Source organism: Prionailurus viverrinus, chromosome A3, assembly GCF_022837055.1.
Source record: "Prionailurus viverrinus isolate Anna chromosome A3, UM_Priviv_1.0, whole genome shotgun sequence".
In the NCBI taxonomy this organism is placed as follows: Eukaryota; Metazoa; Chordata; class Mammalia; order Carnivora; family Felidae; genus Prionailurus; species Prionailurus viverrinus.
In genome coordinates, this window is record NC_062563.1 from 118,271,616 (window position 1) to 119,417,171 (window position 1,145,556).

The following is a 1,145,556-nucleotide window of genomic DNA, read 5'->3' on the forward strand; positions in this document are numbered from 1 at the left end:
GGGAAGAACAAACACTTTCCTGTGGTGAAAGATGCCCTGAAGCCAGTTAAGGCCAGCACCTGATCTTCGAACCCCGGGACCAGCTCACCTTCTCGTTCGACACCTTATCTCAGTGCAGCGGACCACTTTGGCCACTTCCTGGTTCCTCCTGTCCATCTTAGACAATGATGTCAGGCACGAATGGGCTTGGCTGAGCAGAGATGACCTCCAACAATAAGAAGCTGTGCCCTGATGGATCCCGCCTCACCAGCCTGACCACTCAACATGGCCTCGTCTCTTCCCACTCTGCAAACTGAATGCCAGACTCTGAGCGTTTCCTTCCCAAAGTCCCTGACATTCTCTCCCACCTGTTCCCCACACATGGAGCCACCTCCATCCATTAGAGATATTAGTGTGGATGATCTTCAGCGAGCCAGGGGCAGGTTCCCAAGGCATCACGGGGCCACTGAACAACTGCCTGCCTCCTCCCAGCAAACTTCAAGCTTTGCCTACAAAGGAATGTGTGAGGGGGACAGACCCACACTGTCCTATCACACCCTTTCTCACCCCAGGATAATAGGTGTCTACTTAACAGACGTCCATACAACTCTAAGCAAAGAGAATCTGCTCAGGGTGGTGAAACAGAGTCCCTCCTCATTCAGCCTCCTTCCTTGGGATGAGAGACCAAAATAATTGGACCGATCAAGGGTGTCATCCACACAAAGAGACAAGGGTGAGCTCTTGTCCAAGGGAACTGGATGGTAATAGAAAGTTGAGTCGGGGGTGAGTTAATCAGCAGGCCAGCAGTCCCCGCACCAAGCCTAGAGGACTCCCTAGAGCCCCAAGATAAATTTCAATCTGTGTCCCTGAAAAACGATCTTGCTGTGTCCCTTCTCTGGCCAGGCATGGCGGCACCCTGTGTCTACCCCTGTGACAACACTTATCTCCAGTCATTGGCCGATCACAGGTCTGTCTTAACATGGAGGCAGAGCTCCTTGTGGGATTTGCCTCTTTGTAGCTGTAAATTGCCTGTATGTACCAGCACATTCAGTAAAAATAGGTTAAAATGAATGAAACCATGGATTAGAATGTAGATGAAGACTTAGAATTTAAACCTCTTCCATTGGTGTGGGGAAGAAGTAAGATGAAGTCTCCTTTTCCTGACAACCCAAACTCTGTCTTTCGTTCTCCCTGTCTTCCAGGCCCCAAACCTCCATCATCTGACTCCTTCATTTTCTTGTCCTCTGCCTTCATGAAGCCCTTTTTGACTGCCCACGTCCCAGGGACCATTCCCCTCTCAAAATCCCTGAGCCCTGGCTGCCTGGTCCCTTCACCTGGTATTTGCTCTGTCCTGTCTTGGTTCCTAACTCTTTGCAGGCATGATTCCCCTCCCTATCTAGGCTTCTGCAAGCTTCAAAAAGGCAACATGCCTATGTTCTGATTCTTTGCATCCCCCAAAGCAGCAGCACAGGGTATGGGCCAAAGTCAGCATTTTGCAAATTAGTAAAAATGATGGAGTGAAAATGATGGAGTGAATTGATGAATGACCTAATTCCCAAGGGGTGTTTCACATTATCACAAAGCTCCGTACATACCCGTGGGGCAGTGTACCCTTGTGCCTTCTCCAGAACATACTTGCTATGGCCTATGGCACATGACACATGCAGTGTTCCACACACACCTCTCTGTGTGCATGGGACATTCTGAGGCCCCCGCATCCCACATCTTCTGAGTGCCCTCTGCCCCTATTTCTTTCACAATCTAGTGTAGGAGAAAGAGCCCAAGGGTCAAGAGTTGGGAGCCTGATATCATCCCAGGTCTCGGCTTGCTGGGATGTCTGGCTTAATATGCCTCACCTCTCTGTGCCTAGGTTCTTCTTTTCCTTTGTCACTTTTATTGTTACTATGAAACACATGTTTCAGCCTGGCATATAGTAGGTCTTCTCAGTGATTCTCTTTGCTTCCCTCATGGTTACAAAATGGCTGCTACATCTCTAAGCATCCCATTTTTACATAACAATGACCAAAGGTAGAAAGAAAATGCAGGTGTGTGTGTGTGTGTGTGTGTGTGTGTGTGTGTGTGTCTTTCTGTTTTTGTCAGAGGAAATCTTTCCCAAAGATCTCCAGCCAACACTTTCTCACTAGGTCTCACTAGGCAGAACTGGGTCACATTATCACCTCTCCTAAGCCAGTTACTGGCAAAGGAGACAGAATTATCACGACTGACCTAGACCAAACATGACTCACCTCCTAGGGCTGATAACACCTTCCTTGGGCATATTGTTGATCAATATCTAAACAAAACTGAGATTCTATTCACAAGGTAGGAATACAGAATAGCTGTGTTGGGAAAGCAGCCAGCAATATCTCTCACATCACCAAGAGATCTCTGGCCAGAGCAGCCTCTGTCCAATGGAGAGAACAATAAAACCTGTTCAGTGGAGTTTGGGGCAGTTCATTTTATGTAAAAGATGCATTCTGAGGGGCACCTGGGTGACTCAGTCGGTTAAGCCTCCGACTTCGGCTCAGGTCATGAGCTCACAGTTCTTGAGTTTGAGCCCCACACTGGGCTCTCTGCCGTCAGCACAGATCCTGCTTCAGATCCTCTCTCTCTCTCTCTCTCTCTCTCTCTCTCTCTCGCTCGCTCTCTCTCTCTCAAAAATAAATAAACATTAAAAAAGATGCATTTTCAAAACCTGCGCATTTTAAAGCTCATGTAAATTCAAACCAATCCTGACAATGTATGGTAGTAGTTTCTGTTACTAGGTAACGTTGTATCAACTATATGACAGTTGATAGGTAAACAGTTGGCATAAACATTTGACAATTCCCTTTGCCTGCCAGAGGTTTCAAATTATGCAACTTGTGACAAATTTTTAAAACTTTTGGGGACTCACATGATTTCATGCATTGCTTACAAATGGAGGCTTTATTAATATTTTCATTGATATTTTGAAATAAAATAACCTCAAATTTTTTTAAAATTTCAGAAAAATTTTCAACTTTTTAATTATTTATTGTTTATTATCTCGTTATTTATTATCCCCAAGTTCCCACTTCACATTAAAATACGATACTGTCTCTAAGGTGAGTTGATCTGGCCAGTTGTAAATGTGTGGGTGGTTGGGTTGGGGTGAGGGGCCATTGCGGTTCATTTTCCCAAGGCACTGGGAGGATTATATGAAAAAGAGGAACCAGTGAACCTGGGCAAGACTCTAGGCAAATTAGTCTCTGCCTCAGTTTACCTGATCTGGCCAGCTAGCTGGTTGAAAGCTTCCTTGTGGTTCTAAAAGTTTGAGTCTATGGATCCCATAATGAGTCTAAACTTTTATGAGCAACTACATTTTACCTTCTCAGTGCATGTTTTACAACTGAAGACACACAAAGCATTTATAGGTTCACTATTTTGCAAAGAGATAAGCAGAGTCTTTGGGAAGGAGAGAATGAAGTCACCCAGGAAGCCAGAGGCCAAGGAACATCTGATTTCTTCCTCCTCCAATAAGCGGGTAGATACTAACGTTCCTTTAGGGGGTGGGGGATTGGATTCCACTCAAAGCCTTTCCTCCACAAGATACTGCAGGCTCAACTGCTCTTTCCACCTGCCCAGAAAGCACTAGGCAGGCTCTCTCTGGCTGCTTAGATAACATAGCTGTCTTCCTGAATTTGGCCCTGGCTGCAGCGGTAACTTGAGAACTGTCTGGAGAGACTGAAGTAAAAGGCCAGTGGGCCAGTGCCAGGATCCACAGGCTCCAGCTCCCCAGCGCTATAGGTAGAGAACAGGGGCCCAAAAGGAGAACCAAGGGTCACAGTGGTCTGGCTTATCTTAGACACTGATCCCTCATACAATATTTTGAGAAAAAAAATGAATTAGTTGACATTTTAAAATGGGATGATTCTATATTTTAAAAGTTCACATTTCTGGCTTTTTTGGAAAACGTGGAGGATCTCAAAACACTCAGGGGCCCACGAGTAAATGCTTCTTTGCTTAGTTGGAAGATGGACCGCCCAGGCTTGTCAGAGCCCCTCTACTCCCTCTTGTCTCCCTGTAGCTGCTTGATTCTGAGACACTTCATCCAGCCATTGGATAGTCAGCTCTTCCTGGAGGGCTAGCCACATTCCTGCAGGCCTGAGTCCTCCCAGGATGGCAGCTTGTTAATTTCCCCACAAGGCATCCGCTCTGAAGAGAGGGACGCCGCCCCTCCTGCTCCTCCATTATTTGTGCTTACAGGTCTCTCTTCCTGCTCTGATGTGGGCTATTAATAACCTTGGGCAGCATTATTAGCCTCCAAGCTCCAGGTCATGGGAGGTGAGGGTCTCTGTTCTCTGCCCTGATGCCCCGTATGCGGAGTCTGGTGTCCAATTCTGAAGGCTGGTATTTTCAGAGAAGCATCAAACCCGTTAGAGACCTGCCTGCATCTAGAGGGCAGTTAGCTAGATGGGAAGGGTCAGGAAACCACACTACAGCAGGAAGGATTGATAGAACTGGGGGTGTTTAGCAGACAAAGAGAAGACCCAGGAGATGTGATTCTCTCCCTTAAACATGAAGGGCAGTCATGTGAAAAGGGGTGATATAAGTTATTACTGTTAATAACACTAATACAACCATTACTAACAATACTAGTGAGAAATCTTGAGTGCTTACTATATGCCAAGCATTACTCCAAGAATACATATTGACTCACTAATTTTGACACAAAAACTAAGAAATAGAAGCCATAGGAAGAGGTTGCCACAGTAAATAGTGAGCTCTCTGCCTCTGGAGGAGTGTAAGCAGAGACTAGAGACTGAAAGTCATCAAAGGGGTGGTTGTATTAAATGATTCGTAAGGTCTCTTTTGCCCCTGGCATTCTTTGATTCAAATATTTTAACTTCAGGGACCTCCCACAGGAACTGAGTTGGATCGGTGAGTGCGAAAGATCAGAGAACCAAGGAATGAAGCGGGGATCTCAGCTCTGTGGCCCTCAGTGTGCAGAAAAGTACATGTGTTTGACAGCAGCTCAAGGAGGACGAAGTATACATTTATATAAGTGCATTCTGAAGTTTGTATATGTAGATATATGGGAATGGATAGGTAGGTTGAGTAATCAATTGTTATTGAGACTTCTCGGGACCCTTACACGGCTCACCACTGTGTGAGAATCAGACAGACCAAAGCTGACTAGCTTATATGTTTTCCAAATTCCTGGTTAGAACCCACTAGTGAGTTACATAATCAGTTTGGTTGGTTGTAGCTATCATTAAAAAAAAAAAAAACACAATAGAAAACTATCAGAGTTCATCACAATTAATCAGTAATAACTCTTTCATTAAAGTTTTGTTTCAATAATGTGTGAGTGTAAATATCACAGGGGTGTGTGTGCTGAATGATGATGTAAAATTGGTGGGAAAAAAAGTTTGAAAGCTACTATGTCAGAATGGGAGCAACCCTGTTCTGCGGGCCAAATCTGCCTTACCAGGAGTAGCTTCCCCTACCCTTCTGGAAGGAAGCTTCTGGAAGACACCTTGGCCATCAGTGTTTGTATGGCAGCTGTACCCTCTTGTAGCTCACCTGAGTGCTTTAGCAGTCTTTTAGACTTCATTTTACAAAAACCAGAGCTAGGCACAACACCTTTTGGTCTTTCACATTGGAATTTGTTCTGTCAAAAGCCCATTTCTTACCCACTCTGATTTATAGTGAGTGCCCTGAATGGGCATGAAAAACAGGATGCTGTAGAGATCATGCAGCTTGACCCCAGGATGGGTTTGTTTTGTGGTCGAATGCAAATAATAAATCAGCAAATTCTTCAAAAACCCTTACCTTTTTCTATGTTTTGGAATAGGTAATATACGGGCACATTACAAAATTCAGAGAACTAAAGGGTGTAGATCCTTCCCACTGGGGGTGAAACAACAAGTCTCCCTCCCTCCCCTTTCTCACCCAACCAACCCTTTGACTATTACTACGCGACTACTACTACAACCCTTGACAAGGCACTTTTGTAAACCTTTCCCCTTTTAATCTTGTTGGGTAGAATATGAATTAGTAGCGTCTACAGATGAGGAAGTTGAGGCTCAGATGTGTTTCTCATCCAAGGTTGCACAGCAAATAAACAGAAGAGCCGAAACTGAGCCTGTATTTTCTGACCCAGTCTAACTCCCATTCCATACTTCCCAATGCTGCCTGAGTAGTCTCTTCAGAAGTATACAAAGTTTTGGGGGAAATTAGCAGTACAAATGGTTGCTATGGCTTTAGTTTACCTAAACATGCAGGCTTGCTGTGAAAGATAAGTAAGGTGAGGAGGCTCTTCCATGGCTCTCTTGCCTCACACACATCTGAGCTGATTATCAGTGTCTCCGCTGAGACTTTGAAAAACATCCTCAGGTAGAAATTTTAACTTCCTGCACATCAGAAATGAAGTTTACAGAGACTATTTTCCTTGCAATCAGCAGAATGGTTTCTGCTGCAAATATTCCATGAGGTTGAACAGTCAGGCTCACCAAGAGGAATCCAAGGGATGCCGTTTTACTCCAAAGGATGAGCTCTCTTTTCTCTTCCATGCTCAGGCTCTGGAGTACATTAATGGGACTTCTTCTGGAACAAGTTTTGACCTAAAATGGGTATTTGCTAGACTCAACTCCAACTAGTTTTGTCTATATCCAATATCAAATCCACCAACAAAAGACCATGATTTGTTGTCTTTGAGGGTACTCAAAACACGTAACTCAGATTTTAAAAGCAATTCAAGGGGCGCCTGGGTGGCTCAGTCAGTTAAGCATCTGACTTCAGCTCAGGTCATGACCTTACGGCTTGTGAGTTTGAGCCCCACATTGGGCTCTGTGCTGACAGCTCAGAGCCTGCTTCAGATTCTGTGTCTCCCTCTCTCTCTGCCTCTCCCCCACTCACACTCTGTCTCTCTCACTCAAAAATAAACATTAAAAAAAAAATTAAAAAAAAAAGCAATTCAAAGCAAAACTGTGTCCAAAAATATTTTGAGTTATGGCAATGTTCTTTGGAATAGTTCCCTAGAACTAATTGAAAGAATGGCAAATACCCAATTTTGGGGTTTTTAAAAAAGGTTTTGTTTATTTTGAGAGAGAGAGAGCACATGTGTGCATGCGTGCACTTGAACAAGGGAGGGGCAGAGAGAGAGAGGGAGAGAGAGAATCCCAAGCAGCCTCCACACTGTCAGCGCTTTGCCCAACATGGGGCTAGAACTCACAAACTGTGAGATCATGACCTGAGCCGATATCAAGAGTCAGACACTCAACCGGCTGAGCCACCCAGCTGCCCAGCAAATAACCATTTGGACTCAGAACTTCTGGTCTATGAGAATGAAGTTTCATTACTTTGTAGTCATTTCTTATAAATAACAGCACTCTGTTCTATGATAATTCATTTTTGAAACATATATAAAAACCATATTTATCATTTAAAAAATTTTTGGTTCTGAGCCACAAAAAATCCAATACAAACTGGTTTAAGAAATAAAGGGATTTCTTTTTGACCTGCTGCCTCTTTTCAGTGCTAGGCTAGGTCCCCTCATGGTCCCCTCCTCACCCTCATCACATCCAATATGCAACAGCTTCTCCACTTGCCGCCAGCTGCTATGGGTGAGCTGCTCATAATTCCATTTAGGGCCAACTCTCCACTTGTGCACAGGATCCTGTCTCCTCTCTCTCTCTTCCCGCACCAATTATTCCCTCTCAGCTATGCCCCCTTTAGCATGCCAACATTGCGTGATTTTTCCCAATGTCAAAACTTCTCTTCACTTCATATCCCCCTCCAGCTGCAATCCCATTTTTCTTTCCTCTTTGAGGCTTAAATTCCTGGAGAGAATTCTCCATGCTCCTGGACTCCAACTCTTTGCTTCATTTCAGTGAGTTCTGACTCAAACACCTGAACAAAAATATCCTCAGGTTTACCAGTGACCTTCATATTGCTAAGTCCAGTAGTGAGTTTTCAATTGTTATCTTAACCTTTGGCAGCATTTAATACAGTTAACTACTTGTCCTCTTTTGGAAATACTTTCTTCAATTGGACTTCAAGACAACACTCTCAGGTTTTTTTGTTTGGTTGGTTTTTAGTTTTTAGTTTTTGTTTTTGCCCCTCACTGTCCACTTTTTCTTGATCTGCTTTGCTAATTCTTCCTCACCATGCATACTGGAGTATAACTGGGTTTGGTTCTGGGCTTCTTCTCTTGTACAAGTATACTCGTATCATGATTTATCCACTCCCATGACTATGCACCATCTATATCCTGTCAAATGTTAAATTATTTCTCCCCAGAACTCCGGGTGCATATCCAACTGGCTAGTGAACATTCCCACTTGGATGTCTAATGGACACCTCAAACTTGATGTGTCTGAAACAAAAATACTAACAGTTCTGGTTCCAGGGTAGCTCAGTAAGCTTTATTAGACAAACTCCTGCAGATAACAATGATGAACATTAAAACAAAGCAAAACAAAACATTAAAAAAACACAACTACCTGAAGGCCTAGAGAGTGAACAACAACATGGGGTTTCTGGAGAGGAGTCAATACTTGTAAAAATGAATGCACAGGATGACTTTCCTTTTTTTTTATGGCTTTTAACCTGAAGGTTACTGTATTAAATGCTGCCACAGTAGGTTCATACAGGGCAGATAAAATGATAGAAAACCTACAGTCCTTCTGGCCTGAAGAATCAAAGGATAGAGTTTGAGGCAACCATAGCCTTTGGAAAGTGAGGGGAGGAATCCAGGAAAAGAGAGCCAGAAAGGAAGAACCACACACTCTGTATATAAACTCTGTCCAAATCTCTGGTCAACCTCTGAACTGTGCACACATAAGTCAGGCTCCAGCGACCCAGATAAGAACAAAAGTACTAAGCTGAGGTTTGAGCTGTGTCCCAAGAGACGAGTTACAGTTTTATCCAACCAAGTTTATTGCTGTCTCAAACAAACAAATAACCGACCCCAAATTCAGCATTTGGAGGGAAACTATAAAACAGAATCCAGAGCCTCTATAACTTAACAGTTACAATGTCAAAAATACCCCAAATTGCTCACCATATGAAGACAATGGAATTTGTGATCCATTCTCAAGAGAAAAGATAATCGACAGAGACTGACTATGAGATGACCCAGATGTTAGAATTAGCAGATCATAATTTTATTTTTAAAATTTTAGTTAATACACAGTACAATATTTGTTCTGTAGAATTCACTGATTCATCATTTACACACAACACCCAGTGCTCATCACAACAAGTGCCCTCTTTAATATCCATCACTCATACAGCCCATCTCCCACCCACCTCCCTCCAACAACCCTCAGTTTGTTCTCTATTGTTAAGAGTCTCTTGTGGTTTCTTCTCTTTCCCCCCTTCCCATAGGTTCATCTTCTTTGTTTCTTAAATTCCACATCAATGGAATAATATGGTATTTGTCTTTCTCTTATTGACTTATTTCACTTAGAATAATACATTCTAGTTCCATCCACATCATTGCAACTGACAAGATTCCATTCTTTTTGATGGATGAGTAATATTCCATTGTGTATATACACCACATCTTTATCCATTCATCAGTCAATGGACATTTGAGCTGTCTCCATAGTTTGGCTATTGGCAATAATGCTGCTATAAACATTGGGATGCATTTACTCCTTCAAATCAGTATTTTTGTATCCTTTGGGTAAATACCTAGTAGTGCAATTGCTGGATCATAGGGTAATTCTATTTTTAGTCTTTTGAGGAAACTCCATACTGTTCTCTGGAGTGGCTACACCAGTTTGCATTCCCACCAGAAGTGCAAGAGGGTTTCCCATTCTCCGCATCCTTGCCAATGCCTGTTGTTTCTTGTGTTGTTAATTTTTAGCCATTCTAACAAGTGTGAGGTAGTATCTCATCATGGTTTTGATTTGTGTTTCCCTGATGATGAGTGATGTTGACCATCTTTTCATGTGTCTGTTGGCCATCTGGATGTCTTCTTTGGAAAGGTGTCTATTCATGTCTTCTGTTCATTTCTTAACTGGGTTGTTTTTTGGGTGTTGAGTTTGATAAGTTCTTTTATTATAGGTTTTGGATACTAAATCTTTATTAGATATGTCATTTGCAAACAATTTCTGCTATTCTATAGACTGCCTTGTACTTTTGTTGATTGTTTCCTTTGCTGCGCAGAAGCTTTTTATCTTGATGAGGTCCCAATTGCTCATGTTTGCTTTCATTTCCCTTGCCTTCGGTGACATGTTTAGTAAGAAGTTGCTCCGGCCAAGGTCAAAGAGGTTGCTGCCTGTGCTCTCCTCTAGGATTTTGATGGTCTCCTGTCTCACATTTATGTCTTTCATCCATTTTGAATTTATTATCATGTGTGGTGTAAGAAAATGGTCCAGTTTCATTCTTTTGCATGTCACCATCCAGTTTCCCAACACCATTTGTTGAAGAGACTGCCTTTTTCCGTTGGATATTCTTCCCTGCTTTGTTGAAGAAGAGTTGACCATATAGTTGTGGGTCCACTTCTGGGTTTTCTATTCTGTGCCATTGATCTACTTGTCTATTTTTGTGCCAGTACCATAGTGTTTTGATGACTATAGCTTTGTAATATAGCTTGAAATCCAGAATCGTGACGTCTCCAGTTTTGTATTTCTTTTTCAGGATTGCTTTGGCCATTTGGGGTCTTTTGTGGTTACATACAAATTTTAGAATTAGCTCTGTGAAGAATGTGGGTAGCATTTTGATAGGGATTGCATTAAATGTGTAGTATACACAAAGCTTAAGCTTTGGGTGGTATACACATTTTAATAATATTTGTTCCTACAATCCATGAGCATGAAATGTTTTTCTATTTCTTGGTGTCCTCTTCAATTTCTTTCATAAGTATTCTATAATTTTCAGAGTACAGATCTTTTACCTCTTTATTTACATTTATTCCTAGGTATCTTCTTGGTTTTGGTGCAAATGTAAATGGGATTGATTCCTTAACTTATTTTTCTGCTGCTTTGTTATTGGTGTATAGAAATGCAACAGATTTCTGCATGTTGACTTTATATCCTGTGACTTTGTTGAATTCATGTATTAGTTCTAGAAATTATTATTTGCAGAGTCTTTCAGGTTTTCTACATAGAGTATCTTGTCTTATGCAAATAGTGAAAGTTTTACTTCTTTGTTGATTTGTATGCCCTTTATTTCTTTTTGTTGTCTTATTGCTAAGGCTAAGACTTTTAGTACTATGTTAAATAGTAATGGTGAGAATGGGTACCCTTGTCTTGTTCCTGACCATAGGGGAAAGGCTCTTAGTTTTTCCTCACTTAGGATAATATTAACTGTGAGTGTTTCATATATAGCCTTTATGATGTTGAGGTATGTTCCATCTATCCCTATTTTGTTGAGGGTTTTTATCAAGAATGGATGCTATATTTTGTCAAATGTTTTTTCTGAATCTATTGACAGGATAATATGGTTCTTTTTAAAAAATGTTTATAGGGGCACCTGGGTGGCGCAGTCGGTTAAGCGTCCGACTTCAGCCAGGTCACGATCTCGCGGTCCGTGAGTTCGAGCCCCGCGTCGGGCTCTGGGCTGACGGCTCAGAGCCTGGAGCCTGTTTCCGATTCTGTGTCTCCCTCTCTCTCTGCCCCTCCCCCGTTCATGCTCTGTCTCTCTCTGTCTCAAAAATAAATAAATGTTAATAAATAAATAAATAAATAAAAAATGTTTATATTTGAGACACACAGAGAGAGAGAGAATGCACAAGCAGGGGACGGGCAGAGAGAGATGGGGACACAGAATCTGAAGCAGGCTCCAGGCTCTGAACTGTCAGCACAGAGCCCAATGCAGGGCTCCAACTCACAAGCTGTGACGCCATGACCTATACCAAAGTCAGCAGCATAAGTGACTGAGCCACTCAGGCATCCCATGGGTCATATATTTCTTTCTTTCATTAATGTGGAGTATCATGTTGATTGATTTGCAAATATTGAACCAGCCCTACAGTCTAGGAATAAATCCCACTTGATCATGATGAATAGTTCTTTTAATGTATTGTTGAATTTGATTTGCTAGTATCTTGTTGAAAATTTTTGCATCCAGATTAATCAAGGATATTGGTCTATAATTCTCCTTTTTAGTGGGGTCTTTGTCTGGTTTTGGAATCAAGGTAATGGTGTCTTCACAGAATGAGTTTGGAAGTTTTCCTTCTATTTCTATTTTTTGGAACAATTTGAGAAGGATAGATATTAACTTTAAATGTCTGGTAGAATTCCCCTGGCAAGTCATCTGGCCCAGGACTCTTGTTTGTTGGGAGATTTTTGATTACTGATTCAATTTCTTTGGAGGTTATGGATCTGTTCAAATTTTCTATTTCTTCCTGTTTCAGTTTTGGTAGTTTGTGAGTTTCTAGGAAATTGTCCATTTCCCTCAGATTGCCTAGTTTGTTGGCATAGAATTTTTCATAGTATTCTCTATAATTTTGAATTTCTGTGGTGTTGGTTGTGATCTCTCTTCTTTCATTAGTGACTTTATTTATTTGGGTCCTTTCCTTTTCCTTTTCTTTTCTTTTTTAAAGTTTATTTATTTTTGAGATAGAGTGTGAGTAGGGGAGAGGCAGAGAGAGAGGGAGACACAGAATCTAAAGTAGGCTTCAGGCTCTGAGCTGTCAGCACAGAGCCCAACATGGGGCACAAACTCATGAACTGTAAGATCATGACCTGAGCCAAAGTCCAACACTTAACCGACAGAGCCACCCTAGGTGCTCCCCTTTTCCTCTTTGATAAGTGTGACTAGGGGGTTGTCAATTTTGCTAATTCTTTCAAAGAACCAGCTCCTAATTTCATTGATCTGTTCTACTGTTTTTTAATTTTATGTTAATATCATTGATTTCTGCTCTAAACTTTGCTGGTTTTGGGCTTTATTTGCTGTTATTTTTCCAGCTCTTTTAGGTCTACAGTTAGGTTTTTTGAGAACTTTCTTCCTTCCTTAGGAAGGCCTGGATTGCTATATACTTCCCTCTTATGACTGCCTTTGCTGCAACCCAAAGGGTTTGCACTGTCATGTTTTCATTTCATTGGCTTCCATGTACTTTTTTATTTACCCTTTAATTTTTTGGTTAACTCATTCATTCCTTAGAATTTTCTTTAACCTCCAAGTATTTGTGGTCTTTCCAATTTTTTTCTTGTGGTTGATTTCAAGTTTCATAGCATTTTCATCGTGGTCTGAAAATATGCATGGTATGATCTTGATCTTTTGGTACCTGTTGAGGGCTGCGCTGTGACCCAGTATGTGATCTATTCTGGGGAATGTTCCATGTGCACTTGAGAAGAATGTGTATTCTGCTACTTTAGGATAAAATGTTAAGCCTATCTGGTCCACTGTGTCACTCAGAGCGTTGTTTCCTTATTGATTCTCCGCTTAGATGGTCTGTCCATTGCTGTAAGTGGAGTGTTACAGTCCCCTACTATTATGGCATTATTGTCAATGAGTTTCTTCATGTTTGTGATTAAATGATTTATATATTTGGGTGTTCCAAGTTGGGGGCATAAATATTTACAATTGTTAGATCTTCTTGGTGGATAGACCCTTTAATTATGATATAATGCCCTTTTTCATCTCTTGTTACATTCTTTGTTTTAAAATCTAGTTTGCCTGATAGAAGTATGGCTACTCTGGCTTTCTTTTGACATCCTTTAGCATGATAAATGGTTCTCTTTCAATCTGCAAGTGTCTTTAGGTCTAAAATGAGTCTCTTGTATGCAGCATATAGATGGATGTGGGTTTTTTTTTTTTATCCATTCTGATACCCTATGTCTTTTGATTGGAGCATTTAGTCCATTTACATTCAGAGTGATTATTGAAAGATATGAATTTAGTCCCACTGTGTTACCTGTTGAGATGGTGTTTCTGGTAATGTTCTCTGGTCCTTTGTAGCCTTTGTTGCTTTGGTCTTTTTTTTTTTCCTCCACTCAAAGAGTCCCCCTAAAAATGTCTTGCAGGACTGGATTAGGGTCATGAACTGCTTTAGTTTTTGTTTGCAGGCACAGGGTTGGGAAGAGGGGAGAGTTGGTGTAAGTTAGTCTGCCTCCACTGGGAGCCACTGTGTTGCTCTCTGAAATCCCATCATGCTAGTGTTAGGGGGGAAATGTTGCAACTCTAATCTCTCGGCCCTAGACAGGGGATCTCACATGCCCCTACTGTTCAGCTAGCCCTCACAGATAGGAAGGGCAGTCAGCTTGCCCTGCACCATAGCTCTCCTGTATTTTTTCTTTGGCATGCTGCTGGGATTCAAAACTCAAAGCCTTAAGGGGCCCAGCATCATGCAGACCTGCCCCCTTCTCCAGAGTAGAGCCTCTCCACTCTGCATCTGATGTCCTTTGTCCCAGAAAAACAATCCTAACCCTGCACAGTGTGTGGAATCTATGGTGTAGCACATCTAAGAGCAGCAAAAAGGTTATATGCCCTCTGTGTGTGCCTCTGTCCTCTGCTGATGATAGGTCTTTTGCTGGTGCCTATGGGATCTTTTGTCCTTGGAGAGGCAATATACCCTCTTCCAAAAGTACTCCAGGAAGGGGAATGTTCTCTGCCACTGTGCCTGGATATTCCTACACCATGTTATGTACTCCAGGGCCAGCACCCGCTTCCCCAGGAGCATGCACCACAGCTCCACTCTGGAGAAAGTCGTGCACTTCCAAAACCTCAGCGTGAGCTCTACAAGCCGTCTGCAAAAAAAACCCTGCCACACTCAGTATCTCTCACTCCCCAGTTCATGGTCCAGAGAGGTTTTCCTTTTGTGTGAATCCAATGCCACATTCTCACATTCCTCTCTCTTTCTCTCCCTTTGGTCTCTTCATGGAAAGGGTTCCCTCCTCTCTGCAGCACTGCTGTTTTCTCTCCCTCAGCTCACTTCCATGCACCTTGCACCTGCCACACTGTCTCCCTCCAACCTTGGAAATACTTCTGCCACTCCACAGATCAATTTCCTGGATGTTCAAAGTGATCTGACTGCACTACAGCTGTGTTTGAGAAATGAGGAAAGTCCAGGGTCCCCCTATTTCTTCACCATCTTAACTCTTCCCATAGCAGATCATAATTTTAAAGTGGCTGTTATAACTATGCTTCATGAAGTAAGGGATTACATGTTTATAATAAATGAAAAGAGAAATAAACTATTTAAAAAAACTAAATGGCAATTCTAGAACAGAAAAAAAAAATTAATATTTGAAATTAAAAATTTAGTGGGTAGGCTTAACAACAGAATGAAGACACCAAAGGAAAAAAATCAAAGACCTTGGGGCACCTGGGTGGCTCAGTCAGTTGAGTGTCTGACTTCAGCTGATATCATGATCTCACGGTTCATGAGTTTGAGCCCTGAGTCAGGCTCTGTGCTGATGGCTCAGAGCCTGGAGCCTGCTTTGGATTCTGTGTCTCCATCTTTCTGCCCCTCCCCACTCACATTCTGTGTGTATGTCTCTCTCTCTCAAGAATAAACATTTAAAAAAAGTCAAAGACCTTGAAGTTAGATCAGTAGAAAGTATCTAGTCTGAAGAACAAAGAGAAAAAAGCTTGAGAAAAAAAAATGAACAGAGACTCAGAAAGCTATGAAACAATCCCAAAATTTCTAACACATGTAACTGACTCTTCTCTTGAAGGGGAGAAACTACCAAAGAGAATAAAATTTTTTTGAAGAAACAGTAGCCCAAATTTAGTAAAAGACATGCATTTGCAGATTCAAGAAGCCCAGTATATTCCAAGTAGCATAAATACAAAGAAAACTTCCCTTAGACACACTGTAGTCAAACTGCTGAAAATCAAAGATAAAGGGAAAATCTTGAAGGTAGCCAGAAAAAAAAAATTACATTTCATATGAGAATAGGAGGAATAACTCAAATGATCCTGAATTCTCATCAGAAACAATGGAGGCCAATATCTGATAAAGGGTTAATATCCAAACTATACAAGGAACTCATAAACTCAATAGCAGAAAAACAACCCAATTAAAAAATGGGTAAAGGACCTAAATAGACATTTTTCTGAAAAAGACATACTGGTACATGAAAAGGTGTTCAACATAACTGATCATCAATTAGATGCAAATCAAAACCACAATGAGATATCACCTCATGCTTGTTAGAATGGCTACTATCAAAAAGACAAGAGAAAAATGTTAGTGAGGATGTGGAGAAAAGGGAATGCTCGTACACTGTTGGTGGAAGTAAAGTGGTATGACCACTATGGAAAACAGTCTGAAGCTTTCTCAAGAAATTAAAGATAGAATCACCATACGATCTGTAAGTCCCACTTCTGGGTGTATGTCCAAAGGAAGTGAAACCATTATCTCAAAGAGGTATCTGTACTTCCATGTTCATTGTAGCACTGTTTACAATAGCCAAAGCATGGAAAAAACCTAAGTGTCCGACAACAGGTGAATCAAGAAAATGTGATATATTTATACAATGAGATGCCATTCAGTCTTAAAGAGGAAATTCTGTCACTTACAACAACATGGATGGACCTTGAGGGCATTATGCTAAGTGAAATAAATCAGAGAAAGAGAGAAAGACAAATACTGTATGGTATCACTTATATGTGGAATCTTAAAAAAAAAAAGTCAAATGTATAGAAACAGAGGAGAAAAGTGGTTGCCAGGGGGCTAGAGGATAAGGGAAATAGGTTGGTAAAAGACTACAAACTTCAGCTATAAGATGAATAAGGTCTGAGGATCTCATGTATAGCACAGTAACTATAGTTGAGAACACTGCATTGTATAATTGAATGTTTCTAAAAGAGTAGAATTTAAATGTTCTCATCACTCACCCCCACAAAAGGTAAATATATGAGGTGATGGATGTGTTAATTAACTCAATGGGGGGAATCCTTTCACAATGTGTGTGTGTGTGTGTGTGTGTGTGTGTGTGTGTGTATAAAATCACATGTTGTACACTTTAAATACCTTATCAATGTTGTCAATTATACCTCAATAAAACTGAAAGAAAGAAAAAAAATAATTGAGGCCAGAAACCAGCGGGCCAACATCTCTAAAGAACTGAAAGTAAAAACTTTTCAAACCAGCATTCTATATCCAGCAAAACTATCCTTTAAAAACAAAGGTAAAATAAAGGTATTTCCAGATAAAGGGAAACTTAAAAAATTCACCATTAGCAGATCTTAGTGCAAAAAATGTTAAAGTTCTCAGGCTGAAGCCAAATAATGTAAGAGGGGAAATTTGGATCATTAGAAACAAAGGAAGAGGATAGGAAATGGTAAACAGCTAGGTAAATACAAAATCAAATCTCTCATCCCCACTCTGCTCCACCCAAGCCTGTTTTTCCAGTAGGTTTTCTTATCTCAGTGATTAAAACTCCATTTTCACAGTTTCCCAGGCAAAAAAACAAAAACAAAGCCTTGGCATGAGCTCTTCTTCCTCTCATACCCCAGCAAGTGTTCTTGGCTCTACTTTCCAATCAATATATATTTAGAATCTGACCGTTCTTTTTATCCCTATTTACCTTCCTGGTCCAAGCCCCTGCTATCTCTCACCTGGATTACTGCAATAGACTGTTCATCAATCCTCCCTAATTTACCCTTGCTACCATACGGTAAATGGCACACGACACAGTCACTCTGCTGGTCAACACTCTCCATTGGCTTCCCACCTCGCCCAGAAAAGAACAGAATTCTTGTCACAGTCTACAAAGTCCCCATGTGGGTATGACCCCTGCCATTTCTCTGCCCTTCTTCCCCCACCCCCTCTCCTTGCTTACTCTGATCTGGCCACCTTGGCTTCCTTGCTGTTCCACAAACACATTAGCATACTCCTACCTCAGGGACTCACTTCTCTCCCCACTACTCTTTTCTGATATGTAAGAGCAGGCTCACTCCTTCACTTCTCTGTCTACATGATGCCTTGTCCATCCTAACCATCCTAAATAAACCAACGATACAACATACATTCTCTTCCTCCCGTGTCTTATGTTAGTTTTCTGCATAACACTTATTGTCTTCATATTTAAATGTTTGTTGAACAAATGAGTGGCCCAAATACCTAGAATACAAGGCTGAAGGCTCAGATAAAGGCCCAAGAGAGCTCAAAGGAGGAAACAAGTATTTATTGAGCATCACCCGTTTCTAGCACTGTTGGCTAAGTTATATCATTTGATCTTCATGACCATCCTGTTAACTAATTTGTTGTCATTAATTTAGAGAGAGATATTGAGGCCTAGAGAGGTAAAGAGATTGCCAAGGTTACGTGCATAGTAAATGGTGGCAGAATTCAAACCTAGATCTTTATAATTTCATTTAGATATTCATTTCATAACTCAGCTCCCCGAACCGTATCTGGTGCAGGTGAGGGAAGAGGGAGGAAGTATCTGGAACAGTTTCCTGGAAGAGGTGGCACCTTGGTTCCTGTGAGATAATAAAAAAAGTATCTATTAGTCTGTCCCTGGTTCCTAGCACAGAACTGCTAAAACCCTTATAATTCCCTAAGTGATAAGAGCGCTAGAAGCATCTTTTGTTCTAATATTTGGTCTTTGACCCTAGTTCCTGACACAGGGCTTCTAAATCCCTTGGAATTTCCTGGATGACAGCAGTATCTTTTGTTCTATTGAGGTGACTCTTGGTGGGCTTGTGGATGAGGGCCGGTCACCAGAATGACAGAGCCATAATGAGAAGCTTGGAATTTTCAGCCCTATGCCCCCATTCTCCAGAGAGGGAGGACGGGCTGGAAACGGACTTAATAACTTGATTACACCTACATGATGAAGCTTCCATAAAATTCCAATTGTATGGGGTTTGGAGAGCTTCCAGGTTGGTAAACATGTGGAGGTTCTGGGAGAGTGGAGTGCTCAGAGAGGGCATGGAAGCTTCTCATCCTTTCCCATGTATCCTGCCCGATACATCTCTTCCATCTGGATGTTCATCTGTAACCTCTATCATATCCATTTAAAATAAATATAAGCATTAATTAAACTGTTTTCCTGAATTCTGTGGGCCACTCTAGCAAATTAATCAAACCTGAAAAGGGGGTTGTGGGAACCTCCAATTTATAGCTGATCAGTTAGAAGCATGGGTGACAACCTGGACTTTCAACTGGAATCTGAAGTGAGGGGGTGGGGGACAGTCTTGTAGGACTGAGCCCTTAACCTGTGGGACCTGATGCTACCTCCAGGTAGACAACGTCTGAATTAAGTTAGGACACCCAGCTGATGTCTCAGAATTGCTAGGTGTGGGGAAAACCCCACACATCTGGTGTCAGAAGTGTTGCAAGTGTGATAGTAGTATGAGTAAAGGAGACACATAGGAAAGTTTCTCCTAACATAGTTCCAAGGGATTAGGTATAGGTAAGAGGTTAGCATTGCTCACGCTTACAAGGAGTTGGATGGAGTATAAATTTGCTAAAAGGAAAGGGACGTTCTAAGACATATTATGTAAGAGATGAGGTGATACCGAGAGCAACCCTTTCTGCTTCACAATTCTGCCTAAATTTCTCAACAATTACAGTTGAGCCAGTGACCCAGACAGTAAGGATTGTGAAACTGAATAAAGTGGAGCCAGGAGGCCAGAAGGGGGAGCTCTCACACTGTACCACTCACAGCACTTCTCAGACCCAACAGATAGTTGTATCTTGAATTCGCAACCCAACCAGGAAAAGCCTATTTTACTGCCTCAGAAAGAGAAAGGAAGATTTTCTCCTTGCCTGGCAACAAACCAGCCAATGAGAGACTCACAACTCAGCCAATGAAAAGCCACTACAACTCCCATATTACTCCAATGGACTTTTCATTTACAACAGCCCCTCCCAACTTCCCCCTTCTACTCTGTATAGCAGTGTTCCTCTCCTTTGTGCTCCCCACTTGCCTATGGCTTTTGCTGTAGCTGGCTTGTCCCGAATTGCAATTCCTCTGTGATTCCTGAATAAACCCGTTTTGCTGGGAAAAAGACTGGCTGTTTCACTTCCTTTTTTTGTTAGTTTGTTTTAATGTTTATTTATTATTTTGAGAGAGACAGCGCATGAACAGGGGAGAAGCAGAGAGAGAAGGAGACACAGAATCTGGGGCAGGCTTTAGGCTCTGAGCAGTCAGCACAGAGCCCGATGCAGGGCTTGAACTCACAGACCGGGAGATCATGACCTGAGCTGAAGTCAACACTCAACTGACTGAGCCACCCAGGTGCCCCCTGGCTGTTTTACTTCTAAGGTCAACAGGATGATAATCTAATGATCTCTTATCCTTATAGATTGCTTTAGAGTTTACAAAGTACTTTCACATATACTACCTCATTGATCCTGTGACAGTTCTGTAACTAGGATAGGGCAAGTATTATTTTCCCCATTTCATATATGAGGAAGTGAAGGCTCAGTTATTAGACACCAACACAGGTCTTTCCACTTGAGGGTCAGTGCTCTTTCAAGGTAGTGAGATCTCCAGCCTTGAAGTGTTTGGTGGAAGACACAGGACTCCATGTCAGATTGGGGTGTGTGTGTGTGTGTGTGTGTGTGTGTGTGTGTGTGTGTGAACAATGGTAAAAGAACAAGACAAACTCTGTGGACTTCATGATCCTGGTTCAATCAGTTTTATAAACAAGTATTTATGATAAAATATATACAGATGGTCCCAGACTTACGACGGTTTATGATTTTCCTACTTTATGATGGTGTGAAAGTGATACACAGTAGACATTGTACTTAGAGTTTTGAATATTGGTCTTTTCCCAGGCCAGTGATATGCACATACCCTCTTCTGACCCTGAGCACTGGCATCAAGCTGCAACTCCCAGTCAGCCACGTGATCATGAGATGAGCAGTCAACACACTTACAGTCCTCTGTAACCATACACCTGTTCTGTTCTAGCATTCAATAAATTACATAAGATATTCAACACTGTTACAAAATCGTTTCTGTGTTCGATGATTTTGCCCAACTGTAGGCTCACATAAGTGTTCTTGGCACATTTAAGCTCAGCTAGGCTAAGCTATGATATTCAGCATTTTCAACTTACGATATTTTATTTAATTTTTTAATTTTATTTTTTCAAGCATGTGCTTGAGAGAGCGTGCACAAGCAGGGGAGAGGGGCAGAGGGAGAGAAAGAGAGAATCTTAAGCAGGCTCCATGCTCAGTGCAGAGTCTGACATGGGGCTCGATCCCATGACCCTGGGATCATGACCTGAGCAGAAATCAAGAGACGCTCAACCGACTGAGCCACCCAGGTGCCCCACCTTACGATATTTTTAATTTATGGTGAGTCTGTCAGAACATAATCTGATTGCGAATGGAGGAAGATCTGTGTAACATAAAATTTAACATTGTAATCATTAAAAAAAATGCTTTTTAACATTTATTTATTTTTGAGACAGGGAGAGACAGCATGAACAGGGGAGGGTCAGAAAGAGAGGGAGACACAGAATCTGAAACAGGCTCCAGGCTCTGAGCTGTCAGCACAGAGTCTGACACGGGGCTCGAACTCACGGACCGCGAGATCATGACCTGAGCCGAAGTCGGATGCTTAACCGACTGAGCCACCCAGGCACCCCAGTAATCATTTTTAAATGTACAGTTCAGTGACATTAAGTGCATTCACAATGTTTTGCAACCATCACCACTGTTTTCAGAATTTTTTTTGTCATCCCAAACTAAAACTCTGTACCCATTAAACAATAACTCTCCGTTCTCCTGAAAACTATCATTCTACTTTCTGTCTCTATGAATGTAACTATTCTGGGTACCTCGTAAGACTACAAATACAATATTTGTCCTCTTGTGTCTGGCTTAATTCACTTGGCAAAATGTTTTGTGGCATTTATCAGAATTTCACTCCTTTTTAAGCCTGAATGATATTCATCATATATTTTTACCACATTTTGGTATTTTTTCATTGTTGCCATGGTTCAGTCTTGCTGACAAAAGACCGCAGCCTCCTTCATCAGAAATCTTTTTCTTTAGGCTGCCAGTCCTAAGATCGAAATATACCAGCATACTATCTCCTTACCCCAGGGAAGCTCCTCCTGCCCCCACCCCCCATGCAAGCAGGGCTATTTGCACAGAGAATTACCTACTTGGGATCGGATCCCATTGTGAGGACTAGACTTCCTAGAAGTTTCTAGTCCTCTAGAAGACAGTACTGTGCAAGGGCCAGGCACTAGAACTTCCCTTTCCTTGAAGAATAGAAATGGCAAAATATTCCAGTTCCTCTTCCTTCCCCAAACTCCAAATGTAGCCCAGCTGCTCAAATTGCCTGGGCCAGGGTGTGAAAGATGGCCCGTGGGGAACACAGTTTTTCCCCTGTTCCTTCACACAATCTCCCAAGAACCCTCCATCCTGCGTAGCCACTTCCCACTAAATGCCAGAACAGGGTGGTGTGGCCACCTGTTGGGCACCGGGGGTGGTGCAGCCTTGGGGCCCAGAGAGGCCACAAGGTCCACACAGGGATCCCTGCTCGACGCCATCACTGGGGAAGGAAAGGGCTTGCAGGCTGAAATTGTTTCTGGAGAAGCTAGATAAAAAGCAAAAATAAAAAACAAAAGCAGCCCCTACATCCAGACAATGGAATTTAATTCAGCGCTAAAAAAGAAATGAGCGATCAAGCTTAAAAAGACACAGGAAACTTAAATGCAAATTGCTAAGTGAAGGCAGCCAATCTGAACAGGCTACATACTGTGTGATTCCAAAGATAGAACATTCTGGAAAAGGTAAAACTGGAGACAATAAAAAGATCAGTTGTAGCCAGGGGTTGTGGGGGCAGGGAGGGAGAGAAGAATGAGTAGGCTGAGCACAGGGCATTTCTGGAGCAGTGAGACCACTCGGTAGGGTACTATAATGGTGGATACATGCTGTCATACATTTGTCAAAACCCAGGGAATGTGCAACACTGGGAGTGATCCTTAATGAAAACAATGGACTCGGGGTGATTGTGATGTGTCAGTACAGGCTCACGGAATGGAACCGATGCTCCCCTCTAGAGGCGGGTGTTGGTGGTGCTAGAGGCCGGGGGTGGGGGTGGGGGTGGGCAGGGGGGGATATGGGAACTCTCTGTACTAGCTGTTCAGTTTTGTTGTGAACCTGAAACCGCTCTAAAATATAAAGTCTACAAAACCAAACTCTGTGCTGTGTCACAAGGAGGGCCACTTTGATCCTTACAGCAGTCAGTCACTCAGTTCCAGACTCAGAAAGCCCTGCTGTCCCCCAGGAGCCCTCACAGCCCCTCTCTCTCTCCTGGTGCCTTTTCCCCATGGGCAGGCACAACAGCCACTCCTTCACCTTTTTCGCGAAGCGTAGGAAGAAGCTCTCTAGAGTCGCTTCAAGTCCTCTGTTCTATTCCAGCTTAAATGTCACCTCCTTGTGAGGTCTTCCTTGACCACCCTGACCCCCAGCCTCTGCCCATCCCATCTGTTTTGGGCCCAGCCCTCATCACTACCTCAAATTAGCTACTCGCTTACACATTTCTTTTATATTGCCCCATGACAGAATATAAGCCCCACCAAGGCAGGCACTGTCCCTAGTGCTCAGAACAGTGGGTGGCACAGAGTAAGAGCTCAAAAAGGCTTGTTGACGGACTGAATAGTTGTGTTACTGACCAGCTGCATAACCTGGGGCAAGGCAGTTAAACTTCTCCGGACCCCAGTCTCCTCATCTGTAAAATGGGCAATTAGACTTAATGATCATCATCTCTTCTTGCTGCAGTGCTCTGAGCATTCCAGCAAGCGTCAGAATGACCTTGTTATTCCACTTGAGGGCTTCTGCCAGGCCACGGGGTGACTGCGAGGTGTTTAGGGAGAGAATTCCTAGCGACCCAACGTTGCCTGACCTCCCCGGGCTAGGTGTGTGGGTGGAGAGGTCCAAATGTGTGCTGGGTGGGGGCGCCTGGGTGGCTCAGTCAGTTAAGCATCTGACTCTCTATTTTGGCTCAGGTCGTGATTTCACGGTTGTGGGATTGAGCCCCGTGTTGGGCTCTGCGCTGACAGCACGGGGCCTGCTTGCGATTCTCTCTCTCTCCCCCCACCTCTTTCTGCTGCTCCCCTGCTTGTGCTTGCAGGCTGTCTTTCAAATATAAATAGTTTTTTAAAAAAGGGGTGCCGGATGAATTGGGGCTCGGGGGAGTCCCTAGAAGTACATTCTAGGAGTCCCCTAGAACATAAACTCCAAGACAGCAAGGATCTTGTGTTTGTCTATCCCACGTGCCGAGAACAGTGCCTGGCACGTAATAGCCTCCATAGTGGGTGAGTGAAGCACACACAGTGCAGGTGTTTCCCTTCCCGGGCGAGTATTGTCTGGGTCATGTGTGGGATGAAAATAGCAATGATCGTCCCTCCCATTGGCGGAGCCCTCTGCAAAGTGTTTGCACCTGCATCATCTCATGTGCGCCTCATGACAACCCCACGAGATTAGTCCCATTAAGTATTATTATCCCCAATTTACGGATGAGCTAACTGAGGCTCAAGGAATTTGACCTGCTCAAGGCCACATAGCTGGTAAATGGCAGAGCCTGATCTTGGACCCAGGCTTTCTTTTGTTCCGGACCCAGTGCTTGGGTGCGTTGCTGGTCACGCAAAGCCCTGAGTGTGAGCAGGAGAAGGAAGCCTGGTGTTACAGCCAGGCCCTGAAGAGAGAAAAAGAGGAACAGAGAAAAGTGCTATGAGCTCCGGAGAGTTCATGGGGCTGAGCCCACGGTGTACTGGCTGGGGTGGAGGCTAAGTGAGCAGCAGGGGGAAGGGGCAGAGACCCCCCTCCAACAGAGGCCGATGACCCCATGCAGGGAGCTGCTAGAGAGACTGCTAGCCTCACGCAGGCTCCACTGCCCCTCAGGCCCAGACACGCACGGCTCCAGAAAGGTCCTTCACAGGGCACAGAAGCCAAGGATGTGGGCAAACTGGTTTGAGGCACACAGAAGCCAACTCAAAGCTTCTTCCCTTTCCTGCACGATGCACGTACCTGCCCCTCACCCCTACGCCAAGGAGAACTCTTCAAAATGACACTTACCCACCTCCAAATCTGACTTTGCCAAAGTCACTCTCGTGTCACCCCGAGTCATACCTACACACACAGCCGCCCAGACTGCTCCCCGTGGGGGCCCCCAAGCACAGCCCTGTCCTGCCCTCACCCACCTCCACCTGTGGAAGCCATCTGGCCTCATCCTGCAGAATCTTCTCTGCTTTCTGGGCCTAAAGTGCCTGCCCTCTCCTGTATGCCAAAGCCTGCGGCAGGCCCTCTGCCCTGGCTCCTACCACTGGAGCCTTCCACACCGTTAATGCATATGTGTGACTACTTCCCCTCCGCAGCTGTCAACCCAACCCCCCCAACCCCTCCAACCCCCCCAACCCCCATGGGTAAAACTCAAGCCCCCAGGCTGGGCCCAACCTGGCACAGGGGTCACAGAAGCGGTCACCTTGCACCAGCCCACGGCAGGGAGCCCCGGGGCGGGGGGGGGGGGGGGTCAGAGGCCATCACACATCCCTGAGGACTTTTCCCCAGAAAAGCGATGAGGAAATGGGAGGTGGGGTAGAGACCGGAACAAATGGGAGCCCACACACCTGCCTGTGTTAGTCACTGAGGGCATGCAGCCGAGCCGAAGTCATCTCTAAAGCTGGTGCAAGCAGGACAGGTGGGAAGAGGGAGGGCCCATCTGCAAAACCGGTGGGAAGACGCACTGGGTCAAAATGTCCTTCTCCTGCTGGAGGGACGGTTTTCCTTCCGGACTCCCCAGTAAGACTCGAAATAGCAAGAAGAGGATGTCTTGATCAATCACAGGCTATACTTTGGGTTTGCTCCATCAGTCAATATGGGCTGGACCCCGTGGCCTCCCCTCCTGCTATGTGCCAGACCCTAGAACTTAGATTCTACCTTCTGGCTTCAGATGGAGCTTGGGACGCAGCTTTCCCTGCCTGCCGCTCTGGAAATGGGCGCCGGAGCTCCACCAAACAGACGGTTATTACCGCCAAGTGTAGCTAATAGTTATTTATTGATCACATGTTCGTTGATTGCCTACTCTCCCGGGCCTCATACTAAGGACTTCACACGCATTCTCATTTACTTAGTGGGGTGGCTCCCGCAGATGATTCTGGTGGCTCCTGTGGGGAGGGGGCGAATCCAACCTGGGTGGGGTGACCAGATGCCCTGACTTGCCCCGTTATATGTCTGTTGTCTGTTATATGTCTGTTGTCCCAGTATCACCATCAACAGAGCCACCTCTCACTCTCAGAAGTGACCTGATGAGGAGATAAATGATGGGTTTGGGGGACTCTCCCTGGCCTGGCGCCGGGGAGCTGTGTGTGATGCACCTGTTCCCCAGAGAGCCACCCGGGCGTTGCCAGGCGGACACTAGAGGGCACCAGTCAGTTGTGCTTGGCCTTCACATCTCCAGAGGGCCCAGCAGCCCTGCAAGGCCAGTCTTGGGAAAGCAGAGGCGGCAGGTGGGGGGTGAGCTGGGAGAGTACCCAACAGAGCCCTGGCTGAGCCCCTTCCTGGCCTAGATCCAGCCTGGCCCACCTCCTCTTCCACCCCCCATCCACCCAGCCCAGTTCCTGAGCAGACAGAGCCCTCTCCCTCCAGGGACCTGGGAATCCTATGAGGGAGGAGGGGTCCCGGCACTGTTTCCGTCTCTTCCATTTCAGCCTGGCCAGGCCCCTGCCAGCCTCTTCCCCAGGATGTCGGATCCAGTATGGTTCACCCTGGGCTGGAGGCCTCAGACCATGAGGCCTGGGACTGGGCTGCAGGTGGTCGTTCTGGAAAAAATAACGAGCAGGCCAGGTATCAAGGAAACTCCTCAGCCCTCCAAGGGGTGGGTGTGGGAGTGAGGAGGACAGGGGACAGGAGGTAGAAGGGCTGATAGAGCACTTGGTTGGTTGTCGGGGGGGTGGGGTGGGGGGGGTGGGACCGGCCTTCTCCTCCTTAACCCACTCTCACTAGCCTTGAGAACTCAGGCACAATGCTCAGGCCTCAGTGTCCTCTCCCTTGGAGGGGTCAGAAGGCTTGTGGCCCACAAAGAGCCCACAGCTCACCATCCTGGCCTGGCCACTGCCCCACCCAGCACTCTGCCCTGCAATCACAATCAGACGCAAGATTGGTCTCCAGGGGGACAAACTGTTCCCGTTCAGACAAAACCCTGGCCCCGGCCCAGATGACTCCTCTCCAGCAGTGGGTCTGAGATTGCTGGGGCACCGAGGCCCAGAGCAGGGGTGATCACGTCTGCTTCCTTAAACCGGACGCCCCCAGGCATCTATCTTCAGTCCTCTCCCTGAGAAGGCTGCACCAAGGGCAGGCCTGGGGAATGTTAGAAGTGCTTTGGTGCCCAACAGACTTGGGCATGGGTTGCAGCTCTGATGTTGGTAGCTGGGTGACGGTTGGCGAGTCATTTAACTTCTCTAAGCCTCAGATGACTCGCCTGCAAAAGGTACTCAGAAGATCTATTTCGTAAGGCTGGTGTAAGATTAAATGCAATGACGAACATAAAGTGCACCGCTCAGGGCCTGGCACCCAAGTGAACAGCGAGCAGTGCTCACAGTGGAGGACGCCCAGAGCAGCGCCAGCGTGGCCCTTTAGCCCCAGCCCAGCTTTCCCTCTGTCACAGGAGTCCTTGTCCGTGAGAGAAGAACAAAGACTGGACCTTGCAATGCAATGTGGTACGCATGATACACACGGCTGAACCTTCTGTTTGACAGTGACATTGATGGATGTAGGCAGCCATGGATGCCTCCATGCCAACAGTTTCAACCTTTTCAAGAATCACTCATTCGGGGGCGCCTGGGTGGCTCAGTCGGTTAAGCATCCAATTCTTGATTTCGGCTCAGGTCATGATCTCACAGTTTGTGGGACGGAGCCCCGCATCGGTTTCCGTGCTGACAGAATGGAGCCTGCTTGAGATTCTCTTTCTTCCTCCCTCTCTCTCTGAAAATAAATAAAGAAGCATTTCAAAAAGAAAAAGGATCATTCATTCATTCATTCACTCATTCTTTCGTCCCAGATTACAACTGTTGTCCTGACATAATTATTAATAGCCTCCTTTCATTCTTGAAGTGTCCCAGTTTGGATGATAAATTATGTGATCGCCCTACTTTGCCAGATCCTGTGCTAGGCACTGGAGATTGGGAGAGGGATGATGGGCACTCCCCCTGCCCTCCAGGGCTCCCTCCACGGAGACTCTGGAATGCAGTGTGAAAAGTGGGGCTGGGTGGCTCAGTCGGTTGAGCGTCCGACTTTGACTCAGCTCGTGATCTCACGGTCTGTGAGTTCGAGCCCCGCGTCAGGCTCTCTGCTATCAGCGTAGAGCCTGCTTCGAATCTTCTGTTCCACTCTCTCTCTATCCCCCCCCCCCATTCTCTCTACCTCAAAACTAAATAAACATTAAAAAAAAAAGAGTTACAAATATCCCATCTGTTCTATGGGATCGTAGAACACGACAGTGACCTAGAGGCACACTCTGAACGGCCAGCCCCTCATAACTTACGCCAAAACACAACCCAACATTTTATGAAATGGGGGGAGTCTTAAGGAAAAGGAAAAGAGGGGCAAAAGGAAATGAAAGAGACAGATGTCTCCCGAGGGTGGCTGGGGCCCGTGGCCGGAGCAGTCACCTCTGGGCTCCTGCCTGATCATCTGTGTGGTGTTGGGGCAGGGTGATCGCCCTCCCCGAGGGGCAATAGGCAGCCAGGCGTGAGTGTGTGGGCGAGGGTGGTGCCCCCCCACACCCATGCCAGAACCAGACATGCCTTGGAATGTGGAGGCTTTAAGAGGCCACACCCCATGTCAAACATCCTCCTCCTTCCCCCACCTATGTCCTCCTGGGTGCCCCCTCCGTTAGCTGGAGAGCACGAGAGCCCCATGTTTACAACAGGGTCTGTGTCTGTCCAACCGTAGGTGTCCCACAGCAATCCTATCTGTCCCATCTCTCATCTGGGGATACATCTCATGGCTCTACGTCCCCATTACCCGAGAGTCGTGACTGGGTGAAAATCATGACAATTCACGGATCCTGGGGGAGTGTGGCCTTATTTAGATGTGCCGCCCCCAGAGGAGGAAGAGGCGGAAGGAGGGGGAGGGGGCTGAGAAGCAGACGGGAGTGAAAGGAGAAGAAAGAAGGCATAGGTGATTCTGAGAATTGAGGGTAGCTAGTGACGTCACCACGGGGAGTGTTTCACCCGGGTCAGTGGGTGGGGGCAAAGCATGGTGACTGGGGCCCTGTGACTCAGTTATGAGCCTGGCCCCTGTATCCAGAAGTCCTTCATTTAGTAAGTCATTAATTCTGTCAACACACGTTTATGGAGCTGTTATTATGTTTGAGACACTGGACTAGGCAGCAGGGAGGGAGAGCGAGCTGATGGGGGGCGGGGGGGGGGGGGTTGCTGGGGGATCCAGGCCTGGCAGGAAGGGAAGTTCCCCTGCAGGGTGTAGGTATGCAGGGAGGTGGGGGGAGGCAAGTCTCCTCTCAGAGGGAGTGGCCAGGGAAGGGCCAGCCGGCTGGGATAAGTCCCCGTGGGAGGAGTAGGCAGAAGCCAGACGGAGGAAGGGGAAGGAGGGAGGGGTAGGGAGTTTCAGGCACAGGAAGGAGATTCGTGCTTGAAGGCACGGAGGGTGGGAGGGAAGGCTTGGGGAACTGTAAGTAGTTCCTGAGAGGGTGAAGGGAGAGGCAGCGAGAAATGAGCTTGAAGAGGTAAGAAGGAAGAGGTAAGAAGTAAGTCCTAAAGGAGTTCAGAGGCCATCTCCAGGTGGCGAGGCCCCCTGACGGGGAAAACCTGGGAGAGTGTGGTCAGATCCCCCTCCTTGGGAGAGGAGACTCTTCATGCGGTTCCGCAAGTGACTGATAGACCGATGCCTGGCTTGCTCGGGAGACAGGACGGGTTTCAGGGATGGACCTCTTACAGGGGTCTGGCCTGTGCTGGAGGTGCCACCAAGCATCCCCCACACCACCTCCAGCGACCCTCGGAGGTGTCCCCCAGTGGCCGGACGGAAAGGCTGAGGCACTTGAGGCAATGAGCTGGCCCTGGCTTCTCAGCCAAGAAGCGGGCAGAGCCAGGATCAGAAGCCAGGGCTGTCACAGCTTCCGAAGCTGGCCACCACGAGGCCTCCTTACGACCTCCTGGTTGAACTCACTTTCCAGGATATTTTACAGCTCCTTCTGGGCCACAGCCAGTTTCACAGGGTGCCCTTAACAACAGCCAGGCTTCCCTGTGATGTAGGGTCCACTCAGCCTGGGCCCTCTCAGCCATGCCCTATCTGATCCCATCACAGATCCAGAAATCCTGGCTCCCTAGTCAAGGGCTGGGCAGCTCCTAGCTGTGTGCTCCCTCACTGTCTCGAACCTCCATGTCTGGGGGGAAGCTACCGGGGGGGGGGGGGGTCCTCCTGAGGGAAGTGAGGCCACGTCCTCCTGTGAGGCCACAGCCCACCAAGATGATGAGGGCTCCCAGGAAGGACCGTCCCCATTGGAATTCTCTTTTGAAAAAAGGAGATCCAGGAAAGAACCATGAGGATGGGCCCCCGGATACCAAGGGATTGTTTCTGTGTGAGCAATAGCCACAACTCCCTTGTTCAGGCCCATGGTGGTTCCTGTCCACACAGAAGGAAGGAAAGACCATTTCCAGCTGGCCTGGGGTGCCAACATTGCCAATATTTCCTTGCTGGCAATAAATTCCCAAATATATTTTTGCTTCTCCCCTCTAACATTAAACCTTGGGTATATTTCAAAGGAAACGCCACTCTGCCTGTTTCTGATTCATACCTGCTGAGCTCATCAAAACCAGAATTATTTGGTAATAGCTGTTGGGTTTACTGGATGTCCTCTGGGATCTGTAAAAATCTCTGTTCCTCAGAAACAGGAAGTTTCAACAGGAGGACAGAGGCTGGTACAAAAATCAAAATTTGAATTCTTTCTGACTATTGGAGAGGCACAGGGTTCATGGCATTTCCTTCCTTCAGCCAATCAACACACATGGATTCGATGCCTGCTGTGTGCAGCAGCTAGGAACACAACGATGATTTTTTTAAAGTTTTTTTAAATCTTTATTTGTTTTTGAGAGAGAGACAGAGTACAAGTAGGGGAGGAACAGAGAGAGAGGGAGACAGAGAATCCAAAGCAGGTTCTAGGCTCTGAGCTGTCAGCAGAGTCCGACGTGGGGCTCAAACTCACGAACCGCGAGTTCATGACCCAAGCTGAAGTTGGACGCTTAACTGAGCCACCCAGGCGCCCCACAAAGATGATTTTTAAAAGGGGCTCTGAGTTAATTTGAAGGGCTGCCGTAACCGACCGGATGGCTTAAACACAGATATTTATTTTCTCACAGTTCTGGAGAGAGATGTCCAAGATCAAGGGTATCTTCAGGAGTTTTGAAGGCTCTCCCCTTGGTTTTCCCTATGGTTGCCTTCTCTCTGTGTCTTCACATGGCCTTCCCTGTGGCTGTGTTCTGGTCTCTTCTTATAAGGATACCGGTCACATGGGATTAGGGCCCAGAAGACCTCGTTTTAACTTAATTAGCTCTTTAAAGACCCTGTCTCCGAATTCAGTCACATTAGGACTTCAACATATGAATTTGGGGAAGGGGAGTGAAATACAATTCAGCTGATAAGAGGCTCTGATCTCAAAAAGCCATTCTCCCATGACAATGTCTCTTTGATCTCTATCTGAGGTTAGCAGCCCAGATGAGGTGTTCTAGGCTGTAATCCCCAGGCTGGTGTAGACTTTCCGCGGCAGGATGATCCAGTGGAGAGCGTGGAGCCAGCTGTCAGATCTGGATTCGAAGTTTGCCTCCCTCGCTCACTAGTCGGGTGATGGAGCCCAAGTTATAAACCTCTGAAGCCTCAGTTTCCTCATTTGTGTAACGTGGATAATATTACCTGTGTAGTATACAGGGAATTTTTGTGAAGATCCAAAAAGATAATACATGGAAAACATAGCACCATGTCCAGGAGCATAGTAGGTGCTCACAAAATGGAAGTTTCTTTTCCAGGTGTGTTTTCTGCCAGGTTTCTTCTACCAGAGAGTGAAGGATGTATCACAACCATTCTCAGGCAGGCGGAGTATGCCAGGAAATGTAAGAAACTCGGGCACAGGGTTGTCACTGCCTTGGAACACATTCCACCCTTAAGACAGCCAAACCTGAGAGCAGGAGGGAGAAACGATCCAGGATTGGACCTCACCCGTAACCCCCACTGCTGGGACCTCTGTGAGAATGTGGTGTCGGAAAAGTAGCAGGGGACAAATATCAGGTCCGGGCTGAGCCCGGCTATGGAAAACTGATCTTGCAGAAAACAACAAAGCCCAAAGGCTGACAAAGCCCTCTGGTCAAAGGAAGCCTTCACGGTCCAGAGGTGTAGCGTCTAGACCAGTCGAGTCATCTGGATTCTACTCCCATCTCTGATATTTCCCAGTGGTGGGACATTTGCACCCACCAGACCTCTCTGAGCTTCAGTCCCCACAGAGGGACAAATGGAATAGAGTGTTAGACTGATGTGAGTTTATATATTATTAAGAAGTCCAAAAGGCACTGAACCGGCACCCTCCTCTGGGCTACCACACTTTCACAGCTGCGTGGGGCTGAAGGGGGAAGTCCCTGTTGCTCTGGTTTCTAGTTTCCTTAAACTGCCCACATTTACACACACACACTCCACACATGAAAGCAGATTAAGGATGCATATCCAGCTTCGGAGTAAGAGGGCTGAGGGCTCATCTGGGCCACATGGCCGCTTCGACATCTCCCACCCCCACCTGGGAGCCCTCTCCCTCTCCCCCACCCTCCCCAAATTACTCACACTCCTGGAAACATGACTGATGACTTCAGGATGAGTAAGAGGCCGAGCACGTCATGGCCCAACTGCTGGCAGGGTAAATGAGTTCAGTGCTCCCTTGAGCAGGGCCACTTAGACACGTGCCAAGAGTCCATTCTGGGGGAAAGGGGTCACGGGACCCTAAGAGCAGCTCAGCTTGATTTAGCAATGAGCCAGAAGTCCTTTGACCGATTTCCCTGTTTCCTACCCCTGAGTGATGACCGCCTTCTCGGCTTGGGGTGACTGCCCCAATGCCTCTCTGGGAGGCCTGGGCAGTGGGGGCAGGGGCTCACACTGAGCTCTAGGACACTGTGTTTCTCTGACCCAAGCACCCCTGGCCTCACCACAGCACAGCATGGCCCAGGGCAACCTGAACTTGGCAGCCTAGCCTGGACTGCTTTGAAAGGGCCCTAATCCAGGGCCCGACCTACAGTGTGCTTGTGTGTTTATTCTTTCCTGCACACCCTAATCTGTGGTGCCAGTCAAGCAGGCATTTTTGGTCTGTTTTCCATTTTCCGTGTGTCCCACTTCTGAGCCTTTGGTGGAAATGGGATCACAGCAAAGGGGTGTGTTAACTCAACGCGTCTTGAAATGCCAATTTTCACATTCTTGGAGTTAAGGTAAGGGCTCAACATTCTAATATAAGCAAAGCAGCACACAAACTGGACTGTCCTGGCACTTAATAAATAGGGCTGAAGCATCAGTTTCCCCATACCTGATACGGGTGGAGTCGGGGCACGGATGGCATGGAAAGGAAGGCCAGGACAGTGAAGGCTGAGGCAGCGTCACCTCAATGTCCTTTGCAACCAGGGCAAGATGGCGTCCTCACCCTGAGCCTCTGCTGCCAGACGATCACTCCTGTGTGGGGAACAGGGCTCACCCTCGAGCTTGGCTCCGTGAGGATATCAACATGTTGCTTGGGATCCACCGTGATGTCCTTCAGATTGCTCAAGACAAGAGTGATGCATTACATGTAAGGACTTTATTAGGGTGTTTCAGGACGGAGAAACTAGAACGCAGAAGAACATATTGTGAGGATGATTTGTTTGATGAAGTCTGAGATCCTAAAGGCAGGGGCTGGAACACAAGTGAGGCAGGCACCTGATCCTTCTCAGCCAGCTCCTCTCCCATCAGAAAGGATGGGTCTTCTACCCCCTCCCCACTTTTTATTAACATTAGACTTAGTCATTTAAATACAGTTTGTTAGAAGATCCATATAAAGCCAGAATAAGCCTTCAGCAGTAAACTCAGAGATGTTTAAGAGACATTTCTTTCTTCTCAGCTGAAACATCTTTGCCACCAGAGTGGCAAAACATTAATTGCCGTGGATTCGTGACCCCTCCCCCTTTTCTTAGTATCAAGACTGATTTTCTAGAGTTTTACAGAGAGTCAAAGCACTGGGGTGACTTCCTGCAGGGCCACCTGTCCAAACCTCTCCTGGGAGGGTCATCATTCTCACCCACAGCCCCTTCCGGGTGCAGCTCTCCTCAGGCCACATTGAGGGTCCAGCATTCATTCTGCTGTTCCTGGACCATCAGAGATGGGGGGCTCTACAAGGCTGCCCCATGCCTCCTTGAGGTCTCCATGGCTCCTGAGATCCTAACCGCAGATTTAAGGGTGTGTACTTGCTCTAATTCCTTCTACACAACCTAGGGGATTTTTCTGTAGTCTTAGAAGTGCTATTAACTGGAAGTAGAGGGTAGGGATGGGGGGTGGTGCTCTCTAGCATGCTGTTTTCCCCAAACTTTATGTCTCTATTCCCCTAAGGACTTAGATTTTCAGAACCAAAGCCAAAAAGTCTCCCTTTATTCCTTCCCTGTGTCTTGGGATTGTGCTCACTTCCCCTTGGCAGTCAGCAAATAATTGCTTGAGTGGTGAAAAGCGCGAAGGATAAATACTGGAAGGAATGAGTTGGTATTTCAAGAACTTGCTATCCCATAGAGGATTTTCACTACATGATTTAGGACCTGCAGTTAAGCTACAGCAATCAAGGTAGTACATACAGTATTGGCATAAGAATGGACAATGGGATCAAGGGAAGAGTCCAGAAGTAGACGCACACAGGTGTGGCCAACTGATTGTCAACAAAGACACCATAGTAATTCAATGGGTAAAGCAAAGTTTTTTTAAATTTTCCATGGTGCTGGAACAATTTGATAGTCATATATTTAAAAATGAGCAATCACCCTTACCTCACATCATACTCAAAAATTTCTTTAAGGTGGATCACAGACCTAAACACACAAACTAAAACTATAAAGCTTCTAAAAGGGAACAGAGACAGAAATTTTCATGACCTGACAGAAGGCCAAGTTTTCTTAAACAGGTCATAAAATCACAAACTATTACAAAAAAATCAATTGGACTTCATAAAAAAAAATTGTTTTTGCAATCCAAAGACTCTGTTAAGAAAACAGACAAGCCAGTCTGCAAAGAAATATTCACAATATATACATCTGACAAAGTGCTGGTATCCAGAATATATAAAGAATGCCAACAAATCAATAATAAAAAGATTTTTTTTAAAAAAATCAACCCAATAAATGAAAGAGAGCAAAAGACTTGACCTGACAGGTCACAAAAGATTACAAGTAGCCAATAACCAAATGAAAATTGCTCAACATCTTTGTGTTAGGAAATGTGCAATAACATTTCACACCCACTGGAATGGCCACACTTAAAAAGGGCAACAGTACCTAACACTGGTAAGGACATGGAACAACTGGAACTCATACATTGTTGGCGGGAGCATAAAATGGTACAACCATCTTGGAAAACTAGCAGTTTCTTACAAAGTGAAATATATACCTACCTTATGATTCACTGATGCCATTCCCAAGTATTTATCCAAGAAACCTGAAAATGCATATTCACAAGAAAAATTGTCCAAAAAGTTTCATAGCAGTTTTGTTCATAGCAGCAAAACACTAGAAATGACCCAAATGTCCATCCACAGGTGGGCACATAAACAAATTATGTTATCTTCATATAATGGTATGCTACTCAGCAGTAGAAATGAATAAACTACTGATAGATGCTACATGGCTGAACCTCAATATTATGTTGAAAGAAAGAGAAGCACAAAGCATACATATGGGGTGATCCCACTTTTATGAGATCTAGAACAGGCAAAGCCAATCCATGAAGATAGAAATCAAGACATTGGTTGCCTTGAGACAGGGGGGTGGGTGTTGACAAAAAAGTTCTGGGGATCTAATGTTCTGGAAATTATTATCACAAGGTGACTATGATTATAATTAAGACTGAAAAACAAAAAATGAGAAATATGGCAACTTTGTGTGATGATGGAAATATGCTGTATCTTGATTGGTACATGATTACATAGGTATGTATGGTCATCTGTCAAAACTCATCAGGTTTTACACTTAAGATCTATGCATTCACAGTATGTAGACTACACCTCAATAAAAAAAAAAAAAACAGTTGCCAGGGGCCAGGGAGCGGGCGAATTGGGGAGTTGTGTTTAATGGGTATGGAGTTTCAGTTTTGCAAAACGAAAAATTATAGAGATCAGTTGGACAACAATATGAATATACTTAACATGACTGAACTTAATAAGGTAAATTTTATGTTATGTGTATTTTACAATAAAAATGAACACAACATGCTACCACAACCTAGCAAACCTTGTTCATGAAGACTCAAACACAAACAGCTTAATTTCTTTCTTTCTTTTTAAAAGCATTATTTATTTTGGGGGGTGGGGAGAGAACAAGCATAGGAGGGGCAGAGAGAGAGGTGGACAGAAGATCTAAAGCTGGCTCCGAGCCGACAGAACACAGAGAGCCCGATGCGGGGCTAGAACCCACGAACCATGAGATCATGACTTAACCAACTGAGCCACCCAGGAATCCCTTAACTTCTTAATATAATATTTATGTGGCCTCTTGAAACAGAAGGGCCAAGGTAAATCACAGGTTATATTGGATCACAAAACAGTACAATAGGAAATGAAATATAACATGCAAGTATTGCCATGATTCTGCTCTTGGGGCACCTGCTATCTGACTGTTGGCAGTGAGTGTCCCCCAACAGTGTCCTGGCTTTCCAGATTGCACCATGATGGGTTTTGAAGGGAAGGTCTCAAATGCTGATATTGCTCGTACTACTAGGGAAGAGAAGTTCCGGAACAACTTTCTGATGAATCCTACCCTAAAGATCCTCATTTCTTGTGTCTTCATATTGGGTCTTTAGGGTCTCTCTCATTCCCACCCCACTCCCTGGGCCCAGACCCCACCTCACACAGTCAGGGAGGGTTGGTCAAGGTGACTGGGCTCCTCCCACATCCTGCCCTCTGGGCCCTGCAGGCCTGCTCAGTGGTGGGGCTGGCTGGTGGGGACGCTGAGCCCTGAAGCCCTGTGGTCCATGCTTATCATGTGACATGCTTGCCATCCTCCCGGATGGGGAGGATCCTGCCCATCCTCCCCTCTGTCCCAGGCAGAGGACGAGGTCACTCTGCAAGCCTGGCCTCAATGCCCAACATCCTGCTCACTTGGCAGACATTCAGGAGAAAGTGCGGTTGGGGGAGCGGGTCTCGAATATTCCAGAGGTCGTGACCTTGCTCTCTACTTCCGTCATTGCTATGCCTCTGCACTCAGCATGCATCTTCTCCATCAGCCCAGTGTCATGGTGGCAGACATGGGCGGTGTGCTGGGGACAGTGGAGAAGTGAGCGGGTGCCCCTGTGGACGTGAAGTCCTCTCTGTAGGGCTGCCTGGCTCTGGGGCTAAAGAACATCATGGACCGTTTAAATTTCAGTCTCTGCCCACCTTGACTCCCCAGGGGACAGAGAGAGAATTAGCTGGAAGGTTCAGGAGACCTCTTCTATGAACCCATTTCCTGAGAAGCTGGCCCCACAAGCCCAGTCAGTATCCTAGAGGTTTGCGTGTGCCAAGAGGAGCAGGCCCTGCCTCGGGTGTGTGTCATCTGTGGCAGGGCCCAAGGAAGGAAGAAGGTGAGGGGGCGTGATGAGCCTGGACTCCACAGGTAACACCCTACGTGGCCTTGGCCAAGTCTGTCATCTGTTAAAAAAATATACATATATGTATGGCAGACACGAGCACAGGGCTTTTTGTGCTGAGGTCCTCAGCACTGGCTAGGACTCCCCTCTGGCTCTGCCTGTCTGGGAGCCAGGCTGGGGCAGGACCGAACGAGAGTCGACCCCCCACATGTGGCTAACGTCCAGGCCCGCTGCGTGGCTGAGGAGTGATGTTGTCAGTGGAATGGGGGTGGCAGCAGCTGTGGAGCCCAGATGGGAGGAAGGCACACAGAAAGGGCACCCTGGAGAAGCAGCGAATCGTGAATCATGCTGTTCATTAACTCAGGCTCATTAGGAGGCAAGCATGAGGGCCCCAGTTTTTACCATCCCCATCATCCTGCTGATGGGGCCCCCTACCTTCTCACCGGTCCTGAGTGCCCGGGGGGAAGTGCATGCTTTCGGGGTGCTTGGCGTGGATGGCTGCCTTGTGAGAAGGGGAAAGAGAGCTGGCATTTATTAAGCATCCCCTGCATGCCGGGTCTGTGTTAAAGTTTTCGCAAGGGTTATACCTCATTTGGTCCTCACAATACCCTGAGAGGTGGGATTCATCATTCTCACTTTGCAGATGGGGAAGTTGAGGCTCAGAATGGAGAGTGGACTTGCCCAAGTTCTCCTACTAAATTAGGCATAGCCTCTTCCCCCATCACCTCATTGCTTTCATCACAATATAGAACTGTCTTACTCGTAAGACTGAAGATACTTCTAGATTTTCTATTCTCAACGCCTCCAATTATGGCTGTCACCTGCCCTAAGAATCAGCCTCTGAGTCTTTCCAACAATCCCCTTCCCTTGCTGGAAATGGAAACTTCCTCCACAGAGACAGCTTTTAACGGCCTAGATGAAGAGTACTCCCCAGAAGAGGGAAGGTGGGATTTTAATCTTTCTGAAATAAATTGGAAAAATAGAGGTAAGAACAGCAACTACCATGAATGGCAGAGATATCTGGCAGAATGAGCATAGACTGTCCTAGAAGCCCAGGGGGCCATTGTGTCTGGAGTACAGGGACTGGGGTGTGGGGCGCAGACAGGGAAGAGGTATGCGTTGTATTCCATGGGCATTTTCCTTAGGGGCGATGGTGCCCACCCACGGCCCTGAGAAGACGAGGCAAGAAAAGTCAGGTGGGCAGCTCTACCGGGTCTGGGACTCGGAAGAGAGAACTGGGCTGGAGCTAGATCAGAAGTTGGGCTGACAAGAGCTCCCCCAAAGGAGGTTTGATCTCAATACCTCAGAGCCTGCCACAGCGAACTGCAAAGCTGGGCGCTTGTGATATGGGAAAGAGAGTCCAGAGGAACAACCTTGATTCTGGGCCCTGCCGCACACCTCCCACAAGTCTGGTGTCCCCAGATGCTCACCCTGTGTTGCTGGACCCAGCAGCAACCACCAGAGGTCCCAGAGCACGTTCTTAGCACCACAGCTCCTCAGGCCTGTCTGCCCTTGTCTTCTCCGTAGCCTTCCCCTGGAGGCCTCTGATCCCCCAACCCCATTTCTAAACTGGAGGCCTCCCAGCGACAGGCAGAACCCGGAAGGCAAGACTCCAGGTGCACACGCAATGGTGAAATGCGCAGGTATTTCAGCAATGGTCCTCGACGGACCCACTCCCACATACCCACAAAACCAACCTGTGCTGAAAGGCACGGGAGACCGGCATCTCAACAACAGTGCAGTGTCCCCTAAAGACTCTCAGTAGCAAATGGACAGCCCCTTGCATCTGGCTGGTCGTTCCTTGGAGGACTGATTTCGTCCAGAACTCCATGGTCTGCTGGAGATCTTAGGTGACGGCGCTGCTTATGGAAACCAGGCAGGCGCAGGAAGCCCTGTCTCCTGCCAACGATGCTCAGCCCTCGAAAGGACAAGGTGGCCCAGCAGCAGTTGTGTCTGCCCACACAGAGCCAGAGAGCAAGGAACTCATCCTGACACAGACATGGGGGATGGCCAAGGTGTGAGGCCCCTGCCCATGATTCCCCAGTGACTGCAGAAGCTTCTTGCTTTTGAAAGTCCCGGGCAAGGGCTTAGCTGGAGGAGACAAGAACCCAGTTATGGCTTGGGCATTCTAGCATCTCTGTAATGGGCTGGAAACCCTGTGAACTTGCATCGCTTTCCTGAACAGTAGATTTGGGTGTTAAAAAGTGTTAGCGAGATGTCTTTTAAGTATTTAGAAATATTTCCCAGCCCTACCACCAAAGACGAGCGTTTGTTTTTTAAAAATAAACCCTTGGCAAAGATGCCATGTGGTGCCTCGCGCAGGTGACGGTTGTGCAAGACGGCCCGCCCACCGGCCGTGGGTGGGGACCTGCCTACAGCTGTCACCCAGCTCCTAACAAGTCCTCGGGGCACACCCTGCTCATTAGGCCCCAGCCACGCCCAGCCGCCCAGACTCCTGGTGGAACCAGAATGCCAGGAGGGGGCGGTGGCTCCTTGAACCCTGAACAATGGGCTGTGAGGAGTTAATCCAGGCCCACGGCTCTAAGAACTGGGTGCTGGAGCTCGGGGGCTCCCTCCACTATGTCTAGGATGGGCCCATGGGGCCTACACACTGGCCAGGCTCCCGTCTCCTTGGGGGTCAGGGAGCAGCAGGGGCCCCCAGAGGGAGCCAGGCAGAGCTCTAGGCAGTAAAAGTAGACCTGTGTTTAGAGGCTGCCTCCCTCCGTGGAGGGCTGAGCCTGCAGACATTATCTCACTCCTGCTCAATGTCCCCCCAGGCAGGTAAGGGATGGGACTTGTTCCTGCTTTATAGCTGGGAGCCCAAGCAGAGAGGATGGGAAGCCAGAGAGAGGAGGACCCCGGCATAGCCTAGCCTGCCCAGTATGTGACTACAGCTGGGCAAATGCCCCTACTGGCCCATGTTCCTGCCCCCTGGGGTAGGTGCTGCCCCCTGTGGGTAGGGACGTGCCCCCTGAAACAGTCTGCCTGCCCCCCAGCCCCACCTCAGCTTGCACCCCCTAGATAATCCAGACCTGGCTCCCTTTCCTCCAGGATCCCCCCTCCCCCCATTTGCAGCACTGCTACCCTTGGGGCCCCGTGTGGCATGAGGAAGGACGGGCTGCCCAGCCCAGCCCCGCCTGGGAAGTACACCTCACGGGCTTCTGCTAACTCAGGATAAACCGGATTGGGGTTAGGCAGGTGGCAACATGCTGCTATTTGTGGAGGCTCCTGGCCTTTCTGCTCCCATGACACCGGGAGGGTGAGGGCGGCATCCATCTTTGCCCGGTCATGGGCTCAGGCCTGTCAGGGAGCCCAGATGGAGTCACGGGCCACAGGCTGGAGGCACAGAGTCTGCACAGAGCCAAGGAAGCTTTCAGGAAAGAGCCCTGGCTTGGGACACAGGAGACCCCACGCAGAAACACAGAAAACCCAACCTGGCCACCACCCGCCTGGGGCAGCCTTCCCCTCCTGGGGCCTCATCTGCCCAATGAGGGGGTTGGATTAAATGAGACCCTCTCGCTTTGTAATTCCTCCACTGTCATTAGGCTGTGTTCCCTGACTCTCAGTCCCTCCACTGCTGGTCTCAATAAAACCCATTCAAGTTTGGGGGGTTAGAATTAAACTCTGTCTAAATTAAAGGCTAGGCAGGGAGTGATGGCAGAGGCTGGGCAGACACAGCTCTGGGCAGGCAGCCCTGGGGCCTCTGAGAAGAATGAAGAGCCAGTTACAAGCCCAGAGACCCTGCCTTGCACCTCCTGCCCAGTCCCAACCCCAAACCTCGACTTTGTGACGCTTACCCACTCTTTCCGGGTCTCCAAAGCCTGGGCTAAGGTACTTGGGCCGGAGTCCTCTCTGGAGATGTGGGCACAGCGGCCCTGCAGGAGTCATACAGGATGGGGGCCATGAACCCTCAGTAGAGAGCCCCTCCAGGTGCCACAGACCAGCCATGGGGTTTGAGAAGGAGTCAGAAGCCTTCTTAAAACCAGCTGTGCTCCAGACACTCATCCGCTAGGAAGGCCCAGACCAAAGAAGCTCTAAGCTCTGCAAGCCCTTTTACTAACCACTTGAATTGGCTAATCATTTGTAGAGTATGTTTTGGTTGACAAAGCATCTTCCTATATATGATGTCATTTGATCCTCATAGCAACACAATGAGATATTTTCCCATTTTACAAAGGGCAAAACTAAAGCTCAGAATTTAAGCAACCTGCTTATAGGATCCCAACCAGGAAGGGGTGGAACCAAGACTGGGGGTCTTGTGGTCAAATTCTGAGTACAGAGCTCTCTCTCTCTAGGACACCATGTCCTTATCGCCAGGTTCCCGGGACCCAGAAACACTCCCCTGGGACGAAGACAGTAGGCTGAGGTTCTCCCACCTAGCAAGGCTATGTGCTTGCTATGTGTCTGTAGTCCAAAGAGCCTAGAGACTCACCATATTGTTGCCCTGGGCCCGCGCACAGGCCCATAGAGAAGGATAGAAAAGCAGTTTCTCTGTAGCAGGGCAAACCCTCCCTGAGGTCTGAAAGGACTGGATTTTCCTCCTGTTAATCCCCATGATGTTCTTTCTTAGAGGAAGTGACCCAGTAGCTACCTTCAAATCTCTGAAAAGCCATGAAGAACAGGGAATGGCCATCTTTTGTGGGGACCATAGACGGAGAGAGCAGGAAACAGATGCAACACGGTGTAAGGACGGATCCTGTAAGGATGAACTCTCCAGCAATGAGAACTGCTGGGGGATGAAACTAGCTGCTTTGTAAGGTGGTAAGGTCCCTATCACTGGAGGAGTTCACACAAAGACTGAATAACCACTCTGCTCTGGAAATGTTATATGGGAAACTCAACCCTTAGAATACCAAGTAGGAAGAATGGACTCCATGATATTGACACTTCTTCACACCAAGAGCCTATGCAGAAATGGGAATTATCCAGCTTCTATTTGGACCTCAGATTCCCCACTCTGAGCGCCATATTGGATCAAGACAGAGTTTTTGCTGAGTGTCTCTACTATCTAATCCATGTCAGACTAGGATGGAGTAGAGAGAAGGGGTCAAGAAGCAGGGCTGTGGGTGAGTATAGTAGCCCTCAAACCACTGCAAGGTCTGACATGGGAAGTTCTTCTGGAGCTCTGATCTGAGGGCTGAGAGTGTTGAGGCCATCATTATTTGCCCTCCCTGAGAGGTAACTGGGGCATTCCCATTGATTTGGGCAGCTAGCCACAGACCTGCCTAAGCCTCCTGGGTAGCTATCCCCTTTGCCACAGTGACCAGAATGAATTGTCAGGCCAGGTCAAGGCAAGCCCTGCCTGGGTTGTGAGTGTTGGCCACCTGCCAATGTCCAGGAGACAGCTGGCAGAGACATCTACCATCTCTTCTTTGCAGCTGGCCTAGATTTTTCATATTGAGGAAGAGCTCTCTTGAGACACCTGAGTACCTGGAACCTGGAATGTGGAATTGGAGGTGGAGAGATTCGGCACTAGCACCCCAGGACTGTCCATGGGATACCCCAAGCTACAAAATTGTCTGCCATGGTTCCCCAAGGGTTAGGAGACATCAGACCATCGCCCTCCTCCAGAAAGTCTCCCGGGATTGTGTTCAGTTGATGAATAGAGGGTGGTACCTTCCCACTCCCACCATCCTCTGTGGACACCCACCTTCTGCTTGTCTTTTGGTTTTCTCCTGGAGGTAAGTATTGCTAACCTGGAGAGGTAGGAAGGGAAACCCAAGTTTGGCCCAGCCTGGCCCATGTTCTTCTAGGAGTCCTGGGAACTGCTCCCACTCATTCCTTCAATCAATCAATGCTTACTGAACACCTGTGCACCTGCAAACCAAAAAGAAAAATCACCTCATAGAAAAATGGGTGAAGTATATAAACAGTCAATTCCCAGACTGGCCTTGACACTTACTTGCTGTGTAAATTTGGGTGAGTAACTTAACCTTTCTGTGCCTGTTTCCTTACCTATAAAATTATGATAATCATGGTTCTAATTCACTGGGTGACTTTGGAAAGTGAATGAGATTGTCCACACATTATGGGTGGAATTGTGTCTCTTGCAAATTCATACTGCCGAAGCCTAGTTCCCAATCCCTCGGAATTGGAATTTACTTGGAAATAAGGCCTTTAATGGAGCGATTAAGTTAAAAGGAGGCCATTAGGGTGGGACTCTAATCCAATCTGGCTGGCATCCTTATAAAAGGAAGAGACAAAAAGATGGGCACACAGAGAAAAGAACACGTGAAGAGGTAACAAGAAGATGACCATCTGCATGAGGAGAGAGGCGTCTGGAGAAACTAACTTTGTGGGCACCTGATCTTGGACTCCTAGCCTCCAAGCTATGAGAAAATAAATATCTGTTGTTTTAAGCCATCCAGTCTGTGCCATTTTGCTATGGCATCCCTGGCAATCTAATACACCACCTCAAGCACACATTAGTTTTCTGTTGCTGCTATAACAAGTTACCACAAATTTATTGGCTTAAGATAACACAAATTTATTATCTTACGGTTCCGTAGGTCAAAAATCCCACCGGGCTAAAAACATGGGGTCTGCTGAGCTGTATTCCCTTCTGAGGCCTCCAGAGAATCCATTTCCTTGCCTTCTCCAGCTTTTAGAAGATACCCGCCTTCCTTGTCTGTGTCCTTTTCCTTCATTTTATTTTATTTTTTTTAAGTTTATTTATTTATTTTGAGAGAGAGAGAGAGAGAATGAGCACAGGAGGGGTAGAGAGAGAGAGAGAGAGAGAGGGAGAGAGAGAATCCCAAGCAGGCTCCACGCTGTCAGCTCAGAGCCCAATGCGTAGCTCAAACTCATGAACTGTGACATCACGACCTGAGCCAAAACCAAGAGTTGGACGCTTAACCACCTGAGCACCCAGCACCCCCACTGCTTCTTCATTTTAAAGCCAACAGAGTAGCATCTTCAAATCTGTCTTTTTCTGACCCTCCTACCTCCCTCTTACAAAGATCCTTATGCTTACGTTGAGACCGTCCAGATGATCCAGCATAAATAACCTTTTTTTTCTCAGGACTTTTCTGCAAAGTCCCTTTTACCATACAAGGTCACATATTCACAGATTTGGGGGATTAGAACATGTACATTTTTGGGAGAAGGGGCATTATTCTGCCTACCACACATACAATCTATTATTTAAAAAAAAATTTTTTTTGAGCGAGCACTAGAGGGGGAGGAGCAGAGAGAGGGGGACAGAGGATACAAATCTGGCTCTGTGCTGACAGCAGCGAGCCTGATGCCAGGCTTGAACTCACAAACTGGGATATCATGACCTGAACCGAAGTCAGACACTCAACGGACTAAGCCGCCTAGGTGCCACCATACAATTTATTATTAAATGACAAAAGCAAGCCATAGAACAATGTACGTAGGTTAATCTCATTTATGTAAGAAGATACTAAATCAATTTATACAGATTTATACTCACAAAGCTATTAACTGTGGTATTTTCTGGGGAGGGATTGGGGCTTATATTTTTGTGCATTGTGCCTTTTTTTTTTTTTACAGTATGCACACACTCATGAATTACTTGTGCAATTTTTAGGAATTTTAAGTAAGTCAAAGACAAAAGGAAGAGATGTGTACTCACCCTTTGGAGCTGGGTCTAGAGACACCAAACAAACCCACAGCATCAGAACCTCTAGGAAAGTTTTCTGAGAAGCGTGAGCAGAGCACTGTGGCAGCCGGGGTGGGGGCCCCTCACTGCCTGAAGCGACACCTCTGTTGAGTTCTGAAGGAGGAGAAAGAGTTTCCTAGGTGGAGAGGAGGGAGAAGAGTGTCACCCATGACAGCAGGCCTAAAGGCGAATGACCCGGCTGCATGGCCGCGGCCAGGCCCAGGGGAGCTGACGGGCAAAAGGAAAGGAAGCTCGCACCTATTGAGCCCCTACCTGCCGGGCCCTGTGCCGAGTGGTGTTGTGGGCATTTCCTCATTGGATGGAAGTGAACCAAGGCTGTGTGTGTTGATGGAAGAGAGGGTCCGGGCTGGAGGAGAAAAGGCAAGGAGAAGGTGGCAGGGGGCTGGGCAGGGTCTGCTCCTAGAGCAGCTGATGCAGACAAGGAGGGGTGAAGAAGATGACAGGTAGGGCCGGCGCTGGAGGCAATTCCTTCCCTCACCCCCTCCCGCCCCCCCCCCCCCAACTTCTGGGTGTCCCATTCACATCCTCAGCCCGGAAGCAGGTGCAGGTTTGCAGGCCACGGTCTCAGGCGACCCCTCCGAGCTGAGAGTGCTTCCAGACCTGCCCCCAGACCTGCTGCCTCAGATCATCCTGGCAGCGAGGTGGCCACACTAAGCCACTTCTCTTAGTCCTTTGGGGCCACTATAACAAAATGACACAGACCAGGTCAGTGGCTTATAAACCCGAGAATTTATTTGTCACATTTCTGGAGGCTGGAGGCTGGAAGTCCAAGGTCAGGGTGGCAGTATGGCCGGCTGAGGGTCCTCTGGGTTGCAGGCTGCTGATTTCTTGTTGTGTCTTCACATGCTAGAAGCGGGGCGAGGGATCTCTCCGGGGCCATTTTTATAAAGGCGCTAAGCCCGTGTATGACCTAATCACCTCCGAAAGGCCCCAGTTCCTAATGCCATCACCTTGGGGGTTAGCTTTCAACACATGAATTTGGCGGGGGGACACAAACATTCAGATCATAGCATCCCTGAAGGGTTCCCAGGTGGGGAGGAGACTGGGCCCGCGGGGCAGGGAAAGCAGGCAGAGGGGCTTCAACCTGGGGCCCTCCGCCCCGGGCACTTGTCCTTTCTTGCAGCGAGAACACAGCCGTGTCCCGAGGATGTGGCTGCAGACATGACAGAAGGCACCTGTCAGTGGCCGAGGGAAGAGGTGACGGGTGAGTGGAATTAAGTAAGGGGGTGGCCGTCTCCGGTGTTCCAGTGGCACACTGGCCCAGACTATGGGCTCAAATCTCAAATCTGCCAGTTTCAAGCTGTGGGCATTGGACAAGTTACTTCGCCTCTCTGGGTCTCAATCTCCCCATCTCTAAAGGGGAGTAATGATAGTATCTGCTATGATAGATTACCATCTGGTAAGTGTTTGGAACAGCTAGAGCATTGGAGGCCCGCTGCTTAAGTGCTGGGGGTCATTCGTGTGGACTCGCCATGGATGCCCCAGCTGGGCTTGGCAAGCAGAGGGCCCCTTCAGGGTCCCATGCTACCGTGTCTCTAACCTCACCCCTGCTCCTGGGGTGGCTCTGGGAGCAGGGCACAGGGACGCCAAAGGAGAGCTGGCTCTGGGGAGTGGGGAATGACAGTAGCCATGGCCTCCCGGGTGGGAGGAGGACAAGGAGGAAGCGGCGGTTCCAGAGGGGCGGAGACACCAGCAGGAAGGTTTGTCCCGGGGGGGCAAAGACTGTTGGTCAGTCAATGCCTGGCTTTGGGGTGTCAGAGACAGCTTTATGGGAGCCAGAACTCCTCAGCTCTGTTTCGCGGGGCCGAGGTGTCCGTCATGATCTCTGGAATGGCTGTGAAGATTTCCAAAAAGAATTACTTTTAAGTCACTTTAACTGGACAGAAGATCTGTATCCCAGGCTGCACTTTTCAGAGGCGGGGCTAAGTGTCACCAAGTCAGAGAAATGTTGATGAGTCCGGGTCCATTCGGGAGAGCAGGGAGTGGGAGGTATCTGGATACTGATTCCGGCTACAGGCCGGGGGCTCTGGAATGCTAAACTCACTCAAGGAAGGGGAAAGAGAGAGAGAGAGAGAGAGAGAGAGAGAGAGAGAGAGAGATGTGCTGATCCCTTGGAGCCCAGCTGTCTCCCACAGGAGGCCCGTCTCCCAGGAAGCCGGGTAGAGCCTCAGTCCAGAGGAGCTCAACCAAATCATCCTGGTTTGCAAATCAGTGGCAGAGCTGGGAAACAGTAACAGCCTGCAGCTTTGTAATCCCATGGCCCAAGCGAGCGAGCGAGTGAGGGGGCTTCGTTCAGGTGTGAAATGCACCCCTGTCAATTCACCCCTGGGTGAGGGATTCTCAGAAAAGGCTTGACCAAGGCAGGGGTGGAGATGATTGCAGAGGAAGCCCAGACCTGCCTCGAACTGGCTGCGAGGCCTTGAATGACTTGCTTCTAATCTCTGGGTCCCCATCCCTCGTCTGGGTCCCTGTCCCTCATGTTGTAATAAGGAAGGACGGCTGCCTAATGATAGCATTAATCATTATGCAAGGTTTACTGCATCTGAGTCACCTTACGCACATTATCTCATGTAATCCTACAACAACCCTGCGTGGTCGGTATTTGAATCCTCATTTTGGAAATTCCATTTTCCATTTGTCCAAGGCCATGCAGCTAACGAGTGACCCGGCGCAACTGAAAGCCTTGAATGGCCGCTAACGCGGCTCTAGACCCCTCCGGGTCTGCTCTGCACTCCATCCTCAGCGGGAAAAATCAGGGGAAGCCACCAGGGTTTCGTTACGCTCTGCCTCACTGCCAGGCCGGAGAGGCCACGAGGACCGGGCTCCCGGCCAGGAGTGCAGGGGATGGGTGGGGATGGCCCCGGCCTGCCCCCAGGACCCCGGAGCGCCAGGATAAGAGGCCAGAGCCTGGCACCCCCACAATCCACATGCTTGGTTCTCACAGGCCTGAGAACGGTGACTGCCTTGAGTTTAAACTGAGCTCCTCTTTCCAAGAGCCTTCCACGCATACCCTTTACACAGCAACTTCCTCCTCTTCCACCCCATCAAATAATAGCTTCTCTGGAAGCCTCTCCAAAGGACCTTTCCACCCAGGCCCATTTACTGCTCATAACCACCCAGGCAGGGGAGGGCATCATCATCATTTCCACACTCAGCTGGGGCAGAGAGGTGGCCAAGAGCGGGTGCTCCAGAGTCACTTGTGGCTCTTCAATGACCAGCTGGTTGGCCTTGGACATGTCAGCCATCTGATGGTTATAAGGACTAAATGCCACATGGATGTGCAATGCTCAGAGCCCTGCTCCTGAAGAGCGAGCCCTCGACAGTGAGAGCTTTTTTTTTTCAAGTCCCTTTTTTATTTTTTTAAATTATTTTTTTAAATGTTTAGTTATTTTTGAGAGAGAGAGAGACACAGTGTGAGCAGGGAAGAGCCGAGAGAGAGAGAGAGAGGAAGACACAGAATCCGAAGCAGGGTCCAGGCTCTGAGCTGTCCGCTCAGAGCCTGACGCGGGGCTCAAACCCACAAACCATGAGATCATGACCTGAGCCGAAGTCGGACGCCTAACCGATTGAGCCACCCAGGCACCCCTCCAGTCCCTTTTTCTTTAAATAAACTATTTTTTTAGAGCAGTGTTAGGATGACAGCAACATTGAGAGGAGTATGCAAAGATTTCCCATATAAGCCCACGGCCCCTCACTGTCCACATCCCCACCAGAGCCGCACAGCTGATAGTCCACAAACCTGCATTCAGTCACGTGGGCCCACCAACGACCCGTCATTATCACCCAAAGCCCATCATTTACATTAGCGCTCACTCCAGGTGTCATACATTCTGTGGGCTCAAGCAAATGCATAACGCCCTCTCTCCATCATTGTGGTATTGTACAGAGTAGTTTCACCGCCTAGAAATCCTCTGTGCTCTGCCCATTCAGCCCTCCCTCCCCTCTAACCCTTGGCAACTGATCTTTTTATTGTCTCTGTAGTTTTTCCTCTTCCAGAATGTCACGTAGTTGGAATCGTACAGTGCTGTAGTCTTTGTGGTTTGGCTTCTTTCCACAGAGTAATAGGCATGTAACGTTCTTCCATATCTTTTCATGGCTTGGCAGCTCATTTCTTTAGTGCTGAAGAATATTCCAGTGTCCAGATGGACCACGGTTCATTTACCCATCCATCCACTGAAGGACGTCTTGGTTGGCATTTATGAATAAAGCCGCTATAAACATCTGCGCGCAGGGTTTTCAACTCTTTTGGATGAATACCTAGGAACACCGTTGCAGGTTTATAAAGAGCAGGTTTAGTTTTGTGAGAAACTGTCAAATTGTCTTCCAAAGTGGCTGTACCATTTTGTCTCTCCACCAGTAATCGCGTGGCTTTAATTTTTTTACTCAGAACTAAAAAGTGCCTTACTTATGACTACGTAGCCATTAGTTGGCAGAGCAGGGACCAACAAGCAATCCTTCTGGTTCCAAATTATGGGCGATTTCCTCTGGCGGCATTGCCCATCCGCTAGACAGGCCCTCACAAACACATTCACGCTTACTCGCCATTGCTTTTGAGAACTGATTCTTGGTGCGGATGTGTCCCGAAGCATTCCTTTTCTGCCCCATCCGGGAAAGGCCGCCATCTGGTCCCTGCAGCTGAGAGGCTTGTGATGCTCTTGCACAGTGCCCAGGTGCGTACAGGGGCCAGTGTCCAGGTGTCCCAAGTTTACCTGGACCTGGAGGAGAACCAGGTGGCTCTGGGAAGCCCTTCCTCCTTTCAGAGCCGACTCAGCCAGCCCCAGAGTCCTAGGCGTCACCGTGCCCCCATCAGGGACTGGCAGAGGAAGAGAAACTGCCCCCACACACCCACCTCTCACTCCAGCTACACGTCTGCCTGTCCTTCCTTCCTTCCTTCCTTCCTGAGGTGAAATTCACAGAACAGCATTAATCATCTTAAAAGTGTATAGAGTTCAGTGGCATTCAGTACATTCACGATGTTGTGTAACCACTACCTGTACCTACTTTTGAAACATTTGCATTATCCCCAAAGAAAACCCCACGAAGCTATCACTCCCCTTTCCTCTTTCTCCCTCGCCCCTGGCAACCGCCAACCATTCAGCCTCTTTGGGTTTACCTATTCTGGTTATAGAATAAACAGAATCTGTGTCCGGTTCCACACACATTTCTCAGACCACACTTTCTGTAACTTCCTGAGGAAGGAGGAGGAGGAGAGACCTCTCTTGCTGCCTTTGCCTCTGGCCCCACCCCCTTGTCCATGGTGCCCTGTGCCTCCTGCTCACGGTATTTGTGGTCCAGCGAATCCACTCTATGGCATTTCCTATTTCTGTGAACTATTGTGAGCAAAGGACTTTGTTCATAAATTCATTCAACGAATAGCTCATGAGCTAGCAGGGGAGACAGGGGAACCGTCATTACGACGTGTGATCAGGCAATACTGTGGATTTTTCAGAGAGGCAGGGGAGCCGTAGAAGAGACACATCACCGAGCCTCAGGGTTTGGGTGGTCAGGGAAGAGACCAGGGGGACGGGGACCCGCATCTGTCTGATTCATCCGTTTCCTTAGGACTTAAGAGAGTTCCTGGCACATAGAACCAGGATGAATGAACAAGCCAGTCAACCAATCAATAGAGCTCTCAGCTAAGAGCTGAAGGATGCATACAAATATGCAAAGCATATCATTTCATCATTTCATATCTGAAACCTTGGAGGCAAAGTTTCAGCCGCTTTAATACACTGAAAGACATAATGTCTAGATGGACACTGAAGCGGAGGCAGGTGGGAGATGGGGCCAGAGCATGCAGGGCCTTGGAGGCGACATGGAGTAGCTTGACTTTAACCTGAGTGTGAAGAGGAAGAATTTTAAGCACACTTGCATTTTAGAAACTCATCTTTCTTTTTTTTTTTTAATTTATCTTTTTTTTACAGAGAGGGAGAGGAAGAGAGAAAGGGAGAGAGAATCCCAAGCAGGCTCCGCATGGATAGCGCAGAGCCCCATGTGGGGCTCGAACTCACAAACCGCGAGATGGTGACCTGATGGTGACCAAAATCCAGTCAGACACTTAACCGACAGAGCCACCCAGGCATCCTTAGGAACTCATCTTTCTAATCCAGATTAGAGATTAGGATGATCTGATGATGTGCCAGGACAGACAGACATCGTTCTCGCCCTCCTCCAGCTGATGTTTCCATGGGAAACAGAGGTACTTGATACATCATATAAAATAATTAATTCAAAAGTCATAAGGGCACAAGGTGTTCTGAGGGATGCCATGGGTCAGGGAAATCCTCTTGAAGACAGTGACCTTTAAATCGAAACCTGAGAAATGAACAAGATTTGGTCAATTCAAGAGAGAGGCAAAGAGCTTTCCAGACCACCCGGAAGCTATTAGGAAGGTCCTGAGCAAAATGTGCTAAGAGGACTGAGAAAGGTCTAGTGTGTTTGCCGTGCATGGCGTGAGGCTGAGAGTTTGATCAGCTGAGGCTAAGGGATACGTGAGGCTCAGACCCCAAAGAACAGTCTTACACATTTTGGACTTACCCTAAGTCAAATAGGAAGTCTTGAATGATGTAAGCAGGATCCTATTTTGAAAAATGGAATAACTGGCATTTCTCTGTTGTGTTTCTGTGCATGTGACCTTCTTCCTGGTCACTGCAATTATCTGCTTGCTTTGGAAGTGAAGTTAGGATTATCGAAGACAAAAAATTCTGGGAAGATAAGTAATGTTTAGCTTCTGACATCCACGACAGAATTTTTTTTTTCAGCCAGACAGTAGTCTTGAAAGTCCATCATTGTTAGGAAATGGGGTATTCTAGATGGCTGTAACTTCCTCTTTAAAAGATACCAAGAAGTACGCCTGCTGGTAGAGCTTTACTTCAGGAAGAAAACCGAGGAGAAAGCCCCGCTCTTAGGTTTGGAAAATATTGGGGAGGAGGCAAGAGAGGAAGGAGGTGTGGAAGGAAGTCAGGTGTGTGTCCTAATCATCCATCTTGCAAGTCCCAAGTGGAGGTGTGTTTGATGGGGGAGGGGGTGGTGGTTTCTCAGGCCCTGAGGGGCGATTTCTGTACATATCTCTCTAGAGGTCGTCACACCAAAGTACACATCAGTAACCTGTGGTTAGGCACAGGGAAGGTTTGAATTTAGCCTTCTCTCTTGGAGTTGTGAGTTCGAGCCCCATGTTGGGTAAATGTCACCTTCTCAAGCCACTCTGGTTCCCATATGGTGTTAAAATGATGACGACACTAGAGCTTTAGCTGTGGGTTTTGCATAAGAAACTAACCAGAAGCGGATAGTTCGAAAGCCTAAGATTAAAAAAAAAAAAAAAAATGCTTTGAACAACAAGCATTGACAAAGTCCTGTCATTTAACAGCTATTTCCTAGTAAAATGCTTGGGCCCCGGAACAGCAGGAAGTAGACTACGAACCCCCTGAAGCTCCCAATGCCCATTTCAAGCATAGCTTGAGGGGTGATGGACCAGGAAGAACCTCCCGGAAGGAAAAGCCCAGAGACAGACAGTGAACGAAAAGAATTCTTCCCAGTGAACAGAAAAGGGGCTGCCAGAGGGGGCTAACCAAGAATTTAACTCCACAGCTCAAGAGGGAGGTCTTTACTCCTCCAGCCTATTAGCACTGGATGCTTGCTACAAACCAGGGCCTGATGTGTTCCCATGCTTCCCTTTTCTGAATGGAGGTCTTCACTGCAATTACCACGTCCCCCTTCCACCTGGTGTAGGGTGGCGTCTTTGAGCTTATTGTTTTCGCGTGGAGCTAAACTTGAAGTCCACGGAGAGGACTGCACATCGCCTGATAATACTGGGCTCGGATCCGCATGAGGTTTTGGGATGGTCTCCCCTGGGAGGGGAGGAGATAATTCAGTACATGGGAAGAGGGGAGCACATGAATTTTTGGGTGGCCAAAGGGCCGACTCCAGCAGAAACAGCTAGTTGTTTACTCCAGTATCCATTCTCCCCTTTTTCCTTACGAACATAACCCCTCGTTTTATTACTAAGACTGTATTTAAGATTGTGTATCTCAGACTCCCTTGCAGCTACCTAGCTCTGGCCTCAGGATTGTAAGTTCTAGCTAATAAAATAGAAACAGAAGCGTCCTAAGATTTTTCAGGGAAGGAGTCAAAATAAAAGGGGCCATTCCTCTATCCTGCTTCTTGGAAAGCAAATGTAATGGCCTGGGGTTGCTGAAAATTGGGTCATGGGATTTAGGGTCACACTTTGGGATCGGACGAGAAAGAACGGCTCGAGGGCCCTGGCCCCTGACAACCTCATGAAACCATGAGACGAGCCCTTAAACTCCAGCTCCAGACTTTTGTAGGAGAGAATAAAACCCGGTGTGTTTAAGGTTCTGTTCATTTGGGTTTTCTGTCACAGGCAGCTGAAAGGAATCCTAACTGATCTATCTCTAGGGTGGGCTTTGAGCAGGAGGCTAACATAATCCGTCTGGGGGTAGGGCCCCAGAACCTGCAGCAGCAGGAAGCAGAGTGTTGAACATACAAAAGCAGTCTGGGCAGCAGCGTGGGGGTAGGGGAGGTGGCCGCAGTTGTCGCCGGGGAGGGGTGATGGGGCGGGGACCAGGATGGCGGCAGTGGGGCTGGATGGAACATTCAGATTTGAAACATAGTTAGGAGGTGAGGCAGTGCCCTGCACTGAGACGGGCGGTGAGGCAGAGATGAGGGTCATGGGCAGGAAGAGGGAAGCAAAGAAAATGGCACGTCCAAGGAGCAGTTAGCGGTGCTGGCCGCTGTGCAGTGGGCAAGGAGATGCAGGCTGTGATGTGTGGGATTTGGTCACAGGGAAGTGGTGTCAGGGCCGTGGGGGTGGCAGCCAGCTGCAGGGGGTGAGTTGCGGAGGAAGTGGCCCAGCGAGTGGAGAGAACTCCTCCGAGGCTCTCCTTGACTAGGAAGCTAAAACTGGAGGAGGGGTCTAGGAAGGTTCTTGGCATTTTTTTTTTTTTTTTTTTTAGAGAGAGAGAGAGAGTGTGTGTGTGCAGAAGCTGGGGAAGGGCAGAGGGAAAAGGAGAGAGAGAATCTCAATCAGGCTCCGTGTCCAGCACAGAGCCGGACATGAGGCTTGATCTCACGACCGTGAGGTCATGACCTGAGCCGAAATCAAGAGTCAGACGCTTAACCGACTGAGTCACCCAGATGCCCCTGGTTCTTGGCACTTTTAAGATGGGTGAGACTTAACCTCGTTGAATGCTGATGGGAAAGGAAGGGCACCTTGGAGAGGTAAAGATCCAGGACAGAAGAGGAAGGGGAGGACACTGGCTCACGAGGTTCCCCGAGCACAAGGACCATGTAAGACCCGGAGCTGGCACTACAGGGAGCCTGGGGGAGCCTGGGGCTTCTCTGTGAAAGCAGGCAGAGGAGGGAAGGTGGCAGGCAGGCTGTCGATTTAGCGATGGCAGGGCGAGGAGATCCCCTATGGATGGCCCACACGCTTTCTGCCAAGTGGCCGTGATGTCATCCGTGGTAAGTGCGGTGGTAGGAGAAGATTTGGGAGAGACAGGAGGCAGCATGAGCACCCCTTCTGGGAAACAAGAGAGAGAACTGGCCAGGAGCACAAAGGGTCGAGGCTCCGGCCGGGCTGGAGCCATGAACTGGTGGCGGCACCAATCTGCAAGCCTGGCTGGTTTTCTCCAGAAGGAAATCCCGAATCTGGGAGCTGCGGGCCCGGCTTCGCACTCAGCAAAGCGTGTGCACCTGCAAATCCCGGACCCTCCTTGAATTAACGCGCCTCCCCGCCCAGCTCCTCCGCTTGCCCTCTTGCTCCTCTGGTTTTTATTCCTGCAACCAGAGGTCTTGGATCCCCAGGAGCACCTTCTTGCCTCTCTGACCTCATTGCAAGCTCTGGCCGTCTCCTGGGCTGTGGGCAGGGCCTCCTCAGGGACCCCCCTGTCTCGGCTTCCTTTCTCCCCTTCACCGCCCACCCCTGTCCCGCATTCTAATGCATTCAACTTCTGAGTGTGACTGTCACTGTGTCACTCCCCATTCAAAACCACTCTGCAGCTCCCGATACTTCAAAATAAAAGCTCTCATTTCCGCTTACTTTTGGGATCTTGGCTTGAAAGCCCCTCGTTCTGGGAAGCTTTCCTAGACTAGGGAAAGTGTCAGTGGTCCCTGCACCTGCGACACCTTATAAGTCTTCTCTGAGACACTCCATAATTACTTGATCCTCCCCTCATTAACGATGGCAAGGAGTGTGAGCGCGTGTGCGCGCACGCGCGTGCACAGGCACATGCTCCCTTATCACCTCTATCTCCCCAGCACGAGCACATTGCCTGCCTGATGACTGATAAAAAGAACCGAGCCTGTCAGTAAGGCCCTGGGGGTCTCAGGTTAAATTTCCATCACCCCATAAGTCAATCCATGCTCCAGATACTGGGGACTCCTTTCCAGTCCCCGAAGCTGCCCCCCACTTTCCTCCCTCACCAGGGGTCTTTGCTCCAACTGCTCCCTCTCGTACAGACATGCCCTCCTTCTGGCCCAGGGCCCTTCCACTGCGGATTCCACTGCAGAATCTTCTCTGAAACCCCCACCCGCCACAGGCTGAACCCCAGAACGTCAGCTCCTGGAATGCCTGCCTTCGTCAACATTTCACCCCCACCAGACTCGAACCTTGAGGGAAGCTTCCAGTTTGTAGTTAATCGATAACACATGAACAATGAAAACGTTTGCCTGTGAAGCCAAGAGCCATCTTCTACAAAACACTCGTCTAGTGTCCTATGCAACTCTGTCCCCGATGGTGACTTTCATGGTGCCACACACTTAGTAGGGACACAAAAATATTCTTAAATGCAGATGATATTTTCTCCCTCATATGTGTAGGAATATGGTGGTGACAGTCTCCACCTACACATTCATTTTGAAAATTAATTTAAACGCAGGTGTCCCGTGTTTACAACGTGAAAAGGATGTCTGTTTTCATCAGGGAACAAAGTCTGTCTTTTCAGGTTTATTCCATCTTTACTTGAGAAACAAACGCATGCCTTGTGCAGCGGATCAAGGTGGTGACTGTATTCACCAGTATACCAGACACACCACTGCGTAAGGGAAAAGGAATTTCTCCCAGAGCTGATAATTTCCAACACGTTCAGTAACGTTTGTCTCTCGGGCTTCTGAACGAGACCATGAATGTGTAGGTGCCTGAAATCTACAAAACACTAAAATAAGGGGGAAACTATATTGCTATCCATATATATGAGCTTATTTTCTGTGCTGATGTTTCAGGATGGTTTTTTAGTTCAGAAAACGGACTCATTGGGATTCTGAAAAGTACTGCCTAGCTATAAATCCATGGAGACAGAAAGCAGATTGGTGCTTGCCAGGAACGGGGGGGTGGGGAGGGAACAGGGAGCAATTGCTTGATGGGTCAGGGTTTCCTTTTGGGCTGATGAAATGTTTTGGAACTAGACAGGAATCCGTGTTGCACAACACGGTGAAGGTACTACATGCAACTGAATTGTTCACTCTAAAAGGGTTACTTTTAGGGGCGCCTGGGTGGCTCAGTCAGTTAAGCGGCCGACTTCGGCTCAGGTCATGATCTCATGGTCCGTGAGTTCGAGCCCCGTGTCGGGCTCTGGGCTGATGGCTCAGAACCTGGAGCCTGTTTCAGATTCTGTGTCTCCCTCTCTCTGACCCTCTCCCGTTCGTGCTCTGTCTCTGTCTCAAAAATAAATAAATGTTAAAAAAAAAATTTTTTTTTAAATAAAAGGGTTACTTTTAGGGGTGCCTGGGTGGCTCTGTCGGTTAAGCGTCCGACTTCGGCTCAGGTCATGATCTCATGGTTTGTGTGTTCAAGCCCCATGTCAGGCTGTGTGCTGACAGCTCAGAGCCTGGAGCCTGCTTCGGATTCTGGGTCTCCCTCTCTCTGCCCCTCCCCCACTCACGTGTGTGTGTGTGTGTGTGTGTGTGTGTGTGTGTGTCTCTCCAAAACATTAAAAAAATTTAAAAGAGGGGTGTCTGGGTAGCTCAGTTGGTTAAGCATCCAACTTCAGCTCAGGTCATCATCTCAAGGTTTGTGAGCTCGAGCCCCACGTCGGGCTCTGTGCTGACAGCTCAGAGCCTGGAGCCTGCTTCCGATCCTATGTCTCCCTCTCTCCCTCTGCCCCTCCCCCACTCATGCTCTGTCTCTGAAAAATGAACAAACTATTAAAAAAATTTGTTTAAATAAAAGGGTTACTTTTAGGTTATGTGGACTCCACTTTAATACAAAAGTCACATATCACTTACATAATACTGAATATTTTTCTGAAGGTCCTACAAGAGAAGGCAGTGCTGTATTCTAGAACAGCCCCAGATGGAAGGCTCCGTAGCACCCTGTACCTCACCTCTGGATAAGGAAGGGGGTCCCGCCATGTACAAGCAGGGCCACGTCCTCAAAGCGTCCTCAGAGACACGCTGCAGAGCACCGGTACAGATGCCACTACAAACCAGGCCAAATGCTGCTGAGGGTTTGTATTTTCATCTGTTTCTCCTTTGGCTGACACTGGGGCTTGTTAAGGTGTTTAGTTTGATTAGGGAGTTTTCTAGCTCCAGAGGTGGAGCCCAAAGCAGATTTTATTTTTTCCTTTAAACGAGTGGAATTTTCCAGTGACAACAACCCACAGACGGTGGATCAAGCCCCGGACACTTGGCTGGGCCATCTGTCCACCAGCGCCCAGAGGAGAGGAAGGGGGAGGAGCCTGCCCACGGGGCAGAGTCGTGGGCTAACAGTTTCCCTCCACTTGGGGCAGGTTCTGCAAAGGCAAGGGCTGACTGTAAAAGGGGTGGGTGGACTTGTCCTAACAGCTCACGGTTTCTCAGGAAACAGTCCTTTCATTGTCTTGTCCAAGGAGGAACCTACTGCCAGGATGTAAGAACAGCGTCGCGGATCAGGAGTGAGGCGGACCCGGAGGGGAGGCCATCAGCCCTCCTCCTTGCTGGGGCCCTGGGCCAGCGAGGGCTGAGCTGCCCGTGCACAAATATCCCATCCGTCCTTTGCGTGGGGCCCAAAGGGAAATCACACCTTTCCATTTCAAACATGGCACCGGAGCCCAGAGCCCAGTGGCTGAACTATAATCAGATTGCCTTAGTCAACTTTATAACCAAGGTCTATGGGTTTTAACCACTTACGTCTCCTCCTGATTTTAGCACTTCGTACCTTGTCACATGCCTTCACATACAGGGTGTCATTCAGTAGCCCAAGAGACAAATGCTGCCGAACGTCTTGGAAAATACTGGCTCTGGAAAAATTCCTTCTCTCTCACGTAGTGGCAGTGCAATGAACAAAGACAGCCTGGTGACAAAGTTCTGTGCACCTGGGGAACTCTAGGTCCAACAAAAGAGGGGAGTCCCAGGAATCTCTCGCCAACACATCCTTCCTCTCCTAACCCTTGAAACTCCAACTTTGTGGGAGATGTCATCAGTACAATTTGCCATAACCCAGGCCACTCCAACGGGTTTGGACCAGGATAGCCTAGACTTAGCAGTGACTGAAAAGTTCCCTGACAGAGGTAGGTCTAGGGACCCAACTGTGGCAGCCCCTTTTGGTTTTTCTCAAAACAAAAACAAAAACAAAAAACAAACAAGAGACTGAAGATCTGTCCCGATGCTTTTAAGGCATTTAGAGGCGCCCAAAGAGGCAGGACTGCTTACGACTCCATCTCCTAAGTGCCCGGCAATCATCGACCTCTCTAATTGCCATGTGGGCGAAGAGGTGGAATTTAAACGAAGTAGATTTCCAAGTGTTATTGAAAGATGAAAGGTGTTACGGAAGTGCCTGGGCACGAGAGGTGTGCATAGACACGTGAGCACAGGCTTCTCTCTGGGCGGCACAGTCCCCAGAGCCTACGGAAGCCCGTGTGAACACTCCCAGCATCCGACACTTAACACCGCCAAGGGACACATTCGCTGTTCAGGAAGACACCTCTTTTCTGTGGTGTCTGCTGGGGCAGAGGAGGTCCCCGGGAGGTCCCGCGCGGAGACTTGGGAGTGCCCCGTCCCCTAATGCCGCGGGCCCTCTCAAAACGGAAAGGGGGAGCTACCCTAATCCTTGTGGTGTGGGTGCTCTGAGTATACTATCATGACCCTCCCCCTCTACAGAGGAGGAGACTAAGGCTCAGAGAGGTTACATGGCTTCCTCCAGAACTCAGCAGCCACTGAGTAGTGAGGGCAGGCCCTTCTGACTCACGGTCCGCTGCTCTCGGGTCCTCCAGAGAAGGGAGCCTGCATGCAGAGCTTGTCGGAAGCAGACTTGCAGTGCCTGGTGTAATTTCAGGGGCTAATTCTTAGCCAGCTGCCAACCACAAGCACTAACTAATGACAGCCTGGCCACCCTAGCACTTATGCTGCAAGGCATAAGCAGCCCCAAACAGATGTTGCCCATTTACCCCGGGGTTTCCTGGTCCACAGGGCAATGGGGTCTGGGCTGACGCTTCTCAGTTTCACACCTAACAACCTGTGTCTTTTCAGGGAGAAAATCTGGAGATGTGATCATCCACTTAGGCGCACCCCTCAGTTGTTTTCCGAGGCCTTTCCCACACGTGATCTCATTCGACCACCTGGACAATGTTCGCGACACGTTTAATTGGTTCTTTGAAGATTCGTGGGTTTCCAGGACCAACCTGTTCAAACAAACTACCTCCAGGAAGGGACAGCACCTTGAACTTTTATTGGCTCACACCTTGGCAGTAGTTGGCAGCTAGCTGAGAATGAGGCCCTGAGAAAGGGGAACAGGATTGGGAGGAGTTGGGGGAGGTTCGAGAGGAGAAGCAGGAGAAAGGAAATGGGGGCAGCTGTGAGCCGGGGCCAGAGGCCCACCTCACCGTTTTGCAGAAAGAGGTCCTAGGAGGGCCATTTCCCTGCCTTGCCCACCCACCAGAGAGACCAATTCTACCCCAAGGCCAAAGGTAGAAAAGTCTAGAAGAAAAAGAGAAGGGACAGGAGAGACGGGAAGAAAAGATGGAATAAACCAACCATCAGAGGCTCTTCAATCTTAATCATTTTATTCTACAAAAACTACTCAATTGAAAGTGGGAAAGCTAACCGAAAAAAAAAAAAAAAAAAAAAAGTTTAATATGTTCTTTCTTCCATAGCAGCAAGCTTTTTCTAACAAGCTTTCTTTAGTGCAAATACTGTAGGCTTGGATTACAGTAAAATAACAAAACAACAGAAAACACCACCAGAGATGCTTCAGAGCAGAACTACTCCTCAATTTTCAAAACTATACAAAGATTTTTGAGCTCGCAGTCCTGCCTGGAGAGGCCTATTTAGAAGCCTTTCCAATGGGACCATTTCACCAATACTTAAACAAAAAAAACAAAAAAAAAAAACAAAAAAAAAAACAAAAAGAAAAGAAAAGAAAAAAGAAAAAGAAAAAAAAAAGGATGCTCAGAAAGGTAATTAAATTCCCCATAGAGCTATGACTCTTGTACAACCTGTTTCCTCCAGGATCTTATAGCAGACTTTACTCCACATCATTGACAGATCTCAAATACAGATGCACGAAATTTATGGTTTTCCACTATATACCAAAATACGATATATACATCTCTCGCTGCAGAAAAGACACCCTGACACCTATTCTTTATACAAAGGCAAATATTTTCTTCCTCGATATCAAGTAACCACAAACTAAAATAAATGGAATAAACGTTTAATCACACAGAGAAAATAATTTTTGAGGAACGTTGTATTCTCTTACAATATAGACTTCTTGGTGACCACTGTCCCCAGAGGAATGACCATCCGTCTTTAAGAACAGAACCTTTTTATACAGTTTATACAGCACATGTCACAAGTCATTTTAGAAACAAAAAAAAAAAGCATCATTAGCCTAAATTTAAAAACAAAAATGAAGAAAGAGAGGGAGAGAGGAACTGAGTACTTTAATGCTGTTTCTATTCAGGCTTGGTACAACACAAAGATGTAAACATTTTAAATAAATAATAAAATAAATGTCAATTTCTTCTCCCCCTCCCCTTCCCATGCCCCGCTCAAATTGACCCAGCCTTTCCTGAACACATCAGCACTGGCCAATTAAAACCCTCTGTTAATGTATGGCCCAAACACTAGAAGCATGAGATGTCAAATTAGTAGTGGGATGACTGAGTTTTCTTTTTAAAAGCTGCAGGAGGCACACTTGGAAATGTAGGCACGCACGCACGTGTGCATGTGCACACACACACACACACACACACACAACCTGTCAATAAATAGTGAGATGCTGGCTTTTAAGATAAATGCCAAGAAGACTCAACAAGCAGAAAGTAGCAAGACCCTTTTACTTAAGTTTTTAAAGGAAGTTACACACATCACGTATCCTATTGGTCCACAAATTCTAGAAGGACTCAGGTTACCCCTCCAACCTTCTGAGGAGTGCAAAGGAGCACATGACAAGGGAGAGGGAAAAGAAGTTTGGAGGTGGGAGGGCACTGTGGGGGATGGGTCTTTGAGAACAAACCTCCGACTGAGGGCAACCTTGCCTGAGATCTTTGAAGACGGACCTTCTCACCTCTAAGTGTTTTTGTTTATCCATTACTTGGGGGCCTTTAACAGGGGATACCCTCGCCCCTTAGTCTCATCCTAAAGAGGGTATATTTATAAAAGTGCCTAATACAGTGCCTGGCACATAGTAGGTGCTTATTCTTTTCCTTCTTCGAGGGGCTGTGTGATATCTGATCAGGAAAGGAGATCAACCTGAAACATGAGATTGCAGGAACATTTGTTGGTCCATCAAGGGGAGAAAAGTTCCATTGCCTATGGCGTCGAGCCCTCCCTTAGACTCAGAGCCCAGTGGGAGCAGAGAAGAGACTCTTGTCCCCAAAGCCTGAGGAAAAGAAGCCATAGCCTCTGATGGCTCCTGGCCGAGATGCTTGTGTGACTGGCCAGTGGGCGCACCTGGCCTTTCTCACAGGCAGAACAATGATGTCTTTCTGCAAACTTCCCCACGAAAGCTCTGCGTGCAGCTGGCCCCGGCTATTTCCTAAGCTTCACCTGGGATCTCCTCTCTTTCCTGTGTCCGCAGCTGTGTCCCTCCACTCAGCCAGGAAGAGGACGGATCCCAGAGAGGCCAGCCAGGTGGCCACGAGGACCGTGTGTTTCACACTAGCCTGTCGAGGCGCGCCTGCCCTATGCCGTCCCAGAGCTGCCTGCAGCCCAACTGGAGTCCACACCAGCTGCCTCGCGGCTGGGGACACAGGGGAGGCCCAGCAGTTCCCAGCTTAAGCACCAAGGCGCCCCCACTGCAGCTGTTCCTTTAGTCGGAGCCACGGGAGGAGAAAGCAGGCCTGGAGTCCGGTGATTCTGGAACAATGGGGTGTGTGCAGGAACTTCAAGAACAAGCCAGAAGAAGCCTCAGCTAACTGAGGATATGCTCATGAGTTAGGTGTGAATGGTCAGCCTTCCCCCAAATAACCTCTGGCTTTGGGGAAGCCAAACCACCTCCAAGAACAAAGCCGGGGGTCCTGAATGGGAACACAGCTTAGAGGCCTCTAAAGCCCTGTGAGGTGGTGGTTTTTCCCTTCTGCTGGTCCCAAAGCCAACACAGCTTGAAATCTGTACTAAGGCCAAACGCTATCCCAGGAATGTCCAGCCTGGCCCCAAGTCACAGATTACGGCCTGCCTCGGGATCAGTGCTGTGCCAAGGGGGGCACAAAGGGACTTTCAGAAATAAAACACCAAAAAGCAGCTTCATTTAGGAAATATATATAATATATGTATATTATATATATATATATATATATGCAAAAAGAAGCAAATAGCTCCCAATTGGCCACAAATACCACTTGAGATGATTAAGCCCTTCAGAGCAGAGCGCACCCCAGTTTTCTTTGCCCACCTCCTGCGTTTCCTGGCTGACTGCTATTTCTTTGGTTAATCCAAAGCCAGAAACTCAATTGCCCAATCTAATGCCCCGCCCAGAACCTCTGGGAAATCGGGAGGGCAGCATCATAGCCAAGGAATGTGGGAAATAACATTTTTAAGGTTTTTTGGGGGGGAAAAATCCTTTTTCTTTTAAACTCCATTCTCTGCATGGCTTATCCTTCCCCACATCACTTCCAGTCAGAGCGGGCTGCATGTTTTAAGCATTTGGCGGCTCCATTCTGCATGTTCCATTTTAGTGCACAGAGGAGGGTCAGGGGCATTAAGTCAGGACCCGCCCTCGAGGCCTGGGTGTGTGAAAGGAACAAGTGAGCTAATGTGTCACAGCTCTCTCTCTCTCTCTCTTTCTCTCCCGAGACTAACTTTGAAATTTAACCCCCACTGGGTTTGATTTAAATAATATCTATATAATTTTAAATTATCATACAATGATCTCTAGAGCTGAATCACAACAGTGGGGTCTCTCCCAAAGCACTAGCCCAGCAGAGGCCAATTCTAGAAGATCAGCCAGAGCTTTGCCTTAGGGAGAAAAAGGCTCAGAGGGGTGGGAGGCAGGGCCCTCGTTCAGCTGTGCTCTTGCAAGAGGCCAGGAGGACCTCCGCCCCCACGCCCCGCCCCCTGCAGTGGGAAGCAATACATCTCATCTCTGATTTCAGCAGCCCCCAGGAAGGGCATGAAAGCCCCAAGCCTTAGCAACAGCTCTGGGCCAGAGGTTCACAGCTGGCTGGCTGGACCTGAGGAGCACACTGGGAGGACACGGTGTGGAAGGGAGAAAGCACTCCATCAGGTAGCAGATGATGACCACAGAGGGCAGAAAAGGCCTGACATCTCACTGAGAGGCGAATCCCACTCTGCCTCCCCTCCTTCCTCCCCTACTTTTCCCTTCACAGCAAAGGTGCCTTCAAGGCTTGGGGAGGTGCCCCCCCCTCCCTGCCCCAGGCAGCAATCTGGGGAGGGCCCAGGCCCACGCTCATTAAATTTCTGTGGGTGGCGTCATCCTGAGAGCCAGACCGGGGATGGCAGAGCCAATAGAGACTTGGGAGTGCTGTGCGGTTCCTAGGGAGGGACACCTCCCTGGTCTAGTAGAAGGGTCCAGGGGCAGGATGGCGAGGCAGTAATTACAGGAGACGTCCTGCTCAAGACACCAGGTCAAGGGAAGCTGGCTGGGACACACCTGTGTGGCTTGTTGGCACTATTCCTGGCCTGGTAATTAGGCATTTGGCAAACCCAACCTGTGCCCCGGCTGTCTCACTCACACCCTGTCTTCTGGCCAAGCCGCTCCTCCAAAAGTTGTCTCCAAGGATGGGCAGGAAGGGTCCTCCAGGCCTCCCAGTGATGGCAGCATCTCCTTGAGAGCTCAGGGAGCCCTGCTGGTGGTTCTGGAGATGGTGGTGGAGCGGGGAGCATCAAGGGAGGGAAGGTTCTGTATTGCACATTGACTGTCCCCTTCTGGACAAGTCGGCCCCAGCAGAAGAGTCAGTCACCTGCTGCCCCATCTCCAGAAATGAAGAGCTTTAATATTCAGACCACCCCGATGAAATGTCATGGCAACTTTGATAAAAACCAAGAGGAAGTAAAATCGACACTGGGGAGAGGAAGGGGCGAATAGAGGGAAGGTGAAACCAAAAGGCACTGAGCATGCTTGGTGGGGCGGGGAAGGACACCATCACTCCAGAGACAGATCGTAACAAAGGGACAGGAACGGTCCACACCAGCTTCAGGCTCTTCAGAAGCCAGAGATATGCCTGAGTCCACTGAACCAAATTCTCCAAGGCTTTTCAAGACATAGGATTCACTTTGCAAGATGAACGAGGGAGGAGGTCCCGTGAGTTCTAAGAGATCACCAAAAGTCCTCAACACCTCACCACCAAATCCCACCTGGGTGTCCCCAGAGCCGGGAAGCTCTCTTCTCTGGTAGGGTCCCCCTCTTGCCCTCATGGCCCTGGAGTGCTTGAAGGTGCTGGTCCCTGGGAAGGAGGCAGTGACGAGGACCCCCTGGGAGCTGGGTTACAGAGCCAGCAGAGTGGGGGAGTTCAAGGAGTCTGATGACTGGTCCCCACTGCTACTGCTTCTGCGGTGTGCCTTGGAGCAGGACTCGGAGGGTGACGCAGGCGACTCCTGCTCCAGGACGCTGGGGTAGGTGAAGACGAGGTTCGAGGTGCCCGGAGTGATGGCAGGTGTGGAGGTCACCACGATGGGGGTGTGCAGGGGCTCCTCCCCATAGAAGCCCCCAGCAATGCTGATGGGCTTGATGACAGAGCGCTGGCCCTTGTCCAGCCCGGCCGATGAGGATGAGGGGCTGTCCTCTTCCAGGGGCTCCTGCTTCACCACGACGGCACCCACTCCGCCGCCTCCACCGCGCAGGGGCTGGAGCCCAGAGGCTGGGGGGGATCGGCGCTCCTCGGGGCTGATCTTGCACACGGGCCCGTGGGCCACTAACATGAACTCCAGCTTTTCCTTCTCCTTCTGCAGCTCAGCAATCTCCTTCTGCAGGCCTGACTTCTCCTCCTCCAGCTCCTCTGTCTCCTGCAGGGGGAAGAGAGGTGTGTGAGGGATAGGAGCCTGCCGGGGAGACCTGCTTGGGGTGGGGGTGGGGTTGGCTTCCAATCCAGGTGAGAAAAGGAAAACCAGAGCTGTCCCCAGAGGACCAACTGTGCAAGCAGCCCGCTCACACCCCTGGCCACGGACCCCACTGGCTCTGAGTCACCTGGTGGCTCAAGATTCCTTTTATGTCCAAAGCTCCTGAGAAAGGAGGAGAGTAGGCTCGGAGGAAGGCTGAAATGACACCACGACCGAGGGCTTACTTTGTGCCAGGCACTGCAGATCAATCCTCCAGAAGATTTCTAAAGCAGGCATCATCAATCACCTCACTTTGCAGATGAGGAAACTGAGATTCAGAGAGGTCTTGTCATTTGCCCAGTGTCACAGAGCAAGCAGGTTACAGGGTAGCCCAGACTTGACCCTGATGTATCTACTCCAGAGTCCATATGCTACCAGGCTCTACTGCCCCGCTGCCAGGACTGCAGTTTCCCAGGAGGGGGGAACAGTGAGGTCTGGAGGGGAAGGGAGAGCAGCATGCAGTTCCCTGCACCACAACCCCCCCCCCCCGCCCCCCAGTCCTTCTCATACCCCTTCACCCCTGTCCAGCCTGCCTGTGGATGCATAAACACTAAACTCTACGCTGCACACACAAGCTTTGGACAGTGCCAGCCTGGCAGGAAGTTCTCCATTAGTCCCCGCTAAATCGTCACCGCCCCACTTCCCTTTTTTACTCTAATTTCTGAAGCGCGTGCTTCGGGACTCACAGAACCCTGGGAGAATATTCCGTTCAGTCCCTGTGCTTTAACAGATGAGGAACCTGACAGCCTGAGCAGGCGAGGAGGGTGGCAGGGTCCCGTGGCGAGGAGCTCGGCCCCCTCCCTCCCTTTGGTACAAAGCCAGAGAAGCAGCAAAGCACATGGAAGGAGCAGGTATGAAAGGTGACAAGGCGTGTGTCATGGCCTCCTCCCCACTTTTCCCCTAACACAGATTCCCGTTCAAGAATGAGATGATGTGGGCCAGAGCTTCGCTGAGCAGAGTACAGCATATTCCACAGTGAAAAAAAGTTTCCATCTGTCTCAAGGGTCTGACGAACGTCATGAGCTTATGAGAGGTTTCCTGTGGAGGATGTGGCTCAGGGGCCTGGGTGGCTGGGGTGGGTGGGGTGGCGGGGGAGTAGGGTGTGAGGCTTCTGGGGGAGGGAGGGAGGGAGGGGAGGAAAGCGGGCGGCCCGGAGGAGGAGGGGCTATTCTGGGGCTAGTGGTAGGGAGCACCCAGGGTAGACTCAAGAGGACCTGGCCCCTTAGAAGGTTAGTGGTAGGGAGGACTCTCCTGGGGGAGTCTACCCAGGGAGTACTGATCACTAAGGGATCTCTTCACCTAGTGACGGAGAGCTCCCGGTCTCCCACCCGATGCTCACACACACCTCCACGGGACATCACTACAGGCTACATGGAATTCACACAGTACACATTCAATTCCCAAGAGCTCTCACTCTTGGACAAAGGGGACCTGAAGCAGGTGGATGGTACCTGGGAGCATTCGAGAACGTCATGGGATGTGTAAGGTAATTTGTGATTTCCAGAGCCCGTCCCTGGCTGGTCATTGTTAAGGACTGCCAACAGTCTCCCTCTAACATTCTGCTCAGGAGAGTTAGTCCTGACTTTGGGCTTCCTCCACATGCCATTCAGCCCACCTTGCAGGGCTAGGCTCTGGAGGGAGTTATGTGACGTTGGTCAGGTCAGGCTTTGAGAGGGAAGGGCAGGGCCACAGCCCCCCCAGGTGTGGGCAATTAGGCAGCAGGGGAGAGTGACTCACAGGGCAGAATGAGGTACCAAGGTGACAGCTTCAGGCTCATAGCAGAGATTAGGAATCCTCCTGCCCATGAAGGATACGAGAAAACCCCAAGACAGTACGACTCAGCTGGCACATGACCATCTCCATGAGACCCAGATTGCTTCGAGACCCCCTCAGACTGCAGTCTCCCCCTGTCCACACCAGCTAGCTTGGATCATTCCTGCTGGTGGTAGGCATGGGGGCGGCTGGAAGGCTGGGAAGTAGCCCCAGAGGGGGCAGGTCTGGGCCTGCGCGGGCTCTCAGGGCCTAGCAATACCAACACTCTGTGCCATCCCTCACCCAGGGGCCCCAGCAGGTCTGAGAGCAGGAGACGCACAGGTGTTGGGTCCCTGCAGGCTGTTGAACTCCCTCTCTGGGCCCAGGCTGGTGCCAAAGGCCAGCACTCTCCCCCAATCTCTACTTTAATCAGGGCAGTGCTAAACCTATGTGCTCAAAGGAAGGAATGTTTCTGTCTGCACTGACTCATCTATACAGGCCACTGGTGGGCAAGGAGAGGGTGGGAGGCCAGGAGGCCTGGGGCCCTAGCACGTGCCCACCCAGAAGGGCCCCCGGCCCCTGCGGAGCTCCTTACCGCCTGCAGCTTCTCCGTCAGCTCCCGGCGTCGGTTTCTGCACTTGGCTGCAGCCAGCTTGTTCCTCTCCCTTCGGATTCGACGTTTCTCCTCCTCTTCCGGGGACAGCTAGAGGCCAAGGTCAAGGATCATGATTAGGTTTGGGTAAATGGTTCCCTAGCTTTGTTTCCTAACTACATTTTAAGAAACTCTTCTGGGATGGGTATGGGGGGGGGGGGGGAAGGGAGAGAGGCGAGAGGAGTGTGGTTGGGCTCAGCAATTCTAGAATATGCGCTCCCTGCTGTGGCCACCCGGGAGGGCCACTTAGAGCTGAGCCCACCCTGGAAAGTGACAGTTCCAGGCTTGAGGGGGAGAACAGGGCAGCAACGTGTCAAGGACTCAACAGCCCAGACAAGATGGTAGCATTTATCATGTCAGCCCTGATCCAGGGCTAAGGCCAGAGAGGAGAAGCTGGGGTTGCTCCTCCCAGAGTCCCTTCATACCAGCCAGGCCTGGCCCCACCCACTTACACAGCTTCTCCCAAACCCTGGCCAATTACTCCTCCCCACCACTCTGCCTACTCTGCAAGCCTCATTATCCCCATTTGGTTAAGTAGCTCGGCCCAGAGTAAGAACCACTGGCGGGAGGGGGGGGGGGGGGCGGGAGGGGGCTGGGGGGGGGGGGATGTTCTATTGCCAGAAGGTGGGCCATGGATACCACCCGGCTTCCAATTCCTCTACCAGCCCCAGCGTGCCAGTGGCTCACAGTTCAACCTGGAGGGCTCACTAGTGTGCCTGGCACAATGCTAGGCTGGACAGGACAGGCAAAAAGGAGAAGGGACCCCCCAGGCACATTAAATCCTGCTGCCCACCACCCGCATTCATTCAACAAATGAGAACCTTCCATGTGCCGGGCGTGGTTTGAGAGGTTGGAGATTTATCAGAAAACGAAATGAACAAAAATCCCTCCGCAGAGCGTTTCATCTAGCTTCTTGCAAGGAGGCTAGTTGGGGGCCTGTGACTCATGCCCCCTGGGCAAGAACTCTGCTCCACTACATAGGGCTGAGACTCTGTTCACATACAGCCCTTCCTGTGACCCCAGTGCCCCTCAGTGCAGGCAGAGGTGACAGGAGGAGATGGCTGTGGGCCAAGGCCGAAAGTAATTCCGAAAGAAAGACCATTCTGCGCAGTTCTCAGACACTGATAGCACACCTACTGCGTGCCAAGCTCAGTACTGAAGGCTTAGAAGATTCTTAGAGGAGTAAGATCTGGGTCCTACCCTAAGGGACAACATGGGAAAAAAGCCGAAGCCACTTTTGGAGGGGTGAGAGAAACTGTCCCCACTGAGAGAGGGAGGGAGTCACGGACCTGACTGGGCCCAGGTCAGAGTCCCCAGGGCTCCCCACAACCCTGCAGGTCTGTTGCTGTGATATCCTGAACAGCAAAGCAGGGCACAGCATCGGAGAGGACAATCCCATCTCTGTCTACACTGAGGTAACCCTATGGGCCCAACCAAGGTGCCAGAGCCCCACATCAAATTCTCCAAGCGTTGGCATGAAAATGTGCCAGGCAACTCCTTGGACACGAAGTCCCTCTGAGGCATCAGGCCACCTGAGCACAGAGAGGCTCGTCACACCTCCTCAACTTTCAAATCCACTGCCCACCCTCCAGCAGTCAAGGTGTGTGGCTCAGGGGGGAGGCAGGAAGCCTGGCACGCTAGGGAGACCTACCAGCCTCCTGGCACCTCAGATCTCCCAGGGCTTCGGCTGAGCCCTGCCTCGTCCTGCATCTGCCCCGGGGACCTCCTTCACACCCGGGATATCCTCCTCATGTTCCTTCACCTCCTCCATGACCTCACCTCAAGCGATTAAGAACCAGACCCAGTTCCCCTCCCGCATCAGCCCCACCCTCATTGTGCCTCTGCCCCCTGCAGTGGTCTCCAGGTGGGACACAGAGAGCACAGGGTCTGCCTCTGGGAGTCCCCAGGCCCCTTCCAAAGACCTGGTCTCAGGGTCCCATACCTCGTCCCACCTCCACCTCCGTCCTCACGCCCTGTCTTCAGCCCCGGCCTCTGAAATCCTCTGCCTCCCCTAGAGAGCCAAAGGCTCCACATTCTCTCTTCTGAGAGGTCTAAGGCAGACTGGAAGCAAAACACGGATCTGGGGGCGCCCGGGTGGCTCAGTCGGTTAAGCATCCGACTCTTGGTTTCAGCTCAGGTCATGATCTCCCAGTTGGTGAGTTGGAGCCCCGCGTCGGGCTCTGTGCTGTTGGTGCAGAGCCTGCTTGGGATTCTCCCTCTCACCCTCTCTCTGGCCCTCCCCCGCTCACGCTGTCTCTCTAAATAAATAAACTTAAAAAAAAAAAAACAAAACCACAAAACCCTGATATGACATTTCTGTGTTGCCATGGACAAATCACCAAACCTTCTAAGCCTCAGATTTCCCATTTAGAAAGTGGAATTATTGGGACCTGCCCTGCCTTCCAAAAAGTTTCTGTGGTGATCAGATGAAGACTCTGTGTGAGGGGCGCCTGGGTGGCTCAGTCAGTTAAGGGTCGGACTTCGACTCAGGTCACACGGTTCGTGGGTTTGAGCCCTGTGTTGGGCTCTGTGCTGACAGCTCAGAGCCTGGAGCCTGTCTTTGGATTCTGTGTCTCCCTCTCTCTCTGTCCCTTCCCTACTCGTGCTCTGTCTCTCTCTCTCTCTCTCTCTCAAAAATAAATAAAAACAAAAAAGAATTAAAAACAAACAAAAAGATTCAGTGTGAGGGCCCTCTCTAACCTAGAAAGTGCTAGAAAGAAGATGGAATTCCGAGGTTCCTCTCTGAAGCTTTTTCTGAGCCCTGGAAGAATCCACATGAACCGGAGATCCACAGTGCACAAACCTGGCACCTTGGCCCTGTGTGGGGACTGGCTGCCCAGCTGAGGTCATGAGGCCACTTGGCTGCGGCTCTGAATACTTGCTGCTTCTAAACTTGTCTCAACCTGAGCCCAGCAGAGTTACCGAGGGCCTGCTGGCCCCGCCGCAGCCCTGCGTTCGGGATTCATCACGCAAAGGGCTACCAGGCTCACCCTGAGGCCCAGATAGGGCCTTCATCCCTCACTGACGAGGGGCAGAAAAGATGAAGACCTTGTTGTGGTACATTTCAGCCTCCCTCCCCCTTTGGCTGCTTCCGGACCGCTTTTGGCCTCCTGATTAGCCCAGAAGTCTCTCCGCTATCTGTAAGGTATGGGGCAACGTGGGGGAGCTGTCAGCATAGGAAGTGTTCAGGGGTGGTGACTTCAACGCGGTTAAAGCTTGAGTGTGTCAGCACCACCAAGTTCCCACCCACAAGCCACACACCCTCTGCTCCCGGCCTCCTCGGGTCACCGCCACTGGCCTAAGAGGCAGCCTCTGGGCAGGCTTGGAGCAGGGCAGTGAGGCACCATGTTGGCTCTGGGTCACAGGTTCCTCCCCCTGGGGGAAGTCAGGAAGGAGGAAATCAGCTTCGGAGAAAAGACCCTAGGGCTAGGAACCCAAAGAGCCACGGTTCTAGGATGCTACTCCCCAGGCTTCCTCCAAGCTGCCAGATGATTGTCTGAATTCCTAACTGATGTGGGACAAAATGCTCCTGGCTCTCTCCCTCCCTCCCTCGCCGAAAAGGAAGGAAATCCTCCAGACAGATTGTCCTAAAGGCATGCCTAGGGTAGTGCGGTGGGAAAACCACAGGGCTGAAGGTCAAAGGAGGTAGATTCCAGTCCTGGCTCTGCCACTAACTCACTTTAGTGAGAGGAGACAGGCCCCTTCTCCTTTCTGGACTTCTGTTCCCTCATCTGTAAAATGGGGACAGAGGGGAAACTGGAAAAGCTGGTCTCCAAAGTCCCTTCCAGATAGAAGCTTCTCAATTTAGTGTGGGCGAGGCCCAGAAAAGAAGGAAGAGTGCTCAGCACATCTTGCTTTGTGTCCTGCTAGTTCAGGAATCCCTCGCAAGACCAGCTCTTACTTCGGGGTCACTTACATAAGGGGGGGATCCAACTCATCGGTGACTAGAAAGCTTGACACCTTGGGCTCCTGAAGGAAGCGTATTTCATAAAGGACATTATGATCACTGCTACTGCAATATCTACAATTACGGAAAGCAACAGTGAGGGGGATATTGGCCATCTGCCCCCACAGCAACGGAGAGCCAGTGTCTATTACTCTCCCCCTGCGCTGACTCCTACCATTAGCAGAACAAACCAGCATGTAGTGGACGCAAGGCCCCGCTTTGTCCTCAGAGGAACAGAGAGCCCATGAACGCTTCCAGTGTCTCGGAGTAGCGACCCTTGTAATTCTAAGTACCCTGGGGACTGCTGGAACTGGATCCGTGATTATCCACAGGGCACCATGTTTGAAGGTCCTTGTATTGGAACACTGTGGACCTGGGGTCTCAGAGTGGAGGTGGACAGTGGTGGAAATGGATAGGATTGATCCTCCAGGCTAATATCTCATTTGAAAAAGGGATTTCACCGCTAAAGTATCTTCCCTTCCCTGGATCCATGGTGGCATGGTATTGGTAAGAGAGCACTGCACAGGGAATCCAGGGAATGGGTTCCTGTCCAGACTTCCCTATTCTCTTGCCAAATGGCCCCAGGCATGTTTGTCTGAGGCTTCGGTTGTGTCATCTGTGAAGGGGGACCGATGGGGCTCTTGGAAGGCTCACTCCCTCTTTTTATGCATGATTCTGACCTCTCTTTGGGGAATCGGGGGGCCCATCACTACCCTGGTTCACTATTGATACGGACGACATACCTTTTCGGTATGGGTAGATGGTGTCTAGAGAGCACGGGCCCGACACTTTCTGGTGTCCCTCCCTGCCAGGCTGACTCCTTCTCAAAGCTGAACCCTTTGAGAATAAAAAAAGCTGATGCCTGACTTCCTCCCCTCACACGCAGTCAGCTAAAGCAGCTGAGCAAACTCCGAAGACCCCAGCGTCCCTGCGCTTCTGGGACGGGGATTCCAGGCACCCGAAATGGGCTCCTGCTGCGAGCCGGAGGCCCTGGACGACACCGAGTGGGCCTGGAGGGCGACCCTGCAGGTCGGCTGAGTGTTTCACCGGCCACAGACCCTAGGGGACGATCAAGGGCTAATCCAAAAAAAGCTCCCGGCCAGAGTTTCGTTGGCTGCTTGTCCTGTGGCTTCGCTGCCAAGGATCAGGGAAGGACACCACTGTAGGCAGGTCCTAACAGTCCTTCCCATTTGCTGATACCTTACCACATGCAATGTGTTTTCACAATTGTGATCTCATTTGCATGGCAACAAGTCCTGGCTGGCAGGTACCATGATCCCCATTTTGCAACTGAAGAAACGGCGACTCGGAGATTCTAAGGGACATGAGCAAGATGACAGAGCCGGGCCTGACTCCCCGGCCCCCAGCTCTGCTTCCAATGGGGAGGGTCGCGCGCCCCCGGTCCCCAGCTCCGTCTTCTCCCCAGTGCTCACTCCCAGACCGCTCCCCCAGCTCCCCACCATTCCACAGAAAAACACTGTGCGTTTTGAGGCCCGGAAAGCCACTGACGAGGCTCCTTTACACTGATCTGAGCCGTACCTGCTCATCTCTCCTCCTGCGGCCCACGGTGGTGCCTATGGTCTTGATCACGCCAGGTCTCGGGAGCGCCATGTGCCCAGGGACGGAGGCCAGGCCCGGCAGGGGGCTGTAGGGGTGCGAGCGGGGGTACGGGTTGGACATGGAGGTGATCACTGTGGGCTGTACCATCCACTGCAGGTCCTGGCTGGTGGTGATGGCGTTGATGGTGGGGATGAAGGCGCTGCCTGAGCCAGGCATATCTACCCGGAACTTCTGAAATGAGGAAAAAACAGTATTGAGCCAACAGGTGCATAATGGAACAGGACAAGCGGAGCCAGGAGGCGAAGCAGAGTCAGTGCTTGGGGGGGCCGAGGTCGGAACACTGGGTGGGCTTCCCTGGACACCCAACAACCCAAGAATCAGTGGGATCTTAACTACTCCTGAGGCCCCACGTCAGATCCGCTCCCCGGAGGTCCTGGCAACTCGCTCCCCAGGTGGCTCGTAAGGGTGTGGTCATACCCCAAATGACTTCGAAGACAGATGCGGCCCCTAGCCACTCAACACTCAGCAGGCTAGCTCTGCACCTGCAGGAGCGCAGGCCTCCTACCCGGCCTCACGAGCCTCTGGGTCACCTCCAATTAGTCCCCAGGGTACTGGGGCTCGGGACCCTCTGAGGACATTGGCACACCCATGGGTTGCGTGGGTGGGGGGCAACAAAGATCACCAGGAAACTTATTGTGCCTGCTTTTGTTACTTTCTGAATAGGTTCAGGATGGGGCTGGGACCCCATCAGGGTGAGACCAGGTCCAGGAAAAGGTGTCCTCCAACTAATGAGACTGCAAGGGTTAGCATCTGTGGCCAGACCTTCCTTCTCCTCGCCCTTAACCGCCATCTTGCTTGGGGCAGACACACTGCGTCTCTCCCTACCTACCTACATATCTATCTGTGTTCATGTTTGTGTCTGTGGGAAACTCTTGTGCTGCTAGCTCAGCGTTTTCTCCCTGTCTCTTAATTCATGCCCAGACCAAGTTGCAGAACTCTCTGGAACGTGCTGCAGGAAGCATCCTATTTAGAATACAAGATGATGACAGAGTACAAACACTAAAATGGGTCAAGCTCCTCTTTCTTCAGAGCGACTATTAGAAAGTGAGGGGAGAAAGGAAGGGCCTCCCTGCCCCCGCAGCCCACGGCTTCCAGCTCCTCAGGGGAAATCTCCCCTAATGAAGCCGTCATCCTCGGGTGACCCCCATCTCCACTCAAAGGAGTTCTGCAGCTCCTTCCTTCCCTAATCTGGTGGGTGACGAGATGAAAGCAATGAGAGCACCTGCTGAGCACTTACTAAACGACAGGCACCATGGTAGTGTTTGACCTAAATTATCTCCTTCATTCTCCCTCTGAGGTAAGAACGACCATTATCTCCACTTTAGAGGCAGAAATTTAGGCTCAGAGAGATTGAGTAACTTATCCAAGGCCACATGGCTCGTACGCAGGGGGGTCAGGATTCAAAGAGGCTCTCAAACACGGTGCTACGCAAGCTTCCGTAGTGTTGCTTTTTGCTTCCTTGAAATCCAGACCCAAGTGCCGTAGCCACCCCTGCTGCCCTCAGGGTGTCAGCTCATCCCTGTCGACCGCCCCTCTCACCCAGGAGGCCCCACAGGTCCGATCCCAGATGAAATCGTGCTATCACTGGCACAGGTGCTATAGCTTCCCTTCCTATCTTGGCCTGGTCAGACCAACCAGGAGTACAAGTATTAGCAGCAATGGCGGCTGCCACCACCGTTGCCTTTGTCCCCGGTGATGACACGTGGGTTCCTGTTATGCAAGTAAGTGGAGCTTAGAGCATCTCACTGTAACTGGGGGAGCTGGGGACCCCTCCTTGCTCACTCCCCTGCCGGCTGCCTGACCCCAGTCTGGGTGGTGGCACGTCTCTGCCTCCCTTCCCAGACTGCCCTGGGGCCCGGGGGCAAGGGCGTTTTGTGAAGAAAGCATGACCCAGCACGATGGATTCTGGGATTGGGCGAAGAGAGCTCCAGTGGGATGAATCGTGAGACTCGGTGAAGTTACCAGTGGATTCTGGGATACTATGAGAAGAGCTGTCCAGTACAATGGATTCTGAGTCACCTTGGAAGGCAAAGACGATTCGGCTTTTTATCAGGAGCTGCCTGAGCTGGGTGTGCGTGTGTGTGTGTGTGTGTGTGTGTGTGTGCGCGCGTGCGTGTGTGTGTGTGTGTGTGTGTGTGTGTGAAGGAAGGAAGGAAGGATGCAGTGAACAAGGAAGACTCCAAGTAGGAAATGATCTTCAAGGAGAAGAAAATGGACAACTCAGCTGGGCCTCTGAGGAGACAGAGGATGGAGAATGCGTGCGCGTGGCTAAGCGTGCGCAGAGGCACGCAAGGCCCAGACAGCTACGCTTCTCTTGGGCCGCTGGAGGGGAGCGGGGGGGGGGGGGTGTAGAGAGGAAGGTGGTGGCAGGAAACCCTCCACCTGGAGCCAGGAGGCCCGGACGGACACCTTCGCGAAATCACTGAGGACTTAGTTCTCCTGTCTGTGAAGAAGAATCTGAACACCAAACTCGCAAATCACTGTCACGATTAAACAAGTAGCTCCTTAGAATCACTGGCTATAAAAGGCACTCCGGTGGTTCTCCACCGAGGCTGCGCGTTAGAACATTCTGGGGAGCTTTCTAAAAACACCAAGGCCGGAGCCAGCCTCGCCATTAGGGTTCTAAAATAACACGTCCGGGGTGGGGTTCTGATAAGGTGTTTTTTTTAAATGCCTGGGGAGATTCTAGCGTGCAGCCAGGGTGGAGAACCGCCGCTCTGAACCAATGGAAGGCCGCATCGTCATCACGAGCAGCACCGCCGCCGCGGTCACGCATCACCACGGTGCCCGTGCACTCTGCTTGGGGCGGCTCCAGGAAAGACGGTCAGCTTCCCACTCCTGGGAGGCACCCGGCATTTTTATTCCATGTCTCTCTTCAGGTCAGGTTCTGGGTCTGAAGGGCACCTGAGGCATCCAGCATGATGGTTCGATGGGACCCTCCACCTCTGTGAGGGAACTGTCAGCTTCTCTTTCCGGATGGCACCCAAGAAATCCACTCCTCATTCCAACAGACAAACAAAAAGCTCCTCTCTCAGCCCATGGGAAGCAAGCAAAAACCCTAAAGCACAGCTCGGAGACTAAGACTCCTTGGGAGTAAGTGGACGACTCTCAGCCCCTCTGGGGGCTCTCGGTCCCCTCGCTCTGGTTCTACAGAATGTGCTCCCCGGCCAACAGCCAGATTGCTTGCAGCAATGGCTTGGTCTAGACAAAACAAGACAGCCATAAAAACAAGGCACTAGGTAATGACTGCCTCGAAACGCATGTACAACTTGTTTCAGAGGGAGGTAAAGCCATCTGGATAACACACTGGCCCTAGGAAAACAATGTCCCATCCCCACAGGGGACTGGGGCTGTGATAAAGAAGGCTTTTGTCTCCTAGAGGAGCCTCTCTGAGACACTCACACAAGTTTAAATGGGTTCTGGCCGATGTGACTTGTCTCAGCTCCAAAGGTATTACTCAGAAAGCTACACCGGAGTAGGAGAGATGAGGTGAGGCTAGGGGGTCCGTGGTCCCAGAAGTCAGCCTGACAGTCTTCTCTGCCAGCAGACCCGACCATCAGTCAAACATCGTGTTGGGGATAAGTCATGGTGCTCTATGGAAGGGTTAATACTGAGCAGAAACCAACACGGGGTTTCCCAGCTGTGAGCACTGGAACACCACGAGCCCTGCTGCAGCACCAAGTGTGTGCTGGGAGGGGTGGGGGATACAGCAGGGAACCCAGGATGTCACTTGAGTCCCCAGGGGGGCTCTCCAGCCCCCTTGGGAGCTCCTCCTCCAGGGACGGGATCAAAGATGCTGGACGGCTGTGTGGCATTCCAGCCTGGCAAAGCCTCCAGATGCTTTATTTGACTGTGTCATCCTGTTGACTTCTGGGTGGGCAAGAATGCCTATAAAAGGACAAACTGGCCCCCACCGACCTCCTAGAGCAGAGTCTGACGAACATTTGCTGTAAAAGGCCAGATAGTAAATATTTTAGGCTTTGTGGGTCATGCGGTCTCTGTCGCAACTACTCAACTCTGCCATTATAGCGTGGAAGCAGTCACAGACGATATGTAAACAAATAGGTGCGCCCATGTTCCATTAAACCTTATTTACAAAGACACGTGGGTCATAGTTTGGCGCCCCCTGTTCTAGAGGCCCATCCCCTCTCCAAATGCTCGGGGTGGTGGGCGGGGGGAATAAAGAGAGGGAACAAAAAAAGCCAAACACAATTAGAACTCTTCCTTTAACCCAGGGAGTCTCACTCAGACCCTGAAGCCGAAGTTCGAGCCCTTACAAGATTTGTTGTGTGTCTCTGGCGTCATAAAGACCCTTCTTTATCCCGAAGCACCTATATTTAAGGATGCCACGGGGCTGTTCAGTCCCGCTCCCACAGCCTGTTTAAGAAAGACAGCTCAGAACACAGCGCCCTACGGCCACCAAGCTTCGTCGGGTCAGAGGGGTCCCTGCAGCCTAGCACTTTCTGATTTGGGAAAATGACCTTCCTGAATTTTACAGCTAGGCCTTGGATTCAGAAATGAGGGTCAAGAGCAGTCTAGGATCTAGGAAGCACAAGGGTCTAGGAAGCAGGGTGTGGATTCCCATTTTCCTGAAGACACGGATGGGGTTGAGCTTATCTCAGACACTCCTGAGCTGGGCACAAATGGCATTTGAGATGGAAGTCAGGGGCGGTGTTGTCGGCCAGGTATTCCACCATCACATTGATTCTCAACTGGGCCCCCAACCACTCAAGCCACGAAGCCCATGAATACCTGTGACCTGTCTCAGCAGGCAGACAGGTAGGACTGTGCATACCTGGAAATGGACTGGGTTCTTTCTCTTAAGAACCACCCTCCCCCTTTTTCTTTTCTTTACATCCCCAGCATGGGAAAAGAAAAATTCCAAAATCTCCAGAGACTGGCTCAGGGGAAGAGGACAGAGTGAGGGCAAATGTTACCTCATACACCCCAGAGCACAACTGAGGTCCAGCTGGACCCAAATGCTCTCTATTTTTATTAAACGTGTCATTTTCTCCAAAGCCTTCTATATGGAATTCAATCAATCTTCACAGATTCTGCATTTGGTATCACTTTGACCTTTCCGCTCTGAAGAAAGCCATTTGTGTCACGATGGAAATGGTTGCTAATAACTCATGATTTCCCCACATTTTACATGAACACTCTCTCAGGTGATTTGCCTCCCGTCAGCTTCCTCTCTTTCCCAGGCTCGCTCAAAGGAACCACACTCTCCCCTTCCTCCTCTGAACTGCCAGGGTGAAGCAAACAAGGGAGAGAAGAAAAACAAGGGACAGGAGAAAGCGACTGATACAGAGTTACCTGTCAGGGTCCCCAGTTTCTTTCCTCCCAGGGCCCTTCTGGCCAGAACCCCCCACTCCAAAGCACCGGGTGAGGGTGGGAAGGGTAATGCCCACTATTCCATGTACCCCTTCCGCACTCAGTGGAAGGGCATGGCATCTGATATTCCCTTTAACTCCAGCAGGGTGAGAGTATGGCCAAGTCACTGCCAGTGAGATGGTGCTGGGCAAGAGAACGCATATCTTCTCTTTTTGGCCCAGTGAGTTGAAGAGGGATAGAGTTACCAAGCGGGGTTTGGAACAGATCTATTTGCCTCAATCAAAGCAGCTGCCATCATGTTGAAATGCTGTGGCCATCAAAAGATACCACATGCAACATGGATGAGACATGTCCACAAAGTAATGATGCTATTTTTTTTTCTTTCTTTCAACAAATAGACCACAAAGTTAGCTTCCTGAGTTCTCAAAAACCAACACCTTATTCCTGTTTAACAGAGAGGAAGAAAACCTAAAGTGATAGATGGCCAAAGTGCCTACTTTGGTGTGCCCTCTCTTGGTGCCTGCTCTCACAGGAAGACTCTTGAGATCAAGATCGAGACAACTCTGGGTCATACTGTGCTTTGGACCCAGCTGGATCACCCAACCTTCTATGTCAGACTTGATTCCTTACATGTCACATCTTTTGCTAACTTCCAAATATCAAGCTCACCCTCAAAGGACAAAGATTTGTTAGCAGGGAGGGTTTTCAAAAGGATTTGCTGAAGACAATTCCAAAAGAGGGGCATCGTAAAACGTGAGTCTAAGAGCCATGGCACTCAAAGAAGTATTTAGTCTCCTCAGTGAATAATTATGAAGGGGACCACAGGGATTTGGATGTGTACTTCTGGTGTGTTTGCATCAAGATACAAACGAAAAAAAGAAAATGAGGCCCCTAACTTTACACTCACTTTGAATAATAAGGCAGGCAGAAATAAAGTAATGGCAATGCACTCAGGGGCCTGGACAGAAAAATTCAGCTACCCTCTCAGACAATACATGACTGCTACTTCACCCCGCTCGCTTTGATGAAAAACTGACGCTGACTTCCACCATCAAGAATCAGTAGAACAGACAAATTCCTGGGATAACATTTCGTTTGATCCTAATCTACAACATCTACAAGATCAAAGACAAAGGGGTGGGCACCAAACCCTTCATACATACACCTCCCACCTTCCAGCCAATTCTGAAGACCACCTCCCCCCCCCCCCCCAAAATTCCCAGTGTCCTGATACAAACACAGCAAGAAAACACGCCGTGGGAATTTGAAGACATTGTTCCTGGTTACCCAAAAGATCAGACAAACATCAAGACAGGGAAAGAAAAAAATGCACTCCTTTTTCAACCAGGTTTTATTTAGAACAAAACAAAATTTCTTAAGAAAACTGCATCTCAAAGTCAGGCAGTTCCTAGCTAACCGCCTTTAAATATATGGCATTTATTTGTCCTGAATTAAAAAGAAAAAAATCCTAAGAATTCCGAAAACTCACCAAGTTAACACTGTCTGGGGCTGGAAAAATACATTCCCCAGACAGTTCTTCTAAGAATGTCCCGTAGGGGGCAGTAGAGAGGTGTGATTGGGACTGACTTGGGAATCACAGTCATTTCTGGTAAAAGTTCTTTGATGTGAGGAATGTCCCAGCCTGGTACAGTTGGCAAAAGTTCACTCCGGGGAATTTTGTGTGTGTGCATGTGTGCGTGTATGTGTGTCTGTCTGTCTGTCTGTCTCTTGGGAAAGGGCGGTTGCCAAAGAAGAGAGCAAGTCTGGTATTCCTTGATTCCAAAGAGGAACTGTCCCTCTTGGTTTATTTTCACGTTATCTGAGGAACAGACAAATGGCAGCCTTGGAAAAGTCCTAGATCTTGTTTTTGTTTTGTTTTGTTTTGTTTTTTTCATTAAAAGGGGGCCCAGCTGATGAAAACAAGTTATGAAATGACCTATGTTTGTGTAACTGGCTGATTGCGTAATGCTCAGGTCCTGAAACCGTAATAGTCGAGCAGCCAGGCAGGGCATATATCTGGGAGGTGTTTTCCTAGGAAAGTTAGGGGAGAGAGAAAACAACAACAATAAAAAGAAAAGGCCAGGAGGGGGAGGCGTGTGCAACTATTATTGACAAAACAAAATCACCAATGTTTTGAGATTAAAACTATAACTGGAACAGGAAATATTTTTCATGCTTCGAGTTCCTGCCATATACACGAAGAGTGGTTTTAACAAAGAATTATCTGCCCCCCACCCCTCTGAAGTCCCTGGAACTCATGGCCATGTGTTAAAATCAAGCTTTATGAAGCCAGAGATAAGGTTCTGGGTTGAAAAGACAGCAACAAACTTATCAGGAATATTAGACCCCACAAACAGAGCAGGAAAAAATAATATTCACTTGCCCAAAGGAAAACCAGAGAACCCTCTTCTACTGAGTGGTCTACTGAGATACCACAAAGGAGGAAGACCCCACTAAATGCCAGGAAAGCCTCCCCATAAAGGAAGCTGAGGGAAATAAAGTGATTACAAGTTGTATCTGGTATGTAATAAAGTTACCTTGAGCCCGTAGGGTCATAGCACAGACTTGCGAAGTAACAAAAGCCTCTCAAGTCAGTCCTGAGGACCACAGAACAGCTTTGCTCCAAGTTGGAGAGATGATGGAAAAACCTCCCCCCTCCACAAGACCCCTCTCTCCCCCCCTCCCCCCAGAGGCGGACAGGCTGAAAGACTTGTCCAGAGCGGCATTACCTTGCCAATCCCTCTGGTTTGAAAGGCACTTCACTCAAGCTGCTGGGCCAAACAGGCAGGCGTATATGCGAGAACCCATGCACTAGTTATTACTAATTGCAAAATTCTCATGTGTTACAGCATGCTAGGAATTAGCCAACAGCTGCTTTTTGCTTCAGTAATGAGGCCCCATTACACCCTGCCGGACCGAGTTCTCTTCCTTCTTCCTCGCACTGGTTTCCTGTCTGATTTTCTTCCAAAACAGGGAATTGCCTCTGCTCACATCCTGGGCTCAAAGCCCTAGTGACACAGATTATTCAATCGGGGCACTGATGTCCGGTCTGACTTCCCATTCAGGCCCCAGGGTCTGAGCAAAGCCAGGCGGCGAGATTGTAATATTGCAGCGATGACTGCCACAAAAACAGCAGCAAAAGGAACAGACAAGATATCAAAAGACCTCTTTGGGATTCCGGGAGGAGGAGAGGGATGTTTTGGCGTTTGTTGAATTAAAGAGTGAGGGAATGGGCATATAGGACTCCAAACCGTGGCTTAATGCTATTTGGATTCAATAAAAACCACCACTGGGAAGGGAAAGCAAACAAAATCACCTTTAGGACAAGATTGAAAACTCATCGCCTTGGTGCTCATTATTAAAGGTGCACTGAATGTGCCCTCAATGCACAGACTAGGTCTTCTTCAGCCGGTGCTTAGGGAGACACCAGGGGAGATAGAGGAAAGACACAGAAAAGCCATTTGGGGGACTCACCAAGTATTGGGAATCACTTTGGACAAGGTATCCCTCTTCAGATCCTAAAGAGAGCCATGTTTCCATTTTCTGGCAGGGTCCACCCCTCCCAGGAGCCAACCCCAGCCCCTCCTGGCTGGCTGGCTTCTGGAGGCCAAGGCCACTGCCTTACCGGACCAACTCTTGGCTGCAGCCAACTTGGCTAGAGACTCCACAGATCCTGAGGGAGATGGGCTTCAGGTAGTAGTGGCCTTGTTTGTTAAGCCAGCTCCCTCTGAAGCCTGGGGGTGGGCTGGGGGGGGGGGGCGGGGAGTGGCTGCTGCCCAGTGCAGGCACCCCACTGGCACCCCCACCCCAGCAGCACCTTTCTGGTATTTATAGACACAGATCGCAGGCACAATCCTTCCAGCGCAAACCAGTCCGGCTGCTTTAGAAACAAGTTGTTTTTCCGCTTCCAGAACCACCCAAGAGCCTAAGCAAGGCCTCTTCTTCCCCCACCCCCACTTTTCTCTGCAGGCGTCCTTGCCCCAAGTACCCTCCCAGACCCTCAAGGCGCCCCTTCTGGTGGCAGTACAAGCTCCTTCTCTGACCCGAACAGAAGATGGATGGGCACGGGGGCACAAAGGCGCAGGCCCGGAGCCTATCAAGGCTGACCTCCTCCTTCCTGACCTTCGCACCCTATTCCCAGGGCGACAACCCTCGCTCTCACTCTGGATTACTTGAAGGAGCCCAACCATGTTTCCGAATCCCCAACCTCTTTCAGAAATTAAGACTGATGGGGAGCAGGGGCAGAGAGGGAGAGGGCTTTCCCACAAGAAGAGTCCTTGGATGTCGGGAGGGGCCAGTGAGTGCAAAGATTTTTTTTTTTTTTTTTTTTTTTTTTTACCCACCACGGAGAAGTGAAGGGGGAGAGGGGAATGATTTCTGGGAGAGGAGTTAACAGGCTCCCGGGAAGGAGGGCTGCAATTCCAGGAGCTCGTCTGGATAAGGTGTAGCGTGAGGGAAAAGGTTGGCCGGCTCTTCAAGCCCACTACCCCGCTCCAGTTTTGTTTGTTGGTTTGTTTTTTAAGTGACGGGGGAGAACGGTGGGCGGACAACACGAAAATCCAGAACCTACAACGGTGACCCCGTAGGAATTTTCTCGCCAAGCCAAAAATGGGAAAAGAAAGCAAAAGAGGCAGTGGCGGAGAGAGGAGGGCGGGGGGGGGGGGGGTGGTCCACCCGCGCCGCCAGGTGCACCCAGGGCCCGCACCTACCTGCTGGCCGCCGCCGCTGGTGTAGGACTCGGCGTGCGCAGGTGAACCGCTGCTGCCCCGGGACGAGGTGTCAAAGTTCCCGGGATAATCCTGGTACATGATCCGCGGTGGGGGCCCGAGAGGAAACAGGGTGTTTTTCTTCCCCCGCCCTCGCCGCGGCCGCGCACCGGCTGCTGCGCGCTCGCTCCCTGCCGGCCGCGCCTCGGGCTCTAATCTTCACTCCCGGGCTTCTCCCCGACGGGTGGCGGGCGCGGACGGGGGGCGGCGACAGCCCGGGGACGGTGCCTCCCGAGCGCCTCGCGCGGCACTTCTTTCCTGCTCTGCGAGCGCCGCGGGACCGGCGGGCCACCCAGTCCCTCCCTCTAAAAGTCTGCGCGTCCCTCTGTCCCTCCCCTGCGCGCGCCCTCCCGCTCCCGCGCGCAGCCGGAGCCCGGCCGGGACGGCTGGCCGGATCAAAAACTGGAAATTACAAAAGAGCAGGAGCCCGGCGGGTCACGCCTGCCAGGTCCGGGGGCCCCCCGATTTCAGACAGGGCGAAAAAGGCGAAAAGAAAAGACTGCCGGCTGGGAGAAACTTCTATTTCCTCCTTTTAGAAAAGGAGCTGAGAATAAACTTCCTGTGGTCGACTCGCCGCCGGAGTTTCGGAGCGGCTCGGACACTTGCCGGGAGAAAGCAGCCTGCGCCCGGGGGAGTGGGGGGGGGGGGCGCGGGGCTCCAGCTGAGCCGGCGCTGAGAGGGACGCGGCCCCGCTGCCCGTGCCGCCGCTCCGGCGCCCGACTGCACCCCTTCCCCGGCGCCCGCTCCCGGACGGGCCGCCTCGCCCTGCCGCGCCTCTCTCCCTCTCTCCCGGGCCCGCTGAGCGCCGCTCACTTGCTCGTCGCTTCGCTCGGAGCCCCTGCGCTCTGCCCGAGATGAGTCACTACAATGGCACGAGTTCAACTCCACTCTTTATTCTCCAGCCCCTGTACCATGTGGATTCACTCACGTCAACCCCAGACTCCACCTTGCGGGGAGGAGCGCGCGGGGAGGCGGGGGGAGCAGGAGGAGGAGGAGGAGGAGGAGGAGGAGGAGGAGGAGGAAGAGGCGCGGGAGGAGGCGGGCACAGCGCTCCCCTAGGTGCCCAGGCTCCCGGCGGCGCTGACGCCAGCCGCACTCCCCGCGCGGGGAAGAAAGGCGGTGGCTGGGCAGGAGCGGACCGCGGGCGCTGCTTGGGGGCGCCGAGGCGGCCCAGGCCCTGGCCTTTCTCTACCCCCGCGCACCCCCGAGCCCAGCGCCCTTGGTCTGTTCCATTGGCGCACGTTGCCAAAGATGGTCATTTGCGTTAGAGGACGCGAGTGCGGGTTCCCTCGCTTTCGGGTGACGTGGAGGGAGAGGGATTCCCTCGCCGGCTCCCGAGCGCGCCGCGGCCTCCTCCCTCCACCGCCCGGGGAAGGGGCGCGGGGCGGGGCCCCGGAGAGCGGCCGCTCGGGCCTCGGCGCCGGGTTTTACAAAATAATCACAGCCTGAAGAGCGAGACGGGCGGTTCAGTGCGGCGCCACCGCGAGGCCGGGAGCCGGGCGCGCAGAGCCGCTCTCAGGGAGGGCGCGGCCAAGCGCGGTCGTCGGCGCCCTCCGCGGCGCCGCCCGGTGCAGCGGGAGCCCTGGGCGCGCGGGGTGCCCGCGCCGCCCTGCGGCCAGGCCTTGGCGGGGCGCGGCGCCGCCCGGCGGGGCCGACCTGCCTATTTTTCCCGGCCTGGCTGGCTGCCCACTGCTTCCCCCCACCCCCAATACGCTTCTTGGTTTTTGTTTGTTTTTTGGGGGTTTTGTTTTCGGCCCTACAATTAATCTGTTAGGGGTAGCCCTGAAGACAAAAAATTAACCAGTCAGGACATTCCGGCCGCCCTCCGTGTGGGACAATTAGGATGCATCTAATAGTAATCGGGCGTTAGAAGCAAACTCGACTGTTAAGAATTTTTTTAGAAATAGAGAGGGAGGGAAGACCGGGCGAGGGTGTGCCCCAACCAAGTCTTCAGCTGTTTTGGAGGGAAGTTCGGGGAGCAAGGAGTCTGTACTCCTGGGTCTTCCCGCCTCGCCCGGGGTAAAGAGCACAGACCTCGGAGTACGAACGCCAGGCCGTGCTATTTACGAGCTGTAAGACTTTGGGCGAGTCCCTTAACCATTCTGGGCTTCGGTTTCTTCCTATAAAATGAAGGGGTTGGGACGGATGACCTTCTAAGGCCCTTGCCAGCTCTGGTACTTCAATTGTTGTGCAAAGACGATCCGGAGGAGCACTGTACTAGGAGTCAAGGAACCTGGGTTCTGGTCCAGGCTCTGCTTTAGTCTCGGTTTGCCCAACTTTTAAGCGGCACCATCTGTACCCGCACAGGGTCCTTGTGAGGACCCAACGGGAAGCTATGTGAAGGCTGCGTACGCTGTGAAGCGCTGTGCGTTGCAACACGTCACAGATCCGGTCCTCAGTTTCCTTATCTGTAAAGTGGGGGGAGTTGCTAGGAAAGAAAAATAGAGCTGGGAGCTCAAAGCTTTCCCGGGGCACTATATAAAGCGCTGGCGTTTCCGGGACGGCTGGCGGCATCTGGCCGCCCCAATGGCCCCAAGATACGGTAATCCCAAACAATACTCGGGGTCATTGTTTACAGCTATAAAACACATTCTGTCCTGAGCTCCATCCCCAAGGACGCGCGCAACGAGGCGAGGCGGGCCCGACCCCTCGCACCTCCGCCGCCGCCCTCCGGGCAGAGTCCTTAACTCCGCCGGCCCGGGCGAGGTGTGCGGCCGGCGGATGTGCACCCAGGCCGCCGGGGACTGGGGGGTTTTGTTTTGTTGTTGTTTCATCCCTGAGTCCTGTCTGCCTGGGTGTTTACGTGCCTCTCCCAGCAGGACTGAGTAAATGCAGTTCTTTGACGCAAAACCCATCAGCCCTTTCCCCAGCGGCAGTGGCAAAACCAGAAAACTGGGGGCGGGGGCGGTGTCGGGGAGAGCGCAGGAAAAGAAATCGTGACACTTTCTCACTCGCCTCTCCGTCCCCTCCTGCGCCACACGGCCCCCCGGGTGCCTTAGCGAGATCTTGGGGGGCTGCAAGGGGAGGCGCGGCTGGGGCACCCAAGACCCTCCCGAGGACAGCCGCGTGTTGAAGCGGCGCGAACAGATGCACTTTTGGTTTTCCTTTGAGCACCAGCGGCTGCCTGGCCCTCCCCCACCCCGCGTTCGAAAATCCGGGTGCTTCTGGGTCTCTCCCACACAGTTCTTCCAGTAATGCGAGGGGAAAGGAGGAGGGGGAAAGGAGAGGGAGCTTCCTGCGCTGCCTCCGCCGTCCCGGGCGCGCCCAGGCCCCGGCCGGCGCCGCCGGGAGCGCGCGGGCGGGCGAGCGCACCCTCGCGCCCTCTCCCGCCCCCGCCCTGCCTGCTCCCCGGCCTTTTCCTTTCTTGTGGGTTCCCGTAAAGCCCAGCAGCACCGAGACGTCTGCAGAGCATCACGGAATCTGTGCTGATGCAAGTCGCTAGCCTCCCTTTGGTGCGCCCGGCCTGCCTCGGAGCGCTTTGATCCCGGTCTTCCCCAGCTCCAGAACTTGTGTTGGCTCCCTCTGCCCGCCGGGAGGCCAGCGTTCTGCGGCCGGCCCTCACCTTTCGGTTTCCCGAAGCGCCAGACGCACAGAGCTGCGCCTGGTGCTGCGGGGACCGGCCGTATGCTGGTGCCTCTGCCAGACTGTGAATGCCAAGCCGAGGATTCAGCCTCCAGGCCCAGTTTCTTGCCTGCTTCTTGGGGAATCATTTCCGATCCCAGTTAGAAAGGGTCCCCTGGCTCCCTGGAATAATAGACTAAGAAGAATAGAGGCCAACCTTCACGGAGTGCTTACCAAGAGTCAGGCTGATTACACGCATTGTCTCATGCAGTCCTCCCAACAAACGTTTGAGGTGGATATTATCCCCTGGTTGCAGATCAAGAAAGTGAGATTAAGTAGCTTGTCTAGGAGATTTGGTTGGTGGGTTGGTGATCCAGTTGGAAATGCAGCTGGACCTCTATGACACCAGGTTCTTCCTCTTATCCAGGACACTGGATGACCTGCCTCCTACTGGAAGGTCCTTGTTTCTCTCTTACTGGTCTCCAGAAAGCATGGACTTCATTTTGTGCGTGACTTTGTCCTACACTTAGAGGTGCTCCTAAATTCTCAGCTGAATAAATAAACAGCCTGGCATCAGGCTCAGTTTAGGGAAAGGTCATGTCAGGTGAAGGGAACAGAGGAGAGAGGAAAAGGGTTGGGGGAGAAAAGGATAGCTTAGGACTTTTTTCTTGCTGCCTCTCTGGGTCTGCCTGGCAGTTGTGTCTCCTCCTTTGTGCCTTCAGCCCAATGTTTGGTCCCTTACTTGAATCCCAGAATGGCTGCCTGCTCTGGGCTGCACTGGCCCACACATCTGAGCGCTGGAAAGTGCATGAAGCCTTTCATATACATAGCCTCACTTGCCCTCACACAACCTCCCTGCCACGGATGTGACAGCAGTGGAGGTGACCCTGGATGGCCAAAGACGAGACCAAAGAACAGAATGGCAAGGCAGCCTACTCAAGATTTCCCAGACTGTGGGTGTCAGAGCCTGAGCTCAGAGACATGCCATCTGACTTTGCACCCAGTGCTCTTCCCCACCACCTATGCTCCCCGCCTTGACAGGCCAGAAGCAAACTCCACGTCTCAGTGATAAATGGTCCTCTCTGCATCCTGCCTAAGCAAATCTGCCATCATTTCTCTGTAGGAAGCCACACGTTTTGATAATCTTTGAACACTTCTGAAAGCCACTGCATCTTATCACCAGTGACTAATATGGAAGTGTTGGTGTTTGCCCAGAGATCTCTGGATCAGTCAGGAGTCAACCAGGAACCAGACTTCAGCCCAGCTGGCTCAAAGGAAGAGGCTTTAATGGAGAATCTCCATACAGAGATGGGGGCATGGCTAAGAGAACAAGGGACCTTGGCACCCAGGACCTAGCAACAGCTGGAAACTGTGACCACCCCTAAGATTGCCAAGGGGAGGAAACAGTGTTATTAGAGCCTGGTGTGCACTGGGGCCATGGAAGAGGGCCATGGAAAAGGGCCATGGAGCAGGACAGACAGAAGGAGCCACGGCCAGTGAGTGCTAGAGGGGGTGGGGCTGGGGAGGGATGCCAGACCCATCTCTCTTCCCCTCTCCCCATCTCTAGCTAAAGGCAGGCTACTGAGGTCAGCCCCTCCAGGACATACAGAAGGGCAAAGAAGGGTGAACAGTGGATTTGGTGGGGGTGGGGGAGGCACGCCCAGCATATTGGGCAGGAGCTAGTATAGCTGCATCTTCTCATGGGTGACATTTCAGGAAGGGGGGAAATGTGACTCAGTCAGTGGGTCTCACACCTGAGTGGGGGTGAGTGTCAGAATAACCTGCACACAAGGGGCGCCTGGGTGGCGCAGTCGGTTAAGCGTCCGACTTCAGCCAGGTCACGATCTCGCGGTCCGTGAGTTCGAGCCCCGCGTCAGGCTCTGCGCTGATGGCTCAGAGCCTGGAGCCTGTTTCTGATTCTGTGTCTCCCTCTCTCTCTGCCCCTGCCCCGTTCATGCTCTGTCTCTCTCTGTCCCAAAAAAATAAATAAACGTTCAAAAAAATATATTAAAAACAAAAAAAGAATAACCTGCACATCTTTTTCAAATTGCACTTGCCCTCCCTTTAACCTTTACAGATACGCTGAGCCACTAATCCCAGGGGAATGTGTCCTATCCCTCAGGTGTGGGAGCAGAAGACAAGTTGGGAACCACAAATCAAAAGATATCAGGATCCAGGGGAGAGAGCTGAGTGAATAAGCGATGCTGACTCCCTCCCCTGTGGCCTCCTTTAAATTCCAAGGGCGACCCTCCCAGCTAAAGTGTTCTGAGATGTGGCCTGTACCTCTGCCCACCATGATTCCTGTTTCAGGTGTAGGACATACACGAATGAGAAGAAATGAAAACAAGGAGTTACAGAAACCCTCACTCTAGAGGCAATCATCATAATAATATTAAAACTGAATGTTTGGGGCACCTGGGTGGTTCAACTGGTTAAACATCTGATTCTTGATATCAGCTCAGGTCTTGGTCTCAGGGGCGTGAGTTCAAGCCTTGACTTGGGCTCCTTGCCGGGTGTGAAGCCTGCTTAAAAAAGACAAGAAATAAGGGCGCCTGGGTGGCTCAGTTGGTTAAGCATCCGACTCTTGGTTTCGGCTCAGGTCATGATATTATGGTTCATGGGATGGAGTCCTGCGTCGGGCTCTGCGCTGACAGCATGGAGCTCGCTTGGATTCTCTCTCTCCTTCTCCCCCTGCCTCTCCCCTGCTTGTGCATGCTAGTGCTCTGCTCTGTCTCTCTAAAAAAAGAAAAAAAACAAAAGACAAACAGAAAACCCTGAATGTCCTGCATCAGGCTGATGGTCACGTGTTAAAAATTCATCAAGCTCTACCCTAAGATTGGGGCACTTTTTTTTTCCTTTTTTTTATGGTATTTTGCTTTCAATAACACACAAAAAAGCAAACAACCACCACAACAAAAGCTTTTTGTTGCCTTAGACCATATTTAGAGTTCTATTGAAGTTTGTATGAGATTTTTCAGCAAGTTGGTGGCTTTCTGGCCACCTGCTTTTGGCCACTAGGAGACTCTGAATAGTCAATGCCCCAGAAAGCTTCGGGCAGGAAGAGGGTACTTCCCCAGCTGTTTTCTTTTTCTTTTCTTTTTTTTTTTTTTTTAAGCCGGATACATTCCAGAGATAAGTGCCCAGCGCTATTATTCAGAAATATCTTTATGAGTTAGAACAGAAGTTACCCCGGGTAGGAATGTTTGTGGGGTCTGCAGAGGAGGAACGGGACAACTTCCCTCACTTCTCCTTCTGGGTCTCAGAACTGCACTAGGAGAGATGGTTCAGGGTTGGCCTTCCAGTTGGGAAACCGAGATCCAAGGATGACCCTGCTATGGCTGGCTGTGTGACCGGAGTAAGGTGCTTGACATCTCCAGGCCTCCGCTTCCTCATCTGCTACCAAGAAACTGGACTGAACATAGGGTCTGTCTCAGGGCAAAAGGAGGTATAGAAGAAACTCTTTCCCTGCCACTCCTCTGTCCGAGATGAGACTCCCGTCAGGCATCTTCAAGTTCTTCTTGGAAACATAGGTCTCCATGGTGTCCCCTTCTGGGTTCTAAGGACCCAGAAGTCCAGGGGAAAGGGGCGATTTGGCCCCAGCGTGATCTTTTCCCCTGCTGTGCCCTGCCCAGGCCGGGAGCTCCAGGCAAGTTCCACCCACTTCTAATTCAGTCAGAGCCCAGGACCCTGCCAGGCTGTCTGTCACAGCCATCCATCAGCTGGCCCCAGGATTCGCCTAGCCTGTGCTGGGAAAAGGAGAGCATCAGAGAAACCTGAAGCGTGGATGGGCCCTGTCCTCAGGCGGCTTACAATCTAGCTAGAAGAATAAGAACTAACACACACATTAGTGGGGGCATGAGGCAGGAACAATAGTGACACCCGTAAAAACCTTTTATAGGCCTTACCTTGTACCAGACAGTCTTTTAATGGAGTCCTTTATATTAACTCAGTTAATATTCACAAGTACTCTATGAGGCAGTTACAATTATTATTCCCAATCAACAGATGAGGAAACTTGAAGTCAAGAGGGGAAAACTCACCCGGATGTCCAGAGAAAAACAGAAACAGAGCTGGGATTTGAACACGTGCACCCAGGCCGCAGACTCTTGGTACCGAAGGTATTAAATGAATCTTCCCATTAGCGTGGCGCTGGGCCATTACAGGCCATCTCTACACACACAGATGCGTCACCCAGTAGGGTTTTATCTGATCTTCTCAACAGTCTGTGCGGCAGACAGGGCCCACATTACCGGTCCTACCTTCCAAAAAAAGAAACTGAGGTTCAGGTAAGGTAAGTCATGGGCTCAAGGTCGCACCAACCTTGATGCGGAGCAGGGGTGTCCCCAGGTCTCCTGACTCCCGTGTGCCGGGCTTTCTGCTTTTCTCTTCTGTATCCTGGGCCCGCAGAGGACATAAGTGGAGTCCATTGAGAGACCAGGAACAGGAGGCCTAGTTGCTTTTCCAGGGCAACTGAGTTGGGGATCTGTATCTTGCAACTAAGAGAGTGGACTCACGCGGCAGCGAGCACACAGAGAGCACCTGACCGTTAGCACTCACCGTTTGCTAGACACTTCAAGAAAAACGGAGACAGGTAAGGAAGTGGCTGTCTTCAAAGAGTTTGGAGTCTGGTGAGGGATGAGAAAGATTCTCGAATAGCTTTACAACGAGTCATAACACAATAAACGCCACAAGGGAGCTCCCAGGGTTCTCTAGTTAATGCCGAGGGTGCGAACACACCGGATAGAAACAATAAGAAAAGCTCTCATGAAGGTGGTGGCCGTGACACTGCCCACAGGAGTCTGGTGGGATGTTGCCAAGGCCAAGGCCAGGGAGCGTGCAGAGCAGACAGCATGCGAAGGGTCCAGGTTCGGGAAAGTACATGTGTGCAGGAGCAGGAATAAATTTATGGGGTTGACTGAGACCTGGGGCATGTGCTCCAAATATCTGCAGGTATTCCCTGTGGAAAAGGACCCAGGCTTGTGGCTGTTCCCTATGGCCCCAAAGGGTACGGCGAGGGCTAAGGGCTAGTACTGGGGGAGGCAGAGTTGACCTCAGCTTCAAGAAGCAGCACTGCCTGAAAATAGCACGGGAAGTTTGGGAGAGATGTTCAGAAAGAGACTGGGACTTGGTGGGTGTTGTAAAGGGATTCACAAACCAGATGGGAGTGTGAATCAGCGGACCCTGATGATTCTGTGAGTTCCACGCCAGACTTGGAAATGTCCTGTGGCCGGCCTTGGAGGGGTTTGGATTTCATTCCAAAAGCGGGGCTGATACGCACCAACTTGAAGAGTGAGGAAAAGGGGCAGGAGCCGTGATGGGGTCAGAGCTTCCCCTGCATGTCTGGATTTCTTTTATAAGTACACATTTTGGGAATTTAATATAGCCTGGATAGTGGACGGTGCCTAGGATTTTTATAAAAAATGTTTAGGTGGGATAATGGCACCCACTGTGCTTATGTAAGAGAATATCCAGAGGTTTTAGATGCATATTGAAGAACACAGGGATGATTGGCATGATGTTTGCGTTTTGATTTAAAGTATTTCAGCAAGACACTACTGGTGAGTATAGCGAAACATATAGAACCACTCGCCGTGGGGTACGCTTGAAAGTAACATAACCTTGCATGTCAACTGTACTTCAGTTAAAAATTCTTACGCTATTTCAGCAAGAAAAGGGCAATTATATATTTTTCGCACACAGATTTATGTATGTATATATACACACATACATCTCTCTGTGTGTGTATACGTATACTACACAAATATACATAGTTGGCAAACATAATGTTGATCAAAAGAAACCAGACACAAAATGATACTGTATGGCTCCATTGTTTAAAAAAATTTTTTTTTTTTTTAAGGCAAAATGAGTCTGTGATGTTAGAAGTCAAGACAGTGGTTGTCCTCACAGGGTCAGGCAGGCTGGAGGGGCATGAGGGCCCCTGGCTCTGGCCCAGTTCTGTCTCTTGGCCGCAACGGACTTACAAAGGTGTGTTCCCTTTGCAAAACCTCAGTGAGCTGTGCGTACCATGCGTGCACTCGACTGGGTGTATGTCTTCTACTTCAATAAATTTACCCCAAAATGCCACCTCCTACACACACATGCGCCCGCACGTATGAGAGGGAGAGAGATTGAATGGTGATATACATGTGAGACGGAGAACAATCTGAAGCACTCATGACTCCTCCGCTGGCAGTTTCTTGAGAAGAGAGAGAAGACATGATCTAAGCTATGCCTTAAGCATGGGTCTTTCAAACAATTTTGAACGCCCCCGTCAGGGTAGCACTTTTGTCCCCCATGAATCAAGGGACCCACGTCATGGGCTGCAGCCTTGAATTTGAAAAATCTAACAAAGCTGATCACCCTGGTGGCAGGGGAGAGAAGATGAAAGGGGGCAGGAAGGACCCAGGGTGGAGACCAACGAGAGAGAGCTAGGAAGGGACCGCAGCAGGTCAGGGGATGGGAAGGCAGAGCCCAAGTTCAATGCTCCCAGCTGGGCAGTGCCCACTGCTCCAGCTGTCTGGGGTGCGCTCACATGGAGAGGCCAGAAACCGCACAGACTCAGCCAGATACCCTGAGAACAACACATACAGAAGGGGCCACGTGCTGCCAGAGCCCCTACTGGGCACCCCCCGTGGGTGTCAGCGCATGTCACCCTGGTGCTCACAGAGTAGCTGCTGTGGGTCACTGGACACATGGGCTGCCTCGTGGGACCTGTGTCTCTAAGGACACACGGAGCCTGGGGAGTGGTGGCTCTGCTCTCTGTACACGTGAGCACGGCATGCAATTTCCTGCCTGGGACATGAAAGCACTTAAGAGGGTAGGAGATGTTCCTGGAAAGAAGGAGTCGAGGGAGGAAGGAAGGAAGGAAGGAAAGGAGGGAGGTTTGTTTTGAGGCAGCTGTGATGTTTCCAGAAACAGCCCTAGGTTTTTAGACAAAAGGCAGGGTTTGATTCTTGCCTCTGCTACACGGAGCTGCCACAACTTGACAAAGTCTCTTTGTCGCTAGACAGCTAATTCACTCATCTGCAAAGTGGGGGGATGGCTGCTGATTTGTGCCTAGCTCAAGGTGACGGAAAAGGCCATGGGCTTAGATCAAAGAAACCTGGGTTCGAATCCTGATTCTTCTAGAGCCAAGGGGCCCTGGGAGTAACTGAATCCCCTCTGAGCCTCACTTTCCTCCCTTGTGATGTGGTGACGGTAATAACCTCAGGGCCATGGTGAGGGTTATGCGTGTATGCATTTACATAAATATCCATCCGCCGTCTATTTATTTATGCTCTGCCTTACTCCCAAAAGAGTTTCCGAGGCTATGGGGGAGATTCAGTGAAACAGCACGGGAAGGGCCTGGCTCATGGTTAATGCTGGAAGCAGAGCATTCCTTTCTATGTCAGTCTCGCAGGGCTGTGGTGAGGCTCAAATGGGATAATGTCTCTGAAAATGTCTCACAAACTGGGAATTTCCATACATGTGGGAGCTAGAGAAAGTGGGAAAAAAAGAGAAGGTTTTGGGGAAACCGAGGCAGGAATGGACATCCAGCCACCAACACAGAAGAAGAGCTTGAGTTCTTGGTGCCCAGAACCGGCTAGGTGCCCGTACACTTAAAGCGCAAAGCTTTAACGACCTACGGCTGCAGGGTCCTGTAATGTCAGAGCTGGAAGGAACGTGAGAGATCATTTGCTCCACTCACCCCTCCCTGGCAGCCACCATTACACAGATGTGGAAACTGAGGTTCCAGAGAGGGAAACAGGCTTGCCTCAGGTCACCCAGGGCAGCAGAGGCAGAGCTGGGACCAGACTCATTTTCTGATGCCAAGTGGAAGGCACCATGGTCACTGCCCCAGGAGCTCTGGAGCCTGGTGCATTTCCCTCGCTCTGGTCTAGGGCTCCCCGAAGCTGGTCTGCACGAGTGTCACTACCCAGGATGGATTCTAGGAGCTTAAGACAGGAAGGCTTGCTCCCCTCCTCTGGTAAGGGTGCTGGGGACCTGCCCTGGATGACGTGCGCAGGGGCTCCTGAGAAGGGACTGTAGCCAATGAGTATAACCCACAGCTGAGAGCAAACACAGAGCCTTATTGTTAGGGACACTGATTACTGCACTGGGCTGGGCATTTATTTATTATCACATCTATTTCTTTTCATTAACAGAAGGCAAACATTCCCCACCCCAGTAACTGGAAGGCTACTACCTGTACCAGAGGACAGACGATGTCTCTCCAGGCTGGGCTGGGAGCAGACCCAACCTACTTACAAGGTCCTTCCATGGAATCCAACTCCAGGCGAGGGTAGGGAGAACTGGGCACACCATCAGGATCCAGAGGCTGTGTTACTAAATAATGTCAAAAGCTGTGGGGTGGGACTGGGAGCTAGACAGACCTGGGCCTGTTTCTCGCTTTGCCTCTTGACTTTTGGCAACATCCTAAACCTCCCTGGGGCCCAGTATTTACACCTGTAGAATTTTAGAGGTTGTGAGGATTAAATCATATACGTGTGAAAGTAGTTAGCAGAGTGGCTAATACATGGGTACTTAATAAGCAGTCCCAAAGCTGTGTGTGAGAATACAGCGAACCTGTCAGCTAAAGGGCTCTGTACAAGGTGGATCCAAGCCAGGCTGCCCCTTCTGGGGTCTTAAAAACAGGAGAGGTTAGAGGCCCAGGTGTATCTCACCTGGAGGCAGGGGAATAAACCCGGTGGTCTTTTCCGTCCACCTTATTCACCCAATTCTTTAGTTTCCATGTCAACGTTTCTGTCTTTCTCTTGGGCCCGGAGTTGGAGCTCCCTGTCCCCACCCATCCCGTCTCCACCGTTTCCCTGGGGACACCTCCTTCAGGCTCTTCTCTTCCCTGACCAGCAGCATCTTTTCCTGGGAAGGCCCAGAGTTACTTTTTGCTCCCGTTTCATAAGATCCAACTTCTTTGAGATTTTGTTTTCCCTGCAGCCAAGTTAGGAGGGATTTAGCTGGGACCTTCAGCAGAAGCTTCTGGCAGAGCTAGGTTCAGAGGTAGTCACCTAAATAGAGAGGGAGAGCTGAGCAGGTGAAGTCTGAGGTCAGGTGAGATCTGGATCCTGGGGATAAGCAGGTCCTGCAAGGCAGAGCAACAGAAATGCTTCTTCCTCCCCTGGCTTCCTCCCACAGGCCCCATCTCTGCGGAGCCAGGCAGCGGCAGGAGAGGCCTGGGGCCCCTGGGAGGAAGCCATGACCCACAACCTCGGCCAGCTGTCTGCGGCTTGAGGGAGGGGCCTCTCATGTTCCAGATTCTTGCCTCTCATCCTGTAATGGATCGTTTGTTACCTCCAGCAAAACGCTTAGCAACGATTCTGGGGATGGGAACCAAAGACCATGAACTTGAACTCAACCATTTAGTTTGACCTCCACAGACTGTGAAAGCTGGAAAAGACCCCCAGGCATCACAGAGACCACAAGGCAGCACGGAAGTTCTGCAGGGTGATAAAAGAAGATGGTGGTCGATAAAGGGACTCCATTTTCAAAGAAGTTTGGAAAATACTGACTTAAATTAGGGTATCTCTACTCAGGGCTTCTCAGAACCTTTAATATGCCAGTGTGAATTGTGAATAGCCAGGATGCATTTCCCAAAAGTGTCCTGTGGAAGGAGTGATTCAGCCAGCCCTCTGGCATTATGGTGAGGAAACTGAGGCACAAGGTCCTAGGGACAGAGCCACCAGTGAGTCAAGGTGTCCTGACCCCAGAGTCTGTATAACTGCCCCTGACATCAAGATTAAGCTAGCTCACAGTTTGTCTGATTTTTGTTCTTACACTGCAATTGGGGGCAGGAGGTAATGGGAATAGTAAGTGAATTTATTTAGATGTATTTTATGTGCTCCAAATGCCAGAGCTAGGGCCAACGGGTAGAGGTTCCTGCTGAGTAGAATTTCACCTCCACCTAGTAAGAACTTTAGGGTCATTAGACCTGTCTGGATGTGAATTGAGCCAACTCATGAGGTAGTGAGCTTCCCACCACTGGAGGTGTGCAAGCCATCCATAGCCAACTGGCCACTGGATGGTGTAGAGGGTTGAGTGGTACCCTTCCTCTGCCCCTCCCAAAGAAATGTCCATAACTGAATCCCTGGAGCCTGTGAATGTGGTCTTACTTGGAAAAAGTAATGAATGAAGTTTAGGACCTCAAGATAAGGAGGTCATCCAAGAGTATCTGGGGGGACTTGAAATCCAATGACAACTGTCCTTACAAGAGTGAGGCAGAGGGAGATCATACAGAGGGGAGAAGGCGATGTGAAGTCACCAAAGCTAAGGAATGCCATGGCCACCCGAAGCAGGAAGAGGCCATGCCGCCATTTTGCTTTCGGACTTCAGATCTGCAGAACTGATATTGTGTAAGACCACCACGTTTGTGGTCATTTGTTGCAGCAGCCGCAGGAGACTAATAGAGGTGAGGATGCCATCGAGGGGATATTGGCACAGATGGGTGAGGGATGCTTCACTGAATGATCCTCAGGGTAGGGTCTCTCCTGACCCTCTGCCCACGGGTCATCACCCCCCCGTGGTACCTGTGATTTCGTACTAGGAAGGCTGTGCCAGGGTTTCCCATCTGTCCCAGGAAGGGGAAGCCACCAGGGTATAAGACCCAAGTTAGGAAAAGCAAATGGAGGCAGTTTAGCGGCTGAACCCTGGCTGGTGCTTCCTGTGGTCACCAGCTACGGCTCCCACTTTGGCCTCTTAAGCAGAGTGTCCCTTAAAGTCAAGGAACCTGTGAGCAGCCTCCAAACCCTCGTAAGTCAGGCCATCTCCACTAAGTGATCAGATGGCCTAACAAACAGGATCATGAGAGCAGCTTCCGAGTCAACCAAGCTGGCTGTGCCCTCTGCCCTTTGGTCCTCTGCCTCGGTGACAGAAATCAGCCTGATGCTCCCCCCAACACACACACACACACACACACACACACACACGGAAGGAGGGCCAGGCACGCAGCCCCACGTACAGCCTGTTCCCTCACTCTGCTACACTCGTGCACTTTTACATGCACTCAGGGGCTCTGTCGCAACTGCCTGTGCCCTGAGACAAGCGAGAACACGCCCGTCTGCCCGGCTCATCTTGCCTTCAGTTCCTGGCAGAGGGAGGCCAAACCCAAGTTGCAGGGCAAAGGAGGACCAGTTGCCAGGTAAAGTTGGAGGAGGCTACGTTTGACTGTCTCAGCAGCAATCTGGGGAGATCTGAGGACAGGAGAGGAGCTGAAGCCAGTGTCTGCCTCAAAGCTACTGACTGCTCAAACGCCTGTAGTCGTTTATAAAGCAAGTCTCAGCTGCTTTGTCCCCAAAGCCAAGAGCCCAGCCAGCTGGGCACATCAGGGCTGGCGGCTCTACCCTCCTCCTTGGGGAGCACAATGGGCTCTGCCCACCTGGAACACCTGCAGGTGTGGTCTGACTGGCTCGCCCAGAGCCCAGCTGGCCCTCAGGGGTGGGAAGGGTTCCCACCTGCCCGGTTCTGGTCACAGCAGAGCCCCTGAAAGCCCCGGATGGGCTCCGAGGTGGCCTCTCTTTACTTCCTGATTCATCTTCTCCACTTTTCAAATTCTCCAGACCCCAATATCTAAGTTCAGGGGGAAGGGAACGTGGTGTTCTCCCCTTTCTAGGTCAGAAATGTTTTGTAACCAAGCCCTTGGGCTCTGTAAATGTTTGCTTGCAGGGTTGTTTTGCTCAGCTGGGGCAAGGTTGGGCTGAAGCCCCCCTGTCCTCAATTGCCTTTGCCCCCCCCCCCCCCTTCACCACCCTAATTTCAGGCTCAACTGTGCACATTTAGGGCTTAATTAAACTCTTGTCTTGCTTTCAGAAGAGACATTTTCTGCCCCAGGGAGTTGCTACCGTGCTTTTCGAGGAGGGCAGGTCTGAGCAGGCTCCCGGGTAAAGATCTGCTGGGAGGGAGAAAGAACATCGCCTTCTAGAAGCTGCAGAGCAGTGGCCAAAGGGGAACCAGCAGAGCAGGAGGCACGGAGGCCCCCAGCCTCGGTGAGGCTGCCCGCAGGCAGAGGGGCCTCCCTGCTGCCGCTGCCACTGCTTGCCACTCAATTATCACAGGTCACACTGTCCAGGTCACACTGTTCTCCGTGCCCGCCCTGCCCTGCCCAGCCAGCAGCCTCCAGCACCTCCCACCCACTGCTGGCCGCACCCTGAACTCACCATCTGAGATTCCTCCAAAGGGGCCAGGCCCCCACCCCAAAGAGCCTCAGCGGGAGGGAGAGCTCCAGAAGTGGGCTCTGAGATCTAGGCCCTCAACCCCTAGGATGGGCCTGCCTTGCACTGATTCCAGGAGGGGCCCCATGGTACAGAAATTTCTAGAGAATCTCAGAGAGATACCTGGGTTAAAGGCCTGGGTCTGCCCCCTTACTACCCATGTGTCCTTGAGCAGATTATTTCATCTTTCCAAGCCTCTGTTTCCTCATCTGTAAATTGGGAGTGCTAGACCTCTCCCACAGGTGTGGAGGGGGTTAAAAGAGACAACATAGAAGCAAAAGGTTTTTAATAAGTTAGGTAAAAGGTTATACACATCTTAGGGTTTCTGTCGAGGTTAAGCAGGCTGTGAGCAAAACCACTAATGGAGCTCTTAGCATTTCCTCCTGAAGATCGCTTCATCCTCCTCTCCCCTATGTCCTGCACCCCACCCGGTCTATTCCACGAGCACCGTGTTCTCTGCACGCTCACCCCCTTGCCAAGACAGAAGCCGATCTCGCCGTTCCCTGCATCTCTTTCCTCAGGCTCCAAGAGCCCCCACAGGTGTTACTTCAGTGGCATTCCTTACTGCTGTTTTTACCAACAGGGAAACTGAGGCCCTTGTCTAGACCACACAGCACGTTTGTGAGGGCCAGGAGCCAGAGCTAGGTTTCTCGACCCCCTGCTCTATCCCAAAGGTCTGCCGCTGTCACTGGAATGAATCTGCTTTCTAGCGAATTCTTTGAGCTCGCGCAGGGGCAATCATGGAAAACAGACAAGATTCTGGGGAGTGTGGCACCGAGTCAGGGCACAGGGAACTGTCAGAACTGGAAGGGACCTCAGAGGTCTTTATGGTAACCCCCTCGAGAACTGGTCCCAGGACAGGGACAAGCTGCTCAGTCACATGACCTGGCCTCAACCTCTCCCTGTCCTCTACTGGTGGGGAGGTTCACCATTCAGCCCTCTGTCCCAAGAAGCATGGTCCTTTCCAGAGAGACCCCCAGGGCGGACATGGGAGGCTGCCCCAGAGCCTGGAGGGAAGTCCAAGGGGCCACTGTCCCCAGATGATACCCTGTCATTCCAGGTGACCTGCTGTTTCCATTCTGAGAACTTCCCTGTGGGATGGCACAGAACCCAGGACAGGAGGCTTTTCATCTTCCCCTGGGCTGCTGCCTCCAGCCTTCAAAGCCCTTCCTGACATGATCTCATTCAACCTCACCTGCCCACAGTGGGTTGGGAGGGAGTCAGGGCTTCGGGGACTCTGGACTTGGGGGTGGGGTGGGGGAAGGGAGAAGTTGTGGAAGAACTTGTCGAAGGTCACACACTTGAGCAAGTCAGTTTTCCTCTGGGTACATCAGTTTCCTCGTCTCTAAAATGGTGACCAGTAATACCTAATGTTACCTGGATGACTCGGCATAATCAGTGACAAAGAAGGCGGAAGCATGTTGCTTCGACCATGGCGGAGGAGAAGAAATGGTGGCTTCTTCAACAAGCCAGTGTCCTCACCTGTGAAATGGGAACAAATATGCCCTACCTCACATTTCCCTCAGATTTAGGATGAGACTAAATAGCCAAAGTGCCTTGTATACACTGGGTGCCCTATAAATATTACTTCTCTTCCCAAATCACTAGGTCAAACCGGCAAAACCATGCCTATGGGCCTCCCTCGATTTTCCCAAGTCTCTCCAGAGCTCAGTGGCCCAGACTCCCGCCGGCAGCCACTCTGTGGCCTGGTGGACCCGGAGGCTCGGCTGCTGCCCCATCAGCCTCCTTGCCGGGCGGGGTGGAAGCGCATGATGTCTGAGCTTCTCCGAGCAGCCGGGGGCTGTGAGTTCCAACCCCCGTGGGGCTGCCAACTTATTGTGTGGCCCCAAGCCAATCTCCTGGGTTCTCTTGGTTTCCCCACCAGTAAAAGAGGGCTAATGACCATCAGCCTCCTGCACCGGGGTGTTGTGAGAATTAATTAAGGTTTGTAAAAGGCTTTGAGATCCAGGGATGAAAGGCACTGGAGAAGGACAGAGTGTTATTATCCATTATTAGTACTGTTATATTCCATCCAAAGATCTCAAAGTCTCTTACAGACAGTAATTAGTACCTTGCAGGGGTGTTTTGAGGGTGATTAGTCCCATTTCACATATGGGAAAACCAAGACACAGAGAGTAGTTAAGTCAGAGCAGGGCAGGAGGGGTAAGAACTAGCTCACTATTCCTAGAATCTGTTGCCACCCTGGCCCTTGTACCCTCAGGCCCCACAGGGTACACTTGGCCATCTTCCTTTACACCAGGCAGCCAGGGTCTCCGGGGGCTGGTGGGGGTCAGAGCTGGCACCTCATCGCCTGTTTCCCCAACTCTTCCCTCCCTGTCGTGCTGTCCCCAGGGAGGGTGCCCAGGGCAGCCCATCTCCAGTCTGGCTGGGCAGCAGAAGCTGGCACTGGGCGGGGAGTCAGGGCTGGAAGGAGGACAGCAGTAGGAGATGAAAGAGAGGACATGAAGGGACAGGGAGGAAAGTCAAGACCCAGAGCAGCTCATTGCTATGGGGCGCTAGGCACACACTCTCCCTTTCTTCCTTAGCTTCCCAAGCTCCCAAGCTCCTCTTGTCCCCTTGGGGGCAGGATCACATTCAGGCTGGGGTAACCAAGACTAACCCAGCCTGCCAAGCTATTCCTACAGGGACCTTCAAGAGGGGGAAGAAGCACAAGGCTCCAACACCCACAAGGTGGATGGTGCCAGGTGGTCAGACCCATTTAGGGCTCGATGGACAGACAGTCCACAGCCTGCCTTTTCTGGATGAGGTCCATTATCTCTCTGGGGACAATCAGGAGCCCCTGGTGCTTGTGGTTGGCTCCCTAGTGCTCTGCTATGTGGATACTGTGCTTATTATTTTTTTAAAAGGGCCGCAGAGCTCGTAATTTGAGGATAGGTTGCGATTGTTTGCATAATAAGGCATGGTTCCGAGTACATAAAGTAAAAATCAATGCATTAAGGTAGCAAGCTGCAGACGTGTTCGATAGCAAACCCAACCTCAGAGCATGAATCCCCAGCAAGGCTACCAGATTGTGCAATTCCAGGTGCTTGTCCTGCTTCTCAACCCCACTCGCTAGGAACCAGAGCACCAAATGAGGAACACCGATATTCAGTGGTGTGCTGGTATGTTTAATAACAAGCTCTCAAAAAACAAAACGAAACCAAAAAAAGTCCTCACAGGCAGCATTTGCCAATTTCCCTGGTGGAAATACTCTTACCATGGCTGACCTCGAGCTATCCATGTGGCGTCAACCGACTCACCAAATTCTTGAAACTCTGACAGGTGGCTCTCGTAAGCTGGTTCAAGCCAGCTCCTGCACATTGCTCTCCCCTGAGACCTGTTTCTCCAAGGAGAGAGGGGTACCCGGTATCATAGAGAGGGAGCTGTCTCCCCCAAAGTACTTGCTTCATTGGTTTTTCTCGGTCACAGGAAATTCCTAAGGAACCTTGTGTGTAACAGAACCCTGACATGGACAGAAAGAAGGAGGGCTGAGTTCTCTGCTCCAAGAATTGGATCATGTATGAATCTTTCTCTGGACATTTCCTTGAGAAGTGGCAGCAGGTTGCTAAGGAAAGGGGCATAAGCCAGGTAGGTCAAAGTGAGAGGCCGCAGGACGGAGGCTCTGGCTTGAAGCCTGTCCCATTCTCAGCCTAACAAGAGAAAACCCCCAGACTATTCAGGGAGGACCAGAAACCTTTGTCAAATGACCTATCATATTCAGAAAAATGACAGCGGCTACTGCATCCACGAAATAAGAACGAGATGATATCAAGAGGGGCCATCGGAAAACCCGGAAGAGCTCTTTGAAGTTAAGGTGCTAGACAATCCTTAAAAATCCAATAGAAAAGTCAGAAGATAAAGTTGGGGAACTTGCCCAGAAAACTGAATGAAAAGGCAAAAAGTCAGAAAAGAGGGAAAGTCAAAAGATTAAAAAATTAGAGAATGAATCCCAAAGTTCCAACATCTGCCTATAAATAATTCCAGAAAAAGACAGTGGAGAAATTGTAAGGGAGAAATAGTCAAAGAAATAAGTAACACAAGAAAAATTCCCTAGGACTAATGACACGAGTGACCAACATAAAAGGACCCCCCTGCCCTCGCCAAGTGCCTCGCACGGTAAATTAAACAAGGCCGGCACCAGGGAACATGATGGTGAAATTTCAGAATGGACACAAAGAGAAGTACCGAAAAACTTCCCAAATGGAAAGAAAACAGATCCATGCCAAGGATCTGGAATTAGAATGAAATCAGACTTCTCAACAAGAATGCCAAATGCAAGAGGGACAATGGAAGTTATGTTTTTAAAATTATGAAGGGAGGGGCGCCTGGGTGGCTCAGTAGGTTAAGCGTCCGACTTCGGCTCAAGTCATGATCTCACGGCTCGTGAGCTTGAGTCCCGCATCGGGCTCTGTGCTGACAGCTCAGCGCCTGGAGCCTGCTTCAGATTCTGTGTCTCCCTCTCCCTCTGCCCCTCCCCTGCTCATGCTGTCTCTCTCTGTCTCTCAAAAATAAATAAACATTAAAAAATTTTTTTTTAATTACGAAGGGAAATGATCTCCAGCCTCTACTCAGGAAAACTAACAACTGAGTGTGAGGGTAGAAAAATAGATGCAGAATCTCAGACATGCCCGATCTCAAAAAAAAAGGATTCCCTAGAAGCTCTTATTTAGTGTACTTCCCCCAAAAACAAAGGGAAAAGGGAGGGGGGTGGAATCTAGGAAACCAGAGATCAAAACAAGTCAGTGGTGAAAAGAAGTGATAAGTTAGGGGAATTGAAGAGACTCTTCGTGAGGGCCTGTAATCTCTCTAACGAAATGGGGGGGGGGGGAATAGATCATCTGACAAAAGGGGAGGGGAAACAGCCAGCCAGAGGCCTGAGCCGCCGTGGTGCAAGTTTGGCAATTGTGTCTCAGAATGAAAGGAGCAGTTAACAGGAAGTCAAGAACACCTGAGAATCAGTGCCATGCATTTGCTGGCCACCTGTTGGCAGAGCTGTGTGAAAGCCGTGTGCGGGGTGTTGGGTTCATTCACTAATGATTTATTTTGAAATAACCTCAAACTTACAGGAACATTCCGAAAATAGTTGCAAGGAACTTCTATATCCTGTCACCCAGATTCTCTGTTAATATGTTAGCATATTTGCACCATCTCTCTGTGTCTCTATAAACGTATATACAGACATACCTGTTTTCCCCTGAACCATCTGAGAATAAATTGTAGATCTAGGATGCCCCATGACCCCTAAATGCCCCAGTGTGTATTCTCCCCAAACGGCCCCCTCTCATCATTACTATCATTCAGTCCTCCAAACTTCTCCAACTGTCCCAACAATGCCTCCTTTGCCTTTCTGGTCCAGGATCCAAGTCGGGATTCCTAGCTGCATTTAGTTGTCATGCCTCATTAGTTTCCTTCAGTCTGGAACAAGTCTTCAATCATTCCCTGTCTTTATCGACCTTGACTGTCTTAGGATGTCCCCTAACCGGGGTCTCTCCAGTGTCTCCTCGCGTCCACTCTCAGGCTGTGTGTCCTTGGCAAGAATACAACCGAAATGATGCTGAGCTCTTCTCAGGGCATCACATCTGGGCATGCGTTCCTGACCGGTCCTACCAATAATGATGGTAACCCTGATGACCAGGTCAGGTTGGTGCCTGTCAGCTTTCTGCACCATGAACTCACTATGTCTTCCTTTGTCTTAGATAAGTACGTGGTAGGGAGACACTCGGAGGCTACACCAATATGCTGCTCCTTGTCAAATCTCTGCCCACCGGTCTTAGCGTTCTCTGACGACTCCAGCTTTCTTCAACCACAGCTACGATGGTTGCCAAATGGTATCTATTTCTACTATTCATCCTGTGTGTATTAGCCGGGATTCTACTGTACAGAAGAGTTTTCCTTCCTTCTGTCACCCATTCACTCATATCAGTATGGACTCATGGATTCCTATTTTAATCAAAAGGTTATGATCGGTTACCATAATTATTTATTTCGATCCTCACACTGCCCCAGATTCAGCCTTCAGGCAGACTCCTGTGTTGTTGTGCTATGTCCCCATTATCCTTTCTTGCACCAAAAGATGTTTCTTTATCATCTTGTATTTTCCCTGTCGTAGCCCCGGGATCAGCCATTATTCTGGTTCCTTAGAGTGGAGAATGGTATCTTAAAACTAGGATCTGGGCTCTTGATGCCTGATTTTTTTTCTCTCGATGCCTTATTGCTACTGGGGTATCATTGCCTCTAACCATAGCACTGATTGTTAGTTCCAGGGTGATACTGAAAAGTGGCACAGCCTGGCACCCTCTTCTTGAGCCTGCCTTTAGTAGCAATATCTCTGGGGTTTCTGAATCACACGTGGTTCTGGCTACTGATTTGACATAGATATTTTAAAACCATATCAAGGAAGGACTGGTCTATTTCAGTTTTTCTAAGTCCTCATTTCTTTAAGCAGGTATAGATATTGTATTTTATAAAATACATTTTTTTGGCATCCATCTAAACAGCCAAGTTGCTTTTCCTCTTTAGATATGTAATATGAGTTATAGTATAAAATTTAACAGTATTAAGCCATATCACTCTCCCTGAATAAACTCTATTTGGTCAAGATGTGCTTTTTACAATATAGTCCTTGATTCAACGTGCTAATATTTTATTTCGAAATGGGATATCAATATTCATAAGTGAGAAGAACCTGGAATTCCCCTGTTTTATGATCTTGGTTGGATGCTTGCAGTGTCCGTGGGCTGGAAACAGAGTACAAGGGAGTGTGTGTCAGAGTGAGGGGTTCTGGAGCTCCCCGGAGAAGGGAGGAGAAGTAGGAGACAAGGAGGTAGAGGCGGTCCCCAGTGAGGCGCATGGGAGAGGGAGATGCACAGCAAATTGCAGTCTGAAGGGGGATTTTCAAGAACAGAGCCCTTCCAGGAAGGATCCGGGCTCAGATTTTGGCCAGGGGGTGGCTTACTGAAGACGAGCTGACAGTCCCAGGGGTTGGCGAGGTCAAGAAAGTGTGAGGCAAGGATCTGGATGGACTGCCCACCTGGGTGTTGAAATATCCCCAGGTGGGGGCCAAGCAGAGGGCAAAGAGTCAGTGCCAGGGCCAGCAGGGTCGTGGCCTGGAGAGGCTGGTGTGGCATGCAGGGCGATGGGATGACCCAGACTGCTGCTAGAGCGACGGTGGGGCGGGGGGGGGGGGGGGGGGGGGGGTTTCTCTAATCCCAACCTGAGGACCAATTCCGTTCAATGAGTTACTAGCCGTGCCTGGCACAAAGCGAGCCCAATAGAGGCACTACTGTTATTCTTATTTGTCCCAAGTAATTAAAGCTTTTCAAGTGACGCTGAAGGGTGTTTGCAGACACTGCCCAAGAAACGTGATTGACACATTTTCTGCTTATAGGCAGAACTGGGTATCTTTTCCCCCTTCCTCCCTCTCCCTCATTTCCAGATCCTTCAGGCAGTCTTTGGCATCAGCCAGCGTCCGGGCTCCGAGTCCGGTGCCCACTGTCAAGCTGCAGGGACTCAGGCAAACTTGGGCCTGTCTGTAAAATGGGTAGCCACGCCTCCCGGAGGCGGAGAAGGGCATCAGTGCTGAAGCCACAGGCCTGTCCGAATTCCTGCTGGCGAGCTCAGCCCGGGACCGCGCAGCAGGGTGACTGCATAGAGGCTGAGCGGATCCCGGGACAGAAAGGGGAAGAGCGAGGGGTCCTCAGTCAGGGCCTGGGTTCCTACGGCCCAGACAGAGGACCAAGAAGGAAAAGGGGGTGGAGAGCTGGATTTTTCAGTCCGTACAGGCTGTAATTAGCCATCTAAGATCCGGAAACACTATCCAGACCCTGGGAACTTTGTGGCGGAAGAGCGTGGAAAGCAGGGGAAGGCGCAGGTCCTTGGCGTGTGGTTAGGTGGGTGGTCTCTGCAGTTCCCCATTTACACTGGGAACCAAGCCACCGGCGCTACCACATGCCTTCGTCCCGCCCATTTCCGGCCGAGGTCCTCACCCCAAAGGGCCCTCCTGGATGCTGGTGTGGTCACAGGTCCTTCCCGGGGTCCCAGCCAGGGCTGCCTCTCCCCTTGGGAGGGACCCTCCCTCCTCAAGGGACAGGGCATGCAGGAAAAGCCAGGGTGAACTTGGAGCTTTATTCTAAAAGCCCCTTATCACAGAGCTGGGGGAGGGGGGAAGGAAGGGAGGGTAGGAAGTGGGCGATCCCAGCACGATGAGCCTTTCCTAGGGGAGGGCTTCCGTGGGGGCTCTGATTGGTGAGTGATAACGATGATGATATGAAGACTCCTTCAGCATCCAGCATGTACCTGCATCAAAACCCCCATTGTACAGATGAGTAGACGAGCTCAGAGTCTGATTTACCTAAAGTAGCAGAATCACAGGGCAGGATTTGAACCCAAACCTATGGCACCTCAGTGCTTTGTGTTATGATTCCCCGCCCCCACCGCCCCACTCCCCACGCAGGGCACAGTAGTGAGCAGCTAAGGTGAGCCCAGCATCGGCCAGGGGTGAGGTCAGGCAGCTGAGTGCAGAGCCTGGACTCCAGGGGCACAGACTGGACTCAATCCCAGTTTGACCAAACCGTCTGGGGTCTGATGTGAGTCACTTTCACCACTCTGGGCCCCAGGTGCTTCTGGTGGCAAATGGGGGTAATAGTAGTCCCCAAGGGGAGATACAAAAACAAACAAACAAAAGAGTAAACCAGAAAACAGGTGTGCCCCAGAGTCAGCTGGGTGCTCCAGCCCCCAAAGTCTACACAGGAGCAGTGGGAACCCCCACACCGGGCCCCAAGGAATGCAGAGCCCTCCCCAGGATTCCTGCAGACCACCCAGAGCAAGGTGAGATGGGGGGACCCTTCGGCCTCTGGCCCTGCCCCTCGTTTCTGTCTCCCGCCACCCTGGGATAACCCAGGCCTGGCACCTGCCCCTTCCTCTCTTTCCATCCAAATCCCTCTCTCATTCCCAGGGTCTGGGGGCAGCACGTGGAGGTTCTTACTGCCTAGTGGACGGGAGGACAGAGGAGCAAACAGCTTCACCTTGAACGCAGCACACCGAGTTTCTTCAAATGCCCCTCAGTCACCCCACTGTTGGGAGACTTGCACCTGCCCTCCCCCCTGCCGGCCCCAGACTCCCAGGCCTTAGCTTCACAGGTTCTCAAGGCTTCTCCAGCCCCTCTCCCCTCCTCCCCTCCTCCGACCCTATGTACCCTCTCCCCTCCCGTCTCCCTCTGTGCCCCCTCCCCGCGCCCTGTTGGCCCTCTCCAGTCCTCTCCTTCTGTTAGGTGGTCCAATCAGCTCCCCATTTCCTCCTGCCTGACTTCTTCTAGACCCTTCTCTGCACACCCAAGTCAGCCAGGTGCTCACAGAACAAAATGCCCTTCTTCTAATGGAACTACCTTCTTAAATAGCAGTCTGGATTATCTTAAAAGGTGGGGGGTGGGTCCAGGTGAAGTGATTTGCCTTTCCCATCACCAGCATCCTTCCTGGCTGGAAACCTGCCCCTAAGAAGTTTATGGTCAAGCGGTGTAATAAAACCGATCCTTGTGTTGTTCTTTGTGAAGACCATTTGGAAAGAAGACAAAATCAAATACAGTTAAGGGCTTTTTGGAAACTCAGGGAGGGGAGCAATTTAGAGAACAGAGGCCAGCCACCGGGCTCCACCCCCACTGGCTGTGTGGCCTCCACTTTCCACTCACCTGGGAGAGGGGGAAGGGGCGGGGCAAGATAACACGGAAGGCCCTCCGGCTCCTCCTCCTCTGCTTCCTGGAGAAGCCCTGGGAGGGGCAACTGCACTAACCCCTGTGGCACCTGCTGCCTCGCTGGCTCTCGGATGCCGGGCGACCCTGTGCACGGGGCAGCTGCAGGCAGAGGGGCCGGGCACTCCTTAGAGCAGTATGCTTTGAGCTGCGGTTTACACTGCACACGAGGAAGGCCGAGGAGGGAGAAGTGGGTCCCGCTTCCTGGCTCAACCACTGACTGTTACTTTGAACAACGAGCTTCCTCTCGATGAATCTTGGTTTCTCATCCTATAAGAGGGAGGGCCTGACTTCTCGGGTGGGTGGGGCTGGGGGCTGGCCCAGCCAGGGTAGGAGCCAGCACAGATCCCTCGGCCCTGGGTCTGGGCAGCAATGTGCAGGAACCCCTATTTGGGGCTGGCACAGGGGGGGACACCACAGCTGTAGGAAGAGCTGACTGGGGAGGCAGGAGAGACTCAAGAAGGGAGACTTTAAAGGGTTAGCCAGCCTCCTCCAGAAATCAACATCAAAAAGAAACTTTGCGGCCTCAGGAGCCTAAACTTCTTAGGAGAAGGTACTGAAACGGTTGCCCACAGCACCCTAATCAGCCACTAGTTTGTTCCCCAGTGACTTGGATATGCCCAGTGCCAGGCATTAGGCAAGGCCACACCGATCACACGCAACCTGACTATGGCCCCTCCAGTGCTATCATGGTGCTTCCATCATGCTCTGACGCCATCCTAACCACTGCCAGGACCCTCCTCCTGAAGGACTCCATCAACTCAGACCACCAGGCCACCTGACTGCCCCACATCAACCTTGGGTTTTGCATGAATGAGTGAATCAATGAATGAGTGAATGAATGTTTTCAATAATGAATAGATATTGGGTGCTGGGCTATGAGTTATGCCCCAAGTGTGATGGGCTCTGTGATGACCACCCAGGTCCCCTTTGGTGAAGGACTTGTTGCCCTGGCTGCGGGCAGTGCTGGTCAGCCATCTGCCCCTCCACTGATGGCCTCAGCTGCAGGGACCCGCCTCTCCCATGGTCTTGCTCTTTACCAGGGCAGGGCTGATTCGGTGACAGATGGAATCGAGAGCTTAAAGACCCAAGTGGATGACTCTGAGAGCAGATCTAGTTCCAGAACTGTCATGATGCTGGCTGAGGCTGCCGTTGGGCATCCCAATTCAGCTTCCCTCTGCCCGATCCTGCTTCCTTGTCCCCTCGTCCACAGGGCTTGATCGCAAGGCCACTTCCTAAGAAACACCTGAGTGCTAGCTCCATCTCGAGTCTGCTTCCAGGGAACCCAGCCTGCGACACAAACAAGATAGTGGTCCTTGCTCTCAAGACCGTTTGGTCCAGTTGGGGATAGAAACAACAGCAATAATCACCACATGGCACTTCCCATTGGTCAGGCACCAAGCTATGCATTTTACATTATCTCTGTATTAGTCAGGCCTCTCTCTGTTGAACCAGACAGAAACTCAGCCAAAATGGCGTAAGTAAAATTGAGAACATATCAGCTCATGTAGACCCCTTGCTTCAGCCACCGCTGGATCCAAGTGTTGTCAGAGTGCCAAGAGTCCAAGTCCATGGCCCTCATTTCCCCAGTGTCGGCTTCCATCGCAGGCGGTCTCTCTGTTCGGGGGCTGTATTAGTTTCCTGGGGCTGCCATAACAAATCACCACAAATTTGGGTGGCTTACCACACAGAAAGTTATTCTCTCCCAGGTGTGGAGGCCAGAAATCATGGTGTCGGAAGGTCGGTTCCCTCTGGAGGCTCTGAGGGAGAAAGGGTCCCGTGCTTCTTGCCCGGCTCCCCGCAGTGACTGGCAAAATCCTTGGCTCCTTGGCTTGTGGATGCATCACTCTCACCTCCACTTCTGTTTCCACGTGGCCCTTGCCCTTTGTGTGTCCGTTCCCTCTTTTGATAAAGACACCAGTCATTGGATCAGGGTCCACCCTAATGTAGTGTGGCTTTGTCTTAACTTGCTTGCATCTGCAAAGACCCTATGTCCAAATAAGATCACATTTGAACATACCTTTTTGGAGGACACAGTTCAACCCACACGGTGGCTAAACGCTCCAACTAGTAACTCTGATGGAAAGAAAGTCTTAGTGACTCCAGCTAAACTCCCAAGTAGGATTACCACTGGCCTGCTCTGAGTCACATCACCCATTTCTGGGACCCTGTTTCTATGGCCTGGCCAATGGAATATTCTCAGTGGCCGGGCCTGGGTCATGAGCTCACACTGGAACCAGAAAGTAAGGTCAGACCTACCTGGATCACATGTCCAACAGCAAATCCAAATAATAGCACCAAAAGAAAGAGGAACGGGCATTGAGAAGACCCAAATGACAGAGGGTCCTCAGCCCTGTGTACTCCCAGGTGTCCTGAAGGGCTGCATTACGATTTACTGAGAGAAGGATGGGAGCTCAGAAAAGTTAAATGACTTGCAGCTAGCTAATGGGATTAGTACTGAGCTGACACCCTAACCCAGGCCTTTATGGCTCCAAAAATGAGCTCTTTCCCCAACAAACAAAGGCCAAGAGTTCAAAGAATGTTCTCTATCACAATGGGATAGTCAGGCAAAGCCTTGTGGAGGCAGTGGGACTTGGGCTGTACCTTGAAGAGAGGGAAAGGAAGACTGTCCAGGGGAAGGTGATGCCTGGAACCTGAAGAGGCATGGTTCTCTCTTTGGTTGAGGCACAACGTTCTCTCAGGGCATGGTGAGAAGGGTGGTTGGAAGTATGGCTGAAGTCAACTGCAAGGCCTTGAGAGTCTTCTGCTTCCCACTAGCTATTGGGAGCCATTGAAGATTTATGAGCCAGAGAGAGACTTGGCCCTTGATCAGCTCACAGGGCAGGTCTAAGGGTCCTTCGGGAGGAAGGATTAGAGGCGCAAGGCTTGGGCAGGGAGGTCCTGAGGAGACTGTTGCCACGGTCCAGGTAAGCGGTGATAAGGACCACCTGGGGCTGGAGAGGAGGGATTGGTGACTCCACCCACCTCCCTCCATAACTAGCCCCAAGACCAAGTCCAACCCTGTCCCAACCTGGTCCCCACCCCTGCCCCATTACAGCCTTGCCTGGTGATACCAGCCTTAAAAGATGGGTTCAAGGACCAGCTGGGACTTCCCTCACACTCATGTCTGGCCTGGGCCCTCAAAAACCCCTCTGGGCAAACTGTTCTCATGACTAGTGTATGGGCAGACCTCCTCGTGGGCGAATCATCACATCCCGGCTGGTTCCAATTCTGCTGCCAAAGGCATCTCCACAACGATGAGGGGTTGGGGGGTGGAGGTGGGGGGGCCGACTACCAGGCCAGCCCTGGGCCAGCTTCTCTGCTTCCTCCAGCTGACTTGGGGAACGGGGCTGGGGGGCTGGGGGCAGCTGCACCCCAGAGTTCCAGTGGACGGTGGTCTCAGGAGGGGTGCACTTTGCAATGGGCTCCTTGGCCTGCTCTCTGTAGTGAGGCATGCAAGCAGGGAGATTCCTCCCACTGCGCCAAGGCCCACAGCTAAGGATGGAAGCCGACAGGCTGCTGGGAAAACACCCCAGGGGCCTGGACTGGGAAGGGGGCTGTGGGGGTCCCTCAGGTGGAATCCCAGGCCTAAGAGGTGGGTGAGAGTGTGGGTTCCACAAGTCTTTGGCCGGTGAGGCAGAGCATAATGGGACAAGGACAGGAAGGAGATTCCCACTGTCCCAGGAACCAGGCCACAGTGCCCTTGCAGGAAGCAGGGGAGGGGGAGGCTTCAAGGCTCCATTCTCCAGTGCTCCCTAAGTCTGTGGAGATCGTCTCAGGCCAAGCCTGGAATTACGGTCCCCCTCAGGAGTTCTAGAGGAGATGGAATGACACCCTTCTCCACTGGGTCCCCTAATCTTTCCAGTGACTCAGTATGGGGTGAACCTTGCTCACCTTTCCCCTCGCCTGCGGGAGGAATCCTCCTGGCATTTGACAGAAGGGGAAGTGTGTGGGCAGCCCAGGGATTTCTCAGTAACCATTCCCAGGCCCCCTCCCGGGGCACTTGCTGCTCTGGCTGCTGGGAAGTGGCCCCTGGGAGGGGGCTCACTTGCATCAGAGGGAAGGCCCCTCGTGTCTCAGCGACCTGGCTTTTTCCCAGAGTTCCCACTGGTGCCAGAAACGGCCACCTCCGGCCCCCACTTCTCCCAGGCCAGCACAGAGCCTGCCTCCCCAGGTCACAGGCTCTGCAGGTCCTAGAGGTGGGCATGTAATTGATGAGGAGACTCCGAGTTCCTCAGAGATCAGTTCAAGAACACGGGGTAGGGAGGGGGAGAACTCTGACCAAAGCTCGTTTAATGTATTTACAAAGTTTGGATCGGAAAAATCTGTTCTTGTGAAGAGCTGATATGCTCCCTTTTATCAGAAAAGGAGAGCTTGATAACCACCAGCATTATGTTTTGGATAAGACTACCAGGAAGTTGTGTTCAGAGGCAATAGCATCATCAGCCCAACGTTCTGTGACAACTCTCTCCTCCTCACGTCTAGGCTCATATTTTTAAAACCCTACCTTAGGGGCGCCTGGGTGGCTCAGTCAGTTAAGCGTCCGACTTCGGTTCAGGTCATGATCTCGCGGGTTCGTGGGTTCAAGCCCCACATCGGGCCCTGTGCTGACAGCTCAGAGCCTGGAGCCTGCTTCGGATTCTGTGTCTGCCTCTCTGTCTGCCCTTCCGCCACGCCCACCCTGTCTCTGTCTCTCAAAAATGAATAAGTGTTAAAAAATTTTTAAAATAAATAAAAATAAAACCCTACTTCAAAGGCCTATAATATCTGTCTTTGCCATTGTGAGTCATCGCAAAGCTTTTTAGAAACAGACAGGATAGGATCACTGAATGAATGAGTGCATGAATGAATGATAGCATTTACTGAGTACTCTCGTGCCAGGCCCTGGTCCAAGCACGTTATCGTATCAATGCATTGAAGCCTCCCAACAACCCTGCGAGAAGCCTTACTAGCATCCCCATTTTCCTGCCAAGAGACGAAAGCACAACAAGAATAAAGGTTTAGCCCAGGTCACGCAGGCTGCCGGCCTCTAGCATCCTCTCTGCTGGCTGCCTCTGGGAACGAGTGAGTGAGAAAAGCCCACAAGCGCCAAGGAAGAGGACGAAAGCCAGGTGTTGGAGGGTCAGGGCTGATGCCGGTGCCCATGGGGTGAAGGTGACAGGGAAGGGGGGGCTGAGGAGTCCTCAGCTGGTGACTTCCAGCTCCCCTATGAGAGGGTTCCTTCAGGCACTGAGGCAGCTGGTGCGCTGGGAAGGTCCCGGTCCCTGGCTCTTTTGTGGCCATGGATAAGTCCCTTGCCCTCCCCTGGCCTTGCTCTGCTCATTCGGGACCGAGTCAGTGGGATCTGGGGATTTGGGTTGCTCTGCTGCTGATGGTGCACAAAAGCTTGGCGGGGCGGGCAACTGGGCCCCAGGGGCCCTCAGAGGGCATGAGAAGTCAGCGGGGGAGGGCCCCAAGCTCCGGAAGTTCTTCGGGCCAGGGGCCGGGCGCAAACCCCCTGGCCAAACCCCCTGTCCTCCCCAAGAACAGCTGAGGCTGAACCGGACTGGGAAGAAACTCAGAGATCATCCTATCCGACCTTCCACCTTATGGACAAGGAAACAGAGGTGGGGAAGGAGAGAGAGGCCTGGGGCGCATGAAAGGCTGGAGCCCGCTTGCCTGCCTGCCTCTCGGCCTGCCTATTGCTCTCCTTCCTTAAAGTCCCAGCCACCAGGCAAGAGGGACCCCCAGAGCATCCGGTGGGGCCAGCAGGATTGCTAGCTGGTCCCTTAGGGCTTTGTGTTGTCCTAGGCCATGAGTCAGAAAAGTTTCATTGTGACACCAACCCAGTGAACTATGACTTTTGGGGTCAAGCAGTTGCTCATGACTAATCCTCACACACAAGGTGCCGAGTCGGCCCTGGGAAAGTGTCAAAAGAGGCCAAGTGTCTTTAGAAGCCTCCCTTGGCCCCGCGGGGCCCTCCCTCAACTCCATACCCACATACCGGTGCTCCCCAACCCCAAGCTTGCCCTCTGCTTGCAGCCGGTGACATCTGGGAAAGCCTCTGATGGGAGTTCATAGGAGGACGGGTACAGCAGTGCGGGGAGGGGAAACCCCAGAGCAGAGCGAGGACAACCTGCGTTCTTGTTCCTGCACTGCTGTCAGCTAATCGTGTGGCCGTGAACAAATCCTTTCCTCTCTCTGGTCTCCGTTTTCTGCTCTGTAAAATGAGAGGCTTGTGTTGGGTGTCTCTAGGTTTCTCTGCACCCTGAGAGGATTACAAGGTGCTGCCTCTCCACGGGGTACCCATATCATCAAGAAAAGAACTAAAAAGGGCAAGCCTCAGCCCAAACGGTTGTGCCGTCAGGCGTCAGGAGGCCTGTGAAGGGGAGGAGTTGGGCCCAACAACCCGCACTGAGTCCCGCAGGCTCTGTGGGCCCTTGGGGCCGGTCGCCACTGGAGCCGCGGGCCTGTCGCTGAGCTGAGGGGCCAGGGCCTGGGGCAGGTCAGCGCGCACAGCACACGGATAGCTTTGGCTGTAGGATTGAGGATCTCGCCCAGCCCTGTGGGCATCACATCTGTCCTTACAGTCCCACCCGGACACACAGAGAATTTCCTTCAGGCACCCCCACCCCCACCGACTCACGCAGCCCTTAATTCTTGAGAGAATCAAGTCTTCCGGTGTCCATAGATGGCTGTCTGTCCCCATTCGAGCTGTCCACTGGCCCCGACTATACTGAGGACACCCCTCCAGCCCCAGCCACCAACCCACCAGAACCAGTGCCCAGACCTACGCCGGAGCCAGGTTCCTCAGAGAAAACTGCTCAAAGCATTGATAAAGTAATGGCATGGGTGAAGAATAGGGTTCCCTTTAGGAAATCCCTTAACTGTGAGTCAGGACATTGGGTAGATGAAGAAACGGAGGCTTGCAGAGGGTAAGGGGCTTCCTCCAGGTCCCAGAAGGTGGGGTTGGGGCTTAAACCAGGGCCTCGGGGCAGACAAACAGCCAGCCTGTTGGCCTATAAGCTTTATGGCTATGAGGTTAAAAGTACAGAGCAGAGGCCCACCAGCCTCCTCTCCCTCATCTGCGCTTGGGGATCGGGCCACCCTCATGGGGGCTCATCTCATGCCGTGCTGTTGAGCTAACAGGGTGAGGGACCCACATTGACGGGACTTATCTTCAATGCTATTGTCACTTAGGACGACCACCACAGTAAACAGGATCCTCAGAACTTCAGGTGTCAAGCCCAGGTCTTCATGAGAGGCCGGCAGAGCAGCCCCACCCACCGGGTGACCTTCCCACAGGACCCAGGAAACCGCCCTGCCTGGGCTCTGACGTTCGTCCTGTCTGGGAGCCCTCTCCTTTCTTGTGGTTCCGTGTTCGAAAATCTCCCTCTGTCTTCCCGGCCACCCTCTGACCAGAAAGGTCCAGGCTCTCTGCCCCTCTGTGCACAAGAGTGACTTTTGCTGAAAAGCAAACATCACTGGGGCACCCGGCCTCGTGGTTTCAGGCTGTGTGGTTTACCTCATGACGTCATCTTCCTTCCTCCAGATAAACCAGAAGAGACTTCACTGCTCCAAGTGTCACAGGTCCCCGGGGGGGAAATGGTGCCTGCTCCAACTCGCCGTCTGAAGGTTCAGAGAGGGCAGCTGGGTAGTGGCTCCACCAGGGAAGGCATCTGCAGGGTGCCTAGGCTCAGGGAGGGCTCTTTAAACGTGGGAATCAGGCACAGGTCAGGCGCTGGACCTCATGGGTCCCACGTGACACAGCACCCGACTCCAAGCCACTATCCACACAGAGCAGGAAGACAGAGCAGACCCCCTTTTTCAGATCAGGGCCGTACCCCCTCCCCAGTCTCTCTTGCTGCCAGCCCAGAAGGGGTGGGTATGCCAGGGCTGGGGAATGGGAAGGGGTAGCTTATGCCGGTCCCAGGCTCTGTGCTCTCATTTAAGGTTCCAATGACTCTTTGAAGTAGGTAATTCACAGAGTGCTCAGTTGACCGATGACAGACCCAAGGCTCAAAGACGTTTGGGATTTGCCTGAGGCCCCAGTTAGCATTAGGTCTTGCATGTGGTCGGTGTTCAGGAATGTTTGTCGCGTAGAAAGGGGCCAAGATGCTACCCTTTTCTCAGAGAAGCAGATGTCTCAGGGCACACGGGACAAGACTGTTTCTGTTCTGAGGGAGCTGGCACCCCCCAGTGAAGGGGCCCTGACTGGGCCAGGGCCTCCTCAGGAGCTTGGATGTCAGGCTGGGGCTGTGGATGGCCAGAGCATCACAGACCCAACTCAATCCAGATCCATCCAATGCTGGAGAACGTGATGGCCCTTCTGCCTTTGCAGTGGGGCTCCATCTCCTTCGACTTGATCCAAATTCTTATTGGGCCACTACCCGTGCCAATCAGGCTCACTCTGCAGGGCCCTTTGGGGATCAGATAGCCTGGCCAGAGGGGAAATAAAACAGAGACAAAATGACAGGGTTCCTGTCCTCAGGGAACCTACACTCTCTTTAGGAATGATGACAGGAACAATGGCCACCACCACCACCCCAGTGTTCTTAATCACTGTATTTATCCAGCATTACTACGTACCAAGCCCCATAAAGCGTGTCACACATATGTCTCATTTAATGCCTGTTAAAGACAACCTGTGAAGTGGGCATCATTCCCATTTTATAGATGAGGCAACTGAGTTTTGGTCCCTTGCCCAAGGTGACGAGGTAGGAAGTGGCAAAGCTGGGATTTGAATCTGGGACTGTCAGACTACAGGACCATGGTCCTGACCACAGAACACCAATAACTTGGACCCAAGGCAGAAGGACACACATTCCACACAACTGTGCTGAGTGTGCAGAAAAGGGATGCAGGGGAACCCGGGGCCCTGTGGAAGGCAGGCAGGGTTCGGCGGGCAGGGACGGGGCAAAGGGCAACAGTGCCAGCCAGGGCTGACGGGTGGGGCTCATGGAGCACATAAGCCTCGTGAGGAGCAGCCAGCAGTTCCTTTGGGACAGAGGCCAGGCCCTTGGGAAGGGGGCACTTTGGGAAACAGAGATCAAGGCCAGAGTGGGGCAAACTGGTGCTGGGTGAGAGCTTCCATCTTTGTTTAGCCTTGGGCTCCTCACGGAAGGCCGTGTCCTTGAGGTCAAAGGCCTGTTCAGGCCAGAGCTTCTCCAGCACCGTGCCCCACCCCTCTGCTCTCTACATCAACTTCGCACCCCTCCCTGCGGTCCGGTCCGCATGCCTTCCTTCATCAGCTGTTGAGACCAAGCAGTTCCAGAGAGGCCTGAGCAGCTCAGAGACGGCTGGGTTTGTGGGTGGAGCCTGAGACCTGGAGAATGATCTGAACTGATAGAGCCCACGTGGGTGGTCTCCCCTAGAGCCTGGGAGGGAGCCAACGGGGCTGGCTCTGTCCCTGGCCTGGACACCGGCAACTCAGTCAGAATAGGCTTGGCGTCCATGTTGCATGCTGGGCTGGTTACAGGCCTCCAGAGGCCCCAGGCACTGTCCCCAAAGCCATCGCCGGGCATCATGGCGGCCACAGCTGCCTGCCCGCCCACTCTGCCTGTGCCCCCTGGCGGGGTGGCGGGACCTTTCCTGCACTCCTGGGTTCCATTCCACAGTCAGAATTCTGGCAGCTGCCTTCTGCCTCTGGCCTCACCTCCCTTCTTCTCTCATCCACCCATCTTCTGCTCCTTTACCATCAGGAGGTGGGTCTCCACTAAGTGGCTCTCTGGGGCCCCAGAGTGGAGGCAGGCAGGACCCTGAGCTGGGCTGCCAGGCCTGAGGGTGGCTCAGAGGTGGAGAAGGGGCCAGGACAAGGGCAGCGAGCCTTGAGCAAAGGCGCCGGGGATGGTTTGTGAGCCCAGCTCCCCCTTGCTCACGCTCCTGGCAGGAGGCCAAGGCTCAGAGCCGGCCTCACAGGCTGATTCGTGACTGAGAAACTGCCTCCTGGGCCCTGCTCTAGGTGGGAGGGGCCTGGGAAAACCAAGTTGTTGGGCCTTCATGGCCCTGTGGGGCCTGCCCAGGCTGTGTGTGGCGGCTCAGGAGGCCCGGGAAAGCCATTTTCTTCATTAAGCATCTGGGTGGAGATTGCAGGAATCAGCAGGAATGCCTTGCCAATTATCCAGACTCGGGCTGGTGGCCGGGCCCCAGGGGAAGCAGGTTTGACTCCCTCAGTCCTTTCCAATGCCCCTTGCTCTTCCTTCTGGAGTGGTAATTAATCAGGGCTGCTCAGGGGCGGTGGGCGGTGTTTTCCATACTGCCCTGCCATCCACCTGCCCGCTGCTGCCCCTGGCTCTGGAACCTGGGATGAGCAAGGTCCCAGGATACAGTCAGCATCCCTGCTCTGGGCCAGCTCCCAAGCCGAGCATGGGTAACAGAGGAGCCAGAGATGTGGCCATCGTGGCTTATGCGCCACGGCTGCTGTGGCTGCAGTGACACCCCTAGGTGGCCAAGACGGCCACCAACGATCAGCCCCTTGACTGCTCCGAAAGCCACCCAGTGCTCTGCATCCTGGCAGGACTGCTGCCTGAGATCTGCTCTCAAAGAGCATGAGCTCCCTTGTGGAGCCACATCCCCCGGCATCGCTCGCAGCTCCACTGTCCCCTCTTTCAACCTGAGAGCCCCGGGACCTGGGCCTCATCTGTTCACCTCATCGCCCTCCAAAGTGGCAAGCCTACAGACTGGCTAAGTGTCCGTTTGTTGACTTTGCAAAGTGTGGGCCTGGGGTGGACGAGGGCGGAGCGGGCAGGGCCAGGGACTGCAGTGGGGGTGGCAGAGAGGATGCGGCCAGTAGGCAGGATTTGGAGGGGGAACAAATCAGAGCAGTGACTGGCTGGATGTGGGGATTAGAAAGAGTGTTGGGTTGTGTCTCGGGCAACTCGGGGTTCTGTCAACTTGGGCCCGTGCTCTTACCTCCCAGAGGCAGAGGATCCCCGACCCTGTCCACCGCCAAGGCGGGAGCAGTGAGCTCATGTCTGCCTGGCTCAACTGCTCTAGAAACTCACACTCTCTCTGTTTGTCATGAGAATTATGAAAAAGTCCAAACGCACTAAAGGGAGAACAAAAGAGTCTCACAACCCCCGAGGATCCCACCACTCAGCCTCCACACTCATCAGCCTTTTCTAATCTTTCCTATTTCCCATCCCCCCCCCTTTTTTTGTATTTTAAAACAATACCAGACATCAGACAATTTTTCCCATAAATATGCAGTTTTTATCTCCAACAGATTGAGTGTGTCTGTTTTACATAACCACAAGGCCCAGTCTTAGCAACTGTTGGTAAAAGTTAACGGAGTGTCACATAAAACCCCGCTCAGGCTCCCATTTCTCTGGTGGCCTCATCCTTCTGGTGCCCCCACACCGATTCCTAAGACAGGAGAGATTGTCACAGCAGGTCACATCATAGCCTTCAGGTCAGCTTGGCTCAGCAAGCTCTTCCTAAAGCTCTCAGCCCCATGCCAGGGGCTAAGCTACATAGGTGACAGAGACAGGCCCTGTCACACAGGAGCTCAACGTGGCCACTGCCAGGAAAAGAGTCTTCTAGACCAGCCTGGATCCAGGAAGACACGAAATCCTCTCCTGCCTCCCAGAATCCTTGGAATCAACTCATGAGGCTCAGAGGCCCTTTCACAAGGCCCATGCCTACCCCTGGTCTCTTTCTCCCCATTTCCTCCCACCCCCGTTTCCATGTGCCTATGCACCAGCCTGCTGGAATGACCAATCCTGTCCTTTGGCCCGGAATGTCTCTTTTTCTCCCTCCCTCCCTCCAGGCTCCTGCTCAGTGCCTCTTCTGAGACCAGCCCGGGGTTGCTCCTGTGTTCCCAGCATAAACTCCCGTCCCTGCTGTAATGACTGTTTCGCGTGTCTGGGGTTTTCCAAAGGGCAGGACTGGGTCCCTAGTGTTCCATACACAGCCAGCCCTCCACATTGGGATATTCTGTATGCTTGTTGTATGACCTGGGTGTGCAAGTGAAGGAGTGAATTCGAAGGAGAACCAGTTGGTGGAAGAACAGAGAAACAGCTGGGAACACATGGGAATGGGGGGGTGCTCTCCCAGAGCCCTCCGTCCATCTTCAGAAGCTGGAAAACAGTTGGAGCCAGCAAGTGGTGGGGCCGCTTCTCTCCCAGCAGAGCAGAGGATCTCCTGCCCCTTCCCATCAGTGAGGCCTGAGCTGTCTAGTGTCCCGTGTCACTGGCTCTCTGAATGCCCCCAGGGCAGTTTCCCTCCCCGGGTCAGGCTGGAAACACGCATGGGGAGCTCAGCGCATGCCCAGACCCCGCGCCTGCTGGTGGGGTCTGTTTGCACATGGTCATCTGGTTTCAATCCAGTGAAATCTTAAAACTTTCCACGGGAACTTCTTCTATTTCGAACTCCTCCCGGATGGGCTGGATGGACTAACTCCGAGCAGGCTGTGAGCTCCTGAGCAGCGGCTGGGGAGTCGCCGCCCCCAGCCGGCCCGTCAGCAGGAGCAAGCGTTGCTGGGGCGGCTTCGGGATTCAGACCCATCCCCCCTTCAGGCTTGCGGGGGGGGGGGGGGCGGGGGACCCTGAGCCTGTTCCTTTTTTCCTTCTGGGCCTGCATCTCCTCATCTACACAGAGCAGGGCTAATGCCAGGCAACCAGACTGCCTGCGTGCAAATCCTGGCACCACCCGTAGTAAACTATGTCACTTTGGCAAAGTTACCGGACCTCCCATTCTTCATCTATAAAATGGAAATAAGTTGAGCTGTTGGGATTGCAGGAGTCAACACCTGTGAAGTGCTTAGCACAGTGTCTGGGATATATTGCAAGGCCCCTACTAAGCACCGGTTATTACACAGCCGTAATTTCTTATCTGAAACCTTTGGCCTTTCGCATCTCAGAGTTTATGTTTATATGTCTTTGAATTTTTAGAAATGTAATATGCGTGTTCCGATAGCACATGTGATCCAGCGAGGTCTTGGCAGCTTGCCGTGGCCAAACGTATTAGCATTTCCTCACTCACAGCTACGAGTAGTCACCCTAAGCGGGAAAAGGAAAGACCACAGGCAGACTCACGTGTGATCAGGCCACGTTTTGCTGCCAATTAAGTTACTCCAAAATGTTGGGGGTTTTAGGACTTTGGGAAGTTTGGACTTGCGGACAAGGAACTGGGGAGCCGGGATTGTTATTGCAACACTTGTTTAGGAGGGAGTACGGAAATGGTTCCCCTTGCGAGCCCACTGTGGAGAAGGGTGGCTGGGCGCCTCCTCCTGCCCCTCTGGGCTGCCCACCGGGGCCCGCCCTGCACAGTGTCCCCGGCACAGAGGGCCTCCACCCAGCGCCTTTGTATGAATTAGAATAAGGCAGGCTCCTCGCAGCCTCAGCACCTGGAGATAAAGCTTGGCAACTAGAGAACAACTCTACACGGGAAAGGCGTCTCTTCCTCTGGGCAGGCTGACACCAGACGAGCAAAGCACCAGCCTCGCAGGGTGGCCCTGCAGCTGATGGGCAGCTGGCACCCTCCTGACCCCATGTGGACGTGCTCTGAAGGCCTGAGAGGTCACGAAGAACACAAGCTGCCCATAGAGTGGAGCAGTGGAAGGAGCTCCTTCAGATCAGGCCATCTGTCCTCAGGCACTGGAAGTTGATTTCTGACTCATCTGCCCCTCTCCGCCCCCACCCCCCACCCCCCACCTTGCCAACTTGGGCCGCTTGGGCCAAGAGTCACAGGCTCAGGGCTCTGCGGGGGAGAGGGAACGAGTTCCTTTCATCTCAGAATCCGAGTGAAAATCCTGGGCTGACGTCCCCATGGGGTCATCAGGCCCCTGTCCTAGAGGTGGGAGCAATGCCCTGGACATTTGCACAGAGCGTTAGCATTTCCAGATCCCTTCCATAGACTCCAATCTGATATTCACAAGGACCATTCATTACCCCTGTCTCACGTCTCAATAAAGCCAGGTTCAGAGGCGAAGTGACTGGCCCAAGGTCACATGGCAGCAGTTGGCGGAGCCCATATTTCCTGCCTGTTTAGTGTTTTCCGTGCCACACCTCAGTGCCTCTGGGCCCCCACCTCACAGCTGGTCTGCGGCCTTCCCGAGATGGCTTCCCTGCTGGCTGTAGTGGGTGCCGGGGGCAAATTCCTGGCCAAAGGCAGGTGCCGGCGAAGAGTTGGGCCCCGGCCCCGGGGGGACCTGGCCCCCGCGTCCTGGCCACAGTGGCAGGGGAGATATCCTCTGTCTGCTCCCGAGGGTTAAACACAACACCTCAGCTAATAAAATATAAAGAGCAAACAAGACAACAGCAGGGGTGGATTAAGGAGACTAATGCTTATAAAAGTGCTTTGAGCCCCTGAAGAAAAGAGACACCAAACACGAAGCTTCATTCCCTAGCCTTCGGTCACTGTCAGGTGGCCAGGGAGGCTCTGAGCCTCACAATGGAGGAGGGAGGGAAGGGCAAGGGGAAGGGGAGAGAGGGGAGGAGGTGGAGGGGGTGTCCAGGCATACTGGGCAGAAGACATGCCGTGACACTTGCCATGTCCATAGCTCATGGCATCCTGTGAGCAAGAGGGGTGGCCATTAACACAAGTGAACTGCCACACAGACAGAAGAGCAGGAGGCCAAGTATGTGGCGTCTCGCTGGCCTCCAGGCCCTGGAACACGATGCACAAACAGCATGGTGAGGAGGCTCTCAGGTCCACAGGGGCTCAGAGCCAGGGCAGGGTCCTGGGAGGTGAGCCCTGGCTCATTGTGGCTGAACAGGTGTGGCCACCCCCCCACATAGGGTAAGAGCAGCCCCAGTGGGGGGGGGGGGGGCTCTGCATGGACCAGGGCCAAGGACCAGGTGGGAAGATGCAGGAGTCCAAAGTAGGTGCCAGTGGCCCTCCCAGGAATGAGCACAATGTGAGGAAACAGTCCAGGAGGGCAGACCAGCCTCTGGAAACAAAAACAGAATCTCAGCTCCCAGACCAGGTGGGAGGGAAGAGGAAATCAGCCCAGAGCAGGGCCAGTGCTCTAGGTGCCAAAGCCCCCCACCTGCCCTAAGCGAGGGGTGGTGGGGGGGGGGTCTCTCCAGCAGTCTGTGCTGCGGCCACTACCCCAGCTGGCCAGTGATCCTTTCCAGAACTGGGGCAAGTGATGTGCATCAAGGTTGCAGGTGGTCCCTATGGGGCCTGTGAGCAAATGGTAAAAAGATGCCCCCATCTGGGCAGCTGTAGCCCTAGGCACGGGTTTGCTGCGTAGATGGCGGCTGGGGCTACATTTTAACCCCATCCCCTTTCCTGACTATACAGAGTGACCCTCACCTGGATGGTCCCCTGCCAATCCAGGATGCTTCTGCTGTTATGGGGCCTTTGAGATCTTCCTTCCCACCTCACCCCTCACCCTGGTCCCTGATGGCCCTTGACTGAGTCAGAGGCAGATGAAAAAACACTGATTCGCGAATCAGATCAGGTTTCAGCCCCATCCTGGATCCCTGTCCCTCTCTGGGCCTCCGTTTTCCCACCTGTATTAGCATTGGACCGCATGGTCTCGATGGCCCTTAGAAGCCTGAACATTGGGTGGTCCTCTGATAAGTGCCAGAGTAAAGGTTGTCCATTGTCCCTGGTAAGGCTCTCTGCCACCAGCCTTTCCCACAGAATGGCAGGAGCAGAGACGCAGGGGTCTGAGCACTGACCAGGGGAGGGGCAAGAAGTGGGGTTGAAGGTGTGGGGAGTGTGGGGAGGGCTGGGCTACAGGCCAGACCCACTGCCTGGGTCTCCTGTGTCCCAGGGTGATGTCTCATGCTGTGGGGACACCAAGACCCTTCCCAGAGTGGACGACAGCCCTGCATCGTGTGGGTGTGGCCCCAAACCTCCCCATTCAGCTCCTCTCCTCTTGCACTCAGACCCGTCCCGCTCACACACTCCTAACCTGTGGCCTGCGAGAGGGAGCCTAGCATCCTCAAGTTGGAGGGCTGCAGGTCGGAGTTCTACTAGCACCTATTACGAGCCGGGCGGTCACCCTGTGGGGCTCCCATTTTCTTGCCTGTGAAATGGGGATAAAAACTTTGGCCTCTTCGGGTTGACGTGAGGGCAAGGGTCTGACCCCGGGGCTGGCACAGCGGAGAACGCTCACCAGACGGGAATCGTCACCATCGTCCCGGCGCTTGGCCAGGTGCCATTCCTTAGCGCAGATGAGTCCCCTGCCATTCTCTCCCCCTGGGATGCCCTTCCTGGCTCCTGCCACTCAGAGCCCGTGGGGCAGGCAGGTGCCACCTCTCCCAAGTAACACTTTCCGATCCCCTAGCCGGAGTATGTCTCAAGAGCCCCTTTCACCTCCACCACAGACACTCCGTCTTTCAGAACATCCTTGGAACATAGTGTGTGGGCACTGGAGACAGGCTGGGCGTGAGGCCTCTTGGAGGTGATTTCTCACAGAGGCTGGCACATAGTAGGTGTTCTAGAAGACAGCGTGGAATGCCCTAACATTGAGGCCTGTGGCCGGGCCCTTCACAGGGGAAGCTCAGGGAAACCTGGCCAAGGGGCTGGGCCCGCGGATGGTGCCCTGGCCCCGAGTGAGCCGGCCAGCGGCGAGGCAAGCCGCCCCCTGCAGCCTCCCACACTGGCCAGGTGTGGCTGGGCTAGACTTGCGGTGGGCTGAGGGCTCCTTAATGACAGTAATAATAGTAACAGCAGCTCCCATCCGTGGCTGCTTATTATATCGCAGGCATGTTATGTCCATCACTCGCCAGATCGGCATAACCAGCCTGTTAAGTAGGTGCTACTATCATCCCATTTCATAGACAAAGAAACTGAGGTTCGGAGAGGTGAAGGTCAGGTAACCACTAAGTAGCTTAGTGAGGATTTTTATTTCTGGCTCCAGACCTGGGTTTCTCTAGCCCCAACTGGGGGGTTCCGGGCCGTGTTCAGGCCCCCGCGCCTCCCACCAGCCCTGGCTGGTGGGAGGCTGGCAGAGGAGGGCAGCTCCAGCATTCTCTGAGGCGCTGAGACCTTCCCTTTGGTCTCAGGCTTCCTCCTACCTCCACGCCCACACATGTCTGGACAGATGCAGGTTTCAGGCTCTCCCTGGGGCCCCCACCCAGGCCTGCCCAATGCCACCTCCCCAGGCTGCTTCCATTCCCAGGGCTTGAGGCCACGTGGGGAAGGCAAGACTCAGGCTCCCCTCTGCGGCCTGAGCATCAGCACCCTTGCTTCTCACGCTCTGTGCCCTCTGCTGTCAAAACTTGAGGGGGCGTTTTCCCATTTTCCAGCTCTTCTAGTTCACCGCTTCCTGCCCCAGGGCCCTCCCCTGCCCCACCTGAGGGTCTGATTCCTTTACAAGTTCCACCTTAGGCTGCCTCTACCCTTTGGCTTCCAGCCACCACTCCCGGGAACCTCCTTAAATATCACTTTGATCCTGTCCCTCCCCTGCTCACAAGCCTTCAAGGGCTCCCTCTTCCTCCTGCAGCAGCTAGACACCTCACTTCCTGGGAAGCCCTTCCTGAGCTGACCGTTTCTCTGCCTTACTTCTCCTCACACCCCACCTCAGCTCAGCCTGGAGGCCCAACACCCTCCTCATTGTCTTACCTACCTCAGTGCTTCCTCCTCCCCTGCCACAATATTCTAGCACATTCTCCCATTTCCCACTGCATGAACTGGTCCATTGCCATGAAGTATGTTTCACGGAATATACTTATAATAGGGAAACTCATGAGCTAATTCAAATGGCCAAAAGGGGAGGCGCTATGCGAACCCCGGAGAAACAGGAGGGAGATCTTCCAAAGATGGCTGTGAAGACCGTGGCAAGATGGCTGAGACTTAGGAAATAATGTTAAGTAAAAAGCAAAACCAGACGTAAAACTGTGTTATCTTGGTTCTGAACCTGTGACAACCGAATGGCTGGGATAGCATTCCCCATCACAGAATCGGCGCACGGTACGTGTTGCCTGCTGTTAAACACCACGCTAAACGCAGTTACGTCAGGAGGATGGGTTGTGGATCATTTCTGTGCCTTGCTCCTCTCATAATGGGAAAAAGGCGTCGAACAAGCGGTTTTGATGGCAATGACGGAGAGGTTTGGCTATGACACCTGTCCAGGTGCCCGCCTTCCAGGTCACACCCACCTCGGAAGGATCCAGGATCCAGAACGCAGGGCTTTCAGACAGGACTCATCTCGGGCACCCCACGGGACCCTGTTCGCCCACCTTGGGTCCTCTGGAACTGAATGGGAGGAGCAGGCGGCCAGCCAGGGCGGCTCTGGGGGTGGGCGGAGCCCGGGGGAGTGTAGGCGGCAGGGCCACCGGCACCCATTTCACCACGTCCTCGGGGCACCCCCCCCCCCCCCCGAGGGCCCCTGCCTGGCAGCAACAGCGACTCTGCATTAGGTGGTGGCAGTGGCAGACTGCTCACACAGCTGTGCTATCCCCAAGCCCTGTCTGCCTTGTTCTCATGAGCAGCCCGTGAGGAGGGCTCCTGTTGCACAGACGAGGGACAGTTAACGCCCCGCGTGGTCAGAGGGTGGCGGGCCAGGACTCAGCCCTGCCTTCCCGCTTCACGATTTTCGCCTGCCCCGTCTAGAAGCTCTGGGGTCAGCGACCGACGCCACTCGGGGTGGGCGGGGTGGGGCAGGGCGGTCTCCAGGGGCCAGAGGCAAGCCCACACTGGGGCCTGGGAATGAAGCAGGTTCTGGAAGGGGAAGGAGGACAAGTGTGCCTTGCCTCCTTCCGGTCTTCCCTGAGCGCCCTGGTCACGGTGCCCCCCCCCCCGCCCCCCACTCCTCCCTGCTTTACACCCCCCAGTGTACTCACTGTGCGTCCTGTTCATGCTGTCTCTCTCCGGCGGGATTGGAAGCTCCACGAAGGCAGGCGTCCTTATGGCTTATTCACTGCCGCCATCTCCAGTGCCTGGGACAGTGCCTGGCACCAAGTAGGTGCTCAGTAAATAACTGAACGCCTGTGAACTAGGCATCCTGTTCTCCTCAGCCCAGCCGCAGACCCCACCAGGAAGCCCAATCACCACGACGAGGCAAAGGGATAAAATATTTTGAGGGCCAAGAGGCTGAATCTGGGCCCAGCTGACCCCTCCTCTAGGAAGCCCTCCCTGATTTGCCTGGTAAGCGGTGTGGATTTGCTGCTCTCCCGCAGGGCATATACCGCCTCCCCTGTGAGCAGTGTTATCTTTCCGGCTTATCTTTCCGGCTCTTTGGGGGCAGGGTTGGTCTAATCATCTGTACGGTCCCGGGGCCAGGAAGAGAGGGTGCTCAACAGATGTCTGTCGAATGCCTAAGTGGGGTTCAATCCCTGCTTCTCCCTGGGAGCAGCTCCCACATCCAGGCACACAGAAAGTGCTCAAAAAACACGTGGAAAGGCCGGAGGCCTGCCTGGTTCCGTACTGCTGTTCCGCTGTTTTCCACCTGTTTGGTCTGGCCCCACCTGTTTGAGCCCAGACACGTGGGCTCACCTGTGTCCTGTTCACGCTAGACCCGCCTCGGTCAAGGCCTTCTGGCTTAGGATGGCTCCGGTGTCTCTTCCTGCAGTCTCTGCAGGCTTGGCCACCCTCCCAGGGGTGTGGGACAGGCAAGGTTTCTGGATGACGCTACCCTCTCCAGCCCTGGAAACCTGCTTCTCGCTCTCAGGGCCGCCCTTCACGACCGGGGAAGCTCACGTGTGGGCACGTGGGAGGCAGAGGTACTGAGAAGGGGCTTCGTGTCTCTCCACAGCTGCAGATGGTTAACGCTGGGCCTTCATCCTGCTTCTCCAGATCAGCTGCGAATACCCGCCCCCCCCCCCCCCCCCCCCCAGCCGTCAGCCCAGGGTCTGGCTTGGGCAGACCAGGCTTTCTAACCAGGGGCCTAGAAAGCCGTCAAGGGGGTCCGTGACTGACAGTCCAGATTTTAAGGGAGGCTAATGTTTATTGTATGTTTACCACAGAGGAGGAACCCCCGGCTAATAAACTGTTCTAGTTTTGTCTGGAAACGTGCCCATTCAGTGAGGTAATTTCCAGTCCCTAGTATTCTTTGGAATCTCTAGCAAGCAAGCATATGTCATTGGTCAAAAGGGGGGGAAATAAATGATTACTTAATAACTGCAGTTTAATAAACAAAACCTTCTGAAAGCAGGGGTCTTGACAGAAGTGAAGAGTTGGGAACTGCAGGCCAAGGTGCTCAGCATGGGCTCACTGAGGGGAGAAGGGGAGGGAGAGGGAGGGGGAAGAAAGGGGGAGGGGAGGAGGGGGAAGGAGGAGGGAGGAGGGGGGAGGAGGGGAGGAGGGGGAGGAGGAGGGAAGGAGGGGGAGGAGGAGGGAAGGAGGGGAGGAGGGGAAGGGGAAGGGGGGAAGGAGAGAGGAGGAATAGGGAAGAAAAGGAGGGGGAAGGGGAGAAGGGGAGGAGGGAGTACAGGAGGAGGGCTGTGGGCCTGGTGGGGCTGGCAGAGGCGGTGACCGTGACCGCTGGCCCCAGGAGTGTCAAATACACGGAGGGGGTGGCATCTGAATGCCTGTAAGGCAGGGGCAGGAAAGGATTATTTTCGGAGTCAGCTGAAGCTTAAGAGCAGGGATGGGAAAGGGAAAGAAGGACTAAAGAACAGGCAAGGCTTAACCTGGGCAAAATCTGAGTGACAAGAGAGACTTCAGACCTTTCTGAGCACTCACTACCTGCCAGTGCTGGTCTAAGCATTTCACATGTCCCAATTCACGGAGCCCTTCTGCCAGGCCTGCGATGGAGGCAGGAGTCCCATTTTGCAGAGAAAAAAACTGAGGTCAAGTGGCTTGCTCAAGTTCATGCCTCTACTAAGTGGTGGAAACGGCATTTGACTCAGGCTGACTGGCTCCAAAGCCCACGGGCCTCATCTCCCACAACAAGCCAATTAGCCAAGGGCTTGGGTTCACCGAAGCGTGCTCCCGTCGGGAGAGTTCTGCGCCCTTTCTGTGATTCCCCTATGGCTGCCGACTGCTGACTGCCGGCACCTGGAATGGGCAAGGTTGGGGGGCTGCTGGTCCTGGGGTGACAGAAGGGAAAGCAGAGGAGGTGCCCCAGGGGGCAGCCTGAGGTGTCGGTGCCGTGCGGGTGGAAAGGTCGAGGAGACGGGTGGAGGCAGCTGTCCGGGTTGGGCAATCCGCCAGCCCACGCAGGCTGACGGCCCGGGTGTGCGGAGAACTCCTTACCCCACCTGAGCCTGTGCTTGAGCATCAGGAGGGGACACTGAGGCAGGATAAGGGGCAGCGGAGTCATCTGAAGCCTGGGCTGTGTGTGGGAGTGAAGGAATGAGCCCCTGAGGAGTCTTCCCCCAAGTCAATCTGGCCCCCCTGGGCCGACCCTTGCCCCCAGGCCTAGTGTCCCCAGGCGTGACACCGGCCCCTAGCTGGGCTACGAAATGAGCCCAAGGTAAAATCCCTCCGTCAACCTACTTGAACTTATGCACCCAGATGACGACTGACTCCAAAGCTGTACCCTGGGGAGGTGGCGCTCTTATTCTGCAGGCACTGTTATACCCAAATGGTTTCTGGCCTGCCCAGGAATTGCCCTCAGAGCCCCGATGCCTGCCTTCGGCTCTCTGCAGTGGTGGCCTATCAGCTCTCTGAAGGGCCAAGAAGGCAATGGATGCAAAGGACCCAGAACAGGGCCTGGGATCTCATGCATGATGCTCGAGAGGGCTTTCGTCACTATTAATACCCCCCCACCACCTGCTCAGACAGCCAAAGGTCATTGCCAGCTGGGGAGTCCTATTTTGCAGCAAAAGTACGATCACGGAGTCGAAAGGGATGAGTTCTCTTGGGTGACTCCAAACTGGGCTCACAGGGGATAGAGTGAGGAGACTTCTGTAGAGGGACAGCTCCTAGCTGGTGTTGAAGAAGTGGGTGATGGGCTCTATTCTGGAGGAACACGTATCTGTCACACCTTCCACATGCCATGCGGCTCATCCCAACGTGGCAACTGGCCCAGCCCAGGGAGGGTCATTCTGGTCATTCCTGGGTTGCCTGTGGGGTTACTTTTATTGCCACAATTAGTCATAATTCATCATAACCCCAAGCTTGACCTCTCAGACTTATAAAGCGTGGCTCTTCCAAAAGGGTCAGAGATGAATGGAGGAGTGACATGGGAGCCCTGAAGCAGGAGAACACGAGTTATGTTAGGAAATAATCCTTGGAGTTCTTTCTTACTTGCCCTGGGATCCTGTGCTTTTGGAAGTAGCCTGGTGCCCTTCCTTAATAACTGCCACAACCATTCCCATCTAGTTTTCCCCAGATGTCACGCCATCGTTTCAACCAAGTGTGTCCTGGGCTTTAACCTGAGAATGTGGCACAAACTCAGATTTTTTTCCCACAGTGGGCTGGCCCTGGCTCAGTCATCTGCAAGTCAGTTGGTATTTCTATGGATCTCTGTAGCCACACAGGCCCATCTGCCTGCACAAGGACTGCTTCAGAGCATCCTGCAGTAGAGGGCACACGGACACACAGAACCCCCGGTGGTGAAGCCTTGGAACCAGCAGACCTAGGGCCAACCCCGGCTTCCACCTGACCTGGCCCAGGCCCGACCACCCCAAGCCCCTCTCCTCCTGTGGAAAATGGCAGAAACCAGGATATGAACGTCTCGTATGCGATAGATGCTCAATAAATCTCTCTCCATGTGGAGAAGCTTGATAAGGGAAGTGGAAAGAAACCAAGCCCTGGGCTCATTGCCTTTGTGTAATGAGGACCAGGGATGGACAGGGAGAGGAGGAGAAAGGGAAGGAAGGAGGGAAGGAGGGACAGAAAGCAGCAGGGATGAATGAATAGGTAAATATACCAGCTTCCTGTCCTCAGGTGAGTTATTTAGCTTCCTTGAGGCTCAGTTTCTGCATCTACGAAATGGGGATAAGAACACCTACCTCATTTAGTTATTTTGAGGATTAAAAAAGACAATGTACAAAAAGTAGCTAGCACGGAACGTTATTTATAGCTCCATGGGGATAGCCACCACCATTTCCCCCCGCCCAGGACCCATTTCTACTTGGCATCTGGTCCCCTCTCCTTTTACTCTACTCACTGCGCATAATTACTACAGGTGCCTAAACAAAAAGGTGAGGCTTCTTCTCTTGCTTTCATTTCAAAAGGCATCAACGACTTGGTTATGATGCCATGAATAGCGTGAGACGCCATCTGACCGTGAGATGGTGTTTTTAACATTCGCGTGAAGGAGAACGTGGGACGGGCCAGTCCCCGTGAACTGGGGCAGTTTTCTGGGGCTGGCACTATTTATAGGCTCAAGCAAGAGGCGAGCCGAATGTGGTGATTTCTCTACCAAGGCCGTGCCTGCAAAACAAGAGTCTGTGGCCGCCAGGAACCGAAACTGAGTCAGACGCAAAAGCGACCTGTGCTGCTCTGATTTTCCTGCCTGTGACAGAGCAGGCTCCAGGGCGGATAAGCAGGTCACGCGGGTGTTTGTTCTCAAGCGCTACGCAGAGCAGCACGCTGACCCAGCGTGGCGGGGGTGGGGGTGCCCACAGACACTTCCCATCGCTCGCTCGTTACGATCAAGAGGACTCATGATTTTGTCTTCCCGGTGATCCAGACAGGGCCACTCTTCCGAAGGCCACATTCGTTGGGCAGGACTGCTCAACAGGGGCATTCTGACTTTGCAGAAAAAGGCCAAAGTCAACATCAGAAAATCATCTTTCTGGTCTGCAATAGTAATAATAGCCGCTTTTGATCAAACCTTTCCGTGGGCCGAGCACCGTAGTGGTGCTTTAGGTACATTGTGTCTTCACAACCCTAGGAGGCAGGTGTTTACTCCCATTTTACAGATGAGAAAACAGAACTCCCAGAGATTAAGGGAAGACCCACCCTGGGGTCTGTTTACCCCGGCCGAGGCTCCCACAAGCACCCTCCCTGCTTCTCCCCCGTCTGCATCCAGGGACCTCAGGTTGGTAGCTTGAAATGGATCACAGTAGGGGTATTTACACCGGGGAAACTGGCAAACAGTGCAAGTCACGCCCCTCCTGTTTTTCTCGTCCTTTTTAAAACCGCTGAAGAACTGCCTGTCAAATATTTGCCAGCCACCAAGTGGGCAGAGCCAGGAGTCAAATAGAAGTCTCTCTCCTCGGGGTGCCTGGGTGGCTCAGTAGGTTAAGCGTCGACTTCGGCTCAGGTCATGATCTTGCGGTTCATGAATTCGAGCCCCGCGTCGGCCTCTGTGCTGACAGCTCAGAGCCTGGAGCCTGCTTCTGATTCTGTGTCTCCCTCTCTCTGTTCCTCTCCTGTTGACACACATACACACACACAACTCTCTCTCAAAAATAAATATTAAAAAAAAAAAGTCTCTCTCCTCAAGTTCACGCTCTTTCCAATTCATTCCCAGGAGCAAACGGGCTCTGTCATGGAGCCCCATGCCATCAGGCTGGAGGCAGTGGGTCCTCAGGAAGCCGAGCGGCTGAGAGAAGGCTGAACACGGCCAGCCCAGGTCTCTTGCACCTCCGTCCCGGACCTCCGGGGAGAAGCCCGGGTATTGCTAGTCAACACATCGGAGTCCTTTCCCTTGTCCGTGCGGAGCTAAAGATTCAACCGAAATGACAAGGGCTGACTAAGCTGGAGACGGGTTTTATGAGGTAATAATAATGTGCTCTTATAAATGGCACTTTTCTTCTTCAAAGCGTTTTATAGCCATTTACTAATTAGTCCCGGGCTGTACTCTGTACGCAAGTACAACGCGTGACGATTGGCTGAACTAGCAAGAAGTGTTTAAAAACACACAGGTGACTGTCATCCATTTACAAGCACCGCTTGCTCCTGTTGCTGTCAGGGCAGAGGGGAAACTCACAGATGCTGGTTTTGAATCCTTAGCATTTGCCACACGAAGTGGCTACTGTCACCTTCGGTTGTTTGGTTCCTCCTAAGAAAATCAGCCCAAACCCTCCCCCTGAGACGCAAGTCTTTTTAAGATTCATATACTCCTCGTGCTCACAGACCTATACAAGGCACATCATCCTTCTCTGGGAAAGAAAAAAGTGTGTTTGTTTTACGAGAGAGATGGGGACATACGCGAGACACGGCACTGTGGGTCCAGAGCCGGGAGCCTGGGTCGAATCCTGACCCTGGCACTGACTGGCTGGTGGTTGTGGGCAACTCTCCGAACCTCTCTGTTCTTGTTTCCTCATCTGTGGAAACCTCTACTCAGGGGCTTACTTCACAGGTCTGCGGTGGAGATGCTGAGACCAAGTGTGTGACAGCACTTCCCAGGCACGCCGTGCCTTGCTCGGCAGGCGTGTGGGTGTATCGTCAGCAGCCTGGTGGGCCTGAGCAGATATGCACCCCTAGAGGTTGGCAGGGGTGGGAGGGCCATTCCCAGATCACATGGCCCGCTACCGGCTGGTGTCACTACTGACTGGCCGCTTGAAGTGCCGAGGGTCCAGGCCACATGACCTGACCCCACCCCACATCTACCAACCACCCTCTGCTGGAACCGGCGCTGAATCCCTCAACTGGGTCTGAAGCCCTGACTCAGTCGACTTTTGGCTCTGTGGGCAGTGAGCCCTACCCATGCCCCTCCACGGGGGGGGGGGGGGGGGGGGGGACACAGCCACAGCAATCCTGGGCGACAGCGTCACGGAGCAGAGAGAATGAGGCTTGGTTCCTGGTCACACGGAGGTAGAGTGGACTGTCGGCCGGCCAGGGGCAGAAGAGGCTCCAGAGTGGTCGGCTGGCTTTGGGCTCATAATAATCATCAGGGGAGTTTTATCACAATCCAGATGTCCCGGCCCCGATGGGTGAGACCTGATCCAGAACTGCAGTGGCGTCCAGAGCAGCGGCTCTGAAAAAAGCTCCCCGGGGGGTCCTGATGAGCCAAGTCTTTGTATGACGTACAGAAGGGACTTACTCAAGGTTACACAGCCAGCTGCTGGCAGAGCTGGGGTGTGGACACAGGGCACTGGGCTCTTCTCCGTCATGGGAGTTCCCAAGGTTTCAGGGCAGGGGGCAAAGCACGCACGTGGTGTAAGAACCCGGAGCTGGGCGGTCCTCCAGCTGGTGGCTGGCCGGGGCGGGGGCTCTGTCCCAGCCATTCCCCTCCCTCCTGGGAGCTGGAGAATACAGGAAGGAGAGAGATCCCTCACGGGCCCCCACGAGGGCCCTGGGCTGGTCCCCTTTCAGGCTCACATGATAAAAGGGGAACCAAGGGGAACAGTGAGAGGCCCCGTGAAACCCTACAGGTGGGCTGGGGCTTCACCTTCGCCTGGGAAGGCAGGTGGGTGAAGTACGGGTACAGGCCCTGCAGGCCAGCTGCTGGCTTCTCTCACCTCGGTGCGTAGGTCCGACATCCCGTGTTGAAAGCCTTCAGGATGGGACAATGCTAAGCGAAAGTGGCAATCTTATAAAGTGGTCAGGGTGGCTGTACTCAACTTGTGAGGGAGCTAAGAGAAGTCGTGTGATGGTATGGAGAGGCCTGGCCCCCAACTCCAGGCTTGCTCCCATCCCAATTTGCTGGGAGAGTTTCTGTAGCTCTTGGGTCATAGTTCTCTCTGTGTACTTAAGGGGGCGGCAGGGGTGAGGGGCTGGGGGTGGAAACGAGGAGTCCTGACAATCCATAATCCATAAATATAGGAAAAACGGAACTTGCTCAGGGTATCTTCCCCAGCTGCCAGGCCTGAGCCTGGATATCACACATACACCAGTGATGGCCCACAGCACCCAACCTTTGTCTTCCTGGTAGGATTTACACCAGGCCGCATGGGCCCAAGTAGGCCTCCTATCAGCCTAGGGAGGGGTGACGTGAGAGAGGGAAGGACGGATTCACTGGCTGATTCAGCAAACTCTGCACAGGGTGCCCACTCAGGGAGCTGGAGGGGTGGGGGTGGGGGTGCTGGACCCAGTTGTTCCTGAGCCCCAGTCTTAGGCCTGGCTTGCTGGGTGGCTGAAACCACGCAGGGTGGTCAGATTCATTCAGGCAGCACCTTTCTCGATGGAGAACTGCCCCAAGTGGGAAATGTTGGGTGTAAAACACACACACACACACACACACACACACACACACACACTCGTGACACTAGTTTTAGGGACAAATAAAAGCAAAGGGGGGTTTAATGTTAAAACTTAGACAAGGTCTTGGAGACAAAGGCTTTCCTGGAATAAGGGTGTGTGCATTTGTGGTGTCTTCCTTTCCCCGGAAAAATAGTTTGTCATAATTTGTGATTTTATTTCTTCCAACTAGAAATATACTGAAGGAAACAAAGAGGGAGCAGCCGGAGGTGGGGGCCAGGTTGCCGCCGGCCAGCTTCAGTTTGGGTCCCAGGCAGGGCGTGCAAAGCCGCTGTGTGAGCAAAACGCTGCCATGAAGGCATTCCAAGTGGCTTCCAGGAAGCCGCCATATGTGCTGACACGCATGTGGACAGAGCAGTCTGGCTGGCCGCTTCTCAAGACTGGTGTTTCCTAGAGCTTTCCATTGGCAAACGCTGCCTCCTGGAACTGAGGGACAAAGGTTTTGAAATAAGCCCTGGTGGGAAAGAGGGGGAGAAAAAAGTTGTGGTTAGCACAAACAACTTGAAAAAAAGTGCAACTCAGAGCTTTCAACCTAACTCAGAACAGTTGTTATTTATTGTTCGTGCATCTGGGGTTGGATTTCCCTTCCCTGCTGATGCAAAGCCCTCTGGATTTTTCCAAGGGAGGTACACACAGTTCACTACTGTGCTATCTTGTGTGGACATTTCAAGGGCCCGTATGCAGACCTTCCTGGCGGCCAGTTCCTATTAGACATCAGTGCTCAGTCTCCCTCTGCTTTTCCCGGGCCAAAGATGGGCCTGATCCCCGCGACAAGCCAGACAGTGGCCAAGCCAGCCACCCAGTCGTTTCTGTGCCCTGAAGTATAAAGAGAATTGTACTCTTCATTCAGTTGGATGAGACAAAGAGGGTCTAAGAAAAAGGATTTCTAAGCGTTCCATGGTCTCCACTTATTTCCAAATATATGTGCAATTTGGTCTACTGGAAAGAAAGCCAGGCTGGGTACCAAGAGAACGTTCCTTGGTCAGTCATAGACTGGCGACGGGATCTGGGGCAGACCGTCTGGCCTTTCTGGAACCCAGATTCGAATCTGTAGAGACAGGCTCCACGTCCTACATGGGCCCACCCTGCCAGGCACGGTATGCGGTGCAAGGGGCTTCGAGGTGACCTAGACGGCCCCTGCCGCACAGGAGATCCCAGTTTAGAGAAGACAAACACATAATCGGTGCCAGCCGAGGCAATAAGGGCTCCTGTGGAGGCACCGTGAGGCACCAGGCTCGCACTGTCAGTGATGGTGGAGGGGGAGTAGGCATTAGGGGTGTTCTAGGCAAGAAACAGCCGGAGCGGGGACAGGGGGCGAGGGGTGGCTTGCTGTGAGCTGGGAAACGCAAAGCTCTGCCGTAAGACAAAAGGTGAGGTAGGAAGTGGAGGGGCGGGGTAGGCGCCCTCGGCCCCTGGTCACCCAGGCTTGCCTCCTACTTCTCTCTCCCCACCCCTGGCTCACATGAGGGCAGGGTAGTCACACCTTACTTATCCAGAGCGGCTCATTCAGAATCACAACATGAACTAGGACGGGCCACCGAGAGGCCCTGTCACCACCAGTACCACAAAGGCCGCAAACAGGGCTCCCACGGTGCAGGGGTGAGTGGCCCTACACGAGTCAACAGGCCCTGGGGTCCCACAGTGCAGTTACAATGACACCCGACTGCCCTCCCGCTGCCCCAATACCAAGTCAACTGAAACTTCTTTCCAATGTCGCCACTGTGTCTGGCTTTTGCAGGCCTGGCCTCCGCGGCCTCAGTGTGGCCTTTATGTGCTGCCTCCTCTCTCAGGAAGCTCTTCTCCGGCGTGACATCCCACATCCTAGGTCTCCTACCTCCCTTCTCCTTGCCGTGCTCCCCGGATGAGCTCTCTCACCGGGACCCTCCCATCTTGGCCCCCCCCCCCCCCCCCCGCCGCCCCCCTCACCGCCCCAGCCCCTCACACCCGGCGCCGTTCTCAGCCTCGGCCTCCTTAGCACAGAAGCACGCAATCTGGGCCCCTCCGCCCTCATTTCCCTCCCAGACTTCCGGCCCCACGTTCCAGCCACCTGCGGGACACTGCGATCTGGATGTCTCTGTAATTCAAACCAGTGTGCTCCGAATGAAGGACTCCCCAATATTAGGTCTTTGAACTTCCTTTGGCCCATCTGTGCTTCCGTAACAGAACCCTGTTTCCACGGCTCCCATGGCTCCCTAAAGCCCTGCGGTGAATTCATCCTGATGTTCTTCCTCCTCCTCCACAACGTCCCTCCGTCCTTTGTGACACCCCCTGGCTCCAGGTCTTACTATCTCTCAACAGAGCTGCTGCACAAGGCTGTTCCCCCCCCCCACCCCCCCCCACCCCCCCCCCACCCCCCCCGCCGGGCACGGGCTTGCTTCACCCTTCTGCTGCAAGTAGAGACCTTTTCTTCGAGTGTGCATCTCTGTCGCTACACCAACCACGACCCTGCATGTTCCCCGGACTTGCAGCCTGGCACTCCACGATTGTCACTATCTGGCTCCGACATGTTAAAAAAGCTGTGTTTGCCCTTCCATTTTGGGGCGCATGCACCCCTCCCCTGGGAAGCTAAGAAAGCTAAGGATCCTATTCCAGAAAAATTGCAGGTATGCCCTCCAGCCTCCTGGAATTGGGGGAGGTCACAGACTCCCCGACGCCCACGCATGGTCCAGGACGCAAGCCCCCTGCTCCAATCTGGCCCCCTGCTCTTCCTCACACATGCCATTTTCCACCTCTGGGCTTTACTCGTGCTCAGGTCAAATGTCAAGTCCTCCCTGGCTACCAAGAGGTTCTCTCCCTTTGCACTTCTCCCAGCATCTGTCACGTACGCTACATGTCATACTTGCCGGGCTGCGCGGTGGGCCCTGGAAAGCAGGGAGCACATCTTTCAGTGACCCCACAGGCCATCCCGTTGACAGCATCCTCAGCTGGCCCCTCAGCGAGACCTTCACGGCTGTAATTAAGGTAACTACGGATGGCCACCGGGTTGCAGGAGGCGTTAACGCATGTCCATTGCACGCTGTTCAAGAAGGTGAGAGAGTAGCCTCAGAAGGCAGACAAATGTGACACGTAGGCACCGAAGAAGAGGCTGCAGTCCGTTCTCAGACTTCCAATTATGCCAACACTTTGAAGGATAGAGCAGCCTCCTCCATCCACATCCTGCTTAACACGGGCCTGAGCCGGCCACGCTGTCACCGTCTCTGGGACCCGTGACCTCAAAGCCCTTTCCAGCCAGTTGCACCACCACAGTTGTCCTGATGGACAGGAGGGGCTGCATGGGGTCCAGAGAGCCACAGACCTAGAGCGAGGCTGGCAGGGCATGCGAGGCCCTGGGCTGTGTCTCCCACCGCGAGCAGGGGTGACGAGTCCAACCCCACGTGACGCTTGCACGGGACAGTGTAGGAAGGGATCTTGTCAACTGTCTGCAGCCACCCAGTGTGTGGGCCACTCCTTCCCCACCCATGTTTCATTTGCTGCTGTTCGCCCAGCGACATGCATGTGTTCACTGGAGGACAGCCTGGTGGCCCATCCTCGACAGTCAGCGACTGACAGGCTGCTGCCGACGTCCACTGTACTTGCTTTGCTGCCTGAGGTGTCCTGTGGAGCACGGCCGACCCTGGAACCACTGGGCAGGGTGGTGCCCCCTCCCCAAGTTACAAGTCGGCCCCCCGATAGGCACCCGATGAGTGGACGACGCTGGCTGGGGCTGGGGCCCGCCCCCTCCCTCCCTCTCGCTTCAGGCCCAGAGTCCCACGGGTCCCCAAACAAATCTGATCGGCTGTTCTTCCTCGGAAACTTCTGGGGTACGGGCTGCAACACTACCAGCTCCTTAGACCAAAAGGTCTTGGCAAGAGGGAGCAAGCTTTAGAGTTAAGTTCTTTCCTTCTTCAGAAAGTTCTAAAGTTTCCTGTTCTGTCCTGGGCTTTCCCTCCAGGGCGAGCTGTGTGACGCGAAGGGGAAGCAGTGTGGAGAAGGGCTATTTAAAGGCATGAGGCTCCCGGCTGTTGTCAGCGGGCGCTGCCCCACTGGGCTCCTCACGAAGCCAGTTCAGGGAGAGGGAGGAGGAGGAAGGGGAAAATGACAACTGGCTCCCACCCATTTATAGATTTATTTTTTTTAAAGTGCTGTTTTCATTTATTTCACTTCTTATCAGAGAAAATGGAGAAGTGCCCAGGGTATAGCTTGCCAAAGGCACTAGTCATCTGTCACCTTTTGAAAAACTCTTTGACCCAAAGACAAAACGTATGGCACGCTTTGAAGTGTAAGTGTGCGGCAGGGTGGGGGAGGGGAGGTCTCACCTCCGCGCTAACTGGCCGGGAGGACCCGTGGGGAGAGAGGCCTTGAGTCAGTCGAACTCATCATTTCTATTCACGCTGGAAGGGAATTTATTTTTAGACCAAATTCGAGCTGAATATGCCTTAGGACAAAGTAAGGTTCTGACCTTCTTCACTGGTCTCAGTCCCTCTGCTCCGGGTTTTATAAAATCACAGCTCGGTCCAATCCCAGAGTCTCAAGTAGGAAGAATGAAGCTTAAAGAACGGACCCCAGGCTGCGGCTGGGTAGGTTTTCCATGAATTCAGAGCAGGAGTGGCTACCGGCCAGGCCTCGGCTCCCGGGCCCGACAGGGAGTGCGGCAGACAGACCCCTCGGTCCAGGAGTCAGGGAGTGGGCGCTCGGCAGGAAATCTCTTCCCTTCTCGAGGAGTCAGATCCTTCATGTACAGAGCAGAGCCCTGTAGGCCGTGGGCTGTGAAGGCCGCGGGGGTGAGTGTCGTGTGCGCTCCGGAGCCAGCACACCTGGGCTCGAGGGCCGACGCTGCTCTTTACTGGCTCTATCGCTTGGGCAAGTGACTCACCTCTCCGGCTTTAATTTCTTCAACTACAAAAGGGGAAAAGTAACCTTCAATTACCTTAAAGGGTAATCCTCATGAGGGTTCAATGAGATGGCCCAAGTGAGCACTTGGCCTGGTGCCTGGCGTCATAGATGATCAGTAGATGTCAACGGTTACCGTGGGGACAAAGATGGGTCCGAGGGGAGAGGCTCTGAGTCTGTGGGGGCAGCAGAAGAGGGAGCCCCTGTGGGGAAGAAGAGGACATAGGGTCCTTGCCCTCGGTTCATCCTTTCTGTCACGGCTTGTTGGATGATCTCTCGCTTATCACATTGAGCGGGGCAGTCGGAGGGACAGAGATGGCCAGTCTCGGGGGCGGGGGGACACCCAGCCAAACTTTTCAGGACACGGCGCATCTCTTAAAATCCAGGCCGGAGGTGCCAGCGGCACGCTTGGGTTATCTGAGGATGGGCTGTGCGGTCACAGCCACCGGCACCCTCTTTGTCTTCTGCCCGAGCTGCTGGCTGTGTTCCTGTGTGTAGCTCTGGTCAAAGGCTTGGTCAGGGAGGAAGCTGCAGCCGTGAACTAGAGGGATGTTTAAGAATCACAGGGCTCTGGCGGCCCGTGATGGGGGTGCCCAAGTTGGCTGGGTCCCCACACGGGCCTTCTGTTCAGGTCACCAGGTACCGTAAGGGGCAGTCCGTGGGTCAGGTGGAAAGAGTACCGAACCACGGAGACATGGGCTCTAGTGCAGGCCTTGGCTTGTCGTGTCATCCGGAACCGGGACTCAGTGTCCTCACCCGGAGCAGGAAGATTTATACCTGATGGTCTCTTAGTGCCACCTACTTATGGTTCTGAGACGCCCACGTGACCTTGAGCAAGCCATTTAACTTCTTTGGGTCTTGATCCTTCACCTGTTAAGTGAGGGCCCCGGCCAAGCCCGGGGCCCAGCGTGTCACAGGTGGTGGCAGTGCGGAAAGGCGGTAGTGGTGGCTGTTACCATCCGCGGCGCCTTTTCACAAACAAGACAGGGTCAGCGATGAACACTGCAGGGCCCCGAGGAGACGTTTAGTGGCACCACAGGCAGCGCACGACAGGGACGGAAGACCAGTTCCCCAGCCGTCCCTGTGCCGTCCCACCGAGGGGAGGCTCCACAGCAGGTTGTTAGTAACCGGCGTGTTCTGGGGAAGGGGTTCTGGAAAGTTATGACAGGGACCATTAGGGAAATCTGCAGACGCCTTCGGGTGAAGCCATTTAGGAACTGTGTCCAAAAAGGGCTCATCTATAGGGGTTTTCCCTACGGGAAATGCAGTTCTGTATTTATTCAATGGATATTTTCAAACGAATAAAATTCCACATTTGAACGTGTGAACTGATATGGCTTTAAGAAAATTCTAACAGAAACAAAACAAGGCCCAAACGGGTTGGGGACTCTGGAGAAGGGGAAGGGGCCCCGTGGAGCGGGTGAAGCATGGCTGTCAGTGTGGCAGGAAGCCCCGCTCTCTGTCTGCAGGCAGGAAAACGCAGGCTTAGTGAGTTCACGTGCTCTGTGGTGCCCTGATCCTGGTGCCACTGGGGCACATCTTCCCACAGGCCGGAGACCCTGGGGTCTTGCTGCCTTCAGCCTTGCTTACTTGGGACTTTGTATTGTATAAAAGCCTAAACGATTATCTTCTTCCAAAACAGGGCTTGGTAGTCTCTTTTTGGAATTCGAAAATCTTTTTTCTCTGGGCAATCATGAGATGAGCCTTAGGATGTCTGCCAGAGTCAGGCCAACGTGGTGGTGGAGAGGGGCGGGGTGGGAGAAGTGGTTTGGGGACACGACCCTCGTTGTCAGGAAATCAAGGAAATATAAATCAAGTCAGAATGCATTTTTGCAAAGAGAGGCAAGTTCCAAAACATCTAAGGCCCATTTCTTTCCCCACTTTTCTGCTGCAGCTGTGACTTCAACTGGCACATGTTTTTAATCAGTCATATGAAAACCGATTGTGGTCTGAAAATCAAAGCAGTCCTGTAAATAGTGAGACAAAGTCCTGCTAATCATTTCTCGTGGTCTTGCCTGGTCCTCATTGTCCTGGACGGGCCACTGTAAATACTGACTCATCTGAGGTTACTCTCCTCGTGTCAGAGGAGTCAACCTTAAAATAGGATCTCTACAAAGAGACTTGCGTCTACTCCAATGCCCTTCACCCCAAACCCTCCAAAGGCCCCTGTGAAGTCTGCCCATCCGACTCCGGGCGCCTTGGTGGGCAAGTGGCTGGCACAATGGAAGCTTATTTTGTAGCTGCACCCCAGGCGATGTCCGCCTGGCTCTCTGGCATGGGCTCTAGGAACAAACAAGTGGTTGTAACTGGTTCACACAATCTCCCTAAATGTGTCGATCCTTGAGCACGGCTGCTTCGTTTTTAGGGGGTCCGAACTTGCAAAACAAGAAAATCAACACGCTTGAGATGCAAAGGCTTGATATCTTGCTGGGAACACAGCATCACGAGCTCACAGCTTCGGGCGGCAGCCCCCACCCCCAGCTGGAAGCAATCTCCCCTCCGCTGGATTCCACGGCACACCGGGCCTCCAACCTCAGGCCCAGCCATGGTCTGACTCGAGTCTGGAATGTTTAGATTGGTGTCTAGACGATGTCTTGTGCAGCTCGGGCTCCTCGCCTGTGAGACTGCCGACGGGCTGAGACTGTAGTCTCAGTATGTGTTGAATTAAATCAAATGCTGTTTTAGGAGGACTTCAACAACCAACCAACCGAGATCCATTTCTAGACATCAAAGTATTGGGATGGAATCTGGCTCCTTCTAAATCACAGGGTATTTTTAAATGCTTACTAAAATGATCAAAATTACCTAGTGGTTCTCTCTCCTTCTGAGGCCCTCCAAGGAGGCCCTCTGGAGCCTGGCCAGTTCCTTTGGGCTACAGAAGCTTGCAGCCAGCTTCTGCAACTGCAGGAGTGAGGCCTTGTCCCCAGGGCTGCAGGTATCTCTGCCCCCTGGGAACCCTCTGGCACAGTGCATGAGAAGGTGGCCAAGGAGGACAGCAGAGGTCAGCTGGCCAAACGAGAGGGAGGGACGGGTAGTCCTTATGGGCTCCTGAGCCTCCCCCAGCCACAGGGCTCCCATCTTCCACTGGGCCCCATCTCTGGGGGCACACATCCGCCACATTCCAACCGTTCTTCCATAGCCACCACACACTCCTCGACGGCAAGATGGTCATATTCAACCGCCTTCTGGCATCCCATGTTTGGTGTGGGGCTCAACACACAGCAATGCAATAAATATTTCTAATGAATGTAGACATTTGGCTTAAAGACGTACTTTAGAATTATAACATTTTGGAACAAAAGGAAATCTCAGAGGTCATATAGTCCAATCACTACAGGGAAGGGAAAACTGAGAGCCGGAGAAAATGGTGGCTCCTCTAACACAGCACACGACAGTCACGGCTGTTAGTACAGGTTTTCTCTGTAAGTCTCTGGACAGCAGAATTTAGGGATGGTTCGTCCTTACTGCCCAGTAGTGCTCAACTTCCTTCGGGCCTCACAGCAAGTGAATGCTAACTTGGTGCATGAGTGAATGGAGTGCCCACGGCCAGCTGGAGGCCCTGGAGCTAGGGGCAGTGCTCGCATTCCTCTCAGCCTGATGCTGTTTGCACCCTGAACCTATTCGATGAGAGGCTGGGAGGAGGGGGTACCTTGTGGCCACTGAGAAAGGCCTGGCCTCTGGGTGGGGAGGGGGCTGAGATGAAGGGGTGCACCTGGTTGGGCTGAAGCTGGACAGTGGGTGTTGGGGGCGGTGGGGGGGGGGGCTAGGGAGTGTGGCACTGCCTGGGGACCCAGAGCAGAGCCACAGTCCTGTGCTCATCCTGTTTCCCTCACTGTGCCTCAGATGGCAGGTACCTGGGCGGCGGGCACCGGTCTTCTGCTCCCTCTGCCCAGGGCTGCATGAATAGGAGCTGAGCACTGCTCCCACGGATGGCTGTGTGGATGCCCGTGAAGGGTGTCGGGATCCCTCCACAGGCCTGGCCAGGACGAGAGCTACTCCTACGCTCACCTGTGCTGGGGAGACGCTGACCGCCCATCTGATGGCAGTGAGTCACTGCCAAGGTCACAGATTACTCTCCCCTTCTTAGTCAGCGAAGGGGGAAAAACCAAAGGATAGACCTCGAAGAGGAAGTGCTCAGGGTCCCAGCCGAGCTGGCCATGTGGAGTGGGAGTGTGTGTCCGAGGCCCCAAGTCACACTCCAGTGGGGATTGTGCCTCAAGGCTCCTGCTCAGCACTGCCAGGCATCAGCCTCCGCAGGAGAGTGCCAGACCCCCACAGTGCCAGGGAAACACTTAGGAGATGGACTCTCTGGGGCACAAACAATCCTGTCCTCCCTAGAGAGTCTCCCTGGAGCTTTAAAGTGGTGTTTGCCTGGCTGTGAATTTGGGTTCTCCACTTAGACTCTGCATCTGGAGGCTGCAGTTCATGTCTTCCGTGGATGCCCGGGCCCCTGCCTGCTGCTTCTGGGCCCAGCTTTTTGTCACTCCAGCTCTCTGAGTATTCGCACCCCCTCCCCAAGCTGGGTGTTCACAGGTACCCCTTGCAGACCGAGGGGAGGGGCAGCAAGGATGGCCAGGGTCCCTCTTCTTTCTATTCTAATCCCTCTGCCTGGCAGCTGAAATAAGATCCACAGACATCTGGCTCTCGGGGCTCGCAGATGGGAGAGCAGCGATTCCAAAGGAAGGAACTATTCAATGGGAGAGGCTGCCTGAGACCCACCCTCCCTGCTGGGCTCCAGGGGCCTTGACAGAAACTTCAGGTGGGCTATGCTGGGCTGGGAGTGTAGCGAACTTCTCCAGCAGGCTGGCAGGAAGCAGAACCGTGGCAGGCGGGGAGCCTTATGGTTCCTCTCAATCATTCTGAGGGGCACCGCGGAGGGTGGGGAGGAGCACGGGGGAGGAGCCCACCTGCTCCTTAGGGCTCTTTGCACCCTGCACCAAGCCCGGGGCCCTGTGCATGCTGTGCACGGGCAGCTCTGGCCCCGTGTGCCAGTTACAGAGAGCCAGGGCTGGAAGGAAATGAAGGACACACAACGTGGGTAAATGAGATCCACACGTGGTATCAAACGGGCTGGTTCAAATGATTGGTATCATGGTTGCAGTGCGTTGTGAAATCAATTTAGTGGGTCCCAAGCAGCATTAACATGAAACAAAATAAAGTCAGAGCGTATCACATGTGGCGAGGGGAAACAGTTTTTCACGAAACTTTTGTTTTAGTTATAAAGACAGAATTAGGTTATAAAATAAATACCTTCCCGTGGATTGCGGTTAGAAAAAAAAAACAAAAACAAAAAACCTGGAAGCCGTAAGTATAAAGGAGGGAGGGTGCCTGCTACGTGCAAAGACTTCATGCTATTTGTTTCCATCTATATTATTTTACGTTTACTTCTCCTGATGGGCCTACTGCCGGGGAGGTATTATTATCTCTGTTTCTGCCAATGAGAAATCTATGATTCAGAGACGCAAAGCAGCTTTCTAAGATCACGCAGGTAACTGGTGGCAATGCTATTTATAAATCCAGAGCTGCTAGCTGTTGGACTCCAAAGGACACGTTTTTTCCACACCACCATGGTTTCCAGAGGAGAGAGAGCTGGAGATGGCGTGTGGAGGCCGGGGCCCTACCTCTGGGGCTGCCGTGTGACACCGAGTCACTCGGACTCCTCTTTGCGTTCGGGGATTTCTCCAGTGCTCTGCTTTGGCGATCCTCCCCTCCCAAGCACCAGGTTAGCTACATTTGGGTCTCCTCCATTAACACCGAACGGCCGACAGCCCAGGAATGAATTCAGAGAGTTACTTACTGCCAGCTCACATTCGTTCTTACAAACCCCTGCTAAATGGCCCTCCCTCTTGTAGGTTTATGTGTCTAGAGGTGTTGACTGGTATCTTTAGTCCCCCTCTAGGGACCTGCATCGGGTGGCTTTTCAGTAGAATCATGACTGCAATGACAAGGGACAAAGGGATGAGCTTGGCCTCCCTCTCGCTTGTCCCTCGGGTTCCCGGAAGTACTAAAGCACCTGCGTGAAGAATGAGGCCTACTCTGAATGTCCGCGAGAAGGAAAAGAAAGTACGGGAGGACATGTGCAATCTACCCAGGTGCACATAAGAGGCATCATAAATGTTCTCCAAATAATGAGCCCCAGAAGAGCAGAGGGCAGAAGGTCCTTTAATAGTAAGGTCATTTGGGATCTTAAAATCTCCAGGGTTGTTGAGAAGTACGATGTCTGGAAAGTGCTATAAAATGGGAGGTATTATTATCTTGACATAATTGAGCTGTAGACTAGGAATGGGGAGGCCTGAAGTGTGATCCTGGCTCTGCTTCTTACTGGCCATGCGACTTGGGATGGGCCACCTCACCTCTCCGCACCCCACACTGCCTCATCTGGAAAGTGAAGGGATGGCTTCTGAGTTCACTTCCAGGTCTAAAACACTACTATCCACTCATTATTATTATTATTATTATTATTATTATTATTACTTTGGTAGCAATCCAACCACTTTAGCCAGAGACAGTGGCTTATGTGGAAACAGTAATTAATGAATGACCTCTCCCTGTGCTTTGCTAGAGGGGTTCTCTCAAAGCCTTAATAAGTATTGTCAGGGATATCACACATGTCTGAGGTTTCTAGATCTCTCCCTTTGTCTCTAGATCTGACATAGGACCCCAACATTGGGTGGCCAGCATCTATCCTGGCCACCTTCCTTCCATCCTTCAGACCAGTAGACAAGCAAACACTCACTCAGTCATGGATAGCTCCTGCTCTAGTAACAGGCCGGATCCTGCGGCGATCAGGGAATGAATCTGAGCAGGGCCCTGGCCCTCGGAGGTACACAGACACTTGACTCTTAGAGCAGAGAGCTGCAGGCTAATTCTGGTCAGGGTTGGATGGCTTCACTTTCGCAGTCATGGGCCAAGCCCTCCTTGACCTGCTTCTCCTCACTTCTAGCGCTCTGGAGCAACCAGAGCAAATGTTCTGCCGGGAGTTTGCTTTCTTTTCTTCTCAGAGCTATACCAGGGCATTAGCCAGCAGGCCAGACGTCTAGCACCTTTAATGACAATAATAATAATTTGCATTTATACAAGGTCTTTCATCGGGGAATCTTAAAGTGTATCACAAACAATAATTAATTCCCCTTTGCAACTCTGGGAGCCAGTTAACTAGGAGTGCATTTGCTTTGCAGGTAAAGGGAACTTTCCTGGACGCTGCAACATGCTACCTACCCAAACCTACCCACCTGCCCTCAAGGCCTGGCATAAGCATCAGGCCCTCCACAAAGCCTGCTGCTGCCACCCCCAGCCACGCCATGTGTCCGGTCTCTAAAGCTCCAACTGTGGAGCCGCTCATTCGGTACTAACCAGAGACACAGTGGAGGAGATCTTAGGATCCTGCGCAAGGCAGGGCTTGCCCTAACAGTACTTCTGAGGGGGTGACCCTCTAGTGCTGGCCTGAATACCTTTCATGAGGGAGAGCACATTACCTAAAGGCATGTCTAATAGTTACAGTGTTTTGCCTTATTCTAAACTGAAACCTACCCCCTGGGAACCCCCCGCCCATGGGTGCTACTTGTGTCTTCTGGAACAAAACACCCTACCTAAACTGTGTTGGGGTTGCAGGTTGATGTCTCTTGTAGCCATGTCATTGTCTGCCTCTGCGATCACTCTCAGGGGGAGGAGATGTTTGAGGCCTTGTGAACTGAATGGTGGGGGCAGCCGAGGCCTCCACCACGTGCCCCGGGCCCCAAGGTCAGGCTGCCTTCCTGAGCACTGTGGGCAGGAGTTCTCTGGTGTTGCTGGCTCTGGAGCCCTGGGTCTGCCCAGCTTTGAACGCAGCCTTGTAGATTCCCTATCCTTCTGACGATCCACCCCACCTGGATGCCTCTGTGTTCATTTTTGGGAGCTGTACCTCAGTAACACAGAAATACTCTCATTTTCTGTCAAATGCTTGACCATCAACAAAGGTCCTTTTTTCCTACACCTATTAAGTCTAGGAAATAACTGCCAATTGCAGGGACTGGTTTTTGGAAACCAAGCCAAACAGTAACCTCACTAGTTTTGTTTTGTTTTGTTTTGTTTTTTTACCAATTCTTTATCAGAATAAATAGCTGGTGCTAAACTTGAGAAAAGGACGCCTCAGTTGCTGAGCTGGTAACCTACATAAGGACAAAAGTTCCATGATCTCCCTCCCCTCCAAGGTGTTAGAGGCAAGACAGGCCTCAGGATGGAGGCCAATGGAATCCTTTGCTAAGTTTATTTCCAAAAGCTAGATCCCCTGGGGAAATCAACAACTCCCTTGAGTGATTTCTGGGTCCTTGCTGGTAGCTTTATGCCTGAAAAGACACCCACCCTCCCTTTGCCAAGAGTACGTTGTTTGCCAAGAGTACGTTGTTTGTCTCCTGGGGCCTTACCATTGAAGGAATCCTGAGCAGGCATCAAAGGCTATTGTTTCCTTAAAACCTGTGCCCTTGTGAACATGAGGTTTTGGCCTGTGGTCATAGAGCCTCACCCTGCTTTTGCTTTCACACGAGTCCCACTTTCTGGCCTAGAGGCAAGAGTGACCATTTTTGGCTAGGATCTGGCCTGAGTCATTGATCTGGGGGATATTTGGAAGAAGGAAAATCAGAGAGGTTAGAGAGGGAACAGGCTGGTCTCATTCTGTGGCAAGAAGAGCACTCTGCAACCACTCTTACTGCCCAGAGGGAAGAGGTGGATTTCGGAGTCAGAACTGATTTAAATATGCATCTGTCACTTAGTACCTGTGTGTCTCTGGGGAAGCTACTTAACCATCCTGGGTCTCCATGGAGTTCCCATAGGACTCACGTGGCTGTTGTGAGGAACCCGTGCCAGGCACGTGGTAAGAACTCAAGCCATGTTAGTTTCCTTTCCGCCTGCCCTCTGCTCCCACCACACGGCTGCATGAACACACTCCAGGCAACTCCTGCTTCACTTTAATTCAAGAAACATCGATAGGGGCGCCTGGGTGGCTCAGTCGGTTAAGCGTCTGACTTTGGCTCAGGTCATGATCTCGCGGTTTTTGAGTTCGAGCCCCGCGTCGGGCTCTGTGCCAACGGCACAAGGCCTGGAGCCTCCTTCAGATTCTGTGTCTCCTCCTCTCTCCACCCCTCCCATGCTCATGCTCTGTCTCTCAATAGTAAATGTTAAAAAAAAAAAGAAAAAAAAAAGAAACATCGATGGAACAGCTTCTGTTTATAAGAGGGTCTGGAATACCTGGGACTGTTGACTACATAGTGCCTGTACCTAGTAGGCGTTTAATATTTGTTGAATAAATGAATGAACTAACTTGATACTTGGTATTTTCTAGTTTATAATATGCTTTTAAAATAACCTCATTTTGGGTGCCTGCGTGGTTCAGTCGTTTAAGTGTCTGACTCTTGATTTCGGCTCAGGTCACGATCTTGTGGTTTGTGGGATCGAGCCCCGTGTCAGGATGTGCGCTGACCTGCCTGGGATTCTCCCCCTCTCTGCCCAACCCTGCTCACGCTGTCTTTCTCTCAAAACTAACTAAATAAACATTAAAAAAAAAAAACCCTTCATTTTAATGCAAGCCAACAATCAAGTATATGAAAATAGATACCACTGCTCTCCTGCCACTGGATACATGAAGAAACAGACTTGGAGAGAACAGGTAGCTGGCCCAAGGTCAGCTGTGTGGTCAAGGCAGAGGGGGATGTGGAACAAGCTAGTGCCCTGTGGCAGCGCAGCGCTTTCCCTGGGAGGTCTCCTGCGCTTTGTGTGCCCACAGGCTTGGAGCAGGATGGCCACGGCTCTGAGGCACTCACAGTCCACTGGAAGGGCCCTATGTTTACCCACAGCATCTGTAGTGAAAAGTGAGGGGCATTATCATGTGCCTGGCGATTTGAAGCAGTATGTTTTAAAAATCAAAAACATTTGCTAACTGCCAGCTTTCTTTCTCTCAGTTCCCAGGCCTCTGGTCCCAAGGTAACTATAGGGCTCTTCCCCAGTGCCGGCTTCACTGGGCTACCATCACCCTTCCCCGCAAGGAGTGGTGGCACTGATGCCCACACCCCACCCTTTTCCTCCCTAGGGCATCTTTCTAGGGCACAGAGAGAAGTGCCCTTGTACGCAGGCCTCTGTTCCTTAGCACAGTGCTCTGCACGCTTTAGGGGCTCAGAACACTGACAAACTATATTTCCTCTTGTTCCCAGTGGCCTTTCAGAACCAAGAAAGGGGGCAGGAAGTAGATATTAAGTTCTTGGCTACTGTGGGCTCCCAGCCTCTCTTTCTTCCCAATCCTCCAGCCTCCAAACTGCTGGGGGCTGCTGCTAGATATGAAATGAAAAGGGTAGGTTAGGAATCTTTCAAAATTTGCCCACACAGCTGGCCCAAATGCAATTCCCACTGTGAGCTGAGAGCTGGAAATCATATCTGACCACAAAGCCGTCTCACCCATGGGGAGTTCATAACAGCCTACTGAAAACCACTCTGACAGCACACCCTCTGCAGGAGGGGTGTCCCGGAACGGCGTCACCGTGCACACTGGGCAACGCGTAACCCAATGCCTCGGGAGTGAGGTCAGCTCCCACCACTGTGAGCTTGTCTATTCTGGACCGCCTCACCCATTTGTGCTGCTAGCGTATCACCTGTGAGCTATAGCTCTGGAAAATTATGTGCATTCCTGAAGTTGACGGCCAGTTTCGGGTCAGAAATTGCCAAAGAAGAGCCAGGACGTGGGCTCTCCAAAAGCAGTGCCTAACATAGATCAGGGTCTCTGGTGTCTGTTGGGAGGAGACCAAGTCTTAGTGCTTCTGGCCGTGGGGCGCCCCTCTGCCAGCCCCGAGACTCTGAGCCACCCTTGGCCTGGGCACTGCTGACAGGGACAGGTATTAATGGGCAGGCTAGGGGCCAGCTGAGGCCGCTGTGGTCTCAGAAACCAACGCCAAGCAGCATGAATGTGTCACTGGCCAGCAAGGCCCCTGGGAGAAGACCCCGCAGACGTCTAGGATACCAGCATCAGGAGTGCCTGATGCATTTGGAAGTACAGCTTCTACTCTGCACAAAGGCATCTAGCTGAGCGAGCAAGTGGGGACTGGAAGTTCACTCCTGCTCTACTTGTAAGCTGTGTGCTCCAGGGGCTATGTGCCCAGAGAAACAGACTGCTGTGGGTTTTTTTGTTTGTTTGTTTGCTTTTAACTCAAAGCTATTAGTCGAACTCTGCTCTGAACCAATGCAAAGGGGACACCTTTTCTAGTCTGCACAAAAGTTCTTTATAGACCAGAGTGGCCCTGAGAAGAGAAGCATTCATTTCTGTACTTTGGGTTCTCTCTTGTGCATCTGGCATGTGCATAGGGGATGCATGTCACTAGGACGCAAATTTTATAAATTAGGATCTTGGGGCGCCTGGGTGGCTCAGTCGGTTAAACATCCAACTCTTGATTTCGGCTCAGGTCATGATCTCACGGTTCGTGAGTTTGAGCCATGCACCAGGCTCTTTGCTGACAGCATGGAGCCTGCTTGGGATTCTCTGTCTCCCTCTCTCTCTGCCCCTCCCTTGCTTACGTGCTCTCTCTCAAAAATAAATCAACATAAAAAAAAGAGAGAATCTTGTTTGGACTGCTAATGGGGGAAGAAGATGTAGTTTTTCCCTGGTCTCTGAATTTTTTAAGGCATCTTCAGGACTCATTTCTGTTTTTCTTACCACAGCCACCAACCTACCCCACCACTCCGGGCTATTCCCACCCCATCCTACATGTAGCTCAGACTCAGGGACAGAACACAGGTGGGTGGGTTTGGGCAGCCACACAGGCTCTCAAGGCAGTGTCTGGCTCCCTTTTCCTGTCATGGTTATCAAGTTGACGAATCTGTGTTCCTTTCCATGGGGTACAGATGGCCCACCTTGAACCATGCCACTGAATGCAGTCAGACCTGCAGCTGGGTGTCTTTTTCCAAAATTGGTGAACACCGTGGGTGCCAGAGACATCAGACCAATAAGCAAACTCAGATGTACAGCAAAATAAACTGTAAAAATAAACAGAATGAGTCCCCACCTGTTGTAGATTTCAACAATCTCAAAACATGCTTTTAACTACTACAGGGAAGAGAGAGTTAAGACCCTTATTAGTTACTTTAGGAGCTCATGCTATAAAAGCACTGCCTGCCACAAGTTCAAAAGTCACAGGGAGTTGGATTTGAAAACCCTAAAGATCATCTAGTCCAGGGACCAGCAAACTTTTCCTGTAAAGGGCCAGATAGTAAAAAGTTTGTTTTGCAGGCCATATGCTCTGTTTCTACAATCTGCCTCTGCCCTTGTAGTGATAGGAGCCCCGGACGATATGTAAATGAATGGGTGTGGCTGTGTTCCAATAAAACTTTATTTGTAAAAACAGGCAGCTGGCTGTCGTCTGCCAATTCTTGTTCTAGTCCCACCCCTGTATTTTTAGAGGAGGAGTGACGTGACTCCTTCACAGTCACAGGACCCACCCAAGACCACCCAAGACCAAGACCTGCACGGTTTGTGGGGAGGAACAGAGATGCTCCTGCAGACCTCAGAGTCACCAGTGTGAAAGGACAAACTAGCCCCTGGGGTAACTGGAGAGTCTGACTCTCACATTTAACTCCAAAGAGGACCAAAATGCAAGTGGAAAATCACAGGTTAAAGTCTAATAGGACTGGGAAACACAACCCACATATCAAGCTCGGCTTGCAGACAGGTAACCATTGGTTATATCCTCATAAGTATATGCTGCTAAGGTTCATTCATCAGTGAGGCTCAGGCACAGTTTTAAAATGTCTCTGGTGAAGGGCTGGAAAAAAAGGGAAAAAAGGACCCGTGAAGCCACTGGCACTTGTCTGTGAACAATACGAGAAGAAAACAGCATATTCATTTTTTCCAGGCAGCAGCTAGTCAAACCTCTAACAGTACATAAATGGTCAGAGAGGGCAAACCCTCTGGTCCAGGGCTTGGGAACAGGTTGTTTTGGCTGTCAAGCATTTTCAAAACAAGTTTTCTTGGTCTCATGACAGGTTGTGGCAAGAACAAGAAAATAAAAAGAGTGGAAGATCCCATGATCGCTGCTCCCAGCTTCCACGTGGGCAAGCTCAGCCTGCACGGTCAGGTTTGCTTTTAGAGTGTGCAGATAAAGCTGGTCTTAGGGCTAATACCACTTCACCAGTGACACCATTTAATAAAGTGATTCCTCTAAGAACTCTCTGGCAGCTGGATAATCATTCTAGTCTGGGAGGAATAGGTCAAAGTCACTCTTAAGCCCAAGGGTGCTGTTCTGCTCAAACCTACGCCCTGCGTTGTTTTAAATTTCACCTCATGTTCCGTGGACAAATTATTCTTCTGAAACTGAGGTTAAAAGCCATCTGCTCTAAGGTGGATTTTTCCATCTCAACCACAGAACACTTGGCAAGGGTGGGGCAAAGAGATCAGCAAGGAGGCACCAACGGGGAGGGCCAAGATCAAACCGGCCTAAGATAGTGCCACTAACTCCCTACCAGTGGTGATCTTGCTCTTAGGGGCTTAACAAACTCTGCCTCAAGGAGAGAATGAGTCAAGCATAAAGCTGGGTATGGCAGCACCAAAGGACACACAGCCAGATGGAGACCTGGAGACGACTGTGATCAAGTACCCAGAGCAAATGTTCGACTAAACAAGTCTGCTGGGAATTTCACATCCCCTAAGTTATTCCTGAAGAGCCCAGGAGCACAGACCCAGACTTAAGTTTAGACTCAAATTCTGAATATTTGTGTGACCTTGGGCTTCCTTTCTTGGGTCTTCTTTGCTTCACTTTCAAAGCCAGGCAGCTGGATTGCCTTCCAGCTCCAAAGCTGTGGTCCTCAGACTCACCAGAGCAGGGAGCATTTGGTCAGTTACCATCACACCTGCCATGGCCATCTCAAGTCACACCACAAGGGACAGCTGAAGTTCCCACTTTTAGCAATGCTCCTGGAAGAAAAACTCTCTAAAAGAGGGCTCGCTCTTATTTGGTGAGACAAGTTCTCAGACCACGGAGGCAGTCTTCACTCTGCCAACTGTCCTCGAGAATGTTCTGAAGAAAGAGGGTGGGAATATGAGAAGACTGGTCCAAGACACCTTTCCCCACATCACCCCTACTCCCACCCCCAAACACACACAGGGACACCTGCCAACATTTAACATCTCTACCCAGGAAGCGACTTGAAGGCACTGCCTACAGCCTGCTGCGCAAGCCTACGCTACCCAAGAGAGAAGCCTAGAAGACCAGTGGATTCCCTTTCCCCAATAAGGCACACAGCCTGTTCTGACTGGTTCTTGGGCTGTCCCTCCACACAGGATGGCCAATGGGATTTAAATTTCAGATAAGCAACAAATAACTTTTTAGTATAAGTGTGTCCTAAATACTGCACAGGATCCACTTAACACTAAATTATTTGGTCTCTGAAATCCCTGGGCGCTGAAGTGGCAAAGAAGGGGTGCAAAGACCCAAGACAAACATACCTCCACTATGTTCCTCCAACGTGACCATAGAGCTTAGGGTCTACTGCCTTTGTTATTGTTTCCAAGACCAAGAAGGTTCTATTATGACTTCTACATCTACACCAAGGCAGACCACTGTACAAAGAGTTACCTGTCTTAGGGTGGTTAATAACAACGGTTATCATTAGGTGAACACCAACAATATTCCAGCCATTCTATAATCGGGCTCCCGTTTAACATTCACATTCCTCTGTGAGAGAGAACTGTTAACCTTAATGTACAGATGAGAAAACCATCTACAGCGGTAAGAAAATACTACTACAATGTGGTAGAACCAGGATTTGAATCCTGGTGGGTCTGATTCCAGAGCACATGTTCCCTCCACCCTGCAGAACTCTGCTACCTGCCTCTTCTTTCTTTCTTTCTCTCCTGCCTCATCTACTGCTACCCTCTTCTGTGTATACAGTGTATACGGGGTGTACCAGTGTATATGGTGCTACATGCTACCCCGAACCCGCCTGCTTCCTGGCCTCTGGCAAGTCTGTTCCCTCTGGCAGGAACGTCCTCCCTTTGTCGCACTGTTACCCATACTCCAATGTCAGCCTCCTCGATCTTGGGCAACAGACATCCTTCCCTCTCCTACTGCATTCCACCTGCACGTTGCACGTGTTGCTGCCTTATAAAGACACCTATTTATGTAGAATTTCCACCTTACCTCGGTTCAGTGAAGGCAGGGATTGAGTCCCACACATCACTTATCAAGGTGCATGATACCTACTTTGAGTTCAGTAAATATTTGCTGGATGAGTGAATGAATGAATCAAAGGACACCGGTGATCTGGAGAGAACCGAATCAGACCATCTGCCACTATAAATCCACACTGGGGCATACCAAACCTGAGCGTCAACCAAGGCTGACAGCCTAGAGACTCTACAGTTCTAAACAGAATGCTGAGCTCAGCTGCCTGGCAGATTTGGGATAACTCAGGCAGTCAATCTGAGGAAGAGAGGCAGGGTAGTATTAGAGGCCAGAATGTAGTCGAAAAGTCAGGAAACCTGAGGTGAAGTCTCAGTTCCCATACCATGTTACCCTGTGACCTTGGATGAGTCATTTTCACGTTGCAGGGCCTCAGCTTCATAATCTATCAACTAGGTATAATGGCAGTATTGATCTCACAGGGTTGTTAAGAGAATTATAGGAATTAACATATATGAAGCATTTGGAGTTATGCTGGTACAGTGTAGACAGCCAGTACACATTTATCCTCCTCCTCCTCCTCCTCCTCCTCATCATCATCTATAAGATGATCAGAAGAAACTGCGTGATCCGCTATCATTTATGCTGAGACAACAACAGTCATGCGTTTACATATATGTTCTTGTAAATTTCACTTTTTTTTGGACAACAGGAATAATGACCATTTAAAGATGATACGCTCCTTAATATGATCAATAATGGAAAATTCTGGTCTCCTAAATTTTGATTTTTGATTTGTAGAAGAGCGACAGAGCTTCCTGCTTTGCAATTCTGACTCATACTCAGTGTGCTAAGTAGTTAATGCCACGGGTGGCACCACTGCCAGAATGGAATCTCAACTGGTGATGAACCGCTCCAAGATTGATCAGCAGGCTTTGTAGTTGGGGCTTTTCAAACTGGGTGTGTTGTGTGTCTCTTGTGCTTTGCACATACTCTGTATGTCATATATATAACTCCTAAGTGTTTTCCAAATGAAGTACCAGCAATAACTTAACGGCAGAAACCACCATTACACTGGGTTCTTACAATCATGGCTACTCTGAAGCCTGCTCTCCTGACAGCCACAGCATCTCTACCTGGAAGCCCAGCCCTGACCATCCAGGGCACACAAGGAGACAAGCCCCTTTTTCTCCTCAGAAGCGACTCTGGATTAAGGGCGACCCTCGATCACTCCAGCTTCGCTTCTGCTTTCTTGGCTTCCATTTTCCATTAGGCATGACTAAGTGCCAGCAGTTCTGTCTGTCTGGGAAGATAAGAGTCACTGGAATTTTTCATCCTCTTCTCCATGTGCAGCCTTCCTGCTAGTTTGGAGGCCAAGAAGCGGCATCTATTCTTTGGCCCGCTCCATTAAGACATCCCCTTTCTTCTTTCGTCCACTGATTCTCGTGATACGTTTGGCCACAGGAATATTTAGTTCCCTTAAAGGTACTCAGTGCCAGGTCTTTATCCTCCCAGAAGAACTATTTCTGCTCAAGAATACCCTGGGCTTTCTGGAGCACTTGGGTGGCTCAGTCGGTTGAACGTCCAACTTCGGCTCAGGTCATGATCTCGTGGTTCATGAGTTTGGGCCCCACATCGGGCTGTGTGCTGACAGCTCAGAGCCTGGAGCCTGCTTTGGATTCTGTGTCTCCCTCTCTCTCTGCCCCTCCCCTGCTCACGCTCTGTCTCTCTCTCTATCTCTCAAAACTAAGTAAACCTTAAAAAAAAAAAAAAAAAAAAAACCAGAAAAAGAATACCCTAGGCTTTCCCCATGGCCGCAGCATCCCTCAGCCCCCAAGTGAGCCATGAGGAAGAAGGCCAGGCCACACACAGGGTAGGTGGCTGGGTGTGTGCAGGCAGGCATGCTAACCTCCAGCCCTTGATGTCACTATACGGCTCCTGTGAGCAAGGAAGCAGGAAACAGACTGAGTAAAGGTGAGAGGTCAGAGGTGGCTTGGGGCACAGCGTTCTAATCATGGTACTGTATGGTCTTGAACAACTGCTTCCAGGAAATGAGAAAGATGAACTGAACTGCCAAGTCCATGCCCGCTGCTGTGCCAAGCGTTTTATGCCAATTATTTCATTTAATTCCCAGCACAGTGGTTCGTGCCTACTGTACTCAACCTTAGCTGTACGAGATGGTTTCTAAGGTTCCTTCCAACCTCCGTGTGCCGAGACTGGTCCCCACTGCCACACCTACCTTCCTGGATACACTTGTGCTTGGCTGCCCAACTTTGCTCCACTCTTAGCAATTTTGCCAGTCTCTGAGCAGTGGTGACTGCACCAATATCTGCTCCTTGTTTCTGCTCACCTCTATAAATCTGTTACTTCAACAAGTCATGAGACTTATTTTCACAGGTGGCCCCCGTCCAGAATGATCCGACAAAAGATAAGACAGAATCCCACTTCTGAAGAAACAAGGCCTCTGCTTGTCATTAACGATGTGCCCAGAATGGATGGTCCTGACTGTTCTTTGCTGCTTCCTTTTTTTTTCTAGAACTCATGCCTTAATGTGAAGTGATAGAAACAAGCAGCTTGGCCCTCCTGCCTTGGCTGGACTCCACATCACACGTGACAGCCCTGAGCGGCCCTGGCGGCACCTGTCAGAAACCAACACACACATCTGAACAGTCAGGCCTAATTCCCAAGAAGCTGTTTTAACTTGACATCCGAAAATGTATTACATCTAGAAGTATTTTACTGGGTGTGTGTTCAGGGCATATGTGTGCACGTTCTGCAACTGAGGTGCTCTATAAATACCAGATATGGGTTGTAGAAAAAAGCATCACGTACAGAGCGTACTTAATTCCATTTAGTAATGTTTTCAATTTGTGTCTGACCTCTGGCAATAGAGGTGGAATTTTCTCAACATGAATAAAAAAGTATGCTAAGCACATAATTTACACACAATTTTCACTTAAAATCCCAAAAATATGCTGGAACTTGGTGACCATCAGTTACCAGCCCAGTGCTTTTAGATGAGGGTACTGAGGCCAAGGTGAAGTTTCCTTCCCAAGATCACATGGGCAATTGATGAGAGTGCCCAGATCAGACCCAGGTCTCCTAGCTCCCAGGCCACTCTTTTTTTGCATGGTCTTTAGTTACTGTTACATTTCTTCCTCCAACAGTTCAAAGGCAACTCTGCTTCCAGTGCTAAGTGTATGTTTCTACTTTGATATTCTATAAAAATCCCAAACCAATTCTCCTATCCTTTGCTTTCAGCTCTGTAAGACATCTATTTTTCCAAGGAAGAAAAATACGTGACCATAACTCACAAACAAGGAGGTAGCTGTCCTTGGTTATCAGATTTTCACAATGGCTGGGTGGGATCATCAGAATCCTCGCCTGAGCGCTGGGTAGCATTCGAACACTATAACAAAGTTCACGTCCATGACAAAGATGAATTGATCTTCCAGCTATTCTTCTCATGTGCAGTTTCTTCTGGCTTACACGATGAGACCAGAAAGTAAACCCTAACCCTGTTTTCCACTGAGAAAGCAGGATGGAAGGACGGATCCGAAGGGGGTGGGGTGGGGTTCAGTCCTTAAAGCAGACCTCAGAAGGGCCAAAGAGTGGAATCAAAAGAAGCCAGGGACACAGATGCAGGGCCTGTAAAAGATGGCCTGAGGGGTCCTGCCCGAGGGGAGTAAGGAGGCTGAGCTGGGCTGTAATTGCTCTGTTCCTGGTACGGCCTGGTTCGTGAAGGCTGGAAGGATGGTAAAACAGCTCCGTCGGGATGAGGGCTGTATTAGCAGTAATTGATGGCCAGGATTTTTAAGGGAGCTTATCATTTCACAGCAACAGATGTCAGGTTCTAATAAATAACATGTTCTCTCTGACCTACGCAATTTGGAGAGGATGCCTGGACGTCAGGCAGATCTGGATTCCTCTCCATCTCCATTGCTCTCTCTTCTGAAAGGAAAAACAAACCAAATCCCTTGAAGATACTTTTCAAAATGATTCTCTCTGAGAGTTCAAGGATCCAATAATTCCATGTTATTTATTTGCTTTACTTTTCTCTTCACAGCGTCTACGTTTCTAAACCCCTGGAGGAAAAGGCGTGCTCGCCCACGCAGGAAGCCAGGGCATGTGGGTGAGGGGAAGGCTCGGGGACCTCGGCCTTCCTCAGTTCCAGCCTGGTTCTGTTCCTGTCTTCCCAGGGCACTCTGATGGCCCAAGCTGTGCTGGCTGGACCAGAAAATTCCCTCTTCTCTTCAGAGGGGAGTTCAGCTAAGATGAGACTGGGTTTGGGATTTTTTAAAGGGAATTCTTCCAAGGGAACTTAAGGCAAAATAAAAGAATAAAGAAAACCCATGAATCATAGCAACATTGGAACTGCAGGTTCTATCACTGTGGCACAGCACCCTGAGAGGCCAAACCTGGTAGCTTTGCCTGCCTCGGTGCCCTCCCTTCTGCCAATGACTCTTTTGGCCCAGAGCAACTCGCTTCTGTAGCTGCTCCCCCTTGCAGAAGGGCTGTGGGGGTGAGCAATCACAATTGGGCACAACCCTTACCTTTCTGGTCATCTCCCTACCCTTGGGTGCAGATGGGGGTTCCAGAAATATGGCTATAAACAGGAGGAGGGATGGGGCCCAGGGAGGTAGAGGGGAGAAGGGGAGGTAGCGGTCCAGGGAGAGGGAGGGTGGCAATGTCCCTATCAGGGTTTTCCGTAACACTGATGGGTGTCACACATGTCAGAGTGTCCCTCTGGCCAGCTGACCAAGCACGGGGACTGCAGAGAGAGGCCTGACTCTGCAATGAAATCTCAATAGGAACAAAGCATAATTTGAGCTGCCTTAAGGAGCTACCCACAAGGAAGCAAAGAAGTAAGTGATTAATTTCTGGAAAGACAAACACATATAACAGGCTGACATTATAACCACTTACACTTCACCAACACCCCTCCCTGAGTCTTCCCCTAGTCCCAAGAATTCTCAGGCCTCAGGGCTCCTGCGACCACACCATGTATTAACCTCTTTGAATTGGGGTTTCCACACTGAGTTCCATAGCATCTGAGGGACCCGAAGGGGCCTCGAGCCACAGTAAGGGTGGGGATGGGCAGCAAATCAGGTGGGGACATCTAACCCCCTTCTCTTGAATCAAGGAGAGGAGATCTATTTTTATTGGGTGTATTTAGAGGACGGATGCCCAAGACTGATTGAAGCATTTGGCAGCTAATGACAAGTTTGGAGAAAACTGTGTCTTTGGGAATATATAGGTATTAACAGTGAAAGATTCCTGAAATAGTCCAGAATGTACAATCTTTTAAAAACGCCTGAAAGAGAAAATTATTCTGCAAAGACAACTGGATGACAAATTATAAAAGTGTGCATGGCGAAGAACATATGGTGAATTACGGACTGCTTTGGGACCATTTGGATAGGTTTCTAAATAAGAAAATAACAACTCTCTGACCTTGAGGCAAGAAGGGAAACAACAAATGGTTTTAGGAGGTTCATGAATTACTCCCATGTGTTGACTGAGAAGCTATTTTTTGAAATATTCTTTAAGTGATTCCATTTATATAACGGGTTTTATTTGTGACAAGCCATTGCAGTGAGGGGTTTGGGGTTAAATCCTATTCTCAGATACTACTTAGGCCTCTAGAATCAACCTGATGTTTTACACAATGAAGCTCATGGAAAACTCACTCCATCTACTCACAGATTTATCAGACTAGAAAGGATTACAAAAAAATCATCTGATTCATTCATCTAGACAGATCTAAAGCTGTATACAAGATACCAATGTAGGTAACTAGTAAGTTCAGTTTGTTTGTTTTTTTTTAAGTGATAGTTGGTTTTATGTAGATTAAACAACTGAAGTATGGATTTTTCCAACTTTCTAAGCTGGCCTGGCTGGCACCAAGAAGAGACAGCCATAGGTGATGGTGTGCATAGATGGGGCAGCCTAGAATCTAAGAATCTCTGGCCAAGTCACTGAGGCCAGGGGACTGTTTAGTTGGGTGCAGTGCTGACTCTGCTATCCTTTAATTAAAAATCTTTTTCCCTACAGGGATAGTGACATTAATAGTGAACATCGACTGAATGCTCACGACATGCCAGACCCTACGCTGGACAACTCACCTACACTACCCTGTGTGGGAAGCAGAATTCTAAGATGGCCCCTGAGATTTCTCACCCCTTGTATAATAATCCCCAGGACTATGAAAATGTTGGATTTCATTTCTATGGTTTCATGTTATGCTACATGAAACAGATGACTTTAAGAAAGGGAGATTAACAGTAGAACTGACCTAATCAAATGAACCCTTTGAATGATCTGAGTCCAGAAGTCAGTGACACCAAAGTCAGAGATTAGAAACAGTAGGATTTGATGCACCACTGCTGGCTTGATGATGTGAAGGGGCCACATGGCAGGAAATGGCCTCCAGCTGACAGCCTGTAAAGCAACCAGCACCTTAGTCCTACAACCACAAGGAACTAAACTCTGCCAACAACCTGAATGCATTTGGAAGAGGCCCTGGGCCTCAGATGAGAAAGCAGCCCCAGCCAACACCTTGACTTTAGTCATTTGGGACCCTGAAAAGAGACCCAGGAAGGTTGTACCAGACTCCTAATCCATAGAAACTATGAGATAATAATTTGTGCTGTTCTAAGTTGTTAAGTGTGTGGTAATCTCTTAGTTAATAATGGAACACCATACACACCATTTGATACTCATAATCACCCTCTAAAACTAGATTCCCCATTTAATAGATAAGGGGACAGACTTCAGGGAGATTATAAATTTGCCCAAAGTCACACAGATAGTGAGTGGCAGAGACAGGTTTCAACCCAGCTGTCCTGACTTCAGGGTCAGTGCTCTTAACTGCCACATGCATTTCCTCTCTGTATTTATGTTATTCAAGTGCCAGGCCTCTGAGGGGGTTGAGTCAGACAAGTGGTAAACAGAAAGGGGAACTGTATCTGTCTGCCTGGGGACAGATGTACAGAAAGTCAGAGGCCCTGTGTTGAGCCCTGACTCTATTAGAAGCTAGCTGTGTGCCCTCAGGAAAGATACTTAATCACTCTGAGCCTAAGTTTCTTTATCTGCATGAAGGACAGTGAGGATTTCTACACTGTACACCCCCACACACACACAGGGCTGCTGAGATGATCCCATGAAGGTGTGTGAGGGTGCACTGAGAATGGTGAGGTCCACAGGGCAGGCAAAGGTGCCTGGATGGCATATGCAGGCACAGCTTTGACTTCAGCTTCCATCTTAAGAAGCTTGAAAAAGGAGAACAAATTAAACTGAAAATAAATAGTAGAAGTAACCAAGAGGAAAAGCATAGATTAATAAAATAAATAGCTTTCTTTGTAAAGATCAGTAAAAATGATAAATCCCTAGCTAGACTGTTCTAAGAAAAGGAGAGAGAAAAGAATAGAAACTTTCACTATAAGGACTGAAAGAAGTTCTATCATTAGAGCCCACAGATATTAAAAGAAAAATGAGGGAATATTATCAACAATCTCACGCCAATCATTTCAACAACTTAGACAACTTACTTAAAGGAAACACTACTTGCTAAAACCAACACAAGAAAAAATGGTGAATATCCCTGTATTTAGTAAGGATTTCTTTGAATTTCTTCCCATAAATAAAACTCTATCAAACATTAAAAAAAAAAAAAAAAAAAACAGTGCCAAACCTACACAGACTCTTTCAGAAAACAAAGGTGGAAGGAAAAATTGCCAGTTCATTTTATGAAGCCAGCATGGTGCTTTTATCAAAATCTGACAAGGACAACAGAAGAAATTTCAAATCAGTATCACTCACGAACATGTAAAAAATTTTAACACACTGTTAGCAAATCAAATCTAATAATCTAAAAAAGGATAAAATATCATGACTGAGAAGGCTTATTTACCCCTGGAATGCAAGGTTGGTCCAATATTCAAAAACTAATTAAGGTAATTTATCACTTTAATAGAATAAAGCAAAACCATAGGATCAGGCCAATAGATACAGAAAAAGCATTCTACAGAATTCAACACCCCATTCACGATAAAAACTCTTAGCAAACTGGGAATATAAGAGGACTTCTTCGTGTGATAGAGACATCTATATAAAACTTACTGCTAACATCAGCCCTAATGTGGAGACATAAGGCCAGATATCTGATCTTACCACTGTGTACTAAACTGCAGATCCCAGCCAGTGCAATTAGGTAAGGAAAAGAAATTTAAAGCCATAAAAATTATAAAGCGAAAATAAAAAGTAAAGCTGTAAGAAGTGATGTGATTGTTTATGTAAAAAATGCTAAGAAAACTATAAAAAAGCTACTAGAATTTAGTACTAGTTGTGAATTTAGCAATGTGACAGGACACCAGGTCAACACAGAAAAATTGTCTGTATTCCTATATACTAGCAGTAAGACAGAAATAAAATCTAAAAAAACTATCATTTGCAATAAAAGTAAAATCACTAAAAAAATACACAAGCCTTCTACACTGAAATCTCAAAACACTTTTCAGAAAAATTAAAGAAGACCTAAATAAAACCCTATTCATTGACTGGAAGATTCGATATTGCTAAAACGCCAATTTTCCCCTGGTTGATCTATAGATTTAACACCATCTCAACCAAAACCTCAGTGGGTTTTTTTTTTTAAGGGGAAAATGGAGTTGGAATTGGCAAACCAATTTTAAAATGTATGTGGAAATGCAAAGAACCCAGAATAGCCAAAACAATCTTCGAAAAGAACAAAGTTGAAGAATTTACGTTTCCTGATTTTAAGAAATATTGGTATTGGTATTCCAAACAGAAAAACAGACCAATGAAACAGAACAGAGTATCCAGAAATAGACCCACTCATATGTAGTCAATTTATTTTGACAAAAGCATGAAGGTGATTCAATAGAGAAAGAAAAGTTTTTTTCAACACATGTTGCTGGAATACCTGGATATATATAAACAATTAACTTCAGCCTTTACCTCATACCATACACAGAATTTAATTTGGGATGAGATGGATCAGAGACCTCAATATCAAGCCAAAATGAAAGCTTCTAAGAAAAAAATGTTGAAGAATCTCTTCATGACCTCGTGGTAGACAAATAATTATGAGGCTACGAAAAGCATTAACATAAAAAGAAAACACTAATAAAATAAATTTCATTAAAAATAAAACCTTTCTTGTCATCAAAAGACATCATTAAGAAAATGAAAAGGCAAGCTACAGATTGGGAGAAAATACTTGTAATACATAAATCTGACAAAATTATAAATAACTCCTAAAACTCAATAATAAAAAGACCAACAACCCAATGAAATATAGGCAAAATTTGAACAGATGCTACTTAAAAGAAGGCATACCAATAAGCACATGAAAAGATGATCAACATCATTAATCATCAGGAAATCAAGATTAAAAAAACACAATGAAATCTCATTTCATCCCCTCTGGAATAGCCAAAAATAAAAAGACTGACAATACCAAGTGTTGGAGAGGATATGGAACAAATGGAACCCTGTATATTGCCCATGGGAGTGTAAAGTGGTATAAAGACTTCATAAAAAATTTGTCAGTTTCTTATAAAGTTAGTCATACACATACTCCCAACCCCAGTTATTTACTCAAGAATTGAAACCATATGTCTATGAAAAAGGCTTATATAAGAATGTTCTTTAGCAGCTTAATTCATAAAGTCCCCAAACTGGAAACAACCCAAATATATATATGCAGACGAATGGATTAACAAATTATGATATATTTCTATAATGGAAATTCCTCAGCAGTAAAAAAGGAATGCCATAACCGATAATTTTAAAATAATTATACTAAATACAAAAAAACACACAAAAGAGTATGATCTGTACTATTCCATTTATAAGAAGTATCTAGAAAAGAAAAAACTAAGACATGTGATAGAAATCAGACAGTGTCTGTCCTGGCGATGAGGAGACTAATTGGAAAGGATAGAAGGTAACTTTGTCAAAACTCCATCAAAAGACAGTCTTAAACCTGTCCACTTCGTTGCATGTACATGACACTGTATGTAAATTACACTGCAATAAATATCTTTCAAAAGATATATACACAAAGCCCCTGCCTTCAAAGAACTCACAATTTAAGGAAAGGAAACAATATAAAGATGTGAAAAATCAAAGGATAATACAAAAGAGATTTCACAGCAGTACACCTGGCCCCTGACTTACAATGGTTCCACTTAACAATCTTTTGACTTTACCATGGTGCAAAAGCAACATGCATTCAGTAGAAACCGTACTTTTGAGTTCTGAATTTTGATCTCTTCCCAGGCTAGTGACAGGTGGTAGGATTCTTGTGATGCTGGGCAGAGGCAGTGAGCTGTAGCACCAAGTCCACCCCTCGATCACGAAGGTGAACAACTGATACACTTATACGAGCATTCTGTCCTCACACAACCATATTGTCTTTCACTTTCAGTACAGTATTCAGTAAATTATGTGATATATTCAACACTATATTATGAAATAAGCTTTGCGTTCAATGATCTTGCCCAACCGTGGCTAATATAAGAGTCCTGAGCACATTGAAGGAAGTGCAGGGCTAAGCTAGGATGTTGGGTAGGTTAGGCGTAGTAAATGCACTTTCTATTTACGAATGATATTTTCAACTATAACGATGGGTTTATAGGGACATGACCCTTTCGTAAGTTAAGGAAGATCTGTACATGACCAACAGTCAACTGAGACTAGGAAGAGTGGAAGAAGCTGCCTGTGTATTAGCATGGATGGGGAAAACCATAGGGAAGAACACTGAAGGATCTGAAGGAGCAGAAAGAGGGCGAGGGGAAGGGGTGAGCAAAGGCAGCAGTGGAACAAAGCAGAAGCTAAACACAAGAGTCTTTCATATGTCCACTCGTTGACTGACCCTTCATATCAGGTCCATCCAATAGGGAGGAGTACGGTCTTGTTTTACAGGATGAAGTTCAGAAAGATTAATGGCCCTGCCCAAGGCCGCAGAGCTTATTCGATTAGAACCTGTGATAGGAGCTGGGCATGCGTGACCCCAAAGCCTGTGCGCCGTCATTAGAGGGCATTTTTCTTGTGAGGACAGAATTTGCCGGACAGCCATGCGCAAGAAGCACATGTCATAGGAAAAGCTCGGATCAGTGCCAGAAAGCGTCCTTTCTGAGTTCACATGTTTAGAACTTTGCTCTACAGGAGGGAATAAACAGCTGACTCCACTCAGAGAGCTCTACTGCTGTTCATAAACCGTGAGAGTGTTTATGTCATGGGCAGAGCTCTCCAAGTGAATTATAGCCTTTTACGCACTGAGCACATACAATATTTTCAGAGGACAAAGAAACAGGGCGTGGAAGGAATGCTACAGTTGACCTTTCTCTCTTTCTGTCCTTTCTCTCCAACCTTCTCCAGCAATCTTAAGCCTATCCTGCATGGACAGTTCTCTGATTGTGTTTATCCATTACCTGCCTTTCTGACACAACCCAGGAAAATTACTCACTTCAATTTAAGAAGCGAGCTTTTAAACTATTTCTTCTTCCTAGGATGAGTGGCTGGCTTTCTCTTTTATTACATTTAAAATGAATCCATCTTCCCTACAGTAGAAAGCAGATTTTTTTTAACGTTACTTCAGATGTTTTCTTTAGACTGGTGTTAACATAAAGCAAATGTCTCTTGCATCTCTGAACCAATCTGTTAAGATAAACAGGCTTCACTTACGATATTCCTATACTGAAATCATAGGCTCATGGTCTGCAACTCCTTAAAGACTCAATTCATACATGCTAAAAGGTCTAGTTCAGAAACACACACACACACACACACACACACACACACACACACACACACAGCTTTGCCATGGAAACCACAAGGACATGTCTGGTTCAGAGTCCATAGCACGTACCACAAATAACAGCCCATCTTCTAAGGGCAGATCTTGTATATACACAAGGAAAGCCCAGACAATTAAACAACTGCAATACCTCAAACATAAAGCTTACTTTTTAATCCCTTTCTTCAAGTCTATTTCAAGACACCAAAGTCTCAATGATTGTTCTTAGGTACATTTGATTATGTCTGTTGTTTTCCTTAAACACAATTTCAGACTTGGACATCATGGATAAAAAGGGAAAATACAGGGAGAAAGGGCACACTGAAGTTTCAGATAACAACAATTCTGGATTCCACATGAGTCTGGGAAGGTGTGTGTTTCTACAGAAAGCAGCCCTGTCATTATTTAACAGAGCCCCAATCCTGATTAGGTGGAGGCTTTGTACTACAGAAAGTACAGGGGATGCCAGCAGGCACCCTGGGAAGGGTGTCAGGGAGGGGAAGCAAGAGCAACAGGTCCTACTAATCGAGAACATTCTAGGTCTGGAAGGCCAGGTTTTGTCAGTACTTAAAACTGTCAGAAGTTTGGTATGATGAAGACTTTGATCTCTCTTGCTGGGCTACAAATTCCATGAAGACGTGGACTACTTTCAATTTGTTTATCGCTGTATCCCCAGCATGGAGCTCACTGCCATGGGGGATGCTCAATAAACAGAGAAGGAGTGAAGGAAAAGGACGCTTAATAAGTATTCTTCATTTGTGTGATTCTGTGAATTTCATCATCCTTCAGCTGGGCTCACAGGTATGATCATATGGTGGTTCAGAGTGAGTGATAAAGTAATAGCCACCTGCCACTCTAACCATGATTGATTCTTGGAAACTATGATTTTAAGCCACTGTTGCTTCAGTCTAGGAGGCCATGGTCCAACAAGACTGGGGTCCCAGACACTGAAGTCTTATCCACAAGGAACACTCAACATACTTTTACATTTACGTATTCTATATGACTTGTGAATGCTTTCCACAGATAGGTTCACGTGTAGTACTTAAATCCCTAAACTCCAAACTCTAGCTAACTTCAACCTCTATCAAATTTCCAACCTACTTCCATCCCTGTGGATTCTAATAGTTCTAAGCTATTTGTGTAGCCATTTATTGAGTCGAGGAACACACAGGCCCTATTTTGGGCAATGGCTGTAGAGACACAATGAGGTATATAATCACTTTGTTCCTTCAGACATTACAGTTCCACGTGAAAAACTCAGTACTGGATTCATGTATTCACTGAAAAAAATCCTATTTGTTTACCATCAGGTGAAATTTTCCATTTAAAAAAAAATATATGAAAGTAGTTGCTAACATTTTCATCATCGACATCATTTATCCGCTATTCTAACTTCTATCTAGTACTTTTTCTCCAATCTAAACAGACAGATTTCAGAAACATCCTGTAACCCATTAAAAAAAGAAAAACAATCTACCTGATGAGGCTAGATAAGGGGTTGGCAAACTTTTTCTGTAAAGGGACAAATAGCAAATACTTTTTGCTTTGCAGGTCCTATGTGATCTGTTGTAATTTCTCACTCTGCCACGTTAGCAGCCATGCGAACAGCCACACAAAATAAGTAAAGAAATGGGCATGGCAATGTTTCAATAAAACTTTATTTTCAAAAACAGGCATAGGACGGAATTTAGCCTGTAAGCAATAGTTTGCCAACCCCTGGACTAGATAAACAAAATGCTCCTATTTATAGGAAATAGCAACGGATTCACTTACTTTGCTCTTTTGGCCATCTCATTTCCATCCCATCTGGGGCTGTATGGATAATTTTTTTGGGCCTGGGAATAAAGCTGTCCACTGTTGGTAAAGTGATAGACAGACTGGAATGTGAGAGTCGGCTGGTCTCGAGGGAAAAACAGGGGCAGGTCGACTGCAAAGACAAAAGAAAGGAAAAAAAGTTATGGTTTCAACATATGGGTTAAACTTGAATGTTGGGTACAGGACTCTATCTGAACTACAAACGGTTTGAGATTTAGGTAAAACATATGGAGGGAGGGGCCAAGAAATACCAAGGTGCCTTCCCTGACTTCAAGGAGTTTACAATCTAGGCACATAAATGAAAATCACACATAAAAATAAATTTAACCAATATGAGGCATGATTGTGTGGCTGCTGCTATGAAATGGTCACAGAAGCTGGGCACTCCCAGCCATGTGAATTCCTCCTATGGCATTTACCTTGTCTAGTATTTAGTAGGGAAGTTAGTTGATTATTTTTTTAAAGTCTCTATTAAATCACAAACTCTTCAAAGGTCAGGCAGTATCTTCCTCATCTAGAATTTGATGGAGGGGGTGGGACGGAGGCTGTCCTTAAAAAATGGATTTGGAATGGGGAGCAGGAGGGGCAGGTGATAATCTTTATATTTTATAGGATATGGCCACTGGACTACCAGAAAAAATAAAGTTATCACTTTACTTCCAATCAAGCAGTGAATTCTGCTACTCAGCAGTTTGAAGCATCTCCAGATGTGTTACCACATATAGTTCCTAAACCAGTGGGGGCTCCTTAATGGAACGCAACAGGGACTAATCTGAACACTGCATATGTCTACTGAGGGTAGCCTGATTCCAGTGTTTGCTGCTAACAAGTATTATGTGCTTTGTCTGTTCATTTTAGGGTCCTTTAACTCAATTTTTAAAAATAAAATGACTCCTTTTTAGTTTGAGGCAAAGCAACATTATAAACACAGACTGTTTCAGCAGCACATTCCTCAAGGCATATAATGTGTATTTGTATGAATGTTACCACTTCTAGGGCAAAGAGCAGACAGGGACATCAACTTACGAAAATACGATAATGAGAAAAAATGTGTATAGAATTTCCTAGCTTTACAGAGTACTTTTATATACTTTATCTCATTTGATAGTTATAATTCCATGAAGGAGACATTATTTTTACCATGTGCATTTAGCAGACAGACAAACTTGAGACTCCAAGAGGTTTATTAACTTGCTCATGCCCCAGCTAGGTGGAGGTGGGGCTCGAATCTAGTCCCATGGTGTAAATCCTGAGCTCTCTCTACTGGGCCCCATTGCCTCCTGCTCTTAATGATACTGGTGCAACCTGTTCACAACACATTCATTGTGTCACGGTTACCATTCTCTGAAGTCTCTACTGTGAAGAACGTACAAGATTCATCTTTCTGGCTACACGAGGCAAATATATGAAAAGAAAATACATACTAGATAGCTACACATCTGTCACCATGCCAGTGTAGGGTGACATTTGACTTGGGCTAGGCCCTCTAAGCATCCAAAATGATTTCATGAAGGAAAAGTCAGGTTTGCAGCAAACTTTTTAAAAAACCCAGAAAACAAGAAACAAACAAAAAAAATTGTTCAGTGTCTTAGACCACTGCATATATTTGACTCTGACTCAGTGCTGCAGGGGGTTTCTACATATGAATCACCACAACCCAAGAAAAGTGGCAAGACTTTGAATGTCCACTCGTTAGTCACATTTTCCATGGGCCTCCGTGTGGTGCCAGCACATGCCTGTTTGTGCCAAAGCAGAGATTTAGTAACGTATAGGAAACAATACAAAATAGGAAAAACAAACTTAAATTATAAATAATTTGATTCAGAAAGCCCCTTTGAGTCCCTTTATATTACAAAGCAGGATTTGTAACATCTTCAGTCATTTTGAATACATATTGCTTTCTAAAATTAAGTTTATATCTTTTCTGATTACTCATTTCATCTCCTCTAATTTTAGAAAGCATGCCTATTTACACATAGTTTAATTTGGCTTCAATTGTTTATATTACATATACATTTCCAAGTATAAAACGAGATTCACATTAACCCCCAAAGCAATCACCAACAGCACCGGTGAAAAGTATTTAACATGCATGAGCCTCCCTTAAGAAATGCAGTGATTGTGAATAACCGAATTCAATGGCAATAATTTACCAATTTAAAGTAAGTATAGTCATATTTCGTATCAAAGTAAAACAGAGAATACCACAGGCTTCATGATTGTCAAGCTATCAGCTTACTGGGCTTTGGAAAACGTTATATTTTTTGTTCCTGTTATTTTGTTTTGTAGAAAATGAGTTGCTGGTATTTTGACATGCTGAGAAATGATTTTCCCACCTAGTTCTGAACCATCCACTTTGACCCCCTAAATGCCCAATTAAGATCAGAAACAATTCAAAATGTGAATGTAAATTTATTTACCGAGGCAAGTGAATTGTTCTGATTTAAAAAAAAAAAAATTTCCAGCCAGCTATATGCTGATATGTACCGCGACTCCCAGAGAAAACAACACTGATTGCATGATTATTTCTCCATGGAGCTTTTTCTAAAAAAGTATAGTTGAAGCCAATATTAAAATCTGAACACAGTAGCTAGATGAACAGTGAAGCAGGAATGGTCAGAGTACTTGAGACATAAAATCGATAATCCACATGAGAAAATAAAATTCAAAAAATATAATTATCTTGCTCAACTGAACTAAACCATACCCTGCCTGTATCGGTCAGGAATCAATAAAAGGATGGATTCTTTGAAAATGTTCTATGCATAAGAAGGAGTTAATAACTAAAATATTTATGAGAAATGCTTTGCATTTTTCTTGAAAGAATGTTTTGGATGGTACAAATCAGTCAGAATTTAAAAAAAGACACAACAAAGTTTGTTTTCCTTATCTCCAAATGTTCTTCTCACTTAACACTTGCCTATAGGCTAACTCATGATTTTTTAAAAAGATTTCACGTTTAAGTAATCTCCGCACCCAACGTGGGGCTTGAACTCACAACCCTGAGATCAAGAGTCACATGCTCTACTGACTGAGCCAGGCAGGCACCCCTCACTCGTGATTTTCTGACGCATAGTAAAATAATGACGGCAGGCCTTCGCACAGCTAACTTGTTCTGAAGGTACTCCCAGGGCTCTACGCAGTTTGGGCTCATATTAGCTATATCGGAATTGAATATTTTAACTATTGGCTTCCTTTGAACCCAACCCACCTACCGGCTCAAGTTTGATTCCCAGGGTAGAACCCCTCCATTTGGTTCAGTTACTCGTCAGTATTAGTTGGACAACTGCTGCCTATTTCCTTCTTCCCGTATACAGAGACTAAATTTTGGTCAGCTCTCTAACCACGGAAAGGATGGCCCTCACTTGTTCAGTATAATGTCAATAACCACTTTCCAAAGCATTGCTTTCTTCAAGAACTTGTCGAAACAAGTCACTGCCAAACACTTCCAATTCTGTACAACCTGGGCATTTCACAGGATTCATTCACAGGGCACCCCCTGCCAGAGCGCAGGAAGGCACCATGAGGCTCTGTACCAGCTTGCTTCATGGTGGATAGTCACTGCCGTGATGAGCTCCACTGCATACAGTCCCAGAGCTAGTGGTGTTCTCCAAGCGCCCGGCAGCCATGCGGCGTGGAGAGGGAGCTGAATATGCATCAGTAAGTTTTCTGCTGCCTCTCTCCAAACCATGCTGGGGTTCACACGGGACAGATGCAGTTTCGCTTTCCCCAGTAAACAAGCGTTAAGTGTCCCCAAGTGCTCATCCTTCCACATAAGATGACTTCACTAAAGTTGCATCTGAATTCCTAAGCCTCTCTAGAAATCTGTCACTTCTCCAAAGACCTCCACGACGGAAGAATGACCTTGAACGGCCAAAGCGACGCCACACCATGTATGGGATCCATAGGACAGCTGCCAGATACTCATTCAGAACATTTCAGGCATAGTTCTAACAAGTTTGATTATATGACCTTTCCAGAAAAAAACCCCTAATTATGGCAAGATTAGGACAAGGTATACTGACAGCAAGTAATGATAACTAGCAGTCTGGCACAAAGGAAGGAGAGAGAATAATAAATATAAAGACTTAGAAAATAAAAAATAATCCCAGCCTGGGGCCATTCAGCATAGAACAAAAAGCCCAGCCATCCGTCGAGCTATTACCATACTGTAAGTGACGTTCACTCCCCATCTTGGTAACCTGGCAGACACTCTTGGTTCCCTACCAACAGCCATTCTCCATGGGCAGAGCCCTCCTCCCACTCTAGAGCCCAAAAGTGCTGGGTATTTGCTCTCTCAGCCTTCCATGAGACCAAGGCATAGAAATGTGACTCAGTCCTGCCAATGAGGCCCAAGGGGAAGTCGGCTAGGGGTCTTCTGAGAAATATTTTCCTCTCTGAGTAAAGACACGTGTAAGGAGAAGCCCCCGTTGCATTCGTGCCTAGATCTTATCACGTGAGATCTCGAGGCTTGGAGCTGTGCACCCCACCTTGTGACCATAAGGGGAAAGTCAGCCTGGCAACACTGAGCTGTTGAATTCATCAGCCCTGGAATGTCCAGCTCTGGAGTCCTTGCTACGTGAGACCGTTACAGGTCCTAACTACTTAAACTTCTTTTAATCAGGTCTCCTCAGACTTGCACTCAGAGGCATCTAAAGAAATGTTATTTCTTGCAGCTTCTGTTCAAGAAGGCAGGATAATTGGATAACCAATTTCAGAAGTATTTCCACCAAGCATGGTTGAAAACATTCAAGGCACATAAATAGGAAAGTTTTAGTTGTCAGGAAAATTCAGTTATGTGGGACAGTTCAATCCTTGAAAATGCCAAACAAATGAGGGGTTAACCATAATTGCTTCTCTGGGAGTCACATCATCAGATATTTTCATCCTTATTCACCAGTCAGCCATTACTTCATTTCTCCGAACCTTCCAAACGATATATTGCTGTGTCCTTGGGTTAGTAGGGAAGATACTCACGCCTTGGCTTCGTGGTGGTTACAGTTGTGTTTCCATTTTCAGTCCTCTGCAGACTCTCCAGTTCCTAGAAGCCTTATTAGCAGAGAGTCTTAACTCCATGTCGACTTGCTGAAAACTCCCCCTCCAACGATGACTCCATTTGAGGTCAACTCTTCCTAAAAGCATTTTGCTCACATCTCATTCCCAGGCTGCCCCCACAGTGAGCATACCAACCACCTAGGGAAGTCTGCCATTTATTACTGGACCACCCCTTACTTACACCGTCTTACTAACTACACACAAAACCCTTGAGACACATGGAATCTAACCACTAGAAAGTGAAACACCACACATCCAAAGGACTTGCCTGCAAGAAATATAAAAGCAAAGTTTTCCAATTCAGAAGTACCCCCCTACTTAAGGCGTTAAAAATAGAATGGTATCTCCGCTTACCATCCCTGCCTTACCAGATTTTGTTGAACTGCCTTCAAATTTTCATTGCCTTTTGTAGATCTGACCAGGTAGACAGATTACTTTGGGGGTTTTAATCTTACCAAAATAAAGCCTGGGGATTCTTGAATTTTGCTGTAAATTCTAAACATTCTAATACGGTAGAGGACAGTATGGTATGGTGGAAAAAAGCGCAGCCTTTGGAGTCAGATAAAAATGGGTTTAATTCCTAGCCCCACCATTTATTAGTGGTGAGGCCATAGGCAAAATATTTTAGCTCTGTAAATCCTGATGTTCTCATCTGCAAAATGAGGATAATTTTTAGCTCAGCACTGCTGACAGGACTGGACAAAAACAGAGCAGGTAATAAATAAATATGAATTCCCTTCCCCTTCCTCCTTTCTTCTTTGTTTTGTTTTCAGTCTGGCTTTATGCACTGTCCCGTATATGTGAAATTTCTAACTAGAGCAGAAATGTTCACAGTGCTTAAGTTTTAACCAGTTTGATGAAACCTTCTAAACCTTGCACATACCTTCATATCCCAGTGTATAGTATACTGAAAATAGGTTAGCCTTTTCTTGATGACAGAAAACACACCAAAAACCCATTACACAGGACGGCCTCCAGGGTTAAGGAAGATTTAGTTTGCCCTTTCCCAATGCCTCCTACACAAGGGCCACGCCTCCTCAACTGTCCACTGGTAAGAGGTGATGTGCTCTTAGAGCGGCACACGGAGGCCCCCAGGACTACCGCGCTATGACATGCTTTCTGCCCCCTGATCTCAAACTTCCTCTACTTTGTTTCCTTTTTCCCCCTTTGCCACTTCTCATCAACGCCCACTCTCAATGTCCTCTCTCTTTTTTCCCTCTTCTCTTTCTTCGTCTACTTCATTCCACGTGTGTGTCAGCCACTGAAAAGTCGGGTCCAGCCGACTATCCATTCTGAGACCAGAACGCGGCACGGGGCAGGGGCTGCACTAATGGGAGAAGGTGATGTGGTGTGGAGTCCCGGGGTGCCTTCCTCCAGCACCGCTCAGTGAGCATCTCCCCCTCCTTTTGTTTCTGTGTTTGTTTCCTTCCAGGTTTACGGCTGTCCCAGATAGTTGGGAGTTACAGGAAATCTGGTCTCTGCTTATATTTTGTTTAGCGTTTGCTTTTGAGGTACTTTATAGATACAAATGAATCATTCCAACACCCAGTGAGACATTCACATAAAATTGTAAGAAGAACCTCAGGATGAAAGGGATGCCATAGTGCTGGCCGGCGAAGAGCTGGGCTCTCTCACCCTGCCCACACAGACGAGCCCAGACTGAATACAGTAGGCTTCTCCTCCCACGAGATCAGAGGTTCAGAACTGGAAGTAAGCATCGGCATCACCGTGGAATCACACAGTGCGGCTATGTGAGCCCTGCCTCAGACCTCTCATTTTCGAAAATGCACCTTAAATGATTCTGATAGGTCTCCCCAGGAAAGAATCACCCAGACTGTTAAGCTGCTAAGGGTAGGGGCCAGGGATTAGCTATCTCAGTATTCCTAGTATTTGGAACAGTTTGTGACATAGGAGAGACTCTTAATAGATGCTTGTTGAACTACAGGAAAGGGGCATGTAAGGGAACTGCAAATTAAAACCTCAAGAGATCCCATTTCATACCCATTAGATGGACAAACATTTTAAAACCCAACAATGCTCAAGTGTTGTCAAGGTGGTGGGAATTCTCATTCACGGATGAGACTATAAATTTCTATAACCTCTTGTACAATAAAAGTAAAGATGTACATACTTCAAGACTCAGCAATTCCACTCCTAAAATATTATCACCTGTGCATGAGAAGACACACAGGAGAAAGTTTGCTACAGCATTCTTTGTGGTAACAGAAATAGGAAACATGTGAAGTGTCCAGCAACACGAGATTAGATCAATACATTGTCCTATGTTCTTCAATGGAATACCCTATAGCATTTACATTCAATTCAGAAAAGCATTTCCTTGGGGCGCCTGGGTGGCTCAGTGGGTTTAAGCGTCCGACTTCAGCTCAGGTCATGATCTTGCAGTTCGTGAACTCGAGCCCCATGTCGGGCTCTGTGCCGACAGCACAGAGCTTGGAAGCTTTGGAAGCCGACAGCCGAAGCTTGGAGCCTGCTTCGGATTCTGTATCTCCCCCTCTCTCTGCCCCTCCCCTGCTCATGCTCTGTCTCTCTCTTTCTCTCTCTCAAAAATAAACATTAAGAAAAAAAAAAACCATTTCTTCAGGCCTGGCTCCTTGTTCAATCCCTCAACTATCTCTTGCTTCTGTGACACAGTCCAAGTCCCCACCTTCTTGCAGGAAGCTTTTCTTGCCTGCTCTGTCCCTCAGTGATTTCTCCATCCTCCGTGGCCACGTAATCGAGTTGTAGCTGAACTGCTAATAATTCAGTGTACTTGTTATTTTATATCCTCCACACGTGTAACACTGGGCTGGACACAGCAGTTAGTTGATATATAACCAGTGACTGACTGGCATAGATCATGAAAGTGAGGAAATGTTGATTGCACTGGATGTTTTTATGAGATGCAGAAAGAAATCAAGCAACAGAGAACATCAAAAGTGGCATTTAATACTGCTTTAACTTTTTTTTCTCAATTTTTAAAAATGTTTATTTAATTTTGAGGGAGAGAGAGAAGAGGGGAGGGGCAGAGGAGGCGAGCAGAGTATCTGACGCAGGCTCTGTGCTGACTGACAGCAGGGAGCCTGATGCGAGCGCAACTGAGCCACCCAGGCGCCCCTGTGTTCACTTCTATCTTTAAAAGAACTTAGTCACAATAAATTCCTGGCCTGGGAGGATTAAAAAAGAAACCTGGCCACATTAGGGAAAAGAATATGATGAAAAGAATCCTTAAAGAAGTTAAAATGTATTCAAATGCAAAGGTGTTGGCACTTAAAAACTAGGCAAAGTCTTTAAAGACGTTTTAATTTTAACGTTTATTTTTGGGACAGAGAGAGACAGAGCATGAACGGGGGAGGGGCAGAGAGAGAGGGACACACAGAATCGGAAACAGGCTCCAGGCTCTGAGCCATCAGCCCAGAGCCTGACGCGGGGCTCGAACTCCCAGACCGCGAGATCGTGACCTGGCTGAAGTCGGACGCTTAACCGACTGCGCCACCCAGGCGCCCCAGACGTTTTAATTTTAAAATTAATTGAAAATTAATTTTAATTTTAAAGATTTTTTAAAACCTTTTTATGTTTATTTTGGAGAGAGAGAGCAAGGGAGAGAGAGAGAGAGAGAGAGAGAGAGAGAGAGAGAGAGCACGTGCACGCACAAGTGGGGTAGAGGCAGAGAGAGGGAGACACAGAGTCCGAAGCAGGCTCCAGGCTCTGAGCTGTCGGCACAGAGCCGGACACGGGGCTTGAACTCATAAACCGTGAGCATGACTAAGCCGAAGTTGGACATTTAACTGACTGAGCCACCCGGGCACCCCTGTAAGGTTTTAATTTTAAAAGCTCACGGACACAGTACCAAATGTAGATGATTAGAAGAAAAAGGATACATTTAAAATAGTTAAAGTAGAGGGACTGACACTGGTCAGTTTAAGTTCCAGTCTTGAAAAATCGGAACATGCTGCCAGGTACGAATCTGCAAGTACTGTGACTGTGCCACAGCGGATGACTCATGTAGTTTTATGAAGAAAAAAAAAGTCTGAAACTAGCCTCATCTTATTTTATTTTATAAAAAAGCCAAAGCCAGAGAGAATATGGGGGAGGAGCAGAGAGAGGGAGAATCCCAAGCAGGCTAGGCACTGTGAGCACAAAGCCCGACCCAGGGCTCAAACCCATGAACTGTGAGATCATGACCTGAACCAAAATCAAGAGTCAGATGCTCAACTGACTGAGCCACCCACGCGCCCCTAATCTCGTTTTCTTAAAGGATCTAATTATGAGCTTTATACTCTAGAGAAAACAGCAACAAGTATCCAATTTGACAGGAATTTCTCGAGGATTTACTATGAGCCAGCTCTGGGAGGCCACGGTGACCAAAGCTGGGTCCTCCTTGTGACAGTGGCAGCATGCCCTTGACTCTCACTGTTCTCAGGAAGGGAGATGGTGATGAGAGCCACAGTAGAGGTAGTGACCACCATGGGGTATGTGTTGGAAAGAGAAGCTCTATTCCAGAAGGCTTAGTAGATGGGCAGGGCCTTGAAAGACAAGTGGGATTCTGACAGGCGGGTGCAGCAGGGGGATTTTGACTGGGAGGGGGAACTGAGGGGATGCCAGGCAGAGGGAACAGTATTGAGCAGTCAGAACAGAGAAGAGTGAGGGAATGAGGGGTGGTCAGGGTAAAGGGAAGACAGGCCTGGAGGACAGCATGCTGGTGCAGAGGGGCTCTGGATCAAGATGGCAAACTGTGGAGAGTTGTAAACACAAAGCAAAGAAGTGTGGACACTTTTCTATGAGCAGTGTTAGCCTTGAACATTCCTAGGGGAAATATCCCAAACTACCCATTCCAGTGGGTCAGAAGTTTTCCTATAATTTAAATACCCCCAGCATAGGAGGGCCTGGGTGGCTCACTCTGTTAGGCATCCGACTTTGGCTCGCTTCATGAACTCACAGTTCGTGAGTTCAAGCCCCACGTCAGGCTCGGTGCTGACAGTTCGGAGCCTGCTTGGAATTCTGTGTCTCCTTCTCTCTCTGCCCTCCCCTGCTCACGCTCTGTCTCTTTCTCAAAAATAAATAATAAAAAAAATAATAAGTACCCCCAGCATAGTATAAATCCTCCAGAATGGAGAGTATAATACACAAATCAAGAATAAATTTTATTTCTTCTTAGAAGAGAGCTGTCATGTACTCCTCAGTATGGGGATTGATTCCTCTTTATAAAACCTCTCTTAAAACTTACTTGTGCATCCTTTATAGTCACAGGAGGCTCTGAAGGAAAAGGCTGATGGTAACGGGCTGTTGGCCATTTATGGGAGTCCTCCATTTTCTCTCAAACAACTCTGACTTCCTATATGGACAATCCATACAGCAGGGCCTAAGATTTGGTACTGGATTTAAGATTGGGATGGGAATAGTTGAAGTCAAATATCTGACCATGTTGGAAACCATGCCCCTCAAGAGTGGCTACGTGCTTCCTTGTAAGATGGGGCAGAAGCTCGGGTTACCATGTCATTCTGCTCTACAGAAACCTCCACTTGCCTATTTTTATTTGTGTATTGCACTTTCCCAGCATTCTCCACTACAGATTTATATTGTGCTAGGATGTTAAAATTACAGGAGAATGTCTGACCCACTAGATTTGGTGCTATGGGGTATTTTCCCTGGAAATGTTCAAACATAAGCCACTGCATTCTTGGGTTGCTGTTGGTTCAGTTCTGTCTGGTGAGAAGGACAGGAAATTGCTTATCTAGGTGAAGTTGAAGGTTCAGGTGAAGAAGACACGTGTTCTGTATGTGGTGAACCAGCCTCTACTTAGTAGCTGTACAATTTTAGCATATTAACTGGTCCCTCCGAGCCTCTCTCCTTATCTACCAAACAAGAAAAACTCTAACCTCTGGGTTGGAAATAAAGCATGAAGCGCAGTAGCTGGCACATAGGAAGTGCTTGATAAATACAGGTTGGAGCCTAAAAGGAATCAAGAACAGGAAAGTATGCGATCTTTGGAATTTGACAGATCTGGGCTTGATTTCTACTTTCCCAGTTACACCGTGGGTGCCCTCAGGCAACTTACTGAACTCCCTGAGCCTAGGTTTCCTAATCTTTAAAATGGGATAATACCTACCTTGCAAGACTTTTGAGTGGTTTACATGATATAATAAATATATACGGAATACTTGCCACATAGAAGACATCCATAAATGAGACCTATGATTACTCACCTTTTCCTTAGAAGCAATTAAAAAAAACCAAACAAACCTGAGTCTATAGAATTCCTTTTCCAACTGGACTTTCAGCTGAGAAAATACAACCTATAGATTAAAAGTAGCCAAATTCTTTCAGGTAAGCTTCCAACTTAGTTCTGCCACTATTTATATTTGAGGCAAATTCAGGAGTCCTTAGGAACTCTTCATTTTGAATTCCATAATCTCCTTCCTTCAAAAAAAAAAAAAATCTGGAGAATCTAAGGTCAAATGGGGTTTTGCAGCAAAAGTTGACCATGGACCAGAGAACAGCGAAAGAGGGAGGAAAGAGGGAGGAAGCCTGAAGAAAACTTGGCCAGACGGTTTTCTTTTGTGCTTGGATACTGAGATACTCTTTATTCTCATAGGTGCTTCCTGTAAGTTAAAGGCTTTTTTATTTTCTTGCTAAACTATTCATGAGTGGTTTTGCTCTTTGGGGAAAAGAAAAAAAAGGAAAAAAAAAGATCAGAAATATAACCAGTCTTCATATATTTAGAGATTATATTTGGTCTGTGAATTTCCAAGTTTTTGTTCAGTGGTTATCGTTTTGGGCTCAGCTCCTAGGTCATTATTTCTTCTGTGAGAATTGGTGGGGGAGACAGTAGGGGAACGGAAACAAATTCTTCCTTGATAGCAGTTCTAATTAGGAATTTCATCTGAGAAGAAGGTATGATTGCCATCTAAAACATCTAAAATGATGTTTTTAAGTGGTCCTGTTCTCCTATCTAATGACTTCAAAGAGAGTAACTATGTACACAGAGGTGATCATGTGGAGGCAAGACCTCAAGTGAGTTGCTTGGACAGTACATTCAAACTTAAAGGAATAAGGTAATTTTCAAGCAAAGGTACTTAGAGCCATGTTACCTAAGGAAGACAAGCATATTCACACTCAAGCTGAGGGTTTTTTCTTGGAAGCTCCAAAACTTTCTTCCTTTTTACTGATTTGATAGGAATCTTTCTAAAGTAGACTTCACATTTACTTCTCTCATATCGCTTTCTAAATGACTCAAAGTGAAAATTATAAATATCAACTCTTAGAGTGGACTGTATATATGGTCATGACATCACACCAGCCCCTACACTAATTGGTATCTGTCACCTGCACTTCTTGGTTCCCTCCACCGTTACCTCCTAGCTCGGGCTATTTCGTTTGTACATCTATATGCTACAGACCGTCTATGGGCAGTTAGGCTGCTAGGGACTTGGGAACTAGCATGCCAGCTTATTACAAGGGATAAGAGCCAGGCCTGGAAGGCTCTTTGTGAGTAAAATACAGACTTTGTGACCCCTCTTTAGCCAACTCCCTTCCTCTTGGCTATGTTTTGACAGGTGTGCTCACAGGGTAGAGCTGAGCTGCAGATAGGTGAGATATTTACTTTAAAATCTCCATGTCTTGTCAAATAGAGGACATACTCGTTAAACAACAGTACAGAAAGGGGTCTTGGGAATCATCTATGCGGGTGATAACTGAGCAGCCTGCAGTACAGAGGGGTGAACTGCTTGAGCAGCCACACTGAGGACGGACCCCACATCCAGCAAGCCACACGTTACTGTGTGTGCCACTTACAACCTGGTGCGTCTCCCAGCAGGTGCTTTTACAGTAGTTAAGACTTTGGGTTCTTCATTACCCCAGCTCGGAAAAATCTCTTGCTACAGACAACAGTTAGGCGTAGGCAGTCTTTTGTTTTTGTGGTGGTTTTTTGTTTTGTATCTCATTCTAATAAATAAATAAATATATATATTAATTTTTTTTAATGTTTATTTATTTTTGAGAGAGAGACAGAGCGTGGGGGGGGTGGGTGGGAGGGGCAGAGAGATAGGGAGACCCAGACCTCGGAGCAGGCTCCAGGCTCTGAGCTGTCAGCACAGAGCCCGATGTGGGGTTCAAACCCATGAACTGCTAGATCATGACCTGAGTCAAAGTCGGATGCTTAACTGACTGAGCCATCCAGGCATTCCTAAATAAATATATTTATGCTAAGAATGCTAAGAAACAGGAAGGAAATTAACATTTATTGAATGCCTACAATGTGCTGGGTACTTTGTGCCACACGATTCTCTCTTGCCCATTGTCCCCAGGGAACAAGCCTGTCCCTGGGGCAAGCACGAGAACTTGCTTGCAGCCATGAAGAAGACGGGCTACTCCCAGCCCATCTGGGTCTAGAGTCCATGTTTCTTCCACTGCAAAGGCTACAGATTATATTTACTGCTTGTTTCTGACATTCTGGAAGGAGTTTCTCCTCAGGGCCATTTTGGCTCATCTGCCATCTCAGCCAGGGGTGGCTATTGGCAAGTAAGTTCTCTGGCCATTGATCAAGAAAGTGTGCAAGAAAGGAAGAAGAGAGACTGGCATGCACAGTCACAACAGACCTAGAGGAGGAATAGGAAGTGTTTGTCTTTCAGACCTTAAAAATTATTCTCAAGGGTACAACAATCTCAGGCTTTCGTGGATTTTTATTTTTGACATTTCAATCTCTTTGTTTTCTTCCTTTTGACTGGGAAAGCATTTTATGTTCATATCTATGGGGTTTTAATGGCATCTGACATTGTTACTCATTTCTGTTCTTCTCCCATGGTTTCCATAACACTGTATTGATCTGCTACTTCCTTTCCTTTTAAAATGTTTACTGCCTTTTCTCTGTCTGCTTAACAGCCCCTCATTCCCAAAGCTCAACTGAGGGGCTTGTTAACCCTGAAGGTGTGGCCCTCAGTTTTCCTCCTTTAGAAAGCTGCAGAAAAGTCTCATTTATTGATACCCTCTGATGACTTCAAAATCTCCATATTGTTCCCTGACTGCTCACCTGCACTTCAGTCTGATAATTCCAGACGCCTGCTGGATGTCGGAACAGAAGTTTTATGGCTTAAATATGTTTTCACATATACCGTCTCACGTGTACTTTTTAAGCTGGGCATATAACTCCATTTATAGGTCAGAACACGGCCACTCGGAAACAGAAAGCAGTCTGTTCAGAATAACAGTTATAGGACGGAGCTGGACCTCAAATTCAGGCCTTCAGGTTCCGAACCCAGTGGTCTTGATGCCATTAGGATGTTCTGCTGTCGACTGGGGAAGAATCATACCACACATGTGAAACAAAAGCCACTGCATGCTCCCCATTCACTCGCATCCAGGTTGGGTCTGATATTCCATCCATATTCTGTCACCCGAGACTCTTTATTCTGTTTCCATCTCTGGAGAGCCTCGCCGTTGACAGCGTATCCTGTAGAGGACTGTCCACAAGGCACGGTACTATCGAGAGGGGACAGGAGAGGGCTGGGGGCCATGTCTACTCCCAACGTGGACAAACACAAGTGGGCATATATATTAAAAAACAGCACCCCACTTTACACAGCTGAATACAGTTTGTATTAGGCCTCCCATGCCCACCAATTTAGGTCTGCTGCAAATACTCATCATTCACACCTGAAGTCATTCACTATGTTTTCTCTGCCTCCAGGAATCGCTTTTCTGCCTGTCCTACACAGTGATGCCAGCTTAATTACCTTAATTCCACCCCTTGTTCTAGCCCATGGGGACTAACCAAGGTCTCTTGGATAAAAATAGAATTTTTGAATGCTACTGGGGAGCAGCTCAGATGAGGCCTATCTAGCTGTTCCTCCTAAAGAAGGCATGGGACGGCCATCAGCTTCTGGTTAAAACACTGAGACCTGAAAGTTGAAACTCATATACACAGAGCATTTAAGGACACATGAAAAGAATCAGATAGGAATAAAAAAGAGAGGGAAGTTCCAAAGAGCTTTAAAATAAAGTGCCTTAAACCTGGTCACACCTCGGCAGAGCCTGATGTGGACTCAACAGTCAGCCCCTTCTCGCTGAGCCCGCCTGCTGCCCTTACAATGAAACAGCTCTTCTAACCTGCTCCCCTCTTATTCAGAACCCCTTACCAGCACTCTGTGTGATGGAAAATGCTCTGTTTCTATAAGCCGAGTGGTTCACTTGAGGTATATCATTATTTGGTTCCATGGAAAAACAGGTTTGAGTCTTTAAATGTTCAACTTACTAAGTTATCACTCAACCAATCTTAGCTCGTGGGAAAGTGAAATGGAAATCTGCAAAGGAGTGTGTGAGCAGGCCCCAATATGGCTTCGGAGGAGAGGTGTGGGAATCCCAGGTCTAGACGAATGCTGTAACAAGTGGTGGCGTATCTCGTGTGCGTGTGTGCACACACACACATGTGCGCGTGCACACATGCACACACACACACACACACACACACTGCTATCTAAGTTTACACCTTTGTGTATATGTGTGTGTATTTGGTTTAAGCAGCAGGACAATTTCAGACTTGTACAAAAAGAGGTGGGAGACCTTCTCGTCTGAACCTCAGAGACAGTGACCATGAGCATTCCTGACCATGGGACTGGTCCTGGCCAGTGGGAGTTAGGGCATCTTTTAGGATAGTACCACCTATGGCGTTTTAATGATTAAAAAAAAAAATCAGTTATGATTTGGTATGAGAGTAGGGCCAAATGCATTATTATTAGTCAAATAAGGAAAGAGTATGCGAGTTTGTACATTGATTTATCAAGTGTCTGAGCTGCCCTAACTCCTACGCTAAGGGAAGGGGATTTCGAGACGAAAGAGAAATGACCTCTGCCCTAAAAAGTTCATCACTGGGAAAGGTCAGTAAACCAAGTATTCACAATACAGTGTGAGAAGTCTGAAGTAGGAGGCTGCATTACATGGTCTGGAGTTCAGATGAAGAGACTCTAGATGAACTACGTGCTACTCAGGCTTTGTTTTCTTTTTGCCTCAAAACACGCCATCTTTCTTTAGCAGATAATAAAAAGTAAAGCAAGAGACCGATGGCTTGGCTTTGCTGACATGCATCCCTGCTGAATTGTGCTGAGGTTTCTGGTGGACTAAACCTCAGGTCCAGGGACAACTCGATTTTACTTCTCAAGCTGCCTGTTCACCTGGCCATGGCAGAGAAACAAGGTGCGAACCCTTCAGTGGCTCTGAGGGGCACTCGGGCAGGAGAGTGAGGGGGGCCAGCTCAGTGTATTACTCTTGTCTATATATTTTGCTCATGAGCGGCCAGACTCTATGGCCAAGAAATCCCGTGGTTAAACAGGTTGTGCTGGTCATTGGGACCTGCAGGACCAGATCAGGGTGACAGGCCACGGGGCCTGATCTGAGGAGTGGGTGTTTCTGTATCAGGGCTCAGGCTGAGGTAGGAATGCTGTAGAGCATTCCCGTGCCTCATAAATTTGCTGAGGTGAATGCCCAGTTTTATTCTGTTTTCATTTCCGGTATGTCACTGATAAAATAAAACTGAGTAACTGAAAAAACAATTATGTGTTGGGATGTCACAGCAATGTCAAACTGCTATACAAGTTTGTAAATGTTTCCTCTCTATTTCTCTGTGTCTCTTCACGGTCGGGTCAAGAGCAACAATCCGTAGCCCACACTTTGAGCCTCTGGAGCAGGTCTCCTGGCACGCTTTTGCTTGTGCTACCCGCCCACTGGGCATCTGGCCACCAGGCTAACCGTGGCTCCCTGAGGGGCTGTCCGAATGGTAACGAGCTGTCCACCACACCTTTCCGTGTGGCTGGAGCTGGCCCTGTGCAGACCTTAGATACCTCTTTTCTCCTCCCTAGCTGACCAGTTCCTTTCAGTGAGGCTCATTTTCTGCTAAAAAAGACCACCTGTCCTCATGACTCTGCCTAATGCCGTCTGTCACCTCATAGGACAAACAGTCTGTACCACACCCTCTGCTTCTGCTCCAGGAGTCACCTTCTCACTTCTTCTCAGAGCGTTCTTGCCACCTCCTATCTCCAGTGAAACCTGGCTTTCTCTCGTGACCACCGCCTGGATAGAAGCCACTGGTCTTCCCAGACTTGCCTACATACTCAAGCCTCACCTCCAAGAAAAGCATCCCCATTCGAAGCTCCTACCATTTGGCTACATGACCTCTGTCGATCCCCTTTGCTGTTACCTACTCGGGCTCCTGGTTACACACTAATGCTCTTGAGAACCTCTCCACCTGCTCCAAGACTCCTCTCCGTTCTGATCTCCGTAATCATCCAGTGTAACTTCATCACGTGCAAGGGCAACCCACCCAGCACCCGCTTCCCTGGGACCACACCCTGAACCTTCTCATCATCTATTCGTGCTCTAGTCACAAAATTATAACTTCTGAAACCCTCGCCTCTGACCCAATTTAAAAATTCACTGATTCAGAGACAGTTGTGCATGCTGATTAGGTTCCAGGTACTGTCAGGTGCTAGTAATAGTGAGATGAATGAAACACCTCTTGGTTTGCAGCGCTGTTGGCTCTGATGGCTTTGCCACAACTTCCTGTCTCTTCAAAGACGTTAATCCCTCCTCTGACACCTTCACTCAGGAGACAAGCCTGCTTCCAACTACTTAGAGAAAATGGACACTCGGGGTAAATATCTCCATTTCTGGCCCTTCCTCCCTTCCCACACCTCTTATTTAGCAATATCTGTCTACACTCTTTCCTCCTGTCTCAGAGGAGGCGAGTTCCTTCTTGCGCAAAGCTTATTCCTTGACTGTGTCCCATGCTCCATACTCTTTTTTTAATTTTTTTAATGTTTATTTATTTTTGAGAGAGAGAGAGAGAGAGAGAGAGAGCGAGCGTGCACGCGCACAAGCAGGGGAGGAGCACAGAGAGAGGGAGACACAGAATCTGACAGGCTCCAGGCTCTGAGCTGTCAGCATAGCGCCCGACATGGGGCTCGAACTCACAAACCATGAGATCATGACCTGAGCTGAAGCCGGACACTCAACCGACCGAGCCACCCAGGCGCCCCCATGCTCCATACTCTTAAGTCACATAGGGTTTCACTCTTTCAACTCTCTTCTCTCTAAATTTCAACCTCTTCCACTGGTTCCATCTCACTATGCTGCAGAATCCCTTATTCCGCAAAGCACTCCCTTGACCACCACCCGGGCCGCCTACTTCCCGTTTGCTCTTCTCTCTTTTTCCAAACTCTGTAAGAGAACTGGCTCAACTCCTTCATTGTCGATGAATCCCCTAACCCACTGACACCCGGCTTCCGCCTACACCAACGTGTGGATGTTTCCTTTACTAGTCGAACACTGTGCCCCGGGACATTAATTACCAAAGCAGATGCTTTTCATCCGTGGCTCCCCCACCACCCTGCCTTCCCGGTGCCCCTCTCACCTAGTTCTCATCCTCCCTCCGGGCTGCTTCTCAGCCTCCACCCGGTCCCCTCTCATCACAGACACCGCCTGGAGCGGCCCACCAGCCCCGAGCCACGTGGCCCACACGCCTGCATTCGCCAGGATGGCTCTTCTGAATTTCAGCCTCAGATTTTTGGAGGCTGAGTATTTTGAATATCTCCACCTGCTTATCCTATTAACACCTCAAACTCAATATATTCAAACTCATTGTCTTTCCCCTTACCTTCTGGTCCTCTTCTTAAGTGTCTGCTCACCACTCAGCTAGCCCAGCCAGGAATTACAATTCCTCCTCCCTCCCTACTTAAATCTGTGTGTTCACTGAGGCCTGCTGATTCTACCTCTGAAGTCGTTCTAGGGTCTGGCCTTCCTCTCCCTCTTGCCTCCCCCTGTTTCAGTACCTCACATTCCCCTGTCTGGAATGGTTATCCCAAATGGTTTTGCTCTCCCCGGCTTTCTCCCACTTGAATTCATCCTCCCCTCTGCCATCAGACCTGTAACATCACTGAGATAATGTCACATATTTAAAATCCTCCCAAGGCTCTCGAATAGTAATAGGATGCACTCTGAACTCCTCACACACAAAGCCCTTCTTAACCAGGCACATTCTTTCCCACCTCATCTCCCACTACTCCCTTCACTCAACTACCCTGCAAATGCGACTTCATTATCATTCCCTGTCTTCTGAGTGTGCCGCCATCGGTGCATGAGCTCACTGTCCTCTCCATCTGGGATATCTCTTCCTTGTTTTCTCCCTAGAAGATTTCTACTAGCACGTACAGACCCAGCTCCAGGACATTTCTGTAAAACACAGGGGTCTGACACACCTGCATCATACATCTGTATGACACGGCTTCCACACAGTCGTCGCCTTCACGTATCTGCGTACCTGGCTCCCTGACCTGACTGCAAACTCCTTAGTGCACCTACCCGTTTATGGGACTACGGGGCCTAACACAGGAGTCGGTGTGTAGATACTCAAATGTTTGCTGACTTGACTAGAGTGTACACACGGCTTTTCTCTTTGACAACAGAACACGGTTTTTAACCTCTGCCTGCCCTGATGTTCTCAGTAATAGTGCTACATGCACAGCAGGTGAGGAATGAAGGCAGTTACAGAGGTAAACGCCAGTTGACCGAAGGGGTTAAAAGTGATGGTTATTAAGCAGGCATGGGACAGAGTACTTTTGCTTTTCATATAAGTCTTTCTGGAGTATTTGCTTTTGTAACCATGTTCGTGTTTCTTTGATAAACATAATAAATACAAGGCTCTTTGTTGGTTATGAACAGTCTATTGATAATGTCTACAAGCTGCAAACTGTATTTTCTGTATATTTGAAAGGACAGGTCATGTTCTGAGGGCTTAACTCCAATCGGGCTGCATAATCAGCGTGTGCCAACAACTGGGGGGTAAGCCTGCTGTGCTGGGGCACCTGCAGGGGCACCTGGCCAGCAAAGCCCGGCACCGAGAACCACTAGGCAGCCCTGTAGAGAGAACAAGGCATTTGCTTCAACACGTGTGTCTACATATAGAGATTATTTTTACCAACGTGTGTCCACACACGTGTGTAGGGTATTAAAAGAAAAACCCTAAGAACACACTTCAAGAAAATGTGATTTTATTTCTTCTAATCCCTGTCATGGGCACAGTGTGGCTGGGAGCAAGCCTGTGAAAGTTCTGCCAGTTCATAAAAACCAGATTTTTAATACGGTAGGCTAGAGATTTCACTCACTCACTCACTCACTCACTCACTCACTCACTCACTCACAAACATTTGGTTAAAGGAACATGGGCCAGAATGCCGGACATGATAGTGCGGAAAGGGGGAGGCCGAGATTTCTACTGAGGACAGTCGTGCACCAGAGTAAGGGACCCAAACATCAAGGTGCACAGCAATGGACAGCAACAGACTGAAGGGGCACATTAGCCAGCGTGGACCACAAACGGATTCTTTCAAAGGCCAGAGACAAAGATACATCAATCCTTGCTAAAAACATCCGATGACTGTGTGGTACAAAGACGTATTTTGCTCTGGTATGTAATTTCCTTGGTACTTAACTATAAAAGTGTATCAGAATTGAATTCGAGTGCTCTTTCTAAATGGGAGCTGAGTCACAGGTACCTCAATGCTGTGTCTGCAGTCTAATGTGGGTGACTCACATCTGTAAAATTCTGAGAGAAAGTACCAACCGACCCGTTGCTGAGTCATCTTTTGCATGGATGCTGGGTTCATGAGCTCTGTAAACTATAATGAGTGATCTAGCCTTTTACCATCTCTTTATTCTTTTCTAAACACTACAAATTACATCTCTAAAAATAACTTCATCTATGCAAGTGAGTCACTTCGACCTGACAAGCTTCCACAAGTTACCCAGCTAAATTGTAATATTTACTTGCGAAGGGACAAATCTTACTGTCATATTAGCCACATTTTTTCTTTCTTTCTTTTTTTTTTTTTTTTTAAGATCAAAATTTGGTAGACTTAGGGAAGGAAGGAGGGTTTCATCAAATGTTTTAAAGAAAATATGGTTTGCTCTTAACCTTCGACATGGGCAGGGGTTTGAGGTGGAGGGGGGAAGGAATTCTTTGGAAGCCATTTCTAACAGCTTATAAAAACAAAAGTTTTAATATTTCAAGTTAAAGATTAATCGAACACTCTGCACTTTTCTCTTAGTGAGGGGTGCTGTTGACTGTTGAGAGAGAAGTATCAGTGATCTTATTTACCTTAAAATCCCGAACTGTGAATTTATGACATTTCTGACGAAAGTACAGCCACGCTAATAAACGCATACGTATTCAACATTAATTTTTACTGTCGCAGTGGCTGATTTCCCTCACCACGCCCTGGATTCTCTAGCTATGTAACTCAGCTTTGGTCTCCACCCATCTGCTGGGTGGCTGTCCAACCCTCAGGCCTGCCTGCTGGTCTTCGGCTTGCCTTTCTGGGCCTGGTGTTGCCAGCCCTCCCCAGCCCTGCCCCAGGCCTGTCCCAGTTAGGCAGTAAGTACAATGACTTCAACCAGAGGCAGGAGCCAGTTACCTGCGTGGAGCTCATGCCTTCATAAATTAGGCAGCAATACTGAAATGTCAAAGCACTATTTATCTACACGCCGGCTGAAGCCAGAGAAGACTGGAAGGGTTTCTCATCAGTGTTGGTCAGGAATGGAATTACTGAAAGCTCTAGGCCTAGAAAGTTCCCAGAGCTATTTCAGCTTCTCCTTTAAGAAATCAGACCACGTGGCCTCAGTCCCTTGACCCCATAAATAATAGCTCCCAGGGAATGGAGGAGCTTTAGAAGAGAAAGATGAAATCACTGGTCCATTTGAAAAGTCCCCAGGAAATGGCCTGCTAAGCCCACTGCCTGGCTCCGACCAGGGCAGAGGCTGAGTCACTTACATCCCTCCCGACTCCCGATCAGGGGGCCAGCTGGAGTCATCCTGACTCTGCTCTTCCCCCTGGTGAGCGGCCAGCCCCGTAGAGGGCCCACTGAGGCCTGTCTGCTCCGGTCACTCCTGCTAGGTCTTCACTAATTCGGCCTCAGTCCCGGCCCGGCTGAGACCTGACTACAACCTGCAGGAGCTCTCCTTCGCCTCCACACCACCTATGGGCTCTGCTACACTGTGGCTCCTCTCTAGGACACAGTGCCCCTCGTCTTCCTTTCACCCCGCAAAACTGATGTTACTTAACCTGAGGCTCTCTTCTCTCATGGGAAACGGGGTGAATAACCACTGCCTTCCAGGGTAGTGATGATGAAAAGTGACCCTGGAAGTGAAAGTGTGCCACAGGCTGCAAGCGTGCTCTGACTACCAGGTCCCTGCCTCCACCTCTGCCCCCTCAGCCTCAGCACACGGCCGCTGAGCCCTACCACATGCCAAATACCTTGAGGGGCACTGGGCACAACTGCATCACAATGTAAAACATCACTTAGGTGTAGTCTTGGGCCTTGGCAAGAAAATTAACTAGAATAATAAAGCAAATACATGTGACAATTACAGAATCATCCTAGAAAATATATGTTAACGTCTCATAATTACATTATTTGGATCTAAGATGGGGGTGATCAGTTTAGAGAGAAAACTAGGGACAGTTTTTGAGAGGTGGTGCAAGATGGGGCACCTGGGTGGTTCAGTCAGTTGAGCGTCCGACTCTTGATTTTGGCTCAGGTCGTGACCTCACAGTTTGTGAGTTCGAGCCCTGTATCAGACTCTGCTGACAGCACGGAGCCTGCTTGGGATTCTGTCTCCCTCTCTCTTCTGCCCCTCCCCTGCTTGCTATCTATCTCTCAAAATAAATAAAAATAAACTTAGAAAAAATTATTTTTTCAAAAAGAAATGGTGTAAGAAAGACATGGAGGTCAAGGAGAGACCACAAAAAGGGACAACAAACAGGCCAAGGCTGAGGGAAGAGAAAGTCTGATGGACAAAGGGAGCCTGTCTACTGGAGAGACCAGTCGGTGCATCTGAGCAGAGAAGAAACAAAACGGAAGTGGTATTTCAATACGATAACTTGGTGGCAGGGTGCGAGGGCAAGAGACAAACCAGCTGGCCAATGAAACAGTCCTGGCGTGGAGTGGTTATATAATCTAGGGTGGGGGCATGGGAGTGGCAAACACAGGGATAAATAACCCCTTACATTTTTATAGCAATGATGGTTTCTAATTTGCGCCCATGTGATTTAATCCTCACAAAATCCCTGTGAAGTGTGGGATAAGCACCAATCCCATTTCACAGATGCAGAACAGTCTGGGGGCCAGTATGTGGTGAGTGTGGAAACGCAAGCCAGATTTTCTGGCTGTGAGGTGGGTTCCTTCCACTATCCGTGCAGCTGTCAGGCAAGACTAGCTGTGCCTCAGACTTTCCAAGGAAGCTGTTTTTAAAATACAACAGTTCAGGGGCACCGGGTGGGGGGGGGGGCGGGGGGGGGGTGGGGCTCAATCGGTTAAGTGTCCAACTCTTGATTTCGGCTCAGGTCATAATCTCAGGGTTTGTGAGATTGAGCCCGGGGTCGGGCTCTTGTGATGACAGCGAGGAACCTGCTTGGGGTTCTCTCTCCCCGCCTCTCTCTCTGCCCCTCCCCTGCTCTCTCTCTCTCAAAATAAATAAATAAACAACACCAAAAAAAAAAATACACAAGTTCAGCAACCATGCCCCTCCCTCTAATTCTGACGCAATAACGGAGAGGGGCTGGGAGAAGAGAAAGGCAGGGAGGTGTGGAGACGGCAGACCTTTTCAAGGTTCTGGAGGGGTTTGGATGCAGGGTCAGGGCTGGAACCACAGGCTACACTGTGCTGCATTACGTGGGGCCCAAGTGGACAAAGGGGGTAAAAGAGAAGAAGAAATCACACACCATTCCATGGTTTGGAGCCTCAGTTCACACGTCTGGTTCTTCCATTAAAAGCTGGGTGAAGCAGATGTTCAATCCCAGGAATCTGGTGAAAACTGTCTCCTACACCGGGGTGTCGTATCAGCTATCTTTTATCTTCGCCAGCCAGAGTAAAAGAAGTTTTGGAGCATTCCAGGAGACCGTGCTGAGAGCAGTCGCTGTGAAGATGACTTCCTGTGCTGGGGACCATTACTCTCCCCGCTCGGAGTGGGCATGGGTGCTGCTGGGCCTTCCCGGTCTCCCATCTCCAAAGCTCTCATTACTCCACGTGCTGCCTCAGCCATGCTGGTCCCCGCTTCGTGCGTCTTTGTGAAGCCTTCTCCAAGCTTCCTCAGAATCTTCTTCAGTGTTCCACAGAACTTGGCAGTCTCTATCCCACTGCGGGCTTTCTTGGTCTCACAGACTTCGGCACTAGACAGCGAGCAACTTGGCGGCAGGCACCACGGAGTACCATTTCGGACTCCCAAGTCTGAGAGGCTCAGTACCTATTTGTTTACTCTGTGTGGTGGCCACTGAATCTGAACCAAACTGTCCAAGTCTCAGCTTTTTATAACCCCTAACCATCCTTTGGACTAAAAGTAAACTTCTATCAAGCCACACCTTCACTTGACTATTCTGACTTACACTGAGGCCAGAATCCTGGAGTTGAGCCCGGTCAGCTTTCCCCTGATCTCTGAGCCTTTGCCTAAGCAACAGTTCACCTCTTTGTTATGTGGGGTTCACGCTCTACTCCACTTTCCTCCCCAAAGCTACAAGTTTTAAAAGATTTTGCCTTAACGGCCGTTTCCCCAGGAGATATCCACATTACTAAACCAAGGTGACACAATTCTAGACCAAAGCAAAAATTTTAGTATTTCATTTAGCTCGTACGATTTTATCAGGGACAAAAGTTTGATTTCTATTAAGCTTTGTGATTTACAGCTCTGAGCACAGTTCGGTCATAGACCTCCATCGCTGCTTTTGTGAAAAGTAAACTGGACCAACTATTAGAAAGAATCTCTTGGTCTCCTGCTCATCACACGACACCCTTCCTTCAAAGTAGAATCCTGAAACCTCCACATGTTTTCCCAAAAGAATGCTCCCAATTCTGCCTTCTCTTCCCCTCTTAAAATATATTTGTACCTACGCTTTCTGTACACTCTCTGCACACATGCCTACTGAAAGTTAATGCCTTTAACGATAGGAATCACCTCCAACATCTACCATGTTCTTAGAACAGGATGAGCGATCATCTAAGATTATTAAATGTTACCGATTAACACAAATGTCATAAGCTATGGGTAATCACCAAGCCCGAGCACACATTTGTGAAGCTTGAAAACCCATTTCAAACCTGCCGTTTTCAAAGTGACAAGCAGAATCTTCCAGTATTACATTTTTTAGGTAACCTACAAGGTTGGCTGTTTCCCTTGTAACCAGTGGCCCCAGAAAGGAGAGATTTGGGGTGACACGTGCTTTTTGTATTTATCTACAATCTTTTCCAATACCATAGCGTTGTTTCAGTTTCAATATGTTAGTGGAATTCTTGCCGTAAGGGCATGGACATTTACCATACTACCCAAAGTGATCTAGAAATTCAATGCAATTCCTATCAAAATCACAATGGCACTCTTTACAGAAATGTTTTAAAATCCTAAAATTCATATGAAACCACAGAAGACCCTGAATAGTTGAAGCAATCTTGAGCCAGAAGAACAAAGCTGGGGGCATCACACATCCTGATTTCAAAATATATTACAAAGCTCTAGTAATCAAAATAGTATGGTACTGACATAAAAACAGACACATGGACTGATGGAACAGAACAGAGAGCCTAGAAATAAATCCACCCATTTACAGTCAACTGGTCCTTGACAAGGTTACCAACAACATACAACGAGGAAAGGCCAGTCTCTTTAATAAATGCTGCTGGGAAAACTGGACATCCACATGCGGAAGAATGAAATTCGACTTTTATCAAATCATACACAAAAATCAACTCAAAATGGATTAAAGACCTGAATGTATGACCAGAAAACTGTAAAACTGCTACAAGAAAACATAAGGGAAAATCTTCCTGACACTGGTCTGGGCAATATTTTTAGATGTGACACCAAAAGCACAGGTAACTAAAGAAAAAATAGACAAGTGGGATTGTATCAGAAAATTAAAAACAGAACTACCACAGGATCCAGCAATCTCACCTCTGCGGATATATGCAAAGGAAATGAAAGCAGTACCTTGAAGAGGGGTCTGCACCCCCATGTTCACTGTAGCATCATTCACATTGGCCAAGACAGACAATCTAAATATGTTAATAGGTGAATGGATCAAGAAAATTTAGTGTATACACACACACACACACACACACACACAATGGAATATGATTCAGCCTTCGAAAAGAAGGAAATCCTGCCATTTGTGACTAAATGAATGAGCCCAGAGGACACTAGGCTACCTGAAATAAGTCAGATATGGAAAGACAAATATTGCGTGATCTTATATGAGGAATCTAAAATAGTCAAACTCATAGAGGCAGAAAGTAGAATGGTGGTTGCCAGGGACTAGGGTGGGGAGGGTAGGAAATAGGGAGATGCTGGCCAAAGAGCACAAATCTTCAGTTATGCAAGATAAATAAGTTCTGGAGATCTAATGTACAGCATGGTGATTACAGTTAACAAAAGTATATACTTGAAACCTGCCAGAAGAGTCGTCCATCTTGTGTTCTCACCACACACACACACACACACACACACACACACACACACAGAAAAAAATGGTAACTGTGGTGTGATGAGTATGTGATCAATTAGCTTGCTTGTGATTTCACAGTGCATATGTATATCTAAACATCAAGTTGTACACCTTAAATATAGCTGACCCCTGAACAACATGGGTTCGAACTGTGTGAATTCACTTATATGCAGATTTTTTTCAATAAATACAGTATAGTACTGCAAATGTACTTTCTCTGATGATTTTCTTAATAACATTTTCTTTTTCTAGCTTAATTTATTATAAGAATACAGTATACAATACATAAAACATACTAAATATGTTAATTGTTTATAATGTCAATAAGGCTTCTGCTCAACAGTAGGCTATTCATTGTTAAGTTCTGGAGGAGTCAAAAGTTCTGCGTGGATTTTTGACCATGGGGGGGGTCAGCACCACTGACCCAACATGGCTCAAGGGTCCAATGTATATGAAACTTTAAATATTCAATTATAGCTCAACCAAGCTGGAAGAAGGGCAGGACATTTAAGAGGCTTGTTTCCTTCATGGTGTATTGACAGGTTGATCTCTCTTTCTTTGAAAAAGGAAACCAGAGGGGTGCCTGGGTGGCTCAGTCGGTTGAGTGTCTGACTTCAGCTCAGGTCACGATCTGGCAGTTCATGAGTTTGAGCCCCGCGTTGGGCTCTGTGCCGACAGCTTGGAACCTGGAGCCAGCTTTGGATTCTATGTCTCCCTCTCTCTCTCTGCCCCTTCCCCAGTCATGCTCTGTCTCTCTCAAAAATAAATAAATCTTAAAAAAAATTTTTTTTGATTGGTTTAAAAAAAAAGAAAGAAAGAAATAAAACCAGGAACTATCTGAGGTCACATCACTGCATTTGGAAGGACGGCTATCCCCATGGGGCCCATGTCACGAGAGGAGGAGGTCATGCTGGGGCACTGCCTGGGTAGGGGAGACCTTGAAAGAACGATGTTCCGGATGCAGCAGGAAGTGGCCCCAGTGGCAGGTGGTGGCTCTGGTCCAGCTTGAGGCCCAACCAAATTAAACACATGCAACCGCCTTGTGTTTACAAAATGTTAGGTGATGGGTGATGGGTGAAAACTCTAAGCCCCTGGGTCTGTGTTCTTCTGAAGAATTCTATACATGTGAAGTAGCCTCCTTTCATCTCAAACACTATCAGACAAGTTAAGCACTCCACTGCAACCCGGCTGTAGATGGCCATCTTCTATCCTTCCCATCTTTCAACTGGAAAAGCCAAATAAGATGTTCTCCATCCTTTTTTGCACCCGAGGCTCTGGAACATAATGTGTGTACGTTGAGCTCTTATTCGTGCACCCTCTGCACAACAGACTACCACATCCCAGGGAAACAGGGCAACATCACATCACTGTAAGAATCAAGGGGGCGCCTGTGTAGCTCAGTCAGTTAAGCATCCAGCTCGTGGTTTCGGCTCAGATCATGATCTCACAGTCTGTGAGTTCAAACCCTGCACAGGGCTCAGCACTGACAGCGCCTAACCTGCTTGGGATTCTCTCTCTCTCTCTCTCTCTCTCTCTCTCTGACCCTTCCCCATGCTCTCTCTCTCACAAAAGAAATAAACTTTAAAAAATTCTTTTCAATGAATCAAGAAATTATAGCATTTTATCATTGTGAAAAATAAAGCAAGGAAGGAAGGCAGAGCAGAAAGGGCTCAGAGTTTGAACACTTGGGACTCATTGAAATCATTCTGCATTTATCACCGGTGAGATCTTAGGCAGGTTACTGCCTCTCTGCTCTCTACTTTCCCATCTGTAGAATGGCAATCATGATTTTTATCTGGTAGGACTGTGAGGAATACATGAGATAATACACATAAACCGTCTAGTGCAGTGATTATCTCACAGTGAGTGTTCCACAAATGACAATGACTAGTGTTGATTTGAATTGAGGGCCCAGACACTTTCTCTTCCACAGAAACAGCAGAAGGTATCAACAGACTGAAGGAATAATCATGCCATCTGGGTGGACAGCGGGTCGACTCTTTATTCAGGAGTAGAAGGCAAAGGTGGTTTAGGTACAAGGAAATACACAACCAACAGCAGTGGTGGCCAAGACCCCCTCCACGGCACAAAGGCCACAAAGCAGGTGCCACACACAACCTCCTAAAGGGCTTGTTCTTCAGTCTGGCCCTTTCTTAGAGACTTTAATGTTAACTTCTGGAACAGCAGGATATATTGATGATCTTCTCATTTTAAGCACCATAAGGGAGGGACCACATCTTATTCACGTCCCCGATACAGCGGATGGTCCAAGACGAGGGTTCAATAGTTTTTAATGGAATTAAAATACTGGGTTGAACCCTGTTTTCCAGGGACCGAGTAATGGGAAATAGTATACTTACTACATATAATGCCAAGGCAACATTCCTTCCAGCATTCTGTAATATGTACACTTAGCCAAGTACTTCTAAGTACTCTCAGGCTCTGGTAGAGCCTCTAACGTGCTCTTCCTGTAACAAAATGACACCACAAAGAACAAAATCCAAAATATCTCAAGATTCTTTTTATCGGGCAGCCCAGGTTTGTTTTTAATCTTTCCATAGCCTGTGTTCACATCTGTGGCCTCCCATTCGTGGGCTCTGGAGCTATAAATCTAAAAGAAGACAGATAAGGCAGAAACCTTGTTAAACACACTCCCCACCAAGACGACAAACATTCAAACAGGAGTGGCCCGCCTTTATCTGGTCACCACCCAGGTTTGAGTCTGTTGCCATTCTACAAAGGATTTGCTGTCTGAGAAGTGAACATTTTGCCCGGGAGACCAAAAGTCACTCCCCAGTCAGGTATTTCCCAAAGGAGCTGTACTGTGTGTTCCAGAGTGTGGCTCTTTGGGTTGCTATAAAATGCCTTGATCTTGATCTAGGGTCGGACAGATGGGGTTTTGTGTTTGTTTTTTTTTTTGATAACCTCAGTCCATTTCCCTGGAAATGCAGGTGTGTTTCCATATACTGACTCCTTCCAGGTGGAAAGAGCACAGGATCCCGTCCAGAAGGCAGAGACTGCAAAGGCGAAATGTTCAGAAGAAGAGAAGTGGGAGAGAAAACAACAACCCAGAGGACTGTTCTGGATTGATCATTTACAGACTGTTTGACAGCAGCCAGATAAGGGGTGGATCCTGGCTGGCAACTATTACTGTGGTGCTTCCTTTAGGTCTCTCATTTTAAGATAAAGAAGAGGTGGCATGTTTATTAAGTACTTTGGTTGCCCTGGAAGTCGAGTATGTACCTGTGGCGATAACTGTATGGCAATGACTCCTGCTTGTTACAAGCCTCAGCTTTTGTTTGCTGAAATGCTGGACCTGGTCACATCTTTGTAGGTCTGAGATACTTTTAAAGGAACGGTATTTAATACATTTAGATACACAGAACTTGCCCTTTGTAGGGAAGGATCAAGGTACAACTTTGCAGAATTTCTCTGCGGGGAGTTATCTCCACAGGAGACATCAAGTCACATTACTCACTGATGAGTATGAAGACCACGGAGTCAGTGGGCGAGCGTGACTGATTTAGTGGGAACTGCAGGGGAAATTCACGAAAACTGCAGGAGAGCAAGACGGGTTCTGAGCTGGGCACCGGGGATCCTCACGGTGATGGGGATGTTCTGCATCTTGACAGTGCCAATGTGAATATCCTGGTTGTTGCTACTGTGCTAAGGCTGTTCAAGATGTCGCCACTGGAGGAAACTGGGTAGAAGGGACACAGGATCTCTCCGTATTATTTGTTACACTGATGCGTGACTATACAATTATCTCAGAACAAGAAGTGTTGAGAAACCATGAAAGACTATGTGGTAGATATGGAGAAGTATAAACAGAACTAGGGAAGGCGATTTCTCCCTTGTTTTGGAAAACAGGAAAGTGGCGTAAGGCATAGAGGACGGCCCTAGACCCAGACGTGTGACCCAACGCAAACCCTTTACCCTTACCTTCCTCACTTTAAAAACAAGGATAATACTTGCCCTCCCAACTCCATGAGGTTTTGGGAGACTCAAATTAAAGGAGACGATAAATGAGAAAGTACTTTGAAATATTGTGAAGTCTTATACTGGATATTGAAGAGACATTTCTAATAACAACTTGGGAGTGACAGAGGCATTATATAAATCCCACCTAAATTTACAATAGCTGGAAAGCTGTACGTTCTTAGCCTTTGTGTTAACTCAGTAACCATGACTGAGGGGAGGTTAGGAATTGCACATCCGTGGCGACAAGACATCAAAATTTCTTGTTTTAGGTGCAGATAAGGTGTGGCATGTGCTTCTTTTCATGTAAGACGGAGGAAAATTAAGAATATAGTCTTATATTTATTTTATCCACCTGAAGAAACTCTGAAAGGCTGAATTGAAAAACTAACAAAAGTGACAAGAATATGTCACACACCTGAAATGACTTTAACATTGTATGTCAATTATACTTCAAAAAGAAGTGATAAGAAGAGAAACGGATTGAGCAGGGGTGAAAGAGAGATTTTTTTCACAGTGTGCATTTTTTTAAAAAATTAGGTAAATATACTGCCTATTCAAACAACAAAATAAAAAATTTTAAAAGGAGGGGGTGCCTGGGTGGCTCAGTTGGTTTGTGGGTTTGGGCCCCATGTCAGGCTCTGTGCTGACAGCTCAGAGCCTGGAGCCCGCTTCAGATTCTGTGTCTCCCTCGTTCTCCGCCCCTCCCCCACTAGCTCTCTATCTCTCTGTCTCTCTCAAAAATAAACATTAAAAAAAATTTTAAAGGGAAGATTCTTAGGGAGAGTCCCTCCATTTTGTGTGTGGGAGGGACACTTTTGGTTTTTCTCGAAGCCTTAGTAGTTCCAGGAGTGTTAGGGTGGCTGAGTGTTATCACTGAAGGGTGTGTGTACGTGCGTGTGTGCAAGAACAAGCCTGCACATGCTTGAAAATTTTGGCCAAGCCCTACCTGCTTCCTGTTCTCCCAAACTGGAAATACCCAAGAGTTGTGGAAGGTGAATCACCACAGCAGCTACCCCCTGCTTTCCAATTGTGTGTCCCTTAGCTCACTTTAAGAACCACCAATTTAATTATATTATTACCTTACATGGGGAGATTGAGGCGGACCTAACTCACTGGACAGGACAAAATGGGGTCCGAAATAGACACTGAGGTCTTCACCCCCACTTCTGCACTACAGCCACTGGCCAGTACTGCCTTGGTTCCTACGTGGCTTAAAAAAACTAACGTTCTCAAGGTACCAAAGTGAAATCTGGGTTGTTTCAAAGTACTTTGTAGTTGTTAAAATCATCACATTTGGAAAACTGCAATCAAGAAGCCACTCTTTCTGACTGTGTTGGTTTTCTGCAGCCCCCATGATCTCTGGAATAATGGAAACAGTGAATGATGCTGGAGTAAACGGTCTCTGAACATTACAGCATACAGTCTCTTTTTGTTTACTCTCTGTGGAGTCCACGGAGTCTGCGATCTTGGGCTGTTCATCTCCCAGAATAATGGGTCTTTTGAAGTATTCTGTCCTCTTGGGTGGAGGCCAGCTGAGCATGTTTTCATCTTCTTGTAAATACAGTGTTCAAGTGCTTCTCATCAAATAGGTTCTACCTTCTCATTGACCGACTGTGGTGGAACAGTCTGAACTGGGGGTTCTGGCCCACTCTATTCTTCCGACATAAAACAAAGGCTATGCACCATTTGGAGATGCTTTGTTCAGACCACAGTTCATTTCTGAGGTCTCAATCAAACAAGAGCTTAAGGATAAACTTTGCAAATTCTTTTTAATTTGTCTGACACAGAAGACAGTTTACAATACATGTGAGGTTTCCAAGCTGCAGCCAAATGAAAAATAGGAAATTTAAGCATAGCTAAAGAGATTTTTCTTTAAAGACAATGTTCACTGGGAAAAGCCTCCTGGAATCTGAGTACACTAGACTGTAAGTTTCTTTAGAAAAAGAACATGTCCCATTCGGCCCTATATCTTTAGTATTCAGCATGGTGCCTGGCACAAAGAATATGCTTAAACGCTCATTGGAGTCAAATGCACCTGTCACCTGGGAGTACATAAAAAGGCAAATCCCATTCCTACAAATGTTCAGGACTATAAAGCTGAATGAGACTCTGCGTCTAACTTGAAAGGCTAACTGGGAAAATGCAAGGAACTAAATTTGTCTCTTCACTGGGAAACAAACCGAGTGGGAACAATGGTTTAGGTCAGAAATTGCAGGGGTTGTTTAAAAAGTGAGTGTTAGTTCCCTGGCCTCAATCACACTCAGATTCCTTTCTGCAATTATCTTCACTAGGCTCACCTGTATGCAAAGTTTGCTGATTGCTGGCAGGCACTATGGTTTCCCTGGAGACAGGGAATCCTAATCCACCTTTTCAACACCCCGGAGAGCTCAAAAGACTCAGAGTACAAAGAGACAGATTCACAGCTGGGCACATCAGAAGTAACACCGGGAGAACCCTGTAGGACCTCGTGTGCAGAAAGGAACTAGGAATTAGGATCCCTCCCCATCATGTAGACTGGTCGTATGCATATCTAGGGTCTTCTAATTGTTTTAGAAAACGCAATATAGTGTCCCACCATTTCCCCACTTCTTTCAAATCATGGCATCATCAGAGAAATGGTGTGATGTTTTGGCACGCTGGGAAAAATGCGTGAGGCCAGCAGAGGTTGCCGACATGGGATCCAGCTTCCATAAGAACTACAGTGATTAGTAGCCTCTTCCCAAGCCAGTGGTGTGCCCCAGCACGTAGACTGGGAAGCTCTAGTGAACTGTTGAGAATGAGAGTTTGGAATGAAAAGGTCTTCGTTCCAATGCTGTTTCCTTCAACTACTAGCTATGGGACACCTGGCAACTAGTTTCCTTTAGTGTAAAATAGGGATCTGTTTTATAGGGCGGCTGAGAGAATTCTATGGAATTATGAATGTACTTAACACAGTAATTTGCACACAATGATCACTCAGCAAATAATATATTCAACAATGGCATTACTATTATTATTGTTACCTATTATTTATTAGAGGTCACTTCGTATCACCAGTAACCTCTGATTGACAATGAATTAGAGAAAAACACCAGGTTGACTGAGACTGACAAAAGTTTGCCAATAAGATGCCTGCCTACAAATGAATTGTGTCTTTTTTTTTTATTGTGGTAAAGTATACAGTAACATAAAAATTACTATTTAAACCATTTTTAAGTGTACAGTTGAGAAGTATTAAGTACATTCCTTTGTTGTGCAACCATCACCATCATCTATCTCCAGAACTGTCTCATCTTCCCAAACGGAAACTCTGTCCCCATGAACCAACAATTCCCCACTCCTTGTCTCCTCAGCCCCTAGTCACCTCTATTCTACTTTCTGTCTCTATGAATTTCACTACTCTAGGTACCTCAAATACGTGGAATCACACAGTATTTGTCCTTTTATGATGTGTTTTGACATTCCCTTTGCCCTCACCTGACTGAAGGCAATGGCTTAACTTTAGCCAAGGGTCATTCTCAGTCCAGAAGCCCAAAAGCCTCTTTCAGGGCATCCTAGGTCAGGCCATGTCAAGAATCTGAACCATATTTATGGGAGGAAAACTGTATCAATAAGGTCCAAGTTCCAAACCAGATCCTGTCCACCATGAAGCATGACTGAATCCTTTCGTTAAAGGTTCAGTTGGGCCAAATAGTTCTGAATCATCTGAACTGGGGATGGCTGGGGGTTTGTACAGACTCCAGGAATAGACTCCAGGCCAATAAGCTGTTTGATGACAGCCTCTACCACACATTTGTTCTGTGTGAATGTTCATTCACTCATTCTTCGTTTGGATTTCCATTGGCTCATAAAACTCAACGTATCCCAAACTGGGCTCAACATTTCCAAATCTGTTCCTCCTAATGCAGTCCCTACTTCAAATGATGGCATCATTAGCAGTCTGGATGCCTAATCAACAAACCTGGGAATCATCCTAATTTTCCTTAGACCTTCACCTTGGTTGGGATCAATCACTAAATTTTGCCAGTTCCACTTCCAAAGTATTTCTTGAAACAGTTCCTTTCCCTTCATCCCTGTTATGATTGTTCTCATTCAGGTCTAATCATCTTTTGCCTAAAATATCTTTTTAGGTGTCCTGGTCCCCATTCCAAATCATCTTCAACATAATACCAAAATAGTCCCTTTCTTTAAAAAGCAAATTATGCCACTTCTCTACTGAGCACACTTCAATAACTCCTAGCTATCCTCAGGAGAGAGTCCATATTCATTAGCCTGGTATACAACTCTCTGAGTTCTGGTCTCTGACTGCCTCTAACTCAATCTCTCACAACTCCCCAGGATCCAATACACATTTGAGAAATTCTAAACGGCTTACTGCTCCTCACTCTGTTTTTCCCCTCGGTGCATTTGTTGATGCGAGCCCCTTGCCTGAAATGCTCTTGCAGCCCTCCTGTGCTACTGGGCTGGGTGCCCCTTCTCTGTGTTCCCATAACACCTGGTGGTTGCCTAGCATTACATTTGAAATGTTGCATTGTTGTTTTTCTATGTTCATCTTCCTTAATAGACTGTGAGGCATTTTAGAGTGGGTGGCATTCCTCTTGTTATCCCTTGAGTCTTGACTGCCTCAACCAGAGCAGGTACTCAACATATGGTACATGAAGAATTAAATCAACAAATTATTGCATAGGTCAGATCTGGAGGCCACTGGAAGGAAGGAAGGAAGGAAGGAAGGAAGGAAGGAAGGAAGGAAGGAAGGAAAAGAGGGAGGGAGGGAAGGAGGAACGAAGGAAGGAAGGAAGGGAGGAAGGAAGGGGGGGTAGGAAGGAAATACATGTTGGAAAGGAAGAAGTAAAACCGTTTTTATTTGCAGATGACATGATCATGTAAATAAAAATTCTAAGAAATCCACTAAAGGTCAATATGCAAAAATCAGTGGTATTTCTATATACTAACAATAAACAAGTAGAAAATGAAAAATTTTAAAAGAACTCCATTCATAATAGCTTAAAATATACTTAGGAATTAATTTAACAAGAGATGTATAAGTCCTGTATACTGAAAACTATAGAACACTGCTATGGGAAACTAAAGAAGATCTAAATAAATGAGAACATAAAACATGTTCATGAATCGGGGGATTCAATATTTCTAACATGGCAATTCCCTCCAAATTAAGTCACAGTTTGAATGCAATCTTAATCAAGTTTTTAGTGAAAATAATTGACAACCTAATTAAAATGTATATGGAAAGGCAAAGGACCTAAACAGAGAAAACAATTCCAAATAAATATTCGTAAGATTAAAGGACTTATACTCTCTGAATTCAAGACTTACTATAAAGTGAAGGCACAGACATGCAGATCAATGGAGCAGAGTATAGGTACAGAAACAGATCTACACTTATATGTTCAGCTGATTTTTGACAAAGGTGCCAAGGTAATTCAAAGAGGAAAGGATAGTCTTTTCAACAAATGGGGCAGGAACAAATGGATATTAGCATAGAAAAAATATATAAACGATTATATATTACCTTACCTCACACCATACACAAAAATACCTGCCTTACCTCACACCATACACAAAAATTAACTTGAAATGGACCAGAGACCTACATTTAAGAGCTAAAACTATGAACGTACAGAAGAAAACAATGTAGAAATTCTTCCTGAACTAGATTAGGCAAAAATATCTCAAGCAGGACACTAAAAGTACAGCCTGTAAGAATGCAAAGTGGTGCAGCCACTGTGGAAAACATGGAGTTTCCTCAGAAAATTAAAAACAGAATTATCATATGATCCAACAATTCCACTATAGGTATTTACCCAAAGAATACGGAAACACTAATTCAAAAAGATATATGCACCCCTATGTTTACTGCAGTATTATTTACAATAGCCAAATTATGGAAGCAGCCCAAGTGCCCATCGATAGATGAATGGATAAAGATATAACACACACACACACACACACACACACACACACACACACACACTGGAATACTACTCAGCCATAAAAAAGAATGAAATCTTGCCATGTGTAACAACATGGATGGATCTAGAGTATATAATGCTAAGTGAAATAAGTCAGTCAGAGAAAGATAAATACCGTATGATTTCATTCATATGTGGAATTAAGAAAACAAAAAAGAAACAAACCAGTAAACAGACTCTTAAAGTATAAGTTACCAGATGGGAGATGGGTTGGGGGAAGGGGGGGGGGTGGGATGAGTGAAACAGGTGCAGGGTATTAAGAGTACACTTATCATGATGAGCACTGAGTAATGTACAGAATTGTTGAATCACTATTATACACCTGAAACTAATATAACATGATATGTTAACTATACTGGAATTAAAAATTTTTTTAAAAGTACATCCATAAATTAAAAAGTGACAAAATGAACTTCATCAAAATTAAAACTTTCTGCTCTTTGGAAAAAAACAGTTGAGAAAATGAAAAGGCAAGCCACAGGCTGGAAAAAAAAAATGTGTAGAGCATATAACTGACAAAGGGCTGGCATCTAATATGTATAAAGAATTCATGGCTCAAATAGAAGATAACAACCCATTTAAAATCAGGAAAAAGATTTGAACAGACATTTCACAAAATAACTTACTTGGCAAATAAGCACATGAAAAGGTGGTGCCCAACATCACTAGTCATGAGTGATGTTGAGCCATAGTTTCATTGTACATTAAAACCACAATGAGATAATACTATGTACCTTACAATGGCTGAAATTAAAAGGATTGATAATGGCAAGGGCTGAAGAGGATGTGGAAGAACCAGAACTCTCATATGTTGTTCGTGAGAATGTAACAAGTTACCGCCCTGTGAAAAGCAATATAGTACTACAAAACTGAGTTAAACACATATTTACTATATGATCCAGTATTCTTTTTACCCAAGAGAAACAAAATATTATGTCCACACAAAGACTTGCACTTAAATTATGTTCATAGGAGTATTCTTTTTTTTAATGTTGATTTTTTTGAGAGAGAGAGAGAGAGAGAGAGAACATGAGCAGGGGGAGGGGCAGAGAGAGAGGGAGAAGAGAAACCTGAGCAGGCTCCACACAGCACAGAGCCTGATGTGGGGCTCGATCTCATGAAGTACGAGATTGTGACCTGAGCCAAAAATCTAGAGTTGGACCCTCAACTGACTGAGCCGGAAGCATGGTTCTTACTGGCCAGAAACCGGAAACACATAAAATGTCCACTGCATGGTAAATGGATAAATAGTAGAATGGGAAAATGGAATACTACTCAGCAATAAACAAGAATGAAGTACCGGCACATGCACAACATGGATGGATCTCAAAAACATTACGTTAAGTGAAAGCGGTCAAATACAACTTGATTCCATTTTTATGAACTCTATACATTCTATGAAAGAATAAGCTACAGTAACAGAAAATGGTCAGTGACTACCTGGGGCTGAAGGTCAACAGGGGGGATCCGCTGCAAAAACGTTTTAAAGATGAAACACTTTTTAGGGTGATGAAAAATGTGTCACGTCCTGACTGTGGCGCTAGTTCTGCGTCTCTATGTGGTTGCCAAAATTTATTATTCACTTAATAAGGGTGAGTTCTACTGTAAGTTATAGTAAAGTTATAGTAAGTGATACCTCAGAAAAGACAGGGAAAAAATGTCTCATGGACTTACGAGAGTTGAACTTGTGTTTATCAGGGAGCATATAATATGCAAAAGACAGGTCATTAATCCTTAAATCTGAGCACTGTTTTCCAGTATTTTCCTTATGTTGAACAGTTCTTCAGGCCAGCGTTCACACATATTGCTGCAAAAGTATTTCCCTTGCCTAGGAGTCTTAGAATTCAGCCATTCAAACATAGGAAAAATACTTAATTGGATTGCAGAAACCTGGTTTCTAGTCCTATTCTCCCCTGACGTTACGCATGGCTGAGGGTGAGGTACTCAGACACATCTGAGCTCTGTAACACGGAGTTTTCCAAGATTCTCAGTCAGAGATCTGTACACCTCCCTTCACCTCCCACTCCGCAAGGTCTTGGATCGAATTTGGGTATCTGGGAACTTGCACAGGAAGAATGTGGATCTCTACACTCACTGCCTTGAACTGAAATTTAGCGTTTCCTCCAGTTATGAATGCAGGTAACAATCTACAGCAGTATTAGCAGTACCTTGCCTTTGTTGTCATAAGACATTGCAGATACTTTTATAGCACATGGCAGGTGTTGCCCAGATCTTAAAGTGTTCTTCAATGCTCATCACTATTTCCAAATTACAAGGGTTATTAGATTTGCCACTGGATATTGTTATTTAAGGTTGTTATCAAAGAAGCTCATATTCTGTGTCATATGTTTTTAAGTATATGATTAAATCACTTTTAATGACTTGATAATATTTTTTAATAGAATCAGCTTCCTTTGCAGTACTATCTATTTTATTTTATACATTTTAAAACGCTGTTTGAAGAATGGATCCACAGGGTTTTTCAAAGGGGTCTTTGGCACAAAAATGTTAAAAGTCCCTCCCTGGGCTAGATGATCTCTAACCATTCGTTCTAGTGCTAAGAATTCTATTCAAAACTGACAGAGAGACTCAATGACTCATATTCTCAACGTTTATTTATTTTTGGGACAGAGAGAGACAGAGCATGAACGGGGGAGGGGCAGAGAGAGAGGGACACACAGAATCGGAAACAGGCTCCAGGCTCCGAGCCATCAGCCCAGAGCCTGACGCAGGGCTCGAACTCACGGACCGCGAGATCGTGACCTGGCTGAAGTCGGACGCTTAACCGACTGCGCCACCCAGGCGCCCCAATGACTCATATTCTAAATGCGATAATTAAAAGCACTTTGAAACGAAGGTGATAAGCAAACGTCAGACCTTATCTTCTACAGGCCCATGGGTGAAATGATGTTTTAATAATTTCACTCCGTATTTTCTTAGCTAAATTATGGGGAAAGAAAATGGGTGGTGATATCCATTATTTGGGTCCACATCTCTTCTTTTCCAGGGATTTTCAAGATTCATGGGTCCTGACTTATTTGGATTCTAATTTGAACAAACCAATTGGAAAAGAAAAAAAAAACATATATGAGACAAATGGGGAAATCTAAACACAGACTGTTATTAGATGATATTAAACAACATTATAATTTGTTACTGTACTGTAACATTCTAATATTGTTGTTTTGGATACATCTTTTCAAAACTCCTGGGGCACCTGGGTGGCTCAGTTGGGCATCTGACTCGATTTAGGCTCAGGTCATGACCTCACGGTTCGTGAGTTCAAGCCCCGCATCAGGCTGTGTGCTGACAGTGAGGAGCCTGTGTGGTATTCTCTCTCCCTCTCTCTCTCTCTGCCCCTCCCCTGCTTGTGCTCTCTCTGTCTCTCTAAAAATAAATAAATAAACTTAAAAAACAATTTTTAAAAAATCCTTACCTGTTCAAGACACACACTGAAGTATTTATAGGTGAAATGATATTTCACATTTGCTTCAAAATATTCCAGAAAAAATTTTAAATTAAATTAAAAAGCAGGAAGAAATCAATGAAACAAGATAGACAAAGATGCAACATGGGTGATGGGCACATAGGGGTTTATGATATTTTTCTATTTTTGTGTTTGAAATTTTTTTAATGTTTATTTTTGAGAGAGAGAGAGAGAGTGTGTGTGGGTGTGTGTGAGCAGGGGAGGAGCAGAGAGAGAGGGAGACACAGAATCTGAAGCAGGATCCAGGCTCTGAGCTATCAGCACACAGATGTGAGGCCTGAACTCAGAAACTGCAAGATCATGACCTGAGCCAAAGTCGGATGCTTAACTGACTGAGCCACCCAGGTGCCCCTGTGTTTGAAATTTTTGTAATAAAAAGTTTTTTTTTAAGTTTATTTATTTATTTTGAGAGAGACAGAGACAGCATGAGTGGGGGAGGGCAGAGAGAGAGGGAGACAGAGAACCCTAAGCAGGCTCAGCGCTGCCACCGCAGAGCCCGACGTGGGGCTCGAACTTAAAAACCCGTGGGATCATGACCTGAGCTGAAACCAAGAGTCAGAAGCTTAACTGACTGAGCCACCCAGGTGCCCCAGAAGTGTTTTTTATTTTTATTTTTTTTATTTTTTTTTTTAAATTTTTTTTCAGCGTTTATTTATTTTTGGGACAGAGAGAGACAGAGCATGAACGGGGGAGGGGTAGAGAGAGAGAGGGAGACACAGAATCGGAAACAGGCTCCAGGCTCTCAGCCATCAGCCCAGAGCCCGACGCGGGGCTCGAACTCCCGGACCGCGAGATCGTGACCTGGCTGAAGTCGGACGCTTAACCGACTGCGCCACCCAGGCGCCCCCAAGAAGTGTTTTTTAAAAGAAGATTCATAAGCCATCAGGATAAATCCTGGCCACAGAAATGTTTGGATTGTACTTTGTTTAAAAAAAGAAACAAAAATCCTGCAAAGGAGCATGGAGTTCCTATCACTCCTTCTTGTCTTAGAACCTGAGCTGCTCTCATACTTCCAGTGCCCATTTGGCTCCAACCTTGTAGGTTTGCATTTGCAGGACTTTGTATAATCAGCCATTATAACTGACCGCATTAACTATATCTAAAAGCAGGTTAAATCTAGTCTTTGATAGCCAATAGCCAGTTAATTCTCTAATTAACTCATTAGTTATGTCTTTCTATAGCCACAGAGTGAAACCCTACTCAAGCCGGCATGTTTGCGCCACTGGCCAGGGGTTTACAGCTGGACAAACTGTCATCATCACTGAGGAGCGACACCAGCTTGCTGCCTTGCTGCCTTCAGATCGGTACAAGCCGGCATGTTTGCGCCACTGGCCAGGGGTTTACAGCTGGACAAACTGTCATCACCACTGAGGAGCGATACCAGCTTGCTGCCTTGCTGCCTTCAAATCGGTACTGTCTTTGGTGCGATGTCCACTGTCTACACGTATCTCCCCATGCCTGGGTGAACACTTCTGTTCCTGGGGCTTACAGGGTCTCTGGGAAGCTCCAAAAGCTTTCAAAATTCAACACATACTTGGGGATACTGCCAACCAATCTTCTGAAATAGTACAGTAATGCAGTCTAGCACGTGGGCTCTGGAATCAATGCCTGGATTTCAAACCCTAGCTCTGTCACAGTGAGTGTATTTACTCCTTCTGTGCCACAGTTTTGTCACTTGTAAAATGCAGTAATACTTGTAATTATCCTCAGAACAGTGTTATGTGGATTAAGCCACATAATACCATATATGCAAAACACTGAGAGAAGTGTCTGGAGCATGGTATATGCTCAACACTTGCTGACTGTTATTACTGTAAATATTATCTTTAACAACAGCAAAAGTTTTACCCCCAAAATAATACCCCTGTTTCACCAATGTCAGTAATACTTTAAAATTAATTCTAAGAAAAGATGATACTGAGCTGGATCAATACTCTAAAAGTTATTCTTTGTAAACTACTTCCTTTCACTGAGTTACATGCCTTCTTGGGTTACCATGTGTTCATTTCAAAGCAGCTGCATACAATTTTAAGTCAAAATCACTGAATTTTAATGCCCTTTCTCTGACTGGATAAACTCACCTTAGCAATTACTTTAATCCAACAATTACAACTGAGAGGACTCACACAACATATATGAGAGAGAATAGGGAAAGAAATCACCGCATGGTGATCGTGCATCCGATTTCAACCTCCTTCCTTACGAGACGTCCTTCAAGGTCATTAAAAAGGAGTCACATAAATCCAAGGTATTAGAATGAAAAGGATATTCCCAAGAATATTTTAAAGATTAATGTGGGGCGCCTGGGTGGCGCAGTCGGTTAAGCGTCCGACTTCAGCCAGGTCACGATCTCGCGGTCTGTGAGTTCGAGCCCCGCGTCAGGCTCTGGGCTGATGGCTCGGAGCCTGGAGCCTGTTTCCGATTCTGTGTCTCCCTCTCTCTCTGCCCCTCCCCCGTTCATGCTCTGTCTCTCTCTGTCCCCCCCCCAAAAAAAAAAGAAAAAAAAAAGATTAATGAAATAAATGCTCAAGCCAGAGCCAGAAATTACAGAAAAAGACTTTTCTAGAAAGAAGTAGACTCTGAAGATGAAACCGGACTTTCAATTTGAATCAAAATGGTGACAGTGGTCGCTAAAGTTCTAGAGTTTTCAGGTTGTAAACTGTGAACAGGGTGTGCTTCTGTATATAATCAAAAGATGAAAACCGCTTTACCCACCACAGCTAACCACTTTCAAGGAAGTCTGGGAAAAAAATTAACCAAAATGTTTAAAGTATCTGAAGGACCAATAGTTCTCTTAATCAAAGCAAAAAGGCATTTAGAAAGTAGATTTTCTTTTATCTTTTTCCATATTCTTTTATCTCTTTGAACAATAGAGAACTGATTAATTTTACTTTTTATTCATAATCAATTTTAGCTCCTGCTACTTTGATAGCTATCATTCCTACTAGAAATGAGAAAATTAAGCCACAAATCTTCATAGATGCCTCATCTGAGGTAATCATATTAATTCTACAATAATATTACACTTTCTCTAGATTCACTTTGAAATGAATTCTAACACTGAAATGAATTCTAACATTGTGGTTCCAATTTTAATCACTTTAGTGATTCTGATTTGTTCTTCAAATCTATTTATTTATATAACAATGTGACTTGTATCCAAAAAGTAAGCAAGTTTTGAAAAACCGCACGATGTTGGTTTTTACAGAATTAGTAGCCATCTCGCTTGTCGCTATAAAGACACGATGTTGATTCTGTGGCGAGGACATGAGCCCACCCCACTTTGCCGAGGAACTAGTCTTTCCCAACCGGCCTAACACCACCTTCCCTCGGTCTCTTTTGCAGCCCCCTGCTTTGTTCCGTTATATCACTTGTCAGCATTTGAAATTTACACAGTTGATAGTTTTAGTTCTTTATTGTCTGTCTCTCTCACCAGACTTGATTAGGGAGGGTCTCTCTTTTTCTACATCTCTCTCTTATGTATAAAACGTATGAAGCTCTCTCCCTGCCCGCTCTTTGTGCCTGGCATATGGTAGGCACGCTCACAAGCTAGTTGTCTTAAAAAGATACACCACCGTGATTCACCATTATCTGACCTCCTTTCTCATCAACCAGACCAGGGATTGCACACATTTTTGGTACAGGGTCAACGAGTCAGTATTTTAGGCTTTACCACCTCTGTTGCCTATTCTTTCTCCTCCCACTTCCAATAACTCTTTAAAAACACAAAAACCACTTTTAGCTTAGGGCCGTATGAAAACAGGCTGAGGGTGGGATTTGGCCTGCAGGGTAGCATTTGCCAACTCTTATGCCAGGCTCTAAGTGTCTTCAGAGCAAGCCTGAGTTATGGACCCATTTCTGTCCCCTGGGACCTATCATAATCCTAAGCACATACAGGTTCTCAATAAACCCAGAACTCAGTTGCATTGGGTTAAAGTGATTAGGTCAGGGGCAGAGAAGATAAAAAATTAAATGGAACAGCCCAAACGGTCAGATTTAGAGCAACAGATATTTTGCCACGGAGACCTGGCTTGCGGTCCAGGCCGGATGACTCAAAGGGTCGCTTACCAAGGATTTACGGGTAATGAAAAAAGACAGCTTCTCATACGATCACACGCTCCCTCGCTTGCCTTGGGAGTCACAGACCTCAATACCCTCCACTTCCGAGCAGCGATCCTACTACCGTGGGCCGGTGCCTCCTCTCATATCTACTTAGAGTGCCACTGCCTGGGACCATGAAGAAGAGCTGATGTTTTTCCCAGTGGTTGCTTTTATTCTGTGTTACCGTGCTTTGCTGTCTGGTTCTCCTGTCACCCAGCATTCTCAGAAGGTGCTGGCTTAAAGGTGACATGTCCCTCCAGAGCTCGGCAAACACGGAATTACCTCCATAACCACTACAGATAATTCTCACATGTTGGCCGGGAAACCTTCCTGAACACAGTTTTTGGATGGGAGCACTCCCTGATTTCTTGCATGGTTCCAAGTCTTGCAGTTTGTTGATAATGGATGAAGGAAGGAAAGAAAGAAGGAAGAAGTGGACAAAAACTCTCCACAGCCATGATCATGGCCCCGTCCCCACTCCTGAAACCGGCAGAATGCTGGGAGGTTGCAGAGGCTCCTGAGAGAACCCAGAATATGTACAATGTTTTCCCCAAGGACATTCTTGCTTCCGCACACTCTAGCAAAGTGTGAGGTCAGAGCCGCCTGCCTCGAGAGAGAAGCGCCTCTTTCCTCTGGCATCCAAAATGCTCAGAATTCTTACCAGCACCTGCCCTAGTGACCGAGTTCTTCCCGGGCCTGGGAAAGGGGGAGAAAGGAAGGAGAGCAGGGATGTCATCCGGTGTCCTGCCAGGTGCTCACCCTCCATGGAGCAGCGGGGCCAGCCATGGAAGACTGGCTCCATCCCTAGGCACTTCCTTCCTTGTTCATGTTCTTGAGATCTCAGAATAATTCACTGCAATGTTCTTTCAGTAAGTCTCTGCCACCCTGTATTTGCTTCCCTGTCTTCACGGAAAGAAACAAGGGAACAAGTGGCCCCTTGGGTGCCGTAACCAAGCAGGCAGACACTGAAAACAGGTGAGTGTCAGATGCTTAACTGCGTGACAGAACAAAACACATTGTCCAACCAAGCTTCACTTTGATGCAGCAAGTCCTACGTTTGTTTTAGACACAAGAAAGAAGCAGAAGGGTGAGAATAATATATGTAAAGGCAGGCTGCGTGTTGATGATGGAGCAGGAAATAGCATCTAGCCCCATGATTCACAGACGAGGTCATATCCGCCAAGGAGCCACGAGTGCAGGCAGTAATGCTAAGAGACAAGGGGCAAGCAGCCCGGGGAGGAAGAGAGTAACGGCCTGAGGAAAACACTCCGGAAAAAGTAAATTAAATGAATCCCAAAGCCCTAGTAGCTGTTGTAAAGAGTGCCTGTGGGTTCTACATTTCTGAAGAAGAGAACGACAACTAAGTGGAAATGTGACTCTGAGACTTCATGTTGCACATCTGACTTGGAAAAGCGAAGACAGGAAGGTGGAGAAGGAGCTGTAAGAAACACCGGACCCGCGGTACCAGGGGAAATATTCTTTGGGGAACAGACCTTCCAAAGGAACAAGAACCGCTCTAACACCACGTGTACCGATGAGGGAGGGCAGGAGCTGGCAGGTGAGTTCTCCCTCAGCCCCGTGCAGCCCTCCTGCTCGCCGCCACCAGAAGAGTCATTGTTGAGTCGCATGCGGAAGACACAGGTGAGAATGAACAATGGCAAGAGTATCTTTTGTCCCTTCATATCTGATAGGATCTGACATCAAGATTTTGGGAAGTAGAATCATGGCTGGAAAACCAAAATAAGTTTCATTTAAAGAGCTGAGATTTCATGCCACTGCAGTTGAGCATTCCTCTAATTTCACGTTTGCAATTATCCTTCTGTGCGTCCCTCCTTCTGTGTCCTTCTCTCACAGCCACTCTGGGTGGCTTTTGACTGGCACCACCACCACTCGAGGCAGGGTACAGGCCCCTCTTGCTGGGCTGGGCTAGGGGAACTGCGCCAACCAAATCACCCAGGCACCTGTCCAGGGTCATGAGAGAAGAACCAAGAATGTAATCAGGATCTGGGGTCGGGTTACCAGGCCAGAAGCAGACTCGCTGGGATCAAGATGGTGTGCAAAGTGAATGTGGCAAATAGGAAATGGGATCTCACAAGGGAATTAGGACTCAGAATGAAAACAACAAAACGGCAACACATAAGGTGAGAACCAAAAGCGGTGGCTGGAAGAACCAGTAGGGCCACGTAAGATGACCAGCAGAGAGGAGATGGCCAGGAGGCCTTGACTGTGAGGCTTCCTCTTCCACCTGGCCCTGTATTACGGGTTGAGCTCCATATGCGAATGTCTCCACAGGACTTAACAACCAGGTCCCCAGGGTACATATGAGGAAACGAGAGCAGAGGGAGGCTCGTCCCAGTGATCTGAACATCATGTAACTAGTTGGAGGAACACCCAAGATTAAAATCTCTTTTTATCTGTGCATAGAATGAATACACTGCGATATGCTTGCATTCCTCAGGTGCATTTAAAGAGATGATCCCAATGCAGGACTAGCTATAGAGTAGAAGCCCAATGTGAAGCACTTCATGACGAGGTGTTTATCATTGGGAAACACCTCAAAATCAGAGCCAAGGCTCAGTTATCTCTACGCAGATTATACCATGGTATTCGAGGCTTTCTGTCTCTGTCTCTTACTGTCTGTTGGTGTGAAATGGGGTAAGACAAAGGAATTTAAAAACTATTTTTTAGTCTAAGCAAATCGCAACCAAGAATGTCCGTCTGCTGGGGAAACAAAAATCCCCAAGTCAATGGCTTTATACTGTCTGATGGCCTGGTTCAATAGGGCCAAGGCTCCTCTTCCTGGAATAGTTTATTAAGGTCTAGGGTAGTTTTATCCACTGAATGAAGTCAAGCCAAGCCCGCTGCTTTTCTGTAATTTGATTTGTGAGAGCTGGAACTACGTGTCTTCGGCTTAAAGACTGGGCATTTTGCAGAGCAAACCTGGCACCATGGGTTAATAATTTTTATATAACCAAAAATAAATGAGAGAGACTTCAAATTATCCATCAGGAGAAAGGTGGACCAAAGTTTACTGACTCGCTGATTAATGTAACACAATAAGCATTTAAATATGCCTATCTGTGGAATAAAAATGAAAAGTGACACCGGGGATACATTCCAACTTGTCTCACCTTTTACATATCTATTATGTGTTATCAAAGATGTAGTCTTTTCCCTTAACAAGGATGATAACCACATGACCAAAACAAGTATGTTTTGAATAATCCTGAAAGTTTTGGAACCTCATGCTGGAAAGATGCTTTGAAATAGCAATCTGGAACCTGAGTTCTTAAACTCCGGGTTTCTCAAACTCAGCACTATTGACAGTTTATACCCAAATGATTTTGTTGTTGTTGGAGTGCTGTTCTGTGCACTGTAGGATGTTTAGGCAACCTCCCAGCTCTCTACCCACGAAATGCCAGTAGCAACAACCACCATCCCCACTCCCCTCCTGCTCAATCGTGACAATCAAAAATGTCTACGGACACCGCCAAACATCTGCTGAGGGGCAAATTATACGTGGTTGAGAACCACTGGTCTAGAGATATTTTCTCTTTAAGACCACGCGGTAAATATACTAAAGTAAAAGGAATCACAGCAGGGCACTAAAGGTTTTCACAGCCATTATTACATACGGTTTAGTACATGGACGTACATGCAAATGAATGTAGGCTGACGTGCTCATAGCAAAAGTATACTCACTGTGTACAAGAAAACAGAAATCTTTCCACATCAGCAGCAGAGTGAGTTTTGTAAAGCCTTCTGCATCATATTCCACGACACCTCTGGGTGATAAGAACACACACACAAAGAAGAAACCCTCATAAAAACAAGGCAGAAAAGAGATGTAAAGAATAGATTCCTAGAGTCACGGTGACTGAATCCAAGAGGCATTTAAGGTGAGTGTTACCACAGGAAGGACATGGGATTTGGAATGGCAGCATCTACATTTATGTTACAGCTTTGCCATTTACTACCTATCACGACTCCAGGCAAATCACTTAACCTTTGGAGCCTCAATTTCCTCATCTGTAAGACAAATAGAACAATATTTTCGAGCTTCATTACAGGGTCGTGAAAAACAAGTAAGATAGACCATACAATGCTATGCAAATACTGGTTATGAGTAAAAGGACAAATTAAGCAATCAGGTCAACAGGGACACTGCTGTCTGGATGGTGATTAAGACCCACTTTCACTCGGGCACTAAAAAGCAATGAGCAGTGACAACGTTACTAAGTCTGGAAGTCTATGTTAGTTTCTTCCAAAGTACTTGGAACCCTTTCACTTGTGTCCCCTGTCCTCCCCACCGGGCTCAAGACAAAGTAGCCACGTTAGCTGGGTGGACACTGGTTCAGGTGGGAGATGCACAGGACGGGTGTCAAGGAGAACAGCCCCCGACTGCTAAGGGCCTGGCCAGAATCCTGATAGGCTAGCCTCCCCCATTCCCCTCAAGAGCTGAGTGCTTGGGAGACGTGACCATAAGGTGACAATACTAACTACACAGAGGACAGGCATAATCTTCTCTGTCATCCACCAGTGGCGTGTGCTATCTCCCTGGCTGAGTCAGGCCAATCAGACTGTCGATACCAATGGCCTGCCAGTTTCAGTAGGAAGGGTGAACTCATCATAAGGGCAAAGGGAATTAGGACACTAAAGACTGAGTGATTTGCTCAAAGACTGTTGGCACATCATTCAGATGACTTAGGTCAATAATTTTAGTCACCGGTTTATATTTCTTTTCGTGAATTTATAATCAACTCAACATGTTAAACACCGCTATCTAAACTTTTTAGATCCTGCATGCTGTACGTAAAAACAAGCACAGAATCCTTTCCATTATGCATACAGCACGGTAATAGAATAGTATTTGCACAGGATTTAGTAGTTGTATACAAGTACTACTATATTACTGTATTATATGCATAATAAAACATACACAAAATGTATATTAAAAAAGAGATTTTCAAAAAAGCTGTAAATGCGAATTTTCCGATTTTTCTTGGGTGCGAATGGTTATGAGTGAGGTGGGGTGTGTGTCCCCTACTTGGGAGGTTACTATGTTAGCTCCTTCATTTTTCATTCTATATTCTTAAGATAATTTCCTCAAAAATTAGAAGTCCAATGGTGCCATTTACTAACCACTGTTTGTATCATAAGAACTTTTTCAAAATGTTCATAAGTAAAGCTGAAAAAAAATCGTTGAGTATTAAAGGCTTATGTGAGAGACAGTCACACTGTTTAGATATTGACAGTTCTATTTTGGAGGCATAAAAAATTTCACTATGTATAATGAGAAAATTTCTTAAAATTGTTTTGAGGAGTCAGAAATTTTGCCCATAATTATGCTACAGTTTATAAAATTATATCCCTGGGAATGGCCAACCTTATTCTTTGTTTTGCCTGCTCCTGCCTAGTCCCAATTTTTTTGGTCCCAATTTCTTCACTTCCTTGTTTAAAATCTTAACTTTGTGTGACTATATATATCTTTCTATCTTTATAAACCTTCTCTGGAACAAGGTGGGCTATAAGCAGATCGCTAACACCCTTAGTGCTCAGCCCCCCTGAATGGGTAGAGCCTTCCATCTTTTGAAGAAGACTGGGGGGAAAACACGGTCCCTCTGCCCTTGAGCTAAGCCCTGGGCAGAAGCTCAACCAGGCCTCAGACGCCATTTAGGAAAACAGAGCTGCAGAACATCAGGCCACCGGCAACCTGAAGGAGGGGGCCAGCCACAGGGGCGGCAGCAGGAGGAGACGCACTCCCCAGCCCCACGCCTGCTTTCCCCTCTCTGTGCCTTCTTCCAACCCCTAATCCCGAGTGTGAGTCGCTGCTTTTGCATTGTCTAACACCGGCTTTCCTCCCTGAGAAAAGCCTGCCTGAGTCCCGAGAACCAGGGTTCCCGCCCTGGCCCTGTCTCTTCCGGGCAGGTCACAAGACTTCCCAAAGGTCCAGGGCTTTCTTCAGTCAAACATGCCAATAATGCCCACGTGGCTCCCTCCCTCACAACTCCAGGGAGCAGCTGGAGGTGTGTGCTGTGCACACTGCAGAGAGCTCAAGAACAAGCAGGCCTCGCTGCCCTCGTTACTGCTGGGCTTGGGGTTAGTTGTGAGGCTGATCCAAATTCTGCTCCACAATCAATAACGCGATTCTGATATGTAGCAAAATCCTAAAAAATGTCTTCCTGGGAGCTTTAGCTTAAGCAACATACCAAAAAAGAATCAAAGTGGTACTGAAAAGCTATTCCGTACAAGAGCAAGCTGCTATTTTCTCAATCAAGCTCTCGCGTTAGGGCCATCAGGACGGGAGGACATTGTTGGTACATGGTTTAAGCACAGAGGAACTTACGTGCCGAAGTGACTGAGGAAGGCAGCAATATACTCCCTTCTTTTGTGGTATCCTTGAATCACATACTGCACCTGAAACAGGAACCCAAAGCTGAGGAATAGGGAGTTTTCAAATGCTATTTTACAAAGCATTTCAAAGATTCAGGGAGTAGAAAGAATGGTTAAATGAATGCCCATATTCCTGCCACCTGTATTCAACAACTGTGAGTATTTTGTCTGGTTGCTTCAACCAGCCATCTATCTCCCTAACAAGCTATCAGTCAATCTTGCTGAAACATTTCAAAGGAACTTAGAGACACCATGGAAGTTTCTCCCTAGATACTTGGGCATGTACCTCCAAAAAATAAGATATTTTCCTACAAAGCCACAATGTTATGATCGTACCCAACAAATTATCAGCCATTTTCTGACTTCATCTAGTGCCCCAGGCGTTTTCAAAATATCCCAATTGTCCCCAAAATGTTCTTTTAAAAGACAGGGCATACTCAAGGATCAGGCATTTAATCTAGAAAGTCTATTCATGTAGATTAATAGGACCGTGTGTGCATGTGTCCATGCCTGCATGCACATATATGATTCTGACTTTTCAAAGAGATTGGGCTAGTTGTCTTATAGAATGTTCTGCATCCTAGACTCTCTGATTGTTTCCTTACTCCCTGTATTTGTCCTCTACTCCCTGTATTTCCTATTAATTGGAAGTTAGACTAAAGGTGTGACTAGATTGGGGGTGCCTGGGTGGCTCAGTTGGCTAAGCGTCCAACTCTTGATTTTGGCTCAGGTCATGATCTCAGGGTCATGAGATTGAGCCCCGTGTAGGGCTCTGCACTGACAGCACGAGGTCTGCTTGGGATTCTCTTGCTCCCTCTCTCTCTGCCCCTTCCCTAATCATGTGTGCCTGTGCATTCTCTCTCTCCCTCCCTCCCTCTCTCTCTCAAAATAAATAAACTTAAAAAATAATGTGTCTAGACTAGATTCAGGTTAAATATTTTTGGCAAAACAACTCCATAAGTGATGGTGGGCTTGATCACTGATTTAGGTGACGACAGCAGGATGACAGCAGGACTAATCCATCATAAAGGGAGGTTTCCCCTTTGCTGCCGCTGGCAGTGACCCCTGGGTATGCTTCTCTAGGCATGAGAAGACCTAGTCCCCTCTCGATCTTTTACCTCACGGTTTCGATACCTGTTGGAGATCCTTGTCTGAATCAGATTTTTCATTAGGAGCCGAAAAGTGGTGATTTTTAAAAATTCTAACCCTCCTTGTGTACTTACCATCTGGAATTCTCTGTAAAGAAGAGTTTCCTCACATCTAATGGGGGCTATTTTTTTTTAATTTTTTTTTTTTAACGTTTATTTATTTTTGGGACAGAGAGAGACAGAGCATGAACGGGGGAGGGGCAGAGAGAGAGGGAGACACAGAATTGGAAACAGGCTCCAGGCTCTGAGCCATCAGCCCAGAGCCCGACGCGGGGCTCGAACTCACAGACCGCGAGATCGTGACCTGGCTGAAGCCGGACGCTTAACCGACTGCGCCACCCAGGCGCCCCTAATGGGGGCTATTTTATCCTGAATTACGACTCCTATTGAAAAGGCAGGATAAGGCTTAATTCTTTCTTTTCAAATTCCTAGTATTCAGAAGAAGGAGTGTTACAATAGATTTTATTTTGCCTTTTCAGATTTCCTTGTTATCACCAAATGACCGTTTTTATTTTTAAAAAAATTGTGAACTTATTAAGCTAGGCATCTGAAAGTTAGTCATTTACCCATCAGCTACTAACACAAAAATTCATTCCTTATAATGTCCTCACAGCGGCTCAAAGAAACGGGGCGGGGCGGGGGGAAGCAGCCCCCCAAATTGTTTTTATTGGCTATAGCCACAATGAGTTTCCATGGCTAACAAAAGCTCGAGATAAAGTGCTTGAAATAACCTTGACACAATTGGTAGTGATAGCCATTTTGTACCCTTTAAAAGTAAAACAATTCTATTTATATAATAGGGGTTTATGTCAATTTATAAAAACAGTGCTTACTTTGCAGGCTTAATGCAGGATCAGAAATGTTATTTTGGGAAAAGAAAAACAGATGATAAGTTTGCTTAAGTGGCTTTGTTTAAAAAGGGGATGAAAACAGTTCTGTGTACTTGATTTTAAAAACAGAAAACCATTTTAACAGAAACCCACAACAAAACTGGCTATAAAGATAGATTCCCATGTAATTATGGAAATTCATTTGAAGAGATTGTTTCTAAAAGCAGCCCATACTGTCCTCGTTTGTAGCAAGCATAAGAACATCAATTTTAAAAGACAAGTAAAATTAATGAAAGGGAACCAGATAAGAAAAACAAACCGATTCTTGTATTTCTGGGAAAATGGTAATACAATTTTTTGGAGAAAAATGTATGACTAGAAATTAATCTCAATTGGAGAGCTTTAAAAAAAGGCTTTTCTTCTCAATTCTGGAAGACCAAATTTGCATGTTTCTCTAAAATACTGGGACACAGATTTGAAGGCAGTGTAAAGTCCCACAATGTAAATAAGAATTCTATCCTCCGATCAGTCCTCAAGGAGGGCAGTGGCTGGGGGAATTTGGTCCAATGAGAAGCGTCCACTTCACGAGAGTTAGATGCCCTGGAATCTGTGCCAAGCCCACAGACTGCAGAGTTGCCAGATTTTAGGTTCTCTGACATTTAAAAACTAATACTGAAGACTCTGAAATATTATTGTACTTTTAAAATATTTTCTATATAGAGATGAGCCATCTTTTGAAAGAAAGAGACAAACAAAAGATTTATTTTCCAAGCCAATGTGAACAAGTCAATAGGGGCATAGAAAACAGTACTTTGGAACTTAAGTGAACTGAGTCAGTCCATGTAGAAGAAGAGAGTAAATCAGTATTGCTTGTGGATTAACACGTCCAGTATTTAGCTAAATACACTGGCTGGACATGAACGAGCATATTCTTATGCTTTTTTAAAAGTATCTAACAATAGCCATTAACGTAAACTCAGCTACTTGACAGTGTAATGGCTCATAAATGCAGCTCAGGGAAAGCTTTCGATAATCTGATGTGCTGGGTTATCGGACCGGCTGACCTGGAGATCTCGCCCTGAGGAGCGGGGCTCTGGCAAACTGCTCCTGGACAGGACACGGACAACCAGGAACTCACTACTAAAAAGTGAGGTACAGAAAAACAGAAAGAGCTGAAGGCAGCTCTAGTGAATTACCTTGATGCTAGCCAGTGGCAACCCCCCCCCCCCTCCCCAAAGCCATGCATGCATGCATCAGATAACTGGGAAATGGAGGAGTTCAAAGGTGAACGATCTAGCAAAAACTCAGGACACAAAGGAAATTTCAGAAGAAGGAGACAGAAGTTTAAAAGATGAAGATAAGGCTGGAGCAGGAGGTCAGAATCCTTCGAAAAGGAAGGAGGGCGAAGAACTAGGGAGAGAAACGGATGAGCTGTAATTCACAGTAAGAAAGGCCGACGTCAGGTGGAGACTGACTCTAAGATGGGGTGAAGAAGCTGGCGCCTGCACACAAGGCCGTGTAGGTGCCACGCTGGAGAGAGGAGCCTTACAAGGGGTGAGGGGAGGGTCAGGAGACTTGCTTTTACCTTGTTGGTGAGCAGGTGGCATACTTGAGGCACATAATCAATGAGACATCCTCCTCCTGGGAAAGCTGGGATATGAAGAGCTGAGGAGCCTCCAAGCGCACTGAAAGGACAAGAGGACAAGGGACACTTGTCTTAGGGCTCCGACAAGGTACAAGTGGTACCCTCACAGACTTGGCTTCTCTTACCAAGGTCTGCCCACGAACCACTTGGAATGATGACAACGGGAATATGGGCTTCACTTTATGATTAGATTTATTTTAATCCACTTTGTTAATTCAGCGTGTTCGGGTTACCGATGAATAACAACGAATGATTCTGTCACACAAGAGTACAAATTAGCACATTCTGATTGGCAGGGGTAAATGTCTTACCAATAGTAATGGGTTGGACCTAGTATGGAAACACATTTTTTTCATCCCCTTCGTTACGTGCCAGGCAAAGAGAAGTCAGAAGTCATTCCTTAAACCCCTGAATTGAACTGAACTGAGTTGCTGCAGCGCTCCCAACAGTGTACCAGAGGGACCAGTTCTGCCCTCACCAGCTTGGGGGTCCTGGGAAGCCTCCTTGGGCTTTAGCGTCCTCATGTTTAGTGTGAGGCAGGTGGCCTAGGACAGGGGCTGCAGACTCCAGGGTCTACCCGGCCCAGGTAGGTGATGGAAACGAGCACAGAGAACTGGAGTTTCTGCCCAGTGGAAAGGGCCCTCCACCTCTTCTCTTCAGCTGATCTCTGCCATGTGGGAACACAGGCTCGGTCTTATAGGAGCTCAATTTTTCACGTGAAGCCAGAAATCCAGAATATTTAACGTCTCAAGTTTTAAACGGTGGCAACTAATTAAACACCTTCTGGGAACACCATGCCGCCCGGTCCTGTGTCTCTGGACCAATATGGGTGGGAAGTCTGTAACTAGTCCAAGTCAACACTGACATCCAATCCATCTAAACAAGAAGGTACAGTCAAAAATCACCAAACCAAGCACTACGACACAACACCGATCCAGAAATAGTTTCCAGGTCCTGAGCAGTATACAGTTCGTATCTCATTCTTTTAAACTGTTTTTATTTTTTTTAATGTTTATTTATTTTTGAGAGAGAGAGAGAGAGAAACAGAGTGCGAGTGGGGCAGGGGCAGAGAGAGAGAGATATACACACAGAATCCAAGGCAGGCTCCAGGTTCTGAGCTGTGAGTGCAGAGCCCGATGCGGGGATCGAACTCACGAACTGAGATCATGACCTGAGTTGAAATTGGACACTTAACCAACTGAGCCACCCAAGCAGGCGCCTCTCATAATCATCCAATCTTGATTTTATCTTCTTTCCTCTCTCAGTTTCCTTTGGTCCTAATTTGTTTTTCTTATTTGAATTTTAGCTTAATGTGTAGGTTTTCTGCTGTAAGCCCCTTGAACCATCTCTGTAATATGATGGGGTGTAAAAAGACCCCTAAGATCTGTTAATGCTGTGATAATTCGTTAACCAAGTCCCCACAGTTACAAGGCAGTAAACGGAAGCAAAGTGCTTCACAATAACAGTCTAGAAAATCATTCCTAAATAGTTTAGAGCAGAAAGACTTAGCCGAGGGTTTGCGATACAGAGAACAATACATAGAACTACTGAAAGGGTTCCAGACCCAGCCTGTCTCCCTATTGACTACAGATTTCTGAAATTAATTTTTCTGGTAGGAATGAATATTTTGTTTATTTATTTATGGAATGAAAACGTCGCAACACACAAATAAAACCCCAGGTGATATGAGGAAGTCAACATCGGGTGGAAATATTTGCTGTTGACTTTCTTCTATTCAGATGATACCTAAAAAGCACAACAACTCTGACAACTGAGAAAATTATGAGACAGCATTTGACTAAGTATGACATTAATGAATCATCTACAGCCTGCAACTGCACAGAATCAGCAAGAACATCATTTCCGTTTGCTACTCTCAGAGCAGACACTGGCTTAGATTTACTCTAAACTCTGAAGAAGGCTAGGAAAATTCCTATGACTTCTTGTGAACTGGAAGAAGGCTTTTTGTCCCCTCTTTTGTGTGCAAATGTACACAGAGGGCACACTTCAAACCGGAAGGTTCTACTGGTTCCATTAGGATGGAAACTGATCCAGAAGAAAATTCTGTAGCACGAGTAACAAATCCAATATTTATATCCTGTAGTTACTGGGGGAAATATCTGTGTAACACAGAAAATACCAAGATCCAGCTTCTCATTGCTTAGGGGAACAATCTTTGGCATGATAAAATTCCAGAAAATAATTTGGACAGTTTCCTGGAATTGATTATAGTGGGCTTTGACCTGTATAAAATATTACAGGATAAGTTCTTAATCATTCATTAAATTGAATACAAAAAATGAAAATAGTCTGTGGGTAATCCTCTAAACTTGAGACTCTCTCTGCTTCTGAAATACAGCCATTAAACCAAAATTACCTGTGATGATGGAAAGAAGCAGAGGTGTGGAGAAATCCAAAGACCGTCTGCTTGGCCGCCAGGCCCGTCTCTCTCCACTCTGCTTCTGTGATCATCGGGAACTAACACTTGTTGCTAGGTGCTTTCTCATGATCGAACTTAATGCTCCCCACAATTCAATGAGGTGACAATTATCAGTGTAATTTTACAGGAGAAGAAACTGAGGCTCAGAGAGCAGAAGAAATTTCCTTGGGTTCATTCACACAGCCAGAAAATGATAAAGTCAAGATCTGAGCTCAGGCCTGCCTACTGCCAGAGTCCAGGCTGTTACTGCTGAATTCCATGCCTCCCTGAGAGCAGGGGGCTTTTACTCTTGAAAGGGCTGCAGGGACGGGAAGAAACAGTGGGTCTGGCCACCAGTGAGTGGGACCAGGATTCCAGGGATGCTGTAGGGCTTCCAGAAGCACTCTGACTACCCCTGAAGCAGGCACTGTGTTGTACAGCCCACCATCTCTCCTGACGTTCCTCCACACAGCAGCTGAGCAAGCATTCTTGTCGATTTTGTTCGTACTTCAGTCTCTCCCACCCCAACCACCAAACAACCAGATTCACTGGATCTCAGATGCGAGGAGCCAACCTCTCTGCCATGTCTCACTGTGGGTGACCGAGTTGGCTGCACAGGGTGAGCCTCAGTGAGTGAAGGACTTCCGATACTACGAAGGATGGCTTGAAGTGAGAGTTTATTTTTAAAATGGCACTTACTGCACCCTTTCTTTAACTCGGGAGCTCCTTAGCTTGTGAGCGTACTGAACCTGACTTCCAGCGTCACACACTGATAAGTGCTGCTGATTCATGTATAAATATCCGCCTCGTGGGTAAATATTTAACAGGTTTGCTATAGCCTGAATGCTGCCCTGATCATGCTCAATAAACAAAGTCAAGTGCCATGAAATAAAAAAGCTATTATGTTTTTAAAAGGTGCAAGATGGAGGTAAGGCCTTGTGATCTCTAATTATTTAATATTCATGAATCAAAAACTACTGGGTTGAGCACGTACAACAGAAGGCTCAGCCTGTGCAGATTCCAGGGCTCAAGGAGCTCTTCCCAGGAATGCAGGTCTGGCTGGAGAAGGCAGGGCTGGACCGGTTGGCTTAGCGGCGGGAAGGGGCTGAGGACAGGGTGAGAAGGGGGTGGGGGGGACCACTGCTGTTGATTCTTCTGATCTTCAGACCGGTGAAGTGAGAAAGCGGGGTACAAAGTGATGGAAAATCAACTACTGGGGGGGCATCTCAGGTTGAAATTAGGAGGAGAAAGAGGTGAAGGCGCTGTTCTGATGAGAAAATACCATCTATCTCTTTATTGACTGAAATGCGCCATGAAATTAGTTGGTAATTCTTAGAACTGAAACTGAATCTGTGGATACAAATTAGAAGGACAAGACCAGAGTCTGAGAAATCTGTCCAACAATGGAGTTGAATAGACCAAAAGGTAGCCAGAAAAGCATTTCCAGGTCCGTCTCACTGGATGTAAAAGTCAAATACAAGAACTGTCTGTGTTAAATGTATTGATACAATGGTTTTCCATGCAAATACAGCCAAGAGAGCCCTTTGCGAACCTGGCTCTGTCTGCAAATACTCAGAGCACTTCTAATACTGAAGACTTGACTTGGCTACAGTGCAACAACACAAAGGAAATACTTTTGAGCATTTTGACATGGAAAAATGCAGGGAGTCAGCCTGTCTGAAGGCCTGACTTGGGACAATGGGGTTTGATTTTAACCCATTATGGAACAGTAACTCTTCCTCTCCAGGTGGCATTTTATCTTACTGGCCCGAGCAAAGCATGACTTGGCACTAGAGAAAGCAAGGAGGGCCAGTGGTTTTCAATTAGAATTCTTGCTTCTGCCAAGTTTGTTCTGCTTGGCTCTACTCAATGCTCCCATCAGTGCAGTAGGGTAACACTCCTCCCAAAAAGACCCATCTCTCTCAAGGGAGAAATAACAATCACAATCACATTAAAATTAAAATAGCACCAAGCACTCCAAGAGAGACTTCATTCTAAACCGCCTCCTCTTGGAGCATGCTGTGGTCAAGGGTTATGTCAAGGCCCTTCAGAGACACTTGGCTCAGCGTTATCATCCAGCTTTTGCCTTTGGATGGGATTCCGAGGGAGAGGACATTGCCTCCTCCACAATATGATTCTGGGGAGTGTTGGAGGGTCAAGCACTGACATGGGGAACTTCCAGGATGTCAGACGGACACAAGCTGCCACTAAGCCCCAAGGCTAAGAGACATCCTAAGGAAAGGTGAGCCTTCAATTCAATTCAACAAACACTAACTGTATGCCTAACTGTGTTTAAGGACTTTAGTTTCCCATTCTGGATATGTGATTAGGGCACCACTGCTAATTCCCTTCACGGTAGAGGGACGCCAGGGAACCTCAAGAATCTGGAGCACTCTATAATGCCAGAGTATGTTTCCTGGTGGCCCGCCAGGAGGGCCATTACAGCAAAACAGAAGTCACTGGTATTTATGGAGTATCCACTTTTGCCAGGCACCCTACCAGGCACTTCACTATCTCTAAACCTCATAACAACCCGGCCAAGTGGACCTACTGAGTCCAATTTACAGAAGGGGAAACCAAGGGTCTTAGGGTCTAAGTATCTTTCCAAGGTTACCCAGGCGAGCGAGCTGCAGAGTCTTCTTGGTTCCAAAGTCTACGTCCTTTTTCATCAGAAATTCTTTCATAGAAAGAGGTGTGAGAAATTTGAAACTCTCACCCCCCCTATGTCCTGAAACAGCGGTGTAAGTGGCTGAAATTATCCTCAAAAAAGCTGGTATCCATGAAACTCATCACTGTGCCGTCTCACTTGTTCTTAAGATATCATATGTCACAACAAGTTAACTTGCAGGATAGAGAAAAACAGTCACGTATAGCCTCTGAAAACCCATAAGCACACTAATAGTACATTAAGGAGAGACCCTGGTTTATTTGTTTGTTTGTTGTTCCCAACGGGATTTTCTTTTTTCCTACCAAAGCATTTTCTAGTGCTATTGTTAGTTCTTGTCTCATTTCATAGATTCAACTCTGAGCCGTCTCAAGAATCTCTGGATACCTCAGTTAAACAAAATCAGGGTATAATTAAAAAAAAAAAATCTCAGCAAGTATAACAGGAGAAAATAAAGAGATCACAGAGACAAGTTTACAAGTAGAAGAAAACATGGGGAGTCAAACTGGATGAGGGGTTCACTGAGCACCGATGGAGGGCTGGCCACACTACATTTGTGACTAACCCAATGTTTCTATTCAGCATAAATCAGGTCTTTATTAGAGTACTGTATTCCATTTCTTGTTTCTCATTTTTGGAGGGACATACAAAAATGGAAATGTTCTGAGACAATGACAAATATGACTGAATACTTAGAAAATGTCCCTCTGGAGGAAAAGTCTAAAAAGAAGCTGAAATTGTTAAGTAAAATTATTTAGAAGGTTACGGAATTATTAACTAGAGTAACTTAAGAATGTGAAGATATACTATATGGACAATTTGAATCAGTGGTTCCTTGCTTGGGCACCGTATACATGAAGAGTTTAAAATATGACGGATTTCGTTGGTACAGTGAGTGAATTTTCTACAGGACGAAGAGGGAATAACAGGTCCATCTGAGAAGCGGTAGGTGTCAGGCACTATACTCAGTGCCCTCCTATACGACGTCAACTCTGCTTCACACCAAGCTGCGCCAGAAGCGTCATCCCATTTTACAGACGGGAAGGCCGGAGCTCAGAGAAGTTCCGGAACCTCTCCAAGGTCACATATATAGTAAATGGCAGAGTCAACTAAATCCAGGCGTCTCTGACCTAAATCTACCCCACCCTCAGGTTATCACTTCTGTGATTTCTGAATCCCTGTCTGCAGACCGGATATCGGTTCCACGTGTATCAGCTTTATCGGGCTCCTTCTGGCTTGGGTGGTTCAGGCAGATGCCTGGGTTGACTGAGCCACTGAGGCTGCTTCCAGGAACATTTATTCAACTGCTTTAGGTACCTGAAGAAGCAATTAAGGCCTTTCTCATTGTAGGCAAGCGAACCCCAGGAAACCCAGAAGCACTCTGAGGGCCGGAGGACACGATGGACAGTTTCAGCAGACAGGAGGTGGCACGCAAGCCAAGAGACTTCACGCTTACACAAATACAAAAGATGGAATATGGTGATTGCAGACAGAACATGTCTAACGACATGAAAGCTAACCAAGTTTTTGTTCGGAAATGTGTTTTTTAAGTTTGTTAACAGCCTTCAAGGGACGGTAATCTTAACAGCTGTCCACCATCAGGATTCTGTTAGCATGTGGAAAAGCATTTAAAGTAAATCCCCCAAAACAACAACGGACTCGGCAGATGTTGTATTAAGATTTGGTCTGAACTACTTACAGTGATGCCTGGCCACACGAGACATAAACAGACCGGGCAAAAGAAAAGCTTTCTCCCTCTTGCCTTTTGATCCCTCGCCGTGTATCTGCAGTTGACTCCACCACAACTTCTTTAAGAAATGGAACTATTTTCAAAGACCAGTCATCAGGAATGTGTAAAGTGACTATGAGTTTGTTATAAATTTACAACCCTGAGGTTCCAATGAATGGCTTTACCGCTCTGCTATTACACAGGCAGAGGTTCCTCTTCCTATGGCATGCTTTTATAACATATTTACTGCGAAAAGTTCAATACCTACATGTATCACATCGTGACACTGTATGCTTTGAATATCTTACAATTTTGTCAAGTATACATCAATAAAGCTAGTAAAACATCAGCGCACACCACAGTTACCCTCGACGAAACCCACAAGCATTTTTACAACTCCCTCATGGCACGCTGGTTTTAATGATGGTCAATGGCAGACACAGAGAACGAGGGGGGGAACAATGCCTCTCTGCCTGGCCAGGGCAGAGAAGGGTATCCACCTGGTTCCTGTTTACTGTTAGTCACTAAAGGCTCAGGCACATAAACAGCATTAGGCAACTTCATGTGCACATTACTGGTCTCTGTGCTCAAAGAGCTAATCTGTAGAAGCTGCAGCTGGGCTTGCCCACACAAAATCAAGCAGAGATACGAGAAGATGAGATTAGCCAGGGTGCCAGAACATAACACTTTACAATTTGTTTCCAAAGTGCTCATTTTTTTTTTTTTACAACAGCCTTACAAAGTAGGTAGCAAGTGTTGTTATACCCGTTATAGAGATAAGAAGACTACGACTTGAGATGGGGGGCTTGCCCAAGGTCTTAAAGCTGGAAACCGTGAAAATGGGATCGCGATCTTTTCTCTGCACTAGTAGTTGTCATGATTGTGTGGCAATAATCTGGGGAGCCTGTTAAAAACTCAGATACCCAGGCATCACCCCAGAGAAGCTGATTTATTAGGTTCAGCAGGTCTGAGATGGGACCTTGGAATCTGCATTTTAAGATTCTCTAACGGATGGAGGTGCAGGTGGTCCTCACACCACTGCTCTATACATGATGCTGAGGATGCACAACTGGGACTGAGAATGTGGAAGGTGCAAGAAAAGCAAACTTGCACCCCATCCCTGGTGCATTAGGTCACTGACAATTTGAAAGGCACTGTGGACAAGAAGGTGAAGAAAACCTAGACATGCTCTCAAGGACTTTAAGGCTTAGCATGGAAGTAGAATATGTTTCTGGAAACAACTAGAAAAGGGTGATTAGCACTGAGTTTACACATGGACAAAAGGCAGTGTAGTTACCTGCAGATAACCAGAAGGCAAGGCAGAGGAGCAGTGAAATCAGGACTGGGCCGGAAGTAAGGACAGAGATTCTACTTTACAAGAAGGCAAGGCACAAGATCAAAGGCCAGGGACTGTGCAGACAGCAGGCCGTGGGGCCTGGACCACAGCGAACAGCTTCTGCCCCTATGAGAAAAGCATATTTCATACTTCAGCTACTGCTGAAAGGGCATCTGTCTGGAGGAGGTAAGAAGAGACAAGAGTAGATCCTGGTGCATGCCAGTGGTGACCTGGGCAGGAAAGAAAATTAGAGGTTAGAAAAGAAGTTCTGTTTAGTCACAGAGTGAGAGATGTCCTGGAGATAAGGAAACGTCTGAGGTTGGATAATGAACCTCATTGCTTAACGTAACTCTTTTACACTGACAACTTCCAAATTTATACTCTAGCCCAGACCTTTCCTCAACTAGGGACTCAGCCGACTGCTTACTCCATGCCTCTGCCTGGATGTCTCAAGGGCACTTCCAACTCAACCCGCACAAGCAAACCCTGCCTGCAAACCTCCTGCTCCTGCCCTCAGCCCTTTGCAGCCAATGGCAGCTCCAGCCTACTGGCTCCCCAGTCATCCTTGACTCTTCTCCCTCACATTCCACATTCAGTCAGCCTTGTCCAATCTCCCGTACCTTCTCATCTGGATTCCTGCCCCCATGGGTACGCCGGGGCTGCTCCTACCTCAGTGTTTCTGCCTCGGACACGCGGCCAGTCCTTCTGGTCTTTTCTCTGCCTGGAACACTCTTCCCAGCCATCTGCAGGGCCTGCTTCCTCACCCGCTTCAGGTCTTACTCAGATATCACCTTCTTAGTAAGGCTTCTTGAACAACCTATTTAAAACAAGCCACCTCCAGCCCGGGTATCTCCTCGTCTTTGTTTTACCTGCTCTATGGCCTATATGTCCATAAAACGTTCTACATACTGTATCTGTTTACCGTCTCCCCCCACCACCCTTCACTAGAATGGGGACTTCGGTCTGTTTTGGTCTGTTTTGGTCCCTGCTGTTACACCAGAAACAAAGAATAGTGCCAAGTTCCTAGTAGGCACTCAATAAATATCTGTGGTATTAAAGTCAAATGAATGTAGGGAAAGATACAGGAGTCAAATTTCCAAAATGGACATTAAAAGTCAGTAAAACGTATACATATTTTCTGAAATAGTCATTATGAAAAGGAAGGTTTCAAGGGTCCGGGACAGGGGTTGTCAAACTTGGTCAGTAAAGGGCCAGGCAGTAAATGGTGTCGGCTCTGTGTCCATAACATCTCTGTTGCAACTACTCAACTCTGACGCCATGGCATGAAAGCAGCCGTTGACAATTTGTAAACGAATGACGCAGCTGTGCTCCAACGAAATTATTCAGAGCCACTGAAATGTGGATTTCATACCATTTTTACAAAGTACAAAATATTATTCTTTAAGTGCTTCTCTAGCCATTTTAGAAGTGTAAACCATCTTTCTTAGCTCACGAGCCGGACAAAGTAGGCTGTAGTTTGCGGACTCTTGATCTAGGATCCTAGGTCATTTGACAGTTCTAGGGGTGCTGAGGAGAAGTGTATCTATCCAAGAAGAAATAGAGCCAAAGAGACCTGGATCAGGTTAGCAAAACTGAAAAGAAGCCCCTTTGGTCAAACCTCTTACAAACCATATTCGACCAGCAGGGAAACCACAAGCATTAGTCTTTCTCAGGCGAGGGTGAGGTGGACGTTAAGCAGCAACTCGTGCGCTGTGGGAGTTTCATAATGACACTGGATTGGAACACTGTGCAAGAGAGCTATTTATATGATCTCAAATGAAGCTTGAGGCATATTCTGGTGCTTTCTACGTCTATGCTAGGTGAAAAAGCTGCCTACAAAAGCCTTCCTCCCACCCAAAATACTAGCTGTTAGTTGGTGACTGATCCTCAGAAATATTAAGATGAATCATATATGCTCTTTTCACAGCGCAAAAAGAGATAATTTTAAAACTCAGAAAATGTCACTTTGGGTAGTCACAAACCGTACAATTAGAAAAGCTGCCCAGCCTGAAAATTGTAAATAAATAAAATCCTGTTCTTGCATGGAAACATTTTCCTCATTTAGATTCCAATGCTTGTCTTAGGACTTGCCTCCAAGGTTGGCTGGTGTTAAAACGTGTTCAGTCCCATAATCTGATGATGGAAGGCAGCCTTTGTTCTCCACCCCTCTTCCCTGGGGCTCTCCCCGGCTAACGCTGCTGCCCTTGGTAACCCCCGGCACTCAGCTCGGACTTGTGCCGTTCTTCTCACCTACAGGCAGCTTGTGGCCTCCCTGTCTCCTGCTCTGGGTTGGCCTGAGAGGTGCCAGCTGACAGCGGGCTCAGTCTGGACCCAAGCACAGGGCAAGGAATCCCACGTTTCTTTCTTCTTCCTGCTTGGAGAAACAGGTATTTCTGTCTTTGATCCCTAAGCTCTGCTTTCTTTCTCTTGTTACTAAACAGCTCACTCCCTATCTCCTCCTGGCCCCTCCCTTGCCCTTTTCTGCAACATCATCACTTTTACACACTGCACCGTTTGGCACACGAGAAGGAGGGACCACATCAAATAAAGGAATGCAACCGCAAAAGCTGCCTGGAGAGGGAAGGCCTCGGATTTTTTTTTTTTTTTTTTTTTTTTTTTTTTGTCAATTTACCGTTTTTGGACTTGTTCTCCCATAATCAAATCCTCCCTATCGTGTTAACAATGTGGTAGTGTGTCAATACATTGGAATTCTGCTTCCATCAGCAACCCAGAGCTTAATAGGAAAATGAAGCAATGAAATGCTGGTCTTACTGCTAACCTTAGGCCTGGCCTGTACTCAGGATGGGGATGTTGGCTTCTTGACGGTATGCGGGCCAAACCTTCAACGCTTTGTGAGAGCTCAGGGTTGTCGGCAGAGGCCTAAGCCAGCGTCTTGGGCATTGTATGGGCATGCTTCTGCCATCACAAGAGGGACACCCACTCTGAGTACACTGACTGAAGCATGAAACACCCCCAATTTTTGTAAGCCAGACAAAGTTTAGACATAATTCACCTGCAGGGATTTAAAAGGCATTTGGCGGGGGCAGGGAGAGGCAGGAGAATAGTCTGGGTAGATGAAATGGACCTACAATTTAGGAATAAAAAGTAACAAAATAGTCAATCTCAATAAATAAATGACCTGTTGAGCTGAGTGGCAGCAACTCCTGGGTCTGGCTCTGGGACACGCTCATGTCCAGAGTTATCACAAAAGGGACTGTGTAAAGTTCAAGTGTTTTGTTCTTGTTTTAAAAATTTTTTTTTTTCAATGTTTATTTATTTTTGGGACAGAGAGAGACAGAGCATGAACGGGGGAGGGGCAGATAGAGAGGGAGACACAGAGTCGGAAACAGGCTCCAGGCTCTGAGCCATCAGCCCAGAGCCCGACGCGGGGCTTGAACTCCCGGACCGCGAGATCGTGACCTGGCTGAAGTCGGACGCTTAACCGACTGCGCCACCCAGGCGCCCCTGTTCTTGTTTTAAATTAAAAACACATGTGGGGTGCCTGGGTGGCTCAGTCAGTTAAGCATCTGACTGGGGCTCAGGTCATGAGCTCACAGTTCATGAGTTCAAGCCCCATGTTGGGCTCTGTGCTGACAGCTCAGAGCCTGGAGCCTGTTTCGGATTCTGTGTCTCCCTGGCTTTCTGCCCCTCCCCCGCTCTCACGCTGTCTCTGTCTCAAAAATAAACAAACATTAAAAATAAATCAATTAAGTAATTAAAAACACGTGTCCAACACATAAACTATTTACGGATAACAATGAGATGCCACAATTCCAAAACTTTTGCGAGTCACTATTTCATTCCCTCAGGATATATGTGTTATAGTTAATGTTTAACAACAGCCGGTGAATAATATTCACCATAAATGAAAACATCAGTTAGAGGCTGAATACTTTTGATGTAGTGATTTTATCTTTTGTGACTAACTTGGTAAACTAAATTGTCCATAACATTCAGGTAAGTAAGTATTTCAGTTGTTATTTTGGTTTGGTTCACATGGAAAAGGTACATGCCATTTTGGTTAATGTTGGAAATTAGCTTATTCCTTTTTTTTTTTTTTAAGTTTATTTATTTATTTTGAGCGGGGAGGGGCAGAGAGAGAGGGAGACAGAGAATCCCAAGCAGGCTCCATGCTGTCAGCACAGAGCCCGATGCGGGACTTGATCCCACGACCCTGAGATCATGACCTGTGCCCACAACAAGAGTCAGATGCTTAAACAGCTGAGCCACCCAGACACCCCAAGAAATCAGCTTATTCTTGAACACCCTCTACAGCATATATAAACAGTCAACAGACAAGCCAGTAGGCAGTGATTCTCCACCGTCATCCGCCCCAGCACACACACATACTGTGGTGTCCCTCCAGCGATTCTCTTGGGGAGAAGGGAAGGTGGAGAAGAAAAAAATCTCTCTTCTCTCATCCCCATTCTAGGGTAGAATCTAGAATCTAGAATCTCAGGGTGAAGAAATGTGTGATTTGAATAAAACAAAACAAAACACCTTGCAGCTGCTTCTGATATGAACTAACAGCACAGATTTTCCAACTGCCCCCAACCCAACATGAGAATCACTGTACTGAACACACAGAAGGAGAAGTCTTCTATCCTTAGGAGTTGAAGATCTTCTCAGCTTGCGGGCAAAATCACATTGGTCTTCCAATGTTGGCAGCGTCCGGCCCAGCCCCGGCTCCACCTTTACGAGCCAAATCACCCACGTCATTCCGGACGTCCACCGATTTTCTCGCCGCCTTTCTAGCTCCTCCTCCCCACCGCAATGCCACGGCTGCCCGCCGTGACCGAGAGTATGATAAAATCAAGGCAGTGGCTGCAGAGGAGCGGGAACCGCAGGCCACTGCTTGCTGAGAAGCACGCCCTCTACTCCGCTGCCATGGCAGAGATGCCTGGCCCCGCTGCCAGCTACTGCCCCAGGAAATGCCCACAGGTGTGCGCACAGGATGTCACCAGCGCACCAAAGCAGGACACAGACACCCGATGGGAGTACTGCCCCCCTCCCCAGAACCCTCCATCCTCCCCGCCCCCAGGGCGGCATGCTCCGGAAGTCACCTGGGAAGCAGAGGGAGCCATTTTCTGGAGCACACTGGGGACAGGGAGGACGGAAAAGATGACGGAGGAGGGAATCTGCAGACATGAGGGTTGAGCAGGCTATGCGCACCATCGGAATTCTAACAGAAACAACACGCATTCAGTAGATGCTCACCATGTAAAAAGCATTTTATCTTACTAAATAGTTTACGTACTAATGGAGAAAGTGGGAGTTCAGTTCTGTTAATACCCATCTGGCAGAACCGGGAGCCTGTTTCTGAGTATCACAATTTACTCACCTGTGTCTTTCACTTAAAAAAAAAAAAAAAAAAAAAAATATATATATATATATATATATATATATATATATATATCTCCATTGGTTTAAGCACTATTTTTATCAAATTCTCTAAAATAGATTATTCAAAATAGCCATGCCAGTCAACAAGGGCCTGCACACTCCTGGGCCAAGATTGTGGGGCAGGACTGAGGAGAAGCAGCAGGGGGCCCAGGAGGCACGCAGGGGCCCAGGCAGCTCTGGGAAGTCTGGGCTTGTGGGGTGCTTGCTTACCCCACAAGGCAGGTGCGTTTGCTTTCTTCAACCCCGTGGCACAGACACAACACAAGGAAAAAGGTTTTGTCAGGCAGGGAATGGGTTCTGGTAAATGCAGACAAGGAGAACACCAACTTAATTGGCCAAATATAATTGAGTTTGGCCTAATAATTTGTTTATTGAAACTTTCGTGACTGCTGCAGAATTATGATTTTCTTCTGCTTTCAAAACTGAAACATTATTAAAAGAGGAATATTAATAGCAGACAGGGGAATGCAAACACAACTTACTTAAAAAGTTGGGTGGCTGAACCACAGCCACCGAGTCCTGACTCTGTAGCACAATTGCATCACTGGCATCGATGGACCCGAAGCAATTTCACCCAGACTCACATGGAAGAAGAACATGCTGACCAGACCTCTTGGTGTAAGGAGGCAGGTGCAGACACTCTTAACTCTCAAGAGTTCTGGTACTTTCCCCAGCTAATAATCCCACAGATGTCTGTGGACATTTACAGTCTTTGAGGAGAAAGGCAGGGAGGGGTCCACAACTTCCAGGACGTCTGGCAAACCCTGAGAATCGAAGTCTGCAGGGCTCAGCAGTCCACCCTGCCACTCGGCCACTCGGAGGAAAGGCCCCAGGCTCACATCAGCGTCCCTCTCTCTCAATCAGACCGAGAAGGTTTCTCAGTATCAGCTGTGGCAAATGGAGGACAACTCACTTCCGTGCGTGCTTCCTCATTTCGCTAGGAATGAACAGGGGCTCAGGGTCACTTCAGAGCAGGGGGAGCCCTGAAGCTCACTCACATCACCTCCTCAAACTCGAGCTGCAGCCATGCTCATCACCTGAGCAGTAAACGCTCTAACTGTCCTCCAGACTCAACACATGACTTGGGCATATTCGGAGACAGGAGCCTTAGAAGGGTGAGGACTGAGCCAGTGCTCAGAGAGAATGTATGGCTCGTTCACACAGGTAGAACCAAATCACAAACGTAAACAGGTTTCAAAGGGAAACATCTGCCGACTGAGGAGCTGAATACATTGGAGAGAACCTTCCAGTGGAGTACAACGTACCCACTGGGAAGAATGACAGTGACCTATAGGTCATGGTTTAGAAAAATGACCATGACATATTGTTAAAAGGAAAAGCGAGTTGCAGAATGGTATGTAATAGATGACACCATTTTTACGTCTAAATTAAAACAGCAACAACAAAAGCCCAAGCTGAGCTAATAGGGACAACAGTTTGAAAACACTACATCCACATATCGTGCATTTCCTAGTAAGTCATATTTCCCCTCTCCCTTTTCATCGAGGTGAAAGCTTGAGGCTCACTGTCCCGAGGAAGAGGGTGGTCCCACATAGGTCAGCGTTGGCCCCAGCATGGGGAAGAAGAAGGCTGGACACATCACTGGGGAGCACATCCCCTAGACAGGAACGGAAAGACACAGAGGCAGAAAGGGGACAGAGTCAGAGCGAACAGGGGCTTCTGGAGCATCTCAGAGGCCTTCTTTGGGCCTCAGAGGGGACAGAGAGCAATAGAGCGAGAACACAAACCAGTGGTGGTGGAGAGACAGAAATTCTAGATTAACGGAGGGAAATCCAACCGACAGGGGTTTTTAATTCTGCTGCCCACTTGGGAATGAGGAGACCATGATGTCAAGTAACTTCCAGGGTAAGGGGGAGCTATTGTAGGACAAAATGAAGACATTTTACCTTGTATACTTTGTTCTTTGGTGGTACTGGAATTGGTATTGGTGGCTATAACTGGCACATACTACCTCGGTAGTAGGGAGAAAAAGAAAGAAAGACAGAGAAACCAAGGTATAAAAATAAGTGAATGCAAAGCATAGAAGGTGTTGAACTTGGTAAGCAAAGGCGTAATGGGAAGGGCAATGGCCAACCAAATGGATGAAGTACCTGAGAGGTGTGCAGAGTATTTACATAGTTTAGTTCCAGGGCTGGGACCCTAAAATCCCAAGGGCTTTGGGGTTCTACATTATTGATCTAGATTCTACTACTGTCAGAAGATCCGTAACGACAGGTACCACATACCGAGCACTTTCCATGCACCAGGCATTGTACTGAAAGCTTTCATTCATTAGCTTTCTTTACTCCTTATAAGAGACCTATGAGGTTGACATGTTCTACAGATACACAGTAAGGCGTGGCAGGTTGGGTAACTGACTCCGTTAACTCATCCAGTAAATGAAAGACACTGGGTTGAATCGAGCCATTCAATTCCTGAAGCCATGTATTTCACCATTGCTCGAAACCCTGCCTCGCACCACAGACCATCTGGCTGTGGGGGCTCTAGTGATCACTTAGCTTTCTTGGTATTGTCTTCTTATATGCACAGTGAGGATGGGGTCAACCACTCTCAAATCCCCTTTGGTTCTCTCGTTATCCCCTGGTCTAGTGCAGTGATGTAGACAGGAAGGTAGTTTTTTGGGGTTCAGAACCCTAGAAGCCTGTCTTATTAAAGAAAGCTTTAGAAATCCTGGAACAACTGAGAGATCCAATCTCAGCATATAAACTTTCTTGGCACAAAATTAAAAAAATAGTGAAAGCACATGATTAAGAGACAGGCGTGCTAGGTGCTGTGAAAAGGGAGGGTGCTCCATACGGGAAGTAGGAACTCTGAGCCATGCCTGTCCCCCATATGTGCTTTCTCACCAGCCCTGCATGCATGGAAGTTCCTACAGCCAACAGTACCACAGTTTCAGTTTGCAACAGGGACACCTGGACACTAAGCCCTCCATGCTTGTGTGGTTTCTCCGCAGCCTGCCCAACTCTTCAGGAACTGTGACTGAGGCCCTGTTCTTCTATGTTCTTCTCAGCCCCTGCTCCTGACTATAAGCCTATTCCTTTTAACAAAATATGAAACAATCTCGCACTGAACACTTTCTTTGCTTGTAATTCTCTGCCTGATGTCTCTTTCTGATTAAACAGAAGCAAGTTCCTAGCACAAGCCTTGAACAGGGTTAGGCATTTGTGACAGGCAGAATAATGGCAGAATAATAGGCAGAATAGTCTTCAGAACCTGTGAATATGTTACCTTACATGGTAAAACGGACTTCCCAGAAAGTTAAAGACCTTGACATAATTATCTTGCATTACCTGGCTGGGCTTGATCTAATCACACGAGTCCTTAAAAGCAGAAGAAGGAAACAGAGGAGTAAATAAGAGACGTGCCTCCAGAAGAGACAGGAAACACTGGAAGCAAGAGGGACCTGTTGCTGGCTCTGAAGATGGAGGAAGATGGCCACAAGCCAAGGGAGGCAGGCAGCCCACAGAAGCCGGGAAAGATCATTGGGTGATCTCCAGCAAGGACACCGGATTCTTCCAACAACGCAAGTGAACACAGGGGCAGATTCTCCACTAGATTCTCCAGAAAGGAATACGGCCCCCTACCACCTTGATTTTAACCCAGTGAAACTTACACTGAACTTCTGACCTACAGAACTGTGGGACAATAAATCTGTGTTGTTTTAAGCTGCTAAAATTGCAGTGATCTGTTACAGCAGTAACAGAAATCTAATACAGCACTCCAAAGAACAATCCTTTTTTTGGAGACGGGGTTATCTTTCTTTATGCAACAAAATAATGATAGCAATGGCATATGCCCCACTGAATAAAACAGAATCAGTAATACAAATAGATACAAATAGACAAATACAAATTTTCTGATACAAAGAGGTAAATGGGTAAATAAACACACAAGGGCAGCTCTTCTTTGTAATAGAAAGCCAACTAATAAATGTAGAAGGAAAGAAGCTAGAAAAATCATCAATGGATGTTAAAACTAGCAGGTGGAAGTCTGATGAGGATGTTTTAATAGTCTCAACATATCTCCCCATAAGCTTTTCATTAATTACAAAGAGAAAATTAGTAACGTTAAAGAAACCTTGTGGACACTACCTTAGCCAAGTGATCACGCTGGCATCACGTGCCCTCGGGACACACACCAGGTACATGCGCCGCTGCCAAAAATCCATTAACCTGAATCTAATCATGAGGAAGCATCAAACGAACCCAAGTTGAGCAACAAAATAATTGGCCTGAACTCCTCAAAAGTGTCAAGGTTAAGAAAGATAAAGAAAGATGAGAAACCGCTCTAGACTAAAGAAAAATAGACACGACGACTAAAGACAATGTGTGATCCTGGCTTGGGTCCTGGACCAGGGTAAAAAATAGCGAACAGGGATATTAGCGGAACAATTGACAGAATTAGAATACAGATTGTGGATTAGATAATCGTACTGTGTCACTGATACATTTCCTGATTTGAGACCTGCACCGCAGTGGTGGGAGAGAATGTCCGTGCTCTTAGGAAATACTTTCTGAAGCAGTTAGGGTAAAGTGCCTCATGTGCCCAAGTCTTCACTGGCTGAGTTAAAAAATAATCATAATATACAAATATAAATTATACAGAATGGCAAGGCAAATGGGGCAAAATGTAAATAATGGGTGAAACTGGGTAAAAGATAGAAGGCAGTTCACCATTCTATTCTTGTAACTTTCCTTCTTCCATTTAAATATCAACATAGAAAGTTACCCAAGAAGCCCTAATAATTATCCTTTCAATTGTTATGCTCATATTTGATCCACTGCTATATGACACACAAAGAGAATTTCAGGGAAAGAAAATATGACTTTGATGAGTTTAATTTTCTTCAATGTAATGCAATATATAACTGGCTAGGTGATTTTTCAATTAACGTTATTAATATGCTATATAATACCTTGTGTATCGTAGGCAAGTAATAAATAACTGTGCAACGAACATCAAGTAATTTAGTTTGAACAGGTCAGCATCTCAAATAAAAGCATGGAGATGTACAACATGATACAAAATAAAAACATAACAAAACGTAGACGGAAGTGTGAATGAGCCAGAAAAATGAGGTGGTTAAGAGCCCTTGCTCTGGAATCAGATGGACCATGAGCATCTGAGAGCCAACTTGGCCACATAGAATAATGACCTTGGGACAAGCTGTTTAAAACTTCCCTGAGCCCCAGTTTGCTCATCTATGAAATGGGGACCATAACAAAGCTCCCAGGGCTACTATGAAAAGTGAATTAAAGAATTATGTGAGGTATTTAGCAAGTGGTTCACACATAGTTTTAAATGTTACTTCTTACTACCATTGGGTTATAATACTTAGGTACTCGTTTGTTTCTCTTATAAGAAAGAGAATCAACATTCAAACCAAACTAAAAAATAAATTCATTTAGTGGGTATCTACTGTCAAATGCTTGAAAAGCCACACTTTTAATGCACCTAAGAAACAAATGTGCCCTGGAGGATAGTTAAAGCACAGCTAAAGTAAAAGGGCAGCTAAAGGGCCCTTTTAAACTTTCCTTCTCCCTATCCAGCCCCCTGCCCGCCCCCAACCCGAGACTCTACAACTTTAGACATGTTTCTTCAAATAGAGAATTGCTTCCTCATGGTAGACATTCTGTTTTTTCTACTTCAGGCCCACTGTTTATTTTTCTGAATGCAGGATGGCCCCTGTAATGCTCGGGCCAACTGAACCGCTTTCTAAACATTCTGAATTCCACGTGTCTGCTCCTTTCATGCTTCTTCTCCAAGTGGTGCCTTCCCTACAGTTCAGCTGGTCACTCAAACATGCTCTTATTGATTATCTTAATGCCTATTTGACCTCAACACAGCACTTATGAATATAGGGCATTCCTCACACATAAAATGCCTTCTGGCCATTGTTCCTACCCAACCATGTCCATCATCCAAAACACTTACATGAGTGCCAGTCCATGAAGTCTTTCTTTTCTTTCTTTTTCCTTTTTAATCACCTTATTCTGTTTGCATTTTTCAGCAATGCATTCATTTTGGGGGGGGGGGCTCATTAGAGAACTGTATAATAAACAAGCGATTTGCTCTTAATCTATTAAAAATAGAGAAGGATAATTGAAAACAAACAAACAACTACGCTCTTTCACTTGCTGCGTACCAGAGGTGATCTGGAGCCGTTCTTGACTACCATGATGGTCCATCACTCTCCTCTTCATTCACTCAACAAATATTAATAGGTGTGACAGGAAACAAGACAAATACCATTCTTGCTCTCATAGAGTTTCTAATAAGAGACATTCTAATAAAATACAGACAATGCAATAATGAAATGATAACAAAATAACCGAAAAGAACAAAAAGCACTTAAGAAGGAAACAAAATATAATGCCAAAGAGCTTAATTAGGTTACGTGGGAAGGTAGTGGGAGGCAACTTTACAGCAATCAGGAAAAGCCTCTCTTGGGGAAATATATTCAAATAGACCCTAAGGGTGGAGTGGAGCCAAATAAGTAAACACATGGCAGCAACATCTTTGTGGTAGAGGGAACACACGTGCAAAAGCCCAAAGGTGGCAATGAGCCTGGAGTGCTTGCAGATCAGGAAGAGGTCGATGTGACCAAAACAGAGAGCCTCCGGGGCGGGTGGGAGGAGAGGGGCTAAATGTGCTGGCAGGGGCCAGCTTATGAAGGTGATGGGCAGGTGTCTGGATTTTATTCAATCTCCATGAGAGGGTTTTTTACCATTTCTTTCTTCTTATGTAGATATTTCATGGGTTTATATAAGCTCTCCACACAAAAGGTGCTTAATAAATGCTTGCTAGGGGCATAAATTACAAAAGAAGCTAGCAGGGAAATGGAGCCAATATTCTTAGATTTTGGATGATGCTTTCTGTCATCAACATGCACATGTGCTCCATCAACCTTAACTTCAGGTCAATAGGTCTGTTATACTGCAGGAAAACAGAGTTGTCATGGCAACCCTAATTAGGTGGTTTTCTTTCCAAGGAGGATGAACCAAATGCTGCACTTACAGGCTGGTTTGGCTCTCTAAAATATCTGAAAGGACTGCAACCCTCTACAAGTTGGAACACTTAGCACAGGGAGTGCCCCGTGTACCAACAAAGCGGGTTCCCAAAGTCAGCTTGTTTGCGAATTCAGGGGATGCATTTTCCTTTAGAAATAATGTTGTGAAGGAGGTGATACTCTTAGGCCAACCCACTAAAGCTTTTACAAATCCACAGAGTAGCAGAAATACTGTAGATCTGCAATGAGAAAATAATAGAAGTGAGTTCCTTTGAAATGTAGCAATTAAACAAAAATTAGGTTGGAGCTTTTAATTTATCTTCATGCTCTTATCTGAGGAAAAGAAGGTTTAATCAGAATAAAATGAGGAGAGAAGTGGGAAATTCAGTGCAGATTCTATTAAGGAATTCTGGGCGCCATCAAGGCTTTTAGAGGTTAATGTCACTAATTTTTTCATTATTATTACTTTGGATTCAGGCGTCTCTCAGCTTAGTCATAATCATGGGCATTTTGGGCTTAGAAATACAAGAATAACCTGTGAAGAGGGGCTGCCCTGAGGTTTTCAGCTGTCCCGAGATTCTCTAAGGAAATAGAAAGATTTAAGAGAAAGATGGCCCCAAACATAATTAGGGAAGCTCTGAAAAACTGGAAAAGCAAAATGAGGGAGAAAGAAAAAAGGAATCCCCACGAGAGTCAGCAACAGAAACTGGTTCACCTAAAACAGCTTGACTGCTACCAAAAACCAGTGAGGTGAGGAGGAGAGAGGAAAAGGGGGAGAGTGAGAAAGACAGGACAGGTGCCAAGGGGCAGGGGTGGGAAGTTAAGGACCAAAGACTGACTGGTCTTGGATGGGTGGAAGAGAGGAAAGTTTTCATTCACTTACTCAAACATATGGGATGTTTGAAAATTGAATGGCACATTCTTCTAAGATTGAATCTGCACTTCATATAACTGTGTCTCAACCAAAATACAGCACAATGCTTTGTATGTGAGAGAGTTTAATAAATTCTTGTTAAATACGTGAATACTGCAACAACTACAACAGCAGCAGCTGATACCTATTAAATGCCTATTACATGTTAGGCATTTTATATGTACCATCTTGTTTAATCCTCACAACAACATGAGATAGTTATCAGCCCTATTTTACAGATGAGGAAGCTGAGGCTTAGATAAGGTAAGTGGTTTGCTTAAAGTCACATATAGTTAGTAAATGATGAAGGCCGCTTTAGAACAAAGTCTTACACATGGAAAAATGCTCCACATCACTCATCATCAGGGAAATACAAATCAAAACCACAACGAGACACCACCTCACACCTGTTCGAATGGCTAACATGAACAACTCAGGCAACAACAGATGTTGGCGAGGATGTGGAGAAAGAGGAACCCTTTTGCATTGCTGGTGAGAATGCAAACTGGTGCAGCCACTCTGGAAAGCAGTATGGAGGTTCCTCAAAAAATTAAGAATAGAACTACCCTACGACCCAGCAATTGCACCACTAGGTATTTATATAAGGGATACAGGTGTGCTGTTACAAAGGGACACGTGCACCCCCATGTTTATAGCAGCACTATGCACCATAGCCGAAGTATGGAAAGAGCCCAAATGTCCATCGATGGATGAATGGATAAAGAAAATGTGGTATATATATACAATGGAGTATTACTTGGCAATCAAAAAGAATGAAATCTTGCCATCTGCAACTACGTGGATGGAACTGGAGGGTATTATGCTAAGTGAAATTAGTCAGAGAAAGACAAAAATCATATGACTTCACTCATATGAGGACTTTAAGAGACAAAGCAGATGAACATAAGGGAAGGGAAACAAGAATAATATAAAAACATGGAGAGGGACAAAACAAAAGAGACTCATAAATATGGAGAACAAACTGAGGGCTGCTGGAGGGGTTGTGGGAGGGGGGATGGGCTAAATGGGTAAGGGGCATTAAGGAATCTACTGAAATCATTGCTTCACTATATACTAATTTGGATGTAAAGTTTAAAAAATAAAAAATAAAGTTAAATAAAAAAAAAGAACAAAGTCTTATTCTTTTTTTTTAATTTTTTTTTAATGTTTATTTATTTTTGAGACAGAGAGAGACAGAGCATGAATGGGGGAGGGGCGGAGAGAGAGGGAGACACAGAATCGGAAGCAGGCTCCAGGCTCTGAGCCATCAGCCCAGAGCCTGACGCGGGGCTCGAACTCACGAGCCGCGAGATCGTGACCTGAGCCGAAGTCGGACGCTCAACCGACTGAGCCACCCAGGCGCCCCGAACAAAGTCTTATTCTTAACCTCTCTGCTCTGTACCTGCCTCAGTATATATTACGGCAATGCTAAGAAAGGAAAGAACTTCAAAAGCCAGATTTTCAACAAGTATCTGATCAATTCCTTTTGATATTCATCAGTGTAGATCTATCAGTAACATGCACTCATATGCCAAATTGCTTTCTCTGGAATATTCTTCTTCTTTAGATTATTTTACCGCTGGCAATAAGGGGCCTGCCATGAGTGTTTGGGGAAGGCAGCAGTTCAGGACAGATATCAACTGCTAAACCAAATAAGCACATCAATAGATGCAGAAAAAATATTTTACCATGTCCAACAATCATTCATGATAAAAACTCCTAGAAAACTAAGAATAAAGGGGAACCTCCTCAATTTGATAAAGAATATCTACAAAAATCCTAACATCATACTTAGAAGTAAAAGACTGAATGCCTTCCCACCTAGGATCAGGAACAAGGCAAGAATGTTGCTGCTCACCACCCTTATTCAACATAGAAGTAGAAGTCCTAGCCAATGCAATAAGGCAAGAAAATAAAATAATAGGCATATATATCAGAAAGAAAAAATAAAACTGTCCTTATTTGCAGATGTCATGATAGTCTAGGTAGAAAATCCCAAGGAACTACAAAAAGCCAGTAGAACTAATAGGCCAATTTCGCAAGATTGTAGGATACAAGATCACCACACAAAAATTAATCATATTACTATCTACTAGCAACAAACATATGCAAACCAAAATTAAAAGCATGGTACCATTTATAATGACTCCCTCAAAATAAATGAAAACCTACCTACCTTCCTAAGTATAATGCAAAAACAAAGAGACCATACAAACATGTTCTTTTGCAGTGATACAACAGCCCTGGCTCATGATTGTGGTGGTGGTTACATGAAACTACATAAGATAAAATCACATAGAGCTATACACACACATGCATAAAAACATGCAAATGAATGCAGGTTCAAAAGATGCTGAAGAGAAATAGATGAATGTAGTATATAACAAAATGTTGTTAAATATGAAGGATGATTATCTGGAGTCCATTATACTATGTTTTCCTGGCTTTGTGTATGCTTGAGAACTTTCTTAAAAAAGTATTTTGAAGTCCCAACCTAACTCAACATAAAGACAGCAGTTTCCAGAACCAATCTGATGACTCTCCTTTTTGATGACCAATAGGAAATTCAGAAGACATTAGCATAAAAGTCTGCGGTACCCTCTGAAGGTTTTAGCTACTATATGCTGAGGAGATGCAAAATCATTCTATCATTGATCCAAGAAACGTATCATGGTAAACTTGGAACTGCAAATGATATAGGCTGCATTCTGAAAACAGATTAAAAATACTTGAATTGTCTTATACCACTGTCCTCCATTTGTATAAGGAATTAAGAGTTAACACTGAGATGGAATCACTTTATATCTCTGATCCAAAATCTCTGTTAAGTGTTCTGCTTGCATGTTTAAAATGCTTTGTTTAGAAGAAACATAATTATTTCAAGAAATCTGCTCTGAGGAAGTTTCTTTGTTTTTCCTTTCCTTTTAGATATTCATTTCAAAGGGACTGGCCAAAATTATTTAATGACTGAGCTTTGCTACTGTACTTCAGTTTCATGGAACACCTAATCCAGGAGCTTTAACTGACACTAGTAGGAAGAGGGAGGCTTGCTTGCCTTGCTCTTCCTTTCTCTTGCATTCTCCCTCCCTGCCTTCCCTCTCTCTCTTAAGGGAAAAAGCAAAATAATTCCGTTTTTTATTGGGAAAAAAGTCACTGTAGCACATGCTATCCTTCTGTTTCCTTGTGGTATAAAGGTGAAATACTATCTCCTGCTGCCACCTTTGCCACCTGGCAAATTCTACAGCTTTCTTTGATACCTAGCTCAACCATCATCATATCTTGGTGAAACCCCTACGCCCTTTTGGGAAGTTACTAGCATAGCACTCTCTTGTATTCTTCTAGTGTACTTTGTTCATAACTCAGACCCAGCACTTTCCACAGTATAGTATAATTTACTATTTCATATGCTGTTCTCCCTCCCTAGACTGTGAGCAGCTCAAGGGTGGAAACACATCTTTCTTATTTATCTTTGTAGCTACAGGACTTGGCTCCAGCCCAGGCACGTACTAGGTACTGAATACCTTATACATTAATAAAAAACAGGAAAGCAGGAAAGCACCAGACAGGCTTTCCCCTACCCCAGCTCCCCCTGCAGGCTTTTCTTTTTCAAGAGACTTTAATGTTAAGGAGATGGAATGACATTGTGGGAGGCTGCAGAGCCAGTGAGCCATGGATAAGCCCAGAGATTTCTACAGCTAAGGAAGGAAGTACAAGAAAAGAATGGTGACATTACGGAAATGAAACCACAGGGTTAACAATTAGAACAGTTAAAGGTACGTGAAGAAGGTAATTAATTATACCGAGACTTCTGCTTTCTTCTGGATTTCTCTATATCAATTAATTTGAAATACAGATATGTACCCTTAGAATTTAAGATTAATTTATGTTAAGAAATAATTATATTTCTATAAAGGAAAGTCACATCAGAATGTTTACCTCAAGAAAACTGTGTCTATATCTCAATCCCTAGGACTGGACTATGTAGTATGATCAAAAAAGTCACTAGCTTCTGGGGCACCTGGGTGGCTCAGTCGGTTAAGTATCTGACTTCGGCTCAGGTCATGATCTCATGGTCCATGAATTTGAGCCCCACGTTGGGCTCTGTGCTGTTAGTTCAGAGCCTGGAGCCTGCATCGGATTCTGTGTCTCCCTCTCTCTCTGCCCCTCCCCCACCCCACTCACCCTGTCTCTCTCTGTCTCTCAAAAGATGAATAAATGTTTAAAAAAAAATTTTTTTTTTAAAGTCACTAGCTTCTAATGGCAGGCAACCCTAACTTAGGCCAAAGTCTGAGAACAGTCTTCAGTAGCGGCCCTAAGGAATAAAGAACCCGTAGTGGCTAGTCAAGTATCCGATACATGGCTCTTCAGTGAATGTATGTTGAATGAATGAATCAATGAGTAACATGACAATAATAACAATACAATTAGAGCACATACATCATCTTCTATTCATCTGGCAGGCCTTCCCTCCTTTCTCCCAGTTGGCAATGCTTATAATTTAGTGTCTAGAAACTTAACAATTTTTACTGTTCCTTATCAAGTTAATCCTTTTCCCCCAGGCCACACCTTCTACAAGGAATCTGAACATCGGCTAAAGTCCAAAGTTTCTATTATTGGCAAAGTCCCCACCCCCAATTTGTGGGATGCCAATCTTAGCAGATTGCTAATAGGTAATCAGAACCTTCTCCACCCAATGAGGCTACTACAGAAAACAGCACGGCCTCGGAGATAAAGTAACCACCACCTCCCCCCGCAAACTGTACCTCCATTCTGAGGAAGAGCCAGGAGAGAATGCTGACTTCTTGCTCTGGTGCCCACTTTGGGCCAGAAAAGAATCTCTGAGCTGCGGGCATGGGGTGTGACAGAAACTGTGACCAACTCAACTGGCTTTGAATCTCAAAACTTCTTATTGCAAAGAACTTATTAGGGATCCTCAGACCTAATTTAGCCTCACTGTACAGGAAACCGAGGCCAGACACAGTAAAAGACCTGCCTGAGAACACAGTCAGTGAAAGCAGCTGTGACTAGAACCATCTACTTTGTGTTTCTGGTCTCCCAGCAAAGAAAGGGGACCAAGAGGCAAAGAGAAACACAAGGAGTGAATAATCAGTTCATTGGGAGCTGATGCAGTTAATACACCTGGTCAGAGGCTGTGAGCCCATCACCCTAGAGCCCTGCACACCCGGGCAGTTCTACCGAACCCTATGCAAGTACTGAGAGGGGAAGGCCGTCGGCTGGACAGAACTGCTCAAGAACTTAGAAAATGGCCTGAAGAATCAGAGACAGGGGGAGCCCTCAAGCAGGTACACAAGGAGAAAAAGGAACCGAAAGTGTAGGAAAGGTACACTAAGAGAAAGATTTGTCTACAAGGCGGTGCCTCAGGGGCCCCTTCTGGAAGTCAGAAAGACTGAATAAGCAAACAGAGGTCCACCAAGCTGGCTTCTGATTCGAAGTTGTACCACCTGGGATTGCCAAGGGGGGCGTTTCTGCTAACTTACAAAAATTTTTAAAGGTCTCAAAACCATCGCCCTACAGTACTTAAAAACCCAATTCAATGATTTAGCTTCTTTTCTTCTTTCTTCTTCTTCTCCTTCTCCTTCCCCTTCCCCTTCCCCTTCCCCTTCTCCTTCTTCTTCTTTTTGAATAGCAACACCCAGTTAGGAAATGTTTCATAAGTATAAATGGCCTGCTACAGACATGGCACCTTGAGCTGGACTCCCTCTCACACTCTGAGTCTTGTACTGATGACAGCTGGCTCTTCTGGACTGCCGCTAACCCCAGGAAGCAGTCCCCGGGGCTAACCACCTGCCTACAAGTACCTTCCTATCACAGCCCAGTGAGGTCTGCTGCCGCTGAGCGATCCCATTCTCACAGGGATGTGTGTGCACGGCCTTAAACACCTTCCCCCCTCACCGACTGATGAATTTCTGATGAACTGTCTCAGGAAAAAATGTAGTCTCTCTTCTTGTCCCATTGTGAAGCAAAGAAACAAGACAAAACAGAAATGCAAAACAGTAGCAGCAGAAACCAGGGACCTAAATCACTGACGAGAGGCCTACCAGGAATTAGTAATGAACCAGACACATACTCATGGTACAGAAAAGGAAGTGAAATTAGATCTGATTAACAGTCAGACAATCCCATCAAACTTAAGTTCTCTTGGGAGTGTCAAGAAACCACCATTAGAATGTTCACAACAATCTTTAGCTACATTTACACTGTCCTCTAATTTAACCTCTTCCCCCACCTCAAGTGCCAGCATTCAAGAATAGTAGTGTGCACAAACCATGGGAAATGTTTGCTGAGCACCTGCCACGGCAGACTGCTGGACTAATGCTATCCCCTGCTCCTTTGTTGCTTTAAAAATCTGTTGTTGTTGCTGTTGTTGCTGTTTTACTTGATATCTAACAGGACAGCGATTTTGTTTTCTGAGTTACTTCACCCTTAAGTACTCAGGGGAGATCTAATATAGTGGGTCAGCCCTCAGGTCTGGAGTCAGAAAGATGGGCTTTGGCCCCCATTCTGCCACTTAGAGAGATAGTATTAGCATTTGCCCCACGGGGAGCCTGAGGGTCAGGTGATGATGTATGGACAGCACTGAGTACTGTGCTCGGCACACATTAATTTCACAATAAGATGTTCACTTCACAACAAGAACTGCACTGAAACTAAAGATGTTGAGCTTTGGAGTCAGAGACTGACTATGTGAGAAACCTGGACAAGCTAATTTCTGGTGCCTTCTTCACCTACAAAGTGAGGGATAATACTATTACCATACTTGGTTAGGGTGAAGTAGGAAATGCTGCACATGTCATAATCTGCACATGTTAGTGTCTTATCGCAGCAAAAGCTCATGGGAAGTTGGCTCCATGCACGAGTGATTGTCCTGGACATCTATCTTCACTTCAAAGCTCAGTGATCCAGGTTGACCGAAGAAGAGAGGCATGGGAGAATTTGGTAAAAAAGAAAAAAAAAAAAAAAAGAGGTTTTGTTTTTGTTTTTTTACCAACCCAACCTGGAAGAGGCACTGTCGACTCTGCTCATATGTGACTGGCAAGAAGTAGTTACATGGTCCAGGCCAATGAACAAAAGATCGTTATATATAAAAATTTCTTACAGAGTGAAAATTCAGTCTGAGTTAGAATTTAATGACTGATCGCTCTGTACTTACTTATATTGGTATTTGAAATGATCCTGTTCCTGAGTACGCCGAGGAAAGATACTCCAAAGAGCCAGGAATCCCCACAGATGACTCAATGCTGGTGTGCACCGTAAGTGACTGCTGAGCACTCCCCGTGCTCATGCTTCCTGGAAAGTTCTTGTGGAATGCACTCTGCACACTGCTTCAGTCTCAAAGATCAGGCTGGTTCTTGAGTTCTCTAAACGTTGGCCTCGACTTTGTAATTTTCATACCATCTACTGACAATCGCTAGCTCCAAGCAAACACAAAAAAATTTTTTTCTGAAAAAGCTGCAAAATTTTAAGTAGATACATAAGGATTTCTGCTCAAAGATGGGTATAACCGACAAAATGAACGTACAGGTAACTTACAGGGAGAAGATAATAGCAAAGACTAAATCAAGGAATTAATATCTAACATATAACAGGAACTCCAGCAAATCAATAAGAAAAAAGGTAGAAGTGGGCAGAATATATGAACAGGCAATTCATAGAAGGGGGAACTTAAATAGGTAAAAGCAAATAAAGTGATGAGCAGCCTACTAGTAATCAGAGAAATAAAAATTAGCGATGCCATAAAGATTGACAAAAATGAAAAATTTGTATAATGCAAAGTATTGGCAGGGACATGGGAAAATGAGCCTCCCCAAGCATCTCCACTGAGATTCTAAACTGGCCTTCCTTTCCAGAAGGGCATCCGTTCATGCTGTGAGGGTGTCTCTCACAGTACGCTGAGACAATTTAGCTGTTGATCACGATGGGAATGAAAAGAAAAATGTAATGCATGCCTGGGATGGAACCCCACATGGCGACAAGGTTCAACCACCTCTGTACATAGAGGAAAGACCTGAAAAGCATAAAGCCTAGCCAACGTGAGAAACAGAATGAGAACCTGAGTACATCATCTATGTCAATGAAAAACATCACTTATGTAAAGTCCCCAAAACAGCACTATATATTTTTAAGGGCATATCAAGAACATTATCAAGGAGAATGGAAACAGAACAGAGATAGGGAGGGGAAGAAAGAAAAGAAAAAAGCAAAAGCAGGGCCTTCCTCCAACTAGTGGTGATGATTATGCCCTCTATTAACTAACCGGTATGAAGAATTGAAGTCTCTACCCCAAGGTTCCACAGATACTTACACCCACACAAAAAGGTAGAGAAGCAATGGCAGGAATTAGTTGTTATTCATCCATGAAGTTCTTCCTAAAGTTACCAACTAATGTATGTAGACAAATGGGATAAAATAAGCTATCCCTGTTTAGACAGGGATCTAAACAGAAAAGACTTCGAAGCAAATAAAAAATACTGATGTTGTTACTCGTTGTTTAACTGCCAGAGTAGATCAAAATTGCTCCACAGGAGGCTTTAAAAGGAAGAAGTGAGCCCTTTTTGTGCGGAATTAATTGATAAATCTTCCAAAGCAAGAAACCCGGATCCTAAAATATAAGGCAGCCCTGGTGGAACACAGTCAGAGACTTAAAAAAAGTGAAATTCAGTGAATTCGTTATAAAGGTCAAAGTACTACCTGTCACCTAAGCTCACTCTGTTATTTCATTCTGACTTTCCCAATTTTGGTACATGTTAATTTTGGCACATCATTACCCTACACACGAGACAGGATGTGTCCCACAGTGATTCATCAATAAGAATGTATTCTCTCTGTGGGGGTGTAAGGACACGGGTGAGGTGAAGGTACAAAATACATGCTGATACTTTGCCATAATTGACTGCAATAAAAAATGGGAGTAGTTTTCTCCCATGTTTAAAGCACTAACAGCATATATATTTGTGTTGTGTGTTTTATAGACTTTATTATATATTACCCGTTGAAGATTTTTTTACTGTATTTGTCTCTTTTTATTCTTTTTCTTTTATTTTCTCTCTTGCTCTCCTTTTTTCATCACATCTTAAGAAAGGATGAAAGTCCTGATTATTTGTATTCACATGTTCAATTCTGGGGGCAGATAAAGATAATGTTATGGGCAAGTCAACTAATGCACGTCCTATTCCCCTCCCAGCTGCATGTATGAAATTAACAAAAGCCCCAACTAAAATGGTCCCATCACATAAACTAGGGCAACATTACCAAGTCCTGCTTTGACAAATCCAATTCACCCCGGTGTTTTTGATGCAACCAGATGCTGGAATTACAGTAGAATTTTCTGTCCTCTGAGGAACTTTGTACTCAGCCTTGCAAGAATATAAGCAGTCCTTGATAAAGCTACTGAGAGAAGTTACTTCTTACATCAGAGGAGAAGGGAGAGGGGACAGGGAAGAGGAAGACAAGGGAAGGAGGGGGCACAAATGGGAAAGGGAAGGATGGAGGGAGAGGAGGCACCAGGAAGCAGGGGGCAGGTGTGAGGGAGGACACAGGGATGAATGGAGGAGGGTCCAAGTTGAGGACCAGTGACAGAGCAAGGCTAACGTAGTTATTCCAATTATTAGGGATACTGTAAGTACCCTGGTCACGAATTGTACTCCATACAGTAGTATGGATCCAAATCTCCCTGTTATCTTCTCTAGGATTTATTTTCATCTTCTGACCCTGCAGTGCTCTTCCAGCTGGCCTTACAATCCTTATCAGAGCAGAGGTGAGAACTGCACCCAGAGACTTCTGAGCACCCTCAGTTCTAAAAGCTTTTCACTTCCTCTGGCAAAGGATGCCCCTGGCCTGCTGTCCCCAATTGTTCCCCTGGCCACCTGGGCATGACGGCTCACCCCACATGACCACCCAGATGAAGGGACAACCCGTCTCTGCATCTGTATGGTGACCACAGTGATCTTTCATCACCCGGGGCTCCAGCTCCATTTTGTGGCCTGGCCTCTATCAATCCTCTGTGCCTTGCCAGAAGCTTTGTCTTCATTTTGCAACCTGTTCCTGCTGATGCACGGCACTTGCTTGCCAGTTTCTTTGGAAGTCTTAAGACTTAAGAAATCCCTGGCAAGAAACTGTGGAGGATTAGTTGAGGCTACAAACTGGAGATGAAACTCCTGATACAGCCAAATCTTAAAAGTTTGGCCACATTTGTCCGTGATGATTTTTTTTTTCCTTCTCTTCATATTGAAAATTTGCAACAGAAGAGTTTTTAAGGAAAATTAACAGTGATCTCTTGGTGACAACTACAGCCATAAATGAAAGCCTGCTCCTTATGCACAGAGAGATTCGGAGTGCCATGTAACACCCAGGCCAACATCACATCCTCTTTGAGTGGGCACTGGCTTCCGCAAACATATCATCTCTCTTGGCATCTTACTCGAAGCTCCATACATAAAAAAAAAAAAAAAAAGCAATATAAATGAAAATGTGTGCGTAAGGCAGCAAACAAATGTTGAGGAGATGAAGTCCACATTAGCCATATGGTATTTTTTGGTAAAAACAATCATTATGTGATATTAGGACCAAAGAATATGAAATTCAAATTCATCTCTAAAATCTGGCATCTTGTTTATTTCTGCTATCGTGTTGTATACTAGGACTTCTTTCCTTATCGTTAAATCCTCAAAAACAAAATTTAAAAAAAAGATGACACTTTAATATGAAATAGCATACTGCTTTTTTTTTCATTGGGACATAAGACATAGCTCCTTGGTTATTACAGAAATCTACTCCCTGTCCCATAAAAAAAAAAAAACAACCCACAAACTTGGTAAACATGTAAACAGCTTAGAGTTTTCAATCTGGAAAGACAAACTTTGTAGTCTCAGTCTATTTTTGGAAAGGTCAAGCATGTTATCTATTGTTTGAATTTGATGGGCTGTTTCAGTCAAGTGAGAGAAGAAGTTATTTAAACTATTATTTATAGATGACGAGGCTGATTAATTGCTTCAGCAAACTCCTAGCCGCCTACGAACATGCACTTGACCCTATGGCTGACTGAGCGTGTGCACACTATAGTCACAAATGGGAAGCTCGTGGTGCTTTCTTCCATCTGAAATGACATAGTGCTATTATCAACAGGAGTAAAGAAGAGGGTTAATATCTATAGATAACATTATATTTCGTTCACTCCTCTAACAAATTAATCTTGTTAGCCTTCCATTAGTAGAGGGTAATAAGGTACAAACATATTCAACAGAGACACTTGGACTTAGTGAGAGGCCAATGGCCAACAATGAGCCATGTCAAAGGAATACAGAAGACTGAGCGATGACTAATGAGGGTAAGAAATTTAGTGCGAAGATCCAATCTTTGGTCCTGCCTTCTCCTCTAAGTATTGCTCACTGTCAACAGCACAGTAGCTAGGAGAGGTTGTTTGGAAAGTAGATACTAAATCAACTATGAAGGTCAAAGAGAGTGAGGTGTGTTTTGCATTTCCCTAAAAGGCACATTTCACACATTTAGGAGAGAAGATACCAGTGCAAACTGTGATTAGCAGTTCGCTTTTATTAACACAGATAGAATAAACAGGAGCTCCTAATATTTCCTTTGCAAAATAACAGGGTGTTAGGGACTGTCCGGCTCTACCCACACTCTGAATTCGTGTCAATCCCAGATCAAGAGCACTTAACTTAGGTCTTACAGCCCATGGTATCTGGTTCTATACCTACTGACGATGGCTCCCAAATCCTGGCCAGAAACTCGATCTGCAGGCTCTTCAAACGTCAACTGCTGCCTTCCTACAGACGTGTCTGTGGACGCCAACCCAACACACTAGTCAGCTCTCTGCTCCTCACCTGCTTTACTGCCAACTAAATGGACAACACAACTCCTGAACCCTTCTATAACCTTGGCTTACACAACCTTGGCTTAACCTTCCTTCTCTTCTTAGCTAACACCGACTCTCAGTTTTATCTTCTAGATGTTAACTGTAGTCTGTACAAAATAATAATCCATTCAAAAAATTTACTGAGCACCTACTATTTGCCAAACACAATTCTAGGGGTTGGGTGTGTAGTAGTGAACAAAGTCATTTGTGACATTTTTAAATTTAGAAATGAAGACTGTCATCTGGTAGGAAAACCCACAGCCAAACAAACAGCAAATACAGGCTCAGGAAAGGGAAGAGCTGGGTGACACTTATCTGTGCCATCCTAGCCAAGAATATGCACGTAAAACATGCAACTTGCTACAAGCACGTAATAAAAGAGCAGGGGTTGTGTGTCGGCCAAGACGTCAATTCAGCATGTAATGTAACACACGTCACCTTGCTTCTGGGATTACACCAACTGGCACAATGATTCCAAAATCAATTGTCTGCCCTCGATGCTGACCCAGCAAAGGGATTAGCATTGCATTACAAAAATGAACCCAAGAAGCACAAAAACAAGGAAGGCACTAAAAAATATGCTGGGACAGAACTATGGAAACAGGTACACAGATTCAAGCCAACCAACCACAAATTCTACCGTTTAATAATCTTACCCAAGCAGTGGCCTTCCTAAGCCTGCATTCCCAGGGTACTTGGTGTGACAGGCCCTGTAGGGAACTCTACAGCCCAGTTACCTACTTTCTCTTTGGCTGCCCTATGGGTCTCACCTTGGTCAGATGCTCTCCTCTCAGTCCTGTTGCCAAAATCACCACACTCTTAATCCACACCCTCTGACTTCCACTTTCAAAGCCCACAAAGGGCTTGCTTTATTTAGGATTGCTTTGGGGGAGGTGGGGGGGACTTATTATGGTTAGGATTGATTTTTAATACAGTTAGGGCATTAAAAAGTTCTTTTCTTTCCCCCTTCCCACACATATTCTGTAGGTCAAGAACAAAGAATGTGGATGCCGTATTGGGTCTCTGCTTACCTAATGGCCCGACCTAAAAGTGGTATTAATGAAGAATATTTCAACCAATTATAAACTCTAATAACTGAAGGTTGAAAGAAAGAAGACCCGGTCTTTGGCTTTCCTGGTATTCAGTCACTAAAACTAAGGCAAAGAAGGTAAGGAGGGGGCAGGTGCTTGGATGTGGAGCAAAAAGTCAGCATGGGTACCGACATTCCAAAACTATGCTAAAGAAGACTCTGGTTGAAGGTTTTCAGACTCTCAGAGAGTATGAACGCAGGCTATAAACTTGTTGGAAGGCTGCCTGTGGTTGTTAATTTTTAGGAGAGAGCTTTTGCTCCCTTCTACCCAACACCAAGGTCAAGGCAGGCATGTTTCTTTGCCATCCCCTTCTGTAGTACAGCTTCCTTTCCAATTTATACCTTACATGGAGGGTATTGCATTTTAGGGTCCCAATTTTACATGAATTCTTTTTATTAGACTCCTCACCTTGGGCAAAACCTTGTATTTGGCTTCTGTTCTCAACATCCAGTAAGTTATCAGAACCTAAGTCCAAGGACATCATGGTTAAGTAAATGTCTTTGGTTGAAAGCTGACTTTAGTGCTAACCTATTCCACTGGACTCCTGCCTAAACATATTTCTGGCCTTTGAGGCTGTGTTACTTTCTTTTGGCTTTAATTTTCTCTTACTTCACTTCCAGAGTTTTTAGTCACAGAGCTTTTGTTTAGGTACTTAATCTTACCTACTAAGAGAAACAGAAGTTGGAACATACATTTTTCATGAGCAAGTTCCTCACGTGATTCTGATATGGAATCAAGTTTGGTTACTAGTGCTCTAAAACGATGACTGTAGTAGACACGGTTTCCTGATTCCTTCTAACAAACACAGCACTTAGCTAATTAATCTCTTTTACCCCATCTTTGCCTCCCGCGTAGGTTTAAGGGTAGGGCATGCAAATAACTGTAAAAAAGAAATGCATACGCTGATGCACCAAGCCCGTTTTCCATAACAAGTGTCTTTGGTACTTGAAAAGCACAAAGTCCTCGGTTTTGTGATTTCACACACACTATTTACTTCTTTCTGCCTAGTAAATTAGGTTTTATAAGCTGTACTTTTACAATAACATCATAAGCTCAGAGAGGCTAAATAAATTGGTCAAGGACCCATATGCATTGAAGCTTTGAATCAAAAGTCAGCGTGACTCAAAAATTTTTTTTTCTCCTCTATCTACAAGGCTGTTTCTCAGAAGTACAGAATACAGCTCATGTCCCCCTGGAGCTAATTCAGAGATGAAGAAAATGGGGTTAAAAAAAATAGCTGATGACAACCTCACAAACACTGGTCAAGTTAATGGCAGAGTAGACAGTGAGCATGCTTAACCTTAAAAAATTTAAAAACTTTTTGTGTGAAAATGTCTTAATTTTGGACCATTCGCTCTTGTGAGGAGCACAATGCTCACCATGGTGGAGGCTGACACTATAAAGGATGAAAGCTTACAGTGAACCAACTGCCAACTGGTGAGGCATCAGTGGCGGCCCCAGCAGTATATTTGGGATACAACATGGGATACTGTTTTTCGCTTGCTCAAGCTAACATTTTACGTGTGTTGTTAGACTTGCCCAAAGCTACTTCCATACAATCCAGACTTGAATTTTCAACTATTTTGTGTAAAAAGTGTGTTACGTTCAAGCTGGCACTTCCATTTCTGCTGCTACGTTAACTAATGGCCTGTGTCAAATATGCTTCCTGAGACCTTATATCCAATGACAGCCCTTTTACACACACAGACTGTTCACGTCTGAACTGTACTATCCACGTCTGTATCTCTACACACACATGCATATATACACAAATACACACATATATTAAACAGATACCAACATTTTGTTCAATAACAATTCACTGGTGTCCCTGAAGACTCCGGCCTTCTTGATGGACGCCCTCGACCAAAAAGGAGGAAAACTGTGCTCCCACGCTAATAGGGCCCAAGCCCTTTGTCCTTTGGAATTCTCATGTTATAGAGATTTTTTTCTGAATATAAAAACAAATAAGCAATAAGCTATCCTGGCACCGGGGGAAAATTCTGCAAAGATTACATGTTATTATTAGCTATAAGAGACCAAGGAATCTGAAAAGTTCTTGTCCAAAGAAACCTACAGCTATAAAACAGAAAGACAAAAGGAAGACCAACATAGGTCCAAATAAGCAAGAACTGCAGACAACACATTCTTAATAGTATCCCTGAGGCCTGCAAAAGCCAGCACACTTTCCCCAAGTTGTTTTAAAAATGCCAATGTGACATTTGAGGCAAAGGGAACAGAATTAATCATCCTACCGTTAAAATAAAATCTCATTGCATTTGACCTCAGAGTGTTTCCCCTATATTCAAATCTTTCTGGTCTTCTCTGCTAGAGCACAGTTTTCTCTCTGGTAGAGAATTCCCATTTAAAACGTCTCTGTCGCCACCACACAACAAATTGTGAGGGAAACACTGAAAAGTATGTTTTGGTAACCAGTATAAGAAACAGTCACTACTTATTTGGGGAGGTTTCTGTTTTCTTGGAAGGTAAACAAGTCAGTTTGGTCCAAGAAAACCTCGCCCAGACAGAGGCTCATGGCCTCCTTAATCTTGAGGAGCACCAACCAGCAGGACTTCCCCGGGAACCTGGGAGCTGGGAGCCTCCCACAGAGACCGGGAAGGAGGCTCCTGGTGGCTCTTACCATGGGTTTCCAGGCCCCAACCCAATCTGTCCCCAGGAAGCCCTTGACTCCATCTCTTGACCACCCTCCTTCCCCTCTAATCTCCATTCACACCAGTGTTCTCCCCTACGCCTTTGCACATGCTGTTCCTTTTGAGTAGGGCGCTCCTTCTCATTCTTCGCATGGCTAATCCTCACTTATCCTCAGGTCTCAACTTAGACATCCCTTCCCCTGACTCCCCAGATTTGGGTAAGAAGTCCTCTCAAGTGCTCCTGAGCACCCCCTGTTTTTCCTGTCATAGCACTCATCACACTGCACCACAGCCCCTCACTGGAATGTCTGCTTCTTGAAGGCAGTGACTCATCTGTTTTCTTCCTTGTTTTATTTCAATTGCCTACAAGACCTGACACCTGGCAGGTGCTTAGCAAATATCTGTTGACTAAACGAAGGAAGCAGAGGAGGGAAGAGAAAAAAGGGACATGAGAAAGAATTGCTTTTGAAGGAACAGGGTGGAGTGTCCATTGCAATAGTGTCATGCGTGTGAGTGACGTCATCTGTTTCCACACAGAACATATATTATGACATAGCATTCTTTTCCTTCTTATTAATTACAAAGATTATGTAATATGGTTTCCTTGAGCAATGAATAAGCAGACGTTGAGATCCTAGGCAAGATAACAACAGAGGTAACAAAAACCTTTTGCATTTTTATGCCATTTTACAGCTTTTAAAGAGTGGTCATGTAACTCTCATATCAATTCTGGAAGGCAGGCAAGACAAGCATTATCAGTACTCTCATTTTGCGCATGAGGAAACCGGGACTCTGCAACACATGACTTGCCAATGTCATTAGTTTTTTAAATGGCAGAGCCAGAGCCAGAGACCAGGCCTTCAGACTCCTCGCTGAGGAGTTGACTTGGGTCCACTCAGCACAGGGCATAAATCCACTTAGCACAGAGCCTCTTGCCTAACACCTGAGGGCCAGGGGCTTAAGAGTGCATGATTATTAACTTCTATCTTGAACAAATTAAATCTAATCAAAGTGTAATTTTATTATGTGCCTAATTCATTCTCCACAGGTACCATAAACAAAACTATTGCTCTAGAGGAGTTTCTTCAAAACAAAGGCAAACACAAGTGAAAAACAGGAACTAGAAACACAGTCGAGCTAACAACGACTCACAAATTGTGATTGCTCTAGCTTTGTACCTGGCTTAACGTATAATCTGCTGCCAACATCAATAGGACATTGAGCTCCTGTTGGAAGTATCTCTTTGATTGATGTTATCAGACAAATGAAAATGACCATAATAAGCTATCAATACTTTTTTTTTATAGCTTTGAGGAGTAACTGACATATAATAAACCGCACATCTTTAAAGTGAACAATGTTAATGACTTTTGACATATGTATACACCCAACAAACCATCACCAAAATCAAGATAATGAGCATATCCATCATTCCCAAAAGTTTCCTCTTACACTTTGTCATCTCTCCCTCCACCAACTCTACCACTCCTACCCCCAGGCAACCACTGATCTGCTTTCTGCCATTAGAGATTAGTTTGCATTCTTTACATTTTATATAAATGGCATGTACTCTTCTTTGTCTAGTTTCTTTCCCTCAACATGATTATTTGGAGAATCATCCACTGTTGTGTGTATCAAAAATACTCTCATTTTTATTGCTGAGTAAGTAGTATTCCATTGTATATATATAACACAATTTATTTATCCAATCACCTATGGATGGACATTTGGATTGTTTCCACCTATGACTATTATAAATAAAGCTGCTATGAAAATGCATCTGCAAATACTTGTGTGGACATATGCTTCCATTTATTTTGGCTAAGTACCCGGGAAGAGAATGACTGGGTCACATGGCAGGTGTATGTTTAATTCTGTAAGAAACTGCCAAACTGCCTTGCAAAGTGGATGTACCATTTTATATTCTCATTAATGTTCCAATTCCTCTATATCCTTGTCAACACTTGGTCTGGTCTGTCTTTTTAATTTCAGTCATTACAGTGGGTGGGTAGTGCTATATTATTGTGGTTCTAATTTGCATTTCCCTAATGACTGCATACCTGTTCAGATCTTTTTAGCCTGTATTTTATTGAGCTGTCTTCTTATTCTTCAGTTGTAAGAGGTCTCTGTATACCCTGGATAAAAGTTTTGTCATACACATTTTGAAACTGTTTTCTCTCGAGTCTGTTGGTTTGCCATTTTGTTTTCATAACAGTGCCTTTAAAGAGCAAACATTCTGGTGCAGCTCAATTTATTGATTTTTTTTTTATCTTCCATTTTGTACTTTTGTGTATCCTACTCAAGAAATCTTTGTCAAGCCCAAAGTCTGTAAGATTTTTTTTCCCTATGTTTTTTTCCTTCTAGATGTTCTGTAGTTTTCACTCTTACATTTTGGTCTACAATCTATTTTGAGTTAATTCTGAACATGGTATGGGGAAATGATCGAGTTTCATCTTTTTGCTCATGCTATCCAGCTGTTCCACATCACTTTTTGAAATGATTACCCTTTCACTCTTGGACCACCATAGCACCTTTTTCAAAAATCAATTGTCCATATATATGTGGATCTATTTCTGGACTCAATGTTCTATTCCATTGATCTATTTTTATCTCTTTATATGAATATCACCCTGCCTCAATTATTATAACATTCTACTAAGTCTTGGAATCAGGTAGTGGAAGTCCCTACTCCAACTATGCACTTCTTAAAAACTGTTATGGCTATTCTTGGTCTGTTGCATTTACACACCTATTTTAGGACGAACTTGTCAATTCCTATTAAAAAAAAAAGTCTGCTGAGATTTTGACTGGGATTGCCTTGACTCTGGATCAATTGGGAAAGAACTAACATCTTCCTATTGAACCTTATAATCCATGGACAATATATTCCCCACTTATTTAGGTCTCCTTTCATTTCTCTTGTACAGTTTTTGGCACACGGGTTTTGTGCCTCTTTTGCCAAACACTCCTTGAGCACTTCCTATTTTTGATGCTATCATACATGGCATTAATGAAAATGATCCTTTTTCAAAGGAAAGCTGTGAACTTTTCCTTCTGTTCTATCTCTAATCTCCTAGTGAATCTTCTGTTCATCCAGCATTTTTTTTAATTTCCTTTTTATTTATTTTCTATATATGATTTATTGTCAAATTGGCTTCCATACAACACCCAGCGCTCATCCCAACCAGTGCCCTCCTCAATGCCCATCACCCATTTTTACCTCTCCCCACCCTCCCCTCATCCACCCTCTGTTTGTTCTCTGTATTTAAGACTCTCTTGTGGTTTGCCTCCCTCCCTCTCTGTTTCTAACTATTTTTTCCCCTTCCCTTCCCCCATGGACTTCTGTTAAGTTTCTCAAGATCCACATATGAGTGAAAACATATGATATCTGTCCTTCTCTGACTGACTTATTTCACTCAGCGTAATACCTTCCAGTTCCATCCACGTTGCTGCAAATGGCATGATTTCATTCTTTCTCGTTGCCAATTAGTATTCCATTGTATATATAAACCACATCATCTTTATCCATTCATCAGTTGATGAACATTTAGGCTCTTTCCATGATTTGGCTATTGTTGAAGGCACTCCTATAAACATTAGGGTACATATGCCCCTATGCATCAGCACTCCTGTATCCCTAGGGTAAATTCCTAGTAGTGCTATTGCTGGGTTGTAGGGTAGTTCTATTTTTAATTTTTTGAGGAAATGTTTTCTAGAGCGGTGCACCAGTTTGCATTCCCACCAACAGTGCAAGACGGTTCCCATTTCCCCACACCCTCACCAGCATCTGTAGTTTCCTGATTTGTTCATTTTAGCCACTCTGACCAGTGTGAGGTGGTATCTCAGTGTGGCTTTGATTTGTATTTCCCTGATGATGAGTGACGTTGAGCATCTTTCCATATGTCTGTTGGCCATCTGTCATCCGGCATTTTCTGTGTAACTACCGTATGCCAGGATCTAAAGACTCTGGCCCATGACGATCTCTTCCCCCTTCGCTCTCACTGACTGTAATACTTAACCAGCACATCTACTCTGACTGTATCATACAACTTAACATCACATATGCTGCTGTGTCCTTTTATTGTTTCTTGTTTGTGTCTTATCTGTCCATCTAATTTGCAAGCCCTTGGGAGTAAAAACTGTAATCCAGTAAAAACTGGATTTGTAAATCCACAATGCTTAGAATATTGATACACAAACAGGAAAGAAATCTTTTTTTAATAAAAGGACTCAAAGTTCAGCAAATAAAACCTGTTTGAAACTCTAGTCTGTCTGCATTCAGTACTAACTCGGAATTAATTTAAAAAAAAAACAAATATTAAATATGTGTTTATGTGTTCAACTGTAGCCTGGGGAGTAAGAAGTTCAAAGAACTATGGATTTGCTTCTCTGTCCTTAGGGAGCTCATAAGGAGGGAAAGCAAGACAGAGACCATCTCCTACAGATCTAACTGGCAACTGTCAAAGAGCCCAGGGCCTGTTAGTAGGGGAAGCCTAGTTCCATGATGGCTTCTGTCCACTTTCCATTTCAGTCTCTTGGTATGTGCAATTCTGGCAAATAGCTGTTGGCATTTGATTGAATCTGTTTACAAGATACAGGCGGCTATTTATAAGACACTAGCCAAATTCTACCTATCCATATCCAAGAATTATTTTCAGTGATTTCAGGTCCATTACTGGATTCTGGATTCTGGCACTAACCATTTTTCAGTATAATATAAGACTGTAACTAACTTGTTTTCAAGCTCCCAACTGTAGTGTTCCTCTCTCTCCTCCAAAGAAAGCACTTTCAAGCTTATTCACCACAAAGAATAGAAGATAGTTTAAGGAAGGCATCAACAGTATATTTTGAGTGGCAAGCCAGTCAGATGACTGGGATGTTTTGCTGCTGTTACAGAGATGTGTAGGTAGAACGGAGAAAGTGATATATGCCCAGAAATGATAGCATGAGAGGCACGAGGAGCACATATATGAGGCAGGCATTGTGTTGCGGACCCTACAGTGACTTATGTCTCAGAGTTCGTGTGGTCCAGAGATTAAAACATCAAATTTGCAAATAAGATACTTAGAATCTGGTCTGTGCTTGCAATTTACTGTCTTCTGCGAGTCTTAACTTTTCTGAGTTTCTCCATGTCAACCATCTCAGTCCACATTACAAGCTGCAGATAACAGACTGTGTAACTGAAGGGCTGTGGCAGTTACACGTAATGCTGCCTAACTCAAGCTCAGTAAAGAGTGCTAGGGGTATCCCATCTAGTATTCTCTGCAAAACAGGAATACAAATATATAGTAATAAACAGGTGTAAATGGGAGAAATAAACAGTGTCACTAAGTTAATTAAGAAATATTAGTTCAACATCCATCAAGCCTCATTATAAAATCTGCTGATATTTATGGACCCAATGACATGAACGATCAATGGTGGATTTGCATTTTATTTCTGTTACCAAGCAACTTTCAGGTTCAATCCCAAAGAATCCATACATGTCTACTGCCTGGGGTAGGGATGTGGAGGAAGGAAGGATGTCCTTTTAAATTACAAAAGTAGTAAAGAAGTATCTTTAAAAATAATCCCAACGGTCCTGTTCTATAAGAATGGTTGTAACTATATAATGAATGTGTGTTTCAGTACTGTTGGTAAAAGCCAGAGGCCATCATCTAGAATTTTTTTAGATTTCAGATAGACAGATAAATGGATAGGATAGATAGAACTTTACACTAAAAGACTCAAAGCACAAAGAATCCCACAACCTGTTCCTGGGACTCGGCTGTGTTTAAAGCATTGTAAAGGGGAACTGTATGTGGAAAGGGCTCTCCAGATGGAAGAATTCACTCATTCAACAGATACCTTCCAGGCACTGTGGAAGCCACAACAGTGCCACACAAAACAGTCATGGCTCCTGCCCCCAAGATTCCCAGTGTAGTGGCCATTCTCCACAGGCCTTTAGGAGCTTTGCACTGCCACTTTCTTAGGCAGGACTTGGGCTGAGATGCAGTGTACTCACGAGAGAGAGGAAAACAGTCAACAGTCAAGGCTCACCTACCAGAGAGCCAGTGACAAGCACAGTCAAAACCTATTTCCCCATCTTGAAAATGTTGAAGTCCTCATGATCCACGATGTTACAATAAATAGTACAGAATAATGGGATACACAGGCTGCCACGTTTCCTCACTACTGTTCCAATTTGATCTGCCTCTCTTCCTCTCTTCTTTCCACTCTTTTCTCCAGTCTCATCTCCCTTTTGCTCTCTCTGTGTGACAATAATGTCTTCCAAAATGTTCCTGTAGACAAACATTTTTACCACACATGTTTGGATTTGTTTCAAAAGAATCCAGTGGGGGAGGGAAAGCTGGGACTGGGAAGTGAGTGGGGTACAAGACTGCCCACAGACAGAAGCAGCAGCCTGACGGGCACCTGAGGTTCATGATACTATTCTACTTTTGTATATGTTTGAAATTGCCCACAAAAGAGTGAAAGTAAAACAGATAATTTTTCAAACACTTAACCACATCAACATTTTACCTTGAAAATATGGTGGGAGGTTAAGGCAGGAATTAACCATGGATGTGCAGACAAGACAGAAATGCCTTAATTTGCATTCATGATTCACCCCCTTTGAAAGAAAGGAGGCCCTGTCTTGGGCTCTCCCTCTTTCATTCCTCTTTAGCATTTCCCACACGACCCCACCTTGAGGTATGTACTAGCCTTTAAAGAAAGAAATCAGTGATATTCCACGTAAGAGTGACTCATCTAGTGGGCACTGTATACTGTCCCATTCTAAAATAAGTTTTATGAAAAAGATATATTTAAAGGGGCAAAAGAATGCTTCAAATATTTAAGTATTGAAAATACAAGAAATGTGGTGATCCACATAATCTGCTTTACTTCCTAAGTAGCTTGTCCACTCTTTAATAATAACTGGAAAGACCTCACGCACTGACACCTGCCCAGGGGATTATTGGGTACCAATATGCATTCAGACAAAAGTCCCAGGCATATGACTGGAATTAGAGACCGACTATATTGTCAATATAACTGAAGTTTAATATTACAGGTTTCATATTTATTTATTTATTTATTTATTTTTCAACGTTTATTTGTTTTTGGGACAGAGAGAGACAGAGCATGAATGGGGGAGGGGCAGAGAGACAGGGAGACACAGAATCGGAAACAGGCTCCAGGCTCTCAGCCATCAGCCCAGAGCCTGACGCGGGGCTCGAACCCACGGACCGCGAGATCGTGACCTGGCTGAAGTCGGACGCTTAACCGACTGCGCCACCCAGGCGCCCCCAGGTTTCATATTTAAATACGTAAAGTTTAATATGCCCAAGTCAGTTACAAAACTGTGCCTAATGAGGTTTCTGGCAGACGTGCATTCTGGAGCATCCATGAAGCTATTTAAAATTGCTTGACATGTAACCACGACAGATTTTAAAGATCAAAACACAGGTGTGTGTCAGTGTTGCACAATTCCGCGGTAAGAGCAGAACATGAGATCATTGCACCTAGAAACAGACCCAAACACAAACACCCACCTGGGGCTCAGGTGTATGGCTCTGTCTGCAGGCAGATGAATTTATCTCTGGAGTTTTGTTCTAATATAATTATGTTCTGATAAGAAATGAAATTTTGATACATTAATGTTATCTTAAACTGGGTGGGTCTTTTTAGCTGACAAGCACCTTACACACCTGTCTTTATGTTCTTTTTTATCCTATTTCTCAACATAAATGTTGAGACCCATTTCTCAACATAAATGAATTGTAGTCAGTCACCCATGATTTAAATAGCCTTATCCTTTTCAGCCTAAATAAACATAAGAGAGTAGCACAAAAGCTTTAGGACAGTAGAGGCATAAATCTCTTCCAACTCGTTATGAAGCACAAAAGAAAATTATCCAAATAAAGTCTTAAGAAAATAAGTGACTTAATCAAAGCCACTTCACAAAGTAGTACGTGCAATACATCCAATGATCGATTGAATACTCAACGTCTCTTATATGTAAGACATTACACACTAATTGTTTCATGAAGCTTGAAACTACTTACAATAACGGGAGTGGGATGAATTGAATAGAAGTCAGTCCAGGTAATCCTCACAAGTCATGGCCCTGGATTGTTGGTTAAGGTTCTCAGTAAACCGGAGATTTATTTCATTTACAAAAGAATAAAGGAGTTACTATTCAACGGAGCAAGCAGCAAGTGTGCACTTATCTCCTGAACCCAGATGCAACCCAGGGCTCAACAGACTAGGAGTTAAGTTTTGTGTAAGAGCACAAGGGAAAGAGAGTTATGTGTGTGTCTCTGTGAGCAAATATCTATATTGTAACTCTCTGAGATTAGGCCTTCCCAAGAAAAACAAATCCTTTCTTTAAAACACACACACAGGGGCGCCTGGGTGGCGCAGTCGGTTAAGCGTCCGGCTTCAGCCAGGTCACGATCTCGCGGTCCGTGAGTTCGAGCCCCGCGTCGGGCTCTGGGCTGATGGCTCAGAGCCTGGAGCCTGTTTCCGATTCTGTGTCTCCCTCTCTCTCTGCCCCTCCCCCGTTCATGCCCTGTCTCTCTCTGTCCCAAAAATAAATAAACGTTGAAAAAAAAAATTTTTTTTAAATAAATAAAACACACACACACACACACACACACACACACACAGATGCATTTTGTACACCACCACCATTTGGTTAACAGATGTTGGCATCTACCCTCAACTCTCAAAAACAAATCAATGTACTTTATTTTTGTGTAGCATCTTCTATCCAAAAGTAACATGAAAAGCTGTGTGGCCAGGTTGACAGTGTATCTGCAGAATCCGTGTAAGAATTATAACGGAGCAAACACCTGTCAGGCTTGTTTAGCTGCTGTCTGAACCGGTGATTGGCTCCATGATAAGGCAGCTGCTGGGCTGGAGAAATGTTCAGTGTCTCTACAGTAAAGCCAGGCACCATCATTTGTCATGATGTGTTGCTACTGCTTGCTTGCTTTGTGCCTTATTATATGACCTCCACTTCTGCTGAGGGAAGAAGTGTATTTTAGGAATTTTCCTAATTCTTAGGAATGTTTTGGATTAGTGGGAACCATAAATGACATACTTTTTTAAAAAACCAACACAATGGGGCGCCAGGGTGGCTCAGTCGGTTGAGCGTCTGACTTTGGCTTAGGTCATGATCTCACAGTTCGTGGGTTCGAGCCCCGTGTCGGGGTCTGCGCTGACAGCTAGGAGCCTGGAGCCTGCTTCAGATTCTGTGTCTCCTTCTTTCTGCCCCTCCCAACTCGCTCTCTGTCTCTGTCTCTCTCTCTCTCTCAAAAATAAATAAACATAAAAAAAAAACACCACCAAAACAATACTCACTTTTGGATCCATGAGAACTAGGATCTGGTCCCTACTTTATTACTGACCATTTCCCCTGGATTTCAGTGCCCCAGCCCATAAAGTAAGTTGGAGGGTTGTGCTAGATTTGCGTTTCCCAACCTTTTCAAGCGTAAGGGACGTTTTAACACATCAAAACCTCTCTCAGCCTAATCAAATAACAGCAGTTATATTTTAAGAATGTGTGCAATTAAAAATATACAATGATAAAAAAGATACTTTTGATGCAGTGACGGTTGAAAATAAAATTCCAATTTATTAATCACAGCAGAGTCTGCATTGATTTTTACAGTAATGGTTCGCAGATGTTAGGCATTTATTTAGTCTGTAAACAGCAGTTGGGGTACGTATGAGTTTGCAGTCTTTGCGATAACTCCATAGCAGATACCCTTATCTCAACTTGGTCCTCTGTTTAAAAGCTGGGAACCCTGAACTAAAATACAGAGGCTCCAAATCCTTTCTGACACTGGCTCGCCATAATTCTAGTCCTACCACTGACATTTTGTATGCGCTGTGACTCTGGACATAGGAAAGATGTTTCTGTTCCAGAGTTTTCTCACCTGTGTGGGGGTGAGGAGGGTGCCGTATGGGTCACATGGCACTGTGAACCATGATTCGATGTGTGCCATGTTTTAGCAGAAACCTAGAGACCCTCAGGAGAGAAGCCCTACTAAAATGTAACATAATCACCCAACTCTTCCAGGGCCCTGGAATGTGCTTCTACACAGACTCTGCCATATCTTCCAGTAGAAGGAGAATGAATCCCTGTTCCCAAGTGGGAGGCCATCAGTTCTGACACACCCCCACAAATCCTACCTTCCCCTAAAGCAAAGAGAGACAGATTCTGGGAGGACAATCTCTCTGAACCTGAGACAACATCTCGGGGCACCACACTCCAGAAAAGCTGGAGCTCTGGGTGAAACAGAAAAAGCTGAAGGGAGGAGTGAGGAAGTGGTTATAAAACACAAAGCAGGTTTACAATGGTTCTTTCTCCAACAGTTCAAAAGAGATTCTAAGGTTCCCAGTATCACTGAATCTTTTGAGGCCCTAGAATAATGAGGCCAGAAGTAGAATCCCAGATCAACCCAGATGGCCTTCACAGTCCTTGGGAACTTTATTATTGGCGTCAGTATATCTAGATACTAACTGTCAATGGATACATATTTGCTGTTTGGACAAGCAATACACAGAGACAAATACAGTTATGCTAGAGCCATCTTAACAGACCAATTTCTCAAAAATGACACAAGGCAAGGCTGCATAAACAGAATCTTTCTGCCCTCAGCAAACTTCTACTACTCAACATCTATTACTATTACTCAAAGTTCTTTAGATAGTTTCAAGGCTCCTCTATACTTCAATGACAATTCTTTGGAAGTACATTCCTGATCCCGCCCTTTCCACCAACCAACCAGCCAACCAACCACTCAAATAAAAAAGTGGGCCAAAGACCTTAACAGATACCTCACCAAAGAAGAGATGAGCCCGAAAATAAGCATATGAAAAGATGTTCCATGTGACATGTCATCAGAGAAAGGGACACCACTACATACCTATTAGAAGACCCCAAGTCTAGAGCACCGACAATACTATTGCTGGTGGGAATGAAAATAGTACAGCCATTCTAGTAAAGAGTTCGGCAATGTCTTACAAACTAAACATACTGTTAACCATACAATCCCACAACTCTCCTTGGTATTAATCCAAAAGAGTTGAAAGCTGGTGTCCACACAAATACCTGCACACGGCTCTCTATAGCAGCTTTATTCATAATTGCCAAAACTTGGAGGCAACTAAGACGTTCTTAAGTATGGGAATGGATAAATAAACTGTAGTACATCCAGACTATGGAATATTAGTTAGCAATAAAACAAAATGATCTACCAGGCCACGACAAGACATGAAGAAACCTTAAAGGCATATTCCTAAGTGAAGGGATACTTGCTATCGATGGTTGAAAAGAGAACTCAGTGCCACGTATTTATGCCTTTGTCCTCAGATTATAAAATGCACACAAGTTACCCCCGAATTATAGAAATAACCTTTAAAAAACCCCAAATCAAAAGAAAACTAAGACCTTTTAAGGCAGTTATCCCATGAACTATCTTGGGCAAAATATTTAACACCTGTGACCATCAAGTTATTACTTATATTCAACCTAAATCTATCTTGCTGCAAACCGGCCTCTTTACTGACCTGTGTTGATTATATGTGTTCCTATCTCCAGTAATTGTTATGCATTCTCCCCATATAAGTGAGTTACAATATAGTAAGAAACAGAACTTAAAGTAAAATCTTGAAATATAGGACTTCTCTGCTCGGATCAGGCCAGACCAATTTAATATATCAGGTTACATACTGGCTCTATCACATGCTATGGCTGTCTAATCAAAAGAGACAGCTAGAATAAAAGATAGTCCTACAGTCTAAGAAGGTAGGAAAAGTCTCAGCACAAAGGTAAGTTCTGGAATACACCAATGGTCAACAAATTATGGCCTATGGGCCAAATCCAGCCTGCTTCCTGTATCTGTAAAGGTTTACTGAGCATAGGCATGTTCATTAGTTTATACATTGTCTATGGTTACTTTGCACTACACTGGCAGAGTTGAATAGTTGGCTCACAAAGCATAAAGTATTTACTATACAGTCCTTTGCAGCAAAAGTTTGCTGGCCCCTGACTTAGACATTCACTTTTGCCCTGAGCTGGTTCATGCGGGAACTCCAGGGCTCAGATTCAGTCTTCTCCACCTTGCACTTGCTTGCTACATAAGCTCATCCAGTGTCAAGACTTTAAATGGCCTTAGAATACAGTCCTATGGAAAACCACATTTCTGATTTCAGTATGAAGATTTAATGGGAAAATTAAAACTCCTTAGTGAAATGTGCTTCATAGACAAATTGGTTGGAAGGTACCATTCTAATCTAAAGCAAGGGATCCTGTTTCTTAATAATTTATTTGTTTTTCACTCAAATACCTGTATGCAAGGGAGTTTATTGTTCATCTTTCTCTTCATCCTCCCAATTCTCTTAACCTTTATAAATCCTATTTCTCAATCTTGTCCTCAGTTTTCGTTTCTCCTGGATTATATCCAAGACTTGCAAACCCAAAGGTCATGTACCAACCTGCACCACAGAATGCTTTCAGCTGCCAAGAATTTTCATTGGCAATACAGCGCTGTGATTGATTTCTTGGCAGTACATCATCAAATGATGCACTTATAAATCAAACAGAAATGACAATATCACGGCAATCCAACAGCTAGACCTGAGTTAAAAAATCTAAAACCAGCAAGAAAAGACCAGGGACACCGTGGTCTCAGCATGAAGTCAGTCTGCACACATTAAAGCCACACAGCGTGACCCTGCTGCACTCAATGACCCGGGAGCAGATCACCAGAGCTGGGCTGGGTCACTGTGGCTGCTTTTAATGACTCAAGTACACCCTCCTGCTGTTCTGAACACTAGCACATCTCAGATAGCTAATTTTAAAAAGTCTCACCCCTTCCTGGGGCTATTTAGATCTGGAGGGTCTGGTCTTCTACCTGCTCTTCACCTGAAGTCTTATGAGGCCTACAGGCTTGTGAAATGTACACACCAAAGGGGGTAAAAGTAAACAGAGTCACATGTTTATATATCATTAGTTGTTGCTCAATTAGGGCCTTGTAATATGTACATGATAACCTGTACCAGGAAAACAAAGCTCACTCAAGGGGGAACTGAATGTCTGTGTCCCCCTCCAATTCATGGGTTGAAGCTCTAACTCTCAAAGTGATGGTATTTGGAGATGGGAGTCTTTGGGAGGTAATTTGATGAGATGAAGTTATGAGGGCAAAGCCCAGGTCCAATGGGATTAGTGCCCTAAAAAAGAGATCTGGAGAGCTTGTTCTCTGTCATGTGAGGAAGATGGCAAGAAGGTAGCTGTCTGCAAGTCAAGAAGAGTCCTTGCCAGAAAGAGACCCAACCGCACTGAACTTGGACTTCCCAGCCTCCAGAACTGTGATACATTAATTTCTGTTGTTTAAGGCATCCATTCTGTATCATTTTGTTATGGCAGCCTGAGCTAATACATGAAGATTTGGATTTTAAAAGTTGATTTAAATTGTCAAGTCCCAGAAAGCACAGTTGGAATGCTCTGTTGATAATACTCTAAACTTGATTTCTTCTTCTACTCAACACGAGAATACAGGAACATTTGTCCATCCCCCCCCCCCCCCCCCCCACACACACACACAGTACTCTGAGAGCAGCCACACCTTGCTGAGACAAGGTTTTCTTTGCAAGGAAGTATATGCTGATAGAAAGAACAGACCCAAGATGTCCTGGGGAAAAAAGACATGTCAAAGCAGAGTACCACAGCCCCGGACTTCTGGCCCAGTCCCCTTCCAGTGTTCTTCCTGTCCAAAGGAGCCAACGAAGCAGAACAGGGAAGCAGACACATGCAGTGTAGGTGTGTTGGGGCTAAATGTGGGTGGAGGCCATGAAATACTACGCATCTTCCCTGTTCTATAACCATTCAGAGGAGATCCTCCAAACTCTTATAAAAACCTGTTTTTGCCTTTCTTTTTTAATGTCTATTTATTTTTGACAGAGAGAGAGACAGAGCGTGAGCAGGGGAGGGGCAGAGAGAGAGGAAGTCACATAATCCAAAGGAGCTTCAGGCTCTGAGCTGTCAGCACAGAGCCTGACATGGGCTCAAACCGACAAACCATGAAATCATGACCTGAGCCAAAGTCGGACACTTAAGTGACTGAGCCACGTAGGCACCTCTGTTACTGTCTTTTTGATAAGAAAAGTTAATGCAATGGATATCAAACAACTAAAAATAGAACAAATCCATGAATATTATCACAGATGTTGTTCTCCAAAGCCCTGAACAAATGTACTCATCTGATCATACCATCAGATGCCAGAAAGAAAAGGAATGGTCAATTCCATTAAGGATAGTATGTTGGATAATGTAAACACACACACACACACACACACACACACACACACACACACACACACACGCACACGCACATGCACCTCAAAGCAAAATAAAACAAATACAGAAAAGGTAGGTAATTTTTAGCAGTGTTTCATTCCTTGAGTTTCTCTGACTTTTCCATTCCCTTTGATCACATTCCTAAACTAAACTCTGAAGAGCATATAACTTGTTAAGAAGGTCCTTTGTTCTAAAATTAGACACACAAAACAAATCAGGTAGCCATTGTTTCCTACCTGAAGCTGAAGAGAAGAAAATGAAATTAACTCTAAAATCTGAAGAAAACAAGGTCCCAATCTACAGATTTCCCTGACATGCCTCTTAAAAATCAGTAGACAGTCCGTGTGTTGCACATAGCCCTGGAAAGCCAGCAATGTTATCAATGACATAATTTATTAATTAAAAGGGAAATGAGAAACGCCCCAAGCAAGGGGTGAATAAATTCTTAACCACAGCAGTCCAATAAAAATGAGCATAGGGCATGAAATGTGAAAAAAAAACTGGAATACAATCAGATTTCCCTCCTCTTTCCCATTTTCAGTCAGTATTAGTAAGAAAACTGAAACTGCTAAAAATACACACACACACACACACACACGCACACACACACACACACCTTTATTATGGAAAGACCTATTGGACAGGAAAGCAGGAATGGACTGTCTCACCTCTCTGCTCCCTGGCCACAAGGCACCCCAGACCATTAAGTGAATGGCTCTGTCTCCACAGCAACCTTGCAAATGCCTCTGATGGTTGATCACCTCCAACAGTGAGAAGTAACCATTTGTGAAGGCAAACAAAAGAGGCAAATAAGGTACGCAGAAGAAAAGCTTTAAAAACTATCAAGCACTATAGGAATCTGAGAGGCCCACCAACATCTCTGATCATTTGAGAGATGTGACAATTGTAATAGTACTCCTCAGTGTAAGCACAAAGTTATTTCTGTCTAGTGACAGTGGCAAGAGACTGGAAACAAAAACTCATACATCCATCACCAACAATTGCGTTAAATATTTTATGCCATAACCATCCAATGGACCTACCAGGCTTAATATGAAACAATTCCATGATACATTTTAATATAAATTTTAGGTAGTTACCATATGGTGCAATACTTGTTTCAGAAGTAGAATTCGGTGATTGATCAGTTACATACAACATCCAGTGCTCATCACAAGTGCCCTCTTTAGTACCCAGCACCAATCTAGCCCATCCCCCACCTCCCTCCATCAACCCTCAGTTTGTTCTCTATCAGTAAGAGTCTCTTGTAGTTTGTTTCCCTTTCCTTTCTATCCTTACCGTAGGTTCATCTGTTTTGTTTCTTAAATTCCACAATGATTGAAATCATATGGTATTTGTCTTCTCTGACTGACTTATTTCACTTAGCATAATACATTTTACTCCATCCACATCCTTGCAAATGGCAAGATTTCATTCCTTTTGATGGCTGAGCAATATTCCATTACATATATACGTGTGTATATACATAAAGGGTAAACACATATTTATATGTGTGTATATGTATCCATCCCACTAACCCTAAACTAACCCTAACCCCTAACTCTAACCACTAATCCTAAACCCTAAACCCTAACCCCAACCCCAACTCTAACCACTAACCCCTAGACCTAGCCCTAAACCCTAAGTCTAAACTCTCTCTCTCTCTCTCTCTCTCTCTCTCTCTCACACACACACACACACACACACACACACACACACACACGTATCAATCACATCTTCTTTATCCACTCATCAGTCAATGGACATTCAGGCTCTCTCCATAGTTTGGCTATTGTTGATAATGCTGCTATAAATATTGGGGTGCATGTACCCCTCTGAATCTGTATTTTTGTATCCTTTGGGTAAACACCTAGTAGTGCAGTTGCTGGATCATAGGGTAGTTCTATTTTTAGTTTTTTGAGGAACCTCCATACTGCTCTCCAGAGTGGCTGTACCAGTTTGCATTCCCACCAGCAGTGCAAGAGGGCTCCCCTTTCTCCACATTCTCACCAACACCTGTTGTTTTCTGTGTTGTTACTTTTAGCTATTCTAGAAGGTGTGAGGTGGTATCTCATCATGGTTTTGATTTGTATTTCCCTAATGATGAGTGATGTTGTACATCGTTTTATGTGTCTGTTAGCCATTGGATGTCTTCTTTGGAAAAGTGTCTATTCATGCCTTCTGCCCATTTCTTAACTGGGTTGTTTGTTTTTGGGTGTTGAGTTTGATAAGTTCTTTTATTACAGATTTTGGATACTAACCCTGTATCAGATAGGTCATTTGCAAATATCTTCTCCCATCCCATAGGCTGCCTTTAGTTCTGTTGATTGTTTCCTTCACTGTGCGGCAGCTTTTTATCTTGATGAGGTCTCAATAGTTCATGTTTGCTTTCATTTTGCTTGCCTTCGACAACGTGTCTAGTAAGAAGTTGCTCCGGCCGAGGTCAAAGAGGTTGTTGCCTGTGTTCTCCTCTAGGATTTTGATGGCTTCCTGTGTCAGATTTAGGTCTTTCATCCATTTTGAATTTATTTTTGTGTATGGTGTAAGAAAGTAATCCAGTTTCATTCTTCTGCATATTGCTGCCAAGTTTCCCAACACCATTTGTTGAAGAGACTGTCTTTTTCCATTGGATATTCTTTTCTGCTTTGTTGTAGATGAGTTGACCATATGGTTGTGGGTCCATTTTCTATTCTGTTCCATTGATCTATGTGCCTGTTTTAATGCCAGTACCATATTGTTTGATGACTACAGCTTTGTAATATAACCTGAAATCCAGAATTTTGTGATGCCTCCAGTTTTTTTTTTCTTTTTCAGTATTCCTTTGGCTATTTGGGGTCTTTGTGGCTCCACACAAATTTTAGGATTGTTTGATCTAGCTCTATGAAGAATGCTAGTGATATTTTGACAGGGATTGCATTAAATGTGTAGATTGTTTTGAGTAGTACAGACATTTTAGTAATGTTTGTTCTTCTAATCCATGAGCATGGAATGCTTTTCCATTTCTTTGTGTCCTCTTCAATTTCCTTTATAAGTCTTCTACAGTTTTCAGAGTACAGGATCTTCTTCCTCTTTAGTTAGGTTTATTCCTAGGTATCTTACTATTTTTGGTGCAGTTGCAAATGGGATGGATTCCTTGATTTCTTTTTTCTGCTGCTTTGTTATTGGTATATAGAAATGCAAGAGATTTCTGCATATTGATTTTATATCCTGCGACTTTGCTGAATTCATCTAACTAGTTCTAGCAATTCTTTGGTGGAATCTTCTAGATTTTCTGTATAGAGTATCATGCCATCTGCAAATAGTGAAAGCCTGACTTCTTCCTTGCTGATCTGTATTCCCTTTATTTCCTTTTGCTGTCTGATTACTATGGGAGGCTGAGACTTCCAGTACTATGTTAAATACAAATGATGAGAGTGGACATCCTTGTCTTGTTCCTGACCACAGGGGAAAGGCTCTCAGTTTTTCCCCATTGAGGATGATATTAGCTGTGGATCTCATGTATATGACCTTTATGATGATATATTTTTCAATTAATGAAAAAGGGAAGGCTACAGTATACTGTGCATAGCTGGATGCCATATAAGCAAGGGTACATTTGTGTACCCTGTATATTCCTGAAGGGCACAGAGACTGGCTATTTTGGGGGTGAGGGACTACAAATCTAGGGGATATGGGGTTGTACAAATGTACTCTGCATTGTAAATCCCTTTATATCTTTTACTTCACTTAATTTTTTTCTAATTTATATATCCTTTAATGGATATACAGTCTGGTTTTTCTTTTAACAATGTTTTAAAATTGTGAGGGACAGGGGCACCTGGGTGGCTCAGTTGGTTAAGCTCCTGACTCCTGACTTCAGCGCAGGTCATGATCTCATGATGTGTGAGATTGAGCCCTGCATCAGGCTCTGCATAGAGCCTGGTTGGGATTCTCTCTCCCTCTCTCTCTGCCGTTCCCCTGTTACTGCATGCTCTTTCTCCCTCTCATAATAAATACATAAACATTTAAAAATAAACAAATAAATAAAATTGTGAGGGAGAATCAAATTTCCTATAAAGTTAAATTCTTTTATTACTTGTACTCATGAATCTTTGTTTAATTGCTTAGAACCATAAAATACAAAACAATAATAACAAAAAAGCCCTCTAATCTCCCTTTTACATTTATATAATTCTGTTGAAGATCTTATGATTCTGTTGTACTTCACAAACATCTCAAAATAACTTCTAAAAAATGTGATACTATCAATCAAACAGAAACATGACTTTTAGGTAAAGGGAGGAATATTTCTTATATTTTAATTGTTCTTCATTTTCAGTATTAATAGCTAAGTTAATTACTTTAATGGCAATTGGATGGACTTAATATTCCTAGGTTTTTATATACACTAATTCTGAGACTTTGGGTATCAGCAAAGTCAAGATACCGGCTCTGGCTCTTCTTTAAAGTATTTAAATAATTTTTCTGAATAAAAAGTAGTGCATGTTCATTGTAGAAAACTTGAAAAGTAGAGAAAAGCACAGATGAAAATTAAATCAATTCATTATCCCACCACCCCAGAGAAAACCTCTATTAATTTTGATTAATTTTATTCCTTTTTTATTTCCAATGTATACATGTAAATTTTTTCTTTTACAAAACTGGAATTAAGCTGCACATACTGTATTAAAAGTCTGCTTTATAAATTATCATCCTACCTATGTTTTGTTTTATAATTTTTGTGCTTATGATTATAAAATATACATTACTTATAAAATTTCAAACAGATAAATTTTTAATTTTTTTTATTTCATCCTCTCTGACAAATGTTAATTGAAACCAAAAAACAAATAAAAAATAAAAATAAAAAAATAAAAATCACTTCAAATTCCCAAAGTGAAGCATAAAAGAAATTTGAAGAATCTTATTTTCAAATAATGGCTTTTTTGAAAATTTGAGGCATTTGTACTTCTGAAGTTATTAAAGCTTAACACTGCACCAGGACTTCTGGAATGCCCTGTATTATAAATATATCTCCATGCCATTAGTTATTTTTAAAAATGGCTGACAGGATTCTGTTATACTGATGTGTCAAAATACAATTCTCTGACCCCTTGTTATTGGATATTTAGACTGTTTCTTTGAAGAGCTCATAAAGCTAGGTGACTAAATGCCTTAAGCCAAAAAGGGTCCATCCAGGTTAGAATTCTATTAATATACTGAAATCCTAGAGTAATAGGTACGTATCTTTTAGAAGTTCTTAACACATATTGTCAAGTTATCTTCCAGAATGGGTAACAAGCAACAATGTCATTGATATTGGGCACACTTAGAGTAAAATAAAAATGTCTTGAAAAATAGAAGTGATTTTCCCCGCTCACCCAATGATATCTACAATAATAATTAAAGTAATAGGTTTCAGGTTTACTTTGTTACCACAGCTTGAAATAAAATTTCATTTAATATTGTGCCAAAGAGCCCTTAAAAAATGACCCACAATCCTTACTGGGGTTTAAAAAGAAATAAAGTTTTATTAATAAGATAAAACCATAATAAAATACAGTTAGGCAGGTCTTCAATATGAGTAGTAAGATGGTTAGAACCCCACATTACTGAAGTTAAGCTAAATCTTTCATCAGTTTGCTCAGAACGTACACTCTAAATGTCACTGTCTTTCTGAAAGGCTGGTTGAATTGACGGATTTGAGGAGCAAAACGGAGACTATCCTTGACCATTGGGAAAGCTACCAGGTCTCTGTCAAGATAGGACATAACGAAAAGAAACGTGAAGATACTAACATCTTCCTGTCTCCATTTCAGGTCTGACTTGAAACCATTCAACTTTTAGAGAAATTCTTCAAATCCATTTATGATACTAGCTTCAGAGATTAGACACTTGTTCAGAACTACGCTTCTTATCCTAAGAATCATAAAATATACTGACCATCTTCAACCACGCACTGCACAAAAAGGTAGCACGAACCTTGGGCCATAAGCCATTTCATTTATGCATGCCCCCAAAACTTTCAAAACCTCAAGAGGGGGGCAGGAGAATTTTAAATAAGTGAAATGAAAAAACTCACAGCCGCTAGGGGTGATCATTACCTGTACAAAGCAGACTGGTAAACTCCCATGGGACCACACCAAGCCACGTGCAGACTCCCAGAAGTAGGAGGCCACAGCTTATAAAAGTAGTAAGTGCACTCTGATTACACATATGCATGCCTGTGACTGACAGCCTTCCAAGGAAATCAGATTCTGGTGAAATTATTTAATTTGTTACAAGGGATAAAACTTTTATACTAGCCAAAGATAGAAAGGATGTATTTTATCCATACTGCCTGGGCAATTCCGGCCCTCTATAATAAAATGGTTCAACTCTGTGCTGGACCTTCTTTATTTTTTTATTATTATTATTATTTTTAATTCGGACCTTCTTTAAAGATATCTTCCTGAGTCCAGACCGCAGAAACACACCTTTTAGATGCAAGCGTGTCACACTGGGTTCCTGGAGTTCTTCTGTAACAAAAAGCCCTAGAATGGGGTCCGAGAAGGTCTTTCCAAGTATTAATGAAAACTCTCATTTATTCAGATAAATAGTAGAATTTGGCTCTGACGTTTACTAACTGTGTGGTCTTGAGAAAATTAGCAACTTCTCTAAGTCTCTATTTCACCACTGGCAATGAGGAAGATTATTAATGGTACCCACTTCATGGCATGGGGCAGAAATGCAGATTACATGAGACAGTGCAGGAAAAACCATCTGAACATTATTCTTTTTTTAAATTTTGTTTTTAATGTTTACTTATTTTTAAGAGAGACAGAGACAGAGTGCAAGCAGGGGAGGGGAAGAGGGAGAGAGAGGAAGACACGGAATCCGAAGCAGGATCCAGGTTCCGAGCTGTCAGCACAGAGCCTGATGCGGGGCTCCAACTCATGAGCCAGGAGATCATAATCCGAGCGGAAGTCGGAAGCCTAACTGGCTGAGCCACCCAGGTGCCCCTTATTATCTTCTTGATTTTATAGGTACTGCAGTTTAACTACTTTGGAATCTCAGCCAACAAAGTGCTGTCTACCAAAAGGACTCAGCAAACTGGTTAACAGATAAAAGTGGCCTGTCGTTAAATAACACAGATTACTTGTAAACAAATGTATTTCTGAGGTCCTTAAGGATATAGCTTAAATATTCTCTTTAAAATTATCTCATTAATCACTGGCTTAAACAACAGAACTTCATTTTCTCACAGTTCTGGAGGACAGAAGTCTGAGCTCAAGATGCCCGTACGGCAGGCTGTCTCTGAAGCCTCTCTTCTTGGCTGGTAGATGGCCTTCCTCTCCCTGTGTCTTCACATGGGTCTTCCCTCTGTGTTGTCTGTGTCCCGATCTCCTCTTTTTTAGAAGGACAACAGTCATATTGGATTGGCCTACCCTCAGGACCTCATTTTAACTGAACTAACTTCTCTAAAAACCCTATTTCCAGGGCACACGGGTGGCTCAGCCAGTTAAGCGTCTGACTCTTGACTTCGGCTCAGGTCGTGATCTCACACTTCATGAGATTGAGCTTCGTGCTGTTCAGCATGGAGCCTGCTTGGAATCCTCTCTCTCCCCCTCTCTCTGCACCCACCCTGCTCATTCTCTCTCGCACACGCGTGTGCACACAAAATAAGTAAACTTTGTTTTAAAAACCCTATTTCCAAATATAGTCGCCTTCTGACATCCTAGGGGTTAGGTTTTCAACATATGAATTTGGGGGGAACACAGTTCAACTCCTAACACTAAGTATGTAGTTTCTCTGCTTAAAAGCCTTCACTATCCCCCAACGCTCCCATTTCCTGTAAGACAAACTCTAGATGCCACGTGACCTTCAGCACCTCCTGGCTGCCCGTGTTACTTTTCCAGCCCCAGCTCCTCTAGCCTCTCTTTTTGCACTCTAGACACTGAGCCCACTGAACCACCTATCATTTTCCAAACACACTTTCGTATCTCCTTGTCTCTGGGCATGCGGCTCTCTCTGTCCAGAACACTCTCACATGTCAGGTACTCTGTGAAGTTATTTTTGATGCCTGAGGCAGGGCCAAGCACACTCTTCCCACTCTTCAAAGCACCTTGAACACCCTACTTTTATAGCATGTATCTCCCTGAGTTGCAATTACTTCTTTACATGTCTCCCCCACTATATATACTGGTTAATCCCTGAAGGCAAGGACCATGTGTGTTTTGCTCATTGCTGACTCCTCTGTGCCCAGCACACACCTGGTACATAGTAGGAGCTAAAAAAACATTTCTTGAATAAAGGAAACAAATAAATAAGTGGAAATACAAACAAACCAATGAATGAGAAAAGAATTTAATTTCTCTTTTATTTTTCTAAATGTGTATTTCTTTTGAGGTGGGGGGAGCATAAGCAGGGAGTGGTGATAGAGAGGGAGAGAGAGAATCCCAAAGTGGGGCTCGATCTCACGAACCATGAAATCATGACCTGAGCCGAAATCAAGAGTTGGACACTTAACCAACTGAGCCACCAGGTGCCCTTAATTTCTCGTTTAATACCTGGTACAGTGCCAATGTATTCGGAAACTTGGTATGTGCTTAATAAAGAGCTGATTAAGATACTGACCGAGCCAGAGGAGAAAACCTGAAACAAGGAAGGGATCTGGAGATACTTACATTCAGAAAAGTTATGGAAGCTGATCATCTTGGGGCAGAAAGGAAATGGATTTTAAAAAGCCTATAAACTGCAGGAAAGACACGCCAAGCTACATGTGACAAGGCAATCTGAGCTCCACTCCGATCCAAGAACAAAGGGTTCCTGGTTTAAGCTATGGAATGGCCTGTTCCAGAAAGCAGCTGGGCAGAATTTCCTCACACGAATAGTCCTTAATGTATGGGAAAAAGAAAAGAGCAAAGCAAAACAAGCAAAGGCAGCAAAAGGGAATAATTAGTGTAAACAGTTTTTTTTTTTTTTAATGCATTGGACAAACCCCAAGAAGAAAAATGTTGTGGGATAAACATCTGTTCGTTCGGAACATGACAGAGCCCTTGACAGGGTCTGTGGCCTGTGCGTGTCCTTATGTGCCCGAGGTTTATATTTGTGCTTCCAGTGCGCAGGCAGCCCAGAGAGTGGCCCAGAAAGAGGTCTATTCCAGGCCAGGGTGCACTGCGCTAACTCCAGTTGGGGCTGTGAGAGGTACCCCTCGTTCTGCTGTGTCTGACACAACAAAAACCACATAGAGGAGCAGAGTAAATACCAATCGTCCAGACATGCAGACCCACCTTGCTCTATTTGCCCACGTTTCCACCGACACTGTATTTTTACTGCTTGCGTGAAAGCGGTCAGACATGTCGTATCAAGAGAGATTCGCGTTTGTGTCCCATCCCTACGATGTTTAGTATAAGACAGGAAGTACAATAGTTTGAAAGTATCTGCGTCCTTGTGCCAGACGTGCCCTTGCAATCTGTCACTGAGCCCAGGACTTTCTGTTAAGAAGAGATCTCCAGGGGGGCGCCTGGGTGGCTCAGTCGGTTAAGCTTCCAACTTTGGCTCAGGTCATGGTCTTGTGGTCCCTGAGTTTGAGCCCCCTGTTGGGCTCTGTGCTGACAGCTCAGAGCCTGGAGCCTGCCTCAGGATTCTGTGTCTCCCTCTCTCTCTGTCCCTCCCTCCCTCCCTCTCTCTCTCTTTCTCTCTCAAAAATAAACATTAAGAAAAAAAAAAAAAGAAGAAGAGATCTCCAGGGAAAATTCTGCTCCAATCTCAGGCCTCCCTGACTGCACAAAGGTGAGCAGCTGTGGGCCTGGAGATGAAGCTAGGTGGGAATGATCTAGCAATTTTCAATGGGCAGTGTCCCTGAGGGAAACATCCCCAAGGGGTGGGTGGCCTTAATTCTCATTCTCATGGCTCTAGACCACCTTACCTTAGAGGCCTGGGAGCCATCAGCCCAGACGGTCCAAACCCAAGTCCCACTCCATATCGGGGGGGGGGGGGGGGGGGCTGGGGGAGGAGCGCGGGGAACAGACTCTGCCACTCCCTTCATCCTTCTTTGTAGCTGTGATCAAAATTCCTCTTGCTCTGTCCTCTGATTCACTTTGCTTTTCCCTTTCGAAGGCCCAGCATCTCAGTGTTTCATTATTCTCATGTCATTAAAGTCTAAATCTGGCATTTTACTAACTACCAGGCAGGGGTGACTGCCTTATGTGCCTTTCCCAGACCTCTGTTCCTAGCTCTGTGTGATCTACACAAGGGGTTTAAGTCGAGATAACGGGTGCCTTGATCATCTAAGTCACATGTGATTATTTTCCAGATGTACATTTTTTTGTGACCTGCCTCAAGTCCAGAAAAATGCTCTTTCTTCTTATACCTCTCTACATCTCTAAAGCCTCCCAGATAGCCAGCTATTGACGTATCCCATATAACACAAGAGGCCACATTTAACGGAATTATTTTGAGAGTGGCCGGTTGGGGCTGTTAAGGAAACTAATTATAAAACTTATCCTCGTCCACCTACTGGGTTGGCTGGAACAAGTACCAGCATCCAGAACTTCACATTCAGATGAAGGTCATTGAGGAAACAGAGCAAGCCACGGGCTGAGAAGGCATGCGGGTGAGATCAAGGATTTCACCACAGGAGAATGCCATCAGCTGGTCAAAGAACACAATTCGGACATCTTCTCTTTGGGGCAATCCCACCCTATCTGTCCGTATACTCACAATGTGAAACACGTATATAAATAAAGATATTTGGTACCAGCTCTGATTTTCTACAGAGCTGTGATTGAAAAGCCAATTTATTCTCATGGATTGAATGGTTACCCCACAGTTTAATTTTATCTGGAGGAAAAAAGAGCTGACATCTAGCAGCTAAATAAGTCTTTGTCACTAGAGGCCTGTGACACAAATCTCAATGATATTTGATGGGAACATGTATGGCTTTTCTTCATTTGTGGCTATAATTGCTGCTGGAGAAGCCCCAACATGTAAAGGTTGATGCTTCTGAATGTGCTGAAAGATGCTGGAACTAAACCATGCAATGACAGCTATCAAAATGTCACCAATGCAGTGTCATATTCAGTCAAGATGCTTAAAAATCACATGTTTGACTACCACTGTTCTAGCTGTGAAAGGAAAAGGATTACCTGGCTGGCTGGTGGGGAAAATAAAATGAGGAGTGTGCGTACCAGCACCTGGTGAGCAGCTGGGCCCTGAGGAGGCCACACCGGGCAGAGTGCTCGATCCCTGGGTGCGTCCCACGTGCCTGCCGGCCACCGTGCAGGGCTTCGCGAGCAGTAACTCACTGAATCCTCACAACTGTCCTCAGGCCCAGTTCACGGGGGACAAACTGACACACAGAGAACTTGAGGAGCGTGTCCGGTATGACCCAGCTAAAAAGTGTGGTGGGTGGGATTCAAAGCCGGTTCTGTCAGGCTCTGAGGCCTATCCTTTAACCATTATGCAAGTTCCCGTTTCTCACGTGCGTCCTTCTGCAGAGTAGAGTCGGTCTCCTGTGCCCTTTATCTTTACCCGCCAGGTGTGACTCCTGCCCTCACAGCCCAAAGATGGGACTTTCTTCATCAGGGCCTAAACACCTCCCAGACGGAGCGTGAAAAAAGGTAAAGTATGACGTTTCACATTTCTAAATAATTTATCTTTAAACAACTGCAACTCCTAGACACTTGACCGTAAGTTCAAAAGGCCTCAGTTGAATTGGTACTCATTTTAGGAATTGGTAATTGGCCTGAAGAGATGGTCGCAAGAGCTAAAATTTACATTTACGCTAATCAAGGGTGCAGGAAACAGAATGATCTAGCGAACTATGCTTGAAGTTGAAAGCAAAGGAAGGACGTCCAAATGTGCAGTCCTGGTTCCACCGGAGTCTATCTCTAGCTTTAAATCAAATAATTAAAGATCTCGTCCCTCAGTTTACCTCAACTGCAAAATGGAAAGGGTACCCCACTCAACAGATGCGTGGTTAAATTCGCCGCAGCTGTGCCAGCCTGACATTGCGTAACTGCTGTGCAAGGTTCTCTGACCGCAAAAGAGCAAACTGGAGGGGGAGCAGTGCCAAAAAGGACACACCCCACTTGTGTTCCCTTTTATACTCTGAATGCAGGGCTCAGCACTGCTCACGGGGCTTCAGGATAAGATCCTGGGCAGGTCTGCTGCAGAGCTCTGGCTAAGCCTTGCTTGAAAAGTAGGAGAGTTCGGGTGCCAAGTAGTTCCAGAGTTAAAGGAAGAAGGCCTGGGGCGCCTGAGTCAGTTAAGCGTCCGACTCTTGGTTTCGGCTCAGGTCATGAACTCCAGATTCGTGAGTTCGAGCCTCACATCAGGCTGTGCGCTGGCAATGTGGAGCCTGCTTGGGATTCTCTCCCCACCACCCCCTTCCCTCCCCTCCCCCTCCGCTCTCTGCTCTTCCCCTCACTCATGCTTTCTCTCTCTCCTTCTCTCTCCCCCGGCCCAAAAATAAATAAATAAGCTTTAAAGAAAAACAGAAAAGAAAAGGAAGGGCCCTCTGAGACACTTTGGGAGGCTGGCCCAAACCAGAAACTCCCTGAGAATGAGAAAATAAATGGTCCATCCTTATCTGATCTACATGTAATTTCTGCTCTCCACCGGCCCCCAGCCCAATCTGGTCCCCATCCTCATGCCCAAGCTCTAGAGTCACCGGCACTCTAAACCTCCAGGCCCTGATAAGATTACTGGCTTCCTCCAGCAGCAGCCCAGATCCCGGGAGCCATCCCAAGCCCCCGAGGGGACATACAGAAGCCCTGGGGGTCAGGCGATTTAAAATAAGAATGTGCCAACTGGTGTCCCTCCCCAAAAAAGGACAACGGTTGGATGTGTGCTCTCTGCCCCATAATGGCATTTTTCAAATGCTTTATAAGCCACTTGAAAAGGAAACTGCCTACCCATGATTCCCTGACGATGTCCAGACGGTTGAAACAATTCCTCAGTTATGAGCCTTCCCTCTAATGGGAATCTGTTGGAAAGCTGGCTCTGGCTCTTCACAACTGGCAAATTGGGGATCATCATGATTATAAACCACCATTAACAAATTCAAAGAGAACCATACTAATAATTTCAACTTTGTAGTAGTCTCCAAAACTTTGACTAAGTAACATTACATTAAAAGAAAAAAACAAAACAAAACATGGACGGTAGAGATCTTTCATGTGCCCAATTCTGACACGCTCAGACCACAAGTCTCTCCACTTTCCAAACTCCCTGATTCACCACTGTCACTTTCTAACACCCACCGAATCACAGCCTTTGCTCACTTACCCACACTGTTGCACAGGAGGTCCCACCTACCTACATTTTTTTTTTTAAGAAAGCAATTTATTGTGTCCCTTTCCACGTTCACTTAATTCAGTTCTCTTGATAAATGTGCATGTAATATTTGCTTGTGCTACATGCTAGTGCTTGTGCCCCCAAAGCCATCAAATACTTAGAGAGTGACTTGCAGAGCTCAACTTTTTATTAGGAATAATGGAAGGAAAGGCAAAAGAGCACATTTGTGTGACTGTGTGCGGGTGGTAATCACGCAGAGGTGCATAGGTACGGGCTCCTTTAAATCGCTGCCTCTGCAGCCCAGCACGGTGGCTGAGGGAACAGGGAAATGTTCTCGATATAACACGTGAAGGTTGACATGAACAAAGCTGGCTAGGGGGAGCTGAGGGACCCAGAGGGGCAGCCACTGTCGCCTAAACACACAGTAAGCTCTGTGCACAGGATCCAGCAACAAAGAGCATACGAAAACCCAACAACTTTCTGTTTGGGTTTTGTTTTTCTGGATGATACGAAATCCTTCCGGATCATTACCTTTTACCGAACTAAATTCCAGCACGTGATTGAACTACAGCCAGGATCACTCATGATTAAACATCCACGCTGCTCCAATCACCACATCCACAAACGGTGGGCACACGCTTCCCTCTGGGCCTAGTTCAACAGGTCCTTTCTGCCTGGAATGCCTGTCCTCTCCTTCACCTTCTGGAAAAACGTTACTCTTCCTTCAATACCCCTTGTATGAGTCCTTAGACCCTTTAGTAGCACTGTCAGCTGGGTTCCTCTGGTTCTGTGGGCACACCTCCAGCATAGAATTCACCACTGTTCCAGCTAGTAACTCCTGTGCTTGTCTCTACCAGTAGACTGCATTCTTCTTGAGGGTTGGACGTCTTTATCCTTATTCCACGGCTCCCTACCTCCACCCAAACAGTGTTAGGAGAGTGCCTGGCATGTCACGGGCACTCAAAAAATGTTGGTTGAATGAATGAAGAATTCTACTTTACGTTTTTTCATAACAAACTCCTGAAATGCTCAGACACAGATCAATTCCCTTGGAATATGGGAATTTCAGGTCAAATGCTTTCTCCTCCAGCCATTCAAGTGAAGAGAGAATCTTACTGATGATTCGAAAGCTCCACAAATTGCTTTCCAAACCTGTGTGATTTCCAGGCATGAACTAAAACAGAACTGAGTCTGCCAGACAGCTTAAGCCACAGGTGATAACTTGAAACAGAGCAAGAAATGACAAAGGCATTAATGAAAATAAACAAAAGTGTCCTACTCTGCCAACTTTCGTTTTTTTTTTCCATTTAAAAAACCTCCCACGATCCCTATGTAAAAATTCAAAGTATAAATCATGCGGCAAGAGTAACGTAGGCAAAAGCTGCATTAGGCAAGTAGAATCAAGATGTGAGGTGAAAGTCTCAAGCTGTGTTATACTGCCTTTTTATAAGGTTGAAGGAGTAAGAATTTGGCTTCTGAATAATGGAGATAGAACAAAAAGGTCCAAGAAATGGAGAACACAAATCTAAGTGTGAAGACTGTCAGTCCTGAGAGAGGACTGCTCCTGGAAGCTTTAATGGGGGTCAAACAGTGGTAACACAGAGATCCAGAACGGTGATGGGAGTCCCTTACCGGGAACCATCTTTGCTATGGATATAGCTTTAGGGCCACTGTGAGCCATAAAGCAGGAGCTACCTTATTTGGAGAATAGTGTGTATATCAGCATTTGTTAACTTTCCTGTTATACAAGCAGCCATTTTTGTTTTTCCTTTGGATCTCTGTCTTTTCTTCCTAACTAAGCTTCTTCATTTAGGGCTAATGTATAGTTTTACTGTCCTGCTGATTTAAACCTGATGCGAGTATTGTGTCCTTTACACTTTGCATTCTTGGGTCATTGGATGAGGGTGAATGTTCCATATTCATTAGTTGCTTTATTTCTTCTTTTGTAAACGAAATGGCATTATTCTGTATCCTTTTTCAAAAGGATAGAGTGTTCTTCTGACCAATTATTACACACAAAAAATGTTAGCTTTTGTTACATGTGTAATAGATATCGTTCTGGGTTGTTTGTTAATTGGTTTTGTGATATTTTTGACACAGAAGAAAAGCTTGGTTCGAATGGTGGGTAAATTACTCATGATTGTGTCATCAATAGGTAGTGTATCTGAGACTAGAACCCAGGCCTGTCTGGTCCCACAACCCACATCCTTAAATAATTTGCTTAACAGAATTCAGGAATTTTAGTACAAACTCTATCGATGGTGTGGAGCCACTGCTGAGGCTACCATATAGTTAACCATATTGTCAGCTACCATATTGTATTCTGGGTTTTTTGTTTTGTTTTTTGTTTGTTTGTTTGTTTGTTTTTGCTTCGTATAGCCATCCTTTTTGCTGTTATCACAGCATATCTACCCATAGCAGCCTACCTACCTTCTGAGCGGCTGTTTCATATATACTATGGGTTTCAAAATAGATTAACCAAGTTTCCAGGTCAGTATAAAACAAAACAGCTGTGTGTATTTTTCAGCTAGGTTCTCTAGATGCTCAGACTCCCCTTCTCTGAGCTCAGGGGTCAAGGCTCTTTTCCAGGGAGTTGCCAGGAGTCTCACCTTTGGATAAGTGGGGTTTTTCCAAGGAACTGGTAATATGACTTTCCCATAGCAGGCACTTGATAAATGTTTGCTGAAGATGATGAAATACTTTTTTCTTTAGTTTTCCAAATTGCCCTGGAGAAACTTTTCCAGGCGAGATTAGAGAAATGGAAATTTTCCATACACAGGGAAATAATTGGGATGTTATTTTTATAAGGAAAAATCTTACAGTTTTCTTTAAGTTAAAGAGCTATTTTCATTCTCACAGAGTTCTAAAAATTATAGGCCAATATGTTTGTTTTCTAAAGAGAAATACATAGTTCACTTTAAAGAAGAGTCGGCTGTGAAACAGATTTGTATCAATTGAATTGATTGGAGTGAATCACATTTTCCCATTAAGTTCCTCTTAAAAATGTATAATATAGAATCAAATTTGGCCTATCACTCAAAGATGTCCCTGAACTACTTAAACTCATTTAAGGAAAAGACCTATTTTTTTTTCAATTAAAGTAATAAGAAAATGCATTCCAAATAAGCCACAAAATTAAAATTCCAAATAAGTCTTAAAATTCCATACATCTGCTGCATGAGGAGCAGACCCAAAAGTCTGCTTTTAGCCTTTTGTATTGCATGGTCCTTAGAACTAATCCTCTAACCCTTTCCCTCTTAAGATAAATGCTTCTTTCTAAAAGTCTTCTAAAATCAATTATTTTGTAAGCTGACTCCTGACAGCCTATTTATAATCCTGGGGAAGACTTCTCAGTAACAATTAATAGCTTAATATTCTTTAAATGGTCTGTAATAACTATAGTTTACAAATATTTAAAACCCGGTTATTCTGTGACTACTACCTGCCAGGTTTTGCACTCAGGTTTGTACTCAGCAGTGGATATAGAAATAGAAATAATAAATGGTCTCAGGACTCTCCTAATTAGTGGCAAAGATAGTATCATTAAAAAAATAATTCAATGAGATAAGAACTGTTATAAAGCAAAACAGCCAGCAGGAGTACAAAAGGGAGCATTCTTTACTCTTTTTGGTAAAAAGTTGCCAAGAAAGGTTTTGGAGAAGAGAGGACATTTGAGCTGAGCCTTAAAGGAATAGGTCTTAACTAGAAAGGCAAGATTACAGGCAGAGAAGATAGAAAATAACTTTTCTCGTGCTCTCTTAACTCTGGATACATATACTCAGGAAAACGTATCTGTATTTGCGCCAGAACTAAATTTGTAAATATCAGAAAAGTAACTAGCATCATTTCATAAACAAATCTAATCTGATTACTCTAATTTTCTTCTCAGATAGGAGGGTAAAAACAATAAATATTTTGCCAGCCATACAGGTGCCTCATGTTATGAATTACCCACATACCCAACAACCAGTTTCCTACTTCTTCCTTCCTCTATTATCCAACAGGAAGCCCACTGGAAGAGCAACTGAGCTGCCTATGGCTGACAGCCCCATCTGGTGGTTAGTTTGGGGAACTACATGGTTAGTGTTTCTGTCCCTCTACTTTTCTTCCCCAGAGAAATGAATGAATATGCTATGTTCCCCTACTGTGTCGACCTTTCCCTCTATAGCTCAGTACCTCCAGCACCTGGCCTTTAGTACACAAATGGTTGTTTTCTAGATTCCCGGTAAATATTCACAGAACTGAGCTGTTTTGAATAAGAAATCACAAGGCTTTGTATAGCCCCTTCCATCTTCCAGTGCTTCCCCAGCACTGTCACATGTACCTTTACCTCAGTCATCTTACTATGAAGAACAGTGTCGCATAAACCACCAGGATTCTCATCAGCCTGCATTAAGAATTAAGATACAGTGTAATCTATAAGGAGATGATCCCTTTCTATTAATTAATTGTTTGATGAAGAAATGATTAAATTTTCTATCCTCGAATTCTTAATCTGTTATCTTAGAAACTGTTTTTCATTTTATTTGTAAGGCAAAGGTCACCACAAACCACCGATAAGAACAGTGCTGGTTATGCATGCACTTAAGGCTGAGCAAATGGAGGCTGAAGATTGTGATAATAAAGAATTCTCTATTTCCATAGAGCTGTTGGGAGTCCGTATAAAAAAAAAATTTCAAATATTCCAGAAGTCTACCAGTTTCTTTTTCTTTATCTTCTAATTAAGTATGCCTTTTCTAAAATGGTGATCTTTAGGATTTTTAAAAACTTATTCAATTTTATTTTTCAGGGATACTTAATTACTAGGTTCCAACAGGATTAGTTTATGAAAAGCAGAAGGAGAGAAGAAGGATTAGGAAGCATACAGAAAAAGCAAATGTAAGCCAAATTAAAAGGCAGTAATAGCAAGGAAATACCTAGGGTCAAAAGTGGAGGTTAAAAAAAAAATACAGGGGCACATGGGTGGCTCAGTCTGGGTAAGCATCCGACTCTCAATTTGGGCTCAGGTCATGATCTCACAGCTCATGAGATCCAGCCCCACACTGGGCTCTGTGCTACCAGCGTGGATCCTGCTTCAGACTCTCTCTCTCCCTCTCTCTCTCTCTGCCCCTTCCCCACTTGTGAGTGCCTGCTGTCTCTCTCTCACTCTCAAAATGAATAAACTTTTTTTAAAAAAAAAGAATACAAAAGAAAGAAAAATGGAAAGACAAAATGGTAACAATGAAACAGGGTCTCTAAAAGACCCAAACCGAGTCTCAACTTTAAACTGTATTCATTTAATATATACTCCAGCTCGGTTGAGAAAAGACACACAAATAAACACACAAATGTTTGTAAGAACTCTGAAAGCAGACCAAAAAAGGTGCCAGGGGCTGAGAGGTAGAGGAAATATGGAGAGACTGGTAAAAGGGCCCAGACTCACGCTGAAGGATAAGTAAGGTCTGAGGATCTAATGAAAACCACAGTGCTGCGTAAATGTTAACACTGTATTGCACAACTTTAATTTGCTACGAGAGTAGAACTTAAATGCTCACATCTTCCTACCCACACTTTCTGGGCCATTTTGGGTGAGTCTTTCACTTCATTTTTTCCAGTCTTAATTAGCCTGCCCTGTAAAATAAAGGGGTCTGATGATAAGATCTTTAATGTCCCCTTTAGAAGGCTGTACGGTGGTGGTTATTGTTGTTGTTGTTTTAACATTCTCTGACCTTACAAATGATTAAACAACCAAGAGGGCCAACGAAAGGAAAGGCAGATGAAGGAGCTAGAAGGAATATGCACAGAAATGCTAATAAGAAAAATGATGGTGTTTTCTAGCTCAACACCTCTTATTATTAGAGGCACTAATTAAAGTAACCAAAAATGGTTATTTTCACCCAGGACAGAGCCTGGAATGTCAAAATAGCTACCACCCTACCACTCCACCACCTCACCTCCCATGAAAATCACAAATGTTTCCTTTGAAACATTCCCATTTCTCCAAGTCGGCCGTGCCATTATCCAAGTGTCTAAGCAGAACTTCCGTATTCAGTTGCGGGCTGTACACTGTGTTTAATATGGCACTTTAAGGCCTTCAGCTTAAAGGCACTAGAGAAATACAAAGGGTCATTATGTGAATCACTATTATTATAAGGCTCCAGAACTTAGATTAGCTACAGTCTAATATCTAACGTACTAAGTAGTCCTCTATGGCCCAGGCAGGTGATGTCCAAGCATCACGTGTAGGTCCATTACTCTTGTGTACCTCCAAACCACCGCACACAATAGGTCTAAGAGGGTCCAGCTGAACTTGGGCATTGACAATAGTGTTGGAACCTAATCTCTGCAACTCTACTGAATACCAGGGAAAGGATGACCCTACTCCTTCCTAAGACTGTTCTTCATAGAATTCAAACCAAAGCGAGACTGTACAAAAACCAAAACCCAATCGTGTATGTCTTGAAGAAATTTAGGTAGTACATCCCAAATAAGTGAGTGCTGAGCCAACTTCAAGGCAGAAGTTCTCCAACTTTGTGTGCACATAGCCACCTATAAAGTTCATAAAAATGCAGGTTTCTCAGCCTGAAGATTCTGACTTGGTAGGTCTGGAATGGGTTCAAGGAATCTACACTGCTAACAAGTTCCAAGGCTGGTGCAGGTGGTCTGCTGACCACACACTTGAGAAGCACTGCTCTGGGGTTCCAGAAAGGCATCTGATAAAACAAAAAAATTCTGATTCAACACATTCAACAAAGATTTAGATAGAAGTCTCAAAGATGGCAGCACAGAGTGGAACCTATCAATCAATTTTTTAACACAGTTTCAATTAAACAGCAATTTAAGTGGCTAAGATTTATTCCACTCACTCTGAAGTCTTGAATAAAAAAGCTGAATTGAGAAACTGTTCCAAAAATGCAGTATCAAGAAATCCACGTGTAAAGGAACAGAAAAAAAAAAAAAAAACCTTTTAGATAGCCAAAGTGATTGTTATACACTTTGTATTTTCAAAACCACCAACCAGCAGCTTAGGGAACAGGTGTGACTAACAATGGACCAGTTTAATGCCCATTAAAAGAAAACCATGAGGGGGGAAAAAAGCCATTTGTGAATAAGCCTCTGTAAGGAGGAGCATCCAAGAAACAGGATCCAAAATCCTAATGTGTCTTTACATTCTTAAATGCTAAAGTCATGGGGGAGAAAAAAAAAAAACAACTCCCAGTGAAATGTTATGAGGTGTTAATGTTTCACAGTGTTACCCACTAAGAATAACACACAAAACTGCTCAAGTGATTCCTGGAAGCTTTTATTACAAAGACAAGTACGGGTAGAAGAGATGTAGCTGAATGAAGCAAAGAATGGCTTTGCAGAACAACAGAACTATCTATACACCCCACCCCCCTACTAAATTACAGACTGAACTATCAGCAAAGATAATGCATAAACTTTATGCTAAACTCCTGGTATAGCCACCAGCCAAATCAACTGGATCTGTAATTAGGGCTCAGTAACTAGTAGCTGGTGACTGTCTAAGGCAGCTCAAATCACACCCCTTCCTCACCCTAGCAAGAGAAACTTACTAGTGATTATAATACTGGTTTTTGGCATTCTGGTATCATACTATTTTCACAACCCAAAATACTGATATTTCTGTTGGTGTAATAGCATGACTTCAGACTGGGGGACCAGCTTCATTCACCCTGGGCTCTCTCCAATTGTTGGTTCTCTCCAGCTGCTGTTGCCCCGCCCCCACTCCTGCCCTCCCAGCCACTCACTCCAGACACCTTCATTGTGAAGCAGGTAAAGCCTCCCCGTTCCTCCTTACCATCCAGCTCCTGCAATTTCCCACCTCTTGCCCCAAACAAAAAGGCTCAAGCTAGACACTGGGAAGGGGGAAGATCCCCTAAAGTTGAGGGAGCTCTTCCCTGGGCAAGGGCTGGCCTCAAGAGAAATCGAAGCTGGTATCGAGGCCACTGGCCAGAGCTGGGAAGCTGCCCAGTGTACGGTGGGGTTCCTGAAAGGTCCACTCAGAGGCACTTAAAACATGGCAAGAAAGTCCCAAAGCCCTATGCACGTGACTTGATGCCAGGGCAAAGGGGCTGGAGTCAAAACCCTAGGGGCCCGTGGATCTTCAATCTAAACTGTTGGAAGCAAAAGTTTAAATCCTTTAAGAGGTGAGTTGCTGTACGTAAGTGTGGGTCTTCTGAGCACACAGAGGAGTGATGCCACGGGCAGTATGTTACAGCGAAAATGCTTCAGGAAAACACACCTACTCAGAAAGCTCTTATATGTTCTAGCATGATAGATTCATTTGGGTTACTCCTTCTAAAATCATTCTTTTAAAATAGAAACAGCCCCTGGAAGGATTAGGTTTATCGCTTATTTACAGGCTGTGCAAATAATCTGGTCGTCACACCACACAAACCTGCCCGCTCTCTTGAGGTGTTCAGCGCTCATGAGAAGGGAGAAAACTCTGTGTATGAAAACCACTGACACCGAAAATGGGACTGGTGTCCCGAGAAAGACCTGGAAGCTCTCTCCAAGAAAAGATTTAAATTGAATACTCTACCTGGGGAGATCCAGAGGTAGATGAAGTAGCAAATGTTTAGAATTTTAGTGTATTAAGGAAGGGACAAAATTGCATCAAAGTATTTTAAACTATCTTGCTCTAAACTACAGTTTTTCTCATTTTATTGTATAAATATAGTTATTAGCTTGAGCTCACTATTTAAGTACTATCACAGCAAAGTCTGTATGATGGAAACGTTTGCCATTGCCTCAAAAGCAGCCAATCTGCCTGAAGCATGCAGGCAACAATAAAACCAAAAAATCTGAGGTACCTTTAAATACCTTCAACGCTATTCACCACTCATTCACTCACTGATCAATAACCATCTTACTCACCGATCTGATTACAACACTACCTTCTACAGCCTCTATTTCCCCTAAAAGACTCAAACCTCTAGGAGTCATTCATACTCGGTGCCCTTTCAGGAGCTGTAATTGGCAAAGACACCGAGCAGTCTGAGTTTGCCATCATTCTCACGGTCTTGTTTTCTAAGGCTGGTTTTCCTACTAACGTGACAAAGAATTTTCCATGGATGAGGCTAAAGCTGCAGTTGCTGGGTGCTCAGTCCCCCTGTTTTACAGGTGAAGGAACTGGAACCCAGGGAGGTCACACAGCTATTGTTAGAGGCAGAAAAGCGGGGCCAGAACACAGCACCCACCCCACCCCACCCCCACCCCCTGCTTCCAGCCACTCCTCCTTCCCGGATCTCACTGCCTCTCCAAGCAACTTCTAGCTGCTCAGCATGGGTGATGTCTATGAAGGGCGATCCCTTAACCACCACTCAAATACTTACAGATTGCCCTTGGTTGGTTTACCTTATTCAACTAAGTTACAAGTTCAAACTTATATGAGAGCATCTGTCAACAGACCCATGATCTTTAGAGGAAAGAGGAAGGAGGGAGTTGGCTCCTTTCTGGCAGTGGTCAGGAAAGGCCTGTAGCTCAGCTTCTCCCTGCCACCGTATCACCGTATGTCCAAGGCGCGCCTCTGTTACTATAAGGCTCGCAAATGGTGCTCTTTGCCCAAGGGAAGGTGTGTGGCCAAGCAGATGGAATACAAGCCTTGCAACCAGAGAAGGCCAGATTTTAATATTCCCTCTGCTTTTTATTTGCAGTGTAAGTCACTCCGCTTGTCTGAACTATGGTTTCTTCACCTGCAAAACACACTACCTGCCTCACAGCCAGGATGAAATGAGATCATATATTTAAAGCCCCTAGCACAGTGTCTAGTTCACATGAGCTTCTCAAAGAAATTAGTTGCCTTCTTCCCTTTTCTGCTGTTACTGTTAAGATTTTAGACAAGCAATTTAACTAGTTAACTTCCTTATAATGGAAGATAATATAGGCTTCTGATGAAAAGACACTATATAAAACAAAGTATGATTATTAAACACCAAGATGAACACCTGAAGGCATTAATTCACTTTATAAAATATGCAAAGGTACCAATTCACTAATAAATATGCTACAGCAGGAGCTTGTCCTAAGGTGCCAATTTGCTGAAGTACGAGGCAGACTAGGGCCCAAGTGCCAAGAACACTGACTGGAACAGCCAGAGCGGGGAGCTTAGGTCTCTGCTAGAGATGGTTCACACTGGGGGGAAAGACGTCTGAAGAGAGCCACCAGCAAAGAACAAGCAGAGCTAAAGGAGGCAGCCAGGGCGCGGCGTGCAGTGAGGTGCCACGGAAAGATCAGGCGCAGGGCTGCGCTCGGGCTGCAGACCAGCGGGGAGGGCTGCCAGAGCTGGGCAGGGCGTGTAAGGTACCGGAGTGTTGACTTTAACCCTGGAAAACAGGAGTGACGTTACCAGCGCTCCGCAGCTTGCAAAAGTAAGAGTGGAGGGCACGCTTCTAAAGTAGGGAGTGCAAAAGGCATGGAAGTTAAATGACTGCCACTAACCAGCACACAGAGATGGGCAAGGAAAGATGAAAATAAGGATGCCCCCGAAGTGTGAGGACCAGACAGGAGCTGGAAGCCATCACCCTGACCTGGAGGGTACTGGGTGAAAATTCCAAGGAAGTAACACCGAAAGGCTGAGTGCCACGTATCCAGTGCTTGGCAGGCCGATGGTAACCCACCAAGCCAGGGGACAGGCCAGGTGAGAAACAGGCTCGATTAACATTTAGGTTATACTCACCCTCATTTCAACAAAGACAGTAAGAACACAGCAGCAATAATGCTGTTCCCATTCCTGTCTTTAGAACAGTACAATGGGCCTACTGTTCTCTCAATTCCTATCTTTACTATAATAAGTGACATATAACAGGGAAATGCTTTGCAATTAATCCTCAAGAACCTAGATCGTGGGGTAATAAGCATTTGTGGAAAGGCCTCCTATCCGGTTTAGGCTGGCTGGCCTTCTCTGGGTGACACAGGGTCCACACAGGCGACTCATAGAGACAACTGTGTATTGCAAGGGCACCGGAAAACATAAGGAAGAAAAGCAAAGTACGCCACCCACTCTGTGCTCACTCTGGCTCCAGCTCTCCTGGCTCTGGGACGTGGAGTGGGTTTCATAAGCAATGAGGGAAAACTGCTTAGCACTGTTCCAGATGAAAGCCAGAACTAAGGGACAGCTCAGGTGCTGTTTGCTCTGCACTTACACTTTACAGAAAGAAGATATGCCTGGGCTTTGGGGACCTCTTGCTCTATGGACTTCTGTTGGGTGAACCAAGCCTGCCCAATCGGCCATGGCTGGATCGCTGCTGGCTCCCTGCCATCCCCCAACAAGGAAGCTGGACAACTGACAGCCAATGAAGAGAAAGCAAAAGGGCTGGGTTCTGTCCCTCAAAATGTGGTGATATACATGGCAGGCACTATGGCTTGAAGGACTCCTTCGGTACCTCCAGTTTCCTTGGTAACCTAACTATGTACTGAATGGTTTCCATGGCAAAACACATTCCGAAGTCTAAATGATCAACATACACATACAATTTGAAATGTAACTGATTAGTAGGGGGGGACTGCCCACACTTGGAAAACTTAGTAAGCTTAGAGAACAGCCCCGACAACCTGATTGCGGTACCAAAGCAGGTGTGTCTATGCAGCCAGATCCGAAGGGCACTCTACTGAGGAACGGCCAGGGCATGAAGAGCCAGCTCGAGCCATGTGACATTTTCTGCAGTGAACTGGGCTCCAAGGAATGAGATCCTGATCTGAAACCAACAGGCCAGACAACTACAGAATAAGAGCAAAGTACTTCTGGGATTCCTAGAAATCTCTTCTAAGAACAGGAATACGATTCTCAAATAAACAACCTATTGAGGTGTTCAGTTTATCATCTGGCACTAAGAGGGAAAAAAGCTATTATTTTATTTCTCAACTAGGGTGACATTTGGAAATGTATGGGAACGTGTTAAGTGGCCTCCATTACTGAGGGGATTATTCATGCAGGACATAGGGACCAAGAACATTAAATGGCCTACGCTGCACAGGACAGCACCACACAACAAAAGGAGTTTAATCTATGTTGGAAAATACGTCCTATTAGGAAAAGAATTCCCTAATGGGAATAATGATCAGCTTTTAATGCACTGCCACTTGTCTTTATTCTTTAAAAACAAAAAATAAAAAGGGAGCGGGCAAACAAAATAATATTTTTAAAGTTCTTAATCTGTTTAATGAGGATGTTGTATCACAAAGATGGGAACTTAAGCAAATCACATAAAAGAAAATTTTTAAATGGTTTGTTAAAATGAAAAAGAAAGCAACTCTAATTTCTAAGAAAGGACAATCCTCCAAAAAATAGGTGGGAGCAGAGGCTCCAGGCGGGCTCAGCTCTGTAGGGTAAATCTGCAGAACCCTATGTCCCAAGGTTAAGGTCTACATAGGTCTTCTTTTCACTCTGCAGCTGACTGAGACTTTCTAGTTATCTTGCAAAGGAGCAGTTAGTGACAATGTAAAGGACAGTCATTAAATGCAAAATCCCTCCTTTCAGATCTCCAGAAATGATCAAGATGTTTAGGTCTGGGATGAGCAGACCCTCCAGATGTTACTATATTCTGCTGCTGGTCCAATTTCAAGTCCAAGACAATCTGCTAAAATGGGAAGGCTTCCTTAATCCTAGAACTCCCTCCAGGGAGGTCCTGAACACCTTTAAAACTGAATTTAAATACCTATATTGGCTTTTCTTAAAATTCCTCGAAATGCTAGGAATTTAATCCATGTTAAGAGTTCCTAAGAGTAGGTTCCAAACCAGGATCAGGATGCCTTCACTAAAGCGTTGAAAAGTTTCCAGGCCTTTAATTCTGACCAAAAGCCCAATTCAGCCTTAAGATCTCAGAGGCTGAGCAAAGTCCAGAGTCACTCAATAGTTCCAGCCATTCAACAATCTACAGTGGCCTACTGATGAGATATCTGTTCATATTTTATTAGTCATGTTTCCTTGTCTGTGAAGTAACTGTTCATGCTTTTTGCCCATTTTTCTGTAAGATTTTTTTCCCCATCTTCTTATTAAGTTTCTTATTCTGGATATGAAGCTCATATCCATTATTTTAGGTTTATAATTTATATATTTAAATGCTATAAAATGAAGAAATGGCTATTTGGATCTTCAACCAGGGAAATAAATGATCTAATGTAGAAAAGATTAAAATATGCACATGGGAAAATTATAAAATACGATTATAGTAGGAAGTAGATAAAAATACCAGCCAAAAGAACTTCAATAAGTGGCTGAATTCAAAGGACATCAACAGGAAAGTGAAAAGACAACCCACTGAATGGGAGAAAATATTTGTAAATCATACATCTGATAAGGGTCTAGTATCCAGAATATAAAGAATTCTTACAATTCAATAATTAAAAGAAAAATAACCCAATTAAGAAATGGAGGAAAGACCTGAGTAAACGTACATTCGTCCACACAAAAATTTGTAATACGAATGTTTGCAGCAGCATCACTCATAATAGACAAAAGGTAAATACAACCCAAATGCCCATTAACTGAAGGATGGATAAATAAAATGAGTCCATACAATGGAGTGTTATTAATCAATAAAAAGGAATGACGTTCTGGTACATGATAAACACAGATGAAGCCTGAAGACATTATGCTAAGTGAAAGAAGTCAGTCACAAACAGCACATATTACGTGATTCCATTTATATGAAATGTCCAGAAGAGGCAAATCTACAGAGATTTGGTAGAGATTGGTGGCTGCTGGGGGCTGGGGGAAATGGGGAGCAATTGCTAACAGGTATGGAGTTTCTTTTAGGTGATAAAAATGTTCTAAAATTGCGGTGATGGTTGCACAGCTCTGTAAATATACTAAAAAATGCTTAAGTATTTTAAATAGATGAACTGTATGGTATATAAATTATATGTCAACAAAGCTGTTATTTAAAAAATAGCAAGGCAGGCGTGCCTGGGTGGCTTAGTCAGTTAAGTGCCTGACTCTTGATTTCAGCTCAGGTCATGACCTCCTGGTTTATGGGATCAAGCCCCACGTCGAGCTCTGCACTCACAGTGCAGAGCCTGCTTGAGATTCTCTCTCTCCCTCTCTTTCTGCCCCTCCCCAGCTTGCATGTGTGTGCTCTATCTTTCTCTCTCTCTCAAGATAAATAAACTTTAAAAAATAAAAATTAAAAAAAAAATTAAAAATAGCAAGGCAAAGTAGAAGAAAAGAATGACAGAATGCCTGAAACTCAGGGTGACACTTCCAGGCTTCAGTCATGGTGCATTCTCCTGTGGGCCTTAGGAGAGGTAAGTACCATTAAAAAGTGGGTAGAAACACACAACTTTTAAGAAGTCATGAAAGTCCCTGGGGCTCCTGGGTGGCTCAGTCAGTTAAGCATCTGACTTTGGCTCAGATCATGATATCATGGTTTGTGAGTTCAAGCCCCACGTCGGGCTCTCTGCTATCAGCACAGAGCCTACTTCAGATCCTCTGTCCCCCTCTCTCCCTGCCCCTCCCCCACTCTGCACGTGCTCTCTCACTCTCAAAAATAATAAACATTAAAAAAAAAAGAAGTAATAAAAGTCAGGAAGAGAAGCTAGTGTAGGAAGCCAAACTTCCAGCAAAAAAAAGGCTGGATTAAATTAATTGACAATTAAATGGGTCCAGATTAAAACAGTCAGGGTCAAGCTAAAACAAAAGCAGTATGTATTCAAAGATATGGGCACATACAGGGCAAACTCTTAGCTCTTTCTGTCCGCCCTTCATAGTCCTTCATTTCCGTTCTGTCCAACACTCTAAGCCACATCACATCAGAATGACCAGTGACTCCCAAAATATTTCGTGAGCATAAGAATCCCCTGGTACTTGCTAAAAGCACAGGTTCCTGAACCCACTCCCAGACCTTAGGTTCAGAATGTGAGTGACCTCAGGAATCCAATTTTAACTAACTCCCAAGCTCACCACCTCCCAAACTCATCACCTCCCTGACGCAGGCGTTCCGAGGACCACACTCTGAAGCACAGCACTCACCGCCCGCAGTGGACTGTGGCCCCCTTTAATGAAGCAGTGCAGGGTGTATGAGCAAAGGCTGTGGAAAATGACAGATCAGAGTTGGAGTCATCTTGCCGCCACATACTCATTGTTGACCTTTGGCAGTTACTTAACCCCTCCGTGCCTCAAAATCCACACGTGTAATTGTGAGCCAGCAATTCCTGTCATGCAAATTGAGTAAAGTAATGTTTGCAATGTGTTCAGCACGGTGTCTGTCACGGCCGGGTGCTCAGGGGCTGCTGGACTGCTCTTGTCTGATTTTTGTCCTTAGCCGGCTGACCCACTGCAGTGGCCAGTGGACATCTCACTGGATGGTATCTCAGGAAGAAGCTTTAGGGAAAGGATTCTTAATTGAGAGTAGTGGATCCCTAAAGGGCCTGGGCTTGTATATAAGAAGTCTGTGAATCCTCTGAAGAATATGCAAAATTAGGGGGTGCCTGAGTGGCTCAGGTCACGATCTCACGGTTTGTGGGTTCGAGCCCTGCATCGGACTCTGTGCTGACAGCTCAGAGCCTGGAGCCGGCCTCGGATTCTGTGTCTCCCTCTCTCTCTGCCCCACTCGTGCTCTGTCCCTCTCTGTCTCTCAAAAATAAATAAAAAACATTAAAAAAATTAAAAAGAAAAAGAATAGGCGTAACTATCTGTAGTAGCAGAGGCTGGGATCACGGGGTTCTCAAGTTTGGAGGAGGGTGGTAGCCCAAAAAAGTCAAAAGCTGCTCCCTTATAGAAATCTTTAGTTCATTTCTGTCTCCAACTTCAGATGTCTGTTCTTACGTTTTCCCCACTAGCTTACCCTAAATGAATTCAGGGGACTGACAATACCTCAAGGTCCTGGTGCATGGCACCTACAGTGGAATTTTCAAAAACTGGGGTCTCTGAACATTTCAGGAGGAGGAGGAAGATGAGGTTGATGTTGATGACAATGACAATGTAATAATAAGTACAGCAACTTACCACGTGTCTGGGGTTTATGAAGTGCCAGGCACTATGCTGAGCACTTTATACACATTCTCTCATTCAATCCTGACAAAAACTCTGAGGATTATAGATGAAGAAACTGTCACACAGGTTAAGCAACTGACACTGGCTCACATACCAGAGAGTGGCAGTCAGGCTTAATCCCAAATCTGTCTTATTGCAAAGCACTACTCTTAGCCAATACCTACCTCTGTATTTCACTAAATACTTAATCTTGATGGGAGGGCCTAGTGGGCCAGGATGAAGGGTAAAGCAGCTGTTGACAACAGAGGTGAAGACTCTGCTTCTGGCTTCACTACATTTATCTCCCGAATGTTGGGAATTTGGGCAAAAGGCAGAATTGAGCTTTGTGTCCTGTTGATCTTTGAGATATATTTGTCCTTTCGAACTAAGATGCTGAGTGACCCTTCCAATAAGGTTATAAAAACCAGCCCAAAAGTGTAAACATGCAGAAGTGCTCTGTCACCAAAGTCTGTGAGAAAACCGAGAACTTGACTAGGAAATACTCATCTGTGGAATGGAAAGGAGGGGAAAAAATCAAAGATACAAATGGAAAAACACACCTTAAATATGGTACCAAGTGGAGAGCTGTGGCCTTCCTTCCTGAGATTAAGGGAGGATAGGAGGCAGACAGTGAATTGGAGAGACTCTAAAAGTCAGTTGGCTGTACATCACACAGGACATATGGAAAGACTAGAGGCTACGAGTTTAGGGGTAAGACAGGAATAGGGTAATATGAACAGTACTGAAGCGTCCATTATTTCAACTTCTAATTGTTCTGCATGACCTTGGTATGACAATCATTACACACACTAAAGGAAAACAGTTTGATGATATGAAAGAAAGGTATTACTAAAGCTTAGCAGCACGGGTACAAATAGACTCCTGGAAGGTTCCTGAAGGGCACTGATAGTAGACAGGTGGTTCTCAACTGGGGATGATTTTGTATCCCCTGCCACCTTTTCTCCAGGGGACACTACAGACATTGTTGGCTGTCAAGATGGGGGGGGGGGGGGGGTTGGTGGATACTACTGACATCTTGTGTGTAGAGGTCAGGGACGCTGCTAAATATGTTGAACAGGAAAGTCCCCTACAGAAAAGAACCATCCAGCTCAAAATGTCAACAGTGCCAAAGCTGGGAGACCCTGTAGTAGATGAGAGGGATTACAGCATAGTATCAGACAATCACCACATGTTCAGAAGCCCCACGAATAATATCATTTATCACACACAGAACACAGGTTCCACCGAAAAGTATGTAGGTCATCAAATCTCCAGGATATTTCTTCCCAATCAGACTCTTTTCAATTTTTTTATGAATTTTAATTTCATAATTAAAATGCCTAAATTCACCCTGAAAAAAATTAAAACACTACCAGGAAGCTAAAGTTCCCTTTGATCTCTACCCTCAATCCTGTTGGAATCAAACCACCCAGATGCAAATGGCGGTGCCACCACTCACTGGGGAAGTGACTCAGGCAAGTTTCTGGCCCTCTCTGAATTTCAGCCTCATCATCTATAAAACAGGGACAACAGTAGTAACCAATTTCGATTAAAGGGTTGTTGTGAGGACCGAATGAGTTAATGGGTAGAGTGTACTTAAAACATGTGACTTAAGTGCTCATCAAGTGTTTGCTATTGCTAGTACCCAGCGCGCGCGCGCACACACACACGCACACACACACACACACACACACACACACACACGCTCTCTCTCTCTCTCTCTCTCCCTCTCTCAATCTCTCTCTCTCTCTCTCTCTCTCTCTCTCTCTCTCTCTCTCTCCTGTAGAAAATATATCCTATGGGGTTGAGGCCTAGCTTTTTATTTTAACATAAAAATGTAGACTTCTGCTCATCTTTCTGATATTTACCCCTTTTCTTCAACTCAGAAACCTTTCCATGGAGAACAGAGAAATCTATCTACTTCTTTACAGCTTCATTCTATGCCAAAGCATTTCAAGTCATATCCCTAGTGAGGATAATTTCAGTCGTTTCTACTATTTGGACTCCCAAAGTTAAATTCTCCACTGACCAGAACCAAACAGGCACAAGTTTATCTGTGTTTTTGAGAAAGAGTATTCCAAGAGTAAATGAACAGCCACTGGTCAATACCCCTAACAGAGTGGAATAATAAAGATCAGTCACCAAAACAAACAATATCCACAAACAAATATTTTGAAGGGTTTCCTTATGGTATGAACAGAAAAATCTAAAATTTAAAAATAATCATATGCTCCATAATATGTTTTTTTTCCAGAGAATCATATATGATATTATAGTTAATGAAAATTTAAAAGCTTTCAAAATAATTTCCTTTGGCTTTAACACACATATTGGATTGATCACGTTAAACTCCAACAAAACTGGGAAAATAGTACTAGGTCAGAGGAGGCAATGAAAACACGGAACTGTTATCACCATTTGGTCATAAACTCCTCTTCTCAGAGAAACATGGCAATAAAAATCTGTTCCAGGATGAAAACTTGGCACAAAACAACCCAATCTTACATCATACTTTTTAAAGGTTGGGGTGGAGTAGGGAAGGGAGGGATTAAAAAGTAGGAGGGGAAAGTTCTTCGCATGTAGGAAAAAAAGAGAGAAAGGCTGTCAGTAAAGTAAGTTTTCCACTGATGCATAACTTCTTCAAATTAATGGTTTGGTTTAGCTAAAATCTGGCAAGGTAGCAGATTTTAGTCTTTTTCAAGAATGGCCTCTATTTTGTTGAAGCTGTCTGTAAAAGATAATGTTCATAGACAGGATGTTCATTCCCTGTTATGGTCCTATTTACAATATTATGTTAACTCATCATTTGTTTTGTTTTAAACTAAAGGCTTCTCCATTCATTAAAGTCATTAGCGAAAGACAGCGTGTCTGAATTTTAACAAGTACAGAAAAACTCCAACATAATTATGAGCCCTATATTATGAGAATCAAAATCAGACATACCAGGATCAAATTACATGCTCTTTAATACAACTTCACACAGTAAAATCTGACAACATCACTGCTGTTGGACCTTTCCTCCAACAACAGTATAAGGGGTTCCACTTTATATGTGAATTTTATACATTAAGAGCCTTAGTCATTACCTACTTACACCAAACACTTGTAGCCAAGAACCAAGCCATTACTTTCGGGACTAAATAAGTACCCTTTGTTATGTTGTGGACGTAACAAACCGTACACTTTTTTAAGAAGAAAATGAGGCAAGATGATTTCTTTTATAACCCAACTGCCCTATTTCCCTATCTACATCCACACACTGCTCTGAACACTAAGTGGAAGATGTTATTTGAATGTAATGGACCAATTCAGAGATCACTGTGTAGCTAGCATACTGGTCTGAGAAAAACATGGAACAGCTGAGAGCTGGGAGCCCTAGAAAAAGAAGCGCTGTGAGCCATGGGAGCTGCACACAGGCCAAGGCCCAAGCACAAGAGGAGAGCTCCCAAGTGTTGGTTTCAATACCCTGGAGACTTGTTCCTTCTGGAGTTCCTCCGTCCCCACCGTGAGCTAAACTAAGAAACCCAGGTGTTTGTGTTGGGCAGAGAAGAGCCAGAATGGCAAGGCTCTTGGTGAATCTGTCATTCCACTATGAGACAAAACAATAAGGTTAAAAACTGCTTCCAAACGTAGTAATTATGTTAGCTATTTTGAGAGCAAGAAGTTAAAATGTGCTCTTTAAACAAATATCAATACATATAAACAACAGAATTCGTGGAAAAATGGTCATTTATTAAACATCCCTTATTACTAATGTTCCCAATCTGCTGTCTTCAGGACACTATGATATAACAGCTTTCCTAATTTATTGGATACCAAGCATCTGAAGACCGAATAAATGTTGTGCGTGTAATATATCATACATATAAGAACAGATACAGGAACGTGTGTATACATATATGCATACACATACCTACAGCACAGAGAAGCATGTATATGTATCCATTTTTTCAAATATGTGCACACGCTCTTGTGATTAATAGAATGCAGGTTCATTTAAGAGGTATTTGAATTCATCATTAATTCACAAGAAATACTAAAAAGTATTATTTTTTATCTGTACGGATCTGTGAAACGTTTTTCAATTTACTTTTTGACCATGGTAAAATGTACTCTTTACAATGCACCGTTCTCTAAATTTTGACAAATGTGCAGAGTTGTGTATCCACCACCACAACTATGATACAGAACAATTCCATCATTCTAAAATAATCCTAAAAAATCCCCTTGTGCTGCCCCCTTGTAGTCAAGCCCTCCTTCCACACTCACAGAAAAGGTTTTGACTGAAAACTGGTCCTCATACTTGAAAGAGATGGGAAGAACTACCCCAGAGCATTGAAGGCCACCTTTTTTACACATATGTTTCTACCTCCACCCAGTGTTTGACAAAAATAAGGATTAAAGGGGAAGGAAACTGAAATAACAGGATAGGAGGAAACAGAGACTTAGAGGAGTTCAGACTTCAAGCCAGTATGAAGGAAAAAATGCTAGAACTTGATGACAGACTATAATGGGTAGTATTATATACATATGTTTATGTATGTATATACAGAGATTTTATAATGTATATATGTATATATGTATGTATACACACACACACACACACACACACACACACACACACACACACACACATACATATATATGCTGGGAGATACAGGAAAAAGCCTTGAGTGAGATAAAGCTGGTAAGTGATCGTTGGTGATCAAAGGGAATGAATTTTTTTTTAAGTGATGAGATCTGATTTATTTAGAGAGCCCACTCTGCCTGCAGTTTGGCAACTAGTTAAGGAGTGGGGGAAAGAGTGGGCGTGGGAGACCAGTTAGAAGAGTATTTCAATAGTCCAGCTGAGAGACAACAGTAGCTCAGATAAGTTATCTCAAAGGGAGAGGTTTACTAAAAACCACAAGAGGTAAAGAACAGGAAAATGCAGTGGAATATTACTGGAATATCATTCAAAGAACAGCTACAATCACAGTCAATCCTTATAGAAAACTGAAACGATCAAGATATAATGCAGCATATCTCACAATGTGACCAACGCGATAACCTAGAGTCCTCCTGCTATAAAACGCTTAAACATGTTGGATAAAGTTGTTAGATACATGGTATACATGTGGCTATGAGTGTGCTGAGCACTGAGGCTTCTCAGACAGGACAGCATAACATGCAGTTTTCTTCCCCATCTTGAAAAGTGACACTGAGAGTGTTTAAGCAAGGGACTGACATGGATCTGGCTCTGCTTTGAAAAGATTAATGTGGCAAATGGTAAAATACAGAGGCTTGAAACAGGGGTAGGGAAAGGGTGAGCAGATGAATGTGAGACACCATGCAGGCAAAATCAACCAGCAGTTGTGTACGTATGGGCAACAATGGTCAAAGGAAGGTCAAAAACAGTATGCTTAGGTTCTATGGCCAGGAGGCACTACACTAGTCAAACAATTAATGAAAATAAAGAACACAAGGCAGCAGTAGATTTGGGGGAAGGGGAAATGGGTAGTATTGGATTATAATTTCCTCTAGAAATATTAAATCTGTATATTTTTCTGGGGGAAGGTCCGTGGCTCTCATCAGATTTCCAAAGAGGTCTGTGTCAACCGACTATTCCTTTAAACATAATGTGTCAACTTTGGATATTTTAATTTTTGGTGTTCTGCAGTTTCAGATGATATGACTAGGTGTCAACTTCTTTTTATTTAGCCTGTTTGAGACTTGCTGTATTTCCTCTATCTGAGGATTGGTATCTTCCATCAGTTCTGGAACATTCTATGACATCTTCTCTTCCCTTTTCTAATTTCTCTGCTCCTACCTGTAACACAGCCTAATGTTTGTGTTAACTATCACTCTTTCATTGCAGACCTTCCATTGAGGAATATCTTCCTACTTGTGAATAAATACAAATGAACACTGCATAAAATAGCACAGAGCTTTGCTGCCGAAATATAGGGTAAAACTGAAAATCATGAACTTCTCATCTTCACTGCAGAAAAAACACTGCACATAATCCTCGAGATGTTTAGCAGAAAGGTGCTAGGTTGATTTTTTTAAACGGAGACACATTATATCTTACAGTCGAAAGCTAATCAGTATGCTGTAGTCAGGAGAATAGTGCTTAAGAGAAACAAGGCACAGAACTGCCCACAGACAAAATAAATCCAAGACTAGAGCTTAAGGGTCAAACAAGTTTAAGAAACATGTACCAGTGAGATTTATCACAGACTTATTATATACATCTTCTTTCTAAATGTATATTTTCTGCCTAAAAAGAAAGCTAGATAAAAACATTGATACACCACCAACTCAGGCAGCTGGGGAGGTGGGAGTTCTACACCAGAATGTTTCCAAAAATGTGCTATTTGGGGGCTGATTGATTTTCTCCCCCAACTAAATTCCGTTCTGGTTCTTTTTGGTAATGTTTCAAAGTGCAGGCTGAGCTCTTGATCTTTTGGGAGGCACAGGCAAAACAAAGGGCCAAACTCACTAATGAAAACTTGCTGAACTTACTTTTCAGAATTCCAGCCGAAGTCACGAAGAACCCTTTTGGCCCTGCTCCCAGACTAGTAAAACGAACATCTCAAATCCCTAGAGGCTAAGATAGCTCGTTCCACTAAAACCAAATACACATCTTCTCCTGACAGCTGGTTGTCTTAGCATACTCAGGACTATATATTTATCAAAGGAAAAAAAAAAACTGTAGAAGCACAATATTTATTATAGGATTATCTCAGTGACTCAAGTAAACATGAGTAAGGCTAAATTAAACCACGTTTACTATGATGTTCTATTACTTAAATCCTGACACAAAATCACCCGAAGAGATTTGGGGTCTTATTTATTAAGACAAGTGATACAGGTTTAAAAAAAAAAAAAAAGGCAACTATCTTTTCTTTCGAATCTGTGTTTAGTTACACAATTTTTCTAATTATTCTAGAAAAAAATCTCTTGAGCACCTAAAACAAAAATTTTCCATCCTGTTATGATACTGAATTCAGTATTTAATTTAAATAAAATCACAAATTATTGAATTTGCTCATTGCTCTAAAAAATTTATCTGATTTATCTGAATTTTTAAAATATTTTTTAATGTTTGGGGCGCCTGGGTGGCTCAGTCGGTTAAGCGTCCAACTTCAGCTCAGGTCACGATCTCACGGTCCGTGAGTTCGAGCCCCGCGTCGGGCTCTGGGCTGATGGCTCAGAGCCTGGAGCCTGTTTCGGATTCTGTGTCTCCCTCTCTCTGACCTTCCCCCGTTCATGCTCTGTCTCTCTCTGTCTCTCAAAAATAAATAAACGTTAAAAAAAACGTTTTTTTTTTAACGTTTATTTATTTTTGAGAGACAGAGAGAGACAGAGCGCACGCAGGGGAGGGGCAGAGAGAGAGGGAGACACAGAATCCGAAGCAGGCCCCAGGCTCTGAGCCGTCAGCACAGAGCCTGATGTGGGGCCCAAAACCACGAACCGCAAGATCACAACCCGATCTAAAGTCAGATGCTCAACCGACTGAGCCACCCAGGCCCTCCTGATTTATCTGAATTTAATCCATAATTTCATTAAATGTCACCCATAATTCTAAGTAGTAGTATTGTAATTTTCAGCTGTTCCCTACCCTTTCCCTAGGCCCTTTAGCCAAGTTTCAGTTTAGCCCAGCCTTTGTGGATTCCAAGCTATCCAAATGTTCCAAATGACCATGTCTGTGGCCAGGCTCACTGTGGGGTAAAGGCAGGGAAAAAGGAGGCTGGAAAGGCCACAACAGGAGTAGATGACAGGGCACATAAGATCAAAAGCACATTTACCACCTTCAGGACTCAGCTGTTAAGCCACTCCTACGAAATAAAGCTCCACCTCTAGGAAACAGGGGTCCATAAGGGAAACAAGCCTGCTGGCTGGGCCAGAAGACACATGGCCTTAGGAGACCACTCGCATCTGTAGCACAGGGATCCAACAAGTTCAAAGCCTTCTGACCCACCAGGGAGTCCAGTCAGAGGGAACTGTGGCTGAGCTCTGGCATGGCCTGAGGGCAGGGCGAGCTTGGCAGAACATGGGCTGTGGCTCACCAGCCCTCAACGGATGGAAGCAGAGACGCAGCCTTAAGGAGTTTACAGTCCAGGGCAACAATTTAACAACAGAGGCAAAAACATAAGAAGGAAAAGTGCAGTCTTGCTGGGGAGGCAGGTGGTGGTGACTTTCGGGACTGAGAAGATATATGACGATAGACAAAAACTGTGACAGATTCTACAGGAGAGGAAATAGAATTCAATGATCTCATAGAAGAAGAGCCCAAGCAAAGGTATGGAAGTGAAATAAGGTGTGTCCGCAGGAAATCCCAGAAAACGGTTTGGCTTGAACAATAGGATACATACAGAACCCAGATTGGGGCAGAAAGGTCAGCTGGGATGACAACAGAAAATGCTTTGGATGTCAAATTGAGAGATGTGTACTTAATTCAGTTGGTGACAGGGGCCACTGATGGTGATGAGCAAGGAAAGAACATTACATTATCAGAACTTTCTTCAGGAAGACAGTGACAGCTCTGTGCTGGATAAACTAACATAGGAAGAAAGGTTAAAAGGCCATCAGGAGACATAGCAACTGAAGGACTGAACTAGGAAACGCCAGTAGGAATGACAAGAAGGACAGATACAACGGAGAGAGGATTTCCAGTATAAAACAGGGGTTGGCTGATGCCTTTCAGATGCAGCATCTGGGCACCTCAGAAACAGAATGTCCTGAACAGAAGCAGGGCTGTGAGGAAGGAACCTGAGTTCACTGGAGGAATGAGGAGTCTGGCTGCAGACACTTCCAATTTCAGAGTCAACTGAACACACAGACAGATATGTCTATCAAGTGGCTGGGAAGGCAAATCTGCAAGCAGGGAGAAGAGCTGGGATTAGAAATGGGGACTGAGGGGAGTCCGGGTGGCTCAGGTGGTTAAGCATCCAACTCTTGATCTCGGCTCAGGTCATGATCTCACGGTGCATGGGATTGAGCCCCACGTTGGGCTCTGCACTGGCAGTGCGGATCCTGCTCGGGATTCTCTCTCTCCCTCTCTCTCTCTACTCCTCGCCAGCTTGCGCGCACACTCTCTCTTAAAATAAATAAACTTAAAAAAAAAAAAAGAAAGAAATGGGGACTTAGGGGAACATCCACAGAGAGGTAAGGCTCTGGGGATGAAATCACGGGATATAGAGGAATATAATACAGAGGAAAAGAGATGTATTCTGGAACACGTTAGCAATATTATCGTCAGGATCTGATGGGATGGTACAGTGAAAGTGGTTTAAACATTTTAAAGTACTAAACAAATACATTTTTATTATTGTTACAGTAGCATGTGTTTAACCTCTAGAAAAGCCATATTACATCAGAAGAGCCAGGCTTCCCAAAATCTTCCACAAAGTCCCCTCTCCACCAAGTCCAATGGAAATGTGCCCTCCTCCCGCCTTGGACTCTCACAGTACTTAAAAAGTCTATTTCTGGTATTTAGACGTTCCAGCAGCATGACCTGGGCACCCCCCATGTGCCAACACTACGGGAGCTGCTTTCATACACGCCCCCTTGGAGGAGACGAAACAGAAAGTTAGGAGTTACCTGCCTTTGCAGAGGACGAAATGAGTGAGGCTCAAAAAGGCTAAGTATCTTGAGCCAGGCCACCAGCTAGTAAGTAGAGGAACCGAGAGCTTCTGATGCCAAATTGCATCGTGCCTTTTCTACTAAAACACATGTTGGAACTTGCCGTATTTGTTTTTATTTCCCTTATAATCTGTAAGCAAACGAAGGGACGAGCCACATCTCACTTATCTTGGTATCCTCTGAAGCACCCAGCCAAGGGCCTTACGCCTGGTCAAGTCCTCACTGTGCTTTCGCGGCCTGAAAGAATCAACGTGTGGATCCTTGCAGGCACACAGGCCTCCCTAATGGGGAGTGTTTGTGGGCTGGTAAGCTTTGAGTACTTACTTCTAAGGCGGACTGTAACTTAACAACAAAAAGTTCTAAAAACAAATTCTGTACTTGTGAAAGATGCCACCTGGTCTGCCTCAGGGGCTGAAATCCTCTTTTTATGCACCGAGTGGGAACAGCACAGGGAGTGACAAGCTGGTTTTCTTCAAACCACTCCCACCAACTGGCTCAAGCCAAAAAATGGGCCCACACCTTTCGGCAAAGAGAATTGGGCAGCCTCTGCCGCCCGGTTAACCCTTGCTGTCGCTGCTGGGAGCCAGCAGCGTGAGGAGGAGGGAAAGGTGGAACAGATTGGTGCCAGCTCTGAGGATGTAACTTCACACGTCCAGCTTTTCTGCCAGGAAAAAAAGGCAACTGGTTTGGAAAGCACGTTCCTTCCCCTCTCTTCATCTTCAACCAAAGTCTACTTTGCATAACTGACCACTAGCTTTTTTGTTCGGTTTTGTTTAAGGAACAGTACTTAGTGTCTCATTTAACTGATTGGTCTGGGTTCCTGGGAAAACAAATGTATAGATAGAGAGCCTGAAATATGCGTATTTCATAAATGTCCCGTGTGCGAGAAGAACACGAAGTTCTCGGAAGGTTTACTTTTGCAAGCCATATACGTGCGTGGTGGGAGATCAGGAAACAACATATACGTGCACGGTGGGAGATCAGGAAACAACATATATGTGCGCGGTGGGAGATCAGGAAACAACATACATCTAAACACCATAAAGGCGTGCAGTCATGTTCCAGTGCTGCCAGAAACACCAGACCGCTCTTCCAGGCCTTGGGCAAAAAGACAGGCTTCTGAAGCGGGATTGCATTTCAGAGCCTCATTAATTATAATACACTCAGGAAGTTTTCCACCCGATGTCTCTGACAGATGTTCCCTTTTGTGGGGATTGTCTAATGTGGGGACATTTGGGAACCACGTCCCTAGAAATCTTTAGGGTACAGCAAACTGATCCCTTTTCGCACATATGAAGACAAGACCCAAAGAGGCCTTTCCCTTTTCTAAGACTAGTTAGTGTAAGCACAGTGTCCCTGCCCATTGCATGCAGGGGCAGAGGGACATCAGCCAGACTGAAAGGCACTATGTTCCAGGCTCAACGTATCTTTCCAGGCCCACAGAGTGGTAAGAATGCAAGTCTCTTCTTGCCAATTTTTACCTAATGTGGACCAGGCCACTGGTCCTGCCCAGATCCGTGTCTGTCACATGCACTGCATGGGGCTTGGGACTTCCTAGAAAGAACCATAGCAGCAGCCAAAAGGAGTAACAAACCTCAGCTCAGGGCGAGCGTCTGGCACCGGTTCTGGGCGGGTCCACACGGGATGCTTTCCTCATGACTCCTGAGAGCACTCTCCAAGTCCGAGGCCATACTTAATGTTTGGACGGCTCAGAGTTGACAGGATGGTACGAACCATGGAAAACTAACGAGAGCTTCACACAGTATCAAAGACCAGTACCAACCTCTCCTCGTTCAGTTCTTAAAATCTATCCTACGATGCTGGCCTTACTGAAATGACACCACTTCTGTTCTATGTGTACTCTCAACTCTGCAAGAGTTAACCAAAGATATTAAAAACTTTAAGTAACTATGGAAGCCCTCAGAAAGTCATACCACAATTTGACCACTTTCCATTTTAACCTTTTTCTAAAAAACTCATTTTTAAAACTTCTACTCAAGGATGTCAGAACTTTTGGCAGTTTTCAACGGTATTACGAAGGCAGTTCTACTAAGTTAATCTGTATCAACTGGAAAAAAATGTAAGAGCTCTCAGTGTAGCATTTTCCATTTTTCTTGTAAGAATTACGTGTTGAGCCTTTAAAATACTGCCAACCAGGCTACTGTTCCCCATGTGCCACCTTTCTGTAAAACCATTAATGAAACGAAAAGACTTGTTCCTGCCCTTGAGTAACTTGCAGTTTAGCAAAAGATGGGAAAACAAATACACATCACTAACTAAATCTGTGTTGAGCAGATTCTAATGGGTATAAATTCAGTATTCTAAGAGTTCAGGGAATGGCCAGAGAAGGCAGCCCAATGGTGCTCAGGAAAAATGGTACAGACGGCATTTGGAGAGGTCTATTTCAACAGAAAAAGGGTGTTAGAGAAGACATTGTACATGGAGGTAATAGCTTTAGCAAAGGCACATGGCCGGGAGTGCACAGTAAGCTAAGAGAAGTTCAAGTGAGGGGCACCTGGGTGGCTCAGTCAGTTGAGCGTCTGACTCTCGATTTCGGCTGATGTAATGATCTCACAGTTCTGTGAGTTCAAGCCCACATCGGGCTGTGCACTGATGGTGCAGAGCCTCCTTGGGATTCTTTCTCTCTCTCTCTCCCTCTCTCTCTGCCCCTCCCCCACTCACACATGCAGAAAGCTAGATTTTATTATTTTTTTTTTAATTTTTTTTCAACGTTTATTTATTTTTGGGACAGAGAGAGACAGAGCATGAACGGGGGGGGGGCAGAGAGAGAGGGAGGCACAGAATCGGAAACAGGCTCCAGGCTCCGAGCCATCAGCCCAGAGCCCGACGCGGGGCTCGAACTCACAGACCGCGAGATCGTGACCTGGCTGAAGTCGGACGCTCAACCGACTGCGCCACCCAGGCGCCCCTGGAAAGCTAGATTTTAGAGGAATTAACTTTTAAAATACAACCTTCACTGATAATTCATCACATCATATCTTAGATTTTAGAGGGAGAAATATTTTATTAGCAAGTTTATTTGCAAACGGGTACAGTAACTTAAAAGAAAAGTAATGTAGGTGTTGGGAAAATCATTCTTCTGAGCTGGCAAATTCCTGTCTGCAGCTTAACTGATAGATTCTTATTACCTACATCTTGCGATTGTTTCATTGAGATCTGTCTTTTCTCATCACCAAAATACCTTCTGAATTTAACTTAGCATGTACATACAGAGTGACTACTTTATAGCTGGTATCTGCTCATTTATTACCCATCCTCTCCTTTTCGGCCCCAACTTGTCCTAACCATGCACTCTCACTCACTCATTCTTCTCTTGTGAACTGTATCGATAATCATAAAAACATTAATAGCTCCCACTTGCTATAGTGCCAGGCACTGCAATTAATGCCTTAAGAACAGTGTTTAATATAATCCTCAAAATATCACTCTGAAATAGGTATCGCCATCCCTATATGGAGGCAAGTTCAAAGGTGCGAAATGCTCTGCCAACTGGTAAGGGGCAGGACCTGGGTTTAAAGCAGGTATGCTTGACTTGAGAGCCCTTGCCTATTGGCAGTTCACTGTACTGCCTCCAACATTCTTTGGCCCCTTACCAACGTGGGTTAGTATTTTTGATTACAAGTTAAAACATTCAGTGAACACCTGCTACTGTAAAATCCCGTCTTAGGTGCTCTCAGTGGTATATAAATAAATGAGAGCATGCCTGATGCTCACAGTCATCCGTATTTGAGTAGAAACACCTGTATCTTGTATCAGTGTGTAAGACAGGATGGCCATGATTCACGAAGTGGAGCAACGAGGGCCAGAGGGGTGAAAATGACTCAGGATATGAATGCTGGATGGCGACCACATCTCACAGACAGAAATCTGCCAACCCTGACTGACTTTTAATAATACATTTCAATCAGAGTCTGTTAAAAACTCTCTCTGCTGATGAGAAATCTATCCTGTCAGAAGTTTCCAGCCAAATCTGCTTACAATCTATTTTCAATGAGCCTCAGCTTCCTTTGAAGTAGAATAAGCTTCTGAAGCATGTGAGCCAACAATAAGCACATTGTGAGGCCAGTCCTTGTAAAATTCATTCCCGACGAGTAAAGTTACTTAGTTAAAACACAAATGTGCTATCAAACTACTTGTACCACAGAGCCTGAAAGTTGTGTAAAATGACACAGCGCTATTTAGACACAGAAAAGTAATTCAAACGTGTCAGCTTCTTAAGCTATCTGCTTTTAGTATTACCTTTATTAACTTCTGAATATGTTTTTGCTTAGTATTTTCAGGAGACGAGTTACATTTTTACCAATAACTATATTAGTTACAAAAACGTAAGAAACTGGATAGGATGCTGTTCAGTAGTCCTCTTTAGGCTATAACCATATGTACCCAGGGAACATTTGGAAGGAGTCGCAATTTCGGATTCAGTCTGCCTACTCATCTCTCTCTACAAAGGTACAGTATTCATATCACAAGTTGCACAACTAAGACTCATCCAAAGATTGCAGTGGCAGATACTGACTACATTTACTCTGCAATCTAACCTCCTGATACGAGTCATGTTTAAGGAAACAGAAGTCGGTAAAGAGAAATCATTTTAAGAGTTCCAAAGGGGCAAAAGAATTAGCGAGACATGTTTGGCTAACAGGGAGAAACACCAGGCTGCGGAAAATTAATGACATTGATACTTACTGTTCAATTCGGGGTGACAAGTACAGCTTGGGATACACCTGAGTGGCTTCAGTGTCCTCAAAACTGACAGAAAGGAGGGCCACATCTTCTCCAGGGTCTTCGTTTACATCCTTGAGTAGGGAGTGAAAAACACGATGTCATCAGTGCCTACTCTTGGAACATCTTCCTGGTGCTAAGCTCACAGTCCACTGGCACTGAGGCCACAGCGTGTGGGTTACCTGGATTCGGATTAAGCAGCTTTGTACATCCTTCACCATGTGCCAGTCACTCCCCTAGAGTGATGGCTCTCAACCTTTCTGATCAAAGCCCACCATGGTGAGGAAAAGACTCCCGCCTTCTCATTTGTTCCCACATTCCAAGAGGGGAAAAGTGAATCTGGTGATAACCAAGAATTAGTCAAAAACATAGCTAAAAAGTCATAGTAAACATTTTGCTAAAAATATGTGTAACAGCTCATAATTCCTACAATACACGTAGATGGCTTGTAATTTTCTTTTTATAGGAAAAACAGGAGTTATGAACATGATTTATATCATAAGACCACAACAAAATCTTAAAATGCCCAGTAATCTTATTGTATATACCTTGGTAGTATGTCGTAAGTTATTTAAATAGCAAAAGTTCCCAAGAAACACATCACTATGAACTGTGCCACCATACAAGCAAATGGCAGGGGGTTACATACGCATCTCCTTTGCAAAACGATTATGGATGATTCATACATGAACCACGAGACTTGCATATTTTAAAAGCCTGGTTATAAGAATAATACAAGACAAAAACACTGTTGATCCAAATATGTACCAAGAAACACTGAGAGGTTAACAACCCACAATAAACAAAACTGATAATGATAAAGCTAAACTTCCTGTAATTTATAATCAAAAAGCAAGAATAGTGATAATTGAATGTCATAACCAACTCAATCCAACACTGATGAAGTGTCCTGACTCAAAACTGTGGGTTTTACAGATTTGCGATTATTGCCAAGCACCAAGTGTTTGCCAGACTTCTGAATAAACTACTGAATTAGAATAAACTCTAGTAGCATGCTGGTTTTACTTTGTGAATATCAGATTTTAGTAACCCTTGACAATTTTACTTTTGGTTGGTACTGGCTCTAAGTCAAATACAAATTTTTTAAAAACTTAATAGGATTACACATCTTTCACCCATAAGCACTGGTGAGAACTGGCCTGTATTTCTGGATTGGTTCAAGGTCCTCTGGAGGCCTCAGCAGCCATCCTAGGAGGGTCCCAATCTAGACTTTGAGAATTACTGCCCATGAGCATTGAGAACCTCAGATATGATGTCCTTCCTTCGGTCCTAAACTAACCTTACCCCTTCCTTTCCTGCATCGTGGCGAGCTGGTCATCTCACCCAGCCAGCTCAGCTCTGACATCATCCTTGCTCTGCCTTTTATTGTGCCTACAGTATGCACGTGTGGCAGGGATACAAAGGGACAAGAACCAGAAGTCTCTCCCATTTAGAATAAGAATTTTAAAAAAGAAAGAAAAGAACCGTGCTGGTCTCTACACAGCCCCTTGCATTCTCTCCTCTCTCTCCTCTCTCCTCTCCATCACAGACTGCTTGAAGAAATGGTCTGCACTCCTGGTCTCTACTCCCTTCCCTCCGACTCATCCCTTAGCACATGAGATTAACCTTCTGACCTCCCCCCACCCCCCAGCCCATCAAGACTGCCCCCACCAAGGCATCCACGAAACACAGCAAATGCTTCTCTGTCCTTATCTTACTTGATCTCCAAACAGTATTTGACATGGATGATGTCTTTTCCTCTGGAAATACTCAGTTTCTTACTTGTAAGAAACTATGCTCTCCTGATTTTCTATCTCTGTGACACGCCCCCCTCCCTTTTCATTCTTCTTTTTTTTTTTCCCCTCTTTTACTTCCCAGTTGTTTTTTGGTTTTACATTACAAAATTTAGGCTTGTTGTAACAAGTCAAGCCATACAGAAGTTTAGAAAGAAGAAAGCTCTTCTACCCTCCCTTTTAAAGGTGACCGATACTAGCTGTGTATGTGGCCTCAAACAGCTTTTTCTAGGCGCACAAAAACATACACACATACATACACGTGCAAATAAATAGCTCTTTAACCTTCTGTTTTGTTTCCCTTAATGGAATTGTATTACACCTATCACTCTACCAACTGCTTCCCAAATAGCCACATAATATTCCATGGCATGGATTTCGTTCTTTTTTTTTTTAACCATTCCCCTAGCAACAGACATTCAGGTTGTCTGTACTTCTTAGCCATTTGACAGTGTGACAATAAATATCCTCGGATAAAGATATGTATATTCTTTTCCAGTGGGACATATATTTCTGAATTAAGAACTAAAACCGAGCTTGTTGGGTCAAAAGTTATGAACATTTTACACTTTAACAGTGTAGGGTTATTTTTCTAAAAACTGTACAGCAATTTACATTTGGACCAGGAATTTGCATCAGCATGAGAGAGAGAACCTGTTTCTGCTCATCCTGAATAACCTGATAATACTAGCTGTTGTCGCTCTTCAATTTAATGTTGGCAGTCTGACTGCCAGAAAATGGTAGCTCAGCTGAGATTCAATGACTAAAGATGAGCAACTTTTTACTTGCTTACTGGTCATTTCTTCCGTAACTTTTCTGATCAAATCCTTTCCCCATTTTGCTTAAAGACTCTTGGACTTTTCTTGTTATTGGTGTCTGTTAGGTTCGTTAACCCTTGTCTATCACATGTGTTATAAATATTTTCTCTCAGCCCAGCTTTTGACATTTTACTTTGTCTAGGGACTCACAACAGCACAGAAAATATAGCTTTTTTTTAAATTTTTTTCTTTAATGTTTATTATTTTTGAGACAGAGAGAGAGAGACAGCATGAGTGGGGCAGGGGCAGAGAGAGAGGGGGAGACACAGAATCTGAAGCAGGTTCCAGGCTCCAAGCTGTCAGCACGAGCCCGACACGGGGCTCAAACTCACGGACTGTGAGATTGTGACCTGAGCTGAAGTCAGATGCTTAACTGACTAAACCACGCAGGCGCCCCTGAGAAAACTGAGCTTTCTACAGAGTTAAATCTGGTCAGTAACTCTGAGGTTATATAACTATTTCCCTAGCATTTCATCTAACATTGTATTTTTACATGTAGATTTGTAATACTCTGGCATGTAGTTTTAGGTAGTATGACTTAGGAAGTATGTAAGAGGAGGACCTTAGCACAGTGCCTAGAACATAGAAATCACTCGATGTTTGCTAAATGAGTACAGCAGTAAACAAATTCATGTTAACTTCTAACCTTCATTCTCCACACCTAGCGGTTTTCAGGAACCAGCTTTACAAACGTTTCACCAGTGATATCTGGAAATGCAGTACTGACTCCCTGCTCCTGTCCCCCCATAATATACCGAGGTCCCTAGAAATAGTGGTTTCAAAAGGAAAACCAAGATTGGGAATCTGAAATTATCTATCATTACTTACTCTTTTACAGATGATAAAGTATTCAACCTTGAATATTCCTTTCTGTAAAATGAGGATGGAAATTTTAAAACATACAGTCGCAACAAACAGAAACTATGTAATTATATAACACAGCCCTAAAACTCATAAAATATCTAAAACTAAAGTTGAAGCTGGAAAAATTCACATTCAGAGAGACATTCATTTTATGGTCTACGTATACGAGTAGTTCTCTTTAGAGTTAGATTGTTCACCTCAAAGTAAGATGATAAAAAAAGAACTAACATTGATTGTCAGATATCTTCCCTCAGTGACTGCATTTCCCTGTTAAAGGTCAAGGCTCTAACTACAAGTCACAAAACCTGGTTAAAAAACAAAACAAAACAAGACACTGCAAAAAACTAGGGACAACTGAAACCCTTTTTAATTAGCAGCTTCACTCCATACACCTATGGATAATTTATAATTATTTCTCTTCCCTACTCTCTAACTTCTCATTTCACTGCTCTATTTAAGCAAAAAACAAAAATGCTCGGAGACAGTCCTCTAAACAAATGGAATGACCCCGGTTTATATAATCAACATTTATCATCTGGCATCCTGCAAACAGTACATGAAACTGTAGCCTGAATAGGAAAATAGTTGTTTCCAGGAGTTCCTTTTATGGACTACTTTTAATATAATTTACTTGCCTTGGTGTGGCACATGAGTTTCCCCTGAATTGGTATTTGATTCCTAATGGATATCTAAGTTTGACTTGGAGTGCTTAAATAAGCCCAAAGAGTTCCAAAAATACAAATCCACACAGTACTGTTTCTAGTTTCTGCAACTCTAACAGGCTTGTACATGTGTTCCTTCCCATCTGGGGAATTAGAAAAGAAGCTCTTGTACTGTGGTTCTTAGAAGCTAACATTACAGATGATTATTGTAACCACTAATGGCAACATTTGGAAAGCAGGGGGAGGTTAGAGTGTAGTAGGGGACATTTAAAAATGCACAAGGATACACTTTCAGGGCTTTCTATCTGTACCATCTGAATCTGCAGCAGGCTAAAATGGGGGGAAAGATGTCAAATCTGCTGAAGCAAAAAAGAGAATTGCCTCCTACCTTTTATAAAAGCGTGTCAGGCGCTGACATACATATGGCGAGGCAATAATGGCCATGCTATTTTGCTGAGATTTAGCAATAGATTTGGCTCAACATTTGGCTATAGAACAGAAAGGGGTTCTTATGGCTTATAGTGAATATTCACTAGGTAGTGAGTTCCTCGCAGGCTGGGAGCTCTTCCTATTTGTTTTTATATACCCAATGTCGGAAACTACACATACATGGCAAACTGGTTAGAAAAAAAAACTGAGTTAATGCAGGAAAGACTATAAGAATGAATAAGTAAATGACGGAGTTATATAGAAAGTACTTGTAGTTAGACTCTCAATATTTATCTCACTTTTCCGTAAATCTATGACTACTTAAGGTTTTGGTAAAGAAAACTCAAATCTGAACCATACATAAGCAAAAGATGCACCTACTAGTAAGAGTTAACATTTTGTTTAGGTCATGATGATGTATTCATATAACTGTTCTCAACTGGGGCTCTTTGCAAATATCAGAAGGGGGAAGAAAAAAAAAACAATTCACCTTGGAAATGAAAGTAAACACAAACACAATTTGTCATTATGCGGTACCCCTTTGATGCACTAATTTCCAAGTGAATCTAGCAGCCATGAAACAAGCCCCTGTATGTTGAAGGTCAGTATAGGTACAAACTACCAATTAACTATTGCTGATAGACATTAGCCGAACAATAAATATTATAAACTATACGTCACATAGGAAGACTGTAAAAAAGCCACTGCATTTCTCAATTCAAAAAGGCATAAAGCAAAGCTGTAACTATTACTAGCAAAACCAGTTTGCAGTCATAAGGACTATAAATAAGCCATTATACAGCATGTCAAAACCCAGATAAGAACCATTTTGAGTTAAGTTTATTTCTTTTCAGCTTATTTCTTTTTAAGAGAGAGAGAGAGAGAGAGAGAGAGAGAGAGAGCGCAACCAGGGGAGAGGCAGAAAGTGAGGGGAAGAGAGAGAATCCCAAGCAGAGTCTTAGTGTTACCAGAGTGAGGAAGCCAAGCCAAATAGATGAGGAAGAGGAAGACGCGGGGCCATGTCTGCCCCTTTTGCCTTTCGCGTATCTCCCGAGCCTGAGCCTCCTCCTTTCCAGATGGCAGGGGGTGCAGAACCCAGGTAGAGGTTCTGAGAGCCTCGTTACAGCCTATCTCCACCAAATACTGAGTTCCTGGCTAAAAACTCCCTTGATATTTTGATATCTCTGATGAAGGTAGCACTTAAGAGAGTTATTTCTGATTTGGTTTCTCCAAATGGAAATGGGAGTAAAAAGGCTCTCCCTGCGTAGTCCAGTCAAACTGGGCCACTTCCCATATATTTTGCCAGATCTTTAATTAAACCTTTTTTTAATGTTTATTTATTCATTTTGAGAGACAGAGAGAGCACGCACACACGCAAGCAGGAGAGGGGCAGAGAGAATCCCAAGCAGGCTCCATGCGGTCAGCGTGGAGCCCATCGTGGGGCTCGAACTTAACAAACGGTGAGATGGTGACCTGAGCCAAAATCAAGAGTTGGCTGCTTAACTGACTGAGCCGCCCAGGTGCTCCTATTTTACCAGATCTTGACTGACACTTTGACATTAGCCATTCCTTTACGGAAAAGCTCTTTCTCTCCTTTTAATTGACACAGTTTTAATTTAACTCTCATTGTAAATTCACTTGCTCCATTAAGAATCCTTTCAACAGCAATGTAATCTATGTCTGCCCTTGGCAATTTCACCAGGTTGCTTCATGAACTTCCCATGTGATTTAAGCCATATGTACTTTATATTGCAAATAGATTGTGAATTTCCTGAGGGCAGGGTAGAGATCTCCTACTTCCTATTATGCATAATATTAAGACCTGATATTTATTCACTGATTACTCATTTTGTTTAGTACTTTATATGCATGACCTCACATAATCATCATACCAACCTTGAAAGGTAGGTACTATTACTATATATTTGCAAATAAAGAAACTGGGACTGAGGAAGATTAAATGGAGAAGATGAGTTTTGAACCCGTGTTTATTGACTTAAAACCTGGACTCTTAATCACAGTGCTACACCCCCTGGCATGTTGCTGGGCACAAAGAATGGACTCGCATCAATGCCCAGAGAAAGGTATGAAAAACTTGAAAATCTATATGCAGAAAAGATATCAGAGATTCACTAAACACTTGTTCTCTATTTAGTGTCTAAATCCTGTATGTTCCAGAAGACCATGAACATCTCAAGGAACCATTATGCCTTTTTTACCCAAATAGACTACCCGACCTACACCAGGCACATAATGGGTATTCAAAACAAACTAAGAAAGGGGCACCTGGGTGGCTCAGCTGGTTAAGTGTCCCACTCTTGATTTCAGCTCAGGTCATGATCTCACGATTCACGGGATCGAGCCCCACATCAGGCTCTGCACTGACAGCGAGGATTCTCTCATACCTTCTCTCTGCCCCTTCCCTGCTCACGCACTCTCTCCCTCTTTCAAAATAAATGAACAAACATTTAAAAAATTTAAGGAGTATATGCTTTATGTGTTTTAATGTTTACTTAAAAAAAAATTTTTTTTTCAACGTTTATTTATTTTGGGGACAGAGAGAGACAGAGCATGAACGGGGGAGGGGCAGAAAGAGAGGGAGACACAGAATCGGAAACAGGCTCCAGGCTCTGAGCCATCAGCCCAGAGCCCGACGCGGGGCTCAAACTCACGGACCGCGAGATCGGGACCTGGCTGAAGTCGGACGCTTAACCGACTGCGCCACCCAGGCGCCCCTAATGTTTACTTTTTAAAACTATGGAGCAAGACATTAAAATCCTTAAGAGGATAAAAACTAAAAGCTATAAAGGTCACTATGCCAAATAAAATGTATTCATTTGACATCTTTACACAGACCCGGTTAAGAAGGAAGGATGCCTTCTCTAAGAACACAGATGAGGCCTGTGGATTTCTAGGCCATAATATCAACCTTCCTTCAATTATGTATGGTTAGGCACATTCTATGATTAACTAACTATACTCGGTGAAAATAGGAAGAGCTGATTGTCAGGTCAGGAAAGGAAAACTGCAATGTTCTGGAAATAGCCAGCTTGTAGAGGGTGAGCCCAGGACACCAGGACAGAGCTGCTGTCACCTACCCATGTTTTCTAAAAGTGACATCTTGAGTTCATTACTACTAGATGTCATGATACAGTATGGGGTTAGGGTTTTTTTTTTTTAATTTATATCTTGCTTATTATTTTCATAAACAAAGACCATTTCACTGCTCTCATTTATGCAGGAATCTGCTTGCAAAGCTGTACTTACCCTTAATATGTTGGTTATAGCTTCTGTTTATAAAGCTAAGTTGAAACACATGTTGTACAAATAAACTTTGGGAGAAAAAAGTCCTGACTCTTTTAAAAGAATAATGATCAAGATTTCACTGGTCAAGTACCATCCCATCAGTTACTATACCTAACAGATGCAGCCTTGAGATCCACCAACTTTCTCTGAATAGCCACAGTGTCACTCTAAAAGGTGTGTGAAATAAAGCCTTTTCTCCAGAATAGGCCACAGAGGTGGGGGAGAGCCTCTGCGGGACAGCCAGGGTCCTCACTTGAAGCAAACGATGTTTCCTGGCTTCCGCCTCCTTCTCTCCCCACCAACATTTTCAGAGAAAGAATCTGGAGTATGGGATTTCCTCTGTTGTCCTCACAACTGTATTCTTAATGAGCCCAATAAGAAGCTGAGCTCATTTAAATAAACATCCATTTTTGCAACTATTTTACAAATCATACTGAACCACATATTCAAACATCCCCTGAGTTGTGATTTTGCACACACCTGCTGATATAAACCTTGTGCCAGACTTTTATCCAAGAGCCCAAGAAAACAAGTTAAAAATAATAGTGAGTTTTACTAAAGCGTGTGTGGAACAAATATGAACACCACATCCCCTGTATGTCTCCACACCTTAAAGAAAAGGGAGATACAGCTTTTACATAGTTTACATAGCTCTTTCTTTTTTTTTAATTTTTTTTAATGTTTCTTTATTTTTGACACAGACAGATCATGAGCAGGGGAGGGGCAGAGAGAGAGGGAGACACAGAATCCGAAGCAGGCTCCGGGCTCTGAGCTGTCAGCACAGAGCCCGACGCGGGGCTCGAACTCACAGACCACAAGATCATGACCTGAGCCGAAGTCGGACGCTCATCCGACTGAGCCACCCAGGTGCCTCTACATAGCTCTTTCTAAGAGAGAGAAGCACAGATTTAAAGTGGTAGCTGATACAGCGGACATCCACGATAATGCTTGCCTGGCACCGTCTCTTCTCCTGGGAAGACCCTCTCTCTTCTAGAACCAACCCTTAGTGCTCCTGACCAAGCGGCCTGTTCCTACCCTCTGGAACAGCTGATGGGTCCAGGGAGGGGCTGGTTCTTGTCTCCAGAGTTGTAAGCCTGTGGGACACCTGCGTGGCTCAGTCGGCTAAGCATCTGACTCTCGATTTAGGCTCAGGTCATGATCCCACGGTTCACGGAATCAAGCCCTGCATGGGGATTCTCTCCCTCTCTCTGCCACCCCCCTGAGCAAACTTTCTTTCTTTCTCTCTCGGTCTCTCTCTCTCTCAAAAATAAATAAATAAAATTTAAAAAAAAATTGTGAACTTGGGAGCCAAATGCAGGCCAGTCCCTCTGCAGAGGCAAAAGAAGCTGTCAGCAGTCATGTTCCCCGTACGCGGACGAGGCGAGGCTGCAGGGTGAGAGAAGAAAGCCAACGTGTGGAGAGAAGTAGGGACGAACGACAAGAGAGTCCTGGCATGGTATTCACACCCCTAGGTCCCAGGCTCTTGGTCCAGCTGTGTCCTGCTCTACTGTGCTTTGGCTACTCAACTTTCTTCCAGCTTTGGAAAGCTAACAAAATTGCCTGATCTCCTTAAGCCGGTTTGAAGTGGCTTTCCTTGACTTATAACTAACATTTTCTCTTGTCAATTATGAAGCTAATATAGATGATAACCACGGGCAAATCAATAGCTACAGAATTAAGTGCTAAAAGGAGACTCTCATCCCTGGCTTATTGGAATGCTTGTTACATACCTTGGAATGCCAGGCCCTAATCAGAACCCCTTTAGGACAAAGCCTCTTAGGACAAAGCTGAGTGGCATGCCTCCATACACGCCGGAAGAAAGCTCTGCTAGAGCAGTCTGCCAGCCGCACCAGGCTCTGGTTGCAGTGAGGCTACTTCTCGGGATTTAACGCTTCCCATCCTGGTAGACTTGAAACAGTCCCGTTAACCCATCCTGCGTCATGCACTCCCTGCTCTACAGACCCCTGGACCTCACCAGTGAACAGAAGGTACTGGACGTGCCAATTCTAAAGGCGGAAAATCCACAGCGGCCTGCCATTTGAATACATGGAACGCTTTGCAAGTGTGGCAGGCAACTGAACTACATAAAAATGGTGACTGTTTTCAGCGATAGAAATAAAAATTTTTTTGAAATGAGTTTACATGTTTTTGTTTTCTCCGTACGATATGCTAAATGTAGGCATTATGGAAAGCAACAGGTTTGCACAGCTTTGGCAAGTATATGTGGAAGTGCCACGCACAGACGGAGGCATGAGGAAGGTGCTCAATAAATGTTACTTGCACTTTCCTTACTCCTTCCAGACTCTTGGCCTGATGTCATTTCCATTACGTTACCATTACCATGCTATTCTTCCTACTATTAAAGCTACACCCTACCCCTTCCTCTCCAAGTTGCTTTGAGTTATAGGGTTTAGAGATTCCTCCCAGGTGGTTCTGCATAGGAGACAGAAGGAAAAGACACCCTAGACGTGCATAACACCTTTGCACCCACCCACCCAGCAAGTCACTTGGCTCAAACTGCCTGGTGCCCATGGCAACTAGGCAAGTGGTTACTTCCAAGTTCTTTCAGCCACCTGGCACCACACCCTCATTAACTGAAGACAATCACAAACCACAGGTGTTAAAACAGAGAATGGAGCCTACTGGCGAAGTAATCAGAGATCTTCTGATGGGCATATTGGTGTTATCCACAGAATCTGAAGGGCAGAGGAGCTCTGTAAAACACTTGTGAAAAGTCTGGAGCCCTAACCCTCTAGAACTGGCCAGCGGAAAGGTTCAGGGAGGAAGCAGAGCTCTGAGAAGCAGAGTAAATAGTGCACCTTCTCCCAGCCTCCAAAGCCGGCTCGTGTCTACAGTGGCCTGGCATTCAAGCCCCTCCAAGCTATCTTCCCCCATCCCTGCTGATACACCCTAACTGCAGCGGGTGCCCATACTCCATCCTGTCTCTCCATCCTGTCTCTACTCTGCCTCTTGATCCTGGATGCCTTTTTCTAACTCCCAACTTTTCCAACTCTACCTATTCCTTAAAGTCCCATTGGAATGCCATATCCTGCCCTGAGATGTCCTTAATCCCACCCTCCGACGTAATGGATTCTCCTCTGAAATCTTACAGGTCTTTAAGCTACCCCCTTTATATGGTAACATTCTGCTGTTTCTTTTGTATTTTAAAGTTATATACATATGTGCTGTTATTTAACTGATTGAGTTCTTTAAGAGCAATGACTGTGCCATTCCTTTTTGTATTCCCAGTGCCTAGTACAGTGCATACCACACAAACAGGCACCCAATAAATATCTGATGAACAAATGAATACATATATGAAAGAGTAACTACGTATGCGTGCCACTGATCCAAACATGGGTTCCCAAGTAGATTTCCCTAGTCAAAAAGCCTATGTAGATAATTATTAACTTGACTTTCCAATATTCATCAGTGGAAGTATGTTTGGGCAGAATGAGCCGTTAACTGCTGAGTTCAGGATCACCTCAGGAATAAGAGGAAAATTCAAGTTCAAATACTAAGCAGAGAGATCAAACTCTACAGAACAGAGAAGGCAAGAAAAATACTTTTGGCATTTCTAATAAATTTCCAAACAATATACTGTGTGCTGTCACTAAGCCAATACTCATTTGTGATGTACTTAGCATGTGCAAGACACTTTGGTAAACACAATGGGGGGGGGGGAGGAATTGCAAGAATCAGTCCTCCACTCAAAGAGGCAGATGTAAACACACAAAGGTAAGAAAAGTTTTTTTTCTTCTCCTTCAATAAGAGATCCTATAAGGTAGTGTGTGACTATCCTCAAAAGCCCTATAAGGAAAGGCAGAAAAATTCATCAGTTGTTTCTATGTATCGAGAATGACTCCATCCTTCCTGGCATTAGGCTTTTACAAGAGAGGAGATAGGGAAAGCAGGAAAGTAATGGGTACACCAACAAGAAAAAGGCAAAACTTCTAAAAGTGGCTCAGTGGTAACTTTCCCAGCCTGCAGCTTTGGATGTTTTTCAACAAAGACAGTTCTCCCTCTCCCATATTTCCAACTACCTAGTTCAAAATGCATAGGGACGGAGGGCCAGTACCACACCGGACATGCAGATGAGGCATAACATTTGTGAACAGCAGGCAGCTGAAGCCTGAATGAAGGGAGCCTTGCCACTCAGGCCAAGGACATCAGCTTCACCTAGGGGATACTTAAATTCCTAGGTGATTTCTATGCAGTTTGAGTTTAAGAAGCACTGGCTAAGGGAACTGGCACTTAAGGAAAAGAAAATGCATCAGAAGATGAAGGAAGAACAGAAAAGCAATGCAGAGAGAGCCATCCTGTGATTAAACAGGAGGAGAGCACACCCTGTGATGTTTCTGCTGGACAAGGAGAGTGGAAGGTCTCTCAGACGAAGTTTAGGACTTAAAAAAAGTATCGAGACATATTCCAAAAACCCAGGGCTAAATGGAACAATGAATGATAGAGGAAGCTGAAAAGTACAAACATTCTTCTAACTGGCCACATCCATACTGGCCACACATGCAGGAGAGAGCCGGCACTGCTGAGCCTGGTCCCTTTGGGGCAATGATTATGGCGAAATGTGCTTAGGTATGATGATATGGGTGGACGGTAAACAAATCAGAAAACATTAAAGGTAAAAAGCCCCTTAGAGGTAAGTTCCAGTGGTCGTTACCCTGTGTTCTAGGAAGAACTAGAGATCGTGTGTACCTTAAGACTCTGTCTGAAGAGCAGCTACTAATTCCCTGTTTTGTATACTGGGCAGTGGGAGGAAGACTGCATTTGTAACAATGTTTCCAACATATTAAAAATGTAACCTTTGATTTCAACACCCACACCTCACAGATTTACAAATGGAGAAACTGAGATAAGGGAAGTGATTTGTCTAATGTGCAGAGCTAATTAGTCACAGGGCTGAAACCAAAACCCATGACTGCTGATTTGTGCATCATGCCTTTTTTCACTCCGTCATTCTGCTATATCCAAATTTGCTTTGAAAACTCTTTGTCACTTACTAAATGAAGCTTGTGTGAACTAAAAAGGAACTGTAAGATCCCAAAGAGGAGGGAGTTACGAAGAGTGGAAAGATTCCTATGAGGAAGAATATGTTATATTAAAAGTTCCCAAAATGTGAAACTATAAATGTTGGATTTAGCATAACTATTGAGTAGGTGGCTTTGTAAGAACTTTACTAATTATAGAAGTGCTGATGACCAGATTTACAGGAACTCTAAATTGAGTTAGCCTTTATCATTGACTTGAGTTAGTGAGGAATATTCTTTAATTTCTAAACTAATAACAGGTTTACGACAGACCAATTAACGAACATTTACAGTTTGGTGCTTATGAACAGAAATTGTGACATTTCACGATGCATAAATGATGATGAAAGTACTGAAGCGTTCTAGCAAGTTGCAATTCTCCAGGGAAGCTATTAACAGCTTAACATTTTAGCTCGCATTGGAATGCGGATTCAACTTACTGAAAAAAGTTTATACTAAATAAGCATGAAAGAATGCAATTAAGATAGTGGACTGGGTTGGGGGCCTTTCCCTCCTTGGGTTTCTTGGGTCTATTACTTACTGAATTAAATGTTGGCAATGTACGAGAAAATGTGTGTAACTAGCCAAAACAGGTTTCATGAACTATGCTAAAAAAACCAATACAAGAGCAAAAAAACTTCCCAATGTCTCAATAAAACTAGGCTTTCCTCCCAAACAGACAGGCTATGGCTGGACCTGCTGCCTGTGCAGTGTGGACAAAATACGCTGCAGATTTTTAAAAATTTTCTTCTGTCTTCAACTACTTCCATTTCACTACTATACTGAGTATATTTTTGCAACTAACCTCGGGATTCATTCAATCATTCATTCTACAAACATGCGTTAACACCCCCCTACGTGTTAGGTGCCACCTAGGAGGCACTAGGAAAAACAGCCATCAAAACTTTGACAGTCGAGTGTAAAAAAATAAATGAGTAACCTGACCATTATGTTAATATGGTTACAATAGAGGTATGTTAAAAGAGAGGTGAGCACCTTTGGCAGGGTGACAGAGGGGTCCTAAAGAGAAGGCAGAACTGATCATTGTTACAGAAGACGTTTCAAGCAGAAGATGTTTTTCGTTGGAAGGACTCCAAGTGACTGAAAGGATAAAAGAATAAGAGCATGTGGCCCATTCAGGGCACTGTTCCAGGAGGCTGAAATAGTGGCACTTGTGAGGAGAGGTTAAAGATGAAGCTGGACAGGTTTGGAGGCCCAATCGTAAACAATCCTGATGCGTTTAAGGCAAGGAGCTTGTTTTAAGAGGAATGTGAGAAGGGATTGCAAACAGGTTAATGACACAATCAGATCATTTTAGAGTATTCTAATAGCCTGAGAAAGATGGATTGAAAGGGGCAAGGCTGAATGCAGGGGAGGGGGAGGGAGGTCTACAGTGGTCCAGAACAAGAGCGAGGAGGGTGTCCTCATAGAAAGGCAATTGGTGCAGGTGTCAGAGCCCGAGCAGAGTGAGGAGGGTGCCCACACAGGGGAGTGGCGGCAGCAACAACAGGAGCTTGGTCACATGCAGCGGGATGGATATAATACATATGTTATGCATTATAATACATGTAACATATGTAATATATTAAGGAATATTAAAAATAACGGGAACTGGCTCTATCGCAGTCAGAGAAGGAAGTTATAAGTATGTGTGAAGAGAAAAACAATAAACCCAGGGTACTGAACTGGAATCGCAGGTGTCTATACGAACATGGTTGTTCAATAGATACAGACAGAGAGATAATATTGAACATCAAAATAAATGATAGCAACTGACTATAGTCCATTAAATACAGAAATTACAACTCCATACTGCTACAAACACATAACGTTTGATGAAAATGGGATACTTATTAATATCAACGGACTGCCCCACAAAGTAGGTACCAATTACAAAGGGGGAAAAAGTAACTTCAGAGTGAACCTTACAGACACCTCCTGAAGCAGGCAGTGCACATGAACACATCATCACTGACGAGTCAGACAGGCTGTGCCACCTTCGGGGGCCATGAGACAGAGACAGCATCGCTTCGGTGATGTTCCCGCCACAGACGCACAGGCAAAATCCAATCACGATGGAACATCAGCCAAACACAAATTGAGAGACATTTTATAAGGCAATCTGCCTATAATCTGCAAAAATGTTGTAAACATCAAGGGAAAACCTAGGAAATATTAGAGACTAAAGAGCTATAACTGAATGGAACACATGATTCCAAATGGAATGTGTCTGCTATCAGGAAACCACTAGAAAAATTGGTGAAATTTCACTGGGGTCTCAGAATTGGATGGTAAGTAGTTGCGTAGCAATGTCTTCCTGATTTGTAGGACTATATTATAATTCCAGCAAATATTATAATTCTGTCAGAGAATATCCTTACTTACAAGAAATAGACACTAAAGAATTTGGAGGTGAAGGGCATCACATCAACAGCTCACCCTGAAATGATTAAAAAAAAGAGCTTTGTACTGTTCTTATATTTCTATTATAAATTTGATATTGTTTCAAAATTGAAAAAAAAAGGAAAGGAAAGAATTAGAAGATGATAAAATCCAGACTGGACTATATAAAGACCCTGTTCTCTTACTCAGGAATAAAAGGGAAGAGAGAAGCTAGAATTTTAAATCAGAAACCCATTATATATACTTCAAATTTTTATGGTACATATTTATACTTAATTGCATAATAAAATGTGCATAATTCTCAAATCATAACATGGGTTTAGTAATTCACCCAAAACCGCTATCTTCCCCCAGTATTACTATTTTCACCAAGTTAAGGAATCTTGCTACATTTGTCTACAGCTATCTATCTGGAATGGCTGGCCTCCACCTGATCTGGAGTCGAGATCTGATGTCTAAAATAGTTGAACCTAGGTTAGCAGTGCTCCTTACAGAAAATGTCTTAATAAGGCTTGCGTCTGGCTGCTGCGCATCACACCAAAACTGACATCACCAACAACCCTTTAAGATAGACACTGTTATCATCTCCACTTTGCAGATCTAAAGGTTTCTAAAAGAGATTAAGCAGAATGTCCAGAGTCTTCAACTAGAAAATGGAGCATTAGCACACAAATTCTGTCCTAACTCAAAGCCCATGCTTTTCCCACTGGGATCCAGGAGCTCCCTAGACACATGGCACCATGCCATTGGGAATGACAAGGATAATGAGACCCATTTTCAGAGAACCAACCATTCCTGCCCTCCCCTTTTTAAAAAAAAAAATTTTTTTTAACGTTTATTTACTTTTGAGACAGAGAGAGACAGAGCATGAACGGGGGAGGGTCAGAGAGAGGGAGACACAGAATCTGAAACAGGCTCCAGGCTCTGAGCTGTCAGCACAGAGCCCGACGCGGGGCTCGAACTCACGGACCGTGAGATCATGACCTGAGCCAAAGTCGTTTGCTCAACCGACTGAGCCACCCAGGAGCCCCGCTGCCCTCCCCTTTTATGCTGTAGTCGGAATCTTCCACCTCTCACCTCCTGCCATGACTCTCCTACACCGCGGTTTTCATCAAACTGAATGTAATATGTGATGAACTCAGGGACACTATTTATTCTACCTTTTCCCTCAGTGAAGAGACACTACAGCAATTCTGAAGATGTACAAATGTGCCTTAGAATATGAGGGTAAAAAGATGCTCTCTTAATGTGCTGGGCTAAATGAGCTTACTGAGTATATATTGACCATTTCATTAACTAAAATTGGAAAGAACAAATGACATAGAAGGAGTATACAGAGAATAGTATTATTTCTGAATGATCTTATGTTGGACAAGAAAGCCAAAGACCAACCCAGGAAATGTTAGGAGTGCTGGCCAGTGAACTGCTTACTCTCAAACCTCCAATGTTCCACTTGGTGGAACATGTCTCTGAGAATCTCTCCACAATCAGAGCCAGGCCCCTGACTAGAAGCAGTGGAACTGCTGCCCTTTGAAGCCTCAAAGGTTTTAATCATCTCAGTGCAGATTATGGTTCCGTGATGGTTAAAAAGAAGCTGAGCACCAGATAAAGGCAGAGGAAGGAGAATAAGATGGCACTTTACCAGGTCAATAATGAACACTCTCAGCCAAGATCACAACACAAAATATGATATATTTAATATTTCTGTAACTCTGATTTATCCACCTGGAGCACTTGATATAAGACTGGATGGAACACTGGGCATAAGGCCTTGCTAGAATTTTGAGAAGTTTACATGTACTGAGTAAATTTTCCCCATACAACAAATATTCTAAAATGAAAGACATCATACAAGGACCTTATAATTACTTTCAAAGTTTAGGGAAAAGGAAAAAGGAAACCCTCTCCATAAAACGAACAAAACAAAACTATAGGCTTGTTTACAGATTACTCCAATTAACTCAGAAATGATTTGAACACCGAAACTTCTAGAAAAACTCAATACCGTTGTGTTTCTTGTCGTCGATACCACGTCAAGGAGGGCAGTGGCTTTAGTTCACCTCCAACGGTCTCTCCTAAAAACCGACAGAGCCTATTCCTGGAATTGCTCTAACCTCCCCTAGAATTCCATCCTTTCACACAGAGTGATGCACGGGGAATAGTGGTAATGTGTGAGACAAGTTCAAAGATCCCAAAGTGGAAGATGTTGTTTTCCTGCATCCTACCTACTGTAACTAAAAACTGGGAATTTACTGGAATTGAAGATTTATTATGAGTCAGATGGTTGATAGCCTTTCCAACCAAAACATCTGCTCTACAAAGGCACAACTGCTACAATCCATTTCCTCTCGGACCTGGAGAATGACCAAGTTGTAGCTTGGCCCTTTCCTTAAAGACACAGGGACTTGAAATGAGAATGAAATACAAGCAGATCTCTACATCATCTTCCAACTTCCACTACTTTCTTTGATGGTATTAAAATACAATATGTAAGAGAATTAATATAATTTTTGAACAGTAAACAATTGTGGTCAGCTCAGTGGAATGACCAAAGACGTCATCAGAGCATTCACATTTACAGCAGCACAGCTGAAACTAATTCTTTCTTTGCTACTTGAGGAAAGGAGCGACATGTATTGCCCAAACACAGTGGCAAAAGGGTTTCACCATTCACTCATTCGTTCATTCATTCGACAAATATTTCCTGAGCGCTTCTGTACGTCAGACACTATTCTAGGAACAAGTGGTGACCAAGCTGGTAGCGGCCCCTCCTCCTGGAGCTTACCTTTCAACAGGACTAATAAACAAATAAGCCAAAGCATTTCCGATTTCCAAAAGTCTATTTGTAACAGTGGGCCCCAAGATTTGTTCCAGCAACTACTAGTTTTGAGGGACCATACCCTAGAAGAGTGGTTCAAGTTCTCACATTTGTTCAAAATCATATTCCTGGACCCTACCCCTGGAGATCAGGCTTCAGTAAGTGTGGGTGGGTGAAGGAATTCTGAGCTTTTTTTAACATACCGTGAGACTGAGCTGCCCAGCCAGCTTTGGGGTCTATTGCCCTAGAGTACTGATCTCCAATATTTAAAATCACATCCCCTCTCTCCCTCTCTCTCTGCCCCTCCCCCATTCACACTCTCTCTCTCTCTCAAAAATAAACATTAAAAACATAAAATAAAATAAAACCGCATCCCATCAGTAAACACCGAGCTCCAAGTCAATATGTCTGTATGGGTTTACTTATAAGCCCTACACATGAACCTCTACACTAATAACTGTTGAGTATCATGAAACACGCGCTAACTGCAGAAATTCTAAGAGGGTGGGAGAAAAACAAATATTTGTCCCAATCCGGTGGCTGCCTGCCCAGGCTGTTGCTCACTACATGGAGCACTCCAGGAGGCTTACAGGTTCCTCATATAGATGAGCAAGTAGGACAACCACAGGGGAGGCCCCGTGATTCACAGCCTGGGGAGGCAGACTTTATCCCAGCCCTCACTCTGTTCCATCAGCTTGCAAAAAATATCACTTCTAGCACAGGTGAGGGAATTAGGCAGAGGAGCATGAGATTTATAATCATCTCAGTGACAGGAATTCGGGAGATCCTGCCTCACTTGACCTGCTAACATAGACCTGCCAGTTCTTGTTAACACACACTAAATACAGTACGGAAAAACCAGACCTGGGAAATGTATAAGCTCCGTCCTAGGTGCAGCAGTTGTGAGAATCATGTGTGAATGCGTTTCTGCACATTAGATCCCAGGCAATGTGGTACAGTAGAGAGATCACAGGCTTTGGAGTCAGACTAGTCAGGATCATGGCTCCACTGCTTACGCGCTATGTCGACTTGCCTGGGTGAATCATTTAAAACCGGGATGAGCTTCTGTTTCCTCAACTGTAAAATGGGAAACGTTATAAAACTATTGTATCAGTAACAACATGTGTAAAGGGTAGCAGTCACTAGGGCTACCATCATTGTCGCTGTAATCTCACATCACCTTGGGATATCTAGCCCACCTGTGTCCTGTTCTCTATGCACACTGAGCCTGGCCCACTTCCCTGGAAACGGTAGCCGTCTATTGCCATCTCTGTGTGTGAACTCTTTGTTGGCAAATCCTGACCTGTCTATGCAGAGTCAGTTTCTCGTTTGGTCCCTCCTGACTGTGATGAATGAGTGGCACCACAGCTGTCACCCCCTTAGAACCCACACCCTGCTCGGCCAGGCCTACACACGGCCTCTGGACTCTGAATTCAGTGTCACACTTCACAGACCAACAGACATCATGTGCCCTTTCCTTTGGCAACTAACTTCCTGGCTGTTTCTCTGCTGGCACAAAATCCTAACAGGTAATAGCTTCTCTCTTCCAGGCACGGTCTCCATGCCAGCATCTTCTCGTGCTTCCTATGATTACTATTCAAATAGTTTCACGGCATGAAATCATCCGAGTTTGAAGATCAAAAGGCAATACTCAAATGATTACTCCTGACTGCTGGAGTGGCCATACACATACCCTCATAAGGAGATGTTTTCAACTAATAGGACCTTTTTTTTTTTAAAGATATTTTGGCAAGCATCTTTATTTAAATGATAACTAATAGGGCTTTTAAAAGTTAGGCAGCCATCTTAAGGAAATCAGGTCTCTTAAAAGATTTTCCAACTGCCTAGAAAAACAAAACAATCAAGAATCTCTCTGAAAGAATTTTTACAAATAGCAAAGAGGCAATATCAAACTAAAATTAGAAAGGGCAAAAAATAAAACTAGGAGGAGGAAAAACATAACAAACGAGTTTAGCACCTGCAACTAATCCAAAAGAGAGAAAAATCTATATTATTAAATCAGAACTAATAGTTAGAAAATAGGTTTTTTTTTTAAATTAGGGCATTATAAATTTTAGATGTCTGCTAATAAATTTAGTAATTAAACAGAAATAGATAAAAATTCAAAATTGTAAGAGAATAAAAGAGAAGTATCAGGAAATAGCAAAATTAAGCTAACAACTTACAACAAAAAGAAATGCTATTTTATTAAGAATTACTGTTTTTTAAAAAATGCCTATAGCCAGTAAGTTTGTTGCAAGAATGTTTCTAAACTTTCCAAAAATAGATAAGAATGTTGTGCTTTTCAAGCTACTTTGCCTACTTTGTTAGGCAAATATAGTTTTATTTTCCATAAACACACAAACATTCACAATGTTTTTTTTAAAGATTTTTTATTTTTAAGTAATCTCCCAATGTAGGGCTTGAACCCACAATCCCAAGATCAAGAGTTGCACGCTCCACCGACCAAACCAGCCATGTGCCCCCCAGAAATGGTTTTTTAGAAGTATGGCTCTGATAAATTAAAAAAAAATCTTAATAAATAAAATACAAAATCACATTGAAATAATTTTCCGATATGAAGAAGCAGAATTTATACTTGACTGCATGACTAGACATAAAGAAAACAATATAATTCATCACATAAAGAGGAGAAGTAGTAAGATGATGATGATGATGATGATGATGATGATGATTATTGCAGTAAGTGCTCACAGAAAACTAAAATCCCCATTGTTAAGCCCTTTGGCAATGCAAACACTACAATCAGGTTGTCAGGCTCTCTCCAAGAGGCCTCAGGAGTGTAGCTGACTTTCTTGGTGAGCCTTCTGAGCTCAGAAACAATTCTGTGTGCACACCAACTGCACAGCCACTCCCCAAGGGTAGGTGACATACAACCAGAATGCTAACTCATTAGTGTACTATGGGAAATTAATTAGGTACTAAAATATTCTAAGTTCAGATGGTTAGTGCATTCTTTCTCACAATGTCAGTCTATTACATTATAATGACAGATTATAGTCACAGAGAAAGGACTAGTCCAAGCCCCCTAAGATCTGTGCCTTCTCTTTCTATGAGGACAATCCACCTGGGTTGCTAGGTGAGCAAAGGGGTCAGAGGAAGGGTGTTAGAAGAAGTGCATTTTAATAAAGGCTGATACGCCAATCTCACTCTTGGGATAACTTTGTAACTGGGTAACCCATCCTTTATTCTGGGTAATGCTGGAATAGCTACCGACAAACTTTAACATTCTTTCTTCTATTCTTTCCCTGGTTTGGGTTTGACACTTTCTTTCTTCAGGTACATGAGCACATTCAAACAGACCTAATATTAATCACCTGGGACCCATTTTCTCTCCCAAAGAGAAAACCACGCGATAATATCTTTAGCCATTTATGGGGGGGATCTCGGTGGCTCAGTTGATTGAGTGTTTGACTTGAGCTCAGGTCATGATCTCGCAAGTGAGCCCACATGGGGCTCACTGCTGTCAGCACAGAGCCTGCTTCAGATCTTCTGTCTCTCTCTCTCTGCCCCTCCCTTGCTCTCTCTCTCTTTCTCTCTCTCTCTCTCAAAAATAAATAAATCTTAGGGGTGTCTCGGTGGCTCAGTCAGTTAAGCATCCGACTTCAGCTCAGGTCATGATCTCACAGTTCGTGGGTTCGAGCCCCATGTGGGGCTCTGTGGGGCCCTCGTGTTCGAGCCCTCGTGGGGCTCCCTCTCTCTCTCTCTCTCTCTCTCTCTCTCTCTCTCTCTCTGCTCCTCCCCTGCTCGCTATCTATCTCTCAAAACTGAATAAACGTTAAAAAAATTTAATGTTTTTAATAATAATTTTAATAATAAATAAATCTTAAAAAAAGAAACTGACAAAGATAGATACATATTTTTATAGATATAGATATAGATAGATATATATCTTTAGCCATTATGTGCTGGCTTCAACTTTCACAGGGTAATCTGGCTGCCTTTTTACCTAGTTCTTAGGAAAGCAAGACAAGTTCCTTCACTGAATGGGCCAGCAGGTATTTGAAAGGAAAAGAATTAAACAGTATGACCACAGAAAGGACAGAAAAAAACATTTTATATATGACATGTCTCTATGTCATTAAGTTAAAAAGTTACATACTTATACAACTCCATAAAATCAATTTTCTTTTTTTTTTAATTAATTTTTTTTAATGTGTATTCATTTTTTTTTGAGAGAGAGAGACACAGAGCGTGAGCAGGGGAGGGACAGACAGAGAGGGAGACACAGAATCCGAAGCAGGCTCCAGGCTCTGAGCTGTCAGAACAGAGCCTGATGTGGGGCTCGAACTCATGAACCGTGAGATCACGACCTGAGCCAAAGTCTGCCACTTAACCGACTGAGCCACCCAGGCACCCCCATAAAATCAATTTTCAATAACTAATGTTAAATGGCTTCAGCAAAGTCACAGGATAAAAATCCATTTCAAACTACTACCAGCCTATGGCCCTCAGCTAGGAAATATAGTGGAAGAGACCCCATGTACAATGCTGACAAAAAATTCTCTAAGTGGGTATTAATTTAAATCAGAAAATTAGAGGCTTATTCAAAGATGACATAAAGTCTGATGGCAGAAAGATGGATAAATGGAGAAATATAATTTGCTCCATGCTGGGGAAACTAAATATAGTAAAGATGACAACATTCCCTAAATTATTATGTAGATTAAATAAAGTACTGATTTTACAGAACCTGATATTGGCTTCCTTTGAGAAACACAAATGATACACTTCCATGTTTGAATGCTGAATAGTGAATTCTGTCCAAAAAAACAGTGGAAAGAGCTATTACCACCACCACTATCACCACCACCATCATCATTATCATCAGATTAATTCTTTAACAGTCTCACAAGGTTCCTCAGAGAAGTGTGAAAGCGATGATGAAAAACAATAATTTCTAGTTGTCTTCAGTTCTGTGCTATCACGTGATCAGCATGAAATGGAATCAACACTGAGAATTTCAGAGCAACATTTTTAAGCGTGTGTGTGCGCAGCAATTAGGGTGCTCGAGTCAAATGGCAACTCACCCCACCCCTTGTAATTTCCTGCTTTGATGGTGTGATGAGAAACATATATCCTGGCACAAGGAAATATACAACTACTCAAGGCTTAAAAAAAAAAAAAAAGTGTTTGAAAAGTAGAAAAATACCAAAAACAATGAAGTCATGACACTGGTTTCAAACTATCAAATTTTAAATTGTAACGAAAGAAAAATTACTTTTTAAAAAAGATAACGGTATTGACTGAAATAGAAGAAACTCAAAACAGAATTCATAAATAAATACAAAGTGTTAGTACATGATAAGCCAGAAGCAATCTTATTGCTGAAGAAAGTGCAAGCGAACAACTGAAGAGTGAACAGCGATGCAAAGAAATAAATTAAGAGTTTAAGCTCATGCCATACGTGCAGGCCAAAGAGTGAGGATATATATATACAAGAAAATAGGGCAATATATTTATTCCAACTATGGAAATCAAAAAAGGTAGAATATCATCAGAGGCAAGATATTTTCAAATATTAAAAAACATCTATCACCCCAAATATATCAAATATACCAATATAATATATAACTAACAGAGCAGAATAGTTAATGTGATATAATGTTACTATCCATGGCATATAAGTAAAAAAAATCAATAACCACATTTTACTTGAAAAAGTGGTCCAAGAACATGAACCCTGGAAAAATGTACAACTTGAGAAGGCAATGAAAAATCATTCTAAGGCATAATCATGAAACTATTAACTTAGCAAGAATAAGTAAAAATGACAGACATCCAATTAGGCCAGGGTTGGAGTACACAAAGCTTTGCCTCCTATTCTAATAATCCCACCCATCTCCCCAGCTAGTTTCAGATTTTCTGGTTATTTTTGTGAGATTTATCTGGTTACATGATCAACAATTTACTTTTCTATGCATTCCAGTAAATGAATCTGAGTTTTACTTTCCTGTCCCTAGGTGCTTTGCTGCCAGGCATCACAGATCTTGTACAACTATGGCCCTACCATGCTTTTGCCCATGCTCTCAGGAAATGAAATAAAAGCTCAATTATTGTAACTGGTCTCTCTTTCTGCCACCTTGAATGCCTTGTGGTTACCTGAGACTGCTAAACTCCTCATTACCATCCCACCCAATGGATCAGTTTAGTTTCCAAGGCCTGACCCATCCCACAGAAAACAGAACCTTAATGAATCATGGAGATAATTTCCACACTGGTAGAAATACAGTTGACCCTCGAACCACACAGGGGTTAGGGTGCCAAGCCCTTCCGTGGTCAAAAATCCGTGTATGTGTAACCTTGACTCCCCCAAACAGTAACTACTAATAACCCATTGTTGACCAGAAGACTTACTGACAACATAGTCAGTTAACACGTATTTTGTATGTTATATATCTCTTACAAACTGTATTCTTATAATACAGTAAGCTAGAGAAAAGAAAATGTTACTGAGAAAATCATAAGGAAAAGAAAATACATCTACAGTACTGTCCTGTATTTATCAGTAAAACATCTGCATGTAAGTGACCTGCACAGTTCAAAGCCATGTTGTTCAAGGGTCATCTATACTATAAATTGGTATAATCTTTCTTGAATGTATCCTGGAAATATGTAACAAACTGTGCTTATCCTTTAACCCAATAACTCTATTTTTGGGAATTATTCCAAGGAAATAATCCAAAAGAAAATAACAGAAATTAGTACAAAATGTTCAAGGCAGTATTATGAAAAATAAGAGAGAGAAAGCAAAGGAAGGGAAGAAAGAAGGAGTGAGAGAGACAGAGGGAGGAAGAGGAAGTAGGGAAGAAGGAAAGAGAATTTAAATATCTGTTATGAGCAGAATGGCTGATAAAACCATGAAATATTAACATAATGGAATGTGCTAGAACTACTTTAAAATGGCAACTATGTAAATCATATGTACATGGAAACAGCTGGAGGAATGGTTCAGCAATATTAGAAGTGAAAGGCCTTAGAAATTGGTTGCCTGAACCCCCATGCTCACCCCAAAGCTTAGACTATCTAGGAGTCTTTCTGTACCCTCCCTCCACCCCCACCGAGGAGAAAAAGGTTTTCTTTTTCCCACTGCAGTTTATTTTTTTTTCAGATCAACAATACCTTAAAATTGTTGTTAAGTCCCCTGCTTCTAAACGAGTATCTAAACTGACATCAATTAGGTTTCCAAGATTTGCACAGTGCAATTTTTAAAACAGTGGTATTTTTGACAGATGTCAGACATTCAACCTCTGGTTTGCCCAAATACTCTCCTGGTAGGAAAGGTTCAAACCCACTCAGGGCGCCTGAATCAATGGGCGCCTGCCCTGGCATATTCGGAGGTCCTTCCCCAGGCAGTGAACAATGTAGGGAAAGGCAATGAGTGCAGAGTAAGAGGACAGATCTGGGTTTGAATCCAGACTCCACCACTTGATATCTAACTCTAACAAATTATTTTGATTTCGTGATGCACAGATTCCTTATCTATAAAAAGGGAACACTAATATCTACTTCTTTGGACTATTGGGAGCATTAAGTGCCTAGCATATAATAAATGCTCAATAAGTGATATTCTTTCTTAATTACTGTTCTTATTATTTGCATCCGGTATTCAATATGGATTCAGCCTTCAATATCCACATGGGCATCAGACTATACTTATTCTGTGCAACCTTTCACATATGTGGCCAAGAGTATATGACTGGTTCTCACGCTAGTTAGCTCCTGAAACTAAAACCTAGCTCTGAACCTCCAATCATGGACAGGGGTGCTGAATTCTTCACTCACAGAACCTGACCCTATCTCCAACATCTCTTGCATTTCCTCAGAAACTCTTCCCTGATGTTGCAATCCCTTGGAATGGACTTCAAAGCAATCAACACTATGCTTCTGGTAGTCTCTCCTGGGAAAAGAGGTCTCTGTCTTAAGGGGGGTACAGTCCTCGTGTTAGCTGGGCTGGTCCCCACCCTGCACAAGTCTTGACTTGGTCTTCCTCATGAAGAAAATCCAAAGGCCAAACTTTTGTGACATTTCACAAGGCAGTGCATTTTTGGACTCAATTATAATTGAGTCAAAATCTGCAAATCTCTAAGTCTTGACTTACTAGCTCCAGTCCTCCCCTCTGAAACTACACAGAAACATACAAGATAGTATGTACTTTTGCCTTAATTATCATAATAACTGATTTCTTACCTGTTTCCCCACTAACTGTGAGCACTTTGAGAGCTCAGTCCCAGTCTTATTCAGTGCCTATTCAGTCTTATTCATAGTAGATGGTCAATAAACACTTGCTAGAGGAATAAAAGAATGAACAAGTGAACGAAGGAATCACCACAAAACTAAATTAAGGGCAAATTAAAAACTGAAAAGGAACAAAGAAACCAAAAAGAAATTAATGTTCTATATTTATTCCCATTACAAGTATACGTGGTAGCCAGCTCTTTGCCCCAAAGGCAGGGTGTGGCCATTCAGAGAACAGTGGTGGCAGAATGCCCACACTATGCTGATAACATGCTGTCTCCCAAAGAGAGGCAAACGTCTCAACCAAGAACGCAGTGAGTGATGTGGTAAAGAAAAATAAGATTGAAATAGAAAGACAGGGGTTCAGGCCCCAGCTTTACTTACTAGCTATAAGACCCTGAGCAAGCTGCTTAATATTTCTGACACAATTTCCTCCTCTAAGAAAGGGGGGGGCAGGGAAATATATGTGTGTGTGTGTGTGTGTGTATACATGTGTGTATATGTATGTATGTATATATACGTATATATATATACACACATATATTACATATATGTATATTACACATATATATGTAAATATATATACTACATGGAATTGTTGGGGTGACCAAATAAAACACTCTTCATGAGAGTTTTGTGACAGTACACAAATTGAAAGGACAAGACTGATTATTCTTCAAATCTGGATCAAAGATTTGTTAATGACTAAAACTCAATGAGACAAAATATAATAAGGAAAAATTATATCTTAACTAAAGTGTCAGTTCCTCCAAAGTTACCTTTTCATACTTTGATGGTAACCGTAAGGAATGACCCAAAGATAAAACCCACAAAAAGGCAATGGTCCTACATAGCCTACTCAGTGTCCATGTGCCAGACAGAGACTATGCCAGATGTTGAGAACATGAACACAAAGACGTGATCCTATGATCCTGTCCCTAAGAGGACTCACAGTCTAGTGAGGGTGGCAGAAATAAGAACAAGTGATCAGGGTGCTGTGTGTGTGTGTGTGTGTGTGTGTGTGTCTATAAAAGAAAAGAAGGAAAGGAAAAAAGGGAGGGAGCGATATTTGATATAATTATTCAAACGGATTAATTAGGTATGAAATACTACAGGAGAATTACAAACCCATTCTATCCTATTCTTTAACCAGGCCCCTGTTTGAAACCATCCTGGGGGTATTCTGACGATTCCTGGGCCCCACGCCATGGTATATCTATTTACTTATGTCTATAATTTCTCTTAGTAATATATTGTAGATTTCAGTGTAGAGATCTTCCACATCTTTTATTATATGTGTTCCTAAATATTTTATGGTTTTTGATGCTATTTGAAATGGTATTGCTCTTAATTACATTTTCCAGTTTTTCTGTTGGTATATATAAATATAATAAATTATTTCTAATAGTAACCTTGCATCCTGTGCCTATACTAAATTTACCCTTTGTTCTAATAGCCTTTTAGTAGATTTCATTTGATTTTCTACATATACAATTATAATGTCTGTAAAGGCAGTTTTACTTCTTCCTTGCCAATCATTGACTTTTATTTATTTTTCTTGCCCTACTGCACTCATTAGCACATCCAGTACAGCCCGGAATACAAATAGAGCAGACAGATCTGTGCCTTTGTCCTGACCTTAGGGAAAAGGTGATCAATATGTCATCATTAGGTATGATGATCATTTTGGGTTTACTGCAGATGCCCTTAATCAGGTTGAGAACATTCACTTCTATTTACAGTTTGCTTAGAGTTTCTCTTTTCTTATACTGTGAGTGGGGGTGTTGAATTTCATCCAATGTTTTCCCCATTTCTTCTGAGGTGATCATACGATTTTTCCTCTTTATTTTACTAATGTAGTTACATTCATTTTTGAAAATTAAATCAACTTTAACACACAAAAAATAAAGTTTAAAAGAAAATTAAACCAACTTTGCATTCCAGGGCAAAACTCCACTTGCTCATGATGTATTCTTTACCTTTTTACATATAACATTCAATTTTATTTGCTAATATTTTATTAAAGCTTTCTACATCTATGTTCATACATGAGGGATAATGGTTTGTAATTTTCTATTCTTTCACTATCCTAGGTAGGTTTGGTATTAGAGTTATCCTGACCTCATACTAATCAGTTCTACTGAACTACTCTGATGGGCTGAAATTTACAGCTGATTTTAGCAATGTCTATACTGCAAATGCCCAGCCCAGAGAATGGTTGCTAAATTTTATGTATAAGAAAACTGGAGAAACTATTATATAAGCACATTATACGCAAAGTATTGATTGACAAAATATTATTTAGCATGAGGAGAAAATTAGGCCATATTTCACTTTAACTCCCTATTCCCTGGTGCTAATCATTTTACCTTTCAGAGACAAGGAGGTAATTATTTCAGGTGGTGTTAAACATCAAATATTTATATTTATCTTTTACATCTTTATTATTTCCCTGATTCTGAGAAGGAAAACTACCCCAAGTTCATTATTATTTTCAGCTCACTTCCCTGAACTGAGTCACATACTCAATGAAGTCTAAAGCTGAAAGGAGCTTTGGGGATCATCAATTTTAACATCTTCAAATTTTAAAAGATGGGTCATTAGGCCCCAAAGTGAGAAATGACTTTTCCTACATCATCCAGACCATATACAACACAAGCAGAGATGGAACTGAGATCTCTACTCCTTCCCATCCTAGAATCATCCAAATACTCTGCTCTCCCTGCCCCAGGGATACCCCTACCGGGACAGGCACTCCTACTTTCCCATGCAAGTTCAATGGAAAACACTGTGAAACCCTGAGCCAGTAACATCTAAGCATCACGTATCCATTTGGTTAAAAGATTCTGCATTAAAGGAGCTAGTATTTTTTTTCCACACCACTTTTAATCAAAGCAAGGTCCTGATTGGCATAAGCCTCCATTTTAATTGTTTTAGGGTTGGAAAACAAGAGGTTCTTTTTTTTTTTATTTAAAAAAAAATTTTTTTTTCAACGTTTATTTATTTTTTTTTGGGACAGAGAGAGACAGAGCATGAATGGGGGAGGGGCAGAGAGAGAGGGAGACAGAATCGGAAACAGGCTCCAGGCTCCGAGCCATCAGCCCAGAGCCTGATGCGGGGCTCGAACTCACGGACCGCGAGATCGTGACCTGGCTGAAGTCGGATGCTTAACCGACTGCGCCACCCAGGCGCCCCGGAAAACAAGAGGTTCTGATGGATGTTAAAGGTAATGTGAAAATAAACTGACTTTCCTAATCTTCACATAAAATATGATACTGGAAAATTAAATTTATAAAAGTAGTACAAGGGCAAAATATATTATTAAGGCTCAAGAATGAGGAAAATAACATCATTATGGTAAATGAAAAAACAATGATATCTATTATTTATATAAGCACTTGGCAGTTAAGAATATGTTTTACACATGTCTCATTTGAGTCTTCCTTCCAAACCCAAGAAACTAGAAAGATAAATTGTACTACCCTGATTTTCATGGTGAGAAAACAAGTTCAGAAAGCTAATGGCAAATGGCAAATCTGGACTTTAACACTGTCCTATAATTCCAGATAACAAAATCACCCTACTCTGCCATGGTCCCTTTGGTTGGCTATACATATAATTTACACATGAATAAGTCCAGAGGTAAACCAGAAGATAAATCTATCTTAACAAATGAGACCTTAAAGAAGTAGAACCCCCTTGGAGTGACCCTGAACTGGAAGCAAACCTATCTATTTCAAGCCCAAAATTAAATATTCCAATAGGTGATATCCACAGGAAAGACAAAAAAGACATGAAAATAAGAGCTAGAATAGAATTACAAGAGATAATTTCCTTTTCTCAAGGATCTATGTTCTTAGTACAGGACATAGCAATAAGCACTCTGTCATCTGGCCATCTCTTGATTACTACCTTTTACTCAGGCATTAGGGGTTGAGAAGCTATAAGTATAATTCCTATTAACTAAGACAGGTAAAATTATTCTAAGATTATCTGAAAACTGGAGACTGAAAAACCCAGCCTAATGTGTAATATGTGAGGCTCTGCCAACTCATCTAAGCCCCAAGTCCCCATATCTTTCTATAAAATAATGCTAACCCATTAAACACACACACACACACACACACACACACACACACACACACCCCACATACACACGCATACCAAAAACAAAATTAAACAAACAAATTTTAAAAACCCAGAGTTTAGAGGGTGCCTGGGTGGCTCAGTCAGTTAAGCAGCTGACTTCAACTCAGGTCATGATCTCACGGTTCGTGGGGTTCAAGCCCCGCATTGGGCTCTGTGCTGACAGCTCAGAGCCTGGAGCCTGCTTTGGATTCTGTGTCCCCCTCGCTCTCTGCCCCTCCCCCACTCGTGCTCTGTCTCTCTGTCTCTCAAAAATAAATACATGTTAAAAAAAATTTTTTTTAATTTAACAATGGTAACTGGCAGGTAATTTTAAAACAAAATGGCATTAAACTAATTTATTGTGACTAAAGTTTTTAACAGTGCCTCATGGCACTAAGTACAAAATCAACCCAGTCTGCCATTACGTAACAAGTGGAATATTAACCCTTCTTACTCATAAGATTTGAAGTCAGAGGACCCAGAACAAAGTCCCAGCTGAGCGACTACCAGTTATGAGCAAACTGCTCAAAGTGATTAAAAGTGTTTCCTCATCTGTAAAATAAGTGCAATAAAAATAACTCTCCCTTTTTTTCCCCATCAGGTTGTTTACTGTAAACCTCAAATGTAATTATGGATTTTGTCATCTGTTATAATACCTAGAAATCTATCACTTGGGCTCCAGCCAAAAATCTAAATGTGAAAAAAGTGAAAATCAGGCCCTAAAGTTGTTCTTGAAAATGACTTCACAATATCAGGGAATGTGTGAAACTCATCTTGGGGCTTCCTCCACTAAGAACAGTGACAGGCCAAGCCACCTGCATGAAATGGAAAAGTGAATACAGTGGTTTGCACTTTTGTATTGAGACATTTGTGATTTCTCCGTAGGTTTGGCTCTCCAGGCTTTACGTCTATCTAGGTGCAGTGCCTGTGCAAACCATGAGGATCCTCTATACACACATTAAAGGAAAGAAGAATGTCAGACACTTGGGGCTGGCGGAGTTCTTAAAAAGCAAGGAATGTGGAATGACGTTTCGACCATTTAATACTCTCTGTCTCTTTTCAGTAAAAAGAGAGCTGAAGTCATTAATTGTACAAATATCTTTTGATAATCTACTAGAACATCAGGGACTGTTCTAGACACTTGGGATACAATGATAAACAAAAGAAAAAGACTGCCTTTCCTCTTAGTACTTAAGATTTGTCCCATTAAGGCAGATGCACACACAAGGGCGCCCTGCTAGTCAAAGACCAGAAAGCGTCTATAGAATCCCACAAGGTATACATTCTGATTACAGTAAGCACAGAGATTACTTTTTCAGGCTGGTCCTGAACATCCAGATGGCTACTTAGGAATGAAAACGTTTAATCTGCCCTTTAGAGCAGTGACTTGCAAATATTAGCTGTAATCATCTGGAGAGTTTTAAAAACTATAGATGCCTGGGTCCCTTCCCCAGAGATTCTGATTTAATTGGCATGGAGTGCAACCTAAGTGCCGGGAGTTTTTAAAGTTCCCCAAGTACAGCCATGGTTGAGAGCAGCTCAGAATTTCCTGGGAATTCAGTAACCACCTTGTCCTACAAAAGTCTCCTCACCCAGGAGAACGGAATAAGTGCACAAGCCCAAGGACTATCTTCATCCACACCTGCAGCTCCAGAGTGATTCAACTGAAAGCCCTGGGGTGAAGCAGGGGACCCTAACAGTGAGTCCTGCTATAAAGAACTACTGATGTCACCACCTCCTACATCCAAATGGCAAGTTTCACTGGAATGCTAGGTGTTTACTATTCTAGACACTTAGAGGAGAGCAAGCTAGGAGAAAACAAACAAAAGACAGTCTTTAAAGTAGGAGTAATTACAGTACATATTTCTGTTGGCTGCATTCTCTTAAATATTTATTTGTAGCATTTCAGAAAAAAATTTAAATAGAAATAGAAGAAAAACATCACACGCAGTCTATGACCTATGTATATGGAAGTCATACTTGTTTTAGAAAGAGAGATCCATACTGTGTCTTCTCAATCACGGGCCATTTTCAAGTAATAACATACCATGATGGAGACTTCCAGCTTACATGACAGATTAAACCACAGAAAGGGATATGGATGAGAAGTTCCGATTCACTTTTTTGCACAGAGAAAGCCACCAAGGGCAAGACAGAGGTACTCGGTTCCATGGCAGTTGAGGTGAGGGGCAGGATCTCTGTGTGTATAAACCACAAAAGAGTGAGAGCCCCCTGATGTTCTCAAGAGCCTTGGCCTCCAGCAATTCACCAACACTTCTAGTTAAATCTTCTACAAGCATCCAGCAATTCTATTTCAGGTAAGCAAATGCTTATGTCATGGGTCTCACTAAGGGCCTCTGTCTCTTTCCAGACTTTGGGATGGCCTTTTTGTTGTGTGACTTCAGTTCTTTGATGAGTTCACAAAAATCTGTCTATCCAGCTGTTTTCCTGTGGTAAGGATGGGACTTATGTTGTTCCACCTCTTCACATCACAGAGCTGATGCCAGAAATTCACTCCTAGGATATAAGCAGCCAGGCCTATATATCTTATTATACTCCACTCTCCACCCCCAGGCAAGAGACCAAAAATTTATTCTCTGGAGACTTTTAGAACTCCCCCCCCCCCCCCACAAAAGACCTGATACTGCTAGTTGAGGGTCTCGCAATGAAAAAGACAGCTCACTGCCTAATCTTTCCATAGTTAAACCCTCAGTTAACAAGCATTCTCCATGAACACACAATCTTGCTCCTTCTATCACACACACACGCGCGCGTGCGCACGTACAGCCTCTATTCAGACTTTCAGTATCTCACTCCTAAATATAAAAGAACCATCAGGCTTTTGAGGAAAGCCTCCAACACAAACAAAAAGAAGAAACTCCAAGAAAACAGGGAAAAATTAAAATTAAAAAACTGAGTTGATGTATTAAAAATGATAGCAAAATTTAAAAATCCAATGGAAAAATTGAAGATAAAGTCAAAGAAATCTTCCAGAGAGCAGCATCAATAAGCAAAGAGAACTAGGGGACATATAAGAAAACAAAGGGAAAAGAAAAATCAAATCCAGTAGTCCAATATCATAGACAAAATGGAGTTCTAAAGAAAGAGAGCAATGAAAATGGAATGGAGTAAATTTTCCAAGGAAAAATATATGATAATGTCCTAGAACTGAAAGGCAGGAGTCTCCATATTGAAAGGATCCAAACCATCTATCTACACAGTCACCTTCTGTTGATTCACACTAAAGAAGAAAAAAAATTAACAGGTCAATAGACTATAATGAATTATATGAGTAGTTGTGTTTTTTTTTAACCGCAGGGTTGCTTCCCTGATAATTAAGATTTGCTTCAACTGATATTAAGATTAATTTTGTATTCTTAGTGTATATGCTGCCGAAGCAAACACTAATTTTGTATTCTTAAAACTAAAACCTATCAGGAGGCTGCTGAAGTATGGTGACAGAGCAGAGGACAACCAAGTCAAGGTAAACATTTGTTTTTTCCTAATTGAGAAGGGAGGTGATTTAAGAGTTGACCCTTACAGATATTTTGAAGATATATGAAAGCCCTTAGAAACAATTCAGGAAACTATTTTGGAATCAAGGAAGATACATTTATTGGAGACTTACAGCAACATTTTTGTGCTTATCTTAAGAACCTTTTTGAAATTATTAATTTGAAGAGGGAAAAATACACCTTAAAAAAGTTCTTATATTGCTATTTCTAAGTGAAGTTTTACAGTAGTTAAATAACAGAATCGTAGGACTAGAAAAATACATAAGGCCCTTGAAAACATATTTCAACATTCTCCTTTTTTTAGGCAAAAGAACACCTTACTTGGCCACAAAAGTAGCGATATGCCATGCTAGATCAAAAAAAAAAAAAATTAACCTGGAAACACGTGTCCACATGCATGAAACAAATATTTATAGATAAACTTATCCAACATGAGGCATGTTTACTTTGGGGTCTAAATTAACTCACTATGGTTAAGAAATAATAAAACAATTAAATTAATTAATAAAAAATAAAACCTGTTCTATAGACTCAAAAGGGTTTCAAAACCCTAGTCAAATTTCTCCCTGTACTTGGGGACTGTGTCAATGTATTAGTACACTGGGTCACACACCAACCAGCCTATTCTTAGATATGAGCTTTTACACAGATTCAAAATCTTCTTCTATTTGTCTAAGCTCTAAATCTTTTTTTTTTCTTCTCTGCACTTGGGCATATCCCATCTACAATTTACAGATGGACACGCTCATTTGAAAATTGACTAATTAAAATATATTGATCATAAAATATGTACTGTTATCTTTTTCCCTTAACACATCCTAAAGCTAATCTTAGTTGAAAATGTATATGTGCTTATCCTTGTACAGCATAAGACAAGAATATAATTCAATGAAACCTTTACAAAATGTCAGATTAATTACATTTTTTCAGTGCAGATGGATTTAAGGAAATCATCTCTGAAAACAGTACTTCATTTAAAGTAAAATAAAGACATAATCTTCCTTGATAAGTCAATGTGTAGGAGATGCCAAAATATTAAAACTGCCATATATTAAAGATGCTATGATATGAATTTTTAAAGCAAATACAAGTAGTTTGTGATGTTGCTGGGGCAATGTCCTCGAAAAATTAAAGTCCTCTTTGGTAGCCCAAAAGGAGGTATTGGTAACAAGATACACAAGAAATAAACTTTCAGTCAATGGAACTAAAAATGTAGAATTTTAGAGGAATCGCTAATACATAACTCGAATCATGTGTTAAATATTCATGTAGCAAACATTTACAGAGTATCTGCAGTGTGTAAATTTTCAACCATATCTATAACTCTGCAAGTCAAGTTGGAATGAAGTTGGTCACATGGGCAAGTTTTACCTCTCCCTCAACACAGGTCAGCATGACATTTCTCTAAAATGACTTCTTTATGAGGTTTTGAAATTCAGTGCCATAAAAGTCAGATGCATAAATCTCTTCTGAAGAATACACTTATAATGTACCATGCATTGTGCAATGATTCATGTTTTGGTGGACTTAAAAGATTTACTGTTACTTGAGCTAAGCAGTAACAGAGACAAAATATTTATCTCTTTGCCCAATAAAGCTTAATATGCACCTTAAAACAATTTATATTTCTGTATTTGTTGACACAACACAAATAATGTTCTGAAATTTGGTATTTAAAACATTCCTTATGTTATGTCTGATTATAAATGACATTTAAAAGCAGTATTCGAGTTAGGAAATGCACAAAGGGGAGAGGCTGAAAAGTGTTACTTCTTGTAAAAATGGATTGGTTAATATTTCCTTGTATTGTTTCTACTGTTATCCTTCATTCTCTAAGAGCAATCTTCTTTCTGTTTTTTTTTTAATAAAAATAAAGAAGAAATTAGTTCCATTTGCTTCTAACACTGCACTACGTAAAGTGACACTGGGGAGTGCCTGAATGCACATTCTGACCTTTTAAGTAAATTACACGGGACTGGGGAAGTGTCAAAAAATAGGAACACTTAAGGTTACGTTAGGTTTCTCTCTTTATTGTGATGTCCTAACCATCTATAAGAAGGACGAAGGGCTTCTCAGGCCACGTTTTGATGGACCATGGACCATGGCCCCTAAACTATTGTCCCAGACCTGTCAGAGGCCACAACTTGGCCCCCTGGATTCCTCCAATGAATGAAATCTCTAGGATCATTCTCTCTGGCAACAGACTAAAATGCCTACAGCACATGTACAAGGCATCAGCACTCTCTCTTCAGGAAACTACCAAAAAAGGAGACATACACGGGCTCTTGCATGATAAAACTCTTTCCTTCCACATGCCCACTGGCTCCTTCAAGACCCATGACTACAAAAAGGAGGAAAGAAGTCACCTGAGTTATAGATCCCATCCAAGCTCTACTTTCAAATACACTTCAACACAAAAATAAAATGATGGGTAAATTGTATCCATGATCTTCTATGATGGTTGACATTTACATTTCACTCTAGAGAAATGCCCTATTCCCTCATCTCTCGTCAGAGTCAAGGCCAGCTCTCTGGCTGTTGCAGCCAAGATCACCACTTGCATCCCTGAGATGTTCATTGCACACTACCTCATCAAATGATACCTCTCCCCTCCGAGCCTGGCTCTGCTTTCTCTCTAAACACACCCTATGGAGGCCTTCCCGGGCCTATTACTCTAATCAATTTTATAACTGCTACTACTTTCCTGCCTTTAGACCCTCTGAGTCTTTCTTTAGCACAGGTGTACAAATTCTGAATGATTGTTAGTGTGTCTCTATCATAGCCCTGGAAGCAGAAAAAGACAGCCATGCTACCCATTAAGTCACATCCTGCTCTACCCTACACCACAAGGCAGAGGACACCTTGAAGGTAACCAAACTTATGGTGAGAGTCAAGTGCATATTAATGAGGTTTTACTTAAATTAGGTAGGTTTGTCTCCTTCATTATCAATTCAGAGACAGAGAGGATGGGCTATGTGTTTTACTCTCTTATTTTCCTTACTATATGGTTACTTAAAAACTTGATCAGACCTCAGGGACACAGTGCTGCTGTGTAACATTTTGTTCATCAAGTTCTCAGGGACAACGCAAGTACATGCACAGCAGCAAAAAACATCAATAATCTCAGTAAAGTAAGAGGGAAGATCACCTCCCAAGAGGGAGGGTGGCCTAGTTAGGCCTGGAAGCATAGGGAGAATAGAAAATATTTATTAGTCATTAAAGAAAATGTGCTAAAGGACTGATAAGATTACTACCATTAAGTCATAATAAGGGCCTAAAATGCAATCAGAATCACAAATTTGTAGTGGACCAAATCAGTATGGTTCCAGGAATTTCTTCTAAAAGGTCCTATCATCAGATTGCCAAAAGAGAAAAAGCACGTTGTGGCTATGGCAGAGGACCAAGCGTGTTAGGAGGGCCACTGAGGTGGTGCTGAAGCAGCAGGTTTCTGGGACAAGCTGAGTAGGGAATCTGCAGTGTCTAGGAGTGAATGGCCCACGGCAAAGACCCAGCTCCACAGATCCGGATGCAAAGTGCAGGACTTTGCAAACAAAGGAGAGTACTGCCATCTTAAAAAGAGACTCCTAAAAACTGAGAACTGAGGGTTTATGGGGGGTGGGTGATGGGTATTGAGGAGGGCACCTGTTGGGATGAACATTGGGTGTTGTATGGAAACCAATTTGACAATAAATTTCATTAAAAAAAAATAAAAAAGCAGAGCAGTGCTGAGGAAGTACAAGGTACCCCCAGGGGGAGGTGGAGAATAGAGATGGAGGTGGAAAGAGCCCAGCAGGCTGAAGAGTAATGAATGGACCCTCGAGTCGCAGGATCAGGCCAGAATCTGTAAGGAGGGCAGGGGATGGAGAACATGTGTGTCCCAGGTACTAAGGTCATGAGTAAAGTAAGAATGGGTCCTAGGGTGGAGAGAGCAATGACTTACTTGAAGACCATGATGCAAGCAGACAAAGGATTACGTTTTCATATTTTCTCAGTGAATCGGAAGAAGTGGGAAAACGGGAGGCCTTCACAGAAGAGGGAAGAATCAATTTTCATTAAGGACAGGAGAAGAAACTATATAAAGGAGTAGAGAAATGACTCAAGATTGAGGAGGTATGTGTCCAAATGAAAAACTAACAAAGAACATAAGCAACTCTGGGCTGTCTCCACGTTGTTATTATCAACATTACTAAAAAGCACAAAACGTATTACGCGTTACTTTAATTCTTATACATAGTACAGAATTGTTTAAAAATTAAACTATATATAAAAACATCTTTAGAAAAGCATTTAAGTACGCCTGTAATGTTGGTTGGATTAATTAATCAAGCTTAGAGACTATTAGTAAAATACTCTGGAAGTCTTTGAAAGCTACCACAAAAATGACCACTATCAAATTCCTTGGCTATTATTTTCTGAGGCCTTTGTATTAAACAGTAGGCACTGCGTGAAATGGTACATGCATTATTTTATTTCATCCTTACACTAGACCATGAGAAAGGTGTTGTACTCATTTCTGAGAAGAGGATGCTTAGGCATAAACGAGTCAAATGCCAGTCCAAGGTCAGAGTCGGCGACAAAGCTGGGACTGGAAGCTAGCAGTGATGTGACAGCCCTTCCTATTCTTTTTAAAAAAATTTTTTTTCAACGTTTTTTATTTATTTTTGGGACAGAGAGAGACAGAGCATGAACGGGGGAGGGGCAGAGAGAGAGGGAGACACAGAATCGGAAACAGGCTCCAGGCTCTGAGCCATCAGCCCAGAGCCTGACGCGGGGCTCGAACTCCCGGACCGCGAGATCGTGACCTGGCTGAAGTCGGACGCTTAACCGACTGCGCCACCCAGGAGCCCCAGCCCTTCCTATTCTTAACCACTGATGGACTTCAGATGGTATAAAGGATTCCCTCCTCCTGCATTTCTGCTCTTCATCCTTTCATCTTTAAATCATTTCATCTAAAGCTATGCAGTACCAATTCTCCACCACATCAAAGACCTAGCGCCACACATTCATTTGCGTTGTACCCAGAACGCCCTGTGGCGTCTTCCCAGGAATGCAACACTTTTCACCTACAAGCGAAAAACGAAAAACGAAAAACGCATCTGGCTGAAGAACAACTGCCCTTCACTTTCAGATCACCGATATCCCAGTGAATGGCTTGGGTTCTCCTTCCGTCGGCAGCAATGGGCCACGGTCACATCGTGAAATCTCACGCAGCTGTTGTTTTGTCTCGATACTCGTTTCCTCGCCTCCGAAGAAAATGCACAACTCTAGGCTGTCTCCACATTGTCACTATTAACCCATTACTAAAAAGCACAAGACATATTATGCATTACTAATTTAATTCTTCTACATTGCACAGAACGGCTTAAAAATGAAACTGCATGTAAAAACATCTTTAGAAGAGCATTTGATGAAACATATTGCTGTGCCTTTTCGGTAGCAGTATCATGTCCACACCAGCGAATGAAGCAGGTGTGGGACACAAACTAAAGAAATGGTGGGTCTCTTTTAATCTGGCTTAAAAAGTTTCTGTTCTGTTTCTGTTCCATTTCTGTTCAGCAATCTAGATTGTTTTAGGGATGGCAGAGGGAGTTGCTGGGAAAAGAAATAGGGGTGGGATGGTATTAAAAATGTGAGAGGGCCCAAGGTAAATTAGGCTGGTGGAAAACGTGGGCTCTTAAGATGTGCTGAAGTTTGACAACCACCGTAGGCTGTTCTCAAATCCACAGCGCAGACGCATCAACCTTACCTGGCGGTGATTGTCGACCATGTTCAAGTTACCACTGGGTACGCTAAAGGCCACATTTTCTGTTCGGAGTAATGTGCCTCACCAAAAATATCCCAACACAATGGCTATGTCTCTGGTCTTAGCCACGGATTGGCAATTAGGGAAGTGTGGCTGTAGCTTGTCTTCACCAATTATCTGTACCACAGACTTTGACAAGTTCTCTTCTAGAAGAGAGGAAGCTATTACTTGCCCTCCCGCTCTCAGCGGGGCCGTGAGGAGGAGCACCTGGCGGCACCGCACCCAGGAGAAAGTGCTGTGCAGAGATGGAGACGCGAACCTGGCCGGAATCCGGCGCTGCATGGCCAGCCCTCCAGTCAGTGTGACTGCACCGTGTTTCCCCGCTTTCCTCTCCCATCACTATAGAAGATTGTTTTTTAGGCTCGTTATTGCTTCACACGCTGCTAGGAAGGAAATATTTCTATGCAATAAAAATTCTTTTGGTGTTTTTTACTCCCTTCTCATCCATGCAAAACAGGAAAGCATGACACATTGCCTTTTATGGTTACAAAAGATCCAGACTAAGGTTCTTAATGTTCCTAGACAATTGTAATCACAGTATCACCGCAATACCTCCCTAACTTAACACTGAAGGGGAAAAGATGCCTTACGTGCTCCAGGCTTAATATATCTCCAGGGAAGCCGTATCTTGACAAATGTTTACTAAATCAGGTCACTAGTTAATCAAATAAGGAGTTCAATGAAATTAATAGGCTTATAGAGGGCTACTTAAAATGAGAATGTCAAGGTAATTTTACATGCTTTTAAAAGCAACTTTCTTTCTATTTGCACCATGCTCTGAACAATGTGGTCTATAAAGCCCTAAACACTTAAGGGCATGGGTTGGTCTCTCACAGCATGATTACTTGTTTTGTTCACTGTATTCAACAACCATCACCACAAAAAGTGCTGGGGAAACTGGATATTCACATGCAAAAGAATGAAGCTGGACCCTTACCTAATACCATATACAAAAGTTAACTCAACATGGATCAAGGACATAAATGTAAGACCTAAAACAATAAAACTTAGAAGAAAACACAGGGCAAAAGCTTTACAACGTTAGATTTGGCAGTGATTTCTTGGCTATGATACCAAAGGCACTGGTAACAACAACAACAAAAATAGTTAAGTTGGACTTAATAAAAATTTTAAAATTTTGTGCATCAAAAGACAGTATCAACTGAGTAAAAAGGCAGCCCACAGAAGGAAAAAAAATACTTGCAAATCATACATCTACTCAGGGATTCATGTCTAGACTATATAAAGAACTCCCCAAACTCAGCAACAACAAAATTAACAACCCAATTCAAAAACGTGCAAAGGACTTGAATGAATAGACGTTTCTCCAAAGATCTATGAAAGGCCAATAAGCACTCATCACTAGTGAAATGCCAATCAAAGCAATGAGATACCACCACCTCTTACCCATTAGAAACCCTTGTACACTGTTAGCAGGAATGCAAAACAGTACAGCCACTGTGCAAAACAGTGTGACAGTTCCTCAAAAAATTCAAAACAGTATTACCATATGATAAAGCAATTCCACTTCTGGGTATATATCGAAAAGAACTGAAAGCAAGGTCTTGAGAAGATACATGTACACCTATGTTTATAGCAGCATTATCCACAATAACTAAAACGTGGAGGCAACCCAAGCGTCCATCGACAGATGAATGGATGAGCAAAATACAATATATGCATATAATGGAATCCTATTCAGCCTTAAAATGAAAGGAAATTCTGCAAATGCTACAATACAGATGAACCTTGATGGCATCATGCTACGTGACACAAGCCAATCGCAAAAAGATAAATATTATATGCTTGCATGTATATGACGTATTAGAATAATCAAAATCACATAGACATAAAGTACAATGGTGGTTTCCAGGTGCTGGAGTGAGGGGAGGATGGGGAGCTGTTGATTAATGGGTACAGAGTTTCAGTTTAACAAGATGTAAAGAGTTATGAAGATGGACGGTGGTGATGGTTGCATAACAACGTCAATGTATTTAAACCACCATTTGAAAGTGGTTTAAGATGGTAAATTTTATGTTATATGCTTTTTAGTACCATTTTTTAAAAAACCCATCAGCCGACGGGTAGCTTATCTAAAGTGGTACTATCTTCCCCATTATTTCTGGACATGTTTTTCTCCTCAGGTTGAGGCAAGTGGTCTGTGGGTTCTTCTGCCTTACTCAAGTAGTCTGCCCAATAGACAAATCTATGTGACTGAGATCAATCCCACTTTTTAAAAAAATTTCCCAATAGTCTAATAATACTGCTTTCTTTAGAGGATACACAAACCCTTAATCATTTTTTGTTTTAAATGCTGTATGGTACAGGTATTTTTAAGATGAGCATCACAGAATTTCAAGGCTGAACCTCAGGGACTAAGCTAACCTAATTCTGGAATTAAAGATAAGAAGGCTGAAACTCAGAGAGGTCTCTTAACTTCTCTGGAGTCACACCATTACTTAAGGACAAATAAAGGATACCCAAAATTAACTACTTTGAAAAATCTAATCTAAAAATTTCAACTTACAACAAGTTATTTGCTTTATAAAAGGGTTGGCTGGGTCACCTGGGTGGCTGAGTCAGTTAAGTGACCAACTCTTGATTTCAGCTCAGGTCATGATCTCAGGGTTCATGAATTCGAGCCCCACATGGGGCTCTGTGCTGACAGAGATTTTCTTCTCTCCCTCTCTCTCTGCCCCTCTCCTGCTCTCTCTCCTGCACACTCACACTCTCTCTCTCTCTCTCTCTCTCTCTCTCTCAAAATAAATAAATTTTTAAAATAAATAAATAAAAGGGTTGGTTGAACAGTTTCTTAAATAATGAGCTCCCATAGTTTACCTTATGCAAAATAATGTATACTAAATTTGTAGAAATACATCTTTTTTTTTTTTGTATGTGAGTGATGAATCACTAGATTCTGCACCTGAAACTAATGTTACACTGTATGTTAAGGAACTGGAATTTAAATAACAACTTGAAAAAAAAACCTGTGGAAATGTATCTGTACCATTAAAAGTTAACTAGAAGCCTGAATTCATGACTGATTTTTAGATAACATATTTGTAAAACAGTATAAAGTAACTTTTGCTGTTTATGCCACTATCAATAAAACTTTAGGATAATTCTGCCTTCTTCAAAAAAGGTCCATTTGAGAACAAAAATGTAAACAGTTTACGTTCTAATGACTTTGAGACACTGTTTCAATCAATAAAATAAAATCCACCCACCTTTACTTTAAATCAAAGGTAATGCTTACATTTACAAAGAACTATAGCTTAATAAGCACTGTAAATCCAAATAATATAATGAGACTCTGAATTTCCCATGAAAAGAATTTTGAAGGAAAAATACCTAACCAAGGGCCTAGAGATCAAAATTTTATTTAAAAACATATACAATGGTCGTACCTATCAACAGTAATATATTAATTCACTACATAGAATAAATTTACATAAATAATACTGCAATTCCATAATTAATCATAAAACCTTTCTGTAGTAAGCTACATTTCCTATTAAAGAAAGCAAAGAATTTTATTTTACCTCTTTCCAATTCCTGCCTTACTTGTAATCCAACAAAAAGAAAATTAAGAAACACTCTCACTGGAGTCATCAAACTCTGACAACTTTCTCAAGAGATAGGTTTAGTCCAGACAGATATAATTAATACCAACCTATTCACCATGCAGATAAAGAAATACATTAAATACAAAAGAAGTGTCTGTGGGTTCCCTACTGCATTACACCCCCTTCCCAATTATCCACCATCCTGAAATTTCTGTTCTGATACTAATTTGGCACACTTGATGGCTTTTTGAGAAATGCTTTTTATTGTCGTATTTTCCCTCTTTGCACATTTCTCTTATTTAGAAAAGCTGAAATCAATATCCCCCAAGTTATTTGAGAGGATCTTAATTTGCATATTCAATTGACATAAAAATGAGATGAAGAATCGGTCCATGCTACAAAATATTAATTAACTGTAAGATCTAAGCTGAGAACCACTTGTTTAATGAATAACTAATATAGAACAAACAAATGAAGGAACGAATGAAGAAAAACAAGTTTAGCCACCACACTTTTAACACTGTTTTCCTCTCAGTCAGCGCACAGCAGCCTGAGACACAGCTGACCATGCTCTCTTCTGGAACATCTCTCTTGGCTTCTGCAAAGCGACTCTCTCCTGGTTTTAATACCATTTTAACAAGCATCTTTGTCAGGCTCCTTTACTGACTGCTTCATCTCTACATGACCTCTAAATATTCCTCCAGGACTTGGGGCTCTTCACTCTCTACCTTCTCCTCGGGCAACTTCAGGCATTCCAATGGATATGAAAAATGCCTTCATGATAAACACTTCCAAGTTTACATTTCTACATCAACCCTTTTCTGAACTGCAGACTTTCATATCTTATCTACTGGACATTTCCACCTAAATGTCTACCAGATAGCTCCAAGTTAACATGTCCAAATTGGAATGCTTGATCAACCCTTCAACGTACTCCCTCATCCCAAACATGTATCCTTCTCCAGTCCCCATCCTCCCCATCTAAGTAAACAGCCCCACCATCTATCCAGTTACTCAAGTCATCAACCTGTTAGTATTTAATTTTCTTGACATAAAATGGCTTGCTTGAAAACTACATTTAACATTGTTCTATCTTCCCAAGACATTGGCACTCTAGAGAACTACAGAAAGGAAATCTGATAACATAATATGGTGCCTTTGTTGTGTTTCCTAAGCACTAGCTTTGGGGTGGGGTTGAAGGAGTGGGAGGGAGGTTAAGAAAGGAATTGAAGTGATATGATCAAATAAGATACTACTAGACATTCTGTGTGTTCACAATAAACCGTGCTGAAGAATTGCTAAAAAATATTTATTCTTCAAAACCAAAGACTGTTGTCCAAAAAAAAAAAAAACCCCAAAAAACAAAAAACCAAAAGCTTAAATTACCTCAAAAAGAACAGTCTTTATTCCTAGAATGTAAGTTCTAGAATCTTATGTGAATTTTTTTGTGAGATAAACAGCTCTTCCATACATTACCTTTTCTGAAGTCTGTAATCAAGGATAATTATACTATGGAATAAAAGCCCAAAGTTACTACAATTTTAATAGCATCTTATACACTCTATAAAAATATTTTAAATTCATAAAACACATAGGAACAAAGAGCAGCAGTCTTCTCTTAAAGCTTCAGTCCCTAAAGAGGAAAAACTTTACTTACACATGCTGTAAGAAGATATTCAAATATAGAAGGTCGTGCTTTGTTGTTACAAACATTTATGTCCTTTTATAACAGTCTCTCCACCAGTCTCTCCACCCCCATTAATTATATTTAATTCCATTGCCAGTAAGTCGGCAAAACTCTGGATAATTTTAGAGTTTGTCTCTAAAACCTAAAGGCTTGGTGGTCTGCTTAGCCTCTCAAAATGAAGGCATTTGAGAGAATACTTAGAGATTTGCTAAGTCATTTCTCCCACTACCAATTTCCAATTAGTGAAAAAATATGTCAAGTTGATAAACATTATTGATCACCTAAGGTTAAGTATTGATGATACAAAGATGAGTAAGACACTGAATCTGTCTTTGAGGAGCTCAATAGTATAGACAAACCTTCGTACAAAGTAAAAAACAAAACAAAACAAAACAAAAAATTTGAGATGACAAACTCTCTATTAAAAATGTTTAAGTGGGGGCGCCTGGGTGGCGCAGTCAGTTAAGAGTCCGACTTCAGCCAGGTCACGATCTCGCGGTCCGTGAGTCCGAGCCCCGCGTCAGGGTCTGGGCTGATGGCTCGGAGCCTGGAGCCTGTTTCCGATTCTGTGTCTCCCTCTCTCTCTGCCCCTCCCCCGTTCATGCTCTGTCTCTCTCTGTCCCAAAAATAAATAAACGTTGAAAAAAAAAAATTAAAAAAAAAAATTAAAAAAAAAATGTTTAAGTGGTCAAATAGGATTTAAATGACCTCAAACTATACATTAAATTACTGAAACAGGAGTTGTTTCCACAAACATTTTTAAAAACTTTTTTAATGTTTATTTATTTTTGAGAAGAGAGTGAGAGAATGCAAATAGGGGAGGGGCAGAGAGAGAGAGGGAGACACAGAATCCAGAGCAGGCTCCAGGCTCTGAGCTGTCAGCACAGAGCCCGACGCAGGGCTCGAACCCACAAACTGCCAGATCACTACCTGAGCCGAAGTCAGACGCTTAACTGACTGAGCCACCCAGGCGCCCCTCCACAAACATTTTTAATCTCAAATTTTATAAAAACAGGGATGAAATTTTCTGCCTCAAATAAATTTAATTATATTTAATAATCTACATTATACAATTTACACAACATAAAATAAATATATAAATATAAAATGTATACAGTAAATGAGGGAAAGTACATGAGGCGATATGGAAATAGTCTTATTCAAATGAAGTAAAAATAATGATTTTATTATATTACAGCAACCAGAAATGCTAAAGAACTTTCTATTTGAGGTAGGTGCCTACTAGAGATCTCTGAAGTACAAATAGCAAACACTGTACCCTACATTCAAATAATTAGTTAAAATGATTGTCCATACCTGCCAAAAACTTCAGAACACAAAGACCTGTACAGTAAAGAAAAGCAGGGGGTAGCCCCTAAATAGATACCCTGTGCACACATGCACGCACACACACGCAGTCTTTGACAGTAGCTATAATTTGAAATGGTAATAGGAAGGTATAACGCTCTTTCAAATTTAACCTTACTTTTATCCTTTTTTAACTAAGTACAAATTTTCCCTGCCTAGAAGGGAAAGCCATTATGAATCAGGAGCCACTGTTTACTACAGGGGTGGGGCCCACCATGGTACAGCTCCATTTCAACTTGTTAGGAGCTTGAAGGCCAAGTTAATCTGCATTTAAAAAAAACAAAAAAACAAAAAAACAGCCCTCTCAGCTTTCAAGCAGAGGTGTGGTCCAATCCAGACAATTGTCCCAGCAATCCTCTGCTAGATCCAAACAGTTTCCGTTGTGATCAAGAAAAAGGCTTACTTGTTAGAACTTGTATTAGCTGTATTGGGTGCACTTTGTATTAAAAGTGGAGGCAGGCAAAGGCAACAGCTGGCTTCTTAATTCAGTGATGTGGAAAATCTTCAGGGTTCAATGCAGGTGTTGTCCCAAGAGTCCACGAATTGAGAAAATCTGTGACTGCCTTAGGTAGATCCCTGGGGGATTTCTTTAAAACTTGCTGTCCTCTCCCCTGGTCTGTATCAAACCTCCTATTCCCCAAAAAAATCTTGACAGAAGCATGGTCTCAAATATCTATTTAGTCAAATGTACACTAAAAGTATAAAGAAAAGTTTACTATTCAAGGAAAATTTACATCTCAAACAAGAGACTGAAATTCCAAATTAATCCAAATCAATGGAGAGATTCTGGGTAGTGAACAGGTACCTTCCATGGGACTAGGTGTGACCATGGCTGGGGTGACCATTCCCTCCAGTAAGTTCTCCACGCTTTTCATCTTCCCTCACCCCTACTAATAACAAGGAGAAAGTAAAGAAAACAGAGGATTAAAAAGTCCACAGAAAGGGAAATCAGTCTCCTGAAGATTTACCAATAGTATAATGCAAGGTTTCTTAGGAAGAGTTAGGAAATCCAAAATCCTGTTTTATTCATGAACATACACATGAAGCTACAAAGGGCTAACTGGATCTGCTCCAGAAGCCCTAACCCTAGCCTTTGCTCTGAGAATTACAGCACTCTATATCCGCTGAACGAAGGAATATAAATGATACCAGTGGCATCTGATATTAGAACAGACTAGAGAAAACTCGGTGTGAACCAAGAGATGCTAACCTAACAACAATAACAAAAAGTTCTAAATTTGAGTTTATGCATAAATCAATAAGGAGAAACACAAACTTCAAAGCACAGCTGACTACCAAGTTTTCTTACAGTGAGTGCAAGGAAGAATCTGAAGGTCAAGGGGGCTTGATCATTTGGGAACACCATAGGACTGAAGGCAGAGCCTTTCACCCAGTTCAAGCACCTCCCCGAGTCTGTAAGTGGCTGTTCATTAGAAGATGCATTTGCAATCCTAAATCCCACATAAAGAACAGAGTTAAAGCAGAGGGTAGAGTCCTGGAGAGGAAATCAGGGTCAGAGAAGGGCTCTGTTGTCAGGGCTCCCGTCACAAAAGCACAGCCCTGGTAACAAATGATTCTGATTTATTTACATACTACTTCAAACAGGTTTAAAAAGTAAAACTGGCAGAATGCAGTCTGCTCCCTGCAACATTTCAGATCTGGTTTCTATCAAACTCACCAGCTTCACCTCCAATGGAAACACCACAAATGCAATTTTCTAAAAGCTAAAATAAAGTTCCAAGATAATGCACTTTGAATTCATTTATGACTGGGAGGGGAGAGGCGGAGGGTGTTAAACTCTTAAGCGAAATGATGGTCAGATAAAGAAGAAGCAAAGGGCCATCACCGCTGGAGTAAAACAGGTCCTCAGTGCACTAAAAAGGACCAGGGAGGATGGCAAACCCTGTCAGGCAGCTTCACAGAGAGAAGGCATGGGCAGGACACAGCAGGGCAACACTGCCATGGTTAGAGAAAGTGTGAATGACCAAAATGGAACAAAAAAATACTGTGATTCACAAACAAGTCTTCAACATATTCCATTTCCCACAAATTTTCTTTATTGTCAAAGGAATAAGGCAAGAACACCCACAGTTTTACCAAAGGAACTGTACCTAGACTATTTTTCCCCCTCAATCTACTGTAACAAAAAAGAGAAAATACTTCTTAACTACTTTATAGGAATTTAATTATTGGTATGCAGGGATGATGAATTAAATTTAACGAACAGATTTGCATTATAGAAACAAAACGGGGGGGGGGGGGGAACTGCAGTGGTTTTTCCAACTGGGGGCAAGTTTGCCCTCCGGGGGACATTTGGCAATATCTAGAGAAATTTCTGGTTGTGACAACGAGGGGTGGGGGGGGGGGGGACAGGAGGAAAGTTCTACTGGCATTCAGTGGGTGGAGGCCAGGGAGGCTACTAAACATCCTTAAACATCCTACAATACATAAGACAGCCCCTCACAAAAAAGAACCGTCTGACAAAAATGTCAGTAGTGCTGGGGTTGAAGAACGCTAAATGGCAAGCTGTCCCCATAAGTCCATGTCTACTCTTAGTAATTGTCCCAACTCCTAATGGTCCCAGCAATTTGCACCCAAGTGTAACCATGCCTTAGAGCACCAATCATAAAAATTAGAGGGAGAGTAAATTGATATAATCTTCTGGAAGAAAAAAACACATATAATACAAAGTAAATATAAATATAAATAAATATTAAATATTAAAAATATAGAGAGATTCTCTTTCTCTCTCTCTATTCCTTGAGCTAGCTTCTAAGACTTTATCCTACGTTAGCAATTAGATTACATGCACACGTGTTCAGAGATTTTCACAGAAGCACTAAGAGTCCCACCCCTTACTCACCCTGAAAAAGATGAAAACAATCTTATGCTTAGCGCTGGGCCATTAGTTAAATTGTGGCTTTTTTGAGAAGATGAAAGATTAGAGAGTTTAAGTCCCACCTGCTAGGTGGCAGAGCCAAGTCAGTAAGAAAGGTGAAGAGAAGGAGACACAGAGCACACCAGAAAAAAACAAACATGAATTCAACAGCATTTGTAAGTAAAATTACATGATGTATGGAATTTGTGTCCAAATAATCCAATGTGGGGGACAGGAAAGGAGAAAAATATAATTAAAATAGATTAGCCTTCTGTTTATGATTATTGAAACTAGGTAATGGGTTACATGATGATGCAATATAGTATCCTCTCTACCTTCGTATACATTTGAAATTTTTATAACCAAACTTTCTTAGGCATGTTGAATATGTATGTCTTAGCTCTGTACCACACACACACACAAAGGCCTAAAATCTACAATCAACCCAGTAGCAATGAACGTCCCAAGAGCCTAACACGTGAGTGAAATATTTCCCGCTAAATGAAATCAGAGTCTCTTTAAAAAAAAATGGTTGACTTCAGATGTGGGTCAGGAAATATTCAAGATGAGTTTCAAACATCTTGTTACATCATACTAGGGTCATATCAAAAGGACTCAGGAGCCCACTTGAAAAGGTTACTGCTGACCAAAGATGGGACCATTTTAATTTCAACCCAACAAAAATATTTAAAGTCATGAGTTCAAAATGAATTTGAATACACACAATTAATTAGTCAACTTCTAAGAGTGACAGACCAATTCATTATCTTAAAGGCTAGGCAAATAATAGGAAAGAATTAAGTATTTATCCTGCCTTTCCTATATGTACCGTACCACTGGATAACCAAATAGAAGATGAGAGAAATCCTCTTCTTATAAAATTATTCCAGCCAATAAATAAAAATAGAATGATAAAATTATAGCATCACCATTTCGTAGCCCCCAATGAATTAAGGGATCTGCGCATTAAGCACCAATGCCTGCTGACATCATGGAAAGAGCAACAACCAGACATTTACCTGCCTCTTGATCAAAGAACACACCACCACCACCTATAATCTTGCCAAAGGCACTGAACCCAGATCTGATTAAGCCTTTCCATTCAGCTGCCAGTTAGCAGGAAATACATAGGAACACGCTGAACTTCACAATAAGTGTGCAATCAGCAAAATCTAGACTAGGGGAAACTCAAGTAAATGACCAGGTTCTTCAACATATAATTGTAAGGGGAGGAAGGAAGGAAGGAAGGAAGGAAGGAAGGAAGGAAGGAAGGAAAGGAAAGGAAGGGAGGAAGGAAGGAAGGATCTGTAGATGGAAAGATACTTAAAAGACACATCAAATTTTAAAACAATAGGTAAGACTCAGTTATAGTTAAGGGATGCACACTTGGGTGATGAATCTAGAAAAAATCTCAGGGTTTCTTTCTAAAACCTTTCAGGGTAGTGGTGACTTTGGGAGAAAGGTGGCTGTGAGTAGGATGGGGCAGGTGAAGTCAAGAGAGAGCACTGACACGGTGACATTTAGGCAGAGATTACTCTTTTCATTTTATAATTAAGGAAACTGAGGCTTGGAGGGTTTGAGTAATTTTCCAATGCTACACAAAAAATGGCGGGTGTGTCCAGACATAAGCAATCTGACTACAAGCTCAAGCTCTTACCCAGATTTTAACTCAGATTTAACACCTTTTTCCCTTGAGGTATAAGTCACAAAAAGTAATGTGCACAAATCTTGAGTGTAACTTTACACAGGAGTAAAGTTCCACAAACTTCATATGTGAAACACTGTTTTGCTCTGATGGTTTTAAATGCCCATATAAAGAGAGAAATGCATCATCTCTTTAAGATAACATCTTCATGCCAAGCCCAGTTGTTGGCAACTTAAGACTGATAAGGAAGGTACTTCAAAGGCTGCAGTAGTAAGCAAGGCTTTCCTGGAACTGAGGATAGGACAATCAGGAATGACGCTTCTTATCGTGATCTAGTGCTTTAGTTTTCTTTTTCTACTGACCAAAATAAAAACTTCCATTGGGACTTTTGAAGGCAGCTAAGGTATGGCCACTGGAGGTGGGAGATGACGACGAAGGAGCCCGTCTCCAAAGAAAAAGAGAGTGCGTGAGGGTGAATTAGAATGGGAGCTCCCCACAGATGAAACCTGTCAGAGAAGCTAACAAAGGGGAAAGCTTGCAGAGCACCCCAGACCAGGCAGAAGAAGACATTAAAAGTTTTGTGGGAATTGAAAGATTTTTTTAAAGGAATAAAGAAAACCAGAGTGCAAAAGCAATTTGACGATGTTAGGTTTAATGAAGCTGTTTGAAACCATGCCTTAAAGTGCAGCCCTTTTAAGTTTATTCCATGTAACATCTAGACTTGGATTTGTTTTGTAAATTGTAATCATTAGTAATGGCAATTAGAATATACCTGTCCTGTTATTTTAAGGATTAATTTTGGGGGCACCTGGGCAGCTCCATCGGTTAAGCGTCCCATTTCGGCTCAGGTCATGATCTCATGGTTTGTGGGTTCAAGCCTCGCATCGGGCTCTGTGCTGACAGCTCAGAGCCTGGAACTTGCTTCAGATTTTGTGTCTCCCTCTCTCTCTGCCCCTCCCCTGCTCACGCTCTGTCTCTCACTCTCAAAAATAAATAAACATTAAGAAAAAATTTAAAGGTTAATTTTGATAACAATCATAGTAACGGGAACAATAACAGGTATCATTTACAGAGTGCTCTGTGATAGTCATTGGACTAACGGGTTACATGTATTAACTCACTTAATCTTCCCAGGAACACTCAGAAAGAGGTAGGTATAAGGTTCATTTTTTTCTTTTTTTTTTTTTGCCTGATGAAGGAAGCAAGGCACAGAACTAGTAAGCAGTGATATTTTGGTGTGTTTGCATTTATCCGCTGCTTTGCAGTTACTTGGCAGTTAGTCTCCCTGTTTGGCCAATCCTGCTCAAAGTTAGCATCACAGTTCCCATGGGGCCATCTTAGGGGAATTTGGGAGAAACTAAGAGCTCTGAAGAGGGAGCATCTATCTGAATCCGTTCCATTTCAGGAAAGGAAATAGTAGAAATAAACTTTACCTGCAAACTTGACCTACAAATTACACTCACCATAATTCTATGACCCATCATATTCCAAAGACATCTGGAAATACATCAGACAGGATTCAGACAGTAAACTCTAAGTTTCTCTAGTATAGTGCCTGGCACATAGCAGGTACCCAGTATTTATCAAATGAAAGTAAAAATGAACACATGAGATCACATCACAGAGCATGCAGACATGCTATATAATCTACCTGACACCAAGGAAGTAAACCAGATCCTCTAGTGGTCCCTTTCTAAGTAGCAGTTGAAAGATTTCACTAAAGAAACGGATAAGACGAGGGGTCTCTGGAGAGAATAGGGGAGAAGACATGAACAAATGCAGGGACTATGTAGCTGAGAGAACCAAGAATGAGGATAATAGACAGTGATGGCAATTTTCTCACTAATGCATAAATTTACATGGATATGTGTCTTTATTTTCAGTTTGCTAGGAGGCTTTATTATCCTGAAAGGTGAAAATATAATTAAGAGGTGCCCCTTCATTAACCCTGTACACAGACACATACACACTCCATTAAAAACATCCTCTAAAAGTGAAAAAAAAAAATCAGAGCAGAATTTTTTTAATTCACGCATTCATTTTTTTTTTTTTTGGTTTTTATCAACCTAGTTATTTTGGGTTGCTATTCACTAAAAACTATAAAATATGTCAGTGTCGGGGCCATATGTTGAAAGTCAACGGGATTCTTTTTCTTCTAGCATTCTCTCTTTTATTGGCAGGTTTTCTTCGTAAGATCTGTCATCTGGAAGAGCTCATTCTGAACAGTTGATGATTCTCCATAGGTTATGTTTTCAGGCTGAATCATAATCTTTTGTAGCCATAATCTGCTGAAATTCTCATCACATTCATATAATATTTAAAACATTTTGTTTTTTTTTTTTTTCAAAATGTGAGTTTTCCCCCATCTTCACAATTAAAACAATATCAAAATGTCTTGGCAGAATTAATTATGGGGTGGGGGGATAATTAAATTTTAGAACTTAAAACTTAAAACTCCAATTTCCCACAGAGTTATAACTTGGTATTTTATGCACTCTTAACAAAGGTTGTCTGCATCAGCCAAGCAAGTTCACAAATGTTACATTGCGTGACTTGATTCTGATTTACTGTTAAGATTGTTAGAACTTGTATTTTGTGCCCTTGCTACACATGTACATTGTAAATATTGCATAAGAAGATTGGAATGCAATAGCCATAAAAATAATTGCAGGCTATTACATAATCAGAAGTCTGTTTCTATTCTTTATTAGGCTAGTCTCATCACACCAAATAAAATATAGGCTCTGAACAAAAATAGAATGACTTCTAGAATTGTATTTCCTTTTATGTTTTCTTTAGATTTGGGATTTTAATGGCTGTAATTATGGACCATGTTTCTTTTTTAAAAATCAGTTCAAAAAGTAGGGCTCGCTTGAAAAATATAAGAACTCATCTATATTATCATTCAATCATTTTATATGTCCTATATCCACAGACACACACACACACACACACACACACACACACACACACACACACACATATATACTCCAAGTGAAATCTTATTGGGCATGTATTCTGTTCAGGGCACTGTGCTACAACATAGGGAAATTCAGAGGTGAATTAGACTAATTCTGCCAGAAGGAACTCAAACTCTTGCAAACATTAGCCTTTCCTTTCTATCTGTATCACTTCGCTTCTAGACTACTGCAGTCTCCTTTAACCTAGGCCCCTTGCCTCCCTGTGCCACCCCCAGTGAAATCTTGACTGTATCTTGCCTCGGTTTTCAAACTTCAAGTGGTTTTTCATTATGAACTAAATGAAGTTCAAGTCCTTTAATCTGCCAATCCCTATTCAACAATCTTGTTTTTCCTTGAACAGAATTCAAACTTGACCACCCCAGGCCTTCCCTCAAATATTCACTCCCCCCAGACATGATAGCAGTAGAAAGCCACATATGATGGGTAAGACTTTAACAGAAATTATAATGTAAAGTATTCCAGATGGAGGGAGACACAAAACCAGAAAGAGTAAGAAATGTTTAGACTAATTTTCTAGTAAGTAGAGGGATACAAAGACAATATAATGCTCATGAGCTTTTAGACCCTAGTGTTTATCTATCTCTCTACCCATTTACCTACTTACTACCTGTAATGGTTTTTAAAATATGTCTACAAATTCTTTGATACTCCTGCCTTTAAGAAGTAAAGCCTAATTCTCTTTCCCTCAAGTGTGCACAGGACTTAAGCCACTTCTAACGAAGTAAATAAAAGGAAGTGGCAGTGTAAAGCCTTCAGAATCTAGATCTTAAAAAGCAATACGGCTTCCTTCATACTCATGCTCCCAGACCGCTTGCTCTGGAAAGTCAGGTGCCATGTTTTGAGGATACTCAAGCAGCCTCTAGAAAGGCCCATGTGATAAGGAATTAAGCCCTCCTGCCAACAGCCATAGGGGAAGCCATCTTGGATCCTCCAGCCCAGCTAAACCTTCAGATGACCATAGTCACTGCCAATATCCTGACTACAACCACGTGAAAAACTCTGAGCTGGAACGCCCCCAGCTAAGTCACTCCTAAATTCCTCACCCAGAGAAACTATGACATAATGAATATTTACTGTTTTAAGCCTCCAGAAGTTTTTGTAGTAATTTATTATGCAGCAGTAGATAACTACCATGCTACCTATCAATAAATGTCTACCAAGAATGTCGATGGCTTCAGATATAAATATAAATCATCATGACAATATTCCCAAACAGTATACTAAAGAATAAATAGCCTTTCAACTTGTGGTATCACTGACATAATTAAAAAGGACAGTAAGGACACAGATCATATTTATCATGTTTACCAAATATAAATATATACACCATATATATCTTTGGCATCAATTACAGTCCCTGATTCATAGTAACAACTCAATAAATATTTGTTGGCTGGATGAATGGACTTCTAAGGATGGCTCTGAAGGATATTTTCTTACAATATTACAGCTATCACAGCCTTGGGTTTCTCAGCAAAAGACAAGACTAAGGCAAAATAAATAGAAAAATATAATTCCTTAAAACTCTCTATAATCAATATATTGCTTTTATTTTTATTATTTAAAATAATATTTTTAGAAGCCCCTCCAAACTGGTATACGTGGAGATGTAGTTTCCCTTCCTACGCCCTACAACTAAGAAAGGAAAGAACCGACTACGTAGCCCTAGAAAATCGGAGACTAAACGAGAACCAATTTTGAAGGGGACTCTTGTTATGGCAGGACCTCATGAACAGATTCCCTAGGACACCAAGAACTGGCTGCCAGCTGTGGCAACTGTGGGTGAGAAGCAAGAACAGTACAACAGGATCATGAATGGGAAGACTCTCAATATGAAGTCATCATTTTTTTTTCTTTTAATACATGGCATAAAAGAAGCATGGATGGAATGTCTGAGTGAGAAGTGTGAGGGGGATGGCAGGCTCACACCTCAGCCTTGTAGACCAGGCGACACACTTGCTTTGTAGATCTTAATGTGGGGCAGCTTTACGTTATGCTGCCCTATTGAGTTAAACTTCCTTGAATCATTATGTTATTGTCTAATAACGAAACATTTGACAGTGTGCTAATGAGGCGAATAAACTAACTTGAACTTTTAGCTATGTGCTATCAAGTACAAATTTTTTACTGCAATTATGGATTGCCTGGGTGTCCTAGCATAAAACCTCAAGCCTCAGTCATGTTACTTCTCAGTATATGGGTTTGTGACAATTTGCTAAAATGGATCAGCTATTAACTCAGTTATCAGAGTATTGTAATCATTCGGAAGAATGACTCAAATACAGAAAAGAAGACCCTCTTGTTGATTTCCAGTTTTTTTCAACATCAGTTATAGCAACTAGAGAAGACTGAATCATTCTAAAATTATTGTGAAAACTTGCTTAATTTTATTCAGGGTGGAAAACAGATCTTGGCCTTAACAGGGCTCATATGTCCTGCTCTTCATTGACGTAGTTATTTACCGGTGCTAATAAAGTTTCCTGGACAGGCTACAATATATTTCAAAAGAAACAAGATTGTATTACTCCACCAATCTACAAGGCAGCATGGATGTGATCACAGGATATGCAGGGCTGAAGTAGGTTCCACTCACTGCCAAGTGACTTGCTGAAGTCACTTTTTAGAAACGGGTGGAGGTAGAATGTGTTGACAAGACTACTATTCATTCCCACCAAGAAGTTCCTCTCAAAAAAAGAAGTATTTTCATAATTCCATTATACCAGAAGCTAAAAAGAACTATGTTGGGTACTGCATGTGTAAGAATAAAGTTCCATCCCTTTCCCCAAAGCAAAGGACCTGCTCTACACCTAACTTCCACGGCAATCTGTTGTGGTGGAAAGCACATGTGCTTTTGAGAGAGACAAACCTGTACTGAAGCCTGTGTGCTGCTGTACACAGTCAAGATAATCCTGAAGGACACATTTAACTTCTCTCAACTCATTTAGGAAGGAAGGAAGGAAGGAAGGAAGGAAGGAAGGAAGGAAGGAAGGAAGAAAGAAAGAAAGGAAAAAATGGAGATAGCATGCCTTCCTGTAGGAGTCAAGATTTTTCCAATGATAAATGACAAAAACCCAAATCATAGTCACTTAAGCTAAAAAGATTATTTCTTGGGAAACTATGAGAGAAGCTCAGACTCCAAAAGACAGCTTATAGTAGGAGTTAAAGCCAAGACACCTCCTCAAAACTCAAGAACTGAAACCAAAACCTCACCATTGACAACATTCTTTCTAAGTCTTCATCTCTCATCTTTACCTCTTTTTTCCGTGTTGGCTTTCCTCACTCCCACTGTGTAGAGCTGTGCTGTCCAACATGGTAGCCATTAACCAAATATCGCTATAGAGCACTTCAAATAGGAAAAGTCTAAATTGAGAGGTGGTACAGAGTAAAATACACACCAGATATCAAAGACTTAGTATAAAAAATATCTCTGGTACAAAAAAATATGCATCTGTATAAGATCTCATTAATTTTTATTATATATTGAAATATTTTGAATACAATAAGTTAAATAAAACATCATTAAAACTAATTTCACCTGTTTCTTCTTAGCTTTTAAAATGTAGCTACTAGAAATTGCATGTGGCTCACATTTGTGGCTTGCATTATATTTCTCCTGGGCAGTGCTGATCTAGAGCTTTTCCACATGGGGAGGAACATGGCTGCCTACAGTTCTGGACTCAATTCATCCCAGCCTACAAACATCACAGCACAGAAAAAGTTCTCCTCTTCCTACTTCAATTTTCAAATGTTCTAGGGAAGACTCTGACTGAGCCAGAATGGATGATTTATCTACCCCTTGGACTAATCCCTTCCAGGCAGCAGAGGAACTATAATGTACAGCCCACCAGAATCACAGGGATGGCACGGGGAAAAGAAGAACATGGAATACTATTACAAGAAGGGAAAGAGACATGCTAGGCAGATAACAACAGATCTCCACTATGCCACCTTGTATGGAAGCAGGGAGGATTAAATATAAACATATGTAGCACTGCCCTCTCTACCAATGGCAAGATTCTGACCAAAATCCCTTTCTGAATGCTGACTGTAACATTAAACCACATACTCTCCGAATAAATAGGTGGCTGTGAGTCATAACACAGAATGGCAGACATAGAAAGTTAAGAGGATAAGCACTCTGGATTTCTACACTTGAGTATTCATTAAATATACCTAAATCGACCATACTTTTGCTAAACCCTAGAAGCTGGCAGCTTATGAGTAGGATTGATTTTAAAGAGCAATTTGCAACAATCTCAGGTTTACTCTACATTGCTATGAGCTTATAATACTTTTTAGTACAAGTATCTTGACTGATAATGCAGAAGTTTTATGAAGAATATTTATATTATGCTGTGAATCCACTCGGAAATCCAACAGGCTATAAAGTATATAGCAGCAGCTCTCAAACATTTTGGTCTCAGGACCCTTTTTTCTCATGTATTGAGAACTCCAAACAGCTCTTGTTTATGTAGGTTATCTATTTTGATACTTCATGTATCAGAAATTAAAACTGAGATAAAAAAAAAGCAGCTTTCTTGTGGTTTTATCATATGTTTTCCTCTAGAAATTTTGAGTTTTAGGTTTTACATTTAAGTTGATCCATTTGGAGTCAAATTTTGTATCATTCAAAGGTATGGACTGAAGTTCCTTTTTGGTATAGATGTTCAATTGTTCTAGCACCATTTGTTGCAAAGACCATTCTTTTCCTTCTGAGTTATCTTTCCACATTTGTCAAAAATCAGTTGTCTATGCAGGTGTAAGTCTATTTCTGGATACTCTATTCTGTTACATTGATATATACTGATCTATGTGTCTTTTTAAAACCATTATCACCTGTCTTAATTACTGCAGTTTCATCATAAGTCTTGAAATCAGGCAGTGTAAGTCTTCTAATTTTGTTCTTCTCTTTCAAAATTGTTTTGGCTATTCTAGGCCCTTGGTATTTCAAAATAAATTTTAGAATCAGATTTTATTAATCTCTACTGGAAAAAAAAAAAAAAGCTGGCTGAGTTTTGACCTGCTAGGATTGGGTCAGATACATAAATCCATTTGGGAAGAAACTGATGCCTTACAATATTGAGCCTTCTAACAAATAAACATGGTATACCTATCAGTTTAGGTTCTCCTTTAGTGTCCCTCAGCAAGGTTTTGTAGTTTTTAGCATACAGGTCTTTCATATCTTTTATTAGATTTATCCCTAAGTATTGCCTATTTTTGATGCTATTATAAATGATATTTTTAAAATTTCAATTTCAGATTATTTGTTGTTAGCATATAAAAATACAGCTGTTTTTAATTATTGACCTTGTATCCTGCAACATTAAAAACACTCACTTACAGGGGCGCCTAGGTGGCGCAGTCGGTTAAGCGTCCGACTTCAGCCAGGTCACGATCTCGCGGTCCGTGAGTTCGAGCCCCGCGTCAGGCTCTGGGCTGATGGCTCAGAGCCTGGAGCCTGTTTCCGATTCTGTGTCTCCCTCTCTCTCTCTGCCCCTCCCCTGTTCATGCTCTGTCTCTCTCTGTCCCAAAAATAAATAATAAAAACGTTGAAAAAAAAATTAAAAAAAAAAAAAAACACTCACTTACAAATTCCAAAAGGTTTTCTGTAGATTCATTGGGCTTTTCTACATAAATTATTATACCATCTGTGAATAAAAACAGTTTTGCTTCTTTCTTTCTGCTCTGAGTGCCTTTTATTCCTTTTTCTTGCCTTATTGCACTGGCCAGAACCTCCAGTATTGAATAGAATTGATGAGAGTAAACATCTATTTTTTTTTTAATGTTTCTTTATTTTCGACAGAGAGAGACAGAGCATGAGCAGGGGAGAGGCAGACAGAGAGACACAGAATCTGAAGCAGGCTCCAGGCTCTGAGCTGTCAGCACAGAGCCCAACGCAGGGCTCAAACTCACAGAGTGCGAGATCACGACCTGACCCGAAGTCGGACACTCAACCAACTGAGCCACCCAGGCACCCTGAGAGTAAACAGCTATTAACCGTAGAGATAAAGCCTGGTCTTCATCATTAAGTATGATATTAGCCACAGGATTTTCACAGATGCATGTCATCAGGTTGAGGAAGTTCCTTTCCAGTTCTAGTTTGCTGAGAGTTTTTACCAAGTGTCAAATGTTTTCTCTGTGTCTATTAAGATGATCATATGATCTTTCCTTTTAATTTGTTAATTTGGTGAACCATATTGATTTTTAATATTCAGTCACCTTGCATCCCTAAGATAAACCCACTTCATCATGAAGTATCATCCCTTTTATATAATATTGTATTGAATTTGTTAAGACTTCATTTTGAATTTTACATGTATACTCATGAGAAAGACTCATCTGTAGCATTCTTAGAATTGTCTGGGTTTTGTGTAAGGTAATGCTGTCCTCATAGAATCAGTCAGAAAAGTATTCCCTCTTTTTTGATTTTCCAAAGAATGTACGTAGGATTTGTGCATTATTTCTTCCTTAAAGGATTGGTAAAACTTACCAATGAAGTCATCTGTGCCAGGAGTTTTCTTTCTGGGAAAGTATTTAACTATCAGGAATAGAAGACTATTCAAGCTATCTGTTTCTTCTTGAACACACTAAGGTAAAAAGTGAGAAATTTCTAAAATATGAGAACACACAAGCAAACGTGATTGGCTATCAGTGTGACGATAACATACTAACACACCGTGTACCCTCTGGAAAATTCCCCCATTCACTTCTAAAGTAAATAAACTCTTAACTTGATTTTGCAAATAGTCTTTACTTTATGGACACTCTGAAAGGGTCTTGGACATACTGGAGTGCCAGGACCAAACTCTGTGAAGCGCTGGTCTATGGAACAGAGATTAAGAATACCATCACTAGCAGTATTCAGAACCTTATTATGCTAATGTGTATGAAGTGCCCACATACTGAACAGACACTCAAGCTATTGTAGACTACTTTTAGAGTTAGCACAAAGCTTGAAAATCCTAAATCATCCTTTCATCCTGTTTCAAGAGAGCCAAAACCTTTTATAAGCAACCCTAGAACAGACAATGACACCAACCTTATTTCTGGGTATCACCCCTTCCAACAATATGGTCTGAATGTAAAAACAAAGCTATAGCAAATGGATTCAAGAAAGGAAATGGCGGGGGTCGGGGGTCATGGAGCACCAGGGTGGCTCAGTCGGTTAAGTGTCCGACTCTTGATCTCGGCTCAAGTCATGATCTTATGGTTTGTGAGTTTGAGTCCCACATCAGGATCTATGCTGACAGCACAGAGCCTGCTTAGAATTCTCTCTCTTTCTCTCTCTCTGCCCCTACCCCACTCCTGCTCTCTCACTCTCTCTCTCTCAAAATAAATAAACCTAAAAAAATTTTTTAAAAGAAAGGAAATGGGGGCGCCTGGGTGGCGCAGTCGGTTAAGCGTCCGACTTCAGCCAGGTCACGATCTCGCGGTCCGTGAGATCGAGCCCCGCGTCAGGCTCTGGGCTGATGGCTCAGAGCCTGGAGCTTGTTTCCGATTCTGTGTCTCCCTCTCTCTCTGCCCCTCCCCCGTTCATGCTCTGTCTCTCTCTGTCCCAAAAATAAATAAATGTTGAAAAAAAAAAAAAAAATTTAAAAAAAAAAGAAAGGAAATGGGTCCAGAAAAAATGGGAGAAAGAGGATGGAAATGATTGTGACATTATTTTATCATGAAACTAGATCAAAATATACATATGTTGCTAAAATATGTTTAAAATGTTTTTAAAAGGAAAAATCCCTCTCTTCTGGGTCTATATTAAATGTCATTCTAATCAAGGGCTGCAGGTTATTTCTCCTACTCCAAATCCTAGGAATGCATTTACAGTAAGAAAAGGGGCAAGGGAACACTGGGTAACAGTGAATATAAAACCCAGCTCAGCAAAAAGAACAAAACTGAAAAACCCCAAAGATACTTAAAAGTCCATTGTATTTCAGGATAGGGGAAACAACAGCACCCAGGGGCCACAGAAAACAGAGAGGAGGCTACAACATGGCTTTTCAAGCATCTACAGTGAAAGAGCAGTTACTGTTTCTTTGGTTTTGTTTCTCCTAATCCTTCATAGATTTATGGCTTCATACAAAACATTAAAAATGAGTTATTAGAGGGTCACCTGGGTGGCTCAGTTGGTCTAGCATCCAACTCTTGATTTCAGCTCAGGTCATGATTTCATGGTTGTGAGATCGAGCCCCATATCAGACCCACAAAGGGGGGGGTGAAGTATGCTTAGGATTCTCTCTCTCTATCAAAGTAATAAATGAGCATTTAAAAAATTTTTTTCTATTTCTAATAGCTCACTGTTTGAAGATGCCTTTTAGTTTTATTTATTTATAAATAAATAAATATTATTTATTATAAATAATAAATAATATTTATTTATTTATAAATAATAAATAAATATTATTCTCTCTCTCTTTAGAGAGAGAGAGAGAGAGAGAGAAAGAGCGCATGAGTGGGGAAGGGGCAGAGAGAGGGAGACAGAGAATCCCAAGCAGGCTCTGTGTTGACAGCACAGAGCCCAACATCAAAATGCAAACCAATATTTTTATCAATACAAGAGGCATAGAATTATTCTGTCAAACTGCTTTAAATGTTTCTGAAGACTCTCAATTCTGAACTTACCATTAACTGAAGAGATACACTTTGGGTAGCACTGACTAGAAGAAGGTTCTGACTGCCCCCTTTCCTCTCCCTCATTTTCCCAGGTTGATCATTGAGCTCGATGAGCAAGCACATTAGCTGCACGTGTGAAAACTTCAGCCAGTCTGAAACATGGGTCACCTAGAGCTTTAATATTCAGTTTCACATCCTTTGAACCCAATCAGGCCCTTTTCCCTTCTTCTTCCCCCCAGTCATTTTATATATTGTTTCCTGGCAGATTTCTTTTCCTAAATACAGACCCAATCATAGCGCTACTAAAAACAATAAACTTCTCAGCTGAATATATAAGGCTCTACCTGTATCACTGTATCTTTAAAACGCCTTCACTTAGTTATCTCCTACTACTTCATACACGTGGTCTATGATTTAGACAGACTGCACTGTTCTATTGTTCTCCAAATGTGCTACTATTGCTAGCCAAAATCATGCTCATTCTTTGTCTCTAGCTCCTATCGCTACTAACATTCTTCCAGGGCCCATCCCAAATGTCACCTCCTTTATAAAGATCTTTCCTAACCAGATGTAATCTCTCACCAACCCACTAAAGAACCTGGTGCTTCTCTTGTGGTACCGAACTTATTATGAACTGCATTACTGTTGTCTGTGTAGTCATCTTATGCTCCTAACCGGATTTTACTTTTATTCTGAAGTATAAGTTTGCTAATTGATGCAAACGGTTTAACGAGAACAGAGGGCAGTGAAAAACTGACCTCTGTCAGGTGTCAAGTGGTGCCTTTATGATGTGGGTGGAGAAAATGTCATCATAGAGAAAAGAAGCTCCACGTTAAGAAACGGTCACCTATAATGATCACATCCTATAATCCCTGGGCTACTTGGTTCCAACCTCTACCTCCCCACTTTGTGGTCAAAGGTGGCAATACCTCCCCAGATGCAGGCAAATTCAAAAAGACAACATGACGGAATTAGTCTATGGTTTGCCTTTAAAAACAGACTAAGATTAGTAAAACAAGGAGGTTGGGTTGTTTACAAATTCGGTGTATACTAACTAATGGTGAAGGGTTCTAATGGAAAACTGACCTGATCAATCTTATCTGAAGTTTTGTGCTTATTTCTGGGCACCACACTTTAAGAGAGATGCTGGCAATCTGGAACATTTCTTGAAGAAAAGCATGAGGATAGAGAAGGATTTAAAACTTACAATAGATATTTAAAGTGTAAAGGATAAAGAATGCATAACCTATAAAGAAGAGAATCTCTAGTTGAAAATACAGGTGTTTCTGTTACAATGTGACATATGCATTCCCTAAAAAAAAAAAAAACTGAATTCTAGTAAATTACATATTAAGAATAAGAGGTTTATGAGAAAAATATGGTAAGGCCTGTATACCTCTGTAACCAAAGCATTAGCAAAATGACCAAAGTAACTCCAGTTAAAAATATTAACGTACTTAAACTGCCATGCCATATTCCTAATAAATAAGGAATTATTACAGTAAATATAAGACTTCTGAAAACACAGAGATAGCTTAATGAAAGGTGCTACAAGGAGGTTGGATGGCTGAGTTATTGGGAAGAGTCGGGTGCAGGGGTGAGGGGACAGCATCACAAGTTACAGTGGAGAAGCAGGCTGGGGACAAAGTAATGACACCAAATAGGGATAGCTCTGGCTCATTGTCTTGAGTTTGTTTCTTTTCACAAAGATCAGGGGAAATCATGCAATAAATATTTAAATACAAGTCGTATGGCAAAACTGAGCCAAATGGAAGGATACGGAGTGAATGAATGGACATTTTGTGCAACACAATGTCCCTCCACAGCTTGCTACGTTCATCGGTATTAGTATACTTTGGATTCAGCTGATGTTATTTAATGGTCAAAAATTAACATGATAGGAAAACTCAACTATAAACCATGGTAACTTTTGTATGATACTGACATGTGTCCACTACCAATCGTGCACGAATTGTTTCATGTTATTGAAGCATGCTGTTTCGAAGAACAGACTGTACCTGAAGGACTATCACCATATACGGGGACAGCGTAGCAAAGCAGGTCAGCTAACCGTCATTTGAGACACATCTATATTCTAAAATTCTCACTTAGAAAATGAAAACACAAGCATGCCATAAAAAATAAGAGCAAAATAAAATGAAAGAACACCCCAAAAAAAGGAAGTTCACGGAAACTACCTGTGATTGTTCTTCATTTTTAGTAGGAAAATATATTGCTGTCAGAATTACCATACATTATATCTGGAAATCTAGGGCAAGTGTAAATTTGGGCTTTGAATTCTAGATGGGGGAAGTCAGGACAGAGGAAACAAGAAGCAACAAATATAGTTTATCTTACTTTCAACAGAATACTTACTTTCTTCCTAGTCCACAATAAATTCGATACTTTGAAATACAAATTAAATGACTAAATAAAATCAAAACCATTTCTATTCCTTGTCTACTGCAAGCTCAGACATATATTAAGTACCATCATATTCATTATCTCATTAATAATATTGGAGGGAGAGCCTGACCACATTTTAGCAGGGAGACTAAGACTCAGAAGAGAATTTAGTAAAGTACATGTTACTAACAGATTATTTAAAAATAAAAGAGAAGATGGAATAAAGGAAGGATGAAAACAAGGAAGGAAAGGAAACAAGGAGGAAGGAAGAGGAGGGAGTCTTCAACCACACTGAAGATTCTAGTAATATAAACTGAGAGATCATGGTATTAAAAACCACTCAACCTCACTGAACCAAATCCCTTTACTTATCTTTCTGTGATGTCCCCAGGGTTTTGTGAAGAAATATTCCCCTCCATAGTCTAGAAAAGGGATTGGCAAACAACTGCCGACAGGCCAAATCCAGCCCAGTGCCTGTTTTTGAAAATAAAGTTTTATTGGAACCCAGCCACACTCATTCATTCACATATTGTCTGTAGCTGCTTTCATGCTGTGACAGCAGAACTGAGTAGTTGTGAAAGAGACCATATGGCCTGCAAGCCTAAAATTTTACTATCTTGCCCTTTAGAGAAGACGTTTGGGGCCCCTGATTTAGAGTGTATTTTTCTCTAAGCCCCGCTTCTCTCTCTAGAGGAGGGAGGTGGAACAAGGACAATGAACTAAAAGCAGCCATGGGTCCCCTACTTCATGAAGGAAGAAAGGGAAGTTCCCTGAAGAGTAAGTTTTCAGATCATCTCACTACCTTCTTTGCGATTAAGTCTCAAATGCTAAATTTGGCTCAAATTTAGCAATGATAAATCAGACTCATTACAAGAATAAACAGCACCCTGCTTTTATGGTACTTTCTTCCAGGTACACACTCCCACTTTTATAAAAGTATGCCCTCTCCTATTTGACTAGACAGAAACTGTTTCCTTTGAGAGAAGATGAGGGTTCCCTATGAATTCTTTATGGCCTTTCAAGCACCAGACAACTGTTTTGCCTTAAAACCAGATTTCACAAGAATGAGTTAAAGCAATCTTTATTTCTAAAAGCGTGACTTTACTGGATCCAAGAAATTCCCTAAACTAAAAGGTCTCAAATTCTGAGGCATCATTTAATCTGTGGTTTAGAGAAAAATCTTTGTGAGGTCATCCTTTGAATTTATAGTCATTTATCAGGATCAGAAACCTTTTTAATGTTTGCTATCTTATGCTTGCAGAGAAATGACTATAGTCAATATATATCACCCTAACAAGCTTGCTGGATTTCAAATAAAGAGAATATTTTGGGGAAATTATCAGTTTCCTTCCCAGCAAATACGTAAAACTAAATAAACTTTCACACAATTCCAAATAACAAAGGACGGTACAAGAATTCATCAAAAAAAAAAAAAAAATCCCAGAGAAATTCATTGGTCTAACTCTTCTTATGGGTGCACAGAATGTAAAATCCTCCCCTGTTTCTAAGGGAAGGTGAGAAGAATGAGAAATTTCAAAACTGCAAATTTACTAAAACTCAATCTTTGATAAGTCACAAAATGTGACTGTCACACACACTTTTTTGACATGCATGCCATTACCTATTTTCCCTGACTATATGAAAGAACGAGAGTACCACTTAAAATTGGTTTCCCCAGCCATATTCCCTTGAAACTTTCCAGAGAGAACACCAGTAAGATTATCATATTCAAGTCTGTCATGAATTAAAGCTGTTGCCTGAAAAGCCTTCTCCATGACTGTTTTGGCTAGTATGCTATCATTTCAGTTGTTTCTTCTTGACAATTTCACTTGGTCTTTTCAGTTTTTCAAGTTTCCATCCCATCTCCCAAACTCATTTTGCCAAATACCCACTGGGTATATTTCCTACTCACCTGCACTCTCATGACCACCAACAATCTGGTCTCTCCCTGACCATTATACTGCAGTGTTCTCTCTTCTCACCCTCCCTATGGCTCCAGGCAAAGCAAATGTTTTTTTCTTGGGTCTAATCTTGTTCATTCAGTGGCATTTGAGCATTCCCTTCTTCATTTAACATTTTTAAATCTTTGGCTTACACAACTCTGGGCTTCTACCTAGATGACAACTCTCTTCCATTGGGCCCTCCAAGTTCAGGCCTTGGCTTCCCCATAGTTGTATGTTACACTTCCTCATTTTGGTTTCATGATCCTCTTCTCTACTTTGATCACTTAGCTCCTCTCTAGTCCCAGCTGTCAATAATGAAGACTAGATATTCTGTCAACAGCTCCAAATAAACACTTAACAGTCTTGGGCAAGTAAATGAAACTTCTTAGGGCCTCACTTTATTCTTAGGTCAATTAAGTAAATTCCCTAGGAAAAGATTAGAGGAGGGGTTTCAGAGCTGTGAGGGGGAATATAAGCAAAGTGACAGTACTGTGAATTCTCACAACGCTGGCAGGACAAGGAGGGGAGCCTCCCATCTCAGATTAATAGCACAGTTGGGGAATAGTATAAAATAGCACTGCACGCATGGCTAGGCTCTGGAAGCAGGATCCAAGAAACCATTATTTGTTTCAAGGGAAGATTAAAGGAGACTACACTAGCAGTAATATTGCAGAGAAATTGGACAAGGGAGGGAATGAAGCCAAAGAAATAAAATAGGAAGCCATTACCATGATAATCCAGGGGTAAAGAGATTAGGACTACCTGCTTAATGACGTCTGAAATCATTCTTCAAGCATTCAAGATCTTTCCAAGGCATCTTTCCAGTTTTCTCTCTCATGCTCTGCAAGAAATTTCTCTTCCAGCCTAGATTATTATTCCCTGCTCCCTAAATCAAGTGTGCCCACTGTCCCACCAAGAATGACGTGATCAACGACATCTTAGCTGTCTCTCTTCCCTTTCCAGTCTTTAAAAGCTATGCCTCTTTCAGGGTCTAGTTTATGCCTAAACTTGGTCACAAAGGTTTCTCTAACAATTCCAACCTGTAACAATCTGTACATCTTTAAAGGCCTACTGTACATGTAGCATGCAAATTAGTGCTTATTTTTTTATTTTATTTTTTAGTGCTTAATTTTTTTTAATTAATGTTTTTAACTATATTTTACCAACTATAGTATAAGATATTTGGGAACCATAATTATCCTTGTATTCCTTTTTTTTTTTTTTTTTTTGGCTTGTCTAATCCTCTACAGATTCCAGTATCACTTTAAATCAAAATCACTTTAAGTCAAAATCAATACTTCAGGGTTCTGCACAGTAGTATTGCACTGAAGACCAAACAAGCCAAGTCAATATGGTCTGGGTCAGGGTCCGGGTCAGGGTCAGGGTTACAGGATGGAGAGACAGATAGAAGGATGGATAGATAGATAGATAGATAGATAGAGTGAAGCCACGCCCATTCTGTACACTCTGCTTCAGTTGTTATAAGCAGCTGAGGACACTAGGGAGGAGGGTAGAGGGGTTCTGGAGCTACCCCAGTTCCAGGTCTTCCTTCTGTCACCTGCTGGGTCCCACTAAGATCCCCCTAACGTCACTCTATAGTGTAAGTCAAGGAAAGAGAAGAAGGGCCTGGATCCCATCTCTTCCTCCTCACTAACTTCTCAGACTCTACCTGATCCAGCATCATTCCCATTTTCAAGTCGGCCTGACCTCCTGAGTTAAAACAAAATGATTCATGTGTTAACACAATTAAACTCTCCCCAGGGGCAGGGAGTTTCAGCATCCCTGCAGGTCAGATCTCCAACCACCTTAACTCCACATCACAAAGAACAAAAAGCTGTCTTGGGCTCCCCCATGTCTCACCTCTTTTCCACTGTCACTTCCATTTAAGCCCTTTCTGACTACCTTTTCTCTTCTTCATGGTGTCCCTGGAGTCCCTGTGCACTGCATCTCCCACCTTCATCTTATCCAGGGACACCCATGTCACTCTCCTCCTTTGTCCTGCCCATTTTAGGGCTTCACAGAGCACATCAACATCTCACCTCTGAAAACCACTCCGGATAGATTTACCTTGGAACACAGACCACTGCAGCTCTCACTTTAGCGTCCTTCCTCAGTCTCATTTATTCTTTCTACTGCAAGACAGATGTAAGGAGGCCTAGCTTCCCATTCTGACAGCTAAAGTGAAAATAATCTAGCAATACAAAGTGTTTCTTGCTGCAGTGTGGTGTGCTGGAAAGACCACTGGCTTTAGAGCCAAGGAACCTGCATCCAAATCCCAGTTCCACAAATTGCTACCTGGATCACTTATATAATGTTGCCTCCAGAGTCCTTATCTATTTAAAAACATGAAGGGAAAAAGTTACCTTGCAGAGTTGGTGAGAATATTAAATGAGATCATATATATAAAGTACCTAGTCCGGTTCTTAAAACAGTATTTATTCAATACCAATTGGTTCCCTCTCCTCACTCCCACCATTCTAAGCTTACCACTGCCAGCCCATTAATAAATGAGGCTGGAGGTACCAAGGAGGGCCGCAGTCATGCCATCACTGTGCCAATAAATCCATTTACGTCTGAGTCTATTAAGCCAAAATAGAAATCCATAGCTCTTACTTAGACCAGTAGCTCTTAACCCTGGGTGCACATCAGGATTACCTGGGGAACTTTTAAAATATAATATTTGGGCTTCACCTCCAAAAATTCCAGTTTCATTGGCCTGAGGAGGGCCAGCAATCAGTGCAGCCCAGCATGAGAACCACTGACTAAAACTAACTGGCATCATCTGGAGTTAAATGGAATCCAAGGACCCTTGGAACTTCACGCCCAGTTCTATAAGTTCTCCCAGACAAGACCATGCTGAACAGATGCAATCTCCCCAAATTTACTTTGGTTCCATAGGCTCCTAAAATAATCTCAGGGTACCAAGCCACTTCATATGGATCTCTGTCATGTAATATGATATCAATCAAAGTGGAAAAGTATCCAATAAATACGCAATAGAATTTTGGTGTACCACATATCCCAAAGGAAAACACAATACACACCTCATGAGATAATTTTAAAATGTACTTTCTATGCCCTAGAATACCCAAAAATCTAGGTCTAAACTGCTTCCTCTATGAAATTATACATTAGTTATATTTTAGTTAGTGGCTCCAGTCACAAATTCACCAGCCTTACGAACAGGATGCGTGTGTGATGGTTAAATCTATGTTTCAACTTGACAGGGCTAAGTAGTGCCCAGATAGCTCCTGAAACACGATCTCTGGGTGTTTCTTTGAGGGCATTTCGGGAAGAGATTAGCATTTGAACCAGGAGACTTCGTCAAGAAGATCCACGCTCACCAACGGGGGAGGGCGTCATCCACTCCTTGAGGGCCCCAACAGAACACAAAGGTTGAGGATGAATTCTCTCTCTCCCTCTTTGTCTCCATCTCTGTCTCTGTCTCCTCCCCTCTCCTCCTGCTCTCCTCCTTTCCCCTTCTTTCTCTCCTCCCTTGAGCCAGAAAGTCCATTTTCTCCTGCCCTTGACATGAGAACTCCTGGCTCGCTCACCTTCACACTCCATGATTTACACCAGGGCCTCCTCTCCTCCCCTGGTTCTCTAGCTTGCAGACGGCACACTGTGGACTTCTTGGCCTCTGTGACCTTGTAAACCAATTCTTGTAATAAATATCCTCTCATAAGTGTTCTGTTTTTTCTGTTTCTCTGGAGAACACTGACAAATACAAAATGGTTCCCTAGTTCAGAATCAGTGTCTGTACATCTGAAGGCAAAACATGGTGCCAATCCATCTACTGCTCTCATAGTCCGGCAACGGATGACCACCCTATGCCCTGGGGAGTGGTGCCTTATCTGCCTGAGATTTTCTCCAGAACACCCTTCCACAGCCTACCTGGCTATCAGACTGCCACGGCCAACACACAAAAGTATTCTGTTTGGCCAGCAGTGTTTAAAAAAAATATTTATCCGTTGCCGTCACTTAAAAAGCAGCCATTTTTTCCAGATAAAAACCCCTGAGAATCTAGGCTCCTTTTCATAACATCTGTATATCTGGCAGCAGGAGGCCCACACTTTCACAGGCAACAACTCTGTAGCTGAGTAGCAGCTGCTGCTCTACATGAAGCACACACGTGCCGGCTCTCTACGGCTCTCACCATTTCTTACTGTGTTATATACATCCAGCCAGATTCATGCCTCCTCAGTACCTGCCTGGCCCTGAGAGCACCTGCAGTTGCTAACCTACATGTGATAAGAGAAAAGGATGACTAAGCAGGTGAACCCGCCAGTCAATGTCAGGCTGAGGAGGCAGCTCCTTCCCACACAAGTAGTCTTGGACTCTCCCCCATGTTAATGACCTTCTTACACCATGTAGGATTTCAGTCTGGATATCTGCCTGAGACTCTCTACCTGTCCTGGGCCCTGGAAGCTGTCTGGATAACCTGACCTTAATTCCTGCTGTCTGCCTCTGTTTGGCAGAGTGACCTGTGTTCCACTACCCTGCGCTGACTGTGCCCTGACTGATCAGCCATGGTGGCTTCTGAAGGGTAAGAAGGTTGAGCACCTCATCTCCCAACACACACAGCCCAATGCAGCTTTTTAACCTTCAATTCATTTCCATACAGCGTTGTGATTCAGACACCACAGTGGGACTAAACTGTAGCAAGCAATACTTCAGACTGTGTCAAGTTAAATGATGCTGAGAAGATTACTGTAGAAACCAGAAGTCCAAGTACTTCAGTCGCAGTAAGTTGGTTATGGTACTACCTCTGGGCTGGGCTAGGGCTCAATGGAACCTAGTGTAGGGACACTCCAGTAACCGCTTACACAAATGCCATAAAATGAACTTTTAGTGTATGTTTTTTCTCAAAGAACAGGTCACAAGGCTGAATCCTAGTCATTAGAAGTTGCTGCTCTTGATTTCCTTTAGGATGTGGTGAAAACTGACTTGTGTATGTTCTTGTCTTTATTCTTGGGTCTGAGAATTATTAAACCTAAGTATATGAGGCTGGAAAGCAGTTTTTCTTTTTCAGGGAAGCCATACTCCATTGTGAGATAACATACAACCTTCTCTGGTTTAGTAACTAGAGTGACTCTTACACTTTTGTCATTTCAGTAATCTGCCCTTTATTCTGGGACCACAATTTCTCAACATAAACACACCAGTTGAGAAGTTCAAGGGTGCATACCTGGCCCAAGTGGGACAGACACGGGAAAGTTGATCTATGTCTATCTGTAGATTATCCTGCTATGTGGACTACAGAAACAGGGGATTTGTACTACATCTCCCATTTCATTTCTGGTAGTTTGTGCTGGATTTCCACCACCCACAAATAAAGAATCCTAATTAATACAGAAGTATTTTTTTTCCTGAGTTTTTACGTAAGTGATTTATCTGACCCACTGAACTTATCTCATCCAAGAATAAAATTTAGACACTGAAGTCAGGACTCATTCTCAGAATAAATTCACTCTAGTCCACGTAAGAACCATATATGCCGAAAGCATAACATTAAGTAAAATCATATCATCGAATATTTAATGGATTTTTCATTCTCACATGAAAAAATTATTTTCATGGATAAAAGAAGTATGCTTGGAAATATAAACTTATTACGTGGATGATGGCTTCATCATGGTACAAAGAAATTTCACTGTAGCAAATCAGTATGTCATCAAACTCCATGTTATTTCAATATTTAAAATTCTACTTCACTTTTCATTTCTTTGGGATGGTGAGGCAAAACTACATTGATGCTGAACAGTATCCTCATCCCAAGAATCTGAAGACTTTATTTTGGGACTGAGACTATCAGATAGCAGCCTGGTAATCAGATTAGGAGCATCTAAATGCTAATAATATGTAAATCAGTTCCTAATGCAAACTCAGTTTTCAGAGTAGTACAGCCAAATGTCCCAAGGTTATGATACAAAAACTTTAGGAACTTAGATTTTAAAACCTTCAATGGGCATTCTGGATTACTTCTGCTAGGCAGGTATTTTTTTCCTGGTTGTTTTGTGTTATACAAGAAAGTTTTTTCTTTTTGTTTTTTCTTTCTTTCCTTCCTTCCCTGCTTTCCTTCCTTCCTTCTTTCCTTCCTTCCTTCCTTTCTTCCTTCCTTCCTTTCTTCCTTCCTTCTTTCCTTCCTTTTTCTGTCCTTGTGGCTTTATTCTTTTTGCATGGATTAAGATCCAGAAAGATATCAGTGCTGCAATGTAGGCATTTCATCGATGGTAGAAACATCATTTCATAGTACCTTGGGGGTGTGGGGGTTGGGGGGAAGCTTTCCGGTTTTGCCAAACAGTTTCCACCTTTTTCCTATCTGACTGGCAAGGAAAGTAAGGACATAATAATACAAAGTTAGGACTCTTAGAGTAGAAAATATGGAAATTTGATTTTGAAAAGAAAAAAATTAGATTATAATACAAGATATATTTTTTGCCTTGACCCTCAAGAACATGAGCAGGGGCAACATTAGATTCAAATAAACAAGACAACCCATCCAACTGATAAGGCCCAACAAATCAAAACAGATACTGTCACTATAAATAATGGATTGACGTGATTATAGAAATAACATTCTCTCATATACTATTGAATTTGGCTTTAAATGAGCTGAAATAGAGTTTTAACTGGAATCCACGCAGGTCGATGAGTCTGTGATCTAAGTTTCCAAGGAGACTGCTTGCTACTCGAACAGAGCATAGTAATTGCTAAAACCAAATTAATTATGCTTGGTAATCACAGATATAATATGCATATTTTCCACAACAGGAGTGTGGAGAAACTGATATAAATTGCTGACTTCCATTCTTACTTGGACTTCATAACCCTTAGACACAGAGTGGAAAACTAGTCAATGAGAAATTAAAAATGAAAGTTTAGGGGCGCCTGGGTGGCGCAGTCGGTTAAGCGTCCGACTTCAGCCAGGTCACGATCTCGCGGTCCGTGAGTTCGAGCCCCGCGTCGGGCTCTGGGCTGATGGCTCGGAGCCTGGAGCCTGTTTCCGATTCTGTGTCTCCCTCTCTCTCTGCCCCTCCCCCGTTCATGCTCTGTCTCTCTCTGTCCCAAAAATAAATAAAAAACGTTGAAAAAAAAATTTTTTTTAAATAAAAATGAAAGTTTAATGAAGCACAAAACTCCCATGTTTTACTTAGGGTGAAAGAAAATAATTTCCCCACCTTGAGTGAAAGGTATTTTTTTTAATGTTTCATTTATTTTTGAAAGAGAGAGAGACAGAGTACAAGCAGGGGGGTGGAGGCAGACAGAGAGGGAGACACAGAATCCAAAGCTGGTTCCAGGCTCTGAGCTGTCAGCACAGAGCCCTATGCAGGGCTGAAACTCGTGAATCATGAAATCGTGACCTGAGCCCAAGTCAGACGCTCAACTGACTGAGCCATCCAGGCGCCCCAAGTAGAATGTATTTTAAAAAGCGTTCCCTTGGGGCACCTGGGTGGCTCAGTCGGTTAAGCATCTGACTTCAGCTCAGGTCACAATCTCACAGTTCATGAGTTAGTGTCCCGTCTAGGGCTATGTGCTGACAGCTCAGAGCCTGGAACTTGCTTTGGATTCTGTGTCTCCCTCTCTCCTGCCTGCCCACACTGCCCCCACCCCCTGCTCATACTCTCTCTCTCAAAAATAAAAAATAAAAAGTGTTCTGTAATCTTTTCTATGGTCTATAGCTTATATTCCACCAAACCATACTTCCAATCAAGATTAGTATCTAGTATTATTTATGGCTACAATATACCAGGAAACTTGTACAAGGTTTCTTTCTCTCTAAATGATTGTAAATACCATTAACTCTCTGCACAACATCAAATTAGGAAGGCAGACATTTCTCTTCCATTAGACTAAAGCTATACAACTACACGTTGAAATACAGGGCTGAGGGCAGCTAGCTATATCTTAAATCCCAACCCAGATCCTCATTTGTGATGAACCTAGGCCTTGTGTTACCACTTTCTGTTCAAACCTGCTCCCTGGTCCATTTGGTTTCTTTCATGCTAACCACAGCCTAGTCACTGGGATTCTGCCTCTTATGTGCAAAGCATCTGCAGACCCCAGCCCAAAGTGACTCTCCCCCAGCCACACCTTGCCTGCAACACATTTTAAAGAACGCCATATAGGGGCACCTGGGTGGCTCAGTCAGTTAAGCATCTGACTTAGGCTCGGGTCATGTTCTCACAGTTCACGCATTCTAGCCCCACACTGGGCTCTGTGCTGACAGCTCAGAGCCTGGAGCCTGCTTCGGATTCTGTGTCTCCCTCTGTCTGCCCCTCCCCGACTTGTGCTGTCTCTCTGTCTCTCAAAAATAAATAAAAACATTAAAAAAAAAAAAAAAGAATGCCATATACACTGGTCTAAATCAATTCTGGACAGCCCAACAATGAAGGTGCCTAAGATGAACTACTGACATAAATAAGAAAAATGAGATGCCCTTTAGCACACAATAATTAATATGCAATCCTACCCAAAGAATACCTTTTAGACAACTTCCATGAGAGTCTCTCCTCCCAATAAGATTACTAACAGTGATTGTTTTCCCCAAATTTAGTTTACTTATTATGGATTTTATTTTGTAAGGAAAATTCATTTTGAAATTACTTTTAGGGCTACTATTTTAGCTTTTTGATAACAAACTCAGTAATCTTTGTATAGTAAATATTTTTAATAAATTCATCATCTGAACAAAATGCGGGCAAGCCAATCATACAAATATTCAGAGTCAAATAATGACTTTAAAAGCTCATTTATATTCTCACACTGATATCGTATATTTTTACCTTGAGAAGGTAGGTGGGAATATTGCTGAAATCCACTGGCAACTTCAAGAGGAAACGAGCTGAAAATTCACCAGTCTGTAGGACAAAAGGTATAATAATAAGATTAAAATAAAAAATTGATTGTAAAGTAACAATTATCACCAAGGCCACAAGTTCAACCTGTTCAAACTGGAGGCATTTTCAGTTTGGGTTTCCTAACATCAAGCAAGAAAAGAAGGTTGGAAAAGTAGGGAAAGATCAAAAAGAATTATTAAATTATTAGCTACTAAAAGCACAATCAGAATTTTTTAAATCTGCATTTTTAATGTGCAATACAATTATAAGGTAGCATTACCTTTTTGGTTTTTTTAAGTGTAAAAAAAAATACATGAATATATGATTTTTTTTAATCCAAGCAATAAAGACAGACCTGTCCCTTTGATTCATTTCTTTTTACTAAAGCATTCAGACCAATTCGCTAAGATTTATAACTCACAGATGACTGACATGTATCACCATGCCTTACAGTATGTCTGGAAATACATACATAGGTCAAACTTCTACCCTTATAATATAAAGCAATCTATCAGTAGGTACCCCAAATAAGATTCTAATCTCCTGGACAGTCTATTAGCATCCATCATCAACTAATAACTTTTCAGTAATTCTCTCAATTCTCTTTCCATAGGAAAGATGTACAGAGGTTTATAGAATTAAAACATTTAGCCAAGCCTAAAAATAGCTTTTACTTTTCTTTAAAGAAAAAAAATTCATGTAAAAGAAAAAAGTTTTCCTCTCACTTTGTGATGATGGGAAATCAAAGTTGTTTTTTTTTTCTTTTTGGGGTTTTTTGTTTGTTTTGTTTTGTTTTGTTTTGTTTTGTTTTGTTTTGTTTACGATGGGAAAGTCTAAGGCATCACATTTTTTTAAAAACACTTTGTCACAGTATGGAGAAGGGTCTTTCCAGTTGGGCTAACAGACACCTCGGGGTTCCAAGGAACCTGTCTGCAAAGGCCACAAGGAAGGGTGCTGAGCTGGTGGTATCCTGGGTCTTTCAACCTCTCTCACTACATGTCTGCAGTTCAGCTTGGGATTTTGACATACTGGGTTTCACTATAACAACTTGTTTGAACAAAGAACTCCAGGGATGATCTAGAACTACTCTAAAGAGTGGGTCTCTATCCTTTTTATATTTTGTGAACACTAAACAGCTCCCAATGTCTCCACTGCCTTCCCCCTTAAAAAAAAAAAAGAAAGCACCTCAGGTTACTAAAACACATCTTTAGACATAGCAAGCATTTACAAATATTTTTTTATGGATCAGTGAATGAAGGCACACAAGCACACATGCACAGCTCTTACAGAAGACTGCACATCAGTCACCACACCTTTCTATAATGACCCTAGCAACTGGGTGCAATTTTTAAACTCTGACCTAAAACCTTGAAAATGCAAACAGAAATATAAACCTTGAGCTCAAAAGATAAAAGTGATAACGACCATCTACATGGGAGTTGTTGTTTTGCCGCTTATAACATCTTTAAATTTACATCAACCTCCAGCTAAGGACAGAGCACTTCCTCATTGCCACAAGCCTAACCCCATGACACAAAAAGCAGAAATGAGAGAACTGAATGGACAGACTCAAAGCTGAGGCAAGCGAGATAGACTCACAGCAGCCACTGTGCCGCCAGAAATGTCAGCGGTGAGAAACAAGGAAAATCATTGGTGCTGAGCAGCTATCCTCAGTACCCAATGCCAATACACGCAGGCTACTTGAAAGAATAGTTAAGAGTCACCTAAGGATCTACAAACAGCTTGCATCACAGTAGGTGGAAGGAAAAGGTTTGTGAAAGAGCCTATTAAAACTCTTACATTTTATCAGAGTCCAAGATGACCAGAAAGGTATGGTCTTGGTGTTTTGTTAAGCAACTGGAGGACTCTACAATTAATACCACCTGGTCAGTGGGATTCTTTGGACCTAAGCACAGGGGCTCCTACATTGAAAGAGGTGAGTATAGGGATAACGTGTAACACTACAGATTTCTACGAGAGCTTATTAGAGGGGTACCTGGCCCAGTGGGAATTTGGGGGTATGGGAAGAATGAAAAGTCTTCCTTTGGTGCTGGTAGAGCGCCACAGGGTAAGGGACATTCATCAAAGAAGACAAATCCCCAACCACTATCCCCATTCTTTCTCCTATATAAGCAATTCTCCCCTCTTTATCCACTCACTCCCACCAGCATGCAAACGTCATTTAAAAAGTCTTTCCGGGGGTGCCTGGGTGGCTCAGTCAGTTCGGCATACAACTTCAGCTAACATCATGATCTCGCGGTCATGGTCTCGCAGCTCGTGAGTTTGGGACCCGCACTGGATGAGCCCAAGCCCTGCTTCTGGTGAGCCCCGCTTCTCTCTCTCCCTCTCTCTCTCTCTCTGCCCCTCATGGGATTCTCTCTCCCTCTCTCTGCCCCCTGCTCACTTGCGCCCTCTCTCTGAAAAAAAAAAAAAAATCTTTCTTAACTTCATACCTCACTTCAGGTCCCATCTCATTTCTCTGTTGAACTTCACAAAACAATCTCCTGTAAAGAACTGGTCTATACTCAACGTACACATTTCTTCTTTTACTATGCTCTCTGGAACCCTCTCCTGCCAGCACTTCCTCCCCACCAGCCAACCCCCACAGCCCATCAAGGTCACCAATGACCTCCCCACTGCCAAACCCAATGGTCATCTCTCTGTCCTCATTTTATTACTTGTTCTCTCTGTGGCATTTTGACATAGCTGGTTATTACTCCTTACATTCTTCCCTTTGTTTCCAGGATCTCACTCTCTTGGTTCTTCTTTACTTCACTGGCCTCCCCTACGGTCTCCTGGCCTCTGAACTCTGGTGCACACCACCACAGCTCAGATCAAGATCTCTCTCCTTCCTTGACACTTCCTTGGTGATCTCATCCAGGCTCAAGATTTTCAATACCTTTTATATGCTGATGATTCCCAAATTTTCTATCTCTGCCCAGACCTTTTCCTAACTTGTTTCATGTATCCAACGATCGTGAGTAAAACCAAACCCTTGGTTTCCTTCCTTTGATATTTATTCTTCATTTTAGTAAACGGCAATTCCATTCTTTCAATCCCTCAGGCCAAAAAACCTCAAGATCTTGACTCCTCTCTTTCTTGCTTGTCCTACATCCAAGGTGGCAGCAAATCCTGCTGATTCTACCTTCAAAAGAGATCCTCAGCCCCAACCCCTTCTCGCCACCACACAACCACGTGATCTGAGCCACAGCTACCTCTAGCCTAGACGGTTGCAATCACCCCCAACTGCCTCAGCCCTTGTTTGCCAGCAGTCTGCTTCCATCGCCATACACACAGCAACGCTTTTAACACATTAGTCAGATCACGATTCCCCTTTGCTCAAAACTCTCAGACGGTTAAGTAGAGCTTCTTTATAGAATAATCTGACAAGGTAACAACTGAGCAGAGCCGTGAAAGAGGTGAGGAAGAAAATCATGTGGGATGTGGGGGAAAAACATCCCAGGCAAGGGAAACAGGAAGTATAAAAAGGGGTGATGCGGCCCTAGATGTTCAAGAAAGAACAAGAAGGACAATGTTACTGGAGCAAACAAGTACTAATACTGATCAAAGCTCATGCAGAAACTCTCTTTTCCTAACCCCAGTAGGACGTGCAAAAATCGCTCATAAAATTAGTGAACACTAAAGTGACTACTTCATCTATGTGGAACATCGGGTAAGTCATTTCTGGGGATGTTGAGAGAGAGAGGTTTTTTAGAAGTACTAAGGGATTAGAAGAGGTTGGTGAAGGGAGGTGGCTGGATAGGCAATAATAAATCAAACTCAATTCATCTTCATTTTCAGTTTCAGAGAAGCAAACCAATCAATAAATAGCCATTGTTAAAATGGCAATAGCCAAGTTAAAATGGCGATCTCAAAATGTTCACATTGTTACACCCAATGGCTCATCTATATTTAGGGGGAAAAAAACAATGAAAGGAATAAAATGTACGATTTAAAAATTAAAACAAGTCTTGTACATATAAGGTAATGGGAAATATAATTACGTATTTAGCACTTGGACTCATGTGAACTGCTAGTTATTTTAGTCCATCCACTGCATTTTAGCTCTTTTGCCCTATTTTAGTTTGTACAATATATTTTTATTCTACCAGCTATTTTAGACCAACATTCCTTTTAAAACGCTCAGACAATCCCTACTTTATCCCCTCTCAAAATGTTGATCCTAGAGCTAATATAAATTTATGTTTATTGGCAAAAGACTGATTTACACGACTAAATTAATAATAAAAGGCATGTGGATCCGAGGACTAAGAGGAGTTTGTGTTTATCAGCAATGGGCTGATTTGCACAACTAAACTCGTAACACGAGAAACTTGAGACTGTGAAAGGAAATCTGGTTCTCTGGAAACCGCAGAAAGTGTTTTTTGATCTCCAACTTTCAAGCTGACCGTACAGTCTTTATTTTGCCATTGAGAGAATAAAGAAAACTTACCACTTGTTTCTCACAGTGTTGGAAGTGCTGGAAACTACAACTCAAGAATTCAGCTTTCAGTTCTGCCACTGATTTTCCTTGTAACCTGGACGTCATCTCTTTCTGTGTAACTAAGTAAATGCTGATTTAAAACATACCTTGATATGAAATTTGAACCATAAATTATATAAGGAGTAAACCATAAGTGAAAAATCCTTTCTGAGTTCTACCTCAGATGACTTTTTCTGTGTTTTTATATTCGAAGTTCCAACAGTTATTCAAGCAATTTATGGTCACGCTGTTGTCACGTCAAAGATTGCTTCCATAGCAATCTTTCCTGTAAGCTGAAAATGAGACATTTAGATGCAGCCAAGTGAACAGAATAATTTGATTTTTTTTGTCAGTCCTTGGTCAAACCTTCTCTTGGATAGATGTAGAAAATTATCTGACCTCCGACTGTGAAAATGTCAGCCGTTCTGCCAACTGCCTTCATGGCAATTTCCCCAGCTTAGCAATAAATATGTGCATCCTTCCTTTTTTTTCAAGTTGTAGTACACTGGCAAGTAATTTAAACTAATAAGACTCTGAGTTTTGGCAATTTATTAAATCTAACTTTTCTTCTGGTAATAGCGGCTATGTCATGTGACAGGTAGTGACAGGCAGACATCTTGTGCAGAATGGGCTCCAAACCCAAGTTGCTATGTAAAGGGAAATTTGACTTCCTTTCTTAGAGGTTGTTCCTTTGTCAACGAACAAGCTGTCATCTGAAATTGACTGCTTCTATCACTTAGACAGCTAAAAGCTAAGAAACACTCAAGAATGACTATGACTTTGGAGCACCCGGATGGCTCAGTCAGTTGGGCGCCCAACTCTTGATTTCAGCTCAGGTCATGATCTCATGGGTCATGAGATTGAGCCCTGAATCGGGCACTGCGCTGATGGACAGATCCTTCTTGAAATTCTCTCTCCCCCTCTCTCTGCTCCTCCTCTGCTTGTGTTCTCTGTCTCTCAAAATAAATAAACATCAAAAAAGAAGGAGGAGGAGGAGGAAGAGGAGAGGGAGGAAGAAGAGGAAGAGGAGGAGGAGGAGAAGGACTACAACTTTAACAGGATGACAGTCTGATGGTGATTCTTCAAATGGACTCTGACAACCAAGAGCCTAAGTCTGGAGACTATTCCTTGGCAAATGCGTAATTACTCATTGCACGTGAAAAGGAAAGCCAAAGCCAGTCTAACGAGGATTTCATAACATCTCATTCTTTACCAAATGTTTTCTAAGCTATATTATTTAATTATCCCAAAACCCTGTTCTATAGATATAATTCACTTGTTCCTATTTTAGAAATGAGAAAATTTAGGCCTAAAACAGTCAAGAAACTTGCCTACAGCCTTTGAGAGAGCAATAAAGAGTCAGAGCTCAAGATTCATTCCCCATTCATCACTATGGGTTAAGAGCCTAAAATGTGTCAGGCCCTATATTAGGTACTGCAAATATAATGAGGAAAAGAGACATGGCCCCTGCCCTCTTACAGCTTATCATCTAGGGAGCGACTCAGAAACTCATCAAAATAATGCTTTTATAAATTACAACCTGTGAAAACTCTGTCTACACTTTGGGGCTCATTACTCTGAGGGAACTCTTAGAAAGCCAGGCCCTTAGACCCCACAGAAAAATAAGCAATTAATACCAGCTAGGAAAACTTCAAAGAAGCAAAGCAGAAGGGCTAACTACACTGGAGAGTGAGAACACAGTAATTACAGCAGGGTAATACTGTAGCTAAATCAAACAGAAAATAAGTCCAGAAATAAGCCAAATACATTTAGTGTTATGTGGTGATGTGGGACAACTGCATCATCATCTAGGAATAAAGTTAGATCCACATCTCATATCATATATGAGGATAAAGCCCAAGTAGATTAAGAATTTCAGTGTAAAAGCTGAAACCTTAAGGAGGAAAACACTGATGAGTATCTTTATAACCTTGCAGTAGGGAATGCCTTTCAAATCCGACTCCAAATTCAGAAGCCAAAAGGGAAAAGACAAATAAGCTTGACAGCCTGAATAGAAAGATTTCGTGGATGGCAAATAACCACCATCAGCGAAGTCAAAAGACAACTGACAGAGGAAAATGTCTTTGTGACTCTACCACAAAAAGCTAATGACCTTAATGAAGAAAAAAGATGAAAACCCCAAGAAAAACAAGCAAAGAATATACAGAAAAGAAATACAGTCTGAAACATGAAAAAATGCATACCCTTATTCATAACAAAAGGAATACAAATTATCATTTTTTACCAAACAGCTTGGCAGAAATCCATCAGCACTTCATAGATGTCGCTGCACTGTGTTCTCACCTCCGCTGTTTTTGATGAAAAGTCAGCGTTGACTCAAGTTAACTACTCACCTACAAATAAAGTGTCAGTTTTCTGTGACCACTTAAGATTTTCCCTTTATGTGTGGTTTTCAATATTCTGACTTGCATTTGTCTTCGTTAGTTAGGGTTTGTTGAGATTCTTGAATCTGTAAATGTATGTCTTTTGCCATACTTGGATATACGTAGGCATTATTTCATCAAATATTTCCCTGCTCCCTCTTTTTCTCCTCTCCTCTCCTTCCGGGACTCCACATTCATGTATGTTCGATGTTTTGATTTTGTCCTGTTAGCTCTGCCTTTGCCTCTTCCAAGTATCAACCCCCATCCGGTATCTGACTGCTTTCAATCACTACCCAGCACCTTGAGGCACATGGCTTTATGGTCTGCCCAGAGCTGACAGCTGCTACTTGTGGAAGGGTTAGTCCAAGAGGAGCTACCAGGACACTCTGCAAAGTGGAGCTTGACAGAAATCTTCGAATATGTTAACACACTGTTGGCAACAGTGTGGAGAAACAACCACCGTTATGTACTGCTGCTGGGTTAATAAACTAGAATGAACTGCATGGAGAGCATTTTACAGACAAAATTAAAAACACACATAAACCTGGATCCAGCCATTCCTCTTCTAATTATTTATCTTACAGACATACTTGGACACACACAAAACGGCAGGTACAAGGATGACGGGTACAAGGATGAAGGCGCTCTCTGTGTGCTTATTCAGGAAAGAAACTCGGAGCTGTATCAAGTCAAAAGCAAAGCTGCCAAGCACGGTGTGTGATACATGTTACCACTTGCATTGAAAGGGGGGAATGTGTGTGTATAGACACACATATATACACACATATATACACACATAGACACATATATACACATATATATACACACATATATACACACATATATACACACATACACACATATATACACATATATATACACACATATATACACACATACACACATATATACAAGTGTCTGTATTTGTATTTGCTTCTACGCGCATAAAGGAACTCTGAAAAGGTACACTAGAAGAAAGCTATAGCAGTGCTTACGTGGGATGAGAAAGGAAAGGAAGACGGTCCTGATTTGGGTGGATATTGGACAATGATGGGAGAGAGACTTTCCCCACATATCTTTTAACAGATTTTGATGTTTCAACAATATGAATATATTATTCACTCAAAAACTTTTAAAAAGAAATTCACAGTCCAAAGGGTGCATAATGAGATGCTCCTAATTCATGCCTTCACTCATCCATCCATCCATTCATTCATTCATTCATTCAACAAACATTTCCTGAACACCTACTGTGCCAAGTGCCAGGTTAGGTGATGGAGATCTTAAGACAAACAAAATACAGCCTCTGTCCTCATGGAGCTTAAAGTCTATTTTGACTAGACAAACAAAATATTACGATGTGATGTTCTGACAGATATTCACTGGATCCTGTGGAAGTCATGGAGTTAGGACTCCTCATTTTAGGTAACAGAATTCCATTTCAAACTCACCGAGCAAATGAAAGATAATTTCTTACAAGGATCTGAGGTTTCTCATGGAATCTAAGGCTAAAACGCAGCCCAGCCTCAGTTCGAAAGACTTGAACACCTTGAGCTGTTTGTCCTGGTCTTATCTCTACTCTGTGCTTCATCTTTCTCTCCAACTACCACTTTCTCATTCCTTTGACTAGATAATATGAGAAAAAATTTACATGTGACACACCAGTTACTCACAAGGAGGCTAAGCTCACTCTCTCAGTGCCATCTCCACATTCCCAGGCAAGAATTCTGTTTGGTTTATGCACCTTCTGAACTAATCAGCACTACCTCCAGAGTTCTTCACAGTAAAACAGCTAGGGACACCATAAATTCACTAGAAATAACTGAAAAACTAGGAAACCTTTTAGGAGTGGGGGGATTAAGTTACGTGCACTCTCCCCCAGAGCCATAAGACGATCTGAGGGGTTGTCTCACAGAACACTTCGAACACAGGATCCTTCACCTTTTCCCTTTTACTACACGGAAAAAAAGCATTAAAAACTCGTGAAGGGTCGCCTGGGTGGCTCAGTCAGTTAAGCGTCGTACCCTGGATCTCAGCCAAGGTCTTGATCTCAGCCTTGTGAGTTCAAGCCCTGTGCTGGGCTCCACGCTGGGCGTGAAGCCTGCTAAAAAAAAAAAAAAAAAATCCAGTGTAGCTGGTTCTCTGATGTCCCCTGCAGACCCCTTTACGCTGAGAAATCTGTGCAAAGGGTGCTCCCTACATCTAAGTGGCCACCTAGGAAATGGGGCAAGGCACCCAAGATTTCAGAACAAACAAGTGGCCTCCCAGAGGCACGTGGCACGATCCCCGTCCTTCCTCACACGCTGCTCTCCAAGGTACAGGCAAAGGAAATGGAAAGGATTTCCTCTGTGCTTCATCTGCTTCCATAAAACCAGGTCTTCTCCACTTAATGCATCCTGCTGCTAAAAGAAATGTGAACTTCCTACTGACAGTTCTATTATTTAAAAAATAAAATAAAATTCCTTTCAAATGTCAGTAAAACTGAAAAAGCTATTCACACTCACCTTTAACGTCTACAGGTATAAAGTAATTTAGGGGCACACACATACCACTTCTTAGGAATCAAGTCAAAATCTGAGGGCAAGATCAGATAGAGGGCAAGAACACTACTGAGGGCAAGATCCCAAGTACTCCTACTGACATCCAGGTCAGAATTCGATATAACAAATCCATTACAAAAACAATAAAAATGCGAGCCCCTGTCATGGGTTCATTTATTTTAAATAATGTTCAACTCATAATAGTTCCATGTGGTTAAAAACAAAAAACAAACAGGGGCGCCTGGGTGGCGCAGTCGGTTAAGCGTCCGACTTCAGCCAGGTCACGATCTCGCGGTCCGTGAGTTCGAGCCCCGCGTCAGGCTCTGGGCGGATGGCTCGGAGCCTGGAGCCTGTTTCCGATTCTGTGTCTCCCTCTCTCTCTGCCCCTCCCCCGTTCATGCTCTGTCTCTCTCTGTCCCAAAAATAAATAAACGTTGAAAAAAAAAATTAAAAAAAAAAAAACAAATTTGTCACTTCCTAGAAGTGTGTGTAACACAGCTGATACCCACACCACACCCTTTTCAAAGGAGCACAAGTTTATCCCTGTCTCCAAGTCAAGTGCCGCCAGGGCATAACTCCCAAGCAGAATAAATTGAAAGACGATTATGAGAGAAGGACCCCCTGCTGACGAGCATCACCAGAACACCCACTCCATCCTCACGGCCAAGGTAAAAGGGCCACGCGCTTTCTGACCCTCCAGATATTTTGATCCCCCTCGTAGCACTCTGGCCCTCCTCTTCCACCATTCTAGACCAGTGCTATCCAAGACAAGGGAGACACAACACACAAACGTAAGCTACACATGCATGTGTAAGATTTTTAGTATTTTCTAATAGCCACATTTAAAAAGGTTAAGAGAGGGGTGCCTGGGTGGCTCAGTCGGTTAAGCGGCCGACTTCAGCTCAGGTCATGATCTCGCGGTCCGTGAGTTCGAGCCCCGCGTCGGGCTCTGTGCTGACAGCTCAGAGCCTGGAGCCTGTTTCAGATTCTGTGTCTCCCTCTCTCTCTGCCCCTCCCATTCATGCTCTCTCTCTGTCTCAAAAATAAATAAACGTTAAAAAAAATTTTTTAAATAAAATAATAAAAATAAAAAGGTAAGAGAAACAAGAGAGATCAATTTTAATGCCATATCCCAATATATCTAAAATACTCCCATTTCCACATGGAATCAATATAAAAATTGGTAATGAGATCATTTTGAGGTACAAAATTCTTCAAATTCTGGTTTATATCTTGCATTTGCTTCCATCCCAGTTCCGAGTAACACTGCAGGTGCTCAACAGCCACGTGTGTATGGCTGGCTGGCAGCTCTCGTGTTGGGCCGAACCGTTCCAGACATTTTTCCAATACTAACCTCCACGTCAAGTTAGATTCTCTCTGTGACAAATACCTGAAGATCTGCTTGAGCTACCAAACGTTCCTAACAGGAAGGCTGACACCTGTCGTCCGGTCAGTGGGGAGTGATCATGGGACCCCACTGCCTCTTCCAGATGATTCGTTTTTTCCTCCACCAAATGCTGCCTAAACCTACTGTCCCTACTTCTTTTTCTCCACCTGCATTCCTGACACCCTGCAATGTGCTCTCCTCTGCTCCGAATGCCATCAGAACTGCTCCCGGAAACATAAGCACCTCTGTCTCTATTAAAAACTAATTTTGGGGACGCCTGGGTGGCTCAGTTGGTTGAGAGACCAACTTCGGCTCAGGTCATGATCTCGCAGTTTGTGAGTTCGAGCCCCACGTCGGGCTCTGTGCTGACGGCTCAGGGCCTGGAGCCTGCTTCGGATTCTGTGTCTCCCCCTCTCTCTCTGCCCCTCCTCTGCTCACGCTCTGTGTCTCTCTGTCTCTCGATAATAAACAAACGTTAAAAAAAAAAGTTTAAAAACTAATTTTCCCTCTCACCTTACTTTCCATTCCTTACCTGCATCTTAGTGGCATCAACTTCTACTGGTCCACATATGGTACTTTATGATGAACAGCATATTCAGAGATAATACAGGAACAATCACTAACCTAGAATGTATTGAGCCCCTACTATCATAATTCATTTCAACTATTTACAAAAGAAGGCTAATAATAACAATACTTCGTATTACATAACCCCATGTTTGCTCAATTCTGTTTGCTTCCTACGCACAGGATCTAATTTACCTTTGTCCCAAGGGTGACAGGGAAGTTACTCCAGGAAAGTGACAAAGAGAAAATCTATAGTCACACGTACACAAAACTAATGACAGGATTAGAATCTGAAGCTCCCACCTCCCAGATCACTCTCTCTCCAACACACTTCCAAATGGCCTCTGCCCAGAAGGACCTGAAACTCCAACACATACTGCTATAAAAGTAACCAAACAAGGAGGCCATTAGACTGAGGTGGTTCTAACACCTTGGTAGGTGACTTAAGCAAACTGAAATCTCAGCCAGTCATTTCCTAGAAATGCCTCAAAATTATCAGGAACAATCAGGCACAAACAGCCAACTAGGCTTTCCCAGATAATGCGAGCACTTAGGCTACAGCCAAATTCCCTGCTTTGCTTCAGTGTCTTCTCTACAAAAACCCTGCCCCTAGCTTTTGTCAGTAGAATGCTCCTAACCACGTCGAGTTGATGTTTACTCAAATAAACTCTCAAAAGTTTTAATATCCCTGTTTATTTTTTTAACACTGCTCACATACTTTCCCTTCAAATGTAACATCACAGCAGGATGAGATGACAGAAGCCTAGGTCATTAACTCAAATGAGGAGCTCCTCCTAGAACAGCTCCTTTCTTTTCTGCACGGTAGTTTTAAATGCTGCCAGAGTTTAATTTATAAACCATAGATTCCTAAAATCTTACTGGCATTTGGGGTCAACTATAATAACGAAAAAAAAAAAATAATTGCTTCACATTCTCCATTATGTAAGTATATGCCATTATTAAGAAAATACCCACAAAAGGAAAAAAAATCTGTTGCCAAAAAACTTTTATCTCACAGATCACCCACTGGTATTCTTTAATATGTAAACTATGTGAAAATAAGTGGTTGCAGAACATCTCAAAACATTCATTTCATAGCAGGAAAGAAAAATGTCTTTGATAAAAATATGAGGTACGATAACTAACTTTGAGTTCTGGGAATTAGAAGTCAAAGAAAAATTCACAAACTTCTTTATGGTGCTTTGTTAAAGTTAACAAACACTGGTTCTTTAGACACAACAGACCCATGCAGGAAATACTGACAAGGCAGTCAATATACATAATTTAAAATGAGACCTTGGGCTTTACCCAATGAGAAAATGTATAATGTACCTTTATTTTGATATACTGTATCAAAACAGTATATATGATTTTATACCTGTGGCTTATGTTGTGGCATTCACCAAAATTAAAATTCTAATCTTAACACTAACTCTGCTTAAAGAGGTAGCAGAAGGGAGATCTTTGTGGTGAGGAATAGTTTTGCCTCTTGACTGCACTGGTAGTTACAGGAAATGATGCATATGGTAAAATGGCAAACACATACATTGTACCAATGTCAATTTCTTAGTTTCCATACTTTACTATCATTATGTAAAATGTAACCACTGGAGGAAACTCAGTGAAGATGGTATGCAAGATCTCTCTACTATTTTATACCCTCTTGTGAATTTATAGTCATAAATAAACAAACAAACAAACCTTTAAAAAAAAAACTCTGACCATGCAGGCACATATAAGAGTTGTTTATTCTGGGGATGCTTGGGTGGCTCAGTCAGTTAAGCATCTGACTCTTGATATCGGCTCAGGTCATGATCTCACAGTTTGTGAGTTCAAGCCCCACGCTGGGCTCTGTGCTGACAGTGCAGAGCTGCTTGGGACTCTCTCTCATCCTCTCTGTCCCTCCCCCCACCTCTCTCTCTAATAAGTAAATAAACTTTTTTTAAAAAAGAATTGTTTATTCTGAACACATAAGCTTACATTCCAATGTATCCTCTGTTTTCTCCAGATTTAAAAAAAGTGTTTACTAAAAATTACAAAACCACCATAGACAAAGAATGCAATGTTCAAAACTAACATCTACTCATTCATTAAAGGAGATGGGCAAGGCAATAAGAGAAACGGCTTCATAAAAAGACAAAGGCAAAGAGCAGAGGGTTTTTGTTGGTTTTCTTTCAAATGTTTACCTCCAAGTGTGCAGTTGCTGAAACCTTCTAAATGGAAGTTTGGGGTGGGGGGGGAGACCATCTTTGAGGTGATATGGAGGGAACACTGTATTTCAAATTATCAGACTTGCCAGAATGTTGATGAGAGATTAGAACCCTCTCCCTCTTCTACGTGGCTACTGAAATTTTCTTTTTGCCAGATGACAATAAAATGGAGGAGGCATCTCAGGTTTTTAAGAGCCTCACACTTTAAGAACAGAAATGGAAAGTTAAGAATGTAAATTATGTGGCAGAAAGAAAAATTCAATGATGACAACGGTGAAGGCAAGCAGTCACCATCCTCTCAAAAGAATACAGGATCTTGTAATCCAAAGGTATTAAACACTTACGTATACTCTTGGATTCATTACAGAGGGTACTTATCAGATGGACAGTCGGATCAGGAGAACCAAAATAAATAGACTTATATTTAGGCCAGGAAGAATATATCAATCTTATGGTGGTTTAGTTAGAGAGCATATTAATGTTAATGTTTTAATTAATAAACATCAATGTATTTCATACAAAAGTCTTCACGCTTCAGTATTGCATTAAGCGATAATAGATCGGATTTACTGACCAGTAAACCAGAATGTGTGCTTACAATTCTTGTTCCTCATGTATGTCATGCCCCTAAGTTGTTCTCCAACCATTCACTGACCTCCTCTACCTATCATGCTGTGCCCACCGTCCCTTGTGGGCTTGGCCAGTTCCAGTTCATCAGTGACAGCTTTCCACAGTCACTCCACTCCTCAGTGGTCGGGTCGTCTAAATTCTTACACGGGCTCTACTTCCACTTGAGACCATCTATCCAGCACTGCTCCTTCATTTTTCACAAACAGGTACAGAGCCTTCTCAATTGGATTTTAACACCTTCAAGAGCAAAAGCTGTGGCTGGGATACGGCCCTTATAGCCCAAAACTAGCAGAGCAGACTTTCCATAAATGTACATCAGTCCTGCACTGGCTTAGCCCTATTAAAATTGCATCTTGTGGGGCCGGTACAGCATTCAGTGCCTAAAAATAATTTTAAATAGATTCTGTAGTCTTTCAGAGCAACCACCTTTTCAAATTCTGTGTTATGAGAAAGCCTGAAAAGCGTGCCTTTCAATGTCCTAATAAAACAGTGAGAAAATAGGCCCAAAAGAGAATCCCTGTGACATTCCGCAAGACACCTGATGGCTGACAAGAGTTATATTCAATCTTTTAGGTGTAGTTCTTCCACATATTCAAATGCCTAAGAAAGGAACATACTGTCAGTAGAATGTTAAGGGAGAATGAAAAATGAAGGGCACCTGGGTGGCTCATTTGGTTGAGCGTCCGACTTCGGCTCAGGTCATGATCTCACGGCTGGTGAGTTCGAGCCCCGCAAGCTGGGCTCAGAGCCTGGAACCTGCTTCGGATTCTGTGTCTCCATCTCTCTCTGCCCCTCCCCCACTCATGTTGTGTCCCTGTCTCTTAAAAATAAATAAACATTGAAAAAATTAAAAAAAAAAAAAGAAAAATGAGATAATCTAAGTCAATGACATCCACCTTCCTTAAAAGGGTAAAACAAATTGCCATGACTATTTCTTGGTTACCCAACTTTTGTTCCAAGGGACTATCGCGTTCTTATGTAAATGTCTGCAAATCATCCTGAGTGTCATTAAAGACCTGAGTGTCATTTCTTTCAAAAATCAACAGAATGTTTTTTTCTTTCTGCAGTCTTCTAAGATCTTTCTGCTTCTCCATAGTATCTCAGAGATATCTCTGAGAGCACATCTGCCAGTTTCTTAAGTACCCTGAAACAGTCTCCTGTAGAGACTGTGTTCCATCTCCAAATGGAACACAGCCTTGCCAAAACCTTGACTTTAGCCCATGGAGACCCATTTCCTACTTTTGACCTCCAGAACTAGAACATAATACATTTGTGTAGTTTTAAGCCACCAAGTTTATAGAAATTTTTTACAGTAGCAATAGGAAACTCATACAATCCCTGATTCAAAAAATCTTGGCTCAAAATCAAGTTCCTTTCTTTCTGCCAGGGCCTTGTGTTTATTGTCCAGATTCTTGGTCTAGTTTTGGATTCCATTAGCAGACTGTCCTTTAATGCATTCCTGAACCAGTATGCCAAACTTCAGTGTGTTTCATCCCTCAAGACACCTTATATTCTGTTCCTTGACCAGTAACTAACTCATATGCCTATATATTTATTTTATAGTCTCAGCTCCCACTTCTACTAGGCCTTCTCTAGGTCTGCTCTGCTGTAAGCTTGACCTCTAACTACCCACCTTGCCTTGTCATGGGATTCTCAGTTTCTTTACTTTCCCTAAATCCATACCCATTGCTCTAATGCTTACAAAGTACTCAATAATAAATCAAAATAAACTGGGGTGAGTAGAGCAGTAGTAGGTTTTTTAAGTGAAGAATGGAGAATCAGTAACATTAAATACAAAGTTTTTATTTTTTTTTTTATTTTTTTTTTATTTTATTTTTATTTTTTTTCAACGTTTATTTATTTTTGGGACAGACAGAGACAGAGCACGAACGGGGGAGGGGCAGAGAGACAGAGGGAGACACAGAATCGGAAACAGGCTCCAGGCTCTGAGCCATCAGCCCAGAGCCTGACGCGGGGCTCGAACTCACGGACAGCGAGATCGTGACCTGGCTGAAGTCGGACACTTAACCGACTGCGCCACCCAGGCGCCCCTTAAATACAAAGTTTTTAAAACACTATAAATTCAAACTGTCTAGCTGCTTTAAATGAATTTAAACTCCAATAGCTACATGGACTACAAGTCGAGTATTAGCTGAGCCAGTGAATACACAGTTGGCCCTTGAACACAGGTTTGAACTGCATGGGTCCACTTACATGGAGATATTTTTCAATAAATACAGTACAGGACTATAAATGTATTTTCTCTTCCTTATGATTTTCTTAACATCTTCTTTTTTCTAGCTTACTTCATCATAAGAATACAGTACATAATACATATAACATACAAAGTATGTGTTAATCGACTGTTTATGTTAGCGGTGAAGCTTCTGGTCAACAGGAGGCTATTAGTAGTTAAGTTCTGGAGGAGTCCAAAGTTACACACAGATTTGTGACTGCCTGGGGGGAGGGGAAGAAAGTCAGTGACCCTAACTACGTGTTGTTTAAAGGTCAACTATAATTTAAAAACTTTTTGGATCAGAAAAGGTGCCATAAAACTAGATATATTTAAACTCAGCGTTAATATTCAAAGGGTGAATTGGGTGGGAAGGAAAATCCTAAAAACCAAAGACTAAAAAAAACTAAAGTCTGAAGTGATTCTCATTTTCAAATGAGTCTATCAGCACTAAAGACAACACAGGTTCACCAAGAAGTCATGCCAAATTAACCTAACATCTGTTTTTGAGAAGAGAAATATGATGATTACTCAATAAGAAGAGATGCTAGGACTAGAAGATAAACTAACTTCAACAAAGTTTTCCTTACTATCCACGTGAACAGATTCAAATTTCAAAATAACCAACAGTTTAAAACCTTAAACTCCGCAATGTTGATGGAAACTGAAAACGGTGCAGCCTTTACGAAAAACAGTAAGGAGGTTTTTCAAGACTTAAAGATAACATTAGCAAGATGGTCCAGCAATGCCACCCTTGGGGATATAATCAAAAGAATTCAAAGCAGTGAAAAGATATGAGCACGCCCTTATACAATACAGCTTTATTCACAATAGCCAAGGGGTGGAAGCAACATAAACGTCCATCAACGGGTATATGGATAAACAAAATGTGTACATACTTACAATGGAATACTATTCAATCTTAAAAAGGGATGCAATTTAAACATACTACAAGCTGCATGAACCTCAGAGACACCATGCTAAATGAAATAAGCCAGTCACAAAAGGACACATGCTGCATGACTCCACTTATTTGAAGAATCTAAAAGACCCAGAATGATAGAAACAGAAAGTAGAAAGGCAGTTGCCAAGGGCTAGAAGGAAAGGAAACTGGTACTTAATGAGTATAGAGTTTCAGTTTTATAAGATGAAAAAGTTCTAGAAATCCGTTGCAAAACAAGGCAAATATACTCCACACTGTTAAACCGTATACTTAGAAATGGTGAAGATGGTAAATTAAATTTGATGCGTCTTTTACCACAATAAAATAAGCAAAATAGGTTTTTTATTAAACTTTGGACAGAACAAAAAAGATGGTTTGCAACAAGAATAAATTTTAGACCTACTGATTCAAAGGCAATAATCATGGCATAAGACCTTGGGAAACACGTCCTTTAAGAAAAGGCTGAAGAATAAAAGGGGAGGAGCCATATTTAATAAGAAAAAGAAGGCTAAGTGAAACCTAAAAGAACAAACGCAGAGAAGGGAACCTGCAAGTTATTTTATGCTTAACTAAACCGACTTTATTAACTCACTCTTTCAACAATGTTTATAGAATGTAAACAATGTGGTCGGCACTGTTCCAGGTGTTTCTGATACAACAGTGAACAGAGCAAAGATCCTTGCCTTCATGAAATTCTACATGTCGGTGGGGAAAGACGCACAAACAATAAGCGTAATAAATGAGTGCGGTAGACTATTTCTAAGTGTCTCCCAATGGTTCCGGGTATTCACACTCTCGGGTGATTCCTTCCCTGTGTGTGGACTGGACTTAACAGAACATAGAAAACGTGGTAAGATGTCACTTCCAAGATCAGGTTATAAAGACTATGACGTCTGTCTTGCTCACACACTCTTGATCTCTCCTGCTTGCTTGCTCTGGTGAAGCCAGCTGCCACCTTATGAGCTGCCCTGTGGAGAGGCCTTGAGAAGAGGTGAGGAACTGAGGGCGGTCCCGGCCAACAGCCAGCACTGAACCGAGACCCTCAATCCAACGGCCTGCAAGGAACTGAATGGTACCAACGGCCACATGAGTGAACTCGGAATGGATCCATCTCCAGTTGAGCCTCGAGGTGACTGCAGCCCTGACCACCACCTCGGGTTCAGCTTCTGAGAGACCCTGAAGCACAGGGTCTACACAGATTCCTGACAAACAAAGACTACGATAATAAATGTGGTTGCTTTAAGCCACTAAATTCTGGAACGATTACTTTATGCAGCAACATATATTAACACAACATGTTAATCACGTGGTATGTTAAAAAGAGTTGCAAAAAAAAAAAAAGTAGAGCAGAGTAAAGGTGGGGGTGTGTGAGATGTGATTTAAAAATGGGGTGTTACAAAAACTTGCATGTGAATGTTTATAGCAGCATTATTCATAATGGTCAAAAAGTGGAGCAGCTCTTTCTGCCCACGGGTCCTGTCCCCATGCTTTAATAAAACCACCTTTTTGCATCCAAAATAACAATAATAATAGTCAAAAAGTGGCAACGACTCAAATGTCCATCAACAGGTGAATGGATAAACATAACGCGGCATGTCTAAAATGGAAAATTACTTAGCCATAAAAAGACATGAACCAGTGATATATGGAAGAATCCCAAACATATCATCCTAAGAAGCCAGTCACAAAAGTCTACATATTGTGCGATACCACTGTATGAAAAGAAAGTCTATACAGAAACAAAGTAGTTTAGTAGTTCCTGGGGTTGGGGTAGGAAAAGGGCTACCCATAAATGGGTGTGAGGGATCTTACTGGGGTGAAGGAGCCAGTCTCAAACCAGACCGTGGTTGCTCAACTTGGTAAACGTATTATAAATCACTGAATTGTACACTTAAAACAGGTGAATTTATGGTTAAGGAAACTGTACCTCAAGAAAGCTGCTTTTCAAAAAAACAGGCGGTGTTAATACAGGCATGCAGAGAATAGGACACAAGGGGAAAAACGAAAAGGAAGGGTTCAGCCGTGAGAATATCTAGGGGAAAGAAGGCAGAGGAGGGAAAAGTACACAAAGACCCCAGGGCAGCAGCGCACCTGTGTGTGCGCAGCACAGCAAGGGTGTCAGTGTGGCTGGACTTGAAAAGTTTTAGGTGGGAGAGCGAGAGATGAAGCAGGAGAAGCAAGGATGGGTAGAGGACGGTGGTGATGGCAGCACGTAGGGCCTCTGCACGTCCACGGGAAAGACGTGGGCTTTTGCGACGCGAGAAAGGGAGAAGAGATGAAAGTTGTGCGCAGAGGAGAGATGTGACCTGACTTGCATTTTAAAAAGATCCTACAGGGCACGCCTGGGCAGCACAAACACTAAAACCGGAACGATACAGAGAAGATTAGCATGGCCCCTGGGCAAGGATGACACAAGCTCCTGAAGCGGTCCCTATTTTTATAACTAAATATAAAAATGAAAAGATCCTACAAAGTAGGAAAATTATAAAAAGAGATGATAAAAGGCTCCATACAAGCTAGCTACCGCCAGAGTTACTGACCTCTCTGATCTGACTGGGATGCTGACACGTTCTACACTGAAAAGGAGGGGACGCTTGTGTCTCAAAACGTGGCCTCTGTGACCTGCACCAGACCCCAGTCCAGGGGGGCCTGTTATACAGGCAGGTCCTGAAGTTCCACCTCCGATGTGTGAACACCTGGCTCTGAGGACGGGAGATGGAATTTTACACACTTCCCAGGAGATGACTTTTGAGAAACACAATGAACCAGATGAACATTCAAGTCCCTTCAAACTCTGAATTATGAGAAAGTATACAGGCAACTAAAACCACGCTTGTCTAGGGAAATGGCTGGGGTTTACTATAAATGAATAGCTGAATTGATTATTTTATTACAGATGAAGTGCCTTTTTTCCCCCATTCTCGAAAATCCTTACCCAGTTGTTTTTTTTCCCAGCATAAATTTCCATGTTCTCTCCATACTGCGGCTCTTCCAGTAACGTCTGATACTCAAACATGAGGCGGGAGCTCTCACGAAGGCGGCTGCACTGGAACTGGTGATACTGTTGCACAAGCTCCTTCACCACAAGCAACAGACATTCAGGATTTGAAGGATTCCAGGAGGCAAGGTTCTGTAGAAGCCATAAATGAAAGACCAGTTGAAAAGGAATTTTCATACACATCCAGCATCCCATCAGCACATCGACACAGAGGAAAACCGTGAGGAAAATCTAAGATTACTCTTAATTAGCCATAAACTCAGAACTGAAGTGACAAGGGTCTTTTGAGCTTGGTGACTTCTCCTTGTCTTCTAAAAATCCTTGCAGAAAATGAAGGAGAAATTCCATTAGAAGGAGGCAGAGACAGTAAAGTGTGAAGCCGGGTAGTAACAAAATGAGAAACCTAGATACCCTAGAAGACCGTCATTTTAGCCCTGGGAGACTTAATTTCCTCTTATTTTTTTACAATTTTAATTTTTTTCAATCTGCACATAAATTCAGCATTATATGCTAACATCATTCAACCCAGATCCGTAGACCATCTGCACCTATACCAGATATAAATAAATGTTCCGTAAACACTGGAACCCCACAGAAACACAAGCACACCGATGATGGTTTGGTCTGGAAATGATAGGAACGGAGTAGGGAAGAGGGAAAATAAGTTAGGAAATACAAGGTTGAGAGAGAGGAAGGAAATGGCTGTGAGAGCTGACGACAAGGAAAGAAGCTGGGAATGGGGAGAGATTTGGTAAGCATGCAGTCCTTGTTAAGCTCACATTCATTCATTCATTCATTCAACAACAGCTATCAGATGCCTATTACTAAGCTTCAGCCACTGTTCTAGGCAGTAAAGAAAACAAACCAAGCCCTTGCTCCCCAGAAGCTTACATTTTAGAGGGCCAAAATAAGCAACAAACAATGAACTACATCAGATAGTAATAAATGCTACTGAGGACCAAACAGCATGTATCTCGGAAGCCTAGTGAAGGGAGTGGCACAAGGAGAAAGAGGTGATCAGCTTGTGTGAAATGGTGTTGACACGGTGAGTAAGGAGGTCTGAGAGTTGACTGCTAGGTCCAGTGACACAGCCATCAACAGCGTCCTCAAAAAGCACTCTTTGGTGAGGTAAAGCATGACTGTCAAGCATTTAAGAGAGAATGGGTAGAAAGTGCACATAGCTGGTATAGACAATTCAAACTGGTAACTAGGGAGGAGTGTGGGGTCAAGGGAAAGTTCTGCTCAGATGTTTGCAGCCTGCTGGAATGTCCGTGTAGAAAAAGAGGGGGGGGGGCATTAAGGGGGTGGGTGCAGAAGAGCAAGAGGAAAGAAAGCCAACAGGTAGATAAGGATGGGATCTCTAAGAGGGCTGGCTTTAGAAATGAGCACGGAGAGCCCATCCATAGGAACAGGAGGAAAAGACAAGTGAAGGAGGAGGAGCACAGGTAGGTTGTTGTGTGAGGTGACAGGAGCTTGGGGCCAACTCCTCTCCTTAGAGCTTATATGTTCTCCTTGAAACACGAAGGATGGTCATCAGCTGGGAGTTAGGAAGAAGGAAATGATATTGGAAGTTTGAGAAGGAAGTGTGAACCAGTCATTTGGAAGAGTCATTCAGAAGAATAAATGGACTGGAAAAATGTAGGAGGAATTCCAGACAGCACTAAAAGCCCCACTGGGGTTAGAGGTACAGTTTTTAAGTGAGACAAATTAGCATAAATTTCGTTGCCTGGGTGCAAAGGTGGAGTGAGAGGAATTTGGATTTAACAAAGCTTGGGACCTTGCCAGAAAAGCACAATAGAAAGGAAGAGAGGCAAAAGATCTGAGAGGGTTTGCAAAAGAATGATCACAATTATGGACCATGGCTGTTAAGTCAGGAAAAGGCCAAGCAAGTCTGTAAGGGAGGTGGGTTAGTGAAAGGGTGGCAGGACCAACGGTCCTGTGTTTCATGGGTCATTAGGTATCATTACACAGGGAAAGGCTTACTAATAAATAGGGAAGATACATAAGCTTGAACTAGGGCTACTGCAACTCCAAGGACAGTAAGCAGAATGAGAATGACAAATGAAATAAAAGCCTGGTAGGCTGGTGCTCATTAGGGTGAGGTTTGCTCCTCCAATTAGGTCAATCAGTAGGTGTCCGGCAGTAACACTGGCAGTTAATCCCACAGCCGGTGCTACTGGCTGAATGAACACTAACAATCTTGATACCTACTAACATAGGAACGAATAGAATAGAAGAGTTGTTGGAGATGAAACACTAAAAAGATTGAACTGGAAGGATGGGAGGTATGGTCAGAGGATAGGATGATTGCAACTGGGAGAACAGAGATGAGTCTGTTAACTGGTACTGACAAGGTATGGAGTACTACCGAGAGTGCGCCTGGCTCGAAGAATCATTTATGTGAATATTAAACCATATATTTGGGGAATTTGGGGAAAAGGGAATGCTACAAATTTCCTTGGTATTGGTAGCAGCACTGAAGAGCAAGAAAAACACCTCCCGTACCTCCAGATTCTGTTTCAAGTGGGATAATCTGAGGTGTGTCTGGGGTATTGGGGTGTTTAATTACAGCTTCCCGGGTGATTCGAATGCACAAGAAAGGCTGAGAACCACTGACTTGGAGGAAAAAGAATTACAGAAGAGGTTGCAGGTATCTAGGACTCTACTGATAACAGACAGACCATGTTAATACCCCCAAAACACTCAATCTCCAGAAATCTAGAAATTTAGCATCAAGAAAGAGAATACATATTATACTATGAATGTTCAATAAGTGATAATTATATAGCTTGCCAAGTGCTATATAAATTCTAAGAACTTTTCATACGTTCAAGTTAATCCACATCACAACCTTACAAGTTATATTAACCACTTTACACATGAGGCAAAAAGTAGTTTAATATCTTGTCCAAGGTCAAAGAGCTATTAAACAATAAATCAAGTTGAATTTCAAACTTAAGCAATTTGGCTCCAAGTCCGTGCTTAAGTACTACACCAGAGGTCCTTACACATTTTGGTCTTGGAAACCTTTTACACTCTTCAAAAAAAAAGTCCTGAGAACACCAAAGAGCTTTTGTTTATATGAGTTATAGGGATCACATTTACTATATTAAATATGAAAACCAAGAAATTTTAAAAATATTTATTAATTCATGTTAAAATAACAAACCTACTACATGTTAACATAAAAAACATTTTTAATGAAATCACTATGATTTCAAAAAAAAAAACAGCACGGCATTGTTTTATATTCTTGCAAATCTCTTTAATGTCTGGCTTAATAAAAGAGCTGAATTCTCATACCTGCTTTTACATTCAATGTTGCGATATGTAGTTTTGGCTGAAATATATGAAAAAAATCCAACCTCACTCAAATATGTACTTTAAAAAGAGAGGAGTATTTTAATAGCCTTGACAAATAATTCTGGATATATTCTTCTTGGATACTATACCAAAACTCAACAAGGGGTAGTTTCTTAAAGGTTAGTTACAATGTGGAATCTGAAACTATATTCATAAATGTTTCATACTCTTACATCAAATTCCATCCATCTATCCTGCACTTTAAACATATCATTTACTTATATATGATTTTGTACCATCATAATGTGGTCATTTAGAAAATACTGATTCACTGAGTTACGTAAATCTTCCAAACTGTGACACGTTTCATTTATATAATACCAAACAGTCACATTCATTAATACCATAACTAATCTCACCAGAAAAGTCTATCAAAAGAAAACAAACAAAAAGTAAAGAAATGCATCCTTTAAAAGGATAGCAATTATTCTGGTCTACTAAATGGGTTGATTTACAGGCACTAAATGACAATGGGGAAATCACAAAATGCTCTTTTATTTACAGGATAGATAGGTCTTAAGGGAAGTTCAAATAAAGACTTGATGAACAGAAGAAAAGTAAGATCTTCAGCATCATACAGTGAATGAAAGGCAGCCCTAACTATGAACTGATTTGATAAGAAGAGTACAAAGTCTTCACTGGCAAATCTCTTGACTTCAATATTCTGAAAATTCCTTTTGAGCTACTAAGGAACACAAAGTACCAATAGGATAAAACAACATAGTATAAAACTTAAAATGATCAGTATGTAGCTTGCTATGCATTTCCTCCAGAGATTATCATTAAACATTAATAGGAAAAATATGCAACCTTCCATTTCTTGGTCAAGTAGTCAAGTCCCTATTCAAGGACAAAAAGAAAAAACTTTAGTTACTTCAACTTCTATTTTTTTCAATTCTATCATTTTCTTTAGCTGTTTGGCAAGTTACAAGCCTATATCCCACAATAAAGAAAAAGAAGAAGAAGAAGAAGAAGAAGAAGAAGAAGAAGAAAAGAAGGAGGATGAGGAGAAGGAGGAGAAGAAGAAGAAGAAGAAGAAGAAGAAGAAGAAGAAGAAAGAAAGAAAGAAAAATTCTAAAAGCATCTAAACTGGCAAACATCTCTTACCAATTTCAATTCATGTCAAGTAATTCAACCTAATTGTTAAATGCATAAAGATATGCCAACAAGTCCCTTTCCATTAAAATATAATCTCCCAATGCATGGAAATGCATTTGACCTCTTTGGCCATTCAGTGCATACTTCACTGTGAAATGACTTAGCCAAAAAACATCCTCATCAGGGGAGGTAAAGATAGGCTCAACAAGATAAAAATCCTCCCATTATTGCTATATGACCATTTTTACTTAGGTAATTTGTGGTTAGAACCACTTTGTTTAGAAGAGGAGAACACAGAAAATATTACAAGATTGTGATCACTTCCTAACTCTAGGACATATTTTTTAAATGGTCTAACAATGGAGGATGTTGGCGCTTTCCACTCTCGAGTCAAGTTAGATGTCCAAAGGTTTCTTCAGGGAAGTGTGCAGGCCAGCACTTGGGAACAGGGGCTAGGTGGATGGTGCAGTCAAGGCATAAATTAAGAGGCCTCTTTAGAAAAAAGAGAAATAAAAAAAAAAAAAATAAAAATAAATAAAAATAAAAAAAAATTAAAAAAATTTAAAAAAAAAAAAAAAAGAAAAAAGGGGCGCCTGGGTGGCGCAGTCGGTTAAGCGTCCGACTTCAGCCAGGTCACGATCTCGCGGTCCGTGAGTTCGAGCCCCGCGTCAGGCTCTGGGCTGATGGCTCAGAGCCTGGAGCCTGTTTCCGATTCTGTGTCTCCCTCTCTCTCTGCCCCTCCCCCGTTCATGCTCTGTCTCTCTCTGTCCCAAAAATAAATAAACGTTGAAAAAAAAAAAAAAATTAAAAAAAAAAAAAAAAAAAGAAAAAAGAGAAATAGGTATGTCTATATATATACATATTATATATATATGTATATATATAATATGTATATATAATATGTATAATTCTATGTATATTAAGTTCTTATTCTACTTACTTTTGGTAACGCATGAAAGAAAAAGTCTGAAATGAGGATGGTCATGAAGAGTAAGCATAGGACACACACTACCAAAGAAAAGAGAAAAGAGATATCAAAAATGAGGAATGAGGGGTGCCTGGGTGGCTTAGCCTGTTAAACAGACAACTCTTGATTTTGGCTCAGGTCACAATCTCACCGTAGTTCAAGCCTCACATCCGCCTGTGAGCTGACAGCACAGAGCCAGCTTGGGATTCTCTCTCTCCCTCTCTCTATGCCCCTCCCCTGCTCACGCTCTAAATAAATAAATAAACAAACTTTTAAAAAGTGAGGAATGAAAACCCCATTAGAAAAAAGCAATAAAATACAATGAAAGTAAACAGACAAAAGCAGAGAATTAACTACTATTATGACACTTTATTCACTCTCACTAAACACTGATGAAGCAGCTCAAGGGAAGGTGTGATGTCAGTTCTTTTTAAAGACAGGTTAACCAGAGAGGCTGGCTAACTCTGGTAATACTCAGGGGCGGACAGTGACAGTGCAGAATGTAAATCTGCCAATCCTCTCTTCAGTTCCCTGAAACTTTGGCTGCTAACCAAACAGTTCGCACCTGCCTCCCTATAGCCGTGACCCATCTCACACCTGGTGCTAATTCTGGATTCCCCACTTTGGCTCCCCTGCTGGGGCTGCCAGATGTGAGAGATGTTCCTGCTCATGGGACCCTCAACCATCTCACATTTCTCTCTCATCAACACACTCCACCGCATATGTATACTCCCAAACCAATGGCTCCACGACCTTGAACATGCCCAACAAATCCTCAGTTCCTTGTCAGCTTCCTTATGTCAGCAACACAGTGAAGGATACTGTTTTCGGAGGCCTAGCTCACCCTCAATTCACATCTCACTGAAAACATGGCTTCTCAGCCATACTGAGGCAAATTTAGACACATCAATCAATGAAAAAAGTTGGGAAACGATGTGCTAAAGTTCGTATCTTTGGGGGGATAAAGGAGAAAAATAAGCAAATTAGCAAATGAGCCCTGGGGCCCATCACTGCCTAATAATGGAGAGAAAAGAAATTGAAGGGGAAATTTTTTTGTTTAAAAACAAAAATCTTATAACGAAAAATTTCCATTAATAAAGGAATTACCTGACACTTCATACTACAAAATTTTGCGCTGTCTGGCAATCAGATAAAATGGAAATCAAAACTGATTGACAGCATATGAAAAGCATGCAACCTTATTAATAATCAAAGAAATGTAATATTCCTGGGTTCTTTTTTGTTAACTAACTTTTCGTTGAAAAAAATAATATACACACATGGTAAAAGAAACAGCACTTTTCCAATAGCATAAAAGAGTATCAACAACAAAAGTTAAGTCTCCCTCACAACTTCCAGATTCCCCAAGTAGATTTCCCCATTCCCCAAGTAGACTACTCTTATCCCCCAGAAAAAGCAACACTGGGACTGTGTAAGGCACCAACACTTGGCCCTTCTTGGGTATTTCTAGATCACCTCTAGCTCTGCTACCGCTGCACCTTCTCCCCCGCTCTCTTAGGCTACATACCCTAGCTCCCCTGGTTCAACTAGCTTCCCTTGAATCAGCTGTTAATGTGAACTCAGTAGCCTGACTTTTACTCCAAGATGGGTCCTTGGTCCCATAAATTGTTTCTTGCTCTCTCATGGGACTCATGATTCGGCCAGCCCATCACTTTTTAAGCAACCAGCTAATGCTAGTGAGGATGCAGTTTAATGGACACTTTCACACATGAGAGTGAAAATTGATATAAGCAGTTTCATTCTCAAAACCCCGTAGAAGTCCTATTTCTGGGAATCTATTTAAGAAAAAAAATAAAGGGAAAGTATCATAGACAAAAAATGTACAGTCATTTAAAATATCATGCAAATGCAAATAACCTACATGCCTGATAATAATAGTTGAAAAATTGTTATAGTCATTCAAAGGAATACGCAGCCAGTATGTTTACAAATACTGTGCAAGAGCACAGAAAATACTATTAAATACTGGCAAAATATTAAATGAAGACAGATACAAAACTACATATACATTAAGATCTTGACTTGATTGTCCCCATCCCCTCCTAAGCCCCTACACACCAAAAACCACCTGTGCATAAAAAAATTATTTAGAAGAAATGTTAACAACTGATGTCTACAGTTGGGAGCTATTTAGAAGAGTTCTTTTTTCCTTCTTCTAAATGTTCTACACCTTCCAAATTTATATAAATGCGTGTGTATATGGGGCGCCTTGGTGGCTCAGTTGGTTAAGGTGCCAACTTCAGCTCAGGTCATGATCTCGCGGTCCGTGAGTTCGAGCCCCACGTCGGGCTCTGTGCTGACAGCTCAGAGCCTGGAGCCTGTTTGAGATTCTGTGTCTCCCTCTCTCTCTTCCCCTCCCCTGTTCATGCTCTGTCTCTCTCTGTCTCAAAAATAAACAAACATTAAAAAAAATTGTTTTAAATAAACGTTAAAAAAAATAAAATAATAAAACAAATGCATGTATGTGCACATAAATAACACATGCACGTATTTTCATAATGGAAAACTACAAATTTGAAATAGTAGAGCGCCCACGTGGCTCAGTTGGTTAAGGGGTCTGACTCGTGGGTCCAGGTCAGGTCATGATCTCACGGTTCATGGGTTCGAGCTTTCCATCAAGCTCCATGCTGACAGTGCAGAGCCTGCTTGGGATTATTCTCTGTCTCCGTCTCTCTCTGCTCCTCCCCTGCTTGCTCACTATCCCTCTCTTACTCAAATTAAATAACTAAACATTAAAAAAATAGATTAATATACTTCAAATACCTCATTTCAAACTGTCTTCCAATCTCAAGTTGAAGAAATTCCACTTGCCATTTACAAATTTTATGAGGTCAGACTTCAATTGTCTCTTTTTATCAACTCAAAGTTACCCAGTTCTACAGCCTTCTGGAGAACAAATCTTGCATCGCTTAACCCTAGATAAATATGCTTTAAGTAACCTTGAACTGTTTCTTAAATTCCAAACCTCACACAACATTTCCAGAAAGCTACTGCAATATGCTATAATGTAATGGCAACAGTTGTAGGAATTCATTATGCTTCTCTCAACCAAAACTCTTTTGTGTTAACATTCCTCTGAATGGAAGTCTTAGGAAATGACCGGTGACATTTTACATTTCTAACAAGAACTGTAACTGGACAGCATGAATTTTTAAAAGATCATTTCATCTATGGGATACAAAAGATAGAAATAAATCTTCTAACTGACCTATTTGTAAGAGGACCACATATTATCAAAAATGAATGTCTACACTGTGTACAATAGCTCCTGTAACACATCACCTAAAATGACTTAAATGAAATTATTTTAAACTTTTTTAATACTTTTTTTAAAATACAGCAACTTCTTAAAGTAGAGTTAACATAGCATGACGTTTAAGGGTGGGTGACAGGGAAGCTGAATTAAGAGAAGCTAACTCTAGGACTACACAGAGCAAGTCTACTTCTACCTGCATAGAACTACCCTCCACACATTTATAGTCATGTGGCTAACAAAAAAGACAACACAGCACTCACAAGCATATCCCTTACAGTTAACTTGTAGTTCCTGTTTAACTTCTATCTTTTGAGAAAATTCACACGTTAAGAACAAAACGGGGTAGGTGGTAGGGGAGAGTACCCCGCAGTTGCATTCTGTTCCACTAAAATTTGTAGGGTAACACAAAAATAAATACTGGTAAGGCAAAAAAATTAAATACGGTCATTTTGTAATCCTCAGTGGCTTTATTTTCAAATACTCTAATAATTATCTTCATCCTTATAAGCAGGGCCTATTGAGTATGAGATTTGAGATTGTTGCCATGATATTTGAAGTTGTTGTTAATGACGGTCTCTGAAAACTCAATGGGTTCTGGGAAGTACAGAAGAGCTAACTGAAAAGATACAAATCTCTGACATCCAAATGAACAGGTAAGGAGACAACCAATATAAGACCATTTCTGGAGTTAATATGAGCTTTAAAAGATACTCCTAGAAACAGTTAGATTAAATCTTCATATCTACTTAGGAACTGTATATGACAAGTAAATTGAATATACACTGGTGAAACAAGGTGACGGTGCCGCCTGTGTTCAGGGGCTACTGAGGGAGGAGGAGAAGGCACTCCAGACCTTTTAAATCCTGCTTTAACCAGAACACCGCTGCCATTCTGGTTTTTGTTTGGTTGGGTTGGGTTGGGTTGGGTTGGGTTTGGCTCTGGCTTTGGTTTTGTTGAAGTTTTACCTAAGACATCATCTGAAAAAAATACTGCTGGGAAAATGGGTCTCATCTAATACACAGTAAATACTTTGAAATCTCATGCTCCTTTTCCCCTTCCTATCTGTGACCATCTTCATCTTGATACCAGAATCCCTGATAAGCGGAAGCCAGGGAAGCCAGACCCATTAGATGACTTGGAGAACCCACAAGAAGAGGTGCTGAAGAAAAGCATTTTCTCTAGTTTAAGACAGCAGCCCCAAGTCTCAATTAATGTACAAATACACAGCTCATGCTTAGAGTAAAAGGGATTTGTCACCTTAAATCATACATATCTTGATAATAAGCAAAATGGAATTGGTATCTTCTCAAAAACTCTAATCTATTTGGGTCATCCATGAAAGCTTCTGGCTGTGATTTCTCCCTCAGCTTTCTCTAGAGCTCTCCAAGGTTCTGACCTGCCTCTCAACCAAAATCCAACTTCCCCGAATTCTTTTTTTTTTTTTTTTAACTTTTTGTGACCTAGGATCTTTCTAAAAGGGCTTTTTTGTTGCCCTGCAGGATAAAATACAGCAGTGCATTCCCTGGCTTACAATCAATAAAATCTCCTGGCTACTAATGGTAAAGTGATCCTGACTGTACATCAGTACAGAACAGGGCCAATATGTATCTTTAAGAAGGACAAAGGTAAAGTCCTGAACAAAATCCACAATTAACCTTACTAGCTGAAAAATCACTTTTCCATGTGATTTCCCCAATGATAGAATTGCCAGACTCATAATAGAAAAAAAAAGCAAAACGAGGAATCTTAAATCTGAACTTTGAAATGCCATTCAGTAGGCAGCCCCACCCACAGTTGATAGGTAAGCAAAACTTCCAATTAACAGAGGACGTCTGGGGAATCTTCAAACATCTACAACGAAATGACCTATCAGTGCATCACACCAGAATTTTCTATCATCCCAATTTTGTGCTTGGGTGTCAAAATGGTGCACTTGACTTATTTAGTTTCTTCCACAGGTAAACATGCTTTTAATCTAAAATATACAAAAATATCTAAAATTAGATATTTGGCTCCATTTAGAAAATTCAAAAAATTATCCCTTCTTGCCCATCAGAAATTACTGTAAAATTACCTGTCAACTTTTCTTAAAAGGTGACCAGCATGCAGGCCCAGGTCATGTTGAAGTATCCCTTCACATAGGTTTCTATGACCAGCCCGCACACTTCTAAGTTCTGTTTCTTTGGAAAGAAAGTACTGTTTCTTTGGAATTGGAGGTAGATAGATGATAGGAAACAAGGGTTGGAGGGAACAGGGGAGGGAAGGAATCTCAAGCCACATCCCTTGGCCCAGCCTTCCTTTTTATTAAGAGGAAGAAAACAGAGAGCAGATTCCTTTCTAGCTTAGAAACCCCCTTAGGTGCAATAGAGTTGAAAAGAAGGGACAGAGTACTGTCCACAGAACCTTTCCCAGCCTTTCTTCTCTCAATAGTATAATCACTTAAAGAATAGTAATGGTAGCTTTTCCCTGACATCTTGAATATAAAGAGCTAAGACTGGGAACACTGACATCACTGAATAGAAGCACTTTGGAGAATACGGACTTGAATAATAACTAAATCCACTCTAGCAAGGTGCTACCTTTAAATATAAAATCAAATCTATTGGGAGCTAATATGCTCAAGTTTTATACCCACTGTTGATCAAAAAAGTATGAATAAGTAATATTATTATTAAGTTCAATTTTGCATAAAATGCCAGTGTAAATAAACCCTAAGCACTAAAAATCCTTTTGTGTGGCCAACAAAGTGTTTTAAAGAATTTAAATTTAAATTCCTTTAAGCTGAGCACACATCCAGCTCACCAAGACCCCAACAATCTCACACACACATACACACACACATACACACACACACACACACACACACACACACACACACACACAATCCTCTGTGGCCCAAATTAGTTGTGCCCCTGAAATGAATGTTGCTATTTACCTGAGTCACTAACACCACACCCCTTCTCAATCGATGTTACTCAATTCTAAGAATAAAAGGCAACACCGCAATGGCAGAAAGAAAATTGGCAAATGTGATTTCTAACTTAATTCAAATTGTTTTTCCTGGGGATGTATTTAAATTGTCCAGGTTGCTCGAATATCATCCAGGGATGTGATTTTGAAGGAGACAGCTTGTTACTGGTTTTCCTGGCTGTACTACAAGAAACAACAGTGTGAGCTTATTTTAAGTTAATGTGTGCTTCTGTGTTTCTTTACAAGAAATTAACTGCAATCATTTAGTTAAAGCAAACACTTTGTTAGGGTTTCGTTTTTCATCAGAAAATGTCTTCAGGAGTCTTTTAAACTTAGAAGATTAAGAATCCCAACTTCTGCTTGTAGATTTTAAGCTTGAAGCAAATTATTTACATCACAGGGAAAGATCATTCAAGCCTAGTGATCCTTTGTGGCACTGTGTTTTTTAGCCATACGTGAGCCGCAATATCCTAGGAGTCCTATCCATTCTCCCAAATCAAAACAGTAATCCTTTGCCTGCCTCAGCCAGAACCAGACCTCGGGGTCAATTCTCATTTCTTTCCAGCTATGATAATCACAAGGAGACCCATAGGAATGGGCAGTATGGAACAAAAACAGAACAAAGAGCTTCAACCAAGTTATTTTTAACTAGAGAAACACCTGCAGGCTCTGACACCTGGTTTCTGACCCCTGCCCTAGAGGATTTCCCTAGCTGGACTTGGCCTCTGGGCTACAATGATTTATATTATACAACTGTTTCTCCTGACCTTAGTTGAGCTTCCAGGACTGAATTCCAGACCTACGGACTTGCCAGATACTCCTCCTCTTAGTCAAAATCCCAGTCTTGGACCTTCCTGGCCAGTGGTCTTAAAGTCACCAGTTGTCCTAGTAACACAATTTTTGTGTAAAAGACTAGAGGAAACGTCAGCTAAAAAAGAAGCTACCCCAAGCTCTTCTTCTTATACCAGCCACAAGCAGCTAAAAGAAAGAAAAAAACGATTCAAAGTAACACCGACCAAATGAAAAGATAGCCACAAAATATAATACATGGGGTAGGAGAAGCTTTCAGTATCTTTATCCTTCCCCCTAAAAACTCTACCTCTTAGCCCCAGGTCCATATAATGTCCTTGTTCTAAATCCACATTTAGAAGACATGTATTGTTTGATGTCCAACACCCATTTCCCTCCTTTTGGTAACACAAGTTTCCTTTGGGAAACCACTCCTCCCCATTCTCAGGCATGGGTTTTGAGTAAGAACCTCCACTCCAAGCTCCTTGGGTCCTGACCGCCTAACCCTATCAACATTTCCTACGCACTTAGCACCTACATTTGATTCAACTATGGGCACATATCCAATCAAACCCAGTGAGATAAATGAAGACATCAGTTGAGACTTCCGAGAAATAAAAGCGTTCTTTCCTTCCGCAGTGGGAGAATATAAAGTCTGAACCGGAGTAACAACTCTGTATTCACAAGGGAAGGGACTGAGCTGCTGGATGGATATGGAGACTAAGAATAAAGTCAGCACAGTGAAAGGCAGAGCAGAAAAGAAACAGAAACAGAAAGAAACTAGGTCCTGAAATTACATTATTTCAGCCGTTGGACCAAGCCTTATCTGAAGCCCACCTTTGGTCTTTTGAGTTCTGTAAGCCAATGGATTCCCTTTATTGTTTAAGCCAGCTTCAATCAGATTTTCTGTGAGAGAGCAAGAAGAGAAGGAAAAAGTGAGAAGGGGGGGGGAGGAATAAAAGAAAGCTGATACATCATAACACCGTATCTCCATCTTACCTCCTCCAGGAGAAAAGAACAGACGAAGAGGTACATGAACTCTTATGAGGCCATATAACTATTCAAGAGATCTTTAACCCCAAAGTATTGCCTCAGTTTGGGTCTGATGTTTTCTGAGAAAAAAGTTAAGTAGCTCCTTATGTTATTTGCAGAAAAATCTATGCAGATGGTTTAATCTATTTCCACTAAGCCAATAATGATTACAATCATTTCTCTTAGGGGAAAAATAATAAAAGGGAAGGAAGGAGGGAAAGATGGAAGACTCTACCCTTGTATATTACAACTCATTCAAAGAAATCAAGTTAAAATGGACCTGAGGTAGAGCTTTTCACACACCAGTCAGGTACTGGATTGGCGGGGGGCAGGGGGGAATAAAGTGAGACTTCTTGTAGAAGCCAACAGTGCCGCTGCAGGGCATAGAAGAGAAAAATGAGCAACTGTTCTAGACCAGATAAAGACGCTCTGGTTACTGACGTGTATTCGGAGGTTGTATCTGACAAGCAGCAGCATGTCACTTCCTCAGCACTGAGCTTAGAGAGGAGGTCTTCTCTGGCTTCATGGTCCTGTGCCCAGGAGATATTTCTACCTTCCCTCCAGTTGACTGAAACATAACCAGCACGTACGAACTGTACTATGGCAGCTCATGAATGCTGGCTCCGTGCCAAGCTTGAAATGTGCACCTTTGACCAGTAAGCCTTTACATCTTTTGCACGCGTTCTCTCTCCAGAGACACGAAAACAGGGCCCCCACAAAGCAGCCACAGTGACTGCCTTTGAACCATTTGTAAACTGAGCAATACACAGCAATTACTCAGTTGTATCAATTTTCCCTTTCTTAAACTCACCATCCCTCTCTAGCCCCCAAAGCCATTCCTCATCAGTCCTTTCAAAGCTGTGGTACCCCTCACAGCCAACCAAAGAAAAGCATCTGTTTCAAATGTGCCATCCAAACAGACATCCCTGGACCTCAATTATTTAATCACGTGTACCCCTCCAATGAAATGCCTCAAGAATCTTAACAAAGCCCTAACATAGAGAGCTACCAATTTCTAATGCCAACAGCTCACTACCATCCAACAGAATGAGGCTCTTTTTACCCCTAAATACCATTTTTAAAAATTCCTTTAACAGAGGGTTATCAATACACAATCTTCATTGACCAAGAAAGCCTGATATCTACCTACAGCTGTAGCTCTCATCCTGGTTGTCATCAGAGTAACCATGGAGGCATCTGAAAAAGACAGATTCTTGGGTCCTACGCGCTGAGACACTGATTCAGCAGACCTGGAATGATACATACTCCCTGGCCCTAGAAAATTTGTTTCGTGATTTTTGGAGCCACATTCAGGCATTCCAATGCAAGGCAGAAACCAGAAAATCTGATCATCTTTCTGATGAGTTCTCTCCCTGAGATCAAAGACCCAAGTAATTTCACATAAACTCATTAGGCCTTCACATAAGATCCACTGCCTAAATGATGGCAAAATGCTCCATCCACTAAAGTTTTCCATTCAAGTTGCCTCACACATTTCCCAGGTAGTAACAGAATGGTCTCCAGACCTCTGCCTATCTCTAGCAATTAACACGTGGAATTCAGGGCACTCTATATCCAGAAAAAAAAAGTCTTCAGAAATGAGGAGTCAACATCATTCTTACTAATTTCTGTTTCTTCTGCACTAATAATTCTTCTAAACTTGATCCCCTCACCCGCCTAGATCAATAGTATATTCCAGGCTCCTCCTAGAATATCATCATCCCTAATTTAATGTCACCTATGCTCCAGAAAAAAAAGCACCAAATAGCTTACTAAATTGTATGATCATTCTTAAATTGGACATATTTAACTTTAAATCACCAACTTTTCCCTTAAATGTTTTTGTGATGCTTCCATTAATATGAAGGAATCAAAGAAGGGTTGCAATCGGCAGCCTCAGAGTGCAGGCATGCTTTCTTCAAGCCACACACATTTTTTACTTTAAAACCTTCAGACAAAGCATACACACTTCAGAGGTCACAATCCCCACCAATTACAAGTGCCTTTGGACCTATCTTTTTCACTCATTTTTATTACTTGGCTGGTTCCTTTAGGCATCTGAGTTTGCAACACCTGAATTAAGATTTTAGGGCATTTCCTCAAGATATTTTTAGTTCCCTCTACAGTTCCTTCATTTGTGGTAGATGCATAAGGTGTTTATTAGTGTAAGCAAAATGCAACAGAAAAAAAAAATGGCTAAGGTTTCTCAGGCACTGAAAATGAAAGATAAAAAGAAAATTCTCCTATTCAATGTGCCCACTAATGTTTGTAAAGCAAATGACTGTCTGGGTGATATAGTTACTTCACATTACCTTCCCTCTATTGGACCATAAACGGTATGAGAACAGGGATAGTGGTACCATTCCTCTTTGTGCAAGGGTTGGGCTGGACACCGGCTATTCAACGTGGACACTCCAACTATTTGTCAAGTGAATGATCGCTACTATTCAATTAATTATAAACTATGTTAAATATATTAAAGGATTCAAAACTTTTCCAGGGTCAAGAAAGATACTGGCTACTGGGAGCTAAACTAATCTGCGGTTATAAGCAGAAGTAGACAAGGGAAACTGAACAGCAATTCTGAAAATACAATATTGCAATATGACTAATTATAGTCATCAATCATTAAAAGTTTCAACAGTCTGAAAAATATTATCTTAAAAGCATTTCAAGATAGAATTTCTTTCCAAAGGTTAGCACACTTAAAATAAGAATGTAAAAAAAAACACAGCTATAAAAACAAAATCAAATTATCATGCCTCAATAGACAAGGTCTAAGGGATACAAAATAGCACATTAAATCAGTTCCCAGTTCAAAAAAAAAAAAAACCTGCATGAGATGTTGATCTTCCTGTTTTTCATAAACCTTATAATTGCGCTTCCAGAAAACTACCAAGCATCTGCCTCTATGTAGCTAATTCATTTAATCTTGGAGCTCTCACAAGGAAATAGAGAGTATACTGTGCCAGGATCACTATCTTCTCTAGCCAAAATCATAATGCCTTGGAGCCAATTTCCTTTTGGTAAATTTTGATCAAATTCCTTCAATTTGCAACTTCCTTAGTACTGGTAATGGCTGCACATGTCACAAGTTAGTGTGTGTGTGTGTGTGTGTGTGTGTGTGTGTGTGTGTAACAATATACATTACAAATTTAATAGTAATATGTACACATGTGCACACAGTTGGACGTACCCACACATGCAGTCACACATACATATCCATGCATACCGATTCCTATACATCTCTCTATTTGATGCTCTGTGAATACCACAGTCACAAAGCCCATTCAGACTTCCTTGATCCAGTAATAATTCTCTGGTAACTAACATTACTTTGTAAATCTGCATTAATCAATTCTACTATGCAGCTAAACATAATGATAATCAAGGTTAATAATAATAATGCTGATGTGATAAATAGTCCCTTAAAATTTTCTGAATCATTAAAGAAAGATCACATTATGTTCTACTTTTAGAGTAAAGGGCATTTTATCAAAATTCAATTATTTTAAAAGAATTGGTGACCCATATATGGCTTGTCCAGTAAACTTTTAGAGTCTAAATATTTGATTAATCAGTATACCTTATTTCCCAGTTATTCTTGATAAAGTAGAATTTCTGTGATTTTTAACATATGGCTCCTATATTTAAAGTGCACATATTACATACTATTAACAGGGATTACAGATTAACCACATCACATTTTACAACTATGATCTATAATTCTTCAATCCTTGAAGTGCCAAACTGTTGACTCTCTAGTTGTTGTTATTCTTTAAAACTAAGCCACATTAAATATAATTCACCTTTCCTGATGCATCAAGGTCATTATTATGAGAATGTATTATAATCCTGCCTTTTTAAAAAAATGGTATCAGTAGGGGGTTAAGTGAATAGGGTTATCTGTCTTTAAATAACTCTAGAATAATGCATCTTTATAATCCTTCTGTTGTTTCTGACAATTCTCTTCAAATTACTATACATGATATTTGTCTCATTTTGCTATATCCTGTGTCATTATCAATCTTAATCTTTAGTCATGCATTATATACAATTACCTAAGTAAAAACTAAAATGCCTTTATATATCTCATGTATAAAATAGAGCACATAGTCCCTACGACGGCTGTTACAAAATTAAGAACCTCTTATTTTTTTGAGGGGTGGGGCTTATTTTTGGTTTGTGACTATGACCAAATGGTTAAAGGTACATGAAATCTGAGACATGTATCTACCTACCAATTTATAGGAAATTCAGAGGAACAAAGGAACATGTTAAACTATGCCACAGGCATACAATCAACAAAATCCAGTGTGTGGTAATTTCAAAAGACAATGGCCCTACTTCTTCAACCACAAACTGCACATGGGAGAAAATGAAGATGGAGAAAACTTATCGGCTACAAGAAACTTAGCAGCTAAAAGACCTAACAATTAATCACAGCATGTAGATTTTGGCTCAAACAATTTGAAATTTGAACACTGGTTATTGGTGATGCTAGGGAATTCCTGGCAATGTTTTTAGGCAAGATAACAGTATTTTTTGGCTATGTCTCTTAAAAGACTTCTTATCACCTCACACCTGTCAGAATGGCTGAAATTAAAAACATTAGACACAACAGGTGTGGGCGAGGATGTGGAGAAAAACAAACACTCGTGCACTGCCGGTGGGAATGCAAACTGGCGCAGCCACTGTGGCAGACCGTACAGAAGTTCCTCAGGAAGTTAAAAATAGAGTTACCTTATGATCCAGCAATCACACTAGTGAGTATTTACCCAAATGATACAGAAACACTAATTCAAAGGGATAGCTGCACCCCTATGTTTATAGCAGCATTATTTATGAAAATACAATTATGAAAGCAGCGCAAGTGTCCATCAACGAATGAATGCACGGATAAAGAAGATATGGTGTATACATATGTCTGTCTGTGTGTGTACGTATACACACACACGACGGAATATTATTCAGCCATAAAAAAGAACGAAATCTTGCTATTTGCAACGACATGGATAGACCTAGAGAGTATTATGCTAAGCGAGATAAGTCAGTCAGAGAAAGACGAGTACTGTATGATTTCATTCATATGTGGAATTTAAGAAACAGAACAAACAAGCAAAGGGCAAGAAAAAAAAAAGAGAAAGAGAAACAAACCAAGAAACAGACTGTTAATTATAGAGTCTAACCACAAACTGATGGCTACCAGAGATGAGGTGGGTGAGGGACAGGTTAAATTTGGTGATAGGGATTCAGGAGTGCACTTGTTGTGATGAGTACCGGGTGATGTATGAAAGTGTTGAATCACTACATTGTACACCTGAAACTAATATTACACTGTATGTTAACTAACCTGAAACTAATAAAACACTGTATGTTAATGATAATAAGATAATAACTAAAATAATGATTCCTTATCTTTTTATTAATTTTTTTAATGTTTATTTATTTTTGAGAGAGACAGAGACAAGAGTGCAAGGAGGGGAGAGACAGAGAGAGAGGGAGACACAGAATCCGAAGCAGGCTCCAGGCTCTGAGCTGTCAGCCCAGAGCCCGACTCAGGGCTCGAACTCACGAACCATGAGATCATGACCTGAGCCAAAGTCGGACGTTCAACTGACTGAGCCATGCAGGCACCCCAAAGATTCCTTATCTTTTTGAGTAAATACAAAAGTATTTACAGATGAAATGACATAATGTATGGGATTTGCTTCAAAATAATATGGTAAGAGATAAGTGAATGTAGATACAGATGAAACAAGACAGAATATGAATTGACAATTCTTGAAGCTAAGTGAAAGAGCCATGAAGACTCATTATACAATACTGTTTACTTTTATATATGTTTGAAATTCTCTGTAATACAAAGTCTTTAAAAATGAATCAGTTCTATGGTTACAAAGAATATTGTTTCACTCTGATTTCTAAAAACTGTCTAAGAATTATGTTTTTGTGTCTAAAAATGGCTAGTTACAAATTTACAGTCATAAATTGATGTTAAACATTTTAAAAAGCTCTATCATTAAACTGATCTTAATTTTTTAATCGACTAAGGTTTCTCAATTTTCAAACTTTTCATTAATCCTTTTCCTTAATTTCTTTCTTTTTTTGTTTTGTGGAAAGAGAGCGCACATGGGGAGGAGCAGAGGAAGGGAGAGGGAGTGGGAGAGAGAAAGAGGGTGGGGGAGAGGGGGAGAGAAACGGGAGGGGGGAGAGAGAGAAGGAGAGAGAGGGAGAGGGGGAGAGAGAGAGAGAGAGAGAGACAGAGAGAGAGAGAGACAGACAGAGAGAGAGACAGACAGAGAGACAGAGAGTGAGTCTCAAGCAGGCTCTATGCTCAGCATGGAGCCCAACGTGGGAGTCGATCTCACAATCGTGAGATCATGACCTAAGCTGAAATCAAGAGTCAGATGCTTAACTGACTGGGCCACCCAGGTGCCCCTACCTTAGATTTTATAAACATCTTCTATTGCATTATTTTCTTAGAAAACAAAATTCTCACAGGACATGCTGTAAAACAGCACATTTACATTACAACTTTAATGATTATAAATAAAAAGGTCTAAAAAGTACTAACAAAAGAAATGGTGCCTAGGCTCTCTTCAGGAAGTTAAAGTCATGTTAATGGATTTATTTTTAGTCTTCAAAGTTTGCAAATTACTATTAATAGATTTTCTCATTCAAAATATATTAAGGGTGTCAATTTATTCACTTTAAGCTAGAAAAGGCACAGTTTTTTAAATTTTTTTTTAACGTTTTTATTTATTTTTGAGACAGAGAGAGACAGAGCATGAGCAGGGGAGGAACAGAGAGAGAGGGAGACACAGAATCCAAAGCAGGCTCCAGGCTCTGAGCTGTCAGCACACAGCCCGACGTGGGGCTCGAACTCAAGGACCATGAGATCATGACCTGAGGCAAAGTCAGACGCCCAACTGACTGAGCCACCCAGGCGCCCCAGAAAAGATACATTTTCAACATAAATCTACAGCTAATATCTCAAAATCATTTCTATTCAGTTCTATTCATGTATCAATACAAACACACAAACCCAAATGTCTAAAATAGTTATTTCATCTTTTCCTGACTCTAAAATGCTTTTAACTTAATATGAGTGGATTTAGTGAATTTGGGCTCAGGAGCAGTACTGAGGTAGGGTTGAAAGTAAAACAAATGATTAACTTACACTTATAATGTATTAGTTTTTAAATTAAAATCAAACTTCCTTGGGACAAATTTTGCATTTTTAAAATACTTCCTACAGGGTCTTACTGAGCTAAAGTCCATGGTAACCTTCCAAGTACCTCCAAATCAATAAAATAAATAAATCCTTTTAAAATGTCCTTTGAACATACAAATGATATACAATTGTTATATTAGTCCTTACCGATGAATTTTGTCAAATCTCCTAAAGGACCCCTTTGATTTCAAATGAGTGATGATCTCTGGTAGACAATTTTAGATACTATAAGTAATTTGCTTCCTTTCTTTTAAAAAATCTATAATAATCCAGACTTTTTACTTTTCAATATGGCTTCTTCATAAATGTTCTTGAAATACAGTCAAGAAACTACATTATAAATGTGTTGAATGTTTTGCTTATAATAATATTGTGCTTCTATGGTATTTTCATAATCCCAATAACTTAAAAACATTTTTTAATGTATACAAGGTCTACTGAGTCATTGTCAGTTCAAGGCTACAAACCACTCTGTGGTTAACTGATTACATCAGACCAGCGTAAGGGTTGAGCTGGCACTTTGCAGGTTTAAATATCTTGGCTCTCCAAAGCCTGTGTGGGGGCTGCAGTTTGGCATAAAATTCTCAGCCGGATGCAGATAATTTCTCCGAAAAATGTTTTTAAATGGCTAAGAGGGTTTTTTTTTGTTGTTTTTTTTTTTTAGCTTTTTTAAAATGTTGGAGAAAGCATACATTAGAACCAGGTTCAAATTTATGAGGCTCTTCTCCTTTCTAAAATGTTCCCATCCCCATAGATAACCCAAGTACAGCAAAATAATCCCAAACCTAAAGACTTTCAAATAAAGTGCAAAGCCTCACATTTATATGAGTTTAAATGTAAGCTCAAAAAGCAGAATAAGCTGCTTCCAATTATATAGGGAAACAAGGGGACTTCTTTGAAAATACAAATATTTGCCAAGCTCTCTGTACTTATCATTATTATGTTGCCCTTGGTCATTTTGGTTTCCACACCCACAATTTTATTTCTATTTTTCCACTCAAATATTACTTTCCTTACTCCCACAACAGCCTTGTGACACTGGGAATAATATTAAGAGTTTTATCAATAAATATAGGCATAGGTACTAGATGCCTTGGCCAGCATAATCCATCCCGTAATCAACAGAGCTGACCAGTACTCATCCAAACTGTCAAGGTCATCAAAAACAAGGGAAGTCTGAGAAACTGCCACAACCTAAACAGACATGAAGATTATGCAAGACTAACGTAATGTGGTATCTTGGACAGGATCCTGAACAGAAAAAGAACATTATTTAAACAAAAAAAAAAAAAAAAAAAAAAAAACTAAGAGAATCTGAATAAAGTAAGGGCTTTAGTTAATAATACTGTATCAATATTGGTTCATTAATGTTCACATATGAATCACAGTAATGTAAGATGTTAATAACACCAGGGGAAACTGAATGTGGGGCATGCAGAAACACTGCACTATCTTTGCAATAATTCCGTAAATCTACACCTAAAAATTCTAAAAGTTCTAAAATTAAAAGTTTGTTAGGGTTTATTCACTCATCAGGCCCTGTATGCCAAAAGCACACAAATCAAGCAAATTGGAAGACCAGCCTCTGAAACAAGTGGAGAATGTGAAATAATCAATTTCAAGATTCTGAAGGAGTATAATCAACAGTTAACCGCACATTTTTCTTTAAAAATATATAATAAAAATTTGACTCCTCTGAAAAACTAATGCGCGTACATGAAGTTCATAACAATTTCCAGAAGTGCACTTAACAGCAGGTGGCTACAAAGATATCAAAAATTTCTGTAATCCTCAATACCACAAGGGGAAAAAAAATTACCTAGATCATGAACATCTCACAAAAGCTTCAATGTCTTTTTCTAAAAAGGAAAACAAAACCTAATAAGTCTGCAGTAGTTCCTTAAAATCAGAGGCTATGCTAGTAATGAGTAATCTTTAGCTTTGGATTCCAAACCCCTTACAATTTCACCTCAATCTACCTCTGTAACTGTATTTTCTAATATTTGCCCATGCAAACTCTCCCCCAATAAAACCAGTTTGCTGCTCAGTGCTTCCAATATGTTATCCTTGGTTCGTGATGCTTCTCTGGAAGCTCTGTTCATTTTCTAAATCCTATCCCCTGCTTGAAGACCCAGGTAAAACCCTCCTACCTGCATGAAGCCTCAGATCACCACAGACTCCACAATCACTACCCCATCGGAACTCCGGTGCCATTAATGTGGTACTCAGCATATCGATGCATTTAAAAAAATATACGTATTGGTGTGTACTTACTAAGTCCCCTTACCACACGTAAGTGTTAGAAATTAAAGATGAATAAGATACGGTCTCTGCTTCAAGGTGCTCAGGGAATGGTAGAAAAGACAAAAATGGAAACACACAATTACTGGACAAAATAGTAGTGCTCCAGAGATAGTATTACGGTGCCATGACAGTATACTACAATTTGCTACAATATTTCTCTTTTTAAGTTTAAGTCCTATTTCTCCGAACAAGCCAAGGTCCTCTTGAAAGGCAGGTTCTTCATCTCCAATTCAATGTTGTGTGTATGCTAGCCAGAAACAATTCTGATGCAGTTTCACTAAAACTTTCGTTCCGCTCTTATTTTCTTAAGAGAAACATGGGCAGAATCCCTGTTCATAGCCATAAGACTTACAATGATGAATTAAGACTGTTTTTAGTTAAGTTATTAACCATAAACTACTATTAGTTACTAAGAATTCACAAATCATCATTTCACTTAGTTAACAGCCTTAAGCCGCAGTCAGCGTTTTTTATGAGAAATTTAAAGAAAAAGGACTGGTTTCCGATACACCTTTTATTTGCCTGGGTAAGTACTAACCATCAGAACAGGTCAAAAGAATAGAAGCCAATTTTAAAAGATGTTTCAGAGCAATCTGTAATGTCATCAGAGACATGCTTACGATAATATATAAAGTAAAAATCACTGACAACTGTGGAGGACATACGTACAGGTGACACAGATGCAGAAAAACACTAGGAGTAAAGACATTAACTTCATTATACATTAACACTCGTCTCTAAATTGTGCACAATTATAGATTTGTTTTCTTGGCACTTGCCTATACTTTATATTTTAATAATAATAAAAATATGTTATCATAACTTTAAAACCCAACTCTCAGAGGACAATGCTGGAGAGGGTAGAAGGTGATAAAGAGAGGATAACAAAGGAAATCAACCAACCAACGACAATGAGCAATCTCCAAACACTGATCATGAACTAACTCCTCTTGCTCTGGGAGAGCAAATTCTTAAGCTGAAATGCGTCACATGCAACTCAGTACCTCATTTTCCCAAAAGCATTTTTGCAAATTCAATCGAGTAAATCAAAACTGGTAACATCTGCTAAATGTTATATTTGCCGTTGGATTTCAAAAAATAACTTGGTTTGCCTTTTTTTTTTTCATTTGTCTTATGAGAGTGAACATCTTAAATGTCCCTTGTTTGTACTTTCAAGATGCTCTGTTTTTCTACAACTGTGCTTTTAAAGCCCTGTTTATAACACACGCCTTCAAAATTATACGTGTATATAGACATGTGTATATGTTAATACTCCACTCCTTAATCTACAGTTAGTTGTAACAGCAATGCCTTTGGAAAAATAGATGAAATCACAAATCAACGTTTTTAAACCAAAGCCTTCCACCATCTCCCCTTAGGAGGTACATTTTACATAGAATAACATTGACATCCCTCCTACCTCATAAAATGTTTCCATGGCTGATAAGTAAAAACAGTGATATTGGGTAGAAGTACAAATTGAGTTTTTAACTCATCAGCACATAAACCAATTTTGCATCAAAATTTCTAGTAATTCTCTCATATTCACTTGGATCATACATAAATGCATCCTTTGAATCCAATCTGCATTCAACTCGAGAGAGCACGAGATGCCACCTCTAAATAACATTCACCCTTATTTCTACCTTAGAAAAACCTACTGGAACTTAAAGTCTAGGTTTTCATAAAAAAGGAAGAAGTACACTGTTTTCAAACACTTTACTAATTAATGTTACTTAACATTTTTATTAACGTCAAATATTTTTAATTAATACTTTGTATTAATTCTGTATTCTTGCCAACAAAGCGAGTAGTATTTTATGGTCCACTAAAGTTTTGTGTGTTTTTGCTATGAAAGTAAAGGGTAAAATTATATGTTCTCAAAAATGCAAAACAACTGACTTCTGCTTTTACCCTGGGGACATTTGCAAATTCCAGGCACAAGAGGGAGGCTGAGAATCCAGGCTTTGCACAGTCACATAGCTGCTGCTGGACTCAGAAAAATCATTTAGAACTTTTGGCAGAGCCTTTAGAGACATCAAACATGTAGCCAGTTACCCTCAAGATATTTGATGAATTCTGTGGCCGCCCATGGGCAAGAAGCTAAAATTAAGCAAGTACCTCTGAAAAGCAGAGCCAAGCTATCAACAGTCTTATAATCGAAAATTTAGAATCTCAAATCTATTGGGGCAAAGATCCATGCTAGGTATTTGAATATTTGGTAAATTATGTGGAATTCTACTTTAAAATATTTCATAAGCCAAGGATCTTAGAAGTGTCTTAGAACACTGACCACTCCAGACTTTCACAAAAAAGCCCTGAAGAACTGTACCTCAGAAATCATAGTGAACCACAGGTAGACGACCCTTACCAAAGACATAAACCAGCCTCAACCCAGCAGAGTCCTATATAGCTTCAGGTGATCAATCAACACTCTCTGCCTAGGAGAGGGGACAATGAACCCTCTCTCTATAAGATGATCACATCATCTGAAGTCTCTATGGTTCCTTTTTTTTTTTTTTTTTTTTTTTAAACAGGAATGTCTGACATTCACTCAAAACTACGAAAGACGGGAAATACAGAACCACGTGACTGATAACTAAAGAAAGAAGCAGGCAAAATAAATAGACCCTAGGATAGTCCAGATATTACAACTGGCTCACATGACTGGAAAATAAATAGGATTAGCATGTGCAATAAAATGGCAAAACTATAGATAAAAAGATAAATTCACCAAAGCATTGCGGAATTGAAAAACATATTACTAAAAATAAGAACTCATTAAGTGGACTTAACAGTAGAGTAGACACAACAGAAAACAATACACTGGAAGAGAAGTTTGGCATTGTCTAGTTGTGCTATTCATTTACTGCCGCTCCTCTTCCCAATCTACTCTTTTGTCCTATTTATGAAACTGGGACTGGACCTTGCAAACACTTTTTCTTTGCCAGCTGGTGCAATGTTTAGCTTGTCAGTAGAAAGTGATGGAGGGACAGCGCAAGGCATAACAGAGGCAGGAGCTTCTAATCCCGGTTCTGAGGTACTTTTCATAGTTGCCCCTATGGTGCCACTGCCAGAGGCATGCAGGAGACCCAGTAGTGCCACCCTCCAGCCTGTTTAACTGGCACCCAGCCCATCTCCACTCGCCACCCTGGCCCACCAGCACCCAGTAGGCCACACCAGTTCTGGTCTGCGGCACCCCCAAGTGCAAATCTCCATAATCCAGTGGGCTGCAGTCACACCCTCTCCAACAAGGAGGACAGAATGTCAGCCCGGGGCAGGGAACAGAGACCCAGGGAAGGAGCCTTCCAAGTTTGTTCCCTCTTGGGTATTCTCTCTCAGCCACGGAGTAGCTGCTTTCTACAACTGCTGTGCTTTGCATTCTCTAGAGTGCTCTTCTACTCCATTAAGTAGCTAATAATTCTCGTTACTCAATTTTTCCTATTTGAGTTACTGGTATGGTTTCTGCTCCTGACTAAACTCCGAATGATAAACTGGTCAAGTTTCCTTTTAAGGGCACCTTGTTTGTACTTTCAAGATGTTCTGTTTTCCTACAACTGGGCTTTTAAAGCCTAGTTATAACACATACCTTCAAAATTAAACATGTGCGCGCGCATGCGTGTTTATTAATCCTCTCCTTAACCCTCTACACCACGTGGCCCAGCAAGATAGCCCTTCCGTATATACCCCTCAGAAATGCACACACATATTCACTGAGACAGGCACAAGGATATTCATGATAGCACTATTCACAACAGAGAAATCCTAAAAAGAATCCAAATGTCGATCAATACTAGAATGAATAAATAAACTGCTCTGGGCTCATGCAATGGAATGAGCAAACAACAATAACAAACTACAGGGGTGAAGCTCACAAATAAATGTGGGGTGATGGGGCGCCCAGGTGGCTCAGTCGGTTAAGCATCCGACTCTTGATTTCGGCTCAGGTCACGATCTCATAGTTCATGAATTTGAGCCCCGCATCGAACCGATCCTGATCTAAGTGCTGGTTACATGGTATGTTTATTTTTTGGAAATTCTCCATGTAAGACACTTGTGATTTGCACACTCTCCTGTAGATACATCCTTCTTCTATAAGTTATATAAAAATGTGGATCTTTTATAAATGATCAAAGAATCTGTTCCTTAGTCTCAACACTTCCTGTGCTCGGAGCTGGTAGAGCACTCCTCCAATTATCCCCACGGCATCATGGGCACACACCCCCATCCCTGCACCTATTGCCTCAGGCTGCAGTTTCATTCACTTCTCTGTCTTGAGCATTATGTCCAGCCTTAGGGCTAAAGAGGAGTCTTTTAAGGGTCTCAAATGAGGCAGTAAATAAATATTTGAAAAATGAAAGAGATTGCGGTTTTAAAATGTGCTGTAGGCCATGGCACAGGGAAGTGTCTCGGAATAGGAGCACCACACACCTGGACGGCATTCTGCAGCCATGGGCCATGCGGTGCATCTCAGCAAAGCGCATTCTTCACATACATTTCATGTACACAAGGGACGGGCACTGTTTTGCAAGGACACATTCAAAAGATGTCCTTCGGAAGGCACAGTGAAGAGCGAGCAGGGGAGCAGTGACAAGGTGTGAGCACAATCCTTCTTTCTACACTTACATTCCATATGAGCAGAAAAATCAGTGAAGGAATGAGTAACATTAGATTCCCTACCGTGAAGGTGCTTGTCCCAAACCCAAGACCGCTCTTACCTTCTTCAAACTAGGAAGTCAGATATCAGTGGCTTCCACTTTTGCTATAATTGCAACATGTCCTTCTCATTTAAACTTCTGAACCACCCTTCCTCCTTGGTGCAATTTTATTTTAAATTAAAGGGAATTATCATTATTACTTCTGGGGAAAGAATTTCACAATGCCCTCTGGGTAGCCAAACATACCACAGGGCATTGCAAAACTGAGGCTGAAAATCACTGCCTCGGAGATTCTGCTAACTGATTTTTATCTCCCAGTTTCTCTAAAACTGAATCTCTTCTTCTATTTTGAAATTTTCATCTAAAACATATTTTCGAGTTTTGGAAACCAACAAGTCCCTTAAGAAATACACAAACTTAGGGGAGACCTGTTCATCTAACGAACATATATTGTGCACCTCCACACACCAGACACTTTTCTAGATACTAGGACACGGCAGTGAAGAAAATGAATTCATTCTCTCATGAGGCTTCCATTCCAGTGAAGAAACAAGGGGAACCCTCTATCCCAATTTGCCCGGGACTACCCAGTTTCAGCACTGAAGGCACTACATTCCAGAAAACCCATCAGCCTCAGGCACACCAGGGCCATTGGTCACCCTGGGACAGAGGTACCAAAGAAATAAGCAACCAAAAATTTATCAAATAGTTAAGTGCAAAGAAGAAAACAAAGCATGATTTAAAAATGACAGCGTAGGGGCGCCTGGGTGGCTCGGTCGGTTAAGCGTCCGACTTCGGCTCAGGTCATGATCTCATGGTCTGTGAGCTCGAGCCCCGCGTCGGGCTCTGGGCTGACAGCTCAGAGCCTGGAGCCTGTTTCAGATTCTGTGTCTCCCTCTCTCTCTGCCCCTCCCCTGTTCACGCTCTGTATCTCTCTGTCTCAAAAATAAATAAACGTTAAAAAAAAATTTTTTTTAATAAAAATGACAGCCTAATGGGGAGGGTGTTACTACTACTTTGTATAAGGACACCAGGAAAGGCCTCTCCGATATAATGACATTTGAAAATAGGAGGGAAGCAAGCCATTCAGATAAATGGGGGAAAAGAGTTATGAATGAAAGCGGTGAATAGCAATTCTCTAGCTGGATCTAGATTCGACGCAATTCCTATCAAAATCCCAGCTGGGCTCTCAGAAGAAACTGACAAGCTGATCCTAGGAAATGCAAGGGACCCACAACAGTCAAAGGATTCTTGGAAAAGAAGAACAAAGTTGGAAAACTCATATTTCACACTTCAAAACTTATTACAAAGTCACAGCAGTCAAGACAGTGTGGTACTGTATAAGGTTAAAATACAGATCAAATCAATAGAAAGGCAAGTTCAGAAATACACCCTCACATTTATAGTCAACTGAGTTTCAGCAAGAATGCCAAAAGAACTCAACAGGAAAAAACAGTTTTTCCAATAAATCATATTTAGACATCTGGATCTCCACTTATAAAACAATGAAATAGGGCCTCTATCTCACACAATACACAAAAATTAACCCCAAATGGATCAAATACCTAAATGTCAGCAAAAAAAAAAATTCCAGAAGTTTTTAAGGAAAAGATAATGGTAAGATTTCATAACCTTGGACTAGGCAATGGTTTCTTAGATGTGAAATCGAAAGCACACAAAACAAAATAAAATGTAGAGAAGTTAGACTTAAATATTTTTTGTCCTTCAAACAATACTACCTAGAAAGTTAAAAGAAATCCACAGAATGGAAGAAAATTGTGACAAGTCATATACCTTATATCCAGAATATACAATGAACTCTTACACCTCAACAACAGAAGGCAAATAACTCAATTTAAAAAATGGGCAAAGGATTTGAACAGACACTTCTCCAAAGAAGTTATAAAAATGGCCAATAAGGACATGAAAAGATGCAAAACGCCATTAGCCATCAGCAAAACACAAACCCCAACCACAATGAGATACCACTTCACAGGCTATAATCAAAAACACAGATAATAACAAATTTTGGTTATTTGGGTGTGGAGAAACTGGAACACTTATATACTGCTGGTGGGCATGTAAAATGGTATAGCCACTTTGGAAAGCAGCCTGGGAGTTTCTCAAGAAGCTAAACACAGTCCCCATTTGACACAGCAATTCTACTCCTAGGGATATATCCAAGAACAATTAAAACAGTCCTTATAATAGCCAAAACATAAAAACAACCCAAATGTTTATCAACCGATGATTGATACATAAAATGTGGTATATGCACACAATGTAATATGATTTAGCAATAAATAATGAAGTAGTGATACATGACACATTGAAAACTGTATGCTGATGAAACCGGTCAGTCACAAAGGATCACATATTGTACGATTCCATTTATAGGAACCGTCCAGAACAGGCAAATCCACAGAGACAGAATGCAGAATAGTTACTGCTTAGAGTGGATACAGGTAGGAGTGGGGAGGATAGGGAAGTGACTGCTAATGTTTAAATTTGACTTTGATAATAACAGATGTTAACTAGACACTGTGGTGATCACTTCACAATAAATACAAATATCAAATCATTATGTTGTACCCTTGAAAGCAAATAATGTTAAAATGTCAATTATACTTCAGTTTTTAAAAATGTAAATTCAACTCTGGCAATGGTTACACAACTCTGTCAATATACTAAAAACCACTGAATTATACACTTTAAATGGGCAGATTGCATGGCACATAAACTATGTCTCAATAAAGCCGGTAATTAAAAAAAAAAAGAAAAGAAATGAAGCTGTCCCCAAAATGGAAAATGATACCTCACTGGAAACAATGTCAAGCAAAGACAAATGACCTTCTGTTGGAGACGTTACTATAAAAGATGGGTTCAATGAGTGATTCCCAATAGCAGTTCACAAACTAATACATAGAAATGGCCCAGAGAATTTAATGACTCTTCAGCTCCCCAACAGGTGTAATTCGCTATTCCAGTGGGATCCAGGAATCTGTATTTTTAACAGGCTTCCTAAATTATTCTAATGGATAGCCAGAAGTGGGAACCACTGGACAACTACATTTATAACTCCATGATTTTATGACTCTGGTGTCCATGAGATACTTGTCTCTGGTGTCTATCTAGTATTTATCTGGATCTGGTATCTCTCTCTAGTATTCTGCATTCATCTGAGGATCTCAAAGTCCTTAATGAAACTCATCTCTGTGAATGAAGAGCTTGAGTGTGGAAAGAGGTGACTTCTTCTGATGGATTAGAGCACCTCACATATTTTTATTGACTTTATGTGCATCCTTTATTTAATTTACTTCAAATCCTTTCATGGAAAGAAGCCAGTTTAAACAAATTGAATAAATAAAATATTCTCAAAAACTGTATTTCTCAAAGTAGAACACATTTTTTTCTCACATATTTGTAATTTAATACACTTTTTATTAAAGAGCACAAGCATATTATGGAATCAAATGCAAAATAATTTTTATTAATTTTGAAGATAAAACCCAGTAACTTCAGGGAAATTCCATATTTGCCACAGCGACTACTTTGGACTACACTCCCAGAATCTAAGGGACCTATTCATTCCCTCCTGCAATTAGTACTTCAAGGGGAAAATCCAAAAACTCTAGACATTCTGTTCTCCGCTCCATAGGTGATGAAATATGTAATCCCTCCTTCATTCAGAACTTCATATGGACTAATCAGGTTATTAGTGACTGTGCTCTGCACACTGCAGGAAGGAAGGAAAAAAGGCTGACCTGAATTGAAGAATTAAACCATAACCTGTTAACAGGTGAGGGAAAAGTCCTTTGGAGGCATGCTACGCTCAGGGAGACGTCTGCTGACATTTATCCTGTCCTAGTGTTTTAGCCAGATGACAATGAACATCCAGAGTACCTCTAGGGCTGGGTGGACCTCACCAGCTGGTAGACGGTGTCCCTTGGTTGCTTTTCTAGACTTGCCTAAACCACTGGTGCCGGAAGAAGCACTGGGTAGCCTGCCTGAGTCCTCAGATTGACTATAGCTGAAGAAAGCATTCCCCTAGATTTGTAATTGTCCTCTTGGACATAGTGCTTTGATTTTTTTTGGCTGTTCCTCTTCAGCTAATTTCTCAAAAACACCTGCAAAAACTTCACTCAGGGACTAAATATAAGAAGAGTAGAGTTATAATATCAACTCTGACACAATTATACAATTCTAGGTCCATTTCCTCAGTATTAGAATAGAAAAATAGTGGGGTGCCTGGGTGGCTCAGTCGGTTAAGCATCTGACTCTGGATTCTGGCTTAGGTCATGATCTCAGGGTGGTGAGATCGAGCCCCACCTCACACTAGGCACTGGGTGTGCAGTCTGCTTGGGATTCTCTCTCCCTCCCTCTCTGCCCCTCCCCTGCTTGCACACTCACCCTTGCACAGGCGCTCTCTCTCTCAAAAAAGACTAAAATAAAAAGAATTTCAAACCCATAAAAAATAAAATAAAACAGAAAAGTGGAATAAGCTGAACCTCGAGGTCCTTTTGGGTTTTAAATTCTACACTCTCACAATACTTTTCAATATAGAAGATGTGCCTTGCAAATTTTAAATGCAATTCCCAAAAAAGAAGTTGTAAATATTTCTTATCCTTTCCTTCATGGTATTCCCTCTTGTATCATCCTAGCTCAAAGCCCCTTTCTTCGCCCTCCCCCAGATTTTTGCAACAGTTCTCAGTTCTGCTCCTTACCCTTTCCTTGATCCATTATACTGACCACATTGCTACTGAATGATTCTGTTATTATCATTTCCTTCAGTGGCTCTTAACCTAGCATTCAATGTTCTCCACAATCTTGTCCCAACTTCCCTCTCTAACCTTTTCCAGCCCTTCCTTATATTAACTTACACTTCAGCAAACTTGTCAGTAGCGCTACAATACATTATACATTTCATTTGCTTATGTCATGCCCCCCGTTTGAAATTCTCGCTGCCATACTCCCTACTTAAGCTCCATTCTTTGAGAGTGAGTCCAAGTGTCACCTCTACTACAAAGCCTTTTCCGACAACCTTCTTTAAATTCCTGGAGCACTTAGCCTGTAATACATCTTTGGCATTTCGCATATGTTACCCTCCACTGGGCAGATTTAACACAGAAGAGGTCTGTAGAGATACTTCTGACTCTTTAACTCCAGGTAAGCCCCTCCGCTTCAATATGGGGTCAATGTGTAACACGTAGCATCTAAAGGGGCCATGCTTAAACTACACATTTTTGAAAATCAACTAGCAGTTTGAGTGTAATTATTAGAAATTTTGCAACAAACCCAGCCTACTCTTGCCAATCGCATTTTTACGGCTGTGTTCCAAAATTTAAGATAATTCTTTAGGTTTGGGTTAAAACTTCCTGTTTAACACTTCCCTTTTTAAAAAGGGAGGGGGGGGAGACAAGATTTCAAAGTCATCAAAATTTTTAATTACAAAACACTGAGACAAAAAAGACCAAACAAAGGACATAGTTTTGAACAATAAAACCCTCTTATAGTATAGGCATCATGGCAAAATTGAACTTGAGAAGGGAAAGAAAGAGACATTTTGTCTGGTCAGACGTTTTAAACAAAATGGCACATGTTTTTCTCCACGAGCAATGTGAAACACACAATTTTTTATGTAAACCACATGTGCTCTGACAAGTACCACAGCTCCTTTCCCTGCTTTAACCCCAGAAATATTTTACTTTAACTACAAAGTTTTTGGTCTTGCTTAATAAAGAACACTTAATCTGATCTTTACCCTTCTGATAATAATACTGAGATAATATGGATACAAGTCCAAATTTGCCACTTTCACTTCTATACAAAAAAGGCCTCTTGAAGAGCCAAGAAACACTCCCCTAACAAGCTCTGTGATGAAGTGTTAGTAAACATCAGAAAATTGATTGCAGGCATGAAATATTAAGTTAAAATAAAGAAATCTCTTCAACATGTCTCTTTAAGCTGAAGTAAAAATATTTTAACCGATATGCTACAGATTTTAATTCAAAATAGTCTGCAAGTAAAACTGCAATGAAAAAAAAAATCTTTAAACTATGTTGGCACATGAAGAGTTGTACTTATTTCAGAGGACAGAGGGAAAAAGGGGTGGAAAAAACCCCACATGTTTGGCCAATTTATCTGTCAAGCAATTGTCAAAAGCTCATTTTATTTTCCTTCAACAAATAAAGATCATCCAAAACGAGCCTGCAGTACTCACATGCAGAGCCGAGGGATCTGGCAGGAACTCAGCATCTTCTCCAAAGATAAAATCAGGGGGCAGCTCTGGGTATTGGGCATTGAAAATGATATCCCCTGAAAGAAAAGAAAACATCAGGCCTTTTGTATTTCCTTGCTAATTTATGAATGTTCTGAGGAATGCATCAAAAACACTTCTGAAAAAAAAAAAGAAAGGAGTTTACATTTACTTTAACAAAAAGAAAAAATTCTCAGGGACGCCTGGGTGACTGTCGGCTAAGCGTCTGACTCTTGATTCCGATTCAGGTCATGATCTCACGGTTCATGAGTTCAAGCCTCGCATCAGGCTCTGCGCTGTCAGATTCTCTCTGCTTGGGATTCTCTCTCACCTCTCTCTCTGCCCCTACCGAGCGTTCTCTCTCTCTCTCAAAATAAATAAATAAATGAATAAATTTTTGAAAAGCATCTTCTAAATGATTAATTCTTCAAATGGAAGAAATGATATCATCTTTTAAATTCCTATCTACAACACGCAATCAGAAGTTTTGTCTCCTACCACACTACAAATATAAATACCCAAGCAGAAAAGTGGAAGCATCCACATCCAAAGCACATGAAGATTTTTCTGTAAGAAATGTTACCGTCCAATCACTGCCTGCTAATTAAGAAGCCTTTCCTGAAGACTGTTTCTCTAAAGATAAGGACCTTGCCTTGAAAAAATTAAACATGCAAACTTTTGGTATAATGGAAAGAATATCTGGCTTGGAATCAAAAAGGTCAGGTTTATATCTACAATGTATCCTAATTATTTATTAGCTGACACCGTCTTTGAAACACAAGACAAATTACAAAGTCTCCTTAACAAATTTGTGTTGCTAAGTTCTTCCACCTCTGTTCCTTTCCTGTCTCCTTCTTTAGCATTTTTTTTTTTGCCCCTCTGCTCACCCCAAGAACCAGTACTCATCATTCTGCTAATACCAACCAGCACATTAATGTACGGACAACTGAACACACGTACCGGGTTCTAGCGTATGAGTGTGTATACATGTGCACGTGCACACAACCTCTGTACCCACGCACAGAGTTTCATCAGTCCAATCATTTTTCCTGCTCAGACAGGATCTTCATAGTAATATCCAAATTAATACACTTAGACTTCAGTTCTCACTTGAGCCTCTCTACCTCTACGCACTATGTGTTTCAGTCTCAAACTCTGCAAGTCTAAAAACATGCTCTGACTCTCCCTTTTCTTGCTCCTCACTTCCCCTAGCTGATTTGCCTATTTCTAGAGATTCCTTAATCCTCCATGCTGTGACTTGAGTGTCCTCTTTGACCTTACGCACACTCTTTATACTATTAGAAAACAAGTCACCTCAATTCTCCCTCCAAAATGTTTCTCACATGGGTATTTCCTGCTGCTAACAGCTCTCTCCAGGCCCAGATGACCTAGTTCATGCATTCATGCATCCAACAAAAAAAAGTAAAATTGAATTCTGCTGTAGCCACTATGCTAGCCACTAAAGATAAAAGAAAAAACTCTGCTCTTTAAGAATCGACAGACTAGAAGAACTCAATTATTTTCATACCCTCCTAAGTGGTCTCCTGGTACAAGTTTCCCTCCACCCCATAATATATGCTATCACCAAGTAAACATTCTTAAAGTAATGCTTTGCCCCAAAACTTTCTAGCTCCAAAAACTTCAATGATTTGCTAATGTCAAATGGAGTAAAGGGCAAATCTTTCAAACTAGCCTTAAAGGCCTCTGAAATATGACGTTCCTACTTATTGGTTCACCCTTCTATCTACAAGCCAATACCAACCTTCCATTCCAGTCGATATGATCTGCTTACTGACCTCCAAACTATGACACCTACTTGAAATGCCCTTTCGCCTTGCTCAGTTCTTACCTATCCTTTATAAGTGGACTTTATAAGTCCACTTAATAATCCTGCCTTGCATGAAGACTTTCCTGATAAATCCAGTACACGCCAATCATCATTGCCTCACATTCAACAATACTGACTAGTGACGCCATTCACTTGAGTATTTAGTTGTAGTATTATATTGTTTTTTTCCCGTTCTACTGATTTCAAAAATTCATAATAAACACATGGTATATGTGAGGCACTGTGATACACACTGTGTCAATATAAAGATGGTTCTCCTCAAGGAGCTTACATTTAGTCAGGGAGACAGGGTATACACACAGAACCACAAATACAGAGCAGTACAAGGACAAACATTTGATTTTCCTAAATATCTTGCAAGCATTCAGAGAATGAACAGGCTTATACTTATTTGGTGTTTCCAATGGGGCAAAGTGTAACATACAGAATATATTCAAGAAATGTTCAATATATTTAACAAAATTCTATTTTCTGAATTGGATATCTAAGTACTAACAATCTATAATAAGGAATAAAGTACAGAAGAGTTACTTCCACCTCTTTCTATAGAGAATAAATATGAGCAAGAAAATATACCCTTCATATTTACTCAAAGAGAACAAAAACACTACTTCAGAAAGCTATATGCACCCCTAGGTTTACTGTAGCATTATTTATAAAGCGAAGATAAAGAAGCAACACAAGTGCCCATCGATAGATAAATGGATAAAGAAGATGTGGTATATAGGGGTACCTGGGTGGCTCAGTCGGTTAAGCGTCCAACTTCAGCTCAGGTCATGATCTCGTGGTTTGTGAGTTTGAGCCCCGCATCAGGCTCTGTGCTGACAGCTCAGAGCCTGGAGCCTGCTTCAGATTCTGTGTCTCCCCCTCTCTCTGCCCCTCCCATGCTCATGCTCTGTCTCTCTCTGTCCCTCAATAATAAATAAATGTTAAGACATTTTTTTTAAAAAAAGAAGATGTGGTATATACACATGATGAATCATGACTCGGCCATAAAAAAGAATGTGATATGCAACAACATGGATAGACCTAGACGTTATAATGCTAAGTGAAATAAGTTAGTCAGAGAAAGACAAATATCACATGATTTCACTTACGTGTGGAATTTAAGAAACAAAACAAAGAAAAAAAGAGACAAAAAAAACCCACATTCTTAAATACAGAGAACAAATTAGAGAACAAACTGGTGGTTGCCAGAGGGGAGGTGGCTGGGCAGATGGGGGAAATAGATAAAGGAGATTAAGAGTACACTTATTTTTTTAAGTTTTTTACTTAGAGAGAGAGACAGAGAGAAAGCACGTGTGTGTGCATGAACGGGGGAGGGGCAGAGAGAGAAGGAGGGAGAAAGACTCCTGAGGAGGGATTCTCAAACTGACAAACTGTGAGATCATGACCTGAGCCACAATCAAGAGTCGAACACTTAACCAACTGAGTCACCGAGGCGGCCCTAGAATGCACTTATTTTGATGAGCACTGAGAAATGTATAGAATTATTGAATTATTACACTGTACACCTGAAACTACTGCATAACACTGCATATTAATTATACTGGAATTTTTTAAAAGGGTTAAAAAGGAAAATACGCTTTTCAGAAGTTGGATGTAGAATTAAATTATCAAAAGTAGTATAATCACTACCTCTTCATCACCTTACCCACTATCATTATCTCTGCTTGTCAACTGTATCTATTACAAATTATAAACTTACTTCAAATGTGCTAACTGTAAAGCATTATTAACCCAAACTAAGACTAAGTAGCACTAATAGAGACAATATGAACATCCTGATTACTCATTCTTATTCAACTCTACTCAGTACACACAATTCCTTAGGACATATACATTAGAGATAATGTTTTTAGAAGTCCCACAGTTGGCCTACTTCAGTGACATTTAGAAAACAAATTCATAAGGCTAACAAAGCAGAGGCATTGAAGTTTTCGAAAAAGCCAAGCTAGACTCTATTGTGCATATTAATAATCAAAAAATAAACAGCATGCTAAATTCCAACAGAAGTTTTGGGGTACCTGAGTGGCTCAGTGGGTTAAGCATCTGATTTTGGCTCAGGTCATGATCTCACACTTCATGGGTTTGAGCCTCGTGTCGGGCTCTGTGCTCGCAGCACAGAGCCTGCTTAGGATTCTGTCTCTCCCTCTCTCTCTGCCCCTTCCCCACTCGCTCTCAAAATAAATAAACTTAAAATAAAAGATTTTACTACTTTTGTTACTACAAGAGGACAAAAAGCTGGATTTTCAAGTTCCCAAAGTATCACTGTCAGTAATACGTACTTCCAAACCACTAAACATTAAAAATCTGATCCAAGGAAATCCACTCTTGCCAATTCTACTCAACATTTGACTGGAGGTTCTAGCCAGGGCAATTAGGCAAGAAAAAGAAATGAATGCCATCCAGATTTAAAGAAAAAACATTATCTCTATACACAGATGACATGATTTTGCATATAGAAAATCCTAAGGAATACACATACATACAAACACACCAAAATAAACAAGTTCAACAAGGTTGCAAGAGACAAAATTAATGTCTAGAATAAATTACATTTTTATAACACTAGCAATGAAAAATCCAGAAATGAATTTTTTCTTAAATCCATTTACGACAGCATCAAAAAGAATAAGATACTTAGGAATAAATTTAGCAAAACCAGCAAAACTTGTACACTGAAAACTATAAAACAATGGGAAGATATGGAAGAAGGACTACATAAATGGAAAGACATCTCATGTTCATGGATCAGAAGCCTCAATATTGTTAAGATAACAACACTTCCTAAATTAATCCACAAATTTCATGCAATCCCTGTCAAAATCCCTCCTGGCTCTTTTTTTGCAGAAATTGACAAACCAATCCTAAATGTCATACAGAAATGTAAGGGTTCCAGGACGGCCCGAAAGCAATCTTGGAAAAAAACAAGTTGGAAGACCTGCTTCCCAATTTCAAAACTTATCATGGAGACATGCTAATCAAGACAGTGTGGTACTGACATAAGAACAGACATACTGATCAATGGAACAAAATTCAGAGTCTGGAAATGCTCTGACATTTGTAGTCAACTGATTTTTTTTATTTTTAATTGAAGTATTCTCGATGTATATTAAATTAGTTTCAGGTGTACAACACAGTGATTCAACAATCACTATATACATTACACACATTACAAAATGCTCACCACGATAAGTGTATTACAATATTATTGACTGTATTGCCTATATTATACTTTTCATCCTTGTGACTTATTTTATTATAATCAATTGATTTTTGCCAAGAGTGCCAAGGGAATTCAACGAGGCAAAAAGAGTGTTCTCACCACCTCACACTCATAAAAAGTATTACTATTTAAAAAAAGAGATGACTACTATAAAAAAGAAAGAGAGAGAGAAAGATAACATATCAAGTGTTGGAGAGGGTGTGGAGAAATGGGAACCCTTGTATACCACTGATAAGAATGTAAAATGGTACAGCTGCTATGGAAAACAATATGGCAGTACCTCAAAAATTTAAAAATAGAATTGCCTTATGACTAAGCAATTCCACTCTTTGGGGTATATACTTAAAATAAGTGAAATGTGTTTCAAACAAATATTTGTACACCCATGTTCACAGCAGCATGATTCACAATAGCCTAATGGAAACAACACAAGTGTCCATCAATGGACAAACAAAATATGGTATACACATACAATGGAATATTCTTCGGCCCTTAAAAAGAACTTTCTGACACATGCTATAATATGGATGAAACTTGAGGATGCTATGGTAAGTGAAAATAAGCCAGTCACAAAAAGACAAATAGCTTATGAGTCCACTTTTACGAAGTACCAAGAGTAGTCAAATTCATAGACACAGAAAGAATGGTGGTTAGCAGGAGCTGGGGGGCAGGGCGGGCAGGGGGAGAAGGAGAGACTTGGGAGCTGTTTAATTGATACAGAATTTCAGTTTTTAAAGATGAAAAAAGTTATGTAGATTAGTTGTACAACTAAATATTCTTAACACTACTGAAATATACACAAAAAATTATTAAGATGGTAAATTTTATGTTATTTTTACCACAAATTAAATTTTTTTTAAATGAAAGAGTCTGCTACTGACTGAATGTATCCCCCTTAAAAGTCATATGTTGAAACCCAATCCCCAATGTGATGGTATTCGGAGGTAAGGCCTTTGATAGGTGATTAGGTCATAAGGGCAGAGCCCTCGTGAATGAGATTAATCCCCTTTAAAAAAGACCCAAGAGACCTCCCTTGCCCCATTCTGCTATGTGAGGTTACAGTGAAAAAGACAGACCATGAACCAGGAAGCAGACCTACCAGACACTGATTAGGACAGCACCTTCATCTCAGACTTCCCAGCCTCTAGAACTGTGGGAAATATTGTTGTTTAAGTCATCCAATGTAGGGTAATTTGCTCGAACAGCCTGAACAGACTAAGATGGTCTTTTTTAACGAATGGTGCTGTGCCAACTGGATAGCCACATGTAAAAGGATGAATGAGTCCCTAATTCACATCATACACAAAAATTAACTCAAAATGGATCAAAGACCTAAGTGTAAGAGAAAAACTATAAAACTTTTTGAGGAAAACATAAGAATAAACCTTCATAACAAGAATGTTTACTTAGATATGAAATCAAAAGCCTAAACAACAGAAGAAAAACTAGGTAAACTGAACCTCCAAAAAATTTTAAACTTTGTCCTTCAAAGTTCATTGTCTAGAAAGTGAAAAGACAATCTGAAGAGGGGAAATACACGATTTGGCAAATCATATATCTGATAAAGGACTTCTATCTAGAATATACAAGGAACTCTTATACCTCAACAATAAAAAGACAAATAACCCAACTTAAAAACGGGCAAAAGCAGCATTATTTACAATAGCCAAACTCTGGAAGCAGCCCAAGTGTCCAGTGATAGATAAATGGCTAAGGAAGATGTAGTGTATACATACAACGGGATACTACTCAGCCATAAAAAAGAAAGGCATCTTGCCATTTGCAACAACATGAATGGAGCTGAAGAGTATGATGCTAAATGAAATAAGTCAGGAAAGACAAACATATGCTTTCACTCATGTGGAATTTAAGAAGCAAAACAAACGAACAAAGGGGGGAAAAGGAAGACAAAAAACAGACACTTAACCATAGAGTACAATCAGATGGTTACCGCAGGGAAGGTGGGTGGGGGATGGGTGAAATAGGTGAAGGGGATTAAGAGGACACTTAAGATGATCACTGAGTGAGGCATCAAGGTGTCGAATCACTATACTGTACACCTGAAACTAATATAACACTGTATGTTAACTATACTGGAATTAAAAATTTTTAAAAAGAAAGTTAACTTTAATAAATTAAGTAATTGAAAATGAAAATGGACAACATATTTGAATAGACATTTCTCCAAAGAAGATACAGAAGAGATTAATATTAATAAGCGTATGAAAACATGCTCAACATCATTAGTCATTAAGGAAATGAAAGCCAAAACCACAATCTGATACCCCTTCATACCAACTGTGATTGGTATGAATCAAAAAGTAAGTGCTGGTGAGGATGTGGAAAAACTGGAACCCTCACACTCTGCTGGTGGGAATATAAAACAGTGCCATCACGTTGGAAAGCAGGTTGGCAGTTCCTCCAAATGTTAAATTTAGAGTTAACTTATGACCCACCAATTCCACTGCTAGGTACATACCTAAGAAAAATGAAAATGTATGTCCACACAAAAGCTTGTACATGAATGTTTGCAGCAGCAGTGGAAAACAGCCAAAAAGTGGAACAGCCCAAAGGCCATCAACTGATCAATATAGAAATAAAATGTGGTATATACATACAATGGAGTATCATTCAACTACAAAGAAAGCAGCACTGATATATGTTACAATATGAATGACCTTGAAAACTTTATGCTAAATGAAAACAGACACAAAAGGCCACCTATAGTATACGATTACTGTATAATTCCATTTACATGCAATGTCCATAATATGTAAATCCACAGAGACAGAAAGCAGATTATCAGTTACCAGAGGCCAGGATGAGAGGAAGAGGGAGGGAACACTAATGATAATGAGTGCAAAGATTCTTTTAGTGATGATGAAAATTAATGTTGGAATTAATATTGATGGTTGTACAGCCTTGTGAAATGTATTAAAAACCAATGAATTGTATCCACTTCCAAGAGTGAACTGGATGGTACGTGAATTAAATCTCAATAACGCTGTTTTTTAATCTGATGTAAAAATCTGTTCCACTTTAATCTTAACTTAAACACAAATAAATAGAAAGTGTTTACTCAGGGCACCTGGGTGGCCCAGTCAGTTAAGCTTCCAACTTCGGCTCAGGTTGTGATCTTGCAGTTTGTGGGTTCAAGTTCCATATCGGGCTCTGTGCTGATAACTCGGAGCCTGAAGCCTTCTTCAGATTCTGTGTCTCCTTCTCTCTCTGCCCTCCCCCTACTCACACTCTCTCTCTCTCTCTCCCTCAAAATAAATAAACATTTAAAAAAAAAGAAAGTGTTTACTCAATGGTTATGAGTAAATTTAATTTTTATAAATAAAATCATCTTGAAAATGTAGTTGGGGAGTTTTCCATTTAAAGTAACTCTACAATGAGCCCTTTTTAAAAGCAAAGAATACTTTTATTAAGGTAAGTACTAACAAAGATCTGTATTTTTCAAAAAGTTTCCCAAATGTCTCCTTCTAAAGGAAAATACTGGGGAATACTGATTTTTTTTTAATTTTTGGTGATTTTTAAAAATTGTTAGATTAAAGTATTTGAATATACAATAATTTTTCAAAGAAACAATGCATACCAAATTACCATACCCTCAACTAAAGAAAATCTTTTGAGAGAGAGAGAGAGAAAGATTACTATATTGCATACAGTAAAAACATTATACAAATATTTTTCAAAACACGGAAGTAATTTAAACATCTTTCAGAATCTCACATTCTTACATTTCAGAATTTCTCAAACACTTTACCTTCGACCCCAAAGAACTCATGAAACACTCTGCCTCAATACTCTATAGCCTCTTTGGAATAAAATGCAGCATTGTTTTCTTGCTAGGGTGAATAGTCAGTAAATCAGTCAAAGACTTTTATTAAAAACCCACCACGCACAGATGCACATATTGGACACCTGGGGAGTTATACAGGAAGTCGAAAACATAGTACCTGACCTCAAGGCTGGGATGGTGGAGAAAAGACCAACACAAATCATATAGGAGAGCAATAACACTGTATTTCCTTTATTTCACCCTGGAGAAGATGATACAAACACAGAGTACACATTACTTGAATACTGCTTAGTTCAACTTTTCATAAAGGGGGAAGAGTAGGTAAGAGGAAAAAGAAATAAAAATAGGATCAGAGGTGATACAAGGTGAGGTTAGAAAAAAGAAGGAAAAAGTAAAGAAACAAAACACACAGAATGGCTAGAAGTGTTATGACCACCTAACAACAAAATGGTAGTTTCAAGTCTTATTTTTATGACTCCCTAAAAATTGCCAGGCTACCATATTGGTCTCTAATGGAACCAATGGGGCAGAAGTTCCTCCCTTTGAAAATACATTATCTACCATGGCTCATAATATTACATATACATGAAATCACATAAATTCCAGGTGCAAGACAGTTTTTATTCACATGCCTATGCAGCTGACAATCTTTACAAGATATCAGCACCATCTCCGGAAGGCCCAGTTACTTAGATCCGCAGGGTGGACCAGATGTCCTGCTCCCCAGTTACAGAAAGAACACAGCTTGTCCACAGGCTCCTTTCCTTATTGTTAAACCACTGAAACAGTATCATGCTGGCTTGTCAAAGAAACAATTCAAATGGTAAATAAGTGGAGTTTTGCCAATGATCAAAGAATTATTGCTATCAGTTGCTGCATAAAATGCTAATTTACTGAAACTCCAAGTATAGGAAGTAAGAGTCAAACACGTATCTTGTGGGAATGCCAGGGTGATGGAGATTTTCAATAGAAAGGTAGGTTCAAGCAATAGTTTTACAAAAGACTTTGGAGAGGTGACTCATTTCCAACGGTTAGCTCCAACTCTTGATAATGTTTCCTTACACTTAAATTTAATTCTCTTTCTCCCCAAAAATTTCATCCACTGGATCTTAAAAATTTATGGAACAATTCTAGTTTCACTTTAATATCATAGCCCTTCAATTATTTGCAGGCAGTTCTTATGACCTCTCTGTCAACCCCACCATGAGTCAGTCACCTCTTGACCAGGCTAAATACCCCAGCTGCTTTCACTACTCCTCATATAACTTGGCTTCAATTCCCTTTATCGTCCTCTCCTCTCTCTTCTCTGCATGTGTACCCGTTTGTCCATAGTCCTCTTAGAAAATAATAACCCAGAACTACACATAAGATAACAAGTGTGTTCTAAAGAACACAGAATCAAGTAAAAAAAAAAAAATCCATGCCTTCATTTTAGATAAGCTTTTATTAATAAATACCATTGCAAATTGAAACTGGTTTTTTGGCAGCCACATCAGTGTTGACTTGTATTATGCTTCTTAACAACTAAAAGCCCCAAGACTTTCATATATACACTAAGCCACGTATCTCTCATTCTTAATTTGGACAGCTGAATTTCGGAATCCATTTCAGGATTTTAAATTTATCCCTATTATATTTCAATCTTGTTAGATTTATCTATTTACAGCCCGTTATAATATTCTTAGATTCTATTCCAATTTTGGGTTGGCACTCCCAGTTCTGCGTTATAAACAGATATAAGCATGCTTCTGGAAAACTCCCTCTCTGGCAGCCACAGTTCCATTAATCAGTACCTCTTGGGTACGATCATTTAAATAATATTTACCCAATAACACTATGAGCTTAAACATTCAGCACAAGGATATCATGAAAAAATTGATCAAGTGCCTCAAAGATACACCGTTTGTCCTACAAATTCAGAGACAGTGTCAATGATTCCATTGTATAGCACACATTTTGTTTTGAGAGGTAGAATTTCTTTTCCTCAAGGAAAAGAGACTGTAAAGAATTATCATATCCGAAAGTTGGCATAATTTGCATGAAACATGTCCTCAAAAACTACCTGTAGAAGAAACAATGGAAGTGGAGACAGATTAAACAGGTAATTTATTTATTTTTTTTCTTAATGTTAATGTTTATTTATTTTTGAGAGAGAGAGAGAGAGAGAGAGAGAGGCAGACAGACAGACAGACAGAGTGCGAGCAGGGGAGAGGGGAGAGGGAGACACAGAATCTGAAGCAGGCTGCAGGTTCCAGGCTCTGAGCTGTCAGCACAGAACTCAACATGGGGCTTGAACCGTGAAGTCATGACCTGAGCCGAAGTCAGGTGCCTAACCAACTGAGCCACCCAAGCACCCCTGAGCAGGTAATTTAAATTGGCCACCTTTCCTCATGAGACTTCCTTCTATCTAGAGATCCCTCTCTCTAGATTGAGACCACATCTTATCCTTCTTTGCATTTCTAAAGCTGTGCTGTACAACAGAAATATAATACAAGCAATGTACCTAATTTTAACTTATTAGTAACCACATGAAAAGGGTGAAATTAAATTTTAAACTATTTAAAAAAATTTTACATACAGCACAGTTCTCCTTTTTTGTGTTTCATTACATGAGTTTTTTTTTATCACATGCATAGATTCACATACACAGATCTGTGTAAACCACCAAAACTAGGATACAGAACAATTCTATCATCCTCCAAAATGTCCTCGTGCTATCCTTTGGTAGTTAAACTTTCCCACCATCCCTCAGCCCTGGCAACCTCTGATCTGTTCTCTGTCACTTCAGTTTCACATTGTCCAGAATGTTATACAAAGGAATCACATAGTCTGTAACCTTTTAGAAGGTTTTTCACTTAGCATAGCTATTGGAGATCAGGCCAAATGTACTGATACACTTAAGTGCACGTATCAACAATCCGTTCCTTTTTATAGCTGACTAGTGTTCCATTCTAAGGATACACAGTTTGTTTATCCATTTACCCAATGAAGGACATAGTTCCAGTTTTTGATGATCATGAACAATGCTACTACGAATATCGATGTACAGGGTTTTGTGTGAACATAAAATTTTCATTTCTACAGAAATTATTATCATAATTTCTAGACAAATACTTAAGAGTGAGATCAGTAGGCCATGTGAAAAAGTGTATCTTTCACCCAAAAACATACTACCAAACTGCTTTTCCGGAAGGGCTACTTAACAGTAGTACAAACAAGGCATGAGAGAGAGTTTCAACTGCCATACATTCTCACCAACACTTGATGTGGTCAGTTTGTAGCTGTTGTCACTGTCCGTGTTGTTTGTAGTCCTTCTAATAGGCATGTCATGACTTCTCAATGGTTTTAACTTGCATTTCCCTAATGACCAATGAAGTGAAAATCTTTTCATGTGCTTACTTGCTTTCTGTATATCTTCTTTGGTGAAATTTGTCTTCTGTCAGATAAGGGATTTGCAAATATTTTCTCCCACTGTGTCTTATCTGTTGTCTCAAAAGCATTTGCAGAACTAAAGTTTTTAATTTTGGTAAAAATCCAATTTATCAACTTAAAAAAATATATATTTTTTTAACATTTCTTTACTTTTCAGAAAGAGACAGAATCCGAAGCAGGCTCCAGGCTCTGAGCTGTCAGCACAGCCTGGCGTGGGGCCTGAACCCACAGACTGTGAGGTCATGACCTGAGCCGAAGCTGGAGGCTTAACTGACTGAGCCACCCCCAGGTGCTCCATCAACTTTTTTTAAGGACTGTGTTTTTGGTGTTGTATCTAAGAATTCATTGCCTACCTCAAGTCACCAAGACGTCCTGCTATGTTTTCTTCACGGAGTTTTATAGTTTGGAATTCGACATTTCAGAATGTAATTTGAGTTATATTTTGTACATTGCTTAAGATATAGGTCAAGATCCTTCTTTGGGGGCGGGGAGAGCATACGAATGCCCAATTGCCCTAGCACTATTTGTCGAGAAGACTATCCTTTTTCCACCGAAGTTCTCTTGCCTAATTGTGAAAAATCAATTGACCATATTTATGTGGCTCAATTATTGGACTATTTTGTTTTATTGAGTGGTATCTATTCTTTTGCCAATACCACACTGCCCCTGATAATCAGTCTTAAAACTGAATCATCTGATTCCTCCAACTTGGTTCTTTCCAAAAATTTTTGGCTATTCTGATTCGTCTTTTAAAATAAATTTTAAAGTAATGTTTTTAATATCTACAAAATCCTATTGGGATCCTGATGGGGATTGCACTAAAACTGTAGATCAATTTAGAAAAAATAACAAGTATACTGAGTCTTCTATGAATATGGTATCTTTCCATTTACTGAGGTCTTTGATTCCTTTCACCTACATAGAGATCCTGAACATATCTTAATAAATTCACAACTGAGTATTTTTTTCTTTTCCCTTTTTTTTTTTTTGGTAGGGTAGCTATTATAAGGGCACTACTTTTAAATGTTGTTTCTGATCATTCTTGCTAGTATAAAGAAATAGGATTGATTTTCCTATGCTGACCTTATATCCTATACCTTTGGACTCAATGGGTCAGGAAGTTTCTTGGAAATTCCTTGGGATTTTCTACGTAGACAAACATGTGGTAAGTGAATAAAGGCAGTTTTATCTCTTCCTTTCCAACATGTATATCTTGTATTTCTTTTTCTTGCCATAGTACACTATCTATGACTTCCAGTATAATGGGATATAGTCATAAACGTGAACACCCTTGCCTTGTTCTCAATCTTAGGAGGAAAGCATTTAGTCTTTTACCATGTATGATGTTAGCTGTGGTTTATTCCCAGAATAAAACCTGCTTGGCCATAATGCATTTCATATGAATTTTTTTCTCTTAGATTCAATTTCTTAGTATTTTTTGAAGAGTTTTGCTCCTCTCTTCAAATGACGGATATTTATCTATAGCTTATTTTGTTTTTCTGGTACTTTCTTTCACTGGTCTTGACAGCAGGAGGATGCTGACCTTGTAAAATGCATTCGGAAATTTTGTGTCCACTTCAATTTCTGGAAGAGACTGCATAGAAATGGTGCCATTTTCTTTAGTAAAATTCATCTGAGATCATCTGGGCCAGCATTTTTATTTTTGAAAGCCTGTTTTTAACTATGAACTCAATTGTTCTAACAGATATAAATCTATTCAGATTATCTGTTTCTTCTTGAAAGACTTGTGACGGTTTGTGTCTTTTAAGGAATTTATCCATTTCATTAAGAATGAGGGCACCTGGGTGGCTCAGTAGTTTGAGCAGCCGACTCTTGATTGTGGCTCAGGTCATGATCCCAGGTTCATGGGATCGAACCCTACATCAGACTCCACACCGAGCGTGGAGCTTAAGATTCTCTCTCTCTCTCTCTCTCTCTCTCTCCCCCCCTCCTCCCCTGATCTCTCTCTCAAATTAAATTAAATTAAATTAATAAATAAATAAATAAGTTACTGAATAAATTGCCATACAATTAGGTTCAAACTGAAAATGCTGAGCCATCTTCTGCAAACTTGATTCAAATGTCAGGATAGTTTTCAAAGCCGCTTAATGCTATTCTGATTTTTCCCAAGTATATGTTACCCAGGGACCAGTCTGAGATCTTGGCACTGGGCTACACCACAGATCAATTCTCAAAGCCTTTGCTACATTGATTCTGTCTGGTTCCATACATGTGCAGCTTGAGGATAAGCCTGAGACTTCATACACAAATTAAAGGATCCTTTTCTCCAGCTCCCTCCTCTCCAGGATTTCTGCCTATATTTTCTTTTTTTTGTTTTGTTTTTTTTTTTTGTTTTTTTTTTTTTTTTTTTTTTTCATTTTTTTTTCTGAAATTTATTGACAAATTGGTTTCCATACAACACCCAGTGCTCATCCCAAAAGGTGCCCTCCACAATACCCATCACCCACCCTCTCCTCCCTCCCACCCCCCATCAACCCTCAGTTTGTTCTCAGTTTTTAACAGTCTCTTATGCTTTGGCTCTCTCCTATTCTAACCTCTTTTTTTTTTTTTTTCCTTCCCCTCCCCCATGGGTTCCTGTTAAGTTTCTCAGGACCCACATAAGAGTGAAACCATATGGTATCTGTCTTTCTCTGTATGGCTTATTTCACTTAGCATCACACTCTCCAGTTCCATCCACGTTGCTACAAAAGGCCATATTTCATTTTTTCTCATTGCCACGTAATATTCCATTGTGTATATAAACCACAATTTCTTTATCCATTCATCAGTTGATGGACATTTAGGCTCTTTCCATAATTTGGCTATTGTTGAGAGTGCTGCTATGAACATTGGGGTACAAGTGGCCCTATGCATCAGTGCTCCTGTATCCCTTGGATAAATTCCTAGCAGTGCTATTGCTGGGTCATAGGGTAGGTCTATTTTTAATTTTCTGAGGAACCTCCACACTGCTTTCCAGAGCGGCTGCACCAATTTGCATTCCCACCAACAGTGCAAGAGGGTTCCCGTTTCTCCACATCCTCTCCAGCATCTATAGTCTCCTGCTTTGTTCATTTTGGCCACTCTGACTGGCGTGAGGTGATACCTGAGTGTGGTTTTGATTTGTATTTCCCTGATAAGGAGCAACGCTGAACATCTTTTCATGTGCCTGTTGGCCATCCGGATGTCTTCTTTAGAGAAGTGTCTATTCATGTTTTCTGCCCATTTCTTCACTGGGTTATTTGTTTTTTGGGTGTGGAGTTTGGTGAGCTCTTTATAGATTTTGGATACTAGCCCTTTGTCCGATATGTCATTTGCGAATATCTTTTCCCATTCCGTTGGTTGCCTTTTAGTTTTGTTGGTTGTTTCCTTTGCTGTGCAGAAGCTTTTTATCTTCATAAGGTCCCAGTAATTCACTTTTGCTTTTAATTCCCTTGCCTTTGGGGATGTGTCGAGTAAGAGATTGCTACGGCTGAGGTCAGAGAGGTCTTTTCCTGCTTTCTCCTCTAAGGTTTTGATGGTTTCCTGTCTCACATTTAGGTCCTTTATCCATTTTGAGTTTATTTTTGTGAATGGTGTGAGAAAGTGGTCTAGTTTCAACCTTCTGCATGTTGCTGTCCAGTTCTCCCAGCACCATTTGTTAAAGAGGCTGTCTTTTTTCCATTGGATGTTCTTTCCTGCTTTGTCAAAGATGAGTTGGCCATACGTTTGTGGGTCTAGTTCTGGGGTTTCTATTCTATTCCATTGGTCTATGTGTCTGTTTTGGTGCCAATATTTTCTGGCTCCCAGGGGTGTCTTTTCCTGGAATTCTGGCCAGAAAGTGGAAGTTTTAGCCTCCCCATGCTACACTTCCCATAACCATGCCCACCTAGCAGTAAAATAGCAAAAGAAAAGTTTGAGACGCTGCTGCAGAAGTCTATTTGCATCACTGGAACTTGGCTGAGTTTGGGCCAAGAGTAAATTAAAAAAGCTCCATCCTAAAGCCTCCTCCCCCCTCTTTTTGGTCTTCTGACCTAAGACAAAGGGTTTCACTACAGCTTTTTCTGTCCATGCTTACTACACAGTTCCAGGATCTAGGGTGCCCTATGGTCTAAACCAGGAGAAATGAAAGAAAAAAAAGGGGAGGGGCAATACAGAAAACTAACCTCTATATGAGTCATGCTTCGAGTTCAAATTTTTGTTCTTAGTATGCCTGCTATTGCTTTCAAGAGTCCTCACATATTCGCTCTATGTATTCTTTAAGTATTCTAGGGTTTTCCACCGTAACTGCTGAGAGATAGATAGGGTGGAAAGTCTTTACATCTTCTTATCTAGAACTGATCATTATTCTTAATAAGTAAATATTTAATAAATATCATATGTAAAAGTAATTAATACATTAATTTAGCCAATAGATTAAAATAGCATCATTTCAACACGTAATCAGTATCTAAGTAATTAGTGAGGTATTTTAAATTATTTTCAGAATGAAGAGTTCAGAATCTGATGTGTCACACAAGCACAACTCAATTCAGACTCACCGTATTTCAGCTACTACATAGCCACAGGAGGCTAGTACTGACCATGTTAGGCAGCACAGATCTAGAGGGACAAATGAAAGAAGAGCACAGAGAGAATGAAGGAAATGTCATGCAACCTTCCATGGCTCCTTCCTGGTAAAAATGCACTCACTACTTCATTGGGCAGCACTTTCTGTGGCTGGGCAATTAACAGTTGATGGGAAAAGCTCTTTTGTATGATGAAAACAACATATGCCTACAAATCACTTTTACCTATTAAGGGTGGTCCTAACCCTAAGCATTATTCTACACAGCAGTCCTCAGATTCATCTGCAAATGACCTTTCTTTTAGTCTTCTGCAAGTTAAACATCCCCGGTTATTTCAGTGGTTTATAATAAGAGACAGTTCTCAGGAAATTAAGCTACATGACTTAAGTGTACACCAGGGAATTTGCTATGTTGCTGATACTTAGAAATCTGGACTTATTAGGAAAGGGGCATAAAAGTCCCATCTTCAGATGTTATAATATGTTTTAAATGAACCTTTAACCTTGTATTTTTGTATACTGATTTCAGTGCATAAAATAACAATATTTTAAGCCAAATGCTATGAATTAGCATTACGTTATTGAGTAATAAATATTCTACTGCAGAAAATTTTAGTCTTAATAATTTTCTAATGCATATTCACAAACTGTTTCATTAATACAATTTATTACCAATTCCTTTTTAATGACTGTAATGTATCTGACACCATAAAAAGAAAGCAAGCTTTCCCAACCTTCCTGTGATTTTTTTTTTTTGTAGTTTTAAAAAGTAGTTAGGAACTAAACATAATTTGAAAGGAAATCAGTAATGATGAGCGTCAAGAAGTTGTGAGAAACTGGGAAAACAGTAGGAAAGGAAAACTTAGCAGATAAGCTTGATTTTCATATACACATCATTAATGCAGGGATAGCCATGTATTTATTTACATTTCACGGTCTGGGAAGTAACTGACAGTGAGATGGATAAAAAGGCTGGTTTAAGTGAACAGAGTAAGCAGCTTTGCATTTACAGAGAAGAAAAGGAGACTGTCCTTTAGAGGATGCTGCAGAAAGTGGAAAAAGGAAATGTGAAGCAATGCAAACAAAATGGTAACAGTTACTGTGCACTTGAGGAAGCTTCAGAAAGGAGTATGTGACTATAAAGATTTGGGTTCAAGTGACAAGATAAAAGAAGACTTCTTTCCTTTTATACAGAGATAATCTTCACTTATTAATTCTTCCAATATCTCAGAAAATATGAAGCATAGGGGCGCCTGGGTGGCGCAGTCGGTTAAGCGTCCAACTTCAGCCAGGTCACGATCTCACGATCTCACGATCTCGCGGTCCGTGAGTTCAAGCCCCACGTCAGGCTCTGGGCTGATGGCTCAGAGCCTGGAGCCTGTTTCCAATTCTGTGTCTCCCTCTCTCTCTGCCCCTCCCCCGTTCATGCTCTGTCTCTCTCTGTCCCAAAAATAAATAAACGTTGAAAAAAAAATTTTTTAAAGAAAATATGAAGCATATACAACACTCCACATCGTGTCAGTAACAGAAAAAGAATGAAGAGATTCTGCCACCAATAAAGCTTGCCATCTAAGAGATATGATGTCAGAGGTAAGACAGATTTTTTTATTAAAACATTTTTATAAGCTTACATCTTTTTTTTTAAGTTTACTTCTTTATTTTGAGAGAGAAGGAGGGAGCATGCAAGCAGGTGAAGGGCAGAGAGAGAGTGAGAGAGAAAGAGAGAATAGAATACCACACAGCCTCTGCACTGTCAGCACAGAACCCAAGGCAGGGCTGGATCCCACAACCTTGAGATCATTACCTGAGCCGAAATCAAGAGGGAGACACTTAACTGGCTGAGCCACCCGGGCACCCCGAGGTAAGACATTTATAAAGAATAACTACAGGGGCACTTGGGTGGCGCAGTCGGTTAAGCGTCCGACTTCAGCCAGGTCACGATCTCGCGGTCCGTGAGTTCGAGCCCCGCGTCAGGCTCTGGGCTAATGGCTCAGAGCCTGGAGCCTGTTTCCCAATTCTGTGTCTCCCTCTCTCTCTGCCCCTCCCCTGTTCATGCTCTGTCTCTCTCTGTCCCAAAAATAAATAAACGTTGAAAAAAAAATTAAAAAAAAAAAAGAATAACTACAAGCACTAATGAATTATTGATTTGGGATAGGAATTGCCAAAGGATACTAAAAATATTTGGTTATTGGGGAGCAGGATACAGTCTCAAAGTATCACCCGACAGATTATTAATAACATAAGTATTATTACTACAATAGTATTACTACAATAATACAATCCCCACAGTATAAAAAGGTATCTTTACAATGGAGAAATCTGGCAAATATCACCTTAATTTAACCACAGGGTCAAACTTGGCAGCACCAACAATGGACCAAATGCACATCACGGACCCTCTGATGACTACACAGAGGACAGAACATCACTTATTTAGAAAGTCTGACAGACATGTTTGGCCTAAATACAATCGAGAAGAGGTAATCAGACAGAACAAGTTGTGGGACATTCTACAAAATAGCCTGCACTCTTCATTCAAAACCATTGATACCATGAGTGACAAAACAAAAACAAAAACAACACCCAAAAACAGGCTAAGAGAACTGTTCTAGATTAAAGAAAATTCAATAGATATGAACAGGAAATACACTGCATGATCTTTCACCGGATCACAGACCAGGGGAAAAGTGCTAAAAGGACATTAACAGACAATGGTGGAAATATAAATATGGGCCACTTATTAAATCATCTTATTCTATCAATGTTAAATTTCTTGAGTGTGATAATGGAATTGAGATTCTACAGAAGAAAAATATTCTTTACTTGGGAAATATATACTGAAGTATTCAAGGTGAAGTATCAAAATGTTTGCAACTAACTTTGAAATGGTTCAGCAAAAATATTTTGATATAGGGATAAAAATATCTATCGGCACACATATGCACATATGTGTTGAGTACAGAGAGATAAATAAACTGGCAAAATTTTAACAACCAGTAAACTAGATAATGGGTTTACGGATACTTGGTATATATATAATTTTTCAAAAATTTTATCAGAGAAATGTTATTTTTAAAAATAACAACTTGAGAGAAAAAATAGTACAAGGTAAAAATTGATTAGTGCCACAAGAAATGTCACAAATAAAATGCCATGGTAATTCTGAAAATGGAGGAATCAGTAAGGAATATAAGAGACAGCTTCATCAAAGAAGCAGCACTTGAGCTAGGGGTTAGTCAACACAACCAATTCTGAAAGAAAAAAATTGTATAAAATATATTGATACTCTTTTATAAAAAGTGAAACAATATAGAATATATACCCCCCAAAATTAAGGAATAAAAAGGATTTAGAAATGAGGATGTGAGGCATGTCTGGGTCGCTCAGTCTGTTGAGCATCTGACTCGATTTTTAGCTTAGGTCTCATGGTTCATGGGATCAAGCACCACATCAGGCTCTGCGGTGATGGCATGGAGCCTGTTTGGGATTCATTCTCTCTTTCTCTCTCTCTCTCTCTCTCTCTCTCTCTCTCTCAAAACAAATAAACATTAAAAAAAAAAAAAAAGCAGAGGGGCACCTGGGTGGCTCAGTCAGTTAAGTGTCCGACTTCCGCTCAGGTCATGATCTCACAGTCCGGAATTCGAGCCCTGCATTGGGCTCTGTTGACAGCTCAGAGCCTGGAGCCTGCTTCCAATTCCCTCTCTATCTGCCCCTCCCCTGCTCACACTCTGTCTCTCTCTCTCAAAAATAAATACAGTTTAAAAAAAAATTTTTTTTTAGTAAAAAAATGTTTAAAAACCAGAAATGAGGATACGAAGGGAACATTATGAACAAAAGCAGAGTGACAGGAGACATAAAACATATCTATGGAAGAACAGCAGATGCCACTGGTGCCCCAGCCACTTTCCCTTGGTCCACCCATCCCAGTGGTCTGCAGCCTTGGATTCCTGGACATCAGAGCTTCTCAAAATCAGTACTATTGACATATGACACTGGATAATTGTCACAAGGAGCTGCCCTATGGATTGTACAATGTTTACCAGTATCCCTGGCTTCGACCTGCTAGATACCAGCCAGTAACGCTCTCCTCCTCCCTCAGTTGTGACAAAACTTTCCCCAGACACTGACAAATGATCTCTGGGGAACAACAAAACCTCCCCATTCCCATTCCCCTACCTCAACTCCTCATCCTGCTATAGCCTACCTCACCCCTATGCACCCCCATCCCTTTCCTGGCCATAGCTATAAACCAGTGACCACCCACCCAGCTCAAATAACTTTATCTACCTGGTCTAAAAGAGTTTGGTCAGCATGGAGCGGGGAGAAAAAGAGCCTGAGGACCTGAAAGTGAACGACACTAAGAGCAAACGATGAGAGTGAACATATAAATCATTTCTTTGCCTTCCTTGAGGCAATCCTGAGACGAGGTACACACAGTTGGGAAGTCGGAAGTAGGGTTTAACCTCTCTGACCACATTAATAACCCACTCATTGATGTACCCTTTTTTGGCTTTTCTCCCTCCCTTGTCTCTCTAACCTACTCCCTCACTGTGCTTCCAGGGATCACCCCCCAAATAAGCTGTATGTACCCAAATCCTTGTCTCAAGCTCTGTGTTTAGGATCCAAACTAACGCAAAAGTGTGGCTGCTGAATGAAGAAATATATGCTGCTCCTGAAGAAATGATACATCTAATATCAAACCATGGCTGTGTGTGATTTTCCAAAATCTTATCTCTGACAGTTCTGCCCATTCAGCGATGACCTCACAAGACGGCAGCACTCAGTATCGGCCACTTAAGGTCAGTGTCACGAGACGGGCCTTCAGTAATCCCATTTCTATCCCACCAACAATAAAGAAATATAGCACCCAAAAGGCAAGAAAAAGGAAGAAAAGATGGAACAAACAAAATTATTTCAAAGAGAGGAGAATGGGTCAAGCTATTAAAGCTGCCTGATGTACCAACTTGGTCAAACCAAAGCATTAGCTTGAGACCTGAGAGAATCTGGTTGAGCAACTCACTAAACACAGACGTACAACTTTGCAAAATGCAACAATGTCATACACGAAACTGTTTCCCCGCTTGTTCCCTGGAGGGTGAGGAAGACTGATGGGGCTGGCCTGAGGCCCAGAATGAAAAAAGCACAAGATGAGCCAGGAACATCTGGTCACACCAGAAAGCACGAAAGCTATCAAAGGCTTTTGGGGTCAGAGCAACAAACAAGACTCAGGAACATCAGGAAGAGGCGCTCCCCGGCCAAAGATGGGTCACTTCAAACATCAATAACAATAGTAAGTGGGATGGGCTAAAACATATCAAATTTTAAACCCAGGAGTTAACAACAATACTCTAAAAAGTCAATAGTTATCTTTGGAATATGCAAAGAAACATACTCAATATTTTGAAAACCAGAAAAAAAAAAAAAAAGAATCAAGCATTCATTCACTCCTTCTAAAGGAATTGTACTCAGGATTACCAAACAGTTAATCAGGAAAAACATCCTTTCTTTTTTTTTTTTTTTTAGTTTATTTTTTTTTATTTTGAGAGAGTGAGAGCATGCATGAGTGGAGAAAGGGGGACAGAGACAGGGGAGAGAGAATCCCAAGCAGCCTCCACACTGTCAGCACAGAGCCCAACACAGGGCTCAATCTCATAAACCATGAGATCATGACCTGAGCCAAGATCAAGTCAGATGCTTAGCCAACTGAGCCATCCAGGAGCCCGGAAAAACTTCTTTTTATAGAAGTATTTCAACCAAAAAGTAAAGAAGGGATAATAGAATATCACCATTTTGTAACTCTTAACAAATTAATGGATCTCAGCAAGGACCATTAAAGGTTGCTACATCAAGACAACCAGACATTATAGGCCTCCTAATGGAAGAATATGTTACCCCTTGAAATATTCTTGCCAAAAAAAACCCCCTAAATCTGATTAAACCTCTAGATCAAATTACCAATTCATACAGGTTATACAGAATACCATACAGGATATTTATATCATGCAAGATATAAAATCACGCCACGGGGTGAAAATCATCAAAATTCAAACTGGGAGAAACACTATAGGACAAACGGCCCAGTTTCTTCCCAAATAAATTGAAAACAAAGAAGAAAAAGGAGAGAGAAAAGAATGAAGGAGGACGAGGAGAAAAGGAGGAAAAAGAATATGAGGAGGAAAAGGAAGAAGAGTAGAAAGAAAAGTTCAAACAAAAGAAGGGAGCACAGGGGGTTGAGATGACTATAAATAGGAGACCTAAGTAATACATCAATCTATTACAATGTACACACTATGCATATTGAAATACACTGTAAAACACACACACACACACACACACACACACGTGTGCACCCACACGTTTTACATATGCATGTGTGTATGTGTGTGTATATGTCAACCAGGGAATTCTGACCACTGACTGGTAATGATAGATTTAAGAATTAGTGTTGGGGGGCACCTGGGTGGCTCAGTCACTTAAGCGTCCAACCTCGGCTCAGGTCATAATCTCACGGTCCGTGAGTTCGAGCCCCGCGTCGGGCTCAGTGCTGACAGCTCAGAGCCTGGAGCCTGCTTCAGATTCTGTGTCTCCCTCTCTCTCTGACCCTCCCCCATTCATGTTCTGTCTCTCTCTGTCTCAAAAATAAACATTAAAAAAAATTTTTTTAAATAAATAAATAGAATAATAAAAATTAAAAAAAAAAAAAAAGAATTAGTGTTGGGGTGCCCAGGTGACTCAGGCCACCGGCTTCAACTCAGGTCATGATCTCATGGTTCATGAGTTCCAGCCCCGTGTTGGGCTCTGTGCTGACAGCTCAGAGCCTGGAGCCCACTTCGGATTCTTTGTGTCTCCCTCTGCCCCTCCGCCCCTCTTCTCTCAAAAATAAACATAAAAAAAAATGTTAACTTCTGAAGTGTGACAGTGATATTAAAGCTACGTTTTAAAAAAGAGTCATTACCCATCCAGATGGCTAACAGACACATGAAAAAATGTTCAACAACACTCATCATCAGGGAAATACAAATCAAAACCACAATGAGATACCACCTCACACCAGTCAGAATGGCTAAAATTAACAACTCAAGCAACAACAGATGTTGGCAAGGATGCAGAGAAAGAGGATCTCTTTCTCACTGCTGTTGAGAATGCAAACTGGTGCAGCCACTCTGGAAAACAGTATGGAGGTTCCTCAAAAAATCAAAAATAAAACTACCCTACGACCCAGCAATTGCACTACTAGGTCTTTATCCAGGGGATACAGGTGTGCTGTTTCGAAGGGGCACATGCACCCCCATGTTTATAGCAGTGCTATCGACAACAGCCAAAGTATGGAAAGAGTCCAAATGTCCATCAACAGATGAATGGACAAAGAAGATGTGGTATATACATATACAATTGAGTATTACTCGGCAATCAAAAAGAATGAAATCTTGCCATTTGCAACAACGTCAATAGAACTAGAGGGTATTATGCTAAGTGAAATAAGTCAGTCAGAGAAAGACAAATATCATATGATTTCACTCATATGTGGAATTTAAGATACAAAACAGATGAACATAAGGGAAGGGAAGCAAAAATAATACAAAAACAGGGAGAGGACAAACATAAGAGACTCTTAAATATAGAGGACAAACTGAGGGTTGCTGGAGGGGTTTTGGGTGGGGTTGATGGGCTAAGTGGGTGAGGGGCATTAAGGAAGACACCTGTTAGGATGAGCACTGGGTGTTACACACAGGGGATGAATCACTGGAATCTACTCCTGAAATCACTATTGCTCTATATGCTAACTAACTTGGATGTAAATTTAAAAAAAGAACGAAAGAAAGAGAAAGAAAGAAAGAAAGAAAGTCATTTTCTCATAGTGATACATACTGAAATATTTATAGATGTTATGACACTTTGGATTGCCTTCAAAATCATCAGGAAAAAAGTTGGCAGAGGACACAAATAACATGATTGACCATGAGTTGATAATTGTGAAGCTGGGTGACAAGTACCTAAGAATTCAATATACCATTCTCTCTAGGTTTATGTTTGAAATTTTCCATTAAAAATTTTTTTTCAGATAACTTTCTCAGAGACTCCACATAATACCACCAGGACTTGATTTCAGATGGCAAACCAAGATAATACATGTTTGGTTTTTTTTAGTGTTTCTTTTTGAGAGAGAGACAGAGACGGAGCGCAAGCAGGAGCAGGGCAGAGAGAGAGACACACAGGATCTAAAGCAGGCTCCAGGCTCTGGGCTGTCAGCACAGAGCCCAACGCAGGGCTCAAACCCATGAACCGCGAGATCATGACCTGAGCCGAAGTTGGACGCTTAACCAACTGAGCCACCCAGGCTCCCCAAGATCATTCATGTTAAAATAATTCTCATTCAGCAGACTTCCAGAGTTGGAAGAGAACTTACAATGAAGGCAATCATATAATTTATTATCCAAACTGGGGCACCTTAGAATGGGAAAGGGGGCATTATTAATAATTAACCAGGACAAGAGATGTAAAGAGGAACATGGTTGATTGCTTTGTGCATACATATGATATCCAGCTCAGTTCCTGACAACTCTGAATTATCCTCTAAAACACATAATATCTCCAATAAAGAAGTCATATGGTATCTATATCAATTCTTCCAATAGCAAAGAACTCATTATTTCTCAAAGCAGCTCCTTATATTATAGGACAACACCAATTTTTCTTAACTACAGTCTTTTTTTTTTTTAATCAACCAAAATTTTAACCAACTGAGCCAGCCAGGTACCCAGGACAACACCAATTATTAAAAACTCTGTGCAGAGTCAAAAGCTGCTCCCTAATCACCTCTCCCTGGTAGTCCTGGTTTTACTTTCTGGAAAAGCAAAGTGTGATGAATAGAAAGAAGCCTGTACTAAGAGTAGAAAACTAGATCTGCCATTGGTTAATACCATCTTGGACAACTGAGTTAACCTTCCAATCCTGACTCCACTTCCAATCCTTTCTATCTTTAAAAACTAGTAGCCCTGGTTTCTTCAAGCACTAATTATGTGTCAAGCACACACTAGTTTGATACTGTTTCTCCTACACCATGGTGCACAAATGTCAACACAGCACTCACGTTTGGTCTGCTATGCCACAGGCACAGCACAGGAACCTCACTCCAATCTGCAGACAGGATGTTTCTAACACAGCACAAGACGGTTAGTTTTTTCTAGATCACATTAGTGGTTCATACTATACATCCCAGATCTTTCCTCATGTAACTGCTTTCCTCTACCTACGCAACTAATTTTTAAAATCTAAATAAGGGACTTTACACTTTCCCTGTTAAATTTCATCCTGTTGTTTCTGATCCAATGTACTACTCCGATGGGATAAATTCAAGTTTTGTCACATACCATAGTATCAATGTCTTTAAACGTGTGCTCTTCCACCAATTGAACACGTATGGCCGTATTATTCAGAAACATGCTAAATAAAACACAGTAAAACACATGACCCTAAAAACTTTTCAATGATTAATCAACTTAGCATTTTTTGGTTCAAAAGCATAAAATAGCCAGCAAACAACACAGAGAAATTATCAGATTTTCTGCTGAAATGATTTGCTATGTCAGCTGATCAATCATCCAAAAAGAAATGAGGTTAATTTGACGTAACTTCCTTCCAAGTAAATCTGTTGGCTACCGATGACATAACATGTTTTAAATGCTCTCAACCCATTTGTGTAATAATCAGCTCTTGAATCCTACCCAACATCAATAGAATAAATCAGACTGTAATTTTAAGAACACATCTCTCCTTCCATTTCTTTAAATACAGGGACCATGGTTTTCTTCATCCGTAGTCTGCTGCCACCATCCACAATTTCTCCACCTTGATGGCTATTTGGCAATTCTAGCAATTCCATTTTTCAAAAAGATCACCACTATAAAAAGAATATGGGTATGGGCTAATTAACCCAAACAAGAATTCTGCTGAGCTCTCCTCTGGGTACCATGAAACTATCATGCGGATGAGGAAATAAAGTTGTTTTGTCCCTAAAACAAAAATATCTTTTGAATGAGCACTGTAATGTTGTCTCATGAATGGTAAGATTCAAATTAACGATAGTGGCTATCTATCCACTTAGCAAGGACACTACCAAAGAAGCCGCTACAACGGGTGGTAGAGTAGTGGGCATCAAAGGCTCTTTAGCTCTAAAATTAGAGTCCCTTGGCTTCAGTTAATTATTAGGATGACATACGTTCTGACAAACCCATGTCTCTTAAGAGGAAATGTAGCAAGACTAACAGGCTGAGGGGAGAACATTCTCTTTTAATTACATTTACTTTTGATCCTATCTAATTTCTTTCAGATCCCTTCTGTTTCATAAAAATAAAACTGGCTATTTAATCTGCTAGACACTTAAGGGCTCTATGCTAGACACTTAAGGCTAAGGTTAAAATCCTCTGATAATTTCATTTGTAAGTAAATTTTAAGTACATTTTTCACTGAAAACCCAATTTTTTCGCTCACAAATGCCCAAAGAATTTAGCTCTATAATCTGATCTACCTTATTACCTGGCCCGTTAGGTTTTCCTCCCTCATCTTTCCCACATTAAAGAAAAATCATCCAAGTGATTTTACAAAGTGGTTCAAAATGCCGTTTAATTTACAATCTGACTATGAATTAAACAATAGTTTGTATTATATCAGAAAGACACAATTAAGACAATTAAGGATGCATCAGACAAGATAACAGACCGGAATCATAAAGCCAATGCCACTAGGTCAGGGCCTACACGGTAACTTAAGATCACAGGCTAACTCCTCTTAAAGACAGATACAGTAAAATACAGCATTTAAGACTAGCCCCTACCTCTCAAAGCTGAAACTGAGCCTCTGCCTCTCGTAAACCTGATTCACTTCTCACCCTATTTTCATGAACTTCTTGTGAATCCTGCCCTCAGAAAAAAACAACCAACCACAAGTTGTTACTCCTCAAGCGTCCAAGTGATTCGCACACAAAAGTGGAAGTTTGTCAGTTAATGTCCCCATCAGATATTAGTCAGCGGACCACCACCTTTCCTAGAGATGTCGGGCAGACAGCAGTAGCATTTGATGTTGTGTCTACTTCCTATTCAGGGATGCCACTGCTTGTCTTTACTTCCTGCCTAACTTTCTCAGTGTGCGCAGCGGATTATTCCTGTTGACTTGCTCTTACCTGCTTCTGCTGAGAAGCGGATTGTTACTATGACGGTAATAAAGAACGATATTTATTTCCCAGCATGTTACGGTGGGAAAAACATTGGGTTTATACTCCGAAGTCCTGGATTTGAGTTCTGAGTCCCTGACTTCCCAGTTATGCGACCTCAGGCTGCTTAGTCGTTTAGACTCTATGGGCTCTCCCTTATATGGAAGCTTAGAATGAGATCATTTAAGTAAAAATACTTTGGAAAATACGGACAGCTATACGACTGTAAATACCTCTTTCTAATTCCTAGCTGAATTATACAAAGCAGAAATTTAAGGCTGATGTGGCACAGCTTGACACAGACAAGTTAACACTTGCCAAAAAATCAGGAGAAATAACCACAGAATGCAAGATGGGGGGAAAGAAACCACACCAATCTTTCTTTCAATTCTGAGTTCATTGTTGAACAATGTGACTTCTGCTGACCAAGGCACAAGCCAGAGCACCAGCAGCAGAATCAAACTGGTGCACAAAGAACAATCTCAGACCAGACTCGGTCCTCCAGCTCCCACAGAAACAGTGCTTGGAAGAGCGTGTAAAAGCCCGCTCTTAAACTTTCAGAAACTCTGTGAAAACCACGCTTTAGCCTGCGGAATTCATGCAAAAAAAAAAAAAAAAAAAAAAACACTGAATAATACTTCCTACTGTCAAGTAATTCTGAAATGCCCAGCAGCTGGACCAAGAAAGATGTTTAAAAAAAATAAATAAATAAGTATGAAGGATCCTTTGAGTTCACACACGACAGAGCTAAACAAGTCTAACAATGAACAAAAGCAAGTCCCATAATCCACAGAAGCTAAAGTGGGGGGCGGGTGGGGGGGGGGGGAAATCGATGGAAATGAATGAAAATTGAGGATGCTGAAAAATAAGGATAAATAAACTAAATTCCTTCAAAAGTGGGTATCAGAAAATGCTTTTCAGAAACAGTAAGTGAAAAAATTTTTACAAATAAAACTACTACCAGAGTGAAAACAGTTAAAGGTACACAAACTCTAGCCAACATTCACTGAAAATATGAAAAAAATCAAAACCCAAGCAACACAAAATCAGCCGTTTTTTAAAAGCAACGGTATCACAATGGCAACTTTTTCTGTTTGATAATTTAAATTTAAGTTGGTGATAACAAAGGACAAAGACAGTCATGCTCCTGCCAGGAAAATTACGCAAGTCAGAAAGAAACAAATCAAGCAGCGTCTGTAAGAGCAAGTTATCTACGTGTACCGCAATTTTCAGGGAAGGGGTGGAGAAATACGCAAAATACAAGTCATAACAGCTCAGAAGTGCCAAGGTCACTCCAACACAGTAAAAAAATAATAATAATAAAATATTAAGAAAAGGGAAAATAAAAGCATCTAACAGAGGCCAACTGAAATACAGTAGAATCTCTTACAGCACAAGGACAAACTCTGCAGTAATATAGAATTTAATTATATTCTGCCTTTAATACATGAAGGAAAGGTTCGGTCCGTCACAGTTACCCTGTCATGAAAGTAGTGATCTTTTATCCAGTAACAGTATTTCAGTGAGGTTCGAGAGCAGCTCTCCTCAGTACAGCGTCAACGAAAAGATGTCAACAGCCAATCAGATATTCTACTAAATGGTTAAAAACATCTGAGATTTGCAGGATTCCCAGACTCTTCAGAGTACATTGAGATGTGGAGCATGTAATCCTTCACAGAAACAAACTGACTTGCATGTGGCTGGTGGCCAGACCCCTGGATGCTCCAGAAAACAATTCTTTTATAGAAGCCATTCCACCATTCAATTAACAACACTTGCTGAGTCCTCAATGTGGGTAAAAGCCCTCTGAAGCTCCATAGCTAGAACTAGAGATTTGTTCCCTCTCCCGCCTCAAGAAAGCTGCTACTTATCAAACTCCCCACTCTAAAAGGTAGGAACCCTTCCATTTCCCAAAACCACAAGCAGCTTTGGTTATCCGAACCCTTAAAAGTCGTGTTGAGGGGCGCCTGGGTGGCACAGTCGGTTAAGCGTCCGACTTCAGCCAGGTCACGATCTCGCGGTCCGTGAGTTCGAGCCCCGCGTCGGGCTCTGGGCTGATGGCTCGGAGCCTGGAGCCTGTTTCCGATTCTGTGTCTCCCTCTCTCTCTGCCCCTCCCCCGTTCATGCTCTGTCTCTCTCTGTCCCAAAAAAATAAATAAACGTTGAAAAAAAAAAATTTAAAAAAAAAAAAAAAAAAAAAAAAAAAGTCGTGTTGAGATTCAGAATTCATAAACAGAGAGCCACGGTAGTCTGAGGCGCTCGTCTGCGAAGAATCACTTTTACTTCTTCTGAAGGGCTCAGAGTGCTTCACACTGCGGGTGTATGCTATGCTCTCTTGAGGAAAGGAGGCCATAACAGTAAAATGCCACACATCTCTCTCTCCTCACAAGAGTATTTGCTAAAGGCAAGGAGCTGAAAGCCAATAATCTATATCGTCTTCAACATTCTCTACCAGGCAACCAGGCCCTTTCCAGACCTTCTGCCTCTAGGTAGGTGACGTCAACCCAACTCCATACAAAAATAAATACAAATATATTCAAGTATATATTCACATATATATATATATATATATATATATATATATATAAAATTAATTAATCATCAGGGGGCGCCTGGGTGGCTCAGTCGGTGAAGCGTCCGACTTCAGCTCAGGTCATGATCTCATGGCTCGTGAGTTCGAGCCCCACATCGGGGCCCTGTACTGACAGCTCAAAGCCTGGAGCCTGCTTCAGATTCTGTGTCTCCCTCTCTCTCCGCCCCTCCCCCACTGGCATTCTGTCTCTGTCTCTCAAAGATAAACAAACATTAAAAATTTTTTTTTATTTTTTTAACATTTATTAATTATTGAGAAAGACAGAGACAGAGCAGTTGTCTGCTCCTACAGCCATCTCTTCCACCCTCCTACGGGCTCCTGTTCCACTCCTGTTCTCCAGGGTCTATGTGCTAATTACTAACGCTACCTATCAAACTACCTCAAAACTAGAAAAACAACATCCATTTTATAATACTCGCAGATTCTGTAGGTTAGAGATACAGGCGGAGCACAGACAGGTGATTTTGTTGCTCCTCACAGCACTGAGAGCACTAAGGGGCATTCAGCTGGTGGACAGGATTCAGTACGGTTCCACTCACGTGTCTGGTACCTGAGCTACGATAACTCAAAGCCAAGAACTGCCAACCGCATGCCTACACGTGGCCCCTCCACGTGGCACAGCTACCTGGCAGAATGGCAAGCTCACGGCAGCCGGGCATATCCTTATGCAGAGGCTCAGGGCTCTATGCACAGGTGTTCCTGCTAAGAAGTCAGAAGCTGGACAGCCTCAGAAGTCATGCAACATCATGTGCGTGACACTCTACTGGTCAAAATCGTCACGAGCCCACCCAGGTGCAAGGCGAGGAAAACTATACTCAACTCCTGAAGGGGCAGTGGGAAGGTCACACTCCGTACAGCAGAGCACGTGGGACAGGAGATTTGGCTGCAGCCGCCTCTGGACAATCCGTCACAATCTCCTAGTCCACCGAATACTTCATCTAAAATCACGTGTGGGCTAATCAATTCTTTTTTAAAATGTCCACTCTTTGTGCTGTCCACAGGAGGCTGAGATAAAGAAACAGGAGAAGGTAATTACAGGCAAGGGTAAAAGAATTAGCAAAACTTAGGGGGCAGAAAATCATGTGCCCCAGGAACGACGAGTAGACGGCATGATAGGAACAAGATGTTCAGAAGGGAGAATAGCAGACAGAGTTGAAAACAAAGGTTAGGGAACAGACTGTCAAAAGACTCTGATTTGGTAGAAGAGAGGATGCCAGAAGGGTTTTGATGGTGCCAAACAATGGAGGCCCTGCGATACCGTGCTCCAGAATTTGGACTGGGTAGGTGCTCCACGACTGGATGGGTGGGGTGGAGAAGTGATAAGTGTTCTGACGTTTGTGGATTCTTTTCTTCCCTTTCTGCGGAAGACAGCCAACCCTGCTAAAGCAGGTTAAAAAAAAAAAAAAAATCTGATGTCTGAGTACAATTGCCTGGAACTGGTCTTACCCAAGTATACTGAAATTACAGGAAGGAAAAACGCAAGAATAAGAACACTAAAAATAAATAAATAACTGGAGAAGAACAATTGCTCTACAATGGCTCTACATCTGCACTGCTCTACTTGAAGACGACCGAATTCTCCGATTTCCACCTTAAGCAGCATTCGTTCTTCAGTGGTGACACTTGGAGCATTCTGTCAAGCAACACATTTTATGTCTAATGAATCATTTCATGATCTGCTTATTGGATCCATTTCAAAGACAGAACCAAAAGCCCTGCTACTCCTGGGACAGAGTCAACTTATTCGTTTCTTCTCGGTTTAGTACTATACTCACCCTTCTATAATAAGACATAAACCTTTTAAGATTTGTTCTTTACAAAATAAAATTGGTTAGTCCTATTCTAGACCAAGTAGGGCTAAACTACTCTTGTGAGTCTTTTTCCAGGTTATTTCTAAATATGTGTATCAACCTGGTGGATCTATATAATATTTCATAGTTATTTCTCCCTTTCTTCAATAAGGAAGCTATGCTGCTCTTCCTCAGATCTTCAGATACCCCCTTGTCCCACTGACAGGTCGCAAAAATTAGTATCCATCTTCACGACGTTCGCTTTTTTCTGTAACGCAGCACAATTTATCTTTCCTTTCCCTTCATTCATCTTAAGAACCAGAACACAAAGGAAACCAAGAGCTGCACTAACCATGTTGTTGAACTTCACTAAAGATGGGGCTTTTACAAAGATGAAAAAAGAATCAGTAGTAGAAATGATCTGTGCCACAATAGATTGTTAAGGGTACCATGTAAAATACCTCGTGCATGAGTTTGCATTCTCTTTACAAACAGGTTCTTCTCCCAGATGAAGGGGAGAACTGGGCTAAAGGAATTCTTGTTCTATGTAAATAAAATCAAATTACCAAAATGTGACTGCTGAGTCATAAGAAAAGAGGAAAATTGCTCCCTTTCTAAATTCTACAACAGAGTTCACCCTCTGGCATGATAACTTGGAAAAACGAAACTGATACTTCGATCTTAATATTAAAGAGTGAAGAAATGTGACTGAAATATCTCTGTCTTCCATAAGGTTTAAAAATCCAATGCAAATACTCAAGTCATACCCAAAGTAAATAGTCTTAATGGCTGCTGATTACAGAAAGAGAAAAAAATCCCTCTTTTTTTAATTTTTATTTTTTTGATGTTTATTTATTTTTGGCGGGGGGGCGGGGGGGGACAGAGAGAGAGGGAGACACAGAATCCGAGGCATGCTCCAGGCTCTGAGCTGTCAGCACAGAGCCCCAAGAGGGGCTTGAATTCGCGAACCATGAGATCGTGACCTGAGCCAAAATCGGGAACTTACCCGACTAAGCCACCCAGGCACCCCAGAAAAATCCCACTGTTAAGGGACAGAAACACAGAAGAAATAACTAAGGCAACAGCATGGCCTAAGTAATTAGACTACCCTTGAAAATCAAAACCCAAAACAAAACAAATTACCCTGATGTGACTCTCTGAAGATTTCAGCATGACTTCATTTGCAGTGGGGGGAAAACTAATACACCGATCGGTGTTATGGAAAAATGAGACAAGATTTACAAATGATGTCAAAGGTCACTCAAGTTTTTCCCCTAGATCAATGAAATGGAAAAGTAATTTCAAACCATTCGGGGCACTTTCAGAATTTGCCAAATTTTGAAGATTTTTGCTCTTTCAAAGGAAGAAAGCAGCAAACGAATAACAATGGTACACTTCCCGGCCTTAGGAAGAGGGAGACAGGACTCCCCAGCTGCACTTCCTAGAGAAGTATGCCAGCTGCCTTCTGTAAACTGAGATCAAATTGCCAAGAATTTACAGGATAGCAGTTACGATAGATGACCTAAAATACTGATCTGTTGCAAAGAGGATGTAGTGCAAACCACACAGGAACTGACAGGAAATCAGCCTTCAGGCTGGCACTTACACATTCAAGAAGGCTAGGAATCCTGGACCTCTGACAGCCAAATTTCATCATCTTCCTCTGTAGGAAGAGTTATCCTTCAGAGAGAACAATCAGAAAAATCTCGTACAAAGCTTTGGGATGCCTACTCCCACTTAATCACACTGCCCCCTGCCTGAACCAGCGGTTTAACATGTGCTGAAAGTCCAGCTGAGGTCCTACAGCACTACTTGACCAAAAAAATCACATGTTCGCACGTCCCTTCATTCCCTCAGCCATGAGCCCCCTGGATGCCATAAATGATTCACAGCCTGTGATGATGGAAAGGAGAAAAACTAATATTTGGAGTTCACCAAATAATGACTCATCCTCCTGGAAGAAAAGAAAGACTTACTATTGGCAGCCCTATGGGACGAAATTTTAATAACCATTTTTAACATTAATATTAATGCCATAAAAGTTGGCGAAAAGAAAACAATTTCGAAACATGTGATATTTGGTTTGCTTATGCCTTATAAAAGTCCAGTTCATGCTCCAAGAAAAAGAATGAGTAGGATCTCTACTACCTATTCCTAGACTTGCCTTCTGGACTCACTGCTGCCAAGTTACTCATTCTCCCACACAACACTTTCCATATTAATTTTGACCCCTAAGAATCGAAAAGAAGTCTTGCCTTCTTTGCACCCAAATGCCAAAATGGAATCTTTTAGTATTTCACCTTTATAAAGGGAATGTTTGAAAACAGGCCTCTTTGGCTGTGACATCAGTGAGTTACTGAGGCCTCCAAGGGCCGGAGGAAGAATTCCCAGTCCCTCGCAGCGCGGCTCTACTCCTACGGTGCAATCTGGCAATGGCCAGGGACCAAGTCTTTAAAGCTGTTTTATGGTATTTAACATATGGTCATAAATTGCTCAGTGCTCTAAAGAGGGGCTAAATTTGCCACCCCTATTGATGAGAAATGTTCTTATTTATTTAAATTTAGTGGCAAATTGGCACTTCTCCAGATGGAGAGGTTTCGGCATAAGTACAAGAGAAGAACTAACTGGAGAGGAGTTGTATGTAACTTTTCTATACACTGAACGCAACCACATCAACTTAGGCTTACAGCACCACGATCAAACAGGCTTTACCACATAGCATGACAGCACTAGGAGAAGATTCTAATTTCTAAGGCCCAAACAAGGGAAAAACACTAATTTTATTCAGACTGCGGAAGAATTTTTTTTAAGACAATTCTCTTCCTCCTCAAGCTAACGCTATTCCGTCCCTTGGTCCTTCATTCCCCTCACAAATTAGAGGTATCTGGTCTTCATCTGAAATCCCAAATCTACAAAACTCCCTGGAATGTCCTAAGCCCTCTAGCCACCACTTTCCTCTTTTGCCATATTTTTGGTTAAGTTGTTTATTTTTTTTTAATGGCTCTAATTCCCCCTCAGTAACGACACGATCTTACTAAAACATTTTGTTCTCTTCCTTTTACAGCCTAGTCCTGTAGCCAAAGGCAGAAGAAAAACAAGGATTTTTTTATTTTGTTTTGTTTTGTTTTATCTTGGTGGGGTTGTTACTAACGGTATTAATGTGAGTGGTATCAAAAGAGAAATACGAAGGGTAAAGCCACTACTGGCTTTCTTTTTGTATTTTCTCAAATATGCAATACAGCATTTATTATACTATTATATATATGTGTGTGTGTGTGTGTGTGTATGTATATATATATATATATACATACACACACACTATTTTATATATATTATACTATACTGTAGTATAGTGTACTATGAGAGAAGTACAGAAATAATAGCAACAACTATAGACACAAACATCCTTAAAAGAATATGAATGAACCAAATCCAACAATATATAAGAAGGATAATACATAGGATAATACATAATGATCGAGTGGGATTAATCCCAGGAATGCAACATGGTTCAACATTTGATCAGTTTATTCATCATATTAATAGGATAAAAGAGACAAAGCATGTGATCATCCTAATAGAGAAAAAGCATCTAACGTATTAACATTCTTTTCATAATAAAAACTCTCAGCACGTTTAAAGAGATGGCAACTTTCTCAAACTGACAGAGGGAAACCACGGTTGACAATTATGCTTAATGATGAAACACTAAACACCTTCCCCTTAGGACTGGAAATAAGGCAAGGATATCTGATTTCATCACTTCTACTCAAACACTGTGCTGCAGAGCCCATTCAGTGCAATAAACCAAGAATAAGAAATATAAATTCGACAGATTGGAAAGGAGGAAGCAACACTCTTTTTCACGAGTGGTATGATTGTTTCTGAAGAAAATATACAAGGAACCTAAACAAAAGTTACTAGAACTAGTAAGTGACTATAAGGATGCAGAAGCACACAAGGTCAAAGTACTAAAATCAATGATATTTCACGAGATCAGCAACAAAAAATTAGATAAAGTTCCAAAAAAATCTATACATGCTATAAGTTAGCCTCAAAAATATGAAATACTTTGAGGTAAACTTAAGAAAAATTGTCGAGACCTGTTCACAAAAAAAACTACAAGATACTGGAAGAAATTACAGAAGACCTAATAATGGAGAGGCTACCATTTTCACCTAACGGTGATATTAAGATGTGAATTCTCTACAAACTGATCTTCAGATTGAATGCAATTCCAAGCAGGACTTCTGCAGACATTTGACAAGCTGATTCTAAAATTTCTATGAATATACTAAGGACCTAGAATAGCCAAAAGAGCTTTGAAAAATTAAGTTGTAGGACTTAACACTAATTTAAAGACTTACTCTAAAGCTATAATAATAAAGGCGGTGTTATAGTCACATGAGGATAGACATATCAGTGGAATACAATATGAAATCCAGAAACAGACTCACACTTAAATGGTTAATGAACATATATGTGGTCAAAATCAACTCAAAATAAATCATAGACCAAAATGCCTGAGGTAAAAATATAAAACTTCTAGAAGAAAATCTTCAAGATCTTCAGGTAGGAAAAGATTCCATAAACAAAAAGTCAAAAGCATAAACTATAAAAGAAAAAACTGTTAAACTGGACTCCATCAATGTTAAAAACTTCTGTTCTTGGAAAGACATCATTAAGAAAATAAAAAGGGAAAAAAAAAAAAGAAAAGAAAAAGGGAAGCCACAGACTGGAAGAAAATATTGACAAAGCAACAAACAACTTCTTTCTAGGCTATATAAAGACTACCCACAACTCAACAAAAAGCCCGACAATCCAGGGGCGCCTGGGTGGCGCAGTCAGTTAAGCGTCCGACTTCAGCCAGGTCACGATCTCGCGGTCCGTGAGTTCGAGCCCCGCGTCAGGCTCTGGGCTGATGGCTCAGAGCCTGGAGCCTGTTTCCGATTCTGTGTCTCCCTCTCTCTCTGCCCCTCCCCCGTTCATGCTCTGTCTCTCTCTGTCCCAAAAATAAATAAACATTGAAAAAAAAAATTAAAAAGCCCGACAATCCAATCAAAACGTTGAGCAACAGATGTGAAGAGGTATTTCACAACAAAAGATATATGGATAGCCAATAAGCATATAAAAATGCAAATTAAAACCACAATGAGACACCAGTACGCATCCACTAGAAGGAATATAGCTAAAAATAATAACAATACCAAGTGTGGACAAAAACACAGAATACCTAGACTGCTCATAAATTGCTAATAGGAATGTAAAACAGTACAACCACTTTGGGAAACAGTTTAGTAATTATTTATGAACATACACTTAGCTTACAACACAGCAACACCACTCCTAGGTTATGTACCCAAGAAAATCAAGACATATCTCCACAAAAGACATGTACAAAAATGTGATAGCTTTATTCATAACAGTCAAAAACTGGAAACTCAAATGTCCTCAACAGATGAATGTATACAAAAAACTGTGGCACTTGTACAGATACAATGCAATACTACGCAGCAATAAAAGAAACAAAGTACTGATACAAGGGAAAATATGGATGAATCTCCAAACATTATGCTTAATGAAAGAAGCCATATACCAAAAACTACACAGTATATGATTCCATTTCTATGAAATTCTAAAACAGGAACAACTGGTTTATGGTTTCAGAGAGAAGGCTCAGGGTTTACGGGGATGGTGATGGAGGAGATCGATCTGTAGACGGAATGAAATGTTCTACATCTTGGGGGGATGGAAATGTTCTGTATCTTGACTATGGTTTAGTTACTCGAGTGTTTACAACTGACAAAATGTGTTGAAGTGTGCGCACATTTTATTATATGTAAGTTATACCTCAATAAAGTTAATATTTAAAAAAGGAATATACATTTCCACCTCAGAGGTGCCATGTGATTAAATGACATCACATATATAAATAAGCCACAAAACAAATGCTCTACAAAATAAATGTTCAATAAGTTATTTTAGCAATTCTATCTATCAGCTATTTTTAATAAACTATAACCAGAAATTTTTCTAACATTCCATGAATTCCAAGAAAATAAGATGTTCCGAAATACCAGGACAAAGGAATCCTCAAAATCTAAGGGAGAGATAATGTCTAATCCACAAAATTAGCACTTCTTACTTGCCTTTCATGAGCATTTTTTAGAACATTCACTACATCAAAGGTGACCTGCCTCCCTAATTAGCCTCTAAAAATATCCTGAATGCTAGATAATAATATTCTTTAAGTAAATGAATCTCTTAAAAGGATAAAAATAAAAGTAAAATGAACTATGCTACCAAGGCAAATTATAATGCCCCTCAGCATGATGCAAAATACTAAGTCCCTGGACAGAGTGTCCAACTTTTTACTTAGCTCAACTGTTAAAAGTCAGAATGAAAATGGTTAACGCCTCCTCTCCCTGCAGGTGATCTCGGAGGCAAGAAGAGAGCTGGCCAAGGAAACTCATAGACAGCGCATCCAGTAGAGTAGCAGATTTGTGAGTGCAAATGAAGAACCAAATATGACACAAAAACACTCAGGATGCTTTATTATGTCCTTGGTCCATCCTACTAAAGCCAAACTAAACTGTGTGAACAAAAGCTGAAACTGGAAAGGTGGGGTATTTGAGAAGTTCAATGAACAAATTGGTTGTGTAGGCTTTTGACTTGGATTGCTGTCAGCTGAGCTCCAACAAGGGGGTACAGAGAGGCGGTAATGGCAGGCTGTTGACAGTCTTGAATGCCAGGCTGAGGGATTCAGTCACTAAAATACTGTAGGGGGGGAGGACAGGGTTAACACAGAAAAATTACTCGGTTAACATTTTCCAAACCGATTATTTTTGACAGCATAAGAAAAACGGATGCCTGGGTGGCTCGGTCGGTTAGGCATCCAACTCTTGGTTTCAGCTCAGGTCATGATCTCACAGTTCGCGGGTTCAAGCCCCAAGGCAGGCTCTACGCTGCTTGGGATTCTCTCTCTCTCTCCCTCCCTCTGCCCCTCCCCTGCTCACTCTCTCTCTCTCTCTCTCTCTCTTTCTCTCTCGCGCTCACGCACACACTCAAAATAAATAAATAAACTTAAAAAAAAAAACAACGTAAGAAAGAAATCACACTGCCATCCCAACAAAAGGGCCAACAGCTATAGCCACTGCAGCCAGCTTCTGGACCTCCTGGTAAAAATTCAAAATACAAGGTATAGTAACAAAGCAAACAAAGTGCAAAATTCTTACAGATAAGATTAAATCAACAGGACCTAAATATCTTTCTCAGCTGGTGCAACATTCGCCACAACACCGCTGGGACTTTCAGGGGCTACCTCTCTGGTGTTTAGTTTCTGTTTGACAGCCATCAGTGTCAGGACCCAGAGTGTCTCTACACAGTGCTGCATAAGAAAGATCTTATAGGATGAAGAACAGGAAAAAAAGAGCATTCTGAGTTTACAATGCAGCTGGCTACAAAACAGTATGTAACAGACCTGCAGTGCAAGAAGTGCTGTGTAAATGCAAGCCACTTAAAGGGATGGAATCAAAAATGAAGTTGAGTTTCAAGATCCAATAAAGTAGAAGTTCTGGAATACTATTTGCAACGTGTCTGCAAAAATCTTTGTATATGTTTCACCACTGTTTAATAAAACATTCCATTGAAAGAGCAGTTCTAAGGTTGGTTTCATTTCATTGCAATCATTCCCCAAAAAATACAAATTTAAATTCAGTGATGTCGTATGAAAGCCTTGGAAATGAACAGTAATTTTACAATGTTCCTCTGAGGACATGGGAGAGAATGGAGTATCCAAATCATAATCCTTTTTTTCACTTTCTCCTCTGAAAATAAGGATTTTCCTCTAGGAAAGTCTTTCCAGTTCAAAACCTTTGGGGGTAATTTTTTGGCATGACTTCTTCACTCTGTTGCAAACGGCTTTGAAAAGTTCATCATTCCTCTCAAATGATAAACAACTGTATTGCTCCGATTGTTAAAGACAAACGGCAAATGTCTATAGTTTCATTTGGAACCTCTTTAGAAAGAATCCCTGTAACAATGTAATTGATGCCTCTCAGGGTACCTGCCCAGCTCATGCTTCCCTTGTGCTAAAACTGTCCCCTGGTAACCATCACCCAAAACTCTTGGCCAAACCACTGGATCAAGAGTGGGCACCCAGTCCAAGCTGCCAATCAAACCTTCTCTCCCAGGAATTTAGACTCAAAGACCATAGGCTGTCTCTGGTGGCCCTGAACTGAGTCACCACAGAGGGGGCTCAGCCCATTCCACTCGATGTGAGGAGAAACAGAGAAATCTTGGGAAAAACAATAATGGGAATCAAGTGACAACAGAGCGTGCTGCAGGAAAGACAGACAAACAAGGACAAATGCCGACTGCCTCTATAGTGTCCACCTCCTGCTAGTCCCAGGTTCCAGCCCCTCTGAGGCCTGGGCTGTGCTTCCTGCCCTTGGGCACCATGGAATTCATTTAATTCCTCATAAAGACAAACACCCTCTTTATGTTTCTTTCAACGGGTTTCTTATAAGCAAACAGTCCCTGATTAAGAAAAAATTGTTAGTATGAAAAATACAAATTTTAAACAAAAGATAATTTCAAATTTGAAACCAATGCTAGCAAACAGTTTGGTACTGGCCACAGACTTACTCAATATACTTAAAACGTTTCAATAATCTCTTTATATAGTTACATAAGTAGTGCCATTCAAAGAACTTGTAAAAGTGAGAATACTTCAAAGTTCTCTCACTTCTTCATCAAACCTCACCATGGCCAGATCCAAAGAATGAACACAGTTAATGCATTCCACTAACATCTATTAAAGGAGCCCTTCTAAATGCCAGGCAATAAGCTAGGGAAACGAAATAAAATAGCAAAACAGCCTCCCTCCCTGCCCTATTCATTGGGTCCACAAAAACACAAACACAGTAATTTCTTCAAGAGTGTTAAACAGAGTGACTAGAGCCGCTATATTTACAAATATGTGTTTATAGGAAGCTCATCAATCTTCCTCTGAGTTTTGTTATAATTGGTAGATTTTCACTCAGTTTAGTGGCATCATCCTAGCCCTTAACCTGTATTTTATTTAAATCAGTCTCGATCACTGAAGATTCACTTTTCCAATCCTGTTCGAGTAAGTACCGGCTGTCTCTTCTACCATCGTGAAATTCAAGGACTTCTCTTTAATTCAGACATCTTTTGAGATCTTGCAGGAGAATCTTACACAAATTGGCAATTCTTGCACTGACCAACGGTTGTCTCTTCACATTAAAAGAGCTGAAGAAACAAGAACACCACTCCTAATGTACTGTCATCTTCTGGTCTTTTTTATTTCAGTGATTTAATTTTGAATGTGGGTAATTCTGTAGGAATCAATGCACGAATTCGTGGGTAGAAATACGTCCTCTCCCTTGTCTTTCATTATCATTAACTGCACAGTTTCCTTTGTTCACAGAGGGAACATTTATAGAATAACTGTTTTCTAATATATAAAATATTCTGAAATATAAATTTGAGTTACATGCTTTTTTCATTAATCTACTTTGAGGACAAAGTGAAATATATAAAGACAAAATTGATACAGACTCCAAATCTATGGAGTATTCTATGATCCTCGCTTTTTTCTGAATTGTTAACAGCACTGTTCCAATTTAAAAATTCCTTGTATAATCAATAACTTCTAAAGACTGAGTTTCTTTTGGCAAAAGACAGATACAAGTGACAGAACGCCACATTCTTTATAACATGATACTTCAACCAATAAAAATCTGAACGTTAAGCTTCATTAATTCCTGCATGCATGCATTTACCTCCATTCCTTCCACAAATATTGAACTGAGTATCTTTACCATGCTGGGGCCTGGAGATATCATTTAATAAACAACGCAGTGTCCATCTCTAACTTCACTGAATTTAAAGTTATGAAATAAAATCACTATAAGCTCCAAATACCTCGAGTCAGCCTTGGTTAAAATTATTCTTGAAACCACCCACCGCAAGTTTTCAATAGGATTTAATGAGAAACTTCAGATAAAGTTGTTTACACAAATGGCTTGCGACTGTAAAGCCCTGGGTTAGACATTACCCTGTGCTTAGAAAGATAAAGGTATGAGTTAAACAATATTTATTTAGTAGTTACCACAGAATATAATTTAAATCTATACTTATTCATCTCTTGCTACCATGAAATTAAGTTTCATTCTGGGTCTGTTTCCCCAACAAGGCAAAGAGCTTTTCTGTTTGCAATGACAGTTATTTTCCAAGGACTGTTAAACTACGTAACTCTTCAGTGGTATGTATATGTTTTAGAAAACTACTTTTGTTAAAATATTGGCTGTACAGAATAATAGCTAATTATGTAAAGATGAACACTGTGTTGGTTGTAGAATGTGGAACTCAATCACAGGTCTTGTGATAACTAACCACTATGACCTTACTGATCTTGGATATAATATATTTGAGGTTATAAAAATGGATGGAGTAAAAACATATGTAGAAAGTGTTTGGCCTTGCCAGGTTTTTTAAAAGTAAAATGAAGGAGTTAAAAAAAAAAAGAAAGAAAGAAAAGAAAACGGAGTGTAACATTAATTTTAAAGCAGTGCAAAATCTTAGTGTTCTCCAAGAGGGAAAAAGATTCTTTGCAAATTCATGATTTGCTTTGAATGATTTATTCTTTTACAATAAATTTGGTTGATACAGCAAATGATCTATTTCCATGAACTTCAAAGCACACAGAATAAACCTATACTAATTATCGAGGTTAATAAAATATCTAAGTGTTCTACATTACTACTTCTACCAACACATCATGTCTCAACAAACTCCTCTCAGAAACATTTATATATATAAAAAAAAAGCTAGAAACAATTAATTTTGGAATACTGTAATTTTAAAGTAAGTATAGTCACAAAGAAAGATACTTTTTTCATTTTTTTTAATTTATTTATTTATTTAAATTCAAGTTAGTTAACATACAGCATAGTATTAATTTCAGGAGTAGAACCCAATGATTCATCACTTACATACAACACCCAGTGCTCATCCCAACAAGTGCCCTCCTTAATGCCCATCACCCATCTATCCCATCGTCCCACCCACCCACATCCCCTCCAGCAACCCTCAGTTTGTTCCCTGTATTTAAAAGTCTCTTCTGGTTTGCCTCCCTCCCTGTTTTTATCTCATTTTTCCTTCACTTCCCCTATGTTCATCTGTTTTGTAGAAAGACACTTTATAACCTAAATATTATACAAACTAAGGAAAGTAAAATAACCTTGCTATGTAATCACTGACATGAACAAATTTATGTGGGGAGATTTACAAAACACCAGTCCAGTAAAGATGGTTCTGCTGATCATCACTTAAGTTTTAACTATCTCAAAAGGTTTGTTTTGATTTTCTTCGTGTAAATTTTTCCATTTTTGTACTGTCAGGAGAACAGTGACTTATGTTTCATAATTTATGTAGTTGATTTATTTTTGACAATTCTATCACATTTTCAACAGCTATCAAAAAACAATTTCCATCTGGAAGTTTTAAAAGGTTTGTAGTTTGGCTTCCATGCTGAAACACTGCGGTACCTCAAAGTGTATGCCACTTTTCAAGTTTAACAGATAATTTTTTTAAAGCAAGGGATTCTAACATTAGCTTGATCATAAGACCAACATCCTTCAGAAAGCCTTCCTAAATAATATCAAGAATTTCAGAAGAAAAAAAAAAAAAGCTCATTCTTCAAATTCAATGAACTTTTATAAATGTAGTTCGTTATCAATTGTCTTTTCCTTTTATTTGGCTGTGGGCTGTTTCAGGCTAGAACCTTGACTCACCTTAATGTGGAAGAACCTCAATATACAAAGTTCATTTTTTATTCATTACAGAGCATTCTACAGCCTAAATTAAGTCCCTAGTACATAATAATTATATACAGCAGTAGCTTAAGAGGACATAATTAACTTATATGGGGTATTCCAGGCAAATACCCTAATCATCAGTATTATAAGAGATTCCCTGGGAAAATCTTATAGTAATGAAAGGGTATAGATTAGTAAATGCTTTCTAGCATAAACTCATACAGCTAGTAAGATCTTTGTGAGGTTCCATCATTTTTGGCAAAAAGGCTGTGGACTAACCACGCACATTTATTTCTTCTCCCTCCTAAGACCCACCCTCCCATTAAACGATAATGAAACACAGAAAATAAGAATTCAAAACAACATTAAGTGAAGAGGAAGGGAAGGGAATAGCAATCAGTAGATGAGCAATTTCCGCAAATTCCTAGAAGGCAGAATGCAAATGGGAGAGTAGAAACTGATGAGACAGGGCAGAGAAAGCTTTGGCTGCAGGAATGTGAGGAAGAGGCTACTGCTGAGAGGGAAGCCCTCTGTCCTGGTGGACCCATAAAAACTTGTAGTCTTCCAGGGTGAGGAAAGGGAAAAATGAAAACTGGGGCTAAGGATGGGGAAATTAACTACAAGCTCCATGAGGAAGAGTCTATGATACCCATCCCCCAAAACTGGTATGGTGGCCAGATGTGTATGCCCCCTTGAAAAAAGGGGATTTGCTAAAAAAAAGTAGGACAATTTGGGGGAGAGCCAGAACAGCTGAACTCCATAATATGACACATAGGAGTTCCTCATACTAACAGTTCGTCCATGATTAATCCACCACTCAGTAAGCTCGGTTTACCCATAAAGAAGTCCTATTCAATGTTTTATTGTCTGTCATAAACATACATAGATAACTGAAACCCATCTGTTATTTAAGAAAAGACTCCAGAATAGTAAAGAGGGGAAAAGATGATAAACAAACAAAAATACAATCCCTGGGGAAAATTAAAATAATTAAGAAAGCTTTTTTAAAAATCCACATTCTTTGAAAGCTTTCAAGATACCATATTCATAAAATAAAAACAAAATGTTGTGAAAGAGGAACAGAAAGCAAAAGCAAGAGAGAGCTCTTCGAAATTAAGATACCTAGTTATGAGTATGGTAAATAAAACTGATCAGGAAGGGCTACAGGAAAGGGAGGAGAGCAGAGAGAGAAGTGGAATCTAAGCAAGGTATTTTACTGTGTTCCAGCAATTATGTTTTAATTCTACCAAAACAGAGAATTTTCAATACACAGACTACAGAAAAAGGAAGAGAAGGCTACAGGCAAATCCCATAGAGATAACTGTACAGGAGCATTCAAGCAATTTATAAACGAAGCACAGAAGACAACTCTAGGTTTAGAACAAACGATAGGTTATTAATTTTGACGATGCAAAAGGAAAAGAATACAAAACTTGGGAGGTGAAAGAAGAGGCATGGAGGGAAGGGCGGGAGCTAATACCTTCATCTCACAAAGTGGGGAGCCAAAAGACACTCTCTATGGTTAAGGGGAAAGTAAAAAAAAGTATACCAAGTAGCTGTCACGAGTGTGCAGAGATGCTGACTGCGTGCCAGGCACGTGCTACGAATGTTTTAGGAGCTGTTCATTTAACTGTGCCATACAATGCTGACAGTGGTCCTTAAGAAAGAAAGGAAAAATGTTCAAGCTACAGAGTAACCAACATAGGAACCAATCGTGGCGATATAATTGCACTGAAGAGGAAGAAAGAAGAAAGACACAGAGTTCAATGAAGACAGGCCAATGCTTTATGTATCAGAGCAGAGAGTCAAAAGATAATAATATCTACAATTGATGTCAAGAAACAGAGGCATAAACATTATTTAGACATATGGAGAGCAGCCCCAGAAGAACTACATACTGAAACAGTTTTACAAAAAAAAAAATGTAAGTGACTCCCTTGGGAAACAGGACCGGGCTTGGGAAGAAACCTAACAGAGGCCTACAGCTTTCATGTGTAAAAAATTTCTGGACTTTTTTACATTTTTAGCCACATGAATGACTTAGTTTGATCATTTCTTCTAAATTTAGTTAATAATTTTTTCAGAAACAATCTAGAATGTCCCACTACCTCAGGCAGGTGAAATTCTTATGTATTTTAATGGTTTCCAGAGAATGATCTAATAGTAACGCCAGGTTAACAAGACAGCATGTCCTATATTTTTTGCTTAATGTTGCATTTGTGATGCTACAGAATATTAAGATGTAGCCCCTGGTGGCCTATAATTTAAAAAGAGTCCACAATCCTGAGAAACTTAACAGAAGACCATGACGGAGGGGAAGGAAAAAAAAAGTTAGAGAGGGAGGGAGCCAAAACATAAGAGACTCTTACAAACTGAGAACAAACTGAGGGTTGATGTGGGGTGGGAGGGAGGGGGGGGTGGGTGATGGGCACTGAGGAGGGCACCTGTTGGGATGAGCACTGGGTGTTGTATGGAAACCAATCTGACAATAAATTTCATAAAATAAGTAAATAAATAAATAAATAAATAGTCCGCAGCCTGAAAGGCACTATTTACTCATCTGTCCCATCTTTAACATTTATGTTCCTTATTCCTCTGTTCAAGACCAGAGAGACTTCAATACCTTCTTTGCCACAAGAATAGGCTCCAGAGAGAAAATTCCTGATGAGATTGGGACTAACCCACCAAAGCCACCATCATTTCCACGCTGCACTAGAGCATCAGCACTGGTAATAACAGCAGAGAAGGGCTGATACAATGTAGGCAGATGTTGTAGACGGTGGACTAAACCCAACAGTAGGTCTTGACTGCTCTTCATCAAGATCACAAATCAGTGGTCGAAGAGCTCGAGCCAGGCCCACACACATTTGGTCTGACCCACTTTATGTTGGCCCACACTATGTTTCTAATTTTTGAAAAAGTAGTTGGGACCCAAAAATGAAAGAATTTATACAAAAGTTCAGATTTCCACCTCTCAACAGAGGCAGTCCCCTCAAGACGGTAGGTGTGCCCAATTGTCACACCTAGCCTGTCCCCCTCATTTCTGTGACTAGTCTGGCCACGGTAGCCATTTGCATTTCCAACCCTTGCTATAAAAGAGGTAACCTGTTGACAATCCTAATCTATGCCAAGAGTCTCTGAGGGAAGGAAGACTCTTATGCTCGGGTGGCAATCAGGAGTTGGTTCTTGGCAGCAATAGTTCCAGAAGGGAGTTAGAAGCCATTCCTACCTAAAAGCTGTTTCTAAATAGGTATTTTAAAGCAATGGACTCTCTTTATTGACAAATTACATAAGATCTGTCAGTAGAGGGGAAAAAATTCAAGAATTACTACACAGTCCTAAAAACTAAGAATTTCAGTGTATGCCTATTTGACCACCGCTTATTCCCTGCCAACTGCCTTCCTTTGAATAGAACTCAAATTAAAAGACAAATTTTTTTTTTAACGTTTATTTATTTTTGAGACAGAGAGAGACAGAGCATGAACGGGGGAGGGTCAGAGAGAGAGGGAGACACAGAATCTGAAACAGGCTCCGGGCTCCGAGCTATCAGCACAGAGCCCGATGCGGGGCTCGAACTCACGGACCGCGAGGTCGTGACCTGAGCCGAAGTCGGCTGCTTAACTGACTGAGCCACCCAGAAGCCCCAGAAGACAAATTTTTTAAAAGTGGTAAATCCTAGGAGTACCTGGGTGGCTCAGTCAGTTAAGCATCCGACTTCAGCTCAGGTCGTGATCTCAACAGCTCGTGAGTTCAAGCCCTGTGTCGGGCTCTGTGCTGACAGCTCAGAGCCTGGAGCCTGCTTTGGATTGTGTCTCCCTCTCTCTCTGCCCCTCCCCTGCTCACACTGTCTCTCCGTCTCTCAAAAATAAATAATAAACATTAAAAAAATTATTTTTTAAGTGGTAAATCCTAGTGATAATACCTAATAGCCAGAAATAAAAACTGAAGCACAAAGTCTGATAACTAGCACTGTAATGTACATTTTCAATAAAATAGTCATCATTTACTTACATTTTAATGTCTCTCCAGCATATGGTATGTGCAGTTTAAATCGGTCACAGTTAGGTCCAGGAGTCAATGATGTGCAGCTTTAGAAAAAAAAAAAAAAAAAAAGAAAGATAAGAAAAGATTTTTTTTTAATAAAAAACCCACACGTTTATGATATTTAATAAAGTAAATAAAAAAGTGATCTTTATAGATAAAAGATTAAAGCACTGGCTTATAAAACAAAATAAAAGCCCTTGATGGTCACAGAGGCCAAGACATTAAGACCTGCCCTGAAACGCATGATCCATTTATCTCACAATAGAACTTAAATGCCTTCTAACAACAAACACCAACAAAGCTCCAGCTACTCCTCTCAAATACGTGTATCTGGGCTTTCAAAGTAGGTGTATCTTCCAAAACAGGTCTGTACTCTTTGATGCCAAGAATTGTAAAAGAAGAGTAGTTTTAGGGGCAGATTTTAAATATAGACTCTTAGCTTTCACTCAGTACTAAAAAGAGCCCACTTCGGCCTTTTTTCCTGACACCAGGTCATATCCTCTTTCTCCCCAAAGGGGAGGTGCTTCCTCTCCATTTGGCACCCCCTTGTCTTCCCTCTACAGAGGGGCACAAGGCACTGCCCTCAGTTTCAGATAAAGTGTAAATTTAAAAGGAGGTGAACTGGTCACTCAGGTGTTTGGTTTCTTTTCAATCTATTACTTCACAAAGTTAAACAATGTTCTTTGTTCTTTAAACAAATTTACAAGATACCGTTCATGATCTCACAGGTCATAACTTCAACTGCATGACAGCAGCACTGGCTTCGTTAATTAATATTAATACAAAGTCAACTGAGGAAATTATATGTCTTCATTTAGTTTTAAAAGTTGAGGTTTTTCAATTATAAAATAAAGCAAAAAATGCTAAGTTTCTTTCATAATTCCAAAACTGACTATGAAGCATCTCTGAAAAGAGTTATTTTAAGGAATGGAAGCATTGTTGGAATAAATGTACAACTTCCCTGGATGGCCACTTTGAAGGCAACAGTCATGTGAAAATAAATTTGAGAAAAGTGGACTCTAAAAAAGCTAACTCAGATCTCATATTAGATTTACCATAACTTTTTCCCAAAATGTAAACAGAGAAAAGAACCAGACAGAAAGCTTAACTCAGATGTATTTAATCATAAATCACTAGGTTGATTTCTCCTCTTATCTTTAGGGGACAACAAAAAACAACAGTTTATAAACTAAACAACAAAGCTAAACTAGTAATTGCAGAGTAAAACGATTTTAATTTCTTATAGGTTTTAAGAACACATTTTCCTTTACTGTTCAATTTAAAAAAAAAAATCTCCAGGGTATATTTTATTAAAGGTACTAAAATATTTCCCTTATAGTACAATCTTTTCTAGACCATAGCACAGCAGTTATTTGAAAACTTATGGAAAACACATAAATTAAAGCATTACAAAATATAGTCTAATGACAGAATTGGTCCTACAAGCAACACTAAGAATTTCTTCTCTTGCACATATTCCATGAACGATGCCTTAAAATTATTTTTTAATAAATAACAAAATATAATAAACATTCACAATCAATGCCTCTTTGAGGCATGAAGATCAAATTATCTTATATTAGATCAAAATATCTTATATAGCCTAGCAACTGAAGTTATTAACAGCACAGGAAATCCTGAGGATTAATCGGATTCTAGATTGTCTGAATAACTAGTCCTTCTTCAACGTGAAATTAGTTTCTCAATTGTTACATTCACTGTTGGGCCACATTTTGTATTATTTACTTTATGCTTTAACTTGGGCTAAAACAGTGCTTTGTGCTCTGTCCCTCCTCTTCTTCCCTTCCTACGTGAACAGCTTGGCTCCAGCCACCCTAGGGTGCTAAAAAGCACATTTCTCCATCTGAGTGGTTCCCTCCCCATTTTTTTTTTTTTTTTTTTTTTTTTACTTAGGTAAGATTTACTGAGCATTGTTCTATGTGTTAGGAATACAGGGTGGACAAGACAGACAAGATCTACGCTCCCATGGAACCTAAAATTCTGGCAAAAGAAAAAGAAGCGATAAACAAGAGAGGAAGATATAAAGATGGTTCGAAACTGCTACATGTTATGAAGGAAATAAAGTGGCGTGGCAGCGAATCGGGGGCTACATTACACTGGAAGACTGGGGAAGACCTCGGAGGAGGTGAAATCCGAAACCTGCAGGACACCACGGGCTTAGGGCCTACCCAGGCGAGTTCTGGGGCAGAGCACTCCAGGCAGGGGAAGCAGCTGGTGCAAAGGCGTGAAGGCAGGAACGAGCTGCATATATCTGGGGGAAGAAATCTTGATATGTCTGGGCGATGCAGCTAGAGCAGAGTGAATGAGGGAGAGAACAGAGAAAGATTAGGACAGGGGTAAGCAAGGGACAGATCGCGCAGAGCCTTGTAGGTGGTGGCAATTAATTCAGGTTTTATTCCAAGCTCAAAGGAGGGTTTTAAGAAGAGTAATATTATCTGATTCTATGCTTTTTAAGAGATCACCCTGTCTACTGTATGGAAAAAGAGACTGTAAAGAAGTCAAACAGAAACCAACAGGAGTCCACTTCAGGAAAGAAAGATGATACTTGGACTAGGGGAGCCACGGTGTCAATGGAGGAATGGATTTACTGACTAGGGACAACTAGAAGGAGAGCAAGTTTAGGAAGAAGGGGAATCGAGAGTGTACAGTGTGAGACAACCAACCATATCATATGCGGAAACAGCCCGAGTAACGGGGGGGGGGGGGGGGGGGGGGGCGGCTAGCCAATCCATAAGGGCCATGGAAACATCACAGAAAAGACAGAAGAAAAATTTGCCAAAACTCATTTTAGAGTGCTGTATATTGTCGGAAAAATCACTTACTTGGAGTGGGGACGAGGGCAGGGGTCACACTCCCCAAAAAGCATTCCCAAGTTAAAATGGTTAATCTCCAGTGAACTGCAGGGTTTCTGCTTTGCTAAGAGGAATATACAAATGTGGGCCAAGAACTTATCCATTCAAGGCAACAGGGGAAGACTAAGCTGTCGTTAGCAGGCCTCACTCCTCAACAGTGCTCAGTTTCTCCAATGAAACGTTGAGCAAATTATTTAAAATATCTACTGTGCTCTATCTTCCATCTTACCTAGGATCAACAGCTTTATGGAAAACAAGTCAAGGTCATGTTACCTGAGAGTTCTTTTAAGATTAAACTAAAAATATTTCCCTTTCTTAAATTACCTCTGTCTAAAATCGGTTTTGGTCACATTACTTAATTTACTATGAAATTTCAAATCGCATTCAAGGAGGGCATTAGCTTTTCTGTTACTCAAACAAGGGCATGAGTTTAAAAAGATGGAAAAACACACATGAATGGTATGCTTCCACTTATGGAAAAGACAGACCTATGTGTATGTATGTCTACACATAGAAACAGATTTCAGGAGAGACACCAAAATGTGGCAGGATTTGGAGTAATTTTTACAACTTTGATTACCTTTCTGCATTATTTTGATTTTTGTGATGAACATGAACTATTTTGTAATTACATAAATATTTTAAAAAGGAGATCCTTTTTCTATTTGAAAAACCGCAGGGTATCTACTGATGAACAGTCTTCAAGTAAAATAGATATGAAAGTCTTTATATTACGATATCACAAAACTTCACACGGCTAATATTTATTATCCCTCACAGTTTCTCTGTGTCAGGTTTCAGGAATGGCCTGGCTAGGCAGCTGTTGTATAGAGTCCCGCAGGATGTTGCAGTCAGATGTCAGTAACAGATAACTAATACAGTGGAGAAGTTCATTCATCTAGAAAATCATTTCCTTTTAGGAATATGAAAAAGCTACTAAAAGGCTGCTGGCTTCATTAAAATTCTATTTTTATAATGGCAACTTGTCCTAACAGTTAGATCTGAGGTTTAAAACCCAAAATTCCAGGGGCGCCTGTGTGGCTCAGTCAGTTGAGTGACCTGCTCTTGACGTGGACTCAGGTCATGATCTCACGGTTCTGTGGGTTCAAGCCCCACATTGGGCTCCATGCTGACAAGTGTGGAGCCTGCTTGGGATTCTCTCTCTCTCTGTCCCCATGCTTTCTCTCTCTCTCTCTCTTTCTCTCTCCCTGCTTCGTCCTCAACACAAATAAACGTAAAAACAAAAAAACAGTATTCCAAACTGAGTATCTTTTAATAACAAGATAATTTTGAATGATTTAAAAATTGTTGACAACTAAATGTAATTTCAAATTTGTCCCTCAACTTTATTTCCTGAGTGCTTACCATTTGTCAGGCACTGTGCTAGGTGCACAGAACACAGCAGTAATGAGAACAACAACAACAAAAAAAACATCTTGGCATTATATTGAAAAAAAAAGTTTTTAGATGAAGAACTATGCCTTAAAATGTATCTTTTACTAAATTCTAATCACCTCAATGTGCTGGGAATGCACTATTTTAAAGTTTAACACATGGGAGAACAAAGGGAGTTAAACAACCACCTTCTGCAGGTTATGCACGTGGGAATTATCAAGTCGGAATTCCCGAAGGCATCAGACCAGGCAGTTGACTGTAGTGCCTTATTACAGAACTATAGCCAGCTAACTACACACACAGTAAAACGCTAAGCATAACAACCCCCACATACTCGCATCCATCTCTTAGCTTACATCTAATCACGTGATTCCCAAGATTATTATTTATCTAGTTTCCAACTGTGGTTTGTCTTCCCAACCATGTCATAAGATTCTTGGTGCTAAAACTGTTCTATACTTTTTTAAATGTCCTAGTATAGCATCTAGCATAGTACTAAGCATCCAGCACTGATGACATTTTAGTACAGACTTATCATCATAAACTCAAGTCAGCAACTGTCATTTTACAATGACAGTGAAGGTCAAGGATCTCACAGTCACTCAGCGAGAGCACTGGGACTGGAAAGCACTCCCAGAGCATTCGGGCCACACCTTGGTCTCCCTGACACAGGCATCCTTCAGTCATCTGCAAATCTCCAGCATATAGATAGCTGGTGTCCAGGATGCGGATACTCCAACAACTACGTATGGAGATAAAGATTTGCCGAATTAATGCATAAACTGACTCCCAGTCTTGTGCTCTTTTCGTGACAAAAACTAATGCTTTAACTGGAATTAAGAAGATACTCTTATCCTCACCTCTGAGATAAAAGTGTGATTATTTGTAAGAGGTCCTCCCTTTGAAGAGCTGTACATGTAACTCAGAATTTATATTTAAAGTCACTTGCTAAAATTACCGTTTTCACAATAAATAATAACAACAGGCACTAACATTTGTTGAGCATTTGCTATGTGGCAGGTACTATTCTAAATTATTTAATTAGATTGAACTATTTAAACCCACAGCAACCTTCAGAAATAAATGCTATTATTGCTTCCATTTTACAGATGGGGCAACTGAGGCACAGGGAAGATGAGCATCTTGCTAGTTAGTGACAGAACTTGGATCCAAACCCAGGATGTCTGGCTCCAGGGCCCATTTTCTTAAACACCACTCCAAATCATCCCTCAATATTTAAAGGGGAAACCATCAGAATTAGTAAAAAAAAAAAAAAATGTGAATTATAAATCTGTCAATAAATGCCATTTTATTAAGTACCTAAAATAATAAAAAGTAAAGGCTAACAAACTGTTGCCAAAAACAGTGTTCTCCCCTACCAGCTTTAGTGAAAAGAAAATGATTTAGCGGTAATTAGCATAAGAACTATATACATGTAAATCAATGATGCAAAAGAGGGCCCTCCTAAATTGATTTTAAAAGGCTCTACAATGGTAACACTATTGACTTATTTAGCAAACTCTTTAAATAAACAGTGAAAGTAAATTTGGATTTGAATCCTTTTTAAGTTATTACTTGCTCATAGCCCCTGAGATCTGACTCCAATTATTAAGGTATCACTATAAACAGGAAAAGTTGACAATTTCTCTACAGTTCATATGATTTTAGTGACAGCCAACAACTAATCTGGATTAACAAAGTTATACAAAGATACTCTACAACCTTGAAGACATCAGCATTTTTAAGATCATGCAAAATATAAGTAAAGCATATGCTTTGCAATTTAATACTAAACCTATTACTTGATCAGCTTTCTGGGGAAAAAAAATAAAAAAAGAATGATTTAAACCATTTCTACTCTCCAAGCCACCTAAAAAGAACAAAGTAGATGAGTCCAGGGTTCCTTCCCTGAGTCTGCGTCAGTTTCCTTTACACTATTAATTTACCATTTGGCACGTTCTCCTACATAGCTTCCTGTTTTCTTGATAATGACGTTTGTGCTTAACCAACAATATTCAACACCAGCTGAGAAGGAAGTCTTCAGCTCTGGCAATCTAAAATCACAGGTGACTGTGAAATAAAATAGGCTCAAAGACCAATAACTGCCTGGTAAATGACTCTCAAGTCATAAGTTAGAGTGAATTCTTGTTAGTTCATATTCACCACCTTTTCATTATAGAGAATTTATTTTCCCTGAATTAACCCTATCATCAATGATTCCACTCAGACCGAAGCAATTTCAAAATTATCATGGTTTATAGACTGAAAGGCAGCAGCAAAGAAGCTAGGAGACTGCCACAGGCTATGTGAACAGCTACTAAGTAACCTATAAAATAGGCATTTTATCCACAAAAGCATGTGACCTTCTGATTCACAGATTTTTACACCCTCCGCCTTAAAAGGGAATTACGGCCCATCTAGTTGACTACATCAAAACTCACTAGGTCAAGTTGGGGCCTTTCTACAAGGAGACTCATGAATTAAAATTGGTAAAAGGAGGCAATAAAGTTACACTGAGATAGATTTTTTACATCATTCAGAAGAATGGCACTATGTGCTTGATGACATATGATGTTCCCGATACACCACATATATCCTCTACGTCTCTAAAGCCTGAAATCTATTTCTAGATCCTACTAGAAAGTGATGGATCCAATTCTTAGCAGAGGATTCCAAAATGCCATCACCAAAATATGTGACTCAGCTCAGAATGCTTTAAAAATTATAAAATTAAAATATTCAGAAAAACATGTATTTGCCAGTTCATGTGGCATCAGTTGCTGTTCCCAGTTTATATGCTATATCTCCATTTATAAATGATAGATTTCAACTCTAAAGGAGGAAGTATTTTTAAATGTTAGTAGGTGTTCCTATAACAAAAAATGTGATTTAAAGTACAATATGATTCCAGTAGGAATGATAGGCTCACCCACTATTTTCAACAGTTAACTAGGAGGGGGGGAAATCTTAATATTTTGAGATGATGCTTCGCTTATTAATGTTCAACCTTTCTTCTTTTCTAATAGGTGCTTTCAATTCACTCTGTTAACAGAATAAAAGAGAAAATTAATAGGATTATCTCAATTAGTGCTGGATACGTGTTTGATAAAATGAAACATCCATTCATGATTTTAAAAACTCTTCGCAAATAAGGATAAAAAGTAGCTTCCTTACTATGATAAAGGCCATCTACAAAAAAACCTGCAACAATATCGCATTTAATAACAAAATGTTACATTGTTCCCTTTGAGACAGAATGAAATGACACCCACTCTTACCACTTTAATTCAACACTATACCAACAGTCCTATCAAGTACAGAGTAGCATGGGGAAATAAGGGGATATATATGGGAAAGGAAGAAATAAAACTACACTTGCGTGAAGATAATATGTGCATATAGAAAGCTTTTGAAACCTTCGTAGGCATTATTGGAAATATGTGAGCTTAGCAAAGTTGCTAAACAAAGGACATACACAAACATCAACTGTAGACTGTATACATATATCTGCACACCATCAACAGCCAGTTAAAAAATAAAAACTTTTAGAAAGATGCCATCAAAAGTAACATCAAACTATCAAATATATAGAAATAAGTGTCACAAAAGATGAGCAAGATCCCTGTGTAGAAAATTGTTATTAGAAGAAAATAAAACGAATAAATGAACATAGGTATGTTCATAAATGAAAAGATACATAATGAAAAAGATGTCAGTTCTCCTTAATTGATACAGAACCTCAAAGTAGATTTTAAAATGTAAATGGAATGCCAAGAACCAAAAACAGACCATATTCTCTTGAAGAAGAAAAGCTTGATAGGATTATACACAATAGCCAAAAACTGGTAATAACCCAGGGTCAATAGAGACTGACAAATGGATAAACAAAATGTGACATACATGTATAACGGGATATTATTCAATAGCCTTAAAAAAGAAAGAAATTCTGCTGCACACTACAACATGGATAAACCGTGAAGATAGTATGCTAAGTGAAATAAGCCGGTCACGAAAGGACAAGCACTGTACAATTCCATCCATGTGAGGTACCTGGAGTTATCAAATTCACAGAGACAGAAAGTGGAATGGTAGTTGCCAAGGGCTGAAGGGACAGTGGAAGAAATGGTAGTTAAGGGGTACAGAGTTTCGATTTTGCAAGAGGAAAAGTTCTGGAGATAAATGGTGATGGTTACACAACAATGTGAATGGACTTAATGCCCGGAGATGAACACTTAAAGTTGGCTAAAATTATAAATTTTATGTATATTTTATCACAGTAAGAAAAAAGCTTAATAGGAGAAAATATTCTACTGAATATCAAAAATTATCATCAATCTTAGTAATTAAAATATTAATATTGATACAAAGATAGACAAAGAATAGAGTTGAGAGATTCCCACACATCTGGACACTTAATTTATGACAGAGGCATCTCTGCACAGCACTAAGGAAAGGCAATTGTTTTCAATAAATGGTGCTGAGTCAACTAGACATACTTATGGGAAAAATATGAAACCTGAGCCCTACCTCATACCATTCACAACATCAAGTCCAAGTGAATTGAAGCTCAGAAGGGGAAAAGCAAAAGCAAAATATTTTTAAAAGAAAATGGGGGAGGGTTAATTGAGTAAACAGAATATGTTCAAGAACTTGGTGGACAGGGATGCCTGGGTGGCTCAGTCAGTTAAGCGTCCAACTTTGGCTCTGGTCATAATCTCACAGTTCTCAAGTTCGAGCCCTGCATCAGCCTCTGTGCTGACAGCTCAGAGCCTGGAGCCTGGAGCCTGCTTCAGATTCTGTGTCTCCCTCTCTCTCTGCTCCTCCCCCACTCACACTATATCTCTCTCTCAAAAATAAAAAATAAACATTAAAAAAAAAAAAACCATGAAAATTCCAAAAGTACTACTATGAAAGAAAAGATGGGTAATCAGATTATATTATTATCAGATTTTCTGTTCAACAACAACAAAAAAAAAAACATTAAAGAGTGAAAAGACAAACCATGGGGTGAGACAAGATATTCGCAACACATAACACTGATATTAAAATATATAAAGAACTCCTATAAATTGATAGGAAAAAGACATGTTAGTAGACCTGAAGGAATACTTCATAAAAAGGGATCCAAATGGCCAATAAAAGTGAAAACGTGCTTAACCTAATTAGTCACTAGAGAAACGCAATTTAAATCTACGATGAGGCCCCACCACACACCCGTCAGGGTGGTTAAAATCAAACCGACACGACCAAGTGGAATTAAAAACTGGTCTTGTGGCATTGTGTATACAGTCAACGCTGCACTTCTTTCATTAGTATCCATATATTTTTGCAAATTTCTTTTTCAGGAATGACAGGTGAAAATACCCTATTATATGTAATAAGAATTACTGTTACAATATTGTTTATTTATCTTATCTCATGATTTTCAATTTATATCCTATATATGTTTTATAACCTATAAAGATAGGTTATAATTAAGTAAGTATGCATGTATTGAGGGTTCCTAATTAAATTGAGGTGTATAATCAAAAAAAGTTTAGCAATCACTGCTATAAGAGTATAGAAAGGAGTCCCTACTCTTAAGAACCTGCAACTATAAATCAGAAGACAAAAATCAAACCTATGAAAGTCAAATAAGCACAATTTAAATAACAATCCAAGACAACAATAGATACAAGTCACAAAGCAATTAACATGATTAATTGCCAAATTAGTGGTTAAAGAAAAAAAGCACAATAGAAGTTGCCAGAGCGGAGAAACCACTTTTAGCTGGGGTAATCAAGGAAGGTTCACTGGAATACAGCTGGCCTCTAAGAATGAGTTAGATCTGGTAGGTAGGGGAATGAAACTATTTACCTACAATTGTCCTCAAATGGGGACAAAAACCAAGGAGACAGATACTGAGCTAGACTGAAAGCTATGTAACGAAACAGAGTATATGAAACCTTGGATCCAGTGCCCCATAGCCCACCTGCTGGCACACAGCAGCACCTGATAACTGCCCCATAAATAGTACAGGTGAACAAGTGGAGCTGGGGATGACAAGCACACTCCAAGGTCATGTCAAAGTCAAAACAAATTACATAAATATCCTGGACTGATTCCTATCTCAACTGTGGGAATGTTGGTAATTCTTACTATTTTTTTTTTTTAAGAGAAAGAGCACACGCATGCAGGGGAGAGGCAGAGGGAGAGAGGGAGAGAGAGAGAATCTTAAGCAGGCTCCACACGTGGCACACAGCCCAACATGGGGCTGGATCTCATGACCCTGGGATTATGACCTGTGCCGAAATCAAGAGTCGCACGCCCAAGCAACAACCACCCAAGCGCCCCGTAGTTCTTTCATTAATAAATAGTATGAGAAATCTCCAAGGACAAGGCCAACTTACATACTATTTCTATACATTTAAGGAGAAACACAATTTCATAAAAGGCAATTTTTATGCTAAACTCTTTGAATTTGTTCTGTAAAAATATTCCTGTAAACTTTTTAGGTCACCATTTTCATTCCTTGACCCAAAACATATCCTAAATGGATGTATTCCCAAATCTCTGCATTCTGGGATCTTTATATTTTACACCACTTGTATATTATGTATCTAAATCCCAATCTCAATTCCTGCTCCTTACAGGGAAGGACTGGAAAGTATCTTGGCATGTAGCACAGACTCTCAAGGGAATGAACTAGCAGAGCTGTGATCATTCTCTTACTGGCTTTCATGTTACTTGCTGCATTTATGTTTGTACCTCCACAATGCCTCACACTAAAAGCTCAGTTGTATGCTTTTCTTTTTTCCTTTTTTAAATTTGCTTAATGTTTACTTTTGAGGAACAGAGACAGAGCACAAGCAGGAGAGGGGCCAAAGCAGGCTCCAGGCTCTGAGCTGTCAGTACAGAGCCCAAAGCGGGGCTGGAACCCATAGACGGCAAGATCCTGACCTGAGCCAAAGTCAGACACTTAATGGACTGAGCTGCCCGTCAGCATATGCTTTTCTTATGAAAAATATATTCAAGTGAATATGAACAGTACAAAGGCACAGGGCACAGAAAAGAGTAGATGGAAAACTGGTAGAGGTGGAGGGAAAGAACAGGGAGAAGAAGAAAAAAAGTGGAAGAATGAGCTGTAGTGGAAACATGAGAAGGTGGAGGTAAAATGGGAAAGAGAGAGAATGGAGGAGTGGAAAAGAAGGGAAGAAGGAATTAATAGATTCTCTTTCCTTTTGGTGAAAGGTGCTGTCTAAAGATGGAAGAAACATTTTTGAAATCCTCAAATTTTTCTACTTAGGTGATTACGAAAGGACATCTGCTACATGAGCATACCTGGAACTACAGGGTAATAGGATAAATAAATGTATCCGGGGTGCCTGGGTGGCTTGGTCGGTTAAGCGTCTGACTTCGGCTCAGGTCATGATCTCACGGTCCGTGAGTTCGAGCCCCGTGTCGGGCTCTGTGCTGACAGCTCAGAGCCTGGAGCCTGTTTCAGATTCTGTGTCTCCCTCTCTCTCTGCTCTTCCCCCGTTCATGCTCTGTCTCTCTCTGTCTCAAAAATAAATAAATGTTAAAAAAAATTTTTTAAATAAATGTATCCATGTATTTTCAGTTTTTCAATGGTTTGGGGGGATTTTTTTCTTCGATTGCTCCTTGAGATACTATTGTTATACACTATGAATTTTCTAGCCTTGTGCAAGTCAAATAAATTGTCTCTTCTTTGGTTTCCTCATCCACAAAATGGAGGTAACAGCCCCACTTCGTGGAGTTGTTATAAGGATCCAGTGACTTGGTACACATAAAGTATTTAGAAGAGTGCCTAGCACATAGTAAGTACGTTCTATTATGATTATTCAAAAGCATAAATTGCAAAGTCAAAAATATGACGGAGAGTCCATCTCAAATACTATGTTCATGAAACCCTTAATTCACTTGGGCAATAATTTCCAATATTAAAAAAAAAAACAAAAAGAACTTCAATTGACCCCCTCACCATACTACTATACCTTCTTCATTCCACAGACAAAAATTCTCAGAGGTAGTCCGAACAATAAGAGACTGAATCTGGCAGTAAAATGATTTTTCTAGGTTCTAAAGCAAATCTAATGGAGCTGATAATGCTCCTCATGTTACAGAGCAGGAGACCCCCAGGAGAACAAAGAGAATAGTATCACAATGGGTTATCCAAGTGTGAGACAGGGCAAGAAGAGACTGGAAGCAGGTCAATGTTTTGTGATGGTGAGTGGCATAGAACTTATTGGTCTTTAAAATGATACTCTCAATCTAATTTGTTCTTGGGATCTTCTACAAAATACGTAGAATTCTAGATTTTTTTTTTTTTGCATGTAATGGGAAATGTTCTTTATTCTTTTTTTCCAGAATATACGCAGTAGCCTGCTATTTGCTTTTCTGATTACTAACATTTCTGCAAGTAAACCATACAGATCCTCTCCTTTTTTATTTATTCTTTCTTTTCACTTCATTCAGTTCTAGGTGTTACACTTTAAGAAGGACAGAGACTGACTGCATCTCACTGAGAAGCCAGCAGGGATGTTGAAAGGACACAAATTACATGGTTATAAGCAAAGACTCCATGTTAGCCTGCAGAAGAGAAAAGTATATACAACACGATAGCTATCTTTATTTACTGAAGTGTTATCACAAGGGGGATTGATTAAGCTTGTTCTACATCGCACCACGAGGTAGAAGTGACACAATAAGGTTCAGTCAACATAGGAAAGCCGTTTCTAACAGTATCAGTGGCCCCACGAGCAGCCTTGGGCTTCAGGGAGCTTCCCTGGGACAAGATACTCTGGAGCAGCCTCAACAGTCACTTGTCAGGGAAGCCTAAAAGGGGTTCATTTAACACATGGTAGTCGTTAGAGTTTAATGCCTCTAATCCTGAAATTCTATAATCCTCAACTAGATTAAGACAATATTATAGTATAATATGAATTCTAAAGCCAACACCAATTCTTTATTAAGTTTTTAAAAAGAAATGAACTCTACCATGAACTACATAAAACCAACTTGAAAGGGCAGGTGACAACATTTTAACAAAAACAACCTAAGAAAAGTTGACCTAATGTGCCTAGCACAGTCACTAAATCTTCATCAGTTACAATTTCAGGAAAACTGAAATGCCACCCAAGTCACTGACCTGATATAAGATGCTCACCAACTTAGAAAATATAAATCTACATACAACTCTAATAAGCAAATAGCAAAACAAATGTTTGAACTTTAAAAAGTGCGTGAATAGGAGCGCCTGGGTGGTTCAGTCAGTTAAGCCTCCGACTTCGGCTCAGGTCATGATCTCACAGTTTGTGGGTTCAAGCCCCAAGTCAGGCTCTGTGCTGACAGCTCAGAGCCTGGAGCCTGCTTCCAATTCTGTGTCTCCCTTTCTCTCTGTCCCTCCCCTGCTCGTGCTCTCTCTCTCTCTCTCTCTCTCAAAAATAAATAATACAAGCAAATTACATAAACAAAGCAATGATGCTCTCTCAGTTTTTACTGTCCCAACTAACTGAAAAGTTTAGTAATTTTGAGAGAAGTCTTCATTCTTACAACCATCCACCATATTTGTTCTACCATATTTGTTTAAAAAGAAAAAAACAGCAATAGCCTAGATTATCTAATGTATAGTTAGGAATTACTTATCACTAATGTACTAGTGATTATTTAAGTCTTCAATGACTTAAATAATGTAACTATCTCTACTCTCAAACAGAATTCCACGAAGGCCAACTTCTGGATTGTTAGAATGCAGAAATCCTTCTAGAACAATGCCACTCAAAGTAGGATTCATGGGCTAGTGCTACACTATAAACTGTTAGTAATCTGTAATAAGATAAACAGAGAAGCTGAGAATCAGAAACTTTCACAGCAATATGTAAGACCAGTACTAAGTCTGATGAATCCAGTATTTTAAAACCCGGCCTTGTATCTCATGTCTTTTTTACTTCATTTTTCTAGTAATTCATTTCTATTATATTTTACAAAAGTATCAGTTGGTTACAGAGTCAAAAAATCTTTAAACTCTTATCTTTCACCATAGGCGAGTTGAGAACACTTCTCAAAAGATCCTTTAAATGCTGAAGGTCCTTGGATAGGAAGATAAATTGCTTTACTTTGATGTCCCCCATTCTCCCTATTCACCTTGGTCTCCCCATCACAGTAACAAGCCTACTAATTTGTTCAAGTGTTCTTTTGATATCTCTGCTAAATTGTCAGTAATATCAACACAGTTCACTGCTTAAAATTTATCATCAGATTATCTGACTGCTCAGAATTTGCAACACTACTTCATCTGCACCCAGATGTAGTTCCAACATGTTCTTGGACTCATTCCTCATAAGAAGATATTAACTAATTTGATGATCTAGTTGGGAGGGTCACCCAATCTTGCAACATGACAGCTGGCATAATCCATGGCAGTCAGTCATAATTTTTAAGAAAGTCTAGAGGTAGTACAGCACAGATTTAAATGCCAGGCCTCCACGCGTGCATAAAGACTGCCAATCTCAGGGGCACCTGGGCGGCTCAGTCAGTTAAGTGTCCGACTTCAGCTCAGATCATGATCTCATGCTTCATGGGTTCAAGCCCCACATCGGGCTCTGTGATGACAGATCGGAGCCTGGAGCCTACTTCAGGTTCTGTGTCTCTCTCTCTCTACCCCTCCCCCACTCGCTCTCTGTCTCTCAAAAATAAATAAACTTTGAAAAAATTTTTTAAAAATTAAAAAATAATTTATCTCAGCAATTCTGCCAACCCCCCTATACTTTCAATTCTCCATTTGAACTATTTTGGTCAGCAGAATTGTCTTCAGACTTACATATTCTTTTATTTCTTACATAACATGTATAAAGAGGGACTTAATAAATATATTTGTAAAAACCTGCCAATAAACAATTCCTAAAGATATTTTTATTACACAAAAGCATTATGTAATATTCTTAGGAAAAATTAAATACACAGTGATGTGCTATAAGAAATTATTCCACAATGCCAATAATTATACACTTTTAGTTAAGATTTGCAACATCATCCAAGCTTCCAACTCTTCAATGACTTAAATAATGTAAAATATATATATATATAAATGGAGTCTGATAATTTAGGTCAAAGAGTTATTCAGTGAGAGACCATAAAATAAATACATGTTGAATTTCTGTCCCAGTACCCACTACGAAATTGGATTCCCTCCCCTCAGTCTTTAATTTGCAGGCATCTACAAACTCCTGTCAAATGATCTGGGATCTAGCCCATTTGTAGTAAATTATTGCCTAGAAAATACTGCTATTTTAGATAGCTACTTTTTCTGAATGAGCTCTAAAACTGAACTATTCCTGATGTTTAAGTTTTAGTCTCAATCGCCTAACAAATTTCTGTCTGAATTCTAGCCAGTAACAGAGGCTTTTTTTATGTCCGTATCTAAAGATGTTGCATAAATATGGCTAGAAAACCCATTCCACAGTATACTGTCTTAACAAGTGACTCCTATCTTTTCCTGGCCAATGCCCTCTAGAAAAAATACATAACGTCTGGTAGAATAGACTTGGGATCCAGTCCTGGGATCCAGTCCTGGCCTCCACCACTTGTCAGCTAAGTAACCCTGGATGAGATGCTCAGTCTCTCGGAGACTTATGTTGTCTCATGTGTTTAAAACAATTTTTAAGGAGAGGTTATAAAAATATTCCTCACAGATCTACTGAGGGCAAAGACAGCCTATGAAAAAAGAGCTTTATACTATTCACAAAAGCTACATTCATTTACTGCTCATTTCTTCATAGAAAAAAGTATAGGGGAGCCTGGGTGGCTCAGTCAGTTAAGCATCCGACTTCAGCTCGGGTCATGATCGCACGGTTCGTGGGTTCAAGCCCCACGTCCGGCTCTGTGCTGACAGCTTAGAGCCTGGAGCCTGCTTCAGATTCTGTGTCTCCCTCTCTCTCTGCCCCTCCCCTGCTCATGCTCTGTCTCTCTTTCAAAAATAAAATAAACATTAAAAATTTTAAGAAAAAAAAAGAACAAAGTATATACAATTGTCGTCCGTTTGGAGACCTGAGTCCACCGAACAGACGGAGGTAAATGAGTAGACTGGAAGTCAGAGAGCCTCAGAGAGGTGATGATGGGGTGTAGAGAGAGGCACATTTCAGGAAATGATAATACCTTGAAGCCAATCCTCAAGACTGGGACAGAGTTTTTTAGGACATTGAATTTAGGGGCCCCTGTCAATGGCTGTATGTTTGCCTCTGTTTCTCTTCATCCTTTCTTCTCTATATTCTTTTCTTCTTCCTTAATTGTATCTCCCCGTCACACTGTCCTTCTGCCTCCCTTCTATCCCTCTTTACCCTCTTCTGTCTTCCATCTTTAGCTTTCTCCTTTAATTACAATATGGAACTAAAATAATTTTTAAATATTTATTTATCCTATTCTTAATTTAAAATCCAGAGGGTTCGGACACGTATACATAACATTCACCAAAAGACATGTACTAGAATATTCACAGCAGCACTGTTCATATTAGACAAAAAGTCGGAATTACCCAAATGTCTTTCAACAGCACAACAGAAAAACTGGTATGTTCACATAATGGAACAGTCCTTGCTCAGCCAGGAGAATGAATATATCCGCAACAATAGAGAAATTCACAAACACAATGCCGGAACCAAAGAAGCCAGACACAAAATGCCAGTTTGTGGGTTACAAATTCCACTTATATTAAGTTTTTTTAAAAAGGAAAAACCAACTTCTGCTTTTAGAAGGCAGGATGGTGGTTATTCTGTGCGTGTGTGATGGGAAGGGGAGAGCACCGGAGGATGTGTGAGGTGCTAATAACGTTCAGGTTTTTTTAGGTCCCAATTACACAAATGTATGCAGTTTCTGGAAATCCTCTGAGTAATATACATATGATTGGGTGCACTTTTCTAAATGTATACTATACTTCCAGAGGCGCCTAGGTGGCTCAGTCGGTTAAGCATCTGACTCTTGATTTTGGCTCAAGTCATGAACTCACAGGGTTCGTGGGTTCAGGCCTGTGTTGGACTCCGCGCACTAACAATGCAGAGCCTACTTGGGATTCCTTCTCTCCCTCTCTCTGCCCCTCCCCTGTGCACATGCACACACCTGGGCACTCTCTCTCACTCACTCTCTCTCTCCCAAATAAATAAACTTTAAAAAAAATAATAAACATATACTCTACTTCAATAAAAAGGTAAAAAGGTTTTTGTTGGTTTTATTTTTTTATTCTTTGAGAGAGTGTGTGTGAGCAGGGGAGGGAGGGGGCGGGCAGAGGGTCCTGAAGCTGGCTCTGGGCTGACAGCAGCAAACCCAATGCAGGGCTGGAACTCACAAAACGTGAGATCATGACCTGAGCCAAAGTCGGATGCTCGACTGACTGAGCCACCCACGTGCCCCGTAAAAAGATGTTTTTAATCAATGAGTTTAAACATTTAATGTCCAAGTTAAGGGAGTAGCAACATCTAACCACTTCTTTTTTTCCCTGGTGCCCTCTAATTTTTTTTAACCCCAAAAGACAACTGTGATACAGTCCTGAACTTGGAACCATACAATCTACTTCCAGATTCCCAGCTTTATGCTTACTGTGCTTCTACTATGTACCAGGTTCTATGCGAGGCACTAAAGATACATCTGTGATGTCAGATGGGGCCCCTTCCTTCTTTGAGGAAACAAACAAATATATACATCTGCATGTATGTATGTATATGCGACAAAAGGACAGATCCTGAGATGGAGAAAAACATGAGAGCCCTGCTTTTGATGGAATGGTCTAGCAAGGCAACCCTGAACAAGTCACTTAACTTACTTGAGTCTCAGCTACCTCATCTGCTTAGGATCAAATGTGATATCTTTCAAAGCAATCATATTACAATGATAGCATTATGCACGATAATAACTATTATTGTTCTTACTGCTTAATATAGAGTTGCTTGAGTTAACCAAATGTCAGCATGATCTATGCACTAACACAGTAATAGTAAAAATGAGTAATATTTAATGGTCACTAATTCTCAATTAAAAGGCTTCTACTCTGGGTAGAAGATCTACCCATAAATGGCTCTCCTCTCCCTTTAAAGGGGTGTTAATGATACAAAGTCCTGGCTCAATTTCAGCACAGCCCTCTCTTGCCTTTAAAGAAAATCAAGCACAAAGAGACGGTGCTAAGAGAGAGGCTGGCCAGAGAAGTGATATCAGCATCTCAGAGATCAAATTAACCAACCAAAAAATATATGTGAAGGATTCTACCTTAATGTATTAGATGATCAGCACTTTCCTTGTACTGACAACAATGAGTCTAGGCCTATATTTAAATTTTTTTAATGTTTATTTATTTTTAAGAGACAGAGAAACAGTGTGAGTGGGGAAGGGGCAGAGAGAAAGACAGACAAGGAGACACAGAATCAAGCAGGCTCCAGGCTCTGAACTGTCAGCACAGAGCCCAACGCAGGGCCCAAACTCAAGAATTGTGAGATCATGATCTGAGCTTAAGTCAGACGCTCAACTGACTGAGCCACCCAGACACCCGTAGGTCCGTATTTAAAGGAGCTTAAGGGATGCCTGGATGGCTCAGTCAGCAAAGCGTCCAACTCTTGGTTTTGGCTCAGGTCACGATCTCAGGGTTCATGGGATCAAGCTCCATGTCGGGCTCTGTGATGACAGCATGGAGCCTACTTGGGATTCTCTTTCTTCCTGTATCTCTGTCCCTCCCCCTCATGCTCACGTGCACTCGCTCTCTCTCTCTCTCTCAAAAATAAATAATCTTTAAAAAAAAACTTTAAAAAATAAAGAAGCTTAAGATATGGTTGCAGAATTAAAATCAAACAAACAAAACAAAAACAACAAATTAGGGGAAAGTTGCAGAGCTATACAATCAGATTTGGTTTCAAACCCTGGCACTGCCACATGATAGCTTAGGACCCTCACCTTGACCTCTGAGGACTGATTCCTCGCCTGTAACAAGACGATACTAAAGACTACACCTCATATAGTAATGAGAGGCTTTAGGAGGTAATATGTCTAATATGGCTGGGGCAGGATCTGGTGCAGTAGCTGTTACTGCTGTCATTATTGTGAATACTTTACAGGCAGAAGCCCAATAAAAGCAACTAACATATACCCCAAACTATCTACAGATATTGGTTCCCTCTGTTCTCCCCAACTGCTATTCCCTCAGCCCTACACCAAACAGTATATATTCAGATATATTTACAGTATAAGGGTAAAAACAAAGTGTAAATGCAAATCTATGTGCTTGCACAGCCTGAAAAGGTAAAAAAACCTCTTTGACTTTTAAGACCCTCAACTTTTTCTAAAACCATGAAGGTGCTCCACCCATTTATTCTGGCTTAAACCTTTGGGCAGCCTCCTTTACAGAAGCTAATTTCATAAGAATTTACAGTTCAGGGGCGCCTGGGTGGCGCAGTCGGTTAAGTGTCCGACTTCAGCCAGGTCACGATCTCGCGGTCCGTGAGTTCGAGCCCCGCGTCAGGCTCTGGGCTGATGGCTCAGAGCCTGGAGCCTGCTTCCGATTCTGTGTCTCCCTCTCTCTCTGCCCCTCCCCGGTTCATGCTGTCTCTCTCTGTCCCAAAAATAAATAAACATTGAAAAAAAAAAATTTATAAAGAATTTACAGTTCAAAAATAAGTTCACAATTGCAGTACTATTTTAACTTTTCTCACTTAACTAGTTTGCCTCCTCAGCCAAAGGCTTAAATCAAAGCATGAATTGGGGGATGGGGGGAAACTCAAATGTGAAAGATTGCTAGCCTCTTCTCTAAGGTCAGGAATAAGACAAGAACGCCCGCTTTCACCATTTCTACTTAAAACAGTTCTAGAACTCCTAACCAGACCAATGAGGCAAGAAAAAGAAATAAAAGGCATCCAAAAGTAAGAAGAAAAAATATCTGTTTGCAGAGGACATGATCTTATATATAAAAAACCCTGAAGATTACACACACACACACACATACACACGCACACACAACTATTAGAACTAATAAGTTCAGCAAAATTGCAGGATACATGATCATGCAAAAATCAGCTGCATTTTTATACCCTAACAATGGACAATCTGGAAGGAAATTATAAAAAACAATCCCATTTATAATAGTATTAAAGAATAAAATACTTAGGAATAAACTTAACAAAGGAGGCAAGGGTTGAATATAGCAGTCCCCCACTTATCCACAGGAAACACATTCCAAGACCCCCAACAGATGCCTAAAACCGCAGACAGTACCAAACCCTATGTATATTCTGTTTTTCCCTATACATACCTATGATAAAGTTTAGTTTATAAAGTAGGCACAGTAAGAGATTAACAACAACTATTAAGTAAATGGAACAATTGTAATGGTATACTATAATAAAAGTTATGTGAATGTGGTCTCTCTCTCTCTCTCATAGTATCTTACTATACTGTACTCACTCTTCTTGTGACCATGGGAGATGATAAAATGCCTGCACGATGAGAGAAGGGAGGTGAAGGAGGTAGGCATCATGAGGTAGCATTAGGCTACTACTGACCTTCTGACGATGTGTCAGGAGGAGGACCACCCGCTTCTGGACCATACTTGACCATGGGTAACTGAAACCATGAAAAGCAAAACCACAGAAAAGGAGGGACTACTGTACTCAAACCTACAAAACATTGCCAAAAGAAATTAAAGAGGACACAGATAAATGGGAAGACATCCTGTGTTCACTGATGACTCAATACTGTTCAAATGTCGATACCACCCAAAAACAATCTATCAATTCAAAGCAATCCCTATCAAAATCTCTACAACAATCTTCGCAGAAACGGAAAAAGCCATCCTAAAATCCATATGGAAGCTCAAGGGATCCTGAATACTGAAGAGCCAAAGCAATCTTGCAAAAAAAAAAAACAATGGTGGAGGTCTCACACTTCCCAATTTCAAAACTTACTACAAAGCTAAACAAAAGAATGTGGTATTGGCATAAAGACAGACATACAGACCAAGTGAATAGAATACAGATCCCAGAAATAAACCCTCAAATATATGGTCAAATAATTTCAACAATAGTGCCAAACCCATTTAATGGAGGGCAAGACTGTCTTTTCAACAAATAGTGTTGTGAAAACTGGATATCCACGCGCAAAAAAAAAAAAAAAAAGTCGAACTCTTATACCACATATACTTCATCAAAAGTAAAAACATTGTGCATCAAAGGATACTATGAACAGAAACAAAAAGGCAACCTATGGAATGGGAAAAGATGTTTTCAAATCATATATCTTATAAGGAATTGATTATCTAGAATATATAAAGAATCTAGAATATATATATAAAGAACTCCTACAACTCACCACCAGCAACACGATTAAAAAATGGGCAAAAACCTTGAATAGACATTTCTCCAAAGCAGATATGCAACTTGCCCCTAAGCACATGAAAAGATGCTCAATGTCAATGGTCATCAGGAAAATGCAAAACCACAATGATATACCACTTCATTAGGATATACCACTAGGATGAGTACTAATTTTTTTTTTAATTTAAAAACAAAGAAAAAATTTAACAAACAGCAAGTGCTGATGAGGATGTGGAAAATTTGGAAGCCCACGCATTGCTGATGGCAATATAAAATGATGCAGCCACGGTGGAAGTGGATATGGTGACTCCTGAAAAAATTAAAAGTAGAATTACCATATGTTTAATTCCACTTCTGGGTATACCCCCAAAAGAACTGAAAACAGGACTTCCAACAGATATCTGTACACCTATGATTATAGCAGCATTATTCACAATAGTCAAATGGTTGGATCTGGATGGATAAGTGGATAAACAAATGTGTTATATACACACAATGGAATATTACTCAGCCTTATTAAAAAGGAAGGAAATTTTGAGCTGTGCTACAGGAAAAACCTTGAAGACATTACTCAAAGTAAAATAAGCCACTCATAAAGGAAAAAGTACTGCCTAATTCCACTTCTATGAGGTACCAAAAGCAGTCGGATTCATAAACAGAAAATAAAATAAAATGGAGGCAGAGGGGAACAGGAAGTTATCATTTCACGGGCACAGGGTTTCAGTTTGGGAAGATGAAGCTCTGGAGAGGGGTGGCGGTGGCCGCTGCACTACATTGTGCTCAATGCCACTCAACTGTACACATAAAAACGGTGAAAAGTGGTAAATGGTGTGTATATTTTACCACATTAAAAGCAAAGTGTGTGCCAAGCCCCAAAGTGAATTTACCTATTAAGAATTTACTGAAGCACAAAATTTTTAAATGCTGTTTTTAAATTAAAAAGTCTAAGGAGTCCACAGATTTAAAAACGACAACAAACAATCCTTCTGAGGGCATTATACCTACTTCACAGTGGAACTTCAAAACGTTCTCCCAAAACTTCCACTTGACTCAAGAGCTCTTATCAATAAGTTGGCAAGAGCAAAGGTTGAGATGAAAACTATTTCAGAAAACAAAAAAGGATACATTTTTCAAAAAGTCAAGAGAAGCAAGGTCAATGGGAAAAACAACTTTCATAACATGCCATTAGAAAGATAACCAAATTACTCAGGAAATGTGGCCCTGAAAGGAAGATTACAAAATTGTTTCTCAAGAATATGGCACCAGAAAGCAAGATTATTCAGGGATCATGTAAGTTAAAAAGGGGGCTATCTACATGGATTCCTTAGAGTCCTTTAACATATAAGTGAGAGCACAGGACTAGATAATTTGCACTTTTTTTTAATTTTTTTTTAAAGAGAGAGATAGAGTCAGAGAGATAGAGTGCAAGGGGAGGGGCAGAGAGAGAGGGAGACACAGAATCTGAAGCAGGCTCCAGACTCTGAGCTGTCAGCACAGAGCCCGACACAGGCCTTGCACCTGAGAACCCCGAGATCATGACTTGAGCCAAAGTGAGCCGCTTAACTGACAGCCACCCAGGTGCCCCTAATTTGCAGTCTTGAAACAAACTTATTATCATGTGCCCATGAATGTGAACTAAAAGAGTCCCACTCATCTTCTAAAGAACTCTGCAAATTTGTCATTCTAATGAAACAGAAACCAGTCAAAAAATACCATCTTAAAATTGCACAGAATAGAGGGGACAAAAGATAACAGTAAGAGTGATTTTTTTGTTCCCCTGAACAGTACAAAGTAGAGTTAGGAATAGATTAAATCAATCTTCTACCTCCTTTCCTTTACACATCAGACTGGCAACTTCTCTTTACCTCTTCCCCTACCCAAACTTCCATACCAAATGAAGCCACTTTGAAATGAAGTCACTGTAGGGCATGAAAAGTCCATATGATTCATAATTCATAATCAAAATCATTAACCTCCAGACCCAGGTTTCTCCCAGCATTGACCACCCTAGTCTCTGTAGGAAGACTGTGAAACCCTAGCACAAGTTCCTAAGGTCAATGATGTCAGAGTTCACTGGGCCAAAGCCAATACCATCCTTTGACTTCTTCTCCCAAAAATCCTATGTACAAAATAAAACAAGTGAAAGCCCTCTGAAATGTTAAAAAAAAAAAAAATTAACTGTTTGACATTATTTACATTACTGTATCACCCTATGAAAATTTACATTACTGTATCATACTATTATAATCAGAAGAAGGCTAGACAGGCAGCTACCCAAGTCAAAGATCTAAGAGAAGAAAAGCCTAGAGCACGAGGAGTAGGGGAACTTGTGTTTCTCCAAGTTAAAACACACACACACACACACACACACACACACACACACACACACAGTAATTCCCAGAGGACAACCTAGGAATGGTAATACCACTCAAAATATCAACACTATGCACCATTCACTGTGTTTCTAGATGCTCGGGTGCCCAGATAAGCACCTTGAGCCCTAGCCAAAATTCTGCCCTGTAACATCCACAACCCCACCCACGCACTGCCCACACTAGCTCCCCACCCTCCCACAGAGCTCCCCACTTTAGTCTGTACACCATCTTCTGAGGTCCTGGCAGGAAAGCTTCTTCAACCCTGTGTAGAGAACTGCATGTCTCTGGTCAAGACAGCCAATGTTCAATCTCAAACACCTGCTGAAAACAGTTAGGTTCTGTGTGCTAAAATAGAAGTTGGCATCGCCAAGCCCATTCATTCTTCAACCTACTCAAATATTTCAAAGTACATCCACCTGAGGGTCTGAGTTAGCTACACCGATATTTTTTTCTGCTTCCATGGATCTCCAAAAGGCGATGAACAAAGACAGAAAGCTACCCCAGAAACAGAAGTCTCTGGCTCTCCTGTCCTTATCTGCTCTATGATTTCTAACTTTTGTTATATGTGTGTGACCTCTTATCTTGCTCTGCTTGCCTTAGTCTTATTTAGACAGCTCCCTTATACCGCCTGCATGGACACTCACTCTTTAAAGAGTCCCTGATTCTGAAATGCCAAAGTGATTCTACCAACTGCCTAATAACAGTTACAGTGAAATAATGATATGTATGATGCCATGCAAAATATATTATATAAGACACATAATATGATAATAATAGCATTTTTATTGTCATAGATAAAAATAGCTACCATTTATTGCACACTAAATGTATTATTATATTACATTACATACATTACATGCATACATACATTACATTACATACATACAATACACTAAATGTATTGTTAGAATACAAATATTCTAAGTACTTTATATTGAGTTATATCCTTTCCTCCCCCTAACTACTCAATAAGACAATTATCAATATCCCCAAGTAAGAGAAAACCGAGGCACAGAAAGGGTATGCAATTTGCCAAAGCTCATTAAGCTATTAAATGTCAAAATCAGGATTCGCACTCACTGACTAAAAACCCTATACCTGCTTACCACTATATCATGCTACCATCCAACACCCCTAAAGGTGGCTCACTGGGTTCCATCCTTTGTCTACCTTGACTTCTGGCTTATGCCACCCCAGCCCCTTCCCCCAGTATTGCTTTAGATCTTCTGGTTCCGGCTATTTTTCCTTTCTTCGAACTCTTCTTAAATATTCTTAGTGATTCAGATAACAGATCATTGAACTATTAAATTTTCCGATACATCTTTTCCTTTACTTCAATCTAACTTCTAAATTAGCTTTCATCTATGCCAATAAACCACTAAAAACCTCCACTTGAAAGCAGCCAAAGAATAAACCACCTAGGAATAAAGTGAACAGTAAATGTGCAGGAACAAAATGAAGAAAACACAAACCTTTACTGACAGACAGAGAAGTGGGCATAAATAGGACAGACTGACCACATTCCTGAAGAGATATCAATATTAAAAGCAGGTATACTCAATATTGTAAAACTACAATCCAAGGGCGGCTTGCTTCTTTTTGTAAATCAAATCTTATTGGAACACGCGTATTCATTTGTGTTTTGTCAGAGATTCCATGCTACAAGAGCTGAATAGTTGTAACACAGACCGTAAGACTTACATGCCTAAAATACAAACTGACCCCACAGAAAGTTTGCTGACCCCTGTTGTAAAGACATCCATTCTCTGCAAACAAAAAGGTTTTATTCAAACTCCCAGCAGGTGAGATGATGAGTATTTAAACATAGTATGCAGCTATAATAATTGAAAAGCTGTATAACTGCACAAAGCAAATACAGATCACTGAAAATAAAGTCAGAAATAAATACAGGAATTTAGCACATAAGATGGCATTTCAAAATAGTGAATAAGTGAAAGATTTATTCTATAAATAATGCTAGGACAACCAGACGATTATTTAGAAAAATAATATCCCATTCCTACATTGTATCATATACCAAAATAAATTCCGGATTAATTTCAAGTAAAAATGAAACTACAATACAAGAAAGCATAGGTATCTCAGGAAAAAATACAGGTGTCTCAAAGTGGAAAAGGCATTAATCTTGCAAAATGTTAAAAGAACTCACGAAGGAAATAGATTTGATGACAACATAAAAAGTAAACATTTTGGCACATCAAAGATAAATGTAAAGGAGATTCTTTACAGCCCCATGTTATAACAAAAGATAGACACTGAACCTGTCTCAGTAACAAATGATTAAATTAGAGTACGCTCAGATGCTGGAATATTATGCAGACATTTAAAAGGGGCAGCAGCTATATCAGTACTAATACAGAACAGTCTTCAAAATATACAGGTCAGATGAATACATAATATGCTACTCTCTCAATTATCTATTGCTGCATAACAAACTACCCCAACACTTCATGGCTTCAGGAAACAACTTGTTATCTCCCATCACTGCGTCAGGGGGCTGGTCAGTTCTGCCAGCCCCTGGATGACTCGCACATGCAGCTGCATTTGGCTGACAGGCTGGCTGTGGGGCCAAGCAGAACCGGGGCAGCTGGGCTCCGTGGGCCGGTCTCTCTCAAGGAGACCAGACGCAAGCCCCCTGAACATGGTGATGGGAGTATTCCACACGAGAACAGAACCACAAGACCTGGTAGAGCCTACGCTCAGAAGTCACATGACATTTTTGCCACATTCCACTGGTAACGATAAGTCACAAAGGCAGCCCAGATTCTGGGGTGAGGAAACAGACTCTCTACCTGTTGATGAAAGGAGGAGTAAAATCATCTTCAGAGAAGACCAGATAAAGAGAGGCATGATTTATTCGGGGCCATTACCATAACACTCTGCCACATCTACTATTTAGACAGAAATGGAAAAAAGGTGGGGGGGGGGAGCTTACATCTACAAAGAACACCCCTAGAAAGAAAGAAAAGAAACTGCTGAGAGTAGTTACCTCCAGAGAATAAAATTAGGAGAAAGGAATAGGAAAGTGACTTATTTTCTACTTAACACCCTTCTACTTTTTATGTGCTGTACATTTATTATTGCTTCAAAAAATGAGCAATATTGGGGCGCCTGGGTGGCGCAGTCGGTTAAGCATCCGACTTCAGCCAGGTCACGATCTCGCGGTCCGTGAGTTCGAGCCCCGCATCGGGCTCTGGGCTGATGGCTCAGAGCCTGGAGCCTGTTTCCGATTCTGTGTCTCCCTCTCACTCTGCCCCTCCCCCGTTCATGCTCTGTCTCTCTCTGTCCCAAAAATAAATAAACGTTGAAAAAAAAAATTAAAAAAAAAAAAATGAGCAATATTTAAGAGCTTCTGCATATATATATATATATGCAGATATATAATATCTGCATATATAGATATATAATAATATATATAAAAGTTTTATAAATCAAAAAAGACAAATACCACATCAGAAAAGGGAACAGACATCATGAAGTGGTAATTTACACACACGCATATCAATAAATAAAGCAAAATATAAGAGCAATTAAATACCATTTGCATCTATTGAATTAGCAATAACCGTACAGAATTTATAATACCGATTTTATCAAAACTGTACAGGAACTGGCATATTCATATACTGCTAGTGAAAATATAAATTGATAATACATTTCTGAAGAGACATATAATTATATGTATATTTAAATATCCTTACATATAAATATAACAATACACCAAATACGTCAGAAGTCTAAATATTTACATACTCTGGCCCAATAGTTAGAATTTTGCTGGCACACAGGACTATATGCATCCATATAGACACTTTTATTTTTTTAATGTTTTTATTCATTTTTTGAGAGACAGAAACAGAGCATGAGTGGAGGAGGGGCAGAGAGAGAGGGAGACAGATTCTGAAGCAGGCTCCAGGCTCCCAGCTGTCAGCACAGAGCCTGACACCAGGCTTGAATTCATGGACCATGAGATCATGACCTGAGCCGAAGTCGGCCGCTTAATCAACTGAGCCACCCAGGAGCCCCAACAGAGAAACTTTTATTTTTTATAGCCCTAGAGAAAAGATCTGCAAATAATGAATCCGACTATCAGCTAATAAAGAGGCCAGGGTGCTGCCTGATCACGCTACAGTGAAGTTCGGTAGCTGAGAAGTCCACCCATGTACAACATCTTCAAATTCACATTTTTCTTCTTCCCTCCTTAATAGACATGGACAGACAAGAATCAACAGTTTGAGGAAAGCCACCAACACTAAAGACAGAGAGCAAAACCGAGATAGTGAAAGGTACAGAAAAAAATGCTGTTTTAAAACTATGGTCAATTATACCTCAATTTTAAAAACAAACAATAATTAATATCCTTACAGAGAAGACACCGCATCCATGAAACTACAACAATGTGTCAAGGGTTCCCAACATTACAGACCAAGGCCTTCAAAATCTGAAGGGAAGATAATTTGCAACAGACTTCTGTACCTGCCCAAATTATCAATCAAGTTTAAACGTAGAATAAATACATTTTCAGACTTTCAAGAACTCAAAAATAAACCTCCTCTTCTCCGTTTCTTAGTATGCTACTGAAGTGCACGCTCCAACAAAACAAGAGGGTAAAACAAGAAAGTAAGATAAGAGATTCAACACGGGAAAGAAGCAAAAGGAAACCTACAATGATAACTGCATGGCAGACATAGACAACAATCAATCAAAATTAAAGTCGTTCCTCCACCAATCTTTCGCGTCTCGGCAGGTGGCATAACCATCTTACTCACTAGCTCAAATTTAGAAGGAAGAAGTCATTCTTGATTCTCTATCAAATCCCAAATTCAACATCCTCATGTTTTTACCTTCTAAACAGCTTACAATCTATTCACCTCCTTCCATCTCCACTGCCACCACCATATTCTTAACATTCCATCATCTGTCACCTGGTCTATTGTACAAATGGACAGCTAACCAGACTACCTTATCCTGCACAAGCCTCTTTCTATGTAACAACCAATGATTTTTTAATATAAATTAGATCATGTCACTCGGCTTAAAATTCTTCAATAACTCCTTATTCCACCCAGAATAAAACCCAAGTTTCCTAATATAGCCCACCAGCCTCTCCATAATCGGGCCCCCGACTATCTTTAGAATCTCATCTCATTTCCCTCTTACACTTTCTCACTACATTTCAACTTTCAGTGGCCTTGCAGATCCTTGAACATGCAAAGCTTTCTCCTGCCTTTACACCCAGTATTCCCTTTTTACATCAACTTCCCCAGCTCTTCACATCGAATTATTCTTCTCTTTCATGATTAAACTTAAATGCCATTTCCTCAGAGAGCTTTCCCGACAATTAATTCTCAATTAGCCCTTCTCACCAGGTCATTTTCCCTTTATTTTCTTTTCTCAATGAGTTAAGAAGAGGAGCTTTGTTAAGTGAATTTGGGGATGGTCTAGTAGAACAGTATGCAACTATTTAAATGTGGTTATCATAAAAGTCTCTAGAATATATGGTTAAGCAAGGCAATTTTTAAAAATCAGAACAAGATGGGTGAAAGTTTTCCTACCAGATATTATGACATACTATAAAACTGTAATCATTAACACTGTGTGCAATTGGCATAAGGACAATGAGGCTGACAGAACATGACAGAAAGCCTAGAAACAGATCCATGTATGATGTAAATTTGACATAATAAGAGAGGTAGCATTGTAGATCCACAGGCAAAGGATGACTTTTCAATAAATGATGCTGGGATAACCAATTATCCATCTGAAGAAAAAAACTGTATCTCCCACAACATGTTTTACAGAAAAAAATAAATTTCCATTTGAAGAGCAAAAAGGAAAACTTTAAAATTCTTGGAGGAAGATGTATGACTTTTGAGTGTGACAGAATTTCCTGAAACTCTCCCTCTCTTTCACAAACATACACACACACACACACACACACACATACACACACACACACACACACACACACAGCACAAATCTAAAAAGGAAAATACTGATGAATTTGACTTCATTAAAATTAAAACTTCTGGACATCAATAGCATGAAATTAAGAATACTGGGGTGCCTGGGTAGGTCAGGTGGTTAAATGTCTGACTCTTGATTTTGGCTCAAGTCACGATCTCACGGTTCATGAGATTGAGCCCCACTGACAGGGTGCAACCTGCTTGGGATTTTCTCTCTTTCCCTCTCTCTCTGCTGCTACCGTACTCTCTCGCTTTCTCTTGCTCTCTCTCTCAAAATAGATAACATATACTTTTTTAAAAAAGAATATAAGCCACAGACTGCATGAAGATATTTGTAATACATATAACTGCTAAAAGATTAGTTTCCAAAATACATAAAGAATGATTTAAAATCTATACAGAGGTTCCTGGGTGGCTCTGTTGGTTAAGCACCTCACTCTTGATTTTGGCTCAGGTCACGATGTCACAGTTTATAAGATCAAGCCCCACGTCCAACTCGGTGCTGACAGATTGGAGCCTGGAGCCTGCTTCAAATTCTGTGTCTCCCTATCTCTCTCTCTGCCTCTCCCTCACTTACGTGCGTGCTCTCTCGCTCTCGCTCTCTCTCTCTCTTAAAAATCAACATTAGAAAAAATCTTTTAGTAAAAAATTTTTTTCAAAAATAAAATAAAATCTATATAAAACTACAAACAACCCACTTAAAAGATGGGCAAAGGATATTCCTAAAAGAAAAACACCTGAATTAGCAAAATATTCTTCACTACGCTAATAATCATGAAAATACAAATTAAAAACATAATGAGATTCTCTTTCACACCCATTAGCTTGACAAAAATTTAAGTCTGACAACACAGAGTATTGTTAAGGCTACAGAATAATGGGAACTCTCATTCGTTTCTGGTGAAAGGGAATTGATACAATCTAGCAATATCTAATAAAATGGAAGATGCATATACCTTAAGAGCCAGCAATTTTATTCCTAGGAATATACTCTAGAGGGGTAGCTTGCTTTCAAACTTTTTTTTTTTTTGCTTTCAAACTTTTTTTTTTATCAAAACACACATATTTTGCATTGTGACCCAGTACCCACATACTTACTTATTTAACTGAAAGCAAAATCCACAAAACAGTGCTTATTTTTATTATGTGTGACACATTCTGATAGTTTCCATTCTATTCTCATTCATTTTTTAGATGTTGGAGTGACTCACTCAACTGATTTTATAACCACTAATGGATGAACACACCCAATACAAAAAACGGAAGCCCCAGAAAATATTCTCATATATATCTTCTTGCACAAAGGTGGGAGAATGTTCATTATGGCATGCATTCTTCATCAAAAGAAACTTAAAACAACATGTAAGTCAATCAGGAGAATGAATAAAAAATTGGGAGGCATATTTATACAATGGAATATGATACAGCAATGCAGTCCGAAGAACTTGAACCATAGGTATTAACAGGTAAATCTCATGAACTTCCTACTAAACAAAACAAGCAAGCTGCAGGGGAAAAAAAGAAAAAAAACTACATACACACACATACACACACACACACATACACACACACACAGAGGATGATACCATTTGTATGAACCTTTTAAATATACAAAATAGGGGCGCCTGGGTGGCGCAGTCGGTTAAGCGTCCGACTTCAGCCAGGTCACGATCTTGCGGTCTGGGAGTTCGAGCCCCGCGTCAGGCTCTGGGCTGATGGCTCAGAACCTGGAGCCTGTTTCCGATTCTGTGTGTCCCTCTCTCTCTGCCCCTCCCCCGTTCATGCTCTGTCTCTCTCTGTCCCAAAAATAAATAAACGTTGAAAAAAAAAATTTAAATATACAAAATAATACTATATATGGTTTAGAGATATATTTTCATATAATGAATGTACAAAGATATGCATATGAAGAAAGGAAAAAGATCACAAAAGAATACAGAAAAGAAAGTGAAATGGAAAAGCCCAGTGAACAGCTAGATACTAAATGGTTAAAAGTCACCCATCCTCAAAATTAAACTAATGCCTCCTGCGCAGCACCTTCCTTCCAGGCACAAGGCTAATAATAAAGGCTCAGCCTGCCAGCTAGAGGGACTAAGGCAGCAAACGGAGATCAGTCTTCAAAGCTTACAGCACTCATCTTTTAAAACCGTTCTATTTAGTAACCAAGTACACTGAGCATCTATTTTTAATTAAGTAATGAAATTCAGAACATGAACAAAAAATGCAACAGGTAGTTGTGGGCGGATGAGATGTCATAGCAGATGCCCCAAACACAGCCATGTGCCAGTAAGGTTGAGTCACTGTGATATGCTGAAAAAAGATAATAAGGCTTGGCTGCCACAGGTTGCAGTGAGCCCTCTGCTTTCCTCTCTCTTACATTTGCCAGGCATCATTCCAGAACGCTGAACATTTAGATATCTTCAAGATTAGTAAATCACTAAAAATGACAAAATATGGCATCTTACAAATAGCACATGCTTGTGATCAAAGTAACAGAACAAAGAGCTAATAAACATCCAGAAGCCTCATGGAATAAGTCCCTAAAATAAAAATTTGCCCCCTCTACCTAGAAGAGTAAACCCAGTACTATAAAACACTTTACTATCATTTCAAAAATGTCCACTCATCTGTCAAGGAATGATGTTTTAAAGGATTACATATAACAAAATTTAAGCAATAAACTACCAGACCAATAAAACATGTTTCCAAACCAGAAATCCAAACCACTATGATCCCCAAACCAGACAACTTCTCTAGGACATCTTACTTATTCACTCATTCAACCTCTACTTACTACACTATATGCGAAAGGTACTATGGCAGACCTTAAGGAGACCTAAAAAATTCAGTAAGAACCCTGTCCTAAGATCGTGACAGTCTAGCAATGGAACTTAGAAACACACATACATACATAGGTATACACTAGGTAGAAAGATTTAGGTGCCATAAGAGAAATAAAGATGAATTTCTATTTTTTTTTAAAAAATCTTACTTTGAATAGTGTTTACCTATCTATTTCTCCTATGAGCCAGATCTAGAATATAGATACCCAGACCTCATCTCTTCAAGGGCAAGTAGCCATACATAGAAGACTAGTTCTTGTCACCCCTAGAAATCAAGTCTCCTCATTTTATAACTTTTGCATATGCTGTGTCCTACAGGGTATACCCTTTTGAGTTCACATAAATCACAAATGTGTACCCCATTTCTTGTAACCATGAGTGCTGCTGATCTAAAAGAAAGGGAAATGCCATAAAGTGACACACTAAAAAAAAAAAAAAAATTAAAAAAAAAATTAAAAAGCCATTCTCTTCCCAAACCCTGCCACTGTTCTGCTATGGAAACTTAAGGAATGCACACTTAGTCTGATGTAAGGATTGAAGAAAGAATTGTTAACGAGATTCCAAAGAATTTTCATGAATCTTTCAGACAAGTACTACATAAAAGGCATCACTAATGCTCTAGATTACTAAGGCTTTCCACATCATTTTACACGTAGCAACTTTGTTAATGTAGGGAGAGGTATTTGCATTCCTTGTTTAAATCTAAAGAAAGTACATTCCTTAAGTACTAAATGCCATTAATGTCATTTCAAATATTTTTCACAGAGCTAGTCCAGACCAGGCCAGGTCTAGTGGATTCATTTCAATGTATCATCATATCCACCATTTGCATTTAAACACTCAACTAAACATTCAGTAATTGGGAAGCACTGGAGAGGGAGTCTGCAGAAAAGAAGCAAAGTGACTTTCTGTTGATGAACCCAACTGTTCTCTCAGGATACTGACACAAGGAGTAAAAAATTCAGATCACATCACCTTACGTAAGTCAGTCCCCAGTCCTCTATCAGGTCCTCACCACCTCTAAAATAATATTTGTGATCAAATGAAGAAGAAAGACCTATCTCCATGTCTTACCCATTCGGGACAGTAAACATCTCTGGTTCATGGGTCTGGCTTCTTTTGAGGACAGCTTTTCTAAGCTATAATTAACATACCACAAAAACCGCCCTTATAAGGTGCATAATTCAGTCATTTTTCACATATTTACAGAATTGTGTAACCATCACACTATCCAATTTTAGGACATTTTTGTCACTTCCAAAAGAAACCCCATACCCAATGATTAAATTGAAGAGAATACCAGATCTTTTAAAAAGCATCCTACTATTCCAATAAAGTATCCAATTCAGTCTTCTTTATCTGACTACTGAAGAATGTAAGTATATACCCTTGTATGTAAGTCTTCAGCTTACTCAAAAAACAGCAAGACTTAGGAGAAGGTAAAAGGGCCGAAAAAGAAAAGCTTAAAGAGAATCAAGAATGCAACATTTCTAGTGAGAAAGTGCACAAAAACTGATGGGGGTATGTCAAAAAGACACAAAAGTCAACTTGACAAAGCTCCCAGTGACAAAGCTAGAACAACTGAGGAACAAAATAAATGAAGACAATCTTTGGCTATGACCCACAGAATAAAATAAACACCTAAAAATTCATACTGACATAATTAATAAGTGAATAAATATGTAAGTGAGGGAGAAGGGATAGTGCTTCCTTACAGCAGAATTCAAATTAATAAATGTGGGGGGAGTAAAGAAAATAGAAAATCACTCTTAAACCAGCACCACAGTAATAACGTTTGCAGGCAAGAACCATCAGTAGACACAGAAATTAGTGGCAAAAGTATGATGAGGAAGTGAACATGTGCACAGTCTCAAGGCATCACTCCCCAAGATACTTACCAATGACAAAGGGAAGATCAAGTTAACTTTACAGTGGAGAAACTTGGCAGATACAACCTTACCTGAGCGGTCAACGTTAACATACCAGTAACAGCACATATGAACATCATGTACTTCCTGACCTAATGCACTGAAAATCGTACAATTCTGTAGTATTCCTGAGCGGGGGAGGAAGGGGATTACACAATCAAGGGATAAGAGTAGACAAACCCATACTGAGCAACATTTTATAAAACAACTAGCCAGTGCTATCTTCAAAGGTGTCAAAATCATGAAGGACAAAGACAGTCACAGGTTAAAAAGAAGAAGTGACAACTAAATTCAGTTTGTATCCTGGATTGGATCCTGGACCAAAAAAAAGGACGTGCACGGGTGGGAAAACTGGAAAAATCCAAACAAGGATTGTAGAACAACTAACAGCATTATAGCACCCCTAATTTTCTGTGGTTATTTTGTAAATTCTCTATAAATCTAAATTTATTTCTAAATAACAAGTTGGGGCTTTTTAATGCAACATTTCCAGGTGTGAGAGTCAACTGTTCTAAGCCCACTGTGAAAAATGACTCATGCCAGCTAGCTATTATAATTTTCCTATTAGGAGAGATTATCAAATGATGTCATATTCAGAATCCCAAAACCCAACTCTTACAGTTCCTTCTGGATTGCAGCAGACATAACAAGAAAACAAGTCAATGCATGAAAAACCACATGGCACACTGTTAACAAAGAGACATGCCCCAAAACAAAGAAACAAACAAAAAAAACCAGACATGAACGTTCTGATCATAAAGTAACGGTCCACAACACAAATAAAACAACTTGAAACATAAAATGTCAAGAACTGGACAAAACCAACTGCACCAACATGCGATAAGGCCATGACTTGATGAATTTCTCTGGTGTTCAATTTTTATGAATCTGGTGGTAAAAGTTTATTATTGGGTAAAGGCTGGATTGGTTCTGATACATTAGTTGAATCAGTTCTGGTACATACCCAGATTTCAAGTCAGTTATCCTCAAACAGTTTGTAGCATCCAGTCCCACTTTTCCATTGCGGACCACACTAGATATGAATGGAGAGAGCATTGGAGAAATTCGGTTCAAGGCCACTTCTGGGGACATTTTAACTTGATTTGCAAATCACCACTGAAAGCAGAAGGAAAGAACAGCGGTCAGGGTATCCAAAGGAACTAGATATAACAAGTTTCCCGAAAACTGGCACAGTACACACAGTATTCAGTCTCTTGAATGAATACTTCATTTCCTGTCATACAGCAGCCTCTTTTAATGACCCTCCAGAAGAAACCAACCCCCTGTTGCTCCCCTCCCCAGCGCAGAGACTACATCAATGCTTTTCAGGAACAGAAGCAACCCTTCAAATCCAATTCCCTCCTCCTTTCCAAAGCTGATTTCTACACTGCCACATACTACTTAAAGCTATCTTACAATCAGCCGCTTCCCACTTCAGTTGAGGCCTTAAGAAGCCTTCACTCACAATCCTCTCCCCTGACACACAAAAGGTACACACCATTAAGTTAGGAATTGCTCCCTCTGTGTCCCCACGAGAAGAAGGGCTTGATAAAACTGTATAAAATTGGTGACTAAGCATAACCTACTTGTTACTTACTAGAAATTACTTACTTCTGATCCACTGTCCTCCACAGTGTTCTAACCACCTGCTTTGTGATCTCCCCTCTGCAGGGACCATGTCTTGAATCCCCAGTGTTTAACAAAAGTACCTGGCATGCGCTAAGCACCAATAGAAATCTTTTAATAAGTAAATGAGTGAAGAGATAAAAACTAGAGAAATATTAAGGCATGGAAAGAAGATAATATGCCCTCAAAAAAATTGGTAGAGGATAATGTATCTGAGGAATATATGCAGCAAAAAGCTACTTAACAATTAAATCACGAAAATATACACTTATCCAAATATTAAGCAACACAAACTCACATGGATCTAAAAGACTTTGACTTTCAGGCACTAAGAAGTACTTACACCTGAAAATGCAAAAGCAAAACCAATAAATCATATCTAAATTATTTGGAAACCCATGGGGCAAGGGAAAGGGAATGCATGAATTCCTCTAAATAGATTTCTAAATGAGTAGAGGTCTACTTTCAGAGGTGAATAAGTCCATTTAAATAATCACTTTCTTCCTCTATCTGAAAGGATGATCCCACATCAAAGGCAAATTAATTTCCTGCAAGTTACAACTACAAGGAAATGATGTTCTGGTTCTAGTTTTCATCTGCTTTACCATAAGAGGACTTACAGGTCTCTGACAAAATAAATGTTGAAAACCAGTACCTGTCTTAATCACTTCAGATGGTAATAAAGGGAAGGACCGCAGTGATCTTTCAAAAAATAGTAACATGGTGACCTTAATTTAGCAACGACACCCAGAAGTACCTTTGAGACAGTAAAGGCTTTATACTTCTGTACTCAAATCATCCTTTCTGCAAATATAAAACAAGCTCCCCTACCAGCCACTTATGGGTGGGAGATGACCTCCCTCCACCACTTCAATGTCCCCACGAAGTAGGAATAAACATCTAATGCACTGTATTTTCAACCATAAAAATCATGTTGTACATTTTTATAACACTACCACTTGTAAGGAGCTTCCAAATACATTATTACAGTTGATCTTCACAATCCTGGGCAGGAAGGCAGGTATTAGAATCCCCACTCTGCAGGTGACAGGAATAACTTCTGGGATTTGTCCTTGAACAGTCTACTAACCCGTATTATATCTTGATGCTTAATTTTTTTCCTATTTTGCAACATTTCCACTGTTACTTCTACCCACTGATGTCACAGTTCTTGAAAGGATGCTTATCTAGATCATATGCAAAGCAAAGAAATACTCATCTGGAAAAAAAGCAAAAGGATCTCACCTACATTACAAAATTATTCTTCCATGCTTTTCCCCATAATACCTATCATTATTTTACCTCTCATTTCTATGAAAAATGGAAACAATCAGCACATGCTGAAAACTCTGCTGAGCATCAGGCACTATATTACCCACCACTATGTAATCTCATTTACTGCCCCACAACAACCCTGTTCCCTGATTATTATTGGAAAACTAAGGCTCAGCAAGACTAAGTAACTTGTTCAAAGTTACAAACCTAGCAAGCATAAAGATCAGAATTCAAATCCAGATCTCCCTCGAAGTCACTATACCCAATCTCCCCTCACATAACAATGTACAATTGCAATCACCAAGAGAAAAGCATCAGAGCTATTTAAGTATACACCTTAAAAAATCTGAACAGACAAAAAAGTCACGAATTTGAACTAATGGTTGCTTGACAACTAGAAACAGGTTTGACTACAGGCTGGTCAGCTGTGGAAGATGGCCTGAGTCATCTACTAGTCAAATCCTACAGGGAACAAACCCGCACCAGAAGCCAAACTATACTTAAGGTGACAACAATGCATCCCAATTCAGCAACTGTCATGACCTCAGACTAATACCTGAAGGAATGAATTTGTTTCAGAACAGTTACAACGCCACTTTTTTTTTTTTCACAGTGCAAGATTTCCTGCAGCATTAAAATCTGTTTCAACCGCAGGTGTAGTGACTTCTCTAAGAAGGGAAATAAACACTCCAAAACCAGACGTCACCAAAGAGCCAAAGATGATGGTTCTTTGGTGTGATCCTTTTGAGCCAGGAGCATGGATGGGGAATAATCCCCAATATGAGCTTTTTCACATCATAGTCTCATAATAGATCCCAGGTAGGCAAAAAATTTACAGTGGCCAGCCTCCTCTGAATGCCAGTTGTGCAATGTGTATTTCCTGATGTTGACGTATTACAGGAGGAAAATGCAGCAATACAATTTTTACAGGGCCTGCTGCCCAAAATAGGGTCACACAAGGTCCTCTGATGGGCAGGCTGTAGACTACAAAGACGTCTAAAGCACCGTCCAGTATCTCGCAATTAAGATGGGATGACAAACACGGAAACATGTGCCCTGCTGACGTCATGGAACGGAAAGGGGTGGCGTCCTGCTGCGTCACCTCAACGTCATACAGCGCACGAGGGAAGTTAAGTGGGGAAGCAATTTGTCCAGGGGCAACATTCAAGAAAAACAAGTCGGCTCAGACCCAAAGAATGACCACCCCATTCTAGGGGCCATCTAAAAAGGGATACTCTCCCTCTCCCAAACTGTATGATCCCCTCACCAGGCCGGCAGGAGGAAGGAGTCTGAGTTTAATGAGGGACCAGGGGGCGGGCTAAATATGCAAAAAGAGCAGCCTCTGGCCTTGGGGGCTCGTTCTTGCGGGGACCAGCGTGATAGGGATGAGCAGGGCATCTTTAGAACGGGGGGCCTTCTCTACAGGAAGAGGCCGCGAGCCCCGGGCATGCTTAAACCACGGTCCTCAGCGCCACCTGTGCGACTCGGGATCCAACCTCCCCGCACCAGCCCCAGTCCAGGTACCTGGAACTTAGTCCGATCGGTAACCGGCGACTACGTGGGGTACAGGTTACCCGAGCGCGCCCCCGACTGACGCACCGACCTGCGCGCGCACCGCGGGCCGGATGCGTGCGCGCCCCCGGACGTCCCGCCCCGCCCCCTCTGCCGCCCGCGAGCCGGGAGGCGTGCGCGCCCCCGGACGCACCGAGCCGGGCACTCGGAAAGGCGTCCCCGCGGTGCCTGAAAGGTCTTTACTCCGCGCGGGCCTCGTGGGTGGCGAGTGGCGTGGAGTCTGGAACTATCAGAAGCGCCCTGTTACGAGAGGCGGTGCAGGGAGACCATCCCGGAAAGAACGGAGGGCAGTTGGGGGGCTGGGGTTATTTCGGGCAGTCAGGTGGGCGACCCGCAGGGGCGTCTGGAAGGCCCGCGTCGTTAGGGAGCGTAGGAGCGGCGTTTCTGGTTACGGGGTCGGACAAAGGGCAAAGGTCAGCCTCCTGGTTGGAGAGCGCCTCCTTTTTGCCATGGCGGCGTGTGGGGAACCCGGCCGGCAGTGGCAGGAGGAGGTGGCGGCGGTGGTAGTGGTGGGCTCCTGCATGACCGACCTGGTCAGGTTAGTCCGGCTCAGGACACCGAGTCTGAGGTCGCGGGAGGGGGCGGACCGTGCGTGGCACAGGGGCTTTGGCGATCGTGTTCGCTTTTGGGGTGAGCTACAGGTTTCCCCAGCCCGCAGCCTGCCTTCCTGACGCTGAAGAGGCAGAATTTGAGTTTGTAAAGGTAACTCTTAGGTCGGGGAACATAGAGGCCAGGACGTAATGAAATCTCTTACTGTTACTTTAGAGGCTCTGCAAGAGCTGCTCCTGTTTTCTTGACCAGGCTGCTGAACCTGTCCCCTGCCTAGCCTAAGTAATGGTTAAGTCATTTTCTCTCTCAGATCGTGCCTATCTCGCAGGGTTTTTGTAAGGACTAGGTGAAGGAAAGTCTTTTCTGTACAGTGACATTGACCAGGTTGGATATTATTCGCCTGAACTTGAATGAGTGGAGCAGAGAGGTCAAAAGTCCCTCAGTCACCTTTAACCGTATTGATCGTTGGCATTCCTGCAGTTCATATTGACACCTTGCCTTTTAGTATTATTTGTGTCAGTATATAGGTTACCTTACGATAGCCCAAATGGGAACCAAAAACCTACAAACACAGTGTTTACAACCATTTAAAAAAACAATGATCAGATCATGAAAATATGCTGAATGAAAATAGGATGGAGAGAGCCTTCTAATTTTTCATTATTTGAAATGAAAATGGCGGAGTGCCCGGTTGGTTTATTGCTTAGAGCACGCTACTCTTGATCTTGGGGTTGTGGGTTCAAGTTCACCTTGGGCGTAGAGCCTACTCAAAGAAAGATAGGAAGGAAGGAAGAGAGAAAAAAATCCAACCTCTGATTATTAAAAACACTACATGTTCATTGTTTTTAAAAAAGCAGATAGCCCAAGAATATCCTCCAATTCAGATTGCTCCCATTTAACATTTTTGTGAATAGCTTTTCAGGTATGATATTTTTTACATTATAAAGATCAAAAACGGTCACGCATACAACATTAAGACCTCATCTGTCCTGCAACCTTCCTTTTCCAGACAATAGCAGAGAGCCTGAAAATTAACAGAAAGGCCTTGGGACAATCAAAAGAAGTCACCAAGTCTCTGCACAACCTGTGTTTTGCTTAGAAAATAGTTCTAGGGTCTTTACATAACCAATTTAGTCTTACGCTGCTTAAACTGTTTATAAACTAGGTCATCAAATTTCTAGACCAAGAGTAGAAAGGGGGAGAGACTGCTAGGGGCAGATGTAGTGATTGCCAAAACCCATACTTTTATTTTATGTTGTTGTTTGTTTATTTTGAGAGAGAGAGAGAGAGAGTACAGGAAGGGCAGAGAGAGAGGGGGAGAGAATCCCAAGCAGGCTCTGCACCATCAGCGCAGAGCCTGATGTGGGGCTTGAGCTCACGAATGGTGAGATCATGACCAGCCGAAACCAAGAGTCAGATGCTTAACCGAATCAGCCACCCGGGGGCCCCCCAAAACCAATACTTTTATAGGTGCAGTAGCAGAAGAGTAAGAAAGCTAAACAAATTTCCCATGCACTCGACCTGAATAAATGTCAGGGTTAAAATTCAGAGCCACTTTCTTCTTGAACTAAGAGTTTTCTGTGAAGCTTGACCATCAGATATTAAAGATAATTATACTTTATAAAATGAGGGCTCTTCATACTTTGGAGAGGGGGGAGTGTCAAAGGCACCTGTCATCTCATGTTAGCATCCGTCAGGATTTTAAAATCTTTTTTAAGTGCTAGAAGAATTTAGAGATTATTTATCCCCGCACTTCAGTTCATAAAAGAGTAAAGTGAGGCCCAGAGAAGAAACTCTTATGTGGTATATAACTTTTCTAATTTCTCTCATCATTTTCTTTCCTTTATAAAATAACCAGGTTTCTACCCTTCCCACGAATCACTAGTAAAAATTTTATTCCCTTAGAGACTATTCTCATGACTTTTCTGCAAACTTTTTATGGTTTCTGATTACTCCTGCCTCTGAAGATCTTTACAAAATACCTGAGTATAGAATTTTCATTTAAACCCTGCATCTGTAATAACTTGGCTCCAACTTTGCTAGTTATGGTACTTATCATGATTGTGTTAGTTCCCATGGCTGCTGTAACAAATTAACAAACTTAGTGGCTTAAATAATACAAATGTAATACAGTTCTCCAAGTCAGAAGTCTGACACAGATCTCGCTGAGCTAAAATCCAGGTGTCTGTAGGGCTGCGTTCCTGGAGGCCCTAAGGGAAATCTGTTTTCTTGCGTTTTCCACCTTCTAGAGGCTGCCCACATTCCTTGGCTCATGGCCCCTTCCAACATCTTCGAAGCAAGCAATGGTCAGTCAAGTCTTTCTCACATGGCATCACTCTGAGGCTTACTTTCTGCCTTCCTCTTCTACATTGTAAGAACCCTTGTGATTATAGTGAGCCCAAATGGATAATTCTGGATAATGTCCTTATTTTAAGTTAGCTTATCAGGAACCTTAATTTCCCTTGCCACATAACATTCACAAGTTTCAGGGTTTAGGATGTGAATGTCTTTGGGGCAAGGTGGGAGGGGAACGGGGGGGGGGGACGTTATTCTGTCTACCACATTGATTAAGCTTAAAGTCAAAAAATCTTATAATAGTTAGAGCTTGGGGAACCATTGAAGCCCATCAGTCCATCCTCCACATTTAACAGGTGAGGTAACTAAGCTTCGAGGACTCACCCCGACTCACACAGCCAGTTAGTGGCACAGTGAAAGCTGGAACCCATGTTTCCCAAGCTTTATCCTTCCATTATATCATTCTGCCTGTAATTCTGGCTGATCTTGATAGCCCTTTCCATCTGCAGTTCACTCGAAGGCTTGTAGTCTCTGCATTCATTGTTTACTTTGTAAGCGGGTGAAGAACAACCAAGGATTTTTCATTTTCGGGCCTAAAGATAGTATCTTCATGACAGTTCCTTACTTGATTTCTTAGTTTAACTGGAGCCAACCCGGACACCTGTGCGTATACCGTAGAATCACTTCGGAAATAAGACTCCTTCAGTAACTAATCCCTCTTGGACGGCATCCAAGTCCAACTCACTTTGTATATTACATTACTGTGTGCCAGACACTGCTAATTCAATCAATGAGCCACTTTTTTTTCATGTCTAATTTCAGTTTGCTATGAATAGTAAGCTCTGTGTACTAATAATTTTAAAATATCATTAGCTCATCCAACATGGTAAACAATGAACATTATTTAATACCCACCTATGTGTATCATTATTCTCTTCTTGAACAGTCATCTCTGAAGTTCCACAATGCAAAGTTAAGAGATATCAAGCTTGTCCTTGTGGAAAATTAAGTCAGAGTTCCTCCAAAGACAGATTTCCATGAAAACCCAGTAACAAATGAATGATTTTAGACATTAAGCTTAGAGATCTTTGTTAATCATGCTTTCTCACTAATAACCTTTTATTTCTTATGACATGAATCACCCATTTTTTAAATTGTGCATTCAACAAATACTTCCTGACTTTATACTAAGTCAGGTATTTCCCTAAGTGCAGAGGATGCAGGGATGAAAAACACAGCCAAAAACCCCTGCCTCGTGGAACTTACATTCTTTTTTTTAAGTAGGCCCCACAGTCCATCAGTCCATCAGCCAATGTGGGGCTTGAACTCACAACCCCGAAATTAAGAGTTACATGTTCTACTGACTAAGCCAGCCAGGTGCCCCTCATGGAGCTTACATTCCAATGAAAAAGACAGTATCAATAGAAATAAGTAAAATGCATAGTATGTTAGGTAAATGCTAAGGAGGAAAATAAAGCATGAAAGGGAGATGGAAGTAGTAATTATTCTAGACCATTGCCCACAGAAACCCTCACTAAAGAGGTGATTTTGAGTCAAAACCTAGAGGAAAGGAAGCAAGCCATACAGATACTCAGGGGAAGAGCATATGCAAAGGTCCTGAGGTGGGAGCATGCCTCTTATGATCAGTGACCAACAACGAGTCCAGTGTGGCTGAAGAAGGAAAAACAGGAGGGGAGAGGGCAATTAATGATTAAAGGATGTTGGGTCATACCCCGAATAAGATGAAATGCCACTGGAGGATGAGCAGAGAGATGACCTAATATGATTTGCATTTTCATATCATCACTGTGGAGACTGTGAGAATAAACCGAAGGAAGGCAAGGGCAGAAAAGAGGAGACCAGTTCAGAGTCAGAAGAATCCTGGCGAGAAATGATGGTAGCTTGAAAGCAGTGCCAATGGGAAGAAATGAGCATCTTTTGATTATATTTTGAAGGCAGAGCTGACAGGATTTGCTGAGGACTAGAGATAGGTCAAGGATTATTCCCAGGTTCTGTGGCCTTTGCAAGTAGAAAGGGAAGCTGACCTTTGCCGAGATACAGAAGATTGTGAGCAGAGCCAACTGGGTACGGAGAGGGCAGTATCTGGAGCTCAGGGTGGACGTGTGAGATTCGAGGTGCCTGTTAGACATCCAAATGAGACTGTCAAGACAGATACAGGAGTTTGGAGTTCAGGGGATAGGTCCAGCTGGAAATGTAAATTTGAGAGTCATCAGTGTATTGATGATATTTGAGGCCGTGAGGCAGGATGAGATCACTGAGGGTCTGAGCTCCGAGGGCGCTCAAACATGTAGAGCATACATTTTTTTACATAATTTATCTCCTGTCTCCCAGTCTCTCCGTACCCCTAAAACTTGCTTTGAGACAAGTTGAATACAAATCCATGTTTACATTTCCATGGCAATAGACTATGATGTCAACTAAAACTCTATGTTATCCTTTCACATGCTCCAATTAAAGGCGATGGCTTGAGAGATAAGGCTCATGTTCAACCAAGCATCTAAATTTAATCCTTGGCAAGTCAGGAAATGATTGCTTAATTCTCAAAAGATTTTAATTGGATGGCAGAATAAGTGAATTTAGAAGCTTTTTGATCCAAAGTGGATGAAACGTTGGACATGTATTACTTAGGGGGAAAAAAAAAAAAGCCAAAAATGTATGCCATACCTAGAAAAGGTTACACGTGTTTAACGTATTACAGTAACCTCTAACCTGCATTCCCCCAGAAGCCTCTTGACTGTCATGTTTAGAACAGAAAACTCTCTTGTGCATCACATTTTCAGTAAAGTAAAAGCCTGAGGAATACCCTGCATGTCCAATGTTAAAGCAATAGAATATCCTTTATTATTCCTTCTGCTCCTTAAATTGGTCTTGAAAGTTGCTTATTAGTTACCAACTTTAAAGTTAGTATTTTGGTAAATGTTTCTGTCAACCAAATTCCCTAACGTCAAAATAAATCTTTCATCAGAAATTTGCTAATTCTGGTCCCTTCGAGGAAAACATGTATTAAAAAGTAAATTACATATGACAAAGCAAGCCCACCTCCCATGTGGTATTACCAAGAAGTCCCTTTAGTCATCCGTTCCTTTGTCAGCTCTTCATGCCCTAGTGTCTGTATTCTAGGGAAAGGAAGGTCGGGCAGGCTTCATGACGAATGTTGCTCCGGAAGTTTGGTCACTTGTGTACAGCATTCAAAGACTGAGACTGTGCTAAGTGCTAAGGATACTGCAATTAGTAAAACATGGTCATTGCTCCTGAAGGCAGACACAAAGATCGATCACTGTAGTGTGATGTGGTTAAGTGCCCGCAGCTTCTACAGGAGCAGAGGGAAAAGCGCCTGGATGGGATGCCTCCTGAGCCAAGTTTTAGAAAATACGCAGGAGCGCCTGGGTGGCTCAGTCAGTTAAGCGTCCAGCTTTTGATTGCAGCTCAGATCATAATCTCACGATTTGTGAGACGGAACCGTCATCGGGCTCTGCGCTGACAGCCCAGAGCCTGGTTGGGAGTCACTCTCTCCTCTGCCCTTCCCCCACTCGCACACAGACACATGTGTTTTCTCTCTGAAAATAAACTTTAAAAAAAAGAAAAGAAGCAGGTTCTAACCCAGCAAAAAAGAGGAAAGGATTAAGTACATTCTGGCCAGCTGGGATAACACACAGAAGTAAAGTCACAGATGTGGGCATATGTGGGTGTGCTGAGGACAGCGGCTACTGGGCTGTGAAGAGTCACATGTAAGATGTTGATGTAGGGGCGCCTGGGTGGCTCAGTTGGTTAAGTGTCTGACTTTGGCTCAGGCCATCTCATGGTTCATGAGTTCAAGCCCCACATTGGGCTGTCTGATGTCAGCACAGAGCCTGCTTGGGATTCTCCCCTTCTCTCTCTGCCCCTTCCCCACTGTCTCTCTCGTGCGCGCGCAGAATAAATAAACTTAAAAAAAAAAACAAAGATGAAAGGATTCATCAGCCATGCTAAAGTGCTAGGGTTTTTATCTGTAGGCCCTGGGAACTAGCAAAGGGCCCAAAGGACAGGAACAACATGGTCAGATTTGTATTCCTATAGCTCACTTGCTGCCAAAGGGAGGATAATGCCTATTCTAACCTATCTCACAAATGTATTGTAAAGTTCGAGCATAATCCATTCTCGATTATTCACGATGATGGGAATGTGGGAGAAGCATGAGCACCAAAACCCAAAAATAGTAGATAAGTTAAAATTTTTAATAATTGATTCCAGAGTACATTTTTTTTTTTTTTTTGGTGCACTGATTTATCTTTCTAATTACATTTCGCTTAGGATAAAATTAATTCCATTTGTATTCCTTTAACCTACACCAGCAGATGGCAGGAAGAAGTAGCCCGGATAATTACAATGTGGTGACAGAAGTCATTTTGAAATTTAAAGTTTACTATAACTAATTGGCAAAATAGAAAACAAAATACCGGTTGTGTAGTTATTTATCACTATTCATACTTTGCTTGTCTTCCTCAGTGAAGCAAAATGTTTTCCATCAGGAACTCTGATAAACGCTTTAGCTTCGCCAGTTCCTTTTCCGCTCCGTTGTTCCACATCCTGCTTTTCCTGCATACCTTACGCCGTCCTTTAGTTGTCCCGTCCCCACTCACTAATCCCCCATCCACACACATAGTTCTCCTGCCCGCTCCTCTCACAGGTTCTAGCTCCAGGATTAGGTCTTCCTGTACCTCTCTAGACAAGCTTCTATTCTCTCTCCAGAACTTTGCTCACCCGGGAGTAAGGAGGTCTGTGTGTGATTGTCCAAAAAGACTAGCTGACATCAGATGGCATTTTAATTTTTAAATGATGTTTTTACTGTTTGACTTGTTAGCCTCTCCCAGTGCCGTCTGTACTCAGTCTTCAATCCTGTATTGGAGGGATGGAAGAGGATGTGGCCCCTTATTGTTTCCTTCATTCTGACCAGATTCCTGTTTAATAACTAGTTTACTTTTCTCCTTGGGCTACACTCGTACACAGCACTTTTGCTCTGCTCTCACCTCATTGTAAGATTTATGTACAGAGGCATCTGTCATCCCAGCTATTTCTAGAAGTGTCTTTTAAGGTATAGATCATTCATTCAAAAATATTTACTTGTGACCATAATGGAGTAACTAGTACCAGACTTAACCTTCCCACCATAAACAACTAGAAAATGGGGTATATAAGGGACAAGATCTATGAAGCAGCTGGATATTGGACAGCAGGCGTGTTATCCAGAAGAGAAAGGAAACAAACAGGTGAGTCCTGGAGGCACATTACTGACCATGGCACAGAGAGAAGAAACCCAGGGAAAGCATGGCAAATATCAGTGAGGTGAGAAAATGGATTTCATAGTTTAGGGAGACTAAGGTAGCTAGAATTTGAGGGAACATGCACTAGTGAGGAAGGAGCTAATCGGGGAAAGTTCCAGAAATCTGCATAGGAGTGCCCTTGAGTCTAAATACTAAATGGACGTACAGAGAAACTCCACAAAGCCAGGCCACTACTGGAGAGCTCTAAGCTGAACATTTCCCAGGTATCACATTCTATTCAGCCAGAAACATTATTGAACCCCTGGAGCATTCAGTAGAGATCCCAGAAGGACCACAACTTAAGGGGTAAACGTGCCCTAAAGTAAAGGCTACTCTAAACTCTTCCTAATAAATCACAAAAACAATCCTTAAAGGATCAAACAGATCCACAAATTATTTAGATGCCCAAAAAAACAAAGTTCAACCCTTTGGAAAAATACAACAGAATTAAGACACTCAACAGTGTAACCTTTGAAATATTCAGCCTCCAATCAAAAATCAATAGTCATGCAAAGAATCAAGAAAATGTAATCCATAACCAAGGGGAAAAAAATCAATCAAAATTGACCTGCAGAAATGGCAGGGATGGTGGAATTAGCAGAAAGGGATTTTAAAAGAACCATTATAAAATGCTCAGTGATTTAAAGAAAAACACGAATACAGTGAGGAGAAAAGTGGAAGATATATAAAGGAACCAAATAGGGGCGCCTGGGTGGCGCAGTCGGTTAAGCATCCGACTTCCAGCCAGGTCACGATCTCGCGGTCCGTGAGTTCGAGCCCCGCGTCGGGCTCTGGGCTGATGGCTCAGAGCCTGGAGCTTGTTTCTGATTCTGTGTCTCCCTCTCTCTCTGCCCCTCCCCCTTTCATGCTCTGTCTCTCTCTGTCCCAAAAATAAATAAACGTTGAAAAAAAAAATTAAAAAAAAAAAAAAAAAAAAAAAAAAAAGAACCAAATAGAAGTTTAAGAAATGAAAAATTCTTTTGATGGGCTTATCAGCAGAGTAGACATTACAAAAGGATCGGTATACTTGAAGATAGTAAGAGATAGCATCTAAATTGAAGCATAGAGAAGAAAATGACCAAAATGCACAGAGCCTTTGTGATTTGAGACAAGGAATCTGTCATTTGTGTAATTGGAGTCTAAGAGTAAGAGTGGGTGAGGCACAAAACAATATTTGAAGACATAATGGCTGAATTTTTTTCAAATTTCATGAAAATTATAAATATATAGATCTAAGAATTTCAATGAACCCCAAGCAGGATAAGCATACTGTAAACAACAAAGCACATTGTAATCACATTCCTGCAGACCAATTAGAAACTCTTAAAAGTCTCCCATACAGACATTACATATGTAAGGGGACAAAGATTGAATGCAGACTTCTTGTCAGAAACAATGCAAGCCACAAAAAAAAAAAAAAAAAAAAAAAAAAAAAAAAAACCTCTAAAGTGCTTCAAAAATAATCTACATAGAATTCTGTATCTTTCCGATATGAAGGGGAAATAAAGACAGAAAAACAATAGCTGAGAGAACTTATCACCAGAAACTCACACTGCAATAAATATTGAAGTTCTTTAGGTGGAACCAAAATGATACTAGATGGAAACTCAGATCTACCCAAAGGAATGAAGAGCCCAGAAATGGCAAATACAAAGACCTACTTCTATTTCTTAATTTCTTTAAAGGCAATTGATAGTTTAAGCAAAAATAACAGTATTGTAAGGTTTGTATAATATAGAAGTAAAATATGTAACAATAATAGCACAAAGGATAGGAAGAGAAATGAAAAAATACAATCGTAAAGTAAATTACACTCATAAGTGGTATAGTAATGTTTGAAAATAAGCTGTGATAAGTTAAAAGATGCTCATTGTCACTTTTAAAAACAGAAAAACGGGAGGGGCTCCTGGCTGGCCCAAGTGGTAGAGAGCACGCAACTCCTAAACATCTCAGAGTTGTAAGTTTGAGCCCCACGTTGGGTGTAGAGATTACTTTAAAATCTTTTAAAAAATAGACAAAAGAGAGTTAACACATCGGTAGTGAGTATGAAGTAGAATACAGTTAATCCAAAACAAGATAGGGAAAGAGGAAAGAAATTAATGAGTATTATAATGTCAGATAGTGATACTGATCTGAAGAAAATCGTTGGAAATCAATGCTCCATAAATGTTCTCACGTCTCTGCGTGATCGGGACTTTCTGAGCAAAGCTCTCTAGCGCCAGGATTAAAGAATGTTTGAATGGCAAACAAACCTTGCAAGTCCAAACCTCTGGGGAGATTTAGGGACTTCTCCCTTGGACACATTTATTTACATTCTGGGGACTGTAAATCTAGAGACCTCCCTGCTCCCCCTGCGAGGATCCATTTACGTTACAATGCAAAGGTCACTAGGGTCGTGTTTTCTCCCTCTCCCCCTCCCCCACCCCAGGGGGGAGGAGGGACAGCAGCTGTATGGGCTCCTATATAGACTCCCAATAATTCATCATTTGGAAGTTCCTCTCGTGTCACCCTGGGGGAGATTGGGACACGGAGAACTAATGTAATTGTGAGTAATTAAAAAGCTGGGTCTCTGATCCAGGAACATAGTATTCTTTGTCAGAATGAATATGTACTTAACAAAAATTGGGAATGGGGACATCTCCTGTAAGGTGGTGTGGGAAGACCTCTCTGAGGAGGAAACATCTGAGCAGAGATGGGAAGGAAGGAAGCCACACAAGACCAGAACACAGGAGACCATACTCTCTTCATTGGTTCCCCTAGTACCTGGCACACTTTGTCACGCGTCAGCAAAATTTAAATAAATAAGGTTCAAGAATATGACGTTCTGGAAGGCTGGCCACTTGTGGCCAATATTCTTCATATGTATCCTATACGTTCAAGAATAGTTACATCTTCGGGCAAAACTACTTTTTAGCCACAGACTGGTTTACCAGGAAAAGATAGGATTAGTAGCCAAAATCAGTTTAAAAAAAAAAAAAACAGTTTCAAGCATAATTCAGCTTTCATTCCCTTAAATAAGCCCTTTGTCTGCAAATTTAGGGTTGGGAACCACATAATGAAGTTTTAGTTGGGAGGCTAAGTTCTTTTTACAGAGCTGGAAAGAGATATCACTAAGTTGGTTTGGAAATGACTCTCATTTCTGTAAATGTGACCCACACAAATGCTGAGAAGAACAGATACAGTTGAAGAATACAGGCAGTAGGAATAATAAATAATGAATTTTAATTGGGCAATAATAGTACAATTCCCCATTATAGAGATAGAGGCATCCAGTGTGTCAGAAGCTTGCAGCCAAAAGACGAAAGGATGGAACGAAAAAAGCCAAAAAGCGACATATTCCTTGACTTTTGGCTGGAGCCCGGATAGGGTGACCTCTTTGGTCAAAAGACTTCTCATCCCTGTTTCACTAGGTCATTCCTTCCCTTGGTACGAATCATCTCTGAGAATCTAACAAACACATCATTGTCAAGAAGCTAAAAGCAATTGATTAGTTGTTCTGATAACACCTGTCAGTGAAATAACTCAGAGCACAAAACCCAGGCATTTAAGGAGTTGACAAGTATTATTAAACCTGTTTTGCAAGAGAAGAAGCTGGTTCAAAGAGGGAAAAGCTGTCAAAGGTAATACATCAGTAAGCGGCTCAGGCCTGCTGCCTTGCACAACGAGGCTCTAACCTCACGGCCTCTCAAGGCCCAGAAGACTGAGGGGCCATCTCTGAACAGTTAGCAGTGTTTTCTCCTGTGCAACTTTAAAATGTGACATTTTTTAAAGCTACTAATTTGTTTTAAATTCAAATATATTTCTTATGACTGGTTTTCTCTGTTTGGGTTTTCTCCCCCACTCAGAAATACACCGTTCTTAATTTTTAAATGGTAGCAATGGTGTATTAACTACCAGTACTGCTCCCTCTTTAGTTTCCTTTGAGCAATTTAATTTGTCTTTGGCGCCCTGCTAAACCTTATGTTTGAATTGGGGCGAATCATAACAATGCTTTCATCGAGGGGATGGTGCCTTGTGTAGATCCTTTCTTGAACCAGACCTTAATTTCATGATATTTCATAAGAGAGAGGAAAGCCTAATCCAAGGTAAATGAGGATTTATAATTCAGAAATGCTTCCGCCTATCGGCAACTGTAACTAACTTTCTAGTGCTTTCCACTCCAGTTCCTTTACCCTTAAAAAAATAAGCAGTAAACTGTCTTAGTCTGGGTTCAAGAGAAAGGGCACAAGACAAAGGCCTCAGTGCACATAAACTGCTCGGGTCTGTAATCCAGGGAGCAAGAAAAGCCTATACAAAGATACCTGACGTGTTCAACTGGTCGCTTGATGCTGCGGGACAGCCTGGGGAACCATAACAAAGAAACAGAAACCCCTGGAATGGAAAGACTGGCATTGGGCAAGGCTCAGTTGGGCAGGTGGCACCCACAAGAAGCCAGCGGGAGCCCAGGAAGAAGTGGTGGCAGGGATGCAGGGACGCCAGATGAATCTGAAGTAGTAACCAGTGGCCTCCCATAATGCACAGATATATTCTTGTTGCACATACCTCTCTGTTGAAGTATATAAAGTAAAACGTGAACTTTTGCTCCCTCTCTCCACCCTGTTCATGGATGCTTGTCATTAACATTTCATTTTCTGCACATTTACATATCCTGTAAGAACATGTACATCTTTTTATTTTAAAAAACCGTGAGTTGGGGAGGTCCCCTCTACTTGCTAGATGCTGCCCTGATTCATGAATCGCTTAATAAAGCCAATTTGATCTTAAAAAAACAAACAAACAAACATGAATCAGATCATACTAACCTCGTGCTCCAACAGGTTTTTGTTTGTTTGTTTTCACTCATGTATTACTTGCATCAGGGTTAGGTCTTACTACATTGTCAGGAAGTTGATTTTGTCCTGTAGAGGTATACTGGAAAATACCAATAGAACATTTGTTGAGGGGTGCCGGGGTGGCTCCGTCGATTGAGCTTCCGACTTCAGCTCAGGTCATGATCTCGAGGTTCGTGAGTTCAAGCCCCGCGTCGGGCTCGGTGCTGACAGCTCGGATTCTGTGTCTCCTTTTCTCTCTGCCCATCCCCCGCTTGTGCTCTGTCTCTCAAAAATAAATAAATCTAAAAAAGATTTTTTTTTAAATAGAACATTTGTTGAATGAATGAAGGAATGATACTATGAGTTCTAGTTACAGTTCCTGCTTAGAGGACAAGAGTGGCTGCTAATATTGGGAATGCAGTGGGCGAGGTCTGGTAGAACATGAAATTGTCATTGCCAGACAATTGAACATCCCTGCCGGTCTCCTTCCCTTTCATCAACACCTCCACGTCCGCAGTTCAGAAGTAAGAATGGATGCTACACAGGGGAGACAGAAAAGAGATGTAGGGGAGGAAAAATAATTTTCCCTCTACCCTTCTCAGTTCTTGGCTGAGACCCCAGGAATAAAAGATTAACAGGAGAAAAACAAGTTTACTGGCCTGCATCCCCCAGGTATACATGGGAAATACCCAGAGGAAAATGAGTAACTCCCCAAGGCGATTAGGAATTCAGGATTCTTAATAGGAAAGGGGGAGGAAGGAAGGAGGCTTCTTAGGGGGAGAGCAAATGGCTTAGGAAAGACGAACTAGCCCTCAGTAGAACAAATAGATAAGACAACATTTGTGACAACGTTTATCTGGGTGTGATGTTGACTTCTAGCCTCCTCTCCTGTGACAGGAGTCCATCCTTGCTGGTGGATGAAACTCCTGGGGAGGGGATTCATGGCCATTGAGTCCTTTCAGGGGACTGGTCTGTAGGCAGATAAGGGCAGTTCAGAGAAAGCCTCTCCCTCCATTTGCTACTTTTCACGTGCCTACCGCTCAACATAATCAGTATACCGAAGTGGCATATTTGGGCAGCATGTCTTGCCCCCAGTCGTATTTTGGGGTGGCATTTCCTGCCACCCTTCAGAGACAAGGGAAAACTCTTTTAAAAATTCACTCAGTCAAATATTTTATCAACCCCATGCTAAGTGGCGAGCCCTCTGGATAAAATGGAGAACATGACAGACTTGGTCCTTGTCCTCACACAATGAAAGTCCACAGTTAAAGGAAGAAAGAAAGAAGAGTAGGGCATAGATGCAGAAAGAGAAGGGTAGGGTTCCAAAGGAGTGAGAAATTTCAGTGATGGCTAAATTAGTACAGTGCTTGTGTTAATATAAGTTGTTTAGAAAGGAGTTTAAATCCCAGCCATCTGCTGTCACGTCAAACACATACACACTGTACCCCCGATTTCACTCCTCCGTCCCATATATATACATCCCAATAATCATCTGCTGATATATGTTTCATGATTTCCCACAGTCAATAATAAAAAAATATACCTGATTCAAACCAGTGAATTGTGACCCAGATCTAACTATGAATATAGTGGAAATCATAAGTTTCTTTACCCACAGTCTTACTAATTAAGTTATTTGCCTGTTTTTAGCCACATTGGATATTTTTTTTTCTTTTTGAGGTTGTTATGGATGTTGTTTGTAGCAGCATCAATAAGCCAAGAATTCACATACTCAGTCGCACAGATTACTCATCATTGCCTGTTCATAACAGAATCCTAAAATGTTTAAGATTTCTGATGCAAATCAAAATCTCATCATCACTTGTCATTGCTAAATTAAATGACAGGATAATAACATTACATTAAAACCATTTTTCTCTTGATTGAGTACCTTTTTCAGAAGTGAACCTTGTAGATGGATTTTTTTCATCAGTACTATAAATGCATTTAGAATAGAAGATAAAAATAGAGTTGAAAGGGGAGGAGTGGAATAGAATGTTTTCAAATTATTGATGAGTCTCTTTTGAATCTCAAATAACCATATTTGACACTGCACTGCTTGGGAATGGAGTCATTTAGCCCAGTTTATTGAGATTTTTTAGAACCACATAAAGGAGGTGCACAGGTTGAACTTGGTCGTTCTCGACACGGTCACGTGTTCTTGGCATTAGCCATCAGTCATTCCATTGCAAACAGGCTGTTAGTGACCTGTAGGAATTGGCATTGTTCTGTTACTCTATAATTAGGAATAAGAACTGGTTTCAGAAAGATCACAGCCTAGGTGGGAAATGAATATAAATTGCAAATCTGCCAGGACAGAGTAGGTTCTCAATTGACTTGCTGTCGTGAACTGCTCTCTTGGCCTTTCTTTCCCATCTAAAGCTAATTAACCTTTTCGGTCACACCTGCCATCCTCCCATCTGGTCCGTCTAGCCCACTTCTTTGTGGCCACCCAGTCCTCATGCCACTGGTGCCCATCTTCTTCACTTGCCCTTATACCAAGGGCTCTTTCCATTCTCAAGTCTTCTGTCCTTCAAAGATTTGTTTCCTCACATTTTCCACTTTGATGTTACGAAAATCATATCCTGGAGAAAACCTTTTACCCTGACTTTTTGTCTCCTTTAGTACTACCCTCATTAGGCAGTAACAGGTCAGTAAAAAAATCCTTAGCTCTTGGAGAAGTCCCTAAAAATGCAGACGGAAACAAGATTGGCTAGGAGTTGACAATAGTTGAATCTGGGTGATGAGTGCATGGGGGTAGAGAAGTTAATATACTGTTTTCTCTAGTTTTGTATGTTTGAAAGTTCCTATAGTAAAAATTTTAAACTAGGTTCTTTAGACTCCGTTTTTTGTTTTTTTTAATAGATGCTGTTTTTGAGTCAGTACCTGAAATGGGCGGTAAACAGGAGGGACTGGGGCTAACACCTGATCCTGTCACTGAAATGCCCCACTCCCACCCCACCTGCAAGGAAACAAGTGTGATTCCTTAGTGCCTAGAATTGAAACTTCCTCCTTCTCCGTAGGTCCGGAACATGGGTACCAGAATCCTGCTACACTTCCTACCTCTTGTTAAAGTGACCAGATCAGTCTGTACAGAAACACACATTAACTTGGTCTCATTTATCAAGTCCCATGGTAAATTAAGGTCTGTGCTGGGGGCACTGAGAAGCAGGAATCTGAAGTTACCTCCCTCCAAAAGCTCCCCATCATGGAAAACAAAGGCACCTACGAACACCCCTGATGCAGTACAGACACTAGGAACTGTCATCTGAAGTGGAGCTTCAGTAGCGTGGTTGTGAGACTGTAGGGAAGTAAAGAATCCCGTCAGCAGATGCGTTCTAGGAGGTGATGCCAACCACTGAGTGCTATCGCTTTTTTATGTTTGTTTATTTTTGAGAGAGAAAGACAGAGGGAGGGCAAGCCAGGGGAGGGGCAGGGAGAGAGGGAGACAGAGGATCTGAAGCGGGCTCTGCGCTGACAGCAGAGAACCCAGTGTGGGTCTTGAACTCATGAACCATGAGATCATGACGTGAGCTGAAGTCAGACGCCGAACCGACTGAGCCACCCAGGCGCCCTGAATGTTACCTTAAAGGAAAAGATAATCTCTGCTTCTGATTGCTAAGACTAGAGCTCCTTCAGAGAACCTTCCTTCTCTCTTCTGAAGAACTTAAAGTGATTGCAGTTACCAATGTGCCTTTTTTTTTCCTTCTCTTTTTAAATTATGATAGCCTTACTTCTCGTTTGCCCAAAACTGGTGAAACCATTCATGGACATAAGTTTTTTATTGGCTTTGGAGGGAAAGGTGCCAACCAGTGTGTCCAAGCTGCTAGGCTCGGAGCAAAGACATCCATGGTATGCAAGGTAAGTGTAGACTACAGTGGAGAGGCTCCTAGAGGCAAGAGTCTGTTTTTAAGATTTGAGTTGTTTTTATTTTTTAACCGTTTGAAAGTGAACAATTCAGTGCCATTTGGTACATTCCCAGTGTTGTTGGACAACCGCTATTCTCTTTAGTTCCAGAACAATTCTATCATTCCAAAGTAAAATTCCTTACCATTAAGCAGTTTCTCCCCATCCCCCCCCCCACCCCACTCCCACCCCCAGACCCTCACAACCACCATCTGTCTCTGTGGATTTATCTATTTGGATATTTCCTAGAAATGGAATCCTAGGATACGCGACATTTTGTGTCTGGCTTATTTCACCTAACGTAATATTTTCAAAGTCCATCTACCTTATAGCATGTACTATTTTTTTTTCCTTTTGTGGCGGAATAATATCCCATTGTACATACCATTATCTGTCTATCCATTTGTCTGTTGATGGACACTTGAGCTGTTTCCACCTCTTGACTATTGTGAATATGCTGCTGGAAACATGCATTTACATGTACTTGCTTTTGAGTATCTGGTTTTTGTTTTGTTTTGGGTTTTTTTTGGTAGTTCCTTGTTAAAGATTTAAATAGGAGAGGATAATCTTCCTTGTCCTTTAGATTGCTTTCTACCTCAGTGTGTCCTCTGGGAAGTAGCAGTCCTCAAATAACTTAATTATGCACGTCTTTAACTTGCTGGGCTTCCAAGTGAAGGATGAGAAGTGAGAGGAATTCGCCTGCCCCACTGAGTTTCTGTATGCCAGCTTCTGAACGACAGCAGAAGTTAATCCTGCTTTTAGGAGTTTTCGCTGCAACACAGCTCTTGGAAAGTCGGTGTAATAACTTGTGATTCACTCGTGTAGCTCTTAAGTTATTTCTTCTAATGCTAGCCCTTGGATCAGAAAGGAATCTGGGCTTTACTGAACTACCCATAACTAATTTTTAGGCATAATTCTTTTTGCAGGAATATAAGGAAGTGATATGTAAAATATCCCCTATTTCTATCCATCTGTCTGAAATTATTTGAAAATAAGACAAAATTGGCTGCCAGAGGTTCAATGTTTGCATGTTTAATGAAATTTTAAGGTGCTTGCATCACTGGTGTAACAAAAAAGATAATTTACTTTAGAAAAGCTAGACTCGGTCTACACAGTAAAAGATAAGAGGAATCTGAGAAATTTAAAAGAATGAGCCCTCTCCTGTAGGCTGGGTCATTTTTACCAAAATGTCTCTGAAATTTCACTTCCCAGTGCACACAGCACTCTTCTCTCCATGGGAGTCTTTAAATGATGTACAAATGATAAGCGATTATCATTTCATCTGCTAATGAACTGCAGTTTTATTTCTAATTTATGATTAACACGATACAATTCTCATCTGGCTGTTTGGTCAAAAACATCACATGAAGCACAAGATTCAAAGTAAGAAACCCCCGTTTGCTAAGGTTGAACTCTTGATAGATTTTAAGTGTCAATCATCCATGAATTATTGATGACCCATTACATGCTAGGAATTGTGGGGCAAGGAGAGGGAGCTGTAGGCCTGACCTCTCCTGTACTTGATTAGAAATGAAGGGTTTGGGGAGTCATCAGATGGTGCTGACTTAATGGGGGCTTGGGAACTGGAAAGAGGACGATATTTCCTGGCTGGGAAAACGTGGACAGAGAATGGGTATTGGAAGCAAAGTACCAAAAATGGCTGCTCTGGGAAGAGAGGAGTTCCCTAGAGCGGAGCCGTAAAAGGAGAGATTAGAGAACCCCTCTTGGAAGCTTCATAAATGCTATTCATGTAGCCATGAAAGTCAAAATTGGATGTCCCCTGGGATCTCATCCAACTCGAAGATTGAGATTGGTGTTATTTTGGGTCTGTTGAATTTGAGGCAAAGAGAAACGCAAAATAGAAATATTTGAGTTGTGGAAGTGAACTTGGGAAGTGAATCATGCAACCATCAGGAGTGGATGTGAGAGGAATAGACAGCAGAGGGCTGTATTTGGGGAAATGTTACAGTTAGGAGTTTGATAAAGCAGTGGTGCTGTTTTATTCCAGTCCGTGTATGACAGTTTGTGTTAACACCTGTGCAGTTTGGAAAGTGCTTTATATCTACTGTGCCCCTGATGCAGTCATCTGCTGTCCAGCCCCGTGCTAGGCTTCAGCATGGGTATCTGTACAGAGAGGATAAGAAAGCATGGTTTCAGCCAAAACCTAAAAGGGGTGCCTTTGCTTAGATAACCTGGAACCTTTAGACACATATTTCTTTAGCTTAATGTTCTTAGACTTCTTTATATATCTGTAGATGTCTATAGATATATGTAGATAGATAGGTGATGTATTTGATATAGGTATAGATATGGATATAGATATAGATATATAGATATAGACATTTTTTTAAGTAGATTTCATGCCCAGCATGGAGCCCAGCGTGGGGCTTGAACTCACAACTCTGAGATCAAGACCTGAGCTGAGACCAAGAGTCAGACACTTAACTGACTTTGCAGTATTCTTAGACCTGTTAAAGAGAAAAATATCTTAGGGGTGCCTGGGTGGCTCAGTTGGTTGGGCATCCAACTTCAACTCAGGTCATGATCTCACAGCTTGTGGGTTTGAGCCCTTCCTCAAGCTCTGTGCTGACAGCTCAGAGCCTGAAGCCTGCTTTGGTCTCTGTGTCTCCATCTCTCTCTCTGCCCCTCCCCTGCTCGTGCTCTTTCTCTTAAAAATAAACAAACATTAAAAAAAAATTTTTTTAAGAAAAATTGGTGCGCCTGGGTGGCTCAGTCAGTTAAGTGTCCAACTTCAGCTCAGGTCGTAATCTCACAGTTTGTGAATTCAAGCCCCACATCAGGCTCTGTGCTGACAGCTCAGAGCCTGGAGCCTGCTTCAGATTCTGTGCCTCCCTGTCTCTGTGCCCCTTCCCTGCTCATGCTATGTCTGTCTGTCTGTCTCTCTCTCTCTCAAAAATAAACATTAAAAAAAATTTTTTTAAGAAAAATATCTTTTATAGTAGAAGGTATCATTATCCATTAATCTTGATATTTTTTTTCCATTGGTGAAGTATTTTCTTGTTAAGCAAATTAGCCAACCTGCTGTATAGCAGTTTTTTTAAAGATGACAACTTTCAAGTGGAAACCAAAATCATGACATTACTCCAGATAAAAATGAACAGATGGAGCAAAAGAAAAACAGGTAGAAAATTTCCTACAGTTTTCTTAGCAACATTAACTTACCTACTACTACCCTGCAACAAACTAAAATTCAAGCTCTGGTGAAGTAAGACTGATGGCACATGCAAAATATCTTTTGAGCTCAGGGGAATTATTTGCCAAGATACTGTGATGAGGACTATTAAGCAAGAGTCTGTCGATATGTATCCAGCGCAACGTGTAATAATGAAACACTTCAAGTTGTTAAGAGTTGTACAGTCAGTACTCAACTGAGTCGTGGGCCCAAGGCCACAGTCGAAGGATAACTGGAAATGATATTTTCAGATTAAAAATCTAGGCAGATATCATAGAAAACGAAAGTCTTCTTCGCAGGGCAGAGTCTGTTAGAATACCTTTCATAATACCTGATTTTTGTGTTTCCTCTTCCACCGTTCCATTGAAGATAAATGTTGGAGGAGGAAGTTGTTTCTAAATATCCAAAACTGGCTGCTAGGGAGGACCTTGGGTGAATAAAGAGTTCAAGTTGTGGTTGCCTCGAATGAGCCCAAAGACCCTGCTTCTTGTGCGGTGGAAAGGAACCCTGAGCAGGCAAGGACCCAAATAACCCCGATCTCAAATCAGCCAACTGGGAGGACCCTCAAGGACCCTGGTCTTGCTTTCCTCAAACATGACATTATCAAAACTCACTAGGTCCATCTGGCTGGCTCATTTGGTAGAGCATGTGACTCTTGATCTTGGTGTCATGACTTCAAGCTCCACATTGGGCATAAAGCTTACTTAAAAAAAAAAAAAGACAGGGCACCTGGGTAGCTCAGTCAGTTGAGTGCTGACTTCAGTTCAGGTCATGATCTCACAGTTTGTGAGTTCAAGCCCCACATCGGGCTCTGTGCTGACAGCTCAGAGCCTACAGCCTACTTCAGATCCTGTGGCTCCCTCTCTCTCTGCCCCTCCCCAACTCACGCTTTCTCTCTCTCCCTCAAAAAGAAAATAAATATTAAAAAAAATTTAATGAAAATAAAAAGGTAAAAGAAAAAAAACTAATAAAAACAGCTGTGTGTTTTCCCTGAGGAATGGGCAGATATTAAGCTCTGTGACAGAAGTAGTATATTAGAGCCACGCATTCAAGGTCTGACTCTCAGGCATTCTGCAAACTGTCAGTGGTCTGGACATTACAGAAATTGAGAATAAGCAATTAGAAATATTTATAGCAATTTTACAGAGGAATTTTATAGCTGTTGAATATAGTAGTAATAATAAATTAAGCCTTGTATTTTGTAGGATTTTTTTCTGTTTTTATTTGTTATATTTTATGGAATTATTAGTCCACAATGGATTGAAAATGAAAAAAGAAAAAAAAACTGAGCCTTCACTACAGATGGTTTGAAAAGCAATATATTAGAGTACTCATCATCTTAACCAAAAAGGTGCCTTGTCAGTTAGATTACTGTGGGACAGTCAACTGTGCAGTAAGATTTAGTTTTCAAAGATCAAAAATTAGTCACCATCCCTTTCCAAGTAATCCCATTCCAGGAATGAAGTGAAATTTATCCTTTCCTGAGCTCTGCTGTAGGACAACTGGCTAGAACTAATGGTTATATTGATTGGAATGCTTGGCCACATGTCCAAACACAGGGTACCCTATGACCCTAACCAAATAATGTGTCTCATATAGGAAGAATGGAAGAAATAATTGGATTACCAACTCACCTCCACTCTTGGATAAGCAGGCCTCGTAATACTGATTGTAGCATTAATTTTGTATGTTAAGGGCCATTATGAAGCTAAACACCCATTTAGATAGGATTTAAACCACCAGCTAGCTTATACAAGTGGAATCGTATATATTCTCCCCTCTTTTAGTCAAAGCCACAAGTAACAAGTTAAAAAAAAATAATATTCTTTTTTTTTTTTTTTGGGACAGAGAGAGACAGAGCATGAACGGGGGAGGGGCAGAGAGAGAGGGAGACACAGAATCGGAAACAGGCTCCAGGCTCTGAGCCATCAGCCCAGAGCCTGACGCGGGGCTCGAACTCACGGACCGCGAGATCGTGACCTGGCTGAAGTCGGACGCTTAACCGACTGCGCCACCCAGGCGCCCCAAAAAAAATAATATTCTGAGGGACTTATTCAAAAAAGCAACTGCCAGGTTTTGTCATAGGACAACAAATGCATGTTAGTATCCCTAACCTGCTGTTCATTAGGACTTTTGGGACTAAAATGTCACAGAATGTCTTGAATCACAAATATTAAATTGTGTTCAACTTCATTTGAGTGTTAATTATGTTTTTGTGCACTCTACCTTTGAAAGTTGGCAATCTGTTTTAATATATGTGATAAATTTCTTAGCAGAATATTCAACTTCATGTGACCTTGAGTACGGTATCTTGGTCCTCTAGGTTTTATTTTCCTCAACTATGTGTTGATGGATAGAATTACTAGATGTTTTCTACCATTCAAGGATTCCAAGAAGCCCATTTCTCAGCCATTTTGAAATGTGGATGTTTGTTTGTTATAAATGTAGTGCTAACTGAAGTTACCTTCCTCAGCATTAGGTCATGGTTCTGGACTATGGAAGCCATGACTGGCTCTCCCTCAATGCAGAGAGCCTTCTCGGTGGTAAGAGTGAAGGAAATATCTCAGTAGCCTTAGCTGGAGTAAATGTTCTTGCTCCTGATACACCCAGCCCTTTTGTTTTCCGTGATTCTAATTTACATCTCCCTATAGCTGCATTATCCAAGATGGTAGCCACTAGCCACGTGCAGCTAGATTTAAATGTAATTAAAATAAAAGTGTAAATTGAGTTGCTCAATCATACTGGCTGCATTTCAAGTGCCTGTTTTGGGCAGCACAGTTAGAGAACGTTTCATCCTTGCAGAAAGTTCTATTCAGCTGCATTGCTCTACAGTCTTCAGGGTAGAGCTAAGCCTGGGATTTCCTGAAGAGCCTCTCGGGTTCTAGGAGTTGCCTTAGCATAAGTGCAAGTAGTTGTCCATAATTGCCAATGACCTGGCTTCTTTCACCTGGAACAGGCTCCCTCAGACTATGGTTTTCCCAGAATCCTTCTACCCAAAAGTGGTTTTCCCAGAACCCTTTTACCTGAAAGTATTTCACTGCTACTATCTGAAAGGATAGTGTAGGAGTGTAGGAGTGCCTTCAAGAGGGCTGTTTAGGAGCAAAACCTTCTATAGACCCTTTTGGCAGCCACTGCTAGGAGAGTCTGAGTGCCTGTGGTCACATCCCTTTAAGAATGATAAGATAGGGGCGCCTGGGTGGCTCAGTTGGCTAAGCATCTGACTTCGGCTCAGGTCATGATCTTGCGGTTCGTGAGTTTGAGCCTCCCCACTGTCAGCCTGCGCTCACAGCTCAGAGCCTAGAGCCTGCTTCGGATTCTGTGTCTTTCTCTCTCTCTCTCTCTCTCTCTCAAAAATAAACAAACATTAAAAAAAAATTTTAAGGGGGCGCCTGGGTGGCGCAGTCGGTTAAGCGTCCGACTTCAGCCAGGTCACGATCTCGCGGTCCGTGAGTTCGAGCCCCGCGTCAGGCTCTGGGCTGATGGCTCAGAGCCTGGAGCCTGTTTCCAATTCTGTGTCTCCCTCTCTCTCTGCCCCTCCCCCATTCATGCTCTGTCTCTCTCTGTCCCAAAAATAAATAAACGTTAAAAAAAAAAATTTAAAAAAAAAAAAAAAAATTTTAAGAATGATAAAATAGGCCCAAGAAAATAAACAGGCAACTAAGATGACCAAATACTTATGAACACATTTCACGTACAGGGCTTGAGTCTTGCTAAGCTAGAGTCTCCAAGAAGCTTTAGGAAGGCTAGACCTTTAGGGAGATTGTTTAGGCAAACAACATAAGATGATATTCAATTAAATGTTTAATGGTATCTATTAGGAATGCTCTAGGAGTTTAGGAAATGAGAGCATTAAGAAGGGCTAGAATAGGGAAGGTAGGCTTTAAGTTGTGCTTGAAAAACAGGTAAGGTTTGATTAGGTGGAGAGAAGAAAGGACTTCCAAGTTCTCAGAAGGCAAGGAAATAGACACGACTGAATTGTATTCACCTTGTGTTTTAACACAAATGATCATACCAAGTTAACAGTGCGTTTCTACTGACCACTCTGCAAAACAGAGAAATCCAACTACTTTTGCCAAATAAGAGTGTTAGAAAGAGAAGCCAGCAAAGCAAGGGGGAGCGAGCCTAGCCACGTGAAAATGAGACCAGAGTCAGCAAACACAAGCGCAGCAATCTTTGTAGCTTTACGATACCTTGATCCCAGTGTTGGACCCTGATGGGCCCCTCGCCCCCAGCAGATTCTGTAGGCGACACTCCTCCGTGTTCCCACTTAGAGGACTTCCCACCCCAGCGTCAGGCAGGACTGTGCTCTCCCTTTTCATTTCTTCCACGCAAAGCTTTACGCACACTGTCCCAGCGGGCCGAGGCTGCAGTCATTGCAATCACCTGGTGCACCTGCCTCGGTCTCACCTGCACAGGGCCTGGTTCAATTGATGTGGCGTGTGACCCGAGCACCCAGATGTCTGTAAACTCCTCGGGAGCTACCGATGCACAGTGAAGGCTGAGAACTATCGGTTTCCTACCTGCCAGAGAGAACGCACCCCGTCCCACCCTACCTAGCTCAGGTGGAACAATTTGCAGCAAAATATAAAGAATTTTAATTAGCTCGATAATGGCAGAAACTGAAATTCGATTCCAAGTTTCCTGACTTCCACACGCACTATTTTGCTTCACGGCCAAGATACTTACACTTCAAGTTCTCTTGCCAGGTTGATAAGCAAAATGTGACCGGGAAAACAGGGAAGACTCCAGAGACACCTATGAAGGTTCCTTTATGACATTATTTCACGTTCTTTTTATTTCAAGGACCTTCCCTTTGCATCATTCACTGTGATTTTCAAGGTTGCTTCACTCAGCTGTCAGTGGTAGTCATTGCAGGACACCTGCTTGGGTTCTGTTCCTGTGACTCCTGGTTATCAGTGTCCAGCGACTGGGGAAGAGGCTTACATTCGAGTCAGAAGTAAGCACAGGGGATGGGAAAGTGTTCACTTCGTTCCACCTTTTTTAAAGGAAATCCAGCAGAATAAATGATTGTGTAAGAGGTTCGAGGATGGGGAAATCGGGAAAATGGCGTTCTTTTAGTATTACATAGCACAAGGCATCTGTGCGACTCTGTAATGCAGAAAGAAAGGACTCAGATCTCTGTTGCCTTTTTGTCTACATTTCGATGTAATATGTATGTCTAAGACACAGACATCCTCCCAGTTGGCTCTGTTATTCTTGCGGAAGCAACAGGATACATGGTTACATTAAACAGCATTAGTTACACCATTAATGGAGATGTTACGTTTTTATTACAATAATAGTAATACAGTCTTATTTTTTAAATAATTTAATGCACCCACAGGCTTGCTTCCATGATCAAGTGCTCTTCTGTTTGAAAATAGGGAGCAACAGGAAGAATTGGAAGCATCAGGGAGAACCAGATGGACAGGAAAGTAGTTTATAAGATTGAATCCAAGAAGCAGGAGCCCTGCCCCTCCCCACAAGGGAAGCTGCCCTGGTAGCAGCAGTAACTGCCATGGTGATGATGAGGATGGCAACGACAATGATAATGACAGTGATAGCACCAAGCCATTATTTAATCCTTTACGGTTTTAAGCACACTTCATGCATGTTATTTTATCCTCACAGGTGCTGTGACTTTCCAGATAAGGAAACTGAGGCCAAGAGGCAGTTAAAAGCAACCTTCCCAGGGGCGCTTCGGTGGCTAAGTCAGTTGAGCGTCCAGCTTCGGCTCAGGTCATGGTCTCAACGATTCATGAGCTCGAGTCCTGCATGGGGCTCTCTGCTGTCAGCACACAGCCCACTTTGGATCCTCTGTCCCCTCCATCCTCTCTCTGCCCCACCCCAGCTCGCACTCTCTCTGTTTCTCTCTCTCTCTCTCAAAAATAAACATTTTTTAAAAAAATGTGGCTTGCCCAAAACCACACAGGAGGTGTGAGGGCACTTCTGACTTCCATGACACAAGTGCAAAGGTCGTCTTCCTGTTCTCAGGCTTCTTATCACTCCTTTTACTTTGTAATGTATCTCCACAACCCAGATGCAAAGTTAACAGGGCTAAGGTTGACTTCTGTAAATCCTCAGCAGTGCTGTTACTTTCCCATTATTTTTTAGTCACGAGATTTTTATTTTTGTCATGGGAATATCAAAGAAGGCAAAAGCAGAGTATGTTGTTTCACCTCTCACGTAGAGCTTAGAACACCAGCCAACAGGTTTGCCAGGAAGTCACTATTGGAATAAATCTGGAACCATAACCATCAGCAAGGGACGAAGCCCATCAAGTGATTCCCCAAGCAGAAGAAGACAGCTACTGCAGCCACTAAAATACCACTGCGGCAAGTCTGAGCAGGCTGTCCCTTCCTCATCATGCCTCGGATGCGCCTGATATTCCACTTGGTGTGACGGGTGTCTCTGTACGCCTTCTTTTCCCTGCAGTATTATCAGTTTCTTGAAGGCAAAGCCAAATGTTTTGGGGTTGCCTCCTCCTCTCCAACAATTCTCCCTAATCCCTGCACTTCCAAATGTTTATATCATCACCACCATTTATCAGACATGCCTTTGGTGTTCACCTTAAACAGATTTTGCCTGTATTAAACTGATAGGAAAGGGGAGAAAGAAGTTTCTTTGCTCTAATTTGTACCGGGCCCCACATGCTGAGGAATGGCCTTCCTTTAATCCCTACAATATTCTTGTAGTGATGCTTTCCCCAACTATATCACATCTTTTTTTTTTTAATGTTTATTTATTTTTAGAGACAGAGAGCAGGAAGGAGCAGAGAGAGAGGGAGAGAGAGAATCCCAAGCAGGCTCCGCACGGTCAGCACAGGGCCTGACGCAGGGCTCGATCCCATGAACTGTGAGATCATGACCTGAGCTGAAATCAAGAGTTAGATGCTTAACCGACTGAGCCACCCAGGCGTCCCTCCCAACTATATCACATCTTGATTGCCCATGGGAGAGAGTTAAATAATGTTTAAAAACAGATGAGAAAACAGTTTGTTTCTGGTATGAATCTTTGACCTAAGAAATGGGATGCTTTGGTAGATAAATGGCCAGCCTCCCACCAAGAAAACCTTTGACAAATGACCTCCCTCCACTGGGCACTCTCCCCTACAGCAGTGCTTTATAGTGGACACTCTTCTTTGTAGAGACAGAAATTCTGCTCATAAGAAATTATTATATATTATTTGAGATTATTGCCTACTCAGCATTTCTACCAGAAAAGCACAGGGAAAAGTGTTCTTTGAGAAAGAAGCTCTCGAAGGAGGCATTTAAATTGGGTCAGCAAACTACCGCCCATGGAGCAAATCTTGCCTACCATGTGTTTTTATAAAGTTTTACTGGAACACAGCTACATCCATTTGTTTACAGATTTTCTTCGGCTGCTTTCACACTGCAACAGCAGAGCTGAATCGCTGCAAAAGAGACCGTCTGACCAACAGTGTCCGAACTATTACCCATCTGGCCTTTTATGGAAAAAAAAAATGTTCCAACCCCTGATCTAGACCATCTAAAATCTTACCAGGAAATTGTATCTGCACTCATTGAGGAACTTGACCCAAGTAACCTCCTAGGTTTCTTTCTATCGATATATCCAGAGGGGAACAATTTTCTGTGGAAAGGCAGAAGTCACCAGGAGTGGCTGAGACCCAGACACATACATGATCCAATGACACGGTGCTCACCTGCAGGACAGAAAAGTAGTTCAGGAGTGAAGCCTAAAAGCCTACGGGTGCCAAGAAGGTAACATAAATTGCAATAGGCCTGGTAGGGGCTGTGGTCAACTAGACAGCATGGACTCACCTTTGGGGCAGACCCAGCTGGGTTCCCTTGCAGGAATGTGGGCCCAGCGTTACCAGAGCATCTGAATTTTCAGGACCTCCTGGAAACTTGTTTTTGTGAAGCCTCCTAATACTTAAATGGTGACAGCTGATTAAAATTTAAAATACAATAGGAGAAAACAACTATAACACTGTATGTCAACTATACTGGAATTAAAAGCATAAAAATAGGAGGGCATCCACACAAAAACCTGCACATGAATATTCACAGGAGCCTAAATTTATAATTACCAAAATTTGGAAGCAACCCAAGATGTCCTTCGGTGGGTGAATGGATAAAGTGCAGAACGTCCATACCATGGAATATTTTTCAGCACTAAAAAGAAATCAGTGATCAAGCCATAAAAAAGACATGCAGGAAACTCAGATATATTTACTAAGTGAAAGAAGCCCATCTTAAAAGGTTACATATTATATGATTCCAATGATACGGCATTCTGGAACAGACAAAACTATGGAGACAGTAGAAAGATCAGTGGTTGCCAAGGACTTGGAGGGAGAGAGGGATGAATAGGCAGAGCACGAAAGGTTTTCAGGGCAGTGAATCCATCCGGATAAGATTGTAATGGTGGATAAGTGTCTATACATTTGTCAGAACCCATAGAATGTACAACACCAGAGCGAACCCTAATGTAAACTATGGAGTTTGGGTGATAATGATGTGCCAACATAGGATTGATGGTTGTAACAAATCTGCCACCCTAATTATGTTGCCTATGAATGGAAGAGGAGTGAGTGTCCAAGGAGAAACTGAAGGATCACTAGCAGAATGCATGCTGGGACTTAAGAACGACAGACTTTCACTACACCAAGTTACCCAAGTTAGCGACAGCTTTTTAAATTCCCCCTTCTCTGCCTCCATCCCGTGTCAAAGAAGACTCTAAAACACCAGGCAAGTCATGACAAAGATGCCCTCATTTATAGTGAAGTACAGACAACTGAGATTCTTCATAAATATTGAGGGCCGTTGATGGTGGACAGCACGGTGGTGATTTCCACAGGAACAGATCAAAATGAGAGCAAAGTGATTGAACTTGGGACAGTCATTTAATGCTTCACGTTTTAGGTTGGATGCAAGTGGAACATTAATATATAACAATTATTTGGGCTGAAATCAAGTCTAGCATCTTACATTAAGAAGATTAATTAGCTAATGTTTATAAAGTACTGTGCAGATATGCCCTTTTAAAATGCTAAGTATTCTAAAAACTACATTGTAGCATTTTACTAAATGTAAAAGATCTAACATTCATCATTTCTTTGGTACAGGTTGGCAAAGATTCTTTTGGCAATGATTATATAGAAAACTTAAAACAGAATGATATTTCTACAGGTAAAATTTCATCTTTTTTAAAGTTAGTTTTTATGACTTTCCTCTGGGATCTGGTTACAAGAAAAGTTGAATATAGAATAGAATTATTAGATCCTCCTCTGGTGGCCAGAGAATTTTTATGCACAGCTCTGTCTCATCTTGCTTAAATGTCGTTTGGTTAATTCTTTCATGTACATTCCTCCAGATGAGAATAAAATGATAGGAGATTACAAACCTTCATCTCATGGAAATGTTTCTAAAGCAGGTGACAAGAGAAAACAGGTGCTACGTTCACAAAAGATATTTTAAGAAAAGTCATTGAATGTCATGGCTGGAAATGATCTTAGAAACCACTGAAGCCGATACCATTGTTGCACAAAAGAGAAACGAAGGCCAGATCAGTTCTCAATTTGTCCAAGAGCACACAGCTAGTTGGAGCTAGAGCCAGAAGTAGAATGCAGGTCTTTGGGTCCATTTCAAGGCTTTTTGCCGCTGCCAGAAGCTGCCTGATCAACATTTCCATTTACGCTCCAGACCATAATGCTTCATGAGCCACAAAGTTTATGAAGAAACACAAACAAGTGCATTGCATAGGTTTGACTTTAATCTCTCATCTGAAGCCTATCATTTCTTTCACTGAAGAAAAAAAAAATGGCGGTCTAGAAAAATGCATGTGGATATGCTATGAGTAATTTGGGTGATTTGGCAGTGGAGGGGGGGGGGGTCTGCTGGGTTGTTACTAATGCAGAACGAAGGTGCAACAAAGTAAAGACTTCTGTCTTCCTTGTTGTATAGGTGATGGGTATAAATTAGAGGTAATTAGTTATTTCTTTTATCATCCCAGATGGCTAAAGGTTAAAAAGCTTTTCCAGCGATTAGTGGTGCATTGAAATCGCTAAAATAGATTGTCCGTGCCAGGCTGTATATACATGATTGTAATTTCTTTTTTCTTTTAGAATTTACATATCAGACTCAAGATGCTGCTACAGGAACTGCTTCTATAATTGTCAATAATGAAGGTACGTGTTTCGCATATGAGAGTGTCATTTCAGGAAGCAGTTCGTGTCCAGAACTAGAACAGAAGCATCAGTTTTTACTCTAATCCTATGGATTTCTTACTATGCCCACCAGTCTAAGGCCTAAAGTGTGGTCTTTCTAGTTTAAAAAATAAATGTTTCCCTTTATTTATACTTCCCAGGTTGATCATTTAAATATAAAATTGTCCATCCAATACATATGAAGTGTTACAGTTGCCTCAAAATAATATTTATATCCTATAATGTCCCATTACCCTTCACGTGAACTCAGAATTGGTATTTGTCTCTAAAAGCAGTTAAGTATTCATCCATCATTTCAGTTATACTAGGTAAATAAATGTAAATAGATAGGTGCACAAGGAAGTTGATGAATCATATTTATAGAATATTTACTGAGCAAATGGCAGCAACTAATTACTTCCAACTTATCATTAGCATTCAATTTTGTCTGCTCTTTAAACGGCAATCAAATCTTAAAAGTCTATATATACAACCATGTCTGTCTGTCACAGGGCCTTGCGACAGTTGAAACATTTGTCTTTAAAAACAGTAACTTCCCTTTACCCTCAAGTAAAGTTTTCATAATTTCTTCCCACTATTTTAAGTATAAAAAAACCTGCATAAGATTCTTGAATTCAGAATGACCCAGCATTCCAAGGGGCACCTAGGACAGAACCTAGTGCATTGTGGGCAGTGTGCACTGTGTGAACTTAGGATTTGTCAAAGTAACATCTTTTTTTTTGTTTAAAGTTTATTTACTTTGAGAGAAAGAAAGGTTGGGAGTGGGGATGGGTAGAGAGAGGGAGAGAGAGAATCCCAAGCAGGCTCCCTGCTGCTAGCCCAGAGCCCATTGTGGGGCTCAATCTCATGAACCGTGAGACGATGACCTGAGCCGAGATCAAGAGCCACTCAACCGACTGAGCCACCCAGGCCCATGCCCGGCCCCTGTCATAATTAGGTCGTTGATGTAGGATAGTTTCACACAATCATTTCTCACAGAAGATACAGAATATTCAGCTCTACTCCAGTGATCCCCAAGTTGCAATAACAATGAAAAAATGTATCCCACTTAAAGAAGATAATGTATCCCACTTAAAGAAGATAAAATTTGTCATTCTAACAATAGCCTGTGTTCATTACTTTAAGCTACGTCTGAAGTAATTATTGCCGCCTGTCTTAAACCTCTGTCTTAAACCTCTTTTTTGTGTTCTAGGGATGTCTTTGAGTTCCATTTCTAGCCTATCCATGGAACAAGTTCCTGCCTTTCCCATACAAAGATACAGTTTTATATGACGTATTGAGTGCCTGTTATGATAGAACTTGTCAGATTTGTGTATAGGATATGGTTATACCCTTGAGGATACAGATTGCCTTAGAGGAGCTACCACAAATACCCAGAGAGGGGACAGTCGGCTCCCATAAGCTAAGGAATGAATAGCAAGGTGAAGTCAGGAGTGCAGTCTTGACAAGTTGAGTTTGAGGCCGGAACGATCCAGCCAAATGGCAGTGTCTGTCAGACAGCTGTAGCCTAAGTCCTGCTGCTCATCAGCCAAGGCCAGGCCAGAAACATAGATTTGGGAGTCAGCAACCCAGAAGCAGCAGTTGGTGCTAGCAGAGAGAATGAGGTCACCGAAGGAGAAAAGGAAGGAGATATGTTGTCTCTCAGTGTGTGTGGGTACTTTGAATTTTTCCAGTCCCAAGATTGGGTTTATGCTGAACCATCCCCACTTTTTTAAGTCCTCCTTGCGGCCAACAGACACATCTGCGGTAAGATGATAGGCTAGCATGTGTTCTGTGTTCAGAGGTAATTTTAGGTCATGTCTATACAGGATCAGCACGAGCAGCCTGGAGTGCAAAGAAATGGCTGCTACAACTCACCTCTCTAGGTCCTTGCCGTCCAAAAGAAATATAATGCAAGCCACATACATAATTTTAAGTTTTCCATGAGGCACATTTTAAGAAAGAAAAAGAGGGGTGCCTGGGTGGCTCAGTCGGTTAAGCATCCAACTCTCGGTTTTGGCTCAGGTCATGGTCTCAGGGTTTCGTGAGTTCAAGCCCTGCATCAGGCTCCGTGCTGACAGCGCAGAGCCTGCCTGGGATTCTTTCTCGTGCTCTCTCTCTGCCCCTCCCCCACTCATGCTGTCTCTGTCTCTCTCAAAAAGTAAATAAATAAGCTTTAAAAAAAAATTAAAAGTAGGGGGCACCTGGGTGGCTCAGTCAGTTAAGTGTCCGACTTCGGCTCAGGTCACGATCTCACGGTTCGTGGATTCAAGCCCCATGTTGGGCTCTGCGCTGACAGCTCAGAGTCTGAGCCTGCTTCGGATTCTGTGTCTCTTTCTTTCTGCCCCTCCCCCACTCACACTCTGTCTCTCTCTCTCTCAAAAATAAACATTAGAAAAAAATTTTTTTACAAAATAAAAAGTAAAAAGAAACAGGTAAGATTAATCTTAATGTACTCGCTTAACCCAATATCTCTCAAATATTATCTTTTCAACATGGAATCAAAATGTTCTTAAAAAGTAATAAGAGATTTGACCTTCTCATCTTTGTACTCAGTCTTTAAAATCTGCTATTCATTGTACAATTGAAGCACATGTCAATTTAGACAAGACACATTTCAAGTGCTCAACAGCCACCTGTGGCTTACACTCATGGAAAGCACAGCTCTGGAGAGTTCAGTAACATAAATGCACCCCCAGTCCTTCCCCATTTAGGTGGGATTATAGACTGTGGGTCCAAGTGATGAGTATTCACGATCCTTTACCCCTGCTTCTGTTTGATCTGGTGCTGGATAGGCCAAATATCCTCTCTCTGCCTTAGCTGGTACAGCTTTCCATCTGTTAGCTATTATAAACTATGTGTTGACCTTCAGAATCACTTCTCGGAGATACCCTAGGTTATGTACATGAACTGACTGCATACTATTGAGCCTTAGTTTTTAGTGTTAGGCAAGTTTATTCCTATTTATACACATCATTACCACATCTGTCATCTAGGATTCAGAATCTTTACCATATACATCGTACCAGCCATTTTTAAGTATGTTATATATCACTTCCCAGCTAGTATTCTTTGTATATGAGAATATTAATGGGGAAATATTTTTTAGATTTTTCAAAATTATCAGAATAATATTGATCTTACAGAGCAGGAATAGTGTAAAAAAAGATACAGTAGGAATACAGAACTTCACCTAAATTGCCTAGAAATGTTAAAATTAATACTTACAACACATTTAACATAGTGACTTTGTAAGGGATTGTAACATTGCAGAATATCATTGCTTGGCTTTGCTTGGATTTTAATATAAATATGTAGGAATTCTTTATAGGCCAGAATATCATCATAATAGTGGCCGGAGCGAATTTACTTTTGAATACTGAAGACCTGAGGGAAGCAGCCAAGGCCATCAGCAGAGCCAAAGTAATGATCTGCCAGCTAGAAGTAACTCCAGAAACTTCTTTGGAAGCCCTGACCATGGCCCACAGCAATGGAGGTGATTTTACATATTTATTCTTCTTCCTAGAAAAGCGTTTATCCCTGTTTTAATGAAAGGTAACTTTTCAAGTTAAGCAATGCAGTACTTTTCCTGTAGTAAAATATCCTCTCTCCAGCCTGTAAGATTCACGGTCTTCTTCTAGTTCTTCATAAGGTTAGAAAAGCTTATAAATTGGGTACAAAATAACCTGAGTAGCATTTCTGATATCCAGCGATATAAATCTTCAATCTAGTTAGCAGAAATAATACAAGTAGCGACTAGTACCTCAGAAGCAGCCCATGGTCCCACAGTGGAATGATCGCTTTTCCGAGAAGCGAGGTCAAGCTGCGTGTCCTGTATGATGACTGCCCAGCTAGGTATATTTTGATAAACGTCTCTAGGAGCTGAAGATTCGTTCTTTCTCGTTTTTGTAAAACTCCACCCCTGTTCTATAAACAACAGAAGATTATTTGTATGTAATATTCTCTATGTTGTCAAGGTCTTTGAAGTCTTTGGTTTCATTTGACCTTAGCTTTTGGAAATTTTCAAACACACAAAGGTAGGGAGAACTGCATAATGAAACCCTTCACTTGGCTTCAGCAGTTATCAACACATGGCTAACGTTGATTCATCTGCCCTCATGCTCACTCCCCCCACTCCACCCCCAGCCAAGAACAAACTCTTTAAAAATCCAAATGGTTTCTTTCTGTTTGCTTCTGTTTCACCGTTGACTTGTAGGCAAAGCATCTTCTTATTTAGACTCCATTTCTGTTCCTTGTTAGCTTTGTGGTCTTTCCAGAACCATCTGATGTTTCTGAGCCTTGTCTGTCAAACGCATCTAGAAATACCCCCCGACAGAATTGTTCTAATAATGAAACAAAATAAAATAAAACATGATGCCAAGCCTGGTGTCATGAATCTCAGTAAATTCCAAATGTCTTCCCCTTTTCACTTTTCTCTTTAAAGTAAAATCAGGATTGGGGTGCTGAGCCTGGGTGGCTCAGTTGGTTAAGTGTCCGACTTCGGCTCAGGTTATGATCTCACAGTTCGTGAGTTCGAGCCCCACTGTCTGTGCTGACAGCTCAGAGCCTGGGGCCTGCTTCAGATTCTGTCTCCCTCTCTGCCCCTCCCCCCCTCTCGTGCTCACTTGCTCGCTCTCTCTCTCTCTCTCTCTCAAAAATGAATAAGTACTTTAAAAACTAAATAAATAAAATCAGGGTCATATCCAGGGCATCTGGGTGGCTTAGCTGATTAAGCATCCAACTTCAGGTTGTGTCATGATCTCACGATTCATGGGTTCAAGCCCCACATAGGGCTCCGTGCTGTCAGCACAGAGCCTGCTTCAAATCCTCTGTCTCCCTCTCTCTCAGCCCTTCCCCTGCTCACTCTTGCTCTCTCAAAAATAAAAATATTTAAAAAATTTTTTTTAATTGAAAGTAAAATTAGGGTCATATCCTGATCTCAGCGCCATTTGGTCAAAAATATATATAGCAAAATAAAAAGTAGCCACTCCAAGACAGTAGCTTCCTTTTGATATTGTGACCATAGTTCTGTGATTTACATTGACTTTTCCACATGAAACATTCTCATCAAGATACAAAACTAAAAAGAAAAGAAGAAAAAGAACAGTAAGTGTATGTGTGTGTGTGTTTGCATAAGTGATTTCTCCCCAAAGTCTACACCATTTTAAATAGCAGTAAATGGAAAATAAGTTACTTGAAATGATTTTGTGGAGAATTTTTAAATGTATGTCCTGATTTAACAAATTTTTCTCTTGGCAAAACAACATGCCGTGGCAAATTCTCACTGACATTTAATGTACTTTTAATGGACTCGAAGCTGTCAGAGAGAATTCCAAGCCAAAACCCATTTGGTTGCATTTTCTCAGGGGTGTCACAGAGAGAGTCTCGTGCCTGTGGTAAGCGTCGCCTGCACGCCACGCATCCGAATCGGGTGATGTGAACACAACGTGCCACCTCATTCGTGCTCCTGTCTTTCCTTATATAGGTCAAGGCATATCCTCATGCACCTTCTGTTCCTACCCTCCCTTGCTTCTCAGGGATCACGGTTTCCTCTGTCCTGCTCTGGTTCCCCGTTACCTACCCAGTGTGTGGAGCAGAGAAGGGTACCACGGTGGAGGATCTAGAGTTATCTAGAAGGGCAGGCAGCCTGACCTCAGGATGTCATTTGGATGGGGTCCAAAACTGCTTCCTCCATCACCTGCCTGGCAGCTGTGCCCGCTGAGGAGCTGGAGGACCTGGGGCATCAGGGACGGGCAGGGGTAGGTGATGGCAGGCCCAAGAGCACTGGCCAAGTCGGCATTTTTACTAAGAGCCAGCCTGCCTAAGGATCAATTCCACGTGGTCTTTCCCATATAGTGATTTTGGAAGGAGTAATGCCTTACCTTTATTATGTACTGTATAGTTTATAAAGCACTTTCAAATATATCTGACCCTCAGGAAAACCTGTGACAAAGATATGGCAGGCGTTGTTCTCCCAAATTGGCGGTGAGGGGACAGACTTGGGGAGGTTAAGTACTCAGTTCAACCAAGGTCAGCATAGAAACCCGGATTGCAGACGCCAGGACCCAAGTTCTGTGTCCTGGAGCACACTTAAATAAAGAAACTGCACATCCCGTTGATTTCAAGGAACTGAGCCTTTGTGAAGAAAAGTAAAATCCACGAACTGTAACATTGTTCATCCTGTAGCCTAAGCTCTCAGTGTGTTCACTGCTCCCGTCTCCCGGATCCTAGAGTGCTTTCTGCACTGCGTCCCTTGCGCGCTCCCACAAAACACAAACACACAAGCACACGTGCACACGTACTCCTCTATCCAGAACTCAGCTGGTCCTCGATTGGTAGTTACCAGCCAGAGCAGCTTAGCTACTATACCATGAGGGGTGTGTGTGTGTGTGTGTGTGTGTGAACTTAATGTCTTCCTTCTCACATAAAAGAGCGATACAATGAAAGGAGCACTGGTTTGGGAGTCATGAAGCTTGGCTCTGAATTCAGAATCCATCCCTTAGTAAATGGAGGACCGCATGCAAGTCTGTCAGCTCTTTGCTCTGGGCCTCACTTTCTCCTTCGGTGAAGCAAGAGAACTGGGCCTAGAGCTCTCACGGTTGTTTAATGTCAGGACGTGTGAGCGTCCTGATGGCAGAGCAGAGCGGGCAGTCTTAGAGATGCGGTGAGCACCTGGCGTCCTGTCCATCGCCCTGTGAGATCGCCTGTGTGGTCATCAGCAGTATTCCACCTGCAAGAAAGGTGGTAAAATCCCCCTCCCCCTCCTCTGTGGGTTTATCACAGCCACCTTATCTTTGCTTCTCACAAGTAAGGAGCTCTGAATTAAACACACTGTATAACTGGATTAGGGATAGTTGTTAAAATACAGAGGAAAAAGGCCCCCTTCCATCTTTGAATAGATTATCTCAGAAATCTCTTTGTGTCTTCACCAAGAAGAGAGCATTGGTCTTAAACAGCACCTGCAGCACCAGAAATGAGCCAGTGGCACCCTCCGGCCCCCTCCTCCGTGGGTCAGGACGCTGCGAGGCAGGCCCACAGCAGAGAGCTGGTGCTGCAGCTGCTCGGGATGAAATTAGGCATGCCGGGTCTGGTCTTTACATCCATTTCAAAGCAAATGGAACATTACAGGAACAATTATAAATAATTGAGATTGTAAGATCGCCAAGATTAAATTCTAGGTAGGACACAAAATATCTTTTAATGCCACTTTAGTCCTTTTCCATTTGGCAAAGCAAACTTCTTGGCCGGCCACCTTGACTTTCACAGCCACGAGCACAGAGCCCAACTTTTGAGCGTTTCTGCTGATCAACTCACAGTAAACAACCCCTAGAGGGAGGCCGCCAAGCCAGTGTTTGGTTACCCCAACCTTCTCCCGGTTTCTTTACTTAGGGTGACTTTCTTCCTATTTCTCCAGGCTAGTTGTTTTTTTCCAAAATTTTTTCATGTTTATTTTTGAGAGAGAAAGAGACAGAGTGCGAGCGGGGGAGGGGCAGAGAGGGAGACACAGAACCTGAAGCAGGCTCCAGGCTCTGAGCTGTCAGCATGGAGCCCGATATGGGGCACAAACCCACGAACTGTGAGCTCATGACCTGAGCCGAAGTCGGACGCCTACCCGACTAAGCCACCCAGGCGCCCCCAAGCTTGTTATTAGGACCTTCTTAACTGTCTGGCTCCTGCCCTCCATGGTGACACCATGAAGCGCTTCCCCCTCATTTTCCTGGCTTTGCACCTATGCGTCCCCCCTCACAGGGCTCACCCGTTCCTCACTGGCATCACTGTGCCAGCCACTGGCATGCTGTTAAGACAACCGGGAGCTTAGCCCGTCTATGTTGGGGGCTGTCAGTCACCCCTCCAGGTCCAAGTTACTCCATGGTACATCTTGTGTCCTCTGCTTTTGTGTGGTTCCGGGATGACATTATTTTTTCCCACCTAAACTATCACAAAGGTGCGTTCTTATTTGATTAACTACATCTACTGATTCTTCACAGTTTTTTCACCCTGGTAAAATATTTATGCTAATTCATGGTAGCACGAGCCAAAGAGAGTCCTTTGCTTTATGGTATTTTCATTTTTTCCCCTAAATTTAGTTACTAGTCAGACTCTAAGCCTACATATCCAGCCTGTTACCATCCGGCCTTGGTAAGAATGCTTTCCTTCAGCAAAATACAAGCAAATAAGATTGGATTGGTTTTTATACAATATTTATGGTCAGATTAAGTTGTAGAATGTCTCATTCCAGCAACTCTTTTTATTGCTTAAAACGCAATGTAATGGTTTCTTTAAAATTTGTTTTTTATGATGGAAAACTTCAAATCTATCTGGACATACAGAGAATAGTACAGTAAACCCATATTTACTGTCATTAAGCTTCAATAATTCTCAACACATGGCCAATCCTGTTGAATCTATACCCCAACTCACTACTCCCCCACCTCCCCCACCCCCCGCAACCTTGGAAGCAACAGCCAGACATTATATCATTTCATTTACAATGTACTTGGTTTTTGATGTAAGATATTATACATGTTTCAAGAATGATGTCTTTGCCTGGTGTATAGCAGGTAATCTGTGGTCTGATTGATGCCCATCAATCACCCTTTGGAACTAATCCCTTATTAGTTTAGTGAGTAACTTCTCAGACTTTGTTCTCTTCTGTGCAAGTGTATAAATGTAAATACGCATATAAGTATGCTTTGTTTGATTTAAAAAAGAGAGAGAGGGTCATACTATGGATTTTATTACAAAACTTCCTTTTTTTACTCACAAATTATAGAAATCTTTCTGTGGCTAAACAGAAATCTGCTTCGTTCTTTTTAACAGCAGGAGAACATTCCATTAGAGGTTTTTGTTTTTTTTTCCTAACCAGTCCTCTTTGATAGAAGCTTAGGTTTCTTTTTGTCTTTTTCTCTTTTTCTGTTAAAAAAAGAGCTGTACATCACTGTACATCCTGAACCTCACTGTACCTCATCTTTGCCTGCCTGTGTATTTCTGTAGGATAGGTTTGGAAAAGGAACTGCTGGGTCAGGGATCTTTGGAGATGAAATGGCACTTTTATAAGAATGGCTCAAAGCTGTTGTTCCATCCTGGTACTTCGCTCTAACCTGTGCTCAGATGCATGCAGATTTAGAGATCATAATATGTGAGCAATGCTTTTGCAATTTACCCTTCAAGGAAAATAGGGAGCAATATATTTGTTCTACAGAGGTAAAAAGTAAATGGGTGTGTTGGAATGCTGGGCGTTGAGGGCCTTTATGCGTAACTGACATCTCTTAAGACCTTGCAGAAGCGACAAAACCAATGAGAGAGACTGTTGCCAGGCTACAAACTTCAACAGAAGGCAAAAGAGATGGGTGGATGGGCGGGGGTGTTGAGCTGTGTGTAAAGGACAATATAATAACAGTAATAATCCCTTACGTTTGTACAACACTCTACAGTTTACACAGGGCTTTTACACCCGTTTTCTAACTTAAGCTGCACAATAACCTGTGCAAAAATATGAGCAGCCAAAAATATACCATAGGATCTCTGTGGGTGGACATTCTGAATTCTAAAATAATGAAAATGTGGGAATAGCATTAGTCTGTAGACCACTGGACGAGATCCATTGACCAAACCAAAGTGTTAAGACCAAGGAAGGTATGGAAGCAAACTAGCTAGCTTTATCAGGCAGAAGTAGTGGATAGTTTCCATTAGCCACGTGCTGAGAAGCATCTCCCCAAGAATGTGGAACGGATCGATGCCACAACAGCTACAGAAGAGCCACCTGAAGAACTCCTCAATGTGCACGTTCCTGTTCCTACCCCAAGAGATTCTGATCAGTGAGTTCGAGGGGGAGACCAGAAGTCATGCACTTTAATGAGCTCTCCTAGTGATGCTGATGTGCAAGGAAGTTTGTGGGTCACTGTTCTAGACGGGTCTCTGAGAACTGCAGCTAGAGGAGTTTACTCTGTGGGTCCATTGGGGCTACTAAACACATAAGTCATTGGACCTGGGCAGAGAAAAAGAAACCAGCCAATCTAGTTGGGTACTCTGGTGGATAAGTGTTTTGATAAAGGGGAAGCTTCCTGTCATTGTGATTTCTGAAGACTTCTTTAAAAATAGTAAATAAATAATGAATGGATGAATAAATAAATAAATAAATAAATAAATAAATTTATTTGCCAAGTTCCACACCAGAGGCTGTTTTAAATACACTGTAAATTGGAATGGAGGCTTGTGTTGCTATAAACAGAGTCCTGGCCTAGAGAGATGACCAAATACTGGACTTAAAGCTGGAGGACCCCACATGGGCACCCAGTTTAACCATGTCCCAGCATATGACCTTAGACTGTGACCTCATCTCTCTGAGGTTCACGTTCCTCCTCTGAAAAATGCAGAAATTCTTCTGATGCTGTATTGGCTGTGACATTCTCATTCTCCCTGTCTCTGCTATCCCTATCCATCCTTCTCTTGTAGGTCCCTAGTCTGAGCTAGCTCTCAGTCTCGGATTGAATTCCTCCTCCTTTCTCAATCAAGCTTTCCTTTATGTTCCCAGATTCTTCACAGAAGCCAAGAACGTAAGCTTCTGTGAAAATGTATGTTTGGGGAGCCTGGCTGGCTTAGTCAGTGGAGCGTGTAACTCCTGCTCTCAGGGTTGTGGATTCGAGCCCCACCTTGGGTGTAGAGGTTACTTACAAACAAAATCTTAGAAAAAAGCGTATGTTTGCATGAGTACTTGTGATATATCTGGAATGCATGCATAGATGTTCAAAACCTGCATATGTACATAAACTTCCTATTTGACTATTCTTACCAGGAAATTTTTGACCTCTTCATTATTTCTTTTCTAACTTCTTTTCTTTCCTGGAAAATGGACTTAGGAACAAAAATGTTCACCAGCCTGAATGTTCACGTTCATGCGTGTCCTTTCAGGCCACAGCACTTAAAATTTTCTTTAATATTCTTGCGCTTTGCCACAACTTTGTAATCATCTTGACTGTAATACCGACGCTTGCCCTTGAAGCTGAAGTGTTGCAGAGTGAAAAATAGAGCAAACAGAAATAAGAAGGGGCTGGTACTAGGCCATCATAGAGACTGAGATTTTAGACTTCCACACCCGTAACTAAGTTGATTTTTCATTTCATGGGGAAAGTGGTCATACTCAGGGATTGCCTTTACCCAATGTCTGTCAACACACCATGTTAAAAATGAGGACCACTGAAGCCCCTTTCCGTTCCTTTACAGTGAAAACATTGTTCAATCCAGCTCCTGCCATTGCTGACCTGGATCCTCGCTTCTACGCCCTCTCAGATGTGTTCTGCTGCAATGAAACTGAGGTAAGGATGGAAGGTTTTGCTCATTCCATGAGAAACCAAAGACTTTCATACAAACGGGTAAAGCAAAGAGGCAGGACTAATCATGTCAGTTTGATTGCGTGTGAATTCTTGAGCCCAGTGAAAACACATTTTTCAGCTAACTGGGGTGTGGAGAAAAGGAAATTAGTGAATCCTAGGTGGAGAAAAAGGTTCCCTGAGTCATCTCCATAATTTGGCACTTCTCAAACCTCAGCTAATTTTAGTCCCCTCCCTGCCTTCACACTATTGGTGTTTTGTTTTCTTTTTTAATTATTCCACATTCTATGGAATAATTAGTATTAGAGTTGCCAAATTTAGTGAATAAAAATACAGGATGCCTAGTTAAATTTGAATTTCAAACAAACAGCAAATAATATACGAAATGGACTTATGCTACAAAATTGTTTGTTATTTATCTGAAATTCAAATTCAACTGGTCTAACAACCCTAATTAATATGCAACCCCTGGAACATTTGCTACATTCTCTTGTGAAGATGCTGTGACTGCCTGAGGGAACAGACATAGGTTCTCCATGATGCCACAGGAAGGACTTCAGGGGCCACTCTGTTACGAGAGGGCTCTCTCAGTCCATCTGAGCGTCCTAATGTATAGAGCTGAGTAAAATATCTCTCAGTTACATTCAGATCGTCCCATTCATTCTGAACCATTTTAGGAAGAAAATTTCAGTATTTTTCCCTTATATAGGTCAGACAGTTTTAGACCAGAGCTCTCTCTCTCGATGTTGGGAGGCAAAGACACACTATACGATGCAACATGCAGAGAGAACGTTAGTAGTTAAAGAACTGTAATAGTAATTTTCCATGTGGTTCAGAGGCTGAATGCATGTTTCCAGGATTTCCTGACCTGCCTTTTTGTTAATTTCATCTCTCAGAACATGAAGTAAATAAAAACTAAAACAAAAACAAAAAGACTGCCACAAGGAAACTAATTTTAACCAATCACAATAAGCTATGCAGTATTTTTGAGCACCCATTATGGCCAGGCCTTGTGCTGGGAGGAAGGAATTGTGGGAAGTAATAACCATTTTATAGTAAGAAATTAGATTACCCTCCACGGCCAACTGGCGTAGATTTCCCTGCTAGATACTTGCAGAACACTATTCTTCAAACACTCATCACAGCTCAAATGACTTACTCAGTACTTCTGTCTTCTCCATTGAATTACTAGTCTTGTGAGGCCAGGGACATCTGTCTTATTCACTGTTGTATTCCTAAAGTAGGCACAGTAAGAGATTAACAACAATAATAATAAAAGAGAGCAGTTATAACAATATACTGTCATAGAAGTTTTGTGAATGATCACATTCCCTCTCTCTCAATATCTTGCTGTACTGTACCCACCCCTCCCCTACGAGATGGTGTGAGATGATAAAATGCCTGCGTGAGGGGATGAAGTGAGGTCAGCAACACAGGCACCGTGACATAGCGTTAACCTGCTGTTAACCTTCCGACGATACGACAGGAGGAGGATCACCTACTGACTGCGGCTGACCATGAGTAATTAAAACCACGGAAAGTGAAACTGCAGATACAGGGAACCTGCTGTAATTATTTCTTGTCCTTCATGGTTTCTGTGCATCAGGAATTGAGAGACGGGGCACAGCATGGCTGGTCTCTCTCGGTGATGTCTGGGGCCTGGAAGACTCACAGGCAGAGAGCTGGAATCATGGGAAGCCTACTTCACTCATGTGCCTGCTAGTTGATGCTGGCTGTTGACCAGACTTACACAAGGCCTCTCCTTGTGACCCGGGCTTCCTCACAATGTAGAAGCTGGGTTCCGAGAAACAGTATCCAGAGGGAGAGGGAGGGGGAGCCCAGCAGAAGAGTTGGCTTTTATGACTTAGCTTTGGAAGTCACGCAGTATTTCTTCTGGCCCATTCTATCGACTGAGGCAGGAAACTCTGCCCTCACACTCCACCTCTCAGTAGAAGATTGCCATTGCACAGCGTGAAAAGAGCATATACACTGTGACAAATATTGATACAGTTATCTTTGGAAATTACCATCTATTACGTTGTACCTGGCACATAGTTGGCACCTAGTAAATGCTTTTTAAATGGATGAACAAATGAACAAACTCTAGTCTTTAAGAAAATTGATCTCAAACACATAATGGAAAAAAGAAAAGCTTTAAAAACCTAACATTCTTAAGGATGACGTCTAAATTTTTTTAATGTTTATTTATTTTTGAGAGAGAGAGAGAGAGAGAGAGAGAGAGAGAGAGAAAGTGCAAGTGAAGGAGGGGCAGAGAGAGAGGGAGACACAGAATCTGAAGCAGGCTCCAGGCTCCGAGCTGTCGGCACAGAGTCCGATGTGGGGCTCGAACTTGCAAACCACGAGATCATGACCTGAGCCAAAGTCAGATGCTGAGCCACCCAGGCGCCCCTTTATGGATGACTTCTAATCTCGATAATAATGTAAATTCATGCTTTAAGACACTCTCTCTGCTCACACACAAACCATTGATATATAAAGATACAAAGGGACAATGAAAAGGTACTCACAAGCTCAAAAACAAGACACCTCCACAAATCAGAAAGGGAGCAGAATCCTAGAGCATTCAGCCCTGCGTGTGCCATATTTCAGTCCCAGAGGCAGGTGTAAGTGGTAGGGACCTCTAATGGGTAACGAGCACTAGAAATGTGCCACTCATGGGAGACTGGGGCAATGCCCCCTGCTCAAACCCAGAGATGCTGGGCTAAGGCTCCCTTGCTAACCAAAAATGTTAGAGGAAGCTGTTAAGCCTGCTGCCCAGGACTACAGCATATGTAAGGCTCCCAAACTGAGGAGATAGGAGGACAGAGGTACTGCCTCTGATCAGGAAGGAATTAAGCCAATGCTAACGTGGTGACCGTGAATGTGACGAGATTGGCAATATCGCCAATGACAGCAGAACAGGAACTCCGTATTGCCGATATAACACCTGGCTCTGGTTTAGAGACCCTTGGGGCCCGATGGATGCAACCATAAAACCACTGGAAAGGCAGGGATAAGCCTAGCGGGAGCTGAAGTGTGGGATTCTCCAACTCTCAGAGAGCAAAGTGAGCCTTCAGATGACAAAACATAATGCTCAAGAGTTATCCAATAAAATCAACAATCCAAGATGAATTTTCCCAGGGTGAAATCCAAATGGTGAAGCAGTGCAAAAAAGACATTAAAATAAGCATGACTGAGGGATGCCAGGTGGCTCAGTCAGTTGAGCATCCAACTCTTGAGTTCAGCTCAGGTCATGATCCCAGGGTTGTTGGGATCAAGCCCCACATCGGGCTCTGTGCTGAGTATGGAGTTGCTTAGGACTCTCCTTCTCTCTCTCTCCCCTCCCCCCACTCACTCTCAATAAATAGATAGATATGATTGAGATTCTCATTCATTAAAAAAAAAGAGAAACAGAATCAAAGCAACAATATGTGAATACAAAAATCAGTCAATTAGAAATTTGAAAATGACACTGAAAACTATAGAAAGCTTATGAAAGAAATTGAAGAAGACACAAAGAAATGGGAAAACATTCCATGCTCATGGATTGGAAGAGGAAATACTGTTAAAATGTCGATACTACCCAAAGCAATCTACATATTCAACGCAATCCCTATCAAAATAACACCAGCATTCTTCACAGAGCAAGAACAAACAATTCTAAAATTTGTATGGAACCAGAAAAGACTTTGAATAGCCAAAGTAATGTTGAAAAAGAAAACCAAAGCTGGAGGCATTACAATTCGAGACTTTGAGCTAGATTACAAAGCTGTAATCATCAAGACAATATGGCAGTGGCACAAGAACAGACACTCTAATCAACGGAACAGAATAGAGAACCCAGAAGTGGACCCACAAACGTATGGCCAACTAATCTCTGACAAAGCAAGAAAGAATATCCAATGGAAAAAAGTCTCTTCAGCAAATGGTGTTGGCAAGACTGGACGGTGACATGCAGAAGAATGAACCTGGACCACTTTCTTACACCACACACAAAAAACAAACTCAAAATGGATGAAAAACACTAATTAAAATCTTTCTACAAAATACTCATTAGGTAAACACACTGGAATCAAAGAATTAGTGAATTGAAAAAGAATCTTGATCAATTCACCCAGAAGTGAAAAGCTCAATTCACCTAGAAATATCACAGAAACTTTGTTTTTAATACTAAAGAGGAAATTGGAGAAAAGAAAGATAGGTTGAGAGGCTCTAACATACATCTAATGGAAGTGAAAGAAGAGAAAGGAGAGAACTGGAGAGAAGCCATATTGGAGAAAAAAACTGCAGGTTGTTTTCTAGAACTGAAGAAAGGCACAAGTCTTCAGATCAAAAGTGTATTAAAAGTACCACTTGAGATACACAGATACAACTGTCTACTAACATACATTTTAGTGGAACTGCATAAAATCCAAAGTCAAAACAAAAATATTTTTAAATGGCCAGAGGAAAAAAAACCAGATTTTATATACATGATAAGAATATCCAATACTTCATTGTTTGTAAAAGGGGAAAATGGAAAAATGAGTGTCCGTGAAAAGGAGAATAAATTTTTTTTAAACTGTAATATATTTGCAGTATTTTTGCAGTATATGGAATGCTACATATATATACACAAATGAAATAATGTTAAGGGGAAAAGCACATTAATACATAATATCTATGGAGGACATTATCTTTTTTTAATGTTTTTTTTAATGTTTATTTATTATTGAGAGACAGAGCATGAGCATGGGAGGGGCAGAGAGAAGGGGAGACGCAGAATCTGAAACAAGCTCCGGGCTCCGAGCTGTCAGCACAGAGCCCGACGCAGGGCTTGAACTTACGAACCGTGAGATCATGACCTGAGCCGAAGTTGGACACTTAACCAACTGAGCCACCCAGGTGCCCCGTTGTTTATTTTATTTTTGAGAGAGAGATAAACAGAGCGTGAGAAGAGGAGGGGCAGAGCGAGAGGGAGACACAGAATCAGAAGCACGCTCCAGGCTCTGAGCTGTCAGCACAAAGCCTGACATGGGGCTCAAACCCACGAACCCTGAGATCATGACCTGAGCCAAAGTTGGATGCTTAACCAGCTGAGCCACCCAGGCACTCCATCATTTACCTCCTTTAGAGAAAAATAACTGAAGCAAATAAAATAAAACGTTAAGACTTATTAAAAGTGGGTGGTAGGTGGGGCGCCTGGGTGGCTCAGTCGGTTAAGCATCCGACTCCAGCTCAGGTCATGATCTCGCAGTTCGTGAGTTCGAGCCCCATGTCGGGCTCTGGTGCTGACAGCTCAGAGCCTGGAGCCTGCTTCGGATTCTGTGTCCCCCTTTCTCTCCGCCCCACCCCTGCTTGTGCTCTGTCTCTCTGTGTCTTTCAAAAATGAATAAACGTAAAAAAAAAAAATTTTTTTTTAAGTGGGTGGTAGGTACATGGGTGTTTGTTGCATTATTTTTACGTTCAGGATCTTTCATCAAAGAATCGTTTTTTAACAGGTTTTTAGAAACCACAAGAATTCAGTGTTTCTGAAAATAGACCCAACTAACTCAACAGATGTAAGTGATCTCAGTAATGAAGATCAGTGAAAAACTTATAAAAAGAAAACAGAAGGTGGCCTTAAGGCATAGCCAACTCAGACAGGGTGTGGAAAAGATGGTTCAGGAAGGACACATGGTCAAGTTAACAAAACCTTTGCTGCCAGGGAAGACCAAACCCCAGAAGGAGCAGACACTGTGGGATGACTTATAGGCAACAAAAAGGGTTAATCTGGGCATGTTCAGAGCAAGCACAGGAAGAGATAGACCCATTCTTAGGAAGAAATAGGATATAGAAAAGACAGAATTTGGTGATAAACTTTTTGAGTCAAAAAGTATCATATAATTCATCTGGTCCAGTGAATTTTCAGCCACTAATTTCAGAACCATAGAGGGTCCCCACAGAAGCTAGAGGGGTACCTAGGGGGTGAGGAAGCAGGGCTACAGCCCTTCACCCCTACTTCAGCCAGAGCCCTTTTTATATTCTGGGAGAGAACTGTGGTCCTGTGCAAGCCCCTCATTTTATACGTGACTTGGCAAAAGTCCCAGAGTTAGTAAATGGTGGACATCTCCTGAATATATCAGCACGTTGCTTTCTCTGCTCCATGTCAGTGCCCCTCCTACCCTGCTTCCAATTTCTTGAGCAGAAACAAACAAAAGAAATGGGTGTTGTGCAAATATGGAAAGCTATAACCAGTAATAAGAGAAAGGCATTATGACCCAAGAGGAGCCTAGAAGAAATACAACCTTAGGGGTAAAATTTACAGACACGACTTATATATCAAAGTCATTGGCAGCGGCCCCTCCCTTACTCCTTTCTTCCTTCCCCTCTTCCTTTCTTTTGTAGAATTCTTTGTTCCCCCTAACTCTTTATGATGAAAATTATCATACATACACACAGAAATGCTGGAAGGGCAACACAACGAAGAGTGATATACTCTCCACCTAAACAGTTGTTAACATCTGCTATATGCTTCCCCTCTCCACTGTGTGTATTTCTTTTTGTTTTTGTTGAGTCATTTCAAAGTAAGCTGCACATAACATGAAACCTCACCCCTAAATACTTCAGTGTGCATCTCCTAAGAGGAGCCACAACACCATTTTCACACCTAAGAAAATTATTAGTGATTCTGTGCTGTCATCTAATATCCAGGCCACATTCACATTTCCCCTGTTGTCCCCAAAATGTCATTGATAGCGAGTTTTTGTCATTGTTATAGGGTTTTTAATTTATTTTCCTGAGCCAGTATCCATCAAAGTTCCCCGCTGCATTGGTTGTTATGCAAAAGAAGGGGGACATTTTTCTAGAAAACCAAATCTAATCTGGAAATAGACCCAGGTTACTTTTCTCACCGCTGTTTCCTTTCACTTTTCTGTATTCCAGGCCGAGATCCTAACTGGCCTCACGGTCAGCAGCCCTGCAGACGCTGGGAAGGCTGCACAGGTGCTCTTGGAAAGGGGGTGCCAGGTCGTAATCATCACCTTAGGTGCTGAAGGCTGTGTGATGCTGTCACAGACAGAACCTGTCCCAAAGCACATCCCCACAGAGAAGGTCAAGGCTGTGGATACCACGGTAGGTTTTAAAATTTCAGAATCATTTCTGCCCCCCTTGAGAATCATCATTTATAACAAAGATACTACACCTGAATTTTTGGATCATAAGGTAAGGGCCCAAGGAGGTAATACGGTAGAAGAGAAGAAAAACCAGGCAGGAGCACTATATCTTAATCCTTCCCCAACCCACTGTGGGACTTTCTACAAGTCACTTAACCTCTCTGAGCCTCAGTTTCCTCATCCATAAAAACAGAATATCAGTAAAACTGTACTTGTATCACCTATATTCATTCATTGATTCATCCAGTAAATATGTATTGAATACCTGTTATGCCAGTCATCTATTAAGTTCTGGGGCTATCGTGATGAACAAGACATAGTCTCTGCCCTCGTGGGGCTTAGATTTTAGACAGTATGCCCAGCTGCTGGTTCTTACAAGCCTCCTGTGTGGAATGAAAGCGCAAGGATCACTGGCTGGCAAAACTCATTCTTTTGGCCATCAGATAATGCCCGCTATCATCTACTATGCGCTTACTGTGTCTCTTTGGCATACATCTCATGTGATCTTTACAACAATGCCATGAGCTATATTATCTTCATTTTACAGATTTAGACACTTGCTTAGGACCATAATGCTAGGAAGTAACAGAGCTGGGGGTTCAAAACTTGGCCTGTGGACTCCAGACACTTCTTGTGTAAGGCATGCATTAAGGACAAGCAGGTTACATAGACGAGTCACAGCCCAGAAGGGGGTGGAAGGGAAGACAAGCTAGAAAAAAAAGCTCAGAGGTCCTCTAAATCTGGGAAAATAAGAATTATTGTTTATGACCTAGAATTGAGAAGAGCAAACAAAATCGATAAATACCAGGAACGTAAAACTAGAGTTGGGGAAGAGTAAACATTTTAGAGTTTGTATTTATAAGAAATTAATGTGTAATTACTTATAAAATACATTTTGGTTTTTATGCTTAGAAAAGGCTTTAAAATGTGGGTCATTAAATAAATAAAATAAAATAAAATAAAATAAAATGTGGGTCATTTATCAAAAAGGAGCCTAAGCAAATGTAATGAAGTCATGGATGCAAATACGCTCTGAAAGACAGATAAGTACAAGGACTGCTTTTTATCACATGAAATCACACCCTGATTGCCTTTCACAATGTGCTGATCAGATATTTGATCAGTTGCACTCGGTGGTGTCATTCTCTTCATAGTTAGTCATTTTGGGAACCACGAATTTTTTTCCTGTTCTGTCACGGACAGTCGCCTGAACTTGAGAGGTTCCTTCTGAGTTCTGAAATCGACCCTGCATGAGACTAAAACGAGTCCAGGTCCTGAACTACAGCAGAAAAGTTTACTCTTCCGTTGCTAAAAATGAAGGACCCTCATGAAGATGTCGGGCCTACGTATCTACCCCGAAAGAGACTCAGCCTCTGCTTCGGGTGTCTGTGTCAGCCACAGCTCCTTTGCCCACAAGCACCAAAGCACAACTGGAGTGGGCCTACACAGGAACAGGGATGTATTCGGTGCACCTGGCTGAGAGTCCGAAGGTACGGCCAAGGGCAGAAGTGAAGCCATGTCATGGGGGCCCACTCACCCCCTCCCTGTTGGCTCTGCCTGCCTTGCTGTGCTGGGCTTTGAGCTCAGGCGGGCCCACTCCTGGGAGTGGTCCCAGATAGCTGTCTGCCCACACAGTGCCCCATGTCGTGTCCCCATCCCTGGTGTCAAATAAAAATCAAAGAACTCTCATCAGAGGATGGGAAGTGGATGCTGGTCATACAAAAACAAGCCCCGCCTGGAATGTGGAAATGCCCTGCCTGGGTATGGGACAAAGTGATGAAGACACCAGCCTTGGAAATGTTCATATTTGAATCGATAGTCATTATCCTCAGAGCCATTTCATGTTGAAGGATTGGATTTCCTAGATAGTGATGGATTGCGTCTTGAGCATCTTAAATACAGCAGGGTGCACAAGGAGGTTTTCACACTTTGCTGATACTGTTTTGTGCCCTTTCATTTGGTTTCTTAGCATGTGCACTTAAGTTTTTGGTTTCAGGAAAGTTGAAACACAGTGAGAGCTCAGAGGAGAAAAGATTACTTAAATGCTTGGAGGCAGGAGGTAGAGCACGGGATCACGAAAATCGGGGCACTGGATTGGGATCAGTGAATTTTTCCGTCAAGGGCCAGACAGTAAAGTTTTAGGTTTCACGGACCTTATGCCACAACTGCTCACCTCTGCCATTGTCGCATGAAAGCAGCCATAAACAACTTTGTATGCTATCCAAAACGAAGTTGGTATTAATCCAAACTAGACTGTTTTAAGTTAAGATGTTAACCGGAATCACCAGTGCAATCACTAAAAAAAGAACTCAAAAAAAGAAGAAGAAAAAAAAGGCGCCTGGGTGGCTCAGTCGGTTAAGCGAAAGACTTCGACTCAGGTCATGATCACATGGTTCATGGATTCAAGTCCCGCGTCAGGTTCTATGCTGACAGCTCAGAGCCTGGAGACTGCTTTGGATTCTGTGTCTCCCTCTCTCCTGCCCATACCCTGCTTGCTCTCTGTCTCTATCTCTCAAAAATAAATAAACATTAAAAAAAAAATTTTTTTTTAAACCTGAAAGAAACAAAAGAATTACCATGGTACACTTCAAAATATCTATTTAACGGGCACCTGGCTGGCTCATTCGTTAAGCATCTGACTTCTGCTCAGGTCATAATCACACAGTTTGTGAGTTCAAGCCCTGCATCGGGCAAACTCGAGCTCCACTTCTCTCTCTCTCCCTCTCTTAATCCCTCTCTCTGCCCCTTCTGGGATTCGCGCTCTCTCTCTCTCTCTCTCTCTCTCTCCCCACCCCCCTGTCTCTCTCTCTCAAAAAAAAAAAAAAAAAATTAACACAAAAGAGGGCAGGAATGGAGGAATAAAGAAGGTACTGGAAGATTATGCTGTTGTAAACTGAGGGATAAAACTAGCCCTGAGGGAGATAAGGGATCCAGGAAGCAGACGGTGCCACAGAGGAGAGAAGCCGGGGTGGTGAAGGGAAGTCCCAGGGCAGCAGCTATGCAGCAGGCCTGCAGCAAGGCGGGTCCCAGTCCCCAAGAGAGCAGGAGAGCGGAGAGCCCTGGAGGAGCGACTCCCAGAAACAAAAGCAAAAACAGGAAAGGACAAAGAAGGAAATAGCAGAATACCCATGTGTTGGCATATGACCAAAGATTTTTAGTTTTCTTGCAGAATTTGAGGATGAAGTAGCAATTAATTATGTTGAAAACTGTGGAAATGAAAAAAAAAAGGAGGCAAATATTTTTGCTCTACGTCATCTGCAGTCTCAGGGTAAAAGTATGATTAAGTAAATATTCGCACGCCACGTGGCTGTAAAGACATGGTCCTAACAGTGCAAGTGCCGATTCTTGATTTAACCAAAAATAGAGATTAGAATCCTGTTTTGAAGATGGAAGGATAAAGTGAGTGTGTGATCTGTGTGCACCTGGGGGAAGAGAAGAGAACTGAATGCTCATTCTCCAGAGTTGGGAGTCAAGAGAGAATATCGGAAACTGATTTTTAAAAACAGCAGTATAAGCATATTACCAGAGGGAGAAGATGAATACCAGAAGAAACTTAAAGGGAATTTAAAGTATTTGCCTCATGGAAATGGTTCAAGAGAGAGATGGGGCGTTTACTCCTTAAGCGTTGTCTTTTTACACTATGTGTATGGATGGCTTTGATTTTTTTCCTAAATGACAAAACACGATGAGATACCACTTGTCACCCGCTAGAATCAAAAACAGTAATGAGCGTACCTAGGACATGGAAAAATTAGAACCCTCAAACGATGCCAGTGGGAAGGTAAAATAGTGTAGTCGCTTTGGGAAACAGTCTGGAAGGGCTGCGAAAAGTTAATTTTCTAGTTACCATAGGACCCAGCAATTGTCCTTCTAGGTCTCCACCCAAGAGAAATGAAAACACGTGCCCACACAAAAACCTGTACATGAATGTTTCTGGCAGCATTGTTCCCGATAGCCCCAAATAGGAAACAACCTGACTTTGAACAGCAGATGACTGGATAGACAGATTGAGGCACCTACATATAATAGACTGCTGTTCAGCCATAAAATGGAATACTGATACAGGCCACAGTGTGGATGAATATCCAGAACATTACGCTAAGTGAAAGAAGACAAACCTAAAGGCCACATATTATATGCTTCCAAGTCTATGCCATGTCCAGAATAGGTAAATCTATAGAAACGGAAGGTAGATGGATGGTCACTGGCAGCTGGGGAGACGGGGTCAGGAGACTAATGAATGGGTATGAGGGTTCCTCTCTGGGCTGAGGAAGACATTCTGGAATTAGATAGTGGTGATACATAGACAACCTTGTGGATACCCTGAAAACCAGTGAATTGTTCACTTTTAAAGGGTGAGTTTTGTGGTAGGTTAGAATTATATCAATTTAGAAAACAAAGGTCAAACAATAACAAAAAGATCCACCTAGGCACTTCACCCGTGAACGGATACTCTTGTGATAAAGAATCTTCCACTTCATTGCTCTACTGAATCTACTGAATGGGCTCTCAACATCCCCCAGCGGAGCAGAGGTGACACGGGAAACAAGGGTGGTTATTTTCTGGGGGTCAAATCTCCCTCAGCCTTTTTTATGCTCTTTGTCCTCTCATCCTGCACTCTCATTTTTAAAATCCTTGCCTGTTCTGCACATACCTGTTCGGCCTCTTCATAGGTCTAATAAAGAGGAGATAATTCACATGGCGAGGTGAGGAACTCCCAGGGAGGCATTTTCTTCTGAACAAATGGGCTTCTTCACTTTTCTGTCAGGAGGGCATTACTTGCCCTCAGGAGGTTTATGACCTCACATTTCCCCTTCTCCTAATCCCTTACGAGGCACACCTTCAAAAAAAAAAAAAATCATGTTGTGCAACCTCAACGGATACAATTTTTGTCAATCTTAACCTCAACAAAGCTGGCCAAGATAAAATCAGTCAGTCAGGGATGGCATGGGTGGTGGAAACACCTTTAGCTGGATTGCACATTTTCCAGCCCGCCCTGGAAGGGGCCAGTCCCGCTCCGCGTCAGTACTCCCGCAGGCTGCTACATTCATTTGCCTCCGTGTTGATAGTTGCTGTATCACTTCTATTTTTACATCCATTTTTCCTGCTGTACGACAGTGAGATGGTGGCAGTAGTGCAGATGTCCTCGGCTCAGTTGGGAAGACATGACAGACATGTCGCTCTTCCCATCTCTGTGTTACCTGAATCTCAGCCTCAAAATGCCACGGCACTCGTGTCCTCGGTGCAGTCCTCCAACCTGAAGGTCAGGGGGCTTTGCTGTCTTGTGTCGATTGCACTACATAATCACCCCGTAGTCGAGAGTCACACACATTTAAGCACTGTCATCTTCTAGGTTATTGTGCTACTGTGATATATCATTAATTATCCTTGACCTACAGGCTGTATAAAATTCTTGACACAGAAATTGTTTTTCTACACGTAAATGGTTGAGTCCTAGAATCTGCATTGGTACTCTTAAGAATTTCGCCCATAGGCTAAATCCATCTTTCCAAACCTTCACCTTATAAGTCATTATAATTCAGGGTATATAAGTAAGCTAAGAGTAATCAAAAGCCAGGAGCATGGGGATTCTCTTACCTCTTCCTTATTCCCCTTTCTTTCTATCCATTATATTTGAGTCCTATAGTGCTCAAAGTTGCAGGTGTGGCACTAGGCAATGTCAGCCCAGCTGCATGGATGTCCCCATCAGATGACTCAGGGCTTGGAGACTCAGCTCTGAACTAGAAATTGCACCAGTAGGAAGTGGTGATAGTTTCTTTTCAAGTTTGCATGGAAGCACTCCTAAAGGTACCGTGATTGCTGAGGCTGGTGGGTTACCCACAGCTTTCCAAGGTCACTTCTCCTCAGTGTATTCCCCTCATCCTGGGGTCTGGCCTTCGGCCATCCAGGCTGTTCTTAAGGGTTGGCTCCCATTAACTTACCTCTGAGGCACCATCCAGAATGATAGTTCAGCCTTTGAAAACCCAGATTTGAACCCATTTTTCCCATCGTGGTATGACTTCCACACCCCCATCCTACACCTGCACCCTCTTCCCACTCTCACCCCCTAGCCAGTGGAAGGCCAAGCCAACATTGCCAGATGTCATTAGAACAAATGGATTTAGGTGCTTTTAAGGGATGTTTCTCAGCCCAGGCAAACTGAGGTATTTCCTGCTCCAAATGTAGTTTGAGCTCCCCTCACTGTTGATTGCCAGTACTTGAAGAAGGGTTGGGAGAATAAAACACTGTGGGTAAAGAATGATAGAATCGGGGGTGCTGAACAGGTAATTATTACATAATAAGGCTAACTTCAACTGCCATATCAAGTTATTATGCAAGAAGTAATTGTTGTTTCCTTCACATTTTGACCTTAGGAAAATTAATATCTACTGATACTGCCGCTACTCAAAGTGTCTTGGAAAATTTTTTTGGAACTGCTTTGAGAGCACCTTTACCCTACTTTCCAGTCTACTGGGGTTTTTTCTTTCTATTCATAAAATTAATACGTACTTAGCGTTCAAGAGTAGAAAAAAAAGCAGAAAACGTAGAAAAGTATAAAAAAGAAAGTCAAATACCCATGAATCTACCACTCAAATGTAACTACTGTTATCCTTTTAAAGATTTTATTTTTAAGTAATTTTTAAATAAGACTTTTTTTTGAGCCCACATGGGGCTCAAACCTATAACCCCAAGATCAAGACTCACACGCTCTACCGGCCAAGCCAGCAAGGCACCCCGTCTACTATTATCCTCTTAATATAAATCCTTCCATTTTTTTTTCCATACCAATTCATGCACTCTTGAATATCTTTTAACAGAAAATTTGAGTATTTGCCCCTGCAGAGATTAATATGTGTAACTATGGGAAGCCTCTACAACTCAAAAATATCAACCATTTCTCTAGAATAATGTAAATGGACAATTCACTGAAGAAGAAATGCAAAAAAATAAATGTGTGGGCACCTGGGTGGCTCAGTCTATTAAGCATCTGATTCTTGATTTCAGCTCAGGTCATAATCTCACAGTTGTGAGATTGAACCTCACCTCGGGCTCTGCTCTGGGCATGAAGCCTGCTTAAGATTCTCGCACCCCCACCCCCACTTCTGCCCCTCCCTGCTTGCTTGAGTGCACTCTCTCTCAAAAAAAAAAAAAAAAAAAAAAAGGAAAGACAAAAAAAGAAAGAAATGTGATAATGTTCAACCTCACAAGAAATCAAGAATATTTAAATGAAAGTAACAGTGAGATCCCCCTTTATTGCCCATCAGTTTGGCAAAAAGTAAAGACTGATAATGTCAAAGTCCCAATAAATTGGAAAACACATGCTCTCATATAATTCTGGTAGGAGTGTAAATTTGTACAATGTTTTCAGAGGGAAATTTGACTAACAGTTTTTAAATTTGGCCCAGTAACTCTTCTAAGAATCTATCTTGCAGAACTGCTCATATATACAAATATTTGTATAAGAATATTCCAGCTTTGTAATAATCAAAAGTGGATCAGACATATCTATACAATCATCAGTAGGAGAAAGTCAAATTTAATGATATGGTGCCATTTATTTAAAAATAACTGTAGCTATCCATAAATAAAAGCATAGCATATTTTAAAAATCTGGGAAAAAATAACCCACCAAACTATTGCTCATGGGGAGGGCCAGGGGATGGGAGGCAGGTGTTGTAAAGGAGGACTTCTACATTCTACTCCATGTTCTTCTGAATTGTTTGAGTTTTTCCAAGACCCTTTATTTTTCATGCATTACTTTAAAATTTGGAAGAAAATACAATTTGGAGACACATCAAAAAGCTATTTGGAGCCACATCTAGCAAATAAGAGAGGTGATATCATTTCTCAAAGGGTGTACGGGGGGGGGGGGGGGGCTGGGTGGCTCAATCAGTTGAGTGTCTGACTTCTCAGGCCATGATCTCTTGGTTCATGCATTTGAGCCCCATGTCAGGCTCTGTGCTGACAGTTCAGAGCCTGGAGCCTGCTTTGGATTCGGTGCCTCCCTCCCTCTCCACCCTTCCCCCACTCACACTCCATCTCTCCATCTCTCCATCTTTCTCTCTCTCTCTCTCTCTCTCTCTCTCTCTCAACTAAATAAACATTTTTAAAAGTCATTGTTTTTTTTTTAAAGAGGCCTGAACCTTTAAAAAAAAAAAAAAAAACTTGCCACTACCTTCCCAAAGGAGCCAGTAATTGGCCAAGTTCACTCTTGGCCTCCTAAAGAACCTCTCAACCATCCCAAGATCTCTGTGTAAGTAGGCTGAGTAACACTTTGACTTAAAATAACTTCTGAATGGATAGACACTTGATGCCAAGGAAATGATCTGCATTGCCTTCTCATCCAGGCCCTGGAGCCTCTTTAAGTCTAGATATTTCACTACACATTTTTGACAGGCTTTTTTTCCCTTAATCTTTCTAAAGAAACAATCTCTCTCAAAAATATGTTAGTTTATACAGTTTCCTTTGGAAATCACAGAATAAATGTCAAAGCTGCATTTTTCTGTTCCTCACTCAAATGCATAGCCTATCTTCAGAGAAGCTTTACTCAGCATCAGGTTTTCTTTCTGAATGTGTCTGCTTACATGTCTTAAACTCTTCAAGCCTTATTCCCACAATTAATAATAGGTTGAATGATCTAGACTTTGGCCTTGCCACAGCTCTTGGTCTCTATTAATCGATGACCTGAAGGAGTTGTAAAAGGGCCCAGGCCATAGGTGATACCTCATGTTTAGGTACTTAATAGTTCACATACTTCACCATTCCTGTACCTCCGGTTTGAAACACACCTGAGTGGAATGGCTCCTGGGGGGAGGAGGAACATAGGTAACACAGTCCTTTGGACTGAAGCTTGTCCCCTCTAAAATTCATATGCTGAAGTAAGGAGGTAATTAAGGCTGAACGAGGTCATAAGGATGGAGCCTAGACCCCATAGGATTAATGTTCTTTTAGGAAAAGACACCAGAGAGCTCGCTGTCTATCTGTGTCTGCTCAGAGGTTAGAGCACACAGCAAGATGGTGGCATCCTGGGGAAAAACTGAGAGCTTTCCCCCTAAGGTCAGGTACAAGACAGGGATATCCACTCTCGCCACTGTTATTCAACATAGTATCAGAAGTCTTACCCTCAGCCATCAGACAACGCAAAGAAATAAAAGGCATCCAAATCAGCCAGGAGGAAGTCCAACTTCCACTCTTCACAGATGACATGATACTCTGTATGGAAAACCCAAAAGATTCCACCAAAAAACTGCTGGCACTGATTCATGAATTTGGCAAAGTTGTAGGATATAAAATCAATGCACAGAAATCGGTTGCATTCCTATACGCCAACAATGAAGCAATAGAAAGAGAAATCAAGGAATCGGTCCCATTTACAATTGCACCAAAACCCATAAAATACCTAGGAGTAAATCTAACCAAAGAGGTCAAAAATCTATACACTTAAAACTATAGAAAGTTTATGAAAGAAATTGAAGAAGACACAAAAAATGGAAAAAGATTCCATGCTCCTGGATAGGAAGAACAAATATTGTTAAAATGTCGATACCACCCAAAGCAATCTACATATCCAGTGTGATCCCTATCAAAATAATACCAGCATTCTTCACAGACCTAGAACAAACAATCCTAAAATTTGTATGGAATCAGAAAAGACCCCAAATAACCAAAGCAATCCTGAAAAAGAAAACCAAAGCAGGAGGCATCACAATTGCAGACTTCAAGCTGTATTACAAAGATGTAATCATCAAAACAGTATGGTACTGGCACAAAAACAGACACTCAGATCAATGGAACAGAATAGAGAACCCAGAAATGGACCCACAAACGTATGGCCAACTAATCTTTGACAAAGCAGGAAACAATATCCAATGGAATAAAGACAGTCTCTTCAGCAAGTGGTGCTGGGAAAACTGGACAGCGACATGCAGAAAAATGAACCTGGACCACTTTCTTACACTATACACGAAAATAAACTCAAAGTGGATGAAAGACCTAAATGTAAGACAGGAAGCCATCAAAATCCTAGAGGAGAAAGCAGGCAAAAACCTCTTTGTCCTTGGCCGCAGCAACCTCTTACTCAACACGTCTCCAGAGGCAAAGGAAATAAAAGCAGAAATGAACTATTGGGACCTCATCAAAATAAAAAGCTTCTGCACAGTGAAGGAAACAATCAGCAAAACTAAAAGGCAACCAACAGAATGGGAAACAATATTTGCAAGTAATATATCAGATATAGGGTTAGTATCCAAAGTCTATAAAGAACTTACCAGACTCAACACCCAAAAAACAAATAATCCAGTGAAGAAATGGGCAAAAGACAGGAATAGACACTTCTCCAAAGAAGACATCCAGATGGCCAACCGACACATGAAAACATGCTCCACATCACTCATCATCAGGGAAATACAAATCAAAACCACAATGACATACCCCCTCACACCTGTCAGAATGGCTAACATGAACAACTCAGGCAGCAACAGATGTTGGCAAGGATGCGGAGAAAGAGGATCTCTTTTGCATTGCTGGTAAGAATGCAAACTGGTGCAGCCACTCTGGAAAAACAGGATGGAGGTTCCTCAAAAAATTAAAAATAGAACTACCCTACGATCCAGCAACTGCACCACTAGGTATTTATCCAAGGGATACGGGTGTGCTGTTTCAAAGGGACACATGCACCCCCATGTTTATAGCAGCACTATCAACAATAGCCAAAGTATGGAAAGAGCGCAAATGTCCATCGATGGATGAACAGATAAAGAAGATGTGGTATATGTATACAATGGAGTATGACTCGGCAATCAAAAAGAATGAAATCTTGCCATTTGCAACTACGTGGATGGAACTGGAGGGTATTATGCTAAGTGAAATTAGTCAGAGAAAGACAAAAATCCTATGACTTCACTCATAGGAGGACTTTAAGAGACAAAACAGATGAACATAAGGGAAGGGAAGCAAAAATAATACAAAAACAGGGAGGGGGACAAAACATGAGAGACTCTTAAATATGGAAAACAAACAGTTACTAGCGGGGTTGTGGGAGGGGGGATGGGCTAAATGGGTAAGGGGCACTAAGGAATCTACTCCTGAAATCATTGTTGCACTATATGCTAACTTGGATGTAAATTTTAAAAATTAATTTTAAAAAATTAAAAGAAAAAAAGATGGTGGCACCCTGCAAGCCCAGGAGAAGAAGCCTCAGAATGAAACCTACCTTGTGAGCACCTTGATCTTGGACTTCCAGCCTCCAGAACTGTGAGAAGTAAATTTCTGTTGTTCAAGCCACTCAGCCTGTGGCTTTTTTTGTACAGTGGCCCAAGCAGGACTAACAGGAAAGCAAATGAATGTACTTCAGAAGTGATCTAAAGCAAAAACTGAAAAGTCAGCTGTTTTGTGAGGAGGAAATAATCTGAATTGAACTAACAGGATCATCCTAAATCACCCTCTTGGTGAAAACCATCTTGAGTGTTTTGCTTATGGTTCAACTGTAATAATCGGTCCCAGTGGGTAAGGCCAGATGATGTCTTGAGCTCAGACCCTAATCTAGCCAGTAATTAGCAGGCTGCTTTGGGCAAAGGACTCAATTATGTTTGGGCTCAGGTTGTGCATCCAAACATGACATGTCTGGGGTGGGTGATCTCTGAGGCATCTTAGACCTCTGACATTCCATGATTCTTACAGATTCTTGGGAACATGAGGATTCTTAGGCTAATCTGGAAAGCCAGGCACCATGCTGTGCTGGGCTTTGTGCTGGACTCCATGTGCTCAGAACAACCCCACAAGACAAGGTTAATGCCCATTTTAGAGAGGAGGAGAGTAATGCTCCCAAAGGCAAACAGCCTGACTGGTCATACAGCTGGTAAGTTGGCAGAGCCAGGAACTGCTTGCCGGTCTGTCTGTCTGACTCTAACATCCACGTACTCTCTACTGCACCCCTCTTCCTCTTGATTTTGTGGCAGTCTGCCTAGCCTTCAGTCCCTCCTAGTTGGCCTTCCAGCACTGACTTTCCTTGTCACTTGTTAAGATACAGGCTTCTGTAATCACTCCATTTCTCTAGATGTTCAGGAGCTACCAGATCCTGCAAAGGCACTGCCTGCTTTGTGCCGTACGGTGCAGCCTCACTTAAATGCAGTAACCCAGGGGCACCTGGGTGGCTCAGTCGGTTGAGCATCTGACTTCGGCTCAGGTCATGATCTCACGGTTCGTGGGTTCGAGCCCGCATCAGGCTCTGTGCTGACAGCTCTCTCAGAGCCTGGAGGCTGCTTCAGATTGTGTGTCTCCTTCTCTCTCTGCCCCCCCCACCCTCTCTCTCTCAAAAATAAATAAATGTAAAAAAATTTTTAAATGCAGTGACCCATATATGGCTCTAAGAATAGTTCCTGGCGCACGTGAATACTCAGTACCTTTTAGTGCTCATTAGTAGGTCCCCATGTGTCTGTTCATTGAACCTGGATCACGCGGGGGGTACCAGGAAGTATGCGCCAGGTGCTTGCATCACTCTCCAGTACACAGAGTGGACATAACCTTGGCTCTGTATATTACAGAAAAGAAACCCAAGTCCCACTGCCATTCAGTTCCAGCATCTTCCTGTACAAGACAAGGAGCTGGACTGCACGGCTAGTAGTGTGTGGCAGGATCATCCTGTCCAGATTGCAAAGTTTTGGGCACAGATAGATCACTTCCGTTCATTCTTGTCATTGAATGACTAACTCTGAAGGAGAGGTGCACCACTCCCAGTGAGTATAACCAAATCATCTTTCCGTGAGGCTTCTTTAAATAGAGGCCTGAACTGCTAACTAGAGAGGCTAGGGAAAATAGAGTTCCTCTTTTTTAACATTCCCAAACTAACTCTCTAGTTTAAGGAAAGACAAAAACACTCATTCCCTGCCTAGCAAACTCCTATCCATCCTCAAGGTCCAGCTCAGAGAGTTCTTCTTGGGAAATCCCAGTGCTTACTATATGCTTGGCACATAATAATTATGTGAAAAAACGAAAGAGTTCTAGTTCCTTGTGGGAAAGTAAGTAGTGTGTGTATTAGGGCCGCTTGGTCTCACTGAGCCACTGAGTGTTCTCAGGGGACTAGAGGATCGACAGGATTCCTTATAGTCCTTAAGTTCTACCTTGAATATGTCAAGGGAAAGAATAAATCTCAGACACAAATGCTCTTTTCTAATGTTATGAAAACAAAGTACCCAGTTGCCCATTTTAAAACCTATCTTTAGATTATTTTACCTGCAGGGATAGAAAGGCCAGGCCAAAAAAAATGAAGTTACAGAAGTAAATGGCATCTCTGAAACCAGCATCATAGAATACAGAAAACCCAGGTGAGGCTCCGAAATACCCATCTTAATCTTAGGAATGATATCAATAAATGGGCATGATATCTGAACCACTCTGCCAACTCTGGCTGCCAGAAAAGATGAAAATGAAAAAAAAAGTTGACTGGATATGAAGAAAGGACAGAGGACAAGATAATTGCTAAAGACACTGATTGACAAGGCACAAGACATCCGTCAGGCCCGGGGGGTCCATATTAGCTCTATTACATTACTTCCATATCAGCAGATCACCTCATTTACTGGCTAATCAGGCAGAATTAAATATTTTAAATTATCTTTCTTAATCCTGCATGGGATCCGTTGAAAACACAGGGCTCTAAAAATCTAATTGTAACTGCTTACCAGAAATGTCATCTTCACTTGGAGGAACTGAACCAGGGCCAACTACGAGGCTGTCTTTTCCGTTTTCCTAAAGTACTGTCCCACCTGTCCCACGGCTGGACCTGGACACGCATGCACATGTGCCTAGTGCCAGACATCTTAGGGGCTCCCGAGCAGGAAGCTGGGATCCCTGGCCCTGCTTCAGAACTCAAATACAGCCAGAGATTGAAAAGAGCAATGGTAGTGGAGAACAGGGGCATGGAGGTGGAAGGAAGATGTAGAGGAAAAAATAATGTTAAAACATCAGCAAAAGTCAAGAGAGCAAACTCTAAATCTAGATGTAGAGTGTTCTGTGGGCCTCGATGCTCCCTGACTGAAAGGACAGGAGACAGTCCCTGTCCCGGTAAGAAGGGGCGGTTTCAGGGTGTATGAACTTGCTTATCCAGCCACAAGGAAGACTTCTCGCTTCCTACCCCTACCCTCCACTTCTCCCCGCTCCTGGAGAGCAGCGTGGTGTCTTGTGTCCTTGATAGCAGGGTGATAACTTGGCTGGGAGGTGGCAGTCAGGACTACACCGTAGTGCTTCTAAAGTGGCTTCCAGTATGTGAAGATGTTGCTTGGGTAGACCTGAAATTGTGAGGAGGTGAAGAAACCATCTGGAGCCAAGCTGTAGAGCCCAGTGAGTTGGAGCCATGCCCAGCGCCCTCAGTGCCCATCACTGCTGAGAGAGGTGAACAAGGAAATGAAGAAGGTGTGTGTGGTTCATAGCTTGCTAAACACCTGTCTGCCTTCATGTGAAAACATGTGTGTGGTGTAGTTTAACGGTGTGGATACTTTGTGTATTTTCAGTGCTGAGGACGTATGCTCTGTGTGAATAAATTGTTGGTGGCATGAATGTCATGCATGCATGTGCGTGTCAGTAAAATGTACTGCAGTGGGACAGAAGGTAAAGGCATGATTCATCATTCACACTTTCCTCCTTTTAAAACTACAGGAGGGCTCTATACTGTGGTACATCCCTACAAATGCGATGTGATTTGGGGATAGAGGGCGTCCAGAGGTTAGGTGAATCACATCTCCCCTGAAAGAGTCTCTGAAAACTGAAAATTGTATATCCTTTTCTTTCCCTGGTCAAAACAAATGAAAATTAGAGAAAGAAAGATCATGGTTATATTTGCTAAGTGACTTCCCGTGACTGTCCTGTTCCCTGTTAAGAAAACTGTCTTCCTCTCCTTAGTCTGCTTTAGCATGTGGGTATCTAATTGTATGGATTCAGTTGTACGTGAAATATAATTCGCATCAAATACTTACATTTACTAACTTCCCTCAGTCATCCCAAGGCCAGTCAGATTGCCTGCCGCCCTCCCTTCCTTCCTTCTTTGTAAATTGTGAAATATTTCAATTATACTGAAAAGTATAGAGAGCCGGATAATTTGTTATTTCTTAATATTTTGCTATTTTTGCTTCAGGTGGTTTTTAAGAGGTAAAACGTTAGAAACACAGTGTGACCTCTTTGCTTTCAGATGCTTAGTGCTATGAAGATGCAACCTATATCAGGACCTAGCTTTTAAAAACACATTTGAACAGAAAAACAGTAGGATTTTGTAAGAACTTTTCTTGATCTTTGCCATTCTGCAGTTTTACTACGATGAGCCCAGATCTGAATTTATTCTTATGTATTTTTTTTTTACTTTTTTAATTTATTTTGAGAGAGAGAGAAAGAGTGAGCAGGGGAGGGATGGAGAGAGAAGGACAAAAAGAATCCCAAGCAGGCTCTGCACTGTCAGCACAGAGCCTGATGTGGGGCTTGTATCCAAGAATGGTGAGATCATGACCTCAGCTGAAATCAAAAGTCAGACACTTAACCAACTGAACCACCAGGTGCCCCTATTCTTATTTATACTGCTCATGACTCTGTTCTTCCTGAAGCTTTTTGGGGAGGCTGGGAGGGACTCTAATACTCTATTTTTTTTCTTCAAGTTTTTATTTAAATTCAAGTTAGTTAGGAAGAACAAAGATTGTTAAAATGCCAATACTACCCAAAGCAATCTACATATTCAATGCAATCCCTATCAAAATAACACCAGCATTCTTCACAGACCTAGAACAAACAATCCTAAAATTTGTATGGAATCAGAAAAGACCCCAAATAGCCAAAACAATCCTGAAAAAGAAAACCAAAGCAGGAGGCATCACAATCGTAGACTTCAAGTTGTATTACAAAGCTGTAATCATCAAAACAGTATGGTACTGGCACAAAAACAGACACTCAGATCAGTGGAACAGAATAGAGAACCCAGAAATGGACCCACAGACGTATGGCCAACTAATCTTTGACAAAGCAGGAAACAATATCCAATGGAATAAAGACAGTCTCTTCAGCAAGTGGTGCTGGGAAAACTGGACAGCGACATGCAGAAAAATGAACCTGGACCACTTTCTTACACTATACACGAAAATAAACTCAAAGTGGATGAAAGACCTAAATGTAAGACAGGAAGCCATCAAAATCCTAGAGGAGAAAGCAGGCAAAAACCTCTTTGTCCTTGGCCGCAGCAACCTCTTACTCAACACGTCTCCAGAGGCAAAGGAAATAAAAGCAGAAATGAACTATTGGGACCTCATCAAAATAAAAAGCTTCTGCACAGTGAAGGAAACAATCAGCAAAACTAAAAGGCAACCAACAGAATGGGAGACAATATTTGCAAGTAATATATCAGATATAGGGTTAGTATCCAAAGTCTATAAAGAACTTACCAGACTCAACACCCAAAAAACAAATAATCCAGTGAAGAAATGGGCAAAAGACAGGAATAGACACTTCTCCAAAGAAGACATCCAGATGGCCAACCGACACATGAAAACATGCTCCACATCACTCATCATCAGGGAAATACAAATCAAAACCACAATGACATACCACCTCACACCTGTCAGAATGGCTAACATGAACAACTCAGGCAGCAACAGATGTTGGCAAGGATGTGGAGGAAGAGGAACCCTTTTGCATTGCTGGTGAGAATGCAAACTGGTGCAGCCACTCTGGAAAGCAGTATGGAGGTTCCTCAAAAAATTAAAAATAGAACTACCCTACGACCCAGCAATTGCACCACTAGGTATTTATCCAAGGGATACGGGTGTGCTGTTTCGAAGGGGCACATGCACCCCAATGTTTATAGCAACACTATTGACAATAGCCGAAGTATGGAAAGAGCCCAAATGTCCATTGATGGATGAATGGATAAAGATGTCTACATATATGTACACACAGACACACACACAATGGAGTATTACTCAGCAATCAAAAAGAATGAAATCTTGCCATTCACAGCTACGTGGATAGAACTACAGGGTATGATGCTAAGCGAAATTAGTCAGGGAAAGATATCATATGACTTCACTCATATGAGGACTTTAAGACACAACAGATGAACATAAAGGAAGGGAAGCAAAAATAATATAAAAACAGGGAGGGGGACAAAACATAAGAGACTCTTAAATATGGAGAACAAACAGAGGGTTACTGGAGGGGTCGTGGGAGGGGGATGGGCTAAATGGGTAAGGGGCACTAAGGAATCTACTCCTGAAATCACTGTGGCAGCATATGCTTAGATGTAAATTTAAAAAATAAATAATTTTTTTAAAAGCACATGAGACTAGTCTCACATTTTAAAAGTAAGTTAAATACCTTTATATCCCGTCCTTAAAGTACATCAATAAAACCTTTGTATTAAAAATAAAATAAAATAAAATAAATTCAAGTTAGTTAACGTGCAGTGTAGTATTAGTTTCAGATGTAGAATTTAGTGACTCATTACTTAATATACAACACCAGTGTTCATCACAACAGGTGGATTCCTTAATCCCCATCACCTATTTTTAATGTTTGTTTATTTTTGACAGAGAGAGAGAGAGAGAGAGAGACAGAGCTTGAGTTGGGGGAGGGGCAGAGGGAGAGAGAAGGAGACAGAGAATCGGAAGCAGGCTCCAGGCTCTGAGCTGTCAGCACAGAGCCCAACGTGGGGCTCAAACTCACAGATGGCGAGATCATGACCTGAGCCGAAGTCGGATGCTCAACCGACTGAGCACCCCTCCCCATCACCTATTTAACCCATTCCCCCACCTACCTCCCCTCTGGTAACCATGTCCTCTGTAGTTAAGAATCTGTTTCCTGGTTTGCCTCTCTCTCTTTTTTCCCCCCATATGGTCATCTGTTTTGTTTCTTGAGTGGAACTATACGGTAGTTGTCTCTCTCTGATTGACTTATTTCGCTTACCGTAGTACACTGCAGTTCTATCCAGGTCATTGCAAATGGCAATATTTCACTATTTTTATGGCTGAGTAATATTCCATTGTATATATACATCACATCTTTATCCGTTCATCACTTGGGCTGTTTCCATAATTGGGCTGTTGTTAACAATGCTGCTATAAACATCAGTATTTGTGTTTCTCATCAATTCTGAAAAATTCTTAACCATTCTCTCTGTCATTATTGCCTCCCCTCCACGTCCTCAATCCCCTCATTCTAGAACCCCTATAAGGTATATATTTGACCTTCTCTTTTCTATTCTTCGTGTCTTTTAAAATTGCTAGGGAGAGATGCCTGGAATCCGGAGGCTTCCTGTCACCTTATTCTTGTTCCAAGGTTGATGAAACAAAAGTGACCTCTAGAACAGAAAACACAGTCCTTAAACACAGAAAGTCACTGTCCTTTAAGAAACAGAAACGATCCCTGTGGGAAGTTCTGGCAAAAGGAGGTGAGGAGCACCCCACTGACCATACGTTTATTCAGCACACTGTATTTTAATTTTCTGCATGCTAAACAGCAGCTGTGCACTGGTATAATAGGGACACTCATGTAATAAGATAGTCCCTGGCGGGGCGCCTGGGTGGTTCAGTCAGTTGGCCAGCCCACTCTCGGTTTGAGTCACGATCCCCCAGTTGTGAGATTGAGCCCTGGGTCGGGCTCCGAGCTGAACATGGAACCTGCTGGGGATTCTCTCTCTCCCTCTGCCCCTCCCCCACTTGTGCACGTGTGCTCTCTCTCAAAATAAATAAACTTTTTTTTTTTTAATTTTTTTTTTAACGTTTATTTCTTTTTGAGACAGAGAGCGACTGAGCATGAACGGGGGAGGGGCAGAGAGAGAGGGAGACATAGAATCGGAAGCAGGCTCCAGGCTCTGAGCCATCAGCCCAGAGCCCGACGCGGGGCTCGAACTCACGGACCGCGAGATCGTGACCTGAGCTGAAGTCGGACGCTTAACCGACTGAGCCACCCAGGCGCCCCAAAATAAATAAATTTAAAAGGACAGTCCCTGGCCACAAAGAGCTTAAGTCTGGAAGAGTCTGTAACCCACGTTCAGAATGAGGAGTACCATGATGGGGAGGCCCCTGTCACCTTATTCTTGTTCCAGTGTCAATGAAACAAAACAGGTGTGGTGGGAGAGCAGATGAGGAGCCCACCTGGCCTGAGGGGCCCGTAACCCTGCTTTTGAGAGGGCAAGGGAGGGCGAGCTACAGGATAAGTCAGCTTGGGGAAGGGTCACCCAGGCAGAGGCAGCAGCTCATGAAAGGTGCAGGACTAAGAGAGTGTATCAGGTTTGTGCCTCTAATTTAAGTAGTTCTGTGTGGAGTTTATGATACAAGGAAGAACAGAACAGGATGAGGTGTGGCTCTAACAGGGACAGGCTGTGAAGGGCTTCATTTGCCACAACTGGAAATCTGCATGTTCTCCTGAGGGCAATGGGGAGCCACTGAAGAGTTTAAGCAGGAATAGATTTTATCAGATTTGTACTCTATTAAAAAATTTAAATGGCTCCTTATAAAGACTAAATTGGAGATTACAATACCAGAGGCAGGGAGAACCACCCAAAGACTGTTGTCTTGATCTATCTAGTAACAAATTATGGCAGCCTTGACTAGGGAGGTGGCAGTGGGGATACTGAGAGGGAGTTTAGGAACTCAAGAATTCAGAGGACAGAATGGTAGTTCATTTCCTTTAAAATAAAAGGGGGGACCAAGTAAGATGCTTAGTTCATGGTCAACACCACTAGATCATTCTATCATTCGTGGTGGTTGTCAGCATTTTGGGGGCCTTGACTCACCTAAGGAGTAAGACCTACTCCCATTAGAAACAATCCACATCAGGGGCTCCTGGGTGGCTCAGTCGGTTAAGCATCCAACTTCAACTCAGGTCGTGAACTCACGGCTCGTGGATTCAAGCCCCACGTCGGGCTCTGTGTTGACAGCTCAGAACCTGGAGCCTGCCTCGGATTCTGTGTCTCCCTCTCTCTCTGTTCCTCCCCTACTTGCTCTCTCAAAAATAAATAAAGGCTAAAAAAAAATTTTTTTTAAGGAAACAATCCATATCATCGGTGATTCTCTGCAGATAGCACAGGAAGATGCCTGTGTCGTTTACAGAAAATCAAATGAAATGCTCAGGTGATCCCTATACGCCCTTCCATTGGGCATGTCTGGCTGCCTGCCACCCCCATTTCGGGGAATCACTGATCTGTGCAACAGAGTAGCATTTGGAGCAGAAATGTATCCTTCATTTAAAGTAAATAGCATGTGAAGGAAACTCTTTTGCAACACAATGCTAGTTGAGATATCTCCCCTCCCATCTGTGCCTGAGACACTAGCTTTCTGCAGGTGCAAACACAGCCTTCGCATAACTACACACTGCCCCCCTGATGAAGTGACAAATCAGCCAGTATGTGATGAATATGGTTGTGTAGACAAAGCAGGTATTCAGGCCCAGGCGTACAGGTTGTTGTGAATCATCCACACCAGCCTTCAGCAGTGAGATTCCCAGAAAGATGGTTCAGTTCCACCCTTCATTCTCCCAGTGTACAACCGACCCAAGACCCAAGAGTGAACCAGCAACTCGTAAGGAACCAGAAACGTTATAAATAACCCAGAGAACCCTTTTATAACAGCAACTGCCTACGGATTCTGTGGCCTAACAGCTCAAGCAAAAAAGGATATAAATACGATATTGTGCAATGACTAACTACTCAAAATTTTGTGCATCAGCAGAAGTGGAACCTGTGGTTGGTGCTAATATTATCAGATGTCTTTGCTGTTTAATAATCTGGGAGCTCTATACTATTTAGCGTGCAATTTTCCCAGAGAACAATGATTTTATTTCAAGTACCTCTCACCGAAATGAAAAAGCAGCTGCTAGAAGATGAACATTTGGCAGAAGATGTTCTAGCATAATCTTTTGTGAGAGACTAAATCCTATTGGATTAACTGTTTTCTGTCTAGAAGAGCGGAGTCACAAAGAAAAAGGATTGCGGAGCACAGAAGGCAAGGCCAGCCTTTAGAACCCAGTGGATCACTAACAGACAGTTTAGTTCTAAGTGCCATTTACTCATCAGTATACAAAGTTATTTATACAAAGCTTCCATTAATATTGCCCAAAGAATGGGCCTTTTTTATTCCAGTTTTAGCTCATGCTCGGGATTCTACTTCTCTTTCATTAATCCTTTCCAATAATGGAATTCTTTAAATTATAGAATAAATTAAGCCACCACAGACATTTTGGCCAGAAGGGTTTTTTTTGGGTTTTTTGGGTTTTTTTTTTTTTTACCAGTTGCAAGTCTCCACAGGCCATTCTCTGTGGCCAGCCGGACAGAAGAACAGTGAGGGCTGTGACTCAGCAGCACCTGCTGACCACATGCCGGCCCTGCCCCTGAACCTGAAGAGGGGCAAGGGCAGCCATTGGCTCCCTGCACTCGTGGCCCACCCACTCCAGGTTGCCACAGCAGGCCCACATCCCAGGTTCACAACAGACCCTCACATGTTCTTCAGGCTGGCCAACCACTGGTCAAATTAGGCTGTTCTAGAGAGGAAGTGACTTCATGCCGAGGCTACTTGGCACAGCCAGTTTTAGCCAAAGAGTATTAAGACCGAGCTGTTTTCATGTGACCATACTGATTCAAGAATATTAAGCTATTAAAATTAAACATAAAATGCTCCTTTTTTCTAAACGATCGAGCAGTGTACAAAACAAAGACCTTCACTTTATCCCCCATTCCCATTCCTGGGCTGGAATGTGTGATGGGTAAAAATTAAAACTGGAGACTTTTCTGAGATGGCTGAGGATTGTTTTTCAGGTAGACCCCAGGCTTGGGCTGAGAGTGGCATGGGGTGGCAGAAAGGGTGTGGGGTCAGGGATGTCTGTTGCGTATGTTACTTGGTAATATGAGACAGTGTGTCTGCATGTTTCATATAGTCATTTTGATGCAAGTGCTAACTCAAAATGGCTTCATCAAAATGCCCCATTTCAATACTGGTATGACGGGCCAGCCCAGAACCCTCACAAACCAGAAGCTGAGAGTGGACACTGAGTCAGGCCCCAGTTGAAACCAACAAATGACCTCTTCAATGTGGACCAATTGTTGACTTGGACCAGGAGCCATTTATCACCAAAAGCGGAGTCCACGGTGCTGACCTCTGAGGTTGAACACCACAACCGTGGACACTCATGTGGGCGAAACACACGGCATCAGGCTGGTGGTTTATTTTGCCTTAAACTCAATTTTAGATCAAATAGAAGTGATACAGTTATTATGATCATCCGTCCTCTTAGAAATGGCTACCAAATACTTGTAGGGTATGAATTAATGAAGAATCTGGAAGTCCTGGGATGAAGGTTGATAGAGTTTTTCTTGTTCTCTAGTAGTTGAATTTTTTTTAATGTTTATTTATTTTTGATAGAGACAGAGAGAGAGAGAGAGAGAGAGAGAGAGCAAGGGAAGGGCAGAGAGAGGAAGACCCAGAATCCAAAGTAGGCTCCAGGCTCTGAGCTGTCAGCACAGAGCCCAATGCAGAACTCGAGCTCACCAACCGTGAGATCACAACCTGAGCCAAAGTCGGATGCTTAAACCACTGAGCCACCCAGACACCCCACTAGTAGATGAATTTTAATATATTGAAATTTGAAACACTGGTGTCATTTTCAAATACCACTTACAGCGAGATGCTGCCTTGAACATATATCGGCCTCACCTTACTTTGGTTTTGTGCTCAACCCCCGATTGATCCCTCTCTGTCTTCATCCATCTAAAATAAAGACGGCTTTAGCCCCATAAACCTCATTCCAGATGGAAATGCATAATTCAAGAGAAATACTGATGTCAAAGAAGAGAAGGCACACCAATTTGTGTCAGCAGTTGCTGTAAATTAAAGAGTACAAGGAGAGTTTAATGTAATGTAGAATTGAAAATAAAATTAGAATGAATATTTAGGCAGTCCTCCGCCTCTTTTCTTTTCCCCTTCTGTGACACGAAGGATTGACTCTCAGTTTAAATACCTAATGTAGTTCATTCTTCTTTCCTGCTAGAATTTTCTTTCCCCATAAAATGTTGCGTGTTTATCTTTGGCATCCAAAATTAGATCTTTTCACCTTTTTCCATTCTAATCTGGACAGAACAGCCAGGCTAGGAAGAGTCCAAGCTTTCCCCTCATCATCCACACCCATCATGCTTTCGGCCTAGAAAGGACCCCTGCTTGGAGCGCCTGGGTGGCGCAGTCGGTTAAGCGTCCGACTTCAGCCGGGTCACGATCTCGCGGTCCGTGAGTTCGAGCCCCACGTCAGGCTCTGGGCTGATGGCTCAGAGCCTGGAGCCTGTTTCCGATTCTGTGTCTCCCTCTCTCTCTGCCCCTCCCCCGTTCATGCTCTGTCCCAAAAATAAATAAACATTGAAAAAAAATTTTTTTGGGGGGCGCCTGGGTGGCGCAGTCGGTTAAGCGTCCGACTTCAGCCAGGTCACAATCTCGCGGTTCGTGAGTTTGAGCCCCGCGTCAGGCTCTGGGCTGATGGCTCAGAGCCTGGAGCCTGTTTCCGATTCTGTGTCTCCCTCTCTCTCTGCCCCTCCCCCGTTCATGCTCTGTCTCTCTCTGTCCCAAAAATAAAAAAAATAAAAACGTTGAGAAAAAAAAAAATTTTTTTTAAAAAAAAGAAAGGACCCCCGCTTTACCAGCCTGACTAGTCAGCTGCTGTAAATAGCTATTAATTCTCTCCTAATACTGATTCTCCCTAATGTGGGTGTCACCTCCATGGTTTCTTTCCTTTTTCTAAAGCTGGGAAATAAAAGAGTACATCTCATACATGTACTACTGTGCATGAGAAAAATTCTTTAGCACACATCTGAAAGAGTGAAATCCCCTTTAAAGTAGTAATATTAAAAGGCTTCATACTGGAATGCCTGGGTGGTTCAGTCGGTTAAGCATCCAACTCTTGATTTCAGCTCAGGTCATGATTTCACAGTTCATGGGTTCAAGCCCCACATCAGGCTCCACACTGATAGCATGGAGCCTGCTTGGGATTCCCTCTCTCCCTCTCTCTCTGCCCCTCCCTCGCTCACTCTCTCTCTCAAAAATAAGTAAGCTTAAAAAAAAATCTAAGTAACAAGCTTCACGTTTAGTTCAACCAAGCTGCCATTATGTAGCACCCTTCTCTTTATTCGAATTTCCCTCAGAACTGGTGGTGGTCTTTCCCACTGTCCACCGTTCTTGGCCAGTGGCAGAGTCCCCCAGCTTGGTCTCCACTGTGGTCACAACACTTGTTTTTGAATGATTCACCTTTTCCAGAAATAAATTCCTTAGGATAGTGGTTCTCAAAGTGCATCCCTGGACTAGCTACACCACCATCACCTGGGAGAGTCATCTGGGCCCTACCTCAGATTTAATGGATCCAAAACTTTGGGAGTAGGCCCAGCAATCTGCGTTTTGACAAGCCCCTCAGGTAATTCTGATGCTCGCTCTAGTTTGAGAACCACTGACATAGAAGATGAAATATTGCCTCCACTGAGGGTATTCAAAGATGTGCTGCAGATTCGTAAAGTATTCCAAAGAGAAGCTTTCAAAATCTTTTTGAGCGAAGTTAGAGTACATGGATGGCCTCTCCAGAGGATTGCTTCAACAGACCCTGGCCTTCAACTGAAGCATCCACTTCTGCCACCAAGCCATTTGACCTTGACCAAGTTCTCACACTTGGTTTCTCATCTGGAAAATGAAAGACCCATCCTACCTATGTCACAGGATTGTAATGAGATTCAAATGAATCACATCTGCAAACATGCTCTGTGATGCATGTTCATGACAGAACTATGAAAAAGTGAAAGTCATTGTCATTCTGCAGACAGGATTCTGGTAATATGAGCATTATATCAGGGCAAAGACTTGGAAAAAGTTCTAATTTCCTTGGCCAGATCCACCTTTTTTCCTACATAATGACTGATTCATCGTCTTGGTGGATGTGTCTCAGATTCTGCCAACTCAGCCTAGCAGTTTATCTGGTGCTAAGAGAGGAAAACCACTGCCCGATAAATGGCTGCAAGGTCTAGAAAAATATATCCATTTTCAGACACGCTGTTTTCTATGGAAAGCTTTGTGATGATTGGTAAGGACAGACTCTGTACATAGGCACTGAAGCTCTCATGACTGGAACTTGTCACATACTGGCAGTGGAAGGGTCTGTACTAAAACCACCCATTTTGGCCCTATGCAAGGGAGTCATGACCTTCAAGAAGGAAGCTAAGTGTCCATTGCCACATGGTAATCATTGGAGAGAGGACCAAAAAGAAACTTCCTCAAGCAAACCAAACCTATAGAAACCATGAGTTAAAAACCCGACCAGTCAACGTGCCTGTGCTGGAGACAGCGTAGATGGATTTTACCTTAGAGATTAGCCTTTACAAACACCTTCACCGTAGGAATTCTTTAATGGCAAGCTCCTGGTATATTTATTATTTCACTTCGAATCTTTACTGACTGTTCGGTGAACATATCTGGACAGGAAAGAAGCTAAATCTGTTGCCTCGGTGCCCATTGGGAATGTAGTTTTAGTAACACAGGGCAGTTCTCAGTAGGCCAACGTCAGCTTCACTTTTCACACAAAATCAAGAGATTAGGTATGACTCTAATTGGTTAAATGTGATGAAATTATTGTCTGATTAGAATAAGCTGTTGGTTAATTATGGAATTAGAATATGAAATGACTTTGCTCAAAAACATGTGCCTATTTAACAAATCTATAGAGACAAAAGTAAATCAGTGGTTCCTAAGCCTGGAGTTTTTCGGGAAGGTAGGAAGTGTGGCTGTCAGTGGGTAGGAGGTTTCTTTTAGGGGGGACAAAAATTTCTACCATTAGACTGTGGTGATGGTTGTTCAACACTGTGACCATATTAAAGAACACTGAATTGTATACTTTAAGTGGGCAGATTATATAGTACATGAATTATATCTCAAGCTATTTTGGCCGGGGCACCTGGCTGGCGCAGTCAGTGGAGTATGCAACTCTTAGTCCCAGGGTTGTGAGTTTGAGCCCCATGTTGGGCCTATAGTTGACTTAAAAAAAAAAAAAAAAAGCTTTTGCTTTTTTTTTTTTTTTTTTTAATCAAATAGCTAATAAAGTGTAGAGCTGGGAAAACACTGTGCCTATTTGAAAGGCAGGAATAAAAATCACATCAGTAGTTTGCTGCATGCAGTTTCGTACTTGATTAATCGGAAATAATAATCATTTGAAATATATTAAGGCAGGAAATATTTACTTTTTCTTTTAATCACACTGTGTTTTAAAATCTGACTACTCTCAGCCTAATAATTGAAATTTAAATGTAATAAACGAAGGTAGCTAATAGTTGAAGCCACGGTCATGGATGTTTCTGACATAATGATTTGTCCATGTTCCCTACAGGTTTATTTAGAATAAAAATCAGCAGCCCTTACACAATAGTGATAAGAAAACTAGATTCTCATTGTCCATCATGATGCTCCTAAGCTGATCTGGTTAGGGCAGCCAGAAGGTTGAGGTTGGAAAGGATGTGATCTCATCCTTCTGATGTCAATATGTACTGATAAGAGAAAATAGGGATATTCAGATTTGAGCTGTGAAACGGGGCTCTTGTGTAAGCAGCATCCTATCTCGTGGTATGTTTATCAGACTCGCTCTTGCCTGCCGAGGAGAGAACCTTTGCACTTTCCTGCCTTGGGAAGATAGGCCAGGCAACCCTGGTTCTAATCTCCTTGTGAAGTCCTCAGTCCGGGAGTCGGGGCTTGCCCATCCATGGCTCACTGGTGGCCATGGAGACTTGACTGAGGCCAGCAGGAGAGGAGCTGGCTGGGAGATGCAGGGGTTTCTGGCTCAGCAGAAAGAAGGCAGGGAGCTACCAACACCTGCCTCGTGTGCCAGGGAACTTGGAGATCGCTGGTCAGGGCTTCTGAATGCACCGGAAGATCCTGGTCAGGCCACTGGCAGTTCTTTGGAACAACAGGCCCTACTTCAGGGTTTCTCAACTTTCTTTTCTTTAAAAGGAGCCTTTTAAGATTTTTTTTTTTTTCCTATTTGTCATCTCCCCCTGTGAAATTTTAGTGCCACAGATACTCTCTCTTTCTAGATAGATACGTTTCCATACTGTGCCTTTGGAGAACCACATATCATTGTACTATGTCAAAAAAAATTTTCACCACAACCCCTCCCCACCATGCAAGCAGGAATTTCCCCCCTGCCCCCTGTCGGGAGATACTGCCCCAGTTGAGAATGCACGCCCCGAATGGAGTGAAGGGTCTAGGCAGGCCTCTCTCTTTCTGCTCACACCTTGAGTGGTGAGGGCAGTCACATAGGGAAGATGGATTAGGTGACCCAGCGTCCGTCACTAAGCAGGATGGGCCCCGACTGCAGACTCCAGCACAGCCAGAGGAACATAGTCCAGGGTCGTCCCTGCACCGTCTGTTCGGCCTGCCTGCCATCCTCCAGGCTCTGCCGCCACCTCCCCCTCCCGGGCAGCAGCCCTCGGCCCAGTGGCTGGCTCGGCCGTGAGGGAAAACACGGCCCTCCCTCAGAGTGGCAGTGCGGGCCGATGTGCGCAGCTTTCCCCGCCAACGGGTCAGCCTCTTCCCGTGCTGTCCTCCAGCCCCTCCCAGCTGCAGGCCACTCACACAAGCCTCACTCGTCGCTCTCCCTGTGTTCCTTCGGCTCAAAGGAAAGCATAAGATTTACCAGGTTTCCCGTCTTACACTGACTAGAGGGACCTTTATATTCTTCACTGTACATTTCTTTAATCTCCTACTCACAGCCTCTTTAGAGGTCTCATAAAGCATCTCCCTGCCCCCACAGAGGAATGGCTGTCCCAGGCCCCAGCACATACAGGAGGTCACTTCTAGAACTCTCTGGAGCCTGGCCTCCCTTGTCATGAAGAGCTCCAGGACACTGGCTTCTGTCTGTTTCTGGCTGAGAGAGCATTCCTGAAAATAAAGCCAGTCACAGCATAAACTCCTTCCCCTACGACCCTTAGGGACATGCCCTAGGATCACGACCCTCTTTGTTCCTTAGAACCCTTGTCTGGTCCCTCCTGACCTAGGTCATGGGCTTTCGTTTCCAAAAACGTTCACAAATGAAGGGGCCTCTGAGATGATACCGTCTAGTGCATCCCACTCTTGTTGGGCACCTGCTGTCCTCCAGGCTCTGTAGTGGGCCTTTTCACGTACGTTATCTAATTCGGTGTTTACAGGAGCCCTATGGGGTAGGTTCCCATTTTACAGATAGACACAGAGAGGTTGAGCCACTTGCCAGAGTGGTGAAATCAGGACTTAATCAGGCCCATCTGGTTCCAAACCATTTACTGCATTGTCCCAGCTGAGAAAGCATGTTCCCAGTTGAGAAAAACATTTTTCCCAGCTGTGGCCAGAGGGGCTCCACTGTAGGTATAAAAATAGTGGATTTACCATATTTAAAAGATGACACACAGCTAATAAAAAGGCGAGAAGGCAGGATTTAAAATCAGGTTTGTTTGTTCCCTCCGTGCTGCTTCCTGGAGGGTCATGACACTGTGTCTCCTGCCAGTGCACGATGAGCCCTTTCAGGAGAAAGAATGACGCCTGCTTCCCGGGCCCAACCAGATGTTCATGCCTCAACCTCCTGCAGACAGGAACGTGGCAGAAGCCCCATTCTTAGAACCTGGCAGCAAGAGCAGAGCAAGACTTGCCGCCAGGCTAGCCCGAGGGGGAGCCACCTGTCTGTGTGGGGGAGGAAGGTGACAGGAACCCTGGTGGGTTTACACGGTTCTCCCTCCCCTTCCTGAACCCTTTGCAGTATTCTGTTTTTGTGAAGAAACAGTGCATTGACTTGGGAGTTAGTCATGGTTCATCCCATTTGCCTTTTCCCTGGCCTCTCAAACCACAAGCCTGGCTGAGGAATTTGGGTCCACAGTGTGGGCTTTGAATAGCTTTGTGTAGGGAGAGGTTTTGCAAAGAAAGGAAAGTGGTATCTACTTGTCAGATGGAATGTGTTAAGACATCAAGGAGGAATGTGAGGGTTTTAACTGTTAGGGTCCCTCAGCAGTTTGGGTGATGAGTCATCCAGCGTGGGTACGGATTCCTAACAAATGAAGCCTCGTGATGACATCATTGTTGCAAGATTGTCTGGGATCTGTTGGAGCCGCCTGACAAGTTTGTACCTTGGGGATTTTCATCACATGGGGTTTTTTCCCAACCACACTTAATAGCCGTCATGCCTTCTAACTCGTCCACTTTTCTATCAACTAGAATTTGGCAAACCAGGACTTTCACAAGTCTGTCTCATTGTCATCCCTCCTACAGGGCATTCTTGGGACAGTGTGTGTTCCTCGCCTGATCACTCAGCACCTGCCCTCCAGACAGTCCTCCATTCGGTCAACACGTTTTTCAGCGGTGAACCCGCATTGTGCTGGTCTGAGGGGATGGAGGTTTGAGGGGATGAAGACTAAGGAGGAGGGCAGGAGCATGCGGGAGGAAAACACAGGGCTGTATATGTGGTGCCAGTCAGTATCTACGTGATGACTAAGTTAATACCTTGTCGGAGTCTTAGAAGATGAGTAGGAGTTAATCTAGGGAAGAGTCCAAGCGAGATATTTCCATGAATGAAGACCAAAGATGCCAAAGGTGAACAGGAAAGTGTAAGACGTGAAACCGAGCAAGTGTGCTAGAGAACCTCACGTGCCATGCTGAAGAGCTGAAATTTTATCCTAAGAAAGATGAGAAACATTCCAAGGACTACAGCAGTGTGGAGGCTGGGTTGGAAGGGGCCGGACTGGAAGCAGGGAGACTAGTCAGGGAGTCGTGTGGTCCTCTAGAGGTGATGGGAGCAGAAAGTAGGATGATGGGAGGAGAGGGTGGAGATGAGAGGATAGACTTGAGAAACATCTAGGATTTAAACTTGGCAACCTGTGACTCATTAGTTATATGGGAGGAGACATGCAGAAGACCCCCAAACTGTCAGTGCGGAAAAGACAAGAAGGGGCCTGTGTTCTTTCAGAGGTGTGAGTGCAGTTTGGGCCTGTTGAGTTAGAGTTGCCTGCAGGGGACGTGAGGCTGGCTAAGCAGACTCAAGGGGTAGTTAGATATGCGAATCTGGAGACGGAGGAGGGTGCACTAAAGGTACTGACTTAGGACTCATCGCGATCATAGCAGTTGAAACTAACCACACAGCAGTAGAGGCACCCTGGAAATTGTGGGGAATAAGAGGGATGGCGGGCCGGGGACAGAAGGCAAGGGAACACCAATATTGGTAGTGCAGGAGAAGGAAAAGGGCCCCATGACAGAGACAAGGGAGGGTCAGACACGGGACCCAGGAGGATCCCTTGCCACTCTGTGCTTCTCCCCCTCCTAAACCTTCTACGGAAGGCCTACGGCTGCCATTCCTCCTAAATAAGCTCCTTTACATCCTTGACTCCCATTCGGCTTTTGCAGGTGAAAGCTGCTCCTGATCCCAAAGCCCATTGGCCGCAGCTTCCAGCCTTCCCTCCTTGACCCTCCTGTAGAGAGTCCTGCATTGTCAAGGCCCATGCACTTTACTTACAACGCCTGGACCTCCTTTCCTGATCATTCCGTTCATCTCCATCACCATTCTTCCCTCCACCCCATCCTACAGTCATCCTATCAGATGACTCCAGTGCCATGAGGATGCCCTCACTTCCAGTGACTCTTCACCTCCACGCCAGCCTCCCACCTCCACGAGACTCCCAGGAAATGGCTAATACCTGCACCACTCCCATTATGTGGGAATAAGCCTCACGTCCCACGCTCTGACCACAACCAGCTCTCTCACCTCTTCTCCTGCCCTTGTTCTCACTGTCCTCCTAGTTCCCTCTGTTTTCTTCTGAACTGCTGACTCCCTCCTGACCTCCCCTCCTTCCTTAGCCAGGTTAGACTATCTGGTTGTTCATCTGAGATGGTCTTTCCTGAAATTCTTTCCCCCACACCTGCCCAGGGCAACTCAAGGTCCCATTCTCTTACCGGCTCCTGCCCCAAGAACACTGAGGAAAGTGGGATCCTAGACAGAGGGACGTCATTAGAGATTCACCGTCTCCACTCTCCCCTCCCTGTCATTCTTCACTGCGGTAGAAAACCTAAGCCTTCCCGTGGGGAAATAGGAAAATTCAAGCAGTAGCCAAAAGCCCAATCTCTCTCTCCCAAAATAGCTTCCGCACCTGCTCTGTTGCTGGATGTCCACACAGATGTCCTTGGAACAACTCCTGACTGCCCTTTACCACCTTTATTTTTCCCTTGGGCAAGTTATTTAACCTCCTTGAATCCGAGTTTCCTCAGTTTTCCAATAAGGACCCTCCAGTGTCGCTGCCAACCTCCATGGCACTTTGTGCAAATTAGAAGAAGGTGCCCCTTTGGCCAGGCACACAGCTTGATGAGCAGAGCGTGGCCTGTGGACCCATGGTCACCCCCTCACCTGGACGCCCTTGTGCAGTGCCACCTTGCAACACCATACACTGCAGCCCCAACCACGCCTACCTCTCTACAGGCTCTGGTGAAAGAAAGGCAATGATTCGCACAGCGCACAGCCAAGAGCCTGACTGAGCAGAACTTGGGACAAAGGAGCTAACGTTGACCACCTGGACGTGGCTCAACATGCGGGTGTGCTCTGCTGTGGTGGCACCATCTGCCACTTTCAGGCACTTCTGCCAGCTCCATGAGCTGGAGCTATCAGCCCGCCCCCATCTCTCGTCAAGAGAGCAGAGCCCTGGGGCCCCGGGGTGCTCAGTCAGTTCAGAGTCCGACTCTTGATTCCAGCTCAGGTCCTGATCTCAGGGTTCGTAAATCAGAGCCCTGCATCAGGCTCTGCGCTGGCAGCGGGAATTCTCTCTCCCTCTCTCTCTGCCCCTCCTCCACTCTCTCACTCACTCTCTCTCAAAATAAGTAAACATTAAAGAAAAGAGAGAGAGAGGGAGTGCAGGGCCCTCAGAGACTGGATGGGAGCTGGTAGGTGAGGGAACAGACCCTTGGTCATAGCCAAGGGCTCCAGGCGGGCAAGGGGCAGTGGGAGGGAAGAGAGAGTTGGGACAGTCAGACAGAGAGGATGGTCTGAAGGGGAGCAGAAGGGAAATGAGCCTCAACCTCCTGAAGGCAACAGCGCCTCAGGCACTAGGGGCAAAGGCTGCCCACCCCAACCCCACACCCCAAATCTGGGGTGCCGCCCTTGGCTCCCACCTCTCAGATTCTCCCCTTGGGGACCTCTCACTAGCTGCTCAGGAGTGTCCTGCTACCTACCCCGCCAGCCCCGCAGATTGCCTGGGCCCCTGCACCCACCCACCCCACTGGAAGGTCGGGTGCGCCACAAGCCATGTCTGGCTCTCTTTTCACTGCACTGCCTCCATGGGCACCACAGACCAGGACTTCTCCAGACCCAGGAGCGCAAAGGCCCTCAGGAGAGCAGGAACCTCGGAATGCCACATCCATCCGGTAAGAGCGGCTCTTCAAGAGGAAATCGCTGCGAGAAGGCAACGAACGGTAGCCACCTGGGTATTTTTATTGAAGAAAGACGAATTATGCCATGACCCCTTCTAGCACAAAAATAATTTTCAGTAAAAGGTTAAAACCGTCATGTTGTATCAATGAGAACTGTTCCATTATTCCAAGAATGATTGATTGGAAAGTACTTACAGGAAAATCAAAGTGATACAATGCAGCTTCCACTTTTAAAGTACTTTCCATTAAAAAAAAAATCATACCAGTGTATAAAAATAGTTATACTGAAGATGTGAATCAACAGCCGAGGAATTTATTGGCACTTGAAAGCCTTGTGATATAAATAGATTCAACAATGAGAATGAATCTCAAATAACTCTGGGCTGTGGCAACCTAACCTCCATTTTCACTGACACGAAAGAAAGTCACATGTAGTTCAGTGAGTCATCTGGCCACCTTGGAAGAGATCACAGGAAAAGAACACAATGGAACTAGGTCCAACAGGCCAGGTCAACTCAAAGCACAGGGTGAGGCAGTGGGGGAGACGGAGGGGACAGCGATGTGGTCTCTGTCCTCAAAGAGTTTTCAGACTGTCCCAGACTGTGGGCCTATACACAAAACAGCCACCAGTACAGTGTCCTAAGAGAAGGACAAAGGAACAGGAGATAGTAGGGAGAGAGATTCTTTTGAACTTGGTGATTTCCTTCCTTCTCTCCCTGCCTCCACAAAAGGTTACTCTGTGGTGTAACGGGAACAGAGCACGGAGTCCACTGGGGCCGGATGTAAGCTGCCACTCTGCCACGTACTAGCTGTGTGACCCTGGACAAATTATCTAATGTCTCTAAGATTCTGTCCCCTCAAGTGTGACAGGGGGCAGGAGGCTGTTGTTGTAAAGATGAGATGAGGCCAGTCGTGTGTGTATGGAAGCACCCAGCTTTGCTGCGTCCTGAGGCAGAGCAAACGATAAAAGATCACTCCCTTCCCTACCCTTCTCCTCTGTGAAGGTTAACTAGTACTCACTTTTGTACCCCTTTCATGCTTACATTTCTAAGAGCTTTTCCATCATTGGATATAATGTGATTTTCAAGGTAGTATTTGCTGGTCTTCGTGGCTTTTGAGTTCACGGCCCCTGTCCTCCAAGAATTTCCCTCCTTCTTTGTGTCTGGGGACTCAGAGAGCCAGCTGCTGCCCTCTTTGTAAAGAAGAACATGAAACACCCCCCCACCTGCCATGTCCCTTCTGGTGAGAAGGTAGCTGAGATCTGGCCCATCAGCAGTCATTAATTGAGCATATAATGCTTTTAAGGATTATAGAACTCTGAGGAGTCAAGGAAAGAACTAGACAAGATTTCTGACCTCTCATCAGACTTTAACATATGGGTATCACCTCAGTCAAGGTTCTTGGTTGAAAACAACAGACCAGTGGTGGTACTGGGATAAGGCCCTGGATGCTGTCACCACAGTGCTGCCACTCACATCTTGGAACTCGGTTTTTCTGCGGCCATTGTCACAGCCAGAAAGTTCCTATCAGTCCCCTTGACATTCAGGTGGATGTCACTGCCTAGGCCTTAGTTGCAAGGGAAACTGCCTTGATGAGATGAGTATTCTCAATACAGGAAGGAGCGCCTCTCAATTCAGTTCACCCTGGCTTGGAGTAGATGTCCATTTAATTAAGAAAAAGGGAAACTATTCACAGGCTGAAATTGGCTCATTTGTAAATTCATAAAGAGTGGCTGATGTGGATTTTTAAAACTTCTTTAGTAAAATTTCTTTTATTAAAAACATTTTGGGGTGCCCGGGTGGCTCAGTCGGTTGGGTGTCCGACTTCGGCTCAGGTCACGATCTCACAGTATGTGAGTTCGAGCCCTGCGTCGGGCTCTGTGCTGACTGCTCAGAGCCTGGAGCCTGTTTCAGATTCTGTGTCTCCCTGTCTCTCTGACCCTCCCCCGTTCATGTTCTGTCTCTCTCTGTCTCAAAAATAAATAAACGTTAAAAAAATTTTAAAAAAAAACATTTGAATGAAATGTTTGCTTACTTACAGAAAAGTTATAGCACTCCTATATACTCTACAGAGTTTCACCAGTTATTAGCATTTTGTCACATTTGTTTTTGTCATTGTTTTTTAAGAGACTGAGCTTGTGAGAGGGGGACGGGCAGAGAGAGAGGGAGAGAGAGATCTTAAGCAGGCTTCACACCCAGCACAGAACCCGACACAGAGCTCGAGCTCATGACCATGAGATCATGACCTGAGTTGAAATCAAGAGTCAGACGCTCAACTGACTGAGCCACCCAGGCACCCCTTGTCACATTTGTTTTATTGCTGCCTCTCAAAGTACATAAATATGCTTTTTTATTTTTGGATGAACCATTTGAGAATAAGTTGCAGACATCATGACTCTTTACCTCTTACTAATTCAGGATATATCTCCTTGGAACAATGACATAATAAAACTACAATATAATTATCAAAGTCAAGACACTTAACACTGAAATAATCCTATATGCACAATCCAATAATGTCTCAGTAGTGTTTTTTATAATTTTTTTCAGTCCAGGAGACAATCCAAGATTATTTAAGGAATTTAATTGCCATGCTGTTTTAGCCTCCTTTAATATGAAACAGGTCCTCAACCTTGTCTTTCATGATGTTGATCAGTTTTGAAAAGCACAGGCTTGTTGTTTTGTGGAATTTTTCTCAATATAGGTTTATCCAGCACTTCCCCATGATCCGAGTTAGTAAATCTTGTAGGCAGAAACACTGCACAAGTGACATTACGTCCTTGTTGAGGCCCCACACTCGGGAGTATGCGATGGCAGTTTGTCATATTGGTTTGTTGCTGTCTTCATCAAGGTGGCGTCCACCAGGTTTCTCCACTAGAGAGCTATTTGTTATTAATAGGAAATCTGTATGGAGATACTTTCAAACTTGTAAATATTGTGTCCTCATCAAACCTTACTCCAGCAGTTTTAATGCATCCATTGATGATTCTTGCCTGAATCAGTTATTACTATGAGAGTTGCAAAGTGGTGATTTTTCACACTTCTATATTTACTAATTGGCATTCTATTTGAAGGAAGTTCTCCCTTCTTCATTATTTATTTTTTCATTTATCTGTTTAAAATCAGTATAGGGGCACCTGGGTGGCTCAGGCAGTTAAACGTCTGACTTCAGCTCAGGTCATGATCTTGCAGTTCGTGAGTTCGATCCCTGAGTCGGACTCTGTGCTGACAGCTCAGAGCCTGGAGCCTGCCTCGGATTCTGTGTCTCCCTTTCTCTCTGACCCTCCCACCCCCTCTCTCTCCTCAAAAAATAAATATTAAAAATTTTTTAAAAATAAAATAAAACCAGTATAGACTCATGGATTCTTTAATAAATTTTCAAGTGATCGTTAGCCTCCATTATCCATCCCTTCTATAAATTATACACTTCTGCATTTGTGGATGGGTCAACCTAATTGCAAGCAGATTTCTTTTTTGATGTGGACTTGAACATTTAATCTATACCTCACTATTTACAGAGACAAACAGGAAATAGAAAACTGAATTTTTATGGGGATTTTTGGTTGAACACATAGGTTATCAAGGTGTTTTTGAGTAGCTGTGGCAAAATGGGCTACCCTGAGAAAACATAAGGGAGCAGGCCCTTCTAAAGAAAGGAAGGAAAGGGGTTTTGCAGAAAGCCATGAGAAGATAGAGAAGACTGGCACAATTGTGCTTTCAAAGTAGACACAGAGGAACGGGGATGTGGCAGAACAAAGTGGGGTGCGGGGAAGGCAGGGAAATACAATGGGCATGCAGAAGAGCATAGAGGTCAGGGGACTAGGGTGGAAAGGTAAAGCAGCAACATGTGTTGAGAGGTCTGTAAATTGATATTGGGTAAGAAAACTGAGAGGCAAGGAATGACAGATTCAAAAAATCCCTACGAGATGTTAATCGTTTCATTATTTATGAGAAAACTAAGTCACAGAGAATTTACATTCATTTTCCCAAGGTCACAGAGCTAGTTAGTGGTAAAGTCAAGATTCATATACAAATCTATGTGACTTCAAAGCCATACCACTAGAAGAGAAACATTTATAGTGAGAGAATAGAGGTAGAATTAGGGCTCACAGTATAAGGCCGCATAGGTTCCACTATGCCAATTATAACACTTAATTAATCCTGACCCCACAGTAAGTCTCAATAATGATCCCAACCATGCACTTGAGTGTAAATCCATAGTAAGCTCAGAGCACTTAAATATTGCCAAAGTTTTCAAACTTTGCATTATACTCTTGCATGACTCAGTGCCCCCACTCCCCCAACCCTGCCTTTTAAAAAATCAACTTGATTGAAATATCGTTTTCATACATAAGATTTCACCCATTTGAAGTGTATGATTCAATGAGTTTTGACAATGTAGACTCATTTAACCACCAATCATAACTATAGAACCTTCTAACACTCCAGAAAGTTCCCCGTGCAGCCCCTGTGGAGGTGATATTCTCCAGCCCCTGGCCGCTTTTTGTTGGTATACTTTTGCCTTTTCTAGAATTTCATATAAATGAAATCATACAATATGGTATGTAGTCTTTTGTGGCTGGCTTCTTTCACTTAGGATAATGTATTTGAGATTCTTCCCATGTTGTGTTAGCAATTTGCTCCTTTCTGTTGCTAAGTAGTGTTCCACTACATGGACGTACCACAATTTTTTTACCCATTCATTCGTTCAAGGACATCTGGATTGTTTCCAAATGGAAAATTGCCAAGTGGAGCAGTTACAAATAATGCTGCTATAAACAGTCACATATAAATCTTTATGTGCATATATGCTTTCATTTATCTTCAATAGCTAAGAATAGAACTGCTAGGCTATAGGATAAGTATATGTTGAATAATGGCCAAACTATTTTTCAAAGTGTATCATTTTTCATTCCCACAACAAATAAGAATTCCTACAACAAATAAGAGTACTGGAACTAAAGCCAGTATTTTCAGTCTTTTTAATGTAGTCTTTCTAATGGGTATTTAGTATTATCTCATTGTGTTTTATTTTGTTTTTTAATGATTATTTATTTTTGATAAAGAGGGAGGTGGAGGGAAGGGGCAGAGAGAGACAGACAGAGAATCCAAAACAGGCTCTGTGACAGCTGACAGCACAGAGCCTGACGCAGGGACCGAACCCTTGAACCATGAGATCATGACCTGAGCCAAAGTCAGACACTTAACCGACTGAGGCCACCCACGCACGCCCTCATTGTGTTTTTAATCTGCATTTCCCTAGGTCTAATGATGTTGAGCATCTTATATGCTTATTTGCCATCTGTGAATCTTCTTTGATAAAGTCTCTATTCAAATATTTTGACCATTTTTATTGGGGTTTTTGTCTTTTTGGGTTGTACTATTGAAATATTAGAATGCTTTATCACATATATGTTTTAAAAATATTTTCTCCCAGTCTGTGGGGTTGTCTTTTGGTATTCTTTTAAAGGACAAATGTTTTAAATTTTAATAAAGTCCAATTTATCAATTTGTTAAATGTCTTATGCTTTTGGTATCCTAAGAAATCTACCTAACACGGGGTTACAAAGATTTTTCTCCTCTATTTACTTCTAGATGTTTTGTTGCTTAGTTCTTATATTTGGGTCTGTGGCCCATTTGGAGTTAATTTTTATTTATTGTGTGAGGTTTCATGTTTTTCCATATGGATATCCATTTCTTCCAGCACCATTTGGAAAAGACTGTCCTCTCCTCCATTGAATTACCTTGTTAAAAATAAGTTGCTGGTTTGTTTACAGATTCTCTTTTCTGTTCAAGTCATCTACATGTCTATCTTTGCATCAATATCTCCCTGTCTGATATCTTATTCTGATATGTCTGATACTATATCTTATGGTAAGTCTTGAAATCAGATAGTTTACATCCTCCAACTTTGTTCTTCTTCAAAATTGTTTTATCTATTGTAAGTCCTTTGTATTTCCATATAAATTTTAGAATCAGTTTACCAATTTCTAAAAATTGCCAAGTGGGATTTTTATTGGAATTACACTGAATCTGTGTATCATTTTAGGAAGGACTAGCATGTTAACAATGATGAGTTTTCCAATTTATGAACATGGTTGATCTCACCATTTGTTTTCTTTAATCTCTTTTGCTTTCCACAGGAAGAGTGTATAAATCTTGCACATATTCATTCATTTTGCACAGATTCATTTAACCCTAATTACTTCATATTTTTGATGCCATTGTAGTAGTATGTCTGGATAATTCAAATTCCTTATTCTTCATTGCTACTCTATAGAAATATAATTTGGCACAAAAACAGACACTCAAATCAATGGAACAGAATAGAGAACCCAGAAATGGACCCACAAACGTATGGCCAACTAATCTTTGACAAAGCAGGGAAGAACATCCAATGGAATAAAGACAGTCTCTTCAGCAAATAGTGCTGGGAAAATTGGACAGCGACATGCAGAGGAATGAACCTGGACCACTTCCTTACACCATACACAAACATAAACTCAAAATGGATGAAAGACCTAAATGTAAGACAGGAAGCCATCAAAATCCTCCAGGAGAAAGCAGGCAAAAATATCTTTGACCTTGGCCGCAGCAACTTCTTACTCAACATGTCCCCAAAGTCAAGGGAAACAAAAGCAAAAATGAACTATTGGGACCTCATCAAGATAAAAAGCTTCTGCACAGCAAAGGAAAAAATCATCAATACTAAAAGGCAACCGACAGAATAGGAGAAGATACTTGCAAAAGACATATCAGATATAGGGTTAGTATCCAAAATCTATAAAGAACTTACCAAACTCAACACCCAAAAAATAAATAATCCAGTGAAAAAATGGGCAAAAGACAGGAATAGACACTTCTCCAAAGAAGACATCCAGATGGCTAACAGACACATGAAAAAATGCTCAACATCACTCATCATCAGGGAACTACAAATCAAAACCACGAGATACCACCTCACACCTGTCAGAATGGCTAAAATAAACAACTCAGGCAACAACAGATGTTGGCAAGGATAGGAAGAAAGAAGATCTCTTTTGCACTGCTGATGGGAATGCAAACTGGTGCGGCCACTCTGGAAAACAATATGCAGGTTCCTCAAAAAATAAAAAATAGAACTACCCTACAACTACCCTACTACCCTAGTGCAATTGCACTACTAGGTATTTATCCAAGGGATTCCTTGGTGTGCTGTTTCGAAGGGGCACATGCACCCCAATGTTTACAGCAGCACTATCAACAATAGCCAAATTATGGAAAGAACCCAATGTCCATCCATGGTTGAATGCATAAAGAAGATGTGTGTGTGTGTGTGTGTGTGTGTGTGTGTGTGTATAATGGAGTATTACTCGGCAATCAAGAAGAATGAATCTTGCCATTTGCAAGTACATGGCTAGAACTAGAAGGTATGATGCTAAGTGAAATTAGAGAAAGACAAATATCATATGACTTCACTCATATGAGGAGTTTAAGATATAAAACAGATGAACATAAGGGAAGGGAAGCAAAACAAATATAAAAACAGGGAGGGGGACAAAACAGAAGAGACTCTTAAACACAGAGAACAAACTGAGGGTTGCCGGAGGGGCTGTGGGTCGGAAGATGCGCTAAATGGGGACGGGGCATTAAGGAGGACACTTGTTGGGATGAGAACTGGGTGTTATACGTAGGGGATGAATCACTGGAATCTACTCCTGAAATCATTAGAGCACTATATGCTAACTAACTTGGATGTAAATTTTTTAAAAAGAAAGAAATACAATTGATTTTTTAACGTTTATTTATTTTATTTTTTAATTTTTTTTAACGTTTATTTTATTTTTGAGACAGAGAGAGACAGAGCATGAACGGGGGAGGGGCAGAGAGAGAGGGAGACACAGAATCAAAAGCAGGCTCCAGGCTCTGAGCCATCAGCCCAGAGCCCGACGCGGGGCTCGAACTCACGGACCATGAGATCGTGACCTGAGCTGAAGTCGGATGCTTAACCGACTGAGCCACCCAGGCGCCCCTCATTTATTTATTTTTGAGAGAGACAGAAAGCACAAGCGGGGGAGGGGCAGAGAAAGAGAGGGAAACAGAATTTGAAGGAGGCTCCAGGCTCTGAACTGTCAGCGCAAAGCCTGACACAGAACTTGAACCCATGAACCCTGAGATCACGACCTGAGCCGAAGTTGGACGCTTAACCACTAGGCCACTTGGGCGCCCCACAGTTGATTTTTTTTAATTGATCCTGTGTCCTGTTACCTTGCTAAATCTACTTTTTTGCTGGATTTCTTAGGATTTTCTACATAGGTGATTATGGCATCTGCTAAGAAAGAGTTTTACTTCTTTCATATCTGCATGCCTTTTCTTTTCTTTTTCTTGTCTTACTGCACTGGCTGGCAATCCAGTATGATGCTGAATAGAAGTAATGAATATAGACATCCTTGATTTGTTTCCAATATCAAGGGGAAAGCATCAGTCTTTCTCATTAAGTATGATGTTGACTATAGAGTTTTCATAAATGCCCTTTACCAAGAAGATCAAGTTATACCTTCTATTCCAAATTTGCTGAATTTCTGTTATAAATTGATGTAGAATTTTGTCAAATGCTTCTGCTGCTACTAAAATTATAAGGTTTTTTTTTTTTAAAGTGAACTACACTGGGGCGCCTGGGTGGCGCAGTCAGTTAAGCGTCCGACTTCAGCCAGGTCACGATCTCGCGGTCTGTGAGTTCGAGCCCTGCGTCGGGCTCTGGGCTGATGGCTCAGAGCCTGGAGCCTGTTTCAGATTCTGTGTCTCCCTCTCTCTGACCCTCCCCCATTCATGCTCTGTCTCTGTCCCAAAAATAAAATAAACGTTGAAAAAAAAAATTAAAAAAAAAAAAGTGAACTACACTGATTATTTAAATGTTAATTAGTTTTAAATGTAAGTAGTTTTAATGTCAAACTAATCTTGCATTCCTGGGATAAACCCTATTGTTCATGAGATACACACACACACACAGTTTACTAAAATTTTTTAAGGTTTTGCAGAGTATTGATCTGTTTTGTTTGTTTTTTTCTTGAATTGTCATTGTCAGGTTTTGGTATCACACTAATGCTGGCCCTACAAAATGACTTGGAAAGTGTTTCCTTGACTCTTCCATTTTCTGAAAGAATTTGGATAGAATTAGTGTTATTTCTTACTTAAACATTTGCTAGAATTCCCAATGAAGCTATCTAGCTGAGAGTTTTCTTTGTGGGGAAACTATTTTTAATACAGGAACAGCTTACCTTTGCAGTCTCTACCAACACAGTGTAGCTCTAAGAATGAAAGGAAGTCAAGCTCTGAAAATCACTGTTACCTAAATAATGCTTCCAACACACACAGTTCTACTAGACACTGTGTTTCCCTGGCTTTTTTATACTGGGAAGCAATTTAAATTATTTCAATCGTCTTTTCAGATATAAGAACAATGCTTTTTATACTTTCTTAAAGTTATCTGGTCTGCAGCTAAATACCCCACCGGCCAACAGGAATACATATAACTGATTTCTGTCAGTGTTGCTAGAATGTTTCCCCTCAGCCCTGTGCCTTTGCTTTGGTCAGGCTACATAAGTTAAAGGTGAGGGAGGTATAGAAACATGACTTAACTATCCATGAAATATTTTTATTCCCTTAAATTTTTTTGGAAAAATATTATAAGCTTGTAACAATAAGCTTAAGCAATAATATAAAAGTTACATAAAGGAAAGACTGCCTCCATTATTTGTAAATAAGAAAACCAAATATCAACACCATTGCATTGCTATACTATAAACTAAGGGAAGGCAAAAAGCATATCTCTCTCCATTGTTTCCGTCAGGAAGGACTGACATAAACAATTGCAAAGCATCTAGCATGGCCCCTGACACATTTTGGGCACTCAGAAAACATTTATGGGAGGAAGGGAAGTGTCGAATTCACACCTGCATTACTATGACTGCTTGGCAAGTTGAATACTGCCTGCTTTATCTATGTAAACAAGGGGAAATGTCATTCTCCTTAAAGCCATTCACTGTCTCATGAGCTCACTCTGTTCCTTCCTCCTCTGCGTCTTTGTTCCTTGAGGCCTTCTTTCTCTATAAATCTGTGTCATCTATAAGAACTCCCTTCTTCAGGGAGGCTTTCTTCAAACTCTTTCTTAGCATCCAATAGCATTTATGGATTCTGCCACACTACTTAGCATTTAATCCACAGTGGATTTTACCCCTTTACTAGTGTCCATCACTGTTCTGGGCATATGCATCTGGAACAATCTTGCATGCCAAGGCTCTTTACAAAGGCTGAAGTATAGCCTCAAGATCTGTCGTGAAAACTCTTGGGCGTTAAGGAACAACAAACTGGGAAAAAAAACTGGAAAATGACCCTGAAAGCTATTTCAGAATGGTTTTCCAAGCGAGACTGTATAATCATATTTAAGTTATCTTAAATACATTTGTTAGATGAACACATGACTAGGTATTACCCTGCCTGAAGGTGGAAGTCAAGACTTTCTTTGGTGTTTTCTATTTCTGTGGGTCCGTAAATGTACTTTACCAAATCAGATCTTTGGAGCTTCAGAGAAAATGGAAAGAAACTGTTTTGTCCCTATATTTAGTTTGAAAATAATATCTGCATAGCTCTCACCACTTTTCTGCATCCATTTAATGGAGAAATGGCTAATTCTAGAACTAAAGCAGGGAATATACAAGATGCGCCTGGAGCATCTTATAGTGTCAGAAAGTAAAGCACCCAAAAGACAAAACCATGGGGTATGTTAAAGGGACACAGGAGCCAACTGAAAGAGTCCCTTACAATTTGAGCAAAGAAGTAATGCAGTACTAGATTATAGCCCAAAGAATAAATTTTTAAAAATTTTCAAAGACCCATGAGTTCATGGGTCTTTTATACAGATATAATTATGTAATGAATTGGGGGGAGAAGACAAAATTCCCACAGAGAAGCATTCCAATAATAATCTACCCTACCCCTTACATGTGGACTATACTTAGTGACTTGCTTCCAGAGGGTGCAGTATGAAAAGAGGGAGGAAAGTAACTTTGCAGTGGAGAAACCTGGCAAAGACTGCCTTAGCCAAGTAATTGAGATTAACATGATCAGAGGCAAGTCACATTGACAGTATATACCCTTGATACAATGTGATGAGAGAATGGTACTTCACCTTTGTGGTCTTCCTCCCAAAAACCATAACCACAGTCTAACTGTAAGAAAAACAGACCAGTCCCAGCTGAGGTATATTCTACAAAACATCTGACCAGTCCTCAAAACTAGGAACTCGAAACAGAAACAAACTAGAAACAATTCTAGAAAGTAGAGACTCAAAACAGAAATAAACACTGTCCAAGAAACTGTCACAGCCTACAAGAGTCTAAGGAGATGACAACTAAATGTAATAGGGTACCCTGGAGGAGATCCTGGGACAGAAAAAGGACATTAAGCATAACTAGTGAAATCCAAATCAAGTATGGAGTTCAGCTAATATCAATACCATTTCATTCATTATGACAGATGTACCATAATACTAGATGTTACCAAACAACAGAACTGGATATGGGGCGTATGGAAACCTCTGTACTATCCTTTTACCTAAAAATCTTCTACATCAAAAAGTGTACTTAAATATTGTTAAAATACAGTTTGGGCAACAGGTGACTACATGCTTATCTCCACAACTATGCTTTTAATTACAGGGTGCTGGTGACAGTTTTGTGGGGGCTCTGGCCTTCTACCTGGCTTACTACCCCAATCTGTCCTTGGAAGAAATGCTCAAGAGAGCCAATTTCATCGCAGCAGTCAGCGTCCAGGCTGCAGGAACACAGTCATCTTATCCATACAAAAAAGACCTGCCACTTGATCTGTTTTGATTGCTACTAACCCTAAAATAAATGTACTTGGAAATAAAATGTACTTGGGGGAGGGGGTGGCCACTCTTAGCTAGCAGCTTACTATAAAATATCCTCTTCTCCATTCTTTGCAAATATGTTCATTTATGAAGTCATACTCAAGCTTTCATTATTTTTAAATTATTTTTCTAATGTTTATTTTTTGGGGGGAGAGAGAGAGAGAGAGAGAGAGAGAGAGTCTGAAGCAGGCTCCAGGCTCCACGAATGGTCAGCACAGAGTATACAAGGTCCTATATGATCTATATCCTACACCCCTCTCCCTTCCCATGCCATTTCCGCCCATTCTCCCCTCTACGTTCATTTCACACTGGCCTCCTTACCCAACTCAAACCACTTCAGGGCCTCCGCACTTACTGTGCCCTCTGCCTAGAACACTCTTTCCCCACAAGTTGATGTGCCTTACTCCCTCACGTGTGCAAATGTTACTATCAAAGGCCTCCCTTAGACACCCTTTACCTAACACCAGCAACTCCCTCTTTCTCTCCACCTGCTTCATTGTTGTGCATATCAGTTATTACCCACCTGTTTGTTCATTTGTCTCTCCAGAACTTAAGCTCCAGAGCAGAGAATGTTAAATGAGGGAAGAGGGCACAAGAAATTGGACCTCGAGCAGTTCCTAAGAAGGACAGCTGACATTCAGTGTTAGAGTTGTCAAAGCTTCTGTTTTGCAAGAGAAGCCAGAAGTCTGGATGTTTATTGAAATCTTTTCAATGTTTAAGGGTCAGCAACTGATTTTTTTAAAAATGTAAACATGGGGGAATGCCTGGGTGGCTCAGTCGGTTAAGCGTCTGAGTCGATTTCAGCTTAGGTCATGGTCTCACGGTTTGTGAGTTCGAGCCCCCGCATCAGGCTCCATACTGATGGTGCGGAGCCTGCTTGGGATTCTCGTTCTCCCCTCTCTTTGCCCCTACCCCACTTGTTCTCTCTCAAATAAACTTCAAAACAAAACAAAACATACTTTTAAAAAAACATAAACATGGGGGCACCTGGGTAGCTCAGTCGTTAAGCATCTGACTTCAGTTCAGGTCATGATCTCACAATTTGTGAGTTTGAGTCCCACTTCAGGTGAACTCGAGCCCTGCTTGGGGTTAGCATGAGCCCGCTTCCAGTGAGTGCTGCTTCTCTCTCTCCCTCTGCCTCTCTTGGGATTCTCTCTCTCTGTCTCTGTCTCTGCCCCTTGCTCACTTGCACCCCCTCTCTCTCACAAAAAAAACTTAAAAATGTAAACACCACCTGTGGGCCATGTTCAGCTCATGTGCTGAATAGATAAGTCATCTGTTAACCCAGATTTTATGTTGTTTTGGGTTTTAAAAAAAAAAGGTGATTCATACCTGTCACAGACCCTTTACATCTGACTTAGCTAGGATCAGGTGAAGGATTTTTCTTGTAACCCAAAATCACTACGTATAGTTTCAACCTACAAATAGCCAAGATCTCACCTATTATTGCTTTGAACCAAAGTTTTAACAAAAGATGCCAGAAAATAGTTTATTGACTTTAATGCCACAAGCCACGAAGGCTCAACAACTGTCTACATCTAATTCCATTTTCAGAAAGCTACTCCCGCACGTCCTCCACAGACTGAGCCATGGTGGGGGCGGCGGGGGGGGGGGGGGGGGGGAGACACACCTGTTATTTTGGAATAGCATTGGCTTTGTCATGCTTGAGGCCATGGTGGGCACGCTATCATTCTCCTAGATAAATGCTTTAAATGGGTTAAGATTATGAACCAGCAGAGCTCAAAATAAAAGCTGATCCTTCTCACATTGTCAGAAATTTGATACATAAAGGAGAAAACTAATCTCTAGAAAAGAATGCAGATTTCAACTCAGATTTCTTACTGAAAATCTGTAGGAAACAATAGCTTGAGTGAGAAAGTATATGGATCTGGGTAGGGCAGGGGTCCTTACGTGAATGTCAGGGATTATCAGTGGAACTTCCAAGCTGGTTAGCTGTGTGGTACCAAGCCCCAGAAGCCCCAGTCATAGCTCTGTGGAAATACACTCTAGCTTTTCTTATTAAAACAAATAAAAACAATTTTTTTTAAAAAGGAAATCTAGGAGATAAAGGGAGTCCACAGCATTCCTAGAAACTCCTAACTACTGTTTCAGTGACCAGAGTTTGAGAATACGGACCAATGGCATTTTTCCTAATTATATAAGCACAAAACAAAATGAAAGTTCTCATGATTCCTTTTATGTTACAAGGCTGGCCCCCTTCTTATTCCTGTTCACCCTTACCACCTCTGTTATTGCACAGTTTTTTCAAGATCACTCTGGAGAATGACTCTGCCTTTCCTATGAAGTACAAAGAGGAGCAGACTGGAAAGTCTTGCACAAGTTTCATTATGGAAACTTTCTTTTATATGAAACAATGCTTATTCTTTAGTAATGTAGTTGTTTTTTTTATTTCAAAGAGTGGGGGAAAACATCACTAAGAGACAATAGTACGCGCTATTTTAATATTTTTTATTAAGGGCTATAAAAATATCCAGAAAGATAAATAAATGTGATGCAATGATATATGTCCTAATATGAAGAACTTTCTTTCAGTCCATTGTTTTCCTTCACAATGGCCTTCAAATCACAGGAGGCAGTGATTCCGTGCCATTTCCTCTTCTTTTATTACACGCTGCAGAATTTCTGAATCAGTATCCCGCCCTCAGTCTTCTCATTTATAAATCAAATTCATTTTCAATCCATTGTTTAGAGGGAGCGTATTTTTTTCTGTTCCACAAAGAGGACTTTTGTTTTCACTGTAAGAGAAAAATGGGTTGTAGCAGAAAACTAAAAGCATCATCATCATTTTTAAATAAAAATATGTGTCAGACCACAAGCACTCTCTTTTCTCTTGTTTTACTATTCCTTTCACATGAGGATGGAGCAGATTTGCAAACTCGGTTCCTCAATCCCAGAGGCCAAAGAAACCTAGAGAAAATGGTAAGGAAATCAAGGGAAGGTTCACCAGCCAATCAGTGGCATCTCCGGGACACCACAAGGTCATATCTCACTCAATGTGAAATATCCATATTAACAAACAAAACTAGGAGCAAAAAATGGAAAACATCCAATGTCTTCACCCAATTAATGAACACTCTTGCAGGAGAGAGACTAAGAGCTGGACTGAGGAAAAAAAAGCAGCAAGAACTGAGCAGACCAAGCAAAAGGCAGTCTGGCCAGAAGAGTAAATATACATTAAACCTTGTACTTTCCAGAGATGGTTTAATATACCCAAAAACTGATTTTCTTGTATGGTAAAAGAATGAAAATTATAACCAAAATCTCATTACTGAAAATATCAAAACAGTACAGTTCTCTGAAAGAAAGCCAACACAAAAGTACTAACTGCCCAGATGAAAGACTAGAGACTGGATGCTGGGCAGTAAGGGTTTCACCGTTCGTGTAATGCTTTATAGTACTCCATTAACTTCCAACATATCTCTCTCCCTCCGTCTCTCGGTCTCTCACCACCTACTTATTCCTGGCCAAAAATCCAAAAGCAAACAATGCACCCAGGAAGATCCAGGAACTCAAAGGACTACAACACAACACCCCTCACTTATCCCGATCACACAGACATTTCACCACGGTTTTTCTTCTTCTATAATCAATATGGATACTGTATACATGAGATTCCCAAGCTCTCTATGATTAAGAATAGGCTAGGGAGCTTAATTAAAATACGTTCCTACTTCTCACCTCCACCCCTACCCTAATTCTGGTCTAATACATCTAGAGTGAGGACTGAACATCTACATTTTTACAAAACCTCAGATGATCCTGATGGTCAGCCAGATTTAAAAACTATTAGCCAGGGGGCACCTGGGTGGCTCAATCGGTTAAGCGTTGGTCTTCAGCTCAGGTCATGATCTCACAGTTCGTGAGTTCGAGCCCTGCATCAGACTCTGCTGACAGTTCAGAACCTGGAACCTGCTTCAGATTCTGTGTCTCCCTCTCTCTCTGCCTCTCCCCCACTTGCACACTCTATCGAAAATAAACAAACATTAAAAAATTTTTTAAAAAAACTATTAACTGGTCAACAGAATTTTATCTGTTAATAAAAAAAACAAAATATATTATTACACTGTACAGAGGTATTTTTAATATATTCTGAATTATCTAATATTTTAAAAGTAGTATTGATGCTCCTTCAAAGTCTAAGAGGGACTACAAAGCATTATAAAATGGTAAACCACAATAGTTTCCCATCAAACAATATGATTCACTGCAGAAAATGTTTCCATGTTTTTCTACATGGAACTAAAAAAATGGCTAAAAAGAAAACCAGAACCCATCTCACTGGTAACCAATCAGGAGACTATTTAAATTACCCAGAATAGGAGTGACTAAGATCAGTAAAGCAAGGCTTTATTCATGAAAAATTTCTGATTCACTCACTGAATTCATTCTCTTACTCCAAAGAATAAATATTTCAGTCCACAGAACTGGGCTAAGCAATGTGGAGTTTACAGAAGTATGAGCAGAGCCCCTGAATGTCCAAGAAGTAGGACCCTAAAGATCGAAGGGACTGGACCGGTAAGGGAACACCTCACGGACAGGGAAAGTTCGGTCCCTGAAAGAGCAGCCTTTGGATGAACTATAAAAGGAATACACATCTGGTACCAAGGAACAGTGGTAACAGGTAAGAGGACAGTAGGGCTCCATAGCCTTAAATGCTAGGCTGACCCCAGTGGAAGATCCTAATTAAAAAAAAAAAAAAAAATTTAGGAAGATTACTTTGGCTCCATGTACTAGAAAAAATAGGGAGCCTGGCGTCGGAAAGACTGGGTTCCAACCTTGGCTCTACCACTTATATCTGCTGGGAGTCCCTGGACAAATTTCTCAAAATGTTCTGCTTTCAGTTTGCTTCCCTGTGTGGGGGATAAGTCCATCTCCCTCACAGGGTTGCTGCTAGATACACAGTTGAGCTGAAATAATACACTGCTATCCATGATCATAAACAAAAATTAATTTTCTGTCAAAATATTTGGTGCTGAATTCATAGAAGAATGAATCTGTCAAGTTCTTTCCTTACGTCTAACCTAAATCAACTCTGCTTCAATTAAAGTCTATATTGTCTTGTTTAGTCATCCAAGGAATCAAAAATGACAAGTTTTCACTTTCTTTATGATAAGCCTTCATATATTCAACAAAGTTTAATAAGCTTATGCCTCAGCATTTGGTCCTTCCTCCTTGGAAATTAGCGAAGAAAAGGAGTCTGAAAAGACAGGCTGGTTCTAGCCAGAGTATACTGTGAAATGTTCAAATAATTGGGAATTTTTCTGTTTCCTTACTGATTTCCTTTATAAAGCAGACTAACAAAACATTACCCTAAACTAGTCATTTATTCACTGCAGTAAAATATGTTGGGAGAACTGCCAAGCTATTTGGTACCTTGGGCAATGGGGCAGGCCCCAAGGCAAACATCATCATGCTAGACTGCAGGGCATTCAGTAGATGGGCAGAAAGCCAGGCAGTCCACTATCCCGGAACATTCTCTTCTTCAGAAAAGGACAAAGTCGTGCTGTGAAGACTTAGACCATTCCTTATCAGAAAAGTTCTAACAGTCTTTTATGGATGTTTTCTCCTACTTTCAACTTATGATCAGAACTGTTTATTGTAGTATTCTTTCCCAATCTCAAAACTTAAAATCAATTTGACAAATAAGTTCCTAACACCTCCGTACTAAGGATGAAAATCCCAATACATTCTCATGCTGAAAATATCATAAAAGGTTATTCAACTAACATTTATTAACGTTGTGCATGTTCCTAAATATAAATTCTAAAAGAGCTAAATGCTAGAAAAACAATTACTTTCTGTAAAGTTCATCACTTTGAGCTTTTACCAGCTGATACAAAGAAATCAGGAGAAAAAAATCACACCAACTCTATCATATAGCTATAGTCTGAATATTTGTGTACCCCCACCCCCCCACCTCCCCGCCGCTCAAATTCATATGTTGAAATCCTAAACCCCCAATACGATGGCATTAGGAGGCAAGGCCTCTGGTAGGTGCTTTGGTCACAAGGGTGGAGTTTTCATGACCAGGATTAATGCTTTATTAGGAGACCCCACAATACTTGCTTGCCCTTGTCCTCCATGTGAGGACAAGACGACGACACAGGCTGTGAACCAGGAAGAGGGCCTTCACCAGAAAGCAGCCATGCTGGCACCTTGAACTTAGGACTTCCCAGGCCCCAGAACTCTGAGTAATAAATTTCTGTTGTTTATAAGCCACCTAGTCTGTGGTATTTTGTTATAGCAACCCAAAAGGACTAAGAGACATACCTTATCATTGTAATAATTTTTCAACCATATGTGGTCACACCCTAGAATTCAGACTCCCAATCATCAGGTACAAACCTAGAACTCCTTTTATATTATGATAAAGAATGACCAGAAATTTTAACACTGTAAAAACAGCAGAGAATTTTATTTCCGTTAAAGAATGGAAATCATCCAATTTTAAGCTGACAACTGGGCTTCTCAAGAGTCTTTTTTATATGCTCCTCACACTGGTAAGGGCCTTTATGGGTTTTTTTTTGCAGGCGATACTATTTTTATTTTTCTTAGACATTGATGAATGAATGCAGCATAATGAATGGTACAACAGCGGTCATGAGACCTTCTGTACAAACTCTGAAGGCAGCTGTGAATGTAGCTGCTAGTCAGGATTGGCACTAATGCCTGCCCAGAAGTCATGCAATGGTAGGTAGGTTTTAGCCTCCCGTAAAACCTGCCATTCATAGGTCCCTACATAGAATAATTTAGGGCCCGGGGTTTAGAGTCAGAGAGTCTTCAGTTCAAATCTTTGTTCTGAAACGTACTTTAGCTTTGTGTCCTTGATTAAAATCCTTTGCATAAAATTCTTCATCTAGAACATGGAGATCGCCTAGAGAGTATAGGTGCTTGTGTTCATGACATCTGAAGATAGGAGACTTGTGTAGGTAAGCAAAGAAGACAGAAATTTCCATTTTGTCTGGTTATTCACAAGCACTAGTCTGTTTCCTTTCTTTCAGGGATCATGGTCTTTTATTGCAAATATTGTCCTTTTGTTGTTGTTTCCAGTGGGAAGGGAAATTTGATTCCTATTATTCCATCTTGGCCAGAAGTGAGAGTCTTATTCTTAGTTAATGAAAAAGTTGATTATGAGGTTAAGTATCTTTCATTATATAATGGATTAATTTTGGGAAATAAGATTCTGGTACCAATTCAATCTTGATCACCAAGTGGGTGTCTTACAATTCAGCTCAATTCTTCTCTCTTTTCATGCCCAGTACAGCCACGGCTTGTGGTCCCAAGAAGCATCTGAAGCACATAGCAGCTCCAAAGACTGGATGCTGGATAAACTGATGTGTTTGCCCCCTGTCCATCTACTGGTCCCCATAAGCTGAGAGAATATCTCTCTCTCATCATTTTCCTAAGGAACAGACTTGAGTATGCCCTCACAGCACATAAAGTAAAGATCAGTATGCAGCATCTTACCAAGATTGATGGCAAGATCCCAACTGATAACAACCTACCCTGCTGGTTTTATGGATGACATCAACATTGACAAGACTGGGGAGAATTTCTGTCTGATCTGTCACACCAAGAGCTGCTTTGTTCATAATATTGCACCTGAGGAGGCCAAGTATAAGTTGTGCAAAGTGAGAAAGATCTTTGTGGGAACAAAAGGAATCCCTCACCTGGTCACCCATTATGCTTGCATCATCTGCTATGCTGATCCCCTCATCAAGGTGAAGGACACCATTCAGACTGATGGTGGAGACTGGAAAGGTTACTGCTTTCATCAAGTTTGGCACTGGTAATCTGTGAGTGGTGACCAGGGATGCCAACCTGGGAAGAATTGGTATAATCACCAACAGAGAGAGAGAGACACCCTGGTTCTTTTGATGTAGCTGGCGTGAAAGATGCCAATGCAAGAGCTTTGCCACCTGGCTCTCCAACATCTTTGTTATTGGCAAAGGCAACAAACCGTGGCTTTCTCTCCCCCTTGGAAAGGGTGTCTGCCTCACCATTGCTGAAGAGAGAAACAAGAGACTGGCGGCCAGAGCAGTGGATAAAATGGTCTGTAGGTGATATGATTGGAAGTCTTTATACTTAATTAAAGATAATACAGCATGATTTAAAAAAGAAGGAAAGTTCTGACATGATCTACCGGTTATTAGTAACTCAGGAACAGTCAGATGGAAGTGACGCATAGGTGTGGGCAAGGGGCGCACAGGTCACTCTCCCATAGTCAATACGTGTTCACCAACCCAGAAGCTCCAGTACAGTTCTTACTAACAAACATTTATAAGGAGGCTGTTCAGAATCAAGGGCACAAAAATTAAGCAAATGGCCTGGAGTTTTAAAATAAATCATTGGTTTGCTAGTTTACTTCACATAACTCTGCTCACAAAACCCAAAAACAAAACTGGGCTTCTACCAATAGCAATCAGCTGCTGTCTTTTGTAAGCAGGCAATCTTGCCTTGGAAACACTTGTCTCTTCTGGACAAATACTTCTACCTACCGAGACTATTTAAAGTTACCATTTATTATGGCATTTTAGCAGAGAGTACAAATGACATTTCTTTTTTTTTTAAATTTTTTTTTTTCAACGTTTATTTATTTTTGGGACAGAGAGAGACAGAGCATGAACGGGGGAGGGGCAGAGAGAGAGGGAGACACAGAATCGGAAACAGGCTCCAGGCTCTGAGCCATCAGCCCAGAGCCTGACGCGGGGCTCGAACTCCCGGACCGCGAGATCGTGACCTGGCTGAAGTCGGACGCTTAACCGACTGCGCCACCCAGGCGCCCCCAAATGACATTTCTTAACTTCCTCCATCAATATATAGATACCATACTCCTTTAATTCAAATCGGGACCTAACTGCCTGCCACTGTTAAATGATCCCAGGAGAATATTCCCTCCCCTTCTGAAGACACTCTTTTCTTTCCGTTTCCAGAACAGTATCACCTATTCTGTTTACATAGCTGGTTTCTTTACCAGATCTATCCTATTCAAGAATAAGATAAAGGTGGAATCTGCCTCTCCCCAACTTTATCGTGTATCTCAGCATCCTGCTTGTGTCTCTCAAAGCACTCAGCAGAACGTCATTTTTTTTTCTTTTTTTTTTTCTCTCCCTTCCAAAACAGACTGTATGTACCAAGAGTGCAGGGACTGGGCCTGAAGGTGTCCTGGTGTATCCCACCACCTGGGATAGTAAGTGGCACCATAGTAAACACTCAACATATACTTGCTGACTGAATGCTACAGTGTCAGAGGGGCCACAAAAATGGCCAAAAGACGTTCAGCATCAATCTGGAAAGGGCAACAGGCCTTGAAAGCATATGAATTTACTGTGGAGTAATTTATCTGGATCTTACCAATTGGATCATAATGTAAGAGAGTCAGTTTCTCCCGTAGTCGGCTTCTCTTAGTGTTGAAGGAGTAACCTGTCCCAGCTTGGCTTAGCATTTTCACCAGAATGGTTCTAAGATTTAAAAATAAGCTATTATAAGCTGAGGAAATAAACTAAAATCAGTCGTGGGAGGATGACACATTTTGAGAACTCTGTACAGTAGTATTAGCTGTGGGATATCAACACAAAAAGGTTCAGTTCTAAGACAGCCTACATTTTCCATAAATCACAATTTCAATGGTTCTGATTTCCAAGGTCTGTTCTATTATAGAATACCTTGGCAATCAACTAACCAAGCAGCAAGAACAATCAAACCACGTTGTGGAACAGACTCAGACACTCACCTCTTAGAAGGAGAAGTCAGGAAGGGGGTGGGGGGGGGGGAGGGGGAATACAAAAGTGCTGGTAACTCTAGCTGGCTAGTCAAGAAATCATAAAGCTGGCTATCACAAAAGAGCCCTATCTTCCAGGATGTGTGTAATTGGAGTAAAATTAGACAGGGACAAAATAAAAGGATGGTAACTTTTACACTATTAACATGCAAAATCTTGTTCTCCCTCATATTGTGTTTAAGTTATAGTCATCCAAAGCATAAAGTTCATGTTTTGCCTCACTAGACCTTTTAATCCCTTGTACTGTTACTTGTTTGTGTGTCTGGCTTCCCTATGTAGACCATGCTATCTTATTTCTTAACTATTCCAAAGAGAATCTGTAGCATCTATAATACATTACACATCGGGGCGCCTGGGTGGCTCAGTCGGTTAAGTGTCCGACTTTGGCTCAGGTCATGATCTCATGGTTTGTGGGTTCAAGCCCCATGTCGGGCTCTGTGCTGACAGCTCAGAACCTGGAGCCTGCTTCTGATTCTGTGTCTCCCTCTCTCTCTGCCCCTCCCCTGCTCACACTCTGCCTCTCCCTGTCTCTCAAAAATAAATAAATGTAAAAAAAAAAGTAAAATGGAAAAAAAATACAGTACACATCTTTGCATCCCTTTCAATGTCTAGCACAGTGCCTCACACATAAAAGGTACACAATATTTGTTAATTAAGAAAGGCCATAGGGGCACCTGGGTGGCTCAGTCGGTTGAGCATCCGACTTCAGCTCAGGTCATGATCTCACAGTTCATGAGTTCGAGCCCCAAGTCGGGCTCTGTGCCAACAACTCAGAGCCTGGAAGCTGCTTCAGATTCTGTGTCTCCCTTTCTCTGCCCCTCCCCCACTCACGCTCTTTCTCAAAAATAAACAAACATAAAAAAAAAAAGAAAGACAATAATTAGTCCTTCATTCAAAAAGATTTAACAAATACCTATTAAGCGCTTACTCTGTGGAAAGCACTGTGGGAAATGCAAAGCTCTATAAGGCTGCAACTGCCCCTTCCAGGAACCAACAGTATAGTATGGAAGGTGAGTGGTGAACACAAAGTCTATAAGGTAAGACATATTTGGCAGATGTCATAAGAAGGAAACAAAGAACATGAGAGGCAGGGTTTCTAAAGAAACCAGAGGCACTGGAGATTCCTACATAATTTAGACATGGGAATTCTAACATAAATAAACTGGATTGTGGGAAAAGCTGTATGAATAAAAGCTATTTGGCAGAAAGCACTAACTTATATGTTTTCCATTAACTTTAATCCAAAAACCTAGTTTTAAGATTTGTGATATGTCTTGGGTTGTAAGTAAAGCCTGCTTTAGAATTTTCCTTTTTTTTTTTTTTTTTTTTCTGGAAAATAATTCTCCTATTTTTAACACAGAAAATCTTACTTCAGTTATTGTCTACAAATTTTATTTTGAGATGCCAGTTTGGTATTTATAGTCTCTCTGGTACAGCATGGAATCTTTAATCTTTGCTATTTTTGAAATGCTTATTCTATGAATGCAAAGGATCACACAACTCATCAAAACTGACTCTGTAGTTCAATCAAATCACAGCTTGTTCAGCTAGACTCCTGTAGTGGCCTCCAAACAAATGGCCCTTCGACCTGACTTTGAAGAAACAGAAATATGGTAGTATTCCAAAGAGAGCATGGGAACACTGATGGTTTGTTCAGGAACAAGGGAGCAAGAGCTCCTTTAATTATCTGAATGGCTCACTTAAGTAGATCAGTTGGGCCGGGGGGAAAATATTTTCTGAAAGCATTCATAGACCCAAAACGATTCACCAAGTAATCCTCAAATCAACTTTCAGAAAATTGAAACCAAATGCTTAGTTTAATTAATATAAGGATGTATTGGCAGGGGCTGGAAAAACAAATCTAACATAAACAAGTTAAAAAAAAAAAAAGAAAGAAAAACCTTACTTACTTTGACTTGCTCTTGGCAACTTTTTCGCAGAGAGGAAAGGTTGAAAGAGAAAAGAAAATATCAATTTATTATCTTTCTTATGCAAAGTTCATATGTCTGTAATAAATAATGTAAGTTATAGAAGTATGCCATGGGTTGTCACTCAAGTAACTACTCCCTAGCTTGTAGGGATCTCGCTAAGATTCTGGAAAGAAGACAAAGATCCAATGAAACCAACACAATTCTGGATGTAATGCTTTGCACAATCCCTTTTCAGTGGGGCTGGTTACTTTTCAAATCGCTCTAAGATCTGCTCCACATGTTCCTCTTCTAGGTGCAAATATTTGCACTGGAACAAGCCTCTGGTTTGACAAGTTAACCCATGCAAATTTCAGCAACCACATGAGGTGGAGGAGGGAAACTAAATCTAATCGAACAGTTGGCCTGGTGCAGAAAAGAGCTGCCTTGGGAAGCCAGAACACTTCTTTCCCAGTAACACTTCTTTCCCAGCCCAGCTGTATTGACCTAGTCGCTGCCTCTCTCAAGCCATTTCCTCGTCTTCAGAGTTTGAAACGAGTGGAATAAAAATTCTGAGGTTTTTTTTTCCCCCCCAGTTCGGACGTGCAGAGATTCTGCTGACACGTCCCTACGGAGGACAGGGAAAGCACCCCACTCCTGCTGACCAGACACGACCGTCCCTGCGACCGCAAAGGGATGAAGAACTAGCACTAGAGACCTCCAAGCCCCACGGAGGAGTGCCGCGGAGCATGCCGGACGCTGTAGTCCTGAAGGCCTGGCAAGCTCCCGACCGGCGCGCGCCCTCAAACCCGCACCGTCCCGAAGCCTGCCTGTCACGGCCTCCCGCCCTTGCCGCAGTCCCTGCCGCCTCCTCCATCCCCACTTACAGGTGACCGCGGACAGGAACATGGCGACAACTCCCCCAACAGTCTCTGAAATCGGCCCAAAAGCACTCAACAAGCAACTTCTTCCGGGGCACAGGCCTGTTCCGGAAGAGAACGTGATGATTTGCTCCAGGCCACGCCCCACGCCGCCCCCCACCCCTCCCAAATAAACCTCCAGACCAGACGCTGTCTCTTGCTTGTGTTCAATATGAGCTAGTTGTTTTATCTTTGTAGTGGTGGAGGCTGAACTCCCTTTCTCTACTAGAGAGGGAGTTTAAAAGCGCTCAGGGTTCGCGCTCCAACCCTTGCCTCTTACTTCCGGGGCAGAGTTAGGTCTTTCCATACTTGTTTTCACTAAATAATCGCAGCCACCTGCATTAAAGCCACAGGCTATGTATGTGTTTCTCAGCTGCTCCAGACTACCAGGCTCCTGCATATTTCCTTAAAATGTTGCCTTCTTTTGCTTCTTCCGGCCCAACTTCATCCCCTCCTGGTTAAGAGCTGCTCTTAGTCCCTTCAGGGTTAGAACCTCCACCTGAATATCCCCCGTTCCTTAATTATCTGTTGGATTTCTAGGAGGGCACGACCTTGCGTATCTTATGTTAACGTGCCTTATTAGAGCACCCAGCACAGTTGCCTGCAAGAGGGACTGAATAACTCATTTGGAGCGCTCACATACGTTGCCTAATGTGACAAAACTAGTAAATGGCAGAGTCAGAATTCGAACCCAGATTTTGTCTGACTGCCAAGACTCATGCCTTTCCCACTAAACATTGGGACCTAATCTGCATCTTCAGTTCTTCACTTCTCTCTGCAAGGAACTCCTTCAACACTAGGAACTTCATCTGTAACCCCATTCCCCAACTAACAATCAAGACTTTCAGATTTTTTCCTCATCTATGATTTTGTCTATATATTAAATCTTAACAAATGTGTGAAATAAAATTCAATCTCATGGATTATATTCACTAAAAGTAATAAAATTATTTAAAAGAGAAAATTTAGCTTTTCAATACAATTCAAGCTTGTAAAAACTAGGACTGCCCTTGCCCTTCGTACCTTATAGTTTTTTCACCCTCTCATAATTTTCAGTCCTCTTGATAATCTGACTTTAACAACTGAGTACCCTGTAGGTGCCCAAATCCTTCCTTACCTTATGCAGTTTGCTGACAAAGAGTTTTAGGTGTTTAAGAGGGTAAGGTTTCTTATCTAGGAAATTCCTTTAAAGGATATATAAGAAAGAACACAGGACTGGAAGCCAAGAAACATTAATTTCAGCTTTTGTTCTGTCCTTTGGAAAGTCAACTATTTACACCTCAGTTTTATGCTCAGTGGGGCATTGGATCAGTGGATCTCATCCCTAGATGGTATAGCAGAGTCACCTGTGGCCTTTTAAAAGCTCCATTTGCCACCAGTGAGGCCCAGAGTCTGTATTTTCGCCCAAATTTTCTATAAAGAGGCATTTCAAACATATCAAAAAGTTGAAAGAATAGTGCAGTGAACACATCAGATACCCAATGCAATCAATGTTAACATTGTACTCTCTCTGTATACTATTTGAATAAATAAATATATTTTTATATATGGTTTTTTGCTAAGCTGTGTGAAAAGAAATTGCAGACGTCACAAACCTTCACCCCTACACATTTAAGTAGGTATCTGTCAAGACTAAGATTATTATAACTATACTACTATTTTCGCTTCTAAAAGATTAACAATAGTTTCCTAGTATCTAGTCCATATTCAAACTGTCTTTTATAGCTGGTTTCTTCAAAAACAGTACCCAATGACTAAGACAACATCTCTGTCTCTCTCAGAATCTGGCATCAAACTTTTGCCTCCCCTCCTTCCTCCTCTCCATAGAACCTGTTCTGGTGAGGGCCTCGACCCCTACGCAACCAAATCTCATGGTCAATTCTTGAGCCTCATTATACTCAGCATCTATCAGTATTGTTTTTACACAGTTGCTCACTCCCTCCTCTTGAAAAACTATCTTCACTTGGTGTCCAGGTATCCGCTCTCTTGGTTTCCCTCCTTCCTCATCAACAATTCTTTCTCCATTTTCACCTCACCATTTTCACCCTTCAGTGGAGGCATGCCCAGGGCTCAGTCCTCGAATCTCCTCTGTCCACACTTATCCCCTTGGTGGTCACACCTAGCTTGGTCTTTGAAACACCCAGGAGCTGAAGATTTCCAAATTTATATCTCCAGTCTCAACCTTTCCTCTGGATTCCAGATTGGTGTATTTAACTGCCTACTTGATATCACATGACCAAAATCAACTTCCCAAACTTGGTCTGTACCCGTAAGGCATCCCCCATCTCAGTATGTGGCAATTCCATGTTTCCAGTTGCTCAAGTAAAAAGCCCAGGAGCCAACCAGACACCTCGTTCTCTCATGACCTATATGTAATAAACCAGTAAATTGTGTCATTTGAATGTTACCTAATCAGTGAAGCCTTCCCTGGCCACAGAAAGAAAGCAACACACACACACACACACACACCCTCCCTATTCTCCTTACCCCACTTTACATTTTCCTACAGCACGTCTCACCATTTAGTATTTTTTGGTGTATTTGTTGACTTCCTTATTATCTGTCTTTGCCTACCACGATGTAAACTTCTTAAGATCAGGAACTTTGTATCCTGGCACCAAGAACAGCGCCTCCAACACCCTTTGTCTGCTGAATGAAAGAATAAATGAATCTGAGATGAGAGGCACCATGCCAAAGTTAAATTATTAATATTTATGTTTAAGTGGCAAACAATGATAAGTATTTGTGTATTAATAGTTTCGGGGTTCAGGAGAATTTATAAGCTTGTTTCTAAAAAGAGATAGCATATGAATTATTTCTTGAAATTTCTGAATGGAATAGAAAGGAAGCAGTGACTGTCTAGTCTCATTACTTCAACCTGCACCCACCTGTTATTTACACCTAACACTTTGTTGGCAGTTGGTAAGTGTTAATTAAAATGTTTATTAATACAGATGTAATTCCTGATTTGGATTGGAGGGGAGGATTTCCCGGATATACATAATGAGCCCTCTGTGCCTTATTAAAGTGTAGAACACTTAGAGAATCCTGGTAGCCCAAGTGGAAGACGTGAAGGCCTTAGGGGAGGGGCATCCACCTCTTTGCAGGGGGAGGTGGGGGGGGGGGGTAGGTACAACTGTTTAACCCGGATTCTCAGCCCAGGAAAGCAGATGTTCAACATTTATTGAACATCTACTCTTGCAGAGCTTTAGATGCAGTGTCTGTGTGGTGTCAGTCAACACTGAATTCCCAGCACTTAGCACGGGGTTTCAAACCCAAGGATCTGGAGGTTACTCCACTCCTCCTCTGCTATTCTGAGAGGCCTCTAACTGCCCATTTTCCAGTCCACTTTCATACCGATGTCCCACCTGACTTATGGTTGGGAAGTACAGTCATTGTTCTTATCTATAGGGTCAGAGATCCTGGCTCCCTGATTTGTTCTAGGGGCCTGGGAACATGGGCAGTGTGGGAAAGGAGACTCTACAGAAGGCTGAGGCTCCCTGCAAAAAGCTAGCACCTTCCCAAGTTTAGACACCCCTAGGCAGAAGACACAGCTTCAAAATTAGCTCCTATGCCTCAACAGCTTCATATAGCAAAGACTTCCTGAGGGAGCAAGACTAAAAGCTGGCAAGACCTGGGGGCACCAGCTGGGCTCAGTCTGTGTGTGGTGAGTGTCCTCAGGTTGGCATTCAATGCCCTCTATAATCTAGTCTCAGCCTCCTGATTAGGCCCATCTCTCTCCACTGGGGTCCTTTCTGGGACACTGGGAATCAGTCCCTTTCTAGATGAAGTCTTTCCAGACCCTCCACTACTCCTCCCACCCCACAGGTCCCCTCCACATATTCCTCTCAGAGCACCTAGTATGCTTCCCTGCACTCCTCAAATCACTGGTCCACCTCCCCAACACTGGCATCTTAGTCTCTCAAAGGCCAGAACTTCTCTGAATCTCTGTACATCATCCCCCTACTCCCCAAGCAGGAACTCCTGAGGTCGCTGCCCTACTCACTTTGACAAATGTAACTAAGTACCTTCTGTCCCCAGAGAACCCACCTCCAGCCATTCTCTTCTATCTTCCTCCCCTCCTAGGCCCATCCCAAGGCAGGCAGAGTTGGGGAAGGGGGTGGAGCCTGGGAAAGAATAACAGCAAAGGCACGGTGTGTGAAAATTGAACAGTGAGCATCCTCTTAGGGCTCAAGTGTGTGAAGAAGTGAGGGAGATGAGCTAGAAAGGGTGGCTGGAGCTAGGTCATGAAGAAACCAGGATGTTGTGGTCCCGTAGCCATGGGACAGTTAGGTGATGTGATCAGACCTGTGTAGGGGCAGCATCTGAAATCACACAGTTTTCCCGGCTAATTGGGAGAGATAGGGACTCTCCCATCCCACCAAACAGAACATTCCCAAGAAGCAACAACAGGTACTTTCTCTGCTCTACATGCTAATGCCTAACTTATTTAATTAACACATGTATTTGGTGTTTCCTTAAAAATTGGCAAGTTTTCCCTCCTTATTTATTATCTTAGACCAGTCACTGAACCCTTTTTGAGGTGGGGAAAGGGAAGGAGGAAGGTGCCATGGACACCTTTGAGAATCTGCTAAAAGCTATGGCTTAGCTTTTCCAGGAAGTGCACATATGCTTATCCAGAAACAATTTTACCTGGATTTTCCAGTGGCCCTCAACCTTGGCTGCACATTGGAACCACCTGGGGAGCTTTATAAACCACTGATGCCTATCTCCCACATGAGTTTTTAAATTAATCAATCTGAGTGCAGTCCAGACATCGGTTTTTTTTTTTTTAACGTTTATTTATTTTTGAGACAGAGAGAGACAGAGCATGAACGGGGGAGGGTCAGAGAGAGAGAGGGAGACACAGAATCTGAAACAGGCTCCAGGCTCTGAGCTGTCAGCACAGAGCCCGACGCGGGGCTTGAACTCACGAACCACGAGATCATGACCTGAGCTGAAGTTGGACACTTAACCGACTGAGCCACCCAGGCGCCCCATGACATGGGGTTTTTTAAACTCCCTAAGAGACTCTAAGGTACACTCAAGATTGAAAAGTACTGGGTTAGAATATGTGGTTGCCAAGCTAGGACCCCTATCTTAGACCATAAGTTCCAAGTGTGTCCATTGAACTTCACTGGTGAGCAGCACCTCCCCGAATAGGATAGGGAGGGAAGAAAGTGGCCAATCTGAAAGAGTGAGGAACTCTTGAAGCTGAGAGCAAAGAGAGGAGGTGCTCACATACATTCCAGAAGGCTGCAGAACACTTATTGAGAGAGACGCCAGAACAGAAGACAAAGAGCAGAAAGTTGAACAGCCTTCCTGAAAGATGGATGGAAGTCCAGAGGGCAACACCCTTCCCACCCACATACTTCACCTGCCCCAAGAAGAGCCACGATCATCAAAGGCTGACAGAAACAGTCTTTGGGGAAAGTCAACCAATTAAACGTGTGGTTTGGCTGGTGGGTGATGTGGGTGGGGAGAGGATAGCAGTAAAGAATTTGTGAGGGTGTGGAGGCTTAGAGGTAATGGGCTGAAACTCTGCTGGAGGAGGGAAAGATTTGGGTCACAGTCAAGGAGAGGCATTCCTGTGGTGGGTAGGAAGCAGGACTGTGGTGGAAGAACTGCACGTGTGTTACAGGCCAGACTTCGCCATTTATAACCATGTGACCCTGGACAAGAACCTGGCCTCAGTTTCTTATCTGGGACTCGTGTGGGGATGACTTCAGAGGAGGACACAACCTCAGATGACTATCATGAAGTCGTCTCTAAGGCTATTTCCATGGGGAAGTGCCACAAAGCTCAGAAATTGTCCTCTGAAAATGCTCTCGCGAGTTTTCAGACCTGGTATCCATCAGAATCACCTGGGGTGCTCGCTGCCAGGTCATCCAATTCTGTGGAAGGGGGAACGAGACCCACAGGTATTTTGTGACTGTCACCTATAGCTTCTGATGTTGCATGTGCTTTGGGAATCAGTGCTCTACATGTTTCTCAACTCCTGGGGATCCTGTTGAAGGATAGATTCTGAGCCAGTAGGTCTGAAGCAAGGCCCAAGGATCTGCATTTCTAACAAATTCATGGGTGGTGCTAATGCTGCTGGGTGCCCATACTTGCTACTCAACACGTAAGCCAGGCGGCATCCTCACAGTATCATTTGGGAGCTTGTTAGATGTGCAGAATCTAACATGTGCATTTACCCAAGTGATTTGAATGCACACTGAAGTTTAAGAAATATTGTTCTAGGGCGCCTGGGTGGCTCAGTCTTTAAGCATCTGACTTTGCCTCAGGTCATGATCTCACAGTTTCTGAGTTCAAGTCCCACTTTAAGTGAACATGAACCCTGCTTCAGGTGACCCCTGCTTCTCTCTCTCTCTCTGCCCTTCATGGGATTCTCTCTCTCTCTCTCTCTCTCTCTCTCTGCCCCTCCCTCACTTGCACGCTCTGTCTCTCTGAAAAAAAAAAAAAAAAAGAAAAGAAATACTGTTCTAGAAGAAGTGGCTTACTGACCAGGGAATGACAATTGAAATTTAGGACAAAATGGTAGTTTCTTAAAATGAAACAGAAGTTAAAGAGGGGCAGGGATTTCTATCTATTTTAGTTACTGCCATATTTGTGGGCCTGGCACATAGCAGGTGCTCAATCAATATTTATAAAGTGAACGGACAAGATAAGAGTCCAGTTTCTGGAGCCAGGGTGGAGCCAGGAACCACCATGACTTGGTACTAACATTAGGTCCAAGGTCTTTTCTAGCCCTCTGTCCAAGACAAGATTGGTCCTGATGCTGTCACAAAGCAGATCTCTGGCCACATGTGGCAGAAGCATGTTAAGTTGTCTCATCTGTGGAGATTAAAAGGCTACAGAAAAATGCAACCAAGAAAATACACCAGCCTTCCTAAGTAGGTCTGCTATAGGAATCAGGGACTGGGCCAACCAGTGGGGAAGTAGGTGACCAAAGAAGCCCCAGGTCCAGAAATAACTGTTTTGGTCTCTATGAGTAATTCCATGAAGCTGCCTGAAACATGTCTGTCATGGGTAGAATTTAGTGCACTCAAAATCAATTCTATTAATCTTTTCCCTCCACTCAAGATAGATCTCAGTAAGATACATGCCAGGGTCAAAAGCAACCAGTATGGCTGTGTGAGGTAAGGCCAAACTCCATGTGCTATAAGTGGGTTGGGCAGATGTTAAATTCTACAAAGAACAAACAGTGTTCGTTATTACCCAGCCTTAGAGGAATGGATCAATAATTCATATTTAAAGTGATTCTTATCTCTAGTCTTCAGGGGTGCCCGTCTAGAAAAGAAAATGTTTCTGTGTTTCCTATGTGTAGCATTATCTAGACTTCCTGGATAACCCTGGCAGTAGCAGTTAGGACTTCAGCAAAGTAAATCCATTGTCACTCTGCCCTAGGAACAAACTGAGCTGAAGATTTCTGATAGATTCCTCAAAACACCAGGCCCTTTTTCCTAATGATTATTTTAAATAAACTGTGAATGTGAGAGAATTCTTTTCAAAGCAGTGTTGTTTCACTCAGGCAATTTCATGTGCTTGATTCCCACAGGTAAACTGGGTAAATAGTCACTATGCATTCCTAAGGGTTCATCTACCTCCACCTTGGACTAGATCCCACGTTTAAGGCAAAATGAAATGACCATGTTAATGGCCATACCAATCATGGCAAAGTTCCCATGAATAACTATTTTCATGGTTATTGGTAACTGTTGTTCCCATGAATAATAATTTTCCGTCACTGCTTCCTCCTCACTAACCTGATCCTCAACCTAATTTCTAACTGCCCCAATGAGCCTGGTCCCACAGAGGGACAATCCCATGAATGTCTCCAAGGGCTTTGAAAGATGGTTCCTGCCCAGCACACAGTCCCCCAAGTTGTTAGGCGCATGTGAGGAGGGACCAGGAAATCAGACAACATACTCACTGGCTACCAGACAAATGATTTAAATCCCTGTACTCAACGGTCCTTCTATAAACTGGTGTGAATGTACCCTGGCACCTTTCTTGGCTTGTGAAGAAGATTTGGCGAATTCATTCTCCACCGCTTTGGAACAGCACTCAGTGCAAGTCGTCACAGTCATGCAAATTCTGTCTTTTAAAGCCATTTTTGAATGGGTCTATGTTTCTTTTTGTTGACTAAGAGAGACAGCAAGTTGTCATGTTCACAAAGATGACCTAACTTGAGCTTCTGTGGTTTGGGATCCTGCCTGCCTGTGTTTCTCCCTGTTTTGCCTCCAAGGCAGGAGCCTACAGTCTCATAGCCAGGAGATTGTGGTTAGTTTCCTGGCCTCCAACTGAGGTGGGGACACACCTGCACCCCTGAGGGAGGGAGAGCCTGTGGAGGGTCCATGAGGCCAGGGCTGAGTCATTCACCCAAGAGACATGTCAAACGGCATTAGAACATCAGTTTGGCATTTAAGGAGCAAGAACCCACACAAAAATTCTTCTGTATGTTAACCATCTAGTCCATTTTTAAAGCAAACTAAGAAAAGAAATTGAAGTTTGGTGTCACCTTACTCCAGCACTGGAGTTTACTCTTCGTGTGAAATCAACCCCAAAAGAAACCTCAGTTTCACCTGCAAATATAAGGGAGGTGAAGGGCCTCCACCTGATAATATAACCTCCCATGGGCCCCTCTCTACGACTGCCCACACCGCACAGTCCTGTCCTAAGACCATGCAAATTCAGAAAACTCCACTGTAAGCCATTGTCCTACATTTTTCTACCCAAACCACTTCCCTCACCCAGAAAATTACTTGAAATGCAATGTGAATAAATGTAAGCCTTCTTCCTCCCTTATGAAGGTCCACCTTCACGTGGCATCCTATTCAAAAGAAACACAAGTTGAATCTCCAATGTCTTAAACATAATGTGAATCTTTGCTAAGCTTCTTGAAGAAGTGCCCATTTTTCTCGAAGTCACACTCAAGAGCTACACACCCAGCCTATTCTCTCTCTCCAGAGAGTAGCTCCACACTTTTTCCTATGTAAATCAGTGCAGCCTATTTGATTCCCATCAACCTTCCATTCTAGCTGGCCCCTTAACCCAGCCACAAGAATGGAAGGCCAACCACCTCAGAATCCTCCCATAGAAACCAAGGGAAGAAAGACTGTAGCCACCCCTGCCTCAGGGGCTTAGTTCCAGAAGTAGGAATGGGGAATAGGAGCAAAAGGATGCCAATAGCACTGTGAGAACCTGAGGGACCTTTTCCATCCTCAAGATGGCAGCCTTCTGACTGGGGCTGGGTTCTGATGTGGCTGCCCTGGTGCTCACCAGCACACGGGAGGCTGGCAGTGAAATCCTCAGGACCTTCCATGGGGTCCTGGGACAACTTAACCCAAACAGGGATAGTCAGAACAATCTGCATGTGTTTGCCTCTGGGAAGAGTTTTTGAAGGCTTCAGAAGCATTTGATGCAAAAGGATGTGCAGCCAAAAGAGAAAAACAGGGTTTACATCAGGTTGGATTTTCATTTAAGTAAGCCATTTGAAACGAAGGAGGCAACGTCTTTCCAAAGATGTCTTCTATGATTCAGAATTATTGGGTCTGGCTTAATTGGGTGCACGATGGAGTTAAAGAGCTATGTGACTGCTTCAAGTGTGTTTTGCGGTTCCCAGCATCACTAATTAGCTCCACAACATAAAGGTTAATGAGATAAAACATCTATAAATCAAGTTGATGGCTGATTCAAGAAGAAAGCCCCCAACTCCTGCTACACCATAACACTATAATTTCACTCTTTCAGGCTATCTATTTGATTAACCTTGATTATGTGTGAAGATATACAAATGTATAATTATAAAATTCATACTTAAATTATAAACTACCTTGCCCAAAGCTCCTTTCTACATTTAGCTGTTCAATACCCATAAGAAAATAAGTCAATCGTTAACAAGCATCAGAATTAATCGTATTGGAATTAACTAATTTAATGAGAGGTTTAGTAGTGACCCTTCCCAAAGAGCAAAAGTCTGTTATATTCAAAAACTATTTTCCTTAAAACTTGGGAATCAAACCAACCCAGAAAATAAAACCATGGATTTTGCTGACTGAAGTTACAGGGGAATTTGGGGTTTAGAGACCATTCTGGAGAATCCTTTTGTAACTTTTGTAACCTGAAGGATTCTATTCCATTTAAATCCTCTGTTTGTATATGTGAGTTTGTCAGATGCATTTAACCAAAAGAAGAAGAAGAAGAAGAGGAAGAAGAAGGAGGAGGAGGAGGAGGAGGAGGAGGAGGAGGAGAAGGAGAAGGAGAAAAGAAAGAAAGAAAGAAAGAAAGAAAGAAAGAAAGAGGAAAAGAGAAAGCAGCTCAGAGTCAGGGTAACCAGGCTAACATCTTAGCTCGACCACTTACTAGTTCTATGTCCTTCAGCAAGTTACTTACACATCTGTGCCTCAGTTTCTGAATCTGTAAAAGGGGATAATAACAGACTCTATCTCATAGGATTTGAGGACAAAATGTGAAAACTCATGTATATCACTTAGCACAGGGCCTGGCACATAGTAAATGGAAATTAAATTGATGATTATGAGTGGCATAGGGCCTAACTGTACCTGGACTTTACTTCTTGAGCCCATTGCACAGAATGTTCAGTCTTGAAGCATGAATTTAGTAAGACAAAGTTCTTTGCAATTTATCATGAAGGTATAGTTACTCATTATCAAGCTAGTTTGAGTGCAATATTTAGCAATTTCCTTTTGTCAAGGACTTGACAAAGGACTTGATGCACCTTCTTTTTTCCCCCTCCCACGCTTTTGTTTTAACTTTAAAGATTAAAAGAATTATATTATGTCTGAGGCATGCAGATCCCTGGGAGATGGGCAAGTAGCCCATCATTTATATTTGATAGATGGGGCCTTGAATAGAAATAGCATTCCCTGTGCCATATTTTGAGCCTTTGGCTATGCAGGAAATTTCCAGATCTTCTGACACTCTCTGATCTTTCTGACTGAACCCACTTCCTCAGAGGAGCACTGGGAGCACATTCTCAGAACACCTATCTCACGTCCGGATGCCCCCACTGGGCGTGTGTGTACACCCGTATCGTGCACACTCCTGGCAGGCAAGGATGTTCTCCGCAGGTTAGAGTACCACGAGAGAATAGATGTGAGTAGATTCTAACACAACAGTATCAACTATTGATTCTGACGACCACAGAGTAAACTCCATTCCAGGAGAAAGAGTCAAGGAAGAAGAGGAAGCTAAAACTCTGTAAAGAACAGGGCCTGGCAGCTGCAGCCCGGGCTGGCCCAGCCCAGCTGACCTTTGCTTAGTCTTCGAAGAACAACACGGGCTTGCGTCTGGCTATTGCATCAGCTGCTACCATCTGCCCTTCCCTTCCCCACCCTGGGAAGTGGTGAGGAGGGTTAAGTAACAGCCTGTGAGGCAACCACTCAGGCAGGGGGAAACCTGGGGGAGGCTGGCTCATTCTTTCCAGCCAGGCCCCACCCAACGGGTGATCCTTAAACCTAAGCCCACGAAGGGAAAGTACTCAACTGGTGCAGAGTCCTCCCCACTGGCCTGAAACTGCATGGGCTCCCTTCTCCCTCCACTTGGGCATATGCGGGGTCGTGGGCAGGATCTCTGAGCCTTCTGTTTGAGCCAGGGTGGGCTCCATAGGGCACCTGAATCAACACTTTCCTTTCACAGACGATCAAAGTGAGGCCCGGGGAAGTAACGTGATTTGCTGGGGGCCCACAGCTAGATTGCATCTGCTTGCTCTGACTACGGCCCGCACCTCCTCTCTCCTGCATAACCTCAGGAACAGCTAAAGAACCACAGTGTTCAGACTTGGCCAATCTTCGGATGGAAGACAGCGCCAGACATGAATGTTCAGAAGTCACATAAACTGACAAGTAGGATGCTTAGAAGATTCTGAGGAATGAGGTTGACATATATTGTGCACATTATGCAGAAGAGGAGGAGGTGGGGAGCTCACATGAGAACAGGCCAATATCAGGCTGAGCACAGGCAAAAGAGATTGTGAGGGAGAAGAGGGACCCATTCTGGAGCAGTCTCGGTGAGATTAACCTATGCCTGGCTCTGCCCAGGCCTCAAGTCCCCTGGATCCTGGGAAGGGCCAGGGCCACTGAGGCAGATTGGCACATTCCAGGTTGCACTTCAACTACGAGGCCGACTTTGGCAGGGCTCAGAGCTCGCGAAAAGATCAGCCATTACCAGAAGGTATTAACATGGGATGCCAGAGTATTGGGTGGAGATCAGTAACTACAGATGATGTGTGCTGATTTAAAGGGTACATTAGAAACTATAACCACACACAAATTCATGCATGTATTCTTTAAAAAAAAAAACACTTTATTGGGGCGCCTGGGTGACTCAGTCAGTTGAGTGTCCAACTTCAGCTCAGGTCATGATCTCATGGTTCATGAGTTCGAGCCCCACATCAGGCTCACTGCTGTCAGTGCAGAGCCTATTTCACATTCTCTGTCCCCCTCTCTCTACCCCTCCCCCACTCACACTTGCTCGCTCGTGCTTGCTCTCTCTCTCTCTCTCTCTCAAAAATAAACATTAAAAAAAGACTTTATTTAGGTATGATTGACATATAACAAGCTGAAAATATTTAATGTATACTTGATGAGTTTGGTGAACACACATATTCTGTATTAACCTGTAATTACACTGATGCTCAGTCTGAGGTAGGCAGCTTCCCGGAGCTACTTGCAGCTGAGGAGGGCAGCCTCGGTGAGCGCCTGTTCTTTCTGTGGTCTGCGTAATAACCACCTTCTTTGGTTTTTAACCTAAGGGCTCTGGCAACACCTGACGTCCTGCATTTTAAGCTCTCGCACTGAAAGTCTCTCTTGGAGCATGATACTGATTTAATAGACACTCGGGCTGTTTATCTGGCACGTGATTTTGCTGAAGACGACATATTATTTGACTGATTTTTAAACTGCCCACCATCTCAGGGCACCTGGGCAGCTCGGTCGGATGAGGGTCTGACTCTTGGTTTCAGCTCAGGTCATGATCTCACAGTGTGTGGGTTCGAGCCCCACGTCAGGATCTGGGCTGGCAGGGTGGCACCTGCTTGGGATTCTCTGTTTCTCTATCTCTACACCCCTCCCCTTTCTCTCTCTCTCTCTCTCTCTCTCTCTCTCTCTCTCAAAAATAAATAGACATCTGGGGCGCCTGGGTGGCACAGTCGGTTAAGCGTCCCACTTCAGCCAGGTCACGATCTCGCGGTCCGTGAGTTCGAGCCCCGCGTCGGGCTCTGGGCTGATGGCTCAGAACCTGGAGCCTGTTTCCGATTCTGTGTCTCCCTCTCTCTCTGCCCCTCCCCCGCTCATGCTCTGTCTCTCTCTGTCCCAAAAATAAATAAACGTTGAAAAAAAAATTTTTTTTTAAATAAAAAATAAATAGACATTTAAAAAAAAAAAGCCCTGCCCACCTTCTCATAGCCCCTCTGGACTTGAGAGTTCAGCCATGTTCTCCCGCTGACCAACCACCTTTCTGATTCAGGGCTCTACTTTTTTTTTTTTTTTTTTTCAGGGCTCTACTTTTATAATGTAATTACTTGTCTCAAATTTTCATAATCATCTCAAAGGGGCAAGAAGCATCTTCTTTTCAGCCTGATGTAGACAGTTTCCAGCTGCCAGTAAATGCTGGTACCTGTGGTACCCACCAGGTACCCTATGGGTACGGCCCTACCCGCTATGTGGGGGGTCCAGGGAGGGCCCTCAGGTCCACATGAAACCATGAAGATAGGGCTTCAGTGTGACCGTGGGGCTCCCCCATTAGGCCATGAAACCCCTGGCACACATAGTAAATCATGCTGACACGTCATACCTCACCCTTCCTCAAAAGAATGTTGGATAAGCCAGAGCCTATGAGTTGGGCAGAGGGAGAGGACAGGGAGATGGTCCTGTGAGCGAGGGGGTTGGGCAGAGTCACAGTGCAGAAGCACGTGACAGGAGGAGCCTCAGACAGTGGAGGGAGGATCCAAACCAATACTATCAGACAGTTTTTTATTTTCTCACCTCACAAAGTTTCACGAGTCGACTCAAATGTTTTCTCTCTCTTTCTTCACCCCTAATGAGGAAGAAGGTAGCTAGTCCAAGGATTTGGAATTGGGGGCTGCTAATTTCCAAGTATGGGAAAAGTCCATTAAAAACGAGCACTTGGTACTCTGTCTTCATTTCATTCCTTGCATAGACAACATATTATTCCAAAGAAGGAGAGCTGGATAACAGAACATAAAAGGGAAATTTGAAATCAGCTAGTCAACATCCTCATTTTGCAGATGAGAAAACTGAGAACTAGAGAAGTGCTCAAAATCACTCAGCCAAGAATTGCAGAACTGGTGGGATTAGAACTGTGTCTCCTAACTCAGTCTGTGCCTTTTATTCCCTTCTACCCTGCCCACTACCTCTTCCCATCCCAGCTGCCCAGACTGCTTAGAGGTGAAAGTTTGCCTTGGAGCGCCCTCCTCTGGCTCTGGGCTGCTGGAGCAGTTACTGCCTAGGCCCGGGTTCCTGACCTTGAACCTTGAACTCTGCAACAGAATCACCCTCATGGCTGCTGAAAACAGATTGCTGGGCCTATCCTAGGAGTCTCTGATTCGGTAGGTCTGGGCCAGGGCCCAATAATTTGCATCTCCAACAAGATCCCACGTGATGCTGATCTGCCGATTCAAAAACCACTTACTGAGGATGGTGCAGGCAGAGATCTTTTCTATCTTGGCAGCAGAATACCTGGGTTCAAGTCCCATCTTTGCTATGGATGTGCTGTAACCTTGAACACAGTGTTACTTAATGTCTTGGCATCTCGGTCTCTTCATCTTATGATGGTAACTGTAATAACCACCCAGAGAATTAATGTAGAAAACAAATAAATCAGATGTAAAACTACCTGAGGATTGCTGTACTGATGCTGTGTGAACACAGATTCACAAATACGTTACCCTTGTCTGGAAAGATGGCACTGTGGGCCAGGGAATGCCCACGGTGACAGCGTGTTCTTTTAATGCCACTCAAAAATACCACAAATCCAGCAGAAATGGGGTTCATTCTTACACAAATATTGCCTGGGGAATTATTAGGGCCCTGCACTGGATTTACAAAGGTGACTGACACAGTCCCTGCCCTGGAGGAGCGACTAAGGGGAAGATAAACATGCAAATCCTAATAACTACTTACTGGGTGATGAGCCAGGGAAGGAACCCTGTGCCTGGAGCACAGAGCAACCAACCCTGTCTGGGGAGTCAAGCAAGATTTGAAGAGGCATCTGACTTTTGAATAGGGTCTTGAAGAACAAATAGGAGTTCTTTAAGAAAGGGAAATGGCAGGGGGCACTCCAGGCAGAGGGAAAAGCATATGCAAATAGGTCACAGAGGCGTGAAAATGCATAACATATTCAGGGCGATAACAGTAGTTTTATGTAGCTAGAGCCCAGCCAGGTCTGGGGAGAGATAGCAGAAGAGGGGATTGGCAAAGAAGGCTGAGGCAAGATTCTGCAGAGTCCTGGATGCCGCGCTAAGAAGTTTGGACCTGATCATGGGTCTGGTGGGAAGCCACTAGAAGACACCCACCTACTCCTTGGAGGATTCTTTGGAAAAAAAAAAAACAAAAAACCCTAACGTATCCCCAAGATGAAAATTTATGAGCCAAGGTACTTCACCACCCTCCTCTGCAGCCCCAGTGCCTCTGAGCCTCCTCTGCCAGGAAGCCAAGCCCAGAAACGCCTCCTGAACTGGGTGGGGGCCCTTGGGAATGAGCTTCCCTGGAAGGCACGGGAGCACAGGAGCAGCCTCTAACCTCTTACCTTCATCAGATAGGCGGCACTTTCCGAAGGTTTCCTCATTCCCTCTCCCCTTGGGTGTGGAGTCACTGGGAGAACAAAAGACTGTTATCTTAAACTGAGAAGCCTTGGGAGGGGAGGAGGGAGGTGCAGGCGCCCTTGGGGTGGGAGAACAGCACCCTGGCGGTGGCGGTGCACTGGCGCAATCCGGGAAGAGCCCAGTGGGAACCTACACCTGGGGAGCAAGCCCCTTGCCTCACTGACCTCTCTGAACTACGGACAGATTTGGAGCTGGTAGAGCCCTGAAAGGTCATCTGCTCCAAATTCCTCCTTTACACTCAGAAGTCAAGTGAGCCGCCTGAGATCCTGGAGATCCTGGCCAGCTGACACCGCGTAGCCCTCTCCCCACCAAGATTTAAAGCCCCAGTATTTCGGAAACTGGTGGTCTCTTTATCCACTCACTGACCTCCTGCCCCTCTCCTGAGTCTCTCGCATAGTCCCCGGCCAGCCAGATCCCTGCCCCTCTTTTAGAGTCAGTCTTCTGTTTCCAAATAGGCATACAGCGGTGTGCCCGGAAAGTGGGCGCTGCTGTTTCTGAAACCGGCAATGGCAAGAAAAGGGGACAAACTGCTATTCTGAACTGCATGGGTTTGGGTTTTTATGCCAGTTCCTCTGTCTCCTGTGGAGGTGGATGCAGACTGCTCTGGCGGGAATAATCCCTTTTGTTTTTAGGAAAACATTTTAATAGGTCTTTGGGTTATGCAAGGATAAAATTTCAACCTATTCTGGAAATGAGACAAAGCAACTCGGAACAATGTGAAGTTACAGGCCCTGCATCATAATTGTAGAGGGTAGTTTTCCTTCGGAATGAATGGCATCTCTTCAGGGTTTAGGAGGGAATTTTCTTAAATGCTGTAGCCTGGCCTTAGCTGTGCTTTGAGGAGTTGCGGGAGGGACCCCTCTTGGCTTCAGAAGAGAGGAGGACTGAGCTGGTGGTCGGCAGGGAGGGCATCCCAGTCCCAGTGGGATTCCCAGGAGGCCTCACAAACACAGGAGGAGGGAACCCAGGAAAGGGCTGAGCCAGGCCCCGGGTTGTTCCTCTTCGTTGCGGGTTGTGATCTGTTCCTCTCTCTGGCAGAGCTATTGAGACCATCAAAGCCAGTCCCAAACCACTGAGCTCTTTCTGAAAAGACCACAGAGACATGTAAAACTGGCACCTCCACCTCCCAGTTCCCCTGCCACAGCCCACCCAGAGTGGAGTAGGAGCCCCTCTGTGAGAGCACAACCTCCCTTTCTTCCAACTCTGTTCCGTGAGGGGCCCCCAGGTCTGGTTGGGATATGGACAAAACCAGTAGTACCTTTGAATTGCGAAATGTTTTCCTTTGAAAAATTTCTTTTTTCCTCAACACTATAGTTTGATAAGGTAAAATACTGTATTTCGAAAAAAGTTCTGGGAAACTGGATCCTCGCAGGATTAGGGATGCATGTCCTGCCAGGCATACAGAACTGGGTTTAAGGCAACAACCAAAGGCAGGAATAAAGGGCCATTTGGGGGTTAAATCACTTCTGCCTTATATTAGTGTAAAAATTACACTAATCTATTATTTATATAATAATATAAAGATTATAAATATATTACTATATGTTTATATTATTTTATAGCATAAATATATTATAAAATAATTAAAAACAATCATTTCTAACAGAAAAATCCATGTTAATATAAATGTAATACACCACTTTATAGAAAATATAAATAATGCATCAATGGTAAAAGCCATAAATATCACCAGTTATCCCACCACCAAAAATTAATTGATGTTAACATTTTAGGATACTCCTTCAGAGCTTCCTCTATGCTTATCAACAAATAACTAGATATACTGAACATCCACCCACATTTATTTTACAATCCAATTAGAAAGAGAACATGCTCCTTTTTCAATAGTTCTAGCAATAATCCCAAGGCCAACTCTGACTGGCCCAGCTCGGGTCATGTGTCTAGAGTCTAGAACCCACAAAAGCCAATTTAATGTATACGATAGTTTAAGTTAGTGTATACTTTTTTGAGTTTTTATAATTAATGGATAAATGAGACCATGCATGTGGAAGCTTTTTGCAAATGTCATTATGAAAATCAATGATTATAAACATTATTATCAATATCACCGCCCTTCCGCCGCCCCCCCCCCCCCCCCCGGCATCCTTCTTTTTCTCTTCTCCTTGCTTTATCTGTTTTTCTGCTTTCTCCTCATCCCACCAAGTCCCTGTTGCATCTGGGTTAACTAGGCTGTGGTGGACTGGTGAGGAGACAAAGTACTATTTATAGCAGCGTTTCCGTGGGCAATGTGGTGTGTGGTGATATGGGAACACACCATTAAAGGGATACTTCCCTCTCTCACTGCAGCCAAAGTGGCTTCTGATAACTGAGTCTAGAGTGAGGAAATATGTGGAGAACACACTCCTCTCCCACAGCAAAGGCAAGCTCTGCCTTTTACACACTGTCTGCTCAACAGTTTAGGGCACAGATTTTGGCAGAATAAGAGTTTGTCACTCAAGGACTTTCTGAGATGGATACATTTCTTGTCAGCGAACCTCCAGAAGGATATTTCAACTGGAGGGAAGTTAGAGAAAAACAACCAAGATGACCCAAAGCCTGGAGAGGGTATCTACATGAGAACTGGCATTTTAGTTTGGCAAATTGAAGGCTGGGAACAGATCAGGGACTGTAAGAACAAAATGACATAAAGTCCTTCATAGAATTTTAGACACTTGAAGTAAACAGTTTCAGAAAAATTGAAACAAATTCCTACTTTAAAAAGTGAGCAATTGACAATACACATATACTGGGAATGATTAACTCAATGGCTGGCAGACAGTGAGAGCCAGATTTCTTTCTTTCTTTCTTTCTTTCTTTCTTTCTTTCTTTCTTTCTTTTGTTTATATTTACAAAGAAGGGGAGAAGACTAGAATGATCTCTGTATTAATAAATTAGAGTTGAAGACATCAATGGGAACCCATGCTTAACTTAATATACATATGGAAATCTAGATTTCCATATAGATATGGAAATATAGATATTGGAAATATTTATAGATACTATTTCCTTATTATGTCAGAAGAAAAGACCTAGAGTGAATGACATCCCACTAGAAACAAGCACATCTAGTACCCAGATCTTGGTTTCTAACACCATTCTCCGATGAAAAGACTAGGCCACCTTGGAGAAATGGTTGATTCTAGAACTGGGGCAGGAAATATACAGGCTGACCCAGGAGCATCTAATAGTACCAGAAAGTAAGGAAGTGCCCCAAAAGTTCACAATGATTGGGAGAGGGGGACACAGAGAGACACAGGAGCCAACTGAAAGGGCTCCCACTGGCCAAAACTGGAACAATTTGAGCAAGAAAATAAATAAAGTAGTATTATATTATAATCCAAAGTATAAAATAAATATCCGTAAGTCTATACTGATATCAATAAATAAATAAATGAGGAAGAATAGGTAAATCTCGCAGAAGAATTCCAAATAATTTATGTTGTTATGTGGTATAACTCCCTACTCTTTAGGTGTTTGTGGGCTGCCCATAGTGACTTCCTTAAAAAGAGGAAAATTTGGAAAGGAATGGGGGTGGAAGTAACTCTACAGTGCAGATACCTATCAAATGCCAGCTTAGCCAGGTAATCAAGGTCGACATCAACAGTAATAAGTCATGTTGATAGGTATGCACCCTTGATATGATGGGACAAGAATGGCACTTCACCTCAGTGGTCTTCCTCCAAAAAAATCCATAACTCAAGTTTCATTATGAGAAAGGCATCAGATGAATCCCAGCTAAGGCACATTCTACAAAATATCTGACCAATACTCTGACACTATTAAAGTCATCAACAACAAAGAAAATCTGAGAAACTGTCACAGCCCTGAGGAACCTAAGGGGACATGACAACTAAATAATATAGTATCCTGGATGTGACCCTGCAACAGAAAAAGGACATCAGGGAAAAACTAAAAACAAATCTAAATAAAGTTTGCACTTAGTTAATAATAATGAGTCAATATTGGTTCATTTATTATGTATCATACTAATGTAAGATATTAGTAATAGGAGAAATTGGGTGTGGAGAATTCTGTCCCATCGTGGCAATTTTTCTGTAAATCTAAAACTATTCTAAAATAAAAGGAGGGGCGCCTGGGTGGCGCAGTCGGTTAAGCGTCCGACTTCAGCCAGGTCACGATCTCGCGGTCCGTGAGTTCAAGCCCCGCGTCGGGCTCTGGGCTGATGGCTCAGAGCCTGGAGCCTGTTTCTGATTCTGTGTCTCCCTCTCTCTCTGCCCCTCCCCCGTTCATGCTCTGTCTCTCTCTGTCCCAAAAATAAATAAATGTTGAAAAAAAAAATTTAAATAAAATAAAAAAAATAAAATAAAAGGATTATTTTTTTTAAAAGTAGGTGATTGTATCATGCACCCAAATGTTAATATTTGATTATTTCTGGGTGGTATGATCATGAGTGCTTGCTTTAATGTGCTGCTTAAATTTTCTACAATGTACTGTTTATAAAATCTGGAAACATTTTTTTAAAAAAATTTTTAATGTTTTATTTTTGAGAAAGACTGTGAGTGGGGAGGGGGGAAGGGGAGGGGCAGAGAGAGAAAGAGACGCAGAGTCTGAAGCAGGCTCCAGGCTCTGAGCTGTCAGCACAGAGCCCCATGTAGGGCTTGAACTTATGAGTGGCGAGACCATGACCTGAGACAAAGCTAGATGCTCAGCCAACTGAGCCACCAAGGCACCCTTGGAAACATTTTTTTTAAATAAGTATGAACTTCTAGTTAGAGACAAAAAATTGATCATATACCTTTATCTTCTTTCCCTTCACATGCCCACAACATTTTTTTGAAAGTATAGGGGTACCTGGGTAGCTCAGTCAGTTAAGCGTCTGACTCCATTTCACTCAGGTCATGATCGCATCGTTCATGAGATCAGGCCCTGTGTCAGGCTCTGTGCTGGCAATGCTGAACCTGCTTGGGATTCTCTCTCTCCTTCTCTCTCTGCCCCTCCCCTGTGTTCACACACTCTCTCTCTCTCTTCCTCTCTCTCTCTCTCTCTCTCTCTCTCTCACTCACTTTTCTGGGAATACAGAGAATAGCAATGAGGACATTAGTGAACAAGAGAGTTAGTTAAGCAATTTGGGAATGATTAAAAGTGGCTGGAGGAGAGGTAACTGAATTAGTAGAGTAAGTAAAACTAAGACTCAGAAGGGCCTGGAGAAGAAACTGATGGTGATGAGAGAAGAGATTCTACCAATAGATTCCAGAGAGATGGGGAAATCAGAGGCAGTGGGTGTTGCAAGAAGTGGGTCTGAAGCATGGGTTAAACACTAGGGAATTGGTTGAAAAAGACATATGGACAGTGGCCCTGGGTGTCTCAATCTGTTAAGCATCTGACTCTTGATTTCAGCTTATGTCATGATCTCATGGTTTGTGGGATCAGGCCCTGTGTCAGCTCCACAACAACAGCGTGGAGCCTGCTTGGGATTCTCTCTCTCCTCTCTCTCTGCCCCTCCTTCCTCTCAAAATAAATAAATAAACATTTTTAAAAAAGATATATGGACAAATGCCCTCTAAATCCCATAATCAGGCAACTATGTCCCTACAAGAGACTAGAAGTTTTTTTCTCTAGAGAAATTGAAACAGAGCACCTCCAAATTCAGGGATTCCAGCAACAATAGAGGAGAAGTTGACAGGCTGAAAACAGGGAGATCAAGTGTAAGTTCACATGTTAATATTAGAGTCCTCTGCCAGACACCTTGCACTACCCAATTCCCATAAAGGGACTGTCAGGTATATGTTCCCTGGGTAGAAGATTAGAAGATTCTTCACTGGAAAACATGTACTAGCTCCAAAGAGAAATCCTCTAAGCAATGAATATTCATGATATCCCAATGAAATGGCCTGAGAGTGAAGTTCACCAGTCAAATCCTGTCACCTCTCTACATTGCACATACATAGTTGCCAACCACATTGATGCCTCATTGTTTATAGGACTGGATAGCCCAGGATCACCAGAGATTTGCAGAAAGTATCCCACATGAAAGAGAGACCAAAGAAAACAAACATTTAAAACAGAAAATGAACTCAAAGGAAACAGAGATGAAGAAAAAAATTTTTTTGTATCTGTTTAATTAATGGTCTCACATCTAAAAGAAGATGCACTTCCATGAGAAAGAACAGGATGGTTTGAAAAAGGAATAATCAAAGGAAAAGCAAGAGCAATTTGAAATCTAAAATGTGATAGCTCGAAGATTCAACAAAATAACAGAAAAACAAAGTTGAAGAAATATCTAAGAGAGTAGAATAAAAACATCAGTGAAAGTTAGTTTTAGAGGAAAGACTTTTAGAGAATTATCCAAGGTGTTCAGACATCTGTATTCAGTTTCAGAAAACAAAAGATAGGAAATCATTATTTTTTAGTAATAATAATGTAAAAAAATTTCCCAGAAGTAAAGGAAATAAATCCCCAAACTAAAAGTACCCTATGAATGTCCAGCGGAATAGAAGGAAAATACCAAAGCAATAATTTTACACTTCAGAATGCCAGGATAAAAGACATAACCTAACAGTTTCTAGAGAGAAAAATCATGCCGTGTGTGAAGGTGTAAAAAGCTGTGGCATCAGACAGCAGTACAGGATGCGAGAGGACAGTAGTGCTGGACACCCAAAGTTTTGAGTGGAAATTATTTCTATCCTATAATTCTATACTTATCCAAATAAAGGATAAGTATAAGTGTGAAATAAAGATATTTTCAGATATGTAAGAACTCAAAATTTTTTCCTCCCACACATCTTTTCTTAGGAAGATAGTGAAGGATATGATTCAGTGAAATGAAAGACTAAGCCAAGAACAAGAAACAAAGGGATGCCAGAAAACAGAGAAACAATCCAAAGGATAAGACTGATAAAATGAGGTATTAAGATGACACCTGAGCCCCAGGTATAAAGGGCAACCCATCCAAATTGAAGTAAGATGAAAGAAGGAATAAAAGGGAGGCCTCCACGGGTGGAGGGCAGGAAAGATAGTGATAGATTATTTGATACATTTGGACATTTGGAAAGAAACATCACTAGATGTTTAACAGATGCATAGAAAACATTTTTTTTAAATGTCAGCAATAGTTATTAAAAAAGAAACTAAGCAAAAGAAAAACTATGGCAAAAAAAAGAAAAAAAACTATGGCAACAGTTAACTACAAGGAAAACACAAAGTTAGAGGGAATGTAATTTATAATATTGTTCAGCAGTAAATACAATTTACAGAGTCAAAATAGACATTGGCTATTGACTTAATTTTTTAAAATTGTATTACATTTACATGGGAACATTGGAGAAAGGAAAATGTAAGAAAACTAATAACTTTAATTACCATGGAGGAAATTGACAGATAGTGTCAAGCTATGCATAGGAAGACAAGGCAAGGCCAATGCCTGACTGATACAACCAGTAAAATATAATGGGCCACTCTTAGATTTAGACAATCACTCACATAGAAAACAAAAAGAAGAAGCCAAAGGTGCCAGCTCCCTATGGTCCTTGTCCCAGACACCAAAAAGGATGACACTGAAACAAAGGGTCAGGATGACTAAAACATGAGCGGTAGGAAACCTGTTGTTGAGGGGCCAATTCTAGACTGTGGCTAAGCAGTTAACATGTTCTGCAGCTCTAGTCTTAGGTATGCTTTAATGGTTTGGAAAATAGGAGTGAGGAAGTCTCCTAGATGATAGCCAGAAAGATCAAAGAGATAGCATAAAAAAAAAAATTAGCACAACTCCTATAATGAGAATTCTGGGATAGAAAAACAAAATGTCAGGAAAAAAAGCCCAAGTATATCACTATATCATGAATCTTAATAAATATACATTAATTAAAATTAATACTTCCAATTAGATCTTTTAATCAAAATCCAGCTACTCTGTAAGAGAGGAACAAGCCTTGAAACAATAATATAAAACACATGCAAATAAAGACACAGAAAAAGATATACCAAGCAAATATTAGCCAATAAAAAGCTAGTTTTAATTCAAAGTTAAAGTAAAATAAAACATAATTTTGAGCTTTCTTTTCTTTAGTTCTTTATTATGTGTGGTATGTTTATTACTCCGATAAAGCCGACACAGAAATTGCTACATAGAATTGAGGCTCTGCCATACCAAAGGAAAAAGGGAAAGGAAAAAGAAAACAGTACAGCATGTGGTAATGGCTTTGGAGCTGGGCAGAGGGTAGTGAGGAAAGTTTTACTGGAAGCTGAAAAAATGGTGACCAATGTGTTGCAGTGGTGCAACATTTGAAAAACTTGTGTGTGATCATTTGAACGACTTAGGTACCTAATGAGCTTGTAGATTTTTAAAAATTTTTTTAATGTTTTTACTTATTTTTGAGACAGAGAGAGACAGAGCATGAGCAGGGGAGGGGCAGAGAGAGAGGGAGACACAGAATCCAGAGCAGGCTCCAGGCGCTGAGCTGTCAGCACAGAGCCCGATGCGGATCTAAATTCACAGACTATGAGATCATGACCTGAGCCGAAGTCAGACACTCAACTGTCTGAGCCACCCAGGCGCCCCTGAACTTGTAGACTTAAGTGAAGAGGACTTGAAACAGAATTTTTAGTAGTGTATCCTGGTTAGTACTACCTGCATTTGACAGTGTTCTACAAGATGGAAGAAGGTTTAGAAAATAATTGGCTGGTTTTCAAGAAAGGATGAAAGATTAACAGGGAATTCAGAATTCAGGGACTTGCAGGGTTGAAAGATCAGTAGAAAAGCAGAGAAATGCTGCACACAACAAGGTCAATTAAAACACAGCTTTGGGGTAAACATTTTTGTTAAAACTGCTAAATAGAACTAGACCAAGAGCCCACCCTGCCAAAGAGAGTGTGCAGTGGATCTGGCTCTTGCCCTGTGTGTGCTCCCCCATGAGAAGCTACTCTCTCAAGGGAGGCACAGAAGAGTCCCAGTTGTCACAGAAGTAACCTACTGAACTGATGCCACTGTTCAGGAGTGTGTATTCAGACCCATTCTCCCACCTTCTGAGACTCCCCAAGATCTCAATCTGAGTTGAAGGCCACATCTGGGCCCAATAGGGCAAGATGGAGGATGAGGAGACCCCACCACACCAGTTGATGGTCTGCTCTGCCTGTTTTGCTTCCTGCTCCATGGTGCCAGAGTGCATGGCTCTGCATCAGGGCGAGAAGCAATGCTGGTAACTGAGGCAGACCTATAGAGAGAGCATGGGGGAACACAGGCAAAGCACTAAGAGAAGCTACAGAGATGCAAAGCACCTATTCACATAGGAAGTCTCAGAATAAACCAGCACCCAGAGAGATGAATGGGTGGATGAAATCCTAACATGGAAGGTAGGCCAGGAGATATCAGACTCAGAGATAATCTTTGTGCCTGGGACTAGGAGACAACAGCCATGGGTTTGGACATGACCATCCTGAATAGCTACCACGTTTTCACAATCATCTCCCTGCCATCCCCACCCATCTTGTTCCACCAACATTGCCATGCAAAACAAAGACTTGGGTAAAGAAGTGCTCCCCTACCTCACTGAGTACTGAGCTAACTATAGGATATTTTAATTTTAAAAGAAAATTCACAATCTAAGGGTAAAATTGGTTACCTGAGCAGGTTTTCATTTATCTGGTCATTAGTTCAACAGCAAGTATTTCCTGAGACCTTCTCATGGGCCACATAGCATATTGGAAACATGCAATAAATAACATGACCTCTGCCCCCGAGTCATTTAGAGTTAGAGAGGAAGAAACAACACTAAAGCAACTAACTTGTTTAAAAGAAAAGGCAAAAAATAACAAAAAATAACAAAAAAACCAAACCCACAAACAAATAACTACTTCTAAACAGAATAAGATAGCCCCCAATAAATTCTTTCAATTGAACACAAAAAGAGTATAACAGGTTTCCACAGAAGCTGATTAACTCAAAATACTTGCAATGAAGTCTCGAAGGAGGCAATTCTCCAAAAGAATTATGGGTACAGCTATGGACACACAAAGCTCCCTGAAATCAGATAGTTAAAAAAAGAAAAAGAAAAAGAAAAAAGTTTTGAAAGAATTGCATTGTCACAAGAGCCACCAACCTGTGCTAAAAGAAACTGTGGCATCTTGAGATGTGAAATGAACTTTGAGCCACTGTCCCATACCTGAGAGTGAGTACCTCCCTAAATTCTGTTAATGAGATTTGGAGAATTATCCACACAGAAAAGCTGACCTTATAGAAATTTTCTAACATAGCAAAATAGAGAAAATAGTATAATGAAACTCCCTGTAGCCATTATTCAACTTCAATAATTAGGGAATGTTATTTCAACCCATTCCCCCATCTTTGTCTTGGATTATTTTGAAGCAAATCCAAGATCTCTTTATCATTTCAGTATATGTCTGTGAATACTGTGAATATTTCAGTATATGTCTCTAACAGCTAAGAGACTCTCTTTAAAAATAACCACAATGTCATTATCACACTTAAATTTTTTTTTTGCCTTGAACCTATTTTTTTAAATTGTGGTAAAAAATACATAACATAAAATTTACCATCTTAACCATTTTTAAGCATACAGTTCAGTAGTGTTATGTATATTCACACTGTTATGAAACAGATCTCCAAAACTTTTTCATTTTGCAAAACCGAAACTCTATACTCATTAAAACACCTCTGCTTCCTGCCCCACCCCCACCCCAGTCGCTGGTAACCATCAGTCTACATTCTGTTTCTATAAATTTGACTACTTTAGATGCAGTATTTGTCCTTTTGAGACTGCCATATTTGACTGAAAATAATGTCTTCAAGATTCGTCCATATAGCATGTGACAGGATTTCCTTCCTTTTTAAGGCTGAATAGTTCCATTGTATGTATATATCATATTTTGTTTATCCATTATTCATCCATTGATGGACATTTGGGTTGCTTCTACTTCTTGGCTACCATATCACACTTAAAAGTTCTTAACAGTTTTTTAATAACAAATTATATTTGCTTGATATATCTTTTAAGTCTCATTTAATTTGTAAGATCCCTCCCTTTTTATTCTTTATATAAATATTTATATATACTCTGTATATATTAAATATTATACAGTAAATATAAAATCTTAAATTATATTTTTATATGATATGTATATATGAAACTGTCATTTTTTAATAGAATTTCCCATAGTCTGGGTTTTGCTGATTGCCTCTGTGTAGTGTTAAAAAGAAAACCACAGGCCCAAGATGGAGTAACTTGCCCCCAGGACAGCAAACCAAGACTTATTGCAGTTTCAACCTCTCCAGGAGTGGAATTTTAAGCCAATCAATCTGGAATTTTCTGGTCAGCACCAATGAGGTAATCTGTCACATGGGCCCTGTCCATCCTCCAAAGGAAGATGAGGTAATGTGCAAGATAAGACCTCTCCCCAACCTCACCCTAAGGGAAGGTGACCTTGCCTGAAACAAGCTTTTCTTTTCTTTTGCTAATAACTGGTTGCGCCATGTTCCTTATAAAAACCTTCCATTATGGGGGGGCACCTGAGTGGCTCAGTCGGTTAAGTGTCTGACTCTTGGTTTTGGCTCCAGGTCAAGATCTCATGGTTCATGAATTCAAGCCCCATGTCTGGCTTGGGATTCTCTCTCTCTCTCCTTCTCTCTCTGCCCCTGCCCCACTCACTCACTCTCTCAATCTCAAAATAAATAAATAAACTTTAAAATAAAATTAAGAAACCTTCCATTTTGTACAACTCCTGGAAGCTCTCCTCTAATTGCTAAAGGGGATGCTGCCCAATTCACTGAAAGACTTAATAAAGCCAGTTAGATCTTCAAACTTACGTGTTGTTTACATCTTTCTTTATACCCTGTATTTCCTGTGAATTGATAAATACGTAGCATTTTTATTGATTCAGGTTCAGCTTTTGGCAAGAATAATAGATTGTGTTGTATACTTCCATCAGGACTCATGTTATATCTGATGTCTCTCTCTGTGATTTTATTGGCCATTGATAATGGGCATTGCTATATCTCAGTGTTTTTCAAAATGATGATATTCTAAATGTTACTCCTTTTTCATTAGCTGGAATACTTCTTCAACCTTTTAGTCAGCCTGAGATAGTTCATATAGGAAGGAGGCTAACTGCTTAATCTTTTCCTTTTGCCAGTTTTCAGAATTATGAGCTGTGCTCATAACATCCTCCAAAGATGACTATTTTTTAAATAATAATATTAATTCGGGCTTTAAGATATTTCCTGTGTTTTAACTTAGTGAAGTTATCATTCTTATTGACACTTAAATTACCCGATTTGGGGCCAGTGGGAGCCTCTTCAAGTTGTTGCTACAGCTCTTTTGACAAGACCCTAATAGTCTTTGACAGCTTCCTTCTATTTGGTTTGACAAATTTTTCCACACTGTACATTATCCCTATCCTATAATCAGCCATTTCCCCCAAGGAGGCCCGGTCTTTGTAAAATGTGGTATTTAGAAATCACAGTCTGGGAGTTAGAGGTATTCATTGTTACTGGGTTGGTTATTGTTTCTAGGACTTCTCAGGTGACCCCACTGGGAGATCATTTCAAATTGATTGTAAATCCATACTTACATTTCCAATGCAAATTTTGGATTTTTGCTTAATTTGTCTGATTTTTATATTTGTATCTGTCTTCTTTCTCTTACTTGGAAAATCTTGGATTGTAATGGTGTTAACACAATCACTTATTTTCTTCATTTTACCTAGGTATAGTAGTTTAATAATAATAATATTAATATTACTAACAATATGATTAGCAAAAGTTTAATATTTATAGGGTTATAGTGTTTTCTTTTATTATTTCATAGGGTGCATTCTTCTATAGTCACATCCTCAAATTACTGTGCTTTAAGCTCTCTTGAAACAATTCCCTGAGTTTTGTAACCAATTTTTTAAAGTTGGCTTATTTATTTTGAGAGATAGAGAGAGAGACGGGGGAGGGGCAGAGAGAGAGAATCGCAAGCAGACTTCCCACTGTCAACATGGACTCGACACAGGGCTGGAACTCATGAACCAGGAGATCATCACACGAGCTGAAATCAAGAGTTGGACGCTTAACCAACTGAGCTACCCAAGTGCCTCATGACCAGTTTGATACATGATATCATTTCCTTTTTAAAAATTGCTTTCTTCTATTTTAATTGTTTTATAAGTATGCAAATATTTGTATGGCTCTGAAGTCAAAGTCCATAAAATCACCTATTCAAAGAAGTCTGGCATCTATCAATGACCCCTCTGCTCAGTCTCTCTCCCAGAGAGAACTATTTTATTTTTTAGTTTGTTTTTTTATGTTATGGCTCATTCTGCTTTTTAAAATATAGGCAAACACATAATTTTTTTAGATAAACAGTAGCATACAATATATATTTCCTCCTCTCTGCTTTCTCATCTTAACAATATAAGTTAGAAATCATTCTATAGAAGCATATGAAGATGTCACTCATTCTTTTTCACAACTACGTAGTACTCCATTGTGTAGACATACCAAATTGATTCAAGTGGTCCTTTATTTAAGGGCAAAATAAAATAAAAATTAAGGTAAAAAGCATTGTAAGGGTCAAAGTGGTACATTTCACACTGATAAAAGGAACAACTCACCAAGAAGATAAAATAATTGGGAATTTGAATGTATTTAACAATGCAGCCTTGAAATAGATAAAATCCAAAAGTTACCGAGGGAATTTTACACATCCATAAAGATATTTTGTTCATTTGTTTCATAGAAAATGGTTAGCAATATCCCACCCGGAATGTCGGAATACTTCTTAGATGCAGCCATTGCATACCTGACCTTCCTATTTCTGTCTTCCCTCATCCAATCAATTCTCCATACTGAAGGCAGAGTGATTTCTCTAAAACATGTACTAGAGCATGCTTAAAACCCGGCAATGATTCTGTGCTAAAAGGTGCTAAAAGGCCCTGCTGCTCTGGCCCCACATTTGTCACTGGCCACCTTCTCCACACTCCCACTCTCACTGTCTTAAAGCTGGTCACGCTAAACTGGTTTGTAGATCCTTAGTACAGACCATGGTGTCCCCGGCCTTGGGGCTTTTGCATATGTTATTTCCTCTGCCTAGAACACTGCTCATCTTTTCCTTTCCTTTTCCTTCTCCTCCTCCTCTTTCTTCTTCAAGATAATTCCTTCTAATCATTTAGGATTCAGCTCAGGCACCAGCCTTTCTGGCTCCACCAGACTGGGTGCTTCCTTAGATGCCCGACATTCCCTAACACACCGTGTATTCACCCGCTGGCCTTGGGCCTTTCTCCATCTAGATTGCGAATGGAGTTCCTGAAAGGGCAGGGTTGTGGTACTTTTTAACCACTGTACCCCCAGTCCCTAGTACATGCCTAATATATAGAAAGACTTTTTTTTTTAATGTTTATTAGAGAGAGAGAGAGAGAGAGAGAACAGGGGAGGGGCAGAGAGAAAGGGAGACACAGAATCCGAAGCAGGCTCCAGGCTCTGAGCTGTCAGCAGAGTCTGACGCAAACCTTGAACCCACAGACCGTGAGATCATGACCTGAGCCAAAGTCAGACACTTAACCAACTGAGCCACCCAGCTGCCCCAAAAGGCTCAAGGTTTATTAAATAAATGAACAGTGGGCAGAGGTAGGAATTATAGTAGATTTATGTTACCGGAGGAGAACAAAGGCCCAAAGATGGTCAAGAAACAAGTCAGAATCAGTTGGAGGTAAACTCCCTCAACTTTTGGTCTCTTAGCCAAGGCTCTGGCTTCAAGGTCTCATGGACCCATAATGAGCTGTCTAAAACAAACAAAACTGACTGTGTCCCTCACATGTAAAACACAGGTGGTATCTGGGAGTTTGATAAGCAAAGCAGTGCAAATGGGAGCTTTTCGGAGCTCCTGATCCTAGAGTGTCAGTCATACCTGGAATGGGTGGCCAAAAGCATGGAGGATGATGAGAAAAGTGACCCTCACACCAGCCCTTCCCTTCTGGGCTTCTACCCCAAAACTCCACACTCAGCATGTGCTCAGGTGACCCTGGAAAGTGTTCTGTGCTCCCCAAGCCTTTCCACTATACCGTGCAGAGTGAAAGCTGGCTTTCTGGAGCAGAAAGCTCCATCCTGGGGTGGGGAGAGTGTGTTGGGAGGAGGGGACAGTGCACAAGGGCAGGGGGATAACAGATGAGGCTAAATTAATTTTGGAAACCATTAAATCTCTGAAAAGAGAGCATGTTTTCGGCAGGGACAGTGAATCACTGTGATTTGCAGAAACAGGCACAAAGCAATTAGCCATCTGGATGCTGTGGCTTCCAGCCCCCCAACGGAAACTTCAAGTGAGCGGAAGGCTGGTCATTACCCAGCCCAGGCCCAGCTCTCCAGGCCCCACAGATAAGTCTGTGCCTCCAGCCCCTCCAGCCGGCTGGGAGCCCAGAGGCCTAGGACAAAGGGCAACTTGGCAAGAGTCACAGAAAAATGGGCAGGAAATGCAACGCCAGCCTCAGGGAGCCAGGACTACTTCCTTCTTCCTGCGAGCTCCTCTCAGAAGCCATCATGACTGAGTGAGCAGTTCATTCACTTGACAAGCATTTGGTAATCACCATCTCCCAGGCCTCGTGCTACTAGTACACAAATTATGACATTTCATCCACACGTCACGCACGGGAAGAGTTCCACCCCGTGAACAATGGCAAGGGGACCCCTCGTGTTGGTCCTCCATGTGGATAGACAGCACTCCCTGGAGTTAGGAAACACAGTAGCCTTGCCTGGGAGAGATTAGTATCTTTTTTATTCAATGAGTAAATGAAAGCTAAAAGAGATGAAGTGAACTTGCCCAAGGTAAGTGGCAGGATAGAGAATGTAACTCAATATTCCGTGCCCTTTTCTTAGATGATCCATATTTGCCAGTTCTGCTCTGTCTGGCTCATACAGTTATGAGAAAAAAATAATACATGTGGATGTGCAAGGGTTTTTTATAAACTGTAGAGTGCCATATGCAGCTGAACTATTCTTATCAGCAGTCACCCCGCCTCCAATGCCCTGTGACCCTGAGGGGCTGCCCCTCCATTCATTCCTAGAAGCTGCTAGGGAGTCCTGGCCAAGCCCGTCTAGGAAAAGGGTCAGCCAGCCTTTCCAGAGAAGAACGTACAATGAACCAGCAAGAGCGCTTTGCTTGAGGAAGCCTGAGTGGACTGGACTGTGCTGTGATTTACAGACTGCGGTGGTTCTGGCACTGTTGTGCCATCAGGATGCACCATGCGTGGCAGAAAGGCCAAATGCCAAATGGCAGAAAGGCCAAATGGCAGAAAGGCCAAGTGCTGCCAGAGGGTGCCTGCTTCCAGGGAAGAGAGTGAAGCCAGGAAGGACACTACCACCTAGACTGACTAGAGAGAGGTCACTGCCCCCAAGCCAAGGTACCTGGGGCCTCCTGCCTGCCCACATTCGCTGTGGGACCATTGACCAACCCCTTATCGCTCCATGCTCTGCTGAAGTGTTGCCTCTGCAGAGCCTCAGCCAGGAGCTGTTTAGCCCAGCTCAGGACTCTGCAGTGGCCTGGGAGGCCCCAGACCTGGGTGGCCAGAAGGTTCTCATTTGCTGTCTCCATCTGCAGTCCATGCAGCTGCTGCTGGGAGTACCGGTTCTCTGATGAGGAAAAGGCTGGGTGAGACTCCCAGCTCTGCCTCTCCCTGGCTATGACGCTGGGTCAGAGGCCATTGACCTCTCCCCTTGTTTTTTTTCATGTATAAAATGGGGTTAATGCTCCTCACAGGAGTCTGGGGAGGCCTGAATGAGATCACAGGTGCCCTTGGAGAACAGGCAGGTAATGGAACTGTTAGTGAAGTTCCACAAAAAGTTTTCCTGATTCAGCCATGGCTGCCACGTGGAACACAGGCTCGGGGTTGCCAGATCTTTTTATTTGTCAGTAAAATCAGAAATCTGGATTTTCACGTGAACTTTCCCAATTTTCAAAAGCCTGTGAGGACAGAACAGAGCATGTCTGCAGGCTGAGTGTGAACTCAGAGGACAATGACATTCCTACAGGTCTCCCGGCACACTGTGCTCAAAGTATGAGTGTCCTTCCTCCTCTCCCTGTTTTCCTCCTTTCTTCCTTGTTCCCTAAGGCTCTGCTTTTCCCCTAGTCGTGTCTGTCACCCACATTGTAAACAGCCGGGGTTAGTTCAGCCGTGGAGGGGCCTGAACTCAAGGCCACGGGTGGGGCTGAGAGAGGACAAACGTTCTCAACAGAAGCAGGCTGGGTGCAGGTCACCATAAAGCCCCACCAAGCCTCTTTCCCAAGAGGGAGAGGGAAGGATGAGGAACAGGGATCTTCAATCACAAAACAAATGAATGAGTGAATGAATGAATGAATGAGTGAATGCATGAACTAAGCACAAATGAAAGAGCCAGGGCTGCCTCAGACAGAATTTTGCTTGGCAGCTGTGGGGCAGGATTGAAGATTATGCTCTTCTCGATAATGTTGACAGAACTTTGAGAAGGCCTCTTGCAAAGGTTGGTGGGGCCTTTGGCTGGGAGTCCTTGTGGAGCAAGCAGGCTCAGAGCCAAGTGAAGCAAACGGCCTTCCAGCTCCTGATCTCCATCTCGTGTTCTGATTAGAATCAGGCCTCAATCTCCTCCCCCAGAGCCTTCCAGAGAATCAAGCTGGGGCTGCCGGAAGCAGGAGTGTAGGGCGAGGCTGAGGGGGTAGGGAAGGGGGTGGGCACTTGCATCAGGGTCCTTCCCAGAAGGGGCAGGTCTTTCCTAGCACTGGGCCTGCTGGTCTCCCCCGCCCGCCCTTTCCCGGACTTGCCATGCCGGTGTCCCTCACTGCAGTCTTTCCCAGGCGGGGAGCTCGGCCTGGTGGGCCCTCTGGAACCCGCGGTGAAGCCACGCCACGCGTTCGCACGAGGTCCTGAACCACACCCCTCACTCTCTCTCCTGCTCCTGGAAAAGGCTGAGGAAGAAGCCCCCACAGAGCCTCTTTTCTTTCCAGTGTTACTTCCCAGCAGAACCACCAGGGGAGGAATTTTCCACAGGGTTCCCCCTCCCAGTGTCCAGGTCTGACTAGGTCACTTCAGCTTCAGCGTGCCCCTGAGCCTCCCCGGGGCCAGAAGGGGCAGGTCTGTGCCCAGCCACATCTCCTCCCTTCTGCAGCTACATGACTTGACCTCAGCGCCCACCAAAGGGACAGTGGAAACTCATCCACCCAAACATCAGATACAGTTAAACTGAGGGCTCTTTACAGAGCAACAGAAAGATAACAGCGCTGAGGGACTGTTCCAGACTAGAGGAGACTAAAGAGAATGATCATTAAATGCAATGGGTGACTCTGGACAGCGTTGGGGGGGAGGGGGTCGGCAGGGGGGAACTGCCATAAAGGACCCCATTGGCAACATTTAAATAATAGACGGTAATATTATATTGGCGTTAAATTTCCTAAACTTGATTATTGAAAAAAAATGAAAACAAAAATGTCCTTAGTTTGTTTTCTCTAAAGTATTTAGGGATAAAGGGGCATATCTGCAACTTATTCTCATATGGTTCAGAAGTAATAATAATAATAATAATAATTGCATTATTATTCCTCAAACAAAACATACAGTTAGAATAGGCCCAGCAATTCCACTCTTAGGTATATGCCCAAGAGAAATGAAAACATATGTCCACACAGAAACTTGTACACCAATGTTCACAGCAGCGTTATTCCTAATAGCTACAATGTAGAAACTGAACTATCAAGTGGTAAGTGGGTAAATAAAAAGTAGTATATATCTAATATACTGGAATGTTATTTGGCTATAAAAAGGAATGAAGTACTGATATATACTACAATATGCATGAGTCTTGAAAAGGTTATGCTGAGCGAAAGAAGCAAGCCACAGGGTTACCTGGCTGGCTCAGTCGGTTGAGTGCCTGACTCTTAATTTCTGCTGGGGTCGTGATCTCATGGTTCATGTGTTGGAGCCCTGAGTGGGGCTCTGCCCTGACAGCATGGAGCCTGCTTCAGATTCTCTCTCTCTCTCTTTCTCAAAATAAATAAACATTTAAAAAAAGCAAGTCACAGAAATGACACACATGATTCCATTTATATGCTATGTCCAGAATAGGCAAATGAATCTATAGAGACAGAGAAGATTCATGATTTCTTAGGGCTGGGGTGAGTGGGTTTGAGGGGGTGGAGACAGCTAAAGGGTACAGAGCTTCCTTTCTGAGGTGATAAAAGTATTCTAAAATCGCGGTGATGGCTGCCTATATCTGTGAATACACCAAAAGCCACTGACTTGTACAACTTACTTGGGTGAATTGCACGGGATATAAATTATACCTCAATAAAACTGTTACGAAAATAATAATATGTAGGAGTGCCTAGCTGGCTCATTTGGGGCAGTATGTGACTCTTAATGTCGGGGTTGAGTTTGAGGCCCGTGTTGGCTGAAGAGATTGCTTAAAACTAAAATCTTAAAAATAATAATAATATGTATACATGTAAGGAGAGAGAAAATGAGTGATAAGAGTAAATGTGGCAAAACATTAATGACTGCTGAATATGGGAGAACGCTATTCAAAGTTCATGGTATTTTTTTTTTCTCAGTAGTCTCCATGCCCAACATGGGGCTTGAACTCACAACCCTGAGACGAAGAGTTACATGCTTGACCTACGGAGCCAACCAGATGCCCCCATGGTATTATTCTTGCATCTGTTCTGAGTTTGAACATATTTCAAAGTAAAAGGTTGGATTTTTAGAGAAGCTTACCCAGTTACCCATCTAGAAGCTGAGTGCAAAGAGGTGGCAGTTCGGGTTCTGAAGTCCAACAAGCTGGGTTCCAAGTTCAAGTTCACTGTTTACTAATTGTGTCACTGTAAGTGAATTACTTGACCTCTCTGGACCTCAGTTTTCTCATCTGTAAAATGGTAATTCTGTCAATAGTATTTATCAAAGAGAACCATTGTGAATATTAGAAACAGTATATATACAGCTCATTTTGTGTATAGTTCTTAATTTATGTGGTAAGTGCTCAAGAAATAGTAGTGATTATCCTTTTGAAGCCAGTTTTCTAATAATTTATTTTTCCATTTGTATTACAAAAGTAACACATGATCATTAAGGAAACTTTGGGAAATGCAGACATGCAAAGAAAGAAAAATCACCTGTAACCCCCAAATTCTGTGAAAATTGTTAACATTTGGGATGTTCTGGGTGGTGATATATTTATAGTATACATAATACAATATTTAGCACACTGCATATATTATTTTGTAACATCCTTTGTTCACTGTACATAAAAGACATCTGCTGAGTATTTACTACATATAAGGTGCTGGATTGAGTGCTGAGGATTCTGAAATGGATATGACAGATATCCAGTCCTTAGGAGTGAAGTCTAGAAGCAAAAGAGACGTATTAGCCAATAATTAGAAGACAAACTGACGAAAGCCACCGTAAGTAATAATAATAATGAAAGTTTTAAAAAGAGAAAGGCCCGCCTAACCCCAGTCTACAGGGAGGGTTTTTCAGAGGTTCTCGGTAGAAAAAGAGACATTTCAGACAGAAATGGGTAAGTACTGTCTGGGTAGAGTGAAAGATATGTGCAGACCAGCTGGGGCATGTTCATGGACAGTCGAGGCAGTGGATCATGGTGGTAGGAGGCAAGGAGGGATAGCAGTAGGGCTGAGACCAGATCATAAGGGAACCTGAATTCCATGCCAATGCTTCTGGACTACGGCACAGCCTCCAAGGGTTAGACTAGACCTCCAACCTTCTAATGCTCCCTCTTGTAATATAGTACTTAAAATCCCAACTTAGGAGGCAGATTGGCTGTGTTCAAATTCTGGTTGTGTTGCTTACCAGCTTTGTGCCCTTAACCTCTCTGAACCTTGATCTCTCACATGGACAATGGAAAAAAATTATAGAACCGAGCTCACTATGTTGTGAGAATTACATGAATTTACAGTAAGTTGCTCAGAGCAATGCTGGCATGTAATAAGCACTACGTATTTGTTATTATTTTTCACCTAACCGCACCTCAAGCCTCCCTTCTAGCAGCTGAATTTCCAGTAATTTACCTCCAAGAATGTGTTATAAAGGTAGATGCCCAGAGCCCTGGGGATCACAGGAGCAGGCCATTTATCAGAGCCGAGCCTGGAGCCCCCTTCTAGCCAAGCCCTGGAAGTGAGAAGGCAACAAAGAAGGCTCCTTACTTCCGGGAGTCCTCACTATTATCTGATTCCCTCCTATCAGGAAGTTGTCCCTTGGGGCTGGGGCTGGGGCTGGGCCCACACAGCCGCCTGTCCTTTGAGGGGAAAGCTGTGATGGGAACACTTCTCCCTAGGGAGGAAATGGGCAGGGAATGACATTTGTGTCCCTACCAGTATGCAAATCATCTTGTGAGACAAATGATTTTGCAGGAAAACACATCCTGTTCTCTACAGAACATTTCCCCTGACGTCTGGGGGGAACCAGTGGGGCGGCCAGGGCCAGAGCAACTGTTCAGGGAACTCCTGACCACTGGTCCTGCATTCCTGAGGGGACAATAGGGTGGTGGAGAAGGAGGCCTGTAGGCTGGGCAGCCCCAGACTTGACAGCTGAAGAGGGAACTGGCCCAGGACCCCTCTTCAGCCAGGTTCTCCAAGCCAACAGGGAAAGCAGAGGAAGCCTGGTGGAGCAGTGCCTGGGGGAGCCAGTAGTCCTGGTGTGAAGGGCTGACTCAGTCCCTAACCCACTGTGTGACCCTGGACAAGTCATTTCTCTCTCTCAGGTCTGAGTTTCCTGATCTACAGAATGAGAGGGTTAAATTAGATAAAACATTTGCGACTGTTTTAGGTCATAAATGGGCTTCCAGGAAATTGTGCCACCTTCAACTGTATGCAAATTTCCATGCAGGTTGTGTTTTTCTGGGGAGGTATGCAAAGCCGTCATCAGTTCACAGAAAGGTCTATCACACAGACAAAAGTTTTGGGGATCTCTGGGGTCCCCTGAGCAAGCTGCTGGTTACACAGAAGTCTCTTAAGGACAAGGATATGTCTTGTAACATCAGTGTCTTGTAGTATCTGGCACACAGTAGGTACTCAATAAATATAAATGGTAGGTAATGACCATAGGAAAGGGTGGAGGCATTTGCCGGTGGGAGTCAAGGTGGCCAATGGTTATGGGGCTGATGAGGGGACAGGGCCCTGGGGGTGAAGGAAAGATGTCTGAAATGTGTCCCGGAATCTGTTCCGGTTTTGAACTGTCCGGCTTGCATTTCTAGTCTCCACCAGACACGCACACCTCTAGCTCCCCTTGGGTTCTCATGGACGACTCAGCCAGGCCAAACTCAGCTCAAGGTTCAAAGGTTCAGCAACTAGATCGTTTGGTGGCAACAATTTAATTTTCTTTTTAAATTTTTTTAATGTTCATTTTTGAGAGAAAGACGTGCCACATGAGTGGCAGAGGGGCAGAGAGAGGGAGACAGAATCTGAAGCGGGCTCCAGGCTCCGGGCTGTCAGCACAGAGCCTGACGCGGGGCTCGAACCCACAAACCGTGAGTCATGACCTGAGCTGAAGTCGGACACTTAACCGACTGAGCCACCCAGGTGCCCCACAATTTAAATTCTCACATTTCTCCAACCAGAAAATCCACTGAACCTGAAGAATGTGGACTCGCTGCCTGGTCTCTAGGGGTCACTGGAGCTAGTACAGGAGTGAGAGTGAAAGCAAGGGGCAGTTTGCCTCCCCACCCAGAACACCTCCAGCCCTAACTGCCCCAGCGCCACCCCCCACTCCTGGCCCTGGCCCCACTTGGGCTCCTGGCTGACCTCCGTCACCCTGTACCATCTTTGAGTCTCTCTCTCCACTCACACCTCCTCCTTCGCCAGCAAACATACACGGATTTCCATGCTGGTCTCTCCTGGCCTTAATTAAAATGCCTTCACACGTTTTTTATGACCTGGAAGAGTGCTTGTGATTTGGCGTTCTGTGAAAAAAAGGGGGGGGGGGAGGGGAATACAAAATTGTATCACTACAGTAAAGCCTCAACCCCCAAATATAAAAGAAATATGTATGTTATATTATACCATTTATAAGTTATACATTTATGTATATATTTACATAATGCTATAATATCTGCTGCCTTAAGAACATCCTATTTCTCCACTCAGTAAATGTGCTCAGGTGAAAGGCATTCTGGGAACTCTGTAGCACAGGAGGCACAGGGCTTGGGGTTATCTGCATGGTAGGGGAGACCCAAGGAGGATAAACGCATGGTCCAAGACACAGAGGACTGGGAGCAGACACACCCTGGACCTGGCTAAAGAAATCTCCTCTGCCACTGGGCCCAGGGAGGTCATGCATGGGAAGAAAGCTTCCAGTGGTCAGTCCCTTCCAGGAAGGATCTCAGCCCATTGGGAGTAGGGGGGCGGGGGTGTTGGTGAGTGCAGGATGAAGCAGAATCCAGTTCCTTTCCAGAGGGAGTGACAAGGTCTGGGTCAGGCCTGGGACCTGGAGCTGAGCCTTCCCTCCCTGCAGAAGTGGGGCAGATCAGCTCTTTCCCCAGGCAGAGGCCAGCACCCAGGAGGGGGAAGAGAGAGGGGGAAGGACTACCCCCTCTTGGGAAGTGTGGAGGAGAATATAATTGGAAGCTATTTCCTTCTTTCCCCTCTGCAGGCTGGCTTCCAGCCGCACCCGTTTTCTGGAACCATTCTCTTGCCAGAATCCCATAGGCCTCCTTCCAACAGTACCAGTGTTAACACTGCTGGTGACCCCCTTCCTGGAACCCTCTGCCTTGTTAGCTTTCCTGACCTCAAGCTCCTGGTTGTTCTAAAACCACCTATTCTTACTTCCCTGTGCCCTTTACAAGTCCTCCCTTTCCTGCTGGGGGCACCCCCAAGGCTCAATCCTTGGGACTCGGACTTCTTTCTCTGTGGTAGGCTCTCAGGAAAATGAGCCATCTCAGGGTTTTAGTTGATATCTCTGTGTTTACCAATGGATAATGGAGGGCCATGTTCACCACTGGCTAAGGGAGAGATTCTTTATATCATTCTCACTTTACAGATAAGGAAAGAATTCAGACGACTTAGGTGACTCACCCAAGGGTCACCCACCCTAGGTGACCTGGCCCATTTTGCCACCTTCTCTTCCTCTGTGGCTCCATCTTCCACAGCTGGTGAGTCTATAACACGGGCTAAGGGAGCATTTGCAAAGTGAGTAGCCCAGAAAGGAAGAATCACTTAGTCATGAGAAGTGTGAGAGACTGGGCTGCAGATACTCCCCCTGCCCAACCCCATGCCTCGGCCAAGTCATTCATTGTCAAACTGTCCCAGGTGTGGGTCCTGGTGACTCCCTGGCCTTGGGAGGAGTCCTGAGCTGGTGATTCGACTTCCTCTTCCTTTCTCTGTACTGCCCCTACTGAGAGCATCTGGGAAGAGTTGCCTCTGTCAGCAGGCCCATTTGTAGATTACTATTAAAATAACCATAGATGAAAATAGTGGTGTCTCCATTCAACCAATATCTGCTAAGCCAAGCAACTACTATATACCCTGAACCTTCACGGGTTCTGGGGATATAGCAGTGAGCAAAACAAATCCTTATCCTGTACTGTAATAAAAACATATTGAACAAAGCATTCAGCCTTGGACGACACATACATAAACCCATACAGATGATGCTGGCCCAAATATTTTCACCACAGAGATGTATCACTTTGTCTGCCCAGAACAGCACCTCCCTTTTTTGAGGGAACAGCTTCTTCCCCACAACAACGTGTAATTATGGAAGGAACTGCCAATCATGAGTATTGTTCCAGTGTTCATAGGGGTGAATGTGTAACCCAGGCACGGCCAGCCAGAGCCCTGGGAGCCCCTTGGTCACTGATGGCCAAAGAATAGTCACATGACCCAAGTTGAAGCAATCAGAATGCTCCCATTATTTTTTCTTCTTCAATCTTAAATCTAAATACATAAATCATACACGGATATGTTATCATCGAAAAAATTCAAACGTGACAGTCTCCTTCAATTCCCATTCCTTAATTCCTCATCAAACTTTTTTTTTTTTTTAATTTTTGTTAACGTTTGTTTATTATTGAAAGACAGAGAGAGACAGAGCATGAGCAGGGGAGGGGCAGAGAGAGAGGGAAACACAGAATCCGAAGCAGGCTCCAGGCTCTGAGCTGTCAGCACAGAGCCCGAGGTGGGGCTCAAACTCACAAGTGGTGAGATCATGACCTGAGCTGAAGTCAGACGTTTAACGGACTGAGCCACCCAGGTGCCCCCCTCATCAAATTTTTTTGTAAGCATTTGGATATACTTTGAAATATATGTGATACACATACACATAGACATATCGATTATTTCAAGGTTTTGTTTCTGTTTTTGTTTATGCTCAAGTGAATAGCAATATTGTACGCATCATTCTGCACATTACTTTTTTCATTTACCAAGACAAGTTAGGAGTTTATGTCAGTACATACTTCATTTTTTTAACAGTTTCCATATACTCAGAGTATAAAATGTACATATAGTGGTTTAAAGACGAACATTTAAGTGATTCCTAATTTTGTTCTACAAAGAACATTTCAAATAACATCTTTGCCTATATTTCTGTATGCACATGTGTGAGATTTACTAATCTGGATTTTGAGAAGAAGTGGCACCATCAGATCAATAGTACCCACACTTAAAATCATAATACAAGTGTCACATTTTCCTCCAAAGGGACAACTTACCCCACCCCCCAGCAGTGTATCAGAGCGTTAAGGTCGCTATTTTCCCATCCCTTCACCGATAGTTGAGATTAATGAAGTCTAACATTTTTGAAATCTGACGACTAAAAAATGGTATGTTGCTGTTTGTCAGAGCCTTCTACCGGAAGCTGGTGGGAAGATCTCTCTTCTTTCTGGCACAGCCCTGAGAGCTGCGGATGTACTAACACCCAAGAGGGGAAGGTGAGTCCCCAGGGTGGCCACTCCCAGAACCCAGTTGTTCCCTCTCTGCTGTCTCCACCGTCAGCTTATGAGACCAACACTTTCCCCTTGGAGGCTCAAGCTAATTAGAATTGTTCCTGTTACTTTCAGCCAATAAACTGAACTCCTGATTAAGATGTGTCATGACTGTTGTGTCTGTCATCTTTGTCCCTGAGCTCACAAGGCAACTGATAAGTCTCTCTTTGCTCCTTGCCTTTTCTCTTCTTTCCTCTTCTCTTTCCTTGCTCTCCTCATTCACACATCGCTCACCAGAGGCACCACATTCAGCGGTCCAGCTCACAGTGCAGACTTCTGAGGGGAGGGCGGAGCAGAGCAGCAAACAAACCCACCCCAACAGGCAACAGGCAACAGTGGAAGGAAGGAGAGCATTTGCCTGGCTTCCTAGTTGGACTCTTCACAGAATGAGCACAGGCACTCTTAGTACCCAGCTTCTCTGCTTTGGTCTTGTCAGAGATGGCCAAGGTCAATGTTAACAGAGGGATCAACTCCTCTGTTTTAAGGGAGAAATGAAAAAGAGGAAAAGGAAGCGAAAGCAGGATTGAAAAGATGCAGTAGAAGAATCTGCCCTCCTTTTTGTTTTTAATTATCATACTCCCCAGCACTGAATGAAAACCATTTTGTTAAAAATCTACATCGCAGTTACAGCTTTAGTGACAGACACAACACAAACACATAAACACAGGCTGTCAATGTTCTTTTGATGGTAGCGAGTGTTTATTGTTTTATTTTATTAACAAGAGTGAGAACAAAGTGCTAAACTATATCCAATCTAAAATAAAAGGGGGGCGCCTGGGTGGCTCAGTCGATTAAGCGTCGGACTTCTGGTTCCAGCTCAGGTCATGATCCCTGAGTTCAAGCCCTGCATTGGGCTCCGCGCTGACAGTGTGGAGCCTGGTGGGATTCTCTCTCTGCCTGTCTCTTTGCCCCTCTCCTGCTTGCACACTCTCTCTCTCTTAAAATGAGTAAACTTTAAAAACAAAACAAAATAAAATAAAATAAAATAAAATAAAATAAAATAAAATGGAACCTTTACTCCCACAGGGACATCATCTCCCAAGTTTGTAAAACTCTAGGGCCTGGTCTTCCCCTGCCTGAACTAACACTGAAAGCAAGACGCCATCAAGTGTGTCTCTGGTTGACATGACCCATGGTGCTAGAGATCTGAGCAAAAGTCCTTTCAGATACGAGCTCACTTCACCCTGGAACAATTCTGAGAAGTGGAAATGGGATAGAGACGACACCACCATGTCAGAAAGCAGGAGCCCTGCAGATCAAGGCTGTGTCCTTCAAGGTCAAACCATGAGACAGAAATGAGACAAAAAGCCTTCCCTCCCAAGTCTGTGCAAAACTGTGGGAGAAAGGCTGGCCAGACGGGGAGCTTTGGTTGGGGAGTGGAGAGAGAGACCTGTGCCCCCAGGACAACTGCAGGGTCAAAAGGAAACGTGGGAGAAGGATTCACAGAATGGGAGGCTGCGAGAAGAGCCACATCGCTTCTCACCCCATCCCAGGAAATCTTCAGTAAAATTAGCCCCCTACTCTACATTTGCTAGAAAAGGATTTTTTTTTTTTTTCTGGAAGCTGGTAAAGGGGCTAAATTTTGCATTGCATTTGCTGGGGTCAAAATAGCCAACTCACGAGCGAGAGAAGACAATCTGTGTATTCTAGGCATCACATCTATTCTATCCTGCAGTATCCCCAGATCTAGAATACTGTCTGGCATGTAGTGGATGCTCAGAAAATATTTCTGGAATAAACACATACAACTCAACTCCTCACATGCACAATTTCAGCCACACCCACCACTGTGTCGTCCTCCTTCAAAGTCTAGTTCAACATTCACAGAGACTCTGCTGTGACTGACCCACACCCTCACTCCCAGCACTCAGCACCAGGATTCTGCTGCCCCAGGGAGGTCATCTCCGCTGTCCACTCCGTGCTCAGGGAAGGGGTACTGAAAAGATGTGTCCTAAGGAAGTTCTCCAAGCTCCTCCAGTGAAAGCTGCCTGCCTGCCCCTTTTGCCTGTGGCCGGGGCAGAGCCATGGCTCCAACCATCCATCCATCAAAGCATGGCCTCAGGTCTGCCCCCTGCTGTGGGAATGGAGAAGCTTCACCCAGAGCACCAACTCCCATACTTCTCAGAGCAGCAGCCTGGCTGATCACCTTGCTCTGGGCTAGCAGGGAGCCTCAGCATTCCGGGCAGACTTTAATCTCTCAGCCCGTTTGTTCACCTACAAAGGAGAAAGTGGCTACAAATACCCTCCTTGCTCACTTGACAAGGACATGGTAAAAGTCAAATGAGGTCAGACATGTGAAAGCCTCTTGAACTCTGTAAAGCCCAGGCCAGGTGTGGCATTGCTGTTTAAAAAAAATTTTTTTTAATGTTTACTTATTTTTGAGAGAGAGAGAGAGAGAGAGTACAAGCAGGGGAGGGGCAGAGAAAGAGAGAGAGACACATAGAATCCGAAGCAGGCTCCAGACTCTGAGCTATCATCAGCACAGCAGGGTTCGAACTCACAAACCGCTAAGATCACGACCCCAGCCGATACCGGACGCTTAACTGACTGAGCCCCCCAGGTGCCCCATGGTGTTGCCATTTTTAAAAAACTACCTTTAATTCATAGACCCAGGGCAGAGCTGACATCTCCCTTTTCCTCCAGTCCTCTAGTCCCAGGCCCCTTGGGCTACCTGCTGGGCCTGGATGTGACACCCTGGCAGACACTGCTGACCAGAGGACAGCCCTGGTACCTCATTAGCTAGGTCTCACGATCAGAAGCAGCAGCCTGTCCCCACCCAGGCGGAGAGCCACTAGCATGTGGAAGGCCACACTAGCTTGGGTTAGATGCCTGCTGGCCTGAGCCAGAAGCTGAGGGCAATCAGGGACAGAGCTTGTCTCCCCAGGCGACCTGAGCCCCAGGTTAACATGGTCTCAGACAGAGGAAAATCCCCAGGCCCTGGTAGGCTGCAGCAGTGGGACACCCCAAGGGTTGCCAAATTTAGCAAATAAAAATATAGGGCAGACATCCAGTTAGACTTGAATTTCAGATAAGAATCACATACTTTTAAAATGTAAGTATGTCCCATGGAATGTTTGAGATATACTAAAAATTATTTGTTATTTATCTGACTTTCAAATTCAACTGGGCATCCCATATTTTACCTGGAAACATTACCCTCTCTGAATTCCCCAGGGCTAAAAGGGCTCAGGGAGTCCAGTCCCTCCCCAGAGCCTGCAGCTACAGCCCCCTGGCTGCTCTGGGAACTCTACTGAGAGGCCACTTCCAAGACCGTGTCCTCACTTCCTGAGTGGCGACCCGTGCAGCCCAGCATTGGGTGGCAGAAGGATCACGACAGAGGGAAGACCCAAGGGTCCCCTCAGGTCCTTTTACCTGTGAACTTCCGTGAGACAAGAGTAACGTGTCTCCTTCACAGGGCCTTGTCACGGGCAGGCAGGCGCCCTAACATTACACCATGCCCTCCTCCTGTGAGACTACTGTCACAGGGGCCGCACCTGCCTTTGCTCAGCAGATGTAGGGGGCCCCAGTGTGCCTCCCTCTTCCCTGAGCCACTCATCTACTGCCCTGCTCCGGTCACTGTCTATCAAGACTTCTGGCCCCCTTTACCATAGAATTAGCATAAACGATTTACTCAGAGGTGACGCCACCCCAGGAGCTGCTGTCCACAGGCGGACCATCCGCTCTCAACTGAACTGCAGAGAGAGCCTCCTAGCTGCCCTGCTCCAATTCCCTGCCACGCCAAAACCAGGGTCCCCTGCTTAAAATCTCTCAAGGGTTTCCCATTGGTCTCAAGATAAAGTCAAGACACCTTGTCTATCTTCTGCCCCCATGCAGACGTATTTCTTGTTGTACTACAAACCAGCCAGCACCGTCCCTCTTCCCCAGCTCACTGTCCAACCAAATGCCTGGCAGTGCCCTTGCCAGCTCCGCCCCTCCCTCGGCATGCCCCAGTCCACCCCAGCCCTCAATGCCCCTCACTCATCCTTTTACAAGGTCTCTCCCTGTACAGTGGTGATACTCGTCACCCTTCCAGGCTTCGTAGGGTCTTGGAGAGAATCAAGTGAGAAGAGGGATGTAAAACTATCTTGTGAGCTGGAAAGTTTTGTGAGAGGTAAAGAACAGAATGGCAGTTGGGGGGTGTGGAAGAGCCTTGCAGGCTGACTTCGGACGCCCACAAGAAGTGAAGGCACCAAGGAAATTATGGCAATCTAAGCGGGGAGGTGTGGGTGGGGGGTGCGTAGTGTCTGGGTGGAATAGCCATAACCCATGCATGAGGTCTGGGCTTCAGAGGAACCCCTGGAGATGCAGGGTTGGTGATGGGAGTGCAGGATAGGGGGGCTTTGGCCCCTTCCTTCCAGCTTAGCAGGATGAGTCATCCAAATGTACCGGCCCAAATCTCACCCTCCTCCACTCGTGGCTGAGCTGAAATGGTCCAGAGGATGTGCCCAGAGTGTGGAGACAGCAATGCAGAAAGTGAGTCACAGAGCTGAGTCAGAGCCCACTCAGCCCTTTTCAGGGCTCTGACGAAGGCTGTGCCAGCAGAGAGGTATTCTTCTAGCCTTGCCCCTTTCCAAACACTACACACACTCACTCACACACACACACACACACACACACACACACTACTCCAGATACATGAACTCATAACATGCTTCCCCTGACTGCTAGCCTCACTTATTTCAAAGATGCAGTGAAATCCTGGGTCTCTCATATAATGGGCTTTCTTCACTCTATCTCTCTCCCATTCATTCATTCGTTCATTCGTTCATTCATTCATTCATTCATTCATAGTTCAGATACCAGGGATAAAAACCCAGTTCTTGTCTTAAAGGACCTCTTTACCAGGCAGGGGAAACAGTGTCCATTCAGCCCCTGCACTGCAGAGGAGGGGGAATGAGGGAGCTGGGCCCCGACACAGCCCCTCAATGTTGGGATGGGCCAGGAAATGACTGCTCACCACCCAGTCCCAGGACTCCCATGTCTGGGGCCTTCTATCTCCCAATGAAAGCAATCGGCCTAAGGATGCATCTACACAGATTTAAACAACATTCTTCTTCTCCCAGTTAACATGGAGACATTTACACACGCAAGCATAGCCTAAGCTAACTGCTACAAAACAGGTTCTTGTCTGATCTGTCCGTTTTCAGTGTGAAGACTGAATTTTGGCTTTGAGTCTGTAACAGAAAGAGCCACCTGCTTATATCAGAGAATCTACAATATCAGAACTGGGAGGAGTTAGAAGTCCTCTCCTTCTAGTCTAACTGCTTCTTTTACAGAAATTGAAACTCAAATCCAGGGAGGAGAAAGGAAGCGGAGTTCTTTGACAATTTCCATCCATTTTCCAGTCTTTAAACAAACATAATTTTTGCTACAAAAATAAACCACATTACAGAAAGAATGACAAAGAAAACCACATTAATCCCAACACTATAATATAACCATTGGTATCATTTTGCTGCTATTTCTTTACAGTTTCTTTTCAGACAAATGTAATCATACGTGCATATAACTGTGCGAACTACTTTTTTCATTAGACTTTACCTTCTAAGCATTTTCACCATGTTACTAGAGTCTTCATAACCATCATTTTTAGTGAGCATATAATATTCCCTCAAAAAAAAGATGGTCGCCATTTTTTCCCACTTACTACTTAACCGTTTCTTTACTGAAAGGCATTTAAGTTACGCCCCAAGTTTCACTCTCCTAATGCTAAATATTACTTTTTCACTTATTTATTTGCTTGGGTCAGACACACACTCCTATAAGCGGAATTGCTCTGAGGCAAAAAGCATGAACATTGGTAAGTCTCCCAGGACAGAATAACAAATCGCTTTTTCTAAGACCGCACTCATTAACACAAGGGTCTACTTACACTGCATCCTCGCCTTTCATTGCACATCATGGCTTAAAGTGAAATCATAACTTGTCCATTTCAACGAATGACCAAAACATAAGCGTTCCAAGCTTCTGGCCCACCAACTCCCCGCTGACTTTTGGAAATGACAATCAAGTGTGTAGGGACACACACAAAGATGTCCCCTGAAGAGCATGACAGTGTGATATGTACAAGTGTGTCAGAGTCTATGCAGAGGCACGCCATGGGGAAGGACTTCTATATTTTACTTTGCACACTTCTCTGTTGCTTTAATTCTTCACAGGGAGCGTAGTACTTGTATAATCAGCACGATGACAAAGATCTTTCCGGATATTTCGGAGAGAAAAAAAGCTTGCAAAAACTAGCACCTCCTTTTAATCTGCTGAACCAGAGTGCCGGTTCAGTGCATGCTAAGCCTTACCCAACCTTGACTTTTCTGTCAAATGGTGGTGATACTATTAATGAATGCCGCAGGGTGACACTACTAATAACATAGGCTATTGTGTCACTTCAATGAGATCATCCCTGTAAGACTGCTTAGCACAATGCCTTGCATTTACTAAGTATTAATAAATGTTAACTATATATTATTCTTTTATTCTGACTTGTCTTTTAGTCCCCTAACCCACAACCTTAGCCACACTTCTTACCACTTATTCCCACTTAGCTCCCAGGCCCCAGGGAACAAAGCCCATTTGAAGCCACATTAGCCACATACCTTTCCTGAGAATTCTGTTTGGCAAATCATAAGCCATTAACCCAGGAGCAGTGCAAAGGCATAATGAGGGAGGGAACCAGAGGCGCATGTACGTGTGTGGGCAGCGCACTTGAGCACGAATGAATGCCCATTCCATTCCAGATGGTGACAAGGACGCACAGCATTTGCAAATGGCAAAAATGAGAGCACTTATTTTCAGTAGAGCAACAGCTGGGGGGAAAAACACCCAGAGAAGTAAAAATTAAGAGTATCTGATTTTTTTAAGAACTGAAATCTCAAGGCACCCATAACGCTTAGAATCTCAAATATCTTATGCTTACTTTCAGGGAAAAAAAATAACAAAACAAAAATCATTTTTAGAAAGAAAAGCTGAGTAGGAGGGCACTAAGCTAAGAGACAATAACAGCAGGTGAAGTTCAGCAGAAGGGACCCTGCAGTCAGACCACTGGGGGCCCAAATCCTGGCCCTTCCACTGGCCTAGCTCTGTGAACATGGCCAACTTAATTTATTTTTGTGTGTCTCAGTTTCCTCACGTGGAAAATGGGGATAATAAAAGTACCTACTTTTCTAGTAGGGGGTTGTTGTGAGGATTAACAGAGTTAATATGTAAAGGCTGGCCAGGTACTATTTTTGTATGTGGCTGTGTGTCTCAGCCCCTACTGCAGCAGCCGGCCCCCTGCCTGGCAAACGCTATGGCCAGTCAGGGAACCTCTGTGAGGGTCCCCATCCGTGGAGGTGTCCACGGAAGGAGGGCCAGCCCCCATCTGCAGGCAGAGTTTTTGCTTCGGCTCAACCCCTCTGGAGAGAGTGGTCGGGTGAAGGAACACCCACCCTGCTGGCCTTTTTGCAGGCACCAGGCTTTGACAGTCTCACAGAGATGGGGGGGTGGTGACTGGGTCAGGGGTGGTGGAGGGGTCTTGCAGTCAGGCCCAGGGAGGCTGACCTTGAGGGTTGTTGCTCCTAGAACGACCTCTGATTGGATTGCCTAGGAAGGCACTAAGGGCCTCCCGGCAGCTTCCGGTGTGGAGGTCAAGCTGCTGGCAATCCAGAGACCAGGAGGAAAGCAGGCAGGGCTTTGGGGGAAAGGGGAGCGATGGAGGGGCTCGTGTGGGAAAAAAACAGAGGGGGAGGGGGGAAAAAGGGAGTGTTTAGAGGAAGGCAGTGGGTGGAGGAGGAGGCTGGAGGCAGGGGGAAGGCAGGAGACCAACGTGGGGGAGGGGATATTGAGAGGGGGGAGGGAAGGAGGAGGAGGTGAGAAGGAACCAGCAGGGGGGCAAGCGGGCCAGAAAGGGCGGCCCAGCCGTCCCATCTGAGTGTCTGTTTACTGAGCAGCCCCCCTTCCTCAGCAGAAAGGCAGCCTCGGCCTTTCTGGCCTATTCTGGCCTTTTCTGTCCTGATTGCATCCACACGCGCCTCCGACGCACTAGTCAGGCAGCCGCTGGGGAGGACTCGGCAGGAGCCTCAAATGCCACCTACTCCCCGGCCTCTCTCCCAGTTGATGCTTCTATTTTAGGCACCACATTATTTCCTGCTGTGATTTTTTCAGCCTTCTAATTCGGGCTCTGAGGTAAGCCGTGACATCCGCTCCGGCTCCCGCAGCCTCCCCCCTCCCGCCCCCTGGAAGCAGCGATGCGACCCTTCCCTGGGCGGCCACCCCTGCGCCCCGCGCTGCGCAGCACCGGGGACTTCAGGGAGTCACTCAGCCACAACGGCCCCAAAGGAGGCTTTATGAGGAGGGCTTTACACCCCCCTCCTCCCCACCCCGGGACCGATGAAAGGCTCGCTAGAATAGATCTCTAGGCAAGGGTTTAGAAAAAAATGACAGGGACCAGGTATAAATTATGCCACTGGGTCTCGGTAGATGCTTGGGAATCGGTGGTTTTCAAGTCTTTTTTGGACAAAAGCCCCTTTGAGAATCTGATGAAAGCTGTGCACCCTTTCCCCAGAAAGTGTCCACAATGCAACCCTACCCCACCCCCACCCCACCCCCACACAGACCCTGAAATTCTCTCATAATGTCAGGGTCCTGTATGCCACTCTAGGTGTCCAAGGACCCTAGGTCAACAGCCCAGCTCAGAGGCCCCCATAGAGCACCTCACAGAGCAGCTTCTCTTGTCAGTTTCCTCCCAACCAGACTCACTTCTCCCTTCTTCCTTTCCTCTTCTCCTCGGTGATCTGCTTCTTTATATTTAATCAAGGTGTGTTTTTAAAGGCGGCTTTGTATGTGCAAAGATTTCACCCCCAAATGGGCTAAGGGAGGTCAGACTGTAAAGTGCTTACTTGGGGTAGTGGACTCGCCCCTCATCTCCGGTCTAGTTTATTTCCTGGGTCCTGTCTAAGTGGTGGTAGGAGAGACGTGGCACTTGGACTTGAGCAGATTTGCACTGGAATCCAACACCTGGTAGCTTTGTACCTTGACGTCCCTGAGCCTCCATTTCATTTGCACAGTGGGAACTCCATTAATAAAGTTTCCCTCACAGGACTAAGTGAGGCGGTGCAAAGGGAGGCAGCTCTCAAAGGTATTTCTCTGTCAAGGGAGGGGCGGGGTCCAGTTTACTTCTCAGTCACTCAGACCTCGTCTGCTGCCCTGCAGAGTAGGCAGCACCCAATAAAGTTTTTGTTTTCGTTTTTAATGCTGATGGGAAAAATGAGTCCTAAATAAGGAAGTGACGTGAGATAGCTCCAGAATGATGAGTGAGAAGTCAAGAGCCCATCCCCAAGCAAATGGGAGCAGCCAGCATGGAAATCAGCCTTTGTAATCTGGCTCTGGATTCAGAAGCTCTCCTTTTCCCACACCTGTTAAAAGGGCCCCTCGTTCTCTTCCTCTGTCTATGGAAGCCTTCCCTACCACCTACAGACCCGCCTCCCTACCCCCCCTTCCTTGGTCCCTAAGGTGCCCACTGTCGATTGTCTTCGTTCCTTCCCCCAGCCCTGTGAGATGCCTCTACAGTGCCAGAGTCACCTCTACTTCCTAAATATGCGTTCTCAGTGTGATGCCCTCCTCAGTGTCCAGTTCAAGGACCTTTTCTCAGTTCCCTGCTCTCTTGACTTCTGGACCTGTTTCCTGACATTAGACACGGCTCTTCTCAAGCTCTCTTCTCCTGAGCTTCGACAGTGATACCCCAACCTGGTTCTCTTTCTGCCTCTCTGATTGCTCTTTCTCTACCTTGGCTCTCTTTCTCCTCTGCACCTTTCTAAGGGTGACTATGCCCAGGGCTCATCACATTGCCATCAGTTCCCCCACCCTTTGCCCTCTGCCCTTTGGTGGCAGTGATGCTGGTGGTTTCAGCTATCTCATCTGCGCTGCCAGCTTGAGTTGCAATCCCAGCTTCACCTGCCGTTGTCATCTCAAAATCAACATATCTAGAAATGAATTCTTCATCTTCGCCCAAGTCAGCTTTCCCTCCTGGCTCCCCTTTTCTGTTTGGGGTATGATATCCCCTTGGTCACCCAGGCACAAAGGTGCCATCAACTTTGACTCTTCTGCCTTCTCCTCCCACCTCCACACCAGCGCCAAATCTTGTCCATCCCTTTGGGATCTCTCTGGCATCCATCCCTTCCTTCCCTTTCCCACCTCCGTTCACTAGCTCTCAGCTCTGATGGCTGTAGTAGCTTCCTGGCTACTTTTTCTACCCATAGGTTCTCCATTCTTTAAAATAGGTCAACTTTGGGGCACCTGGGTGGCAGAGTCAGTTAAGTGTCTACAAGATCATGACCTTGCGGTTCGTGGGTTCTAGCCCCATGTCGGGCTCTGGGCTGACAGCTCAGAGCCTGGAGCCTGCTTCAGATTTCTGTGTCTCCCTCTCTCTCTCTCTCTCTGCCCCTCCCCTGCTTGCACTCTGTCTCTCTCTCAAAAATAAATATTAAAAAAAATTTTTTTTAAGTAGGTTAACTTCTGAGTCAAGACCCATCTCCATTATAGCTTTCTCAACCATCTGAACTGCTTTAGCTCATCTTGCCTGTTCCAGTCACTTTGCCAGGGCATCTGATCTTGCCAGGTATCTCTCCTATTGTTATTTAGCATCTCACATTTTTCACCTAAACTGGAAGCCCCTAGAGCTCTTTCTCAGCCCCTGATCTGAGCTCTCCCAGGACCAGCCAGGACCCCTAGTGTTGCACCCTGGCACTTAACGCGAGTGCTTCTGACTCCTCAGTGTGTCCCCTATTTGGTCTGGGTCACTTCAGCCCTCTTTTTTATGAACCAAGGAATGCCCTTCACCATAAAGCAGAGAACCTAAACTCCAATGCCCAGAGGGACCAGCAGGTCATGAAGACAGGCCAAGTATACAATGACAGGGCGATGGGAGATGGCATCTACATCCCGTGTCCCCAGTTGGAAGGGTGGCTGCTACTCGGTCCTCCTTCATTGCCATTGGGCCAGGTATAACTAGATTTTCCATCTTTTCAAAAGAAACAAATGTGGATTTTTATGGGAAATTTCCCAACTTTTAAAACACTGTGCAAGCCAAACACAACACCACCGCAGGCTAAATTCGGCCTGTAGGTAACCCTGGACATAAAGGTTTTCTGCATCGTAATTATTCTTGACATGGCAGAAAGCACTTTGGACTGGGAGCATCTAGTTACAGTTGAGTCGGTAAGAAGCTGTGTGACCTTGGGTAAGTTACCTCCTTTGTCTGGGCCTCAGTTTCCTCATCTGTACACGAAGGATCCTATTAAATGATCCCCAAAGCCTTTTCAACTTGGTAATTCCGTGGTTCCTCAGTTCATCCTGAATGGTGGGGGAAATGCCATTGAAGTAAATCGTCTGGTTATGAGATTTACCATAAATACACACTGAACATAGATTACCACATTTGACAGAACTAGAATACAATAAGGCATTGGTTAACTGAGATTCTCCAAGGTTAACTGGAAAATCCCCTTTTAATCAAGCTTATTGTTGTAAGACTTTCTAAAGTACTGGCCTCCAGTTTCCTGCCTTTCTAAGCACAGGAGACACAGCAATGCTGGGTGAGGGGAACTGATGAATCAATGTCTGGGGGTGACTCTGCCACCTGGGCTCATGCGGGCGGCAGCTGAGCAGGCTGGGAGGTCTCTCAGGCCACTCCCAGCCAAGGAGCTGCTAGCGCTCAAGGACCAGTGGCTGAGGCCAGAAGATAACTACACTGAGGCCTCACAGCTTCTTTGCAAAACTCGGACTCCTGAGTTTAACATCCACTTTGGGAGCAGACCGCAGCTATAAGCTGGGATTTAGTTGAAAATTGGCCCTGCCTGGGATGTATGTCAAGGCTGAATGTCATGAGCTCCTTCCCACCAAAAACAGTAAGAGCTTTGCAGCCCAACAGATCTTAGTTGAAATCCAGACTTCCAGTTCTTAGCTGTATGACTTCAGGCAAACACCTTAACCTTTCTGAGCCTTAGTTTCTTCATCTATAAATTGAAGAGAACAACAGCCTCTCCTAGAGTTGTTACAGGACTAGGGAAATAGCGTCCGCTAAGTGGCTCACGTGGTGTTTGAAGTTTACTAAGTGCCAGTTAAATGGAAATCATTATTCTATTAGGAAGTAACACCTTTTATCATTTAAAATCCACTCTGATTCTTTAGTTTTTTTCTTAGTAGGGTTAGAAAGTAAATACCAGTCACCTTCTACTTTCCACAACAGACATTTGAGAAACCAACTGTTTACAAGATTAGATGTTGTCTCTAGCTCCCTCCTCCCTTCCATCCTGCCCTGTTATCCTGAAATAGTGACACCAGCCTTACAATCAGAACCAACACTTCCATCTTGCAGCCACCATACTAATCACTGGTTCAGTCAAGAACATCAATGGATGGAAAAGTTTGGTGAGAGCAGTGTATTCACAGGCTTAAAGTATCTCTCCTTAAATTACTTGTTAAAGGGAAAAAAACCAGTAACTTTACAGTGGAGAAACCTGGCAGACACCTCCTTAACCAAGTTTTTGAAGTTAATGTCACCAATACTGGAACAAGCAGACATCACGTGGTTCCCAGTAGGATGCACTAAGAAGGATAAAGCATCACTTCTCTGAAACTCCTGTCCACAAACACCTAACCTGAATCTAATCATGAGAAGACATCACACCACACAAAGCTGACGGACATTCTACAAAATGGCCTATACTCTGGAGAAATATCTATGTCATGGAAGAGAAAGAAAGGCTGAGGAACCGTTCTGAATTTAAAACCAAGGGGATATGATAGTTAAAGAGGAATGTGTGATCCTGGGTTGGATCTTAAACTAAAAAAGTATTATGAAGAATATTATTGGGACAATTGGATAAATTTAATACATATTGTACCTTAAGTATTGATGTAAATTTCCTGATTTTGATTTTGTGTAAAAGAATATCCTCGTTCTTAGGAAATTCACACTTGGGGTGCCTGGGTGGCTTAGCCAGTTAAACCTCCAACTCTGGATTTCGGCTCAGGTCATGATCTCATGGTTCGTGATCTCATGGTTCCCCACGTTGGGCTCTGCGCTAACAGCATGGAGCCTGTTTGGGCTCTCTCCCTCCCTCTCCCTTGCTCGTGCACACCTGCACGTGCACACACACATACTCTCTCTCTCTCTCTCTCTCTCTCTCTCTAATAAAAAAAACAAAAAAGAAATTCACACTGAAGTATTTAAGGGTAAAGATGTACAATGTGTGCAACCCACTCTAAAATCACTCAAAAAAAAAAAAAAAGAAAGAAAAGAAAGAAAGAAAAGAAAATCAATATAAACATGGAAAAACGCAAGCCAGGAGAAAGAATATTAAAACAAATGCTCACATCCGGTGAACTTGAGAAAACAGTACACAGGAGTCCTCTGTACTAGTCTTACAGGTTTTGATCAGCTGAAATTATTTTAAAATAAAATGTAAGAAAGAGAAAACAGCCAGAGGCGGGGGGTGCCAGGTACAGAGCCTTACATGGTGAAGTAGAAAGAGCCCTGACTTAGAGACGAGGTTCAAACCCAGCTCTACCAACTGCAAGATACTTAAAATCCCTCGACTCTGTCTCTTCACTCCAAAATGTACGTAATAATAATGCCTTGCTCTTAGGGTTATCGAGAGGACTAAATGAGGCAGTCTATGAAAATCTGGCGCATGCCAATGTATTATTCTCATAGTCTACAAGTATATGCTGCTAAGGGTCCTGAAGTGATAAATACAAGCAGAATTCTTACCCCTACACAGCTTTTACTGTCATTAAAAAGGTGGCAAATAAATAACCAAAACAGGCAGACAAATAATTACAAGTTGCCATACATTCTATGGGGGTCATGGAGTTGTGGCAGGAGAACTGGGGGACCGTACCGCATATGGGGGTGCGGGGTTAGGGAAAGCCTTATTGAGGAAATGGCACTTAAGCCAAGACTGACGAACTAAGAGGGAGGGGTTGACAGTCAGTGGTGGGAGCAGCAAGGGCAGAGGCCCTGAGTGGGCAAGAACTCAATGCAGGCAAGGAACTGTGATATTCTCTCCTCTGTGAGAGCATTTAGAACTCCTTGAAAGCTCCTTGAGGTGAGGGGCAGTGGAGCACGCGGCACAGATTGGACCTCCATTAGTGTTTGATGAGTGAACAGGGAATGGGTATCCCTTGGTTTCAATATTTGCCATGAGGAGATCTACCCTTTCCCAGCCCTTCGCAGTACCCTGTAACAGAAAGGAAGGTTTCTTTTGAACTTGCAGCTCTGGCATTTACCCCTCTGTGGGCAATTTGCTTAGATCACAGAGCTGGAAGGGACCCCAAAAATCCCACGCTCCCACCTCTCGAGTTGGAAGGAAGGAGCAGAGGTCCAGACTCAGGACAGACTTGCCAGAACCCATAGACCCGGTTGGGGGCCCAGTTCTGGTGCCTTCCCCAGCCCCTCAGCCTGCCTTGTTTATTTGTTCAACAAGTTTGTTTCAGCCATGGCACAGCCTGTTCTGACACTGGAACACTTATAAGATGAGCCAAAAAATCAAAGAAAAATGGTCTGCTCTTGGAGTTAAGGGGCGGGGCAGCCAGGGTGGGAGACAGGTTTCAGGCCAGCTCTGGGGCAGAGTTCTGGCTTATCCTTTGCTGTCTTTTTCCCTTCTGTCTTGGGAACCAAAGGGACTCCAGTGGGATTTCCCGCCTCAGTTTCTCCAGGACCATGATGTGGGAAGACTAGAACATTCGACCATAACATTTCCAGTTCTCACCTCCACCCTCATTAGCTCCATTCCAAAACCCAGCTTCCACCCACTGAGTTCATGCCACAGCCTGATGCACCCGATCAGCCCAAGGATGGAGGAGATGCACAGTAGTGGCACTGACCTGCCCCCTCTGCCTGCAGTGTCCTCTTTCTCTCTGCTTGGGGACTCTAGCTTATCCTTCCAAATGCAGCAGTCATGCCGCCATCTCTAAAACGAACTGACTCCCGACAGTCTGCTAGCCACTTCCCAAATTTTAAAAAGCCCAACCACGGCAAACAAGATAGCCGAGACGCTGATTTCTTTGCTTTTGTCTGACTGGATACCTACTCGGTGTCGTAATGCTAGTTCTTATCTTGTGTTGATCAAAAGCATTCATTTGCAGTTACATAAATAATCAATTACCAAAAACTTAGAAGTGAATAATTAATAAATGCAGGGCTTTTTTGGCTGACAACATAATTTATTGAAACCTTAATTAAGCTTAGGGTGGGAGAGGGGATGGGGCTAGAATGACAAAAGGAGTCCAGATGGTAAAAAGGTGACTCTAAGGTCCTATGCAGCCCTTTGATACACATGGCTGCCTCATTTCCCCCGAAGGCCTGGTACATAGTAGATACTCAGAAAGTATTCGTTGAATGTATGAGTGTGTGAGGATGATGACACTCCCTGCCCCTGGGATCATTCCCCTTCTGCCCTTTTACTCCAGGCAGCTCCCCAAGAAGCAGAGTCTGGCCAGCTGTGGGAGGTGCTGTTCTCCTTCACTTCCAAGATTAGCTCAGACCTTAAAAATCACAGCACGGCGCCTGCTCCTTCCATGCCAAGGAAAACAGTAGATGTCAGAAGCCTCCTTAGGTATCTGGAAGAGAACAGCTCCTTCTGCTCCCTCCCTTCCTTGTATGAGGTCATTGAATCAGGATGACAAAGCAAACAGTGACATGTGTTAGGACTTGTTCCTGCCCTGATTCCAGGCTTCTCCAGCCCCTCCCTCCTCCCAATCTTCAGAATGGCAGCCCTAGGTGTGGACAACTAACTGAACTAAACTCAGTCCTTGGGATCCTGGGAAATGGGTGCTAGTTAGGAAGCATCTTCTACAGTAGTCAACAGAAGGTCCTGGAGAAACCTCAGTAAAACAGGGAACTGGGATATTAGCACCACTGGACATTTGCACAGACGTTTCCCAGGCTTCAGTGTGCTCTCATCTATTCTCATCTGAGTTATGGAAAGCAATACTTCTCCGACTTTGCAGATGAGAAAACTCATTTAAGGTCGGCAAGTTAATCAGGGCTACATGGCTTGGGGGTCACAGAGCCAGACTTGAAATGAATTTTATGACTCTAGTTCCATCTTCCCACCTCATGATAATTCCTTGACCTTCAGTCATTGGTATACCTGCTTCATGCTTTTTGGCTATTGCATGCCACCATACTATTATTTACTTAACAATTTTCTTTAAATAAACTCAAAAAATGGACTTCCTTCTAAGCAACAGTATGTATGCACCTGTATATATGTATAAATAATATATGTATATATTTGTATGTGTAACTGCTAAAATTAAACATTTTTATCCTCATCCCCGAAAGTCAACTCCTAGATAACACCAGGGATGCCAGTGCACTCTTTGAGAAACTGTCCAACTGTCTTCCATCAACCTTGCATTACTAAGGACGGATCTTCACAGGCTGGCAGCCAAGTGGCTGCCCTTGTTGAAGTGCCCCACCAGTGGGATGGCTCAGGGCTCACACTACTGTTAGGGCCGTGCCTCCAAATCACAGTTACTAAATCATGGAGGATAAGAAAGAGATCATGGAATCCAACTCCCAAGGGTCAGGGCCTTCTGCCAGTCACAGCCCTAAAGATGAAAGGGGGCACCATTCAGAGACACAAAGATGAATCAGAGGTAGTCCTGACTGTTAAAAAATTTTTTTAATGTTTATTTTTGAGAGAGAGAGAGAGAGAGAGAGAGAGAGAGAGAGAGAGATCGCAAGCTGGGCAGTAGCAGAGAGACAGGGGGATAGAGGATCCGAAGCAGGCCCCACAGGCTGACAGCACAGAGCCCGGTGGGGGATTCAAATCCACGAACTATGAGATCATGACCTGAGCCGAAATCAGATGTTTAACCAACTGAGACACCCAGGCGCCCCGGTCCTTGCTCTTAAAAACTCAGAGCTGACAAACATAAACAACCGAAAACTAGAAGGAATAAGCAAAGGATCTAGAATCAGAGAAACTCTAGACTTGGTTCCACCATGAACTTGGCATGCCTTTGGGCAAGTCACTTCTTGTTTCTGAGCCTCAATTTCCTTAAACAGAGATGATAACATCTCTTCTTTTTACCTCTTAAGACTAACAGGAGATTCATTTTTTTAAAAACACATCAAAACGTCAAGCTGTGCCCCTTAATCATATACAAATTTTATTTGTCAATTATACTTCAATAAAGATGGGGGAAACGGGTGTGAAAAGTCCTCTGTTAAAAAAAAACAAACCGTAAAACTGTAATATAATGTGTAAGTACTAAATAGACAATGCCCAAACTCCTCCATAGAATTGGCATCACTTGCTGGAGAATGACTTTCTCAAGGTGAAGTGAAGCACCAGCAATGACAGGTGGGGAAGAGATTTGGAGAGCACCATTTGAGCCTTACCAGCATCCCTGACTTCCTGCTCTCAGATCGTGGGCCCAGGAAAACATTAGTGAACTGAACCAGCTCGCTGCGCATATCTCTTGCAGAATCTTTATTTTCTTCTCTGATTTGTACTCTTTCTTCTGCTTTGAAACATTTTCTTCTGGCTTTCTGCCCAGCGTGCAAGTTGACTGCATAGTAATGGGTCTCTACTGCCCTCTTGTGGTTGTTCTCAGACACAGCTGCATTGACTTTTGAAGGGGTGTGCGTGACAGCCTGAGGAAACCAGAGCCAACCCTCAAGATCAAGATTTTCCAGGGCCAGCAGGGGACTTAAAGCCCAAATTAAAGCCAGCTGCTGGAACCCAGAGCTCCTTGACGGGAAAGGGTAGTTCTGCCTGGTTTTGCCCCAAACAGGACAGGAATCCAGGCGGTCTGTCTGCATTAACCCTACTAAAACCATCAGTTCCTAGATTGTCCAGTTTGTCTGAAGCAAGATGTTGGAAATGAAGGCAGCTCTGAATCACCTTCTCTGCCCAGATGATCCAAGAATAGAAAGGGCCAGGACTAGAACTTCCAAACTCCACTCATTTAAAGCAACAGATAACTGAGTCCTCATTTCGTGAGTAGGTGCCACGGGGTTTGGTGGGGGGGGGAGAGGTATAAAATAAAACAGAGAATTCCTGTTCTCAAAAGCTCATAAAGCTTACACGTGTAAATAACTCAAAGCACACATATAATTAACAGACACTGGGGCACTGGAGTAAGGGTCGTGTACAAGGCTGCTGAGGGAAGGAGAGATTCATGACGACCATGGGGATCAGGGTTTTCTGAAGGTAGTGAGACTCAAGCTGGACTTTTTTTTTTTTTTAATGTTTATTTATTTTTGAGAGAGAAGGAGAGACAGAGTACAAGCAGGGAAAGGGCAGAGAGAGAGAGGGGAGACAGAATCTGAAGCAGGCTCCAGGCTCTGAGCTGTCAGCACAGGGCCCGACGTGGGGCTGGAACTCACAAACTGTGAGATCATGCCCTGAGCTGAAGTTGCACTCAAGCTGGACTTTTTAAAAATGACTGGCATAGGGGCGCCTGGTTGGCTCAGTCGGTTAAGCATCCGACTTCGGCTCAGGTCATGATCTCGCAGTCCGTGGGTTCGAGCCCCGTGTCAGGCTCTGTGCTGACAGCTCAGAGCCTGGGGCCTGTTTCGGATTCTGTGTCTCCCTCTTTCTCTGACCCTCCCCTGTTCATGCTCTCTCTCTGTCTCAAAAAAAAAAAAAAAAAAAAAAAAAAGTTAAAAAAAATAAATAATTTAAAAAAATAAAATAAAATAAAAATGACGGGCATAAGCAGACATGAGCAAGGAAAACCACAATGAAACTAACAACAGCTACATTTGGGGGGAGCTGATTATGTGTCAAGCACAGCTAAAGGGTTTTATAGATATCTGTTATTTAAACTCCACAAGACTATGAGGCATTATTTTCTCAATTTGATAGACAAGGAAACCGAGGCTTAAGACCATGTACAGCAAAACTGATAGAAAATATAGGAAGAAATAAAAGCAAAAGGTGCACTTGAGGAAATAGTCTATTATTACTAGAGTATCAGGTACACCGCGTCAGGTGGCAGAAAGGAAGGGATAAGGGCATATGGGGTATATGATTAGAAAGTACACCAACCCTGTAATAAGGGTTTTTAAAGCCTCAAATGAATTTAGACCTCAGCTTTTGGATACTGAAGAACATTTGAGATTTCAGAGCACAGGATTCTGCTCAGGGATGCATTTTAAGATAACTCAGATGTATGAAGGAGAGCTTGGTGATACGGGGATAAGAGGAAGGGAGCTCTGTGAAGAGTCATGGGGTAAGGGGAGCTGGGGTCAGGGCAGTGGTCAGGGCAAAGAGATGAATCTTAAAACCTCTACATCCAGAAATTGTTAAGACTGACTTGGGGGAATGAAGAAAATGGAACTACCTTTGGTGGGAACCCTTGTCCCCTCCCATGCTGAGCTCTCCAACCCACCTCTCAACACCAGGTCTTACTGGAAGAAGGGAAACTTCTGGTCTCCCATGGAATGGAAGCCTCAGTCCCACCCTGGACCATGGTTGTGCCAAACCTCTAAGACCAAGCAGGCCAAAGTCACTCCAAGACCAGAGAAGAAATCTTGAAAATTATTCTCAATGCCCACATCAAGTGAAGAATCTCAGGATCAAAGAGCAGCCTGTCACAGAAGAGACCATGCCAGTTTGATGCTGTGACCTACTTCCCAAAGGTCAGGGAGAGTTTTATGTCATTTCCCAGCAGTCTGTCAAACCTGGTTGGGTCCAAACAGGGTTGGATCAAACCCTGTATGGGAATACCGCCCCCGCCCCCTGCCCAAGGGGCTTGGATTCCTGCTTTTGACTACCATGGGGCTGGGCTGGCGGGCTTCCCTCTGGCTCCCACTCTCAGGAAGCCGGCCACAGCTGCTGGCTCCTTGTCACACCATATCCGGAAGGTGGCAGCATTTCAATGGTAAAGCAACAGATGCCGAGGCCCTGGCTAACAGCTTCAAAGTTTGTTGAGAATTGTGTCATATTTCCCAAAAGAGCTAACTCCATCCAGTTCCAGAAGTGGTAACGGGTAAAGGCTTAGGCTACAAGGAGACAGTGAGGCTTCATAATTCCTATCCTAGATTGGGGAAGTTCCAGGGAAAATATTTATAGCAGCCACTCAACAAACATTTGAATGTACCAGGCACTGGGCAAGCTCCTTAGAAATTTCCTAAAGCAAAGAAAGAGACTTGTTTTAATGTTAACTATATACCTTTTTTTTCTCTCCAGAATCCTGCTCACTATGGCACTACTTTATCTTTTTCTTCCAATAAGTGAGGCCCCATACCACAAAAAAGTGCTCCCAATACCAAAGAAAGGGCAACTAGCTGTTCAAGACTGGGGTCTGCCTGCAAAATTCCCACCTGCCACCTGGTCTTTAACCCCACCTGCTGCTGGTGCCCCCTGACTTTTAGGTCCATCTAGTGGAAGACTGCAATTGTTCTCCAGCCTCTCCTACTAAGATGCAGACTTCTAGATCTAACTACTTTCCTGACATCTTTACTTAGATGTCTCAATGGGACATCCAGCTCAACTTGTCCAAAACTGAACTTTTATTCTCCTCTGGCTCTACCCCCTCCTCCCAGCAATCCGTCACTCAGTCTCAGCTACTGCACTTTTCAAAATATTGCTAAGACCCATTTACCTCTCTGCATTTCAATCTCTACTTAGTACAAACTGCCATAATCTCTCCCTGGTGTTCTGTAGCAGGCTTCTAACCTGGCTTCCTGCATACTCTTGATCTCTTCCCTCCTTCCTCCGCACTGTAGCTTGGGTGTTCTTTTAAAAACCCAAATCTGGGGGTGCCTGGGTGGCTCAGTAGGTTGGGCACCCGACTTCGGCTCAGGTCATGATCTCACAGTTTGTGGGCTCAAGCCCCGCGTCGGGCTCTGTGCTGACAGCTCAGAGCCTAGAGCCTGCTTCGGATTCTGTGTCTCCCTCTCTCTCTGCCTGCCCCACTCAAGCTCTGTCTCTGTGTCTTTCAAAAATAAATAAACATTAAAAAAAAAAAAAGTCTGGGGGGTGCCTGAGTGGCTCAGTTAGTTAAGTGTCAGATTCTTGATTTCTGCTCAAGTCATTATCTCATGGATTGTGAGTTTGAGCTCTGCGTCGGGCTTTGTGCTAACAGCACAGAGCCTGCTTGGGATTCTCTTTCCCTCTCTCTCTGCCCCTCCCCGGCTCACCTGCTCTCATGCATGCTCTCACTCTCCTATTCTTAAAAATAAATAAATAAACATTTAAAAAAATAATAAAATAAAAACCCAAATCTGCTCATTTCACCATCACTAACATCCAAATGGCTTCCCGCTGCCTTTTAAATATAAAGGCAGATGTGATACAGAACTCCTGGGGAGGCCAGGACAGCTGACCAGGGATACTTTGCTTTTAATTAACCTATTGTGTTCTTGCTGTAACAGTATTTTTTGTAATGACTAATAACCTTATTTTCCTTTCTATGATAAGGAGACTGGGTCACCTTGATTCCCAGTAACCATAAAACTACAACCTCCCAGTTCAGGAAGGGATAACTAGCCTTTCGAATAGAAACTTCAAATATCCATGAACTGAGATATTTACTTTTAAAGTTCCTGTAAGGAACACCCTGAGCCAGATGGAACCTTGAAGATGAATTAGCCTAGAGCAGGGGTTGGCCAACAACGGCCTGAGGGCCAAATCAGGCCTGCCACCTGTTTTCATAAATATTTACTGGAACACAGTCACACTCACCCGTTTGTGTCCTGACTATGCTGTCTGTACTCCAATGGCAGAGTCAAATGCTTGTGACAGAGACTGCATGGCTTGCACAGCTTAAAGTACCTGGCCGTTAACAGAAAAGTTTTGCTGACTATGCTCCAAAGGTTGGGCTGCACGTGAAAGTCACCTGGAGTGCTTTTTAAAAGGGCTCACATCAGAGGTTCTGATTAAACTGATTTGAGGTGGAATCTAAGCACTAATATTAAAAATTTAGAAACAAAAAATTTCCCTCAGTGACTCTAATATGCAGCCACAGTTGAGAATCACTGATTTGATCTAGTCTCCTGTCTCATAGATGAGGAGTCAAGCCTATAGGCCAGGATTTGTCTCCTGTTTGTAATGAGTAACAACTACTAATATCTACAAAGCCCTATACAGCACATCCCTCTATATTATCTCACTTGACTCTTTTTTTTTTTTTAATATTTATTTATTTTTGAGAGAGAGAGAGAGAGAGAAAGAGAGCAGGGGAAGGGCAGAAAGAGAGGGAGACACAGAATCCAAAGCAGGCTCCAGACTCTGAGCTGTCAGCACAGAGTCCAATGCATGGCTTGAACCCACAGACTGTGAGATCATGACCTGAGCCGAAGTCAGATGCTTAACTGACTGCGCCACCCAGGCACCCCTCTCATTTGATTCTTAGGACAAATCTGAGGTTCAAAGAGCAGGAAGCACTTCTGTCCCTGCTTCACACATGACAGAACTGAGGCTCAGGAGATTTAAGTCATGTCCCCCCAAGTCTCCAATTTAGTAGAGAGAGCTAAGACTCACGTGCATGTCTTCTGAATTACCGATGCTCACTGTACAAGTTACGTATTTATGACTTATTTTGGCATATGGAGTCCTATTTGCTGTCAGGGTCTCCAGAGCATTTAGAAACCTACCTTCCTAAACAGACTATGCTCTGCAGAGCCACTAGGATTCGTCATGGTCACTGTCAGGGTAGAGTAAGAGGGTAAGGATGCAGGTGAGGGGAGAGGATGCATGTAGGCGTATATCTATAGATCCCATATCCGTGCCCTCACTTAAACCAGAGCAGGTGTATTTTTACCTGTTCAAGCATTAGGATCCCACATACAATTGTATGAATAAAGAGTTCCACCTTTGAAGACCACTGACATGGCTCGGACCTTTGCTTACCGTTTCAATCCAAGATAGCAAGGTCACTCTGCCCCCAAATTCCTGTCACTTCTTACATCAAGTTCTTCCCTGTTGGTCTTAACGAAGTCCAAAAGAATAGTTTCTCATAATATCAATATAGGTACTGTTTTTTGAGAAATGAAAGGCATTACTTTCAGCAGACCAGACTTCCCACATCTGACAGGGTAACTGACATTTCTTGTTACTGCTCCCTGCCTCACTCACACATATCATATAATGCAAAATATATAATATATACTGTATAAAAAAAGGAAAATATCACCCTCATCCACTCTCTTGCTCGGTCACAGTGTTTCTCCTGACTACTCACTGGGTCTGCTTCCAGCCTAATCCACCAACTCTCCACCTTGCTTCCACTCTGAGGCTTTTCCTTCCTGTGGAAGTGAGGCATTCGTTAATGTCGGGCGGGGGGGGGGGGGGGCGGTGGTCGGGGGCAGGGGATGCACTGGGGGAGAGAAGACATCTTCTCGCATTTCTCTGTGTTTCCAGAGAGGAAGGAACTTTTATTCTCCTCTCCACAGAAGTGAGAGGCCCCATACTGGACAGAACACACCCAGCTTTCCATTCTATGACCTTATTTGCAACTTTCCACAGGAGGAAGAGAAACTAATCTGATTGATCTGAGTCCAGGACATTCAAAGGACTGAGTTTTTATCAGGACTGGTGCCTGAGTGCACAAGGTGTGCCACGGTCCCGGACTGCATCCTGATAAATCAGGGTCTGTCCTCAAACCTGGCAGTGTGAGGGGGTAGGAAGCTCTCCCTCTGTGTCTACTTTCAGTTCCAGGAATGACAGGGACACCCAGGGTCACACCATGGCATGACCTCCTATCTCAACACTTATTGGAGGAGGAGGCCATATCAGTGAATCCTAGAGCCCAACTGCCAGAAGCACCCTATTCCTCAGAAGCACAGTTCCTAAAACTTAACGAATGAAAGACACTGTGGCCTTAAACATGAGACATCTTCACCTTCTCTTTTAATAGAGTCATGTCTCTCACTTTACCAATTCTCAAAATATATGGTTTCTCTTTACATACATACACAAACACTTTTAAACATAAATGCCAAATTCAAAAGAAGCAGAGGAGGAGATAAATTTATGGAGCCACAGAATAGGAGAAAAGGCCAGTCACCAGATTTTACAAAAGATCACCTGAACTCCTTCTCTGGACATTCAACTTGATATATTATCCTAAATATCCCATGTCACATGGTCCACAAGTCTTCCTTCAGGATTCTGAAGCAGTCAATAGCCATACTTGTCATTAAGATGGGTCCTGCCATCTCCACTTTGGCCTAGATCAAAGTATAAAGAAAAAAAAGAAATACATTCACTTCTCCAAAGTCAGGAGGGAAAAGATACCCAGACATTAGTGTCCAAAAAAGTAAAACAGACAAAGAGGTTTCTTCTATTCCAGAACTCTGCCCTTTGGCATATGATTTCAAAACGTGGTCATCTTTTCATGTCTACCTTCACATTTATTAGCTGATAAAAAGCAAACATTTCTAGTACCAAAATTTCTGTTAACTACTAGTGTATGAGAAACTTGATCCATAGAAAAAGCAACCTGTGATAAGCTTATGGGGAGCAAGCACCTCATATACTGCCTTAAGTGCATGTGTATGAACATAAGCTGTATACTCTCTATAGAATGCAATTCACAATCTCAAAAATGTTTATAGTCTCTCATCCAGTATGTTAACTTTTACGACTTTTTTTTTCTATACACACAACTCCACACTTGCAAAATTATGTTATGTTAGAGACTACTTACTGCAGAGTTGTTTATAATAGCAAAACTTGAAAACAGCAAATATTCACTGAGGGAACTGGTTAAATAAGTAAAGGTATATCTATACCATAAAAAAGAACTATGCTACAAGAAGAAAGAAAGAAAGAAAGAAAGAAAGAAAGAAAGAAAGAGAAATCTATAAATAGATACGGAAGGATATCCATAGAGTGATAAGTACTAAACAGAAAGGTACAGAATATGCTTCTATTTGTATAAAAAAGGTGGTGAAATATCATGTATTTTATTGTTTACACAGGCATTTCACGTGACACATATAAGAAGTCACAGAGGGGCTCCTGGGTGGCTCTGTCTGTTAAGCATCTGACTCTTGATTTCGGCTCAGGTCATGAGCTCACAGTGAGATTGAGTCAGGCTCTGTGCTGACAGTGTGGAGCCTGCTTGGGATTCTCTTTCTCCCTACCCTTCCCTCAAAATAAGTAAATAAACATTTTTTTTAAGTCATAAGAAAGTGATATTTTGTTGGCTTTAATGGAAAATACTGAGTAGCTGAGGTAGAACCAGAAGTTGTTGTTTTTTAACTTGAAAGAAATTTTAAAATACATGCAGAAGAGAAAAATACAATGAACCTCCATGTACTCATCACCCAGCTAAAACAATTATCAATATGTGGCAAATCCTGCTGTGTCTACTACTCCCTCATCCTCTGCTTCTACTGGATTATCTTTTTTTTTTTAATGTTTATTTATTTTTAAGAGAGAAAAAGAGAGGGAGGGAGGGAGGGGCAGAGAGAGGCGGAGACACAGAATCCAAAGCAGGCTCCAGGCTCTGAGCTGTCAGCACAGAGCTCAACATGGAGCTCAAACTCATGAACGAGATCATGACCTGAGCCAAAGTCAGACACTTAACCGACTGAGCCACCCAGGCATTATCTTAAGGCAAATCTCAATTATCATTCCACCTGTGAACCTTCTGTACACAGTCCTAGAAGAACTTTTCCTAAAAAACAAAATTCACACTTTGAAATAATTAATAGTTTCCTAATAGTATCAAACATCTGGCTAGTATGCAAAATTATCCAACTCGTATGTAACTTTTTTAATAGTTGTTTGTTCCAGGGGCGCCTGGGTGGCTCAGTCGGTTAAGCGTCTGACTTCGGCTCAGGTCATGACCTCATGGCTCGTGAGTTTGAGTCCCTGCATCAGGCTCTGTGCTGACAGCTCAGAGCCTGGAGCCTGCTTTGGATTCTGTGTCTCCCTCTCTCCCTGTCCCTCCCCTAGTTGTGCTGTATCTCTCTTTGTCTCTCAAAAATAAATAAATGTTAAAAAATTAAAAAAAAAAATAGTGGTTTGTTCCAATAAGGATCCAAGCAGAATCCACAAATTATACTTGGTTGATGTATCTCTTTAGATCTTTTACTCTACCTGTTCCCCTAGAAGGGAGAATTTTCCCACTTCATACTCTTATAAAAACTTCACATTTTGAACCTTAAACATACATTACCTACTCAGAAATATAAATAAGTCTTAAGGAGAATAAGTCTTAGAAGAGAAGAAAAGTAAATACAATCTACCTTCAGGTGGGACCCACACACAGTAGTCTGGGTCATCTTCTGGATATCTGGAGGAAAGTGTTGCTGGAAGCTGCAAAGAAAACATAAGTTATTTTACTGAAAATAATTTTAACTCTAAGGACTATTATCCCTATGCCTGTCAGCAAACAAAAACTAAGAGCAGCTTCCATTAATTACCTTCACATAAGTAACCAAAAAATGGGAGAACATCTCTGAACCTTGACTTTTTCCTGTAAAGCCTCAACAAGTTGATTTTCAGCCAGTAAGAGTGAGTGAGGTTTTTTAAAAGAGGCAGTTAACAGAGATATGAGTTCTAATGGTATGATCTCCATACAGGGAATTTTGGTATTTGTCTTTTGAGCTAGGTGGAGAAAAGAGTTAACAGAGCAAGCCTAACTGCTATCCTTTGAAAGGCCTGTTTGCAAGGCTGGCCCTCGCCTAGTTTCTGGGGACTTGGATTTCAGGAGAGTTCCTACTACCCTGATAAAAGTGGCTCACTATGCCTAAACTGTCTGTAAAAAACAATAGGGTTCATGCTGAACATCTACTTTCCTTCTTGGAGAATGAAACTGGAGTACATGCCAGGCAGGAGGTACCCATATGATCAGTCCCCAGTGGGCACTGAGTCTCTAATGGGCCTCGCTGGTTAGCAACATTTCACAAGATGTCACAACTCACTGCTAGGGGAATTAAGTACATCCTGTGTGACTCCACTGAAAAGGGACTCTTGGAAGCTTAGCCTGGTTTCCTCAGACTTTGCCCCATGTGCCTTTTCCCTTTGTTGACTGTGCTTGGTATCCTTTACTGTAGTAAATCACAGCTGTGAGTACAACTACATGCTGAGTCCTGTGAGGCCTCCTATGAATTATCTAGCCTGAGGGTGGTCTTACGGACCTCCTAACACAACTAGCAATCCCACTTTTGGAAACTTACTGTATCCATACAAAATTTTGTACACACAAGATTAGTCCTTATAGCACTGTTATAATAAAAGACTAGAAACAACCCAGCGTCAGGGCGCCTGGGTAGCTCATTCGGTTGAGTGTCTGACTTCGGCTCAGGTGATGATCTCACAGTTTGTGGATTCGAGCCCCATGTCGGGCTCTGTGCTGACAGCTCAGAGCCTGGAGCCTGCTTTGGATTCTCTGTCTCCTCTCTCTCTCTCTCTCTCTCCCTCTCTGCCCCTTCTCTGCTCGTGCTCTCTCTCTTTCTCAAAAATAAACATTTTTAAAAATTAAAAACAAAAGAAACAACCCAGCATCAATCTATGGAGAAATGGTTAAGTACAGTACATCCATACAGTAGGAAGCCCTTGGTATACCAATACCTATTATGATTTCCACAATAGGTTAAAAAAAAAAAAAGATGTATAATGCAGTACATTACATTCTATTTTCCGTGTAATAAAAGGTCAAATAAGAATATATTATTCAAATGTCTTTGTATGGCATAAAAGGATATGAACAAAGATTCACAAATTAATAAAAGAGGTATATGCACAGTTATAGGGAACAGTGTGGATGGAGACAACAGAGAATTCAGAAAACAAAAACTCAAAAATAAGAGAGCCCAGACTTCTAGAAGAGGAGGTATTAGGCAGTTGGGAACTCTGCTAAGGTGATCCTTAAAAATTCACTTTTCTGAATGTGGTCCATGACAAGGGGATTCATTTTTACTCCTAGAGACGTGAAGATTATGACTAAGGTACTTACTTTGCCTGGACCGGGAGCTTTCTTTTTCTTCAATTCATTTCTGTTTTTCTCATATTCATTCTTTGATGCTAATTTGAGAAAAAGAAAAAAAAAAAGAGGCAATAGCTATTTCAGAATAAGTAAAATAGAAAAGAAAAATTCCTCCTTAGAGAACATTATAAAAATTGAAGAAAACACGTAACAATCAAATTCTTAAAAATTCCCTCTACTGTCAAGATTCTATTAAAGAGAGAATTTTCCCTCTGCTAATAACCCTAGCTTTCAAATCCAAACGCTGTTCTAGAACTTGAATATAATCGCACTATTTGAAAAAGGAAAGGAAAATGGGCTGATTTTACTATTCTACAGTTCAACCATTACAGTTAAAAGCAGTAGAGGGGTGCCTAGGTGGCTCAGTCAGTGAGCATCCAACTTTTGATTTCAGCTCAAGTCATGATCTCCCGGTTTGTGGGTTTGAGCCCATATCTGTACTGTTAGTGCAGAGCCTGCTTGAAATTCTCTCTCTGTCCCTTCCCCACTCTCTCAAAAATAAATACTTTTTTTTTTTTTTTTAAAAAAAAACAGGGTGCCTGAATGGCTCAGCTGGTTAAGCGTCTGACTCTTGGTTTCGGCTCAGGTCATGATCTCACAGTTTGTGGGTTCAAGCCCCACATCAGGCTCTGTGCTGGGTGGCTGGTGTCAAGCCTGCTTGGTATCCTCTCTGTTCTCCCTCTCTCTGCCCCTCCCCTGCTCATGCTCTCTCTCTCTCTCTCTCTCTCTCTCTCTCAAAAATAAATAAACATTAAAATAAATGTTTATTTATTTTTTTAATGTTTATTAAACATGAAAAACAACAAACGGTAAGATGATGACCTGAGCTGAAGTCAATGCTCAAACGACTGAGACACCCAGGCACCCCAATAAACATTAAAAAAAAAAAAAAAAAAAAAAGGCAGTAGAAAACCAGTCCTTTTTATTAAAAGGCCAACTTTTCAACCAATTTCTTTTAATAGTTTTGGAATCACTCCCATGATAGGCACAGACTCATCTCTGGGAGATGGAAAATTGTGTAGGGCTATGCATGGCCATGGGAAGAGTGAAGGCATCAGGTATTCTGCAGGTCAGGAAAATGGAACCCAAGAGGCAGAAAAGGAATAAAGAAAGGCAAATGGGATGGCAGCAAACATAACCTCTCATATGTTCCAGCAGCGTCTCCCCCCAGCATGCTCTGTGAAAGGCCACGCTCTGTGCTGCTTCAGCTCGACTCCAACCCCTCCTCTGACACCAGCTGGTTGCTTATGTGCAGAGCAGCTAAGGAGGCGGCTACGCTACTTGCCTGAGGGTTCCTCACATGATGCAGCTGTTTCACTAATCTCTTGATAATCTTTATTCTGTTGCACTTGGCTGAGTTGAGACATGTTTTCTATAAAATGCAGAACCAGAGTGTACTGTTATTATTTAATTCATAGGAGGGAACCAAGAAAACAAAGGCAAAAGCAAGAAAAGCTAAGTAAATACAGAATCATCCAGCCTTACCATCATTAGCTTCAATCACCTTAATTAGATTTTCAAAAAAAAGTACCTCCATATGTCTAACAGAGAAACCAATTTTCCACTTTAAAAACTGGCCAACTCTGAGTTAAAACTTTTCAGCAGTACTTACCAAAACCCTTAAAAATGTACATATTCCTTGGCCTAGAAATTCTACTTCCAGGAACAGATTCAAAGAAAATAATCAGAGATGAATACCAAGATTTATTACATACAGTATGTTTATAATAGCAAAAATTAACAAATAATGTACAGGTCTAACAATATGGAGTTGATTAAATCAATCATGGCACATGCATATGATGGACCACTATGCTTATTGAAGTCACATTTTAAAAGAACATTTTAAGACATGGGAATGCAAGCTGGTGTAGCCACTCTGGAAAACAGTATGGAGGTTCCTCAAAAACTTAAAAATAGAACTACCCTATGACCCAGCAATTGCACTACTAGGTATTTATCCAAGGGATACTGGTGTGCTGTTTCGAAGGGACACGTGCACCCCAATGTTTATAGCAGCACTATCAACAATAGCCAAAGTATGGAAAGAGCCCAAATGTCCATTGACAGATGAATGGATAAAGAAGATGTGGTATATATATATACAATAGAGTATTACTCGGCAATCAAAAAGAATGAAATCTTGCCATTTGCAGCTACATGGATGGAACTGGAGGGTATTGTGCTAAGTGAAATTAGTCAGAGAAAGACAAATATCATATGATTTCACTCATATGGAACTCTTAAAGTCATAAGGACTTTAAGAGACAAAACAGATGAACATAAGGGAAGGGAAGCAAAAATAATATAAAAACAGGGAGGGGGACAAAACATAAGAGACTCTTACATATGAAGAACAAACAGAGGGTTACTGGAGGGATTATGGGAGGGGGATGGGCTAAATGGGTCAGGGGCATTAAGGAATCTACTCCTGAAGGGGCGCCTGGGTGGCTCAGTTAGTTGAGCATCCGACTTCAGCTGAGCTCATGATCTCGCAGCTCGTGAGTTTGCACCCCACGTGCTGACAGCTCAGAGGCTGGAGCCTGCTTCCGATTCTGTGTCTCCCTCTCTGCCCCAACCCACTCGCATCCTGTCTCTGTCTCTGTCTCTCTCAAAAATAAACATTAAAAAAATAAAAACTAAAAAAAAAAAAAAAAAAGGAATTTACTCCTGAAATCATTGTTGCACTATATGCTAATTTGGATGTAAATTTTTAAAAAAATTTTGTTTAATAATAAAATTAAAAACAAAAAAATTAATTAAAAAAATTAATTAATTAAAAAAATAAAAGAAAATGTCAAGACAGAGAAATAGATTATAAAATAGCATGTACAACATAATCCTAATAGTGAAAAAAAAAGAGGCCTAGAGTAATCCCTAATCAGCTGCAAATTTACTAATTAATGTATCTTTACCAAATTTTAAAATCTTCTATTTTTATACACACACATATTTCCTTTGCTCCTTTAAAGAAAAAATACAATACTTATTGCTCCCCTTCCTGCTGGCCTGCTTATATGCCACCCTCACAATATATGGATCAGAGACTAGACTCATTAAAAAAGCATGTATTTCGCACCTTGTTTGAAAAGGCTAAGCATTTTGCCAATAACTAAACAAAAGGAGAATGCAAAAACAAAAGATCTCTCACAGATGAAAAAACAGTAACTTTTCTTTTCTCAAACAACTGAGGATGATTCAAGAGAATGTCTACATACCAGGCCTGTTGTTTTATGTAGATAAGCCTGGTTTGTTTTGGAAGTAGACATGCAAACTTTCCCACACATATTTAATGTCAGTTTTTGTTTTGTTTTTCGTCAAGCTCTCTATTTTCTGTGAAGTCTTAATATTGCCAGACAGTTTGGCCACCCTGCAGGAAAGTAACTCCTGCAGTGGACAAGGAGAGAAAGATACTAAAATGATAAACAATTATCTCTAGGGGTGAGACTGCAGTAGATCTCTCTTTTCTTCTTTGGACTTTGATGTATGATCAGAAGTTTCTAAAATGAATTTATCTTCCTCTTACAATCAGAAGAAAACATATTCAAAAGCCAATCAATTCCCTCTTTTTCATCAAGCCTTTGCTGAGGTGGGTCTCTGCTAGGTGTTCTGCTAGGTACCACGGACAAAAAGATGAATAAGGCATTATGCTTCCTGAGCAGTATGCACAGTGGGTACAATTATGCTTAGCCTCTGTTTTAGGGATAGGAAAAAATGAGCAAGAGGAGGTTTATCCTTAAACCACCTAATCAGGCCTCATCATGAACCTAGTCCACTGCCCTCCAATCACACAGTGGCAGCTGTTCAGGGTTATTTCATAGCAACTGTGGTTTCAGATTCCACAGCTTTCAAAGTTTCACAACTCTGGAATACACTGGAAATGCCTGCCCTTATTTTGCAATGAGGATAAATAATGACTGACAGTCAAAGAAAGACCAAGAAAATATGTTTCCACAGAGTCAGCTGTGTTATATATCATAAAGTGCCACAAAGTCAAAATGCACAAGCAAGAACTGGCTTTGCTTTTTAGACCTCTGCACAATTAATGCAAATGCCCCACTGAACAGCATAGGAAGGAGAAGAAAGATTTACCATGGTTTTTTGTTTCTTTAGAACATGTGAGATCAGTGGGAGGCCTCGCTTCCTGCACTGCTTCTTCTGGCTCTATCTCCGCCTGTAACCTACTGCTCTCAGCCTCCATTTTTTTCTTTTCATCCTCCTCCTTTTCCTTCTCCACATCTTCTTCTTCTTCTTCCTCCTCCTCCTCTTCCACTTCAGGCTCATCCTTCATTCTCATTAGAGCTGGAGGGAGCTCTGGACGTTTGGGGGGTAACTTCTATAAAGGAAACAAAACCATGAATGAAGAGTTCCACATAATGAGAAAGAGACAACTCTCCTCAAGGAGGTTAAGCTAAATGTGGAGAATGTCTAACCCCTCCAGGTTGATGAACCCTGCAGAAGTCTGCTGGAAGGAGGACGTGCACATGAGCTTTTATCCATCTGTGGACCCTTAACACATATCTTTATTAGTTTCTAGGGTCCAAAGAATATTAAGTACAAAACACTTGAAACAGCTTGTAGGGAATGAAAACACTTATTCCAGGCGAGTACCTGCTGCAGGAATTCTGTCCTGTTACCCCTCAGGGGGTTAAAGGATCTTCATCACAAAATCTAAGAAACAGATTATTTGCCTAGATTTTTCACTTTAGATTTAACTCAATTTAAGGAAATAAGACACGTAAATCGGTAAAACAGATCCTGAAGAAAAGACATTCCTTGAAGAATAAAGTCAAACATTCTGATCAAGACCTCTCAATAAAAGTAATTATTAGAAAAAGTTGATTGCAGCTTAAGAAATAGAAAGTACCAAAGTGTACGTTGGGCATATCATTTTTTAAATAAAGGATTTAATTCAGTAATCCTTTCAAGAGAGCTTTTTATTTTATTTATTTTTTTAATTTTATTTTAAGTAGGCTCCATGCCCAACATGGGCCTTGAACTTATGACCCTGAGATTAAGAGTGGTATGCTCTACTGACTGAGCCATCCAGGCACCCCTAAAGAGAATTTTTAAGTAGAGTTTTTCCGCTAACTAAAACACAAGTACTTCCAGTCCCCCCATCCTCACAGAAAAACCTCCATCTCAGGTCAACCACATGGCTGGGACTTCAGGCTTCTTCCCCCAGATGGCAGTTTACCCTAATTGAAGGTGCTGGGGGCTGAATTCTGTCCCCACAAAATTCATACGTTGAAGTCCCAATCCTTAGTACCTCAGAAGTAACCATATTTAGAGATAAAATCTTTAAAGAGGTAAGTTAAAACAAAGCAGTTAGAGTAGGACCCTAATCCAATATGGCTGGCATTTTTTTTTTTTTTTTGAGAGGGTGAGAGAGAGAAAGAGAGAGAGAGAGCGAGCATGCATGGAAGGAAAGAGCAGGGGAGGGGCAGAGAGAGAGGGAGGGAGAGACTCCCAAGCAGGCTCCGCACTGTCAGCCCCACCTGGGGCTCAATCTCACGAACCTTGATAGTGACCTGAGCCAAAATCTAGATTCAGACGCTTAACCAACTGAGTCACCCAGGCATCCCACTATGACTGGTACTCTGATAAGAGGAGGAGGAGAGGGGAGACACCACAGGTGCAAGTGCACAGACAGGTGACCACGTGAAGATGCAGGAAGAGGGCAGCCATCCCCAAGCCTAGGAAAGAGACCTCAGGGGAACCCAACCCTGCTGGCATGCTGATCTTGGAACTGTGAGAAAATAAATTTCTGTCCTCTAAGCCGCTCAGTCCGTGGTATTTGGTTAGGGCAGCCCTTGCACACTAATACACAAGATTCAGCTCTTTGGGGTGATGAAAACCTTCTAAAAGCTGGACCTGTAAACAGGGATGTATATAAAACAAAAACATTCACCAGTGAAGTGTTAGAGGATAACAGAGAGATCACAAAACTCAAAAAAGAGAGGACCTGGATTTGATTGCCAGTCTAGTCACTTAATGATGATGATGTGTCCCGTAATTAATTTCTCTGACCCTGTTTCCTCACCTGCGAGAGGTAATAATTCCCACAAGTCAGCAAGTGTTGAAGGGATTAAATGAAGTAAGGAACACCACATGGCAGAGCCGGGTGCAGTGACTATATAACTAACAAATGTTGAGTCCCACCAGGAAAAGAGACACTTCTTAAATGCAACATCCATCACAAATTAATACACTGATGTTCAATGTACAAATCAGTTATATGCAAATTGACTTGACAGCTAAAAGTTTAACACCGTGACCCACAACTTACCCCTACTGTTCCCGTTTTTAATTTGAATTTGCTTCCTCCTTTCATGGCACCAAAGAGAGGCAACGTAAGCTTTTTAGCTTTGTTTTCCACATCTGTAGTCTGACTTTCAGTCCTAAGAAGAAAGAGTAATTGTACATGTCTATTCCAGTGAGGCCAAAATTTTATCTAAAAACACTCTGGACTCTGACAAAGAAACTTCTGGGAAACAAAAATTTCCACAAAATGAATATCTAAGCATATACCAACAGGAAAAGGCCAACAGAGTCTGAATGGACAATGATACCGCTGACTGTCACAGACACAGGACTATTAAGGGTGAGATGAGGTTCTTAACTTCAGTAAGTCCCAACATGCTACATGACTTCACCTTCATAAAATGATGCTAACAGTACGAAGGTCACTGGCAAACGGGGCAAGATCCCATTCCCACTAAGTGGCAGGAGACGGGTCCACAAAGTAAAGCCCTATTTTCCACCAACCTCGCAAGAGGACCCACAGTGTCTTGCCTGGAGTCCACACTTACAATAACCATGGACAAAGGCTCTGATCACAGAAGTTAAAAAAACAAAAACAAAAAACCTCTGTGAAGGGGCTACGCTGCGTGGTGAGTAATGACAAGGACATAATGAGAGACCTTACAACTGGTGAGTTTGTCAACGTCTCACTGGCTGGAGAGAGTTATAACAGCTAAGCCCACTAGGGTAAAGCTAAGAGCAAAAAGAAGAGATTATAGAAATTGGGAAACAGCAGGGGCAAAAAAAAGAACACAGCAAAAACAAAAAGGATGTAGTTGAGTTGAAAAGACATTCAGAGAGTAGGCAGAGGTGACGATGACAAGATAGCATGAGGAGACATAGGGAAGGGCAGGCCTGCATTCTGGAATACAGGGACAGCACTGGCACTCAAGACACACAACACAGTGAGCCATATGCTTATATTGAGCCTTGCTGCTCTATACTGAAGCCCCATTTGTCACTACTACCTTCTTCTACCTAAGTCTTACCCCCTCAGTGGTGCTCTTGGGCCTAGCCTCACCACCTTGCTCTCTACCATGGACAAACCCATTGCCTTGCTAAGGCCACCAGAAAAACCCTGCCTGTTTGTCTGTAAAGACTTTTCATCAAATACTATCCTTCACAGCCCCTCCCTACAGGTCTCAGGAAGGTTCTAGCATAGAAGACAAAAGCAAGAGCAACCCAGATATTCTTCGGCTCCATTAAATAGCTTGGCTTGTCTGGAAGATGGGCAAAGTCACCCCAAGGAGACAAGATGGCAGAAGACGGGATCCCAATCAAGAGCTGCTTGGGCAGGGGCAGGAGCGGTGTTAGGTAGAAAGGTTGGAAGGTCAACCAAAGTGAGAAGAGGAGGGAGAAGGTACACACATCTGTACATGTGCTGCTGAATGAGCACAAGGTACACACATCTGAAGTCCAGGATATAAAGTAGGAGAGGGAGGAGAAACTAAGCAGACACACAGACAGCAAGAAGGGAGGCTGTGGAGGAGACTGGCATACCTTTTCTGGAAGGGATGACTTAGCAAGGGAAAGGATTTCAGAGCTGGAATTAAAATTCACTGTTAATTTGTTTACCCTCAGCTATACCTCCAGAGTTTTTACCCTTTCTCCACAAACACAATGTTACAAATAACTGCTAGGTATAAAAGAAACAGGACAATGATCACAATGATGATACAAACACTTTGTCAAGTGCTGTTCGTGTCATCTTTGCAACATCACCAGTACTTCTAATTGACAGACGAGGAAGCGGAAGGTCAAAGAAGTTGCATAATTTGCCTCAAAATGCCCAAAAAGTAATTGATAGAGCTGAGAATGAAAGCCAGGGAGTCTAACTTGAGTGCCAACCCCCCTCCTCACTATCAGTAAATCAAATGCCACCAGGGTCAAACAGACCTTTGTGGACTGACCTATCAGTCACTGCGTTAAATAACCAAACTACACATAAATCTTTTAACAAAACTGCTAGTAATTTAGGGACAAATTTTCTGTACAATCAAGGGCTCCAGATACATACATTTTATCTTTACATCTCGACATAAAAATTGTCCCCCAGTATCTAGATGTTTATCTATACAATGCCCCAAGCATCAAGTCACAGGTTTTGTACACAGGGGTAAGGCGCTACATACTGACAATCTAAAGCAGTGCCGTCCAACAGAATTTTCTGCAATTATCGAAACACTCTGCATCTGCACTGTCCAATACAGTAGCCACTATCCACGTGTGGCTACTGAGGAGTTAAAATGTGGCTAGTTGTCTGAAGAACTGAATTTGCAATGTCATTTCATTTTAATATCACATAAGACTAATGGGTGTTATATAGGAAGGACATCACAGATCAAAAGAAAATGAGAAATGTTCTAGAATTAATTACCTTCTTAAGTGTGTGTACCCATCTGGGCAATGCCACTTTTTGAGATGCCCACCTGGATTGTCCTGGATTGTGCTCACTTAAAGTGGCTTATTTCTGCAAAAACCTACTCAACATTTTCAAAATTTGTTGAGACCACATAGAACAAAATTTGAAAATATTGTCAAGTTGAAAGACTGGACCTTATTCTCTCTCTCTCTCTCTCTCTCTCTCTCACACACACACGCACGCACGCACGCACGCACGCACATTCATACATTCATGAATACTAGTCAAGTCTGGGAAAAGCTATTCCCAAAATTTTGTTCACAAATTACTAAAAAATCTTCTTGATTTCTACAAATGGATTTGGGTTATTTTCTTCCAAAAATTTCCCCAAAATCAACTTTAGGGGATTATGCCTTCCCCCATTTTAAAGGAAGAAATTCCACTTTAAAAGTATTTAAATACATTAAAATTGTCAACTGGTTCTTAGGAATGACAAATCAGGTGTTAAAATGACAATCTGTGGTTTTAAAATCATAGATAAAAAAATGGTATTACATTGTTGTACTTGTCTTTCTCTTTCTCTTATGAGCAAGATTGAGCATCATTTTATTTTATTATTATTTTTTTAATTTTTTTTTCAACGTTTATTTATTTTTGGGACAGAGAGAGACAGAGCATGAATGGGGGAGGGGCAGAGAGAGAGGGAGACACAGAATCGGAAACAGGCTCCAGGCTCTGAGCCATCAGCCCAGAGCCTGACGCGGGGCTCAAACCCACGGACCGCGAGATCGTGACCTGGCTGGAGTCGGACGCTTAACCGACTGCGCCACCCAGGCGCCCCGAGCATCATGTTATATAGTTATATAGCTATTTGTATTTCTTTTTCAGTGGCCTGTCAGTTGATATCCTTTTCCCATTTTTCTCTTTGGTAGATGGTTGTCTACTTATTCGAAGGTCTTTATAGATTAGGGAAATTTGTCTTTTGTGCATGTTGCTCTTTAAAATTTACTCTGGGGGCACCTGGGTGGCTCAGCCCAGTTGAGCATCTGACTTCAGCTCAGGTCATGATCTCACAGCTCATGAGTTCAAGTCCTGCGTCAGGCTCTGTGCTGACAGCACGGAGCATGGAGCCTGCTTCAGAATCTATCTCCCTCTCTCTCTCTGCCCCTCCCCTTCTCATGCTCTGACTTTCTCTCTCTCTTTCTCAAAAATAAACATTTAAAAAAAAATCTTTTTAATAAAAAAATAAAAAATAAAGAAGTTTACTCTGCAATAAAAATTAAGAAAAAAAAATCGGAGCTTTCCAATGAAAAAGGAATCAATATAGTTTTCTCTAAAAATCCTACAGCAGTCTATATTTCACAAATGAAATGGCTTTTTACTCTATGAAATCACTGCCTTCTGTGCGTTAAAGGGTTCCCTACAGTCTATTTTTATTCTGTAATGATTATCTAAGAAAATAAAGATATAATGGGACTCCTGGGTAGCTTAGTCGGTAAGCATCCAACTTTGGCTCAGGTCATGATCTCACAGTTTGTGAGTTCGAGCCATGAGTCGGGCTCTGCGCTTACAGCAGAGAGCCTTGCTTGGGATTCTCTCTCCCTTGTTCTCTGCCCCCCACCCCCCCCCCATACCTTCTCTCTCTCTCTCAAAATAAATAAACTTAAAAACAATTTTAAAAAAAGAAAGATATAATTCAAAATGTTATCTGTGCAAACATGCTTATTTAAAATTTCAAGTATAACTAAGACTGACTTACTTTTTTAGTTCTGGAATCTCTGCTGGTTTTACAATTTTTATCAACCCTTTAAGTCTCTGTAGTTCTTTCCTCAGTTCAAAAGTTCTCAGGTGAAGTTTCTTCCGGGACACACCATCCAATGCACTCCCGGATTTCATTTCTGACATGAACGCATCTAAGGAGTCCTGAGATGGCGACTCTGATAAAGCTGTCCAAGAAAAAGATAATACATGTTTAGAAAAATTGCCTCAAATATTTTTTTTTTAATTTTTTTTTTTCAACGTTTATTTATTTTTGGGACAGAGAGAGACAGAGCATGAACGGGCGAGGGGCAGAGAGAGAGGGAGACACAGAATCGGAAACAGGCTCCAGGCTCTGAGCCATCAGCCCAGAGCCCGACGCGGGGCTCGAACTCACGGACCGCGAGATCGTGACCTGGCTGAAGTCGGACACTTAACCGACTGCGCCACCCAGGCGCCCCTGCCTCAAATATTTTAAAACTCAGCCAAAATTTCTGTAGAAAAGTCAGTAACTTAAAGTTGGACAGAGGACATTACTGGTATTAGGAATAAGAAAACAGGTTATAGCTTGGAGACCTTGGGACATCACTTTGCCTTAATGCACTTCATTCCCCTCATCTATTACATAGAAAGTTTAAACCAAATAATTTATAATGTTCCTTATAGTTCTAAGATGTTCTGTTGTTCCTTAGAAAGGCTCCATATTCTGTACATCTTACTAACTAGCCTGGAAGAGTGCAATACTTATGGGAGATGCCCCATACATATTTGTTTCATGGGTCATTAACTTACCTTTGCTTGACGCTTTCAGTTTCTCAGAAATTTCAGAGAGTTCCCTTTCAGCATCATTTAACTTTGCAACCTGTAATGCCCAGATTAACAGGGTTAACAAATGTTTTTCTTCTTTCAAAATATGGTAGCTTTCCTGTCTTCCTCATTTTATTTCCACTATTGTTACAAGTTTAAGAGGATTCAATCAGAAGTGTAATTAAATGTGCTCTTTATGGAGTTAACATTTTCATGCGTTTATATGATTCAAGCTGAGTTAATTTCTGAATTCAGAATTTAACAGAATGAAAGTACAGAACATAGACTTGACTTACTTAGAAGAAAGAACTCAAGTCATTTCTTTTCACTGATGAATCAAAGAACAAAGCAAAACAAAACAAAACAAAAAAACAACAGATGTTGGGTAATGTTTTAAGCTCTGAATACTACTAATCATAGTGAAAAGACATGCTATCTTATAACGATTTCATGAAGGATATACTACTTAAGACTATTACCAAACTACATTCCTCAAAATTCCTTTCACAATTCTTGACTGCCAGAAGTCTAAAGTTGATTTCACCTCAGAATGTCCAAATTTGGAACCTTTTCCTTTCTTTTTGTGAGATTAACATCATACCCAAAGAATGCTTATGAATGGATCAAGATCCACTGTGAGGCAGACAGAGTCTCGAGCAGCAAGCCAAACTTTTCCCCAACTTGTGTAAGACTAGTTGTTTGTTACTATCAAATTTACAGATCAAGAAAGTTATACTTGAGTACCAGATTTCAACACCACTGCTTTAAAAACTGTAATTATAAAACAAATTTAAATAATATATTATCTTATTAAAAAATTAAACTACCACAGCTACTTCTATAAATAAAACTTGCCAATGATTCAAACGTCTCTGGCTTCTCATCAATCTTCCCAGCCTTCTTCATACGGTTCAGACGTTTCTTTTCAACCAGGCCAGTCCGATCAAGAAATGTGTCATCATCACTATCATAAAAGTCTTCATCCTCCCAGTTCTTGGCTTTCCTTTTCCGAGATACTAGAAGGAGATAAAAAAAAAAGTGGTAATGAAATAAGTTAAAAAGAAAAAGAATCTTTCAATTATTGAAAGATTCAACAAGCTGTCAAACTACATATAAAAACAAACGGTTAGGGTGCCTGTGTGGCTTAGTTGGTAAAGCATCCAATTCTTGATTTCAGTTCAGGTCATGATCTCCCATGCTGGCAGTGCAGAGCCTGCTTGGGATTCTCTCTCTCCCCCTCTCTCTCTTCCCCTCCCCTGCTTGCACTCTGGTTCCCTCTCATAAATTAAATAAATAAATAAATAAATAAATAAATAAATAAATAAACTTAAAAACAACAACAACAAAGCGTTAAACCTGGAAGACATTATGCTAAGTGAAATAAGCCAGACATAAGATTCCACTTACAAGAGTTAACTAGAATAGTCAAATTCAGAGAAACAGAAGGTAGAACGGTAATCATCAGGGACTAGTGGAAGGAAGAATGAGAAGTTAGTGTTTAATGGGTACAAAGTTTCAATATGGGAAGATGAGAAAGTAATGAGATGGACATAGCAATGGTTGTACAACAATGTGAATGTATTTAATACACTTAATGCTCACAATGGTGAATTTTATGGTATGTATGTTTTACCACATTAAGGAAAATTAAACAAAGGGCTAATTTATTTAATGAACAAAAGGCTCTCAAAAATCAATGAGTAAAAAAGGAAAAAGATAAATGAGGAAAAGTTCAATAATCTAAAAGAAAATTTGGGAAAGAATAATCAAAGCAGTTCACAGAAAAAGAAATACAATGGCCAAAACATTTTATAAGATGTTAATAATGCCCAATTTGGCAAGGGTACGGGGAAATGGACTCTCAAACAGCTGATGGGAATGTACATTGATACACAATCTTCTTTTTTTTTTTTTTATGTTTATTCATTTTTGAAAGACATAGAGAGACAGAGCACAAGCAGGGGTGGGGCGGAGAGAGAGGGGGACACAGAATCTGAAGCAGGCTCCAGGCTCTGAGCTGTCAGCACAGAGCCCGATGCGGGGCTCGAACTCACTAACCTCAAGTTCATGACCTGAGCCGACGTCGGATGCTCAACTGACTGAGCCACCCAGGTGCCCTGTTACACAATCTTTTTGATGGTCAACCTCACAATATCTGTCAAATGCAATTGATCTAACAATTCTACTTATAGGAATTTATCTATGGGTATCAATGCCCTGTTATTTGTAACAGTGAAAATCTGGAAAGCCCATCAATAGGGAACTATGTTAGCTATTACTTTTTTGTCCACCCTATGTCCACCCTATGCCATTTTACTCCTCTTGTTATGCTAAAAGTACCCCTTTTCTTCTAGAATACTCCTCCTCCATTCCATCTGTATTAGGGGTCATCATGTGACCAAAGCCAAATCAGTAAGAATCCTTCCCTCATATTTATATTTAGATACGTGCAAAAAAGGGCTCTCTTTCTAATGAGATTATGAAAGAGGGAAGATACAAATCTAAGCAGTGAGCAGCCAGCTCTTTTGCATGGGGTAAGAATCTGTCTGCAAAATAAAACCATACGCTCATGTGACAGACTCACACACATACACACACACAGCTTTTATGGTGTCCTGTGACACGAAGACTCCTGGTTTGATAGGACCAGAACTTAAGGTCCTAGTTCATACAGTTCCTCCTTCAATCCTGTAAGCAATTCTTCTCAACCTGGAGAAGAGATGGACAATAGTGGAGATGGAGCCAATAACTTTTCTCCCTAAGCTAGTCTGAATTGGGTTTCTATTATTTACAACCAAAACAGTCCTTATTAAAAAAACTTCATGATTTCCAGGTTAAGATGGTACACTGAACATACATATGTAATTTCACTCTCTCCCCATATCCCACTAAAGCTTTGGTAAAGAGATCTGTTTTAAAAACATTAATCTACTGGGGCACCTGGCTGGCTTAGCTGGCACAGCATGGGACTCTTGATCCTGGGGTTGTGAGTTTGGGTCCCATGTTAGGTACAGAGCTTACTTAAAAATAAGTAAATGGGGCGCCTGGGTGGCTCAGTCGGTTGAGCGTCCGACTTCAGCTCAGGTCACGATCTCACGGTTCGTGAGTTCGAGCCCCGCGTCAGGCTCTGGGCTGATGGCTCAGAGCCTGGAGCCTGCTTCCGATTCTGTGTCTCCCTCTCTCTCTGCCCCTCCCCCATTCATGCTCTGTCTCTCTCTGTCTCAAAAATAAATAAACATTAAAAAAAATAAATAAATAAAAAATAAGTAAATAAACAAACAAACAAATAAATAAACATTAATCAACAAAGAAAGAACAGGAGAAGGAATAGCAATACCTAATTTTTGGAAATTATAAAACAGATAGACAAGTGGAAACTTAACTTAGCAGAACTAAAAAAGATGAATCCAAAACAACAGTGGGGAAAGATGAGAACCAATCTGATGATACTGCAGAATCCTCAAAAGGATCTGGAACCAGGGATAGACAGTAGTGCTAAAATAAAAAGAACTGAGTAAAAGCTGGTTGAGAAAAAGATCCTCCTCCCTGACTACTTACTTCCTCATCCCCAGAAAAAAATCCAGAGGTTAATCCCTAGAAAGGGTAAGATAAAAAGTCTTTGCATTGTGGACTGCCCAGTTTATGTTCTATATTCTACATATTAAATATGTATTTATTTATTCTAAAAATAGTATTGTCCTGAAAATAGCTGAATTTTGAGAATCTGCTCAGCCATCTTCCAGCACTTAGCTCTAAGAATTTCATGCAGGAAGTCAGAAGAGTACTCTCTGAGGAATCCCGCCAGCAGAAGAGGAAAAAACCTAATGATTCTTACATGAGGAGTTCCCCAACAAAAGGCCCACATTAATCTATAGTGTTACTCAAAGGTAATAAGCCCCACCTATATATTCCAAGCTGTCAATCACCTTTTTTGTCCCCAAATAAGAATCTACACCCAAGGACTACACAAAAACTGGGAAACACCTCTAACATGCAGGACAGAGACTACACAAAAAAGAAAAGGCAGAGATTAGCAGCAAGATGAGATACTTAAAATCCAGGAAACAACAATAGCATATTATATTTTAAAAATGAATATCCAAAGGACAAAAATGAGCCTTGGAAATTAAAATCTTGATTGCAAAATGTAAAGATAAAGCTGCAGAAATCTCCCAGAAAGAATAAAAACACATAGAGATAAAAAAAAAAAAAAAGAAAGAAAAAAAAAGATAAGAAACTTAAATGGTCAGTCTAAGATGTTCAATATCAAAATAACAAAATTCAAGAGAGAAAGAGAAAACAGAAGGATGAAATGATTAATGGCATAATTCCAGAAATGTTTCTAACTATCAAAGATTTCCAGATCAAAAGGACCCAACAAGTACCTAGAAAAATGGATGAAAATAGACCCACAGAAAGGTACATCATAGTTAAGTTTCAGAAGCTTGAGAACAAAGGGAAGCTCCTACAAACTCCTAGTGTGTGTGTAGGGGATGGGAAATGACATACACTAGATAGAGATTTTGAACCCATTAGGACTGCAAGAGCAACACTGAATATAAGGTGGTAACGGTAATACCTTCAAAGCTGTGAAGGAACATTATTTCCCATTTAGAATTCTATTCCTAGCCAAACAATTAACCAAGAGTAAAGCTAGAATAATTGTATTTTCAGAGTGGGGAATTTAATATAGTTTACTTGCTATACATCCTTTCTCAAGAATTCACTACATGTCCACCAAAATGAAAGAGTAGACCAGGAACAATGAAAGAAGTGAAATCCACTGGAAACTATCATCATCCATGACCCCTATTGTTGTACCAGCTTTTTAATCTGCAAAACTGCAGAAAGATGTGCTCCACTAAAACAAGGGAATAAACCAAGAAACATGAGAATCTGGGAATCAAGAAGCAGAAAATCCAAACCTGGAGAAAGACAAAGGAAATGTCAAGGATGACAGCAAAATGAGGTCCCAGATGACAGTGCTCCAGTAGGTTCAGAGAATAGTGAGCCCTGAAAGAACATTGCTCTTCAGGAGAAATGTTTCCAAAAAAAATCAGAACTGATCAATTACTTGATGTGATTGACCATGTGGAAAAATACTGAAAGTCTCTTGAAAGATGTGGAAAGAATGAACAGAGCTACAAAAAATCCACACACATGAAAAACAAACAATTATTAACTTTAGGAAAAACAAAAAGAAAAAACTCCTCAGTTTAATATTCGCATAAACATAATCGTGTAAATATTAAATACTAATTTAACAGAGTCAGTACATAATGTTTAAAATAAGTGATTCAGTTGCACCTGGGTGGCTCAGTTGGTTAAGTGTCCAACTCTTGATTTTGGTTCAGGTCATGATCTCACGGTTAGTGGGTTTGAGTCCCACGTCTGGCTCCATGCTGACAGCAAGAAGCCTGCTTGGGATTCCCATTCTCTCTACTCCTCCCCTGCTTGCACACTCTCTCAAAATAAATAAACAAACCTATAAAAAGTTCAATCATAAAATAAAATAAAATATTCAAAATAAAACAGCATACTCTTCCTTTTGGGAAATACGGATATTTTTAAATGCCAGAAAAAATAATTAAAAGAGTTAAAAGCCTTCTAAGATTGAAGACTGGGGAGAGGCAGGGCAAGGAACAGGTATATTTTGTGTAAGCCTTTGGTAGTTTTTTGGGTTTTTTTTAATTTTTATTTATTTTGAGAAAGAGAGAGAAAGAACGTGAGTGTGGAAGGGCAGAGAGAGAAGGAAAGAGAATCTCAAGCAGGCTCCAGGCTATTAGTGCACAGCCTAATATGGGACTTGATCCCATGACCCTGGGATCATGACCTGAGCTGAAATCAAAAGTCAAATGATCAATTGATTGAACCACCCAGGTGCCCCAAGCCTTTGGTAGTTTTAAATAATACATAAGTTACTTTGCAATAATACAAACTAATTTTAGAATAAACACAAATATAACAGAAGCCTTTATTAATAAATGATGATGGGGCGCCTGGGTGGCTCAGTTGGTTAAGCGTCCAACTTCAGCTCAGGTCACGATCTCGCGGTCCGTGAGTTCGAGCCCCGCATCGGGCTCTGGGCTGATGGTTCAGAGCCTGGAGCCTGCTTCCGATTCTGTGTCTCCCTCTCTCTCTGCCCCTCCCCTGTTCATGCTCTGTCTCTCTCTGTCTCAAAAATAAATAAATGTTAAAAAAAAATTAAAAAATATATAAATAAAAATTAAAAAATAAATAAATGATGATATAGCCAGAAAGCTTTTTATTTTTATTTATTTTTGAAGTTTATTTTTGAAAGAGAGCGAGAGGGAATGAGCACAAGGGAGCAGGGCAGAGAGAGATGGAGAGTGGGAGAGAATCCCAAGCAGGCTCCATGCGGTCAGTGCAGAGCCCGACATGGGGCTTGATCCCATAAAGAACCATGAGACCATGACCTGAGCCGAAATCAAGAGTCAGATGCTTAACTGACTAAGCCACCCAGGTGTCCCTGACAGGCTTTTAAAAATGAGATAAATTTAATGCAATTATACAGACAATATCCATGATACATTCTTATATTAAAATTGTAAGTCATGAAAGAGTATAATATAAATAAATGCATTTGTGTATGAAGTTTGCTTTTTATTAAAGTATCTAGTTCCGAACACATATCTATACTCATAAAAAATTTCTAAGAAAATATGGCTTCTAAGGGGTGCCTGGGTGGCTCAGTCGGTTGAGTGTCTGACTTTGGCTCAGGTCATGATCTCGCGGTTCATGAGTTAGAGCCCCGCATCGGGCTCTGTGCTGACGGCTCAGAGCCTGGAGCCCGCTTCGGATTCTGTGTCTCCCTTTCTTTCTGCCTCTCCCCTGCTCATGCTCTGTCTCTGTCTCCAAAAAATAAATACACGTAAAAAAAAAAATGTTTTTTTTTTTAAAAAGAAAATATGCCTTCCTTTGGGTATTGAGATATGGAATATTTTCTTTTCAGCTCATAGAATTTCACACAATTTACATTTTCTCCCTAAAAAGTCATTTCGTGGGGCGCCTGGGTGGCTCAGTCGGTTAAGTGGCCGACTTCGGCTCAGGTCATGATTTCGCAGTCCGTGAGTTCGAGCCCCGTGTCAGGCTCTGTGCTGACAGCTCAGAGCCTGGAGCCTGTTTCAGATTCTGTGTCTCCCTCTCTCTGACCCTCCCCTGTTCATGCTCTGTCTCTGTCTCAAAAATAAATAAACGTTAAAAAGAAAAAAATTTTTTTTTTAAAAGTCATTTCGTTGCCTTTTGTGTTAAATTCTTTCTTCCTTTCTTTTTTCTTTCTTTCTTTTTCTCTCTCCCTTTTCCTCTCTCTTTCCCTTCCTTCCTTCCTTCCTTCCAAAAACAAAGTGTTCCCATATACTCACCTGCCTCCTGCCGCAGCAACCCCAAAGTATCAAGGATTCGACAAGCCTCCAGTGAACACTGGATCATTGCTTCTTTTTTCTTTCCCGAATGAATGGCCTCAGCTACCAGTTGTTTTCCAGTTGAATCATCCACAGGTAATCTGTATTGGTTTGGAGTGAATCATAGCATAGTACTAAGCTCCAATTCTCATGAAAAAAAACTAATATGCAGTGAAAATAGTCATTTCTTTTGACATGGCTTTCTAATCTCTCCATTCATTTTGTTATATCTTGCCAAGGTTGGATCTTAAATCTTTTCCTTATGCCTCTGACCCATCTCACCCCACCTGCCAATGATATATGTTATTAAACTATCAAGGCCCAAAATCAGGAGTAGCATAAAAATAAGACTAAAGTTATTCTTTGGGTCTACTGTCTATTACCTAAAATTGGCCACTTTTCACAAAAGGACATTAATGAGAACAGAACATACCTCACCCTACAGAGCCAAGTGCTGTGCCCCTGTTCATCAAATTCATATTCTAATTCTTCTCCTGTGGGAGGAAGAAAGACAAAACAATTTTAACAGTATATGAAAATTACTAGTTAAGACCAAGGGAAAAGAGAGGAAAGGCTGATAAAAGAATATCAAGGTCCAGGGCACCTGGGTGGCTCAGTCAGTTTAAGTGTCTGACTCTTTATGTCAGCTCAGGTCATGATCCCATGATTCATGAGACTGAGCCCCACATCAGGCTCTGAGCTGTCCCTGCTTGGGATTCTCTCTCTCAAAATAAATAAACACTTTAAAAAAATAGAATATCAAGTTCCCATACCTCATTTAACACTAAATTTCAAAGCATTTCACTTCTTATTTCCAGGAATTATTATCTGATAATAAAATAAGGGGGAACTTGAAGCAAAGAAAAGCAAACTCAGACCAGAACAATCAGCTTGCCATAAATAGCCTTGTCCACTACATAGCAACTTTTACACTTATAAGTGCAGATGTAAGTTGTCACTTTGGTTTGTAGAAGCACAAATATTGGGGTGCCTGGGTGGCTCAGTTGGCTAAGCATCTGACCTGAGCTCAGGTCATGGTCTCGCAGTTTGTGAGTTTGAGCCCCACATCAGGCTCTGTGCTGACAGCTCAGAGTCTGGAGCCTGCTTCGGATTCTGTGTCTCCCTCTCTCTCTACCCCTCCCCTGCTCGTGTTTTGTCTCTGTCTCTCAAAAAATGAATAAACATTAAAAAAAATTTTTTTAGAAGCACAAATATCAAGGGCAGAATGCAACCAGTTCATATATATATTCACACACACACACACACACACACACACACACACACACACACACAGATGTTCTCTCAAAGCATTTCTACTGAAACAGTCCTCCATGGAAACATTCTTTAAATTATATAAGGTGAACATCCATGTTAAGAATTATAAAAGATGAGGGGCGCATGGGTGGCTCAATTTGTTAAGCTTCCGACTCTTGATCTCAGCTCAGGTCATGATCTTGTGGTTTGTGGGTTCAAGCCCCGCATTGGGCTCTATGCTGATGGCATACAGCCAGCTTGGGATTCTGCGTCTCCTTCTCTCTGCCCCTCACCTGCCTGTGCGCACACTCTTTCTCTCAAAATAAATAAATAAATATTAAAAAAAAAAAAAAAGAATTATAAAAGATCAGATGAAGTAGAAACAAAGAATTTTAAGAAGTTAGGCCAATCTCCCCACCACCCCCAAGTCTAGGATCTTCTGAGAATAATGAAACCAGACGAGTCGGAAAAAAGTAGTCCCTTTTTTCCAAGATGGGAAGAAAGACTAACAAGATTTTTACTGTTTTCAAAATAAACCTGAAGCAACTGACCACAAGGGCAAGAACTGAGCAAGGAGAGCAGCAGATAAAACACAGCATTTCTAAGTACCTTGAAGATCTATAAGACAATGCTGCTGTGGAAACCTTTCACTGGCAGGATCAGAATCTGTTTACATACCTTCTCGGTCAAAAAAACCTTGGAGAGCCTTCTTTGGATCCTTTATATAGAAGGCCTCCCTTTCCTGCTGAAACTCTAAGACAATAGGGTTCTCTTCAGCCTCGTCCTCTACAGCATCTTCTCCTACAGGATACGGTAAAGAAAGAAAAGACAGACATAAGAAGAGACTATCTGAATGACACCCACTTTTCATTTAGCCTGCATAAAGACACAGTTATCAATGAAAAGAAAGGTGGGGGGTGGGGGCCAAGGGGGCATACAAAACCACCAATATAAATATCTTTAGGTTTCCTAAATCGTGTGACAAATTAAAACTTGTTTTCATGGCATCTTTTGTTTTTCCCCCATCACTATATTTCAAAAACAAAATTACCTACCACATTGTCCATGGGAAGAAACCTAAGCTTCTTGGCCTGGCATTCTCATTCTCTATCACCTGGGTCTAATACTCTGTCTCCGATATAATTTCTTAATATTTACCATATCTGCCACATGGACTGGCCTTCTCATTACCCCTTTAAAATCATCAATCTCTAGGGGCACCTGGGTGGCTCAGTCAGTTAAGAGTCCAGCTTTGGCTCAGGTCATGATCTCACAGCTTGTTAAGTTTGAGCCCCACGTCAGGCTCTGTGCTGACAGCTCAGAGCCTAGAACCTGCTTCGGATTCTGTCTCCATCTCTCTCTGCCCCTCCCCTGCTCATGCACTGCTTCTCTCTCTCTCTTTCTCTCTCTCTCTCTCTCTCTCTCTCAATCTCAAATATAAATAAACATTTAAAAATAATATGGGGCGCCTGGGTGGCTCAGTCGGTTAAGTGTCTGACTTCGGTTCAGGTCATGACCTCACGGCTTGTGAGTTCGAGCCCCGCGTTGGGCTCTGGGCTGATAGCTCAGAGCCTGGAGCCTGTTTCGGATTGTGTCTCCCTCTCTCTGCCCCTCCCCTGTTCACACTGTCTCTGTCTCTCTCAAAAATAAACATTTAAATAAATAAATAAATAAATAAATAAATAAATAAATAAAATCATCAATCCCTACCCTGAATATTTGATATTCAGCTTCCTAAGTGCTAATTTTTCTTTCCTTCAAGTTCCAACTCAAGACCCGTATGTTTGTAGACTTAAAAACTTTCCCAAATTTTAAGTCAGTGTTGCTCAAAAGAAATATAATGAAAGCCATGCATGAAAGTTTTCATTTTCTAGTAGCCACATTAAAAAGGAGCAACCAGTAAAATTATCATGTAATCAGTATAAAAATACTATGAATGTGGTATTTTATATTGTTTTTTCACACTAAGTCTTTGAAATCCAGTGAGTATTTTACATTTATAAAACAAGTCAGCTTGGACTAGCCAGACTGTAAGTGTTCAATAACCACATGTGGGTAGTGGCTACAATACTGGACAGTGTGGGACTAAGTCCTTAGTGATCACTCCCTTCTCTGAACCCTTACTCTAGCATACTTATGGTTTCTATAGCTTTTGTTTGGCACTTACAAAAGTAATTTCATAATATTTATCCAGTCTTCCCAACAACATATTGAGGCATTCTTTTTTTTATATTCCTAGCCCCTGAATACCCATTGTCCAAAATGTCTGCTATTATAGAAAGTTCAATTTATTCCTCTGGCTAAAGGATGAGGTTTCTCTGATTAGCTATTTCGCATTTCAGGGAATTTACACAAAGTACAAAAATTCGAAGGACTATCCTATATTGAACATTCCATGTTACTTGACTGAATATAGTTCCATCCTCTCCAATGATAATAGTCAAGGCCAGTACCATTTAAATGGTAAAAATAATAAATTAGTTGTATGCTGAGGAAGAGTTTACAACAAGGGAGTGGACTGTAAAATGCATTAAAAGACTGGGCTCCTGGCTGGCTCAGTCCACAAAGCAGGCAACTCTTGATCTCTGGGTTGTAAGTTTGAGCCCTACTCTGAGTGTAGAGATTACTTAAAAGTGAAAGAAAGAAAGAAAGAAAGAAAGAAAAGAAAGAAAGAAAGAAGAAAAGAAATCCATAGTGCCTGTAATTCACCTTTTTGACATCAGAAAAGTTAATGAATCTCTGTGGGTTTTGGTAGTCTCGTGTGCAAATTGTATTTGTCCCATCTATCTCAAAAAGTCATGAAAGGCATATGATAGAAAACAATTAAAGATACCACCAGTAATGAATTTAAAATATTAACCTCTGGCAGCAATTTTAATTTCTTACCCATTCCCCAGGTGCAGCCCATTTCATCATCTTGACTACTAGTATTTCTCTTCCTTTCATTGGTATCCATTTCTTCTTCCTCATCCGAGTCTTCTCCTAGCATCTTCTTCTCCAACATCATTTGTTGCTGCTTGCGCAATTCTTTCAATTGCGTTACTGTCAACTCGGATTCTGCTTCTCGGTCTTCCTCTGGTCCCTGATGAACCAAGAGAAAGAATTCTTTCAGAGTTCAGGATCGCTGAATTCATATCTCACTTTCAGAAACATGGCAATGTGGGGGCTCCTGGGTGGCTCAGTCGACTAGGCGTCCGACTTCCTCTCAGGTCATAACCTCTCAGTTCGTGGCTTCGGGTCCCGCGTGGGGCTGTATGCTGACAGCTCGGAGCCTGGAGCCTGCTTCGGAGTCTGTGTCTCCCTCTCTCTATGCTCCTCCCCTGCTCAAGCTCTCGCTCTCTCGCAAAAATAAATAAACATTAAAGTAAAATAAAAGAAAAAAAACGGCAATGTGTACAGAGGCCTGGAAAGGGCCAGATTCTCCCACTTTTGTAATCGCTTACTGGGAGAATCTCCTTCCTCCGCGAAAGCTTAAGGAGCTCTGGAACCCAGCCCGGTGCGCTCCGGAGATTTCAGTCCTAGGTTTTTCTACTTACCTGAAGAAGAAACAGCCGGGTGCTGCCTCCAAAGCGAAGAACATGCCCGACGTGGACGCGACAATAGGTGCGGGGTGGGATGCGGGTTTTGTTAAGAAAAGTGCCATGGGTGCTTCCCAGATCGTAAAGGTAGAAGCCAGGCCCGTGGCCGTCGCATTCTCCTTCGAGGCCGGACACCCTGTGCTGCAGCACGGCGTGGTACCGAGACACCGAAGGGTGCTCCAGGCACACGTCGCAGCTAGACAGCCTCCCGAAAAGGCAGTAGCTTGTCCCTTTCAAGCTCCAGGTGCCAAGGATGGTGCCGCTCTTCAGTGTCTCTAGGCTGTAGGGGGCCGTGGCGGGGCCGCCCCACGGCGGCTCTCGGTATGGGGGAGCCCGGGCCGGACCGCCAGGGGATGGAGCCGCTGTGGGCGGCCGCGGCTGCTCCTCCGGTGGACTCCTGGTGTCCCCGCTGTCCGGCCGCACTGGCGGGACGTCAGGCTCCACGGAATCGGGGTCTAGCAGCGCCGTGGGCCCTTCCTTCTTCACCTCCTCAGGGTCTGAAGGACTGGTGGCGGGGGCCCTGCCCCGCACAGCCGGGGGCACCGGCAGGGTTGGTTTCTTGAAATCGTCATTGAGCTCTTGCAAAGCCTGAGGCTCGGACTTAGAGGAGCTATCGGCCATCCTCAATCGGGTGCGGTCTCGGAATCTGTTCCTGGGAAACCTCCCCCTTCGGTCTCTAGGTTCCTCTCCACGCCTCGCTCTCCCAGCTCCCGGTGGCTTCTCTGAACCCCGATGGCGGATTTGTTCCTTCACCACCTGCCACGTTACGAAGAGATGAATATCAAGGGCAGGTCATAATAAGAAAAACAAAAACAAAAAACAAAACAGTAAAAGGCGGCCGAGGAGCTGTCAGCACGGGGACATCTTTAGAGGTTGCAACCGGATAGTAATGACTTCCTGTGGCACAGCCAGATTGAGCAGAAGCGCTTCCGGCAGCCTGGGACCACTAATCCGAAAGCCAGTCTTCCGGGCCTGGCGCGACCCTCGCCTCGGGCCTTTCCGAGTCGTATAGTCGCGCAGCCCAGCTCCTGCGAAGCGGCAGTGAATAGTGCCTCCGTCCAGGTCCAGACCTCCTCGTCTCCCGGCTGCTCCGGGCATCAGGAGACCCCAGGATCCTGTGATTGGCGCCTGTGCCTGCTGACCGTGACCGAGGAGCCCCGAGGGACCTGGACGTTCCTTGAGCTTGGTGCCTGTTCTTCGTCCTCTTTTCGGTGAAATTAAGGAAGAGGGCGATTTTTTGTGTGTCCCCTCATTGATCCGTTTCTTTGTTCATTCTTTTGTTTGTTTTCCAAAACCAGTTATTGAGACTGCATAGTGTAGTGGTTAAGAGCCTGACTATCTGGATTGTCTCCCTCGGTCATTTGTGATATTGGGAAAGACAGTGGGCCTTAGCTTCCACCCTTAAAAACTGAGGTAGTTGGGAAAACCGAATCAAACAATAAAGGCAAAGCCTGGCACATAGTAAGCGCTCACTAAATGCCGGGTATACTGTGTGCCAGACACGGTACAAAGATCATGGTTGTGGGAGATAGATGAAAGAATAAAATTGATTGAGATAAGTACTAGTTTAAATCCATGCCTAAATGCTGTGATGGAAACACCAGAAGTGCTGTGAGAATATAATAAAGGGAGATTTACTGGGGAGATGATGGGGAGTGGTAACTTAACCTATACTTAAGAATGAATAAAAGTCTGCCAAGAATGTAGTGGGTGGCAGGGCATTTCTGGCAGATCACAACTTAAAGAGTCAATTTGTGGAAATACATGGCATTCTCAAGAAACTGAGTAGAATGATGTATGTTAGAACTAGGGTAGTAATTTCCTCCAGGAAGCTCCCTCTTTGTTATTCCACTGCACCAGGTCTGTGTCTCTAGAGCAGCCCTTTCTGCACATTTTTATATCAAAATAGTCTGTTTATATTTCTCTCCTTCACCTCAGGTCGGAGATCTGGCAGTGGTCTTTGTCTTCTTCCATAATGCGTGGCATTTGGTAAACATTTGTTCAACTTAAAGAGACATATGGGCAATGAATCTGGAAAGGTGGGTTGAAGTCAGATTGCAAATTTTGATCAATGGTAGACCAAAGAATTCTGGCTGACTTTTTCCAATAGGCAATGAGAAGCCATTAGATCTGAGTTGTAATCAGAGTAAGTCTAGCAGCACTGGAGAATAGATTAGACACAAGGAGAGACTGGAGTAAGGGATGCCAATTAGGAGGCAGCAGAAATCACTCAGATTCTTCCCTATGTATGTCAGAAGTTCAATGCCTAAGACCATTTAGATTACTGGTCAATAAATTTTTCCACCAGGATCCATTGAAATGTTGCTCATGTTTTTGACATACACAGAATAAGAACCACCTCTTCCTATCTTTACTCCCTTTTCTCCTACTGATTCAGGACAGATGTGTCAAGATACTCTGAGAAATATTCCAGGTGTCATTTAAGTATCTTGCCTTGCAAATTGCTCAAGATTGGGCACAATGATAGTTCTAGTAATGAGTTAGTGGGGTGAGATGGAAAACACGGACACTAGAGCTCCCAATACTATTGCAGCTGTTAGTCTCCTAATGACCCAAATGCCACCTATGGCTCAGTCCAGTAGGAATTGTCATTGTGTGTGACTGTGGTGACTGGCATCTAACAGTTGTATCTCTCTTAATTTCTTCAGGGAGAAAGTCTTTGGTCCTACAGCATTGCTGACACTGACATATTCTAAGTCGTGTTGAACAGCCTACTTTTTATGTCAATAACTGGCCAGACTTCATACTTTTTACCACAGAAGCCTATATAACCTAGAGATTTAAGAACACTGCTTTCGGTTATCACTACATTTAACGTGAAAGTTCTTTCTTATTCCAAAATGTTGAGATACTGGGGAGAGATACCAATCTCATCAAGCCAGACCAACAGGAGTTCCTTTGATTTGCTCCCACGGGAGTTCCGTCTTGTGGAAGTCCATGACCCACCCCTGCATCAACCCTCAGCCAATAAGCCCAAGCCCCCCACTATGCTGGACATCCCCTCAGAGCCATGCAGCCTCACCATCCATACCATTCAGCTGATCCAGCACAACCGACGTCTGCGCAACCTCATTGCCACAGCTCAGGCCCAGAGTCAGCAGCAGACAGAAGGTGTAAAGACTGAAGAGAATGAACCTCTTCCCTCTTGCCCTGGGTCACCTCCTCTTCCTGATGACCTCCTGCCTTTAGACTGTAAGAATCCCAATGCACCATTCCAGATTCGGCACAGTGATCCAGAGAGTGACTTTTACCGGTAAGACAAGGCTTTGCTCTATCTTACTTTTCTCAAAACATCTGCACAACACTGTTCAGCATGTAATAACATTCCTGTGAAGAAACTGAGGATAAGAGTAATTGACATGGCCAAAGTTGCTCAGGTAATTAGTAGGAAGTCTAAGGCTTGAACTGATCTTCAAATCCAGAATCTGTATCTTTTATTTATTTGTTTTTAAGTTTATTTATTTATTTATTTTGAGAAAGACAGAGCACACGCAGAGGAGGAGCAGAGAGAGAATCCCAGGTAGGCTTTATGCAGTCAGTGTACAGAGCCCGACAACGGGGCTCGAATTCAAGAATTTGAGTTTAACCGACTGAGCCACACAGCCTCCCCTGCATCTTTTATTTTTGAGGTAACAAATATTTATTGAGTGCTTATTCTATACCAGCCACTTTGCTAGGAGCAAGGAACTACCCCGGTATGTGAAAGAAGCCATGGCCTCACAATCCACAGAGTGTAGTCTTTCTATTTCATTTAAAATGTATATTATGGATTTAGCTCAATGTCTTAAAATTTAGGTTCATGGACTTATTCTCATATTCTCAGAAATCCATTGGGGCGCCTGGGTGGCGCAGTCGGTTAAGCGTCCGACTTCAGCCAGGTCACGATCTCGCGGTCCGTGAGTTCGAGCCCCGCGTCGGGCTCTGGGCTGATGGCTCAGAGCCTGGAGCCTGTTTCTGATTCTGTGTCTCCCTCTCTCTCTGCCCCTCCCCCGTTCATGCTCTGTCTCTCTCTGTCCCAAAAATAAATAAAAACGTTGAAAAAAAAATTAAAAAAAAAAAAAAGAAATCCATTAAGTTTTATGTAAGATGTTTAAATTGTGTACAGTTGACCCTTGAACAACACCAGTTTGAACCGTGCAGGCCCACTTACATGCGGATGTTTTTACAGAACAGTACTGTAGATGTATTTTCTCTTCCTTATGATTTTCTTAGTAACATTTTCTTTTCTGTAGCTTACTTTATTGTAAGAACATAGTATATAATACATATACAAAATATGTGTTAATTGACTCTATGTTATCACTAAGGCTTCCAGTTAATAGCAGGCTATTAGTCATTGGGGTGCCTGGCTGGCCTAGTCAGAAGAGCATGTGACTCTTGATCTCAGGGTCGTGAGTTTGAACTCTGTGTTGGGTATAGAGATTACTAAAAAGAAGTTAATAAATAAATATAAAAAAAAGTAAACCATTAATCATTAAGTTTTGGGGGAGTCAAAGCTATATGCAGATTCTCTACTTCATGGCGGGGGCGGGGGTGCTGGCACCCCTAACTCCCACATTGTTCATGGATCAACTGTATTTTCATTTTGATAACATCATTTAAGAAATAATATAAAAATGTTCTTGATCCTTGTTATTCAAAACCTGGGCGGAGACTAACAGCATCAATTATCACCTGGGAGCTTGTTAGAAGTTCAGAGTCTCAGGGCCTACATAGCCTGCTGAATGAGAATCTTCATTTTAACAAGATCTCCAGAAGATTCATGTGTATATTTAAGTTTGAGAAGCCCTATTCCAAGTTCTCTGAATGACTGCCTTATAACCTAATGCTACTACTAGGTTTCAGTGTGTAAGTTTGCATTTGGCGCGAAATAATTACTTTTTGTTTTCATTTTGAAGTTTGTCAGACCAAAGAAAAGTTTAAATAATAGTACAGAAGGGACGCCTGGGTAGGTCAGTTGGTTAAGCATCCGACTTCGGCTCAGGTCATGATCTCATTGTTTGTGGGTTTGAACCCCACAGCAGACTCTGTGCTGACAGCTCAGAGCCTGGAGCCTGCTTCAGATTCTGTGTCTCCCTCTCCCTCTGCCCCTCCCCCACTCACACTCTGTCTGTCTCCCTCTCTCAAATATAAATAAACATGAAAAAAATTTTAAATAGTACAAAAAATGCCCAAATACTCCTTACCAGGATTTACCAATTGTTAACATTTTGCTACATTTATTTTCTCTCACATATGTATAAGTGTGTATACACACGTAAATATATATATAATATATACACATACACACTTTTTTTGTCAAATATTTTAAAGCTGCACTTTATGCCAATATTTCACCCCTTAATTCTTAAGCATTCTTTCACCTCTAAATTCTTCACCTTATCCTAAGAATAAGGAAAATTTCCTATGTGATTTCAATACTATTATCACACCAAAGCAAATGAACACTAAGTAAATAATACAAACCCAGTTTAGATTACTCCAGTTCTCCAAAATACCTTTTGTAGATATATTTTTCCCTAATCCAGAACCTAACAAAGATTCATGCATTGCCTTTGGTTGTTTAGTGTCTTTTAAACCAGAATAGCGGGGCGCCTGGGTGGCGCAGTCGGTTAAGCGTCCGACTTCAGCCAGGTCACGATCTCGCGGTCCGTGAGTTCGAGCCCCGCGTCAGGCTCTGGGCTGATGGCTCGGAGCCTGGAGCCTGTTTCCGATTCTGTGTCTCCCTCTCTCTCTGCCCCTCCCCCGTTCATGCTCTGTCTCTCTCTGTCCCAAAAATAAAAAAATAAAAAAATAAAAAAAAAAAGTTAAACCAGAATAGCTTCCTCTTTAAAAAAAAAAAAAAAAAAAAATATATATATATATATATATATATATATATATCTTTTTTAAGAGTTCAGGTCATTTAGAATGTAGAATGTCCCACTCACTGGATTTGCTGATTATTACCTCGAGATTAGATTCAGGTTAAATATGTGTTTAGCCAAAAAAAAAAAAAAACCCATAAATAATACTGCATATTACTCATTGCATGTGCTTATTGATGATAATAGTTACTACTATTTTAATTGTCCCAAATTAATGAGAAAAGAACAGAAATAGGCTTAATAAGTAAGGGTTGCAGTTGGGCCAGATGGAGACCAGATGATGTCCTGGGGCACTGTATAATCGAAGGTTCTAAAGTCCTAGGAATAGTGAAAACTGTGTCATTACATGCATGGCACAAGAAAACTTGCTCTGTGGTGATCAGTACCCTATTGACATTTTGAAGGCAGTTTAGCTTTAACAAAATTATCTTGTTCATCATATTAAATTGATGCTGTTACTTATTTTTAACTTAAAATTTTTTTTTAAATTTAGAGAGTGAGAGAGAGAGACGGGGGGAGGGGGAGCAAAGGGAGAGAGAAAGAGATAGAGAAACTCACACAGGCTCCACACTCAGCACAGAGCCTGATGCAGGACTCAATCCCCTGAGGCCATGACCTGACCTGAAATCAAGACTCGGATGTTCAACTGACTGAACCACTCAGGTGCCCGATGCTGTTATTTAGAATTCTGTAGTTGTGTGTAAAACTTCTAATTTTTTTTTCTTTTTCAAGTTTTTTTTTTAATTTTTAAATATTTATTTAGTTTTGAGAGAGAGACAGAGACAGAGAGACAGAGTATGAGCAGGGAGAGGCAGAGAGAGAGGGACACACAAAATCCGAAGTAGGATCAGGCTCCCAGCTGTCAGCCCAGAGCCCAATGTGGGTCTTGAACTCACGAACCGTGAGATCATGACCTGAGTCAAAGTCAGACGCCTAACCGACTAAGCCACCCAGGTATCCCTCAAGTTTTTATTTAAATTCCAGTTAGTTAACATACAGGGTAATATTAGTTTCAGGTGTAGGATTTAGTGATTCATCACTTACATACAACACCCCGTGCTCATCACAAGTGCCCTCCTTAATACCCATCACCCATTTAACCCATCCCCCTGCCCACCTCTCCTCCAGCAACCCTCAGTTTGTTCTCTATAGTTAAGAGTCTGTTTTCTGGTTTGCCTCTCTTTTTTTCCCCTATATTCATCTATATGTTTTGTAAATTCCACATATGAGTGAAATCATATGGTATTTGTGACCTCTTTCACTCAGCATAATACTCTCTAGTACTATTCATGTCATTGCAAACAGCAAGATTTCATTTTTTATGGCTGAGAAATAGTCCACTATAGATATGTAATATATACATATTATGTATGTATATAATACATATATATTATGTGTATATATTATATATTATATGTTATATATATATATATATATATATGTCTTCTTTATCCATTCCTCAGTCGATGGACATTTGGGCTCTTTCCATAATTTGGCTATTGTTGATAATTCTGCTATAAACATCAGGGTGCATGTATCCTTTTAACTCTTCAAATCAGTATTTTTGTATCCTTTGGGTAAATACCTAGTAGTGCAATTGCTAGGTCGTAGGGTAATTCTATTTTTAACTTACTGAGGAACCTCTATACTATCTTCCAAAGCGGGCTGCACCAGTTTGCATTCCCATCAACAGTGTTAAGAGTGTTCCCTTTTCTCCATATCCTCGCCAACATCTCTTGTTTTCTGTGTTGTTAATTTTAGCCGTTCTGACAGGTGTGAGGTGATATCTCATTGTACTTTTGATTTGTATTTCCCTGATGATGACTGACGTTGAGCATCTTTTCATGTGTCTGTTAGCCGTCTGTTTGTTTTCTTGGGAAAAATGTCTATTCATGTCCTCTGCCGATTTTTAACTGGATTGTTTGGTTTTTGGGTGTTGAGTTTTATAAGTTCTTTATATAGATTTTGGATGGATACTAACCCTTTATCAGATGTCATTTGCAAATATGCAATATTCCGAAACATTCTCCCGTTCTGAAGGTTGCCTTTTAGTTTTGTTGTTTCTTGTTGTTGTGCAGCAGCTTTTTATCTTGATGAAGTCCTAATAGTTTATTTTTGCTTTTGTTTCTTTGCCTCAGGAGATGTATCTAGTAAGAAGTTGCTACGGCCAATGTCAAAGATGTTATACTACCTGTGTTCTCCTCTAGGATTTTGATGGTTTCCTGTCTCACAGTTAGGTCTTTTCATCCATTTTGAATTTAGTTTTGTATATAGTGTAAGAAAGTGGTCCAGTTTTCCCAACACCATTTGTTGAAGACACTGTCTTTCTTTCCATTGGATATTCTTTCATGTTTTGTCAAAGATTCGTTGACCATCTAGTTGTGGATCCATTTCTGGGTTTTCTGTTCAGTTCCATTGATCTCTGTTTCCATTTTTGTGCCAGTACCATACTGTCTTCATCACTACATCTTTGTAATATAACTAGAAGTCTGGAATTGTGATCCTCTGGCTTGGCTTTGCTTTTCTTTTTGAAGATTGCTTTGGCTATTGAGGGTCTTTTTTAGGATTTTAGAATTATTTTGTTCTAGCTCTGTGAAAAATGCTGGTGGTATTTTGATAGGGATTGCATTAAATGTGTAGTTTGCTTAGCGTAGTATAGGCATTTTAATAATATTTGTTCTTCCAATCTCAAACTTCTGATTTTAATTGTTAGGAAGAGCTGTAACCATCAGAAGCTTATAACTAGTTTGTTTTATACATACTTAAGAAACTGTTTAACAGAAATAATTTGCATCAGCTATGGGGGTGCTAAAAAAATTATTGTCCTTTGAAATAAGTCCATGCATTACTCAAATAAAGCAATACTGGTTTAGCTATTTATTAGGTACTTCTGAGCCTTTAGCTTTTGGCCTAGGGAGCCTGGCCATGGGAAATGATGGTGGAAATAGTAAATGAAAAGTTATTTCGCAGTTGGTTTTATTTTCCAGCTATTATGTGGATTGCAGTAGTTGCTTCTGAGCAGATGATAGTAAAGTGGGTGGATAGCTCCTCAAGCCCCCTTGTACAGCACATGGGGACACATGCCAAGTATGTACCTTATTTTATCCATTTGCTTCCTTTGTCAGAGGGAGACAGAAGACAGGAATTTTATATTTTTCTAAGTAATTAGAAGTTTGCTAGAAGTTATTTTTAGGAGACCAGGCAGCTTTTTTAAGTTGTTTTTTTTGTTTTTTTTTTTTTTCAGATTAAGATCTCTACAGGGGTGCCTGGGTGGCTCAGTGGGTGAAGCATCCGACCCTGGATTTTGACTCAGGTCATGATCCTAGAGTCGTGGGATCGAGCCCCACATTGGGCTCCATGCTAAGTGTGTAGGCTGCTTGGTATTCTCTCTTTCTCCCCCTGCCCTTCTCCCTCACTCGTGCTCTCGCTCTCGCTCTCTCTCTCGCTCTCTCTCTCAGACAATTAATTTAATTTAATTTAATTTAATTTAATTTAATTTAATTTAATTTAGAAAAGATTTCTACAGCAGTGATTAGGACAAAATGGTGTATTATGAAGAACATATTCTATATGCTGCCAAAGCAAGCACAGTATTATGAAGAACATAGGATCTGAAGTTAGAAGCTCAACCTCTTGATAATACCTGTACAACTTCTGGCAGGTCAGCCCCTGTGAACCTCAATTTCCTCACCTGCCAAATGGGAATAATAGGGACCCTACCCATTTCTTTACACAGGGTAGGATAAAAATGCTTTGGAGACTGTATGTATTTTAAATTGTTTTTATAAAATTGAGTTGCTTTCCCAGTTTCACAAATGGTCTATTTTAGTTGTAGAAGAATCTCCTAATTGGGACTGTGAATTTCTGAAAGTCCATTTATCACCCAGCATATGAGGAAACTATGTTGTGGGGAAATAACTAGAGTACCACTGAGCAGTATCTCCTCTCTAGTGTTAAATTTTATTATCTCCTACAAATGATCAATATCAAGATGGTAAAAGGAAGCTTCCTATTTACCTGACACTCTCTTATATTGTTTGTTATAGACATGTATTGCCTATTAAAGCTTTGTGTACTTGGAGGAGCTCAGAGATGACTGTGAGTTGTTGAGACCTGCGCTGGCCGCAGCAAGATGAAACTGGGCTCTGTAATCTGCATAGAATCCCCTAGAAAGCTGGGCCAGCAGCTTGACCGAAATTATAAAACTCCTAGGGAAACAGGACAGGTGACCCCTGTGCGAGAGCACTGATAACATTGCCATGTGTCCCCTTTCAGTGGGAAGGGGGAACCTGTGACGGAACTCAGCTGGCACTCCTGTCGCCAGCTCCTTTACCAGGCAGTGGCCACAATCCTGGCCCACGCAGGCTTTGAGTGTGCTAATGAAAGTGTCCTGGAGACCCTTACTGATGTGGCACACGAGTACTGCCTTAAATTCACCAAGTTGCTGCGCTTCGCTGTGGATCGGGAGGCCCGGCTGGGGCAGACTCCTTTCCCTGACGTTATGGAGCAAGTATTCCATGAAGTGGGCATTGGCAGTGTGCTCTCCCTCCAGAAGTTCTGGCAGCACCGCATCAAGGACTATCACAGTTACATGCTACAGGTGAGGTGACCCCATGAGAAGTGGGTAAAAGTGTGTAATGTAGGGGTGTTAGCAGGATCCCACAACACTTACCCTAGAGAGCAGGGTACAGGGTCTTGGAACAGAGTGGACTTGACATGCTCTCCTCCTGGCCCTGGCTGTGTTCCATCGGCCTCATCACTGACCTGGTCAGAGCCAGGGGCCTTCTTTAGCCAATGAGTGGCTCCATTTATTGATCACACTTCCTCTGGAAGAAATTATACACGGGTATGTAGAGTCTGAGAGAATGTGGTTAGCATGCTTTATTCAACAGATATTTATTGAGTCCTATTTTGAGTCAGGCACTGTGGGATACAACAGTGAACAAGTTCTTTCAGCTTGTATTCTTGAGACGGAAACAAAAACAAGTAAATAAATAATGATCAAAACAATTTCAGCTGGCGTTAAGTGCTGTGAAAAACAGAACCAAACAGAATGAGATGATACTGCCCAAGGGTGGAAGAGGGGGCAGAGATACCATTTTGGGTTAGAACCAGAAATACCTAATCTCTTTAACCTATGTGGCCTTAAGTCATTTGTTCACTGTTTTGTTTTTCCCAAATCTAAAATATGATAAGGACTTTTTAACACCCAACAAAAAAGTCTTTGCTAAGCGATTCAGATTTCCTGCACCATTCATTATCCACCTAAGGTGCATATGTCAACAGTTTTTACAGACAAAAATATAATCTTTTGTCCCCATTCTGATTTATCTCTAACAAAGCCTCTTTTGCCTTTGTGTAGCTTAATTAATGACACACAAAGTCTCTGCAAACAACTTTTCCTTACATGTCTCTGTCATTTACAAATGCAAACACCCTACACAAATTCCTTCCATGTGCCAACTATGCTCAAAAAAAAAAAAAAAAAAAAGTAAAAAAAATTTCCTTCCATTGGCAGTGGTTGCTTTATTCATATTCACATGATGTTGTTTTTTCCATGGGATGCCACAAGCTGACTATCCACCTTGCTTTTAACATTCCTTTGGAAAAATGACTCTTGCTTGCCAACAGATTAGTAAGCAACTATCTGAGGAGTATGAAAGGATTGTCAATCCTGAGAAGGCCACAGAGGACACTAAACCTGTAAAGATCAAGGAAGAACCTGTAAGTGACATCACCTTCCCCGTCAGTGAGGAGCTGGAGGCTGACCTTACTTCTGGAGACCAGTCACTGCCCATGGGAGTCCTCGGGGCTCAGAGTGAGCGCTTCCCATCTAACCTGGAGGTCGAGGCTTCGCCACAGGCTTCAAGTAAGAGAAATCAACCGACTCTGATTCTGGGAGATCTGCCAATCTCAGCACTCTGCATTTTGGAATCAAACTCTGGAGATGAGAGGAAAAAAAAGTGTGGGTGGCAGGAGATTGGAAAGTCTAAAAACAAATACAGCCTCATTGATCTAGTGATACCAACATTCTTTTCTTTGTAATCAGTGAAGGGAGGACTAACACAACTGTACAGGCATTATTTAAAATCATTCCAAGTTAGGATATAGATTCAGTATGTGTTATCCTATTGATTGCCAGAGTTAATTTAGCTGACCCATATGGGTGGGCAGATGCCCCCTTTATCACTTAGTATGCTGTACTGTTTTTTCCTGATGCTTCTACTCATTAGACAACTTCCAGATTAAATAGAGGAATGTTAATTGCTCGAGGCTGTTTGAATAGTTGGGCTTCCTTGCTAGAGTGCTCCCAATAAATTGTAGCTGAAAGGGATTGAAATAGGGCTATCCAGTTAGAGGTGCCTGCTTCTTCTTCCAGACTCTGTGATCACCTTAGGAACCAGGATGAGCAATTCTTAAGTTAGGTAGATTGCAAATTAGTCGAGATACTCAGTGTTGTTTGTTTTTTTTTTTTTTTTTTACAAATATAAATGGCCATTTCATCAATGCACAAATCCTAAACAGAATTAGGCCACATCGTTTTAAGTGTTGAGCAGAGAACCTTTCACCATGGAAGAAGTAATAACCACAAACAGTGTTGCTAGAACACAGACAGGAGGGCCGAAGAGAAATTGTTGCAGACTTAGGAACCATGTCTCTTTTCAGCATTCTGGGAACTGCTGCCAGCATTTTGTAGTGATCATGAAGTTCATAATATGAGAGAGGACCAGGGACTCAAAAGGCAGGAAAATAGGACAGCTTTATAGAAGGAAGGAAAGAAGAAACAATACCTGAACAAGAAACCATGGTTGTGCCTGCCTTTGGGCCATGAGACAGGGAATCTTTGTACCTGTGTAGTTTTACTTCCCTGGTTAGGGAAAATGGGAGAGTGGGTGAGGTGGGGTAAAGGAGAGTAGAGGAAGTGGAAAGGAAAATATTCAGAATCGGTAGTTTGTTTGTTTTTTAATTTTTATTTTTGAGAGAGAGAGCTAGAAGGTGATTGGGGAGGGAGAGAGAGAATCCTAAGCAGGCTCAATGTGGGGCTCGAACCCACAAATCATGAGATCATGACCTGAGCCAAAATTAAGAGTCAGCCACTTAACTAAGCCACCACCCAGGCACCCCTGGAGCTGGTAGTTTTTTGAACAGAAGATAACAACCATATTCTCCAGCCAGGCAGAATCAGAGTACAAACTGAGCTTAAAGGCTGCCCTGAGTAAAATTTTTGTTTTGCTGTGTTCCAGCCTTGGCTTACTACTAGTTGTGTGTTCTTCCATTGCTAGGCACGGAGGTAAATGCTTCCCCTCTTTGGAATCTGGCCCATGTGAAAATGGAGCCTCAAGAGAGTGAAGAAGGCAACGTCTCTGGGCATGGTGTGCTGGGCAGTGATGTCTTCGAGGAACCCATGTCCGGGATGAGTGAAGCTGGAATCCCCCAGAGCCCCGATGACTCAGACAGCAGCTATGGTTCCCACTCCACTGATAGCCTCATGGGGTCCTCCCCTGTTTTCAACCAGCGTTGCAAGAAGAGGATGAGGAAAATATAAAAGGAAAAGGGGAGATGTTCTGTCCAGATCCATAAGACCCAACAGAAAACCTTGATGTATTCAAATATTTCCATAAAAGGTGATTTGACTCTTACTCTCAACCACAGAGCAATTTCTGGATTTCAGTGGAGATGGATTTAACGAAACAAGTTTGCATTTGACTTTTACATCCAGTTTTGTAGTTTTCCACAACGAAGCCATCTTTTACAGACCGTTCATGACACTGGGATGATAATCAGGAGACAGAGCACTGTCCCTGTCATCCTTACCATTGCACAGCTAAGAAGTACATACTGGTTGGCCCTGTACTGCACGGATATTGTACAGATTGAGATTGTTATCAGACCTCCAAGCTGTGCTTGCAAAGACTCACAAGTAAATATATGCTGATATGTCAGTTTTTTCACTGAACTTGCTTCACTTTGGGGTCGAATCAGTGGGAACCCGGTACTAAAACCTAACAGAAAATAGCTAATCCCTTTTTTAGTGGTCTTTTTTGAACAGTGTTTGCTGCCCATGAGGTCTCCTGAACCCAGGGGTGTGTGGTGCTTCTTTGGCAGCCATGTTTCATCCACATTGCTTTTTTTTTTTTTTTTTTTTTCCCTTTAGGGAAAAAAAAATTTGTTTAACATTTGTTTATTATTGAGAGACAGAGAAAGATAGAGCATGAGTATGGAAGGGGCAGAGAGAGGGAGAGACACAGAATCCGAAGCAGGCTCCAGGCTCCAAGCTGTCAGCACAGAGCCCAACACGGGGCTCGAACTCACAAACCACAAGATCATGACCCAACCCAAAGCCAGATGCTCAACCAACTGAGCCACCCAGGTACCCCTCCTTTTTCCTTTTAATCTCTGCCCCCAAAATGGGGCTCGAACTCACGACCCCAAGATCACGGGTCGCATGCTCTACCAAAAGCAGGCACCCTTCTCCTTCTTTAGACTTACTCCATCTACCTCATCCTTTTTTTGTCATTTTCTCATTTCCATGCAGCTTTTAAAAATATTTCACCATGTACTTTTCAGTTGTTTTCTTATCTTTATTGGGAATGAAGTAAACATGACCTGTCCAAGGACAGACTTGCACGGATTCCATTTGTTGCATCTACTTGGCCATCAGAGGACAGCAGTCCTTCCTTTGCCAGAACTCCACATCTGCATTGTGTTGCTACTGGACGGGCAGCCTCCAAAATAACAATAGTATACACATCTTTCTCCTTTACATCATGTCCTCAACTTTACATTATTACTCACCCATCACAGTATTGCCCTGCCTGGCATCTAAAAGTCTCAGGGGCACCTGGGTGGCGCAGTCGGTTAAGCGTCTGACTTCAGCCAGGTCACGATCTCACGGTCCGTGAGTTCGAGCCCCGCATCAGGCTCTGGGCTGATGGCTCAGAGCCTGGAGCCTGTTTCTGATTCTGTGTCTCCCTCTCTCTCTGCCCCTCCCCCGTTCATGCTCTGTCTCTCTCTGTCCCAAAAATAAATAAACGTTGAAAAAAAAAATTTTTTTAAAGTCTCAGTATTTATTAAGTGAATGATTAGCACTGGAATAATTAGGAGTAATTGGCAAATGTGTGGTTTTTGCCTTGGTAATGGGTGCTGGTATGTTAAATCCTGCTGAAATTTGTTTTTTGGGTACAGTCTTTTGAAATTTACCACATTCTTTTAATAGGGACCAAAATCAAAGCATGGCTTTAATTAGTACATTATTGAATGCCTTAAATGTCCCAGGTGCTGAGAATAAAAATGAATGCAACAGCAGTAAAATGAGGTTATAAACTATCAGGTAACTTACAAATTTGCTAACTGTACAACCCTTAGCATGCTTATCTAAACTCCTATTCCAGACTCAGTTACCTTCACTTTCCCCTATTTATGAAAGTAGCCATCTAGTATTTAATCCATTCAATTAGCAAGCATTTATTGAGCAACTGTTATGTAGTGGTTCCTGTGCAAGAGATACAGAGATGAGTAAGACTGTGTCCCTGTCCTTATGGAGCTTTCAGACAAGTTATTTTTTAAAGAGGTATTCAAAGGCACTAAGCAGAAAAACCAAATATATTGTTTGCTTTGTAAATGTTTTCCTCTTGAACAGATTCAAAAAAATTTTTTAACGTTTTATTTTTTACATTTATCATGCCACGAATTCATAGGGAATGGGCTCCAGCAGCTCATGCTTCTTTCCATTGGTTCAAAGTGTACTTCTCTGGGTGGGGCAGGCTGGCACTTCAGCTGAATCCAAATACCTTTTTCTTTGGCTTCCTTCTTTTCCTGATCATTTTCCTTCGCACGTTTCAGGAAGCTCTCTGAAGAATTAATATGTACAATCCCCTTTCACAAGAACCAATGGCAGCAGCATACTGGACAACACTGTAGACTTTTCCAGTTTTGCCATGCTAAAATTTGTGGGGCGTTCCTTTTTGAATAGTGCCTATTCCCTTGAGGTCCACAATATCACCTTTCTTATAGATTTGCATGTTATGTGGCCAAAGAACAACTCCATGCTTTCTAAAAGGCCTAGAGAACATATGGCAGGTACCATTCCTCTTTCCCTTTGTGTTGGTCATTTTGAAAATTACTGGAAGATGGCAGTTCTGCTATGTTCAAATTATAGACCTATATAGGTCTATAATCTATAGGTATAGAATACTGAAATTGATACTTAATGGCAAAATAAAATATTTTTACTTTTAGAACGTTTAAATTGGAGAATAAGCACCAGATGGTCAAGGTTAGGGTACTCTTAATAAAGCAGGTCATTTTGTGGATACCTGAGATTTTCCTGGCCTAGAACTGTCACAGGCTATTTGAGTTAGAGTAGTGGTTCTCAAACTTAAATGCATGGGAATCCACTGGAGGACTTATTAAAACAGATTTCTGGGTCCCACCCCCAGAACAGTTTCTGATTGAGGTCTTGAGTGTTGTATTTCTAACAATTTCCCAGGTAATGCTGATGCTTCTGGTCCACTGGCCACACTTGAGAACCACTGAATCAGAATGCAGATTAGGCAGGGATAAAATTCCTTAAAGGAAATGCACTATTAATAGGAAGAATGTGCAAGCAGGGCAAACCTTACCATGGCTACTATGTATGGAATGTGCACCTGACCCAAATCCATGGCCTTTGATGAAATCACCAAGGATACTTTAAGTTTAAAGTACAATACAGGGGCACCTGGGTGGCTCAGCTGGTTAAGAGTCCTACTCTTGATCTCAGTTCAGGTCTTAATCTCTGGGTTGGGAGTTCAAGCCTCGCACTGGGCTCCGTGCTGTGCATGAAACCTACTTTAAAAAATATATAAATTTTAAAAATAAAGTACAATACAAACAGCCTGGCTCTGTACCTGGTTACTAGGTATGTATACACAGGAGGCTTTAGTAAACATCCCTCTTTACTGAGACAGGTTTGGACAGGTGGCTTTAAACCTCTGTGTTGAATAAAAGTGAACCTATGTGCAATTATATAATTTTCTTATTTGAAATTATGATAGGGTTACAACAAAATTAAAATTAAAAACTCTTTATCCAAGTCACCATCAAAAGCAAGATTCTTACTCATTAATCTTATGTTTTGCTCAATTTCTTCAACAAACTGGTATCCTAAAATGTTAGCTACCCCACGTGAGACACATTTCATACCCAACATTGATTGGTTGCCAAGGAGACTTCCACTGCCACTCTGGGCAAGCTCATGTTTTCTCTCTCCCTTTCTGCTAAAAGGAGGGGAACTCATGGTGTAGGATCAAGGGCAAGATGCAGGGAGAGTAAAGTATAGATCCAGCCTAATAGAGATTTGAAGTCAATTTTAAGTTCTGTTTCATCCATCAGCAGCAAAAGTACGTAAGTTCAAACAATAAAACTGGAAGCTTTAGGCTTGAAGGGGTATCAGCATCCAAGGACAGTCCATATCCTTCCTTGCATAAATCCAAGGAAAAGGCCAAGGGGAATTGGCATCTACCTGCCAGGTCCAAGAGTCTCCTAACCCTGGCTTCATCTGAGTCAAATTTCCCTATTAGAGAAACTCTGCTACTCTGAACAAAATTGTCCTTTATGGTAGCCCCCAATCAGAGGTAAGAATAGTTCCTTCACAGAGTTCCAAACGTTTGAACTTCTAGAAACTATTTGTTGTTTCTCTTCCAGTATTGTGCCATTGATTCTTGCATAAAATTCTGGAATGCTGGCTCTTCACGGCTTTCCTCCGTAACTGCAAGGAAAAAAAAGGTCAATTCTTTTTAGCTTTCCCATTATATAGGTGGTTAGAGCTGCTGTCACCAGTCCATCAGAAATAGTACTCTGTTTCTAATAAACTAAGTGTTCACTAATCCCAGTAAGGAAATACCTCCCAGGAGCATGCTCTATTTATCATGTTGCCCAAATGCACAGTTTCTCTCATCTGTAAATGAGAATACCTCATTCATAAAGTAATTAGAATGAGGTCCCATTCCTAGGTATTTTTAACCAAGAGAAATATATATAGCAGCTTTATTAATAACTAAAATCTGGAAATAACCCAAAAGTCAATTAGCTAATGAATGAACAAATTGTGGTATGGCCACATAATAGAACATTATTCAGCAATAAAAGAACGTATTTCTGATACATGGATGGATCCCAAAAGCATTACACTGACTGAAAAAAGTCAAATGCAGCAAGCTATTAAATACTATGATTCCAATTATACAACACTCTGGAAAAAGCAAAATTATAGGAACAGAAATCAGATTACTGATTGCCAAAAACTAAGTGTTCAGAAAGAGGACTGAATAAGGAATAAGGAACAAACAAGCATAAGGAACTTTTGGGGGTGATGGAAGTGTTCTGTATCTTGATTATGATGCCTGTTACAAGTGCACATATATTTGTTAGAACTCATCAAACCAGACACGTAAAAAGGTTGGACTTTATGGTTTGTAAATTACACCTCAATAAATCTGAGTCAGTGAGGTACACTGGATGGTAAAGAGAGGTTTGCGCTTGGTCACTGATTTGACCTCAAAGAGTTGTTTCAAGAAATCGATTCTGTTCACGGTCCCTAAATCTATGCCAGGTGGAGAGCCCTTTTGGGTTTCCAGGGCCATTCTATCCTCTGGTACAGTCCCTTCTAACTGGTTTCAGTCTGCCGAGGCATCTCCTTATGTACTCTTTGTTTCCCCCTCCCCCGCCCCCCCCCCCCGGTAGTCTTTTATTTTTTTAAGTTTATTTTAAGAGAAAGGGGAGAGTACACACATATGCACATGAGTGGGGGAGGGGCAGAAAGGGAGAGAGAGAATCTCAAGCAGGCCCCATGCTGTCAAGATAGAGCCTGAAGTAGGGCTCGATCTCGCAAACTGTGAGATCGTGACCTAAGCCAAAATCATGAAGAGTCAGACCCTTAACTGACTGAGCCACCCAGGTGCCCCTTCCTCTCATGTATTCTTAAAACAATAATTGCAACCAAACAAAAATCCTGGATTCCTCAGAGTTACGACCTAAAGATGAGAAGACCTGAGATTAATAAATAAAAAAGCCTGTAATGAGTTCAATATTAACTACTCAGTAGAAAGGCCAGGAACTCTCAATATACTGAACTCTTGCCTGCTGCTGTATCCAGTGCCTCTCTTCTCTCCCCTGTCACTGGCTGCATACATAAGGTGTCTCTCAATAACAAAAAGCTCCTGAACAAACGATGTGAGGATAAGCAGCTGTTCTCTTTTCATGGGCCACCTCTCACCTCTGTGGTCAATATCATCAGTATCACTGTCTGCTTCCTCATCCTCTTCATCCAAAGTTCCCCGAGTCAGGATCAAGTCAGAAGGGTCGAGTGCAGGAGATAAGCTGTCTACAGAGAAAACACCTATGAGTACCATGTAATGAACCTATGCCTCCTCAAAAAGGTGATTTTCAATCCATGAGTAAGTAGGATTATAAACTGGCAGGATGAAAGTAGTCACAATAAATATAAATGCAGAATCTTACCTCTTCTAAATGTATTGTTAATACCACTTAACATTTCTACAGTGGTTTAGTTCACACAATGTTTCATGAATCTAAAAGGTGCTGTTTTTAAGCTTAAGAAAATTCCTGGTAGTAACATCATTCCCTTTTTACTAGCTTCCAGCTTAGAAGAGGCTATAGTTTTTCCTACAAAGACTAAAGACATTTAAGCAGATGCCATGTGCTGGCGAGTCAGGGTAAAAGTGTACAGCACTAAGGAAGTTTCCTGGTGGAAATTTAAGTTCAGAGGGTCTGAAGAGATCAGAGGGTGAAATGACACAGTAAAGGAGCCAGGATATGATTCAAGAAAAAGAGGGAGGGAGGAAAACGGAAAATCGAATCTATTTTTAGAGCCAAATGCCCTACTCAGGGAAACTGAATAAGGACTAAGTGCCAATCATCAGGGAAACGTCTAATCAAGTAATTCCTGTGAGGGGATTCAGCCTGAGAGAGTTGGGCTCTATGAGAACCTAAAACCATGCTAAGTATCATAGAGCTATGGGAGGACATGACCACTCTCTTCAGGAGCTTGGTCTCAGAGAAATCAGCTGGGGAATAAAGGTGGCCATCAGCAGCAACATCAAGGGACACAAATTTCAACAGGCCTGTGGCCCTGAAAAAGGATGACAACGTGGCATGCTAACAGTCAATGCTTCATTCTGTGTCCAACTATACTTGGGATTTTCCAAATAACTTCTTGAAAGTCCCCAACCTTTAACAGGTTATCAGAATATGGCAGCAGATTTAATTCACATTTGTTGATTCACATATTCATGAGTGATTCCAAAGGAGCACAGCACACAAATTTACGTTGCTAAGGTGTGCAACAAGGATGGCCAGGCAAGTTCACTTAAATGGTAAACCTAGGCAGTTTCCTGGTAAACCCAGCATTTCCTCCTCCAAGTGGCTTTGTTCTCTACTAAAGATACAGCAATAGCTTTCATCAACAGAACTTCAATCTTTTAAAGGCCAGTCCAGTCCATACCACTCAAAAGTGTGGTTGGGTGGGGGTGCATATATTCTAAATATGAGCACCAACCTAGAAACCTCTAAGAATCAATGACAACATTAATTCAAAAAATAAAAAATTCAATAAAGTAGCAGCATAAAAAGACTAACATATGGAAATTAGAAGACTTCATATACACAAACATAACCAGTTAGAAGATATGGTTCAGAAAATCCCATTTTCAACACTAACAAAGAAGATAAAATTCTTAGAAAATTTTAACAAGAACTATGCAAAAACCACATGAGGAAAACACTCCTGAAAAATCAAGTTACATTTGACAAATATAAACACACTCCTTGCTCTTGGACAGGAAGACTCAACGTGACAGTTGTCAGTTTGCCCTATATTAAAGAACATAATGCAATGTCAATAAAAACACCAAAGAGCTGTTTTAGCAAGCGAAATAAGTTGACGCTAAAGTTCATACAGAAAAACAAACAGACAGGAAGAGCCAGGGAAACACTACAAAAGAAAAATATGAAAAGGGACTAGCCCCGTCAGACATTAAAACATTTTATACAGGCTCTACGTAATTATAACAGTGTGGTAAAGACACAGACAATCCAGAAGAATAAAACAGAAGTCCAGAAACATACCCAAGTACACATGGAACTTTAGTATACGATACAGGTGGCATCTCAGATTGCTGAGGCAAAGGTAGTCTTTTTAAGAAACAGTGTGGGGGCGCCTGGGTGGCTCAGTTGGTAAAGCGTCCGACTTTGGCTCAGGTCATGATCTAGCGGTCCGTGGGTTCGTGCCCCGCGTCGGGCTCTGTGCTGACAGCTCAGAGCCTGGAGCCTGTTTCAGATTCTGTGTCTCCCTTTTTCTCTGACCCTCCCCTGTTCATGCTCTCTCTCTGTCTCAAAAATAAATAAATGTTGGGGCGCCTGGGTGGCGCAGTCGGTTAAGCGTCCGACTTCAGCCAGGTCACGATCTCACGGTCCGTGAGTTCGAGCCCCGCGTCAGGCTCTGGGCTGATGGCTCGGAGCCTGGAGCCTGTTTCTGATTCTGTGTCTCCCTCTCTCTCTGCCCCTCCCCCATTCATGCTCTGTCTCTCTCTGTCCCAAAAATAAATAAATGTTGAAAAAAAAAAAATTTAATAAATAAATAAATAAATAAATGTTAAAAAAGAATTTTTTTTTTTAAAAAGAAACTGTGGTACAATTGTTTATGAAAAAGGTAATACAGAGCTATACTTCACACTATATCCAGGAATAAATTAAATGGATCAGGGATCTAAATGTAGACACTGAGGGGCACCTGAGTGGGTAAGTCGATTAAGCGTCCGACTTCGGCTCAGGTCGTGATCTCACAACTCGGGAGTTCAAGCCCTGCGTTGGGCTCTGTGTTGACAGCTCAGAGCCTGGAGCCTGCTCTGGATTCTGTGTCTCCATCTCTCTCTGCCCTTTCCCTGCTCACTCGCTCTCTCTCTCTCTCAAAAATAAACATTAAAAAAATTTTTGTAAACATAGACAGTGAAACCATACAAGAACTACAATAAAACATAAGTAAATTCCTCTTTAACACAGTATGGGTAAGGGATTCACAATTACGACACAAAATCCAGATGCAGTAAAAGAGAAAGCAAGTAAATTTGACTATATCAAAACAAAATAAAAACTTTCGCCTGGCAAAATAACACCATGAACAAAGTCAAAAAACAACTGATAACTGGGCGCCTGGGTGGCTCAGTCTGTTGAGCGACCCACTTCGGCTCAGGTCATGATCTTGCGGTTTGTGAGTTCGAGCCCCGTGTCGGGCTCTATGCTGACAGCTTAGAGCCTGGAGTCTGCTTCGGATTTTGTATCTCCTCTCTCTGCCCCTTCCCCGCTCATGCTCTGTCTCTCTCTGTCTCAGAAATAAACATTTAAAAAAAACCTGACAACTAGGAAGAAAATACTTCCAACTTGCATCACAGAAAAATGGATATTACCCCTATTACATTAATGGGTATTAAAACTAGTGAGTAAACATGTGAAAATTAAAAGGCTATTCATATGGTCTCAAAGCATCACCCAACAAAATACTTATCATAAAGGGAAAAATAACTTTATAATGAAAAAAATCTGGCAGACACCAATTTAAGCAAGTAATCAAAATTAACATCACTAGTAATGGGACAAATCTACACTGTGTGCCTCCAGATGTTCTGCGTGGAAAAAACTCAACTTCACTTGTGTAAAGTTCTGCCACCTGAATTGAATACTGAGGGAACATCAGACAAACCCAAACTGAGCATCATTCTATAAAACATCTGTCCCATACATTTCAGAATTGTCACTGCCACAAAATACAAAAAATGGCTACAGAACTATTCCAAATTAAAGGAGAACAAGAGACTGGATAACTAAATGCAATGCAGATCCAGGATTTTCTCCTGCTACACAGGGCAAACAGCTACCTCTAAATGAGGACTACACGTTAGACAACAGTATCAGTGTTAATTTCCTAATTTTTAGTTAACTATAATGGAGTTCTATAAAATAATACTATTGCTAGGAAATATATGTTAAAGTATTCAAGAACAATATTCAAGAGTAAATCCGTAACTTATTCTTAAATGAGTCCAAAAAAAGGGAATATATATATAATGTATAAACATTTTGTTTACAAATACACTTATATGCTTATATGAAATATAACTGCATACCTATTGAGAAAGAAAGAATAAAGTAAATGTGGTAGAACATAAACATTTTTGGAATCTGGTTGAATGGCATATAGCAATTCCTATGCTAACCACACAATTTTTCTGTTAATCTGAAATCAGGCCAAAATAAACAGAAAAGGAAAAAAAAAAGAGGGGGGTAGAGGGTGAAAAGTATTTAAGAAAATAGAGAAGATATCAAGTATCTTGCCAAAGCAAAGCAAAAACTACCTTAAGAGGAAGAATTCAAAGTCGTATAGTTATATATACAACTTTCAGGAGTTTATCTTTCCAAACCATTTTATATATATATACACACAAAGTAAATGTGACAGATCAATTGATCTATCTAAAACACCACATTATGTTCATCCTTTTCTCTTTATCTCTCTTAAATGTGAGTATCTTCCTGCTCAGTGGAAATAAGCATATTCTGCTTTTAGTTCCTAACACCAAGAGACCCCCCATTACCAGTGGCAGTCCCTGTGTCCAAGGCTACGGAGCCCATATCTTGCCGAAGGCGTTCCAGTTGTTCTTTCTGTTGCTGGCTCTGTGCACTGGCCTGTACATACAGAGAAAAATATCCTCATATTAAAAAAGGAGCCCCCGAGTTAGATGCCAGACTTCTAACAGGAGACAATTAAGTATACAAATACTAACGGCTATTTAGACATTGAGGCAGGTAAGAGATGGCTGATATGGGGACAGAAACACTAAATACCATGGGCCCAGATTAGCACAAATTCAGACTGAAGGGCTCTGCAGACTGATTTAGAGGTTTCAGAAATAGGACACAAAAACACATCAAAAGAACCCTCAAGAAGACACAGCAGTGATAAGGGGCCCTGTGCAGCCAAAGGGGGCAGGCCAAGCAATTATTTGGAATCAACACTGTGAACCACCTCTTTTGTCTTAAAATTCTATAACCAGCCTTTAAATGAGCCTTGGAGAAGTGAAGTAGGGCATAAGAAGTGCTTAGCAAATGTAACAGAAAAATCAGATTTTTAAAAATTCAAATAAAGAGAAGGAAAATAATTAAGGGGCACTTCTGCATCCAGACAGCACACATACACATTTACTAATTTAAAATAACAAATACCTAAAACATACCCTGATGACCAAAACAAAAGCATTTATGGCAGAATTATTAGTACATGGTTTGAAGTTATTTTTTTTAGTGGCCCAAAATATACACTAACCCTCCTCTCTTACCAGTGATTTCTTCAGACGTTCATATTCAGGACGATATTCCCTGGAAAGAGAAAACACTTTAATTCTTTTGCTTATTAATCTGTCCTATCTGCCCTCTATCTTCCTAGGTCTCTGACAATAACAGAAGATCTGACCTCACTGAACATTAGATGTAACAAGTCTCAGTCACTTAGATTCTAACCCTTTGGAATTAAAGTCAAGGTGCTTGTCTCCACCCTGTAACCAGCAAAGATACAAAAGACTGACTGCAGGGCTGGAAAGATGAACTCTGGCATCCATGACTCAGGAGCTCATCTTTTTTTTTTAAGGTTTTTTTGTTTTTGTTTTTTTTTTTTCAGTAATCGCTACATCTGACATGGGGCTTAAACTCACAAGCCCGAGATCAAGAGTCAGATGCCTACAGACTGAGCCAGCCTTGTGCCCCAAGCTCATGCCTCATTTGGGTAAACATTTGAAATGAATAAAAGAAGGAAGGCCTATTGGGCTCAGGTAGCCCAATATATAATTATGTGGCTAATCTGGGCAACAACAGGATACAGAAAAGACTTCATCCTGAGGCTTTGATAACACACAAAAAGACCCCTTGTCTGATGAATCAAAATCAAAATAATGTATATAAGAACCACCATGTGGTTGTTAGAATCTTGCTAAGTATGAAGCCAAGAGGAACATACTAGTAAGCAGCCAATGATCATGCCAGGAGCCCAAGGAAAGGTGCTCTGATGACACTTTCCTTTAGGTAGACAGAATTCCAGTATTTACCACAATAGTAGTAACAACCATTTATCATGAAGTATGCTTGCTACGTGTCAGCAAGTGTGCTAGGTGCTTCAGATGTATTTTCACAAATAATCCTCAAAACAACCTTAACAGTAAGTGCTATTATCCCTGATCTACAAATGATGAAAACTTGCTAAGGCTACTCATTTATTAAGTGGGGGAAACAGAAATCCAACCCATGCCTGTATGACTCCAAAGTCTATGTTCGTAATTCTTTTTTTAAGTAAGCTCTACGCCCAGAGGGGGGCTTGAACTCATGACCCTGAGATCAAGAGTCACATGCTCTGAGCCAGCCAGGTGCCCCTCCAAAGTCTACGTTCTTAATCCAGGGTCAGCCAATGTGGCAAATAGGCCAAATCAAGCCCCCTGCGTATTTTTGTAAATAAAGCTTTATTGGAACACAACCATACCCATTTGTTAACAAACTGTCTGTGGACACCTTTGCCCTACAGTGACAGCTGAGCAGTTGCAACAAAGATTGTATGGCCCACAAAGCCTAAAATATTTACTATCTGGCTTTTTACAAAAAGGTCTGATGACTCTTGCTCTTCATCTTTCAATATAGCGAAGGTCTTATACTCCTATTTTTAAAAAAGTTAATGGGACTTGTTATCCCTAAGTGTACACATACAAATCCAGTACACGTAACACGTGGTAAATAGAATACTTACACTATGAAAACCAAAATGCTTTGCCCGGTAAAACTGCTGTTGTATCAGATTGTGTGTTGCTAAGAATGTCATCTACAGGATTTTCCTTTATCCTCACCTTTCATACTCTTCTGCAGCACTGGTGACTTGCATGAAGAGTTCATCTAAGCCTGTACCCAGAACAGCAGACACACCCACCACCTGCCAAAAGCATCATTAATGCCACTGAGGAAATAAGTGTATATTTAAAAAAACATTTTTTATGTTTATTTTATTTTTGAGAGACAGAGACAGACAGACAGACAGACAGACATCACAAGTGTGGGAGGGGCAGAGAGAGAGAGGGAGACACAGGATCCGAAGCAGGCTCCAGGCTCTGACCTGTCAGCACAGAGCCTGACGCAGAGCTCGAACTCACAGACTGCGAGATCATGATCTGAGCTGAAGTCAGCACTCAACCAACGGAGCCACCCAGGCACCCCACAAGTGTACATTTTTAAATGGTATACATTACTTTGTTCGAACGTCATAAAATCTTCACAAAAGGTTAGATACTTCAAGATATCTCTTACAAAGAGTAAAGCTAAAACAAAGCAAAACAGCATGCATGCTCAAAAACCATGGAAATAAGTCTATGAAAAAGAGAGGACTGGAAAAGAAAGAGAATTAGCAGGAACAGCAGGAAGTCTTCTCCACTATTCCCTGTCAATTTCAACCACTGTCTGTTCTCTACAAAAATTAGTATCTCATGTTAATTATCTGATGTTAATTATGTCTTTGCTTGGACAATTACCATACTGCTTGCCACACCTACCCTCTTTTGCTTATATAAATCTTAACCTTCCTTCAAAGCACACCTCTAATGCTATATCCTCCAAAATCCCTCATTTCAAGAGTGATGTGTCCCTCACCAGCATCAGGCCCAACCTCTAATCTTTTGTAACGTCCTTACCACAATATATCATGTTTCAATTATGTGTGTAGCCTTCTCTTCAAACTAGACCATAAACTCTGAAGGCAGGGTCTTTACCTTACTTATCTTTTTTCCTCTTTTTTTAAAAGTAATCTCTATAATCAACATGGGGCTGAAACTCATGATCCCAAAATTAAGATCATATGCTCTACCAATTGAACCAGCCAGGCTTATTTATCTTTCAAACCACCAGTTTTCAATAAGTAATGCTTTCAATGCTTTTTTATGAAGATAATGAACTTTTCTAAGATATGTTCAAAGCCAGCCCTATGGGTTAAGAGGTTGTCTGAAGGGACTGTCAGTATAAGCAGAAGAGAAAGTTTACCCTAAGTGAGCTGTAGAACTCATCTAACACCAGGCTCATTGAACGAGTGAGGTTACTGACGTATGTAGTCTCTTGATTCAGGGCATCTTGGAAAGCCTCAAAATCTTGCATCCATTCCACTGCAAAGCTGTGATCGATGATGTCAGTCTGTACCAGAAAGAAGTCAACTATCAGCAACCAGAGATGAGTTCAGACATCAAACAATGCTAAAAAAATTTTAATTAAGTGATAATAACAAAGAACAATTATTCATATAGTTCCTTTCTGTTTCCCCCATTTCCTTCTCCACTACAACAAATCACAAAGAGCCAAGACTGTTGTAAATAATTAAATGAAGATAGGTGTTCTCTTGATGGACGCAGACCCTCCACTATCCACAGCCAAGTGACCATGGCCACAGTGGATGCCAGCACATTCTAAGCTCTGAAGTGATACGGTCTTTTGAATACTAGTCATCAACCCTAAAACAGGGAAGTTTAGTATCTGTTTTAATTGCTACTTCCACCCCCACGTGCACAGTCACAATTCTGAGGGATAACACACACTATGCTTGAGGGGCTACTCTATCTGGCTTAAAACTACTTTGATGAGAGTCAGTGATACATATTCATATATTCATATAATCTGACTGAATCTTCTTCCTAGAAGTGCTCATGACTTTGTTTCCGCTAAGTCTGAATCTGTTCTCCAGCATGTGAAAATCCTTCTCACCTACCCAAACCTTCCATTAACACAAGGTTCTGATGAAAAAGAAATACTGAATCACAAAAGGAAGGATCCACTTACTTTATTCATAACCAAAATGAAAGGCAGCTTGGTTTTGTACAAGATGCTGAAAATCAAACATCAAGACATTAGTAAAAGCACTTAAGTTCTTGCTTGCCTTGTGTCACTCTGTTGGAATGGAGTAAAGAGAAGGGGGATGGGTTCAGACTCTACATACAGGTATCCACTCTTGCAGAGCACTCACATTCTCCTCTCCCAAGAGGAAAAACCATCACCACCATCAAGCAAACACCACACACGCTTTCTTGGAGTAATAATGCTTTAATACTGATTTTGGTTTTTGTGTATGTTTTTTGCCTGGATGTTTGTTTTTACCAAATAATTGTCTTTTAAACAATAAATATGCAAACAAAAAGTACTGTCATCCGATCTCTATTTCGATTAGGATTTCTTGTGTCTAACTAGAAGGGACATCCCTAGTCACATTAGGAGGCATGAATACTGGCAGTGGCTTCTGTATACCCCCAAAATCAAACTCTCTCAGATTTAATAATGGTTGGCCTTGCTCCTATGTCTAATGCATTCACATACCCGAGTGAGGCATGTCCTTCTGCCTCTAATGACACCATTCCTGGAGCAAACTTGTACTTTTTGGAATTATAGATGAATCTCTTTGTTCATGACCCCTCATATTATAATTTAACTCTACCTGTCATAACACAGAAAAGGAGCACTTACACCAGGGAACTCTATTCTATTTAGACTTCTTTCATTCAATTGGGAGCAACTACCAGAAACTCCACCTATTTCTGTAACAAGCAAGGGAGGAAGATAAGTTGCCCATAGAGAATGCCAACCCATGTGCCTCTTTTCCCTTCTAACCCCTCCCCAACTCATAACCACTAAACTGAGGGGCAAATTTGGATGAGCACAAATCCAGGTTGGTAAGCACTCAGGACTCAAATACAAAAAAAAAAAAAAAAAAAAAAAAGAGAGAGAGAAGGCTTCATACCTTGCTGTAATACCATGCCCACCAATAATCAATTACCTGCAGGCATAGAGCATATTGGACATGAAGGTTACTGGGTTGGTACTTCTTGATGTGTCCATGACATAAATGACAACTGTTGGAAATGAAGATGCCTAAAGCCACAAAATAACCACAGCCTTAGTCAAAGGGCTCATAACCTATCCCCAAACTCCCCCCAACCTTCCTTAGCAAGGGAAAGTCATTTGAAGCAGGGTGTACAGAGCTTCCATAACTCCCTCCCACATTAAGGTCCCAGGCAATAAAGAGATGCTTAACCAGTCTAGTTCTCTAGTTACTCTAAGTAACAAGTCCTAGAATACTCACCAGGGCCTCAGTGATGATTGTCCCAGAAGCTGACCACGTGAACACCTCAATCTGTCCAGGTGTGTCAATCAAGACATATCTGTGCCAAGAAAGACCATTAAAGGGGGGCACCTGGGTGGCTCAGTCAGTTAGGCATCCAACTCTGGATTTTGGCTCAGGTCATAATCTCACCATTGATGAGATCAAGCCCTGTGTCAGGGCCTGCTCTCACAGTGCAGGGTCTGCTTGGGAGTCTCTCCCACTCTCTCTACACCTACCCCTGCTCGCTCTCTCTCTCTCTTAATAAATAAACATTTGAAGTAAATAAATAAGTTAAAAAAAAAAAAACCATTAAAGAAGTATTACACTTGTGCAATGCTGAAAGAGATTCCATCACACAAAACACTGAACATCTGATCATCCAAGATTGGAATAACCTCTTCACACTATCAAGTGTAACTTCCTCCCATTGCCCTTAAAATGCATACTACATTCCCCCAGGCTTTGCTCAATGTCCAGTATTCACGCTACCAGGCAGCAGGAGCAGCGGTCCTCAAATTGGCGGCAAATGATCACAAAGGAAACTGTGTTAGTTTTAGAAACACACTGCATTAAAAGAAGAGAGAAGCAGGGGCACCTGGGTGGCTCAGTTGGATAAGCATCTGACTCCTGATTTCGGCTCAGGTCATGATTTCACAGGCTCATGATTTTGAGCCCCGTGTCAGGCTCCACACCGACAGCTCGGAGCCTGCTTGGGATTCTCCCTCTTCCTCTGCTACTGCACCGCTCTCTCTCTCATGCGTATGCTCTCTCTCAAACTAAATAAATTAACTTTTTAAAAAAATGAGAGATAAGCAAAACTGGAAGGAAAATATCCTGGGAAACCATCTGGTTTCTTGGGGTAGCCGTGGGGTAAAGGTGGAGGGGAAGGAGAAATAGAGGGATAGGGAAGTGACAGCTAAAGAATACAGTGTTTCTTCTTGAGGTGATAGAAATATTCTAAAATTGACTGTAGTTATGGTTGCATAATTCTGTAAAAGCCACTGAAAGAACACTTTACATGGTATATGAATTACATATCTAAATAAAGCTATTTTTAAAAATGAGCAAAGAATTTTCAATAGACATTTCTCCAAATATACACCAATGGCTAAAATGTATATAAAATGATGTTCAACATCACTAATCATTGAGGAAATACAAACCAAATGTGATACCACAATCACATGCCACTTCACGCCCACTGACATGGCTATAACAAAAACAAGGACAGCAACAAGAATTGGCAAGGACGTGGACAAGGAACCCTCACACAGTGCTGGTGAGAACGTAAAATGGTGCAGCCACCAGGAGCTGGGGGTGGGAAGGGGGAACAACAGGAACTGCTAATGAGTATGGAATTTCTTTTGAGGATGAAGAAAAAGGTCTGGAATTAGATAGTGGTGATCAATGCATAACATTACGAATACACTGAAAACCACCACATTGTATACTTTAAAATTAGAGTGCACTTTGTGTATTTGTATCTCAATAAAGCCATTATTTTTTACCTCTAGTACGATCCCATTTCTGTAAAAACACCTTATCCATCCATCCTTCTATGTATATACGCATGGAAACATGTGGAATGATAGTCAATGATAGCAATGACAACATATATAATATTATGTAATAATGTTTTATATGTATCATACACTATAAATACTAAAAAATAATATGTAATAATTAATAATAATGATAGTTACTTCTAGTGGGAATCAGGGTGATAGTTTCATCTTTTAAATTTTTTTTTAACGTTTATTCATTTTTGAGACAGAGAGAGACAGAACATGAGCAGGGGAGAGGCAGAGAGAGAGGGAGACACAGAATCCAGAGCAGGCTCCAGGCTCTGAGCTGTCAGCACAGAGCCTGACGCGGGGCTTGAACTCATGGACCGCGAGATCCTGACCTGAGCTGAAGTCGGACGCCCAACCAACTGAGCCACCCAGGCGCCCTGATAGTTTCATCTTTTAAATATTACATGTGGTTTGAATTCTCTACAATGAGCAGATAGTCTTTTTTTAACAAAAATAATGAATCATCTTTTTTTTAAAAAGTGAACCTAGCATGATCTAATGACAGTTAAATGGAGATAATAACAGTGTTATTTTATTTTACATTTTGATACTATTTAAATTTAAAGAAATAATTATTCTCTCTGAATCACGTAAATTATATTCATTTAAAACAAGGGTTAGGGGCACCTGGGTGGCGCAGTCGGTTAAGCGTCCGACTTCAGCCAGGTCACGATCTCGCGGTCCGTGAGTTTGAGCCCCGCGTCAGGCTCTGGGCTGATGGCTTAGAGCCTGGAGCCAGTTTCCGATTCTGTGTCTCCCTCTCTCTCTGCCCCTCCCCCGTTCATGCTCTGTCTCTCTCTGTCCCAAAAATAAATAAAAAACGTTGAAAAAACAAAAAATTTAAAACAAGGGTTAAAAAGGTGTTTCAGAGACTTTCATGCCAGCAAGTGTGGTCTCCCAAGAGAAGGCAGGCAGATGACTGAATTTGGACAAAGTCTCAATGCCTCCTAGGAAGTGGTGGGCTTATATGACAGTGATCGGTGGCAGGATACTATTAAATTTAGCTCTACACTATATAGCATCTTAATGATTTTTAGCCCACTTTTTTTCTTCACTTCTAATGGTTTTATCCCAACCTACACTCTTTCAGAGCCTGATGGTACCCTGAAATTCTAGAGATGTGTCAATTACAGAGTAATAAATAGGTGTTAAACTGAAATCACTTACTTAGACATGTTCTGGGCCTTCTCAATAAATTTCATGACCTAAAAGAGAAAGATGCCAATTATAACAGATAATCACAAATCCCTCTGCAGGGAGGCCTGCCTTTTAGGCACTATCAACTATTCAATCTCTGTGTTCTCGATTAGGACACCAACTAATGAACTCAATGAACTGAAGAAACACAGCCACATCAGCAGCAAGAAAGGTCCTGAGAAGCTGAAGATGATCTGTCACTGTCAGGTCATATCTCTTGGTGCTTTGGTAAAATATTAATAGCCTGTCTCATGGAGTGACATCAGGGTAAAAAATTAGTAACTACATGAGGCACCTGGGTAGCTCAGTCAGTTAAGCGTCCGACTTTGGTTCATGTCATGATCTTGTGGTTCGTGAGTTCAAGCCCTGCGTCAGGCTCTGTGCTGACAGCTCAGAGCCTGGAGCCTGCGTCGGATTCTGTGTCTCCTCCTCTCTCTGCCCCTCCCATGCTCATGCTCTGTCGCTCAATAACAAATAAACGTTAAAAAAATTTTTTTGTTAATTAGTAACTACAAAACACTTTTATAGAAATAGAGAAAAAGCTAACCAATGACAATTATGTCACATGTAAAAAGCCCCATTATCTTTCCATTCCACGCCCACTAGCCCATCTCACTCCCCAACCCTCCACTCCATCCTCAAGGTAACGTCCAAGACATGATCAAGAAAAGAACCTACGTCTCTTGGATTTTTGTTTTACTGGCTATGAAGCATCTCACATCACTGATCATTGTCATTACCCACTTCTCTGTCTACCAAAACACTTACTTATTTTCTGTATGCATACGCAGGCTTATTGCTCTTCTTTCCCAGTGTGAGCAAGCTACAGCATTTAGAAGTCACAGGTTTTTACACAGCCATGTCATAAAAGTAGAAACAGACATACCTGATCAAATCTGGTAGCAAAGAGATTGAGTGAAGTCACTATACCACCATTGGGCCCAAGTCCATACCTGGACACTAAGTTGAGGATTTAAATTACTTACAGATCAATTTAGATGATGAAGTTCATACTTAGGGTATCATTCACACAAACAGCATTATAACTAATTGTTCCATGAATGGACACTGGCAGCTAATCCTTGACTAGTACATACCACACAACCCTAACATCACAAGGAAATATTCATTATCAACATCTTCCTCATCCATTTGTCATTTTAGGGATGGCTAGGCAAAATGAAGTAATTAAAGTGACCAAAATGTGGGGCACCTGGATGGCTCGGTCAGTTAAGCGGCCAACTTCGGCTCAGGTCATAATCTCACAGTTCTTGAGTCCAAGCCCTGCATCGGGCTCTCTGCTGTCAGTGCAGAACCTGCTTCAAATCCTCTGTCTCCCTCTCTGCCCCTCCCCTGCTTGTATTCTCTCTCCCTCAAAAATAAACAAACTTTAAAAATAAATAAATAGGGGCGCCTGGGTGGCGCAGTCGGTTAAGCGTCCGACTTCAGCCAGGTCACGATCTCGCGGTCCGGGAGTTCGAGCCCCGCGTCAGGCTCTGGGCTGATGGCTCAGAGCCTGGAGCCTATTTCCGATTCTGTGTCTCCCTCTCTCTCTGCCCCTCCCCCGTTCATGCTCTGTCTCTCTCTGTCCCCAAAATAAATAAACGTTGAAAAAAAAATTTTTTTATTTTTAAATAAAAATAAATAAATAAATAAATAAAGGTGCCTGGGTGGCTCAGTCAGTTAAGCATCCAACTTCGGCTTGGGTCATGATCTCATGGTTCATGGGTTCAAGCTCCACATCGGGCTCTCTGCAGTCAGCACAGAGCCTGCTTCACACCCTCTGTCTTCTTCTCTCTCGGCCCCTTCCCTGCACGCTCTCTTTCTCTCAAAAATAAATAAACATTTTAAATAAATAAATACATAAATACATAAATAAAGTGACCAAAATGTAATAGATGAATCAGGCAGTGACAGCCTAATGGCATTAGCCATTAAGACCATCTATATCACACTGCTTGCTCTGATCTTTACTGATCAAGCAACCTGATTATAATTAGTTAACCCACTTAGACCTGCCTACACTCAAAGTACACATTTCACACAGCAATGTACTATGAGTTGATCCTACTACTAAACCTACTCATTTCTGAGTTTCCCAGTCAGAGGAGGTAGTGGCCTCCAAGGCAATACTACTTTGTGGAACCCAGGCACAGCACCAGCTAGCCTCTCTCACTCTGTGCTCCCTCCTTACCACAGCCTATAATTCTAGGAAAATGGTAAGAAAACTGAAATCACAAGCTGAAATAGTATTTCTAATCACCTACAATACCTTTCCTCACATTCATCTTTCCATCCTCTTAGTTCAATTACTTTGAAACGGGAGTCTGGGTGGCTCAGTTAAGTGTCTGACTCTTGATTTCAACTCAGGTCATTATCTCACAATTCATGGGTTCAAGCCCTACATTGAGCTCCGAGCTTGCTAGGAATTCTCGGTTTCTCCCTCTCTCTCACCCTTCCCCTGCTTGCACGTGCGTATGGGCACTCTCTCTCAAAATAAATAAATAAACTTAAAAAAAAATCCTTTAAAAAATTACTTTAAAGCAATTAAATGCTTTTGCTAGTACTGTTTTACAAAGATACAAAAACACTCTCTCAAAGCCACAAAATATGGACAATAACTATCCAGTTATGAGTCAGCACAGGAGGCAGATGCAGAAAAGGATACTGTTTCATGACTTCTTTATACTTGACGGTGTCACGAATATCTGGGGGGGGGGAGGAAGGGGGGAAAGAATTCACTGGAATTTAACACATAAGAAACAATAAGTTTGAGACCCTCCACCTATCATAGCGTCAGCCAATAGGCCTCTCAGGTCACCTCTGCTTCCTCTGCGGAGAAGAAATAAGTTTCTCTCTTGGTATTTCAGTTAGTTTTCAAATCTGTTTTCTAAATTTTCAAGCTAAGGTCAATGAACTGTGATAGGGAAAAAAGCAAGATCGAGAAGAGAACAAAAAGGGAGAAGGCACCCTGCAAGTACCTTCTCTACCAGCAAGAAGCTAAAAGCAGCTTTTCAGGCTTCTCTTGCCTGCGTTCTCTTCTACTAACCTCCGGCTCCACACTGCTTTCCTTCCTTACAAAGGATAACTGGCAAGGCACCCATGAGAAAGACTAGGAGCTTGGAAGTTAAGGTAGACATGGTCTGAAATAAGGAGAAAAGTTCTGTACAACTTAAATACCTTATCAGTAACCATATGCATAGAAAGAGAGGTAAAAAAAAAATATCAAATTGTTGAGTTACTATATTGTACACCTGAAACTAATGTAACGTTATATTTGAACCATACTGGAATTAAAAGTAGAAAGAAAGCAAGAAAGCAAGAAAGAAAGAAAGCCAAATCAAGAAAAAGTTTTCTTACTCCCTACTAGTAACAGGGTAATACAGACATGATTTTTCAAAGGGAAAATTAATGCATCCAGTAATATCTAACTAAATCTAACTATCAGCCTGTAGATCCCACCAACTATTAGAATTCCATCTTTTTCTAAATTTAAGTATAATTGACATAGAGTATCTTAGTTTCAGGTTTATATCATAATGATTAGATATTTTTACATATTTCAAAATGATCTCCACAGTAAGTGCAGTTACCATCTGTCACCAAAGTTATTACATTAGGCTGTACGTTATATCCCTGTAATTTATTGTGTAACTGGACATTTGTACCTCTTAATCCCCTTCACCTACTTCACCCACCTCCTAAATCCTCCTGTCTCTGGTAACCAACAGTTTGTTTCCTGTATCGGAGTCTGTTGCTGCTTTGTTTTGTTTGTTCCTTTGTTTTGTTTTTTAGATTCTACATATAAGTGAAATCATAATGTATTTGTCTTTCTGTCTTGATTTATCTCCCTTAACATAACACCCTCTAGATCCATCCATGTTGTCACGAATGGTAAGATTTCATTCTATTTTATGGTTGAGTCATTTTCCACGGTGCATACATATATATACACACATATACTGTATCTTGTTGAACCATTCATCTATCAACCGAAGTCCATCCTTTAAGTGAGAAGATGTCAATTTTTTCCCAAACCCTTCCCAAAATGATCTCTGCTTAATACAAGGTTTTCCTTTATTAGTTTAACTAGGGTACGAGCAGCTTAACAAGATTAAGAGACACGGAGGGAGAAAATTAGCACAGTGACAGCCTAGAAATCAGGAGACCCGCAGGTCCCATCAAGAATTATGACACTGAATCATATCCACTCTTAATTTTTTTCATAGCCACAGATTCCTCTGAAAGCCTGATGATAACTGGAAACCCCTCTCCAAAGCAATGCGTATATATATACACATATATATATGTACACACACACACACATTTTCCCATGTAACGTTGGGAGTGGAAGCAAGGTTCCTATAGATCAGTACATGAACTACCACACAAGAACCCTTAAACTCTCAACTTTTGATAAAAGAAACTAAATAAAACAGGTTTATGTACCAGAGCCTGCTGAAGTGACCTGGAAGTGAGAGGACTGACTTTCTGTCATTTCGCTATCCCAAGTAACAATAGCCTGACACCCTAGGATCAGAAAGAGGGGAGAGATAACAGTGTGAAGGAAGCAAATTTAGTTAGGGAACAAATAAAAGAATGTGCATAAGGGAGAAGACTTGTTTAGAGATTCTAGCAAATTCACAGAAAATGAAAATTGGCAGTTTTGAAAAATGAAAAACGAAAGCATTGAAGTCTGGCAAGCTGGAAGTCTTCCATTTTCTGAGGTACTTCACCCAGTTCTGGTACACTTCACCCAGTTCTGGTACAGTTTACTCACCAATATTGGCAGGAAAGGGTACTTCATGTACAGCTGGGTCCAGATTAATCACATAAGGTGGAGACCCCTGGCTATGCAGATGTCCTGTAAGCCTCTGCAGAGGTGATGGGAAGAGGGATGTAGTGAGACAAAGAGGGAATGATAGGGGCCGAGAGAGAACTTCCATTCCTTTGTGGATGATCATACCTGAAGACTTCTGCACTTACCCTTCTCAGTACTTGAAATATTCGCCCCCAATATCCACCTCCAACATTCAACTCAGATGAAACGCTACCTTTTATCACCCACCTAACAGCCTCCCCCTACTCTCGATCACTTATCTACTTGATTTGTGTGTTTTTTTTCTAGCACTCCCACTAAAACATTAGCTCCAAAAAGCGGGAACCTAGTAAACTCAATTTCGCTGCGTCCGCGGTGGTTGAAACACGACAGCTGTGCAAGAAATAATTCTTTAACAATCTACACCAAAAGTTCGTGTGTTGGCACTGTATTAATTAATTGCCAGTTACTCCTAAGACTGTCTTCGAGGAGCTGACAACTTTGTCGGTAAGACAATTCCAGAACGCGGTAAGTTGTACCAAGCACGAACTGAGGGTGTGCAGATGAGAGCCCTAGCCCTAATTAAACCAGACTAGAGTCGAAAAGGCTAGCCTAAGAAGGAACCGGAGTTGCTGGCAAGTTCTCGAAAGCCGCACGCGGGTCCCCTCCAACTCCCTGAGACCTTCCTCCCGTTCTCCCTGGCCTTTCGCCTGCCACTGTCAACCTCTCGCGCGCACCTATTACGCCCGCGCCCTGTACGTCACCTGTACAAAGGTGGTTTTCCCAGATCCCGCCATTCCCAACACCAACAGACACACTGGGGGCCGAAGACCCCCAGAAGCCTGCGACTCAGCTTCACCTACGGGCTCCGCCATCTTTCCCCTGGCTCCGCCCACTCTGCCGTAGTGACGCTGCGCGCTTAGAGAGGCTTCTGTGACGCGAGGGGCAGAGATAGAGGCTAGAACCCAACCAGTGCGAAAGGGGAAGGCGATGGGTTGGGGCGGGCGCAAGCGACTTCTTCCCTCCCGGCCAGGCTGCGCGCCAAGTTGGGACAGGAGGGGGGAAATGATGGGCTCGGAGGACGGCAGGAGGTGGCCAGAAAGAGAGGCACTCACCGTTGTAGGGAAGGGCCTGGGAAGAGCAGAGTTCCTGTCCCCAAAGCGAGCCGAAATGAGGTCCCCGGAGCGGGGCCCCCAGAGTTCGAAAATGAAGACAGTGCGTTTCTCTTTGGACCCCCAAGGAGCGAGGAAGGGAGCCGAAAGGGAACCGGCAGCTAGGGCTTATTCGGCAACCGGCAAGGTTCAGCCGATCCAGGTTGGACCGGCCGGGGCTGGGGTGAGGTACGACCCCCAGAGTTGCTGGACAGCGCCGAGACCCAAGGAGCACAAAATAGAGAAATTGCAAAAACCTTCCGCAAGGGGACGCCATTTCCGCGTGGCGCAGGACCCTAGCACTACTAGCGCTGCCGCCTCGGCAGTCAACCTCTGTGAATCACACGGGGACCTTGGAGATGAACTCTTGGATTCCCAGAGCAAGTAGGTACTGAAGGGGCGCTGCCCTCGACGGAAGTGTCCATGAAAAAGGAAAGGTGGTAGAAAAGCCGGGAAATTTATTGTTACTCCCGACCACCCCAACTGTGCCTGTGGCCCCCCTCGTAGCCGCTATAGTGTTCAGGAACTCCCAAGGTTGGGTTTCACACCCACGCTCTGCCACTTGCTGGCGGTGTAAATCGTCGCCACGTCATTTAAAGTCTCTGAACCGGTTTTCTCCTCTTTAAAATGGAGGTGATACCTGACAGGGTTGTAGTGACTGTGTACTTAAATTGTAAACGACACTCATTTACCTTTACCATAAACTGTATCCCTCGTGCCGTGCATAGTGTCAGGAACATAATAGGTAAGCAAAAATATTTTCTTGTATGAATTAAAGTACAATTGTGCATTTTGTATTTACTAAATTTTCATTAAGAATTGATAGGAGAGGGGCGCCTGGGTGGCTCAGTCGGTTAAGGGTCCGACTTCGGCTCAGGGCATGATCTCATGGTTCATGAGTTCAAGCCCCGCGTCCGGCTCTGTGCTGCTAGCTCAGAGCCTGGAGCCTGCCCAAGATTCTGTGTCTCCCTCTCTCTCTGTTCCTTCCCCGCTCGCACTGTCTCTCTCTCAAAAATAAATTAAAATTAAAAACAAAAAGAATTGATACGAGAATGCCTCACTTGTTCTTCCTCCAGGTTTGCCAAGGACTCTGGGAGTTCCACTGCACCGTCTGTTAGTTTAATAAATATAATTTTCAAGCCACAGATGCTAACAAAGTCAGAGACGACCTTTAAAGAAAAGACCATGACGGAGCTGAGGAAGGTGAACAGCCAAATAAAACAAACTCGAATGCAGCAAGAATCAGTAATGCAGGAAACCGAGCAGCTATACAATGAAAAGTTACTTGTCCAGACTGAAAACCAATTCTTTCTGGAATACCTAGACAAGGAAATTGAGGAGTACAGAAGGAAGCCTGAAGAGCTATGGGAACATTATTTACAAAAAAGTGAAGAGATTGAACAAAGGAGACAAGAATCAGCCTCCAGATATGCAAAACAAACCTCAGTGTTTAAAAGGGAGCTCTTGCAGAAGGAAAACCTCCAATCCAATTTAAAGCAGCAGTTGCAGGCACTGAGGGATGTTTCCCTAGTAAAGGAGAAACAGGAGAGAGAAATACAGATGTTACAGGAGAAGAAAAAGGAAGCCCAAGCTGAGATCGACGCAAAGAAATTGGAAGTCCAGCTCCAGATGGTCCAGGAAAAAGCATTACTGGAAAAACAACTGAGTGAGCCAGACCCGAGGCAGTTGGGAAAAAGAAAAAGAGAAGAGCTTGAAAGGAAGGCCCAGGCCTTGGAGGCAGGAGCAAAGCAGTATACTTTTGAGTTCTACCATGACATGAGGAGAGAGAACGAGCAGTTAAAGAAGGAATTACAGCAGCAAACTCAGCATTGCCAGGAGTTGGAGGCTATTAGGAGTTGGCTCAAAAATCAAAAGCGGCAGCTCCAGCAGGAACAGTGGTATATGGACTGCTTAGTCCGGGGGAGGAACCGACTACAGGGAAGGCATAACCCGTGCCCAGGACAGGGTGCTCCAAAGACCACAATAACACCTCTCCTAATCACCAAATCAAGTATTAATCCAAAGCAATTCCCAAAACAACACTGATTATATAAGGACTGGAGTAAGAATTCTCACATGCTATATAGACCTGGTTAGGAAGGCTTTGGGATCTGACTGCTATGGTAAAATATCCATCATGATGTGTTAGTGTGAAAGATTAGGTGTGAAAGAAAGATTTTTCTTCCAATAGTACTGCTAGGTATTTGTGTGACTGGCATCCCTTAATTAGATTTTCCTTTAATTAATCTTGTTGATGAACAGGATGTTCCTCAAATCTCCAGATAACCTGATACCACTCCCTAAACACCTGTACTTCAAACTAGCTCAAGGAAACCACCTTGAGGAAATGAAAGGAAAAGGGTTGTGTGTGACTTCATCTAACTAAATTAGATTTCTTTATATAAAAAACACCTTTTAAGAATAGCATTTCAGATTGACTTTATATAGTGCCTTCTGCTCTTTAAACAACCAATTATCCTCATGCCTCTTGACCAGCTCCACACAAAGGCAAAGTGTTTTTTAAGCTTTTTCAAGTTCACAAGCAGTGGCCAAGCACTTCCCCCAGTTTTGTCAAGAGTGAAAAAGTAAACTGCAAGTCGGAGAAGAGCTAGGAAGAAAAAAAAGCACTGGGCAGAACGACCTTTTGTCTGATGCTCTGCCCCTCAACTGGGTAAATTGAGAAGGGAAGAGCAGAAAGGGGATGTATATTCGGTCAACTACTTTTGACAGTCTTTTCTGTGAAGAAACATTTCTGGCATTAATGAGGTGGCTGAATGCCTCTGCTTGTTTTAGGAAAAGATATCAAGAAAAGTGTTAAAATATTTGGAAGACTTTTTTAAAGAGTCTTATGATATCTATTTCCCTAACATTCTAAATTCTAAGATAACAAGATCACTTAATTAAGTTAACTATAATAGGTACTTCAGTTTTAGGTCACTTATTACATTTTCTTATTGTGTGTGCACTTGATAGTACATGAAATGCCTTTTGTAATTAATATGTGCCTTGTATTTATGTCTATTTAGAACTGGAAACAAGATTTTTAATTAGTATAGACCTTTAGTTTTTGAAATTTTTTTGCACTAAAAAATATAAAATAAACATTTTTTACACTTCTGACATATTGATGATTAGACTATTTGAATGCTAAATCCTAGTACAGGGATATAACCCCATGTTTTAACATCACTCCTCTATGGAAAAATATAATCCAACCTTATGTTTTCTAGAAATTGTCAGTGATAAGAAACTACAAAATAATTTTCATGAATTTTGTTTTATTCCTATGTAAAATGAACTTAAAATTGGCTTAAAATTTTTTTTCTCCCTCAATGCCTTTTACCTCTAGCTTTAACAGTTTTGTTAAATGTGTATTGTTATTAAAAATAAAATGTATATTAATATATCTGTTGATTTTTTTATTTTTCCAATGTAATGTATTTTCTACTCCATCACTCCTCTTATTATTCTTACAAATGTGCACATAACAAAACCACAATTTCAACGCAGAAGAGTAATATTTTAGATAGTATGCAGGTTCCTTAACTTGAATACTTCAGTTCTTGAGCTGAAAATACAGAAAGACTCAACTTGAAAAACATGGTAACCAAGACAAATTTGAAGCCCTATTCTCTGTGGATGCAAAAAACCACAGAAAAATATATACTAAGGCTGAAAAGGGGTTGGGAAAGTAGGAGTGATCTAGAATCTTACTCTGCTGTTAATTTCCCTCCTGCCTTTACTGTTCCGATGATCAAATTGGAAAGTGGGTAACTTCCATCTCCTATGTTTATTTTTAATTCCTATCATCCCAGATAACGGATCTGGTGTATTGCTTTATGGCTGTCCCTTTCAGAGTGAGGCCTCTCTTAAGGGCTTGAAGACTTTTGAGGGTGAATCATCTGATAAAGGTATTTTGAAATCCATACCTGCAAGTGAGCATAGCTTGGCCAGGTACCATGTCAGTCTACTTTTTGTCTGCTATGAAGAAAATTAAAACAGGGTGATATTACAGAAAGTGCACTTAGATGGAAAAGACCCCCAAGGGGAAATTTAGGTTAAGACCTAAATGATTCAGTGAAGTCTACTGGACAAAAACCAGGGAAGAAGCCATTTCAGGCAACGGAACAGTGAGTGCAAAGGCCCTAAAATGGGAATGAGCTTAGCAGGCTCCAGGAAGAGAAAGGTCAATGTGGCTCAGGTGTAGCTGGGGAATGATCAGAGAATTTAGGTGGAGGGGAGGGAGAGGAAGCTAAACGGGTTAGCAGTGGGAGTGGCAGGCCCTGTGGGACAAGGAAAGGGAGTGGCTTGAATTCTAAGAGCACTGGGAAATTATCAGGCTTTTAGCCCTTGAATGAGGTCTGATGGACAATTTTAAAAACTCACTACAGCTGTTCTGGGAAGTGTAGCCAAGCCAGTAAAAATCAGCAGGAAACAATTAGGAAGCTATTGTCCTCTAGGCAAGAGGTGATGATGGTTTGAACTGGCGTGGTTGAAATAGAAAGTGAACAGGAGACAGGGGTAAGAGCAGACTACAGGGGAGAGGAAAATGAAAGGTTAAGAATGAAGCACAAATGGGGCACCTGGGTGGCTCAGTCGGTTAAGCATCTGACTCCTGATTTCGGCTCAGGTCATGAACTCACAGTCTGGTATCTGTGCTGGAGCCTGGTTGGAATTCTCTCTCTCCCTCTCTCTCTGCCCCTCCCCCACACACTTGTGCTTCCTCTCTTAAATAAATAAACATTTTTAAAAAGAATGAAGCACAAGTAAAATTTCTAAAGTGATCCCTTTTAAAAAGGAGAGGAGCAATAATTTGTGAGAGCTGATTTTTCAAATGAAGTCTTTCAAAAGAAATACATAAAATGAAGTATTTCAGACACACGATATAGAAAACTACAACAAACTCACTATCCACCTTAAGAAATAAGAACTTACAAATTCACCGTAGTCCCTCTGAATCCCAGAAGCACTGTCCTAAATATGGTGTTTATCATTTCTGTGCATGTTTTCATGCTATACACACACACACACACACACACACACACACATATACATATATATTAATATATATTAAACTATAAACGTACACTAAATATATATTATATAACATATACATTTCCATAAACAATATGGAATATTTTTACCTGTTTTTAAACCTCACATAAATGGTATGCTTGATGTATTCTGTAACCTGCTTTTCCCATTTTTAAGATGTATTCATGATACAAGCCCTAGTTAATTTCACAGCTATACAGTATTCCACTGTATTTACCTCTTCTGATGATAAACAATTAAATTATATAGTAGAGTAAGCTAACAAAGAGACCCAAGCATGTATAATGTCTCAAAAAACAGATTTTTTTTTTCTCTTTAATAGTCTCAGATGTTCCTGGCTAGCAATTAGTCCTTCATGGGGTGATTCAGGGCATCAACCATTTTCCATTTTGTGCTCTACCACCCCCTAAAGCCATTTTATTATCTTCATATGGCCCAATGAAGGGAAAAGAAAGCACAGAGGTGCCCTTTCTTAAAACTTCTCCCCTGGAGGTATCACACATCACTCCCATTCATGTTCTACTGGAGAGTAGTTAGCTACCCTTCACTACAGGGGCAGGGGATTGGAGGGCCGGGAACATAATCTAGCCATTTGTCCTATAATCCTAGGGGTCTGCAAAGTGAGAGCAGATTTTGGCAGACAGTTAGTAGACTCTGCTACATCATTCTTGTTTATGTCTCCTGGTACACCTGGGCAAGAGGATTTTCTCTGTATACACCCAGGAGTAAAACTGTCGAGTCTTAGGGGCGTATTTTCAGCTCTACTAGATACTGCCAAATTGTTTCCAAAGTAATTGTACCAATTTAAATTCCAAACCGTGCATGAGAGTTCACATTCCACACAACCTGGCTATACCTGATATTGTCAAATTTGTTATTCAAATGAATTTTGTTTAAAAAACTTAAAAACTCAATAGTATGATTAGGATACTCCTGCTGAGTGAGACCTGGCCTCAGGAAGGAAAAATTTTAAACATTTTTTTTTTTTTTTCAACGTTTATTTATTTTTTGGGGACAGAGAGAGACAGAGCATGAACGGGGGAGGGGCAGAGAGAGAGGGAGACACAGAATCGGAAACAGGCTCCAGGCTCTGAGCCATCAGCCCAGAGCCTGACGCGGGGCTCGAACTCACGGACCGCGAGATCGTGACCTGGCTGAAGTCGGACGCTTAACCGACTGCGCCACCCAGGCGCCCCAGGAAGGAAAAATTTTAAAAGTGCCTGCGAGGGTCCTGGATGAGACTGGACAAGTTTTCTACACTAATTCACTTTAATCTCAAACAAATTTATTCACTAACCAGCAGACTTCAGGAGCTAAAGAACTACTAAGATGCCGCATTTGGAACTTATTTCAAACCCACTCCCACGTTCAGCTGTTTTCTTACCCCCATACACTTTGTCAGCAAGGAGTCAAATAGCAGGTTGGAGTCAATGAACTGGAAACATCATTCTAACCGACAGTCATTTATTTCTTTTGTCATTGCCCAACATTCCCCAAGTCTTACTCACCAGAAATTAATATAGCTTCTTCATTTCTCCTCCCTGACAATCCTCATCTACTGAAAGGGTTTTAAGGGTGCAACTGCCAATGAAAATGTAGAGTGGACATACCATGTCCTTCACTTGTTTCACAACTATCTATTTTGGCAGTCTCCAAATCTGGTTTCAATGCTCCCATTTGAAAGTGGTCTTCACAAAAGCCCACATTTTAAAGCTATGTGGAGCAGCACAAAATACAGAGTTAAAGAGTAGTAACAGCCTTTCAGAATTTGAAAAGGTAGTGTTTATCCATATCAGGGTTAAGGGTCCTTGCTTTTTATGTGGCATATGCCACAAAAATTGGCAAGAATATATAAGACCAATATTTATGGAAAAGGGGAAGAGAATGTGGAAACACAACAACAGAGCTGGTCTAAACAATGTTCCAGAGAAAGCCAGCCTTGAAGAGAAGTAGCCCACTAGACATTAGCAGGTAGGCATGAGGTACAGAAAAGGAATTTTTCTTTCCAACTCCAGATAAATATCTACATCTGGTGACAAAGTCTCAAGATATAAAGAGGATAGAACTCCACATATAAAAGAGGATAGAGGACAATATTCTCAGAGAATTCCAAGAGACAGAGGTTGGCTAAAGGGAGGAATAGACTTAGCACGGCATAGACTAACAGGTAAGGTCAAGTCCGGGGGAGAAGGAATGTGCACCTTGGCTGCCAGTCTTAGTGGCATTACCAGGAACACTAGGATTCTGTGTCAAAACATCAAGTGCAATGTGGTATTTCTCAATCCATAAAACTGGGGGAGAAAACAAGCTTTAGGAGGGCACTGATCATAGCAACCAATGAGGCCTCAAGCCCCAGGAAAGATGAGGCAGTATTTATTGCTTCTTCTACTTCCTTCTTTCCAATCATTTTAATGTTTGCGACATTTTAATGTTTGGGCTGCTTTTCATGCCTGTGGGTCTAGTCAGTCACTGCTACTTGGGACAAACAAAACATTTCCCAGTAAAACCAGTGTAGCGAGGTTCTAGCTTTTTCATCCTACATCCATTTTCTTACATATTGAGAGAACAAACAGCCTCCATAAAATCTGCTTCCCAAGGAGACAGGATAAGCTTTTTACATGAGTGACAACAGTTCTAGCTTCTAGGATTGTTAAATCACAAATACAAAATGGTAAATCAGTATGGTTTTAAAAAATTAATTTGGAATTGTTTTATAAGCAAGATGATGGAATGACTACTAATCAATGGAGCTTCCAAGAACATTCTATAGCCCAGGAAGGAAAAGGACAACCAAACAGGTTTCTCAGTTTTGTACAGGGCAAGAGGGGCCCACAGTTGGCCTTAAGAGGGAGCTCTTTGGGCAAGATAAGAGAAAAACAAGAGGACTCCAATGAGGAATAGCAGGAAAACCTACCAAAAAGGGAGTGGGGGGGGGGGGGGGGGTCAAAGTGAATAAATAGGGAGAACAGTGAAATTTACACAGGAGGAAGGAGCTGAGAAAGTCACAGCCTTACACAAACAGCTGAGAGAGTGCATTTCTCCTCACTCAGCCCCCGTGACTCAGTCCTCCCAGCACAGGCCCCCGTGACAATGGCATCATGTCCGCTTTCCTAGGAGCTTTCACACTGCCTGCCTATTTCCTTCCTCGTTTATGATTAGTCTTTGGGGCCTTTACTTTCTGGAATTGTGCTGGCACTGGCTCCTGCTCCGGTTCCTTACAGGAGGTCGACACTAGCAATTCCTCGTTACTCCTCCTCTGATCCTTCCCTACTCTAAGACTCAGCTCTGCCTCAGGAAGCTCGATGCCAGGCTGCTGCAGCCTTCGCAGAGACCTTCTGCTCCTGTGCTGCTGCCTCCGCTTTTCTTCTTCTTGCTGCCGCTGCTTTATCTTCATTAGCTTTTCAAAGCTTTTGGTTGTGGTTGGGTTTACAACGAACCAGTCCTACAGAGGCAAAATGGAAAAATCATCCAGTCAATCAGTACACAGTAGAGAACATAAAGAATGGGTGTGGGAAGAATCTCTAAAAGGCACAGTTAGGGCAGAACACAGTAAGGAGGAAACAGATAGGGAACCATAGCTTAGAACTCTGTACTTGAAACTGAAGAAATTCATCATGAGCAGTCATTATAAGCATTTATTGTGTAAGACATGATTTAGGGTACTTCAATAAGTGATCCACGAAGTCTGATCACTTAGCATCATCCCACTCATCTATCTCCTTTGTAAAACTCTCATGAGATATAAAGCATTGGGTCATAGGAGATTTTTATTTCATGATAGTATTTGCATGCAGCCAGACTGCCTGGGTGCAAATCTCAACTCTGTTTCTGTCTCTGTGACCATGGGGAAATTACTTAATTTCTCTAAGACTCAGTTTAAAAAATTAAGAGTTAAGGAACATGGACTCCAACTATGAAATATTCTTGCAGAAGAAAGAAAGAAAGAAAGAAAGAAAGAAAGAAAGAAAGAAAGAAAGACTTCAATCTAAATCAAGTGATCTGATCAGTCTTCTAGGTCTAACAACCAGTTTATAGGAAATACTCTGCTAGAGGACCACCACCACAGGAATGTAATCAACAAAATCCAAAATGTGCATATATGACCTTGTTTCTTCAACAAATACATTTGGGGTGGGGGGAGAGGAAAGGGAAACTTCTAGACCTGCATTGTCCAATGAGATAGTCACTAGCCACATGTGGCTAATGAGCTCTTGAAAAATGACTAATCCAAAATGAGATACGCTTTCTAAATTTTTTTAATGTTTTTATTTTTATTTTTGAGACAGAGAGAGACAGAGCATGAGCAGAGAGAGAGGGAGACACAGAATCGGAAGCAGGCTCCAGGCTCTGAGCTGTCAGCACAGAGCCCGACGCGGGGCTCGAACCCACAGACTACGAGATCGTGACCCGAGCCGAAGTCGGACGCTCAACCAACTGAGCCACTCAGGCGCCCTGTTACGCTTCCAATATATAACAAATAGACATGAAATTTCAAAGATTTAGTATGAAAAAATATAAAGTATCTCAATAATTTTTTACTGACTACATGTTCAAAAGATAGTATTTTAGATATACTGGATTAAATAAAATATATTATCAACATTAATATCACCTGTTTTTCTTTATACTTTTGAAATGTGGTTACTAGAAAATTTTAAATTACATACATGACTCACATTACATTTCTATTGGATAGCACTCTAGATTAAAACATACAGTATATGGACCTTTTTTTTTTTTTTTTTTGCTCCTGATTTGAACAAGCCAACTCTGAAAAAAAAAAAATTATGAGGCAATCAGGGAAATTTAAATAATTTAAATAATAACTAGGTATATAATGATATGCAAGAATCATTGTTAATTTTTTTTAGGTGTAATGATGGTTGCGGTCATATACTTTTAAAAGTCCCTATATTTTAGACACAGTGAAAGAAGCAGTGACAGTGACAGGGTATGTGAAATTTGTTCAAAATAAGCCTTTAAGGAGCACCTGGGTGGCACAGTCAGTTAAGTGCCTGACTATTGATTTTGGCTCAGGTCATGATCTCAAGGATGGTGGGATCAAGAGTCAGGCTCTGCTTTAACAGCATGGAGCCTGCTTGGGTTTCTCTCTCCCTCTCGTTCTCCCTGCTCCTCTCCCACTTGTGTGCACATGCACACACACTCTCTCTCAAAATAAATAAACTTAAAAAAAAAAATAAGCCTTTAAGGAACAAGAGAAGTAGGTGTGGTTATAAATGAAAACAAGATTGGCCATAAACTTGTTGGCCAATCTGTTAAAGCTATTCATATCTGTTAATGCTATTCATTACACTATTTTGTCCGTTTTCATGTATTTGAAAATTCCTGTTTAAAAAAAAAGTAGTGTAAGAACATGCGAGGCAGAAAGGGAGGAACAGAATAAAAATGTTTTACCACCACATATAATTCATAGACACAGGCACAAATCATTGAACAAATGCCTGGGGAACAAGCCCCAAACTAAGTGAAATTTGTTGGTTCCAACTTTTTAAGAGGAAACTGGAGAAAACTGGTTAACTACATAAAGGCCAGATTTTGTCAGGAGATAATTTTTTTTTTTTAATGTTTATTTATTTATTTTTGAGACAGAGGGCGAGCACGTACACAAGCGGGGAAGAGGCAGACAGAGAGAGGAGGACACAGAAGCCGAAACAGGCTTCAGGCTCTGAGCTGTCCGTGTAGAACCTGACACGGGTCTCAAACTAAGGAACCATGAGATCATGACCTGAGCCAAAATCAACAATCAGGCACTTAACCAATTGAGCCACCCAGGGACCTCGAGATAATTATCTTTTAAGTACTTCCTGAAGCATAAAAAGGTACACTATTATTATAAAAAAAGACAGGACTGCATTTCAGAAGAAATCTCAGACATGGAAAGGGCCTCCCAAAGCTTAAACTGGTAAAACAACAAGAACCACATCTGATGACACTAACTACAGCCCACATTGTTAAAAACTATTAAATGTGAGGGTAGAGAACAGCTGAAGGTGCTTGCTATTTTTCCTTATCAGGCAACAATAGTTTCTGCAGTCAGATATTCCAAGAGAATGCACTCTACTCCTTTAGCTTTTGCAATACGGGTATTTAATTATACAGGAAACAATTTCTCTACTCACCTATATTACTAAAAACTTGCCCTAAGAGAAAAAAAAGACTCAGCTTTCTGAACTTTAAAGCATTTTTAAAAATTTTTCTTTCAAATGTTTATTTTTGAGAGAGAGAGAGAGAGTGAGAGAGAGAGAGAAAGAGAGAGAGAGCGTGAGCAGGGGAGGGGCAGAGAGAGAGGGAGACACAGAATCTGAAGCAGGCTCCAGGCTCTAAGCTGTCAGCACAGAGCCCGACGGGGGGCCCAAACTCACAGACTGCGAGATCATGACCTAAGCCGAAGTCGGACACTCAACCAACTGAACCACCCAGGCACCCCTGAACTTTAGAACACTTTTACACAGAATTTATTTTTTAATTGTCAAAATGTACAAACCTTCAGAAAAGTTATAATAGTTCAATGAACCCTAGATTTACCATCGTTAACCTCTCTTTCCTTTCTTCCTTCTTCCATTTGCAATTTATTTTCAGGCGTATTTCATCCCTAAAAATTTCAGCATATATCTACCTAAGAACAAGGGCATTCCCCTGCAAAACAATACAATGATCACATTTGGGAACATTAACATTGACTCATTACGATTATTTAATAGAGTCGTAGTCCAATGACTCCAGCTGTCTCATTAATGTCTTTCATAGTTGTTTCTTCGCGGTATTTTTTTTTTTTTTTACGTTTATTTATTTTTGAGACAGAGAGAGACAGAGCATGAACGGGGGAGGGTCAGAGAGAGAGGGAGACACAGAATCTGAAACAGGCTCCAGGCTCTGAGCTGTCAGCACAGAGCCCGATGAGGGGCTCGAACTCACGGACCGTGAAATCATGACCTGAGCCGAAGTCGGCCGCCCAACCGACTGAGCCACCCAGGCGCCCCTCTTTGCGGTATTTTAAACAACCTTAAAAACAGGTTGCTCCACAACATTAATTAGAATACTAGAAAACGGAAGTATGGAGAACGCTAGGAAACAAGAATTGCAAAGGTGTAAACTCAGCCTACTGCCCACATGCCTGATTTAACTGAATTTAAAAGAATCAGAAGAGCTCAAGGATGCTCAGACTTATACTGACTACAAATGCTTTCATAGAAAATATAATTATGCATCTAATTTTACAAAGTATTTTAACTCCAATGTCTCCAGTAACCACTTTCAAGCTACTTTCCTTGGCAGTCCTAGCCCAACGCAACACACAAATTCCACCTTTCTTGGGGCACATGTATGGGTTCCAGGGATTACAAAAACATGATGGGAAAAGCAGGGACCTCACCTCGGCATGGACAGAGTTGATGTGATACTTGACACCACTCTCTGACACAAATTCTTTTTGACACAGAAGACACTTGTATTTTCCAGCCACAAAGTTTCCCTGTTTTCAAGAGAGAAAGAAAAGGGAATTACTGGTAAATTCAGGAACACGTACCTGGGCCGTGTGTGGGGACTGTTAGAGATGAAAAGAGGGGATTTTACTTCAGCAAAGATAAGAAGGAAGAAAATCCAATACAGCAATAAAGTTGGGAAAACCATATTTAGGCAGACTATTACCACTAGAAATCTATCCTAATATAATTCTATACATAATACCCCCACCCCCTCAACACAACCTAAAGTATTCCTACTTTTATTATGTAACAAATCACCCTTTTCTATCTTCCCTAGTTTCTGTCACTTCACTTCCAGGTTCTCTTGGTTCCTCTTCCCACATGATCAAACTCCTAAAGTTCACCAGAGACACCAATGTATAATTCTTCCCACTATAATCCACTGCTCCAAAGAGTGCCTTGCAAATCCAGAATTAGAGGTGTATTGTCCATAATGCCTAGTTTAAGGACTCAGAAACTAAGATCATGATGACAAACTCCTAAGCACTTGTGGCCAGATCTGGGTTGGATGCCTACACTCCCTTGCTGCTTTGAACTGAGATTTCTCTCCCCTCCTGAACCTCTGAGTGTCCATGGTGCTAATTTTGTGTGAGGACATATTTCTGAATGGAATTAAAAAGTGGCAGCAGTCCCCATGTCTGTGAGTCAGAGGGCACCTGGGTCAACACAGAAAAGATGCAGTGAGGTGAATATCTGTTTGCCTGACACCCAGGGCTAGCGTCTACCTCCCATCCCCAGAGGCTATATAATTCAGGTGGGATTAGAGGATCTTCATCATCCAGATAAGCACATGTAAACTGATTCTAGAAATTTTAAGGCCCAATAAACAGGGCAGGTCCAGGGCAGGACAGGCTCAGGTAGAAAAAGTTACCTCCCTGATATAGACTCAAAACTAATAATAATACTTTTCCTCCAACTTTTTTAATTGATAAGACTTAAGGCTATGTTGGCTTCTTCTATATCTTGGACATATCAGGACATCCCATCCAATACCAGATCAAGAATCTTTAGGACATAAAAAACTAAACAAGCCTCTGAACTTAACAGTAAACAGTGCGACTAGCTGTTCGCCTAAACTGAATTCTCTTCCATGTCAGACTTTTGTTTGAGAGATCACATTAAGATAAAGCATTCAGAAAGTTACAAACCAAGGTACAAGAGCCCAGGTGAGCCTTAAGGCCTGATACACTACTGTAGACAGCCTCACAACCCTGAAAGAGAGAAGAAGAAATAATGTGAAGATTATACCAAACCTCATCCTTCTCTTAGCAATCTGGCCGTTCACACTGACCAACCCTACATTTAGAGGAAGAAGCCCGATAAATTGTACTACAAACCAAACAGGAAAAAATTCACACACAAGCCACAAAAGGAAAAAGGAAAACCATGAAAAGGTATTTTTTTAAAAAAAGAAGAGCTTAAGATATTCCCTTCCCTGATACTTTTTCTCTGACTTTTAGAGAAACAGAAAATTGCATGGTTGGATTTTTTTTTTTTTTTTTTAATCTGCCTTCTTCAGTATAAATATGTCTCCTGTTTCTGGTAGATACCCTCCTTCCCAAAGTACTGCATATACAGCTGTGGTGGATTAAAGAAATAATGGAAATTCTCTGCCACTCTTCCCTGTAAGAAGAGGAGTCTATTCACCCTCCCTTTGAATCTGGGTTAACCCTGTGATTCCTTTGACCAATAGAATGCCATGGAAATATTGCTGAACAAATTCTGAAGCTAGGCCTGAGAGATCTACAGCTTTCATCTGCATGTTCTTGGAACACTCTAAGAAGTCAGTTGCCATGTACCCTGCTGGTAACCCACTACAACCTCATGGACAGAGAGGCCACGTGGAGAGCGAAGCTCCCAGCTCAATTAGCTGCACAGAAGCTATCTTGGACGTTCAGGTCCCATCTGAGCTTGCAGCTGAATACAACCCATGAGTGATCCCAGCTGACGCCATGTTTAGCAGGAGAAGGCTCTCTGAGCCCTGACAGAATTACTGACTCACAGAATTCTGAACAAATAAAATTACTAATGTTTTAAGCCACTAAGGTTCAGATAACTTTGTCATGAAGGAATCAGTAACTGAGACAGAAGTTTGATAAACTTGATAAACATTTACTGAAAAAATGAATGAGAAAGAACCACCTGGTTAGGGCACTGAATGCGATGATATTTCTTGATATCTGACTTCCATTTGTGTAGTACTTCCTGGCTGAAGGTAGGAAGCCCAGGGCGAGTATATTTTAACTACAAGACAAGAAATATTTTATTGGAGGAATCCAACTTCCAACCAAAATACCCCAAAAGGTTCATACCCAACTCTTTAGGTTATGTAATTCTGGAGTCTGACAAACATATTTTCATGTGCCAAAAATACTGTAGTATGTAAGACCCTTTAAATACAAATTTATCTGAAACTGGTAAGTATAACTGCTTTGTAATCTTAGAATAGTTTTGATTTTTAACAGAGGGCAGGAGAGGAGACTTTCAGATATAGCACTTCATCTACAGTTTTAAAAAGCTAGTGACAGAGCATTTACACAGTTAAAATACTCATTACGTAAAAGACAGAGATACAAATATGTACTGTAAAATATAGGTATACTCATAAATATGGTACATATATACACATATATATATACAACATATGCAACAGAAATATATGTAGATGGGGGGAAAGCTAGAAGGCTATACATCAAAATGTTAACAGTAGTCCTTTCTGGGTGGTAGAATTTTGAGTAGCTTTAGCGATTTTTCCCTGCTTATCTGCATTTCTCCTTTTTCTTCAAAGGTGTCATGTTAATTTTTGGTATTTAAAAAATTCAGGGGCACCTGGGTGGCTCAGTCAATTGAGCATCCGACTTCGGCTCAGGTCGTGATCTCGTGGTTTGTGAGTTCGAGCCCCGTATCAGGCTCTGTGCTGACAGCTCATCAGAGCCTGGAGCCTGCTTTGTATTCTGTCTCCCTTCTGTCTCCCTCTGCCCCTCCCCTGCTCATGCTCTGTCTCTATCTTCTCTCTCAAAAATAAACATTTAAAAAAAACTCAAACAGGGGCACCTGGGTGGCTCAGTCGGTTGGGCGGCCGACTTCGGCTCAGGTCATGATCTCGTAGTCCGAGAGTTCGAGCCCCGTGTCGGGCTCTGTGCTGACAGCTCAGAGCCTGGAGCCTGTTTCAGATTCTGTGTCTCGCTCTCTCTGACCCTCCCCCATTCATGCTCTGTCTCTCTCTGTCTCAAAACTAAATAAACGTTAAAAAAAAAAATTTTTAAAAACTCAAAAAAATTAAAGTTCAACCTAAAACAATGATGTGAAAGAACTTGGGGATGGAACACATGATTTTTACTTATACTGCCCAAGCAAAATTATTCCTCACACTTGCCTCCACATGCTTTGACCCAAGTTAGTCTCTCTCTCTCTTTTCTTTAGATTTATTTATTTAGAGTCCAACGTGGGGCTCGAACTCACAACCCCAAGATCGAGTTACATGCTCCACCAATTGAGCCAGCCAGGTGCCCCTAAGTTAGTCTCTTCTTACAACTACTATAGTTTCCAGAAAAGAGACAGCTAGCACCTGTAGAGACAGTTCTTACAAAGTCCACCACAAGTAATAGCTGTATTTCCAGTGAGTAAACAATCCTCCTGCTTGGAAAATGGAAGTATCTGAAAAGAAGCTGATGCTCTTTCTGAGACAGAAAAACAGAACCAAAACCCAGAGGTAAGGGGAAATAAGGAAGGCAGCCTAAAGGAACTCTGCTAAATCTATAAGAGGAATCAGAGCACAGAGCTGGCTTTATTTATAAGCACCTCCTCTCTTCTGCAGCTAGGGTATACAGGTCCATCTAAAATCCTTTTATAGTGATGAGAATATTTGCATAAACTATTATATTCATATAATAAACTATCATGTTTACGCAGCTATAAAAAAAAGAAATGAGGATAATCTCTAAGAACACATATGGAGTGATTTCCAGGATACACTTTTAAGTGAAATAAAGCAAATTACAAAAGAGTATCTATGTGAGAAAGAAAAAGATGTAAGAAAATATGCATGTATCTGGTCATCTAGCCCATAAAAATACAGGAAGGACAAAGCAGAAACTGAGTGTGGTGGTCTCTGCAGGGAGCAGGGTGGGGACAGGATGGAAACAAAAGGGTATTCAGAATGGGAAAGCTGGGAAGAGGGCAGTGACCCTTCTATAAGATGACCTTTTGTATGGGGTCTGACTTTTGGAACTATGGTAATGTTTCACATACCCCCCAAGAGAAATGACTAGTTTCAATTAAACAGGATGTAGGGGAACTCAAAATGTAAAGAAAAGTAACACATGAACCTAAGGATTACAAATGAGAAGCATAATGAAGGGAGCGAGGGAGAAAGCCAATCTAAATAACCGTAAAATAATACTTTGAGGGACGCCTGGGTGGCTCAGTCAGTGGAGCATCTGACTTTGGCTCAGGTCGTGATCTCACAGTTCATGTTAGTGTGGAGCCTGCTTGGAATTCTCTTTCTCCCTCTCTCTCTGCCCCTCCCTCACTCTCTCTCTCTCTCCCTCTCTCAAAATAAATAGGTAAGTTAAAAAAAAATAATAAAACAGTACTTTGACTATATACTGTAAGGCTGAAGATGAAAAGAACGACATACAAATATTCTTCTACAGCTAATAAACCTGTTTTTACAGGGGTATGGCTTAATAATTGTAAAACTATGTTATACTAGGACTAAGCAAATAAGTAAATATATTACAAACAGTGAGAGCTAGGTTTTCTTACTGTTAGAGAAAGGAGTTACAAATAAGCACAAAGGGGGGGCGCCTGGGTGGCGCAGTCGGTTAAGCGTCCGACTTCAGCCAGGTCACAATCTCGCGGTCCGTGAGTTCGAGCCCCGCGTCGGGCTCTGGGCTGATGGCTCAGAGCCTGGAGCCTGTTTACGATTCTGTGTCTCCCTCTCTCTCTGCCCCTTCCCCATTCATGCTCTGTCTCTCTCTGTCCCAAAAATAAATAAACGTTGAAAAAAAAATTTAAAAAAAAAAAACAAAAAACAAATAAGCACAAAGGAAGGCAAGAATGAAACTTGTGGTGTTGGACTGGAAGTGAAGGTATCATGGCTTTAAATATGTATACAGACAGACATAAAAATGAACACAGAGTGTGTGTTTTCATCTACGAGTAGACATACATATATATCCTAGTTCTAGCCACCAAGAGGGCCCAGAAGCAATGACACCCCAGCAGGAATGAGTACACCCAGCATTCAAATCTTGTTTTTTAAGTATATTCTCCAATAAAAGAAACCAGCATTCTTTAGAGAAATGGTTGATTCCAGGGCGGGGGAAGGGAATACACAAGATGACTCTACAGCACCTTATGTTGTCAAAGACTACTCAAAAAAATGATAGAAGCATGTCAAAAAGGCACAGGTGCCCACTGCAAAGAGCTCTTGATGGCCAAATCTGGAACAATCTGAGCCAAAAAATGAATAATAATAATAATAGCACTGGATTATACACCTACAATAAAATATCCATGAGTCCATACTGATATAAATAGATTAAGAGAAAAAAAGGACGTATTTTCTCACAGAATTTCAATTAATAATTTATGGAAGAAGTAATGGAAACACAAACCATCATTAGGCAAACAACCATAATAATAACTGTTGCAGGCAAGAATCACTGACGGATGCTACAGCAAGTGGGCAGAGGTATGATAAGACACAGGGTAGTTGCACAGTGTCACTATCCCCACAAAATGTTCACAAATTACAAAGAGGAAAACTGTAATTTTGCCTTGGAGAAAACTGGACAATACACCCTAATCAAGTGATCAAAGTGATCACTGGTAAAAAAGACATCAACATCATATACCTCCTCATATGGTACATTGAGAAAGGCAAACACTGCTTCAGTGGTAATCTTGACAAAAACATATAACTTTCAATCTAATCTTGAGCAAACACTAGACAAATCCATATTAGGGATATTCTACAAAACAACGAGCCTGTTCTCTTCAAAAGTGTCAAGAGCACAAAAGATCAATAAAGCCAGAAGGATGATAACAGATGGGAGGAGACTAAGGAGACACAGTAAAGAGAATTAAATGTGAGATCTTGATGGGATCCTATGTTATTGGTTATGTAAGATGTTGGCATTAGGGGAAGCCAGGTAAAGAGCATATGGGAACTCTGTACTAATTTTGCAATGACTCGGTAATTCTAAAATTATTTCCAAATACAAAGATTTTTGAAAAAGGAATATAGGAGTGTCTCGGTGGCCCAGTCAGTTAAGCTTCTGACTCTTGATTTCAGCTCAGGTCATGGTCTCACGGTTTGTGAGTTCGAGCCCTGTGTTGGATTCTGTCTCTCCCTCTCTTTGCCCTTGCCCTGCTTATGTGCTCTCTCTCTCAAAATAAATGGAAACATTTAAAAGAAAGGAATATATATTTGTGAAACAAGAAAAAATATTTATTGGTCTCTGCCCTCAGTTCCTGCTAATACTCAGTCTCTGAACCTGGTTCCTGATAGAGAGTTCCTAAAACACCCTACTAATTTTCTGAGTAATACCAGTATTTGGACAGAGTTCATAAATCCCTTGGAATTTCCTGGGTGATTGGAGTATCTTTTGTTTTGATGAGGTAATACTCTGTGGGTTCCTCGGTGGGCTAGCCACTGGCAAAACCAAGCCTTGATTAGAAGCTTTGAACTTTCAGACACATTCCCCATTCTCTAGAGAGGGAAAGGGGCTAGGGATAGTTAATCAGTCATGCCTATGTGATAAAGCCTCTATAAAAATCCCAAAATTATGGGGTTCAGAGAGTATATATATGTGCCAAGAGGGTGATACACCTCCAACTCCACAGGGATAGGAGCTCCTATGCTGGGGACTCTTCTAGACCTCACTCTGTATTTCTTCATCTGGTTGTTCATCTGCAGATTTTATTATATCCTTTATAACAAACCAGTAAACACCTTGCCCTGAGTTCTGTGAGCCACGCTAGCAAATTACCGAAACCAAGGAGGGGAGCATGGGAACCCCAATTTTTAGCCCAGTCAGTCAGAAGTACAGATGACAACCTGGGACTTGTGACTGACACCTGAAATTGGAACAGTCCTGTGAGACTGACCCCTTAACTTGTGGACCTGACACTAACTCCAGGTAGATAGTGTCAGGACTGAATTAAATTGTAGGACACGCAGGTGGTGTTAGAAAATTAGTCTGTGTGGGAAAAACCCATACATCTGGTGTCAGAAGTGTTAAGTGTGTAGTAGGATGTGAGTAAAAGAAAACACAAGAGTTTTTCCTAGACCATATTGCTTGCATTTGCATTAAAAAACACTGGAAGGACACACAAGAAACCAGTAAGAATGGTTACCATGGATACAGGCTAGAACAAGGATGGGGTGAAACTGAGATATCTCAATGTTTATTATCATTTTGACTTCTGAACAAGAATATATTATCTATTCCAATTAAATTTTTAGTTTAAAACAAAACAAAATAATAATGCCTTTAACCTACACAATGTCAAACTATAAAACTGATGATTTTAGGAGAGTATCTGCTAGATAAGACTAGCAAACCTTATCAATCAGTTAACAAATATTTATGTCTAATTCCCTACCACCGATCAACACAGTGAAAGCAAATGGACTACAATATCATAAGATACATACCACTGTACAAAATTCACATTTAAACTGAATTTAGATAACCACATACTTTAGCCTGTGGCAGGAAAAAAGTAGCAGTGAGTCTGAAACAAAAAAGGATGCTCTGATACTCAAGAACAGGATCCAACTCCTTGGACACCAGTAGGACTGATTTTTAGACCAAATAAAAGGTATCCACTTCCACGAATTGACATTTTCTTATAATATATGACATTCCCCTCATGAGTCAAAGCCCTAGGCCAAATCTAAACTATCTTTCTTGATACCATGGAGAGTAATAGGTCCTTAGCTCTAACCTTAATCTTTACTCGTATATCCTCCCAAGCCCTTCCCATGACTACCCCATAGTCATATACTCCTTATCTCCTCTTGGCCAAATAGGTTCCTTTGGTCTATGATCTATTTTAAACCAAAGGCTTCTAAGCTAGATTCTGTAACCCTGAGAAGTACACTTGGGGCCATGGAAGGAATGATAAAAGTATCAAGGAGAAGGCCAAGAAGGCAAAGTTTTGGGCTCACTACCCCTAGTTACATAGAGAAACTCCATTTTTAATTTTTTTTTTAATATTTATTTTTGAGAGAGAAAGAGACAGAGCATGAGCAGGGGAGGGGCAGAGAGAGAATGACACACAGAATCCGAAGCAGCTCCAAGCTCTGAGCTATCAGCAGATAGCCCAACATGGAACTCAAACTCACAAACTGCAAGATCATGACCTTGGCTGAAGTTGGACACTTACCCAGCTGAGCCACCTAGGCACCCCAGTGACTCTATTTTAAGTTATTCTACATATTGGTGTTTTATATAATTTTCATTTGGAAAAAAAGAGTGGGTGGGGAGAGGAGTTCTGTTGCTAGAAAAACAAACTGAAATCATTTATCTAAACTAAATATAAACTACTACATACAAATTAACAAAGTGGAAACAGAGACTAACAAAAGACTAACAAAAAACTAACAAAGTGGAAACAAAGACTAACAAAAAAAGACTAATCTGGGAATTCGGATTCCCTCCAGGAGCAGTTCAAAATTAAGAGGGTTCCTTAAGGAATTTCTGAAACAGACGGTCTCTCTAGGACCCATATGAATCCAAACACTGAAGCTGGATCAGACATACTCCATCTCTAAGGATTAAGAAGCAACATACTGATGAAGAAATTGTAGTTTATATACACAATGGAGTACTATGTGGCAATGAGAAAGAATGAAATATGGCCCTTTGTAGCAAGGTGGACGGAACTGGACAGTGTTATGCTAAGTGAAATAAGCCATACAGAGAAAGACAGATACCATATGTTTTCACTCTTATGTGGATCCTGAGAAACTTAACAGGAACCCATGGGGAGGGGAAGGAAAAAAAAAAAAGAGAGGTTAGAGTGGGAGAGAGCCAAAGCATAAGAGACTCTTAAAAAATGAGAACAAACTGAGGGCTAATGGGGGGTGGGAGGGAGGGGAGGGTAGGTGATGGGTATTGAAGAGGGCATCCTTTGGGATGCACTGGGTGTTGTATGGAAACCAATTTGACAATATTTTTCATATATTTTTTAAAAAATAAAATTAATTAATTAATTTTTAAAAAGCGGCAACATACTGTTTATCATGTACTCAAGTGCATTTACTTTTCCGTATGTACTAAGCACAACATCAGACATGGTTCAAAATTAACGCAAGTTTCTACTTTACCTTCCGATCATCAGGCACCAAATCCTGAAGCACCTTCCTCTTAGGCCATTCCTTGGCCAGTTCAGCAGAAGCCAGCTCCTGCAGGTGGTACACAGCTATCTTGGCAGAACGCCTCTGAACTCGACCCCCACTCTTTGGCTCCAGGCTCATCTCCTTTAAGCACTCTGGCTGTCCTGACTCTGGAAAGAATGAGATCTGCAAGAATGAGACATAGCAAAACACAGGCCTGAGAAGTGGCTTCCATCAAAGCCAATGATTAAGGGCTATCCTTCCTGCTCTAAGTATCAAAAGCTCTTCACTGGCTTGCTAACCACTAGCATAAAGCTCTACCACCTTCATGCGTATTTTGCTGATATAAAAAATTTCTTAGGGTGAAGTCTGTTCTATTTTAATAAGTAAAGGTCAAGACATAGCCATGTGCAAAGACATGAACCTCAACCCATTCCTATCTCATACTACATATAAAAATTAACTCAATATGAAATGTAAACCATGTAACTATAAAACTTCTAGAAGAAACAAAGGGAGGACATTTTTGTAATCCTGGGTGTAATGGTTTTTGATGTGTCACCCTGGCTAGGCTACAGTCATCAATCATTCAATTAAACGCTAATCTATGTGCTGCTGTGAAGGTACTTTGTAGATCTAATTAAAGTCCAGAATCAGTTGACTTTAAGTAAGAGAGGTGCGACAGAAGAAAAGGCAGGAGAGATTCAGAGTGTGAGAGAGACTCGATACTGCTGCTGACTTGAAGAGGAAGGGACCACAAGCCAGGGAACATAGATAGCCTTCAGAACCAGAGAACAACTCTCGGCCTATAGCAAGCAAGGAAATGAGGTCCTACAACTAACTGCATGGAACTCAAGTCTTAATTTTAACGAGCCTCAAAACAGATTCTCCCCTTGAGCCTCCAAAAAGGAACAGTCCTACTGACATTTTGATGCCAGCCTGGTGAGGTCCTACACAGGAGAGCCAGCTGAGCTGTGCTATCCCTGGACTTCGGGCCTAATACACTGAAACAATACAGTTGTGTTATTTAGGCCATCAATTCTGTGGTGATTTTTTTTAAATGTTTTATTTTCTGAGAGAGAGACAAGAGTGTGAGTGGGGAAGGGGCAGAGAGAGAGGAAGACACAGAATCAGAAGCAGGCTCCAGGCTCTGTGCTGACAGCTCAGATGCAGGGCTGGAACCCAAGAACTGTGAGATCATGACCTGAGCCAAAGTCAGACACTCAACCGACTGAGCCACCCAGGCCCCCTTGTGATTTTTTATAGCAGCAATAGAAAATTGGGTTGGGGGGGTGCCTGGGTGGCTCAGATCATGATCTCACAGTTCATGAGTTCAAGCCCCATATCTGGCCCTGTGCTGACAGCTCAGAGCCTGGAGCTTGTTTCAGATTCTGTGTCTCCCTCTCTCTCTCTCTCTCTGCCCCTCTGCCCACTCACACTCTGTCTCTCTCAAAAATAAATAAAAACATTTAAAAAAAAAGAAAAGAAAAGAAAACTGGGTTGGGCAAAGAGATATTAGAAACAACAACAAAAAAAGCATTACCCATACAAGGAAAAAATGATAAATCGAACTTAAGAACTATGCTCTTTGAAAAACACTATAGGGGTGCCTGGGTGTCTCAGTCGGTTGAGCGTCTATCTGACTCTTGATATCAGCTCAGGTCATGATCTCACAGCTGTGAGATCAAGCCCCACATCAAGCTCCACACTAAGCAGAGCCTGCTTGGGCTTCTCTCTCTCCCTCTCCCCCTCCCTTGCTTGGGTGCTCTCTCTCCCTCTCAAGATAAATAAAACTTATAAAAAAATTTAGAACACTGTAAATAAATGAAAAGACAAACTATAGACTGGGAGAAAATATTTGCAAAACATGTATCTGATGAAGGGCTTCTGTCTAAAATATATAAAAAACTCAGAATATTCTCAAAACTTCCTAGTAAGACAACAAAACTCCAATAATAAAGGATTTCAATGGCCACTTCAAAAAAGAAGACACTTCACTAACAACTGACATTGCCAATAAACAAATGAAAAGATGGTCAATGTCATTAGTCACTAGGGAGATGCAAATTTAAACTTCAGTGAAATACCACTGCATACCTAATAGAATGGACTAAGAAAAAAATGAAATTAACAATAGCAAATCCTAACAAGGATACAAAGCAACTGGAATTCTCATATTTTATTAGTGAGAATGCAAAATGGTATAGCCACTCTGAAAAAGAGTTTGGCAGTTTCTCATAAAGTTAAACATACATTTATCATATGACCTAGCTATCCCATTCCTAAGTATTTACCCAAGAGAAATTAAAATTTATTTTCACACAAAAGCCTTTTATGTGAATGTTTATAGTAACTTTATTCATAATTGCCAAAATATGGGAACAACCCAAATGTTCTTCAACTGATGAATGGATAAAGAAACTGTGAAACATCCATACAATGGAATCCTAGACAGAAATAAAAAGAAATAAATTAATGATACATGCAACACATGGATGAGTCTCAAATGTATTATGCTAAGTGAAAGAAGCCAGACTCAAAAGGAAGGCTACATATTGTATGACTCCATTTATAGGACATTGTGAAAAAAGCAAAACTATAGGGACAGAAAATAAATCAGTGGTCAAATCGTTCTATATCTTGATTGTGGTGGTGACTACATGACTATGTATTTGTCAAAACTCGTAACTGCACACTAAAAAGGGTGAATATTGGGGCGCCTAGGTGGCTCAGGCGGTTAAGCGTCCAACCTCGGCTCAAGTCATGATCTCACGGTTCGTCGGTTTGAGCCCCGCATCAGGCTCTGTGCTGACAGCTCAGAGCCTGGAGCCTGCTTCGGATTCTGTGCCTCCTTCTCTCTCTCCGCCCACCCCCCCATACTGTCTTCGCTCTCAAAAAATAAACATTAAAAAAAATAAAAAATTAAAAAATTAAAAGGGTGAACATTAATTATCATATGTAAATTATACCTTGAAACTGAATTCTAAAAAGAAACATGAAGTGGGGGAAGCCTAGAAATGTAATCAAGGGGGAAAAAAATCAAGACAAAAAAATTGGAATGGAAGAACCAGCCGGACAGAAATTTCCACAAAATTTCTAGCTAAATCGGAATGCCTTAAGCTTTAAAAGTGTAATAATGAGTTTACTTCTGCACAGATTACACGATGAACTTTGATTTCTCTAACCTAATTATGTTCAAAAGGCAGAAATAAGAGAACCAAGGAAAAATAAGGAAAGGAAAACAAAAGCATTCAAAGATTAAAAGGGGATACAAATAAGGAACAGCGGATGTATGGGAAGATGTCGGAGTAAGGAGTCCCCAAAAAACAGATCCCCAAACAGGGTCTGGAAAGTAATCAGTACTCACAGGCCCATGCTCTGACCTCAGGTGATACGCAAGTCCAGCCTTCGATTTATATGGCTTTCCACAGTGGTGACATTTCAGGGTCATCTCCTCCAGCTCTGCAGCCCCTTTGCCACATTTTCTGACATGGTACAGATATCCCATGATGCTGGTGAAGCTACTAGAGCAACTCTGAACACAGGAGAAAGGCCTGAACTATAATCTTACATCTTTTGACATGATTTCTCAATTTCTCAACAGCCACAAAGCATTCAACCACCACCTCACGTAAATAGATCCTCTGGTATCACTAGACCCTCTCCAACACTTCCCGTTGGCACAACCTTTCCTTGGCCCTTGTGCCTGGCCGAACGCCTGTCCTGTCCACCACCAACCGTGACAGTCAATCAGTTTAGTTGGCATTCAGTAAACTGGATCTGTGTGTCTCCCCTGTGGCAGAGCTTCCTCTCTGGTCTGTGACTCGACTCCACCCCAGTATCATACACCCAGCAATGGCAAAGCTCCTCACAGTGAGAATACTAAGATCCTTTTCATCACACTAAAAAAGGATGGTAAAGAAACTCCTTTGAACAAAGGGAAAGAGGGGGGAAATAAGTTTATGGAGATGAGAAAGAAAATAAAGAACTACTAATGAATTCACAACAGCTGGAAAAGCAGGAGCCACTCTTACGCTGTACGATGACACAGAACCAGGTCTACAAGAGAGAAGAAATGGAACAAAATAACAGAAAGACATTGATTCCAGACTCCAGGCAGAAGGAGACACTGTCCCTGGGCTCTTACCTCGCGCATGCACCTGAGCTTTCCCAGTCTCTTTAAAACTGTTCGGAGCCGTTCTCTCTCACTTGGTTCGTCTATTTCATCTCCAGCCTTCAAAATGGGCTAGAAAGCAAGACAAGCAAACAAGCAGATGATTCATGGAAAAGACAGATACAGAAAAAAATTGTATCATAGGAGAATCAAGGACTGGACTAGCACCTAAGCCGATGCCCATGAAGCTTAGTTATCTGACTCCTGGCTTTCTCCATCTTCTCCTAGACAGACAAGGAAGCAAATGTAATGCAAATAAGAGCTCAGAGCCTCTATCTTCCAGGAGACGAACCTTTGGGGCTAACCTAAACACACAAATACCCACCGCAAAGGTTTCATGTGCATGACTCTTCTATCAAAATGTATTCTTACTCACACCCCTATAAAGCCCCAGAGCCTTAGACACCTCCACTGGGTTATCAGCACTCATCTAAGTAAAGACATCCAAACACACACAGGCTCATACAGGACAGAAGATACTCTTACCAAGCTATTATGATTTGCCATCACGTGATACTTCATCCCTGCCAGTGAACGAAGTTGTTTCCCACAATGATGACAAGTAAACATTTCCTACAGGAAGAAATACTGCTCAGTGTCAGGTTGTTCAACAGAGAAACAGAATGTAACAAAGTCCTACCCGGATGTTCTCGTCTGTGTCTCCTTTATTTCCAAACCCAAAGAATCTCAAAACCCCACAACCTCAGTGTCACATCCTCAAGGGTAAAGAAGTAAAAGTAACTCATTTTTAAAGGAGTAAGAATTACCATTTACTGAGCGCCAACATTTGCCGAGTAATGGGGTGGGCATTCAGCATGTATTCTTTCTTATCCCCTCAGGGACTACATAAAATTATTTGTATAATTTGTAATATAAATGAGAAAACCAAGGTCCACACATAAAAAGCTAAATGACACAACCAATAAGTGGCTAAATGAAGATTCAAACCCAAGTCTGTCAGACTCTAAAGCCTCTGTTTTCCTTGTAACACAATGCTGCTGCTTCTCCACAGTAATCAGCACACTGACACAGCGATAGTTGTCTGAGGTATGGGAAAAGGTCATAACCCTTATGAAACGCCACAAAATCTCTAACCTGTTTGCAGGTCTCCATGTGTTTCTTTAAGCCCTCTATGGTCTTCCTCCCCACCGCCTGGCAGGTAGGACAGGAGACACTGCCTTTATCCACAATTTCTAGGTACCATTGTTCCTCCAAACTGCCTACAAAGCAGAGAAAGAAACACTTCATAATTTGCAGAATTCTCTAGAAACAGAAAACGTATTCCTGGAATTTAGTAAAAGTATCATTTTTTTTTTCCTTCCTGGGGAAAAGACTCTTTCTAGAAGTAATTTTTTTTCAGACAATGAGGAGTTTCTGATACTCCTACTTAGTCCTCCACGACCAAAACCATCTGAGAACCATTCAAAAGCCCAGCAGCTTAAAGAACTGGGCAACATTTTTTTTTCTAGCTTTACTGAGGTATAACCAACAATGGGGCAACATTTTCACAGCAGCATATAATAATGGGATACTTAGATATATAACAGCCAATTTCCTGTTTCCTGTGTGTCTGAGATGTTCTTAAATGTTTTTATCCCCATTTAGTCTCCATGAAAATTCTGACTACCTTCATTATCCCTATTTAGAGACAAGGTAACTGAAGCCTGCAGAAGTTAACTAGATGAAGGCAGACCAGAAAATGAGTTAAGAGCCAAAACTTAAAGGCGGGTCTGACTGGCCTCCAAACCCACACCCTTAATAACTGCCTCCTTAAAGAAACTCTTTATAACATCACTCCTTGACCAACAACAACAACAAAAAACAGAGTGCAAGACCTTGATACCCCAAAGCTTCCAACAGAAGACATACCTGCTGCGTAAGCTGGTGGTTCCTTCCGAATACGACGAGCCTGGGATTTAGGATTAGGTTGAGTTTTAGGCCGTTGCTTCCTCCCTGACACAAGACAGAAACTTGAAGCCCAACATATCACCTTTGCCATCCAATCTGTTACTATCAAAATTTCCTCCCATCTTCTCAACACCCTATGTCCCACTCCCTCAACCAACCGTCTCCCTCAAGTTATGACAGGGTCCCTCTCTCTCTGCCCCTCCCCCATTTGTGCTCTATCTCTGTCTCTCAAAAATGAATAAATGTAAAAAAAAATTTTTTTAAAAAGTGCTCGCTTCGGCAGCACATATAAGCATTCCATATTTTTAAAAAATAAAATAAAAATAATAGGGGCGCCTGGGTGGCTCAGCCAGTTAAGCATCCGACTTCGGCTCAGGTCATGATCTCGCAGTTTGTGGGTTCGAGCCCCACATTGGGCTCTGCTGATAGCTCGGAGCCTGGAGCCTGCTTCGGATTCTGTGTCTCCTTCTCTCTCTGCCCCTCCCCCATTTGTGCTCTGTCTCTCTCTGTCTCTCAAAAATGAGTAAATGTGAAAAAAAAAAAGTTATGACAGGAAAAAAACAAAAAAGTCAGGTAGGATGAAAGCCATTCCTCGCCAAAAAATCAAAGGGTTCAGCAGTGCTCCAAGGGCCAAAACCTCAGGTCTCTCTCCCTTTTACCCCTGAAGAATAAAGCCAAGGTACCCAAGGGAAAAGAATTAGCAAAGTTACTCCCTCACCATAAAGCTTATGCTTCTTCTGAGGAAATTCTCGATAGTCTTCATCTTCTTCCTGCCTGGGTTTCCTTTTTCCTTTGGTTGATACTCCACCTGACCCTGAAATACCACACAAAAACAAACAAACAAAACCCTCAGTATGGCTTACAAGTGAACATACTGGCCAGCCTTCAAAATATCACTCACCAAAAAAAAAAAAAAAACAAAAACAAAAACACCACACTCACAAGGTCATCACAGGAGAGATCATCAGCAAACACAAGCCCCACAGAAGTGTCTGTGACAGTTTTAGGGAAGTTGGTAAAACGTCACTAACTCATTCGACCTCCCCATTTCATTTTTTTACTGTTCTCCATCCCAACTGATCAATTGTTCCCCATGAATAATAAAGGCCTCTAAACGTCAACAGAGGATGAAATTGGTATAATGGGAAAGAAGTTCAAATCATTTGAAGAAGAAAGGCTGATACCCGTATAACCTAGAGGAGTAAGAATTTCACTCTAAAATAAAAGGACAGTTGGGAATGCAAGCTGGTGCAGCCACTCTGGAAAACAGTATGGAGGCTCCTCAAAAAACTAAAAATAGAACTACCCTACGACCCAGCAATTGCACTACTAGGCATTTATCCAAGGGATACAGGTGTGCTGTTTCAAAGGGGCACATGCACCCCAATGTTTATAGCAGCACTATCAACAATAGCCAAAGTATGGAAAGAGCCCAAATGTCCATCGATGGATGAATGGATAAAGAAGATGTGGTATATATATACAATGGAGTTTTACTCGGCAATCAAAAAGAATGAAATCTTGCCATTTGCAACTACGTGGATGGAACTGGAGGGTGTTATGCTAAGTGAAATTAGTCAAAGAAAGACAAAAATCATATGACTTCACTCATATGAGGACTTTAAGAGACAAAACAGATGAACATAAGGGAAGGAAAGCAAAATAATATAAAAACAGGGAGGGGGACAAAACAGAAGAGACTCATAAATATGGAGAACAAACTGAGGGTTACTGGAGGGGTGGTGGGAGGGGGGATGGGCTAAATGGATAAGGGGCACTAAGGAATCTACTCCTGAAATCAGTGTTGCACTATATACTAACTAATTTGGATGTAAATTAAAAAAAATAATAAACTAAAAAAATAAAATAAAAGGACAGTTCACAAAGCTTAACAGTGTGTGACAGCCTAACACAGATGTGAGAAACATATGTGATGCTTAATACTTTTAAGAACCATTTACAACAGCTACCTAGAGAATGCTCTGTCTTTGAAATAAAGCAGAGATACTGGTACCTTCAACACGCGAAGCAGCAGCTGCCTTGACCCTTCTCATCTTCATCCAGTAGGTAGACTTTCGGAAGGATGCTGGAAAATCACTCACTGGCTCACATGAAGAAGCAGACGACGAGCCGCTTAAGGAGTCATCGTGAGGAATAGTGTACTGGAAACTATTATCCTTTATGGAGCACTGGGTCCTGCTATTAATATGACACAAATATATATACCACAAGAGTAAAGTTCCTATTATTTTATATCATAAGAAGTTGGTAACCGATGCAAAACCTAAGAAGCCTGATAATAAAAACAGGATTAGGTTGTAATCTAACAATTACAATGGTTGACCAAAGGCAACATATAAAATTATTATTATACTTTATTGTGTTAAGAGAAAGCAGTACACATTAGTGCTCACTCTGCAGTCCAAGTAGGCATTCTTTCCTAGATTGATCCAAGAAAAGAAAGTAGTCAAAGTAATAGGTTGTTCTACGACCCTTCAGAAGATCCCATGGATCTGTAACCAGGCACCTCTATTTCTCTGAGAGAGGGACAGTAACTAAACAGTACCCCTGAGAATAAAGAAGGAAAAAAACAGTTTGTAGGGCTCTAGTCTGCTCCATCTTCCCTCTCCCTTAGCCTCCTCCCTAAACCTGGTGTCAGGGCTGTCCTGTCTTATTTAGGCAATATGATTCTTAGTTCCCACAGTTAAAGGAAGGGTGCTGTCTTGTCTGAGGTAAGCTGGCCAGACAAGTCTGATACACAGCTGGATCCAAATTCCCAAATTTAAGACCAGTCACTATGTAGTTAACAAACATGACTGAGTAATTACAAAGTTATCTTCTAGGAGGCTCAGAATGCACAGAGGAGCAGCAGTTCTCAAAAGTGTGGTCCAAGAACCTCTGAGACATCCTTCTCCAGCTAAAGATCTGTGTGAGGCATGTGTTAGGCTTATGGTTCAGAAAGATCACTCTGGATGCTATACATTAGATGACCCATGGAGGAAAAGTGAATAAAGGGAGAAGAGGTAGCAGTTTATTGTAATAGAATAGATAAGAGATGATAAGGACTTGAGCTAAGGTCTTGTAGTAGACGTAAATTGGCAGATTCAATATAATACTTTAAATGTTTACTTATTTATTTCGAAAGAGAGAGTGTGCACATAGGCACAAAAGCCGTCCTGAGAGAGAGGGGGAGAAAAAGAATCCCAAGCAGGTGCGCCGTCAGCACAGAGACCGATGTGGGGCTCAATCTCATGAACTGTGAGATCATGACCTCAGCCAAAATCAAGAGTTGGCCGCTTAACCTACTAAGCCACCCAGGTGCCCCTAGGTGACCAGTCTTAAGAAATATGTAAGTAAAATGTGATACATGTCTACTATGGAATACTATGTAGTTGTTAGAAGCAATAAACCATTTCTACACATAGAGACATGAACATAACCAAAAAGCATACTGTTGAATGACAGAAGAAACAGAACAAGACTAATGTCAATTTGGTAAATTAAAAACAAATATACGTGTAAACAGCACTAGCTATTTTACTAAGATTCATAAATATTTAAGGACAAATGTCACACTTGCTAACATGGTTGTCTCTGGAAGGAGATGGAAATGGAAACAGGTAAAACAAAAAATAATAGGGACTGATGATGTCAGTATACTCTGAGCAGGGAAGAATGATTTTCACTTCTCTGCACATGAGATCCAAAATTACAAATTTAATACAGCAAAGTCTTGATTCAGCCATGGTGCATAAGCCCTCTACAGCCCATCCCTCCTGCTTATTACAACTAAAAATCCTAGATTCTGAAAAGAAAACAAAGCAGGTGGATTGTGGAGAGCAGTCAAAACTGGGAGAAGTGACTCCCATGGGATGTGTTCCCCCCCCCCCTTTTTTTTTGCTTTCCCTCACATGTGGCTCTACAATAAGGGTGGGCCCATTTGTAGAGTAGCATGGGCAGCCTACATTCCAACAAAAACTCTATCTTTCTGACCAGAGAAACTAGGAAAAGGGGTCTCTATAGACCAGAAGGTGTGAGAGAGCTGTGAAGAAGAGACATGCAAAGAAGGTAATCGCATAATTCTGTCTGAATTCATACAAATCACAGCTTAATCTGAGCCATGTATGTGTGGAGCATACCCAAGCCAGTTTAGCAAAGGCTTCAAAAGGTGAAATAAGATTTTAACAAATTGCACAAGCCTCAGACTAACCCCTGAGCTACTAGTGAAAGACAGACCCAATCCAATGTAGCAAAAGCTTGGAGAAATGAAACAAGACTTGGAACACCTGAAAAAGTCTCCAACAAACCACTAAACTATTCAAAACAGACTACAACTATCATAGCAAAGACTTAGAAGAGTGGAACTAAGGGGCACCTGGGTGGCTCAGTTGGTTGAGCGTCCAACTTCGGCTTAGGTCATGATTTCACGGTTCTTAAGTTTGAGCCCTGCATCAGGCTCTGTGCTGACAGCTCAGAGCCTGGAGCCTGCTTCATATTCTTGTCTCTCTCTCTCTCTCTCTCTCTCTCTCTCTCTCTCTGCCCCTCCCCTCCCTCAAAATTAAACATTAAAAAAAATTTTTTTTTTTTAATAATGGAACTAAGATTGAACCAATACCCTCAGAAGACAAGACAGAACTTATGGTCTGAACAGTAAACAGGTTACTTGCTAAAATAAAAACAGCAATGATGGGGCACCTGGGTGACTCAGTTAGTCGGGTGTCCGACTTCAGCTCAGGTCATGATCTCACAGTTCATAAGTTCAAGCCCTGCATCGGGTTCTGTGCTAATAGCTCAGAGCCTGGAGCCTGCTTTGGATTCTGTCTCCTTTTCTCTTTGTCCCTCCCCTGCTAGTATTCTGTCTCTCTCTCAAAAATAAACATTAAAAAAAAATTTTTTAATAAAACAAAACAGCAATGATCTCCCAGAAGATTCTAAAAGGACCCAAAGTCTATACAAATAACATTCACAATATTAGGAATAAATTCCAAAATTATGCAATACACAAAGAACCAGTAAAATGTGAATAATTCTGAAAGGAACAGATAACAAACAAATGTCACCCCAAGATGATCCAGAAGTTAGAACTACCAAAGATTTAAAGACGCTATTATAACTATGTTTCATGAAATAAAGGAAAACACACTTGAAGTGAAGGAAAAGATAGGAATTATCAGCAGAAAACAGAAACCAAAAAAAAAAAAAAAAAGAATTGAAATTTTAGAACTAAAAATACAATATTTGAAATAAAAACAGAATGGGCTCAATAACAGAATGGAGATGAAAAAGGAAAGAGCCTGTGAACTTGAAGACAAATCAATAGAAATTAACCGATCTGAAGAACAAAGAGAAAAAAGACTGAAAAACACTCAGCAGAGCCCCAACAACCTGTGGGTCAACATCAAAATGTCTAACTTAAGTGTAGCCATAATCCCAAAAGGAAAGGAAAAAAGTCTGTGGCATGAAAATACATTTGAAAAAAATAATGGTGGAAAATCACCCAAAATTAATGAGACATTAATTTACAGATCCTAGGAGTTCAACAAACACTCGAGAAAATAAACTCAAAGAAAAATACACCCAGATACATCTTAATGAAAAATTTCAAAACCGAATGTTAAAAAAAAATCTAGAAAGCAGTTTTAAAAAATAACATTATATTTCTGTATATGCATATGTACATATGTATACATATGTATGTGTGTGTATATATATACATCAATGATTTGAATGACCACAAAACTTTGAATAGAAACCAAAGAGAACAGGCACGCCTGAGTGGCTCAGTTGGTTAAGTGTCCAACTTCAGCTCAGGTCATGATCTCATGGTTTGTGAGTTCAAGCCCTGCATCAGGCTCTCTGCTTGTCAGCACAAAGCCTGCTTCTGATACTCTGTCCCCCACTCCCTCTGCCTCTCCCCTGCTAGTGTGCTCTCTCTCTCCCAAAAATAAATAAACATTAAAAATATTTTTTTTAACTTAAAAAAAAAAAAAGAAACCAAAGAGAACAGAAAACAGTGTAACATCTTTAAAATCTTGGGGCCCCAGGGTGGCTCAGGGTTAAGTGTCCGACTTCGGCTCAGGTCATGATCTCGCGGTCCGTGAGTTTGAGCCCTGCATCGGGCTCTGTGCTGACAGCTCAGAGCCTGGAGCCTGTTTTCAGATTCTGTGTCTCCCTCTCTCTCTGACCCTCCCCCATTCATACTCTGCCACTCTCTGTCTCAAAAATAAATAAATGTTAAAAAAATTTTTTTTAAATAACAAAAAAAATAAAATCTTGAGAGAAAAAATTTCTCAATCTGAAATTCTGTATTCCATGAAAATATCCTTTAGGCATACTTCTTCAGATGAAAAAAAAAAAGAAAAGAAAATTTGTTGTCAGCAGACCTGCTCTATGAGAAATGCTAAAGGAGATTATTCTAGCTGAAGGAAAATGATACCAGAAATCTAGGTTTTTAAATTTTTTTTTTAACGTTTATTTATTTTTGAGACAAAGAGACACAGCATGAATGGGGGAGGGGCAGAGAGAGAGGGAAACACAGAATCGGAAGCAGGCTCCAGGCTCCGAGCCATCAGCCCAGAGCCCGACGCGGGGCTCGAACTCGTGGACCACGAGATCGTGACCTGAGCCGAAGTCAGACGCTCAACCGACTGAGCCACCCAGGCGCCCCTAGGTTTTTAAGAATGAAGAAAGAACAAAAGAAATGGGTAAACATATTTAAAAAAAAAAAAAAAACCCTCTTTAAAACAAAACTTTAACATTATCTGGCAAGGTTTTCAACATAGGTAGATGTAATACATATGACAGCTATAACTTAATGGTCAGCAGACCGGGTTAAGGAATCTACATGGTTGTAAGGCCTTTACATTTAAGCAAGGTGGTAGTACGCAAACTCTAAGTAGCCTATGAAACGACAGGTATGTATACTGTAAATCCTAAAGCAAGTACTACACACAAGAGAAAGAAAGAGAAAAAAGAAAGAAAACAGCAAAAATTAAATATATAAACTAAAATCAGACAGTAAATATTTAAATAATCCAAAATAAGGTATAGGGGTGCCTGGGTGGCTCAGTCGGTTAAGCGTCTGACTTCGGTTCAGGTCACGATCTCACAGTTTGTGAGTTCAAGCCCCGCATTCGGCTCTGTGCTGACAGCTCAGAGCCTGGAGCCTGCTTCAGATTCTGTGTCTCCTTCTCTCTCTGTTCCTCTCCTGCTTGCCCTCTGTCTCTCTCTCTCTCTCTCTCAAAAATAAATAAAGACTAAAAAAAAAATTAAAAACAAAATAATGTATAAAGGAACAAAAAACTAGGGTACAGAGAACAAATAATAAAATAACAAACCTAAATCTAACCATATCAATAATTAATTTAAATGTTTATGGTCAGGACACCTGGCTGGCTCAGTCAGAAGAGCATGCAACTCTTGATTTTCAGGTCATGAGTTCTAACCATTGGGTGTAGAGATTGCTCAAATAAATAAATAAATAAAGTTTAAAAATAAGTAAATAGATGGATAAATAAATAAATAAATGTTTATGGTCTCAACACTCCAATTAAAGTCAGATTGTTGGGGCACCTGGGTCGCTCAGTCAGTTAAGCACACAACTCTTGATTTTGGCTCAGGTCATGATCTCGGTTTGTGAGGTTGAGCCCTGCATCGAGCCTGACATAACATGAAACTGGAACTCTAAAAAGCTCTAGATCTATTAAAGAAATTTAATTTATCATTAGAATTTCCCAAAAAGAAACCCCTAGACCCAGAATGGTTGATTCCACTGTTGAATACCACTGCAATAAGGTTTCTTCCTTTATATATATTTTTTTTATTTTTTAAGTTTATTGGTTTACTGGGGGGGGGGGGGGGGGGGGAGCAGAGAGAGAGTGAGAGAGAGGATCCCAGGCAGGCTCCTTGCTATCAGCACAGAGCCCAACTCAGGGCTCAATATCTGGAACCTCTGAGATCATGACGTGAGCAGAAATCACCAGCTGGACACTTAATCGACTGAGACACCTAGGCACCCTTTTAACCTTTTTAAAGGGGAGGAGGAGGCATAAAGATCAAAAAAGGAGAAAAGAAAACTGCCCCTTTTTGCAGATTATATGTTTGTTTACAAAGAAAATCTCAAAAAATAGAAAAACTACTAGAACTAAAAATGAATTAAGCAAGTGTCAGGACACAAGGTTAACACATAAAATCAATCGTATTCTTAGATACCAGCAACAACAAACTAGAAATGAACTTATAAAAATAGTATCATTTATAATAACATGAAAAACACATAAAATACCTAAGAACAAATCTAACAAAAGATAACCAAGATTTTATAATGAAAACTACATCATGTTGGTGAGAGAAGTTAAAGATCTAAATAAACAGAAAAATATACCATGTTCATAAATCAGAAATCTCAGTATTGTTAAAATGGCAACTCTTCCCAATTGGTCTACTGATTCCATATAATACCAATCAATACTTTAGCATGCTTCTTTTTATAGAAATTGATAAACTGACTCTAGAATTTATATAAAAAGACAAAGAATCTAGAATAGCTAAAAAAAAATTTAAAAAAGAACAATAAAGTTAGATGACTTCTCCTATCTGATTTCAAGATTTACTCTAATCCTACAAGACAGTTTAGTATTGGCAAAAAATTAGATACATACATCAGTGGAACAGAATAAGGAGTCCAGAAACAGACCCACACATATATATATTCAAATAATTTCTGACAAAGGTGCCAATGTAATTGAATAGGGAAAGGGAAGTATTAACAACAGGATAAATAATAAAAAGAAATTAACATTGATTCTTATGACACACCATGCACAAAAAATTAGCTCTAAATGTATCACAGACCTAAATGTAAAACCTAGAAAACTTCTAGAAAAAACAAAGGAGAAAATCTTTGCAATTAGGGATGGCAAAGTTTCCTCAACAGAATACAAAAAGCAGGAAGGATAAGGGAAAAAATAATAACATTTTAATCATTTTTAATGATAAATTTATAATTTTTGGTCTTCAAAAGACACAATTAAAAAATGAAATGCAAACCAGAGACTGGAAGGAAATATTCAAGATACATCTATCAGATAAAGGAACTGTACTCGGAACAGAATTTTTAAAAATACTACAATTCCATAGTAAGACAAACAACTCAACTTTTTAAATGGGCAAAAGATACGAACAGGCACTTTGCAGAAGATACATGAATGGCTAATAAGCACATGAACAGATGTTCTACATCATTATTCATCAGGAAAATGCAAATCAAAATCACAATGAAACACCACTCTACACCCATAAAATTGGCCAAAATTTAAGGCTTATTCCCATATACTGCTGGTATATAAAATAATACCACCAATTTGGAAAACAGGTAATTTCTTAAAAAGGTAAACATAATCCTAACATATGGCCCAACCAACCTAAAATGGTATTATCTTAGTAAATAAATACCATCGTAGGCATTGATCAAGAGAGAAAAAACATTTTTCCACACAGAGACTTGTATGTGGATGTTCAGAGCAGCTTTAATACCCCCAAAATAAAATTAGCCAAATGTCCATCAAGGTAGATAGCTAAACAAATCATGGTATATCCATAATGGAATTCTATTCAGCAATAAAAACTAATTTTCAGTCAAAAATTATTATACTGAGTGAAAGAAATCATGCAAAAAGAAAACATACTATATGATTTCATTTATATAAAATAACTTATATAAAATTTCATTTATATAAAAAACATACTATATGATTTGCATTTATACATGCAAACCACTGTACAGTGACAGAAAAAGGTCGGTGGTGTCCAGAACAGGAGCAGAGGAAGGAACGGATTACACAAAAACTTCTGGGAGAAATGGAAATGTTATCTTGATTGTGCTGACAGTGTTATGGTTATTTACAAATGTCAACGTTGATCATACTGTCTACTTTAAATATGTAAACTGTGGGTATGTAATATGTAAATGTATGGTATCTTGTACTTCAATGATACCTCAATAAAAGTATTAAAAAAATTTTTTTAATAAGAATTGGCAGTCCTCTGGGCCAAAACCCACCCTCCAAAACAATGGGACCAATCTCTACCAGGAAGACTTGAAAGTATCAACAAGCCATTAAGAGTCAAGTCCCATGTGACTCCTCTTAGTAAACTGTCCTCATAGGAATTTCTTTAAGGTCAGTGTAGGACTCAGACGCATATCCCGTCTCACGAATAAGTACAAGCACATGATCAGCATGATTAGCATCTTGGGAATTAAGTCAATGTGGTTAGAGAACCCCTCCCTCTAGGCCTCTTTTATTTTTAGAGGACTCACCAAAACCAATTATCAAGTATTTTACAATACTTGTCCAATGAGGGTATTTGGTTACTTGCAAAAACTCCAATTAATCTCAAACTTCCCTTACCATAACTATGGCAAGAAAAAGTTCAAACAGTATGATCATAATTGTAGTGACTTTATAATTTGTTGTCTGTGGCATTACTTTTCAGTCTCAGCTTCTAATCACAAAGAAGAAAAGTTTAACCTATTTTGGATTCCTCTCCGATCTACCAAAAATTTTTACAAGACCGTAGTTCATTCTCTAGGTGCAACTACTTAGATTTCATTAGAAAATTATTTTGGTTCATCTCAGTTTCTTTTGCAGCCTCCCTTCATTCTACCCAATCCTTAAATGATGACATTCTCCAGGGTTTCATCCTGTAGTCTCTTCTAGTCTCACTTCTCCCCAATGGTTCTCAAACTTTCTCCTACAAAGTCAGTTAAAAATAAGGATTCCTATACCCTAACTCCAATGATTCTGATTCAGATTAATAGATGAGGGCCTATTATTCTTTATATCTCTTAGCAATTACCCACTTGTTATTCCATTAAATGCTTTCACCTGTTCACATTCTGTTCTCTATGAAAAATACCTTTTCCTTATGGCTAACTGCATTATTTCTTGACTTTCAAGTCTGTTTAGAAGTGATTTGCTCTGGCAACTCTTCCCTTCTGAACTATCACTCCCCCTCCCTAAATGCTATATTAAATTCCGGTTTAAAAATATTTAATTACACTGTATCATGTTGATGTACTTGCCTATCTTCCCTTTTAGATTATTAGTTCTGTGTTTTTCTTGCCTGTATATCTAACCCACTACAGAGCTGGCACATACCAGATATTTAGTAAATGTTATCTGAATGAATTAACCCTTTCAGTGAATATCTAGTTAATAAGAATCTATTTTGTAATAACAAATATGAAAAAGGTTAGCACATTCGGTCTACAAAGTAATAAACCAGTCTTAAAGCCAAGCAGTCTGAAAAGAAAAGGATTTCTTCCAGGCATTTTTATCAATCCTTTCCATGTTCATCAATGTATTCATGAGTACATACTTGATGTCTGAGGATATGCGAGGCTACACTAGGTCATACCTTCCATTTTTAATATAATTCGTGCTTTTCTTTGCAAGCTAGGTTCTTCTCCCCTACATTAGGTTTAGACCCGCACTGTCCAATCAAGGTAGGCACTAACTATAGGTGGCTATTTAAATTTAAGTTAAGATCAAATACAATTTAAAATTCAGTTCCTCAATCACACTGGCCACATTTCAAGTGCTCAAAAGCCATACGTGGCTACGGTCCTTTACAGCGGGAATACAGAACATTTTCATCATCACAAAAGTTCCATTGGACAGCGCTGGCGACACAATTATAAATGGACCCCAGAAAATCTCACTTACTTCTTAGCTCCCACGATCTTCGTGCTCCTCTGGTGCTTAAAGGATGTGGGTTCCGGAGTCTAGCAAATCGCAAGCACATGAGTGAATGCTAGGGACCGCTGAACCTTGACCACAAAAAGACGAATCCCCCTGTGCCCAGAAGAAATGAAGCTCTCCCGGGTCAACTACCTCCAACGGAAGAGAGCAAGACTTTTTTGGAAAAGCGTGTCGTCTTGTCTTCCTACCCAGCCAAGGCAGGTGACAACACCATAGCCTTCATCTCCCCCATTCTCAAAGCCCCGTCCCAGATAGAGGCTCTAAAAGGGAGGCGAAAAGAGAGGACAACGGATATGGGAGGTACTGGGGATATAAAAGAAATAGAAACTAATGGCAATCTAGCGAAGAACTGAGTCCAAGGAGGTGGGAACAGTTAGCGGTAACTGGGGGGGAAAAGGGAGACAGGTAGATCTGACCTAGAAGGGTGGGGCCTACGATGGGCTCTGATAAAACCAACTCTGAGCATGGCACAAAAGCGAGGGACCGCGTGTTGCGGGCTCGACAGCGCTACCCCTAAAACATAACGGTCAAACCGAGAAACTCACGGCGGGTACTGCACCGAGCCTGGAAGACATCACTCCCTCTCCACGCCTAACAAATCCACCCAAGGGCTCCGGCCAGACCAACGCCACTTCCGCTCTCCTCTCCTCTCCCGGATGTGGAGTCGGCGCCGCCGAGTCCAGATCTGAACGTCTACTTCCGCCTGGCGGCTTCCGAGGGGGCTGCGGCGGGAGTGAGTCACATGACGTGCCTCCCTCCTCTGAGACCCCGCCCCAGGAGGCTGTAGGTGGGGTTTGGACCTCAACACGGCCTCAGAACCCCTTCCTGTCGTTCCATCCTTTTGCGCGACACCAAATATCCTTCCACCCTCCATTCCCCACCCAGCACGACGAGTGGTGTTTCTGGATGGAGATCAATTATTGCCCCTTTATTTATCTTAAAGATATTACAGACCAATTCCCGCCCTCCCTCCCCCAGGAAGAGTGGCATAGACGCTCTTTGCTGAGGGCGCAGGTATTGGAGGCAGTGGCTTAGCAGGAAAGAAGCCAGGAAAGGGCAGCTTGGTGAAGACTTGAGCCAGTCAGTGAATAAGGGGGGCGGATCTCTTCTCATCTGTTAGCTTCAGGACTCTAAACTTGCCCAGCTTTGGGTATTTTGTGTGTTTGAGTAGCCCTTGAAATCTTTAGAGACACTATGTCTGAGCCTCTCCCTAGGGTAGCTGCGCTTGAGTCTCTCCTTAGGGGTACTGTGATGGGTTTTCTCAGACCAACTGTGTTGACCCCTCTTAAAATGACTGTGTTTGCTCTGTCCAAGTGACTGTGTCTGCTCCTCTCAGAGGAACTGCAGTGAGTTCTCTCTGAGGAACCGCGACCACCCCTCACAGGGGGTCTGTGCTGTCTTCTCCCAAAAGGGCTGTGTCCTCTCCTCCCTAAGGGACTGTGATGAATTTTCTGAAAGGGATTGCGACATCTCCTCTCAGAAGGACTGCGACATCTCCTCTCAGAGGGACTCTGGCAGCTCCTTTTGGAGACACTATGATGGCTCCTCTGAGAAGGACTTTGATTGCTCCTTTCAGAGAGACTGCGATGGCTCGTCTGAGAAGGACTGTGATGTCTCCTCTCAGAGGGACTGCGACATCTCCTCTCAGAGGGACTCTGATGTCTCCTTCCAGAGAGACCGCGATGGCTCCTCTGAGAAGGACTTCGATGGCTCCTCTCAGAGGGACTCTGATGGCTCCTTCTGGAGATACTGCAATGACTCCTCTGAGAAGGACTTTGGTGGCTCCTTCTGGAGATACTGTGATGGCTCCTCTGAGAAGGACTTCGGTGGCTCCTCTCAGAGGGACTTTGACGGCTCCTTCCGGAGAGACCGCGATGGCTCCTCTGAGAAGGACTTCGGTGGCTCCTCTCAGAGGGACTTTGACGGCTCCTTCCGGAGAGACCGCGATGGCTCCTCTGAGAAGGGCTTCGGTGGCTCCTCTCAGAGGGACTTTGACGGCTCCTTCCGGAGAGACCACGATGGCTCCTCTGAGAAGGGCTTCGGTGGCTCCTCTCAGAGGGACTTTGACGGCTCCTTCCGGAGAGACTGCGATGGCTCCTCTGAGAAGGGCTTCGGTGGCTCCTCTCAGAGGGACTTTGACGGCTCCTTCCGGAGAGACTGCGATGGCTCCTCTGAGAAGGACTTCGGTGGCTCCTCTCAGAGGGACTTTGACGGCTCCTTCCGGAGATACTGTGATGGCTCCTCTGAGAAGGACTTCGGTGGCTCCTCTCAGAGGGACTTTGACGGCTCCTTCCGGAGAGACCGCGATGGCTCCTCTGAGAAGGGCTTCGGTGGCTCCTCTCAGAGGGACTTTGACGGCTCCTTCCGGAGAGACCGCGATGGCTCCTCTGAGAAGGGCTTCGGTGGCTCCTCTCAGAGGGACTTTGACGGCTCCTTCTGGAGAGACTGCGATGGCTCCTCTGAGAAGGACTTCGGTGGCTCCTCTCAGAGGGACTTTGACGGCTCCTTCTGGAGAGACTGCGATGGCTCCTCTGAGAAGGACTTCGGTGGCTCCTCTCAGAGGCACTTTGGTGGCTCCTTCCGGAGATACTGTGATGACTTCTCTGAGAAGGACTTCGATGGCTCCTCTCGGAAGGGCTATGACATCTCCTCTCAGAGGGACTTTGGTGGCCCCTTTGAGAGAGACTGTGATGGCTCCTCTGAGAGGGAGTACCATGGCTCCTTTCAGAGGAATTACATGGGGTTCTCTGCCTTAAGAAGCTTTTGTGGTTTCGTTTCTTGGGTGTCAGTTTCTCTTTAAGGTGACTGTGTGAGTTTCTCTTAAGTGAATCTTGTAGAATTCTCCCTCGGTCCTGAACTCTGGTTCCCGATTTGGAGTTCTTGGACTCCTGGATGGAGATTTCACTTCTGCCAAAGTTTTTCTTAGCTCTGCTGCTACTGTCATTTTGAACAACACCCATAGACTGTCTGCTTGAAGTGGTTTTGAAAGTGGTACTTCTTTGGGAAACTATGCGCTTGGGCAGTTGGGTATGTCTGGGTTTGAAAGAGCTATCCCATTTGGGTTGTTGAACTGATCTGAGTTGCTCTGTTTCTTCCCTTAATGTGCTCTCCTGCTTAGTGGTTAGGTCTGTTGGCTTTAGCTTGACAACTGGCATCCCGTCACTTTTGATATCTCTTGATAAGTAATAGTCTCTGGCTTTTCGTTTTGGATGCTGGTTTTTGCTTGACCACAAATGGTCTGGCCTTGATCTGTCCTCAGGCTTCTGCCCAACAAAAGCCATAATTCTGTGTGCCATCTGGAATGCTTGCCTTAGGCCTTGAAAAAGCAGTTGAATGAATTTGGGTTGGGAGGATTTCTTAGGTTGTCTTTTTAACGAGGCACTCATTGTCTGAGATGCTCCATTCCTCTTCCTTCTAAACTGGGCTGGTAATTCCCTAGAAGGACTCTGTGTCATGGCTCTACCATTTGTGTAGAACTCTGCGCTTTGTGTTCTGCCTCCCTTGGTTCCTTTCATTGGATATTTTGAATCATGGGTCTTTTGGGTTCCCCTGTTAGCCCATTTTTCATCCTGAACATCTTCAGAGTCACTATCTGGTAAAGAGTGAACTTGAGTAAATTCATATTGCCCAGGGTCTCTAATTTCTGTTTCTCCTACTAGGTCAGGGCTCCTATACGGCCTTCGCCTGATGTGCACTTGTACAGGAGAAGCAGGAGCCTGGGAAGATCCAGACTGCAAATCTATCGTAGAAGTAGGACTCTTGGAAGCTTGAGTGTAGACATTAGCTTTCCTTAGTGATGGTGACATAGGACTCCTTGGTGTGATGGGTCTGTCTCTTCTGTGATACTTTGAAATTTGGGGTCTTTTCCCAGTTCGCAGCCTAAAGCCAAGATGCAACCTAATCTCTCCATGGCCTTTAGGAGTGCTTACAAGGTGGAGCTGTGGATAAATAAGAAGGTAAGGCCCAAGAGTGCCCTGTAATTTATGACAGCAACTAAATCCTGCACATCGGCCACACTGTAGGCAGATAGGGTATTTTAAAACCAGACCTGAAGTTAGAGGTGGAGGAACATTTGGGGGTATTTGACTCCTTAACAGTTTTGCTGCTATTTTTAGCTGCAGATCTTGTAACAGCTGGAACTGTTCTGAGAAGTCAGTTTTGGCCTGGGGAAGAAAACTTGGCTTGAGAGAGTGTTGGGATTCAAAAATCCTTGTCTGTGAGTTACTCTGTGAGTTCTCACTCTCTTCCACTGGAACAGAATCTTTCCTAGTGAAAACTATATCGAAGGAGGACTCTAACTTTACTGGGGCAGGAGGCTGGCCCCCTGTACATGAAGCAGGAATGGGCTGAATGACTTCCTTGGATATATCATTGAGCCTTGAATTCACTTTCTTTATTCTCATTCTAGTCCCAGAGTATTGCTGTACTATAGAGGACATGGAACCACGTGTCCACATCTTTAAGGCCATTCTTTGCTCATGATCATGACATGAAGTATGTCTTTGAATGTAGTTTTTGACCACTGAAGGCTGAGAGATAGTACCTCGACCCTTCTCTAGCAAACTCTGGGAAAATTTCATCAGTTCAGCTGGAACCCCAAATAAATTCTGAATAGACTGACAGACATCTGCAGTGGCTCTCTCTGTTAAAGATGTTCGAGAATAGAGCTTCCTTTTCATAGTGGCTCCCAAGACATTCCCCAGCGTTAGCATATTGGAGAGATATTTTCTAGGTAGTCGCTGTCTCCAGGAGTGATTCTCCCAGACATTCTGTTGTCTCCCCAGGACAGACCAGGTAAGGCCTCTTTGAGTTCCCGATCCTGACTGAAACGTCCTAGATGGTGATCTCCAGCTTTGTGGTGGATGTTGGGATAGGTCGTGGAGTAAGTTCTCTAGCTCTTCCACCTGCTTCTTATTAGTCCTCTCCTTAGATATGACACCCACTCCTGGGATCTCAAAATGTGGGGTTTCTACAATGTTAGTTATTTTATCAGACGGTTGATTATGAAGGGACAAGGTAAGGGTTGAAGACCGTATCATAGTAGAGTCTATAAAGGACTCTTCAGGCTCCAAAATATCTGTCCCAAGGTTTTTTACATCCAAAGTCCTTGATACTTCCGGCAGCTCAAAATCCCAAAGGCTTCCTAATTCAGATGTTTCGGCAGAGCTTGAGATAAGCGAGTTTGAAGAGTTGTGCAGAAATCTAAAGATATAATTATCTATTTGTAACTCCTCTCTTGATGTAAAATCCTCAGATTCCCTAATCTGATATACCTGTCCTAGATTTAAATCCTCAGATTCCCTGATTTGAGAAGACCCTATTTTTGTCCCTACTGATTTCATGGCCTGAAGCCCTTGTTCATGAGTGAACATTGTAGGTTTCTCAAATGGAGATGTTGGCTGTGAGAGTAATTCTGCAGATTTCACTTTAGTATTTGGCCTTGGAGTTAATTCTACAGGTTCTACCATTTCTTGAAGCTGTGGCCTTGGGAATAAATCCAAACAATCCAGTGCTTCAATCGCTGACCCTAAGGCTACTCCTATTGGTTCTACAACCTGAGGAATTGGTCCTGGTGCTAATTCCTCAGATTTTACAATTTGAAGTGGTGGCCCTGGGATTAACACAGTCTTTACGATTTGAAACCCTGTCAACTTCATTGTTTCCAAAATTTGGTGCGTTGGCTCTGTGGCTAATTTCTTAGATTTCACATTTTGCAACCATAGCCCTGAGGTAAACTCAGAAGATCTCACATCTTGCAGTTTTGGAGTCAACTCAAGACAGTCTACCATTTGAGAGATTGGCCCTGGTGTTAATGCCACAGATTTCACAACTTGAGGTGGTGGCCCAGAAGTCACTTTCACATAGTCAATAACTTTTTGGGGAACTACCGGGGTTACCCCTTGAGCAACGTGAAGCTGTGTCTTTGTAGATTCTGTGACCTGATCTGGTGGCTTTGGACTAATCCTCATATATTCTGTAATTCGACCTTGTAGTCCTGGACCTATCTCTGAATATTTCATCCTTTGATTCTGTGACAATGATAATCCCACTGATCCATCCCCTTGCTGCCATGTCTCGGGTATGAGCTTTACAGATTCTGCACATCCTGCAACTTGATTTGTCGGCTTTGGGGGCAACTCTAATGATTCCTCCCTTTGAAGCCGTTGCTTAGAAGTTAAACCCATAGATTCAGGAACTTGATATCCTACTCCTGGTGTCATCTCTGAAGACCCTGGGACATGATGTAATGACTGTGTAATCAATGCTTCAGAGTCTTCCCTCTGCAGCCTTTTCTCAGAGATCACCTCCAAAAATTCTAGTGCTTGAGGATAGGGCCTTGGAAATCTCTCTGCATATCCAGTGGTTTTACGTATTGGCTTTGGGGTCATTCCAAGGAATTCCTTCCTTTTTGGCCTTGCCTTGGAGGTCAAGCCCATAGTTTCTGTAGTGTGATGCTTGGGCTCTGGGGTCATCTCTTCAGATCCTACAGCTTGCTGCAGTCGCCTTGTATGTAATTCCTCCAAATCTTTAACTTGAGTCTGTGACTGAGAGAGCAACTCCAGAGTTTTTGGGATTTGGTAGCTTTCCTTTAGGGTTAATTCTAAGGATTTAGAGCCTCGATTTCTTAGCACTGGAGTCACATCAACAGATTCTGGTACTTGGAGATCTAGCCCTAGAGGCATTCCTGAAGATTCCATGGCTTTACTTGTTGGCTTTGGGGTCAACCCTACAGATTTTTCTATGGTTTCTTTGCCTTGGTGTGCCAACCTTCGTGCCATTGCTGAAGATTCTGTGATGTGATAAATTGGTATTGAAATCAAACTCACAGATTTAGGGACCTGATGCATTGGCGTTGGGATCATCTCCACATGTTCTACAAACTGATGCTCTGGCCTAGGGATTATCTCAGAGGAGTTTGTGATTGGATACCTTCTTTTTGGAGTTAGCTCCTCAGATTTTGTTCTTGGAAGCAGTGACCCTGGTGGTAACTCTACAGGTTTTATGTCTTGTTGCAGAGATGCTGAAGACAATTTCACATGTTTTATACTTTGCAACTTTGGTTCTGGAGTAAACTCCAAAGATTTCTCACCTTGTTGCTGTGATTCTGGAGACAAACTTGAAAATTTAACACTAGCCAACATCGGTCCTGGTATGAACTTCTTAACTGGCTGTGGTGCCAACACCACTGATTTCATACCTTGCCATCCTGAAGTCAACTCTTGGCAATTCATACCTTGCTGTTGGGACCCTGGTGTCAACTCTATGGATTTGACATCTTGAAAACATGACTCTGGTGCAAAGACCTCAGAATTAACACATGGTGACCTGAGGCATGATGACAACCCTAAAGAATTAGCACTTTGAGGCTGTGGCAATGGGTTTGACTTCAAAGATTTCACATCTTGAAAATGCGGTGAAAACACCACGGATCTCACATTATGCTGCCTGAGGTGTGAGGGCAACTCCTCAGAATTCATACCTTGAGGATGTGGCCCTGAATTTAAATCCACAGATTTCATTATTTTAAAACATGGCTCTCGTGCAAACATCTCACATTTCAAGTCCTGCAGCTCAGAGCCTGAAATCCGTTTCACAGAATTTGCACCACAAAGCAATGGCTCTTTGCTCATCTTCATAGATTTTACATCTTCAAGCAATGGCTCTGGTAAAAATAAGACAGATTTCATACCATTTAACGGAGAGCCTACAGTGAACACTGACTGCACAACTTGTCGCTGTGACCCACAGTGATTCTCCCAAAACTGGATTTCTGGAAACTTTGCCCCTGGTATTAACTCAGAAGATTTTATACCTTGCAAATATTGTCCAGGGTTGAACAGAATAGATTTTGTACCTTGAGATTCTAACCCAGGATTCAATTCAGCGGGTTTTGTGCTTTGCATCTGTGGCCCTGGATTAAACTTTACAGAATTCATGCACTGAAATTCTGACCCTGAATTCAAATCAGAAGAATTCACACCTTGCGGCTGTGGGCCACAGTTGAACTCCTGTGATGTTACACCTGGAAACTTTGTCCCTGGAGTCAATTCACATTTCATATTTTGTGAATGTTGCACAGGGTTGAACAAAACAGATTTTATACCTTGAAATTCTGACCCCAGATTCAAATCAAAAGATCCCATACCTTGACATTTTATCTCTGAAGTCAACCCAAAAGATTGTATACCTTGCAAAGGTGGCTCCAATTTGTACTCCACAGCATTTACACATTGTAATTTTGCCTCTGGATTCAACTCAGAAGAATTTACACAGTTCGTCTGTGGCCCAGGTTTGCATCCCATAGGTGCTACACCTAGAAACTTTGGCCCGGGAATCAATTCAGATTTCAAACATTGCAAATGTGGTTCAGGGTTGAACACCACAGATGTCTCACTGTGACTCTTGGTCCCTGGATTCACCTCAGATCCCATACCTTGACATTTTGTCCCTGAAGTCAACTCAAAAGATGGTACACTTTGCAAAGGTGGCCCCAGTTTGCACCCCATAGAATTTACACATTGTAATTTTGGCTCTGGATTCAACTCAGAAGGATTTATACAGTTCATCTGTGACCCAGGGTTGCATCCCATAGGTGCTACACCTAGAAACTTTGGCCCTGGAATCAGTTCAGATTTCAAATCTTGCAAATGTATTCCAGGGTTGACCACTACAGATGTCTCCCTTGGAAACTCTGTCCCTGAATTCAACTCAGAAGACTTCCTACTTTGAAGTTTTGAAACTGAAGTTAATTCAGAAGAGTTTACACCTTGTGAGTGTGACTCAGGGCTGCATCCAACAGCATTTACACACTGAAGGTTTGGTTTTGAAATAAATGCAGACGAATTCATATCTTGCAAATGTGGCCCAAGGCAGAACAAGTTAGATTTTATACCTTGAAGCTCTGGCTCAGGATTCAACTCAAAAGATTTTACACCTTTCAATTGAGGCCCCATGTTGAATGCTGTAACATTTATACACTGAAGCTGTGGCCCTGGGTTCAACTCAGAGCATTTCCCACCTTGTAACTTAGGCTCATGATTGAATTCTGGAAATTGCTCATATGGAAGCTTCATGTCTTTGCACAACTCAGATTTTATCACTTGTAACTGTGGCCCAGGATCGAACTGGAAAGACTGCATACCTTGAACACTTGTTCCCTGGCACAGCTCAGAAGATTTCACATCTTGCAACTGTTGCTCAGGATTGAATTCCATAGATTTCACATCTTGAATCTGTGTCCCTTTGCATAATTCTGAAGATTTTCTATGTTGCAAATGTGGTCCAGGATTGTATACCATAAATTTTACACTTTGAAGCTCTGGCCGTGGGTTCAACTTATATGATTTCTCTTCTTGCCACTGCTTCCCAGCACTGAACTCAGAAGATACCACACTGTGAATCTTTGATTCCAAGGCTAACTCAGAGGGGTTTGCAACCCGAAATTCTGGGTCATGACTGACTTCTGTAGTTTTCACTATTTGAAGCTTTATGGACTCAGGAGATTTTGCACCTTGCAACTTTGCCCCAGGGTTGAATTCCACAGATTTCATACCTTGAAAGCGTGCCCCTGGTGTCAGCATAGACAATTTCCTATTTTGTAACTGTAGGGCTGACTTGAACCCGAAAGATTTCACATCTTGTACCTTTGTACCTAGATTGAATTCAAGAGATTTCGTATCTTGCCACGTGGGCCTGGTGATGAATTCCACAGATCCTCCACTTTGAAGCTTTGTTTCTGGTGTTAACTCAGAAGATGTCACATCTTGTAACTGTGGAACAGGTTTTAACTCAACAGATTTCAAATCTTGAAGCCTCCACTCTAGCGTCAAATCAGATTTCTCACCTCGTCTCTGTGGCCTAGGGTTGAACTCCACAGATTTCACTCCTTGAAGCTTCCTCTTCTGGGTTAAATCAGATTTCCCACCTTGTAGCTTTGGACCATGGTTGAACCCAAAGGATTTCACTTCTTGAAGCTTTGACTCCGTGATCATTTCAGAAGATTTCATACCTTGAAAGTGTGATCTAGAATTGGACCCTGTAGATTTTATATCTCGAAGCTTTATACCCATAATCAGCTCTGAACATTGCATATCTTGTAACTTTGGGCTGGATTTCACACCTGAAAACTTCCTCCCCAGGGTCATATCAGAAGATTTCTCACCTTGTAACTTTGAACTAGGTTTCAATTCTACAGATTTCACTCCTTGAAGCTTTTCCCTTGTGATCACTCGAGATTTCACATCCTGCAACTGTGGCCCAGACCTGGAATTCGTAGATTTTACATCTGGAAGCTTTACACCCATGATCAACCTAGAAGATTTCGTATCTTGAAACTGTGGGCCTGACTTGAAATCCACTGATTCCACTTTTTGAAGCTTTGTCCCTAGTATCAATTCAGAAGATTTCACACCACTCAACTGTGACCCAGGTTTGAACTTTGCAGATTCCACATCTTGAAACTTTGTTTCTGAGAGTAACTTAGAACAATTCACTCCTTGAAATTGTGGCTCAGGGTTGAACACCAATTTCACATTTTGAAGCTTTGATCCCAGGATCAGGTCAGAAGATTTCACAACTTGCACCTGGGGACTGGGGCTGCTTTCTTTATGTTTTACATTTTGAAGTTTTGTCTTTGAGGTCCCTTCAGAAGAATTCACACCTTGTAACAATGGTCCGTGGTTGAAATCTGTAGGTTTGGTACCTTGAATTTCTGTCCCTACAGTCAGTTTAGAAAATGTTGTACCTTCCAATTGTGAACTTGGATTTAATTCAGTAAATGTCATATCGTGGGACTTTATCCCAGGTGACAACTTAGAAGATTTTAGACCTTGCCACTGTAACCCAGAGTTGAAATTCTCAGATTTCACACCTTGAAGTTTTGTCTGAAGAGTCAATTCAGATGACTTCCTACTTTTCAAGTGTAGTGGAGAGTTCAACTCTATAGTTTTATCACTTTGTAATTGTGACCCTTGGCTTAATACCCCAGATTTCACCTCAGGAAGCTGTGGCTCTTGTGTAAGCACTAGAGACTTGACACCTTGAGGTTGTGTTCCTGGGGATGACTGTAAGGGTTTCACTTCTTGAAGCTTTGGTCCTGCAGTCAATTTAGTAGATTTCCTATCATGCAAGGAAAGCCTAGATTTCAGTGTCATAGATTTTATACCACAGAGCTTTGATCTTGATGTCAGGTCACATGATTTCATACTTCTAACCTGTAGAAAAGGTTTCAAATCGAAACCTTGAGGCTGATGTTCCTGGAGTGATGCTAAAGATGGTGTATCTTGGAGCTTTGGCCTTGGAGTCAATGCAGATGACTTTGTATCTCTTAACTGTATTAAAGGTTTCAACTCTACAGACTTGACACCTTGAGACTGTAATCCAAGATTTAACTCTACAGACTTCACAGCTTGGAATTCAGGTCCTGGTATCCACTGAACACATCTCATACTTTCTAGCTGTGGCTCTTGTTTAAACTCCATAGTTTTTATATCTTGAAGCTGTGGCTCTGAGGTTGATGCCAAAGTCTTCCCTTTTTGCAGCTGTGGTCCTGGGAACAACTCAGGAGTTTTCACATTCTGCAACTGTGGCCCACGGTTGAAATCTGCATACGTTGCACCTTGAGTTTTTGTCCCGAAAGTCAATTCAGATGACTTCACATCCCTTAACTGTACTGAAGATTTCAACCCTCCGGATTTAGCACCTTGAGATCGTGACCCAAGATTTAAATCTACAGATTTCACAGCTTGGAACTTAGGTCCCGGTATCCACTGAATACATTTCATACTTTCAAGCAGTTGCTCTTGCTTTAACTCAACAGTTTTTACACAGAGTTGTGGCTCTGAAGCTGATGCTGAGGGTTTCACTTGGTGCAGCCGAGGTGCTGGGATCAACTCAGGAGATACTATGCTTTGCAACTGTGGTTCAGGTTTAAACTCTTTAGGTTTTAAACCTTGGATATTTGATTCTGGAGTCAGTTCACATGGTTTCATACCTTCAAACTGTAACTCAAAATTGAAGTCTACTAATTTTCCGTCTTTAAATTTTAGCCCTGGAATTAATTCCAAAGACATCTCACCTTCTGACTTAGACCCTCTCTTCAATTGCTCTGAATTCACACATTGCTGCTTTGGTGAGAGTACAGATATCTCGCCACCCCGTTCTGGCCCAGAAGTTAAATTCTTAAGTGCCATCCCTTGAAAGTGTTGCCTTGGGGCTAAATCCACAGATTTTACTCCTTGAAACTTTGGTCTTGTGGTCACATTCACAGATTTTACTTCCTGCTTCTTTGGCCTTGGGGTCAACTTCCCAGATTTTAAACATTGCAGCACTGAATCTGGAGTTTCCGCTACAGATTTTAAACTTTGATACTTTAAACATGGGGTACTCTCGACAACTTCCTTATCTTGCATTTGTGGCTCTAAAGTCAATTCCTCAGGTTTCACAACTTGCAGTTCAGATCCTTGGAGCAATGGCCCTTGTGCAAAAGACACAGATTTCTCACCTTGCATCTTTGGCCCAAATTTCAATTCCACAGTTTTCACATCTTGCAGCTGTGTTCTTGGGACCAACTCCACAGTTTTGAATTCTTGAATTCTTGCATGCATAGTCAACTCAGATTTCTCACCTTGAAGCTTGTTATTTGCGGTATCTTTCACAGATTTGACATCTTCTATTTCAGCCCCTGAGGCTATCTCCACAGATTTCTCACCTTCCAGCTGTGGACTGGAAGTTAGCAACATGGATTCCATACCTTTTAGATACTGTCCTGGAATTAAGGCCACAGATTTCATATCTTTCAGCTCTGACTCTGAGATTAACAACTCAGATTTTAAACCTTGAAGTTTTGAGCCTGGGATCAGCTCCATTGGTTTCACACCTTCCACCTGTGGCCCGGGGGTTAACACCATAGACTTGACATCTCCCATTTGTGGTTTTGGTGTTTGCATAGATTTCATACCTCCCAAATGCAGCCCTGGGGTTAACTCCTCAGATTTCCTATCTTCCAGTTGTGGTTCTGGGATTAGTGCCTTAGATTTTAAACCTCGAAGCTTTGAGATTGGGGTCCACTCCACAGGTTTTATATCTTGCAACTGTGGTCCTTGGATCAATTTAGGAGATTTTATACCTTGTAACTCTGGTCTTCTAGTCAACTCAGAATATTTCACACTTGGCAACTGTGACCCGGGAGTCAACTCCACAGGTTTTGCATATGGTTTCTGTGGCTCTGAGACAAATTTATAAGAAATGTTACCTTCAAAGCTTGACATTTGGTCTATCACTAAATGTTTTACACCTTGAAATAGTGTCTCTGGTACTAACATCTCAGGCGTGACCACTTGCTTTCCAGGTTGTGGGGTGAACCTCATAGATCTTACTCCTTGTATCTTTGGCTTTGGGGTCAACTCAAAAAAATTCACACACTGTAGTTGTGGTCCCAAGTTTAACTCTGAAGATTTCGCTCCTTGAGGTTGAGTTCCTGATATCAGATCACAAAATTTGACATCTTGTAGCCATGGCCCTGGGTTATGCCCCACTTGTTTTATACCCTGCAGCCCTGGTGACATCTTTGCTAATTTAGAATCTTGAAACCCTAACTCTGGAGTCTTCTCCACAGAATTCACACCATGAAACTTAGATCCTGGGGTTTGCTTCCCAAATTTGACACCTTGAAGCTTTGGCCCGGAAGTCAATTCAGAAAATTTTACATCTTGCTGCCTTGGCCCTAGGTTTAGTTCCTGAGATTTCACACCTTGCAACTGTAGTTCTGAGGTTAATTCATTGGATTTCGTGCTAGGAAACTGTAGTCCTTCAGTAGACAGAAGAGATTTTGTATTTTCACCCAAGGGTCTTTGGCTTGACTGCAAAGATGATTCTGTTACAAATCCTATAGACTTCATATCTTGAAGCTGTGTTCCTGGTATACACTGCAAATGTTTGAAACCTTGACGCTTTGGTTCTGAGGTCAAATCAGAAAATTTCACATCTTGCAAGCATGGTCCTGAGTTTTGTTCCACAAATTTCACACCTGGAGTTTGTGGTTTTGAAGTCAATTTTATGGGTATAACACTTTGATGCTTTGGCCCTGGGATAGATAATTTGATTTCTTGTACCGGGGAACCAGGGGTCAGTTCATCACATTTCATACCATGTGGAGACCCTGAAATTAAATCTATAGGTTTTTCTCCTTGAAGAAGTGGCCCTTGGGATAACTCTGAAAATCTGACACTTTGCAAATGTGGCCCTAGGGTCAATCTCACACCTTGAGGCTGGGCCCCCTTAGTCAATTCCTCTGATACTACACTTTGTAGTACTGGTTCTTGTACCAGCTCCTCAAATTCTACCACTCCAGTAGTAGCTGGCTGTTGGATTAAATTAACATATTTCATGTCTTGTAATTGTGGCTCTGGATCCAACTGCATAGACTTTACTCCCTGGAGCTGTGGCCCTGGGGTCAACTCCATAACATGTGGTTTTGGTCCTGTGATAAATTGTTTAGATCCTACCACTAATGGGGATGACTCAGGGGTTAACTTCACAGATTTCAAATTTTGTAGTGGTGGCTCTGATTTCTCATATTGCATCCCTGGTCCTAAAGTAAATTCCAGAGATCCTTTTTTAAAATATGGCATTGACTCTTGGGTGTTTTCAACTTGAAACGATGCCAACCCCATAGTTTCTGTCTTTTCTGACCTTAGAGGTATCTCTGAAGGCTCAGTAACTTGAAGGTGTGGTTTTAGAGTCATTCCTGCAGATTCTATAACTTGACCTGTTGGTTTTTGTGTTAATGCCTCAGAAGTCAGCCTCATGGCTTCTGTGTCTTGATAGCCTGGCCCTGGAGTCATCTCTGAAATTTTTTTAAAATGTGGCCTGGCCATCATCTCAGCAGTTTCCATGACTTGCTGTGGGATTAACTTCACTGATTCCTCCTCTTGTGGCCAGATCTCAGAAGCTAACTCTGTAGATACTGTGTCTTGATGCCATGGTCTGGAAGTTGGACCCACAGATTTAATTGCTTGCAAATGTGGTTCCATGGTCAGTTTCCTTGATTCTTCATGTAAGTGTGTGTCAGGAGTTAACCTCCTAGATTCTTCCAGTGGTGCGGTTAAATCCACAAATTTATTACCATGCATTAATGGACCTAGAGTCAACTCCTCAGGTTTTGTACTGTTGGGCTGTGGTTCTGGGGTCAATGGGACATATTTCATACTTTGAAATTGTGGTTCTGAGATCAAGTCCTTATAGTTCGTAAATTCTGAATATGGTCCTAGATTCAAATGAACAAACTTCATACCTTGGGACTCTGGGTTCAATATTTGTGGGTTCATACCTTGCATCTCTGATCCTGATACCAACTCTGGAGATTCTTGTATTAAGTGTTGAGACACTGGAGTCTCCAAGGCTTTTACACCCTGGAGCATTTTCTCACGGGTACCTTGTAATGGCACTGAGTTCATCTGAATAGATCCTGAAGTTTGACTCAATGGTCCTGGAGTATTTCCTAAAGATGACTGTTTCAACTCCACAGATTCTTTCCTGTAGTGACAATTGTCAGAAGTCAACTCTGCTTCTGTTCCTGGATATCTTGGCTGTACAATCATTCCTAAAGATTCTAAAGTTTGATGCCATGGGGTAGATCCTTCAGGTTCTGTGGCTTGATGATTTGGCTTGAGGTTCAACTCTACAGATTTTACTGCTTGAATGTGTGCCCCTGAGTTTGGTTCCTCATATTTCATATCTTCTACCTGTGTTTCAGGAATCAACCTTCTACATTCTACCATTTGAGGAATTTTCACATCTTTAAGCAATAGTACCGGGACTATCTCCTCAGATCTTTTATCTTGTAACCATGGTTTGGGGGCCAAATCCACAGATTTCCTATCTTTCTGTAATTGTCTTAGGGTCAACTCCACACCTTTTATATCTGGAAACTCTGGCGGTAGGGCCAAATGAACATATTCCAGACCTTGCAACTGTGAACTGGAGGTCAAATCTTTCAATTTCCCATTTTGCAACTGTGGTGCTGGGGCTAACTCAGTGGATTTTCTACTTTGTTGTTGTGTTCCTAGGGTTAAATGAATAAATTGCACACCTTGAAGCTGAGACCCTGGGGCTACCTGCACAGAATTCCTACTTTTTGTCTGTGGAATGGGGACCAACTCATCAGATTTTACAGTCTGCTGTTGAAGTTCTGGGACCAATTCTATAGAATTCACAGTTGGGATCAGCTCTCCATATTTTACCACTTGTGGGACTAAACCTGTGGTTATATCTATAGATTTTATATTTTGCATTCTTGGTCCCAAGGTCAGTTTCTCAGAGTTTGCATTTTGCAATCCTGAGGATAACTTCACAGAATCCACAACCTTAAGTTGTAGCATTGGCTGCACCCCCAAATACTCTACACTTGGAAGTAGTGATGCAGTAGTCTTTGCTGTAGATTCTGTGACTTGATGCAGTGGCTTTTGGCTCACTCCCTTAGATGCTGTACTTTGACCCAGCGACCTTGGGACTGTCCCTAAAGATTCCATTATTTGATGATGTGATGGTGTTAACTCTACAGATTTCTTCATTTGTAACCATGTGTCAGAGGCCAACCCCATATTTTCTGTAATTTGATGGCTTTGCCTTGGGCTCACCTCTGAAGATTCTAGGGTTTGAAGCCATGGAGTCAACCTTGAAGATTCCATGACTTGATAAGGTGGCCCTGGGATTAATGCCATAGTTTCTGTGCCTTCATGATATGGTTGTGGAGTCATCCCCACAGGGTCTAGCACTTGAATCCATGAACCAGGAGTCAACTCAAGAGGTTCCTTGACTTGAGATATTGGCCTTGAGGTCAAATCCTGAGTTTCTACAACTTGTGACTGGGGTGCTATGATCATTCCAATTGGTGACCCCGGTGTTATTGGAGTTACCTTTAGAGAATGTATGGATTGATGTGATGACATTGGAACTATCCCTACTGATTCTTTGACTTTAGGTGATGGCTCTGAGGGTAAACCCACATATTCTACAACCTCAGGTGGACCAATAGTAGTAGGAGAGCTAGAAGTCAAACCATTTGGCTGAGTTGCTCCTGGGGTCAAATTTGCGATTTGAGACTGCGAATCTCCAGATTCTACAACATGTGGCTGTGCTGGTGGAATTATCCCCATGAAATCCATAGCTTGTAATAGTGCCACTGGAGTTACTTTCATGTAATCCATAACTTGATGAGATGGACTGGAGATCATTTCCAATGATCTTGTTTTTTGACATATTGGCTCTGGAAGAAACTTCAACGGTTCTATGACTTGACTTTGTGGCTTTGAGGTTATGTCCACTGATTCAGTAACTTCATGCTGTGGCCCTTCAGTCACTTCCACAGTTTCTACAACTGCATGTTTTGCCTTTGGACTCATCTTTCCTGGTGGTATGACTTGATGGTCTAGTGATGTGTTTATTTCTGCTGACTTCATGGCTTGATATTGTGTTCTTGGGGTTATTCCCACTGATTCTGTGATATGTGGATGTGATTTTTTAATCATCCCCATAGAATCCGTGACTTGAAGCAATACTATAGGAGTTACCTTCACATTATCTGTGACTTGATTCTGTGGTCTTGAGGTCATCTTTGATTCCATAGCTTGATGCTGAGGACTTGGTATTACCTCCACTGATTTAGTGACTTGATATGATGGTTTGGGGCTTACTCTCACTTTTTTCATGGTTTCCATTGGTTTCCCAACTTCATCTGGTGGCTGTGGGAACAAACCCACAGATTCTATCACTTCTGAATGTGATTCTGGGATCATCCCCATCAAATCCATGACTTGAAGTAATGCCAATGGAGTTACCTTTATGTTATCTGTAACTTGGTATGGTAGCCTTGGGGTCAATTCCACATTAGTCACTTGGGTCTTATGCTGCTGTATCCTTTTTTCTGGAAGGCCTATGACTCTCTGCTCTATACTAAGCTCTAGGACATGTTTTGGCTCCTTCTGCAGTAAAGTGGTTTCCTCTTGATTTATGTCAACTCCTAAACTTTTGGGAGGTGGAGTGCCCAGTGATGTAACTAAGGGCCTGGATTCAAGAATTTGGGGGCCATCCCCTGGTTGTGACTGCTTACCTGGGATAAGTGACTGTGAAATTTTTGTTTCTGTTCTCTTTAATCCGGATTCCACTCCAATATTCACATGGAGCTGAAATGATGGACAGTTTGGGGATTTATTGTTGATACTTTGTTTACTGCTTTGATGAATGGGCATAGATACCTGGATTTGAGGTTTCTCTGGTTCAGAGACTCCTCCTTGTGCATCGATTAAATAATTCAGCATTGCCCATGAGTCCCTCACAGGCAGAGGTACTGTTTGTTCTCTCAAAGTACAAACCTTCCAAGCCATATGTCCCTCTAACTCCCACCTAGCCAAAGGAGAGAGACGGATTGGAGCCCACCCTGAGAATCGTGGTCTCTCCCTGGAGCCAGAATTTGGCCCGTGATCCAGTGTCAAATGACTCTTGCTCCTCCTTCCATTCTTTGTTTTCTCTTGGTGGCAGAGAACTGGGGATTCAAGAACAGAGTTGATAAAAGAACTTTGAGATCCTAAGGGTGAAAGTGCTGTAAAATTCTGAAAAAGTTTTGATTTCCCAAACTCTGAGAGCCTAAAAGTAGACAGCAATGTGCCTTGGCTCCTGAACACAGAAGGCTGTTTCTTGGGTAAAATAGGTAAACTATGGTTCCGGAGTTGCCAGGTTGTTTCTTCAGAAAAGACAGGAAAGTGTGACAGGCTAGAGTTGTTGCTTAATGATCCAGAGGAGATGCTATGGTCAGTAGAATGTTTTGCCTTCTTACAGCCACAACAGGGTAGAACAGGCTCCTGAGCCACAAACACAGAGGAGGTGGAGGAAGAAATCCTATCTTGTGGTTCAGGCAAACACAATTCCAAAAGACTTGATCTGAGAAATAAAGAAAAGTTTCCATTTGCTTTGAAGCAGAAAAAGGTAGGAAAAGTAGGAAAAGGGAAAAATAATGGCTATTTCAAATGCAAAATATTTTGGCCTGAAGGAGAACTACAACAGCAAAAGAGGCTGCTTTCCCCAACATCATTTACTTACGGAAAGAATTCCTCCATCAAGAGGAAAGGGAGCATTTGTCTCCATTCCATTCAGAAATGATCCACAGACCAGTTGTTCTTAAATGTCCTTTGGACCCAGAATTTATCCCCACTGCCAAACAAACAAACCAACTAACTAACCAACCAACCAACTAGCAATGTCCCGTTTCCCTCTCTCTTTCCCTCCCTCCTTCCCTCTCTCCTACTCTCCCTCCTTCAGTTCCTTCCTTCCCCCTCTTAAAAGTTTACCACCTTTGCGGGGCGCCTGGGTGGCGCAGTCGGTTAAGCGTCCGACTTCAGCCAGGTCACGATCTCGCGGTCCGTGAGTTCGAGCCCCGCGTCGGGCTCTGGGCTGACGGCTCGGAGCCTGGAGCCTGTTTCCGATTCTGTGTCTCCCTCTCTCTCTTCCCCTCCCCCGTTCATGCTCTGTCTCTCTCTGTCCCAAAAATAAATAAACGTTGAAAAAAAAAATTTAAAAAAAAAAAATTGGGGCACCTGGCTGGCTCAGTCCGTAGAGCATGTGACTGTTGATCTCAGGGTTGAGTTCAAGCCCCAAAGAGTTTACTTAAAAAAGGGGGGTGGGGGGCTCTACCACCTGCTGCAGTTCCCACCTAGAAACTACTACTTTCCCTGACCTTGCACATTCCAGGTGTTGGAAGATCTGTTGAAGAGTTCTCTCCATTGACCAGAGTATATATTCCTGGGCCCATCCCACAGGGAGTCCTGAAGAACTGGATATAAGAGAGTGTATCAGTGTAGTTGAAGTGATATTAAAGTACTAGTAAAGAAACCATTAAGAAGAGTGACTTAACTTGTAAAGGAAACAGCTATCATAGTGAGTGAAGTAAAATAGTCCTAGCTTACTCCTAATTTTACAGAGTTTATCAGTAGGGTAGGCTGAAGAGAGAAAGAATAGATAGTGAAGATCAGCTTTACTCACCATGTCAGGTTAGCTTCAGGGTAACCCATTCTGAGATTTTCTTCCCACTGGGAAGCTGGGAGTAGGGGTAAAGAATCTATCAGCATCAAAATTATTGATACTACCTTGTTCAGCCCCCTTGTTTTACAAATAAGGAAACAATGGTGAAATGATGTCCAGGATCATAAAATTAATTAGTGGTAGAGTTCAGACTTAACCTAGGTCTCAGGTTTTTCTATTTTAAACTATACTATATTGCCTTCACCATGTAGTAGATGGAAGCCATTGGAAATAGCAGGAACAATCATGGTAGTAGGGAGTTGGAGTAGGGGAAATAAAATTCATAATACATATCTTTTACTCCAAGAGAGTCTATCCAGTGTCCATGACAGGGAAAAAAGGTATTGAAACTTCCTGCACCAAACTCTTGGTAGTTACCCCTTCTGTATTCTCTAATTTCACCAAATTTCTTTCCTGGTGCTTTGAGTTGTGTACAAAAGGAGATTAGGAAAGGAAGCATAGAATTATAAAGCTGTTTACATCTCTTTGGAAGTTGCTAGAAAGAATCTAGCATCTTTAGAGACATTGGAAAGAATAGGCACATTTCTTTCATTTACATAATCTTTCAACCTCCTTCTCTCCACCTACTATTAAAGGCTAGAATCTTAAAGCAGACCCATGGTTGATGTCATGAGCCTTGAGCTGAAGAATAAAGGATAGAATCTTTCTGACCTGTGAATTTCTTGATCTTTTTCAATTTATGCTGCTTTGAAGTCTAGAGAGGCACAAAAAGAAAAAATAAAATCAGAAAACGTTCTAGGTTAGAGAATTTATCAACAGCACAGTCCATCTTATAGACACAAATATTAATACAGTGGGTATCCATAACCACAGCAACAATTATGACCCCATTCATTTATTCCTGAATCATTTCATGAGTACTTACTAAGTTCTAGGTATTATATCCAGTGCTGGGACAACAAAGATAAACATAATTCCTGTATTCTGAGAACTCACACTAATAAGGAAAACAGATGTCTAAACAGTCAAGTTACAATATTGTGTGGTAAATGCTGTAACAGAAATATAAGTGTTAGGGGCGCCTAGGTGGCTCAGTCGGTTAAGCATCTGACTCGATTTCAGCTCAGGTCATAATCTCATGATTCATGAGATTGAGCCATGAGGCAGGCTCCAGACTCCACACTAACAGCACAGAGCCAGACCCTGCTTGGGATTCTCTCCCTCTCTCTGCCCCTCCCCCGTGTGTGTGTGTGTGTGTGTGTGTGTGTGTGTGTGCGCGCGCGCGCGCGCGCATGTGCACACTCATTCTCTCTCTCCCTTTCAAAATAAATAAATAAACAAAACAAAAAAGAAATGCTAAAAAAAAAAAGAAAGAAAGAAATATAAGTGTTAGGGAATAAAGAGGACAGTAATTAACTGCCTGCGAGAGAAGGGAAAAATTACTCAAGAAGTTGCCATTTGTACTGGAGTTTGAAGAATCAGCAGAAGATTTTTGGATAAAGAAAGAGCATTCCAAACAAGTGGGAATATCACCAAGAAGATTATAAAGTAATGATTGTCAGGTGCCCTTTTGCTAAGTAGTGAGAGGCAAAGCTGAAAATGTAGATGGAAGCCAGATTTTGCCAAACAGTGGCATTTTTCTTTTATCCTGTAGGTCAGAATTTCCCAATCAGTAGTTTGTAAACTCCTGGGGTTGTTTTGTTTTGTTTTGTTTTGTTTTGTTTTGTTTTGTTTTGCAAGGGTGTTCCAGGTCATTTTAAAGGCATAAATGACATTTGTTACCCTTTCAAATAAAACGATTCTTATTTCTTCCTTTTGAATCAGGACATCAGTCTCTGAGAGTGTATTAGAAGAGCATACACAATATGATCCACAGTATTGCCAAATGGTTCAGCTAAGCAGTGTTGGACGGAAGTGTTGAAAGCAAGATTTCTTCCAAGAATGCTAGAGTGGTTCAACATAAGAAAGTAAATAAATGATATACCACATTAATAATATGAAGGGGGAAAAACTGAATGATTGTCTCAATTGATGGAGAAAAAGCATTGGCAAAATCCAACGCTCATTCATGATTTTTTTAAAAATGAAAACACTCAACAAAACTAGGGATAGAAGAAAACTTCTTCAATATAGTAAAGGGCATTTATGAAAAACCCATAAGTAATATCATTCTCAATAATAAAAGATTGAAAGGTTTCCCTTCAAGGTGGGGAACAGACAATGATGCTCATTTTCACTACTTCTTTAACATTGTACTGGAAACTCTAACCAAAGCAATTAATAATAAAAATAAAAGTCATCTAAATGGGAAAGGAAAATGTTAAACAATCTCTCTTCACAGATAACATAATCTTAGTTACAGAAAATCCTAAAAAATACACATAAACACACATACACAATTCTTTTAGAGCTAATAAAAGAATTTAGCAAAGTTACAGATACAATATCTGCACATAAAAAATCAGTTGTATTTCTATACACAAACAGTGAATAATCTGAAAAAGGAACTTAAGAAAATAATTCCATTTTTTTAGTATCAAAAAATAAAATACTTAGGAATAAATTTTGCTTTACTTAGAAATAAATTTAATCAAAGAAATGTAAGGCTTGTACCCTGAAAACTATAAAGCATTGTTGAAGAGATTAAAGAAGACCTAAATAAATGAAGACATCTCTTAACAATGGATTAGAAGATTTAACGTTGTTAAGATGGTTATATTCCTAAAGCAATTTGTAGATTCAGTTTAATCCCATCAAAATCCCAATGTCCTCTTTTGTAGAAATGGAAAAGCTGTTCTTAATATTCATATGGAACTCTAAGGGACTTGAATAACAAAAACAATCCTGAAAAAGAAGAATAAAGTTAGAGGACTCACACTTCCTGATTTTAAAGCTTTCGGTAAAGCTACAATAATCAAAATCATGTGTACTAGCATAAGGATAGACATATAGATCAATGGAATAGAATTGAGAATAGAAATAAATCCTCATATCCATCAATTGATTTTCATGGGTATCAAGACCATTCAATGGGGAAAGAATAGTCTTTTCAACAAATGGTGCTGGGACATCTGAATAGCCACATGCAAAAAAATGAATTTGAACCCTTATTTCGCATTATATACAAAAATTAAGTCAAAAAGTATCAAATAGCTAAACCAAAGAGCTAAAACTATAGTTTTATAGGGATGTGATCATTGGTTTTATGTTAATTTTACATTGTGGTAGTTAATTTTATGTATGAGGCTATGGTATTCAGTTGTGGCCAAATACTAGTCTAGATGTTGCTATGAACGTATTTTTTAGATGTGATTAAAATTTTTTTCATGTTTATTTTTGAGAGACAGAGAGAGACAGAGTGTGAGCAGGGGAGGGGGAGAGGGAGAGGGAGACCCAGAATCCAAAGCAGGCCCCAAGGCTCTGAGCTGTCAGCACAGAGCCTGATTTGGGGCTCAAACTCACAAATGGTGAGATCATGACCTGAGCCAAAGTCAGACGCTCAACCAACTGAGCCACCCAGGCGCCCCATCGATGCGATTAACATTTTTTAAAAGATTTTATTTTTAGGGGCGCCTGGGTGGCTCAGTCAGTTAAGCTTGGAGCTTGGACTCTGTCTCTCTCTCTGTTCCTCCCCCATTCATGCTGTGTCTCTTTCTGTCTCTCAAAAATAAACATTTAAAAAAATAATAAATAAATAAAAATAAAGATTTTATTTTTAAGTAAACTCTACACACAACATGGGGCTCCGACTCACAACCCCAAGATCAAGAGTCATAGGCTCTACCTACTGAGCCAGCCAAGAGCCCCTAGATGTGATTAACATCCAAAATCAGTAGACTTTAAGCAAAGCAGATTACCCTCCATAATGTAGGCGGGCATCTTCCAATCAGTTGTTGGCCTTAGAGCAGATTGTGTGAGTTTTTCTGAAAAGGAAGGAATTCTGCCTCAAGATTGAAACATATGTTGAGGGGCGCCTGGGTGGCGCAGTCGGTTAAGCGTCCGACTTCAGCCAGGTCACGATCTCGCGGTCCGGGAGTTCAAGCCCCGCGTCAGGCTCTGGGCTGATGGCTCGGAGCCTGGAGCCTGTTTCCGATTCTGTGTCTCCCTCTCTCTCTCTGCCCCTCCCCCGTTCATGCTCTGTCTCTCTCTGTCCCAAAAATAAATAAACGTTGAAAAAAAAAAATTAAAAAAAAAAAGAAACATATGTTGAATAACTATGCTGTATACCTGAAACTAATGTAACATTGTGTGTCAACTATATTTCAGTTAAAAAATAATTTAATTTAATTTAATTAATTTTTTTAAAAGATCAAAACATAGGGGCGCCTGGGTGGCGCAGTCGGTTAAGCGTCCGACTTCAGCCAGGTCACGATCTCGTGGTCCGTGAGTTCGAGCCCCGCGTCGGGCTCTGGGCTGATGGCTCAGAGCCTGGAGCCTGTTTCCGATTCTGTGTCTCCTTCTCTCTCTGCCCCTCCCCCGTTCATGCTCTGTCTCTCTCTGTCCCAAAAATAAATAAACGTTGAAAAAAAAAAAAAAAAAAAAAAAAAGATCAAAACATAGAAACCCTGCCTGAGTTCCTAGCCTGCCCCAAGGATTTTGGATTTGTCAGCTCTCACAGTATATCAGCCAATTCTTCAAAATCTCTTCTCCTCTCATTTCTCTCTCTCTCCCTCTCTCTCTCTCTCATGTGCATGAGTGTCTCTGTGTGCTGTTATAGTAAAGAACATAACTGGTGTTTGTCCCAGATTCCTGACATAGAGCTTTAAAAACCCTTGGAATTTCCTGAGTGATAGGAATGCCTTGGTTATACTAATGAGGTAGAAAGGTTACTTCTCCCTTTACTTTAGGAAACTGAAATAAACTTGCTTCTAAAATCTGATAAAGACATTACTAGAAAGGAAAATTACAGACCAATCTCTTTCAAGAACACAGATGCAAAAATCCTAAACTTAATACCAGCAAACTTAATCAAACAATATATAAAAAGGATCATGAACAATATCACAAACCTGTTATGTTTATTTCAGGAATTCACAGTTGCCTTAATATTTTAAAAATTCATTGTAATTCAGCACTTTAGTAGAATAAACAAGAAGAACCATATGAACATCTCTTTTTTTTTTTGAAGTTTAATTATTTTTGAGAGAGAGAGAGAGAGACAGGATGGGGGAAGGGGCAGAGAGGGAGAGAGAGAGAGAATCCCAAGCAGGGCCATTGCTGTCAGAGCAGAGCTCAACATGAGGTCCCATCTCACAAACCTGGAGATCATGACCTGAGCAAAAATCACGAGTCAGATGCTTAACTGACTGAGCCACCCAGATACCCCCATACAAACATTTTTTTTTTGTGTTTATTTATTTTTGAAAGAGAGAGAGAGACACACACACACATACACACACACACACACACACACACACACACACACACACAGTGTGAGTGGGGGAGGGGCGGGGGGGGAGAGAGACAGACAGACAGAGACAGACACAGAGAGAGGATCTGAAGCAGGCTCTGTGCTGACAGCAGAGAATCCAATGCAGGGCTGGAACTCACAACCTGAGCCGAAGTCAGACACTTAACCATATGAACCACCCAGGTACCCCTTGAACATCTTAATAGAGGCAGAAAAAGCACTTGATAAAATCCAATACGCATTCATGCTAAAATTCTTAGCAAACCAGAAATAAAAGGGAACTTCCTTCATCTGCTAAACAATATTAGCAAAAACCACACAGTAAATATTACACATAAATAAAACTTTCCTCTATGTAAAAAAAAAAAAAAAAAAAAAAAAAAGAAGATAAAAATCCCCATTATCCATTGAACATCGTACTGGGAATCCTAGCCTATACAATAGAGCAAAGAAAAGAAATAAAATTCATAAGGCTTAGAAAGGAAGGAATAAAGCTATCATATGCAGACAATATGATTGTGTAGAATATCACAATATGCTTTTGGAAAAGCATCTACTGATAAATTTTTAGGATTGATAAGCAAATTTAGCAAGATTTTTAGGTAAAAGGTCAATATAGAAATATTTATTTTTTATTTAAGAGAGAGAGAGCTTGAGTGGGGGAGAGAGGCAGAGGGGCAGAGAGAGAGAGAGAGAAGAGAATCTTAAGCAGGATCCACCCTCAGTGTGTAGCCCAACATGGGGCTCCATCCCACAACCTGGAAATCATGACCTAAGCTGAAATCCAGAGTTGGCCACTCAACTGACTGAGCCACCCAGGTGCCCCGAAAGATCTATTTTATTTCCAACTATTGATATTATTTAGCAAATGGCATTTTTTATTATTTAAAGATTTCATTTTTAAGTAATCTCTACACCCAACATGGAGCTTGAATTTACAACTCTGAAATCAAAAGTCACATGCTCTAATGACTGAGCCTGGCATGTGCCCCTAGAAAATGACATTTAAAATACCACACAAAGCCAACATTATGTGCCTCCTGATGATCATCATTACCTATGAAATAATCCCACCCCCCCCCCCAAAAAAAAGTAATTCTGATAAGTCTTAGATCCAACTTCTCCATCTACAGGAAATACAGAAGACAGTGGAACATGTTAAATAACAACATGGGTATTTAATCAGTAAATATCTGCCTACAAAACTGTAGAGGACAGAGGCACCTGGGTGGCTCAGTTGGTTAAGCATCTGACTTGATTTCAGCTCGGGTTTTGTAAGATGGGATTTTCTCTCCCTCTCTCTGCTCCTCCCCAGCTTGTACTCTCTTTTTCTCTCTCTCAAAATAAATAAACATTAAAAAAAAATTTCTAGGGGTGCCTCAGTGCCTCAGTTGGTTAAACCTCCGACTTCGGCTCAGGTCATGATCTCACGGGTTCGTGGGTTCCAGCCTGGCATCGGGCTCTATGTTGACAGCTGGGAGCCTGGAGCCTGCTTTGGACTCTGTGTCTCCCTCTTTCTCTGCCCCTCCCCCTCTCGCGCTCTGTCTTTCTCTGTCTCTCAAAAATAAATAAATTTGTTTTTAAATTTAAATTTTAAATTAAATTTAATTTAAAAATTTTTAAAAACAATAAACACAGCAACCAATCTCAATATGTGAACCTTATTTAGATCTTGAGTCAAACAAACTATAAAAAATAATTTATATCATTTATGAGACAATTGGAATTTGAATACTGATGGATATTTGATGGTATTCAAAGATTATTGTTAAGTTTTTAGACATAATAATAACATTGTGATTAAAATATTGTGATTATTTCTTTTTAAAGAGTCCTTACCTTTTAGGTATACATATTTAATTATGAATGAAATTATATTATCTGAGATTTGCTTGAAAATAATGTCAGAGTTGAAGCTGGGTGATGGGATCACGATTCCATCGAATTCATTATACACTTCTTTTTTTTTTAAGTTTATTTATTTATTTTGAGAGACCGTGTGAGCATCAGCTGGGGAGAGGTAGAGAGATGGGGAGAGAAAGAATCCCAAGCAAGCTCCATGTTGTCAACATGAAGCCTGATGTGGGGCTTGAACTTACAAACCGTGAGATCATGACCTGAGTCGAAATCCAGTCAGACAATCAACCAACTAAGCCACCCAGGCACCCCTATTCATTATACACTTCTACATGCTTTTGATTTGTTTAAAAATTTCCCTAATAAAGATGAAAAGAATCATTTACTATAGCTTCATAAAACCCTCTTTATTGAAAACTAAATTTTATTAAGAGAAATTAGGAAGGCTTAAATAAATGGAGAGACACACACATTTGTGAACAGAAGACTCATTATTTTTAGTATGTCAATTATCCTTAATCTGACCCATAAATTTGATGCAATTCCAATCAAAATCCTGCATGTTTTTGCGTGACAATTAACAGGATGATTCAAAAATTTATATAGAAATGCCAATGACTGAGAATAACTAAGACAATTGTGAAGAAGATAAAAGTGGTAAGACACAACCAAATTTCAAGACTTACCACAAAGCCACATTAATAAATACAGTGAGGTATTGTGCAAAGATAGACTAACGTAGCAAAATGAAGAGTCCTGAGACAGACCCACACATGTATACATTTACCTGATTTATGTGTACTAATACAATGCAAGGAAAAAAATTGATGGTATTTTCAATAAATGCTGCTGGAAGAAAGTGCTAGGATTTAGAGTGGGCTGATGAGGCAGAGTCATACAAGTGGAGGGTCAGATTTAAAAATTCTGATATTTTGTTCATCATAGATTTTCCACATTAATTTTGATTTGTAAATAACATTGTATTAAATATTACCTTGATTACTAAGGGGTTTTTTTGGTGCCCCTTCAATTGTGTGCCCAAGGCGAATGCCTCACTCATCTCACCCTACTTCCTGCCCCACTGAAGGAATTGGATATTTCTCTAGAGTTTAAAAAAAAAAAAAAAAAGAACTTCAATACATTATACCATAGACAAATTACACCATACACAAAAAGTAACTTGAGATGGATCATAGACCTTAATGTAAAAGAAAAAAAGAAAGAAAGAAACCTAGAAGACTATCGTCATAGCCTGGGGACTGGCAAAGATTTCTTACATTGGAAACAACAACAAAAAAGGCCTCACAGTAAAAGTAAAAACTGATACACTGGATTTCATTAAAATTAAGAACTTCTGTTCATTAATACACCATTGTGAGTGAAAAGATAAGCCACGGAGTGGGAGTGTTTATTTTTCATACCTATAGCAGACAAACAACTCATATCTATAATATTTAAAGAATTCCCACAAATTAATAAGTAAAAGGCTGACAACCCAATCATTAAAAATGGGCAAAAAATTGGACAGGCAGATCACAAAAGAGGATTTTCAAATGGCCAAAAAACATAGGAAGTTTCTCAATATCATTAGCAATCAGGGAAATGTGCATTAAAACCACAAAGCAAGCATAATACCTGGAGTGTCTAAAATTAATAAGTTCGACAAAGTCAAGGGTTAACAAGAATGTGGAAAAACTAGAACTCTCATACTCTATTAATGGAAGTATAAACTGGTATAATCACTTTAGAGAACTGTTTGCTATCATCTACTAAAATTAAACATAGCAGGGGTGTCTGGGGTGGTTCAGTCAGTTAAGTGTGTATATACACATGTTCTTGATCCATTCACGTACCAATAGATGTATAATTTTATTTTTACAAGGTTCAAGAAGAGGCAAATTAATCCATGACCATAGACATCAGAATAGAGGTTGCCTCTGAGTGGGAGGAGAACAGACTAGAAAAGATCATGAAGGAACTCTCCATGATTATAGCAATATTATAAGCTTGATTGGGGTGCTAGTTAATGGGTATATAAATTTATCAAAACTCATCAAACTGTACACATAAGATCTGTGCATTTTGCTGTATATCATCATGCTTGACTGAAAAGTATATTTGACAAAAAAGCTTTTTCTTACATACATAGGTACTAAGAAAGTTTATTAATTATGTAGCAAGGTGACACTGAGTAATTTACACTACACTTTGTTTTCTTGCTACATCCTTCTGGGAAAGAAACTGCTGTTTCCTCTCACCAAAGAGGGCAGCTAGGCCTTTGTTCTTAAGGTCTTGGTTCCCCTAATCCATGGCAGGGAGTTAAGTTTCACATGCTGAAAAAATTAGCAGGAATGTAAGAGACACCCCTCATCTAAGACTAGATCTGTGGGGGGTTTTAAGCTGAATTGTGCCAGAGGCTTAGTGTTTAGTGCTTTCAGGGTTGAGAAGAAAAGGAAGCTGGCTCCCTGAAATGGAAACAACACTGAGGCTGCTGATACACCAGAATAGTGAGGCCCTGAGCATGGTGGGATTTAGCCCTCCTGGTGTTAACATCTCAGATGTAGTATACTGAGGACTTTAGAAAACGTCTCTGTGACCAAGCTTGGCACAAAGGCATTGAGCCACAGTTTTTGCCTTCAGATGGCAAGGAAAAAAGCAACACTTATTCCCATGGTTTAAGGACCTGATCCTCTGCCATTTTGGACAAATGGCACAAACTCCAGAGTTCTTGGGGCGCCTGGGTGGCTCAGTCAGTTAAGCTTCAGACTTTGGCTCAGGTCATGATCTTGGGGTTCATGAGTTCAAGCCCTACGTGAGGCTGTGTGCTGACAGCTCAGAGTCTGGAACCTGCTTCAGATTCTGTGTCTCCCTCTCTCTCTGCCCCTCCCCTACTCAGGTTCTCTCTCTCTCTCTCTCTCTCTCTCTCTCTCTCTCTCTCTCAAAAATACACAAACATTTAAAAAAATTAAAAAAAAAAAAACAAACTCCAAACTTCTTATACAAAACAAGGGTTGGGGAGTTAAAACTGATACTGGACTTTTTTGCCAACCTAGGTGATAGGAGGTTTAAACTAGATTAAACTTGATAACAGACAAGGAAATATATTTGCCCTTTTTTTATACCTAAATGTTGTGGAACAATTCGTACCTGTCCAAGTCAATTAGATATCATGCATCACTTGTTACATGGGGAAAAAGTGGACTTTGTCTTTTCTCTTTCTCTTAAAGATGGTATTAAAGTGAACTTTGCAATTTTAAAAACCATGCCGTTTTAAAATGAAATATTATTGTCTACAGCCATACCACCCTGAACGTGCCCAATCTCGTCTAAAATGAAATATTATTTACCTAAAGTCATTTACCATATATGATGAAAAAGAGATAAAAATGATGTTTAAATTCCCAAGGGGGTTGACAAACTTTTGACAATGAAAGAAGTTTGAGGGTCAAACCAGGTTGGGAAATGCTGTTGCAGGCAGAGGATGCTGAGAGATTTTATTCATTTAGTTAGTTACTTTTGGCAGAGTGACGCAATCAGCTGCAGGAAGTTTTGTGTGGGTGGTTTTTGTCTTGTAGAGTCAGGGTCTCTTTATGCACTAGGCTGAAAAAAGTTTGCAGGAGACAAGCTAGCATACATGAAGTCTTAGTTAAGGCAATAATAATCTGGATTGTTGTATCTGAGAGATGTTTCTGAGAAAAAAACTGAAAAGACTTTGTGGCCAAATACATTGACAACTATATCTATCTCCAAGGTCTGGAAGGTAGGCTCGTGCTGTCCAATAGATTTTTTTCTCTGACGATGGACATATTCTATTTCCGCTCTGTCCAATATGATAATCTCTAGCCACATGTGACAGTGAAATGTCAATAGGGCAATGAAGGAACTGAATTTTAAATTTTATGTGATTTGATTAATTTAAATTTAAATGGCCACAGGTGGTCAGTGGATACCAGATTGGAAAGCACAGGTCTATACCATTAATTTGAGTGGCTAGATGAATATCTCCACATAAATTTTACAAGCACTTCAAACGTAATAGTTCATGTTCCGCCTCCTACCACACTCACAACTTCTGTCTAATGTTTCCTACATCGTTCAAAATGCCATCATCTTGCCATTCACTCAGGGTTAAAGTTGAGGGTTAAAGTTGAGAAGTCATTTATTCATTTCACCAACATATAGGGAGCACTTACTAAATGCCATGCAGCATACTAGGCACAGGGGATACAAAGATAAGTACAGTCCTTGTAGGAAAACAATGATAATATTCATAATTAACTCTTGTATTTGAGATCCAATCAGGAAAAAAAGATTCACTCCCTTCTCTCTCTTTCTGCTTTACTTTCCACATCCAAACTTTCACCACAATACCTCCCTGAGGGCAAAGATTTTTGTCCCTTGCATTTACTGCTGTATCCATTGTGTCTACAGTAGCACCTTGTATATGGTGGTAGTGGGTGATAAACATTTGAGGAATGTATCCAGGACCTCTCTCCTACCTTTCTGATCTAATTCTTTAACTCCCTTTCCCCTTCTTCCCACTACATCATTAATAGAGCCTCCGATTGGATTAGCTACCCAGGCAACTGCCATAGATGCTTCCTGGAGTTATTTTAAAGCTTTCCTCTCAAAATGTGGTCCTGAGTCAGTCAGGTTACAGGATACAAAATCACCATACAGAAATCCACTACATTTATATACACGAATAATGAACCGTAGAAAGAGAAATTAAGAAAACAATCCCATTTACAATTGCACCAAAAATAATAGAATACCTAGGATTAAACTTAGGAGGTCAAAGACCTGCACTCAGAAAACTATAAAACACTGATGAAAAAACTGGAGATGGCACAAATGGAAAGGCATTCCATGCTCATGGCTCAGAAGAACAAATATTGTTAAATATTTGTTAACAATTGTTAACAAATATTGTTAAAATGTCCATACTACCCAAAGCAATCTACAGATTTCATGCAATCCCTATCAAAATACCAATAGCATTTTTCACAAAACTAGAATAAACAATCATGCAATGTATATGGAACCACAAAAGGCCACGAACAGCCAAAGCAATCTTGAAAACACACACACCCACATACCCACAAATCTAGAGATACCACAATTCCACATTTCAAGATATACTAAAAAGCTATAGTAATCAAAACAGTGTGGTATTGGCACCAAAAACAGACACAGAGATCAAAGGAACAGAATAGAAAGCTCAGAAATAAACCCATGATTATATGGTCAAGTAATCCTCAACAAAGGAGGCAAGAATATGCAGTGGGGAAAAGACAGTCTGTTAAACAAATGGTGTTGGGAAAACTGGACGTTTACATGCAAAAGAATGAAACTGGACCATTTTCTTACACCATACACAAAAATAAACTCAAAATGGATTAAGGACCTGAATGTGAAACCTGAAACCAAAAAAATCCTTGAAAAAAGCACAGGCAGTAATTTGACATTGACCACAGCGACATTTTTCTAGATATGTCTCCTGAGGCAAGGGAAACAAAAGCAAAAATAAACTATTGGGACTACATCAAAACAAAAAGCTTCTGCACAGTGAAGGAAGCAATCAATGAAACTAAAAGACAACCTACTGAATGGGAGAAGATATTTGCAAATGACATATCCGATAAAGTGTATCTAAAATTCATAAAGAGCTTACAAAACGCAACACCAAAACCCACAAATAATCCAATTAAAAACGGGCAGAAGAGATGAATAGACATTTCTCCAAAGATGACATACAGATGGCCAGTAGACACATGAAAAGATGGTCAAAATCACTCATCATCAGGGAAATGAAAATCAAAACTACTATAAGCTATCACCTCACACCTGTCAGAATGGCTAAAATCAGTAACACAAGAAACAAGTATTGGCAAGGATGTGGAGAAAAAGGAACTCTCACGCACCGATGGTGAGAATCCAAACAGGTGCAGCCACTATGAAAACCAGTATGAAGGTCTCTCAAAAAATTAAAAATAGAATTAACATATAATCCAGTAATTGTACTATTGAGTATTTACCCCAAAACTATGAAAATGCTAATTTGAAAGGGTATATGCACACTATGTTTATAGCAACATTATTTACTATAGGCAAATTACGAAAGCAGCTCAAGTGTCCATTGAAAGATGAATCCGTAAAGAATATGTGGTATACAGATACAATGGAATTCAGGCATAAAAAAGAATGAAATGATGCCATTTGCAACAGCATGGATGGATCTAGAGAGTATAACGCTAGGTGAAATAAACCAGGCAGAGAAAGACAAATTCTACATGATTTCACTCATATGTGGAACTTAAGAAACAAAACAAAAGAACAAAGGAAAAATAAAAAGACAAACCATGGGGCACTTGAGTGGCTCAGTTGGTTAAGCGTCCCACTTCAGTTCAGGTCATCATCTCACAGTTTGTGAGTTCAAGCCCCACATTGGGCTCTGTACTGACAGCGCAGACAGAGCCTGCTTCAGATCCTCTGTCTCCCTCTCTCTGCCCCTCATCCTGCTCCCAAAAATAAATAAACATTTTGAAAAAAAAAAAAAAAAGGACAAACCAAAAAACAGACCCAAGTATAAAGGGTTTTTTTTAAATGTTTATTTTTGAGAGAGAGGGGGGACACAGTGTGAGCAGGGGAGAGGCAGAGAGAGAGGGAGACACAGAATCTGAAGCAAGCTCCAGGCTCTGAGCTGTCAGCACACAGCCCCACATGGGGCTCGAACTCGTGAACCCCAAGATCATGACCTGAGCCAAAGTCCGATGCTTAACAGATTGATCCACCCAGGCGCCCCCCCCCCCCCGACTCTTAACTATAGAGAACAAATAGATGGTTATCAGAGGGGAGGTGTGGGGAGGGGATGGGTGAAATAGGTGAAGGGGATTAAGAGTACACTTATCATGATGAGCACTGGGTAATGTATAAAATTGTTGACTCATTACATTGTATACTTGAAACTAATATAATACTGTATGTTAACTATACTGGAATTAAAATTTAAAACTAAACTAAACTAACTAAAATAAAATAAAATAAAATAAAATAAAATAAAATAAAAGTTTCTTCCTTAAAAGAAAAAAAGTGTGGTCCTTGGTCCAACAGCAGTAGCATCACCTGGGAGCTTGTTACAAAGGCAGAATCTCAATCCCTACCCCACAGCTACTAAATCAGAATCTACTTTTTTTTTTTATTTTTAAGTTTATTTATTTATTTATTTATTTATTTATTTATTTATTTATTTTGAGAGAGAGAGAGAGAGAGAGAGAGAGAGACAATGAGTAGGGGAGAGGCAGAGAGAGAGAGAGAATCCCAAGCAGGCTTCATACTGTCAGTGCAGAGCCCGATGCGGGGCTCAAATTCACAAACTGGTAGAGTATGATCTGAGCCGAAATCCAGAGTCAGATGCTTAACTGAGAGCCGGGCACCCCCCCCCCCCATTCTACTTTTTAACAAGACCCCCAGCTGATTGATTCATATGCGTGTAACAGTTTGAGAAGCACTGCTCTAAAGCACGGATCTAAGCACATTTTTACCCGGCTCTAAGATCTTCGACATCTTTCAACTGCATACAGAATTAATATTTATAGGAAGTGTTCAGCTTGGCATTCAAAGCCCTCCACAATGTCATCTCTATCAATTTTCCAAACTTTTCTCTCACTGTGCTCCCTATACTTCTACACTCCCATCCGTTTAAGTTCAAGCACATCTCTTCAAACACATCCAACACTCTTCAGCTTCCCATGCTTTCCCCCCATCTATTCCTTCCATCTGGAAGGTCTTCACTACTCTCCTTCATCCACACTATCCACCCTCAAAGCCCTACCCTTCCTCTGAAGCACAACTCAAACCTGAGCTATCCCAGAGGCATTTTATAGATCACCCTGCTTCAAAAGACTCTCTTTACCTCCCACCTCTTCAGCAATATTTATACTTCTATTAATTCATCATTTCCTCTTTCCTTGTGTTATGTACATATCTGACTGCCTGTCTCCCCCACTTCACCTCGAGCTCCTAGAAGGTGGGGATGGTGTTTTATTCTTCCTCAATGTCTAGTACACCGCCATATATAAATGGTGTTCAAGGTTTGTTGAAATAAACTGAAGCAGGGGGTGCACCTGTGTAGCTCAGTTGGTTAAGCATCCGACTCTTGATCTTGGCTCAGGTCATGATCTCACAGTTAGTGAGATGGGAGTCCCAAACTGGGCTCTGCACTGACATCGCAGAGCTTGCTTGGGATTCCCTCTCACCCTCTCTCTTCCCGTCCCCCACTCATGCATGCGTGTTCACTCTCTCAAAATAAATAAATATCTAAAAGAAAAAGAAATAAACTGAAGGGAAGAGGATTGAGCATGACTTATAGGAAGACATCCATAGGCCCTATCTCAACTCCCCTCTTCCCCCCACCTAATTCCTCCCATGGTCCAAGACGTAGGGGTTTCCACGGCTTCAGGGGCAGGGACAGGGAGCAGTGAATTTCAAGGGACTGTTGCATTACATACCTCTGAGCCTGCCTTGACTGCCACATGCTCTGTGCTCTGTTTCCAAGAAAACAGCCCCCAAAGCCCCCAAACAAGGAAGCCAAATAATAGTGGAAGGCTGACATATGATGGCAGTGGGATGGCCAGCCCCCAAATTGGCGCCATTACTCAACCCCATGCCCCTCTCAGCCAAACAGTGTTTTCCCTCAAGGTTTTGACTATATATGACATCACAATGGACATTCCAAGGTAAACCTGACAGGGCCCAGCCAATGTGCACGCTACCCAAGTGTCTCTTCTGAGCCATGCCCATCTGCTGCTCCTTTTTGCAGCTGCTCGCAGGCTCTGTCCTGACAGCCAATGCTCAGGGAAGACCTCCTTTACAATTCCACTAAGATTGGGCTGGAAAACTTGGCATAAAGAGTATGGAAGCAAAATATTAAAGAAGGCCTTCCATGTGGCCTGTCTTGCCCTATAAGCATCTTCTCTGGAACTAGTCATTCCCTAGAGTCCAGGTATGGTGTCATATGTTCCCAGTTACAAATTAGAATAGAGGGTCAAGTACATTTAAGAAATCTAGGATATCTTCAGTAGATACTCTCAGAAAATCTGATATATATGGTTTCCCAACTCCAAGGTTTGACACATTTCTTAGTTGCTATAGCATTGAAACAGAGAAGAGATGTCACATAGGGAAATTAAATCACCTTAGAGGATTGCTGTATTCCAGAATCCATGGTCTCATTTTCCAAGTCTAGAACATATATTATGTCATTACACCCAGAGTTAACTGGATTCTCTATGGTTAATTCACTGTAAACAAAATTTATAAGGCATTAACTTGTGCTATAATCAAGAGAAATAAAACTGGCCAGGACATTTTTTTTTTCTTATAGGAAAGTTAATCTGGAAAATCAATTCAATTAAATAACTACTGAATAAAAGGTACTGTTTTAGAAAAAGACAATCATCATGTGGGGCGCCTGGGTGGCTCAGTTGGTTAAGCGTCTGACTTCAGCTCAGGTCATGATCTCACAGTCTGTGAGTTCAAGCCCCAGGTCAGGCTCTGTGCTGGCAGCTCAGAGCCTAGAGCCTGTTTTGGATTCTGTGTCTCCCTCCCTCTCTGCCCCTCCCCCGTTCATGCTCTGTCTCTCTCTGTCTCAAAAATAAATAAAAACATTTAAAAAAATTTTTTTAAAAAGACAATCATGGTCTCTCAGTCTCTCACCTTATAGAATTTTCAGTCTACTGGGGCAGCCAAAGTAATATTCTCAAAAAGTCCATCAATAAGGAAGTGGTTAAATACACATGCTATGTCCATATTATGAAATACTTTGCAGTCACTATAAAAATCATAATTATAAAGAATTATACTTGTCATGCTGAGCACATACTATATGGCAGGTGCTAGTATATGCCAGCCTAGAGTTCTAAGGTTAGGGATGGAGATACTGTTTTGGTTCTTTTTTCCTTTTTTCCTTTCTTTCTTCAAAAAAAATTTTTTTAATTTATTTATTTTTGAGAGACAGAGAGAGACAGAGACAGAGACAGAGTGTGAGCGGGGGAGGGGCAGAGAGAGAGGGAGACACAATCCGAAGCAGGCTCCAGGCTCTGAGCTGTTAGCACAGAGCCCAACATGGGGCTCGAACTCACGAACTGTGAGATCATGACCTGAGATGAAGTCAGACCCTTAACGACTGAGCCACCCAGGAGCCCCTGATTTGGTTCTTAAAACACGTTTGTACGGTTTTACAAGCACCTTTTTCTATATGTACATAAAAGTTAGTTCTTCGTGTCTTGAAGATTTACTCACCATTATGTTTGAGTCATCTGCTATTTTCTACAGCTCAGATTCATTTTTATCATTTCATTGGATTGTATAACCACTGCATAACTTATTTATCCATTACAATATTGATGGACATTTGGCTTGTTTTCCAAGTTTGGCTTTTATAAGCAATGCTGTTAAGAACATCCTTGTCCATGTATCTTGGTGCACCTTTGTTCCTATTTCTCTATGGCAGTGGTTCTCAAGCTTTAACATGCATCAGAATCATGTGAAGGGCTTGTTAAAACACAGATTGCTGTCTCTATCCCTAGAGTTGTTGAGTAAGTTTGGAATAGAACTCTGGAATTTGGCATTTCTAATTAGTTTCCAGACGTTGCTGATGCTGCTGGACCAACGACTACATTTTAAGGTTCTCTGCTCTAAGGCATTTACCAAGGAGTGGAGTAGCTAGGTTATGGACCATGTGTAACTTAAACTTTAGTAGATAGCGTTAAACTGCTTTTTCCCGAGTGGTTACGTCAACATTTCCACCAGTGGTGAATGGCAGGTCTTCCTGTTCCATTTTCATGCCAGCATGTGGTATTTTCAGGCTGTTTAATTTTAGTCAATCTGGTATATGTGGAAATGGTATTTCATTGCTTAACTTAAAGTCCTCTGACTACTAAACTACTAACTTGTGAACACATTTTCATAAGTTAATTGGGCATTTTGTTTTTAGACACAATGCTGCATTCCAGTTTCTAATATTTTGTTGGGGATTTCTGTTACCTCTTTTCATGAGCGAGACCATCCTGTAATTTTTCTCTCCTGTTTTTTGTCAGGCTTTCGGTATCAAGGTCATGCTAGACTCATGAGTTGAGGAATGTTCCCTCTTTTTTTTTTATTGTTATGAAAAAGTTTGCATAAAATTGGAACTGTTTGATTCTTCACCATTTGGTACAACTTGTCACCAAAGCCATAAAAGCCTGGAGTTTTCTTTGAGTGAAGGTTTTTGGCTAAATATTCAATTTATTTGAAGGTTATAATACTATTGAGAATTTGTAAATTTTTTTGAGTCTTCTATGGTGACTTATATTTTCTAGTAATTTTTCCATTTAATCTACATTTTCAAATGTATCGATATAAAATTACTCAAATGCAGTACTGTCTCCTTGTTTTTATATTAGTTATTTGTGTCTTTCGTCTTTCCTTTTTTCCCTATCCTTGATGTATCTTGCTAGACATTTGTCCATTTTAATTATTTCAAAGAGCCAACTTTCTGTATGTTTACTTTCTATTTTAATAATTTCTCCCTTTGCCTTAATTATTTCCTTACTTCTACTTTCTCCCTTGTCCCAGTTTTATTGAGATATAATTGACAATTCTACCTTCTTTGGATTTACTTTGCGTTTTTTTCTAACTTCCTGAGATAAATGCACTTTTAGCCCTTTTTCCCTAATATGTGCATTTGAAAGTATAAATTTCCTCTTAAGTACTACTTTAGTTTCATCCTGCAAGTTATGTAGAATTTTAAAAAATTTTTTAATGTTTATTTATTTTTGAGAGACAGAGACAGAGCACAAGCAGGGGAGAGACAGACAGAGAGGGAGATACAGAATCCAAAGCAGGCTCCAGACTCTGGGGCTGTCAACACAGAGCCTGACACAGGGCTCAAACCCACAAACTGTGAGATAATGACCTGAGCCGAAGTTGGATACTTAACCGACTGAGCCACCCAGCGGCCCCTGATATGTAGCATTTTTATCATTCTGTTCCAACTATTTTCTAATTTCCAGGATGATTTTTTTCTTTGATTCATGGGTTATTTGGTAGTTCATTTTAAGTTCCTAGACATATGGGGAATTTTCTTTTTTTTTTCCTTTTCAAATTTTTATTTAAATTCTAGTCAGTTAACATACAGTGCAATATTGGCTTCAGAAGTAGAATTCAGTGACTCATCACTTACATAAAACACCCAGAACTCATCACAACAAGTACCCTCCTTAATACCCATCAACCATCTAATCTAGCCCATCTCCCACCCCCTTCCCTCCATTGACCCTGTTTGTTCTCTATCTTTAAAGGTCTCTTATGGTTTGTTTCCCTTTCTCTTTTTTTTTCCCTCCTCCCATATGTTCATCTGTTTTGTTTCTAAAATTCTATATATTAGTGAAATCATGTAGTATTTGTCTTTCTCTGACTTATTTCACCTAGCATAATACACTGTAGCTCCATCCACGTCATTGCAAATGGCGAGATCTCATTCTTTTTGATGGCTGAGTAATATTCCATTGTGTTGTGCGTGTGTGTGTGTGTGTGTGTGTGTGTGTATGTGTGTGTGTTTTCTTTATCCATTCATCGGTCAATAGACATTCAGTCTCTCTCCATAGTTTGGCTATTGCTGATAGTGCTATTATAAACATTGGGCTGCATGTACCCCTTCAAATCTGTATTTTTGTATCCTTTGAATAAATACCTAGTAGTGCAATTGCTAGATCATAGGGTAGTTCTAGTTTTAACTTTTTGACAAACCTCCATACTGTTCTCCAGAGTGGCTGCACCAGTTTGCATTCCACCAAGAGTGCAAGAGGGTTCCCCTTTCTCTGCATCCTCATCAACATCTGTTGTTTCCTGGGTTGTTCATTTTGGCCATTCTGACAGGTGTGAGGTGGTATCTCATCATGGTTTTGATTTGTATTTCCCTGATGATGAGTGATATTGAGCATCTTTTTTTTAAGTTTATTTATGGTGGGGGGCACAGAGAGAGAAACTCGCACTGTCAGCACAGAGCCTGACTCAGGGCTCGATCCCATGAACCATGAGATCATGGTCTTAGCCGAAATCAAGAGATGGACACTTAACCAACTGAGCCACCTACGTGCCCCTTGACCATCTCTTCATGTGTCTGTTAGCCATCTGAATGTCTTCTTTGGAAAAGTGTCTATTCATGTCTTCTGCCCATTTCTTCACTGGATTATTTTGGGGGAGGGGTGTTGAGTTTGATAAGTTCTTTACAGATTTTGGATATTAACCCTTTATCAGAGACATGGGGATTTTCTAGTTATTTAACAAAGTTGCACTGCGGCCCAAACTGTTCACAAAATCCTAGTATTCCTAGTTTCTGGTCAGTTAAAAAAATTCTTGGGGCACTGACAGCACAGAGCCTGCTTGGGATTCTCTCCCTCTTTCTCTGTCCCTTCTACACTCACATGCTCTCTGTCTCTCTCAAAATAAATAAACTTTTAAAAAATATTTTAAAGCTTATTTGTGGAGATGCCTGGGTAGTTCAGTTGGTTGAATGTCCAACTCTTGATTTCAGCTCAGATCATGATCCCAGGGTTATGGGATCAAGCTCCACATTGGTCACCTCACAGAGCCTACTCAAGATTCCTACTCTCTCTCTCCCTCTGCCCCTCTACCCTGCTTGAGCTGTCTCTCTAAAACAAAACAAAACAAAACAAAACAAATAGGGGTGGTTCAGTTGGTTAAGCCTATGACTCTGGTTTTCGACTCAGGTCACGATCTCACAGTTCATAGGATCGGGCCCATGTCGGGCTTGGCATTGACAGTGGAACCTGCTTGGGATTCTCTCTCTCCCTCTCCCTCTGCCCCTCCACTGCTCACACACACTCTCTTTTTCTCTCTCAAAAATAAATAAGTAAATAAACAAACTAACTTAAAAAAAATAAATCCTATTTTAAAAAATTCTTCGGGCATCTGGGTGGCTCAGTTGGTTAAACATCCAGCCTTGACTCAGTTCATGATCTCACGGTTCATAGGTTCGAGCCCTGCGTCAGGCTCTGCGCTGACAGCTCAGAGCCTGAACTCGCTTCAGATTCTGTGTCTCCCTCTTTCTCTGCCTTCTCCTGCTCACGCTCTGTCTCTGTCTCTCTCTTTCAAAAATAAGTAAATATTTTTTAAAATGCTTATAAAAAATAAAAAATAGGGGCGCCTGGGTGGCGCAGTCGGTTAAGCGACCGACTTCAGCCAGGTCACGATCTCGCGGTCCGTGAGTTCGAGCCCCGCGTCAGGCTCTGGGCTGATGGCTCGGAGCCTGGAGCCTGTTTCCGATTCTGTGTCTCCCTCTCTCTCTGCCCCTCCCCCGTTCATGCTCTGTCTCTCTCTGTCCCAAAAATAAATAAACGTTGAAAAAAAAAATTTAAAAATAAAAAATAAATTTAAAAAATTCTTCGTGTGCTTAAATATAAGATATATTCTGCAGGTGTTAAAAATAGTCTTTTCAGAGTTTTCCCTTCTACCTGTGTCGGGTCGGGGGAGGGGTTGGGCAGAAGTGTCTCTGTGACTGATCAATTCTGCACATTATTTATTTACTTATTTATTTATCCAGACCAACATGGGTTTGGATCCCACAAAACTGGGATCATGACCTGAGCTGAAACCAAAAGTTGGTTGCTCAACCGGCTGAGCCACCCAGGCGTCCCAATTCTGCTCATCTTGATGTTCAAATCTATATTATTCCCTAAACTTTTGTCTGCTTTTTTCCACCAATTACTAAGTATATAAAATTTCTCATAATTATTGGGGATTTGTTTATTTCTCCTGTGACTACTGAGGATACTCACCTTATGTATTTTTAAAAAATTTTTTTTATTCTTTATTTTTGAGAGAGATACAGAGTGCGAGCTGGGGAGGAACAGAGAGGGAGACACAGAATCCGAAACAGGCTCTAGGCTCTGAGCTGTCAGCACAGAGCCGGACGTGGGGCTCAAACTCATGAACAGCAAGTTGATGACCTGAGCCGAAGTCGGACGCTTAACCGACTGAGCCACCCAGGCGCCCCGGTTTTGTATATTTTTAAATGTTATTTAAAATCATAAGTTATTCCTGGTGAATTAAATCTTGTATTACTATGAAGACCCTCCTTATCTCTAACGATACTTTTTTGCCTTTAGTTCTTTTGTCCGATACTGATATTGCTGTAGCAATTTTCTTTTGTTTGATATTTGCATAGTATATCTTTTCCCATTTTTTTACCTTCAACCTTTCTATATCTTTTCATTTTAATATTGGATAAATAAACAAAATCTAAATATATGTTATTTTCAAGAGACACATCTAAAACAAATAGGTTTTGGGGGCACCTGGGTGCTCAGTCAGTTGAACGTCTGACTCTTGATTTCAGCTCAGGTCATGATCCCAAGTTCATGAGATCCAGTCCCATGTCAGGCTCTGCGCTCAGCATGGAGCTTGCCTGAGATTCTCTCTCCCTCTGCCCCTCTCCCTCACTCGTGTTCTCTCTCTCTGTCTCTCTCTCTCTCTCTCTCTCTCAAATATTAAAAAAAAAAAAAACACTAAAACAAATAGATTCTAACTGGAGCATTGATAGAGTAGGCAGTTAGTTAGACATGTGCTAGGGGCAAGGACTGTGATAAATAGGTTACATATTAGAAGCCTAGAGAAACAATATCCTGACTTTGTGGCTTCCAAGACCTCTGTGCTAACAGATCAAGAGCCACAGGTGCAGCACAGGCCCCTCTCCTCTTCTACCTCTGCCCCAAGGTAACCCCTTGGGGCATTATAATGTATTTGCATTGTGGTTTTAGCCTTCCCTCCACCCCAAACACAGGGGAAGGCTGCCCTAACTGTTATGGTACAAACCTTGTAGGGTCAAAAACTCCCCCTCCCAACCTGTGGGAGGAGTCCCCCAAAAGATTGCAAGCAGCCTCCTTTAGAGACCACCTCACCCTGTCCACGACCCAAGACCCTGGCCCCCCATAGAAAGAAAAGATCCCTGTAGCCTCAGGGAAGTTGCTACCTGGGGGCCTGCCTGCTCTCCCACCTTCAGCGTGTACTGTCCTTGATACGCTGCTTTGTGCTTGATACTTTCCTTCTATCTTTATTCAAGCACAGATCCCCATGTAAATCTTTTGTGGGGATTCCAAGAACCAAGACCTCCATTCATACAACACAGATTCTCCCACCTGTAACAACATGTATTCCATGTTGCTACTATTTTTCTCTTTCCATATGCTGTTCTTTGGAAGCAAGCCCCTATGTGTAGCCCACAGTGGGGATGGAGGGAGTGAGGGGTTGTTAAGCTTCATCTCTCGGAGTAGGGTATATCGACATGCATTATTTGGAATTCTTGTATAGGGAAGATTTGTTTCTTCCTCTTATTTATTCAATTATCTTGTTATATCCGAATGAACTCATGCATACTTATCTTGTACTTTGTGTTACAGTCCAATACTGTATTATTTATTCTGGTGCTCAAATTGTTCCAGCTTTGCCCATTGGGAGGCTCTCTTAGGTTGGGTCTTGTGTCCCTTTGATATGACCTCATCCCTTTGTTTTTACAAGCATTTCTTTACTTTCTGGCACTACAAGATGCTCCCGGCTCCCCTTCCTGTCTCTTCCACCCGAGTCATAGCACCACAGCTACTAGTTGACAGGTAAGCCCAGTTCTTCTCTCTTCCAAGATGGAAGCATTTCCCACTACCTAGATGCATGCAGTGCCTAGGATTTGACCCACTTGTGCATACCAGAGCTGAGTCTGGATTGGATCTTAGACATTTTGCTGTACTCATAGGGCCCATCCCTGGAGCCAGATTTGGGGCCCCTCTATCTCCTACCTAGTCCCAACATCTTCCTTCAGCCTTACTGTTCCATGTGCCCGGACCCAACCTGTCTAATATTCAAGACCATTCATGAAAGATCAGCTGATTTGGATGGAAGATCCTGGGTTTCACTTTTTAATATATTAAGTTTGAAGTACATGCAATAGCCAAATATCTTGTACCCTTTCTCTCTTACTTTCGATCCAGCAAATGAGTATAGCAGGAAATTGTTTCCTTCATCTTCCACAATCCAACCCCGTCTTCTGAACTGACCTTTAGTCATTTCAACAGAATTACTGTGTTGTGTTGATAATAGATTACTCTCTAGCTTTCTTACCTTCAGAAGTTTGCTTTCTCCAAAATAATGGTAAGTGTTGTTACCCAACCATTTGTCTCTGGATAATTCTAAATTTTTTTTTTATTAGTTTTCTTTATTTTTGAGAGGCAGAGAGTGTGTGGTGGAGGGGCAGAGAGAGAGGGAGACACAGAATCCGAAGCAGGCTCCAGGCTCTGAGCTGTCAGCACAGAGCCTGATGTGGGGCCCGAACTCGTGAACCATGAGATCATGACCTGAGCCGAAGTCGGATACTCAACCAACTGAGCCACCCAGGCATCCCTGTCTCTGGATAATTCTAAAAAAAAAAAAAATCTTTAAACCTCTTTAGTTCTGCCTTGAGGTCAGATTCCATTGACAATGATCTGACTCTCTGATACTGGAACCACACCCAAGTACCAGTTTCCAAACATGCCCAGGTTTTCTTTGGATGTTCCTTCACTCCACCCCGACCTCCTTTTCCCCAAAATTTTCCTAACTGTTGGCCTACTCTGTAATCTCCCCCTAAATAATTCTGGCAGCAATCTGTACCTAGCCTGCTGTTCTAATCTACTTCGACTCTCTCTGTTTTGTTTGGGAATTGCTCATATGTGCTTGTGAATTCCTAGCAGGTGGGGATTCAGACCGTAGCCATCTTTGTGACCTCCATAATGCCAGACTGCATCCAGCCTCTCCTCCACCTTGTTCATAACAGCTGAATATCATACACAACTGTACAAGAATTGAATTCACTCGCTATCTTTGTACCATCCAAGAACTTGGCAAGTAAAACAAAACAAAACAAAACAACCTCTGGACTTCTAGAACCGTCCTGCATCCAACCTTGGAGAAATCTGACCTTACACCATATCCACTTCACATGTGGGAGTGAGGCTACTGCACATGTTGGCATCATCAACAGGATCATGGGGTACTCTGCCCTCTCCAGTGCTCGAAAGCAGGGTATCTTCTCTGACTTGACCCTGTTCACGGTGCCAAGAAGAGAGAGGAATTTACCCAATGAAAACACAAGGGAGAGAGTTCTGGGTAAAGAGAAGCAGAGAGCCTCTGAAGGACCCTTTCCTCACTTTACGCATCTTGAGCTGCAGACTTAGGAAGAAGCATTTGTGGAGGATGAAAACCAAAAGGATGACGCTGAGAAGGCACCATGGGAGTGGTGGTTGAGGAAAGCGGTACCGGTTAAGGATCTAAGGTACCAGGTACATGTCGATGTACAACAGGAAAAGAGAGCTCAGATAGAGGCCCACAGATACTTCGAGGGCATTTATGGCTACCTTTAAAAGGTTGATTACTTTATCCTAAAACCAAAATCTGGGTGCGCGTGGGTAGCTCAATCGGTTAGACGTCTGACTCACAGTTGCGTGAGTTCAAGCCCTGCATCAGGCTCTGTGCTGACAGGGCAGAGGCTGCTCGGATTCTCTCTCTCTCTCTCTCTCTCTCTCTCTCTCTCTCTGCTCCTGCCCCACTTGTGTGCGCTCTCTCTCTCTCAAAATAAATAAACTTAAAAAAAAAAAATCTGGCTCTTAAAAGTTACCTTACTGCCTGAAAGTTCCGGGGAGCTTCAGAGGTTTTAGTTGGGTACTTCTCAGGCACAAGGGGGAGCCCACTGTCTACTATCAGAGTCTTATGTATAGCCACTGAAGAGCTGGTATGGGTCTGTGATGAGCAAGGGTGCCTTTGATTTGTCAAAACAGATGACAGCGGAGGTGTAAAATGGACAGACAGAGGTTTCCAGTGTCTGTCGCGTCCTGCCACCAAAGGCTGTTCAGCACCCCCAGGGTTCCTTATGTGCGTTCCCCTTACAAACTTGGACAGGGGATGCAACTCTCACTTCAGGGTCTAATGTGTGGATGTAGTTTGCATTCTAGTGACAAAGATCCTGTCATGCCTAACAGGGACTCTTTTTCTGAGTGGCCTATGTTGGGGGCACAACTTCTTCCCTTTTCCTCTGGAATTAGCTAAATTCCCACCTCTCCCCATTTGTGTGATTCTATGCGGGAGCAGCGCGTACGTGCGTGTGTGTGCACATACGCGCCTACATGTGTGTTGGGGGTGGGGGTGCATACAGAGATGCTGGAGTAAGGTCTGGATTAGTGGCCAATGAAATGGGCTTGGGGGGCAGGGGGAAGTAAAGAAACAAACCTGCTGTTGAGACCAACCCATGCCACCCATCTTGTCCTACCTCTAATTTATTAACTCGGATCTACTGAGTTTGGAAGATTAACTTTCCAAAACAAGAAATTTAGTTTTATTTCTAGAATCAGAACATGCCAGTGAAAGTGGGGACCACTGGGTCAAAAGCAGGAACTACCCCCAAACTTTCCCCACCCTGGGCTGCGGGTGGCCCTGGGATTGGGCCTCTCCTCCCACCGCAAGTGCTGCTAGCCCAACAAGCCTCCATGGGCTTCACTTCACTTGCCCAGAAACACCAGTTCACTGCAGGGCAGGCTCTAGGCTTGATGATGTTGGAAATCAACATTCTCACCAAGGGAAAACAGGAAGGAGAAGAAGGCCGTATGTATATTCTCCTCTATATGTATATATAAGTACATATGTGAAAAGAACATATACAGTTAACCCTTGAACAAGGGTTTGAACTGCACAGTTCCGCTTATATGTAGATTCTTTTCTTTAAATACACTGTGGTACTGTAAATGTATTTTCCATATGATTTTCTTAATATTCTTTTCTCTAGCTTACATTATTATAATAATACAGTATATAATATATATAACATAAAAAATATGGGTTAATTGACTGTTTATATCATTAGCAAGGTTTCTGGTGAACAGTAGGCTATTAGTGAAAAGTTTCTGAGGAGTCAAAAGTTATATAGAGATTTTCAACTGCATGGGGTGTCAGTGTCCCTAACCCCCACACTGTTCAAGGGTCAACTGTATTTCCTTGTTCTTTCTACTGAAAAGGCCAAGAGGCAAAGTCATCAGTAGCAGTGAGCCTACCCAGCACCTAGGTTTCTAAATACAGCAGTACCCACTTATCCACAGGATAAGTTCCAGACCCCCCAGTGGATGCCTGACACCATGGATAGTACCGAACCATATGCATACTATGTTTTTTCCTATACATACATACCTATGATAAAATTTAGTTTATACATTAGTCACAGTAAGAGATTAACAATAACTAATAACAAAATAGAACAATTGTAATATACTCTAATAAAAGTTATGTGAATGTGGTCTCCCTCTCTCTCTCAAAATATCTTACTGTACTATACTCATCCTTCCCCCTTCTTGTGACAATGTGAGATGATAAAATGGCTACGTGATGAGATGGAAAGAGGGGAATCACACAGGCATTGTAACGTAGCGTTAGGCTACTACTGACCTCCTGGCAATCCGTCAGCGGGATCATCTGCTTCTGAACTCTATTTGATTAGGGTAAAGGAAACCGTGGAAAGCAAAACCATGGAGAAGGGGGGACTGCTGTACCAATCCCCACTGACAACCACCAGGACTCCTTGAAAATTACTGATTCCAGCCAGGGCTGGAACCAAGGAAAGCACAGGCTGAACCTGGGACATTTCTGTACTCCTACATAGATTGGGTACACAATTGTCCATACACACATACACACATAAATAATTATTAAGAGATTTAGAAACTGAAGTGATTTCCAAAATGTCTTGTTAAGCAAAAACACAAGGCACAAAAGACTATAATATGCTACCCTTTGCATAAGAGAAAGGTAATTTTTTTTTTCCAAAAAGAAACATAGATGGGGAGCCTGGGTGGCTGAGTCGGTTAAGTGTCCAAATTCAGCTCAGATCATGATCTCACGACCTTTGAGTTTGAGCCCCGTGTCAGGCTCTGTGCTGACATAGCTCAGAGACTGGAACCTGCTTCGGATTCTGTGTCTCCCTCTCTCTCTCTGCCCCTCCCCCGCTCACACTCTGTCTCTATTTCTCTCTCTCTCTCAAAAAAATTTTTTTAAACAAAACACAGCAAAGAGTGTTCAAACACTAATGGTGATATGTCACAAGGACACAGGGGCCAGCTTGAATAAACTCTCATTTTGAACATTAAAATCAATAATGACAGGAATGGATTAAAACACATTTAACAACAACAAAAAATTAATGAGTCCATACAGAGTCTAAACAAATATAGATGAGTGGGAAGAGAAGAGAAAGATTTTCTTTCCAGAAGAATGTCAACTAATAAATGGAGAAATAAGGATAGAAATAGAAAATCACCATTTTAAAACCACCATAGTAATAATTGATTCAACCAAGAATCACCAGTGCATGCTAAAACCATTGGGTGAAAGATTGCTAAGGAACAGGATACAAAGAAATCTGATACTACCTTGAGTAACTGATCAAACATAGCATCACCAATAAAGGGACTAACTGATATCAGGTGCCTCCTAATGTGATAGGCTGATAAAGGATATCAGTACTCCTATGCAGTACTCCTGCCAAAAAACTTCACCTGAATATAATGAAGAAACAATCAGGCAAATCCAAGGTGAAGCACATTCTAAAATCAAATTGGTCCAGATTTCTATGCTATCAATGTCATAAGGGACACAAAAAGCAGCTGAAGAACTCACGTAGAATAAAGGAAACTAAAGAGACCTGATGACTAAATGCAATGCATTATCTCTGATTGAATCCTAGGCCTGGAAATAAAAAATAATACAGGGAGAATTGGGGAAGTTTTAATACAGTCTGCATGTTAGATAATAGTATTCACTGTCATTTTCCTGAGTGTGATAATTATATTGCAGTTACGTATGCAAATGTCCTTGTTCTTAGGGGACACAGTAATTTATGTCAATTGTCATCATATCTCCAAGTATCTTTTAAATAATTCAGAGGAAAAGAGGGATGAAACAGATGTGGTAAATGTTAAAGACTGGTTAATCTAGGGAAAAGTGTATGGGTGTTCACAGTCCTATTTTTGCAATTTTTCTGTAGGGTGGAAAATTTTCAAAATAAAAGTGTGGGAGGAAAAAATGTGTGGGAGTTTACATCAAAAATATTTCTGCAACTAAAGATTTACTAATGGAAACCTCCTTATTTCAAACAATTGCTATACATTTAGAAAGATACAAACTGGATTCAAGCAAAAGACAGAAGCCATAGACACACACACACGAAATATTGCTAGATGTGACTATCTAAAAATGTAAATCATCTCTACATCAAAAACATAGAAATAAAAAATAGTAATAAACTAGGGGAAAATACAGAACAGGAAAAAATGGCTGCTATCCTTGCTATATACACTCCCTCTTATAATTAGTAAGAAAAATAGACACTTCTAAAAGAATGGGTGAATATTCCCAAAAGGTATGAAGAAGTAATTCAATAAAGAAAAAAAATTCAATGGCCAATATATACTTTTTTTTTTTTTTTTTTTTTTTGGAGACAGAGACAGAGAGCAAGCAGGGAAGGACAAAGAGAGAGAAAGAGAGACAGGATCCCCAGCAGGATCCCCACCGGCAGCACAGAGCCTGACACGGGACTAGAACCTAAGAACCATGAGATCATGACCCAGCTCAAAAGCTCAACTGACTGAGCTTCTGACTCAGAAGCTCAACTGACTGAGTCCCCCAGGCGCCCTTTAATCTTTTTTTTTAATATAATTTATTGTCAAATTGGCTTACATACAACACCCAGTGCTCATCCCAACAAGTGCCCTCTTCAATGCCCATCACACACTTTTCCATAGTCATCAAAGGAATATGAATTAAAATAACACTGAGTGCTTTTTGTTCTGTTTCACTTTCTTTGCTGATTAGTGAAGATTAAAAAGAACAATGCTACCCAGTATTCAAAGGGTATGGGGGAACAAGCAATTTTCTACTTTGTTTGCAAACCTTTTAGATCACTTTGACAACCTGTATCCAAAAGCCTTGGAGCGCCTGGGTGGCTCAGTCGGTTATGCATCTGACCCTGGCTCAGGTCATGATCTTGAGGAGGTCCAAGAGCTCCAGTCCCACGGAGCCCCGAGTCAAGCCTGGGATCAGGCCCTGTGCTGACAGGTCAGTGCCTGGTGCCTGCTTCAGATTCTGTTTCCCTCTCTCTCCACCCCTCCCCTGCTTGTGCTCTCTCTCTCTCTCAAAAAATAAACATTAAAAAATTTTTAATTAAAAAAAAAGCCTTAACATTTTACACACCTTTTGGCCCAGTGATTCCACTTTTGAGGTTCATCCCAGGGCTTATCCTCATGAAACAGTCAAATACATGTAGAAGGATGTTCAGTGCTGTATTTTGTTTATTTATTTATTTATTTTTGGGACAGAGAGAGACAGAGCATGAACGGGGGAGGGGCAGAGAGAGAGGGAGGCACAGAATCGGAAACAGGCTCCAGGCTCCGAGCCATCAGCCCAGAGCCTGACGCGGGGCTCGAACTCACGGACCACGAGATCGTGACCTGGCTGAAGTCGGACGCTTAACCGACTGCGCCACCCAGGCGCCCCCAGTGCTGTATTTTGATTAAAGCCATGATATCGAAACTATCTACAATGTCTAACAATGGAGGGAAAAGTGAACAAATTATGGTACATTCATACAGCAGGATACTACATTAACATTAAAAACGATGATGTGGATATAATTGTGCAGAAAGGTGCTCATAATTTTCAATGAAGAGAAGCAAGTTAAAAACACCATGTCAAATATGGTCCTATTTTTGTATAAATATACTTACATTTGCATAAAAAGTCTAGAGGGACATTCTCCATAATTTGTCTAAGTGGTTTTTGGGAAGAAGGCTGTTATGGATACTTTTTTCCTTCTTTTGATTTCTGTATTTTCTAAAGTTTTTACAATGAAAATATTGCTATTATAATTACAATTTTCTATAAAAATACAGATATCTTTCAAAAGATCACAGGTTAACACTCTCTACTGTATCCTCTAACCCTGGAATAGTACCTGGCATGTGATATGTGTATAAAAAATATTTGTTGAATGAATAATAAAAGAATCTGGTTCAACTCACAGGTATGGCCAAAGTGTATATTGTACAGCGAAATCAACCACGGACTTAGAGTCACAAGGCTGGGATTCCAGTCCTGACTCCTGCTTTAGTTGTGTGGCCATGATTGTAATCCCTTAATCTCTTAGTTTCAACTTCCTTATTTGAGATATGGGGGACATTAAACATACATCCTTTAGGAGACGGTTATAAGAACTGATATTATAAATGAAATACCTTGCAAAGTGCAGAGGCCTACGTGTGTATTAGGTATGATGACTGTATAATAAACCCTGTAAGTGTGGAGAGGTATATCACATAAAGGAGGAGCCTAGACAATGTGGGTTTAATCAGAGAAGACTTCTTAGAAGATGTGAGATCTCAAAGGAGACAATGAATGTGGAAAGTATGCCAAAAAGTAAAGATGTGACGAATGAAGAGCATTTGGAAGGGAAGATAAAGATACACGTTGGAAGGAGCATGGATCCCCTTGCTCAGGGGGAGAAGGGCTTCTGGTGAGCTCTGAGTACAGGTAAGGCAACATTCCAGCTGTTGTCTGCTCGAGTTAGGAAACTTCCTGGAGGAGGTGACTGAATAATGGATGAGACCATGGCTCTCTAGGGCAAACCTTCAGGGCCCTCGTTGGGCCCTGTGGATGGTAAACAGGTGTTGAGTGAGAAAACTGAGGGCCAGAGACATAAAACTGCTTTCTTTCTTGGGCTACAAAGCACAGCTGAACTGACACCCAGATGTCCTGATGTCCACTTCAAACTCTAAACTGCCAAGTGCACCCAGGGTGATTATTATTTCTGTGGTTATCATCATGGGTGTACCAGATTATAATTTTACTGGTAAACAGGACCCGTATCAGTGTAATATTGCCTGCAGTGAATTCAGCATAGTAAACTTGCAAACCTATACCATAAAGACTTTTGTATAGTGAGGAGGACTATGGTATTGACAGTGAACCTGTAACAAAGGACCAATGAGTATCTGTCAAGTGATTGGTGGTCTGGCCTTTTTTGCATTTTTCTTTTTTGCATATTTCTGGAGAAAACTGAGCCACTGCCTTGGAAACTCTGACCAGTGACCTGGTAGCCCAAGAACTTGCCCGGCTGGCTTTGTGGAAGCCCAACAAAGCTTTCTACCCACTAGCCTTGAGTTTTCTAATTTCTGGAATCCCTCCTCCTCTGAGTTCTTTCCTATAGATAATACTTTCTCATGCTCCATACCTGGATAAAGTGCCCTTCATATTCGAAGAAAAGCAGTGGCCACATGATACTGATGATGGAGGGGAAGAGTTTCTTCAGAGGGGTCTGGAGAAAGAGAGACAGAAAGAGGAACAGAAGATCTCCAGGAAGGCCTTGCTGTAACAGCCACCCAAGGTTCCCTCCTAAAGGCTGGACCCTCACCGGCAGGGACTGCCCCACAGTGCTATGTGCCAAGGCCTGGATGTTGTCTTCTCTTTCACCTGCTCCACCAGCGTCTGCACCTCCATGAGGTTGTCTAGAAGGGGAGTGCACCGGAGTTGAAAGGCTGGCTGTTCAGCTGTTCTTCCTGTTACCCTGGGGTCCAGTCAGGACATATGCCCCTGTCCCTGCCTCTGAGCAAGTGCCTTAAGACCCAGAAAAACGACAGTTCCTGAGTCACTCCACTGCCTCCATCTACTCACCCCACTGCTCCCATCTTCCCTCTTACCATCCAGGGTAAAAATGAAGACCACAGTGTCAATTTCTGTGAGGGATAGCAAGATGGAAGTCAGGAAGTCCTCCTGGGAGAAGGAGAACTGGGGACCCTGTGCAGAGGAAGATGAGAGTTCCCCCCATGAAAAACTCCAGCACATTGGCTTGGAGACTGCAGAGAGCCTCAGAGGACCTTTAATACAGTGTTCTTGTATATAGATGAAAGGTTCAAGGAGGTAGTGTTTTGCCCAAGATGATGCAGCAAGTTGAGGGAAGAGCATGGGACTAGAGCCAGCTTTAGAGGGCGAATCCAGAGCCTTCCACCCTCCCTGTGCTTCCCCAAAGACTCCTGACCTCTAACCCATATTCTCTTCTCTGGATGACTACCATGTTGTACCCCCCGACCTGTCTCCACCATTCCTTACCTCCCACTCCCTGATCACCAGTCACCTTCACAACCTCTCCCACATCCCATCATCCTCCCACCTGGTTGATGAGCTCAGCCTTCTGGTTAAACATATCACTGTGATCACCAATGAGAAAGCCACGGACATCTCGGAAATCTGGAAAGTTTAAGGAGTAAGGAAAGTTTAAGGAGTAAGTTTAAGGAAAGTAAGAGAGGAGTAATGGGCTTTATGGGAAAGAAAGTTTCCAGACTTGGGGGGGTGGGGGCAGATGTTAATGGGGCTTGGAGGAAAGTGGCAAGTGGGGTGTAGGGTGAGGTGTAGCACGCATGAGAGGCCACAACTAAAGCAGGGCTGGGAACTGAGGGACCAAGGCCGGAGTAGGGGTTCAGAGGAAAGAGTATTTGACTGAAATGCCTATTCAGATAGAAAAGAATGGAACCCTCATGGGTTGGGAGTAGGAAAGTGTTTCGATAGCAGACCAACTGGTTTGCATCAGGAGGAACCAGGAAGAGAGTCTGGCCTGGGGTTCCACCAGCACCAAAGGTGTGGATGCACTCCACTCCATCCATGATGGCAATGATGCCAAGGGTCTGCCAACCAACCAGGTACACTCAGCCTTTTTTCTCCAGGCTGAGAATGGGCCAGAGGTCAAGACATGAGAGATCACAGTAAAAAAAAAAAAAAAAAAAAAGAAAGAAAAAGCCAGGGATCAGAGAAAGATGCGTATGTCAGAGCACAGGAATAAACCAACAGAAAGCCTGCCATGACCCTCCACCATGCAGATCTGCTACCCTCACCACATTAACATGTGTTCTAAGGACATTCCCCATCCACACCACTTCCCCCCTCCAAACACATTTCCACACACCTGGTGCTGGCTTGCTTCATCAGGGTGGCACTCTTAGGGCTTTGGCTATAGGTCACCTGATGAGCCCACTCAAATGTCCGCAGGATTTCCAGAAGGCATCTGGGAGAAAGGCTAGCAGTTCCCAGGGTGGGCCCAGTTTCCCCTCAGAAAGTATGAGTATCACCCCTGCCCAGGGGAAGGCACAATTCCCTTAAAACTAAGTTCTACTGGCCCTTCATGGAAGTACAGTGAGTGGACCCCGACAGCATTCCAGAAGGGCAGAAAAAGTTTCAGTGAGCAGAAAACAAAGACCAGACAGAAGGACAAGGACATGGGAGAAGGATAGGATCAGAGCTGGTGAGAAGGTAGGTGGAGAGTCTGGAAGCCAGGCCAGAAACCCTGGTAAGGGAAGAAGCCCCCAGCAGAATGAGCTCTTCCTGCCTGACCTGGATCATCCCTAAGTCACAGACTCTCCGAAGCTAGGTTAGTTTTGGATGTCCCAGATGGGTTCAGGGATTAGGTGCTCCAGGTGGGCACAGGGATTAGTGGGCCCTGAGGAATCCAGGGTCCACTGGAAACAATCGAGACTCTAGGACTGCGTGGTGGGAACAGTGGCATCCACAGGCCAGCTCTTTTCCCATGGGAGGATTGCTGGCGCCTCTCACCCTTGCTGCCACTAACCAGTGTCTGAGTCCGGACCTGCCACCCCCCAACCTGAACCATCCCACTCCCTGCCTGACTCTGAGCTTTCTCTTGTCCAGATCTTCCCTACCTCTCTGACGCTGCAATGCCCCCCGCCCGGTCCACAGTCTTGTGCGCTGCCAGTAACAGGGTTTCCAACAGGATCTTGGTAGCGTTTCCACCTTTCATCCAGGATGAGCCACTGAGGCCCGGGGCTGAGGAGGTGATGACACCCAGGAGGAATTGGGGAGGAAGGAGAATCCCCGAGCTCACTAGTTAGTGATCACTGGGCACGCAGTCTGGTTAGTGACTCCCGGGCACGCGCTCTGGTTAGTGGCCCTTGGGCATGGAGTCTAGGTAGTGACTCTTGGGAATGCAGTCTGGTTAGAGGCCACTCGGCATGCATATGGCAGTACTGGTGGTGCTCAGTATGCTATGAGGAGTGCTGGGTTGAGGGCTTAACTGAGAGAAGGAGAAGAGAGAGAGTAAGGGCCACCTCTGGTCGTTTCTATGGTACATTCAGGACTCTGAGGAGGAAGCCACAGGGACTGGATGCCCTGCTAGCTGGAGATAAGCGTTTTTCACTGAGGGTCTTTTTTTCCCCCAAGAACTTTCTCCCCACTCAAGGCCCCATTTTTTAAAGAGCAGTTTTTCAATGCAAACACCACATTTCATGTTCTTTGGACAGATCAATGAAGCAGCCATTGTAATGGTCCAGGTAGGTAACACGACACACCAAACATAAAGAGATTATTGCAAAAAGCAGGACAAAGGCAGTGTCTGAGAAAAGGAGATTAAAAGCAATCAACTGCAGGCGGGAGAGGGGAGCTCCTGAGAGATGAAAGATATGGCACTCACATGTGACGTGGGGTTCCTGCCTTCCCATCTCACCAAAGGAAGAGCAAGGAGAACGTCACAGCCGTGCCCGTCACAGGCAGGGAGGGGCAGCGACAGCGATTCAGCCAAGGCTCCTGCCAAGTCAAAGTGAGTATAGACGATGCCGGTGCCATGCATCCTCGATGCAGAGAAAAAGGCACAGGAGCACAGGAGGCTTGGAAGGCCCACTCAGTTTTGGAGAAGATTAGAAAGCAGAAGAATGAAACTGAATGCCATATTTTTTAAAGCCCATCTTTGAAATTAAAACACAAAAGAACAACTCTTTCTACTGATAGATGAAGAAGAGGTTCTTCAAACAGGAAACTGCCCTAGATGGCTTAGGTATTTGATGATGACTGATTTAAGAGGCAGGGTCAGGATGGAAACACATCTTAAGGTGAACAAGGAAAGGGGAAAATAGGATTTGCTTTACAACATTTTAGTTGACACACAATGCCAGGAATTCAGACCAGATGTAACAACCTAAAATTGGAGGCATTTGGGAAGTGGCAAGCATTCCCTGTGGGGGTGGGGGGGATCCTACCCCAATTGCAGGATTGAGCACAAAAGCTTCCTGTTTCTCTTGCAGTTTCTGCATCCATTCTGCTACTTGTCAGAATGTCGAACGCCAGTCTTCAATGGGGTCATTTCTGGGGCCCCAGAGAGACAGAGGTGGGGAGATTATCTGTGAGGATCTCAACGAAGGGCTTCAGATGGGAGTCAGGATCAAAGACCACATTGAGATTGGGGTCCAAGGACAACAACCTCCTAGAGAGGTGTGCTTTAGAGCTCTTAGGGGCGCTGTGTCCCTGAACCCCAAGGACAAGGGTTTGTAAAACATTCAGCGATTTAATCCCAGAGCGTAGCCAACTCTCAAACCTAAAACTCCAGCCTGAGACCAGAAGTTTCTTGTATCCTGGTCCTTGCACATGTTCCACTGTCATGACCATACTACCCACACTCTCTGTAGGCCCCTGGAGGAGTACCTATCATCAGAATGTCAAAATTGCCACCTTATTTTCAGTCGTAGGGTCCATCAGAAGCCCTTCCCATTCCCAGAAATATATTAGGGAAATCTCCCCAAATAGCAAACCCCTCACTACCTGAGGGACAAGACAACAGCTCCTCCTGAAGGAACCCGATTACAAGGTATGAGGCATAGCACCTAACAGTTGGCAAACATACCTTTAATAAATGAATCCTGAAGAAAACAATGTACTAATGGGACAAGAGAGTAACAATCTTGTTGGCTTCGTAGGTGTAACCATGGAATCTCTGAAGAATGGGGATCTTCTGTAGTTGATCTCTGCTTGTCAATTCTGCTAGGGGATAATTAGCAAATCACCTATTGTGGCAGGAGCTCAAAGAGTTACCTTTGAGTTCTCCCTAACCTCCCCTTATCATCCCATCCCTGCAAAAGTTCTACCCCTTCTTGAACTATTTTTACATTTTTTTCATCTGTATTTCTTTGAGGGCAAACAAGTTTCACATATTACATACCCATTGTGTTAAGTGTTTCCTATCATTTGTCCTCAAACTACTTCTGAAACTCCTCTCCCAGAGAGGAGACAGTGTTCACTGGGTGGTTTAAAACCAAGATTCTTAAATTTGGCTAGTCATCAAAATCTCCTGGGGGATTTTGTTTGTTTGTTTGTTTTTTAAACTACCCATTTCTGAGTACCACGCCCACCCTGAGAATCAGCTTCAGGAGTTCTGGAGAGGAGCCCAAAAATCTGTATTTTTAAAATGCTTCCCAGACGATTCTGAAGATCAGCCAAGTTTGGGAGCCACTGATTTAAGGAACAACTGGAAGATCTCCACGCCTACATTGTTTGAAATCCTTCATTTCACTTAGTCACAGTGCCTGAAATTAGCATCATTTGCCGCAGATACATTTTTGGTGAAGGAGAGTCCTCCATTAAAAGGATCAGGGTTAAAAGTATCTCAGACTCATTTATATGTTCATACGAATTACACTACAAGCCTGGAATCTAGAAGTTGAGAAAAGGGCCTCAGAAAGAACCCAGCTGTCCCTCCCTCCAAGACCACCATTGAATGTGCAAAGCTGCTTTTGAGGAATCAACAAGCCTTCTCTGGAATGCTCCAGAGAAGGAAGCCTTCAGCTTCATCAGGGCGTCCACTCCAAAGGTTCATTTACAGAGTTCCCCAAACCTGCCTGTGCACCAAAATCTCCAGGGATGTTTTTAAAAAATAGATATTTCGGGGCCTTACCCCAAACCAACAACATCAGAGCTCTCACACAAGGGGCTAAGAATCCACTTTCTTATTGCTTTAATACTCTCAAGGCAGCACATTCACAGAACCATCTGAGCACTATTGGTTTCCTATGCTGACCTTCTCTGAGATCAAAGTGACCATTCACCTAGAGAGTAAGAGGGAGGTGATTTGGTGGCACAGAGTTCTCAGGAAAGGGGAACCGGGTGAGGGATTTGAGTAGCCAGAGGGGACTGAAGGGGTGCCCAGAATGACAAAAGAGAATGGATGCTAAAATAAGGGAGCTGGGCAAAGGGAGTCAGTACCCAACACTCCTTTGAAAAGACACTTGAAAGAAAGTACAGAACTTTGTGGTACGCATTTCTCTGACCCTATTCTATCTTCTAGCCCTTTTTTTCCTTGTCTCTTCCCTCCCTGTTTTGAATGTATCCTTTATTGAATTTTATGTGGTCTTTGTAAGCTGCTTTTAATCTTTTCTGAAACAAGAGAATAAATCAACCAACTGACCAAAAACACAAAAATAAAAACCAAAATTCATAAGCTTAGGGACAGTCTATATTTACTTTAATATTCTCAGATGTGATTAATGAGACCATAAAAACCGTGCCCTCACCTTTGTGGATTTTGGCAGGGTTCCTCTCTGCCTCCCCCTGGGGGGTTGGCCAATCATCACCGTTCATCACGGAAGGCTCACCTGGCCATGTTCACGGGGTTGAAACCGACCAGGACTGGCAAGAAGATGGTTGGGTTATCCATGCAGTAGTCCATCTGGCCTGCCACAAAGGGAGCCTGATGGTAGAGAGAGAAAAATAGGCATGATGAGAGGGGTTACTCTAGTGTTGCCCAAGGCCCAAGTGCATCAGAATCCCCCAGAATGCTTGTTAGAAACGCATATTCCCAGGCCCAGTTAAGATCTACTGGATCCACATTTGAAGGGAGAGCCCAGGGCCTGTATTTTTAACAAGATCCCCCAAGGATGTCCTCTGCACGGTAAATTCCGAAAACTACTCAACTAAATTGTATGCTCCTTAAGGTCAGTGTCCTGCCCTCCTTGTGTGCCTCCTTCCACATCTGGCATCGCTGAACTCGTTTCTGTTTAGTGAATTGTTAGAATCAGAGAGCTGCAGTTGTGAGGGAAAATTTGGGTCACCTAGTCCAGTGCTTCTCAAACAGGCTACCTGGGAATCTTGTTAAAATGCAGAGTCAGGGGCGCCTGGGTGGCGCAGTCGGTTAAGCGTCCGACTTCAGCCAGGTCACGATCTCGCGGTCCGTGAGTTCGAGCCCTGCGTCAGGCTCTGGGCTGATGGCTCGGAGCCTGGAGCCTGTTTCCGATTCTGTGTCTCCCTCTCTCTCTGCCCCTCCCCCGTTCATGCTCTGTCTCTCTCTGTCCCAAAAATAAATAAACGTTGAAAAAAAAAATTTTAATAAAATGCAGAGTCAGACACAGTAGGTCTGGGGTGGGACCTGAGATTCTGCATTTCTAGCAAATCCCAGGAGATACTGATGTCGCTGTGTGAAGGCCATACTTAAGTAGCAAGGGACTGGTCCAGGGGTCAGCTCTTTCTATAAAGAGTGAGAGAGTAAGTATTTTAGGCTTTGTGGGCCCTATGGTCTCTGTGCAATACTCAACCCTACCGTTGGAGGGTGAAGTAGTCATAGATATTACGTAAACACAAACAGCTGTGTTTCAATAAAACTTTACTTACAAAAACAAGCAGTGGCAGGATTGACCTGCCAGTGTAGTCTGCTGACCCTGGGACTAGTCCATCTATCTTGGTTATTGAACAGATTGATACACAGGTATTCTGAAATAGGATCCTTTTCCCATTGTCCCACATTCATACAACTGGATCTTAGTGAGAGTAAAATCAAAATTCCTTATGCAAACCCTCTCTGTTGTCTAGCACCCACTTCATCAATCTATTTTCCATGCTATTCTATTCCCACTTCCTTTCTCCCCATAGGATAGATCCACCCAGCCTGTCTTCACACTCACAAAGAGTCTCACCGAAATGCCAGTGACAATCACCCTCTTCTTCCCAGCAGCCACCTAGGAGAGGAGGATGGGTGAAGCAGTGCCACCAGGAGGATTCTAGGATGCAAACCTATCGTGTGGGAATGTCAGGGGCAGGACTGGGGAAGGGAATGGGCTTTGGCTAGATAGGGGCTTTAGTGTCATCATGAGAAGGAACAGAGGTCTCTGGTTGACTCTTAGTGGAAGACACAGACCTTCTTTAGTTCCTCAATCCTGTGCAGAGCACTATCTTCTGTCCCCTCCCTAGATGCCACCACAGACCTAAGAGGACAGACTCAAGGTCAGTGGCACTGGTTTGGAAGTAGAAGCCTATGGTATATTAGGGCAGGCTGCTTTGAGAGAAGGGAATGAAGGGAAAGCTACCATTGACTGAACACCTACTCTTTGCTTGGCACCATAACAGATACTCTATAGGGCTGAAAAACTCAAATACCTACAAAGGCAAGTCATATAATTTAAGTATGTGAAGGCAATAAGTGTAAGGCAATAAGAAACAATGGGGACCAAAGCAAACTGGATACAATCTCCATCTAAAAGCCTTAAAATTAAATTTCTAAAAAACACTATCCAGGCCAAGCAAAATATTCATAGACCAACATAGACCAATTTGGCTTACCTGTCACCTCCTGCAATGAGGTAGGTATAAAGAGGTTTCTGTCCTAAACCTTTCTGACAAAGCAAAGGAGCAATTATTTTGGATTTTCGACACTTAGAGAGTAGAGACTGTGTAAGGATTCTCTCAGGCCAGTGCTTAAGCCAGTACTGCCTGGAAGCTGGCACTTAAAACGCTACTTGCAGATGAGTGATTGGGGGTGGGGGGAATGGGCTGTAGAGACAGAAGATATGGGGCTCCATATGGAGTGAGATCCAGTTTGGAAGAGAGGGAGCCAGGGATAGAGGGGTCCACCTAGGAGCTTAGCTATGATTAGCTTTGTGGTCCTGAGGGTCACCCCAAGAAGGCAGAGGGAGGAAAATCAGGGATAGGGGCACTCACCGACATGAAGAATGCCATCCTGCCAGAGATGCCCCCTCCACTCAACACCACCAGCCCCACCCCCCACCCCCCCCCAGGCTCCTGAGAAAGGAAAAATGCCGACATCGTCATGGCCTAGCTCAGGTTGGAGGAAGCATGTTCTTTTCTTTGTCAGTAGCAGAACAGGAATTAGGGAGTCTTCTTAAGCCTCTTATGACAAAAGTGAACAGAACATAAGCAGTACGATGTGGCAGGAAAAATCCTGGATTTGAGAAAGAATCTTCAGTCTGCTCCTAACTCTGGCTTAGCTACTTATTCAAACCCTTACTTATTCCAGAAAGGACTGAGCAGCTTGGTCATCAACCAATCAATCAATCAGTAACGCAGTGCTACCCAGCAATTATTAGCTGGATATATTTGGGCAAGCTACTGTGATTATTCTTTGTTTTCCTATCTGGAAAAAAAAGGAGACAATCACACTAATTTCACAGGTTTTTGCAAAGGTAATGAGTGTGAAAGTACATGGTCAATTACCAAGTATTATGCAGATAATAGTTATTTTAATTACTGTGGATTAATAACATGACAATAAAGATCCCAGGGGGAGGACTGGGAGAAAGGAAAACTGAGATCTAGCAAAATGAGAAGTGGAGGCCAAAAAAAAAAAAAAAAAAAGAGAAAGGTGGAGAGAATAGAAGTTCAGTTGGGAGCAGATGAAGAGTCAGTACCTTCAGCACTTCCTGAACTTTTCCAGTCACTTGTACCATGGTGGTCAGAACTGATTCACTATACAGTCACTATAGGGAACACGCAGGAATCAGAAGCCAAGAAAAAGAGAGTGGATTGGGGTGGGGGAGAATGAATGTTGCGGTGGAGGGGCTCTCAGAGTTTCAAATATTAAGGACTATGGTCTCAGAGAGCAGAGGTTAAGGTGCGGTTGGGGTTGGCATCTCTATTTTCAGTGTCCAGGGGATGGGTCTGGGTCACCTGGTACGTGGGCATGACTTGCCCCTTCTCCTGGAAGATCTCAGCATCACATTGCCCCAGCAATCGAACAGTTTGTTCAGCATCTGCTCTGTCCAGGTCCTGGGTCAGTGGGTTTGACTTCTCTGTGACTGGCAGGGGTTGCCTCATGCCCAGACAACTAGAGGGAAGGGGGCACAAAGATACAGGCAGGAAGCCGAAGCCTCATTCATACCTGCTGATCCGGAGGTGGGAGTGGCAGCAGGCGCAGTACTTGGACACGGACACACACACACACACACACACACACACACACACACACATGCACACACACATCACCCAAGGATTTAGCCTGCACTTGGTACTCTGGGCCTATAAGGGAAAGAAGATCAGGAAGAAAGATGGGAAGGAGGAGGGAGAGAACAGAAACCAAGGGTGGAGGAAAGTCCAGAAAAGAAATGATTCTAGGAATCAATGCAGAAGACCAACATGGAGAAGGGGGTCTCACCTCCAACTTGCCAGGCTCTGGGGTCTCAATCACATGTTGAAACCGTTTTGTGCCCGGGATGGTCACATGCTGTGGACACCCTGTCATGCCTGCCTCTTCAGCCACGCAAACCTTTCTGTCACACTAACTCGGCTTCCAGCTGGCAGGGCCTTATCTGAGCCACAGTGATGATAACCCAAGTACCCTGGCCTCTCTGAGTACCACCCCCTCTGAGCACCTCTTCCTGCACCCTTTCCTGGTCAGTAGGCCCCCAGCCCACTCCTCACCTCAGGGGAGCTCCTGGGGTCCTTCTTTGCATGCATGCAGACTGCCCAGCCTCTGCTTTGCCCCTAAAGAGGAAACCTGAGGTTCATTACCTTTGCCCTTTGGACACAATGACCTCTTCTCTGGATGACCTGGAGGCTGGAAGTGCAGGAAAATACTCAGGCTCAGGCTCAAGCCCAGGGCAGTGAGAATCCCTGAGCAAGAGTGCTCTGGGACCAGGATGCATCAGGAGGCCAGAGATCAGGATCTTCAGGGACAGTGGAGGTCAGAGGACCTGGACCATAGCTTGATCACATGCTCAGAACACCCAGTCCTCCCTCTTGCCCCATTTCACTCTTTCATCTCAGAAGGAAGGCAACAGAAGCTTCAGAGCCCCAGGGGGACACACACTGAACTGGATATTACAGGAGAAAGTGCCACAGAAATAGAAATGCTGCAATGAAAATTAGAAACCAAAGTATCTGCCCTAAATACATTAGCCAACATTTATTTACACTGAACAATGCACTTTTCACATATCTTATCTCATTGGATACATTAACACTAAGAAGATTGTATTGACACCCTCATTTTTCAGATGGTGAAACTGAGGCTCAGATAAGTGTTTTGCTAAAGATCACATAGCTGACACAATTGGAACTCACACCCAGGTTGTCACTCCAGATCTCATGAAATAACTTAAGGATTTACATGTTTGTTGAATGAATGAAGTAACTAACAGATTAAGTACAAATTACTGATAATCTCTCACTCACATAGTGTTGTAAGATTTATAAAGACATTTCCCAACATTTTCTCATTCGATCTTCCCAACAGCCCTATGAAGTTCTGGACCCTCTGATTTGCAGGTAGGAAACCTGAGACTTAGGTGACCAATTTCTCCATGCCAAGCAGTAAGTGGCAGAGCTAAGACAAGAACCATAGGTCGCTCGCTGCTCTTTAGATTTCCCCCTATACACCCAGCAATCTTAATAATCACTGTATCTCCAGCTCTTAACATGCCAGAACACATAGGTGACGCTCAATAAATATTTGTTTAATAAGTGAAAGAATGAATGAGAGAGTGAAGAGAATCAATATCAGATTATGAATGGGGAAGAGATTTAAAAGCTGACGCAGTCTACAAGTAGGAGATTGTTAAAACAATTATCTCCGCCACGCTATCCCTCCCGCACGGGAGGTGCAATTCCTTCTCCCAACTTGGCTAATTCCAGCGCGGGAGGGAAGGGCCCTCCCAGGTGCAGGAGACCCTCGCACCTGCGCCTCTCCCCACGCCCCCCGCAGGCTCCAGGGCCGGAGCCGGGATCGGAGGGATGGGGACCCGGGAGGCCGCCAATGGGAGGGTCGTGGGAGGAGCCCCGGGAGAACGGGGTCGAAGGGGGGGGCAGGAGGGGGATGACGGCTGCGAGAACCCCAGCGGGGCGGGGCGGGCCGGCACGTCCCGGTCGGGCTGCGGCGGAGCGAGCGGGGCCAGCTCTGCAGAAGGCGGCGGCTGGCTGGCCGGGACGGTCACATCCCGCTGCAGGGGCCGGCGGAGCAGCCGCACTGCCTCCCGCACCCGGACTCAGGCCAGCGGCCAGGCCGCGCCGGCACCGCCCCCTGCTCGAGGACAGACTACGCGGCCCGTCCGAGCTCTGGGGGCCCCGCAGCCCCGCGGCCGGCTCCCGCTACGCCTCCGCTCGCCCTCTGCCCGCAGCTCGGTCCCGCGCTGCCCCCCGCGCCGGGCCCGCGCCGGGATGGGGTAGGGGCAGCGCCACGGAGTCGGGCGATGGGCCGCCCTCTGGGCACCGAGCAGCCCCCCGAGGCCTGACCGATCGCGAGGACCGGCGGAGGTGGGTGTGGGCAGGGCAGAGCCACGCACCCGGGTGCCCGGGTGATGCGGGGGCGGAGAAGACGTGGAGGGAAGGGGGGCTCCCGGGATGCTGTGGGCGGTGGGGAGCCCGGGAGAGCTGCTGCCACCGTGCGTTCTGGGCAGTCCTTGAACCCCCCCCCCCCCAACTCCTGCCACCTCCAGGAGCCCCGCCTGGATGTCAAGCGGATGCCCCAGTGCCTCCCAGCGGACTCGGTGGGGACCATGGCTTCGCTGATGCCCCTCTCCCCATATTTAAGCCCCACGGTCCTCCTGCTGGTCAGTTGTGACCTGGGCTTTGTGCGAGCAGGTGAGTAAAGGGGGCGTGGGGTTAACCAGAGCTTGTGGATGGTACCTGTTAACCTGTTAACTCACTGGCACCCACAGACCGGCCTCCCTCTCCTGTGAATGTGACAGTCACTCACCTCAGAGCCAACTCGGCCACTGTGTCCTGGGACGTCCCAGAAGGCAACATCGTCATTGGCTACTCCATTTCCCAGCAAGTATGAATCACCCTTCTGCTCCCTCAACCTGTGTCCTTGGATCTCTGAACATTCCTTCAGTTACCCCCACCCCAGAACTAAGCTCCCCTCCCAATGGTGGGGGAAGCTGGGACCTGGTGTTCCCTCAGTCTCAGGCTGCCTTTTTCACCCTACTCCGTGGAGTGCTTGGAGTTCAAGAGTCCTGGGACTGGTGTGAGACTGCCTTCCTGTCCCATCATCTCCCTGCAGAGACAGAATGGCCCTGGACAGCGTGTGATCCGGGAGGTGAACACCACCACTCGGGCCTGTGCCCTCTGGGGCCTGGCTGAAGACAGTGACTACACAGTGCAGGTCAGGAGCATCGGCCTGCGGGGAGAGAGCCCCCCAGGGCCTCGGGTGCACTTCCGAACTCTCAAGGGTTCTGACCGGCTACCCTCAAACAGCTCAAGCCCAGGTGAGGGTCTCAGCTATTCTCCATTCCCTAAACTTTGGATTCTCTGGCTTTTTACCTGGCCTTTAGCCTCTTGTTTATTTCCCCAAAACCGGCAACACTCTAGCTTAGATGAATAAAAGGATGATTTAATTCATCATACTGCCAAGAAAGGAAGGAAAAAGGTTGGCAGGGGACTGGATATAGACAGGCTGATAATGAATCGTTTGGGGGAAGGGCTTTTAAGCTTCCTTTTACCCATCCTCAGTTCACAGCCTCCACCGCAGCCTGCGTGAGTACTCGCATGCAGCCCTCCTGCTTTTTGGTCGCTAACTACCTGCCCACCAATAGCTTCCTAGAGAGCGGCTACCGGGGGCAACCCTGTGATAAGTCTACCCTGACACTAGTGTCCAGAATCATAGAAGAACTCTGTAGCTGCTCCCCCATAACCTGGAGTCTATTTCCTCCTTCTTAGGTGACATCACAGTGGAGGGTCTGGATGGAGAGCGACCGCTGCAGACAGGGGAAGTGGTCATCATTGTGGTGGTGTTGCTCATGTGGGCTGGTGAGTAAGCAGCTGGACCGGGGGGCCAAGGATTTGGGGGGTGGGGAGCTCAGTGAAGGCAGGACATGGTAAAGGTTGTTGGGAGAAAAGGCAGGGAGAGAAATGGAGTGGGGAGATGCTTAGTTGAGGGGGGTGAGCAGAAGTTGGAGGAGAGGAAGATTAAGAGGGTGGTGCTTGTACATGGGCCCAGAAATTCAAGGATTTTCTAGAAACTGTATGATTATCTCACTGCCCTTCAAGGCTGTGAGTGGAGAGGTCAAGATCAAGGCTCAGATTGTATTGTTGTGTTTCAGCTGTAATTGGGCTATTCTGCCGCCAGTATGATATCATCAAGGATAATGACTCCAACAACAACCCCAAGGAGAAGGGGAAGGGGCCGGAACAGAGTCCTCAGGGAAGGCCAGTGGGGACAAGACAGGTGATGTGGGGTCTGAGGGAGGGAAAGGTGATTTTGCTTCTAGGAGCAGCCATGGAAAGGGAGAAGGGCAAGGAGGGGCAGGAAAAGAAGGAGAATGGATATTTGGGATGGAGAAGGCTACAACTTTGCCACAATTAGAGACTCAAGCCATTTTCTTTTACAGAAAAAGTCCCCATCCATCAACACCATCGATGTATGAATGAAGAAACAGAACCAGAAAACAGATGCACTAGCAACCTGGGGATGGGGATGGGGTCAGGGAGAGCCCCAGCTGGTGATCTGCCCAAGACTGAAGGATCCCAGTTTCCTAGAGGGTAATGACACTCCCACAACCTCAGGCCTGGTACCCATCCTCTTTCCACTGTGAGCAGGGCCAGAAGGTAGGTCTTAGGGTCTGCACCCCTGGACCTGGGGAATGGCTATCAGATGGGATACGTCCTTCCATCCCCCAGGTCCAGGGGAGAGTCACTTACTCAACTGTATCCCATTAGGTCCCAAACGGGACCCCCATTTCACCTGCATCAGGACTCTCGGCATCCCCAGCTGCCCCCACATCTTGCCTCTGGGTCTCAGAGAGGGGTGTTTCTTTGGGGACTCCCCCTCCCCCAGCAAATAAAAGGAAATGTCTGGGTCTGGAGGCAGATGCCGCACTGCACTACTCCAATGTCTTCCATGGAGCCTCGGGTGCTCCCCCTCTCACCCGGTAGCCCCTCCAGCTGCTGGTGACCTCACCCCTTGGACATTTTTCCAATAAAGGTTCTTGGACAAACTGGAGCTGACTGTATGGTATACTGTATAGTATGCTGAAGACATTTCCCCACTGCCTCTCCCCTGACTATAAGGGCCTCTCACCCCACCACCAACTCGACAGGAGCACTATCATTTTTAGGTGTTTGTTTTGATTCTCTAGCCTGGGATGGGTGGAGAGAGGCCAGAAATGGGTGTAGAAAACTAAAGCCCTAGTTCCTTTTGTTTTGTTCAGTGAGAAGGGGGAGAAGGTGAAGAGGGGGATATAAGTTCTCCCGTACCAGTGGAAACTAAGGTTATACCACACGAGAAGGCCAGTAACCTTTTTATGTTCGCTGCCCACGTTGACACCCAAGCTCTTCACCATTTATCCCTGATTCCTCCATCACCCCGAGTTGATTTTCAGAAAAGGACTGAACAGTGTCTTGGGACAAATGAAAGAGCAGCTACACTAATGGATCCCTTGGTGCCACATGCTCCTATCCTGTGCATTCCTGTACCTATTCTTCCCTGCCCTCACTTTCCCTTTTGTCCCCGTCTCTGTCTCTGTTCATTCTGTCGAAAGTCAATAATAACTGTAAAGTGCAAATGAGTTTATATTCACTCTCCGCCACTATGTTCAGAGGAGGATTATGGAAATAAAACTGAGGGGTTGGAATCCCCCCTGTCAAAAGACTTCTACTTTGGGCTCTGGGGTGACTTGTTTCCTGTGAAAATAGGGGCTGTCCTCTACTCTTTCCTAAATTCCAAGGGGGGGTGTGGTGCCAGTGAGAGAAATAGCTGTTGATGTTTGCATCCACTATGGGGGAAAGGATTCAGAACCCAGAACTGGTGTAGACAGCATATGCTACATTTTCTGGAGACGTACAGGTCTTCTCAACTTCGGATCTTTCCAGAGGAGATATATAAATAACTCTCCTTCTCTGCATCTCAGTCTCTCTGGTATGTTACAAGAATTTAGACCAATAATTCTGAAATGGGCCCCAATCCAAAGAGAGATCAAGAAGTCAATATCCCTTCTACTCAAACAAGCTCCAACCCCAGGTATCACAAGACTTAACCTTAACCTATCAGGTGAGCCAAGCTCCGGTTTGCCCTCTACCTTGAACCATAGAAGCATCCTGATCTGGGCAGCTGTCTTTAATCCATTGCCCCCCAATTCTGAAGTAGGATACCTTACCTCTCACTGGCTACGGGTACCAAAACACTCATCTCTCAGACTCTGGACACATCATTTCTTGGGATGGGGGTGGCACAGGGTATAGAAGCATGGCATGGAGATGGAGAGACAGGAGTTCAGAAGGGATATAAAGGGTGTTTAAATGCACCAGCTCTGGATTGAATCCCAGTTACATCCTTTACTGGCTGTTAGTTTGGGTCCGTGACCCTTCTAATCCCGAGCCTCCTATTATGTAAAATGGGACTAATAATGTCCTCGCCTTCAAAAAGTGTCTTTGAGATTAAATGAGATAATGCATGTACAGCACTTTGCACAGTACCTGGCAGATAACATGCTGAGCATTCACTGTTAGCTATCATTATTAGCCTTTTGATCCCGTGCAAGTCACATAACGTATTTGGGCTGAATTCCATCAGCTGCAAAAACGTCTATGAAAGCAATTGCCCTGCTTTCCATCAGGGTTATGATGATTAAAAGAATGCATTCAGGTACACTTACTCACATCAAGGCGCGAGAAAGACTGTGATTACGTAGCTCCCCGACTTGCTGAGGGCTTGTGGGCGTGGCTTGAGCCTGGGCTTGCAGGCAACGACGGGATTGGTTGAGAGGATTCAATTCCACTCGCAGTCCCGCCCTAGATCTCACTGCGCCTGCGCACGTTCTGTTTGCTTCGCCGCGAACCTACGTGGTGACCTTGCGAAGTGTGTGGCGCTCTGGTCGCATCTGCGTCAGCGGCAGTCGCTGCGGCTGCGTGGCGGGTTGTCCAGGTAACCACGGGAGTTGTCGCTGACTGGTGGCATCTGAGAGACAGGTGTTCGTCATGCAGTTGAAGCACCTGAGGACCCTGCTGAGCCCTCAGGTGAGGAGTTGCGTGCCTCTTCCCACCCCCACCCGCCTTCACGTTCCAAGAAAAGTGAGGGAACGGAAATTTAATGATGTTGAGCGCCTACTGTATGCGGAAGACCGAAGGCTCTAGCGATGATCCCGACTGTGTGCGGCCGATAGTGTTGAGTAGGCGAGACGGACCGCCAACCTCGGTAGCTTTCATTCCGTTTCCTTTAACATCAGTTGTGTACGGGGCCCCGTGCTGGGCGCACATGTAAACAACGAACATAAATCTGCACCCAAATAAACCAGTGCTTTAGGTGCAGGCCCAAAAGAGGGAGTGTAGGAGACCTTACGTTCCTTGTGATGATGCAGATCTCAGACTCAGAAGAGGCGGGGCACTGAGGGAGAAAGCCTAAACCATGCTGAAGAAAGGCTGGGTTTTGGAGCTAGGAGACCAGAATTTAAATCCTAGTGGCAGCTGTACTTTTAATACATGACCCAATACCGCTGACTTTAGCCCAGGCCACAGTCTCTCTGAGCACTCACCCAACGACTTCATTGGGAAAATGGAAGTAACAATAATAGCAACCTTAGGGGATATGATGGAAGAGTTGAAGTAATGTACACAAAGTCCACTGTAAACCGAAAAGCAGTGTAAAAACTGATAGACAAGAGAGGAGAACTTTCAAAATTCAAAGAACAAAATTATACAAAGCTAATAATAATACCTGCCACCGTGTATGTTTAATATGTTTATTATGCAAGGCAGCATAAGTTAAGTTAGGATTGTGGTTTGTGGGGTCCAGCATACATGGATTTAAATCATGGTTCTGCCACTTACTGTGTAGGTAAGCTTGAGCAAATTACTTAACCTTTCTGAACCTCAGGTTCCCCATTTGTAAAATATGCATAATAATGGCATCTATGTCAGCTTTACGGGGGTAAAATGAGGTAACGCATATCGGGTGCTTATCAAAATGCCTAGTCTATGGTAAGATCTTGTTGAGGGTTAGCTATTATTGTTGTTTCCTGCCCCATTTAATCCTCATGACGGTGCTGTGAGGAATCAGGAAGGCTTCACAGAGGATGTGGCATTAGGAGGATAGAAGGAAATTGGGATGAAAGAGAGAGGTGCTCATTGCTCAGTAAACTGCCCCCAAAACTGTAATTTAAAAATTCCTTTACCCTAGTGGAATAATTGGAAATGAAAACCTCCCTCAGTCTTTCAAAATAAGATGTCATGATGCCGGGAAGGGCAAAGGCCCAGGATTGGGCAAAATGATGAAGATGATGAGCAGTGGTTGTTGAGGCATCCTCCACCCTTGGAACCGAATTTAAGCAAGAGTTGGAGGGCGGCAAAAGTGGTGGTATGGCTATTTTCTGCCTCTGGTTTGAGGACCTTGATGAAAGGGGGCCTTTTTTTTTTTTTAACCCTTTACCTCTGATTTTGGAAGTAGGTGGGATAGGAGTGAAAAGTACCAAAGTTTTAAACCAGACTTCTAGAACCCAAGTAATTCATCACACAATTGGAGCAGAAACTAAATTTTTTATTTCAAGGAGGGAAGTCCCTAGTGCAGAACCATTGAGGACCAACACTCGTGGTGGGCAGACGTGGCAAGAATAAGTCACTGGGAGATGATCACTTCTAACCTGGGCTTCTGTTAAGGGACGGGAGAAGGGTAGAAATGCAAAAAACTAACCAGGTGGCATTGTTCATCCTAAGTCTCAACTCTGATTATCTATCTTACTCCTCATTCTGGAACTTTCACCATATCTCCTTTTCCTACCAAATAAGCCCACACTCCTTGGCCAGGCTTCAAAGACCTTTCCTGAGCTGGCCTTGCTCTGTTTTTCTTGCCTTATCTCCTCTATTCTATTTGCAAGATAGTTTCAGCTACATTAAATTACTGTTTCTTGACCAGACTTGCCTTTGGTCATAAGTTCCCCATTTGTGGATCCATTCCTCAGAGCTTAAAGTTGATCTTTTAAACATAAAATTATCTCAAACTTCTCCAAACTATTATTGTGCTTTGTACATGCTGCTTTTATGGGACTCTTCCTGTTTTTGCACCATATTATTTAGCCTGGGGCAGGAATCAGATTTTGCTCTTTGTCTCCTTTTCAGCCCCTGACCAAGCGCCTTTCTCAGCATTCAAACAAAATATTGAAAAAATGGCTAAAGACCAAAACTTATCGGACCAATTGAATTTACTTCAGCAGCAGACCTGGAATATGAGGAAGCAAGGCCATTGCAGGGCAAATTGGTACAATTGATTTAGCATTGTCACCTCTTAGTGTATTTGCATTATGGGTTTCTGGAAGCACCTGTGCTCCTGGTCCAGGGTTTTATAGCCTTGGAGACCAGGATGCGTCACAGGCATCTCTTTGTTTTAAGTACTATGGTGAGGAAAATTGACCAAAGTCACCCTAGAACTAAAGGAACTAGAAATGCTTCTGCCATTCTAAATGAGCGCCTGGGTTTGTTTTTGCCCCTGCTGCCTCTGCAGGATGGAGCTGCAAAGGTGACCTGTATGGCTTGGTCCCAGAACAATGCCAAATTTGCTGTCTGCACAGTGGACCGAGTGGTGTTGCTGTATGATGAACACGGAGAGCGGAGAGATAAATTCTCCACCAAACCAGCTGACATGAAGGTAAAGAGAGTACTCTGTGTGTACCTTAACTTGTTACTGGGGCCTTGCAAACCTGGCATTCTTCCTAACCGACTCTCCAGCCGTAAGCATGAGAATGGCCTGCCTCGTCTTTTCTCAGGATAAATCCCTCAAGCCCATTAGGGTCACGCGTGCCCCTTTTCTTCTCTTTTCTCTTCCATGTGTACTCATTATTTCTTTTCCTTTTCTTTCTTTCTTTCTTTCTTTCTTTTTTTTTTTTTTTTTTTTTGAACTCTTAGTATGGCAGGAAGAGCTATATGGTGAAGGGCATGGCTTTTTCTCCTGATTCCACTAAAATTGCCATAGGACAGACCGACAACATCATCTATGTTTACAAGATTGGAGAAGATTGGTGAGGATAGAGACTGGGATGTGGGGTGACCTGGAAAAGAAGGGGGAGGCAAGAAGAAATGCCTTACCGGGGAGGGGGAGTAGAAAAGATGATGATCCAGGCTGAGACATGGAAAACAAAGGCCTTCCAGAGTCTGTTGTTGCTTTCCTGCCTTTGCTTGCCCCATGTGTTCTGACATCACATCCCTGGAGGAATCAGCCTAAGGTCAACATGAGGCCCTGTGAGATCCTGGGAGCCCTGGTGATACAGCATCTTTGTTATTGTTCCAAAGCTGTCCAGGCTCCCTCTTATACCTCCTTTCAGGGCTCCTGTGGAATGGTAGGGAACACTACGGGGCCAGGGAAAGTATCTGCTCTTTCTTCCCTTCCCCCAGCATCTTGTGTGGCAATTTATTTTTATGAAAGTGTTTTTAATACGCTTTCCCTCCTTTTGTTTGGCAGGGGTGACAAGAAAGTCATCTGTAACAAGTTCATCCAGACGGTAAAGTTCAGACCAATCTCTGGGAGATTAGAACACACAAAGGTGTATCAGTATATCTACTTATAAATGTAACCAAGTGTTGTATTTTTTAACATTGAATCTGTCTTTGTACTGCAAGGATGGTGCTGCCAGGCTGCTCATCCCCATCTGCTTTCCCCAGTAAAGCCTAGTTGTGTCCTCTCCTTCCTTATAGGCAACTGGGGTGGTAGCATGTGGCAGGGAGGTTCAGGTTGTTGTAATTGCGCTGAGCTACATAGACAAGGTTATCCTTTCCATGATTTGCTTCCTACAGAGTGCTGTTACTTGTCTGCAATGGCCAGCAGAGCACATCATTGTCTTTGGGCTGGCTGAAGGGAAGGTAAAGGAAGAGAAACATAGGAGAGGTTGTGGGTGGGGATAATGGTTCTGGAGAGAGAAATATGGTTAAACTTCTCCTTTAAGGTCAAGTTGTGTGTTGGGGGAGAATACAGAAAGACCAGTGTTTTGTTTTTTCTTTTTCTTCCCTTAGGACCTGGGTGAGATTGAAAGTAGCCTAACCAGATTCGTGTCCATTTTCCCATTTTCAGGTTCGTTTAGCAAACACTAAAACTAATAAGTCATCTACCATCTATGGGACAGATTCCTACGTTGTATCACTGACAACGAAGTGAGTAAGGAAGAGCGGTACCCCAAGAGCTTGGAAATGTATGAAGAAGCATTGGGGATGTCAGGACTGGGAGACTGTAATATGGAAGCTGGGGAGGACTGGTAGCAGGAACCCCAGGCAGGGTAGTGTGGAACAGGGAAGGGGAGTTTCTTGGTGAGAAACGATAATCTCTTCCTGTATTTCTTTTCTTTCCTCCTTTTCTCCTTTTTCAGTTGCTCTGGGAAAGGAATTCTCTCTGGTCATGCAGATGGCACCATCGTTAGGTATTTCTTTGATGATGAAGGCTCTGGAGAGTCACAGGTATAACTAAAGGAGGCTCTGGGATAGGGGGTAAGGAAACCCAAGATCCCTCCCAGAGGAAGTGGAACATTCAGATTGAGATGCCCAAGGGATGTGGCTATAGGAGCAAGACTTCTGAGAGAGGCATTTGGATACAGCCACAGACAGGGTTTGTGTTCAGGAGGCCAGAGCTTAGTGTTTGTGGGAAACGGGGAGTCAAGTTGATTGATTTTGAGGGTAAGGAGATTATTTTCATTTATGTAAAAGATATATTTATGTGTATGAATTCACAGGGAAAAAAAGCCGTTTACTCTCAAGAGGGAAAAGGAAAAAGATGGGAGATAAAAGAAATGTTCACATTTTACTGTATATAATTCTCTGTTGCTTGAATTACTTACGTTAAGAATTACTTGTGTAGGGGCACCTGGCTGTCTCAATCAATAGAACATGTGACTCTTGATTTCAGAGTCATGAGTTCAAATCCCACGTTGGAGGTAGAGATTACTTAAGTAATTAAAACTTAAAGAAAAAAAAGAATTACTGTACTTTTGTAATAATTAAATTTACATCTCCTAAAAAGAAAGTCCTATGCTCTCTGTGGGCCTACCCAGTGTTGATTAATGTGTAGGTCATCTCCCTTTGGAGGGCCTTCTAGGTGTTTTAAGACCTCTTACATACAAGTATTTTGAGGTTTCCTCTTGAGCACAAGGTCAGTAAGTGTGTATATATGTCATATGTATGTGTGTGAGAGTATACAACAGAAAGACAGTTTGTGGAAAAAAAAAAAAGCAAGCTTGTGGAGTCCTCCAGATTAGGGTGGGAAAATGTTGGGAGGAAGATTTATGCAGAGTAGGACGGTCAGAGTGCTGGAGCTGTCAGGGTCAGAGTGATTGAAACCCTCTACTTCTGTCTTAGGGGAAGTTGGTTAACCACCCATGCCCACCCTATGCCTTGGCTTGGGCAACCAACAGCATCGTGGCTGCAGGCTGTGATCGGAGGATTGTGGCCTATGGAAAGGAAGGCCATGTGCTACAAACTTTTGATTACAGCCGTGACCCTCAGGAGCGGGAGTTCACCACAGCTGCAGCAAGTCCTGGGGGCCAGTCTGTTGTGCTGGGAAGTTATGACAGGTGGGTCCCCTTTCACATGCGCTTCAGCACACTTTCCGTGTACACTCTGCTTTAGCCCAGTTATTCTCAACCAGAGTGGGAGACTGGATGAGAATCAAGAGTATGTTGAAAGAGATCCTGAGGTTTTAATTCATACACTTCCCTCTTCCTGCTCCCACCATCCGTTGGCACTCTGGCAGTTCCAGAATGCACCGGCATCTTGTTGTGTCTCTGTGCCTCTCCCTGGGACTCCACAGTAGAATTCATCTCTACTTTCTTTGTGTTACCATTGCCCCTTTTCAGACCAACTTAGTGTTTGTCACACTATATTACACTTTGATGTTTGTAGCTGTCTGGCTAAATTGAAACGCCCTTGAGAAGAGGAGCCTATTCAAAAAAATTCTTTTTAAATCTCCAGTGCCTAGATTAACATCTAGTATATAATACATGCCTAAATGTTTGGTGAATGAATGAATGAATGAATGAATGAATGAATGAATGATGTAACAGTAAATAAACACCCTGGGTCTGGGTCCCCTCATATCCCTAGAACACTTTTAACCTCAGCTTTGTCGGTCCTACCTTTCTATCCCCTTCAATATCATGTATATCTCTTTCTTCCTTCTTTGTTTCCTACCATTTCTCTTTCCTTTTTCCTTATTTCTCTGCTGCAGACAGCTCATTTTTCTCACCAGCCACGATCTCCTTTTGTTGTCTCCACTCCCATCACTCACCCCACTTTACTTTTGACTTGATTTTCCCAACTTCCTTCTATTGAACCTTTCTGTCCTCTGCTACAAGACTCCCTAGACTGTGTGTTCTTTTTTACTTCTTTTATTCTCTGATACAGCAAGACTCATTTCCTTCAGTTACCCACCCATTTCCACTCTTTTGCTCAGCCTCCCTCTGTTCTAAAAGCCACCTACTTAATTTCAGACTTCGGGTGCTCAACTGGAGCCCTCGAAGAAGCATCTGGGAAGAGGCAAAGCCCAAGGAGATTGCCAACTTATACACCGTCACTGCCTTGGCCTGGAAACGGGATGGCTCACGACTCTGTGCGGTGTGTTTACTAGTAATCCCTTTCTGCATGGGTGACTTTCTCCAAACTAGGAAAAATCTTGCCTTTACCTAAAGTACTCTCTCCTGAAACTAGAGAATCTCCTCTTCCATTTTGACTCCAATGTAAAAATATGACATTAAAGGCAGGAAAGAGAAATTCACACTTTATTAGAAGCCAAAAGAGACAGAGTTCTGTAGGCAGAGCTGATTTCTCTCTTTCATCCCATCACTGTGTGATACCCTTGAGCCCTGTGATTGCCCTCTTTCCATCTGGTTCTTCCAAAAACTGCCAGCCCTTTTACTGCCAACTCTTCTCTAGATTCTAGAACCTAGGTTTTGAGGGTGTCTCTAGATACTCTCCCCAGGCCTGTTACCTTTTATGCTGTCACTCTTCCTCCTAGGGCACACTCTGTGGTGGAGTGGAACAGTTTGACTGCTGCCTCCGGAGGAGCATTTACAAGAACAAGTTTGAGTTGACATATGTGGGACCTAGCCAGGTAAGCAGCTGATGGCCTGCCTCACCGCAGTCTTGCCTGCGCTCATTCATCCTTGTGATGCTTTCCTGCCTTCTGGACATAGGCACAGTGTCAACCTTAATCCCTGGCAGAACTGTTCTGGAGAACAGAATGTGTCAGGGCAACTGCTTGGCAACTTTTATGCTGTAGTTCTTCCAGCTTATTGCAAGAAAATATTTATAAACAACATATCTAAGGGCCTAAGAGGTACAGAGATTGCTACTTACATCTTCCTGGTTTAAAACTTTACTACCTGTATGCTGTCAACTGGGGAATTTGATCAATAAGATTACATGGGTATGTCACATTGCTTTAGGGCCTCTGAACTCACCGTGTATGACGTTACAAGCTAATTTCCTAGTCCCTGAGCTCATTTTTCACTATCTCTATACCCTTTTCCTTTCATTTATTATTCATTGGTTCCTTCATTCTTTTATTTTCTCTCCATTCTCTGTGTGTGAGCACTATTAGGTATTGAGAACACCAAGATAATTATTTGTAATACATTGTCCCTTAATGAAGATCATTCTAGCAAGGGAGACAGACACATGAAACAACAATATAGTACACCATGGTTGAAGTCATCATAGAGGTTTTTACAAAGAGGTACAGGAATGTAGAGTGATTGGTTTTACCCCATGGAACTTACAGAGTCATAGGTATTGTGAGCACCTAAAGAGATAACATATGAAAGCATTTCATAAATAGTAAAGCACTGTGTGAATGTGAGATTTCATTTTTACCAACAATATCCTAGGCCAGATGAAGAAATAAGATGTTAGCTTTGTTTAACACTGTGGAGGTGGGCCAAGGGCACGGCATGTTTGGGTTGGAAGAGGCCTGTTACTTACCAAGACTTGTTCCTTACCAAGGTGATTGTGAAGAACCTGTCATCGGGGACCCGAGTGGTACTCAAGTCACACTATGGCTATGAGGTGGAAGAGGTGAAAATCCTGGGAAAGGAACGTTACCTGGTGGCCCACACATCAGACACACTGCTGCTGGGGGACCTGAACACTAATCGCCTTAGTGAGGTAAGAACCAAAAATGGAGGGGTGGGGAATGGAGCATCTTGAGTTGCTACTTCAGGCGAGCCAGTGTCCCCAAAGGGAAGATCTCTGGGGAAAGCTCTACCATTCTGGTGCTGGGGAACTGATAATCCGGGAGTGAGGCTCAGGAGGTCCAGAATCCTGGAATATGAATCCTCACTATTGGACTCTTGGACTGTTCTTATGCTCTCTCTCAGAAACCTAGAGACTAGGGCAAAATCTGAGACAGCACCTCTTTTGTGCAATGTCAAAGCCTTCCTAAACTCGATCTCTCTTCCTCCTACCCTTTCTCTCAGCATGGTCTTGGATACTTACCCACATTGTTCCTTATGTCTTCTCCCTCCTCCCTCCTTGACAGGTAGCTTGGCAGGGATCTGGTGGCAATGAGAAGTATTTCTTTGAAAATGAAAATGTGAGTAGAACTTGATGAACCATCACCATGTCAATAAACCTCCTTCTAGCTCCTGTGTCAGAAGGATGGAAAGGGGCAAGGGGTTGAGGAGACAGCAGATAAAGGGGGAGGGTGAAATAGGCAGAAGAACAGAATAAAGAGAAAAGTGGGAGTCACTTTGAACTGACAGTACACCTCCCTCTACTGTTTGTCCCTCTCTTCTTGCAAACTTTCCACCATATAACAATTCCATTCATCCCCAGGTGTGCATGATCTTCAATGCTGGAGAGCTAACCCTGGTGGAATACGGGAGTAATGATACCCTGGGTTCTGTACGTACCGAATTCATGAACCCCCACCTCATCAGGTAACCCCACAAGGTTCTCTAAATTTTTGAAACCCCAAAGAATTCCTTTTTAACGTCTAACTCGTATAACCTCGGGTTAATCTAAAAACTTCATTCTGTATGGTACTTCAGGGCCCTTGGTAAATATTACAGTGGCCTAAGCCCATTTTGCCTTACCTCACCCTTCATGTTTCAGTGTCCGTATTAATGAGAGACGTCAACGAGGAATTGAAGATAATAAGAAATTGGCTTATCTTATTGATATTAAGACTATCGCTATAGGTGAGTAAGACTTTCTCATAATTCTAATAACAGAATAGATATTTATATACACTTCCATATCACAGGATTGTGTGCAGTGGAGAATATAGGAATCTAAGAGGCACCAGGTAAATGTGTGACCCCGCTCTTACAGAGAATATGTGAAATGTTCAGGTGTATGTGTGTGTGTGTATATGTAGATATCTGCATACAGATACACTGCTTACATATATAGTCCTGCCCATATAATTATTCATGTTCTCTAGGCACGTATCTTAGGGCTGGAAATTGTGAATTGTAGAGAAGAACCATTAGCAAATTTATGAATCTTCCTGTCTAGACTTCATAGGGTAATAGTCTATTAGAACCAGAAGGGGGTTTGTTTTCTGCATATTTTGTCATTAGTAACTAGTGATGACAGACTTTATTTGGATTTCACAAATGTTCACATAAGTAAAGTTTAATCTACATATTAATAATTAACTCTGCATTATAAAATGTTTCAAGCATAGGAAAATGTGTATAGAATAGCATAGTATTCCCTAAGAAGTATAGAGAATAGCATATCCGTATAGTGTTAAGAACTATAGTTGTTAAGAACAAGGGTCTGGAGTCAAACCTCCCCATTTCTGTACCTAGTACCTGTGTGATCTTAGGTAAGTTTCATAACTTTTCTGTATCTCATATTTCCTCATCCACAAAATGGGGATCAGAATAGTACCTACCTCGTATGAAGAGCACTTAGACTAGTGTCTGGCACATAATAAGCACTTCATAAATGTTAGCTATTAATATTATTACATGTGTACCCACACCCAGTTCTGTCATGTCCTGACCTCTCATTGTATTTACTTTGGATCTTTTATCTCTTGTCTTATTGAGGGACATTTAAGTTGTTGGTTTTTCACTGTCTCCAGTGTTTCTGTTCTCTGAGGTTTATACCTAGAGTGGAATTGCTGAATCATAGAAGAGGTACATCTGCAATTTCACTAAATATTTCCAAATTGCCCTCCAAAGAGATTGTACCAATTTACATTCCCACCAGCAGTTAGAGGTCCCAGTGTTCTTCATCCTCTCCAATACTTGAAATTGCCTGACTTCATAATTTGGCTCAATCTTTTTATATGAAATAATATCTCATCGTATTAATTTTTTGTTGTTCATTTGTTTATTGGCTATTTGGATTTCTCCTTCTGCATATTGCCAGTTCTTATCCCTTGCCTATTTTTAAAATCAGGTTGTCTTTTCCTTGACTTGAAGGAGTCCTGTGTATGTGTGTAGATAACCTTATCATTTGTATTGTAGATACTTTGTCTCAGCATCTTTTAGTGTTCAGACTTCTTTAATTTTAATGTAGTTCATTTAATCACTTTTTAAGAAATAGTTGGTGATTTTTGAGGTCTTATTTAAAAAGTTTCTTACTCCTGGGGCGCTGGGTGGCTCAGTCAGTTAAGCCTCCGACTTCGGCTCAGGACGTGATGTCACGGTTTGTGGGTTCGAGCCCCATGTCGGGCTGTGTGCTGACAGCTCAGAGCCTGGAGCCTGCTTCCGATTCTGTGTCTCCCTCTCTCTCTGCCCCTCCCCTGCTTGTGCTCTGTGTCTTTCTCTCTCTCAAAAATAAACAAACATTGAAAAAAAATTTTTTTAAGGTTCTAACTCCCTCCTATATTTTGGTTTTCACCTGGAATTAACTTTTGTACATAATGTGGGTATAGATCATATTTTACTTTTTCCATGTTTAACCACTTATTGGAAGTCCATCCTGTACTCACTAATTTGTACCATCACTTCTCATAAATTGAGTTTCCATATATGTATGGGTCTGTTCTTTTTTTTTAACTTTATTTTTTATTTTTTAAAATTTACATCCAAATCAGTTAGCATATAGTGAAGCAATGATTTCAGGAGTAGATTCCTTAATGCCCCTGACCCATTTAGCCCACCCCCCCTCCCACAACCCCTCCAGCAACCCTCAGTTTGTTCTCCATGTTTATGAGTCTCTTCTGTTTTGTCCCCCTCCCTGTTTTTATATTATTTTTGTTTCCCTTCCCTTATGTTCATCTGTTTTGTCTCTTAAAGTCCTTATATGAGTGAAGTCATATGATTTTTGTCTTTCTCTGACTGACTAATTTCACTTAGCATAACACCCTCCAGTTTCATCCACGTCATGGCAAATGGCAAGATTTCCTTCTTTTTGATTGCTGAGTAATACTCCATTATATATATATATATATATATATATATATATATATATATATATGCCGCATCTTCTTTATCCATTCATCCATCGATGGACATTTGGGTTCTTTCCATACTTAGGCTATTATTGATAGTGCCGCTATCAACATGGGGATGCATGTGTCCCTTTGAAACAGCACACCTGTATCCCTTGGATAAATGCCTAGTAGTGCAGTTGCTGGGTCGTAAGGTAGTTCTATTTTTAGCTTTTTGAGGAACCTCCATACTGTTTTCCAGAGTGGCTGCACCAGCTTGCATTCCCAATGTATGGGTCTGTTCTTAGGAGACTTTTACATCTCATCAATTTTGTATTTCACATCAGATTATTGACCTCAGAAATGCAAGTAACTGTAATGGAAATAATAATATAGTCCAGTGGCCTATGAGCCATGAAACTTTGGACAAGTCACCGCACTCCGTAGGGCTCATCTTCATGTGTATAAAATGACAGAGTTCTTCTCTTAACCTTTTTTGGTCCCTGACCCCTTTGAGTATCTAATTAAAATCATAGATCCTTTCCCAGAAGAATATATATAAACACATAATTTTGTGTATAATTTCAGGGTGTTCACCGACATAGGGCCCCCACAGCTCTAGCGTTCTATGATTTTACATGTAAATTGGGACATTAAAACATGGCCTTATGATTTTGCTGTTTGTTTAATTAAAAGAAATTTCATTTTTTTAAGTTTATTTATTTTGAGACAAAGCATGCATGTGGGAGGAGTAGAAAGAGAGGGAGAGAGAGAATCCCAAGCAGACTCTGTACTGTCAGCACAGAGTCCAATGTGGGGCTCGAACCCACGAACCATGAGATCATGACCTGAGCCAAAATCAAGAGTCGATCACTTAACCTAGTGAGCCACCCAGGTACCCCTGCAAATTTCATTTTCAAGTTGGTCTTCTCAGCTGTAGACATTAGCTGATATTTGTCTTTAGCTTCAGCAGGTATAACCAAGACAGGATGTTGCTCGTTGTTAATATATATAAAGAAGAGTTATGAGTGGGCTGTGTTCAGGAGAGTCTCTGAAAGCATCCTAGTCAATCCTGAGTGGTCTGTGCTAAATGTGATCATTTCTCATATTGTCTGCAGACTTCACACCGAACAAACATCCATCCCCAGTGTGGTCAGCCTAACTGTAGTCAGAGGTTCCTCCTGGTTTGTATGTGTGCCCTCACCGCTGTTTGCCCCTTAGTGCTCTTACATCATAGGCACTCAAAGTGCAGGTAACTCCTTGGAGCAAATAGGATCATCAAGGTCATTTCATCCATCAGTTTTACCTCACTGGGGTGCTAGAACTGGGGCTCTTCCTTAATGTGCTCAGTGCTGCCTTCCAGAGGATTTTGTGAGTAATGGAAGCCAGTTGCTCTGATCTGATCTGCTAGGAGACAACTCCAGGAGTCCCAGAGAAGAATCACATTTCTTGATGGATCTAGACCTTTGAGTTAACCACAGAGTTAAACAAAACCTCTACAATTTTAGAAGAAATCTAGCATCTTAAGCATCTTCGCAAAATTATGTTGCATTGGCCATTTGCATTCCTCATATTCTAGGCTGATACAACGTTCGTAAAGCCCAACAGACGAGTGAAGGCAAGACCTTTGCAGGCTGCCTCATGTCCTATGTAGGATTATATGGAATCTATTTGCTTAACCCTATCTCCTTTGCTTTGTAGTGGATCTGATTGGTGGCTACAACATTGGCACCATCAGCCATGAGAGCCGTGTGGATTGGCTGGAACTTAATGAAACTGGACACAAGCTTCTCTTCAGAGACCGGAAACTTCGTGTGAGGAGGTTTACTAAGGCCTTAACCATTGAGTGGTCCATAGAGGATGTAGTGCTGCCTGCCTGCCACCAGGGATTGTGGGGGGCAGGATGGGACATAGTTCCTTGGTGCTATGCCATTAACATAGCAAAAGGCACAGAAGAATCAACATTATGTCTGATATCACAGCCCATCCTGTATTACCCATGAGATTGTATCATGATGGCACCAAAGTCAAGAGGAATTTGGGAGCTGCTTTTTCTCTTACTGTTTACAAGTCTAATGCCCTCATGAAACTGCCTCACCCATGCATGCCTAGCTGACCTTTACCCACACCTGCTGCAGTGTTTTTCAGCTACTCTTACCTGACAGCATTGAAACTGGCTCAAGGATAGTCTCCCCTCAGCCCCTTATTGACTCTAATCTCAATATGGTACCACCAAAGAGTTCAACATCCGGGGCAAAGAGACGATCTGGTGATTTTTAATTTCATTTCCATTGTTATGTGAAAGCCACACCACAAATATCCAGGCCATTTAATTTGCCTCATAGCCTCACTTTTGTGATCTAGTGTGGCAACTCTGGCCCAGAGTTACTCTTAAGATTGAAAGTCCAACCATCACCTAACTTAAATTTCTGGGTGTAGATCTTTGCTCATTTGGTCATCTCTTACTTGTCAGAGCGATGATGTACCAAGTCAATATAAACTTCAAGGGTAGCAGATTAGAATGCTTTGAAATTCAGAATGTACCTGATTGGTGGGTTAGTTCACCATGTTTCACCATTAGGGAAATGGTCAAGGTCAGAAGATACCCCATACCCCTTCTAATTGTGCTGTCTACCTCTTTCTCCTTCAGTTACATCTATATGATATTGAAGGTTGCTCTAAGACAATGATTCTCAACTTCTGCTCGTACGTGCAGTGGGTCCCAGGAAGTGATGTGCTGGTAGCTCAGAACCGAAACAGCTTGTGTGTGTGGTACAACATTGAGGCACCCGAGAGGGTCACCATGTCCTCTATTAGGGTATGTCGACACCAGGACGCCTCAGGCATAATGTCAGACTGACTGATTAGAGCCCTGAGGAAGCTCCAAAGGTTATTTGGTTTTCTCTGGCCTACCACCCATAATCTCTGTGATGGAGTTGGCAAGTAAAGCTTAGACTCCCCAACAGCGGGCCAGGCCCCAAAACCATCCTTGTTCAGATTCCTGACATTATATGAGGTCCTTGGAGTATGGCTGTCTATTACAGCCCTGGGAATTCACCAGGTCATAATGAGGAGTTCTCTTAAGCTGGAAGAGCCCCAATAAGAGGGGCAGTTCTGGGCAGTTCCTGTGTGCTGATTCTCTGTTGTAAGCCAGGAAGAACTTCTTTTTTATCAGACTGAAGATCAGACCCTCCTTCCTATCCCACCAGCATCACACACATTCCAGTGATATCCCAACACCTGGGAGGAACCTGTGAAAACCAAAGAGGCCCCTGTGTAAGGCTAGGATGATTGGTATAGGTATGGATAGAACACTCTTTTGTTCTTTTTTCTCCTTTCTTGCCGTTTTAGACTAATTAAGTTTGGGGTTTTTTAGGTTGTTTTGTCCTTTTTTAAAAACTTGTTTTTTACTGTTTTGCTTTGGAGGTTATACATTTTATTCCTATAGTGGTTACCCTTAGAAGTTGGCTATATAACTAACAGTCTAAAGTTATCTAGCATCTAAACCCCCCCTGCAAACAATACAGGGCCCCTAACTTTGATTACCTCCCCTCTGCCATTATTGTCCAGTATTTTGTCATCCCCAAAGTTAGACATTACTCTTTTAACACAGCCATAATTTGTTTAGATTTGCCATCATGGCACCAGTTTCTCTGTTCACTTTTTCTTTTTGCATTGCTGATCTTCCCTCTGGAGTTACTTTTCTTCTTCTTGAAAGACAGTGGTTTTTCTTTTGTTTCGTTTTATTTTTATTTTTTTTATTATTTATTTTTTTAACATTTATTTATTTTTGAGACAGAGAGAGACAGAGCATGAACAGGGGAGGGGCAGAGAGAGAGGGAGACACAGAATCTGAAACAGGCTCCAGGCTCTGAGCTGTCAGCACAGAGCCCGACGCGGGGCTCGAACTCACGGACCGCGAGATCATGACCTGAGCCGAAGTCGGCCGCTTAACCGACTGAGCCACCCAGGCGCCCCTATTTTTATTTTTTTAATGCTTATTTATTTTTGAGAGAGACAGAGTGTGAGTGGGGAGGGGCAGAGAGAGAGGGAGACACAGAATCCAGAGCAGGCTCCAGGCTCTGAGCTGTCAGCACAGAGCCTGATGCGGGGCTCGAACTCATAAACTGGGAGATCATGACCTGAGCTGAAGTCAGATGCTTAACTGACTGAGCCACCCAGGAGCCCCTGAAAGAAAGTGTTGTTTTTTTGTTTTTTTTTTTTAATTTTTTTTTTTAACATTTATTTATTTTTGAGACAGAGAGAGACAGAGCATGAACGGGGGAGGGGCAGAGAGAGAGGGAGACACAGAATCGGAAGCAGGCTCCAGGCTCTGAGCCATCAGCCCAGAGCCCGACGCGGGGCTCAAACTCACAGACCGCGAGATCATGACCTGAGCTGAAGTCGGACGCTCAACCGACTGAGCCACCCAGGCACCCCTGAAAGAAAGTGTTTTTAAGATAAATGCTCAGTTTCTGAAAATTACTGAAATGTAATTATCTAAATTTTTTGTTTATTTTGAGAGAGAGAGAGTACTCTTCACCAGTGCAGAGCCTGGTGCAGGGCTCAAACTCACGAACTGCAAGATCATGACCTGAGCTGAAGTCACTTAACCGACTGAGCCACCCAGGCATCCCTGAATTTTTTTTTTTTTAAATAGGCTTCACACCCAGCATAGAGCCAAAGACAGGGCTTGAACTCAGACCCTGAGATCAAGACTTGGATGCTTGATCCAAGGCAACCCTGGATCTGAAACCCAGGGTTCAGATATATTCCCTGGGCAACCACCCAGGCAACCCTATATGAAAATGTATTTATTTGGCCTGTTCTTGAAAGATATTCGGACTTAGTACCCGATTCCCGATTGACAGTTCGTTTTTCTTAGCCTTTTGCAAATACCATCCCACTGACTGATTTCCTTTCTTCTGAGAAGTTTATTAATAGCCCTTTCTGTCTTTTCTCTCTTGATGCTTTTAAAGTCTTTTCTTTCGTCAGTGTTCTGAAGTTTCATTACAATGTCTCACTATTTCCTTGTACTTAGTTAGCCTGCTTCATATATTTGTGTGGTATGTGGCATATTTGTGAGTACACGTATTTTCATCAAGCTTGGCAGTTTCTCAACCGTGATCTCTTCAGACGTTGCTTTTTCTCTTGCTCCGTCTAGTCTTGCCCTCAGGACTCTAATTAGGCATATGTTCAATTTCGTGTCCTGTCTTTGTGCCTCTGTAACCTCTCTTTCATTTCCCTTTCTTTTTCTCACTCCAAGCTACATTCCTGATTATTTCTTAAGATAAATCTTTCAGGGGTGCCTGAATGACTCAGTCGGTTAAGCATCCAACTCTTGATTTCAGCTAAAGTCATGATCTCACAGTTTTGTGGGTTTGAGTCCCACGTTGGGTTCTGTGCTGACAGCTTGGGATTCTCCCTCTCTCTTTGCACCTCCCCTGCTCACTCTCTCTCTCCCCCAAATAAATAAACTTAAAAAAAAAAAGTTCAGTAATTCACTTTCATCATTGTCTAATTTACTATTTAAACCACCCATTGAGTTTTTTTACTTCAAATATTAAGTTTTCCATAAGGTTTTATTTGGTTCTTTCTCCAGACTGCCTGGCCATTTTTTTTTAGTATATACGCTACCAAAGTGAGCCCAACATGGCCATTTTTGATAATCTCTTATTTATTGCTTAACTTATCATTTCATTTTTTAGGTCTTTAAACGTTTTACACTTATTTTATATTCCATAACTTTTTCCCATAACTATCTTTTTTCAAGTTTTTAAATTTTTATTTATTTTGAGAGAGAGCGAGCATGCATGCACACGAGTTGGGGACGGGCAGAGAGAGAGAGGGACAGAGAGAATCCCAAGCAAGCTCCATGCTGTCAGTGCAGAGCCTGATTCAAGGCTTGAACCCACAAACCACAAGATCATGACCTGAGCCGAAGTTGGATGCTTAACTGACTGAGCCACCCAGGCACCCCATCATGACTATTATTTTTAATGTCAGAAATCCTTGGAGGTCCAAAACTGCTGTAGTTACTATTTCCTCCTTTATAGTGGCTAACTTGTATTTTGGTACTTTTTTTTATTGAGCTCATGTTATGTTGAATATAAACGTTTAGAATCTTAAGGGCCTAAAATGGATTTGTTTTCCTGCAGAGATGATTTGTTTGCTTCTGCAAGAATCAGGCATATTAATAACTTTTGTTCCCTTTATTGAAGAGAGGCTCCCAGTATTCATGAGGGAGTCTCAGATTCAGCCTCCCTATCCTGCTGGAGGACCCATGATTTATTCTCTCCATAAGTGTGCGCCTTCAGGGCAGCTGTACCCTTTTACTTGCTCAGCTTCTGTTTTTTCCTGCTCAGGTTTTAGCACACTGATCTCTTTGTTTATTTCTTTTCTTTCCTTCTTTTCTTTCTGTTCTTCCCTTTGCTCCTTCCCTTCCCTCTGTTTTCTCCCCTGTTCCCTTCCTTCTTTCCCTCCTTCCTTCCAGTAGGAGATGGGGTAGGAAGCATGCCTAGTGATTTCTTCAGATGAATTCAGCAACTAATGCATTATAAAGTATGTCCCAGGTTGAAGTTGTATTTTAACAAGAGGATTCAAGCTAGAAGCAGAAGGGGATGCGCATTTTGTCAGTTTACCTCCAGGCATTAGTGCTGGCACAGCTATGAGTGTACTTTAACCCAAGGATATTACCATAGATCAGGAATTTTTACCTGCTTTAAAGAAACTAAATGTTAGGCAAACAAGGGCCACTGTAATTCCCTCGACGTGTGAGCAGGAGGGTTGGGTTAGGGTGGGTCTGTTCTACAGTGGAGGCGGTGGAAACACCAACCTGGAATTGGGTGGGGGGGAACGTTGAAATTTTACAGGGTGAGGTCATAGGCCTGGAGCGAGGCGGGGGGAAGACCGAGGTGATGGTGACTGAAGGTGTGACTACAGTCGCCTACACACTGGATGAGGGCCTTATCGAGTTTGGAACAGCCATTGATGACGGCAACTACACCCGGTGAGGGTCTGGGCTAATAACCTGCCAGGTGGTGGGAGAATCTGGTTCTGAGGCAGGAGGACTTGGAATGGGTGGTAAAACCGGCCACATCTAAAAAGAACCTGGTGGGAGGAGATTAGACAAAAAGGGCAAACAATTGCCTGACCCTCCCTACCCCTTTCCCCCTGCCCCCTCACCAGCCTTCTTCTGTGTCTTGCTGACCCTGGACTGTTGCTTTGCTTCCTTCTCTCTTCAGGGCAACAGCCTTCTTGGAGACTCTGGAAATGACCCCAGAAACAGAGGCAATGTGGAAAACCTTGAGCAAACTGGCACTAGAGGCAAGGCAGCTCCACATTGCTGAGAGGTGAGGTAGACCAGAACTGAGGTGCTGGGCAGCTAGGAAGGATGGCCAGTGGGCATTTTGCCTGTGGGCCGCTCCTCCAAGCGCCAAGACACCACTTCCATCCCGTGCCAACAGTGTCATCCTAGAACCCTTGCATGTAGTTATTCCAAACATTCTTCTGTCCTGGGTTCTAAGAGTATGTCTTTTACTGCTTTTGCTTCCCCTTCTTGTAACTAGGTGCCCTTTCAGAGTTTTAACACCCATATCCTCCAATCCATGCATCACTGTGTATTTACAAACATGGATTAGGAGTGTAGTTAGTAGGACAGACTTGGGTCTCCAGACTTCGAGTTGTCTTGTCTCCATTTACCAGCTTGTATAACCTGCAGTTCAGTTATCCTTTCCAAGCCTTGGTTTCTCAATTTCCTGTATGTAAAATGGGGGTAATAATAGAATTTACCTCGTTGAGTGGTAAAGAAAACCATGGTGGCAGTGAAGAAAGTAAGAGAATCTGTGCAAAGTGCACAGTAAATGTCTGTTGCTGCCATTTTGTGTGGGAGTCCTGTATCCCTTCTTTCCCAGCTAGGCTGCCAGCTAGTCCCAGGGGCTCTGACCCAGCATCTTCAGAACATACCCTGGATCTCTCACTGTTCAGCTCTACTGTCTCCACCCTAGAACAGACCACACCTCTCCTACCTGCGGTGTCGCAGACGCCTCTTAATTAGTCTCACTGATACTGTACTTACACCCCTACCATCCGTTCATCATCCCGTGAGAGCTCAGGTGACTTTTTAAACCACAAATTAGATTATGTCTTTTTTTTTTTTTTTTTTCTTTTTTTGCTCAGAACCTTCCAGTTGTACTTAGTATAAGACCCATACTCCTTGCCGTGTCCTAAGGCCCAACAGTATATGGCTTCTGCTTCCTTCTTATACCAGGTACCTATTTGCTCATTAGTCTCCAGCCGCCCGTTGAGCACACCAAACTCACTCCGGCCATCGCACCTTTACACTCACTGTTCCCTCTGCCTGGAATAGTTTTTCCCCATCTCACCGTGACTGATTTTTTCTTATAGTAGGTCTCAGCTCAAATGTCGGCTCCCCAGGCCTTCTCCGACTACCAGCTTAACTGTCTATATGTGATATCACACTACTTTATTTTCCTTTTCATTCTTTGAAATACCTTTGTTTGTTTGCTAATTATTTGTTTCCACTAGAAACTAAATTCCCTGAGAGTAAGGCCCTCATCTATCTTACCCTCTTGTGTCTCAAGTGGCAAAAATAGTGTCTGGCACATAATCAATGTTCAGTATATATCTGCTGAGCCAGTGAATTCATGATGATTCTGTACTAATACTGCTTATTACCATTATTGCTTCCATACTACAGGTGCTTTTCTGCTTTGGGCCATGTAGCAAAAGCTCGATTCCTGCACAAGACCAATGAGATTGCAGATCAAGTGTCTCGGGAATATGCAAGTATTATCCTCCTGAATCATTCAGTCTCTCAAGCTGAGATTTCTCTTCATGCTCAGCACCCTGATCCCTAGCTTTCCAGCCATGGCTCTTTTCCTCTGTTCTGGCCGGCCATCCCACCTCCACCCTCGAGTCGGACCACTGTGGAATTGCTTGCCAGACCTCTTCCACTAAGCCCCATGAAGTTTTTCAGCTTCTAAATCTTTCAGCTTCCTCATCTCTCTAGCCTTTCTGTCTAGGCTCACGCAGACAGAATGGCTCCTGCAGCAGCAGAATAACCAGAACCTTCTTCCTCCCCATAGGGTGGAGAAGGAACAGACTTCTACCAGGTCCGAGCACGCCTAGCCATGCTGGAAAAGAACTACAAGCTGGCTGAAATGATCTTCTTGGAACAGGTGATGGGGAGAAGGGGGACCAGATTGAAGAGGGGACCAGGGTCGGGGGGAAGCAAAACAAACTGAGGGAAGAGCACTGGGGGAGAGCACTTAGACAGGTTTGTACAGTTAAACGCTTACTTACCCCTCTGCGTTAGTCCTTACAGTTACATTTTTCTTTCATCGACTGTCTGCCATCTCCCCCTATACTCCAGAGCCTGTCCTGGCAATTCTAGCACACAGAGATAGATCCAGGTTTGTGGGGCCTGAAGCTTACACAATTTGAGGAGCCCTCTTTAAGAAAAAATACCTTGGTGGGGCGCCTGGGTGGCACAGTCGGTTAAGCATCCGACTTCAGCCAGGTCACGATCTCGCGGTCCGTGGGTTCGAGCCCCAACGTCGGGCTCTGGGCTGATGGCTCAGAGCCTGGAGCCTATTTCCGATTCTGTGTCTCCCTCTCTCTCTGCCCCTCCCCTGTTCATGCTCTGTCTCTCTCTGTCCCAAAAATAAATAAACGTTGAAAAAAAAAATTAAAAAATACCTTGGAATGGGGGCTCTGCAACTAAGGTGCCCTGAGGCGTTAAGCGTCTCTTAATTTCATAATAAACCCACCTCCGCTTGTGCATAAGTAGAGGATGAGGCTTTTAATCCACATGGGCTGGCATCTTAGCGAGGCTAAGGAGAGCCTGTGATTTCTGATCCTCATGTCTTCCTGGTGCCCCTCTTTGCCCGGGTTCCCCTAGAATGCCGTTGAGGAGGCCATGGACATGTACCAGGAGCTACATCGTTGGGATGAGTGTATCGCAGTGGCTCAGGCCAAGGTACTACCAGCTCTGTCTTCTCCACAGTGCCCACAACTCAGTTCCACCAATATCAGAAACCTCTCGTCGAGGAGGCTATAGCAACTGGAACAAGGTTGGGGCTGGAAGTTAGGACATTGGTGACCAGGAGGATTTCCGTTGTCACAGTGGGATTGTAGAAGCATGGGAAGCAGCAGGGCAGGAAGGAGGGATGTGACTCCTCTTGCCTCTCTGTTGCATGTCCAGGGGCACCCAGCCCTGGAGAAGCTGCGCCGGGGTTACTACCAGTGGCTGATGGACACTCAGCAAGAGGAGCGAGCAGGTGAACTACAGGAGAGCCAAGGGGATGGACTAGCAGCCATCAGCCTCTACCTCAAAGCTGGGCTCCCTGCCAAAGCTGCTCGACTGGTGCTGACCCGGGAGGAACTGTTAGCCAACACGGAGCTGGTAGAACATATCACTGCAGCCCTTATCAAGGGGGAACTGTATGAAAGGGTATGGCTGGCTTCCCATTCCTGTCCCTTATCTCCAGGGCCCAGTGCCCCCTCCTACCCAAGGAGTCCTGGAGTACATAGCCCTCTGTGACTGGTTGCAGATTCTCCTCCTTTGGGGGCTGATACTTGATTCTTTGGGTGGTAGGGCTATCATTGTAGTAATGTGGTATGTGTTACTAGGCAGGTGATCTCTTTGAGAAGATTCGAAATCCACAGCGGGCCTTGGAGTGCTACTGTAAAGGCAATGCATTCATGAAAGGTACTACCACCACCAATTCAGTCTTCAGTGTTACTTGCTCAGACAGTCCCCTGGCACCTATTTTGTGCATCTGTTCAGGTTGACCGGCTCAGTTCTCCATTCCTCCACTTCACCTGTTTTCCACACCCCATTTTCCTGTCTTTCTTTTCCTGAGTCCCATCCCCAGAAGTCTTAACTGAGCACACTGTCTCTGGCAGCGGTGGAGCTGGCTCGATTGGCATTCCCAGTGGAAGTGGTGCGACTGGAAGAGGCATGGGGGGATCACTTGGTGCAGCAGAAGCAGCTTGATGCAGCCATTAATCACTACATTGAAGCCAGGTAAAGGGGTGCAAGATGATGGGGCAAGTAAGGGCACCCAGGCCTGGAAGAAGAGAGATCACAAAGTGTAGGTTGGAGTATGCTTGAGGTGTCTCCCTACCTCCATCTGTCTTCCTCTTTTCTCATACGTACGTGTGCCTTTCCCAACTATGCCAGGTGCTCCATTAAAGCAATTGAGGCTGCCCTGGGTGCCCGCCAGTGGAAGAAGGCAATTTATATATTAGATCTACAGGACCAGAACACTGCGTCCAAATACTATCCCCGTGTGGCCCAGCACTATGCATCTCTGCAGGAGTATGAGGTGAGGAAGAGTCCCTTCCTTCAGCCTGAGGCAACGCAGTACAGGATTAACAAAGAGAGAACCCAGAACAGGAAGTGGGGGCTACCTCACCATGTCCTTCTTCCTGGGTCCCAGCCGCATCAGCCACCTGAGTGGGAAGAAAGCAGTTTACTGCCCTTCCTTCATTCCATCATGACACAGACTCCTCTCCCAAATATATAAAGCTAGTGTCCAGCTCTCTTCCTATGCTAGCATGAGTGATTCTTCATGGTAACGCCATCATAGTTACAGTGTAGAATTGCCTTACATTGCAGAAATGGGAGACCCTTTTATTTTTTTTTAATGTTTATTCATTTATTTCGAGAGACAGAGAGCAGGGGAGGGGCAGAAAGAGAAGAGAGAGAATTCCAAGCAGGTTCCGTGCTGGGAGCACAGAGCCGGATGCGGGGCTCATCTCACGAACCATGAGATCATGACCACAGCTGAAATCAAGAGTTGGATGCTTAACCGACAGCCCTTTTAAGCTCCCATCTTCCCCATTCTGGTTTGGGCTAGTCTTGTTTTTTTTCAAAACAGTAGAAGGTGTGAGACCCCCATTGTCATCTTTTCTTCTCTGTTATTATACAATAGTAGTATCCCCAGCTCTCCTCCATCCCAGCTGAGGCTTGTTCTTTCCTTCCCTCGCAGGCTGCTTTAACTCTGTTGCTCTTGGCCTTTTGTGTCTACCTCTCTCAACCACAGATTGCCGAGGAGCTCTACATCAAAGGAGACCGGACAAAAGATGCAATCGACATGTACACTCAGGCTGGCCGCTGGGAGCAAGCCCACAAGGTAGAGGGAGGGGTCGCGTTCATCAGAGAATCCCACCTCTCAGCATCTGTTGCCACTTTCTTTGGTCTCTGATCTCCTCCTCCTTCACTGGGTTCCCTGAAAGCTGAGAAAGAGTACCAGAATGAAGTCTGGAGAACCTTGATCCCTAGCCACAGGCAAAGGCAAGGATGAAGAGGCCCTTGTTCCCAAACCTGTAATTCTGAAGCGGGCATGACGGGCTCAGGAGCTGGGACATCTGAAACACCACTCCCCAAGCCCTGGTCACAGATACGACTTTGTTTCGCATCTGTTTCCTGAACCCGGTGGATACAGTGGGAATATGGGAATGGGGATGGATGCCCTCAGCACAGGGCATCTCTGACCCTTCTGCCTGAGCAGAATATAGTTCTTACTTTGCTCCTTATGGACTTGGAGTTCCCTGGAATGACTAGGAAAGCAACAGTAACCAAACTCCTGTGGTTGTTGGGAAAATTCAGAGTTCCTGAGAAGACTCGTTGCCCCAGAGTCCGGCTTCCCGGGCTGCTCTGCATATCCCTCTGCTTCCCTTGGAAACTGGCACCAGAGGCTACTCTGGCTCTGTGTGTCTGCACAGCTGGCGATGAAGTGCATGAGACCAGAAGACGTGTCAGTGCTGTACATCACCCAGGCTCAGGAGATGGAGAAGCAGGGCAAGTACCGTGAGGCCGAAAGGTGAGCTGCAGCCCCAGAGCGGGTGTGGGAGGAGGCTTCAGGGCTGCAGGGAGGAAGGTGTCTGAGGATAAGTGCCCTCTGCCTAGAAGGCAGTGACAGGGTCTCTTAGGAATGACTCTGGCGGCAGGAATCTGGGTCTAGGAGGCCCCAGGTGTATCTCCCATCCCCAGGCTCTACGTGACAGTGGAAGAGCCTGATCTTGCCATCACCATGTTCAAAAAGCACAAGTTGTATGATGATATGATCCGCCTGGTAGGGAAGCACCACCCAGATCTCCTCAGTGACACACACCTCCACCTGGGCAAGGTGAGCCCTTCTCTTGTCTCTGCCCATATCTCCCCCAAACAGGCTCCATGGCCCCCTCTCTCCATCCTGACCTACCTTTCCCCAGGAGCTGGAGGCTGAAGGCCGACTGCAGGAGGCTGAGTATCACTACCTCGAGGCTCAGGAGTGGAAGGCAACAGTGAACATGTACCGCTCCAATGGGCTTTGGGAGGAGGCCTACCGGGTAAGGAGTCCAGTTCACACTGGGGATATGGCCACCCCTCTTTCCCACTCTCAGGTGACTAATTCTGAACTAGTAGTGGGTATCTTTGAAAAATGTCCACACCTGTCGGCAAAATTTCACATGTAATATGAAGGGTTTGTAGACTACCTAAAACTCATCCTTGGACCCTAAGCAGGTTAATAGACCCTGAAACTTAGTCCTCTCCCTGCTGTTCTAGTAGAAATACTTGATCCTTGTCAAAGCTGAAGTCAGGTCAGAGGTGAGAAGGGAGCAGCCATGTGTCCCTGCATGGGAGGATTGCCAAGTGGCTTTGCTTCACAGGTGGCCAAGGCTCATGGAGGCACTAATGCCCACAAACACGTGGCCTATCTGTGGGCAAAGAGCCTGGGAGGAGAGTCTGCAGTTAGACTGCTTAATAAGCTGGGACTCCTGGAAGCTGCTATTGACCACGCTGCTGACAACTGGTGAGGCCCTAAGTCTTCTCTCCACTGGCCCCATTCCAGTCAGATCCTCTGTATAGACAAGAAAAGTTGTTGTATAACTGAGAAGCATTTCTAAAAACTGAGGCAAGAGCGAAGAGATCCTTGGTAGAACTTGATGGAGAGGCAAGAATGAATTAGTAGCTCTGCTCCTATTTCTTGGGGGCTCAGATGAGCATTTGTTTAACTGTTCTAAACATGGGGCTCAGTCTCACAACCCCGAGATCAAGAGTCTCTCACTCTACTCTCTGAGCCAGCCAGGTGCCCCAGAGAGAAAAGCTTTTAAAGCTAAAGTGCACTAAACCAGTACTTTACTTGAGGAATGGAAGTATGATTCTATTAAATGCAAAACGCTTTTCTTAAGCAAATGTTACGGAAGACCAGTAATAATCCTGTATCAAATCAGATTGCTGAGGATCGTCTTAACTCATTCTTGAGAGACTGTTTTTCTGCTAATGAAGTTGTGGCTCGGGAGGATGTGGTGGGAGAACGAGGAGCCCTTGCTACCCTGGCAGCTGTTGTGCTGTGAAGCTCACTCCTGTCCCCTGCCTCGTGCCGGACCCGTGCTCCTAACATCAGCTGGTCTCGGGACACACAGGCTTTTCCAAGTGTCTCCTGATCCACATCTTCCTTTACATTTCTCTGTGCTTCTCTATCACTTCATATGGATTACCTTTCTTCATTTGTCCTTTTTCCTCCCCCCATCCTTGCCCTTTCTGTTTTCTCTTGCCCTGTTTGTCTTCTTCTCTTATAAAATGAAGTACTGAGTAGGCAGACCTTATTTGCACCTTCCATTTCAGCTCCTTTGAATTTGCTTTTGAACTCTCTCGGCTGGCCCTCAAGCACAAAACCCCTGAGATTCATCTCCGATATGCTATGTACCTGGAGGATGAGGTATGGATGTGATCCCTCTCCATTGCTTTTGACCCTGACCTCCTCCCCACTCGTGGCTGCCTGTGATGCCAATCTGCTTCTCATCATGTACAGCTGCCCTTCTGTCCCTACAGGGTAAATTTGAAGAGGCTGAAGCTGAATTCATCAGGGCTGGTAAACCCAAGGAAGCAGTTCTCATGTGAGTTACCCCATAAATTCTTTAATCCTGACCTCCCAGGCGCAGTCCCAGGACCTTGCATGGTCCCCTTCACCTTCCTCTGAACTGCGTACCGATAAATCTTCTATCCTCCCCTCAGTGACATGGCTGTTTGCCTCCCACTGTTGAGGCCTCAGTCCTACACTTAGCCTCTCCTGTGTCCTCATCTGGGAGCAGGTTTGTCCATAACCAGGATTGGGAGGCAGCACAGCGTGTGGCCGAGGCCCACGATCCAGACAGCGTCGCCGAGGTGCTCGTGGGGCAGGCCCGGGGGGCCTTGGAGGAGAAGGACTTTCAGAAAGCAGAAGGGCTGCTGCTTCGGGCCCAGAGACCGGGCCTGGCCCTCAATTTTTATAAGGTGGGGCACTGGATTCAGAGCCATGAGGGAAGGGGAGAGGGTATGAGAGCCCAGAGAGTACTACAACGACCCCTGCTACTAGGAGAGATCCAGGAAGTTAGCACTGGGGAGGAAGAAGGAGACAAGAAGGAGAAGAGAGGTCTAAGGACCCAGGGATGAGTGGCCCATAGCACCTGTGTGGCAGTGGGAAGCTGTCATGCCTGCCTCTGCTTCCCTGATACCTGGAAATCTGAGCAGGAGGCTGGATTATGGAGCGATGCCCTGCGGATCTGCAAGGATTATGTGCCGGGCCAGCTGGAGGCTCTGCAGGAAGAGTATGAGCGGGAAGCTACCAAGAAGGGGGCCAGGTATGAAGGCGGGAGGCAGCAAGTGTTGGCAGGGTGGGTCACACAGTATGCACAGGATAGGCCACACTGCCTGTCCTGTTCCTGGTCATGTGTATTCTCATCTCATCAGGGGTATGGAGGGGCTAGTGGAACAAGCTCGACAGTGGGAACAGGCTGGAGAGTATAGCCGTGCCGTCGACTGCTACCTCAAGGTGCGGGACTCAGGAAGCAGCAGCCTGATGGAAAAGTGCTGGATGAAGGTAAGACCTACTACACCCTTCCTGGCCTTCCGTTTCCCGGGCCGCCCTCACACTCAGCATTCCCCCTCGGACATTCCTCTTTCTCCTTCTGTGTCTTTCGTTTTTACTCAAGCAGCAGAGATCTACTGAGTGCTTCTGAGATGCTAGAGCAATGAAAGCTGTAAAAGGGGGGGGTTCTAAGGCAGAACCCTAATGGCCAGAAATTGGGGAAGTCAGACTAACGCGGCTCAATTGTGTATCTCAGTGAAGACTTAAAGGGTGCGATCCAAGTTGGGGTTCAGAGAAGGATGGGACCTCTGGGCTGGGAGGGGTCAGGTAGGCTCTGTGAGGGAGGATGGAGGCCATGAAGAAAGCAGAGGCTCCTCCTCTACCCAGCAGCTCCTGAAGAGAAGCATCTAGCAGATTAAGTCAAACCAGTATGTTTCATCAACTCTAAAACATATATAATTGCATTTTAATATCTTAGAAATTGGGGTACATGTGAAGTTTTAAATGATGCATCGTAGATTCAGAGTTGTGAATGGGGTAGATTGATTCAGCTTCCTAAATAAAATTGGTGTGATGATTCTCCTGCAGAATTTCCCTCTGGTTTCTGAGGACTTGTAATTGAATAGCCCCTAGACGTTGGCGGGGGGAGGCGGGGGGAGGCGGGGGGAGTAGAAAGGACTGATGGTTGGTTATGCAAAATTTAGCAGATTTAACCAGCAAGTGTTTATTAAGCATCTGCTATATTTTACCCTGGAGCATTGTTTATTGGCATCTGTGCACGGCTATACCTTCTGCAAATTAGCTTCCTGGATGGGGCACTTTAAGTTTTGAAGGGTTTGGCAGGTGAAGTGAGGCATATATAGGTGGGGGAAAGACCAGGAGGATTAGCATAGACTGTAGCTAAAACTGGACTATGTACATGGAAATTAAAATCTGGTGAGGACGTCAGCATCACAGTGGAAATAGAGTAAACGTATAGAACGCTCGGATTTGTAGAATTACTGAGTTTTAGGGTTGGAAGGTGTCTCCACGATCATCTAGAGCATCACTGTCCAATAGAAATAAAATGCAAGTCACAAAGGTAAATCACACATGTAAATTTAAAATTTCCTAGTAGCCGGGGCGCCTGGGTGGCTCAGTTGGTTGAGCATCTGACTTCGGCCCAGGTCATGATCTCATGGTTTGTGGGTTCAAGCCCTGTGTCAGGCTCTGTTCCAAATGCTCAGAGCCTGTAGCCTGCTTTGGATTCTGTGTCCCCCTCTCTCTCTGCCCCTCCCCCGCTCATGCTCACTCTGTCTCTCAAAAGTGAATAAAGTTAAAAAAAAAAAAAAATTTCCTAGTAGCCATACTCAAGTAAAAAGAAATACAAGAAAATAATTATATTTTACCTAACCAAATATATCTAAACTCATTTCAACATTAAACTCATTTCAACTCAATATTTTATTGATTGCTTATATTATTGATATTTATTTATCTCAATTTATTGAGATATTTTACATTCCTTCTTTCATACTAAGTCTTTGAAACCCAGTGTGTATTTAAGCTGATAGCACATCTAAGTTGGGACTAGCCACATGTGACTAGTGGCTTCTGTTCTGGACAATACAAATCTGGACCAACCATTACTCTTATGGGTGAAGAAACTGAGTCTTAGAAAAGCCCAGCACAAACAGTTGCAGAATTCCTTCTTTCGCTATACCTGCACCACCAAGATTCTGTTTGTGACAAAGAACTCGAGAAACCAGTTTGTCAGACATGGCAGGACCAAATGCAGTGACCTCAGACATCAAAGGGAGTATGTGACAGAGCAGGAGCTGAGAGGAACAAATAGGTCCACTGATGGTCATTTAAAGGCTCTGATGGACCGTGAGACAGGCTTTGCCCAGGAGGGTAGAAGGTGAAGGCGAGTGCTAGAGAGACCGTCAACAACTGGAAGGAAAAAACAGATCAGGCTGAGGGCGCCCAGCAGTATTTGTCTCTCCTACCCATTGTCATCTTCCGTTCAACCGCTCAGGCAGCTGAACTCGCCATCAAGTTTCTGCCTCCTCAGCGCAGTCTGGAAGTAGTTCGGGCTGTGGGACCCCAGCTGACTGGAATCAGGAAGTACAGTGCAGTAAGTAGAGTGCTGGGACTGAAGAAGTAGATTCCACAGAGAGGGGTGGAACAGTACCAGCCACACCCAGGAGGGTGTGTGAGGTGGGCTCCTGGCAGTGTCCCATGCAGTTCCTCAGAAACAGAGGAGAAAGCTGGTCTCCGAGCTCCATTTTCCCCACTGTGCAGGCTGCAGAGCTCTATCTGAACTTGGACTTAGTCAAGGAAGCGATCGATGCTTTCATTGAGGGTGAGGAGTGGAACAAGGCCAAGCGTGTGGCCAAGGAGTTAGATCCCCGGTAAGCTTCTGACCCCTTCTACTGGGAAATTCTTTTACTTCCTTTTGTAAAGAGAGGAAGTTCTCATGGGAAGGGTGTGCATCCCGGGACCGTGCAGTGCTAGATCTCTGCACATCTTCACAGGTACGAAGACTATGTGGACGAGCATTATAAAGAGTTCCTCAAGAACCAGGGCAAAGTGGACTCGGTGAGACTGGCAGAGAGTTAGCAAGAGGGAGAATGCATGGAGACTCAAGAGATTCTCTCCCTCCTTTCCCCGCTTATGTCATCTGGCCTCTTAACTCTGTCTTTTCCACTGATCCCTAGCTGGTGGGTGTGGATGTGGTAGCTGCTTTGGACCTGTATGTGGAGCAGGGCCAATGGGACAAGTGCATTGAAACGGCCACCAAGCAGGTACTGCTCTTTCTCCCATCCCCAGCCCTTCTAGACATTTCCCTTGGCTCCACTTGCCCAGAGCTGTCTCTCTCTTAATTCCTCCAAAGCCCAACCCCAGAGATCCCTAACCAGCATCAGAGAGTCAGTCTTCCACACTCTTGAAACTGGGGTCAGAGGCCTAGCTGGGCCTGGCTTGCATATGCCTTGGCCTCCTAAACAAATCCACGGCCTCAAGTTACCACCCCACCCTCACTGCCTGCTCTTACTGATCCCAACTTCCCCATGCTTTTCCTCCATCCCCGGGACAGAACTACAAGATTCTGCACAAGTATGTGGCTTTGTATGCGACTCACCTGATCCGAGAGGGTGACTATGGCCAGGCACTGGCCCTGTATGTGCAGCACGGAGCCCCTGCTAACCCACAGGTACCCGCCTGCTTCTTGGGGTGAATGTTCCCCTCAAGGAAGTTGTTACCTTCTCCTCAGAACCACCCATTCCCTTAGGAATGGTCTTCTCAAAGGATTCTTTTAAGAGAGCGTCATGCCCTTGGGGCGCCTGGGTGGCTCAGTCGGTTGAGGGGTTGAGCGCCCCGACTTTGGCTCAGGTCATGATCTCACAGCTTGTGAGTTCGAGCCCCACATCGGGCTCTGTGCTGACAGCTCGGAACCTGGAGCTCGCTTCGGATTCTGTGTCTCCCTCTCTCTCTGCCCCTAACCCACTTGCATGCTGTCTCTGTCTCTTTCAAAAATAAACATTAAAACAAACAAACAAACAAACAAACTTGAAAGCATCATGCCCAGAGACAGCCCCCCTTCTCCCACTAGCCTCTTCTGAAATGTACAGCCTCGCAGGATTTACCATCTGAGGAAGCATTCAACAGCATCCTCATACTATTAGCTAATGCAGGAACAGTCTTCCAGAGATGAATCCTGGACACACCTCTGGGGCCTCATTAACTTCCTAAAGAGACTAAACATTGCTCTCCTGTCTGAGCATCCCAGCTCTCTAGAATATCAGCCCATTAACACCGTGACTGCATTCACATTCACCTGTTTGCCCACACTCAAAGCACCAATTGGTAAGAAAGTCATTTTCTTGTTCTTCTTTTCTCTGAAAATGATCGACACTTTCTTCATCACTGTCCCCTAGCTCCTCCCCCGCTCCCCCCCACACACTTAAAGCCTGGTTTCCTTTTTGGGCCCATGTGTACTTTCTCTTCTAGTTACCCCTTCTCACTCAGCTCTCCTTTCCCCATTACCTCTAGAATTTCAACATCTACAAAAGGATCTTCACAGACATGGTGAGCTCACCAGGGACCAACAGTGCTGAGGCCTATCACAACTGGGCTGATCTTCGGGATGTGCTCTTCAACTTGGTGAGGAAGTCGGGTCCACAACAGAGTGAAAAAACCACTCTGCCTGTCCCTGTCCTCACGTCTTTTATAACATATACCTTTAGGGGCGCCTGGGTGGCTCAGTCGGTTAAGCGACCGACTTCGGCTCAGATCATGTTCTTGCGGTCCGTGAGTTCGAGCCCTGCGTCGGGCTCTGTGCTGACAGCTCAGAGCCTGGAGCCTGCTTCAGATACTGTGTCTCCCTCTCTCTCTGCCCCTCCCCCGCCCACACTCTGGCTTTCTCAAAAATAAACGTTAAAAAAATTTATAAAAAATAAATAAATAACATATACCTTTACCTTCAGATGGCCTACACCTTTGTCCAGGTGGCTCTGGCACTCCTCTGACCCCTGACCCAGGCTGTGCTGTCTTCCTACTCTAGTGTGAAAACCTGGTGAAGTCTAGTGAGGCAAATTCTCCAGCCCATGAGGAGTTTGAGACGATGCTGCTGATTGCTCACTACTATGCCACTCGTTCGGCAGCCCAGAGTGTCAAACAGCTGGTGAGATGGGGGTAGCACCCAGTCTTATGGACACATCTTTAGATGTATGAAGTTGAATGAATTCAAATTCTGGATTCTCAAGCTTGATCCACTTCTTTCCTACTTTCTCTTGTTTAAAGAAATCTTTAACCCTTGCTGAGATGGTTTTCTTCCTGACTCCTCCTTTGACCTTCTCAGGGCTCTACCCACACAGTTCCACCTTCATTATGCTTAAACATTCAAATCCCACAACTTCTGTGTTGATCTCTTACAATATACACATACCTTTGGCCTACTCATGATAGTATATTGTATATTTATTGTGTGTACTTGAATAATAGAAATAATCTAGGCCCAGTTCTCTTGTGCATATGAAAAAAAACTAAGACCCAGAACCACTTGAGATCCAGACCAATTTAATACGGATTGTTGGTTTTCTGGTTCTGGTTCTGCCTTAGTTATAAGATCACTGGCCTGGTAGCTCAGTCCCTTCCATACCAGGATCATAATGCTTTGACTTTACTCTGTAGGAAACTGTGGCTGCCCAGCTTTCTGTTTCACTCTTACGCCACACCCAATTACTACCTGCAGACAAGGCCTTCTATGAAGCTGGCATTGCTACCAAGGTGAGCTGGGACAAGGAAGGGTGTGGCGGAGGAATTAAGGAAATCAAAAGGAAGGAAGGTAGACTATCCCGTGTGCTCTGGTAGAGCAAAGCTGAGGGTGGGGCTGATGTTATGGAGGATATCGCTTTCCTGTGACTTCCCGAATTCCTCCCCCTGCATCCTGGAAAAGCAGCATCCAAGCACAGCTGCTGGCTCCCACCTGCAACTTTCCTCTGTTGCAGGCAGTTGGCTGGGAGAACATGGCATTCATCTTCCTCAACCGCTTTCTGGATCTGACTGATGTGAGCATAAAGTTGTGCCCAGAGGGTGGGAAGTTTTGCCTGTCACAAGTTGTGTCTATCTCATGGCTGCCCACTCTTCCACAGGCAATCGAAGAAGGGACTCTGGATGCCCTTGACCACTGTGACTTTCAGGATACAGACATTCCCTTTGAGGTGCCACTCCCAGCCAAGCAGCACGTACCGGTAAGGGCACGAGATTGGAGAATGGGAGGCCTCACTGGTATTAGGACGTTGTGAATGGAGGACACTTTATTTTGGCCCTCCTAACCTTTAAAATGGCCATGAGTTAGCAACATCTTTGGAAGGGCTTCTGCCCTCACTGTTCCTCCAATGAAAGTAGAAGCAGAGAAAAAAAACTAAGGTGGTGATCATGAACGCCATCCAAGGAGGATCATGTATGGGTAAAAAATGATGCACAGGACAGCAGCTTAGTAAAACTCGCCGCCTTCCACTTGCCTGCTGTGGAAGCTGGTGCTGAGGAGGCTGCTGCTCCCTGTCCTTCCCAGGAGGCTCAGAGAGAAGAGGTTCGAGACTGGGTACTCACAGTCTCAATGGACCAGCGGCTGGAGCAGGTTCTGCCTCGGGATGAGCGCGGTGCCTATGAGGCTTCCCTGGTGGCGGCGAGCACTGGAGTTCGGGCACTACCCTGCCTCATTACAGGTACAGAACCCTACAGCACCCAACGTTCTGTGGTGGGTGGAAAGGAGGGGCAAACAGCAGGTTCAAGAAAGTGTTTTCCCAGACTCTGTGCTGACAGCTCAGAGCCTGGAGCCTGCTTCGGATTCTTTGTCTCCCTCTCTCTGCCCCTCCCCTGCTCGTGCTCTGTCTCTTTCTGTCTTTCAAAAAATGAATAAATGTTAAAAAAATAAAAAATAAAAAATAAAAAAACGTTTTACTGTGATTCAGTAAAGGAGGCAGAACTTTTTTTTTTTCCTTTGAGAGAGAGTATGCACAGGGGAGAAGAGCAGAGGGAGAGGGAGAAAGAGAATCTTAAGCAGGCTCCATGGCCAGCATGGAGCCTGACATGGGGCTCGACCCCATGACCCTTAAGTCATGACCTGGACCAAAATCAAGACTCAGATGCTCAACCAATTGAGCCAGCCAGGTGCCACGAACATTCTACTTCCTGCTCCTAAATTGTTCTTTGTTTTCCCCCTCAAATGCCAGTTCATCTTTTTTTCTTCCCCCACAGGATACCCCATTCTGAGGAACAAAATTGAATTTAAGCGGCCAGGGAAGGCAGCTAACAAGGACAACTGGAATAAGTTCCTTATGGCGATCAAGGTTAGAGAGGGAGACTTGAAGGGTCGGGGCAGGGAGAATAGCACTGAAGGAAAATAAGAAACCACTAGAAGGGTGGGTGGGAATGTCAACAAGGCAGGTGCAACCCTGAACTCTGCTCCCCATACTAAGATAGGGTTGATTTTCCTTATAGAAGGAATGCTTTTTCTTAGCACTGAGTTCCTCTCCTGTTCTTCTGTTTGTCCACAGACCTCCCACAGCCCAGTGTGCCAGGATGTGCTGAAATTCATTAGTCAGTGGTGTGGAGGGTTACCTAGCACCAGCTTTTCCTTTCAGTAACTGATAGAATTCAAGGAAGAGTTATTGGGTTCTCTCCCTCATTAAAGACTTGTAGATAACAGACCAAACCATTGTGTTCTTCAATCAAGGTCATCCCCAATATCAGCCCATTGCCCTTTAACCCCCAAAAGGAACCATAATCAAGTAGAAGAAAAGAGTTATTTTATTATAACTGTTTATGTCATCCTGGGGAGGTGGAAAACCTTGTGTACTGAACCTCTGGATCAGCACCTGTTCTGCAGAAGGGAGAACCTGGGTCAGAGGGCAAGCAGCCTGGCAGGGGACATGACCCAGTTCTAAGAGTGGTTCCCTGCCTCCACACCTTCCCAGGCCCCAGTCTCCATAGATTACCTGTCCTAAGCCCAGCTTTTCTGTGATGCCTGGATTTCTTGATTTTGATCCAGTAGCTGTTCATTTTCCTGTCTTTTACACTTAGGAAGTTCAAGCTCTGTCAGTTGCTCCAGCTATAGGGGAGGATGGAGTTAGTACTCCTGCCCTGAATTACAGGCAGTCTGTTTTGAATGAGCCCTTCCTGTTCTTCTTCCTTACCTGCTCCTGAAGCCCTTCCTTCCTGCAGGGCCCAACCCCACGTAAGGTGAGTGCAGCCACACAGCAGTAACCAGATAGAGCAGCCTCTCCTGCAGACATGACCAAAGAAGGGATCCAGAGAGCCAAGGCTGTATCCTAAAAGGTGAAGAGGGAGGGTGGGGAACTGAGAGGGAGCAGGGCAGGAGTGGCAAGTAGGGGTGGTAGGACCAAGGCCCTGGAGACTGCAAAAAGGCTGAAAAAAACATGCACTCACATAGATTCTTGTAGGGTCAAACGGGCAGTCAGTGCGTCCAGACCCCTTGTCCATCGGTAGCAAAGGATCCAGCAGCCCTGGATGGCAGTCAGCAATAAGACGGCGGCCACCGTTGGCCACAGTGAGTGACACAGCAAGGAGGATGCCCAGGGAGCAGGCAGCAGACAAGAGGAGGTTCACCAGAGCTAGTGCCAGGAGAGCCCAGTGCTGGCAGGGGCAGAAGATCAGGGTGAGCAGCTGTGAGTGGCGGACTCTCCCACTGCTAAGACACCTTGGTTTCTCTATTTGAGGCTCCTCCTCCCACCTGAAGGTGAATCTGAGTCAGGTCCTCATTTCCCTGACTCAAGACCTCATGAAAGCTCCAAAAATCCCCTCACCAGTCTTGGGCGCAGAAGGTTCCTGGATGCCAAGAGGGCCACAAGTCCCACGGAAACACTCTGGAAGATACAATGCCTGAGGCCCGCGCCTCTCTCCGTCCCGCCCCTCTCCCTCACAGCCGCGGCCCCGCCCCCCGCCGCGCTCACCAGCAGCCCCGAGCCCACGGAGATGACATTGGCCGTGGTGTACTCCGGGGTGACGGCGCCGCGGGGATTGGCCACGTGTCGCAGGACGGTGCCGTGCAGCACGGCCCCCAGGAGCAGGTTCACGTGGCCCACCAGGATCAGCGCCAGGCCCACGCGCATTAGCCGCCGGGGGCCGCGGGCCGCGTCTGCAAAGCACGGGGGAGGGGCAGGCTTGAGCCGGGAAAGGAACCGGAGGGGCCCTCGTGGCCGCCCCGTGAACGGGGGGGGGAGCTGTAGGAAGGGTCGGCGGCGGACGCAGGGGAACGAGACCGGGGCCGGAAGTTACCGAATCTGCAGAGGCGGCAGCACCTCATCTCGGCCCTCCTCGCCCCGCCGCAGGGCAGCTCTACCTGGCCCCGGCCCCTCCCTCGCTCTCCCTACCAGTTCCGCCCGGCTGCCACCTGGAGGCCCAACCCCACGCCCCGGGCGGGGCTCCGAGCTCGCTCCCCCTAGCGGGGAAGGCGCACACACACACGACGCTTGTAGCAAAAAGTAGACTTTTATTACAGCAGCAACTGAGGCGAATCGAATGGCCCCCCAGGGCCACCACTGCAGCACCACCCTTCTCTCCCGCCCCGTCCGCCCCAGCGGGATTGTAGAATTCAGCTCCCCCAGTGCCCGTGGGCCTCCTTCCACACAGGCTGGGCGGGAGCCGGCAGATCAGCTACTAGCCCCCAACTAGAAGGCGGCTGCTGAGAAGGCCCAGGCCCACGTCTGTGCAAAACAAGTAAACAAAGTGCAGAGGGGAGGAAGAGGGGGGAAGGGGGAGGGTGATGCTCAGAACCAGGGAGCCCCAAAGCCCTCCTGAATAATAAAGGAGAGAAGGGGCTTCACAGGGTAATACTGACTGGGGGGAAGGGGCAGAAAGGCTGTTGCACATCTAGCGACGGCCACAGCTCTGATCAGGGGCCTGGCCCGAGTGAGCTCTAAGAGGAGACGGTGACAGCGGCTGAGTTGAGGGTGCTGTTCCTGGCAAAATTGAACTTGTTCAGGGTCTCCTCTAGCAGAGAAGTCAGTCGGCTCTGGTCAGCCTGGGAGAGAAGAGCTCGGTGAGACAGGGCGAGAGAGGAGAGAAGAATGGAGGCAGCCAGAGCAGCTGAAGGCAGAAACCTCACCTCGCTAATGAAGCCCAGCTGCACCAGCTCAGCTGCCAACTCAGGGATGTTCTCATCTGACAGAGAAACGGGAGAGGGTGAGCACAGTGTGGGAGCAAGGGGCCCAGAGCCCTTCCAACAGCCCCAGTTGGGTTACCCCGGCTGGGAAAGAACACCACAAAGCAATGGTGTCAGATCCACCCTCTAGTATTAGGAGCTATTTAAGATATTCGTTCTGTGCGCCCATGTGTTACTGCCCTGTAACCTTCCCCACCCCCATGAAGGTTTCTCACGGATGAGGCTCACAGACTCTCATCGTCTGAAGGAAAGAAGACACTCACTTGGCATCAGGTCACAGCTCAGGTGCCGGTTGAGTTTGTCCTCCAGCTTCAGAAGAAGCGTCAGCTGAAAAACAGGACAGTCAAAAAATGAGGCTCCTCTTCACCTCCTGCCCACCCAGCCCTATGCAGCCCTGGCCCTGAGCCTTACATGGTGTTTGACTCCCTCCTCCACTGACTCGATGTTGCACTGCATCAGCACCACCTACAGAGAGGGCACAGAGAGGGTCCCTATAGTAGACACCAGTCAATAAAAAGCCCCCAACAGCTGGAAGGCTTTCCAGTCCACAGGACAAGCCTGCTAAGACAGAAACACCTTCTTTTCTCTAAAGGACAAAGCCTTATTTGACATGTCCTCTCTCCCTTCTACCATGACCATGGAGACATCCACACCCACAAAGCCCCACCTTGCGGGTCTCCACCTCAGCTGGTTCAGGTGTTGGAGTCTTGACAGAGGGGGGCACAACAGGTGATGTCACCTCCTCCTGCTGTGGCTGCTGGGGCCTAGGTAGCCCAAAGGCTGTCAGAGGGTAGATCCCATTCCTGGAGGGAGATCAGACAGGTCACATGGGCTCTGTGAATGCCCCAGGACAGCCACCCCCGCTTCCTCAAGCAAGCCTTTCCTCTCACCTGACATCTTCAAGGAATTTATCCAATTCCAGAGCTGGTGACTGAGAGTACCTGCAAGAGAAAAGAGAGAAAGCAGGTGAAAGGAAGGAAATAAGCAAAATAGCAGATTCAACAATTACCAAAGAATGGACAGTTGACAACCCTCAGGGTTGTAGTGACCAATCTGTCCCTTTCAGACCCTCTCAGTTAGTTACTCACAAAGTCTGAACTGGTTCTCTTCCTGGTCCTGCAGGGATTTCAGCCAGTACAGCACTGGTATCCATGTTTTTGGTGATCTCCTCCAGAGCATTCTCTGGGATCATGTCTGGAGGGCATAAAGAAATGGGAAGTTACAGAAGAATAGTCAGATTAATGTCATAGAAAGGCACAGGGGTCCCGGGGGGATAAAGAATTCTTTTGGAAGTGGAAGAGAAAAGAGCATGCTCGTGATAGTTATTAAGGCTCCAGATGGGAAGAAAATTCCTAGCAGGGCCAAGGGGACTCACGCTGGTGTCCCACAATGCAGTGGGCAGCAAGGAGTTTGAGCGAGGGCACTTCAAACAGTGCTGGGTGGAACAGAAGTTCTCTGGCTGTTGGTCTGCGAGCAGGCTCAGAATGCAGGCACTTTTGAATGAACTCCTAGAAAAAGGAACAAGGAAGTAGAACAGACATCTGGCAACCAGTCCACTGGGTTCATCTTTATCTCACTCACTATACTTAGCACAGACTTTGTACATACTAGGTGGTTTGCACGGACTAAGGGGGCAAACTATTAAATGTATATGAAAGGGCTTTGAAAACTCTAAGGTATTAACATGAAAGCTATTGTTCACTGTTTTTTTGGTTTTAATTATTTTTCTGTTCCCCAACCGCAAACTTCTTTTACTATTCAAACTTATGAATTCTTTTCCCTTATTTTCTACTTCTCTGCTTTATTAGCCCACACGCTCCTCAACTCTCACCAAAGTTACCTTCTCTGTTGTGATCAACAATATTCACCATCTTTTTATTTCCCAGCCCTACAATTTCCTTATCTCCTATATTTATTAAATTCATTAATCATTTATTAAATTCCTTTATTTCCCAACCCTACAATTTCCTTTGTCTCCTATAATCATCTATTAAATTCACTGGTTTTCCCCAAGCCTCACCCCTCCTTCCCACCTCCTGTAGGTCCTATGACAATTAACCTGCTTTTCCTACTTAGAAACTTAAAAGCCAGCAAGGTCATATACCTAATCTGTTACTTGAATGCCCCAACCTAACGCTGAACTAGAAATTCAATCCACACTAGCCTCAGGACTTCACACTAGTCTTCCTGTCACACTATCTAATAATTTACAAACTATCCTTTGGACGTTCCTGTCCAACCTCTACTTACTATACTCCATCTACTGATTCATAACTTTATACCCTTTAAACCTTAGCTTGTTTTTTTAGGGCACTTTCCCTATCTAAAACTATATAAATATAAAACCCCAGATAATGGATTTAATTAAAACTGATCAATTTGTTTAAAAATATCAAGATGGTTGTCTGAAGAACATATACCAATTACCTGAGGTAACATTAAGTTAGTTTACTTCTAGGCAGACACACCTAAATTAACACATGACCTTTACCACACAACCTTTACCCCCAGTGCTACCCATCTTAAACCCCTAACCTGTGTGTGTGTGTATACAAAAAACAAAGTAGGCACCACCTAGGGAAACATCCACTGCTTTTGCCTGTCCTTTCTGCTTTCTGTTCTCTTGTTCTTAGAAAAAAAAATATTACCAGTAACTAAAAGGAAATAAAAACGTGAAGACGTTTCAAAGTCTGTTAAGGAGGGAGTGATCCAGAAGATTCTTACCCTCTGTAATGGGTCTTCTAGAAGCTGGATGGCACTGCTGATAGCTTCTTGTGGCACATATGAGGACTCTCCATTGCCCTGAATCTCCAGCACTGCCATCTGCAGCGAGGGGGAACAGAGAAGACAAGTAGAAACTTCAGAACTTCAGCGCTCCAGAATCACTCCCTCAAGAACTTACTTGTCATCCCTCCATCTCCCCCTTCTGTCTTCTAATTTGATCCCTTTCCATCACCACTGCTTGTGGTTTCCTCACCTCCAGTGCACACATGCCAAAGGAGTAGATGTCTACTGCCGTTGTCACATTAGTGACTTCTAGGGAAAACAGAGAAGGTTCTGGTGAATCAAAGGATGGGGGTAGGGAGTGGCAGAAATACCTTTTAAAAACTTTTTGTATGCCAGCAGAGAAGGACTGGAAGTTTGTTATATTACCTCTGTGCCTCAGGTTATAAGGTGGGAAACATGGGAAACAGGGAGAGGGCAGAGAAAACTGAGATGCCTTACCTCCGTACTCTGGTGCAAAGAAGTGTAGATTCTTCTGCTCTTCCCGACAAGTCTTCACATGATTGTTGATAGTGTCAGGAGCCACTGGGAGTAGGGGAGATACCCACAATCTGACCACCATCAACAAAGCATAGTCTCACTCCAGAGAGAGGTCCCCAAAAGCCAAATTCTCTCCTGAAGTCTCTAACCCTCAAGGCACAAAACTGTCCCTTTCCCATCATGAACCACAGACTAAACATGAATACCACCTACTTCGCCTTTCTCAGGTCTATCGCTTCTCATTTAAAGTCCTGAATTCTGAACCAACGAACACTCCACACTAAACTAACGAGTATATAGGGGAAGCTGGCGAAAGAGCAATAAAGGCTAAAGTAACACTTTTGCTTGTGTCCTGTTCACCTTCCCCAAAGCTCAGGAATATCTAATCCCTGAACACATGAATATGTTTGGTCTAGTTCTTTCAGCCACCCTGCAAAATAGCATAAAGACCCAGACAGTTCTTCCTAATCTGCAACAATTACAGACCTTGGATACAGAAACTTGGATAAAGAAGAATAAGAAGGGTTAACAAACAACCAACTAGACAACCTCCTTCTTCCCCACCTTTGCTGACTGAAACTCAAAAACAGCTCATAGTTGAACCAATACCCTTGAATCAGTCTCACTTTTGATCTACCAAAATTTTAGACTCCTGCTCTACTCCCTTATTCTTCAACATTGCTGTCACAGGGCTGAACGAGGAACCAGGGCCGGGCCCAGTTTGGACTCACTCAGGTCATAAACAATGACTACAAATCACAGAGAGTCTGGGAGCACAGTATGATTCAGGGAACCAGCCTGATGATGAAGGGGAATAAGAATCCAGGACATAAGTGGCCAGCCAGGCAGAATCCACAGGAAACAAGCAAGTTATGGAAGGGCAAGCAGGTGGAGGGCTGGTAGGGAGAAGCCAAGCAGGCATAAGTAGGCAGGGGAGATAGGCAACAAGGCTTGCTCCCACGACTGCATGCACTGGGCAGCCGCAAAGGGGAGCAGAGGGAGCACAAACAGAGCCCCAAGTGGGGCAACAGGGAGCTCTCACCATTAGCAAAAATCCTATGAAAGACTGTTGGGAACAGAGCAGCCCGTAAGCGGGAGGGAGGAAAACAGAGAAAAGTTGTGAGCGATGGAGCAGCCAAGCCCCAGACAAATGGACACACAAACCGCACACAGACACAGCACACAGAAATGTTATACACTGCACACAGATACACGGCAAATGAAAGCACTCACAGCAGGCACAGCCTGGAACCTCCTTTGGTAGGGTCTGGCCCCAGGGGCTCAAGTCAGATCTTAGACCCATCTCTTGCCCTTTCCCAACCTATCAAGATCTCTAAATTAACCCACTTCCCTCCAAAAAGGTCTTAGACCCTGCCCCCTAATTGACTGGCCTCTCCCTGTGAATTACCCCTAGCAAAGTCCTAACTCTTACCACCAGCCCACACCTCAGAATTTTGCCCTATTCTCCCCACTCCTTTCATCTTACCCCCATGGTTCCCAAATTCCCGAGGCTCCCCTGCCCAGAACCTCTCCCTCCCCTCACCAGAGCCAATCTTGATGAGTCCGTTGTGCTGGATGAAGATGGTGTCACAGGTCAGGTTCCCATGGATGATGGGGGGGTCACAGGAGTGCAGGTAGCTGTGGGGGCACTGGGCTGTTAGAGGGGCCACTGGGAAATTAAGGGCAGGGGGAACCCAAGGGTTAAGAGGAGCAAGGGCCTGGTCTCCTGCTGGTCACCACAAAGATAATCCCCACACTCTGAATCTCCATTATGCCTGATGAGTTAAATAGCCAGATAAGCACTGGGAGAAAGAGGTGGGAGATATTTTGTGGTTAGGGCATTAGGATAGACCCTTTAAAAGACCATAGGGGCCTAATCTTGAAAGTATATGACTCAAAAAAAGTGGGCAGAGGCAGAAAAGAACAGCAGAGTAGTGCCCTAAAATCTGTTTGGAGGAACTAAATCAGGAAATAGGGAAAAAACACTAACCAGATCCTACTTACCTAAGGGCAGAGAGGATTTGCGTGCACCAGCGTTTCCAAGCCTGGAACAGTTTGATCAAAGGGTCAGCAGTAATTCCCTGTCTTAACCCTCCAAGCAGTTCCCCTGATGAGCTTCATAATTAATATAATCTTTTTAACCCCCAAACCGGCCTAAAGCTTTGTCTGCTCTCCCTCCATACCTTTTCATTCATAGTCTTGTGGTTCTTTTTGGTCTTCTTCAGAAATTGCTTAAGACTCCCAGATGACATGTATTCTGTGATAAAAATGACCTGGAGAGGCAAAGCACTCAAATAAGGCCTTACAGTAGAAATGATCCCCTATGTGGTGACACAGACACCATTGGAAGCTGGGTGGTGGTGGCTATTGTTTTAAGTGTCCCTCCTATGGTTGTTGGTATCACTTCCTTAGATTTAACAAGACAAAGAAAACTATGAACAATTATAACTATGGAAAGGAAACAAAAGTTCGCTCATTTCTGCCCTTCTGTAACAAGACAAAAGACACAGTTTGTAGGCAATGTCCTACTCTCATCTCCCTAACAGCTAATTCCAGTTTTGTTTCAAAACTACCTTGTTTTCATCTCTAAATGTAAAAAGAACAATAAACGTAGCTAGACTCTCTGCAGTAAACTCAAGAAAAAGTTCTTACCCTGGCCTTGTTCTCTTTAATGTCAGCCCAATACTTGTGAAACTTAACAATGTTGAGATGTTCCAACTGAATCAGATTATCAAACACAGCGCGGACCTTTTCCTGAAAGCAGGGGAGACAGTCAGATGACAGGGTTCATAAATCACTGTAATCCTGAAAAGGCATTCCTATCCCTCCCCAGAAATGATCTAACCCCAACGTACTCTCCTCCTCAGCAGCTTCCCACCACCAATCCCTCTTTAACACGTGCATTGTCACATCCTACAGGCTACATCCTTTCAGCACTACCTACCTCCTGCAGCTTGTAGTTCTTGCGCTCAGAGAACTGGACCTCATTCCACACAACCTCTACACCCTCCTCTGTATCCATGGCCAGGTATGCACTGTCAATACCTGGTACATTCCGCTGATTCACCTGAGAATTCAAATGAAAAGGAATAATTAAAGTTTCCTTATAAGTCTTCCATTTTAATACTCCACATATCTGTTAAAGTTTGGGCTGCCCTCTGAGACTTTCCCCTTCCACTTCTCACCTCTCAGAATTCACTCCCACAAGAATGACACTACCACCACCTTACCTCTTCTCGCCTCTTCTGCCAGCGTCCACATGGTGACTCTTCCAAGATCTCAGACTCATCTTCACTTTCTTCTTCTTCCTCTGGGGAAGCAGCTGAGGTTGTGGAGGTCACAGGAGGTGACACTGACGTCAGGCCAGGAGCTGATGATGAGGATTCTACCTTGGGGTCTGAGCCACTGCTGACTACTGTCTGGGACTCCCCTTCCGACATGCTGGAACGAACACTCTGGCCTGCATTGGTTGGGGCAAAGTTGGAGGGAGAAGGTAGAGTGGGTCAGGATACATCTATAAAGATTTAATCCTAATAACCTCATCTGGGGTTAAAAAGAAAAAACAGGTTTCTTTTAAATCCAAAATCAAATTAATCCTGTCTGAAAAATGAAACATTAACTACTCTCTTAATCTAAAGAAGAGAAAGTATCTTTTTTTTTTTTTAATATTTTGTTTTTTAAAACTTACTTATTTTGAGAGAGAGTACGTGCATGTGCAAACATGAGCTGGGGAGGGGCAGAGAGAGAGGGAAAGAGAGTCTCAAGCAGGCTCCATACTGTCAGCTCGGATCCTGACATGAGGCTTGAATTCACAAACTGTGAGATCATGACCTGAGCCAAAATCAAGAGTTGGATGCTTAACCAACAAGAGCCACCCAGGTGCCCCTAGAGAAGGGAAGCTTTCTTGGTTGAAGATGACCCACCCAAGAATGGCCAACCTAAGATTTAGGACAATGAAACCCCCCTCCTTGGTAAAGTCCAAATGAACAAACGAACGCCCCAAAATCAGGAACACCATTCCTTCTCAGCAATACTCACCCAATAGCCTTCCCTTTGAATCCTTACCTGCCCCTATTTCCACTGTGTTCAAGAACTAACCTACATGGGCCCTGTTCAGAACAGATGACTCCAGACCCCAAAATGTTCTACTGATTTAGCCCTAAATCAGTGCTGGACCTGTAGCACTCTCACCCAATTTATCTAGCCGAAACTCTCAGCTGATTTATATCACTAGAACTAATTCTGGCATTCACTATCCAGCCCTTCTATACACAGATCAAGTCTGCCAGTCCATGCTGAGGCTACCCTTGGGCCAGGTGACTGGCAGTGATTAGTGACTTCATCCCTGATGACTTCACCTTCCCTGTGATGTGAGCGTGCAAATGGGTATTGGTTAGCAACATTTTTTTTTCATTCACTCATTCAACAAATGTTTATTAAGCACTTACCGTATGTCACATGTACTGAGCTAGGTACTTGAGATATAATAGTGAATAAAATAAATAAGATGCCCACATTCATGGAGCCACAAATTAAAAACAGATCTACAGGGCACCTGAGTAGCTCAGTTGGTTAACTGTCCAACTTCGGCTCAGGTCATGATCTCACAGCTCGTGGATTTGAGCCCCACGTTGGACTCTGTGCTGACAGCTCGGAGCCTGGAGCCTGCTTCGGATTCTGTGTCTCCCTCTCTCTCTCTGTTCCTCCCCCACTCACGCTCTCTCTCTCTCTCAAAAATAAATAAAGATTTAAAAAAATTAAAAAAAAAAACAACAGATCTAGGACTTTAAGCTTCCAGCTTTCATTTCATTCACATGGCTCAAAGGCTCCACCCTCTGAGGTACTAGATCTGACAGAGATTTTCCCTCAAGTACAAATAACTCAAGATGACAGCCGTTACAGGAAAAAGTACTATATAACATTTTTTTCAAGGCACATGACTATTCGGAAGAAAAAAATTCTCAAAAGTTAAACATCACTAACATGTCCAGACAGTCACAGGACAGTCACTGAATGTTATGCCATGTGTCTAAAAACAAAGGGCGGGAAGGAGTTGAAACCTGTGTGTGCTGGGCTCAAGGGGGTGTTCCAGTAAGAAGTGACATCCTGGAAAGTAGATTTGCTCCTCTAAGTCAGTTCAGAATACAGAAGCCTCTCAAAAGCCCTTATTTTACAGCTCTTGGATACCCACTTCTGCCCATCTCTGCTCTCAACCTATACTATGTTTAACCTGAATCAGGAGATTCTTATTAGATGACATTCTAGTCGATACCAGAGGACAACAAAGCACAAGAGAAAATCTGGCAAGATGTTCTTTCCTGTTATTTTTTTTTAATGTTATTTTGAGAGAGAGAGAGAGAGAGAGAGAAAGAAGAGCATAAGCAGGGGAAGGGGAGGGAGAAAGAGAATCCCAAGCAGGCTCCACACTGTCAGCGTGGAGTCCAACATGGGGCTCAAACTCAGGAACCGTGAGATCATGTATGACCTGAGCCAAAATCAAGAGTCAGATGCTTAACCAACTGAACCACTCAGGTACTCCTTTCCCTGTTATTTTCTAGGTCCTGCCTTTCAATAGATTTTATTCAACCAGCCAAGAAAGCTACTATCTGTATGTCTTAGTAATCTACCAGAAAACAAGTTAGAGATTGTTTTCCTTTTTGTTCCCCTGAAAAGTAGCTAAGAAAATGGTAATAAAGTTCATATGGATTACTCTCTAGAGCAGCTACATTTATAGGATGCATCTTGAATCTGAACAGCTAAGTATAATTTCCAGCTAGATTACAATAGGAAATACCAGTGAAGCTCTAATACAGGAAGCCTATATAGCCAATGGGCTCTAAGGAAATTTCTGGACCCAGGCACAGAGAGTAGACCACCACAAGAGAAGCCAAACCTTTACCAGTCACAGGCATGTCCTTGGAATGTGCTTGTCTTCTCCCTTCCCAATCTTTCCCCAGCAGGCAAAATGAAGATAATGCCCAAAATCCCCCAGCACTTCCCCTACTGATGAAGAGATCTTTGCTGGGAGTTTTGCCTCAGGGTCGTTCAGAGGTTTAAGAGATCACAGAAGGAAAGGGCCATGTACGCCCCTAAAAGAGAACCTCCTCGCCACCTCCAGCCACCCGACAAATATAGTGTGTTCACTTCAGAGCAAGTTGGGTAGATCGTCGCGCAAAGTTTCTCTCCGAGACTTTCATTTATTGGGCTGCAGTCCCTCTGCATTTCAACTCCTCAGCAAAAGCTCTCAGGCCACAGGCCTCTAGGCTGCCCGCACCCGGTTCAGACCAAAGGGCCTCTGGGACCTACAGGAGTGTCCCGTCAGACATCAAGCAAGCGCAGGGGACGGCTTCACGCTCCAACAGGTCGCCCAGCCCGCTGTCCGCAAGGGAGCGGGGGCAGTCCCGCAGGCCCCGGAGCCAGCGGCGGCCACCTCATCAAAGGCCAGCCCCGCGGCGCCGTCAGGGGCGCAGGCCACGCCCCCGCGCAGTCGGCGCGCCGGCCTCAGCCAGCAGGCGCGGCCCCGACGCTGCGCTTCCGCAGGCCGCGGGGCCCGCCACCGCCGCCCCCGCCCCCGCCCCCGCCGCCGGCCCCGCCTCTCGTCAGCCCCAGTTCGACACGAACGCTAGGGCCTCGCGCCCCGCGCCGGCAGAATTCCGGGTCGCCGCCACTCAGGGCAGGCTGGGAGGGCCGGGCAGGGGCCGTGGGGCCGAGGTGGTCCCTCGGCTCCCGCGGGCCGGGCCTGGGCCGCCGACCGAGCAGGGCCGCCTCCAGACACCCGCCGGCCGGGGTCCCAGCGCCCTGCGCCGCGGAAGCCGACCCTTCCGCCTTCTCGCCGAACCCCTCCCTCCCGCTCATTCCCCTCGGTGCTCACCTCCCGACTCCGCTCCCCGCAGCCTGTGCTTCAGCTCCAGCTCGGATTCGGGGCCGCGGACCAGAGAGACTCCCTCACAGCTGCGCTCCGCAGCGCAACCGAACTGCGGGCCCCGCCCTCGCGGCGTCCCGACCAACAGATGGGCGGTGCCGCAGTGCCGTTGGGTTTCCATTGGATAAGGCGGTCACGATGGGCGGTGCCCTGGGGAGACGGTCGCTCGCAGGCAGTCTTCAACACGGTCTCCTCCTCTTTACCGTGTCCGGCCGAGACCTCTTGGAGGCTTCGGTGTGTTGGATCTCAACTGGGGGTGGTCTCTCTGTCCACCCCTCCGTCCAGTCCAGGTGCCTCCAATGATTCTGCTAGGCGAAAGGCCGGCCTTCCCTCTCTTCTTGAAGGCGCCATGACAGTTCTAGTCCGACTAAGGGACAAAAGGAGAGAGAGACGTAGCCTCAGTCTGAGAGGAGCGCCCACCCACTTTCATTATTTGGGGGTGAGACTGCGCAGGACATCAGTTCTTCAGAAAGCGTAAAAAATTCCCTGAACACATTCTAAAAATTAATAGTTAACGCTTCGTGATTGCATAGCACTGGTATTTGCCCAAACTTTGCAAGAGGTTTTCACAGATTACTCCTTTGATCCTCCTAAGAAATTGAAATTACTAATGCCAATGCTAGTTGACAAATGCAAAAACAAAAAAAACAAACAAACAAACAAAAAAAAAACCTGACTCAGAGGCATAAGCTATTCACTAAAAGTTGATAAGGGCCAGATCTGGCATCCCTAAACAGGAAGATTTATCAAAGACTTACTTGAAAAGATGTTTGAAAAGAATTTGGATTGACTTCAAGGAAGTGGAAAGAAAAGGGGATAGATTCTGGGTGAACGCATTGATTTCGAAAACTAAACGCTGAATCTGAGCGGTAAGAAGTTAACTCTGCCATTGTAGGTACAATATGAAGGGAGGAAGATGAATTTATCATCAGAACTTGGGAATGTCATAATCATGAAATTTCACTGTCCTTAAAGGGAATCTCTAATCTTAATACAAAGAAGAATACTGTATATGGCAAAAGCCTCATTTTTTCTTCATCTCAAAATACTTTTTTTTTTTTTTTTACGTTTATTTATTTTTGAGAGAGAGAAAGAGAGCATGACCGGGCGAGTGGCAGAGAGAGGGAGACAGAAGCCAGCTCCAGGCTCTGAGCTGTCAGCACAGAGCCTGTTGTTGGGCTCGAACTCACAAACTGTGAGATCATGACCTGAGCTGAAGTCAAGCGCTTAACCGACTGAGGCACCCAGGCACCCCTCAAGATAACTTATTTTTAAAACCAATCTTTCATCCTTCTTTGTTTTTGTTTAAAACAAAGTTTTGTTTGTTTGTTTTTACCTTTGAGAGGGCTCACACACTCTCAGAAATCTGAGGAAAGTTATGAATCTTGTTTTGGTTATTTAAAAAATTATTTTGTCCACCAAATTCAGCATATAATTTCAGAAGAATTGAGGTTAAAATTTCTTGTTCTGATCTTCAGAGGAAAGATGTACCCCCTCCTGTCCAGGTTAACCTTTTTTCCTTGGGGGTTCAGAATCAATTGGAGCACCTGGTCCACTATAAACTTTCATTAAATATTGGTTGATATTATCATTATAGTTTACCATTCTCTTCTGTCTGATCCTTACCATTATCACCTTTGCTTTTCAACTAGCTCTTTCTTTCAAATATGCATAGAGAACCCATTGGCCTCCTCTGGCTTTTATTTTATTTTTAACTTTTCATGTTTGAAATGCTCAAATACTGCATTTTGCAACCTCATTTATTTTTTTTCTGCTTTAAAAAAATAAACGTATTTAGCATAACAATATTTATCTAATAGCTTCTATGTGCTATGGTCCACTGTTTGAATTGCCTTAGGCATATTAACTCATTTAATCCTCACAAGAATCCTATGAAATATTGTGAATTAACAATCGCTATAGAATGTGAAAATCTCGGGGCGCCTGGGTGGCTCAGTCGGTTAAGCGTCTGACTTTGGCTCAGGTCATGATCTCACAGTTCGTGAGTTCGAGCCCCGCATCGGGCTCTGTGATGACAGCTTGGAGCCTGGAGCCTGCTTAGATTCTGTGTCTCCCTCTCTCTCTGACCCTCCCCCCATTCATGCTCTGTCTCTGTCTCAAAAATAAATAAAAATTAAAAAAAAAAAAAGAATGTGAAAATCTCTCCTAATCTTACTTCAATAAAATAATTAAGACTTTGTTGTATATTTCTCCATTTTTTTCTATGCATATATTAATATATGAGTATGTAATTTAAAATGAAAGCAAGCCGATACTTCATAACCTTTTTCAATTTACTTTGTTACTTTTTTCCATAGCTCATACAGCACTGCTTTAATTTTTTAACCACTATAGAGTATTCCATTATCCAACATTTAATTAATAACTAGCAGGAGGCATCAGGATTATTTCCAACATTATTATAAACAAAGCTATAATAAAATCCTGTTGCACACATCTTGGGCTATTTGTGAAAAATACTTTTATACATTCTTAAAAGTGGAATTGCTAAGTCAAGGGCTAAAACCATTTTAACTTGAATAGGTATTGCCAAGTTACTCTTCAAAAATATATCAAATAACAATACTATCAAGAGTATGTTAGGGTTAAAAATAAAAAAGGTATGTTAGGTTTCTGCTTCCCAACAGTCTTACTAACACTGGATATTATCAATCTTTTCAACATTGGTGATACAGTAAGAAAAAAAAGATATTTTAATTTGCATTTAGCTAGGAGTAAAGTTAAGACTTTTTAAGAGCAATTGTAGGTTTACAACAAAATTTAGAAAAAGGTACAGAGATTTCCCGTATTATTTACTGCACCCCATATGCATAGCCTCTCCCCCATTATCAACATCACTCACCAGAACTGTATACATTTTATTAAGGATGAGTGTAGAGTGCTCTATCATAATCACCCCAAATCCATAGTTTACCTTAAGGTTTGCTCTTGGTATTTTACATTCTATAGGTTTGGATAGTCATATAATGGCATATATCATATAGAGCATTATATCATACAGAGCATACCCTGAAAATCCTCTGTGCTCTGCCTTCCCATCCCAAGCAACCACTAATATTGTCTCCATAATTTTGCCTTTTCCAGAATGTCATGTAGGTGGAATCCTATAGTATGCAGCCTTTTTAGATTGGCTACTTTAACTTAATGATACATGCATTTAAGAATTCTTTGTATGTTTTCATGACTTGATAGCTCGTTTCTTCTTAGCACTGAATAATATGCCATGGTCTAGATGTACCACAGTTCATTTTATCTGTTCACCTACCAAAGGACATCTTGGTTACTTCTAACTTTTGGCAATTATGAATAAAGCTCCCATAAATATCTGTGTGCAAATTTTTGTGTGGACGTAAGTTTTCAACTCCTTTGGATAAATACCAAGGAGTGAAATTTCTGGATTGTTAAGATTATTTTAGTTTTATAAGAAACTACCTGGCTGAGGGTGCCTGGTTGGCTCTGTTGGTTAAGCATCCGACTGTTGGTTTTGGCTCAGGTCATATGGATCCTTTCTTCCAAGCTTGGCATTTACATTTCTTTAGGACCTCAAATTAAGGACCTCAAAACTAAGCCTAGATTTCTTGATAATTGTGAATTATCTGAGGTACTTTAAAACATACACATTCCCAGGACCTTCCCTGAATCAACTGGATCCAAATTTGGGGGGAGGAGGAGAATTTGGATATCTGTATGTTTAAGAATCTTCCCAGGTGATTCTGATGCAAGTAGCCTGGCCTGTCATTAGGCTGAAGGGTAAAAACTATCACCATAGCTCAAACCTTATCCCTGTCTAGGAATGATTCCTTGGGTCATTGCCTCATAACTTAGGCCTCTGAGCCTAATTAAATAGGAATTATTATTTAACTCTACCTCTATGTCATGTCATAAGAAATTGAATCAACTTCTAAGATAAACATAATGGATTAAGTAGGGGCACTGGGGAATAAAAAACCCAGACATCCCATGTAAATTAATAATTCACCTGAGATTATTTGATTTCCACAATGGTATTCAATTATGCTCAAATCAAATTCATCTGTCATATATTTTGCTCCATGTTTTACTGACCTAAAGGTAATTATCTGCCTTATCTCCCAGGAATGTTGTGAGTTTAAAATAATTATCAAGGGGCACCTGGGTGGCTTGGTCAGTTACGCTTTGGACTCTTGATTTTGGCTCAGGTCATGATCTCATGGCTCCCGAGTTCAAGCCCCAAATTGGGCTCTGCCTGCTTGGGATTCTGCCTCTGTCTCTCTCTCTGCCCCTCCCACTCACTCTTACAAAACAAATAAAATTTGAAAATAAAATAATTATCAAGTCATTCCATAGTTTTTTCTGGGCTAAAACCCTAATGTAACCTTTTCTGTTTTGTTTTGTTTTATCTTTGTTGTAGTAATAAAGACAACTCTCCTAAATGTAAACTTATTTCCTGATAAAATATAGATTCAGACTATAAGGAAAGGACTTGACATCCCTTTTAGCGCTGATAGTTTAAGACTCCATTATTTTATAGCTTATAGTTGTACTGCCAGGCTTGAATCTGAGAATAAAATTCAATTTAATTAAATATTTATTTAGTGCTTACTATGTGCCAGGCACCATGCTAGGCAGTAGGATAACAAATGAATAAGACAAAGTTCCAGTCTTCAAAGAGCTCCTATTTATTTGGAAAGATATCTGTATAAACAAAAACATTCACAACACTTAACCAGAGCAACGACAGAAATATGTATAAAGTTCCACAGGCTGAAGAGAGAAGGACATGACTGACTCCATGGAAGAAAAATACCTGGGAAGATGTGGCAGGCTGAGTAAATAGCCCCCAAAGATATCCACATCCTAATCCCTGGAATTTTCAAATGTTACCTCATATAGCAAAAGGGACTTTGCAGATGTGATTACGAATTTTGAGATGGGAAAATTATCCTGGATTATCAGGATAGGTACTAAATAATCACGAGTGCTCATAAAAGAGGGAGGCAGAAGGAGATGTGACTACAGAACTGAAAGAAATATAACCACAGAAGCAAGATGTTGGAGTGACACTAAAGAACGCAGGCAGCCTCCTGAAGCTAGAAAAGGCAAGGAAATGGATTCTTCCTTAGAGTCCCCCGAAGGAACCAGGATTACTGATAGCTTAACTTTAAACTAGTGAAACTGATTTCAGGTATCTGGTCTCCAGAACTGTAAGTAAATTAATTTGTGGTGTTTTAAGTCACCAAGTTTGTGGTAATTTGTTAAGGCAGTCATAGGAAACTAATATAAGGTTTCTCAGAAAATAAGACTAATACCTGTCTGACCTGGGTTTTAAAGAAGGAACAGGAGGGGCACCTGGGTGGCTCAGTTGGTTGAGCATCCATCCGACTTAGGCTCAGGTCATGATCTCACAGCTTGCGGGTTTGAGCCCTGCATCAGGCTGTGGGCTGACCGCTTGCTCAGAACCTGGAGCCTGCTTCAGATTCTGTGTCTCCTTCTCTGTCTGCCCCTCCGCGGCTCACGCTTTGTCTCACTCTGTTTCTCAAAAATAAATAAATGTAAAAAAAAAAAAAGGAATAGGAGTTGAACTTGCAGTTAAAGGAGGGAAGAATAGTCCAGAGAAGACTGAACTCTCCCTTTCTCTGACTCTCCAGACTCAGAAGATATGAATTAGACCATAAAACCTATGATTTTCCATTCCAAGTTTTGTGACATCTGCCTCACATTTTAGCAGTTATGAGTTGAAGATTTCCAATGTGTTATTTTTTTTCCCCTTTACCTCACCTCTGGCTTTTCACTTTGAAATTTGACCTTTGTTTTTACAAAGTTTCTTACATCTGGGAAAGAAGAAAAATCTCTCCAGGGAGAACATTCTTAAGAAAGTAAATGAGAAAACTAGAGAGAGAATCTGATAAGGACACTTGTTTATTATTGGAGTATGCTTGGAACAGAGAATGACGAAACCTTCTCCAAAAACAAGTAAAGGAACTCCTGGCTTGATTTGCTTGGGACTAAAAGAAATAAAATCGTGAAAATAAAAAGTAAGAGCTCTAGGGGTGCCTGGGTGGCTCAGTCAGGTAAGCATCCAACTCTTTTTTTTTTTTTTTTAATTTTTTTTTTCAACGTTTTTATTTATTTTTGGGACAGAGAGAGACAGAGCATGAACGGGGGAGGGGCAGAGAGAGAGGGAGACACAGAATTGGAAACAGGCTCCAGGCTCTGAGCCATCAGCCCAGAGCCCGACGCGGGGCTTGAACTCCCGGACCGCAAGATCGTGACCTGGCTGAAGTCGGACGCTTAACCGACTGCGCCACCCAGGCGCCCCAAGCGTCCAACTCTTAATTTTGACTCAGGTCATGGTCTCATGACAGTGACATGGAGCCCAGCATTAGGGTCTGTGCCAGGGATGGAGCTTGCTTATGATTCTCTCTCTCTCTCTCTCTCTCTCTCTCTCTCCTTCTTGTGCTATAAATAAATAAATAAATAAATAAATAAATAAATAAATAAATAAATAAATAAAATATTTTAAAAATAAGAGCTCTAAACCAGGTATAACTGAAGACAGAATAAGTTAATTCACTCAGAATATAGTACAAAGACAGATATAATTAAAAGAGGGAGGCTGGATTGAAAGCCCCAACATGTATGATGAGAGTTCTAGAAAAATATAGAAAAATATGAGATTGATGGTTAAACAGTGTTTGAAAACATAAGAATTTTTTTTAATGTTTATTTGTTTTTGAGAGAGACAGCATGAGCAGGAGAGGGGCAGAAAAAGAGGAAGACAGAGAATCTGAAGCAGGTTCCAAGCTATCAGCTCAGAGCCCAACATGGGGCTCAAATCCATGAACCATGAGATCATGACCCGAGCCCAAGTCAGACACTTAACCAACTGAGCCACCCAGGTGCCCCTGAAAACATAATTTTTTTTTTAATTAAAAAAAATTTATTTAATGTTTTTATTCATTTTTGAGACAGAGAGAGACAGAGCATGCGCAGGGGAGAGGCAGAGAGAGAGGGAGACACAGAAACCGAAGCAGGCTCCAGGCTCTGAGCTGTCAGCACAGAGCCCGACGCAGGGCTCGAACTCACAGACTGTGAGATCATGACCTGAGCCGAAGTTGGACGCTCAACTGACTAAGCCACCCAGGTGCCCCTTTTATTAATTTTTTTTAACGTTTATTTATTTATTTATTTTTGAGAGACAGAGCACGAGTGGGGAGAAGCAGAGAGAGAGAGAGAGAGAGAGAGAATCTGAAGCAGGCTTTAGGCTCTGAGCTGTCAGCACAGAGCCCAACACAGGGCTGGAACCCACAAACTGTGAGATCATGACCTGAGCCGATATTGGACGCTCAACAAACTGAGCCACCCAGGTGCTCCAGAAAACATAAAAATTTTTAAGTTTTGATGAAAGACATTCGTCCTCAAATTAAAAAAAAAAAACAAAAAAAAACCCAAAACAGGGGCACCTGGGTGGCAAAGTCGGTTAAGCGTCTGACTTCAGCTGGGGTCATGATCTCACAGTCTGCGAGTTTGAACCCTGTGTCGTTGGGCTCTGTGCTGACATCTCAGAGCCTGGAGCCTGTTTGGGATTCTGTGTCTCCCTCTCTCTCTGCCCCTCCCCTGCTCATGCTCTGTCTCTCTCTCTCTGTGTCAAAAATAAATAAAAACATTTAAAAAAAATTTTTTTAAAAAACAAAACAAAACAAAAAACCAAGCTTTTAGTGGCTCCTGGGTGCTCAGTTGGTTAAGTGTCTGACTCTTGATTTCTGCTCAGGTTGTAGTATCACAGTTTGTGAGTTCGAGCCCTGTGTAGGGCTATGTGCTAAGAGTGCAGAGCCTACTTGGGATTGTGTCTCTCTCTTCCCCTCATCTGCCTGTGTGTACGTGCTCCCCCACTCACTCTTTCTCAAAATAAACTCTAAAAGAAAACAAAAAAACCCAACCTTGGGATGCCTGGGTGGTTCAGTTGGTTAAACGTCGGACTTGGGCTCAGGCAATGATCTCACAGTTTGTGAGTTTGAGCCCCTCATCAGGTTCTGTGCTGAAAGCTCAGAGCCTGGAGCCTGCTTCAGATTCTGTGTCTCCCTCTCTCTCTGCTCCTCCCCACTCACTATCTGTCTCTCTCTCTCTCCTTCAAAAATAAACATAAAAAAAAAAAAAGAGTCAGATGCTTAAAAAAAAAAAAGCTTTTAGTACAAATAAAATAAACACATGTGGAGACATATCAGAGGGATATTTACAAAATATCAAGGATACAGAGAAAAATGTAAAAGCTATTAGAAATATGAGAAAGAAACAGATTACCTACAGAACAACAGTAAGGCTGATAAAACACTTCCCTATAAACCTAGAATTTTATCTCCAGCCAAATTGTCATTAAAGAGTGAAGGCAAAATACATTTTGATATGCCAGAAATAGTTAACAGTTAAGGGATTAAAAGAAACCCACCCACACAATCTCACTGAAAGACCTATTTATAAACATGGCCGTGATGGTATAAGAGGAACCAAATTTACCACTGCCTTAGCGATCTAGAACACTGGATCAAATATATAAAGCAACAGTTTTCAGATATTGGATAACAGGCAGCACAGGATAATAGCCCCTGAGAGAAGGGAAACAAATTAAGTAAATCCTATGAGTACCCCCAGCTTATTACCTAGAAAGAGTTTTCAGGCCACATTGTGGAGAGAGGAAACCCACACAGAGCCTAACAATCTCATTGCATTGAGAAGAGAGAGTTGAGAGTTCAGGGAGGCCAAGGTGGTTAACATTTCCAGGGCAGAGAGCCAGAAAGGATGGAGTTACACAGAGAAATAACTACGGAGCTTTGTAAAAGAATCCTCTCAAGATTTTGTCTGTGAACTGAGCTAAACATACACATGAGGAAACTCTCGGGGTTGAGGAAAAGGAGTAGGCAGACCAGTGGAAAGAAAGCCATTTGGGTGGACATGATAGGATTCCAGCTGGCAGGTTTCCTATTACTGCTGTCTGTCCCTAGCAGACTGTAGAGCCGAGGGATTACAAATGTGAGGTCATTCATTTCTTTGCATGTGAGCCTCAGTTAAGAATGTTTGCCCCCATGGTGACTGCAAGAAGCAGCAGGGTTTTTCTAAGTAACATTGTGGTTTTCACGTGCCAATTTGTCAGACTCAACTTGTGTCCTCCATTCTCAATAGCCAATATAGCTAAGGAGATCTTTTACTAAAGGATTTTGAGGAATCCCTAAGGAATGGGTAAGTGTGTCACAGATCTTCTCTGGAAATTACTTTTGCCAGCTGTCCCTGCTCCCAATCACTGCTGCTCTTGAACTTTGCCACCACCTCCTTTGGGCTCTCCACGTGGTTCCACCCACTGGATCGAAGATCTCTTCACTTTATTCCCTAAAGTTTAGCTCAGTCCAAACTATGTAACAAGACACAGAGTCAGACATTAGAAACAAAGAGGAGCCCTCAGCTGCCACTAGAAGTGGCTGTTCTTCAGATTCCTGATAAGACAGAGCCAGCTCAGCTGGCCCATTTCCCCTTGCAGTTATCTCCAGGCTATGCCACTTCCTAGAATCCTAATGCCAGCAACAGGGATGGGTCCAAAGAGAATCATTCTTTTCCACTTTAAGGCCTGCATATTTCCACTCTAGAATATTTGACTGAGGGACTATCCTTTTCCTTAGGGGGAAAAAGCTCAATGCTGGCCTGCTTGACACAATTCCAGGAGTCACTGACATTTTCCAGACTTTGGATAATCTGGGTATATATAACATAATTTTTTGATATGCCAGTGGTTCAGGCCAGCCTGTCCTCTTATATGAGGTGCAGAGGTAAGATTTGTATACTCCTCAGAGTGGCTCCAGTTTTGTGATCATCTATGAGCAAACAGTTGGACAAAAACATGCATAGGTCTCCAAAGAACAAGTAAGGATTTTAAGAGACATTCCAGTCCATATTCTTATTTAGGGGAAAAATAATCTCTTTTTCTCTGTAAGGGCATAGTCCTGCAAAACATTTTATATTACTAATAAATAAATTAACTCCAGCATCTCAGTCTGAAACATCTGAATTTTGGTTAATGTCATTTCAGGATTTTCTTTAGGATAAGGTATTTCCTTTATGCATGTGTAGAGAGCTCATTGTGGTAATTTCCCTGAGTAAAGGTAGACAGCTGCAAGATGAACTTATGTCTGGCCTTCTAGAAATATAAGACTCCAACTTAAAATATAACACTTCTTTGACATTAAAAAATGCATTTATTGGGCAGCTTTTTATTTTTTATTTTAGAGAGAGACAGTGCAAGCAAGGGAAAGGGAGAGAGAAAGAGAGAGAGAGAGAGAAAGAGAGAGAGATAATCTTAAGTAGGCTCCATGCTGAGCATGAGCTGGATCCCACAACCCTTGGATCATGACCTGAGCCGAAATCAGAGTTGTCCCCTCAACTGACTGAGCCACTCACACACCCCATTGGGCACCTTTTAAAACAATACAAAGAGGACTATGGGTTGGCCCAGAACCTCAGAAATGGACTCTTTCCCCTCTTTTTTCTAATAACTTCAAAATATCTTCATTCCTTCTTTCATAGCGCTAAATCTTGGCCCACACTTTTTTTTTTTTTCCTTCCCTTGGATCATTCTTCTAGCTTTAATCACACATGGGAAAGAATGTATCAAAACTTCTGAGGGGCACCTGGGTGGCTCAGTTGGTTAAGTGTCTGACTTTGGCTCAGGTCCTGGTCTCATGGTTCATGGGTTCGAGCCCCACATCAGGCTCTGTGCTGCCAGCTCAGAGCCTGGAGCCTGCTTCAGATTCTGTGTCTCCCTCTCTGCCCCTCCCCCACTCACACTCTGTCTCTCAAAAATAAATAAAAACATTTAAAAGTTAAAAAAAAAAAAAAACCTGCTGAGCTTCTGGGATGACTGGCGGGCTCAGCTGCTATAGCATGCAACTCTTGATCTTGGGTTTGCAAGCCCCACGTTCGTTGTGGAGAGGACTTAAAAATAAAATCCTACATCAAAACTGCTGAGCTTCTAAAGACAATATCTTATGAATAGTAAAATATAATCAGAAACAGGATTTGAAGGAAGTACATAAAGAGTCAAAAACAGAGTTAGGAGCTCCTGGGAAGGGCAGGGAAGCCGGGGAAGACCTACTTCCCAACTTCTCACCCTTCTCTCATTCTCTCATTTAGCATCCTCCATATGCAGGTTGAGTTTCTCAGCCTGTGGTCTGCTACCCTCTGGGGGTCTTGTATTTCCAAGGCACTATGCATTTTTAAAACTTTGCGCATTTTAAAGCTTTGTGCTTTTAGTTTTATAATATAAGCATGTTAAACCTATTTGGGATTATCTGGATTAACATTTTATATTTTGAGTGATCGTGAGTTTATGTTTAACAATTGAACTGGTGTTACATTATACTCTGAAGTTAGCCTTTTAATTTTAAGGCAACGTTGCCTGGCCTTGGACAAGGGAGGGCAGGGGTGGTCCCTTGAATCCCTTGGGACCTGCAGAAGTATGTCTCAGTGGTTTACAATTTCTCATGTTTGAAAAACACTGGCTTAAACCACCTTCTCCTCTTCTCTCATGAGAGGTAACTGGAAAGAGGCTGAGAGGCTAAAAGAAACAAAAACTTTAAAAAATGACTAGTATTTGTTTATCTTCAATGCTTGACCAATTTGAGAGATAATACAAGAAATCTAGTGATTTTTTAAATAAAGCAAAGGTGGGGCATCTGGCTGGCCCAGTCAGAAGAGCCTGTGACTCTTGATCTTGGGGTCATGGGTTCAAGCCCCTAGAGATTACTAAAATAAACTTAAAAAAAAAAAAGCAAAGATGATACTGGGACATACAATAGTGAATATGTGTAGGAATTACCAAATGCTTAAGAGTTTTTTTCTATCCACAGCAAATCAATCCCATGCCTTTATCCCTTGTTGAATAAACTTGGTATATATTTTAGAGACAGTTTTTATCATTCAGGCCAGCCATTAAAGTACATCTTCAGCTCTTCTGTTATTATGTTTGATTAGTCACATTTCTTTCTTTTTTTAATTTTTTTTTAAACATTTATTTTCCAGAGACAGAGTGCTGGTGGGGGAGGGGCAGAGAGAGAGGGAAACACAGAATCCAAAGCAGGCTCCAGGCTTCCCGTTGTCAGTGCAGAGCCTGAAGCGGGGCGCCAACTCACTAACCGTGAGATCATGACCTGAGCTGAGGTCTGACGCTTAACTGACTGAGCAACCCAGGCGCCCCGATTAGTCACATTTCTGAAGCTCATAGGTTAGAGACTCAGGAAGATCAATCTACTAATATAACATTTGGGTGGAATTTTTAGTTAAAACCATTTTTTCCTCTCCCTGTTAGAGCACAAAATCTTTGTGTCTTTCTTAGTGTACTTTAGTGGTTTGGGGGGATATGGGGATGGAATAGGGAGAAGATGATCTTCATATTGTTTTCCCAGGTCTTTCCATGAGACCCTTTACGATCTCCATTTCCCCTAAGACACCACCACCTTCCCAGTACCTTGATTTTTCCTTCAGTCATATTTTTTCCACTTTTTTCCTTGTCTGTTATTCATTTGGTTTCAGATCATTTTTAATCTAAATAAAAAATAATTTCAAATAACTTAATGTCATTTCCATCCCATATTTAGCATGTGTATATGGATACTTAATAAATGTAGTCTGTGGTTGAATACAGCATTTATGCAAACTCAGCACTTTGTATTCAGCTCCTCTTATCCTTAAAGCAATCTGAAAAAATAGATATTGTATGTTTTCCTTGAAGAACTGAGCCTGAGAGAGAATAACAACTTGTGAAAGACCACATAGGTTAATATATTTCAAAACTCATTTTCCCCCCCACAATGTCACATTCCATTCTTAGGAGGGGAAAAAGAGGCTGAGCAATTTCGTGTTCCTGTTACACTGCCTTGTACAGAGATCTCATTAGGTTCACTATGACCTATGGGCCTAGGTAACATCCTCTACCCTCATAGTCCAACTTCAATGTTTTCAATGTTTAGATATCTAGTGGTCCCCTTAAACTGAACCCACCATTTTCTCCCCAAACTAGCACACACCCACCCATGCCACACCATTTTCTATTAATGGCTCCACCAATTTTTGTCATTCAGGGTCGAAACCTTGGTGTTATTCAACAAAAATACTGAACAAATACAAGAATTGTGCTAGGGATGCTGGGGTATACAATGGTTAGGTTTGATGGGGTTTCTGTCTTCATAAAGGCTTCAGGAAAGACAAATGGGGAACCCACGCTAGTATATGGATATTAGAGAAGACGTCTTGAAGGAGGATGAAGATGGGTGGGTGCGGAGGTGTGTTTCATAGGTAAAGGCATAGGAGGAGAAAGCATGGCTTTGGAGGAACACAAAGATGTACTACTGAGGCTTTGAGCAGTAGTGGGAATGGAGAGAAAGTGGGACAGATATGCTAGTTCAAGCATGAAGGGTCTGGTAAACTATGTTAAGGAATTTGGACTACCTGAAGAGCAGAAAGAAGCATAATTAGTTTTGTATTTTAAAAGAACCAATCTGCTCATAGTTTGGCCAATTTCCCCTTTCTCTTCCATCCTCTGAACCCAATCTATTAATAAATCCTGATTTCTTATTGTCTCATTTGTTCATCTCTATTACCACTGCCACCACCTCAGTTCCAGCCCTTCTCATCTCATCCTTAGATTAAGAGCCCTTTAACCAGTTAGTCTCCAGACTTTCTTCCTCCAATCCACACTGCACACAAAGACTACACCAAAAGTCCTAAAATGCTATGCCAGAATAGCAGTAAAGCCCAAATCACCCATCTTGGCGCTTACGACCATCTCTACTCTATGTAACATTACTACTTAAAACCCCTTTCCAAAGAGACCAGTCAGCTTCCTCAAAAATCCTCCCAAATGCAGTTTACATTCTTGTCTCACCCCTGCAATCTTGTAACATTATTCTCTTCTCCCCCGCATAATGCACTCCTGGGGCATCCTGAGGACGTCAAGCAACAGCTCGGTCTCCTCTCCTTCGGTTTCTTCTCACCCTGCAGACTGTGCCAAACATTTCTGCATTGTATTAACTCGAATGGTGTTACAAATCGAGGTTTTCATTGTCTTTTGTCACAAAAGACTCTCATAAGGCCGGGTCAGGTACTTCAAGCGCTCAGAGCAAATGCTAGTAAACTTTAATTGAGCCCAATCCGGCGGGTTTGCGGAGTCTGAGCCCGCGATGGGGAGAGGGAGCTGACGCACTGGAGGATGGATCCGGAGCGCCGGGTCCGACACAAAAGAGCTTCAGACAAACACGCGACAGGCCAGGGTAGGGCAGCGAAGGTGGGGCGGGGATAGCGGGAGACAGCAGGGGACAGCTCCGGGGGGCCAAACTCTGGCGAAACCGCGGGTGGCAGGCTGAGCCACCGTTGGTAGGCGTGACCGCGCCAGTCTCGCGGGAGCGGCCGTTGGGCGGGCCGTTGTCCCCGCGGGCGGGGCGAGTTGCTAAGGAAATGACTTCCCGCAGCGCCGCGCCGTGCCGCGCCGCGCCGGCCGGGCGGGGTCTGGAGCGGCGCCGTTTCCGCTTCCGCTCCGTCTCTGCTCCCGTCCCGTTACCGCCTCCTGGCCGGCCTCGCGCCTTTCACCGGCACCTTGTGTCGGCCGTACTGCCGGGCCCGCTCCTGCCACGCGTGCCCCCGGGGCTCCGGCGCCGGCACGGGTCGCGTCCCGCTCGCCTGCTCCTGAGGCCGCTGGCCAGCAGCCGCCATGGGTGCCTACCTCTCCCAACCCAACACGGTGAAGTGCTCTGGGGACGGGGTCGGCGCCTCGCGCCTGCCGCTGCCCTACGGTTTCTCCGCCATGCAAGGCTGGCGCGTCTCCATGGAGGTGAGGCGGGAGAGGCCCAGAGGCGGGCCGCTGCAGGGCGGGAACCTGACGGAGAAAGGGAGCGGGGGGATGGGGTCATCCCCAGGGAAGGGTCCTTATCGGGAGCGTGCAGCTTTGGCTGCGGCGGCAGTTTGACGGGCGGCAGCGAGAGTGGGCCCGGGGCCGAGAGGGAACTGCCGGTGCTTGGGGGCCGTGTGCCGGTGGCCAGTTTGGCGGCGAGAGCTCGGCCATGTGGGGAGAGGCACCTTCCGCCCACTGACCGCCCTCTCCTCGTGCCTTCGCGCCATCCTCTTCTGCCAGCCCAGCCCTCCAGGCTCATAAACGGTGTGAGGTGTAGTGTGGGAGTTAAGATGAAAAGAGGGACGATTTATTCATTTACTTTTGCGAGGACGAAGAGAATAGACGGGAATGACTACTCCCCCCGCCCCCCCCCCCCCCGCCTTAAATATGTGATGTGAGAGGCCTTTTTAGACGAGGAGTTTGACAGTGAAAGGAAGCCTAGGCAAGTAGTCTGTTTGAAATTCTCAACACCTAGTTACTTGGCTCTGGGCACCGAATGTTAATTTCAGAAGCTCGCCCTGACCCCTAAGAATTGTCACTCGTTTGTATTTCTCTTCAGGGCCTTTTACGACCTTTGGAAAACTTGAGTTTTGTCATTCGGTATCATTACTTTTTTATTATGCTTGATATTTTTTTCCTCGGGATTTTTCTGAAACTTACTCTGTAATTGTCATTTGCCTGTGCTGACTGTAGTTTATAGTTTCCTTGATTTGTAATCATTTCATCATAATCTATAAAGAACTTTAACCTGTAAAGAACTGACTTTTCTTTTCTAGAAAATGTCTTCTGGATAAAAGGGAAAGGTGGAAAATTTCTGGATAAAAAGGAGTAATATTGGGCAAAATGGATGTGACACTACAAGGAGAACAGGAAAAACCATGGTAGAAAGGAAAGGTAGAAAGACATGTGTAAGACATGCCTTTGTGAAGAGTGTTGTGAGAGCTAGGCAGAAGGGCCAGGGAAATGCTCTAATTATTTCTGGGATTAAGGGTTTATCCACTTACTAGGTGGGCTTCAGTTTAACAGCCTAATAGTGTCTCCCTCGGGAATTTCTTCAAATCCCTCGCTCCTCCCTGTGGTTAGCTCTGGAATGACAGTATAAACTTAAATGGTTTGTTCTCAGACTCCACTTTCATACCCACAGCAGACTTGAAACAATTCTGTCAGTAGCTGTAACATTTCAAGAAGGAAGGGGATCCTATGGTTCAGCTCATCTAATTTGGCTCCCGCATTTTACAGCTCAGAAACTGAGGCCCAGAAAAGTTAGGACATTTATTTCTTGGTGGAAAGAATCTGTGGGATGAAACTGTTCAAGACACTTATTGGACACTGTTATCGTCTGTGTCAACCTGAAGCATAGCGTTCATATTCCATTGTGGTGCTCCGCATTGAGCTTACTGGGTCCTTGGTGAATGTAATTGTCTGAGGGTTAGAAATAGTTGGATATAGCTTCAAAAGGAAAACCTTAATGTAAGGTTGGGGTTTGGGTTAGTTGCTAGTCTGGAGGTCCCATTTCTATGGCATTTTCTGTTACTATTGTAAGATTTGAGGTGACTTTCTTCTCATGTTACTGTGAAAAGGCTTTTCTGGCAGGTTTCTCAGTCCTTGTTTTCCACTCTCTTCTCTGCTGCAGTTTTTCTGTTTTGGGGGTACCCTTCTTTCTAGTTTTCTTTACAAACTGAGTTGTTTGGATATTTAGTTTTCAAAGTTGTTTGCTCAGTGGTTCTGTGCTGTTTGTTTCTCTGCAGGGTATTTCCCTTCATTTTTGGTTTCTCTTCTGGTAATTAGAAAAGGACTTTTTTTCATCACCAGCTGTTTGGTTTGTAGAGATCTTGTTAGACTATTCCTTAGATCCTAGTCTTCCTGAGAGGTAACCAGTTCGGGTTTTAAAATCTTCCTCTTAAGCTATTTCTGAATTTACCTTCGTTTGAATGGTTAAATATACTTAACTAGACCCTCTTGAAGCCCTGCGTGGGGCTATATCAAGTAGTTTTGTGCTACATCAGTAGTTTTCCTTCTGACTTTGATTCGTTTCTGTCCAAAGCATAACATAGTTTCTTTGCTATGGCAAGAAAATAACTATGACCTGTAGCCTCTTAGTGAATCTTATCTTTTCAGAAAGTGTACACACCTGTTCCTCTTAAGCTTTAGGACTCAATTCCACCAGTTCATTAAGTATGTTGACCTTAATTGCTTGGTCCTAATGATTCCTTTGAGGTAAGTTTTTCGTGCCAATACACATTACAAGAGGTTGCTCAAATCCTGATTGATGAATAGATTCAGTCGTAGTACTATTTTACCCCTTCTCTTGAGGCAAGGATGGCAACTATCAATAGCTGGCATTTTATACTTTCTGCCTCTCTCCAGCCCCTCTTGCTGTGGAACCAGGGTGTTTTGAGGAGGGGTAAACAAAATACCACAGTTGATGTTCCCTTCCCTTCTTCCTTCTCCATGGTTTGGAGGGATCCTCAAGCTGGTTGAGGTATGTATTTTGGGGGTTAACAGGTAGGTTGTGGAAGGGTGCCTGAGAAATATATTTGGAAAGGCTCTGAGTTTTTGGTGGCTAATGAGAAATCAAATCTGAAAATAGTTTGAGTTGATGTAGTTTTAAGGGACATGGATACTTTGGGGTTGTGAGGTTCTCTGGAAGTGACAAAACTGCTTTCTATGGGGAGTTAAATTTTTTTCTTTTTAATTCTGTGAAATATATTTGCCTTCTTTAAAAGGCACTATCAATACCTAGGATACACTTTTGAGTAGACTAGCTGTTTATTGCCATATAGAAACTGGCTTATTAGTGGTCATACAGGGGTCACCTAGAACTGAATGTAGAGCGTGTTAGGCAGAAAATTCTTAAGATACCTACATGACTGTTTCAATAATTGTATTAATGGGGCAAAATATAAAATGGGATACCACAAGAATGCTGTGGGGTTCCACTTAAGAGAGGGTATCTGAGGCTGAAGAACATGTATTGTTTGATTCTTAGATTAGTGCCTCATCTCTGTATCTTAAAGCACTTTTTATTTATTGAACCAGATCAGAATTCCTTTGTCTAGGATGCAGTTAAGCAACTTTTATAAAAGGGCATTTGAGGGGCGCCTGGGTGGCGCAGTTGGTTAAGCGTCCGGCTTCAGCCAGGTCACGATCTTACGGTCCGTGAGTTCGAGCCCCGCGTCAGGCTCTGGGCTGATGGCTCAGAGCCTGGAGCCTGTTTCCAATTCTGTGTTTCCCTCTCTCTCTGCCCCTCCCCCATTCATGCTCTGTCTCTCTCTGTCCCAAAAATAAATAAACATTAAAAAAAAAAATTTAAAAGGGCATTTGATTAGCATGTCGTAACTATTCTTCACAATTCAGAGATAGTATGACATGAAATCAAATACATATCCACGCATATGGAGAAATTGTTTTCTACTATATGATTCCTTTGTAAGTTCTTAAGCAACAGGAAGTTACAATCAGATTTTATTCCTCAAGATTTCAAGAATATTTTACATAAGTTATTTCTATCGCCTAATCATATAGCAGATGTTACTACTGCTTCTCCACCCTGATCCTCTATTGGGTTATCATCTTGGAATTGTACTTTGAGAGGTGAGGTAAGGAACTGTGCTTTGAATTCGAGTGTGGAAGTTTAATAGATCTGGTCAGTAGTTCTTGCCATTGTGAGCTGTTATTAAAATTGTGCTGTCTGGAAGCATAAACCTTTAGAACTGAACTTGAAGCATCACTGATGTGTAATGACATGCTTTAAACGGAGTACTGATTTCAATGGAGTTTTTGGTTTCCCTTTAGATCCTGTTCAAAGATGCAGTCTATCAACTTTTAATCATATATAGTACTTGAAAATGTATATATGGGTGTCTGGGTGGCACAGTTGGTTAAGCATTCGACTTTGGCTTAGGTCATGATCTCACAGTGTGTGAGTTTGAGCCCCACATTGGGGCTCCACGCTGACAGTGTGGAGAATCCTGCTTGGGATTCTCTTTCCCTCTCTCTGCCTTTCCTCCACTTGCACACGCACGCTCTCTCAAAATAAATAAACTTTAAAAAATTATATGCAGACTTCTTTTTTAAGAATCTTATTGAGATGTAATTCACATGCCATATCCATTTAAAGTGTACATTTCAATGGTTAATATATTCAGAGTTGTACAACCATTACCACTATCAATCTTAGAACAGTTTTATCACCCCAAGAAGAAACAATTTAACTATTACCAGTCACTCCGTATCTCCCTTCCTCTAATCCCTAGCAACCACTAATTTACATGATATTCTATATATTTATCTATTTTTAACATTTCACATAAATGGAATTATGCATATGTCTCCTTTTATGTCTGCCTTCTTTTACTAAACAATATTTCTAAGAGTCATCCATGTTGTATCATGAATTGGTACTTCATTCTTTTTACTGAATAATATTCCATTGTGTGGACATTTTGTTTATCCATTCATTAGTTGATGGATATTTGTATTTTCATATTTTGGCTATGATGAATAATGATGGTATGAACTTACATTTACAATTTCTTTGCGTGGAAATAAGTTTTTATTTCTCTTGAATATATACTAGGAGTGGAATTGCTGCATCATACAGTAACTCCATGTTTAACATTTTGAGGAGATGCCTACCTAACTCTTTGGCAAAGTGGTTGCACCCTTTTACATTTTTACCAGCAATATAGGAAGGAGGGTGTCAATTTCTCTACATCCTCCCTACACTTGTTATCATCTTTTTTATTATAGCCATTTTAGTGGGTGTGAAATGGTATCTCATTGTGGTTGTTATTGTATTTCCCTGGTAGCTTATTATGTTTGAGCATCTTTTCTTAATTGCCACTTATATATCTTTTGAGAAATGTTTATTCAGATCCTTTGTCTATTTTTATTGGGTTGTCTTTTTATTGAGATGTAAGAGTTCTTTATATATTTTAGATACAATTTCCTTATCAGATATGATTTTCTCCTAATCTGTGGGGTGCCTTTTTGCTTTCTTGTTAGTGTCCTTTGAAGCACGATAACTTTCAATTTTGATGAAGTCCAGTTTCTCTATTAAGAGTTTTATAATTTTAGCTCTTACATCCATTTTAGATTAATTTTTGTGAATGGTGTAAAGAAGAGGTCCAGTTTCATGCTTTTGCATATGGATATATACTTGTCCCAGCATCATTTGTTAAAAAGGTCATTCTTTTGGGTGCCGGGGTGGTCTAGTTGGTTAAGCGGCCCACTTTGGCTCAGGTCATGATTCCATGGTTTGTGAGTTCAAGCCTTTGTTGGACTCAGCACAGAGCCTACTTCAGATTCTCTGTCTTCCCCTCTCTATCTGCCCCTGCCTGCTCCCACCACTCTTCAAAAACAAATAAACATAAACTATTTTTTTAAAAGTCATTCTTTTCCCTCATTAAATTATCTTGGCATCATTGTTAAGATCATTTGACTACAAATAATGGGAATTTATTTCTGGACTCTTAATTCTGTTTCATTGATCTATCTACTTATCATTATGCCAGTACCACACTCTCTTGGTTACCATTGCTTTGTGTTAAGTTTTGAAGTTAGGAAAGTTAAGGAGTGTGAGTTGTCCAACTTTGTTCTTTTTATTGTTTCTTCTTTTCTGGGTCCCTTATATTTCTGTATGAATTTAGGATCAGCTTGTCAATTTCTGTGCAAAAGGCACTTGGAATTTTGATTGGGCTCGTGCTGAATCTGTAGAATCAGTTGAGGAGTATTGCTACCTTTTACGATATTAAGTCTGTAGTTTTCTTGTAATGTCTGTGTGGCTTTGGTATCGGGATAACACTGGCCTTATAGAATGAGTTGGGAAGTGTTGCCTCCTTTTCTATACATTGGAAGAGTTTGTGAAGAGTTGGTATCATTCTTTGAAAAATAGCTGGTAGAATTTACCAGTGAAGCCATCTGAGACTGGGCTTTTCTTTGTGGGAAGTGTGTGTGTGTGTGTGTGTGTGTGTGTGTGTGTGTGTGTGTGTGTGTGTGTGTTTATTTTATGTTAAGTTGTGATAAAATAAACATAACAAAATTTATTATCTTAACCATTTAAAAATTGTACAGTTCAGTAGTGTTAAGTGTATTCACACTGTTGGGCAACCAGTCTCCAGAAGTGTTTTCATCTTGCAAAACTGAAACTCTATACCAGTTAAACAGCTCCCCATTCCCCTTGCCACTAGCTCCTGGCAACCATTCTACTTCCGGTTTCTATGAATTTGACTATCCTAGGTACCTCATAGAAAGACACATTTGTTATTTTGTGACTGGTTTGTTTCACTTAGCATAATGTCCTCAAGGTTCATCCATGTTATAGCATGTGTCAAAATGTCCTTCCTTTTTAAGGCCGAATAGTATCCATTGTATGAGTATACCACATTTTCTTTATCCATTCATCTGTTGGTGGACACTTAGGTTGTTTCTACCTTTTAGCTGTTAGGGATAAAGCTGCTGTGAACATGGATATACAAATACATCTTCAAGATCCTGCTGCAAAATCCAAGACTAAGGTGTCTGCTGAGGACCCACTTTCAGGTTCATAGATAGCTGCCTTCTAGATGTATTTTCAAGGCAAGGGAGCTCTCTGGGGTCTCTTTATAAGGGCACTAATCTCATTCATGAGGGCTCCTCCCTCATGACCTAATTGCCTCCCAAACACCCCACCTCCAGACAGCATCACATTGGGGATTACATTTCAACATAGGAATTGTAGGGAGACACAAAACATTCATTCTGTAGCACTGAAGTAATATATGCATATAATTTTAAAAGTCAGATAGTAATACATGACTTTTTAAAACCAAAAATGTAGTTCCCAACCACCTTCAACCTTTTAATCTTAGTTTGTAAAGATTTAGATAAATTTATAAATTTAAATAAATCTAAATGGCATCATAAATCTAAATGGCTGGTCATCCGTGAAAACAGGAACTTTTGTGGATGTATTTATGACCTTAGGAGATTGACATCAGGCAGGATAACCAGGCTTTTATTCATACAGATCCATTGGTTGTCTAGAAGGTCAAAAGGTTCTGTGTGATACATGATTTAAGTAAGGCAAGGCCTAAGAGTCCTGACTCAGGTGACCTGTGTGTTCTGAGTCATCTCCTCCAGACTATCAGTGGTTATTGTTTTATGATACATCTCTGGGTTTAGAGTAGGAAATGAAGGAGGAGGCATCCATAAGGTATTTGTCCTGAGGCAACTGGGGACTCACTGTCAAAAACAGACATGGAAGTCCTATGATGTTGCAGAACCTACTTTTAGGCCCAAAAGCTGTAAAGACTTTTTATTTATTTATTTATTTATTTTAAGCTATAAAAACATTTAAGACCATCTTTGCTTTCATGCTGGTTTACAATCTAGTTTGGGACCTAAGAGTCTCTTTTCCCCCATGGAATGCTGGATAATAATACAAGATGGTATATTCTGAGTTTAGAGAGGGGAATGATCAGAGTATTGGTGTGACTGAGAAAGATTTCTTAGAGCTGGTAAGACTAACTGGACCTTACGGAGAGTTTATAAAATGGGACAAAAGGAAAGGAGGAAAGTGGAAGGAGAAGAAGAAGGATATTAGAAAGAGGGAAGACTGAGGCATGCTTGCTACCTTGCTAGGTTGGGGTGATCAGTTCAAGAGTGGAGTAGTTTCTTTTGGGGAATGGTATGAAAGGTAAGAGATTAGGTTATAGAGATGGGTAGGAATGATGATTGAGTGCCTTTAACTGCTTGTAAGTTATGTGGAATTAATCTGATATGCAGTAGAATCCACTGAAGCTTCTAGCAGTAAAATATTGGGAAGTATAATCTGGTATCTGGATGTATGTAGGTTGGGCTACAGGGGCAGAGAGTAGAGGCAGGAGAGAAGATAAAATGCTATTAAGAGTAAAGTAATTCATGAACAAAGTCATGAAGGAAAACTTAGTAGGACTTGGTGATGGATGGTGGAAGAGAGCCAGGAAGTCAAGGAGGTCTGGTATTAAGTGTTGCCTAGGAAAGATTCCATGAACAGAAATAAGACCTGTAGGGGAAGTTCTGAGTTTTTGAAGACTGCTGAGTTTCTGTTTATATAAGTTAAGTTTGAAGTGGAGAAAGGCATCCTATAGAAACAGGCAACTGGAACTTCACAGAACCCACGAGAACTTTCAAGAAAGCTGACACGGTTTTTACTATTTAATTATATACAATAGTTGGGAAAAATGAAGCCTGCAAAATAGCTATTTGGGTTGCTGTTATGGTTATTGCCTGCTCTGTGTAGTAAGATCTTGAAGGAAAAGGTTTTGAGATCAGGAGTTTAAGCATGTAAATCTAAAAAGATCATTTAAAAAAAATAAATACATAAATAAAAAATAAGAAGAGAGATCATTTTAACCAGTTTCCAATAAATGGTTTAATGGATGCTTTGTTGAATTAAAAAAAAAGGGGGGGAGAAGCACTGCTTTGGAGGCAGAAGTGAAGGAGAGGTTAAGTAAAGCTGTAGAAAAATTTTGAGGTAGAATAGAGATGATGAAGTGGTTCTTCATCATATGTGGTCACATCAAGATATGTGACCTTGATCTAAGTAAAGCAAGAGGTTAGCTCATCTGCTAAGAGTGAAAGAAGAGCATTGAGAACTTGAACAGTGTGGGAAAGGTTTATGACTGGCTGCAGTCAATATATTTAAGTGTCAATGCAAAACACTAAAAAAATGCTGAATGATGGAAGTAGGTGCACAAACAACCAACATGATTTCATGACATTTTATGACTAGCAATACTTAGTGGCTCTGATTTCAGGTGTAAAGAAAGCAGTTGGTCGGGTTATACGAGGTTGGATGAGTTTTTCTAGATTGTTAAGAGACAGTGTTGAAATACTTGGCTCTGGCTCAGAAAGGGTCAGAGAGAAAGAAAAGCAAGGGTAGGTGAAGGTATGGAGGCAATGAACAGAGATGCAAAAGGGGAAACGAAAGTGCTTAGAGAAGGTAGTTCCAGGTGATAATATAGATCCAAAGACTCACCAGGCAGTAGAAGGGAAGGTAATGTGGAGTAGTTCTAGGAACTGACACCTCAAGGTATAAGGTGAATCTATGTTGGGCATCATCTATGGATGATTCCTCTATCATTGAAGAGAAAATGGAGGCACACCAAGAGATAACTGGCCAGTGATCATGTGGTATATTGCAGCGTGGCAATTCAGAAGACAGTTCATAGGTTCGTTTTACTGTCATAAGCATTCAAACTGGAATAATATGGCATATTGTACAAAAATTTTAAATGTAGAAAAGCAGAATAATTATTACCCAACTCTTACTCTCCATGCAGTTTGATACATAATGTGGTCTTCCAGATTTCTAGCATATGTGTGTTTTTTTTCCTGTCTTTTTGTCACTTAGTATATTGTGGACTTATTTCTAAATTAACGCATATTTATTTCTAACGTTTATTTATTTTTGAGACAATGCAAGAGACAGAGTGCAAGCAGCAGAGGGGCAGACAGGGAGACACAGAATCCGAAGTGGGCTCCAGGCTTTGAGCTGTCAGCCCAGAGCCAGACGTGGGGCTCGAACTCACAAACCGTGAGATCATGACCTGAGCTGAAGTCGGATGCTTAACCGACTGAGCCACTCAGGCACCCCAACGCATATTTGTTTCTAATAACTGCATGTATTCTTTTGGAAGGATGTACTACTTGTAATCTAATCTCTTCATGGATATTTCGATGTTTATAGTTGTTCTTTACTATAAATAATGCTGTAATGAACATTATTATACATATTCTTGTACCCTTGTCTTATTACTTCCATAAAATAAACTTTTAGAAGTCCAATTACTGTATCAAAGGGCATGCACATTTGAAATTTTGATACATATTACCAAATTGTGCTCCAGGAAGGCTGTACTATTTATATTCTTGCTGATCAGGATATGAGAATGTGTTTTTATTTAACTCTTTTTTTTTTTTAATGTTTATTTTTGAGAGAGAGAGAGACAGAGCGTGAGCAGGGAGGGGCAGAGAGAGAGGGAGACACAGAATCCGAAGCAGGCTCCAGGCTCTGAGCTGTCAGCACAGAGCCCGATGCGAGGCTTGAACTCACAGACTGTGAGATCGTGACCTGAGCTGAAGTCGGACGCTCAACCAGCTGAGCCACCCAGGCGCCCCTACTTCACTCTTATTACCACTGGTTATTATTAATCTTTTCCATTCTTTTAATTTGCACAAAAGGATATTTCCTTGTTTTTAATGTTCATTTCTTTGCTGTTGAGGTTAAGTATTTTTTCATATGTTCACTGAGATTAGATCTACTTCAGTGCTTTTGTGAGAAGTAGATGAGGAAGTGAAAAAGGTAATTTGAATAGAGTTGTGGGTTCAAAAGAGATGGTGCAGCTTTGACTTAGAGTGGCATTGCAGGACAGAGAAAGACCGATTGATTGTCCTATTCCACTGGGAAGCAGTGGACAAGAAGACTGCTCTTCCCTCCCCTATCAAAAAAGTGGAATTAGTTGGACTAATTTCTCAAATTTCAGTGAAATATTGAGTCTCCTAAAAATATTTAATTTCCTTTTGAAAAAGCTAAACATTCCCATGGCTCATTCTTGCTCCCATCCCACAGTTAACCTGCTTTTCTTAGTTTTCTGTGTATCCGTATGGTATTACAGTGTGAGAAGACAAACATCTATTCCATGCTCCCTCTTCTTACACAAAAGCAGTTTACTAAATATAGCATTCTGTACTTGCTTTCCTTCTGCACTTTGTTTTCTTTATTTAACAAAATATCTTGGAGATCTTCCATGAATTTTTTTTTTTTTTTTTTTTTTTTTTTTAAGGAAAGCAATACTTGTGGAACTCCAGATTTCACTAAAACAATTTTAATTTAATGTTACCTAAATGTGTACAAACAGAACTGGGCATAACTTCCATGCCAACAAACCATACTACAAAATCATCAGAATTAAAGTCAACGTCAATATGACACAACTGTTTTGCCAAAACTCATTAGATACTCACAGCACGACTTAGGTAGTGACTGCTGAGGTATAGTTTCTTATGGCTTTAGCAAGCCTTTACACACTCATGCCTTTGCCAATTCAGTTCTCCTGTCACTTTTCTATAATCCAACCCGGTCCTCCTCCGTTCTGCCTTTTCTTTATTCCATAGCACCATCCTCTTTCTGTAAGTGTTATATCGTAATGCTATATGATTTACCTATTTATTGTGTTTATGTGTATTTCCCTCATGAGAATGTAAGGTTTTTTATGAAGTGCAGATCTTCATTTTATTCACTGATATATTCCAAATACCCAGAACTGATCCTGGCACATAGCGGATAGTCAGATATTTGGTGAAGAAATGAGTGAATGAACAAATGAAGTCTGAGAACCACTGGTGGAGGATGTTGGAGCAATAGATAGTCATATAGGTCAAAAGATGGAGAGAAGAAGTAGGTTCAGTAAGGTCTAACCCTGGCTTAGACGGAAGGGAGGGCAGTGTGGCTGGTGGTGGAGTGGTTGGGAGAGGGTGAAGATGATGTGTGGTTGGTAGTGCTCTCTGGATCCTGGGGATGAGACTCAGAGGCAGTTATTGACAACCTTAGATAGGCCATTGTGTGCCCTCCATGGCAGCCCATTAGATTCTGGGACACTTTCTCCTGGAATCAATGAGAGGGAAATACAAAATAGCTATTTTTCCATTCTCTCATTTACTACCTTAAAATAGCTTTTATTTTTAGGGTGCCTGGGTGGCTCAGTCGGTTAAGTGTCCGACTCTTGATTTCGGCTGAGGTCATGATCTCACGGTTTGGGAGTTTGAGCTCCCGCATCGGGCTCTGTGCTGACAGCGCAGAGCCTGCTTGGGATTCTCTCTCTGCCCCTCTCCACGCATGCCCTCTCTCTCTCTCTCAAAATAAATAAACTTAAGAACAATAGGTTTTATTTTCTAGGTTTGTATAACGAAGGCATAGTCTTATTTCAGGGACAACAGAAGAACCACTGCACTGATTTCCTAAGTATTGATACAACTAGAAAAATTTTAAATGCCAGAAAGAGGAGGAGAACCATTGACTTACACGGGGATAATCAATCAAAGTAAATAGCTGATTGCATTCTTTTTGTTTGTAGAAAGTACCTAAAAGAGAGGTGGGGTTGTTTTCCCAGATGGGGCAGAGTAAGCTGCGGCACATGCTCACCTAGGTTCAGTGGTCTTGGCTTGAACTATGGCACAGACTAGAATATTTGTGTGGGGTGGCAGAGTTTTGTGATTAGAAGAATTTGATCAGTTCCAGCCTTCCAACCATGATGTTGTTGCAGCAGGGCCATTGCAGACTTCTCTTCAGGTGTACTATGCCATCAGTGTTGAATGATACGTCATTTCCATCTGGGGGTAGGAGGTGGGAAGGCTGATCATATGGGACATTGTAAATTTTAGTTAACAAAATCTAAGCACAGTATAGTTTTAAGAATATTATTTATTGGGAAGATTCTTTTGTAAATATATCCTCTGCCTAGCCTGAGGGCAACTTCATGAGTGAGTTAAACTTAGAAGAGGGAATAATTTATTTAGATGGTGCTTTGGGAAAGTGGCAGTATAAGTGTATATAGTTTTACAAATTCCTAGTGCTTTCTCTTAGGCTGTTTTAGGATTCTCCCAGAAACTTTTCAGATTGGTAATGCCCTCAGGTCTCTTTTTGCTATCTTCCCTAGGATTTTCTTCCTTGAAGTTCACTGATTCATAGAATGGGTCTGGAAGAGACTTTAAAGCCTTTATTCTGGTTCTTCCCATAGTTGCCGCAAACCAAAAGGGTCAGGTCTAGAGTTCCAACAGTCAAACATTCTGCCATCTGGACTCCGAGATCTCCTAGGCTGAGGCTGCTAGACTGCAGAGAAAGTGAACTGATTCATTTCTCTCCCTTCCTTTCCTCCCCTACTTCCCTCCCTTGCCTTGCTTCCTTTCTCCCTCCCCCTGTATTTCTTTTCTTTTTTTATCATCCCGTTTCCTTTCTTATTTCTAGGCCATGTAGTTCAGCCAGGGAAGGGTTAGTGAGATTAAGGTGTGAAGGAAATCCTCATGACCTGAGTGAGGTGGCACAAGGAAGAACATCCTTTGATCTTGAGAAATGCTAATTATGCTCTCTTTTTCCTAGGATGCTCACAACTGTATTCCTGAGCTGGACAGTGAGACAGCAATGTTTTCTGTCTATGATGGACATGGAGGTAATGGTAGCAGATCATATTGGTGACATTCTTGAACCCTAGTTCTAGACTTTAGAGGGCAAGAACAGGTCCTTTGTTCTTTTCCTTTCCAAGGTTCTGGTTGTAAGATATCGTTTCCATTCCTAGTGCTGTTTTTCTCTATTCTGCCATTCTACCTTCCTAACTGGATATTGTATTGGTTTATAATCTCACCAGACCTTGTTTTAATCCGAAAAGCCTCTTCCTATATTACAATTTATCTTTTTTCCACTGAGAATTAAGTATGCAGGTAAGAAAAGACAAAAGGTATATTAACATAGCCCTGAGAGAGTTGATGGTGAAATCCATTTTCTGGATCAGAACTTCCTAAACAGTTGTCTTTCAAATTGTATAAGTTAAAAGTGTAAGTTGTCTTTCAGTTGTATAAGATATTCATTTCTTCAACCCTTGGGATTCAGTCCAGTATGGCATGTAAATATTATATAACTTTATATGTGGGAAGCAGTGCTCTGGGTGACCTTACCTGTTTCCTAGGGGAGGAAGTTGCCTTGTACTGTGCCAAATATCTTCCTGATATCATCAAAGATCAGAAGGCCTACAAAGAAGGCAAGCTACAAAAGGTCTGTCTTATCGTAATGCTCCTTCTCTACTTCTATAGGCTCTCCCTTATTTTCCAGTCCTGTGGTTTTTCCTTTCTTGTTGCCGGTAAGCTGCTGCTTACTGCATTTCTTTTTTTTTTTTTTTTTAACGTTTATTTATTTTTGAGACAGAGAGAGACAGAGCATGAACGGGGGAGGGTCAGAGAGAGGGAGACACAGAATCTGAAACAGGCTCCAGACTCTAAGCTATCAGCACAGAGTCCGACACGGGGCTCGAACTCACAGACTGCGAGATCATGACCTGAGCCGAAGTTGGCCGCCAACCGACTGAGCCACCCAGGCGCCCCTGCTTACTGCATTTCTTAAAGAATTCTATGCCCCAAACAAGCTTATCCTCACTTGAGCCTTCTTAGAGTTGCCTCATTATTCCCAGGTCTCTGAACTGGTTTTTATTTATATGTGAGTGTCTCCTCATGTGGCAGATCACCCTGTAACTTGCATGCCATTTTTGTACCCAGATTGTATATAGGCAATTTATTTTGTACCTCCTGTACTTTTTCTGACACTTGCCTTATACTCTTTTGCTTACATCCAGGCATTAGAAGATGCCTTCTTGGCTATTGATGCCAAACTGACCACTGAGGAAGTCATAAAGGAGTTGGCACAGATTGCAGGGCGACCCACTGAGGATGAGGATGAAAAAGAAAAAGTAGCTGATGAAGATGATGGTGAGTGTTGCTGGCATCCCTTGTTTGAGAGGAAATCTGCATTTTAAAGAACTCTTCTTTAATATATATTATTTCAGTGTCAATTCTAAGAGAGGATGACTTCATAGGGACTTGGGGAGTCCCCACATTAGAGAACCTTATGTTCTGCTACACTACATGAGGTTATGAAGGGAGAAAAAATTAACCTGTGTGCCTAGTGTCCATAGTTGTAAGCATTTTATATATATTTGTCATTGTGGTAGGGTCTCTCTGGTTCCTGTTAATGTTTATATGACCTTTTTTTTCTAGACAGGAGTTGTCATTAGCCTCAGCAGCCAGTCCTTAAGCCTGGGCTGTAGGCCTAAGACTAGCATTGTGGGCTTCCTGGGTCCTCAGCCATAATGAGCTTTCTACTTATCACTCAAAAATAAGAGATGATAAGAGAACTATAGTAACTAGTGTTCCTTTGACTAAGAAGAGGGTGAAACTCAAAGACTAAAGGAAGTCTATGCAGGCAGACGTTATCTGAGAAGAAACCAAAGGGGTCTTCTGAGACCCCAGGGAGTGGGGAAGTTGGAACTCAGGCCTCCAAAGGCTGGGAGGCAGGAAAAAGGACTGGTCCTATGAAGAGTCTGGTGTGGGGGTACTGATTCAGCCTCTTCCCTGCAGTGGACAATGAGGAAGCTGCGCTGCTGCATGAAGAGGCTACCATGACTATTGAAGAGCTGCTCACGCGCTACGGGCAGAACTGTCACAAGGGTGCTCCCCACAGCAAATCTGGAGCTGGGACAGGCGAGGAACCAGGGTCCCAGGGCCTCAATGGGGAAGCCGGACCTGAGGACCCATCTAGGGAAACTTCTTCAGAGGAAAATGGCCCCACAGCCAAGGCCCACACAGGCCTTTCCTCCAACTCAGAACGTGGGACTGAGGCAGGCCAAGGTGGCGAACCTGGCACTCCCACTGGTGAGGCTGGGCCTTCCTGCTCTTCAGCCTCTGACAAGCTGCCTCGAATTGCTAAGTCCAAGTTCTTTGAGGACAGTGAGGATGAGTCAGATGAGGCAGAGGAGGAAGAGGAAGACAGTGAGGTAAGGGCCAGTGGGAGCAGACAGATACTGAATTTGCAGAAAAGGCCTGTTTGGTTACCATACATAGCTTTCAACTCCTTTCCTTCTCTCTCTCTCTCTTTTTTTTTTTAAGTAATTGCTACACCCACCGTGGGGCTTAAACTCACAACCCCAAGATCAAGAGTTGCATGCTCTACTAAGCTTGGTGCCCACCATCTTCTCCTTTTTTTACAGCAACCCCCAAGGCCTATATTCCACGTTTTTCTTGAATTCATTATCTCCACCAACATAGGAACCATTAGCCCTCTAACCTCTTCCTTTGTCGATACTATAACATACAGATCTAGTTCTAGCTTTTCAGAGTCTGTCTTTTATTATATTATTATTTTTTTTTAATGTTTATTTTTGAGAGAGAGAGAGACAGATATAGTGTGAGCAGGGGAAGGGTGGAGAGAGAGGGAGACACAGAATCTGAAGCAGGCTCCAGGCTCTGAGCTGTCAGCACAGAGCTCAGTGCAGGGCTCAAACTCACGAACCGTGAGATCATGACCTGAGCTGAAGTCGGATGCTTAACCGACTGAGCCACCCCAGGCGCCCCAGAGTCTGTCTCCAAGAGAGAACAGGAAGGTAGGGATTGTTACTTTAGATATTTGGATATTTCCTTCTCTGAGCCACTTATTTTCTGGCCCTGTTGCCTGAAAGGTGCTTTTGGCTGAGAGCCCTGGCCTTTTGCAGGACTTACTATTCGTGACTTCCGAACCCAGTTTAGGATATCAGTTATACCCATCTGGCCCTCTCCCCTCCCCTGGATTTTTCTATCATGATCATATAGTTGCATCTTTCATTGTTCTCAGAATCCGTGTTCAGGCCGGGCTCTTGGTTCTGAGTACAAGTTGGGGGGAGGGGGGCAGGGGGTCATCCCAGTCTCAGCAGCCTGGGATCATCCCTCTGGCAGGAATGCAGTGAAGAAGAGGATGGCTACAGCAGTGAAGAAGCAGAGAATGAGGAAGATGAGGATGACACTGAGGAGGCTGAAGAAGACGAGGAAGAAGAGGAGATGATGGTGCCTGGCATGGAAGGCAAAGAGGAGGTGTGTAGGGAAGGGGAGCAATGAGTCTGGAAAAGCCAAGAGGCAAATGTAATTCCCCTGATTGTTATTTGGTGACAGGGGAACTCCTTGCTGCCTTAGTACTGAAGTCCTGGTGATGCAGGGATTTATGCTACAAGTGGAACTAGGTCTTCAGGGTAAAATTAGCTCAGAAAAGAAAGAGCATGCTCTGGTCTTTGGAAAGATTATAAGTTCATGCCTCTCCTGTTTGTTAAAGCTCTCTTGGTGGTCCCAGTGAGAGAAGAAAGCGTAAGTGAATGGTTGGGGAGCACCAATGAGGAGCTTGTGTCCAGAAGCTCCCATGATGCTTCCTTTCTTCCTCTTAAGCCTGGCTCTGACAGTGGCACAACAGCGGTGGTGGCCCTGATACGAGGGAAGCAGTTGATTGTAGCCAATGCGGGAGACTCTCGTTGTGTGGTGTCTGAGGCTGGCAAAGCTTTAGACATGTCCTATGACCACAAACCAGAGGATGAAGTGGAGCTAGCACGCATCAAGAATGCTGGTGGCAAGGTCACCATGGATGGGCGAGTCAACGGGGGCCTCAACCTCTCCAGAGCCATTGGTAAGGGCCAGGAAAGCATGGGAAAGACTTCTGGGGTCTTACTCTCTCTTTCAGATTACCTAGTAGCAAACTTTAATCTTAATAGGCCCATGTACCTTGCCAAGTACTTTGGTATCTATTATTACCTCTGTCCTTAAAACATCTCCGTGAGATAGGTAAGATAGCTGTCATTTTTGGATAATGAAAAAGGTGAGTGGCCTACCTAACGTTTAGCAACCTGAAAATAGGGCTGCAACTAGAAAAACTGGAACACAGTTTTTCGTTCACTTAGATTATGGAACTTTGCTAAGAAGGGAAATGAATGGCAAGGCTTGACCAGCCCTAAGCACAGGTCTGTGGGAGGTGCCTAAACTACTCATCAACCAGCCGTTCCTTTACTTCAGGAGACCACTTCTACAAGAGAAATAAGAACTTGCCACCTGAGGAACAGATGATTTCAGCCCTTCCTGACATCAAGGTGCTGACTCTCACTGACGACCACGAATTCATGGTCATTGCCTGTGATGGCATATGGTGAGCACCAGCGGAATGCCCTAAAATTCCCTCTTTTATGCAGCATTACTTCTCTTACAGGTCTCTGAGCTGGTTTGGTTTTATCATCCCTCTAATGGCTGCATTCAGCACCTTTTCTCAAGCTGCTCTAGAATTAGAGTCTAGGCAGACACCTTGGTGTCAAAACCCCCAAGCCTAAGGCAGAGCTAAGGATATCTTTGTAGGTATTTGCATTGGCCCTGGGGGGCTATCATCTCTCTCTACACTCCTCTATTCTGCTTTGTTGGGACTAAAGAAGAGTATTGTTTTTGACCCCAGGAATGTGATGAGCAGCCAGGAAGTTATAGACTTTATTCAATCAAAGATCAGTCAGCGTGATGAAAATGGGGAGCTTCGGTTATTGTCATCCATTGTGGAAGAGGTGAGTGCCAGGGTGGAGGAGAAGAGGGTGTCTGGTCTGCATAGCCAAGGTTTTGTCTTTGGACCAGAGCTAAGACCACAGCTGGGAAGTATCCTTAATTACCGACTGATGCCAAACCCTGACTAGAAAGTTCCACCTTCCTTCATTTTCCTAACATATCCTCATGCCTCTTACGCTAGCAAGTGGCTTGTTTTGGGACATCTGTTGCCTGTTCCCCTCCTTCTGCCACCCTGTCTCAGCACAGTCAGCCCTCTTGTGGGGGCTTAGGTTCCTAGGAGGGTATTCAAACCCTGAAGCTGAGCTGCCCTGTCCCTTTTGTAGCTGCTGGATCAGTGCCTGGCACCAGATACTTCTGGGGACGGTACAGGGTGTGACAACATGACCTGCATCATCATTTGCTTCAAGCCCCGAAACACAGCAGAACTTCAGCCAGAGAGTGGCAAGCGGAAACTGGAGGAGGTGCTCTCTTCTGAGGGGGCTGAAGAAAATGGCAACAGTGACAATAAGAAGAAAGCCAAGCGGGACTAACGGTTGTCCAGACCCCTGCCCACCTAGACTGTTTTCTGAGCCCTCTGGACCTGAGACTGAGTTTTGTCTTTTTCCTTTAGCCTTAGCAGTGGTTATGAGGTGTGCAGGGGGAGCTGGGTGGCTTTACTCAGCCCATTCCAAAGAGGGCTCTCCCTCCACACAGCAGCCTGGGAGCCTCTGCTGTCTTCCCTGGCCTTCTCCTTGCTCCTTGGGGCTCATCACCGGTTCTGTGCCTGTGCTCTGTTGTGTTGGAGGGAAGACTGGCGGTTCTGGTTTTTACTCTGTGAACTTTATTTAAGGACATTCTTTTTTATTGGCGGCTCCATGGCCCCCAGCCGCTTGCACCCGCTCTCTGTTGTACACTTTCAATCAACACTTTTTCAGACTAAAGGCCAAAACCTAATTGTGCCCGTGGTGTCCTTTTTTCAATACTGCTGTTCTGTCCGGCCCACCCAGAGTTCCCTGGCCCCAGACTCGACCTCATTGATGGCTCTACCAAGCCCCTCTGCGTATTCGTGTGCGTGCGTGTGCGCGCGCCCTCCACAGTGCATGTGCCCCACGTCCGTGTGTGTGTGTGTGTGTCCGTCCGTCCCAAGAATATGGGGCAGAGGGGTCCCAGGTATTGCAACTCCCTAAGCTGCTGGCAGGCTGGCGTAGCGTCATGGCTCATCCTCACCCCCTCCTGGTGTCAGGAATAGTTTACTAGCTACTGCAGGGGGTGGTTAGGATAAGCCAGGCGGCAACTAAGACAGAAAGTAAGGCCGAGGCTTCTCCTGCCCTCCTCACCGGCCTGCTTTCTATCTGATCTGTGATTGGCTCGGCCGCTTTCTTTCGTCACAATCACTTCCTGGTCACGCTGTGGACGTTTTCGCCGCTTCTGCTTTCCACGGACTACGCGTCCCGTGTGACTCTGCGGCAGCGGAAGCGGAAGCGAGGACGGAGGTACCAGCTGGTCTCCGTAGGGGGGGGGGGGTAGGGGGCTCCATGAATGGACGCGGCGGCGGCGGCGGGAGCGGCCTGAGCTGGGCGCCGGGGCCAGGGCCGGGGGCTGCCCGGGGCCCGCGCCGCTGCATGGGGGCGGCCCGCGGGCCCTGAAAGGAAGGGCGGGCGGGCCGGACTGGGAGGGGCGGGGCCGGGCGGCCGCAGGCCGGAGGCGCGTCGGGCTGGAGCCGGTCACGATGCCCCGAAGGAAGCAGAGCCACCCGCAGCCCGTGAAATGCGAGGGGGTCAAAGGTCAGGGGTCAGGGGCCGCAAGGGGGGGGAGGAACGGGGGTGGGGTCAGTGGAGTGGGTTCAGGTCGGGGTAGAGGGGGACTCCTGAGGGATGGGGTGGGCGATCTGGACTCCTAGCTTCTACTAAGAGAACCCGAGAGGGTCTGAGAGTACGGGAAGTACGGGCTGCCAGGGCTAGCTCCCGGGGTGCGGATGATGGGCACGGTTCCTGAGGGAGAATCTACAAGCCCCCTCCCCTCTTCAGTGGATACCGAAGACTCCCTCGACGAAGGACCCGGGGCCCTGGTATTGGAGAGTGACTTGCTACTAGGCCAGGATCTGGAGTTTGAGGAGGAAGAGGAAGAGGAAGAGGAGGAAGGTGACGGCAACAGCGACCAGCTCATGGGCTTCGAGAGAGACTCTGAAGGTGGGTTTGAGGGACTTGATTAAAGATTAGTGACCGCTGGAACCTCGGCCCTTCAGGATCCAGGTTAGGATTTAGTGCCAGTGAGCTAAACTCGAAACAGTGCCACAACCCAGGGATGATTTAGTTTAGATTTGAGCTGGATTTCATTTGCCCAGTTGTTCGATGAGCTCCATCACTTTGTTGAGGTGAAGTTTTGGGGCCTGGTCCAAAGGCGGCATGAATAGCACAGTGGATGACAGAGCAACTGGTTAAAGTTAATGCCCTTTTAATAACCTTGTCCTTCTGCCTAGCACATTCCTTATGTGAAGTTCACTTGAAAAGGTTCAGCAAAACAACTTATTTCAAATTAAGTTATGTCTAATCTAACTCCTTTCACCTGCAGCATAAACCTTTTGTATTGAGGTTTTGGTCTCTATCCTCAAGTATTCTTGCACATTCCTTTCCCCTGTGATGTTAACATCACTCCACCCTAATTTGCTGCACCACTTACCCCCTTAATGCTACCTATACTAAGGATGTTTCTGAACGTCATTGGGGGGAATCCATGTAAAAAATAATTCATCCTTTAGGGACATTACTTTGTTTTCACTTCTCTCCAGATTTTGCTTCACTCTTGAGTTTTTATTTTATAATCAGCTCTGTACTAAAAAGGACCTTACTAAAACAGAGCTTAGAATAAGATGTCAGGCCTCTGCCTTGTGTACTTTTACTTTTTTTTTTTATCCCAAGAATCACCTAATTACATTCTTCATTTCAGTCTGTGGTCCACTGTGAGCCTTTGATCCTTTTCCATGCAGTGGAATTAGGTACAGCTGTCATCACTAGGTTAGTCCAGGCTCAGAAGCAGATCATTCACATTGAATTTTCAGGATCACTGAAGTGAAGAGTGGGGCCAAACAAGTGGGGAGACACCAGTGAGAAAGCAAGTTTGGAGCCTGATTGTACTCCATGTTGATGTTTCTTCTCATGTTTGTCTTACCAGGAGACTCTCTGGGGGCCAGGCCTGGGCTTCCCTATGGGCTGAGCGATGACGAGTCTGGGGGCGGCCGGCCACTAAGTGCTGAGAGTGAAGTTGAGGAGCCAGCCAGGGGTCCAGGGGAGGCCAGGGGTGAGAGGCCAGGCCCAGCCTGCCAGCTGTGTGGGGGGCCGACAGGTGAGGGGCCGTGTTGTGGGGCAGGAGGGCCGGGTGGGGGGCCCCCGCTGCCCCCACGGCTATTATACTCATGCCGCCTCTGCGCCTTCGTGTCCCACTACTCGAGCCACCTGAAGCGGCACATGCAGACACACAGCGGGGAGAAGCCGTTCCGCTGTGGCCGCTGCCCCTACGCCTCAGCCCAGCTCGTCAACCTGACGCGACATACCCGCACCCACACTGGCGAGAAGCCCTACCGCTGTCCCCACTGCCCCTTTGCCTGCAGCAGCCTGGGCAACCTGAGGCGGCATCAGCGCACCCACGCGGGGCCCCCCACTCCTCCCTGCCCGACCTGTGGCTTCCGCTGCTGTGCTCCACGTCCAACCCGGCCTCCCAGTCCCACAGAGCAGGAGGGGGCAGTGCCCCGGCGACCTGAAGGTAAAAAGCCAGAGACCAAAAGAACCTGGGACATGGGTGGGTGGCTTTAGGGATACTTGGTTGGATTCATACACCAGGCCTCATTGTCCCCACAGATGCTCTGCTGCTTCCAGATTTGAGCCTCCATGTGCCACCAGGTGGTGCCAGTTTCCTGCCAGACTGTGGGCAGCTGCGGGGTGAAGGAGAGGGTCTTTGTGGGACTGGATCAGAACCACTGCCAGAGCTGCTGTTCCCTTGGACCTGCCGGAACTGTGGACGAGAGCTGGAGGAGGGGGAGGGTGGTCGGCTGGGAGCTGCCATGTGTGGGCGCTGCATGCGAGGAGAGGCTGGAGGGGGTGCCAGTGGGGGGCCCCAGGGCCCCAGTGACAAAGGCTTTGCCTGTAGCCTCTGCCCCTTTGCCACTCATTATCCCAACCACCTGGCCCGGCATATGAAGACGCACAGTGGCGAGAAGCCCTTTCGCTGTGCCCGCTGTCCCTATGCCTCTGCTCATCTGGATAATCTGAAACGGCACCAGCGCGTCCACACGGGAGAGAAGCCCTACAAGTGCCCCCTCTGCCCTTATGCCTGTGGCAACCTGGCCAACCTCAAGCGTCACGGTCGCATCCACTCTGGGGACAAACCTTTTCGGTGTAGCCTTTGCAACTACAGCTGCAATCAGAGCATGAACCTCAAACGCCACATGCTGCGGCACACAGGCGAGAAGCCCTTCCGCTGTGCCACCTGCGCCTACACCACAGGCCACTGGGACAACTACAAACGCCACCAGAAGGTGCATGGCCATGGTGGGGCAGGAGGGCCTGGCCTCTCTGCCTCTGAGGGCTGGGCCCCACCGCACAGCCCCTCCTCTGTGTTGAGCCCTCGGGGTCCGACAGCTTTGAGTGCCGCTGGTAGCCGGGCTCTCCATACAGACTCACCCTGAACCAGGTCCTTCTCCCTCAGGGCCCTACGGATTAGCCCTGACTGTCCTGTACGTTTTATACAGATGGACCAGAAGCCACCTTCTACTTCCTCCCCCGCTGGCCAGGGGCTCCACAGACTAACCTAGGCGCTATATGGACCAGCCCAAACCCTGTGGGCGGGGGGCCCATATGGACCAGGGGGCCTTGCCTTGACTGATGCACTTCATGAGCTCAGTGAGAAGGGCCCTGTATTCACCTCCACTGCTCCCAGGGGCAGTAGAGGAACTGGCTGGGGGACTGCCCAGCCTCCCACCTGTTTATTTAACTTATTTCAGTGCTTTATAATAAAGGAAACACTAACAAAGCCATGTCTATGCTGAGTTGGCAGTGGCAAGCACAGCTCCGCCTCACCCTTAGCACAGCAGTCTGTGCTGTGATGGGGGAGCAGGGGCAGTGAAGGGAAACAGAGGTAGGCAGCAATCAGGCTGAGTTTAATGATGGGGAGCTGGGCCAGATGATACACAGACCTCTGCCCATCCCCTTGGCCCATGGCCCCGAGAAGCCAGAAGCAGCCCCAGGGGAAGATGTAGTTCTTCCCCAAGGCAGGTAGCCATGGTCCCTTGGACTTTGTGCAAAATACTAAATGCTAATTTGGCATTAAGGGCCGGCTTTGAAAAGAGAGAACAATCCTTTGTGCAGCCAGCCCGGGGAGTGGAAAGGAAGGTGGGTTAGGAAGCCCCTGGCCGAGAGAAGGGAAGGAAGGAAGAGACCCCCTGGCTTGGGGGATACAGGCACAGGGCAAGTTTCTGAACATTCCTCCGGGGCAGAGGGCAGACATCTGAGCACTGGAGATCACAGATCCTCATCTCCAATGCCCTCGAAGGCAAAATTGCCGTGGACATCACTGGCACTGGCATCTGTGCTGGGACTGCCAATCCCCCGCAAGCTCACGGCACTCAGCTTGCTCTGTAACAAAGGCAGGGTTGGCGTCAGAGGGCTCAAGCCTCCCTGAGGTTCCCCTACCAACACCAACCTCACCAACCCTCATGGGAAACTCACTGAGAGTTTGACCATGGACTCCCGGCTGGCATCGGGTGACTCCTGGGGAAGAGGAGGCAGAGGTGTCAGAGAGCTCACTGGGGAGGTATGGCAAGGCTAGGAGGTGGGGCACTGATCAGAAAGTGATACTTACAAGCAGGGGTGGGGACTTCACTGCTTGCTGGCTGTCTGAGCGTCTCAGGGTGCCCCCTACTCGCCGACGCAGCATCTGGGGATGGAGACGCTGATAAGGGCAGAATCCCTTCGGAATCCCCATCACTTCCCCTCCCTCCCACCTAGGACAAAAGGCAGGGAGAGCACAACCACTCAGCTGCTTGGTCCACACCTCTCGCTTACCTTCCTGATGCTGCCACCAGATTTCTTCACCATCAGTTCATCTACCATAGACTGCAAGCAGATACTCATCATGATAGCCTGAGGGCAAGAAGAGAGCTCAGCCTGACTAGAGTGGTCATCCTGAGCCCAGCACCCCTAAGACAAGGGCTCCCACTCACATGGAGTCCTGGAAGCCCTAGACTTGGGTATTTAAGAGAGCGGTGCAATGGGCTCCAGAGGAGGCATGAGGGTGGGCTCACACCTGGGGGCTGGTGATGGTGACCCACTGTAGCCGGTCCTTGCTCATGAGGTATTCAAAAGCCAGTTCCAGGCGCACCTCACCCCGGCCCCGGCCTGGGCTGCTTGTGCCTCCACTGGGCAGTGGCACCTGGGAGAGAAAGGGGAGTTAGGCTGAGATCATTCTGACCAGTCTGCCTCCGTCCTTGACCCACCCATTCCTGAAGCTCAAGGCTTGCCAGAGCACCATCTCAAAGGCCTACCCCAACTCACAGAGGAGGTGACCCGCCAGCACCGCATGCGGGTGACCCGGAAGGAGCCTTCTCGGAGTTGTTGGCCAGGCAGGCGGAGCTGGAGGCTAAGCTCACTGTTGCCTGCACTCACTACCACGGGACAGTCCTTCTCTGGGAAGTCAGCCACACAGGCATCGAAGCGCAAGTAGCCATAGTGCCGCAGTGTCTGAGCCAGCCGCAGGAACTGAAACCCAGTCACCACAGGGGGCAGGTCAGGAAGGGAAGTGGGGTGAGTCAGAAAACAACCCCCCTTGAAATAAAACAGGGAAGCAGGCTTACCTCCTTCTTGGAGACCTTCTCTTGCAGAGATTTGAGCTGCCGGTGCTGCTCCTTGGTGACCAGAATCCACCCACGCTCAATGTCTGATACCGTCTATAGTAGAGACAAGGGGTGGGGGGGTTCAGGGCTCCCAATCAGAGGTCCAAGGAAAGTGTCCAATTACTTCTGTCCATCCTGACCCTTAGCAGTGACCTCTTTGCAGTGAGTCCTTGACTATATCAGCTTACAAAATAAGGAGACTAGATTGTGCCAGGTGCCCTGATAGTATTCTAGGAACTTCCCTGTGAACTGGGAGTAAAGACACGGAGTTTTCTTGGCAGAGTGAGACACCAGTATTCATTTCAGGGGAAGGGTTCTGAGGCAGCTCCAAGCTCACCTGAGCATAAAGCAGGTTCAGGCCAACCCGGTTCTCCATGACATCGTCGTCATAGGCAGAGTCCCAGTAACTGTGAGGCCAAGGGGTGGAAAGGGGATAATGGGGCTAAGCTGGGGTAAGGCAAGAGAGGTAGAATAGAAAACAGGAGCAATCTGGAATTTGTGGGCAAATGGTGGTACAATGGGAGGAAGCTAGGAAGGCCTGGTAGAAAACACCCAACGCTACTCCCTTGTCCAGGTTATTCTATCTCAGTACATGGCCCAGTAATCTAATCCAGCACCCTTCCCCCTCCTCCAAACCCAGCCCTGACCTCTTCCTTAGCACAATCTTATACTCTTGACTCCGAAGACTGGTGACAGATACATAAGGCAGCTCAAACTCTTGCAACTTCCGTACGACTGTGGGTTTAAAAGAAAAAAAAAAAAAAAAGGAAAATGCCATGAGACTCAAGGGGAGAAAAGCCAAGAGAGAAACCGTAAGGAAATGTTACATTCTGGGAGGAAATAGGGGGGCAAATTCACTACTAGATGCACAGGGAAGTAGTCAAGTCCACAGAAACTCACAAGAAAAGGTTCCATCCTCTTTCTCTCGAACTAGAAAGAGACTGAAGTATCCGATCAAGTCATCTGGAAGATCCAGCTTTGCAGCCACAGCCTTGGGAGAGGGAAGGAAGTACAGCTCATCATACTGGCTGGTTCCAATCACCCCGAAACCTGGGACCCAGAGGTGCCGGGGAGGAGGGGCAGCACAAGTGCCTCACCTCTAGGACATCTTCAGTCTGATCTGAAGTTAGCACATTGACGAGAACTTTCTGCCCGTTGCTGAGCAGCACTTCCAAGGAAACTTCCTCTGTGGGGACCTGCTGTGTCTCCTGGTCGTGAATATACATGAGAATGGAGGCACTGCCTTGTTAATACCTGCCCAGTGTCTAGCTCTGACCCATCCTAAACTCTCTATTTCTAGATCCTTCTAGCATCTTTATTCTCAGTTGCTTAATTACAGGCTGAGTTTCCTTGGTTTCATTAGTACAGTAGAAGCCCTACCTCATAAAAAAAGGTGCCTGGATGACTCTTGTAGCCACTGCCTTAAAATGACATGGCCCTACAGAAAAGTCCTTCCCTTAAATCTTGTGGCACCCAGAGCCTCACCTGTTGTGCCCGACGCAGAAAGCTATTGAAGGTCTCACTGCTCCCAAGCAGCGGGTCTTGCCGAACTGTGGGGACAAGAAGACGATGTTGCAGTAACTTTGGGCTCCCTCTTGACTCCCCCCAGTTCTTTTTTTGGTAGGTTTCCCCCCTACCCCATTTCCTGGGCTGGTGATGGCCTGTCACATCCCCCAGCTGGCCTCACCTCACTCACTGTTTGCATAAATTCTTCACCTGCCCCACCCTTGGCTGCCTTCTAGTTGAGTCCAGTCTATAGAACTAGGGAAATAACAATGATGTTAATCTAAAGCGCATCAGATACAAATTAAGCTCTCCCCACCAATCTGAACTGCTTTAAGACTATTTAACACTATGTTAGTATTTCCAAACTGTATTAGTATATTGACCAAATTGCTTTGTTAATACCTACAACATCCTTGTATGCTATTTACTTTTCTTAATTAAGTAACAGATGAAACAAAAGGCTCCCCAGATCCAGAAAGTAATTCAGGACAGTCTACAGAACCAGCTGTTTTGAGTCTCTTCCCATAGTTCTCAACTGTTAGCTTAAAGTTCCCTCCAACCACTCACCGGCTTGCATGTACTTCTCTAACTGCTCTCTCCTCTGTTCTACCTCAGCAGGTGTCAGAGAGAAAAGCTTCTTTGGGGGAAATGCAGGAAGAACATTGGCCCCATACTCCTTCCGAAGCTATTTGGAGAAAGAGATACAACCCTTCACATAAACACAGCAAATGAGAAGAGGTAATCCACACTCACGATGTTCTCTTGGTCTCCCTTCCCTTCCCTTAGTCCCTGCTCCCCCATTTAGCCTGGTCATCCAAGAAATAATTCCTGTGGTGAAGGTAGCATACCAACAGAGCTGTGTTCCTCTGTTCTAAATATAAGTTGTGTCCTATCTTGCTATGTACAAGTCAGCCCCTTCACAGTGTGGGTGCGGTTTGTATAGGTCTGGGGCCTGGGGAGCCCCCTAATTATTTAGCAAGACTGTTCGTTGAACCCTCACAAGAAGCAAAGGGCTTTACAAGGAAAATTTATGTGCCTGGTTAAATATAGCCAAATATGTACACAAAATGTCTTAGAACTTAAAGGGACTTTGCAGAGCAACAACTCCATTTTTCAGTCTTAGAAACTAAGGCCCGAAGAAATTAGGTAACTTAGTCAGGGTTGCACAGTTAGTTATCAGTGGAATCAGGACTCTGTACGGAGTTGAAAAGAGCTTGCAATCTGGTGAGGAGAACATAGAAAACATTGCGTCACAGATACATGAGGATAACTGAACAGCTAGGCCCACTGAAAGTTGTTAAAGAGCACAGAAGGTATTGGTGAATGGTTTGTATGAGCAGGGAAAAGAATTTCAAGTTGCAGCTCAGATGATGGAAGGAATGTGCTTCAGCAGCAGAGGGGGGAGGTCGGTTTTTCCATGCACAGGCAAAGGCTGAAGTAAGACGGGGCACAAGGAAGCAAAAAGGCGGATGTGAGTATAAGGAGGAGCAGTTAGAGTAACCGACAGTAAGCTTCTTAGGGAGTTCCCCGGAAATGTCAATCGATAAGATGAAACACCAGATCCTCCCCAGTGGCAGTAGTTAAAGGGGAACTACACGGCCGAGAGGAAGCGACGAGGGGGGAAAAACGGAGACACTGATGCCCAATTGTAGGAAAGGGCTTGAAAGCTGCCTCAAGGCAGGGGTGCTGGTCCCACCTGCTCGTGCAGCCCCAGGAGCTGGCTGTAGCGCACCCGGCAATGAAGGACTCCATTCACGTGGATATTATAGGCCTGAGGACACAAAAGCAGGCAAGCATTTTAGGGTCGCAGTCTGGGCGACCCCCTTGAAAACCCTGGCCAGAAGTTGCCTGGCATAACTCCGCCTGAGTAACGCACCGAGATCTTCCGAGGGCTTATTCGTCTGTTCTCCCCAGGGCCAGGTCCCAAAGCAGAAGGACCAGCCCGAGGGCAACTGGGGCGCTGGTGCCGCAGTCTCCCTCCCCAAGAGGCCAGTGACGCCCACCAGAGCAGTCGCGGCCCAGCCAGGGGGGAGGCGACGCAGGCGAACAAAAGACCTGAAGGAGCTGGGGCGACCTTTGGACGAATCTGAGACGGGATATAAGCTCCCAGCGAGGCCGTCAGGAGTCGGCTGCCTGGGAACAGGCCCCAAGGGTGGCGGCCAGGCCTCAGAGGCCGCTCGGAGAGGGCTCCGGCCCGTTATCCCGCCCCTGCCCGGCCCGGCTCCGGCCGCTCCTCACCACGTAGGCGGAGCCGCCGCTGTCCCCGCTGCGGGACTCGGTTTCAGGAATGGAAAAGTGCATGTTCCCTGCGGCAGGGCCCAGCCGGGCTCCGGACTGACAGGGCTGCAGCGGCTTTACACGCTCGCCTCCGCCGCTCAGCGCGTCCCCGCTGTCTCACTCGCCATTTTGGGGGGGGGGGGCTGGGATCGGAGGTAGAAGGGTGGTGGGACGTCCGCTCTAGGGCGCGGCACCCCCGGCATGCTGGGAACTGTAGTCTAAAGAGCAAGAGCCGACTGCCAGGACTGGGCGCCCCGAGGTGAGAGGGCCCTCATCGGTGCCCGTAGCCCGGGGCGGAGCTCCAGTGCACGTTGGAGATTGTAGTCCGCTGGGAGCTGCGCGCCACGGGTGTCTGCCCAGGTGGCGCTGTAGGCCTAGGGACCGCGGCGGGCGGAGCCTAGAACGGAGGGTGATGGCTGCCGTGGCTGTGGCTGTTCGCGAGGGTGAGTGAAGGGCGGGGGCGCACTAACAGGTACGCGAGCCTCCGGGCGCTGGACGCCCGCGACTGAGCCCTGAGTCCCTCTGGGTCCTGTCGTTCCGTTCCGGCGCCTCTCCGGGCCCTGGTGCGCGCTGCCTGGGGCGCATTCCCGCGCCGCGCACCGGCTGGCTCTGGCGAGAAGGGTAGGGGCCCCTCCCGGCCGCCTCCCCCGCCTTCCTTTTGATCCTGCCGCGCACTGCGTCCCCACGCGGATCCCTGGCTAGCCTTCCGCCTGGCGGCGGAGCCTTGCTCATGCCGACCCAGCAGCCAGCCGCGCCGAGTACGGGTCCCCCCAAACCCTCCCGGACCCTCTCTGGCTCACTTTGTGACCTGTTTTCTGATGCAGACTCGGGGTCTAGGATGAAGGCGGAGCTTTCTACTCGACCTGGGGTAAGTGAGAGTGCCCTTCCAAAACCCCTGTCAAGCGCTACGCAGCAGGCTGTGTCAGCTTCATTCTAACCCAGCTTCCGCCCGCGTTTCACTCTATTTTTCGGGAAAGCCAGATTTTACAGAATTCTTCGACCCCTAACAGTATGAGACTGTGATCCTGAAGGAGAAGCTTCGATCCCTATGGGATGAAAGCTTGTAACAGCTAGCTGGTTAGAGTTAGGATTAGGGGCTTTACTTTATGGGAATTTTGGAAGACTCCAGTAGTGTTTTTTCATCTTTGGAATTGTTGGGGAAGAGCAATATTCTATGTCTGTGTCTCAGGCAGGGGGAAGGGAGATGACCCAAGAAGAGAAGTTGCAGCTTCGGAAGGAAAAGAAACAGCAGAAGAAGAAACGGAAGGAGGAAAAGGGGGCAGAACCAGAAACTGGCTCTGCTGTACCTGCAGCCCAGTGTCAAGGTGCCGAAGCTTGTTTAAAGGTCTGGGGTGTGGAACTGGTAGAGGGATGTGTGGGAGACCAGAGGGGGAGATAAGACAAAGTTGGTTTGAGCAAGTGAAGAGCGAAAAAGTTTAGATAAACAGGAGCTTTGGGTGGGGCATAGATAGATACTACCTGCCTGGGGCTTGGGCACCTCTTCGTTCTATCTTTAGTAGGCCCGACCAAAGAACTGGCAGGACCTGGCAGTCAGCAGGCCACTGCTGGGGGGAAAGTTCCAACTGGTCGAAGTAAAGCCGAACTTCGTGCTGAACGGCGGGCTAAGCAGGAGGCGGATCGGGCCCTGAAACAGGCAAGGAAAGGCGAACAAGGAGGGCCACCTCCCAGGGCCTGCCCCAGTACAGCTGGAGAAACCCTCCCAGGTACCTTCCCTTCATTTCAAGACCTTTGTTGATGCAAATTCTTATGTTAGCTCAGGCTTCCCATGGTAAGACAGCTCTCCTCTCCCATTCTTTGCCTTGGGGCCAAGAGCTCAAAAATTTTCTCTCAATCTCATCCTGTCTCTATTTCTTCTATCCTTTTGTCCCATTTTCCCCCTCCCCCTGTCCAGTTTTTCTTGATGTGCCTCATACCTTAAAAGCAGATTTCTCGTTACCACGTACAGCATCTTGAAGACATAATCATTATCTTTTAGGAGTGAAGCGTCTCCCTGAGCACACTCAGGTTGATGACCTCACACTTCTGAGAAGGCTTGCTAAAAAACCAGAGCAACAACAGGTAGGAAGTGGCCTCGGTGTGTGGCCAGGAATTACCTAAGGAAGATGGGAAAGAGGGGGGAAAGGTCCTCAGGTGGAAGTGAGACCCTGGGGAAGAATGGATATTTGGGTCAAGGTAGCCTCACTGTTTACTTTTTTCCACTGTCCTGTTCCCCTATTTTGTCAAGGTTCCTACACGAAATGATTATGGATCCAAAGTCAGTCTCTTCTCTCATCTACCCCAGTATAGCAGACAGAATTCTTTGACTCAGTATATGAGGTAAGATCCTGTGAAATTGTCACAACTTTTAAGTTCTAGGAATTTTGGTAACTTAGGATTGAAAGTGACTGAAACTTTGAGATGGGGTCTGTGGGAGGAAGCGTGCACACAAGGCAAAATTCTCGAGGAAATGGGGATGTCTGTGCTAGTGAAGGAAGTTCCTTTTTATCAGGGGCAGGTGGGCAGTAGGTGCTCAGGCTCCCTTGCAAAGTGTGTGACACCGCCATCCCATCAGCATCCCATCCTCTGTGATCCACCCAGCCATGGTGCGACTCGGCCTGCAGTACTCCCAGGGCCTGGTCAGTGGCTCCAATGCCCGGTGTATTGCCCTGCTTCGTGCCTTGCAGCAGGTATGTTGTCCTGTCCCCTCTAGGACCCAATCCCACCTTCCCCAACACTGTGTTCGCTTCTGTCACCCAAAGTAATCTCTGGGGGACAGAGGGGATGACTGCATCCTCAGAACACTTTCCCCAGTGAAGCTTGCCCTCCCCTCCTGCCCCTCCTTCAGAGACCTTTATTAGCGGACGTTTTGCCGATCACCCTGTGTACCCTGTAGGTGATTCAGGATTATACAACACCTCCCAATGAAGAACTCTCAAGGGACCTAGTGAATAAGCTAAAGCCCTACTTCAGGTAAGGAGGACCACTACAAGCCCACTCCCATGTCACCAAGTCCTCTTCTTGTACCTTTTCTCTTGCTCTTTTACCTCGTTTCATTTTTCTGTCCAACCTTTATTTTGTAACATAAATCGCAAAGGGAATGTTATAAACCAAATAAATTGTGGGAATTTGACATAAGATCTCTGTTAACATACAGAAGAAAAAACATACTACATAAAGTGACACTTTGGTCTCTGAACTATAGTAGTCTAATGTTCTGAGTGTTTTGTCAAAACTGTATATCGTAAATAGTAACCACAGATCTGAGATGTTTTAGGTCAATTCTTATTTCTGACACTGTGCCCATAGTCTCCTAACCATATACAATTGTAATAAGTGAGCCATGTGTCCCGGTATTATTATTTTTCATCCAAAAGCCTCTTGACAAGCCCTTTTCTTTTATTGCTTTTTTTTCTTTTATTGCTTTTTTTTCTTTTATATCTTCTCTTGTTCTCTTTCTTTTCTTTTTTTCTTTCTATAATTTATTTTTTTATTATTTACATCCAAGTTAGTTAGCACATGGTGCAAGGAGTAGATTCCTTAAGCCCTTTACCCATTTAGCCCACTCCCCCCCCCACACAACCCCTCCAGCAACCCTCTGTTTGTTCTCTGTATCTAAGTGTCTCTTATGATAATTTTGTTCCCCTTCCTGTTTTTGTATTATTTTTTGCTTCCCTTCCCTTGTGTTCATCTGTTTTGTATGTTAAAAGTCCTCATATGAGTGAAGTGATATGATATTTGTCTTTCTCTGACTAATTTTGCTTAGGATAATACTCTCTAGTTCCATCCACGTAGTTGGAAATGGCAAGATTTCATTCTTTTTGATTGCCCAGTAATACTCTATTGAATTTATGTAACACATCTTCTTTATCCATTCATCCTACCAGTGGACATGTGGGCTTTTTGGCTATTGTGGATAGTGCTGCTATAAACATTGGGGAGCATGTATCCCTTCCAAACAGTATACCTGTATCCCTTGGATAAATACCTAGTAGTGCAATTACTGGGTTGTAGGGCAGTTCTATTTTTAATTTTTTGAGGAACCTCCACACTGTTTCCTAGAGTAGCTGCCCCAGTTTGCATTCCTATTTCTGTCTTCTTTTTAAACATGAATGTAAGGTGTAAAAAGTCACATAAACGTGAGGTGTTGTCTTTGTAGCTTCCTGACTCAGTGCCGTCCCCTGTCAGCAAGCATGTACAACGCCATCAAGTTCCTGAACAAGGAGATCACGGGTGTGAGCAGCTCTAAGCGGGAAGAGGAGGTGATGAATATGAGGAATGAGCAAGGCATGCACCTGAGGGTCCAGCTGAGAAAGACATTCAGGACTCCCAGGAGGAACAGTGCTGTCATTCTGCCCTGGTCAAGGGTTAAGGAAGTGGTTGGGTTGTCTGACTTGGGCTCCCTTGGAACCCATCATTATACACATATTCAAGCATCTAGTACAATGATCAGAGGAAGAAATATGTCCATTTCTTGTTCCCTAAACATCTTAATCCATTTAGGCCAAGTCAGAACTTCAAGCAGCCATTGACCGATATGTGCAAGAGAAGATTGTGCTTGCAGCTCAGGCAATTTCCCGCTTTGCTTATGAGAAGATCAATACCGGAGATGTGATCCTTGTGTATGGATGGTATGGTCCAGACCTTATGACTGAGAAAATTGGGGAGTGAAACAGTCTGAACAAGGGAGTGCCCCTTTGCCCTTTAGGAATGAGGTGGTTGGTTGTTAGTGAAATCTGTAACTGAATCCTCCTCTCCATTCACTCCAGCTCATCTCTGGTATCACGAATTCTTCAGGAGGCTTGGGCTAGGGGCCGGCGGTTTCGGGTGGTAGTGGTGGACAGCCGGCCACGGCTGGAGGGAAGGCACACACTACGTTCTCTGGTCCGTGCTGGGGTCCCTGCCTCCTACCTGCTGATTCCTGCAGCCTCCTATGTGCTCCCAGAGGTGAGGGCAGATGAAAGGGACTCCAAAGTTGGAGGTAAAAGGGTGTAGTTGTATAGACATAATCCCATCTTCCTAGGGTGACAATTATTTAAAAATACTAGCCCTGTTTTATAGCCCTGTTTATATTTAATAGGAAAAACACCTACAGCATGTTAATAGTATAGCTGTTGTAAGAACATTGTATTAAACTAGCAGCCACCAAGAAGAATCAGGACAAAAGTAACTTTGGAGTTTCGTTTTCCTGTGGGAGATGCATGCCTCAATGGTCAGATGTTTTCCAAGAAGAAACATTACTAAGTTTTGTCACTGACTCAATATTGCTGTCCTGGGCAGGAGTGGGGAACCTTTTTCCGCATTAATCACTTACCGCATTTTCTCCCCCTCTCCACTGTTCAAAACAAATAGGTTTCTAAGGTGCTATTGGGAGCTCATGCACTCCTGGCCAATGGGTCCGTGATGTCACGGGTAGGGACAGCCCAGCTGGCCCTGGTGGCACGAGCCCATAATGTGCCAGTGCTGGTCTGCTGTGAAACATACAAGTTCTGTGAGCGTGTGCAGACTGATGCCTTTGTCTCTAATGAGCTAGGTAAGGAGCCCAGGAGGGCAGGAGAGAAGATTCTAGAGATTTGAGACTTGGGAGGGAGAGGGAGGGTTGAACTATGATTTGTTCTCTAAAAAGACATAAATGGATCTATCTCCCATTGCAGATGACCCTGACGATCTACTGTGTGAGCGAGGAGAACATGTGGCCCTGGCTAACTGGCAGAACCACCCGTCCCTACGGTTGTTGAATCTAGTCTATGATGTGACCCCCCCGGAACTGGTGGATCTGGTGATCACGGAGCTGGGAATGATTCCTTGCAGTTCTGTACCTGTTGTTCTACGAGTCAAGAGTAGCGACCAGTGAGTGGGGGAACACAGGGTCAATAAATGACATGCTCCCTACATTCAGCAACTTTGCTGCGTTTGTATCTATTTTAGTATCGTCATCACTTAGGTTAGAAGTCCAGGCTCTTCAACCCCTCTTTTATTTTCTTTTATTTATTTATTTTGAGAGAGAAAGAGCATGTGTGTGAGTGGGGGAGGGGCAGAGAGAGAGGGGGACAGAATCCCAGGCAGGCTCCATGCTGTCAGTGCAGAGCCTGACACAGGGCTCAATCCCTTGAACCTTGAGATCATGATTTGAGCCAAAATCAAGAGTTGGACACTTAACCAACTGAACCACGCAGGCGCCGCTGTAACCCCTCTTACGACCTGTACCAATCTCAGACCTTTATGAACCTCTTCAGTAACTAGTTCCAGGTCAGTAGTTTGGGGCCAAAGTGAAGGTCAGTATGGACACCAAAACCGATCCAAGTCATCAACCATTTATCACGCATGTACATGCTAGACACTGAACTAGATATAGGGAGGAATATAGAGACGGATTAGAGAGTTATCTTTAGTATTTTAGTATATTTTAAATAATTACATATTAAGTATTTCGTATTCTCAGCATTGAGTACTTGTTCTGTGTCAGAAACTGCTCTAATCCTGTATGATCCATTTAGGAAGGTTAAGATAGCTCTATGAGGAGAAATTTTACAGGTGAGAAAACTGAGACACAGAGAGGTTACCTGCCTAGGCAATATAGCTAAGGCACAGAGAGGCTAAGTTACTGTCCAGGGTAACACAAAAGCAGCTTGTGATTTCAGGCATTCTGGATGGAGAGACTGTGCCCCTAACTTTTATGCTGTCTGCCATTGAGGGGCACTCATCATGGTGGAGGCAGACAGACAATATCTGCAGTATGACAGAAATTCTACTAGTTGCATGAACAGAGTTTCTAGGAGGCGACCATGGATGACACCCAGAGACCTAATAAGGTTGAAGACTTCACAGGGAGCATCTGACCTGTGAGGGTAGGGAGTTTCCCGGTTGGAAAACAATGGGAAGGCAGATCAGCAAAGGGAAGAGCTTGAACACAAAAACAGAATAGGCTTTCAAATGTGTGGTCAAGGGGTGCCAGGGTGGCTCAGTGGGTTGGGCTTCTGACTTGAGCTCAGGTCATGATCTCCTGGCTTGTGAGTTCGAGCCCCGCGTCAGGCTCTGTGCTGACAGCTCGGAGCCTGGAGTCTGCTTCAGATTCTGTGTCTCCCTCTCTCTCTGCCCCTCCCCTGCTTGCACTCTGTCTCTCTGTCTTTATCTGAATGATAAAGCTGCAAAGGAGGTTGGGTTAGGGCCAGATTGTGAGCCTAACCATTGTGGTTAGCCTAAAAAAATGGAGCGTCACCCATTTTGTGTGTACATGTGTTTTATTGAGAAATTTCAAATAGCTCCACAATAGAGTAAACCATATTAAGAATCCCCGTCCCAGATACAATTACCAAGATTTGCCACATTTGCTTTCTTTTTCCTTTTTTATCCTTGCTGAAGTTCCTTTACAGTAAATCCCAGATATTGTATCTGGGATTTACTCCTACAAACCTCAGTATGTGTCTCTAAAAAAAATATGGAAGTTTACCATTGTATTGTTACACTTACTAAATTTAGTATTGTCCAGTCTATAATCAGATTTCCTTGATTGTCTCAAAAACTGGATTTTTTACAGTTGGTTTGTTTGAATCAGGATCCAAACAAATCTACACATTACATTTGGTTATTATGTCTTCAATTTCTTATAATCAAAAGCAGTCTCTTCAAGCCTTCCTCCTTAGGACATTGACTTGTTCAGGTATCAGATCATCTTATAAAATATTCCCTACTCTGGATTTGACTATTGGTTTCCATGTGGTGTCATTTAATTCATTCCTCTAACCCCTCAATTTCCATTCAACTTTTTGGGCAAGAATACTTAAGTGGTTCTGTGTTTCATACTGCCTCACATCAGGAGGCAAATAGTTGTTCCATGTTCAGTGATGAGTAGGTCCAGTTTTAGTCTTTTTTTTTTTTTTCCTTTAAGTTTATTTTGTGAGAGAGAGAGAGTGGGGGTGGGGGGAGGGGGGACAGAGGGGAACAGAGGATCCCAAGCGGTCTCTGCACGGACAACAAGAGAGTCTGATGTGGGGCTTGAACTCATGAACCATGAGATCCTGACCTGAGCCAAAGTTGGACGCTTAACTGAGACCCCCCAGTTTTAAAGTTTTAAATATTAAAATTTCTCAAGTTTTCACTTAGTGGTTTTATCTACTGGTGGTTATTGCCTGAATTATTTCATTAGGGGCTGCAAAATGACTTTCCCCCCCTAATTCTATCCTTCTTTCTATATTTCCTAGCCGGTAATCTAAAAAGAATTCCTTCTCAGTAGTTATCCTGAATTATATTTCTTCTTGGAAAGACAAGATAAATGTTTCTTTCCTTTTATTTGCTTGTCTCAAAAAATTGATCACTATTTCCAGTGGCATACAATGAGTAGTTTTTGGTTAGTTGGCTTTCTCTCCCTCTCCCTCCCTCTCCCTTTTTTAAAGGATTATTAACTCGTGGGTTTTTTATTTACTGAGCATCTTAATCATTAAAATTAAGCAGAAGATCCACAGGGTCAACTCTATACTTTAGAAAGGTAACTGATAAGAGATTAGAGGCAGAGGAACAGATCAGTTGAAAGATGGCCTGTCAATCAAAATTACAATTGCACCTAAACTTTTGGTCCAGCAACTCTGCCTTTAGGAATTTATGCTACCTACCCATATAGTTGCTCATGTTTGAAGTAACAAGGTTATTTATAGCAGCATTGACTAGAAACCACCTAAATATCCAATAATATTAGCAAGTTGACCTTTGAACAACACAGTTTTGAACTGTGTGGGTCCACTTATATATGCGTTTTCTTCATTACAGTACAGAACTATAAAAGTATTTTCTCATGATTTTCTTAACATTTTCCTTTTTCTAGCTTACTTTACTGTAATACAGTATATAATACATATTAACATACAAAATACACGTTAATTGATGGTGTATGGACTTCCAGTCAACAGTAGGCTATTTAGTAGTTAAGTTTTGGGGGGAGAAAAAGTTAACATGTAGATTTTTCCACTACTACACTGGTGTTGGCACCCCTAACCCCTGTGTTCAAGGTCAATGATATACTACATTCATATCATTACTAAGCAGTCATGATAAAGAATGAGGAAGGTTTTATGTACAGAAATGAAACAATCTCCAAAGTATACTGAGTTAAGAGAAGCCAGATACAGGACAGTGTTTGAATTAAAAGGGGAAAGATATATATGCATTTGCATATGTGCATGAATATATAAAATATTTTGAATCTGTAACAAGGAACTGCTTGTGTGGATGTAGACAGGTGGAGGCCTTCACTTTACACCCTATGTATCCTTTGAATTTTGAGCCATGCAAATGTCTTACTCCAAAAATGAATACAACTAATATAAAAGATTTTGCAGTAAAGTCAAACATAGCCTAACTGAGGCAACAGGAGTGGAGAGACATTTGTTCATTACAGAAGTGTTTAAAGCTGAGAGCTGTCCATCCGACAAGCATTTCAGATGTAATTTACTCGGGGAACCGTAGCCTTGGCTGCACCCAGTTTTGTGTTCTCACAAAGTTAGTCCTAAGCCACAGAGCAGCCTTACTTTGCCTTTAGGATGCTAAGAGGGTTGGGATAGGAGTCCCTGTACTCCTGCTTTTAAATCTTAGCTAGCTCCTCCCACGTTTTTCGTAAATGTTTTGTGTAACCAAGGGAATGTAATAGGTGAGATTTGGGGGGAAGAGAAAGGCTGGTCTCCTCCACCTCTTCTGGTCCCTATTTATAAATCTTGAATTCTCCCAGTTGATAGGTGGAGACCTGTGAAGTTTATATGGCTTTAAAGGTCTCAGGAAAGGGCAGAAATTTGTTACCTTTTTTTCTTTGTCCACCAGCATCCCACCTCCCCCATTTTTGTTTTTTTTTAACGTGTATTTTTGAGAGAGAAAGCATGAGGGGAGGGGGGGGGGTGTTCTGAAGCCAACTCTGCTGACAGCAGAAAGCCTCTTTTGGGCCTTGAACTCACAAACCTGAGATCATGACGTGAGCCGAAGAGCGGCACTTTACCAGCATCCCACCTCCCGGGAATGCGGCAAGGCCTATGCCCAACCAAGGCCAAGGTCCAAGCCTGAGGCTGAGGCGAGAGCAGCGTCCCCACGCCAGACTTTTCTACTGGCTCCCCTTCCCTGTCCTTTGCCCAGTCCCCCTTAATGTGTTTTAGTAGGGCCCATCCTTGACTTCACAAGTGGCTGCCCTTCGCGGAGGCCCCAGTCATCCTCTGGCAGGCCGCGGCAGGGATTCCTCATCTCTCAGTCTGTGTCTTCGTCTGGGACTGCGCCGCGTAGTTACTTTCACTCCAGCCTGGCCCGGCTCGCCACGCGGCAGGCAGCCTTGACCGTTAGGCAGGCTTCCAGTGCTCAGGAACAGCAACCAGGCCTGGGCGCGCCGCACACTCCAGGCTCTAGTACGGGCCCCTTGGGAATCCGCGGGGCGCGACGACCATCACCGCGCAGGCGTCAATCTTCCTTTCTTGACACTGCAATTCCCAGAAGGCCACGCAGCGTCCCCTGCGCGGCTAAAGCTCAGGAGCTTCAACCGCTCCGAAAGGGCGCGGGACTCTCGCCGCACTGCATTGTGGAATACATAGTCTGAGAAAACGTCTTCGGGCACAAAGTCCCCACCAAGCTCACGTGTTTACCTTGTGCACTGGCGGCCGGAGGGGCGGAGGCGGGGGGAGGGGGAGGGGAAGGGGGGGGACAATAAAGAGTAGCTACCAGATTTCGTCATAAAACCGCGACCAGACAGGCGGCGCCATCTTCGAACTTGGACTTCCGGAAGGACTTTGGTGAGGGTGAGTGTACCGCAGCGGGGTGTGCGGGGGCCCCAAGATTCCTCCTCCTCCTCCTTTTCCCATAGCACTAAGATAATGGGAACCAGCTCCCGGCTCCTCTCTTCCCTCTGCACAGCATCGCGATTTCCAGCCCCCGCGCTGCTGCAGAAACCATCACGCTCCCCACCTCCTTCCCTGTAGTGCAACCGGACATCCCTTATCCCTGCTAACCATGGCTCTTGCCTTCTTTCTCGACGCGGTGCGGGTAACACGGCATCCTGTGCTCTGGCCGCGTCGTTGGTAACATTGCATTCCTCGGACTCAGCAAACCTACAGTAGTCCTCGGCCTCAGAAAACTCAGGGCTCGCCCCCAGCCCAGGCTAGGGATGGAAGCTGCCTTCACGCCCATGACTGAGGAAGGGCAGACGGTCACCCCTAGAGTGGTAGCGGGTCATTCTCATTCGGCTGTGTCTCATCTTCCTCGATGAGGCTCTTTTAACCCCGGGGTTGTGCCCCGCGCGCTGCAACCCCATTGGCGCAGCCAAGGGCCAGTTATGTTTCCCTTCTAGTCCTTTTATCCCGCAGCAAGTTGGCTGACTGCTGGGGAAGGCAGAGGTGGCGGCTTCAACCCCACCCTGGTAACTCACTTTGTTAGAGAGGTGTAGTGTTTGGCGAAGCCTCTTCGCCCTAGTGGCATATCGTTACACACACTTCAGCCATTCCTGTGCCTTGGTTACTTTTTGCCATCCCTTCTTATCAAATGTATTGTTTTCTTAGTAGTTTTTAAAAATTGGCTTATTTTTAAAATTTAAGTGCTTTAGTCTCAATCTAAGCAAGAAAGATGAAACCATGGGTTTCATGGACTAGAGTTTTTTATACAAGTTAAAAACACAATCAAAATAAAACTCATTTTTGTATCATTAAAATAATCTTGCATACCACCAGCTGTGCCATAGGAACACTTTGGTATTAGACCAAACAGTGTGTTTAAAGTAATTCCATAGTTGAGGAACTGTGTTAACTAATCATTTTCCTTGATTAGGGAAATCCTGGCAGCCTTGAAGCAGCATTCCAAACAAGTTGAGGTGCAAATGTAAACTTTTATAAACTCTAGCAAAATTTATTAAACATCCCTTCCTTTACTTATGTCTAGGATTTGTATTATAAAATCATGAATGGAAATTAACCACCATACCCTGCTGCTGCCTTCTAGAGAAATGAATTCTTGAAGGGATTTTTGCACCTTGAGAAGGTGGTCATTCAATTAACAAAGTTTAATTATTGCACTTACCATGTACCAGGTTCTGGATTCAGTAGTGAATCAGGCAAGATCCTTATGAAACTTTCAGGGAAGATACATATGGAGTAAGTGAATACCCATACCTCTTATTATCATAAGAAAATACCACATGGACTAAAGAGCTACATTTAAGATTCAAAACTAGAAAAAGTATTAGAAGAACATAAAATAGGGTATGTTTATATCAGTGGGGTAGGAGATGCCTTTTTAAGACACAAACAAGTCGTAAAGGAAAAGTCATAAAGAAAAAAATTAACTCAGTAAATATAATTTCAGTTTAGCAAGAAACATTATAAACAAAGGTTTTTTTTTTAAATATTTTATGGGGCACCCAGGTGGCTCAGTTGGTTAAGCGTCCGACTTCGCCTCAGGTCATAATTTAAGGGTTCGTGGGTTTGAGCCCACGTCGGGCTCTGTGCTGGCAGCTCAGAGCCTGGAACCTGTTTTGGATTCTATGTCTCTCTGTCTCCAACCCGCCACCTCTCGTGCTCTGTCTCTCTCAAAAATAAATAAACATTTTAAGAATATATTTTATTTTTATTTTACTTATTTTAAGTAGGCTTCACATCCAGTGTGGGGCTTGAACTCACAACCCTGAGATCAAGATTTTCACGCTCCACCAACTGAGCCACCCAGGTGCCCCTAAACAAAGTTTTTTTTTAAAAAGTAGAGACACAGTATTTGCAACATAAATAATTTCACAGATCAATAAGGAAAAGATTGCTTTGTACTGTAGAAATATGGGCAAATTATAAGTACAGGCAATTCATAAAAAAATAGATGTCCAATATATAAAAAGAAGTTGCTAACCTCAATCATTATCAGGACAATGCAAATAAATACAATAGGGAAGAATTCTTTCATCCATCAGATTGGCAAGGGTGTGGCAAAATGGGTACTGATATATGGTTAGTGGGATTACAAATTGACTTTTGTTTTGGTGAGCTGTTTGCAGTATCTATTAAATTTTGAAATGTGTATATCCTTTAATCCAGTACAATAATTCCACTTCATATCATTATTCTGGAAAATAATTTCTCATTAACGAAGAGATCTGTACTTAGATATTTATTGCAGTATTGTCTGTAATAGTGTTGTGATTCAGTTGTGCATCAAATGGGGAATATCCGAATGAACTATAATTCTGTGGAACACTGGATAGTAACTAAGAAGAATGAGATACGTATTTGTGCACTGATGTGGAAATTCTTTAAGACATACATAGAAGTTCTTTTAACTGATACCTAATTTTTTTTAATTTTTTTTTTAATGTTTATTTATTTATTTTTTTTTTTTGAGACAGAGAGAGACAGAGCATGAACGGGGGAGGGTCAGAGAGAGGGAGACACAGAATCTGAAACAGGTTCCAGGCTCCGAGCTGTCAGCACAGAGCCCGACGCGGGGCTCGAACTCGCAGACCCCGAGATCATGACCTGAGCTGAAGTCGGCCGCTTAACCGACTGAGCTACCCAGGTGCCCCAACTGATACCTATTTAACTAGCTCCCTGTGTTAACTGACATTCCCCATTTCCTCTGTAAAGCATACAAACTGATGTTCATGGCACACTGCATACCTGAAGCGTATAGGCTTTTCTCCTATAGGCCTGGTCACTGTTCTCACTGGTGGAGTTGAATGCTTGCCAAGAGTCATTGTGATGGTCCTCAACATTTTTTATGTCAGTTAATTTGTCATTATATTTATATAATTGTGATATATGTTTAAATTTTAAAGATTTTGAGTAAGAAAGAATTACTGTTTCTATTAAAACTAAGTTGTAATGTGGCAGATAAACAGGTGCTTTATTTTTATTCTTTATATTCTACACATATTTACAAGTATTCTACTTCAACTAAAAGTATTATAAAGATAACTCAGAAAAGAAAGGAAACTAAGTTGATCCCTTGGGAAAGGCAAAAGAGGTACATTTGCAAAGAAACAAAGAAGCGTATGGGTGTGGGTGAGACAACTCTAAAAGACTGAGGAAATTTTGTAAAGATCTGAAACTTTATTGCACTTGAATTGCTTCTCAAGAAAAGATAATGTTTCAAGAAAGGAGTGATCAATAGCATAAGTGCTGCTAAGAGATCAAGTTAAAGGAAACAGAAGTGTCCACTGAATTAGTTGACAGCAGTTATTGGAGGCTTTAGCTTCAGTGATGAGTTGGAAGGCAAAATCTTAGTCAGAATGAAGCAGGGTAATTAAAACATCACGTGCAGAGAACTCTTTAAAAGTTTGTGAGAGGGAGGAGGAATATGGGTTAAAGGGTAGTTGTATGTGTGTTAAGATGAGAATTATTGACATTACTTTTTTTAATGTTTATTTTTGAGAGAGAGAGTGCACATGGGCAAGTGGGGTAGGGACAGAGAGAGAGGGAGACACAGAATCGGAAACAGGCTCCAGGCTCTGAGCTGTCAGCACAGAGCCCAATGTGGTGCTCAAGCTCACGAACTATGAGATCAGGACCTGAGCTGAAGTCAGACACTTAACTAACTGAGCCACCCAGGCATCCCAGTAATTACAGACATTTAAATGCAGTTGGGGAGGCACCTGGCTGTTTCAGTGGGGCATGCGACTCTTGTTTTCAGGGTTGTGAGTTTGAGCCCCATGTTGGGTGTAGAGATTACTTAAAAATAAAATCTTTATAGGGGCGCCTGGGTGGCGCAGTCGGTTAAGCGTCCGACTTCGGCCAGGTCACGATCTCGCGTTCTGTGAGTTCGAGCCCCGCGTCAGGCTCTGGGCTGATGGCTCGGAGCCTGGAGCCTGTTTCCGATTCTGTCTCCCTCTCTCTCTGCCCCTCCCCCGTTCATGCTCTGTCTCTCTCTGTCCCAAAAATAAATAAACGTTGAAAAAAAAAATAAAATAATAAAATCTTTATAAATAAATGAAGGAAGGAAGCAACCAATTGGACGATAGCCAATGAAAAGGAAAAGGATAAACAATTCCAGTGTCCCTAGGAGATAGGGTAATGGAACTAGAACACAGGTGGAAGGTTGGGTTTAGAAAGTAGATAAAGGGTTCAGATGGAGAGAGTAGGCTTCTTGACCAGACATTGAAGTATTTCCCACATCGTGACTTTCTGGGTTTTGTTTTGGGAATCAGAGGCAAAATACCTGCTGAGAACCAGGGCATCAGATATTGGGGGAGAGGTAATGTGGGGGCTGACTAGAGAGAACGTGTAAGTGGTAGCACTCGGCACCTTAGATGCACACATGGAAAAGAAGGATGGTTGGTTCATCCACGGCTTAAATTTTGCCAATTTTGCAGAGCAAAAAGAAAGGAACTTCACAATATCAATAAGAATCTGATTCAAATAAAGGAATCTAAGCTAGATAGGATGTGGCCAACACAGGGAGAAATTGGAGAGATCAATAGATAGTGACTTGATATGGTTGGAGAATAGATATAGATTGTAGTTGAGCAGTCTGGCTATAAAGATGGGAGGTTGTGATCAGATAGTGGGATGTCTTTGTGATTTTGGAGGTTAAAAGGTTTTGTGTGATGACAGGGCCCATTGTGAGACAGCAAGTGAGTAGCAATGGTTTAGCTGAATGTTCTGAGCTTCAAGAACAGTTTTTACAAGACAGGGAGAACTCTTCGTCTAGAAGTGGCATTGGAGACGAATTGACAAGACGCTGATCCCACTTTCTACTATGGGGTAAGTGGGACATGAGAGAAGGAAAAACCTCCACTGAGAGCCTGGAAAGCTAGAAATTTCACTTCCTGGAATTTTTTTCCATCCAAGATTTTGAATATGATTTAGGTCTTGCCAATTAAGTGTGCTCTTGAAGAACTCAAATTTGAACTTCAGTTTAGAGAGGAGAGAGCCAGGCCAGGAGGCAATACATATTATTGGTTCAGATTGTGGCAGTGGTATGATTCTGGATCTGGGAGCCAGAGAAGGGTCTTTCCTGTTCAGTTAGGTCACTTTCTGATCATTGCAGAGGCAATTCATGGAGCCATCAGCTGTGGCAGGAGCTTTGTGATTTGTGGGTGCCTCCTCGTAATCTGAAGGGCTTTGTGAAGACGCAAAGTGCTGGCCCCATCCCAGAGTTTCTGATTCAATAGGTCTGGGATAGGACTGGAAATCTGCACTCTAACAAATTTCCAAGTGATGTTGATGCTGCCTGGACCACCACAATTTAGGAACCACTGGTGTGAACCATGTAATACCCTATAATAAATTCCTTTTAGCTGAACTGGCTAGAGAGGATTCTGTTCTGTGCAGCTGAAGCAGGACCGATAGAGAGGTCAAATAATCATTTTATTCATGTCTTCCTGTCCTTATCTACTTGATCTGTCAATGGTTGAAAGAAGTAGTTCTTGTATTTCCTGAAGATTTTGCTTTATTTTGATGCTGTCATTTGACGTCTAACAGTTCATGACATTTATCTTTTATATAATTTGAAGTTTTATGACAAAGTATTCCCTCTTTGTCTCATTTAATACTTTCCCCCTGAACTCAACTCTGCTATTACCAAAACTCCTATTTTCTTTGTGCTTACATTTGCCCTATATATTTTAATGTATCTTTTGACTTACAGCTCTTTTGAGTTCCTTTGTATTAGACATCTTTTTTTGTTAAGTTTATTTATTTATTTTGAGAGAGAGAAAGAGAGAGCAAGTGGGGGAGGGACAGAGAGAAAGGAGAGAGAGAGAATCCCAAGCAGTCTTCGCACTGTCCGCGTAGACCCCAGTGCGGGTCTGGAACTCACAAACTGCAAGAACATGACCTGAGCTGAAATCAAGAGTTGAATGCTTAACTGACTGAGCCACTGAGGTGGCCCTGTGTTAGACACTCCTTCAAAGCATATAGTTTGACTTTTTAAAATCAATCCAAATCTTTATTCTTTTTTTTTTTTTTTTAAATGAATGGATTGATTTTTGGTCATTGTTATATGTATCTTTATCTTCTTTGTAGGTTTTTTTTTCTTTTCTTTTTTGTGTTTCTTTTATTTTCAATCTCTTATTGTACAGCCTTTAAAACAATTTTTTTTCTGGTTTCTGTGGTCTGCTGGGTATTTTGGAAGCAACAGAGTATACTGCCTTTAGTTCTGTTAAATATCTAAATGGTATTAATAGCCCTTTACTTCTCCAGTTACCGATCTTACAAGCAAAAGCAGGATACTTCTTTGTCTTGGTCTACTACAGTCAGAAAATTCTTATTTTTACATTGCAGGGCCTTTCAAAATTTTAAATTAGAGTCTGTTTTATAGTGGTAGTTACCGCAGTTGTTTAAACTCAATGTGTCACTGGGTTAAATGCTTACTGCATTCTTTATACCACAGCTTCTCCATTAGAAAGTTGTTGTGTTGCCTGGGTAGCTCAGTTGGTTAAGCATTTGACTCTTGATTTCAGCTCAGGTCATGATCTCACGGTTGGTGAAATTGAGCCCTGCCTCTAAGCATGGAGCCTGCTTGCGATTCTCTGTCCCTCTCTGCCGTTCTCCCCCACTTGTGTTCTCTCTCTCAAATAAACAAACTTAAATAAAAATTTAAAAACCTTAGAAAGTTCTTCGTATTGATTTGTCTTTCATTGGCTGAAGTAGGTCTTCAAGTTGATTTTTTAAAAACTATAATTCCTAGGGGCGCCTGGGTGGCACAGTCGGTTAAGCGGCCGACTTCAGCCGGGTCACGATCTCGCAGTCCGTGAGTTCGAGCCCCGCGTCGGACTCTGGGCTGATGGCTCAGAGCCTGGAGCCTGTTTCCGATTCTGTGTCTCCCTCTCTCTCTGCCCCTCCCCCATTCATGCTGTGTCTCTCTCTGTCCCAAAAATAAATAAACGTTGAAAAAAAAATTTTTTAAATAAATAAATAAATAAATAAATAAATAAATAAAAACTATAATTCCTAGAGACCTGCATATTGAGAATACCATCCTGTTGCCTTTATGTGAATGATGTCTCAGTTAAGTAAAGAATTCTCTTGACCCTCTTTGTGTTTATCTTCTGGCATCAAATGTTTCCGAGAACTCTGAGGCTGACCTGATGTTTACTTTTCTCTTTGTGGGAGAAATTTAGTATCTTCACTCAAGTATTTCTTGGTCTTGATGATTCTTTGTTGACTTTTACTTGCCTTTTACACCTTAAGCTCTTCTGATTGATAGACCAGGGTCTTCATTTATTTCAGGAAAGTATTCTATTTTTTATTTCAGGAAATTTTCTTCTGTTAAGTGGTTTTTTTTCCTTTTGTTTTCTTTCTTTCTTTTTTTAATACTTCTGTTTGCCTTTCCTTCTCTCTTGTTTAGGAACATCAGTTATTCATGTGTTGACTCCCTCCATCCTCTTTTTCATCTATATCATCTCACTAGTCACTTTTATCTCTTTATAGCAGTACAGTTTTCAACATTTTGCTTCTCCCCTGGTTTTCATTTCATTTCATGATGATCTTATCCATTTTACTCAGTTTCTTTCCTTATGACTGCTCAGTCTCCACCTCCCCATTGTCTTCTTTTATCTCTTCTTGGATTCCATAGTATCTTTTTTTTTTTTTTTTAAGTGTTATACAGACATTTTTTGTTGCAAATTTTATTCTGTTTTCTGGAGGCTTTCTTCGAAAGGGTTACTTTCCATCTTTTTTCATTTGTTTGTGTCCTTTTGATTCTTTCTGTAGTATCTATGCATAGATTTCATGTGGATCCTTTTTATTACTAATTTTGAATGGAGTAGTTCTCTCAGGGCTTGCTATTTAGTAAAGAACAGGGTAGATGGATTCTCATTGACCTCTATTTACGTTGGCGATATAACACTATGTCTTTAGCACAGTGTTCCTTAGCACCTGAGTTAGAGGATTGGCTATTTCTAATATGTTTAGACTGTAGCTTCTTTAAGAGAGACAATTGGGAAGTTTAATTTGTATATTTCCTATGGTCTTTGTATTAACACACTTTTCAGCTGAGGCCAATGAATTATTTATTCTTAAGGCATGTATAGACCTATGGGGGGGTTCCTCCTGGGATTTGAGGTATTTCTCCCTTTTTGTCATAAAAAGGTATGTTATTCTAACCAAAACCTGGGCCCTTGCAGAGTTCTGTGTTGCTCAGCTTTTTGGTTTGGTGGTCAATGCTTTGTTTATCTCTGTCAGTTTACTTTGGTCCATGGTTACACAATTGATTTTCTGAGTTTGAAAAAAATGAAGATTTGTGACAATTATTTAGTTCATTCTTTTTTTTTTTTAAGATTTTATTCTTAAGTAATCTCTACACCCAACATAGGGCTCGAACTCACAACCCCTGAGAGCAAGAGTCACATGCTCTTACCTACTGAGCCAGCCAGGAGCACCTTTAGCCCATTCTTCAATGTGGGAAAGGTCTCTTAATATAGTAGGATGTTCCTTAATTGTCTCATAGCCACCCGCCTCCCCTATTCAGGTGAAAGATTGATGGCAGGCCACTAGATAACTTACTTATAAAATAAATTTGTTCCTTAACTAGTATTCACAAACATGGATTAGCTCTGGGCATCCTCCTTCAATGCGGTCTAAATTTTATGTATCTGGCAACTATTCTTTATAGTCTGTTTTAGGAAGTTGTGGCCCTTCCCTGGATTCATAACAGGTGATTTCTTTCTTTCTTTCTTTCTTTCTTTCTTTCTTTCTTTTTTTAATTTTTTGATGGGAAAGGGGTGATTTATTTCATTGGGCTTTAGGGAAAGGAGTTGGATAATTGTTCATTCACTGCATTATCCTTACAAGAAAATGTAAGAGCTTTAAGTTGGCTAAGCAATATAGTGCCTGGCACATAGTAAGCATTTAATAAATAAATGGTAACTTTCTTATTATCCGTTCATTGCCAGCTCCACTAGTGTGTAGGTTCCATGAGAGCAGGGCCCTTAGCTGTCTTGCTTATTGTCATACTCCCAATTCCTAGAATAGTGCCTAACACAGAAGATGTTTAGTAATTATTGTTAAATAGTTCCCCCGGGGAAGTGGGAGGCGGTGGGTGGGATGGGAAGAGAAAAGACAGGAAAGTAGAAAAATCTGAGCCAGTGCAAATAGCTTTTGCCTTCTCCTCACATGTATGTCTCTGTGCAGGGACAGCCATTTTAGGGGGTGCTGATGGATACCTGCGGGGTCGGCTGTGTTGCCCTGGGGGAGGCCGGCCCCGTGAGGAACATGACTGTGGTAGACTCTCCTGGACAAGAGGTGCTAAACCAGTTTGATGTCACGGCCTCTTCAGAAATAACCAGTGCTGAGGCTTCCATAGAGATGTCTTTACCTCCACCTTTGCCTGGATTTGAGGATTCTCTTGATGAGAGCAGGCTCCCTCCAGAACAAGAAAGCTTCTCCAGACTTGAACAGCAAGGTATGTACCTTGTCCTTTAATCTTTTAATCTCCCCATGTTTAGCTTCAGATGACAGAGAGCAGGGTGAGCTCACAGGATCTTACCAACCTGGGTATGGTATAATCTCTACCAAAGAGATTTGAGCTCTGGTCCCGTCTCACAGACCCATATTCTTCTCTACAGATCTTTCTTCAGAGATGTCAAAGGTCTCAAAACCTAGGGCCTCAAAGCCTGGCCGGAAGAGAGGTGGTAGGACACGGAAAGGCCCCAAAAGGCCCCAACAACCTAATCCTCCGTCAGCCCCTCTGGTTCCTGGTCTCTTAGATCAATCCAGCCCTCTATCTGCCCCCATGCCTAAGAAACGAGGTCGAAGGTCCAAGGCAGAGCTGCTACTGCTGAAGTTGTCCAAAGACCTAGATCAGCCAGAGTCTCCACCTCCAAAGAGGCCCCCTGAGGACTTTGAGACCCCTCCTGGGGAACGACCCCGCCGAAGGGCTGCCCAAGTGTAAGGATTGTGGGGCGCAGCTCGGTGGAGGGGGGGTTGGGGTGAAGGGAATCAGGGTGGGACAGATGTTGGAGAGCTGAGAGGCTGTGGTGAGGCGTCAGGTAAGCAGGGGTAACGTCTGGGTTCTGGGGACTTGAGCCATCTTCTAGCTCTTACCGCAGCAACTTCTACCTGTTGCTAAGTTTGTCTGTCTAGGAGGTTGCTTTTTGTGCCTTGTATCCTGTCACCTTTTTCAGTTTCCTCCAGGTCTTCGTTGCAATTTTACCGCCCAGTATATATCAGTCTCTCTGTGTCCTTCCATTCTTCCCTTGGCTCTTACTGATCTCTGTGGTAGAGTGAAAGTGCTTTTGGACTTAGAGTTGGCAGATCTGGGTTCACATTCCACAAACATGATCTGAGTCTTATCTTGGCCAGGTCCGTAACTTCCCCGGATCTCTGGTTCTTTATCAAAGGGGAAGGGAAAATTAATAGCTGCTTTGCAGGGGTCCTTGGGAGGATCCAGTGAGATAAGAATCAGCTAAGTATCTGGAAAAGGGGCTCTCAGTTAAGTGTCTGTGAGTATGGCTCTGACTCTGCCCTGTGCCACAGGGCACTTCTGTACCTTCAGGAACTGGCTGAAGAGCTCTCAACAACCCTGCCTGCTCCAGTGCCCCGTCCTGAGAGCCCCAAAGTGAGCAGCCCTGCCCAACCAAATAAAAGCCAGCCACAGGCAGCCTGTCAAGGTGGAGAAGAAGAGAATAACACTGCACGGGATGAAGACTTTGTTCTGCAGGTTGAGGCTGAAGATGGAAATGAAAGCGAGGCTCCAAGCGAGATCTCATCTGACCCCGAGCCTGCGGTGCCTCGGAGCACCCCACGAGGATCCACTTCCGGGGTAACTGAATGAATAAGAAAGTGGGGAAATAGGATTATTAGGGGGTCTGCAGGGTGCCTAGTAACTGATGGCCAAAGTAGGTAAAGGAAGAAAGGGACACCCTCAAAAACAGTTGGGGCGCGGGGGGGCTGCAGGTGTAAGTACATGAGATTATTCATTCAGATACTGAGCATCTACTCTGCACTAGGAAACACATGTGACTGCAACAGCATTCTGCCTAAGTCCACAGTGTGATAGGTGCTTCACCGGGACTGAACACAGTGCTTTGGGCGTGTAGAGGAAGGTAGTGAACTACTCAGGCTTCCCAGAGAAGTGATGGTTGGGCTAGGTCTTGAGAGGTGAGTGGCAGTTTGCCAGAGGGATTGTTTTTCCCAGAAATTCCCGGGACAGGACACTAGAGCAGGCAGGGCTATTGAGAGCTCTCAGCAAGTTCCCAAGGGTGCAGAAGTGCCCAGCGGGACCTCAGAGGGTCTAGGGGAGAGCGGTGGGATCAAACTCGGGAGGATGGCCGGACGACCACTGGAGGGAGCCAACACAGGTGTTTGTACGTTTGTTGAATTGTGGTAAAATATACCACATAAAATTTGCCATTTAAAAATGTACGATTGAGTGGTGTTAGCGTGTCCTTGGTGTTGTGCAGCCATCACCACCACCCATTTCCCAAACGTTTTCATCATCACACACAGAAACTCTATACAACAAAGGTTTTTAAGTAGAAATACAATTAGTTAGGACAATAGGTCAGTCAGCAGTGGACAATTAGAAGACAGCTTCAGGTATCCAGGTAGTAATAGGGAGCGCCTGAATCAAGCCATGAAGCAAGTGAAGGTGGGGGACGGATGCAAGAGACGTTTGAGACAGTTAACAGCATTTGGCAGTCACAGGAAAGGAAGGAGTAGGAGTTTCTCTTAGATGGTGCTTTCTTGTGCTGGACTTCAGGACAGAGGAGCAGTGGGGGTGGGGGAGGGGGGTGGGTGAGCAGTGAGGCGATAAGCTCACTTCCTTTTCTTTTGAAATTTATTTTTAAGTTTTCAAAATTTATTTTGAGAGAGAGAGAGAGAGAGAGAGAGAGAGAGAGAAAGAGCGAGCATGAGTTGGGGGAGGGGCAATGAGAGAGGAGAGAGACAGAATCCTAAGCAGGCTCCACACTGCCAGCACAGAGCCCAACATGGGGCTTGAACCCATGAACTGTGAGATCATGACCGGAGCCAAAACCAAAAGTCAGATGCCCAACCAACTGAACCACCCAGGTATCCCTTAATTTTAAAATTTTATTTAAATCCAAGTTAGTTAACATATAGTATAATAATGATTTCAGGATTGGAATTGTGATTCATATTTACATATAACCCCCCATGATGAACTCACTTTCTGACATGTTGAATTGGCCTGTGGGCCATGGGCCATCCTACTAGAGATGTCTGGTAGCCAGTCATGTATGTGGGATCAGTGCCTGCCTTGTCTCAAGTGCAACATTTAAGGGAGTCCCAAACCCTCAGTAATCAAGAAAAATATTTTGATGCAACATTTTAAAAAATAAAAATTGAGGGGTGCCTGGGTGGCTCAGTCGGTTAAGCGTCCGACTTCAGCTCAGGTCATGATCTCACAGTCTGTGAGTTCAAGCCCCGCGTCGGGCTCTGTGCTGATAGCTCAGAGCCTGGAGCCTGCTTCGGATTCTGTGTTTCCCTCTCTCTCTTCCCCTCCCCTGCTCATGCTCTGTCTCTCTCTGTCTCAAAAATAAATAAGAACATTAAAAAAAATTTTTTTTAATAAAAAAAATAAAAATAAAAATTGATGCAACAGATTTATGATGAACAAAAATATCAAGGTTTTAAATAAAGACAGGAACTGTATTACTGATTTTTCCTTTTGCTTTAGGCTCTGTAATATGGCTTGGGATCACTATAAAAGTCTAGAATTTGTAGAGAAGCTGAAACTGAGTAAAGCTTACATTTTCTAAGATATAAACTTGATAATCAGGCATAATGATGGAAGTCAAAGCTATGGGCATGGGGTGAGATTACCTGGAGTATGTGTATGGAGGGTTGAGGAGAAGACAGAGGGACTCGGGGAAATACCATCATCAACTAAACCTGTCAGAGGAGGGAGAGCCTACAGAGGAATATTAGAGAGGCAGGAAGGAACAAGGAGACACTATCCCATAGGGCAGGAGTTTGAGGAAGCAACTGTGAGTCCTCTGAACCAAATTCCATGGAGACGCTGAGGAGAGTGAACAGAAAATACGTAACAGGTTCCAGGAACCTGGGTGGCTCAGTTGGTTGAGTGTCCCAATTCTTGATTTCAGCTCCAGTCACGATCTCACGGTTTGGGGGGTTGGGCTCCACACTGATAGCACAGAGCCTGCTTGGGATTTTCTCTCTCTCCCTCTCTCTCTGCCCCTCCCTCGTGTATACTGGTGCATGCTGTCTCTCCCCCCCACCCCCCCACTCTCTCAAAATAAATAAACTTCAAAAAAATAAATAAGAAAATACATAACAGGTTTTGCAGAAGGTGAAGTCCTAGTAATGGTGGAAACATCAATCTTTTAAGACACTGACAGGTCAGAGGCTAGAGAGGAGGTAGTACCAAGAAAAGTAAAAGCTGGGAAAGCTGTCTTCCGGGGACTTTCTCCAGTCTGTAAAGTTCTCTCACTTATGGTTTTTTTTTCCATTTGATCCTCAGAAACAGAAGCCACACTGCCGGGGAATGGCTCCCAATGGCTTACCAAATCACATCATGGCTCCAGTTTGGAAGTGCCTCCATCTCACCAAGGACCTGTGAGGCTTGAGGAGGGGGCTGGGGATGCGGGGGTGGTGTTGGCGTGCAGAGGACCTTCTAGAAGTGGGGCCATGGGAAAGAGGGAAGGCATTCACAGGGCAGGACACTGAAGACATTCATAACTAAAAGGTACCGCTCTAAAGGCAAGAGCTCCAGAGCCGTGCTGTCCGACATAAGCCACTAGCTATGTGTGTGGCCATTTAAATGTAATTTCAAATTAATTAAAATGAAATTAAAAGTCCAGTTTCACAGCTGCACTAGCCACATTTCAATAGCCACTTACAGCTAGCGGCTAATGTATCCATTGGACAGCACACATCATAGATCCCTCCCATCACTGCTCACAGGTTACTGGACAGAGCTGCCCAAGAATTTCTCTCCTCCTTCACTAACGCTGCTTCTGTCCCTCCAGCCGAGAACAGAAGCACTCGTACTGGGAGTTTGCAGAGTGGATTCCGTTAGCCTGGAAGTGGCACTTGTTGTCTGAACTGTAAGTTAGACATTCTGAAGCCGAGGAGGGGGTGACACTCCTGGGATCAGAAGAGGGACAGGGAATCCTGGGGTGGGTGAAAAGTCTTCCACATTCATGCTCTTTCCTTTGCCTGCCCCCAGTGAGGCGGCGCCCTACCTGCCCCAGCAGGAGAAGTCTCCACTGTTCTCTGTACAGCGTGAAGGACTTCCTGAAGATGGCACACTCTACCGAATAAACAGGTGAAGATTGCATCTCTTTCTGGTTCTAGGAGATAGAAACAGGACAAATGAATGTTGAAAGGGATGACATATTGGCCCTCTTCTTCCCCTGATGCTGTTCCAGTTGGTCCCAGGGTGGGCGGCCTTGCTAGACCTGGTCAACCCAGGTAGTTTGCAGTGTTCATCACTGCTGGCCAGACTGAGGGCAGCTACGGAGATGGAAGGTCAAACCCGTTTACAAGGTCACATCTACTCAGATAGACCTGGGCACACTGGCCCTGGAGAGCCCTGTGGTAAACCAGGATGCACAGCCTGTCATCTTTGAAGGTGAACTAGAGCTAGACAGGCTTTGGAAGGAAAGGAGGAAGATACAGATGGTGGCTAAGGACTATGTCACCTGTAGAATGTTCTTGATATTCTGGCCCTTGCTTAAGCTAGTTCATACCAGCTCCAGGTGGAGCTCCCATTCTGTCCTCATTACCTTTTTTTTTTTTTTTTAAAGGCTTAATTTTTTGGCGCAGTTTTAGGTTCAAAATTGAGAGGAAGGTGCAGAGATCTCCCATATACTCCCCTGCCCCCATACATGCACAGCTGCCCCATTATCAACATCCCCCACCAGAGGGTACATTTGTTACGATGAATGAGCCTACATTGACACATCATCACTCAAAGTCCATAGTGTACGTCAGGATTCACTCTTGGTGTTGTACATTCTTTGGGTTTGGACAAATGTATAATGATATGTCTCTGTCATGATGGGATCATACAGAGTAGTTTTGCTGCCCTAAAAATCCTATGTGTTCTAGCTACTCATCCTCCCCTCTAATCCCTGGCTATCACTGATCTTTTGACTGTATAGTTTTGCCTTTTCCAAAATGCTACATAGTTGGGTTCATACAGCGTGTAGCCTTTTTCAGGTGGGTTTCACTTAAACATGCATTTAAGGTTCCTCCGTGCCTTTTCATTGTTTGATAGCTCATTTATTTTTAGTGTCATATAATATTCCATTGTTTGGATGCTTATCCACTCACCTAATGAAGTCCTTATTACCTTTTATTAATTCCTTTCTTCATCCCATCTTTGACTTTTCTCTAGATTTAGCTCGATCACAGCACACCCAGAGCGCTGGGATGTGTCCTTCTTCACAGGGGGACCCCTCTGGGCTCTGGATTGGTGCCCAGTGCCAGAGGGGGCATCAGCTTCGCAGTATGTGGCCCTTTTCTCCAGCCCTGACATGAATGAGACACACGCACTGAGCCAGCTTCATTCGGGTCCCGGGCTGCTCCAACTCTGGGGCCTCGGGACCTTGCAGCAAGAAAGCTGGTGAGGTGGGGCTGGAACGCTGCTGTGGGAGGGTGGTTGAGGAGGAGAGAAGGATGGGGCTGGGCAGGGGCGCTGGGGCGCTTGGATTGGGTTGAGATGGGGCAGAGCACAGGCTCTGGCAGCCCTAGGCCCCTTCTCCCTACCCATTCTCCCCATATGCTTTCTCTCCTCAGTCCTGGCAACAGGGCCCACTTTGTCTATGGGATTGCTTGTGACCATGGCTGCATCTGGGACCTCAAGTTCTGCCCCAGTGGAGCATGGGAACTTCCAGGCACCCCGCGGAAGGTACCTCCCTGTTGTGGGATGCTTTAGGACTCAGAGTCAGAACAGAGAGGCCCTGTGAGTTCTCAGAGGGGACAGAGAGCAGTGGATGGAGTTTTCCCGGCAACCCCATATCATTTCCAGGGGCCAAAACCTCAAAAGTTTTCTGAGAGGCTCTGAAGGCAGCAAGCCTCAGCACAGATGTGGTCTCCCCCTCTAGGCTCCTCTTCTGCCCCGATTGGGCCTCTTGGCTCTTGCCTGCTCAGATGGGAAGGTGCTGCTGTTCAGTCTGCCCCATCCGGAGGCCCTGCTGGCTCAACAGCCCCCAGGTGAGTAGTGCAGCAGGTGAGGGGGTGGTGCTGCTCCAGCAGGGTCTGTCCATCTCCCCTGAAGCCCCTCCTGGCCCAGCCTCTAGGACCAAGCCTTACTCGGCATCCTACCCACTCTGACTTCACACCTTTTGTTCTCCACCTGTCTCTTTAGCAGTCTGCAAAAGGGGTACTCTCTCCTGCAGTCTTCTCACTGGGTTCTTTGAGCATACCCCCTTTCTCCCCCTTGCCTGCTGTGTGCCCTCAGGCCCTCCCCTCCTGCTGCCACAGCTTATGTGCTGAGCGTGATCTCCCCTGATCTCCTCTGCCACACTCTTCTCCTTCCCTCAGTCCCGTACTCACCTCTCCTTTCTTCACATAAACGCTTGCCTCTCCATGTACACATAAACACCCTCTCTTCATTGGGAAGAGAGGGAGAGAATATAGAGCTGAAGATGAGCAAGAAGAGGAAGGGGTTAGGGAAAGACATCTCCTATTTGTCAAACTTGATTTTCAACTGTCCCGAGTATTTAAAGAAGAGGGCACCCAGTTTTGAGCCCCGAGAAATGCCATACTTGGTGGCTTGGTGGAGGAGTGGGCTGAGGAGGGAATAGGCAGTGAGGAAGTGAAGACAGATGCGTAGACGATTCTTTCAAGTAGGTTGGCCGTGAAGAGGAACACGATGAGGGTGGTGGCTGGAGGTGAATAAGGGGTAAAGGAAAGGTTTTGTTTGTGTGTTTGTTTTATTGAGTTAGGAGACTATAGTGCATGTTTACGTATGCATATGAGAACGATCCATTAGGGAGAGAAAGCAGATCGCTCAGGAGAAACGAAAGATAACCAGATGAGCAAAGTTCTGGAAAAGGTGAGAGAGTGGGGAGAGAGCAGAGTGGAGCAATTAGTCATTCTGATAGGAGGAAGGACACGCTCACTATAAGGGGGTGGGGGAAGGGGATGGGGCCAGGTAGAGGTAGATTCATCAATGTGCTGGTGGAGAAATGAGCGTAAGGGAAGGTCATTGTCAGATTAGGGGTGCTGATGTAAGAGCAAGGCAGATCAGGACTTCAGTCCTCTGTTCTCAGAGCATTGCTCTTCTTCCCTCACAGATGCAGTGAAGCCTGCCATCTATAAGGTGAGTGAGGAATCTGCTACCTTAGCCAAGGCTCCATCTTCTCGAGCCTCCCTTACTGATTCCACAGTGAGTCTCCTTCTGCCACTGAAAAACCCCCATCCTGCTGATTAAACACTGATTTGAGCCTTTGTGACAAATGGTAGGTATTCCTAACCCTAGGCCCGGCTCTTCTGTCTCTGCAGGTACAATGTGTGGCGACCCTTCAGGTGGGGTCTATGCAAGCTTCGGACCCCTCTGAGTGTGGTCAGTGCCTTAGCCTGGCCTGGATGCCCACCCGGCCCCACCACCACCTGGCTGCTGGCTACTATAATGGTAACAAAACAAAACAAAACAAAACATAAGGGGATGTTGCTATTTAAAGTTTATATATGCTTGTTGTTTTTTGGTTGTTTCTTTTTTGGTTCAGTGTTGGGCAGTATGTTCAAGCAGTGTAAAAAAAATACAAAGAAGGAAGAAGAAAGTCACTAGAAATCTTCTTTTCAAAAAACCATAATTAAGAGTCGGTGAAGATCATTTCATGGAGTTCTGTATGCATATATAAAGATAAAAAGATCAGATGGCGAGAGAAAGAATTCTATGACTGTGGAATCATTCTATGTATTTTAAAAATATTTTTTAATGTTTTTTATATTTGAGAGACAAAGAGAGCACAAGTGGCAGAGGGGCAGAGAGAGGGAGACAGGATCTGAAGTGGACTCCATGCTGACAGCAGAGATCCCAGTGTGGGTCTTGAGCTCATGAACCATGAGATAATGACCTGAGCTGAAGTCGGACGCTTAACCGACTGAGCCACCCAGGCGCCCCCTATATAAGCTGTTTTAAAGATTTTGTTTTTAAGTAATCTCCACACCCAGAGTGGGGCTCGGACTCACAACCCTGAGAGCAAGAGTCACACACTTTACCCCCTGAGCCAGCCAGGCGCCCCTCTATAAGCTATTTTAAATGAAAATGTATGAAATTTAATTACACTTTAATTTTATAAAAGAAAAAGACTGGAAACTGAAAGATGGGCTAAGCTTCCCATAAATGTTCCTTCACCACAGAGACATCCATTCCTTAGGATCCTCTTGAGGTTAAAAAGAGGGGGAAAGAATGATAAAGAGCAGTCCAGTAGTTGGAGTTATCAGGTGACAATTTCATGGTCAGACCTCATCAGTAGCCTCAGCCTGCAGAGGTCAGGAAATTAGCACACTCACGCTTCTTCCTGGCCCTCTCGGCCTTCTCAGTGTTTCTTTTGGTACTGTGATTTTTCATCATTTGCATGCTGTCATTGTTGATGCTGTTTTGCTGTCTTGATTCCCAGTTATTTAACCTTAATTCTGTATTGAAATGATCATGTGTGTCCACCGTCCGTTCACCTCAGGCTGCCATTGTTGCCAAATTACTGATACGGCTCGGCTGGAGTTCACTGCCAATGAGCTTTTTCTTTTTTTTTTTAATTTTTTTTTTAACATTTATTTATTTTTGAGACAGGGAGAGACAGCATGAACAGGGGAGGGGCAGAGAGAGAGGGAGACACAGAATCTGAAACAGGCTCCAGGCTCTGAGCTGTCAGCACAGAGCCCGACGCGGGGCTCGAACTCACGGACCGTGAGATCATGACCTGAGCCGAAGCCAGACGCTTAACTGAGCCACCCAGGTGCCCCTGCCAATGAGCTTTTTCAAAAAAGGTTCAGAGGTGCTACGTTTCCCGAGTTTTTAGCTACAAATATTTTCCCCAGCTTTTGTTGATTAAATTCTTACTGTTCCTTAATTTCTTTTCTTTTTATCAGAGTTCTACTTTTGATTACCTCCTCCTCCGCCAGCCCGGTCGGGGGCAGCTTTTTGGGTCAGCAGAGTTGGTTTCTATTTATTCGTTTGTTTTCTGTTTCTCCACATCTTGTTGCTTTTGGCTCCTTGCCTATTCTCTTTGTCTTAGAGCAGAGTTGGCAGACATTTCTCTAAAGGTCCAGGTAGTGAATATTTTATGTCTTGTGGGCTGTTTGACCATTGTTGGAACTGCTCAACTCTGCCATTGAAAACTGAAGGCAGCCATACATGAGGTAAACGAATGGGTGTGACCGTGTTCCAGTCAGACTTTATTTACCAAAGCAGGCAGCAGGCTGTATTTGGCCCAAGGGCTATAGTTCGTCAACCCTTGTCCTAGAGGGTTTATGCCTTTTAAAAAGCCCTTTGCTTTTATTTAGTAGGGAGTCCAGGCTACTGGGTGTATTCAGTCCAGCTTTCAACTGCAAGTGCCACACTAAGCTATTATTTTTTTGTTGATGAGAGTTGGAGCTAAAATATCATGGAGGGAATGTTGCCTAGATCATCGTGATCCACATATCCTTTCATAAGGGGGTCACATCTGAGGGTAAAAGGCAAAGGTCCTAGGAACCCAGAGGAAAACATTAGAGCAAAGAAGGGAGAACTTGCCTTTATTACCTACACATTCTATCCCTACCTCAGGCATGGTGGTTTTCTGGAACCTTCCCACTAGTTCACCCCTGCAGCGGATACGGCTCTCTGACGGCTCCTTGAAACTCTACCCTTTCCAGTGTTTCCTAGCCCATGACCAGGCTGTGCGTGCCCTTCAGTGGTGCAAAGCTAACAGGTACGGGACAGGAGAGCTGTGGCGTGGGAGGTGAAGCCTGGTCAGGCTGGCGCTCCCAGCCTTGCTCAGATTTGATCTGCTCCCTTTTCTCCCCTCTTTCCACAGTCATTTCCTCGTCTCTGCGGGAAGTGACCGCAAAATCAAATTCTGGGACCTTCGACGACCTTATGAACCCATAAACTCTATCAAGCGCTTCTTGAGTACAGAGCTGGCCTGGCTGCTCCCCTACAATGGTGTCACTGTGGCTCAGGACAACTGCTATGCCTCGTACGGCAGGATACACATAGGGGCTCTGGGACAGGCCCTAAGGGTTGGGGTGCAAAGTATGCCAGGTTGTTGTGGGGAGAGGGGAGTTCAGAGTTGGGCACTGAAGGGAACACCGAGGTAGTCTGCATTCTGGAAGGAACTGGGGAAGGGAAATGAATCCAATCTTGGAAAAAGGAAAGTGTTTTTTTCTTCCTCTTACAGTTATGGACTCTGTGGAATTCATTATATTGATGCTGGTTACCTTGGTTTCAAGGCCTATTTCACTGCTCCTCGAAAAGGCACTGTCTGGGTGAGCCCCTGTCTTCATTACACAGGAAAACGATTACTTTACTCACCTGCTGGTGGTCAGGAAGAGGCAGTAGTTTTGGATAGAAAAAGAGAGATGTATGGTAACTGTATCATCAGGGATAAGGGTTATGCATAAGCTCATTTGTATGTATGTGTGTGCCCACCTCAGACTGTGTGCAGTTGTTACCAGTTCACAGAACTGAAACAATGAGTGAATGAATGAATGAAAGACATCTGTCTCTTCTTATTAGAGTCTTTCAGGATCCGACTGGCTTGGGACAATAGCCGCGGGAGATATATCCGGGGAGCTCATTGCAGCTATATTGCCAGATATGGCACTGAACCCAATAAATGTCAAGCGACCTGTAGAGCGAAGATTCGTACGTATATGAATATTTAATGGCAGCACCATCTGTTGGGTCCTAATCCACGTGATCTCCTAAATTAGAACTATAAATTAACAATAGGGTACAAATTTGTATGAGGTCTCCCAGACCTGAAATTGTCTCTGGAAGTCTTTTTTAAATTTTTTTTTTTTTTTTCAACGTTTATTTACTTTTGGGACAGAGAGAGACAGAGCATGAACGGGGGAGGGGCAGAGAGAGAGGGAGACACAGAATCGGAAACAGGCTCCAGGCTCCGAGCCATCAGCCCAGAGCCTGACGCGGGGCTCGAACTCACGGACCGCGAGATCGTGACCTGGCTGAAGTCGGATGCTTAACCGACTGCGCCACCCAGGCGCCCCTGGAAGTCTTTTTTAATGTTTATTTTTGAGAGAGGTGGGGGGGAAGGGGAGGGAGAGACACAGAATCTGAAGCAGACTCCAGTCTCTGAGCTGTCAGCACAGAGCCTGATGCGGGGCTCGAGCTCACAAGCCGTGAGATCATGACCTGAGCCGAAGTCAGATGCTTAACCGACTCAGCCACCCAGGTGCCTGGTCCCTGGAAATCTCAGCACAAAGTTGTACATAATCTTCTCTACCTTAGTGCATCTGAGCATATGTTCAAACATACTACCTTCTTCCATCTTTTAAGTCTCTCCTACCCAAAATCAATTTTCTCTTTTACTTTTATTCCGTCTTCAGTATTATGGAACCTAATGTCAGGGTCTCCTTTCTAGCCTATATATAAAGCAGATCTGATGCCATATCAGGACAGCCCTGAAGGTCGAGACCGTTCTGCTTCATCGGAGGCCCCCAACCCTCCCAAGGCTCGAACTTATGCTGAGACTGTCAGCCATCACTACTTGCTCTTTCAAGACACAGATTTGGTAAATTGAGGCCAAGAGAATGGGTGTGGCATTTCAAAAAGTAGAAAATGTTAGTCCTGGTATAGTAGGGCTTTCTAAGGAGTTGTAGCCCAAAGATGCAAGACTAAGAAGCCCCTGGCTTTCTCTCTCTTGTTGTACTCCCCTCCCCAGGGTTCCTTCCACGATCTGCTCCACAGAGAGCCAATGCTGCGCATGCAGGAAGGAGAGGGGCATTCGCAGCTCTGCCTGGACAGGCTGCAGCTGGAGGCTATCCACAAGGTAAAAGCCTGGTCTCATCTTCTCCACCTTTCTTCACTCTCGTTTCGTCCCAACTCTGGACATAGGATCAATGAAATGGGCAATGAACACATAACAGAGACAGCTGAGAAGGGAAAACAGCTCTGGCGACCTCGTTCTGCAAAGCATGATAGACATTCCTCATTTCTACCTCTCACCCCATCGTGGTCTTATCCTTTCAGATTGTGGCCCTTTTTTTTCCCTCCTGTTACAGCTACAACTCACCCTAAAGCACCAACTGTGAGCATCTCTCTTTTGTTTTCTGTTCTCTGCACAGGTCCGCTTCAGCCCAAACCTGGATTCCTATGGATGGCTGGTATCTGGGGGACAGTCAGGGCTGGTTCGGATCCATTTTGTCCGTGGACTCACCTCACCACTGGGCCACCGTATGCAGCTTGAAAGCCGAGCCCACTTCACTGCTATGTTCCAGCCGTCCTCCCCTATTAAAGGGCCCGGCTTCCCTCCAACTAGCCATCGCCTTCTGCCCAGTCCCTAGTCGTGGTCCACACAGGACCTCTGGAATGACATCTGCCAGGAACAAATGGCCCCCAACCACAGGGCCATAGGAACTGGGGTCTTCCTGGATAGTGACGCTGCCAGACCTGGACCTTTAGACCTGCCTTGCCAGGACTCCTTAGATACCTCTCCTTCCACAGACTCTGTCATCACAGGCCCCTGCGGGCAGGGGGGCTCTCCCTCCACAAACTCTCAAGGCTCCTCCACCTAAAACTATGGCTCATGAGAAACACTCAGGCCTGACCTAGGCTTGGGAGTCAAATTGCTCATATTGAGCATATTGTGAAGTGGGTAAAGCTGAGTAAAGGTACTGGGTGTTTTTGAGACCACACGTGAGTGGGTGTTTGGAGAACTGGAAAGGGTATCTGTATGAAGGCTCCTGTCTGACTATATTCCAGGATCCAGTATTACTGCCTTCTCAACTTCCTCTTCAAAGTAACCAACACACAGGCCCATGAGGGGTGACAGTAATTTATTGGATTGAAGCGGCTTATAGTACTTCTTTAACTGAGGAACACCACAAACGCCCCACCAGTAGAACAGTGGCTCAGATCTTACTTGCTCCTGCTTATGAAATATTCCCAATCACTGGTCGTCTGACCTTACTCAAACACTCCTAGGCAGTCATGTTTTAAAAAAAAAATCTTCCTTTATATCAAGTCAAAGAGTATACTTCTATACATTTCACCATGATTATTAGGAAATCTAGTCATTCTTTCCTGTGATTGCCCTTTTAAATATTTAAAAATAGCTATCATGTGTTTCCCAAGTCTTTTCTTCTCTAGATTAAATATCTTCAGTTACTTTAACCATTCTTTACACGTCATCATTTTTGGTCCTTCATGATCCTGGCACATCGTTGAGTTGTTAAACACGTCTAGCTGCTTTTATTTCAACTCTCCAGATAGGAGGTGTTTAGAACCCAAATACAGTAATGTGTTGTTGTATCTCCTCTTGTTAGAGTCCTCTTGTGGGATGCTGCAGACTCCTAGGGACTGCAGTACTGCCTCCTAAGCAGAGACAGACCCCAGCAATGAGAAATAGGCAAACCACAGTCTTGGAATGTATAGGAGTACAATCAAGTTTGGGGTGGAGGGGAGGGAGGAGTCAGATGACCTCAGAAGACAGAAAGAAGTACACAGCCAGCTCCAACTGAAGGGAATGGAGATTAGTTTACCACCTACCTGGAACAAAACCCTCTGGCACTGTAGACTGGTTGGCCAAATATCTGTGAATAGCTTTCTGCCTCTTGGATTTGGGAATTTATTGTATGTCAAGAAAAAGAAAGGAATCAAGCAGTTCCAATTTCCTTCCTGTACAGAAGAGGAAACAAGCTGGAGGCAACCAGACTATTAGCAGCAGAGGGACCACAACCCATGTCGGTGCAAAGGAGTCCAGTCTTCTACCGTCCCATTGTGATCGGGCTCTGGTTGTGCCACTTTTGTTTTTGAGCTGACAGGGAAATGCCTTCCATTGCAGAGAAGCTTTGTTCATTCTACACAGCAGCCCCTTAACACTGCCTCATGGGATTCCACTTTCAGTGGCAGAAAAGATGGGACCTGGGGACCCTTGCTGTTGAGGCTAGAGGTCGGTGCTGGCAGCCTTGCTCCTCCTGTGGACTCTAGCCTTGGTCTCCACCTCCAAAAGAAAATCAGGAGGTTGCTATCAGCCCTTGCTGTCTTTCTCCACCATAAACCCTCTTCTCCCCAGGCTGTTCCACTTCAACCTTCCCTCCCAATGTGTACACTTTATACTATCCATGGATGCCTGTGTTTTTCTTTCTTTGTGCGTTTGCTCACACTTCCCTGCTCCAGGAGCATCCTTTTTCATCATCTCCACAAAAACCCTATTCATCCTTCAAGGTCCCAATGCAAATCTCACCTTTCATCAAGGAGTTTCATAGATTTCTCTGGTAAATATTCTCCCTCCCATGTGTTCTCAAGAGGAAAGGAAGAAAAAAGGATAAACAACTGTTTATTAAGCACTTGGTCTATTTCAGGTATTTTGCATGTTACCTAATCATATGAGGTAGGTACTGCCCCATTTTACTTGCTATTATTGAGAGTTTAAGCAGTCTGAATAAGGTCAGTTTACTAAGTGGTGATGCTGGGATTTGAATGTAGACAGCCTGACTTCAGAGGACAATTGTTTCCAACCTACCTCATTTGGTCTATTATATTTACCAGTGTAAATTCACTCTAGCACAGTGTTTTGTATATAGGAGCCTTTAGTTAAATATTTGTGACACCCAATTATCTTGCTTCCTCATTGTGTTTCTCCAGTAGCTGTGACAGGATTCTCCCTGCCTTAATCATATAGGAATTGAGTAAACTGGGGCTAGAGCTAGCCAGATAGCCTGAAAGCGTCCCGTATGGCTGCTCCCTGAAGTGTGGGCTCCCTGGATATAAAGGCTGCCAGCCTGACAAATGTACTGCCAGGGACCTGGTCATAGTTTCCACCACCCTAGAAAGGATGTTTCACTACATTCACAAAATTTTAGAATGTTAGAGCTGGAAAGGGATTAAGAAATCACCGAATCTATTGATTTCCACTTTTAGTTGTGGGCCCCTTTGTTTAAAAATGGCTTTTCCTAAAAATACATTTTAAAAGCTGAGGTAAAGAAGAACCTGTGGTGATATCCCCCCAAACGTCTCCTTATAAACCCCTAAAACTGAGGGGTTTGAAAAACAGTTAAACAGATGAGGAATCTTAAATATAGTACTGACCAAGGCTGCAGAAACCACTAGTTATGGAACCAGTAAGGACCTTCTGAGGTTCTGGAATCCTGTGCTTTCCAGGGAGGAGTCCTCTTTACGCAGCTTTTCTTTTTCTTTCTTTTTTTTTTTTTAATGTTTATTTTTTATTTTTGAGAGTGTAGGTGGGGGAGGGGCAGAGAGAAAGGGGACAGATGATCCGCAGAGAGCTTTGCGCTGACAGCAGAGGTCCCCATGCAGGGCTGGAACTCACCAACCACTCACCAACCGTGAGATCACAACCTGACCAGAATGACTGAGCCACCCAGGTGCCCCTGCGCAGCATTTCTAAAGGCCCGTCGTGGACAAAGACTGACCTAGGTGCTAAGAGGATGGCAAATACAAACAAGACGCACTTTCACCTATTCAGGAGCTCACAATCAAGGCGAGTGAAGAACCCAAGGACACTGAAAAAATAACACGCACTTAACTATGTTTCCAAACTGATGCCCGAGATTGAGCAAGGCGTCAGCACCTTGGCCAGTTCCGGGGCGCGGGAGCAGTGAGGGTCTACCCAGGTTGAGAAGCCCGGGCCTCGCGGAGAGGGGTCAGGAGGAGGCAGAGGTCAGGTGGGAAGCATGGCAGGAGGGGCCCTCACCGAGACCGGGCGCACACTTGGAAAAGGGTTTGCCCACAGACTGAGAGCTGAGCCGTTTTCCACGGGTATTTGTGGCTCAGTCCACTCCCACTCCAGCCCCGGGAGCCGGGTTAAGCTTGGGGGCCAGCCGGGCGGAAGGGCGGGGCTTGCGGCGGAAGTCCCGCCTCCTGTCGGGTCACGTGAGGGGCTGGACGCGAGAGCAGGTGAGTGGCTGGTGATCCTCCGTCCCGAGCTCAAAGCATCGCGTGCTGAGAGCGCCTAAAGCGCCTGTGACCTCTTCCAGGCCAGGGAATAATAGGCCCTATTTCCGGTTGGACTCAGGAAGGATGCGGGCTGGTTCCAACCGAAAGTGACTCAGGGGACCAACCAAGCTCTGGGTAAAAGCCTGAGCAAACTGTCCTTACGTGTCTCGGTACGGAAGGAGGTCCCCAGGTGGCCTTGCTTCAGGGCGGGGGATGGGGTGGCTGGTAGCTGCCACTGACATTCAGTAGCCGCTTACAGCCCTCCTCTATTACCTGATTGCCTAAGACGATCCCTATAACAGGAAGTTGTCCAGGAAGCATCTCTCCTGAGGCCTCTGCCCCTCTAGGACATATTGGAAGCGGGAGGGGGAGAGGGAGTGGGCACAAAGGAAAGTCAAGCGTCTCTTTAATTGTGGGGAGAGGCCATGAGGGTAACCCCCCTCTCCTCTTGGCTTGACAGGAATCATGGCACTCTGGCGGGCATACCAGCGAGCCCTGACTGTTCACCCGTGGAAAGTACAGGTCCTGACGGCTGGTGAGTGAATAGACCTGAGTGGAGCCAGAGCAGGCTGATTTGGGAGGCAAAAGCTCGCCCCACCACACCTCCCTCAGTTGCTTCTATTCAGCCCCCTTGAAGGGTTAGCTGTCTGTCATCCCAAGTTGTCCCCAGTCTTTGGGAAGGTGGGTCCCCAAGGCTGTTCTTAAGGAAAGGGTATGCCTAGTTGTAAAGTAGGATCTGAAAGTCCTCAGAAAGCTGAGGAGTCATCCCTTTGGGATAAAGGCATTGCTCCAGGAGGCCTTAACTTAGAAAACAATAGCAAACGCTCCTCTAACATCTTACAGTGTGCAAAACACTTTCAAGACACATTTATCGCATAGGGTTGTCACAAAGATCTGAGAGTCTGCATTAAATCACCTAATAAGTGCTGGGATCAGGACTTTTACCCCAGTTTATTTTCTTTGTGGTATTTTTTTTTTTTTTTTGGTAAAATGTATCTTAGCATACAAAAGAATAGTTAAGACGTGTGTACAGTTTAAATAGTATTAAAACTGATTACTTTTGTATCACTACCCAGCTCGAGACCCCTTGAGCACCTATCCCTAACTTGACTTGTATAGCCGAGAGGACCATTTTCATGAGTTTTGTTTATACAACTCTTTTGCTTTTCTTATAGTTTTACTACCTATTTATATATCCCCAAACCATATACTAATCAAGGATTTATGTTTACTCCAAATCCAGTGACTGGATAACAACCTCACAAAGGCAACCCAGTGACTTCACCTGCATTTGTTACCATCTTTATTTTGCACATTAGCTAAGAAATCCAGAGATGGCACAGAGATAAGTAAGTTTTATAGTGGGGGGTGGGGAGGACTAGAAGGTCTATGACTGTTGGAGCAGTGCAAGAGTGAGCAGGTTAAGATGGGGTCTTGCCTATGTTTAGAAGAAGGGAACAGGATTCTAGTGAGGACCATGGGCTTCTGGAACGAAGACTGTCAGGAGGAGCGGCAAGCTATGAAACCCAGGGAGGAACAGCAGTCTTGTTACTGGAATAGCCCCACATCAGCACTAGAAAGTTCACCGGGTGACTGGCCAAGGGTTGGATGCTTTTGCCCCTCCCCGGGCCCTTCTCCAACCTCTGTGCCCAACCACCCCATGTCCTGTCCTCAGAGTGTCCGTCAGCCTGCATGACTCACCTGGTTGCGCGCGTGGTGACTCATGCTGGACTGTGTGGCTGTGATGGGGACTGACACGCTGGGCCCTTTGCCAGCCTCAGACTCCCTCAGGGCCCTTAACGGCCGGAAGGAAGGTTCCCCCTCCTGGCCATCAAGAATAGAGAGGGAGGGATAGTCCCTGTGTTTCCCTTCCCAAGGGATGTGCAATTGACAAGGGGAGGAGCTAGAGTTCAGAGGGGCCCAAGTGCATATGTGTGACTGGACTGGGGTGCTGGAGCCCTGTATCTCCGTCTGGGTGTGTGGCTCTATACCTGCATCGTCTCCGCACAGCCCTGAAGCACCTTATAGGTAGCACTTTTCTCAGACATCTCCTTCCCTGCTGCTAATGTGTTTGGATCAAACTACAAATGAAGGGAAGAGGTGGGTTTAGCTCATCGAGCTGTTTTTAGATCCTTGCACAGTGCTTCCTAAGGTCCCATGGGGTAGCTCATCACACTGGAAGACAGAAGAGAGATTTCAGACTTGGACTTAGAAGACCAGGTTTTGTTTTTGTTTAAAAAAAAATTTTTTTTTTTTTTTGGTAATGTTTATTTTTGAGAAAGAAAGCGTGAGCAAGGGAGGGGCAGAGAGAGAGAGACACAGAGTCGGAAGCAGGCTCCAGGCTCTGAGCTGTCAGCACAGAGCCCTATGTGGGGCTAGAACCCACAAACTGTGAGATCGTGACCTGAGCCAAAGCCAGATGCTTAACCAACTGAGCCACCCAGGCGCCCCAAGACCAGGTTTTGAATCTCAGCCATAGCACTCAGTAGCTGCGTGAACCAGGCAAGTAAATCAGTAAACCTCTTGGAGCCTCGGTTTCCTTATTTAGGAATTGAGTTTAGTTATATGACCTCACAGAGTCAGTGTAGGAGTTATCTCTGTGAAAAGGCTTTAGAAATTTGAAGAAAAAAAAAAAAAGTTCAATAGACATAAAGCCTCCTGGACTTGGCCCTTTCCATGAGTGTTGTCAACCCTAAATGACAAGCTATTCTTTTTAGAGTGGTTTTTCAGCTGAGTTTGTTCCATTTGCCTTAAATTTGATCATGGGTGACTATCTTACCCTTGGCTCTCCAAATAGCAGAGCCTGGGGTTTCGATGCAGGTACTTTGTAAGGGAGTAGCAATTAATCCTGCAGGGGAAGAGGGAGAGCCAGTACAAAGATCATATTGCATACTGCTTAGGACATGTGTCTCCTCATCCCTTAAAACGGACCGAGAAGCTCTTTGAAATGCCTCTTAGAACTATATGGGAGAACTATATATATATAGTCTTTTCTGGAGACAAGAAGAATCCTTTACCCACCAGCTCTCACCCCACAGTGGTCAAATGTTTGCCACACGGGATGTCAACGCCTGTGCGTCCCCAGATCACATGTGCGTGGTCCCAGGTAAAGCATCAACAGCACAGCCCCAGATATGACTTAGGCCTGAGGCAGGATCGATCAGGTTGAGCCGCAGTAGTGGCCGGAGTAAGGGATAAGTGAATCAAGATCTGAAATGGTTCAAAAGAAGTGTCTGATACCCCCCAGCGTTGGCCAAGCCTGAGCAGCCTGGGAAGCGTGTTGTGCAGAGTCTGAGTCAGCCTTTTCCCGTCCTTTCTGGAGGGCCCTTCCAGTCTCCAGTGGGCCCGGGGCCCAGCTCCATCCATCTCCGGCCACTCTAGTCCTGCTATGGAGACAGCCAAGCTTCTACAGACCCTGGTTTCCCTAGAATCTGAATTCCACCAGGATGTGAGGGCTCAAAAGGCATTGGCGCATCCAGTCCAGCCCCTGATACCACAGAGCAGGCAGGGGGCAGGGGTGATGTGCACCGAGGTCCCCATGGCCGGTGGTAGAGCTGGCATTGGAACGTAAGGTGCTTCCCAATGCAGTGCTCTGCACTCAAGACCGCTGGGGCCTTAGACTGCGGAGCGTAGCCCCAGCTGGTCTGGGCTTCCATACCTGACAAAGCTGCAGAACCCTCCATTTTGTCTCGTTTTCTAGCAGTAGGATGGCTTCGGGCCAGGCGTGGGGAGAGCATTCAGCCCAGTCCCAGAGGACACACTCTCCCCTCTCTCTGCCCAGCTTCAGTTGCCTCTGGTCTCTATCAGACCAAGCCCCTGGCCCAGGCAGCTATTTAATTGTGGAAGACTTCTGGGGAGGAGTGAATCTACAGCACCTTGGGCCCCATGCCGGGAGCCCTACCTGCTGCCCCACGCCTTCTGCGCTCAAGGACACGTTTCCTGCTCCTCACTCCAGCTTCCTGCCCCTCACTTAGCCTTCTCATCTTCCATTAGTGCTTTATTTTCTTGCCTCTAAGACCCCATACACAAAGTCAGGAGGGGAACAAAGTGGGGCAAGTAGGGAATTAAGACGAGGGTGTAGAAGTTGGGGCTTTTCCACTAGTGGGCAGGGGGTGGTCCCAAACAGATCTCTGCTCAGAGGCAGCCTCTCCCCAACCCCCTCAGTCCGCTGAATCTGGTGGTGAGTGACGGCATGAGAACTGGCACCTACCCAGGGGCATGATGTCACACCTGCGCCAGCGTCTGCCTGCTGGGCTCCACGCCCAGCCTGGCATTGGGGCATCACTGCCCAGCAGCCCCTCACCCTGCCCCATCAGGGCTCGGGCTTCACATCTCTGCCCTGACCCTCTGGAAACAAATCCAAGGAAAGGGGAGCCAGAGCACGGAAAGATCTAGATCAACCAAGTATGTCCAGGAGGCCTCCCAGAACCTGGTGGGGGCCTGCTTGGGCTCTGCACTGGGGAAGGTGGAATGAGGAACCTGAATGTCAGCTCTTCTTGCTCAAATTCCCTCGGCTCAGAGACCAGGCCTTGTTCTGTGCTCAGACCAAAGCCTTGCACCTCCCTGGAGTTGCTGCAGGCCCAGAGTCCTTCTGATGTGTGGGCAGAGGAGGAACTGCTGGGCACGGTTTTTTGTCTGAAATGGACAAAGCTGGCAGGGGCTACAGAGCTACGTGCCCACTGCCTCTCGCCGCTGCCCTTTGCTCAGGAGTCCCTCGGGTTCCATGAGCGTGGTCTGGGGGCCTGGAAGCCATCTTTCTCAAAGTCCTGCTGGCTCCCAGGACTGTGGTTTTCATTCCTGCTCTGCCGTTAGCTTGTTGGGTGACTGTTGGCAAGCCACGAAGAGTGAAACACACACCTTCATCTCTTTGTGGCTCTTGTGACCCAGGAAGATTGCTGCTTGCCCTCCCCACAAGGGGACAAGGAACAGAGAGGGTCAGCTCCTGGGGAGTAGAAGACAGAAAGGAAGTGCATTAGTCTAGGAAGTCTCTTTGATGTGCAGCCTTTGGGGCCTTGCTTGGGCAGGAACCCCCTGCGAGTAGCAGAGCAGCCGAAGGGGCCTCTTGGCACCCTCTGACCCCTGAGCCCAAGTCTCAGCCCCTGCCGTGATTCCCTGGCTTCCTGCTCCTTCTTGAGAGAAGGCCTGGTTCAGCCCAACTCCACTCCTTACCAAATCACCTCAGCTCTCAAAGATGGTAAATGGAGGTGTGAGTCTACATCCCAGACCTTTCGTGAGGATCGAATATGCGAGAGCCGTTTGTAAGTTAAACAGCTTGCCCAAGTAGAAGGTCAGACTGTTACTCTCTTCATTTAAGAAGTGACTGCCTTCTGTTCCACCCTCTCCGGGGCTTCTCAGGGTCCCCTTCCCTTTCTGCATGGCCACAGCAGCAACCCCTCCCTGGGGGGGTGTGAGCGAGGGCGTAGGGAGATAAGTGCTAACTGCATGGAGCAGGGAGTGGGGAGCAAGCCTTCAGTTCCACCTGTCCTCACACCTTGAGCCTGACACGTGGTCCTGCGGGCTGGGCTACTCTGGGGAGCACTCACACTTGGAGTTCTTCATGCCTTTCCCAGAGCGAACCTGTTGGTTAGGTGTGGCAGGGGATAAGAGAACAGAGATGTCTAGGATTCTGTCCTTGGCCTCTGGGAGGTTGTGGCTAGCCATGTTCTGGGAAGAGCCTCCACCACTTTGAGTTTCTGGGAGAGGTTGCCTTGATGGTTTTGTCGGGGGTCCCAGAGCTGCTCCACGGGCCTGGGAGTGCCGTCACCCGTGGGATGGGGGGGGAGGGGGCGGATCACAGCCCCGGCCCTCCGCCTTCTTCAGCTGCCTCTGACGAGACTGATCAGGGGCAGGGCTTTGCAGAGGGTGCAGAGGAAGAGTAGTGAGGGTGCAGCCGGTGTGGACGTCAGAGCCAGCTCTGGACCAAGGAACAGGGTTAAAGGATGTGTTTGCCCAGTGCTGATTGAGGGCACAGGGACAGTGGTAGCTATGGGACTGGAGGGGGGGCCCTCATTACTCAGTGAGATGGACGGGCAAGCTGGAGGTCATACAGTCACTCCCGAGTGACCCTATGTGTGTGTGTTCGCTAGGAACCATCACGCCACCATAACTGACGGGGGCTCTGTAAACAGTGACGATTTCTGTCTCAGTTTCTGGGTGTGGGTGTCTGACTAAGGCTGCTTGGAGCAGGGTGTCTGTGTGAGTGCCAGAAGGGGAAGCAGGTACAAAGGCCTGGGAGAGAAATGGCTATAATATCTATTGTCAGCTCAGTCTGAGGTTGTGAATGCGGGTGCCTGGGTTTACCTGATTGTGCTAGGAGGTAGCCAGGACTCCTCCTTGTGGGGACTCTTACCAGCTCAGCCACTCATCTTCCCGCATGGTCCCATTTAAACATGGGACCATGTTTTAGAAAAAGAATTATTTTTGCTGTTATCCGTAAGTAGAGACCTCAAGACCCAGGGGACAGACATTGTCCAGGGTCTTGCCTTGGACTGGGGGGAAGAAACCAGGGTTCCTTACCATTCTACACATGATCTCTTCGTATTGTGGCGTCCTGGAAAAATCACTGTCTAGGGAATCAGGCCACCTGGTTCTTGCCTTGGTTCTGCCCCTTACTGGTTATAGGAGGTCCCAGGCCTTCATTTCCATACCTTGGAAAGCAGGAGTTTGGATGGGATTATCTGGAAGGCCTTTCCAATTCTGATCGTCCTTGGTTCTCAGCCCCAAGCACCTTAAATTCTCCTTCCTCTAGCTGCAGTCTCTGACTGGGACTTCCCTTTATTACTCTGTGCAGAGTCCATGGGCCCTGGCCTGATCAAGGCTGCTCGTCCCACTTTCTAACAGGACACAGGGGAGATGTCACCATCTTTGGGAGAGGAGAGTTTCGAAGCAGCAGTGAAGGACTGGCTCTTTGCCCCAGAATTAGTCTCTTGGGCTCAGAGTGTCAGAGCCTCATTCAGGGACTCACTTCCCTACCTGGAATGGCAGCCCATGTCCAGGAGTGTCCTGACAATACCCGTGTACCCTGCACAGGGTCCCTGATGGGCCTGGGTGACATTATCTCACAGCAGCTGGTGGAGAGGCGAGGTCTGCGGGAACACCAGACTGGCCGGACCCTGACCATGGTCTCTGTGGGCTGTGGCTTTGTGGTAAGTTCCGCCCACAGCCGGGCTGCTGGAGGATCGGACGGTGGCCTTAGTTCCATGTCATTCTTTAGTTTCCCTTGGCCTCTCTCCATCTAAGCCAACCTTGAGTGTGTGCTTCTACTGGGATTTGGTTTCTAATCCTTGAAGAGAGGAGCTTTGTGATTGATGCAAAAGCCAAGTGCTTCCCTCACTGCATACCCTCTCTCCTCCCCGGGGTTCACTTTCAGGGCCCCGTAGTGGGAGGCTGGTACAGGGTTTTGGACCGGCTCGTCCCTGGCACCACCAAGGTAGATGCGCTGAAGAAGATGCTGTTGGATCAGGTGAGCCGAAGGAGAAGGGGCTCAGGAGGGGTGAGCGGTGCTGGGGGAGGGCGGGCGTTGAGGTGCTCACAGACCTTTAATTCTTCTCCCCTAGGGGGGCTTTGCCCCTTGTTTTCTAGGCTGTTTCCTCCCACTGGTAGGAGCACTCAACGGACTGTCAGCCCAGGACAACTGGGCCAAGCTACGGCAGGTGAGCTGGGCAGGTGTGGGGCAGCCTCTGGTCTCTGGCCGGCAGCCCGGCAGTCCCAGGGGAACGACGCAGGTTTCATGGGGACGAGCCAGGTGCGAGTCCGGGCAGAGTCCCAGGCTCTGGAGAAGAGGAGCTGATGGGTGTGGCACAGACTTCCTTGAACAGAAGTCTGTGTGGGGTGTGACACACAGACCAGGAGGTGGGGGCGGCTTGGAAGCAAGTGCGAGGGTCAGTTTGTTCCTTCTTTGTCTCCTCAGGACTATCCTGATGCCCTCATCACCAACTACTATGTAAGCGATGACACCACCCCTGCCCGTCCTGCTTGCTTGAGTCCAGACGTGCCCGGGATGGGGGTCCTCCTGACATAGAAGCCCCTCCATTGGGATGAGTGGGCACCACACTCAGGGAAGCACTCACTCAGCTGCTCACCTTGTTCTTGTCTGCAGAAGTCGGAGTGAGACCAGGCAGTGAGTCCGGGGGTCGGGTGATGGAGGCAGCCCCCCAACCTTTACCTTCGTTCTCTTCTAGCTCTGGCCTGCTGTGCAGTTAGCCAACTTCTACCTGGTCCCCCTTCATTACAGGTAAGACAGGTTCTGCCCCCACCCATCAAAGAAGATGCATAAGGCGATTCTCCTTTCAACCTCGAATCACATTAGAGCCTCCCAGAACACTGCCCCAGCCGCAGCGCCTCACACTCTCAAGCATTTTATTCAGAACCTCTTATCCTTTACAGAGCCTGTCCCAGCACCTGCCCACTGACCTTCTTTCATCTTCCTGGAGAGGCTCTTGCTCCACAGCCCTGTCTCCGTCCCACCTGAGCTCCCACCTTTGATGGCATATCTGCAGGGACAGTGCCTGGGGTGGGGGTGGGAGGCAACAGCCTAGGTTAGACAGAAGGGTAGACGGAAGAGCCAAGTGGGAACCTGGCCAGGTTAGTCCACTGCAGAGTATTACTTTACCCTAGTAATAAAGGTAGTTGCTGAAACCACAGTAAAAATATAGTGGAACTCAAGGTGAGTAGTTGAAACTATTGGGGATGAAGGGATTTGGGGAACAGGGAAAAATATGAACTCTTCAGAGGGGACAGAGTCGACATTGACATGAATAGCATAGCTTAAAGGAAGAATTGGGGAGCAGATTCTCAACATTAGAGTCTTTGCAACACTCTTTGAAACTAGAGGAAGGTAAATTTACAATAAGGAGAAGGAGGTGCCACTTTACATGGCAGGCAGCGCAGTTTTGGAAGATAAAATCCCAGCTGGTATAAGACAGACCGACACGTGTAGTCAGAAGGAGCCTGGACAGGAGTGAATCAGAGCCACACTTGGCAAGATGAGGGTGTTCAACTTTGAGGCTCTTGTCCAGCAGACAGAGCTCTGGGGCAGTGCCAGACCCCAACCTGCTTGTCCTCCGGTCTGAGCCACACGTCCCTCCAGGGCTGAAGGAAGGAGACCTGAATGTGGACGTTCTCAGAGACAAGCCCTCCTTTTCTGTTGCACTTTCCTAGCTCTCCCCGCCCCCTTGCTTGCTCCCCATTCTTCACCATCCTCACGCCGCCCCTCCTGTCCCGTAGACTGGCCGTTGTCCAGTGTGTGGCTGTTCTCTGGAACTCCTACCTGTCCTGGAAGGCTCACCGGCTCTAGGCCCGCCTCACTCCATTGCCTGCACTTGTGGGGATGCCGCTTGACCCTGGAGCCACCAGACAGCCTCCTCAGAGTGGGCACATCAGCTTTCCTGGGGTTCCGTGCCACTCAGAACTTAATGGGCTTTGCACCCGCCTCCTCTTGAAACCATTAAAACCCTTCTAATGGTTTTGTACAACCACCACCATAAACGTTCGTTGTACTGTATGGTCTTGTCAACCTTCGTTTATACGCATATCCCAGCAGTGCCACTCACCCCCCACTCTTCAGAGACACGTCTGTTCTCTAACCTTCCCAGCCCTACAGTAACTCCAGCTCTTTGGGGGCCACAGACCCTTTATGTGGTGCCTCCAGAAGTATGCTATTAAATATGTAGTCTGAAACCTGCAAAAGCGGTGAGTAGGACGCAGCAGAAACCTATGGGGCAGTAAGAATTTCTAGAGCTGGAAAGAAGTCTAGAGACACCAACCCTGATCTTCTTTTACAGATGAGCACACCCAGGTCCATATAAGTGAGGTGACCTGTCCGTACCACCAACCAGTGGCAGAGTGGAAACTTGAACCCACATGCTATAGGTAAATGTCTGTATCCCCTCCAAAATTCATGTTAAAGACCTAATGCCCAAAGTGATGGCATTAGGTGGTAGGGCCTTTGGGAGGTGATTAGGTCATGAGGGATTAATGTCCTTCTAAAGCAGCCCCAGAGAGATCCCTCACCCCTTCCACCATGTGAGGACACAGTGAGAAGGTACTTTTTCTGCAGGTCAGCAAGTGGGTTCTCACTAGAGAACCAGCGCCGTCAGCTTGGACCTCCCAGCTTCTAGAACTGTGACAAATGTTTGTTTATAAGACGCCGAGTTGATATTTTTGTTGTAGCAATGTGAAGAGACTGAGACAGGTTCCCCGACTTCCTAAGTGATCTTCACTGGAGGTCAAAGGTATAGTAATACTGTGGCTGTGATTCCCAGAAGAAAAACTCACATGGCTAAAATACCACTTTGGGGCAAACTCAGTAGATGGACCCACATTTGTGGTCTGAAAGCACCCAGAGGCCAGAGACCCTCCTTTTAATGGTGCCTCACCTAGACTGCCCTAGAATTTAGACCACGGGGCTGGAATAAGATCAAGAATCCCGCCTGCCTTGCTGCCTCTGGGGTGGTAACCAGAGTCCTAGCTGGGAGCCGGCTGTGCTCCTGATGGCCTTAGGTTGCGGAACTGCTAGCCAGGCTAGGGGCTAGGTCTGAGCAGCACAACCTCTCAGTGCCTCCGGCCCCCTTCTAGAGGCAAACAGCAGGGTGGGCGCCACTGACAGCCCAGCGGTCCAGCCTCTCTTTTGTGTGCCACGGGAGGCTGGCTACCTGACTGGTCTGATCTGGGGATCGCCCTAATCCCTGCCGGCAGGTAGAGGACTCTCTCTCTCTCTCTTTCTCATGGCTCCCAGCGTAGTCGTTAAGCCCCGCCGGCTTCTCGCTCTCCTAAATCTGGGGCCGCTTCCAGCCCTGGCGCCAGAACGCAGAGTCTCTGGTTCTGAGGTGCGCCCCTCCGGGTCTCGCAAGTGGCAGGACTCGAGGCTGCGGCCGTCATTGCTTCTACAATCAGTGCATGTTCCTCGCTGACGTCAGTAGGAGCTGTCCGGGAGCTATATAAGGCTGGCGGCGGTCCCGGGACAGACCCCGTGTTCCCCAAGGCGCCCTCAGCCTGCCCGGGGGACAGAGACTGGAGCGCCGTCCTGCAACGTGCAGACGCTCTCCGGCAACCTGTGAGTGGCTCGGAGGAGCATCCGCCCTGACTCCCTCAGCACCCGGACTCGTCGCATAGCTCACTCATCGCGACTCGCTCAGAGGGACGGAGGGAGGACAGGGTGGCGCTGGGCTGGGCTGCGGCTGGAGGGAAGGCTGTGGGCACGGGCGGCAGCCGCAGGGGCCCGGCGGGGGAGCTGGATGAGCGCGGGAAGGGGAGTGGCGCCACCTGCCCCGGGCGCATCTCACCCTGCGCTATGCCTGTGTGTCCAGGGCCGGCGGCACCATGAGGCAGGTGGGACGCGCGGCGCTGCTGGCGGCGCTGCTGCTCCTGGCGGCGCTGCGCCCGGGGAGCAGCCAGTGGAGCCCGGAGGCGGCGGTCGCGGGGGTCCGGGACCCGAGTCTGCGCTGGAGCCCTGGGGCGCGGAACCAGGACGGCGGGGCCCGCGCGCTACTCTTGCTGCTGGCCGAGCGCTTCCCGCGCCGCGCGGGGCCGGGAGGATGGGGACCCCGGACTGCGGGAGAACGGCCGAGACGGGACGACCCTCCGCTATCCATTGACCTCACCTTCCACCTGCTGCGGACCCTGCTGGAGCTGGCGCGGACGCAGAGTCAGCGGGAGCGCGCCGAGCAGAACCGCATTATATTCGAGTCCGTGGGCAAGTGATCTTCGGGGGGGTCTGCGGCCACGAGAACCTCGACCCCCGTCCTCCACCCCCTGGGCCGGGACGTGCGCGACTGGAACTGACCCAGTCCCGCCGGGCTATAGCGGCCCAGGGATGCCCTGAGCACTCTGTGCGTCACCAGTTTTTAATAAAAGTGCTGAAGAGCCTTTGGCCTCGGTTGTGGGGCGCAGGGAGCCACGGCAGGATGGGAGCCCGGGGGAAAGTGCGGCCTCCTATGCCGGCGGGAGGGAACCAGATGCTGCATGAGGGCTCCCGCAGAACGGCTTTCAGCCAGGACCCCATGTCCCCGTCGCCCCCAGGAACTCAAGTCCTGGTGCCGTCGCACCACCCCGACCCTCCTCCCTTGGCACTGGGCTAGCGAACCCGTGCCCTACAGGGGTCATTCCACTTCCGCCCCCCCCCAAATGATCCCAGATCGGGAGAAGGGCGGGATGATGGTGGGGTCGCCTCCGAAGCCGAGGCTGAGAGTGAGCAGTGAAAGGAGCTGCGGGTTTGGACTCGTTAGCCCTTTATTGAGTCCCTCCCCCGCGGCGGGGCGCCGAGCTGTGTGGCGCGGTGGTCTCTGCGCAGGTCCTCCGCGACCTGAGCGCCAGGCCCCAGGTGCGCGGGCTCCCCAAAGCGGGGGCGGGTCAGTGCCCGCCGGTGCCTGGGAAAGAAAGCTCGGTGGGCAGGCGCTCCGAAGGTACTTGGCGGCTCCGGACTCCAGCTCACCCACTTTCCCCAGTGGGTTTCTCCTCTACCTCCCGACCCAACTCGGTCTTCCCAAGCCCCAGAGTAAAGGCTGGTGGGAAAGTGTAGTTCTGCACGCGCGCTAGGGGGCGCGCCCCTCCTGCCGGGGGTTGGGAGGCTCCCAGCGATCCCCGTGCCACAGGAAGGCCATCATCGAAGAGGGGACCGGAGCGTAGGGCCAGCCCCGCCGGGCCCTTCAGGCCACACTCACCTTCCGGCCCATCCGGCCGCTCTTCCTCTGGCCCCGCGCTGCCCTCTTCCCCCTCCAACGCCACCTCCTCATCCTCTTCCTCTCCGGAAGCGCCTGGCCCCAAGGAAAGCGCGGTGAGGTGGGAGTCCCGCTTCTCTGGTCGTGCCCCCCCCTCCCCACCGCGCCCCTCTGGACCCCCGGTCCCCGCGGCCTGCCGCCCCCTCCCATCCTGCGTCCCTCACCCGCCTGGAAGTCGATGGTCCTCAGCATTTCGGCCACGTGCTCCACGCTCACGGTGAACTGATCCATGCTTTCATAGCCCGGCTCTGGCCGTCCTGCCAGCTCCACTTTCGACATTGTCCCGACCCTGCGGCGCGGCAGCCGCTCAGCTGGAAACGCCCCCCGCACCCGCAACCCCCTCCGCGCGGCGGCGGAGCCCCGGCAGCCCCTTCCTTGCCTTTCCCGCTCGGCCTACTCACTTATTGATCAGCTCCTTGGCCTGCTGCAGGGAAGAAAGGAGGGGGAGCGTAAGCACCGTGCCAAGCGCTGGCAAAGTCCCGTTTCTGGTGCCCACAGTCCCGCGGGGTGGGCGGGGATGTGTATCCCAATTCGTTGAGGAGCAGGTGGACTCAGACGGGGGTGACTCGCCCGAGGCAAAGTGGGGCAGACGGGTGCTGGAGGTAAGACGGGAGCCCCGCCCTCCAGGTGGTGCCCTCCGGGTGCCCGGGCCCCCACGGCAGCCACTCTGCGGCCTGCCTCCCTCCCCCGGGGCCCACCTGGAGGTAGAGCGCCATCTGTGGCTCCTCCATGGACTGGATGGCCGACTCCACGAGCTTAGAGGAAGCCTCCAGGTGGTCTCCGTACTGGCGGATGAGGCCCCGCACGCGCTGCAGCTTCTGCTCCTGCTCGCGGGCCAGCGCCTGCAGCAACTCAGCCTTGCGCTCTTCCAGCACCGCGCACAGGGCCTCGAACCTCTGGGTTAGTAACTGCTTCTGCCGCCGGCTGTTGTCCTGAAAGAGGGGAGCAAGGGTGAGACCTCCTTCTTGGTCGGGAGGGGACTCCCCGCCAAAGGGAAGCCACCGGGGCCAAGAAAGTACCCCACATAGCGGCAGACCTACAGGTGCAGCCAAGGGCAGGGTCTTCTCAGTAATAACCGTTACAAGATTTTTAAAAATTGAGATATAATTGACTTTTAACATTACATTAGTTTCGGGTGTACAATGTAGTGATTCGGCATCTGTATATATTGTGAAGGGATCACAAGTCTAGTTACCATCCATCACTATAGTTACAAAGCACAGAGAAGTGAAGTGACTGGGCCAAAGTCACAGAGCTAGCAAGGGGCACAGCTGGGACTCAAACCTAGCAGCTTGGCTAAGCATATCCCACCACTTGTGATTCACCCCCCAGGAACCCAGAAATCTCCCCTCCCTCCCATCCCAGGCTCACCTCTATGGTCTGGCACACCTCCTCCATCTGTGTGATCACTGCCTGCACGCGGTCGTTGCCGGCCACCAGCATTGCGATTCCATCGCTGAGCTCACTCTGCCACACACACAGGCCAGCACTTAGAACTGGGGGGCCCTGCCTAGAGCCGTACCCCTCCCATCCGGGCAGGGCACCCCCTCCACCCCACCATCAGGGCTATTCCAGAGATCTAGATGGCTTGGAACCATCTAAGAAGTGTGGAAGCACATTCATGGGTTCTGGAAGGAGGCGGAGAGAGGAGCCCCTCCACCACCAAATGAGAAAGGAGCAGACATTTGCCAAACATCCAGGCCTCGGGCTAAGTGCTTTATCTGTAGATTCGTGTCTTCCATCAATTTGGAAATATTCTTTGTAATGATCTGTTAGGATACTATTGCCTCTTCTCCATTCTTTTTATTTTCTCCTTCTGTGACTCTGAGGAGGCATGTGTCAGAGCTTCTCATCCTCATCTCCCGGTGCTGCATCCTGGGCTATTTTTTTAGGCCTCTCTTCCTGTTTGCTAATTCTCTCTTCAGTGAAATTTCAACAATTATATTTTCATTTTTTTAAGTTTATTTATTTATTTTGAAAGAGAGAGAGAGAGAGAGAGAGAGAGAGAATCCCAAGCAAGCTCCATGCTGTTAGCACAGAGCCTGATGTGGGGCTCCATCCCATGCACAGTGAGATCAAGACCTGAGATGAAATCAAGAATTGGACATTTAACTGACTGAGCCACCCAGGCACCCCTATATTTTCATTTTTTAAAGCAATTTCCTTTTTAAAAAAATATTTTTATTTATTTTGAGAGACAGAGAGAGTGAACAGGAAAGGGGCAGAGCGAGAGAAGGAGAGAGAGAATCCCAAGCAGGCTCTGTGCTGTTAGCTTGGAGCTCATCATGGGGCTCAAACCCACGAACCAGGAGATCATGACCTGAGCTGAAACCAAGAGTTGGACACTTAACAACTGAACCACCCATGTGCCCCTAGAGTTTCATTTTTAAAATCTCTATTTGGTTCTTTGTTAAATCAGCATTTTTGACAATCTATTATTGCCTGTTCTATTTATTCCATTTTTTAAATGTTTATTTTTGAGAGAGAGAGAGTAGGGGAGGAGCTGAGAGAGAGGGAGACACAGAATCCAAAGGAGGCTCCAGGCTCGGATCTGTCAGCACAGAGCTGGACGCAGGGCTCAAACCCACAAACTGGGAGATCATGACCCGAGGCAAAGTTGGATGCTCAAACGATTGAGCCACCCCAGGCACCCTTTTTATTCCATGTTTTTAAAAAAGCATTTTATACACAGTGATACTCTATTCTTTAATAATTCCAATATCTGAGGGGTGCCTGGGTGGCTCAGTCAGTTAAGCGTCTGACTCTTGATTTCGGCTCAGGGCATAATCTCACAGTTCATGGGTTTGAGCCCCGCATTGGGCTCTGAGCTGACAGTGTGAAGCTTGCTTGGAATTCTCTCTCTCTTCCTCTCTCTCTGCCCCTCCCCACTCTCTCTTTCTCAAAATAAATTAAAAAAAATTTTTTTAACTATTTTTTTTCCATTTTTTTTAATGTTTATTTTTGAGACACAGAGAGACAGAGCTTGAGCAGGGGATGGGGCAGAAAGAGAGGGAGACACAGAATCCGAAGCAGGCTCCAGACTCCGAGCTGTCAGCACAGAGCCTGATGCAGGGCTCGAACTTGTCAACCGGGAGATCACGACCTGAGCCGAAGTCAGACGCTTAACCGACTGAGACACCCAGGCGCCCCCTGAGCCACCCAGGCGCCCTTAAATAAAAATTTTTAAAAATTAAAAACAATAATTCCAATATCTGAATTCCTCAGGGGTCTGATCTGTACTTTGTTTCTACCGCCTGCACTCATGCGGTACATTTATTTCTGTATCTTCACTTTTGAATTGATATTTTGTTGTTCTTAATCTAAGGAAAACCCAAATACCTAAATTGAGGGTGTTTTCCTCCAGGCAGAATCTGCATTCGCTTTTGTCAAAAGTCAGGTGGCATGACCGACTACCTTAGTTCCTGGGATTCCAGTTTAACCTGGATTTCTTCAGTTCAGGTGTCCACCTTACAGAGGTCTGGAGACACAGTCTCATCCCAACATAGTCTCATCCCTCTGGCTCAGTAATACTGCCAGCATTTACCCCGTGGGAAGTCTGGCCTTTTCTGTGCTTACCACCCCGGGTTCTGTGGTCAGCTTACTGCCCCTTCCTCACCCCACTCCACCCCCACTTGGAGATTTCCTTTACTTTCTATGTGCCCACTGATACAATTTTTAAATTATGTTTTATGTCGAATCTAGCTGTGTGGTAGTGAGAGGGCCCGGAGAGCATCTAGGCCACCAAACTGAAGTTGCTCACATCTTCCATGATCTAATTGTGTCCTTACAGCAACTCTCAGAAGCAGGCATTTTCATCCCCATTTTACAAGCAAGGAAAGTCAGGGCCAGAGAGGTCAAGTGACTTACCTAAGGTCACACTGAGTCATGCATAGAGCTGGGACTGTAGCCCTGATCTGCCTGCCTTTACATGTGTGTGTGTGTGTGTGTGTGTGTGTATAATTTTTTTTTTTTGAGAGAGAGAGAGGAGATGGCTTGAGTGCCATGTGAGCAAATAGGGGAGAAGCAGGGGGTGGAGAAAGGGAGAGGGAGAGAGAGGGAGAAAGAGAGAGAGAGAGAATCCCAAGCAGGCTGCATGAGGGAGGACTCCATCCCATGACCCTGCGATCATGACCTAAGCCAAAATCAAGAGTCAGTTGCCCAACTGAGCCACCCAGGCGCCCCCTGATCTGCCTGCCTTTAAAACCAAGTGCAGTGACTTTTAAACCCAAGTGGAGTGACAGGATGGAAGTCTGAGAGGCTGTCCTGTCTCTGGTCCCACATGCCTGCTCCCTCTGCTGCTTGATACCTTCTGGCGTTTGTAAATGGTGGGCAGGGGGGCCACCTCACAGTCCTTGTGGGCACCGAAGACCTTACAGAGAGAGCAGGTGGGCACTTCACAGCTCAGGCAGTAGATATTGATCTTCTCCTCTTCATGCTCCTCGCACATAAGGTGCTGCTCAGCCTTGGAGTGCAGTGGTCTGGAGGGGAGCGGGCAGGGTGGCGGAAGGGTCAGGGGCCAGGCTGGGGGGAGGCGGGCCCCACAAGTGCAGGTCCCCATGAACACCTTCTCTTCAGCCCTCACCAACCACCAATCACAGTTGGAGCTGGGGCTGGGCAGGTGAGCGACTTCCACAGTGCCCTTCATTCGAGGAATACAGAGAGCTAAGGGGTAGAGGAGGCCTAGATCCAAGAACAGCATCTGTTCCAGGGGGCCAGGGAAGTCCCACAGGGTAGGAAGCCATAGAAGGTTGTCAAGGGCCTTGCTGGTGGACTGCCAGCCCCTCCCCCAGGTGGAGAGGGTGCAGGTGAAGCCCTGCCCAGGATCTGAGATGCCTCAGCTGGGTGACCTGGGGCAAATTCCTCCCCCTCCCAGGGTCCAGTCCTCTAATCACTAAAGAGGCTGATCCTTTCAGTCCTTCCCTTCTGGCTGATTGGTTCCCCTCTCTGTTCTGTGTCCCAGGCCCTGCCCCTTTGAGAGACAAGAGGTCTTGACAGCTCACCGGGAAGACTCTTGTTTGTAAATGTCGATAATGTTCTCCACTAGTAGGTTTCGCTGCAGGCCATAGACGCCATGTCTGTCCAGGACAACCTCATGCCTGCAAGATGGGCAACGGAAACGGCCTCCGGAAGACACAGTGGTGGAGCCCCGGGATTGCCACAGAGGGTTCGAGGCCTGTAGGGACAAGTAGCATGAGAGAACACACACGGTGAGGCATGGAGGAACGGGGAGGAGGCAGGGGGAAAGGTTGTGGGGGCTGAAATAAACTGTAGGAGAATGGTGGAAGGGGAGGCATCAGCTCCGTTCCTTGGGGAGGTCCTCCTCCTCTGAAAATGGTGGGTGGCCATGGAGATCTTCTTTCCCACTTTTGACTCATTACTCCTTAAGTGTCCCTGCATCCAGAGCCCAACTTTGGTCAAGGCCCAGTCAGGATGGTCTCCCTAATGGGGCCCAACTTGCAGGTGTGGGGAGACATTGGCATTGGCAGGAAGGTTAAGGTTGGAAATGGACTCTGTGTGGTGCAGCCAATGTCCTCCTGGGGCTTTCACGGACCACAGCTAGGGAGATTCTCTGTAACCCTCAGCAGGGAAGCCCAGACAAGTGCTGAATAATGGGGCACACAGGCCACATTGTGCCGGGCAATTCCTAGGAAACCATTCTAGAGACTGGGAGCCAGGAGTCCTGTGTTCTTGTGCTGCCCTTCACACAGTTCTACCATGTAAATTCGAGCAAGCATTCGATGTCTGGAAAACTAAGGACTACACTGGATTATTCATTCTACAACAAATATTGAGGGTGCCAGGTAATTTCGAGGCTCTGGGGATAAGATGAACAAAAGCCACCCTGCCCTAAGGACAAGCAAACTGACAACTACATCTGGCAGGCAGGGTTATGACAAGAGTCAAGCTTGGAAGGCAGATGTACGAGAGATGTTCATCACTTATACCTCTTAGAGAACTTGCTCCTTCCCATCCTAAAAGGGAGAACCCCACTATGGCCCAGGCCACAGATGACTGGCTCAGAGTTGAGGAGGTGATCACCTGACCCAAGCAGAACCAATCACATTTTCTCTCCAGGAATTTAGAACTGAGACACAGAGGTGGGGGTGGCTAGACCACCTGCGGCTCTGAAACGGAAAAGACCTGTGGAGTTGGGCAGAGAGCTGACATTGTGGAGACACTGCAAAGACACAGTCTTGTGCAAGTGGAAGTGGAAAGCCCAAGGGGTCAGAAAGTATGAACAGGAAGGCTTGTCTTTGGAGAAGACCACAAAGTCAACTTGTGGACAGCAGCAGAGAGAAAAAACTGGTAGAGACTGTTTGTTGTTCCTCAGTATTCACCTTCTCTTCTTCAGTAATACAGCCTCTGAGTTTTTAGCAAGACACATGGAATAAAGACTGTGTCCGGGGCGCCTGAGTAGCTCAGCTGGTTAAGCTTCCGACTTCGGCTCAGGTCACAATCTCACGGTTCCTGAGTTCAAGCCCTGCACGGGGCTCACTGCTGTCAGCATAGAGCCCACTTTGGATCCTCTGTCCTTCTCTCAACCTGTTCCTCCCCTGCTTGTGCTCTCTCTCGCTCACTCTCACTCTCAAATAAAATAAATAAATAAATAAATAAATAAATAAATAAATAAATAAAACAAGACTCTGTGTCAAGTCTCCCTTCCGACTGAGTATGACCAGGTGGCTACATTCTGGCCAACAGGATGTAGACAAATGTTTTATGCAACTTCTAGGAAGTATCTTTAATGGAAGGGGCATATGCCCTACTCTTTTCTCCTTCCTGTTGGCTACAATGAAGATGGAGTAGCTCCAGCTGAAGCAGCCATGTGGCTCCATGAGGTAGTCACAGGATGAGAATGGCAACAAGATAAAAGGAGGGAGTCTCTGGACTGCCTACCTATACTTTTGCTTGAGAGAAAGAACACATTTTTTACCTTCTTTAAGCCATTACTATTTTGGGTTTTCTGTCACTTAAGCACAACTTAGTCCTAGCTGGCTGGAAGGCCATGGACTCCTAGAGACTAATGAAGAGAATAGTCACCTGTGACTTTGAAAACTTAGATGTATTTCCTGAAGGTGAGTTTGATGAAATTCTCCAAATCCTCACGCTGGACATCAGCCAGAGGGACCCTTATGTGTGCAACAGCACCCAGGATACACAGAGGGCATCCAAGTCCGCAGTCTTCTTTGAACCTTTAGAAGCAACAGATGTAGGCAAGGCAGGAAATGTGGCCTCTGGGAAGTGGGCAAGCCTATACTAGGGAGAGTGACTGGCATGTCACAAATCTCACATTTTGGGGGAATTTCTTGTGAATCCTAAGAAGTTAACACATTAGGCCAGAACCAATTACTTTGAGATTATCCAAGGCTGCATTTGTGCCTTTGTCTTTCTCAGTAGCTGCAATTGTATATAAATCCTGCTGAGTTTAGGGTGTGGGTTAAAGCGTAAGACCACTGGGCTTTTGCTTACTTAATACAATGACCTTTCATTACTTAGAATCCAAGTGAGCAAGGAGGTGTTGGGAGAACTCCAAGCCTGCAAACTCCTGGAGGGATCTTACTTCTCTTTGATTGCTAGTGGCTAGCATATAAAAGTGCTCAGGAAATGGTTGAATGGGTGGAAATGGGTTTGAATGTTTGAATGGGCTAAAGTCTTAGCCCAGAGCACAAACTTCTGAGTTAGCCTCTCTCTTCCACCTTCTTCCCTCACAGCCCCCCCTTCCTCTATACTCATTATTTAACATTCAACTCATGTTTTGAGGGCCAATTATGTGTCAAGCACCATGCTATATGGGCTTCCCAGACATTATTGAATTTAACCCTCAAGGACTCCTTGTAAATATGGTGGAGGATATGAACATTAACCCCCTAACTAAGACTACAGGAAGTATAGTGACAATGGCTAACCGGACACATACTTTATGCCAGGTTCTTCTCTAAGCTCTTTTATCTGTATTAACTCATTTAAACCTCTTATCGACCCTTGAAATAGGTACTACTATTAGCCCCATTTCAAAGATAGGAAATTGCAGCCCAAAGGTGTTAAATAAATTGTACGGGGTCATCAGATAATAGATGGCAGAACCAATATTTGAACTCAGGCACTCTAACCCCAGGGTCCATTCTAAATATCAATATGCTAGAAGTGCCTGGGTGGCTTGGTCAGTTAAGCATCCAACCAGCTCAGGTCATGATCTCACAGTTTGTGAGTTTGAGCCCCGTGTCGGGCTGTGTGCTGACAGCTCAGGAGCCTGGAGCCTGCTTAGGATTCTGTGTCCCCTCTGCCCTTCCCCTGCTCGTGCTCTGTCTCTCTCTGTCTCCCAAAATTGAATAAACATTTAAAAAAATCAATATAGTACATTGTTAGATGGAGTAGAATTTAGGCCACCTGAAGCATGATGCCCAGAGCTAACATTCGCCCCTCTGAATCTCAGGTAAAACAGATTTTAGTTAGAGTCGTAAAAGGCCACACATCAACCCTTCACAAAGGAAACAACAACCTAAAAGTGAGCTGTGCAACTGTGGATTATTTGAGCTGAGGTAAACAAAATATGACCCATTAACCCAAAACCCCTTGTGTCATGAAGCAATACAGGGGTCCGGCTTGCAACCAGAATAACCTGTTTCTCTGTGAAAAGGAAAGGAAACCGCTCAAATCTCAGGGAGACCTTCGCCCATGGATCTCCACATGCCCTCAGACTAGCTAGTTCACCAGATTCTGTGTGAAAAACATACTGAGGCGATATAACCAAACTGAGCCACTCAGCTGCCTGCTAACCCAGGTCATACCCCTCTAATTCACCACAGAAGCCAAAGGACTGGGCTTGCAACAGAGATGACAAACCGATGGGAACATCCAGCTAGCCAGTTTACAGTTAAGTGGACCATGGAAGAAAGCCAAGGTAGACGGGGGGTTGACTAACAAATTCATACTCAGCCTCAGATAAAACTGCCCTGATTCAAAGAGGAATGGTAAGCAGAAGGGATCCAGCAGGAGATGTAAACGGACATAATAAAAAAGGAAAAAGAAAGCATGACAAGCAGCGGACAGACGAAGAATATGCTTTGTGAGAAGAACTGCTTCTAGACACAGTATTTCAATCTAACATTTTTAAAGAAAACAGGGGCACCTGGGTGGTTCAGTCAGTTGAGCGTCCGACTTCGGCTCAGGTCATGATCTACAGCTCGTGGGTTCGAGCCCCGCGTCGGGTTCTGTGCTGACAGCTCAGAGCCCAGAGCCTGCTTCGGATTCTATGTCTCCCTCTCTCTCTGCCCCTAACCCACTTGCATCCTGTCTCTGTCTCTCTCAAAAATAAATAAACATTAAAAATTTTTTTTTAAAAAAGAAAGAAAACATAGTCTCTTTGATTAAAGAAGAGATATAAGTGATCAAAGCTGGGAGAAGTGAAGGGAAATGGCAGAATTAAGAAATCAAGTAAAATATGTTACGAACATAGAAGCGAAATTCACTCATGACACTACAGCAGGAAGTAGAATGGAGACACTGGCAGAAGTCACATAGATCATAGAGGAAAATAACAGGGTAAAAGCAATCAGGACTACGTGCTACAACGTGGATCAACCTTGAGGGCTTTGTGCTAGCTGAAATTAGCCTGCTGCGAAAGTACAAATACTGTATGATCCCTCTATATGAAGTACCTGAAATAGTCAAATTCATAGAGATAAAAAGTAGAATGGTGGTTACCAGGGGCTGAGGGGCAGGGAAGCGGAAGGTTATTATTTAATGGGTACAGAATTTCCATTTGGAATGATGAAAAGTTCTGGATACACAACAGTGTGAATATACTTAATGACACTGAACTGCACACGTAAGAACGGTTAAGATAATTGGGGTGCCTGGGTGGTTCAATCGGTTAAGCATCGGACTTGGTTTTGGCTCGGGTCATGGTATTGTGATTTCTTGAGTTCAAGCACCATGTCGGGCTCTGCACCGGCAGCACAGACCCTACTTGAGATTCTCTCTCCCTCTCTCTCTGCCCCTCCCCAACTCGTGCTGTCTCAAAATAAATAAACTTTAAAAAAAAAGAATGGTTAAGATGACAAATTTATATTATGTGCATTTTACCACAATATAAAAACAGTTAAAAAAAAAAAAAAAAAGCAATCATGACTTGGGACATCTGGGCCAAGGAAGCAGATTTGGGTGGACCGGGAAGCCCACTACCTCTTCACCACTTCCTCACCAGGTAAAGACATTTTAGCAGCTCATCCCATTGGCTAATCACTGCCATTCTCCTGGGCCCCAGGGGTCTGAGAGGCAAGCAGTATCAGGCAGTCTCCCCTAAATCCTTTGTCTAAAGAGCACCTTTCTGGGGAGAGGACACCGGCAGGCAGGTGGGAGGGAAGGGTTGCACGTCTGCCTTCTTTGCAGTTTGGCTAAGGGCTGGTGCTGACGCAGGTACCGCAGCTGACAGCAGATTTCCCAGTCGTCCACTGGTCCCATGGTCTCCTCCCTCTCCCAAAGCTCAGTTCCTTCTGCCACATCCTACCTCTGGCTGGCTGGCTTTCCTCTTAACCTCCAGGGCATCCCCTCTTTTCTGTGACTGCTTCAGCCATGCCCCCGCCTCCAACTCCACACCCCATATCCTTTGCTAGTCAGTCTGTGGTATATGTATCAAAGGTGCCCTTTGGTACTAGGTCTAAATTTCTAGTAATGAAATAGTTAAGTTTATCTTTTGGATTTCCCAGGCTCTTTAACTCATGGCGCACTCACGCTGCTTAGAGGCCCTCTCTGTGTTCCTCATGAGCTAACTCAGTGTTTCCCTAAATACGGTATACATACTGATGAAGGCATGATGATTTCAGGTGGTATGAGGATGGACATTTAAAATTGTTGTGCGTTGGGGCGCCCGGGGGGCTCAGTCGGCTAAGCATCCGACTTTGGCTCAGATCATGATCTTGTGATTTGTAGGTTCGAGCCCTGCGTCGGGCTCTGTGCTGAAAGCTTGGAGCCCGGAGCCTGCTTTGGATTCTGTGTCTCCCTCTCTCTCTACCCCTTGCCTGCTCACACTCTGTCTCTCTCTCTGTCTCTCTCTCTCTCTCTGAAAAATAAACATTAAAAAATTTTTTTTCCAATTTTTGTGTGTTGATTTTAATGTGTATTAGAAAAAATAACCAGCCTATATAACTAGGGATTTTTCAAGGATTATGTCATTTAGAATGAAGATAAAGTAAATATTTAAGCTTTAAAAGTGAGCCCCTTTAAAGGAAATAATCAACCATTGCACAGGTGGTACCCAGCTATTGCAAAAATCAGGAAGCTAAATGAGAGGAAGTCTGAGGAGTCACTCTCTTTTCCTGACGTCCTCCTCAACTGAAACTTATTTGTCTTGTGTCCCAAACCTTTTGCAAATGCTGGGTGGCTACTTTGAGAAAGTCACCTGTACTGGATATGTGGATAAAATGGTTACCCCTTGGGGCACCTGGCTGGCTCAGTCGGTTAAACATCTGACTCTGATTTCAGCTCAGGTCACGATCTCATGGTCATGAGATCAAGCCTCACATGGGCTTCGTGCTGAATGTGGGGCCTGCTTGGGATTCTCTCTCCCTCTCTCTCTGCCCTTCCCCTGTTCATGTTCTCTCTCAAAACAAACAAATAAACATTTAAAAAAAAGGTTACCCCTTCTTGGTATCATCTCTGCATTTTAACAGAAGGCATTTAATGCAGCACTATATAGGGAAAGTAGCAATGATCTGAAGATCTGGTTTGGGATTTGCCATTTATGACCTTAGGAAAATAATTTCTCTCAGGGCCTCAATTTCCTCAGATCTAAAAAGGGGATCTGTACTTAGCACTTGCTCCCTTCAAGGGCTGATGTTCTGTGAGCAATGGGCATTGACTGATATAATATGGTAAGAGTTTCACACACCCTAATCGGACGAGGAAGGGAGCTGGTGGTTTTTATAACAACCTTCCCCTCTCACACCATGTAGGCCACCATCCCCCTCTTTAACTTTGACTCCTGTGATTCAGTATCTCACTTGTTTGTGCCTCCCCCAGCTGGCCCTGGAGCGCCCTCTTCCTGCCTGATATAAACAGTTCCTGAAATCCCATCTCTGAAATAGTCCTAGTGTGTTTGTTTGTTTTTACATTTTAAAAAAGAGTTTATTTTTTTATTTATTTACTTCGAGAGAGACAGAGCACACAAGTGGGGAAGGGGCAGAGAGAGAGAATCCCAAGGAGTCTCTGCACTGCCAACACAGAGCCCAATGCGGGGCTCGAACCCACGAACCGTGAGATCGTGAACTGAACCGGTCAAGAGCCAGGTGCTTAAGTGAGCCACCCAAGTGCCCCTAAAAAGATTTTATTTTTAAGTAATCTCCACATTCCACATGAGACTCAAACTCACAACCTTGAGATCAAGAGTCAAGTGCTCTGTGAGTTCAAGCCCCACATTTGGGGTGGAACTTACCTAAAAAAAAAAAAAAAAAAAGGGCCACACTACCGAATGAGCTGCTAGGAGCCCCTAGTTCTAGGGCGTTTAGATGGATTTACACGTTCTATCATTTGCATTATCTATGAGGTTTGAATTTTATATAATGTACCTGTATTGTTTTTGTAATCATAATAAACAATAAAATTTCTTTTTCGTATAGGAAACATTCTGGTTGCTTGACAGCAGAGGAGCAATTAAATGAGTTATAATGGAATTATTATGTAATTATCTTAGAGTTCTTTGTAACATGGAGAGATACTCATGTTACAATTTCATTATTATTTTTAATGTTTGTTTATTTTTGAGAGAGAAAAAGAGAGTGTGAGCAGGGTAGGGGCAGAGAGACCGGGAGACAGAGGATCTGAAGCGGGCTCCGTGCTGACAGCAGAGAGCCCGATGTGGGGCTTGAACCCACAAACTGTGAGATCATGACCTGAGCAGAAACCAAGAGTTGGAAGCTTAACCAATTGAGCCACCAAGGGACCCCTCATGTTATGATTTTAGATGAAAAAAAGCAAGACATAAATCAATATAGACAGTAGGATCCTAATTTAGGAATGGGTGATGGGATTCACAGGTAATTTAAAATTTTTCTTTGTAGTCATTTACATTTCCCAAATTTCTATGGACTCTGAATTACCTTTAAAATGCATAAATATAAAAGTTAAATATTTTTGCAGTAACTCTCATTGGCTGATAGAATTGTGGATTATTCGGTTCTTCTTCTTTTTCTTTTTTTAATAAATTCCAAATTTTGTACAAAGATTTTGGGGTTTGGAAAAAAACTTTACCTTTTAAAATTGCAATGCTCAGTACTGACATAAATGGAGAGGGGGCGCTGGAGTGCCATAAACGCCAGGAAGATAAACCAGCAGGAGAACGGTAAAAAAACTTTGTTAGTTCAGAGGAGGGGATGTTTAAGAAGATACCATTTTTAAAAAATGGCAGAGAAGGAGGGACACACAGAATCCTGAGCAGGGTCCAGGCTCTGAGCTGTCAGCACAGAGCCTGATGTGGGACTCAAACGCACAGACTGGGAGATCATGACCTGAAGTTGGATGTTTAACCCACTGAGCCACTCGGGTGCTCCCAAGAAGATACCATTTGAAGACAGGGTAGACAGGTAGCAGGTGGTTAGGTAGGAAAGAGTTTCAGGAGACCAGAGAGACTATAGGATTTTAGGTTACAAATAGGGGAGTCATGGGGCGCCTGGGTGGCGCAGTCGGTTAAGCGTCCGACTTCAGCCAGGTCACGATCTCGCGGTCCGTGAGTTCGAGCCCCGCGTCGGGCTCTGGGCTGATGGCTCAGAGCCTGGAACCTGCTTCCGATTCTGTGTCTCCCTCTCTCTCTGCCCCTCCCCCGTTCATGCTCTGTCTCTCTCTATCCCAAAAAATAAATAAATGTTGAAAAAAAAAAAAAAAAAAAAAAAAAAAAAAAAACAAATAGGGGAGTCATGGTGGTGGGGGGGGCTAGAAAGGTGGGTTTTACCATGAAGGGCTTTTTTTTTTTTTTTTAATTGTGGTAAAATCACAGAGGGCTTTGAATTTAAGGGTAAGGATCTGAACTTAATTTTGTAGCCAAGGTTTCTGAACTAGGAGATAAAATAAGAGTAAATATTAATCTCGGGGTGCTTGGGTGGCTCAGTCTGGTTAAGAGTCCAACTTTGGCTCACTCAGGTCATGATTTCGCAGTTTGTGAGTTCGAGCCCTGCATCAGGCTCTGTGCTCACAGCTCCGAGCCTGAAGCCCTTTTCAAGTTCTGTGTCTCCCTCTCTCTCTCTGCCCCTCCCCTGCTCTCTCTCTCTCTCTCTCTCTCTCAAAAATAAACATGAAAAAAAAAAGTGAATATTAATCTCACAGGTAATTTGGATAGATGGGAGGGGAGAGAGAGGTTAAAGGCACAGATCAACTGGGAAGCAAGTGCAGTAGTCAGTGCAAGTCACCTGCCTGCCCTCAGGTGGTGGCAGAAATCTTGGGAAGACTGGGGATGCCGGAGGTGGAATCAGTAGGACTGGCCAATCACTTAAATGTGGGTGGGCTGTGGGGAGAGGAGAAAGTCAAAGACTATTCTAGCATTTCAAGCCTGGATGCTTGGGAAGATGCTGGTGCCTGTAATGAAGAAGTATTTAATCTGGGGACCACAGCCCCAAAAGATCCATGACCAGAATTCTGTGAACTCAGATGAGAAAAAAAAATCTTATTTTTATTTTCATTAAATAGCATAAATTGGACATTTCCCTCAATTGCACATGTAGGCAACAAACCACAATTTTAGAGCACTTTGCCACCAACAGAAATCACAGGTATTTTCACATCACAGTATTGTTGATCGAATATCCAAAAATAATTTATGCTTATCACTACTTCTGAACTATAGTAGTTACTAGGCCCACTGCTTGATCTCATTATTTAATGTGTTAATCAAGGAGCACATACATTACTCTATCCAACGTGTTCTTTATTATTGACTGATTGATTGATTTGAGAGAGACAGAGATCTGTCAGACATGTTCTAATTACTTTGGTAATTATATTCCAGTGTTTCTCAGGCTTTTTTCATGACTGTTCCTTCCAGGAAGCTTTTAAGACATGTTTGCCCCTAATAGCCATCCCTTCCCCATTAAATTTAAGTACCCAAAATCGACAAAAGTGAAACTCATAGAAGCAGAAAGTAGAAAGGTGGTTGCCAGGGGTGGGGGGTGTGGGAAATGAGGAGATGCTGGTCAAGGGCACAAACTTTCAATTCTAAGATGAGTTCATTCTGGGGAGCTGATGTCCAGTATGGTGACTATAGTTAATAGTTAGTTATATATTTTATACTTGCCAATTGCTAAGAGAGTAGCACACAATGGTAATCATGTGAAGTGATGGATGTGTTAACTAGTTCGTGGTAATCATTTCACAGTATCAAATCATCATGTTGCACACCTTAAATATGTCTAACTTTTGTCAATTATATCTCAGTGAAGCTGGGGGAAAAAGTTTTACATGAAAGCAAAAACTAAATAAAAATTTTAAAATATAATCACAATAAAAAATTTTAATACCATGGATATTCTTGGGGCAATATCACCCCCGTTGAGAATGTATGAGAATGCATGCTGTGTTCTAATGCAATCCATTTTCTTTATAATCATATATAGTACATATAATTTTTTGTAGTACATATGCATTTAAAAACATTTTTGGGGGGCACCTGGGTGGCTCAGTTGATTAAGCGTCTGACTCTTGATTTCGGCTCAGGTCATGATCTCACAGTTCTGTTCGTGAGATGGAGCCTCCTTTAGATTCTCTCTTTCCCTCTCTCTCTGCTCCTTCCCTGCTCTCATGCTCTTGCAAGAGAAACAAATAAACATTAAAAATATAAATAAATAAAAGCATTTTTCTCACATAAACCACACACATTGCCCTTAGAGTCCACAGGCTTCACAAACTGACAAAGGGGTCCATGGTCCAAAAAGAGATTACTTCCTGCCCTGATTGTGAGTCCTACATGGTCTCATGACAGACAGGAATTTTATACACTAAGGTGTAGATGGCAACTTTCTTAATACATTTCCATAGCTGACAGTCTCTACATTGGACTAAAGATTTCTCAGCTGACTAATATCCAGATAGCAAAATCCTATCTTCTGCTTCTGTTTATCTTTGTATTTCAAGACTAAGAAAGAACACTGTATGTTAACTAAGTAGAATTTAAAAAAAAAAAAAACACTAAAAAAAGATGCAAGTTTTTGTAGACAATTGTTGTAGAAGCATATGGGAATAGGCCTGTTCTTAACTCAATGAAACTACACTGTATATAATGCATCTTTGAATTAATATCTTAAGATACAAGCTTTTGTAAACAATTGTGTAGAAGCATATGGCAATAGACCTGTACTTTAAAAAGACTAAAAATATAACTGAAAATAACTGACAGGCTTTATTACACACTTAAATTTTGTTCTTTCCTTAAATCTTACCTTTACACAAGAAAGCCAGCCCCATAAAGCAAAATTTCATGTGCCAATGAGGTGATGTGTAGAGAAAATTCCATCACTCTAGGAAACAGAAGACCTACATTTATGTCCCTACTCTGTCCCTTTGTAAGACTATAACCTGTTTCTTGGGTTGTCCCTGTAAAATGGAAGTAACATCCATTCTATCTAACTCAAATGGAATTATAAATGTGAAGGTACTTTATAAATTATAGAGCGTTTCACAAAGAGTGGTTAACAATCCTAAAAGTATATGACCACATAGAACCACAGGTCATGAAACAACTGTTCCTTCTTCACTGTGGAGGATACAATGGAATGCAATAAATAAATGGAATTTAATTCTAGGCTATGTTCCAGGCTTTTGTATGGCATACATTCCATGAGCCATCTCTTTTAGGCTGTATGGTGCTTCCTTTCTTTGTAATATTCCATAGCATCTAATAAAAATGTTCTGTCTAGAAAGATACTCTGTGAGTTCAAGAGGGTTGCTGGAGGCTGTTTCCCTCAAAATGGTGACCTCGTCAATGAGGAATAGCGGACCATGCACGTCCCTTGAGCCACACCTTCACAATATACTGGAGAAACCATGGCAAAACGGTAGACAGAAGATCAGACATTTGGAGAAATGCTGAAGAGCCTTAGAAGAATCCAGATATTGGCCACCAGTGGGTGGGAGAGGGATTCTGAGTGGAGGGTTAGCTTTGCCTGACAGAACTTAGCAAAGAGCCTGGCACAAGGGGTCTGTGGCAGGAGACTGGCTGGAAGGAAGATCAAAAATCAGAAGAGTGAGACAAGTCAGGACACTGGTAACAGAATAGAAAACACTTAAAAAATGGAAATCCATAGTAAAATTTCCTGAATTTGTGAAATCAGATTGTTAGAATTATAAGGATATTGAAGGTCAGTTTAGGGGTACCTGGGTGGCTCAGTCAGTTAAGCATCTGACTTCAGCTAAGGTCACGATCTCATGGTTTGTGAGTTCAAGCCCCACGTCAGGCTCTCTGCTGTCAGCGCAGAGCCCGCCTCAGATCCTCTGTGTCCCCCCCCACCCGCTTCTCTCTATATAATAAAAAAAAAAAAAAAAAAGATCAGTTTAAAGCATCCTATTAACCCATGTATGTGTAAACAGGCTTGAAGAGGTAAAATAGCCTGATTGACACCACACGGCAAATCAAGGAAGAGGCTGGTGGGACTAGAACTCGGGAGCTGAGTCTCGGTCTAGGTTTTTGCTCTCCACTAACCCAGTTTCTCCCGTCACGTAAGCAAGACCCCTAACACTGCCATAAGGTAAATGCCGTTCACAAACTTGCAGTGAACCAGTTTCTCACAAAGGAGACCCACCCATGGTTGGGCTGGGGAGGTCCCTCGGGAGCAGGGGAAGTGGTGGAGGAGGCAGGCCTGACAGCGGGTCCTCACAACGAACTGGTAACGAACTGGCTTTCAAGGTGGAGTGAACCAGAGGGCATGTCTTTCCTGGACTGCCCTTTATCACAGAAGGCGGCGGCGGCCCCTTTCTTCATATTCCCGTATCTGCAAATCTCTCCCTAAATGGACACCCTCCAGAGACTCTGTTCCTCAACAACCTCTGGTTGTCTGTTAAATTACAACAGGTTGCAGCTCATAAACGAGTGCCCACAGTGAAGTGGGGGCAGGTACAAAAATAAACTGAAGGCCTGCTTAAAGGAGTTTAGAAGTGACTAGAGTTTACAAATACAGAAACGCATGGGAAGATGTTTGTGTCAAATTCCCACACCAACAGCTTTCCTCTAGTCAAAGTGCTTGGTAGTTGAGTGGGTGCAAGTGTGGAGAAAGAGGGAGGGAGAAATTAGAGGGGGTTAATGTGGTATTTTGGTGTCTTTTCTCTTTAAAGTCAGGGTGAAGGAGAGATGTATTACAGCTCTAAAGGAAACTAGTTAAATTGTGATGGCAACTATGTAAAGATACGTATGTCAACAGGGGCTTGAAAGTAATATGCAAAGGAGAAAGTAACTGTGCTGGGAAAGTACGATAATGGAAGACTTTCTCCCAAACCTTTAATACTATTCAACATTTTCAATGACATGTTTTAGTTATTCAAATTTGCTTCCTGACTCTCTAGTTAACCTGATGTTATAAAGTCACAATTCCCTAAGTTCTTTTTTTTTTTTTTTTTTAAACATTTTTAAGTAATCTCTATGCCCAAAGTGCTGCCGAAATTTATGACCCCGGGAGCGGGAATCGCCTGCTCCACAGACTGAGCCAGCCAGGTGCGCCACAGTTCCCTGAAATTCTTGTTTGTTGTTCATCACAGCAGTTGTTAAGACAGCAAAACACTGGACACCATCTAAATGTTTTAGAGGACCAATGAAACAGACTGTGGTCCAGTCAGAACAATGGAGCAGAGCACTATTCAGCCATTTAAAAATGAAAACGTGTATCTGAATGTGTAGAGATGGAACAACCACCAAGAGAAAGCAAACAAAGGCAGATGTAGGACAGTGAGTCTAAACACACACACACCCCACACTCAGATGTAGCTATCCATGGAAATTTCTGGAAGGATACCCAAGGAAGTTGGATATGGCTACCTCCATTTGGAGAAGGGAACTGAGGGCCTGGGGTTGTCACTTTTCATGATACAAACTCCTATTTGAAAGAAAAGTGTGTGTGTGTGTGTGTGTGTGTGTGTGTGTGTGTGAGAGAGAGAGAGAGAGAGAGAGAGAGAGAGAGAGAGAGAGGGAGAGAGGGAGAGCGAGCGAGAGAGAGTGAGAGAGAGAGATACCGGTATAACTTTTATAAGTTCTATTAACTTTCTAGGCAATGTTCTCAGGGTATTCTTCTTAAGTGGTTTTAAGATAGAATTACCAAAAGTCCTAAGCTTGTTCCCATACTTAGAAAACAGACAATCTGATTATGCCTACAGTTGTCAAAATGTGGAGGCAATGTGAGAAAAAACTAAATATGCTCATCTTTCAGAGGGAGATCTACTGAGATGTATATACAGAAGTGCAGCCAAAGAACTGGGTCAGCCTCCCACCAGGCTGCCCCAAATAAAGCAGAGCAAGGAAATGAGCTGTTCACTCTTCTCCTTGGTGGTGGAGGGGGGGTTGCCCAGGGGTGCTCTGCACTTTAAAAAGAGACACATCAGTCCAGATCCACAGAACCATCCCAAACCTCTGGGAATCCTGTTGTTTCCTAAATATTCTGCATTGGGTTTGACTCAGTCCCTTTCTCTCTGGGCCCAATCAGTATTCCAGAGCTTCTCCTTTTTTTTTTTTTTTTTTAATTTTTTTAATGTTTATTTATTTCTGAGAGACAGAGCATGAGTGGGGGGAGGGGCAGAGAGAGAGGGAGACACAGAATCAGAAGCAGGCTGCAGGCTCTGTGCTGTCAGCACAGAGCCCAACATGGGGCTCGAACTCACAAACCATGAGATCATGACCTGAGCTGAAGTCGGTCGCTCAACCGACTGAGCCACCCAGGTGTCCCAGTATTCCAGAGCTTCAAGGAACCAAAACAGTGTGCCTGAGTACAGAGCACTGACTTGAACAAGAGAGGTCACTTAAACATCATGTAGCCTCCCTATAGATAGGGAACTTGTCTCTGGGTCCCTCTGCCTGATACTATATGCCTCCCACTTTAATATTCTGACCACTTATTTTCATAGGACAGATTACCTTCACTTTCGAAATTCCTCTTTGCTTTCATGTATCTCAAGATTTAATGGCAGGATGTTTCACTACAAATTAATGAGAAGGGATGGCAAAATCTTGTTGCCATTCCCTCCTAGGCATCTCAGCCTGGAGGAAAGGTACTCAGACCAAGGGGAAAACTAAGATGGTGGGCAAGGCGAAGCCTCTAGTACATGACTTGATGTCCAAGATGAGCAGACAGAGAGCAGTCAGCCTTTCCCAGAGACAGACAATCACTGGCTTTGAGATACTCTGGGGCCAAATAATGTAATGGCAGGTTTAGACACACAGAATAGGAGATGAGAATGGGCCTCGATGGGAAGATGGCATACAGCAAAGGGTGGGTCACAGAGCATAGCTGTGGAATGGCTGACTTAGCCAGCCCATTGGTTTTTCCCAAATACACTACCCTGAAAGAACCAAATAAAGTCTTGATTGGGTTAAAAAGCATTTGTGTTCAACATTATTTCCTTCTGAATTCTGATATGGTTGAAGGATATGTGTTCAAATGTTCCTTCTCACTGCCGTGCCTACTAAGCTAGCCAGCTCTGGTCTATTCAGAGATTTTATTTCACTTGCAAGGTGTGTGTGTGCATGTGCACGCGCACGTGCACGGAAGAACACACAACTTTCCCCTTTATGATCTCTTTACGATCTGTGATCTTTGTTCCAGTGGCACAAGGCAAGAAAGAAAACCCGTTTATAAACCATTTTGATAAACGCTCTTTTCTTTTTGAAACCAGTAGCTAAAATGACATTTGTGAATTCGATTAGCAACGTATGCTTTGCCCCATGACCTCACATAAACCAAAGGTGGTTGCATTTCTCTGCATTCTTTCTGCTTAAGTGACCACAATCCTTTCTAACCAGCAGGCCCTTTTATTAACCAATCTGGAGTGGGGCACTGGTGTGAACTTTTAGTTGGGGAGAATTCCCAATCTCCTGCCCACTAACTCTGCCCCAAAAGAGGATGTGCTGAGCTTTGTCTCAAATACAAATAGTTTCAACCTGAGCTTTTCTCACAGGGCTTATTTTTTAATGTTTCATTATCTCAGTGATATTTTCTCCAAATCTTCCCTACCATTCTCAAAATCTGAAACTCCAAACTGGAGTGCAGAGTCTAGCACAGACTATTACACAGCCTGGTGTAGGATCACCTCCCTCCCAGTTTGTAGTTTCTATGGGGGTCTTCTCTCCTCTGCAGATGCCGGCATTCCAGCCGCGGTCTGTGCACACATAGGCTGTCAGCCAGCCTGCAGAGCCACTGCTGACTCATGCTTACATTGTGATCTACTAGGACCCCGAATCTTCTGCTCTTCTACCAGGACAGCCAGCACCCACCTCACGGAGCACTCTGCCCATCCCCTTCTGGGGTCTCAGCTCTGACCTGATGACAAGTCTCCCGCAAATCCGCAAATCCGCACTGCGTCACCTGGCCCTGCCCTCCCCCCTCCCCATCCCTGGCCCACCTGGAAGACGTCGTTGGCACACTTGCGGCACAGGTTGTGCTGGCAGGGCAGGATCACCACTGGTTTGGAGAACATCTCCAGGCAGATGGGGCAGATGAGCTGCTTCTCCAGGTTGTCCATGCTGTGTGCATCCCCTAGCAGCGGCTTGAAACCCACTGTGAAGTTCATCCCCTCAGCGATCGTGCCTGCCCTGGCCTCGGCCCTGGTCCTGGCCTTCCCTCACTGCCTCTGGACCCTTCCTCGCTTAGACCGTCCGTGGATTCTTGTTCCCTTCTACTGCTCACTCTTGAAATAGCTCTGCTATCTCTCCTGTCCCCTCCTCCAACAATTCACCTCGTCCTCAGATAGCTGTTTTCAGACACTTCTCTATTCTTTGCTCTGTAACCCAGCCAGACACATGTAGCTTTATCTATCCCTCCCTCCCTGAATGACTCTGTCCCTGGAAATTTCTTTTGTTCCCCAAATGACTCTTGTTCCCTCTATGGGCAGCACTGTTTGTCCCTTACTTCCCAGAGAGGAGATTAATTTTAACATGGGGGTAGGGAACAAGGGGCATCTGCATGACATTCCAACTCCCAATTTAGCTCATGTAAGGCGAGCCACAGCTGTCACCAAGTGAGTGACCCTGACTCACTCGGGAATGGGTGACTCCCTTAAGCAAGAGCAGGGGTGAGCTTCACTGTTTATGGTGAAAGGTGGGTCTGCAAAGGTGCCAGGCGCTCACACTCAGAAGGCTCCTATGAGCCCCTGACCCCCATGCTCTGCCTTGGGCTCTTCTTCCATGGCAGTGATACACAATCTAAACTGGCCTGGATGAGAGGAGCCATACGTGACTCAGGATGGCAGGAAAGATCTCACCAGACCTACAGTCAGTGAAAGTTTCTGCCTCCAAGGCATAGCCAGTGACCTTTACCTTCTTCTGCTGATCCCTATAAATCAGAACAGGGGCATTGGCGACTAGAGAGAAAGGCTCTGGTCCAACACTTCTGGTCCATTGTTGTTCTTGCCCAGAACCTTCTTATACCACCCTAGGGAAAAAAAAAAGCTAAGGAGGCTAGAGCTGGCAGTCGCACCAGGGCCTGGAACGACCTCATGAGCGTGCCTCTGAAAAAGTGTGGGAATTTGGTCCATGAACACATCACTGGAGCCACTCCAAGGACTTTAAATTTGTTAGGAAATCGAGAGAAGTTGAGCTGAGCAGAAGGGACCTGAGTGCCAGGAACCTATTTTGGGTACCAGGGGAATTGGTCTCTGGGGAAATTTTAGAGCACTGACAAAATCATAATCACAAGGCTCCGGGAAGTCTCTGCCCCAACTCTACAGTTGTCCTGGCCTCCTCCTCTCCAAGGCAGGCTGGTCTCAGATGTGAGCACTGGCCCTCTGTCTTTTTCTCCCCGGGCCTTTTGCTCGATCCCAGGCACAATTAGTCTTTCTTAGGCCCAACAGATGCACTGGGATTGGACAAAAGCTCTTTTATTTATTGACATTCTTTACCCCTTCTCCCAGTCAGGAGAGAGGTTTGAGGAGTTACTAGCTTTGACCTTGGGTGGACAGGAAAATAAATTGTGTGGAGACTATACCAAACAGGCAGTGTGAAGAGGCATGAGTGGTAAAAGGGTCTGGAAAAGTATAATCTTCTCCCTATCACATGTTTCACACCCCTGTTTTAAGAACAAAATATATGAGGATCAGCTTGCACAAGACATGGTGAAAAGGATGAAGGCAAGCAGGCACTGATATGTGAGCTTCAGCTAACTCATAGGACCCATGCTAAGGCATGCTGTGCTGTGGTGTAGTCCAGGGAGAATCCAAAGGTGGGAGAACTACCCCTACATCTCAAATGCATTCATACTTTGCCCGGGTTGATTCATGGTGGCATGGAATAAGGCTGACAGCGACAAGTGCATGGGCACCAGAAGAACGTGAGACCAGCCCCAGAAAGGTGTGCTGGCATAGGAATGAGGCTGATGGTTAGAGTTCTTGGTGCAGAGGTGCAACAAAGGAGGTTAGCTGCTATAGTAGCTCTGGGAAAGGATCCACCCTGCTCACTTATCAGGATCTTGGTGGAGATATTGCAAGCAGCTAAGGGACCCTACCGGCTGAAATTGGCTCAAATCCCAAGGAAGGCACAGGAAAAAGAATGCTGGGGAAAAGTCTGTCACCACTGCCTGAGACCTCATAAGGGTAGGGACGGGAAGGCTGCTCTCTAAACAGATTAAAATTGGGACTGGAGCTAAAAAGAAGAGTGGCTGGGTGACCCTGTATTGCCAGGGTCAGTGATACCATCAAGGACAGAGGTGGCATCGTCACTAGGATAGATGCCATCAATGCTTCCGAAGTTTGGATTCTTATAAGAAGAGGGGCAAATCAGGGTCAATGTCAGGACAGGGCTACTTGCTCCTCTCTTCGGTGTGTCCAGTGGATTGGGTGGCAGAAGGCACCCTCACTGGGTCAGCACCTGGGGGCAAAAGAAGTTGGCATCTTACTAACAAGAAGGAATGATGATCCAGAATTTAAAGCAAGCCCTCTGTGGGTAAGGATATAAACACATGAAATCCACAGTATAAAATATAAACTTTCTACTAATGACTCATCAGAAGTTAGTCTATGTTTCTTTTCTTATCCCTTGATTCTGGCTGCATTTCAGTTTTCATAGGTACCTCATTCCTCTTAATCTTTTAGCCATTAAATTCATTATCATCGTCCTCTCTTCTAAAATTTCTTTTGTTTCCTATGGTGGAATTTGAAAACCACATATATCAACAATTAATAACAATTTTTAGTCCCGGGGTGAGAAAAGCATCACTTTGCAGTTACTCGTCAGCATCACTAGGTGGCACTACAGTAAACTTCAGTCAAGCCACACAAAATTAACTGCTTGGGGCGGGGATAATCTGGCACGTCATCTTCCTTTAGAGTAAAGGCAGTAAACTTCATCCTCTAGCTTGTCTCCAACTATTGCCTTTTCTAGGCACTCTCCCACCCATTCCTTACCTTAACTCCCCCCGACTCCCAGTTCCTTAGCCTAACAGTCATGAGAGGCCGATATTACATTCAAATTGTCAGTCGGCGGCAAAAGCCCCTCAGAAACCGGGTGTATCCCCTTCTCTTTCTTCACTTTGCCTCAATACTGACCTGAGTCTCCCATATTAGGGGTTCACGGTTTCACTCCCAACTATTCTTTCATTCCTAATCCAGTTCTTACCTCAGGCCCTGTCTATGGTCCTCACCTGACCTGGGAGGCTGATTCTGGACATTCTGCTGATATCTTCTAGCAACGTCCTCAGATGGTGGCCTAAGTGTTCCACAGCAAAAGCAGCAACAGCAGCAGCAACAGCAACAGGTGAGCAGAGCACACAGGAGGACAAGTGTCTGAAAGGTGGGAAAGAATGGCCTTGACCCAGCAGTTCTTTTAGATTTCCATTCCAGTTCCCCTCCCTGAATCCCCCCAGCACCCAGAAAATAAGAGAGAGAAGCATTTGTCCTAGGAGAGGAGGCTTAGCTCTCCAAGAAGAGGAGGGTCACCCCTCCTTCCTTATTCTTTTTTTTTTTTTAATGTTTTTATTTATTTTTGAGACAGAGAGAGACAGAGCATGAGTGGGGAAGGGGCAGAGAGAGAGGGAGACACAGAATCTGAAGCAGGCTCCAGGCTCTGAGCTGTCAGTACAGAGACTGACACGGGGCTCGAACTCACAGACTGTAAGATCGTGACCTGAGCTGAAGTCGGACGCTTAACCAACCGAGCCACCCAGGCGCCCCCTTCCTTATTCTTAAAGGACTAGAAGAATTGTATACCTTGAACCAACAACTATTCAGTGTAAAATAGTAAGTGACGCCTTCTTCGCCAAAGTGATCATATATATATATTCCCAACGAGCCATGCCGGTCGTAGATTTTCCGCTTCTTGGGGTCACTCAGTATGGAGTGGGCTGTGTTGATCTCTTTGAATATTTCTGTTGCTTGAGCATCCCCTGGATTCTTATCTGGATGATACTTCAAGGCCAGGTTCCTACCCAGGCAATACGCAAAAGGAGGGAGAGGATGGCTAGGGAATGGCTGGGGAGGGAGGGCAGGATGAACGACAGGGACAGGCCTTTGGATGTGAAGAAAGAATGCATGAGATGTGGTGCCAAGGATGGAGGCAAGCAACCCAGGTCTAAATTCTGTCCCACGCCACAATGAAATGGATGATGGCCCTGTCTGACCCAAAGTGAGGGCTCGAGGGTTTAAAAATGGGTCAGAAAGCAAGGTAGAAAGAGAAGGGTTTAAGGGGGGGAAATCCCAGGGCTTAGAAAGAGGCTGAAGTCTAAACCTGTAGGTCTTTTTGATGTCTTCGGGTGAGGCGCCCTTCTTAAGCTCCAGCACCGCATAGAGGGTTGTGCCACTTTTGGACAGCCGGTGGGCCGCTTCATCCAAATGAGCCATGATCTGGGTCAGAGGAGATGCATTTGTGAGAACTGCCACAGGGGAGGCCACGGAGAAGTGAGACTCCTAGTGACAGGAAACCCAATGCCTTCATTGGCCAGTCAAGTAAAATGACTACAAAGGGACAAGCGCAAGACAACAGTGAGCGGGCTCTGTGACTAGCAGGAGAGTGCAGGTGACCAGAAAGGACATCCAAATTCAAATTTTAAAGAGGAAACGGCTCCTCACATTTCCCAGCCACAGCCCTTTCCCTTCAGCGACACAGCCCTCCAGACACACCCCGCGTCGCGGAGAGGTGTAAGCAAGGGAAGGCCCAAACCACGGGAAGAAGCGGATTTTGTCCAGAACGACTAGTCCCGGAAGAGACGGCTTGTCCAAGCTCACTGTGGCGTTGGAAAGACCACGGCAGCCCAGTCCTCGTGCAGGCTGGGTCTGGAATCGGGGAGATGCACAATTCCCAAGAGAGAAACAATTCAGACCAAAGCCTGAGCCACCTGAGAAGTGAGGTGTCCCAAAAGCCAGGCCGGAGGACGCTGCTGCAGCTAGGCCAGAGGCCTTCTTCTCCCTAGCCTCCCCTCTCAAACCTCGGAGCGCGGGCAGCGGGGAGAACACAGGGGTGACTCCAGGGATGAAGTCCCAAGCGAAAGGAGTAGCTGCGGGGGCCGACCAGACAGGGACCAGGGAGCAGGGCCCCAGAGGGTGGGAGGCAGCCAAGGCCACAGGCTCGGAAGGTAATGCTCTGGTTCCCAGAGCCCTCTGGCTCTGTGTGGACTCCGCACCCGGCCTGGCGCTCTACTTCTACCTCAGAGTCGCCCTCCTCGGCTGGGGAGCCCTCGCACAACCTCCATCCGGGTGTGAAACTTCACACCGCCGAAGTCCAGTGGGCAACCGCGCTTGTGCGCCGCGCCAACCTTCCGGGTCGCTTTTTGGCGCCGCCGGAAAATCTGGAAGATGAGGCTGCGTGGAGGCTGGGACTTATTTCACTCACAAGGAAGCCTGGGCGTAGGGATCAGCCCCGCGGGCCGCGACGCCCCCCCAGTACTTCCGTTGGGCGTGGCCTCCAGGGCCATCCCTTCTCCCGTGGGAGGGGATCACCAGTCCTGATCGGCTGAACGACTCGGTTAAGATGATGGGCTTGCTCGCTGTGGCTGTGTGAGAGGTATGGCTCCTGCAATCCTTTCTCAAGAGGTGTATTCACTTCCCAGTCTTTTTTGGCAGAATTTAGGGGCCTCCACTTCGTCCTTTCTTTCCCTTCTACGTGGAAACTCCTACACATCCTGTAAGACCCTCTTGAAGGTCGGTATTCCTGGGAATCCTTCCTTCATTCCCCCAGTTGTTCCCACCTTGCTCTGTCAAAGCAATTACTATATTGTAATTACTAATTTGCACATTCCCTTAAAACGATAGCTTGAACATTTCCAAAAGTCACTACTGTTCTTCAAAAACTTCATTTAAATACTATTATATCATGAGGATGTGCCATAATGTATTTATATAATCCAGCTTGGATACTTAAGTTGTTCCTAGCCATTTGCTAGTGTAAAAACCTTATAATGAAAATTCTTATCTATAAATCTTCAAATAAATCTCTTCCCTGCTCCTTTGAGGTGGATTCCTGGAAGGGAAATTAATAGGTCAAAGTAAAATTTTTTGAGACTCTTAGTCCTTGTTGCCAACTTTCTTCCCAGAAAGGTACCACAGGTACCAATTTACATCCCCACAGGCAGGGCTTGAGAGCACCAATCTCCACCTGACTTCACTTCCTGTGATCTCCTATAGGAGGCAGTCTTTCCACCACTTATAATTTAAGACTTCTTAATTTCGGTGTTCTTTACAGAGGAGCACTCAATGGCTTCCATTACATGTGATTGAAAGAGCTTTGTTATTTCAATAATATTTCTCTGTTATACCTCATGTGGCTTTTATCACTCTCTTCCCTTTATACGGTCTTCTGTGCACATTTACATCCTCTTCTAGGTTTTAAGTGGTAAATCAGTATCCATCCCAAGAGATGTGAGCCATCCGAGTCAACTAAGGAGTCCATATGCTATAGGCACAATGACCAGTGAATTAACAAATTTATTTCTGTAGATCTGTGATCAGCGTATGGGGTGGGGATGAAAATCTTTGGCATCAACCACCCAGTTACCCGGTTGATAGATTCTGGGTAAGAGGAGTTTATAGGTTAATCACCTAAAGCAAAGGAGCTGAAGCTGACAATTTTTTTTCTTTTTTTTTTTTTTTTTGGTGGTTCGTACTATGATACATTTCCCTAGCTAACTTCCATCCTTTCATCACCATCATGGTTGTCAGGACTAGTAGACCAACCCAGGCTGTTTCTTTACACTGGGGAGACAGGAGAAGGCACCAGAAGTGCAGAGCACTTACTTTCCAGGCCCCGCGTGGTCTGGCCCCCACCTCTTACTCTAGCTCTGTTAAGCACTGTTAAGCATCACTGTTGTGCTTGCTCTGGTCTCTGCTGCACTGCTTTTCTGTCAGTTCTTTGAAGGCACCATGTTCCTTCCCACATCAAGGGCCTAAGTCTGCCTGGAGGATTCCTCCTCCGGCTATTTGCTAGCTGAGTTCTCATCCTTCTAGGATCTCAGCTTCATGTATCCTCAGATAGGCTTTTTTTTTTTTTTTTTTAATATTTTTATTTATTTTTGAGACGGAGAGAGACAGAGCATGAGCAGGGGAGGGGCAGAGAGAGAGGGAGACACAGAATCCGAAGCAGGCTCCAGGCTCCGAGCTGTCAGCACAGAGCCCGACGTGGGGCTCGAACTCACAGACTGTGAGATCATGACCTGAGCTGAAGTCGGACACTTAACCGACTGAGCCACCCAGACACCCCCCCCACCCCCCCCTTTTTTTTTTTTTAAGTAGGCTTCATGCCTATTGCAGAACTGGTTGGGCCTAAACTCACAACTCTTGAGATCAAGACCTGAGCTGAGATCAACAGTCGGACATTTAACTGACTGAGCCACCCAGGCATGCCATCCTCAGGCCTTCTAAATTGAGTTCCACTTCTCTCTCCCTACCTCATAATACCTTCACCATGATTTGTGAATGTATGTTTATTTGTGTGTTCATTTGTTTAAGGTCTGCCTTCCCTAGTACAAAATACAACAAATACAACTCTATGAAGGCAGGGACCTTATGTTTGTTCACCGTTGTCTCCCCAGCACCTAGAGCCATGCCTGGTTCACAGCAAGTGAGTTAATGATTTGTTGGATGAGCTACAGTAGGGGGAGCCCTCTGCTGGTGCAATGTCGGCCTAGAGGTTGAGCCATAGCAAGAATTCCCTAGGGCAGAAGCACTTAGCTGGGGAATTGGAAGACTCAGTGCCTCTTTTCCTCATATGATCCTGGACAAGAAGAGACATAAGGAGTTAAGAAAAATAAGGCAGCAGGGGAGATAGTATTGGTGATTCTGAGCTCCTTGTTTGTCTTAGTCTTCCTCCAGTTTCTAACACAGTTCCTGGGATATTGTAGGTGCTCAATGAATGTCAGTAGGTTGAATGAATAAGCAAATGTTGTGTGTCTTTTCAGAGGTACTTTAACCTAATAATATCTTCTGATTCTCACAGCAACCATGAGAGGTGCTGTGATCACATCCCTGCTTCATAGAAGTGAGCCCGGAGAAAGAGGGCAAATTAGGTTCTGAGAAGAGTTAGTAAATATCTTTCAGATCTTGCCAGAGGCTCCAGAATGTTATTACTTCTTATCATTGCCCTCTGACATTCTAATTAATTCTAATCATAGTTTGCTGGCTCTTGAAATAGCCATTATCTTTAAGTCTTCTGAGCCTCTCCTCTGAATGAAAAGACACTGCAGCCAGCAGGCTGCAGAAATGGGAATAAAGCAGGTAAGTCAGCCTGGCATCCTTCGCCTCTTCACTTTGCCTTCACCTAGAAACAGACCCCTTGTGGCTCTTTTTCTCTGCACATGGTCTCTTCTAACACCCAGCACAGTACCAGGAAGAACACACAATCTCAGAATCAGAAGCCTTAGACCTTGGTTTTGGCTCTGGCTCCAGTGAGCCGTGTGATCTTGAACAAGTCACTTAATCTCTGAGATTCTTTTCCCTCTTCTGTTAAAACCTGTGCCTCCACAGGGTTGATGTCAAAACCAAATTAGACTTGCTGTAAAAAGAACAGAAAAAACAGAAACAAAAAAATAACTATGCTAAAGAATGATTTCAAACTAAAACCTTTTCTAGAATCATTTGCCCTTAAGTCACTGATCTTATAGTTTACTATCTCACAGAGCCATTTGGTCTCTCCTGGAGACAGAACCATCCCTTATTTACCCACAAACAGCTAAAGTTTTAGTCATATAGCTGGAATACCCATATACAGACAGACAGCAGACATTGGCATATTTATACCCAAAATATCATGCTCTTGAGCATATGCAGTGGGAGAGAGAGATCATCATTTGTCATACCCAGCCACTAGGTTCTAGAATTGTATAGTTTTTGAGCTGGAAAAGACCTCGAGTCTTAACTCCCATCTAATGCCTTCATTTTGTAATTGAGGGAAGTGTGGCCCAGAGAGAAGGATTGACTTGCTCAGAGTCAACCAGTAAGGTCCAGACCTAACCTAAGTCTTCTAAGTTAAGTGTCTGTGCTGTGACTGCTCCTTATACACGCCAGCTCCCTTCTCACTTTAAAACTGAGGTCTAGAGAGAGATCAAAGTTGTAGTTGACATTCACCTCCTTTCATGATGTCAGGTAATGTCCTTCTTTACCTCCCTCCAGTTGGAGGCTTGCTCACTTCATGTGCCCAGAAACATCATTGGCCCAGTTTGTTTGCCTGTCGTCCCTGGGGCAGACAGCCTGGGGTGGGAGGTGGAGGGCTTCCAGCCAGAGAGGCTGCTGCATACCCCTGTCCTCTGTGCCCAGACTGCAGACCTAAGGGCAGACTGACAGAGCACAGCCACCTCACCTCTACAACTTTGATAGTAGTGTGTACCTCTTAGGGTTGTTAGGAGGACTAAATATTTAATTTGAACAGTGCTTGGCACATGGTAAGTGCTGTGTTGTCATTGTCATTGTCACCACCATCATCATCATCCTTTCCATCTGATCACCTCCCAATTTTGTAAAGAGAGAAGCTGGTTTTCATTTTGTTTCTGAGAAGAAGGGAAAACCCAAGATCCTTCCTCTAGGAAGATTTGCAAATTGTCATTCTATCCCCTTTCTATATCCTTCTCTCAGCCTCTTAGAACCCCCTTTCCCTGTTTCCCTACGCAGTACCCTCATGATGCCCTCTCACTATCCAAAATATCCCTGCCAGGGCTCCCTAAACAGTCAGAACTCTGAAATTTTCTGTCTCACTTCTTCTCCTTCAGTATTTCTAATAAAAACTATTACCTCCATAAAATGAGCTCATCCCTAAGGGCTAGGTGGAAAGCAGTCTGATTAAAACACTATAATTCAGCGGTGCCTGCCTGGCTCAGTCGGTGGAGCAGGCAACTCTTGATCTTGGGGTTGTAGGTTCAAGCCTCATGTTGGGTGTAGAGATTACTTAAAAATAAAATCTTTTTTTTTAATGTTTATTTTATTTTTGAGAGAGAGAGAGCATAGGTAGGGGAAGGGAAAGGGGGCAGAGGATCTGAAGCAGGCTTTACACTGACAGCAGAGAGCTGACGCGGGGCTTAAACTCATGAACTGTGAGATCATGACCTGAGCCAAAGTCAGGCACTTAACCAACTGAGCCACTCAGGCACCCCAAGATTGCAGTTTTTAAATGGATAAGCAGAGAGAGGTGGTAAAGGTGATATTTGAATCAAGACCTAAAGCAGGTCCTCAGGTGGGTCATAAAGACATCTGACAGATTGCATTACATATAGATGAGGAAATGCAAAGGTCCTGAGGTGGAAGAATGCCTGGTATATTGTAGGACCTGCGTGAACGCCACAGTGGCTGGGGAGGGAGGTGGGAGTAATATGAAATGAGACAAGGGGCCTATAGGGCTTTGTAGGCAATTGGAAAACCTTTGGCTGGTACTGAGTGACGTGAGGAGGTGATGGACCTGGCCTAGGTGCCTAGTCACTGGATTGAGACTAGATTGTAGGGCAATAAAGGTGGAAAAAGGAAGACAACCAAAGAGGCTACTGCAATAATCAAGAAGATAGATGATGGTGGTTTGGACCAGGGTGGGTGCAGGATTTGCTGACAGATTGGATGTGGGGTGAAAATAGAGGCATCAACGGTGATTCTAAGGTTTCTGGCCTAAGCAAATGAAAGGACAGAGCCACCATGTTCAGACATGGGAGGACAGCTGAAAGAAAAGATTTGGGATGGGGTGACAATCAGGAATTTGGTTTTAGACCAATGAAACTGGGGATGCCTATTAGATGTTAAGGAGGTAAGGTCAAGTTGACATTTGGGTATTTGAGTTTGAAGTTCAATGAGAGATCTGGAGATCATCGTATAGATGCCATTTTATTTTTTTAAGGTCTTTTAATTAAAAAACGTTTTAATGTTTACTTATTTTTGAGAGACAGAGAGAAACAGAGACAGAACACGAGTAGGGGAGGGGCAGAGACAGAGAGGGAGATACAGAATCCAAAACAGGCTCCAGGCCCTGAGCTGTCAGCACAGAGCCAGACATGGGGCTTGAACCCGGGAATGGCGAGATCATGACCTGAGCTGAAGTCTGACGCTCAACCAACTGAGACACCCAGGTGCCCCCTTATTAAGTTCTTTGAAATAGAAAATTTAAAAAAAAAAAAAAAAAGAATGGCACAGTGATCCCCCATCTACCTACCATTGAGCTTCAACAACCATTGCTTTCTGTGGTTTCTAGATAGTATTTTTAAGGCTTGAGACTAGATATCTCTATGGGAGTGTAGAAAGACAAGAGGGTGACCAAGTCCTGGACCACTCCAGCATTAAAGGGTTGAGAAGATGAGGAACAAGCAAAGGAGACTGAAAATAAACAGCCAGTGACATAGGAGAAAAACCAGATTAGGGTACGCTGGAAGCCAAGTGAAGAAACAATTCCCAAATAAAGATGTAATTACAGTCTGATAAATGCTGAGGAAGAAAACGAAGTGTGCAGTGAGAATGTGTAACATGAGAACTAACCTAGGCTGGGGGTCAGGAAAGTACCCCCGGAGGAGGTGACATTTAAGCTGCAGCCCTCGTTCATCCTGTCTATCTTCAACTAAAATCCTGCTTTCTCCAGCTTTCTTCCACTCCCAACAACCAGCTCCTTTTTCCTGGGATGGCTTCATCAAGGACTGTGTGTCAGCCACTAGGGGGCGCTTGGGACACCGTGATGAGAAAGATAATTCCTGCCTTTAGGGAGCTTGTATTCTAGTGAGGAGACGGCGGAGCAAATCATTTTGTTTCAATGTGCTGAGTGCTGCCAGCACAGAAGCACAGCAGCCCTTGAGAGCACCAGAAAACAGCACATAACTCAGCCTGGTGGGGAAGCCCGAAAGGCTTCCTGGAGGTAACACCTGAGCAGAATTTGGATGCCCTCTTTACCTCTGCCCATACCTTTCAGCCTGGCTTGGACCTTTCAAGTGTTAATTAACCCCTTGCCTGCGTGCTTGGATTCCAAATCTCGTCTGAGATCTCAAGCCCAGCCTAAATCCTGGCTTCAGGGCTGGACTTTGCTCTCTTTCTCTCTCAGTATGAACTGGTCCAGGCTGGGTTCCCTGAAGCTGCCTTCTGACCCGTTCTCCCACCCTCTGCTCTACCACCGACCTATCCTCCTGGGAAGTTCCAGGGGTTCCTGTCTCCTTCAGCCCTTTGGGACTCAAAGTGGCCTAAGGAATCTCCTTAGAGAAAATTGATACCTGAGGCAGGACAGGACAGACATTAAGAACATGTGGGTAAATCAGTAACCAAAGACTGCAGAATAGAAATCTCTTGCAATCACGTTAAAGCCAGAAGGGGGAGGAAATGCACCTATCTTGTTCACCAGGACTCCTCAGTTATCCTAACAAAGTACATGGCAAGAAATAAGTGTTCAGTAAATGTTGAATGAATAGTTCTTACAAGATTTCAGTTCCTTACGGCCAGCCCTAAGCTGCCCTTCTAACTCCTGCATAATTTTCGTAGCTCCTAACCAGGTGTAGAATGCCTTTCTCAGACCTGGCATTCAAGAGGACCCTTTGCAAAGATTTTCATAGGGCCACTTGGTGGCTCTTTGAGAAACAGGTGCAAGCAGTCTCTTTCGCTGCCAGGCTTTTCTTGCATAAATTTCCAAGCACAGGCAACTGTTGGTATTCTCCCCGCTGGTGCCCTCGGTTTCTGGAGGCGGCACGTTCCAAGGCCCAACACCTAGGGAGCCGCGCGGCAGAGGGCAGCCCTGTAATCCACCTGCTCCCACGCTTCTTTCCCCGCCGCCTGCTCGCTCCCTGCCCTGTGGCGGGGCGGGCGTGTGCCGGCGTCTGCGCCCCCTCTCGGGAACCCGGGACTGCTGTCTGCGCACTGTGGACTGCCCAGGAAGGGAAATCCCCCAGAGGAAGCCATTGTTGTTAGGTCCCCTGTTGTCGTCATCTGCTGAGGCACGGCTAGAAGAAGCCCCTTCCCCGCCCAGGGGTCCGCTGTTTGTCCCCATTCTCGAGCTTGCCTGCCCCGGCTGCTTCGGGTGAGACTACAGCATCCCAGCCCTGGAGTGCGCGGTGGCCTCTCCGCATCCTACTTCCGGGGGGCGGGGTCTCAGAAATGGGGAAGCCCCAGGCCCGATTCAGAGTTTTGAAAACCGACGGCGCCAAGAGGGACGTGCCAGGGCCCTGACCCAGGCGGGCTGGGCTTGAGTTCCACCCCGCTCTAACAAGCACCTACAAGGTGACCTTGGCTGGTGGCTTCCCCTCTTGCTATCTCAGTTTGCACCCCCACGACCTTAGGAAGGAGCTGAGGCCCCACTCCTCTAGGGGAGGTTGGAGGGAGAAAGGACCCCCACCCTCACTCGTGGGCTTTGGCCTGGGCCTTCCGCGGGGAGTCTGGGGGAGGGTGCTCTGGCCCTCGGCGCGGCGTGGGTGGAGACGCGGCGCCGAGGGCTAGTGCAGACCCTTTGGTTCTAACGTTCCGCACCGTTCCCCGGAGCACTACGCTCCCTTAGCGCACGCCGCCCGCAAACCTTGGCAAGGGCCTCACTCTCCCCCGCCCGAACAGCCAGCCCGCCGCCCAGCTTGCCTAATCCGTTCAAGCCTCACCTCCTCCGCGAAGCTCTCCCGGGTTAACCCCATCTCTTCCAACCACTCTATCTGGCACGTGCTCCTGATGTTTGTTTGATGGTTTATTTGGGGGTGTACACGCGGTCGCAATGTTTGGGATAATAACGGGGCTAGGTGTCTATTCCCAGAACCCTACATGACGGACCCCCCAGTGTGTTCCTCATGAAGGGTGCCCATTGATTAATGGGTTTCTCTGCCGGACTCACCAACCACTCCCACCCTCCACGCTTCTCCTTCCAAGCTCACTTTTCTCCCTCCTCCTCCAGACTCTTCACAGAGTGTCACAGCTTGGAGGGCACACTGCAATCCCCACCCCCATTTCATCCTACAGTGGCCGCAGGTGTGAGGGGCAGAGAGCATTGAACGTTTGAAGGTTTGACTCCAGGCTTGGCCACCCACTTTGCTGTAAGTCACTCCTTCCCCTGGGGCTTCCGTTAAAATGAGGCAAAATGAGGTAATGCCCCGCCAGGTGCTAGGGATTCAGAGGTAAAGAATCACCTGCTGACAAGCTGCAGCTTCCCTCCAAGAACAGTGGCTTGTGACCAGAGAGGTGGCATGGCTCCTTCCTCCTCCGGTTGCCCCAGCCTGAGTGACAAGACTGCGACGCGCGCTCTCTTCAGTCGCCAGCGCAGCGCCCAGAACTGGAGAGGGAAAGAGGAGGGGGCTCCAGTCCCAGCCTTTTATTCACCAGCTGCATGACCTTAGATGCTTCTTCCTCGGCAACTCAGTTTACTCATCCGAAAAATAGGGATAGTAATGGATTGGAGGAGAGCAGGAAGCTTGTCACCCAATGTCTCTATAAAAATAAATGATAATGAGCGGTACAGTGCTTGGCAGCAGATTTTGCTTACAAATTCCGACCCCACATCCTCCACAGAGGGGTTTCTGGCCGCAGTCCCTGGAGTTCTCCAGGATGTGTCACTGCTCACCCCACACTTTCTGGTTCTCTCGAGCTGGGTAATAATGGACCCACACCTGTTTCTACCTCCGTGTGGGGGGCTGAGCGACGACCCCGTGCAGGCTTGCAAGGGGGGATGTTCCTTAGAAGACGGTTGTTCTGGAGGTGCCTAGGCTTGTGGAACACCGCTCGGAGCCGGCAGGCGGAGCTTGGGTGGGGGCGGGGCTAGTTTACCCAGGGGGTGGGGCTATAGAGATAAGGCGTTCTCTAGAACCCTGCGGGGGCGCAGAGGGCTCGCGTCGCCCCCACCTGGCTCTGGCGCCGGGAAATGGGGCCTTGGCAATGGGGCGGGGCTCCGGGGGGTGAGGCTTAGGCTTGGGGGAGAGGCCCGGGAGCCTGGAGGCGGGGCTTGGGGAGCTCGCCCCACGCGGGGCGGGGCTCCAAAGGCCGCGGGATCTGCAGTTCGGACTCCCGGCGCCACAGCCGCTGCAGTTCCCTCCACTGTGGTGGCCCCGCGGCCCTGCGGGGAGTCCGGGGGTCGGCTGGACGCTCGGACTTGGTGCAGAGCCGGCCCCGCCTCTCGCTTCTTCAGTGGGGCCTAGACGGTCGGGGCCGCGGTGACATGGAGCCCTCTCCTGCCACAGGGGGCTCGGAGACCACTCGCCTGGTGAGCCCCCGGGACCGCGGCGGCGCCGGTGGCGGCCTGCGCTTGAAGAGGTAGGACAGACCTGGGCCGGCCCTCGGCCCGGGGGCGCCACCCTCATGCCATCCGTCCATTTCGTTTGTCTCTTTCTCGGCGCGGCCCCGGCTGGCCTCCCGGGCGCACCGCAACTCCCTCAGCTTCTCGGCGCCCGCCTCTGTCCTCTCCGGCTACATAGCCAGCACCCCCCGACCCTCTCAGCAGCCTGCTTTGCCTCCTCCCGGCCACCTTCTTTTTCTCGGTCCCGCAAAACGGCTCCCCGGCCGGTCCCCCAAGCCTCCGGACCTCTCTGCCGCCCTCGCCGCATCTGACTTCTCCGCGAGTAACTGCTCCTCCGTCGGGCTGGAGTCCGCGCCAGGTGCCCCGATGTCTGCATTGCTCCAGGGCCCTGGCAGTGGGAGCACCTCGCCTCCCAGGCTTCGGAGCCCCCGCTGCAGGCCCCTGGCCCTTCCCTCCGTGCGCCTCGGGGCGCCCCCTCCAGCCATGGCCAGCTGTGCGCACCCGGGCCATGGGCCCGGGCTCCACGGCGGTTCTTCCCGGCCCCTGGGGGGCGGCGGCCGCCGGGAAGCGAGGGGGTGGCAGGGAAGGAGCAGGTGCGGTCTGGGCGGCAGGGGGTATTCCCGGCTCGGCACAGACGGGGCCGGGGGCGGCGAGGTGTGAAATGAGGCGCGCGGAGCGGCCGGGACAGCGGGCCGGGGGCGGCCGGAGAACCTCCTCCGCGTCCCGCCGGCCTCCCGCGCCGGGCGCCCGCCAGCTCTGTCCGCCTTGTCCCTCAGAGCGGCCGCGCCAGGCCCATCCTGGCCACCTCCACTGGCCATTTTGTCTGTTGGCTGACCGTCCGTTTGTCTCGGAAATTTGACAGGCTCTCCGGCTTTTCCTCTTTCTTCATTTCTCATAATCGTTCTGTTTCCCTCCGAACACCTTTCCCTTTGTCTCTGATGTGATGCCTCTGTGTGTTTCTCGCTCTTTCCCTGGGTGGGGGCCATAAACCTGAGTGGGTGGGGGAGTGGATGAACAGAAGGGAGGACAGACTTCCCGTCTGACTCCTTCCTGCAGGGGCCTGCAGACGTGGGCAGCTGTGGGGGCTCCAGCCCAGGCACTGGCATCTCTTCACCTATCCTTTTGATTCTGCTTCAGGCCTTTGTCCCCTGCCCACACCCGCCCCCTCTAACCCTCCCCTCTACCCCACTATTATTTGTTGTTTGTTGGGGGTTTCAGAGGGCCAGCAAGAGAAAACTGCCTTGCCTTTCCTTCTCTCTAAACAGCATGTAGACAAACCCCCCCCCAACACCCACACCAACAATGAAGCTTCTTTTTTTTTTTAATGTATTTTTTTTTAAGTAGGCTCCACGCCTAATGTGGGGCTTGAACTCATGACCCTGAGATTAAGAGTCGCATGCTCTAACGAGAGAGCCAGCCAGGCACCCCAACAATGAGGCTTCTTTAGTCCCCAATTCATGCATAACAAAAGGGAGCAGCCTGTTGATGGGTGGCTACCTTGATGACTAGCTACTCTGTGCCTTACAAAAAAGGCATCTTGCCCACTGCCCCAAAGCCACGCAGCCTCTGCTTGCTATCCAGACCCGCATCTTGGACTCCCAGCTCATTTTCATTCTCATATGACCATTAGTCACCAAATCCTGCAGTATTTTCTGAAAGAGGCTCTTCCCTACCTACCTGCCCCTCCCCTAAAGTTCTCTGGAGGGGCTCTGTGGCTTGATCTATTCTGGATCCTTCCATCTCCTCTCCTCTCTCCCTCCCAGGCTAATATACACCAGCAAGGTCATCTCAGGGCTAGGGAAGGATATATGAAATCAATCAGTATATCTCCCTTGATGTTCCTTTGAGCCCTCACTTTCCTCCTCAGCCCCTTGCCCTGGCTCCTGACACTTAAAACTCCCAGCCACTTATCTTGTCATTGGCATTCCATGTGTCCGGAGCCCCTTCTTCACCTAGGTCTCGTGTTAAACATCTCTCCCTCTGTGACGTTCTCCTCACCCCCATTACAGTCCATCATTCCCTGCCTGGTGCTCCGAAGTCCTTTGTTCATAAATCCCCCTGGCCCAAACCCCTCCTTGCCTAGTAAGTCATTTGTGACACATCTATCTCCCCCACTAGACTGGGCTTCGCTATGTGTGCACTGCCTGGCCACCTGAGTCCTGGGCACCCAACTATGTGTCTACCTCATTGAAGAATGAGGATGGATTTCAAAGCCACCCTCACCTCCTTGTCTCCTCTGGAAACACACCCAGAATCATACACACCAAGATTCTAAGTCTTGGAAGAAAATTCCGAGAAACTAACCTACCTGCCAGCACTTGAGTTTTCCCTACAAGCACCAAATGTCCCCCCCCACCACCTCCCTCACACCTCAGTTCACCCACTTGGCAGAGCTCTCCCTAGCCAGAAGGCCCCAGGCATCCCTCCTCACTTTACTGCTGTGATCACATTTCTATCTGGAGCCTTCATTTTCACTCGTGGGTATTTTTGTCACACCTCCATGAGTATTTCTAGGACTGTGTTTTCCAGTTAGGTTCTTTGTTCTGTGGAAGGTTCTGGCCTTGTTGGGGTTCAGGTTGGGTAGTACTAGGGTTGAGAATTGGGCCAGAAAGAGCCTAAAACTCAGCCCGAGCTCAAGCTCTGGCATCCCAGGTGAGGACCCAGCCCCATTCACTTATCAAGGGAGGCTTACGGCACGGTACAGTTAAGGCGGCCTCCACTGGGCATTTATGGTCAGACTGAGGTCCAGCTAACATGTAGCAGACTCCAGATCCACCTCTCCTACCACTGCCTCCCCATCCACAGCAGTCTGTCCTTCGTCCTCCCCATGACAACCTCAGTGTGGAATCCGGCCACTAGTTCTCTGTGCCTGGATCCTCAGACTTTTTGGGTCCCAACATTCCACCTCCTCTCTGTTTCTTTCTTTTTTTTTTTTTTTTTATGTTTATTTATTTTTGAGAAAGAGTGTGAGTAGGGGAGGGGCAGAGACAGGGGGAGAGGGGATCCAAAGCGGGCTCCACACTGACAGCCTTGAACTCACAAACTGTGAGATCATGACCTGAGCTGAAGTCAGACACTCAACCGCCTGAGCCACCCAGGCGGCCCTCCACTCTTCTCTTAAATGGCCACATTTCAGCTGCATGTCTAGATAGAGAAGGTGAAGGATCTGGAGTGGAGGCACGAGGAGATGGGTCTGGGAGAGAGGCACTCAGACCAGGATCACGTGCTTCGTCTGGCCTCACACTTTGACACCACCTGGTCATATTGCCTCTGCTTGGCATGTTCACCCTGTCTCTATCAACACCTTCCCCATCCTTCTAGGCCCTTCTCTTGGTGCCTCCTTCAGTTGTTTCCCTGGTTCCTCTTGGACTCCTCTACCCCTCTATCCTCTGAGCACTGATAGCACTTTGTTTTAACTGCTCTGATGGCGATAGCTACCTTCTGCTACATATCATAGTACTTAGGTACACATTTGTTCACCAAAAGCTCCCAGAGATCAGCATGATCCTGCTGACTTTGTGTGCCTTATGGTGCCTATCAATTGGTTATGGTGGAGTCGGCTCTCTACCATGAACTAGCTGTGTGGCCTCCATGTGTCCTCTCCCTCTCTGAGCCTCAGACTTGTAATTTCTGTAATAAAATGTTAGACTAGACTACCTCTATGGTGCTTTGCAGCTGTGAGATTCTGTGGCTCTGCGTATGAAAGGAAAAGGGCAGCTGGGATCCGAGCTGTTTGCTTAGCCCCCATCTCTCATGTGGCCCTCTGTCCCCGAGGCTCCCGGGTTTGAGCAAGCCTGGGGACAGACAGAGGGAGTGCGGGGCCATAGCTGATGAAGGCCATCTGGGGGACCGAGGGCCTGGGAGTGAGGAACAGATTCAACTGTAGCCAAGCCCCAGGTTGAATTGTGCTGCCTGCCTCAGTCTCTTCACAGAGCCCTCGGAGCCCCTCCCTGAGGAACCTAAACCTGAGGAGATGCCCTTCCACCATTGCCACAGGGACCCCCTGCCCCCGCCGGGCCTCACCCCCGAGAGGCTGCAGGCGCAGAGGCAGCTGTGTGCGGCCTGTGCTGTGTGCTGCGTCTTCATGGCCGGGGAGGTGGTCGGTAAGTTGGAGAGCAGCTCCTCCGACCCCATCCTCTCGACACCTGCCTCGGCCGCTCTCCACCCAGAGAGAGCATCCCAACAATATTCCTGGGTGGACAAGCAGAGAAAGGGATGGCTGGGGTGGGGAGTTGGGTGCTCGGGGCTCTGGAAGTGGGAGAGGGTGAGGGATAGCACCGAGGGGTATTTAGGGCGAGGTCTGGGGGCAGAGGGCCAGGGCTGGCCTCTCGGCATTAGCTGGTCTTTTTAAAGTCCTATTTTCTTGATATCAAAATGTGTCATTATAGGAAAACTAGAAAACGTGGGTGAGTGAAAAGAAGGAAATAAAAACTCCCTGTAATCTCATCCCCAGGGAAAAACACGGTTCACATTTTGGTGCACGTCCCCGCAGTATCTTTCCGTGCTTGTACACACACTACCACGGAGCATGATATCTTCCAACTGGACCCAGACCGTCCATTGCTTTGCCCTTGCAGGTGGGTATTTGGCGCACAGCCTGGCCATCATGACGGATGCAGCCCACCTCCTGGCGGATGTGGGCAGCATGATGGGCAGCCTCTTCTCCCTTTGGCTCTCAACCCGTCCAGCCACCCGCACCATGACCTTTGGCTGGCACCGCTCAGGTAAGGCCCTGCGTGGCCCAGTGAGCCTCTGATCTTACCAGAAGGTACCTCCTAGGGTCCCGGGCGGGTCTCTGATAGCTTGTCTCCCCCTGCAGAGACTCTGGGGGCTTTGGCCTCCGTGGTCTCCCTCTGGATGGTCACTGGCATCCTCCTGTACCTGGCCTTCATCCGCCTGCTGCACAGCGACTACCACATCGAGGGGGGTGCAATGCTGCTGACCGCCAGCATCGCAGTCTGTGCCAATCTGCTGTACGTTCCAGCATGGAGCAGGCACCATGCGGGGTTCAGGGCAAGGGGTCCTCCTCCAGGGTGGGAGAGCTGGCTCTCTCCCCTCCCCAACAGGCATGCAACACGCACACACGGTTCTCAACTGTCTGCCCCAGGGCTGCCTGAGAACAGACAGGAGAGAGACCTAGACGTCAGAGTCAGCGGACATTTATGAAGGGCCTACTGTGTGCCAGCTGCTCTGCGGGGGGTTTTCATCCAGTACTGTCTCATTTAAGGCCCACAACCACCCTATGAGGTAGACTGTGTCGCCCTTAGTGTACAGTTAATGAAATAGGTCCCAAGAAGTGGTCGTGTGACTTGCCCAGGCCACACAGCTGTCCAAGTAGCAGGGTCAGGATCTGAATCCCTGTCTCCTCCACCATGTACGGTATTTTTCCCCCCAGGCTGCACGATTTGTCTCTCTTATCCAATGCTGTCTTCTTCCCCGGGTTGGGAAAACAGGGAGACAATAGGTGGAGAAAGGGCTCCTGGGGAGGTGAGTTGGAGAGCCATGGAAATAGGGCAGAGGAGGCCAGAAACAGGCCACCTGGGCTGAGCTGCTCTGCTTCCCCCTCAGAATGGCCTTTGTGCTGCACCAGGCCGGGCCCCCCCACAGCCACGGGTCTAGGGGGGCGGAGTATGCACCGCTGGAGGAGGGGCCGGGGGAGCCCCTGCCCCTGGGGAACACCAGCGTCCGGGCAGCCTTTGTGCATGTTCTGGGGGACCTCCTGCAGAGCCTTGGGGTACTGGCCGCCTCTGTCCTCATCTACTTCAAGGTACTGTGCACGCAAGCCTGCCCCAGCCTGCCTTCCCCAGCTCCACATCCGTCCCCTCCTTCCCAGGACCCTTGACCTCCCTCCCCGCCGACTCCCAGCTCCCCAGGTCATGGTCCCTTACCCTTTAGCAGGGCTCTCAGGGGCCTCTCGGGTCCTGTCTTTCCAAGACACCCCTAGATCTTCCACTGGAATATTCCTGCTTCCTGGGCTTAGAGATCTCTTTCTCTATAGCCTCAGTACAAGGCAGCTGACCCCATCAGCACCTTCCTCTTCTCCATCTGTGCCCTTGGATCCACAGCTCCCACCCTTCGAGATGTTCTTCGTGTCCTTATGGAAGGTAAATCAGATGCCACTCTCCCTGCCCAGGGCCCTCTCTGATCTCCCTCCAGCTCTGAGCCACCTCTCTTCCCTGAAGAGAATTTTTGGAGAAGGTCTAGGCCCTGGGGCCTATTGCTAGAAGGAGGATTCAGGCACAGGGGGAATTGTGGGGGTTAATGGTAAGCAGGTACAGGGTAGGAGAGGTAGAGTCTGGTGGGGGGTGCTGCCTTTGGGCAGGAGTGGCCCTGGCAGTAAGCATGGCGGGTGCTGTTTGCAGGTTCCCCCCGAAGTGTGGGGTTTGAGCCCGTGCGGGACACACTGTTGTCAGTGCCAGGAGTCCGGGCAACTCATGAGCTGCACCTGTGGTCCCTTACGCTCACTTACCATGTTGCCTCCGCACACCTGGCTATCGGTGAGTCCTCACTGGCCCTATCCAGTTACCTCCTAGAAACAGTCCCCCATCTTCCAACCCCACCCCCCACACTCCCCTTCCAAACCTAGGGAGGTAGCCTGAATTGCTGTTTCTGTCTCTTTCTTGATCTCTCTCACACACACATGCATGTTGGAGACAAGGAACCCTGGACAGGGTGTTCTGGAGGGGAGGTTTCCCCCTCTCTGAGGTAGTGCAGAGAATCAGCAACCCTTTAAAAGATCACTAGTACCTGGGTGGCTCTGCGTCCGACTCTTGATTTTGGCTCAGGTCATGATCTAACGGTTCTTGAGATTGAGCCCTGTGTGGGGCTCCACAATGAGAACGCGGAGCCTGCTTGGGATTCTCTCTCCCTTTCTCTCTACCCCTCTCCCTGCTCATGCACACACACACACACACACACACACACACACACACACACTTTCTCTCTCTCTCTCTCTTTCTCTCTTTCAAAAAAAATACATAAACTTAAAAAAAAAACAGATGACTAGTACCTATAGGTCTAGTGACGGGGCACAGTTAGGTAAGTTATGACAATGGGGTAACATGGAACTATTCAAAATGATGATTATGAACACTGTATGGCAACTAGGAGAAATGTTTATGGTATAAAGCTAAGAGAAAAAAGCTGAATGTAAAATTATATCTACATTATGATTCAACTATTAAAAATATATATGGTGACTCACAAGCTGACAAAGGATTTTTGAGTTTCTTCCAGATGCAAGAAGCAATCAGAGACATGCAATTTGGATGCCAAAAATATTATACTTTGTAGGATAGTTGATGGTAACTCTAGAGGGACAATGGGAGAAAATATTTAACATCTGGATTGTCTTGGAAAGTCGGGTACTATGGCTGCTGAAACATACAGCTGCGTGTTAACAGTCAAAGAGCAGAAGAGAATAGAAAAATAAGAATGGTTTGGTGTTTTAGCCTGGTAGCATGGTTGATTAGGGGGTGAGTCTCCCCAACCTTTTCTTTGGCATTTTTATGCTGTTCATACAATACAGAAAGAAAATAAAGCTTCTCATTCAAACCTGGCTTTAATGCTGTGCAAGCCATTGGGTCCCCCTTCACCCGGCCTTATCTTGGCCCCTGCCTGATTCCCGACTCCCCTGGGAACCTGCTGCCTCTTATCACTCTCCCACAGACTCCACGGCCGACCCTGAAGCTGTCCTGGCTGAAGCCACATCCCAGCTCCACTCCCGGTTTGGATTCTCCAGCTGTACCCTGCAGGTTGAGCAGTACCAGCCCGAGATGGCCCAGTGCCTGCGCTGCCGGGAGCCCCCCCAGGCCTGAGCCGAGGCCCTGCCCTCACCCCACTGCCAGGCCCTGGCTCAGCCCTGGACTCTCAGTACCTGCCTCCCCGCTCTCCAAAAAGGGACAGAACTGGGCCCATACCCCTTCCTCTCTCCCTCCTTCCACCTGCCGGCGCCCCAGCCCCCAGCCCCAGTGGGCAAGACCAAAGTGGGTGTGGGGGGCGGGCAGGAGTCAGGCTGAATGGGAATCAATTGGTGGGGGTGTGTAGAAGGCCCTCAGTCCCCACTCTATGGTCTGGGGAGCACAAGCGTCCTCTCCATGCAGTTCATTTGTCTGTGTGGCAGGCTGGCTGGCTGGCTGGCTGGGGGCATCTGCCTGTCTGTGTGCTGTTGGTGTGCCTATGCCTGGGGGAGGTCAGCAGGGGCCCCCTCCCCACGTGGCCCTCGCTCTGTCTATGCAGGAGCCCCAAAGCCCGCACTTTGTCCGTGTGTTCTAGCCCTGTGGTTTTGTCTCCGTGTGTGTGTGTTTCTTGGTGCTGTGGCCTGTGTGTCTCTGTGCCTATGTGGCTGTGCTATAGTCTCTCTGAGTCTGCACCATCCATGTGTCCTTTTGGGGGTCTGTCTGTCCATCCCTCTGTTGGTGCTGTGCCCTCGGCTATCCCAGAGAGAGGGAGGACTCCGCTGCAGCTCCACCAATAAACTTGTGTCTAACTGCATCTCTCAGCCCTTGTACTGACTCCTCAGGAGGGGTTAAAGGAATCATGAAGCCACAGTGACCTTCCTTCCACAGTCCTCCCACCTCCTACCCAGCCCCTCCACCCTCTCTACCCTCCAAAATCCATTCCCATGTAGGCTAAAACCCTCCAGTCCTTTTATTACCTTCTCTGACTTCACAGCCTGGGTCGCTGGCTCAGGGAGAGGCCCCACACACCACGGGCTTGGTTGCAGGAGAAAGTTGGGAGGCAGGGAGCCAAGGGATCTTGGAGACTCGTTCCTAAAGACTCCTGCAGGCACCATGGCCTCAGGCTGGTCATAGAGAAGCTTTGTCCCTTCCGGGGAGAGTGGTTGGACCACATGCTGCTGTGGGCCTAGTTCCTGAGCTGTGTAAGGTGTCAGGGGGAGAGGCCCTCATCCTGAGACCAGTTTTGGGCTGTGGACACCAAGCACCTCTTTATTTATTTATTTATTTAAAAAAAAATTTTTTTTTTCAACGTTTATTTATTTTTGGGACAGAGAGAGACAGAGCATGAATGGGGGAGGGGCAGAGAGAGAGGGAGACACAGAATCGGAAACAGGCTCCAGGCTCTGAGCCATCAGCCCAGAGCCTGACGCGGGGCTCGAACTCCCGGACCGCGAGATCGTGACCTGGCTGAAGTCGGACGCTTAACTGACTGCGCCACCCAGGCGCCCCCCAAGCACCTCTTTTTAAAAAAAAATATTTTGGGGAGAGCACAAGTGGGGGGGGGGCAGAAAGAGGGGGACAGAGGATCGGAAGCAGGCTATGCGCTGACAGGCTGACAGCAGAGAGCCCAATCCAGGGCTCGAATTCAGGAACTGCAAGATCATAACCTGAGCTGAAGTCAGACGCTCAACCGACGGAGCCACCCGGGTGCCCCACCAAGCACCTCTTTTACAATTATCCTCCCTTTGCCTTTAAGAATCATATACATATTATTATTGTTGTTGTTGTTTTATTTTAGAGAGAGAGCATGGGTGGGGGAGAGGGGCAGAGGGAGAGAGAGAGAGATGGAGAATTCCAAGCAGGCTCTACAGCATGGAGTCTGGTCTGTCGTGGGGCTCGATCCCAGAACCGTGAGGTCATGACCTGAGCCAAAACCAAATGTCAGATAACCAACCAAGCCACAAGGGCGCCCCTAAGTATCATATATTTGGACAGATTTAGTCTTAGAAACCAAACTTAAAGGATTATTATTACTATTAAGGCCTCCCTTAAACTTAAGGGATTGTGGATTTTCTCTTTTAAAAATCAAACTCTTTGTGCTTCAATTTTAGATCTAGTGCATTGGATCAGCAGTTCACACCTTGCGACCCTAGGTTAATACAATTCCAGCCTGAAGCAAAGAAACAGCATTTTCATTAGCCCGTGCATATTTCTGCAAGGCTTTCCTCTGCGTAATGGAAATATCTTTATTATAAAACGATCGTTCTTTTATTATAAGAGCAATATATGATTGCTTTAAGAGTCCAACAAAGGAAAAGTGTATAAAGTAGAAAGTGAATGTTTTCCCTATTATATTACTCCCAGAGGTAACTGCTATTCAGTTTGGAGTCTCTCTGCCCATATTTTTATGTATGAACCAACAGTTCTATGTAATAACATAGATGGGATCACTTTATAGGTGAGATCACGTAACCTGCTTTTATGACTCAAACATACGTGCTGGATGTATCTTTCCATGGCAATACATACACATTTCATTGCTTTTTTTTAAGGTGAGGCTTTTGGACTCATTGAAAATAGGCCTCCCCACTCTGATCTCCAACTGCACTCCCCCCCCCCCCCCCCCCCCCCCCCGGCTGGGTGAGTCTCGGCTGGCCTGCGTCAGTCAGGCACAGGAGGCTGGGCTGAGGTGAAGGGCTGGCAGTCCATCACACTCGAGGATGCCCCAGCTGCTCTCCATGCTTTGCTAGTTCCTGATACTTTCTCATTTTACGTCTCATTGGTTACAGGCCCCAAGCGACATGATGGGGGTGGGGAAGAGTGAGGAAATGAAGGGTGGGGAAAATGAGGACTAGATTTTCACCCTATGACCAGCCTTGAGCTCAGCCCCACTATATATCACAATGCTGGGTTCCTTTGTAGGGGAGGGAACACAGTGTTCAGGGTGGAATGAGATTTCACAAAGGATGTGGCCCACCTCTGCCCCACACCCTGGCGAGATGAGGAAGTGGAAGCTGAGGCTTGGAGAGGGAAAAGAACTTCCTCAAGGTCACCCAGCAAGTGACAGGGGCAGGAGCAGAACCAGGGTTCTCACTCCCACTCAGGCCTCTTTGAAGCTCTTGCCCAGTGGAGTTTCTCAGCAAACCTTTGCTCAGTTTCTTTTTCAGCAACCTGCTGCCACCAGCATGGCAGATCCTGGGGCTCTGGACTCAGGCTTCTTGGTTTTGCCTCAGCTTCTATTAATACACTGGCCCAGCTAACCTCTCCGTGTTCCTGCCTTTGTAATTATAAAAAGAGGAATTACATTAGTGTGGATGTGAAGGTTCCTGGTATATAAAGGGCATGTAGGAATAGGTGTTCTTGGATGGAATCCAGGATGCAGGGGTGAGAGAGATTTCAGGGGAACAGGGTGGCCCAGCACCCTAATAGCAGGGATAGGAGCCATTTACTGAGCTTACACTGGTGCAAGGCACCATAGACCGCTTTACCTCCACTTTACCGATGGAGAAACTGAGGTGTACCTGCCCGGGGTCCTGCAGCTAATAACTGTCGGGGTTGAGATGCAAATTCCGTTCTGGCTGCTCTAAATCCCCAGCCCTTTTACGCACCACCCTCCCTTTCCATCCATCTCCCAGCTTCAGGCTTTGCTCAGTCAGGGTCATGGAAGGACAGAAGGATCAGGGGCATTCTCCCTCATTCATACAGCACTCTCCAGGGAGTCTTGGAAACCCTTATCTGCAAGAGCTGCCCGCATCCCCCCATTATCTGCCCAACACACCTCCACTTGCTTATCCAGAACATCCTTTCCTCTTGGTGTCCTTCCCTGATGATAAAATATGTGGTGGAGGGAGAGGTGAGGAGAAAGGGCTTGCCGGGGAGGCACGAGCAAGAGCAGGGCTGGGGAAGGGCCCATCCATCAGTCCAGCCCTGGCAGCTCTTTACACAGCTGGTTAACCAGGGGATGGGAGGGGAGACGGCCGCCTGTGAGGCAGACAGGGACCAGAAAAAGGTGGGGTGGACAGGGGGGAGAGAGGGACAGGCCGGGATGCTGAAAGTGCCATTGTCAGAGCGTTCGAGAGAGATATGAGACCTAGCAGTCAGAAGGAGAAGCCAGAATGGGGGTGTGTGGATGCGGGGAGGGGGCGTGGGAACATCCGGGCACATGGGCAGGCCCCGCCCCCTCACTGTGGGGCTCACCTGGGGCCCTCTGGGCGGGGTGGGGCTGAACTTCTCTGTCCAAGGGGAAGGCCTGACGACCCAGCGGACCGGGGGAACTGCTTGTCTCGGGCCGGGAGGAAGCACTGGGTGATAAATTGGTATCTTCCTCCCTCTGGTGACCCTGCCGTCTTTTCAGGAACTTCAGTGAGCTGGGAGCCCATCCCGGCCGCCTTTAGCCAGACCATCAGAGGGAGAGCAGCGCCCCCCTGCGGCCTACGCTATGATAAGCAGCAGAGGCGACCAGACCAGAAGGCTCTGGAGGGAATCTCAGAATCAAGGCTAGATGGGAAGAGCCCTCACTCTCTTCAGGGCAAATTCCCCCACCCCTGTGGAGAACTGCATTTAGGAAGTTTCCTTTGTACTTGAAGGACTTTTTATCTCCAACTCTGGGAGTGCCCAGGACCTCTCAGTCCCTGATCTGAGCACCAGAGCCATCCCATCACCACTAGATCAATACCTTACAAGGGGTGCTGGGCAGTGGGGCAGAGTCTGAGGTGATCACGAATGGTCCTACGAAGTGGGCCCTGTTGCTACGTCTAGTGAGAGAAAGTGGGCGGGGAGAATGCCCAGGAAGAATAGGCCCAGGGTGGCCAGACCTGTGCCTCTCTCCTTCAGTCCCCACTCCCTGCCCTCTCTCTGCCCCAGCCTCCCTCACCTGCTCTCTGGCTACAGCATCCTGAAGCCCCAGGAAGCAGCTCCCACTGGGCCTGGAGAAGCTCACTCATAGAACAGGTCCCCTTGTGTCAGAGCTGACCCTCTGCACTAGTCACCAGTATAGAGGCCCTAGTGGCCACCCTGGGAAGGGCACATCCCATGGCCGCTCATGGGCTATTCCCCTCCTCCCCTCCTGCACCAGATCTTCCACTCCCTGGGGAAGACTCTCTGGTCAATTCCTAAGTGGTTGCCTCAGGAGGGAGAGAAGGAAAGTGCAGCCAGCAATGTCCTCTCTCACCTTAGCTTAGAACTCTATGTAGGTTCCTTTTCCATTCTTTTTTTTTTTAATTTTTTTTAACGTTTATTTATTTTTTTGAGACAGAGAGAGACAGAGCATGAACGGGGGAGAGTCAGAGAGAGGGAGACACAGAATCTGAAACAGGCTCCAGGCTCTGAGCTGTCAGCACAGAGCCCAACGCGGGGCTCGAACTCATGGACCGCGAGATCATGACCTGGGCCGAAGTCGGCCACCTACCAACTGAGCCGCCCAGGCGCCCCGGTTCCTTTTCCATTCTTAAAAGGAAACATACAAGCTTCCCAGAGTAGAACAGAAGAGCCCCGCATGGGGGTCTCCAGGTGAATCCCGAGTTTTTCTCTCCAATCGGGTGCTATGCCCATGGCACCTGGTTCCCAGGGCTTACTGCCTGACATCTTCTCTGACCCAAACAGTCTGAACATTCAATTCCAGTCTCTTGTTCTCTTTGGCTCAACTAAGACACACTATAAATTTTAAAAGGACTGGAGCCAGAAGCCTAAGGAGAAACCAATGGAACCAAACCCAGGAACTAAAAGACAGCTAAAGCTTACCAAAATAAGCAGGTTTCAGGCCCTACAATAGCAAACTTGCTTTCCCTGGCCCGGAGATTGCCTCCCTGTTCTCCTCCATCCTGCCCACCTGCTGCACCAGAGCAGGGTTCAGATCAGGACTCGGTCACATGGAACTTCTGGGAAGCACAGTGATGGGGTGAGATTGCTCAGTAAATCACACACCCCCTGGAGGGAAGAAGGCACTGGTTTTCCTTACCTTTGCCTGGCACTTAGTAGATACTCAGCAATAGGTGTTGGTGGAGTGAATGGATGAAAAGATGGTAAACAAATGGACACGGGGGTCACACAAAGCCTATAAACTGCCATCTTAATTCCCTAGGCTCCTGCCCACGAGCCAATGAGCCTTACAAGCGGACTCTCCAGGGTAAATCTGCACCAGCATTTGGTGGTAACTAATCAGATGCCTCCCAAAGAGGAAGTAATTGATATTTCCAGAGTCCTCCATGGTGGGTGACATGCCTGTCTCTGGTCCTGCCCTGCACATTGCTTCCCCAACCCTACTACAAGCTCATGATGTCTATCTTTCCATTGAGCCCCACTCGGTGACCCTTTTATTACCCTCCTGAGGATTCATCACAGCTTTCCCAGCTTTTTCTGGAACTTCAGGTCCTAATGCCACACCCATCTTTCCTTACCTCTTGGCAAATGACCTCAGCTTCCAGACTAGTCCCTCATTAAGCCCATGACATGTGGTGTCCACCTTACAGCCACAAAGCATCAGAGTAACTACAGTGACCAAGTCCCTGCCCCATTGACCTATTGCAGGATCTGATCCGCTGACATCTCGCCCCACACCTCACACCCCTGCAACCCTGGGACTCTGAGGGCTTTCTTCAGAGTTCTTCTCCACACTAAGATTCTGCTCATTTCTCCTTGCTCTCATTCTCTTGGTGAACTAATACAGAGATACATATTTGAAGAGCTTCGATTACCTTTCTGTTAATGATTCAGTCAACAAATATTGATTGAGCCCCTGTTATGGACTCAATACTTTTCTTGGTGCTTGGGATATATTAATGAGTAAGGTCATTATGTAAACACATATTTATCCCAACTTGCACGTTGCCCCAACTTCCCAGCTTCAGTATCTATACATCTCCATATATGTCCCACAGCAGCTAAAAAGTATCATGCCCAAACAGGATTCATCCTTCCCTACCCCACATTGGCTCTCTGATCTACATCAGCCCTCATTCTCCCAGTCTCGAGGTCCCATGCCATGGAGTCATTTTCGAGTCTTTCCTATCCTTAGTATTTTCGTATTTTCTAACACTCAGACCCTTTTCACCCGTCATTTGCTTTTAGTGCAATAGCCTTCTAATTGGCTTCCCCGACGGTGGACTCTTCCCGATGCTGTTGCCAGGTTAGTCTTCCTGTGCACTCCCTTATCCTAGCAGTCATTGCACCACATCTCCTCCAGCCAGTGTCGTGTCCCCCCCCCCCCCCCCCCCCCCCCCCCGTGTATGGGATAGCGTTACACAATTACAGACACCTACAATGTTACCCTGGGAATTCCCAACTCTAGGCTTTCACTGAAGCCCAAAGCTGCACCGACTTGCCATTAATCCTAACAGGTAGGAATAGGATGAAAGTGGCAAAGCTCCAAGACCTATTTTCCTATTTTGAGATTTTCTTCTTCACTAGGGTAGACGGTGAAGAGTTGGGGAAAGTGACTTTGCAACGATAATGAGTGAACACATTAGGTCAGACCTTTTTTTCACAGAGCGGTATATTTAAAGGATTCGTCCAAAAGTAAAAGTGAAAAAAAATGTTAATATTTGTAAAGTGCTGGAACAGTGCTTGGCACATAATTAGAGCTATGTTAACTTAAAAAAAAAAAAAGATCAAATTGCTTAAGTATCTCAGGAGCCCGGAAAACTTTTAACTTTTTATAGTTAATGATAACCACATGGGACATACGAAGTTTCTCAGTGGATGTGGAACAGCCTTAGATATATTTTGTTTAAAGGACTGTTTTTATTCTTTGCTGATAGCTTCATTTATTGCCCAATGTACCAAGATCTTTCTGGTTGTAGGGAAAAGAGGTTTATTCAACTTGGAGCCATTTTATGATCAGGAGAGTCAAGGAAAAGAACAGAGCAGGAACACCTCCCACCACTTAGCAACTGAGTAGAACGTGTATGCTGCTTGGCAGCAAACCCTGCTTCTCCTTGAGGACGAGGCTCCGAGACGGAGTTCTATGGGAATCTGTGTGTGGCAGATTCCCAGGTACTTGGGAAAATAATCTCTTGACGTGTCTGAATAGCCTAAGAAGGGTAACCGGAGCTCTAGGAAGGAGAAGCGTTCTCCAAATGATATTCTTTTCCAACCAACAAAGTCCTCTAGGTACCAGAGGGAGAACTGGTCAGGGTCAGGGTTTGGGAAGCCTGGAAGGATTAACATTAGCAGGGCGAGAGGTCTCAGCTCTCCAGGAGCAGATAGAGTCATACCCAGTTCCACCCTCCAACAGCGCCTGTGGTTACGAATTCCTGTTTCTGTTGGAAAGCACACCCAGACCTCTCGGTCTGGTCTATCACCCTCATCCCTAACAGTATGAAGCAGGTGCTCCCTGTGGGGTCCGGGTGTAGCCCTTCACTGTGCCGCAGACACAGAATTGCCACTCCTACGTTCAAGCGGTGCTGGCAGTAGGATTCTCTTCCCACCCAACCTGCCCTTTCCTCGGGCAACAGCCCCAAACCCCACTCCATGGACAGAGGTCCAGGTTTGTGCTGATCTCTCTTCTGAAAACTGGCTCCCATCTTAGACTTCTTTCCTTGTTTAGATTTGAGTGGCTTGTCTCTCACACTGGTTTTGGATGCCCTTAACGCGTGAAATCCCTTTTTCCTTCTTACTAGAGGAGAGATGGGTTTGGAGTTAAGTGGTCCTATACATGAATCTTAGCTACGTGACTTTGAATAAGCCACCCAGGGACCTTTCAGAGTTCCTACATCTGTAAAATAGTTAGAAACTTGGTGTAAGATTACATGAGAATATGTGAAATTCTGTGCTCACAGTTTTCAGAAAATGAGTGCCTTTCTCACTTTCCCATCTCTGTGACGTGCTAATAGCTCTGTGTGTGAAGTAGGTTCCTCTTGAATGATGCGAATGCAGTTTAGACCATCATGTGCCAGCATGCGGCAGTCCGACCTGTGGTAGTCACTGGATGCCTTACTGGCTAAGAGGCCTCAAAACTGAGGGTGAGAATTCTCTTGTTTGTTCTTGCACTCTCGCTGCACATGTACTTTGTACCTGGGTGGTGGAGTCTCCTGGATCAAATTTCTTGAATGCTGCCAACGTGCACGGGATGGAATGGAACGGAATGGAATAGCTCACGTACTTTGTATGATCCACAGAAGCCCTGAACCGCAAAGACACAGGAGCTACTCCACCTCAGTCCCCAGTCCCACGGTTTCTAAGCCAAGTGCTCTTCAGCCTCCATAGCGTCTGCCCGTGTCCAGTCTGGAACGTCCAGCGTCAGCCAGAGGCTCCCAGGGATAGTAGGTGGGAGGGGCTCCTAACAGTGATGGTAGCTGAACTCCAAGGCCAGGTTTTGAGGACGCAATGGCCACCTCAGCCTCTGAAGGAGAGAACTAACCAGACAGAAGAGAGAAGAGCGAAGGCCTCACCAGAGGACCCAGCTGTTTGGCATTCCTTTTCCCATAACTCAGAACTCTGAGTGCAACTTAATTGAGGAAGGACACTGGACACCTGTCAGTGCAGCACAGGACTCAGCACCAACAGAACAGCACACCCCCGCCCAGAACCCCAAAGAGCCACGACTCTGAAAATGCCGAGCCCCGCTGCTCAGCCCTGGCCAGAGCAAGAGCCTGCCCAGCAAGGCTGCTCTTGGATTTGGGCAGCTGTTCGAAATTTCCAGAAGTCCTGCCCACTACACTTCGTGTTCTATGCTGAAGCCAGGATACATGCAAGGAAATAGGCACTTACAAGCAGCTTAGCTATTTATTAAGTCAGTAGAAAAATGACTTTACAGGTTTGCGGTGCAATAAAGGAGATGGGGACCTACCCCCATGCTAGAGCGCTCCAGTCCAGTCCAGTGCCCAAGTGTGGCCTGCATGTGTATGTGTGAGCACGTGAGCTGCCTGGACGCCCCAGAGCATCTCCTAAGTGTGCTGCCCCCGTGGGGGGCACCAGAATCTGTGCCCAGCAGCTGGGCCTGACGAGAAGAGTCTGAGGAGCTGGGCCCTAGAAGCGGCCCAGCACAGTGGCTAACAGAGCCATGCGTATGTACATGCCGTTCTCGGCCTGGCGGAAGTAGGCTGCTCGGGGGTCCGAGTCCACCTCCACGCTACAAGAGAAAGAAAACAGTTACCCCAGCCTGTCCAAGACTAAGTGTCCTCCCACAGCCAGCCCCTGGTGTATCCTCAATTTTGAAGCCGTGTCACCTTATCTCATTGACTCGAGGCATCGGGTGCATCACCACCATCTTCTTCTTGGCTCGCGTCATGATGTGGGGAGTGAGAATGAACTGGCCAAAGCACTGTAAGGCAGACGGGGGCCCAGTCAGCACCTCAGGGCCAGGGTGGTCGTAGGGCCACAAGCCTGGGTTCCTCCAGGGTTCCTTCCACACCCACATGCAGTTATCACAACTGAGAGGCCCAATCAAGCTCCTGGGGCCCAGCCTTCTTGGCCACTAGCCTGGATGCCCCACGGCTCCAGCCCTGGCCTCGCCTCAGCCCTGGTACTCACAGCTTCATACTCCTGACTAGAGTCAAAGCGTTCCTTCTGGATTCGAGTCATGTAGAGCACATCAGTGTCGGGCAGCGCTTCCTCAATGCTCTCAAATTCCTCCTGGAGGGGGAGGCAGAGTCAGAGTGAATGCAGTGCCAGGCTCTCACTGCCCAACCCGCAGCTCCCCATGGCCTCCCAGGGCCTCACCTGCTTGGTGCCACGGGCTGCCACAAAGGCCCGCACATTGGGTGGCATGCGCAGGCTGGGAGGTGCCACGTAGCGCAGGCTGACACGGTACTGGGTGAGCAGGCAGGCCAGGGAATGCACCGTGCGTCCATGCTTCAGGTCCCCCACCATTGTGATCTAGGGGAGGAACCCGATCACCAAGAGGGCCCCCAGATCAAGCACCTTGTCCCCCCACTTCAAAGCTTTCAGTCTCAGGATCAGGACACAGGCCTCCCTGATGCAGCATGCCTCGGAACAGAGAAGGTACTGCCCAACTGCCCCCCCTCTTCAGACCCTGCCTGGGCAGGCTCCCAACCCCTGCCGCTGCGCTCACCGTCATGCCATTGACAGTCCCAAGCTCCTCCCGGATGGTGAAGATGTCCAGCAGGGCCTGCGTGGGATGCTCTCCAACCCCATCCCCAGCATTGATCACTGGCCTTCGACAGTGCTTGGCTGCCAGCTGTGAAAATGGGAATAAGAAAGGAGAGCCTTGTCTTCTGCATCCCAGTGGCCCCTGCTCCCTGCCTGAGTCCCACTCTTCTTGGGTCCCCTCACCCATGTGGCCCAACCAGAGACTTGCAGTCATGTCCCTGGATCCATCCCAATCAACCCTGTCCAGTGGACAGCTGGCCTCACCTCCACGGCTCCAGGCTGGGGATGCCGAAGCACAACGACGTCGGCGTAGCAGCTCATGGTCTGCACAGAGTCAGCCAGGGATTCACCCTTTTGGACTGAAGACGTGGCTTCTGAGAAGCTGAGCACAGCGCCCCCCAGCCGGGCCATGGCTGCCGCAAAGGAGCTGCTGGTCCGCGTGCTCACCTCGTAGAACATGGAGGCCATCACCTTCCCCTGTGGGGGGGAGGGCCAAGATTCAGTGTGAAAGTGTGTGTTCATCTTGGGGAAAGCATAGGCTGCTGCTTGCTTCGCCCACTTACACAGGAGGGACACTGAGAGAACTCCCTGCAAACCTCCTTGTGACCTGTCCTAACCTTGACATTTCTATTAGCATCGCTCTGAGCTAAAGGCTCTGCCTCCGAAACACCGCTGGTAAATATCTGAATGAAATATTCATTCTCTGGGAGAAACAGAAACACCCCAGATCTATCCCACTGAATACATCTGCACAGAGCAAGTGACCAGATTAGCAGGCTGATGCACCGGCACTCAGGGCCTCACAAATCAGCTAAATACTGGTCAGAGGAGAGCAAACATGTGGGGGTCAGGGGTCTAGGTCAGCAGGACCTTCCAGAATAAAGAAGGCAGAGCAACTTATAGTGGAGGATCTGGACTCACACAAGGTGACCTATGGCAGGAGAGGGAGATCCCTCTGACAGGGAGGGTCCTGGATCTGTAGCCCACAGCCCTGACCCTGACCTTGAGGATGTCGAGGCTCCGCTCCTTCTGTACCATCATACGCAGTGTGTGTGCCACATTGAACAGGTGAGACATCTAAAAAAGACCCCAAGTCAGCTGGAAAGGCAGTGGACCCCAGAGGTCCTAGCCCCAACTTTTCAGATTCTCAAAGCTCTGGGTGTCCCCATCCTCCCTCCCCCAGGCACCTGATCCTTGGTGAACTGCTGGACAGACAGGATATGTTGACCCACTAATGAGTGCAGCAGGGGTGAGGTCTGGGGGTGCAGCAGGCCAGGGGTCCCCAGGTTCTGGGGTGACGCCTGTCTAGGTACTGGTGGTGGAGGGTAGCAGGTGCCATCAAGGGTTCCCATGAGCTCTGCAGTGAGGGACGGGGCAGAAGAGGTGGGTCAGAGGGCTCCTCCTACAGAGGTCAGGTCAGACAGGTCCCCGAAGTGAGCGTGGGCTCTAGGGAAGTCTCACCTGGTTCAGCTGCCTTCCGAGAGGACTTTTCCTTTGGCTCTTCAGCTACAAATAGGGCAACAGGACAGATATAAGCCTGCAACTAAGGTCTGTGAAGAACCCCCATTTCCCCACACTCTGGATCATAGCGTCTGTGTTAAACCAACTCACACAACAGTAGCTATAGCAGGTTAGGGGACAACAAGGATCAGTAGCCCTGGGGACACACCAGTGATTTCCCACGGGGGCTGCTGTGTGAGAGCAGTGGTGCCCTCCCAGGGCCCGCCCAAGTGGCAAAGGGATCCTAGGCAAGGGGAACGGCCAGGCTCACACCAACCAGTAACCTGGATTTACCCCACGTTCTGCTGCCCCGTGGGATCCCAGCTCCTGGGCGGAGGAACACAGCTGCCCACAACAAGAAAGGGCTGTGAGAAGCTGTGGGGTACCTACCTCACAGAGGGCACACTGATTTAGGCAAAGGAAGGTACAGCAGGTCAGACTAGTAGTATGAAGGAAAGGCAGGAAGAACAGGGTAAGTGGACCAAAGTGAGGTGCTGGGGGAGTGGGGGGGGCTGTGAGCCCGACCCCAGTCCATCAGGGGGACATTGGGGGAAAAGAAGCCTGTCCCTACACATCTCTGAGTCCAGGTGGCCCCATCCTCCGTGTCACAGGACCCTCCTCTTACCTGGCAGACCTGGGTCAGAGGCTCGGTGGATTCGGGGAGGCAGGTGGAAGCGGCCATCGGGAAGCCCTGGGATAGCCCGGCGAGGCCTTTCGGGTGTCTGGAGAGATATAGGCCTCACATTTTAAAAAGTATTGACCCAACTCCTCAAATTTAATTCCTCGAGAAAAGCCAAATTGCTCACTGTCCGTAGCGAGAATGGAATGGACCCCGTTCTCCATCATCTCCCCTCAGGTTCATCCCTCTGCTATGCTGCTGTGGCACAGGAAGACCAACTAGCCTCCTAGAGGTGTGTGCTAGCCCCATGACAGGCCCTCAGATAAACCTCTGGTTGGGTTAATAAGGGGCTTGTGTTTCCCCTAGGTAGGTAATCTCCTAAACTGAGAGTTAAGTCTATGTTTTGTAGTAGACAAAGAGATAGGTGGGGGACTTTTAGTGTCAACTACAGAGCCTTCCACCCCTAAACCACTAATTCTAACATCTGTGCTGCTGGCTGTTCCTGGCCACATCCCCCAACACCCCCTCCAGTCCCAAAGCACTGTGCATACCGTGGTTATCTCACTGGTGGCAGGGGCTGGAGGTGCGAGCTGGGGAACAACCCCCTGAGGCCACTTGCGTACATCCTGTCCATAGCCCGGGGGCACCAGGACCTGCAGACAGAAAGCAGGAGCAGGCGAGTGAGCAGGGGGAAAAGAGCTGGACTGAGACCCTAAAGCAACGGAAGCCAGCAAAAAGGAAACACGTCTCAGGGGACCTGTGCCCACCCATGTCCAGGGCAGCTGGAGGAGGTGCTGGAACCACAGAGATGTGCCAGAGCAAGTTGACAATGGCACCAAGGAAGTCACTACTGGGATGGGGTTCAGGCCACACACACACATACCTGCCCGTCAATATAGGCCACCTCGCCTCGTAGGACCACACGGCGGACGGTGCCCTTGACCTTCTGCCCTTCGAAGGGTGTCCAGTGGGCCTTGGAGAAGGGCATGTGGCTGGGGATGGTCCATTCATGCTCCAGATCCACCTGCCCAGAGTCACGGGTGATGCTAGGGTAGGGCCACACCTTGGAACAGCTGCGGGGGATACAGAGCCGCCCACCCTCCGCAGCCACCCACACGCCCACACCTCCACATAGGTGTCCTCCTGTGGGGGCAGGTGGAAGATCCGCCGAGGACCGTGGTGCAGCCGCTGCAGTAGGTCATCCAGAGTGAGCCGGCCCTCGCTGACAGCCGTGAGCAGCAGCGGCAGCATGGTCTCCAGCCCCGGGAAGCCTGGTGGAGGCCTGGGCCCACACTTCTCCTCCAAGGTGTGGGGGGCTGAAGGAAGAGAGCAGCACCCTCAGGCCCCATCGCCACCACATCTGGGGAGTCACACAGGCCACCAGGATTGCACTGCCTCGCTACACATCTCAATGCTCCTCTCCTCTGGTTATTTGGAAAACAGATAAACCATGACAGCTGCCACCTTCCGGGGACTACACCTTTTACCCATGTTCTCTCATTTATAATTTTTATCATTTGCTCATTAGTTCCTTCAGGGAGCATTTATCAAGCACCCATCACAGCCCAGGCACTGTGCTACAAAGGTCAAGTCCTTTGTATCCTCACAGAGCCCAGGGGCCCTGAGCTGGGGCACGAGCCCTGCTGGGCAGAAAGGTACACTGTGGGCCCTCTCACCATGATCTGAGGCGAAGCAGTCGATGACAGCCATGTTCTCCCACAGGGCCTCCACATCCTGGCGGGAGCCAAGCTCAGGCCGGACCTCGCCCTTCCCGGGCCCCAGGCGTTCCAGGTCATCGCGGCTTAGAAACAGATGGTGGGGCGCCACCTCACAGGTCACTGGCAGCCCTCGGGCCTTTGCGGCTTTAATCAGCAGGATCTGGGGGGACAGGAGATCTAGAAGGGGCCTCCCTCGTGCCCTGCCCTACAAGTCTCCGCAGCCAACACCCCCTCTAGGAAAGTTATGGGGCAGACATGCTGAGGGTACTGGCTCCCTGCTCCCCACCGCCTCCAGCCCCCAAGGAGACCCTGACCTCTGGGTGTCACTGAGAAAACAGAAGGGGCACTGCGATCCCGGGTGTACTCTCACCTCCTCCTTCCGTGCCACATGACATATGTGCACTGAGCGCTGGGTCAGCTGGGCCACCATGAGGATGGCGGCGACACTCTGTCGCTCCGCATGGGCGACAATGGGGAGGTGGGATGGCCATGTCTCAAAGTGCTGGGGACAGAAAGAATTTATCGGGGAGCGTGCAGAGCCCTTAATTCTCTGAGCTCATCAGAGCTCAGAGCCCTCACAGAGCTCCTGACACCTCACTGTTGTTGGTTAGCCCACTCTGTGTGGTCCTCAAGCCAGGACACTGGCTGCCTCCTCCCACGTGCCCACTCCCTACCTCCATCCACTGGGCCACGTTGTCCAGCCGAAGCTCAGAGAAGGTTTCGTTGAGGTAGAGCTTTAGCCCAGCAGCAGACCCAGCCACAGCACCCAGGGTCCCTGCATTTTCTGACGAGGCCCCAAGAAATAAGGCAAAGTCACAGCGTGCACCAGCCTCTGCCAGCTGGGGAAGATACATATGAGATAATGAGATAAGACCCCCTGGCATCCATGCCAGCCTGGGAACCAGTGGCCTAGGCCCCTAGGCTTCTGGGAGGGCACAAGGAGGATGGGTCTGGGAGACAGGCAGAGACGTCTGGATCACCGTGAAGCAGGAGTACAAGGGCTCACCTTCTGGGCCAGGGCCAGGGCAGGGGCATCAATGATAGGGGGCCGGGTATTAGGCATGGCACACACCATGGTCACGCCCCCAGCCAAGGCAGCAGCTGTGCCTGAGGCAAAGTCCTCCTTGTGTGTCCCCCCTGGTTCCCGCAGGTGCACATGGATGTCAATCAGTCCTGGGAGAACATGGATGTGGCAAGATTAGAGGAAGGTTCAGAGACACAAAGGACATCAAAGATGTGAACTGGGGTGGTAGGAAAATGAGCAGCCACTGATACGGGTGAGAGGTGGCAAGGTTCCTCAGTCAAGGGCACAGAGGATCGTGGGAGGAAAGAGCTCAGTGAGAAAGATTCTGGCCCCCACACTCTATGCAGTCCAGGCAGGGTGTGGGTCCCACAGCCCAGATCTCTGAGCCAGATGCTACCAGTGTGCAGAAGCTGGGTTCTCCCAGAAGATGCACTTACCAGGTAGCCGCACAAGCTTTTGGGAAGTCATACAGTCAACGTGCACCTTCAAAGGAGGGGCTGGCCCAATCTGGCCTAGGGCCTGCAAGTGAAAACCACAGTCAGCTCTGATTTAAGGGCAACCCAGGAATTGTAGGTTTTGCATAAACCAGGCTCTACCTCCCAATACCCAACTTCTCTCTGTAGCCCCAAAGCCCGGTTATTACCGTAACTGCTTCATACTGAGATTTCCCAACCCCATGGCACACTCACTTCTCCCTCTTGTCCCATTAACACTGGCTGTTGCTCTCCTAGCACCCAGGTCCCAGGTACCTCTACAAACAGTTTGGTGCACTTGATATCGATGATGAGGGGCACAGAGAAGTCAGCGGCCAGGCGCCGGGTACGGTAGCCCTTGGTGACAAAGGAAGAGAGACGCCGGCCCCCAGCCCCACGCATTGACAGGTTAATCACTAGCTCAAAGTGATTCTCAGCCAGCTGCTCCAAGATGCTTCGCTGCGGTGGGCACTCACCATCCACTGCCTCCTCAAAGTGCCAGTCCACAGCTGTTACCTGTGGCCCAGAGATAAGGTCAGGGCCAACCTGAACCTGGCAGGAGTCACGAAGGACAGCAAAGGGAGGAGAGGTAGCCCAGGAACCCATGAGGAAGAGACTGAGGACCTATAGGGTGGGGACCAGGGCTGCCTCTATTTATTATTGGCAGAGTACATTCTTGATAGGAAAAACATCTACTTTATGGTTATCAAGGACTGTGCAATATGAGCCCATACATGTACATATAGAAATAATATTCTGGAAAGAAATACACCAGAATGTTAAGAGTGGTAGAGAGACTGTAAGGAAGATTTTTTCTTTGCTTTTCTGTATACTCTATTTGCTCTATGCGAAATATAGAGGATTTATGCAATGACAGAAAAAGCAAGGGAACACAGAATTCTCTGGTACAAAGCAGGGGTAGGTTGCAGGAGCCCCGGTACCTTGACGCCATGCTCAGTGTAGAAGTCAGCAGTGCCCAGGCTGGCGTAGAGGCTGTAGCCCAGGCTCTCCAGCAGCCGCACAGTTGGGAGCAGCTCACTTTTGTTCTGAACCAAGCAGAAGGAGGATGCGGTTGTATCTCTTCTGTCTTCCACTTCAAGGTCAGCCCAGGCCCAGAGAACCAAGGCTATCTGCCCCCACCTCTCTGGGCAGCCCCTGCCTCTGGATTCTGTACCTTATAGCTGCCAATGGTCAGCAAGATGTTCTTCTTGGGGATCTTAAAGCCAGTGCTTAGCATGGCCTTGAGGTAGGCCTCGCAACGGCTCTCCCCAAAGCCAGCCACTTCCCCGGTACTGGTCATCTCCACACCCAACACCACATCAGCACCCGCCAAGCGTGAGAACGAGAACTGAGGCACCTGTGGGAGCAGGATATGAGACACCAAGGCAAGGAGGGCCCACTTCCCCTCATCAGAAGCAGCAGCCACAGTTCCTTTCCCGTGGTCTCAGCCAGACGGCAGGGTTAGCCTTGCCTGCTGCTGCTCTGCCTATGCTCTACACCAGTAGGTGAGCTGCTTCTCAAATATAGTTCGGGTCTTCCGGCAGTTTCCACTAAGCTAATTCCTTGGCCTTGGAACACTTCCTCAACAAGCTCTGACAATCAAACATCCTGACCACCCTTCAGGACTCCATTTAAATACCACCTCTCCCAGCCCTTCCCAGGTTACTCCTTTTGGAAGTGCCATCTCTTGTCTGTAAACTCCTATAGCATTTTAGTCTTATCTTTACTACGCAGGTTTACCAGAGACTGTTCTAGAAACAAGCTATTTTTTAACCCAACTTCCCTTGTCTCCATTACTAGTGTGAGCTCTTAAAGGACAAAGACCCTTAACACCCTTGTGGCCCATGATAGGTGCTCAGTTTACATGCGGACTCACATGTGTGCTAAGTGAACTCTCTCCCACTATGTCTCCCTGCTTCTGACTGCTAACCTCAAGGTTTCAATCCTCCGTACCTTTACCCCCACGACTCCGGAGCCAGTCATGAGCCCCACAGGTTCCACTTCTTCCCCCATGATGACGCGTGTGGCCAAGGCTACTAGGTCCACACCTAGTGTCTTCGAGACGAAAGGGAAGGAGCGAGAGACACGCACGTTGCATTCGATAACTTTCAGCTGGTCATCCTAGAGCAGACAGGGATTGGTCAGACCTTCTGTAGGCTGGGCTTGCTGACACTATTCCACTGACCTGGACTCTTTCCCTCATTTACCATTCTGTGGGTAATCAACCTTGAACAGGGGAACAGGGATCAGGTTGTGAACAGACTGTCACAAACCATTACAACACTGTGGGCTCTAGCTAGGAGCCCCTTCCCTCCAGCTTTTGGGCCTACTCTGATGAGGGCAGGAGACAGTGAGTGCTCACTGGCACTGTGGCCAGCACAGAGCAAGAAGGTACTAATGCCCGTTAGTCTCTTCCTTTAGCCCCCTCTTACTACCTTGGCAATGAGCTGCAGATTGAAGGGTCCTGTGACCTGCAGCTCCTGACCCACAGCGTGCACAATGGCTTTAATCCGCTCCAGGGTTTTGGCAGTGATGTCCTGCGGTGGGGTCACCAGTGTGGCATCGCCTGAATGCACGCCTGCATTCTCCACATGCTCAGAGATGGCAATGGCTGCCACTACACCATCACGGGCCACAGCATCCACATCAATCTCCTAGCGGGGACGTGAAGGCAAGGTGATGTAGGGCAGGGACCATTTTCTTCTCCCACTTGCCCCAGGAGGCTCCCTTCCTTGAAGAGCCTTGATACAACCCATCCTTCCCAGCCTTCTGTGCCTAGAAATTGTTGTAGGACCAGAGACAGGAGTCTCCTCTGAGGCTGGGGAGGCTGCCCTCAGAGACTTGTTTGAGGCCCTACCTTAGCCTCCTGGATGAACTTGGAGATGACTACAGGGTGCTCCTTAGAGACGGCTGCTGCACTGCTCAGGAAGCGCTCCAGGTCCCCGTCAGTGTAGGCCACATTCATAGCAGCGCCACTCAGCACGTAGGAGGGGCGCACCACGCAGGGGTACCCCACTGTCTGGCAGAACTGGCGAGCAGACTAAGAAGGGTGCAGCTGGGTTGGTCACACTCACCCCTGACCGCATCTAGCCTCCAGCCCCCAACCAAGCCCCAGCCCACCTCTAGGTCACTGAGTTCCCTCCACTGAGGTTGGCTGATACCAATGGTGTCGAGGAGCCGGGAGAACTTGAAACGGTTCTCAGCCGAGTCGATGGCTTCAGGGGAAGTACCCAGCACCCGGCACTGCTGCCGATGCAGAGCCATGGCCATGTTGTTGGGCAGCTGTCCACCCATAGATAGGATCACACCTTCAGGGTTCTCTAGCTCATAGATGTCCATCACCACCTTAGTGCAACAGGAGAATCAAGTGGAGATAGCAGGTAGTCAGGGATCTGAGCCTTCCTGCTCACTGCTTCTCACCCTCTACCCACGTCCCCTCAAACCCCACAGAGCCCAAAGAATCTTAAGTCAGCCAGCCATTCCCACTTGACCCTGGCCACCCAGGCTAACGAGCAGCCTTCAACTCTCTCACCTCAAAAGAGATCTCATCAAAGTAGAGTCGGTCACACATGTCATAGTCAGTGCTGACTGTCTCTGGGTTGTAGTTCACCATGATGGTCTTATATCCCATCTGCGAGAGGGAGGGAGATGAGATTGAACTATAAGATGGGAGGAAAAACATGGAGAAACTAAGGCAAAGCCAAAAAGCTTTCTCTGAAATAGCTATATGGGACACCTGCCTTGGGAGGGAAGTGGGGCCAAGCACTAGAGAGACAGGTACAAAGTATTGGGAGAAAAGACACATACCCTGTGTGGGGCACAAGATGGCCTAAGGGGAGTCCCCCGCCCCTACCACCCCGACACTCTTCCCAAAGCTCTAAGCGTAGCAATTAACAGAAAGTGCCAGGATTAAATGTGGGCGTAAGGCAACTGCTGGAACTGAAAGAGAATAGAACAGCAGATAAGACGGTAGGAAAGACTAGCTCTTGGACCTTTCGGAGCTGCCGGATACAGCCCACAGCACACCAGTCAAACTCAACGCTGGAGCCTATACGGTAGACGCCAGAGCCAAGGACAAGGACGTGAGGCGTTCGAAAGGTGAGATCATGGGTGGTGCCCCAGTATGTCAGGTACAAATAATTTGTCTGGGCTGGCCACTCAGCTGCAACTGTGTCAATCTGTTTCACTGCTGGGCAGATTCCCAACTCCTGACGTAGTTTGCGAACCGCCAGCTCTGTGCTAAAAGAGAAGAAGGGTTAAAAATATAGCCCTGGTGGGGTTCAGACTTAGTAAAGGGGTGAGATCCCAGGGCAGGAATTTAAGAGGAAAACAACCCAGTGATGAAGGTCAGAAGCCTCCAAAACACCCCAATCTCTCCGGGGGCCCCTCACTGGTACCAAGATTCTCTGCCCCACATCCTCAACCCAAGGCCCTCACCACCACCTCTGACCTCAGAACCGCAAGGGCGATCTGCTTGTCTGAGAAGCCAAGGCGCTTGGCCTGGTGTAGCAGGTCTGGGGGCAAAGGCTGTCCACGGTGCTGTTCCAGCAGCTGGGCGTGTGCTATAATCCGCTTCATCCGGTGCAGGAACCAGCGGTCGATGCGTGTGAGTTCATACAGCCGCTCCACAGAATAGCCAGCCCACAGAGCAGCTGCTACCACAAAGATCCGCTTATCAGTTGGCGTCTCCAACTCCTAATGGGGAGGGCAGACAGATGGATATGGAAGGACTGCGCAGAGGGAGGAGACGTACGATTGTTAAGCAAAACATTCCCAATCTATTTTTAGCACCTCATAAAGCCTGAGAGTATGAGTGACACTGTTTTAGGAAAAGACACTGCAAAAAAGGAGCCAAAGCAGCAACTCTGTAATTGCAAAAACCTGTATATAAATCCTACCTCTGCCACTTTCTGGCTGTGCAGCTAATGTATTAGCAAGTTCCACAAGCTCTCTAGGCTTGTTTCAGTGTCCACAGAAACAAGTTTAAGAATACATCCTTATGAGGGGGACCTGGGTGGCTCAGTCAGCTAAGCGTCCAACTTTGGCTCGGGTCATGATCTCATGGTTTGTGAGTTCAAGCCCCACATCAGGCCCTGTGCTGACAGCTCGAAGCCTGGAGCCTGCTTCAGATTCTGTCTCCCTCTCTCTGCCCCTCCCTTGCTCACAGTCTGTCTCTCTCAAAAATAAACAAACATTACTAAAAAAAAAAAAAAAAAAAAAAAAAAGGAATACATCCTTCTGGAATAGATGAGAGGAACCACAAAATTCTGAGCCAAGTGAAAAAATGCAAATGTCTAGTAATGACTGCTGCTATTAATGGTAACATGTCCACAGACTGGGGACAGAGGAGGGTCCATTTCAGGGGTGTTGCCAGGGGAAGAGAGCCACTTACCATGTCACTGACTGGCTTTACTGTGTGATCAAAGCCCACACAGTTCTCATCTACCATACGAAGAGCCTTCTGGAAGGCTTCCTCAAAAGAACGCCCAATGCCCATGACTTCACCTGGAGGAACAGGATGTGAAAACTGAGGCCCTGGAGGTAGGAGGTTCCTATGTCTATGATTTAGTCAAGATTCTGGAAGATTCTCAGGACAAGAACCAAAGCAGTGGTATGTATCATGTTTTGTTATTGAGCAATCTTAAACTGGAACTTCTCTCCTTACCATTTTGTTTTGTGTTTATTACGGACTATGAAATTAAGATGCCTAAAATGGACATGTGGATACTAGAAATAGTGCAGCTGATCACAATGGCCCAACCACTGACAGCTATCCAGTTATGTGCTTTATTCCTATTATGATGACACCATCTGGGATCAGTCTCATCCTTTAAAACTTTTCAACAGTCTGAATAATAGGAAGATGATCCCACTGCTCTTTGAACCCATCCAGAAATAATCACATTCACAACTCTCATTTTAGAGTATTCCTTCCTGGACTTCTTTCAAATATATGTTTTATATAGGACTATAGTACACATACAATTTCTATCATGCTTTTTCTTTTATCATAACCATGTTCCCACACTGCTTTGTGACCTTATTACCGGCAGTTTAATTCCTGTATGATTTACCATAACTTAACTACTCACTTACGGAAGGACACCTAGCTTTGAAGTGTTCATCCTTCTAAGTGAGGCTGTGAGTTCTTCAGTGCTTTGGGTTATCTCCTTAGGATAAACTTGCAGAAGTACAGGAGAAATAGGTAAGAATTTTCTGGGTCTTAATAAGTATTACTTGCTTCACAGAAGTTTATGCTTACAAGTTTCACCATCTTCTAAGAAGTACATATAATCGTTTTAAACAATTTTTCTCTTAAATTTGCTCATTTTAGCTAGATTTCTATTTATTAATAAAAGGGAACTCCCCTCTCCCTACAACTCCCCAGATTTGCTTATTGATTTCCTCGTCCACAAAGTTTTATAATGTCCTCTGACAATTTACCCTAGGATCATCTTACCAATTGTGTTTTCTTTCTTTCTTTTTTTACTAACTGTATTTTTCTATTTACAATCCTAATTGTTTCTTCAAAAGAACTTTAAAACACTAAAAAGCTAATAGCAGTGTTAAGGAAGAGAATGATAAATGATTTTGTTCAATTCCTTTGTAGTATGGTTTTATTATAAATGCTTATTTCGAGTAAGAGAGATACCCAACATATTCACATATACATGCCTAGGAAGATTCTGGAATCATATATATACCCAAATAATCCCTGTGTAACAAGACTACAGAGGATTACTCTTTTTTGGTTTAACTACTTTACTAATTTCTCAATGGTTCATGTATCTTACTTGCACGATAAAAGTCACAAAAAGTTATCAAAGAAGATCATGTTCTAAGAACACCTGAATAGATATAAAACATTAAACATCTCATCTGGGGATTAATCTTTATCCTATTTCAGTCCACTTCTTTTACCAACAATTTAATTATGGCTTTATTCCCATGTTTATTGTAATTTTCACACAACAGGAATTCATCTCCAGAAGGAACAAGTTGGCAGTCTTGTAAGATTTCTAAAAATTCCAAAATAATATCTGAGCTTACTTAGACTTGCTTGTTTAAAGGCTACTATTGATGGGGTGCCTGAGTGGCTCAGTTGGTTAAGCCTCCAACTCCAGCTCAGGTCATGATCTCACGGTTCGTGAGTTCAAGCCCGGCGTCAGGCTCTGGGCTGACAGCTCAGAGCCTGGAGCCCGCTTCAGATTCTGTGTCTCCCTCTGTCTGCCCCTTGGCTGCTTGCACTCTGTCTCTCGCATTATCTCAAAAATAAACAAACATTAAAGAATATATATAAAAAAATAAATAAAGGCTACTATTGCTATAAACGGTTATTTGCAACACAATGAAATGCTCTTATCCTTGGCTGGTGGCACTGTGGTATGTGAAATGCTTGCTTTGGTTGAAACGTTTTAGAACAGTCTAACGTGACTTAAAGGGACGTTACAGGGAAGCGTATTAACTCAATTCTAGCATACTCTACCACTGCTTGCATGCTGTTCGCTACTAAATTTCCTTGTTTTTATGAAAAAGGGCTCTGATGTTCTGCTCTGATCTTAAACATGTTAAAAAATGTGGGGGATGACCATGGCAGAAAGTACCCAGAGAAGCTGATAGGCGTTAACGACGACTGCCACTGTGCCAACTTGGATATACAAGGGTTCACAAAACAACAGGCATCACTTCCCCGAAGCATCAGTATTTAAAGTCACATGGAGAACAAACTGTCACTGGCATTAACAACCTAGTGATGAGGCCGTGGGCAAAATGCACTGCAAGGCTGTGGGTAGAATTTCATGAAACTGGTCTTGCCGATGACAGGCAACATAGTAGGACAGAGGTGCACATAACTAGCAACCGGATCTAGTTTTCAGTTCTTGGCTCTACCCTCTACTCAGCCATGTCACCTTCCTTCTGCGGGCACCTCAGTTTACTTATTTGTAAACCAAGAGAGAGGAGATAGTTTGATGGCCATCACCCCATCACAGAGATTCTGACAGACGGCGGGGGAGTGGAGGTGGCATGTGTATTCTGGCACAGATTTCCAGATGCCTTTGATTCCTGCTCTTGATGAGGACCACGGAGTTTGAAATGTCCGAGTTCTGAGAAACCACGTTCCCAAGCTGCCGCTAATATAGGATCTGAAAGCCTATGCCAGGGAACTAACTTTATGATATTCTAGATTCTTAGGACTGCTGGGACCCCACAGAGTGACCTGGGGAAGGGTTTCTTGGGGCACGTCTCACTCACCGACGCTCTTCATGCAGCTCCCGATCTTTGTGCTGACACGGAGGAACTTGCTGAGGTCCCAGCGAGGGATCTTTACCACACAATAATCCAGGCTAGGTTCAAAAGCCGCTGTTCCCCCTGTCACTGAGTTCCTGGGAGCCGTCACGTGGAGGTGTCAGGACAAAGTGGGAGACGCAGAGTGAGCTTCCAGATAGCTTCCTCTGACCCCACACATCCAGGCCAATATCTTTTTTAAATTCCTTGTCCCATGAATGTTTTCTTCAGCTCCCCTCCCCATCTCTGTGATCTTTTCCCCACCCTTGTACCTGAGCTCAGGTAGAGGGATGCCCAATGCTAGCTTCGCTGCCACATAGGCCAGTGGATAACCTGTGGCCTTACTGGCCAGGGCAGAGCTTCGAGAGAGCCTGGCATTCACTTCAATGATGTAATACTGCAAAGAGAGAGAGAGAGAAAGAGAGGAGAGAGAGAGAGAGAGAGAGAGAGAGAGAGAGAGAGAGAGAGAAAGACATCAGATAACTGGCCCAGAAGGCCCACCTAGGAGAGGTATTAGAAGGGCCAGAAAACTAAGCCCTCTCCAAAGGCACAGATAACAAAAGCACCACCCCCATCCCAGTCCAACCTTACCACAGACAATCCTGACTTCTACTTCAAGGTCTTTAGGGCCAAAGAGTCCCCTGGCCTCAAAGACCCAAAATTATGGATGGAGATCCAACAGCTAGAATATCAGCTCCAGGGCCTAGGATCTCACCTGCTCAGACTCGGGGTTCAAGGCGTACTGCACATTGCATTCCCCGACGATTCCAAGGTGCTGGGTCACCTTGATGGCTGTCTGCCGCAGTAGCTGGTATTCCCTGTCATTCAGTGTCTGGCTTGGAGCCACGACTATGGATTCTCCAGTGTGGATGCCTAATGGGTCCAAATTCTCCATGTTACACACCTGTGAAAGAAGGATCCCGTGGAGGTCACTGCCAAAGGAAGTCAAGAGAGGCAAGAGGCTGCATCCCAGGGTCCTGTTGCTTTTGGGACAGTACCCATTCTGGGTCTGAGGGACATCAAACCCTCAAAGATCTCAGCTATGACCTCTGCTCTTACTGGAGCTCATACTGCCTGACATTACTCCCAGCCCACCTCCATCACTCACCGTGACACAGTTGCCATAGGCATCTCTCACCACTTCATACTCAATCTCCTTCCATCCCTTCAGGGACTTATCTACCAGCACTTGGCTAGTATGGGCAAAAGCTGGGGCCACAAGAGCAGAGAGCTCCTCCCTGTTGGAGGCAAAGCCAGAGCCCAGGCCACCCAGGGCAAAGGCCGCACGAACCAGCACAGGATATCCCAGCCGCTCAGCAGCTGCCTGGGCCTGTAACGAGCAGAAGAGATGAACACAGTGATCAGGCCTCGAATGCTTGCTGCATAGAGGGTTCCTGGCCCCAGAGAAAATAAGACACAAAGAAAATGACATCATTCCACCTTCCCCCAACCGCCCCTCGAACCTGTTCAAGAGAATTTGCCGCCTCACTGGGGGCCACATGCTCTCCAATCTCTGCCATCCTGGAGGCAAATGCCCGCCGATCTTCAGTCAGTTCAATGGTTTCCACAGGTGTGCCCAGGACCCGGACCCCATACCGAGCTAACACTCCAGCCTTGGTTAACTCCACACCACAATTCAGAGCTGTCTGGCCCCCAAAAGTCAGTAAGATGCCATCTGGGCGCTCATTACGGATCACCTGAGGGAGAAGAGGAATAACAAACATTAGGACCTTGGGGGTATAGAGTGGATCAAAGAAGTTTAGAAACCCAGAGTGACCACAGAATACCCCTGCCCACGTGGGTCCCTTCCTCAGTCCAGCCTTATGCCAGTCATACCTGGGTTACATAGTGAGGCGTTATGGGAAGGAAATAGACTTTGTCAGCCAGCCCCTGGGAAGTCTGCACTGTGGCAATGTTGGGGTTTATCAACAACGTCTGGATGTTTTCCTCCTTCAGGGCCTTAATCGCCTAGGGAGACAAAAATGGCGTACCAGCCTTGCCTACAGAAGCAAGACTACCAAGTCTGAAACCACCAACGTGTCTCTCCCTTCCTGTACTTCCAGTCTCTCATAACCAACTCCTTTTCCTTAGCACCTCACCTTTCTGAACATTCCCCGGATCTCCTGATTCATTCTCTCCCTACAACCAATGTTTATGCCTCAGCCCTCTCCTCAAGACCATCCGTTCCTGAGGGTCACACACCCAGAGGGGCAGGGATGGACATGCTTTACCTGAGAGCCTGAGTAGTCAAACTCTCCAGCTTGGCCAATGGAGAGGCCCCCAGAGCCCAGGATCAGAACCTTTCGTGGTGGTGGAAGCCCAGAGCCTGGGGTGGGAATCCCTGGGGGACAGAGGCGCTCAACCAGCCGCTCTCGAACTGTGGAGGCAAAGAAAGTCATAAATGTTAGAGCTGAATGAGACCTGAGAGATCACCTGTATTAACTCCCACACTTTACAGAAGAATTCAAAACAGGTCATGCCTCTAATGAGTGGCAGACGCGGAACAACGACCCAGGACTCTTGACTCTGGAGCTCCTTTCAGTAGAAGAAGTAAATGAATCATCTTGGCTTGGTTGCTTTCCCACCTCATCCCCTTAACCTCCCAAACAGATGTCAGTTTCCTAGGGCATGCCCATTTTATGCCCATCCTGGAGCCAACCCTGTTCTTACTTCTACTTAGTTCTACAAAACCCAGTTCTACTCAGGGGCTTACCTGTCTGGCCCCCGGGGTTCCCAGCTGTGGCTTCTTTCACAGTTTCCAGAAAGATATCAAAAAGCAGCTCCATATCTGAAGGACCAGCTTGGTGCTCTGGGTGAAACTGGACACTGTTGAAGAGATGGGATCACGAAATCTGCCATTATCCCTGACTTGGGAACTGGTAGTCTTGGAAGCGGGCATCAGGATAGATGATTGGGACCCACTGTTGCGCTTCCTTTTTTGATCTTCAAGACCCCGGGGCTTCCAAGCTGTACAGATCCAGTCACCCTGCCGGAATCACTCTAGCTCACCTGAAGAAGGGCAGGCTGTCATGTACAATGCCTTCATTGGAACGATCATTGGCGTTGGTAAAGAGAGGAAGCCAGCCGGCTGGCAGTGAGTCTGTTTCCACAGCAAACCCATGGTTCTGGGATGTCAGAAAGCAGCGCCCAGAGCCCACTAGCAAGCATGGCTGATTATGGCCTCGGTTCCCGTATCTGGAGATGGAAGCACACTGAGTCACAGGCCCTCTTCACCCTCCCTTCACCATTGTACCAAACCCAGCTTTTGTTGAGCTTAGGACCCTCACCAGCCCCTGCTCCTGTTTCAACACTAACGAACACCAACTCTATTCCCATCCCCAAGACTCCCCACCGCTCATGTCAGTAGTTCAGGCCCTTCCTCTCCCCACAAGTCCCACCTCATCTTGTATGTCTTGGCCCCAATGGCTAAGGCCAACAGCTGGTGTCCCAGACAGATCCCGAAGACAGGTCGGGGATCAGGCTCAGATAAGACACGGCTCAGTGTGGATACCACACTGGGATAGGAGGCGGGGTCACCAGGGCCATTACTCAGGAAGACACCCTCATACTCTGGAGTGGGCAGAAAAGATGATGTCAAAACCAGTAGTTTAACCAGAGAGACAAACTTGCAGCCTTTCCTTACCATCAGAGCAAAAGCCCTGATCTCTGTCTCCTTCCCTGCAACTCATGTTGACTTACAGCGACTGGACCAAGGGACAGATCTTCCACCCAAGCTACCTGTCTGTAGCCCTATACACGCCCCAGCTACTCACCCTGGCTGTCTAATGCATGGTCCCACGGTACCACAGTGACCTCAGCTCCACGCTGGCACAGACATCGGATCTGATTGTACTTGAGACCACAATCCAAAGCAAGGATCCGAGGGGTGCCCCCTGCATTGAAGACCCGTGGAGCCTGAAGAATAAAGGGCAAGAGCGGGCAGTTGTAATCAATGAGTATAGATATACACACACCAACCCCTGCCTTTGAGGCCTCTTCTGATTTGCCCTCAAGTGTTCACCCGTTAGGAACAGAATAAAACTGATGTGCTATAGCTTGCAACATTTTCCCACTCTACCTCTGTACCTTAATCGAGACCTCTGGCACCAGGGGGCGGGCATTGGGGTCCAAGAATGGCAGGGCTGAAGGCTCTGTTCCATCTTGGACCAGCTTTCCCAGCAGAGACCCTTGCTCTCTCAACTTCTTAGTCAGCTCCCGAGTATCCACTCCTGTCAAAATAGCACACTCTCAGAGATCACACTCCCCCAACTCAGTCATGCATGAGGTTAGACTTTCAGGAGCACTGCATTCCAGAGCCCTGAGTCACACACAGCTGTTCTATGGGCATCAAAATCCTGGGCCATCCTGATGGAAGTACACTACCATGAAGTATTCTTGCTAAAAATATCACATCTGAATTGAACCATGACTTCTAGATTTGTTTACAGAAAATAGTATCAGGAGACAAAAGAACATACTAAACAACACTACAGGAACGTAATTGACAAAATGCAGCTTGTGGGATACTCTAAAGGAAAACCGACTTGTTTTTGTCAAGTGGGTTACAATGCCCATAAATTAGACATACCAACCAAATGCAATATATGAATCTTATTTAGATCCAAATTCAAATAAGCAATAAAAAACATTTAGATAATAGAAAAATCTATAAATATCGCCTGAATATTTAGGAATTATTGTTACTTATTTAAAGGTACCATAATGTTATTGTGGCTCTTTTATTTTTTTAAATATTTTTTAATGTTTATTTATTTCTGAGACAGAGACAGACAGAGCATGAGTGGGGGAGGGTCAGAGAGAGAGGGAGACACAGAATCTGAAGCAGGCTCCAGGCTCTGAGCCGTCAGCACAGAGCCCGACGCGGGGCTCGAACTCACGAACCGTGAGATCATGACCTGAGCCGAAGTCGGTCGCTCAACCGACTGAGCCACCCAGGCGCCCCTGTGGCTCTTTTAAAAAGGACTCCTTTTTCATAGATTAGTGAACTATTTGTGGCTGAAATGATACAACGATGGAGACCTGCGTCAAAATAATTAGGGGGGTTCTAGTCATGGTGGTGCAGTTAAGTTTAGTCCTCAGTTAATGATTACAGAAGCTGGGGGGCTCATTATATTCTTCTTTCCTTTTGTATGTACAAAATTTTCCATTTGAGTGAGAACTCAGTTCTTTCTCCAATTCCCAGACCCTACTCTAACCTTCCAAGTCTGATACATTCTATCACAACCTCAGACTCGAGTCCCAATAGTGCAAAAGAGATCTCGATTCTTTCCATCCAGGCACCTGTGTTCTGCCCAGACACAACTGTGCTAGCACCGTACCTTGCAGGCCAGGTATGCCATGCTGTTCCAGCCACTGATGCAGGGTGTGGGTGGCGCTCCAGTGGCTGGGTGTGGGGCAGCACTCTCCCACCACCAGTCCTGCCACATGGATCCCTGAGGATTCAAACCACTGTCGACGGAACGAAGAGAGCATGAGGGGCCAAGGGCCACACATCTTCCTATCTTCTTTTCCCAACGTACGGCGGAGACCCTACACTTCACCCACACTGAATAAATGACCCAGTCATTCCTTTAACACAGCAAGCATCTCCTGCTTTTGTCCTTTCCCAACAATGTTGTTCCTCATATGGAACACCAAAAGCTGGGCCCTGATTAATAACTGAAAATATTTTCCTTCCCTTCCTTTTCTTTAGTCCAAAACTGAGATTACAAATCCTACTTCTGTGAAGATACCACCCCCTCACTCACTGTAGTTTGTGTCTCCTCCTTAGGGGCTCACCTAAACTCACTGTTTCTATTGTTCTTGCTACTTACATTGTATCGTATATGTGTTTGTGTTGTCTTCCTCACCAAACTGTGAACTCAGCAAGAACAAGGTGGCTGACACACAGTAGCAGTCAACAAACATTTACAGAGTGCCCACCCAGTGCCAGGCATTGTAACAGATGTTGGGGGAGGAGCAGTGAGTATGCAAAAAGACAAGATCCCTGTCCTTACCATATGAATTTACTACTTAGGGAGCCTGAAAATTAATAAAGTAACATGCAAATAAACAAGATCACAATTACAGAATGTGGTAAAAACAGAAAATAAGATAGGTGCACAATACCTCATCAAATAAAAATAAAGGTTCAGGGTACAACGCTAGGCATGATTCTACCCTCCTCCATGTAAGGGATAATAATAATAAAGTTAATATAAATTTGCTACCCAGTAGATAAACATTTAATAATTAAAGAGAAAAATGGGTCATTTACATGGGAGGGAATGGTATATTTAAATCACATCTGTTTAGTGGTAGAGGTTTAAAAGAAGATGGATGTTGAGACTGTTCTTTACGGACTTGAAGGAGAGTTTGGCAGAACCCTCCATGGCCAGGAAGACAAGTCTGCATGTGGACAGGTGCATTCACAGCACACGTGCCACAAAGTATCCATGGTGGGCTAGAGGCTCTAGGAGGCCTTACTCACCCTGGTTCTGTCATGGGCCTCAATTCTGCAGGTTCATAAACTCTCATTTTGTCAGTGTGTCTACAGCTAACAAAGCTAAAAACTGCCATATGTTAACCAACATACTGCATTATAAACTAGAATGCAGTGTATTTACAGATCTGTGATAAGGAATGGTCCTTTCACTCCTTATCTCGAGTTCCCTCTCCTAAATGTCAGGGTGAATTAAGGAATTAAAGGCCCACTAAGCGTGGAATACCAGGACAAAATGAGTTTTGAGGAATACTGTATCTAGGCTGCGGTGATTTCCACTATTAATCTCCGTGGACTTTTTTCATTACTTTAATTTTCACAGCGCAACTTAGTTTCCAAATTCCAGAGGAGGAGGAATAGGTGGAACCTCACTGTGGGAGGAGACTGAGTTTTCTTATCTAGAGATAAGAACTCCACTGAAAAGTGGCAAAAAAGTGAGTCAAGGCAAGGAAAGTAGGTTTACAAGACGATTACCAACTTGGTTTGGTAGGTGAACTGGGACCCACAGCCACTGAGAAGGGTGTGGCCCTAATTCCCAGTCTCTTTCCTACTATGTATTTTAAAGCATTCCTCCCATCACACCACTGTTAAGAAATCTTTACTGGTTCCTTACCAAAATCCAGACTCTTTGGCTTGGCCTCCAGCACTGTGCCTCTTAAGGTACTTAAGCTGTGGGTAGTACTTGTATTATCACTTCAGTGTGTATCTTTGTTCTCTCCAGGATGCCTAACTTAATGTCAATGTCTTCACTTGACTAACAGTTAATAACCACTGATTTGAAAAGATAAAGTACAGAAAGCATTGGGTGTGGCTACCTTACTGAGACCGAACTCATCCATTTCATCTGCAGGGATGCCATAGTTGCCGATCAGAGGATATGTCAGCACTAAGATTTGTGCTTTGTAGGAAGGGTCAGTAAGGGCCTCGGGGTAGCCGACCATGCCGGTTTGAAACACTGCAAGAAAGAGGCAGGGCTGGGGCTTGGGCAGGACACCCTTCCCACCACTGCCCTGAGCGATGACAATGCCCCAGCGGAGGCTGCCTTGACCTTGAGGGATAAAAGGGGCTAGGGTGGGGACACGGGCACCAAATGGGGGTGGGAGGCTGGGTGTGCAGGCGGGAAAATGGCGGGTTTGGGCAGGGCAGGTTGGGCAGAGAGGGGCAGCAGAGAGTGGGATGAGGTCGGCAGCCGGCCCGAGCTTGCTTACCCACTTCACCGGCAGTCGACACAGCGGCCCCAAAGGGCTGGCCCCGCAGGACCGACCCATCCTCCAACATCAGGGCCGCCATGGGAACGGAGCTCAGAGGCGGGGGCGAGCACAGAGAAGCGGGAAACGCAGCAAGCCCCAGCCGATGCTAGAACCACGTGAGGTCGGCGCGCCAGGAGTCGGTCCACGTGGCTAACCGCGCTGGTGGCTGGAGCGCGGGCCGCGGAAGGCGCAGGAGCTCCCGGCGCGCTGGGCAGCCGCAGACTGCGGCGGCGCGAGCTGCCGGCAGCGTGAAGGGCGGGGCCGAGCACGTAAGAGGGCGGGGCCAAGTTAACTTCGGCGTGGTGGGCGTCTCCTCTCCCCGCCCTCCCCAACACCGCCCCACCGCAAAGACCCGGGAAACCTGAAAAACAACCGACTAGTCCAAAGCACTCTCTCCCACTCCAAGAAACACACAAATCCACGACGTCTTTCCCTAAAAAATAAGAAAATTAAAAAAACAAAAAAAGAACGACAAGTAAAGATGTTTATTATAGTCAAGCACAAATGGGGCACCGGTCCTTGTCCACTCCTGGACTGCAGTGTCCACAACACCCCAAAGCTATGCAACTTCCCATCTTCCTGCCAAATGGCGGCTTCATCCTTGAGGAGGATCTGCTGGCCACCATGCCTGTCTAGGTAGAAAATCTCCCTGGCTGGGCTAAGGCAGATCAAGATAATCTTTAAGTCAGTAGGAAGACCTATGCAGTTCATGAAGCCTTGGCTTTTCGGCGTTGGGTCCCCCAAAGCAGAATGGAGACGGATAATGTGGTGGATCCCAGAATACCGAAGAACATAAGCAGTGAGAAGGAGCCCTGTGAATGACAGACCAAAAAAACTTCATACAGCGTTTCATCAAGGACTACATCCTAACAGCTATTTCTTTCCTAGTATACCAATCCCCTTACCCAGGGCAATTCTCTTAGAGTTTCCTTCTCTAGATGATTTGCATCAGTTCTGGTCTTATGGCTCTTCTTTCAAAGAGGTTCTTCCTTATGCATTTCTCCTATTCCTAATAAGAAGGCCTAATTCCTCACCTGGCGCATACACTTGTAGCCATGGAAGCCGTCAGCACAGACACATCGCAAGAGACCTGGACCATCAGGTACACAGGATCCATTCTCAGGACACATTTCTGGGAGCCAGAGAGAAACAGAGAAAATCACTGGATCTCATCATGTAGATTTCTCGAATATCTGCTTCAACTTAGATTCATTCTCTCAATTATTTCTAGGTCAAAGTAGAAGAAAGAAGATTTCAGATAAACAGAACACAACAACAATAATAAAATGCATCTTATGACCTTTCCTTTCAAGGTGTTAGAGCTTCAGAAACTTGAACAAGAGGCACGTACGCAACTTTACTGTTGGACCTAAAATGGGGAGTAGACGTGAAGAAAGGCAGTTCCTAGAAGGATGGAAGTGAGACAACATACCTTGGTCCCCCGTGCTGTTGCAAAGGTTCCTTTGTCCTTGACAGGTTTGGTTGTTCATATAAAAGGTGACAGTATTCCAGGCATTAATACCTCCAGGACAGCTGACATCTTGTGGCAGTATCCTGAACACAACACAGGCAGTCATAACACACAGCCCCAAATTGCTGCGCTCACAGCACTGTCCCTTTTTGGTTCTCTCCCACACCCTGTACCCTTACTCACAGAGTCTGGAGCTGGGTAAAGCCACGGAAAATGTTGGCCAAGTCATCCTCGAGGGGGTTTGCTTGCAGGTCTCTGCAAAGCATACGTTGTTAGCACTGTGCTCTAGGAAAACACTCTACTTCCATTTACACATCTTCCTGGACTGGCAATCCAGTTCTTATTCTGAGTTGCCCACGTTCGACATTAATATTCAAACATCTTTTTAGAAGTTCATCCTTAAAGACTTTTCCCATCACCCTTTCACCATAGTGGCCCTTTGGAGGGAGGATAACCAACCACTTACATGATGACAGCAGTATGTGCCTGAGGAAAGTTTGGACCAGGGTCCTTCAGAGAACAGTTCTGGAGATCCAGCCTGAGGAAATAACCAGTACAATTATGTCTCTCTTCTTCATTCATGGTAAACTAATACAACCCTTTTTACAGCTAATATTAAGTGAACGCGGCTGTGTTCAGGGCCACACACTACATGCTGTGGCATATGTTTTAATCTGCACTGTCCCATTGTCACCATTAGTTACATGTAGCTATTTAAGTGAAAAAAATTCAGTTTCTCATTTGCACTAGCCATATTTCAAGTATTCAGTAACCACTCCCCTTGTGATCAGTGACTACTGTATTGGAAAGTACAGATATGGACCAGTTCCATCATAGCAGAAAGTTTTATTGGACGGTGCTGTTCTCATCAGTATACCTATGCATCTGTGCCTGTATTGGAAGAAATTTGTTTCTTGTCTAGGTTAGTGAATCTCACATTGTATTATGATTCTCAGATTCACAAAGGGCCTTCAAATGGGAAAAAAAATGCAAGTCACATAAATGAAAGTCTTTTCCAAGTGCATTTTCTTTTCTTTAATTTTAAGTGTTTATTTATTTTTGAGAGAGAGAGAGAGAGAGAGTGCAAGTAGGGTAGGGGCAGAGAGAGCAGGAGACACAGAATCTGGAGCAGACTCCAGGCTCTGAGCTGTTAGCACAGAGCCCAGTGCAGGGCTTGAACCCACTAACAGTGAGATCATGACCTGAGCTGAAGTCAGATGCTTAACTTACTGAGCACCCAGGTGCCCCTCCAAATGCATTTCTACCATAGATTGGAGATAAATTACTGGATGTTAAGGACCATGTCACGTTATTTTTTTCTTCACTATCTATTGCTAGTTCCTTTATTTTTCAAATATTTACTGAGTACCTACTAACTGCAAAACTTGGGAGAATAAAAGAAAACCCTCAGTATCTTAGCTTTCAAGTGGCTTACAACGTAGCAGAGGAAGACCGTAACCAAAAATTTAAAAGCAATATAAACATTAAATTATGATATGAAAGAAATCACAGGAAAGTATATAAATAATTTTAAGTGGTACAAACATTAAGGATTAGAGGAAGTAAAAAAATGAGATATTACCCTGGTATTTGGTAGTAGCGAGCATTCACAGAAGATGCTGGAATTAAAGTATGAATATGTTTTAATTTGGTGGAGGAAGGACATTTCAGGTAAGGAGAGAGGCCTGAACAAAGAAAACAAAAGTGGAATGCTTTTGTAAGTAGGCAAGTCTGGCTGAAGCCAGACCCTTGTGAAGGATTTTAGTGGACAAATAATTGGGAAAAAATGTTGGGAAGGTGGATTGAAACCAATCTGTGGTGGTTTATGGTTTGAACTTTATCCTGAGGGCAACAATTAAATTTTAAAAATGGAGGGATAATGGGGAAAAAATGGTTTTCAGATAGTTTCCTATAAGGAAGTATTTCGGTAATTAGAGGAGGAAGAGAATGGAAGACAGATGACATTTATGATTTTGAAGTGAGGGTGCTCTCAAAAGGAAATGCTTAATAGAAAGCTAGAGGTGCCCATGTGTACAGCTTGGAGAGAAGGCCAAGGATACTAAAAGAGATCTAGTTTTGGGAGACACCTGCGTGGTGGTTATAGCTGAAGTCATGAGAATAGGTGGAGCCTCAAAAGCATAAAGGGAGTAAACACAGAGACTAATGTTCATAAGGGATGAAAGAGGAATTTGCCTCAAAGACAAACTTGAATTAATTGGAAGGGAAGAAAATTCTGTTAGCATCGTGCCTTGGAGGCTAAGGGAGTCATTTCATGGAGACACACAGTGAATAATCCAGAGTTGAAAACAAACAAGAGAACAAAGCTTCTTTTAAAAGAAAGCCATAAAAGCCTTTTTTTTTTTTTTAAGTGGGTAAAAATTATGACTTCTATGCAGTTTCAACTGCATAGAAGAATAACAGGGTTGTTTAGCTAAAAATGCTACTAACACATTTAAAAGCATGAGAATCACACGGTTCATGAGTTCGAGCCCCATGCACTGTGGAGCCTGCTTGGTATTCTCTCTTCTCTCTGCCCCTCCCTGGCTCACTCTCTGTCTCTCTCTCAAAATAAACAAACTTAAAAAAAATTTTTTTTTAAAGTGTGAGAATCATGGCTTGGATGACTCCAAAATAGGCACCAATATTTATCCCAATAGCCAATCAGGTAAGCCTTTAAGAATCCAGTTCCAGAGCTCTTCCAGTATCCAGGGTTGTCTTCTCTCACCCCAGGATGGTGCCCTTCTGATTCAGGCAGCAGCGGGCCTGCAGCATTAGCTCCGGTGTCTGCTTACAATAAAGCGCCACTTCTGACAAATTTCGCACACTCCCTGGACACTGGATGCATATCTGCAGAGGAGAGAAAACGATTAGGATTCCAGAAAGAAAAACCAAGAACAAGCAGGGGTCAAAAGTTAACTACCAGTACACTCTTCAAAATTCCTTTAACAATGGGCAGGTAGGTGTCCTATCTTTATGTCAAGTTTGACTAGGAGATGCATTTCTTCGCCTAGAGCCAGGAGCCAAATCAGCACACTAGAGACTTTCTGTACCAGAGCTCACCCAGGACAGGCCCTCGTCTTCGAGGATCACCATTCGACAATATTTATTATGCCCTATCCAGTGACTTCTCAATCTGACAGACCCGGTTTGGCCAGGTATAAAAGCACTGCAGGTATACAGAGAAGTCATCAAGCATTACAGAAAGTACAGTCCTGCCAGGGCACGATATACGGCATTCGCGCGTGACGAGGGTGAAGTACAGTCAGACGACTCGTCGGTAGAAGAACAATTTACAATTATTCAAAAGAGCAAGGAGATCAAATTTTAAAGGTCCACGTCAGCAAGGCGAGGTCACTGGGGGACCTACGCAGCGTGAGTACACGGGAGCGGGAGCCGGCGGGGCTACAGCGAGGGAAGCCTCAGGGACGAAACCGTCGCCACCGGCGGGCTGGGGAGAGCCGAGAGACCAGGGCGGGCGAGCGCGAAACAAGGCTGCCCAGGAACTATGCTGCAGTCCGACCTCTAACTTGTTTCTGTACCTCGGGTAGCGCCAGGGCCCTTTTCGCGCCCACAACAAGGAGCACGGCAGCTGCCCAAGGCACCAGGTTCGAAGGACTACCCGGCCCGCGAGGAGCCATTTTTCGCTCCCTTTGTCCTTCTCAGCGCCTCGCGAGATTTGCGCGTGTGGCTCCGCCCTCCTCGGGTGTGACCCAGTCGGCCCGAAGCGGGCTGGGGGATTGCTGCGGGTTGAGGAGGTCAGAGCTCTTTTCAGTGCGTCCCAGTGCCCGTTAGAGAGGACTGGCCAACCCCCTCTCCTTTCCCCCGTTAGCGAAGGCCTCCCAGCCGCCGCTCTCTCAGCTCCGCGTTCCTCGCTTCCGGATGCCGAGGTCGCGTCACCGCAGCGATTTGCAGCTCCCGCCGCCCTCAGTAAACATGGCGGCGCCACGCGAGGCGGCCAGGGGGCGGGCCCCGCTGTCACTCAGCCGGCAGGTGGCAGGCCAGGCTTTGCCACCGCCGCCGCACTCAACCGTGGAGACCCGGCAAATGGGGCGGGCCGGCGCCAGGGGGCCAGTGCCCAAAGGCTACCGAGAGTGGCGCCGAGGCAGGGAGGGGCGGGGCGAGTCGGCCCCCCTCGTGGAGGCGCGGGAAGATCTGAGTTGCGAGCCTCGTGGTGCTAGTGGTTAAGCCACCTCACGTGTGGAGGGAAGGCGGGAAGCCAGCAAATAAAGAGGGTAAGGGTGATGGAGGAGCGAAGAGTGAAGGGCAAACCCCGGCGGGAGGAGATGAGCCTGGGGACGTCCTGGGCACCCTGGCCCCGTCACCTCAGTCAGGAGACCGCGTGGCTGTCGGAGCTTGGTGAGGAGAGAGGGGCGGGACACGCGCTTCGCTGCCTTCTTATCTCCTTTCCCTTCCCAGAAAAACGGGCTGATGCTGATCACGAGAAAAACGACTGGACTCTCTTAGCCCTGGCTGAGCCACGGAGGTAAGGGAAAGGCGAACGCTCCCCGAGGGTGGCCCTGGGGAGCCCCGCGTCCGAAGGGACTGCGTGGTGCCTTTGCTGAGGGCCAGGCAAAAGCTCATCAAAGCTAACTCCTCTAGAGTGGCCCCCCGGGCTTCCCTTGCACTTATCCACGGGCACGTGGACTCTCCTAAAAGGATTTACTTTCAGCCGGCGGCACGTTCTCTAAGGCTTTGGTAGTTATTAGCATTTTAATGAGGGTACTAAACCCTTTCAGACCTTGAGGAATTCTAGGCACAAGGACAGATTTTGAAGGAATCTTTTTAAGGCAGTGGGTCCTGCGGTGGCCCCATTTGCCTTTTGTAGGAGTCCAGGCAGTTCAGCGCAGGCAGGGGTTGGGGGGATAGGGTGGTGTAAGTGATTCTCTTCCCTTTCTGTGTGTGTTGTAGTTTTAAGAAGGAGTCTCACAGTCCACTATTTGTGCCTTGTGTGTTTCAGTTTTAGTGACACAACTCAGCTCTTACTTTTGGCTCCCATTGTCTCAGATGCGAGTCCATGGGCTTTACAATGGTGTAGAGTTTTTGGAAAGCCACTAACTCTCCTGTTCCTAGAATCAGAATCCTGTCTAAGGAACACTTCTAACCCTAACCCTAACCCTAACTGGGTCAGGTTTTACCTGTCTTGCCTGCCTCTCTTCAGCCTTCTGGGAAGGTTCTCTGCACCTCATGCTAATAGAATTCTATCAAGAAGCTCCACCAATTTACCCCAGAAGTAGAGGGTCACCAGTTCTGTAAGTCTGTGTTCTAGTCTATACCGAGACTTTTTTCCTTTCTGTAACCGCTCCGTCTTTGTCACTAACCCTACATGTTCTTTTTTTTTTTTTTTTAATGTTTACTTATTTGAGAGAGAGAGAAGAAAGCAAGCAGGACAGAGAGAGAGGGAGACAGAGGCTACACATTCTTATTTGCATACAGCAGACACCTTCTCTTACTCCTAGTATTTTTCATCACCTCTGTCATAGTCAAATTTGCCAAAGAGGAGCCGCAGGGAATCTTTAGGTTAAACCAGAGGGACCTGGTGGGAACGCTTTTTTGGGAACTAACATTTGAGACTCGTAGAACATGTGATCCAAGAGTTGCCGGCTCTGATTTCCTATCTTTGTTGGGTCCACGAGGTTCAGAGTTCAGGTTTGGTCTGTGTAAGGCCGTATCTTGCCAGCTAGGCAACATCTGCCCAAGAACACAGTGTGGGAGAACCATAAGACAGCCAGGCTGATCTTTCTCCTAGTGGGCAAGCACAGAAGACATAGGTTATATTAATGTGTGTCTAGACTAGTTTAAATCTAAACTTTGTTCTGCGAATGACTGACTGCAATTAATGTTCTGCTCCTACCCTGGTTCTAGGAATAGTAAGGATGTCCCCCTCCCCCCAGGTGAATCACCTGTCATACCTGCAGTTAGTGCTCTTTCGTTCTCCTTTATTTTGTATTGTGCCCTGTAACCTTAGGCAAGTTATTTGTCTAACTCTGCTTCCTTGAGAATCAGAGAATGTTTGTGGAAAGTGCATAAACTGAGGCATGGTGTTTTAAAAGTGATAGTAATGGTTACTTTTTCCTTATTTATCATTATTGGAGTTTTTGAAGTTCACGGCATACCGCTGGGTTACAAAAAGTGAGATGCTTCACTAAGAAAATGTAAAAAAGAGATACTGAAAACAACATTACCTGTCATCATTTAGGCTATCTAAAAATCTAACATGCTGTGGTATTTTCTCCATATCAGTGAGAATCTCACAGATATTCTTTGAAGACATTATGGTATAAATGAAGAGTGGCTGGATGGGAATCACCAGACTTGAGCTCTGATCTGGACTGACAATAATTAGCTCTGTGGTTTTTGGAAAGATCACTTGAATCACTGAGCCTCAGTGTCTTTGTTGGTAACGAGGGGTCGTAATAGTGATCTTTTAATATTCCTTTAAGTTTTGAAGTGTATAATCTTGTCCTTGTTCTGAGGATAATGCTATATTCTTGAGGATTAGTATTTTCTGTGCAGGAGTCAGAAAAGCAACTTTCCCATTTCTCTCAGCTCCTTCTTTGTAATTCCCTTTAGCACACAGTGCCAAGTGTGACTTACAGCGAAAGCCTAATCCAGCTAGGAATGCTGTTGAATGTGAGCTCCCTGTTCCCCATTCTGGAATCTCTAGGACTGAGCTAGAGTTTGGGGGCCATAGGGTGATAGGGCCATTTGGATCACATTGGTTCCTTAAAGCGGCCAGAACAAATAACTGCTGAACTTCACTTCACCCCTAATTCCCGATTTCACCTCCACCACTTACAGAGCCAGACTCTCAGCTTCTGCCCAGCTCTAGACACACACAGCTTCTCCAGGCAGCGCTGCCTCTGAACAGGGATTACTTCTCTAGGTAGGTGTCTACCTCAGGAGGATAGGAGCACTCTCCCCAGCTGCCCTTGCCCCAGCTCCCTGGCTGATCTGCTTTTCTATAATCATAAGTTGAACTCCTGGCTCCAGCGTGTTACCCTCTCACTTTTGAATTGTATCACTCTTCCCAGATCTGCTATTGACTGTTGTGTTACAGGGAGGAGCTGGGAGGTGGGTGGCAGGAGAGAGCAAAGTGGTTGGCCTGGGGATGCCTGGAATGGAGTTTGGGCTTCCATGAAGGTAATCTAACTAGGGATCAGGGCTAAGAAGGCGTCCTGTTAGGAAGCTGACACTAGGAATATGGGAGGTGGGGGCTGAGGCTAGGGGAAATAGAGGAAGCCATGCTGTTATTGGTCTCCATTTCTTCTTCCCTGCTGGGCTGTGGCGCCAGGTTGGGGTCTGCTGGCTTAGTACATTGTAGTGACTGGGTCTGTGCCTGCAGGTGGGGGCAGGGAAATTTTTTGAGAAGAAATGTGGGCTCGAGTTGATTTTTCTTTTGTTACTGGGGTGGAGACCTAAGAAAGTTTTTATATTTCTCAGCTGTGTCTGCCCAAAACGGTCTTAGCCAAATAGTTGTCTCCTGGCTGTCTCACTCTGTTGCTTCTTTCCTCCCCTACCAAACCATACCAGGACCTCCAGATCTCCAAGGGCTGTACAGAACTGGCTGGTCCAAGTTTGATGGTTGTTGGATACACAGGCCTGAGGGCAGATGCGCATGAAGGCAAGATAGGCCTGACTAGGAGCTGATTCCTTTGCAACTCACCTTGGACAATGTCACTTGGTGGAGGAGAAGGACTGTGAGATCGTGGCCGGAAGCCAGGTTGTAGCCACTTGCCTGCCGTTGCCCAGCTGAGTGGCAGCCCAGAGCCCAGGAGCAGCAAGTGACTGTAGGTCACAGACACAGTGAAGATGAGTGTGGGGGTTAGCACCTCTACTCCCCTGCTTCCAGCCTCAGACACAGATGTGGTCACATCTGCCTTCTCCCTTGTGGACTATGTGGTGTTTGCCCTGCTGCTGGTTCTTTCCCTTGCCATTGGGCTCTACCATGCCTTTCGTGGCTGGGGCCGGCATACTGTTGGCCAGCTGCTCATGGCAGACCGCAAAATGGGCTGTCTTCCTGTGGCTCTGTCGCTGCTGGCCACCTTCCAGTCAGCTGTGGCCATTCTGGGTGTGCCGTCCGAGATCTACCGATTTGGGACCCAGTATTGGTTCCTGGGCTGCTGCTATTTCCTGGGGCTGGTGATCCCTGCACACGTCTTCATCCCTGTCTTCTACCGCCTGCATCTCACCAGTGCCTATGAGGTGAGCAGAGAGGAAGGGAGGAGCACATAGGACCACCAGGGTCAGAGATGGAAAGGAGGAAGAGGGCACATACAAGGGATCTGGGCCCCTGGACCTTTTCTGCCTAATTAGAGCGATGGGACACATCATGTGTTTCCAAGTTCTTTCTGGGTGAAGTCAGGTGGGAGTGGGGAGAGAAGGAAGGTACTGTGAATGGAGGCCCAGAGTGGATAGGAGTTGAATATTCCTTCATGTTCCTGGACTTCTTGAGGGATGCTGTGTGTGAATTGTGGGGGTAGAGTGGGGAGGAATGCCTTTAAATGTATAAAGATGTCTACAATTATATGTCTATATCTGCATATTTCTATCTAGTATCTGGAGCTCCGCTTCAATAAGGCTGTGCGGATTTGTGGGACCGTGACCTTCATCTTTCAGATGGTAAGTGGAAATGAAGGTAGAATTTGAGCCTGGGATATGGTAGGGGGACCCAAACTCAGGCATTCTGAAGCACTCTGAGCTTCCTCTGCTCTCAGGCAGGATTAAAGGTCCTGCAAGGTGTCAGTGTCCCTGAAGCCACCAGAGGCATCCTGTTTCCTATTCCTTCTGGTTCCAGCACAGTCAGTATGGTGGCAGCAAGCTAACATTTGGAAGAAGGGAAAGGAAAGTGAGCCTAGATGAAGGGAGGCCATTAGGAGCTGAGGTCCATCTTTTCTCCTTTCCGTACCCACCCTCATTTCCCCTCCCCCTCACATTCTCTTTTCCATACCTGACAGGTGATCTACATGGGGGTTGTGCTCTATGCACCATCGTTGGCCCTCAATGCAGGTGAGGAGTCACAGCCCCTGGCTGTCAGCCACAGCAGGCTGGGAAAACACCTTTGGGAGGGGCAGGTAGAGGAGAGTGTGCAGAAAAGAATCTGACCTTGGCCGGGGAGTTATTTCACTGCATGGGCCCTTGGCTTGTCTCTGCCGGAGGTGGAAGCACCTTGGTTCACCTCACTTGAAAGCTAATCAGACATTACCATGTCTCGTCTGAATTGGTTAATCAGTACCTTTTGGTGGGGTTCGAACATTTTTTTCGATTATAGTGAATGATTTATTACATCCTTGATGACTGCATGTTTCATGTCTTACTGGGTTTTTTTCTAGTCTCTGGGAAACCCTCTTCTAAAGACAGAATTGTGGTTTTTACTTGTTTGCAGTGACTGGCTTTGATCTGTGGCTGTCAGTGCTGACCCTAGGCATTGTCTGTACTATCTACACTGCTTTGGTAAGTGTGGTGAATCTTAAAAGAGAGAGGGGAAGAGGTCAAGTAAGGAGGGGAGATGGGAAGAAAAAGAAGGGATGAGGTAAAAATGTAGGTGGGAAGGTGGGATGGAGTTTTAGAGTGGGATGAAATAATACGTAGGAGATGCGATAGGACTTTGGTGGGAAGTGGGACGTAGGAGAGGGGACGGCATACTGAAGGTAGGGGGTGGGGTGGGAATTAGGCCCCTGGTGGTATAGTGCCCTTGCTGGTGGTCGGGTGTCTTAATTTGTGGATGGTTTTAAAGACATCTGTGTCAGGTATGCTTTCTTTTCCCTGCAGGGTGGTCTGAAGGCAGTCATCTGGACAGATGTGTTCCAGACGCTGGTCATGTTCCTAGGGCAGCTGGTGGTTATCATTGTGGGATCAACCAGGGTGGGCGGCTTGGGGAATGCGTGGGAAGTGGCTTCCCAGCATGGCCGCATCTCTGGGATTGAGTAAGTGTACCCCTTCCCCTGGCTGGGGTCTGTAGTGCCTCTGAGCCAAGCCCATCCTAGAACCTGAACTCAGGGTTGTAGTAAGCAGAGGACAAGCTGTGTAAGCCTTAGGTGGCATCACTGAGATGGGTGGGAAGCTGGCACTGCAGAGATTGAGGGTGATCACAGGAATCTGGCTGGAGGGTAAGGAGGGGCAGGATGTTTTTGGTACTTGGAATGAGGCTGTGGGTTGGAGGGATAGAACCCTTCCTCCATCTTGCTGTACCATCTCTCGTGTCCACCCAGTTCTTGCCTTCGGTAGCTCCTTGGCCCTTGCAGCAGCGTCTGTGCTCTGCTTTCCTCTGACCCTCATTGTAAGAGTGCGAGGAAGGCTGAGACTGTTGGGGGCTATGCCACAGTGACCATTTGACATCTGTTGCAGGCTGAATCCAGATCCTTTTGTACGGCACACTTTCTGGACGTTGGCTTTTGGGGGTGTCTTCATGATGCTCTCCTTGTATGGGGTGAACCAGGCTCAGGTGCAGCGCTACCTCAGTTCCCGCACGGAGAAGGCTGCTATACTGTGAGTGCAGGGACAGGAAGACCAGGGAGCAGGGGCTAGAGAAGATGGTGGGACCCTGTTCTACAGGGCAGTTGGGTGAGGGCATGATGCCAGAGCGCAAACATACCCATTGGGGTCAGGATACAGGTTTGCCTTTTGGAACTTGGGGACATGCCTGAAGATGTCTATTAACAGTCTCTGTTTCCTTGGCACTGGTGTCTTGCAGCTCCTGCTATGCAGTCTTCCCTTGCCAGCAGGTGGTCCTCTGCATGAGCTGTCTCATTGGCCTGGTCATGTTTGCCTATTACCAGAAGTATCCCATGAGCACCCAGCAGGCTCAAGCAGCCCCTGACCAGGTGAGAAGTCCTCCCTGGCACTCTTCTGTGCTCATGAGGGCCAACCTAGGCCCCCAAGAGGAGTGTCTGGTTGGCTGCAGAAAGGACTCCCACCCTGGGTAAGAAATGGATGTAAGTGGCTTTTCACTGTGGGATTCTACAATCTGGCACATGAGGGTCCCAGTTCCCAGTATCACCTAATCACAGTGCTCACCCTGCTGGGGTGGGGACCTACCTTTATTGGCTCACCACGATGCACCATGTGATGCGCTTTGCTAGGAGCTGTCACGTACCCGGTCTCGTCTAATCCCCACAACAGCCTCATTTTATAGAATGGAAAAAAGTCATCAGGGTGGCCCACATGCTCGTCACACTGCTAATTGGGCATGGCTGGGGTGCGAACTGTGTTCTGTCTCCAGAGCCCATTTTTTTCTACTTCCTGTGGGTCACCTTCAGTGCTTAGCGCCCTTCTTAATCACCGGGTTTCCGTAGGCTGTCAGGGGCACATGTAGGGGGCTTCTCACATGTCTTGCCCTGGGGAAGGGCTCCTCTCTCAAGAGAGCTGTGCACTTCTGCTCTGCCTGCAGTTCGTCCTGTATTTTGTGATGGATCTCCTGAAAGGCCTGCCGGGCCTGCCTGGGCTCTTTGTTGCCTGCCTCTTCAGTGGTTCCCTCAGGTACCTTCTTTGACCATTTTCCTCAGGCTTGGTGCAGCTGATCCCTGCTTGACACAAGGTGACAGGTGGAGGAGGGGATCTCTCTGAGTTTCTCAATGTGCCCTTTTATCTGTGGATGATGAGGGACAGCTTATCTGTGTAGGAGAGAGCATATCATCTTCCAGGAGATGCCCCCCTTTTGGTGAAAGATTCTTCTTTTTATGACACCAGGAATTGATTCTACTTGATCAAAATCTGTACCCTACTCAGAAAAGGACAGGTGTCCTTGCCTTCCAGGCCTCTTCCTCGGCTGCCAACTGTGAGGATGGCTTCTGGCTGCATATGTTTTCTCCTGCCTTTAGAGTGCTACTCCCTTAGTAGGGCCCCTGGTGGTTTTGCCTCTCAGCTCTCAGAGTCAGCACAGCTCATCTTTTTCTTCCTTCTTTCAGCACCATATCGTCTGCTTTTAATTCATTGGCAACTGTTACGATGGAAGATCTGATCCGACCCTGGTTCCCTCAGTTCTCTGAAGTCCAGGCCATCATGCTTTCCAGAATCCTCGGTGGGATTATGCTTCCTCATCTTTTCAGTTGTATTCTTTCTAAGACACACCTGAAGCACTGTCATCAATCAGTCTGCTTGACGGCACCGGCTTTAGCCTTGGCTTGGCGCTTGCCACATGAAGCACACAACCTTGTTTATTATCTCAGGGCATTTCCTGGGAAGGTCTCTGAGTCCCATAAGCGTGAGGACCGGGTGGGAGGGACCTGGAGCTGGGGCAGGAGGTAATATACCCTGTTTCCAGGGACACAGAGGTAGCGGTTTGGGGAAGGAGCTTTCCTCTGCTTTTTCTTCTTTTAGTTCTATTTACTTACCTCTGCGTGTTTTCTCCCTTTTTTTTCCCCCAGCGTTTGGCTATGGGCTACTTTGTCTGGGAATGGCCTATATTTCTTCTCAGATGGGACCTGTGCTGCAGGTAAGGACTATGCAGAAAAGAAAGCAATTGTTAAGGGAGATAAGGAGGTGATTGAGATGGGAAGTTGAGGAATACCACTGATGTGAAGGGAATGGTATAGGGATGGGTGTCAAAAATTCATCTTTGATGGACCACCTTTAGCTGTGAGTAGCCTTCTCCAGAGTCATTCCCAGGTCCTTGTTGGCTCAGACATCTGGGGATTATTTTAGCCTCAGAGGAGAACCCACAGCACATTTCCTTACCCATATGCCTTTTGGAATCCTGCATTCTAACATTTTCACGTAGAAGACACAGATCTGACAAGGGGGGCGCTGAGCCATTGGCGGGTGGCTGTACTCTACATTGGTGAGGCTGGGGGGTCTCTGAGCCTGAATAGTCTCTGTTATTTTTTTCTTCAACCCTATCCTCCGCAGGCAGCACTCAGCATCTTTGGCATGGTTGGGGGGCCGCTGCTCGGACTCTTCTGTCTTGGGATGTTCTTTCCTTGTGCCAACCCTCCTGTGAGTGACCGTCTGGCTCCACAGTCGTTTACAGGGGTGGGCCTGGGGACTGGCTTGGCAAGGCTCTCCCCGTGAGTTCTGGGAACTGGTGTGAAGGTTTATTAGGGCTGGCATCATAACTGGAGAATGTGCTGTGTCTCTGGGCAGGGTGCCATTGTGGGCCTATTGGCTGGACTTGTCATGGCCTTCTGGATTGGCATTGGGAGCATAGTGACCAAGATGGCCTTTGGCGTGGCACCTTCTCCCTCTAATATATCCAGCTTTTCCCTGCCTAGTAACCTGACCACCGTTGCCATGACCACACTGATGCCCTCAACCACTCACTCCAGGTGAGTTGGGGTTCACTCACTTTCTACTTTGGGAGAATAGCTCATTTTTGAGGGGTTTCCCAGGGGCCTTGCTAAGGGATGGACCACCAGAGTCCTCAGGGCAATGTTGAGAGTTGGGTCCCAAGACCCTAGGACAGTGTAGGTGAGTGGAACCAGGTCCCTGAGGAATGCCCTGTCAGTAAATTGCTAACTATCCTTATTCCTGTTCTCCCCAGGCCTACAGGACTGCAACGGTTCTACTCCTTGTCGTATTTATGGTACAGCGCTCACAACTCCACCACAGTCATTGTGGTGGGCCTGATTGTCAGTTGGCTCACTGGTGAGGGCATGTGGGATGGGGGCACAGAGAAGCAAGACAGGCTGAGGGAGGCTAATCAGGGAATCTGGACTCTGGGGTAGAACGGACCCTGCCCTCTGGGCTCCTGGGTGTCTTACAGTCAGACTTCTTGGCTGAGCTCTGGGAGGTTGGCAGGAGCTGAGAACTCAGAGCCCCAAGAACAGATGGCTTGTTGGGTGTGCACTGGTTACTGAGTAGGAGACTCAGAAGTGCCTTTGCCTTTGCCTTTGCCTTCAGGGGGAATGCGGGGCCGGACCCTGAACCCTCGGACCATTTCCCCAGTGTTTTCAAGACTTGTTGATCTCCTGCCCCTGTCTTGTCAGAAGCGATTTCACTGCAAAAGCTACAGCCAGGTAGCAGCTACGTTGCCCAGATTATACCCTCCCTTACCTCTCCAGATTATTACCAGACCTTCTAGGTTTCCTTCCATCCCTTTCCTTTCTCCCCAGCAAACCTCATTGTTTGCCTGAACCTGGACCGTCCCCCAGCAACCCCCCGGCTTCTACCCATGGGGGAGTGCTGGCTTGGTGGACAGAAGGGTCTCAGCCCGGAGAGGTGCCCAACATGCTGGCCTTTCCTTTCTCCTGCCTCCCTGCTCACCGTGTGCTTTGCTTCTCCCTTTCTCTCCCGCTGCCCCTTGCTGATCTCCCTTCCAGCAAGGATCAAAGCAGTGTCTCATTCCCTTTGGTCTGTGTGTTCTCCAGGATCTCTCGGTGGATACCCCTGCGTTTCCAGAAAAGATGAGTAATGGGATGTTGAAGAATAGCAGAGACAAGGAGGCCATGGCCGTGCCTGAGGAAGGTTCAGCCCACCAGGGGAGCAGCCCCACCTTCATCCTGCAGGAGACCTCACTGTGATCCGAGCTCGGGTCCCAGTCCCGGAGGCAGCCTATAGTAAAGTGATGAGTTATGTGATGCATAATGCAGAGACAATCAAGGACTAGATTACCTAGCCCACCAAAGGACCTTGTTCTTAGATGTTTGGGCTGCAGTAGAAGCCATCATAACATGGGAAGTGTGAGGGCAGGACAGGGTTTTTACTTGTCCCTTGACAGTCTATTCTCTAGAAGACCGGGCTTGCAGTGGACAGGATTTTGCTAGCAAAGGGTATAGAAGCAAATCCTCTGGGGAGCGGGTAATGGCTTCTGATTAATCATCATCAGGATCCTTTGAAGTGAATAGAAACTGCAGTGCTGGTTATCACTGTTCTGGGGCCTGATTTGACAAGGTTGGCCATGTTTACCATTAAATACAAAGCTGCCTTGGCCAGCTGTCACTTCTCTTGCAGTCCTATTTTGAGCATAGTTTCTGTCAGCCACAGAGAGCCCGTGACTACTTTCAGGTTGTCCGTGACACCGAGGCTCCTCTCATTCTTACCTGTCTACCTCCATTCTTGAGGCAGAGGGTTAGTTGTCCCCAAGAGTCCTCTCAGAACAGACCGGTACGGGGTGCCTCGGTGGCTCAGTCAGTTGAGCGTCTTGGCTTTGGCTCAGGTCATGATCTCGCGGTTCATGAGTTTGAGCCCCACATGGGCTCACTGCTGTCAACGTGGATTGTGCTTTGGATCCTCTGTCTCTCCCCTGCTCATGCTTTCAATTTCTCTCTCAAAAAAAAAACAAACAAAAAACATTTTAAAAAAAGATTAAAAAAAAACAAAAAGGATCGGTACATTCATCTCCTTTGCATAAAGTTGGGAAGCTTTCTACCTTGCTGCCCGCACCCTCCACCTATGTAATGGGCACTTGGGGACGGGACAGATGTAGATCCAAGAAACCAGGGCATGACCAGGTCCACTGTGGAGTGTGCCACCCACCTGGCACACCACCCTAGTGTCATTTTGTTGTTTGTACTCGTTTCCTTTTGGAGTTTCTTTCCCACATATCTTTGTTCCTAGGAAATAAAAGCTTAATGGGCCTAGAATCGGGGTTCCTGTACTATTTGTTCACAGCTGCTCTGGTTCACCCCAGGCCCGTCCATGGCAGTGATAGAGCCCCTTCTACCCCTGCACAGACTGGCTGTCATGTCTTCAGGGAGCAGCATTGTGCTTATCTGGGTGGAAGATGCACACTCCCTCTGCTGCTGTTCGTTCCCTGCAGCTCAGTCCATCTCCTGTCCCACCCATCTTGTCCTTGACTGGTACAATCACCGCTGCTCAAATTTTCACTTTGGAGGCTGTTGGGAGACTGCTGCTACTTGCTGGGTGGTGTTAAGCCTGCTTGAGGTTGTCTCTCCTCTCTGCCCCTCACCTGCTTGTGCTCTTTCTCTCAAAATAAATAAACTTAAAAAAAATAATAAAAATAGAACATTGGAGCTGGACTCTTGTGAAGAGCACAGCTCAAGCCCATGTACCCTAGGCCCTCGGTTGGCCTGGTCTTGTCCAACTGCACAGAAGTAACTGCATAAGCTCTCCAGGCCCCTCAGGCAGATCTGTGGGAAATGTTTCAGGAAATGCCAAGTTGACTGCCCTGAGGTCTGCCTTCTTGATAGCCCCTCTACCTGGGGGCAAAGGGGGTGCTGCTCCTGGCTGACTACCCCCACGCACCAAGCTATCAGAGTTCTAGATCTAACCAGGCTGTGCTTTGTTCATTTTCAACATGTTTATCCATCACCTACATGCAAGGGCGTTAAAGTTGACCGCCATTTTGCATCGAAGAAAATGACTATGCCACCTCAGGACCCTGCACCAGGTGCCACCATTATTTCAAAGTTGCCTCAGTCCAAAACCCTTGCATGTTAGCAGAGAAAAGAGGAAAAACCACAGGATTCAAAGGTTTCAAGGATTATGACATTTAAGGGGAGAGGGTAAAAACATTTGGTACTCCGTATAAATAATTCAAAGTCCGTAACAGAACAAAGATGCTCTGCTTTTAACAAAGTAAACTTATTTGCACATTTTTAAAGTACCACTTAGGGGGCCTCTAGCTGGCTCAGAAGACCACGCAACTCTTGGTCTTAGAGTTGTGAGTTCTACCCCCACATTGAGAGTAGAGATGACTTAAAAATTGAATCTTTAAAAATACCACTGGTGATTGGGGCGCCTGGGTGGCGCAGTCGGTTAAGCGTCCGACTTCAGCCAGGTCACGATCTCGCGGTCGGTGAGTTCAAGCCCCGCGTCAGGCTCTGGGCTGATGGCTCAGAGCCTGGAGCCTGTTTCTGATTCTGTGTCTCCCTCTCTCTGCCCCTCCCCCGTTCATGCTCTGTCTCTCTCTGTCCCAAAAATAAATAAACGTTGAAAAAAAAATTTTTTTTTTTAAATACCACTGGTGATGGTGGAGTCGAGTATACAGATCTAGGTTCAAATGCTGGTTCATCCACTTAACCTCCTTAAGCTTTAGTTTTTTCATCTATTAAATGTGAATTTCACAGAGCTGTTTAACGATTTAGTTACAGGGGCGCCTGGCTGGCTCAGTTGATGGAGTGTGCAGTTCTTGATCTTGGGGCTGTGGGTTTGAGACCCACGTTGGGTGTAGATTACTTAAATAAACAAAAAAATATTTAGTTACATTGCATGTAAAGGACTTATTCATTCCTTTGATGTCAGTGTGATCGTGTTTATTGTAGTTTTCAAGGCACTTTTCATGTACTACCCCATATTATGCCTTGGGAGAGAAGTGCATTGTGTAACATCTGCATTTTTAATATATAAGGTAACATAACATGGCTAGTGAGAGGTTGAGGGGCAGAACTAGAACCCAGGTTGTAGGACTAGAATCAAAGCTGTATCTCTGTTGCCATGGAAGAATGTCAGTTTGGATGGGGTGTCCACAGGTGACAGGGAATCTTGAGATAGTCCAGACAACTATAACACACTAAATGGGGGGTGCTACTATGCTATCATTCCAGAACCTTTGTAGGTCAGTGGCTTTCAAACCTTTGACAGACCCACAGTAGGACTATGTTCACGTTATGATCCAGTCCACTCATATATTGCATTATGTTACTAAGACCTTTCATGAAAAAATACCTCTGGGTATAGTTATCTGAGCTCTTCCTCTTCCCTTCTCTTCCTGCATAATTCAGTCCTAAAGCCATTAGGTGGAGCAGTGCAAAGTAGCATCGGTGCTGGAGGATGTCTGGTGTGCATGTCAGAGCTCAAGTGAAATGGAGACCATGGATGGGAGTAGCCCAGCTTAGACATCATAGTCTAAGCAGGATGAGGAGGGCAACCACATGGAGGCACAGTCTGCCATGTGGTGTTACAGCCCAAGTTGGGACGAGGAAAGTGTCCATGTGGTTTGGTAGCCTGGTGAGGGGTTGGAGCATGAAAAAGACATACCCCACACACCCCCACAAAAGAAGACTTGGTGTGGGCTGTCTGCTGGAGTGGAACGGGAGGAGGGGGTCTGTGCATAGGGGCAGCTTGATGTGGGGCGTCAGTCTGAGCAGCATGAGGAGGGCATCCTCAAGGAGGGTGGCTTGATGTGGGTTGTCAGAGCCAGCCTGTACGTGTGTCTGCATGTGTCCCACATGGGGAAGCAGAACTCAAACAGAATGAAGAGGGTATCTGCCTATGTGAGCGGCCCAGCCTGAGCTGTTAGAACCCGAGTGAAGTGAGGACATCTGTGTAGGAGGAAGACCTGTGGTCAGATGGGAGCCCAAGAAGGGTGAGGTAGCCTGGGGCGTGGTGTCAGCCTAAGCAGGGTGATGAAGACATCCACAGAGGGGCCAGCCAAGTGCAAGGAGAGTTGGATTAGACCCAAACAAAGCAGTGAAAACAAATCTCTGGAAAATCTCGTATCCGCTCTCGTTAGATTTGCAGTCCAATTTCACATTGCTCAACGAGGCAAAATTTGGGACTTTGAAAAGAATAATAAAACCAATTGGCAAAAATTATCAAGAGAAAAGAGAAGACACAAATAATTCCAGAAACAAAAAGGGTACATAATGACAGATATTGTGGACATTAACATGGTAATCAGATTATGAACAACTTTAGGCCAACAAGTATGAAACTTTAGATGAAAATGGACAAATTATTAGAAAAATATCACTAAAACGGACTCAGGAAGCAATAGGATATGCGAATAGCCCTATTTCCAATAAAAAGAAACAATATTAAATAAAACCTCTAATCGTGAGGAAAATCCTGGGCCCACATGGCTTCACTGCTGAGTTCTAATCTTTCAAGGAATGACTAATTCTAAATTTACATAAACGATTCCAGAGTATAGATGAAGAGGGAACTTTCCTGAATGCATTTTCTCTTTTCCAGCAATAAACATTTAAAGTTCTTAAAAAGGTGTTTTAATATTTTAATATTTAATTTTGAGAGAGAGGGAGAGGAGAGCATAAGTGGGGGAGGAACAGAGAGAGAGGGAGAGAATCTCAAGAAGGCTCCCCACTGTCAGTGCAGACCCCCATGGAGGGCTCGATAAGCAGGGCTGATCGTGAGATCATGACCTGAGCCGAAATCAACAGTTGGATGCTTAACCGAGGCACCAAGTTGGTGCCACCAAGGCACACGCAGCAACAAACATTTAAAGCATGAAATTTTAAGTATCTTTTATCATAGCATCAATCCAATATCAAAACCAGACAGAGACAGCATAAGCAGAAAGGAAAAGTATAAAGGTCAATATTATCATGAACATAGCTGCAAAATCATGAAATATTAGTGAACTGAATTCAGCAATGTATGTAAAAAAGATAATATATCATCATCATTGCGTTTATCTCGGAAATAGGAGGTAGCTTTAACAATAGAAACTCAAATAATATGATCCTCCATGTTAACAGATGAAAGTAAAAATCTCATTATCATCTCAACAGATGCAGAAACAGGTTTCATGAAGTTCAACATTCATTTAGGAGAAAAGCTAGCACTAAGAAGGACTTCCCTAACCTGATTAAGTGTATCTATGAAAACAATCTACAACAAAGCTTTTAAAACTATAACCAAAATTAAAGGAAAAATAATTTAATTTCTTTAACTATAATCAAAGTTGTTTGTTTTTAAATTTTAAATTTTAATGTTTATTTTTTAGAGAGAGAGTGTGTGTGCGCAAACGGGGGAGGGGCAGAGAGAAAGAGGGGCACAGAATCCAAAGCTAAAAATTAACAACTCAGGAAACAACAGATGTTGGTGAGGATATGGAGAAAGGAGAATCCTCTTGCACTGTTGGTGGGAATGCAAACTGGTGCAGCCACTCTGGAAAACAGTGTAGAGATTCCCTAAAAAATTAAAAATAGAATTACCCTATGAACCAACAATAGCACTGCCAGGAATTTATCCAAAGGGTAGAGGAGTGCCGATTTGTAGGGGCACACGTACTCCAATGTTTATAGCAGTGCTATCAACAATAACCGAATTATGGAAAGAGGCCAAATGTCCATCAACTGATGAATGGATAAAGAAGGTGTGGTTTATATATACAATGGAATACTGCTTGGCAATGAGAAAGAATGAAATCCTGCCATTTGCAACAAGATGGATAGAACTCGAGGGTATAAGTGAAATAAGTCAGTCAGAGAAGGAAAGATATCATATGATTTTACTCATATGTGGAATCTGAGAAACTTAACAGAAGACCATAGGGGAAGGGAAGGAAAAATAAGATACAAACAGAGAGGGAGGCAAACCATAAGAGACTCCTAAATACAGAGAACAAACTGAGGTTTGATGGGGGTGGGGTGTTGAGGAGGCGGAGAAAATGGGTGATTGATATTGAGCAGGGCACTTGTTAGGATGAGCACTGGGTGTTGGATGTAAGTGATGAATCATAGGAATCTACACCTGAAGCCAAGACTACACTGAATGTTGGCTAACATGACAAATAAAGAAACAAGCAAACAAAAAGCATACAAAAAGTAGGGAAAATCTATTTGCAACAAATATATCTGACTTAAAGAACATATGACATAAAGAGCTACGAGTCAATGTAAAAAGGACAAATAATTAAAACTGAGGAAAAGATTTGAATTGACAGTTTATAAATAAGGAAATCCAAATGGTCTACAAATATGTGAAAAAGAATTCAGTCTTCTTAGTAATCAAGGATATGTGGAAAGGAACTCAATATTATTCATAACCAGGAATATTCCAATTAAAACCCAAATAATATGCAGTTACGTTCTTAACCAAACTGGCAAAAAATGACTCCGGGTATAGGTTGGCGCTATCGACTTGATTTGTGCTAAGTGACTACAGTTTTATCCATCATTGTTTTTGTACCATCAGTGCAAATGTCCACAGAGCGAAAAGAGTAAATTGCATCTTAGTGTTAGCATAAAAGAAAACAGTTTTAACTTTAATGACTCCCTGATAACATTCCAGCACTCCTAGGGGTTCATGGACCACACTTTGGGAATTGTTGCCCTAAACCAGGAGATGTACAAGAACTTTCTTAGCAACATAGTGGCCTCAAACTGGAGACAACCCCGAAGTCCATAAAAACTAGTGTTATATTCTTACAGGAATGCTGTGCAGCAATGACAAAAAATTAACCACAACCATACACATCAACAAGTAAAATGTTGATCAAAAGAAAGCAGGTCATGGAAGAAAACACCGTAACTCCATTTGTTAAAGTTCAAAACAGAAAAAAATTATGCTTTATTGTTTATGGACCCATACAAAGGTGGTAAAACCATTTTTTTTTAAAGCAAAGAAATGATTAACCCTACAGCCAGGAAGAGAGATTACCTCAAGGGAAGAGAGCGGATGATGTGATCAGGAAGGGGCTTGCAGCCACCTGCAATATTCTAGTGCTACACTGAGTGGGAATATCATAAAGGGTCACATGACTTATTTATTTTCATTAAGTATATTTATTTTGAGAGACAGAGACAGTGAAAGTGGGGGAGGGGCAGAGAGCAAGGGAAAGAAAATTCCAAGCAGGTTCCACACTGCCAGTGCAGAGCCTGATGTGGGACTTGAACCCATGAGCTGCAAGATCATGAGCTGAGCCCAAACCAAGAGTTGGGTGCTTAACTGACTGAGCCACCCAGGCACCCTTCCATTATTTTTTTTTAATGTTTTATTTATTTTTAAGAGAGAGAGAGAGAGAGAGAGTGGGGGAGGGACACAGAGAGAGAGGGGGACAGAGGATCCGAAGCAGTCTCCATCCTGAGAGTAGGGAGCCTGATTTGGAGCTGGCACTCATGAACTGGGAGATCATGACCAGAGCCAAAGTCAGTCGCACAACCAACTGACCCACCCAGGTGCCCCACAAAGGATCATTTTATTTTTATTTATTTTATTTTTTGAGAGAAAGAGAAGGTGCAAGCGAGCGAAGGGCAGAAAGAGAAAGAGAGAGAGAAGGAGGGCTCACCCAAAGCGGGGCTTGAGCTCACCCAACACAGGACTTGAACTCACGAACCATGAAATCATGACCTGAGCCCAAGTCAGATGTTAAACCGCTGAGCTACCCAGGCACCCACAAAGGATCACTTTAAACATCCATTAAAGTATGTCTTATATGTTCTATGTATATTTTTCAGTAAAAAATTTTAAATATCATATGATGGTCATTGACATAGCTCTCCCTTCTCACATATTAAGAAGAAAAGCAAGGTGCAGAATAATGTAGATCACTGTAGTAAAATGATGTGGAAAAGAATACATTCCTACTTGTTTGTATATGCACAAACTTCCTCTGGAAGGGGCACAAAAGAAGCTTACACCAATGAAGAGGGGAGTCTCCCCGTCTGTTGAGAGGGGATGAGATGACAAGGAGACAGGTTGGCGGGGGGCAGCTTGTGTCTCATCTCTCTACACTTTTTATACGTTTTCATGTTGAACAATTCATGTATTCCCAATACTAAAATATTTTTTAAATCCCTATACATCTGGAAGTTTAAATAACACTTCTAAATAAACCTGTATTAAAAATAAAATCAGGGGCGCCTGGGTGGCTCAGTCGGTTGAGCATCCGACTTCAGCTCAGGTCACGATCTCACGGTTTGTGAGTTCGAGCCCCGCGTCGGGCTCTGGGCTGATGGCTCAGAGCCTGGAGCCTGCTTCCAATCTGTGTCTCCCTCTCTCTCTGCCCCTCCCCTGTTCATGCTCTGTCTCTCTCTGTCTCAAAAATAAATAAACATTAAAAAAAAAATTTTAAAAAAATAAAAAAATAAAATCATACTGGCAATTATAAACCATTTTAGAATCATATTGCAACTAAAGCATTACAGAGCAATTAGACAAGCAATCTTTTAAGTGTTGAACAATCTGGGGCACCTGAGTGGCTCAGTTGGTTAAGTGTTGAACAAGCTGATGGGGGAAAAACACTCCACCTCATTTTATTTACTTTTCTTGATTACTATTGAATTTGAGCACCTTTTCTTTTCTTCGCTCCCTCCTCCTTCCCCTCCCCCTTCCCCCCTCCCCCTCCTCCTCTTCCTCTTCTTTTTTTTTTTCCTTCTCTACCTCCTTCTTTTTTGGTTTGGATTTTTCTGTGAGTTTCCTGGTCATTTCCCTTGTTGATTTAAATAATTGTCAGAATCCTGTATATATTCTGGGTACTAATTCCATGCAACAATCCCCCCCCCACTTTCCCTTTTCTTTTTTATTTTTTTTTTTTTAATTTTTTTTTTCAACGTTTATTTATTTTTGGGACAGAGAGAGACAGAGCATGAACGGGGGAGGGGCAGAGAGAGAGGGAGACACAGAATCGGAAGCAGGCTCCAGGCTCTGAGCCATCAGCCCAGAGCCCGACGCGGGGCTCGAACTCACGGACCGCGAGATCGTGACCTGGCTGAAGTCGGACGCTTAACCGACTGCGCCACCCAGGCGCCCCTGTTCTCAAAGTTTAAAACTTCCGTTAAAAGAAACACTATAACAAAAGTTATAAGAAAAGGTTGGGGCGCCTGGGTGGCGCAGTTGGTTAAGCGTCCGACTTCAGCCAGGTCACGATCTCGCGGTCCGTGAGTTCGAGCCCCGCGTCGGGCTCTGGGCTGATGGCTCAGAGCCTGGAGCCTGCTTCCGATTCTGTGTCTCCCTCTCTCTCTGCCCCTCCCCCGTTCATGCTCTGTCTCTCTCTGTCCCAAAAATAAATAAACGTTGAAAAAAAAAATTAAACTTTGAGAACAAATCTCTCTGCTTTTTTTTTTTTTTTTTTTAATAGGCTCCACACCCAACAGGCGGCTCAAACTCACAACCCTGACATCAAGAGTCACATGCTGTACTGACTGAGCTAGCCAGGCACACCTACAAATCTCTCAGTTTTTTACGGCTTTTGGATTTTGTATCTTGTTTAGGCAGACATTTTCCACCCCAATATTATTTAAATATAGTTTTAAAACCTTTAAAGTATTTTAACTTTTGGCCCCTAAATATTTAATTATTTGTACCAGCTGTGTTTGATGTGATGGGGGAGGAGGGTCAATCTAATGTTATTTTTCCTCAGTAGATAGTCAATTATCTCACATGATTTACTGAAAATGCCACCCTTCCTTCATTGATTGTACATGTTGCCTCTATGTAAGCTTCATTTGTGCAGATATATGGATCCGTTTGCACTTTATTCTGTTCCACTGATTTATAATTATCCCTTTATTGTATGTTGTTAAATCTGCTTGGGTTATATTCATATAGCTTTATATATTTTTACGTTTATATTTTTATCTATATAGAGTGTATTCCCACTCAATAATCCTGCTCAGAATTTGAGGGCTGTTATCGAACATTTTCTCTTCCAGAAAAGAATCAGAATTCTTGAATTCCAATTTTAAAATTCTCTTAAAATTTGGTTGGGATTGCATTACATTTATAGATTGATTGTCCTGGATGGCAACAGCATAGAAACAGCTTTTCTTGGGTGATGTAAGTACTGGATGTGAGTGACTTTCCATGCAATCTCCTTCGTGGATATTTAGCATTCGACTCTGACAGGCAATCCCAAGAAGCCATGCTCTGTATGAATTTTCTGCAAGGGAGCCTCAAAATCCAAAGCACAGATGGTGCTTAGAGTGGGCTCCTCTCTGTCTTTGGATAGTTTTTATGTGGATATATGGTTCCATTTCTCTTGGTTATATACCTACCTAGGAGTGGAAATGCTGGATCGTACGGTAACTCTATGTTTCAACTTTTAAGGGATTACCAAACTGTTTTTCAAACTGGCTGCAAATTGAACATTCCCACCAGCAATGTATGAGAGCTCCTATTTCTCCACATCCTAACCAAGTTTTATTGCCCATCTTTTTTATCCTAGTGGGTGTAAGAAAGTTTTCATTGGGGGTTTTTTTTGGGGGGGGTTGATATTTAAAAAATGTTTATTTATTTATTTTGAGACAGGGAGACAGAGCATGTGTGCAAGCTGGGGGAGGGGCAGAGAGAGGGAGAGAGAGAATCCCAAGCAGCCTCCACACTGTCAGCGCAGAGCACAATTCAGGGCTCTATCTCTTGAACCGAACCATGAGATCATGACCTGAGCTGAAATCAAGAGTCAGACGCTCAACCAACTGAACTACCCAGGCACCCCATTTTTTTTTTTTTTTGGTATTTTGAAGAGCAGCGTTAGATTTACAAATCTAAATTGAAAAGTACAGAAATTTCCCACATATCCCTTCTCCCTGAGCACACAATTTCCTCCACTGTTTACATCTTGTATTAGTGTGTAATACAATGTGTAATACATGTAATTGATGAACGATATTGATACATTATTATTAAGTCCATAGTTTATATTAGGGTTAACTCTTTGTGTTGTACATTCTCTGGGTTTTGACAAATGTATAACGACATGTGTCTACCATTACTGTATAATACAGGATCGTTTTACTGCCCTAAAGATACCGTGTGTTCCACCTTGTCATCCCTCTCTCCCTCAGAACAACTGGCAACCACTGATCTTACTACTGTCTTCCATAGTTTTGTCATTTCTGGAATGTCATACAGTTGGAATCCTATAGTACATTGCCCTTTCAGATTGGCCTCTTTCACTTAACAACACACTTTCTAAAGTTCCGCCATGTCAGGGGGCCTGGCTGGCTTGTGGGTGGAGTACGTGACTCTTGATCTCAGGGTTGTAGGTTTGAGCCCCATGTTGGGTGTAGAGATTACTTTAAAAAAGGGAGGGGGGGACACCTGGGGTGGCCCAGTTGGTTAAATGCTGGACTCTTAGTTTCGGCTCAGGTCATGATCTCACAGTTTGTGTGTTCGAGCCCTACATAGGGCTCCCTGCTTGGGATTCTCTCTCTCTCTCTCTCTCTCTCTCTCTCTCTCCATTTGTACTCTCTCTCTCTCAAAAATATATGTATAAATAAACTTAAAAAAATTTTTTTTAATCTTAAAAAAAAAAAGTCCTCTATGTCTTTTTTGCTGCTAGGTAGCTCATTTCTTTGTATCGCCAAGTGATACTACATTGTATGGATGGGCCATAGTTTGCTTATATATTCTCCTACTGAAGGATAGCTTGGTGCTTCCAATTTTGGCAATTATGATTAGAGCTGCTATAAACATCCGTGCACAGGTTTTTGAGTGAACATAAGTTTTCAGCCCATTTGGTTAAATACCAAGGAGCATGATTGCTAGACTGTATGTTTAGTTGTGTAAGAAACTGCCGAACTCTCTTCCAAGGTGGCTGTACCATTTTGCAACCCGACCAGCAAGGCGTGAGAGTTACTGTTACTCTCTACATCCTCTTCAGCTTTTGTATTGCCAGTTTTTTGGACTTTGGCCACTCTAATAGGTGTGTGGTGTTATCTCATTTTAATTTGCATTTCCGGGGCACCTGGGTGGCTCAGTTGGTTAAGCCTCTGACTTCTGCTCAGGTCATGATCTCACAGTTCGTGAGTTTGAGCCCGGCACTGGGCTCTGTGCTGGCAGCTCAGAGCCTGGAGCCCGCTTCGGATTCTGTGTCTCCCTCTCTCTCTGCCCCTCCCCCACTCATGCTCTATGTCTCTCTCTCTCTCTCTCTCTCTCAAAAATAAATAAACAAACATTAAAAAAAGAGAGTTCTTTGTATGCTTTGGATAACACTCCTTTATCAGACATATCTTTTGCAAATATGCTTTTCCAGAGCATTTCCATTTTTAGGACTTTATGCCACAGGTTTACTTGCACACAGGTACAAAGATGTATATGGACAAATAATATAAATAACAAATTAGACGATAAAAACAACAAATTAGAAAGAACACAAAATGTTTGTCTCAGATTGGGCTCTTGGTTGCGAGAAGCAGAAGTGACTCTGGCTGATGAGCAGAAAGTCATTTGTTATAAAGAAAACCGTTGAGAGGGCTAGAGAAGAGGCTTGATGACAATCTTCAAGAATTAAAGCCACAAACCACATATATAAATAGCCTGGTGAACAAAAGGCCCAGAACATTCCGCTGCCACCAAAAACTAGATGCTGTATTTGCAATGCCCCCAAGAACTTGACTGCAATCGCACCTGTTGCTCAGACCTGCACCACTTATGTCTCGTTTGCATCAGAAACTCATTTTGTAACCCATGCTGCCCCCAAGGCCATAAGGCTGTGACGCACCCTTGCCAGCATAATAGGCGTCCTGCACAAAGCCCGTTTCCTCCTGGGGTCCGCTTCTGATTTGGAGACTGGCATGGGTGCAACTGGTTGGTGGAGTTTCAGAGACTGCAGAATGTGTATTTCCACAAACATGAAAAGTATTCCAGGGGCGCCTGGGTGGCTCAGTTGGTTGAGCATCCGACTTCGGCTCAGGTCACGATCTCATGGTTCACAAGTTCGAGCCCCACGTCAAGCTCTGTGGTGACAGCACAGAGCCTGGAGTCTGCCTTGGATTCTGTGTCTCCCTCTCTTTCTACCCCTCCCCGGTTCATACTCTGTCTCTCTCTCTCTCTCTCTCTCTCTCTCTCTCTCTCAAATAAATAAATAAATAAGAAAAGTATTCCAAAGGAGTTGGCAAACCAGAAAACATGACAAATGTCCACTAAAGTGTCTGTCAGTTGGAGATACCTAATACATTATGGCACATCCATGCATTAGAACACTATGCAGTTCTTGAACAAAGTAAGGTAGTGCAAAGACTAATAATGTTGGGGAATCTTCAAGATATAATTAATGTGCATTATGTTCTATCATTTGTACTTTAAAAGAGCTGTACATATTTATATATTCGTCCATGTGTACAAAAGTCTGGAAAGGTACACAAGAAACTGGTAACAATGGTTGCTTCTAGAGAAGGGAAAAAGGAGACGAGGATGGATGGGGAACTTGCTGGTCTGAGTTCTACATATGCCACATGCATCTATAATCTATTCGAAAACTTTTTTTTAATGTTTATTTTTGAAAGAGAGAGTGAGACAGCGTGTGTGCACATGAGTGGGGGAGGGGAAGAGAGAGAGGGGGACAGAGAATCTCAAGCAGGCCTTGCTGTCAGCACAGAGCCCAATGTGGGGCTTGAACCCACAAACCATGAGATCGTGACCTGACAGAAGTCAAGAGTTGGACACTTAACCGACTGAGCCACACAGGCACACCTCAAAATTCTAAAAAGTAAAAATGTTTGCCACCTATACAAACTGTGGCCATCAAACATTTGATAAACTGTATTAATTTTAGAATGTTTGGAAGTAGAACCAACCAATAGTGGGTATTATTAAAAGTGGGGTGCCTGGGTGGCTCAGTTGGTTAAGCGTCCAGCTGTTGATTTCAGCTCAGATCATGATCTCACAGTTTGTGAGATCACAGGGCTCTGTGCCGACGGGGCGGAGCCTACTTGGGATTCTCTCTCTCTCCCTCTCTCTCTGCCCCTCCCCCACTTGCTTTCACCAGGCATGCGCCCCGTGTGCCTGTCTCAAAACAAACAAACAAACTTAAAAAAAAAAGACAGTAGTAGCACAAACGCCACTGATGCTGAGCCTCAACTTCTTCTGGGCTAAAGGTTATCTTATACCCACAGTTGTGAAACAGCGTCCGTCTTTCCCATAAAATTGGCCTGCCTGGCTAGCACTCCCCATGCAGCCAGTTCAGATCTCTGAAGCTGTCAGTGACATTGAGGACACAGAGAACTGTTCATAGTTACTCCATCCTAAGAGGCAAGAAACAGTCCCCTGCCCACCTCCAAAGTCCGTGGGAGGGTTTCTGTGATTCTTTTGTGAGAAGTTGAGAAAGATCCATGCGATACTACTAGGCCAGTAGATGGTATAATAAGATAGTTTTGCTGATCTGGACAGGAGATTGGGCCTGTGAACCACAGCCATTTTAACACCGAGCGCGACTCAAAATACCTTCGGGTGAATCGTTTGGGAGGCTTCCAGCAGCATAAACAGAGTGCCCAACTAAAAGAGGCGTAAACAGTGAGGACATTCATTTTTTCACAAAACAAGAAGTCTGGCAAAGAGAATTCCAGAGCTGCCTCATTCAGAAGTTCAACAATGGCAGAGTTCTGGCTCGGTCTCTCTGATTTCCTCATGACTTTTTCTTCATGGTGACAAAGTGACTGTTGCTGGTCCCAGCACCATATCCTCACATGAGGTTACTGAAGGCACGAAGCATGAAGAACTTCCCGCATTGCTTGCTTTCCTGCTTTCTCTCCCTTGCTCACAGGCTGGCTCTCCTGTTTTAAAAAAAAAATTTTTTTTAATGTTTTTATTTACTTTTGAGACAGAGAGAGACAGAACATGAGCAGGGGAGGGGCAGAGAGAGAGGGAGACACAGAATCCGAAGCAGGCTCCAGGCTCTGAGCTGTCAGCACAGAGCCCGACGTGGGGCTTGAACTCACAGAGCGTGAGATCATGACCTGAAGCTGAAGTCAAGCGCTTAACTGACTGAGCCACCCAGGCGCCCCTAGCTCTCCTGTTTTTAATCAGGGAGGAAAATGTTTCCCAGAAGCCCCCAGAAGATTTCTCCCCTAGATGCAATCGGTCAGAAGTGTGCTATATGCCCACCTCCAAACCAATCCCTAGCAAGGGGAGAAGGAATTACCATGTTCGTCTTAACCAATCACAGTTCGTCCTCGGAAGGAGGTGGTGAATAGGGCTGCAAATTCCTTGTTTGTCTGAAATTCAGTTTTAACTGGGTGTGTTTATATTTTTTGTCTGAGACTCCGGCAATGCTGCTGGGTGACACCTTCCTCATTCCTGAGTCTGTTGCCAGACCATACTTCACAAAATCAGCGTTTCATTAGCAAGAATAAGACAGTAGTGCCTAAGAGTAGCAACCAACCATCTGCCTCCTTGCTTTACAAGATTTCCTTTAACTTCTGTTCAAGAAAGTCCTGGCTCCTTTTGGCTCTCTGCCCCTCCCTGTTTCACAATAGCTGTGTCCCTGACACATGATGGTGAAGGCCCAAGTAAATGACTTTGACTCTGTTGGGTGTCTGGTCACCAAGGCTGCTATTAACTTTGGCAAAGTAAATATTGTCTCTACCAATAACAGCTTCATTGACCTCAACTACATGGTCTACTTGGTCCAGTATGATTCCACCCATGGAAAGTTCAATGGCACAGTTCAGACTGAGAATGAGAAACTTGTCATTGATGGAAAGCCTATCTCAGTCTCCCTGGAGTAAGATCTCACTAACATCCCACGGAGTGAGGTTGGTGCTGAATTTCTTGTGGAACCCACTGGTATCTTCACTACTCTGGAGAAGGCTGGGGCTCATTTGAAGGGTGGAGCCAAAAGGGTCATCATCTCTGCCTCTTCTGCTGATGCCCCCATATTTGTGATGGACTTGAACCAAGAGAAAGAGGCATGACAACTTTCTCAAGATAGTCAGCAATGCCTCTTGCACCACTAACTGCTTGAGCCCCTGGCCAAGATCGTCCATAACAACTTTGGCATCGCGGAGGGAATCATGACCACAGTACATGTCGCTACAGCCACCCAGAAAACCATAGATGGCCTTTCTGAGAAGCTATGTCATGATGGCTAAGAAGCCAGCCAGAACATCATCCCTCCTTCTACTGGTATTGCCAAGACTGTGAGCAAGATCATCCCTGAGCTGAACGGGAAGTTCACTGGCATGACTTTCTGTATCCCCACCCACAATGTGTTGGTCATGGACTTGACCTACCATTTGAAGAAAGCTGCCAAATAGGACAACATCAAAAAGATGGTGAAGCAGGCATCAGAGGGCCCTCTCAAGTGCATCCTGGGCTACACTAAGGACCAGTTTCCTGCAGCTTTAACGGTGACACCCACTCTTCCACCTTTATTTAATGTGGTTTTCAAAAACTTTTAATGTGTATTTATTTTTGAGAGACAGAGACAGAGCACGAGTGGAGGAGGGGCAGAGAGAGAGGGAGACACAGAATCCGAAGCAGGCTCCAGGCTCTGAGCTGTCAGCACAGAGCCCGACGCCGGGCTCAAACTCACAGACGGTGAGATCAAGACCTGAGCCAAAGTGGGATGCTTAACTGACTGAGCCACCCAGGCGTCCCTCCCACTCTTCCACTTTTGGTGCTGGGGCTGACATTGCCTTCAATGACCATTTTGTCAAGCTTATTTCCTTTGATGAAAATGAATCTGCTCTAGCAATAGGGCGATGGACACATGGACTCCAAGGAATAAGAACCCTGGGAACACCAGCCCCAGGGAGAGGCATGGGAGCAAGAGAGAGGCCCTCAGCTGCTGGGGCGTCCTTGTCCTACAGGGGTCCCTCGACATACTGAAAAATCGCTTGTCCTCAACACAGTTTCCATTCCAAACCCCCTGGAGAAGGGGAGGCATTTAGGGAGCCCTACCTGTCACGTACCATCAATAAAGTACACTATACACCCTCACACGTAAAAAAGAAAGCCCTGGTTTACATGGCCCGGAGTTTCCACATAAACACAAAGGCACCCAATTCTGTCTGTATGTCTATCTCTCTTTCTGTGTATTGGTGGTGTGCTGGAGTGAGACACAAGATCACAGTTTTATAGTATTACAGAGTAAAATCTCAATTTTCAGGGTCAGCTGGCAAAGATGAACAGTGACAGAGTAAGATGCGAGTAGAGCATGTTACAACCTGCAATTGACATCTGGGGGATCCAAAGGTTTAGAAGCCACCACCCAGTGTGCTTCAGTTTTTCTGTGGGGCATCCAAAGAAGGGGGAACAACAGCCCAGCTGCTTCCTGAGACTCTGGCGTTTTTGTGGAACTTGATGTGATCTTGATGTGGAAGATTTGAGTATTACTGCCTTTTTCAAAGACTGCTTGAGACCGAAGATCACAGTGCCATAGAAACGAGAGAGAACAGGAATGTTTCCTTTGGGAGTCAGTGCTATTTCAACACAAGTTTTACGCATTTATGTGAGGGGATGATTATGACGTAAGTAATGAAAAGGCATTTCTGGGTCTTGATTTTAAGTGTGATTCCTGGGACTCTGCTGATAGATACACGCCGACCTACAACTCCTTTGCTGAGTCACCAGCTTACCACTGCTAGGGGGCTGCCCCAGCTCCCACAGGCCCGTATAAAACTGTTGGTTTGCCAGACTCTCATGAACTCTGGCCCATAGCCTAGGCAGCTGTTGGAAATTCTGGCTGACAGACCGGAAACCGCGAGGCAACTCTTTTTAGGGTGTCCCCTCTGGGAGTCAAAAATCAAATGGCTTGCATGGACATCCTTACTGGGATCCTATCTGCTAAACATCTATATTTTCTCAGGTTGGCTAGTGATAAACTTTATATATATTCATGAGAAAATAGTATCCATTTCCTCAACTATATTTATGTTGTAGACTTGATTAAAGAACAGCTGTGTCAGTTAACGTGACAGATTGTGCATTTATCCGTTTCCCTTCCAAATCCCCACTGTAATAACAGTAAAGAAATAAAAAGACCATAAACCTATAGGGCTAAAGAGGGGGGAGGAGATAAGAGTTAAGAAATGTCAACACAGGGGCTCCTGGGTGGCTCAGTCGGTTTAGCATCTGACTCTTGATCTCAGCTCAGGTCATGATCTCACGGTTTCTGAGTTCAAGCTCCACAGCAGGTTCTCCACTGATGGCCTGGAGCCTGCTTGGGATTCTGTTTCTCCTCTCTGCCCCTCCCCTGCTTGTGCGTGCACTCTCTCTCTCTCTCTCTCTCTCTCTCTCAAAGTAAATAAACTTTAAAAAATTATATATAAAAAAAAAAAGAAATGTCAACACAATTCTGGAAAACGAAAGCCGGTGGAGGAGTAATATAACTGATTTAGTAGAATGGAGAAGCTTAAGCCTAAGGGCGCTCATGGGAGGGAGGGCTGCTGCAGGTGGAGGTGGGGAGTGGAGGGCACACCAATAAAGAGAAAGCTAATTGGCCAGCAGGAGCCGAAGGTACGGTGTCTGTCTGCAACCACTGATTGGGTCTTGTCCCTACACTTTTGCCTTTCCGGGATGTTTCGTAAATGGAATCATACCGTGTGTAAGGTTTTTTCAATTGCTTTTTAGCACTTATTTATTTTTGAGAGATGGAGGGAGACAGTGCACGAGGGGCGGGGGGAGGGGCAGAGAGAGGGGGGTCACAGAATCGGAAGCAGGCTCCAGGTTCTGAGCTGTCAGCGTAGAGCCCGACGTGGGGTTCGAACCCACAGACTGCGAGATCATGACCTGAGCCAAAGCTGGATGCTTAACCGACTGAGCCACCAGGCGCCCCCTGTAAGTTTTTGAAAATGGCTTCTTTCATTGAGCATAATGCATTTGAAAGTTATTTGTGTTGTGGTATCAGTGCAATTTTCCTAATGACTAACTAGCGACCCATTTTATAGATGTGCTACAATTTTTTGGACTGTTTCCAGGTTTTGGTGATGACAAACAATGCTACTGTCAACACTTGTGAAGTGGTTTTCAGTTATTCTGTAAATACAGGCTTTTATTTCACTTGGGCAAATAACATGGGGTGAGATTTCTGGGTTCTGTGGTATGTGTGTGTTTAAGTTTGTAAAAAACCTTCGAACTGTTCTCCAGAGTGGCTGAACTATTCTACACCCTCCTGAGCAATATGTGACAGTTTTTGGTTCCTCCACATTCTTAGCAGCCCTCTGTATTGTCATATGTGTTTTGTTTTATTTCTTTATTTTTTTAACTTTAGCCACTCTAACAGGTAGATGGTGGCATCTTAGTGTGTGTGTGTGTATGTGTGTGTTTAAGTGTAAAATTCAATAGTTTTTAGTATATTCACAAAGTTGTGCAACCACCACCACTATCTTATTCTAGAACATTTCCATCAGTCCCTGCTTGGACTGAATTGACCCACAAGTTCATGTTGAAGTCCTCTTCCTCAAGTTGAAGGTATTTGGAGATTGGGATCTTTGGGAAGTAATTAGAGACAGATGAGGTTATGAGGGTGGGGGCCCCCTGATGGGATTCGTGCACTTATAAGAAGAGGTGGAGAGGATTCTCTCTCCATATGCACACACCAAGAGCCTCAGACTAAAACCTACTTTGCCAGCACCTTGATCTTAGACTTCACAGCCTCTAGATGCATGAAAAAGAAATTTCTGTTGTTTAGGCCACCCAATCTACAGTATTTTGCTATGACAGCTGCAGTTGATTAAGATAACCCACAGCAGAAGCCCTGTCACTACTAATCCCCTCTACACCCATCCTCTGACAATACCTAATCGACTTTTGTCTCTATGGATTTGCCTCTGCTGGACAATCATATAAATGGGATCATATCATGCAGCACATGGCCTTTCGTGTCTGGCTTCATTCACCTAGCATAATGCTTTCAAGGCTTATGCATGTTGCAGTGTGCATCATAGTTCATTCCTTGTCACGGCCGCGTGGTATCCCCTTGGGTGGAAATACATTTTGTTCATCCATTCATCACTCACGTATTTAGGTTATTTCTACACACTGGCTAGTATGAATAATGCTGCTATGAATATTCAAGTGCAAGTAAGTCTTTGTGTGAACGTGTTTTCAGTTCTCTTGGGTGTATACCTAGGAGTAGATTTGCAGGATCGTGTGGTGATTTATGTTTAAGTTTTTGAGGAACGGCCAAACTGTTTTCCACACCAACTGGGCCATTTCACGTTCCCATCAGTGGTGTATTGGAGTTCCAGTGTTTCCACATCCTCATCAGCACTTGTTGTTGTCTGTATTTTTTTATTATAGCCACTTTATTGGCTATGAAGTGGTATACTATTATGATTCTTTTAGTATTTATTATTTTTTGTGTGGGAGAGCATGAGTGGGGGAGGTACAGAGAGAGAGGGACAGAGGATCCAAAGTGGGCTCTGCGCTGACAGGCCGACAGCAGAACCTCGAACTCATGAACCTCAAGATCAAGACCTGAGCCGAAGTCGGACGCTCAACTGACTGAGCCCCTACCGTTATGATGCCCAGATGCCCCCACCATTATGATTTGGATTTGCAGTTTCCTAGCGACTAATAACTTTGAGCATTTTTTCATGTACTTATTTGCCATCCATGTAGCTTCTTTGGAGAATTGTCAGTTCAAATCTTTGCCCTTTTTAAAAAAAATGTTAATTCCACTATAGTTAACACACGGTGTTATATTAGGTTCAGGTGTCCAATATAGTGACTCAACAATTCTATACATTACTCGTGCTCATCGTAAGTATACTCTTAATTCCCTTTATCTATTTCACCATTTCACCCATCTCCTCACCAACCTCCCCTCTGGTAACCATCAATTTGTTCTCCGTACTTAAAAATCTGTTTTTTGGTGTGTTTCCTTTTTTCTTTGTTCATTTGTTTTTCTTTCTTAAATTCCGTATGTGAGTGAAATCATATGGTATTTGTCTTTCTCTGACTGATTTCACTTAGCATTACACTCTCTGGCTCCATCCATGTTGTTGCAAATGGCAAGATTGCATTATTTTTTTATGGCTGAGTAACATTTCATTGTATGTATATACCACATCTTAACTCATTCATCTATGGATGGACACTTGGGCTGCTTCCATAATATAACTATCATAAATAACGCTGCAATAAACATAGGGGTGCATAGATATTTTTTGAATTAGTGTTTTCATAATTCATTGGGTAGATACCCATTAGTGGAATTACCGGATCATATGGTAATTCTATTTTTAATTTTTTGAGGAATCTCCATACCGTTTTCCACAGGGGCTGCACCAGTTTGCATTCCTACCAACAGTGCACAAGGGTTCCTTTTTCTCCACATCCTCGTCAACACTTGTCTTCTGTGTTTTTGATTTTAGTCATTCTGACTGGTGTGAGGTGATATGTCACTGTGGTTTTGATTTGCATTTCCCTGATGATGAGTGATGGTGAGCATCTTTTCCTGTGTCTGTTGGCTATTTGTATGTCTTCTTTACAGAAATATCTGTTCATGTCTTCTGCCCGTTTTTAATTGGATTATGTGTGTGTGTGTGTGTGTGTGTGTGTGTGTGTGTGTGTTGAGTTGTATAAATTCTTTATGTATTTTGGATACTATCCCTTTATTGGATATTTCATTTGCAAATATCTTTTCCCACTCAGCAGGTTGTCTTTTAGTTCTGTTGATTGTTTCTTTTGGTGTGCAGAAGCTTTTTATTTTTATTTTTTTTCAGAGAAAGAGAGCAGAGGATGGGGGCAGAGGGAAAGAGAGAGAATCTTAAACAGGTTCCACACTCAGCACCAAGCCAAATGCAAGGGCTCGATCCCATGACCCTGGGGTCATGACCTGGGCCAAAATCAAGAGTTGGATGCTCAGCCAACTGAGCCACCCAGGCGCCCCAGAAGCTTTTTATTTTAATGTAGTCCCAATGGGTTGTGTTTTTTTTTTTTTTTGCTTTTGTTTCCCTTGTAACAGGAGACATATCTAGAAAAATATTGCTGTAGCCAATGTCAAAGTAATTGTTGTCGGTGCTGTCTTCTAAAATTTTATATTTCCAAATTTTTGCCCATTAAAAAAAATTGATTTCCTTGTAATTGCATTCTGAAAGTTCCTTATATATCTTGGATTCAAGTCCTTTGTCTAATTTGTGATTTTTAAATTTTTTCTTCCCATCTCTGAATTGTCTTTTCATTCTCTCCCTCTCTTTTTTTAATATTTATTTATTTTGGGGAGAGCACAAGCAGGGGAGGAGCAGAAGCAGAGAGAGGGAGACAGAGGATGTGAAGTGGCCTCTGCACTGACAGGGTGACAGCAGTGAGCCTGATGTGAGGCTTGAACACAAACTGTGAGATCATGACCTGAGCTGAACTTGGATGCTCAACCCACTGAGCCACCCAGGCGCCCCTGAATTGTCTTTTCATTCTCCTAAGAGTATTCTTCACAGGGGTGCCTGGGTGGCTCAGTCAATTGAGCGTCCAACTCTTGATTTCATGATCCCGCACTCAGGATTAGGCTCCACACTAAACGTGGAACCTGTTTAAGATTCTTTCTCTCTCTCTCTCTCTCTCCCTCCCTCTACCCCCCCCCCCCCCACCCTCACTCATGTTCTCTCCCTGTCTCTTTCTCTCTCTCTCAAATACAAAAAGAAGAGAAAAAAAAACCTTCCAGGAATTTGGAACCTTATATTAAAAAAAGAGTATTCTTCACAGAGTCAGTTTTAAGTCCTGAAATCCCTCCCATCTATCAAGTCTTTCTTCTATAAGGCCTTTGGTGTCATTTCTTAGAACTCTTTACCTAAGTCCAGGTTACCAGGATTCCCTACTGTGTTTTCTTCTAAAGTTTTGAAACTTTTAGATTTCATATTTAAATTCATGATCCATTTTGAGTTAAATTTGTATAAAATGTGAAGTTTGGGTGGTGGCTTATTTTGCTTTGTAAATGGCCGTCCAATTATTCCACCACCATTTGTTCAAAAGACAATCATTTCTCCATTGAATTTCCTTTGCACTTTTGTCAAAAATCAATTGTGTGGGTCTATTTTTGGACTCTGTGTCCTGTTCCATTGACCTGTGTGCCTATCCTGTAACCTAATACCACACTGGTTCTGGTTTTGATATTAAGGTAATTGCATTTGGACTGAAAGCTTGTTTCCCTCAAAACTCATATGTTGAAATACTAACCACCAGTGTGGTGGTATTAGGAGGTAGGGCCTTTGGGAGGTAATTAGGTCATAAGGTGAAGCCTTCTTTAATGATATTAAGGCCGTTAGATCACAAAGAGCTCTCTTGCACCCCTGCTACCATATGAGGACAGGATGAGAAGACAGCAGTCTATAACCCAGAAGAGGGCCTTCACCAGAATTTTAACCATGCTAACACCCCAGTCTTGGACTTACAGACTCAATAACTGTGAGAAGTAAATTTCTGTTGTTTATAAGCCACCCAGTTTATGCTATTTCATTATAGCAGCCCGACCTGAGACAAAAATATTGGTTTCATAAATGGCTTGGGATGTGTTTCCTTCTCTTCTATTTTCTGGAAGAGATTATGTCAAATTTGTATTATTTCTTACTTAAATATTTGCTAGTTAAACCATCTGAGCCTGGAGTTTTCTTTGTTGGAAGGCTTTCCCCAATGAATTCAATTTCTTTGATAAATGTGGGACTATTCAGCTCACCTATTTCTTCTTGAACAGGTTTTGGCAATTTGTATCTTTTAACAAATCAGTCCATTTCATCTAAGTCATCAAATTTATAGGCATAGAGGGTTTTGATTTTTTTTTTTTGTAGTATTCTCTGATACACTTAATGTCTGTAGGGTCTGTAGAGTCTGTAGTGATATCTCTCTTTTTATTCCTATATGGATGATTGGTGTATTCTTTTTTCAGTCTGGCTACAGGTTTATCAATTTTATTATTCTTCCCCAAAAACTAGCTTTTAATTTTATTGATTTTCTCCGTTGTGTTTTTGTTTTCAATTGTATTGATTTCTGCTCTTTATTTTCTCTTGCACGCTTTCAGTCGAATTTGTTCTTTTTTTTGTTTATTTATTTTTGAGAGAGACAGAGACAGCACGAGTGGGGGAGGGGCAGAGAGAGAGAAAGAGAGAGAAAGGAGAGAGAGAGAATCCCAAGCAGACTCTGCACCGCCAGTGCAGAACCTGATGCAGGGCTCAAACCCACAAAGCCGTGAGATCATGACCTGAACCAAAACCAAGAGTCAGATGTTTAATTGACTGAGCCACCCAGGCACTCTGAATTTGCTCTTATTTTTAATTTTTTAAAAAATTTCTTAAGGTGGAAGCTTAGATGATTTTAGATAATTTTTTCTAATAAAAGCTTTTCATGCCATAAATTTCCTTCTAAGCACTGCTTTGTCTGCATTTCACAAGTTTTTTTTTTTAAACTTCTAATGTTTTTATTTATTTTTGAGAGAAAGAGAGAATGCACAAATGGGGAAATGGCGGAGAGAGAGGTGGGCTAGAGGATCTGAAGCAGGCTTCACATTGACAGCAAAGAGCCCAATGTGACACTTGAACCCATGAACCACAAGATCATGACCTCAGCCAAAGTTGGATGCTCAACCAACTGAGCCACCCAGGTGCCCCTGCATTTCACAAGTTTTAATATAGCACAAGTTTTAATTTAGCTCAAATATTTTCTCTAATTTCACTGAAGAGTTCTCCCTTGACACATGGGTTATTTAGAAGTTATCCAATTATTAGGAAATTGTCCAGATATTTTTCTGTTATTGTTTTTAACCTAATTCTATTGAGTTCATAAAATGTACTTTGTGTGATTTTAATTTTTAATAATTTGTAAAGATTTATTTTATGGCCTAGAATATGGTCTACCTTATTGGTTGTGAATGTTTCATGTGAACTTGAAAGACTTCCTGCTGTTGTTGTGTGGATTGTTCTATTTCACACAATTCCATTAGGGGCACCTGGGTGGCTCAGTTGGTTAAGCACCGGACTTTGGCTCAGGTCATGAATCCACGGTTTGTGGGTTTGAGCCCTGCATCAGGCTCTGTGCTGACAGCTCAGAGCCTACAGCCTGCCTCAGATTCTGTCTCTCTCTCTCTCTCTCTCTCTCTGCCCCTCCCCCACTTGCACTCTATCTCTTTCAAAAATAAATAAACATTAAAAAAACTTTTTTTAAATGTCAGTTCCATCAAGTTGGTTGATAATGTTGTTCAGAGCTTTTTTGTGCTTACTGATTTTCTGTCTACTTGTTCGATCAGTTACACAGAGAGAAGTGTGGAAGTCTCCAACTATAAATCTCCTTTGGTTCCATCAGTTTTTCATTCATGTGTTTTAAAACTTTGTTATTAGGTGAATACACATTTAGGATTACTATTTCTTCCTTGTCAATTGGGTCTTTTATCATTATAAAATGTATCCCTTTGGGCACGTGGGTGGCTCAGTTGGTTAAGCATCTGACTCTTGATTTCAGCTCAGGTCATGATCCCAGGGTCTTGGGATTATGGGATCAAGCTCCATGCTGAGCATGGAGCCTGCTTAAGATTCTCAGTCTCTCTCCCTCTGCCTCTCTCTTCCACTCATTCAGTCTCTCTCAGAGAGAGGGAGACACAGAATCGGAAACAGGCTCCAGGCTCCGAGCCATCAGCCCAGAGCCTGACGCGGGGCTCGAACTCCCGGACCGCGAGATCGTGACCTGGCTGAAGTCGGACGCTTAACCGACTACGCCACCCAGGCGCCCCTGTTTTTACTTATTTTTAAAGGAGAGAGAGACAGAACATGAACGGGGGAAGAGCAGAGAGAGAGGGAGACACAGAATTTGAAGCAGGCTCCAGGCTCTGAGCTGTCAACACAGAGCCCAATGCGGGGCTGGAACTCACGAACTGTGAGATCATGACCTGAGCCGAAGTTGGATGCTTAACCAGCTGAGCCCCCCAGGTGCCCCATACCATCTTAACCATTTTTAAGTGTGCAGTTTAGTGATACTAAATACATTCATATTGTTGTGCCGCCATCACGACCATCCATCTCCAGAATTCTCTTCACCTTGTAAAACTGAAACTCTATACCCATTAATCGATAACTCCCGATTCTCCTGCTCCATCCAGCCCCTAGCAACCACCATTCTATTTTCTGTCTCTATGATTTTGACTACTCTAAGCACCTCATGTAAGTGGAATCATACAGTATTTGTCTTTTTGTGTCCAGCTTATTTCATTAAGCTTAATGTCTTCAAGTTTCATCCATGTTGTAGCATATTGCAGAATTTCCTTTTTTAAAAGGCTGAATAACGTTCCATTGCATGTATATACCATATTTTGCTTATCAACTCATTTGTCAGTGGACACTCAGGTTACTTCCATGTTTTATCTTTATAAAAATTTTTGTTCAATAAAAACTAAAAAAAAAAAAAAAAAAAAAAAAAAAAAGCCCACCTATTTCTCCCATCCCCTACTCCCTGCCTCTTGCAATCACTAATCTGTTCACTGTATCTATGAGTTTGATTTTTTTGTTTGTTTGTTTATTTAGATTCCACATATTAGGGAAATCATATGATACTTGTCTTTTTAAATCAATTGATTGTGTGGTTTCTCTTGACAGGTCAGAACATATTTTGAATGATGGAAAGGATGCCAAATTCTGATACCGTAAATGTTCAGTGAAGGTATCTCACTTGACTGTGCATTTCCTGTCTGCCTCAGGTTATTCATAACCACCATATTGACACATTTCATATGAATAAGCTCATTGTTACTCCGTGTTGCCAGGAGGATTCCCATTAACTGAATGTTTGGGAAATGTTTTGTAACATCCTGTTCAAAGACCGCCAAGAAGCCATTGCACCACATTTTTTTTTTCTGGCACTTTAGATACCCTTTAACCACCCTTTTGATATAAAAAAAAGTTCTCTGCCAATTAGTCTTCTCGGAAATAAGCCAGGATACAGACACACACACAAAATATTTTTGCAATTGTACACATAGGAGTCATTGCCATAGGGTACATTTCAAAACTTCTGGATATTTTAAAAAACAACAACAGTATTCTGTTTTTATCACATATAATGATTTGCCTTTTAGGAAACTCTTTGGACCATAGTTCTTTTGTTTTTTTTCTTAAAAGGTATACACTTACTCTCACCTTATCCCTCATCCACTCCGGTTCCCACTGCAACAAGTAACCACTTTTCAGTGTGTGTGTGTGTGTGTGTGTGTGTGTCCTTATGCAAATAAAAATGGAAATCATATATGCTCTAGGAGCTGGTTTGTCTTTTTCCTTTTATCCATTTAAAAATCTATCTCAGAGATCTTTTCTTTTTTTTTAATTTTTTTTTTTTTAACGTTTATTTATTTTTGGGACAGAGAGAGACAGAGCATGAATGGGCGAGGGGCAGAGAGAGAGGGAGACACAGAATCGGAAACAGGCTCCAGGCTCTGAGCCATCAGCCCAGAGCCCGATGCGGGGCTCGAACTCACGGACTGCGAGATCGTGACCTGGCTGAAGTCGGACGCTTAACTGACTGCGCCACCCAGGCGCCCCTCAGAGATCTTTTCATATTAATTTCACAGCAGCATATGGGATCTGTTTTCCCATAGGGTATATTGTCAAACTTTTGAATTTTTATCAGTATGATAGTTGACAATGATATTTGGTGTGATTTTCATCTTTATTTCCCTTTATTATTATTAATGAGTTTGCCTATATCTTTGTAACTTTTTGTTGTTGTTGTTGTTAAGTAAGCTCCATGGCCAGTGTGGGGCTTAAACTCATGACCTTGAGATTAAGAGTCACATGCTCTGCTGACTGAGCCAGCCAGCCCCTATGTCTTTGTATCATAAAACGTATTTATATCACTTTCCTGAGATCTGTCTGTTCATATTCTTTCTCCAATTTTCTGTTGGGTTGTTGGTCTCTTTACTGGTTTGGCAGATAAAGAGAATTCTCTCTGAATATTTAGGATATAATCACTATGTCCGTGACCTGAACTGTAAATACTGTTATGAGACAATAGAAAATATATATATTGGCCTCTGCCCCCAGTTTCTGGCACAGACCTCCTAAAACCCTCATAATTTTCTAAATGTTAGGAGCACTAGGAATATCTCTTGTTCTAATACTTGTCTTTGACCCCATCTCTGACACAGGGCTCTTAAAACCCTTGTAAATTTCTAAAGGATAAGAGAAAGAAGAGTATCTTTTGTTCTAATGAGGTGATCCTGGGTGGGCGTCTAGATGGGGGCTGGTCTCCAGAAAGACCACACTGTGAGGAGAAGCTTGGAATTTTCAGTACCCCCCCCCCCCCCCCGCCCCTGCCATCCTCCAGAGAGGGGAAAAGGGGGTAGAAATAGATTTAATAATTGATCATGCCTACGTGAGGAAACCTCCATAAAATCCTGGTGGTATGGGTTCAGGAAACTTCCAGGCTGGCAAACATATCCACACCAGGAGGGTGATGTACCCAAATCCACTGGGACAGACACTCCTGCTCTTGGGACCCTCTCAGACCTTGCCCTGTGTGTCTCCTCATCTGGTTGTTCATCTGTATCCTTTATCATATACTTTAATAAACTTGGAAACAGTGTTTTGCTGTGCTAGCGAGTTAATTAAACCAAGGAGGGATAGATAGCCAGTAGATCAGAAGCACAGGTGATAGATAACCTGAGCTTGAGATTCGTGAGGAGCAGTCTTGTAAGACTGAGCCCTTACCTGTGAGATTTGACTCTATCTTCAGGTAGATACTGCTAGAATTGGGTTAAATTGTAGGACACCTAGCTGGTGTTGGGAGAATTGCTTGTTGTTGTAGGGAAAAACCCTCAAACATTTGTGACCAGAAGTGTCAGAAGTGAAGTGAAGTAAGGGAGACACACAAGAGAAAAACACATAGCAAAAAAGAACTGGGTTTTCCCCTACATTGGAAGGGAAAAACTGAGTTTTTTCCATTACAACTGTTGCCCATTCTGTCACTTGCCTTTTGACTTTTCTTATAGTGATTTTTGCCTTGCTAATTTTCTCATGCTATGGTAGGGTCCCCTCCCTAAGGAGAGAAAAAAAAAAAAAAAAAACAACTTCAAGGTTAACCTGGCTGTGTCCCTACGTGACAACATCCCTCATGACCTTGTAAACTGAGACTACCGAATGACTGCATGTTTGTGTGTGTTACTATATAGGGGACACAAAACAATAAAAAAATGTATAAAAAAAACTATGCCACAGGACGTTCGGGGCTCAGTTCTTTGGGCATGAACCCAACTGAATGGTGCTGGTAGGAATAAAGTTGCTTCCTGGAAAGAAAATCTTCAGGGTCATGACTCTGTGAGAGAATCCTGCTACATTACTTGGGGCCTTGTCCAGGATTCAGAGATGTTACGTTTCCACCTCCTTTGCCACCAGGGATACGAGCATCAGAGCGCTGAGAAAAGGGACCTCACCTGGTGCCAGTGAACCACTTGATCCACAGGAGACTAGCCCTCCCAGTGCACCGGGGCAAGGACCCCCTGTGCGCAAGTGGAACCCGGGAGGCCCAGGAACCAGCTCAGGGAGTGCCACCCATCAGACTGTCTGTCTCAGAGTTTTCATGGGTAATTGTTAAGATAGCTTTCAAAGTCTTTGGTAACCCAAAACGTTAACGTTTTGCTTGCATGATAAATTGAGAGTAAATTCATTGGATATCTAATGAGATAAGAGGCTAAAGCAGTAATTACTAGATGTAGGTCTGTGCTTTTGACTTGTTGCAAAAAAACTAAGAATATTTGGGTGTGTGGGAAAACATGCTTTGTGCTTAATGGATTCATGAGTTTGCCATCTAAAAAAAAAATTCTGATGTAACGTAGAGTTCACAATTGGTTACTACTTAGTTTTCACTGG

The 1,145,556-nt window shown here is 44.1% G+C and overlaps 27 protein-coding genes, 1 long non-coding RNA gene, 1 other non-coding gene and 1 pseudogene across 87 annotated transcripts; 15 read left to right on the forward strand and 15 right to left on the reverse strand.

Annotated features, from left to right (window-relative positions):
• Window positions 1-31,005: 31,005 nt before the first annotated feature.
• Window positions 31,006-45,743, reverse strand: LOC125162985 (uncharacterized). Of its 2 annotated transcripts, XR_007151226.1 has the most exons (5): window positions 45,252-45,743; window positions 43,305-43,471; window positions 35,487-35,530; window positions 33,390-33,683; window positions 31,006-31,744 (listed from the first exon to the last, which is right to left on the reverse strand). It is a non-coding gene; the product is annotated as an uncharacterized LOC125162985 (long non-coding RNA). The 2 variants fall into 2 exon arrangements; XR_007151225.1 differs by having other exon boundaries at window positions 33,390-35,530.
• Window positions 45,744-60,926: 15,183 nt separating this feature from the next.
• Window positions 60,927-84,740, reverse strand: FOSL2 (FOS like 2, AP-1 transcription factor subunit). 2 transcript variants are annotated; one of them, XM_047852681.1, is made up of 4 exons: window positions 83,803-84,740; window positions 73,679-73,930; window positions 68,137-68,244; window positions 60,927-65,696 (listed from the first exon to the last, which is right to left on the reverse strand). In XM_047852681.1, the coding sequence occupies exons 1-4, from the start codon at window positions 83,899-83,901 to the stop codon at window positions 65,178-65,180; spliced, it is 978 nt and encodes a 325-aa protein (XP_047708637.1). In that variant the 5' UTR covers window positions 83,902-84,740; the 3' UTR covers window positions 60,927-65,177. The 2 variants fall into 2 exon arrangements, with proteins under 2 accessions (XP_047708637.1, XP_047708638.1); XM_047852682.1 differs by lacking the exon at window positions 83,803-84,740 and adding an exon at window positions 82,568-82,857.
• A 51,674-nt stretch (window positions 84,741-136,414) lies between these two features.
• BABAM2 (BRISC and BRCA1 A complex member 2) lies at window positions 136,415-536,859 on the reverse strand. 4 transcript variants are annotated; one of them, XM_047853045.1, is made up of 13 exons: window positions 536,734-536,859; window positions 533,273-533,424; window positions 497,536-497,612; window positions 449,196-449,290; window positions 415,218-415,412; window positions 394,852-394,926; window positions 319,106-319,215; window positions 224,002-224,101; window positions 220,392-220,462; window positions 217,748-217,830; window positions 169,882-170,035; window positions 139,125-139,297; window positions 136,415-136,735 (listed from the first exon to the last, which is right to left on the reverse strand). In XM_047853045.1, exons 2-13 carry the CDS (start codon window positions 533,398-533,400, stop codon window positions 136,656-136,658), a joined length of 1,341 nt encoding a protein of 446 aa, XP_047709001.1. In that variant the 5' UTR covers window positions 533,401-533,424; window positions 536,734-536,859; the 3' UTR covers window positions 136,415-136,655. The 4 variants fall into 4 exon arrangements, with proteins under 4 accessions (XP_047709001.1, XP_047709002.1, XP_047709003.1 ...); XM_047853046.1 differs by having other exon boundaries at window positions 139,121-139,297; XM_047853047.1 differs by lacking the exon at window positions 139,125-139,297.
• Window positions 414,617-414,721, forward strand: LOC125163110 (U6 spliceosomal RNA). Its single transcript, XR_007151280.1, has one exon. It is a non-coding gene; the product is annotated as a U6 spliceosomal RNA (small nuclear RNA).
• Window positions 536,860-537,107: 248 nt separating the features above from the next.
• On the forward strand, window positions 537,108-662,451 carry RBKS (ribokinase). Of its 8 annotated transcripts, XR_007151142.1 has the most exons (10): window positions 537,189-537,319; window positions 553,486-553,618; window positions 565,966-566,029; window positions 566,965-567,027; window positions 570,377-570,541; window positions 578,269-578,360; window positions 585,279-585,467; window positions 637,101-638,192; window positions 658,781-658,782; window positions 662,405-662,451. XR_007151142.1 is itself a non-coding variant. In XM_047854029.1 (8 exons), the coding sequence occupies exons 2-8, from the start codon at window positions 553,607-553,609 to the stop codon at window positions 629,780-629,782; spliced, it is 759 nt and encodes a 252-aa protein (XP_047709985.1). In that variant the 5' UTR covers window positions 537,108-537,194; window positions 553,486-553,606; the 3' UTR covers window positions 629,783-630,666. The 8 variants fall into 8 exon arrangements, 7 of the variants coding, with proteins under 7 accessions (XP_047709985.1, XP_047709981.1, XP_047709983.1 ...); XM_047854029.1 differs by lacking the exons at window positions 637,101-638,192; window positions 658,781-658,782; window positions 662,405-662,451 and adding an exon at window positions 629,609-630,666 and having other exon boundaries at window positions 537,108-537,194; XM_047854025.1 differs by lacking the exons at window positions 658,781-658,782; window positions 662,405-662,451 and having other exon boundaries at window positions 637,101-638,288.
• Window positions 632,269-642,531, reverse strand: MRPL33 (mitochondrial ribosomal protein L33). The gene is made up of 4 exons (XM_047854031.1): window positions 642,417-642,531; window positions 641,533-641,551; window positions 639,196-639,302; window positions 632,269-632,576 (listed from the first exon to the last, which is right to left on the reverse strand). Exons 1-4 carry the CDS (start codon window positions 642,436-642,438, stop codon window positions 632,527-632,529), a joined length of 198 nt encoding a protein of 65 aa, XP_047709987.1. The 5' UTR covers window positions 642,439-642,531; the 3' UTR covers window positions 632,269-632,526.
• Window positions 655,875-736,351, reverse strand: SLC4A1AP (solute carrier family 4 member 1 adaptor protein). 3 transcript variants are annotated; one of them, XR_007151140.1, is made up of 16 exons: window positions 735,601-736,351; window positions 734,951-735,146; window positions 732,743-732,865; window positions 731,244-731,304; window positions 730,772-730,911; window positions 724,245-724,405; window positions 723,375-723,444; window positions 722,584-722,770; window positions 718,449-718,560; window positions 716,252-716,495; window positions 713,445-713,531; window positions 712,130-712,197; window positions 710,418-710,487; window positions 708,247-708,389; window positions 658,242-658,306; window positions 655,875-657,271 (listed from the first exon to the last, which is right to left on the reverse strand). XR_007151140.1 is itself a non-coding variant. In XM_047854021.1 (14 exons), the coding sequence occupies exons 1-14, from the start codon at window positions 736,261-736,263 to the stop codon at window positions 708,340-708,342; spliced, it is 2,232 nt and encodes a 743-aa protein (XP_047709977.1). In that variant the 5' UTR covers window positions 736,264-736,350; the 3' UTR covers window positions 708,041-708,339. The 3 variants fall into 3 exon arrangements, 1 of the variants encoding a protein (XP_047709977.1); XR_007151141.1 differs by lacking the exons at window positions 655,875-657,271; window positions 658,242-658,306 and adding an exon at window positions 706,549-707,465; XM_047854021.1 differs by lacking the exons at window positions 655,875-657,271; window positions 658,242-658,306 and having other exon boundaries at window positions 708,041-708,389; window positions 735,601-736,350.
• A 199-nt stretch (window positions 736,352-736,550) lies between these two features.
• On the forward strand, window positions 736,551-750,284 carry SUPT7L (SPT7 like, STAGA complex subunit gamma). 4 transcript variants are annotated; one of them, XR_007150766.1, is made up of 7 exons: window positions 736,551-736,853; window positions 737,581-737,681; window positions 738,312-738,916; window positions 745,806-746,130; window positions 747,162-747,399; window positions 748,814-749,334; window positions 750,274-750,284. XR_007150766.1 is itself a non-coding variant. In XM_047851914.1 (6 exons), exons 3-6 carry the CDS (start codon window positions 738,504-738,506, stop codon window positions 749,074-749,076), a joined length of 1,239 nt encoding a protein of 412 aa, XP_047707870.1. In that variant the 5' UTR covers window positions 736,551-736,853; window positions 737,581-737,681; window positions 738,312-738,503; the 3' UTR covers window positions 749,077-749,473. The 4 variants fall into 4 exon arrangements, 3 of the variants coding, with proteins under 3 accessions (XP_047707870.1, XP_047707871.1, XP_047707873.1); XM_047851914.1 differs by lacking the exon at window positions 750,274-750,284 and having other exon boundaries at window positions 748,814-749,473; XM_047851915.1 differs by lacking the exon at window positions 750,274-750,284 and having other exon boundaries at window positions 736,551-736,828; window positions 748,814-749,473.
• A 686-nt stretch (window positions 750,285-750,970) lies between these two features.
• On the reverse strand, window positions 750,971-773,243 carry GPN1 (GPN-loop GTPase 1). 4 transcript variants are annotated; one of them, XM_047851918.1, is made up of 14 exons: window positions 773,103-773,243; window positions 772,300-772,393; window positions 770,188-770,227; window positions 768,406-768,472; window positions 767,490-767,527; window positions 764,728-764,806; window positions 764,422-764,516; window positions 763,434-763,479; window positions 762,648-762,794; window positions 761,468-761,550; window positions 759,920-759,959; window positions 759,179-759,269; window positions 754,786-754,893; window positions 750,971-753,279 (listed from the first exon to the last, which is right to left on the reverse strand). In XM_047851918.1, the coding sequence occupies exons 1-14, from the start codon at window positions 773,211-773,213 to the stop codon at window positions 753,194-753,196; spliced, it is 1,125 nt and encodes a 374-aa protein (XP_047707874.1). In that variant the 5' UTR covers window positions 773,214-773,243; the 3' UTR covers window positions 750,971-753,193. The 4 variants fall into 4 exon arrangements, with proteins under 4 accessions (XP_047707874.1, XP_047707875.1, XP_047707876.1 ...); XM_047851919.1 differs by having other exon boundaries at window positions 773,202-773,238; XM_047851920.1 differs by lacking the exon at window positions 773,103-773,243 and adding an exon at window positions 772,506-773,047.
• On the forward strand, window positions 773,223-776,812 carry CCDC121 (coiled-coil domain containing 121). Of its 2 annotated transcripts, none has more exons than XM_047851912.1 (2): window positions 773,223-773,873; window positions 774,566-776,812. In XM_047851912.1, the coding sequence occupies exons 1-2, from the start codon at window positions 773,329-773,331 to the stop codon at window positions 775,533-775,535; spliced, it is 1,515 nt and encodes a 504-aa protein (XP_047707868.1). In that variant the 5' UTR covers window positions 773,223-773,328; the 3' UTR covers window positions 775,536-776,812. The 2 variants fall into 2 exon arrangements, with proteins under 2 accessions (XP_047707868.1, XP_047707869.1); XM_047851913.1 differs by having other exon boundaries at window positions 773,722-773,877.
• Window positions 776,813-779,991: 3,179 nt separating this feature from the next.
• On the reverse strand, window positions 779,992-813,914 carry ZNF512 (zinc finger protein 512). 3 transcript variants are annotated; one of them, XM_047852534.1, is made up of 14 exons: window positions 813,791-813,914; window positions 813,210-813,268; window positions 803,498-803,679; window positions 802,202-802,297; window positions 801,445-801,528; window positions 800,671-800,795; window positions 800,062-800,148; window positions 799,549-799,647; window positions 798,769-798,936; window positions 795,393-795,587; window positions 788,192-788,293; window positions 787,198-787,260; window positions 785,938-786,036; window positions 779,992-781,986 (listed from the first exon to the last, which is right to left on the reverse strand). In XM_047852534.1, the coding sequence occupies exons 1-14, from the start codon at window positions 813,818-813,820 to the stop codon at window positions 781,678-781,680; spliced, it is 1,698 nt and encodes a 565-aa protein (XP_047708490.1). In that variant the 5' UTR covers window positions 813,821-813,914; the 3' UTR covers window positions 779,992-781,677. The 3 variants fall into 3 exon arrangements, with proteins under 3 accessions (XP_047708490.1, XP_047708489.1, XP_047708491.1); XM_047852533.1 differs by having other exon boundaries at window positions 803,498-803,682; XM_047852535.1 differs by lacking the exon at window positions 787,198-787,260 and having other exon boundaries at window positions 803,498-803,682.
• A 316-nt stretch (window positions 813,915-814,230) lies between these two features.
• On the reverse strand, window positions 814,231-849,200 carry CA3H2orf16 (chromosome A3 C2orf16 homolog). Its single transcript, XM_047852536.1, has 12 exons — window positions 849,057-849,200; window positions 833,955-834,033; window positions 833,280-833,334; window positions 832,975-833,070; window positions 830,358-832,181; window positions 828,505-829,238; window positions 823,837-827,973; window positions 822,349-823,587; window positions 822,044-822,183; window positions 821,227-821,923; window positions 814,716-820,725; window positions 814,231-814,500 (listed from the first exon to the last, which is right to left on the reverse strand). Exons 1-12 carry the CDS (start codon window positions 849,198-849,200, stop codon window positions 814,368-814,370), a joined length of 15,288 nt encoding a protein of 5,095 aa, XP_047708492.1. The 3' UTR covers window positions 814,231-814,367.
• A 28,414-nt stretch (window positions 849,201-877,614) lies between these two features.
• On the forward strand, window positions 877,615-881,302 carry FNDC4 (fibronectin type III domain containing 4). 2 transcript variants are annotated; one of them, XM_047853129.1, is made up of 7 exons: window positions 877,623-877,968; window positions 878,151-878,295; window positions 878,373-878,488; window positions 878,717-878,921; window positions 879,373-879,462; window positions 879,756-879,880; window positions 880,044-881,302. In XM_047853129.1, the coding sequence occupies exons 2-7, from the start codon at window positions 878,175-878,177 to the stop codon at window positions 880,077-880,079; spliced, it is 693 nt and encodes a 230-aa protein (XP_047709085.1). In that variant the 5' UTR covers window positions 877,623-877,968; window positions 878,151-878,174; the 3' UTR covers window positions 880,080-881,302. The 2 variants fall into 2 exon arrangements, with proteins under 2 accessions (XP_047709086.1, XP_047709085.1); XM_047853130.1 differs by lacking the exon at window positions 879,756-879,880 and having other exon boundaries at window positions 877,615-877,968.
• Window positions 881,303-882,490: 1,188 nt separating this feature from the next.
• On the forward strand, window positions 882,491-917,057 carry IFT172 (intraflagellar transport 172). 4 transcript variants are annotated; one of them, XM_047853106.1, is made up of 48 exons: window positions 882,491-882,666; window positions 885,143-885,286; window positions 885,544-885,656; window positions 886,097-886,136; window positions 886,429-886,494; window positions 886,645-886,702; window positions 886,995-887,082; window positions 888,111-888,191; window positions 889,107-889,230; window positions 889,631-889,726; window positions 890,617-890,778; window positions 891,152-891,205; window positions 891,448-891,551; window positions 891,727-891,812; window positions 895,706-895,818; window positions 896,655-896,822; window positions 900,877-901,013; window positions 901,249-901,356; window positions 902,724-902,808; window positions 903,112-903,204; window positions 903,927-904,004; window positions 904,230-904,478; window positions 904,658-904,736; window positions 904,934-905,054; window positions 905,211-905,355; window positions 906,076-906,165; window positions 906,758-906,855; window positions 907,026-907,161; window positions 907,247-907,363; window positions 907,685-907,827; window positions 908,643-908,736; window positions 908,850-908,914; window positions 909,110-909,290; window positions 909,528-909,637; window positions 909,747-909,876; window positions 911,882-911,980; window positions 912,148-912,257; window positions 912,381-912,444; window positions 912,564-912,650; window positions 912,941-913,057; window positions 913,897-914,007; window positions 914,408-914,527; window positions 915,037-915,132; window positions 915,354-915,413; window positions 915,498-915,596; window positions 915,920-916,073; window positions 916,606-916,697; window positions 916,905-917,057. In XM_047853106.1, exons 1-48 carry the CDS (start codon window positions 882,628-882,630, stop codon window positions 916,992-916,994), a joined length of 5,094 nt encoding a protein of 1,697 aa, XP_047709062.1. In that variant the 5' UTR covers window positions 882,491-882,627; the 3' UTR covers window positions 916,995-917,057. The 4 variants fall into 4 exon arrangements, with proteins under 4 accessions (XP_047709062.1, XP_047709060.1, XP_047709063.1 ...); XM_047853104.1 differs by lacking the exon at window positions 886,645-886,702 and adding an exon at window positions 886,703-886,782 and having other exon boundaries at window positions 887,977-888,191; XM_047853105.1 differs by lacking the exons at window positions 882,491-882,666; window positions 886,645-886,702 and adding exons at window positions 884,784-884,899; window positions 886,703-886,782 and having other exon boundaries at window positions 887,977-888,191.
• Window positions 917,058-917,139: 82 nt separating this feature from the next.
• KRTCAP3 (keratinocyte associated protein 3) lies at window positions 917,140-918,821 on the reverse strand. 2 transcript variants are annotated; one of them, XM_047853127.1, is made up of 7 exons: window positions 918,646-918,821; window positions 918,321-918,505; window positions 918,174-918,233; window positions 917,797-918,003; window positions 917,544-917,678; window positions 917,346-917,458; window positions 917,140-917,225 (listed from the first exon to the last, which is right to left on the reverse strand). In XM_047853127.1, exons 1-6 carry the CDS (start codon window positions 918,671-918,673, stop codon window positions 917,351-917,353), a joined length of 723 nt encoding a protein of 240 aa, XP_047709083.1. In that variant the 5' UTR covers window positions 918,674-918,821; the 3' UTR covers window positions 917,140-917,225; window positions 917,346-917,350. The 2 variants fall into 2 exon arrangements, with proteins under 2 accessions (XP_047709083.1, XP_047709082.1); XM_047853126.1 differs by having other exon boundaries at window positions 917,140-917,230.
• Window positions 918,822-918,842: 21 nt separating this feature from the next.
• NRBP1 (nuclear receptor binding protein 1) lies at window positions 918,843-944,065 on the reverse strand. 2 transcript variants are annotated; one of them, XM_047853109.1, is made up of 19 exons: window positions 943,642-944,065; window positions 929,667-930,084; window positions 926,026-926,255; window positions 925,740-925,862; window positions 925,448-925,549; window positions 924,979-925,068; window positions 924,800-924,840; window positions 924,339-924,433; window positions 922,757-922,840; window positions 922,509-922,567; window positions 922,256-922,354; window positions 920,907-921,039; window positions 920,620-920,725; window positions 920,422-920,472; window positions 920,199-920,334; window positions 919,943-919,996; window positions 919,795-919,858; window positions 919,475-919,530; window positions 918,843-919,390 (listed from the first exon to the last, which is right to left on the reverse strand). In XM_047853109.1, the coding sequence occupies exons 2-19, from the start codon at window positions 929,836-929,838 to the stop codon at window positions 919,286-919,288; spliced, it is 1,800 nt and encodes a 599-aa protein (XP_047709065.1). In that variant the 5' UTR covers window positions 929,839-930,084; window positions 943,642-944,065; the 3' UTR covers window positions 918,843-919,285. The 2 variants fall into 2 exon arrangements, with proteins under 2 accessions (XP_047709065.1, XP_047709066.1); XM_047853110.1 differs by lacking the exons at window positions 929,667-930,084; window positions 943,642-944,065 and adding an exon at window positions 929,102-929,213.
• A 191-nt stretch (window positions 944,066-944,256) lies between these two features.
• On the forward strand, window positions 944,257-963,696 carry PPM1G (protein phosphatase, Mg2+/Mn2+ dependent 1G). 2 transcript variants are annotated; one of them, XM_047853122.1, is made up of 10 exons: window positions 944,257-944,583; window positions 957,764-957,833; window positions 958,347-958,432; window positions 959,007-959,139; window positions 959,788-960,203; window positions 961,138-961,272; window positions 961,618-961,852; window positions 962,236-962,365; window positions 962,663-962,765; window positions 963,087-963,696. In XM_047853122.1, exons 1-10 carry the CDS (start codon window positions 944,464-944,466, stop codon window positions 963,291-963,293), a joined length of 1,635 nt encoding a protein of 544 aa, XP_047709078.1. In that variant the 5' UTR covers window positions 944,257-944,463; the 3' UTR covers window positions 963,294-963,696. The 2 variants fall into 2 exon arrangements, with proteins under 2 accessions (XP_047709078.1, XP_047709080.1); XM_047853124.1 differs by lacking the exons at window positions 957,764-957,833; window positions 958,347-958,432.
• A 519-nt stretch (window positions 963,697-964,215) lies between these two features.
• On the forward strand, window positions 964,216-967,767 carry ZNF513 (zinc finger protein 513). 3 transcript variants are annotated; one of them, XM_047853121.1, is made up of 4 exons: window positions 964,216-964,235; window positions 964,770-964,931; window positions 965,914-966,501; window positions 966,579-967,767. In XM_047853121.1, the coding sequence occupies exons 2-4, from the start codon at window positions 964,907-964,909 to the stop codon at window positions 967,421-967,423; spliced, it is 1,458 nt and encodes a 485-aa protein (XP_047709077.1). In that variant the 5' UTR covers window positions 964,216-964,235; window positions 964,770-964,906; the 3' UTR covers window positions 967,424-967,767. The 3 variants fall into 3 exon arrangements, with proteins under 3 accessions (XP_047709077.1, XP_047709075.1, XP_047709076.1); XM_047853119.1 differs by lacking the exon at window positions 964,216-964,235 and adding an exon at window positions 964,326-964,526; XM_047853120.1 differs by lacking the exon at window positions 964,216-964,235 and adding an exon at window positions 964,329-964,526 and having other exon boundaries at window positions 966,597-967,767.
• Window positions 967,768-967,873: 106 nt separating this feature from the next.
• SNX17 (sorting nexin 17) lies at window positions 967,874-973,557 on the reverse strand. The gene is made up of 15 exons (XM_047853125.1): window positions 973,370-973,557; window positions 972,828-972,902; window positions 971,699-971,816; window positions 971,111-971,175; window positions 970,723-970,833; window positions 970,526-970,616; window positions 970,273-970,360; window positions 969,963-970,032; window positions 969,587-969,679; window positions 969,288-969,491; window positions 969,040-969,165; window positions 968,799-968,876; window positions 968,596-968,670; window positions 968,463-968,504; window positions 967,874-968,369 (listed from the first exon to the last, which is right to left on the reverse strand). Exons 1-15 carry the CDS (start codon window positions 973,430-973,432, stop codon window positions 968,256-968,258), a joined length of 1,413 nt encoding a protein of 470 aa, XP_047709081.1. The 5' UTR covers window positions 973,433-973,557; the 3' UTR covers window positions 967,874-968,255.
• On the forward strand, window positions 972,877-979,303 carry EIF2B4 (eukaryotic translation initiation factor 2B subunit delta). 8 transcript variants are annotated; one of them, XM_047853111.1, is made up of 13 exons: window positions 972,877-972,920; window positions 974,233-974,276; window positions 974,598-974,733; window positions 974,926-975,132; window positions 975,405-975,487; window positions 975,654-975,745; window positions 975,981-976,095; window positions 976,302-976,378; window positions 977,565-977,667; window positions 977,909-978,036; window positions 978,175-978,352; window positions 978,758-978,938; window positions 979,060-979,303. In XM_047853111.1, exons 2-13 carry the CDS (start codon window positions 974,247-974,249, stop codon window positions 979,257-979,259), a joined length of 1,530 nt encoding a protein of 509 aa, XP_047709067.1. In that variant the 5' UTR covers window positions 972,877-972,920; window positions 974,233-974,246; the 3' UTR covers window positions 979,260-979,303. The 8 variants fall into 8 exon arrangements, with proteins under 8 accessions (XP_047709067.1, XP_047709068.1, XP_047709071.1 ...); XM_047853112.1 differs by having other exon boundaries at window positions 972,878-972,920; window positions 974,929-975,132; XM_047853115.1 differs by lacking the exon at window positions 972,877-972,920 and adding an exon at window positions 973,671-973,851.
• A 4,776-nt stretch (window positions 979,304-984,079) lies between these two features.
• Window positions 984,080-1,007,614, forward strand: GTF3C2 (general transcription factor IIIC subunit 2). Its single transcript, XM_047852107.1, has 19 exons — window positions 984,080-984,168; window positions 993,475-993,745; window positions 993,909-994,230; window positions 994,819-995,104; window positions 997,787-997,881; window positions 998,295-998,372; window positions 998,495-998,593; window positions 999,668-999,895; window positions 1,000,069-1,000,180; window positions 1,000,377-1,000,485; window positions 1,001,571-1,001,596; window positions 1,001,779-1,001,908; window positions 1,004,045-1,004,189; window positions 1,004,295-1,004,456; window positions 1,004,658-1,004,745; window positions 1,004,996-1,005,124; window positions 1,005,864-1,006,013; window positions 1,006,164-1,006,271; window positions 1,006,567-1,007,614. Exons 2-19 carry the CDS (start codon window positions 993,499-993,501, stop codon window positions 1,006,783-1,006,785), a joined length of 2,733 nt encoding a protein of 910 aa, XP_047708063.1. The 5' UTR covers window positions 984,080-984,168; window positions 993,475-993,498; the 3' UTR covers window positions 1,006,786-1,007,614.
• Window positions 1,007,615-1,010,333: 2,719 nt separating this feature from the next.
• MPV17 (mitochondrial inner membrane protein MPV17) lies at window positions 1,010,334-1,021,409 on the forward strand. 6 transcript variants are annotated; one of them, XR_007150790.1, is made up of 9 exons: window positions 1,010,334-1,010,359; window positions 1,010,859-1,010,933; window positions 1,017,428-1,017,543; window positions 1,017,768-1,017,860; window positions 1,017,955-1,018,050; window positions 1,018,308-1,018,340; window positions 1,018,579-1,018,631; window positions 1,020,181-1,020,268; window positions 1,021,318-1,021,409. XR_007150790.1 is itself a non-coding variant. In XM_047852111.1 (9 exons), exons 4-9 carry the CDS (start codon window positions 1,017,436-1,017,438, stop codon window positions 1,019,691-1,019,693), a joined length of 453 nt encoding a protein of 150 aa, XP_047708067.1. In that variant the 5' UTR covers window positions 1,010,337-1,010,359; window positions 1,010,859-1,010,933; window positions 1,011,642-1,011,747; window positions 1,017,428-1,017,435; the 3' UTR covers window positions 1,019,694-1,019,900. The 6 variants fall into 6 exon arrangements, 4 of the variants coding, with proteins under 4 accessions (XP_047708064.1, XP_047708067.1, XP_047708065.1 ...); XM_047852111.1 differs by lacking the exons at window positions 1,020,181-1,020,268; window positions 1,021,318-1,021,409 and adding exons at window positions 1,011,642-1,011,747; window positions 1,019,624-1,019,900 and having other exon boundaries at window positions 1,010,337-1,010,359; XM_047852108.1 differs by lacking the exons at window positions 1,020,181-1,020,268; window positions 1,021,318-1,021,409 and adding an exon at window positions 1,019,624-1,019,900.
• A 303-nt stretch (window positions 1,021,410-1,021,712) lies between these two features.
• Window positions 1,021,713-1,022,263, forward strand: UCN (urocortin). The gene has a single exon (XM_047852112.1). The coding sequence runs from the start codon at window positions 1,021,718-1,021,720 to the stop codon at window positions 1,022,096-1,022,098; it is 381 nt and encodes a 126-aa protein (XP_047708068.1). The 5' UTR covers window positions 1,021,713-1,021,717; the 3' UTR covers window positions 1,022,099-1,022,263.
• Window positions 1,022,264-1,022,624: 361 nt separating this feature from the next.
• TRIM54 (tripartite motif containing 54) lies at window positions 1,022,625-1,045,291 on the reverse strand. Of its 3 annotated transcripts, XM_047854639.1 has the most exons (10): window positions 1,044,694-1,044,780; window positions 1,030,156-1,030,307; window positions 1,028,115-1,028,287; window positions 1,027,421-1,027,592; window positions 1,024,486-1,024,581; window positions 1,023,813-1,024,046; window positions 1,023,516-1,023,538; window positions 1,023,279-1,023,403; window positions 1,023,058-1,023,150; window positions 1,022,625-1,022,763 (listed from the first exon to the last, which is right to left on the reverse strand). In XM_047854639.1, exons 2-10 carry the CDS (start codon window positions 1,030,228-1,030,230, stop codon window positions 1,022,747-1,022,749), a joined length of 1,008 nt encoding a protein of 335 aa, XP_047710595.1. In that variant the 5' UTR covers window positions 1,030,231-1,030,307; window positions 1,044,694-1,044,780; the 3' UTR covers window positions 1,022,625-1,022,746. The 3 variants fall into 3 exon arrangements, with proteins under 3 accessions (XP_047710595.1, XP_047710594.1, XP_047710596.1); XM_047854638.1 differs by lacking the exon at window positions 1,030,156-1,030,307 and having other exon boundaries at window positions 1,044,694-1,045,291; XM_047854640.1 differs by lacking the exons at window positions 1,027,421-1,027,592; window positions 1,028,115-1,028,287; window positions 1,030,156-1,030,307 and having other exon boundaries at window positions 1,044,694-1,045,291.
• A 195-nt stretch (window positions 1,045,292-1,045,486) lies between these two features.
• Window positions 1,045,487-1,050,029, reverse strand: DNAJC5G (DnaJ heat shock protein family (Hsp40) member C5 gamma). 3 transcript variants are annotated; one of them, XM_047853398.1, is made up of 6 exons: window positions 1,049,921-1,050,029; window positions 1,049,006-1,049,121; window positions 1,048,489-1,048,702; window positions 1,047,924-1,048,065; window positions 1,047,354-1,047,424; window positions 1,045,487-1,047,151 (listed from the first exon to the last, which is right to left on the reverse strand). In XM_047853398.1, the coding sequence occupies exons 2-5, from the start codon at window positions 1,049,116-1,049,118 to the stop codon at window positions 1,047,372-1,047,374; spliced, it is 522 nt and encodes a 173-aa protein (XP_047709354.1). In that variant the 5' UTR covers window positions 1,049,119-1,049,121; window positions 1,049,921-1,050,029; the 3' UTR covers window positions 1,045,487-1,047,151; window positions 1,047,354-1,047,371. The 3 variants fall into 3 exon arrangements, with proteins under 3 accessions (XP_047709354.1, XP_047709353.1, XP_047709355.1); XM_047853397.1 differs by lacking the exon at window positions 1,047,354-1,047,424 and having other exon boundaries at window positions 1,045,489-1,047,151; XM_047853399.1 differs by lacking the exon at window positions 1,047,354-1,047,424 and having other exon boundaries at window positions 1,045,489-1,047,151; window positions 1,047,899-1,048,065.
• Window positions 1,050,030-1,050,169: 140 nt separating this feature from the next.
• Window positions 1,050,170-1,068,406, forward strand: SLC30A3 (solute carrier family 30 member 3). Of its 5 annotated transcripts, none has more exons than XM_047853040.1 (8): window positions 1,050,170-1,050,277; window positions 1,058,647-1,058,720; window positions 1,063,835-1,064,016; window positions 1,064,491-1,064,637; window positions 1,065,482-1,065,680; window positions 1,065,912-1,066,017; window positions 1,066,276-1,066,410; window positions 1,067,582-1,068,406. In XM_047853040.1, the coding sequence occupies exons 3-8, from the start codon at window positions 1,063,887-1,063,889 to the stop codon at window positions 1,067,957-1,067,959; spliced, it is 1,095 nt and encodes a 364-aa protein (XP_047708996.1). In that variant the 5' UTR covers window positions 1,050,170-1,050,277; window positions 1,058,647-1,058,720; window positions 1,063,835-1,063,886; the 3' UTR covers window positions 1,067,960-1,068,406. The 5 variants fall into 5 exon arrangements, with proteins under 5 accessions (XP_047708996.1, XP_047708995.1, XP_047708997.1 ...); XM_047853041.1 differs by lacking the exon at window positions 1,050,170-1,050,277 and adding an exon at window positions 1,057,708-1,057,726; XM_047853037.1 differs by lacking the exons at window positions 1,050,170-1,050,277; window positions 1,058,647-1,058,720 and adding exons at window positions 1,059,722-1,059,930; window positions 1,064,733-1,064,886 and having other exon boundaries at window positions 1,067,582-1,067,871.
• An 8,887-nt stretch (window positions 1,068,407-1,077,293) lies between these two features.
• On the reverse strand, window positions 1,077,294-1,100,369 carry CAD (carbamoyl-phosphate synthetase 2, aspartate transcarbamylase, and dihydroorotase). 2 transcript variants are annotated; one of them, XM_047852021.1, is made up of 45 exons: window positions 1,099,969-1,100,369; window positions 1,099,576-1,099,715; window positions 1,097,598-1,097,727; window positions 1,096,345-1,096,487; window positions 1,096,032-1,096,173; window positions 1,095,657-1,095,828; window positions 1,095,268-1,095,453; window positions 1,094,972-1,095,084; window positions 1,094,490-1,094,635; window positions 1,094,095-1,094,226; window positions 1,093,722-1,093,955; window positions 1,093,367-1,093,588; window positions 1,092,974-1,093,162; window positions 1,092,531-1,092,655; window positions 1,092,226-1,092,356; window positions 1,089,365-1,089,477; window positions 1,088,423-1,088,667; window positions 1,087,965-1,088,211; window positions 1,087,505-1,087,603; window positions 1,087,093-1,087,317; window positions 1,086,830-1,087,012; window positions 1,086,408-1,086,626; window positions 1,085,926-1,086,093; window positions 1,085,147-1,085,329; window positions 1,084,914-1,085,018; window positions 1,084,249-1,084,488; window positions 1,083,937-1,084,018; window positions 1,083,482-1,083,648; window positions 1,083,150-1,083,314; window positions 1,082,846-1,082,977; window positions 1,082,434-1,082,635; window positions 1,081,883-1,082,073; window positions 1,081,641-1,081,781; window positions 1,081,309-1,081,410; window positions 1,080,764-1,080,860; window positions 1,080,433-1,080,483; window positions 1,080,100-1,080,144; window positions 1,079,826-1,079,995; window positions 1,079,641-1,079,715; window positions 1,078,903-1,079,115; window positions 1,078,601-1,078,726; window positions 1,078,249-1,078,404; window positions 1,078,060-1,078,161; window positions 1,077,756-1,077,850; window positions 1,077,294-1,077,658 (listed from the first exon to the last, which is right to left on the reverse strand). In XM_047852021.1, exons 1-45 carry the CDS (start codon window positions 1,100,048-1,100,050, stop codon window positions 1,077,556-1,077,558), a joined length of 6,729 nt encoding a protein of 2,242 aa, XP_047707977.1. In that variant the 5' UTR covers window positions 1,100,051-1,100,369; the 3' UTR covers window positions 1,077,294-1,077,555. The 2 variants fall into 2 exon arrangements, with proteins under 2 accessions (XP_047707977.1, XP_047707978.1); XM_047852022.1 differs by lacking the exon at window positions 1,080,433-1,080,483.
• A 108-nt stretch (window positions 1,100,370-1,100,477) lies between these two features.
• ATRAID (all-trans retinoic acid induced differentiation factor) lies at window positions 1,100,478-1,105,361 on the reverse strand. Of its 2 annotated transcripts, none has more exons than XM_047852029.1 (7): window positions 1,105,021-1,105,361; window positions 1,104,207-1,104,328; window positions 1,101,948-1,102,019; window positions 1,101,665-1,101,736; window positions 1,101,443-1,101,564; window positions 1,101,045-1,101,142; window positions 1,100,478-1,100,822 (listed from the first exon to the last, which is right to left on the reverse strand). In XM_047852029.1, the coding sequence occupies exons 1-7, from the start codon at window positions 1,105,117-1,105,119 to the stop codon at window positions 1,100,718-1,100,720; spliced, it is 690 nt and encodes a 229-aa protein (XP_047707985.1). In that variant the 5' UTR covers window positions 1,105,120-1,105,361; the 3' UTR covers window positions 1,100,478-1,100,717. The 2 variants fall into 2 exon arrangements, with proteins under 2 accessions (XP_047707985.1, XP_047707984.1); XM_047852028.1 differs by lacking the exon at window positions 1,105,021-1,105,361 and adding an exon at window positions 1,104,542-1,104,696.
• On the forward strand, window positions 1,104,723-1,118,367 carry SLC5A6 (solute carrier family 5 member 6). 5 transcript variants are annotated; one of them, XR_007150777.1, is made up of 19 exons: window positions 1,104,723-1,104,853; window positions 1,105,898-1,105,964; window positions 1,108,280-1,108,364; window positions 1,109,012-1,109,683; window positions 1,110,035-1,110,100; window positions 1,110,436-1,110,487; window positions 1,110,864-1,110,931; window positions 1,111,250-1,111,404; window positions 1,111,826-1,111,966; window positions 1,112,172-1,112,301; window positions 1,112,868-1,112,956; window positions 1,113,385-1,113,497; window positions 1,113,844-1,113,911; window positions 1,114,325-1,114,411; window positions 1,114,559-1,114,740; window positions 1,114,956-1,115,059; window positions 1,115,315-1,115,430; window positions 1,115,782-1,116,962; window positions 1,118,357-1,118,367. XR_007150777.1 is itself a non-coding variant. In XM_047852023.1 (18 exons), the coding sequence occupies exons 4-18, from the start codon at window positions 1,109,291-1,109,293 to the stop codon at window positions 1,115,932-1,115,934; spliced, it is 1,917 nt and encodes a 638-aa protein (XP_047707979.1). In that variant the 5' UTR covers window positions 1,104,723-1,104,853; window positions 1,105,898-1,105,964; window positions 1,108,280-1,108,364; window positions 1,109,012-1,109,290; the 3' UTR covers window positions 1,115,935-1,116,996. The 5 variants fall into 5 exon arrangements, 4 of the variants coding, with proteins under 4 accessions (XP_047707979.1, XP_047707981.1, XP_047707980.1 ...); XM_047852023.1 differs by lacking the exon at window positions 1,118,357-1,118,367 and having other exon boundaries at window positions 1,115,782-1,116,996; XM_047852024.1 differs by lacking the exons at window positions 1,104,723-1,104,853; window positions 1,118,357-1,118,367 and adding an exon at window positions 1,105,504-1,105,713 and having other exon boundaries at window positions 1,115,782-1,116,996.
• A 12,903-nt stretch (window positions 1,118,368-1,131,270) lies between these two features.
• On the forward strand, window positions 1,131,271-1,132,606 carry LOC125162970 (glyceraldehyde-3-phosphate dehydrogenase-like; annotated as a pseudogene).
• The last annotated feature ends 12,950 nt before the right edge of the window (window positions 1,132,607-1,145,556 follow it).

What these genes read in the sequence shown, in the direction of transcription:
- FOSL2 (XM_047852681.1), bottom strand. Translation starts at nt 83,901, where the DNA reads ATGTACCAGGATTATCCCGGGAACTTTGACACCTCGTCCCGGGGCAGC. An exon ending in GCAGGAGGAGAGATGAGCAG is followed by an intron (nt 68,245 to 73,678) that starts GTACGGCTCAGA and finishes CTTGGCCTCTAG; the next exon opens with CTGTCCCCGGAAGAGGAGGA. An exon ending in TGACGGAGAAGCTGCAGGCG is followed by an intron (nt 65,697 to 68,136) that starts GTAAGGAGCTCC and finishes TTCCCCCTGCAG; the next exon opens with GAGACAGAGGAGCTGGAGGA.
- BABAM2 (XM_047853045.1), bottom strand. Translation starts at nt 533,400, where the DNA reads ATGTCCCCAGAAGTGGCCTTGAACCGAATTTCTCCAATGCTCTCTCCA. An exon ending in TTGTCACCCCGAATTGAACA is followed by an intron (nt 224,102 to 319,105) that starts GTAAGTATCAAT and finishes TTGTCCTTTCAG; the next exon opens with TGCGCTTGGAGGCTCCTCAG. An exon ending in GAGATGGCCAAAAGAGCAAA is followed by an intron (nt 139,298 to 169,881) that starts GTAAGTGAATCC and finishes CTTCTTGAACAG; the next exon opens with CGTGCAATGGACATGCGTTA.
- RBKS (XM_047854022.1), top strand. Translation starts at nt 537,231, where the DNA reads ATGGCGGCGTGTGGGGAACCCGGCCGGCAGTGGCAGGAGGAGGTGGCG. An exon ending in TGCATGACCGACCTGGTCAG is followed by an intron (nt 537,320 to 553,485) that starts GTTAGTCCGGCT and finishes AAATTATGATAG; the next exon opens with CCTTACTTCTCGTTTGCCCA. An exon ending in CATGGCCCACAGCAATGGAG is followed by an intron (nt 570,542 to 578,268) that starts GTGATTTTACAT and finishes GTTCCTTTACAG; the next exon opens with TGAAAACATTGTTCAATCCA.
- MRPL33 (XM_047854031.1), bottom strand. Translation starts at nt 642,438, where the DNA reads ATGTTCCTGTCCGCGGTCACCT. An exon ending in CTTACATTATGATCCAATTG is followed by an intron (nt 632,577 to 639,195) that starts GTAAGATCCAGA and finishes TTTCTCTTACAG; the next exon opens with TGAAAACAAAAGTCCTCTTT.
- SLC4A1AP (XM_047854021.1), bottom strand. Translation starts at nt 736,263, where the DNA reads ATGGCCGATAGCTCCTCTAAGTCCGAGCCTCAGGCTTTGCAAGAGCTC. An exon ending in GGGCTGCACCTGGGGAATGG is followed by an intron (nt 732,866 to 734,950) that starts GTAAGAAATTAA and finishes CGTATCCTGTAG; the next exon opens with GAGAAGATGCTGTAGAGGAC. An exon ending in TAAAGAAACAAAAAACCATG is followed by an intron (nt 713,532 to 716,251) that starts GTAAATCTTTCT and finishes TGCATTTTATAG; the next exon opens with AAAACATGTCTCAACTCAGC.
- SUPT7L (XM_047851914.1), top strand. Translation starts at nt 738,504, where the DNA reads ATGTTGAGATACTGGGGAGAGATACCAATCTCATCAAGCCAGACCAAC. An exon ending in CCAGAGAGTGACTTTTACCG is followed by an intron (nt 738,917 to 745,805) that starts GTAAGACAAGGC and finishes GTCCCCTTTCAG; the next exon opens with TGGGAAGGGGGAACCTGTGA. An exon ending in GGCTTCGCCACAGGCTTCAA is followed by an intron (nt 747,400 to 748,813) that starts GTAAGAGAAATC and finishes TTCCATTGCTAG; the next exon opens with GCACGGAGGTAAATGCTTCC.
- GPN1 (XM_047851918.1), bottom strand. Translation starts at nt 773,213, where the DNA reads ATGGCGGAGCCCGTAGGTGAAGCTGAGTCGCAGGCTTCTGGGGGTCTT. An exon ending in CAATCATCACTGAGGCCCTG is followed by an intron (nt 764,517 to 764,727) that starts GTGAGTATTCTA and finishes TTGTGGCTTTAG; the next exon opens with GCATCTTCATTTCCAACAGT. An exon ending in AATATGCTCTATGCCTGCAG is followed by an intron (nt 763,480 to 764,421) that starts GTAATTGATTAT and finishes TTTGATTTTCAG; the next exon opens with CATCTTGTACAAAACCAAGC.
- CCDC121 (XM_047851912.1), top strand. Translation starts at nt 773,329, where the DNA reads ATGGGTTGGGGCGGGCGCAAGCGACTTCTTCCCTCCCGGCCAGGCTGC. An exon ending in CTCTTGGATTCCCAGAGCAA is followed by an intron (nt 773,874 to 774,565) that starts GTAGGTACTGAA and finishes TTCTTCCTCCAG; the next exon opens with GTTTGCCAAGGACTCTGGGA.
- ZNF512 (XM_047852533.1), bottom strand. Translation starts at nt 813,820, where the DNA reads ATGTCTTCCAGGCTCGGTGCAGTACCCGCC. An exon ending in GAAGAAGCATAAGCTTTATG is followed by an intron (nt 801,529 to 802,201) that starts GTGAGGGAGTAA and finishes GTCTTGTGTCAG; the next exon opens with GGAGGAAGCAACGGCCTAAA. An exon ending in TGGTGCCTGATGATCGGAAG is followed by an intron (nt 788,294 to 795,392) that starts GTAAAGTAGAAA and finishes CTTGTCTTGTAG; the next exon opens with TTAAAATATACTCGCCCTGG.
- CA3H2orf16 (XM_047852536.1), bottom strand. Translation starts at nt 849,200, where the DNA reads ATGGCGCCAATTTGGGGGCTGGCCATCCCACTGCCATCATATGTCAGC. An exon ending in CCTTTATTCTTCAGCTCAAG is followed by an intron (nt 833,335 to 833,954) that starts GCTCATGACATC and finishes CCCTACTCCCAG; the next exon opens with CTTCCCAGTGGGAAGAAAAT. An exon ending in CCACATGTTGTAGAATCTGG is followed by an intron (nt 829,239 to 830,357) that starts AGATTCGCAGTC and finishes TGGGAAATTGAA; the next exon opens with AGATTTGACCTCCAGTTCAC.
- FNDC4 (XM_047853129.1), top strand. Translation starts at nt 878,175, where the DNA reads ATGCCCCAGTGCCTCCCAGCGGACTCGGTGGGGACCATGGCTTCGCTG. An exon ending in CCTGGGCTTTGTGCGAGCAG is followed by an intron (nt 878,296 to 878,372) that starts GTGAGTAAAGGG and finishes TGGCACCCACAG; the next exon opens with ACCGGCCTCCCTCTCCTGTG. An exon ending in GGTGTTGCTCATGTGGGCTG is followed by an intron (nt 879,463 to 879,755) that starts GTGAGTAAGCAG and finishes GTTGTGTTTCAG; the next exon opens with CTGTAATTGGGCTATTCTGC.
- IFT172 (XM_047853104.1), top strand. Translation starts at nt 882,628, where the DNA reads ATGCAGTTGAAGCACCTGAGGACCCTGCTGAGCCCTCAG. An exon ending in TATTAAGACTATCGCTATAG is followed by an intron (nt 891,813 to 895,705) that starts GTGAGTAAGACT and finishes TTTGCTTTGTAG; the next exon opens with TGGATCTGATTGGTGGCTAC. An exon ending in GGGATGTGCTCTTCAACTTG is followed by an intron (nt 914,008 to 914,407) that starts GTGAGGAAGTCG and finishes TTCCTACTCTAG; the next exon opens with TGTGAAAACCTGGTGAAGTC.
- KRTCAP3 (XM_047853127.1), bottom strand. Translation starts at nt 918,673, where the DNA reads ATGAGGTGCTGCCGCCTCTGCAGATTCG. An exon ending in CCGTGGGCTCGGGGCTGCTG is followed by an intron (nt 918,234 to 918,320) that starts GTGAGCGCGGCG and finishes TGTATCTTCCAG; the next exon opens with AGTGTTTCCGTGGGACTTGT. An exon ending in ACCTTCTGCGCCCAAGACTG is followed by an intron (nt 918,004 to 918,173) that starts GTGAGGGGATTT and finishes TGCCCCTGCCAG; the next exon opens with CACTGGGCTCTCCTGGCACT.
- NRBP1 (XM_047853109.1), bottom strand. Translation starts at nt 929,838, where the DNA reads ATGGAAACCCAACGGCACTGCGGCACCGCCCATCTGTTGGTCGGGACG. An exon ending in AGAACTACAAGCTGCAGGAG is followed by an intron (nt 925,550 to 925,739) that starts GTAGGTAGTGCT and finishes CCCTGCTTTCAG; the next exon opens with GAAAAGGTCCGCGCTGTGTT. An exon ending in CTGAGGTGGAGACCCGCAAG is followed by an intron (nt 919,997 to 920,198) that starts GTGGGGCTTTGT and finishes CCCTCTCTGTAG; the next exon opens with GTGGTGCTGATGCAGTGCAA.
- PPM1G (XM_047853122.1), top strand. Translation starts at nt 944,464, where the DNA reads ATGGGTGCCTACCTCTCCCAACCCAACACGGTGAAGTGCTCTGGGGAC. An exon ending in AAGAAGGCAAGCTACAAAAG is followed by an intron (nt 958,433 to 959,006) that starts GTCTGTCTTATC and finishes GCTTACATCCAG; the next exon opens with GCATTAGAAGATGCCTTCTT. An exon ending in AGTAGCTGATGAAGATGATG is followed by an intron (nt 959,140 to 959,787) that starts GTGAGTGTTGCT and finishes TCTTCCCTGCAG; the next exon opens with TGGACAATGAGGAAGCTGCG.
- ZNF513 (XM_047853119.1), top strand. Translation starts at nt 964,472, where the DNA reads ATGCCCCGAAGGAAGCAGAGCCACCCGCAGCCCGTGAAATGCGAGGGG. An exon ending in GAAATGCGAGGGGGTCAAAG is followed by an intron (nt 964,527 to 964,769) that starts GTCAGGGGTCAG and finishes TCCCCTCTTCAG; the next exon opens with TGGATACCGAAGACTCCCTC. An exon ending in AGTGCCCCGGCGACCTGAAG is followed by an intron (nt 966,502 to 966,578) that starts GTAAAAAGCCAG and finishes TTCATACACCAG; the next exon opens with GCCTCATTGTCCCCACAGAT.
- SNX17 (XM_047853125.1), bottom strand. Translation starts at nt 973,432, where the DNA reads ATGCACTTTTCCATTCCTGAAACCGAGTCCCGCAGCGGGGACAGCGGC. An exon ending in GCTGGCGGGTCACCTCCTCT is followed by an intron (nt 969,166 to 969,287) that starts GTGAGTTGGGGT and finishes TTTCTCTCCCAG; the next exon opens with GTGCCACTGCCCAGTGGAGG. An exon ending in TGAAGTCCCCACCCCTGCTT is followed by an intron (nt 968,505 to 968,595) that starts GTAAGTATCACT and finishes CCTCTTCCCCAG; the next exon opens with GAGTCACCCGATGCCAGCCG.
- EIF2B4 (XM_047853113.1), top strand. Translation starts at nt 974,139, where the DNA reads ATGCCGACCCAGCAGCCAGCCGCGCCGAGTACGGGTCCCCCCAAACCC. An exon ending in AAAAACCAGAGCAACAACAG is followed by an intron (nt 975,488 to 975,653) that starts GTAGGAAGTGGC and finishes TATTTTGTCAAG; the next exon opens with GTTCCTACACGAAATGATTA. An exon ending in GCTCTAAGCGGGAAGAGGAG is followed by an intron (nt 977,668 to 977,908) that starts GTGATGAATATG and finishes TAATCCATTTAG; the next exon opens with GCCAAGTCAGAACTTCAAGC.
- GTF3C2 (XM_047852107.1), top strand. Translation starts at nt 993,499, where the DNA reads ATGGATACCTGCGGGGTCGGCTGTGTTGCCCTGGGGGAGGCCGGCCCC. An exon ending in GGCTGCTGGCTACTATAATG is followed by an intron (nt 1,001,909 to 1,004,044) that starts GTAACAAAACAA and finishes TCCCTACCTCAG; the next exon opens with GCATGGTGGTTTTCTGGAAC. An exon ending in CTCGAAAAGGCACTGTCTGG is followed by an intron (nt 1,004,746 to 1,004,995) that starts GTGAGCCCCTGT and finishes TCTTCTTATTAG; the next exon opens with AGTCTTTCAGGATCCGACTG.
- MPV17 (XM_047852108.1), top strand. Translation starts at nt 1,010,864, where the DNA reads ATGGCACTCTGGCGGGCATACCAGCGAGCCCTGACTGTTCACCCGTGG. An exon ending in ACTGGGCCAAGCTACGGCAG is followed by an intron (nt 1,018,051 to 1,018,307) that starts GTGAGCTGGGCA and finishes TTGTCTCCTCAG; the next exon opens with GACTATCCTGATGCCCTCAT. An exon ending in CCCTCATCACCAACTACTAT is followed by an intron (nt 1,018,341 to 1,018,578) that starts GTAAGCGATGAC and finishes GTTCTCTTCTAG; the next exon opens with CTCTGGCCTGCTGTGCAGTT.
- UCN (XM_047852112.1), top strand. Translation starts at nt 1,021,718, where the DNA reads ATGAGGCAGGTGGGACGCGCGGCGCTGCTGGCGGCGCTGCTGCTCCTG.
- TRIM54 (XM_047854638.1), bottom strand. Translation starts at nt 1,044,861, where the DNA reads ATGAACTTCACAGTGGGTTTCAAGCCGCTGCTAGGGGATGCACACAGC. An exon ending in TACAAACAAGAGTCTTCCCG is followed by an intron (nt 1,027,593 to 1,028,114) that starts GTGAGCTGTCAA and finishes GCTCCCCTCCAG; the next exon opens with ACCACTGCACTCCAAGGCTG. An exon ending in AGGTGTGCCAGACCATAGAG is followed by an intron (nt 1,024,047 to 1,024,485) that starts GTGAGCCTGGGA and finishes CCCCTCTTTCAG; the next exon opens with GACAACAGCCGGCGGCAGAA.
- DNAJC5G (XM_047853397.1), bottom strand. Translation starts at nt 1,049,118, where the DNA reads ATGGCTCATTTGGATGAAGCGGCCCACCGGCTGTCCAAAAGTGGCACA. An exon ending in GACATCAAAAAGACCTACAG is followed by an intron (nt 1,048,703 to 1,049,005) that starts GTTTAGACTTCA and finishes TTGCCTGGGTAG; the next exon opens with GAACCTGGCCTTGAAGTATC. An exon ending in GAATCAGCCTCCCAGGTCAG is followed by an intron (nt 1,047,152 to 1,047,923) that starts GTGAGGACCATA and finishes TTTTGCCCCCAG; the next exon opens with GTGCTGACCCAGTGAGGGTG.
- SLC30A3 (XM_047853036.1), top strand. Translation starts at nt 1,059,836, where the DNA reads ATGGAGCCCTCTCCTGCCACAGGGGGCTCGGAGACCACTCGCCTGGTG. An exon ending in GGCGGCCTGCGCTTGAAGAG is followed by an intron (nt 1,059,931 to 1,063,834) that starts GTAGGACAGACC and finishes TGCCTGCCTCAG; the next exon opens with TCTCTTCACAGAGCCCTCGG. An exon ending in CATGGCCGGGGAGGTGGTCG is followed by an intron (nt 1,064,017 to 1,064,490) that starts GTAAGTTGGAGA and finishes TTGCCCTTGCAG; the next exon opens with GTGGGTATTTGGCGCACAGC.
- CAD (XM_047852021.1), bottom strand. Translation starts at nt 1,100,050, where the DNA reads ATGGCGGCCCTGATGTTGGAGGATGGGTCGGTCCTGCGGGGCCAGCCC. An exon ending in GCCAAGACATACAAGATGAG is followed by an intron (nt 1,095,454 to 1,095,656) that starts GTGGGACTTGTG and finishes TTCCATCTCCAG; the next exon opens with ATACGGGAACCGAGGCCATA. An exon ending in CTAGTCAGGAGTATGAAGCT is followed by an intron (nt 1,077,851 to 1,078,059) that starts GTGAGTACCAGG and finishes TCTGCCTTACAG; the next exon opens with TGCTTTGGCCAGTTCATTCT.
- ATRAID (XM_047852028.1), bottom strand. Translation starts at nt 1,104,670, where the DNA reads ATGACTTCTCTGTATACCTGCAGTGCTTTTATACCTGGCCAAACCGGG. An exon ending in TTTACCCAGCTCCAGACTCT is followed by an intron (nt 1,101,565 to 1,101,664) that starts GTGAGTAAGGGT and finishes TGTTGTGTTCAG; the next exon opens with GATACTGCCACAAGATGTCA. An exon ending in CAACAGCACGGGGGACCAAG is followed by an intron (nt 1,101,143 to 1,101,442) that starts GTATGTTGTCTC and finishes TCTGGCTCCCAG; the next exon opens with AAATGTGTCCTGAGAATGGA.
- SLC5A6 (XM_047852023.1), top strand. Translation starts at nt 1,109,291, where the DNA reads ATGAGTGTGGGGGTTAGCACCTCTACTCCCCTGCTTCCAGCCTCAGAC. An exon ending in ATCGTTGGCCCTCAATGCAG is followed by an intron (nt 1,110,488 to 1,110,863) that starts GTGAGGAGTCAC and finishes ACTTGTTTGCAG; the next exon opens with TGACTGGCTTTGATCTGTGG. An exon ending in TTCCTTGTGCCAACCCTCCT is followed by an intron (nt 1,114,412 to 1,114,558) that starts GTGAGTGACCGT and finishes GTCTCTGGGCAG; the next exon opens with GGTGCCATTGTGGGCCTATT.